General features: G+C 42.8%; 3 protein-coding genes, 2 long non-coding RNA genes and 1 pseudogene across 12 annotated transcripts; 4 read left to right on the top strand and 2 right to left on the bottom strand.

Moving 5' to 3' along the window:
- Positions 1–239,035: 239,035 nt before the first annotated feature.
- SESTD1 (SEC14 and spectrin domain containing 1) lies at positions 239,036–433,209 on the top strand. The gene is made up of 18 exons (XM_056534338.1): positions 239,036–239,185; positions 279,699–279,779; positions 304,142–304,250; positions 311,996–312,086; positions 343,971–344,084; positions 375,205–375,318; positions 381,206–381,303; positions 385,936–385,991; positions 389,076–389,287; positions 395,262–395,384; positions 403,103–403,297; positions 407,271–407,385; positions 414,060–414,219; positions 423,444–423,525; positions 425,083–425,205; positions 428,444–428,635; positions 431,375–431,496; positions 432,400–433,209. Exons 2-18 carry the CDS (start codon positions 279,725–279,727, stop codon positions 432,527–432,529), a joined length of 2,091 nt encoding a protein of 696 aa, XP_056390313.1. The 5' UTR covers positions 239,036–239,185; positions 279,699–279,724; the 3' UTR covers positions 432,530–433,209.
- On the bottom strand, positions 403,188–505,073 carry LOC130284212 (uncharacterized). 4 transcript variants are annotated; one of them, XR_008846949.1, is made up of 4 exons: positions 504,975–505,073; positions 443,946–443,993; positions 415,812–415,949; positions 403,188–403,324 (listed from the first exon to the last, which is right to left on the bottom strand). It is a non-coding gene; the product is annotated as an uncharacterized LOC130284212 (long non-coding RNA). The 4 variants fall into 4 exon arrangements; XR_008846951.1 differs by lacking the exon at positions 504,975–505,073 and adding an exon at positions 479,948–480,057; XR_008846948.1 differs by lacking the exons at positions 443,946–443,993; positions 504,975–505,073 and adding an exon at positions 421,129–421,216.
- On the top strand, positions 435,299–725,456 carry CCDC141 (coiled-coil domain containing 141). Of its 5 annotated transcripts, none has more exons than XM_056534334.1 (23): positions 435,299–435,373; positions 514,270–514,392; positions 561,173–561,364; positions 561,974–562,076; positions 567,787–568,040; positions 574,377–574,496; positions 602,216–602,389; positions 620,200–620,366; positions 634,283–634,424; positions 639,904–640,020; positions 643,585–643,776; positions 651,058–651,219; positions 658,936–659,112; positions 661,706–661,831; positions 663,713–663,901; positions 673,832–673,990; positions 677,585–677,734; positions 696,379–696,519; positions 705,526–705,720; positions 707,198–707,381; positions 710,741–710,853; positions 711,042–711,922; positions 725,188–725,456. In XM_056534334.1, the coding sequence occupies exons 1-23, from the start codon at positions 435,332–435,334 to the stop codon at positions 725,450–725,452; spliced, it is 4,368 nt and encodes a 1,455-aa protein (XP_056390309.1). In that variant the 5' UTR covers positions 435,299–435,331; the 3' UTR covers positions 725,453–725,456. The 5 variants fall into 5 exon arrangements, with proteins under 5 accessions (XP_056390309.1, XP_056390310.1, XP_056390308.1 ...); XM_056534333.1 differs by lacking the exon at positions 435,299–435,373 and adding an exon at positions 470,226–470,464; XM_056534335.1 differs by lacking the exons at positions 435,299–435,373; positions 673,832–673,990 and adding an exon at positions 470,225–470,464.
- Positions 489,467–489,594, top strand: LOC130290015 (U2 spliceosomal RNA; annotated as a pseudogene).
- On the bottom strand, positions 561,224–662,101 carry LOC130284214 (uncharacterized). Its single transcript, XR_008846952.1, has 3 exons — positions 661,982–662,101; positions 620,233–620,386; positions 561,224–561,405 (listed from the first exon to the last, which is right to left on the bottom strand). It is a non-coding gene; the product is annotated as an uncharacterized LOC130284214 (long non-coding RNA).
- Positions 725,457–762,498: 37,042 nt separating the features above from the next.
- TTN (titin) lies at positions 762,499–1,050,323 on the top strand. The gene is made up of 323 exons (XM_056536637.1): positions 762,499–762,589; positions 783,445–783,648; positions 785,902–786,189; positions 788,725–788,810; positions 788,936–789,180; positions 789,848–790,110; positions 791,050–791,082; positions 792,680–792,819; positions 794,169–794,738; positions 795,125–795,253; positions 796,598–796,876; positions 796,972–797,097; positions 798,493–798,763; positions 798,991–799,073; positions 799,526–799,784; positions 815,929–815,986; positions 817,402–817,605; positions 817,898–818,040; positions 818,155–818,342; positions 818,619–818,849; positions 819,293–819,537; positions 819,633–819,853; positions 820,045–820,209; positions 820,298–820,466; positions 820,545–822,223; positions 822,321–822,602; positions 822,769–823,035; positions 823,131–823,403; positions 823,491–823,754; positions 824,144–824,404; positions 824,502–824,762; positions 830,716–830,979; positions 831,065–831,325; positions 833,248–833,508; positions 833,709–833,969; positions 834,114–834,255; positions 834,946–835,111; positions 835,324–835,555; positions 835,925–836,209; positions 836,366–836,491; positions 836,771–836,959; positions 841,539–841,595; positions 854,289–857,717; positions 859,530–859,805; positions 860,770–861,333; positions 861,709–861,990; positions 862,080–862,358; positions 862,817–863,095; positions 863,185–863,463; positions 863,560–863,844; positions 863,951–864,229; positions 864,325–864,606; positions 865,107–865,385; positions 865,471–865,749; positions 865,856–866,134; positions 866,233–866,520; positions 866,614–866,892; positions 866,989–867,270; positions 867,375–867,653; positions 867,743–868,021; positions 868,112–868,390; positions 868,489–868,776; positions 868,921–869,199; positions 869,459–869,740; positions 872,719–872,997; positions 873,081–873,362; positions 873,465–873,743; positions 873,847–874,134; positions 874,270–874,548; positions 874,650–874,928; positions 875,017–875,295; positions 875,395–875,682; positions 875,805–876,092; positions 876,512–876,793; positions 877,913–878,191; positions 878,292–878,573; positions 878,711–878,989; positions 879,074–879,361; positions 879,488–879,769; positions 879,868–880,146; positions 880,238–880,516; positions 880,636–880,923; positions 881,040–881,327; positions 888,656–888,937; positions 889,241–889,519; positions 889,610–889,891; positions 891,230–891,508; positions 891,621–891,908; positions 894,204–894,482; positions 894,578–894,856; positions 894,948–895,226; positions 895,417–895,704; positions 895,791–896,078; positions 896,717–897,007; positions 897,093–897,380; positions 897,478–897,570; positions 897,657–897,939; positions 898,032–898,215; positions 898,842–898,931; positions 899,559–899,826; positions 900,259–900,519; positions 900,617–900,826; positions 901,443–901,520; positions 901,949–901,975; positions 902,324–902,386; positions 904,482–904,553; positions 906,002–906,271; positions 906,527–906,574; positions 906,707–906,784; positions 908,412–908,459; positions 909,302–909,541; positions 909,716–909,772; positions 910,134–910,214; positions 910,319–910,393; positions 910,537–910,674; positions 911,280–911,360; positions 911,862–911,942; positions 912,062–912,145; positions 912,393–912,467; positions 913,291–913,389; positions 913,567–913,650; positions 914,495–914,548; positions 915,060–915,134; positions 915,273–915,356; positions 916,386–916,910; positions 917,295–917,369; positions 917,511–917,594; positions 918,135–918,218; positions 918,469–918,549; positions 921,791–921,877; positions 921,992–922,075; positions 922,164–922,217; positions 922,528–922,605; positions 923,025–923,108; positions 923,242–923,322; positions 923,559–923,633; positions 923,994–924,077; positions 924,636–924,710; positions 924,792–924,860; positions 924,959–925,054; positions 925,230–925,313; positions 925,406–925,489; positions 925,643–925,723; positions 925,829–925,909; positions 926,026–926,091; positions 926,220–926,300; positions 926,404–926,457; positions 926,692–926,766; positions 926,851–926,934; positions 927,023–927,097; positions 927,194–927,271; positions 927,380–927,451; positions 927,531–927,608; positions 928,238–928,363; positions 928,452–928,532; positions 928,640–928,726; positions 928,825–928,899; positions 929,675–929,764; positions 930,062–930,142; positions 930,233–930,316; positions 930,423–930,500; positions 930,610–930,747; positions 931,017–931,097; positions 931,219–931,296; positions 931,391–931,462; positions 931,556–931,636; positions 931,743–931,820; positions 931,915–931,986; positions 932,259–932,339; positions 932,422–932,511; positions 932,592–932,681; positions 932,765–932,842; positions 932,940–933,008; positions 933,171–933,251; positions 933,348–933,443; positions 933,523–933,618; positions 933,705–933,782; positions 933,936–934,022; positions 935,121–935,222; positions 936,113–936,193; positions 936,569–936,652; positions 937,204–937,308; positions 937,531–937,617; positions 937,911–937,973; positions 940,827–940,901; positions 944,574–944,624; positions 945,588–945,986; positions 946,164–946,439; positions 946,617–946,892; positions 946,981–947,120; positions 947,508–947,634; positions 947,724–947,987; positions 948,211–948,477; positions 949,661–949,924; positions 950,013–950,152; positions 950,266–950,392; positions 950,763–951,029; positions 951,146–951,412; positions 951,495–951,761; positions 951,853–951,992; positions 952,526–952,652; positions 953,289–953,431; positions 954,513–954,636; positions 954,717–954,983; positions 955,106–955,203; positions 955,313–955,481; positions 955,977–956,243; positions 956,331–956,600; positions 956,712–956,990; positions 957,074–957,482; positions 957,594–957,718; positions 957,821–958,087; positions 958,253–958,522; positions 958,603–958,905; positions 958,992–959,294; positions 959,381–959,568; positions 959,722–959,836; positions 959,934–960,218; positions 960,311–960,462; positions 960,804–960,951; positions 961,811–961,988; positions 962,084–962,205; positions 962,309–962,596; positions 962,748–963,044; positions 963,135–963,321; positions 963,438–963,553; positions 963,655–963,954; positions 964,170–964,469; positions 964,579–964,684; positions 964,779–964,975; positions 965,061–965,366; positions 965,449–965,727; positions 965,812–966,111; positions 966,205–966,507; positions 966,618–966,992; positions 967,094–967,396; positions 967,506–967,805; positions 967,900–968,196; positions 968,294–968,578; positions 968,678–968,971; positions 969,106–969,405; positions 969,494–969,802; positions 969,892–970,082; positions 970,348–970,777; positions 976,214–976,522; positions 976,613–976,761; positions 976,957–976,989; positions 977,299–977,428; positions 983,335–983,634; positions 983,734–984,051; positions 984,152–984,448; positions 984,566–984,865; positions 984,944–985,258; positions 985,366–985,514; positions 986,503–986,653; positions 986,806–987,087; positions 987,196–987,498; positions 987,627–987,929; positions 988,019–988,300; positions 989,479–989,778; positions 989,858–990,160; positions 990,479–990,787; positions 990,887–991,168; positions 991,249–991,548; positions 991,641–991,934; positions 992,021–994,987; positions 995,071–995,391; positions 995,478–995,762; positions 995,872–996,171; positions 996,402–996,704; positions 996,832–997,107; positions 997,199–997,498; positions 997,638–997,940; positions 998,033–998,332; positions 998,426–998,713; positions 998,828–999,124; positions 999,385–999,687; positions 999,777–1,000,082; positions 1,000,176–1,000,463; positions 1,001,133–1,001,423; positions 1,001,564–1,001,851; positions 1,001,953–1,002,543; positions 1,002,635–1,002,739; positions 1,002,863–1,003,060; positions 1,003,141–1,003,437; positions 1,003,530–1,004,117; positions 1,004,211–1,004,513; positions 1,004,783–1,021,888; positions 1,021,995–1,022,291; positions 1,022,452–1,023,039; positions 1,023,128–1,023,430; positions 1,024,233–1,024,529; positions 1,024,706–1,024,993; positions 1,025,108–1,025,407; positions 1,025,504–1,025,806; positions 1,025,909–1,026,214; positions 1,026,323–1,028,089; positions 1,028,197–1,028,490; positions 1,028,740–1,029,027; positions 1,029,188–1,029,487; positions 1,029,590–1,031,656; positions 1,031,747–1,032,049; positions 1,032,269–1,032,574; positions 1,032,711–1,033,001; positions 1,033,097–1,033,393; positions 1,033,476–1,033,781; positions 1,034,440–1,034,745; positions 1,034,851–1,035,132; positions 1,035,234–1,035,827; positions 1,035,920–1,036,207; positions 1,036,334–1,036,633; positions 1,036,814–1,037,116; positions 1,037,471–1,037,773; positions 1,037,878–1,038,462; positions 1,038,564–1,038,869; positions 1,038,952–1,039,251; positions 1,039,409–1,039,984; positions 1,040,088–1,040,393; positions 1,040,522–1,041,115; positions 1,041,213–1,047,100; positions 1,047,633–1,047,786; positions 1,047,960–1,048,250; positions 1,049,094–1,050,323. Exons 1-323 carry the CDS (start codon positions 762,499–762,501, stop codon positions 1,049,390–1,049,392), a joined length of 103,965 nt encoding a protein of 34,654 aa, XP_056392612.1. The 3' UTR covers positions 1,049,393–1,050,323.
- Positions 1,050,324–1,070,117: the final 19,794 nt, after the last annotated feature.

Genomic DNA, 1,070,117 nt, shown 5'->3' with positions numbered 1-1,070,117 from the left:
CTGACACAGCTATGAAGAGTATGTTGCTGGTGCTACATAAGACTTTCTTAAAAGACATGCATGCTATAGTATCTCCTATCCAAGTGAATATAGATGATCTCGGAGAAAGAGTTGATCATATTGAAACAAAATTTGGTGAATTCTCTGATTCACATAATCTACTTATAGACTCTCACCATGATTTAGAGGATGAGGTCATAGCCTTGAGAGAAAAGGTCGCTGACCTTGAAGACAGGAGCAGGCGCAATAATGTAAAGTTCCGTGGAGTTCCTGAAACCATCCCTCCTGCAGACATTCCACAATATGTGCGCTCCATGATAAAAGCAGCCTTGCCAGACTGCTCACCAACTGAAATTGAAGTTGACAGAGCTCACCGTCTCCCACTACCTAAGCATCTATCTGACACTGTGCCAAGAGATGTGTTAGCCAGAGTGCATTTCTTTACCACGAAAGAGCGTCTTATGGAATTTGCCCGCAAAAATAATGGTCTCCCAGCACCCTTCCATGGGATCTCTGTTTATGCAGACTTATCAGTGGCCACGATGCAAGCTCGCAGGGCACTACAGCCAGTGACACAAGCTCTGCGTACTGCAAAAATTGCATATCGCTGGGGGTTCCCGACGCGTCTGCTTATTCGCAAAGGAGATAAAATGCATGTTGTTCGCTCCCTGAAAGATGGTCAATCGCTTCTAGAAGCCTGGAACATTGCAATGCCCTCACCTAGTGTCTCAAAGAATACTCACCCCCCTCAGCATCTCCGAAAGGACTGGTCCACTGCATGAAGGACTATTCCGGCTATCTTTCTCATACCCAGTTTTCTTTTTAAGGTTATGGACCCGGACTGTGTGGCTGGATCCTCGGCTTCAGGATGGACAGTTATCCCCCCCTCCATTCAACCGGCTCTAAACTGATGAGTCTACTGCCTTTTCCATTATTCTGTTTTACGGCAATTTTATGCTTTGTTTCTGTTTTAATGCTATCTCTGCTTTATCTCTTTTACTCCATCCTACCTTCAAGTCTTACCCAATCCAATAGACTATGTGTGTGCTGGCTGGGAGGCACACATGGTCGCCCCTACTTCTTTATTCTATCTACTATTCCTATCTCATGTAATTATAACTTATGGTTATTAAGTTAGCAAGTGTTAATGTTAACGGTCTCAATGCACCACATAGACGCTCCTATCTATGGAAGGAGGCTAAAACCTTGAATTCTGATATTTTGTGCATACAGGAAACACACCTCCTTTCTGGTGATACACATCGGATTAAACACCCAGCATACCCTCACATATTTCATTCCACTCATTCATCTAAATCTAGAGGGGTTTCCATTGCCATACGTAATTCTGTAGCCTTTTCCCTACACAGCTGCACTTCTGACTCTGCTGGCCGGTATATCCTACTTAAATGCACCATAAACAATATCCCATTGACTATAGCCGCCTTGTATGCCCCGAACAATGGTCAATTAAAGTTTATGAAATCTATAATGCGCCTATTACGCAAGTCCCCCTGGGGGTCCCTCATTATGTGTGGTGACTTCAATGTTGTCGCTAATAGTGAAATGGATACTACCTCTAGCACCCGTCTTTCTACTAATACCTTGGAAAAATGGCTCAATATTGAGGATATGTATGATATTTGGCGGATACATCACCCCTCTGAGAGAGACTTCACATTTTTATCTGGAGTCCACAACTCATATTCACGACTTGCCATGTTTCTGGTGGACAGAACCCTGCTGACCCGCATTGATAGCTCTTCCATAGAGGAGATAAAATGGTCGGATCATGCAGCTATAACTATATCTCTTATAGATGATGTGTCCTCACCTTCCCCACATATGTGGAGATGTAGTCCATTTCTTCTGTCACACCGGGAATATTCTCAACGCCTAAGAGAGGATATTAAGGAATATTTTGCGCTAAATGCACCCTCGGTATCTGACCCAATTGTACTTTGGAACTGTCACAAAGCGGTCATACGTGGCCTATGTATAAAATATAGTTCTATCATTAAGAAAAATAGGGATAAGCAGTTGCAGGAGGTTCTTTCCTCACTGCGTAAAGCGGAAGATAGCAACAAACAAACCCCTACCACACAGACAGCACAAACAGTCGCTGCACTGAGAAATGACCTTAGATGTCTCCTACTGTCTTCCTATGAGAAATCGCATAGGAAGCTTGGTGCCACTTATTATTCGCAAGACAATAAAACAGGGAAACTACTTGCCCATAGGTTAAAAACGCAACAACAAAAGTCCCGCATACCCCTACTGATTCATCCACTAACTGGGGATAAACTATATACCCCTATGGATATAGCTAATGGCTTCCAGGCATTTTACTCCCAACTATATAATTTGGAAAACTCCGTCCATACACCACCAGACCATGCTACCAAAATCCAAACTTACCTGTCCTCCCTTACCCTTCCTCATATCTCCCCTCCCCAACTGGAAATTTTAAACAAAACAATCACCCTGGAAGAGGTCCAAAAAGTTATACAATCTCTTCCCAGCAATAAAGCCCCTGGTCCTGACGGCTTTATTTCTGCATATTTTAAAACGTACTTGCCCGTTATCTCACCTCATTTACAGGCGTTTTGTAATTCCGCAGTAACTCAAGGATCACTGCCCAAAGAAAACTTAGAGGCATTGATAACTACTATCCCTAAACCTGGTAAACCTTCTGATGCCCCACAACACTTCCGCCCCATATCACTCCTTAACCAGGATCTCAAGATATATGCCAAAGTGCTGGCTAATAGGTTGGCCCCCCTGCTTCCAGCTCTCATTAAAGCAGACCAATCCGGTTTTGTCCCCGGCAGACAAACTTCAGATAATACAAGACGATTATTACATATTTTACATCATATAGACACTCACTCTATTCCTGCTTTGTTTATGGGGTTGGATGCCGAGAAGGCGTTCGACCGGCTACGCTGGTCCTACGCCTTCTCGGCGCTACGGGCTATGGGATTCACGGGCAACATAATTCAGGCTATCTCAGCCCTATATTCCCTACCCTCGGCCCGTGTGCTGACCAATGGATGCTTGTCTGACTCATTTGGGATCACAAATGGCACCCGTCAAGGCTGTCCATTATCCCCACTGATCTACATTTTATCAATTGAGCCCCTGGCACAGTCGATACGTCAAGATCCCAGGACATCGGGCATAATCATTGGTGACCACTCCCATATTATCTCCCTATATGCAGATGATGTCATCTTGACTTTGTCTGACCCGGCTACCTCTTTACCGACAGTGATGGACATTATAGACCATTTTGGCACATTGTCTTATTACTCCCTCAATAAGACTAAGACCCAAGCCCTCCCATTGAATCTCCCACATCCCTTACTCACTTCTTTTAAATCAACCTATGCTTTTGATTGGAGGGCATCCACCATAGAATATCTGGGCATTACACTATCCTACCCCCTGAATTCTTTATACTCCAACAATTATATACCATTACTAAAATCCCTATCTCAAGAGGCTTCAAACTATTTAAAATATGAAATATCCTGGGTTGGACGAGTTGCTACATTCAAAATATTTTTACTTCCCAAGCTATTATACCACTTCCGAACACTCCCGATCAATCTCCCAGAATCGTTTTTCACCAACGCCCAACGTATTCTCACACACTTCATATGGGCAGGGAGGAAACCCCGACTTTCCCCCTCTATTTTATCTAAATCTAAACAGGCTGGAGGCTTGGGTTCCCCTGATATAAAAGCCTATTATATTGCTACAATGTTATCCTCTCTCCAACATTGGTGGCATACAGATTCGGAAGCTCCCTGGGCGATTATTGAAAATTGTCTTTCTTCTCCCTACACTACTAGAGACCTTTTATATCTTCCATTCTGGAACATTCCCACACCTAAAATAGATAACCCACTCATAATAAACTCATTACATATCTGGAAAACATATTTAGTCAAAATAGCATCTACAAATGTAGCGACTGTAACTGACCTCCCTATGTCCTTTGTTCAGGCCTCCATACCTGATTTAAATATATATTCATGGCTGTCTGCAGGGCTGACTGAGGTTAAACAATTATTTATTGATCATTCTTTTGTCACATTCCAACATCTACGCTCAACATTTCATATCCCAAGGGAGGATTTTTATAAATATCTCCAGGTACGCCATTTGGTTCAAACACTTACCGCCTCGAAACTTAAGCCGGATTTACCAACCATTAGGTACCTAAAGAATAAAACCCCTGGTCTTAAACTCCCTTACAACTTATATACCCAATCAAATATCTGCTCCCGCTCATATCCTATGAGAAAATGGGAACGGGAATTAGCCATATCCAATAATGCACCTGACTGGCAAATGGCCTTTAAATGTATTAATAAATCGTTATTATGCACTTCCCATATAGAGTCAGCCTTCAAAACTATTCTTGGCTGGTATTTTACCCCAGACAAAATTGCCAAAGCTTATCCACACTCTTCAGACAAATGCTGGCGAGACTGTGGACAGAGAGGTACCTTATACCATGTCCTCTGGACATGCCCCATTATACAATCTTTCTGGAGGGAATGCCATACATTACTAAAAGATGTTTTCCATATCACCCTACTATGGTCCGCACAACTGGTACTATTGTTCCTAGATATACATCTTATTCCTCCTTCTATGCGTGCTTTATTCTGCATTATGTGTATCATAGCCAAAACCTCACTTACTAGTCACTGGAAAACTACTAATGTGCCGTCCATCTCTCAAGTAATACAAAAAGTAAATACCACTTATGCATTTGAAAAAATTATAGCTTCTGGAGCAGGCAAATACTCCTATATTAGGATGGACTAATGCTTTCTAAATTCATATTTGTTGTCCCCAGGACACTGTTTTCTTGTTAATAATTTTTGGACACATTTGGTCCAATGTTTGCATGTTTTTGCTTTGACAAAAAAAAAAAAAAAAAAAAAAAAATCTTCAATAAAAAACTATTGAAAGGAACAATAAGGTGCACAAGTTGGAGAGGGATGTCATTTCCAGGAAAATTCTGAAAGCGGTAACATCAAGTACTGGCTAAAAAATTCTACACACCCTAACTCACCCCCTCATGGCCGCAACACCCCTAACCCTAACAATGGAGGTCCCACACTACCTAATGTTCCCAGGCACCGCTCAAAGGCACCCCTACCATAGGGCACACAAGCCCTACGGTACCAACGACAGGCCATACCAGCATTCAAGGACTTTCAATGCTTCAAATACCACAGGCACACACTCAAATCATCGCTCTGCCCGTTGCCACACTTCCACACGGCCTACTAGCTCGGCCCCCACCACTACTACTACTTGCAAAAATTCCAGTATTCATCATCCCTCCCACATGTTCCCGATCCACACATCACTTTCTGCCTCAACCTCCACCCCCACAGTGTCCGCAGCAGTCCCACCCGTGGTTCCTGCAGCTCAGTGCCCAGCCACCAAGGGCAACCATTCATCCACCATCTCTCCTTTCATCCCCTCCGCTCCCATCTCCCCCACTGTTCCTCCCACCCAGGATGTCCTAACACAGGACCTGCTCGACCTCATGTCCGACCAACAACCCATACTCCCCTCTGGTAGATTCTATACGGATTCAGACACCATTTTTGATGACTCATTGACCATGGCTACCAACCCGGACACCCCCTACAGACATCTCTCTGTACATCAGTATTTTACTCCAGTCAGCACCCCTCATGGGACATATGTCAGCAACATACATGACTCACCCACATCAGATGCCTCTACAACCAACAACACCACGTTTCTTTTAGGTCTCCCCGTAGTAATCAAGTTACTTATGAACCAAAAAGAACTTACCTCGCTGGAGCAGATCCACATAGCGCACCCCCCCCCCCCCCCTCGGCACAAAAAGAAAAAAACAAGAAATAGGGGATGCAGAGGAGGAGCCAGCACCAAGTAGAGAAAATAAATTAAATGAATACTTCAAGATCAAGCCAAAGAACTAAATACGGTAAAGATCTTCAATCTTTCTAAGGCTGGGTTCACACTACGGTTTGTCATTACGGTTCCCGTATACGGCTGGGAGGAGGGGTGGGCGGGGCTTAATCGCGGCACCCGCACTCAGCCGTATAGGGAACCGTAGTTAATGTATGTCTATGAGCCGACCGCAGTGAACCGCAGCCTCCGGTCGGCTGCTTTTTCCGCCGTATGCGGTTTCCCGACCGCAAGGAAAAACGTGGTCGACCATGTTTTTGCTTGCGGTCGGGAAACCGCATATGTCCGAAAAAGCAGCCGACCGGAGGCTGCGGTTCACTCCGGTCGGCTCATAGACATACATTAACTACGGTTCCCGAATACAGCTGAGTGCGGGTGCCGCGATTAAGCCCCGCCCACCCCTCCTCCCAGCCGTATACGGGAACCGTAATGACAAACCTTAGTGTGAACCCAGCATAAGTATGTACTGGAGGAGATGGAACAGATGGTCCTAGAAAAGGGGCTCCCCTTCTGCCCCACGGAACCCGCTCTCCCATTGTTTTATTACCTTCCTAAATACATAAGAGTACCAAAAAAAAAAACAGACGACCGATTATATCCGTCATAAATTCAATTTCATCCAATCTCTCCCACTACGTAGATCTACTTCTGCAGAACCATGTCACCAACCTTAAATCATGCTTGAAAGATACCACAGATTTCATCAAATCAATACTGGCAGTAGAATGGAAACCGGAATACCTTCTCGTCACCATGGACATCACGTCACTCTACACTGTAATCAAACATGAGGCAGGAATTAATGCTGTCTCACATTTCATCTCTAACAATCCCTCAATGCCTACAGCTGAAGTGAACTTCATATTACAGGGACTTCGCTTCATATTTACGCATAATTACTTCAAATTTATGGGTCAACTTTACATAAAGCACATCAGAACTAGAGATGAGCGAACTTACAGTAAATTCGATTCGTCACGAACTTCTCGGCTTGGCAGTTGATGTCTTTTCCTGCATAAATTAGTTCAGCTTTCAGGTGCTCCGATGGGCTGGAAAAGGTGGATACAGTCCTAGGAGACTCCTTCCTAGGAATGTATCCACCTTTTCCAGCCCACCGGAGCACCTGAAGGCTGAACTAATTTACGCAGGATAAGTCTTCAACTGCCGAGCCGAAAAGTTTGTGACGAATCGAATTTACTGTAAGTTCGCTCATCTCTAATCAGAACTGCTATGGGGTTCAAAGTGGCCCCTCAATTTGCAAACCTTTTTGTGGGGCTATTCGAGGATGTTTTTGTATATCCCCACCACCTATTTTCCAACTGCATTTTCTACAGGCGCTACATAGATGACATCTTCATCATCTGGAAGGGCGACAGGTCTAGCTTGAACAATTTCATTACACACCTGAATTCCAATGACTGGTCACTGCAGTTCACCCAATCTGTATACACCAACAACGATGAATTCCTGGATGTACTGGTTTCACATGATGGTCACTCACTTCACACCAGGACATTTTTCAAACCAGTTGATAGCAACAGCTATCTTAGTTTTGACAGTGTCCACAGAGTAATGTGCCCTACGGACAGTTCAAGAGAATTAGGAGGAACTGCACCAGGGACTGTGACTTTATCTCTCAAAGTAATATCTTGAAGGCCCGGTTCAAGGCTAAAGGCTATCCCCGGTCCCTGGTGCAGTCCTCCTAAGCCAGAGCTCTTTCACTAAACCAGCAAACATGCCTACTCCCCAATCCCGGACAGAAGAACACCACCACAGAACGTACTTCTAACTTCATCACCACTTATAGCAGAGAACACAAGGACATCAGGAAAATTCTAAGCAAACATTGGGCAGTCCTCTTACAAGATCCGTACCTCAGGGGCACTCTCCCACCTAGACGCTCTCTCACATTCCGCATGTTCCCTTCTGAACATGATTGCTCCCAGCAAACTCAAGTCCACATTCCAGCAACCCAACTCCTCCATACTCTCGGACATTATTGGAAGCTTTAGGTGTGGGCTTTCACGCTGTAAATGCTGCCCACACATTACACACAAATGCAAAGTATTTTCCTCTACTGTGACCGGCGAAACCTTCTCCATCTAATCTTTACTCAAGGTTCCCCCACAATTTTCTCCATACATCACCTTCAATTGTCACTCTCCGCAGCGCTGTTGGCTAACACTGAGAGTGCTACGTGAATCTTGCACTCCGATTGGCCGACCAAGTCACGTGACGAGCGCTCCATAGCGACACGCCGTGACAACACTCCCCGATGCCGGCACGCGCATTCACAAGCGCTGCAGTCTACTCGCCACAGCCACCTATGATGTCACGCCAGTCTCAAATCTGGGCCCCGGATGTTTACATCTGCAGTCCGGATGTGTAGCTTCCTGTGGATCGATACCTACTTACATTTAACTAACTGTAACAATAAAATTCAACATTATTTCCCTGTACCTTTGTTATTATATTAATATGCATTAAGTTCTGTTTGTCTGCACACGGCTTTTATGCAATTTCAGTGTATTCCCATAGAATGTGTTTTTGCATAGCTCCTCCCCCAATGTACCTGGAGCCCATTTCTGCATATATTTATAGAGTGAATGTATCCACTGTCTGTACACTGATCTGAAGAAGGGGGTGGCTCCCCTGAAATGTGTAATCTTATTCTCTACTGGTTTTATTGTTTTTATGGATATGCAATAAACCTCCCAGCTTTTAAACCTACTCTTCTCCGGATTTGGTCTATTTTAACCATCCACGGAACCAGCAGCACCATACAGAGGTCTTGTTGCTCAACCACTACTTGCCTTTCTTCAAGTGACGGTTTCACCTCACCTGCAACCTCAAACTTAGCAGCAGTTCCGGCTTCTTTGTAACACCTTTTGTGGGTTGATATGCAAGTTTAAAACTTGCTCTAAGGTGAGCAGCTACTACCTAAGGGGTCTACACACTCCGTATCCCTTTTCTCCCTCTCTATTTCTCATCACCTAAAACGGTATCACACTAGGCGCCCCCGCCGGTCTCTTGTTTCTTCCTTCTCTCATACAGGCAAACAGCCGAAGGGCATGTTGGGAGTTGTAGTTATGCAACGACTGGAGGAGAACAATTTGGAGACCACTGTGTAGTGGTCTCCAAACTGTAGGCCTCCAGATGTTGCAAGACTTCAACTCCAAGCATGCCCAGGCATGCTGGGAGATGTAGTTCGGCAACATCTGAAGGGCCAGATGTTGCCAAACTACAACTCCCAGCATGCCTGGACAGTCTGAGAGTTGTAGTTTTGCAACATCTTGAAGGACAATGGTCTCCAAACTGTGGCCCTCTAGATGTTGCAAAACTACAACTCCCAGCATGCCCAGACAGCCAAAGGCTGTCTAGGCATGCTGAGAGTTGTAGTTTTGAAACTCCCAGATACAGCAGTGAAGATCACTTTACAACGATCTTCACAGCTGCATCTGAAACCACTGCTGCCACTTGCCTGACGCCTCCTGTCAGCCGCCGGTGTCCCTGTGCCGTGATCGGAGGCAACTGCCGCCGGTCCCCGCCACACCATTGCAACCATCTTACCTCCGCTCTGCCCCGACATCCAGGGGGGGACAGAGCGGGGGATATGAACGTTCACCACCGCCCCTGCCCTGTGATTCGCCGGTCAGTATTGATCAGCCAATCGCAGGGGATAGGAGGAGGTGGCACCCCTGCCACCTCACTCCTATCCTTCAGGATGATCGGGCTGTCTCTGACAGCTCCGATCATCCCTATTTTCTGGGCTATTGGGTCATCAAAGACCTGATCACCCGGGGATTGCCGCATATCGCCGATGTGAATTGATCGGCGATTTGCAGAAATCGCCAACATGGGGGGGGTCTCAGGACCCCCCCAGGCATTTGCACAGGATGCCTGCTGAATGATTTCAGCAGGCATCCTGGTCCGATCCCCGTCTGACAGGCAGCGGGCTTACAGGTACGCTCTTGGTCCTTAAGTACCAGGACGCAAAGGCATATCCATACGACGTGGTCCCCAACAGGTTAAAGTGTGCCTGTCCTTAACAACAATTTTTGATATAATGTAGAAAATACTATTATATGTATATTTGTAATATACATTTATTTAAAATTTTTTATATTTTTGGGTGAAAAAATGCTGTCCCTGTAGCTATTGCCTGTGTATTTCTATGAGGAGTCCAAATACAGGAAGTGAGGGCTGGACAAGCAGGGATCTGTGCAGGCTCCTGGCTTGTGAATCATCCTGATGTATGAGCCGGGAGCGTGCCACTGAGCCTCACTGCACAGAACCCTGCTTGTCTTCGGTGTACAGAGCCCTGCTTGTCCTCAGTGTACAGAGCCCTGCTTGTCCTCAGTGTCCAGAGCCCTGCTTGTCCTCAGTGTACAGAGCCCTGCTTGTCCTCAGTGTACAGAGCCCTGCTTGTCCTCAGTGTCCAGAGCCCTGCTTGTCCTCAGTGTACAGGGCCCTGCTTGTCCTCAGTGTACAGAGCCCTGCTTTTCCTCAGTGTACAGAGCCCTGCTTGTCCTCAGTGTACAGAGCCCTGCTTGTCCTCAGTGTACAGAGCCCTGCTTGTCCTCAGTGTACAGAGCCCTGCTTGTCCTAAGTGTACAGAGCCCTGCTTGTCCTCAGTGTACAGAGCCCTGCTTGTCCTCGGTGTACAGAGCCCTGCTTGTACTCGGTGTACAGAGCCCTGCTTGTCCTCAGTGTACAGATCCCTGCTTGTCCTCAGTGCACAGAGCCCTGCTTGTCCTCAGTGCACAGAGCCCTGCTTGTCCTCGGTGTACAGAGCCCTGCTTGTCCTCGGTGTACAGAGCCCTACTTGACAATAGCTGTAGAGACTTAAATATGCAAATTTTTTAACCAAGGTATATTACAAATATACATATAATGGTATTATCTACTGTATGTAAAAAGTTTTTGTTATCGACAGGTACACTTTAAATTGCAAGCTGAAATGTAGCTTGTGGTCTGACACATTTATATCATTGCCAGCAGTAACTTTTAGTAATTTGTGCTATCGTATCTCTTCTGTGGTATTAGACCAGATGGTCTAACCTTTGCTCCTTACATGCATCACTCAGCCTTAGGCCTTTTGCAGCTACCAAATATCAATAGTAATTATTGTACAAACCATAGCAACAGTAGAAGGACTGTCTATAATAGAAACGGTCTCATGTACTGTTGAAGATGACATTTAAAAAATTATGAAAAGGCAATAAAGTACAGTAAATAACAAACAGGTGTCACGATTCGGCTGGCAGGAGGTGGATCCTCTGTGCCAGAGAGGGATTGGTGTGGACCGTGCTAGTGGACCGGTTCTAAGCTGCTACTGGTTTTCACCAGAGCCCGCCGCAAAGCGGGATGGTCTTGCAGCGGCGGTAGCAACCAGGTCGTATCCACTAGCAACGGCTCAACCTCTCTGACTGCTGAAGATAGGCGCGGTACAAGGGAGTAGACAAGAGCAAGGTCGGACGTAGCAGAAGGTCGGGGCAGGCAGCAAGGATCGTAGTCAGGGGCAACGGCAGGAGGTCTGGAACACAGGCTAGGAACACACTGGGAAACGCTTTCACTGGCACGATGGCAACAAGATCCGGCAAGGAAGGGAAGGGGAAGTGAGGTTAAATAGGGAAGTGCACAGGTGAATGAACTGATTAAGCCAACTGCGCCAATCAGCAGCGCAGTGGCCCTTTAAATCGTAGAGACCCGGCGCGCGCGCGCCCTAAGGAGCGGGGCCGCGCGCGCCGGGACAGGACCGACGGAGAGCGAGTCAGGTACGGGAGCCGGGGTGCGCATCGCGAGCGGGCGCCACCCGCATCGCGAATCGCATCCCGGCTGGGAGAGGTATCGCAGCGCACCCGGTCAGCAGGTCTGACCGGGGCGCTGCGATTGCGAGGATGTTGCGAGCGCTCCGGGGAGGAGCGGGGACCCGGAGCGCTCGGCGTAACAGTACCCCCCCCTTGGGTCTCCCCCCCTTCTTGGAGCCTGAGAACCTGAGGACCAGACTTTTGTCTAGGATGTTGTCCTCAGGTTCCCAGGATCTCTCTTCAGGACCACAGCCCTCCCAATCAACCAAAAAAATCTTTTTCCTCTGACCGTCTTGGAGGCCAGTATCTCCTTTACGGTGAAGATGTCAGAAGAACCGGAAACAGGAGTGGGAGAAACAAGTTTGGGAGAGAAACGGTTGATGATGAGTGGTTTAAGGAGAGAGACATGGAAGGCATTGGGAATACGAAGAGAAGGAGGAAGAAGGAGTTTGTAAGAGACAGGATTCATCTGGCACAAGACTTTGAAAGGACCAAGATAGCGTGGTCCCAGTTTGTAACTGGGGACACGAAAGCGGACATATTTAGCGGAGAGCCATACCTTGTCTCCGGGAGCAAAGATGGGGGGAGCTCTTCTTTTCTTATCGGCAAACTTTTTCGTGCGAGATGAAGCCTGTAAAAGAGAATTTTGGGTCTCTTTCCATATGGTGGAAAGATCACGAGTCACTTCATCTACAGCGGGCAAACCAGAGGACAAGGGAATAGGGAGGGGGGGAAGAGGGTGACGGCCGTACACCACGATAAATGGGGATTTAGCAGAAGATTCAGAGACTCTAAAGTTGTACGAGAATTCGGCCCAAGGTAGAAGATCTGCCCAGTCATCCTGGCGGGAGGAAACAAAATGCCGTAAATAGTCACCCAGGACCTGGTTAATTCTTTCTACTTGCCCATTGGATTGAGGATGATAAGCAGAAGAGAAGTTTAATTTAATCTTGAGTTGTTTACAGAGAGCCCTCCAGAATTTAGACACGAATTGGACACCTCTATCCGAGACAATCTGCGTGGGCAAACCGTGAAGACGAAAAATGTGTACAAAAAATTGTTTTGCCAACTGAGGCGCTGAAGGAAGACCAGGAAGAGGAATAAAATGTGCCATCTTGGAAAATCGATCCACGACCACCCAAACAACAGTGTTGCCACGGGATGGGGGTAGGTCTGTAATAAAGTCCATACCAATCAGAGACCACGGCTGTTCGGGGATAGGCAGAGGGTGAAGGAGACCAGCAGGCTTCTGGCGAGGAGTCTTATCCCGGGCACAGACAGTACAGGCCCGCACAAAGTCAACAACATCTGTTTCCAGAGTCGGCCACCAATAGAAACGAGAGATGAGTTGCAAGGACTTTTTGATGCCCGCATGGCCTGCGAGGTGGGAGGAGTGACCCCATTTGAGAATCCCGAGACGCTGGCGTGGAGAAACGAAGGTCTTCCCTGGAGGAGTTTGCCTGATGGAGGCTGGAGAAGAGGAGATCAGACAGTCAGGAGGAACGATGTGTTACGGAGAGACCTCTACTTCCGAGGCATCCGAGGAACGAGAGAGAGCATCGGCCCTAATGTTCTTGTCGGCAGGGCGAAAATGAATTTCAAAGTTAAAACGGACAAAGAACAGAGACCACCTGGCCTGGCGAGGATTCAGCCGTTGGGCAGACTGGAGATAGGAGAGGTTCTTGTGATCGGTGTAAATAATAACTGGAAATCTTGATCCCTCCAGCAGATGCCTCCATTCCTCAAGTTCTAATTTAATGGCTAGTAGCTCTCGATCCCCGATGGAGTAGTTCCTCTCCGCCGGAGAGAAGGTCCTAGAAAAAAAACCACAAGTAACAGCATGCCCGGAAGAATTTTTTTGTAGAAGGACCGCTCCAGCTCCTACTGAGGAGGCATCAACCTCCAATAGGAAGGGTTTAGATGGGTCAGGTCTGGAGAGCACGGGAGCCGAAGAAAAGGCAGACTTGAGCTGTTTAAAGGCGTCTTCCGCTTGAGGAGGCCATGACTTAGGATTGGCATTCTTTTTGGTTAAAGCCACGATAGGAGCCACAATGGTAGAAAAATGTGGAATAAATTGTCTGTAATAATTGGCGAACCCCAAAAAACGTTGGATAGCACGGAGTCCGGAGGGGCGTGGCCAATCCAAGACGGCAGAGAGTTTATCTGGGTCCATTTGTAGTCCCTGGCCAGAGACCAAGTATCCTAGGAAAGGAAGAGATTGACATTCAAACAGACATTTCTCCATTTTGGCATAAAGTTGATTGTCTCGAAGTCTGTGAAGAACCATGCGGACATGCTGGCGATGTTCTTCTAAGTTGGCAGAAAAAATCAGAATATCGTCCAGATACACAACAACACAGGAATATAAGAGATCACGAAAAATTTCATTAACAAAGTCTTGGAAGACGGCAGGGGCGTTGCACAGGCCAAAGGGCATGACCAGATACTCAAAGTGTCCATCTCTGGTGTTAAATGCAGTTTTCCATTCGTCCCCCTCCCTGATGCGGATGAGATTATATGCACCTCTTAAGTCCAGTTTGGTAAAGATGTGGGCACCTTGAAGGCGATCAAAGAGTTCAGAGATAAGAGGTAGGGGGTAGCGGTTCTTTACCGTGATTTTATTAAGTCCGCGGTAATCAATGCAAGGACGTAGGGAGCCATCTTTTTTGGACACAAAGAAAAATCCAGCTCCGGCAGGAGAGGAGGATTTGCGGATAAACCCCTTTTTTAAATTTTCCTGGATGTATTCAGACATAGCAAGAGTCTCTGGGGCGGACAGAGGATAAATTCTGCCCCGGGGTGGAGTAGTGCCCGGGAGGAGGTCAATAGGACAGTCAAAAGGCCTGTGAGGGGGTAAAGTCTCAGCTTGCTTTTTGCAAAATACGTCAGCATAGTCCATATAAGCCTTAGGGAGACCGGTTACAGGGGGAACCACAGGGTCACGGCAGGGAGTACTGGGAACCGGTTTAAGACAGTCCTTGAAACAAGAAGTACCCCAGCTCTTGATCTCTCCTGTGGACCAATCAAGGGTTGGGGAATGGCGTTGAAGCCACGGTAGTCCAAGGAGAATTTCGGAAGTGCAATTGGAGAGGACCAAAAACTCAATTTTTTCGTGATGAGGTCCGATGCACATTAGGAGGGGTTCCGTGCGGTAACGCACGGCACAGTCCAATCTTTCATTGTTAACACAATTGATGTAGAGGGGTCTGGCGAGACTGGTCACTGGGATGTTGAACCTGTTGATGAGAGAGACCAAAATAAAATTTCCTGCAGATCCGGAATCCAAGAAGGCCTTAGTAGAGAAGGAGAAGGTAGAGGCAGATATCCGCACAGGCACAGTAAGGCGTGGAGAAGCAGAGTTGACATCAAGAACTGTCTCACCTTTGTGCGGAGTCAGCGTACGTCTTTTCAGGCGGGGAGGACGGATAGGACAATCCTTCAGGAAGTGTTCGGTACCGGCACAGTACAGGCAAAGATTCTCCATGCGGCGTCGTGTCCTCTCTTGAGGTGTCAAGCGAGACCGGTCAACTTGCATAGCCTCCACGGCGGGAGGCACAGGAACGGATTGCAGAGGACCAGAGGAGAGAGGAGCCGGGGAGAAAAAACGCCTCGTGCGAACAAAGTCCATATCCTGGCGGAGCTCCTGACGCCTTTCGGAAAAACACATGTCAATGCGAGTGGCAAGATGAATGAGTTCATGCAGGTTAGCAGGAATTTCTCGTGCGGCCAGAACATCTTTAATGTTGCTGGATAGGCCTTTTTTAAAGGTCGCGCAGAGGGCCTCATTATTCCAGGATAGTTCGGAAGCAAGAGTACGGAATTGGATGGCGTACTCGCCAACGGAAGAATTACCCTGGACCAGGTTCAGCAGGGCAGTCTCAGCAGAAGAGGCTCGGACAGGTTCCTCAAAGACACTTCGAATTTCCGAGAAGAAGGAGTGTACAGAGGCAGTGACGGGGTCATTGCGGTCCCAGAGCGGTGTGGCCCATGACAGAGCTTTCCCAGACAGAAGGCTGACTACGAAAGCCACCTTAGACCTTTCAGTAGGAAACTGGTCCGACATCATCTCCAAGTGCAGGGAACATTGTGAAAGAAAGCCACGGCAAAACTTAGAGTCCCCATCAAATTTATCCGGCAAGGAAAGTCGTAGGCCGGAAGCGGCCACTCGCTGTGGAGGAGGTGCAGGAGCTGGCGGAGGAGATGATTGCTGAAGCTGTGGTAGTAGCTGCTGTAGCATCACGGTCAGTTGAGACAGCTGGTGGCCTTGTTGCGCTATCTGTTGTGACTGCTGGGCGACCACCGTGGTGAGGTCGGCGACAACTGGCAGTGGAACTTCAGCGGGATCCATGGCCGGATCTACTGTCACGATTCGGCTGGCAGGAGGTGGATCCTCTGTGCCAGAGAGGGATTGGCGTGGACCGTGCTAGTGGACCGGTTCTAAGCTGCTACTGGTTTTCACCATAGCCCGCCGCAAAGCGGGATGGTCTTGCAGCGGCGGTAGCAACCAGGTCGTATCCACTAGCAACGGCTCAACCTCTCTGACTGCTGAAGATAGGCGCGGTACAAGGGAGTAGACAAGAGCAAGGTCGGACGTAGCAGAAGGTCGGGGCAGGCAGCAAGGATCGTAGTCAGGGGCAACGGCAGGAGGTCTGGAACACAGGCTAGGAACACACTGGGAAACGCTTTCACTGGCACGATGGCAACAAGATCCGGCAAGGAAGGGAAGGGGAAGTGAGGTTAAATAGGGAAGTGCACAGGTGAATGAACTGATTAAGCCAACTGCGCCAATCAGCGGCGCAGTGGCCCTTTAAATCGTAGAGACCCGGCGCGCGAGCGCCCTAAGGAGCGGGGCCGCGCGCGCCGGGACAGGACCGACGGAGAGCGAGTCAGGTACGGGAGCCGGGGTGCGCATCGCGAGCGGGCGCCACCCGCATCGCGAATCGCATCCCGGCTGGGAGAGGTATCGCAGCGCACCCGGTCAGCAGGTCTGACCGGGGCGCTGCGATTGCGAGGATGTTGCGAGCGCTCCGGGGAGGAGCGGGGACCCGGAGCGCTCGGCGTAACAACAGGTTTGTGACTAATAAGTCTAAGTCCTGTCTACAACACAAAGGCTGAGTTCACACTACGTTTTGTCCATACGGGGACCAGATCCGGCTGGGGGACCCCATCTCATTCATTTAAATGAGCCAACCAGAGTCAGATAGTGACTCCGGTCAGCTCATTTTTGCCCCGTATCTGGCCGGACTGAAAACCGCAGCATACGACGGTTTTCAGTCCGGCCAGAAAACCGTATACGGGGCAAAAACAAGCTGATCGGAGTAACTATCTGACTCTGCTCGGCTCATTAAAATTAATGAGATGTGGACCGAGTCCAGCTGGGATATGGGAGCACCTGGTTTTCCCATCCCCTAGTCAGATCTGGTCCCCAAACGGACAAAATTTTGTATCAATGCAGCCTAACAGAGATACCAACATTAAAAAATTTCTTCTACATATTGATAGAGCAACTTTCTTAATGTTAATAGTAAAAATTGCAGTACAGGTTATTATAACAAACAGTAGTCAGTTTACCGGTTGTCCTTCATTGAATCCTTTTTAGCAGATACCAACCCCTGTATAATAAGGAACACTCCCACAAGACCTGCCATTTAGGAGATTCTATGATCCAACTGTCTAGCTTCAAACACGCCTCCTCCAATAGACTTTGATTAAGAAAGAGGGCAAGGCGTGATGTCACTTTGGATATGGGGTAAGATGTCCAAGGGCAAAGCACCCCTTTAAGACATCTTTGAACAACATTTTTTTATTTTTCACTTATTATTTTCTACATAGGTGATTTATCTTTTACAGCCTTTATAGTTTGCTGTGGGTGATTTCTCTCTACAAAAAGCCCATGCTATTCTCCCCTTTAAAACTGCCTTGTATCTACTTTCCTTCCTCTTTACAGCCAGAGTGAGCTGCCCTCCAAAGATTATCTCATTTTTGCCCACAACCTAAGCAAGAGCAGAAAGTCCATCTCATCAATTTATCTTCGAGCAATGCTATTTTTTTTGTAGGTGTTTCATTTTGCATTCATGTAAAAAAAAATTAATCAGCACGAACATGTTCATAGCCTCTAATTATAGACTTCCTGCATCTATAGGAAAAACTTTAGTAAAAACTTCACAAATAAACACTGCACTTGAATTTCCTCTAAGTGGTCAGATGCTTGGGTATTTGTGACTTGGTAGAGGATTTTGGCAAGAAGAGAAATTAAACTTTCTAATTGGTGTCTTCACATTAGAGTTTGCTCTTTTCATACTAGAAAAAAATGCCTTTAATAAAATTATGGGGAAGATTTATCAAAACCTGTGCAGAGTAAATGTTGACCTGTTGTCCATAGTAACCAATCAGATTGCCTCTTTCATTTTCCACAGGACTTAAAAATGAAAGAAGCAATCTGGTTGCTGTGTACAACTGCACCACTCTTTCTCTACACATGTTTGGATAAATCTCCCCCAATATGTAGCATATACTGGCACTAGGTTACATGTGCATCAGAGGTGGAAAATCCCCTATTCTGGTGTATGCTGCTTTTGGAATAGTGTTTTTTCTATATACCACTAGGGTTGCCACCTAACCTGTATTTTTCCAGCACTCTGCCTGTAAATTTGTAGAAAAAATATGCAAAAGCCAGAATTTTTTAGGAAAGAATCTGCAGATAGAATCAAATGATGCCCCCTTAGCCCCGCTGCGCTGGCCCTGCAAAAAAGTATGGCACGGGGGGGGGGGGGGGGGGGGGGTGAATCAATTAAAATAATTAAATGGTTATGGCACAGGGGATCGGTGGTAGGGGGGGATAAATCAATTGGAATGGTTATGTTACAAGGGGATCATTGGAAAGGGGGGGTGAATTTATTGGAATGGCTATGATACGGGGTTCAGAGGGGGATCAATTGAAATGAGTAAAATAATATGGCACGGGGGGAATCAACTATAATGATTATAGCACAGGGGAATCAGAGGGGGGGGTTTAATGTGATGTCACACATATATAATTAATTATGCAAATTAGAAAACATTTTTGCAAGAAAGGTGGCAACCCTAGCGACTCCCCATGATCCACTCTGGCCTAGGGTCCCCATAAGTTGTCAATCCACCCCTGCCCGCTGCTGTGGACCTCACTGGCAGACTCCGTAGGTTGAGGGGTTAATTTGCTGATGCTGGGCTGGTACATGAAACGACGTGTCTGGACATGGGCAGAGCCTCTTGTCACATATATAATTAATTATGCAAATTAGCATTAGTATTTTTTGGGGCAAGAAAGGTGGCAACCCTGTATACCACTCATACATAAACAATAAAAAATGTATATATAGCCAAAAGCACAAAGTGGGGGAGAGTGACAGCATAGACAGTATGTAGAGGTTAAAGCAATCGAGCTAAGAAGTCATAAGTGTGGAAGCTCACTGGTATGTGTAAAAAGCAGCTATCCTGAATGTGGATAGTGTTCCTAGATGGGGCAAATAGTACCTGCTATCAATATGTGATCAGATGAAGAAATGGGATCCAACTTTGATACAGCAGTTCTAAGTCCTCTGTTTGGGCACACAGCCCTGGCCAGTGGGGTCTCAACCAAGCAGTGCTGTTAAAAAGTCTCTCTCCAGTTTGTGACATTACTGTGGAAGCCTACGAGGGTCAAAATTACTCTCAAAATTGCTTAATTTTGCATTCATAAAAACAAATAAACTATAAAATTTCACAAAGGTGTTCATAGCCTCTAACTATAGACTTCCTGCATCTATAGGAGAACAACAATAGTAAAAACTTCACAAAAAAAAAATTGTGCATTTGAAACCCCTTTAAGTGGTCAAATGCTTCTGTGTGACTTGGTAGATAATTTTGACAAAAGGAAAAAAAAACTTTCTGATTGGTGTTTTCACATTAGGAGTTTGCACTTTTCTTACTAGAAAAACACCTTTAATAAAAAAAAATAATAATAAAATTGGGTCAAGTGGAGCAAAGATAATTATAGAGGACAATTAAGGTCTGGATGCTGGCAATGCAAATATCAAAGCAAATATCAAAGCACAGAAATAAAAGAGGTCACTCTAAGGGTTGGGATCTGACAGTGTAAAGTTTTATTTTCATCTTAATTAGGAGAAAGTGGAAAGCGTAAAAAGCAAGTGAAAAAATGTTCTAGTATTTCGGCCATCTCTAATGATGTGCTTACCTACTGTTGTACACAAGCACATCCCCAACAGCGGTGTCCCTATGTATGTAGGGCAGGCATGTCAACTTCTAATGATTTGCCAGCCCAAATTAACTAGGTGAGAATTAGAAAGAAATTGGCGCACAGTTCCTATGTGTCATTATGAGTTACTGAAAACATGATTTTTTTTTGTAATGAGGATCATAATAATAAAAGCATGTTTGCAATATACATGTATTAGCATAATTCCTTTGTGTTACTGCTGTCAGCACGTTTTGGTCCTGTTGGGCCAAGCATAAACAGCAGCATTGGGCAGACAAATACATGAAGACTAATTTTCAAACAGTCCTGTTCACTGATGAGTGCCGTGCAACCCTGGATGGTCCAGATGGATGGAGTAGTGGATGGTCGGTGGACGGCCACCCTGTTCGAATAAGGCTGCGACGTCAGCAAGGCGGTGGTGGAGTCATGTTTTGGGTCAAAATCATGGTAAAAGAGCAGGTCGACCCCTTTGGGTTCCCCAAAGGTGTAAAGATGACCTCTGCAAAGTATGTGGAGTTTCTGACTTACCACTTTCTTCCCTGGTACAGAAGGAAGTACTATGCTTTCGGTAATAAAATCATCTTTGTGCATGGCAATGCACCATCTCATACTGCAAAGAATACCTCTGCATCAATGGCTGCTATGGGAATAAAAGGAGAGAAAGCCATGGTGTGGCCTCCATCCTCCCCTGACCTCAATCATATTGAGAACCTTTGGAGCATCCTCAAGCAAAAGATCTATAAGGGTGGGAGGCAGTTTACATCCAAACAGCAGCTCTGGGAGGCTATTCTGACATCTTGCAAACAAATTCAAGCAGAAACTGTCCAAAAACTCACAAGTTCATTGGATGCACGACTTGTGAAGCTGCTATCAACTAAGGGGTCCTTTGATAAAATATAAAAAGTTAAAATGTTGTTAAAAGTTTGATTCAAATCGCTTTTGATTTCAGTAAATATGCTGCTAACACAACAAATGACAATTTTCGGATACAGAGACAAAAAAAAGACATGGTCGCACATTCACAAAATGCACTAATGATCTAACGCTTCTCAGCAATATATATAAAACAAACAGGTCGTTTGTATACTTTATGATGATAAAGTGCATGAATCCCGCCAGCCTCATCACGGCCACTTGGATGTGGCGGGTCCCTAACATCCCTAGCATAAAATGGCGCGGCGACACCACCGCCACGACACCACCCTTCACGGGAGGGGAACACCCCGCAGCCTGAGCAGCCCCAAATGCCACTCGAACCAGTCCACGGGACACCCCCCCCACGCAGACACGGTGCCACGGCGGGAGCAGCCGCCACGCAGTATCACACCAGTGTGAACAGAATGTAATAGTTCACCTACCATGTGCCTCCAGCCAAAGACTGGAAGCCTAGCCAGGAAGTTAGGGACCCGCCACATCCAGGTGGACGTGACGAGGCTGGCGGGCTTCATGTACTTTATAATCATAAAGTACACACATGACCTGTTTGTTTTATATATATTGCTGAGAAGTGTTAGATCATTAGTGCATTTTGTGGATGTGCGACCATGTCTTTTTTTGTCTCTGTATCCACATTTTTGTATTCTCCTTTCCGTTTTTTTTGCTTTTGCTTGGTCTGCACTTCACCCCTCCCCCATAGCCCTTGCACATATAAGTGAGCAGGAAGTGCTCTGTGGCCCCTCCCTTTCTGGCTAGGCTTCCAGTCTTTGGCTGGAGGCACATGGTAGGTGAACTATTACATTCTGTTCACACTGGTGTGGTAATGCGTGGCGGCTGCTCCCGTCGTGGCGCCGTGTCTGAGTGGGGGGGGGGGCGTACCGTGGGCTGGTTCAAGTGGCATTTGGGGCTGCTCGGACAGCGGGTCGTTCCCCTCCCTTGGGCGCTGGTGTCGTGGCGGTGGTGGTCGCCGCGTGGTGCTGCACCATTTTATGCTAGGGATGTTAGGGTCCAGCCACATCCAGGTGGCCGTGACGAGGCTGGCGGGCTTCATGCACTTTATGATCATAAAGTATACAAACGACCTGTTTGTTTTATATATATTGCTGAGAAGCGTTAGATCATTAGTGCATTTTGTGGATGTGCGACCATGTCTTTTTTTTGTCTCTGTATCCACATTTTTGTATTCTCCTTTCCGTTTTTTTGCTTTTGCTTGGTCTGCACTTCACCCCTCCCCCATAGCCCTTGCACATATAAGTGAGCAGGAAGTGCTCTGTGGGCCCTCCCTTCCTGGCTAGGCTTCCAGTCTTTGGCTGGAGGCACATGGTAGGTGAACTATTACATTCTGTTCACACTGGTGTGGCACTGCGTGGCGGCTGCTCCCACCGCGGCGCCGTGTCTGCGTGGGTGGGTCGTCCCGTGGGCTGGTTCGAGTGGCATTTGGGGCTGCTTGGCCAGCGGGTAGTTCCCCTCCGGTGGGCGCTAGTGTCGTGGCGGTGGTGGTCGCCACGTGGTGCCGTGCCATTTTATGCTAGGGATGTTAGGGACCCGCTACATCCAGGTGGCCATGACGAGGCTGGCGGGCTTCATGCACTTTATGATCATGAAGTACACAAACGACCTGATTGTTTTATATATATATATATATATATATATATATATATATATATATATATATTGCTGAGAAGCGTTAGATCATTAGTGCATTTTGTGGATGTGCGACCATGTCTTTTTTTTGTCTCTGTATCCACAAATGACAATTATCAGTTCTTTACAACCTATAAAGTGTTTTGAAACTTACTTACCGTAATAATTTGGAACAGTGCAAGTTTTTAATGTTTAAAAAAAATACTGTTATCATTGGGAGATTTGTTCAATAAAATTTGAATTGTACTCTTAATAGTTGATAACATGAGAATTATGCTGACTGTTATTTACATCAATTATTTAGGTAAATGAGAAAAATATAATTTGCTTAATAATTTGGAACAGGGTGTAAAGTAGCAAACAGCCTTATTAAAGCAACTTTCAGTTTTTATTTTATGAAGTGCGATTGTCGCGTGTAGGCGTTGCAAAGTTGAAAACCCCTCCAAAATGTTTCAAGTCAAAGCCAGCTTAGCCCTGACTTACAAAAATGCCTTTGGAGAGCACTTTTAAAAAGTCACACAAAAAAGTTTTGTGAGACTGTTTGTGCAGAAAAGTTGCAGATGAGAGGAGAAAACATACAAAATGGTGGGACATTTATCAAATCAGTGTAGATGCACTGATTTAATACACACGTTTTGATGGTGTAGTCAGGGCTGTTTCGGGGCCCCTTACACAGCTCAGGCCTGGGCCCCCTGGACACCCCTCACAGTACCGCCAATTGCACATATCGCGTTGCATGTTGTTACGCCGAGCGCTCCGGGTCCCCGCTCCTCCCCGGAGCGCTCGCTACACTCTCGCTACTGCAGCGCTCCGGTCAGATCCACTGACCCGGTGCGCTGCGATACCGCCTCCAGCCGGGATGCGATTCGCGATGCGGGTGGCGCCCGCTCGCGATGCGCACCCCGGCTCCCGTACCTGACTCGCTCTCCGTCGGTCCTGTCCCGGCGCGCGCGGCCCCGCTCCCTAGGGCGCGCGCGCGCCGGGTCTCTGCGATTTAAAGGGCCACTGCGCCGCTGATTGCCGCAAGTGGTTCTAATTAGTGTGTTCACCTGTGCACTCCCTATGTATACCTCACTTCCCCTGCACTCCCTCACCGGATCTTGTTGCCATTGTGCCAGTGAAAGCGTTTCCTTGTGTGTTCCTAGCCTGTGTTCCAGACCTCCTGCCGTTGCCCCTGACTACGATCCTTGCTGCCTGCCCCGACCTTCTGCTACGTCCGACCTTGCTTCTGTCTACTCCCTTGTACCGCGCCTATCTTCAGCAGTCAGAGAGGTTGAGCCGTTGCTAGTGGATACGACCTGGTCACTACCGCCGCAGCAAGACCATCCCGCTTTGCGGCGGGCTCTGGTGAAAACCAGTAGTGACTTAGAACCGGTCCACTAGCACGGTCCACGCCAATCCCTCTCTGGCACAGAGGATCCACCTCCTGCCAGCCGGCATCGTGACAGTAGATCCGGCCATGGATCCCGCTGAAGTCCCTCTGCCAGTTGTCGCCGACCTCACCACGGTGGTCGCCCAGCAGTCACAACAGATAGCGCAACAAGGCCACCAGCTGTCTCAACTGACCGTGATGCTACAGCAGCTACTACCACAGCTTCAGCAATCATCTCCTCCGCCAGCTCCTGCACCTCCTCCGCAGCGAGTGGCCGCTTCAGGCCTACGACTATCCTTGCCGGATAAATTTGATGGGGACTCTAAATTTTGCCGTGGCTTTCTTTCTCAATGTTCCCTGCACTTGGAGATGATGTCGGACCAGTTTCCTACTGAAAGGTCTAAGGTGGCTTTCGTAGTCAGCCTTCTGTCTGGAAAAGCTCTGTCATGGGCCACACCGCTCTGGGACCGCAATGACCCCGTCACTGCCTCTGTACACTCCTTCTTCTCGGAAATTCGAAGTGTCTTTGAGGAACCTGCCCGAGCCTCTTCTGCTGAGACTGCCCTGTTGAACCTGGTCCAGGGTAATTCTTCCGTTGGCGAGTACGCCGTACAATTCCGTACTCTTGCTTCTGAACTATCCTGGAATAATGAGGCCCTCTGCGCGACCTTTAAAAAAGGCCTATCCAGCAACATTAAAGATGTTCTGGCCGCACGAGAAATCCCTGCTAACCTACATGAACTCATTCATCTAGCCACTCGCATTGACATGCGTTTTTCCGAAAGGCGTCAGGAGCTCCGCCAGGATATGGACTTTGTTCGCACGAGGCGTTTTTTCTCCCCGGCTCCTCTCTCCTCTGGTCCCCTGCAATCCGTTCCTGTGCCTCCCGCCGTGGAGGCTATGCAGGTCGACCGGTCTCGCCTGACACCTCAAGAGAGGACACGACGCCGCATGGAGAATCTCTGCCTGTACTGTGCCGGTACCGAACACTTCCTGAAGGATTGTCCTATCCGTCCTCCCCGCCTGGAAAGACGTACGCTGACTCCGCACAAAGGTGAGACAGTCCTTGATGTCAACTCTGCTTCTCCACGTCTTACTGTGCCTGTGCGGATATCTGCCTCTACCTTCTCCTTCTCTACTATGGCCTTCTTGGATTCCGGATCTGCAGGAAATTTTATTTTGGCCTCTCTCATCAACAGGTTCAACATCCCGGTGACCAGTCTCGCCAGACCCCTCTACATCAATTGTGTTAACAATGAAAGATTGGACTGTACCATACGTTTCCGCACGGAGCCCCTCCTAATGTGCATCGGACCTCATCACAAGAAAATTGAATTTTTGGTCCTCCACAATTGCACTTCCGAAATTCTCCTCGGACTACCCTGGCTTCAACACCATTCCCCAACCCTGGATTGGTCCACTGGGGAGATCAAGAGTTGGGGTTCCTCTTGTTTCAAGGACTGCCTTAAACCGGTTCCCAGTTCTCCTTGCCGTGACCCTGTGGTTCCCCCTGTAACCGGTCTCCCTAAGGCCTATATGGACTTTGCGGATGTTTTTTGCAAAAAACAAGCTGAGACTCTACCTCCTCACAGGCCTTATGACTGTCCTATTGACCTCCTCCCGGGCACTACTCCACCCCGGGGCAGAATTTATCCTCTCTCTGCCCCAGAGACTCTTGCTATGTCTGAGTACATCCAGGAAAATTTAAAAAAGGGCTTTATCCGCAAATCCTCCTCTCCTGCCGGAGCCGGATTTTTCTTTGTGTCCAAAAAAGATGGCTCCCTACGTCCTTGCATTGACTACTGCGGTCTTAATAAAATCACGGTAAAGAACCGCTACCCCCTACCTCTCATCTCTGAACTCTTTGATCGCCTCCAAGGTGCCCACATCTTTACCAAACTGGACTTTAGAGGTGCTTATAATCTCATCCGCATCAGAGAGGGGGATGAATGGAAAACGGCATTTAACACTAGAGATGGACACTTTGAGTATCTGGTCATGCCCTTTGGCCTGTGCAACGCCCCTGCCGTCTTCCAAGACTTTGTTAATGAAATTTTTCGTGATCTCTTATATTCCTGTGTTGTTGTGTATCTGGACGATATCCTGATTTTTTCTGCCAACCTAGAAGAACACCGCCAGCATGTCCGCATGGTTCTTCAGAGACTTCGTGACAATCAACTTTATGCCAAAATGGAGAAATGTCTGTTTGAATGTCAATCTCTTCCTTTCCTAGGATACTTGGTCTCTGGCCAGGGACTACAAATGGATCCAGACAAACTCTCTGCCGTATTAGATTGGCCACGCCCCTCCGGACTCCGTGCTATCCAACGTTTTTTGGGGTTCGCCAATTATTACAGACAATTTATTCCACATTTTTCTACCATTGTGGCTCCTATCGTGGCTTTAACCAAAAAGAATGCCAATCCTAAGTCATGGCCTCCTCAAGCGGAAGACGCCTTTAAACAGCTCAAGTCTGCCTTTTCTTCGGCTCCCGTGCTCTCCAGACCTGACCCATCTAAACCCTTCCTATTGGAGGTTGATGCCTCCTCAGTAGGAGCTGGAGCGGTCCTTCTACAAAAAAATTCTTCCGGGCATGCTGTTACTTGTGTTTTTTTTTCTAGGACCTTCTCTCCGGCGGAGAGGAACTACTCCATCGGGGATCGAGAGCTACTAGCCATTAAATTAGCACTTGAGGAATGGAGGCATCTGCTGGAGGGATCAAGATTTCCAGTTATTATTTACACCGATCACAAGAACCTCTCCTATCTCCAGTCTGCCCAACGGCTGAATCCTCGCCAGGCCAGGTGGTCTCTGTTCTTTGCCCGATTTAATTTTGAAATTCACTTTCGGCCTGCCGATAAGAACATTAGGGCCGATGCTCTCTCTCGTTCCTCGGATGCCTCGGAAGTAGAGCTCTCTCCGCAACACATCATTCCTCCTGACTGCCTGATCTCCACTTCTCCAGCCTCCATCAGGCAAACTCCTCCAGGGAAGACCTTCGTCTCTCCACGCCAACGCCTCGGAATCCTCAAATGGGGTCACTCCTCCCATCTCGCAGGTCATGCGGGCATCAAGAAATCCGTGCAACTCATCTCTCGTTTCTATTGGTGGCCGACTCTGGAGACGGATGTTGTGGATTTTGTGCGAGCCTGCACTGTCTGTGCCCGGGATAAGACTCCTCGCCAGAAGCCCGCTGGTCTTCTTCATCCTCTGCCTGTCCCCGAACAGCCTTGGTCTCTGATTGGTATGGACTTTATTACAGACTTACCCCCATCCCGTGGCAACACTGTTGTTTGGGTGGTCGTTGATCGATTCTCCAAGATGGCACATTTCATCCCTCTTCCTGGTCTCCCTTCAGCGCCTCAGTTGGCAAAACAATTTTTTGTACACATTTTTCGTCTTCACGGGTTGCCCACGCAGATCGTCTCGGACAGAGGCGTCCAATTCGTGTCAAAATTCTGGAGGGCTCTCTGTAAACAACTCAAGATTAAATTAAACTTTTCTTCTGCCTATCATCCTCAATCCAATGGGCAAGTAGAAAGAATTAACCAGGTCCTGGGTGATTATTTACGGCATTTTGTTTCCTCCCGCCAGGATGACTGGGCAGATCTTCTACCATGGGCCGAATTCTCGTATAACTTCAGAGTCTCTGAATCTTCCTCCAAATCCCCATTTTTCGTGGTGTACGACCGTCACCCTCTTCCCCCCCTCCCTACTCCCTTGCCCTCTGGTTTGCCCGCTGTGGATGAAATATCTCGTGATCTTTCCACCATATGGAAAGAGACCCAAAATTCTCTCTTACAGGCTTCATCACGCATGAAGAAGTTTGCTGATAAGAAAAGAAGAGCTCCCCCCATTTTTTCTCCTGGAGACAAGGTATGGCTCTCCGCTAAATATGTCCGCTTCCGTGTCCCTAGCTACAAATTGGGACCACGCTATCTTGGTCCTTTCAAAATTTTGTGCCAGATTAATCCTGTCTCTTACAAACTTCTTCTTCCTCCTTCTCTTCGTATTCCTAATGCCTTTCACGTTTCTCTTCTTAAACCACTCATCATCAACCGTTTCTCTCCCAAACTTGTTTCTCCCACTCCTGTTTCCGGCTCCTCGGACATCTTCTCCGTAAAGGAGATACTGGCCTCCAAGAAGGTCAGAGGGAAAACTTTTTTTTTGGTCGATTGGGAGGGTTGTGGTCCTGAAGAGAGATCCTGGGAACCTGAGGACAATATCCTAGACAAAAGTCTGCTCCTCAGGTTCTCAGGCTCTAAGAAGAGGGGGAGACCCAAGGGGGGGGGTACTGTTACGCCGAGCGCTCCGGGTCCCCGCTCCTCCCCGGAGCGCTCGCTACACTCTCGCTACTGCAGCGCTCCGGTCAGATCCACTGACCCGGTGCGCTGCGATACCGCCTCCAGCCGGGATGCGATTCGCGATGCGGGTGGCGCCCGCTCGCGATGCGCACCCCGGCTCCCGTACCTGACTCGCTCTCCGTCGGTCCTGTCCCGGCGCGCGCGGCCCCGCTCCCTAGGGCGCGCGCGCGCCGGGTCTCTGCGATTTAAAGGGCCACTGCGCCGCTGATTGGCGCAAGTGGTTCTAATTAGTGTGTTCACCTGTGCACTCCCTATGTATACCTCACTTCCCCTGCACTCCCTCGCCGGATCTTGTTGCCATTGTGCCAGTGAAAGCGTTTCCTTGTGTGTTCCTAGCCTGTGTTCCAGACCTCCTGCCGTTGCCCCTGACTATGATCCTTGCTGCCTGCCCCGACCTTCTGCTACGTCCGACCTTGCTTCTGTCTACTCCCTTGTACCGCGCCTATCTTCAGCAGTCAGAGAGGTTGAGCCGTTGCTAGTGGATACGACCTGGTCACTACCGCCGCAGCAAGACCATCCCGCTTTGCGGCGGGCTCTGGTGAAAACCAGTAGTGACTTAGAACCGGTCCACTAGCACGGTCCACGCCAATCCCTCTCTGGCACAGAGGATCCACCTCCTGCCAGCCGGCATCGTGACACATGTCCTACGACGTATAACATGATACCAGTATCAGCATTACAAATTGGGCTGCTACCCCCATGCATTCTCCCCCTTGATCAACCTCCTGTGCGATTTCAACCACTCCCCACTGTGCTATATCATTTGCCACCCCCCTGATCCTCCCCATGCCACTTTATTTCCACTCTCTGATCCCCCCTGCCACTTTATTCCCCCCCCTGATCCCCCCTGCCACTTTATCCCCCCTCTGATCCCCCTGCTACTTTATCCCCTCCCCCTGTCACTTTATTCCACCCCCCCCGATCCCCCCCTGCCACTTTATTCCCCCCGACTGATCCCCCCCCCCCCCCTGCCACTTTATTCAGAGATAATGGGGAAGAATTATCAGATCCTGTGCAGAGGGAAATTTCATGTGTGTTGTGGCCTCTGTGATTACTTGTGGTTTTCTCCTGATGCCTCATATACATGTTTTTAATTTGGTTGGTGTTAACAAAATAAACTTTTAGCGATATGTGGACCCTTTTTTTGTTTTGTGTAGGTACTTTGTTTTGGAGTTTTACCCTTACAGTTACAGTCGCCGGCAGATCAGCCAGATATTGTGGCAGCAGTGGTGGCCGGTCACAGGGGGCTCAGTCATGATTGTGACGGCTGCGACCATGATATTTATACCACTTGTGTATTAGAACCATAATACTTTTCATTTTACACTTTCAGACCTATATGAGGCTTGTTGCTTTTTGTGCCACCAATCTTACTTTGTAATGGCATCAATCATGCTACCATGAAATACACAGTAAAAAAAAACCGCCATTTTGCAACTTTTGGGGGCTTCCGTTTATACAAAAAGTAGTATATTTAAAATCATCCTCTTCTGACCCCTATAACCTTAGCATTTTTCCATATACTGGAATGTGTGAGGGCTCATCTTTTGCGCTTTGATCTGTAGTTTTTACTGGTACTATTTTTGTTTTGATGCAACTTTTCGATCGCTTTTTATTTTATTTATTTTTTATGGTATATGAAATTACTACAAATTAGCAATTGTGGACTTTGGTATTTTTTAACAATTATGCCATTGACCGTGTGGGATAATTAACGTTATATTGGAATAGTTTGGACATTTATTTATTGATTCTTAAATCAATAAATTTGGTGGGTGTGTTAAATGCAGTGTGTGGGAATTATATAGTGCAGTGTATTCCAAACAATGTATCTCCAGCTGTTGCAAAACTACAACTCCCAGCATGCCCAGACAGCTGTGTGCTTTCTGGGCATACTGGGAGTTGTAGTTTTGTAACAGCTGGAGGCACACTGTTTGGAAAACACAGACATAGTACGGTAATTTGTGTGTGAGAATGTAGTATAGGTTACCTTCACATGATACACATTCCCCTATACAGGAACTTCTTCCTGGGCCTCCATTGCATAGTAGTCAGGCTCCTCCCACCCATGTGACTGATCCCATGGTAATGACATCACCAAAGGTCCTCTGCCTCCCATACACAGCCCGATGTTCGGCAGTCATCGCTTCATTGTGCTGCTGCCGTCTGTAAGAGCCTTATCCAGGGAGGAGAGGACAGATGGCAGAAAGTGTTTTGCAGCTGCCAGTGAAAGCAGGAGGCTGCTGCTTAAACAGCTGTATTCTGTGCTGGGGCTGCTTCAGGGGGTGCAGCAGGGGCCCGGCCCCCCCTGGGAGATGGGGCCCCTTACTGGAGTACTGGCTTTACCCCCCTGATGGCAGCCCTGGGTGTAGTTGTACTGTACTTGCACCAAATGTATCAAATGGTGCAGGGCCTGTGATAAATAATGGGGCTACTACACATTTCGTGCTTTGAAAGCCAGTTTTGTAAGCCGGGTATGTTCTGGTGTAGGTTTTTTGTGTAACTGTGCAACAAATCTGCAACTTTTCTAGAAAAGTCTCACGTCATAAATCACTGACTACTGAAAAGAAAAAAGCAGATCTTGTGTAAAACATCTGTGGTAGACCACCGATGTATGGCGTGACCATGGGTGTAGCGGTTTAGGTGGTGGGATCAGATGGTATTAACCCCGGGGGCAAGGTGGTATTAACCCCTAGTGTTCGTGATGCCAGAGTGCTTTTGGGTACTGGAACCAAACAAAGGTATCTCCACTATTCCAATGGCAAGTAGTGAAAAGAGAGTCAACAACCAGTTATGGTTTAATGGAGGCTTTACTGAGTTGAAGACAGATGGAATTATCTTCACAGCTACGGCCAGAATCCCAGAGAGGTGGCCAGGAACCCAGAAGGACCTCGCAGCTTGCTGGACCAATTAACTTGACTCGAGATTGGACTTGACTTGACAATCTGCAGGACTTGGCTAGTTTTAGTGACAGCAGACATAGACTTGAGACTTACTGGAATAACTGTGGCTTTTGGGGTCTTCCAGATGCTGAACATGTGCACTGAGATCTCTGGTTTTAACTGTTCCTCAGCAAAGACTTAATCTCCATGAGCTGCTTGCAGCAGAAGAGAGGGAATTGTAATGGCCACCCCTTTATATAGTGGGGGGGGGGGGGGTTGGACTAAAGCCCATTGGTCAAGCTGCAGGTCATAGGTTAAGCTGGTGCTCTCTGGGAGAACATGTGACAACAAATCATGTGACTGTATAACATAACATGTGACAGACTTTCACAGGTCCTTTGTACTACCTATACATTAGGAGACTGTCTAGGCATTAAAGCAATACACACAACATTCTGGAAACAACAGGGGGAGACCCTGCAGGGGAGCCCCCAGGTCACTGAGGGTCTCAACCTGACAGGGCCTAAGGGTAGTACAGGACCATGTCCTGTACTGAGACATTACACATCTATTCAATGAGAAATCGTACACGCCAGCGTACCACTAAAATTCACACAAAAAGTCGTGCATGCAATATTTTTGTGACAAATATACACAAAAAAAACTGTGTAAATGTCTTAATAAATTTCCCCTGGTGTTCTGAAGTGATAATTTTTTGCTTATGTTCGTCAAATTTATCTACCCCCCCCAAAAAAAAAAAAAAATCAAAGCAAAAAAATGACTTAAAAACTCACTTTCCAAAGACAACAATGATAAATGTCCCCCAAATAAAGTTCATTCAAACATATATATACAGTATATCCTATAAAAAAAAGGTTGTCCTGTGCTACAATTTTTTTTTTTGTCCAGGCTCGGGCTGGCATAAAAAGAAAAAATATGTTATACTCACCATCCTGAACCCCTGCTGTCACTGTCCCCTTGGTCTCTGCTTCCTGCTGACTTGTGCTTCCTGTTTTCATTCCAACATGCAAGACGTGCCCACTCAGGCTGATATGGGTAATTGCTATGGGCAGTGAATATCTAAGTGGGCTGTTCACTGGGCCATGAATCTGTTTCCTGTCCTGGACTCCGTGATAAATGCTCAAAGGGGTACTCCGCTGCTCAGCATTTGAAAGAAAGTGTTCAGAATGATGGAGTCGGGAGCTTGTGATATCACCATATCACACAACTTTGTACAACTTCAATTCAAAATATAGCATGCATCATGAAACATCCTGTAACATATCATAATATAAACTGATAACATAAAAAAAAAGTACATGGAACATATTTTGGATGGAATATCTGTCACGATGCCGGCTGGCAGGTAGTGGATCCTCTGTGCCAGAGAGGGATTGGCGTGGACCGTGCTAGAGGATCGGTTCTAAGTCACTACTGGTTTTCACCAGAGCCCGCCGCAAAGCGGGATGGTCTTGCTGCGGCGGTAGTGACCAGGTCGTATCCCCTAGCAACGGCTCAACCTCTCTGGCTGCTGAAGATAGGCGCGGTACAAGGGAGTAGACAGAAGCAAGGTCGGACGTAGCAGAAGGTCGGGGCAGGCAGCAAGGATCGTAGTCAGGGGCAACGGCAGAAGGTCTGGAATCACAGGCAAGGAACACACAAGGAACGCTTTCACTGGCACTAGGGCAACAAGATCCGGCGAGGGAGTGAAGGGGAAGTGAGGTGATATAGGGAAGTGCACAGGTGTAAACACTAATTGGAACCACTGCACCAATCAGCGGTGCAGTGGCCCTTTAAATCGCAAAGACCCGGCGCGCGCGCGCCCTAGGGAGCGGGGCCGCGCGCGCCGGGACAGAACTGACGGGGAGCGAGTAAGGTACGGGAGCCGGGGTGCGCATCGCGAGCGGGCGCTACCCGCATCGCGAATCGCATCCCGGCCGGAGGTGGTAACGCAGCGCCCCGGGTCCGTGGAACCGACCGGGGCGCTGCAGTGAGGGAAGTGTAGCGAGCGCTCCGGGGAGGAGCGGGGACCCGGAGCGCTCGGCGTAACAGTACCCCCCCCCTTGGGTCTCCCCCTCTTCTTGGGGCCTGAGAACCTGAGGATCAGACTTTTGTCCAGGATATTGTCCTCAGGTTCCCAGGACCTCTCTTCTGGACCACAACCCTCCCAATCCACTAAAAAAAAAGTTCTTCCCCTGACCTTTTTAGAGGCCAAAATCTCTTTGACAGAGAAGATGTCCGAGGAGCCGGAAACAGGAGTGGGAGGAACAGATTTAGGAGAAAAACGGTTGAGGATGAGAGGTTTAAGAAGAGAGACGTGAAAGGCATTAGGGATACGAAGAGAAGGAGGAAGAAGAAGTTTGTAAGAGACAGGATTAATTTGACACAAAACTTTAAAAGGACCAAGATAGCGTGGTCCCAACTTATAGCTCGGGACACGGAAACGGACATATTTAGCGGAGAGCCATACCTTGTCTCCAGGGGAAAAAATGGGAGGAGCTCTTCTTTTCTTATCTGCGAATCTCTTCATGCGAGAAGAAGCCTGTAAGAGAGAATTTTGGGTCTCTTTCCATATGGTGGAAAGATCACGAGAAATTTCATCCACAGCGGGCAGACCAGAGGGCAAGGGGGTAGGGAGGGGGGGAAGAGGGTGACGGCCGTACACCACGAAAAACGGAGATTTGGAGGAAGATTCAGAGATTCTGAAATTATACGAGAATTCGGCCCAAGGTAGAAGATCTGCCCAGTCATCCTGGCGGGAGGAAACAAAATGTCGTAAATAGTCACCCAAGATCTGGTTAATTCTCTCTACTTGTCCATTGGATTGAGGATGGTATGCAGAAGAAAAATTTAATTTAATCTTGAGTTGTTTACAGAGAGCCCTCCAGAATTTAGACACAAATTGGACGCCTCTATCCGAGACGATCTGTGTAGGCAACCCGTGAAGACGAAAAATGTGTACAAAAAATTGTTTAGCCAACTGAGGCGCTGAAGGAAGACCAGGAAGAGGGATGAAATGTGCCATTTTGGAGAATCGATCAACGACCACCCAAATAACAGTGTTGCCATGGGATGGGGGTAAGTCAGTAATAAAATCCATACCAATCAGAGACCAAGGTTGTTCGGGGACAGGTAGAGGATGAAGAAAACCAGCGGGCTTCTGGCGAGGAGTCTTATCCCGGGCACAGATAGTGCAGGCTCGCACAAAGTCCACCACATCAGTCTCTAGAGTCGGCCACCAATAGAAGCGAGAGATGAGTTGCACAGATTTCTTGATGCCCGCATGACCTGCGAGATGGGAGGAGTGACCCCATTTGAGGATCCCAAGGCGTTGGCGTGGAGAAACAAAGGTCTTTCCTGGAGGAGTTTGCCTGATGGAGGCTGGAGAAGTGGAAATCAGGCAGTCAGGAGGAATGATGTGTTGAGGAGAGAGTTCAATTTCAGAGGCATCTGAGGAACGAGAGAGAGCATCGGCCCTAATGTTTTTATCAGCAGGCCGAAAGTGAATTTCAAAATTAAATCGGGCAAAGAACAGAGACCACCTGGCCTGACGAGGATTCAGCCGTTGGGCAGACTGGAGGTAGGAGAGGTTCTTGTGATCGGTGTAAATAATAACTGGAAATCTTGATCCCTCCAGCAGATGCCTCCATTCCTCAAGTGCTAATTTAATGGCTAGAAGCTCTCGATCCCCGATGGAGTAGTTCCTCTCCGCCGGAGAGAAGGTCCTGGAAAAAAAACCACAAGTAACAGCATGCCCGGAAGAGTTTTTTTGTAGAAGGACAGCTCCAGCTCCCACTGAGGAGGCATCAACCTCCAATAGGAAGGGTTTAGATGGGTCAGGTCTGGAGAGCACGGGAGCCGAAGAAAAGGCAGACTTGAGTCGTTTAAAGGCGTCTTCCGCTTGAGGAGGCCAAGACTTGGGATCGGCATTTTTTTTTGTTAAAGCCACAATAGGAGCCACAATGGTAGAAAAATGTGGAATAAATTGCCTGTAATAATTGGCGAACCCCAAAAAACGTTGGATGGCACGGAGTCCGGAGGGGCGTGGCCAATCTAAGACGGCAGAGAGTTTATCTGGGTCCATTTGTAGTCCCTGGCCAGAGACCAAGTATCCTAGAAAAGGAAGAGATTGGCATTCAAACAGACATTTCTCTATTTTGGCATAGAGTTGATTATCACGAAGTCTCTGAAGAACCATACGGACATGCTGGCGGTGTTCTTCAAGATTGGCAGAAAAAATCAGGATATCGTCCAGATATACAACAACACAGGAGTATAGTAGATCACGAAAAATTTCATTAACAAAGTCTTGGAAGACGGCAGGGGCGTTGCATAGACCAAAGGGCATGACCAGATACTCAAAGTGTCCATCTCTGGTGTTAAATGCCGTTTTCCATTCATCCCCCTCTCTGATGCGGATGAGATTATAAGCACCTCTTAAGTCCAGTTTGGTAAAAATATGGGCACCTTGGAGACGATCAAAGAGTTCAGAGATGAGGGGTAGGGGGTAGCGGTTCTTAACCGTGATTTTATTAAGACCGCGGTAGTCAATGCAAGGACGTAGAGAGCCATCTTTTTTGGACACAAAGAAAAATCCGGCTCCGGCAGGAGAGGAGGATTTACGGATAAAGCCCTTTTTTAAATTTTCTTGGACGTATTCAGACATGGCAAGAGTCTCTGGGACGGACAGAGGATAGATTCTGCCCCGGGGTGGAGTAGTGCCCGGGAGGAGGTCAATGGGACAATCATAAGGCCTGTGAGGAGGTAGAGTCTCAGCTTGTTTTTTGCAAAAAACGTCCGCAAAGTCCATATAGGCCTTAGGGAGACCGGTTACATGAGGAAGCACAGGGACACGGCAAGGTTTACTGGGAACCGGTTTTAAGCAGTCCTTGGAACAAGAGGGCCCCCAACTCTTGATCTCCCCAGTGGACCAATCCAGGATTGGGGAATGGAGTTGAAGCCAGGGAAGTCCAAGAAGGATTTCAGAAGTGCAATTGGGGAGGACCAACAGTTCAATCCTCTCGTGATGAGATCCGATGCACATTAGAAGGGGCTCCGTGCGGAAACGTATAGTACAGTCCAATCTTTCATTGTTTACACAATTGATGTAGAGGGGTCTGGCGAGACTGGTCACCGGGATGTTGAACCTGTTGACGAGAGAGGCTAAGATGAAATTTCCTGCAGATCCAGAGTCCAAGAAGGCCACAGCAGAGAAGGAGAAGGCAGAGGCAGACATCCGCACAGGCACAGTAAGACGTGGAGAAGCAGAGTAGACATCAAGGACTGTCTCACCTTTGTGCGGAGTCAGCGGACGTCTTTCCAGGCGGGGAGGACGGATAGGACAATCCTTCAGGAAGTGTTCGGTACTAGCACAGTACAGGCAGAGATTCTCCATGCGGCGTCGTGTCCTCTCTTGGGGTGTCAGGCGAGACCGGTCGACCTGCATAGCCTCCACGGCGGGAGGCACAGGAACAGATTGCAGGGGACCAGAGGAGAGAGGAGCCGGGGAGAAGAAACGCCTCGTGCGAACAGAGTCCATATCCTGGCGGAGCTCCTGACGCCGTTCGGAAAAACGCATGTCAATGCGAGTGGCAAGATGGATGAGTTCATGTAGGTTAGCAGGGATTTCTCGTGCGGCCAGAACATCTTTAATGTTGCTGGATAGGCCTTTTTTAAAGGTCGCGCAGAGTGCCTCATTATTCCAGGATAATTCTGAAGCAAGGGTACGGAACTGTACGGCATACTCGCCAACGGAAGAATTACCCTGGACCAGGTTCAACAGGGCAGTCTCAGCAGAAGAGGCTCGGGCAGGTTCCTCAAAGACACTTCGAATTTCCGAGAAGAAGGAGTGTACAGAGGCAGTGACGGGGTCATTGCGGTCCCAGAGCGGTGTGGCCCAAGCCAGGGCTTTTCCAGACAGCAGGCTGACTACGAAAGCCACCTTAGACCTTTCAGTGGGGAACTGGTCCGACATCATCTCCAAGTGTAATGAACATTGGGAAAGAAAGCCACGGCAAAACTTAGAGTCCCCATCAAATTTATCCGGCAAGGATAGTCGTATTCCAGAAGCGGCCACTCGCTGCGGAGGAGGTACAGGAGCTGGCGGAGGAGATGATTGCTGGAGCTGTGGTAGTAACTGTTGTAGCATAACAGTCAGTTGAGACAGCTGTTGGCCTTGTTGCGCAATCTGTTGTGACTGCTGGGCGACCACCGTGGTGAGGTCAGCGACAACTGGCAGAGGAACTTCAGCGGGATCCATGGCCGGATCTACTGTCACGATGCCGGCTGGCAGGTAGTGGATCCTCTGTGCCAGAGAGGGATTGGCGTGGACCGTGCTAGAGGATCGGTTCTAAGTCACTACTGGTTTTCACCAGAGCCCGCCGCAAAGCGGGATGGTCTTGCTGCGGCGGTAGTGACCAGGTCGTATCCCCTAGCAACGGCTCAACCTCTCTGGCTGCTGAAGATAGGCGCGGTACAAGGGAGTAGACAGAAGCAAGGTCGGACGTAGCAGAAGGTCGGGGCAGGCAGCAAGGATCGTAGTCAGGGGCAACGGCAGAAGGTCTGGAATCACAGGCAAGGAACACACAAGGAACGCTTTCACTGGCACTAGGGCAACAAGATCCGGCGAGGGAGTGAAGGGGAAGTGAGGTGATATAGGGAAGTGCACAGGTGTAAACACTAATTGGAACCACTGCACCAATCAGCGGTGCAGTGGCCCTTTAAATCGCAAAGACCCGGCGCGCGCGCGCCCTAGGGAGCGGGGCCGCGCGCGCCGGGACAGAACTGACGGGGAGCGAGTAAGGTACGGGAGCCGGGGTGCGCATCGCGAGCGGGCGCTACCCGCATCGCGAATCGCATCCCGGCCGGAGGTGGTAACGCAGCGCCCCGGGTCCGTGGAACCGACCGGGGCGCTGCAGTGAGGGAAGTGTAGCGAGCGCTCCGGGGAGGAGCGGGGACCCGGAGCGCTCGGCGTAACAATATCTTTTCACATAGTTTTGGTGCATTTTTTTGGTTTGTAAACACTTTGCAAGGAAAGACCAGATTTTCATAAAATGCAAACCAGTCTGAATTGATGTTAGCTTTGTGGCATGATGCATTACCCTGCTAGAAGTCAGCCTTTAGCAGATGGTTACACTGTGGTCATAAAAGGATGGACATGGTCAGGAACAATACTCAGGTAGGCTGTCGCGTGCAAACAATGCTCAGTTGATACTAAGGGGCCCAAAGGGTGCCAAGAAAATGTCCCTTTACACCATTGCACCACCACTAGCCTGAACTGTTGATGAAAGTAGCCATCAAATGCGTACACTGTGGTCATAAAAGGGCTGGACATGGTCTGCAATTATACTCAGGTAGGCTGACACAAATCCATGATTTCAAGGTGTATACACCAAATTCTTACCCGGTGTGAGGTGGTTTTTTGCGCCCCCGTAGATCCATGCGTCCGCTCCTCCCCCAGCTCTCCGAAGATTTCCGAAGCTAGAGCTCCTGGGGGAGGGCAGAGCAAGGGAGGGAGGAGGTTCACGCCCCCTCCCTCATCTCCCCTCCCTGAGCTCGGCTGGACGCAGATCTCCACGGGGAGAAGTACACGCCCCCTCTCTTATCTCCCCGAACTGAGGACGTAGATCTCCACAGTATGTCCCCCTTTACACATAGAGCTCATTGGGAGCACTGCTCTACGTCCTCAGCTCGGGGAGATGAGGGAGGGGACCTGCCGTGGAGATCTGCTCGGGGAGATGAGGGAGGGAACCTGCCGTGGAGATCTGCTCGGGGAGATGAGGGAGGGGACCTGCCGTGGAGATCTGCTCGGGGAGATGAGGGAGGGGACCTGCCATGGAGATCTGCTCGGGGAGATGAGGGAGGGGACCTGCCGTGGAGATCTGTTCGGGGAGATGAGGGAGGGGACCTGCCGTGGAGATCTGCTCGGGGAGATGAGGGAGGGGAGCTGCCGTGGAGATGTACGTCCTCAGGGAGGGGAGATGAGGGAGGGGACCTGCCGTGGCAATCTATGTCCTCAGGGAGGGGGCGTGCCGTAGAGATCTGCGTCCAGCCGAGCTCCGGGAGGGGAGATGAGGGAGGGGGCGTGAACCTCCTCCCTCCCCTTGCTCTGCCCTCGCCCAGCTCTAGCTTTGGAAATCTTCAGAGAGCTGGGAGAGGAGCGGACGCATGGATCTACGGGGGCGCAAAAAAACACCTCACACCGGCCATCCATCTGAATGTCGCCGGTGGAAACATGACCAGGCAATGCTTTTCTAGTCTTTCATTATCTTATTTTGGTATTCTAGAGATGGTATTCTGCATACCTTAGTTTTAACAAGTGGTTTTTGAGTTACTGTTGCCTTTCTGTCACCTCTAACCAGTCTGCCCATTCTCCTCTGACCTCTGACATTAACAAGGCATTGTTATCCACACAACTGCCCCTCACTGGATAGTTTGAAAATATGAAAATCCATGTAGATTAGAAGTTTCTAAAATACTTAGATCAGCCCTTCTGGGAATAACAATGTTTAAATTCACGTTCAAAGTCACATAAATCCTCTTTCTTTCCTATTGTGATACTCCGTTTACACTTCAGCAAATTGTCTTGACCACATCTACATGTCTAAATTCATTGAGTTGCTGTCGTGTGATTGGCTGATTAGGGGTACTTAAAGGGGTACTCCGGCACTAAGACATCTTATCCCCTATCCAAAGGATAGGGGATAAGATGCCTGATCGAGGGGGTCCCGCCGCTGGGGACCCCCGTGATCTCCCACGCCACACCCAGTTAGCATCAGCCCCCGGAGCGTGCTCGCTCCGGGTCTGATTACTAGCGATCACAGGGACGGAGCATAGTGACGTCACGGCTCCGCCCCGTGTGACGTCACGCTCCGCACCCTCAATGCAAGCCTACGTAGGGGGCATCACCCCCACTTCATAGGCTTGCATTGAGGGGGCAGAGCCGTGACATCACTATGCTCCGTCCCTGTGATCACTAGTAATCAGACCCGGAGCGAGCACGCTCCGGGGGCTGATGCTAACGGGGTGCGGTGTGGGAGATCACGGTGGTCCCCAGCGGCGGGACCCCCGCGGTCAGGCATCTTATCCCCTATCCTTTGGATAGGGGATAAGATGTCTTAGCATCGGAGTAACCCTTTAAAAACAACTAAACAGGTGTACCTAATAAAGGGGCCAGTGACTGTATCTATGCCACCTAATAGAAATCCATTATATACCTCAGTGTAAGTGATTTTACATGCAGTGTTACTTGGCTTATGACTGCATGTGTGGTGCATAAAGCCCAATTTTTCCAAGAGTAAGGCTTTATCCACACAGGCATATAATAGCTCCGTTATGTAGGAAGCCATAATAGGCTTTCTCTAGAAGTGATACAATGATGAAAAATTATTAATAATAAAGACTTGATCGTGCTTCAATTATAAAATGAAAAATAGAAATTTATTTTAAATATAAAATGCAATTTATCCTCAAAGCACAGGGCCCTTGTGCCGAGGAAAATATTAAATAAAATAGCATAAAATACGGTTATATGATTACATAAGATCAAATCATAACACATTAATATATTGTAGACAAACACCGATAGCTATCAATAGGCTACAATCCCTAAAGTGTTTCCTTAAGTGAGATATTTACTTTGGTGTATACAAAACAAGTATGTACCAGCTCACCTCCAGCTGCTAGCGCACGAACTGGCGTGGACTACGCCCAAACAAGATGCAGGAAAGAAAAGAATGTCCAGCGCTTGACTCGGGAAACAGGAACTTTTATTGGGGTCCATAGGAGAACATACAGGAACACAAATGCGTGTGACTAAACAATACTACAAGAGGATCCATTTATGTAGGGAATGGCAAGGAGAGGGGCACACCCAGATCCGGTTGCCCGTCACCAGCCACACCCCCACACAATCACAATATAACAAATACATGGGGAAGATATAAAATTCTATGTCCGTATTCAGGCGTGGTGAAAAAAAACACACAATAAATAAAAATATGCATTCCACCTTACGAGAATTAAAAGAAAGGAGAAGCTTCCTTAATACAATGTATATGTGTACTGCGTTCAATCTCAGACTGCTATATAAAAATAAAGAAAAAAATATATATATATATTTTATTTGATAATGACCTGTGGAAATTATAAAATCATATCAACAGGTCTAGCAGGAGAAAGAACTCTATGAAGCACTAAAGGATGTATTGTGAACCAGGTAATAACACAATGCAGAAGATAGCTAAAAACCAAAATAGATTAATAATGTAAAATAGTATCGAGACGTCTGTTCAAACCCGAGGGGGCTCTCGTATCAAGTTTTAAAATCCAAAAGACCTCGCGGTCCAGGATTTTTGTTTCAAGTTGCCACCTCTGGAAGACAGACGAACTCTTTCGATACCTTGTAGTAACATGCAGGACCCTCCGTGCTTTTCAGCTATGTGCTTAGATACCATTGACACATGGCGCGATTGAAAATGATTGACATCTGAAAGGTGTTTTCTCATTCTGACCTTCAGTGGGTTGGTCGTACATCCCACATACTGAATGTTGCAATCGTGGCATGTGAATAGGTATATAACACCCGAGGTGTTGCAATTGATGAAATGTTTTATGCTGTGGGTATTGCCATTCTAGATGATGTAAACGTTTTTGAATTACACATACACCCACAGCATATACATCTCGTAGCACCGCACTTGTAGGATCCTACACAGCTTAACCAGGTTGGTTTGGTAACTGGCTGCTCCAAAACCAGATTTGGAGACAACATTTGGCCCAGAGTAGGAGCCCTTCTCGAAACACACTCATAGCCTGACTTTAGAGCTTCCCTAAAATTAGGGTCTATATGTAAGATAGGCATGTACCTATCAATTATCTTTTTGAAAGCTCCAAACTCAGTGCTATTGTTACGCCTAGCGCTCCGGGTCCCCGCTCCTCCCCGGAGCGCTCACGGCGTCTCTCTCCCCGCAGCGCCCCGGTCAGTCCCGCTGACCGGGAGCGCTGCACTGTCATGGCCGTCGGGGATGCGATTCGCACAGCGGGATGCGCACGCTCGCGAATCGCATCCCAGGTCACTTACCCGTCCCGGTCCCCTGCTGTCATGTGCTGGCGCGCGCGGCTCCGCTCTCTAGGGCGCGCGCGCGCCAGCTCTCTGAGACTTAAAGGGCCAGTGCACCAATGATTGGTGCCTGGCCCAATTAGCTTAATTGGCTCCCACCTGCTCCCAGACTATATCTGCTCACTGCCCCTGCACTCCCTTGCCGGATCTTGTTGCCTTAGTGCCTAGTGAAAGCGTTTACTGTGTTTGTCCATACTGTGTACTTAACCTCCTGCTATTGCCATATTGACTACGATTCTTGCTGCCTGCCCCGACCTTCTGCTACGTCCGACCTTGCTCTTGTCTACTCCCTTGTACCGCGCCTATCTTCAGCAGTCAGAGAGGTTGAGCCGTTGCTAGTGGATACGACCTGGTTGCTACCGCCGCTGCAAGACCATCTCGCTTTGCGGCGGGCTCTGGTGAAAACCAGTAGCAGCTTAGAACCGGTCCACTAGCACGGTCCACGCCTATCCCTCTCTGGCACAGAGGATCCACCTCCAGCCTGCCGAATCGTGACAGTAGATCCGGCCATGGATCCCGCTGAAGATCCACTGCCAGTTGTCTCTGACCTCACTACGCTGGTGGCCCAGCAAGCTCGACAGATCGCCCAACAAGATCACCAGCTGTCGTACTTGACCACCATGACACAGCAACTTCAGTCGCAGCTACAGCAGCTTCAGTCACAGCTACAGCAATTTCAGTCACAGCTACAGCAGCAACAACCATCTCCTCCGCCGGCTCCTGCACCTCTTCCGCAGCGAGTGGCCGCTCCTAGCCTCCGCTTGTCCCTGCCGGACAAATTTGATGGGGACTCTAAGTTTTGCCGTGGCTTTCTTTCGCAATGTTCCCTGCACTTGGAGATGATGTCGGACCAGTTTCCTACTGAAAGGTCTAAGGTGGCTTTCGTAGTCAGCCTTCTGTCTGGGAAAGCTCTGTCATGGGCCACACCGCTCTGGGACCGCAATGACCCCGTCACTGCTTCTGTACACTCCTTCTTCTCGGAAATTCGAAGTGTCTTTGAGGAACCTGCCCGAGCTTCTTCTGCCGAGACTGCCCTGCTGAACCTGGTCCAGGGTAATTCTTCAGTGGGCGAGTACGCCATCCAATTTCGTACTCTTGCTTCCGAATTATCATGGAATAACGAGGCTCTCTGCGCGACCTTTAAAAAAGGCCTATCCAGTCGCATCAAGGATGTGCTGGCCGCACGAGAGATTCCTGCCAACCTGCAAGAACTTATCCATTTGGCCACCCGCATTGACATGCGTTTTTCTGAGAGACATCAAGAGCTCCGCCAGGAAAAAGACTTAGATCTCTGGGCACCTCTCCCACAGTCTCCGTTGCATTCTACGCCTGGGCCTCCCGCCGAGGAGGCCATGCAAGTGGATCGGTCTCGCCTGACCCAGGAAGAGAGGAATCGCCGTAGGGAAGAAAATCTTTGTCTGTACTGTGCCAGTACCGAACATTTCTTGGTGGATTGCCCTATTCGTCCTCCACGTCTGGGAAACGCACGCTCGCACCCAGCTCTCGTGGGTGTGGCGTCTCTTGATTCTAAGTCGGCTTCTCCACGTCTCACGGTGCCCGTGCGGATTTCTCCTTCAGCCAACTCCTCCCTCTCAGCCGTGGCCTGCTTGGACTCTGGTGCCTCTGGGAATTTTATTCTGGAGTCTTTGGTGAATAAATTCCGCATCCCGGTGACCCGTCTCGTCAAGCCGCTCTACATTTCCGCGGTCAACGGAGTCAGGTTGGATTGCACCGTGCGTTACCGCACAGAACCCCTCCTAATGTGCATCGGACCTCATCACGAAAAAATTTAGTTTTTGGTCCTCTCCAATTGCACTTCCGAAATTCTCCTTGGACTACCGTGGCTTCAACGCCATTCCCAAATCCTTGATTGGTCCACAGGAGAGATCAAGAACTGGGACTCTGCCTGCCATAGGAAGTGCCTCTCCCCCCCTCCCAGTCCCGTCAGGCAAGCCTCTTTGCCTCCTCATGGCCCCCGTCCTCGTGTCACACTGCCCCGTGCCAGGCTTCGCCCTCTGCCCTCCCTCCCCATTCCCACTCCTGCTGTACTGCCTGCCGTTGAGGAAACCCTCCATTCTTTCCCGGTGTCCTCATCCCAGGGGAGGCAGTTACCGGACAAAGAAAAGGGGAGACCTAAGGGGGGGGTACTATTACGCCTAGCGCTCCGGGTCCCCGCTCCTCCCCGGAGCGCTCACGGCGTCTCTCTCCCCGCAGCGCCCCGGTCAGTCCCGCTGACCGGGAGCGCTGCACTGTCATGGCCGTCGGGGATGCGATTCGCACAGCGGGACGCGCCCGCTCGCGAATCGCATCCCAGGTCACTTACCCGTCCCGGTCCCCTGCTGTCTTGTGCTGGCGCGCGCAGCTCCGCTCTCTAGGGCGCGCGCGCCAGCTCTCTGAGACTTAAAGGGCCAGTGCACCAATGATTGGTGCCTGGCCCAATTAGCTTAATTGGCTCCCACCTGCTCCCAGACTATATCTGCTCACTGCCCCTGCACTCCCTTGCCGGATCTTGTTGCCTTAGTGCCTAGTGAAAGCGTTTACTGTGTTTGTCCATACTGTGTACTTGACCTCCTGCTATTGCCATATTGACTACGATTCTTGCTGCCTGCCCCGACCTTCTGCTACGTCCGACCTTGCTCTTGTCTACTCCCTTGTACCGAGCCTATCTTCAGCAGTCAGAGAGGTTGAGCCGTTGCTAGTGGATACGACCTGGTTGCTACCGCCGCTGCAAGACCATCCCGCTTTGCGGCGGGCTCTGGTGAAAATCAGTAGCAGCTTAGAGCCGGTCCACTAGCACGGTCCACGCCTATCCCTCTCTGGCACAGAGGATCCACCTCCAGCCTGCCGAATCGTGACAGCTATATTATGTTGAGAAGACTATAGGCATACTCTCCTCCTTACAATCGCGGTTTTTCTCGCTCGGCCGAACAAGGTTCTCTCGTTTTTTTCTCCCTGGCCATATACATCGCCCTGGAGATAGTCCAATTCGGGTAGCCGCGTTGTCGCAGGCGGTTGCCAACGTCAACCGCCTCCCTGGTAAAATCCTCCTCCAGGGTACAGTTACGATGGGCCCGAATCATCTCTCCTACAGGGAGATTCTCAACTACATTCGAGGGGTGGCAGGACGTGGCATGCAGTATTGAATTAACCGCAGTCTTTTTTCTGAAAGTAGTGGAGATAATCCGGCCAATCTCACTGTCACCCCGCAAATGTAAGTCGAGAAAATCCACCTCCTGCAATGTGACACTAACCGTAAAAGGTGAGGTTCACATTATTCAAATTAATGAACTCACTGAACATCTGAATTGCCATTACATCAGACCCCCAAATGAAGAGGAGGTCGTCGATGTAACTGCCATACCACAGCAGATGTTCGCTGTGTGGGTTGTTGGGGGCGAAAAGAATCTCCCTCTCCCACCAACACATATATATGTTGGCGAGAGAGGGGGAGAACTTCTTCCCCATCGACGCCCCCGTTACCTGCAGAAAAAGGAAACATTAAACATGAAGTAATTATGGCTCAGTAGGTATTCTACCGCCATTAGAATGAAATCACTTAATTCCGCAGAGTAACGGGAGTAGGTCCTCAGGAACCAGGACAGAGCTTAGAGTGCCAAGTTGTGAAGGATGACAGAATACAAAGAAACAACATTTGCAGTCACCCAACAACTTGACTTATTCCAAGTGACATGCTCAAGCATTTCTAATGGGTGTTTTGTGTCGTTAATGTGCCCTGGTGAATGTGGGATGAGGGGTTGCAGGAGGGAATCCACCCAGGCACATAAGCGTTCATTGAGGGATGATATGCCTGCAACAATGAGCCTGCATGGTGGGGGGGAAGACCTCCTTGTGCACTTTGGGTAGAGAGTGGAATATCGGAATAATAGTATTTTCTATCATGAGATATTTATCCACCTTCTGGCTGAAAATTCCACTCTCCACCCCAAGTTGCACAATAGAGGACAATTGGGACCTGAAAATGTTTGTGGGGTCACTGGACAGGGCCTGTAAGTAAAAGGGTCTGCCAGCATTTCCACGTTAGTCCTACAATACAGGCCCCTGTCCAGGACTACCACAGCTCCCTCCTTGTCAGCCTGTCTGAACACCAAATGATGCATTTCGTTCAGCTCCTTCAGAGCATTTTTTTCCCGGGATGTAAGATTCTGATACCTATTAGGCTTATGCGTAGACAATTCAAATATGTCCCGCTCCACCGCATCCTGAAACATGTCAAGCACGGAGGAACGGGACATGGTAGGGTAAAACGAATGGTTGGTTACGGCAAACTCAGGCATGTCAATACTAGAGCCCTGATTACAAAGCTCCTGTAGTTGTGCTACCGCACTGAGTTCGGAAAATCCGAAACCAGTATGTACAGGTTCATAATCAGTAAGAAATACTTCAGTCTGTTGCATATCATTTGTATTGTTAACATAGGTTCAGATACATTTTCAGGATCAATGCAAATTTCATCATTGACATTTAAAAAATGTTTGCGTATAGTTATATTCCGAATAAATCGGTTAACATCTAACATTGTCCTAAAAAAGTCCATCCTATTAGTCTGCGCAAAAGACAGTCCATGGGCAAGCACGGAAAATTGTATTTCCGATAGGATAGCAGCCAACAAATTATATATAGGTATAGTCTTTACCTTTTAGGAGCGCTGGTCCTGGTAAATCTTCTTGCGGGGACAGTGTTTCCGTCCCGCGCGTCATTTTTTGACGACTTGCTTTGGGGTTTATTCTCCCGCGTCTGGAGCGGAGAAGACATGGCATTAGGGAGGGTTGGATCCGGCTGTGCATCTGACTCCCCGGAATCCACATCCATGGAGTCCATGGAGGAAAAGCTAACACGGAGATCCTTTTTATCAGTAGGTTACCGCGATTGTAAGGAGGAGAGTATGCCTATAGTCTTCTCAACACAATATCGCACTAAGTTTGGAGCTGTCAAAAAGATAATTGATAGGTACATGCCTATCTTACATATAGACCCTAATTTTAGGGAAGCTCTAAAGTCAGGCTATAAGTGTGTTTCGAGAAGGGCTCCTACTCTGGGCCAAATGTTGTCTTCAAGTCTGGTTTTGGAGCAGCCAGTTACCAAACCAACCTGGTTAAGCTGTGTAGGATCCTACAAGTGCGGTGCTACGAGATGTATATGCTGTGGGTAGATGTGTAATTCAAAAACTTTTACATTATCTAGAATGGCAATACCCACAGCATAAAACATTTCATCAATTGCAACACCTCGGGTGTTATATACCTATTCGCATGCCGCGATTGCAACATTCAGTATGTGGGATGTACGACCAACCCACTGAAGGTCAGAATGAGAAAACACCTTTCAGATGTCAATCCTTTCCAATCGCGCCATGTGTCAATGATATCTAAGCACATAGCTGAGAAGCATGGAGGGGATCCGTCCTGCATGTTACTACAAGGTATCGAAAGAGTTCGTCTGCCTTCCAGAGGTGGCAACTTGAAACAAAAAATCCTGGACCGCGAGGTCTTTTGGATTTTAAAACTTGATACGAGAGCCGCCTCGGGTTTGAACAGATGTCTCGATGCTATTTTACATTATTAATCTATTTTGGTTTTTAGCTATCTTCTGCATTGTGTTATTACCTGGTTCACAATACATCCTTTAGTGCTTCATAGAGTTCTTTCTCCTGCTAGACCTGTTGATATGATTTTATAATTTCCACAGGTCATTATCAAATAAAATATATACCGTATTTATCGGCGTATAACACGCACTTTTTAGGCTAAAATTTTTAGCCTAAAGTCTGTGTGCGTGTTATACGCCGATACATCCCCAGGAAAGGCAGGGGGAGAGCTGCCCGCTTGTCTCCCCCTACCTTTCCTGGGGTCTAGAGCGCTGCTGTCGGCCCTTTTCACCCCCTGGTTATCGGCGCCGCTGCCCGTTCTGTCCCCCTGACTATCGGTGCCGGCGCCGATAGCCAGGGAGAGAGAAGCGGCGCCGACAGCCAGGGGGAGAGAAGGGGCAGCGGCACCCATTGCCTCCCCCCATCCCCGGTGGCATAATTACCTGAGTCCGGTCCGCGCTGCTCCGCTGCTCCAGGCCTCCGTCGTGCGTCCCCGGCGTCATTGCTATGCGCTGAACGGCGCGGCGCATGACGTCAGAGCGCCGCGCCGTGCATAGCAACGACGCTGGGGACGCACGACGGAGGCCTGGAGCAGCGCGGACCGGACTCAGGTAATTATGCCACCGGGGATGGGGGGAGGCAACGGGGCAGCGGCGCCGGCAATGGGTGCCGCTGCCCCTTCTCTCCCCCTGGCTGTCGGCGCCGCTTCTCTCCCCCTGGCTATCGGCGCCGGCACCGATAGTCAGGGGGACAGAACGGGCAGCGGCGCCGATAACCAGGGGGTGAGAAGGGCCGACAGCAGCGCTCTAGACCCCAGGAAAGGCAGGGGGAGAGAAGCGGGCAGCGACGGCCTCTCTCCCCCTGCCTTTCCTGGGGGTATATCGGGGTATACACGCGCACACACGCACCCTCATTTTTTCATGGATATTTGGGTAAAAAACTTTTTTTACCCAAATATCCGTGGTAAAATGAGGGTGCGTGTTATAGGCCGGTGCGTGGTATACCCCGATAAATACGGTATATATTTTTTTTCTTCTTTATTTTTATATAGCAGTCTGAGATTGAACGCAGTACACATATACATTGTATTAAGGAAGCTTCTCCTTTTAATTCTCGTAAGGTGGAATGCATATCTTTATTTATTGTGTGGTTTTTTTCACCACGTCTGAATACGGACATAGAATTTTATATCTTCCCCATGTATTTGTTATATTGTGATTGTGTGGGGGTGTGGCTGGTGACGGGCAACCGGATCTGGGTGTGCCCCTCTCCTTGCCATTCCCTACATAAATGGATCCTCTTGTAGTATTGTTTAGTGTATGACTAAGGCTTGGTGACAACAAGCCGAAACGCGTCACACGTATTTGTGTTCCTGTATGTTCTCCTGTGGACCCCAATAAAAGTTCCTGTTTCCCGAGTCAAGCGCTGGACATTCTTTTCTTTCTTACTTTGGTGTATGTACTAGAGACACTTGAAGTAGTACATTTAAGTCAGTTAGTTAAGGTACTATGTGTGCAAGTACTATTTTAAGGGTAATCTTCCCTATTATTTTTGTTGAGACAGGTGCTAGCGATGGTCGACAGTAATAATACTACCCTTAGAGGAGCCGGGGTGCCACCTATTTAGCAAACTACTAACAAACCTTTAGCATTTTATACATTTGCATGTACAAGAATTATTTACGTTTTTAGGGTTTAGTGTACACATGCAGCACACCGACATTTTCCGTGTACAGCTCTGACTCACTTTTTACTACACAATTTACACAATTATCAGCACTCCAACATGGTTCAGGCGCATTCACCTGATAAGTGCAACATTTAGCATAAGAGTTCTTATGAAGCTGCTGGTATATACATAAATTAGACGTGTAAGGATCAGCAGTCCACCTACACTAGAAGTTCATAGAAGGGAAATATACAAAGTGGCGTGTAAGGATCAGCAGTCCACCTACACTAAGAGTTCATGGAAGGGAAAGGTAAACGCGGCTTTAAACACAACTCAGCCGGGTACAGTCCTTAATAAATCTCCTACAGGCTAGGAGTCTCTTGACTTAATAGTCAGGCACAAGCTTAGTGGTTACATTGCTGAACTTTGGACTGGAACAATCTTAGCACAGTCCTGCTAGGCACAATTCTTGAACTTGGTTGCTGCAAAATAAAAGTGGTTAACATAAGAAACAATCTGACATTACTTTAAAGTCTCTTCAGAGAATATTCTTCTTTACTCTTGTTGTGCCTCTCCTGGTTCCCCTATACCTTCCAACATCAGGGGCAGGTGTAGAATTGCCATAGCTTTGCCACACCACGTTGGTGAGGATGGAGTGGTGGATGGCAGCATTAGAAGGGGATACAGGCTTTCTAGCCGGGATCAAAGTGGGGCAATAGGGCTTGAGTACCATCTCCAAACTAGGATGGACCCATGACCCTTCCGTTGGTACCTCAGGAACAGGCGAACTCTCATGGCTCCGAGAGGGCCTAGGTACATAGGTTGGTACCCCAGGGTCAGACAAACTCTCACTGCTCCGAGAGGGTCTAGGTACTGACTTGGGTGGGCGCAACTTTGGCCTACTTTCTTCACCCTGTGCAGAACTTGACTCTCGATGGTATGTAGAAGATGAAGAACTTGACTCTCTGCTGTACATAGAAGATGATGATGAACTTGGCTCTTTGCTGTACATAGAAGATGATGAACTTGGCTGTTGAGGCTCCTCCTCCTTGGATACGCTGGTGGATGCTTTAGGAGCGGACCATTTCGGCCTCAAGTTGAAGGGATTGGACTCCCAATCAGTTGACTGAAAATATTTGAAGGGAAGCTGTGTTGGGGCTGTTGGTCTGGTGATCGCTGCAGCCCACTCTCCACGAAGGCTCTGGACGGGGGTGTACTCCACAATTTCACCCACCTCCAAGGTGTAGAACTTCTTATGGAGATATGGCCTTTGCACTGCTCGCCGGTTTACGAGGATGGTCTGCCCAGTGTGGCAGTCAAGGAGTGTCCCATAACCTCTGACCTTGTTGAACTTGGCCACAGTTGCTCTTCTTCTTTCTAATGGCTTCTCCCCTTGTCGGGGGTGATCCCATTTACGAATGTACAATGCCTCCATTTCTTGCCACCGTACTTTCTCTTCATGGGGCAAATGCACGTGCTTGGGGGCATAGAGGCATAGGGCCTTTAGCTTTTCCATCAATTCGGCCAGCTCGGCTTCTTGACGGGCCCTTTATTTTTCTGCAGTTGGGATTGGTAGGAGTGGCTTCCCAGGTAATGGTTGAAGTACTCTGTGCATGTACTCGATCACCTCCGGCTCATCTCCGAACACCCATTGCAGCAATTTTGGTGAGCACGGTCGTGCACTTGGCAAGCTTGATCGAGGTATGACCTCAGGGCTGGAGGAGGAAGAATAGGCCGCCTCTGGAGGGGTACTCACTGCAGACTCCTCCCATGGGATCTCGGCCCACGAGCCCTGAGTTCTGTGGTGAGGGGACAGTCTAACCGGCGATGCACCTCCAGGTGTCCCTGCGCTCTCTGCTGGAGGTGTCTCTGGCCAATCTTCATCATCATCAGGCAGTGGGGGAAGATTGCAGGCCCCCTCTTCATCTAATGACAACCGCTGCAGACGGTCAGCAAGTTCTTGGAAAAGTCGGGCTGCGACTGCCACAACTTTCCACTTTTCCGGCGCCATTTTGCTAACTTCACCACATGGAATGCTGCTCTCCGCCATGTCTGTACTCTCCGGCTCTCTGTGCAGACTGAAGAGGTCGCTGTGCGTGGCGTCTTTTATAGTGGGCTTCCCCAAAATGGCGGCTGGCAGGAAGGACGTTATCGGTTCAGCCCCAACTTCCGGTCCCTCCAGAGACGACTCCTATATCTCCAAGTTCCCTTTCGGCTGTGACACAGCAATTTGGCAGCCACGCCCAGGGGAGGGGCGTGGCGCAGTGCAGGCTTTCTTTGCGTGCTTTTCCGGCAGCAGTTCAGCTCCGCCAGTGCCAATCGGACCAGAATATCGCAGCATGAACTCATTGCGCAGTTTACACATCTTAGTTGTAGATGAATTTTCGCCTCCCCCCTTACTTTTCTCGTGGCCCCCTTGTATGGTGCACCACAAACACCGCTCCTGTACACAGCAACACGGTTTACAGCACATTAATTCGTTTTCACTAGGAGTACACTTTCACTAGTGGCGACTGTAGTAGGCACACACCCGAATCCTGTTCGTGCGTCGCCAAAAAGGCTTTGTGGTAGGCCTCAGGGGTAGGGGTGGTGTAGTCAGGGTATTGCTTCAGTATATCAGGGGTTAAGGTTAACCCTATTGTTCGTGACGCCAGGCTAGTATGCTGAGGGCTAGTATGCTGAGGTAACTCTCCGGCCTATCGCCGCCCTTCCCAGTAATGATAGGTGCATGCATAAAATGACTGAAGGTCCACAAGATAATTGAACTTGAACTTGGATAAACTTTACTTAAAGACTTGCGGTACATCCAATGAACAGTAACAGTCTCGTTAATACAGTCTCCATACACTTCAGTGACTGACAGTTGTTGCGGACCTTGACTTTTGATATAAGTCTTAGAATTTAGGGTAATTTGCGAAGATCCGTCCGGATTTATGGGTTAGATATGGTCCGTGATCTTGCAGAGTGCTTAGGGATTGATTACACTCACAAGTTTGTAAAGATCAGCCGTCGCCGCAAGGCTCGGGCCTAACTCACTGATGACAGCAGCGCAGATCCTTCCGTGTCATCAGCCCACGAGGAAAAAAGAGAGAGTAATTTCCGCCGCTCCCTTATATGGGCAGGGGCAGGGCCATTTTGGATTGGTGCAACTCAGCTGTCACTCACCGTTACATAGCCTGATGGGTAAACACCTGACTTCCTCCAAAAGGTCCTTGAACTACAAACCATAGAGTCTTTGGAACGCATCACGTGACCCGCAGGTCCTGCGACGCTAACTTGGTAAGTACACCTACTATATAAATATATACATTAAATTTAAATAATTTAAATTACAAAAGGGGTGACAAGGAGCTAGATAATGATGAGGATCCCACCTACACCTTGGGACTCTGACTTTGGGGACCTCACCACAAGGCAGCGGATGCAATCCGGTGCCGGTACACCACAAGTATATGGTGCAACATTCCGGGAATCTGATTGGTTGGATGCATTCCAGGATTCGGATTGTTTGGATAAATACCGGCCATTGCATTACCAGTATCTTTAATATAAAATACTGGCCTGGTGGCTGATGTTGCTCCATGTGGCTCTATGGTGGCTGATGTCGCTCCATGTGGCTCTGTGGTGGCTGATGTCGCTCTCACATCTCTCCACCAGTGGTGTGTCCTCACTAGTGAAGAGCGGCATAGGCCATATTCGAATTTGATATTCGCGAAATTCGCATATTCGTTATATTCGTTTTTGCGCATATGCGAAAATATATGCGCATATTTGCGAATATTGAGCCCTCTCTTCTTTTTTTTTTTTTTAAACTTGAATTTTATTAAACATTTTTCAAGTTAATACAAACAAGAGGTATCAATATAAGTATGGATCAGATTCGCAGTATTTAAAACAAGTCAAGAGACCAAATTACATTCCATTTAGTGTAGCTATATGATCAATAGAGAACCAACACAAAAAAAAAAGGAAAATTAACCATAAAATAAAAGGTAAAGGGTGAAAGCTCCACGGGTGTGAGTCTAAATAGAGTAAAAAGCTAAAGTGGAGGGTGATAGTGGTATTAAAAAGGACTAAATCTGAACAGTATTTTGAGGGCTGTGTAGCCAAATGTCCCATCTGTATAAAAACGAAGACAGTCTGTCCTGAGATTCGGCAATCTTATATTCATGCCAGCAGTTGTTGTTAATTCCGGCAATTACCTCTTTCAGAGATGGTATAGTAGAGGAATTCCACCTACATGTTATCTTCAACCTAGTAACTAGAATGGTATGCAAAATAATTGTTCTGTGTAAATGAGAGGAGTCCAGGTTTATATTAAGGATAGTTAATGAGTCGCTCAATATAACTGGAAATCCGCAAATCTGGGACAAAAACCTGCCTATCTTTCTCCAAAAGATCAGTAGAGGAGGGCATGACCACCAAATATGAGATAGAGTACCGTCTCCATTACATCTCCAGCAAGTGTTTGGCATATTCGTGAATTGAGCCATTCTCTGGGGGGTTAAATACCATCTGTAGAGTAATTTTTTATCATTCTCTAGGTGATTAATACATTTGGATAGTGAGGGTATAATCGAGTGGGCTTGGGACCACTGGCGGTCTGAAAATTTAACACCAATTTCCTCTTCCCACTTCAATTTGTATATATCAGGTTGGAAATATAAGAATCTAGGAGAAGAGAGTAACAATATGAGATCCCCTTTATAACAGTGTTTGGGGAATTCAACCATTTGGCTAGTGCCGATGGCGGGGTCTGGGTTTCAATATTAAGCGGGGACATTAGGTGCCGAGCCCTCCCTTCTTTAATGGTATAGGGACCTTTGACTAGTGCATTAACTCTGTGATTGTTTTCCCCATTGAAACCAATAGGCCCATTTTGGTCTATAGGGATCTCACGGCATGTAAAACAGTAAGCTAAGCAGGACCTTCTCGGCAGCACAGTGGATGGAAGACCACCATGGGTTTGAGTCCCGGGATGGGACAGAGTGTTTTGGTTTAACTTTACTTTCCTGGAAACGCTGCTGTGTTGCCCATAGCAACCAATCAGATTGCTTTAATTTATCACAAGGCCTCTGCAAAATGAACGAAGCGATCTGATTGGTTGCTATGGGCAACTGCACAACTCTTTCTCTACACTGATTTTGATGAATCTCCCCCATAGAGGGAGATTTATCAAAACCTGTCCAGAGGAAAAGTTTCTCTTCCTCTCCACTTGTTTACCGCATATGCGCATATTCGCGAATATTGAGTCCTCCCTGCTTTAATGGTATAAGGAACTGTGACCAGTGCATTAACTCTGAGATTTTTTGCCCATTGAAACCAATAGGTCCATTGTGGTCTATGGGGATCTCACGGCATGCAAAGCAGTAAGCCAAGCAGGACCTTCTTGGCAGCACAGTGGATGGGAGACCACCATGTTTGAGCCCGGGTGGGACAGAGTGTTACAGTGTTGTGGATTAACTTTACTTTCCTGGAAAATCAGCTGAGTTGCCCATAGCAATTAATCAGATCGCTTTTTTCACAAGGCCTCTGCAAAATGAAGGAAGCAATCTGATTGGTTGCTATTGCCAACTCAGAAACTTCTCCTCTGGACAGGTTTTGATAAATCTCCCTCTATGGAGGGATTCATCAAAACCAGTGTAGAGGAAGAGTTGTGCAGTTGCCCATAGCAACCAATCAGATTGCTTCTTTCATTTTTGAAAAGGCCTCTGAAAAATGAAGGAAGCAATGTGGTCGCTATGGGCAACTCAAACTTTTCCAGGAAAAGCTGCTGAGTTGCCCATAGCAACCAATCAGATCGCTTCTTTCATTTTTCAGAGGCCTTGTGAAAAATGAAAGAAGCGATCTGATTGGTTCCTATAGGCAACTCAGAAACTATTCCTCTGGACAGGTTTTGATTAATCTCCCTCTATGGGGGAGATTCATCAAAAACAGTGTAGAGGAAGAGTTGTGCAGTTGCCCATAGCAACCAATCAGATTGCTTCTTTCATTTTGCAGAGGCCTTGTGAAAAATGAAAGAGGCAATCTGATTGGTTGCTATGGGCAACTCAGCAGCTTTTCCAGTAAAGTAAAGTTAATCAACAACACTGTAGAACTCTGTCCCCCCCGGGGACTCGAACTCGTGGTGGTCTTCCATCCACTGTGCTGCCGAGACTGTCTTGCTTAGCTTATTGTTTTACATGCCGTGAGATCCCCATAGACCACAATGGGCCTATTGGCTTCAACGAGCAAAAAATCCCAGAGTTAATGCACTAGTCACAGTTCCTTATACCATTAAAAAAGGGAGGACGCAATATTCGCAAATATGCACATAAAATCTTGCATATGCGAAAAAAACGAATATTCGTAATTACGAATATATAGTGCTATATTCGCAATAATCTCAAATTCGCGGATATGCGATATTCGCAATTAAAATTCGAATTGCGAATATTCACGAGCAACACTAGTCCTCACACAAGCCACGAATGCTGATGTCTCTCTCAACAAGTCACAGCTCACACGGGCAGTACACAGTCATCACTTTCCGCCTATTTTAAAATAAGCATATAGACCCAACAATGTAATGGTCATAGAATAAGTCCCTCATGCTATTGCCTGTTTACTACCAAATAGCCTCGTGGTCAGACTTCCCGGCCACCGTGTTTTGTTAAACAGCACGCATACCCCAGCAATAAACCACATATATACGTTGTGCACTGTACTTTAAAGTGGTATTCTGGTGGAAAACTTTTTTTTTTCTTTTTTTTAAGTCAACTGGTGCCAGAAAGTTTAACAGATTCGTAAATTACTTCTATTAAAAAAAAATCGTAATCCTTCCAGTACTTATTAGCGGCTGTATTCTCCAGAGGCTCTTTTCTTTTTGGATTTATTTTCTGTCACGACCACAGTGCTCTCTGCTGACACCTCTGTCCATGTCAGGAACTTTCCAGAGCAGGAGAAAATCCTCATAGCTAACATATGCTGCTCTGGACAGTTCATAAAATGGGCAGATGTGTCATCAGAGAGCACTGTGGTCATGAAAGAAAATAAATCCTAAAAGAAAATAATTTTCTCTGTAGCATATAGCCGCTAATAAGTACTGGAAGGATTAAGATTTTTTAATAGAAGTAATTTACAAATCTATGCAACACAAAAAGAAGAAAAGGCGGAGCGCTTACCAATCCAGTAATCAAATAGACATTGGCAGCTAATCCATGGACCGGGTCGGTCAGGAGCAGGGAGGCGGCAGATGGATCCGGGGGAGTTCTGGCATCGGGCCATGGACCGTATCACACCCCTAGGGGCTTTGTCAGGCTGCTTAGACATCATCACGCATACTCCTCATTTTTATATTTCTTCCCTATTCCACCTTTCCAGTGACCACAAAAACCAGGAAAAAACTGTGAGATTGTTAACCCATTCTTAACGTAATACTACAAAAAAGTAATAAAAACAAGATTATGCAAAAACAGCACTAAAATGTGAACTGGGGATGACCGGGAGGTATAACAGTAATGCACCTAATTCGTTTTTGTCGTTTAGACCTAACGGTCCTACCGCATTCACTCTTAGGATCCATCTGGATTCCTTCTGTAGTAATACTTGGTGTCTGTCCTTCTCTTTGCTTGGATATTTTACTCTCTCGATAGCTCCAAATTTTAACCCTTTAATTTCACCTCCATGACAGGTGATCATATGATCAATGAACCGCTGCGAACACTTTTTAGTTTTTATGGATCTGACATGTTCCCTAATGCGGTGGAACAGAGGGCGCTTTGTCTTCCCTATGTAGTATAATCTGCAGGGGCAAATCATGCAGTATACCACATAGGACCATCTACATGTCACCGGTTGTTTTATGAATACAGTGTAGCTCCCTAGTTGTACTTTATTTGTTTAAACGTTCATTTCACAAAACGAGAAAGAACCGCAAGAGAAATTTCCCACAGCTCGGGTATCTGTTAACCAACTGGATCGCACGATTTTCTTTTTCTGATTGTGTTTCAAGAAATCTTTTATAGTTTTGTTCCATCTGTATGTCACGGTTGTTTTTTTGGCTGACATATCACCTAACTGTATCTTTTTCTAACATGAACCAATTAGAGTAAATCACTTGTTTGATTTTATTATTCAGTGGTGTGTTTTTGAATGAAAAAACGGCTCTCTTTATTTTCATCTTTCTGTTTTTGTTTTGAATTTTTCTGAAACATTAACTCTTCCCTTACCTCCAATTCTTTTTCGAGCTTTATTCACCACTCTTTTAGGGTACCCTCGTGCGATCAGGCGATCCGATAATTCATCCACCTGCTGTTCAAATATTTCAGTGTTGTTATTGATACTTTTTAGCCGTACCATCTGGCTATAAGGGATTCCATTTTTAGTTTGTTCAGTATGTGAGGAACGATAATGTAGATAAACATTTCTTGCGGTGCTCTTTCTGAAGCCAGTTGTTTGGATTTGGCCATCCACTATACTGACCCTGACATCCAAAAATTCGATGGAATCGCCCCTTATACCGACGTGAACAACATGTTCATGTCGTTCACGTCATTGAGATATGAGACGAACTCCTGAAGCTGGTCCGGCGTGCCGGACCAGATAACCAGGATATCGTCCACATATCTCAAAATAAATTTAATGTAATGTAAAAACAGGTTCAGGGTAGAGAGGATGTAATTATGCTCAAAAATGCTCAAAAAAAAATGTTTGCGTATACGCAAGAGACTGGGGACCCCATCGCGGTCCCCAGAAGTTCCCTATACCAATTTCCCACACATTGAAAACAGTTATTCGTTAATACCAAAAATGTGGCTTCAGCCACAAAATCAATAAATTCCGTTGATCTTGATGTGGAGGACAAAAATGTCCTTAGAGCCTGTATACCCGCATTGTGAGGGATGAGGGTATACAGGCTCTCCACATCAATAGAGGCTAGACTGAGGCCCTCTGTCCATTGAAAATTCTGAAGAGATTAAATTAAATCTCCTGTGTCACTAGCAAAAGTGGGAATGGTTCTCAATAGAGGAGACAGTAACCAGTCTAAATAACTGGAGAGGTATTGTGTGAGGGATCCGATGGCAGCAACAATTGGGCGGCCCGGGGGTGGGTTTGTATTCTTGTGTGTTTTTGGAAGAATATACATATAGTGTTTACAAGGATTAATGGGGACAAGATTTTCTGCATTTTTTTACGTTAATTTGCCTTCCTCCACATTCCTTCTCAGGAGATTATGAACCTTTTCCACAATTTTTCCAGTAGATTCTGCTGTTAATTTCTTGTAAACCGTATTGTTATTCAGTTGTTTGTTCATTTCTTTGTTATAGTCCTCTGTCCACCATAGCACCGTTGCTCCTCCTTTGTCTGCTTTTGATACAGTGATGTCATCACGATTCGCCAACCATGTCAAGGCCTGTTTTTCAGATTTCGAAATATTATTCGATGCTCTTGGATATAGCAGGGATTTGACCTCCCTGCAAACAGTAGTGTAAAACAAGTCCAAAGAGCTCCCTAGAGCAATTGGGGTGTTAAATGTTGAAGGGTTACCTCCCCTAAAAAATTGTGAAAGCCCCTGATGATGCTCAACATGCTCACTGTAATGAAATTCACCATTCTCTAGTAATTCTGCTAATTCTTTTGTTACTACATAATTGTGAGGCTCCATTCCTTGTGACAATAAAAAGCCCAAAGGGCCCACAAAACATTGGACCACCCCTTCTCTTGGTGTAGTGACATTTTTATTTTGTTTTTTTATTTGCTTGTGTGGTGCAGAAAAAAACTTCTTTAAATTCAGTGCTCTGACCCCTTTAAAAAGGTCTTCTTCAAAAGTCACATAGTCAAAATCCTCATTTAGACCAAAATTTAAGCCCTCTTCAAGCAGCGACAAACATGCAGGAGATAGCTGTACATCGGTCAAGTTGATTACTAGGCTTTGTTGAATTATCGCCATGTTACTATTTTCCGTTTTAGCGTACCTTTTTCCGGGAAGATTTTTCCTCCTACCTCCTCGTCTTCTGCTGCCCCTTTTTGGGGCTGCTTGTTGTTCCCTGCCCCCTCCATGGGGGGTCTGTGACTCTCCTTCATGCGGACTGGACTCGGAGTCAGTTGTAAAATAATTGGAGGCTTTTCCCGTTTAAAAATTTTTTTTAGTGTCAAACAATCAATTTTATTGTAATAGGCAAAAAGGTAGCAATACCAAAGTAAAGCAAAAGTATCGGGACGCAGCCCGAATCAACAAAAAGGTAAAATCAAATGAATAAAAGGGAACAGGAGAATAAACAAGTCTATGGGTCAGACATGTGTGGATAAAAACAGACAGCAGGGTAATAAAACAGAACGGGTGTTGTCAGTGATTACGTTAGAGACAAAGTATGGCGAATCTCCGGGCAATAGGAGGATGATATCCAAGGAGACCAGACCCTCTCGTAGGAGGCCATTATGTCGGCGCGAACCGCGTTAATTTTTTCAAAGATCAGAATATTATTAACTCTATCAATTACTCTATCAATAGACAGGACTGGGCTTTTCCAGCATGTTGCTATATGGATCCGCGCAGCCAGCAGTATGAATTGCGCTAGTCTAAATTGGCTGTTGGGCATCCTGCGCGGCCGTCTGCTAAGGAGGCAAAAAGCAGGTTGGAGGGGACAGCGAAAAGAGAGAACAGAACGAAGAATAGAAAGAACAGATGTCCAGAAAGTTCTGGCGAGAGGACAGGTCCACCACATATGAAGCATGGTTCCCCTATCTGCGCAACCTCTAAAACATAAGGGAGAGGCACAGGGGAAGATGGAATGTATTCTCGTGGGAACATAATACGTCCTATGTAATATTTTCAGTGACGTCTCAGTAAGGGACACTTGCCAGCTCCCTCTACTCAAGGTATCGCAGCACTCCCTCCATTCTTCCAGAGACAGTTCCATATGGAAGTCAGCCTCCCATTGGATCATGAACGACAGTTTAGTGTCGGGTGGGGGAGAATTTAGTATACCATATATTATGGCTAGAAGTCCTCGTCTAGAAGGACTATATTGCATAAGACGTTCAAACCTAGTCAACTGTGGTATGGTGCGTGCAGGGAAATTAGAGTGTAGGAATGAAAAGATCTGGTGCATTCGGAAGAGTTCTGAGGGTGGGGGGCGAAATTGTAGAGCAAACACTTCCTTTGTCATCAGAACCCCTCGAGTATGGAATTGATGAGCAGTAATCAGGGACTGTGAAGTCCACCAACGGAATGAGGAATGAGCAAGACCGGGTGGAAAAAAAGGGTTACAGAGGAAGGGCAGGAGGGGAGGAGGGCAAGATTGTAGGTGAAAGCGAAAGCGGACCAGTCGCCAAAGGGAAAGGGAATGAAGAGTGAGAAGAGCAGAGTAAGGGACGTATTTAGTGACAGGTTGAGTAGACCACATTAGGGAAGAGAAGGAGTGGGGAGAGATGAGAGAGGATTCGAGGTGAACCCAGATGGGGGTATCGCCATCCGTCAGGAACCAGGCCATCTGTCCTAGTCTGGCAGCATAATAGTATTTTTGGAAGTTGGGGACGGACATACCACCTAAACGCTTATGAAGGTACATTACATTACGTGCTATGCGGGGGGTCCTGGATTTCCATATAAATCTAAAGACATCGGACTGAAGGGACCTGAGATCCGCAGTCGAGACCGGAACCGGAAGAGTGCGAAACAGGTATAGTAGTTTGGGCAGAATCACCATTTTAACCGTGTTTATTCTTCCGATCCATGATAAGTATGGCCTGTCCCAAGTGCGGATATCATGTCGAATAGATTTGTATAGGGGCGGGTAGTTCGCACCATAGAGGGAAGCAACCGCCGGGGTTATACGAACACCTAGATAGGACAGGGCAGGCATTGGAGGGGGAAAGTTAAAGTTAAGGGAAATCAACTTTTGTGTATGGAGGGGAACATGTATATAGAGTGTTTCAGACTTAGATGGACTAATCCGGAGGCCCGAGCAAGACGAGAAGTCTGTGAGTAGGCGAAACAGGTTAGGTAAAGATGATAGGGGGTGTGTCAGGGATAGAAGGAGGTCATCGGCAAACAAACAAAGTTTATGGATGGAGTCCTTAATCGTGACCCCCAGTACAGTGGGGGAGGCTCGTAGGGATCTCGCCAGGGGCTCCATCGCCAGGGCGAAGAGAGCAGGGGACAACGGGCATCCCTGGCGAGTGCCCCTCTTAATAATAATCGGGGAAGGGGAAGAGGTAGGGAGTTTGAGAAAAGCCGTAGGATTGGAGTACAGCAGGTGCAGAAGGTGTACAAACGGCCCAGTGAACCCCATTTTAGAGAGGACCCCCCAAAGGTATGGCCAGAGAACTGAGTCGAAGGCCTTTTCTATGTCTAAGGCCAATAGCATAACAGGAGTAGAAGTGGAGGAAGCTCAGTGTACTACCCCCAGCACCTTTCTAATATTGTCCGCCGCCTGTCTCCCCGGTATAAAGCCCACTTGGTCAGCGTGAATAACACAAGGCAATATAGTGTTCAGTCTGCGTGCCAGGATAGACGTTAATATCTTCGTATCCAGATTAATTAAGGAGATTGGGCGGTAATTTGAGACCAGGGATGGGTCCTTCTGGGGTTTGGGGATCACCGTTATAAGGGCATCTAAGTATTCAGGGGGTAAAGAGGGAGCCTTAAAGAGGTTATTATAAAGGTTAACTAGGTGGGGAACTAGAATAGGGGAGAATTTCTTATAGTACATTGCAGACAGGCCATCTGGGCCAGGGGCTTTTCCCAATTTCAGGGACGCAATTGTATCTGATACATCTTCGTGTGAAATTGGAGAATTAAGGAGATCCCTCTCGGGGTCAGTGAGAGAGGGGAGGGAGGTAGAGTCAAGAAAAGAGTTCAGACTGGGAGTAAAGGTAGGCGACTGGTCAGGGATAGAATAAAGTCTAGAGTAGTAAGAGTGAAAAGTCTGGTAAATCTTGTCGGGGTGGGATGACCGGGAACCAGGGTGCAACTGAATGGAGTGAACATAATTAAGCCGTTGTTTGCTGCGGAGCATATTGGCAAGCAACCTATCCGGCTTATTGGCATAGCGGTAGTATGTGGCCTTAGTCCACCTAAGCGCTTTTTCCACTCCGGTGGACAGGACAGCATCCAGGCGCAACCTGGTATCCCGGATAGCATTGTGGAGATAAAGAGAGGGGGCACGCTGGTGAGCCAGGGTGAGTCGAGAAAGCTTGTTGTGTAGCGTATGTTGAAGGTGGGAGCGACCTCTTTTCATGTATGAGGCTAGCGATATGAGCCGTCCCCTAATGAAGGCCTTGTGGGCAGACCATACCCAGATCGGGTTTGAATTCGGAGTAGCATTGGTGGAGAAGTAAGATGTGAGATCTGCTGTAAGAGAACGTTTAACTGTCTGGTTAGTCAGCATAGACTCGTTAAGTCTCCAGGTAAAAGGTGTGGTAGGACCACCTATAAGATCCAGCTCTACACATACCATCTCATGGTCAGACCAGGGAGAGGCAATGTGTCTCGCGTACAGGAGGCACGGTAGAGTAGAGGTGTTGAGAAGCAGCCAGTCTATGCGAGTGTAATTTTTCTGGGAGGATGAATAGTAAGAATACCCCCTCGACTGACCATTGTGCTCCCTCCATGCATCCGCAAGTTGAAGTGAATGGAAGGCCGAGACCAACCTTTTCTGCAACGCTCTAGATCTACCTAAGGGACTAGGGGAGGACCTATCCAAGACGCCATCGTAGACAAAATTAAAATCGCCCGCCCACACCAGAACATCATAAGAGTATGATAGGAGTAAAGAGCAGAGAGAAAGAAAGAATGAAATAGGAGAAGAGTTAGGAGCATAAGAGTTAAGTAGACAGATCTGCTTACCATACAGGGTGCCCAACAGCAAGACATACCTGCCTTCGGAGTCTGTATGAACGCGGGTCACCTCGAATGGCAACGTATTTTTCAAACAAATCAGTACCCCCCTGCTTTTGGAGACAAAAGAGGAGACATATAACCGGGAGTACTGGGAATGGAGGAAGCTAGGGCAGGAGGACTGGGAGAAGTGAGTCTCCTGAATGCAAATTATATCAGGGCGGTAGCATCTATAATCAATGAAAGCTTTCCTCCGTTTGGGGGGGGAATTAAATCCCCTGACATTATGGGAAATTATCTTACACATAAGACGGAAGACCAGGCAATGCGGAGACGGGACAAACACGCAAAGACAGAAGAACCATAGAACACATGGACCCACTGACTAACAAAAATGAACAACATCAAACCACAAACAAAACATTGAACAAACAGAAAAAGGTCAAACTGGAAAGCGAAGCCGTATAATATAGCGACTCCGCTTACTTCCATCTCTTGAAGCAAACGAAGGACACATCAGTCCAGTCACACCAGCCCTTCTAGGATCGGTGGTTTCAGGGTGCCAGGTGAGAGGGGGTCACTGGCAACGGTGAGTCAACCTTCCGGGGCCATCCCCAGGCATCGCTGTGATTTACGCTGGGCCGAGGGAACACTGGTCCAGGACTTGGAGGGTCGGGGGCCCCTTCGAGGCAAGTCGGTCGCAGGAGGCTGTTCTGGGGCAGTCCAGGGGATACCCTCTTTAGTGAGGGTAGTTTGGGCCTCAGTCAGGGAGCGAAATTGGTAGGGGCGCCCCTTAAGTTGGCAGATGAGGGAGAATGGAAATCCCCATTTATACTTCACCCCCTCCCGGACCAGGGCCAGCGTGATGTGGCGGAATGTCCTGCGCCGTTCCAGCGTGGACGGGGATAAATCCGAGTAGAGGCGCACTTCAGCGGGCATGCCAGGTAGCGCTGTCAGGTTGCGGGCAGCAAAGAGCAGGGGATCTCTCACCTCCGGGTAGTGCAGTCGGAGGACCACGTCCCTCGGCAGTTCAGAAGATCTCGGGCGACCTAGGGCTCTGTGGACACGATCCATACGGAGAAGCTCAGGCTCATATTGCGGCAGTAGGGCCTGGAACATCGCATCGACCGCAGATTTCAGGTTAGTCTCCGACTCAGGTAGTCCCCGAATGCGAATGTTGGCTCTGCGGGAGCGGTTCTCCAGATCTTCAAGTTTGAGGTCGATAGCATCAAGCTTGGCCGCATGTAGATCGATATCCCGGCGGTCAGACTCCGCGGCCTCTGCTAAGTCGTCCAATTTGTTTTCATTGTCGGAGACTCTCTGGCCCAGATCTTGAAGTTGCGCTGCGAAGTCTGAGACATCTTTTCTGAGCTCCGACTGGAACATTTGCTTGATCTGGCGGAACATATCTGCCGGGGACATCTGCGCCAGGTCCAGCTCCCCCTCTTCATCGGACGCCATATCAGAGCGGTGTGGGGAGGCTGCTGCCGCCGCCGCCATATTGGGTTTCGGGGAGGCTCTGAAAAAGTCCGGAATGGACTGAGAAAGACGCTGAGAGAGGTTCTTATTTCGTGACCGCTGCCTCCTGGGCATGACCAGGTCCAGTTCGCACTGAAACCACAGCGTGTGGAGCCTTTAAGGCGCTGATTAGGGCTTAGATAGGTGAGACTGGCGCGGAGCTTACATCACCCACGTCTCTTCCGGTAAGCCGCGCGCATGCGCCCCCCCTAAAAAAAATTTTTTAATCTGTTTTTTGTTTTCTGTTGAATTTATTACCACTTTATGATTGTTATTGGCATTTTTATTCCATGAAAATATTTGTTTAGTGTCAAAGTCCCTTTTGTCTCTCAGTAGTTTGTTCCTTTTTATTTATTTCCCTTTTTATTTCTTTCATCGTTAATTTCTTATCCAAATTATTCATATATTTGAAAAACTGTGCTTCTGACAACCTGGTTTTTAATTTGTGACGTGCTTTACAGAGTTCCCGTTAACCTGTTCGTATTCAATTTTATTTAGTTCTAATACTAACTGCTGTAGATTAAGGGAATGCTGCAAATGTAATGCATCCCATTTTTCCACAAAGGCAGGATTATTAGTAAATTGTGAAGGATGTTTATACGGTCTTAAACCTCTAGTGATTGTTGTCACTGTACGCTTGGAGAGAATTTGCGGTCCAAAACAATTTCGTCTCAAGTTCACCCAAAGATGTTACCTTAACCCCTTAAGGACCTAGGACGTCCCCGGACATCCTGGCGGTTTCCGGTCCCTGCTGAGCGCCGGGCAGAGATTGGAAGCGGATGTTTGCGGAAATACTTCAGCAGGCATCCAGGGCAAAAGCCGAGGGGGGCCATGTAGGCCCCCCATGTCGGCGATCGTCACAAATCACGATATCGGGCTGATCGGCTCTCTGGGACCCGACCGCCCGGTAATTTTGCATGATCCCGATTTTCACAGACAGCCAGGACCATGCTGAAGTATAGGAGCGAGGTTGCAAGCCTGCCACCTCCTCCTATCCCCTGCGATTCCTCGGTTAGCTAACCGACCAATCGCAAGGGGGGCGGTTACTTCCTCCCGCCCTGCCCGGCCCCTGGAAGTCCGGAGAGAACGGGAGGAAGACCGGAGGACGCGGCGGGGGACGGGGGGAGTGCTGGGGCCCGGCCCCGGTACTTACCTCATTCCTGAAGACCCGGATCGCGGCGGCGGAGACGGCGGCGGTGGCGACAGATGAGTGGATCTTTGGCAGCATTGCGGGACCATTGCAGCAGTCCAGACTGCCGTAAAGCGATCTAGACTGCTCCATCTGGTCCCCTTACACTACAATTCCCAGCATGCCCAGACAGCCCTTGGCATCTGGGCATGCTGGGAGTTGCAGTTTTGCAACATCTGGAGGTCCACAGTTTGGAGACCACTGTGCCCTTCCAGATGTTGCAAAACTACACATCCTCAGCATGCCCTTACTGTCCAGGCATGCTGGGAGTTGTAGTTCTGTAACATCTGGCCCTTCAGATGTTGCAGAACTACAACTCCCAGCATGCCTGGACAGTTTTGGCATACTGGGAGTTGTAGTTTTGCAACATCTGGAGGGCTACAGCTTGGACACCACTACACAGTGGTCCCCAAACTGTTCTCCTCCAGCTGTTGCGTAACTAATACTCCCAATATTCCTTCGGCTGTCTGGGCATGCTGGGAGTTGTGGTTTTGCAACAACTGGAGGCACACTGGTTGGGAAACATTGTCTGTTTCCAAACTCAGTGTTTCCCAACCCATGTGCCTCCAGCTGTTGCAAAACTATAACTACCAGCATGCGCTGATTGACCGTGCATGCTGGGAATTGTAGTTTTGCAACCGCTGGAGGTTTCCCTCCCCCCTCCCCCGCCTGTGAATGTACAGGGTACATTCACATGGGCAGGGGGCTTACAGTGAGTATCAGGCTGCAAGTTTGCGATGCATCAAATTTTGCGCGGCAGCTCAAACTCGCAGCGGAAACGCTGTAATCCCCCGCCCATGTAACTGTACCCTAAAAACACTACACTACCACAAAATAAAATAAAAAAACACTACATATACACATACCCCTACACAGCCCCCCTCCCCAATAAAAATTAAAAATGTCTGGTACGCCACTGTTTCCAAAATGGAGCCTCCAGCAACAAACTCCCAGTATTGCTGGACAGCCGTTGACTGTCCAAGCATGCTGGGAGTTTTGCAACAGCTGGAGGCACCCTGTTTGGGAATCACTGGCGTAGAATACCCCTATGTAAATCCCCAATTCAGGCCTCAAATGCACATGGCACTCTCACTTTGGAGCCCTGTCGTATTTCAAGGAAACAGTTTAGGGCCACATATGGGGTATCGCCGTACTCGGGAGAAATTGCCTAACAAATTTTGTGGGATATTTTTTCTCCTTTCACCCCTTATGAAAAGATGAAGTTGGGGTCTACACCAGCATGTTAGTGTAAAAAAATAAAACATTTTACACTAACATGCTGGTGTTGCCCTATACTTTTCATTTTGACAAGAGGTAAAAGGGAAAAAAGCCCCCCAAAATTTGTAATGCAATTTCTCCCGACAACGGAAATACCCCATATGTGGGCGCAAAGTGCTCTGGGGGCGCACAACAAGGCCCAGAAGGGAGAGTGCACCATGTACATTTGAGGTGATTTGCACAGGGGTGGCTGATTGTTACAGCGGTTTTGACAAACGCAAAAAAAAAAAAAAAAAACATATGCGACCCCATTTTGGAAACTACACCCCTCACGGAATGTAATGAGGGGTGCAGTGAGAATTTACACCTCACTGTGTCTGACAGATCTTTGGAACAGTAGGCTGTGCAAATTAAAAATTTTGTACAGCCCACTGTTCCAAAGATCTGACAGACACCAGTGGGGGGTAAATGCTCACTGTACCCCTTGTTACGTTCCTCAAGGGGTCTAGTTTCCAAAATAGTATGCCATGTGGGGATTATTTTGCTTTCCTGGCACCATAGGGGCTTCCTAAATGCGACTTGCCCCCCGAGCAAAATTTGCTCTCCAAAAGCCAAATGTGACTCCTTCTCTTCTGAGCATTGTAGTTCGGTCGTAGTGCACTTCAGGTCCACTTATGGGGTACCGTCATACTCAGAAGAGATGGGGTTACAAATTTTGGGGGGTCTTTTCTGTTATGAACCGTTGCAAAAATGTGAAATTTGGGGGGAAACACATTTTAGTGAAAATTATAATTTTTTTACATATGCAAAAGTCATGAAACACCTGTGGGGTATTAAGGCTCACTTTATTCCTTGTTACGTTCCTCAAGGGGTCTAGTTTCCAAAATGGTATGTCATGTGTTTTTTTTTGCTGTCCTGGCACCATAGGGGCTTCCTAAATGCGACATGCCCCCCGACCAAAATTTGCTCTCAAAAAGCCAAATATGACTCCTTCTCTTCTGAGCATTGTAGTTCGCCCGTAGTGCACTTCAGGTCAACTTAGGGGGTACCTACATACTCAGAAGAGATGGGGTTACAAATTTTGGGGGGTATTTTCTGCTATTAACCCTTGCAAAAATGTGAAATTTGGGGGGAAACACATTTTAGTGAAAATTATAATTTTTTTACATATGCAAAAGTCGTGAAACACCTGTGGGGTATTAAGGTTCACTTAATTCCTTGTTATGTTCCTCAAGGAGTCTAGTTTCCAAAATGGTATGCCATGTGTTTTTTTTTTTTTTTTTTTTGCTGTCCTGGCACCATAGGGGCTTCCTAAATGCGACATGCCCCCCGAGCAAAATTTGCTCTCCAAAAGCCAAATGTGACTCCTTCTCTTCTGAGCATTGTAGTTCGCCCGTAGTGCACTTCAGGTCCACTTATGGGGTACCGTCATACTCAGAAGAGATGGGGTTACAAATTTTGGGGGGTCTTTTCTGTTATGAACCGTTGCAAAAATGTGAAATTTGGGGGGAAACACATTTTAGTGAAAATTATTATTTTTTTACACTTGCAAAAGTCGTGAAACACCTGTGGGGTATTAAGGCTCACTTTATTCCTTTTTACGTTCCTCAAGGGGTCTAGTTTCCAAAATGGTATGCCATGTGTTTTGTTTTTTTTGCTGTCCTGGCACCATAGGGGCTTCCTAAATGCGACATGCCCCCCAAAAACCATTTCAGAAAAACTGTTGCGAGGTCATGTCATCTTCTTCCACCTTCATGTCCTGCACTAATCATGACTCCTTTCAGATTAAATAATATATCAATTGCAATACAAAGTATGTGGTGTATTTGTTCACCTGTGAGTCATGTAGAGTGCAGTACGTGGGGTGTAACACCTTAAAAATACTGGTCAGAATTTTTTTTTCTGATACCCCGCATTTCAATAGTAGAAACACCTCTATGACAACGAAACACGTTGCTGAATGTCATTCTGGAAATTGGTCTGGTAATAAATTACAGGGTATAGAAAGAGTATTATGTCCAAAGAGAGGAGGAGATCATAAAAAGATAGAGAGATATATTGGATTCTCAAGTTAGATACTAGGATTCCTAAGGGTCTTAACAAAAGGCTGGACGTAGTGCTTCATTATTAATGACTCACTGTACCCTTCCTCCCCCTTATTTTGTTTTGTGCCCCCTGTTCTATTCCATTTACGTCACTGGTAGTTTTTTTTTTTTTTACTGTCATTTACATTTTTTGTACTGTGGCATTTACCACATGATACTATATTTCCCACCATCTCCTGCCTAAGGAATATTGTTCTTTATTTATGTAATATATGAGATCATGGTCATGATATTTATGCATTATTTTTTGCTACTCAGAATTTTATGTGTTGCATTTCTTTCTATGCATCTGTGTGAACGACGGCATTCGTTTCTTTATACTTTATTATTCCAATATTGGATATATTTTCATCATTTTTCATTATGCCGTTGTTCACACAGTGCTTTGGAGAACTATTTATATTACTGTGTGGGTGTGCGCCAGGTAAGTCCATCCTTTTAATGGGCTACTGGTGTTCACCCACACCGGTTTTTAATAGTCATTTTTTTACATTTGCGCTTGTTCTTTTTATATTAGCATATAGTTAATAAGGATTATATATTTTCTTTTCTTTTTAACCATTTGTTCACATCATGCGATTGATATAATTTCTGCACAAGTGCTTTATGTTCTCTATGTGAATGGATCCGGGTGTGAACGTGAGACACTCTCGGCTAATTAGTTTTGGGTGTCTCCCCTCACCCCCGGTTCCATATAAAAGAGTTCTTAGAACCTGTAAATTATTGTACGACTAAGGCCAGCACCTGGCCGAAACGCATCCCTTCCTCCTTGTACCTGTTGCCTCATTGATGGGAATAAAGCCACATGTTCCTGAACCGAGCTGGAGTTTACTTCATTTATTTCCATTTAAGAAAAACGTACTCTCCAAAATCCCCTTGTCGCTCCTTCGCTTATGAGCCCTCTACTGTGCCCGCCGAACAATTTACATAGACATGTGCTTACTCGAGAGAAATTGGGCTACAAACATAAGTATACATTTTCTCCTTTTACCCCTTGTAAAAATTCAAAAATTGGGTCTACAAGAACATGCGAGTGTAAAAAATGAAGATTGTGAATTTTCTCCTTCACTTTGCTGCTATTCCTGTGAAACACCTAAAGGGTTAAAACGCTGACTGAATGCCATTTTGAATACTTTGGGGGTGCAGTTTTTATAATGGGGTCCTTTGTGGGGTATTTCTAATATGAAGACCCTTCAAATCCACTTCAAACCTGAACTGGTCCCTGAAAAATAGTGAGTTTGAAAATTTTGTGAAAAATTGGAAAATTGCTGCTGAACTTTGAAGCCTTCTGGTGTCTTCCAAAAGTAAAAACACGTCAATTTTATGATGCAAATATAAAGTAGACATATTATATATGTGAAAAAAAAATGTATTTGGAATATCCATTTTCCTTACAAGCAGAGAGCTTCAAAGTTAGAAAAATGCAAAATTTTAAAATTTTTCATCAAATTTGGGGATTTTTCACCAAGAAAGGATGCAAGTTACCACAAAATGTTACCACTGTGTTAAAGTAGAATATGTCACGAAAAAACAATCTCGGAATCAGAATGATAACTAAAAGCATTCCAGAGTTATTAATGTTTAAAGTGACAGTGGTCAAATGTGCCAAAAATGGCCGGGTCCTAAGGTGTAAAATGGCTGGGTCCTTAACCCCTTAACGACGCAGGACGTATATTTACGTCCTGCGCCGACTCCCGCGATATGAAGCGGGATCGCGCCGCGATCCCGCATCATATCGCGTGGATCCCGGCGCTAATCAACGGCCGGGACCCGCGGCTAATACCACACATCGCCGATCGCGGCGATGTGCGGTATTAACCCTTTAGAAGCGGCGGTCAAAGCTGACCGCCGCTTCTAAAGTGAAACTGAAAGTATCCCGGCTGCTCAGTTGGGCTGTTCGGGACCGCCGCGGTGAAATCGCGGCGTCCCGAACAGCTGATCGGACACCGGGAGGGCTCTTACCTGCCTCCTCGGTGTCCGATCGACGAATGACTGCTCCGTGCCTGAGATCCAGGCAGGAGCAGTCAAGCGTCGATAATGCTGATCACAGGCGTGTTAATACACGCCTGTGATCAGGATGAGAGATCAGTGTGTGCAGTGTTATAGGTCCCTATGGGACCTATAACACTGCAAAAAAAAGTTAAAAAAAAGTGTTAATAAAGGTCATTTAACCCCTTCCCTAATAAAAGTTTGAATCCCCCCCCTTTTCCCATAAGAAAAATAAAACAGTGTAAAAAAAAATAAAAATAAACATATGTGGTATCGCCGCGTGCGTAAATGTCCGAACTATAAAAATATATCATTAATTAAGCCGTACGGTCAATGGCGTACACGCAAAAAAATTCCAAAGTCCAAAAAAGCATATTTTGGTAACTTTTTATAACATTAAAAAAAGAATAAAAAGTGATCAAAAAGTCAGATCAAAACAAAAATCATACCACTAAAAACTTCAGATCACGGCGCACAAAATGAGTCCTCAACCCGCCCCGTACGTGGAAAAATAAAAAAGTTATAGGGGTCAGAAGATGACATTTTTAAACGTATAAATTTTCCTGCATGTAGTTATGATTTTTTCCAGAAGTGTGACAAAATCAAACCTATATAAGTAGGGTATCATTTTAACCGTATGGACCTACAGAATAATGATAAGGTGTAATTTTTACCGAAATATGCACTGCGTAGAAACGGAAGCCCCCAAAAGTTACAAAATGGCGTTTTTTTTTCGATTTTGTCGCACAATGATTTTTTTTTCCGTTTCGCCGTGCATTTTTGGGTAAAATGACTAATGTCACTGCAAAGTAGAATTGGCGACGCAAAAAATAAGCCATAATATGGATTTTTAGGTGGAAAATTGAAAGGGTTATGATTTTTTAAAGGTAAGGAGGAAAAAACGAAAGTGCAAAAACGGAAAAACCCTGAGTCCTTAAGGGGTTAAGGGGTTAAAGGGGTACTCCGGTGGTTAATTTTTTTTGACATATGGCATCTTCTATGTAAGTTTTGTTTTTTTGCAATATACATGTGTTATATGTTTTGGCAGCATGTATGTGTTTTTCTTACCTGTTTGTTGGGCAGGAAGTTCTGTAGTTCAGAGGGTTTTCTTTTACTGTTGTCCACAGTTCTGAGTCTGTGGTGGACAAGATTTCATAGCATTTTTTTCCATCTGTCTGCATGAGAGGAATAAGCCACGCCCCCTCATCTCATCCAGCTGAGTACACAGCTCCTCCCCTCCCCCATGCTCTGTATTCTAAGGACGCAGGTCTGCACAGGAGAAGGACCTCACAGAGAAGATAAGTGTTATCTGAAGGGGAGGAGGACAAGGTGCATGGGCTGGGGATGTATGGACTGCAGGGGAATAAATCTCATACTGGGAATGATCTCTATATGTGAAGGGGGAGGGGGGGGACTCCTGAATGACACATGCTGGGAGTTGTAGTCCCTGTTGTGTGTGTGTATGCTAGTGTTTACAAACCAGTGTTCCTCCAGCTGTTGCAAAACTACAACTCCTAGCATGCCCAAAGGCTGTCAGGGCATGCTGGGAGTTGTAGTTTTGCAACACCTGGAGGCCCCCTGGTTGGGAAACACTGGTGTATGCCCTACAGAGGTGTAGTGAACTACAACCCCCAGGAGACTACAGAGGCAGCATGCTGGTGTTATACCACAGACTGAAGACTCCTGAATGACATGCTGGGAGTAGTAGTCCCTTTTGTGTGTGTATGACAGTGTATCCCAACCAAGGCTGATTATATTAGTGTGCTGTGTGTAAGGGGGCCGACTCGGGAAAATAGTAGGATGGGTAAAGGGCAAAAAAAAAAAGGAGCCGCCCCAAACCAGCAAGGCATGTGGCATGCTGGGATTTGTAGTTTTCAGCACAGCAAGAAACAGGAAATAGAAGCAAAGATAGGAAAACAAAGTGGGGGATAAAAAGACAACAAAGAACGGAAATAGAGTAGGCTAAACAACAAGAATAGAAATGAAACAAAACAAATAGGGTAAGTAAAAAATGGAAAAACACATTGACCACCGGAGTATCCCTTTAAATTCGAGAGTCTTGGTACTGAGCATGTGAACTTCATCCCTTTGTTCACAGGCTGAAAAGAACTCCCCCACGCTCGCTCTCCCTGCATGGAATGATTTACCGAAATCTTCACCTGTAGCTTCCATCTGTGCTACTTTGTTCTGGTTCATTCAAAGTGAACCTACACCATGGGTTACTTGAAAAGGCGTCCTCAGGCTGACACAGGAGACCAATCGTATAACACACACAATAGTAAGCCAGAGAAGCCAGCACTGCCTTAACCCTATGGAAGTCCAGTGGTAGGCACACATGTGAGCAATACAGTTATAATGGTATCAGGTCTAGGTAACGCTACACGCCACAGGAACTATAGAATATGCAACACAAATTGCAGGAAATTGGTATAGGCAACTGCTGGGGACCGCGATGGGGTCCCCAGTAGTGTTGAGCGGCATAGGCCATATTCGAATTCGCGAATATTCGCGAATATATGGACGAATATTCGTCATATATTCGCGAATATTCGCATATTCGTTATATCCTCATTTTATTTTCGCATACGCGAAAATACGCGTATACGAAAATTACCATATGCGAAAATTCGTATACACAAAATTAGCATGTGCGAATATTCGCATATGCGAATATTAGCATATGCTAATTTTCGCATATGCGATTTTTCGCATGCCAGTCTCACACAGTAGTATTAGAGCCTTCTTTACACCACACAAGCTGGAAGCAGAGAGGGATGATCACTGTGATGTGTACTGTGAAGAAAAAAAAAAAAAAAAAAAAACGAATATTCGTAATTACGAATATATAGCGCTATATTCGCGGAATTCGCGAATATGCGATATTCGCGAATAATATTCGAATTGCGAATATTCGCGAGCAACACTAGTCCCCAGTCTCTTGCGTATACGCAAAAAATTTTTTAGCATAATTACATCCTCACTACCCTGAACCCGTTTTTACATTACATTACATTTATTTTGAGATATGTGAACAATATCCTGGTTATCTGGTCTGGCACGCCGGAACCGGTTTCAGGAGTTTGTCTCATATCTCAATGAAGTGAACGACATGAACATGTTGTTCACGTCGGTATAAGGGGCGATTCCATCAAATTTTTGGATGTCAGGGTCAGTATAGTGGATGGCCAAATCCAAACAATTGGCTTCAGAAAGAACACCGCAAGAAATGCTTATCTACATTATCGTTCCTCACATACTGAACAAACTAAAAATGGAATCCCTTTTAGCCAGATGGTATGGCTAAAACGTATCAATAGTGTGGTGGGGGATTGTGTGGAAAGCCTTGTGGGGTGTAGGGTAGTTAGGGTGTTGCTGTTCGGGATAGTCAAGGGCGCTTTTATCCCTTGTCCCTCGTGACGCCAGGGTGAAGGTTAAATGCTGTAGTTCTTGATAGGCCTATTGCCACCCTTCCCAAGGGCAATAGGTGATGCAGAAATAAAGGATTGTCCTGGCACCTCTGTCCATGTCAGGAACTGTCTGGAGCAGAAGCAAATTCCCATAGCAGGGTTAACCCCTTAATGACGAGCGCCGTAAATGTACGTCCTGGTGAGGTGGTACTTAACGCACCAGGACGTACATTTGCGTCCTAAGCATAACCGCGAGCATCAGAGCGATGCCTAGATCATGTGCGGCAGGTCGCGGCTGCTGATCGCAACCAGGGACCCACCCGTAATGGCGGACACCCGCGATCCCGCGGATGTCCGCCATTAACCCCTCAGATGCCTTGATCAATACAGATCACGGCATCTGCAGCATAGCGGTGACTAAAATGGATGATCAAATCGCCCGCAGCGCTGCCTCGGTGATCCGATCATCCAGCACGGCAGACGGAGGTCCCCTCAACTGGCTCCGCTGCCTTCCCGCAGACCAGAGCAGAAAATGACCGATAATGCTGATCAGTGCTGTGTCCTATACATAGCACTGAACAGTATTAGCAATCGAGTGATTGCTATAAATAGTCGCCTATGGAGACTATTAAAGTGTAAAAATAAAAGTAAAAGTAAAAAAAAATTGAAAAACACCCTCCCCCAATAAAAATGTAAATTGTCCCATTTTCCCTATTTCACCCCCTAAAAGTGTTAAAAATATTTTATATACATATTTGGTATCGCCGCATGCGCAAATATATGAACTATTAACCTCTTAAGGACAAAGGACGTATGAGTACGTCCTTGGTCCCGCTCCTATGATATAACGCGGGGTCCCACTGTGACCCTGCATCATATCACGGCGGGCCCGGCATCATAGTGCAGCCGGGACCCGCCGCTAATAGCGCGCGGCACTAATCGCGGTGCCGCGCGCTATTAACCCTTTAGCCGCATGCTTAAACCTGAGCCACGCGGCTAAAAGTGAAAGTAAAAAGTGCCGGTTAGCTCAGTGGGTTGTTCGGGATAGCCGCGGCGAAATCACGGCATCCCGAACAGCTTACAATTTTTTTACCAAAAAATGTACAACGTAGAAACGGAAGCCCCCAACAGTTACAAAGCGGCGTTTTTTTTTTTTCAATTTTGTCTCACAATGATTTTTTTTTCCGTTTCACCGTAGATTTTTGGGCAAAATGATTGACGTTATTACAAAGTAGAATTGGTGGTGCAAAAAATAAGCCCTCATATGGATTTTTAGGTGCAAAATTGAAAGAGTTATGATTTTTTAAAGGCAAGGACTAAAAAACGAAAGTGCAAAACGGAAAAAACCCCGGTCCTTAAGGGGTTAAAATAAAATGTTAATGATACCGTACGGTGAACGGCATGAACGTAAAAATAAAAAAAAAAGTTGAAAATAGATGCTTTTTTATAACATTTTATTCCCAAAAAAATTTATAAAAAAAGTTTTATATAAGCAAATATCAATAAAAAGTACAGATCACGGCGCAAAAAATTTGCCCTCATACCGCCGCTTATACGGAAAAATGAAAAAGTTATAGGTCTTTAAAATAGGGGGATTTTAAACGTACTAATTTGGTTAAAAAGTTTGCGATTTTTTTTAAGCGCAACAGTAATAGAAAAGTATATTATCATGGGTATCATTTTAATCGTATTGACCCAAAGAATAAAGAACACATGTAATTTTTACCGTAAATTGTACGGCGTGAAAACAAAACCTTCCAAAATTAGCAAAATTGTGTTTTTCTTTTTAATTTCACCACACAAATAGTATTTTTTTGATTGCGCCGTACATTTAATGGTAAAGTGAGTGATGGCATTACAACGGACAACTGGGCGTGCAGAAAACAAGCCCTCATACTAGTCGGTGGATGAAAATATAAGAGAGTTATGATTTTTTGAAGGAGAGGAGGAAAAAACGAAAACGTAAAAATGTAATTGTCTGCGTCCATAAGGCCCAAATGGGCTGCGTCCTTAAGGGGTTAAAGGGTTACTCCAGTGATCAACGTGTTTTTCCGTTTTTGACTTACCCTATTTGTTTTGTTTCATTTCTATTCTTGTTGTTTAGCCTACTCTATTTCCGGTCTTTGTTGTCTTTTTATCCCCTACTTTATTTTCCTATCTTTGCTTCCATTTCCTGTTTCTTGCTGTGGTGAAGACTACAAATCCCAGCATGCCACATGCCTTGCTGGTTTGGGGCGGCTCCTTTTTTTTTTTTGCCCTTTACCCATCCTACTATTTTTCCGGGTCAGCCCCCTTATACACAGCACACTAATATAAATCAGCCCTGGTTGGGATACACTGGCATACACACACAAAAGGGACTACAACTCCCAGCATGTGTCATTCAGGAGTCTTCAGTCTGTGGTATAACACCAGCATGCTGCCTCTGTAGTCTCCTGGGGGTTGTAGTTCACCACACCTCTGTAGGGCATACACCTAAGATTCCCAACCAGGGTGCCTCCAGGTGTTGTAAAACTACTACTACCAGCATGCCCGGACAGCCAAAAGCTGTCTGGGCATGCTGGGAGTTGTAGTTTTGATACAGCTGAAGACACCCTGGTTGGGAAACAATGCACTTTGTTTGTAATATACTGAATAGGCTAGGCCAGTGTTTCCCAATCAGTGTGCCTCCAGCTGTTGCAAAACTGCAACTCCCAGCATGCTCAAAGGCTGTCAGGGAATGCTGGGAGTTGTAGTTTTACAACAGCTGGAGGCACACTGGTTTGGAAACACTGGTGTAACATGATGTGTATGCTGAATAGGCTAGGACAGTGTTTCCCAACCAGTGTGCCTCCAGCTGTTGCAAAACTACAACTCCCAGCATGCCCAAAGTCTGTCCAGGCATGCTGGGAGTTGTAGTTTTGATACAGCTGGAGGCAGACTGGTTTGTAAACACTAGCATACACACACATAACAGGGACTACAACTCCCAGCATGTGTCATTCAGGAGTCGTCCCCCCCTTCACAAATAGAAATCATCCCCAGTATGAGATTTATTCCCCTGCAGTCTATACATCCCCAGCCCGTGCACCTTGTTATCCTTTCACATACATCTTCTCTGTCTTCTTTCAGTGCAGACCTGCGTCCTCAGAAGACAAAGCAGGGGGAGGGGAGATGAGGTGCTGTGTAGGAGCTTCTTGCTCTCATGCACACCTGTGACCATCTGGAGGGGGAGATGAGGGGGCGTGGCCTAGTTCCAGTGGCGTCTCCAGCATTCATATTTAAAGGGGGCACATGGGGGGCCAGTGACAAAAGTGGGGGGGCAATTTTAAAACGTGTGTGTGTATATATATATATATATATATATATACACACACACACACACACCATGCAGAACATGTTTAATTTACCTTACCTTACCACAATACAGACCCCTGAATCATCACCACTTACCATAAAACAGACCCCATAATCAGACCCCACTATAATACAGACCCCCAGAATCAGATCCCTGCATAATAGACCCCATCCCCCTGCATAATACAGTCATGTTGCGCAATAATATACATACAGTTACATTAACTGACTCACAATTCACGTCTTTTACGGTCGGCGTCATCCTCTTTCCTTCTGTTCTCCATCTGGCTCAGACCGCCATGACGACTTCTTCCAGCCAAACCCCATCACTGCAGCATCTGCAAGACAAACATCTTAGTTTCTGCATTTTTTCCAGTGCCCTCTCCAGAAGTGCAGAATTCAGTGGAGTTTATTCCATTCCAAACAGTGTTACAGAGCAAGCAACGTTTCAGCAACCTGTCTTCACCTTTGCCAAGCACTAGAAGCGACGAATCGTAGCCTGCTCTGTAACTCTGTTTAGAATGGAATAAACTCCACTCAACTGCACTTTATACTTTGGTGTGCTAAGTAGGTGGGTAGGTAGCCAGTAATAAGATTGGAAGCCAGATAGGGAAGTAGCCAGGCAGGTAATTAGGTAGGTTTCAAGGTAGGGAAATAGCCAGGCAGGTAACTAGGTAGGTTGCCAGGTAGGGAAGTAGCCAAGCAGGTAATTGGGTAGGTAGTCAGGTAGGGAAGTAGCTAGTGCTCCATCACATCATCACCCCCCTCTCACCTACACCCCCCTCACCTCCTCCACATCATCACCCCCTCTCCTCCTCCACATCATCACCCCCCTCTCACCTACACACAACCCCCCTCACCTCCTCCACATCATCGCCCCCCTCACCTCCTCCGCTTCATCACCCCCCTCTCCTCCTCCACATCATCACCCCCCTCTCCTCCTCCACATCATCACCCTCCTCTCCTCCTCCACATCATCACCCCCCTCACCTCCTCCACATCATCACCCCCCTCTCCTCCTCCACATCATCACCCCCCTCACCTCCTCCACATCATCGCCCCCTCTCACCTGCACCCCCCCTCACCTCCTCCACATCATCACCCCCCTCTCACCTGCACAGACCCCCTCACCTCCTCCACATCATCGCCCCCTCTCACCTGCACCCCCCCTCACCTCCTCCACATCATCACCCCCCTCTCACCTGCACAGACCCCCTCACCTCCTCCACATCATCACCCCCCTTACCTCCTCCACATCATCACCCCCCTCACCTCCTCCACATCATCACCCCCCTCTCCTCCTCCACATCATCACCCCCCTCTCCTCCTCCACATCATCACCCCCCTCTCCTCCTCCACATCATCATCCCCCTCACCTCCTCCACATCATCACCCCCCTCACCTCCTCCACATCATCACCTCCCTCACCTCCTCCACATCATCACCTCCCTCACCTCCTCCACATCATCACCCCCCTCACCTCCTCCACATCATCACCCCCCTCACCTCCTCCACATCATCACCCCCCTCACCTCCACCACATCATCACCCCCCTCACCTCCACCACATCATCACCCCCCTCACCTCCTCCACATCATCACCCCCCTCACCTCCTCCACATCATCACCCCCCTCTCCTCCTCCACATCATCACCCCCCTCTCCTCCTCCACATCATCACCCCCCCTCACCTCCTCCACATCATCGACCCCCTCACCTCCTCCACATCATCAACCCCCCCTCACCTCCTCCACATCATCAACCCCCCCTCACCTCCTCCACATCATCGCCCCCCTCACCTCCTCCACATTATCGCCCCCCTCTCCTCCTCCACATCATCGCCCCCCTCTCACCTCCTCCACATCATCGTCCCCCTCTCACCTCCTCCACATCATCAACCCCCCCCACCTCCTCCACATCATCAACCCCCCCTCACCTCCTCCACATCATCAACCCCCCCTCACCTCCTCCACATCATCGTCCCCCCCCTCACCTCCTCCACATCATCAACCCCCCCTCACCTCCTCCACATCATCACCCCCCCCTCACCTTCTCCACATCATCACCCCCCCCTCACCTCCTCCACATCATCAACCCCCCCTCACCTCCTCCACATCATCAACCCCCCTCACCTCCTCCACATCATCAACCCCCCCTCACCTCCTCCACATCATCAACCCCCCTCACCTCCTCCACATCATCACCCCCCCTCACCTCCTCCACATCATCGTCATCCCCCCCCTCACCTCCTCCACATCATCGTCCCCCCCCCTCACCTCCTCCACATCATCACCCCCCTCACCTCCTCCACATCATCGTCCCCCCCTCACCTCCTCCACATCATCGTCCCCCCCCCCTCACCTCCTCCACATCATCGTCCCCCCCATCACCTCCTCCACATCATCGTCCCCCCCCTCACCTCCTCCACATCATCACCCCCCCTCACCTCCTCCACATCATCGTCCCCCCCCTCACCTCCTCCACATCATCGTCCCCCCCCACCTCCTCCACATCATCAACCCCCCCCATGATGATTAAAAAATTAAAAATAAACCTTTTACTCACCTATAGGCAGGCTCTCCTCAGCAGCACAGGGGGCTGCGTTCTTCTCCCGCTATAGTGCAGGCGCCGATGAGTGACGTCATCGGCGCCTGCACTGCGTGGGGGCAGAGTTCACAAGTCTCCTCTCAGTGAAGCGGCAGGTCCTGCGGCTCACACTGAGAGGAGGCTTAGCTGTGTGCACACAGCTGAAAGCGGCGCTGGCTCGCCTGGGGATCCGGGACAAGTTTCCTGGATCCCCATTAGCGGAGTGAGCACCTCTCCGCCCAGAGCCCCGCGTGCCATGAGTGGTTGCCGACCCGACTATTTTAAATTGGGGGGGCACAAGGGGGGGCACGGCCTCATCTAGGGGGGGCCATGGCCCCCTCTGGCCCCCCCTAGCGACGCCACTGCCTAGTTCTCATGCAGTTTTGAAAGAAGAGAGAGAAAAAAAAACATGACATCTTGTCCACAGCGTAATCCTAACTATGGACAACAGTCAGAGATCCAACACAGAACTACAGAACTTCTTGGCCCACAAACAGGTAAGAAAAAAAGACACATGCTACACAAACATATAATACATGTCAATTGCAAAAAACATGAACATTAAAAGAAGATGCAATATAGCCAAAAATCTTAACCACCGGAGTACCCCTTTAACCCCTTAACGACACAGGACGTAAATGTACGTCCTGGTGACGTGGTACTTAACGCAGCAGGACGTACATTTACGCCCTGAGCATAACCGCGGGCATCAGAGCGATGCCTGCATCATGCGTGGCAGGTCCCGGCTGTGGATCGCAGCCAGGGACCCGCCGGTAATGGCGGACACCCGCGATCCTGCGGATGTCCGCCATTAACCCATCAGATGCCGCGATCAATACCGATCACGGCATCTGCAGCATCGCGGTGACTTAACAGGATGATCGGATCGCCCGCAGCACACGGCAGACAGAGGTCCCCTCACCTGCCTCCGCTGTCTTCCGGGAGTCTTCTGCTCTGATCTGCCTTCCCGCAGACCAGAGCAGAAGATCACCGATAACCCTGATCAGTGCTATGTCCTATACATAGCACTGAGCAGGAATAGCAATCGAGTGATTGCTTTAAATAGTCTCCTATGGGGACTATTAAAGTGTAAAAATAAAAGTTAAAAAAATAAAGTAAAAAAAATGTGAAAAAACCCCTCCCCCTTCCATTTTCCCTATTTTACCCCCAAAAAGTGTAAAAAAAATTATTTTATATACATATTTGTTATCGCCGCGTGCGTAAATATCCGAACTATTAAAATAAAATGTAAATGATCCCGTACGGTGAACGGCGTGAACGTAAAAAAAAAAAAGTCCAAAATAGCTGCTTTTTTATAACATTTTATTCCAAAGAAAATTTATAAAAAATTTAATAAAAGTTTTGTATAAGCAAATATTGTATTAATAACAAGTACAGATCAGGCACAAAAAATGAGCCCTCATAACGCCACTTATACGCAAAAATGAAAAAGTTATAGGTCTTCAAAATATTGGGATTTTAAACGTACTAATTTGGTTAAAAATTAGCGATTTTTTTTTATGCGCAACAGTAATAGAAAAGTATGTTATCATTTTAATCGTATTGACCCAAAGAATAAAAAACACATGTCATTTTTACCATAAATTGTACAGCGTGAAAACAAAACCTTCCAAAATTTGCAAAATTGCGGTTTTCTTTTAAATTTCCCCACACAAATAGTATTTTTTTGGTTGCGCCATACATTTTATGGTAAAGTGAGTGATGGCATTACAACGGACAACTGGTCGCGCAAAAAACAAGCCCTCATACTAGTCTGTGGATGAAAATATAAAAGAGTTATGATTTTTTGAAGGGGAGGAGGAAAAAACGAAAACGTAAAAATAAAATTGTCTGAGTCCTTAAGGTCCAAATGGGCTGAGTCCTTAAGGGGTTAAAGGGGTAACAGAGGGTAGGAAAGTGTACAGTACCTTAAGCCATTTTTCTTCACTACACTGGCACTACACTAATCAGGCGCAGCTTCCACCTTCCTCCCCTCTCCGGCAGGGCACTGACTCAGGGCTCCGACAGGGCACTCACTCACTGGGCCGCTGGGGGGGAGGGGGACGCTGGGGCACGGGTCACAACACTGGCACGGTAAGCAGGTAGAGCACCGTTAGTGCACTCACTCACTGGGCAGCAGGGTGAGAGGGATGCAGGGGGATGCGGTGTGTGCACGCACAGCATAGCGCACACATACTTCCCTTCCCCCCTGCGGCCCCGTAAATTACAGACGCGCAGGCAAAATCCTGCGGCACCCCAGTTGGGAATCACTGCTCTAGATAGAGTCTGTATATGATATCCTAACCAAAGTAGCTTTTGTTGTATTGTAACAAGTTACTTCCTACTCACATGTATTGTTCTACTATAGTCAATTAACTAATAAGCTTGTAATGCTTTCTTACTAATGATATCTAATTGATATTCATTTATATATATCATTGTATTAGTTAAGCTTCTTTCACACTACAAAATTCTCCGTTTTTAAACATCCGTACGAAGTTCCGTCTGAAAATCAGCTGAGAACGTCAGTTCCAAAATCCTATACTATGGGATGAAAATCCCATCATAGGCCCTCACTTACTATCCTAAACCCGACTTGTTTTGTCTGTTTTTTTTGGCGCATCTTTGTCTGCGACATGTCGCAGACATCGTGCGCCAGTCTGCGACACGATGCAACATTTTTTCCCGACGGACCCGATGTGGATTCTCCCAAACCTGAAAAAGGGGCGTAACCCGACATTTCTGAGCTTTCCCACGTATTCATAAAGGTTTCCAACCCGAATTTGTTGTATTGTTGTGGATTTTTTCCCGACAACTCAGAGGAGTTTGAAACCAAAACCTACAAAACCCAGTGCGACAAACAGGATGCGACATAATAATAAATATCAGGGGAAAAAAGCAGTCGGGTAAGAAAGCAAGATAGACTTACAACCCGATTTTCTAAGTAAATGAGGGCCATAGTCTATGGGATTTTTCTAATAGTTTTAACCCGTTATAGCCCTTTATTAACCCCTTAAGGACGCAGGACGTAAATGTACGTCCTGGTGCGGTGGTACTTAACGCACCAGGACGTACATTTACGTCCTAAGCATAACCGCGGGCATCTTTGCGATGCCCGTGTTATGCGCGGCTGATCCCGGCTGCTGATCGCAGCCAGGGACCCGCCGGCAATGGCCGACGCCCGCGATCTCGCGGGCGTCCGCCATTAACCCCTCAGGTGCCGGGATCAATACAGATCCCGGCATCTGCGATAGTGCACGATTTGAATGAATGATCGGATCGCCCGCAGCGCTGCTGCGGGCATCCGATCATTCATAACGCCGCACGGAGGTCCCCTCTCCTTCCTCTGTGCGGCTCCCGGCGTCTCCTGCTCTGGTCTGTGATCGAGCAGACCAGAGCAGGAGATGACCGATAATACTGATCTGTTCTATGTCCTATACATAGAACAGATCAGTATTAGCAATCATGGTATTGCTATGAATAGTCCCCTATGGGGACTATTCAAGTGTAAAAAAAAATGTAAAAAAATGTAAAAGTAAAAGTAAAAAAAAAGTGAAAAATCCCCTCCCCCAATAAAAAAGTTAAACGTCCGTTTTTTCCTATTTTACCCCCAAAAAGCGTAAAAAAAAAATTTTTTATAGACATATTTGGTATCGCCGCGTGCGTAAATTTCCGAACTATTAAAATAAAATGTTAATGATCCCGTACGGTTAACGGCGTGAACGAAAAAAAAAAAAAAAAAGTCCAAAATTCCTACTTTTTTAATACATTTTATTAAAAAAAAAATTATAAAAAATGTATTAAAAGTTTTTTATATGCAAATGTGGTATCAAAAAAAAGTACAGATCATGGCGCAAAAAATGAGCCCCCATACTGCCGCTTATACTGAAAAATAAAAAAGTTATAGGTCATCAAAATAAAGGGATTATAAACGTACTAATTTGGTTAAAAAGTTTGTGATTTTTTTTAAGCGCAACAATAATATAAAAGTATGTAATAATGGGTATCATTTTAATCGTATTGACCCTCAGAATAAAGAACACACATCATTTTTACCATAAATTGTACGGGGTGAAAACGAAACCTTCCAAAATTAGCAAAATTGCGTTTTTCGTTTTAATTTCCCCACAAAAATAGTGTTTTTTGGTTGCGCCATACATTTTATGATATAATGAGTGATGTCATTACAAAGGACAACTGGTCGCGCAAAAAACAAGCCCTCATACTAGTCTGTGGATGAAAATATAAAAGAGTTACAATTTTTAGAAGGCGAGGAGGAAAAAATGAAAACGTAAAAATTAAATTGTCTGAGTCCTTAAGGCCAAAATGGGCTGAGTCCTTAAGGGGTTAATAACGGCTGTTATTTTGTGACGGAAGATAGAAACGGGAGAAATAGTTCATGAACCTGCATATCTTTATAATACCTGTCAGGGCCGCAGGCTGGGCTGTCCTCCTGCCCTGTACAGTAACACGGGCCGGACTGGCCTATTTGGCAACCAGGAAATATCCCATTTCAGCCGCTTACCCTGTGGGCCAGGTTGGAAAAGAGCAAGCACAGCTATGCGCGTAATGATGCCCGGTCACGTCACGCTCCCAGAACTTAAGGGCCTACGTTCTGACGCCGGCCCTAGGTATTCTGAGAGTGTGACGTGACCGAGGATCATTACGCGCATAGCTGTGCTTGCTCTTATCTGGGGAAGGTGCTGCCCTGAATCCCCGGCAACTAAAAAGGTACCAGCCGGGGGTAGGGGTTGTCTAATCTGGGGGTACTGTCTGTCTACTGGGGGGGGGTCTAATCTGGAGGTAATACCTACCTACTGAAGGGGTCAAATCTGGGGGTACTACCTGTGTACTGGGGGGGTCTAATCTGGGTGTACTACCTATCTACTGGAGGGGGGGGGGTCTAATCTGGTGGTACTACCTGTCTACTGGGGGGGTATAATCTGTGGGTACTACCTGTCTACTGTGGGGGTCTAATCTGGGGGTACTACCTACCTACTGGGGGGGTCTAATCTGGGGGTACTAACTGCCCACTGGGGAGTTAATCTGGGGGGACTACCTGCCTACTGGGGGTTTAATCTGGGGGTACTACCGGCCTACTGCGTACTGTGGGGGGGAGAGGGGAGTTAATCTGGGGGTATTACCTGCCTACTGGGGGGTTAATCTTTGGGTACTACCTGCCTACTGGGGTGTCTAATCTGGGGGTACTACCTGCATACTGGGGGGTTCTAATCTGGGGGTACCACCTGTCTACTGGGGGGGCCTAATCTGGGGGCACTACCTGTCTACTGGAGGGGGGGGGGGCTAATCTGGGGGTACTACCTGTCTACTGGGGGGTCTTATATGGGGGTAGCACCTGCCTACGGAGTGGGGGCTAATCTGGGGGTACTACCTACCTACTGGGGGGGATAATCTGGGGGTACTATCTATCTACTGGGCAGTCTAATCTGGGGATACTACCTGCCTAATGGGGGGGGGGATAATCTGGGGGTACTACCTGTCTACTGGGGGGGTCTAATTTGGGGGTACTACCTGAGTACTGGGGGGGGGGTCTAATCTGGGGGTACTGCCTGCCCACTGGGGGGAATAATCTGGGGGTACCACCTGTCTACTGGGGGGGTCTAATCTGAGGGTACTACCTGTCTACTGGGGGGGGGATAATCTGGGGTACTACCTGTCTACTGCGGGGATCTAATCCGAGGATACTACTTGTCTACTGGGGGAGGGGTCTAATTTGGGGGTAATACCTGTCTACTGGGGAGGGGTCTAATTTGGGGGTACTACCTGTCTAATGGGGGGTCTAATTTGGGGGTACTACCTGCCTAATGATACATTTTGATAATTTTTCATAATTAATATTTTTATGACCATATTTCATAATTCTAAACCTCTTAAGGACCAGAACATTTTTTGCACATCTGACCACTGTCACTTTAAGCATTAATAACTCCGAGATGCTTGGATTTATGAATTTGATTCCGAGATAGTTTTTTCGTGACAAATTCTACTTTATCCTTTTATGAAAAATGTGAAAAGTTTGCATTTTTCTAACTTTGAAGCTCTCTGCTTGTAAGGAAAATAGACATCCCAAATAAATGATATATTCATTCACATATACAATATGTCTACTTTATGTTGGCATCATACGGGAGATATCTTTATGTGGTGTCCCGGTACCGTATCCTATACGTTACCTGTATAGAGGTCCCCATAGTCAGAGTCCCTAGGACATCGGGGTCACTCTTGTCTAGTTTTCCCCTTGTCACCTCTCACTTAGTAAGTATAGTGTAGTTCTATTCAATATTTCTATAGTCATAAGTATAAAAATGCATATATTTAGTTATTTACCTGTTCGGAGCGTAACAGGACCTGCGGGTCATGTGATCAGGTAAACTCTATGGTTTTGCTTTAGGACCTTTGGAGGTCCCCGTGACGTGTTCACCCACCATGCATTGTAACGGTGAGTGACAGCTGACACGGACCAATCCAAAACGGCCCTGCCCATATGAGGGAGCGGCGGCCATTACTCGCTCTCTTTCCTCGTGGGCTGCTGATGAAGGAGGATCTGCGCAGCTGTCATCAGCAGTGACTAGGCCCAAGCCTTGCGGCAACGGCCATCCTTACGAAACTGTGAGTTATCTAAATCCCTATTAACTCAGCAAAATCACTGGACCTAAATAGACCCCTAAATCCGGACGGATCTCTGCACCAATCCTAATTCTAATAATTCTTTGGATAAATCAATGGTCCGCGGCATCTGTCAATCACTGTCGTGCTGTATAGAGACTGTATTGCTAAGACTGTTGCTGTTAATTGGATGTACCGCAAGTACCTCAGTAAAGTTTATGCAAGTTCAAGTTCATCTATATTGTGGACCTTCATTCATTTAAGCACGCACCTATCGTTCCTGGGAAGGGAGGCGATAGGCCGAAGATTTACCTCAGCGTATTAACCCTCACCCTGGCGTCACGAGTGACGAGGGTTAAATTAACCCCTCATATACTGAAGCAACACCCCAACTACACTACACCCCCCAAGGCAGTTACCACATTTATATTATCATATTATATACAATATATTATGTTGGCATCATACGGGAGATATCTTTATATTATTATATTATATACAATATATTATGTTGGCATCATAAAGTTGACATGGTTTTTACTTTTGGAAGACATCAGAGGGCTTCAGAGTTCAGCATCAATTTTCCAATTTTTCACAAAATGTTCTAAATCGGAATTTTTCAGAGACCATGTCAGTTTTGAAGTGGATTTGAATGTCCTTCATATTAGAAATACCCCACAAAGGACCCCATTATAAAAACTGCACCCCTCAAAGTATTCAAAATTACATTCAAAATGTTTGTTTACCCTTTAGGTGTTTCACAGGAATAGCAGCAAAGTGAAGGAAAAAATTCAAAATCTCAATTTTTTACACTAACATGTTCTTGTAGACCCAGTTTTTGAATTTTAAGAAGGGTGAAAGGAGAGAAATCCCCCCAAATGTGAAACTCAATTTCTCTCGAGTAAGGAAATACCTCATATGTGTATGTAAAGTGTTCGGAGGGCGCAGTAGAGGGCTCAGAAGGGAAGGAGCAACAATGGGATTTGGAGAGTAAGTTTTTCTGATATGGTTTTTGGGGGGCATGTCACATTTAGGAAGCCCCTATGTGCCAGAATAGCAGAAAAGCCCCCACATGGCATACTATTTTGAAATCTACACCCCTCAAGGCAAGTAACAAGGGCGGGGGTTTACAACAAGGAAACTTGTATCCTGTACATTCACATGGGGGGGGGGGGGGGCAAAACTACAACTCCCAGCATGCCTTTTGGCTGTCCGTGCATGCTGGGGCTTGTAGTTATGCAACAGCTGGAGGCACACTGGTTGCAAAACACTGAGAGTTTGTTACTTAACTCAGTGTTTGGCAACCCGTGTGCCTCCAGCTGTTGCTAAACTACAACTCCCAGCATGCATGTTCTTTCAGTGCATGCTGGGAGATTTAGTTTTGCAACAGCTGGAGGAACACGGGTTGGGAAACACTGAGTTAGGAAACAGACAATGCTGCCCAACCAGTGTGCCTCCAGTTGTTGCAAAACTACCACTCCAAGCATGCCCATACAGTCAGGGCATGCTGGGAATTGTAGTTTTGCAACATCTGGAAGAGCACAGATTACAGTGGTCTCCAAACTGTGGCCCTCCAGATGTTGCAAAACTACAACTCCCAGCATGCCCATGCTGTCTGGGCATGCTGGGAGTTGTAGTTTTAAAACTCCTAGAAGCAGCAGTGAAGATCACATTACAGCGATCTTCACTGCTGCGTCTGATGCCACAGCTGCCTCCTCCACTTGTGCCTGCCGCCGATCCTGGTCCCAGGTATGTGCCGCGCCCCCCCCCCCCCGCAGCACTCATCTTCCCCCGCTCTGCCCGCCTTCTAGGGACGGGCAGCCCGAGGGAAATAAACTTCAACCCCCCCAGTCAGCTGAGACACTGTGATTGGTCCACAGGGACCAATCACAGTGATTGCTGACTAGGACCATCCACAAATGGTCTTGGGGGGGCTTGCAGAAGTTGTCTCCTGCTGGTAACAGTGGGACTTCTGCCAGTTAACCCATGTGATGCCGCGCATCGCACGGCAGAATGCGTGAAGGACCTGCCCAATCCGCTGTTTATATAAGGCATTCTGCGGGAAGGGGTTAGTTGAGTTATTACCGTACGACAAAGTTCTCCACCAATCAGAGGCTGAGCAGTGCTATTGGCTGTCTGGGCATGCTGGGAGTTGTAGTTATGTGAAACCATATTCAACTGCGGCTCTTCATACATTTGGGGCACCTTACTCCGAGATATTTTTGTTTCTCACTGACTAGAGATGAGCGAACTTACAGTAAATTCGATTCGTCACGAACTTCTCGGCTCGGCGGTTGCTGACTTTTCCTGCATAAATTAGTTCAGCTTTCAGGTGCTCCGGTGGGCTGGAAAAGGTGGATACAGTCCTAGGAGACTCTTTCCTAGGAATGTATCCACCTTTTCCAGCCCACCGGAGCACCTGAAGGCTGAACTAATTTATGCAGGATAAGTCATCAACTGCCGAGCCGAGAAGTTTGTGACAAATCGAATTTACTGTAAGTTCGCTCATCTCTATCACTGACATATAAAACACTGATTTATAATAAATTCCCTACTTTGTCTATTATAACAATAATTACAACTATTGGAATATTTGTCTAATAAAAATGTTTATTCATCTTTTCCAGTGTTCATACATACAGGTTGGTGGTGAATGCCCATAGTATACTGGCGATGATGGTAATGACACCTTTAATCTCGGGGATATTGACAATTAGGATGGCAACGGTGACCCGTCCCAGGAACTGTCTGACCGAGTTAATATAGTCCATCGGTCCGGTGATGCTGGTCACTATCCCCCTTGGCATAACCCACGTCAGAAGCTGGAGTGTGATGGCGATCCAGGTGAGCCTGTCACTGAAGAAGCCGATCCAGCTGATGGCGGTGGGGTTACAGATCACGTAAAGAAGCTCTATAGTGCTGTTGGTGGTAATCCAGGTCACAAACTCATTGACTGGGTTCATCCAGGCAAGCAGGGAGCTGCTGGTGATGGTGGGGATCCAGAAGATCAAGTCAGTGGTGGTGTCTATCCAGGACAGCAGGTCACTGATGATAGTAGCAAACGAGATCAGGTCGTCAACAGCATCTATGAACCGATCCAGCAGGTTGTTATTGATGGGAATATAGCATAGCAGGGAGATGATCAGGTCACCATAAGTGCTGATCCAGCCAAGATAGTTTTTGATGATGGCCGCCCCGCTCTGCAGGTTGTTGGTAATGGAATCCCAGTTGATCGCGTCGTTGCTGGCAGTGGTGTCATTACTCCCCAGGACAGGGGTGATCTTTCTGATCCTGGTCCTGGTCCAGATGGGACACTTCATGTCGCTGCTGGCAGAGGTTTGATTACTCACCAGGACAGGGGTGATCTTTCTGATCCTGGTCCTCGTCCAGATGGGACACTTCATGTCGCTGCTGGTAGTATTCAAGCTGGGCAGATCTCTGATGGTATCGTTCTGCCCTTGCAGGTGGCTGGAGGTGATATTCCGGCTCGGTTGGTTGCTGGTGATTTCAAACCAGAAACTCGGGCCGGTGGTGAAGAGGGAACCCAGGAGGATGGTAACTGTCCAGCACATGCTACAGGCCAAATTGACCTCATCCCTGCTGATGTGGTCCCCTCGAATCATGATAAAATAAAATAAAAAGCGCAAGGAAACAATATAGAAACACAAGTGCTCGCTAGATTGCAGTCCTCAGAATAAGGCCTCTGGGGCTCTGCACCTCTTTTTCCAGCTATCACCATTTGTGAAGTCACATGTGTGATGTCATACGGAATGTCACTGCTCTGAGGACAGGTGTAAACATGGACATTTACATCCATTTGCTTTATAGGATGAAATAAGCTTTTTATTATTAAATAAAGGTATAGAAAACTCTGGGTGTAGGGTGTTTTTTTGGGGGGGGCGGTGACTTTATAAAGAGGACTGGGTATTTGGGTGGGAAGGAACATCACTTTATAACATAGAAGACAAACAAATATAATATATAATAATATACAAATATAAATATTAATAAAATTCTGACAAAAAGTCCAACGTTATCTACAGATTTGGGTAGTCTGGCAGGTGGATTCCTCATTTTTGAGAATAGGAGGAGGAAAGTGATGGTGGGGGAAGAATACACAGCTCCCGGATTGATCAGAACACTACAGCTCTGCTTCATTGGGAGTAGTCACCTGCACCCCAACCCCCATGTTTCTTTTTTTCCCCTATATATTGCAACTTATCCCTTCTACATATATACCTACAAACGCCAAAAGCGTAACACATTGTAACCCCGACACCAAATAAAGTACAAATCGATGTATGAAAATATATATTTTTTATCAATAAAATAACATGATTCTAAAAATGTACATAATAGACGGAATAAAATAAATAAATATCAATATATGTTAAAAAATGTGGCTGCAAATAATGGCTACAGGTACGGTATATATATAATAGTGACCCAATAGAAAAGGAATAACACACCTGCCGCTGGGTCGGAAGTGACGTTGGACACCGCGGCACTCGTGTGATGGAGCACGCAACGTGCTTTCACATTATAAAGCGTGTGCGGCCACGAAAACATGGCCACAGTCACTCATACTGCGCATGTGTGCACGAAAAAATTCTAGGGGGAAAGACAAGCTTCCCCAAAATGACCGCAGATCGCTGCTAATAGAGGGATTTACAAAATAAGCTGAACATCGGACCCAGGGCTAAATAATACAAAGAACGAAAATATAAAGTAGGAGAACTGACTGTGGACTGTGAAGGCAATAACATGGCTATAAATAATACAAATACATTAGAGATAATAGTAATAATGATTATAATATTAATCCGGGGGAAAATGAAAGCATAAAAAAAAATGACCAGGATGTGATCACATGCATAATGGTAAAACAAATAAATAGTGCATGCAACATATACAAAAATGAGAAAAATATTTTTGTACAAAAATACATTTATAGAAGTGTATAAATGAATATTGATTAGTGTGCAGGAATGATGTATACTAAAACCAAATGGATAGGAGCAGTGCCTGCAGAGTGCAAGAATATATAGAGCATGCAATACAATACATACATATACAAAAGATATAAAAAGTGCAGAGATATAGTGCGTATGGTACAATGCATATATATATATATATATATATATATATATATATATACAAAACATGCATAATATAAAAGGATCCTGCATGTCAGAGGTAGGGTGACCACGTGTCCCGGATTGCCCGGGACAGTCCCGCATTTGGAGAGTCTGTCCCGGGTCCCGGTCACCCTCATTCCGGGACAATTCAGTGTCCCGGAATGATCTGAGCCCGTGAGCCACCAACCGCTGCTGTGCTGTGCTGTGAGCAGGGCCGGCCTTAGGGGTGTGTGAGTTGTGCACAGGGTGCCATAGCAACAGGGGCACCGGGCGGCCGACACAGCTCGCACCAAGTATATATAATTCGTATTGCCCGATGCCCGGGATTTAGCCCTGCTTCGGGCAAGCAGCGCTAAATGCCGGTGTAATGAAGAATACTGTGCCCTGTAGCGGAATGTGACCCTCCGCACAGGGACACAGTTTTCTGCTTTGCAGGCCGCTCCCTCGCATTACATTCCCACTATGCTCCCTCAACTGTGTCCCTATGCGGAGGGTCACATTCCACTTCAGGGCACAGTTTTCTTCATTACACTGGAAGGCTTCACTTACCCCGCCCTCCTCCACGTCTCCGGTTGGCTGGCGGCCGGAGTCTGAAGAGGGACGTCGCGCATGTGACGTCCCTCCGCAGACCCGCACAGGAGGTCAGTGACGTCACTCGTCAGGCCGCCAGAGAGAAGAGAAGCGCAGCGCAGGTCAGGTAAAGTTGTCTATGTGTATGTGTGGGTGTCTGTCTGTGTGTGTGTGTGTGAGTCGGGGGGGGATGGGGGAACGATAATGATACCGAATTTGGGGAACCCTCTACTACCTAATGTGGGGAACCTGCCACTACCTAATGTGGGGAACCTGCTTCTTCCTAATGTGGGGCTATACTGCACCTAATGTGGGGAACTGTACTGCACCTAATGTGGGGGAGCTATACTGCACCTAATGTGGGGAACTATACTGCACCTAATGTGGGGAACTATACTGCACCTAATGTGGGGGAACATACTGCACCTAATGTGGGGAACTATACTGCCAACCTAATTTGAGGAGCTATACTTCACCTAATGTGGAGAGCTATACTGCACTTAATGTGGAGAACTATACTGCACCTAATTTGGGGAACTATACTGCACCTAATGTGGGGAGCTATACTACACCTAATGTGGGGAACTATACTGCACCTAATGTGGGGAACTATACTGCAACTAATGTGGAGAGCTAAACTGCCCCTAATGTGGAGAACTATACTGCACCTAATGTGGGGAACTATATGGCACCTAATGTGGGGGAACTATACTGCACCTAATGTGGAGAACTATATGGCACCTAATGTGGGGGAACTATACTGCCAACCTAATGTGGAGAACTATACTGCACCTAATGTGGAGAACTATACTGCACCTAATGTGGGGAACTATATGGCACCTAATGTGGGGGAACTATACTGCACCTAATGTGGAGAACTATACTGCACCTAATGTGGGGGAACTATACTGCCAACCTAATGTGGAGAACTATACTGCACCTAATGTGGAGAACTATACTGCACCTAATGTGGGGAACTATACTGCACCTAATGTGGGGAACTATATGGCACCTACTGTGGGGGAACTATACTGCACCTAATGTGGGGAACTATACTTCACCTAATGTGGGGAACTATACTACACCTAATGTGGGGAACTATACTACACCTAATGTGGGGAACTATACTGAACCTAATGTGGGGAACTATACTGAACCTAATGTGGGGAACTACACTGAACCTAATGTGGGGAACTATACTGAACCTAATGTGGGGAACTATACTGCACATAATGTGGAGAACTATACTGCACCTAATGTGGAGAACTATACTGCACCTAATGTGGGGAACTGTACTGCACCTAATGTGGGAAAACTATCTGCTCCTAATGTGGGGAACTATACTGCACCTAATGTGGGGAACTATACTGCACCTAATGTGAGGAACTATATGGCACCTAATGTGGGGAACTATATGGCACCTAATGTGGGGAACTATACTGAACCTAATGTGGAGAGCTATACTGCACCTAATGTGGGGAACTATATGGCACCTAATGTGGGGAACTTTACTGCATCTAATGTGGGGACCTATACTGCACCTAATGTGGGTGAACTATACTGCACCTAATGTGGAGAGCTATACTGCACCTAATGTGGGGAACTATACTGCACCTAATGTGGGGAACTATATGGCACCTAATGTGGGGAACTTTACTGCATCTAATGTGGGGACCTATACTGCACCTAATGTGGGTGAACTATACTGCACCTAATGTGGAGAGCTATACTGCACCTAATGTGGGGAACTATACTGCACCTAATGTGGGGAACTATATGGCACCTAATGTGGGGAACTTTACTGCATCTAATGTGGGGACCTATACTGCACCTAATGTGGGTGAACTATACTGCACCTAATGTGGGGAACTGTACTGCACCTAATGTGGGGAGCTATACTGCACCTACCGTATTTTTCGCCGTATAAAACACACTTTTTCTTCCCCAAAACGGGGGGGGGGGGGGGCGGGGCTGGGGGGAAGTTGGTGCGTCTTATACAGCGAATATACGCCCGAGGCTGCTGCGGGCGAGAGCGGTAAGTACAGAGGCTGCGGTGGTGCGGTACAGTGCTGACTACCCACTCTCTGCTCGCAGCAGCCTCATGACCGCCGGTGAATTTTTCACCTCACACTGGCTATGTTTATTGCCCTACGCCTGGAACATACAGTTCCGGGCGCCGGGCAGGTGAATTACTAATAACTGTATACTAAAAACCAGGGTGCCTCCAGCTGTTGTGAAACTACAACTCCCAGCATGCCCGGACCGGCAAAGGCTGTCCGGGCATGCTGGTAGTTGTAGTTTCACAACAGCTGGAGGCACCCTGGTTTTTAGTATACATGAATTAGTTTTTACCTGCTCTGGCCGGCCCCCGCCTGCAGCCGCACACAGGAGGTGGCCCGGTCAGATAATCATAGGTTTTCCTATGCCGGACATCCCTGTGTCCCGAAAAATCTTTTCGGGACATAAGGATGTCCGCGGGTCACTAACCATTCCCCGGCCGGGAATTTAAGTAATTATAAAAAAGTAAAAGAAACAATTATTATTGGAAAATGGTATTAAAAAATATATATTTTTATTTTAATTTTTTTCTTGGTCACTGCACCTGCACTCACATTTAAGCTCAGAAATGTTTTATTTATGCAGTTATCACTGGGCACTAGTAACCATGGAATATTTTGTGAGATGTTTGCGCCCGAATTTTCTGGGATGTAAAATTTGGTGCGAAAATGAATTTTCACATATTTTCAAAGCAGCACAAGAGACCTTTGAAAAAAAGGTGTGAATAATATCGCTGGAACAGAAATTACATTCGTTTTTGAGAATCTCCCCCAGAATGTCTGGGTTTAAAAAATATGTAACTTTGCTGAACAATCTGTCCCCTTACCTCTATATCAGTGTTTACCAACCAGAATGTCTCCAAGTGTTGCAAAACTTGGCATGCTGGGAGTTGCAGTTTTGCAAAAGCTGGAGGTACCCTGATTGGTAAACACTGTGTACATGTACCAGAGCTGAGTGTGTGATCATGTACATGTAGCAGAAATTAGTGTGCGACATGTGTATGGAGCAGAGCTGAATGTGTGATTATGTATAAGCATGACCACGCACACACTCAACTCTGCTACATACACCTGATCACTCACTCAGCTCTGCTGCATTTACAAAATCACACACTCAGCTCTGCTACATATACACAATCACACACTCAGCTCTGCTGCATTTACACAATCGCACACTCAGCTCTACTGCATTTACACAATCACACACTCAGCTCTGGTGCATTTACACAATAACATTCAGCTCTGCTGCATATACACAATCACACACAGCTTTGCTACATACACCTGATCACACACTCAGTTCTGCTGCATATACACAATCACACACTCAGCTCCTGCTACATATACACACACTCACACTCAGCTCTAATGCATATACACACACTCACACTCAGCTCTACTACATATATACACAATCACATATATACATTGGGGGAAATTTATCATTGTTGTAGGTACAAGTTTTTTGTAGATTGTTTTGGTTGGTCTAAATTTGGTGCAATTGCAAGGCACTTGATAAATTTTGTGCAAAGTTCTAAATCTCTACACAGTTCTTGTTACGCCGAGCGCTCCGGGTCCCCGTTCCTCCCCGGAGCGCTCGCCTCATCCTCGTTGCTGCAGCGCCCCGGTCAGATCCACTGACCGGGTGCGCTGCGGTCCCGCCTCCAGCCGGGATGCGATTCGCGATGCGGGTGGCGCCCGCTCGCGATACGCACCCCGGTCCCCGTACCTGACTCGCTCTCCGTCGGTCCTGTCCCGGCGCGCGCGGCCCCGCTCCCTAGGGCGCGCGCGCGCCGGGTCTCTGCGATTTAAAGGGCCAGTGCACCTATGATGGTGCCTGGCCCAATCTTCCAATTAGCTTAATTAGTTTCCACCTGTGCACTTCCCTATATCACCTCACTTCCCCTGCACTCCCTTGCCGGATCTTGTTGCACTTGTGCCTAGTGAAAGCGTTCCCTTGTTTGTTCCTAGCCCGTGTTCCTGACCTCCTGCCGTTGCCCCTGACTACGATCCTTGCCGCCTGCCCCCGACCTTCTGCTACGTCCGACCTTGCTTCTGCCTACTCCCTTGTACCTCGCCTATCTTCAGCAGCCAGAGAGGTGAGCCGTTGCTAGTGGATACGACCTGGTCACTACCGCCGCAGCAAGACCATCCCGCTTTGCGGCGGGCTCTGGTGAAAACCAGTAGTGACTTAGAACCGGTCCACTAGCACGGTCCTCGCCATCCCTCTCTGGCACAGAGGATCCACCTCCTGCCAGCCGGCATCGTGACAGTAGATCCGGCCATGGATCCCGCTGAAGTTCCTCTGCCAGTTGTCGCCGACCTCACCACGGTGATTGCCCAGCAAGCCCAACAGATTGCCCAGCAAGCCCAACGGATTGCCCAGCGAAATCACCAGCTGGCATACTTGACCACCGTGACACTGCAACTTCAGTCACAGATACAGCAGCTGCTGCCACAGACACAGCAGCTACAACAACCATCTCCTCCGCCGGCTCCTGCAACTCCTCCGCAGCAACCGGCCGCTCCTAACCCCTGCTTGTCCCTGCCGGACAAATTTGATGGGGTCCGCAATGATCCTGCCACAGCCACAGTCCAGTCCTACTTCGCTGAGGTCCGTGGTGTCTTCGAGGAGCCTGCCCGAGCCTCTTCTGCCAAGACTGCCCTGCTGAACCTGGTCCAGGGTGTTTCTTCCGTTGGCGAGTACGCCATTCAGTTCCGTGCTCTTGCTTCCGAGTTGTCCTGCAATAGTGAGATTCTCTGCGCGACCTTTAAAAAAGGCCTATCCAGCAACATTAAAGATGTTCTGGCCGCACGAGAAACTCCTGCTAACCTGCATGAACTCATTCATCTTGCCACTCGCATTGACATGCGTTCTTCTGGATGGCGTCTGGAGCTCCGCCTGGATATGGACTTTGTTCGCACGAGGCGTTTTTTCTCCCCGGCTCCTCTCTCCTCTGGTCCTCTGCAATCCGTTCCTGTGCTTCTCGCCGCGGAGGCTATGCAAGTTGACCGGTCTCGCTTGACACCTCAAGAGAGGACACGACGCCGCATGGAGAATCTTTGCCTGTACTATGCCGGTACCGAACACTTCCTGAAGGATTGTCCTATCCGTCCTCCCCGCCTGGAAAGACGTACGCTGACTCCGCACAAAGGTGACACAGTTCTTGATGTCAACTCTGCTTCTCCACGCCTTACTGTGCCTGTGCGGATATCTGCCTCTACCTTCTCCTTCTCTACTATGGTCTTCTTGGATTCCGGATCTGCAGGAAAAATTTTTTTGGCCTCTCTTATCAACAGGTTCTACGTCCCTGTGACCAGTCTCGCCAGACCCCTCTACATCTATTGTATTAACAATAAAAGATTGGACTGTCTCATGCGTTTCCGCACAGAACCCCTCCTAATGTGCATCGGACCTCATCACGGAAAAATTGACTTTTTTTTCCTCAGGTTCTTTGGCCCCAAGAAGAGGGGGAGACCCAAGGGGGGGGGTACTGTTACGCCGAGCGCTCCGGGTCCCCGTTCCTCCCCGGAGCGCTCGCCTCATCCTCGTTGCTGCAGCGCCCCGGTCAGATCCACTGACCGGGTGCGCTGCGGTCCCGCCTCCAGCCGGGATGCGATTCGCGATGCGGGTGGCGCCCGCTCGCGATACGCACCCCGGTCCCCGTACCTGACTCGCTCTCCGTCGGTCCTGTCCCGGCGCGCGCGGCCCCGCTCCCTAGGGCGCGCGCGCGCCGGGTCTCTGCGATTTAAAGGGCCAGTGCACCTATGATGGTGCCTGGCCCAATCTTCCAATTAGCTTAATTAGTTTCCACCTGTGCACTTCCCTATATCACCTCACTTCCCCTGCACTCCCTTGCCGGATCTTGTTGCACTTGTGCCTAGTGAAAGCGTTCCCTTGTTTGTTCCTAGCCCGTGTTCCTGACCTCCTGCCGTTGCCCCTGACTACGATCCTTGCCGCCTGCCCCCGACCTTCTGCTACGTCCGACCTTGCTTCTGCCTACTCCCTTGTACCTCGCCTATCTTCAGCAGCCAGAGAGGTGAGCCGTTGCTAGTGGATACGACCTGGTCACTACCGCCGCAGCAAGACCATCCCGCTTTGCGGCGGGCTCTGGTGAAAACCAGTAGTGACTTAGAACCGGTCCACTAGCACGGTCCTCGCCATCCCTCTCTGGCACAGAGGATCCACCTCCTGCCAGCCGGCATCGTGACAGTTCTATTTGTACACCTGAGCTGCACCTCACAGGAAAAGTGGACGTAGGGATTTTGTTCTATTGCTTTTAGGCTCGGATTTCATTGAGGTTTTTTTGTCCACCAGTAAAAACTCCAGAAAAACTGTCACAGCTTTTTCCTGTGTTTTTTTCAGTTTTTCTTGCGTTCTTTTCTTGCGTTTTTGCTGGTGTGTGGAAACCATCATTTTTGTATCCTGTGGCAATTTTTTTTACTGCCTTCAGGTACCACTCCATGGGTCGGATGCAGAGCGCCCAGTTCACAGAGTGTAAGGAGGTGAGGAGTGATATATAGCGTATACAGGGTGCAGAGCATTACTACTTACCTACACCAGCTGTATAGAATACTGGGGTGCATAGTGTACCCACGTATACCATTCAGGAGTCCAGCAAGGAAAGAGTTAACTCACGCTGCTGCTCAGCAGCAGAACTACGGTTCTAGGTCCGGTCAGGAAACCGCATACGGGTCACCGTTTGACTCCGGTCGGCTCATTAAAGTAAATGGAGTTCAGTGCTGGTCTGGCTGGGGTATGGGAGAGCCCGATTTGCCCTTCCCCCAGCCATATCTGGCACCCGTAATGTAAAAACGAAGTGTGAATGCAGCCTAAGGCAGATCAAATATTCTCATAGCCGAGGGCTCAATATCTTAATACTAGTTCTAGGCCCTCGTAGCAGGGGCAGACTATTATAATACAACCTCTTAATCTCTCTCAGATGATCCTACTTCAGGGTTAACACTCTGTAGTCCCTGTGCTGCTTAAGCAATTCTTATTCAGGCGCTATTCATGTCACGGATGGTACTTGTCTGTTCTCCGGCTCCAGCTGTCTCTTCTGCTGCCCTCTCTCAACCAGGGGTGCCTCCAGCTGTCGCAAAACTGCAACTCCCATCATGCCCGGACATACAACGGCTGGGGATTTGCAATTTTGCGTCAGCTGGAGGCGCTCTGGTTGGGAAACACTGGTATAGTATATGGTAGGCCTCAGGGGTAGGGGTAGTGTAGTTAGGGTATTGTTTCAGTATATCAGGGGTTAAGGTTAACCCTATTGTTCGTGACGCCAGGCTGAGGGCTTGTATGCTGAGGTAATTCTCTGGCCTATCGCCGCCCTTCCCAGTAACAATAGGTGCATGCATAAAATGACTGAAGGTCCACAAGGTGTCCACAAGGTAGTTGAACTTGAACTTGGATAAACTTTACTTAAAGACTTGCGGTACATCCAATGAACAGTGACAGTCTCATTAATACAGTCTCCATACACTTCAGTGACTGATAGTTGTTGCGGACCTTGACTTTTGTTATAAGTCTTACAATTTAGGGTAATTTGCGAAGATCCGTCCTGATTTAGGGGTTAGATACGGTCCGGTGATCTTGCAGAGTGCTTAGGGATTGATTACACTCACAGTTTTGTAAAGATCAGCTGTCGCCGCAAGGCTTGGGCCTAACTCACTGATGACAGCAGCGCAGATCTTTCCCTGTCAACAGCCCACGAGGAAAAGAGAGAGAGTAATGGCCGCCGCTCCTTTATATGGGCAGGGCCGTTTTGGATTGGTCCAAGTCAGCTGTCACTCACCGTTACATAGCCTGATGGGTAAACACCTGACTTCCTCCAAAGGTCCTTGAACTACAAACCATAGAGTCTTTGGAACGCATCACGTGACCCTTTTCCTCCTCACCTTTTAAAAATCATAACCCTTTCAATTTTACACCTAAAAATCCATATGATGGCTTATTTTTTGCGCCACCAATTTATTTATTTATTTTTTTATTTCAAATTACAAAATTACAATAATACATCTCAAAAAAATCACTTTTCACAATACAAACAATCCCACCCGCATCCCAACCCCCAACCCACTACCAGCTAGGATGCCTCATCCCATTTCTTCCACTCATTTTCAACTTTTTGACCTATCTTTTCTTCCCTGTGAATAGCTTCAAATCTTCTCATTTGTTGAACTTCCCTTTGCCACTCAATACAGCATGGGCCCTGGGGAGTGAACCATCTCCTAAGAATAATTATTCTAGCTAATCCGAAAGCCTTAATTAGAACACTGTTCTTGCACTGCACCCTAAGTCCTATCCCTAGAATGGCAGTTTTAATATCGAACCTTATCTTAATACCCAATTTCGTTTCTACCATCTTGTATACCCCTATCCAGAATGAGAGCAGTTTTGGGCAACTCCACACCATGTGTGACAAATCCGCTCCTTCCATATTGCATTTCGGACATTTAGTGTCAAGTCTTTTTCCTATCTTATGCAAGAACCCCGGTGTATATGGAATCCTGTGTATCAGCTTTATCATAGAAGTTTTATGGTTCATATTGAGAGATGATTGGGAAATATTTATAAAGAATTACCTCCATTCTTCCCCATCAATCTGTCCCACCTCTTGCTTCCATTTATCCCTGCTCTTTGGAGGAAAATTTTCAACGGAAAATCTAACCAGGCCCTTATATAAGTTACCTAATACCTTTGTCGAGGAGGACCGAAGCCCAAACATAAAGTCCATTAACTCATGTCTATTTATTGCCCATCTAGGGTTGTTCTTCTCCTTCTCAAAAGCGCTTTTAATTTGTAAATATGAAAAATAATCACTCTGACTAATACTAAATTCCCTATTAAATGTTTTCCACTCTTTTAACGTGCTTTCTATCATAAAATCTTTAACTCTAATAACCCCATTTCTTTCCCAATTAACATATTCCTTTAGTTTCAGCATTTCTGGAAAATATCCATTACCCCACATTAATTTGAAGTGCATACTACCCTTAATCCCTAATAAACGTCTCGTGAATCTCCATACTTTATTAAACATATTACAAGTGGGGGGTTTTCCCCTCTCAGTGTGCATACATCTTCCCCCTTCGATTAACTCCAAAGTGCTACCCCCCCCCCTAATACCAAGTTTAGAAAAGAAAACTTTTAAAACATCATCATCATCCCTAACCATGTATTCAATTTGTGCCGCTATATAATACAGTTGCATATTTGGTATACCCAAACCACCACTACTCAAAGGAGGACTCAAAAATGTGTGTTTCATCCGTGTTTGTTTCCCCTCCCATAAAAAATCATTGATCTCACTCTATTTTATTAAAGTGGTGTTCCCCTAACCATACTGGTGCTGCTCTAATCACATGCAAAACCATAGGGAAAATAATCGTCTTTATCAGAGTAATTCTTTCAGCCATATTCATGCGCAATTTTTTCCATATTTGGATTTTATTTCTTACTTTCTGTCTCAATGGAATAATATTCATCTGGGCAAACTCTTCTATATTTCTCAAAATCTTAATTCCTAAATATTCCAGGGCCTCATTTTCTTGCAAGACATGTATCACTCCCTGGCAGCCCTGGCTATCACCTGACAACATTAATAATCCTGATTTATTCCAGTTAATCTGAATATTTACTAAAATCCTTTATCAAGTCGATAATACTAACAAGCTTTCTTCCAGGGTCTGTGACAAATAACACAACATCGTCTGCATAAAGCAGTATTTTCTCCTCCTCTCCCTCGACACCAAACCCATCAAACAAGCTGGAAGATCTAATCAACTGCGTGAGTGGTTCAATGAAGAGGGAGAAGAGGAGCGTTGATACGGGGCATCCCTGCCTAGTTCCTCTCTGCAGCGTCACTACCTCCCGGGAAATAATATTATTAATATTAACTTTGGCTTTGGGGGATCTATATAGGGCCCTAAGCCCCTGTAAAAAGCCTTCTCCAAGATTCATATGTTCTATTATTTTAAAGAGGAAGCCCCACTCCACCCTGTCAAACGCTTTTTGAGCGTCAAGAGACAGGATGGAGTGGGAGCCACCCTCACCCCTTGCCTGCATATTAAGAAAAACTCTTCTAATATTATTGTAGATATTTCTTCCCTGCATAAATCCTTTCTGTTCCTTCCCTATTAGCTTATCCATCACTCGTTGCAAGCACCTAGCCCATATTTTAGCTAGTATTTTCTGGTCTGTGTTTAGGAGTGAAATTGGCCTGAAATCCTCCATTACGCCACTTTCCCTACCTTTCTTAGGAATCAGTACAATAATGGCTTCAGCCATGGTTGGGGATAGCTCCCCCCTAATCAAGGATTCATTATAGACCTCTAAAAGGTATGGCAATAGCACACCCCCAAAACATTTGTAGACTTCCGAGACCATCCGAGCCCGGGGCGGAGTTATGTGCGAAGGATTTTAGGGCAGATTCCATTTCTCCTATACTAATACTGTTACGCCGAGCGCTCCGGGTCCCCGTTCCTCCCCGGAGCGCTCGCCTCATCTTCATTGTTGCAGCGCCCCGGTCAGATCCACTGACCGGGTGCGCTGCGGTCCCGCCTTCAGCCGGGGTGCGATTCGCGATGCGGATAGCGCCCGCTCGCGATGCGCACCCCGGTCCCCGTACCTGACTCGCTCTCCCTCGGTCCTGTCCCGGCGCGCGCGGCCCCGCTCCCTAGGGCGCGCGCGCGCCGGGTCTCTGCGATTTAAAGGGCCAGTGCACCAATGATGGTGCCTGGCCCAATCTTCCCTATTAGCTTTATTGGTATCACCTGTGCACTTCCCTATATTACCTCACTTCCCCTGCACTCCCTTGCCGGATCTTGTTGCACTTGTGCCTAGTGAAAGCATTCCTTGTCTGTTCCTAGTCCGTGTACCTGACCTCCTGCCGTTGCCCCTGACTACGATCCTTGCCACCTGCCCCCGACCTTCTGCTACGTCCGACCTTGCTTCTGCCTACTCCATTGTACCGCGCCTATCTTCAGCATCTTCAGCAGCCAGAGAGGTGAGCCGTTGCTAGTGGATACGACCTGGTCACTACCGCCGCAGCAAGACCATCCCGCTTTGCGGCGGGCTCTGGTGAAAACCTGTAGTGGCTTAGAACCGGTCCACTAGCGCGGTCCTCGCCATCCCTCTCTGGCACAGAGGATCCACTACCTGCCAGCCGGCATCGTGACAGTAGATCCGGCCATGGATCCCGCTGAGGTTCCCCTGCCAGTTGTCTCTGATATCGCCCGACAGATCGCCCATCTAACCCACCAGCTGTCGGAAGTGTCCACCATTTTGCACCAACATCCCCTGCCAGTTGCCTCTGATATCGCCCGACAGGTCGCCCTTCTAACCCACCAGCTGTCGGAAGTGCGCCAACATTCGCAACTTCTTCAGCAATCATCTCCTCCGCCAGCTCCTGCACCCCTTCCGCAGCGAGTGGCCACTCCTAGCCTCCGCCTGTCCTTGCCGGACAAATTTAATGGGGACTCTAAGTATTGCCATGGCTTTCTTTCGCAATGTTCCCAGCACTTGGAGATGATGTCGGACCAGTTTCCTACTGAAAGGTCTAAGGTGGCTTTCGTGTTCTGCCTTCTGTCTGGAAAAGCCCTGTCATGGGCCGCACCGCTCTGGGACCGCAATGACCCCGTCACTGCCTCTGTACACTCCTTCTTCTCGGAAATTCGAAGTGTCTTTGAGGAACCTGCCCGAGCTTCTTCAGCCGAGATTGCCCTGCTGAACCTGGCCCAGGGTGTTTCTTCCGTTGGCGAGTACGCCATTCAGTTCCGTGCTCTTGCTTACGAGTTGTCCTGGAATAGTGAGACTCTCTGCGCGACCTTTAAAAAAGGCCTATCCAGCAACATTAAAGATGTTCTGGCCGCACGAGAGACTCCTGCTGACCTACATGAACTCATTCATCTAGCCACTCGCATTGACATGCGTTCTTCCGGATGGCGTCTGGAGCTCCGCCTGGATATGGACTTTGTTCGCACGAAGCGTTTTTTCTCTCCGGCTCCTCTCTCCTCTGGTCCTCTGCAATCTGTTCCTGTGCTTCCCGCCGCGGAGGCTATGCATGTTGACCGGTCTTGCTTGACACCTCGAGAGAGGACACGACGCCGCATGGAGAATCTTTGCCTGTACTATGCCGGTACCGAACACTTCCTGAAGGATTGTCCTATCCGTCCTCCCCGCCTGGAAAGACGCACGCTGACTCCGCACGAAGGTGACACAGTTCTTGATGTCAACTCTGCTTCTCCACGCCTTACTGTGCCTGTGCGGATATCTGCCTCTACCTTCTCCTTCTCTACTATGCTCTTCTTGGATTCCGGATCTGCAGGAAAATTTTTTTTGGCCTCTCTCATCAACAGGTTTTACGTTCCTGTGACCAGTCTCGCCAGACCCCTCTACATCTATTGTTTTTTCAATAAAAGATTGGACTGTCTCGTACATTTCCACACAGAACCCCTCCTAATTTGCATTGGACCTAATCTCGGAAAAATTGAGTTTTTTTTCTTCAGGTTCTTTGGCCCCAAGAAGAGGGGGAGACCCAAGGGGGGGGGTACTGTTACGCCGAGCGCTCCGGGTCCCCGTTCCTCCCCGGAGCGCTCGCCTCATCTTCATTGTTGCAGCGCCCCGGTCAGATCCACTGACCGGGTGCGCTGCGGTCCCGCCTTCAGCCGGGGTGCGATTCGCGATGCGGATAGCGCCCGCTCGCGATGCGCACCCCGGTCCCCGTACCTGACTCGCTCTCCCTCGGTCCTGTCCCGGCGCGCGCGGCCCCGCTCCCTAGGGCGCGCGCGCGCCGGGTCTCTGCGATTTAAAGGGCCAGTGCACCAATGATGGTGCCTGGCCCAATCTTCCCTATTAGCTTTATTGGTATCACCTGTGCACTTCCCTATATTACCTCACTTCCCCTGCACTCCCTTGCCGGATCTTGTTGCACTTGTGCCTAGTGAAAGCATTCCTTGTCTGTTCCTAGTCCGTGTACCTGACCTCCTGCCGTTGCCCCTGACTACGATCCTTGCCACCTGCCCCCGACCTTCTGCTACGTCCGACCTTGCTTCTGCCTACTCCATTGTACCGCGCCTATCTTCAGCATCTTCAGCAGCCAGAGAGGTGAGCCGTTGCTAGTGGATACGACCTGGTCACTACCGCCGCAGCAAGACCATCCCGCTTTGCGGCGGGCTCTGGTGAAAACCTGTAGTGGCTTAGAACCGGTCCACTAGCGCGGTCCTCGCCATCCCTCTCTGGCACAGAGGATCCACTACCTGCCAGCCGGCATCGTGACAAATACCTTCCCCCATCTTCGCCTTTTCTTCCTCATTAATACTAGAGAGCCCTATCTTCTCCAAAAAAGTGTCAATTTCATCATCTGACACAAAACTTTCCCTGGAGTATAAATCCTGATAAAATTGAGTTGCCACATTTGTTATATCCTCCTGTTTCGTACATTCCCTACCCTCTTTATTTTTTATCCCAATAATTGTTTTTTCCCTTTCTGGTTATTAATTCCCATAAGTGTTTTATTTGGTTTACCTGTTTCAACATATTTTACTGCACATGTCTTGCACCTTTTTAACATGGTCCCAGTTCTCCGTATTAGGATTAATGCCATATAAGCTTTCGGCTGCAGCTATTTTCCCCAGTATAGCATTTTCCTTCTCCTTACATTTCCTTTTAAACCTAGCGATATTCCTAATAAGAAGCCCCCTCAAGAAAGCTTTTAATGTATCCCATACTATCAGAGTATCAGCTGTGCTTTTGTTTATTTCCCAAAATTCTCTAATCTCGGAGCTTAACCCCTTTGTTACGTCCTCAATTTTTAACCAGTGGGGATATATATACATACTCCTAGAGGCTTCTTGTGTCTTCATCTCCTTTTTAATATAACAAACTAACATTGCGTGATCTGACACACACCCAGGCTCATACACTATTTTATGAGTGAAGATTAAACCTGCATTATTAAACAAGACATGATCAATTCTGGAGGCTGTTTTGTGAGTGGCATTATAGCAAGAGAATTTCTTCTTATACGGGTATAGCCTTCGCCAGGCATCCTCCCAACCCACTTCCTTACACCAACTATAGAGAAGGGTATTATTATTTCCCAAATTTCTACCCTGCCAGTCAAGCTCCTTATTCATATCACCCATTACCCACAGGTCGGTAAACTCTTTATCCGTTTGGAAGTTCATTAAGACTTGGAGTACTTCTGTTGAAAAAGGAGGGGGAATGTATATAAACGCTAAAATAGATAACCTGCCCTCCCATTTAACATAGAGAAATACAAATCTACCTCTATGATCGATTAGAGAGTTTAACACTTGCTTATTTACTGCCTTATGGATTAAGACTGAAACCCCTGAGGAATATTCTGAGAAAGTAGAATGGAAAGCTTCCTTTACCCAACCCTTACTCAGAATAGTCAACGAATCCTTAGTCAGCTGGGTCTCTAAGAGGCATACAATTGCTGGGAGATGCTTGTTTATTCTATCAAATATTGCTACCCGTTTACTCCTATTTTTTAACCCTCTCACATTCCATATTGAAATTTTATTACTATTGTCCATTGACATGGAAATTTTCCTGTTCTTTCTTTCGGAACTGACGAGCTCCACTTCTCGCTATGGGGTGCATCCCAGCTGGTAGTGCCCCAACCCTCCCCAACCCTCTTACCCAGCCCTCCCCCCAGCCTCCCATCCCTCCCCAATCCCCCCCCTCTGATGACTCGTGTAAACCCACGAGTCTCTAGACTGCACTATGCCCTGTCCCTCCGGACCCCCCCTCCACCACCTTCTACATATTTTCTACTTCCCCTACCACTCCTACAACCCCCTCTCCTCCAACCATTTACTGATCTCATCGTCACTAGTGAAGAAATACACCCTTTCTTCAAATGTTATCCTCAGCCTGGCAGGGAACAAAAGAGAGAATTTAATGCCGGCCGCATGCAGTCTCTTTTTAAAGGCCATTCTTTTACGCTGGGTATCCCTTGAGAAATCCGGGTACATAAACACCCTAAAATTGCCGAATGGGATTGCTCCCTTTTCTCTTGACAATTTCAGAAGGCAGTCTCTATCCTGAGAGCATAATAGTTTAACCAAGAGCGTTCTTGGCGCAAGACCCGGGGCAGGCTTTTTCATGGGGATCCTGTGGGCCCTCTCGACATGAAACAAATTTGTACGTAGGGATTCCCCAGCAACCTCCTTCAACCATTTTTCAATGTAGGATGATGGGTTTTCCCCTTCTTCACCCTCCGGGATCCCCACAATTCGTACATTGTTACGTCTTGATCTGTCCTCTAAGTCTGCCAGCTTTTCTCTAAAATATTTATTATCCTCTTTCAAAGCTTCCCGCTCCTTTCGCATCTCGCCCAGCTCTTTTTCTATGCGTGGAACCGCTTTTTCTATCTGCTTAACTCTATCTTTAATTTTGTTGGTGTCTTCTCTTATAAAGGAGACCTCCGCACTTAAAGCGCCCATTTGTGATGTTAAGTCCTCCAGCGCCTTATTACATTTTTCAACCCCGTTCATAATAGATTTCAGAACCTGTGAGTCTAGATTCCCCCCTTCCACCACTGACAAATCATCTCCTGATTGTAGTATAGTAAATCTTGATCCACTTACAGTGTTATGATGTTCTTGTTCTTGTCCCACTTGTTTTTGGTTCCTAGTTTTGATATTATCGAGTGGGGACTTCAGGAATTTATCCATTCTTATATTATGTGGGGCATCACTCCCCCCCCCGAAAGATTTTCTGGCATTGACTTTAGGTGGCATGGCAACGCCTGGAGCTGGGAGTAGTTCTGCAGTATATTCAGTTCCCAGTCCAGAGATACGTATAATCCACCACCTCTCGCTTTGAGTCTTTCGCTGGCTCAGTCTGTCTCCACATACTCCTCCAGTCTGAGGTGCAGGCTCCTGTGCCTCTCGTCCTACCTCGGCATCTTCCGGGAACGGCGTCACCAATTCTACTTTGCAGTGACAGTCATTTTACCCAAAAATCTACAGCGAAACGGAAAAAAAATTGTGCGACGAAATTGAAGAAAAAGCGCCATTTTGTAACTTTTGGGGGCTTCCGTTTTTTAAGTTAAAATCAATCAATCTATCAAGCTTTCATTATGGATTTAATAGAATATCAGAATTTCATTCGGTAATCCGGCCTCTGATAGTCCAGAAATAAGCTTGAGTCCCGTATGTAATAGAGATTCCGTAATAATGGAAACAAGAAGAATGGAATATAGTTACCAGCCTGTAGAATGTCCCAACTTATTGTCACTTGAGGATAAAATGAGAGGTCCACAAACCTGGGATGGTAAAGGACGCTGACATGCGTCACTGCGGCGGTCTGCCTGCCACAGACCGAATGGATTAGAAGCCGCTTCCAAGGTGGATCGCTGTAGATGGTATCAAGCATTATGGTGTTGTGGACCTCGTGGTATTCTGATGGCATGTGACGTCACAGGCGCTGGGCAGATGGACTTGGGAGCAATCTGCTGGAATGCAGGGCTGGATCGGGATAGTACGAGATGAAATCAGGTATCGGTGATAAATAAATAGTCTTAGTACACCTAGACGCATTTCAGGACTCTCATATGTTAAACACGGCCCTTTCCTCAGTAGGCATGTATACTTTTTGAAGCTGTAGATCCTTTATATATTTGTCAGGTCATAATCAAATTAATTGCACAAAGGCGATACTTGGGATAAAACGAAAAATTGGAACGGATCGTTGCAAAAGTAACCGATATACACAACCCGAACTGGCATCTAGAGTAGCCGTTAGTTCAGTTGGTGCTTGTGGATTTTTATTACCGCAACGTGTAAATAGGTTTATGCGTATATATGGTAACAACAATTAGACATCCTAAACTAATAGTTCAGCTACACAATGTTAACTAATAACATTATACAATAGTGGGAATACATAAGACAGAAAAATCAATTGTAATAAAATAAAATATAAATTAAAAATTAAGAAGAAAAATAAGAATGAAGTAAAATAAAATAAAAATAAGATATAATTGATTAGAATAAAAATAAGAATAAAAATTAAAATTAAAATATTAATGATTTTAGATGGTCCATAGAAGACCATTTATCTTGTAATTCCACTGGCATAATATATATAATAGAGTGCAGTTGTAAAAAACAATATATAGGAAGGACAAAGACAACTTCTTTTATTCTTATTTTTATTTTTATCTTTACTCTAATCAATTATCTTACTTTTATTTTATTTTACTTCATTCTTATTTTTATTCTTAATTTTTAATTTATATTTTATTTTATTACAATTGATTTTTCTGTCTTATATATTCCCACTATTGTATAATGTTATTAGTTAACATTGTGTAGCTGAACTATTAGTTTAGGATGTCTTATTGTTGTTACCATTTATACGCATAAACCTATTTACACGTTGCGGTAATAAAAATCCGCAAGCACCTACTGAACTAATGGCTACTCTAGATGCCAGTTCAGGTCGTGTATATCGGTTACTTTTGCAACGATCCGTTCCAATATTTAGTTTTATCCCAAGTATCACCTTTTGTGTAATTCATTTGATTAAATGACCAATATATAAAGGATCTACAGCTTCAAAAAGTATACATGCCTACTGAGGAAAGGGCCGTGTTTAACATATGAGAGCCCTGAAACGCGTCTAGGTGTACTAAGACTATTTATTTATCACCGATACCTGATTTAATCTCGGACAATCCCAATCCAGCCCTGCATTCCAGCAGATTGATCCCGAGTCCATCAGCCCAGCGCCTGTGACGTCACTCGCCATCAGGATACCACGAGGTCCACAACACCATAACGCTTGATACCATCTACAGCGATCCACCTTGGAAGCGGCTTCTAATCCATCTGGTCTGTGGCAGGCAGATCGCCGCGGTGACGCATGCCAGCGTCCTTTACCATCCCAAGTTTGTGGACCTCTCATTTTATCCTCAAGTGACGATAAGTTGTGACATTCTACAGGCTGGTAACTATATTCCATTCTTCTTGTTTCCATTATTACGGAATCTCTATTACATACGGGACTAAAGCTTATTTCTGGATATCAGAGGCCAGATTACCGAATGAAATTCTGATATTCTATTAAATCTATAATGATAGCTATTGGTGTTTGTTTACAATATATTAATGTGTTATGATTTGATCTTATGTAATCATATAACCGTATTTTATCCTATTTTATTTAATATTTTCCTCAGCACAAGGGCCCTGTGCATTGAGGATAAATTGCATTTTATATTTGAAATTTCTATTTTTCATTTTATAATTGAAGCACGATCCAGTCTTTCTTTATTAATTATTTTTCATCATTGTATCAGGTAACTGATACTAGCCTAGAGGGGTTGGTTATTGTTTAATCAGACTATTTCAAATTTCCAACACCAGGTGCAGGTGTACAACCTCCTTACCTCGGCTAGTTAATTGTGTGCTGCACAATCCCCCTTTTTTTATTTAGAAGTGCATGGAGCCTATACAGCATCTCCACATGTATGGGATTTTATATGGAGATATAAGGAAATGTTTGCTGAGTCTAGGGTAGAATATATTGTAACACTCACGTTTCAGAAGGCAGGAACCCTGTGGATGTGGATCCGCCGGACCTGTGTGGCAGATGACACGGACCGTACCAGGGAGCGGAGTCAAAGGTGTCGCTGGTTTTCACCAGAGCCTGCCGCAAAGCGGGATGGACTTGCTGTGTGATAGCCTGGGGGATGTAGGGTATGGGGAGTGTAGCTGTGCAATAATTAAAGGGTGCTTGTTAACCCTTGCTATTCGTGATGCCAGGGTGGGGGCTCCTCAATAAGACTTTTCCTACCGCTACCCTTCCCAAGAGCGATAGGGAGGTAGATAATAAGAATGGATTGTCCACAACCAAGGAGTTTTCTGAAACAGAATTAACTTTTACTGAAGGTTTTCTGCAAGCTTCAATAACATAACAATCTGTCAGCATAACAACGGCTTTCCTTGGAGATTGACAAAGGTTGGGACTTTAGCATTTAGAATCTTTGAGTACTGTGCGTTATTCCACTGTATTTATTGGTTTAGTTGCAGTCCAGTAGCTAGCTAGTCATGCTTGTATTAGCGGGAATTTAGATTTGAACTCACGATTTTGGTTCAGCTGAGACCGGCAGGTTTTTGAGGCCTAGCGTGTCTTTGAAAGTTGCATAGCACCATCCTGTTAGTCCGGCATCCACGAGAGCAGAAACCCAAGAGAGCCATAATTGGACGCAGCTCCCTTATGTGGGCAGCGGCTGGACTAATGCTAATTGGTCCATACTGATGTCAATCACCATTACAAAGATTTGTGGGTAACACGTGACCCAAGGACCTCCTAAGGTCCTTCAATAGAGATGAGCGAATTTACAGTAAATTCGATTAGTCACGAACTTCTCGGCTCGGCAGTTGATAACTGTTACGCCGAGCGCTCCGGGTCCCCGCTCCTCCCCGGAGCGCTCGCAACATCCTCGCATTTGCAGCGCCCCGGTCAGACCTGCTGACCGGGTGCGCTGCAATACCTCTCTCAGCCGGGATGCGATTCGCGATGCGGGAGGCGCCCGCTCGCGATGCGCATCCCGGCTCCCGTACCTGACTCGCTCTCCGTCGGTCTTGCCCCGGCACGCGCGGCCCCGCTCCTTAGGGTGCGCGCGCGCCGGGTCTCTGCAATTTAAAGGGCCACTGCGCCACTGATTGGCGTAGCTGGCTTAATTAGTGTGTTCACCTGTGCACTCCCTATGTATACCTCACTTCCCCTGCACTCCCTCGCCGGATCTTGTTGCCATTGTGCCAGTGAAAGCGTTTCCTTGTGTGTTCCTAGCCTGTGTTCCAGACCTCCTGCCGTTGCCCCTGACTACGATCCTTGCTGCCTGCCCTGACCTTCTGCTACGTCCGACCTTGCTCTTGTCTACTCCCTTGTACCGCGCCTATCTTCAGCAGTCAGAGAGATTGAGCCGTTGCTGGTGGATACGACCTGGTTGCTACCGCCGCTGCAAGACCATCCCGCTTTGCGGCGGGCTCTGGTGAATACCAGTAGCAACTTAGAACCGGTCCACCAGCACGGTCCACGCCAATCCCTCTCTGGCACAGAGGATCCACCTCCAGCCAGCCGAATCGTGACAATTCCTGCATAAATCAGTTCAGCTTTCAGGTGCTCCGGTGGGCTGGAAAACGTGGATGCAGTCCTAGGAGACTCTTTCCTAGGAATGTATCCACCTTTTCCAGCCCACCGGAGTACCTGAAGGCTGAACTAATTTGACGCAGGATAAGTCATCAACTGCCAAGCCGAGAAGTTTGTGACGAATCGAATTTACTGTAAGTTCGCTCATCTCTATCCTTCAACATACCATAGAGGTGACTAGCATGGTCACATGACTATAGGTCCTGCGACGCCGAACAAAGTAAGTACTATACATTACTATAAAATATATATCATTATTAAATATATACATATATATATATAAATATATATATTATTATTAGAGATAGACTTGAGGAGAGAAGACTAGGGACTGTCCCATCTGAGGAACCCTACCTGAACGCAGTTACTCTGACTTTGGGGACCTCTACACCAGGTACGGTATGCAATACTGTACCGGGACACCACAGCTGCAGCAGGTGGCACCCAGGTCGCTACCCCTGGCACGGCTTGACCACACAGGCGGCTGAGGAGATGTGAGGCACATGTGAGGATGTGAGGAGATAAGGCAGCTTGTGGTCTGGATAGCAAAAGGTCAGGGCAGACAGCACAGTTGCGTAGTCAGGACGTAGCAGGAGGTCAATAGGCAGGCGGCAGAGGAGCAAGGTCGGGTCACAAAGCGAAGGATTAGATACACGGCAAGGCAGAAACAGGAATGCTTTCTCTCAAGCTCAAGGTAACAAAGATCCGGCAGGGGAGTGAAGAGGGTGGAGGAATATATAAATGAGTCACAGGTTAATCACACTAATGAGCACACTGGCCCGTTAAATCGTAAAGCTCCGATGCGCTGGCGCCCTAGGGGACGGGGAGCAGTGAGGCAGAGGCTGGGGCAGGAGAAGCACCAGGTGAGTGACGGACTGGGGCTCGTGTGCGGGCGCGTCCCGCGATGCGAGTCCCAGCCCCGCCAGCAGCAGCAGGTAACGGGACCATGCACTCACGGCCAGCGCGTGCGGCCGGAGCGCATAACGTAACATATATCCATATATTAAGAGTCTGTAAACCAGCGCACTGCAATTGTGCAGCTTCATAATTGGGAGCTGTACAGTCTTCATTCAATGCTGTACAGTGACAATGCACATAACTAAACTTCATAGCCATATTGTACTGTAGGCCATACAGTATTCCACATAAGTCCAAGCCTCTCATTTATGTAGATATTTTATTATATCTTTTCATATGACACTCTGCTACAATGTGAGTGCACAGCCTGTATAACAGCATTTAACCCCTTAACGACGCAGGACGTATATTTACGTCCTCCGCCGGCTCCCGCGATATGAAGCGGGATCGCGCCGCGATCATATCGCGTCGGTCCTGGCGCTCATCAACGGCCGGGACCCGCGGCTAATACCACACATCCCCGATCTCGGCGATGTGCGGTATTAACCCTTTAGAAGCGGCGGTCAAAGCTGACCGCCACTTCTAAAGTGAAACTGAAAGTGACCCGGCTGCTCAGTCGGGCTGTTCGGGACCGCCGTGGTGAAATCGCGGCGTCCCGAACAGCTGACCGGACACCGGGAGGGCCCTTACCTGCCTCCTCGGTGTCCGATCGACGAATGACTGCTCCGTGCCTGAGATCCAGGCAGGAGCAGTCAAGCGCCGATAATGCTGATCACAGGCGTGTTAATACACGCCAGTGATCAGCATAGGAGATCAGCGTGTGCAGTGTTATAGATGCCTATGGGACCTATAACACTGCAAAAAAAATGTAAAAAAAAAGTGTTAATAAAGGTCATTTAACCCCTTCCCTAATAAAACTTTTAATTACCCCCCTTTTCCCATAAAAAAAAATAAAACAGTGTAAAAAAATAAAATAAACATATATGGTATCGCCGCGTGCGTAAATGTCCGAACTATAAAAATATATCATTAATTAAACCGCACGGTCAATGGCGTACGCGCCAAAAAATTCCAAAGTCCAAAAAAGCGTATTTTGGTCACTTTTTATACCATTAAAAAAATGAATAAAAAGTGATCAAAAAGTACGATCAAAACAAAAATCATACCAGTAAAAACTTCAGATCACGGCACAAAAAATGAGCCCTCATACCGCCCTGTACGTGGAAAAATAAAAAAGTTATAGGGGTCAGAAAATGACATTTTTAAACGTATAAATTTTCCTGCATGTAGTTATGATTTTTTCCAGAAGTGCAACAAAATCAAACCTATATAAGTAGGATATCATTTTAACCGTATGGACCTACAGAATAATGATAAGGTGTAATTTTTACCGAAATATGCACTGCGTAGAAACGGAAGCCCCCAAAATTACAAAATGGCGTTTTTTTTCGATTTTGTCGCACAATGATTTTTTTTCCCGTTTCGCCGTGCATTTTGGGGTAAAATGACTAATTTCACTGCAAAGTAGAATTGGCGACGCAAAAAATAAGCCATAATATGGATTTTTAGGTGGAAAATTGAAAGGGTTATGATTTTTAAAAGGTAAGGAGGAAAAAATGAAAGTGCAAAAACGGAAAAACCCTGAGTCCTTAAGGGGTTAATGTAGTGTCCTTTCAATATAACTCAACACACAGCCATTAATGTCTAAACCTTGAGTACACTCCTAAGTGGAAATGTTCAAATTTGGCCCAATTGAGCCATTTTCCCTCCCCTCTGTCATGTGACTTGAATTTGTTTAAAATTTGGTGTTATCAATCTCACACTTTCTAATACTGGTCACTGGAAATTAAACAAACTTGGCAAAGAACTCTCTAAGTATTTGAAAAGAAGAACTGCTCTACATAAAGATGGCCTATGCTAGAAGAAGATAACCAAGACCATGAAACTGAACTGCAGCATAGTGGGCAAGATCATACAGTGGTTTCACAGAACAGATTTTACACAGAACATACCTAACAAGTTAAGTGCATGAGCTTAGCATCATATCCGGATGATATCTTTAGGAAATAGACATATGAGTGATGCCAGCATTGTTGCCGAGGTTAAAGGGGTGAGGTCAGCCTATAAGTGCTCAGACTATATGGCGTTTACTGCACCAAATTAGTCTGCATGTCTGTCTTCCCAGAAGGAAGGGGTACTCCGCCCCTAGACATCTTGTCCCCTATCCAAAGCATAGTGGATAAGAAGTTTGATCGTGTGAGTCCCGCCGCTGGGGACCCCGCGATCTCTGTGCTGCACCCGGCGTTCGTATTGAGCATCAGGTTCAGCGCCTGAGGCTTGTGATGTGTCGGCCGCACCCCGCTTGTGACGCTATGGCCACGCACCCTCAATGCAACTCTATGGAAGGGGGGTGACGGCCATCACGCCCCCTCCCAGAGACTTGCATTGAGGGGGCATGGCGTTGATGACACGAGCGGGGCATGACCAATGTCTGGGGTGCCGCAGCCGAGATCATGGGGGTCCCCAGCGGTGGGACCCCGCTAATCAGACATCTTATCCCCTATCCTTTGGATAGGGGGTAGGATGGATAGGGGCGGAGTACCCCTTTAAGATAAAGAACATGAAAGCTTGCAAACAGTTTGCTGAAGACAAGCAGACTAAGGACATGGATTAATGGGACCATGACCTGTGGTCAGATGAGACCAAGATAAACTCATTTGGTTCAGATGGTATCAAGCGTGTGTGGCGATAACAGGTGAAGAGTACAAAGACAAGTGTGTCTTGCCTACAGTTAAGTATGCTGGTGAGAGTGTCATGGACTGAGGCGGAATGAGTGCTGCTGTCACTGGGGAGCTACAGTTCATTGAGAGAACCATGAATGCCAACATGTAATGTGATAAACTGAGGCAGAGCAAGATTCCCTCCCACCGGAGACTGGGCCGCAAGGCAGTATTCCAACATGACATTAAACCCAAACACATCTCCAAGAGGACCACTGTCTTGCTAAAGAAGCTAAGGGTAAAGGTGATGGACTGTCCAAGCATGTCTCTAGACCTAAACCCTATTAAGCATATGTGGGGCATCCTCAAACAAAAGGTGGGGAAGGGATCTCTAACATTCGGCAGTTCAGTGATGTCATCATAGAGTAGTGAAAGCTGTGAAACTCTGGTAAACTCAATGTCCAACAGGCTTAACGGTAGCCACACAAAATATGGACACTTAGGGGGGAATTTATCAAGGGATTTACACAGGCTTTTTGGTGTATATTTGTCGCAAAAAAGTCGCACGTGCAACTTTTGTGTGACTTTTCGTGGTACGCCGGCCTGCACGATTTCTCACAATCCAGCTGTTTTACAAAAGATCTGTTTTTTACTTAGCTGTAGGCAGTTTTTTACTTAGCTGTACGCAAGCGGCCTAAAAAGTCTCAAATCTAAACCAAAAAAAAGTTGGCTTAAAAAAAAGTCCCGTCTGCATCTAACATCCGCTGCCCACCCGCATCTACCACCCACCGCCCGCATCTATCACCCGCCACCTGCATCTATCACTGGCTGTTGTAAGACTACAACCCCCAGCATGCCCTTACAGTGAGGACATATTGGGGGTTGTAGTAGCTAGCGGGTGTTAAAAGCAGCCGGGCAGCAGATGGTATATGCAGGCGGTGTGCAGGGCCAGATTAAGGCTGCCTGGAAGACGGAGCACTTCAGTATGATGGGGCCCCCAAACAACACCCCCCTCCCATCCCACTGAGACTTGTTGCCAGCTAGCAGGGGTGGACTGACAACTCGTGGGGCCCCCCATGCACCCGCACCCATATAGATGCCCTGCCCACGTACAATAAATACATTTCTCAATTCATAAAGAAAATATAGCAAAATAACTCAATTTTGCTAAGTTTTTGGGGGTGTGGGTTCGTTTCTACGCAATATATTTTACGGTTAAAATTACACATTATCTTCATTCTGTAGGTCCATATGATTACAACGATACCCAATTAATGTAGGTTTTGTTATATTCTACTCCTTTTTGTGAGAAAATTTACATGCATAAAATGTTCCCATTCTGAACCCTACAGCACTTTTATTTTTCCGTATACAAGGCTATATGAGGGACCATTTTTATGCCATAATCTGTAGTTTTTATCGGTATCATTTTTGTTTAGATGGGAATTTTTTATCACTTTTTATACATTTTTTATGGTATATGATGTGACCAAAAAGCAACAATTCTAGACTTTGGTATATTTTTTTTTACATTTACACCATTCACTGTTGTCTCCTAATCTCACCCAGGGCCGGACTGGGGCTAATTACCAGCCCTGGAAAAATAGTCATACCAGCCCCACAGCATTGCGCTATTGTAGCAGTCACTGGCTGCAGGGAAGGGACAGGGAAGCCTGGCACTTGATTTGCCATGCCTCTATAAGAGAACTATGCTGTGGCTGCGACCTGAAGTCAAAGGGGTGCAGCCTCAACATACAAGACAGTAATGTGGTATTAACGCTATGTAAAATCCACTTGGGGAAAAGAGTAAAAAAAATAAGTAAAAAAATAAAAACAACCCTTTCATTTTGCACTTGCGCTACCACCAGAATCACGGAACTCAGTTCCCAGTGTCCAGCGCTTCTGGGTTAGGTTACCTGATCTCACACAGCTGTTCATTCAATTACAGTCCGAAGCAATGTCCAGCCTCAGGCGCTGATTGGATGGCTGGCCATGTGACGTCACGTCACCTAACCAAAAGTGCCAGATACCAGGAACAGAATTCCGTCATTTCAGTGGCAGTGTAAAAGTGAGGAATTTTAGAGAGGTTTTTTTTTTTTTACTGTTCCCCCTCCCGTAATAGATATTACATAGGGTTAAAATACCGTGGGCAGCATAACACTGGTGCAGGCATTGAGACATAGTTTGAAAATGCTACCAGAATACAGGTAAATAGTCACAGGGGCAGGTCCTGGCGGCTGCTCCCTGCCCAGCCGGCTTGATTGACACGTCTCTCTTGTCTCTAGCAGTGAACAGGGAGACCCTGGAAGACAGTGGTCAACACTACAAAGTCCAACACTACACCTTTTCCCGACTTTGCAGGTTCCTGCATACAGATGGGGTGCTCAATCCCAATAGTTTATAGCAGTAAGCATAACAGTCTCACAGTAGAACATTATTGGAAGCACTCACCAATCAACTGGGCAACATTTCCTTTGCACAGGCTTTGATAAATCTCCCCTAGGTCTCAAAACTGTGGACTGTTAGGAATTTAAACAACAACAACAAACGTGGTCTCAAATGGCTGGAGGTGCTCAACCCCAAATGCGGTTGGGCATTTATACTGGGGGAGCAGATCCTACCCTTGTAGTCCCTTGCTAGGGGCGATCCCCAGCATAAAAATGCATACAATGGAGGATGCCTGCAGTGGACTACAAGTGCCACAATAGAATCCTACACCAGATAGACGTGTGGATGTGTAACAATTAGAACAATACAATACAGGAATATGGGTGCACTACTGTGGTAGATGTATACAATGACATTGGCTATCCCTCAACACTGATGTTAAAATTGAGACATTCGCCAGTGTATCCTTATATGAAGGACACACCAGAGCCCGCACACCAACGCCAAGGTTTCTCAAAATGGCGTGGGACCTACGCTAATCCTATCTGTGCTTGATAAGCAAAACAGGGGCCAGTGGCAATTACGGCAGCATTCGGTCGACTCCCAACTTCCTCCCAGATACCCTCCAGCGTGACTGAGCACACATGCAATGGGAGGAGGGAGGCAAGTTGCAAGCCCAACCTGAGTTGGCTAATATGGGTGCATAGCCTCACAGGTGCTACCTTAATGCTGCCTTGAAGATATTTAAGGCGCATTCATTTTGGAGTTTACACAACTGTTAGGCATTCCAACAACGGTCTGTGCATGCTGGAAGTTGTCATTTTGCTGGGAGTTTTAGTTTAGCAACAGCTGGAGATTCACAGTTTGGAGACCACTGATACAGGGAGAGATGCGTCACCTGCCCTGCTGAGACCCGCCCTGAGGACAAACCACCGGTTTCGGTGGCATTTACAATCTAAGATTCCTTTGAATGACCGAGTGTCATGGGATCGTGATGCCTGCACCAGTTTTATGCTGCCCGCTGATTGGGCAAAATAAAACTGATAACAGGTTCCCCTTAACTGTAGTTAAATTTAAAAAATATAATTATTTAGAAATAATGAATAAACAACCTAAATTGCAAAAAAAAAAAAAAAAGAGAACCAAAGTGCCCATCCCTTACAAAGTAGTAACAACAGGTCTCCTCTTCCCAGAACCTACCCCCTACCCGACATTACAGGTCCCCCCTCATCACAGGTCCCCCCTCTCCAGCCCCCCACATCACAGGTCCCCCCGTCTCCAGCCCCTCACATCAAAGGCATCCCCTCTTCAGCCCCCCACATCACAGGTATCCCCTTTCCAGACTCTCATATCATAGATATCCCCGTCTCCAGCCCCCAATATCACAGGACCCCCCTCTCCAGCCTCCACATAACTGGTCTCCCCTCTCCCCCAACACCCACCAACATTACAGCCCCCCTCCTTGCAGCCCCCCCCCACATCACAGGTCCCCCCTTTGCAGCCCCCCACATCACAGGTCCCCCCTTTGCAGCCCCTCACTTCACAGGTCCCCACTTTGAAGCCACTCACATCACAGGTCCCTCCTTTACAGACCCCATCATCACAGGCCCCCCCCCCTTTGCTGCCCCTCACATCACAGCCCCCCTCCTTTGCTGCCCCCCACATCACAGGTCCCCCTCTGCAGCCCCCCAACATCACAGTTCCCCCTTTACAGACCCCATCATCACAGGTCCCCCCCCACCATTTGCAGCCCCTCACATCACAGGTCCCCCCTTTGCAGCCCCTCACATCACAAGTCTCCCCTTTGCAGCCCCTCACATCACAGGTCCCCCTTTACAGACCCCATCATCACAGGTCCCCCCCTTTGCAGCTCCCCCACATCACAGGTCCCCCTCTGCACCCCCCCCCACATCAAAGGTGCCCCTCTGCAGCCCCTAACATCAGAGGATCACAGGTCTCCCCCTCTGCAGCCCCTAACATCACAGGTCAAACCCTTTACAGACCCCATCATCACAGGTCCCCCCCTCTGCAGCCCCTAACATCACAGGTCTCCCCCTTACCAGACCCCCACACACACACCACATAACAGGACTCCCACCCTTTCCCTTACATAGTAATAACATAAGGTTCCCTTTTCCTCTCACCCAGTATAGTAGATCCTCCCCCGAGCAGCTGCAGTCACTGTGTGCGGACAGGAGGAGGGGCCAGGAGTAGTGAGGAGGCAGAGAGTAGAGGGGAGTGTACTGTCTGTACAGCTCCCATTACAGACTCTGTACCCCCGACCTCCGGACTTCCGCTCACTGTATCAGCCTGTCAGGAGCCTCAGACCTGTGTGTGATGTTGCAGCTGTGGTGCACACAGGTCCAGACACTGCTGACAGACTAAAGGCGGGGTTCACATCACGTTTTCTCCCATACGGGAGTGCATACGGCAGGGGGGAGCTAAAACCTTGCACTCCCGTATGCGCTCCCATATGTAATTCATTTCAATTGGTAGGCTCATTTTTGCACTGTATGCGCTTTTTCCCCAGGCCTAAAACTGTGGTCAACCACGGTTTCAGGTCCGGTTGTAAAAGCACATACAGCGCAAAAATGAGCCGACCGGACCGAACGTTTCACTCCGTCCGGCTCATTGAAATGAATTACATATGGGAGCGCATACGAAAGCATACGGGAGCTCGAGGTTTTAGCTCCCCGCTGCCGTATGCGCTCCTGTATGGGAGAAAACGTGATGTGAACCCAGCCTCAGACACATTGACTTGTCAGGACTCAGACAGCCTGCGCTCCAGCCACCGCCGGCCCACAAGGCAGCGGCCTATCGGGAATTTTCCCGGTAGGCCAGTCCGGCCCTGGATAATATCCCTCCATTGCCCAAGCAGAGAAAAGTTGGACTAAGGACTATCTCCTGCAATGATAGGTTGAGAGATGCATATAACAAGAACCACTATTCAACTGTGTAAAATAAATGAAGGAAATATTAACCCTTGACACTTTGGTTACTTCAGTGTACGCATTAGATTAAGAAAATACATTTTGCAAACTCTCCAGGACCTGAAACACATTTTATGCATTAAGCTAAATTTTAGACTATCGTCTACCCGGCAACTTTCTGGCAAATGGTAGCTGGAACAGTTGTACAGTGTCAAGACACCGGCTTTAGTTAAGTTGTATTCATGTCTATTAATTTATCAATAACATCCTGTCTGCTGTTTCACTGTCTAGCAGCAAATAGGTATTGGACAGGGCTGGACTTGGACCAAAAATAGGCCCGGGCATTTTAGACTAAGCAGCCCATGTTAGTCGTGGGTGTGGCTATGTGAAGGCGGAGTCACAAAAGGGAGAGACAAAATGTAAATCATAGTTGGGTATAATAGAGCACCTAACGAAAAGAAAAATGAATGTATGTATGTGTATATATATATATATATATATATATATATATATATATATATATATATATATCTGTATTATAAATCCAGACTTCAGCAGCACACAGACTGGGTGAATAAAGTGGATATTAATTACATCACCAGTTTAAACAGAAGCAACGATTCCGCGGCCTCTCGCCGCCATTATAAAGCTCAAGTGAATGACTGAGAAGTGCAGTCTTAAATGTGTACATACAAATTGAATAATTACATAATTAGTTGACAGTGCAAATTGCATAAAGAATAAATAGTGCAGATTTCAATTTTTAAGCGCCGTTCATCCCTGTGCATTTCCTAGTGATCAGTGATTCATCATATTCCTATAGATGCGCTTGATATTCATAAATACACAGATTGTATACATTAAAAGCACTTACCCAACAAAACCCGCTGTTTTCGCATGTCCCACTGTACGGAGCGTGTGTGAATTCTCAGTGTGCAGCTGTGAGAGACTCCACCAATCCTGTGTGAGTCTCTCGGCCAACACTGACTAATCAATGCGTGCGCCGGGTGTGACACGATGCGCAAGCGCATCAGAAGAGAAGTAGAAGAGATCGCCATATTTGTTGCTGGCAAAATTGCCCATATTTTAATACAGATTCTCAGGCGGGTCCCGTGTTCAATCTCGCAAGGGTATGCGCAGATAGAGCTGGCATGGCTCAAGTGGATGTTGTTACACAGTTTGAGGTGCTTGCTTGCATGTGTCTGGTGAATGAACCACAGTCACCACAAGCAGGGACTCATGGAGCCACAGCTACCAATGGCAGGCACTGCTCCATATATGCCAACCACCTACTGTGGTAACGATCCGTATTCTCTGCATCCATTGAACAATTTGGGCACACCTAGTGGTATAAATATTGGCTCATCTCTTATGATAAAACAATAAAAATAGGTTCCATATGTATCTGTACAGGGTTACACAGCGGTTCTGTTGGTGGCTGATACAACGTGGTTTTCAATAGTATCTGCAATAAACAGAAAAAGAACAGTGTCAGTTCAGTCAATACAAAAATACACTAAAAAACAACATAATACATGTTAGGGGCTGCATAACAGAGTCTACCTTCTAGTCTTTCTAGGTGTAGTCTTAAATTCTCCATTAAGACCGGAGGGTCTCATAGTATTCAACCTGAAGATCCACATCAATTCTCTTTTTTGAGTAGTGTAATACGATCCCCCCCTCGTTTGAGTGTCGGGATGTGGTCTAGTGTCATCAATTTTAGGTCTTTTTCTTTGTGATTGACCTCCGAGAAATGTTTGGACACCGGTAGGTCCAATCTTTTTTTTTTTTTTTTGTGATGGTGTAACAGTGCTGATATAAACGAGTTTTTAAATCCAGACTCGTTTCACCCACATATAGTTTCATGCAAGGACACCACAAAATGTATATCCCGTAGTCTGAGTTACAGGTAAGATAGAATCTGATGTCATATATGTGATTGTTTTGAGGATGTACAAATTCCGAACCTTTTGCCATATACTGACAGTTCACGCAGTTAAGGCATGGAAAGGAACCTTTTTGTATTTTGGTATTTTTGTTGTGATTTTGATTGAATAGAGACATCAGTTTTAACTTTTTCAGCGTGCACCCTTTACATATATGGACTTATCTAGTTGTGCTGCTCTTCTTGGAGTTTTCTTTTTCTCTCTCTATCTGTATACTGAGACCAATATTACCAATAATACCAGTATACAAGGAGGAGTATTGAGGGGAATTCATCAAGCTATTTAGAACCTTTTTCAACACAAAAAGTCTCAGGTCACTTCCCATGCGACTTTTGGGTGACTTTTGCTTTTGATCATATGTCAAAAAAGTTAACCACCATTTGCAGTGTTTTAGACTAGTTTTACGCAGTGGGCACTGATTCATTATGTGTGACTTTTCTCTGAAAGCCGCAAAAAAGTTGTAGCGGCCTACACATTTACTTTAGCACTGTAAAGCAGTCTCAATGGGTACCATGGGCGTAGGAGACGGTAAATTCATCACGTGGCGTGCGACTTTTGATGAATTTGTCGCAGGAAGCTAACATCAAACGTGACTTTTCTGCTCTAAAATAGTACATATACTAGATAACAATTGATGAATTTCCTTCTTTATTACCATACATATTACCATCATACTGTTACTGACCAAATCCTGTATACTGAGACCAATATCACCAATAATACCAGTATACAATATTATCACCACACACATTACCATCATACTGTTCTAGTCAGTAGGGTTGTAAACAGTGCAGTCCGTGTATAGCAGCAATGTCCTGGGAATCACACTATTCTACAACAAAGTTACACTTCTATCTAATAGTGGTACCTCCAAATCTGTGCTCGCTGCAGGCTCTCTCACCCTCCTTGTGACTCCTCCAGCAAAATAGTGAATACAGCTCTGGAGTATAATACAGGATTTAACACAGGATCAGTACAGGATAAGTAATGTAATGTATGTACACAGTGTCCTCACCAGCAGAATAGTGAGTACAGCTCTGGAGTCTGGCCACTAGAGGGAGCATCTTCCTGTTTGGGTCTGCGTTTGGTGTGCTCGACCTTGAGAGAGATACATCTGTCTCCCAGGAGCGACCTTCCTTTCCCCAGAAGGAGGGTTTGTTTCCTGGTATGAGTGAGGAGCGGAGAACCCCAACACCTGCCCCCCGAAGTAGGTCCGCGGGGGGAATTGGGAGCCAGCGACCAGTTGCAGAGGGACCAGCGTCAGGAACTGCACCAGAAGTCTCCGGGTTAGGGCGCTCTGCCAGGAGATGCAGCGATGCATCTCCACCACCTCCTGAGCCCATGGAGACGAAGAGTAGCCGCAAGGCTGCTCCAACAAGCAGCAAAGCTATAAAATGTACTGCAGGTACTATGGACTGTGATACTCCTCCTGGAGCAAAGCCAAATGCCCATGGAGGTGTGGAGGAGGATTGGGCAATGCCAAGGGCCCAGGAGCCTGGAACCACCTATGGGTCTGGGGTGGCAGACATATTTCAGGGAAATGAAGAAGCCAGGAACACCTTGTATAGGCTCCAGGAGGAGGTACAGGAGGCAAAAGCCTTAATGGACACTGCGTCAAAATGCCAGAAGGCTGAGCTGTCAGCCCAGATTAAACAGTTAAAAACCAGCATCAGCAATCTAAAGAAAAGAAAAACGTTTATTTTGGAGAACAGTGGGCCATTTAAAGAAAAGCTTCAGAATGAAGATCGCTTCGCAGAAAAGGAGAGGGAGAAGCAAAGAAAGCTGAGGGGGCTTCAGCCACGGGTTGCGGAGGCCGATAATGTTGAGCCAAATCCACCCGAGGGTCTGCAACATCTGACCCCATACAGTGGGCTCCCTGCAGGGCAAGTGGCGATGTCATCTGGCCACGGCTCTGGCGGTTCGGGGGATGAGAGCAGCACCAGTCACCAGGGAGGGGCGCTGATGGCCCAGATCCAGCTCCTGGAGTCCCCAGGTCGCCTCCAGGATTTCACGTTTGGAAATGAGTTACCAGAGGAGGCACCTGGGGGAAGGAAAAAGAAGAAGCTAAAGAAGACCAAGCTCCAGGAGCAGGTAACATTTGTATATACCCCCCTCCCTGAGCACCCCTGGACTGGCCGCAGGGTCAGCTTACTGTGTAAACCCCATTTCTCAGCCCAGCCTGAGTTCTGCTGTGGACTTAGTGCAGGAGAGTGGGGAGAGTATGGAGTCTAGTGTGGCGGTGAGCTCCGTCGCTGTTTGCAGTAACAGTGGTGGAGCAGACAATGTATCGGCTGTGAGGTTGGACAGAGATATTGGCCCAGCAATGGGCATGGATGGCTCTGGCACATTGGGGAGGGGGGGGCGGCTTTGTGTCAGAGTCGGCTGCGGGAGCTCCGGTGGCTCTGAGTGCTGGCATTGCTGTTCCTTTGGAGCAGCGGTGTCATTGTGAAAGAGCTGCCAGGGCTAAGATGTCTTTGCCTCCCAGAAAGACTGGACTCAAACCCCTATTTTGTATTGGCGCCGCTCATCCGGATCAGCGGCGCCCAGGAGCAGGGAACTCAAGTGCAGATGAGGCGGATGGTACCAGTAAAAACACGTCTGGGGCCGCTAATAAACAGGCTAGGCAGGCTTCCCGGTCCTTGTATAAGGGACCGGTGGCCTGTCCTGTGGCAGTGGCAGTGGCAGTGGCTCCAGCTCTGGTACCCAGTAATGCTGATGGTACAATATCTGCACCAGAACGCAGGAGTGGATGTGCTGGAAAATTCAACTGTTAATAAAAATCTGTCTGGGGCTTTCAATGGTGGTATGGGCTGTAGCATGGGTGGAGGTATGGGGGCACATCAGCTAAAACAGGTATAAATGGTGTAAGTATGGATTATGTGGAGGAGGGTGGTGAAAGGGCACAGATTAGTGGTGGGGATGTAGGGCCTGGTCCAGTTGCACCCTCAGCGGTGGCAGCACAAGTACGCAGCTACGCAAATGTCACTGCTGGGGGGAGGGGGGCACCTTCCTCATCTTCTGGCTCTGGGGAGAGCAATTTGCAGCAGTGTCTCCTGGGGGCCTTAAGGAGAGGGGAGAGATCAATCAATGTAGAGGGTAGGGGGGTTGATCTATCCTTTTGGATAGAGAGACATGGTCTTTCATCCTTCCGAGAGGAAAGAGGGGGGAATACTGTGTAGTCCCTCCCGACAGCCGGGCCAGGTGGTCTCCGAAGGAATGTGGTCCTGCTGAGGTAGAGAGGCAGTGATACATGTCCTCCAAGATCTAAAGTTGTTGAGTTTCTGCTGAAGTTGGGCTTTAAGGCAGCTGACATCTACGCCTTGATACATCCTTATGGTACCCCTGAGTTCGATATCAGCTTTGTTCGGCCGGAGGGGCTTCAGCTCTTCTAGTCAAATTATGAGCTGGTAAAGAACGAGCCCGGCTGGCGAGACTTTGCCATTCTGGCGGTGTCTCGCCAAAACAATGTCAAGAAAGTCACCGTTTTAACCCTTAACGAATCACTCTCTTGTATTGACATCGTGAAGTGGCTAGGTCGGTATGGAGAGGCAGTGGAAGTCCCAAAAAAGAACAGGGATGAATAAAGCATCTGGTCAGGGGCCTGGACGTTTATGGTCAAGCTTAGGCGTTCAGGAAACACTGTTACCCATATGCCCTCTGCGACCTTCCTCGGAAGAGATCCAGATCTTTTACCAGGGTCAGCCGAAGCTCTGTCACAGATGTGGTGACCCCACACATTTTAGTGCCAGTTGCACTGTGCAGAAGTGCACTCTGTGTGGGGAAATAGGCCATCTCGCTGCATCTTGTGTGGAGCTTAGGTGTCACCTGTGTGGTGACTTAGGTCACCCATTCAGTCGCTGCCCTCGTTCCTTTGTCAACGCGGTTGTTATCCTGGTCGGGGTAAGCCATGAGGTGGACTCTGCTGGGGGGATGGCTGGCGGGGATGAAGGGGTGCAGGGGCCAGGGAAGAAAAGTAAGCAGAAGACGCCTGCCCAACTGAGGCGTCTCAAGAAGCGTCAAAGGGATAGGGAGGTTTGGGAGTCACAGGAGCATCGGCCAGCTGAGGTGACTTCTGATCCTGTCCCTGCGACAAGTCTTACTGCTGAGGCCCTGGGGGATAGTGAACTGGATGAGGAGACTGGGTTGGTGCAGATACTGTGGATCATTGTTTTCCAACCAGGGTGTCTCCAGCAGTTGCATAACCCTTGCATTTTTTTTCCCTCTGGTCTGTAGCACACCTGGGGGAGGGGTTAATTGATTAACTACTCTCAGGTGTTTAAAACTAACTGGGATACTCTGTGAGCCTTGCTCTGGCTGAGTCTCACTGAAGCTTTGGTTTGTATTCTTAAGTGTTAACATCTGAGAAGTTTTATACGCAGAAGTTTAAAAAGCAGGAGTTGTAAGCAGGACCCACTGTAACTGTAAGTATTACACTCCCTTGATAAAAGTAGTTTTTCTTAATAGTTAATAGCTGTTTGTCACCAAGGATATGGACAGCAGGATTGGAGGTTTTCTTCAGTGCACATTGTGCCACATGTATACATCTCTGGAGCAGCAGCTTCAGGGTGAATACCGCTGTGACAAATGTGAGCATGTTGCCCACCTGGAATCTCGTATTAGAGATCTAGAGGAGCAAAATGCAACATTGAGGGCGATTGACAATCTTACAGAGCAAGCAGTTAGTGGGGTAGAAATGGAGGTTGGAGAAACTAGCCAGGAGGCCCAAGTAGGGAGCTGGGTTAATGTAGTTAGAGGGACTGGAAAGGGGGCAAGGAAAAGGAAGGTCACTTCTGCTTCTGATCTCCCAAGTAAAATTGCCAAGTTGGGCGATGATGCGAGGGTCTCAGTATCAGAGATGGCAACCCTAGTGGATACTGGTCTCCCTAACAGCCGGGGGAACAGCTCAACTAGTAGTGTGGGGGATGATAACGCAGGTAGGCCAAGACAGTTAGTTGTGGCTGGGGATTCTATAATCAGTAAGACGGATAGAATAATTTGTCGCCAAGACCACCTCAACCGAATGGTTTGCTGTCTCCCGGGTGCCAGGGTTCGGCATGTGGTGGAAAGGGTGGACAAATTACTAGGGGGGGCTGGGGATGACCCAGCTGTCGTGGTCCATGTGGGAACCAACGACAGAATACATGGTAGGTGGAGGTCCTTGAAGAATAATTACAAGGAACTAGGTGCCAAGCTGAAGGGAAGGACCTCTAAGGTTTTGTTCTCTGGAATACTTCCTGTGCCATGCGCATCGCAGGAAAGACAGCGGGAGCTTAGAGAGTTAAATGCATGGCTTAAGTCGTGGTGTAAAGGGGAAGGGTTTGGGTTTTTAGAGCACTGGGCTGACTTTTCATTGGGGTACAAACTCTATTCTACTGATAATTTGCACCTGAATGGAAGGGGGTCCGCTGTGCTGGGGGAGAGAATCCTGGAAGGGATGGCTGAGTATTTAAACTAGGTGAGTGGGGGGAGTATAATAAAGCAAAGAAAGCAGACAGTGGGATGGATAGGTTAGAGAGGGGTCAGGACATAATGGTGGGTGGAGAGGAGTCCTGTGGGGGGGAGGTTAAGAGCAGTGGATAAGGAGATCCATGGGTTACAAACCAGCCGTAAAAATAAATGTAGCCCGAAAAATTGTAATCCCAATAATTCAAAAAATTCCATTAGCCCCAATAACTCAATAACTACAATAAGCCCCATTAACTCAAAAAATACCGTTAGCCCAAATAACTTAAATAACAACGTTAGACCCAATAACTCAAAAAATCCTATTAGCCCCAATAACTTAAATAGTACAATTAGCCCTTATAACTCAAATAATAACATTAACCCCAATAACACTGAAAATCCCATTAGTGAGACTATTTGTGTAAAACTTAATGGAAATGTAAAGTGTATGTTCACAAATGCCAGAAGCCTAGCAAATAAAATGGGGGAGCTTGAAGCCTTGATACTGGAGGAACATATTGATATAGTTGGGGTCACTGAGACATGGTTGGACTCCTCGCATGACTGGGCCGTTAATCTGCAGGGGTTTACATTGTTTCGCAAGGATAGATTGAAAAGAAAAGGTGGTGGAGTCTGTCTGTATGTTAGAAGTGGTATGAAAGTCAGTGTGAACGATGCCATAGTGTGTGATGATTCTGAGGATGTGGAATCACTGTGGGTAGAATTACAAAAGGAGGGAAATATTGAAAAAATAGTATTTGGTGTAATCTACAGACCCCCTAATATCACTGAAGAGATAGAAGGTCGGCTGTATAAACAAATAGAGAGGGCCGCCCGGGCAGGTACAGTGGTAATAATGGGAGATTTTAACTATCCAGATATAGATTGGGGCCGGGGGCTGGCTAAAACTACAAAGGGGAGAAAATTCCTAAATTTATTGCAGGATAATTTTATGGGCCAGTTTGTGGAGGACCCAACAAGAAGTGATGCCTTGTTGGATCTGATCATTTCCAACAACGCAGAGCTGGTTGGTAATGTAACTGTTACGCCGAGCGCTCCGGGTCCCTGCTCCTCCCCGGAGCGCTCACGGCGTCTCTCTCTTTGCAGCGCCCCTGTCAGACCCGCTGACCGGGAGCGCTGCACTGACATTGCCGGCGGGGATGCGATTCGCATAGCGGGACGCGCCCGCTCGCGAATCGAATCCCAAGTCACTTACCCGTCCCGGTCCCCGGCTGTCATGTGCTGGCGCGCGCGGCTCCGCTCTCTAGGGCGCACGCGCGCCAGCTCTCTACGATTTAAAGGGCCTGTGCACCAATGATTGGTGCCTGGCCCAATCAGCCTAATCAGCTTCCACCTGCTCTCTGGCTATAATACCTCACTTCCCCTGCACTCCCTTGCCGGATCTTGTGGCCTTGTGCCAGTGAAAGCGTTTAGTGTTGTCCAAAGCCTGTGTTTCCAGATCTTCTGCTATCCATATTGACTACGAACCTTGCCGCCTGCCCCGACCTTCTGCTACGTCTGACCTTGCCTCTGCCTAGTCCTTCTGTCCCACGCCTTCTCAGCAGTCAGCGAGGTTGAGCCGTTGCCAGTGGATACGACCTGGTTGCTACCGCCGCAGCAAGACCCTCCCACTTTGCGGCGGGCTCTGTTGAATACCAGTAGCATCTTAGAACCGGTCCACCGACACGGTCCACACCAATCCCTCGCTGACACAGAGGATCCACATCCAGCTAGCCGAATCGTGACAGTAACTGTGCGGGAAAACCTTGGTAATAGCGACCACAATATAGTTACTTTTGACTTAAAATGTAGAAAACAAAGACAGACGGGGAAGGCAAAAACATATAACTTTAAAAAGGCAAATTTCCCTGGGCTGAGAGCTGCACTACAGGACATAGACTGGGGGGAGGTGTTCTCAAATACTGATACAGAAGGTAAATGGGACATCTTTAAATCAACTCTAAATAACTATACAGCTAAATATATACCAAAGGGGAACAAATATAAACGATTAAAACTAAATCCTACATGGCTGACACATGATGTTAAAAGAGCAATAAACAACAAAAAAATAGCCTTCAAAAAATACAAATCTGATGGGTCAGCGATAACATTTAAACAGTACAAGGAGCTTAATAAAATCTGTAAAAATGTAATAAAAACAGCAAAAATTCAAAATGAGAGACAGGTGGCCAAAGAAAGCAAAACTAATCCTAAATATTTTTTTAGATATATAAATACAAAAAAACCAAGGACAGAGCATGTAGGACCCCTTAATAATGATAATGGGGAGGTTGTCACGGGCGATCAAGAGAAGGCGGAGCTACTGAATGGGTTCTTTAGTTCTGTATATACTATGGAAGAAGGAGGAGCTGACATTGGACAGGTCAGTGCTGGTAACACATCATGTAATGTACTGAACTGGCTTAATGTAGAGATGGTACAAGGTAAGTTAAGTAAAGTAAATGTAAGCAAATCTCCAGGTCCGGATGGACTACACCCAAGAGTTCTTAGAGAGGTAAGTTCAGTAATATCTGTACCCTTGTTCATGATATTTAGAGATTCTCTGGTGTCTGGTATTGTGCCAAGGGACTGGCGCAAGGCTAATGTGGTACCAATCTTCAAGAAGGGCTCTAGGTCTTTGCCAGGCAATTATAGACCGATAAGTCTAACGTGCATTGTGGGTAAATTGTTTGAAGGACTTATAAGGGATTACATACAGGAATACATAGGGGATAATAGTATTATAAGTGATAGCCAGCATGGGTTTACTAAGGACAGAAGTTGTCAAACCAATCTAATTTGCTTCTATGAAGAGGTGAGTAGAAGCCTTGACAGAGGAATGGCTGTGGATATAGTGTTTCTGGATTTTGCCAAAGCGTTTGATACTGTCCCTCACAGACGTCTGACAGGTAAGTTAAGGTCTTTGGGTTTGGAAACTTTAGTTTGTAACTGGATTGAACACTGGCTCATGGATCGTACCCAGAGAGTGGTGGTCAATGATTCGTACTCTGATTGGTCCCCGGTAATTAGTGGTGTACCCCAAGGTTCTGTACTGGGCCCGCTGTTGTTTAATTTATTTATCAATGATATAGAGGATGGTATTAACAGCTGTTTCTATCTTTGCAGATGACACCAAGCTTTGTAGCACAGTACAGTCTATAGAGGATGTGCATAAGTTACAGGATGACTTGGATAGACTAAGTGTCTGGGCATCCACTTGGCAAATGAGGTTCAATGTGGATAAATGTAAAGTTATGCATCTGGGTACTAATAACATGCATGCATCGTATGTCTTAGGGGGGATTAAGCTGGCAGAGTCACTGATAGAGAAGGATCTGGGTGTACTTGTAGATCACAGACTACAGAATAGCATGCAATGTCAGGCTGCTGCTTCCAAAGCCGGCAGGATATTGTCATGTATAAAAAGAGGCATGGACTCAAGGGACAGGGACATAATACTCCCCCTTTATAAAGCATTGGTACGGCCTCACCTGGAATATGCTGTTCAGTTTTAGTCGCCTGTTCATAAAAGGGACACTGTGGAGATGGAAAGGGTGCAGAGACGCGCGACTAAACTAATATGGGGCATGGGACATCTTAGCTATGAGGAGCGATTAAAGGAGTTACAATTGTTTAGTCTTGAGAAGAGACGTTTAAGGGGGGATATGATAAACGTATATAAGTATATAAATGGCCCATACAAAAAATATGGAGAAAAACTGTTCCAGGTTAAACCCCCCCCAAAGGACGAGGGGGCACTCTCTCCGTCTGGAGAAGAAAAGGTTTAGTCTAAAGGGGAGACACGCCTTCTTTACCGCGAGGACTGTGAATTTATGGAACGGTCTACCTCAGGAACTGGTCACAGCAGGAACAATTAATAGCTTTAAAACAGGATTAGATACATTCCTGGAACAAAATAACATTAATGCTTATGCAGAATTATAAAACTACATCCCTTCCCCTTATCCCCTTACACCCTTCACTTCAATTCCCTGGTTGGACTTGATGGACGTATGTCTTTTTTTTCAACCATACTAACTATGTAACAGGTATCCTCTTCCCAGAACCTACCCCACATTACAGGTCCCCCCCTCATTACAGGTCCCCCCATCTCCAACCCCCCACATAAAAGGTCCCCCCGTCTCCAGCCCCCTACATCAAAGGCATCCCCTCTTCGGCCCCCCACATCACAGGTATCCCCTTTCCAGCCCCTCAAATCACAGGCCCCCCCTCTTCAGCCTCCACATAACTGGTCTCCCCTCTCCACCAGCACCCACCAACATTAAAGCCCCCCTCCTTGCAGCCCCCCCACATCACAGGTCCCCCCTTTGCAGCCCCCCGCATCACAGGTCCCCCCCTTTGCAGCCCCCCAACATCAGAGTTCCCCCCTTTACAGACACATCATCACAGGTCCCCCCCCACACACACACACATCACAGGTCCCCCTCTGCATCCCCTAACATCATAGGATCACAGGTCCCCCTCTGCAGTCCCCCACATCACAGGTCTCCCCCTCTGCAGCCCCTAACATCACAGGTCCCCCTCTGCAGCCCTTAACATCACAGGTCCCCCTATGCAGCCCCTAACATCACAGGATCACAGGTCCCCCTCTGCAGCCCTTAACATCACAGGTCTCCCCCTCTGCTGCCCCTGACTAGTGTTGCTTGCGAATATTCGCAATTCGAATATTATTCGCGAATATCGCATATTCGCGAATTCGCGAATTTCGCGAATATAGCGCTATATATTCGTAATTACGAATATTTGTTTTTTATTTATTTTTTTCTTCACAGTACACATCACAGTGATCACCCCTCTCTGCTTCCAGCTTGTGTGGTGTAAAGAAGGCTGTAATACTACTGTGTGAGACTGGCGTGCGAAAATTCGCATATGCGAAAACTAGCATATGCTAATTTTCGTATATGTGAATTTTTACATATGTTCATTTTCGCATACGCGTATTTTCGCATACGCGAAAATAAAACGAGAATATAATGAATATGCGAATATTCGCAAATATATGACGAATATTCGTCCATATATTCGCGAATATTCGCGAATTCGAATATGGCCTATGCCGCTCAACACTACCCCTGACATCACAGGATCACAGGTCTCCCCTCTGCAGCCCCCCTGCCATCACAGGTCCCCCCTTTGCAGCCCCCCAACATCACAGGTCCCCCCTTTACAGACTTTATCATCACAGCCCCCCCCCCCCCCCCACACATCACAGGTCCCCCTATGCAGCCCCTAACATCACAGGATCACAGGTCCCCCTCTGCAGCCCTTAACATCACAGGTCCCCCTCTACAGCCCCTAACATCACAGATCTCCCCCTCTGCAGCCCCCCCCCCCCATCACAGGTCCCCCCTTTGCAGCCCCCCAACATCCCAGTTCCCCCCTTTACAGACTTCATCATCACAGGTCCCCCCCCACATCACAGGTCCCCCTCTGCAGCCCCTAACATCACAGGATCACAGGTCCCCCTCTGCAGCCCTTAACATCACAGGTCTCCCCCTCTGCAGCCCCTGACATCACAGGTCTCCCCCTCTGCAGCCCCTAACATCACAGGTCTCCCCCTCTGCAGCCCCTAACATCACAGGTCTCCCCCTCTGCAGCCCCTAACATCACAGGTCTCCCCCTCTGCAGCCTCTAACATCACAGATCCCTCTCTGCAGCCTCTAACATCACAGGTCTCCCCCTCTGCAGCCCCCACATAATAGGTCTCCCCCTCTGCAGCCCTGCCCTGACATCACAGGTCTCCCCCTCTGCAGCCCCTAACATCACAGGTCCCCCTCTGCAGCCCCCACATAACAGGTCTCCCCCTCTGCAGCCCCTGACATCAAAGGATCACAGTTCTCCCCCTCTGCAGCCCCTGACATCACAGGTCTCCCCCCCTGCAGCCCCTAACATCACAGGTCTCCGCCTCTGCAACCCCTAACATCACAGGTTTCCCCCTCTACAGCCCCTAACATCACAGATCCCCCTCTGCAGCCCCTAACATCACAGGTCTCCCCCTCTGCAGCCCCTGACATCACAGGTCTCCCCCTCTGCAGCCCCTAACATCACAGGTCTCCCCCTCTGCAGCCCCTAACATAACAGGTCTCCCCCTCTGCAGCCCCTAACATCAAAGGATCACAGGTCTCCCCCTCTGCAGCCCCCACATAACAGGTCTCCCCCTCTGCAGCCCCCACGTAACAGGTCTCCCCCTCTGCAGCCCCCACATAACAGGTCTCCCTCTTACCCTTACCAGACCCCCACACACCACATAACAGGACTCCCCCTTACCGGACCCCCACACACCACATAACAGGTCTCCCCCTTACCAGACCCCCACACACCACAAAACAGGTCTCCCCCTTACCGGACCCCCTCACACCACATAACAGGTCTCCCCCTTAGCAGACCCCCACACCCCACATAACAGGTCTTCCCCTTACCAGAACCCCACACACCACATAACAGGTCTCCCCCTTACCAGACCCCCACACACCACATAACAGGACTCCCCCTTACCAGACCCCTACACACCACATAGCAGGTCTCCTCCTTACCAGACCCCCACACACCACATAACAGGACTCCCCCTTACCAGATCCCCACTCACCACATAACAGGTCTCCTCCTTACCAGACCCCCACACACACACCACATAACAGGACTCCCACCCTTTCCCTTACATAGTAATAACATTAGGTTCCCTTTTCCTCTCACCCACTATAGTAGATCCTCCCCCGAGCAGCTGCAGTCACTGTGTGCCGACAGGAGGAGGGGCCAGGAGCAGTGAGGAGGCAGAGAGTAGAGGTGAGTGTACTGTCTGTACAGCTCCCATTACAGACTCTGTACCCCAGACCTCCGGACCTCCGCTCACTGTGTCAGCTGTCAGGAGCCTCAGACCTGTGTGTGATGCTGCAGCTGTGGTGCACACAGGTCCAGACACTGCTGACAGACTGACACAGTGACCTGTCGGGATTCAGGCAGCCTGCGCTCCAGCCACTGCCAGCCCACAGCACAGTGGCCTACCGGGGATTTTCCCGGTATCCCGCTAAACCAGTCCGGCCCTGCTCCCAGATTATCCCACCCAGTAGGCAGGTAGTATCCCCAAATTAGACCTCTCCCCCAGTAGACAGGTAGTACCCCCGGATTAGACCCCCCCAGAATACAGGTAGTACCTCCAGATTAGTCCCCCCCCCTCAGTAGACAGGTAGTACCTTCAGATTTGACCCCCCCCCCAGAAGACAGGTAGTACCCCCAGATTAGAACCCCCCAAGTGGACAGGTAGTACCCCCAGATTAGACCCCCCAGTAGGCAGGTAGTACCCAAAGATTAACCACCCCAGTAGGCAGGTAGCACCCCCAAATTAACTCCCCCCATCGCAGTAGGCAGGTAGTACCCCCAGATTAACCCCCCCCCCCGTAGGCAGGTAGTCCCCCCAGATTAACTCCCCAGTGGGCAGTTAGTACCCCCAGATTAGACCCCCCCTAGTAGACAAGTAGCACCCCCAGATTAGACTCACCCAGTACACAGGTAGCAGGTAGTACCCCCAGATTAGACCCCCCCACAGTAGGTAGGTAATACCCCCAGATTAGGCCCCCCCCCCCCCAAGTAGACAGGTAGTACCCCCAGTTTAGACAACCCCCACCCCCGGCTGGTACCTTTTTAGTTGCCGGGAATTCAGGGCAGCACCTTCCCCCAGATAAGAGCAAGCATAGCTACGCACATAATGACGCTCGGTCACGTCACACTCTCGGAATACCTAGGGCCGGCATCAGAACGTAGGCCCTTGAGTTCTGGGAGCGTGATGTGACCGAGCGTCATTACGCGCGTAGCTGTGCTTGCTCTTATCCAGCCTGAAAACATTACACTAACCTAAGGTCAGAATTGTGCCCATGACCGCGACGGAGGGCACGCCTTTAGTGGCCAAAAATGAACCTGGTAGGAATAAGAGGGCAAAATATTTTACATATTGACTATGTTGCCGTTCTTGCCACTACCTGTGTGCCTGAAAAACCCTGTGAAAATGTCTGTGAAAATGTAGATCCTCCCCCGAGCAGCTGCAGTCACTGTGTGCCGACAGGAGGAGGGGCCAGGAGCAGTGAGGAGGCAGAGAGTAGAGGTGAGTGTACTGTCTGTACAGCTCCCATTACAGACTCTGTACCCCAGACCTCCGGACCTCCGCTCACTGTGTCAGCTGTCAGGAGCCTCAGACCTGTGTGTGATGCTGCAGCTGTGGTGCACACAGGTCCAGACACTGCTGACAGACTGACACAGTGACCTGTCGGGATTCAGGCAGCCTGCGCTCCAGCCACTGCCAGCCCACAGCACAGTGGCCTACCGGGGATTTTCCCGGTATCCCGCTAAACCAGTCCGGCCCTGCTCCCAGATTATCCCACCCAGTAGGCAGGTAGTATCCCCAAATTAGACCTCTCCCCCAGTAGACAGGTAGTACCCCCGGATTAGACCCCCCCAGAATACAGGTAGTACCTCCAGATTAGTCCCCCCCCCTCAGTAGACAGGTAGTACCTTCAGATTTGACCCCCCCCCCCCAGAAGACAGGTAGTACCCCCAGATTAGAACCCCCCAAGTGGACAGGTAGTACCCCCAGATTAGACCCCCCAGTAGGCAGGTAGTACCCAAAGATTAACCACCCCAGTAGGCAGGTAGCACCCCCAAATTAACTCCCCCCCTCGCAGTAGGCAGGTAGTACCCCCAGATTAACCCCCCCCCCCGTAGGCAGGTAGTCCCCCCAGATTAACTCCCCAGTGGGCAGTTAGTACCCCCAGATTAGACCCCCCCAGTAGACAAGTAGCACCCCCAGATTAGACTCACCCAGTACACAGGTAGCAGGTAGTACCCCCAGATTAGACCCCCCCACAGTAGGTAGGTAATACCCCCAGATTAGGCCCCCCCCCCAAGTAGACAGGTAGTACCCCCAGTTTAGACAACCCCCACCCCCGGCTGGTACCTTTTTAGTTGCCGGGAATTCAGGGCAGCACCTTCCCCCAGATAAGAGCAAGCATAGCTACGCACATAATGACGCTCGGTCACGTCACACTCTCGGAATACCTAGGGCCGGCATCACAACGTAGGCCCTTGAGTTCTGGGAGCGTGATGTGACCGAGCGTCATTACGCGCGTAGCTGTGCTTGCTCTTATCCAGCCTGAAAACATTACACTAACCTAAGGTCAGAATTGTGCCCATGACCGCGACGGAGGGCACGCCTTTAGTGGCCAAAAATGAACCTGGTAGGAATAAGAGGGCAAAATATTTTACATATTGACTATGTTGCCGTTCTTGCCACTACCTGTGTGCCTGAAAAACCCTGTGAAAATGTCTGTGAAAATGTAGATCCTCCCCCGAGCAGCTGCAGTCACTGTGTGCCGACAGGAGGAGGGGCCAGGAGCAGTGAGGAGGCAGAGAGTAGAGGTGAGTGTACTGTCTGTACAGCTCCCATTACAGACTCTGTACCCCAGACCTCCGGACCTCCGCTCACTGTGTCAGCTGTCAGGAGCCTCAGACCTGTGTGTGATGCTGCAGCTGTGGTGCACACAGGTCCAGACACTGCTGACAGACTGACACAGTGACCTGTCGGGATTCAGGCAGCCTGCGCTCCAGCCACTGCCAGCCCACAGCACAGTGGCCTACCGGGGATTTTCCCGGTATCCCGCTAAACCAGTCCGGCCCTGCTCCCAGATTATCCCACCCAGTAGGCAGGTAGTATCCCCAAATTAGACCTCTCCCCCAGTAGACAGGTAGTACCCCCGGATTAGACCCCCCCCAGTAGACAGGTAGTACCCCCAGATTATCCCCTCCATCCCAGTAGACAGGTAGTACCCCCAAATTAGACCCCCCCCCAGTAGACAGTTAGTACCCCCAGATTATTCCCCCCCCCAGTAGGCAGGCAGTACCCCCAGATTAGATCCCCCCCCAGTAGTCAGGTAGTACCCCCAAATTAGACCCCCCCCCCCCAGAAGACATGTGTTACCCCCAGATTTCCCCCCCCCCAGTAGGCAGGTAGTATCCCAAATTTAGACCCCCCGAGTAGACAATACCCCCAGATTATCCCCCCCCCCAGTAGGTAGGAAGTACCCCCAGATTATCCCCCACTCCATAGGCAGGGAGTACCCCCATATTAGACCCCCCCTAGTAGACAGGAAGTACCCCTCAGATTAGCCCCCCCCCCCAGTAGACAGGTAGTACCCCCAGATTAGCCCCCCCCCCCCCGTAGGCAGTTAGTACCGCCAGATTAGCCCCCCCAGTAGACAGGTAGTACCCCCAGATTAGCCCCCCCAGTAGACAGGTAGTACCCCCAGATTAGGCCCCCCCCCCCCAGAATACAGGTAGTACCTCCAGATTAGTCCCCCCCCCTCAGTAGACAGGTAGTACCTTCAGATTTGACCCCCCCCCCCCCAGAAGACAGGTAGTACCCCCAGATTAGAACCCCCCAAGTGGACAGGTAGTACCCCCAGATTAGACCCCCCAGTAGGCAGGTAGTACCCCCAAATTAACTCCCCCCCTCGCAGTAGGCAGGTAGTACCCCCAGATTAACCCCCCCCCCCCCCCGTAGGCAGGTAGTCCCCCCAGATTAACTCCCCAGTGGGCAGTTAGTACCCCCAGATTAGACCCCCCCAGTAGACAAGTAGCACCCCCAGATTAGACTCACCCAGTACACAGGTAGCAGGTAGTACCCCCAGATTAGACCCCCCCACAGTTGGTAGGTAATACCCCCAGATTAGGCCCCCCCCCCAAGTAGACAGGTAGTACCCCCAGTTTAGACAACCCCCACCCCCGGCTGGTACCTTTTTAGTTGCCGGGAATTCAGGGCAGCACCTTCCCCCAGATAAGAGCAAGCATAGCTACGCACATAATGACGCTCGGTCACGTCACACTCTCGGAATACCTAGGGCCGGCATCAGAACGTAGGCCCTTGAGTTCTGGGAGCGTGATGTGACCGAGCGTCATTACGCGCGTAGCTGTGCTTGCTCTTATCCAGCCTGAAAACATTACACTAACCTAAGGTCAGAATTGTGCCCATGACCGCGACGGAGGGCACGCCTTTAGTGGCCAAAAATGAACCTGGTAGGAATAAGAGGGCAAAATATTTTACATATTGACTATGTTGCCGTTCTTGCCACTACCTGTGTGCCTGAAAAACCCTGTGAAAATGTCTGTGACAATAACTTTGCAGTGCATCCTCCTGCAGGCGTGGCAGGAATGAAGCGCATACAACCGCCTACGTGTCGTGATGTAGTTGTCTTTGTCAGTGATACTCAATTGCGCCGTACCTTCCCCTGCAACATGGCAGGTATAATGGGTATACCACAACCCGTGAAGCGTGATTTTGTTGCTCTGAAGACGTGTCAGTAGCAATGATTGCGTGGTGTGTCCCCTGCAGATGTGGCAGGTATGATGAGTGTATGACAGCCTATGAATCGAGATGTTATTGTTCTGAAAACGTGTCAGTAACAATAACCTGTGTGCCGCCTCACCCTGCAGACGTGGCAGGCATAACGGGTAACCAGGCCACCTATGTGTCGTACCGATATCGCTCTGAAGACGTGTCAGTGACCATAACGTGCATGGTGTCTCCCCCTGTGGATGTGGCAGGCATACTGGGTACAACCACCACCTATGTGTCGTAATGTTGCCGTTCTGAAAACGTGTCAGTAGCAACTGTTGCGTGGTGCGCCCCCTGCAGACGTGGCAGGTATGATGGGTGTATAACAGCCTGTGAACCGAGATGTTATTGTTCTGAAGATGTGTCAGTAACAATAACCTGCGTGCCGCCTCCCCCTGCAGACGTGGCAGGCATAATGGGTAAGCAGGCCACCTATATGCCGTAACGTTATTGCTCTGAAGACGTGTCAGTAACCGTAACTTGCGTGGTGTGTCTCCCTGCGGACGTGGCAGGCATGCTGGGTAAAACCACCACCTATGTGTCGTAATGTACCGCTCTGAAGACGTGTCAGTAGCAACGATTGCGTGGTGCGCCCCTGCAGACGTGGCAGGTGTAACGGGTGTATAACAACCTATGAATCGAAATGTTATTGTTCTGAAAACGTGTCAGTAACAATAATCTGCGTGCCGCCTCCCTCTGCAGACGTGGCAGGCATAACGGGTAAGCAGGCCACCTATGAATTCGTAACGTTATCGTTCTGAAGACGTGTCAGTAACCTTTGTGACAGTATCACCCACAGTGAGCATGGGAGTAGAAACACCACCAGGTGAAACGGAATCAATGAGATTGCCAAGTGTGAATGCTACGGACGTACAGCTAATTAAATAATGTGAGCTTGTGTACCGTGTAGAGGCTATGCGTGAAGCCGTAGAGATACTGTGGATGTACGAGTAGTGACCCATGCGTGTATGAGAATAAGGCCATGAGTGTACAGACGATAAGCAAGTTATAAAGGTATGAACAGTGAAGATGCCCTACCCGTGTGAACAGGTCAAGGTATGCCAGTATAATCAAAGCCAAGAACGAATGAATAGTATGGATGCCATGTTTAATGAACATAATAAGCAAGTTGACCATGTACACCCCATGAGCGTATGAAAGTATGGCGCGCCATGACCTGTGAACAGTACGCCTATGATTGTAGCCGTGTAGACACAATGAGTGTACTTGCAAGGTAAACTGTAAACGTACCTGCAGTATGCACGTTACTAGTATACGTATGGAGCGTACGTGCCGTGAAAGCGTTGATATATATATATTTTTTTTCTTGCGGGTAGAATTACAAGTGTATGGCCGTATGGGCTGCTAGCGAATGACCATGTAACGTGATTAGCGTATGTACAGAAACCATGACATTAAGTACGGTACACTAGTTTACAGGTGCCCACCGCTATCAAGAACAGCATCTTAGCAATCGCTATCTCTTATCAGTAATGTTCTTTAAGGAGTACTTTTCAGCGCTAATTGCCACGCCGGAGTACCCCCAACAATGTTCCCACCTAACCAGGGACGGGCTGATCCACCATAAACATGAAATTCAGTACAGAGAATGGCATACATCAATGCACTGCAACCTCCATAACATGACAATGGTCTCCACTGCCGCATACCGGCAGCAGTAGCTGGCCGCGAAGCTCCGACGTGACACTGCATCTGTGGTAACCAGTTAGAAACGTGTGCCAGCTATGAGCGAGATACCCGTGGTCAGTATGTACTGGAGTCCCCCAGCAGTGTCAGTAACTATGGACGCGTCACTATGTAGTGTAGTGTAGTATAGTCACGTGAGGCGTCGCAGCCAATCATGCTAGGGGGGGGGGCGTGTGTACTGGCCTGGCGATGGTTATCTTGCAGGTAAGTAAACAGCAGAACAAGAGAAGCTTACCCGCAAACTGATGGCTCGCTGATTCTGGTACCACCCAAGCACACCCGCCCGGCTCCCGGATCCTGGGGCATAACAGATCGAGCAGGCGGGTGGCCATCCTACCTTACTTCATAAGCTGTTTTCCAACAGCGGGACCGGAACCGGCTGTGAGCAGCTACCCGAGCGCCGCATGATTTTCGGTGGGAGATCCACCACGCACATCCTCACCACGCCACGTCCGCAAAATGTCCCGTACGACCCTCCTGTAGGAGCAGGGGCGTTATATACCCCTGTCCCTAACCTCGATTGCTCTATGCCCCGCCTGAACGCTTGGGGGGGGGGCGGAAGCTCCCGCCCCTCACACAAATTCAGCCGATAGGCTTCCCACACGTTCAATAGTTTTTATTGAGAAATTTTTGGTAATTTCAACATAATGTCTGCATTCTCCACAGACAATAACAGAAAAGTACAACAATAACAGAACATTTCCTCATAGACATCTAGAAAGAAATATCGGGATATACGGTAATAGAGGAGTAGCATAACAGTAACATCGCCGCGACTTGGTTTGGAAAAAACAACAACAAACATAGACCTCTCACTATAAGCCTAGTGGTGTATCAATCAGGGATATCAGGATGTGTAGTATGTGGGGATAAATGAGGAGATGGTAAAGACCTTAGTCTGCCTGGTAGGGGAAGAGATGCATATGTAGTAGTTAAGTCTAGCTAGAAGGGAAGAGTGCTTTTGGTCTGAGTGCTAGTCACCTATATAGGGAGAATCTAAAAAAAAAATGCAATGTAGAAAAGTTTGGCAAAATTTGTTAGGTATGCAGTAGAAGGTACATTCTGGTCAAATATCAACACAATGGGCAGATGAGATCCAATTTTGCCATCTAAGTTGGAAAGATGCATGCTTCGCCGAACCTAGAGCCAATATTTTTTCAAAAGTGTAAGTCGTGTTAACTTTCTGAATGACAGTAGTAAGCACCGAAACATCAGGAGTCCTCCAGTGTGCCACTAGAGTCGTCTTTGCTACAATACAGAGTATGCAAAAAAGATCCCTATATGGAGGTGGGACATGGGCCATATCTAGGAAGAGGAGAACTAGTTGAGGGGACCAGTGAATCGTGCAGGGAAAGAGGGAAGAAAACAGTCTTTTGCAGGCTATCCAAAAAGGCTGTATGACGGGGCAGCTCCAGAGAATATGTAAGAGGGAACCTCTCTGACCGCATTGCCTCCAGCAATTGGGCGAGCTATTTGGGTATATCTGTGCCAGTTTTACTGGGGTGAAGTACCAACGTTGTATGGTTTTAAAGGCACTGTCTATGTGGGAGGAGCATTGGAAAGCCTTGTGTATTCGTTGAAAGGTTGTACGCCAATCCTCCTCAGTGAAAGTCAGTCCCAATTCCCTCTCCCACAATCTAAGGAGGTAGTGTTTCTGAAACTATGGCACTATGGATCCCAGGCAGTGCCCCCCACAAAAGCTATGTATGTCAACCCAATGGGACCCTGTATCACCATTAAATATAAAACTGCAATAAATATAATGTAAGGTTAAAGGCAGCACTAATAGAGAGTTGCTAAAAGTGCAAACTGCATGGTAAAGTGCATAAAAATATATATAAATTACAGATAGCGAGCATTTGCCTACTGAAGAAGGGGTCGGAGGACTACAATTCCCAGCACCCTGAAATGCGTCTAGGACTTGGCACTATTCATACCATCTGCTGGTACGCATCCAATTACCAGTGTCCGCACCAAACTGTGGAAGTCCCGGCATTTGAGGAGTTAACCCAGGCTTCAGCCTTCCGCCTTGTCTGGCGGCATCTCACCTCCCACATCTCCCGTACCCCAGATCTCCACGTGGGACGCCGCTCCCGTGTATGCTGACACCCCTGCCGGAGTGTCGGCTTTGTTACCATCAGCTACCAGCAGTAGAGCGGTCGCAGTCTACTGCACAGAACATACGGACATACGGGAGAACATACAACAGCCGCAATACATCGGTCCACACCAGTGAGAACCAGGCGGCTGCAGGTGGTGAGAAATGCAACCACTATTGTTTATATAATATATTCTATCAACTACCTGGAGTCTGATTCTGCAATATTCTTATTAAGTGCACTTTAATCATTTGCTCCATAACGGGACTCCCAAAATAGGTGCCGGACTATCGGACTGTATATATATATATATATATATATATATATATATATATATATATATGCTCAATTAGCATTCTATTTTTATATTCAACAATTTGATACTCTACTAGGGCCCTGTGGGGTATCTATTAGTGCCTCTGTATGTGTAGTTAACTCATTTTATCGAATTCAATTTTTTATACCAGTGATGCTGTTTTCTATATAATTTATTAACGTTTCCACATATATCATTATGCACCTTTAATGGTGAGGTCCTTGAGGTAAAAGCTATAAATTTGACTTGTATTTTTCCTTTGACACTGGTGGGGACCGGTTATAGCTTTAATTACCTCGTACTTTTTGTTGTGAGCTGCACCTTTTTGAAACTAATTTACAAATCTGTTTAACTTTCTGGCACCAGTTGATTTAAAAAAATAAATTAAAATTCCTGAGGAACACCCCTTTAGGGTGTGAAGTTCTTTATGGGAGAAGCACAGTTACTTATGTGTGTCCATGGGAGGTTATGCCTTATCTTTATGTCTACCATGCTACCAACCAAAAGAGTACAGTTTGTGTTGGTGGAAAATGCACTGAGCAATGGGGCAGTCAACGTGGTGGAACCTGGAGGCCTGTTTGTTTGTCAGTGTTAAGGTTTCTGCCAGTGGGCACGTCAGAGAGAGCACTGGTAACCAGAGAGGACAGGGTGAGGGACAATCAAGGGCCAGCTATCACCAACAGACCACTGCGGACAGTGAACATTAGAGAGGAAGAAATGTGAGGAGGGGGGGGGGTCAGCAAAATGTGCAAGAACCCCTTGTATTTACAGGTGCCCTCCATACAAAAAGCTTATTTGTTGCAATGCCAAGAAATCTTACATTTGTGTTAACCATTCGGGTCTTTGCAGGAAAGATTGCAGACTGTTATATATGAAACATTTAACCCCTTAAGGACGCAGGGTTTTTCAGTTTTTGCATTTTCGTTTTTTCCTCCTTACCTTTTAAAAATCATAACCCTTTCAATTTTCCACCAAAAAATCCATATTATGGCTTCTTTTTTGCGTCACCAATTTTACTTTGCAGTGACATTAGTCATTTTACCCAAAAATCCACGGTGAAATGGAAAAAAAAAATCATTGTGCGACAAAATGGAAGAAAAAACACCAGTTGACTTAAAAAAAACAAAAAAAAAAAAACATTTGTTTTCCACCAGAATACCCCTTTAAAGTACTGTGCACAACGTATATGTGGTTTATTGCTGGGGTATGCGTGCTGTTTAACAAAACACGGTGGCCGGGAAGTCTGACCATGAGGCTATTTGGTAGTAAACAGGCAATAGCATGAGGGACTTATTCTATGACCTTTACATTGTTGGGTCTACATCAGGTGTCTCAAACTGGTGGCCCTCCAGATGTTGCAAAACTTCAACTCTCAGCATTCTCGACAGCCATTAGCTGCAGAAAATGGCTGTCTGGGCATGTCCAGGCATGCTGGGAGTTGAAGTTTTGCATCATCTGGAGGGCCACCAGTTTGAGACCCCGGTCTATATGCTTATTTTAAAATAGGCGGAAAGTGATGACTGTGTACTGCCCGTGTGAGCTGTGATTTGTTGAGAGAGACATCAAAATTCGTGGCTTGTGTAGGACACACCACTGGTGGAGAGATGTGAGAGCAACATCAACCACCATAGAGCCACATAGAGCGACATCAGCCACCATAGAGCGACATGGAGCGACATCAGCCACCATAGAGCCACATGGAGCGATATCAGCCACCACAGAGCCACATAGAGCGACATCAGCCACCACAGAGCCACATAGATCGACATCAGCCACCATAGAGCCACATAGAGCGACATCAGCCACCATAGAGCCACATAGAGTGACATCAGCCACCATAGAGCCACATAGAGCGACATCAGCCACCATAGAGCCACATAGAGCGACATCAGCCACCATAGAGCCACATAGAGCGACATCAGCCACCATAGAGCCACATAGAGCGACATCAGCCACCATAGAGCCACATGGAGCGACATCAGCCACCACAGAGCCACATAGATCGACATCAGCCACCACAGAGCCACATAGATCGACATCAGCCACCATAGAGCCACATAGATCGACATCAGCCACCATAGAGCCACATAGAGCGACATCAGCCACCATAGAGCCACATAGAGTGACATCAGCCACCATAGAGCCACATAGAGCGACATCAGCCACCAAAGAGCCACATAGAGCGACATCAGCCACCAAAGAGCCACATAGAGCGACATCAGCCACCATAGAGCCACATAGAGCGACATCAGCCACCATAGAGCCACATGGAGCGACATCAGCCACCATAGAGCCACATGGAGCGACATCAGCCACCATAGAGCCACATAGAGCGACATCAGCCACCATAGAGCCACATAGAGTGACATCAGCCACCAGGCCAGTATTTTACCAGCACAGCCTTTATTTTGACAACCCTGCCAGTTTTTTATATGAAAAATACTGGCAATGCAATGGTCGGTATTTATCCAACCAATCCCACTCCTGGAATTGATCCAACCAATCAGATTCCCGGAATGTTGCACCATATACTATACCAGTGTTTCCCAACCAGAGCGCCTCCAGCTGTCGCAAAACTGCAACTCCCAGCCGATGGCTGTCCGGGCATGCTGGGAGTTGCAGTTTTGCGACAGCTGGAGGCGCTCTGGTTGGGAAACACTGGTATAGTATATGGTGCAACATTCCGGGAATCTGATTGGTTGGATCCATTCCAGGAGTGGGATTGGTTGGATAAATACCGACCATTGCATTGCCAGTATTTTTCATATAAAAAACTGGCAGGGTTGTCAAAATAAAGGCTGTGCTGGTAAAATACTGGCCTGGTGGCTGATGTCACTCTATGTGGCTCTATGGTGGCTGATGTCGCTCTATGTGGCTCTATGGTGGCTGATGTCGCTCTAGAGAGGGCAGCAGAAGAGAGGGCAGCAGAAGAGACAGCTGGAGCCAGGGGACAGACAAGTACCATCCGTGACATGAATAGCACCTGAATAAGAATTGCTGAAGCAGCACAGGGACTACAGAGTGTTAACCCTGAAGTAGGATCATCTGAGAGAGAATAAGAGGTTGTATTATAATAGTCTGCCCCTGCTACGAGGGCCTAGAACTAGTATTAAGATATTGAGCCCTCGGCTATGAGCACGTTTGATCTGTCTTAGGCTGCATTCACACTTCGTTTTTACATTACGGGTGCCAGAAACAGCTGGGGGAGGGGCAAACCGGGCTCTTCCGTACCCCAGCCAGACCAGCACTGAACTCCATTTACTTTAATGAGCCGACCGGAGTCAAACGGTGACTCCGGTCGGCTCATTTTTTACCCGTATGCGGTTTCCTGACCGGACCAAGAACCGTAGTTCTGCTGCTCAACAGCAGTGTGAGTTAACTCTTTCCTTGCTGGGCTCCTGAATAGTATACATGGGTACAGTATGCACCCCAGTATTGTATACAGCTGGCGTAGGTAAGTAGTGATGTTCTGCACCCTGTATATGCTATATATCGCTCCTTACACTCTGTGGACTGGGCGCTCTGCATCCGACCCATGGAGTGGTACCAGAAGGCAGTTAAAAAATTGCCACAGGATACAAAAATGATTGTTTCCACACACCAGCAAAAACGCAAGAAAAGAACGCAAGAAAAACTAAAAAAAACGCAGGAAAAAGCTGTGACAGTTTTTCTGGCGTTTTTGCTGGTGAACAAAAAACCTCAATGTAATCCGAGCCTCAAAGCAATAGAACAAAATCCTTATGTCCACTTTTCCTGTGAGGTGCAGCTCAGGGGTACAAATAGAACTGTGTGGAAATGTAGAACTTTGCACAAAATTTATCATGTGCCTTGCAATTGCACCAAATTTAGACCAACCAAAACAATCTACAAAAAACATGTACCTACAACAATGATAAATTTCCCCCAATGTATCTGTGTGATTGTGTATATGTAGTAGAGCTGAGTGTGTGTTTATGCAGTAGAGGTGAGCGTGTGTATATGTATCAGGAGCTGAGTGTGTGATTGTGTATATGTAGCAGAGCTGAGTGTATGATTTTGTAAATGCAGCAGAGCTGAGTGAGTGATCAGGTGTATGTAGCAGAGTTGAGTGTGCGCATGGTCACGCTTATACATAATCACACTGTCACGCCGAGCGCTCCGGGTCCCGCTGCCTCCCCGGAGCGCTCACGGCGTTCCTCTGGCTGCAGCGCTCCAGGTCCGCCCTCGGGTCGCGCCCCGTCTCTCTCACCTCTCGCCCCCGTCTGCTTCCTCCCGGCGCGCACGGCCCCGCTCCCTAGGGCGCGCGCGCGCCGACTTGCTTAAATTTAAAGGGCCAGTGCACCACTAATTGGTGCCTGGCCCAATCACTTCCTATCACTCCCTAACCTATAAAAACCCACTTCCCCTTCCTCTCCTTGCCGGATCTTGTTGCCCTGTGCCCTGAGAAAGCGTTTAAGTGTGTCCCAAGCCTGTGTACCTAGACCTTCTGCTGTTGCCCCTGAATACGAACCTCGCTGCCTGCCCTGACCTTCTGCTACGTCTGACCTCGCTTCTGTCTAGTCCTTGTGTACCGCGCCACTCTCAGCTGCCAGAGAGGTCGAGTCGCTAATGGGGAACACGACCTGGTAGTTACTGCCGCAGCAAGTCCATCCTGCTTTGCGGCGGGCTCTGGTGAACACCAGTAACTGCTTAGAACCGATTCCCCAGTACGGCCCGCGTCATCGCCTCTCTGGTACAGGGGATCCACCTCCAGTGTCTTCACCAGCCGCTAGTCCGGACCCTGACACACACATTCAGCTCTGCTCCATACACATGTCGTACACTAATTTCTGCTACATGTACATGATCACACACTAAGCTCTGGTACATGTACACAGTGTTAACCAACCAGGGTACCCCCAGCTTTTGCAAAACTGCAACTCCCAGCATGCCAAGTTTTGCAACACTTGGAGACATTCTGGTTGGTAAACACTGATATAGAGGTAAGGGGACAGATTGTTCAGCAAAATTACATATTTTTTAAACCAAGACATTCTGGGGGAGATTCTCAAAAACGAATGTCATTTCTGTTCCAGCGATATTACGGTATTCACACCTTTTTTTTTCTCCTCACATTTTCAAAGATCTCTTGTGCTGCTTTGAAAATATGTGAAAATTAATTTTCGCACCCCCAATTTTTTTTTTGCAGCCATATTGGATTTGTTTTGCGCCAAATTTTACATCCCAGAAAATTCTGGCGGAAACATCTCACAAAATATTCCATGTTTACTAGCGCCCAGTGATAACTGTATAAATAAAAGATTTCTGAGCTTAAATGTGAGTGCAGGTGCAGTGACCAAGAAAAAAATAAAATAAAATAAATATATATATTTTAGTACCATTTTTCAATAATAATGTTTTGTTTTTTTTTATAATTACTTAAATAACACCTTTTCCCAAAAAAACTAAGAAAAAAAACACAAAAACAGTAAAACTACAACACAATTTCTGTGATTTTTAGTGTGAAATTTTTGATGTAAACTGGACTCTCACCCCTTTGAAAATATCATGTAAAGCAGAAAATATACATGGACACGCCCACTTTTACCAAACTGACGTGAACAGTGTAAACCGCGGCACAAAGCTCTTTGAAAATGTGTTCGATACTTTTTGCGCCCAAATTTTGGCGCAAAATAGATTTTTTTGTGCTGCAAAATTCTTTGAGAATCTCCCCTCTGTGTACTTTATAAATATTTATGATTTTACTATTGTGCAGAGTTTTGTTCGGCGCAAACTGCTGCTCCAGCACTTCTAGCTATGTGAGCAGTGCCGTGGAGGTAGAGAAGGAGTGCACGGTAGAGCCAGGGGGGTGTTTCCATATTTGCGCAAAATTTATCAAAGGACGTGCACAACTTTTGTAAATTTTTGAGCAAGAGTGTTAGACAAGAGGTGTAAAGGGGCAGATCTGTGTCTACAATAGACCCTAATGAGAAATCTCCCCCAATGATTCTATAAACTGGCGGTCGATAAGGGGTATAAAGTTTATATACATTTTATGTGTAGAGTTTTTTGTTTTTTAAATATAATAGGAAAGAAATAAAATACATTTTTGAAAAGGTTCCCAATCTCAGTTTTCGTTACTCAATAAAAGATTTTATGAACAATATAATTTCGGTTGTATGTATATAAAGTATACAAAAAAGAAGGTTGCAGCAGCAGCTCTCTTGGTCAAAAAATAGAGGCTCTTAGCGCACTTTTTGATCAAAACGTGTCCCCATCCACCACACGGAGGTGGCCTCTTGTCGGATGAGACCCTAACATGCTTAATCCACTCACCTCTGCTGGGCACATGGCCTCTGACATGCAGGATCCTTTTATATTATGCATGTTTTGTATATATATATATATATATGCATTGTACCATACGCACTATATCTCTGCACTTTTTATATCTTTTGTATATGTATGTATTGTATTGCATGCTCTATATATTCTTGCACTCTGCAGGCACTGCTCCTATCCATTTGGTTTTAGTATACATCATTCCTGCACACTAATCAATATTCATTTATACACTTCTATAAATGTATTTTTGTACAAAAATATTTTTCTCATTTTTGTATATGTTGCATGCACTATTTATTTGTTTTACCATTATGCATGTGATCACATCCTGGTCATTTTTTTTATGCTTTCATTTTCCCCCGGATTAATATTATAATCATTATTACTATTATCTCTAATGTATTTGTATTATTTATAGCCATGTTATTGCCTTCACAGTCCACAGTCAGTTCTCCTACTATATATTTTCGTTCTTTGTATTATTTAGCCCTGGGTCCGATGTTCAGCTTATTTTGTAAATCCCTCTATTAGCAGCGATCTGCGGTCATTTTGGGGAAGCTTGTCTTTCCTCCTAGAATTTTTTTGTGCACACATGCGCAGTATGAGTGACTGTGGCCATGTTTTCGTGGCCGAACACGCTTTATAATGTGAATGCACGTTGCGTGCTCCATCACACGAGTGCCGAGGTGTCCAACATCACTTCCGACCCAGCGGCTTACTATTTGGACAGGTGTGTTATTCCTTTTCTATTGGGTCACTATTATATAAATACCGTACCTGTAGCCATTATTTGCAGCCACATTTTTTAAGATATATTGATATATATTTATTTTATTCCGTCTATTATGTACATTTTTAGAATCATGCTCTTTTATTAATAAAAAATATATATTTTCATATATCGATTTGTACTTTATTTGATGTCGGGGTTACAATGTGTTACACTTTTGGCATTTGTAGGTATATATGTAGAAGGAATAGGTTGCAATATATAGGGGAAAAAAAGAAACATGGGGGTTGGGGTGCAGGTGACTACTCCCAATGAAGCAGAGCTGTAGTGTTCTGATCAATCCGGGAGCTGTGTATTCTTCCCCCACCATCACTTTCCTCCTCTTCCTATTCTCAAAAATGAGGAATCCTCCTGCCAGACTACCCAAATCTGTAGATAACGTTGGTCTTTTTGTCAGAATTTTATTAATATTTGTATTTATATCTGTATATTATATTTGTTTGTCTTCTATGTTATAAAGTGAAGTTCGTTCCTCCGTATAAAGTCACCGACCCCCCAAAAAACACCCTACACCCAGAGTTTTCTATACCTTTATTTAATAATCAAAAGCTTATTTCACCCTATAAAACAAATGGATGTAAATGTCCATGTCTACACCTGTCCTCAGAGCAGTGACATTCCGTATGACATCACACATGTGACTTCACAAATGGTGATAGCTGGAAAAAGAGGTGCAGAGCCCCAGAGGCCTTATTCTGAGGACTGCAATCTAGCGAGTGTCACGATTCGGCTTACGGGTTGTGGATCCGCTGTGTCAGCGAGGGATTGGCGTGGACCGTGCTAGTGGACCGGTTCTAAGAGGCTACTGGTTTTCACCAGAGCCCGCCGCAAAGCGGGATGGTCTTGCTGCGGCAGTAGCAACCAGGTCGTATCCACTAGCAACGGCTCTACCTCGCTGACTGCTGAGAAGGCGTGGGACAGAAGAACTAGGCAGAGGCAAGGTCAGACGTAGCAGAAGGTCGGGGGCAGGCGGCAAGGTTCGTAGTCAGGATGGATAGCAGAAGTTCAGGTACACAGGCTTTGGACACACTAAACGCTTTCACTGGCACAAGGCAACAAGATCCGGCAAGGGAGTGCATGGGAGGAGATCAGATATAGCCAGGGAGCAGGTGGAAGCCAATTAAGCTAATTGGGCCAGGCACCAATCATTGGTGCACTGGCCCTTTAAGTCTCAGAGAGCTGGCGCGCGCGCGCCCTAGAGAGCGGAGCCGCGCGCGCCAGCACATGACAGCAGGGGACCGGGACGGGTAAGTGACCTGGGATGCGACTCGCGAGCGGGCGCGTCCCGCTGTGCGAATCGCATCCCCGACGGCCATGACAGTGCAGCGCTCCCGGTCAGCAGGACTGACCGGGGAGCTGCAGGGAGAAAGACGCCGTGAGCGCTCCGGGGAGGAGCGGGGACCCGGAGCGCTAGGCGTAACAGCGAGCACTAGTGTTTCTATATTGTTTCCTTGCGCTTTTTATTTTATTTTATCATGATTCGAGGGGACCACATCAGCAGGGATGAGGTCAATTTGGCCTGTAGCATGTGCTGGACAGTTACCATCCTCCTGGGTTCCCTCTTCACCACCGGCCCGAGTTTCTGGTTTGAAATCACCAGCAACCAACCGAGCCGGAATATCACCTCCAGCCACCTGCAAGGGCAGAACGATACCATCAGAGATCTGCCCAGCTTGAATACTACCAGCAGCGACATGAAGTGTCCCATCTGGACGAGGACCAGGATCAGAAAGATCACCCCTGTCCTCGTGAGTAATCAAACCTCTGCCAGCAGCGACATGAAGTGTCCCATCTGGACCAGGACCAGGATCAGAAAGATCACCCCTGTCCTGGGGAGTAATGACACCACTGCCAGCAACGACGCGATCAACTGGGATTCCATTACCAACAACCTGCAGAGCGTTGCGGCCATCATCAAAAACTATCTTGGCTTGATCAGCACTTATGGTGACATGATCATCTGCCTGCTATGCTATATTCCCATCAATAACAACCTGCTGGACCGGTTCATAGATGCTGTTGACGATCTGATCTCGTTTGCTACTATCATCAGTGACCTGCTGTCCTGGATAGACACCACCACTGACTTGATCTTCTGGATCCCCACCATCACCAGCAGCTCCCTGCTTGCCTGGATGAACCCAGTCAATGAGTTTGTGACCTGGATTACCACCAACAGCACTATAGAGCTTCTTTACGTGATCTGTAACCCCACCGCCATCAGCTGGATCGGCTTCTTCAGTGACAGGCTCACCTGGATCGCCATCACACTCCAGCTTCTGACGTGGGTTATGCCAAGGGGGATAGTGACCAGCATCACCGGACCGATGGACTATATTAACTCGGTCAGACAGTTCCTGGGACGGGTCACCGTTGCCATCCTAATTGTCAATATCCCCGAGATTAAAGGTGTCATTACCATCATCGCCAGTATACTATGGGCATTCACCACCAACCTGTATGTATGAACACTGGAAAAGATGAATAAACATTTTTATTTGACAAAAATTCCAATAGTTGTAATTATTGTTATAATAGACAAAGTAGGGAATTTATTATAAATCAGTGTTTTATATGTCAGTGAGAAACAAAAATATCTCAGAGTAAGGTGCCCCAAATGTATGAAGAGCCGCAGTTAAATATGGTTTCACATAACTACAACTCCCAGCATGCCCAGACAGCCAATAGCACTGGTCAGCCTCTGATTGGTGGAGCACTTTGTCGTACGGTAATAACTCAACTAACCCCTTCCCGCAGAATGCCTTATATAAACGGCGGATTGGGCAGGTCCTTCGCGCATTCCGCCGTTTATAAAAGGCATTCCGTTATACCGGCGATGCGCGTCATCGCATTGGTTAACTGGCAGAAGTCCCGCTGTTACCAGCAGGAGACAACTTCTGCAAGCCCCCCCCCCAGGACAATCTGTGGATGGTCCTAGTTAGCAATGTGATTGGTCCCTGTGGACCAATCACAGTGTCTCAGCTGACTGGGGGGGGTTAAAGTTAATTTCCCTCTGTCTGCCTGTCCCTAGAAGTCGGGCAGAGCGGGGGTAGATGAGTGCTGCGGGGGGGACATACCTGGGACCAGGAACGGCGGCAGGCACAAGTGGAAGAGGCAGCTGTGGCATCAGACGCAGCAGTGAAGATCGCTGTAATGTGATCTTCCCTGCTGCTGGGAGTTGTAGTTTTGCAACATCTGGAGGGCCACAGTTTGGACCACTGGTCTCCAATCTGTGCTCTTCCAGATGTTGCAAAACTACAACTCCCAGCATGCCCGGACTGCCCAGGCATGCTGGGAGTTGTAGTTCGGCAACATCTGAAGGGCCAAATGTTACAGAACTACAACTCCCAGCATGCCTGGACTGTCTGGGCATGCTTGGAGTTGTAGTTTTGCAACAACTGGAGGCACACTGGTTGGGAAGCATTGTCTGTTTCCTAACTCAGTGTTTCCCAACCCGTGTGCCTCCAGCTGTTGCAAAACTATAACTCCCAGCATGCACTGACAGACCAGGCATGCTGGGAGTTGTAGTTTAGCAACAGCTGGAGGCATACGGGTTGCAAAACACTGAGTTAAGTAACAAACGCTCAGTGTTTTGCAACCAGTGTGCCTCCAGCTGTTGCATAACTACAACCCTCAGCATGTACGGACAGCCAAAGAGCATGCTGGGAGTTGTAGTTTTGACCCCCCCCCCTCATGTGGATGTACAGGGTACATTCACATGGGCGGGGGTTTACAGCAATCTCCTGTATGATGCCAACATAAAGTAGACATATTGTATATGTGAATTAATATATCATTTAGCAGAGAGCTTCAAAGTTTGAAAAATGCTAACTTTTCCAATTTTTCATAAAATTTTGGAATTTTTCACCAAGAAATGATGCAAGTATCGACAAAAATGTATCACTAGGATAAAGTAGAATTTGTCACGAAAAAACAATCTCGGAATCAAATTGATAAGTCCAAGCATCTCAGAGTTATTAATGCTTAAAGTGACAGTGATCAGACGTGCAAAAAATGCTCTGGTCCTTAAGGCCAAAATCACTTAGGGGGTTAAGAATTATGGTCATAAAAATATTAATTATGAAAAATTATCAAAATGTATCATTAGGCAGGTAGTACCCCCAAATTAGACCCCCCCCCCATTAGACAGGTAGTAGCCCCCAAATTAGACCCCCCCAGTAGACAGGTAGTATCTCCAAATTCGACCCCTCCCCCAGTAGACAGGTAGTACCCCCAGATTATCCCCCCCCCCAGTTGACAGGTAGTACCCCCAAATTAGACCCCCCCCCCAGTAGACAGGTAGTACCCCCAGATTATCCCCCCCAGTAGGCAGGCAGTACCCCCAGATTAGACCCCTCCAGTAGTCAGGTAGTACCCCCAAATTAGACCCCCAGTAGACAGGTGTTACCACAGATAATCCCCCCCCAGTAGGCTGGTAGTATCCCCAGATTAGACCCCCCCAGTAGACAGTACCCCCAGATTATCCCCCCAGTAGGTAGGTAGTACCCCCAGATTAGCCCCCACTCCATAGGCAGGTAGTACCCCCATATTAGACCCCCCCCCCGTAGACAGGTAGTACCCCCAGATTAGCCCCCCAGTAGGCAGGTAGTACCCCCAGATTAGACCCCCCCAGTAAACAGGTAGTACCCCCAGATTAGCCCCCCCCCAGTAGAAAGGTAGGTCCCCCAAGATAACCCCCCCCCCAGTAGACAGGTAGTACCCCCAGATTAGGCCCCCCCAGAATACAGGTAGTACCTCCAGATTAGTCCCGCCCCCCAGTAGACAGGTAGTACCCCCAGATTAGAACCCCCCCAAGTGGACAGGCAGTACCCACAGATTAGACCCCCCAGTAGGCAGGTAGTACCCAAAGATTAACCACCCCAGTAGGCAGGTAGTACCCCCAGATTAACTCCCCCCCCCTCACAGTAGGCAGGTAGTACCCCCAAATTAACCCCCCCCCCCCCCCGTAGGCAGGTAGTCCCCCAAGATTAACTCCCCAGTGGGAAGTAAGTACCCCCAGATTAGACCTCCCCTCCAGTAGGTAGGTAGTACCCCTAGATTAGACCCCCCCAGTAAACAGGTAGTACCCCCAGATTAGACCCCCCCCCCAGTAGACAGGAAGTACCACCAGATTAGACCCCCAGTAGACAGGTAGTACACCCAGATTAGACCCCCCCCCCAGTAGGTAGGTAATACCCCCAGATTAGACCCCCCAGTAGACAGGTAGTATACCCAGATTAGACCCCCCCAGTAGACAGCTAGTACCCCCAGATTAGACAACCCCCACCCCCGGCAGGTACCTTTTTAGTTGCCGGGGATTCAGGGCAGCACCTTCCCCAGATAAGAGCAAGCACAGCTACGCGCGTAATGATCCTCGGTCACGTCACACTCTCAGAATACCTAGGGCCGGCGTCAGAACATAGGCCCTTAAGTTCTGGGAGCGTGACGTGACCGAGCGTCATTACGCGCATAGCTGTGCTTGCTCTTATCCAGCCTGGCCCACAGGGTAAGCGGCTGAAATGGGATATTTCCTGGTTGCCAAATAGGCCAGTCCGGCCCGTGTTACTGTACAGGGCAGGAGGACGGCCCAGCCTGCGGCCCTGACAGGTATTATAAAGATATGCAGGTTCATGAACTATTTCTCCCGTTTCTATCTTCCGTCACAAAATAACAGCCGTTATTAATAAGGGGCTATAACGGGTTAAAACGGCTATTAGAAAAATCCCATAGACTATGAAGGGATTTTCTAACGGCAGTATAGGATTTTGGAACTGACGTTTTCAGCTGATTTTCAGACGGAACTTCGTACGAATGTTTAAAAACTGAGAATTTTGTAGTGTGAATGAAGCCTAACAAACACAATGATATATATAAATGAATATCAATTAGATATCATTAGTAAGAAATCATTACAAGCTTATTAGTTAATTGACTATAGTAGAACAATACATGTGAGTAGGAAGTAATTTGTTACAATACAACAAAAGCTACTTTGGTTAGGATATCATATACAGACTCTATCTAGAGCAGTGATTCCCAACTGGGGTGCCGCGGGATTTTACCGGCAAATTATAATTTTTTTAATTCACCGACCCGGCCTGCGCGTCTGTAATTTACGGCGCCACAGGGAGGAAGGGAAGTATGTGTGCGCTATGCTGTGCGTGCACACACTGCATCCCCCTGCATCCCTCTCACCCTGCTGCCCAGTGAGTGAGTGCCCTGGCGGTGCTCTGCCGGATTACCGTGCCAGTGTAGTGACCCGTTCCCCAGCGTACCCCTCCCCCCCAGCGGCCCAGTGAGTGAGTGCCCTGTCGGAGCCCTGAGTCAGTGCCCTGCCGGAGAGGGGAGGAAGGTGGAAGCTGCGCCTGATTACCGTGCCAGGGTAGTGAAGAAAAATGGCTTAAGGTACTGTACCCTTTCCTACCCTCTGTTACCCCTTCTTAACCCTGTCCACCCCCCCCCCTTACCCCTGTCATCCATGTCCACTTTGTCCACCCCCTGTCCATCCCTGTCACCCATGTCCACCCCTCCCTCTCCACCCCCCATTCTACCTCCTGTAACTCATGTCTACCCCCCCCCCAGTCTACCCCGTCACCCATGTCCACCCCCTATTCAGCCCTCTGTCCCTTTGTCACCCCTCTTTTATCCCCCTTGTCATCCTTGTCCACCCCCTGTCATCCCTGTTCACCCCCATATCTCCCGTGTCCACCATCCATGTCCACCTTGGCCACCTCTTTCCATTCCTCTGTAACACATGTTCACCCCCCCCCCCCCGTCCACCATTCTGACCACCCCCCAGTCTACATCTGTCACCCATGTCCTTCCACCCTATTCACCCCTCTGTCTCTCCTGCCCACCCTCCTGTCATCCATGTCCACCTTGGCCATCCCCCTATACACCCCTCTGTCACCCCTGTCACCCAAGTACATCCCTCTACACCCCTCTGTCACCCATCTACACACCAGTCACCCATGTACACTCATCTGCACTCCTCTGTCACCCATGTGCACTCCTCTACACTCCTCTGTCACCCATGTACACTCCTCCACACCCCTCTGTCACCCATGTACACTCCTCTACACTCCTCTGTCACCCATGTACACTCCTCCACACCCCTCTGTCACCCATGTACACTCCACTATGACCCTTTGCCACCAATGTACAACCCTCTACACCCCTCTGTCACCCATGTACACTCCTCTACACCCCTCTGTCACCCATGTACACTCCTCTTCACCCCTCTGTCACCCATATAAACACCCCTCTACACCCCTCTGTCACCCATGTACACTCCTCTACACCCCTCTGTCACCCATGTACAATCCTCTACACGCCACTTTCACCCATGTACACTCCTCTACACCCATCTGTCACCCATGTACAACCCTCTACCCCCCTGTCACCCATGTACACTCCTCTACACCCCTCTGTCACCCATGTACACTCATCTACACCCCTCTGTCACCCATGTACACTCCTCTACACCCCTCTGTCACCCATGTACACCCCTCTGTCACCCATACACTCCTCTTCACCCCTCTGCCACCCATGTACACTCCTCTACATCCCTCAGTCACCCATGTACACTCCGCTGCCACCCATGTACACTTCTCTACACCCCTCTGTCACCCATGTACACTCCCCTACCCCACTTCCATAGACTTGCATAGCGGGGGCGGAGTTGTGACGTCATGATACTCTGGCCCCTTGGTCGCCACCCAGCTGGCAGCGCGGCATGCAGCTCAAACAGGTGAGTGGCGAATACAAGATTGCGGGCAGGGCCGGACTGGGGCTAATTACCAGCCCTGGAAAAATAGTCATACCAGCCCCACAGCATTGCGTTATTGTAGCAGTCACTGGCTGCAGGGAAGGGACAGGGAAGCCTGGCACTTGATTTGCCATGCCTCTATAAGAGAACTATGCTGTGGCTGCGACCTGAAGTCAAAGGGGTGCAGCCTCAACATACAAGACAGTAATGTGGTATTAATGCTATGTAAAATCCACTTGGGGAAAACAGTAAAAAAAAAAAAAAAAAAAAAAAAAAAAAAAGCAACCCTTTCTTTTTTGCACTTGCGCTAGCACCAGAATCACGGAACTCCGTTCCCAGTGTCCAGCGCTTCTGGGTTAGGTTACCTGATCTCACACAGCTGCTCATTCAATTACAGGCCGAAGCAATGTCCAGACTCAGGCGCTGATTGGATGGCTGGCCATGTGACGTCACGTCACCTAACCAAAAGTGCCAGATATCAGGAACAGAATTCCGTCATTTCAGTGGCAGTGTAAAAGCGAGGAATTTTAGAGAGGTTCTTTTTTTTTAACTGTTCCCCCTCCCGTAATAGATATTACATAGGGTTAAAATACCGTGGGAAGCATAACACTGGGGCAGGCATTGAGACATAGTTTGAAAATGCTACCAGAATACAGGTAAATAGTCACAGGGGCAGGTCCTGGCGGCTGCTCCCTGCCCAGCCGGCTTGATTGACACGTCTCTCTAGTCTCTAGCAGTGAATAGGGAGACCCTGGAAGACAGTGGTCAACACTACAAAGTCCAACACTACACCTTTTCCTGACTTTGCAGGTTCCTGCATACAGATGGGGTGCTCAATAGTGTTGCTCGCGAATATTCACAATTCAAATATATTCGCGAATATAGCACTATATATTCTCAATTACAAATATTTGTTTTATTTATTTTTTATTTTTTTCACATAACACATCACAGTGATCATCCCTCTCTGCTTCCAGCTTGTGTGGTGTAAAGAAGGCTCTAAAACTACTGTGTGACACTGGCGTGCGAATTTTCGCATTTGTGAAAATTTGAATATGCAAATTTTCGCATATTAGAATTTTCGCATATGCTAATTTTTGTATATGCGAATTATTGCATATGCAAATTTTTGCATTTGCGAAAGTATACCGCGAATATTACGAATATGCGAATTTATTGTATATGACGAATATTCGTCCATATATTTGTGAAATATCGCGAATTCGAATATGGCCTATGCCGCTCAACACTAGTGCTCAATCCCAATAGTTTATAGCAGTAAGCATAACAGTCTCACAGTAGAACATTATTGGAAGCACCCACCAATCAGCTGGGCAACATTTCCTTTGCACAGGCTTTGATAAATCTCCCCTAGGTCTCAAAACTGTGGACTGTTAGGTATTCCAACAACGGTCTGTGCATGCTGGAAGTTGTCATTTTGCTGGGAGTTTTAGTTTAGCAACAGCTGGAGATTCACAGTTTGGAGACCACTGATACAGGGAGAGATGAGTCACCTGCCCTGCTGAGACACACCCCGAGGACTAATCAACAGTTTCGGTGGCATTTACAAACAGGGGGGAAGGGAAGCCTGCGTGCATACAGCGTCCACCTGCGTACCCTGCGTGACCCTCCCCCTTGCGGCGCAGTGAGCCGAAAATGGTGCACGACGGCAGAGCTAGCTGCATTTGTGCCAGACTGCCGTGGAACTGCAAGCTGCCCGGGCCGGTGTGAGGTGAGATTTCCGAAGGTACCGTACCCTTTCCACCCCTGTTACCCCTTCTCAACCCTGTCCAAACCCCCCCACCGTCACCCAGGTCCACCCTCTGCACCCCCCCGCCCATCATCCATGTCTGCCTTGTCTACCTCCCTGTCCATCCCTGTCACCCATGTCCTACCCCCCTGTCACCCATGTCTACCCCCCCTCAAACCCCCACCAGTCCAGTGTGTTTCCCAACCAGGGTGCCTCCAGCTGTTGCAAAACTACAACTCCCAGCATGCCCGGACAGCCTAAGTCTGTCCAGGCATGCTGGAAGTTGTAGTTTTGCAACAGCTGGAGGCACCCTGGTTGGGAAACACCGATCCAGTCCATACTCATCCCACACCATGGCCATTTAGGATGTCAGGTGTGTTCACTGTTCATAATAATGTTATAACAACATGTCCAGTGGCGTTGCGACCCGGGTGCGGGGGGTGCGGCCCGCACCGGGCGACACCAACCTAATGGGGTGACACCAAGACGTTCCGCTATACTCCTCTATACCCCTCTGTCATCCATGTACACTCCTCTACACCCCTCTGTCACCCATGTACACTCCTCTATACCCCTCTGTCATCCATGTACACTCTTCTACACCCCTCTGTCACCCATGTACACTCCTCTTCACCCCTCTGTCATCCATGTACACTCCTCTACACCCCTCTGTCACCCATGTACACTCCTCTACACCCCTCTGTCATCCATGTACACTCCTCTACACCCCTCTGTCATCCATGTACACTCCTCTACACCCCTCTGTCACCCATGTACACTCCTCTACACCCCTCTGTCACCCATGTACACTCCTCTACACCCCTCTGTCACCCATGTACACTCCTCTACACCCTTCTGTCACCCATGTACACTCCTCTACACCCCTCTGTCACCCATGTACACTCCTCTACACCCCTCTGTCACCCATGTACACTCCTCTACGCCCCTCTGTCACCCATGTACACTCCTCTACACCCCTCTGTCACCCTTGTACACTCCTCTACACCCCTCTGTCACCCTTGTACACTCCTCTACACCCCTCTGTCACCCATGTACACTCCTCTACACCCCTGTCACCCATGTACACTCCTCTACACCCCTCTGTCACCCATGTACACTCCTCCACACCCCTCTGTCACCCATGTACACTCCTCCACACCCCTCTGTCACCCATGTACACTCCTCCACACCCCTCTGTCACCCATGTACACTCCTCTACACCCCTCTGTCACCCATGTACACTCCTCTACACCCCTCTGTCACCCATGTACACTCCTCTACACCTAGGGTTGCCACCCTGCCGGTATTTTCATCTACATTCTGGGCTGTGCCATGCAATGGCCGGTATTTTTCATTCACTGACAGGGGCGGACTGAGCAGCATCCCCAGAAGAAAACTTCTTTCATGACCGGCAACTAAATTTTGCCTGTGACCTGCAGGCTACAGTACACTACAGTTTCAGCCCCCGACACAAAGCCCACTGACTGTCGGGCCGTACAATGCCCAGGTCTGACACCACCAGCCTGTGACAGGGAGAGCTCTGTGCAATGACAGGAAGAGATTGTACAGTGCTGGGGAGGGGGCGTGCACCTCCTCTCTCCCCCTCCCCCTCCTTCCCTCTGCCGTGCAGTCTTACAACCCTCCATAGGCAGAGCAGGGAGGGGAGAGGAGGAGAGGCCGTGTATCCTGTCTCCCTCTGCAGCGCAGGGCGGGTGAGTGTCTGTGTATATGTGTGTCTGTGTTTATATGTGTCTGTATGTGATTATATGTGTCTGTGTATATGTGTCTGTGCATGTGTCTCTGTGTGTCTGTGTATATATATATATGTGTGTGTGTATATATATATGTGTGTGTGGGGGGGGGGGGAGCTGCCTAATCTGGGGGACAACTATGCTCATAATCTGGGGGACAACTATGCTCGTAATCTGGGGGACAACTATACTGATCTGGGGGACAACTATACTGATCTGGGGGACAACTATGCTCGTAATCTGGGGGACAACTATACTGATCTGGGGGACAACTATACTGATCTGGGGACAACTATACTGATCTAGGGGACAACTATGCTGCCTAATCTGGGGGACAAATATGCTGTCTAATCTGGGGGACAGCTATGCTCCTAATCTGGGGGACAACTGTGCTCCTAATCTGGGGGACAACTATGCTGCCTAATCTGGGGGACAGCTATGCTCCTAATCTGGGGGACAACTGTGCTCCTAATCTGGGGGACAACTATGCTGCCTAATCTGGGGGACAACTATGCTCCTAATCTGGGGGACAACTATGCTGCCTAATCTGGGGGACAACTGTGCTCCTAATCTGGGGGACAACTATGCTGCCTAATCTGGGGGACAAGTATGCTCCTAATCTGGGGGACAACTATACTGATCTGGGGGACAACTATGCTCCTAATCTGGGGGACAACTATACTGATCTGGGGGACAACTATGCTCCTAATCTGGGGGACAACTATACTGATCTGGGGGACAACTATACTGATCTGGGGGACAACTATGCTCCTAATCTGGGGGACAACTATAATGATCTGGGGGACAACTATACTGATCTGGGGGACAACTATGCTCCTAATCTGGGGGACAACTATACTGATCTGGGGGACAACTATACTGATCTGGGGGACAACTATGCTCCTAATCTGGGGGACAACTATACTGATCTGGGGGACAACTATACTGATCTGGGGGACAACTATGCTCCTATTATGGGGGACAACTATACTGATCTGGGGGACAACTATGCTCCTAATCTGAGGGACAACTATGCTGCCTAATCTGGGGGACAACTATGCTCGTAATCTGGGGGACAACTATACTGATCTGGGGGACAACTATGCTCCTAATCTGAGGGACAACTATGCTGCCTAATCTGGGGGACAACTATACTGATCTGGGGGACAACTATGCTCCTAATCTGAGGGACAACTATGCTGCCTAATCTGGGGGACAACTATGCTCGTAATCTGGGGGACAACTATACTGATCTGGGGGACAACTATACTGATCTGGGGGACAACTATGCTCCTAATCTGGGGGACATCTATGCTCCTAATCTGGGGGACAACTATGCTGCCTAATCTGGGGGACAAGTATGCTCCTAATCTGGGGAAAAAACTACCCGGCCCTCCACAATATTTTTAGTTTCTCATGTGGCCCCATGGGATAAATAATTGCCTACCCCATTCCTCCTCAACCCCGGACATTCCTTAACCTGGAGCCGCCCGGGGAAAGGAGAAAGTGAAGACAAGAGACTGGTGAGACCTCTCTGCAAAATTGTGTATTTAATGCAGTGTTTCCCAACCAGGGTGCCTCCAGCTGTTGCAAAACTATTACTCCCAGCATGCCCAGACAGCCTTTGGCTGTCCAGGCATGCTGAGAGTTGTAGTTTTGCAATAGCTGGAGGCACCCTGGTTGGGAAACACTGATTTAATGTTTTAATGTGTGAAACTATCTGCTGCGCTCTGTATCTAATCCTGTCATGTGTGATACTGTCTGCTGAGCCTGTATATCCAAATCTGTCATGTGGGATATGAGCCTGTGTATCTAATCCTGTCATGTGCGATACTGCCTGATGAGCCTGTGTATCTAATCCTGTCATGTGCGATACTGTCTGCTGAGCCTGTGTATCTAATCCTGTCATGTGTGATACTGTCTGCTGAGCCTGTATATCCAAATCTGTCATGTGGGATATGAGCCTGTGTATCTAATCCTGTCATGTGCGATACTGCCTGATGAGCCTGTGTATCTAATCCTGTCATGTGCGATACTGCCTGATGAACCTGTGTATCTAATCCTGTCATGTGCGATACTGTCTGCTGAGCCTGTGTATCTAATCCTGTCATGTGTGATACTGTCTGCTGAGCCTGTATATCCACATCTGTCATGTGGGATACTATCTGCTGAGCCTGTGCATCTAAATCTGTCATGTGTGATACTGTCTGCTGAGCCTGTATATCCACATCTGTCATGTGGGATATGAGCCTGTGTATCTAATCCTGTCATGTGCGATACTGCCTGATGAGCCTGTGTATCTAATCCTATCATGTGTGATACTGTCTGCTGAGCCTGTGTATCTAATCCTGTCATGTGTGATACTGTCTGCTGAGCCTGTGCATCTAAATCTGTCATGTGTGATACTGTCTGATTAGCCTGTTTATCTGACGTTGCGCAGGGGGACGTCACTCGTCATCAGAGAGAGCCAGCGTTGCTGTCGCGCACCACCACTACCGCCGCTGCTGGCATAAATAGGGTTTTGGTAGGTATTCTCTAAATGTAAATTTTTTGTGCGATATAGGAAAATTCCTCCCGCATATATATTGTATCCCTCCAATCCCCTATGCCATTTCTTAAACCCCCCTCCCATCCCCCGTGCCATTTCTTAAACCCCTGATCCCTCAGCCCCTGTGCAATCGGGCCCCTCCTCTTTTGTAGCTCCACCCCCACATAGCCACACCCATGACCCGTATTTTTCTGAGGGAAAGGTGGCAACCCTATCTACACCCCTCTGTCACCCATGTACACTCCTCTACACCCCTCTGTCACCCATGTACACTCCTCTATACCCCTCTGTCACCCATGTACACTCCTCTATACCCCTCTGTCACCCATGTACACTCCTCTACACCCCTCTGTCATCCATGTACACTCCTCTACACCCCTCTGTCACCCATGTACACTCCTCTACACCCCTCTGTCATCCATGTACACCCCTCTACACCCCTCTGTCACCCATGTACACTCCTCTACACCCCTCTGTCACCCATGTACACTATTCTATACCCCTCTGTCACCCATGTACACTATTCTACACCCCTCTGTCACCCATGTACACTCCTCTACACCCCTCTTTTCCCTATGTACACTCCTCTACAACCCTCTGTCACCCATGTACACCCCTCTGTCACCCATGTACACTCCTCTATACCCCTCTGTCATCCATGTACACTCCTCTACACCCCTCTGTCACCCATGTACACTCCTCTATACCCCTCTGTCACCCATGTACACTATTCTATACCCCTCTGTCACCCATGTACACTATTCTACACCCCTCTGTCACCCATGTACACTCCTCTACACCCCTCTTTTCCCTATGTACACTCCTCTACAACCCTCTGTCACCCATGTACACCCATCTACACCCCTCTGTTAACTCCTCTACACCCCTCTGTCACCCATGTACACTCCTCTACACCCCTGTCATCCATGTACACTCCTCTATAACCCTCTGTCACCCATGTACACTCCTCTACACCCCTCTGTCATCCATGTACACTCCTCTATACCCCTCTGTCACCCATGTACACTCCTCTACACCTCTCTGTCACCCATGTACACTCCTCTACACCTGTCTGTCATCCATGTACACTCCTCTATACCCCTCTGTCACCCATGTACACTCCTCTACACCCCTCTGTCACCCATGTACACTCCTCTATACCCCTCTGTACACCCATGTACACTCCTCTACACCCCTCTGTCACCCATGTACACTCGTCTTCACCCCTCTGTCACCCATATACACTCCTTTATACCCCTCTCTCACCCATGTACACTCCTCTACACCCCTCTGTCACCCATGTACACTCCTCTACACCCCTCTCTCACCCATGTACACTCCTCTACACCCCTCTGTACACCCATGTACACTCCTCTACACCCCTCTACACCCCTCTGTCTCCCACATACACTCCTCTATACCCCTCTGTCACCCATGTACACTCCTCTACACCTCTCTGTCACCCATGTACACTCCTCTACACCTCTCTGTCACCCATGTACACTCCTCTACACCCCTCTGTCACCCATGTACACTCCTCTATACCCCTCTGTCACCCATGTACACTCCTCTATACCCCTCTGTCACCCATGTACACTCCTCTACACCCCTCTGTCATCCATGTACACTCCTCTACACCCCTCTGTCACCCATGTACACTCCTCTACACCCCTCTGTCACCCATGTACACTCCTCTACACCCCTCTGTCACCCATGTACACTATTCTATACCCCTCTGTCACCCATGTACACTATTCTACACCCCTCTGTCACCCATGTACACTCCTCTACACCCCTCTTTTCCCTATGTACACTCCTCTACAACCCTCTGTCACCCATGTACACCCCTCTGTCACCCATGTACACTCCTCTATACCCCTCTGTCATCCATGTACACTCCTCTACACCCCTCTGTCACCCATGTACACTCCTCTACACCCCTCTGTCACCCATGTACACTATTCTATACCCCTCTGTCACCCATGTACACTATTCTACACCCCTCTGTCACCCATGTACACTCCTCTACACCCCTCTTTTCCCTATGTACACTCCTCTACAACCCTCTGTCACCCATGTACACCCCTCTGTCACCCATGTACACTCCTCTATACCTCTCTGTCATCCATGTACACTCCTATACACCCCTCTGTCACCCATGTACACTCCTCTATACCCCTTTGTCACCCATGTACACTATTCTATACCCTTCTGTCACCCATGTACACTATTCTATACCCCTCTGTCACCCATGTACACTATTCTACACCCCTCTGTCACCCATGTACACTCCTCTACACCCCTCTTTTCCCTATGTACACTCCTCTACAACCCTCTGTCACCCATGTACACCCCTCTGTCACCCATGTACACTCCTCTATACCCCTCTGTCATCCATGTACACTCCTCTACACCCCTCTGTCACCCATGTACACTCCTCTATACCCCTTTGTCACCCATGTACACTATTCTATACCCCTCTGTCATCCATGTACACTCCTCTACACCCCTCTGTCACCCATGTGCACTCCTCTATACCCCTTTGTCACCCATGTACACTATTCTATACCCCTCTGTCACCCATGTACAGCCATCTACACCCCTCTGTTAACTCCTCTACACCCCTCTGTCACCCATGTACACTCCTCTACACCCCTGTCATCCATGTACACTCCTCTATAACCCTCTGTCACCCATGTACACTCCTCTACACCCCTCTGTCATCCATGTACACTCCTCTATACCCCTCTGTCACCCATGTACACTCCTCTACACCTCTCTGTCACCCATGTACACTCCTCTACACCTGTCTGTCATCCATGTACACTCCTCTACACCCCTCTGTCACCCATGTACACTCCTCTACACCCCTCTGTCACCCATGTACACTCCTCTATACCCCTCTGTACACCCATGTACACTCCTCTACACCCCTCTGTCACCCATGTACACTCGTCTTCACCCCTCTGTCACCCATATACACTCCTTTATACCCCTCTCTCACCCATGTACACTCCTCTACACCCCTCTGTCACCCATGTACACTCCTCTACACCCCTCTCTCACCCATGTACACTCCTCTACACCCCTCTGTACACCCATGTACACTCCTCTACACCCCTCTCTCACCCATGTACACTCCTCTACACCCCTCTGTACACCCATGTACACTCCTCTACCCCCCTCTACACCCCTCTGTCTCCCACATACACTCCTCTATACCCCTCTGTCACCCATGTACACTCCTCTACACCTCTCTGTCACCCATGTACACTCCTCTACACCCCTCTGTACACTCCTCTACACCCCTCTGTCACCCATGTACACTTCTCTACACCCCTCTGTCACCCATGTACACTCCTCTACACCCCTCTGTCACCCATGTACACTCCTCTACACCCCTCTGTCACCCATGTACACTCCTCTACACCCCTCTCTCACCCATGTACACTCCTCTTCACCCCTCTGTCACCCATGTACACTCCTCTATACCCCTCTCTCACCCATGTACACTCCTCTACACCCCTCTGTACACCCATGTACACTCCTCTACACCCCTCTGTCACCCACATACACTCCTCTACACCTCTCTGTCACCCATGTACACTCCTCTACACCCCTCTGTACACTCCTCTACACCCCTCTGTCACCCATGTACACTCCTCTACACCCCTGTCACCCATGTACACTCCTCTACACCCCTCTGTCATCCATGTACACTCCTCTATACCCCTCTCTCACCCATGTACACTCCTCTACACCCCTCTGTCATCCATGTACACTCCTCTACACCCCTCTGTCACTCATGTACACTATTCTACATCCCTCTGTCACCCATGTACACTCCTCTACACCCCTCTGTCACCCATGTACACTCCTCTACACCCCTCTGTCACCCATGTACTCTCCTCTTCACCCCTCTGTCACCCATTTACACTCCTCTATACCCCTCTCTCACCCATGTACACTCCTCTACACCCCTCTGTACACCCATGTACACTCCTCTACACCCCTCTTTACACCCCTCTACACCCCTCTGTCACCCACATACACTCCTCTATACCCCTCTGTCACCCATGTACACTCCTCTACACCTCTCTGTCACCCATGTACACTCCTCTACACCTGTCTGTCATCCATGTACACTCCTCTATACCCCTCTGTCACCCATGTACACTCCTCTACACCTCTCTGTCACCCATGTACACTCCTCTACACCTGTCTGTCATCCATGTACACTCCTCTATACCCCTCTGTCACCCATGTACACTCCTCTACACCCCTCTGTCACCCATGTACACTCCTCTATACCCCTCTGTCATCCATGTACACTCCTCTAGACCCCTCTGTCATCCATGTACACTCCTCTATACCCCTCTGTCACCCATGTACACTCCTCTATACCCCTCTGTCATCCATGTACACTCCTCTACACCCCTCTGTCATCCATGTACACTCCTCTACACCCCTCTGTCACCCATGTACACTATTCTACACCCCTCTGTCACCCATGTACACTTCTCTACACCCCTCTGTCACCCATGTACACTCCTCTATACCCCTCTGTCACCCATGTACACTCATCTACACCCCTCTGTACACCCCTCTGTCACCCATATACACTCATCTACACTCCTCTGTCACCCATGTACACATCTCTACACCCCTCTGTCACCCATGTACACATCTCTACACCCCTCTGTTACCCATGTACACATCTTTACACCCCTCTGTCACCCATGTACACTCCTCTATACCCCTCTGTCACCCATGTACACTCCTCTACACCCCTCTGTCACCCATGTACACTCCTCTACACCCCTCTGTCACCCATGTACACTCCTCTACACCCCTCTGTCACCCATGTACACTCCTCTACACCCATCTGTCACCCATGTACACTCCTCTACACCCCTCTGTCCCCCATGTACACCCCTCTACACCCATATAAGGGGGGCCTGCTGTCTATATAAGGGGGGCTGCTGTCTATATAAGGGGGGCTGCTCTCTATATAAGGATGGGGGGCTGCTGTATATATAAGGGGGGGCTGCTGTCTATATAAGGGGGGGCTGCTGTCTATAAGAAGGGGGGCTGCTGTCTATAAGCGGTCCACGGAAAAATTATCAAACGTTTACTGGTCCGCGGCGATAAAAAGGTTGGGGAGCATTGCCCAACATCACAGTTCCCCCTTTACAGACCCCATCATCACAGGTCCCCCCCCCTTGCAGCCCCTCACATCACAGGTCTCCCCTTTGCAGCCCTTCACATCACAGGTCTCCCCTTTGCAGACCCCATCATCACAGGTCCCGTCCCCCCCTTTGCAGCTCCCCCACATCACAGGTCCCCCTCTGCAGCCCCTAACATCACAGGATCACAGGTCTCCCCCTCTGCAGCCCCTCCCCCATCACAGCCCCCCCCCCCTCTGCAGCCCCTAACATCACAGGTCTCCCCCTTACCAGACCCCCACACACATAGGGCTGGCCTTAGGTGTTCAGGCGCCCTGTGCGAGCTCACTTTGTGCCCCCCCCCCCCCCCCCCATTACACCATAAACATACACAAAGAGGAAAAAAATCTTTCTAACAATTTTTTTTTATATTTAATCATTCCCCTGCCCCCTTAATCAGTCCCATGTCCCCCTACACCAGTCCCCTGCCCCCTTAATCGGATGCAGTATAGTTCCCCCACATTAGGTGCAGGATAGTTCCCCACATTAGGTGCAGTATAGTTCCCCCACATTAGGTGCAGTATAGTTCCCCACATTAGGTGCAGTATAGTTCCCCACATTAGGTGCAGTATAGCTCCCCACATTAGGTGCAGTATAGTTCCCCACATTAGGTGCAGTATAGTTCCCCACATTAGGTGCAGTATAGTTCCCCCACATTAGGTGCAGTATAGTTTCCCCACATTAGGTGCAGTATAGTTCTACATACTAGTTGCAGTATAGTTCTCCACATTAGGTGCAGTATAGTTCCCCACATTAGGTGCAGTATAGTTCCCCACATTAGGTGCAGTATAGTTCCCCCACATTAGGTGCCATATAGTTCCCCACATTAGGTGCAGTATAGTCCCCCACATTAGGTGCAGTATAGTTCTCCACATTAGGTGCAGTATAGTTCCCCACATTAGGTGCAGTATAAAACCCCACATTAGGTGCAGTATAGGTCCCCCACATTAGGTGCCATATAGTTCCCCACATTAGGTGCAGTAAAGTCCCCCACATTAGGTGCAGTATAGTTCTCCACATTAGGTGCAGTATAGTTCCCCACATTAGGTGCAGTATAAAACCCCACATTAGGTGCAGTATAGTTCCCCCACATTAGGTGCCATATAGTCCCCCACATTAGGTGCAGTATAGTCCCCCACATTAGGTGCAGTATAGCTCCCCACATTAGGTGCAGTATAGTTCCTCACATTAGTTGCAGTATAGTTCCCCACATTAGGTGCAGTATAGTTCCCCCACATTAGGTGCAGTATAGTTCTACATACTAGTTGCAGTATAGTTCTCCACATTAGGTGCAGTATAGTTCCCCACATTAGGTGCAGTATAGTTCCCCACATTAGGTGCAGTATAAAACCACACATTAGGTGCAGTATAGTTCCCCCACATTAGGTGCCATATAGTTCCCCACATTAGGTGCAGTATAGTCCCCCACATTAGGAGCACTATAGTTCTCCACATTAGGTGCAGTATAGTTCCCCACATTAGGTGCAGTATAAAACCCCACATTAGGTGCAGTATAGTTCCCTCACATTAGGTGCCATATAGTTCCCCACATTAGGTGCAGTATAGTCCCCCACATTAGGTGCAGTATATCTCTCCACATTAGGTGCAGTATAGTTCCCCACATTAGGTGCAGTATAGTTCCCCCACATTAGGTGAAGTACAGTTCCCCTCCTTAGGTGCAGTATAGTTCCCCACATTAGGTGCAGTATAGTTCCCCACATTAGGTGCAGTATAGTTCCCCACATTAGGTGCAGTATAGTTCCCCACATTAGGTGCAGTACAGTTCACAACATTAGGTGCAGTATAGTTCCCCACATTAGGTGCAGTATAGTTCCCCACATTAGGTGCAGTATAGTCCCCCACATTAGGTGCAGTATAGTTCCCCACATTAGGTGTAGTATAGTTCCCCACATTAGGTGCAGTATAGCTCTCAACATTAGGTGAAGTATAATTCCTCACATTAGGTGCAGTATGTTCCCCCACATTAGGTGCAGTATAGTTCCCCACATTAGGTGCAGTATAGCTCCCCACATTAGGTGCAGTATAGCTCCCCACATTAGGTGAATTACTGTTCCGCCACATTAGGTGCAGTATAGTTCCCCACATTAGGTGCAGTATAGCTCCCCACATTAGGTGCAGTATAGCTCCCCACATTAGGTGAATTACTGTTCCGCCACATTAGGTGCAGTATAGTTCCCTACATTAGGTGCAGTATAGCTCCCCACATTAGGTGCTGTATAGTTCCCCACATTAGGTGCTGTATAGTTCCCCACATTAGGTGCAGTATGTTTCCCCACAATAGGTGCAGTATAGTTCTCCACATTAGGTGCAGTATAGATCCCCACATTAGGTGCAGTATGGTTCTCCACATTAGGTGCAGTATAGTTCCCCACATTAGGTGCAGTATAGCTCCCCACATTAGGTGCAGTATAGTTCCTCACATTAGGTGCGGTATGTTCCCCCACATTAGATGCAGTATGTTCCCCCACATTAGGTGCAGTATAGTTCCCCACATTAGGTGCAGTATAGCTCCCCACATTAGGTGCAGTATAGCTCCCCACATTAGGTAGTAGCAGGTTCCACACATTAGGTAGTAGCAGGTTCCCCACATTAGGTAGAAGCAGGTTCCCCAAATTCGGTAGCAATGTCGTTCCCACACCGGCATTTAGTGCTGCTTGCCCGAAGCAGGGCTAAATGTCTGAAGATGTTAACTGCCCGGCGCCCGAAACTGCATTTCCCGGGCGTCGGGCAATACAAATTATATACACCTGGTGCGAGCTGTGTCGGCCGCCCGGCGCCCCTGTTGCTATGGCGCCCTGTGCGGCCGCACAGCTCGCACACCCCTAAGGCCGGCCCTGCACACACACACACCACAGAACAGGACTCCCACCCTTTCCCTTACATAGTAATAACATTAGGTCCCCTTTTCCTCTCACCCAGTATAGTAGATCCTCCCCCGAGCAGCTGCAGTCACTGTGTGCGGACAGGAGGAGGGGCCAGGAGCAGTGAGGAGGCAGAGAGTAGAGGGGAGTGTACTGTCTGTACAGCTCCCATTAAAGACTCTGTACCCCAGACCTCCGGACTTCCGCTCACTGTATCAGCCTGTCAGGAGCCTCAGACCTGTGTGTGATGCTGCAGCTGTGGTGCACACAGGTCCAGACACTGCTGACAGAGACACAGTGACTTGTCAGGACTCAGGCAGCCTGCGCTCCAGCCACTGCCGGCCCACAGGGCAGCGGCCTATCAGGAATTTTCCTGGTATCCCGGTAGGCCAGTCCGGCCCTGATCTCACCACTGAGTGCTGACTGACATCACCCCACTTCATCACCAATGAGTGCTCAGATATCACCCCCTGACTTCACCGGTAACATCACCCCTGAAATCACCACTAAGTGCTCACTAACATCATCCCCCATCAAGTAATGTAATGTATGTACACAGTGACCCCACCAGCAGAATAGTGAGTACATCTCTGGGGTATAATACAAGATATAACTCAGGATCAGTACAGGATAAGTAATGTATGTACACAGTGACCTCACCAGCCTCCAGATGTTGCAAAACTACCACTCCCAGCATGCCTAAACAGCCTTTGACAGGCTTTGGCTGTCCAGGCATGCTGGCAGTTGTAGTTTTGCAACACTTGGAGGGACCCTGGTTGGGAAACACTGATGTACACAGTGACCCCATCAGCAGAATAGTGAGTGCAGCTCCGGAGCTCACATGTATATACTGTATATTAGTGTCTTCCAGATAGGGTGCCTCTAACATGCACAGGGCCGCCATCAGGGGGGTACAGGCAGTACCCCCATGTGGGGCCCGGTGCACAGAGGGGCCCAGGCTCCGTGACGACCCTTCCCAGCCGAGTTAAGCGCCCGCCGCCGCTAATGAGGATCCGGGACACTCGTCCCAGATCCCCAGCAGACAGCGCTGCCTTCTCCTGTATGTGTGATACATGCACATACAGGAGAAGGCATCCCCTCTGTCTAAGCCGCATCTGCAGCTTACACAGAGGAGACGTGACCTCCGCTCCCCTGCAGTATAGGCGCTGATGATGTCACTCATACAGTGTCTGTACTGTGGGGGGGGGGGAGAAGATGCGAGCCCCTACTGCTGAGGAGATCGCTGCGTGGGACCTCAGGTGAGAATCATTTTTTTTTTACTCTGTCTATACCTATAGGGAAAGGGGGGTAACACTGCCTATACCTATGGGGTGGGGGGGGGGGGGTAACTCTGCCTATAGGGAAAGGGGGGGTAACTCTGCCTATAGAGAAAAGGGGGGGGTAACTCTGCCTATACCTATAGGGAAAGGGGGGGGATAACTCTGCCTATACCTATAGGGAAAGGGGGGTAACTCTTCCTATAGGGAAAGGGGGGGTAACTCTGCCTATACCTATGGGGAAGGGGGGGGTAACACTGCCTATACCTATGGGGAAGGGGGGGTAACTCTGCCTATAGGGAAAGGGGGAGGGGGTAACTCTGCCTATACCTATGGGGAAAGGGAGGGTAACTCTGCCTATACCTATAGGGAAAGGGGGGGGGTAACTCTGCCTATACCTATGGGGAAAGGGAGGGTAACTCTGCCTATACCTATAGGGAAAGGGGGGTAACTCTGCCTATAGGGGAAGGGGGGGGTAACTCTGCCTATACCTATGGGGAAAGGGGGGGGTAACTCTACCTATACCTATGGGGAAGGGGGTAACTCTGCCTGTACCTATGGGGAAGGGGGGAGGTAACTCTGCCTATACCTATGGGGAAAGGGGGCTGGTAACTCTGCCTATACCCATGGGGAAGAGGGGGGTTAACTCTGCCTACACCTATGGGGGGGGGGTAACTGCCTATACTTATGGGGGGGGGCTACCTGACTTTATACCTGGATGTCTAACTACTTACCTACATACCAGGCTATTTAACTATGTACCTGGCCTTCATACATGGCTGCCTAACTGCCTAGCTATCCCCCTGCCTACCTGGCTTGTCACCTACCTACATATCTGGCTTCCTGATCTACCTACCTAGTTACCTATTTACCTGGCTACCTACCCTTTTACTGTGCAGGACACCAAGGAGGGCATTATTACAGTTTGTGGGCCTATAGATGGAAAGATTGTGTAGAGGAGGGGAGGGCACTGGAAAAATGTAAAGTCTGGCATGTTTGTCCTGCAGATGTTAAGAGATTCACATAGCGGTCTGATCTGGACGGAGAAGAAAAGGAAAGAGGACGCTGCTGATCAGAAAAGACGTAATTGTGAGTCCGAAAATGTAACAGTAATCACTTATATGGTACAGATCCTGTGTACAGCTGATATCTACCGCCATATGGTCCTGTATATAATCATTTAAAAAGATCCTTTATAGTGAGTTCCCACCCTGGGAAAAAAGGGTGGGAACTCACCCAAGATTTCCACTCAAGGGATAGCCCTGCAGGACTCCTGTAATGGGAACAGTGTTCCTGCTGTGAAAAAAGTGCAGGAACTCGGTTCCCATGAGTTCCTGCAGGACTTGAGCCCTGAGTATACTGATCTACGTATAGTGGTTTTATTCATTACAGTATAGCGGTATTGTCCAGTTATTGTGCGGTGGTATATATTTACTGCTTGCATACCAGTATTATTGGTCATGGAAATTTACCTACGTCAAAGTGTTTCTTACATATATAAATTTTAGTTTATTGTGTGTGGGATTTGGGTGGAATAGGGTGTGGCAGAAGATTGACGAGCTGCAGAGAATAGCAGGGGCCCTTGCATTTTTTGGGGGGTCCGGGGGCCCCGAGTGTTGTCAGTCCGCCCCTGGCTATGACCCATATGGCATAGCAGTCGATCCTGACCCCAAAGTAGAGAAGGAGGGATTGGACCATGGAAACTGGCCAGTACACAGACATACTGCCTGCAGCCACATCCTATATATGGCTGGAGGCAGTATGTCTGTGGAGGGCCCACAGCAGTATATAGGGGCACAAAGAGGAGGAGTCAATATATTAAATATATATATGGGGAACCAAGGGGGGGTCAATAAATATATAGGGGGGCACAGACAGAAGGGTGTACATATATATACATGGGCACAGAGAGGCACAAAGTGGGCACTATTAATGTGTGCAGCAATACACATGAGGAGTCGTAAAGAAGTGGGCATTGTGCTGAAGAAAGGCGCCTAAAATGTTTGTCTGGCAGGTTCTTTGGAGACGAGTCTTCATAATGAGTCAATAAATGTAACTGTAATCCCTTATAATGGCTGCAGAACCCGTATGATCAGTATGTGGCAATATTGTTGAATTTTTAGGGAAGTTTCACAGTAACTAGGTTAGGGTGTATTAGAATATAGCAGGGTGCAATGCAGTAAAATACTGTGCAGCACCAGTGGCGGATCCAGGAGGGGGGGGGGGCAGATTGCTGCCCCTCCCGATACTTTATTAGTGATGAGCTGGAGCGGTCAGCCCCGGCTGCACTGTCCCCTCACCTGCAGCGTGTGAACCGCCGGGGACACCATTCTCTGCAGGACACCATTCTCTGCAGGACACCATTCTCTGCAGAACACCACCCTCTGCAGGACACCACCCTCTGCAGGACACCACCCTCTGCAGGACACCACCCTCTGCAGGACACCACCCTCTGCAGGACACCACCCTCTGCAGGACACCATCCTCTGCAGGACACCTGTCAGTGCTGAGAAGGCTTCGGTCTCAGCATCATTCAGTCTGCAGCCATTACACTGTGCAGGGGCTGGGAAGAGATAAGCTCACCCCCCTCTCACCCCTCTGTGTTTCCAGAAGGCCGGGCTCAGCTTACTGCCCTCCACCACAGGCCCGGACACCCACCCAATGCCTCCAGACCCCCCCCCCCCCCCCCACCCTGATGCTGCCCTTCATTAAGTAACTTTGGGGGATGGGGGGGGGGGGGGTCAGGCTCGGGAGACAGGTAAAGGGGAACTCTTATCAGTGTTTCCCAGCAGAGGCCTCTAACTATAGTAAAACTACAACTCCCAGCATGTATTTGGCTTTGTGGGCATACTGGGAGTTGTAGTTTTACAACAGCTGGAGGCACACTGGTTGGGGAACACTGATCTATCTGTCTTTCTTTCTCCTATTTATCTCTCATATCTATGTATCTATCTATCTCCTATCTCTCTCTCTCTCATATCTATCTATCTCATATTTATCTATCTATCTATCTCATATCTAGCTATCTCATATCTATAGATCATCTATCTCATATCTATCTATCTATCTATAGAGAAAAATACTGGGAAAGCAGCACAACCCAGGGGGCAAAAAATGACAAAAAAATAAGAGGGTGCAAGCAACTAGTTGAGCCCGTTTAAGACCCCAATCCAACGTTTCAGCTGCCCATGCAGCCTTTTTCAAGCATGAAAAAGGCTGCATGGGCTGCTGTAACGTTGCACCCGTATTTGTGAAATGGAATAAAGCCACTTTTTATGCGACTATTTTTACATTGCTGTATCTATCTATCTATCTCATATCTATCTATCTATATCATATCTATCTCATATCTATCTATCTCATATCAATCTATCTATCTCATATCTATCTATCTATATCATATCTATCTATCTATCTCATATCTATCTATCTATCTCATATCTATCTATCTATATCATATCTATCTCATATCTATCTATCTATCTATCTCATATCTATCTCTCTATATCATATCTATCTCATATCTATCTATCTCAAATCAATCTATCTATCTCCTATCTATCTATCTCATATCTATCTATCTATATCATATCTATCTATCTATCTCATATCTATCTATCTATCTCATATCTATCTATCTATATCATATCTATCTCATATCTATCTATCTATCTATCTATCTCATATCTATCTATCTATATCATATCTATCTCATATCTATCTATCTCAAATCAATCTATCTATCTCCTATCTATCTATCTATATCATATCTATCTATCTCATATCTATCTATCTATCTCATATCTATCTATCTCATATCTATCTATCTATATCATATCTATCTCATATCTATCTATCTCATATCTATCTATCTATATCATATCTATCTCATATCTATCTATCTCAAATCAATCTATCTATCTCAAATCAATCTATCTATCTCATATCTATCTATATCATATCTATCTATCTATCTCATATCTATCTATCTATCTCATATCTATCTATCTATATCATATCTATCTCATATCTATCTATCTCATATCTATCTATCTATATCATATCTATCTCATATCTATCTATCTCAAATCAATCTATCTATCTCCTATCTATCTATCTATCTCATATCTATCTATCTATCTATCTATCTCATATCTATCTTATCTATCTCATATCTATCTATCTATCATCTATCTCATATCTATCTATCTATCTATCTCATATCTATTATCTATCTATCATCTATCTCATATCTATCTATCTCATATCTATCTATCATCTATCTCATATCTATCTATCTCAAATCAATCTATCTATTTCCTATTTATCTATCTATCTCATATCTATCTATCTATCTCATATCTATCTATCTCATATCTATCTCATATCTATCTATCTCATATCTATCTATATATCTATATCATATCATATCTATCCCACTGCTGCCAGCATCTATTTTTCATTTATTTGCAGCCTATTTAGACGCCGAGACAGGGGATAAGTTATAGATTGTGGGGGATCCAAGCGCTAGGACCCCCTACAATCTCCCGAACAGGGCCCCTGCAGTCTGCTGGAAGGGGGTGCTGAACCCTGCACGGAGCTTCCTGCGGGGGACATTGGAATGGCCACTTCCGGCAGACTGACAGGGCCCCGTTATGTGCCCCTCACTTATAATGCCCCCCTGTCATGTGCCCCTCACTTATAATGCCCCCCTGTCATGTGCCCCTCACTTATAATGCCCCCCTGTAATGTGCCCCTCACTTATAATGCCCCCCTGTCATGTGCCCCTCACTTATAATGCCCCCTGTCATGTGCCCCTCACTTATCTACGTATAGTGGTTTTTTGAGGGGCACATGACAGGGGGGCATTATAAGTGAGGGGCACATGACAGGGGGGCATTATAAGTGAGGGGCACATAACAGGGGGCATTATAAGTGAGGAGCACATGACAGGGGGGCATTATAAGTGAGGGGCACATGACAGGGGGGCTCCTCACGTATAATGCCCCCCTGTCATGTGCCCCTCACATTTAATGCCCCCTGTCATGTGCCCATCACATTTAATGCCCCCTGTCATGTGCCCCTTACTTAAAATGCCCCCTGAGGGTGCAGGACAGGGGGCATTATATGTGAAGGGAACATAACGGGGCATTAAATGTGAGGGGCACATGGAGGGGGCATTAAAAGTTAGGGGCACATAACAGGGGGCATTAAATGTGAGGGGCACATGACGGGGCATTAAATGTGAGGGGCACATGACAGGGGGCATTATAAGTTAGGGGCACATAACAGGGGGGATTAAATGTGAGGGGCACATGACAGGGGGGATTAAATGTGAGGGGCACATGACAGGGGGCATTAAATGTGAGGGGCACATGACAGGGGGCATTAAATGTGAGGGGCACATGACAGGGGGGCATTATAAATGAGGGGCACATAACAGGCCCTCACTTATAATGCCCCCCTGTCTTGGGCCCCTCACTTATAATGCCCCCCTGTCTTGGGCCGCTAACATATAATGTACTTCAACTTATAATGCCCCCTGTTATGTGCTCCTTATTTATAATGCACCCTGAAGGGGCAGGACAGGGGGCATTATATGTGAGGGGAACATGATAGGGGGCATTATAAGTGAGGAACCCCCTGTCATGTGCCCCTCACATATAATGCCCCCCTGTCATGTGCCCCTAACATATAATGTGCCCTGTCTTATAATGCCCCCCTGTTATGTTCCCCTCACTTATAATGCCCCCTGAGGGAGCAGGATTGGGGGGTATTATATGTGAGGGGAACATTGCAGGGGCATTATATGTGAGGGGCACAGCACAGGGGGCATTATATGGTAGGGGCACAGGACAGAGGGCATTATTATTATTATGAGGAGGAACAGGACAGGTCATAGTTATATGTGGGGGCACAGGATGGGGCATTACTACTATATATGAGGGGCACAGAATATAAGGAATTTCTGGGGTAGTACGGTTTTCATTAGCCACAATACATCACGGTATTGTATTCAGAGGGAAATTTAGAGCGTACAGTGTGTGGTAGTATTATATTCAGAGGGTACAGTGTGGGGCAGTATTATATTCTGAGGGTACAGTGTGTGGTCAGTATTATATTCAGGGGTACAGTGTGTGGCAGTATTATATTCTGGGGTACAGTGTGTGGCAGTATTATATTCTGAGGGTACAGTGTGTAGGCAGTATTATATTCAGGGGTACAGTGTGTGGCAGTATTATATTCTGGGGTACAGTGTGTGGCAGTATTATATACTGAGGGTACAATGTGTGGCATTATATTCTGAGGGTACAGTGTGTGGCAGTATTATATTAATTGGGTACAGTGTGTGGCAGTATTATTCAGTGGGTACAGTGTGTGGCAGTATTGTATTCATTGGGTACAGTGTGTGAGCAGTATTATATTCAGTGGGTACAATGTGTGGCAGTATTATATTCAGTGAGTACAGTGTGTGGCAGTATTATATTCAGTTGGTACAGTGTGTGGCAGTATTATATTCAGTGGGTACAGTGTGTGGCAGTATTATATTCAGAGGGTACAGTGTGTGGCAGTATTGTATTCAGTGGGTACAATGTGTGGCCGTATTATATTCAGTTGGTACAGTGTGTGGCAGTATTATATTCAGTTGGTACAGTGTGTGGCAGTATTATATTCAGTGGGTACAATGTGTGGCCGTATTATATTCAGTTGGTACAGTGTGTGGCAGTATTATATTCAGTTGGTACAGTGTGTGGCAGTATTATATTCAGAGGGTACAGTGTGTGGCAGTATTATATTCAGAGGGTACAGTGTGTGGCAGTATTCAGTGGGTACAATGTGTGGCAGTATTATATTCAGAGGGTACAGTGTGTGGCAGTATTATTCAGTGGGTACATTGTGTGGCAGTATTCAGTGGGTACAATGTGTGGCAGTATTATTCAGTGGGTACAATGTGTGGCAGTATTATATTCATTGGGTACAGTGTGTGGCAGTATTGTATTCAAAGGGTAAAGTGAGTTGTAGTATATTCGGAGGGTACAGTGTGTCAGAATTATATTGAAAGGATATGGTGTTTGGCAGTATTATAATAATACTTTTTTCATATAGAGGTTCAGAATCCGCTGTCACAGTGAGGAGCCGTCTGGGCATCAAGTTCTTCAGCGAGAATATTTAGCTGGACCCGGTGGTATGTATCGTCTGAATTAGATAAGGAAAGACTATAGAGAAGACGTCACCTGTAGTCACCGATATCATTGTGTATTGTACTGACTGTCCCATCAGAGCTGTAGTCACTTGTAAGTTTTGCAGTAATGATGGGTGAAACAACAACTCCCAGCATCTCCTCACCACTACTTAGGTTATACTGGGAGCTGTAGTTTTAAATGGTAAAAACTTCTTTAGCGCTTTCCCATTCTGTGGCAATTGGTATATTTGATTATTATACTGGATACATTTAATAATATTGTAAGTTCTTTAAGCAACACCTTATTTTCTGTCCGCCAACGCAAAATTCTCTAATAGTGCCCCTCCCGAGACTAGACTCTGGATCCGCCCCTGTGCAGCACAATGTCTTACTGCACTGCACTCTGCTTTAATCCCATTATAAATATATAATTAGAAAATAAAACAAGATTAGGGACAGGCCCTGGGAGCAGATTCGGGGGGCGGGTCACGTGGTGGAAGGGGGGGGCCCAGGCCTTGGAAGGGGGGGGGCCAGGTCTTGACCTGTGTAAGGGGCCCCAAAATTTCTGATGGCATGCTGGGAGTTATAATTTTGCAACAGCTGGAGGCACCCTGGTTAGGAAACACTGCTGTATAAAGTGACTTCACAACAACAGATTCCAGGAATAACTCACCACATAACACTCTGCTCTCCTGGCTGCTCAGGGAACTTTAGCACCACTCCCTTAATCACATGATCGTGACATCACCACAGGTCCTCAAAGCAATCCCCTTCTCCAGTATTCACAAGATACAAAGCAGGTCCTGATCGGGCAGTCACTGCCCTTATGTTCTGTGTGGAGATCCCTGTTTTTTAGTGACTGCCGACCAGGACCTGCATGATGCAGAGGGAGCGGGGCCCCCTTTCTTTCCTAGCTGTTCTTTCCTGGCTCCAATGATAATCCGACCCTGGCGGCGGGCGGTATATGGGGGGGTGGGGGGGGGGTGGCATACTGCAGGCGGTGGGTGCAGGGGCGTAGCTAGAAACTACAAATTGCCCTGGGCCCCCCTACCACCTGACGACCCTCTTCCCCAATCCCGGACGACCCCTTACTCGGCTGCACAAAGATATCAGTGACTACAGCACTGATGGGACACATATAGTTGTGTATTCTCCTGACTGTGTCCCATCAGTGCTGTAGTCACTGATATCTTCGTCCCTTTGGCCCTGCCTGTTAGTCACTTATATAGTTGTGTATTCTCCTGACTAAGTGACTAACAGGCAGGGCCAGGCAGACAAAACAGGCATTGAAGAATAATACGCCCATTTTTCTGGTGGTGGTCCAACTGCTGGGACCCCCACCAATCACCAATCAGCTGTTGTAAACCTATAACTCCCATCATGTCTAGAGAGCATCAGGCATTATAGGAGTTGTAGTTTTTCAACAGCTGGAGAGCCATAGATTAGGGTGCAGCATCACCCATCATCCCTGCAGAACTTACAACTGACTCCAGCTCTGATGGGACAGTCAGGAGAAAACACAATGATATCACTGACCTGAGTGACGTCTTCTCTGTTGTCTTTTCTTTCCTTCTCCATCTGGTCCAGACGTCAGGACGTCTTCCAGCTCCATCTTCTCTGCAGAGTCTGACACCCGGACATCATAGGTTCTCACTTTGTCAGTAGATCCTCATCATCTGTATGAAGACAATAATCATTATTATTCTGCTAAATACTGTACCCTCTGAATATAATACTGCCACACACTGTATCCCCTGAATATAATACTGCCACACACAGTATCCCCTGAATATAATACTGCCACACACTGTACCCTCTGAATATAATACTGCCATCCACTGTATCCCCTGAATATAATACTGCCACCTACTGTACACCCTGAATATAATACTGCCATACACTGTATCCCCTGAATATAAAATTACCATCCACTGTAACCCCTGAATATAATACTGCCATCTACTGTACACCCTGAATATAATACTGCCACCCACTGTATCCCCTGAATATAAAATGACCATCCACTGTACCCCCTGAATATAATACTGCCATCTACTGTACCCCTGAATATAATACTGCCATCTACTGTACCCCTGAATATAATACTGCCATCTACTGTACCCCCTGAATGTAATATTGCCACCCACTGTATCCCCTGAATATAAAATTACCATCCACTGTACCCCTTGAATATAATACTGCCACCCACTGCACCCCCTGAATATAACACTGCCACCTACTGTACCCCAAATATAATACTGCCCCCTACCGTCCCCCCTTAATATAATTCTGCCACACACTGAGCCCCTGAATATAATACTGCCAAACACTGTGCCCCTGAATATAATACTGCCACACACTGTGCCCCTGAATATAATACTGCCACACTCTGTGCCCCTGAATATAATACTGCCACACACTGTACCCCTGAGTATAATCCTGCCACACACTGTACCCCTGAATATAATCCTGCCACACACTGTACCCCTGAATATAATACTGCCCCACATCGTGCCCCTGAATATAATACTGCCACACACTGTGCCCCTGAATATAATACTGCCACACACTGTGCCCCTAAATATAATACTGCCACACACTGTGCCCCTGAGTATAATACTGCCACACACTGTGCCCCTGAATATAAACCCTCAAAAATAACCATGCTATACACTGTACCCTCCCACACATCATGCATACATACATATATCTTGCTTACACACCTCTATCTTTCATACACACATCATTCATACACACATCATTCATACACACATCATTCATACAGTACATAAACGCATCATTCATACACATGCCACCTCCTAACCCCCCCAACACATGCATAATACATACATCCCTCTGCATAATTCATCTCCACACATCATACATACATCCTTCTAGCTTACACACATCTCCACACATCATACATATACATCTTGTTTACTAGTGTTGCTCACGAATATTCGCAATGCGAATATTCGTAGCGAATATAGCATATTTGCGAATTCGTGAATATTTAGAATATCGCGAATATTTAGAATATCGCAAATAATATTCGTGATTACAAATATTTGTTTTTTTCCCAAACTTGTTTAAACACAGATCACATTATAGTGATCTCCATCGACGGATAATTGCATTGCTGGTATGATTAGAGACCATGGGGGGAGAATCTAAGGCGATTAGTTTGTGCATGCGAATATTCGTATTGCGAATATTCGCGAATATTTTCCACTCCCTTCTTATGCCTCTGAGCCAATGATAGTTCTGCAACCACAGTTGTCAGAGGTTAGCAACCTCCCTAGCAACCAATAGAAACTTGTTGTAGTTGTAGTTTTGCAACAGCTGGAGGCACCCTGGTTGGGAAACACTGCAGTAGACAGTCCCCTTCACTTACCAGGTGGCTGCATCCAGCAGTGCACCACATTTCTTCGACGATGCTGCTGCTGTAGGAGTCGGAGGCAAAAGACACTGCGCAGCTCCACCAGATGACGAGCGGTGCGCGGCCATACAGAAACGGCGGCCGCGTAATGACGTAGAGCTTAGTGACGCCCCCTTGCTGTGATTTTGGGAACGTCATTACGCAGCCACCATATCTGTAAGCTGGGGGAGGAGCCTCTGCGCAGCAGTGAAAGGTATTTCATCTGGGCACGCCAGGTCGGCACAATGAATGAAAGCCGGAGGCAGAGCGGCTTGCAGCGGCGGGCCCGGGCGACTTGCTGGCAGCGGCGGGCCCGGGACCTGTTGCTGTAGCATAGCATAGTATAGTGTAGTGGCAGGGGGGCCGCGCGGGCCCTTGCGACCACTATAGCTCCGCCACTGGGTGGGTGAAAGATGTGGGCAGTGGGGAGCGAAGTCGGCCGGGAACCTTGAATATAATACTACGGCATTGTCATTTCATATTTTCCGCCCTGAGCTGTAATTGGCCGAGGGGTCTCGGCCAATCACAGCTTCAGGGGGGAAAATGAAACTACAGTGCTGTAGTTTCATATTCATGGTAGCCAGCTGAAGAGCGGAACGCTAGTCACCTGCGCCACATGACTATAAATCCCAGCATGCCCTAACGGTAAGGACATGCTTGGAGTTGTAGTTGTGTGGTGTGGGCAGGTGACAAGCGTTCCGCTCCCCGGCCGGCTCAGGAATATGAAACTATGGCAATGACAATGCTGTAGTATTATATTCATGGTTCCTGGCCGGCTCCGCTCCCCACCACCCGCATCTATGACACGCTGCCCGCCCCCGCATACACCCACCCCCGCAGTATGCCCCAGCACACACCCCCTCCATATACCACCTGCTGCCCATGCACCACACAACTACAACTCCCAGCATGTCCTTGCTGTAAGAGCATGCTGGGAGTTGTAGTCATGTGGCGCAGTCGGATGGGAGATGTGTGAGGGGGTGACAAGCTTCCCTGTCACCCACCCACACATTTCCCACCAGCCCGTGCCTCACAACTACAACTCCCAGCATTCCTTTACAGTGAGGACATGCTGGAAGCTGTAGTAATGTGGCGCAGGCGGGTGGGAGATAAGCGGGCTTCCCTGGCTGTTGCTAAACTACAACTCCCATGATGGGAGTTGTAGTTTAGTAACAGGGTGCCTACAGCTGTTGCTAAACTTTAGACTCGCTGTTGCTAATTTACAACTCCCGTCATGGGACGGGGGTTGTAGTTCTGCAATTGCTGGAGGCACCATAAATGTATTGACATATTTTTTATGTTCTTTTCTTCTCATTTCAGATCAGTGTATGCAGAGGACTTCTTCGGATTTGGTGGATTACATTGATGACCAGCGTTTTTTTTTTTTTATATATTAATAAAATTGTTAATGAGGGCTTGTGGGGGGAGTGTTTTTGGGAATAAAAAATGTTTTCCAAAGTGTGTTGTTTATTCTTTTTTAGTTTTCTTAACAGGATTAGTAGTGGAAACTGGCTAATAGAAGGAATCCATTACTAAGCCGGGCTTAGCGTTAGGCTCAAAAATAGCTAGTGCTGACCCCCAATTATTACCCCTGTACCCACCACCACAGGGGTTCTGGGAAGAGCCGCCTACCAACAGGCTCAGAGTGTCAAAAAATGGCACTCCTGGGCCTAGGTGGTAACAGGCTGGTGTTAACAATGGTCCTCACCCACCCTGGTAACATCAGGCTGTTGCTGCTTGGTTGGTATTGTGCTGAGAAGGAAAATACGGGAAACCCTATGCGTTTTTTTAAATTTTTTATTATTATTTATGCAAAAAATGCGTGTGGTTCCCCATATTTTAATTCTCAGCACGATACCAACCAAGCAGCAAAAGCCTGACGTCACCAGGGTGGGCGAGGACCATTGCTACTGGCCCTCCCCAGCCTAAATAATGCCAATCTGTTACCGCCTAGGCCCAGAAGTGTCGTTTTTGACGCTCCGGGCCTATTGGTACCGGCTATTCCCGGCAACCCTGTAGACAGCTTCCACTACTAATCCCTTTCCAAAAAACACTCCCCCACAAGCCCTTGTTAACCATTATATTAATATTGAAGTAGTAAATTAATTAATATTAACCCCTTAAGGACACATGACGTACTGGAACGTCATGTGTCCGCTCCCGATCTATAACGCGGGGCCACGGCGTGGCCCCGTGTCATAGGGGGTCGGGCCCGGGACCCGTGGCTTATAGCGCGCGGCATTGATCGTGCTATTAACCCTTTAGACGCGCCGTTCAATGCAAAAATGGTACTGATAAAAAAACATCAAAAAATTAGCCCTCATACCGCCCCATACGCGCAAAAATTTAAAAGTTATAGGGGTCAGAAGATGACAATTTTAAACATATTAATTTTCCTGCATGTAGTTATGATTTTTTCCAGAAGTACGACAAAATCAAACCTATATAAGTAGGGTATCATTTTAATCATATGGACCTACAGAATAAAGATAAGGTGTCATTTTTACCGAAAAATGTACAACGTAGAAATGGAAGCCCCCAAAATTTACAAAACAGTGTTTTTTTTTAAATTTTGTCTCACAATGATTTTTGTTTTCTGTTTCGCTGTAGATTTTTTGGGCAAAATGACTGACGTCATTACAAAGTAGAATTGGTGGCGCAAAAAATAAGCCATCATATGGATTTTTAGGTGCAAAATTGAAGGAGTTATGATTTTTTAAAAGCAAGGAAGAAAAAACGAAAATGCAAAAACGGAAAAACCATCGGTCCTTAAGGGGTTAAATTAATATTAAACAAACAAAATGCTGGTCACTGTAGTCCGTACTAGTCTTTTGCATACACAGAACTGAAATGATAAAAAAAAAACATACAAAAAAATGGGTTAGTTCATTTAGGGGGGAAAAGTGGTAACAAAAAATGAAATAAATACTTATATATAGCACATTTTTGTCACAAATGCGGCTTTAGAGCAGAAAAGTCACAGAGGGGAATTCATCAAGCTGTGCTTACGTACACGACTTACTTACACTGTTTTCCATGGTGTAAGTGTTTCTTACGTGTTCTTTCTTACACATTTATCATACTATCACAGGGGGGTTGATAAATTTGGCATACATAAGCAAAAACACTTTTTTAGCATACATAAGCATAAACCAAGAAATGACTTCAGAACACCACTTTGTAACAGCACCTCTTCTCCTCTGTGACTTTTCTGCTCTAAATTCGCATTTGTAACAAAAATGTGCGATATATATGTATTTATTTCATTTTTTTAAACACTTTTCTCCACTAAATGTACTAACCCATTTTTTGTATGTTTTTTTTTTCTCATTTCAGTTCTGTGTATGCAAAGGACTAGTTTGGACTACGGTGACCAGCATATATATATTTTTTGTTTAATATTAATAAAATGGTTACCGAGGGCTTGTGGGGGAGTGTTTTTTTGGAATAAAAATTTTTCAAATGTGTGGTGTTTTTTTTTTTTTAGTTTTCTTAACAGGATTAGTAGTTGAAGCTGTCTAAAAGGCGGAATCCATTATTAAGCCCGGGTTAGCGTTAGCTACAAAAACAGTTGACCCCCAATTATTACCCCGGTACCCACCGCCACAGGGGGGCTGGGAAGAGCCGGTACCAACAGGCCTGGAGCGCCAAAATGGCGCTCCTGGGCCTAGTCGGTAACAGGCAGGCATTATTTAGGCTGGGGAGGGCCAGTAACAATGGGGGAATGTATGAAGGATTTTACAGGTTTTTTTGCTGTGATTTGTCGCAATTTTCTTAATATGTTAGAAGAATCCAGTAGAAGGTAGAGTGGAGCCGCACTACTCACATTAAACAGGGGAAAACAGCTTCGGTTCAGAGGCCACGATCCGCATCACCCGTGCTCAGTGGTAGGCAGAAATAAACTGTAATCCAAAGAATAGAAGGAATCCACAGCACTCAGTGTTCTGATGCAATTAAAACGGTTTATTGCAGCAAAGCAGGACAATGGCGAGGTGGAACAGAGCGCCGACAAGCGTTTAGTTTCCCGTCATGTGACGCTTTGTCAAGGCATACTAGGAGGAGACAGACCTCCGTCTATATCCTCCTACTGACCAATCACAGAACACTACAAATTACTAATACAAAATTACAATAAAGTGCAAAACATAAAAATCTATACATAGTATCCCCATATACCATAGAAAATTTGTATATACAGTGTCACCTTATAGAAAAGATGAAAGATTGTTCCGATCATTAAGACCAAGGGCACCTGTTGCCCCGGTCCGGATAATCCATTTTGCTTCAGCCTGTAAAAGTTTTTTGTGTCGGTCTATACCTCCCTCCTTATACAGTATTCTTTGTAATCCCAAGAATTTTAAGACATCAGTGTTTCCTTCATGCATTTCTTTAACATGTGTAATCAAACGGGGGCATCCCTTTCCAGTCCTTACAGAGTTAATGTGTTCGCGAAACCTATGAAACAAAGGACAGATTGTTTTTCCAATAGAAAAGAAACGGCATGGACAGATTAACGCATATACAACAAAATCAGACCTACAAGTGATGAAATCGGTTATCGTATGATTAATACAGCCTAATTGAATGTTGGATGTATCCAGCAACTGTTTACAAAATGAGCAGTGTTTGCATTTGAAGTTTCCCTTGGGTAAACTTTGTTGTATCCAGTTATATTGTACAGGGGAGAGGCGACTCCTCACTAATACATCTCTTAGGTTCTGCGTCCTGCGTAATGCCACCACCGGGGCCTCCGAATCTGGAATTTTAGTGGAGGGGTTTCGGAAACCTACGGCCACTAACTCGCTTCTGCACTACAAGAGTTTCCATCAAGGTCATGTGTCGAGATCGCTCCCCTATGGGCAATTTCTAAGGCTACGCCGTAACAACTCAGAATATGAATCTTTTGTGAATCAATCATGTGAACTAATGCAACGATTACATGATAGAGGTTATGAAGAACAGGTTATCCAAGAGGCTTTTTCTAGGGCTAGGTCCAAATCTAGAAAGGAATTACTATCTAGTAAGGAGAGTGGTAAAAAAGGTAAAATGACCAGAGCCGTATTCTCCTTTGAACACAGCCCCCTCTCAGACACTATACGGCAGACGATAAGGAAAAACTGGCACATAATACAAGCAGACGCGGACCTGAGGGATGTTGCCACTGAATCCCCGGTGGTGGCATTTTTAACTAAAATTTAACAAAAAATTTCACTAAAGTGCACTTTTTTCCCCAAATTTACCATTTTTACAAAGGGTAATGGGAGAAAATGCCCCTCAAAATTTGTAACCCCATCTCTTCTGAGTATGGAAATACCCCATGTTATGGCGTAAAATGCTCTGCAGGCAAACGACAATGCTCAGAAGAGAAGGAGTCACATTTCGCATTTTGAAAGCAAATTTTGCTGAAATGGTTTTTGGGGGGGCATGTCGCATTTAGGAAGCCCCTGTGGTGCCAGAACAGCAAAAATACCCACATGGCATACTGTTTTGGAAACTACACCCCATAAGCAACGTAACAAGGGGTCCAGTGAGTCCAGTGAGAATTTTTGTTAAAGTTGGATGTGTAAATGAAAAAAAATTTTCCCCAAAATTTTACATTTTTACAAGGGGTAATAGGAGAAAATGACCCCCAAAATTTGTAATCCCATTTCTTCTGAGTATGGAAATACCCCATGTGTGGACGTCAAATTTTTTTTTTTTCATTTTCACATCCAATTTTAATGAAAATTTGTCAAACACCTGTGGGGTGTTAAGGCTCACTATACCCCTTGTCACGTTCCGTGAGGGGTGTAGTTTCCAAAATGGGGTCACATGTGGGTATTTCTTTTTTTTCGTTTATGTCAGAACCGCTGTAAAATCAGCCACCCCTGTGCAAATCACCAATTTAGACCTCAAATGTACATGGTGCACTCTCACTCTTGAGCCTTGTTGTGCGCCCACAGAGCATTTTACTTCCACATATGGGGTATTTCTGTACTCAGGAGAAATTGCATTACAAATTTTGGGGTCTTTTTTTCCTTTTACCGCTTGTGAAAATAAAAAGTATGGGGCAACACCAGCATGTTAGTGTAAATTCTTTTATTTGTTTACACTAACAGGCTGGTGTAGCCCCCAACTTTTCCTTTTCATAAGGGGTAAAAGGAGAAAAAGCCCTCTAAAATTTGTAGTGCAATTTCTCCCAAGTACGGAAATACCCTACATTTGGCCCTAAACTGTTTCCTTGAAATACGACAGGGCTCCGAAGTGAGAGAGCACCATGCGCATTTGAAGACTAAATTAGGGATTGGGGTGAACTTAGGGGTATTCTACGCTAATGATTCCCAAACAGGGTGCCTCCAGCTGTTGCAAAACACCCGGCATGCCTGGACAGTCAGTGGCTGTCCAGAAATGTTGAGAGTTGTTGTTTTGCAACAGCTGGAGGCTCTGTTTTGAAAACACTGCCGTACAATAAATTTTTTATTTATATTGGGGGGACAGTGTAAGGGGGCGTATATGTAGTGTTTTACCCTTTATTATGTGTTAGTGTAGTGTAGTGTTTTTAGGGTACATTCGCACTGGCGTGTTACGGTGAGTTTCCCGCTATGTGCTTGCGATGTGGCGAAAAATTTGCCGAAGCCCAAACTTGAAGCAGGAGACTTAGGCTGGGTTCACATCACGTTTTTCAAATACGGTTACCGTATACGGTTTTCCGCTAAAAAACGTATGGCAAAAACCGTATGCAACCTTATACAACCGTATGACTCCAAATTAAAACGTATACGGTTTTTCCCCGTACGGTTCTATCCGTTTGCATCAGTTTTTGCCAACAGTTTTGCTATTTTGTTGGAATTAGTTTTCCAGCAATTTAATAAAGTTACTACTGTTCTATTGAAATTCCAATCTGCGCATGTGTCAACTCCAAAAACGATTTGAAAAACCGTGTGCAACCGTATTCTGAAATTCTGTGTACGGTTCTCATAGACAACAATGTTAAAAGAACCGCATACGGTTTTCCAACCGGAGGCAAAAACGTGGTCGACAGCGTTTTTGCCTACGGTTGAAAAATCGGCAAAACCGTATCCGAGGCAAAATGGATGCAACCGTACACAACATTTGGAATACGGTTTACAATGCATTCTCTATGCATACGGTTTCGAATACGGTCGTATACGTTTTTTTGCGGAAAACCGTATACGGTTACCGTATTTGAAAAACATGGTGTGAACCCAGCCTTACTGTAAACCTGCCTGTGTGAATGTACCCTGTACATTCACATGGGGGACAAACCTCCAGCTGTTTCAAAACTACAACTCCCAGCATTACTGACAGACCGTGCATGTTGGGAGTTGCACTTTTGCAACAGCTGGAGGCACACTGGTTGAAAAACCTTCAGTCAGGTTCTGTTACCTAACTCAGTATTTTCCAACCAGTGTGCCTCCAGCTGTTGCCAAACTACAACTCCCAGCATGTACTGATCACCGAAGGGCATGCTGGGAGAAGTAGTTATGCAACAGCTGGAGGTACGCAACTACAACTCCCAGCATGCTGAGACTGCAGCCCTCCAGATGTTGCAAAACTATAACACCCAGCATGCCCAGACAGCTTTTTGGGCATGATGGAATATGTAGTTTTGCAACAGCTGGAGAGCTACAGTTTGAGACCACTATACAGTGGTCTCTAAACTGTATCCTACCAGATCTTGCAAAACTACAACTCCTAGCATGCCCAAACAGCTGTTTGCTGTTTGGGCATACTGGGATTTGCAGTTTTGCAACATCTGTAGGGCTACAGTTTAGAAACCACTGCACAATGATCTCCAAACTGTGGCCCTCCAGATGTTGCAAAACTACAAATCCCAGCATGCCCAAACAGCAAACAGCTGTTTGGGCATGCTAGGAGTTGTAGTTTTGCAAGATCTGGAGGGATACAGTTTAGAGACCACTGTATAGTGGTCTCAAACTATAGCCCTCAAGCTGTTGCAAAACTACATATTCCAGCATGCCCAAACAGCTGGGAGTTGTAGTTTTGCAACATCTGGAAGGCTACTGTTTGGAGACCACTGTATTGTGGTCTCAAATTGTACCTGTTAAGGCGTGCGCTCCGGTCCCCGGACCGGAGCGCCCGCCTCCTCGATCCTTTGCCCCGGGATTCCGGCGTCTCCCGGTCAGTCACACTGACGGGGAGCCCGGGTTCCCGGCGTCTCCCGGTCAGTCACACTGACGGGGAGCCCGGGTTCCCTTGTGTCTGGGACGCGGCTGCCGTGACTGCTTGCCCCCGTTCAGGCGCCGCATCCCAGCTCCACTCACCTGGCTCCCCGCTCCCTGCGCCATCCTTCCCTGCCTCTCGGCGCGCGCGGCCCCGCTCTCTAGGGCGCACGCGCCGCCTTCAGTAAATTTAAAGGGCCAGCGCACCGGTAATTGGTGCGCTGGTCCCTCACTCCCCCTGCCTTCCCTAATAAAAGTCTCCTGCCCCTTCCTGCCCTTGCCGGATCTTTGTGCCCCAGTACCTCTGAGAAAGCGTTCCTATAGTGTGTATTGCCTTGCCTGTTTGCCGAACCCGTTGCTACCGCCTACTCGCCTGTGAACCCCTGCCGCCTGCCCTGACCTCTGCTACGTCCAACTACGCTCCTGCCTGCTCCCTGTGTACCACGCCATATCAGCTGCCTGAGAGGTTGAGTTGCTACTGGAGGATACGACCTGGTGGTTACCGCCGCAGCAAGACCATCCCGCCTTGCGGCGGGCTCTAGTGAAAACCAGTAACCACTTAGAACCGGTCCTCTGGTACAACCCGCGTCATCTCCTCTCAGGTCCAGAGGATCCACTACCAGTCCTGCCGGTACGTGACAGTACCCTCCAGATGATGCTAGGCAACTCACCGGCTTCCGTAGGATCCAGGGAGCCAGCCACACGACATCACCGCCTGCCGATCACCATCGCCCGCAGCCTCCGGATGGGTAAGTGGATCTTCTGCGTCAGTCCTCTTTGGTTTCCCCATTCTGCCCCGCCTATTGTGGGTGGGCAAGACGGGGAAAACAAAAGTTAACCCCCCCGCCCCCGATCTGCTATTGGTTGTCGCTTCTGGTGACCAATAGCAGGGATAGGAGGGGTAGCACCCCTGCGACCTCACTCCTATTCCTTCAGGGATCAACCACGATCCCCCTTATATTCCAGGTCACCGGGTTACCATAGACCCATATGACCCGGAATCGGCGTAAATTGCAGGTGTGAATTCACCTGCGATTTGCGATCGACATGGGGGGGGTCTGATGACCTCCCTGGGCATTTGCACGGGGTGCCTACTGATCGATATCAGCAGTCACCCCGGTCCGTTCACCGCCCGGCACGTGGCGGTGACCGAAATTCCCACGGGCGTACAGGTACACCCTGGGTCCTTAAGTACCACGGACCAAAGGCGTACCTGTACGCCCTGGGTCCCTATGTGGTTAATGAAGCGATTCGCACAATAGAATTGCAACGATATTCGCATTCCTTGCAAATCAAATTTTTATGAAATTTGTAACTAATTCAGATTAGTCAGATTCGATTCGCTCATCTGTAAAAACTAGGTTTGCTGTGCATGTTGATGACTTGACATGATGCTTTGAAGAGGAACAGACTCCTGCCGATCCAAACTCTATCAATTCTAAATGAGACTTATTGTAGATAATGGTATTTCTGTTTGCTCCATGTGACCATAGAATATCCAGAGAATCTTTTTTCTGTTGTTCAGATGTATATATTCAAAGACGAGATTCTGGCTACATTACTGTTCCTCAGCAACTGACTTCATGTTTTTTCATGAATTCCTGTTTATTCATTGATGTGATCCCGTAATCAGCAGGAACATTTATTGTGCTTTGTGCAGATTTAACATCCAGGAAAGCGGCTATATCTCTCCGAAATGTATGGAAAATTCAATAATGCATCACTGGAGACAGATAAAGAAGATGTCAATATTTCAGAACAGTCATGTGTGGGCAAAGAACATCCTCAGTTAATCAAAAATACAATTTCAAGGAAAATTCCAGACATCACAAAATGTTCCACTGATGAGACATAACAATAATATCATAATAATCTTTATATAGCAACAACATATTACACTGCATTTCACAATACAGGGGGTGCATGTACAGACAAAATCAGAGGTTATATAGTAATAAACCAACCATTCAACAAGAGGTGCGAAGGGCCCTGCTCACAAGAGCTTACCATCTATAAGAAACTTGGGCTGTCAAGAACATTAAAATTGGAGCTCTCACCCGCTGTCAGTGTAAATTTAACTATTTAGATGTTGTGAACAATAGCGACCGCAACATCTAGGAGAATAGATCCTATGTGCCAGTGCCTCCAGTTAGCCCTTCCACAACATAATGCTTGGGTGTCATTTGGCTATTGTGATGGGGAAAGTCTTCTGGTTGGCCATGATTATGCTCCCATTACATCTTGTCAGAGCTAGGGTGTGATAGCAGATTGCCTAAATGACAGTGCACTGCAATACATTAGTATTGCAGAGTACTGTACAAGTGATCTGGTGATCATACATTTAACCCCTTAAGGACTGAGCCCTTTTTCGCAATTCTGACCACCGTCACTTTACGCATTAATAACTCTAAAACGCTTTTACCGAATATTCTGATTCTGAGATAGTTTTTTCATGACATATTCTGCTTTATTTTGGTGGTAAATTTTCGTAGTTACTTGTACACTTTTTTGGTGAAAAATCCCCTAATTTTTCAAAATTAGAGGGCTTTAAAGTAGAGCAGCAATTTTCAAAAATTTCATAAAAATTGCTAAATCTGAAGGGACAGATGTTACAGAACTACAACTCCCAGCATGCCTGGGCAGTCTAGGCATGCTGAGAGTTGTAGTTTGGCAACATCTGGAGGGCTACCGTTTGGGCACCACTGTAACAGTGGTCTCCAAACTGTGACCCTCCAGATGTTGCAAAACTACAACTCCCAGCATGCCCAGACAGCCTTTGGCTGTCCTGGCATGCTGGGAGTTGCAGTTTGGCACCCACTAGGAAGGGCAGCAGTAAATATTGCTTACGCCCCCTTCCTTCCCTACCGTTGTTTCCCTACCTGCGCCCTTATCTCCGCTGACGTCTCTGATGATCGCCGGGACCCATCGCATCTGGTCCTCAGGTAAAGGCCTCCATCTTCTCCCCCCCGTTCTGCCCGACATCCAGGGGTGGCAGAGCAGGGGGTTGCCATGGCAAACCACTGTCCTGCGCTGCCATTGGTCAGAATTCAGTTCTGACCAATGGCAGGGGATAGGAGATCGCAGTACTGCGACCTCACTCCTATCCCTCAGGATGATCGGGGCTGTCACTGACAGCTCCGATCATCCCTATTTTCTGGGTGATCGGGTCACCAGAGACCTGATCAGCCCGGAATAGCAGAAAATCGCATGTCTGAATCGACATGTGATTTTCTGCGATCGCCGACATGGGGGGGTCTCAGGATCCCCCTGGGCGATGTGCCAGGATGCCTGCTGAATGATTTCAGCAGGCATCCTGGTCAGGTCCCCAACCGGCTAGCGGCGGGGACCGGACTTCCCACGGGCGTATGCATACGCCCTACGGCCTTAACCCCTTAAGGACGCAGCCCTTTTTCACCTTAAGGACTGAGCCCTTTTTCGCAATTCTGACCACCGTCGCTTTACGAATTAATAACTTGAAAACGCTTTTACCAAATATTCTGATTCTGAGATTGTTTTTTCGTGACATATTCTACTTTATTTTGGTGGTAAATTTTCAGCGTTACTTGCATCCTTGTTTGGTGAAAAATCCCCAAATTTCATGAAAATTTTGCAAATTTTGCATTTTTCTACCTTTGAAGCTCTCTACTTGTAAGGAAAATGGATATTCCAAATAAATTAAATTTTTATTCAAAAACAAAATATGTCCACTTTATGTTGGCATCATAAAATGGACATATTTTTGCTTTTTGAAAAAATTAGAGGGATTCAAAGTAGAGCGGCAATTTTCTAAAATTTCATGAAAATTGCAAAATCTGAAGGGACAGATGTTACAGAACTACAACTCCCAGCATGCCTGGGCAGTCTAGGCATGCTGAGAGTTGTAGTTTGGCAACATCTGAAGGGCTACCGTTTGGGCACCACTGTAACAGTGGTCTCCAAACTGTGACCCTCCAGATGTTGCAAAACTTCAACTCCCCGCATGCTCAGACAGCCATGCTGGGAGTTGCAGTTTGGCACCCACTAGGAAGGGCAGCAGTAAATATCGCTTACTGCCCCCTTCCTTCCCCCTACCTGCGCCTGTGTCCAGCGACGATCGGCGGTCCCCACGCATCTTCTCCCCATGTTCCCCACGACATCCAGGGGTGGGCAGAATGGGGGTTGCCATGGCAACCCACTGTCCTGCGCTGCCATTGGTCAGAATCAGTTCTGACCAATGGCAGGTGATAGGAGGAGATCGCAGCACTGCAACGTCGCTCCTAGCCCACAGGATGATCGGGGCTGTCACTGACAGCCCCGATCATCCCTATTTTGTGGGTGATCGGGTCACCAGAGACCCGTTCAGCCCGGAATAGCAGAAAATCGCATGTCTGAATCGACATGCGATTTTCTGCAATCGCCGACATGGGGGGGTCTCAGGACCCCCCTCGGCGATGTGAATGATTTCAGCAGGCATCCCGGTCTGGTCCCCAACCGGCTAGTGGCGGGGACCGGAATTCCCACGGGCGTATGCATACGTCCCACGTCCTTAAGGACTCGGGATGCAGGGCGTATGCATATTCCCCACGTCCTGAAGAGGTTAAAAGGGTATTCCGGCACTTAAAAAAGAAAATAATATATTGTCAGGCCAGTGGTGAAATTGAAAAAAAAAATATATCATTACCAGAATGCAGAATTGTCACTTCACATTCTAAAAAAAATGGAACAAAAATTCTTATTTACCCCAAAATGTTATCAATGAATCCCACAGCTTACCCTACAAAAAAGCACATGGCAGTGTGACGATTAGCAAATGGCAGTGTGACAGCCGTTGGGGGAGGCTGGGGAAATAGCAGGAGAAAAATGACTGCTTGTGCCGTCTTTTTCTCCCGCTATTCTCATCAAAAAACATTATAGTAAATAGGAGCCGCTGGGACCCGTTGTTGATCATTGCTCCCCGTCATGAGAACAGCCATTAAAGTCACACCAAAAAAAAGACTTTAACGGTCATTTTCGACGGGGAACAACGTCAGTGTGAAAGGGGCCTAAAATTGTAGAAGTCTGAAAATGACCCACACTGTGCTGTATCTCTTTGTCTCTCTGCAGAATATATATATTTATATTTATATATTTTGTGCTCAGGGCTCCAGACATGTACTAGTAACCGAAAACGTTGCATGCATACATACCTGTACAAAGATCTTAACTTAGTATAACGGTCAGAGGTGTGCTATAACCATGTAGGAGGGCATGCCTATAGAGGGCAAAAAGGAGCCATAATAGGATGAATAACAATTCATGCAATAACTCAGCCTATACCCAGAATCAAGCTACACATACCCTAAGTAAACTATACCTTACGTGCCGAAAAGAGTAGCCTCAACCAACTAGTGAATACTAGAGGCGGTAACCATACCTGAGAAACTGTGGTAGTAACGTCCGTTTGTAAAAGAAACGACCTGAGGATGATAACGTACTAACTGAACTATACCTATTAACATACTTACTTGTGACATCACTTCAAATGGACACTGACAAGCACCAATCCCTGCTATTAAGAGGCTAAATTAAACTCAGGTAAATGACAAGCAAGAATCTATCTACATGATAGACCGTGTGGGGTCATATCGCCTGTCGACCAAAACAAGCCTTATGAAAGCACCTTACTTAACAACTTAGACTATATAGGCAGACATACCTAAACTGCCAAAATTCTGACCCCACTGGTCTCGGGAGTGATGACCCTTTGCAGATGACAGTTCCCTGCAGAACCAACATGCCTGTTGTCGTGAGAGGTCTTTGTGAAACCACCGTGCCGGTAGATGTGACAGGACTTTGTGAAACCATCATGCCTGTAGATGTGACGGGTCTTTGTGAAACCATCGTGCCTGTAGACGGGGCAGGTCTTTGTGAACCATCAATCCCTTCAAACGCGACCGGTCTTTGTGAACCATCATGCCTGTAGACATGACAGGTCTTTTTGAACCCATCATGCTTGTAGACGTGACCCTTCTTTGTAAAACCATCATGCCTGTAGACGTGACAGGTGAACCATCATGACTGTAGACATGACAGGTCTTTGTGAAACCATCGTTCCTGTAGACGTGATAGGTCTTTGTGAAACCATCATGCCTGCAGACGTGACAGGTCTTTGTGCACCATACAAGCTAACTGTATGCACCTAATAAACATACTAATCGCATGCACAGAATAACTATCCGTATGCACAAAATAAAACATACTAACCATAACATGTGATAAAACATGTGTACTGAGTAGACATGCTAATACCATTTGCTAATAAACATGCTAACCATAATCACAGAATAAGTTAACGGTATGTACAACTTGAAACATGCTAACCATATACACAAAATAAAATCTCGCTAATCGAAATGTTATTGCTCTGAAGACATGTCCCCTGCAGACGTGGCAGGCACCAACGGGTAAACAACCACCTACGAGTCGAGATGTTATTGCTCTGAAGGTGTGTCAGTAACAAAAACCTGTGTAGTGCATCCCCCTGCAGACATGGCAGGCATAACGGGTATACAACCACATACCCTCGTGACATTATTGCTCTGAAAACATGTCAGTAACCATAACCTATGTGGTTCATCCCCCTGCAGGTGTGACAGGCACAATGGGTAACAACCAGCTACGAATCAAGATGTTATTAATCTGAAAACGTGTCAGTAACAACAACCTATGTACTACATCCCCCTGCAGACGTGGCAGTAATGAGAAACATATGCTCGGTATAGCTGCTATGGACGCATGCACAGTATGAATGCGGTGAACGAATATCAACTGAATGTATAGTAAGAGGCTGGAAAGCACACCCAAACTGTTGCTACATAACCGAATAAACTGATAAATGAAGCACTCCATTACACGCTAACTGTATGCACAGAATAAAACATGCTAGCTCTAAACAAGATAAACATGCTAACCGTATACATAGGACAAACATGCTGTTACGCCGAGCGCTCCGGGTCCCCGCTCCTCCCCGGAGCGCTCGCAGCATCCTCTCATTTGCAGCGCCCCGGTCAGACCTGCTGACCGGGTGCGCTGCAATATCACTCTCAGCCGGGATGCGATTCGCGATGCGGGAGGCGCCCGCTCGCGATGCGCATCCAGGCTCCCGTATCTGACCCGTTCCCCATCTGTCTTGTCCCGGCGCGCGCGGCCCCGCTCCTTAGGGCGCGCGCGCCGGGTCTCTGCAATTTAAAGGGCCACTGCGCCACTGATTGGCGCAGCAGGCTTAATCAGTATGTTCACCTGTGCACTCCCTACTTATACCTCACTTCCCCTGCACTCCCTCGCCGGATCTTGTTGCCATTGTGCCAGTGAAAGCGTTTCCTTGTGTGTTCCTAGCCTGTGTTCCAGACCTCCTGCCGTTGCCCCTGACTACGATCCTTGCTGCCTGCCCTGACCTTCTGCTACGTCCGACCTTGCTCTTGTCTACTCCCTTGTACCGCGCTTATCTTCAGCAGTCAGAGAGGTTGAGCCGTTGCTGGTGGATACGACCTGGTTGCTACCGCCGCTGCAAGACCATCCCGCTTTGCGGCGGGCTCTGGTGAATACCAGTAGCAACTTAGAACCGGTCCACCAACACGGTCCACGCCAATCCCTCTCTGGCACAGAGGATCCACCTCCTGCCAGCCGAATCGTGACACATGCTACAGGATAAACATGCTAACCATATCCACAGGGCAAACATGCTAACTGTATGCCCGAAATAAAATACATGCTAACCGTATGCCCGCAATGAAACACGCTAACCATATGCACATAATGAAACATGCTAAACCAAACAAAACATGCTAGACATGTGTACTGAACAAACAAGCTAACGGAATGCACGAAAACCGGCTAATCATATGAACAGAATAAAACATGCTCCCCGTAAACACAGAGTAAAACACACTAATCTTATGCACAGAACAACACCCTAACCGTATGCACAAATAAAACATGCTAACCGTAAGCACAGAATAAGCCAACCTTATGAACTGCATAAAATATACTAACCGTATGTACCGAATAAACATGCTAATCATGCAGAGAATAACCTTGCTAACATTATGCAAAATATAAAACATGCTAATCGAGATGTTATTGCTCTGAAGATGTGTCAGTAACAATAACCTATTTGGTGCATCCTCCTGCAGACATAGCAGGCACAAAACCTATGTATCAAGATGTTATAGCTCTAAAGATATGTCAGTAACAACAATGTACTGAATCCCCCTGCCGACGTGGCAGATATAAGAAAAGTACGCTTGATATAGCTGCTATGAAATGTACGTACAATATGAAGTGCTGTAATCATGCATAATGTATGTATTGCAAGGTGTGGAACGGACACCCAGCTGACTGTATATCCAGAGTAAAACCTGCTAACCGTATGCCCACAATAAAATGATAACCAATATGCACAGAACCAAACCTGCTAAACATAAACACAGAATACAGCCAACCGAATGCACCACATCCAAACCATATGAATGCTAGGAAACGTATGCACATAATGAACATATACATACTCTGAAGGCTACGCACCTATGCACAGAGTAAAGCTATGAACAAATGCATAGAATAAAATACTATAACCATATGCATGATCAATGCTGTAAACTAGTGCATGTACAGTATAAGTGATGAGCATTTGTACAATGTTAATGTAAAGAATGCTATGCATGTCTGATATGATGTGAGTGTATGTACAGCATAAAAGCTATGTACAGTGAAACGCTACATATAAACAGTATGAAGAACCTACATGTACAGTGAAATGCTATGTATGACCGATAAACTATGCTACAAGTGTATGTACTGGTACGAGCGTATGTACGGTAAACGCTACAAGTGTCTAAACACTATAAATGCTAGAACGCCTGCCAGTAGACCAAGAGCATATGTAGAATGATACAGACAGTAAGTAGATAGGTGTAACCCAGTCTGAGGAAAGTAATGAAAAAGAGAAAAAAAAATCTCTAAAAATAATGACACCTATAAATAATAATTGCTAATAAGCTCCCATAACCAAATGATAAAGCGCAGGAACAAAAAATTGAGCCGTTTGGATAAATAATATAGAAATGATACTTTATTAGAAAAAATGCACAAATACATAAAAGCAGAGGACTCACACCCAAAAAATGGGGGACAAAGAACAGCAAGGGTGACCCCCCAGGATACAAAAGGAGCTAATGAAACAAACTAAACACAAGCATGGTAGCAGAAACAATTACACATGAGGATGGTGTTGAAAAGGACTACTAAAGCTACACAGTAAAAGAGATCAGCACATACTTATACAGAGCTCCACAAGAGCCTGAGGGGACACCTGAGCCCTGAGACACAATGTCATCTATGAGTTAAACTGAAAAACAAAATATTTAATCTTTGTGACACTAAAATAGAATTTGCATAGTAATTGGAACAGGGTGTAGATAGCTATGACAGGCCTATGGGGGAGCGGGGTAGGGGAAGTCTTTATAAGGCCCACAGCAAAATACGCTGCATATTTTCAGATCATTATATACCCTGGGCTAGCCGGCGGCAGCCCTGCGGTTTCACCGAATATTGGAGGTGGAGCCGTGCCCTGGCGTGACTGTGATACACAGCCCTGTCTCCAATATTCACTGAAAACGCAGGGCTGCTGCCGACTAGCCCTGTGTGTATGATCGTCTGAGTATACGCAGAATATTTCCTGCTGCAGATGATTTTGCGCAGCTTGAAATATGCTGCTCAAGCGGGACGTGGGACAGCAGGATCCTAGCAGGGTATTACTGTTGTTGGTGCAGACCTATTGACAGCGCCCATGTAATCACAATGCGGTAATAGTACAGAACAGGTCCTCAGAGGTCTACTACAGCACCTCTGCACACCGGGACCAAACCCTTCTTTATTATACTTTTATTTGGTGGGATAGAAATGTTTGGATCCCTGTGGATCATAGTGACTGGGTTATGAAATAATAACAGGAAAAATTACACCAGAAATGTAACTTATGTTTTGATGCAGCAGTAGCGCACTTTTGTTAAAAACCTTGATAACGTTTTTGTTTGGTTTTTAATAGGGAGTTCTTACAGGGGGATAGCCACATTGCAACGGTGCAGCAGTCCAGGTGCCACATCAATCTGGGAGCCGAAGATAGCAATAAATTGCAAGAGCTAATCCCCCTCTAGGAGCCCCCCTTAGCAATAGGCAGAGGTTCATATTCTGTTAAATAACCCGGCTTGTGGTTCTTTGTTGGGTCCAGTAAAGTGTGAACCTCAAGAGCCACCGCTGAGTGATCCAGAGGAAGGCAAAGGAAAACCCCAGAGATGTGAATCTTAGACCTCCTGACCCCACAAGTGGCAATCGGATATCACCCTGGATCACGTCTATCGTCTGGCTACCGCTGCTGAACACTCCCTATTTATAGAAGACTCTAAAGTCTTGTGAGGACATTTATCAAGCCGCACCAGAAACATATTTGTTCAGAAGCCATAGATTTTGTGCAAAAGTGTGAAACTTTTGAACAAATATGCTGCTTCTGCCAAAGGGGAATAAAATAGTCAGGAAGGGGTGTGTGGCTTTGCATAGAGGGGACATGTAGGGGGCTTGGCTTTGCATAGAGGGGACAGGGAGGGGGCTTGGCTTTGTATAGAGGGGACATGTAGGGGGCTTGGCTTTGCATAGAGGGGACATGTAGGGGGCTTAGCTTTGCAAGGAGGGGATGCGGGGGGCACATCGATTTTATGCCCAATGTGGGACAATAAAAGTCACAGAAATCTATGGCAAGGGGAATGAAGGGGGCCTGGCTTTGCATGGAAGGGTGTGCAGGGGCGCAACCCCCTCACATGAGACATTGGGCCTTATTTGCAACAGCTAAAGTGACAGAAATCTCCCCAAGAGGGAGTAAAGGTCTGGGGTTGTAAGGGGGCTTGGCTTTGTATGGAGGGGGAGTGCCGGGGGCCATGTGGGAATGTACGCTTCTTACTGCAGATGACATTTCTGGTGTGAAGTCCTCCCTCATGCAGGCAACCTTCCTTCATGCTGATGGGCTTCTTCACACAGTCTTGCATTCTTTTCCTTCCTTCCTGTGTTCATCAGGACATCTCCCGGCAGACGATTGGCTGTGCAGAAGGCAGTGCCAGGACCTTGGATAATCCTGTATTGGTGTCCGCTGTTCACTATACCACAGGCCGAAGGCAGTGTGGGCCTTAAAGAGCTTTCTAAATGCAAAGAGCCCTGCAGTCTGGTGGATGTCAGCTGTGGAAAGGCATGGGAGGGGTTTATTTTCTGCTCTATTTCTTCTAAGCCCAAAAGGGAAAAAACTAAATTTTTGTCGGAAAAATTTTAGCCATGGAAATTTCAGTGCATCCCTGTTTTTCCTTTAAAACATATATGTTAAACGAAAACCATAACGGTGTGTGTAGGCACCTTGAATGGTGGAATGCTAAAAAAAATATTAACACCTACAAAAAATGGTATGGCCTCAAGAGAATAGTAAACAGCAAAAATGTTATGAAAATAGTCATATACATTTAATTAGTAATGAGTAATACATCATAAAAAGAAAATAGCAATAAATCCTTAAGGAGAGAGGAGAAAAAGCAGTAGATGTAAGGGTACAGGGTATATCTCATGTTTGCATATACATAAGACCTGCCAGACAAAAAATGAAAAATTCTTACAGTCATTAGGATAAATGCAACAAACAAAAAAAGTAACGCAGTGGTGTTGTCTGAAGATGCTGGGCCTCAATGCAAAAACTGTTAAAGGGGCATGAGACAGTGTAGGGAATACGTTTATGATCACATAGGCTATCTTCTGTAGTCTAGTAGACAATGAATGAGTGGCAGTGCGCACGTATGATCGCCCCTCCGGGTGTGAATCTTGGTATGCTTATTAACTTTTGGAGCAGGATTGTGACGTCAACCCGCTCCATACCGTGTGGCTTCAGGCTGGAATTAACAACCCAAGGCCACAGCTAATAGCTTGCATTGGCCATGCTATTGACCCTTTAGATTGCTCAATCAAAGTCGATGGCGGGACCTAAAGCCGCCACAGCATAGTCGCCACAGCATGGCACTGAACAGTGGTATCAGCGCTCTACTTGTACAGTCTGCCTAGGTCAGACTGTAGAACAGGAGTGACAATCAGTGGCGCCTAGGTAGGGAGAAGTGCAGTGCAGTACGGAGGTCCAAATCACTCTCTCAAACCCATCGGCACATGCAATTTCAGCTTTGTGATCGCTGATGTCGGCATTGTGGTGGCTGATCGTAGCCAGTACTCATTGGCTATGGAGCTAGCTCAGTTCCTAATCTGCTTCAAAGTGCCTTAGCCCATGCAGGGCGCAAAAGTGTCTTAAATGATGCCTCCTGGTGTTCAAAGTGTATAGCAATATGCACATCCACCTAATGGGCTGAGTTCTAGTGGACACTCATACTCACGTGTGTATTTATTTTTAAACATACGTTTGAAGATAAATATTAATATTTCAGACCCACATAATAATAACAATATTGATTACAAACTAAAGGGAAACTGAATCAGCACAAAGTGCCGATATGTAAATAGTCTGTGAGCGATTCTGGATCTTCTACTATTTGGTTAGAGCTCAAAGGATATAAATTGCAGTGATTGGACTCATTCGCCCTTGGACAGTATTCAGGGTCGCAGAGAAAGAAATGAGACAGGAGCTTCCTCTCAGGTCTCTGTAAGGGATACAATGTGTTCTCTATATAAGCTGGGAATAAGCGTGTAAGACCAGAGCGACCTTCCCGGACAGTGTACTACAGTGAAACACAATGTCAGAAGAAGCCTAAGAGATTGGGGCATTTCTTAGGGTTTCACATGATATTATGCTCTCCATTGAAACTATGTGTAAAACATACAGTATGAGGGGAATTCATCAAGCTGCTTAGTTTTTTTTTATCTAAAATTGTGTCACAAAAAGTCTCAGTCACCTCCCTTGCGACTTTCATGTAACTTTTGCTATAAAGCATATTTGAAAGTGAACTACCAATTGCAGCGCTTTAGACTACTTTTATGCAGTGGTGATCAATTCATCACGTACGACTTTTCTCTGAAAGTCGCAAAAATGTCGCAGCGGACATCCTTTACGTGGAAACCCACAATCTTTTCCTTCAGCACTGTAAAGTACTCTAAACGGGTACCAGGGCCGTAGAAGCGGTGGGCATGTGGTTAAATGGTTAATACAGTCTTTGTATTATGCCTCCAATGACAGCCCCCGCATACTTTAATGTTATCAACGCTCCTTTGCTACAGCCTGCAATAGCAAGATGCAGCATAGGAGCCAAGATCCTACTGAGGAGAGGCAGGCAGGTCATTTATGCTGATCGGGAAACTGCAATTTCAACTTCCCTGAGCTACCGGCAAGGTGATATCCACTACTTAATGCCCGGCATTAAAAAATAGGAACCAGCTGCTCAGGAGCGGGATAATAGCATAAATCAGGGAGGGGGAACAAAGTAAAAGCACTTTTTGATGCCGCGATCAAGTTTGATTGAGGTGTCTAAAGGGTTAAGTGCGGCAAATAGCCGCTGTCCAACATTTGGAAACAAGCAGGTCAGTTGGGGAGGGGGTTAAAAGCATCCAGAGTCATTTAGGGGTTTACAAAGTGGAGAAACAACATCATTAAGGGCAAAAGATTGGGAAGCTCGTACAGCGGACAGAACAGGCAGGAAATATAGTAGGACCCTGAGGTAACTTTTATGTAATGTTTCCGTTTAAAACGTTACATGACTAAAATAGTAAAAATAATAGATGAGAATTGATGAATTCCCCTCTATATGCCCTATTTGGTTGACCTAGTTCCCTTAAAGGAGTACTCCGGAGCGCTGGTACTTAAAAAAAAAGTTTACCTCATCTGATAACTTTTTCAAAGACCTTTCCAACGATACCTCATTTGTCAAATTTTGCCCAGCCATTCTCTTGTAATTGCCACCTGTAGCAGTAAGCAGCCATGTCATAAAGACTACATTTCCCATGACTCCTTGCACCAGCTTCCTGTTAGCTGCTGCTCTCTCCCCCTCCTCTCCCCCCCCCCCCCCAGGAAATTATAATAAATTATAATAAAGTGACGCCCACAGCTCCTTCCCTTGTGGTTATCTCCTCCCATCCTCCCCCTCCCAGCTCATCAGCCCTCTCCATGTGCCCACTAGCCAATTGATCCACCCATCCATGTGCCCACTAGCCCACTGATCCATGTGCCCACTAGCGCAGTGTTTCCCAACCAGGGTGCCTCCAGCTGTTGCAAAACTACAACTCCCAGCATACCCGGACAGCCAAAGGCTGTCCGGGCATGCTGGGAGTTGTAGTTTCGCAACAGCTGGAGGCACCCTGGTTGGGAAACACTGCACTAGCGGTGTCACAAGAATGCCGCAGCACTACGCAAATAGCGTAGGGCTAACGTAGGCAGTGATAGGAGCCTAGCGTTAGCCCTACGCTATTTGTGTAGTACTGCGCATGCGCAGAATAAATTAACTTTGGGGGAGTAGCCGACTCCGGGCGGGGAGGCCGGCACAGCCTGCAGTGACTCTGGGAGCGATGAGTCACCGGGCGAAGATGGAGGCGGATCAAGAAGAAATACAGGTCGAGCGTCATCAAAAGACCCAGCTTCCGGCCAGAGAGAAAAGTGAGGAGAAGACCGGGAAGACCATATGGAAAACGTGAGTATATTAGAATGTTATATAACTTTGCCTCATGCTCCTAAAACATTAGCTCGGGAGTATCATGCTCCAATTCCCCCATAAAAGGTTAGCTCCGGAGTACTCCTTTAACTAGACCATATCGACTATATAGTATAGAGTAGAAATAAAGAATAGCTCCTATTTGTATCCCAAACTTCCGGGTTCCTTTATGTCCAAATGCCTTTGATACTTGGTCTTCTTTTAAGGCAGATCAATGGGAAGTCACAATGTACTTGTTAAGGGGGGGAAAAAAATTCCATTGTGTTATTATAGATGTTGGCTGAGTCTGCCGGGCTCTGTCAGTGATTTATAAGTGGTAAGTTAAGGATAGAGACAAGGAAATAGGTTTTGCTTATAATGTTCTACAGGGGATATTCATCATTGCTGCCTTTGTTAAGGGAGTTTTAAAGTCTTTTTTTTTTTTTTTTTGCTTTGGTTTTTCTTCTGTGTGACACATTTATCATACTTTTAAGGGGGGGGGGGTGATAAAATTGCCGTACATAAGCAAAAAACAATAAATCACTAAATCACTTTAGAACACCATTTTGTATGATTCCTTCTCTCCAATGCAATTTTTTTTTTTTTAAACTTTATTTAAGTTTTCAGTTTTAACAACCACAAAAAAATACCCAAAATAGGGAGAAAACAGAGAGTAAGAAAAAAAAAAAACATAGAATAAGTGCCGGTCATCAGGTACAAAAAGAACATGACTGGATGAATTACACAGTAAAAGGCAAAGCAAATTTCTCCATGACAAAGTCAAAATCGTAATAGGTAATCTAGAGCACAGCTCGTTGTAGAACTATGAAACACCTCAAGGTAGACGAGCAACCCTAAAATTTATCCGCCCAAGTAAACCAACGTTCAATAGTTTGCTTATTGATGCCCTTCCTCTTAGCTATGAGACCCTCCATAGTCAAGTTGTGTTTGATCTTAGCGTTCACTGAGGCTAGGTCTGGTTCCTCTATGGACTTCCATAACTGGGCAATGGACGTTTGGGATACTGTTAGCACATGGAAGAGGATGGACAGGGATGGCAGAGGGATAGCGTCCAAGTCAAGGAACAGGAGGGCAACCTCTGGACCCCAGGGAAACGGAATATCAAGGAGTCCGTCGAGGAGAAGCTTGATAGCTCTCCAGAAGGGAGCAATACCCCGGCACTCCCACCAAACGTACCCTGGGATTGCTTAAACGTACCCTGGGCTTGTGTAATAACGTACCCTGGGATTGCTTACACCTCCAACACATCGGAGAGGCTCCAGGATATATTTTGGATAAGCGCAGAGGGGTGTAATACCACCTGTACAGTAGTTTCCGGGAGGCCTCAAGGTGTGACGTGCACCTGGAACATTTCTTAGGTAATTTAAATGCGAATTCCCACTGTTCCCTGGTGAACTCCCTGGTCAAGTCTACCTCCCACCTAGTCTGATATGTATATTTATGTACAATATCAAGTTGCAGTATCTCCTCATAACCCACACTGATACCTCTGGTAAAGTCCTGAGAGTTCAAAAAATGTCGTTCAAATGCTGTCTTGGGGGAGGGTGACATGGGCCAGTGAAGGGACTGCAAGAAATTTCGGATTCTAAGATACTTGTACAGGTCTCTATGTGGGATACCATATTTAGCGGTCAGGGATGTGAAGGGCATCACCCCATCCGGGTCAAGTAGGTCAGCTACCGAGGTCAGCCCCAGCACTAACCATGAAGCCATGCCTAGGTTATCCAGGTGTGCACTGATTGCTGCTAAGGGGATGTCAGGTAGCCGGGGGGGCCACAATGTGTCAAGAATATTTAGCTTACTCCAAGTTCTCACAGCCGCTGCTATAGTAGAGTATGGAGAGGAAGGAGAAAAAGTAGGGTTAAAGCGGAGAGACCAAAGGAGACAACTAAGAGAGGGGGAACTAAGCAAGTCAGCTTCAATGTCTACCCAATGGGGCGAGTCTATCTGCCACCACCATTTTTTGAGCTTATATAACAAGACAGCTTGATAATATGCACGCAGGTTAGGGACTCCCATACCACCTTTATCGACTGGCTGATATAACATGGACGCACTCACCCTATGGCGTTTGCCTGCCCAAATAAAATGTAAGAGTAGCCATTGTAGTTGTGCTATATAGGGTGCAGGTATAACAACTGGGAGAGTTCTGAAATAATAAAGTATCTTCGGAAGCAGCATCATCTTGGTTGCTGCAATACGTCCTGCCCACGAAGTGGGCAGCAGTGAGTATTCAGCAATTTCTTTAGCCACATGTGATTTCAGGGCAGATAGGTTGGTAGGGACAACATCATTTGGATGTGCGGTCAAGGTAATACCTAAATAGGGAATGCTCGCACCCGCCCATTCAAAGGAGAATCTGGAGCGTAGGGTAAGTTCCATATCTTGTGGGACATTTAGCGGGAGTGTACAAGATTTAGAAACATTCAATTTATAGTAGCTGACCGAGCTAAACTCTGAAATAATATTTAAGACTGCAGGGAGGGATGTAAGGGGTTGGGTGAGACAAACGATTCAGCCCCATTGTGATGCCAGAAATTTCAGGGGACATACGTATTCTTTGGGCCAGGGGCTCCATCACCATGGCAAATATGAGGGGGGATAAGGGGCACCCTTGTCTGGTTCCGTTACTCAGAGCAAAGCTATGTGAGAGGGCACCAGAAGAGAGCACTTTAGCAGACGGAACCGTGTATAGAGCCATTATGGCACCCTCGAATCTAGTTGGAATTTGGAACTTCCGCAATACCTGTTGCAAATAACCCCAATGTACACGATCGAACGCCTTCTCTGCATCCAAGGAGAGGAGCAGAGAAGGCGTCCGATCTATGTGGGCCTTGTTAATCAAGTTTAGAAACCGTCTTGTGCCATCTAGGGTCTGGCGACCCCTAATAAATCCCACTTGGTCCTTATTGATAAGTTTGGGTAAAATGTTATTGAGGCGATTCGCTAGCAACATGGCGTACAGTTTAATGTCGCAATTTAAGAGGGAAATCGGCCTATAGTTTGGCGTGCAATCCTGACTTTTACCCGGTTTTGGGATGGTGACCACTAAGGCCTCCAGCATTTCTTTAGGGGGAGAGCTAGTATCTGCAACATAATTAAAGGTTTTAGTTAGGATTGGGGTGAGCAAGGGGCCAAACTTCTTATAGAAATCATTAGTAATTCCATCAGGGCCCGGTGATTTGGCAGGCCTGAGGGCTCGAATGCATGCTAGAACCTCTTCTTCAGTAAACCTGGCATCTAAGTCAGCAGACTGTTCAGGGGACAAAGAAGGAAGAGACATGGAGGAGAGAAAGGAGGATAGAGCGGCTGCAGAAGGTTGAGCAATGTCCCCATCAGTCCCCAGATTATACAATTGCTCGTAATATCTAGCAAAACAGTTGGCTATACCCTGTGGATCAGTGACTTTAGAGTTGTCTGAGGGGTTGCTTATGTAGGCAATCCGCGATCTAGCAGCCCTTTTCTTCAATTGTTTGGCAAGGAGGGAGCCTGGTTTATTGCCCTGCCAGTACCACGACATCTTTAAGCGTCTAAGTGCAAGTTCATAGTTATGTAGGGACAGTGTGTGGAGCTGTGCGTTGAGTCTGGAAATTTCAAGGGCGGTATCATGAGAATAGGCGACCTGGTTAATCCTATGCAAGTCAGCTAGCTTCTGTTGCAGTTCCAGTGTCTGTGCCTTCCTCTTTTTCCTGTCATAGGACGTTTGGCTGATGAAATGTCCCCTGATAAGGGCCTTAAATGCACACCATAACGTAGAGTCAGACACCTCTCCATTATCATTAATCTGAAAATATGTCGATATAACAGAGGAGGTGGCCTCTGAGTAGTCTGGATTGTGGAGGACCATCGAATTCAGTCTCCATACAGAGACAGGGTGATGTATATATCGCTCACGTATAGTAATTCCTATAGGGGAGTGGTCAGACCATTCTATAGGGTAAATGTGAGTATCCATAACTAGCGGGAGTAGGGACTTAGACGTCAGGGCATAATCTATCCTGGAGTATGTCCCATGGGCATTAGAAAAAAAGGTGAAATCTTTTTCAGTGGGGTGGGTTATCCGCCAGGCGTCATAGAGGCCACGATAGAGGACGATACTAAAGAAAAGAAGCCCGACTGGTCACGTCTCGGGTTCCGTTCAGTGGAGTCAATATGGGGCCACATAGTCATGTTAAAGTCACCCAATAGGATCACATGTCCCTCTGATACATTTTCAACTGTGCGTAATAGGGTCCTAAGGAAGGAGCATTGTTGCCGATTAGGAGCATACAAAGCTACAATAGTGTAAACACTATTGTTGATATTGCAAACTAAAATAATATAGCGGCCCTCTGAGTCTGTTAGTACCTTAAGGACTTTGAGAGCGACGGAGTCACGCACAGCAATGGACACCCCCCCTTTCTTGTTAGGGGCATGGGCATAGAATACATGAGGGTATCTCCTGTGAGATAGCCTCGATGAGTCTCCCTCATCGAGGTGCGTCTCTTGTACACAGAGAACATCAGCCTGCCTGCGTTGAGATTCCCTCCACAACATAGATCTTTTGAATGGGGAGTTAAGACCCCTGGCATTAATAGACAAAAATCTAATACCCATAGTGAAACAGAATTCGAGTAACCAGTCTGAGTACAAATAGCACATTCAACTGAGATAGAGCAATGCCATAGAGTGTAGCCTTGCAGGCAGAGCATAAAAAGACAGGCATGTAAGACGGTAAGTCATAAGGCATCGACCGGACAAAACAACATGTAAGACAGATAAGTAGAACAACAATAACAAAACAGAGAAAAGGATATGATATTAAGGCCATGTGGTAAGCCTTAGGAAGGAGCAGTTGATAAGTCCCTTGCAGCCAGGCCTACAAATCAATTGTAAACATAAGACATAACCCAACTGCAAACCAGGGCAGGTAGAAAAGGTCAGTAGGACGCCACTATAGGCGTGTATGCATCGATCCTGAAAGTCACTTCGGGTTCTTACGTTTCCGATTAGCGACCAGTTGCCACTCTTCAGGTACTCCAGGGATTGGGGAAGCCGTGGAGGGATGAGGAGAACAAGACAGTTCCGAAAGTTGCCAGTCACTGCATATTCGAGCCAGCGCATCCGGGGAGGAAACTACATGCTTATCACCTTTGTGAGTAATAATCAGCTTAACAGGGAATCCCCATTTATATGGAATCTTATGCTCACGAAGCAACTTCGTGCCAGCCTGGAATTCGCGTCTCCTGGCCAGGGTGGCCGCTGAGAGATCTGTGAAAAGTTGCAGACCAGCAAACCTGTCAGGTAAGTCCATGGAGGATCGAGCAACCTGCATCAGCTGATCTTTAATATGATAGAAATGCATACGCAGGATTAGTGTTGCTCACGAATATTCGCAATTCGAATTTTATTCGCGAATATCGCATATTCGCGAATTCGCGAATATTCGCGAATATAGCGCTATATATTCGTAATTAAGAATATTCGTGTTTTTTTATTTTTTTTTCACAGTACACATCATAGTGATCATCCCTGTCTGCTTCCAGCTTATGTGGTGTAAGAAGGCTCTAATACTACTGTGTGAGACTGGTGTGCAAATTTTCACATATACGAAAATTAGCATATGCTAATTTTCGCTTATGTTGATTTTTGTATATGCAAATTTTCGCATACGCAAATATTCGTATATGCGAAAATAAAACGAGAATATTACGAATATGCGAATATTCGCGAATATGATGAATATTCGTCCATATATTCGCGAATATTCGCGAATTTGAATATGGCCTATGCCGCTCAACACTATGCAGGATCACGTCTCTAGGTACTGAGTTAGGCAGGGCTTTAGGCTTTGGGAGCCGGTGTACTCTGTCCATGAGGAGATCCAAGGGAGATGCTTGGGGCAGGAGCAAAGTAAAAAAATCTGTGAGGTATGCATTCAGCTCCTCGGTTTTAATCGTTTCTGGGACCCCTCTGATGCGCAGATTGTTCCTACGGGAACGGTCCTCCATGTCGGCGATTTTAAGTCTAAGCGCAGAGACTTCGTCATCCAGAGCATTAGTCAAGTCCACAACAGCATTGTGCGAAGAGGTTACTTCCGCCATTTTATTTTCAACATGGGAGGTACGGTTCCCCAAAGACGCCATCTCATGTTGAATAGAGGCAACTGCGTTTTTAAAATCTAACTGCAGTGAACATTTAAGCTCCGATAGAAGTCCCCTCATAACAGCTGCGTTCAAGGGAGCCTCGGTATAATCCCCATTAGCTACTAAGTCCCGGGCAGGGGTACCTGGTAGTCCTGGTGAAACCTGGGTGCAGTCGTCGCGGCGAGGGGAAGGCCCTGCCGGGGGATCTCTCTGCGGCATCCCGGTGTCTCTGAGGCGCCGGAGCTGGATGGCGGCTTCCCACTCCGCTTACCGCTGAGATGGAAGAAGCAGGAGAGGCACCTTTGGTGGGATGGGAAGCCGAGCTACCCGGTGAGGAGGTCCCGGCCAAAGGCACAGGGGACGAAGCGGCGCCATCTTGAGCGGTCCCCGCCTCGGGGAAGAAAGCAGTAAGTTTCATTGGACTCTTCTTTTTACCCCGACTTCGGGTCATAATTATATGGGAAGAGTATTCCGGCACAGGAATCAGCGTAAATCGCAGGAAAGTAGCGGGTTATTCAGCTGTGGAGCCGCTATTAGGCCGTTGGAGTAGCGGAGCACTGTAATCAAGCGTCCGCCGCCATGCGCTGCTAGGACACGCCCCCTCTCCAATGCAATTTTTTTAAAGTATTCTCCAAAGGCAGTTTTGAAAGCCAGGTCTGACCTGGTTTGGGTTTAAGATTTTTTGAATGGGTTTGCAGCTTTTTTATGTTCTGTGCGACACGCTCACTTCATAAGTTTGCAACAAACTGCAAAGATAAAGGGTAACATCACAATAGTAGAAGAAATAATGAGTGCACTCACCGCTTGTGCTGTTTCGTGTAGACGTTTATTGTAGATCTTTTAATCCATAAAACAATACAGTGCAGGAGCCTCAGTTCACCTCCTCCCCCGAAACCTCCCTGCACTGTATCATTTTATGGATTAAAAGATCTACAATAAACGTCTACACGAAGCAGCACAAGCGGTGAGTGCACTCATTATTTCTTCTACTATTGTGATGTTGCACTGTCTCTCTTGAGTGAGTTTGTACCACCACCACGCTGCCGTGTGTTTTTTCGCTGCATGAGTGCCCGTGTTATACAGACATCCTCCAGGTGTGCTGATCGGTGTTGCTCGGCTGTTTTCGCTCTCTATGCCATTGGCAAAGATAAAGGGGTTATCCACCATAAGGTGATTTTAGTACGTACCGGGCAGACAGTAATAAACATGCTTAGGAAGGATCTGCGCTTGTCTTGGGGGCTAAATGGCTATGTTGTGAGATTACCATAACACTGTGGCTAGCTTTTTGTGAACTGGTATTTCCTGTGTGACCTTTCTTTTTATGACTACAAATCCCATAATTCCATTTTCCTCCCTCCCACACATCAGCCACCCCACCCATTGAAACATAAATGAGCTGCATCCATTCAAAAGACCTGTGGTTTTCAATCAGGGTGCCTACAGCTGTTGCATTAGTTGCAGATTGATCTCTCTCTCACCAAGCGACCCTTCCACCCATTGAAGCAGACAGGCTCCCTGTCATCAGCTGACTAGTGAGTCAAGTCTCGGCCGCATTGCAACCTGGGAAAAATCTGAGACAACAGTCATTTTGTATGCGGTTAAAAATAAATATTGGGGTGAAAATCACAGAGAAATTGTAAGAAAACCATCACACACAGGTACAGACACTATATTATGAACAACACTAACTTTACAGCCCCTGTAGCTTAGTCAAATAAAAAACAATTCCTGGAATACCCCTTTAAAACTGAAAGTGGCTTAAGGTTGTTTGCTACTTTTTTTTTGGGGGGGGGGTATTTATTAAGAATGTCCTACTGTCTTCTCTATTTTAGTTCAAAAAAGTTGCGTCGAGTTTGGAATGCGTGCAACACATTCATCAAGTGGCGGACTGCATTTGATGAATTTGTCGCATGGCAAGTCATTCTGCCATTTTAGATAAGTTTTTAGGGCTGGTAGGAGTTAGCCGGAGATAACATGTAAATGATGGGCATTGTGCCAAACTTATGACTTTCGCACAAAAGTTGCATTTGATAATCACTTACCACTGCACAAAGTGCTCTAAATGAGGGCATTTTCCAGTCAGGGTTTGAAAGAGCTCTAAAGGAAAAGTCGTAGAAAAGTCACATGGTCAGTCTGCTGCGACATATCATGCAAAAAAGTTTTATAAATTTATCCCCCTTTATGCGTACCCCCAAAAGTCACAAGCAAAAAAGTGCTTAGGTGCATATGCCACATTTTGTGTCCCCCGTAGTAAGCAAAAAAAAAAAAAAAAATCTAAATGCAATGATAATCCTCCATCAGAGGCAGAACAAACTTTTTGTTATCATTCCCTTATCCATGTAATATTGAATATTGTGTATATTCTGCCATGTAATGGGGAGAGGTAATTGGGAATGCTATCTCTGAATGCACGACATGTTAAACCTTAAAACATTACTTGCTTTAGAAAAAATCTTTTTTTTAAATATTTCCTTAAAAACTAAATGTTTTCCTTATATACTTCATAAAAATTTGATTGCTTAAGATGTGAAAAAATAGTTTTAAAAAAATGGCCACTAGGGGTCTCTGTCTCTTTAATTTTGCAAACAAACCCTGGTATCCAAGTATTTTTGGTCCTAACAACAAGATATTTTGGACCTATTTTCTGAGAGGGGGTGTGGTTACTTCTCTGCTCTGCTAACTCTCGTGCCTCAGTGCAGTGTATAATCCATCTTTTTTTTTCTTTTTTTTTTGGGAGGGGGAGGACATCATTTCACTCCTGGACCCAGTCAAAATAATATCTTGGGCCTGCCTGCAAACAAGATCCAGACAGCTTGCAGTCTTTTAAGAAAAAAAAGCATTATCATGTATACTGACAAACAATACCAGGTGCTATATAATTATTTGTATGCAAAGTTATTTCTCTTTAGTCATTTCATGAACGTATTTCTTGTGTATTTGTTTTATATAAGTTCCACATGGCTGCTTTAGTGTTATATAAAGCATGCATTTTAAGCACAATGCTTTGCAAATGTAAAAATGTTTATTTTTTGGCATAGATGCAGTTTTATTTTGTGTATTTGCACCATATAGGTTTTGCATGGCTGGATTAAAGTTATATAGAGCATGCACTTTAGGCACAAAGCTTTGCAAAGCTAAAAATGTTTGTGCAAGGAACAAGGGAGAGGGAGAGGAAAGGAGCAAGTTCATCATGCTCCTGAAGAAATTAGCTCCTGCTCTGGACAGTTCCTGATATGGACAGAGGTGTCAGGAGAGAACACTGTAGTCAGACAGAAAAGAGATGAAAAAATAAAAGAACTTCCTCTGTAGTATACAGCAGCTGATAAGTACTGAAAGGATTAAGATTTTTAAATAGAAGTAATTTACAAATCTGTTTCACTTTTTGGGACCAGTTAATTGTAAAAAAAAATAGTTTTTCACTGGAGTACTCCTTTAACCCATTAAGGACCCATGACGTACCGATAGGTCATGAGTCCGCTCCCGTTCTATAACACGGGGCCACAGCATTCAAAGTTGCCGGTTAGCTCAGGGAGCTGTTCGGGATCGCCGCGGCGAAATCGCGGCATCCCAAACAGCTTACATGACAGCCGGAGGGTCCATGCCTGGCTCCATGCTGTCCGAGCGCCGAATGACTGCTGCTATGAGAAACCACTGATCAATGTAAAAGATCAGTGTGCAGTGTTATAGGTCCCTATGAGAGCTATAACACTGCAAAAAAAAAGTGAAAAAAAAGTGAATAAAGATCATTTAACCCCTTCTCTAATTAAAGTTTGAATCACCCCCATTTTCCCATTTAAAAAAAAAGCAAGTGAAAATTAAAATAAACATATGTGGTATCGACATATGCGGAAATGTCCGAATTATTAAAATATATCGTTAATTAAACCACACGGTCAATGGAGTATGTGCAAAAAAATTCAAAAGTCAAAAATAGTGCATTTTTGGTCACTTTTTATGTCATGAAAAAATGAATAAAAAACGATCAATAAGTCCTATGAATGCAAAAATTGTACAGCTAAAAACTTCAGATCATGACGCAAAAAATTAGCCCTCAAACCGCCCCATACACGGAAGAATAAAAAGTTATAGGGGTCAGAAGATGACAATTTTAAACGTATTAATTTTCCTGCATGTAGTTATGATTTTTTCCAGAAGTACGACAAAATCAAAACTATATAAGTAGGGAATAATTTTAATCGTATGGACCTACAGAATAAAGAGAAGGTGTCATGTTTACCGAAAAATGTACTGCGTAGAAACGGAAGCCCCCAAAGTTACAAAATGGTGGGGGTTATTTTCTATTTAGTGTCACGATTATTTTTTTTCTCTTTCTACGTAGATTTTTGGGTAAAATTACTGATGTCATTACAAATAAGAATTGGTGGCGCACAAAATAAACCATCATATGGATTTTTAGGTGCAAAATTGAAAGAGTTATGATTTTTTAAAGGTAAGGAGGAAAAAACGAAAATACAAAAACGGAAAATCCCTGCGTCCTTAAGGGGTTAAAGCAGATGAGTTATAGCAGCACAAGACCACACCGGGTGCCCCACCTCTCATCTAAGAACAGGGAACTGAGGCTATTGTTCACACAAAATCACCAAAATTGGACAATAGAAGACTGAAAGAACATTGTCTGTGTACCCATCTTCCGATAGCTACTCCCAGCAGGATAATGCACCATATCTCTAAGCTCACGTCATCTCTGACTGGTTTCCTGAACATGACATTGCTGGACTTCAATAGTCCCCACCTCCATTTGAGTTATCTCTTCTTTCATCCTGAGTAAAATGTCTTGGTAACATTTTATAAGAGTTGTGTACATATGGGGAAGAAGGAACTATCATGACTAAGAGTGCCTGATGCACTAGAAATATGTTGACTAAAGGAGGTACCATTTTTGTTATTAGTATAGAGTATTGCACTGCCCCTTATCAATGCTGGATCACTTATTGGAATGTTGGAACTGAGCCTCAAGTTCACTGGGCACCTTATATAACATGTGTTGTGTGGAAGCCTTTAAAAAATGTTTGTTAGTGCTATTTTAGTGTGTCTTGTTATCTTATATTTCTGGGGCACCGCTGTAGGCTTATGGGCCCTAGGCAAAAGTTTAGCTTGGCACCCATCCCCCCTTGCTCTAGCACAGCTACCCTTCATGGGTGCCAGCAATGTCCCCTCTGTAATTTTAATCTTTATCCCTTGGCTTAATAAGAGATCCATCAATAGCAGCCAAAGAATGGGGGTCTTTGTATAAGTCACCCACAATAAGGGCTTATTCACACTACGGAATCTACACCCAGAGATATTCCAGGCGGAGATTCCATCTGTAGCAGGCACCAGCGCTAGGACTGCTCAGGCATGCTCCGTCTCAATAGACAACAAGCATATCAAAGCGGATTTCACCTGACAAAATGAACACGATCATGTCTGGGATCCGGAATTTCCATGATGCAATGTTTGCCACATGAATTCTGTACAATGAATGGTGCAGCAGAATCCCATTGAAATCAATGGGAGGCTGCAGCACAGTAATTTCTGAGCGAAATTCCTAAATGGATTTCTGCTTAGAAAATACCTGGTGCGCAGGGTGGGTTCAGATTGCGTTTTTTTTTTGTCTCAGACTCACTGTTTCCGTTATAGTATGTTTGTTTTTGCTAAAACACTGAACTACACAGGTAAGTATGTCAAGGCCCTGCAGTAGGCTCATTAACACTAACAGCATAATCATCAGAAAACAAAGTACCAAAAAATGGTCATATTAGTCATATACCCTGGCTGCTGGGAGAGCAGGGATTCTTAGGCCTCTAGGCTCAATGTCATGTTTGATGTAATTTTGGAATCCTTGTATCTCCCAGAAGGAGGTTGTGTATAGTGTTGCTCGCAAATATTCGCAATTCTAATTTTAATCGCAAATATTGCGAATATAGCACTATATATTCGCAATTACTAATATTCACTTTTTTTTTATGTTCACAGTACACATCACAGTGATCACTGCATCCCTCTCTGCTCTTCGCATATGCGCGAATATTGAGCCAACAGCTGTCCGGGCATGCTGGAAGTTGTAGTTTTGCAACATCTGGAGGTCCGCAGGTTGAAGAACACTGCACTTGCCTATTAGTTCCCTATTCCTTTAAAGAAGGGAGGGCTCAATATTCGCGAATAAAAAAAAGCGAATATAACGAATATGCAAATTTCACGAATATATGACAAATATTCAACCATATATTTGCGAAATATCACAAATTCGAATATGGCCTATGCCGCTCATAACTAGTTGTGTATTGTTTGTGGCAGGATACTAGATCTTGAAATGCAATCTTTAATGATGGGGTGAATTTCGGTTGAGAGGACTGTGTAGTATGGTGTGTAGAGAGGACTGTGTGTAGTGTTGTGTGTAGATAGGAGTGTGTAGTGTGGTGTGTGGAGAGGAGTGTGTAGTGTGGAGAGGAGTGTGTAGTGTGGAGAGAGGAGTGTGTGGTGTGTAGAGAGGAATGCGTAGTGCGGTGTATAGAGAGGAGTGTGTAGTGTGGTGTGTGGAGAGGAGTGTGTAGTGTGGTGTGTGTAGAGAGGAGTGTGTAGTGTGGTGTGTAGTGTGGTGTGTAGAGAGGAGTGTGTAGTGTGGTGTGTAGAGAGGAGTGTGTAGTGTGGTGTGTAGAGAGGAGTGTGTAGTGTGGTGTGTAGAGAGGAGTGTGTAGTGTGGTGTGTAGAGAGGAGTGTGTAGTGTGGTGTGTAGAGAGGAGTGTGTAGTGTGGTGTGTAGACAGGAGTGTGTAGTGTGGTGTGTAGAGAGGAGTGTGTGTGTAGAGAGGAGTGAGGAGTGTGTAGTGTGGTGTGTAGAGAGGAGTTTGTAGTGTGGTGTGTAGAGAGGAGTGTGTAGTGTGTGTGTGTGTAGAGAGGAGTGTGTAGTGTGGTGTGTAGAGAGGAGTGTGTAGTGTGGTGTGTAGAGAGGAGTGTGTAGTGTGGTGTGTAAAGAGGAGTGTGTAGTGTGTGTGTAGAGAGGAGTGTGTAGTGTGGTGTATAGAGAGGAGTGTGTAGTGTGTGTGTAGAGAGGAGTGTGTAGTGTGGTGTGTAGAGAGGAGTGTGTAGTGTGGTGTATAGAGAGGAGTGTACAGTGTGGTGTGTAGAGAGGAGTGTGTAATGTGTGTGTAAAGAGGAGTGTGTAGTGTGGTGTGTAGTGTGTGTGTGTAGAGCGTAGTGTGTAGTGTGTGTGTAGAGAGCAGTGTGTAGTGTGGTGAGTAGAGAGCAGTGTGTAGTGTGGTGTATAGAGAGGAGTGTGTAGTGTGGTGTATAGAGAGGAGGGTGTAGTGTGGTGTATAGAGAGGAGTGTGTAGTGTGGTGTGTGTGTAGAGAGGAGTGTGTAGTGTGATGTGTATAGAGGAGTGTGTAGTGTGATGTGTATAGAGGAGTGTGTAGTGTGGTGTGTTTATAGAGGAGTGTGTAGTGTGGTGTGTAGAGAGCAGTGTGTAGTGTGGTGTGTAGAGAGGAGTGTGTAGTGTGGTGTGTGCGTAGAGAGGAGTGTGTAGTGTGGTGTGTGCGTAGAGAGGAGTGCGTAGTGTGGTGTATAGAGAGGAGTGTGTAGTGTGGTGTGTGTGTGTAGAGAGGAGTGCATAGTGTGGTGTGTAGCGGAGTGTGTAGTGTGGTGTGTGTGTAGAGAGGTGTGTAGTGTGGTGTGTGTGTAGAGAGGAGTGTGTAGTGTGGTGTGTGCGTAGAGAGGAGTGTGTAGTGAGGTGTATAGAGAGGAGTGTGTAGTGTGGTGTATAGAGAGGAGTGTGGTGTGTGTGTAGAGAGGAGTGTGTAGTGTGTATAGAGGAGTGTGTAGTGTGGTGTGTAGAGAGGAGTGTGTAGTGTGGTGTATAGAGAGGAGTGTGTAGTGTGGTGTGTAGAGAGGAGTGTGTAGTGTGGTGTGTAGAGAGGAGTGTGTAGTGTGGTGTGTAGAGAGGAGTGTGTAGTGTGGTGTGTAGACAGGAGTGTGTAGTGTGGTGTGTAGACAGGAGTGTGTAGTGTGGTGTGTAGAAAGGAGTGTGTGTGTAGAGAGGAGTGAGGAGTGTGTAGTGTGGTGTGTAGAGAGGAGTTTGTAGTGTGGTGTGTAGAGAGGAGTGTAGTGTGTGTGTGTGTAGAGAGGAGTGTGTAGTGTGGTGTGTAGAGAGGAGTGTGTAGTGTGGTGTGTAGAGAGGAGTGTGTAGTGTGGTGTGTAAAGAGGAGTGTGTAGTGTGTGTGTAGAGAGGAGTGTGTAGTGTGGTGTATAGAGAGGAGTGTGTAGTGTGTGTGTAGAGAGGAGTGTGTAGTGTGGTGTGTAGAGAGGAGTGTGTAGTGTGGTGTATAGAGAGGAGTGTATAGTGTGGTGTGTAGAGAGGAGTGTGTAGTGTGTGTGTAAAGAGGAGTGTGTAGTGTGGTGTGTAGTGTGTGTGTAGAGCGGAGTGTGTAGTGTGTGTGTAGAGAGCAGTGTGTAGTGTGGTGAGTAGAGAGCAGTGTGTAGTGTGGTGTATAGAGAGGAGTGTGTAGTGTGGTGTATAGAGAGGAGTGTGTAGTGTGGTGTATAGAGAGGAGGGTGTAGTGTGGTGTATAGAGAGGAGTGTGTAGTGTGGTGTGTGTGTAGAGAGGAGTGTGTAGTTTGATGTGTATAGAGGAGTGTGTAGTGTGATGTGTATAGAGGAGTGTGTAGTGTGGTGTGTTTATAGAGGAGTGTGTAGTGTGGTGTGTAGAGAGCAGTGTGTAGTGTGGTGTGTAGAGAGGAGTGTGTAGTGTGGTGTGTGCGTAGAGAGGAGTGTGTAGTGTGGTGTGTGCGTAGAGAGGAGTGTGTAGTGTGGTGTATAGAGTGGAGTGTGTAGTGTGGTGTGTGTGTGTGTAGAGAGGAGTGCGTAGTGTGGTGTGTAGCGGAGTGTGTAGTGTGGTGTGTGTGTAGAGAGCTGTGTAGTGTGGTGTGTGTGTAGAGAGGAGTGTGTAGTGTGGTGTGTGCATAGAGAGGAGTGTGTAGTGAGGTGTATAGAGAGGAAAGTGTAGTGTGTTGTATAGAGAGGAGTGTGGTGTGTGTGTAGAGAGGAGTGTGTAGTGTGTAGAGAGGAGTGTGTAGTGTGGTGTGTAGAGAGGAGTGTGTAGTGTGGTGTATAGAGAGGAGTGTGTAGTGTGGTGTGTAGAGAGGAGTGTGTAGTGTGGTGTGTAGAGAGGAGTTTGCAGTGTGGTGGATGTGCAGAGAGGAGTGTGTAGTGTGGTGTGTAGAGAGGAGTGTGTAGTGTGGTGTGTAGAGAGGAGTGTGTAGTGTGGTGGATGTGCAGAGAGGAGTGTGTAGTGTGGTGTGTGTGTAGAGAGGAGTGCGTAGTGTGGTTTGTAGAGAGGAGTGTGTAGTGAGCTGCAGTACAACTATGCAGAGTGCAGTGTACATTGAGGAGTATGCAGTGTAATGTGGTGGATATGTAGAGAGGAGTGTGTAGTGTGGTGTGTAGAGAGGAGTGTGTAGTGTGGTGTATAGAGAGGAGGGTGTAGTGTGGTGTATAGAGAGGAGTGTGTAGTGTGGTGTGTGTGTGTAGAGAGGAGTGTATAGTGTGATGTGTATAGAGGAGTGTGTAGTGTGATGTGTATAGAGGAGTGTGTAGTGTGGTGTGTGTGTATAGAGGAGTGTGTAGTGTGGTGTGTAGAGAGGAGTGTGTAGTGTGGTGTGTAGAGAGGAGTGTGTAGTGTGGTGTGTGCGTAGAGAGAAGTGTGTAGTGTGGTGTGTGCGTAGAGAGGAGTGTGTAGTGTGGTGTATAGAGAGGAGTGTGTAGTGTGGTGTGTAGAGAGGAGTGTGTAGTGTGGTGTGTGTGTAGAGAGGAGTGTGTAGTGTGGTGTGTGCGTAGAGAGGAGTGTGTAATGAGGTGTATAGAGAGGAGTGTGTAGTGTGGTGTATAGAGAGGAGTGTGTAGTGTGGTGTGTGTGTAGAGAGGAGTGTGTAGTGTGGTGTGTGCGTAGAGAGGAGTGTGTAATGAGGTGTATAGAGAGGAGTGTGTAGTGTGGTGTATAGAGAGGAGTGTGTAGTGTGGTGTGTGTGTAGAGAGGAGTGTGTAGTGTGGTGTGTAGAGAGAAGTGTGTAGTGTGTTGTGTAGAGAGGAGTGTGTAGTGTGGTGTATAGAGAGGAGTGTGTAGTGTGGTGTGTAGAGGAGTGTGTAGTGTGGTGTGTAGAGAGGAGTGTGTGTGTAGAGAGGAGTGTGTAGTGAGGTGTGTAAAGAGGAGTGTGTAGTGTGGTGTGTAGTGTGGTGTATAGAGAGGAGTGTGTAGTATGGTGTGTAGAGAGGAGTGTGTAGTGTGGTGTATAGAGAGGAGTGTGTAGTGTGGTGTGTGTGTGTAGAGAGGAGTGTGTAGTGTGGTGTGTGTGTAGAGAGGAGTGTGTAGTGTGGTGTGTGTGTAGAGAGGAGTGTGTAGTGTGGTGTGTGCGTAGAGAGGAGTGTGTAGTGAGGTGTATAGAGAGGAGTGTGTAGTGTGGTGTATAGAGAGGAGTGTGTAGTGTGGTGTGTGTGTAGAGAGGAGTGTGGTGTGTAGAGAGGAGTGTGTAGTGAGGTGTATAGAGAGGAGTGTGTGGTGTGGTGTATAGAGAGGAGTGTGTAGTGTGGTGTGTGTGTAGAGAGGAGTGTGTAGTGTGGTGTGTAGAGAGGAGTGTGTAGTGTGGTGTGTAGAGAGGAGTGTGTGTGTAGAGAGGAGTGTGTAGTGTGGTGTGTAGAGAGGAGTGTGTAGTGTGGTGTGTAGAGAGGAGTGTGTAGTGTGGTGTATAGAGAGGAGTGTGTAGTGTGGTGTATAGAGAGGAGTGTGTAGTGTGGTGTGTGTGTGTAGAGAGGAGTGCGTAGTGTGGTGTGTATAGAGGAGTGTGTAGTGAGCTGCAGTACAACTATGCAGAGTGCAGTGTACATTGAGGAGTATGCAGTGTAATGTGGTGGATATGTAGAGAGGAGTGTGTAGTGTGGTGTGTAGAGAGGAGTGTGGTGTGTAGAGAGGAGTGTGTAGTGTGGTGTGTGTGTAGAGAGGAGTGTGTAGTAAGCTGCAGTACAACTATGCAGAGTTCAGTGTACATTGAGGAGTATGCAGTGTAATGTGGTGGATATGTAGAGAGGAGTGTGTAGTGTGGTGTGTAGAGAGGAGTGTGTTGTGTAGTGTGGTGTGTAGAGAGGAGTGTGTAGTGTGGTGTGTGTGTAGAGAGGACTGTGTAGTGGTGTGTGTAGAGAGGAGTGTGTAGTGTGGTGTGTAGAGAGGAGTGTGTAGTGTGGTGTGTAGAGAGGAGTGTGTAGTGTGGTGTATAGAGAGGAGTGTGTAGTGTGGTGTATAGAGAGGAGGGTGTAGTGTGGTGTGTGTGTGTAGAGAGGAGTGCGTAGTGTGGTGTGTATAGAGGAGTTTGTAGTGTGGTGTGTAGAGATGAGTGTGTAGTGTAGAGGCGTGTGTAGTGTGATGTGTAGAGAGGAGTGTGTAGTGTGGTGTATAGAGATGAGTGTGTAGTGTAGAGGCGTGTGTAGTGTGATGTGTAGAAAGGAGTGTGTAGTGTGGTGTGTAGAAATGAGTGTGTAGTGTAGAGGCGTGTGTAGTGTGATGTATAGAGAGGAGTGCATAGTGTAGTGTAATGTGTAGAGAGGAGTGTGTAGTGTGATGTGTAGAGAGGAGTGTGTAGTGTAATGTGTAGAGAGGAGTGTGTAGTGTGGTGTGTAGAGAGGAGTGTGTAGTGTGATGTGTAGAGAGGAGTGTGTAGTGTGGTGTGTAGAGATGAGTGTGTAGTGTAGAGGCGTGTGTAGTGTGATGTGTAGAGAGGAGTGCATAGTGTAGTGTAATGTGTAGAGAGGAGTGTGTAGTGTGGTGTGTAGAGAGGAGTGTGTAGTGTAATGTGTAGAGAGGAGTGTGTAGTGTGGTGTGTAGAGAGGAGTGTGTAGTGTGATGTGTAGAGAGGAGTGTGTAGTGTGGTGTGTAGAGATGAGTGTGTAGCGTAGAGGCGTGTGTAGTGTGATGTGTATAGAGGAGTGTGTAGTGTGATGTGTAGAGAGGAGTGTGTAGTGTGGTGTGTAGAGATGAGTGTGTAGTGTAGAGGCGTGTGTAGTGTGATGAATAGAGAGGAGTGCATAGTGTAGTGTAATGTGTAGAGAGGAGTGTGTAGTGTGATGTGTAGAGAGGAGTGTGTAGTGTAATGTGTAGAGAGGAGTGTGTAGTGTGGTGTGTAGAGAGGAGTGTGTAGTGTGATGTGAAGAGAGGAGTGTGTAGTGTGATGTATAGAGAGGAGTGTGTAGTGTGGTGTATAGAGAGGAGGGTGTAGTGTGGTGTGTGTGTAGAGAGGAGTGCGTAGTGTGGTGTGTATAGAGGAGTGTGTAGTGTGGTGTGTAGAGATGAGTGTGTAGTGTAGAGGCGTGTGTAGTGTGATGTGTAGAGAGGAGTGTGTAGTGTGGTGTGTAGAGATAAGTGTGTAGTGTAGAGGCGTGTGTAGTGTGATGTGTAGAAAGGAGTGTGTAGTGTGATGTGTAGAGAGGAGTGTGTAGTGTGGTGTGTAGAGATGAGTGTGTAGTGTAGAGGAGTGTGTAGTGTGATGTGTAGAGAGGAGTGTGTAGTGTGATGTGTTGAGAGGAGTGTGTAGTGTGGTGTGTAGAGATGAGTGTGTAGTGTAGAGGCGTGTGTAGTGTGATGTGTAGAGAGGAGTGCATAGTGTAGTGTAATGTGTAGAGAGGAGTGTGTAGTGTGGTGTGTAGAGAGGAGTGTGTAGTGTAATGTGTAGAGAGGAGTGTGTAGTGTGGTGTGTAGAGAGGAGTGTGTAGTGTGATGTGTAGAGAGGAGTGTGTAGTGTGGTGTGTAGAGATGAGTGTGTAGTGTAGAGGAGTGTGTAGTGTGATGTGTAGAGAGGAGTGTGTAGTGTGATGTGTAGAGAGGAGTGTGTAGTGTGGTGTGTAGAGATGAGTGTGTAGTGTAGAGGCGTGTGTAGTGTGATGTATAGAGAGGAGTGCATAGTGTAGTGTAATGTGTAGAGAGGAGTGTGTAGTGTGGTGTGTAGAGAGGAGTGTGTAGTGTAATGTGTAGAGAGGAGTGTGTAGTGTGGTGTGTAGAGAGGAGTGTGTAGTGTGATGTGTAGAGAGGAGTGTGTAGTGTGGTGTGTAGAGATGAGTGTGTAGTGTAGAGGCGTGTGTAGTGTGATGTGTAGAGAGGAGTGTGTAGTGTGATGTGTAGAGAGGAGTGTGTAGTGTGGTGTGTAGAGATGAGTGTGTAGTGTAGAGGCGTGTGTAGTGTGATGTGTAGAGAGGAGTGCATAGTGTAGTGTGGTGTGTAGAGAGGAGTGTGTAGTGTGGTGTGTACAGAGGAGTGTGTAATGTGATGTGTAGAGGAGTGTGTAGTGTGGTGTGTAGAGAGGAGTGTGTAGTGTGGTGTGTGTATAGAGAGGAGTGCATAGTGTAGTGTAATGTGTAGAGAGGAGTGTGTAGTGTGATGTGTAGAGAGGAGTGTGTAGTGTGGTGTGTAGAGAGGAGTGTGTAGTGTAATGTGTAGAGAGGAGTGTGTAGTGTAATGTGTAGAGAGGAGTGTGTAGTGTGGTGTGTAGAGAGGAGTGTGTAGTGTGGTGTGTAGAGAGGAGTGTGTAGTGTGGTGTGTAGAGAGGAGTGTGTGTGTAGAGAGGAGTGTGTAGTGTGGTGTGTTAAGAGGAGTGTGTAATGTGGTGTGTAGAGAGGAGTGTGTAGTGTGGTGTGTAGAGAGCAGTGTGTAGTGTGGTGTATAGAGAGGAGTGTGTAGTGTGGTGTGTGTGTGTAGAGAGGAGTGTGCATTGTGGTGTGTGTGTGTGTAGAGAGGAGTGTGTAGTGTGGTGTGTGTGTAGAGAGGAGTGTGTAGTGTGGTGTGTGTGTAGAGAGGAGTGTGTAGTGAGGTGTATAGAGAGGAGTGTGTAGTGTGGTGTATAGAGAGGAGTGTGTAGTGTGGTGTGTGTGTAGAGAGGAGTGTGTAGTGTGGTGTGTAGAGAGGAGTATGTAGTGTGGTGTGTAGAGAGGAGTGTGTAGTGTGGTGTTTAGAGAGGAGTGTGTAGTGTGGTGTGTAGAGAGGAGTGTGTAGTGTGGTGTGTAGAGAGGAGTGTGTAGTGTGGTGTGTAGAGAGGAGTGTGTAGTGTGGTGTGTAGAGAGGAGTGTGTAGTGTGGTGTATAGAGAGGAGTGTGTAGTGTGGTGTGTGTGTGTAGAGAGGAGTGCGTAGTGTGATGTGTATAGAGGAGTGTGTAGTGAGCTGCAGTACAACTATGCAGAGTGCAGTGTACATTGAGGAGTATGCAGTGTAATGTGGTGGATATGTAGAGAGGAGTGTGTAGTGTGGTGTGTAGAGAGGAGTGTGTAGTGTAGTGTGGTGTGTAGATAGGAGTGTGTAGTGTGGTGTGTGTGTAGAGAGGAGTGTGTAGTAAGCTGCAGTACAACTATGCAGAGTTCAGTTTACATTTAGGAGTATGCAGTGTAATGTGGTGGATATGTAGAGAGGAAAGTGTAGTGTGGTGTGTAGAGAGGAGTGTGTTGTGTAGTGTGGTGTGTAGAGAGGAGTGTGTAGTGTGGTGTGTGTGTAGAGAGGACTGTGTAGTGGTGTGTGTAGAGAGGAGTGTGTAGTGTGGTGTGTAGAGAGGAGTGTGTAGTGTGGTGTGTAGAGAGGAGTGTGTAGAGTAATGTGTAGAGAGGAGTGTGTAGTGTGGTGTGTAGAGAGGAGTGTGTAGTGTGATGTGTAGAGAGGAGTGTGTAGTGTGGTGTGTAGAGATGAGTGTGTAGTGTAGAGGCGTGTGTAGTGTGATGTGTAGAGAGGAGTGTGTAGTGTGATGTGTAGAGAGGAGTGTGTAGTGTGGTGTGTAGAGATGAGTGTGTAGTGTAGAGGCGTGTGTAGTGTGATGTGTAGAGAGGAGTGCATAGTGTAGTGTAATGTGTAGAGAGGAGTGTGTAGTGTGGTGTGTAGAGAGGAATGTGTAGTGTAATGTGCAGAGAGGAGTGTGTAGTGTGATGTGAAGAGAGGAGTGTGTGGTGTGATGTGTAGAGAGGAGTGTGTAGTGTAATGTGTAGAGAGGCGTGTGTAGTGTGGTGTGTAGAGAGGAGTGTGTAGTGTGATGTTTAGAGAGGAGTGTGTAGTGTGATGTGTAGAGAGGAGTGTGTAGTGTGGTGTGTAGAGATGAGTGTGTAGTGTAGAGGCGTGTGTAGTGTGATGTGTAGAGAGGAGTGTGTAGTGTGATGTGTAGAGAGGAGTGTGTAGTGTGGTGTGTAGAGATGAGTGTGTAGTGTAGAGGCGTGTGTAGTGTGATGTGTAGAGAGGAGTGCATAGTGTAGTGTGGTGTGAAGAGAGGAGTGTGTAGTGTGGTGTGTAGACAGGAGTGTGTAATTTGATGTGTAGAGGAGTGTGTAGTGTGGTGTGTAGAGAGGAGTGTGTAGTGTGGTGTGTGTATAGAGAGGAGTGCATAGTGTAGTGTAATGTGTAGAGAGGAGTGTGTAGTGTGATGTGTAGAGAGGAGTGTGTAGTGTGGTGTGTAGAGAGGAGTGTGTAATGTGATGTGTAGAGGAGTGTGTAGTGTGGTGTGTAGAGAGGAGTGTGTAGTGTGGTGTGTGTATAGAGAGGAGTGCATAGTGTAGTGTAATGTGTAGAGAGGAGTGTGTAGTGTGATGTGTAGAGAGGAGTGTGTAGTGTGGTGTGTAGAGAGGAGTGTGTAGTGTGGTGTGTAGAGAGGAGTGAGTAGTGTGGTGTGTAAAGAGGAGTGTGTAGTGTGGTGTGTAGAGAGGAGTGTGTGTGTAGAGAGGAGTGTGTAGTGTGGTGTGTAAAGAGGAGTGTGTAGTGTGGTGTGTAGTGTGGTGTATAGAGAGGAGTGTGTAGTGTGGTGTGTAGAGAGGAGTGTGTAGTGTGGTGTGTAGATAGGAGTGTGTAGTGTGGTGTATAGAGAGGAGTGTGTAGTGTGGTGTGTGTGTGTAGAGAGGAGTGTGTAGTGTGGTGTGTGTGTAGAGAGGAGTGTGTAGTGTGGTGTGTGTGTAGAGAGGTGTAGTATGGTGTGTGCGTAGAGAGGAGTGTGTAGTGAGGTGTATAGAGAGGAGTGTGTAATGTGGTGTATAGAGAGGAGTGTGTAGTGTGGTGTGTGTGTGTGTGTAGAGAGGAGTGTGTAGTGTGGTGTGTAGAGAGGAGTGTGTAGCGTGGTGTGTAGAGAGGAGTGTGTAATGTGGTGTTTAGAGAGAAGTGTGTAGTGTGGTGTGTAGAGAGGAGTGTGTAGTGTGGTGTGTAGAGAGGAGTGTGTGTGTAGAGAGGAGTGTGTAGTGTGGTGTGTAGAGAGGAGTGTGTAGTGTGGTGTGTAGAGAGGAGTGTGTTGTGTGGTGTATAGAGAGGAGTGTGTAGTGTGGTGTATAGAGAGGAGTGTGTAGTGTGGTGTGTGTGTGTAGAGAGGAGTGCGTAGTGTGATGTGTATAGAGGAGTGTGTAGTGAGCTGCAGTACAACTATGCAGAGTGCAGTGTACATTGAGGAGTATACAGTGTAATGTGGTGGATATGTAGAGAGGAGTGTGTAGTGTGGTGTGTAGAGAGGAGTGTGTTGTGTAGTGTGTAGAGAGGAGTGTGTAGTGTGGTGTGTGTGTAGAGAGGACTGTGTAGTGGTGTGTGTAGAGAGGAGTGTGTAGTGTGGTGTGTAGAGAGGAGTGTGTAGTGTGGTGTGTAGAGAGGGGTGTGTAGTGTGGTGTGTAGAGAGGAGTGTGTAGTGTGGTGTATAGAGAGGAGTGTGTAGTGTGGTGTATAGAGAGGAGTGTGTAGTGTGGTGTGTGTGTGTAGAGAGGAGTGTGCATTGTGGTGTGTGTGTGTGTAGAGAGGAGTGTGTAGTGTGGTGTGTGTGTAGAGAGGAGTGTGTAGTGTGGTGTGTGCGTAGAGAGGAGTGTGTAGTGAGGTGTATAGAGAGGAGTGTGTAGTGTGGTGTATAGAGAGGAGTGTGTAGTGTGGTGTGTGTGTAGAGAGGAGTGTGTAGTGTGGTGTGTAGAGAGGAGTATGTAGTGTGGTGTGTAGAGAGGAGTGTGTAGTGTGGTGTTTAGAGAGGAGTGTGTAGTGTGGTGTGTAGAGAGGAGTGTGTAGTGTGGTGTGTAGAGAGGAGTGTGTAGTGTGGTGTGTAGAGAGGAGTGTGTAGTGTGGTGTATAGAGAGGAGTGTGTAGTGTGGTGTATAGAGAGGAGTGTGTAGTGTGGTGTGTGTAGTGTAATGTGTAGAGAGGAGTGTGTAGTGTGGTGTGTAGAGAGGAGTGAGTAGTGTGGTGTGTAGAGAGGAGTGTGTAGTGTGGTGTGTAGAGAGGAGTGTGTGTGTAGAGAGGAGTGTGTAGTGTGGTGTGTAAAGAGGAGTGTGTAGTGTGGTGTGTAGTGTGGTGTATAGAGAGGAGTGTGTAGTGTGGTGTGTAGAGAGGAGTGTGTAGTGTGGTGTGTAGATAGGAGTGTGTAGTGTGGTGTATAGAGAGGAGTGTGTAGTGTGGTGTGTGTGTGTAGAGAGGAGTGTGTAGTGTGGTGTGTGTGTAGAGAGGAGTGTGTAGTGAGGTGTATAGAGAGGAGTGTGTAGTGTGGTGTATAGAGAGGAGTGTGTAGTGTGGTGTGTAGAGAGGAGTGTGTAGCGTGGTGTGTAGAGAGGAGTGTGTAGTGTGGTGTTTAGAGAGAAGTGTGTAGTGTGGTGTGTAGAGAGGAGTGTGTAGTGTGGTTTGTAGAGAGTAGTGTGTGTGTAGAGAGGAGTGTGTAGTGTGGTGTGTAGAGAGGAGTGTGTAGTGTGGTGTTTAGAGAGAAGTGTGTAGTGTGGTGTGTAGAGAGGAGTGTGTAGTGTGGTTTGTAGAGAGGAGTGTGTGTGTAGAGAGGAGTGTGTAGTGTGGTGTGTAGAGAGGAGTGTGTAGTGTGGTGTATAGAGAGGAGTGTGTAGTGTGGTGTATAGAGAGGAGTGTGTAGTGTGGTGTGTGTGTGTAGAGAGGAGTGCGTAGTGTGTTGTGTATAGAGGATTGTGTAGTGTGGTGTGTAGAGATGAGTGTGTAGTGTAGAGGCGTGTGTAGTGTGATGTGTAGAGAGGAGTGTGTAGTTTGATGTGTAGAGAGGAGTGTGTAGTGTGGTGTGTAGAGATGAGTGTGTAGTGTAGAGGAGTGTGTAGTGTGATGTGTAGAGAGGAGTGTGTAGTGTGATGTGTAGAGAGGAGTGTGTAGTGTGGTGTGTAGAAATGAGTGTGTAGTGTAGAGGCGTGTGTAGTGTGATGTGTAGAGAGGAGTGCATAGTGTAGTTTAATGTGTAGAAAGGAGTGTGTAGTGTGGTGTGTAGAGAGGAGTGTGTAGTGTAATGTGTAGAGAGGAGTGTGTAGTGTGGTGTGTAGAGAGGAGTGTGTAGTGTGATGTGTAGAGAGGAGTGTGTAGTGTGGTGTGTAGAGATGAGTGTGTAGTGTAGAGGCGTGTGTAGTGTGATGTGTAGAGAGGAGTGTGTAGTGTAATGTGTAGAGAGGAGTGTGTAGTGTGGTGTGTAGAGAGGAGTGTGTAGTGTAATGTTTAGAGAGGAGTGTGTAGTGTGGTGTGTAGAGAGGAGTGTGTAGTGTGATGTGTAGAGAGGAGTGTGTAGTGTAATGTGTAGAGAGGCGTGTGTAGTGTGGTGTGTAGAGAGGAGTGTGTAGTGTGATGTGTAGAGAGGAGTGTGTAGTGTGGTGTGTAGAGATGAGTGTGTAGTGTAGAGGCGTGTGTAGTGTGATGTGTAGAGAGGAGTGTGTAGTGTGGTGTGTAGAGATGAGTGTGTAGTGTAGAGGCGTGTGTAGTGTGATGTGTAGAGAGGAGTGTGTAGTGTGGTGTGTAGAGATGAGTTTGTAGTGTAGAGGCGTGTGTAGTGTGATGTGTAGAGAGGAGTGCATAGTGTAGTGTGGTGTGTAGAGAGGAGTGTGTAGTGTGGTGTGTAGAGAGGAGTGTGTAATGTGATGTGTAGAGGAGTGTGTAGTGTGGTGTGTAGAGAGGAGTGTGTAGTGTGGTGTGTGTATAGAGAGGAGTGTGTAGTGTGTAGAGGCATGTGTAGTGTGATGTGTAGAGAGGAGTGCGTAGTGTGATGTGTAGAGAGGAGTGTGTAGTGTGGTGTGTAGAGATGAGTGTGTAGTGTAGAGGAGTGTGTAGTGTGATGTGTAGAGAGGAGTGTGTAGTGTGATGTGTAGAGAGGAGTGTGTAGTGTGGTGTGTAGAGATGAGTGTGTAGTGTAGAGGCGTGTGTAGTGTGATGTGTAGAGAGGAGTGCGTAGTGTGATGTGTAGAGAGGAGTGTGTAGTGTGGTGTGTAGAGATGAGTGTGTAGTGTAGAGGAGTGTGTAGTGTGATGTGTAGAGAGGAGTGTGTAGTGTCATGTGTAGAGAGGAGTGTGTAGTGTGGTGTGTAGAGATGAGTGTGTAGTGTAGATGCGTGTGTAGTGTGATGTGTAGAGAGGAGTGCATAGTGTAGTGTAATGTGTAGAGAGGAGTGTGTAGTGTGGTGTGTAGAGAGGAGTTTGTAGTGTGATGTGTAGAGAGGAGTGTGTAGTGTGGTGTGTAGAGAGGAGTGTGTAGTGTAATGTGTAGAGAGGCGTGTGTAGTGTGGTGTGTAGAGAGGAGTGTGTAGTGTGGTGTTTAGAGAGGAGTGTGTAGTGTAGAGGCGTGTGTAGTGTGATGTGTAGAGAGGAGTGTGTAGTGTGATGTGTAGAGAGGAGTGTGTAGTGTGGTGTGTAGAGATGAGTGTGTAGTGTAGAGGCGTGTGTAGTGTGATGTGTAGAGAGGAGTGCGTAGTGTGATGTGTAGAGAGGAGTGTGTAGTGTGGTGTGTAGAGATGAGTGTGTAGTGTAGAGGAGTGTGTAGTGTGATGTGTAGAGAGGAGTGTGTAGTGTGATGTGTAGAGAGGAGTGTGTAGTGTGGTGTGTAGAGATGAGTGTGTAGTGTAGAGGCGTGTGTAGTGTGATGTGTAGAGAGGAGTGCATAGTGTAGTGTAATGTGTAGAGAGGAGTGTGTAGTGTGGTGTGTAGAGAGGAGTGTGTAGTGTAATGTGTAGAGAGGAGTGTGTAGTGTGGTGTGTAGAGAGGAGTTTGTAGTGTGATGTGTAGAAGGAGTGTGTAGTGTGATGTGTAGAGAGGAGTGTGTAGTGTGGTGTGTAGAGAGGAGTGTGTAGTGTAATGTGTAGAGAGGCGTGTGTAGTGTGGTGTGTAGAGAGGAGTGTGTAGTGTGGTGTTTAGAGAGGAGTGTGTAGTGTGATGTGTAGAGAGGAGTGTGTAGTGTGGTGTGTAGATATGAGTGTGTAGTGTAGAGGCGTGTGTAGTGTGATGTGTAGAGAGGAGTGTGTAGTGTGATGTGTAGAGAGGAGTGTGTAGTGTGGTGTGTAGAGATGAGTGTGTAGTGTAGAGGCGTGTGTAGTGTGATGTGTAGAGACGAGTGCATAGTGTAGTGTGGTGTGTAGAGAGGAGTGTGTAATGTGGTGTGTAGAGAGGAGTGTGTAATGTGATGTGTAGAGGAGTGTGTAGTGTGGTGTGTAGAGAGGAGTGTGTAGTGTGGTGTGTGTATAGAGAGGAGTGCATAGTGTAGTGTAATGTGTAGAGGAGTGTGCATTGTGATGTGTAGAGAGGAGTGTGTAGTTTGGTTTGTAGAGATGAGTGTGTAGTGTGGTTTGTAGAGAGGAGTGTGTAGTGTAGAGGCGTGTGTAGTGTGATGTGTAGAGAGGAGTGCATAGTGTAGTGTGGTGTGTAGAGAGGAGTGTGTAGTGTGGTGTGTAGAGAGGAGTGTGTAGTGTGGTGTGTAGAGAGGAGTGTGTAGTGTGGTGTGTGTATAGAGAGGAGTGCATAGTGTAGTGTAATGTGTAGAGAGGAGTGTGTAGTGTGATGTGTAGACAGGTGTGTTTAGTGTGGTGTGTAGAGAGGAGTGTGTAGTGTAATGTGTAGAGAGGAGTGTGTAGTGTAATGTGTAGACAGGAGTGTGTAGTGTGGTGTGTAGAGATAAGTGTGTAGTGTAGAGGCGTGTGTAGTGTGATGTGTAGAGAGGAGTGTGTAGTGTAGAGGCGTGTGTAGTGTGATGTGTAGAGAGGAGTGTGTAGTGATGTGTAGAGAGGAGTGTGTAGTGTAATGTGTAGAGAGGAGTGTGTAGTGTAATGTGTAGACAGGAGTGTGTAGTGTGGTGTGTAGAGATAAGTGTGTAGTGTAGAGGCGTGTGTAGTGTGATGTGTAGAGAGGAGTGTGTAGTGTGATGTGTAGAGAGGAGTGTGTAGTGTAGAGGCGTGTGTAGTGTGGTGTGTAGAGAGGAGTGTGTAGTGTAGAGGCGTGTGTAGTGTGATGTGTAGAGAGGAGTGTGTAGTGTGATGTGTAGAGAGGAGTGTGTAGTGTAGAGGCGTGTGTAGTGTGGTGTGTAGAGAGGAGTGTGTAGTGTAGAGGCGTGTGTAGTGTGATGTGTAGAGAGGAGTGTGTAGTGTGATGTGTAGAGAGGAGTGTGTAGTGTAGAGGCGTGTGTAGTGTGGTGTGTAGAGAGGAGTGTGTAGTGTAGAGGAGTGCGTAGTGTGATGTGTAGAGAGGAGTGTGTAGTGTGGTGTGTAGAGATGAGTGTGTAGTGTAGAGGAGTGTGTAGTGTGATGTGTAGAGAGGAGTGTGTAGTGTCATGTGTAGAGAGGAGTGTGTAGTGTGGTGTGTAGAGATGAGTGTGTAGTGTAGATGCGTGTGTAGTGTGATGTGTAGAGAGGAGTGCATAGTGTAGTGTAATGTGTAGAGAGGAGTGTGTAGTGTGGTGTGTAGAGAGGAGTTTGTAGTGTGATGTTTAGAGAGGAGTGTGTAGTGTGGTGTGTAGAGAGGAGTGTGTAGTGTAATGTGTAGAGAGGCGTGTGTAGTGTGGTGTGTAGAGAGGAGTGTGTAGTGTGGTGTTTAGAGAGGAGTGTGTAGTGTAGAGGCGTGTGTAGTGTGATGTGTAGAGAGGAGTGTGTAGTGTGATGTGTAGAGAGGAGTGTGTAGTGTGGTGTGTAGAGATGAGTGTGTAGTGTAGAGGCGTGTGTAGTGTGATGTGTAGAGAGGAGTGCGTAGTGTGATGTGTAGAGAGGAGTGTGTAGTGTGGTGTGTAGAGATGAGTGTGTAGTGTAGAGGAGTGTGTAGTGTGATGTGTAGAGAGGAGTGTGTAGTGTGATGTGTAGAGAGGAGTGTGTAGTGTGGTGTGTAGAGATGAGTGTGTAGTGTAGAGGCGTGTGTAGTGTGATGTGTAGAGAGGAGTGCATAGTGTAGTGTAATGTGTAGAGAGGAGTGTGTAGTGTGGTGTGTAGAGAGGAGTGTGTAGTGTAATGTGTAGAGAGGAGTGTGTAGTGTGGTGTGTAGAGAGGAGTTTGTAGTGTGATGTGTAGAAGGAGTGTGTAGTGTGATGTGTAGAGAGGAGTGTGTAGTGTGGTGTGTAGAGAGGAGTGTGTAGTGTAATGTGTAGAGAGGCGTGTGTAGTGTGGTGTGTAGAGAGGAGTGTGTAGTGTGGTGTTTAGAGAGGAGTGTGTAGTGTGATGTGTAGAGAGGAGTGTGTAGTGTGGTGTGTAGATATGAGTGTGTAGTGTAGAGGCGTGTGTAGTGTGATGTGTAGAGAGGAGTGTGTAGTGTGATGTGTAGAGAGGAGTGTGTAGTGTGGTGTGTAGAGATGAGTGTGTAGTGTAGAGGCGTGTGTAGTGTGATGTGTAGAGACGAGTGCATAGTGTAGTGTGGTGTGTAGAGAGGAGTGTGTAATGTGGTGTGTAGAGAGGAGTGTGTAATGTGATGTGTAGAGGAGTGTGTAGTGTGGTGTGTAGAGAGGAGTGTGTAGTGTGGTGTGTGTATAGAGAGGAGTGCATAGTGTAGTGTAATGTGTAGAGGAGTGTGTAGTGTGATGTGTAGAGAGGAGTGTGTAGTTTGGTTTGTAGAGATGAGTGTGTAGTGTGGTTTGTAGAGAGGAGTGTGTAGTGTAGAGGCGTGTGTAGTGTGATGTGTAGAGAGGAGTGCATAGTGTAGTGTGGTGTGTAGAGAGGAGTGTGTAGTGTGGTGTGTAGAGAGGAGTGTGTAGTGTGGTGTGTAGAGAGGAGTGTGTAGTGTGGTGTGTGTATAGAGAGGAGTGCATAGTGTAGTGTAATGTGTAGAGAGGAGTGTGTAGTGTGATGTGTAGACAGGTGTGTTTAGTGTGGTGTGTAGAGAGGAGTGTGTAGTGTAATGTGTAGAGAGGAGTGTGTAGTGTAATGTGTAGACAGGAGTGTGTAGTGTGGTGTGTAGAGATAAGTGTGTAGTGTAGAGGCGTGTGTAGTGTGATGTGTAGAGAGGAGTGTGTAGTGTAGAGGCGTGTGTAGTGTGATGTGTAGAGAGGAGTGTGTAGTGATGTGTAGAGAGGAGTGTGTAGTGTAATGTGTAGAGAGGAGTGTGTAGTGTAATGTGTAGACAGGAGTGTGTAGTGTGGTGTGTAGAGATAAGTGTGTAGTGTAGAGGCGTGTGTAGTGTGATGTGTAGAGAGGAGTGTGTAGTGTGATGTGTAGAGAGGAGTGTGTAGTGTAGAGGCGTGTGTAGTGTGGTGTGTAGAGAGGAGTGTGTAGTGTAGAGGCGTGTGTAGTGTGATGTGTAGAGAGGAGTGTGTAGTGTGATGTGTAGAGAGGAGTGTGTAGTGTAGAGGCGTGTGTAGTGTGGTGTGTAGAGAGGAGTGTGAAGTGTATGTAATGTGTAGAGAGGAGTGTGTAGTGTAATGTGTAGTGTGGTGTGTGTAGAGAGGAGTGCATAGTGTGGTGTATATGTAGAGAGGAGTGTGAAGTGTATGTAATGTGTAGTGTGGTGTGTAGAGAGGAGTGTGTAGTGTGATGTGTAGAGAGGAGTGTGTAGTGTAGAGGCGTGTGTAGTGTGGTGTGTAGAGAGGAGTGTGTGGAGTATAGTGTGAACTGTCACATCCCGGACACGCCCCTCATTCCCTAATTCCCTCCCGACCGCATCACTTTCATTGTTTCCATGTCTGCGGTCGCCAAGGAATCAAAATCCCAGTCTCCCTGAGGGGCGGGGTTATAACGGCACAGACGGTCACACGTGGACGTGTATCAGCCAATCAACAGCCTGGCTATCTCTGGCGCCGTCCCCTTTGTGGGCGTGGTCGTTGAGAGAGGGGGTCGCGCTGGAGTGTAGTGGGGAGGGGACGCAACAGGAAGTGTGGAGCGTAGCTGCCGGAGCCGCCGCCGTGGTCGCTGCCTTATCTCATGTAAATATGGATGGGAACGGGTGTGCGGGTGATGGTGGACGGGGAGGAATGACGGCGGGCACCGGGCTGTGGGTGTGCGGCCGGCTGCGGGGAGGGCTCGGCGGACAGATGCTGCATGTGATGAGCGGCCAGGTGTGAGCTGACAATGGTAGCATTGTATCCGCCTGCTCCCGTGTGTGCGGCATGGAGCTCCTCCACCCCCCGTCCTGCCCCCTGGTCTCCTCAGTCCGGGCACACACTGTGCCATCTGCTGGGGAGTGATGGAGGGCATCAGTGTGACACAGGGTACAGTGCCCCCCAACCTGTCTGCCGACCACCACTCCCATTATTCTCCAATGGACTATGATGGGAGTTGTAGTTCTGCCACAGCTTGGTGGACCGTCCTGCCATGAGGTGGCCCCTATGGCATTGAGTCGTCCTTATAGGGGCTGGTCATGTGACTATTAGGTTACAATGATTGTTACTTTTAATGTGAATTTTCACCCCAAAATAAAAATGTCAATAGTAAAAAGGCAGTGTTTCCCAACCAGGGTGCCTCCAGCTGTTGCCAACTGACATCTAGCATGCCCAGATAGCCAATGGCTGTCTTGCTTGGTGGGAGTTGTAGTTTTGCAACAGCTGGAGGTCCCCTGCTTGGGCCACATTTGAGCTAATGTGTATAGCAATGCAGGTGCTACAACTATGGGGGTCATGGTGGTGGTCACCCGGCGGTCAGTGTCCTGTCTGTCAGATAGTGTTCACACTGTGCATATTTGTTGTGGATTTTCCCAATAGGGGTAAACTTAAAAAATCTTCTGCCAAACCGCTCCAAAAAGTGTGACAGATTTTGACTTATTGATGTTAATTGGTAAAGTCTGAGGTAAAAGGGGGGGGGGGGGGGGTGGTATGTGTTCATGCAGCACATCTGCGTTTGCCAGTCAGTTATTTGGAAAAATAAGTGCAGAAAATCTGCAGCATATTAGTCATATGTAAACAGACCCCAACTTGAATGAACATCGACTTTCTCTAAAGGGATGCCATAGGTTTTACCATAGACGGTCTATCCCAGTGGTTTCTAAACTGTGGCCCTCCAGATGTTGCACAACTATAACTCCCATCGTCTGATCCTGGTATTCATCCCGCAGCTTTGGCTGAATCCTGACACACTGTTACGCTTGTCCATTCTATAGTCAGACGATCACAAGTGATTGGTGCCTATCCTACGTTAGTACCTGGATACCCCATATAAGTGTACAGCAGTCATCCCCATCCTGTGACTCCAGCTGTTGCAAAACTACAACTCCCACCAGGCTATGACAACCTTTCTGTTAGGCCATCTTGGGAATTATAGTTTCGCAACTGCTGGGGGTGCAGGGTTTGGCGCTCATTAATGCATAGCAATGCTTAGTTTGCTCACAGGATCAGCATTGCTTGTGCATAGATCACGGTTTCCCAACCAGGGTGACTCCAGCTGTTGCAAAACTACAACTCCCAGCATGCCTGGACAGCCGAAGGCTGTCCGGGCATGCTGAGAGTTGTAGTTTTGCAACAACTGGATGCACTTTGGTTGGGAAACCGTGATTTTGGGTACATTCACACATATAGGATCTGCTGCAGATTTTCTGCAGCAGATCTCATCTTGTTAAATAGTTTAACGCAGCTTCAATTCTGCAGCAGATCCTGTATGTTTGTATGTAGCATATTTCCAGGGGGTTTTATGCTGCGTTCAGTTTATAACTGAATGCAGGATGAAATATGCAGTTAATACGTTACATGTAAACATCCTTTTATGTTTCCTCCTGTTTTGCACTATAGTTGTTTGATCAGTAAGTGAATATATCTTTTGCATCCCGGACCTCTACTAGGCATTGGCTTAGACAGTGTATAAAGGAATGGGAAGGAGCACTCACCGGTCTTCGACATCCAACTTTTTTTATTTCATATCACAAAATGGTGGCATCTATGCTTCACGGGGAGACCCGCTGTGTTTTTCGTTACCCTGCGATCCCTAAATGCCCGATTTTGTGATATGGGATAAAACTTTGGAAATTTAAAGGGGTATTCCAGGAAAAAACTATTTTTTTTATATATCAACTGGCTCCAGAAAGTTAAAGGGGTACTCCGGTGAAAACCTTTTTTCCTTTAAATCAACTGGTGGCAGAAAGTTAAACATATTTGTAAATTACTACTATTAAAAAATCTTAATCCTTCCAGTACTTATTAGCTGCTGAATGCTACAGAGGAAATTCCTTTCTTTTTGGAACACTGATGACATCACAAGCACAGTGCTCTCTGCTGACATCTCTGTCCATTTTAGTAACCATGTATAGCAGATATATGCTAAGGGCAGCATGGTGGCTCAGTGGTTAGCACTGCTGCTTTACAGTGCTGGGGACTTGGGTTCAAATCCCACTAAGGACAACAGTAAATAAAGTGTTATTATTATAATAACGTCAGCAGAGAGAACTGTGCTCGTGATGTCATCAGAGAGCATTCCAAAAAGAAAAGAATTTCCTCTGTAGTATTCAGCAGCTAATAAGTACAGGAAGGATTAAGATTTTTTAATAGTAGTAATTTACAAATATGTTTAACTTTCTGCCACCAGTTGATTTCAAAGAAAAAAAGTTTTCACCGGAGTACCCCTTTAAACAGATTTGTAAATTACTTCTATTAAAAAATCTTAATCCGTTCAGTACTTATGAGCTGCTGAAGTTGAGTTGTTATTTTCTGTCTAAGTGCTCTCTGATGACGTGTCTCGGGAACCGCCCAGTTTAGAAGCAAATCCACATAGCAAACCTCATCTACTATGTGCAGTTCCCGAGACAAGCAGAGATGTCAGCAGAGAGCACTGTTGCCAGACAGTAAATAACAACTCAACTTCAGCAGCTGATAATTATTGAAAGGATTAAGATTTTTTAATAGAAGTAATTTACAAATCTGTTTTACTTTCTTTAGCCAGGTGATATATAAAATTTTTTTTTTTTTCCTGGAATACCCCTTTAAGATCGGTGAGTCCTCCCTCTCATTCTGTTATATGTTGTTGCCTACTGTATATGCCTGTCTAAAAAGCTTACAGAAGTTGAGCTCCCTATAGTAGCATCTCTGGCCTATGTGTGTGTATGTATGTGTAATATATATGTGTATATATATATATATATATATATATATATATATATATGTGTGTGTGTATAATTTGTCCAGGCTACTCCTATAGTGCTCTGTGAGTACCTCCAATTTTGCATTAAGACTTTTCTAGTAGGTATAGGGATTGAATTATTGAGGAACAAATGTGAAAAAATCTCTTTTCTTCAATATAAAGTGGTTGTTTTTTTGGCCGTTAGGATGGTGGCGGAAAAAAAGGATTCCTCTTAAAGGGGTACTCCGGTGGAAAACTTATTTTTTTTTAAATCAACCGGTGCCAGAAAGTTAAACAGATTTGTAAATTACTTCTATTAAAAAATCATAATCCTTCCAGGTACTTATTAGCTGCTGAATACTACAGAGGAAATTATTTTCTTTTTGGAACACAGAGCTCTCTGCTGACATCAGAAGCACAGTGCTCTCTGCTGACATCTCTGTCTATTTTAGGAACTGTCCAGAGCAGCATATGTTTGCTATGGAGATTTTCTCCTATTCTGGACAGTTCTTAAAATGGACAGAGATGTCAGCAGAGAGCACTGTGCTCGTGATTCAGCAGAGAGCAGTGTGTTCCAAAAAGAAAATAATTTCCTCTGTAGTATTCAGCAGCTAATAAGTACTGTAAGGATTAAGATTTTTTTTTATAGAAGTAATTTGCAAATCTGTTTAACTTTCTGGCACCAGTTGATAAAAAAAATAAATAAATAAATAAAAGTTGTCCACCAGAGTACCCCTTTAAAGGGCTTATCCACCATAAGGTGATTTTAGTACGTACCTGGCAGACAGTAATGGACATGCTTAGGAAGTATCTGCACTTGTCTTGGGGCTAAATGGATATGTTGTGAGATTACCATAACACTGTGGCTAGCTTTTTGTGAACTGGTATTTCCTATTTGAGTTTCCTTGTTTGTCTACAAATCCCGTAATTCCATTTTCCTCCCTCCCCACACATCAGCGCACCCCACCCATTGAAACATAAATGAGCTGCATCCATTCAAAAGACCTGTGGTTTTCAATCAGGGTGCCGACAGCTGTTGCATTAGTTGCAGATTTCTCTCTCCCACCAAGCGATCCCTCAACCCATTGAAGCAGACAGGCTCCCTGTCATCAGCTGACTAGTGAGTCAGGTCTCGGCCGCATTGCAAGCTGGGAAAAATCTGAGACAACAGTCATTTTGTATGTTGATAAAAATAAATATTGGGGTGAAAATCACAGAAGAATTGTGAGAAAACCGTCACACACAGGTACAGACACTATATTATGAACTACACTAACTTTACAGCCCCTGTAGCATAGTCAAATACAAAAAAATCCCGGAATACCCCTTTAACTTTGTGTTTTTAGTTGCATTTGGTCCTTGGATTATAATAATTTTTCTGGTGAAAGTGACATTATATGTAGTGTTATGGTCTGATGCGTCTAAGTGGAGGTTTTAAGAAGCTTTTGTGGTACTGTATTAATGTGCTTGATGGTGGACAAGTATGCTCCGCTAATAAACTTTTTTTTTTTTTTTTTGGGGGGGGCTTGTCTGTTGGGCAACTAAGCTCAGGTCTCACGATCAGTGAGGGTCCCAGTGGTCAGACCTCCCACTCCCCTTCAGCTAGTTATCTTTCCTTCTATGGGTACTTAATTAAAGTGCAGTGTTTAAAAACAGCTGGAGGCACCCTGGTTGGGATTTATTGACATAACCTAAAGAGAGAAAAGAACGGGGCTGCTGAATGCATTGTTGCGCTATGGATGGTGCTTAAAGTGGTACTCCACCCCTAGACATCCCCTAGGATAAGATGTCAGATCGCCGGGGTCTCGCTGCTGGGGACCCCGGGGATCGCTGCTGCAGCACCCCGCTATCATTACTGCAGAGAGCGAGTTCACTCTGCACGTAACGTCGGGCAATACAGGGGCCGGAGCATCATGACGTCACGGCTCCGCCCCTCGTGACGTCACGGCCCACCCCCGTCAATACAAGTCTATGGGAGGGGCCGTGGCGGTTGTCACACCCCCTGCCATAGACTTGCATTAAGGGGACGGGCCGTGATGTCATGAGGGGCGGAGCCATGACGTTATGCTGCTCCGGCCCCTGTATCGCCCGTCATTACGCAGCGACAATCCCCGGGGTCCCCAGCAGCGGGACCGCGGTGATCTAACATCTTATCCCCTATCCTTTGGATAGGGGATAAGATGCCGGGCGGAGAACCCCTTTAATGGATCCCATGTGTCTTTACAATTTCAGCGCAGTTTTAGTTGGGCACATTGCCTGTCACATTCTACATTGTCATTCTGTTTACCTAATGCAGTGATTGCCAACCTAGTCTCTCCACCCTTTGGCTGTCAGGGCATGCTGGGAGTAGTAGTTTGCAGAAGTTGACAAGTCACAGGTTGCAGATCACTGCCCTTTAAAGGGGTACTCCAGTAGAAAACATTTATTATTATTATTTTTTTTTTAAATGAACTGGTGCCAGAAAGTTAAACAGATTTGTAAACGACTTCTATTAAAAAATCTTTTCCCTCCCATGGTATACTACAAAGGAAATTCTTTTCTTTTTGAATTTCTTTTTTATCTTGTCCACAGTGCTCTCTGCTGACACCTCTGTCCGTGTCAGGGCTACATTCACATCTGTTTTGAAGGTTCTTTTAGGAGTCTTCCTTGCAGATGCAACCAAAAATGGCGGATCAAAATAGCGCAGTAAATGCTACATTTTTTTCTTTTTTTTTTTTATGGTAACAAGTGCTGGAAACCTGATGGACCCCATTATAGTCAGTGGGGTCTGCTGGGTGCAGTTGTTATCTTGCTTGCAGAAGAATAACATGGCTGTGAACCCAACCTAATGCTTTCAAGCGTCGTCTCTGACCCCCTTCTGACCTCCCCCCCACTATTGTTGTACTTAGGTCAATAGATAAAGATAAGCTGTAACTTCTTAAAAATGTTTTGCTGGCGTGTGCTTCTCAGGAGGTTCCTTGCTCTACATCAGTGTTTCCCAACCAGGGTGCCTCCAAATGTTGCAAAACTACAACTCCCAGCATGCCCGGACAGCCTTTGGCTGGAGGCACACTGGTTGGGAAACACTGCTCTCCATGGTATAGTAGTATCCCAGGCTTCCATAGAATTGACATGTCTATTCTTAAAGGGGTACTCCCCTGGAAAACATTTATTTTATTTTATTTTTATTTAAGTCAACTGGTGCCAGAAAGTTAAACAGATTTGTAAATGACTTCCATTAAAAAATCGTAATCGTTCCAGCACTTATCAGCTGCTTTATGTTCCACAGGAAGTTCTTTTCTTTTTAAATTTCCTTTCTGTCTGACCACAGTGCTCTCTGCTGACACCTCTGTCCATTTTAAAAACTGTCCGGAATAGGACAGGGTTTACTGTGGGGATTTGCTCCTACTCTGGACAGTTCCTATAATGGACAGAGGTGTCAGCAGAGAGCACTGTGGTAAGACAGAAAAGAAATTCAAAAAGAAAAGAACTTCCTTTGGAACATACAGCAGCTGATAAGTACTGGAATGGTTAATATTTTTAAATAGAAGTCATTTACAAATCTGTTTTAACTTTCTGGCGCCAGTTTATTTATAAAAAAAAAATGTTTTCCAGTGGAGTACCCCTTTAAAGAGGTACTCCGGTAGTAAACTTTTTTTATTTTTATTTTTAAATCAACTGATGCCAGAAAGTTAAACAGATTTATAAATTACTTTTTGTTTAAAAAATCTTAATCCTTCCAGTATTTATTAGCAGCTGTATACTACAGAGGAAGTTCTTTTCTTTTTGGGTTTCTTTCCTATCATGAGCACTTTGCTCTCTGCTGGTGACAGAAAAGAAATCCCAAAAGAAAATTTCCTCTGTAGTATACTGCTGCTAATAAGTACTGGAAGGATTAAGATTTTTTAATAGAAGTAATTTACAAATCTGTTTAACTTTCTGGCTCCAGTTGTTGTTGTTGAAGAAAAAAATAAAAAATAAATTCACCGGAGTACCCCTTTAAGGGTATGTTCACGTGCTGTTCACACAGTAACTTGCAAGAAGTTTAACAGTGTAGGAAATCTGCTGCGAGTTACGCTACCATACACTTGTATGGGTTTGCGGACAATCTGCAATGGTGGCAGATTTGCAGATTACCAACGGACCCGTTAAAATGAATGGTAGAGTATATTTCTGTGCAGAATTCTGCACAGAGATTCTAAAGCAGCAGAGTCCCATTGAATTCTGCTGCGCTGTGTACAAGGCGGAATTTCAGTGCCAGATGTTTCCAAATTCCAAAGCGCCAGATTCCAAATTCTGTGTTCATTCATTCTGCGGACTCCACACGGAATACATAGCAGTCTGTGAGACGGCACATTCCTGTGTGCTCCTAGTGCTGTCATATTATGCCGGCATCAGTCTCCGGAATGTCCGCACAGAAATTTTTCCGTGCAGACATTCCAAAGTGTGAACATAGCCTTAGTCTTCACAAGGCTTTATGGCGCTATCCTCACGGAGGAACACCACCTTTGGTCCTAATGCCAGACAGACTACTGTCTTAGCACTTTGCACCCAGCCTGCAGTAATAGAACATTGACCCATGTGGACACCACATTAAAAATCTTTTACCGCAAATCAATTTTCATATGGAGAATTTCTGCAGTAGATGAAATCTGGATTGAAAATATGAAGGACATCTATATTTGTTATTGTTCCTGTCACTATAAAAAGCTCTTTTGGCCTGTGCTAGAGAATGATCACTAGAAAAAGCCGGGAGAGAAGTGTGCGGCTAAGCTCTTCTCTCCCCACTGTGCCAGCGACCAAGACAGTCCAATAGAGTTGTGCTCTTCTTCTTCTTCTCCTGGCTTAGTGTGCTCTTCTTCTTCTCCTGGCTTAGCGTGCTCTTCTTCTCCTGGCTTAGCGTGCTCTTCTTCTCCTGGCTTAGCGTGCTCTTCTTCTCCTGGCTTAGCGTGCTCTTCTTCTCCTGGCTTAGCGTGCTCTTCTTCTCCTGGCTTAGCGTGCTCTTCTTCTCCTGGCTTAGCGTGCTCTTCTTCTCCTGGCTTAGCGTGCTCTTCTTCTCCTGGCTTAGCGTGCTCTTCTTCTCCTGGCTTAGCGTGCTCTTCTTCTCCTGGCTTAGCGTGCTCTTCTTCTCCTGGCTTAGCGTGCTCTTCTTCTCCTGGCTTAGCGTGCTCTTCTTCTCCTGGCTTAGCGTGCTCTTCTTCTCCTGGCTTAGCGTGCTCTTCTTCTCCTGGCTTAGCGTGCTCTTCTTCTCCTGGCTTAGCGTGCTCTTCTTCTTCTTATTCTCCTGGCTTAGCGTGCTCTTCTTCTTCTTATTCTCCTGGCTTAGCGTGCTCTTCTTCTTCTCCTGGCTTAGCGTGCTCTTCTTCTTCTTCTTCTCCTGGCTTAGCGTGCTCTTCTTCTACTTCTTATTCTCCTGGCTTAGCGTGCTCTTCTTCTTCTTCTTCTTCTTATTCTCCTGGCTTGGCGTGCTCTTTTTCTCCTGGCTTAGTGTGCTCATTTTCTCCTGGCTTAGTGTGCTCTTTTTCTCCTGCCTTAGCATGCTCTTCTCCTGGCTTGGCGTGCTCGTCTTCCTCTCCTGGCTTAGCGTGCTCTTCTTCCTCTCCTGGCTTAGCGTGCTCTTCTTTCTCTCCTGGCTTAGCGTGCTCTTCTTCTTCTCATGGCTTAGCGTGCTCTTCTCCTTCTCCTGGCTTAGCGTGCTCTTCTCCTTCTCCTGGCTTAACGTGCTCTTCTCCTGGCTTAACGTGCTCTTCTCCTGGCTTAGCGTGCTCTTCTCCTTCTCCTGGCTTAACGTGCTCTTCTCCTGGCTTAGCGTGCTCTTCTCCTTCTCCTGGCTTAGCGTGCTCTTCTCCTTCTCCTGGCTTAGCGTGCTCTTCTCCTTCTCCTGGCTTAGCGTGCTCTTCTCCTTCTCCTGGCTTAGCGTGCTCTTCTCCTTCTCCTGGCTTAGCGTGCTCTTCTCCTTCTCCTGGCTTAGCGTGCTCTTCTCCTTCTCCTGGCTTAGCGTGCTCTTCTCCTTCTCCTGGCTTAGCGTGCTCTTCTCCTTCTCCTGGCTTAGCGTGCTCTTCTCCTTCTCCTGGCTTGGCGTGCTCTTCTCCTTCTCCTGGCTTAGCGTGCTCTTCTCCTTCTCCTGGCTTAGCGTGCTCTTCTCCTTCTCCTGGCTTGGCGTGCTCTTCTCCTTCTCCTGGCTTAGCGTGCTCTTCTCCTGGCTTAGCGTGCTCTTCTCCTTCTCCTGGCTTAGCGTGCTCTTCTCCTTTTCCTGGCTTAGCGTGCTCTTCTCCTGGCTTGGCAATCGGTAGGGGCCTGAACACTCAGACACCGACCGTTCAGAACTTTTCACATTTCTCTACAATGGTGTTTTTCCAAACAGTGTGCCTTCACTGATCAGATACATATCACCCCTTTAATTTGCAGTTCTTAAATATGCTAATGGAAATACCAGGTTTAGTTGCCGGCACGTTCTGCCAGGAACCTGTAGGGTGGAAGGAAATCTCAGGTTACCAGCAGTTGCTTTGCAGGTTCAGCATCCAAAGGCGATTTTTCCCATCATATTCTGGATTCCGTAGGTTTATTCTTTTGTACACACCTGATTACTGTCTGGATTGAGTCCAACTTCTAGATCCGTCCACGTCAATGGAAATGAAATCCACAGTTTTCTAGCTGCTAAAACCTAGAATGAAGTTCACATTACAGAACAGGGGATTCCATCTATGGTAAAAGCAGGGTGCACTGCAAGCTTGAAGCTTACCTTCTTGTATGGCAGTGTTTCTCAACCAGAATGCCTCCAGCTTTTGCAGAACTACAATTCCCAGCATGCCCGGACAGCCAAAGGCTGGAGGTGCCCTGGTTGGGAAACACTGTTGTATGGAGTGAGTGAAAGTCATGAAATAATGTGTGACCCTTGTCTGTTTGCGCTATTATGATTAAAATTTTTACTAGAATAAAGGGGTACTCCGCATTGTAAGGGGAAAAAAAGGCACTAGATGTGATACGTTTAGCAACTTTTTTTTCACTGTACTGTTGAAATGACACGTTATCTTTATTCTGTAGGACCATACGTTTACAATTATTGGAGAGAAGCCCAAGAGTGCTTAAAATTGACCCAGAACAGATTAAATTATATAATTAAATAAATTGTGTTTTAACTATTATTTTATCTGTTCTGGATCAATTTTAAGCATTTTGGACATGTTACTTGTTACTTTATACCCCCCACGTACACCTCCATAAACTCCTAGCTAGCTTTACACTGATTCTACAGTTAGTCCTATTTTTTTTTTGCCTAGCAATTAATTTTTGGTGTAGCCTTGGTGCATACACCACACTGTGTATCTCGGACACCCTATAGATAGAGCACACCCAACCCTCTTTTCCTATAAGAAAAAGAATATGCTTAAACATGTCTTCTTCTGACCCCTAGAACACTTTTATTTTTCTGTATACACGGATATATGAGGACTCATTTTCTTGCACCTGGATCTGTCATTTTTTTTATGGGTAGTATTTTTATTTCCACGACACTTTGTGATAATTTTTTTATACATTTTTTTTTTCAAGTACCGTATATGAATTGACCAAAAATTAGCAATTCTGGACTTTGGTAAATTTTTATTTTTATTTTTTTTTATTTATGCCATTAGTAAGGTTTCACTATTATTTATATTTTTAGGGCAGGGTTACACGGGGCTGCGGCCGGGGGCGCTCTGTTTGTCTGCTCGTAGTGGTGGATTTCCTTCTGCAGAGCTACCTTGCCGCAGCCATAAGGTCGCTCTGCAGTCCCTATGACTGCCGTGAAAAATGCTGCGGTTGTGCCCCCTGTGACCCTGCCCCAATAATTCAGACATTTTCGGACGCTGTGATACCAAGTATGATTGTTTATTTTTATTTTATTTGAAAAATGGAAAAAGGGGGGCAATTTCACCTTAGATTGGGGGATTATTTACATATATATATGTGTGTGTTTTTTTTACTAATTGTTACACAGCATTGATCAGTGTAATCTTAGCTGTTCAGGCTGCCTGTATTATTGGAGCACCGATCCGACAGCACGAAGGAGGTTGGGGGGTTCTGACAAGTAATGTGAAGGAGTAATCATCTTTTAAAGGGGTACTCCGCTACTCAGTGTTTGAAACAAACTGTTCCGAATGCTGGAGCCGGCGCCGGGAGCTTGTGACGTCATAGTCCCGCCCCCTCATGAGCCCTGCCCCCTCAATGCAAGTCTATGGGAGGGGGCGTGACAGCCGTCACGCCCCCTCTCATAGACTTGCATTGAGGGGGCGGGGCTATGACATCACGAGCTCCCGCCTCCAGCTTCGTAACAGTTTGTTCCAAATGCTGAGCAGCAGAGTACCCCTTTAAGGCTATTATTATACATATTATTTTATACGCGGATTTCGCTGTTGACTTTGGTGTTTGGGTTTACATTGCAGGTATCACTTATTGCATTGTAATGGATGACATGACTTGCGTCCAATCCACAGCGAAATTGTACTCTAACACCTGTTCTCTAACATTTTTTTTTTGTTTTTGTTTTTTATTATTATTCTATTTTGTTTTCGGATTCTATAGCTGAAATTCTGTGACAAAAGCTGTGCTGACACAGTGCGGTCACTTTTGGGTTTTTGACACGTCTGCAAAGTTGTGGCAGAGCTCTACGGTTCAGTGTTTTAATTCGCCACTAGAGATGAGCGAACTTACAGTAAATTCGATTCGTCACGAACTTCTCAGCTCGGCAGTTGATGACTTATCCTGCATAAATTAGTTCAGCTTTCAGGTGCCCCGGTGGGCTGGAAAAGGTGGATACAGTCCTAGGAAAGAGTCTTCTAGGACCGTACCCACCTTTTCCAGCCCACCGGAGCACCTGAAAGCTGAACTAATTTATGCAGGATAAGTCATCAACTGCCGAGCCGAGAAGTTCGTGACGAATCAAATTTACTGTAAGTTCGCTCATCTCTATTCGCCACTATTGACATTTGACGTCATAGTGTTTTTTTTATTATTATTTTTTTTACAGTGGTTGACCAAAAATGTGCCATCTTGGGTGATGTAGATAATAGAATCTTTTATTTATTTATTAATATTGATGCTATTTCTTGTACGAGCGGTTATGATTTTGTGGATGTCTTTCACTGTACGTGTTGTGATTCTCCAGTGATCTGTGGCTGCCGTTCTAGTCATGTTGACATTGAGCTGGTGGTCCCACGTGTCCATGTCTGGTCCCTGAGCAGCGTTCCTGGTCCGTCTTGCTGGTGTGAAGCCTCTGAGCCATTCCAGCCTTTGTCTCATGCCCTTTTCATTGCTCGCAATGCTTCCTGTTTTTAGAGCTTTTCATTGTGTTTGATTAAAAAAATAATGTCCTTTTTTTCACCGCCCTTTGTTAATAAAACATCTTTTATCTATTTATAACATTCCAACATGCTATACAAGGTGGCACAATAGGAACCTAAAAACACAGTAACTGATACATGTATACATTGCCTACAATGCTTCATTATAATGTGTAGCACATTCTCCAAGCTATGATGCAGTCACTGAATGGTTAAGAAATGGATTCATGCTCCGAGACCTCTCCACGCTGCAGTCTGACCCTGCTGCACACCCACTTTTTTTTTTGCCCTAAGGACAAGTGTGTCCCGTGTCTCCCAATTCCTTAATGAATGTTTCATGAACATATTAAATCAATTTTTCTCCCATCCGTTCCTCCCAGTGTTCCCAGTCTGCAGCTGTGCTGGGGGAACGCTGCTTTCCAGTGACAGTCTCCATGCACTGAGCTTTGATGCCACGACGTTCCTGCTATTGATTTCCTCCCCTAATATTTAGGATCTGATATGAAGTGGTGTTTGTGCACAATATGGGGACTTGTGCCAATGTTTATAGAGGAAATAAGACAGGACTGGGGGGGGGGGTGCGACTGCTCGGCTGCAGCTTTGGTTGTGAATATAAAGTGACTGTCCTCCGTATCATTATATGACGACTCTGTTTGGAGATAGCCAGTGGTAATAGGCTAATCGCATTAGTCCTTAGGAGAGACGGCTGCACGAGTCTGTGGACATTTATGAGTCTGAGATTTGTCCTATGGACGGCTGCACATTATGTACTGAATGACTTGGATTGCTTTGTGTCTATATTTGCTATTCCCAGCATGACTCTCTTGTATAGTCAGTGGGTTATAAGTGCTACTGGTGGTCATGGACTGGATCATAGAACCTGGTTATAGCCGGTGTTGCACTAATATTGCATTTTACTGTTACTGCCATTTTCCCTAAGAGAGGAAATGTTGTGACTATTGCAAGACTGTCAGAACTGCTGTAATCAGGACATGTCACCCCTCAGACCTTTTTATAGTGGGAGGTCCCAGTATGAGAATGCTATATCATACAACTAGGTCTAATGAAGGAAAAGCTTACAGCGCAGTATAAACACTCACTGGCCACTTTATTAGGCACACCATGTTAGTACCTTTTTCCTACAGAACTGCCTTCATTCTTCCTGGCATACTTTCTACAAGGTGCTGGAAACATTCTTCAGAGATTTTGGTCCCTATGGACATGATGTCCTCACGCCGTTCCTCCATATGGACATGATGTCCTCACGCCGTTCCTCCATATGGACATGATGTCCTCACGCCGTTCCTCCATATGGACATGATGTCCTCACGCCGTTCCTCCATATGGACATGATGTCCTCACGCCGTTCCTCCATATGGACATGATGACATCACACAGTTCTTCCGTATAGACAGGATGACATCACGCAGTTCCTCCGTATGGACAGGATGACATCACGCAGTTCCTCCATATGGACAGGATGACATCACGCAGTTCCTCCGTATAGACAGGATGACATCACACAGTTCCTCCGTATAGACAGGATGACATCACACAGTTCCTCCGTATGGACAGGATGACATCACACAGTTCTTCCGTATAGACAGGATGACATCACGCAGTTCCTCCGTATGGACAGGATGACATCACGCAGTTCCTCCATATGGACAGGATGACATCACGCAGTTCCTCCGTATAGACAGGATGACATCACACAGTTCCTCCGTATAGACAGGATGACATCACACAGTTCCTCCGTATGGACAGGATGACATCACACAGTTCTTCCGTATAGACGGGATGACATCACGCAGTTCTTCCCTATGGACAGGATGACATCACACAGTTTCTCCATATGGACAGGATGACATCACACAGTTCCTCCGTATAGACAGGATGACATCACACAGTTCTTCTGTATGGACAGGATGACATCACGCAGTTCCTCCATATGGACAGGATGACATCACACAGTTCCTCCATATGGACAGGATGACATCACACAGTTCTTCTGTATGGACATGATGTAACGCAGTTCCTCCGTATGGACAGGATGATATCACACAGTTCTTCTGTATGGACAGGATGACATCACACAGTTCCTCCATATGGACAGGATGACATCACACAGTTCCTCTGTATGGACAGGATGATATCACACAGTTCTTCTGTATGGACAGGATGACATCACACAGTTCCTCCATATGGACAGGATGACATCACACAGTTCCTCTGTATGGACAGGATGATATCACACAGTTCTTCTGTATGGACAGGATGACATCACGCAGTTCCTCTGTATGGACAGGATGACATCACGCAGTTCCTCCGTATGGACAGGATGACATCACACAGTTCCTCTGTATGGACAGGATGACATCACACAGTTCTTCTGTATGGACATGACATCACACAGTTCTTCTGTATGGACATGACATCACGCAGTTCTTCTGTATGGACAGGATGACATCACGCAGTTCCTCTGTATGGACAGGATGACATCACGCAGTTCCTCTGTATGGACAGGATGACATCACGCAGTTCTTCTGTATAGACAGGATGACATCACACAGTTCCTCTGTATGGACAGGATGACATCACACAGTTCTTCTGTATGGACATGATGTAACGCAGTTCCTCCGTATGGACAGGATGATATCACACAGTTCTTCTGTATGGACAGGATGACATCACACAGTTCCTCCATATGGACAGGATGACATCACACAGTTCCTCTGTATGGACAGGATGACATCACACAGTTCTTCTGTATGGACAGGATGACATCACGCAGTTCCTCTGTATGGACAGGATGACATCACGCAGTTCCTCCGTATGGACAGGATGACATCACACAGTTCCTCTGTATGGACAGGATGACATCACACAGTTCCTCTGTATGGACAGGATGACATCACGCAGTTCTTCTGTATGGACATGACATCACGCAGTTCTTCTGTATGGACAGGATGACATCACGCAGTTCCTCTGTATGGACAGGATGACATCACGCAGTTCTTCTGTATAGACAGGATGACATCACACAGTTCCTCTGTATGGACAGGATGACATCACACAGTTCCTCTGTATGGACAGGATGACATCACACAGTTCTTCTGTATGGACAGGATGACATCACACAGTTCTTCTGTATGGACAGGATGATATCACACAGTTCTTCTGTATGGACAGGATGACATCACGCAGTTCTTCTGTATGGACAGGATGACATCACGCAGTTCTTCTGTATGGACAGGATGACATCACGCAGTTCTTCTGTATGGACAGGATGACATCACGCAGTTCTTCTGTATGGACAGGATGACATCACACAGTTCCTCCATATGGACAGGATGACATCACGCAGTTCCTCCGTATGGACATGATGACATCACACAGTTCCTCCATATGGACATGATGACATCACACAGTTCCTCCATATGGACAGGATGACATCACACAGTTCCTCCGTATAGACAGGATGATATCACGCAGTTCTTCTGTATGGACATGATGACATCACGCAGTTCTTCTGTATGGACATGATGACATCACACAGTTCCTCCATATGGACAGGATGACATCACGCAGTTCTTCTGTGTGGACATGATGAGAATCTCCTGTTTTATCACAACCCAAACGTGATCTATTGGATTGAGATCTGGTGACTGTGGAGGCCATTGGAGTACGAGAAACCAGTCTGAGAAGGTGAGCTTTGTGACATGATGAATTATCCTGCTGGAAGTAGCTATCAGAAGATGGGTCAACTGTGTTCATAAAGGGATGGACGTGGCAACAATACTCAGATCGGCTTTAATGTTTAAATGATGTTCAGTTTTTACCAAGGGGCCCAATTGTGGCAAGAAAATGTCCCCCACACCATTACACCACCACCAGCCTTAATCATGAATATAAGGCAGGATGGATCCACGCTCCTATGTTATTTTTATGCTGAATTCTGACCCTGCATTCTGAATGTTGCAGCTGGAATTGAGACTTTTGAGTACCCCTTTAATGATGCGGCCTGTGTGAACTGTAGCCTCAGATTCCTGTTCAGGACAGGAGTAACACCCGGTGTGGTTTTCTGCTGCTGTAGCCTGTCTGCTTCAAGGTGGTTGTATTGAGTGTGTATTCGAGTTACTGTTGCCTTTTTGTAATCTCGAACCAGTCTGCCCATTCGCCAAGGAATTTTCGTCCACATAGCTGCCACTCACTAAGTATTTTCAAAGATTAGGGATGCAATTCAAATCCATTTTTGAATCTGGTCAACAAAATTGGATACATTTGGATAAAATTGGATGAAAATGTACACTGACCAAAATGGATGAAAATGTACACTGACCAAAATGGATGAAAATGTACACTGACCAAAATGGATGAAAATGTACACTGACCAAAACTACAACTCCCAGCATGCCCGGACAGCCAACGGCTGTCCGGGCATGCTGGGAGTTGTAGTTTTGCAACAGCTGGAGGCACCCTGTTTGGGAAAAAAGGGGATAGTGGATAAGAAGCAGACTAGTGGGGTCTGGCTGCTGGAACCCCACTGATCCCTGATAGAGTGGTGTGCATTGTACCTACCACTGGTGTGCGACTCTGGGTTGAGGTCTGTGTTTTTATTGCCGGGCAAAGGTCACATTGACGTCTGAATGGTACATTTGGCTTATAAAGTGTTTCAGTTAGGCATGTTTGTTTGACCCAAGCTGTGAAATAAATGGCGATTTACAACTGTTGTAAAATTGTTAAAAAGTAGTGGATGCATTTCTGTAGACTTTCTGTCTGACTTTAGGAGCCAGTTAGACCTGTCCAGAAGCCAATGAGTTTTTTTTTCTCATAAGGTAGAGAGCACTGTGTCAGCAGAGAGAACTGTGGTCGTTACAGAAAAGAAGGATGTGTCCTTAAGGGGTTAACATGTCTCGATAACCTGGATAAAAAGTTTGTGCAAACTATAGTAACTCTAGTACTCCACCCCTAGACATCTTATTCCCTATCCAAAGGATAGGGGATAAGATGTCTGATCGCGGGGGTCCCGCTGCTGGGGACCCCCGCAATATAGCATGCGGCACCCACCTGTTTCTGCTCCGGAAGCGCTGGAGGGTCTGGGTCCCGACCACCGGAACGGAAGTCCGGGCCGTCATGCCCCCCTCCCATAGACCTGCATTGAGGAGACGGGGCGTGATGTCACACGGGGGCGGAGTCGTGACGTCACGGACTTCCGTTCCAGTGGTCGGGACCCAGACCCTCCAGCGCTTCCAGAGCAGAAACAGGTGGGTGCCGCATGCTATATTGCGGGGGTCCCCAGCAGCGGGACCCCCGCGATCAGACATCTTATCCTCTATCCAAAGGATAAGATGTCTAGGGGTGGAGTACCCCTTTAAACTTTGTGTGCAAACTCCTGTAAAAGACCTATAAAGTAAAAGGTTTGTAAAGTTATTCAACTTTTTATTTTTATATTTTTTTTTACTGTTTTTATAGAGGATTCTAAAATATTTTTATTCTGTGAAATTAAAGAAAAAAATAGGGGGAAGGCCAGAATCGTTATGGCACCTCTACTCCTGGATTCTGCCTTAGGTATATGCTGAGTGTTGGGTTTTTACTAGTGTGAAATGTTGTTTCCGACTTGTAGGATTCCTCTCTATTTACTATGGGGATGTTCAATTCGGGAACATTTTCTGACCAGTTATTTCTTGGTGGAAGGGTTCAGCCATTTATTTACTGGATTTTCTGTGATTTCTTTAGTAAATAGGTCGGGTTGTGAGTAGGGCTGGGCGGTATGACCAAATATGTATATCACGGTATTTTTGTAACTTATGGCGGTTCCACGTTATATAACAGTATTCCCCCCCCCCAAATTATCAGCCCAACACTGTGCTTTCCCCATCGGGGTAAATACTCACATATCACCCGAAAGCGCTGCCCTCCTCGTCGTCCTGTTTGTTGCGGGCCGCCGGCGCCGACACTCTATACTGTACACTGAATCCCTATGCCCGGGCTGCAAAAGGTAAACAAAATAAACTTTAACGCACGTTCCTACGTCTACCTTACGCTCTTCCTGGGGACGGGAACGTCGGAGAGCCATCAGCCTATCACCGGCCGCAGCGATGTTCTGCCTCGGCTGGTGATAGGTTGAGCGCACTGTCATGTAAGAAGCCAACCGGCTTCTTACATGACAGTGGGCTCAACCAATCACCGGCCGAGGCGGAAAATCGCTGCGGCCGGTGATAGGCTGATGGCTCTCCGACGTTCCCGTCCCCAGGAAGCAGGTCCGGGCTGTTGGGGGAAGGTGAGTTAAAGTTTATTTTGTTTCTTTTGCAGCCGGGGCATAGGGATTCAGCATACAGTATAGAGTGTCAGCGCCGGCGGCCCGCAACAAACAGGAGGACGAGGAGGGTAGCTCTTTCGGGTGATATGTGAGTATTTACCCCGATAGGGTCAGCACTGCGCTGGGCTCATAATTAATTGGGGGGGGCAGAACAGCGCTTGCGGGTCACATGATTCCTTGATGTGGGGACAGCGCATCGCTGGGCTGATAATTCATTCATTCCCGAGGGGGAGGGGCCCAACCGGTATTGCGGTATGTGGAAAAATTCATATCGTGCAGCACAAAAATCTCGGTATTCGGTAGGAACCGGTATACCGCCCAGCCCTAGTTGTGAGACCACACCCCCTTTCCTGCCAGCACCACCCCTTTGCGATAGACTACGCCCCTTTTTTGGCTTTTCAGAATGCAATGTTGGATTTGTAGGATATTCCTGGCTCACAGTGTTTGCGACATGTTGCGAACACTATGCACCAAAATAACTTGAAATAACCTACAAAAGCTAGTTGGCTTTAGCTTAGTAAATGAGGGCTACTCAGCCTTAACTAAGCATCTGCATATAATATGGGGGGGGTCCTTTTTTATGAGATGTATTTTATACATCACTATTTTGGATTAAAATAAAGATAAAATAAATCCATATGTGGAGGTGGCGGCTGCTGATGAGGAACACGTGCGGCCTCGTAACATTGATTGTGCACTTTATTATGTTTTACCACTAATACCAAAGGCTTTTATGTGTTTCTCCTCTGATCTTGGCTCCTACTGATGGCAGCATAAAAGGAAGCCTGGATGACAAAGCAATACATTAAGGGAAAATAAAAGAGCGCAGCATGGGGAATTTACTAATAAATCTTTTTATTGCATTGCTAAGTAAGTGCTGCTTCATCAGACCTTAAAATGGTTAAGTGAAGTATGTCTGGTGTGAACGGTGGGCTGAGGACTTCACAAATCTGTGTCCTTATTGCTCCTGTGCACAGTTAAAGGGGTACTCTGACCCCAAGACATCTTATCCCCTATCCAATGGATAAGGGATAGGATATGGGATAAGATGTCTGATCGCGGGGGTCCGCCGCTGGGGACCCCCACAATCTTGCATGCAGCACCCACCTGTATCCGCTGCGCAGAGCGATGATCACTCTGTGTCTGCAGCCTCACTATTATGGGGCCGGAGTATTGTGATGTCACGCCCCCGTGTGAAGTCATGCCCCGCCTCTCAATGCAAATTGATAGGAGGGGGCGTGGTGGCACGCCCCTCCCATAGACTTGCATTGAGGGGGTGGGGCGTGACATTGGACGGGGTCGTGACGTCACAGTACACCGGCCCCATAATAGTGAGGCTGCAGACACAGAGTGATCATCGCTCTGCGCAGCGAATACAGGTGGGTGCTGCATGCGAGATTGTGGGGCCCCCACAAAGTTTCACATAAAGGGTTTTTGGGAAACGCCACGTTCTTTTCCCATAGGGGGTCGGGGGAAGTCTGCTGTTTCACACGGATTGTATAACTCCCGTTGATGTTAATGGGAGTTACGTAAATAGTGTTGCACCGCAAGTGTTGCCGTTTCCGTAACTTATTTACTGAAAAATGAGATGTCTGAATGTTCTGAAAAATGTGGTTGATAAAACATCTACTTGTACTTGAAGGTTAATGTTTAACAGATATTTTAAATTGTTGTTTAAAGTGTCACTTGAGAAAATGGATTCATATAGTAATGATTTCTGAATACCAGGCGCTGACCCCGGCAGATGTTGTCCTGGTGCCAGGTCGAGCTTTTTTTTTTATTAGTTTTTTTAGGGATCGACTTTAAATGGGGTCCATCTGATTTCCGGCAGGTGTCTGTTATATCGCAGGAGTTTCACATCAGCTTTGTGCTCTCTCCCCGTTTCAATAGACCCTGAAGAGTCTGAGCACAATAGACCCTGACTGGTCCCAGTGACTTTAAATGGGGTGCATCGGGTCTACTTCAGTTGTCGGTTGTTTTAGCGGAGAAATAAATTACTGATTGCCACTTTTTTTTCTGCTGAAGTCCCATAGTTTTGATGGATGTTGGTGTGAGCTCAAACCTAACTTAGCCATGTGAAAACTTTTGGGCAGGAAGAAGCGCACTCTTAAGTGCTTCAGTACCCATCTCGCAGTGATCTCTTAATATGTACATCGAAAGCAGTGTTTCCCAACAGGGTGCCAGCTGTTAAAGACGAAGGCTGTCCGGACATGCTGGGAGTTGTAGTCTTGTCTTGCAACAGGAGGCACAGTAGTTGGGAACCACTGATCCAGAGTTTCATGGCTGCACAATCTTCAGCTCCAATGAAGAATAGACTTGCATTGAGGGGGCGAGGCGTGACATCACACGGGGGCGGAGTCGTGACCCACAATCTTCCGTTCCCGTGGTCAAAAGCCAGAACCTCCAGCGCTGCCGGAAGCAGATACAGGTGGGTGCTGCGTGCTATATTGTGGGGGTCCCCAGTGGTGGGACCCCCGCGATCAGACATCTTATCCCCTATCCTTTGGATAGGGGATAAGATGTCTAGGGGTGGAGTACCCCTTTAAAGTAAGAAAAAAGTCTCTCTTCACCTGATCATTGTTAGTACAAACATTGATTTCCCAACCCAATCTGTAGTCATGTCTGTGCCCAGAAAATCCTGTTGAACAAGAGCTTTGAGCCTATGGAGTTCCAGGGAGCGTTAAGACTCCTCCTTGGCCTGGATTTCCATGTACACACAGTTATTTTATGTGCTGGTAAACAAAGAAAAAGGAGATCAATCATCATGAAGGTGGGGTACTGCAGTTATATCTGTGTTAATTAGAAAAAACTAATCTGGAACATCTTTTCTTAGAACTCATTTGACCATTCCCCTTGTCATTAGGTGGTGTCCCAGCACAGTCTGATATGGTCAGCACTGATAGAATGGTGTCAGACTCTATATACACCTGTTCACAAGGGGATGGGACATACCCAGTTCATTCATACATCTGCCAAGACCCTGCTAAATTGCATTGAATGATCATATGATCGGCAAGTCCATTAGAAGCTATCCATATTTGTCTACTCTCCGGGACAATGTTTCCCAACCATGTCCATGCTGTAAGTTGTAGTTTTGCAACAGCTGGAGGCACACTTGATGAACAACAGATACAGAGGCTTTAGATATGTCATACATTTAGCCTCTTAATGACTGCCAAAACACCTTTATGCTGTGGTCATTAAAGGGGTACTCTGCTGCTCAGCGTTTGGAACAAACTGTTCCAAACGCTGGAGCAGGCGCCAGGAGCTCGTAATGTCATTGCCCCGCATCTTCATGACATCAGCAGATTTTAGCATATTGCTTGACAACGCGTTATATATGCTAAAATCACGTTTGTGCCCCCAGGGATGGTGAAGATGTTAAGTTATAAAGTCCCCCCGGGCCGTCCGGCAAGTAGTCCCCAGGGTGGGGACTTCTACTTACCAGCACCCGTTGCTCCGCATTGCTCCGGCCGTGGCCCCATCCTGACAGCTTGAATGATGGCTTGCGTCATCGCTCTGATCCCTAAGCAGACGGAGCAGAGTGGTGACGCGAACAGTCATTCAAGCTGCTGCATTTTGATGATGGGGGCTACAATAAGTTTATGCAGCTCTCCCAAATCATGACTGAAGCATGTGAACAAAACCTTGCACGCTGCTTGTCCCCCATTGCCATTTACCTCCACTGCTAGTTGTTTTCATGGCAGCTGGGGTCTCGTGAAGGCCCTCCCAGGCTTGCCATGGTTGTCTATGTACCCAGCCGTGCTGTGTAGCATGGCCAGGTTCATTGCCTGTCAGCGTTAAACGAATCCATCGTATTATACCAGCAATCTTCTACTCGCTGTTAGTCCCCTTGAAGGACTAATTAAAAAAAAAAAAAAAAAGTTTAAATAAGATGTACATAAAGTGTCATAAATTATCCCCCCCCCCACATTTTTTAAAATATAATTTTCTTTTTTTTGTCCCTTTTTGCCCGTTTCAGAGCCCCCAGCTGATTGCGCGATCCACTATGGAGGTAGCCGGTGGACCTGTATTTGTTTGAGCCTGCCTTGAGCCATTCCTTCTCAAAGTCCACTAAGGGACCAATAAAGTGTAAAAATAGCTAAGTTTAAGCCCACATAAGTTAACCCCTTCCATATTAAAAATCACATCACCCCCCCCCCCCCCTTTCCCTATTTTTCAAATAAGAAACATGTTAACATGATAAAAATAAATATAAAGTAAGAAGAAAAACAGGCGTCCTGCACTCACCGTCCAAATTCTGATCAAACAGCTCCCATCTCGGGCTGGTCCGTCCGGCACATCCGGCAAATATAGTGTGGGGCGCTCAGAGGCGACTGCCGGCGGTTTCACGCGCACAAGAGCGCTTCTTCCGGCCTCATGATAAAAATAAACTTATTTGGTATTGCCTGTGTGCGTAATTGTCTGAACTATTAAAATGTAACATTAAATATCCCTTATATCCAATGGTGTTAATGTAAAATAATATGAAACTTAAAATTTTGTTTTTTTCATAACAGAAAAAATAAAGTAAAAAAGTGATCAAAAAGTCCCATCAATACCAAAATGGTACCAATACAAATAGCAGATTATGGCGCGAAAAAATTAGCCCTCATACAGCCCAGTATACAGAAAAATTAAACTGTTCTAGGCATCAGAAAATGGCAATAGAAAAAAAATTCTAAAGTTTGGTTTACATCATGTTTTACTAACTTAAAAAAATTCTAAAAAGTTTAGATTTTTTTTTTAATTAGCAAAACATGATGGAAACCAAACAAATCTGGTATTGCTGTAATCAGGCCAACCTTAAGTATCAAATAACATGCAAGTTTGACCATAAGGTGAATGGTGTTAAAAAAAAAAAATAATAATAATTACCAAAGTTATTTCACATTACAAATAATATATATATTTTGGAGCATATGTTATGGAAAAATGAAAGGTGTCATTACAAAGTACAATTGGTGCCGCAAAAAAAAACGCCTTATATGGCTCTGTAGATGGAAAAATAAAAGTTTTGGCTATTATAGGGCGAGGAGGAGAAAACAAAAGCGCAAAAACTAAATAAATAAACTAAAAAAGACCTTATTTACGTACTATTTTGGTTTAAATTATTTTGTGGATCATCATGAGGGACAAGTAGATTGTGTTCCGTTTTAGTCCCTTGGACAAGTAGTTTTATTTAAAATTTCCACACCCCTGTAGGATAATCTATAATATATAAAATTATAGATTATAGATGGTGTCAGGTACCATTTAATAGTAGTAATAAAAAAAATTCTGTTCTACTGTAGCAATGTACCGTATTTTTCGCCATATAAGACGCACCCAATTTTAAAGGAGGAAAATCTAGAAAAAAAAGATTCTGAACCAAATACTGTAGTAAAATATTTTATATCAGTATAGTTCCCCCGCAATAGTTGGCAGTATAGTTCCCCCGCAACAGTTGGCAGTATAGTTCTCCCGCAATGGTAGGCAGCTCCCCCCCCCCCCCCCCCACAATGGTTGGCAGTATAGTTCCCCCGCAATAGTTGGCAGTATAGTTCCCCCGCAACAGTTGGCAGTATAGTTCTCCCGCAATGGTAGGCAGCTCCCCCCCCCCCCCCCCCACAATGGTTGGCAGTATAGTTCCCCCACAATGGTAGGCAGCTCCCCCCCCACACACACACAATGGTTGGCAGTATAGTTCCCCCACAATAGTTGGCAGTATAGTTCCCCCACAATGGTAGGCAGCTCCCCCCCACAGACATACAGCTTCCAGCCATATACAGTGTATGGCTGGAGGCTGTCTGTGTGCTGCCCCCACAGTGTTCCGGTCACCGCTCCTCTGGCCCGGTGTCACATCTACTGCTATGGCCTATGGACTATAGCATTAGGTGCCGGGACTGGAGGAGCGGTGACCGGAACACTGAAGATTACGTGCCGCCGGTTACTCACCAGGCCCTGGCCGGCGCGCATCTTCCTCCGATCCTGCGCCTCTATGGTTGTACGCACGGGACGTCAATGAGGTCCCGTGCGTACAACCATAGAGAGGCGGAGGATCGCAGGAAGACCGCAGGAGGACCGGCGTAGGATGCGCGGCGGGCGGGGAATGGTTAGTGACCCGCGGACATCCTTATGTCCCGAAAAGATTTTTCGGGACACAGGGATGTCCGCAATAGGAAAACCTATGATTATCTGCCCAGGTCCGGCTCCTGTGTGCGGCTGCAGGCGGGGGCCGGCCAGAGCAGGTAAAAAACTAATTAATGTATACTAAAAACCAGGGTGCCTCCAGCTGTTGTGAAACTACAACTACCAGCATGCCCGGACAGCCTATGCCGGTCCGGGCATGCTGGGAGTTGTAGTTTCACAACAGCTGGAGGCACCCTGGTTTTTAGTATACAGTTATTAGTAATTCACCTGCCTGGCGCCGGGAACTGTATGTTCCAGGCGTAGGGAAATAAACATAGCCAGTGTGAGGTGAAAAATTCACCGGCGGTCATGAGGCTGCTGCGGGTGGGGAGCGGGTAGTCAGCGCTGTACCGCACCGCCGCAGCCTCTGTACTTACCGCTGACTTCCCGCTCTCACCCACAGCAGCCTCGGGCGTATATTCGCCGTATAAGACACACCAACTCCCCCCCCGTTTTGGGGAAGGAAAAGTGCGTCTTATACGGTGAAAAATACGGTAATAAAGAAAGCTATATAGATTTGGTATTGCTGTAATCGTACTGACCCACAGAAAAAAGCTGTAATGTTATTTTTAACGCACGGTGCTTGGCGTAGAGCTGGGCGGTAAGACCATAAATGTGTTTCACAGTATTTTTGTAACTTATGGCAGTTCCACGGTATATAACGGTATAACAGTATTTCTCCCCCTAAAATCATGTGACCCGCGAGCACTGTTCTGCTTCTTCCCCCAATTATCAGCCCAGCGCTGCTGTCCCCATCAGGGAACTAATCACGTTACCCACAATCGCTGCCCTCCTCGTCCTCCTGTTTGTTGCGGGCCGCCAGAACTGGAACTCTGTACTGTACGCTGTATTTCTATGCCCGGGCTGCAAAAGATAAACAAAATAAACTTTAACTCACCTTCGGTACTGGCATCACCTGCTTCCTGGGGACAGGAACGTCGGAAAGCCGCCAGCCTCTGCGATGTTCCGCCTCGGCCGGTGATGGGTTGAGCGCACTGTCATGTAAGAAGCCGGCTTCCCCAGCGGCAAGACCCCGCGATCTCTCCTGCAGCCCCCCAGTCATTAGCTGAATGGAGCAAAACTTTGCTTCATGGCTGATGACTCACGATACAGGGGCCAGAGTATTGTGACCTCACGGCTCCGCCCCTCGTGACAACTTTCCGCCCCCTCCATGGGAGGAGGCGTGGTGTCCGTCTTATCAAAAAGTCACGACACCAGCGTTAGGGCAATGGAGTACCCCTTAAAAGGGGTACTCCGGTGAAAGCCTTTTTTCTTTTAACTCAACTGGTGGCAGAAAGTTAAACATATTTGTAAATTACTTCTATTAAGAAATCTTAATCCTTCCTGTACTTATTAGCTGCTGAATACTACAGAGGAAATTCTTTTCTTTTTGGAATGCTCTCTGATGACATCACGAGCACAGTTCTGTCTGCTTATTATAATAATAATAACGCTTTATTTATTGTTGTCCTTAGTGGGATTTGAACCCAAGTCCCCAGCACTGCAAGGCAGCAGTGCTAACCACTGAGCCACCATGCTGCCCTTAGCATACATCTGCTATGCATGGTTGCTAAAATGGACAGAGATGTCAGCAGAGAGCACTGTGCTCGTGATGTCATCAGTGTTCCAAAAAGAAAGGAATTTCCTCTGTAGCATTCAGCAGCTAATAAGTACTGGAAGGATTACATTTTTTTAATAGAAGTAATTTACAAATATGTTTAACTTTCTGCCACCAGTTGATTTAAAAGAAAAAAGATTTTCACCGGAGTACCCCTTTAACCCCTTAAGGACGCAGGACATAAATGTACGTCCTGGTGAGGTGGTACTTAACGCACCAGGACGTACATTTACATCCTGTGCATAACCGCGGGCATCGGAGCGATGCCCGTGTCATGCGCGGCTGATCCCGGCTGCTGATCGCAGCCAGGGACCTGCCGGCAATGGCCGACGCCCGCGATCTCGCGGGCGTCCGCCATTAACCCCTCAGGTGCCGGGATCAATACAGATCCCGGCATCTGCGGCAGTGCGCGATTTGAATGAATGATCGGATCGCCCGCAGCGCTGCTGCGGGGATCCGATCATTCATAACGCCGCACGGAGGTCCCCTCTCCTTCCTCCGTCCGGCTCCCGGCGTCTCCTGCTCTGGTCTGTGATCGAGCAGACCAGAGCAGAAGATCACCGAAAACACTGATCTGTTCTATGTCCTATACATAGAACAGATCAGTATTAGCAATCATGGTATTGCTATGAATAGTCCCCTATGGGGACTATTCAAGTGTAAAAAAAAATGTAAAAGTAAAAGTAAAAAAAAAGTGAAAAATCCCCTCCCCCAATAAAAAAGTAAAACGTCAATTTTTTCCTATTTTACCCCCAAAAACCGTAAAAAAAATTTTTATAGACATATTTGGTATCGCCGCGTGCGTAAATATCCGAACTATTAAAATAAAATGTTAATGATCCCGTACGGTGAACGGCGTGAACGAAGAAAAAAAAGTCCAAAATTCCTACTTTTTTAATACATTTTATTAAAAAAAAATTATAAAAAATGTATTAAGTTTTTTATATGCAAATGTGGTATCAAAAAAAAGTACAGATCATGGCGCAAAAAATGAGCCCCCATACCGCCGCTTATACGGAAAAATAAAAAAGTTAGAAGTCATCAAAATAAAGGGATTATAAACGTAATAATTTGGTTAAAAAGTTTGTGATTTTTTTTAAGCGCAACAATAATATAAAAGTATGTAATAATGGGTATCATTTTAATCGTATTGACCATCAGAATAAAGAACACACGTCTTTTTTACCATAAATTGTACGGCGTGAAAACGAAACCTTCCAAAATTAGCAAAATTGCATTTTTCGTTTTAATTTCCCCACATTTTTTATTTATTTTTGTTAGCTGTTGAGTCGCTGTAAGGGATCATTGCTCTCCCTGCAGTCTACCACAAAACCCATCATTTGTGGTCACTTTTTACGGATGACCTCCCCTGTTTGTATTTTTAGGTTTCCTTTTGTTGTATTTTAGGCTTCTGTTCTTTTCTCAACCATGGTTTTTATTCTTTAAATCTTTCATAACTGCACCAAAAAGCTGTCCTAGTGACTTCATGTACACACCCTGTATGGATTGACACAGTAGGGTTATAGGTTAAACTGGATAGAGAATGCAAATGTCAGTGAGAGAACAAATGTATGGTTTTCTTATTTTTTGCTTTTTATTTTTTGTTTATGGATTATCTTATGAGTTTAAATAGAGGACGTTAAAAAGGACATTGCTACCTTGGACATTTCCGCACACACCAATACCAAATATGTTAACTTTTTGTAGTCTGTAAAAGGGAGGGGGTCCCCTTTTTAAAAGAAACCTTTTTTTTTTACTTACGTCCACCTCTCTTTCCACATTGATCCCCCTTTCTGCCTCTGGTGTTTAGAATCTGGTGTCTTCAGTCAGCGTTTCCTTGTACAGCAGAGGATTTGTTTTTTTTCAGCTGCCAATTAGCAGCCTCATCATGACGCTCCTAAGTACAGAACGTCACCGCGGCGGTCACCTGGTGTCCGCTTCTTCTGTAACACTGGAGCACCAACTGCAGGCAGAACGGTGCACGAACATAGGTGAAGGTAAATAAAACAGGTTTTTTTTTTTTTTTTTTTAGTTTATTTAATTTGTGCCGTACCCCTTTTGGGACCCCTTAATATTGTATAGCAACTGTATGTACTTTTTAACCCCTTAAGGACGCAGCCCATTTGGCCCTTAACCCCTTAAGGACCAGGCCATTTTACACCTTAGGACCCGCCCATTTTTTGCACATCTGACCACTGTCACTTTAAACATTAATAACTCTGGAATGCTTTTAGTTATCAATCTGATTCCGAGATTGTTTTTTCGTGACATATTCTACTTTAACATAGTGGTAAAATTTTGTGGTAACTTGCATCCTTTCTTGGTGAAAAATCCCCAAATTTGATGAAAAATTTGAAAATTTTGCATTTTTCTAACTTTGAAGCACTCTGCTTGTAAGGAAAATGGATATTCAAAATATATATTTTTTTTATTCACATTTCCAATATGTCTACTTTATGTTTTCATCATAAAATTGACGTGTTTTTACTTTTGGAAGACACCAGAGGGCTTCAAAGTTCAGCAGCAATTTTCCAATTTTTCACAAAATGTTGAAACTCGCTTTTTTTCAGAGACCAGTTCAGGTTTGAAGTGGATTTGAAGGGTCTTCCCATTAGAAATACCCCACAAATGACCCCATTATAAAAACTACACCCCCCAAAGTATTCAAAATGACAATCAGTAAGTGTTTTAACCCTTTAGGTGTTTCACAGGAATAGCAGCAAAGTGAAGGAGAAAATTCACAATCTTTATTTTTTACACTCGCATGTTCTTGTAAACCCAGTTTTTGAATTTTTACAAGGGGTAAAAGGAGAAAATGTACTTATATTTGTAGCACAATTTCTCTCGAGTAAGCACATACCTCATATGTCTATGTAAAGTGTTCGGCGGGCGCAGTAGAGGGCTCAGAAGCGAAGGAGCGACAAGGGGATTTTGGAGAGTACGTTTTTCAGAAATGGTTTTTGGGGGGCATGTTGCATTTAGGAAGCCCCTATGGTGCCAGAACAGCAAAAATAACCCACATGGCATACCATTTTGGAAACTAGACCCCTTGGGGAACGTAATAAAGTGAGCCTTAATACCCCACAGGTGTTTCACGACTTTTGCATATGTAAAAAAAAGATATATTTTTTTCACTAAAATGTGTGTTTCCCCCCAAATTTCACATTTTTGCAAGGGTTAATAGCAGAAAATACCCTCCAAAATTTGTAACCCCATCTCTTCTGAGTATGGAGGTACCCCATAAGTGGACCTGAAGTGCACTACGGGCGAACTACAATGCTCAGAAGAGGAGGAGCACCATTAAGCTTTTGGAAACAGAATTTGTTTGGAATGGTAGTCAGGGGCCATGTGCATTTACAACGCCCCCTGTGGTGCCAGAACAGTGGACCCCCCCCCACATGTGACCCCATTTTGAAAACTACACCCCTCACAGAATTTAATAAGTGGTGCAGTGAGCATTTACACCCCACTGGCGTTTGACATATCTTTGTAACAGTGGGCTGTGCAAATGGAAAATTAAATTTTTCATTTTCACGGATCACTGTTCCAAAAATCTGTCAGACACCTGTGGGGCGTAAATGCTCACTGTACCCCTTATTACATAACATGAGTGGTGTAGTTTCCAAAATGGGGTCACATATGGGGGGGGTCCATTGTTCTGGTACCATGGGGGCTTTGTAAACACAAGTGGCCTTCAATTCCGGACAAATTTTCTCTTCAAAATCCCTATGGCGCTCCTTCTCTTCTGAGCATTGTAGTGCACCCATAGAGCACTTTACATCCACATATGGGGTATGCTCTTACTCAGAAGAAATTGGGTTAAAAATTTTGGGGGGCTTTTTTTATTTTCCCTTGTGAAAATGAAAAATTTAGGGTGACACCAGCATTTTAGTGAAAATTTTTTTTTTTTTTTCATTTTCCCATCCAACTTTAATGAAAATTTGTCAAACACCTGTGGGGTGTTCAGGCTCACTATACCCCTTGTTACGTTCCGTGAGGGGTGTCGTTTCCAAAATGGGGTCACATGTGGGTATTTATTTTTTGGGGTTTATGTCAGAACCGCTGTAAAATCAGCCACCCCTGTGCAAATCACCAATTTAGGCCTCAAATGTACATGGTGCGCTCTCACTCCTGAGCCTTGTTGTGCGTCCGCAGAGCATTTTACATCCACATATGGGGTATCTCCATACTCAGGAGATATTGCGTTACAAATTTTGGGGGTCTTTTTTTCCTTTTACCTCCCATGAAAATTAAAAGTAAAGGGCAACACCAGCATGTTAGTGTAAAAAAAAATTTTTTTTTTACACTAACAGGCTGGTGTAGACCCCAACTTTTCTTTTTCATAAGGGGTAAAAGGAAAAAAATCCCCCAAAATTAGTAGTGCAATTTCTCCCGAGTACGGAGATACCCCATATGTGGCACTAAACTGTTTCCTTGAAATACGACAGGGCTCTGAAGTGAGAGAGCGCCATGCGCATTTGAGGACTAAATTAGGGATTGCATAGGGGTGGACATAGGGGTATTCTACGCCAGTGATTCCCAAACAGGGTGCCTCCAGCTGTTGCTAAACTCCCAGCATGCCTGGACAGTTAGTGGCTGTCCGGAAATGCTGGGAGTTGTTGTTTTGCAACAGCTGGAGGCTCCATTTTGGAAACACTGCCGTACAATACGTTTTTTATTTTTTATTAGGGGGACAGTGTAAGGGGGTGTATATGTAGTGTTTTACTCTTTATTATGTGTTAGTGTAGTGGACCTCCAGATGTTGCAAAACTACAACTCCCAGCATGCCCAGACAGCAAACTGCTGTCTGGGCATGCTGGGAGTTGTAGTTTTGCAAGATCTGGAGGTGCACAGTATAGAGATCACTTTGCAGTCGTCTCAAACTGTAGACCTCCAACTGTTGCAAAACTGCAACTCCCAGCAAGCCTAAACAGCTCTCTGGGCATGCTGGGAGTTGTAGTTTTGCAACATCTGGAGGGTCACAGTTTAGAGACCACTATAGTGTAAGTAACTCACCGGCTTCCGTTGGATCCAGGGAGCTGCGTCGCGGTCCTCTTCTTCCGCCGATCGTCACCCGCTGCCGCCGCTGATCGTCGCCGATGGGTAAGTGGATCTTTGGCGCCGGTCCCTGTCAGTTTCCCCGTCCTGCCCCGCCTATTATGGGTGGGCAGAACGGGGAAACCGAAAGTAAACCCCTCCGCCCCCGATCTGCTATTGGTGGTCGCGTCTAGACCACCAATAGCAGAGATAGGAGGGGTGGCAACCCTGCCACCTCACTCCTATCGCTACAGGGGGATCGTGGGTGTCTAGGACACCCGCGATCCCCCTTCTATTCCGGGATCGCGGATGTCCGCCATTACCGGCGGGTCCCTGGCTGCGATCAGCAGCTGGGACCTGCCGCGCATGATCTGGGCATCGCTCTGATGCCCGTGGTTATGCTTAGGACGTAAATGTGCGTCCTGGTGCGTTAAGTGCCACATCACCAGGACATACATTTAAGTCCTTCGTCGTTAAGGGGTTAAACCTGCAACCACAGGATATAGAAGTCTTGTTTCCAAGACGTGTAAGTAACAGCTCGGCGAACAAGTCCACAGAATTGTTTTAGATTCAATTGTAGAAATGCAGAGCTGGGCACCACCGCCGAGCTGCTTGGCAGGCATGGATAGCCCAACCTCTGGGTCAGCCATCAATTAACAAGTCTCCAAGTTCACATGGTAAAATAGCAGAACCCCCGGAAACCTGCTGAGCAAATTTAGAGCCAATAATCTGTGTTAGGGTATGTTCACACAAGCGGATCCCCAGCTTATTTTACACTGCCGATCCGCTGTTGAAGCACTGCTGTATGGGGCCTTTACATGTGCCTTCTCAGAGCGGCAATCCGCTGCTATGAGCAGACACACTCGGTCTAGCTCATAGAGCAGGGGGAGCGGCCGCGATTTGGGAGAGTACACCGCGCATGCACGGCGACTCACACATTGCTTCAGTGTGTCTGTTCGTAGAGGCATATTGCTGCTCCGAGCAGGCACATGTAAAGGCACCATACAGCGGTCCTTCAGCGGCGGATCCGCAGTGTAGTATATGCTGGGGTTGCGCCCATGTGAATGTACCCTTACATTTCGGGTTACTGTGAATCTCCACTTTTGGAGCAGCATTATTCCCAGTTCTGTAGTATAGAACTCTAACCTTCATTGTTCTCTCTGAGGAGATGAAGAAGTTAAAATTTTTATATAGATAATGCCTAATCACTATGTAAATAGAAACAAGGTCCCTACAGCAGCTCCTGTTTGGCTCCTTCCAGTCCCCGATGATCGTCAGCTCTTCCTGCTTCTGAGACAAGAGATTGGAGCAAGACCTGCCCTCTCAGCCAATCACTGGACAAGACGAGGCACCTAGAGGCCAGCGATTGGTTGATTTTTACAAATTTTTTCCGTGTGTGTGCTGCACAGATGTAGAAGTACATGTTGAAAATGTATTGTAGCTTTTAGAATTATTTACAATGGGATATATATTATAATAATAGATCACAAAAGATTCCAGAGCACCTGGGGTACAAATTAGTAGTATTAAACATTACAATATTGCACACTAAATATTCAGACAGGAGGAGTGAGGGCCCTGCTCGCCACAGACTATGGGGAATGGGGTTGAGACTATGAAAGGCCTTACAACCAGTTACCAGGTTTCCATAGAGTTATGGTCCCAACATACAATGGTCATCCTGGAACCAATTTAGATTGTATCTTTGAGGGACCACTGTATATAGATTGTCCTACTAGCTTAGGGCTAAGTCCCATCACACTGACAGAGAACAGCAAGAGTTGTCTGGTTATGCAGGAGATTTTAAAGGGGTACTCCGGTGCTTCTACATCTTATCCCCTATCCAAAGGATAGGGGATAAGATGCCTGACCGCGGGAGTCCCGCCGCTGGGGACACCCGGGATCTTGCACGCGGCACCCCGTTTGTAATCAGTCCCCAGAGCGTGTTCGCTCCGGGTCTGATTACCGTCGACCACACGACCGGTGGCGTGTGACGTCATTCTCCACCCCTCAATGCAAGCCTACGGGAGAGGGCGTGACAGCTATCATGCCCCCTCCCGTAGGCTTGCATTTAGGGGCGGAGGCGTGACGTCATACGTCACCGGTAATCAGACCCGGAGTGAACACGCTCCGGAGACTGATTACAAACGAGGTGCCGCGTGCAAGATCCCGGGGGTCCCCAGCGGCAGGACTCCCGCGATCAGGCATCTTATCCCCTATCCTTTGGATAGGGGATAAGATGTATAAGCACCGGAGAACCCCTTTAAGCTCTGTATCAGAAAAACAGTTCGGCCTGCTTTGAAGATATGCTGGGATATTCATTATACATAGAATTTTGGACTTTCATGGATTAAACGCACTAAATAGTGATGAAGAGGATACATTCCCTTTAAGCTGTTTGTCCTTGGCTATTATTGTGTTCTCTGTTTGTTTCCCGAAAACACTTTTGGCCGCTCTGTGTAAATTCCAATTAAACTAAATACCTGCATACATTTTAAAGCAGCTGTGGATTTTTATTGGGAAGTAAAAACCTGTTTAGGTTTATATTAAATAATTAAGATATTGTCTCAAAAATTTGCCAACTCTTCTGTTCTTATCTGCCAGAACTTTGGAGAGAGAGAGATACTGTGGGTCAGCCACCAATTGTGCAAGTTCTCCCACTTAAAAAGATGAGAGGCCTGTAATTTTCATCATAGGTATACCTCAACTATGATACATAATGAGGAAAAAAATCTGATTTGTAAAGAATTTATTTGCAAATGATGGTGGAAAATTAAGTATTTGACCACCTACAAACAAGCAAGATTTCTGGCTCTCACAGACCTGTAACTTCTTCTAAGAGTCTCCTCTGTCATCCACTTGTTACCTGTATTAATGGCACCTGTTTGAACTTATCAGTAGAGATGAGCAAAGTTACAGTAATTTGATTCATCACGGCTTTCAGGTGCTCCGGTGGGCTGGAGACTCTTTCCTAGGACTGTATCCACCTTTTCCAGCCCACCAGAGCACCTGAAAGCTGAACTAATTTATGCAGGCTAAAGTCAGCAACTGCCGAGCCGAGAAGTTCGTGACGAATGGAATCACTGTAATTTCGCTCATCTCTAGTTATTAGTATAAAATACACCTGTCCACAATTTCAAAAGGTCACACTCCAAACTCCACTATGGCCAAGACCAAAGAGCTGTCGAAGGACACCAGAAACAAAATTGTAGACCTGCTCCAGGCTGGGAAGACTGAATCTGCAATAGGCAAGCAGCTTGGGGTCAAGAAATCAACTGTGGGAGCAATTATTAGAAAATGGAAGACATACAAGACCACTGATAATCTCCCTCGATCTGGGGCTACATGCAAGATCTCACCCCGTGGTGTCAAAATGATCGCAAGAACGGGGAGAAAAAACCCTAGAAACAAACGGGGGGGGGGGGACCTAGTGAATGACCTTCAGAGAGCTGGGACCTAAGTAAGAAAGTCTAACATCAGTAACACACTATGCTGCCAGGGACACAAATCATGCAGTGCCAGACGTGTCCCCCTGCTTAAGGACTCAGACAATTACATTTTTCCGTTTTTTGTTTTTTCCTCCTTGCCTTCTAAAAATCATAGCTCTTTTTTTTTCTTCATCCACGGACTAGTATGAGGGCTTGGTTTTGCACGACCAGTTGTCCTTTGTAATGAGATCACTCATTTTACCATAAAATGTATTTTCATTACATTACATTATTATGTATTAGTGTGGGGTAATTGATAAGAAAACTGCAATTTTGCAAATTTGAGAAGGTTTCGTTTTTATGCACTTTAGGGTAAAATAGACCTGTTTTCTTTATTCTGTGGGTCAATACGATTAAAATGATACCCATGATTACATACTCTTGTATTATTATACTGCTTTAAAAAATGGCAAACTTTTTAACCAAATTAGTGCATTTAAAATCCCTCTTTTGCAAATAACTTTTATTTTTCCGTATAAGCAGCGGTATGAGGGCTAATTTTTTGTGCTGTGATCTGTAATTTTTTTGATACATTTGCATATAAAAAAATTCTAATACATTTTTTATCAATTTTATTTGGAATAAAATGTTATAAAAAAAGCAGGAATTTTGGACTTATTTTTTATTTTTACGTTTATGCCATTCAGCATACGGGATAATTTAACATTATATTTTAATATTTCAGATATTTACGCATGCGGTGATACCAAATATATTTATTAAAATTTTTTTTTACACTTTTTGGGGGTAGAATGGGGGACAATAAACAGACAATTAAACATTTTTATTGGGGGGGGGGGGAGGGGATTTTTCAAATTTTTTTTTACTTTTATTTTTACACTTTAACAGTCCCCATAGGGGACTATTTATAGCAATCATTCGATTGCTAATACTGTTCAGTGCTATGCATAGGACATAGTACCTATCAGTGTTATCGGTCATCTTCTGCTTTGGCCTGCTCAATCGCAGACCAGAGCGGAAGACCCGTGGAAGGTAGCGGAGGCAGGGGAGGGTACCTCCGTCTGCCCTTCTGGATGATCGGATCTCCGCGGCAGTGCTGTGGGCGAGCCAATCATCCATTTTAGTGACCGCAGCGCTGCAGATGAGCATCTGAGGGACCGCCAATGTCGGCCATTTCCGGCGGGTCCCTGGCTGCTATCAGCAGCCGGGACCTGCCGTGCATGACGCCAGAATCGCTCCGATGCTCGCTGTCATGTATAGAACATAAATGTACATCCTGGAGCATTAAATACCACTGCACCAGGACGTACCTTTACGGCCTATGTCGTTAAGGGTTTAAGCCAGTACATGTCCGGGTCCATCTGAAGTTTGCTAGAGAGCATTTGGATGATCCAGAAGAGTATTGGGAGAATGTCATATGGTCAGATTTAAAAGTAGAAATTTTTGGTAAAAACTCAACTCTTCATGTTTGGAGGAGAAAGAATCCTGAGTTGCACCATACCTATTGTGAAACATGGGGGTGGAAACATCATGCTTTGGGGCTGTTTTTCTGTTAAGGGACCAGGAAACTGATCCGTGTAAAGGAAAGAATAAATCATGAGATTTTGAGTGAAAACTTCCTTCCATCAGCAAGGGCATTGAAGATGAAATGTGGCTGGGTCTTTCAGCATGACACACCGCCCAGGCAAAGAAGGACTGGCTTTGTAAAAAACATTTCAAGGGCCTGGAGTGGCCTAGCCAGTCTCCAGATCTCAAGCCCATAGAAAAACTTTGGAAGTCTGTGTTGCCCAGCGAAAGCCCCAAAACATCACTGCTCCAGAGGAGATCTGCATGGAGGAATGGGCCAAAAATACCAGCAACAGTGTGTGAAAACCTTGTGGAGACTTACAGAAAATGTTTGACCTCTGTCATTGCCAACAAAGGGTATATAACAAAGTATTGAGATGAACTTTTGTTATTTACCAAATACTTATTTTCCACCGTAATTTGCAAATAAATTATTTAACCCCTTAACGACCACGGACGTAAATGTACGTCCTGGTTTGGCGGGACTTCCCGGACCAGGACGTACATTTACATCCTGTGTATCACCGCGAGCATCAGAACGGTGCTCGCGTCATACACGGCAGGTTCCGGTTGCTAGCAGCAGCCGGGGACCCGCTGGTACAAAAATATAAAAGTATCTAGCCATGGGTATCATTTTAATCATATTGACACACAGACTAAAGAACACACGTCCTTTTTACAGTAAAGTGTATAGTGTGGAAAAAAAACCTCCAAAATGTGCAAAATTGTGGTTTTCATTAAAATTCCTCCCTAAAATTTTTTTTGGGGGGTTCGGTGTACATTTTATGGTAAAATGAGAGGTTTCATTACAAAGTACAATTGGTCACGCAAAAAACAAGCCCTTATATGGGTCTGTAGATGGAGATATAAAGGAGTTATGAATTTTAGAAGGCGAGGAGGAAAAAACGAAAACGCAAAAATTAAATTGGCCTGGTCCTTAAGGTTAAAATGGGCTTGGTCCTTAAGGGGTTAAAAATCAGACAATGAGATTTTATGGATTTTTTTTTCTCATTCTGTCTCTCATAGTTGAGGTATACCTATGATGAAAATGACAGGCCTCTCATCTTTTTAAAGGTTTACTCCGCTCTCCAGCGTCCGGACCATTGAGTTCCGAATGCTGTGTGCGGACTTCCGTGTTCACGCCCACCACCACGTGACATCAAGGCCTGCCCCCTCAATGAAAGTCTATGGGAAGGGGGCGCGACAGGGAAAGTCTATGGGAAGGTGGCTGACTAAATAAATACTTTTTTTGCCCCATTGTATGTATGGATATGTGGGACCTGCATAAATCCCACCAGCTTCTTATTATTCCATACCAATGGGCTCTGCTGCTCCTGTTAAGGTTACATGTTGGCTTTCTGTTTTATCTGTGATGGGGGGGCATTATCTGTGATGCGGGGGAGACCGTTAGCTGTGATGGGGGGGGGGGGGCATTATCTGTGATGCGGGGGAGACCATTAGCTGTGATGGGGGGGGGGGGGGCATTCATAGATAAATGTTAATTTATGCCGACCTCAGAGTACAGAAACATTAACTTCTGTAATACAGACAAGATGGAGCCCAACCACAAAATTTATGTTTTAACCTTTTTGCAAGCTGGGGACACATTGTTTTGTTCTACCGTAGATATCCACTGGGTCACATGTGGAGCAAAGGTGTGCTCACACGATATGGCATCTTTATCCGGATGAGATCACCTGCATAGGAATGAGTTCTTGCCAGAATTGCCACTCTATAAGCACTTTGTTTCATTTACATATGGCAGTCTAAATAATTAGCGCAATTAATGAAATCATTATACAAATACAGATTTTGCTGGTATCACCACCACACGAAGGCATAGCTTCGCCTGCATTTAGCAGTTACAATGCGCTAGCGCATTCTGTTGGAATGACATTGCAGTCTACACGTATTTCCATGGGTTCTCCCAGCCTGGCGTCTAGGGTGTATATAGTGAATATAACTGTGATTGATGGTTCTGTTGTTCGGCACTGTGGAGCTGGCAGGCAGCCGTTGCTTGGACAGCACAAATGTGGAGTTTACTGGCAGCAGGACTAAGAACTCCTATAACTTTCTTTCTACCGCTGCTGTCATTTATTATCGGGAATAGAAAACCAGAGCTAATAGCTTGCAAAAACCGCATCACCTCCTCAGGTTGTGTGTGGTATTAGGTTAGCTCCATGGAACTGAGCTGCAATATTGCACACAACCTGTGGACGGGGGTGGCTCTGTTTTTGTATTCCTGGATAACCCCTTTGAAGCATTGCTATCATTTAAAAACTTTTCATATGTCATACATTTTGGTCAGTCAGGTTCTGGGTGTCGAAACCCACACGAGGCCTAGAACAAGCCATGACGCACTTCTCTCCTTTTCTCTCCTCACTGCAGGAGGCACATTCTATAGAAAGTCTATAGAGCCTGTCTCTCGCAGTAAGGAGGGAAGCACTTCGTCCCACACTTTCTAGTGGTCAGGTGTAGTTGTAGTTTTCTTTGATTATAAATAATATAGAACACACTCAGTTCTAGAATAGATTATGCTGTTTTGTATACTTATTATGGTGTCTGTCTATGTGGGCTGTTGGCTCTGTGTTCACATGGCATGTACACTGTGTACTATATCTTATCGTACTACTCAAAATAGTGCAGAGCATGGTAATACCATGTAAGTGTTTTCTTAATCTCGTTAAGCCTGATGGAGAACCCCCTTTAACACTGCCCATGTCTAATCAGTGCGTCCTGACAACTAGGACACCCCCATAATCATGCATCACCCGACTCCTAGCTATGAGGTAGCTTCTCATTCACAGGCAGTATCCATTATTATGGATGAAAGATACAAAAAATGTAATGTAATTAAATGGACCATTTATGTGTCCCTTTATAGCTGAGCTTGGCAAAGTTTGAAAGACCCATAAAAATGATGAGTGTTGGCTTTGCACTCTTTTCTTTTATAGGCCAGTTTTCCCTGCTTTCTTGCAATTGGTGGCGTCCTAACTCACTGATCAGCTTGTTATCAGAAGACCCCAATAGGGTTAAAATTACAAACCTCTCTAAGGCTGGGTTCACATCACGTTTTTCCCCATACGGGAGCGCATACGGCAGGGGAGAGCTAAAAACTTGCGCTCCCGTATCCTGCTGTTTGCGGTCCCGTATGTAATTAATTGCAATGAGCCGACCAGAGTGAACTGGTCGGCTCATTTTTCCCCATATGCGGTTTTCTACCGTAAACCGTAGTTCACTCCGGTCGGCTCATTGTAATTAATTATATACGTGACCGCAAACAGCAGGATACGGGAGCGCAAGTTTTTAGCTCTCCCCTGCGGTATGCGCTCCCGTATGGGGAAAAATATGATGTGAACCCAGCCTACTCCCATACTGAGCCCCTGTTTTCAGCACACCAGTCTTACTTTAGTAGCGAACATCTTGGGACCTCTGCAGCCAGTCAGCAGCCTCAATCAGCATCTCCAGTCTTCACCACTTAGTAATTGGAGTCATGATTCCAGAAGTACAGAAGGTGACCGCCGAGGTCTCTAATTAGCTGCAGTGGTAACAATACAGCCAGTCCTGAATTAACTCTGGGATGCTTAACAGGGGTTTATTTTGGGTCACCAAGGACCCTTAATCATGGCATCATTAAGGGTTCTCGGTTCCCCGAAATGCATTGCCGTTATGTGCGTGCTGTACAGGTTGTTCATTGGATGATATAATAAAGATTCAATTTTACCGCACCTTGACCTGAGATATAGTGATTGGTCTGAAGACGTTGCCGACTAGTCCCGGGCTCAGCTGTGGACCAGTAGAGGGGTAAAGGCTGTCACCACACCTCTTAAGTGCTGGAGTGAGACAAACCCCTGGAGCCAGTCAGCCAAAGCATTTAGAAATTGTAATTTTGGGTTATTATTTGTAGCTTATAAAAGCTTCTTTTATGTGTTTCAGAGACCTGTGATCCATAACCAAGAAACATGGACGCCACTGTGATCTTACCGATATTAAAGAAGAAATTGGCCTTCCTCTCAGGTATGCTCATCTCCGACTGCATGAACGGCACCAGAATATCAGCTACCCACAGAAATAAAAAAAAGGATTTTCAGAAGCACTTGGATTTGTTGCCGTGTTTTACAACATCTGTTAGTGGTTTTGGCAGAGGCATATCGAAACGTGATAATGCAGATTGTTCCAGGGCAGGTGTTACATATACAAAACAGCCATGTTTTACACCCCTCTACATCTCTGTTAGGAGATAGTTTCCAGACTCCTGTCTAGCAGAGTTTTCATCTTGAATGGGGTTGTGCTGCGAAACGTAACTTTTCCCATATTCTCATGATAGAGGATCGCGATAAGTGTCTGATCGTGACGTGTCCCAAAGATACCCTAGTACAGCACTCTGGTCTCTTCAGCACGCCTATTAAAATTGGATGGAGCGCGTGCCCCCCCAGCATGCGCTCTGCTCAGAGAGCCGAGGCCCACCCCCTCAACCTGCGATCATATATTTATCCCCTATCCTTTGGATAAGTTACTTTTCGCTGCACAACCCCTTTAAAGAGGTACTCCACTGGAAAACATTTTTTTTAATCAACTGGTGCCAGAAAGTCACAGATTTGTGAATTACTTCTATTTAAAAATCTTAATCCTTCCAGTACTTATCAGCTGCTAAATGCTCCACAGGAAGTTCTTTTGTTTTTGAATTTCCTTTCTGTCTGACCATAGTTCTCTCTGCTGACACCTCTGTCCATGTCAAGAACTGTCCAGAGTAAGAGCAAATCCCCATAGCAAACCTCTCCTGCTCTGAACAGTTCCAGACATTGACATGGAGGTGTCAACAGAGAGCACTGTAGTCAGACAGAAAATAAATTCAAAAAGAAAAGAACTTCCTGTGGAGCACACAGCAGCCGATAAGTACTGGAAGATTAAGATTTTTAAATAGAAGTAAAAAAATGTTGAATTTGATTTAAAAAAATAAAAATTAAAAATTTTCCAGCGGAGTACCCCTTTGAGGCGTTACGGACAAGATCAGTTAATTTCACCTGCATTTTAGATGGTTGGACCCCTTGTTGCTGTGAGTCCACCGCCATAGTGCCATGTAGTGTAACACAACATTTCTTACCATAACAACAGCTGAAAAACAAAATAAAATTGCATGTGATGCCTATTTTTTCCTTATTTTTCTAAAACTCTATTGGTGAAAAACAGTACTAGCTACTTTCAGTAGTTGCCACTAGAGATGAGCGAACTTACAGTAAATTCGATTCGTCACGAACTTCTCAGCTCGGCAGTTGATGATTTTCCTGCATAATTTAGTTCAGCTCTCCGGTGCTCCCTTGGGCTAGAAAAGGTGGATACAGTCCTAGTAGACTCTTTCCTAGGACTGTATCCACCTTTTCCCGCCCACCGGAGCACCTGAAGGCTGAACTAATTTACGCAGGAAAAGTCATCAACTGCCGAGCCGAGAAGTTCGTGACAAATCAAATTTACTGTAAGTTCGCTCATCTCTAGTTGCCACGTTATTGGAGTTTTTTGTATTGTTATGTTGTGGTCGCTGAGCATGTTCACATACAATGTCTTGTAGCCACAGAGAAACACATTATTTGCCATTTTGCATTTCGATCTAGCATGAACACATTTTCGAGAAATTACAAGATCCTCATGTAGTGCTGACTTCATAAGTCGACCCTGTGTGTCATTAACCCATTTGATTCATTAGAAGGCACGCTTCTACTATGAACATAGCCTTAGGGTAAATAACGTCTGCAAAGGCTGTCTGAATGCTGACATATATACACATATATATATATATATATATATATATATATATATATATATATATATATAATAGTATTATAATATGGGAGTTTGTAATATCTTGTCAGCCTTGAAGGTCCTCATACACTTTTGACCCGTAATTCCCAACCAGGGTGCCTACAGCTATTGCAAAACTACAACTCCCAGCATGCGCGGACAGCCAAATTCTGTCCGGACATGCTGGGAGTTGTAGTTTTGCAATAGCTGTAGGCACCCTGGTTAGGAAAAGGTAAACATTGATCAAACCCACCAGCTTCAATAGGACCAGCCGACTGTTTAAAGCAGCGTTTCCCAACCTTTTTCAGCTCTGGGAACCCCTTGAAAAAATATATTTTTTTTTTGCTGGGAACCCCTACCGAAGTTGACGAGCAAAGAAAAAAATAAAAAATAAATAAGAGGGGGGGGGGGGGCACACACAATATCAATTTGTCTGTGGGTATGTGGAGTGGGTATGTAGATTACAGTGCTTCATTATACAGCAACTCACAAGTTAAGTCTTCTAAAATCTGTGTACATGGGTGGACAGGAGTGACCAGGTGGTAACGGGTGGGGCAGGGGTGACAAAGGGACAGAGGGGTGAATAGTGGGGGGTTGGACATAGGGTGTGGTAGACTGGGGGGTGGTCAGAGGGGGGGGTGGACATGGATAACAGGAAAGTGGACAAGGGTGACAAAGTGGGGTGGACAGGGGTGACAGAGGGGAGAGGGTGCACTACATTAATTTAGCTGAGTTATTTTTAAACGTCCTTCTGCAGGGGGCCGGGAAGAATCCGGTGCACCATCCCCATTGCATGTATCCCCTTCCTGGTCTGCGTGCCTTTGACTCACTCACGGCGCTGCAGGGGGACGCTGTGTGCGAAGTTCGCACGTACGCGCAATGCCCCTGCACCGCTGTGATTCACAGGCGCGCAGGTTGGGAGATTTAAAAAAGAAAATTTGCCTGCTGGAGCCCGCAGAATCCCTGGCAATTCTCGACGAAACCCCTAGGTTCCGCGGAACCCCGGTTGGGAATCAATGATCTAAATTGTATGGTGGCCTCCTGACTTTTCCTTGACAGATGGTGTCGGGAGAGATCGGTTGGGCATGTTGGATTTCAACACCTGCTCTAAGGTTCCCCAAACCTGTTTGTTCTCTATTATTTGAATTTGGACTAAATCAAAAAGCATTATTTCACTGCACATCCTACTGCTGGACATGTTCTTCCTTTCTACGTAACTTGAATACAGCAGCAGCTTAGACTTACACATGATGTATGACCGTGCCATATGTTCATTTGTATAGGGATACTGGGAAAGATGGCCAGCTATTATAGTGCATGGCCACTGTGTTTACAGTATATGCTTGGAAATGGCTTTAACAAGACTGCGTTTGATCTATTGTTATCAGTAGACATAGTGCGGTATGCCGATGTATCATCTGAATGTAGGCTACATATCTGATGTGAATGCAGCCTTAGGGCTCATGCATACAGTTATCATACATGTTGTACTATACTTATGGCAACCATATGTGAGGTTTGTATATAGGTTGTGCTGACCTTACATTTATATTCCATTACCATTTATTATGACTTTTTTATTTTGTCACCTTTTTATAGGCCTCCTTTCTGCTAGTACCACTTAGGTCTTGGTTTTCATCGTGGACCAGTTATTACATAGAGTCCAAAAAAGTCTGATAGAAAACAGGGTTCTCTTAGGGAAGTGACAGCTTGTTTAGAAAGGAGTCTTGTACTGCAGAGAGCGTCCACCGTGCCAAGTACAAAGCTGTAAATCTCAGCTTTTCTTTCAGGACTAGGAAGAGGTTAGGTCGTGGTTGTGGTAGCTGAGCTCCGCGTCTGTATTGAACGTTTGTATTTGTTTTTAGTTTTAACTGAATAATTTGGTGGTGACTGTAAATGCCCTGCCGAGGAAATAGACTGGGCCCTCCGGAGAAAGAGACCTTCTTTGTTGCTGATCTTCACTCCAGCTAGTATGGGAGCCTCATGAACACTTCTCACTCACTGTTTAGATGGCATTCAAGGATTGGACCTGTTAAAATCCACGTGCCCAATATGTCTCTGCCCTGATAGGAAATGTGAAATGGCCAAAGGAACTCCCAAATATGATATATGAAAACCTTGATTTTAAGTTTGTACTTCTTTTAAAGGGGTTATCCAGTGGGAGCTTATTTATTTTTAAATTTTTTGGGCCATTGCATGTTATATATTAAACAATAAATAAATAAAAATTAAATCTATACTTACCTCCAGCAGTGCCTCCAGCGTCACATCCCAGTCCCCAACTGCGATCCTCTTCCTGTCAGAAATCATGGCGCTTGGGCTTTGAGTGCCACACAGACCCTCTGTGACTGGCCTCAGCGATGTCCTTCCTTGACCAGTGATTGGCAGAGCAGCAGTATGTCTCTCCAGGCCCAAGCATCATGATTTCTGAAGAGAATTATAACCGGGGACCGGATCGGGACAATTGAGGCACAGTGGGAACACTGGAGGTAAGTAAAGTTATTTTTATTTTTTGTATATAATGTGCAATGGGGAAGTTGAAAACCACTCCTCCCCTCCTGCTTGAGATTCTTGAGTATTGATAAGGCGCCCTAATATACACACACACACATTATATACCGTAATATATATATATATATATATATATATATAATTTTCATCTTCCCTTTAAAGTGATAACCTATGCATAGTGAAAATTAAATAGGCTACGGCAAATGGATCCAGACTAACATGTATTACATGAAATTCTCCACTGCCTGTATACAGTCCATGTCGTGTCAGATCAGTTAATGTTTCACAGATAAAACTATTGGGTCTGGAGTCTAAGCGGGTGTTTGGTTCCCTCCCTCTCTCTTATGACGCATTGGATTGACAGGTCAATAAAGTAAATTATGGGGCAGAACCTTCATATTAAGCCACTTTGCCTACGTATGTGGTTTCTATTCCTGCACAAATTGCACATCCTGATATAGCAGACAGACAAATTAGTAGGGTAACAACCTATATTATATAGGAAAAGATGTCACTCCGCTATTTCTACAGAAGAGGCAAGGAAGAAAAGCTGTTCCTCTACTCCGTACACTGCAATCCAGTCTTGTGTGTTTGTTTCAGTAAGGACTGAGGGTAAGCGACAACCTGAAGCTGCTTATCAGAAAGGCAACAAGGATTGGGCATGTCCTGACATGTATAACATTCATGTTGGGGTGAAACAATGTTGAGTTTATCACCTTTAGGATGAAATTTGATTAAACCTTTCGAATGAATACAAAGAAAGGAACAGCGCTCCAGAAGATCAGCTAAAGCCTTCACTTCTCCCAGTGTTTAAGCAACATTTCAAATTTGTTCAGTAAAGGTTTAAACGACATCTGCAGGATAGGGAATACGTTTTTGATCGGGGGGGGGTTGACCTCTGGGACACCCCGCGATCTCCCAAACGGGCCCCGGCATTGCCGCTCTGTGAGAGCTGCTAATGCGCGTAGCTTCAACCTTAGTGAGGTCGACTGTATGCCCCCTCCCCATACAGCTCTATGGAAGAGGCGGGGAGGCTCAAACACTGCTTTCCCGCCTCTCCCATAGAACTGCATGGAGGAGGCGTTTCTGCCGAGCCGTAGCCTCGTGCAGGAGATCGCAAGGGGTCCCAACGTTTGGACCCCCCCCACAATTAAACACTTATTTTTGCTAATTGTTTTTGCTACAGATGTCCTTTAAGAAACTTGATAGAGTTTAGGGTATCGATTTAGCCTCCATGTTCCTCAGATCTCACTCCGATCAAACATATCCTGGATAAGCAAGTCTGGTCCATGGAGGCCGCACCTCACAACTTAAAGGATCTGCTGCAAACGTCTTGGTCTCAGATACCACAGGATGACTTCTGATTTCGTGTGGAGTCTGTGCCTCAATGGACCAGAGCTGTTTTGGCAGGAAAGAGGCAGCCTACAATATTGGGCAGGTGGCTTTAAAGGCCAGCTTTCATCTTCCATGTTGTCTGAACTATTGGTCATCAGGGCAGTCCCTGGTGGCTTCTCCTTGCTCCAAGAGCTCTGATTTATAGAGTTGTCGCTGTTGGGTATGGCGAGATATCTATCAATCACTGCTGGTGAGGTATGGAGAATCCACCCCAGTGACACATGGTTCAGGCAACATGAATGTGATGACCGGTTCCCTTTAATTTTATGGCTGCTTGGAGTACCTATTCCGGGAACAGCTCGATTTACACCTTGTCTGATGCACCCTAGACATAACGTAGATAACTTGGGTTGTACTAAAGGATATGCACCTGTATGAATTTTATGTGGAATTGGAGTTTCTACTGTGTTTCCTTCTGCTTTTTTCTTAAGATAAGCACCAGAGAATAATTGTTTATGTGGTTACTTTAGAGTAGTCAGATACTGGAGAATTTAAAGGGGTACATCACTGCCCCAGCATTCAGAACATGTAGTTACGAAAGCTGGGTGCGGGCTGTAGGGTCGTGACATCACGGCCATGCCCCCTTGTGATGTCACTCCAGGCCCCCTCAATGCAAGTCTCGCCCCCTCCCATAGACTTCAATTGAGGGGGCGTGGCCTTGATGTCACGGCCCCGCACCCAGCTTTTGGAAATAAATGTTCCGAACACTGGGGCAGTGAAGTACCCCTTTAAGAGCGATCAGGTTCACAAGATGTGGTGCAACTGAGCCATTGCTTGTAGAGTTGTGTGATCACCCCCAGCCCGTACCACCAACACCCAAAAAAAAAATCATGTGTCCAGTAGATAAAAAAGGTGCAACAAACCCAGAAACAATGTACAATGGAAGCACACCAAAACACTTGGACAGAGGTGTCAGCAGAGAGCACTGTGGTCAGACTGAAAGGAAATTCAAAAAGAAAAGAACTTCCTGTGGATTATACAGCAGCTCATAAGTACTGGAAGGATTTGGATTTTTTAATTGAAGTAATTTACGAATCGGTTTAACTTTCTGGCACCAGTTGATTTCAAAGAAAATGTTTTCTAGTGGAGTACCCCTTTAAAATCCATGTAAAGAGTAGCTGCTTAAAACTCAGGTTTATTATTGTGCACTGTTATATCATTGCCTTATCTTTTCTCCTTCTTAGTCTTAAGGTCCCTGCTCAAATGTCTCAATGACCTAAAATAGCTAAAAAATCAGCTGGATCGGAGCAAACTTTATTTTATGACTGATGACGCTGAACAAGGATTGACGCCAACAATCTGGACTGCTATTCACTTACTATGAATTGTGTGCAGGAGATGGGGCTACATGGAAACCCTGTATAAGGCATCTGGTTGGGGATTTACAGTGACATATTGGAGTAGTAAAATTCATTCTAAGAGTCAGGCAGGTGCTGCATTATCAAACTTTCCATATCTCCGGATAGGCTTGAGCAAATAAGGAAAAATAAAACTGCATTAAAAGGTAGCGATCCCCGACGCATGCATACAGGCCAGTGAAAGTTGGCATTCAGTCCAGAATAGAATAACTTGCCATGAAATATTGTGTCCTTCTCCTGAACTTTTGGGTGTTGGTTCACTTGGCCCCTGAACGTATTGTACATCTCCAAATGGGACAGTGAGTCTTTTAGCCAGGCCTATACTTTACTATAATATTCAGATGATGGAAAAAGTGATATAATAATACTCCGTACTCCGGTGGAAAACTTTTCTTTTTTTTAATCAACTGGCGCCAGAAAGTTAAACAGATTTGTAAATGACTTCTATTTAAAAAATCTTAATCCTTCCAGTACTTATTAGCTGCTGAATACTACAGAGGAAATTATTTTCTTTTTGGAACACAGAGCTCTCTGCTGACACCTCTGTCCATTTTAAGAACTGTCCAGAGTAGGAGAAAATCCCCATAGAAAACATATGCTGCTCTGGACAGTTCCTAAAATGGACAGAGATGTCAGCAGAAAGCACTGTGGACATGTCAGCAGAGAGCTCTGTGTTCCAAAAAGAAAATAAATTCCTCTGTAGTATTCAGCAGCTAATAAGTACTGGAAGGATTAAGATTTTTTAATAGAAGTAATTTTCAAATCTGTTTAACTTTCTGGCACCAGTTGATAAAAAAAAAATATATATAAAATAAAAAAAAATAAAATAAAAAAAAATAAAATAAAATAAGTTTTCCACTGGTGAACCCCTTTTAAAAAACTGATTTCAGAATAGAGCAGAAATGTTAACCTATTCCATTCCGTTCTGTGTAAGGCTGCATTCACACCATGTTTTTGCAATACAGTTCCCGTATCAGGTTTTTGATGAAAAACGGATTCCTCAAAACCGGACTAAGGCTGCGTTCACACCGTATAGAAAACCGTATGCATTGACTCTCCATTGAAAACCGTATATCAAAAGTTGCATCAGGTTGTGTCCGTTTTGCATCCTGTACGGTTTTGTCAGCTTTTTCCCCGTACCCAAAACCGTAGCCTACCACGTTTTTGGTCCGGGTGAAAAACTGTTTTGAAACATATACATTTTTTTTTAACATGGGAGTCAATGGGAACCGTACAGAACCGTATGTGCGTACGGTTCCATCCAATTTTCTCTACACGGTTTTTGATTTTGCACACTTTCTTTCTTGTAATTTCAATCAATTAAGTGAAACCTTGTTCATAATGGAATGAAGAGTTAAAAACATATTTTGTTCATAAAAACGGACGCACCGGACATCATTTTTTCAAACCATATACGGATTAAAATTTGTACACACGTTTTGATACAGTTTAGTCGGGTTTTGAGCAGTGTTTTTTTTTTTAAATCAAAAACCTGATATGGGAACTGTATTGCAAAAACGTGGTGTGAACCCAGCCTAAACTGTATAAAAACGTGTGTACAAATTTTGATGCGTATACGGTTAAAAACCATATACGGTTTAAAAAATATCTGTTTTTTACTTTTCACTCCATTATGAATAAAGTTTCACTTGTTTGATTGAAATCCCAAGGGAAAAAAAAAAACAGTGCAAAGTCAAAAACCGTATGGTGCAAACCGAATGGAATCGTACGCACATACGATCCTGTACGGTTCCCATTCACTCCCATGTTAAAAAATAAAAAAAAGGATAAGGTTTAATACAGTTTTTCACCCGGACCAAAAACCGTGTTTTGGGTACAGGAAAAAAAATAGACAAAAAGTACAATACGCAAAACAGAGACAACCGAATGCATCGTTTGGTATGCGGTTTTCAATGGAGAGTCAATGCATACGGTTTTCAATAAGGTTCTGTACGGTTTTCACATTGAAACCGTATACGGGAACTGTATTGCAAAAACGTGGTGTGAGTGCATACCAAGGGCTGTCCGGGTATGCTTGGAGTTGTAGTTTTGCAACAGCTGGAGGCACCCTGGTTGTGAAACACTGTTGTAGACACAGGTATCTGGAAAGAGTGATGCGTTTCAGACACTTTGGCCAGCCTTAGTCATACACAACTTCGTCATACACAACTTTGGTTGAGTAACATTATCTCGTCTTAAAGGGGTACTCCGGTGGAAAACACTTTTTTTTTTTTTTTTTTTTTTTTTTTTAAATGAACTGGTGCCAGAAAGTTAAACAGATTTGTAAATTACTTCTATTTAAAAAAAAATCTGAATGCTTCCAGTACTTATTAGCAGCTGTATACTACAGAGGAAATTCTTTTCTTTTGGGATTTCTTTTCTGTCACGACCACAGTGCTTTCTGCTGACCTCTCTGTCCATGTCCAAACTGTCCAAAGCAGGAGAAAATCCCCATAGCAAACATATGCTGCTCTGGACAGTTCCTGACACAGACAGAGGTGTCAGCAGAGAGAACTGTGGACAGACAGAAAAGAAATCCAAAAAGAAAAGAACTTCCTCTGTAGTATACAACTGCTAATATGTACTGGAAGGATTAAGATTTTTTTAATAGAACTATTTTACAAATCTGTTTAACTTTCTGGCACCAGTTCATTTAAAAAATAAATAAAATGTTTTCCACCAGAGTACCCCTTTAACAGTGACTGATAGATAAGGTGGTAAGTATACAGTCTGTTCTCAGGCCCCGTTCACACAGCAATAATTCCATAGTGGAACTTCCCATGAGGAATTTGATTCTGCTGGAAGATTGGGCATATTCATGCTGGAGAAGTCCCACGACTGCCTTGTAGTGAATGGTAGGGTACTGACATTAAAGGAGAACTCCAGTGAATATTAACTTATCCCCTATGCACAGGGACCCCGGCTATCTCACTGACGAGCGCGTGTTGTCTACCGGTAGACGACACGCGCTCCATTCATTCATATGCTGTGCTCGGGTCTTTTCAGAGCTCCTATGAATGGAGCGCGTGTCACCTGCAGCACACACTCCTCACGGATTTTAGATGGATATCTTCTTTAAAGGGGTACTCCACTGCTCAGTGTTTGGAGCAAACTGTTCTGAACGCTGGAGCAGGCATCAGTAGCTCGTGTTGTCATAGCCCCGCCCCTCATGTCATGCCCCCTATGACGGCTTTCATGCCTCCTCCCATAGACTTGCATTGAGGGGGTGGACGTGACGTCACGAGCACCGGGTGCCGGCTCCAGCGTTCGGAACAGTTTGTTCCAAACACTGAGCAGCGGAGTACCCCTTTTAAGAGCACTGATTAAGTGCATATAATATTTGTGTCTAGCACCTATATTTCACTCGCAAATACCATCTATCTGTTGCTCACTTAATTTGTCATTCTGTGCTTTGTGCTTCTGTGCGTGTCCTTATTCTGCATGACTCCTCTTCCTCCCTGAGTCTGCTGTGCAGGGTCTCTTCAGGCAATCACTGCAGGCTACTCTGTAACCACATCCCATCTCTGTTTTCTTGCTGCAGTCTGATAGACAGGACAGGAGTGAGCACAGAGGAGTACTAATCACGCCCTTTCTTACTGGACTGTGTTTCAGCTTGGACAAAGATGATGTTTTCAACAAATCAGAATAAATACATTCTTATGAAGTATATTACAACGGTTAATGTTTTGCCAAGATAGACAACATATAAAAAGTCAACTTAAACTGTCGAAATCAGTGTTTCCTAACCGGGGTGCCTCCAGCTGTTGCAAAACCACAACTCCCAGCACTTCCAGTTGTAGTTTTGCAACAGCTGGAGGCACCCTGGTTGGCAAACACTGCTGTAGGTATATAAGCTGGTATTTTGCACTGGTGTCTTCACTGAGATGCAGCTTACTGTAGGCTTTTGTGCTGTGTCTCAGGTGGTTCAGCTAATGAATTCCTGAGCCTTGTACAGCAGATAGCAGACTGTTGATGAAGTGGCAGCATTTTTTTTTTTTTTTTTTACTAGACGCAGCATAATTAACAATCCAGCCAAGTACTGCTACAAAAGCAAGCGACAGATTGTCTCTGCTAAATGACTTCATGTAGACGTGATTCCAACTAACACTGACAAATGTGTTTAAGTATCGCCTATATCACTTTGCAAAACATCTCTCTTCTTACTCTTTGTAGATATATGTGTATAGCGCTGAGAACATCTTGTAAAATCTGATAATGAGAGGGATTGGCCACCATTGTTTTAGATATCTGGAATTCATCACATTTGTGTAAAGACTAATCTTCACAAACTTATTTTGCTACTTACTGTTTGTTGCCCCTATATACGAACCCCCCCACCTGTGTCATCCCTCTCCCACACGAACCTCCCCTGTTTGTTTGTCTGAAGATTATCTGTGTATAGTGAGTGCTCCATCTATTTACTTCAGTCTGCAAGTTTCTTGCCCCCCACTGACAGCTGTAAATATAGTCCTATGAAAGTTCCCTAAGTCAGACTTCTTCCCCCTCTGGTAGCTGTAAAATGGTATACCATAGTAAGTTGCTATTTAGTCTGTGTTGCCCTCTGAAAGCTGTAAATAAAGTTTCCAGTAGGTTCTCATTTGGTCTCCTTCCACCTCTGATAGCTGTAAATATAGTGTTTTCAGTAAATTCACTAGTTAGGCTTCTTTCACACTACAAAATGACTCTGTTTTAAACATCAGTACGAAGTTCCGTCTGAAAATCAGCTGAAAACGTCAGTTAAAAAATCCTATACTGTCGTTAGAAAATCCCATTGTAGTCTATGGGATTTTTCTAATAGCCGTTTTAACCCGTTATAGCCCGTTAATAACGGCCGTTATTTTGAGATGGAAGATAGTAACGGGAGAAATAGTGCATGTAAGGGAGTTTTACCTGGAACAGTTTTTCACTATATTATTTGTATGGGCCATTTATATACTTAAATCATGTTTAGTACTTAGTAAGTTTTCATTTAGTCTACTCTGCCCTCTGGCAACTGTAAATATAGTTCCCAGTAGGTTCCCATTTGGTCTTCTTGCACCTCTGGTAGCTGTAACTATAGTTTCCAGTAAGTTGACTATTTAGTCTCCTACCCCTTCTTGTGGCTGAAAATATAGTCCACATATAGTTCCTATTTCGACTTATCCCTACTTAAAGGGTTTATCCACCATAAGGTGAATTTAGTACGTACCTGGCAGACAGTAGGGATCGACCGATTATCGGTCTGGCCGATAATCACGATTTTGGACATTATCGGTATCGGCAATTACCTTGCCGATAAGCCGATAATGCCCCGCCCCCACACCGCCCGCACCGCAAACGACCCCCCCCCCCCCCCCGACCCGCCGCACCGCGTCGCACCCCCCTCCGCACCGTTCCGGCCCCATTGCCTCCCCCATCCCCGGTTTTATGATTACCTGTTCCCGGGGCTCCTGCTGCGTCCTGCGTTACGCTGTGTGCAATGATGAGTGACGTGACGTCACCGTCAGTGCGCACAGTGACAGCTCAGGAGGACGCCACGGGAGCCAGATGTAGAGTGGAACCCGGGGACAGGTAATTATAAAACCGGGGATGAGGGAGTCAATGGTGTCGGGGCGGTGGGGGGTGCGACGCGGCGCGGTGGTAGGGGGCGTGGAGCGGTGCGGGGGTGGCGGTGATGGACCCCCGGACAGGCAGGGGGAGAGTAGCGGGTGGCGGCGGTGGTCTATGGCACCACAAAAGCCACTGCAGTGCATTGATTTGATCTGCAGCGGTGTCGCGGGGGGATAAATAGCCGATAACTTATACCGATATTCCGGTATAAGTTATCAGCTATCGGCCCTAACCTCCACCGATTATCGGTATCGGCCCTAAAAAACCTATATCGATCCCTAGCAGACAGTAATAAACATGCTTAGGAAGGATATGCGCTCATCTTGGGGCTAAATGGCTATGTCATGAGATTACGATAACACTGTGGCTAGCTTTTTGTGAACTGGTATTTCCTGTTTGAGTTTTCTTTTTTGCCTACAAATCCCATAATTCCATTTTCCTCCTTCCCACACATCAGCCACCCCACCCATTGAAACCTAAATGAGCTGCATCCATTCAAAAGACCTGTGGTTTTCAGACAGAGTGCCTACAGCTGTTGCATCAGTTGCAGATTGAGCTCTCTCCCACCAAGCAATCGCTCCACCCATTGAAGCAGACAGGCTCCCTGTCATCAGCTGACTAGTGAGTCAGGTCTCGGCCGCATTGCAACCTAGGAAAAATCTGAGATAAGTAATTTTGTATGCTGGTAAAAATAAATATTGGCGGGAAAAATCACAGAAGAATTGTGAGAAAACCATCACACACAGGTACAGACACTATATTATGAACAACACTAACTTTACAGCCCCTGTAGCATAATCAAATAAAAAAAATTCCTGGAATACCCCTTTAAGCCGCTGTAAATATAGGTTTCTGTTAAATTTCCTCCCCTTTGACAGCTGTAAATGTAATCCCTAGTAAGTTCCCATTTGGTCCTTATCCCTTTCTTTCCACAATCTATATTCCCCAGTAAGTCCTCCTGCAGATAGTAATAATTGTGCCATATAGTCTGGAAAACTTCACTGGTGGGACAACTTCTTTAATTCATCAGTTATGTCCTATTATTAAAGTGGTACTCCACTGCCCCAGCGTTTATGACTTTTTGTTCCAAATGCTGGGTGCGAATGCTACGCCCCTTCCCATAGACTTGCATTGAGGGGCGTGGTGTGACATAACAAGGGGCGTGGCCGTGACGTCACAACCCCCGCAGACCACATCCAGCGTTCGGTAGAAAATGTTCCAAAATGTTCCATTAAGGGGTTGTCTCAGGATTGACATTGGTGGCACACTGTTCAATTGCAAATTGTGTGGGGCACAGAAGTCGGGCACCAATCACCCTGTACCTTAAACCCTATTTCGCCACTAATGTTAAATACTAACATTGTCCTAGTTACCCTTGATACTAACCTACAAAAACATCTAGATACACATAGCCAAGAGGTTACAAATGATAATAATAAAGGTGAAACAATGAGTAACGCCTGCATGTGATGGCAACATGGAAAACACATAATCAAATGAGACCGCACCACTGTATCACGATAAATAGGGGTGCACAAGATGAAGAAGAAAACAAACAAAATCCAGAAATGCAGGGCTGTAGAAATCAAACTTCAGCACTCACCTATGTTCCAATGATCCTTTATTCGAGCATCAAATCCAAAGAAAACCGCTGGCCATGGGTGGGAGGGAGAGAGGATGCCGCTGCAGGAGCAGAAGGCTGTAGCCGCTGCGGCATTCTCTCTCCCTCCCCACCCCTGGCCAGCGGTTTTCTTTGGATTTGATTCTCGAATAAAGGATTATTGGAACATAGGTGAGTGCTGAAGCTTTATTTCTACAGACCTACATAGTCAAATATTCCTACCAATTTTGCAAGGGGGTGTCCCTGATGCTGAGATATTTATTACAGTATATTCCAAAATGGAAAGAACACTATTGAACTTCAGCTACACCTACCTAAATGACTGAAATAAGCCCCCAGCCTTCTCCTCCCCATCTTTTTCCATTATTGGATTTTTGAGTGTTCTTGTTTCTATCTACATTATAGTAGAATGGGTGGAAATATTAAGCAATGGGATCCTACCCAAGCTGTGTATTTCTTAGAAGTAACTTGTGGAATCTTTGCACTCAGCAGTTTTCGATATATTCATTCCATTTGCACATAAATGGGATTTGCTTGTGGCTAATGTTCTAGTGTTCTCTGGTTTGTGAAGCAATAGATCACTTTGTTTCAAGTTTACAAGTTACTTATTTGATGCTTTACAAGTGATTTTATAGGACTGTGTAGCTTTTACAATATTCTTATTCTTCTGAGCTTTGAAGACATTTCTGTGGCCTTTATAAAGAATATCAGGATTTGGTGTCCACACAGCTACAATTTGGGCAAGGACCACATCCTCTGCTGCTCTATGCAATTGCCCCACTGTTAGTAGCAGCATTGTCTGTTTATTTTAATGGGACAGGGCTGCAGTCTGATTGTGGGGGTCCAACCACTGAGACACCCTGCGATTTCTGAAATGGGGCCCGCTTACTCTCTTGTTTTCGGAGCAGAGCGGCCTCCACCCTCAGAGGACGTGCAGGAGTAACAGCCTGCACGGCCAATCATCGGCTGAGACTAGACCTCTTATCAGGGGGCCCCAGCTTTGAACCGCTGTGATCAGACAGCTATTCCCAATTATGCGGATAGTAGATAAGTGTAGCTCCCTGGACTACGCCTTTAAAGAGTCAAATTTAATTTGTTAAATTTTATAATCCTCCCAGTTTACTGCCCCAATAATGATAAACCACCCCCTGCCTTTATTTTTATAATATTTTAGTTTTCTACCTTGATATTGCTCTGTATTTTCTGCTCAGTCACCATGGGCAGTGTCTGCAAGATCACTGACCAAATCCTAGTCAGGCAATTTCAGCCCTCTAGAGTTTTTTTTAGACATTTTGTTAAAGGGATCATAACTGATAATTGTAAAGCCCCCCTATGGATTCAGTTGACTCTCCCAATCATGATAAACTACCCCATGTCTTTATTTGTATTATCTTTTGGTTTTTTACCTTGATATTGCTCTGTATTTTCTGCTCAGTCAGATTCACAGACTGGGAAGGGGCATTCCCCAGCAGGTGTGACATCATCTGAAGCCAGACAGGGGAGAACTTCGTCCCTCACTCTGCTACACACAGCCCAGAGCAGTTCAGTGTGTGAGATGAGCTATGATTGGATAAGGCTGCACCCCCCCCCCCCCCCCTCAGCATTTCCTTTGTTTGGATTTCTGCCAGGCCAGCAGGAGTCCAAAGTCTGTGCAAGAGATGGGGGGGGGGGGGGGGGGGGAGAATGTGCTCTGGACAAGTAGGGGAGACACTTTGTGGCAGCTTTTTAAACACAAATAAAACATAGAAAACTTCATTTTTTTTTTTTAAACAAAGTATATTAGAAAGATTTTTTATTTACCATAGGGAGTGCTATAACAAAAATTAGTTTTAATGAGAGTGCCCATTTAAGGCGGTAGCTGTGCTTGCATGAGAGCCATAGATCTTTTTAACAGCTGATTAAACACTGCCTGTCTGTCTTGAGGCTGAACAACCCTTTTAAAGTGTTCACTTCACTTTATAAAACTTATAACTTGTCAAAAAATGTTATCCTTCAAGTGGTCAGCCCACGACAGATCACTAGAACGAGTGGACTTCTCTCCCTACTCTGTGTCTGGGAGTGCGAAGCTCCAAATAGATTTACATTACGTGACACATAGCTGGGAAAGATTGTGCTGAGACCACACTTCTCCTGGCTCCTCCTACTGATTGATCGGGTCTGAATTCTTTTAATTTGTTGTTTTTTTTTTTTTTGTTTTTTTTTTATTACCGTTCCCATTGTAAGAGAAACTGTCATCAGTTTTTTGCTGCCCAAACTGCAGGAAGCATAAAACTTGTGCAGGCACGCTATGAATTACTCTGATATGCTCAGATAGTTGAGTAATCGTAGTTTTAAAAAGATGCCGGACCTGGGTAACTAGTCATTAGGGTGGTCCCCACAGCTGCTTCCCGCCCAGGTGGCTTGAGCGACTTGTTCCTCCCTATGCTGGCAGGGGAGAGAGCAACCACTAGACCCATCCCAATGACTAGTTACCGGGGTCCCATGCTTAATTTTTAAACTATGGTTACTCTATAATGCTTGAGCCTCTCCGAATAAATCATGGTGTGTTGGGATCACTCTGCCTGCATCGGTTTTATGTGGTTTGGGCAGCATAAAACCTCTGACAGGTTGCCTTTAAGGGATCTAAAGGTGAAGTATCATAAAAGAAAACTTATCCCCTATCTGAAGAATAAGGGCTAAGTTTTAGATTGCGGGGGGTCCGAGCGCTGGGGCCCCCTGCAATCTCCTGTTTGGAGCCCCAGTTCTCCTTCACAGCGGCACGTCATGAACCCCGCCCGAAGAGAGGGCCGCCACGCTCCCCCCTCTATATAGCTCTATAAGAGAGCCGAAGATTGCAGAACGGCCCTCCAAAAGAGCTATATTGAGGGGGAGCGTGGCGGCCCTCTCTTCGGGAGGGGGTTCGTGATGTGCTTCTGTGAAGGAGAGCTGAGGCTCCAAACGGGAGATCGTGAAGTGCCACAGCGCTCAGACCCCCCGCGATCTAAAACTTATCCCCATCCTTTGGATAGGGGATACGTTTTTTCCATGATACTTCTTCTTTAAGAGTTAATATATATATATATTGTTTTTTTGTAATATTCTTTTTAATGTTTCCTGCTTGGAGAGGCACTTTAAGAGTCGGAAGCAGTTTGTTCAGTAAATGGTTCCATGTGATATATTCAGGTGATGCTCATTATTAGGCATGGTATGCATTCCTTTACGTAATTACATTTTGACAGTAAATGCATCTTTGTGTTTAGCCAGAAGGTCCAATCCTCCGAGGGCCGTGAATCAACAGCTTGTGATTGGGATTCTTGAAAGGTCTTGACGTTGCTGGTTAAATTGAGAGCCAGGTAAATGGAGGCTCATGGCCCTCGTTCTAATTAAATCCACGTTTTTAACGTTCAAGGTAAAGCTAATTTTAGCTTTTTCATCAGAAGGTAGGCTGGCCTCATCCCTTATCCAAACAGATTGCGGGAGATACTCGAAATTAAATCATGTCTCCCATTGAGTCAAATGAATTAACATAGACATGGTACAACTGGTGCAATGCAGAATTGCTCTTGATTTTCTATAATGTGATGCAACACGCTTGGCAGAGGCTTTGTGGAGATTACATTGTAGTTGACAGCAGGCACTATCTTTGATGCTTTTTTTGTTTCAAAAGGGAGTTAAATGAAGACTGATTGAAATGAACTTGAAAATTGCTTCTTTTTTCTGTATGCACTACAGTAGCTTTTAGCAAGTATTCATACACATTACAGTTGTTTTCTTTGGTTAATGAACAGACTTAGATGTTGTACTATCTAGATCATTTTCCGGGCCTTTCAGGCATGTACACAATACTTTGTCTGGAAATGAAAGTTGCCTTTAAAGCTTACAGTTACTATGTATACATTTATTAGTGGACTATAGATGGTTACTATGCTTATAATAGGCTGGTGATCTATCACTCTGTTGTCTGGAGTTCTTGGTACTCCATAGTACTACCAAAGTAGACTTAAATGGGAACTGTCAGATTCAAAAAACTTTGTCGTGGCTTTGTTCAAGCTGAAGCACAGGCATTGATAAAAACGTGTCCAGAGGAAAAGTTGCCCATAGCAACCAATGAGCTCACTTCTTTCATTTTTAACAAGGCCTCTGTAAAATGAAAGAAGCATTCTGGTTGCTATGGGCAACTGGGCAACTATTCCTTTGCACAGGTTTTGATAAATCTCCCCCAAAGTCCAGTAAGTGAGGGTGGGCTAGCACTCCTCTCTCCTGTCTGATGGGACTCCTTTATGCTCTCTCCTGACTGATAGGACTCTTCTGAGCTCTCTCTTGTCTGATAGCACTCCTCTGTGCTATCTCCTCTCTGATACGACTCCTCTGTGCTCTCTCCTTCTGATAGAACTCCTCTGTACTCTCTCCTGTCTGATTGCTCTCTCCTGTCCTATCAATCAGACAGGAGAGAGCACAGAGAAGTCCTATCAGACAGGAGAGATCACAGAGGAGTACTATGAGACAGGAGTGAACACAGAGGAGTACTATCAGACAGGAGAGAGCACAGAGGAGTGCTATCAGACAGGAGAGAGCACAGAGAAGTCCTATCAGACAGGAGAGATCACAGAGGAGTACTATGAGACAGGAGAGAACACAGAGGAGTACTATCAGACAGGAGAGAGCACAGAGGAGTGCTATCAGAGAGGAGAGAGCACAGAGGAGCGCTATCAGACAGGAAAGAGCACAGAGAAGTCCTATCAGACAGGAGAGATCACAGAGGAGTACTATGAGACAGGAGAGAACACAGAGGAGTCCTATCGGACAGGAGAGAGCACAGAGGAGTACTAGGAGACAGGAATGAGCACAGAGGAGTACTATGAGACAGGAGAGAGCACAGAGGAGTGCTATCAGACAGGAGAGAGTACAGAGGAGTGGTAGCCCACCCTCACTTGCTTTGATTTTGTCCATGCCTGTGCTTCAGCTGGGACAAAGCCATAATTTTATAAGCCATTATTTCTATTAAAAGGAAATTAAAAATGTTTTGCCAAGATGTACAAAATATAAAATGTTTTTTGTACCGGACAGTGCCCATTTAAGCTATTTCTGTAGGCCAAAATTCTCTACAAATGTTGCATCAAGAATACTACAATAGTCATTGTACTCCAAAGTTGCCTATTGATACAGAAAGTCACAAATATGACAAAAAGAAAACATAGCATGCACTCACCGCACAGTACGGGTCTCACGGCCTTGGACTCCAGACCTCCTCGGTAACGTGGGACTTACAGCAGATGCTGACAGCACTCAGAAAACAGGCAACTGCCGGTGGTTTCGCGTTGCAATCAACGTTTCTCCCGGCCTGAAGAAACGTTGATTGTAACGCGAAACCGCCGGCAGTTGCCTGTTTTCTGAGCGCTGTCAGCATCTGCTGTAAGTCCCACGTTACCGAGGAGGTCCGGAGTCCAAGGCCGTGAGACCCGTACTGTGCGGTGAGTGCAGGCTATGTTTTCTTTTTGTTTCAACATTGTATACTGATGCCTGATTCTCTGTCCTAGCACCACCGCTGGTCAGAACAGAGACTCTCTCAGCTGTTCCGGGGGTCCTAATAGGAATGTAAAGATATATGTTGCTAGTGCCGCTATCCATTTCGTTCTCTTAGGCTAGGTTCAGACTACGGAATTTCCGCCTGCAATTTTGCTTTGAAATTGCAGGCGGAAATTCCGCTTACTAAAATGTACAGTGTAGTGAATGATTTTCTATTCACAAATTCACACTTCGGAATTTGTGAAGTGGAAAATCCGCTTTGAAAATCCGCTTAGAAATTTCCGCCTGAAGAAAGGCAGTGCTCTTTCTTCAGGCGGAAATCCGCGCGGAACATATTGCAGTCTATGGGAGACTGCAGTGTCCGCGCGGTCCTAGCGCCGAGTGATTCAGCACTCGGAATCTCAGGGTGGAAATTTTCTGCCTGGAGATTCCGCAGTCTGAACCTAGCCTTAGAAGCTGTGACAAATATGGCAAGACTGACCACCATCAATGAAGAGTGCCTTACCAAAATTGAGTTGGCCCAAGGGGAAGCTTAACTGTAAGGTTATGTTTGATGACAGACAGTAGTGTACATATGTACAACACAAATAGAGAAGCATAGCTGCACATCCACCATTTGCATTTTGATCTACTTGCTTCTCAGCATAATTTAAAAAACAGGTTGTTAGTATACATTTTGATCAAAAAGTACAAGCCCACTCGCCACGTCAAGGCCATCTTGTACTTGTCAGAGTGAGTCCCTACCCTAACACTGGCAATAGCGCTGGGCAGTGACCACTGCTCATAGCCAGCACTCCACCCATTTGGCACATGCGTTTTTAATTATCAGGAGAATGCATTAGGCTAGGTTCAGACTACGGAATCTCCGGGCAGAAAATTTACGCCCGGAGAGTGCGGCCAGCGCCGACTGATTCTGTCGGCGCTAGGACCATGCGGACACTGCAGTCTTCAATGGACTGCAATGTGTTCCGCGTGTATTTCCGCCTGAAGAAAGAGCAACGCATTCTTCAGGCGGAAATTTACAAGCGGATTTTCTGTTCGGAATTTGTGAAGCGGAATTTGTGAAGTGTGAATTTGTGAACGGAAACCTATTCTTTACACTATACATTTTAGCAAGCGGAATTTCCGCCTGCAATTTCAAAGCGGTATTGCAGGCGGAAATTCCATAGTCTGAACCTAGCCTATGGGTTTCCTCCTAGCATCCTCCCAGCCCTCTGGCAGGGAGCAAATGGTAGGTATTCACATTGGTGTGGTTGCTTTGCGGTTGTTACTGTGATTCTTTGTCTGTGGGGTGGTGTGGCCTGGAGCCAGGGGCTTGGTCGGGCAGCAGTGGGGGTGCCTGGCCTCTGGGTCGCTCCCCCTGTGGGCATGGTGTTGCGGTGGTGGTGGCTGCCGCCCAGCGCTACGCCAATGTTGGGTTAAGGACCCATTCTAAATAGGTGGCCTTGACGTGGCGAGTGGGCTTGTACTTTTTGATCAAAATGTATACTAACAACCTGTTAGTTTTTGAGTTTATGCTGAGAAGCAAGTAGATCAAAATGCAAATTGTAGATGTGCAGCTATGTTTCTTTTTCTCTATTTTTGTTTTACTATAGTAGTGTACATATGTTGCTTTGTAGTGATCAACATGTAGGTGCAACCAGTGTGGCAGATTTCTGGATTTTCTATGATCTTTTTCAAAGCCAATGCGTGCTCCATCCTCTGATTTGCTGCCCTTTGACTTTATACTGCACCTCTTCCAGTCCTTGTAAACCTACCCTGAATACAATACCTACATACACCATCATACCCCTCTAGCATCCTTCTCTCCCCTTCTTCTCTCTCTCTCTCTCTCTCTCTCTCTCTCTCTCTCTCTCTCTCTCTCTCTCTCTTCTACCCCTCGCTTTTCTCTTTCCCTCTCAATTCTCTTCTCTATCCTCTCTCCTACTTCTCTCTATCTCTCTCTCTCTCTTCGATTTCTCTCTCTCTCTCCTTTTTTATTTTTATTTTCTCTCATCCTCTATATCACGTTTCAGGAGCCAAGACAGTACTTCAACACTGTTCAGCAATCGGCTGGAGTTTTTTTTACTTTGGTTATATCCAGGTTCTTTTCAAATTTTTATCAGGTATCCAATAGTGTCTAACAAAATTGGCTAAAAAATAAAATCACACACACTAGAGTAGGTAAATATTACTGTCTATTGTGCGATCTGTTTAGGACATTAGGCTCCTTTTGGTGATCATATACACAATGGCTCCATCTTTAGTCAGGTATCATTACAAAAACAGACAAAGTATTCTATTCAGCCCGGCCTCGCTGTTTGTAAATTGGGCATCTAAATCATTGCATTGTATAATTTCATGGTGTAGAATGCCGGCGTGTAGCTTTCAGCCCATCTGTGGCCATCCACATCACTGACTTGTATCCAAGCGGTCTCTTTGCTTTATTCAATGAACTTCACACCATCACAAAGGAATGGTAGCTGGCAGAGGTTGCAGTGTGACTGCCAAGGCTGGCTGCCATATTTCTTTCCAATGCCGGTTACTTGCACCTGCAATTTGTTTTATGAGGATTTTTACTATATTCATTAAGCCAGTTTCATATGCTCATCAGGAAGAATTCAGACTGGGTTCCAGTCTTAGAAGCTCTTGTGGATTGAACATTTCCCATCCCCTTTACCTGACTTCTCTATAATAAACCTGCGGCTGCAGCCGCATTAAAGATGCAGGTTAATAGTGCAATAAGAAGCCTGTGACGGCACATATCCAGCCTGGCTCTTATTGCTTCGATCTACAGCTTACAATATAGGAAAATCTTCTGAAATGCTGTTACTTTTTCCACTGCTTGCAGAAGGTTTCACATTCCTATGACTATCTAAAGGGAAGAGAATTACAGTTCCAACATTGATGGTTTGCTGAGGGTTTTCGGTTGCATTTTCTTACAAAATCTTCGTCTTCTAGATACTGAGAGATTTGTAAAAATTTTATTTTGCTGTAAAAATTCAGTACAGCCCTTAATTGTATTAAAAAAATCAACACATAAACTAATAAAATGGCATTGATGTTAAATCAGCTCTGTGCAGGAAGGTGTAAAGAACCAAATTGAAGCACATAGACAAAATGATCTTCGTATTCTGTAAAATGTAAGAAAAGACATAAGGATAATATCTACAACAGTGGTTCCCAACCAGGGTGCCTCCAGCTGTTGCAAAACTACAACTCCCAGCATCTGTTTTAGCAGAAAACATAATAGTGCATGAACTCTGCTCAACTACTGTATTAAGTCAATGTGATTCATTGGAACCCGGTGGAGTACGTTGTGCTCTGACCCGTTTTGGGGGTGGTTTGGCACAAATAAAGACCCAAATGAATTCTTAAAGGATAAGTCTCATGTTCAAAAACGTATCCCCTATCCAAACATAGGGGATAAGTTTTAGATCGTGGGGGGTCCGGGCGCCTGTTTGGAGCCCCCGTGTGCTAGCATTGAAGCACAGGCCACCACGCCCCCTCCATATAGTTCTATAGAAGAGCCGTTCGCCAATCTTCGGCTCTCCCATAGCATTATATGGAGGGGACGTGGCGGCCTCCGCTTGGGGCGGGGGTTGTGACGCGCTCCTGTGCTAGAGCACGGGGGCTCCAAGCAGGACATCGTGTGGAGCCCCAGTGGACAGACCCCACGATCTAAAGCTTATCCCCTATCCTTCGGATTGGGAAAAAGGTTTTAAGCATGAGACTCCCGTGGAAATTATTTTTTTTTTAAATCAGCTGGTGCCAGAAAGTTAAATATTTGTAAATCACTTCTATTAAAAAATCTTTATCCTTCCAGTACTTTTTAGGGGCTATATACTAAAGAGAAATCCAAAAAAGAAATGCATTTCCTCTGATGTCATGACCACAGTGCTCTCTGCTGACCTCGGCTGTCCATTTTAGGAACTGTCCAGAGCAGCATATATTTGCTATGGGGATTTCCTGCTGCTCTGGACAGTTCCTAAAATGGACAGCAGAGGTCAGCAGAGAGCACTGTGGTCATGACATCAGAGGAAATGCATTTCTTTTTTGGATTTCTCTTTAGTATACAGCCCCTAAAAAGTACTGGAAGGATTAAGATTTTTTTTAATAGAAGTGATTTACAAATCTGTTTAACTTTCTGGCACCAGTGGATTTAAAAAAAAAAAAGTTTTCCGTGGGAGTACCCCTTTAATGGGACGGTGCACAAAGGCAATATGAACTTAGCCTTAGCAGTTTATTTTCTGATACCTTACTAACATAAAGGGTATCTTTAGGGTCTTTTTAGTTTCATAGACTGGGATATCCATCGAGCTCCCAGAGTATAGCGAACGTAAGAGGAACTTGTCTATTCTTTCGTTATATTCCCATTCATAGTGACCTTTCCTCAGTTTCTTAGGAATATTGCTTCCATAGATCTAGAAATGGTTAATCTCGTGAAGGTTTTTATTATTATATTCTACATTATGTATTATGACTTTATGCCTTTTCCGAATGACTTTTCCTTTAGTTCCAGGGCAAGCTCGTCTTTTCTCGTCCTATAAAGGCCCCTCTATTTAGGTGAGCAGCGGACTCAAAGGGCACCTTCCTGCTGCTAACATTGTGCTTTCTTTCTACAGGCGGAAAGGACAGAAGAAGCGGCCTCATTCTGACAGTCCCATTGTGCTCGGAACAGACAAATATGGATGAGCTGAGTGTCACCCTGGACTACCTGCTCAGCATCCCAAGGTGACTTTTACCTCTGGCATGAATAAATTATAGTGAACTTTAGCGCCAGTCGTATCCAGCTTTCTGTACTGTGTATTGCGATCAAGCACTGTTCAGCATGTCTACTTTCTACTTGGTTGAAACCGGACTTGAGGATTAAAACAGTAAAAGAAAAGATTGGCTCGGTCTGTTAACTCCTTATTTCATCACCAGGATGGACTGGTTCTATTGCTGGCAATGATCTGTCTTTACCTATTTATCCAGAATCCTATTTTATGGGATTCTAGTTTAGGACTGATATAGTAAACATCAATACTTTGTGGACATATTTTATGATACAGCAATTACTTATACCCAAAATATTTTCTAATAGCTGTTTTGTCAACATTGGAATTAGAAATTGACATTAGTATGTGGATAAGGAAGTATTAGTAGGTCACAATTGACAGGTAACGTCACGGGCACCCCCCGGAACAATAGCGGACACACGGGGTATTTATCAAAGGATTTATGTGGTTTTTTTTCACGTAACTTTGGCGCAATACTTTGGCACAGTGTCTTTTTGCGCCAAAGTTTGGCACGTTTTCTCCACTGTCATTTTTACAACTTTCTCAAAATCACACGGTCCTGTGTGTGATTTTAACTTTAGTCAGTAATTCATCATTTGTGCCAATCGATCTTTGGCACAATTTTGCACCTTTAGGAGTTTTGCACATGGAAAACACATGGAAAACACACTTAGCAATGTCAGAAAATGTAAAGGCATCAAAATACATTAAAAACATTTTTTGTGAAAGCAGCGACGCCTCCAGGGCTGCTCAATACTATCCTGTGACATAGTTGTCTCTGAGGAACCTTCACCCTCCATTGAGCCAGCATTGGACATGGCCACACAGGTTCAGGAAAGGTTAGCACTAAAGCAGTGGTCTCCAACCTGCGGACCTCCAGATGTTGCAAAACTACAACTCCCAGCATGCCCGGACAGCCAACCGGAGCATGCTGGAAATTGTAGTTTTGCAACATCTGGAGGTCCGCAGGTTGAAGACCACTGCACTAAAGTAACCAAACAAAAAAAAAACTACCCTAATTGAAAATAAAATCCATTTCACAAAAGAAAATGACTCATGTCGCTTGCTGGTATACTGGAGGAGGGACTCCGAAATGGCTGCTCTACAGGGTAAACTACGCGTCCTCTGTGGTGGTAAGTTCTGTGTAAAAGGCGATGTGAACAGCTGATTTCAACATTTGCACCAAAATTACTAACAACTTGCACCAAATGATACATTTGGTGCATGGCCACGAAAACCAAAGTGAAAAAAAAGAAGTCAAAAGAAACGGTCAACAGGCAAAATTGATAAATACCCCCCATAGTGAATGGTTGTGTCTGTGGCAGTAGTCATACGCAATGTAAACATATCAGCTCAATATAATGGCACTCAGCACCTTCACTCAGTAAACCTTTGTTTGGTCTGTATCCACTATCCACGAGCATTGACAAATCTATACGTTTTTGTGGAATCAATGCTACAAATACGTGTAGTGTTTGCTTATATGGGGGGGGTTACCCCTGCTTTTTTTGGAAACATGCCTGGGAATAACTTTTGTGGGGGAAATGAGACCCCCATCATTAGTGTTCTGAGCTAAAGTAAAATGTTTTTTCTTTTCCCTTCTCTTAGTAAAATGGTGAGACCAACATCCAGCATTGAAATGGTTTTAGATTTATAAAACTTGTCCACTATTTTATTTTATTTTTTTCGGGAAAAAAAAAACTGCTTTCCCCATGGCTTCAAAATGTTACATCTTTAGACCTGACAGGTTGTCTTCAAAGCAGTGCACCCTAGCTATATGTTGGATCTGGTCAAAACAGGGACATATACTGTGTCACAGGTCACATTTCACAGGTTCCCGCACACAACTTGCCAGGGTGAAAGCAGATGACCAAAGTCGGTCACTTAAAAGGGTTTTTCAGTTTTAGCTCAAAAAGGTTTCTTTACTACTTTATAAATAAAAAGGTTTACATTTTTTTTTTTTTCAATTCCTAACTGCTTATTTACATAGAAAGTAATGAAAACTGAGGGTGAAAGAAAATGGTAGTAAAGCAAATTTGTCATTAGACTATTTATTCTTATGTAAGTATGGGGGCAGGGCTGCTCTCTTACTATCCAGAATGTCACCAAAAAGTTTATTCTCTGAGATCATTGTTCTTATGTCTTACTTTGAGCTAAAAGAACATGGATAATATCACTCAATATCTCATTTTCCTGTTTGGATATAAGACTATGTTCACATCTCTGTCAGAGGATGAGTTCAGGGGGATTCTAGTCCTTATAAAAAAAATTAAATAAAAATATATGGTTAAAATCCATTGAAATGATAGACACCAGCCAGAAACCTCCATTGATGCCCGTCATGATGCACGAACGCCGGCTTAATTTATTGTCATTGTTCTGGTTTAAGACAAAGCAGATGAACAGAAATCCAAACAGAGTCTCCGTGCGGATGTGAACATAGAATTAGCTGTTGAATTATCCAATAAATGGGATTGCCCTGTAGGTGGTAAGAAGTTACAACAGGAGTTTCTCATTCCTAATTTCCAGGTTATAGTCCAGCACTGTGTCAATCAGTATTCTGCAGATAATACAGGCTATAGCTTCCTATGTCCTGTCCCATAGTATACCTTTAATAGTCAGGTATCCCCTGCCTCCCCCTCCTTCCGTTTAAAGAGTACCTGTCATCAAACCATATTTTCTAAACTAACTCAGATCATATTCCCTAACTACTCCTAAAACTCCTGCCCTGAAAAAAAGCTTTAAAAAGCTCTGTATCATAGCTTTCCCCCCCTGCTCACATTGTGTGAGCTCCCGGCAGGAGAAAGTGGGCGTTCCCCAGCAGGGGTGACATCACTGAAGCCTGCGAGAGCTGTGCCTCACCATGCCCCGCACGCATTTCCTGAGTTTGGACTTCGGCAAGTCCGGGTGGAGACCAAATGAACTGTTTGGGAACAGAACAGAGCCACCTAGTGGCTGTTTTTTCAGTCACATTAAAAAGATGTAAAGGTTGAGAATTTTAATAGCAAGTAAATAGCAAAGTGTCTTATAATTACATAAGGAACAATATATTAAAGGTTTAGTTTGGTGAAAGATACTCTTTAAGTATTTGTCACCATATGTTTTGCCGCCAAATATAAAGATGATTATTTTTCCCGAGTGAGTAGTGTTCTAACTGTCAGGACATATGGATATGATCAGACAATAGACTTGTTTTGTCACAAATGTAGCATTTTATATTATTAGAAATGATGTCCCTTTGCTGGAAATAATACAGGATATTAGTCACAATAATTAGCTGGCAAGTATAAAAGCCCTATAGTCTCATGCCTTTATATGGTCACTAAGGATTCATAGATTGTACATTTTATCTTGGCAGAGGATGATATATCCCCTTAATATTATAAATGACATTGAGCAGCACACCCCTCGGGACTGCAGCTGCAGTCATAGAGCAAACTGAACCAGTACAGGGAGGATGATGAGATTTACTGTATCTAAGCAGGTTATACAATGCATGCAATGAGAAGGAACTAGCTGCATACACCAGCATTTTCCAACCAGGGGGCCACCAGCTGTTGCAAAACTACAACTCCCAGCATACCCGGACAGCCGTTGGCTGTCCGGGCATGCTGGGAGTTGTAGTTTTGCAACAACTGGAGGCACCCTGGTTGGAAAATGCTGGTGTACACTGACGGCAAACATCTACGACTCTGAAGCCAGGCTTAGCTCTTTAAAGGGAAAGAGTAATCAGAAAATAACTAATTGCTTAACCCCTTAAAGGGGTACTCCACTGTAAAACTTTTTCTTTTAAATCCATTGTTGCCAGAAAGCTAAACAGATTTGTAAATTACTTCTATTAAAAAATCCCAATCCTTCTAGTACTTTTCAGCTGCTGTATACTACAGAGGAAGTTCTTTTCTTTTTGAATTTCCTTTCTGCCTGACCACAGTGTTCTCTGCTGACACCTCTGTCCATGTCAGCAGAGACATTGACAGAGGTGTCAGCAGAGAGCACTGTGGTCAGACAGAAAGGAAATTCAAAAAGATAAGAACTTCCTCTGTAGTATTCAGCAGCTGATAAGTACTGGAAGGATTGGGATTTTTTAATAGAAGTATTTTCTCATACAGCTCCATTGGGTGACACAGGAACCGTGGGTATATCTTGCTGCTACTAGGAGGCTGACACTAGGCATACAAAAAAAGAAGTCGGCCCCTCTCAGTTTTAGCTTAGTGTCATAGGAGGCAACACGGGCCTTGATCGCTGCTTCTAAGGGGTTAATGCTGGGTTTCACCGCGATTAGTGATTTCCGGCATTAGACATGTGTCCCGGACATTGATAGCCGCCGGGACCACCCCGCTATGACGCGGGGTCAGCTCATGACCTCGCATCATAGCCAGGGAGTGGGCGCAGGACGTACAGGTATGCCCTGTGTCCTTAAAGGGGTACTCCACTGGAAAACATTTTCTTTTAAATCAAGTAGTGCCAGAAAGTTAAACAGATTTGTAAATTACTTCTATTAAAGAATCCCAATTCTTCCACTTTTTAGATGATGTATACGTTCTGAACTCAGTGCTCTCTGCTGACACCTCTGTCCGTGTCACGAACTGTCCAGAGCAAAAGAGGTTTGCTATGGACGGAAAAGAACTTCCTCTGTAGTATATAGCAGTTAAGTACTGAAAGGATTGAGATTTTTTTTTTTATAGAAGTAATTTACAAATCTGTTTAGCTTTCTGGCACTAGTTGATTTAAAAGAAAATGTTTTCCAGTGGAGTACCCCTTTAAGAATTTTTGATAAGTATTTTTCCTTTTTACCATCAATATTTTTAAGATGGTCCTGACATCTTGCCGTTTACAGTCTGGCCACTAAGCCTGATAATAAGCTGACACTTTGTGTTCTGCAGAAATGATTACAGTGCATCACATTTTTATTGCAATAAGCTTCTTTATCTTTTTTTCATTAGCACATATAAGCTAGCAGCCCTTGCATGAAAGTGACTGCTGTTCTGTGCTGATCACTTTCCAGCAGTCTCCTCTGTATCACAGACAGGATTATAATTAAGATGACATTAGGATATAGATAAGACAGGATCAGGTTATTCACAATAGATGCTAGTCAAAGCTCACCCTTTCCCTCTCCCTACGCAATGACCTTTGCACAGATCACAGAATATGCCTAGAAAACTTCCCATAGAAGTCAACAGGGTTCCCTTGAGTCTTCTCTTTTCTATGTCCATGTGGCTTACTGTAAGGCACATCTATAAATTATGTGCAGAACGCTCAGGCAAGATGGATGCCCCCATAATAATGTACAACAACAAAAAAATTATAGGGTCACATTCACTCCCATTAAAGCTAGTTCGTATCCAACCTAAAATAGATCTTTTTAAAGGGGTTTTTGAGCTAAAACATTTAAACCTATACACAGGATAGAAGATATCCTTAAAATAGGAAATGAGTGTTCTAAATGGGAATACCCCTTTAGACCCATTTTCACAACTGCTTTTTTTATCCTGGATTTGCCTACTATTGGGTTTCACAGCAGCAAAAATATATACCATTATGGTGCTGCTGTTTTTAGGGTTTTTAGGTTAAGGACTTTCTTAACCACTACATGCCATCCACAGTAATAAAGTATTGTTGTGGTAATTTAGAGTTTTGAAAAGACACTTTGGAAAGAACAAATCAAAATACCCCATCAGAGACAGACACCCATGTTTTTTATGCCGTCAGACTCCTATTATGTTGTGTGTAAAAATTTAATGAGATTTTGCAAATGAGATTTCAGAAGGTGAGCGTTCTTTATACAGTTTAGGTTCTCAGTACAAAATAAAGGGCCATAAAGCTTCACAGAAAATAATGAAATGGCTTCATGTTGTATTTTTGGTGTGAGAGTCTAGGGAAACCAGTGAATTGAGGCTGCATTTGTGTGACCCAATGAAAATGAGTATTGGTTGTACATATATTACACATTCATATGTCTGCAACTATATCATTTAAGTGTACCTGTCAGTTGCAAAAACCTTTTATGTAATGTAATGTGTAATACACATTGCTTAATAATTGTGTATATGTTTGGGTTAAAAAATGCTGTCTTGTCTCTGCAGCTATTGTAGCTAATGTGTTTGGGCTGAAACAAAATACAGTAAGTGTGGGCGAACTAGCAGGGCTCTGTGCAGGTTCCTGGCTTGTGCATCAGCCTGCTGTGTGAGCCGGGGGCCTGTCATAGATCCTCGGTGTATAGAGCCCTGCTTGTCCTCAGTATACAGAGTCCTGCTTGTCCTCGGTGTACAGAGGCCTGCTTGTCCTCGGTGTACAGAGGCCTGCTTGTCCTCGGTGTACAGAGCCCTGCTTGTCCTCGGTGTACAGAGCCCTGCTTGTCCTCGGTGTACAGAGCCCTGCTTGTCCTCGGTGCACAGAGCCCTGCTTGTCCTCGGTGCACAGAGCCCTGCTTGTCCTCGGTGCACAGAGCCCTGCTTGTCCTCGGTGCACAGAGCCCTGCTTGTCCTCGGTGCACAGAGCCCTGCTTGTCCTCGGTGCACAGAGCCCTGCTTGTCCTCGGTGTGCAGAGCCCTGCTTGTCCTCGGTGTGCAGAGCCCTGCTTGTCCTTGGTGCGCAGAGCCCTGCTTGTCCTCGGTGCGCAGAGCCCTGCTTGCCCTCGGTGCGCAGAGCCCTGCTTGCCCTCGGTGCGCAGAGCCCTGCTTGCCCTCGCTGCGCAGAGCCCTGCTTGCCCTCGCTGCGCAAGAGACCTGCTTGCCCTCGCTGCGCAAGAGACCTGCTTGCCCTCGCTGCGCAAGAGACCTGCTTGCCCTCGCTGCGCAAGAGACCTGCTTGCCCTCGCTGCGCAAGAGACCTGCTTGCCCTCGCTGCGCAAGAGACCTGCTTGCCCTCGCTGCGCAAGAGACCTGCTTGCCCTCGCTGCGCAAGAGACCTGCTTGCCCTCGCTGCGCAAGAGACCTGCTTGCCCTCGCTGCGCAAGAGACCTGCTTGCCCTCGCTGCGCAAGAGACCTGCTTGCCCTCGCTGCGCAAGAGACCTGCTTGCCCTCGCTGCGCAAGAGACCTGCTTGCCCTCGCTGCGCAAGAGACCTGCTTGCCCTCGCTGCGCAAGAGACCTGCTTGCCCTCGCTGCGCAAGAGACCTGCTTGCCCTCGCTGCGCAAGAGACCTGCTTGCCCTCGCTGCGCAAGAGACCTGCTTGCCCTCGCTGCGCAAGAGACCTGCTTGCCCTCGCTGCGCAAGAGACCTGCTTGCCCTCGCTGCGCAAGAGACCTGCTTGCCCTCGCTGCGCAAGAGACCTGCTTGTCCACTCTATTATCTTGACAATCTTTAATGGGGCGGATTAAAAAGTGGGTGTTTTATCCCAGACAACCTGCAGAATACGCTGTTAACATTTCACTGTGGCCAGATGTACAGTATTCTGTTCCTCCAGATGAGACTATATACTGCAGATGGCGGCTGGAACATTACCAAACAACTTGTTCTGTTTTACGCTCTGTCCGGAATATTAACGCAGCGTTCTGGAATGTAAAGTGTCAGTGAGCAGAATAGTCTGTCGCTTCTTTGTTACTTTGAAATGCGTCGTGTTGTATGATAAAAGGGCCTCATAAATTACAGTATTTTGTGAAAAACTGCTGGTAGAGTAGAACTGAAATTGTGAAACTGTTTATTTAACGAGAGAAGAATTGTTTTCAGATATATAAAAATCCATTCTTTTTCCAGTGACAAATGTAAAGCTCGAGGGTTTACAGTCATCGTTGATGGAAGAAAGTCCCAATGGAATATAGTGAAGACTGTTGTCCTTATGCTCCAGGTAAATGATCATATTCACGCTTTCTTTTGTATTTACTACAGTATTTTACATAAGTGAGTCCACCCCCATCAAAATATTTTATTCCATCTTTTCTTGTGACAATGCTAAAGATATGACACTCTGCTCCAATGTAAAGTAGGAAGTGTGTAGCCCCAGCATTATGAACATATTGTTCCGAACGCTTGGAGCGGGCGGCAGGGGGTCATGATGCCACGGCCACATCCCTCATGATATCACACCACGCCCCTCAATGCAAGTCTCTGGAAGGGGGCATTGCAGCCACCACGCCCCCTTCCAGAGACTTGCATTGAGTATGTGTGGCATGACATCACAAAGGGCGCAGCCGTGATGTTACGGCCCCTGCTGCCCGCACCTAGCGTTCAAAAGAAATGCCGGGTGCTGCCCAGAGATCACGGGGGTTCCTGCTGCGGGGCCCCCGTGATCAGACATCTTATCCCCTATCCATTGGATAAGGGATTAGATATCTATGGGCGGAGTACCCCTTTAATGTCTAAACCTTGGCCACAAAAGAGGAATGTCCAGATTGCCAGTGTTTGCCTCTTGAGAACGCCGCTGGTGCTGTGAAACATGTTGAGGCTGGCAATATAGTTTGTGGTCTTAATATTATCTAGTGGGCTATTTAGGTATCTGCAGTACCTCTTTATTAGTTATGGATTGGTCACTCCTCTATAAATATTGATTACTGATCCCACTGATAATTAATTTTAATTACATATAAATTTTTCTGGGTTTATTTTAAACGTCTTTAATAAAAGGTACATTTTAGGGTTATATTAATAAGGGTTGTTACACCCCGGCTATGTTCCTGGGGTTTTGGTGTTCTAGTGTTTATGGGCCTTTTATGCCCTTTGGGTTTGGTTTGAGTCTTGAATGTCCAGATTGGTCCCAAGGTGTCAGTATTTTGTGTAGCCACCATGATTTTCCAGCATCATCTCAAACCTTCACAGATTGCCCCTGGAGTCCTCCTTCACTCCTCCATGACATCATCATTGAGCTGAGTGATGTTAGAGTCCTTGCACTCCCTCACCTTCCATTTGAGGATGCCCCACAGATGCTTAATAGGGTTTAGGTCTGGAGACATGCTGGGCCAGTCCATCATCTTTACCCTCAGCTTCTTTGCCATGGCAGTGCTCATCTTGGAGGTGTTTGGGGTTGTTATCATGTTGGAATATTGTCCTGCGGCACAGTCTTTAAAGGGAGGGAATCATGCTCTGTCTCAGTATATCACAATACATGTTGGCATTCATGGTGCCCTCAATAAACTGTAGTTCCTTAGTGCCAGCAGCTCTCATACAGCTCTAGGCCATGATACTCCCACCACCAAGCTTCACTGTAGGCAAGACACACTTGTCTTTGTACTCCTAACTAGGTCGTCATGGTTGACACCATCTGAACTAAATAAGTATATCTTGCAAAATTTGTAAATATTTGATTTTTTTATTATTTTTTTACTTTTGCTTTTGGTCATTTGAAACAACTTGCCTTACTTTAATAGCCTATGTCAGGTGGAAGTCAGGTCATTTTTGGGCCGTAGGCATTTTTCTTGCCTGACTGAAACCGCAGCAGACCACAGTTTGTCCTTGGGAAACAAAAACTGATACAGTACAAACATGAACCGGCCAGAGTCACCAGCTCACCCCAACCAGCTCATTGAAATTAATGGGGTACAGTACGGGTGTTGCGGATTTGGCAACAGCTTTTTTTCATATTGTCCATCCTGATGCGGCTGCTGTATGCCCCAAACAGGATGTGAATGCAGCCTAACACGGTTTTGTGTGTGTGTGTATGGGGAAAAAAATCTGTACATACATGTTAATAATGGAGATAGGGGGATGATTCTGCGAGCAAATGGACATTTTATTTCTATAAAAGGAAGGACTTCTGTAAAGATCCAATCTGTCCATTATGCTGTCCCTGTAGACAAAAAATCCCATTGGAATTAAAGGACTTAATGTACTCAGACGAAAAAAACATATCCCCTATCCACATGATAGGGGATTAATAGCTGATCGCGGGAGGTAGGGGAGAAAGGATATTTTATTGTTTTCTTTTTTTGTTTTTTTAGCAGATTTCTCCTTTCACAGACAGAATTCTCATGTCTATAGTGTAAAATTTTTCCACAAGATACTACAGTCCAGTGTCTGATACAACCAGCTACAAATCAGCAGAATGGTTTTGTGCAGGACTGCCTTCACGTAGTTTGATGTTGGGTTGCCGCACAGGGTTAATCCTTTTATAAAGACAACATGTACGTGGAGTTTGTAGGTTATCCCTGCGCTCATCTGCGTCGCTTCAGGCTTTACAGTGGTGTCAGTCTGTGTATGTCAGATTTCCGGAAAATCAGACCGCGCTCTCTATGGAGACAGAGACTGATGCGAGTGATTACTTTCCCTGTACGTGCCTGCAGAATATATTCAAGCTGGATAAATAATTGATGCTAAATAAATAAAACATATGTTCCAATTGGAATATTTACAGATCACATTTCCATGGGCAGTGTCTGCAAGATCACAGACCTAATCCTAGTCAGGCAATTTCGCCCCTCTAGAGTTTTTAAGACATTTTTTGAAAGGGATCATAACTGATAATTGTAAAGTCCCGCTATTGGTTCAGTTCACTCTCCCCATCATGATAAACCACCCCCTGCCTTTATTTTTATTTACTTACGGTATTTATTTTACCTTTATATTGCTCAGTATTTTCTGCTCAGTCAGATTCACAGGCTGGGAAGGGGCGTTACCCAGCAGGTGTGACATCATCTGAAGCCATACACTGGGGAACTTCCTCCTTCACTCTGCTACACACAGCCCAGAGCAGTCCAGTGTGAGATGAGCTATGATTGACTCAGGCGGCACACACCCCCCTCATCACTCTAGACTGCATTTCCTGATTTTTGACTTTTGCCAGGCCAGCAGGAATCCAAAGTTTTTGCAAAAGATGGGGGAAAATGTGCTCTGGACAAGTAGGGAGACACCTAGTGGCAGCTTTTTTAAACACAAAACAGATTTTTATTTTTTTAAACAAAGTACATTATAAAGATTTTTTATTAACCATAAGGAGTGCAATAGCAAAAATTAGTTTTACTGACAGTGTCCACTTAAATGGGCACTGTCAGATACAAAAACTTTTGATATGTTGTAAATCATGTATAACCAATAGGTTTTGCAATTGCTTTCATTAGAAAATGTTCTGTATTTCATACTGAAAAAGCCAGTCAAACAACTGCCCCCCTGCCTGCTTGGACACATACTAGTCCTGCTGTGTCCATGCATCATCACCTATGTCATGGACAGACTTCCTTGATTGACAGCTGTGAGTGCAGGGCTCAGAGCTGGAAGAACAATCCTCCCACTGTCAGCTTGTGTCCCGCTACTGTCAGTGAGGACAAGCTGGGAGTTGTAGTTTTGCTAATGCTAGGGGAGATGTGAGCAGACAGCACACTGAAGGAGGAGGCGGAGACCTGCACAGTGAGGCCACGCCCCCTCCCTTTGAAAGGAATTCAGACTAGTGAGCTAAATTAAAAGTGTGATAAAATAAATAAATAAAGGTGCTAGACACATAAAAATTAGATGTACATGGTCAGGATTAGGTACTGAGTGATATATTTAAGGACATCTGTAGTGCTCTGAACTTTATCCCATATTCGAAGGATAGGGGATAAGTTTTAGATTGTGGGGGTCCGAGTGCTGGGTCCACCTGTGATCTCCTGTATGGAGCCACGGCAATGTACAGGAAAGGGGGCGTTCCGTCCCCGCATGACGTGGAAGCAGGCACGCCCCTCTATGAATCCCATAGAGATACATGGAGGGGCGTGCCAGCTGCCGCGTCATGCGGGGACGGTACACCACCTTTCCTGAACATTGCCGCAGCCCCCTATAGGAGATCACGGAGGGGGCAGCGCTCGGACCCCCCGCCATCTAAAACTTATCCCCTATCCTTCAGATATGGGATAAATTTCAGAGCACTACAGATGTCCTTTAAAAAAATATATATATGTTTTGTTGGATCTGAAGGGTGCTCTTTAAGCATTCACTCCTTTAAAATGGACATATTAGCGGGACATACATTGTGGGTATAAATTAGCACGTGGCTAGATAGGGCTCATCAAGATTTTGGGCATACCTTTTCTTTTCTTTTTTTTTAAATTAATAAATGTTCATAATCCTCTCCAGTTTTGAGATATAAGCCTTTTTGTTATGTAAAGGAACATGAACCTTTTAATAAATCCTCAGCAATTCTTGCCCAATCCAATTTCATTGGCACAAAATCCGCCACTATACTATAGTGTGTATTTTGTAGCCCTTCGGGGGCTTCTAGCATGTTGCCTAGTGCAGTGTTTCCCCACCAGTGCGCCTCCATCTGTTGCAAAACTACAACTCCCAGCATGCCCGGACAGCCTTCGGCTGTCCGGGCATGCTGGGAATTGTAGTTTTGCAACAGCTGGAGGCACACTGGTGGGGAAACGCTACCCTAGTATATATTCCCTAATATAAGATCTACCTGGAAGCAGAGCCACTTTAAATCCACAACGTGTTTTCGGTCTCTTTCATTCTTGTTCAGAAGTCACCTCTATAAATTAGCGCCTAACCTGGTAGTTCTTAAAAGAAAATCGCGCTGTAATGTCAGCAACTTCATTTACCGTGCTAGCTTCGGGCGCCTATCAATGATGAAGGGGGATAAGTAAAGAAGGCACCGGGCTCTGGCTGCAGCTCCCACAATGCCTGTCACTCACCCCCACACAACCCGTAGCAGCAATTAAGATAAAATGCTTTTTCTTTTGCCCCGAGGCTCCTCTTCTAGTGAAGAATAAAATCTCCACGACTGGCTGGGAGGCTGAACGCAGCGGTCCCGCCATCACATGAAACAAGTCAATAGTCTCCATAGGTTGTCTATTTGATATTTAAAGTAACATGACCGGTTTCATCTTGAGGTTAATGTATAAGAATTGACTTTGCGCTGAAGCCCTTGAAGTAAAACCCTTGGGTTGGAACGATTTGATTACTGAACCTGTTTTCTTTTCATTGCTACATTTGTTTTTTTTTATCTTTCACTATTCTTTGCCGCGCTAAATTATTCTGCCATAGAGGTAGTTTGTCCATGATTAATTGTGCTGCTGTCGGCAATATTGAGGAGCGGTACATTTAGCTTTAAGGGGTTAACCAGGATTAGAAAAGCAGACTTATTTTCCATAGATAATTCTATTAACCCCTTAAGGACCAGGCCATTTTACACCTCAGGACCAGAGCGTTTTTTGCACATCTGACCACTGTCACTTTAAACATTAATAACTCTGGAATGCTTTTAGTTATCATTCTGATTCCGAGACTGTTTTTTCGTGACATATTCTACTTTAACAAAGTGGTAAAATTTTATGGTAACTTGCATCCTTTCTTGGTGAAAAATCCCCAAATTTGATGAAAAAATTGAAAATTTTGTATTTTTCTAACTTTGAAGCTCTCTGCTTGTAAGGTAAATGGATATTCCAAATAAAAAAAATTTTTATTCACATTTCCAATATGTCTACTTTATGTTTGCATCATAAAATTGGCGTGTTTTTACTTTTGGAAGACATCAGAGGGCTTCAAAGTTCAGCAGCAATTTTCGAATTTTTCACAAAATTTTAAAACTCACTATTTTTCAGGGACCAGTTCAGATTTGAAGTGGATTTGAAGGGTCTTCATATTAGAAATACCCCACAAATTACCCCATTATGAAAACTGCACCCCCCAAAGTATTCAAAATGACATTCAGTCAGCGTTTTAACCCTTTAGGTGTTTCACAGGAATAGCAGCAAAGTGAAGGAGAAAATTCACAATCTTCAATTTTTACACTCGCATGTTCTTGTAGACCCAATTTTTGAATTTTTACAAGGGGTAAAAGGAGAAAATTTATACTTATCTTTGTAGCCCAATTTCTCCCGAGTAAGCACATACCTCATATGTCTATGTTAAGTGTTCGGCGGGCGCAGTAGAGGGCTCAGAAGCGAAGGAGCGACAAGGGGATTTTGGAGAGTATGTTTTTCTGAAATGGTTTTTGGGGGGCATGTCGCATTTAGGAAGCCCCTATGGGGCCAGAACAGCAAAAAAAAACACATGGCATACCATTTTGGAAACTAGACCCCTTGAGGAACGTAACAAGGAATAAAGTGAGCCTTAATACCCCACAGGGGTTTCACGACTTTTGCATATGTAAAAAAAAAAAAACTATTTTTCACTAAAATGTGTGTTTCCCCCCAAATTTCACATTTTTGCAAGGGTTAATAGCAGATAATACCCCCCAAAATTTGTAACCCCATCTCTTCTGAGTATGGAGGTACCCCATAAGTTTACCTGAAGTGCACTATGGGCGAACTACAATGCTCAGAAGAGAAGGAGTCATATTTGGCTTTTTGAGAGCAAATTTTGCTCGGGGGGCATGTCGCATTTAGGGAGCCCCTATGGTGCCAGAACAGCAAAAAAAAACACATGGCATACCATTTTGGAAACTAGACCCCTTGAGGAACGTAACAAGAAATAAAGTGAGCCTTAATGCCCCACTGGGGTTTCACGACTTTTGCATATGTAAAAAAAATATATATTTTTTTCACTAAAATGTGTGTTTCCCCCCAAATTTCACATTTTTGCAAGGGTTAATGGCAGAAAATACCCCCCAAAATTTGTAACCCCATCTCTTCTGAGTATGGAGGTACCCCATAAGTTTACCTGAAGTCCACTATGGGCGAACTACAATGCTCTGAAGAGAAGGAGTCATATTTGGCTTTTTGAGAGCAAATTTTGCTCGGGGGGCATGTCGCATTTAGGGAGCCCCTATGGTGCCAGAACAGCAAAAAAAAAAACACATGGCATACCATTTTGGAAACTAGACCCCTTGAGGAACGTAACAAGGAATAAAGTGAGCCTTAATGCCCCACTGGGGTTTCACGACTTTTGCATATGTAAAAAAAATATATATTTTTTTCACTAAAATGTGTGTTTCCCCCCAAATTTCACATTTTTGCAAGGGTTAATGGCAGAAAATACCCCCCAAAATTTGTAACCCCATCTCTTCTGAGTATGGAGGTAACCCATAAGTTGACCTGAAGTGCACTATGGGAGAACTACAATGCTCAGAAGAGAAGGAGTCATATTTGGCTTTTTGAGAGCAAATTTTGCTCGGGGGGCATGTCGCATTTAGGGAGCCCCTATGGTGCCAGAACAGCAAAAAAAAAAAACACATGGCATACCATTTTGGAAACTAGACCCCTTGAGGAACGTAACAAGGAATAAAGTGAGCCTTAATGCCCCACAGGGGTTTCATGACTTTTGCATATGTAAAAAAAAAATAAAAAAAATTTCACTAAAATGTGTTTCCCCCCAAATTTCACATTTTTGTAAGGGTTAATAGCAGAAAATACACCCCAAAATTTATAACCCCATCTCTTCTGAGTATGGAAGTACCCCATAAGTGGACGTCAAATGCACTACATGAGCGCTACAATGCTCAGAAGAGAAGGAGTCACATTTGCAAATATTGCTGAAATGGGGGGGACATGTCGCATTTAGGAAGCCCCTATGGTGCCAGGACAGCAAAAAATAAACACATGGCATACTATTTTGGAAACTGCACCCCTCAAGGAACATAACAAGGGGTACAGAGAGCCTTAACACCCCACAGGTGTTTGATAAATATTCATGAAGTGGGATGTGAAAATGAAAAATTTGATTTTTTTTACACTAAAATGCTGGGGTTACCCCAAATTTTTCATTTTTACAAGTGGTAAAAGGAGAAAATGTCATTGTAAATGTGTAAATACATTTCTTTGGAGTAAGTACATACCTCAAGTCTGGGCGTAAACAGCGTGCACACCGGTCTCAGAGGTGCCGGAGATCAGTCAGGGTCCTTGAGCTTTGGCTTTCTCCTATGGAGCCAGAACAGTGGGACCCCCCCTCAAGGGGCATTACATGGGGTAAATAACTGGGGTACACTAAGTAACTAAAATGGGGTACAGTGGGACATAAAATTATAAAACAGATTATGTTCCCAGAATGATGACCCAGAGCATAGCCAAAACAAAAAAATATGCCCGCCCCAAACCCTATACTCTGAATCATCATTCTGGAATGTGATATGTGTGGCCGTCCCTAACTTGTTGCCTCAAATGCGCACCCCGCTCAGGTGGAGAGAGCGCTGCGCATTTGAGGCAACATAAAAAGTCCCCGATGATAGTGACTCAGTGACTCATGACCCATTTTTTATAAAAAATACCCCCAAAGGTCCTATCAGTTTTTTTTTTTTTTTTTGGATTAAATATTTTTTTGGGCAATTTAGTGGTTTTATGGGGTTAAAACTTGGAATGTACTCTGGACTTGGTACATTTGGGTCAAATTGTGGAAAATTAAAATGAAGAGGGAAAATTTAGAACTCCATGGAAGTGTGATACTCCCTGAAGTAATCCTTAATGCAGAGGCCCGGATTATCTGGGCAAGTGTCACACTGAGTGGTGGTGTCCACATTCTGCATCTTTTCTGGGCTCGTCCCTTGTTTCCAGTGTGGGGGACCTCACCTGGAAAGTGTTGGCCTGGGACGATCCTGGCACCTATTACTTCAGTTCCTTGGGAAGTCCGGCCTGCTCTTTCCCGGTCACCAAAGATCAGGACCTTTAGGACTTCTTCTTGGAACTGGAGGAATGTCCCTGTGTTGCCAGCGTACTGGGACAGTACAAAAGAGTTGTACATGGCAACCTGTACCATGTAGACCGCAACTTTTTTGTACCATACATGTGTTTTCCGCATGGCGTTATATGGCTTGAGGACTTGATCAGAAAGATCAACTCCCCCCATATACCGATTGTAGTCCAGAATACAATCGGGCTTGAGGACCAGTGTTGTGGTACCTCGCACAGGGACAGTTGAGCTGCCGTTGCCATGAATAGTGGTCAGCATAAGGACATCCCTCTTATCCTTATACTTGACCAGCAACAGGTTTTCATGGGCAAGGGCACGGGACTCACCCTTGGGAATAGGTGTCTTAACAAAATTTAGAGGGAGGCCTCTCTGGTTTTTCCGCACGGTCCCACAAGCGGACGTGGATCTGGCGGCAAGGGATGTGAAGAGAGGGATGCTGGTATAAAAGTTGTCCACGTACACGTGGTAACCCTTATCCAGCAATGGGTGCACAAGCTCCCAAACGATTTTCCCGCTAACACCCAGAGTGGGGGAACAATCTGGGGGTTCAATACGGGAATCTCGTCCCTCATACACTCTAAACTTGAGAGTGTACCCGGAGGTACTCTCACAAAGTTTATAGAGCTTCATGCCATACCGCGCCCGCTTTGAGGGAATGTACTGGCGGAAGATGAGTCTCCCCTTAAAACTGATAAGAGACTCATCAACCGAGAGCTCCCTGAGGGGTACATAGGCCTCCAAAAATTTGGCCCCTAAGTGATCGATGACCGGCCTCACTTTGTAAAGCCGGTCATAGGCGGGATCACCTCGGGGTGGACATGCCGCATTATCTGCATAATGCAGGCATTTCCAAATGGCCTCGAACCGCCTCTGTGCCATGACCATACTGTAAAGCGGGGTCTGGTAGAGGACGTCCCCGCTCCAGTACTGTCTGACACTTGGCTTTTTGACCAGGCCCATATGCAGCAAGAGGCCCCAAAATGTCCTCAGTGTGTGTGTGGGGGGGGGGTTATGTACTGTGTGTGTGCTTGGTGTATACTATATATAACTGTGTTTGATTAGAAATCACACACCGTTATATGGGGGGGGAAAAATGCTGCAGCCCCCCAAAAAAATGGGGGGGGGCGCTAATGCAGCGCCCTGAACCCCTAATAGGGCCCGGGTCACACTGAAAAACTGCAGAAGACCCTTGGGGACCTATTAGGGGGTCAGGGGGGGGGAATTTTTTTAAAACTTTTTTAACTTTATTTTTTTTACTATTTACCCTACCTTTCCCTGGGCTGTATGCTTTCCCTGATCTATGGGGGGCTTCTTTTCTTCTCTGGGGGCTCCGATCTTGGCAGAGGGGGGGGTACCGGTCTTCCTCCAGCAGCTCTGACCGCTGACTGAACTCAGCCAGCGGCGGGAGCTGCGGGAAGATGCTGTTAACCCCTCCCCTGCCGGCTGCAATAGCAGCGATCCTGGGGGGGGGGGGGGGGGGGTGGCGGCGAAATCGCCACCTCCCCATAGATACAGTAGGTGATAGGGGGTGTATCATACACCCCCTATCACCTTGTATCTCCGGGTCAGCGGGTCGCACGTGACCCGCATCGCCGGAATAGCCGCAAATCGCATGTGTGAATTTACATGCGATTTGCGGCGATCGCCGACATGGGGGGGTCTAATGACCCCCCTGGGCATTTGCACGGGATGCCTGCTAAATGATTTCAGCAGGCATCCCGGTCCGATCCCCGCCCGGCGCACGGCGGGGACCAGAACTGCCCATGACGTAAATGTACGTCCTTGGTCCTTAAGACCCAGGGTGTCGGGGCGTACCGTTACGTCATGGGTCCTGTAGGTGTTAAAGGGGGTAATCCGGTGGAAAACTTTTTTTTTTTTTTTTTTTTTTAAATCAACTGGTGCCAGAAAGTTAAACAGATTTGTAAATTACTTCTATTAAAAAAATCTTAATCCTTCCAGTACTTATTAACTTCTGATTACTACAGAGGAAATGGGTTTTCTTTTTGGAACACAGAGCTCTCTGCTGACATCATGACCACAGTGCTCTCTGATGACATCTCTGTCCATTTTAGGAACTGTCCAGCAGAGAGCACTGTAGTCATGATGTCGGCAGAGAGCTATGTGTTTAAGATTTTTTTTTTAATAGAAGTAATTTACAAATCTGTTTAACATTCTGGCACCAGTTGATTTAAAAAAATAAAAAAATAAAAATTCCACCGGAGTACCACTTTAACAGTGCCATGTATGTCCCCAGGTTGTGTGTGGTATTGCAGCTCAGTTCCATTAAAGGGGTTATCCAGGCAAAAACTTTTTTTTATATATCATCTGGCTCCGGAAAGTTAAACAGATTTGTAAATTATTTTTATTAAAAAATCTTAATCCTTCCAATAGTTATTAGCTTCTGAAGTTGAGTTGCTGTTTTCTGTCTAACTGCTTTCTGATGACTCACGTCCCAGGAGCTGTCCAGCTCCTTTGGGGATATTCTCCCATCATGCAAGGGATATTCTCCCATCATGCACAGCTCCTGTGACGTGACATCATCATTGAGCAGACAGAAAACTTCAGAAGCTAATAACTATTGGAAGGATTAAGATTTTTTAATTGAAGTGATTTACAAATCTGTTTAACTTTCCGGAGCCAGTTGATATATAAAAAAGTTTTTGCCTGGAATACCCCTTTAAAGTAAATTGAGCCAGGTTGTAATACCACGCACAACCTAAGGATAGACGTGCCACTGTTTTTTGGAAGAAATTAACTCTGTTTTTCTTTTCCTAGATAACTCTTTTAACCCCTTAAGGACACATGACGTTCTCATACGTCTCCATTTCCGAGTCCTTAAGGACACATGACGTATGAGAACGTCATGTGTTTTACCGGCCCCCCGCAACCATCTGGAGCGGAGCCGGTCCCCGATGCCTGCTGAAATCGTTCAGCAGGCATCGGGGCATATCGCCCAGGGGGGTCATTATGACCCCCCATGTCGGCGATGGCCGCAGATCGCTGGACAATTCAGTCCAGCGATCTGCGGCGGATTCCGGGTCAATCGGGTCTCCAGTGACCCGGTGACCCGGAATTATTGGCTGATCGGGGCCGTCAGAGACGGCCCCGAACAGCCAGAACCAGCAGGGGTGAGGTGGCACTGGTGCCACCTCACGATCGCCCTGATTCGTCGGCCGGATTACCGGCCGACCAATCAGGGCGCCTGCTGCGGGTGTCACTCCCGCAACCCGCTCCGCCCCTCTTCCGGAGGACGTGAGCGGGTGCGGGACGTGCACCCCGGGTGCTGGGGACCCCGATCCCCGGCGCCCCTGTTGGGATCGGGGCCCCAGGAGCAGCGGCGGCGGCGGAGACGACGAGGGACTGACCTGTGCGGCGAGGATCGTTGGAGGTGAGTGACAGCCTCCTGCTGTTGCTTAGCAACAGCTCCCAGCATGCAAAAAGGGCATGCTGGGAGCTGTAGTTATGCAACAGCAGGAGGCAGACCACCACAACTCCCAGCATGCCCTTATGGGCATGCTGGGACTTGTAGTTTTGCAACAGCTGGAGGCACATTCTTTCTATGTAAAAGTGTACCTTCAGCTGTTGTGTAACTACAACTCCCAGCTTTCACAATCAGCTAAAGTGCATGCTGGGAGTTGTAGTGGTGCATCTGGTGTTTGCATAACTACAACTCCCAGCATGCCCGTTGGCTGTCGGTGACTGCTGAGAGTTGTAGTTTTGCAACAGCTGAAGGCACACTGAGTTAAGTAGCAAACCAGTGTGTCTCCAGCTGTTGCATAACTACAATCCCCAGCATCCCCAGCCAAAGTAGTATGCCTCCAGCTGTTGCATAACTACAACACCCAGCATGCCCTTCCGCTGTCCGTACATGCTGGGGGTTGTAGCTTTTGCAACAGCTGAAGGCACACTGGTTGCAAAACACTGAGTTTGTTACCAAACTCGGTGTTTCACAACCAGTGTGCCTCCAGCTGTTGCAAAACTACAACTCCCAGCATGCACTGATAGACCGTACATGCTGGGAGTTGTAGTTTTGCAACAGCTGGATGTTCCCCCCCCCCCCCCCCCCAATGTGAACGTACAGGGTACACTCACATGGGCGGAGGATTACAGTAAGTATCCGGCTGCAAGTTTGAGCTGCGTCAAATTTTCTGCCGTAGCTCAAACTGCCAGCGAGAAACTACTGTGAACCCCCGCCCGTGCGACTGTACCCTAAAAACACTACACTACACTAACACAAAATAAAATAAAAAGTAAAAAACACTACATATACACATACCCCTATACAACCCCCCTCCCCAATAAAAATGAAAAACGTCTGGTACGCCACTTTTTCCAAAACGGAGCCTCCAGCTGTTGCAAAACAACTACTCCCAGTATTGCCAGATAGCCGTTGACTGTCCAGGCATGCTGGGAGTTTTACAACAGCTGGAGGCACCCTGTTTGGGAATCACTGGCGTAGAATACCCCTATGTCCACCCCTATGCAAGTCCCTAATTTAGGCCTCAAATGCGCACAGCGCTCTCACTTTGGAGCCCTGTCGTATTTCAAGGCAACAGTTTAGGGTCACATATGGGGTATCGCCGTACTCGGGAGAAATTGTGTTACAAATTTTGGGGGGTATTTTCTGCTATTACCCTTTTAAAAAAATGTAAATTTTTTGGGAAAACAAGCATTTTAGGTAAAAAAAATATATTTTTTTTACATATGCAAAAGTCGTGAAACACCTGTAGGGTATTAAGGTTCAAATTACCCCTTGTTACGTTCCCCGAGGGGTCTAGTTTCCAAAATGGTATGCCATGTGTTTTTTTTTTGCTGTTCTGGCACCATAGGGGCTTCCTAAATGCGGCATGCCCCCAGAGCAAAATTTGCTTTCAAAAAGCCAAATGTGACTCCTTCTCTTCTGAGACCTGTAGTGCGCCAGCAGAGCACTTTTCACCCCCATATGGGGTGTTTTCTGAATCGGGAGAAATTGGGCTTCAAATTTTGGGGGGTATTTTCTGCTATTACCCTTTTTAAAAATGTAAAATTTTTGGGAAACCAAGCATTTTAGGTAAAAAAAATATATATTTTTTTTACATATGCAAAAGTCGTGAATCACCTGTAGGGTATTAAGGTTCACTTTACCCCTTGTTACGTTCCCTGAGGGGTCTAGTTTCCAAAATGGTATGCCATGTGTTTTTTTTTGCTGTCCTGGCACCATAGGGGCTTCCTAAATGCGGCATGCCCCCCAAAAACCATTTGTCGCTCCTTCCCTTCTGAGCCCTCTACTGCGCCCGCCGAACAATTAACATAGACATATGAGGTATGTGCTTACTCGAGAGAAATTGGGTTTCAAATACAAGTAAAAATTTTCTCCTTTTTATCCCTTGCAAAAATTCAAAAATTGGGTCTACAAGAACATGCGAGTGTAAAAAATGAAGATTTTGAATTTTCTCCTTCACTTTGCTACTATTCCTGTGAAACACCTAAAGGGTTAATACACTTACTGAATGTTTTTTTGAATACTTTAGGGGGTGTAGTTTTTATAATGGGGTCTTTTATGGGGTATTTCTAATATGAAGACCCTTCAAATCCACTTCAAAACTGAACTGGTCCCTGAAAAATAGTGAGTTTGAAAATTTTGTGAAAAATTTCAAAATTGCTGCTGAACTTTGAAGCCCTATGGTGTCTTCCAAAAGTAAAAACTCATAAATTTTATGATGCAAATATAAAGTAGACATATTGTATATGTGAACCCAACAAAAATATATTTTGAATATCCATTTTCCTTACAAGAAGAGAGCTTCAAAGTTAGAAAAATGCAAAATTTTCATTTTTTTCATCAAATTTTGGGATTTTTCACCAAGAAAGGATGCAAGTTACCATAAAATTTTACCACTAAGTTAAAGTAGAATATGTCACGAAAAAACAATCTCGGAATCAGAATGATAACTAAAAGCATCCCAGAGTTATTAATGTTTAAAGTGACAGTGGTCAGAATTGCAAAAAACGCTCCGGTCCTTAAGGTATAAAATGGCTCGGTCCTTAAGGGGTTAAAGGGAATAAGCTATGGCTGTAACAATTAATCGGCCTTGGTTGTTAGGGGTCGTGACCTAATAACATTGTATACATTCTATTTTTACTACTTTCCCTGCCTTTTAGCCCCTGAGTCTGACCCTAAATGTCCCCCTCCGTCTCCCCTTACCCTCCAGTGCCTCTGGGTGCCTTTTTAAAGAGTGCAGGCCAGCAGCATATGTGCGGCCTAACTCTAGCACTGAGACCGCGGCCTGGAGTGCAATCCGAAAGCTGGTGCCGCCTGCTCCTTGTCCTAGGTGCCCTACGGTCCTGACATTGCACCCCTTTCCGCACAATGCTCCATTCTCCATCCTCTGTGCAATAACAGATCTTCCTGGTGCAGGGAGGCTCATAGGTTAAAGGGGTATTCCGGTGGAAAACTTATTTATTTTTTATAAATCAACTGGTGTCAGAAATTTAAACAGATTTGTAAATGAAATATATAGAAAAATTGGGGCTCAGAGTCATGAATATTAGATACAAATTAATTTATTGATAATAAGATATTCGTAATATTTGTGTCTTTTGACCCACAGGGCCCTTGTGGGTCAGCAGAAATACACTGATATATTAAATAGTCTATACACAGTGGCGTAGCGTGGGTTGTCAGCACCCGGGAAGGCAAGTAATTTGCGCCCCCTAACCCGTGGATTTTAGCACTCGAGTCTCTTCCACTAGATTAGTTAAAGAAACCCTTACCCCCTAAGTACATGTATTGTTTACCTCTGAATTACTATACCTCTGAAATGCAGAACACTCTGTGCCCCTCACTTATAGTAATAATGCCCCATCCTGTGCCCCCACATATAATATTTATAACCCGTCCTGTTCCCCCCACATAATAATAATGATGTCCTCTGTCCTGTGCCCCTCACATATAATGCCCCCTCATGGGGGCACAGGACATTGGGCATTATATGCCCATATAATGCACATATAATGCCCCCCTGACATATGTCCCTGACTTATAATGCCTCCTGTCCTTTGCCCTTCACATATAATGCCCCATGTCCCTCACATATAATGCCCCCTGAGGGGGCAGGACAGGGGGCATCATATGTGAGGGACACAGGACATGGGGTATTATATATGAGGGGCACATGACAGGGGGGCATTATATGTGAGGGGCACAGGACATGGGGCATTATAAGAGGGGCATTATATGTGAGGGGCACATGTCAGGGGGCATTATATGTGGGGGCACATGACAGGGGGGTGCATTATATGTGATGGGCACATGACAGAGGGGCATTATATGTGAGGGGCACAGGACAGCGGATATTATAAGTGACGGGCACATGACTTTGGGTATTATAAGTAAGCGGCAAATGTCAGGGGGGCATTATATGTGCATTATATGGGCACATGACAGGGGACCCCTGTCATGTGCCCCCACATATATTGCCCCCTGACATGTGCCCCTCACATATAATGCCCCCCTGTCATGTGCCCTCACATATAATGCCCCCCTGACATGTGACTCTGACTTATAATGTCCCCTGTCCTGTGCCCCTCACATATAATGCCCCCCTGACATGTGCCCCTCACATATAATTCCCCCTGAAGGGGCAGGACAGGGGGCATTATATGTGAAGGGCACATGTCAGGGGGGGCATTATATGTGAGGGGCACAGGACATGGGGTATTATATATGAGGGGCACATGACAGGGTGGGTCCTGTCATGTGCCCCCACATATAATGCCCCCTGACATGTGCCCCTTACTCATCATTTGCCCCTCTCACTTATAATTTGCCACGCCCCCCCCCCAATTCCCTTTCTCACGCCCTTTCTCCCATGCTGTGGCTGCTCCATTCCTGCAGTTAGTGAGAGCCGCGGGGACGTGATCTCCAGGTGCCAGCGCGATGATGTGATGTCATCGCACCGGCCTGCCGTGATTGGCTCTCACGGACCTACAGGAATGGAGCAGCCGCGGTGTGTGATAGCAAGGTGACGGGCGTGAGAAAGGGGTGGTGGAGCTGGACAGCCGACAGCTCCCACTCCACCATGCGATAGTTCAGGAAGAGGGGCAACAATCTCGGGGGGGGGGGGGGGGGATGGGGGGAAATTGCTCCGTTGCCCCCCCCCCCCCCCCCCCCCCTCGATCCGCCACTGCCTCCACAGTGGGCGGTGACCCGGCGGCTCTGATCGGATTCGCACAGCCAGCACTGCAGAGAGAGTGAGTGAGCCAGGCAGGGGCAGAGAGCTGCGAGCGCGCCCCCCCCCCCCCCCAGATGTTGCGCCTGGTGCGGCCAGCCCCCCCTGCACCCCCCCCCCCACACTACGCCTCTGTCTATACATAAAATATGGCAAATATTATTTCAAACTAATAAAATACATAAAATGGAAAAACATTAAAATTATTCGCTAAGTGTCCACACAGTCTGTAGAAATAATGCAGGTGGATAATGTGAATAAATATCTCAGTTGCGGCAATAAATCCAGATGATTTAACTTCAATTATGGTGTCTGTAGATATTGTCTCTAACGGATACAGCGATTGATACAATAGTAACTGGGCAACAGATGAAACAATTTGTAACCTTTTATGAGGTTGCGATTCTAGTTCTCTGCACCGTGCGCTACTAGAGACTTGGCGGTCTCAAAAATGTGCAGCTGCGGTAATTATTTTTGGTTGCTACTGATTACAGTATTTGAAATGCAATATGGTAAAAGTTGGTACCATTGTTGTATGCTGGGTTGGTCGCCGGACGGGTCCCGGTTTCCCAAGCAGTAACAGCGCTGCTAGAGACACTGCTGTCTCACAGGTATGCAGCGGAGATGGTGTATAGTGAAAGAGCTTCTCACATGATAAAAATTCTTTAGTTGGTACCTCTATTGTGTTGTCCTGATCGTCAGCCGGTCACAATCCCTGGGCAGAGGGTGTGCTGTTAGAGACTTGGCCGACTCAGTTTGTACAGCGACAGCGGTGGGCTCGATCTGAGGGTACTTCAGCAGTTCTCCTGCAAGCAAGAAAAATGGAAAGCCAGCAATGTTCTCGTGGTGTGGATGGCTGGTAGTGTCCTGAGATGATTACCAGGTGCCGTGGGTCTTTGTGTATCGCTGTATCCTTGTGGGATTTTGGGTGGATGACGCTTAGGATTAATAGTAGTTTAAGGCTGGACGCGTTTCAGGTCCTCCATAGCACCTTTCTTCAGCAGCTCAACTCTGTGGGTCAAAAGACACAAATATTCCGAATATCGTATCAATAAATTAATTTGTATCTAATATTCATGACTCCGAGCCCCAATTTTTTATATATTTTGTATAATTTTTGGCGCCTTGGGTACATCTGTTATTTGGGCAACCCGAGTCACAGTTTGTCTGGGAGATAAGAGGCTCTCTAATATTTCTTCAGATTTGTAAATGACTTCTATTAAAAAATCTTTACCCTTCCAGTACTTTTTAGCAGCTGTATGCTACAGAGGAAATTCTTTTCTTTTTTAATTTCTTTTTAGTCTTGTCCACAGTGCTCCCTGCTGACCCCTCTGTCCATGTCAGGAACTGTCCAGAGCAGCATAGGTTTGCTATCAGGATTTTCTCCTGCTCTGGACAGTTCCTGATACGAGCATCAGGTGGCAGCAGAGAGCACTGTGGACAAGACAAAAAAAATTTAAAAAATAAAAAAGTTTCCTCTGTAGCAAAAAGCTGCTAAAAAGTACTGAAAGGGTAACTTTTTTTTTAATAGAAGTCATTTACAAATCGGTTTAACTTTCTTGCACCAGTTGATTTGAAAAATGTTTTCCACCTGAGTACCCCTTTAACCCTTCAGGTGCTGTTCTTTTTACACTGCTCAAAAAAATTAAGGGAACACTAAGACAACACATCCTAGATCTGAATGAATGAACTAATCATATGAAATACTTTCGTCTTTACATAGTTGAATGTGCTGACAACAAAATCACACAAAAATTATCAATGGAAATCAAATTTATCATCCCATGGAGGTCTGGATATGGAGTCACACTCAAAATCTACAGGCACACACTACAGGCTCATCCATCTGTGATGTAATGTCCTTAAAACAAGTCAAAATGAGGCTGAGTAGTGTGTGTGGCCTCCACGTGTCCGTATGACCTCCCTACAATGCCTGGGCATGCTCCTGAAGAGGTGGTGGATAGTCTCCTGAGGGATGTTCTCCCAGACCGGGACTAAAGCATCCTCCAACTCCTGGACAGTCTGTGGTGCAACGTGGCGTTGGTGGATGGAGCGAGACATGATGTCCCAGATGTGCTCAATCGGATTCAGTTCTGGGGAACAGGCAGGCCAGTCCATAGCATCAATGCCTTCCTCTTGCAGGAACTGCTTACACACTCCAGCCACATGAGGTCTAGACTTGTCTTGCATTAGGAGGAACCCAGGGCCAACTGCACCACATATTGTCTCACAAGGGGTCTGAGGATCTCATCTCGGAACCTAATGGCAGTCAGGCTACCTCTGGCAAGCACGTGGAGGGCTGTGCGGCCCCCCAAAGAAAAGCCACCCTACACCATTACTGACCCACCGCCAAACTGGTCATGCTGGAGGGCGCCATGGCGAATTTGCCAATCTTGGTGTTCTCTGGCAAATGCCAAACATCCTGCACAGTGTTGGGCTGTAAGCACAACCCCCAACTGTGGTTGTCGGGCCCTCATACCACCCCCATGGAGTCTGTTTCTGACAGTTTGAGTTGACACATACACATTTGTGTCCTGCTGGAGGTCATTTTTCAGGGCTCTGGCAGTGCTCCTTCTACTCCTCCTTGCACAAAGGCAGAGGTAGCGGTCCGGCTGCTGGGCTGTTGCCCTCCTACGGCCTCCTCCACGTCTCCTGAGGTACTGGCCTGTCTCCTGGTAGGGCTTCCATGCTCTGGACACTACGCTGACAGACACAGCAAACCTTCTTGCCGCAGCTCACATTGATGTGCCATCCTGGATTAGCTGCACTACCTGAGCCACTTGTGTGGGTTGTAGATTCCGTCTCATGCTACCACTAGAGTGAAAGCACCGCCAACATTCAAAAGTGACCAAAACGTCAGCCAGGAAGCATAGGAACTGAGAAGTAGTCTGTGGTCACCACCTGCAGAACCACTCCTTTATTGCTAATTGCCTATAATTTCCACCTGTTGTCTGTTCCATTTGCACAACAGCATGTGAAATTGATTGTCAATCAGTGTTGCTTCCTGAGTGGACAGTGGGATTTCACAGAAGAGTGATTGACTTGGAGTGACATTGTGTTGTTTAAGTGTTCCTTTTATTTTTTTGAGCAGTGTATTTCTCCCCAGTCAACCCTTCAATTGCTGTCCTTTTCCTCTCCTTAACCCTTCTGGTGCTGTCACCTCTTTTTTCTGCCCTGTTAATGCTTCAGGTTCTCCCCCTCTCTTTTTTCCCTGTAAACTCTTTACAATGCGGTCCCCAGTTCCTCCCTTCCCTGGTCCCCTAGTCCTGTTATTTTTTTTTCCTCCCCATTATTCGAACCAATAGTCGGGCAAATTATCCAGTTTACAAATGATCGTTATTTTCAGCTCTTGAATCAGCATCACCCACATGAACTCATAAGTACAGGCTTGTAATGTGGATGATGCTGATGACAGTGGTACTTACTGTCTGCTGATCGGTGCCTCTGTTAGTTTTTTTTTATTCAGTTTGTCTGGTTATACAAATGCAATGCGTAGCTTAGTGCAGACGTGGCGTTAGAAAGCCCCAAGTGCACTGTGAAAGCCTTCCGGGATCCTCATAGTAATGCCCTCCTCTGCAGTGGATCATAGATGGGGCCTTTAACTTGCTGGATTCTCTATACAGTCATGGCCGTAAATGTTGGCACCCCTGAAATTTTTCAAGAAAATGAAGTATTTCTCACAGAAAAGGATTGCAGTAACACATGATTTGCTTTACACATGTTTATTCCTTTTGTGTGTATTGGAACTAAAACAAAAAAGGAGGAAAGAAAGCTAATTGAACATAATGTCACACCAAACTCCAAAAATGGGCTGGACAAAATTATTGGCACCCTTAACTTAATATTTGGTTGCACACCCTTTGGAAATCAACTGAAAATTAACTGAAATCAGTCACTTCCTATAACCATCAATAAGCTTCTTACACCTCTCAGCCGGAATGTTGGACCACTCTTCCTTTGCAAACTGCTCCAGGTCTCTCTTATTTGAAAGGGCGCCTTTTCCCAACAGCAATTTTAAGATCTCTCCATAGATGTTTAATGGGATTTAGATCTGGACTCATTGCTGGCCACTTCAGAACTTTCCAGCGCTTTGTTGCCATCCATTTCTGGCGCTTTTTTACGTATGTTTGGGGTCATCGTCCTGCTGGAAGACCTAAGATCTCGGACGCAAACCCAGCTTTCTGACACTGGGCTGTACAGTGCAACCCAAAATCCGTGGAGTGCGACCCAAAATCCATTGGTAATCCTCAGATTTCATGATGCTTTGCACACATTCAAGGCACCCAGTGCCAGAGGCAGAAAAACAACCCCAAAACATCATTGAACCTCCACCATATTTCACTGTAGGTACTGGGTTCTTTTCTTTGTAGGCCTCATTACGTTTTCGGTAAACAGTAGAATGATGTGCTTTACCAAAAAGCTCTATCTTGGTCTCATTTTTGTTTGGGGCAGCTTATCCACCATCCAGATTATCCTTTGTTGACACCTTTCCTTAATTTTTCTCTTCTGTCCACGCCCAGGGAGATTAGCTACAGTGCCATGGGTTGCAAACTTCTTGATAATGTTGTGCACTGTGGACAAATGCAAATCTAGATCTCTGGAGATGGACTTGTAACCCTGAGATTGTTGATATTTTTCCACAATTATTATTAATTATTATTGTTATTCTTATAACATTATTTGAAATGACAATGAACATTTATATCATATAATATTTTGCCAGCATTTCCTAATGCTGTAATAATCACTAAATAATCTCAGGTGAGCTGCTAACAATGAAACAAACATCTAGTATATAAACTTACATCAGAGAAATGATTTCCAATCCCCTATACATATGTCTACGTCTGGGTAGTAGAAGGAGCCCCATATGTTTTCCTGCATCACTTTAGTGGACTCATTGCTCATGAAGTGTTTCTCTGATCATTAAGTTTACGAGATCCTGGATTACAGCGGCTCAAAGCTGTCACACATAAAAGACCTGCTGAACGGCATCTCCTCTGCGGACATATAACCCTCCCACAATATATTACTGAGCGGCCATAAAGACTTCAGCGCTGCTTACAGCAAGTCATTTAGGGCCGTAAATTTTCTTAATTGATTTATTCCTTTATGTTTTACCTCCTGAATATTAAATGGTTCTTGTCATATCCAGCTGGCAATGGGAAATGACAATATGAATAAGGGATATTCACACATTGATTTAGTGGCACTTTTTTCCCTCAATTATTGTAAAAATGCTCCTAACAAATTGCACTTTTTGTTGAAACTGCTGCATTTTTCAGGATTTTTTTTGTCGTGGTTTCAAAAGACCTACAGCTATAGACCAGCACACGCAAATAAACCCTAAGCATTCAATATTGGGCCAAAGGTTAAAAATAGGTATTTGGCCTGTTTATCAAATCCCAATGTACCTGTGCAGGGGAATAAGGAATCCATCCAGCACCATAAACACAAGTGACTACTGTCCAAGGCCGCATTTATAGTCAGGGCCCATTCATTATTATTTATTTATATAGTGCCCTTGGTTCCACGGCCTCTTACATATGATAAAGGTAACAGTACATAACCCTAACTTGGGAATATTGCACTATGGAATATCTCTATGCTGCCCAAGGAATTTCTGCCCAGAAATTTTCCATTCAAAGATATTCCTGGCATAGATTCCATCTGTAGCGGGCACCAACTGAAATCAGTTGGTGCTAGGTCTGCATGGAAATGCACTGGATTCTGCCAAAAGAATGAACATATTCATTCATTTGGGGGCGCCTAGGATCCAGAATTACAGCGGCAGAAAACAATGGGAGGCTGCTGCATCAGAATTTCGGAGCAGAATTAAACTTGGAAAACGCAAAGTGTGAATGGGCCCTAAAAGTACCATCAGCTCAGACAGAAATAGGCAATAAAAAGCAAGGATTGCTGTCTGAGAGCCACAAGGCCTGAAGAAGGAAGAGCAGATATAGAGCAATGGCCGTAAATGTTGGCACCCCTGAAATTTTTCTGGAAAATTAAGTATTTCTCACAGAAAAGGATGGCATAAACACATGTTTTGCTATACACATATTTATTCCCTTTTTGTGTATTGGAACTAAACCAAAAAGGGAGGGAAAAAAAGCTAATTGGACATAATGTCACACCAAACTCCAAATATGGGCTGGACAAAATTTCAAAACCCTTTCAAAATTGTGGAAAAATAAGATTGTTTCAAGCACGTGCTGCTCCTTTAAACTCACCTGGGGCAAGTAACAGGTGTGGGCAATATAGAAATCACACTTGAAAGCAGATAAAAAGGAGAGAAGTTCACTTAGTCTTTGCATTGTGTGTCTGTGTGTTCCACACTAAGCATGGACAACAGAAAGAGGAGAAGAGAACTGTCTGAGGAATTGAGAACCAAAATTGTATTTATATAGCGCCTACAGATTCCGTAGCGCTTACAATTATGGGGTACACACAGACAAGTATCAGACATAAAATTACACAATAACTATTCAAACAAGAGGTGTGGGGATATATTGAGGATATGTTGAGGCCAATTAGAGAATGTTATAGGCCTGTCTGAAGAGATGTGTTTTTAGGCCACGTTTGAAACTATGGATGTTGTTGTGGAGTCTGAGGGATTGAGGGATAGCATTCCAGAGAATCGGTGCAGCACGAGTGAAGTCTTGGAGACGGGAGTGAGAAGTTCGGATTATAGAAGATTTAGTGTGAGATCATTAGCAGATCGGAGAGAATGTGTAGGATGGTAGACAGAGATGAGAGAGGAGATGTAGGGAGGTGCAGCATTGTGGAGGGCTTTGTGTGTGAGACTGAGGATTTTGTACTGTATTCTGGACTGAATTGGTAACCAGTGTAGTGACTGGCACAGGGAGGAGGCATCGGTGTAGCGGCTGGAGAGGAAGATGAGTCTGGCTGCGGCATTAAGGATGGACTGGAGAGGAGAGAGTTTGGAGAAAGGAAGGCCTATTAGTAAAGAGTTACAGTAGTCGAGGCGGGAGTGAATCAAAGCAATAATTAGAGGGACTGATACAGGTGACAAGAATGTGAAAGGGACTGAATATGGGGAGTGAAAGACAGATCAGAGTCAAGTATAACTCCAAGACAGTGAGCCTGTCATAGACTTTTGTGATTAAACTTATTTGTTAATCACTTTATTTACCAAAAAGTTCTTAGCCCAGAAAAAAAGGGTCTAAAGTCTTAGCCATGAGTTGTCTCACTCCCCTGCAACCTGTTGTCCAGTCCCTGTTGTTTCAATCAGCCCATTTCTAGTAACAGATCAGGATGGAACAAAGAAACAGGGGGTGGGGCTTAGTTACTGCTGTGTGCAGGAGAGCGGAAGGAAGATCCTGGGCCTTGTACCTGCAATCTGTTGACCCATCTTCGTCTGCACAGAGGATCTAGCCTGTACATGAAAAGTAAATCATGGCTTATCTCGGCAGCAGCAGTTCAGTGTAACCTCTTCCTTGCTGTACCACTGCTTATTTTTTGCCCTAATACAGCACTTCCTGAAAGTTTAGAGAAACTTTTTTCCACATTTTGTTATGTCTCCTTGTGCAACCACCCCCCCCCCCCCCCCCCCCCCCCCTCCGTAATAACAATGCGGAAACAGAATCCAAGAAATCTTTACTAATTAATTGAGAAGGGAAAAATAAAATTTTGCACTGGCATGAGTATTCAGGCACTTTAAATTTAGCCCTAGCTCCTCCCATTTCCCATGATCATCTCTGAGATGTTTCTACAACTTAATTGGAGTCACCTGTGGTAAATTCAATTAAAAGGACATGATTTGGGAAGACACAGCTCTGTCTGTATAAGGCCTCACAGCTGACAATGCCTATCAGAGCACAAACCAAGCCATGAGGTGGAAAGAACTGCCTGTAAAGCTCAGAGACATGATTGTGTGGAGGTACAGATCTGGAGAAGGGTATTATAAACGTTCCCAAGAGCACAGTGGTCTCCATAGTTATTAAATGAAAGAAGTTTGGAACAACCAGAACTTTTTCTAGAGCTGGTTACCCCACCAAACTAAGCAATTGGGGGAAAGGGCCTTGGTATGAGAGGTGACTGAGAACCCAATAGTCACTCTGGCTGAGGTCCAAAGGTCCTGTGTGCAGTTGGAAACTTTAAAAAGGTTAACCATCACTTCCAGATTGGCCAGAAAGAAGCTTCTCCCTAAAAGACACATGAAAGCCCGTCTGGAATTTGCAACTCTAATGAAACCGAGATTGAACTTTTTGGCCTTACTTATATGCGTCGTGTCTGAAGAAAACCCTGGCACTGTATATAACCTGCCCAATACCATCCCTACAGTGAAGCATGGTATTGGCAGCGTTACCCGGTGGGGGTGTTTTTCAGTGGCATGGGCAGGGATACTGGTCAGTGTTGATGGAAAGCTGGAAGCCCAACCAATTGACTTTTAGTGTAATTCTTAGTCTCCCCAGCAGTGGCACTGTAGGAAAATTGAGCACATGCTGCTGGCTCTCTTAAAGATTAAAGGGGTATTCCAGGCAAAAACTTTTTTTTTATATCAACTGGCTCCGGAAAGTTAAACAGATTTGTAAATTACTTCTATTAAAAAAATCTTAATCCTTCCAATAGTTATTAGCTTCTGAAGTTTTCTGTCTAACTGCTCAATGATAATGTCACGTCCCGGGAGCTGTCCATGATGGGAAGATATCCCCATAGGAGCTGGACAGCTCCCGGGACGTGAGTCATCAGAGAGCAGTTAGACAGAAAACAACAACTCAACTTCAGAAGCTAATAACTATTGGAAGGATTAAGATTTTTTAATAGAAGTAATTTACAAATCTGTTTAACTTTCCGGAGCCAGTTGATATATATATATATATATATATATATATATATATATATATATATAGGATCCAACAATAACGCAGCACTCCAAAGAACGGTGAAAAAAGTGTTGATTTATTCCTGTCACATCAGTACAAGCAACGTTTCTGCTCCTATGGAGCCATTTTCAAGCTTAGTGTCACACATCAGTAGGGGGTTTAAATGGGCACTGTCATGAAGTAAAAAAATTGATATGTTGTAGTACTTAAGTACTACAACATATCTCTAATATACTTTAATTAAAAAAAGTGATTTTAAACAAGTTTAAAATCACTTTTAAATTCGGCCACTAGGGGTCGCCCTCCTAGTGGCCGAATGCATTCAGCAGTGACGTCACTACTGGATTTCGACTCATTTCAGCCTGGCAATGAGTCGAAATCCAGTCACTGCGGTGCTCGCTCCCGCCTGTCAATCAAACAGGCGAGAGCGAGCGCGCTGAAAGCTGGGGCTGCACTGCCCACTGTCAGGCTGCTCCACTAGCCTCGCGCATGGCCCCGCCCCCATTACCCTGTCCGGAGGCAGCGCGCGCACTCATTGCTGCGCTGATCCTCCGGATGGGCAAGTCTGATCTGAGGTCTTATAAGGGGAGCGGAATGTCTTCTTTTCGGGCAGTTGGAGGGAGGGGGCTGTTGCACGGCGGGGTCTGGGGGTGATGGAGTTTGGAGAGCGGAATGTTTTTTCTGGGTCGGCGGAGGGAGAAGGGTGGGGGGTGTTGCGCGGCGGGGCCTGGGGGAGCGGGATCTGTGGCAGCTGCGGCTGAGACTGTTTTCACCACAGGGTGCCTACAGTTGTTTCCCCACTACAACTCCCAGCATGCCCTGACAGCCAATAGATGTCAGGGCAGGCTGGGAGTTGTAGTGGTGAAACAGCTGGAGGCACCCTGTATAGTTGAACTAAGGGCGGAAGTCAGGCCCCCCAGCAGGCGTCAGTGACGTCATGCCTGCCGGGGAAGTCTGCCTGGTAGTGAGCACACTACCAGGCAGAAAAAAAAGCATTTTTAATATAGTAAAAAAAAATGTAAAGGCAGGGGGGGGGGGGGGGGGGTTAGGGATAGATGGGCAATAGGCAGGGACAGGAAGAAAAAAAAAAAGGGATGGTGGGAGCTACCCTTTAAATACCCATGTGCATTAAACATCATACAAATTTCAATTAAGTGCTCATTACATAAAAACATTAAAATTTTATAAACAGTGTGTACATACATCTTCCATTGTGTATATATCCTAGATCTTCAGTGCATATTTTATATATTAAAGTGCAAATTAGTGCATATTAGTGCATATAGGTGTTTTAAAAACATGGCAGCGCTCGAAATTGAATGCTCCACTAACATTATGTTGATACATAGCAGCTGTATGATATAATTATACATATATAATATAATGAAATGGGGAGTTTGACTCTTACCCGCTCTGTACTTGTTTAATGGCGTCCAGTGGCGTGGGTGAAAACACCACTGCGCCTGTGCAGGAAGCGGTCCCCGTCCAGAGCTGTCGCGCGAACAAGTCACGCAGTGGTGTTTTCACCCACGCCACTGGACGCCATTAAACAAGTACAGAGCGGGTAAGAGTCAAACTCCCCATTTCATTATATTATATATGTATAATTATATCATACAGCTGCTATGTATCAACATAATGTTAGTGGAGCATTCAATTTCGAGCGCTGCCATGTTTTTAAAACACCTATATGCACTAATATGCACTAATTTGCACTTTAATATATAAAATATGCACTGAAGATCTAGGATATATACACAATGGAAGATGTATGTACACACTGTTTATAAAATTTTAATGTTTTTATGTAATGAGCACTTAATTGAAATTTGTATGATGTTTAATGCACATGGGTATTTAAACCCCCTACTGATGTGTGACACTAAGCTTGAAAATGGCTCCATAGGAGCAGAAACGTTGCTTGTACTGATGTGACAGGAATAAATCAACACTTTTTTCACCGTTCTTTGGAGTGCTGCGTTATTGTTGGATCCTATTTAAACTGAGGACTTTTGGTCAAGAAGTTTTTTGGACGCTGGCACCCACACATTGAGGCTGAGTAGTGCTGCAATACTTTTTTGGCTTTTATATATATATATATATATATATATATATATATATATATATATATATATATATATATACATATATATATATATATATATATATATATATATATATATATAAAAAAGTTTTTGCCTGGAATACCCCTTTAAGTCTGATCGGGAGAGGCCCTAGTGGTGGAACTCTGGGAGTAGATTATTCTATACTATACTTTTATTATTTCAATGTGGACTTCACCTGCATGGCACGCTTCCTCAGTGCAGTTGCAAAATTTTCTTAAATTCCTCATAGAACAACCTGAACTGACAATAACTTGCACCGGATTTCTGTTCTTTGTATCCCCTGCTAAGTGCTTCAGAAGGCGCAGTGATTGATATAGGTTGGTGTAAAGTTCAGCTCTGTATTTTGTTACCAGCTGAAGGCACTGAATTATGGATTGAAATGTGAACTGCGGGGAACACTGAGAGCTTTGTGTGTCTTTTCCATCAGATATTCCATTTTTTTCCTTTAGATTTGGTTTGTAGAAAAAATATTAGATTTGGGCTGTTTTTTTTTTGGGGGGGGGGGGAGATTTCCTTTTTGCTTGCCGAATTGCGGAATAGAAAGTTTTTCTTCTTTGCTTTTACAGAAATCTTTATCACAACAGCCGGGGATTGGGCAAGTGCTTAATAGAGTTTGATCATTTTATCTCTCAGGAGCAGGAGAGATAGATAATCTCATATCTGCTCCACAAAATACGATAAGTAGCTTCTGGAAGTTTATTTTGGGTCCTGAATCCTTTTTGTGGAAAAAAAAAATAAATTTTATATTTTTCGCTTCATAAATACCTTATACAAGATGTTACTGGCCATGTCTAGCTCAAGTTTATAAACTAGTATACAGTGATCCCTCAACTAACAATGGCCTCAACATGCAATAGTTTCAACATACAATGGTCTTTTCTGGACGATTGTAACTTGAAACCAGACTCAACATACAATGCTATGGAATCTGCGAAACGTGTCAATGGCCGGAAGAACCGGCCAATCAGAATGGATATTTCACTGGTAAAACCCCTGTATTACTGAAGTGCATGCACTGACTGGTGTCTGTAGCGCCCCCTACAGTACAGGGAGGTATTACATGCTCTGTACTCTTTACCTGTGCCAGGGTTAGCTGCTCTTTTGGTTACCAGGTGAGGGTCCATTTTACTAATTTTAGTACATTGTGTATCCTGTACAGGACCCTGAAGAAGCTTCGGTCCTCTACATAGACCAGTGCTTCCCAAAGAGGGGGCCTCCAGCTGTTGCAAAACTACAACTCCCAGCATGCCCGGACAGCCGAAGGCTGTCCGGGCATGCTGTGAGTTGTAGTTTTGCAACAGCTGGAGACACCCTGGTTGGGAAACACTGACATAGACAGAGATTACAGCTCCCAGCAGATCTTTCTTACTTTTATATGTAAGGATTTGCTTTATCTCTATTAGTTATCTACTTACTTTTCTTTAATCCTCACCTTTTCCTATTTTTGGATGACATTTTGGTGGCTTCAGAACCAATTACCAGGTTTCCATAGAGTTCTGGTCTCAACATACAATGGTCTCAACATACAATGGTCGTCCTGGAACCAATTAATATTGTAACTTGAGGGACCACTGTATAGCAAAACAAACCAACTTTATTAAATAGACAGGCAACAGCGACACTTAAAACAACTTAAAAACAGTCATTAAAACCAAGTGAAGGAAAAACTCTACACAAAGACCACACTTCCCCTTATGGATACTCCAATATATTTGGCATGGGTCCCAAATAAAACAAAAAAAGTGATACAACCGAGGTACATGCTATGCAATAATCAAAGAAATGTAATGCAATATAGTAGAGCTGAAACAACTAATCGATTAATCAGCAAGTAATTGATTATGAAAATAATTAACTATTTTCATAATCAATTAATCGGTTGGCCGATTAGTTGGTCAGCAAAGTCTGCGTACACACAGCGATTATCACTACCGTATATACTAAAGTATAAGCCGAGTTTTTCAGCACGATTTTTCGTCAGTGGTCTTCAACCTGCGGACCTCCAGATGTTGCAAAACTACAACTCCCAGCATGCCCGGACAGCCATCGGGCATGCTGGGAGTTGCAGTTTTGAAACCTCTGGAGGTCCGCAGGTTGAAGAACACTGTGGCCTTCGTCATCATCCAGGCCCCTCTTTAGTTTTCTACTCACCTCCCCTCGGTGGGAAGGAAGGGTTGAGCTGGTCCGGGCCATCTATGCTGCAGGGACCGTCCGGTGGGGAGGGTCCATTTTCACCGGGAGGTCCTCTTCTCCGCTCCGGCCCCGGCCTAGTGACTTTGCCTTGACGACGACGCACAGGGACGTCCGTGCGCGTCACAAGGCCGGGCCCGGAGCGAAGAAGAGGTCCTCCCGACGAAAATGGACAGGCCGGAACGACTAACCCTCCCCGCTGGACGGTCCCTGCAGCATAGATGGCCCGAACCAGCTTACGTAAAAAACTAAAGGGGGATCTGGATGATGACGAAGGCCGCAGTGGTCTTCAACCTGCAGACCTCCAGAGGTTTCAGAACTGCAACTCTCAGCATGCCCGGACAGCCGATGGCTGTCCGGGCATGCTGGGAGTTGTAGTTTTGCAACATCTGAGGTCCGCGGTTTGAAGACCACTGATGAAGGGATTGACAGGCGGTGATGATGAAGGGGGGGGGGGGGGGGGGATGATGACGGGGTGATGGTGATGATGACTGGGGTGAAAATGACAGAGTGATGATAACGGGGTTGTCAATGACGGGGGGTCTGGATAATGACAGGTGGTGATAATGAAGGGCAGGATGGCGAAGGGGATGATGACAGGGGTGAGAATGACAGGGTGATGATGACGGGGGTGTTAATGAAGGGGGTCTGCATGACGACAGGGGGGGGGGATGATGACATGGGGGAATGATGTATTTCCCACCCTAGGCTTATAGTTGAGTCAATAACTTTTCATGGGTTTTTGGGGTGAAATTAGGGGCCTTGACTTATATTCGGGTCAGCTTATACTCGAGTATATACGGTATGTATATATGCAACTGTGGTCCTCGGCAGCCTGTTTAGTAAAGAGGGGTCCAGCACACACCATCTTCTGCTTACTGCAGCTTTTGTGTCCCCGGTTGTCAGACTCTGTTCTAAGGGCCAGACTTGCAATTTTTGCAAAGAGAAGATTAATGAAGTTGAAGGTTATGTGTCCTTGCCCCCTCTTCACTAAATGGGCTGCTGGGGGCACATGGGATGGACAACCAGGGAATGTGCTGCCCCTCCTATCTGGTCACAGGTAAGAAACAGTGAGGGGGGGGGGTATAGCTGTTATAAGGAAAAAAAAAAAAGAGAATTAGATTAAAAATAATTGTACATATTTAAATATAATAAAAAGCTACTCCTCTCAGCCTCTACAAAGCTCAGCATGTAGCGGACCCCACAAACTCTCTTCACACACAATGCATCCCTTACCTAAAACACACAGAAGACCTTCAGTCCGACCAACCTCCCCTTATTATCTCCCTCCCTAATCTAACTCTCAAATTATCTTCTTCTTTTTTTTACTATGGTTATTTTTTATCTGATTAGTCAATTAATTGAAACAATAATCAACCAATTAATCGATTACAAAAATAATCGTTAGCTGCATCTAGAGATGAGCGAAGTTACAGTGATTCGATTCGTCACGAACTTCTCGGCTCGGCAGTTGCTGACTTTAGTCTGCATAAATTAGTTCAGCTTTCAGGTGCTCCGGTGGGAAAAGGTGGATACAGTCCTAGGAAAGAGTCTCCAGACCACCGGAGCACCTGAAAGCTGAACTAATTTATACAGGCTAAAGTCAGCAACTGCCGAGCCGAGAAGTTCGTGACGAATCGAATCACTGTAACTTTGCTCATCTATAGTTGCAGCCCTACAATATACAGAACACTGGAATAAACTGTATCGAATATGAATACAGAGAAAATATGCTTGTAGCAGTCCTAACTGCAAAAGGACCTAGAAGTAAGGAGCGCAAAAAAATATATGAAACATTGAATTGTTGTTTCTATTTCTTTTTCAGAATGTAGTTCCAGCCGAAGTGTCTCTGGTTTGTGTGGTGAAGCCAGATGAATTCTGGGATAAGAAAGTAACACATTTTTGCTTTTGGAAGGAGAAAGATCGCCTTGGTTTTGAGGTAAGAATGTTGTGAACGAGGGTCATCTACAATGTAGTCAAATAAGAATGAAAGAACATATAGCATTTTGTTAATACATTGGTTACACCGTATATACTCAAGTGTAAGCCGAGTTTTTCCATTTTTCGTGCTGAAAACACAGCCCCTCGACTTATACTTGAGTGAACTCTCCGCCTGTCAATCCCTTCTCAGTGGTCTTCAACCTGCGGGCATGCTGGGAGTTGTAGTTTTGCATCATCTGGAGGTCCGCAGGTTGAAGACCACTGATGAATGAATTGACAGGTGGTGATGATGAAGGGGGGGGGGGGGGATGATGACGAGGGGGAGATAATGACAGGGTGATGATGAAAGGGGGGGATGATGTATTTCCCACCCTAGGCTTATAGTCGAGTCAATAACTTTTCCTGGGTTTTTGGGGTGAAATTAGGGGCCTCGGCTTATATTCGGGTCGGCTTATACTCGAGTATGTACGGTAATTAGATTTGGACAAAACTTGGTAGCCTTGTCTACTGGGCTTTGGTTTCTGTCCATCGTGTATTTGGTAGTGGGGGTCAGTGAAGAAGTGACATAGACCCCTCCAGCAGGGCAGAGTAGACAATAAGCTGTCCTTTATTGAGCGCACTATACAGTGTGCTACATACAGAAATCAAAAAGCAGAAGGTTAGTACATTGGGGTAAAGCTAGGGAAAGAATAGCTATGACTACTGGCAAGGGAATGTAGGGGTCTGCTGTAGAGGGGTGAAGGGTTAAAGGAGGCTTACAGTAACTACTCGAAGGGAACAAATATATTGACTGTATGGGTATAACATTTTTCCAAAAACCAATTATCGATAAAGTAAAGGGTGCTTCACTGTATGATTGTGCCTTCAGAGGCATGGAAGGGCCAGCTAATAACTACAGTGGGGCAAAAAAGTATTTAGTCAGCCACCAATTGTGCAAGTTCTCCCACTAAAAAAGATGAGAGAGGCCTGTAATTTTCATCATAGGTATACCTCAACTATGAGAGACATAATGAAAAAAAATCCATAAAATCACATTGTCTGATTTTTGAAGAATTTACAAATTAAGGTGGAAAATAGGTATTTGGTCAATGCAAAAAGTTAATGTCAATACTTTGTTATATACCCTTTGTTGGCAATGACAGAGGTCATACATTTTCTGTAAGTCTTCACAAGGTTTGCAGACACTGTTGCTGGTATTTTGGCCCATTCCTCCATGTAGATCTCCTCTAGAACGGTGATGTTTTGGGGCTGACGATGGGCAACACGGACTTGAACTCCCTCCAAAGGTTTTCTATGGGGTTGAGATCTGGAGACTGGCTAGGCCACTCCAGGACCTTGAAATGCTTCTTACAAAGCCACTCATTCATTTCCCAGGCGGCGTGTTTAGATAGTTGTCATGCTGAAAGACCCAGCCATGTTTCATCTTCAATGCCCTTGCTGATGGAAGGAGGTTTTCACTCAAAATATCATGATACATGTCCCCATGATACAGTCATCCTGGTCCCTTTGCTGAAAAACAGCCCCGAAGCATGAGGTTTCCATCCCCATGCTTCACAGTAGGTATGGTGTTCTTTGGATGCAACTAAGCATTCTTTCTCCTCCAAACACAACGAGTTGAGTTTTTACCATAAAGTTCGACTTTGGTTTCATTTGACCATATGACATTCTTCCAATACTCTTCTGGATCATTCAAATGCTCTCTAGCAAACTTCAGATGGGCCAGGACATGTACTGTCTTAAAGGGGTACTCCGGTGAAAACCTTTTTTTCTTTTAAATCAACTGGTGCCAGAAAGTTAAACATATTTGTAAATTACTTCTATTAAAAAATCTTAATCATTCCAGTACTTATTAGCTGCTGAATGCTACAGAGGAAATTCCTTTCTTTTTGGAACACTGATGACATCAGGAGCACAGCAGATGCAACCGTGCATAGCTGATGTATGCTAAGGGCAGCATGGTGGATCAGTGGTTAGCACTGCTGCCTTGCAGTGCTGGGGCCTTGGGTTCAAATCCCACTAAGGACAGCAATAAATAAATAAAGACTTATTATTATTATAATAACATCAGCAGAGAGCACTGTGCTCGTGATGTCATCAGAGAGCATTCCAAAAAGAAAAGAATTTCCTCTGTAGTATTCAGCAGCTAATAAGTACAGGAAGCATTAAGATTTTTTAATAGAAGTAATGTAAAAATCTGTTTAACTTTCCGGAGCCAGTTGATTTAAAAGAAAAATGGTTTTCACCAGAGTACCCCTTTAAGCCTGGCACTACATGATTTGAGTCCCTGGTGGCATAGTGTGTTACTGATGGTAATCTTTGTTAGGCTGGGTTCACACCACGTTTTGTACTTACGGTTCCGTATACGGCTGGGGGGAGGGGGGAATCGCGGCGCCCGCACTCAGCCGTATTCGGAAACCGTATTTAATGCATGTCTATGAGCCGACCGGAGTGAACCGCAGCCTCCGGTCGGCTGCGTTTTCGGCCGTATGCGGTTTCCCGACCCCAGGCAAAAACGTGGTCGACCCCGTTTTTGCCTACTGTCGGGAAACCGCATACAGCCGAAAACGCAGCCGACCGGAGGCTGCGGTTCACTCGGGTCGGCTCATAGACATGCATTAAATATGGTTCCCGAATACGGCTGAGTGCGGGCGCTACGATTCCTCCCCGCCCCCCCCAGCCGTATACAGAACCGTAAGTACAAAACGTGGCGTGAACCCAGCCTTACTTTGGTCCCAGCTCTCTGCAGGTCATTCACTAGGTCCCCCCGTGCGATTCTGGGATTTTTGCTCACCGTGATCATTTTGACACCACGGGGTGAGATATTGTGTCGAGCCACAGATCGAGGGAGTTTATCAGTGGTCTTCCACTAGGTCTTCCATTTTCTAATAATTCCTCCCACAGTTGATTTCTTCACACCAAGCTTCTTGCCTATAGCAGATTCAGTCTTCCCAGCCTGGTGCAGGTCTACAATTGTGTTTCTGGTGTCCTTTGACAGCTCTTTGGTCTTGGCCATAGTGGAGTTTTGAGTGTGACTGTTTGAGGTTGTGGACAGGTGTCTTTTATACTGATAACAAATTCAAACAGGAGCCATTAATACAGGTAACGAGTGGAGGGCAGAGGAGACTCTTAAAGAAGAAGTTACAGGTCTGTGAGAGTCAGAAATCTTGCTTGTTTGTAGTTGACCAAATACTTATTTTCCACCATAATTTTGCAAATAAATTATTTAAAAATCAGACAATGTGATTTTATTGATTTTTGTTTTTCTCATTATGTCTCTCATAGTTGAGGTATACCTATGATGAAAATTACAGAACTTGCACAATTGGTGGCTGACTAAATACTTTTTTGCCCCACTGTATGTTCTGGTCATTTTCTGAACATATGCATGTTTTACTTAGACCCTAAATTCAGAAAAAACATTGTATAAGGTCCAAGCAAAAACACATTCGGTCCACTAAAGCGTACCTGTCAGATTACCCAAAAAAACAAAACTGTTATGTACATGATCAGGATGAGATACTGAGCAACATATATCATTTTAATGTGTCTATGACCTATATTTCTCTCAGAATTAGCTTTATTTCTGAATTACCTTAATGTTGTTGACTAGAATCAGGGGGGCGGGTCCCTTTCTTCTCCTCAGGTGATAGCCACTGCCCCTCCCTCACTCTCCTCAGTCACTGGTCTCGGAAGTGAGCATCTGTAACCCTTTCCTTTCAGTTTTTTGCTATACACACACAGTGTGTGCCTACAGCTTTTGCAAAACTACAGCTCCTAGCATGCCCACACATCCTTTGAGTTGTAGTTTTGCAACAGCTGGAGCCATATGATTGGTAAAACTCAGATTTACAGCAGTGTTGCTGCAGGCTGTGTTCCTCCTACTATTGCAAAACTACAACTCCCAGCATGCCCACTCATCATTTGGCTGTGCAGGCTTGCTGGGAGTTGTAGTTTTGCAACAGCTGGAGGCATTCGATTGTATTCCCCCTGTATTAGACACACACACACACACTGACTTAATTTATTCATACACATGCACATTACCTAGACAACACAAAGTTACACACACACGCATATATATCTCCACACACACATATACACATGCAGAGACACTTACTTTTTAAACAAAAAACCTCCATTCAGTCCCCATCTTCAGTCACCAGATTCTTTCATCATCTGCTCACAGGCAGCAGTGTACTCACATCAATCTACCCTAAGAAGTAGAGAAAATTAGGGCTTCAGTTCTACCATGCCTTCTGGCTCCCTTTCTAATCTCAGAAAAGTGAGACATTGATCTTAACGCTTGCATCTCAAAAGGGGCATACATCCTAGGTTCTCAACCTGTGGCACATGTATGTTATCTTGGGAAATGCTGCACCAGGCCAGATAACCTGGCCTGGTCCTAGCTGTATTAACACAAAATAATAACATTTTGATCAATGAACACAACACGACACAAGGCTGCAAGCTGTCTGGGCCCTATGTGAATCTCACAGGGTTTTAGCTCATACTGGGAAAAGCTGTACAGTGACCCCCCCTGACCTACGATGTCCCCGACATATGATCATTTCAACATACGATGGCCTCTCAGAGACCATCGCATGTTGAAGGCAGCATCAACATACGATGCTTTTGTTTGTCGGGGCCATCGCATAAACGGCTATCCGGCAGCGCAGACTACTTCAGCTGCCACTGGATAACCGTTTACGGTGGCCCGCTGCCAATCACTTACCTGTCCCCACCACTCCGGTGCGTCCTCTTTGGGATCCCCTGCATCGTCAGTGCTCTCCATCGTCGTCATCCCGTCGCTGCGCACGCCGTTCCGTCATCCAATAGGAGCGGCGTGCGTAGCAACGTGATGGCGGCGACGGAGATCGAGGATGCTGGGGAAGCAAAGGCCTTGCCGGAGCGCTGGGGACACCCCGGGGACACGGCGACAGCGATGGAAGGCGACATCCAGGGCAGCGGTGACGAGCGGTGATGGTCCGGAGCGGCAGGGACACGTGAGTATAACCTCCAAAACTACAACTCCCAGCATGCCGTTGGCTGTCCGGGCATGCTGGGTGTTGTAGTTTTGCAACATCTGGAGGTCCGCAGGTTGTAGATCACTGTCCTATACTTTACATTGCACGGATCCCTCAACATACGATGGTTTCAACAAACAATGGTTCATTTGGAACGGATTACCATCGTATGTTGAGGGACCACTGTATTATGCACTGCACTGAGGCACAGGAGAGAGCAGAGCAGGGAGATATCCACAACCCCTCTCAGCAGACAGGTACAAATTTATAGTTTTTAGGACCAGAAAGGTTAGAAGACAAGGGTTTGTTTGCAAAATTAAAGAGAGTAGTCATATATGCAGATGCAACAATTGGTCCTTTTAATAATTATTTTGTCAGTGTTGATCTTGTCAGTCAAATAAATAAGGGACATGATGGATTACATGTGTTGTATTCTCTGCTCAGGATAATCGGGATTTGTCCATAGAGAGCTCGGTGCTTATTCTCTTCCATAAACAATGGAAGTACAGCACATGCATGGAGACAATTCATCAGTAATGTCTGTAACCAGCAGCCAATTGTAACACATTTATAGTTTATATATTGTATAGGTTGTATGTAGTAGGTCAGTATTGTTACAGTCATATGGTTTTTGTTATGCTATGTTACTGTTTATAAAATAAATAAAAAGTAAAAAAACTGCAAAAGTCCAAAGGATAGGGGATAAGATGTTTAGGGCGGAGTACCCCTTTTAAGGGCTTTTATTTTTGCTGGTCAAGTTGATTATTATTAATTATTTTTTTTATTTTTTTTTATTGATACCATGTTTGTGTACATTTAGACTTGATAAATCAAGTGACCTTGATAAAGCAGTAGTATGTAGGGGAGAAAAAAAGACAGATGTGGTGCTAATATAGTGCCGGTTATCCGTGGATAACGGATGGTTAGTAAAGCGATAAAAGCCTGCTCACCTTTAAGTGTTGCACTCATTTCAGGTGCAACACTGATGTAAGCCTTCAGCAGGTGTCTTTCCGCTGGTACGCCGGGAGCAGTCGGCCGTCGGTTCCGTTGGAGACGGTGGATAGGATACTATAGTATTTGTTGAAGTTGGTAATCCCGGCACGTGTCTCCTAAGCCTTCCCGTAAGGTGACTACTTAGGCGCTGCTGCGCTAAACTGGCGGGGTGAAATAGCAGTCGGAGAGGGTAGAGAGGATGGTGATAGCTTTTTATTGTATAATCATAAAAAGAATCAGTGCTTCGTTGGAGAACGCGTTTCGGGGGGGCTCCCTCCTTCGTCAGGTATATCACCCCGCCGGTGTAGTGCTGCAGCGCCGAAGTCGTCACCTTACGGGAAGGCTTAGGAGACCCGTGCCGGGATTCCTACCTCCCACAAATACTACTTGATAAAGCAGGACAGCTCCATTATAGCCCAGTTTATAGTGGATCCTAAAGGGGTCACATTGACCTATAATAGGGTAGTCAAGTTTCCAACTTTTTATTGCAAGACTTAACATAAGCGTGAACAGAGCCAATGACTAGACTAGTCCCACCGATCATTCCTCTTGGCTCTTTCTCTTTAATGTTGGTGTACATTTCTGGTTCCTAAGTATTTGGTTTGCATTCAGTAAGCACAGAGCAGAATGCACTGCCTGCCCCTGCTGTATAGTAGTCATCAGTATGACATGCAGTAAATGACACAGTTCACTCATAGTCATGCTTTTTGTGACTATGAATAATATGTTACTGTAGAAGGTTGTGAACTTTTTAACACAATATATTTTTTGGTATATCTAGTCGTGAAAATATCCTATAGGTCTTCAAGGTCGCCAGTGTAGCAACTATTCAGGATCTTGCAATGTTGTGCATATCGTGGCTTATTACTAGGTTTGCAACAATATACAGATTACTTTTTGCCAGAGCCTGAGTTTTTAACTCAACCCTATGCCTGGTGCTTGTTTACAGAGAATTTCGTATTTCGTATTATTATTATTATTGCTACTATTACTTACTATTTTGTTTGTTGTTTTCCTTAGTGTATTTTATTTTTTTGCATATTGTTTTCTGTTTAATCCTCAGATCTTTATTTATTTTGTTACGTATTTATTAATATATAGGCCCCTAGTAAATCCCTACAAATTCACTATGCCAAATTAAAGGGAATCTGTCAGCTCCGTACAGTGTCAGACCACTCTGATGAACAAAAGGACTGGACATGCTCCAAAATGCTCAACTCTTTTCTCGCTTGACATCTGCCATGGTGGAGAAGTTAGGAGACTCCCAAACCGAAAACCTCCAGAGGTGGTCTCTAAAAATCCCTTCTTTCCCGTTCACTATACCTGAGCTTTCCAAACTTTTTGTGCTGGTGACCCCCTTTTTAGACATGTATAGTTTGAGCATGCACTCCTCCCTGTACCACCAGTTGCACATATCGTGCGTCCTATGACACACAACGTGATACCAGTATCAGCATTACCAATGTGGACGCTACTTCCCTGTGCTAATTTATCCACACCCTTAATCGCATCCTGTGCCACTTCATCACCCCTCTTCATCCCCCTGTGCTAATTCATACTCCCACTTCATTATTCTGTACCAATTTATTTTCCCCCTTCTTTGATCACCCTCTATGACACTTCATTCCCCCCTTGACCACCCCTTGTGGCTCTTCTTTTGTTCCCTTTATCCCCCACTGTGCCTCTTCATTACTCCCCCTTAATCCCCCTCCTCCCTATGCCAATTCAATCCCTCCCTTGATCACCCCCAGTGCTACTTCATGCCTTGCCCTTCCCCCACAGTCCCCCCGTACCACTTAATTTCCCCCCTTATCTCCCCCTGTCACTTTAACGCTTCCGGCAGGCTCAACATCTGGGGTGTCACTCGTCAGAAGTCAAACAGCCACCACTGATTCAAAATGGCTGCCAGCAATGCACTAAACTATAAGTATTCAAAATAACTCTCTAATCTTTGTTTTAAACAACTACATTGAAGTTTAAGTGTTGTGGTGTGCCTCCTGTCTCTCATAATAAGTAAGTAGTTGAACAGTATACCAGATGGTCGTGCTGCCAGCACAGTGATAGCCTGTCAACTTGTCAGAGCATATCTACAGTATACCATTGACGGACGTGCCAGGCACTAACACACACACAAACTATTAACACATGAAGACACAGCCCACTTCAACATGTTTTACCACATACTGTGGCTTTGTTGAAAAGAATGCCATGCTGGGGATTATATAACCTCCCTTGGTGACCTCATTCATGGTAAACCTCAATACACCATGCTAAAAAGAATAAATACTGCGATGTGGCTATGTAATGTAGGACCAATAAGAGCCCCATATTCATCTGATGGACGCTGCTGTACACCATCAGAAAGATGTTAATACAAGCCAATAAAGTATGAGGACATTCTGCTCTGAATTGGGTAACCCCGAATGACACGCTGCGCACCAACACTTCTACGATCAGCTGATTTGTTGAAGTTTTCACACATCTCTGCTGCCCACTGTGTCATTGCAGTGTGGTTGTTTCCAGTAGAGATTATAGTGTTATTTTGGATACTTATAGTTTAGCGAATGGGAAATAGGGGATTTTAGTGACCACCACTGGTGATTTTTGGTATTGCAATTAAAGAACTTTCCATTCATAGGTCTCATTGTGTCTATAGGAGACCCCTATACACATTAGAGGGTTGACAGATATCACCAAAATAATTAAGTTCAGCCAACTTTAATCTAAAGTGTTTATTCCAAGAGAAGCCAGGCGTGGCTGCCAGACCTTGTTTCTAGCAATCTCATTGCTTTGACCTCTACCAAAACAATCTTCTGACATAGGGTTGTGATAGGTCAGAAGATACAGCTTTGTGCACATTTACATTAATGGACGTAGACTGTCCAAAGAAATGGAATAAACGGGGCACTCACCAGTGATTCTTTCTTGCTTCGGTGTTGCTTTATTCAAAATCCATCAATAAAACAGGTACGAAACAGGCAAGCTACAGTGAGCAGGTGCCATTTTGCACTGTATCTTCGCTTCTACTGGCCCTGGTGGCACAAAACGCCAGATACAGAAACAGATACAGCACGAAACGGCACCATCACTCAGAGAAGCACTGTGTATCGCCTGTCTCACACTTTTTTTTTTTTTTGGGTGATGGATTTGGAATAACAACACCGCTGGTGAGTGCCCGGTTTATTCCATTTCTTTGGCCAGTGTATGTTTATTTGAAAGTCTACTTAGAGCAGTGAGCACCACTGGAATACAACTAGATAGTTGAATCTGGGAATAATGTATTACTTGGTTTGAGGATAAAGCATATCAGTGCTGTGTCTTTCTCCTGCTTTGGGACTGTTTAAATTAATGGAGTTGTCCTCTATAAAAGCTCATTGTTGTACCCTCCATTAGGGAAGTCTTCCAAAAAAAAAAAAAAAATGGAGGGGTCCTTTGACCAAAGTAGAGGAGATTTCACATAACATCTCTGGAGGATGGACCTGGCCTGTCCTGCTTTCCCCAGACAACTCATTGATTGTGATAGACATAGTGTAATGCTTAATTCCCCCTGTGGAGGTGCTGCAAGGATAGTAAACACTTCCAGCTTTCCCACAGATTACAGCTGATCATTTACTTCCCAGCTGGAGGAAACTCACATAATTTTTTTTATGACCGCTTTAATATGTAGGAACTGTTCAAAGTAGAGTGCCCCTTTAATTGTGACAACAAAGGCCCTTACATCAGCATTATTGTTATCTAACTATATATATATATATATATATATATATATATATATATATATATATATAAAACTCAACATGTGTATGTATGTATGTGTGTATGTTCCAGCATCACGTCCAAACGGCTAAAGATATTAACATGAAACTTGGCCACATGTTACTTATATGTCAACAACAAACATAGGATAGGTGATTTAACCCTTACTCACCCCCATTTGCCAGGGGCGGGGTTTATGTTTAAAGTTCCATACAAGTAAATGGGAAATATATGTTACTGCATAACTTCCAAACGGCTGGAGATATTTTGATAATACTTGGTCATATGTTGCTTATTTATCCACTTAAAATATAGGATAGTTAATTTAACCCTTAACTACCCCCATTTGTGAGGGTAGGGGTTTTTGTTTAAAGTCCCATGCAAATCAATGGGAAATGTATGTTCCCACATAACTTCCGTACGGCTGGAGATATTTCAATAACTGGTCACATATTACGGGTCGGGATAGGGTGTCGACATAGGAGGAAGGGATAGGAGGACCGGCATAGAAGGACCGGGATAGGAGGTCGGGATAGGAGGACAGGATAGGAGGATGGGATAGGAGGACGGGATAGGAGGACCGGCATAGAAGGACCGGGATAGGAGGACGGAAAAGGAGGACGAGATATGAGGACTGGATAGGAGGTCGGGATACAATGACGGGATAGGAGGACGAGATATGATGACGGGATAGGAGGTCGGGGTATGACAACAATATATGAGGACGGGATATGAATTCAAAAGCTTCCTCCTTTGTTTATTTTCCTCCCCAGCAATGATTAGGAAGGAAAAACCGGGCAACGCCGGGTACTCAGCTAGTGTGTGTGTGTGTGTATATATATATATAACACTCAACGTGTGTGTGTGTGTGTGTGTATGTATGTATGTGTGTATGTTCCACAAAAACTTTCAAACGGCTAAAGATATTAACATGAAACTTGGCACACATGTTACTTATATGTCAGCAACAAACATAGGATAGTTAATTTAACCCTTACTCACCCCCATTTGCCAGAGGAGGGGCTTATGTTTAAAGTCCCATACAAGTCAATGGGAAATATATGTTACTGCATTACTTCCAAACGGCTGGAGATATTTCCATAATACTTGGTCACATGTTACTTATATGTCCACTTAAAATATAGGATAGTTAATTTAACCCTTAACTACCCCCATTTGTGAGGGTTGGGGATTTTTGTTTAAAGTCCCATGCAAATCAAGGGGAAATGTATGTTCCCACATAACTTCCGTATGGCTGGAGATATTTCAATAACTGGTCACATATTACAGGTCGGGATAGGAGGTCGGGATATGAAGTCAAAAGCTTCCTCCTTTGTTGATTTTCCTCCACAACAAGAATTAGGAAGGAAAAACCGGGCAACGCCGGGTACTCAGCTAGTTTTATTATATATATAATATTCTTTTTTTTTCAACCTATGAGAATTTATGGGAGAAATAGATAATTTTCTGTTTAGGATTCTGTTTTTATTCCTTAAACCTGTATTTTTTTCTGTTGATCTCTTGAGCATGTTTATGCAGCAGCCTTGACTCCTGTTTTGTGCTTGCTGCAAAGTGCAGAAATTGGAAATGAATTCCCTTGAGCGGTTGTAGCTCATCTGATGCCTGGTCCATGTTTTCACAAGGATCACAGTTATATTATAGCAAATCAATGCAAACAAACACAGCAGTGCAAATACACCAGCCATAAACCCTCAGCGTACATTGTGTATTCTGATAGCCCACAAGAGACTGGAAGTGGCATTTCATTGCATCAGTAACAGAGGTATGATTTACATATATTTTAATATAGTGTTCCCTGCTATGCACCAGTAACCAGGGATATGTAGATGGTAAAGAGTCTTTACTGAGTAAATAGGCTGGATAGTCCTGTGTATGATGCTTTTCTCCATGAATCAATGGCACCGGTATATACTGTATTAAAAGAAGGCTGTTTGATGACTTAGAAACTTAATTTAAGGCTTCCCTATTGTATTTGACAGTGATTCCTATGGGATGGGAATGTAATACTTGTGTTTCCGTGCCGACACGGTGACAGAGATTTTCTTCCTGGATGAAGTAAGAGTCCGCAGTCTTTGTTTTATTGAACACGCCATACCCGGTATATATTTTCTGTTTGGAAGAGATCTAATAGTCTGTATGGTGACGATTGATTGTATAGGACGCAGAAAGATGGGAGTGCTAGACACCCGCACTGTTTTAGCTTAGTTAACCCAGCCTAAACTCACGGCAGCGAATACCAAAACTGATGACAAAAGTGCATAAGTTATTTAGGACCCAACATTAATTGTGTATGCCAGACAGGGGAAGAAGCAAGATGCGTTCCCCTGTCCAGCGCCCATGTGGTGTGTTTTGAAGTCTGGCGTCCACCTTGAGTCACTGGATAAATGTAAACTGCGCTATTCAGTTAAATGGGACCAGTTCTACAATTAGTTTCCTGCCGATGCATTTTCTGCAACACCAGAGGAACACACCGCCGGACGGTGCACATATTTGAAGGGGGCCTGTACATGCATGTTGCTTTCTGTATAGGAACTCCTGTTGTTCTGTAGAAGTATATGTATTCCAGTCAGTCTGTGGGTGATGTAGCAGATAGTAAATTTTCCTTCAACAGCTATTATCTTAGGCCAAAGTAGGGGAAACAAAATATAAGAAGGGCACAGTGCTTCAGCAATAAAATGGAGCTGGCTGACTATCCAGTGCAAAAAAAAGTTACAGCACTTCCCAAGATTCAGTGCAGTAAAAAAAAAAAAGGTTTATTCACTCTTCTTCTTACAGCAACTTTTTAGCCCTACATCTGGGCTTGTTTGCTTTAGAGATAGATACCATATACACTGCTCAAAAAATCAAAGGGAACACTAAGATAACACATCCTAGATCTGAATGAATGAACTAATCATATGAACTACTTTCATCTTTACATAGTTGAATGTGCTGACAACAAAATCACACAAAAATTATCAATGGAAATCAAATTTATCAAACCCATGGGGTCTGGATATTAAGTCACACTCAAAATCTAAGTGGAAAACCACACCACAGGCTGATCCAACTCTGATGTAATGTCCTTAAAACAAGTCAAAATGAGGCTCAGTAGTGTGTGTGGCCTCCACGTGCCCCTATGACCTCCTTGCAATGCCTGGGCATGCTCCTGATGAGGTGGCGGATGATCTCCTGAAGGATGTCCTCCCAGACCTGGACTAAAGCATCTGCCAACTCCTGGACAGTCTGTGGTGCAAGTGCAACATGGCGTTGGTGGATGGAGCGAGACATGATGTCCCAGATGTGCTCAATTGGATTCAGGTCTGGGGAACGGGCGGGCCAGTCCATATCATTAATACCTTTCGCTTGCAGGAACTGCTGACACTCCAGCCACATGAGGTCTAGCATTGTCTTGCATTAGGATGAACCCAGGGCCAACCGCACCAGCATATGGTCTCACAAGGGGTCTGAGGATCTCATCTCGTTACTTAGGGGCAGTCAGGCTACCTCTGGCAAGCACATGACGGGCTGTGCGGCCCCCCAAAGAAATGCCACCCCACACCATTACTGACCCACCGCCAAACCGGTCATGCTGGAGGATGTTGTAGGCAGCATAACGTTCTCCACAGCGTCTCCAGACTCTGTCACATGTGCTCAGTGTGAACCTGCTTTTATCTGTGAAGAGCACAGGGCGCCAGTGACGAATTTGCCAATCTTGGTGTTCTCTGGCAAATATCAAACGTCCTGCATGTGTTGGGCTGTAAGCACAATCCCCATTTGTGGACGTCTGCCCTCATACCACCCCCATGGAGTCTGTTTCTGACCATTTGAGTGGACGCATGCACATTTGTGTCCTGCTGGAGGTCATTTTGCAGGGCTCTGGCAGTGCTTCTCCTTGTGAAAAGGTGGAGGCGGCAGTGGTCCTGATACTGGGTTGTTGCCCTCCTACGTCGTCCTCCACGTCTCCTGATGTACTGGCCGGTCTCCTGGTAGCGCTTCCGTGCACCTGAGCAACTTGTGTGGGTTGTAGGCTCCGTCTCATGCTACCACTAGAGTGAAAGCACCGCCAGCATTCAAAAGTGACCAAAACATCAGCCAAGAAGCATAGGAACTGAGAAGTGGTCTGTGGTCACCACCTGAAGAACCACTCCTTTATTGGGGGGGGGGGGTCTTGCTAATTGACTAATTTCCACCTGTTGTCTGTTCCATTTGCACAACAGCATGTGAAATTGATTAGCAATCAGTGTTGCTTCCTGAGTGGACAGTGGGATTTCACAGAAGTGTGATAGACTTGGAGTTACATTGTGTTGTTTAAGCGTTCCCTTTATTTTTTTGAGCAGTGTATGTTATTATTGCTGTCTTTATAAGGCTATGTTCACACGTCAGAACATCCACGCTGAATTCCGCATTGGAATTCTGCATGGAGATTCCGCAGCAGCAGAGTTCTGTTAAATTCAACGGGATTCTGCTCCACTGTGCACACCCTGGAATCTCCACGCCCGATGTTTCTAGCATGGAAATTCCGATTTCCCTGTCCGCAGAAAGAATGAACCTGTTAATTCTTTCTACGGACTCCACACGGAATGCATATCTGTCTATGAGATGTTATGCCGTCACCCGCAGTCTGCGCAATGTCCGCACTGAGATTTTCCATGCGGACATTCCGAGGTGTAAATGCTATTTTTGAGGCATAATTTAAATAATTCTACAACCTTTCACTTTTGACCATTTCCTAAACATTTGTCATCTGTATTCGGTTTACAAAATGGATTTTCTGCTTTTGTTTTTTAGTTTAACAAAAACCAAGACATTCCTTTGCTCGAGTGTGGAGAGAGAATCCGTTTTAAATAGCTGTGCTCCTTGTTTGGGGGGATATAAATGATTTTATTTTTTTTGTAAGCTTATATGCATCATTTTTGGAAATTAATCATTTAAGGAAAACATAGGGTTCTTATTATTAAGCAAATAAAAAAATAAAAAAAACAAAGACAATATTAATGGCATGTTTTTTGGACAGGGATGTAGGCGAAATACAATAGTGTTCTGTTGAAAATATTAAGAAGAATTATTGCTTTTTTTTAGGCTTGCTTGGGCCCTGTCTGTATGTAACTTTTCCAAATAAATGTGATTCATTCATTTCTTAGAATCTCCCAATAGCGGACACTCACGAGGAATAGAAAAGTGCCCGTTATTGAGAGATGTCCCTTATTGGGAAAAAGGCTCAAAACCCTTTCTAAATGTCTGACTATTGTCCTGTACTCACTCCAGAGAGTAACTACCTATAAAACATGATAAAAAGCAATATTACAGTACAATCTCCCAGTGTTGTTTAATCACCCCTTATCCTTCCCCCCCCCATCATTTCATACACCCTTTATACCCTGTGCCACCCTATGCCTTGTGCCAAATTATCCCCCCTTTCCTCCTGTGCAATTTAATTCCACCACTATCACCCTCTGTGTAAATGCATCACCTTCTCTTTATGAATTGGCACAGGGGGATAAAGAGGGAATGAAATAGCACAGGGGGGGATCAAAAGGAAATGATCAGGGAAGAGGGGGGGGGGATGATGTGGCTGATGGAGGTATAGAAGCATGAGACCACTGAGTTCTTCTGCTTCTGTGCTGGGGCTGGGAGTCTGGGACCCTTACTGGGGTATTGGCTGTACCCCCTGACGGTGACGCTGTGAACAAGGTAGAGCCGGCACATAAGCCTGGTTGTCCCCTATTGGGAGAGTTTTGTCCCCTATTGTTCCCTATTGGGAGGGTTTTGTCCTCTATTGGGAGTGTTTTGTCCCCTATTGGGACAAAGTAGAATTGGTGGTGCAAAAAAAAAAAAAGCCATCATATGGATTTTTAGGTGCAAAATTGAAAGGGTTATGATATTTAAAATGTAAGGAGGAAAAAACAAAAGTGCAAAAACTGAAAAACGCTTGGTCCTTAAGGGGTTAAAAACTGTCACCTATTGGGAGGTGTCCACTAAGGGAGATTTCACTGTATACCATATATGTACATGTTACTGCTTTGAAATGCCACACTGCACATGCAACATAAAGGGATACTCCATCAAATCAACTGGGGCCGGAAACTTATATAGGAAGTTGTGTTGTTCATTCCAGTCCATAATATTCTCTGCTGCCACCTCTGTCTGTGTCAGCAGCTGCCCAGAGTAGGAGGCTTGCCATGGAGATTTGCTCTTGCGCTGAACAGTTCCTGACACGGACAGAGCTGTTGGCAGAGAGCACTGTGGCCAGACTGAAAAGAACTACACAACTTCCTCTGGAGCATACAGCAGCTGATAAGTACTGGAAGGATAAAGATTTTTAAATAGAAGTATGACTAGTACAGAATGTACAGAGCTGCCTGCTTAGAGGTCCATTCACTTCCCCCCCTCCGGCCCCGTATGTAGTCACCCGGGCAGGGAGCTATACTTACCTAGTCCTGTCTTCTGCGCTTTAATCCCGACTCCTTCTTGTGATTGAGGGGGCTTGATTACAGTGCAGCCAATGGGACTAGTTAAGTATAGCTCCACTCCCAGGGACTACTTTACATGGACGGCGGGGTAGACTTACAAACTTCATATTCTCACCATCCCTGTGGGCAGGAACGTCTCCCGGGGATGGTGAGTATGAAGACTTCATTATATATAACTCGTTGCCACCCGTTATATATGGTAAACTCTGATGCTTGGTTCCCATTTAAGGATGTTGAGTTCAGGTATTACTCCCATGTACATCACATATTCTCTCTATAAGAGTATTTGCCTGAATAGAGAAGTAATGATAATCCGACTATTCTATCATCAGAGGGAGGAGGACCGGGGAATATCCATTAAGCAGTCCTGACACCTTGGATTTTGTCTAATTTTGTTGACTTCATACTTTGGTCAATTGTTTCACATGTCATTTCTATCTCTTCATCTGTCATGTAAATGTTTCTTCATGGTTAAAAGACATTCAGGGACATTTATCATCGTTGCTTTGGTAAGCGAGTTCTGTAGGAATTTTTTCTTGCTTTGGTTTTTACTTATGTATGGCACATTTATTATACTATCACAGGGGGTTGATAAATTTGGCTCACATAAGCAAAAACAAATAAAAATCACTTTTGAATTTTTTTTTTAGCACACGTGTATGTGTGTGTTCATTACAGAATAAAAATAGGGGGAACCCTATGCTTTTTTTTGGGTCATAATTAAATATTTTAAAAAAATGCATAGGGTCCCCCCTATTTTTATTTTCAGCACAATACCAACTAAGCAGCAACAGCCTGACATTACCAGGGTGGGCAAGGACCATTGTTATTTTTCCTCCCCAGCCTAAATAACACCAGCCTGTTACCACCTAGGCCCAGGAGCGCCATTTTTGACGCTCCGGGCCTGTTGGTACTAGCTCTTCACGGTACCCCTGTGGCGTTGGGTACCAATTGGGGTTAGTGCTAGCTGTTTTTGTGGCTAATGCTAAGCCCCGGCTTAGTAGGGGACTCCCTCTATGAGACAGCTTCCACTACTGAGCCTGTCAAGTAAATAAAATAAAAATAAAAACACGTTTAAAATAAAATTTTTCCAAAAAGAAAACACTCCCCCACAAGTCCTCGTTAACCATTTTATTAACATTAAACAAAGAAAAAATGCTGGTAATCGACGTAGTCCACCGAATCTGAAGGAGTTCTCAGGATACACAGATCTGAAATGAGAAGAAAAAAAAAATACAAAAAATAGGTTAATGCATTTATCAGTCACCCGCTCGCACATCTCCCGCGCCACATGACTACTACTCCCAGCATGCCCTTACAGTAAGGATATGCTGGGAGTTGTAGTCGTGCGGTGCGGGCGAGTGACAAGCTTGTCACCTGCCCCACCACTGCAGGACTTCAACTCCCAGCATGCCCTTACAGTAAGGGCATGCTCGGAGCTGTAGTTGTGCAGCGGGGGCAGGTGACAAGCCTTACATTAAGGACATGCTGGGAGTTGTAGTTGTGCTGTGCGGGCGAGTGACAAGCCTGTCACCTGCCGCCAGGGAAGCGGGCGGTAATATGTTCCACTTCCTGGATGGGGGTAATAATAAAATCACTGTAATTTTATATTTCACGCCGGGTCCCATGACACGGAACCCAGCGGGAAATTTGAAATTACAGTGAACTCTGCAGCGCCATAGCAAAGGGAGCCCGGGCTGACCTAATACTGCAGGCGCCCGGGACTCCCACAGCCAAACCGGGAGATGTGTAGGAGCCGTCAGTGCCATCCGTCAGTGTGTACCGCAGCACCAAGGGATGGCTCCTGAACATCTCTCAGCCCGGCTGCGGGGATCCTGGGCTGCTGCAGAGTTATGCCAGGCCGGGCATCTTACGCAGCACAGAAGAGGAGCTGGCAGGGATAGTCACTCGGAAGACTTGCAACCTGAGCCTGCCGGAGCGTGGCCAAGTCAGAAAGAAAAAAAGTCGGGGAGAAAGGGGGTGAAAAGCAGGGGAGAAAGGGTGTCATCCCACACCGCCACCTAGTTTTTTAATCCCCTACTGTAATATCAAAGTTCCCACTGTGTCCCGTGATTGGCTGCTTGGTCCTGGCCAATCACGGGACCCAGCGGGAAATGTGAAATTACAGTAGTCGATAGAAAAACTCTGCAGCGCTGTGGTATGTTAAAAGGAGCCCAGCCCAGGCTGGCACCACTCTGCAGCCCCCTGGGCTCTGTCATACTTTCTCCCCACTACCCTCTCTTCTAATGGACACTGCTTTGCACATCCCCCCCCCACCCCACACACACACACACTTGTCTCCCACCTGCCCACGCCACACATCTCCCGCCTGCTACAACACTAGAAAATCTAGTCCAAACTGGAAAATCTGCTCTCCAAAGCCATTTTGTAAGCCAGGTCCGGGCTGGCTTACATTTACGGTGTTTTGGAGGCAGTTGCGACTTTTTGTGCGACTTTCGCATCTGATAAATCCCTGACCACTGCAAAGTGAAAAATGAAATTCACTTTCCTAAGCTCTTTTGTAGCTTTTTGTTTACAGCCAAAAGTCACACAAAAATTTGCTTAGGTGCTTATGCGACTTTTTGTGCGACTTTTGTAAACAAAAAAAGGAGCGCTAAATCCCTTGATAAATGTCCCCCATTATCCGTTTTGGACAGCCGAAGTAGTAAAACCTAGCAGCCTGTGAAAGTATGAAATTAATTTGAATTTAGATTATATTTTTGCGAATGAAGGATCGGCTTTCCATCCATATCCAATATTGTGGTTTTAATCAAATTCCATGGCTGACAGCCAGAGATTTGTAAGACTGCAATATTTATGCATTGTGACATTCAATATTTCAGTTTACAAAGATTTGCAAACTACATATTAACTTTATAGGTTACATTTTAACTTAAGATGAAATGCACTTTCTACAGTGAAATCGACTCTGGAGTATAGCAATTTTTTTTATTTGCTTTCCTGTAATGGAATCAAAAGTCTAACATTTCATTCACATCAGTAAAATGGAGCATGTCTGTGGTCTGGATGTTGGCAAAAACACATTCCGATGTATAACTCAAAGGGCTGATTTACTCTAATGGACCAAATGTAGTCCTCTAGTGATAGAAATAGACTGAACCTAATCACTAGTAGACTACATTGGGCCCATTAAAGGGAAAGGGCTTACTACAGGTACCCCACAGTATGCATAGACAATGACATACCTTTCTTTCAGTAACCATAGATGTACTCCACTTTTCTGATGGGAACCCAGCCTAAGGTTATGTTTACACAGTTAAAAGAAAAAAAAAAAACTTCTAAAAATCCTACTGCTTAAACGGCTTTAAAGGCATTGTTGGCATTGAAGTCAATAACAGGTGGAAACCATGCATTTTTGGGAAATGTATTTGCCCATGTGAACGTACCCACAGCCGCACAATTATTAATCAGTTTATTCAAGTGTTTTGAGTAACTTATGTCTTTTTTTTACGCTTACCAATTTGAAAAGTGCCAAGAAAAGAGACCTTTTTTTTTTTTTAAGTATATAAAAATTTACAAGACTATGAGCCATGTACATCATAGGCTAAGAGTACATACAGTATATCGTAATATATATTACGTTTTAGGCTACAGTGTCGGTAAAGATCACCTTGTAATTATTTCATAATACGGAGACTTTGAAAAGTAAATAGTACAAGAACTATGCTCTGACCAGGTACACTAATAATCTAGATGTAACATCATCCAAATGGACACAATACTAACACCACACCAAAGAATTTACAGGCGACACTAGGGGGTTAAAATAATAGATTACCTCAACTTGATGAGCTGTGATGAAGCCTACAAATATGGCTGAAACCCCACTTCTGGTTGACCATATCATTAAGTGCTTGATGTTGGGCTCAGAGATAATAAGTAAATAGCAATTAGCAACCATAAAGAAGAAATATTATATACTTATTAAATAAAATAAAAAAATTATTGGTTCATCCATTCAAAGCAATAAAATGCAATCAGATGAGTATATGGCAACACAGGTAAGTATAAAACCTAAAGCGCAAAAATAAAAACAATAAAAGTATATCATGAGTCACTGAAGTCTCACTATATACTAAATAAATAGTGTCTGTAAAATATGTGGAGTGAAAAAAGTTATTCATGGAAAAAATGATGCCTAAAAGGGGAAAACAGCATAAAAAAAGATTGTGAAGTATGAGAATAATATAGTAACAATACGGAAATTGTGGGTGAAAAATAGATAAAAATAAATGTAAAAATCTTTTTTTTAAATACATTGCCGCAAAAGTTAATTTGTGTCTCCATTAAATGTTAGCAGAATGAACATCACACTTGGTTACCTAAGTGAAGGATAGAGAACAAACATGTGCCAGATGTAACAAAAGCTTCAATAAAAGGACAAGACCCTCTGGGGATCAGCGGTCAATAACATTGAGCGAAACTCAAGATTTCATTAAGACTAAGACCCTTTGGTTGCATTGTGTTAAAGGTCCAAATCCACTTAAGTGACAAGTAGCTATCCTAAACCAAAAATCTATTCACCAAAAATAGTTAGAAAATTTACTTTATTATAAACAACTTAAAAACCCTTTTACACAAATGTCCAAAAATATTATAAAATCTGCAGGTGATGATATAGACCAAAATAAACATCGTTCTCCTGATATAGACACCCATTAAGTCCCAACACGTTTCCCCATGTATCTGATACAATACATCGGTTCATCGGGGTATCACAGAATAACAAACAGGAGCGGAAATCCACATACAGTAAGGCATACATATAATCAATGCATACAGAAGGATATAGAGGGGGTAGACATAAATTGGATATACTATTAGCACTTCACAAAAAGCACATTGAATTGTTGAATAGATTGCTTGTAGTTCCTTGATCCTACAACACAGTGACTCCACATGTAGTCAATCCAAAATCTGCTCATAGCAGGTCTTATAGCAACCTACAGCCTGGATCGGCAGCTGCAGTGTGCAATATCCATACTCAGGAGTGAGGTCTTAAACTATGGAACTAATGGTGCTAAGGGGGTTGCTATAAGACCTGTTATGAGCAGATTTAGGATTGACTACATGAGGAGTTAATGTGTTGTAGGACCAAGGAACTAGTATTGAACAATGTATTGTATCAGATTCACGAGGAAACGCTTTGGGACTTAATGGGTGTCTATATCAGGAGAACGATGTTTACTCGTTCGATGTTGTAGATTTTATAATATTTTTGGACATTTGTGTAATAGGGTTTTTAAGTGGTTTTATTGAAGTGAATTTTCTATCTATTTTTTGTGAATTGTTTTTTCCAAATCCACTTAGTCTGACATTGAGCAAGATGTTGTGAGAATGCCACTTTAACCCCTTCAGAGTTAACCAGTATGTTTTATTTTATTTTAATTTTTTGAATGTTCTCGTCTGGGATAAAGAATGTGATGTTTTGAAAGTTCAAACATTTACAGACACAGCAATATTAATTATGTTTTTTTTATGTAATGACGGGAAAAGGTTTTGTTTTTATTTTTAAATATTTTTTTTTTGTTAAATGATTTATTACACTTTTTTTTATTTTTATTACATTTTTTGTCGCACACAGAAGCCTTTACCATGCAGTCTTATTTTAGTAGTCATGAATGGAGTGTTTTGTGTCTGCTCAGGCCTGTCTCTATCTGGGACTAATAGAAGTACTAAGATGGCAGACCAAAGGGCCATATCTACCTGTCTAATCAGGTGGATACAATGGTCACTATTGACCACAGTATTTTAAATGTTGTGACATACTGTTTGCTGAACTCTGAGCCCATTTCATGCGGCAGCTTGACATCAGCAGCAACCATCTTGGATTTATAAGCTCCCTCAGAGTGATTGGTCCACATGCACAGAAGGAGTGAATACAGAGCAGGGAAGTGGAGGGGATTGTATGAATATGTATGAGCAGGTCGTGTGCTGAATGAACAGCACTAACATCACAGTGTCTAAGGCCGCCATCGTAACCCCGCCTATGCCACTGGCTGCTTATTTGCATAATTACAATTATTTTGTTTTTTAAAGTATTAAGTTTTGAAGTTTAATTAACAAACCTCACCAACAAGATGAAACATAAAATGAACGCCTCGGTGGGTCCACAAACCGACTCCATCACAATAACAAAGATGTAAGTTATGCAAAAACATTCACCATAAGGAAGAAAGGGCGCATCTGAGACCCAACCGGAGAAAGCCCAACACCGACAAACAAACTCACACTAACACACATCCCGATAACTCCAACCCCCAGCCCCATCCCATAAAGAAAAGCAGCATGCTATAGAAAACCTACTGGGACAATCAAGTCAGAGGGTCAGCCGACACATCAAGTAAAAGCTACACCTTGTCAAATTTCTTAGGGCACTTACAACTCACATACAATGCCTGGTACAACGGGACATATTTGTTAACCATATTTAGCCATCAAGACAGAGGGGTAGGGGAGGTTTCCTTCCAGGTCATTACTACCACTTTACAGGCACAGAACAGCAAAAAGCAGATCAGTAGGCGTCTATGCGAACCAGAGAGAACCTCATTAATAATTCCCAGCTAGCATACCACAGGGGTAAGTAGGAAAAGGAAGTCCAAATTATCTGCCAGAAACATCATCACCTCCCACCAGAAGGAGGCTATGACAGGGCACTCCTACACAGCATGCAAAAAAACGTCTTCTGAAGAGCACTGAAAATATAGGTCAGACGGGGAAACACAGATACACTTCAGCTTAGAAGGGGTATAATAAAATCTCAAGACATATCTAGACTGAATCAACATATCTCTACTACTGTGGAAATTTACACAACACCATGGACCACACTTTAGCTATAGTTTGTATGGGAATAGGGAAGGAGGAGTGAGAGTGATACCTGTAGAGCGAGTTAGTGAGAGCTTCATAGGAACCCATAAGCGCTCCAGCCAAGGCAGTTGCCGAGTTCGACAGATCCAGGTCGATCCACCACGCTGCATAGACCAGTTGAGAGGCAAGAAAGTAGTTTTCTAGATATTTTTGTGAATTGTCAGGAGCAGCTAAACCGCCATGCTATTTAGGAGCCTGGAGAAGAGCCTGGCCAAGTCTGGGAGGCTTTCCCTGCAAGTAGAAGGATCCCAGAGCACCACACAGTTTACTAAAATATTTCCTAGGGGGGATCACGGGAGCCAAATGAAAAAGACAAAGGAATTTAGGGAGGTAAATAATTTTAAATGTATTGATCCTTCCGGCTAGAGAGAGAGGGAGTGAGGACCAGGAAGTCAACCGCTCCACAGTGGAGCACAAGAGCAGCTCTAAATTCAGGGACAGATAGGGATTATGGATACACCCGCAATAAAAGTACCCCTGATCGTGGAGCATCCCATTGCACTAACTTGTCAGGATAAGTAGCATTATGCTCCCAGTACTCAGTATGGGCAACCCCTAACACCTCCACTACTGCCTCAGCTTGCATCCAGCCAGGGTGCATGCGCCAAATATGGGAAGGGGGACTAGGGCCTAGATTGGGAACTACCAATATAGCAGAGTGGTGTAGGAAACTTCTCTTACCACCTGGAGGAGATCCTCAGACGCCAGAGCAAGATCAATGCGAGTGAAGGACCTATGGGCTGCAGAGAAGAAGGCAAAAGCAAATGTATTCGGGTGCTTCCACCTCCAGAGGTCAGTCAGGCCCAATGCCTTGCACCAGGTATTAAAAGAGGAGGAGCCAGGTTCATCAGCAGTTGTGCGGTCAAGTAGAGGATCAGGAACTACATTGAAATCTCCTAAAAATAGGGCAGGTTTGGAGGGAAAAGACAATAGTTTATTAGCAATCGACTCCAACACAGAGACCTGAAAAGGAGGAGGCACATAAACAGAGACCAGAACAAATGAGAAAGAGCCCATAGACCAGAAGTATCACAAACCTCCCAAAGTTGTCACAGGCTACTTGGGACACAACCAGTGGTAAGGACTCAACTAAAACAGAGACACCTCTGGCATAACTTCAGGGCAAGTAACTTCTGGCCTGTAATATGAGTCTCCTGCAGACATATAATGTGAGGAGACTAGCGTTGCACAAAGTCTAGACATAAGGCCCTCTTGAACAACTTTTAGAATCCCCATCACGAAATACAGCCATATACAGGGTGGGCCATTTATATGGATACACCTTAAAGAGTACCTGTCATCAACAAAAACTTTTAATATGTTGTTCATATTCATTAATGAAGACATATTGTAATATATCTTCATTTAAAAATATTAATATGTATACCAGTTTTTTCATTTTATACTTTTGGCCACTAGGGGTCACTCTTCTATGCCTGGTCTGCAAGCAGCATCCTATGCTTTTCATAGTAAGTGTACAGCTTTTAGGACTAATGCTGGAAGGGCTCTGGTCCTTCCACCGGAAGTTCAGTACTCTCAGCTCACTGTGAGCTACAAGCCTGCACATGCCTCTCATATAACAGAGGCCAGTCACCTCCCCCTCCCCCCTGCTCTGTGTTCTCCCTGCCCCTCACCACACGTTATCTTATACATTGTATTATCTCATTGCACTCCCTGCTCAGTGCCCCCCCCCCCCTCACATTCATCTTAATCACTGCCTCTGTTATTGCTCCCTCAGCCCCTGGTTCTCAGCATTGACTTTTTAGTGCAGAGAGACAGGCTGCCATCCCTCCCCTGTACTTAGTCTGTATGCACACTACAGAGCAGTATTTCCCAACCAGGGTGCCTCCAGCTGTTGCAAAACTACAACTCCCAGCATGCCCGGACAGCTGTTGGCTGTCTGGGCATGCTGGGAGTTGAAGTTTTGCAACAGCTGGAGGTGCCCTGGTTGGAAAACACTGCTGCAGAGGGAAAGCAGCATACAGGAAGACTGGCAGAAGCAGAGTCCCAGCCAGGCTTCATGTGACATCATGTCTGCCGGGACCCGCCTCCTTCCACCCCTCAGAAAGACAGTGCTCCTGAGCTAATGAAGAGGGATAAAAAAAGGTATTTCCACAGCGTTTTAAACCTCAATAAACACAGGGATAGGCATAGTTAGAGAAAGGGACAGATGGGAAGGGGGATCAGGGAAAGTTTAGATGATGACAGGTACTCTTTAATAAAATGGGAATGGTTGTTGATATTAACTTCCTGTTTGTGGCACATTAGTATATGTATGGGGGGGGGGACTTTTCAAGATGGGTGGTGACCATGGCGGCCATTTTGAAGTCGGCCATTTACAATCAAACTTTTATTTTTTCAATAGGAAGAGGGTCAAACCTATTAGGAATTTCACAAGAAAAACAATGATGTGCTTGGTTTTAACGTAACTTTATTCTTTCATGAGTTATTTACAAGTTTCTGACCACTTATAAAATGTGTTCAATGTGCTGCCCATTGTGTTGGATTGTCAATGCAACCCTCTTCTCCCACTCTTCACACACTGATAGCAACACCGCAGGAGAAATGCTAGCACAGGCTTCCAGTATCCGTAGTTTCAGGTGCTGCAGAATGGGCAAAACAAAAATTGGAAGAGGACCCTCAGTTTACGCGGAAGATTTTGTTCAGTGATGAGGCAAACTTTTATGTGAATGGTGAAGTTAACAGACAAAACCACCGCTATTGGTCTGATACTAACCCACATTGGATAGATCCCTACAAGACTGTTGGAACACAAAAATTGATGGTATGGTGTGGTATATGGGGTACAAAGATAGTGGGGCCATTCTTCATTAATGGAAACCTCAAGGCCATTGGATAGGTGAAATTGCTACATGATGATGTGTTTCCCTCTTTATGCACTGAAGCTGGCACGTTCCCTGAGTTTTTCCAGCAGGATGGTGCACCACCACATTATTCGTGTCAGGTCCGAGCATTCCTAGATGAACAGTTTCCTGGAAAGTGGATTGGTCGTCGTGGGCCAGTTGAATAGCCCCCCAAGGACTCCCAATCTGACCCCCTTAGACTTTTATCTTTGGGGTCATCTGAAGGCAATTGCCTATGCTGTGAAGATACGAGATGTGCAGCACCTGAAACTACGGATACTGGAAGCCTGTGCTAGCATTTCTCCTGTGGTGTTGCTATCAGTGTGTGAAGAGTGGGAGAAGAGGGTTGCATTAACAATCCAACACAATGGGCAGCACATTGAACACATTTTATAAGTGGTCAGAAACTTGTAAGTAACTCATGAAAGAATAAAGTTACGTTAAAACCAAGCAAATCATTGTTTTTCTTGGGAAATTCCCAATAAGTTTGATGTGTCACATGACCCTCTTCCTATTGAAAAAAACAAAAGTTGGATTCAAAATGGCCGACTTCAAAATGGCCGCCATGGTCACCACCCATCTTGAAAAGTTTCCCCCCTCACATATACTAATGTGCCACAAACAGGAAGTTAATATCACCAACCATTCCCATTTTATTAAGGTGTATCCATATAAATGGCCCACCCTGTACAACAACAGGAAGAAGCAAAGGCAGACCGGGACAAGGAAGGAAAGAGCTCCAGGACCACACACATGCAACATAAAGACAGACAGGGCACAAACACAAAACACACAAACAAATGCAAGAAAGCATAAACGGGTACAATCCCATGTATTCCCTGTCTAACACGAAGCGGACATAGTAAAACATCTACGCCCTAATTCTGTGCAGACCTATACCCCAAATACAACTACTGAGGGGTGTCAAAGGAATGCCAAGTAAACTGAAAACGCTACTCTAACTCGAACCCTCCCGTTACCTCACCCCAAACTAAAATGGCCGGTAACTAAGAAACTGCCCAGAGATACCCTAGGGAACTGGAACCTATGGAGAACCTAAGGAATGCTAACTTCCTCACCACTACCTAAAGAACAATAGGGAAGAACAACCAAGAGTAGAACAGTCCATGACAGTTCAGTCCGGAGGTCTGACAGGAGGGGCTGCATCCACCCAATGAAGAACCTCAGTCGGGGAGGTGAAGAACTTAGATGTTCCATCCACCACTCTCAGGCGACCAGGATAAAGCATCGAGTAGCGGTAGCCCTTGGCACGCAGCTTCAACCGGACTTCAGTGAACTGCACCTGCTGCTTGCGTAACTCCACAGAAAAGTCAGGGTAGAAAGAAACTCTACTCCTCTCACAAATGACCTCTCCCTTAATTTGCACTGCAAGTAGAACAGCATCTATGTCCTTAAAGTGTAGCAGTTAGGCCAGAAAGGGATGTGGGGGACCCCCAGGAGGAGGAGGTCTAGCTGGGACTCTATGAGCCCTATCAACCGAGCAATAAGGAGAGAAGGTGTCCACCGGAAGAATCTCCTTCAGCCACGTTTCCAGGAACAGCACAGGATCATTCACTTCCACCTCAGGCGGTTCTCCATATCATCCATGTAGTTTAGAACTCCCGTCATCTGGCACTGTAGTGAATCAACTCTGTCGGGATGGAGAGTATCCTCCACTGCAGAGACCCTACGCTCCACCTCCTCAGTGCGCTCATGTATCTTCTGGGTCTCATGTTGCAGAATACAAATACTTGCCGCAACTCATCTACTTTAGTCACCATTATTGATTGTCAGGATGTAAAGGCAGTCAAAAGTTCTGAGAACCAATGGTCCATAGCAGCAGCATCATAGACAGGTCTTTCAGGGGACATTCGCTGCGGAGGAGTCGGAGACCCTTCAAATAATGCCAGAGGTGAATCAGGAGAGTCACCCCTAGGCCGGTCCGGTGGTCTAGAGAATTGGCTCAGCGTTTTTTGCCGTTTTCACAGATACTTAAGTAGCAAGCGGGATCTGAGCATCGGGATCCCGGTGAGAAGGACCACAGGAACAGGAGGACCCATCATCAGAGGAAGCATCCTCATCAGGTAAAAGGGCACTAGCGTTACAGTCCCAGGCACACTGGTCTCCCCTAGAGGTATATATCGCAGTCCTCAGCAAATGTGTAAGGCACCAGAAGTCCCAGCAATCAGAGGTCTCCCTCAAGGCACTCACAGATGGCAAGGCAGCTGACAGTCCAGGCAATGCACTCCAAGCAGGCAAAGGAGAGCACCAGTGAAGCACCGCTGGGCGTAGGCAGAACAGCAGCAGGCAACCTAAGAATTATGGCAACAGAGAGGGTCCACAGGCAGACACTAATTGCAGCAGAAGGGAACCACAACCATTCTGTCCCCCGGCAATAGCAGCCACCAGCAGGAGTTTTCAGCCTAGGCAGCATGTCACCTCCCCAGCAGCCGCCAGCTGCAGCGGCAGTAACCACGACAACCGCCAGAGGCTTCGCCCACAAAGGACTAAGATGGCGCCCTTCCCAGGAAATGGCCGAAGACCCAGGATCCAGCAAGGCCAGGAGGGACCTCAGCAGCCCGGGACAAGCAGGACCACACCACGAGACCAGCCGATGCACAGGACCTCCACAGAATTTCTCCGACTGAGACCAGCACTCCACAGGCCGCAGGAGCTTGACTCTCCCCCCCACCTTCAACAGCCGCCGAGACCAGACCAGAGGCTGCACTGGAGGTTCTTACTGCCCCGTAGACACTGGCCCATGGAAGACTGGTATGCATGGTAAGTACACCAGGGTTAAATAGTTAGGGGTAGCGGGAGCTCTTACATGCCACGCCCCCCATGAAGATATTGGGGGAACACAGCAACGGATCTTGCATGGATAGTGCAGGTGACTCTGCTCACAGTTTTCCTTTTAAGTATTGTTTGTAGCCTAGTAACAAGCTGATCCTTCCAGTTCTGTAGAGATCACTATTCAGCAGTGTTTTCCTTATTGCGGACAGAATTATAGTAAAAGGTGACACCAGTATGTAGATAAAATGGGATCAGGCCATTCACTGGTCATTGCTATTCCAGTCTTGTTCCATGTACTATGATCTTTGCACAGGTCACGGAGCGTTGCCGTAAAGCTCTCCCAAATTAGTGAATAGGGTCCTCTCCTGTCTATTGTGTCTGTGTCCATGGGGCTTGGTGTAAATCATATCTCTAAATGTTGTTAAACGCAGTTCAGGGGAGATGGCTTCTCCCATAATAACATGCTAGAAGGGGCCCTATTGAGAAGACGCTTCTACCTTTTACTCACATTTTTGTAGACCATCATATCAAAGTCCTGGAAAAAAATTTTTTGGTTTTGTCTTAATTTTATTTCTCCCAAATCTCAAACTTTTTCTCTTCTTGTTGGTAAAAAATTTCTGAGTAATCTGATTTTTCAGTCAAGTTTGTATCTGTTCAGTTTCACTTTCAACCTGCACAAATTATTTTTAATCCAATCAATAATTCCATGAATTTAGAAGAGCGGTCTATACGTATTTCTTCCCAGCTTGTGACAATTATTTCAATGGGAAAGCATAGAAATGTTTCTTACTTAAATCTTCAAAGGAATAAGGCTCCACTGCAGTTAATTTTCTGAAAAATCCTTAATTCACCGTTTTTTTAATGTCTTTAGCCAAAATACTTTTTGTGAATTTTGGACGTCACTTTTGTTTCTTTGACCATTTAAACCAACCACTGTGGACTGCTCTCTAAATACCTGGTAATTCCCTTGCTCTGTAATCCGTGGTGCCTGTTGCCACTGAATCAATGAAAACCACTAAAAAAGCATAACTCTTCCAGTGTGGTAGACAGATAGTGTGTACCATCACATATTTGTCTGTAAAGTGTAACCATCAACAAATGTGTATGTAAATGTATCACAAAAAAGTGTACCTGTCATTTAAAAAAAAGTTTTGACATATCCTAGGGACATGACAAAAGCTTTTGTTCCTTGCAGTCTGATCATTTAGACCCTCACTGATTACTGGCATGAGTGAGGAAGCGTGCACTTCTCTCCTCGCTCTGTGTCTATGTGAGTGAGACTTGCATTAGGAGACAATCTCAGTCACATGACACAGAGCTGGGAGAGAAATGCACTACGCATGCACTTTTCCCAGTTTGTTTTATTTGTCTGCTCTGGCTCTGAACACTCAGACCCCAACTAGTCAAAACTCACATGCTCTGCTACAACTCCATTCACTTACTATGAGACTTCCAAACATAGCCAAGTACAGAGCTTGGCAATGTACAGAAGTCCCATAGACAGTGAATAGAGAGATGGCCGAGCATGCATGCTACCGCTTCATTCGCACAGAGGACAAATGACCTCTATTCTTTTTCAGGTCCCAATAGGCTTATCCTACCTAGTTTCCTCTCTCCCATGGATAGGGATAACTTTTAAACCTGAAAAAAAAAATAATACTTTGTGTCACCCATAAATACTCTCACATAGAATATGATATGTATGCCAAAGGTTAAGAATATATATAATACCGTAATTTTAAGGTCCACGAGGCAGATCTTTTAATTTAAGCATATATTTGATATTTTTCTTGGCACTTGCCAGTTTTGGAATGTTCAGGAAATAGTGTCTGTAGTCTTTAAAATTTTGACTGATTTATTAAGAATATATGCTACTACATAATAATAAGAAATGTATGCTAAAGGGTAAAAGAACATACAGTATAATCTTTATTAAGTTCTACAATACAGGCCTAAAGAATTAGTCACATAATGAAGAAGGTCAACATCACCTCAAAGCAAGAACGTTATGTTCGTCCGCCTTGTAATTGGTGTCAGTGTAACATAGTAAAATGTGTAGCGTAGGGACAAGATACATGATCTGAGTAGCTGTCAATAAAGTGCCAACGGCAAAAGATGTTGAGCCTCATAAATCCAAAGAGTTAAAGGGCACATAACAAGCAGCAAATACAGGCAAGCTAGAATAAACTGCTAAAACTTTGATGTCAGCAGCCCTGGAGTGTTTCTTATGTGTTCATTCTTCTCTTCTATTAGATGATTTGCATACTAATGTAACACTTAAGTTGGCTGACTCAAAAAAAAAAAACATTTGTTTTGTTCTCTAGGTTATCTTGGTGTCTGGTAATAAGCTGACAAGGTACATAGAACCCTCCCAGCTCACAGAAGAATTCGGTGGAAGTCTTACTTATGATCATATGGATTGGCTGAATAAAAGACTAGTAAGTAATAACCCAAAAATAAAAGTCATACATATTATTACTGCAATTGTTCCCACAGTATTAAAGGGGTATTCCGGCTTTAGACATTTTAGGGGATAAGATGTCTGATCGCGGGGGGCCCGCCACTGGGACCCCCCGCAATGTCCCTGCAGCACACGCATTATGTGCGGAGCTGCGTCCCTAGGTTCGGAAACCAGAAGTTTTCGGGACTGGAGACGTGACGTAACGCCACGTCCCCCTCGTGATGTCACGTCATGCCCCCTCCCTTCATGTCTATGGGAGGGAGCGTAACGGCCGTTTCCGAGCCTGGAGACACAGCTCCGCACATAATACAGGTGCTGCAAGGAGATTGCGGGGGGCCCCAGTGGTGGGCCTCCCGCGATCAGACATCATGTCCTTTGGATAGGGGATAAAATGTCTAAAGCCAGAATACCCCTTTAAAGTTAAAGAAGACCTGTGGCCAACCCCCAAAAAATCTGACTTCATTATCATTAAATAGCTTAGGATGCCTTGATCACACACATTTTCACAGTTTGTTGATACGCCCTTCCTTCCTGAGATATGTGGGTTTGTAGTTTGTCGGACAATGAAGGAAAAAAGTCATATGGCGTGAACTTAATTTTAATAATGGGAGTGAATGTTAGGTGATGGGCAGGGATTATACAGTCAGGGGGTGTGTGTTAGGCATACACGCTGGTCAATGTAAAATATACACACCCCCTAACTTCATAATGTTTCCGCCCATCTGACCCCATGATTTGTCAGACAAAATGTAAACCCTCATGTCTCAGGAACAGAACGGTGTATTAAGAAACAGTAAAAAGATGTGTGATCAGGACACCCTAAGCTATGTAACGCCAGTAAAATAAAAATTTGGCTTGGCCACAGATCCTCTCTTTACATGCTATTTAAATGGTCACTGTCATTTCAAACAACTTCCCTCCAGGTAAGATTTCTAAAATACTTGTATGTCATTTCATTTACCAAAAATAACTCCTTATCACAGAAAAAAAGCCTTGTCATGGCCACTAGATGTCTGTTTTCCCTGCAACTGCTGACCCATGCATGTTGATGGGAAAATTCCACATCTAGCAGCAAAGAGAGCCCGAGGTGGTTCACATGAATTTAAGTGGGCTTACATAGTATTAACCTGTTGGGGATGGAGGGCGTACAGGTATGCCCTCTAGTCCCAAAAAGCAAAATCATTCAGCAGGCATCCTGTGGCTATGCCTAGGGTGGTCCTGAGACCCCCCTCCCCTCCATAACGGCGATCGCCGTGATTTGCCGGTCAATTCTGAATCACGTTTTTTCCGGGCTGATCAGGTCTCTGGTGACCCGATTGCCCGGAAAATAAGGATGAAGGATACAGTAAGGTGGCAGGGGTGCCACCTCCTACTATCCCTTGCCATGCCTGACTGTCTGGGCATGCTGGGAATTGTAGTTTTGCAACATCTGGAGGACCACAGTTTGGAGATCACTGTATAGCGGTCTCCAAACTGTGGCCCTCCAGATGCTGCAAAACTACAATTCCCAGCATGCCCAGACAGTCAGGCATGCTGGGAGTTGTAGTTCGGCAACACCTGGCCCCCCAGATGTTGCAGAACTACAACTCCCAGCATGCCTGGAAAGTCTGGGCATGCTGGGAGTTGTAGTTTTGCAACATTTGGAGGGCCACAGTTTGGAGAACACTACACAGTGGTCTCCAAACTGTACCCCTCCAGCTGTTGCATAACTACAACTCCGAGCATGCCCTTCTGCTGCTGTCAGTGCATGCTGGGAGTTGTAGTTTTGCAGCAGATGGAGGCACACTAGTGGGAAAACACTGAGAACCAGTGTGCCTTCAGCTGTTTGCAAAACTACAACTCCCAGCATACATGGTCAGTGCATGCTGGGAGTTGTAGTTTTGTATCAGCTGGAGGTTTGCGCTCCCCCCACAGTGACACCCCCCCCCCAATAAAAATGATAATCGTCAAGTACGGCACCGTTTTAAAAACAGAGCCTCCAGCTGTTGCAAAACAACAACTCCCAGTTTTGCCGGACAGCCATTGTCTGTTCAGGCATTCTGGGAGTTTTGCAACAACTGGAGGCACCCTTTTAGGGAAACACTGCGTAGGGTATTGGTGAAGAAGGCAAGTGTAATGCTTACATTCAGGTCCGCCCCAATGCATATCCCTAATGTAGGCCTCAAACGCGCATGGCGCTCTCACTCCAGAGCCCTGTCTTATTTCAAGGAAACCGTTTAGGGCCACATATGGGGTATTTCCGTACTCGTGAGAAATTGTGTTACAAATTTTGGGGGGCTTTTACCCCTTATGAAAAGAAAAAGTTGGGGTCTACACCAGCATGTTAGTGTTAAAAAAAAAAATTTTTTTTTACACTAACATGCTGGTTTTGCCACTTACGTTTCATTCTCACAAGAGTTAAAAGGAGAAAAAGACCCACAAAATTTGTAACACAATTTCTCTGCGGGCGCATAACAGGGCTCAGGAGTGAGAGCGCACTTTGTACATTTCAGGCCTAAATTGGTGATTTGCACAGGGGTGGTTGATAGTTACAGAAAATAAATACCCACATGTGACCACATTTTGGAAACTACACCCCTCAAGGAACGTAATAAGAGTTACAGTTAGTATTCACACCCAACAGGTAATAGACAAGTTTTTTGTTTTTTTTCACAAAAATGTTGGTGTTACCCCAAATTTTTCATTTTCACAAGGGGTAATAGAAGAAATGGAGTTACAAATTTTGGGGGGGATTTTTCTTTTAAGTATGGAAATGCCCCATATGTGGATGTAAAGTGCTCTGCGGGCGAACTGCAATTCTCAGAAGAGAAGGAGCAAAAGAGAATTTGTCTGGAATTGAAGGCCAGAACAGTGAACTCTCCCCCCCCCCCCCCCCCACACACACATATGACCCCATTTTGGAAACTACACCCCTCACAGAATGTAACAAGGGGTATAGTGATCTTTAACTCCCCACAGGTGTCTGACAAATTTTTAGAACAGTGGTCCGAAAAAATGAAAAATAAAATTTTCCATTTGCACACCCCACTGTTCCAAAGATCCGTCAAACACCAGTAGGGTGTAAATGCTCACTGCACCCCTTATTACATTCTGTGAGGGGTGTAGTTTCCAAAATGGGGTCACGTGTGGGGGCGTCCACTGTTCTGGCAGCCCCAGGGGCTTTGTGAACGCACATGGCCCCCGACTTCCATTCCAACCAAATTTTCTCTTTAAAAGCTCAGTGGCGCTCCTTCTCTTCTGAGCCCTGTAGTGCACTTGCAGAGCACTTTATATCCACATATGAGGTATTTCCATACATAATTTTGGGGGGCTTTTTCTCCTCTTACCCCTTGTGAATATGAAAAATTGCCAACTCATCAATCACCTCTGGGATGTTAAGGCTCACTGTACCCCTTGTTATATTCCTTGAGGGGTTTAGTTTCCAAAATAGTGTGTCATGTTGGGGGTGTTTGCTGTTCTGGCACCATAGGGGCTTCCTAAATGCAACATGCCCCCCCAAAAATCATTTCAGCAAAATTTGCTCTCCAAAACCCCAATGTTGCTCCTTCCCTTCTGAGCCCCCTACTGCGCCCACAGAGCACTTTACATCCACATATGAGGTATTTCCTCACTCGAGATGAATTTGTTTACAAATTTTGGGGGTCTTTTTCACCTTTTTATCCCTTGTAAAAATGTAAAAAGTAGGGCTACAAGAACATGTTAGTTTAAAAAATTATATTTTGAATTATCTCCTCCACTTTGCTGCTATTCCTGTGAAACACCTAAAGGGTTAACAAACTTTCTGAATGTCATTTTGAATACTTTGAGGGGTGCAGTTTTCATAATGGGGTCAATTATGGGGCATTTATAACATAAAGACCTTAAAATTCACTTCAAAACTGAACTGGCCCCGTAAAGATTCCTATTTTGAAATTTTCCTGAAAAATTGCTGCTATACTTTGAAGCCGTCTGATGTCTTCAAAAATTTAAACATGTCAACTTTATGATGCCAACATAAAGTAGACATATTGGGGGATATTTATCAAAGCTGTCTATGTGCCGCATCAATATAGACCAAACTACAGAGTATTAGGCCGGTCTATTGTGCGCCTAATTTATCAAAAGGCGCACGGCTCCTGATAAATTCTGTGCACAGACTTCGGGATCTATGGTTTAGACTGTATCTAAACCTGCTCCAACATGGTCTGACATTCTGGCCTACTTTCAGCCCATGCGACTTGTCTGTCGCTGAACAGTCGCTTTTGATAAATTCAGCACCAATGTATTTTCCAATGCATTTCCGTCTAAAATAGACTAGCAAAAGTCGCAAAAAAAAAGTCGCACATATTTAGACTGCGACTTTCTGTGTGACAAAGTTAGACAGGAAAAACCAGTCTAAATCCTTTCATAAATATCCCCCATTGTGTATGTGAATTAATATATAATTTATTTTGTATGTTATTTTTCCTTATAAGCAGAGAGTTTCAAAGATAGAAAAATGCAAAATTTTCATGAAATTTGGGGATTTTTTCACCAAGAAATGATGCAAGTATTGACGAAAATTTACTACTATCTTATAGTAAAATATGTCACAAAAAAACTGTCTCTGAATCAAATTCATAAGTAAAAGCATCCCAGAGTTATTAATGCTTAAAGTGACAGAGGTCAGATTTGCAAAAAATGCTCCCGTCCTTAGGGTCAAAATGGGCTCCGTCCCCAAGGGGTTAAGCAGGGGAGAATGCCCAGCCTGCAAGCATGCATTCTGAGCTTGTCGGCTTCCTGCCGAGGGCCATCATTGTGCCTGAAAGGTAAACTAAGTCTTCCCTCTTATTTCTTAGCACCCATAAAGGTCTGGGCAACTTGTGTAAAAACATGTGTTCTTACTTTCTACACAATGCTGCCTCCTGAATGTAATCTCCATCTCTCCCCTCCTTTAAGTTTGTCGTCATCATCATTATCAACAGCAACAGTTCACTGCTGAGACTGGAGATGTTTTGAAATGCACTGTGAGAAATTCTGCTCACATAGCAACTTACAAAGTCAGTGCTTAAATAAACCCTTTTCCACCCTGCATGGCCTCTATAGTAGTGTACTGTAAATCATCCCCAAACACAGTGCAGCCAGTTCAGTGCAGTTCAATTTCTCCATCACTATGTTATAGCATACCAGAAAGGAGTAGGTGCTGTCCTGTGGTTGGCCAGAGAAGTAAGGGTAGGAGAGCCTGTGTAAGAACTGCTGACAAATTCAAATTGGTCCCACTCCCTGAAATGGAGAGAATGGAGAAATTGCTGTCCGGGCAGGCTGGGAGCTGTCGTTTTGCAACAGCTGGGGGCACACTGGTTGGAAAACACTGGTCTGTGTAATATAACCGCATTGTGGTGAGAACATCATTGTAGGATATCAAGGCTTTTCCCTAACCTGTGGCTTATCAGCTGTATATGGGAGTTGTAGTTTTGCAGCAGATTAGGGAACCCTGTCTGCCCTGCCTTGTCCATGTATGTGGTTGTTGGCCTAATTCCTACTTTTGGTAGAGCACCACTGTGGTCTACAAGCTTTGTCTTGCATTGCATCTCAGTAATATTTCTTCTAATAGGGTTGAGATGCAATACCATACACCACCTATGTACAAGAGTGGTGTTGTTTCTAGTTGAAAAATACAAATCACGCTCATCCCAGACAAGCCCATTAATTTCGGTTCTAAAGGAATCATTACTTATGCGTATGTTCCGGCTTTTATTTTGTTCCAGTCAGAAGTATTGTTCATCATAATGTACCCTACCTGTTTGCCTGTCTGCACGTAATGTGTCATTTATATTCATTCTGCCAAACCTAATAGAACTTCTTCCTCTATTGTACAGGATAATGTTTTTTCCTCTGCATTGCAGGTATTTGAGAAGTTCACAAAAGAGTCGACATCGCTCCTGGACGAGCTGGCTGTTATCAACAATGGAAGTGATAAGGGAAATCAGAATGAGAAAGACAGGTTTGTGAAACAAACTGATGGTACTTTACTTGTACTAGTGCTATCATCATAATCCCATTATCGGGAGCCACGTGTTCCGTCTGCCTCCCAGCTGGCCGAGGAAGAGCGTGAAGAGATTTGTGTAGTCAGTTAATCGGGAATGAAATGTGCATCGCAAAACAATGGCAGACTTAAAAGCGGATCAGTCAGCTGAACGTGCCGCACTATGTACAGGCAGCTTATAACTACTCCTTGTTGCTAAAACAGCACAAACAAATTTGACTAATAGGAGCGATGAAAGAATACAGGAACTGGTAGTTGTGAGCCACACACACACACACACACACACACACACACACACACACACTTTCTGCAGTGACTGAAATGCTTCTGTGTTACACGTGTATACAGCCTGTCAATCATGGCTTCAACGGGTAACCGTGGGGTCCGTACAGCAAAGCCCTACTCCACCAAGGTGTCATCAGAAAACAACCAATTGTCTAGATCAAGTCAAGTTGTTTTTGACAAAGCACGCCAAGCGTGCGAAACAGGAGCTCGGTCGCCATCCACTGTTCCCCCACTACCCTTCTCTTCTGTACCCTATTTGTAAGTATGCTTCAATAAAGAAGACTTGCAAGCTGAATTGGCGAGTGCCGATCTTTTCTGTTTCTTACGGACTGATTTGAAAATTGCTTGCCATATCTGAGCACCACCTCCAGCAACACAGCTACACTAGCACCCATCTGCCGTCTTACACCCCAGGACACCACTAGCAGTGAAATCTTATTAAAGTAGTTTGGTGGTTTTATTTTATCATTTTCGATTTTACTATCTATATTTTAAAATAATCCTGACATGGTGCTGGTTTCATTCTCAACACTAGGCCTAAAGTTAAGCTGAAACCTTCTGTTTTTTCTGCGGTGATAAGGAGAAGCTCCTTGGAGCTCATGCAGCAATTGTCCCGTTTTGCATGACCAAGCGTAAAAAAAAAAAGCGAAACGGGACCATCGCTGCACGAACTCCACGCAGCTCTTCACTTCTCTCCTTCCACCGATATCCTGACGTGTGTTTAAGAAAATAAACTTTATCACTACTGGCAACTAAAGGGTGAAATTACAGGGATATCACAATACAGGCATAATATATACACAGTGATGTCATAATATAGGATATCACAATACAGGCATAATATACACAGTGATGTCATAATATAGGATATCACAATACAGGCATAATATACACAGTGATGTCATAATATACACAGTGATGTCATAATATAGGATATCACAATACAGGCATAATATACACAGTGATGTCATAATATACACAGTGATGTCATAATATAGGATATCACAATAAAGGCATAATATACACAGTGATGTCATAATATAGGATATCACAATACAGGCATAATATACACAGTGATGTCATAATATACACAGTGATGTCATAATATAGGATATCACAATACAGGCATAATATATACACAGTGATGTCATAATATACACAGTGATGTCATAATATAGGATATCACAATAAAGGCATAATATACACAGTGATGTCATAATATAGGATATCACAATACAGGCATAATATACACAGTGATGTCATAATATACACAGTGATGTCATAATATAGGATATCACAATACAGGCATAATATACACAGTGATGTCATAATATACACAGTGATGTCATATTATACACAGTGATGTCATAATATAGGATATCACAATACAGGCATAATATACACATTGATGTCATAATATACACAGTTATGTCATAATACAGGTTATCACAATACAGATTGTTTAACACACTCAGCTGACAGATCTGCTTTAGTGTAGGGTCATTTATTTTGGATAGTTTCTGGCGTGCATGCTTTCTGAATGGCTGTTTATCTCCAGGAGAACCATGAAATCGATCTTCCCCGACCTTTTTTTCCTCCCCCAACATCTTACATTGGGGTAGATTCGGAATACCCCCTAAATCAGCAGGTTTGGTAGATTTGCTTGCGTTTGCATCACGACTGTTTCTTTATCCTGCAAATACACAACCTAGCATTTTGTATCTATCCAGACCATTTTGCTTTTTTCATTATCCAGGACTAGAAAGTTAGAATCCAGAGATGACGCACAGTGAAGAGCCTCGCATGTCATATTTTATTTTTATAATTCTAAAACTAGGTCTAGCCGGGAAGAGATTTCTATTAAAGTCAACCTTCATATCCCTTCCATGTAGGATAAAATATACATAACCATACATCCCTTGTTGTTACTCACCCACTGCTCATACACATTCGAGATTTGTTAGCATCATCTTTCCGGCAGGAACATACACAAAAAATCACAGGAACCCAGACTGGATTTTACCCCTGAAAAAAAAGCAGATCAAAGGCAAATAAATAAAAACAGGCTGTAGCAACTAATTCTGGATGTACTGTTGCATATCGATCATCTCTTTTTCTCAAATGAATAATAGTTTAAAGGGGTTATAAAAACTGAGCTCAGTTCCATTGAACTGAATGGAGCCAAGTTGTAATACCACATACAACCTGAGAATAGGTGTGATGCTGTTTGTGGAAGAAATTAGCTCTGTTTTTCTATTCCTGGATAACTCCTTTTAAAGAAAACCATACTCACCTGCCCCTATTCCCTGCAGCTGCTTTACTGATGGTTTCAGGTCCCTGCTTCTCTCAGTTGACCTGCTTTAGCCAGTGATGGACTGAGCAGCCACTTCCTGCAGGGACAATACATAACAGTAAGCAGTCACCAATTGCAGGAGATTGGAGCAGTTAAAGGGGTACTCCACCCCTAGACATCTTATCCCCTATCCAAAGGATAGGGGATAAGATGTCTGATCGCGGAGGTCCCGCCACTGGGGACCTCCGCAATATAGCATGCGGCACACACCTGTTTATGCTCCGGAAGCTCTGGAGGGTCTGGGCCCCGACCACCGGAACGGAAGTCCGTGACGTCACGACTCCGCCCCCGTGTGACGTCACACCCCGTCCCCTCCATGCAAGTCTATGGGAGGAGGCGTGATGGCCGTACAGCGCTTCTGGAGCAGAAACAGGTGGGTGCCACATGCTATATTGCGGGGGTCCCTAGTGGCGGGACCCCCGCGGTCAGACATCTTATCCCCTATCCCTTTGGATAGGGGATAAGATGTCTAGGGGTGGAGTCCCCCTTTAAGTATTGTTTCCTTTTTTATTTTAAAGTGTACCTGTCATTATACAAAGCTTTTGAAATGTTGAAGGGACATGTCAAAAGTTTTGATTTTGTTTAGTGTGTTTAGACCTTAATTGACCTCTAAATATAGCTGGTTGAAGGGTGCGGTAGCTCGTTCCACTCCCTGGCTGGTGGCTATCTCTGCCCAATTGCAAGAGACGGCCTTATAGATTCATAATGGAGCCATGACCTGCAAGTGGACAGAGATTGCAGGCAGCTGGGGGGAGGAAAGCGTGCTATTATAGCCAGACGAAGGATGTATCTAGAGATCAGACCCGACCAATCAAAACACTCAGACCCGACCAATCAAAACACTCAGAACCGACCAATCAAAACTTTTGATGTGTCCCTTCGACATGTCAAAATTATTGCATAATGACAGGAACACTTTTGAAAGAGATTTTACCGTGTCATGTGAGTGCTAGGATACACCATGACTTTCTGGTCAATGGGGCTCTGACCTCCAGGATCTTGAGAATTGAGGGGATGCAGCACTAGTGTATAGACGGACTCCTGGACATCCAGTTGTGCAGGGGAACAGTAAAAAGATTGACCCAGCACTGCTAAAAACATTAGTCTTATTTTTTTAATGGACTATTGAAATCCATATGTCTTTTATAGGACATCTCACCACTGGGCTGCAAGATGATCAGGCAAGTCGGACGCGTTTCGAGCGCATGCGCTCGAAACGCGTCCAACTTGTCTGATCATCTCGCAGCACGTGTGTGATGTCCTTTACGCATGTCACCAGACCAGGTAAAGATCAGAGCAAACAACTGAGTAGGTGACCTGAAGATGTTTCCATTACGCAGGTGAACAGTCCAAAGGTAATGCTTCTCTCCACATGTTGTATCCTTTATCAGGACTTAAAGCGGTATTCCAGGGAAAAAAATACTTTTTTTTTATATCAACTGGCTTCAGAAAGTTGAACAGATTTGTAAATTACTTCTATTAGAAAATCTTAACCCTTCCAGTAGTTATCAGCTGCTGAAGTTGTCGTTCTTTTCTGTCTGACAACAGTGCTCTCTGCTGATACCTGCTACTGCTTGTCCAGAGTAGGAGCAAATCCCCATAGTAAACCTCTAATGCTTCGGACAGTTCCTAAGCCAAGCAGAGGTGTCAGCAGAGAGCACTGTTGTCAGAAAAGAAAAATTCAACTTCAGCAGCTGATAACTACTGGAAGGATTAAGATTTTTTAATAGAAGTAATTTACAAATCTGTTTAACTTTCTGGAGCCAGTTGATATATATATATATAAAAAAAAAAATTTCCTGGAATAAATCATACATCATGTTGACAATATGCTAATATAAAACTACATTCTAATATTAAAACTAAATCACGAGCGTTGACAGCTGTACAATAATTAGTAAAAGGTTTAGAGCAATGGGGGAAAAAAAAAAACATTTTAATTTTATTTTTAGGTCGATGGATTTCAATTATCTTCCGTCTGTTGATCCAGAAACTGTTCTACAAACAGGTAAGGTGGTACATGATAAAACTCAGCAAAAAGTCCTGAGGTCTGCATGAGGAAATCACATTCATATGTGGAGTATTAGTTGTATTTTATACTGAATATGTTTAGCTTACTTCAATTTAATATATATGTATGGGGTTATACAGGGCTCATACACATACATCAGAATGTAGCCCTAACTCCACAATTTCCACTGCATGTTAGCAAGGCATTGCCGTCCATGAATCTGAAGTGTATCCAGAATGATTTATGGGCAAAAAAATTAGATTTAAATATATTAGGGTGCTGTCACATGGGTTGGGTACACTGCTGATTATTTGCATTGGATTTGCGTACTGAAAATCTGTAGCATACTACGGAACAGTGTTATGAATCGCGTTTTAAGAAATCTGAAAAAAAAATGACGCACGCACGTTTTTCAGTGCTAGCAAAATCTATGGAAGTAATTATAAACACCCATATACTTTGCTTGCACTGAAAACACACATGCTTCAAATACGTACATGCATCAAATAAGCAGCATTTACGCTACGTGTGACCCTACGCTTATTGTGGATTATCCTCTTTACTATGGAAATCAAAATCTTCCATAAATCTGCAGTTTGGGATTTTGCTGCAGAAATACTGAGGTTCCATAGCAAAATCTGCACCTGTAGATTTCAAATATATTCAAAATATTCAAAAATATTAAAGGGATATGCCCATCGAATGTTTTTGTCTTCCTGACCCCCTCCATCCTGCCTGCAGCCACCAGTGTTCATGAAGCTTAAAACCACTGAAGTGGGTGAGTTATGCAATTTGCATAGCCCCAATTTGGATTTGATGAGAGCTGGTCGAAGGGCGTAGCCCCGCTCACTATTCTGTTTACTTAACTCCAGGCAGCAAATGAGAGTGTGATTGTACTCTAGTAGTGTCTAAAGCAAGCAGCACAATGTGGAGATCTAAAAAGGTGAGAAAAGGAGAAACATTAGCTGTAATGTACCCAGTCATAATTCCCAGAACCCAAAATAGCTGAATAGAATTTCAAACTAAATGACAGATAACAATGACTCAAGGACCTATATTTACTGGCACTAACTGAACTCTGCTGTATCCACTTTGTTCTCATAGTCAGATGACTTCCATATGGCCTATTGCAGCTGGGAGATAGAGAGGTATATTCTGTGGAAAGCTGCAGGCAGAGCACTAGAAGGTTATACAGGATTCATCAGTTACATAATTTCAGCTTTAGATGGATATTCCGGAATGTAAAAATGTGCAAATATTCTTGGGGGGGGGTACGCACAAAGTAAACAATAATTGCCTGTCCAGGTTGCCCACACCTTCCGATCCGACAACTCTTTGTCCCCACTGCCCCCTTTTGGCAGCTGCTTCCGAGATGATGGGCCTAAGCAGGAGCTGCCCGCTGAGCCAATCACTGGCTTCAGTGGTCTCTTTTCTCTGCCAGTGATTGGCTGAGTTGGCAGGTCGTGCTCTGATGCATCATTTCGGAAGCAGCTTCAAGCGGAGAGCAGCAAGGGACCGGATTTCATCAGACCAGGATCTGCAGAAGCACCGAAATTCCACAATAGTCCTTTTAAGTTCCTGTTTAGGAATCTGTATGTAGATGACCACAAAACCTACAAACACAGTCTATGATCAGCTCATCACTGCAAGTCTTCTCAATGTGCATGGACAAGTGTTGCAGCCAAAGCAAAATTCAGTAAGAGAAAATATGTCTAATACATTTTATTACATTTTTTGATTTTTTTTTAAATATATATGCAATCAACCTATATAACAGCATGAGCACAAAGTCTTACTTGTTTCAGAGTAACCTCCTTAAATGTAATAGCCCATGATTAAGGGTATACACTCGAAACATGTAGGTCTTATGAGTGCACTGGACAGTCTCCAAAATGTGGACCTCAAGCTGTTACAAAACTACAACTCCCAGTATGCCTGGACAGCTATTGACTCTCGGGGTTTAGAAAGTCACGAGACAATTATTGGCTCTTGTTAGCCACATTCTATTAGCTGACTAACTTATTGCTGAAAGACGAGTAATAAGGCGTGCTGCAGTTCTAGACGTCGTGTGGGTATATGAGTAGGAAATGATGCAGAGGCTTCTTGATGAGCCATAAAGTTGTAATACAATGACCGATCCTCAAAGGAATTTAGTGTCTTTGTCTAAAATGTCCTTAGATCTTGTATGACACAGCAGACCTCTATAAAGTGTGGACTTCCCACAGATCTGCTGGAAGTCCTATTTTATGAGGCATATCATCTATTTCCGGAATGGCCAGACAAATATACACTTCACTGATTGCTTTTGATACATGAACTGTTAGCAGCAATATTTTCTTACAATATCGGTGTCACAAGATGGCTCAGTATGCAAAAGTCAAAAAAGTGGTGCATCTAAGGAGCTACATGGTGAAGGATTAAACTGGGCACAAGCTGACTTGTATGAGTCTGATACAGAGCTTGACAAATGTGTTAGGAGCCAGCACTGTGGTCACACTGTAAAAAAAAAACTACACAACTTCCTCTGTAGTATACAGCAGCTAAGTACTTGAAGGCTTAAAGGGGTACTCCGCTGCTCAGCGTTTGGAACAAACTGTTCCGAACTCTGGAGCCAACACCGGGAGCTTGTGACGTCATAGCCCTGCCCCCTCGATGCAAGTCTATGGGAGGGGGCGTGACGGCTGTCACGCCCCCTCCCATAGACTTGCATCGAGGGGGCGGGGCTATGACGTTACAAGCTCCCGGCGTTGGCTCCAGCGTTCGGAACAGTTTGTTCCAAACGCTGAGTAGCAGAGTACCCCTTTAAGATTTTTATATATAAGTAATTTACCAATTTTTTTTACTTTCTGGCACCAGTTGATTTGAAAACGTGCTATTGAAATTCATGTGGCAGTAACACAACTGTTTTCTGTTTTTCTGTAAAAAATGTATGGAACAGAAATACAGTGTGAACAAAGTATATACTTTTTATGCAGATCTCGTTTTGTGTTTTTTTTTTTCTTACCTTTCTTTATTAAATAATTTTCCTTTTTTTTTTTTTTTTTTTTTTATTGCTGCTGTTTTACGTTTTCTCCTGCGAAGGTCATGAGCTGCTCTCTGAGCTTCAGCAGCGGCGCTTTAACGGTTCAGAAGGAGGTGTTGCGTGGTCTCCCATGGACGATGAACTTTTGGCTCAGCCTCAGGTTATGAAACTTCTCGATTCCCTCCGAGAACAGTATACCCGCTACCAAGAAGTGTGCAGACAGCGCAGCAAACGCACGCAGCTAGACGAAATTCAGCAGAAGGTTATGCAGGTATGAAGAAGCAGGACTGCTGCTTTATATAGTGTCAATGTTGCAGTTGGTTATTGGTACATATAGACATACTTATTCTGAACATATGATTAGTTGTTACCAGTCATAGGAAAAGTTTCATACACTATATGTAACCAGCAGAGGAAGAGCTGAATCGGTCACATTTCCTAAATTCGCAGCTCCAGAGAAAAAGCCATTTGTCTTAAAGGGGTATTCCAGGCCAAATTTTTTTTTTATATATCAACTGGCTCCGGAAAGTTAAACAGATTTGTAAATTACTTCTATTAAAAAATCTTAATCCTTCCAATAGTTATTAGCTTCTGAAGTTGAGTTGTTGTTTTCTGTCTAACTGCTCTCTGATGACTCACGTCCCGGGAGCTGTCCAGCTCCTATGGGGATATTCTCCCATCATGCACAGCTCCCGGGACGTGACCTCATCATTGAGCAGTTAGACAGAAAACTTCAAAAGCTAATAACTATTGGAAGGATTAAGATTTTTTAATAGAAGTAATTTACAAATCTGTTTAACTTTCCGGAGCCAGTTAATATATATAAAAAAAAGTTTTGGCCTGGAATACCCCTTTAACTTGCATTTGTTACTGAATTTATCATTTATCATGTTCTCAGTATGTGAATTCTCTAATTTCACAGACTGCATGGTTTACTGTGTCTATCTGATCTGTCTGTTGTTCATTGGCGTTCTGTCTCTAATCTCTGCCTGATCTGTTTTATGAGACTGTGCTAAAATCATTTCATGTTTGCTTTTACTACATATCTGTGACCATGGGCATGCACAGCAATGGGGATGGAGTTTTAAATAAAATAATTCTGCCACCCTCTGACCACATTATTACCACAATGCTTTTAAATAATAATAATAATAATAAAAAAAAAAAGACTATGCACAGATCAGTCTCCACCACCCCGACACCCCCCCCCCCCCCGTCGTATAGTGGTAGATACCAGTTTACACCAATTTCTTTGATCTGTATCATAAGAGATTGCATTGCAGTTACACCAGTGACTCACAGGTAACAGCTTTTCTGCTCGAGTTTTAAATAAAATAATCTGCAACACCATGACCACATTATTACAGTTTCTAAATAAAAACAACAAAAAAACTATGCACAGACCAGTATCCCCCTCATACAGTAGTAGATACCAGTTTTACACAGTTTCTGAAGACCATATAAGTGATTACAGTGCAGTTACACCAGTGACTCAGAGGTAACGTCTTATCTGTTTGGAGTAAGTCATTTTCCCTTTTGCTTATGCATCTGGCCCAGAACCCCAGGATGATTTCTTCCAGCAACATTTCATCTTAACAGAACCCGGCTCTGCACTTTTTTTTAGCAGGATTTAAAGTTTCCCCATTAATAGTGCTCCAAACAGTAATAAAAGCCCATTGGTGTCCCACACTGTAAAGTGAGTTAGAAAGGTTCCCCAGTATGTGTTTTCCTCAAATAGGTAGGTAACAGCAGTCTGTAGTTCCCCCGAGGATATAGCCCCCAGTAGGTAGGTTCTCCGTTGCCAAGATAAAAGAATGTATAAGGGTTTGGACTAAATGCAGCTGTCTATTACACTTATCAGCCGTAGCATTAAAGCCCATTTGTGCCACCAACATCTAAGCAAGGACTTCACAAGACCTTTGCAGGCATCCTGTGGTATCTTGTAGGGATCCCGGTATAGCGGTATGGGCAAAAATCCATACCGTGGGAGAAAAGAAAAAACGGTATCCGGTTCATACCGGTATACCGCCCAGCACTACCGTGGGGGGTGCGACCCGGTGCGGTGGGTCGGGGGGGTGGTCGCGGTGCGCCGGGTCGGGGGCGGGGCATTATCAGCAAGGTAATTGCCGATAACGCCCAAAATCGTGATTATCGGCCATACCGATAATCGGTCGATCCCTAGTATCTTGTACCAAATTTTAAGCCGCCGATCCTTTAGGTCCTGAAAGGTAGATGCTCAATCAGATCTGGAGAATATGGAGGCCAAGTCACCACATTGAACTCTGTCATGTTCCTCAAACTGTTACAGAACAATTATTGCAACGTGGCCAGGGCAATATTCTGCTGCCATTAGGTAATACCGCTGCCATGAAGGGGTGTATTTGGTTTTCAGCAATGTTAAGCTAAGTGGTACATATGACAGTAACGTCCACATGAATGTCAGGACCCAAGGTTTCCCAGCAGAACATTGCCCAGAACATCACCCAAACACACCCACCTGGTATGATGTTATAGAAAACATGATATATAAGACCAGGCCATCTTCTTTCATTGCTTTATTTTCCATTTTTGGTGCTTATATCCCTTGTAAGAACTATTGGCGAAAACAAAAGTAAGCATTGGGACTTGGCTGCCTATGGGATTGCATAGCTGAAGACAACTGCGATAAAGTGTGTTCTGACACCTTTTTGTCATAACCAAAAGTAACTTTATGGCAATTTGTGCTATAGTAGCTCTTCTGTTGGACAGATCCAAACAGTTAGACTTAATTCCCTCTGTGTTTCAATAAAGCGTAGAAGCCCATGATCCTGTTGTGGTTCTGCCGTTTTTCTTACGGATTCTTTTAGTAGGTTCTAACCATAGCGTACTAGGAACACCCACAAAACCTGCTGTTCTGGACATGTTCTGACAGACATCTAGCCAGTGTCAAAGTCCTTCCCTTGCTTTGCAAAACATAAACTTTTGTTACTGTCACTTAAAAAAAAAAGTGACATTTGACACAGATACAAAAAAAAGCTAGTCCAGCATCCCATTTAGAGCAACCTTTTCACCCTGTCCAGTAAGTGAGGGTGGACTAGCACTCCTCTGTGTTCTCTCCTGTCTGATAGTACTCCTCTGTGCTCTCTCCTGTCTGATAGTACTCCTCTGTGCTCTCTCCTGTCTGATAGTACTCCTCTGTGCTCTCTCCTGTCTGATAGGACTCCTCTGTGCTCTCTCCTGTCTGATAGTACTCCTCTGTGCTCTCTCCTGTCTGATAGGACTCCTCTGTGCTCTCTCCTGTCTGATAGTACTCCTCTGTGCTCTCTCCTGTCTGATAGCACTCCTCTGTACTCTCTCCTGTCTGATAGTACTCCTTTGTGCTCTCTCTTGTCTGATAGTACTCCTCTGTGCTCTCTCTTGTTTGATAGTACTCCTCTGTGCTCTCTCCTGTCTGATAGTACTCCTCTGTGTTCTCTCCTGTCTGATAGTACTCCTCTGTGTTCTCTCCTGTCTGATAGTACTCCTTTGTGCTCTCTCCTGTCTGATAGGGCAACTCTGTGCTCTCTCCTGTCTGATAGCACTCCTCTGCGCTCTCTCCTGTCTGATAGTACTCCTCTGTACTCTCTCCTGTCTGATAGTACTCCTTTGTGCTCTCTCTTGTCTGATAGTACTCCTCTGTGCTCTCTCTTGTCTGATAGTACTCCTCTGTGCTTTCTCCTCTCTGATAGCACTCCTCTGTGCTCACTCCTGTCTGATAGCACTCCTCTGTGCTCTCTCCTGTCTGATAGTACTCCTCTGTGCTCTCTCCTGTCTGATAGTACTCCTCTGTGCTCTCTCCTGTCTGATAGCACTCCTCTGTGCTCACTCCTGTCTGATAGCACTCCTCTGTGCTCTCTCCTGTCTGATAGCACTCCTCTGTGCTCTCTCCTGTCTGATAGCACTCCTCTGTGCTCTCTCCTGTCTGATAGCACTCCTCTGTGCTCTCTCCTGTCTGATAGCACTCCTCTGTGCTCTCTCCTGTCTGATAGCACTCCTCTATGGTCTCTCCTGTCTGATGGGACTCCTCTGTGCTCTCTCCTGTCTGATAGTACTCTTCTGTGCTCTCTCCTGTCCTGTAATACACAGAGTGCTAGCCCACCCTCACTTACTGGTCTTTTGTCCGTGCCTGAGCTTCATCTTGAACAAAGCCATGATTTTATAAGCCATAATTTCTATAAAAAGGAAACATTTTCTTATGAAGTATATTAGAAAGTTTAATGTTTTGCCAAGATAAACAACATATAAAAAGTTTTTGTATCTGACAGTGCACATTTAAACTCTGCACTATGTGTAGTATATATAGCATCTTCTGTGTAGCTTAGCTTGTTCAGGCTTAGGTTAGTGTAGTATTAAGATGCTGTTCAGTGAAGCAGTGATATTTCATAGAAGTAATCTGTAGTCTTGGAAGTGTCTGCTTTGATTATATAAGATGTCGCTTAGGTTGCACTGACAAAGCTACTTATCCTGGAAGTCTTAATCCAGGTCTGCATGAGTCAGTGATACCGCTGAGAAATGGGAGTTTGATGGTGCAGAATCAGTCACATGACAACTGGTTTAAGATGTCTCTAATATAGTGTGTGGATAGCATGGAGAAGGGGGATTAGCCCAGATGTTGTTCTTTTCAGGGCATATTAATGCGCTAATAACATATTTTACTTACATATGCATATATATATATGGCCGGTTAAAAAATAGAAGACACATTCTATTAGTATTGTAGTTTCTATTACTATGATTGGGATGTCTAACATGCCTTCTTAAGAGGGTACAAGTTTTTTCTTTAAAAGTTGCTCACGTACCAAAGTACTAACTGTACTAATTGTTCATTCTGTCAAAATTTGGTGTCTAAACATGTCATTGATTTCCCCTGGAGGAGTGCACCTCCATGCTTTTCTAAGCTGTGTGTATCTTGCTCGATCCCATATTGTGTTTTTATATATCTGATATACATTTACACTTATACCTGTGAGGGAGGGGGAACATTATCTGTGAGAGGAGGGGGGGGGGGGGGAATTATCTGTGAAGGGGGTGAACATTAATAGGAATCTGATAGATAAATGTCAATTAAGGCCGATCTCAGGACTGAAACATTAACTTTTGGAATATCAACAAGATGGAGCCCAGCCACAACACAACCAAACTAAACTGAAAACTCCCCTGCAGCGCCCCTAGAGACAGAAATGCATATTAAAAATAGCATTCTCAGTATTTGAATTCTATTCCAGGATTTGCTTGCTTTCAGGTAAGACTGGAGAACTTCTCAGAGGTGTTTTATAAAGGTCTAAGGTTGGGTTCACACTATGGAATTTCTGAGCAGAATTTCTTTTGAAATTCTGCTTGGAAATTCGGGTGCAGCAGAGTCCCATTGCTGACAATGCGATTTCTCTGCACAGTGCACACTACAGTATTTTATCAACGGATATTCTGCTGCTGAAATTCCACCGCCAAAAGAATGGTCTTGTCCATTCTTTAGGCATAATCCGCTCTGCAGACATTGCTATCTATGTGCATTTTTTCCAGATGGAAATTCCACAGTGAGAACCCTGCCTTAAAGGGGTACTCCGCCCCTAGACATCTTATGCCATATCCAAAGGATAGGGGATAAGATGTCAGATCGCCGGGGTCCCGCTGCTGGGGACCCCGGGGATCGCTGCTGTAGCACCCCGCTATCATTACTGCGCAGAGCGAAATCGCTCTGCACGTAATGACGGGCAATACAGGGGCCAGAGCCTCGTGACGTCACGGCCCGCCCCGTCAATACAAGTCTATGGGAGGGGGCGTGGCGGTCATCACGCCCCCTGCCATAGACTTGCATTAAGGGGACGGGCCGTGAGGGGCGGAGCCATGATGTCACGCTGCTCCGGCCCCTGTATCGCCCGTCATTACGCACAGAGCGAACTCCCTCTGTGCTGTAATGATAGCGGGGTGCCGCAGCGGGGATCCCGGGGGTCCCCAGCAGCGGCACCGCGGCAATCTAACATCTTATCCCCTATCCTTTGGATAGGGGATAAGATGTCTAGGGGCGGAGTACCCCTTTAATGTTATTTCGTTTGAATACCATATTATAAACAGGTTATTTCTCATTATGAAGGGAACACATTATTTAATAAAAATAAAAATAAAATAGTTACATTTTTCAATTTTTTTCCCACGTTTCCGATTTTTACTTTATACACTGTCTTCAGTTCCGTTCAATTCAGTGATGATGACATTTGTCCTTATTGCAGGTTGTAAATTGGCTGGAAGGACCGGGGTCGGATCAGTTGAGGACACAATGGGGAATCGGTGACTCCATCAGAGCTTCCCAGGCCTTACAGCAGAAACATGAAGAGATTGAGAGTCAGCACAGTGTAAGTGTAGGCTCATCGAGATGTCCCCGCTACTTGTAACGGTTATTGAAAGACTATGGAAAGTGAGGGTTCAAAGGCCTTCAGAGGTTTTATGGGGTGTTGGGGTGTATGTTAATATATATCACATATAAGATTTCTTGTAAGGCTGGGCGGTATGTCGGTTCATACCGAATACCGAAATTTTTGTGCTGCACGTTATGAATTTTAACCCATACCGCAATACCGTTTGGTTCCTCCCCCTCGGGAATGAATTAATTATCAGCCCAGCGCTGCACTGTCCCCACATCAGGGGGAACTAATCATATGTGCCCCGCGAGTGCTGTTCTGCCCCCCCCCCCCCCCCCCCCCAATTATCAGCCCAGTGCTGTCCCCATCGGGGTAAATACTCACATGTCACCCGCAAGCGCTGCCCTCCTCTTCCTCCAGTATGTTGCGGCCGCCGGCGCTGACACTCTATACCAGTGGTCTTCAACCTGCGGACCTCCAGATGTTGCAAAACTACAACTCTCAGCATGCCCGGACAGCCAACGGCTGTCCGGGCATGCTGGGAGTTGTAGTTTTGCAACATCTGGAGGTCCGCAGGTTGGAGACCACTGCTCTATACTGTGCGGTATCCCTATGCCCGGGCTGCAAAAAATAAACTTTAACTCACCTCCTGTTGGTCCGGTACCGGCCTCACCTGCTCCTTGAGGATGGGAACGTCGGACAGCCGTCAGCCTATCACCGGCCGCAGCGATGTTCCGCCTCAGCCGGTGATAGGCTGAGCCCACGGTCATGTAAGAAGCCGGCCAGAGCTCCTTACATGACTCAAATGACTCCTTACACTCAGCCTATCCCTGCCTGGGGCGGGACATCGCTGCGGCTGGTGATAGGCTGACGGCTGTCCGACATTCCCGTCCCCAGGGTAAGGCCGACGTCGGAACATGCGTTAGTTTATTTTGTTTACCTTTTGCAGCCCGGGCATAGGGATACCGCACAGTATAGAGTGTCAGCGCCGGCGGCCGCAACGAACTGGAGGACAAGGAGGGCAGCGCTTGCGGGTGACATGTGAGTATTTACCCCGATGGGGGCAGTGCTGAGCTGATAATTAATTTGGGGAGGAGGAGGAAATACCGTTATATACCGTGGAACCGTCAAAACTTACAAAAATACCGCGATACACACATTTGGTCATACCGCCCAGCCCTAGTTTCTTGCCTTATATTTCCTAGTATCAAGAATTTAAGCCCCAACAGGCTATATTGTTGTTCACATTGTTGTATTTTTTTTTTTTACAGGGAGTGTGCCACGAACAACACTTATCCCGTATCCACAGGACAGGGGATAAGTGTGCAAGTGCAGGGGGTCCAATTCTCGTCGCAATGGAGACATGTGCACTTCTGCTCCATTAACTGTATACGGGCCAAGTACAATGCAGCATGACAGTGATGACAGGTTCCCCTTAAAGGGGTTGTCCAGTAAAAACTAACTTATCCCCTATACACAGAATAGGGAATAAATAGCTGATTGCATGGGATCTGACCACTGGGAACTCCGGATCTCGGTGAGGAGCGCCCTCCGTTCATTTCTATGGGAGCATCGAAATGCCGAGAGGGGTCCCGTTACAGGGATTGTGGGGGGGGGGTCATATCCTATCCTGTGAATAGGGGATAAGTTAGTTTTCGTTGGACAACACCTTTAAGTACTTTGACTCTGAACCTGGCTTTGCTAAAGTCTCAAACACAACCTTGCAGTTTATATAAACACAGCACTAAACTTCTGGCGTGCATTATAGTAAGTCTGCTGGGCTGCGGGAACAATGCCCACTTTCACAGAAAGTGGGGATCATGGTGCCAACACACTAAAAGTCGCAAATATTTGTACAAATGTTTCTTGCTCAAAATTTTTGTTTAGAGTATGGTAATTTCCCCCCCCCCCCGGTGTTTGGGCTGAACACTTTTTTGTAAGGCTCCAGAACCACTTTTTCTGACTTTGATTCAGAGTCTCAGAGGATAAACAACCTCCCCCGCTATTAGAAAAATGGCCAACCACGTCACCTTGACAGACATTAACTTTGGATTGAGGCCTATTCTAAAATTTGCTATGGCACCATATCACTTTTTCATAAAATTAAGACCATATCTTTTTATTTTCCCACTGACCGAGTTGTACTAAAGCAGTTTTTTCCAAACAATGTGTCTCCAGCTGTTGCAAAACTACAACTCCCAGCATGCCCGGACAGCCTTTGGCTGTCCGGGCATGCTGGGAGTTGTAGTTTTGCAACAGCTGGTGGCACACAGTTTAGAAAACACTGTATTAGATGCACCGCATCGCCAAAGAAGCATTTTAAAACAGACTAGATGCCACAATCACTATTGATCGCGGCATCTAAACAGTTAAATGACTGACACGGGAGTGATCTCTGATGTCTGTGAATACCGGCGGGTGTCAGCTGCAGATAGCAGCTGGCACCTTTTGGATATGAAGAAGCACAGCTCTCAAACCCGTGCCATACTCCCTCTTGATGTAAATAGGAGTCATGGTGTGGGATGGAGTTAAATTCCTTATTAATAAATATACAGTATATGTGAATGAGGATTCACCTGTAGGGAATGACCACTTTTTTTAGTCTCCACTTTGGTATAAAAAGGTTTCATTGGACACAGGAACCTTGGGTCAGTCAGTAGCAGAGGGGAATATATCATTCGGTCAGGACCCGGGGTGTATAACTGTTCTTGGCAGCTCTATTTTTGACATTATCTCAGCACTGACAAGTCCTCTATCACAAGATACTATTATTACCTGCTCGAATACTCATCATTAATAGAATAGCTGAAGCTTATGCGGGGTCACTGCCTGCACGCCACTCTCTAAATATAGCTGAGATAACAGCGGTGAACTTAACAAAAGAGCTATTTACAACCAGATAAACAGAATGGGCTTAATGGAGTGTATTACTGAGGGGGATGGGTTTAGGAGCTATTGAATGCATTCACAATCAATTTACCTTTATAACCCAAAGCATTTTCTATATGAGAGCAGATCAGATGCCCCATCATGGCTCTTCCCGATTTCGTCATCAGTGTGTGGATGCTGTTTATGGAGCCTATATCTTGTCAAAGGCAGGGGAAGGTTATTACAGTGTGTCTGTTCCTTACCGTTAGCAATAAATTGGTGCTGTCAACACTTACAGTTCTGGGATAAGTAGTCACAGAGAAATGAGTTGTTCAGATTTAAAAAACTATTTTTAAATACCCTAGCGGGGTGCGTTCACACGTAAGTATTTTCTGCTGCAGATTATCTTCAGCAGATTTTGCTGCCCATTGACGTCATTAGGCAGCAAAATCTGCAGCAGCGGATCGGCAGCAGATCTGCACGTGTGAACGTACCCTCAACAGGGGCAGACTGACACGGGCAGAGCCCAAGGGCCCGGGTCTCAGGGCGGGGGCCGCTGCTGCCCGCACCCCCCCCCCCCCCCAGCTCTGTCTATATGCCCCGTAACTCACTCCAGGCAGGTCCCCCAGCTCCAAGTGAAGCGGGCTGGGGCAGGAACGCTGCCGCTTTAAGAGCAGCAGACGTCCGCTCACAGGCACACCTCTGACGTCATGGACGTGTCCCTGCCCCGGCTGCTCTGTTACCGAAGGAGATCCCGCCACCGAGAGCTGCCGCTGCAGCAGGATCATGGTGCGGAGGTAGACAGAGGGGAGAATGGGAAGGATAAGGAGTGTGGAGGCCGACAAGGGGGGTGGGAGGTGTTTATGACAGAGGTGCTGGGGGGGTCGAGGAGTGCAGGATGAAAAAGGAGTTTGGACTGAGGTGTGGGGGGGGTGGGGGGGGGACGGTTGGGATCGCGCTTTAGAGTGTGAAGAATGATGGGGAGGTGCCGAGGAGTGTGAATGATGTTGGGGGGTGCTGAGGAGTGTGAAGGGTTGGGGGGGGGGGGTCGGTTGGGATAACGCTGAAGAGTGTGAAGAATTATGGGGAGGTGCCGAGGAGTGTGAATGATGTTGGGGGGTGCTGAGGAGTGTGAAGGGTTGGGGGGGGTAAATGGGGGTGGGGGCGCTGAGGAGTGTAAAGGATGATGGGGGGGCGCTGAGGAGTGTGAAGGATGATGGGGGGGGCGCTGAGGAGTGGGAAGGATGATGGGGGGGGGGGCGCTGAGGAGTGTGAAGGGTGATGGGGGGGGCGCTAGGGAGTGTGAAGGATGATGGGGGGGTAGCGCTGAGGAGTGTGGAGGATGACAGGGGGTGCTAAGGAGTGTGGAGGATGATGGAGGGGTGCTGAGGAAAGTGAAGGATGAGGGGGGGGCGCTGAGGAGTGTGAAGGGGGGCACTGAGGAGTATGAAGGGTAACGGGGGGCACAGAGGAGTGTGAAGGATGATGGGGGCATCTGAGGAGTGTGAATGATGCTGGGGGTGGGGGGGGGCGCTGGGGAGTTTGGAGGATGATGGGGGTGCTGAGGAGTGTGGAGGATGATGATGGGGGGGTGCTGAGGAGTGTGAAGGGTGATGGGGGCTCTGAGAAGTGTGAAAGATTATGGGGGGTTGCTGAGGATTGGAGGATGACGGGGGGTGGGGAGGTGCACTGAGGAGTGTGAAGGGTGACAGGCTGGGGGGGCTGAGGAGTGTGGAGGATGACAGAGGGGGTGAGTGGAGGCAGAAAAGTGGAGGAGAAGGGATCTGGGGGGGGGGAGAAGAGTGTGGAGTAGAGGGGTTTAAAGGAGGACTAAGGGGTCTGGGCAGGCAGAGTGGTCTGGAGGAGGACTTAGGGGTCTGGGGGGGGGGGCTTATTACTTGTCCACATTGCACAGTTTCCACTGGTGAAATTCTGCTGCAGCAGCTGATATATTTGTGTATTTTTCCTGGCTGTCCCATCACTGCTGTAGTGAATTGTAATTTCTGCAGTAATTTCTCCAGTAAAACTGTACCCCAATCTGTGGCTCTCCATGTGTTACAAATCTACAACTCCCATCACACCTAAAGCTCTCCAGATATGATGCAACTGGAGAACCACCTGAACCAAGGTGTTTTTAGACTATGTAGCCCATTTTGTTTTGATGGGGGTCCGACTGTTGAGACCCCCACCCAAAAAATGGGCTGCATAGTCTAAAATGCCTGTGCCTATTTTTGGTCCCAGTTCAGCCCTGGGCCCCACCGAAGAGGGGCACGGCCAAGATTGCGTTTTTCTGGCTTTTTTCATCTCTGCCTGCAAGGGCTAAGTGGGTAAAAATGAACACTTAACATGCAGAATGGTTTAATTTTGGGGCAGCTGCAGGAATGTATCTGTGTATGCTGGGTGTTGTATTTAGTAACTGTAACTCCCAGCATTCCTTGGACCAGCCTATGGCCCCAAAACTACAACTCCCAGCATGCAGCACTATAAAATATTATAGTTTAGGCTATAGTGCTACATGCTGGAAGTTGTAGTTTTGAGGCAGCTGCTGGGCCATAGGCTGTGTGAAGGATAGCTTGGAGTTGCAGTTACTTACTACAACCCCCAGGATGCCCTAATACAGCCTATGACTCTGCAGCTGCCCCAAACCAAAACTACAACTCTTAGCATGTTGCACCATAACCTAAACTGTACTGCTATATAGTGCAACATGCTAGGAGTTGTATTTTCGGTTTGGGGCAGATGCACAACCACGTATCAGGGCATGCTGGAAGTTGTAGTTAGTTAGTAACTAAGTGCAACTCAGCATTTCCTGACACGTAAATTAAAGTGAATAAAATAAAGTATAAAATGCGCCACAGAAACTGGAGCACATGGCCAATAACACTGATCAATACTGTGCTGTAACACAGCATTGTTTACTGCTATGCAACACTAAACACAAGACTCCATATATCAGTCCCTATGGAGACTAAAAAATAGTGAATAAATTATTTTATTTTAAGTAATAAATGTGAAAACATAAGTGGTATCGCTGCATGAAATGTCCGAACTATCATAATTGCTGATTTTGGTCCATTCATATATGAGAAAAAAAATCAGCTTTCATACAGCCCCGTATACGGAAAAATAAGAGTTATTGGAGGTCAGAATTTCCCCATACAAATAATATTTTTTTTGGTTGCACTATACATTTTATGGTAAAATGAAAGGTGTCATTACAAAGTACAATTGGTCCTGCAAAAAACAAGTCCTTGTATGGGTCTGTAGGTGGAAAAAGTTATGCCTCTTAAAACCTGAGGAGGAAAAAAACGAAAATGCAAAAACAAAATTATTTGTGCCCTAAGGCCTAAATGAGCTGTGTGCTTAAGGGGTTAAATGGAATTTTATTTTTCTATATTTTCTTTACTTTATTGTGTATGGGTGTGGCTTACATATGTAAGGGCGCACGGGGGCCCCATGAGTTGTCAGTCCACACCTGACCCTTATGTTATGTCCCCATGGCAGAATTTTTGTGTGGAATTCCTATTCATTTCAATGGGATTCTGCTGCGTTGTTCACATAGCAGAAATTCAAATTCCAGTGTCCGCAGAAAGAATAGACATGTTTATTTTTTCTGCGGACTCCACACGGAATGCCTTGCCTTCTATGAGAGGGCGCATGAGGTGCACATGTCCCAAATTCTCTCCTTGGCTACAACTTCCCAAAAATGGTGAAGATTGATAGCAAATTACATTAAAAAAAACCTCTTTATTGACTCCAGTAAGAATCAGCCAAATCCAAAAAATAGATTTCAAGAATGGCACTCACCCATCTGGCGAATAACTGTGATGTTTATTGTGCAAATACAAACATACAGTGCAACAGCATCGTGGGAGAGGGACGCCGGCAGGTAGGTGATAGCTGTTTTGCACGTATCATGTGCTTCTTCTGATCACTCTCTAGAGTGGTCAGAAGTAGCATATGATACATGGTGGTCAGAAGAAGCACATGATACCTGCGAAACAGCTATCACCTACCTGCCGGCGTCCCTCTCCCACGATGCTGCTCCGCTGTATGTTTGTATTTGCACAATAAACATCACAGTTATTCGCCAGATGGGTGAGTGCCATTCTTGAAATCAAATTTTTGGATTGCTGATTGACTGTATTTTCCGAATTGAGCACCCCGTACTGGTCACTTTTGTATTTGGGATCCTGCTAGTGAATTGCATTAGTTCTTTGGATATTCACCTGTGCCGGGCGCTGTTTCTCATTGCTGCTAGAATATTGACTTTAGACTGTCATAGTCCGAGTAAATGTGGAACATAGTGGTCGGCACTTCCGTAGCTGGTGGTGGTGCGCGTGGCAAGATGAGATCAATGTAAATTAAGAAAGGCCCAGCACTCACCAGTTTTGCAAAAAGGTGAATATTTATTCACATAGTGTCAGTTAACAGGTCGCGTCCTGTTACCTCGCACTATGTGAATAAATATTCACCTTTTTGTAAAACTGGTGAGTGCTGGGCCTTTCTTAATTTACATAGTCTGCGTAAAGACCATGAAACGCGTCAGCCATGTTTTTTTCTCTGATCTAAGAATTGGCTCCTTGTATGTGAATTCTATAGAGATTATGCTTTTTCAGTCGTCTTTTGACACTGTTTATTTCATCCGGATTCTAATTGATTTTGGGGGTTCCAGCAGCAGGACAACTTGTAATATGCTTATTTTTAGTGAACCCTTCCAGAATAAATAAGTTGTAAAAAGCTGACAACCCTTATCATATGCCATCTTTTTTTAAATTTATTTATTTATCTATTTATTTTTTTATGGGACATGAGTGAAACAAAAAATGTTTTCTTCCTCTTAGGAATGGTTTGCGGTCTATGTTGAGCTGAACCAGCAGATTGCAGCCCTCTTGAATGCTGGCGATGAAGAAGACCTGGTAGAGCTGAAGGGTTTGCAGCAGCGGCTCAGCGATGTCTGTTACCGGCAGGCAAGCCAGTTAGAATTTCGGCAAAACCTGCTGCAAATAGCACTTGAATTTCATGGAGTTGCCCAAGAGGTATTACATCCATAAAGAAATTACCATCTGCAGAAATAAAATACAAGTAACTTAATATCTCCCTTCACACTCGTATTTTAAAATGTGACTGTCTTTTAGAAAAAAACTTTTGGCATTATTGTTAGATATCTCATGTATTATTTGACTCCACCTGTATAATAGAGGTGTGAACATTTTGGGTAGGAAATTTTTGCCAAAACCAGGAGTGAAACCAACAAAAAATTATAATGGCAAGATTTGCACCTTTTTCCTGTCTTTTGAAACCCGCTTTTTTGTTTTGGCTAAAAATACTAACCAAAATACTACTCATGGTCTGAGAGTCAAAAGTTCTTTTATTTATTTTTTTATTAATGTGACAGGTAGACTTCAAACAAAAGGTAATTTTCCGATATGATTTTTTTTTTTTCATGAATCTTAAAGGGGTACTCCTGTGGAAAACTTTTTTTTTTTTTTTTAAATCAACTGGTGCCAGAAAGTTAAACAGATTTGTAAATTACTTCAATTAAAAAATCTTAATCTTTCCAGTACTTTTTAGGGTCTTTATACTACACAGGAAATGGTTTTCTTGTTGGAACACCGAGCTCTCTGCTGACATCATGACCACAGTGCTCTCTGCTGACATCTCTGTGCATTTTAGGAACTGTCCAAAGCAGCATATGTTTGCTATGGGGATTTTCTCCTACTCTGGACAGTTCTTAAAATGGACAGAGATGTCAGCAGAGAGCTCTGTGTTCCAAAAAGAAAACCATTTCCTCTGTAGTAGTCAGCAGCTAATAAGTACTGGAAGGATTAAGATTTTTTAATAGAAGTAATTTACTAATCTGTTTAACTTTCTGGCACCAGTTGATTTAAAAAAAAAAAAGTTTTCCACGGGAGTACCCCTTTAAATGATCTGACTTGTCATTAACATAGAATTTAAGCCTTGTTCACATAATACAGCTTTGAATGCATTTTTTTTGTATAGCAAAATCAACAAAGCCCTTTAATACAAGATATAAGTGTGAAGGAAAGAATTAAGGTGGTCATAAATAGCCAGATCATCATCTAGTGTCAAATTCCTGTCCAGTGATTATGAACGGACCTGTCCCTAAATCATGTCGCCGGCACTTAGAATAGCATGTCTAAGTTACTTTATAGGGAACCTGTCACAGTGAACATGAGATCTGATCTGTGGGCCACAGGTTTTAGAGCAGAAGCAATGCAGAGAAGCAGAGTATAACTGAGAAATACGAAGTATAAATTCATTTTATTTTTTTTATTATTCATTTTTTTGTGCTAAAAATCCCTGTTTTTAGGAGTCCAGTGGGTGGATCTTCTCAGTGATTGTCAATCATAGGGAAGCTGGAGGCTTGGACACAGACATGGCAAAAGATTTTCGCTCTGTGTAAATGTAAGGTTATACACTTGGGCCCTAAAAACAAAATGTACACTTATGTGCTAAATAATAATACAGAAGGTAAAACTTCTACCGAAAAAGACTTGAGGATATTGATGCACAGTAAACTCAACTTTAGTGATCAGTGCCAGGCAGCAGCTGCCAAGGCTATCAAAGTCAAGGGATATATCGAGAGGGATAGAGGCTTGTGACAAGGACAGTTTTTTTTCTTTGTATAAATCATTAGTCAGACTACATATGGAGTATTGTGTTTAGTTTTGGGTGCCTGTGTATAGGAGGGACATGGCTGAACTGGAGAGGGTGCAGAGGAGGGCGACAAAGATAATGAATGGAATGGGAGGAATACAGGACCAAGACAGGTTATCAAGCTTGGGGTTATTAAGTTTGGAGAAAAGACATCTTAGGGACGATCTGATCACAATGTACAAATATATGAATGGACAGTACAGAGATCTTTCTAGTGATCTTTTTATACCTAGGCTGGTAACCATGACAAGGGGGCATCCTCTACGTCTAGAGGAAAGAAGTTTTCTCTATCATCACAGAGATTCTTTACTGTAAGAGCAGTGAGACTATAGAACTCTCTGCCACATGATTCTGTGATATCTGACTCAATAAACACGTTCAATTGGGGTTTTTCTGGAAAATATAATATATGAAATATAATATATGTAATATATTATGACAGGTTATGGATACTAGATTTATGGGGATAGAACATTGATCCAGGGATTTATTCTGATCGCCATATTGGAGTCGGGAAGGAATTTTTCCTGGGGCATTTGGCATCAGCCTCATGGGGGGTTTTTGCCTTCCTCTGGATCAACACAGTAGGGTTTTAGGTTGACCTTGACGGACTCCTTGTCTTTTTTTCAACCTTACAAACTATGATACTATGTTACTGTACATAAGAGTTAGCTGTCAATCATACAGTAGAACCACCCACTGGATGCTTAAATATAGAAATAGCAGAGATTTAAATCAATAAATTACATGTTATCCCAAATTTCTACAAAACTAGAACATCAATCTTCTTAGCTCCTCCTACTCTATAATATGTTACCTGCAAATCACACACCATGTTAAACATGACATCATTGTGCATTGTGACAGGTCCCACCTGGCACAGACCATACAATGAGCATATATAGTCGGGATGGAGAGATGAACCTTATGTTTAAAGGGTTACTCCGCTCCCCAGGGTCCGGAACATTGAGTTCCTGAACGCTGGGTGCGGGCTTCCGTCTGCCCCCTCAATGAAAGTCTATGGGAAGGGGGCACGACCGCCTTCACGCCCCCTCCCATAGGCTTGCATTGGGGAGGCGGGGCGGGACGTGACGTCACATGACGGGGTGGAACGTCACAAGGGGGCGGCCGTGAATGCGGAAGCTCGCGCACAGCGTTCAGGAACTCAATGTTCCGGACACTGGGGAGCGGAGTAACCCTTTAAGGATATGTGCCCCATAAGCCATTGGGGAGACATGTTCAAATACCTAATAATTTATGTTCTAGCAATATTAATGATGCATTTTTCATTTCTTAGCACATTTTTAAAGGTAACTTGTGTTGCTTTAAAATTTTTATTTTTCGGCTTTGCCCTCTTTTTTTTCTTTTTTTTCTTACATACTGCAATCTTCAGAGACTGTGTTCAGACATAGTCTTTTATTAGCATTACTAATGTGGTACCTTAGACATTTTTATGGAAAACTACTGAAATTGTAGTGTAAAAAAAAAATTATAATAATAATAATAATTTGCATAGACATAGTAAAATTGTGCATTTTTTTTTTGCCTTCCCGTAATTTTCTAAAATTTATTTTAAAAACAAACAAACAAGAAAAACAAACAAAAACATGGCGCTAACGTTACGTACTACAAAGCACAACATGCCTCCAGTTCAAAGTAAGCCACACCCGATATTATGTTCGGACCCCTTTTTAAAAAAAAATATATAGTTTGAAAATACTTAATAGAGTTTTGCCATGTCAAGTTTAAAAATACAATATGTAACATTGAAAAATTCAAAATGAAAAAAAATATATTTTTACCAAGGTAGTGTGAACTTCACGTCAGAGTATGAGCTTTTGAGAATGCGCAAACTTTTTTATTGTGCAAATTATTTTATTTTTTATTGTGCAAACTTTTCTTCTTTTTGGTGTAAACTCCTTTGAAAATGTATTGTGATTGTTTTGCGCCAAAGTTTGAATATAACCCCCTTCAGTGTAGGTTATACTCTCTCTCTAGCAGGGTTTTCCAAACAGCATGCCTCCAGCTGTTGCAAAAGTACAACTCCCAGCATGCCCGGACAGCCTTCGGCTGTCCGAGCATGCTGGGAGTTGTACTTTTGCAACAGCTGGAGGCACACTGTTTAAAAAAAAAAAAAACACTACTCTGTCCTTACCTGTTGTCCATGCAATTCACCTCTGCACTGACTATAATTTGTTTTGCCAAATTTTTTGCAAGTGTTTCTAAAATTATGAAATATTTGAATATAAAAGCCTTGCGTTGCCCAGTAATGGTTTGCTTCACTGCTCTCAGCATTGCCGTAGTCTCATTTCTAAATATTGTTTTTGTCAGCTATCGCAGCAATTGGATGGCCTGCTGGGTATGCTGTGCGTTGATGTGGCCCCCACAGATGGAGCAGCTATTCAGCAAACATTAAAACTGCTTGAAGAAAAGCTCAAAAGTGTCGGTAAGACGCGGCCAGACGCGATTTGTATGCTCGCGGTATAGCAAATACAAATTAGTGCACTACCATCCTGTGGTCTCGTGTATAAATACAGTCATGGCCGTAAATGTTGGCACCCCTGAAATTTTTCAGCAAATTGAAGTATTTCTTCATTTATAAAAATCAAACCTGAAAGCATATCAAAAGGAGAGAAGTTCACTTATTTTTTGTATTGTGTGTCTGTGTGTGCCACACGAAGCGTGAACAACAGAAAGAGGCGAAGAGAACTGTCTGAGGATTTGAGAACCGAAATTTTGGAAAAATATCAACAATCTCAAGGTTACAAGTCCATCTCCAGAGATCTAGATTTGCCTTTCTCCACAGTGCGCAACATTATCAAGAAGTTTGCAAACCATGGCACTGTAGTTAATCTCCCTGGGCGTGGACGGAAGAGAAAAATTAATGAAAGGTTTAAATGCAGGATAGTCCAGATGGTGGATAAGCAGCCCCAAACAAGTTCCAAAGATATTCAAGCTGTCCTGCAGGCTCAGGGAGCATCAGTGTCAGCGCAAACTGTCGATATTTAAATGAAATGAAACGCTTTGGCAGGAGACCCAGGAGGGCCCCACTGCTGACATAGAGACATAAAAAAGCAAGACTACATTTTGCCAAAATGAACTTGAGTAAGCCAAAATCCTTCTGGAAAAACGTCTTGTGGAAAGAGGAGACCAAGATAGAGCTTTTTGGTAAAGCACCTCATTCTACGGTTTACCGAAAACATAATGAGGCCTACAAAGAAAAGAACACAGTACCTACAGTGAAATATGGTGGAGGTTCAATGATGTTTTGGGGTTGTTTTTCTGCCTCTGGCACTGGGTGCCTTGAATGTGTGCAAGGCATAATAAAATATGAGGATTACCAAAGGATTTTGGGTCACACTGTACAGCCCAGTGTCAGAAAGCTGGGTTTGCGTCCGAGATCTTGGGTCTTCAAGCAGGACAATGACCCCAAATATACAGCAAAAAGCACCCAGAAATGGATGGCAACAAAGCGCTGGAGAGTTCTGAAGTGGCAGCAAGGAGTCCAGATCTAAATCCCATTGAACACCTGTGGAGAGATCTTAACATTGCTGTTGGGAAAAGACGCCCTTCCAATAAGAGAGACCTGGAGCAGTTTGCAAAGGAAGAGTGGTCCAACATTCCGGCTGAGAGGTGCAAGAAGCTTATTGATGGTTATAGGAAGCGACTGATTTCAGTTATTTTTTCCAAAGGGTGTGCAATCAAATATTAAGTTAAGGGTGCCAATAATTTTGTCCAGCCCATTTTTGGAGCTTGGTGTGACATTATGTCCAATTTGCTTTTTTTCCTCCCTTTTTTGGTTTAGTTCCAATACACACAAAGGGAATAAACATGTGTATAGCAAAACATGTGTTACTGCAATCCTTTTCTTACTTCATTTTCTTGAAAAATTTCAGGGTTGCCAACGTTTACAGCCCAAAAAAATTAACTCTATTTAAAGTTTTTCAACATCGTATGTGTTCAAGTTATTTTTCAGTCAAATTTTCTTAAAGGAGTACTCCGGGATATGAAAGCTTATCCCCTATATTAAGGAAAGGGGATACGTTTCATATTGCGGGGGGTTTGACCTTAGGATAGGGGATACGTTTTTATATACTAAAGTACTCCTTTAGTTTGCAAAATTAAAATGTTGTCAAATTTGCAGAAACACTTTTGACATGCCATAGAGCAATGTTTTCCGACCAGGTTGCCTCAAGTTGTTGCAAAACTACAACCCCAAAGGCTGTCTGGGCATGCTGGGAGTTGTAGTTTTGCAACAGCTGGAGGAACACTGGTTGGGAAACACTGCCATAGAGACCTGTTAGAAGTTTTCATCCACTAGGGTCTGGATGCTGAGACGCAACTTATCACTAGACCTCTTTTCTCCCGGTTTGTGTACTCACTACAGGACACTTTGGACAATCCCTAGTTGTTCAAAGGCTTTGACAGTAAGCTGATCACAAAGTGTCCCCTGTAGGGAGTCAACAGCGATCACCAGTAATTTCAGTAAGTGTTTAATTTCCCACAGTGGAATTAGTGATTTGTCTGTAATACATTACAGCTCAGGTCCTTCAGGGCGTAAGATGCTCTTTGTATCCGCTATCTATTCTGGTCAAGAGAAACTAGATAACTACTTTAAAGGGGTACTCTGGAGGGGGAAAATATTCAAATAAACAGGTGGCAGAAACTTATTCAGATTTGTAAATTACTTCTATTCAAAAAACTCAAGCCTTCAAGTACTTATCAGCTGCTGTATGCCCTGGAGTAAGTAATGTAGTATTTCCAGTTTGACCACAGTGCTCTCTGCTGACACCTCTGTCTGCGCCAGGGACTGTCTAGAGCATAAACAAATCGCCTTACAAACTTTTTCTGCTGTGGACAGTTCCTGACAGACCCAGAGATGGCAGCAAGGAGCACCTTGTCTGACTGGAAAGACTACATGTCTTCCTCCAGGGCATACAGCAGCTGATAAGTACTGGCAGCCTTGAGATTTTTAAATAGGAGTAATTTACAATCTGTATAACTTCCTGGAACCAGTTGATTAGAATTTTTTTTTAAATACTTCTTTAGGGTAGGGTCATACGTAGCATACACAACAACAAAAGATAAGTGTGTACTCACCACAGGGAACGTCAGGCTGTATCGGAGTCCGGGTCACGAGCAGCAGGTTACTGGAGACGAATCACGGGGAGCGTTCAGAGGCGATGCCGGCCTTTCGCACGCATGAGGCCGGAAGAAGCACGCTCTATCGTACGAAAGGCCGGCATCGCCTCTGAGCGCTCCCCATGATGCGTCTCCAGTAACCTGCTGCTCGTGACCCGGACTCCGGTACAGCCTGACGTTCCCTGTGGTGAGTGTACACTTATCTTTTGTTCTTGTGAATACTGTGATGCCTCACTCTAGTGTATGCACCCCGCAGGTGTCAGCGTGATTTGTCTGAGGGCTACTGCATTAACCTCTACCAGCCCACCAGGTGTGTACTTACACCAGTGGATAATATATTGAAGTGAATTACACCGCCAGGGAGTGCACGCTCCACTTCCGATATCTTACATCTATTTCATACGTAGCATATCTGCAGTCTATTTGAAGCTGCGAATGCGGTACTGACCGTCCCTAGAGTGTTCCGCCTGCTGTGCCCTGCTTTGTCTGCTCGTAGCAGAAATCTGCTGGTACGAGCAGACACAGTGATCTGCAGGTCGCAGCGCGCATGCGCAATGTACTCACAGACATCACAATGGATTCCCCGGCTCCCTGAGCTAGGCAGAGAGCGTCCGCGATGTTTGAGAGTACACTGCGCATGTGTGCTGCAACCTGCAGATCACTGTGGGGGAGATTTATCAAAACCTGTGCAGAGGAAGAGTGGTGCAGTTGCCCATAGCAACCAATCAGATTGCTTCTTTCATTTTCCACAGGCCTCTAAAGAGGCCTGTGGAAAATGAAAGAAGCAATCTGATTGGTTGCCATGGGCAACTGCACCACTCTTCCTCTGCACAGGTTTTGATAAATCTCCCTCTGTGTGTTTGCTCTTAGCAGCAGATTGCTGCTACAAGCAGACAAAGCAGTACGCATGGGCACAGCAGGAGGCACACTCTAGGGACGGTCAGTAGCGCAAATGCGCAATGCGCTGCAGATGCGCTACGTGTGACCCTTCCCATAAGCCTTTTCATAATATTTCCGAGGAGAAAATTATTTGATACCAGAGAAATCCAGCAAAGTGTCTCTGCCCTTCCTCCACCCATAAAAGCTGTTAATAAATTATGTTAATATTGTGTAGATGAAGAATGGGAAGCTAGATTAGCATTGTAGCATGTCGCGTGTGAATACACAGTGGTGCTCATTGTTATCACCCAGCTCTGGATGTAACATGAAGCTCATTATACAGCAAAACAAGTTAATAGTTAGTCAGTAATAATACCCACAGTCATCTCAGACCCAGCATTGTCCACTGCTTCATTCATATAGGGACTTGTCCGTTCCATGCAGCTGCCTCTGGATTATTTGATAAAACTTATTAAGAGGTTTTGATAAAGAGGTTTTCATACTACTAAATAATACATTTCTCTCTCAGATCATAAAAAGTATCACAATTTTTCAATTGAAATTCTGAGAAAAAAAAATTGTCTAGATATTACTTTGCATACTTTATATGGCGCCCCCTAGTGTTCTACATTATTGCCTTTTGCCAACAATAAAGACAGTAGAAAAAAGCTTTTTTCTTCTAAAAACAGCACCACACCTGTCCACAGGTTGTATGTGGTATTGCACCTTATTATCCTCTATAATTCATTGCTCCACAGGGATGTGGAATTCCTATCGCCCGGTGCCCGGGACATGCATTTCTGGGTGCCGGGCAGGTGATTTTTTCTGGCCCTTAGTCCGGCTTCAGGCAAGCAGGGCCGGACCTGACAAGCATGGCGGCGCTCAGCAGTCTGTATAGAGCGGGCTCAGGACTCCTGCCCATTCCATACTCTGCAGCCCCCAGCTGTTCTCAGTAGCCGGGGGCCGCCGCTAATAGCCAGCATCTAACTCTATTGATCTGTATGAGGAATCTAATGATTCCTCCTAAAAGTCTAATAAAGTGTAAAAAACAAAAAAATAAACTTTAATGTTAAGTTCAAATCACCCACTTTTCCAATATAAAAACATGTAAATATTGCTGCGTGCGTAATTGTATGATCTATTAAAATATAACCTTATGTATCCCATACGGTGAAGGACGTAAATGTCAAAAAATAAATAAATAAAAAATACCAAACCACAGAATTGCAATTTTTATAATATCCCAGAATTTGTTTTTTTAAAACCGATTCAAAAGTCAGATCAATATCAAAAGGGCACCGATACAAAAAACAGATTATGGCGCAACAAAATTAGACCTCATACAGCCTGGTATGTGGGAAAAAAAAAAAAGCTACATGGGCAAAAAAATGGCAATTAAATTCGAAAAAGTTCAGAATTTTTTTTTAGATTAGTAAAACATGACTGAGACTATAGAAATCTGGTATTGCTGTAATCAGGCGGCCTAAAGTATGGAAACATGTTAGCTCAACCACAAGGTAAATGGTGCAGAAAAACCACTAAATTATCTATCTATCTATCTATATATATATATATAGATATAGATATAGATATATAGATATATATATAATATATATATATATATATACATACACACACACACACACACACACACACTTTTTTGGTTCGGAGAATATGTTATGGAAAAATTAAAAGGTATCATTATAGTAGGTAGTTATGGCTATTATAGGGCGAGAAGGAAAAAATTAGAGTGTAAAAGCGAAAATTGGTCCGGACAAGTGGATCGTCATGAGGGACAAGTAGATTTTGCTCCGTTTTAGTCCCGTGAACAAGTTGTTTTTTATAAAATTTCCACACCCCTGCTCCATTAATAGAACTGAGCAGCAAAACCATATACACAACCTGAGAACACAAGTGTTTTGCATATATTGAATTTTTTAAAGAAATCTGGATAACCTCTTTAAGTATGTAACACCAGGGGTGGGGGGGGCACCATAACAAGAATGTAACAGTCATTTCTTGACATGCTGTGATTTTACCACATGTACATCAGGAAAGCTTCTGATGTGTCACAACTCTCTAGGCTTTCACTGCTAGACAGAGGCCAAAAGTGTGTCCTTTTGGCCTTAAAGGGGTTCTCCGGCGCTAAGACATCTTATCCCCTATCCAAAGGCTGGGGACCCCCATGATCTTGCACGCAGCACCCCGTTATAATCAGTCCCCGGAGCACGTTCGCTCTGGGTCTGATTACTGGCGATCACGGGGGCCGGAGCATTGTGACGTCATGGCCCCGCCCCGTGTGACATCACGCTCCACCCCTTTATGCAAGCCAATGGGAGGGGCGTGACAGCTGTCACGCCCCCTCCCATAGGCTTGCATTGAGGGGGCGGAGCGTGATGTCCCACGGGGGCGTGGCCTTGACATCCATTTTACCAAATACCTCAGGACACTTTCCGGGGAAACTCTGGTGATGTAATTTTTTATATATGGACAGTTACGTCGTAAGTGCTTCCCTTCTAGGAATGGTCATTGTATGGCCCTGTATGGAATATGTTGCATCCTTCTCTTTCTTTGGAACAAACCGTTCCGAACGCTGGAGTCGGTGCCGGGAGCTTGTAACATCATGCCCAGTCCCCTCATGACGTCACGCCCTGCCCCCTCATGACGTCACGCCCCGCCCCCTCAATGTAAGTCTATGGGAGGGGGCGTGACGGCTGTCACGCCCCCTCCAATAGACTTGCATTGAAGGGGGCGGGGCGTGGCATCATGAGGGTCTATGATGGCACGAGCTCCCGGCGCCGGCTCCAGTGTTCGGAACAGTTTGTTCCAATTGCTGAGCAGCGCAGTACCCCTTTGAAAATGCAGCCACTTTAGTATATCCTTTTCATAACATCTCTGAGTTTCATGTTGAACTGACATTTACGTGCTAAGATTTTAGATGCCTGCTGATACCACTAGAAGGAGCATTATAGAATACTCCAGTGTATAAACTATATGCCATAGGCAGCCTGACTGACTCCTACAAAAATATGTGAACAATGATTTGGCACAGAATTTTTAATATATTTAAATAAATAAATATCTGCTCTTTGCTTTTAGACACTGGCCTTCAAGGTTTACGTGAGAAGGGGCAAAATCTTCTTGATCAAATTTCTAACCAAGCTTCTTGGGCTTATGGAAAAGATGTATCTACTGAAAACAAAGACAATGTAGATCATGTTCAAGGTGTAATGGAGGACATGCAGCTGAGGAAGCAAAGGTGGGTCTTTCTGCTACAGGCCTGTATGACCACAGCAAAGTGAATGTGCCAGGTTAATGTCTTTATCTTGGACTTCCCCATTCATAAACTCTTTACTGTATATACTCGAGTATAAGCCGAGGCCCCTAATTTTACCCCAAAAACCCAGGAAAAGTTATTGACTCGACTATAAGCCTAGGGTGGGAAATACATCATCCCCCCCATGTAATCATCCAGACCCCTGTCATCATCCCCCCCCTTCATCATCACCGCCTGTCAATCCCTTCATCAGTGGTCTTCAACCTGCGGACCTCCAGATGTTGCAAAACTACAACTCCCAGCATGCCCGGACAGCCATCGGCTGCCCGGGCATGCTGGGTGTTGCAGTTTTGAAACCTCTGGCGGTCCGCAGGTTGAAGACCACTGCGGCCTTCATCATCATCCAGACCACCCCCCCCTTTTGTTTTGTACTCCCCTCCCCTTGGCGGGAAGTTAGGGTGAGCTGGTCCGGGCTATCTATGCTGCAGGGACCGTCCGGTGGGGAGGGTTAGCCGTTCCGGGCTGTCCATTTTCACCGGGGATGCCTCTTCTCCGCGATTCGGGCCCGGACTAGTGACGTTGCCTTGACGACGATGCACGAGGGCGTTGCGCATGAACGTCCCTGTGCGTCGTCGTCAAGGCAACATCACTACTCCGGGGCCGGGTCCGAAGCGCGGAGAAGAGGCCCCCCCGGTGAAAATGGACAGCCCGGAACGGCTAACCCTCCCCACCGGACGGTCCCTGCAGCATAGATGGCCTGAACCAGCTCACCCTAACTTCCCGCCGAGAGGAGGTGAGCACAAAACAAAAGGGGGGGGCTGGATGATGAACGAAGGCCGCAGTGGTCTTCAACCTGCGGACCTCCAGAGGTTTAAAAACTACAACACCCAGCATGCTGGGAGTTGTAGTTTTGCAACATCTGGAGGTCTGCAGGTTGAAGACCACTGATGAAAGGATTGACAGGCGGAGAGTTCACTCGAGTATAAGCCAAGGGGGGCGTTTTCAGCACGAAAAATCGTGCTGAAAAACTCTGCTTATACTAGAGTATATAAGGTATACATATTTCTGAGACAGACACTTATTAACATTGTAATAATTTATAAAGATAAAAAATACCTCTATCCAGGTCACCCTATTGTCTTGTAGTGTTTATTCAGAGGAAGGCAAAAAAAAATAAAAAATGTAAAGGGGTACTCCAATACTTTAACTAATTCCCTATTTACAGAATAGAGAAAAAGTGTCTGATCGCGTGAATCCGACCACTGAAACACCTGCGTTCTCCTGAGCGAAGACCCGGCTCTCCTCATGCACGGAGCAGGGCCAACACGCCCTCTCCATGCATCTCTATGGAAGAGCTGGAGATACACGAGTACATCTAATCCCTGCCATGTTCTGGAACAGTAGCATTGCTGAACAGTCTTTATTGTGAACCTTGAATTACTAAAACATAAAAAAATAAAGAAGCAATCTGATTGGTTACTATGGGCAACTGGTCAATTTTTCCTTTGCACAGGTTTTGATAAAACTCCCCACTGTGTGTTATAAAGGCGAAATAGAAAAATAAACATACTTACCTTTCTTGTTCCCCCACCACCGCTGTTGTCATAGAGCCCGGTTCCACCGTGTAGCTCTTCCTTGTGTCTGTGTCGGCACAAGGACCTTCCTGCTCATCCAATCAGTGGCCGAGGTGGTACAACACTGTCATTGTTTGGCTGTGGGGGATGCAGAGAATAAGGTTTCTTTTTTATTTTTAATAGCGTCTACTTGTAATTCTAAGTGGTAATGCCTTTTTAATGTAGACAGAGTCCATTTGACCGGGAGTAAATGCTCATGTTTATGCTAAAAGTGAACGGTCATTATTCTTATGTTGCCTGAACCACAAGTCATTTGGGTGGTCCCCAAAGGTTTCTCCCTGCCCCACCAACCTTGATTAATAGATCTCTTTTTGTATGTGTATAGAAAGAGATCTATTAATCAAGGTATGGGGAGAAACCACCAGGGACCACCCCAATCACTTGTGGTTAAGGTAGCATGAAAGTGATGACATATTTTATGTATCTCTTGTACTAGGGCTGTACGATTTGGGGAAAAATATGTGATTGCTATTATGGAGGTAAATATTGCGATATAATAAACAAGTGGTGAAATTCCACCATTTCATATCCAATCCCCTTATTTTATATAGCCAAACCCCCCTACCATTTCATGTTCACTGACTAAACATAAAATAGAGTGGATAGGATACAAAATGGGGAGAAACTGGCTTAATTCTCTAGCGCTGTTGCGTTGCTCTATAGTGCAGCGCAGCCATGTGAGAGGGAGCACTTGGGAGTAAGTGAATTCCCTTTAGGACCGGCAAGGGGGGTTTTAGTTTTTCCCTCCTCACTTTCTAATAGCCACAACGCTTTCAGTTTTCACCTACAGCCTATATGAGGCTTGTTTTCTGCGCCACCAATTGTACTTTGTAATGACATTGCTCATTTTACTCAAAATCTATGGTAAAAAAAAAAATATATATATATTTTTGGGTAGAAATTGGGGTAATTTTTTTTTGGGGGGGAGGGGTTATTCTACACATATACCTTTTTGGTGAAAATGACACATAGGCCGGCATTTATCATTGTAGGTTTAAGTGAAGCATTTATCATTGTAGGTGTAAGTGAAGCATTTATCATTGTAGGTGTAAGTGAAGCATTTTTCTACACCTTTTTTGTGTGTTGGTGATGTGTAGGACCATCACATTTATTAAATGGTCACAGAGCATTTGAGAAATTTTGTGTAGGTCACATTTTCTGTAATTTCTCTCTTCCCATACACCAAAAAGCTAAGATAAGTCTGGGCTGGTGTAGTTTTAGAGACTTTTCAGTGGCTTTCACAAAAAGGGGCAGTTCATAAAACCCTTCCATATCATGTGTATTGCCAAAATCAGTGGATTGCAACTCAAAATCAGCAGAAATGTGTAAACCAAAAGGCGCATATAAACCCTGTTTGCGCCTTTTTTGCACCTTTTCTAGACACAAAAAACTGTCTAAAGGTAATGATAAATGTCGGCCATTATCTTTATTCTGCAGGTCCATACGATTACAGCGATACCAAATTTATTTAGGTTATATTTTAATTTATTACCTAAAAATTACATCTTTTTGTAAAAAAAAAAAAATTTGCCTTTTCTGACCCCTATAATTTTTTATTATTTTCCCGTATACAAGGCTTTATGAGGGCTTATTTTTTGTGCCGTGATCTGTATTTTTTTTTTTTTTTCTAGGACCATTTTTGTTTTGCTGGGATTTTTTGATCACTTTATATAAACTTTTTTTTCTGGTATATGAAGTGATCAAAAAGTTACAATCCTGGTATTTGGTATTTTTTTACATTTACGCCATTGACCGCGCAGTTTCAATAATGTTGTATTTTAATAGTTTGAACATTAACGCAAGTGGCAATGCCACATATGTTTGTTTATTTTTGTTTACATTATTTTATGTAAAATTGGGGGGATAAAGGGGTTCATTCAAACTTTTATTAGGGGAGGGGCGTATTCACATGTATTACCTTTTTTCTTTTTACTTATTTTTTTATTTTATTTTATGAAATTTTTTTTTTACAATTTTTTTAGGCCACATAGGGCAGTTTTTTCCAAACAGTGTGTCTGTCCAGCTGTTGCAGTACTACAACTCCCAGCATGCCCAGACAACCAAAGCCTGTCTGATCATGCTGGGAATTGTATTTTTGCAACAGCTGAAACTGTCATGGGGACTACAACTTGCAATCTTGTGATTGCAGACACTGATCAATGTTGTGCCATAGCACAAGGCTGCCTGTATAATTGGAGTGCCGATCGGACGAGCTGGAGACAGGTAGGGAACCTCCGCCTGTCCTCTTAGCTATTCGGACCCCGCAAGTTCTTTCACGGGTGTCCCAATCAGCTCCACTGAGCTACCGGCATGTGTTTTCGGCATTTTAGACGCCGCAATCAACTTTGATCGTGGCATCTAAAGGGTTAATACCGGACATCACTCGGATCAGTGATGTTCGGCTTTAGCCACTATGAAACGAGCTCAGCTCCTGGGCTTCACAGACCCGCTGCGCCGTTTGTAAATGGCGGCCAGATGTGGGGGGGGGGGGGGGGTAACCTCCTCCCAGCGCTGGGCACTGCTGACAGTGAGAATCACCCCGGACCGCGTTTCATGGAGTCTGAGCATACAGCCACGGCCGGGACCGGAGCCAGGATCGATGGCTCCCGTGCTGCGCAGCCTGGCCCTGCTGATGTGAGTCTCACGGTTTCCCCTCCCAGCAGAATTGCAAAACTTTGTGAAGGGCGTAATGGTTATATCGCAATCCCCAATTATCGTGATCCGATTGGGATTGCAATATATTGTGCAGCCCTATCTTGTACCTATTCATGCCTATTGAGATATACATGTACAACACTAAAATTACATCAAATGTCTGCTAAATATTCTTTATTTAGAAATACAATAAAAAAAATTTAAATAGAAAGGGAGTAAATTAATTGTGACGAGAATCTGTTTTTTTTTATTGCTCCACCAGTTGCACATTCCCCTGCAATTAGTTTTTTTACTATCACTGCCCTATATGCTGTTTATTGAATATAGTTATAGATGGATGACCTCTAAGGGCACAAATCACTCTCAGTACTGAAAGTAATGATGCAGGGGAAGAGGGTCAGTGAAAATAAATCTATAATGGTATGCATACAGATTTACTTTTCGGGGGACATGGCCTCTCTACTTCAACATGTGATTGACGCTTTTAAATAAAAATATGAGAATAAGAGAAATTTTTTATTTATTTTTTTCAAGAAAACTTGCTAAGTTTGAAGGTGAAGGTCTGGGTAGATTAATCCTTTCCCATCACTATCGTCATACTAAGCAAAATCCTTTGTGATTTGATCAAGAGCGATTTGGCTTTCAGCACATTTATCAAGATTAAATCAACTGATTCTCATGCGCGCCCTCGGTCCTGCCAATGTCTTGACAGGTTCTTAAGTGGAGCTGAAAGTTATCTGAGTCATTGTGACATCTCCAGGCATTGTGCTTTCTTGCGGAAGGTTATCGTTGTTATTCTTAAGTGGCTCACAACGTAGTGACGAGACAAGACGATTTACGCCTTCCGCACTCTATTCAGTTTAAAGGGGTACTCCGCTTCTCAGCGTTTGGAACAAACTGTTTCGACCGCTGGAGCCGGCACCGGGAGCTCATGACCTCACGCCCCGCCCCCTCAATGCAAGGGGCGGGGTGTGACAGCATGAGGGGGCGTGGCTATGACATCACAAGCTCTCAACACTGGCTCCAGCGTTCAGACCAGTTTTTTTCCAAATGATGAGCAGCGGAGTACCCTTTAACGACACAGGACGTAAATGTACGTCCTGGTGAGCTGGTACTTAACGCACCAGGACGTACATCGGAGCGATGCTCGGGTCATGCGCGGCAGGTCCCGGCTGCTAATAGCAGCCAGGGATCCGCCGGTAATGTCAGACATCCGTGATCACGCGGTTGTCCGCCATTAACCCCTCAGATGTCGTGATCAATACAGATCACGGAATCTGCAGCATTGCGGTCACTAAAATGGCTGATCGGATCGCCCTCAGTGCTGCCGTGGTGATCTGATCCTCCAGAACGGCAGCCGGAGGTCCCCTCACCTACCTCCACTGCCTTCCATGGGTCTTCTGCTCTGGTCTGCGATTGAGCAGACCAGAGCACAAGATGACCGATAACACTGATCAGTGCTATGCCCTATGCATAGCACTGAACAGTATTAGCAATCGAATGATTGTAGAAAAAAAAAAGTAAAAAAATTGAAACCCCCCTCCCCTAATAAAAGCGTAAATTGTCCCATTTTCCCTATTTCACCCCCAAAAAGTGTAAAAAACAAATAAAAAATAAAAAAAAATACATAATATACATATTTAGCATCGCCGGGTGCGTAAATATACGAACTATCAAAATATAATGTTAATGATACTGTATGGTGAACAGCGTTAACGTAAATAAAAAAGTCCAAAATTGCTGCTTTTTTATAACATTTTATTCCCAAGAAAATGGATTAAAAAATGTATTAAAAGTTTTATATAAGCAAATGTGGTAACAATAAAAAGTACAGATCACGGCCCTCATACCACCGCTTATACAGAAAAATGAAAAAGTTATACGCCTTCAAAATAGGGGGATTTTAAATGTACTAATTTGTTTTAAAAGTTTGTGATTTTTTTCAGCGCAACCATAATAGAAAAGTTTGTTATCATGGGTATCATTTTAATCGTATTGACCCAAAGAGTACAGAACACGTCATTTTTACCATAAATTGTACGGCGTGAAAACGAAACCTTCCAAAATTAGCAAAATTGCGGTTTTCTTTTTAATTTCCCCACAAATAGTATTTTTTTTTTTGTTGCGCCATACATTTTATGGTAAAGTGATTGATTGCATTACAACGGACAACTGGTCACGCAAAAAACAAGCCCTCATACTAGTCTGTGGATAAAAATATAAAATGGTTATGATTTTTTGAAAGTGAGGAGGAAAAAAACTTAAAAATTTAATTGTCTGAGTCCTTAAAGAGGTACTCCGGGGAACTAAATCCATAGCCGATTCTTTCCCTCTCACCAACCTATGCATTTGTCTAAATATCATTCATTAGCTATATACAACAGTTTTCCTCTTTCAGCTGTCACTTACATGCAGGAAGTGTGAGAAAAATTCGTTTTTTAGATCCACGTTGTCTCCTCAGTGAGAGCAGCCCCTCCCATCAAGACAACATCACCTGATTTCTGTCTGATTTCTGATTGGGCTAGAGCTCTGGCTGTACAGCCACACCTCCCCTCCCTGTGTGAGGAGCAGTGAAGATTCTTAGTCACAACTGAGCACACACCGTAGCTGCTGTTTCCCTTTTGAATATGCTGCCATTCAGAACACAGAAAAATTCATAGCAGGAGGTGGCCCGGATTTATCAAACTGTGTGAGAGAAAAAGTGGAGATATTTCTCCATATGCAGCCAATCACAGCTCAGCTTTCACTTTACCTCAGCTTGTTAGCTGGTTGCTGTGGGAAAATCCCTCCACTTTTTTCTCTCACACAGTTTGATAAATCTCCCCCAGTGTGTGTGTGTGTGTGTATAGGTGTGTGTGATTGTGAGAGAGTGAGAGAGCTGCAGTGTAAGCCTGCACACAGATAGTGAAAGCAGTTGGCTGGCAGCCATTACACAGAGCTGAATTCTGGGAGTTGTAGTCTGTGCTGCAGATAAGGAAAAAAAAGTATTTAGGAGACATCAGGGGCCAAAGGAACTGCCAAAATCACATGAATAACTACAGGAGACACATAACAGGTATTGTGATGACTTTGGGGCATTTTAATTTTTCTTAACTTCCCCGGAGTACCCCTTTAACACCTTAAGGACGAAGCCCATTTTGGCCTTAAGGACGCAGAAAATTTTATTTTTACGTTTTCATTTTTTCCTCCTCGCCTTCAAAAAATCATAACTCTTTTATATTTTCATCCACAGACTAGTATGAGGGCTTGTTTTTTGCGCGACCAGTTGTCCGTTGTAATGCCATCACTCACTTTACCATAAAATGTATGGCGCAACCAAAAAATACTATGTGTGGGGAAATTAAAAAGAAAAACGCAATTTTGCTAATTTTGGAAGGTTTCATTTTCACGCCGTACAATTTATGGTAAAAATGACATGTGTTCTTTATTCTTTGGGTCAATACGATTAAAATGTTACCCGTGATAACATACTTTTCTATTACTGTTGCGCTTCAAAATAGGGGGATCTTAAACGTACTAATTTGGTTAAAAAGTTTGTGATTTTTTTTTTAAGACTTATAACTTTTTCATTTTTTCCGTATAAGCGGCGGTATGAGGGCTCATTTTTTGCGCCGTGATCTGTACTTTTTATGATACCATATTTGCTTATATAAAACTTTTAATACATTTTTTTATTAATTTTTTTGGGAATAAAATGTTATAAAAAAAAGCAGCTATTTTGGACTTTTTTTTTTTTACGTTCACCATACGGTATCATTAACATTTTATTTTAATAGTTCAGATATTTACGCACGCAGCGATACCAAATATGTATATAAAATATTTTTTTAACACTTTTTGGGGGTGAAATAGGGAAAATGGGGCAATTTACGTTTTTATTGGGGGAGGGGGTTTTTCTCAACTTTTTTTACTTTTATTTTTACACTTTAATAGTCCCCCTTGGGGACTATTTATAGCAATCACTCTATTGCTAATCCTGTTCAGTGCTATGTATAGGACATAGCACTGATCAGGGTTATCGGTCATCTTCTGCTCTGGTCTGCGGGAAGGCAGATCAGAGCAAAAGACTCCCGGAAGACAGCGGAGCCAGGTGAGGGGACCTCCGGCTGCCGTGCTGGATGATCGGATCGCCGCGGCAGCGCTGCGGGCGATCCGATCATCCAATTAAGTGACCGCGATGCTGCAGATGCCGTGATCTGTATTGATCACGGCATCTGAGGGGTTAATGGCGGACATCCGCGGGATCGCGGGTGTCCGCCATTACCGGCGGGTCCTTGGCTGCAATCCACAGCCGGGACCTGCCGCGCATGATCCAGGCATCGCTCCGATGCCCACGGTTATGCTTAGGACGTAAATGTACGTCCTGGTGCGTTAAGTACCACGTCACCAGGACATACATTTACGGTGCTCGTCGTTAAGGGGTTAAGGCAAAAATGGGCTGAGTCCTTAAGGGGTTCAATGTTGGTCACTGGTTGATGTAAAGAAAAATGTTTTATACAAGGGACTAAGGGTAAAAGTGAAACTGACCTAATGGTGTTAGGTTTTGTTTTTTGGGTGGAAGGTTTTCTGCGCTTTCCATTGACTGGACCAATACTTATGGCCTCCACATAGTACCAAAATAAAGTAATGTAGAAAATCAGCTTGTTGGAAGGTATTTTATTGCAGTCAGATTTTAGGTAGATGTATAGTTAGTTGTTGCAGATCGTAGTCGTTCGATAGCTGTTGTACGGCTGACAGCTGTCTCTCATAACTTCCCATATAAATGCACTTGGATTGGCCGTATGCTAATATAAAGACTATTTTATTCTGTCAGATGCTGCTCACTCAAGTGATTTTACAGGGCTTATCTGTAGGATACTGTGAATAAATAACCAGTTCTAGGAATACAGATTGCCTACATCCATATTCTCTTCTCAGGTGTGAAGACATGGTGGATGTCCGGAGGTTAAAAATGCTGCAGATGGTCCAACTGTTTAAGTGTGAAGAAGACGCCGCTCAGGTAAGACTTAAAAACCTTAACTGGAATTGTATCAATAAGTTAATGAGTGATCTTCAAGTGCTAGTTTGTTCTAATACCTGTTGTAGAGTCCTACTAAGATATTTGCACACTCAATATCGGGCCTATTTGATGACTACTGGCCTTCCCAACTTGATTTAAAACAAAATAGTTATTTTACAACTTCTTCCTTCCTTCCTGTTCTCCCTCTCTTTCTTTCCTATAATTTACCCATTTGGAGGTCAATGGATATCTGACTTTTCCCTACCCCACCTATACTTAGGCACATCACGGGGTGCTTTTGAGGCCCATATACTTACCTGCCTTAGTGGGTGGTTTCTCTAAATAGTTGTTAAAAATGCTCTACAAATCTGCCCTTCCATAGAAGACATCAATAGACCTCCATTAATGTGACTCCAATTTGACAGACATGATCAGATCAGTGCGTAAAAAGTCAAAATTGAGTCCCATCTATCCGTTCTGCTAACATGAGCTTCCTTTCACTGTTTTCTATTCACTTAACTTTATTTATTAGCACTTGCAAAGGACAAGCACTTTTCATGCCTAAGACAGTATCAGAATACCCTGCACCATACTTGGTTCCTGAAATCCAACATGATCTTTCATTCAGTTTCCCCATGTCTCCTTCATCACTTGTCCTTAGTATGTCTATTTAAAAAAACATCTTCCCTATTTCACTCCACATGTGTGCGGTTCTCAATACAAGGTCGGCCGGCCATTCTACCATCTATGCAGATGCAATAGCGTTATAAAAATGGCGCTTCTCACAGAGCAGTATGTATGCACAGTATTGGTTGCCACATGGGATCGACTGAGAAAGGTCCTCACCTTATTTAGTTGCATATCAGGGTGTCCATATATGTGGATAAGAAGTCATGTTCTGGAACCACTGGGGTGCAGAAGGAGCTGAGGGAAAACCCAGGAATCCTGGTGCAAACGTACCATAGGAACTGGACTTGGTCCATTTGAGGAACAAGCTTTTTTGCTCCAACATGCTCTATGGTGCTGTATATAGATATTTGTTTATTTATTTTAATAAATCTGCAGAGCGCATGCGCTGAAAGATTTCAACCAGCTCTCATGTCCTGATGTAAGCTCTGCGTAAGGAGAGCGCTCCGCTGGGTGAAATCTTCCGGCACATGCGCTCTGCAGACAGAGCACTGTGCTCACGTGACCTGTGACTCCACGTCACTAGGATGCGGACTTGAAGAGTATGAATATGCTAAAAGCGGGGGGTGGGCTTAGGACCTTCTTTTCAGGAGGCAGAGGTGGCCAGTCGGCAGGGGCATCGCCTTCAATGCGCTATTCTTGGATGAAATAACGGAACTTTACAGGCAACTATCTCGGCAGCCAGTGGACCAAAATAAGTAAGTGACCCCTGGTTAGAATACTGTTCACCCGTGCTATAACCCAGTGGATTGGGTTTAGTGTGGGTGAACAGGATGACAGCTTTCCTTTATTTTAATACTCATCCAGCTCATCTGAACATATTTTAGTCTTTTTCTTTTAACACTATTTCCCTCTTTGGCATTTTTTTAGGCGGTAGACTGGTTGAATGAATTACTTGATGCCTTACTAAAGACACACATCAGACTGGGAGACGACAGTCAAGAAACCAAAATACTAATAGAAAAACATAGGAAATTTGTGGATGTTGCACAGGTAAGTCCCATGCAGAAGTACAGAATTCTTGTCTAAAGTTATAGATACCTCTTACCTTCATCCACATCTTCACCCCTTCCTTGGTGAATTTGATAGACAAGTGTCTAGCCTGCAGGTTCAATGTGTAGCGGACACCATAAATAACTTTAAATGTGAAATACATTTGCGACTTATTCTGGCTGTGTATTCAGCCCGCACACTATCCTATTTACTTTGTATATGCAGCTCATACAATACACTACTTGTCCACAAGGTAAGTTGTATGCAGGAGTATGTGTACAATAAGGCAGAAGAAAGCATAGGTCACAGCACCAGTCTGAAAGCTTTGTTTCGTGTGCAAAAAGAGCTAAGATTTATTGGTTACAAATGGCAACGTTTCTGCTCCATGTGAGCCTTTAGTAAGAATGCTTGATAAAGACTCACATTGAGCCGAAATGTTGCCATTTGTAACAAATAGATCTTAGCTTTTTTTTGCACAGGAAACAAAGCTTCCAGACTGGTGCTGTGGCCTGTGCTTTCTTCTTTATTTATACCCGGATTGGCAGACCAGGTGACCACATGCACGGTTGAAGGGTCCAGTGCCGTCCTCCATCCCTTCTTTGTACAATAAAGCAGTTAGTTACGATTGAAGAGGAGGGAGCCATGCATCTAGATGAGCAGGACATGATCAGGAGGGGTTATCAGCCTCTGATTGTTATCTTTATTGACCACATTCACAAAGGCTGTGTTCACACGTGGTAATTTAGTACCTTGCAGGATTTTGCTGGATTGACTGAGATTTTGGTAAAATTGCATGTTTTGCAGCAATTTGCATAATCGACTAATAAAGCGCCACGTGTGAACATAGCCTACCAGCGGAGATCTGTAAAGTGGAAACTAAAACACAAAGTATACTAGTAAACCGAACCTACACCTGCATTGGTCACCCTCTTTTTCTGTTTCGGCATAGTAGCGCAAAAAAAGAAAAAAAGTGTGTCACTCAAGCTGAGAGATACGTGATGGCCTTCATCCCTTCATTTAAAGGACATCTGTAGTGCAATATAACTTATCCCCTATTGGGAGATAGGGGATAAGTTATAGATCATGGGGGGTCCGAGCGCTGGGGCCCCCCGAGATCCCCTGGACGGGGCCGCGGTTGTATGCTGGAAAGTGGGCGTTCCGTCCCCGCATGACGCGGCGGTCGACATGCCCCATCCATGTACCCCATAGAGATACATGGAGGGGGGCATGTCTGCCGCGGGTTTCTGCTGGGGCCGAAACTGCACTTCCCACAGACTGCCGCGGCCCCTTCCAGGAGATCCGGGGGGGCCCCAGCGCTTGGACCCCCCACGATCTATAACTTATCCCCTATCCTTTGGATAGGGGATGAGTTATGTTGCACTGGAGTACTCCTTTAAGTGGTACTCCAGCAAAAAAAATTCTCTCTGCCCAGGCTGCCGCAATTCAAAGGTAAAAATCTTGACTTACCACCCACCACTCTCCCAGTGCTGCCAATATGGCTGTTCCTGCTTCTGAGTCCGGACACGTCACACAGCAGCTCAGCTAATCACTGGCCACAGCAGTATCCCGCCTCGGCCAGTGATTGGCTGAACGGCAGTGTGATGCATTGAGTCCCGGTCTTCTTCCTGGTGCCCAATGCGCATCACCACCTGAGACAGGGACACCCGTGTCCAGCGATTAGCTAAGCTCCAGTGTTGCCTGTCAGCCCCAGAAGAAAGAAGAAGACCGCACTGGAGGACAGGACAGCAATACCGGTGGTAATGAAGGAGCTGCAGGAGGAAAGTCAAGGTTTTTCTTTTTAATTTTATTATAGCAGTCTCGACTTATGGAGAGAGAAAACAATTGCCTGGAGTACCCATTAAAAGAGTACCTGTGGCCAACCCAAAAAAAGTTAGCTATTATTATCGATAAATAGATTAAGCGGCCCTGATTCCACAACTAGTACTGCCCTGTTCACATTTGCATTAGGAGATTTACATCTATGTTTCCATTATAGTGTGTACCGCTATACCTGCTGTCAAAAACATCAGAAATCGAACATGTAATGTTATAAGTCACTGGGGTCTATCTATTTGAAGACTGATCTTGACAGCCGTAGCTCTATTGTGAACAGAGATTTACAACTTCTATTCAGGCATTTTATATTCTATATTGTTTCTATGAAAAGTGGGTGACTGTTTATATAGCAGACAGTGCAGCACTCACAGATATCTGTAATGCCGCCATGACAAATAAATAAAGTAATATGTGGTGGAAATTTTTAAACTATATAGAAAAGGATAGATTTAGATCTTGTGTCTACTGTTTGTTAAAGGGTTACTCCGCTCCCCAGCGTCCGGAACATGGAGTTCCTGAACGCTGTGTTTTGCAGGCTTCCGTGTTCACGCCCACCCCGTCGTGACGTCACGCTCCATCATGTGACGTCCCGCCCCCTCAATGCAAGTCTATGGGAGCGGGTGTGGCGCCCCCTTCCCATAGACTTTCATTGAGGGGGCAGGTTGTGATGTCACGAGGGGGCGGGCGTGAACATTGAAGCCTGCGCACAGCGTTAAGGAACTCAATGTTCCGGACGTGGGGGAACAGAGTAACCCTTTAAAGCTATAGCGCTGTGTTAAAGGGGTATTCCAGGCAAAAACTGAGTCCCAGCGGCGGGCCCCCCCGCGATCTCAATGCAGCAGCCCGCATTCTATGCGTAGCTGCAGCTAAAGTTTCGGAAATGACACGCCACGCCCCCTCCATTCATGTCTATGGGGGGGGGCGTTGCGGCTGTTACGCCTCCTCCCATAGAAATGAACGTCCCCGTCTCGGAAGCCCGGCGGTTTCCGAAACTGCAGATGCAGATACGAATAGAATGCGGACTGCTGCAGGGAGATCGCGGGGGTCCCAGCGGCAGGCCCCCCGCGATCAGACATCTTATCCCCTATACTTTCGATAGGGGATAAGATGTTTTTGCCCGGAATACCCCTTTAAGTTTAAGACAGTGTTTCCAAACTAGGATGCCTCCAGCTGTTGCAAAACTACAACTCCTAACATGCCCGGACAGCCTCTGGCTGTCCGAGCATGCTGGGAGTTGCAGTTTTGCAGCAGCTGGAGGCACCCTGGTTGGGAAACACTGTCTTAAAATTCACCCAAGGTGCCGGTTCCTTGGTCTGACCATTTCTTTGACCTCTTCCTTTTAGCAACGATAACAAATAATTTCTCCTTCCCCTGCCCATTACGGCTTTATTTCCTCCCGCAGAGCACATACGATTACGGTCGCCAGTTACTGCAGGCCACAGTTGTATTATGTCAGTCTCTAAGATGTACGTCGAGGTCATCGGGGGACACGCTTCCGAAACTAAACAGAGTATGGAAGCAGTTTACGATAACCTCAGAAGAGAGGGTTCACAGGCTGGAAATGGCTCTCGCTTTTCACTCCAATGCAGAAAAGGTTAGACCCATTTGCATATGACCCGCGCCAAGTACTTCTATTCATCTAAAGGTCGCTTGTACTCTTCTAAAGCATCTTCCTGTATTGCTCTGTCAGTACAATATAGCTTACTCTTGGTTTTTAATGCATTGTCAAGTTTTTTTTTTTTTCTTGACTCATTTAATGTTTTTTTTTTGTGACAAGGGTTTAAAATTACTGAAGAAACGTTCTGGGCTCAAATATTATTTTATTTTCTATTTTCACTGCTCGGTAGAGACATGGTATAATTAAAGGAGTACTGTTGTGCAGGAACGCTTATCCCTTATCCAGATGATAGGGGCTAAGTGTCTGATCTGCGCTGCACCCCGACTCTCCCCAGGAACAGAGCGTGTCGACCCCCGCACCAAGTGATGGCCAACAAGCCCTCTCCAGCTATGCTGTATCTCCAGCTCTCCCATACAGATACATGAAGTGGGCTTGTCGGCCTCTGCTTCCTGCAGGGGTTGATACGCTCAGTTTCTGGGGAGAGCTCTGATGCCCACTGCTTGTCCCTTTTGGCTAGCAATTGTCCGCGACCCACAGCGACTGCTTTGTGGATCAGAAGCCACATTCCCTAAACATGTCAGTCAACGTGAGTGGGGTGCAGACAGTCAAATGGGTGAGAAGTGAGACTGGAAGAGCGGCATTGCCAGGAATAAGGCATCCTGGTGATAGGAGCATCATACTGGATGTTTAGCTATAGCATGTTTTTACCAGTCAGTAAATAAAATAAAAAATAAATTCCCAGAGTGCTTCTGTTACAAAAATGACCCTTGCTAAACTTTGGTCAGTTTTGCAGATGGTTCACAAGTGTCTCAGAGATATATGTGGCCCGGGGTCCACAATGCCGATCTCCGCTGACGTCACCCCTGCCCCTTCCATTGATTGATACACACCGGCCTCGCCTGCCAGCAACAGCCCTGTGTATATTGCTTATGCATGTGCCATCGGTGCAAGTGTGATGAAGCTGATGGCACTTCACAGACAATCTACCAGGGATGCCGCTGGCAGGTGAGCTTTGTGTGCCAATCAACAGGAGAAGCAGGAGGGATATCAGCGGATAAGAGACATTGCTGCCCTAGGTCATAGTGCACCCCAGGCCACACATCTTGGACACTCGAGGACCATCTACAAAATGTTTTTTATACAGAATAAAGACGCCAAATCCACTTACAAAAGGTATTCAATGCTTTGAATAATGACACTAATCCCTGCTAGACCCTGTCGACAGTTTAGCAGGAGTGATACAAATTAAATGAACACTTTAAAGTATATGATTATATGACATGGCATCTAGAGATGTGAAAAGATTAGATCGCACTGGGTCTCAGTCCTGAGATCTGCTGCGATCGTAAGTCAAAGCCGTGTGAGATGTGCTGGAGCCAGGCCATCCAGGCCGACAGATGCGCTCCATAGACTATAATGAGGAACATAAGTTGGATCAGGCAGACAGCCAGCCGGCTGGGAAGTGAAGCGTGCTGCTGCATACTTTACCTAGCAAAAAATGATGATCACAGCGGAACTTGGGACTAAACTCTGGACTAAATATTTAAAATGTCCGACAAGTCAAAAGTTTATACAAATGTCAAAGGTTTATACACATGACTGTAAGGAATCACAGTGCTCAGTTTGCGCATGCAAAACTAGGGTGTGCACCCTTGGAAGAAGACAAAATCACAGATGGGGTGCACAATGTATAAAACGTAACATTTATTAAAGTGCCTGTTAAAACGTAAAAACCCCACTAACACACAAACAAGAATAAATTCTGTGGTGGACACAATTACCATTCACAGGATAATGCCAGGAGGCTAAAAATGATGTAACTCGATGGAAAAGCTTGGCAGCCAATACGTCTTCAGTAATCAATGAGACAACTAGGATAAGTTATGTCAGGGGGAGAGGGTAGTCACAGTGTCATAATATCCCTGGTAATCTCTGTTAGGGGAGATGTTGTGAGACTACCCCAACTCGCACAGGGTCCGTCTGGGCACTTGTCCTAATAAGGATGACCCCTGCCCTTTGTCTAAGCCTAGTAGTCCCTTATTGCACAATTACCCTTAAACAAGCCCAACGTGTTTCCCCTACATACAATAGGTTCTTCAGGGGCATAAATAAACACAATGAATAAAAAAAACTACAATAAGCAAATGGGTCAGATTGACCAATTAAACAACAGACTTAGGCTGTGTAAGTTAGTATACAAGAGAAAGCTACAGTATGTAAAGATGAGTAGAAACCAGATGAGGTACTGACCTAAAGTGCCATACTGGAAACACACATTTCCATTACCAATATATTTAAAGGTCAAGCTGAATTATAATTAATAAAAAATAAAAACATGTGACCTCGTGGGTGCCATGTAATAATACATTTGCCCTGCAGAGGCCACTGCAATGTAAATCTGCAGAGATCAGCCAGTCACTGGGGCCACTTTGATCTAAATAGTTAGTACTGGAAGCACATCCACTTTTATGATTCCAAATGCTCTATCGATAAAGATGCATGGCTTTTAAGTTGAAGCGAATGCAATCAATTTATTTACATTATCTGTACATAAAAGTGGATGCAGGTGACATCAAGCACTTCCTGGCTCCAGCAGCATGCCCCATGTCGACCATTGCTTTACTTTTTAACAGAATATTAACGTGCCCCAGTGCCTGAATACATGACATTACATCTGTATAACTCACTCGCTGTACATGGTGCAATTTCTTGCAGATGTTACAAGATAGCCCAGACCTCTCTGAATCTGTGTTGGATTTTGAACAGTTTGAAGAAGTTGAAGGTGTTGGGAAATCTCTTCTGGATAGACTAACCGTGCCTGTAATTTATCCTGATGGGTATGTCGTGTGTCTGTACATTCTGTGTGCTCGGTAGGAGCTGCTCAAGTCTGGTTTTCTGCAAGATCCTCTCAGGTCCCTTTCACACCCAAACACTGGATTGTCATCATTACATATATGAAGTTTCGTTCGATTTTAAAGGGGCTATGCGGCCAAAGACATCATATCCCCTATCCAAAGGGGATAAGATGTGTGATCACGGGGGACCCCCCGCGATCTCCGTGCAGTACCCGCATTTTTATGCGGGACTGCGTCTGCAGTCTCGGAAAGCTCTTTGTTTCCCGGACTGGGGACGTGACTTAACGCCACGTCCCCTCCATTCATGTCTATTGGAGGGGGCGTGACGGCCGTCACGCCCCCTCCCATAGACATGAATGGAGGGGAGCATGGTGTGACGTAACAAGGGGCGTGGCATTACGTCCCGTCTCCACTCCCGGAAACAAAGATCTTTACGAGACTGGAGATGCAGCCCCGCATAGAATGCCGGTGCTGCTCTTTGGCACCAGATAACCTCTTTAAAGGGTTACTCCGCTACCCAGCGTCTGGAACATTGAGCTCCGAACACTGTGTGCGGGCTTCTGTGTTCATGCCCGCCCCCTCGTGACGTCACGGCCCGTCATGTGACGTCACATCCCGCCCCCACAATGCAAGTCTATGGGAGGGGGCGCGACGGCCTTCCCATAGACTTTCATTGAGGGGGACAGGCCGTGAACACGGAAGCCCGCACACAGCATTCGGAACTCAATGTTCCGAACATTGGGGAGCGGAGTAACCCTTTAACAACTCCTCCTTGGTGTGTTTTTCTTTTCCCCCGTCTAGATATAACATATTTTGAATAATAAACTTGGGAATGAGCTTCGATTTCACGCCTTAATAACTAAACAATTCCTTCTTCTCTTACAGTACTGAGCAGTATTTTGGAAGTCCAAGTGACATGGCCTCCACAGCAGAACATATAAGGGAGAGAATCAAGATGCTTTGCCTAAAGAAACAGCAGCTTCTAGAGCCTGACGCCTCCATAAGAGAGAGTTAAAAAGAGACTGGACTGTGATATAACCAATAAGCTAAAGTTTGTAACGCAGCATGTAGTCATTATCCAAGATTCCGTATAACCCATGGAAATCGCATTTCACAACCATCTCATGAAACAGTATCTTCTCAGTCTAAAGCATTGCTCTGCGTATTGTAAAACTATCATTCTATAAAGCCTTACTTATATACTGTGCTGTGAATTCATACAGTGTCTGAACAGTAGTGTTTGCTCAACACTACCATACCCCCATAGCTACGGGCCTGAAACGCGTGGCAGGATGATGCGCCTTGGGGCCCCCGTGACAGCAGATGGGTTAAAAGCTTTACCTTATACAGTAGTCAAGTAGATAAGCAGTTGGCAAACGCTTCAATTGGTGCTACCTGAAATGAAGGATCTCCGTGGAAAATGTAGAAGGAGAAGACTGATTTGTAAAGTGCTGTGCCTATTCGGATAATGTAGTATTTTTAGGATGTGGGTAAATGAGCTGTTGTTTTTAGGCTGTTGCGTACTTCTTCTCTTGTCTTAATATCTGAAAACATTACATTTTTTTTATTGTGCCATTATGCAACCTGCCCATGAAAACTTTGATATATCATACATGAAACAAATGTTTTCTTACTTGTATGGGACTATGTATTTAATGATGTTTGTGCTGAATGAATAAAACCATCTTTATAAGATTGGACACTTTGCCTACTGTTGAAATACTGGACTGTCAGGTAAAGATGATCATGATTTCTTTTTTTTTTTTTTTTTTTCAAATTCAATTGTACATTACATTTTAAGAACAGAAACCTTTCCACTTTTAAATTCCTTATGCAAATAATCATAATTTTCACTAAAATCGTTGCCCAAATATATTTGTACACCACGGCTGCTGTTTCCCATACATGCACAGTAATTCTTGGGCCAAAACTTGTAAGCAGCTTGTATGTAAGAAAGTAATTGTTATGCAAGTACATTGAAAGAAAAACTAAATTTTACAACTTTTGGGGTGTGCAGATTTGATGCGCAGGATTTTATGCAGCAGATTTTAATGTAAACGAAATGACTGAATGCAGCTTTAAATCCTGTACATGTGAATAGACCCTAAAATTGTCCTCTTCTGACCGCTGTAACTTTCTTATTTTTCTGTATACAGAGCTGTATGCAGGCTTTTGCGCCTTTGATCAGGACATGCAGGTTTAATAGCAGACATTGATGTGATCCCTGATGTCCGCCATTATTCATAAGGTCTTGGCTGCTGTTCTGATCACTGCGTCAGGAGACCTAGTACAAGGGCACAGGGATGTAAATCACCTGTCCTCTAGGGGTTAAAGGGCTTATCCAGGAATTAAAAAACAGAGCTAATTTCTCCTAAAATCAGCACCACACTTTAGGGCTGGGCGGTATGACCAAATGTGTGTATCGCGGTATTTTTGTAACTTTTGGCGGTTCCACGGTATATAACGGTATTTTCTCCCCCCAAATTATCAGCCCAGCGCTGCCCCCATTGGGGTAAATACTCACATGCCACCCGCAAGCGCTGCCCTCCTTGTCCTCCTGTTCGGTGCTGGCACTCTATACTATGCGGTATCCCTATGCCCCAGCTGCAAAAGGTAAACAAAATAAACTAACGCATGTTCTGACGTCGGCCTTACGCTGGGGACGGGAACGTCGGACAGCCGTCAGCCTATCACCAGCCGCAGCGATGTCCCGCCCCAGCCAGGGATAGGCTGAGCGTAAGGAGTCATGTGAGTCATGTAAGGAGCTCTGGCGGCTTCTTACCTGACAGTGGGCTCAGCCTATCACCGGCCGAGGCGGAACATCGCTGCGGCTGGTGATAGGCTGAGGGCTGTCCGACGTTCCCATTCCCAAGAAGCAGGTGTGGCCGGTACCGGACCAACGGGAGGTGAGTTAAAGTTAAATTTTTTGCAGCCCGGGCATAGAGATACTGCACAGTATAGAGCAGTGGTCTTCAACCTGCGGACCTCTAGATGTTGCAAAACTACAACTCCCAGCATGCCCGGACAGCCGTTGGCTGAGAGTTTTAGTTTTGCAACATCTGGAGGTCCGCAGGTTGTAGACCACTGGTATAGAGTGTCATCGCCGGTGACCGCAACGAACAGGACGACGAGGAGGGCAGTGCTTGCGGGTGACATGTGAGTATTTACCCTGATGGGACAGCGCTTGGCTGATAATTAATTGGGGGGCAGCGCTCGCGGGTGACATGTGAGTAGTTCCTCGATGTGGGGACAGCGCAGCTCTGGGCTGATTCATTCATTCCCAAGGGGGAGGGGCCAAACCAGTATGGGTTAAAATTCAAATCGTGCAGCACAAAAATTTCGGTATTCAGTATGAACCGGTATACCGCCCAGCCCTACCACAACTGTCCTCAGGTAGTGGGTGGTATTACAACTTGACTTCATTGGAACGGAGACAGGTGAGTGCTGTTTTTGGAAGAAATTGGCTCTGTTTATCTAATCAAAGAAAAACTTGTTATAGTTTGGCCAGGAGGAACACAATGGAAGGAGGGTAATCATAAATTGGTTAATTCTTAGAAAGTAATAAAGTAAGACTAGGCAGTCTAAGGTTGCATCATAATGGGCATTTCATTGCTCACAGATCATGTTACAATATCTGCAGGGTTCATTTTTTGTAAAAGTCATTATTATTATTCTTAACTATATTTGTCCACCTGTAAACATAATCCCTGAAAGCTGATTGGCTGCAGTGAAGAGGTCATGTCCATCCAGTCCTGATTGGTCAGTGCATTCTTTGTACCGGCTGTTGAGGTCACAGACCAACCGCCGGAGACGCCTGATGGATGGCACAGATCTCCTCTATTTACCAAGTCATCTATGGGTGAGTGCTGCTCCTTACGCATAACACGTGGATGATATACTCCCATTGTACAGTGTTAAACAGCGGTCTCCAAACTGTGTTTCTCCAGCTGTTGCAAAAGTACACCTCCCAGCATGGCCAGGCAGTCAACAGCACACTTGTACACCTTTTAATGATAAACCAGCTTATGGAAGAGGTTACATACCGTATTTATCGGCGTATAACACGCACTTTTTAGGCTAAAATTTTTAGCCTAAAGTCTGTGTGCGTGTTATACGCCGATACACCCCCAGGAAAGGCAGGGGGAGAGAGGCCGTTGCTGCCCGCTTCTCTCCCCCTGCCTTTCCTGGGGTCTAGAGCGCTGCTGTCGGCCCTTCTCACCCCCTGGTTATCGGCGCCGCTGCCCGTTCTGTCCCCCTGACTATCGGTGCCGGCGCCGATAGCCAGGGGGAGAGAAGCGGCGCCGACAGCCAGGGGGAGAGAAGGGGCAGCGGCACCCATTGCCGGCGCCGCTGCCCCGTTGCCTCCCCCCATCCCCGGTGGCATAATTACCTGAGTCGGGTCCGCGCTGCTGCAGGCCTCCGGCGTGCGTCCCGGCGTCGTTGCTATGTGCTGAACGTGCATAGCAACGACGCTGGGGATGCACGACGGAGGCCTGCAGCACCGCGGACCCGACTCAGGTAATTATGCCACCGGGGATGGGGGGAGGCAACGGGGCAGCGGCGCCGGCAATGGGTGCCGCTGCCCCTTCTCTCCCCCTGGCGCCGATAACCAGGGGGTGAAAAGGGCCGACAGCAGCGCTCTAGACCCCAGGAAAGGCAGGGGGAGAGAAGCGGGCAGCGACGGCCTCTCTCCCTCTGCCTTTCCTGGGGGTATATCGGGGTATACACGCGCACACACGCACCCTCATTTTACCATGGATATTTGGGTAAAAAACTTTTTTTACCCAAATATCCTTGGTGAAATGAGGGTGCGTGTTATAGGCCGGTGCGTGGTATACCCCGATAAATACGGTAGTTTTTTTCAGCAAGGTTGAAAAAAGACCAAAGTCCATCAAGTTCAACCTATAACCCTAATGAGTCCCTACTGAGTTGATCCAGAGGAAGGCAAAAAAGCCTCATACTAGAGGTAAAAATTCCTTCCCAACTCCAAATATGGCATCAGAATAAATCCCTGGATCAACGTTCTGTCCCTATAAATCTAAAATCCATAACCTGTAATGTTATTATTCTCCAAAAATGAATCCAGATCCCTTTTGAACTCTTTTAAAGAGTTCCCTATGACCGCCTCCTCAAGTAGAGAATTCCACAGTCTCACTGCTCTTACAGTAAAGAACCCCCATCTGTGCTGGTGTAGAAACCTTTCTTCTAAATGTAGAGGATGCCCCCTTGTTATAGATACAGTCCTGGGTATAAATAGATCATGGGAGAGATCTCTGTACGGTCCCCTGATATATTTATACATAGTTATTAGGTCTCCCCTAAGCATTCTATTTTCTAAACTAAATAACCCTAATTCTGATAATCTTTCTGGGTACTGTAGTCCTCCCATTCCCCGTATTACCCTGGTTGCCTGTCTTTGAACCCTCTCCAGCTCCACTATATCTTTCTTGTACACTGGTGCCCAGTACTGTACACAGTATTCCATGTGTGGTCTGACTAGTGATTTGTACAGTGGTAGAATTATTTCCTTGTCGTGGGAATCTATGCCCCTATTGATGCACCCCATGATTTTATTTGTCTTTGCAGCAGCTGCCAGACACTGGTCACTACAGCTAAATTTACTATTAACTAAGACTCCTAAATCCTTTTCCACCTCAGTCGTCCCAAGTGTTCTCCCATTTAATATATAATCCCAGCCCGGATTTTTCTTCCCCCATGTGCATTACCTTACATTTATCAGTGTTGAACCTCATCTGCCACTTCCCAGCCCAAACCTCCAACCTATCCAGATCCATTTGTAACAGTGCACTTTCCTCTACAGTGTTTACCGCTTTACAGAGTTTAGTATCATCTGCAAAGATTGCTACTTTACTATTCAACCCCTCTACAAGGTCATTAATAAATATATTAAATAGAACAGAACCCAAATCTGACCCCTGTGGTACCCCACTAGTAACAGTCACCCAATCCTATCACTGAGCCAGTTACTTACCCACTTACACACATTCTCCCCCAGCCCAATCCTTCTCATTTTATGCACCAACCTTTTATGTGGAACCGTATCAAATGCTTTTGAAAAATCCAGATATACGACATCCAGTGATTGCCCCTGGCCCAGTCTGGAGCTCACCTCCTCATAAAAGCTGATCAGGTTAGTCTGACAGGACCAATCATAAAGCCATGCTGATATGGGGTCATACATTTATTTTTATCAATATAGTCCAAAATAGCATCCCTTAGAAAACCCTCAAACAATTTACATACAACGGAGGTCAAACTAACAGGTCTATAATTCCCAGGGTCACCTTTTGATCCCTTTTTAAATATTGGTACCACATTTGCCATGCGCCAGTCCTGGGGAACAGTACCTGTTACTATAGAGTCCGTGAATATTGAAAATAGGGGTCTGTCTATCACATTATGGTAATGTTGTCTGTAAATACATTGAGAAATGACAAGTCTCAGCATATCCTGAGAGCTGTAGACCTTCAGGACATGCTGAGAGTTGTAGTGTTTACAACAAAAACTCCCAGCATGTACTGAAAGTCTACCGCTTTTAGGACACACTGGGGGTTTTAGTTTCCCAACAGATGGAGAATCATGTGTTATTAAATGCGTTGTACCAGGGCCAGATTAAAGGGGTTATCCAGGAATAGAAAAACACTGCTAATTTCTTTCAAAAACAGCTCCACGCGTGTCCCAAGGTTGGGTGTGGTTTTACTTACAACTTGGCTCCATTCACTTCAATGGAACTGAGCTGCAGAACCACACCCAACCTGGAGACAGACGGTGAACGGTTTCTGATAGGAAGTAGCTCTGCTTTTCTATTCCTGGATAACCCACTTAAGAGCATTGTGGGTCATGTGCTGAGAATTTTCAGCTGAGCTACGTTTCAGTAGCCTCACGCCACCATTTACAAGCATGCTTGAAAATGGCGGCGTGAGGCAGTGTGCTGAGGGATTCTATTTGTTTTAGCTAGGTAGACAGCTAATAAGGTATGTGGGTAGGTAGACAACCAGATAGGTAGCTATCTAGGTAGGTTGTTACCCAGCTAGGAAAATAGCTAGTTAGGTAGACAGCCAGGTAGGTAGCCACATAGTTAAGTACAATCCAAAAAAGGCTGCACTCCCAATAAAGTGATGTCCGGGTGCCTACTGCGTTCGGTCTGGGTCAGGACCCCCACGCCTCACATTTGCATTAAATAAAATCCACTTTTTTTTCATCCACTGGAGTGCCGCTGTCTTTTGGATTGCCACATAGTTAAGTAGATAGATAGATATATAGCCAGGTAGGAAGGTAGCTAGTTAGGTTGGTATGTGGACAGCCAGGTAGGTAGGCTGGTAGGTAGACAGCCCGGTGGGTAGGTAGGTGGGAGGGTAAGTAGACTGCCATGTAGGTGGGTGGGTTGATAGGTAGACAGCCAGGCGGGTAGGTAGGGAGACAACCAGAATGGGTGGGTAGTTAGGTAGGTAGACAGCCTGGTAAGTAGAGAGGTAGCTCGATAGGTAGACAGGCAGGTAGCTAGATAGACAGGTGGGGTGGGGGGGGGGGTTAGACATGTAGACGGGTGGGTTGGCAGTTGGCTGGTAGGTAGCTGGTTGGGTGGCTAGTTAGATTGGTGGGGGGTTAGTTAGACAGGCGGGCGGGATGTTAGGTGGTTCGGTAGTTAGGCAGGCAGGCAAGCGGGTAGTTCGACAGGCGGATGGTAGTTGGTTTAGACAGGCGGGTGGTTTGTTTAGACAAGTGGGTGGGTGGTTTAGACAGGGCAAGTAGGTAGGTAGACAGCCAGGTGATCTGAAGTTTTCTGCATCCTGGCTTCTGATTGGCTGGGCCGGCAGCTGACCCTCTCCCTGCTATTTTACTGCTGCCCTAGAGGTGAACTGACAACTTATGGGGACAGTAAAGGATCATGGGGCCCTCTGTGCTGCCCACCCATATTCCTATATGGTGGTGTGTTTTTGATCAATGATAATAAAAAACAATGTTAAAGGACACATTTTTACATACGCACTGCAAAGATACTATGTGTAATAGCGCCCTCATCTGGAAGGGTTATTCATTCTCTGATCAGAGTCGTTCTTTTTATTTTCCTTTTCCAAACACCATGACTAGTTGTTCCAGCCATGAATCCTTTCTGCAGAGTTGCCAGACAAACATTTTAGGCTCCTCACATTTCCAGCACCCTCAGCATCTCTAAACATACACCACAACTATAGTGCCCCACATGGTAATAATGCCCCCATAAGGTAGATCCCCCTCAGTGAGTAGGCAGATAGGCAAAGCCCCCATTATAGGCCACTTTGCAACAATTCCTTACATTAAGTGTAGGTCCCCCCCCCCCCCCGACAGGAGGGGTAGCAGGAGGGACAGTGAGGCATCTGACAGGAGGGACAGTGAGGTGTCTGAGAAGGGGGGAAGTAGGGACAGTAAGGCAGACAGATGGTGTAGCAGTAATACACGCTTTACCTCAATGCAGAGTACACTGTCTGCACCAGTTTCCTGTCTGTCTCCCCATTCTCTTCCTGACTCTTCTGCACTTAGAGGGCAGCTTTTGTCCCCTTTGCTCCATAATCTTACCCCATTAGGTAGGCAGCCACATAGACAAATGGAGCATGCAGGATTAGACATCCTGATCATCAGTGACTTGAAATGGAAGGGATTTGGACACTTTGGGGGATATTTATCAAAGCTGTCTATGTCCCGCATCAATATAGACCAAACTACAGAGTGTTTGGCCGGTCTATTGTGCGCCTCATTTATCAAATGGCGCACAGCTCTTGATAAATTCTGTGCACAGACTGCATGATCTATGCTTTAGTCTATATTTAAACCTGCTCCAACATGGTCTGACATTTCGGCGTACTTTCAGCCCATGCGACTTGTCGCTGAAAAGTCGCTTTTGATAAATTCAGCACCAATGCATTTTCCAATGGATTTCAATCTAAAATAGACTAGAATGCATCATGTTCTAAAAATCCTCTAGAGCAAAAGTCGCAGAAAAGTCGCACATATTTAGACTGCGACTTTCTGTGCGACAAATTTAGAAAAACCAGTCTAAATCCTTTGATAAATCTCCCCCTTTAAATCTGAAGAATATTTGGTTTAGTACTCTGGAAGTCACAGAAGACATGACATGGCCTTCATCATTAGGAAGAAGCTTAGAAGTCACAGGATAGGATAGAATGCAGTGAGTGACTGCTTTACTTCTAGACACATGCATGGTACCCTTGTCTATATCACTATTGCTCAAGGCCATGTTTAGGCCATAGGGCCAGTATATAAGGAGCGTGAGCCTGACTCCATCCCACTCTATACCCGGCGGCCCCCAGCTGAGTTTAGTATCCAGGGATACCACTAATAGCTGGAATGCTATCATCGCCACTTCCGGCTATTATCCCTTTTAGATGATCGCTAAAGGTGACAGCAGCATCTGAATGGGCTTTAAAACTGTAGTTAGTGGTGCAGTGGTTGCGATCAGAGCCTAGCATGGGACTGCTTTCTTAATCCCACTGTGTATAGGAGTAGTTGGTCCTGCACTCACAAGGGTCCTGTGTTTTGTGACGCCACTACACCTCATAGTATATAGACTGAAATACACTGCTCAAAAAAATAAAGGGAACACTTAAACAACACAATGGGGGAGATTTATCAAAACATGTGCAAAGGAAAAGTTGCCCTGTTGCCCATAGCAACCAATCAGATCGCTTCTTTCATTTTGCAGAGGTCTTGTTAAAAAAGAAAGCAATCTGATTGGTTGCTATGGGCAACTTTTCCTCTGGACAGATTTTGATAAATCTCCCCCAATGTAACTCCAAGTCAATGACACTTCTGTGAAATCCCACTGTCCACTCAGGAAGCAACACTGATTGACAATCAATTTCACATGCTGTTGTGCAAATGGAACAGACAACAAGTGGCAATTATAGGCAATTAGCAAGACACCCCCAATAAAGGAGTGGTTCTACAGGTGGTTACCACAGACCACTTCTCAGTTCCTATGCTTCCTGGCTGATGTTTTGGTCACTTTTGACTGTTGGCGGTGCTTTCACTCAAGTGGTAGCATGAGACAGAGTCTACAACCCACACAAGTGGCTCAGGTAGTGCAGCTCACCCAGGATGGCACATCAATGTGAGCTGTGGCAAGAAGGTTTGCTGTGTCTGTGAGCATAGTGTCCAGAGCATGGAGGTGCTACCAGGAGACATGGAGGTGGCCGTAGGAGGGCAACGACTCAGCAGCAGGACCGCTACCTCCGCCTTTGTGCAAGGAGGAGCACTGCCAGAGCCCTGCAAAATAACCTCCAGCAGGCCACAAATGTGCATGTGTCCACTCAAACGGTCAGAAACAGAGTCCATGGGGGTGGTATGAGGGCCTCACGTCCACAGGTGGGGGTTGTGCTTACAGCCCAACACCGTGCAGGATATTTGGCATTTGTCAGAGAACACCAAGATTGTCAAATTTGCCACTGGCACCCTGTGCTCTTCACAGATGAAAGCAGGTTCACACTGAGCACATGTGACAGAGTCTGGAGACGCCGTGGAGAATGTTCTTCTGCCTGCAACATCCTCCAGCATGACCGATTTGGTGGTGGGTCAGTAATGGTGTGGGGTGGCATTTCTATGGGGGTTGCACAGCCCTCCATGTGCTTGCCAGAGGTAGCCTGACTGCCATTTGGTACCGAGATGAGATCCTCAGACCCCTTGTGAGACCATATGCTGGTGCGGTTGGCCCTGGGTTCCTCCTAATGCAAGACAATGCTAGACCTCATGTGGCTGGAGTGTGTCAGCAGTTCCTGCAAGAGGAAGGCATTGATGCTATGGACTGGCCTGCCTGTTCCCCAGACCTGAATCCGATTGAGCACATCTGGGACATCATGTCTCGCTCCATCCACCAACGCCACGTTGCACCACAGACTGTCCTGGAGTTGGCGGATGCTTTAGTCCAGGTCTGGGAGGACATCCCTCCGGAGACCATCCACCACCTCATCAGGAGCATGCCCAGGCATTGTAGGGAGGTCATACGAGCACGTGGAGGCCACACACACTACTGAGCCTCATTTAGACTTGTATTAAGGACATTACATAAAGTTGGATCAGCCTGTAGTGTGGTTTTCCACTGTGATTTTGAGTGTGACTCCATATCCAGACCTCCATGGGTTAATACATTTGATTTCCATTGATCATTTTTGTGTGATTTTGTTGTCAGCACATTCAACTATGTAAAGACGAAAGTATTTCATACGATTAGTTCATTCATTCAGATCTGGGATGTGTTATCTTAGTGTTCCCTTTAATTTTTTTGAGCCTGGTACATTTGATATATTGGTGCAATTTGTCTCTGCATTTTTCATCTTGGATATGTCCATTTAAATCTTTGAGCCACAATTTTGGTTGTCGTGTTCCCCTCCCGTGTGCCCTAGCAATGTGAGTGTCTAATCCTGCCCTCTCCTGCAAACATTCTGTCACAGCTACTTTAAAGATGCCTACTGCCTGACTATAAAGTGATAGAGGTGCAACCAGCTTAACACTATCACGCAGCTTTTCCAGGCTCCTAATTGGCACATCTGCTTAGTACTGCAATCACCATGGCTAACCGTAATTTAGAGGGACTCTTATAAGTTGTGAAGTGTGCCTGTGCATTAAATGATACTGCTATAACCAAATATGCCATTCAGAAGCACAGAAAAGCTAGGTGAGAATGTCCAAGGCTCCTGAATGGCATATTTGCTTATAGCTTTATCACTGTATTCACAGCCACACTTTACCACTCTTATAATAGTCCCTGTAATGGTGCTGGGGCTAGTAATGGTGGCCATGGTGGTTGCTGTACTAAACAGATATGCCATTCAACGGCCTCAAAAAGCTGTGTGTGGCAGTCAAACCCTGTAATGACTCAACCCTCTAATCATTATAGGGCCTGAATGTCGGCTGTAAGCAGAAATGCCAGTCAGAAGCTTGAGAAAGCTCGGAGAGACATTCTCACCTAGCTCTTATATACTCCAGAATGACATATCTGCACCATCAGGTACTATAGAAAAGTCATGCAGAACAATACAAAAGCAGTGCAGTCAGGACTTGGAAACTACAGGCTGTACAGCACGACCCTATTGTCTAAAAGTAAGTTTTATTGTGCATCAGATGCCGGGTGGACCTGAACTAAGGGAAAGTGACTACAGGCTAATCCAGCTACTGTCTACAGCTGTCCCATTTTTTTCAGGGACACACAAAGAGCAGAGGGGTCTGCCTTTGGTGCGGGAGTGTGCAGGATTTGCGGGACCCACAGGCATAGTATGGGCAGTGTTTGACATACCTAATACCACCCATTCCCGCAAGTATTTCAACGGATCCCACAGGATCCCAGTCCCAATGCAGTCCTCTAGTCCGGATTACCCACAGCCTGGAGATCACAGTTGGAGGGGGGGGAGGGGAAGTACCTCATTGCTGCCATGGCTCTTCTATTGAAAAAGCCTTCCGTTATTGACCTACAGAATAAAGAGAACATGTCAGTTTTACCATACTGTGCGCTGCATAAAAATCAAACCCCCAAAAGTTACAAAATAGCATAGGGTTTTTTTTGTCAATTTTACATCACAAAGAATTAGTTTTTAGTTTTTTTGGTTGTCATAGGAGGATACAAAGTTTCCACTGGATGATAAAAAGGAGGCCTCAATGAATTCTATAAGGCCAGTGTATATTCTGTGTATACATTGTATCTACATTTTCTAGCAGTGTAAGTGGTGCCTTTACACCTGGACTTCACCAAATGTATAGTACAAGAATCAGAGCATCAAAAACAAAGCCTTCAGTTTATTCTGGCATCCCACCTTCTGACAGCCATCACTTTTTTAAATTTCTGCCTTGTTTTTTGCAAGATGGGTTGTATATTTAATTTGCACCATTTTGAGGTGTGTGTATAACTTTTTAAAAAAAACTGTCCGTTTAATACAGGGTTTCCCAACCAGTTTGCCTCCAGCTTTTGCAAATTAGCCCAGACCTCTGATGAAGCTCTGAGGGGCGAAACATGTCAGGGGGGCTATGTATCTAATCTTTTAATAAGCCTGTATCGTTGGTACATTTTTATCATCTGTTGTTTTAACTGCAGCCAAAAACAGTGATATATAATGTAAAAGCACATTTTCTATGTTTATGGGCCATGTGATAGCAAATACAGTGATATTACATAGCTATCTGTGACTGGGAACACTGGTGTTTTTAATCTTTGGTTATACCCGTACTGTTTCCAAAACACAAATAAAAGTAAAGTTTTGGTGTGGAGACTTAAAGAAAGTGCATTAATGATCCCTGGTTAGGGACCTAGGGGGAGATTTATCAAAACCTGTCCAGAGGAAAAGTTGCTGAGTTGCCCATAGCAACCAATCAGATCACCTCTTTCATTTTTCAAAAGGTCTTCTCAAAAAATGAAAGAAGTGATCTGATTGGTTGCTATGGGCAACTCAGCAACTTTTCCTCTGGACAGGTTTTGATAAATCCCCCCTCCTTGTGTTTACAGTTTTTCAAAAATAGTATTAATATAGTCCCTTTTTGTGGTGATTTAACCACTGGGCCTTTCTCATTACAGGTCATGTGATTATTTTCTTATGTGACTTAAAGATTTAATTTGGTGTTTTTTTTCCACCTTTTAAAGTTAAGAAAAATGCCACAATTTCTTTAAAAAAATTTTTTTTTAAACTCCCTACCCAGAGCGTGCTGCAACTTTGAAAAACTGTGATCTGGCATTTCAGACCACATAGATAGCTGGATGCAAGATAGACAATCTATCTATGCACTTATTTTTTTTATATCCGGTGTCTTATATTTCCATTAAGACCATCTTGTAATTTTAATGAGATAAGAAAAACCATTAAAATTAATATGTTCTGAATGTAACTTGTTTCCCAAGAACTGATCAGGTTTAATGCTGGATTATGGGATATTTTGCTGAGCAGAGTCCTATGAGGAAACGCTCCATTAGATAATGCTGACTGGTAACGTTCTTTCACATTCAGATGAGTTGGAAGCATTAAACGATAAAGTATTCCGCTTCTGTCATAAATATAGCATTATCTATCAATGCCAGGGAATGAGACGATTAATCCATTCTTGGGTATTGTAGGTAAAGATTTACAATTTGCCCCTTAAATATCCCTTGTGGTTTATTCTCTAGAGGAGGTAACTTAATAGCAAAGAAATTGCAATATAAGGGTATAGTACTTTTTTTTTTTTGTTCCTCCAAAATTTGCTTCAGAAAACTGTGATAAACCAAGTGTGAATACAATCTAAGGCTGTATTCATAAAGGTGTATTACACCTCTATCTACAATCCATGTGTGTAGAAAGGGAAAAGCTTTTTTGGGACCAAATATAAGGCTCTTGCATAAACCGTAAATGTATTTGCTTATGTTAGAGAGTGTAACTCTTAGGATTGTTGCGTTGCAATAAGGGAAATCCTATAGTTATACGCATAGTCAGTCTTATATTAGATGGCACTTATAGATGGCACTTGTGTAGGATTATGTTGGTGCAAAACTTCCCAAAAGATCACTTTAGAAACATTAGAATACTAGGCAGCTAAATATCTATGAAACCACACCGTTTGGTTAACATTTTCACAGTCATACACTATTGTGGCAGCATGGCGTTGCACAACTGTCTTATGCCAGCATTGATAGATACACACCTTCAAGACGATTACTGACTAGCTAAAAAAGCTGAAGGTAAATGGACTGGTCAAGCAGGTCTTCAGACCTAAACCCTATTGAGCACTTGTGGGGCATCCTCTAACAATAGATGGGGTGCGGTTCAGCTGCACAGGGGCCCAGCGTGTGAGGGGGCCTGCCGGGCCAGCCCTACCATGGGACAAGGGCCTGACTGGCCATCAGGCACACCGGGCCACCATCTGCCCTGGTGGCAGACTTCACTTTTTTTTCTCTTCAAATATGGCCCCGGCCGCTGGTCCCCCGCACGAGGACCCTTCTCAGATCGTGCTTAGGGGGCCTCGCTGCTGGCTGGTCCTCCAGCCCAAGCATTTACAATAGTGAGCCGGGGCAGGGACACTGCACCTTTAAGTGCAGAAGAAATCCGTGCGCAGGCACGCCTCTGACGTCATGGACGCGTCCCTTCCCCATCTTCTTCGCTCTCATCAGGAGGAAGAATGTGGAGCTCCACGTGTTGTTGCAGCCTGCCTCCTGCATAAGGTGAGAGGGAAGAGAGATGGTGTCTGGGGGAGGGAGGAGAGGCACAAAGGGTAAAAGAAGAAGAATGATGGGGGAAGGGGGCAGAAGGGGCACAAAAATTGAAAGAAGGATGACTGGGGGGAGGGGGCAGAAGGGGCGCAAAAGTCATCGACTGGGGGGAGGAAGGGGAAGGTTACAGATGAGTCTGAGGGAGGGGAATGAGGGGTCTGGGGAGGAAGAAAGTGTGAAGGAGGATAACTGGGGGGGAAGGGGGACAGAGGGGTCTGGGGGGCACACAAGTTGGAAAAAAGATGACTGAGGGGTCTGGGGGGACAGAGGTGTCGGGGGGGGGGTGAAGGAGGATGACTGAGGTGAGGTCCCCCACCCTGGAAAGAGGTTAAAAACTGCTTCAGGGAGTATCACACTTCCCTGGAGTACTAAAATGTTCCCCATTCATTTTAATTTCCCATAAATTGACCCCAATGTACCAAGTCCAGAGTACATTCTAAATGTTAACCCCATAAAACCACTAAATTGCCCCAAAAACTCTTTTATAAAAAAAAAAAAAAAACCTGATAAGACCTCTGGGGGTATTTTTTGCTAAAATGGGTCATGGGTCACTGAGTCACTATCATCAGGGACTTTTTTTTATATTGCCTCAAATGCGCAGCGCTCTCTTTCCACCTGAACGGGGTGCGCATTTGAGGCAACAGGTTAGGGATGGCCACACACATCACATTCCCAGAATGATGATTCAGAGCATAGGGTTTAGGGTGGGCATATTTTTTGGTTTTGGCTATAGTCTGGGTCATCATTCTGGGAGCATAACCTGTTTAATGATTTTACGTCCTACTGTACCCCATTTTAGTAATTTAACCCATGTAAAGCTCATTGAGGGGTGGGGGGGTCCCGCTGTTCTGGCTTGATAGGCAGCTATGTAAAGCTCAAGGCTCCTTACTGTGTTCCTGCTCTTCCAAGACTGGTGTGCACCCACAGAGCTGTTCACATCCAGGTATGAGGTATGTCCTTACTACAAAGAAATGTACTTACAAATTTACGGTGACATTTTCTCCTATTACCACTTGTGAAAATGAAAAATTTGGGGTAACCACAGCATTATAGTGTAAAAAATCACTTTAATGAACATTTATTGAACACCTGTGGGGTGTTAAGGCTCACTGTACTGCTTGTTACTTTGCTTGAGGGGTGTAGTTTCCAAAATAGTATGCCATATGGGTATTTTTTTGCTGTTCTGTCACCATAGGGGCTTCCTACATGCGACATCCCCCCCCCCCCATTTCAGCAAAATTTCTCTTCTGAGCATTGTAGTGCGCCCGCAGTGCACTTGACATCCACACATGGGGTATTTCCATACTCAGAAAAGATGTGGTTACAAATTTTGGGGGACATTTTCTCCTATTACCCCTTGTAAAAATTTAAAATTTGGGGGAAAACCAGAATTTTTGTGGAAAAAAATAATAATTTACACATCCAACTTTAACGAAAAGTTGTCAAACACTTGTGGGGTGTTAAGGCTCACTGTACCCCTTGTTACGTTCCTTGAGGGGTGTAGTTTCCAAAATACTATGCCACGTTTTTTTTTTTTTTTTTTTTTTTTTTTTTTTTTGCTGTCCTGGCACCCCAAAAACTATTTCAGAAAAACTCACTCTCCAAAATCCCACTGTCGCTCCTTCCCTTGTGAGTCCTCTAGTGCACCCACAGAGCACTTGACTTCCACATATGAGGTATTTCCTTACTCGAGAGAAATTGGGTTACAAATTTTAGGAAGATTTCTCTCCTTTTACCCCTTGTAAAAATACAAAAACTGGGTCTACAAGAACATACAAATGTAAAAAATGAAGATTTTGAATTTTCTCCTTCACTTTGCTGCTATTCATGTGAAACACCTAAAGGGTTAACACACTTACTGACTGTCATTTTGAATAGTTTGAGGGGTGCAGTTTTTATAATGGGGTCATTTGTGTGGTATTTCTAATATGGAGGCCCCTCAAAACCACTTCAAAACTGAACTGGTCCCTGAAAACTTCCAATTTTGAAAATTTTGTGAAAAATTGGAAAATTGCTGCTGAACTTTGAAGCCCTCTGATGTCTTCCAAAAGTAAAAACATGTCAACTTTATGATGCAAACATAAAGTAGACATGTTGTATATGTGAATCAATATATAATTTATGTGGAATGTCCATTTTCCTTATAAGCAGAGAGCATCAAAGTAAAACAAATTCTAAATTTTAAATTTTTCCATTGAATTTTGGAATTTTTCACCAATAAATCATGCAAGTATCGACGAAAGTTTAACACTAACATAAAGTAGAATATGTCACAAAAAAACTTTCTCGGAATCAGATGGAAAAGTAAAAGCATCCCAGAGTAATTAATGCTTAAAATGACAGTGGTCAGATGTGCAAAAAACGCTCTGGTCCGTAAGGTGAAAATGGGCTTGGTCCTTTAGGGGTTAACCCCTTAAGGACCAAGCCCATTTTCACTTTAAGGACCAGAGCGTTTTTTGCACATCTGACCACTGTCACTTTAAGCATTAATAACTCTGGGATTCTTTTACTCATGAATTTGATTCCGAATTTTTTCGTGACATATTCTACTTTAACATAGCGGTAAAATTTTGTCGATACTTGCATCCTTTCTTGGTGAAAAATTCCAAAATTTCATGAAAAATTTGAAAATGTTGCAATTTTCAAACTTTGAAGCTCTGCTTGTAAGGAAAATAGGCATTCCAAATAAATGATATTTTGATTCACATATACAATATGTCTAGTTTATGTTGGCATCATACGGGAGATATCTTTATATTATTATATTATATACAATATATTATGTTGGCATCATAACGTTGACATGTTTTTACTTTTGGAAGACATCAGAGGGCTTCAAAGTATAGCAGCAATTTTCTAATTTTTCACAAAATTTTCTAAATCTGAATTTTTCAGGGACCAGTTCAGTTTTGAAGTGGATTTGAAGGGCTTTCATATTAGAAATACCCCATAAATTGTCCCATTATAAAAACTGCACCCCTCAACGTATTCAAAATGACAATCAGTAAGGAAGTTAACCCTTTAGGTATTTCACAGGAATAGCAGCAAAGTGAAGGAGAAAATTCAAAATCTGCATTTTTTACACTCGTATGTTCTTGTAGACCCAATTTTTGAATCTTTATAAGGAGTAAAAGTAGAGAAATCCCCCCAAAATGTGTAACCCAATTTCTCTCGAGTAAGGAAATACAGTACCTCATATGTGTATGTCAAGTGTTTGGCGGGCGCAGTAGAGGGCTCAGAAGGGAAGGAGCGACTATGGGATTTTGGAGAGTGAATTTTTCTGAAATGGTTTTTGGGGGGCATGTCACATTCAGGAAGCCCCTATGGTGCCAAAACAGCAAAAAAAAAACTCACATGGCAGACTATTTTGGAAACTACACCCCTCAAGGAACGTAACAAGGGGTCCAGTGAGCCTTAACACCCCACAGATGTTTGATGACTTTTTGTTAAAGTCGGATGTGTAAATGAAAAAAAAAAATTTTCCACTGAAATTCTGTTTTTTTTTCCAGAACTTACCATTTTTACAAGAGGTAATAGGAGACAATGCCCCCCAAAATTTGTAACCCCGTTTCTTCTGTGTATGGAAATACCCCATATGTGGATGTAAAGTGCTCTGTGGGCGAACTACAGTGCTCAGAAGAGAAGGAGCGCCGTTGGGATTTTGGAGAGAGAATTTGTTTGGAATGAAGGTCGGGGGTCATGTGCTTTACAAAGCCCCCCGTGGTGCCAGAATAGTGGACCCCCCTCCCCCCCCCCCCACATGTGACCCTATTTCGGAAACTACACCCTTCAAGGAATGTAATAAGGGGTGCAGTGAGCATTTACACCCCACTGGCCTTTGACAGATCTTTGGAACCGTGGGCTGTACAAATGAAAAATTAGATTTTTCATTTTTGCCGACAACTGTTAAAAAAATCTGTCAGACACCTGTGGGTGTAAATGCTCACTGTACCCCTTATTACGTGAAGGGTGTAGTTTTCAAAATGGTCACATGTGGGTGTTTTTTTTTTTTTTTTGTGTTTATGTCAGAACCGCTGTAACGATCAGCCACCCCTGTGCAAATCCCCTCAAATGTACATGGCGCTCTCACTCCTGAGCCTTGTTGTGCGCCCGCAGTGCATTTTATGCCCACATATGGGGTATTTCCATACAAAAGTATGGGGCAACCCCAGCATGTTAGTGCAAAAAATGTAAAAACACTTTTACAATGACAGCTGGTATAGACCCCAACTTCACCTTTTCATAAGGGGTAAAAGGAGAAAAAGCCCCCCAAAATTTGTTAGGCAATTTCTCCTGAGTACGAAAATACCCCATATGTGGCCCTAAACTGTTTCCTTGAAATACAGGGCACCGAAGTGAGAGAGCACCATGCGCATTTGAGGACTAAATAAGGGATTTGCATGAGGACGGAACCGGATGCAAGAATTACACTTGCCTCCGATACCAAAAATACCCTATGGCAGGGTTTCCCAAACAGGGTGCCTCCAGCTGTTGCAAAACTTCTAGCATGCCTGGAAAGTCAATCGCTGTCCGGCAATACTGCGAGTTGTCTTGCAACAGCTGGATTCTCCATTTTGGAAACAGTGTCATACGAGAATTTTTTTATTCTTATTCGGGGGGGGGGGGTGAAGGGGGGCTGTGTAGGGGTATGTGTATATGTAGTGTTTTACTTTTTATTTTGTGTAATGTAGTATAGTGTGGTGTTTTTAGGGTACACTCACACGGCCGGGGTCTACAGCGAGCTTTCCGCTGAGAGTTTGAGCTGCGGCGGAAAACTTGCTGCATCTCAAACTTGTATCATGAAGTTCACTGTAGACCCCCACCCGTGTGAATGTACCCTGTACATTCACATGGGGGGAGGGGGGGGTCAAACCTCCAGCTGTTGCAAAACTACCACAACCAGCATGCCCTTTGGCTGTCCGTGCATGCTGGTTGAAGTTATGCAACAGATGAAGGCACACTGGTTGCAAAACACAGTTTGTTACTTAACTCAGTGTTTCGCAACCAGTGTGCCTCCAGCTGTTGCAACTACAACTACAACTCCCTGCATGTACAGTTTATCAGTGCATGCTGGGAGTTGTAGTTTGAAACAGCTGGAGACACACTGGTTGCGAAACACTGAGTTAGGTAACAAACTTCGCAACCAGTGATCCTTCAGCCATTGCGAAAACTACAACTCTCAGCATGCAGTGACAACTGAGGGCATGCTGGGACTTGTAGTTATGCAACAGCTGGAGGCATACTACTAACACTCCCAGCATGCCCTCTGGCTGTCCGTGCATGCTGGGGGTTGTAGTTATGCAACAGCTGGAGGCACACTGGTTGCAAAACACTGAGTTTGTTACTTAACTCAGTATTTCCCAAAAAGGGTGCCTCCAGCTGTTGCAAAACTACAACTCCCAGCATGCCCAGACCGCCGAAAGACATGTTGGGAGTTAGTTTTGCAACATCTGGAGGGTCACAGTTTGGTGACTACTGTGCAGTGGTGTCCAAGCTGTAGCCCTCCAAATGTTGCAAAGTTGTAGTGCTGCAAATCTGAAGGGCCACATGTTACAGAACTACAACTCCCAGCATGCCTGGACTGTGGGCATGCTGGGAGTTGTAGTTTTGCAACATCTGTAAGAGCACAGTTTGGACACCACTGCACAGTGGTCTCCGAACTGTGGGCCTCCAGATGTTGCAAAACTACAACTCCCAGCATGCCCAGACAGCCTTTGGCTGTCTGGGCTTGCTGGGAGTTGTAGATTGTCAACTCCTGGAACGCAGCAGTGAAGATCACTTACCGCTGATCTTCACTGCTCCGTCCGCCACTGCCTCCACCGGTCCCGCGCTGTCTGTCTGGTACCGCCGCGGGTCCCGCTGCGATCGCTGGCCCCGGGACATGATCGCTGGCCCCGGGACATGATCGCTGGTCCCGGGACACGATCGCTGGTCCCGGGACCCTCTGCCATCTTCCCCCCGCTCTGCCCCGACATCAACCTTTAACCCCCTGCCCCCCTCCTGCCATTGGTCGCTAGTCCTAACGACCAATGGCAGAGGTTTTGGAGCGAGGTGGCAGCTGCCACCTCGGTCCTATCCCTTCAGGATAATCGGAGTGGACTCTGACTGCTCCGATCATCGTTATTTTCTGGGCCATCGGGTCGTCAGAGACCCGATCAGCCCGGAACCCCACAAGTCCTTGTCATTAGTCAGTCACTAACTGACTGACTAATTACAACGATCTGCAGCAGGGGACCAGTCTGATTGGTCCCCTGCTGCATAGTGTCATCAGTCAGCTGTCCAGGACAGCTGAGATGACGTTTCTATCACCATGCCAACGGACATGGTGATAGAAAATGTATTGGACGTGTATACACAGAAAAAATGGGCATGTATACACGTCCATTTGCGGGAAGGGTTTAAAGGGGTACTCCTGTGGATTTTTTTTTTTTTTTTTTTTTAAATCAACTGGTGCCAGAAAGTTAAACAGATTTGTAAATGACTTCTATTTAAAAATCTTAATCCTTCCAGTACTTATCAGCTGCTGTATCTTTTATTTTTTTATTTCTTTACTGTCTGACCACAGTGCTCTCTGCTGACACCTCTGTCCATATCAGAAACTGTCCAGAGTAGGAGCAAATCCCCATAGCAAATATATCTTACTACGTTTTGAGGTCCGGTCAGAAAACTGGATACTGGTCAAAAATGAGCCGGCCGGAGTAAAACGTTGACTCCGGTCGGCTCATTAAAGTCAATGGATTAGGGCGTTGGTCCGGCTGGGCTACGGGAGTGCGCGGTTTCCCCCTCCCCCAGCCGGATCCGGCACCCATAGAGTGAAAACGTGGTGTGCATGCACCCTTAAAGAAAGAGTTCCAGCTGGATGAGTCCCCTAAAACTTTCTCCTGTATTATGACACAAAACTGTAAAATAATAAGCACATAGCTGGGGGTCACTGAGGATGTGGGTGGAAGTGTTCCTTTTCACTTGACAGTAAGCAAATAGCTTTTTAAATTGTGCAAAAAGTAGGCCAGTGTTTCCCAACCAGAACTTCTTAAAATATTCATAGGACCAAGAAGAGAAACCTATTTAAATAGTCAAAATGGGTGGTACTCACTATTGTCTGTTACTCTACAGCAGTGTTTCCCAACCAGGGTGCCTCTATCTGTTGCAAAACTACAACTTATAGCCAAAGGCTGCCCAGGCATGCTGGGAGTTGTAGTTTTGCAACAGCTAGAGGCGTCCTGGTTGGGAAACACTGCTCTGCAGATAACACTAGAGATCCAATGTAAATACATTTCGCAGCATGTCTTCTCGTTTTGACCTAAAACCTAAAGCACAATCCCAGAGTCTCAGCTTGTAGCTTCTGGGCCCAGGGCAAATTTTGCAACAGGGCCCCATGTACCAATTATTATACTGGTCTCATATGGTGCAGATGTGTCTTGGTAGCCCCCTTAGGCACAGGGCCCCATTGCAACTCCCCCTAGTTATGCCCCTGCACAATCCCCTATCTTTAAATGGGCACTGTCACCAACTTTATTTTTTGATATGTTGTAGTACTTATGTACTACAACATATCTCTAATATACTTTTATTTTTATTTTTTTCATTAAAAAGGTTTAATTTACATTTAAAACCGGCCACTGAAAAAGGACTGATTTTGGAGTGGCAATCAATCCTTTTTCAGTTAGGCTGCACTCGCTCCCTGCCTGTCAATCAGACAGGCGGGAGCGAGCGCTTTGGCTCCCCGGCCACTGGCTGGGAGGCCACTCCTCCAGCACATCGCCACCGCCGCCTCGTTGCCACTGCTGACCCTGCACGCCCGCTGCCGGACTCTGCAGTAACTGCAAGTGTAATGAGGGAATGGGGTATGCGGGGCGGGGGGGGGGGTTGGGAGGCGGGAACGGGCTAGTGCTGTAGCGGAGGGGGGGGAACGGGCTAGCTAAAAAAAAAAATAGGATGGTGGGAGCTACCCTTTAATGTGAAATGCTGATATCTACATTGCAGGTCCATGGGCCTGATGCTTATATACCTTGCGCAGCATAGCAGCGAACTATTTTTAGGTCAAAATAATAATGAACATAGACAACCAGAGTTGTGTAGCCCGGAGATCCTGTGATGTGACAAGTCTGACAGATATATGCCCCAAACTTCCATGCCATGTCCCCGTCTCAGCTGCTCTGTTGCAGGATGTCAAACAGCTGTCACCCAGACCCGAAAGCTACGCCTGTAATGTCTGTTACGTGTAGTGAAGGAGCTGCTCAGCTACAGTCACTTCTCAAGGCTCTTTCATCTTGTCTCCACAAGCACGTTGTCATTCATTGGTAGGAGGGAAAAAAGCAGTACGTTTATTTATAATAATAGTGCAATATGTTAAAGCGTACCTGTCAGATCCTAAAAAAAACAAAAAAACTTATATGTTACTAAGTACCTCATCCTGACCATGTACATATATATTTTTTCTTTCTTCAAAAACTTTATTTATGATATGCATAGTGATAACACAGACATAAAGGACTCGCAGGTCCAAGAAGTCAACAAGGACACCGTAACTCACAACGTGCACAACCATACAAAACATTACAGTAACATAACTGCTCGGTACGTGGGTCAAATCATAAACCTAAAGAAATCAGTCAATCTTCATGTACAGCAGTATTTTAGTGAACAATCGGACAAAAGGGACAGGAGGCATGTCATCATCGTCACCCCCACCAATTAGGCAGGTCATTGGTTTTGCAAGGACTCCCTCAACTCCGACCAAACCAGGTAAGTAGCCACATTGGATCTAGACATTTGCAACCTATCCAACACCATAGTTTCCATTGTACAGGTATGTATGAGTTGGTTCCTAATTTCAGCCATCGAAGCCACATCCCGAGATTTCCAATGTTTTGCAATTTACACTCTAGCAATGGATAGGGTATGGAAACACGTGACCAGAGAGGAAAACAGTAGTTTTTCAGGATGGAGCGACAGGAGAGCCACTCCGGGACCCCATGAAAAGGGTTCTGATATCAAAGAGATTAACAGTGTGTGTATGTTGTCCCAAAAGTCCCTCAGGCCCAGGCAGGACCACCAAATATGGAGCAATGTTCCCCGTGCCTCACCACATCGCCAACAAGCCGGAGATGTATCTGGGTATATTTTCGCTAAGCGGGTGGGGACCATATACCACCGGTAAAGGAGTTTACGGGCTGACTCCATGTGACCCACATTGTGCGGCAGCCTAGTTGGGAGTGTAAATAGCCATTCCCACTGCTCCTGTGATATAGAGACACCTAGATCCCGTTCCCAGGATAGCTGGTAGAGGGGAGGGGTGGGTTCCGGCCTTGAAAGCAGGGAAACATAAGCTTTAGAAATACCCCCTTAGTGGATGATAATTTGGTGAAGAAGGCATTATAGGGGGTAGAGGGAACAGTAGGGTGCCACTTTAAGCACAGTAGCAAGTGTCTAATTTGTAAAAATTTATAAAAATCTCTAGTGGGGAGGTGAAAGCTATTAGAAATTAAGTCAAACGGTGAGCGCACATCATCAGTACTAATATCTCCCAGGGTGGTTATTCCAGCCGCTGCCCAAGCCCTGAGGTCAGTGTTAGGTAAAATGAATTGAACTGATGAGAGTGGCGTGGAGCTGTATGAGCCAGGGGATACTACTGCATTGTTAATCGCATATAACCAGATGGACTGGCTCTACTGAATCGTCGGGATGTAGCTTGGCCGAACCTCTCGCTGTAAATAGATAGACCATAACAAGGATCTAAGGGATGCCACATTTAGAATACTCTTTTCTATGTCAACCCAGTGGGCAGTAACCTCCGTCTTCCACCACTGCTTAACCTGAGTGAGCATGGAGGCCCTGTAATAAGCCACCAAGTCTGGGCAGCCTAGTCCCCCCAGATTTGAGAACCGCAGTGAGGTGAGCTACATTAGACGGAAGAAGAGTGGAAAAAGAAGGTGTAAGTTTGATGCCCAGGTAGGTAATGCCATCCACCGACCACGTAAATGGGAATTGGGATTTTAAATGTCGGGTCTAAATTCAGGGGTAACACTACAGATTTTGTGGAGTTCAATTTGTAGTATCTAGCCTTACTAAAGGCCAGCAGGATATCCAACACCGCACAGACAGATGTGTCGGGATTAGTGATTGACAAAACCACATCATCGGCAAATAGCCCAATGCGGTGGTCCCGACCACTCACAGCGATGCCCGAGATGTCAGTGGAGTTTCTAATATGCTGGGCTAAAGGCTCCATGACCAGTGCAAGCGGGTCGGGTGCCATTGGAAATGGAAAACTGTCTGGACAGGGCACCTCCTGTAAAAACCCTAGCCAACGGAGTAGAATAGAGAGCCATCAAGGCTCCAACCAGGGATTCCGGGAAGTTAAACCTCCGCAGCACCTCCCTCAAGTACCCCCAGTGGACTCGGTCGAACGCCTTCTCCGCATCCAAAGAGAGGAGCAGAGAAGGCGCCCGACGTCTGTTGGCCACCGTTATGAGATCTAAAAATCTCCTAGTGCCGTCCAAGGTCTGTCTGCCCTTAACGAACCCCACCTGGTCCATATCGACCAGGGACAGGAGTACCCCAGCTAATCTGTTGGCCCATAATTTAGCATATAGCTTCAAGTCACCATTTAACAGGGAAATGGGGCGAAAGTTTGCAGGGGCATCAGGGGACTTGCCAGGCTTGGGCAGCGTCACTATGACAGCCGACAACATCTCGCTAGGGACGTGTTCAGTTTTAGCAACTTCGTTAAATAGACTAGCTAAATGGGGAGCTAGTATGGCAGCATGGGTCAAGTAAAATTTGTTGGTGAGTCCATCGGGGCCCGGCGACTTGGCCTCTTTAAGCGACTTTATCACCGAGAGGACTTCGGCACAGGTGAATGGTAGGGATAGATCAGCCGCCTGGGTCCGAGACAAGGAGGGAAGATTTATAGAGGAGAGAAAAGAAGTTATAGAAGAAGCAGTAGGTTGAGGAGTATCAGTAGAGGAGGACAGATTATATAAGCCATTGTAGTAGTCAGCAAAGGAGTCTGCAATCCCCTTAGGGTCCATGATTTTAGCCCCCGTGGGGGTGGTCAGGTAGGCTATTCTATTATGCTGCTGCTTCTTCTTTATCAGACGCGCAAGTAGTTTGCCAGGCCTGTTGGCTTGCCAATAAAAGTTCACTTTCATACGTCTTAAAGCTAAATCAAAGCGATACAGGTCAAGTGTTCTCAACTCTGTGGTGAGAGAAGAGATTCGTTCAGTCAGATCTTCAGAAGCATTAATTTTGTTTAGTCTGTGCAGGTCGGCAAGCTCAGTAGTAATAGTTAGTTTTTTTTCTGCTGTGGACTTTTTGGGGAAGGAGGTTTGACTAATAAGTTGGCCCCTCACTACCGCCTTAAATGCACCCCATAGTGTGGAGGAGGAAGAGACCGAGCCGGAGTTGGTTTCAAAATAAGTGGAGATAGTGGATGCCAACTTCGGTAACAATTCGGGTGACTTCAGCGCATATGGGCTCGCCCGCCAGAGTCTATCCTTAGGCATCGGTAGGGAATCCCGGAGGGACAAAATGATAGGGGCGTGGTCGGACCATGTGATTGGTTTAATGTCCATGTGGTGAAGGACATCCGAGAGAGGGGCACTAATTAAGAAAAAGTCTATCAGGGTATAAATTTTGTGGGGATTGGAAAAGAACGTAAAGTCAGAGTCTGTTGGGTGCATGATTCGCCATGCATCAAAAAGGCCATACTGATGAATGGTATGAAACATTGGGGAGGGCTCCACAACCCTCCTCCCAGAGGAGCAGTCCACAGAGGGCCATATGGGGCAAATAAAGTCCCCCATAACAATAATTCTGTCTCTCGGATTAATAGCCGACCTGCGCAGCACTGTACGTAGCAAGTGAACCTGTTTGACATTAGGAGCATAAACCCCTACTAAGACATAGGGAGTATTATTAATAGAGAATTTCACAATCAAAAACCTTCCACCAGGGTCAATCACAGAGTTCACATTAGTAAGCGCGACAGAGTTCTTAAATGCCAACGACACCCCGCCACGCTTGCGGGGAGCCGGAGCGTGAATAATTGTGGGGAAGCATCTATGCGAAAGTCTGTAAGAGTCCTCAGAGCGCAGATGAGTCTCTTGGAGACAGAGTATATCTGCCCCCAATGTAGCAGCTTCCTTCCGCACCATGGACCTTTTAAAAGGTGAGTTAAGACCCTTGCAATTTAAGGACACAAATTGTAGCGTCATGGCAGTACGAAGGTAAACTGGTTATACACACTCACAGCATGGGCACCCCAAGTAGGAGCAACGAGGCCACCTGTGAATAGAAGATGCCTGAAGCTGTACCAGAAGAGATGCAGGAAAAAGAGACCACGTACCAGACAAACAAACGAGAGAAAAACATTGAAACAAGAATAAGAAGGAGCAACCAAACACAAAGGTAGAAGGAGAGTAAAGGAAAGGAGAAGGAGCGCATGGAGTACGCTCCTGGGGGATACATTGATGACAGACAATGTAAGAAACCGTGGCTAAACCGGCCTCAATTCTATACAAATAAAGGGATGAAGAGCGGTGCCAGAGACACCATAGGACATAAGTTCCCTGTAAAATGTAGGTAACCATAATGTTTCCTAAACCTGAAAAGACTGCATATACCACAACAAACAGTCACAGTTCAATACATTACACTAAGAGCACCAGGATCAGGTGGCCTTCCTCTTCTTCTTAGAGACGGTGATCCTTTCCTCCGGTATGTGAGTTGGGGCCTCTTGGCCCGACAGGTGCTGCATAGGTGAGTTCGAGCCCATCCCCCAAGCCTGGCAAAGCTTGAGTAGACCCTGAGGAGAGGTAGCGGTGTGCTTAGAACCCTCATAGGTGACGATCACTTTCACAAGGAATCCCCACTTATAACTGATGGAGCTGTCCCGCAGTATGCGAGTGCCCGCAGCAAATTTTCGCCTCCGTGCCAGGGTAGCAGCAGACAGATCCATGAAGATGGAGAGGGAGGCAAATCTCTCCGTTAGGTTGGTGACACCGCGGACATTCAGCATGATCTGCTCCTTGATATGGAAAAAGTGCAGGTGTAAAATAGTGTCCCTAGGAGAGGAGACAGGGACCGATTTAGGCTTGGGGAGCCTGTGAGCTCTATCTATAAGGAGATCTTGGGCGTTTGCCTGGGGTAAGATGATAGAGAAAAAATCAGTAAGGAAGTCCCGTAACTCCTCGGTTTTGACAGACTCGGGGATTCCTCTGACTCGGAGGTTGTTCCTCCGAGATCGGTCTTCCATGTCAGCAACCTTGAGCTTCAGGGAGGTCAGTTCCTCATCCATAGAGTTAAGTAGGTCGGCCATATCGTTATGTGAGTTAGTGACCTCCGCCATCTTGCGCTCAGTGTGGGACGTTCTGGTGCCTAAGGAGTGCACTTCCATCTGGATGCTGGCAACGGCAGTATGGAGGGCCTGCTGGAATGAAGCTTGCAAATCTGCCAACATAACTCTCATTGCAGCCTCAGTAACGGGGACAGCCGGGTCACCATTCATGGTTCCCTGGGTGCTCGGCATGGCGCCAGAGGACGGGGCAGGAGAGCGTCTCTGAGGCAGAGCCTGCAGTACGGGCGAGGAGAGTGCAGGTTGTCCCTCCGCTGCTCGGGTGAACTAGAGAGCAGGGAGCCTCCAGAGGAGCGAGATGGGGCCGGAGAGGAACGGACAGAAGGACTCACCGCCCCGGGGGAATAAGGAGTTGAAGCCGCCATCCGTTCCTGCACAAGCGTGTGCCCGGGAGATCCAGCGCCAACTTGGGTCCGCTCTGCCGCGGGGAAGAAGGTGGTGAGTTTAAGTGGGTTCTTTTTCTTGTTCCTGGTGCGAATCATAGCCAGGAGGATGTCGGTAGTTGCCAGGGATGTTCAGACACAAATTAGGTCCCTTTACCAGCCTCTAGGCCGCGGTGTGCCGGTGTAATCGCCCGTTACATACGGAGCTGTGCTTTCAAGCGACCTCCGCCATGCGCAGCTAGCCACGCCCCCCCATGTACATATATTTTATATTTTTATGTCTCTCTCTCACTGATATTTCACAAAAAAATGGTATATCAAAGCTACTCAATGTCTTTTCAATCTGCCTAAAGGGAGGGGGCGTGTCCTCTCTTGTCTGCAATGTGATGACTCCTCCCCATCCCTCACTCTGCTGACTCATTACACTCAAGCCTGTCAGTCCTGCTCTGTAACCCTTTCCTTCCGGTTTCATGCTGTCACACACACACCCACAATGATTATTGGAGATTGCCTGTACTCTACCACCAAAGACAATATGGTGAGTGTATAACCTATATATATATATATATATATATATATATATATATATATATCTTCCTAAATTAGTGCAAAGGATTAGTGTTAAAAGCACAGTGTTTTTTATGCATACATTTTCTGTTCCTGTGTCATTCATGTGTATCATCCTTAGGCAGTCCTTTAATGCTGGGGCTTGTAGTTTTGGAATAGTTGGAGGTACAGTGTTTGGACAACTTTTTTGCAGCAGTATTGCCTTCAGCTGTGAGCCTACAGGTTTTGCAAAACTACAACTCCCTGCATGCCCAGAGATCCTTTTACTGTCCAAGCATGTTTGGAGTTGTAGTTTTTCCAACAACTGGAGGCACATGTTTGGTAAAACTCTGTGTTACAGCAGTGTTGCTGCAGGCTGTGTTCCTCCTTCAGCCTGGTCAATCAGTCACCTTGTGTCCATGACTCTTGGACACACTCATGCTGCTGTGGAACTCATCAGTGTACCAGGAGGTATGAGGACCCCTAGTGGTGGGATTTTCAAAGCCAGTTTTCTTTAATAAAATGTAAATTTTTTTTAAAGATGTCCAGGGTGGGCCATTTATATGGATATACCTTAAAAAAATGGGAATGGTTGGTGATCTTATAACAAAATGGAAAGATAACACCAGCGCTGAATAGATCCTATACAAGCTGCCTAGATACAACAGGTGGATCTCGGCTAAAACCACCCAAAAATGGAGCTGTATACAATATATATAAATGTGTATCGGCACTCTAATAATAAAAACTATAAATAGTAATAGAGGCTCACTTACTAAAATCCTGATGGGGAGTGTACTTCTGATGGGGAGTGATATTAACTTCCTGTTTGTGGCACATTAGTATATGTGAGGGGGGAAAACTTTTCAAGATGGGTGGTGACCATGGCGGCCATTTTGAAGTCAGCCATTTTGAATCCAACTTTTGTTTTTTCAATAGGAAGAGGGTCATGTGATACATCAAACTTATTGGGAATTTCGCAAGAAAAACAATGATGTGCTTGGTTTTAACATAACTTTATTCTTTCATGAGTTATTTACAAGTTTCTGACCACTTTTACCCCATAAAATGTGTTCAATGTGCTGCCCATTGTGTTGGATTGTCAATGCAACCCTCTTCTCCCACTCTTCACACACTGATAGCAACACCGCAGGAGAAATGCTAGCACAGGCTTCCAGTATCCGTAGTTTCAGGTGCTGCAGAATGGGCAAAACAAAAATTTGAACAGGACCCTCAGTTTACGCAGAAGATTTTGTTCAGTGATGAAGCAAACTTTTATGTGAATGGTGAAGTTAACAAACAAAACCACCGCTATTGGTCTGACACTAACCCACATTGGATAGATCCTTCCAAGACTGTTGTAACACAAAAATTGATGGTATGGTGTGGTATATGGGGTACAAAGATAGTGGGTCCATTCTTCATCAATGGAAACCTCAAGGCCACTGGATATGTGAAATTGCTACATGATGATGTGTTTCCCTCTTTATGCACTGAAGCTGGCACGTTCCCTGAGTTTTTCCAGCAAGATGGTGACCACCACATTATGGGTGTCAGGTCCGAGCATTCCTAGATGAACAGTTTCCTGGAAAGTGGATTGGTCATCGTGGGCCAGTTGAATGGCCCCCAAGGTCTCCCGATCTGACCCCCGTAGACTTTTATCTTTGGGGTCATCTGAAGGCAATTGTCTATGCTGTGAAGATACGAGATGTGCAGCACCTGAAACTACGGATACTGGAAGCCTGTGCTAGCATTTCACCTGCAGTGTTGCTATCAGTGTGTGAAGAGTGGGAGAAGAGGGTTGCATTGACAATCCAACACAATGGGCAGCATATTGAACACATTCAGTGGTCAGTAAGTTGTAAATAACTCATGAAAGAATAACGTTACGTTAAAACCAAGCACATCATTGTTTTTCTTGTGAAATTCCCAATATGTTTGATGTGTCACATGAGCCTCTTCCTATTGAAAAAACAAAAGTTGGATTCAAAATGGCCGACTTCAAAATGGCCGCCATGGTCATCACCCATCTTGAAAAGTTTCTCCCCTCACATATACTAATGTGCTACAAACAGGAAGTTACTATCACCAACCATTCCCATTTTATTAAGGTGTATCCATATTAATGGCCCACCCTGTATATTAGAAAACCTATTGTTTTGCCAAGATGTACAACATATAAAAATATTTTATATCTGAAAGTGCCCATTTTAGTAACTAATAACAATAAATTCACTGTCATGTACATTATTTTTGTAATTTTGGTAACATGAGTTAAGATGACAAAACATAAAGGAGATTTGCACGATAGAAGATGTGTGGTACAACTGTAGCTGCCTGCAGCCACTTCTATATAGATTTACAATTACACTAAATAGAGCTGTATACAGTATATCAGGATGCATTATGCTCTCCCTAGCGGTAGCTGTTAACGGACACAAATTTATGTGTTCAGTCCTTTACATTAGTTGTTTCTCACCTGGGGCCGCCCAGCTGTTTCAAAACTACAACTCCCAGCTGTTGGCTGTCCGGCATACTGGGAGTTGAAGTTTTGCAACAGCTGAGCAGCCACAAGTTGGAAAACACTGTTCTACATGATCTAATTAGAAATGAATCAGAACACAATTTAGTTCCTTTAAAACATAGTGATGTTAAGGCTAGTTCACACTACAGAATTTCCAACCAGAATTTCTCTTAGGAATTTTGGTCAGAAATTCCGGTGCAGCAGAATACCATTGCTGCCAATAGGATTCCGCTGCACAGTGCACATTACAGAATTTTATTGGCATAAGTTTTTCAGGGGGGTTTTTACCCTGTTTTCCAAAATCGCTGTTAAAATTGCGCACATTTACTGTGATTATACAAACTGCGGTAAAATGTGTTATGTAACTCGGATTTCAGTAATTTGCTGTAAAAACATGGCAAAGAAACACATGGTACCGTGACAGTACTGCAAAGCAGCAAAACCAAACATGCCTCCATTTACCAAAACCTGTGCAGGGGAAAAGTCGACCAGTTCCCCATGGCAAACAATCAGATCGCTTCTTTCATTTTTAAAAAGGCCTCCAATAATAAAAGAAGCGATCTGATTGGTTGCTATGGGCAACTGTTCCACTTTTCCTCTGCACAGGTTTTTATGAATCTCCCCAAAAGACCCTATTTTTCCCCATCATGACAATACATTTAAAATGTCCTTATTTTCATTAAAAAAAAATGTGTTGCCTGGAATAACCAATTTAAGGACCAGGATAGAATAATGCGGTTAGGACATACTAGCCTATTTTTAAGAATGACTTTCAGGGATATGCAAGATGGAATGTTCATCGCATAAATCCCTATCTACATCTAGGCTATGCCCTAATGCAGGGTTTCCCAACCAGTGTGCCTCCGTGCCGGACAGCTTTTGGCTGTCCGGGCATGTTAAGAGTTGTAGTTTTGCTAAATCTGGAGGCACCCTGGTTGGGAAACACTGCCCTAAAGACAACCAAAGAGACTCCATCAACAGCACCATCAGTGTGATCCACAGAAGCAGTGCCAGCAAAGCTTCCCTTAGAATACCCATAGAATGAATAATATCCTGTCTACCTACGGGCACCACAATGGTGAGCTCTCTGCATACACATTTATAAAGCTGTCACCAAATCATCGGTCACCATCACTGGTATTGATGTCAATGCAGCAAATTTCCCCTATTGATGGCTCCCGGACCAACCCTCTCTGCAAGACCCGAGAAGATCTTCTCTATTTTCTAATTTAGTAGACTAAGACAATTAAACCCGTCCCACATGGGTACAAAACCTGTGCAGAGGAAAAGTTGACCAGTTGCCCATAGCAACCAATCCAATTTCTTCTTTAATTTTTAAAGGGGCCTTTCATAAATGAAATAAGCGATCTGACTGGTTGCTATAGGCAAGTGGGCAATTTTTCCTCTGCACAGATCTTTAAAAATCTCCCCCTGTGTATTTTCTGAATGCAAACCTGCTGTGGAAAATCTGCAACATATATAGCCCATGTGAATGTTTTTCAGATCTTGACCATTGGAAATTGTCTATACGGTGTCCATATTAGGACATCATCAGGCGTCAGACAAACCTCCGTCACGCCTCCTACAAACCTCCCTCATCTGTGAGAAGAACATCCATCATGCCTCAGACAAACCTTGGTCACACGTCAGAAAAACCTCCCTCAGCTCTCAGACAACCCTCCGTTACACCCCAGACAAACCGCCCTCAGCTCTCAGACAAACCTCCGTCATGCCTCAGACGTCAGCTGAACAGCCGTTGATGTAATGTTTTCCTCGATTCGGAGAAAACTGAGAGCACATACGCAGCACTCCGCTGACAGTGTAGGGCTAAAGTAGGCAGAGTTAGCTAGCATAGCCCTGCACATGCGCAGTAGTCCGTACTGCTCAGAGCGCATGCGTTGCTTTCCTCCGCTACGCAGTTAGCGTAGGGAGGCTGGAAAACTTTAACAGCTGTCCGGCTGACATCTAATGCATGATGGAGGTTTGTCTGAGAGCTGAGGGAGGTTTGTCTGAGGCATGACATAGGTTTGACTGAGAGCTGAGGGAGGTTTGTCTGAGGTGTGACGGAGGTTTGCCTGAGAGCTGAGGGAGGTTTGTCTCAGGAGTGATGGAGGTTTGTCTGACGCCTGATGATGTCCTAATATGGACACCATATGTCTAGATTCTTTTTATTAAGTATGAAACCACATGATCAGGTGGTGTTGTAGTTGACTGCATGCTGTAACTACTTCTGTAATGTAAGGGTCTATTCACACGGCAGAATTCTGCCTCAATTAAAAGCCCAATAGACTTCTATGGGATTCCGCACTCCTATTCATACTTCAGAATTTCCGCATGCGGATTCCGCACAAATTCAGCACCAATTCCGCACAAAATCAGTCAGAAACCACTCAAATTAGAGCGGAAGCGGAATTGGTGTGGATGTATGGAAATTCTTAAGTGTGAATAGACCCTTACTGTTAAACCAAGTTCATAAAGTGTGTAGTGCTGTCACAGGCAGAGGCGGCTCTACCATTAGGCGAGTTAGGCGGCCACCTAAGGCCTCACATCAGCAGGGGCCTCGGAAATTATTTCCAGGGCTGCTTTTTATCCCCAGTCCGGCCCTGGGAAGAGGGCTGTATATAAGGGGGTACAGGAGGGGAAGAGGATCTTATATTAGGGGGTACAGGAGGAGAGGAAGAGGGCTCTATATAAGGGGGTACAGGAGCAGAGAAAGAGGGCTGTATATAAGTGAATACAGGAGGAGAAGAGGGCACTATATAAGGGGGGGGTACAAGAGGAGAGGAAGAGGGCTGTATCTAAGGGAATACAGGCCCTCATGTTCAAGTTTCGCCTAAGGCCTCACAAAGTCTAGAGCCACCTCTGGTCACAGGTGTCCGTTGGCATCCTGCCAAGAAGAGGATGTGGACGTATATTTTGGCATTTATTTTAATGTCCCGAATCTAGTTACCTACTGACTCCATTTGGGCTCTATTTTAACTGGACTCAAAAGCACGTTCTGCTTCGTTCTCCAGTCTGGTCCGGTGTATATGTTCCATGCTTAGTCACTAGATGACTCCATCTGGGCCATTGAAATGAAAGCTGCCCTCTGCTTTCCTCCACAGTATACAGTACATTGAGATCAAGGCGGGATGCCAACAGGTACCAGTAAAATCAGCACTAAATGCAGTAACTAGCAGCTGGTTTCCCGCTGTGGGAAACCCATTGCAAGTTGCACTACCTTTCACTGGTATGGGTATGCCGACAGCCTGCAAAAGTGGCAGATTTGCAGACTGCCAGCAGACCCGTTAAAAAGGGAAGGTTAGCCTAACTCTCAGCGGATTTCCTACCGCGGGAAACATGCTGCTAGTACCAAGCGTGTGAACCCACACAGAGGCGTAACTTGTAGCTACTGAGCCCCGATGCAAACCAGCAACAGGACCCCTTATGCCAATTAAAATAATGGTTTCTTATGGGGCAGGTGTGCTTTGGGGCTCCCTTCGGCACCAGGGCCCCGATGTGACAGCTACCTCTGCTACCTCTATAGCTACGCCTCTGAACGCAGCCTTAACCTGTATTTTTTTATTTAATTTTTTATGCTTATCAGTTAAAGGAGATATATCAGGCAGAAAAACTTACCTATCTAAAGAATAAGGGCTAAGTTTTAGATCACGGGAGGTCCAACTGCCGACACGCCCCCTCCATGTATCTCTAGGCTTCGTTCCCGGGGAGAGACGGGGTCCAGTGCAGAAGATTGAGGGGGGTCCCAGCAGTCAGACCCTCTGCGATCTAAAACGTATCACCTATCATTTGGATAGAAGATAAGTTTTTCTGCTCAATACGTCTTTAATCTGCTGTGTTTGATTGAATAGCACCTCTACCGTACAAAGTTCAGCAGAAAAAATGGGGGAAGTTATCGTTGGTTTTACCATGGTTTTGTGGGGTAAATTTGTTGCACAGGTTGTCTCAGATGCTGTTTAGGGACTTTTCATTACAACTTTTGCTTTAGAAGACTCTATATGTAACAGAACATATCAAGTGGTGATTCCATTGATATCATGCAGTTGTCAGGAATTTATCATGTGCGACTTTTCAGTTTGTCGCATCGTTTGGTGCAACTGTGCTAACTGAGGTGCAAATCTCCACCAGTCCTGACTTGGCTTACAGAACTGACTGCGGACAGCATTATTAAAAAGTTGCACATTTGCTGTACAGGTTAAAAGGTTGCACAAAAAGTCGAAATCACCATACAAAGTGAAGTACTGAAGTAAGAAATGTGATCGGCACCATATTTATCACATGCCTTGCCCCATGTAATACATTTAGTGCAGGTACACAGTTTCCTCCACATGAATTAAAGGGGTTATCCAGGAATCGAAAAACAGAGATAATTACTTTCAAAAATGCTCCCTGTCTGTCTCCAGCTTGGGTGTGGTATTACAACTTGGCTCCATTCACTTCAATGGAACTGAGCTGCAGAACCACACCCAACCTGGAGACAGACAGGGAGCGGTTTTTGAAAGAAACTGGCTGTTTTTTGGATTCCTGGATAACTCCTTTAACGGAGTAAAAAGAAGCTCACCTAATCCACTTTTCATTTTTAATCCTCAATGACCATGTGGTCAAAATCTACCTGTAGATGCGCACAAAAAGCGCAGAGGTGGCATAAAACAAATCAATATGAACATATGTTATCCAGTAATGTCATTTAGGGGGTTCTGTTCAGGGTCTATTCACATGTACAGTATTCTGTGCAGATTTGATGCGCAGATTTGATACAAAGGATTTCAAGCTGTTTTCAGTCATTCAGTTTACATTGAAATCTGCAGCAGAAAATCCTGCGCATCAAATCTGCGCAGAATACTGTACGTGTGAATAGACCATTAATCTTTTTGACAGGTGTCCCCCCTTATAAAAGGGGGGACACACAGAATTGCGCCCCCCCCTCCCTTATTTTGGGCATGGTTGTCTTTAAAATGTATTGGTTCAGTCCAGTCTCCCCCCCCCTCCTTTTTCCTATCCACAGGTGGTCTGACCCCAGTGTTGTTGGGCAGATTCTCCAGCCAGAGGTTCTGTTGCTGGGCAAAAGATCCAGTGGTGTCAGCTTATTGGATTAACAGTTGGAGCTGGAATCCAATGGTCCATATATTGTGTCTCAGGAGAGGTTCTGCTGTCAGTCAGGCAGCGGGGTGTGAAGACTGAGGAAGCCTCCACCCACCCGTTCCTTATGTTATTTTAGTCGCAGTCCTTAAAGGGGTACTCCGGTGAAAACCTTTTTTCTTTTAAATCAACTGGTGGCAGAAAGTTAAACATATTTGTAAATTACTTCTATTAAAAAATCTTAATCCTTCCTGTACTTATTAGCTGCTGAATACTATAGAGGAAATTCTTTTCTTTTTGGAATGCTCTCTGATGACATCACGAGCACAGTTCTCTCTGCTGACGTTATTATAATAATAATAACGTTTTATTTATTGTTGTCCTTAGTGGGATTTGAACCCAAGTCCCCAGCACTGCAAGGCAGCAGTGCTAACCACTGAGCCACCATGCTTCCCTTAGCATACATCTGCTATGCATGGTTGCTAAAATGGACAGAGATGTCAGCAGAGAGCACTGTGCTCGTGATGTCATCAGTGTTCCAAAAAGAAAGGAATTTCCTCTGTAGCATTAAGCAGCTAATAAGTACTGGAAGGATTAAGATTTTTTTAATAGAAGCATTTACAAATATGTTTAACTTTCTGCCACCAGTTGATTTAAAGAAAAAAGGTTTTCACCGGATTACCCCTTTAATAGAGGGGTTTAGTCTCCCAGTCAATGCTGGAAGACATTGACTCTGGGCAATTGGAGCAGATTCATAACTTATTTATGGTTTTATTAAAATGTTTATTATATTACATATATGATTTTTTCCAACTGCTGTGTATTTTAACATAACTCATATTAAAGGAGTTGTCTGGTGAAAAATAACTTATCCCCTATCAAAGGATAGGGGATAAGTTGTAGATCGCAGGGGTCCGAGTGCTGGGACCCTCCGGGATATTCTGCACGGGGTGTCGGCTGGAAGGGGGCGTGCTGACCCCCCGCACGGAGCGCCGGCCGACATACCCCTCCATGTACCCCATAGAGATACATGGGGGGGTGCCGGCCGCAGCTTCCTGTGGGAGTCGGACGTCAGCTTCCGGCAAACTGCCGGGGCCCCGTGCAGGAGATCATGGGGGGGGGGTCCCAGCGCTCGGACCCCTCATGATCTATAACTTATCCCCTATCCTTGGATAGGGGATAAGTTCGTTTTTACTAGACTACTCTTTTTAAGAGGCACTGCAATTTTTATCCAAACTTTGGTGTGTTTATTTGGTTGTTATTGGCAGTGGGGGCTGCATTTTCGTGCTTGCACGGCTGTCAGGATCGCCCATAGCACACTATACAGTAGGGTTGAAGTTCTTTATGTATTTCTCACTGACAAGTGCAGTAGCAGCAAATTTAGCTCTTCTGCCTGATGAGTTTTTTTTTTTCCATTTGCTTGTCCAGAAGCGGAGGACTGCGGGCGACCTCCACATCTCTGATAGTATAGTACAAGTGCTGTGAAGTTAGGGGAGTGTCAGCTCACAAGCTGGAGCATGATAAACTCAATGGCTATCTATTTTTAACCTCCTCTTCTTTCCTTCTGCTCATGCAATGAGGGCCGGCAGAGCTTTCTCCTCAATGATTTCATACAGCCCTGCTCACTACTTTACCAAGTGGTCGCTGTAGAGAGGAAGGCTCCTTTAAATCCAATACACATATTTTTGGGATAGTTTACAGACTTGCTGTTTTGGGACATAATGTCCGGTGAAGGGAATCCAACAGGACAACTATCAACCACCACGGTCAGCTATGTTGCTATCCAAGCCGGGGAATGTAGAATTGTGATCGCTATTCTCAAGGTAAGCACAGTGCGGTTAACACTTTCTATGCTGCACGGTATCATTGCATGTTATCTATGGGTTGCCCTTTAAATACTTGCCATTCATGACCTTCACTTCGGAACTGTCACCGGCAATGAAGCAGTTAAATGCATGGTATAGCATGGTAACAGGATCACCTCCGCTGGTATTTTTAAGGTGTTAGGAGGACATTTATCATTAGATGTCTATTGTAGACCCAGATCCACCCCTTTACACTGCTTGTCTAATTTACACTCTTGCTCAAAATTTACAAAAGTTGCGCACACGTCCTTTGATAAATTTTGCGCAAATATAGAAATGCCCCCCTTGCTCTACCATGCACTCCTCTACCTCACACTTCGCAGAGCTGTGGCATTTTCCCGTGGTACACGGCTTACGTAGCTAGAAGTGCTGGAGCAGCAGTTTGCGCCGATCAAAACTCTGCACAATAGTAAAATCATAAATCTTTATAAAGTACACAGAATGTCTGGGTTTAAAAAATATGTAATTTTGCTAAACAATCTGTTCCCTTACCTCTATATCAGTGTTTACCAACGAGAAACCAAGTGTTGCAAAACTTGGCATGCTGGAAGTTGCAGTTTGCAAAAGCTGAAGGCACCCTGGTTGGTAAACACTGTGTACATGTACCAGAGCTGAGTGTGTGATCATGTACATATAGCAGAAATTAGTGTGCAGCATGTGTATGGAGCAGAGCTGAATGTGTGATTATGTGTATGCATGACCAAGCACACACACAGCTCTGCTGCATATACACAATCACACACTCAGCTTTGCTGTATACACATGATCACTCACTCAACTCTGCTGCATACACATGATCGATCACTCAGCTTTGCCACATACACGCAGTCACACACTCAGCTCTGCCGCATTTACACAATCACACACTCAGCTCTGCTGCATTTACACAATCACACTTTCAGCTCTGCTGCATACACATGATCACACATATACATTGACCTAACAGCTGTACATCCTTCTCCCTCCCTGCACATACAGTGGTATTCTTAGCTGTATGGTCACCATGGTTACAGTCTACACAGGTGCAATCTCCTGCACTCATCAAGAACCACAGGAGTTTGAATTTTACACAGTTCCAAGTTTGAACATTCTACCTCCTCATGTCCTCAGACCAAACCGCAGTGGTCCCCGCTGCCAGGAAGTATTTCTGGATATATTAGACCGGTGATCAGATTTGATTGCCGTGTCTAATGGGTTAATACCGGGCATCACCGTGAACGGTGAGGTCCGGTATTAGCCAAGGGTCTCGGCCTCTCCAAAGTGCCGGGACATTACAGCTATTAATGGGGTGACCCCGATTTAGAGCGAAGTTTTACACGTCCTCCGTGCTGGTTTATTTTTGCGTATTTATTTTGCTACTTGCGCAAACTTTGAGCGTCTATACTAAAAATATGCAATTGATAGATTGAGGTAGACTGCATAATTAGCTCTACTGTAGACCGTAACTTAGAATTCCAAATGTGGTCTTCTATCAAAAATGACACACAAAAAAACGTGGAAAATACGCAATTGCGCAATTTTTTTTACGCAATATCGAGCCTGAAAACAGTGTATATATAATGATAAATCTCCCCCTTAGTTCTTAAAGAGTATTCAGATTGTTTGATGGCTCACGTGATATTATTAACCCTTATCGCCTTGGTAGCATTGATGTCCTGGGAAGAACTTGCACATGGCTGGGTAGAAATTAAGTGTAAACTAAGCCGGTGTTACCCAACCTGCGTGCCTCCAGGTGTTGCAAAACTACAACTTCCAGCATGCCCGGACAGCCTTTGGAAGTTTTAGGCAATCGATCAGAAATCGGATAATACTTTGTGATGGGCATGCTGTCTACATGTATTGCTGTACATTCGACTTTGTGTCATTTTACGTACACGCGACTGATCTGATATTTGCATCCTAGGTCAGTCACTGTTATCCCACACAGGTTGTCACCTTTAAAGGGGTACTTCGGTGAAAACCTTTTTTCTTTTAAATCAACTGGTGGCAGAAAGTTAAACATATTTGTAAATTACTTCAATAAAAAAAACTTAATCCTTCCTGTACTTATTAGCTGCTGAATACTACAGAGGAAATTCTTTTCTTTTTGGAATGCTCTCTGATGACATCACGAGCACAGTTCTCTCTGCTGACGTTATTATAATAATAACGCTTTATTTATTGTTGTCCTTAGTGGGATTTGAACCCAAATCCCCAGCACTGCAAGGCAGCAGTGCTAACCACTGAGCCACCATGCTGCCCTTAGCATACATCTGCTATGCATGGTTGCTAAAATGGACAGAGATGTCAGCAGAGAGCACTGTGCTCGTGGTGTCATCAGTGTTCCAAAAAGAAAGGAATTTCCTCTGTAGCATTCAGCAGCTAATAAGTACTGGAAGAATTAAGATTTTTTAATAGAAGTAATTTACAAATATGTTTAACTTTCTGCCACCAGTTGATTTAAAAGAAAAAAGGTTTTCACCGGAGTACCCCTTTAACAGTACAGAACCATCTGGGTATACAGACAAAATGAGAACTAGATACTAAAATGGTGAATTGGGAAAGCTTGGTGACAATACCTACAAAACTGGAAGTCACTTCCTGAACTGGCTGAAGTCTAAAAAATTTATATTTCCTGGGGATTTAAAAAAATGTAATGTAAGAAAACGTATCCCCTATCCAAAGGATAGGGGATAAGTTTTAGATCATGGGGGGCTCTGATCGCTGTGGTCCCTCGCGATCATCTGTACGGAGCCTTGGTTCTCCTCCACAGTGGCGCGTTACGACCCCCGCTCGAAATGGGGGCCACCACATCCCTTCTATATAGCTCTATGGGAGAGCCAGATATTACCCGAACGGCTCTCCCATAGAGCTATATGGAGAAGGCATGGCGGCCCCCGGTTCGGAAGGGGGTCTTGACGTGCCGCTGTGAAGGAGAGCTCCAGACAGGAGATTGCGGGGGCCCAGCGCTCGGGCCTCCTGTGATCTAAAACTTATCCCCTATCCAATAGAGGATAAGTCTTCTTACATGATACTTCCCCCTTTAAGCTTGATTTACAAGTAGCAGTAGTGTTACACAAAACTGGCAAAACTGCATCCATATTTCTGCATTATTGCAATGCAGTCATTGGCCACTCTAGTTATTCTAAGGGTACGCTCACACAAGAGGGTTACAAGCGCAGCAAAAAATTTACAGTAGACCCGACTGAGGTCAATGTAACCTGCGGCAGTTTTTTGGCCACAGAGATTCCACTGCTAGGAGTCAACAATACAGACCCATAAAGATACTCCATGTGCCACAATATGGCCTTGTATTCTTTACTAGAAACAATGGGGGAGATTTATCAAAACATGTAAGGGATGAGTGGTGCAATTGCCCATAGCAACCAATCAGATCACTTCTTTCATTTTTAAAAAGGTCTCTGAAAAATAAAAGAAGTGATCTCATTGGTTGCTATGGGGATCCTTCCTCTCATCCTCTACACAGGTTTTGATAAATCTCCAAGGAATAATACAGTATTTGATGCAGAAGTCACAATTTTCTGCATAAAATTGTAGGCATTGTATGGGCCCATACAGGGGCTTAGCTATAGGAAGTGTAGGGGGTCATCTATATGCCCCAGTTCTGCACAAAAAAACACATCAGGTGACAGTGCTGTTGCATATTTTTAAGTGTCTTTAAGCTACTTGTTTGGTTCCATAGATTTTTATGGGAACCATATTCCAGATCTGTATCACTTGGATGCTGAATGCACTGCACTTGAGCCCTAAGGGTTTTGTGCCGACCAGACAGCTATAATTATGTAGTGGTCAACATGGTTGTTTTGTTGAACTGGGGTCTTGGGTTAGTGTCTGACCTATGGTAACATCTGTATGGAATTTGTATGTTCTCACCATATTTGGTTTTCCTTCCCATTCCAACGTGGACAGCGCTGTGAAATATGTTGTTCTAGAATCAACAGGTATGAGAAGGGGGAGAAGTGAAATAAAACTTAACTTTTAACAAATGCTGTTAAGAAATATATATATATATATATATATATATATATATGAATAATGTACTCACAGAGGATACTGATGATGATCCCCGGTCAGTAAAGACGCAGATAGAACTCAGTTAGTATACAGTAAAATATACTGCCAAAAGTGTCAAAATGTCACCGTATATCAAGCAAATAGGACCAATCACAGTCCCCATGCATAACATATCGGTCATAGGTCAGGATCTAGCATTTGGACCATGCACACTTCCCTACGTGTTTCGGTTCACCTGAGTTAGTGACCTCATCAGGGACTCTACACTAGGGATCGACCGATATTGATTTTTTTTACAGCCGATATTCAGCGAACTTACCGGCTGATAGCCGATAACTTATGCCGATATTCCGTGCATTTCAGGACCCCCTGCCTGTCCTGGGGTCCTGAGTCGAACCACTGATGCTGCCCGATCCCCCTGCCTATTCTCTGGCCACATGCCGCCGCTGCCCCATCGCCTCCCCCATCCCCGGTGTTATAATTACCTGTTCCCGGGGTCCATGCTACTTCTGGCTCCGGCGGCGTTCTGAGCTGTCACTGTGCGCACTTGTCATTGCTCAGCGCAGCGCACAGCAACAGCACAGGACGCAGCAGGAGCCAGAAGTATCGGGGATCCCAGGAACAGGCAATTATAACACCGGGGATGGGGGAGGCGATGGGGCAGTGGCGGCGGTATGTGGCCAGAGGATGGGGAGGCAATGGGGAAGCGGCGGCGGTATGTGGCCAGTGGATGGGGAGGCAATGCGGCCAGAGGATAGGCATAGGGATCGGGCAGCGGAGGTGGTTGGACTCAGGACCCCAGGACAGGCAGGGGGAGAGAAGTGGGTGGCAAAAGCCGCTGCAGTTCATTGATTTAAAGTGCCCGCATTATCGTCAAGGTAATTGCCGATACCAATAACCAACAATAATATTGGCCGATAATATCGGAAAAAACGATAATCGGTCGATCCCTACTCTACACAATATGGCCCTCATTTACTAAGAGTGGAGTGTCGGTTTGTGTTTTTGCAAGTCCTTTACTCCTTTTTTTTCTGATGCTATTTACTAATCTGTCGCCCATTTTCCCTTTCTTTCTGTCAAAGGTTTTTTTTCTGTAGCACAAAATGTATTCTGTGCGACAGAAAAAAGTCTCTGCAAATTCTGACTACATTACTGCTTGTGCTACTACCCCCAGCATGGAACAGGGTCTGTTCCATGTTGGGGGTAGTAGTAGAAGGGCTGAGGGATTGATCGCACCGGGTCTCACTTCTGAGACCCAATCCGATCAGATGTTATTAAGCAGGGGAGCGGGCGGCATGTTCCGATCCCCGGCAATGTACAGTAAACTTTCATTTTTAAATTCCCCACCGAGGAGCCAATCAGGGCTCCTGACAGGGTTTTAATATAGTAGCGCTGTGGTGGGCAAAGATGTATAGAATCGCTGGGGGGGGGGGGGGATATATATAATTTTCCCCCTGCTGCGCTATATCAAACTTAGTGCCCGCTGCGCTATTATATATCTATACTGACCCCCGCTGCGCATATACTGACCCCCGCTGCGCATATTTATATATATACTGACCCCCCCCCAGCTGCGCATATTAATATTCATGCCCTCCCTCCCCTGGCTGCCAATGAATGAAAACTCTATTAGCGGCGGAGAGGAAGGCTGTTGCCCGCTCTCGCTGCTAAGAGTTTGTCATTCATAGCGGGCAGCAGCTGCATATCATGCTGTGGGGGTCAGACATATGGATATATGTCTGACCCTCACATCATACATATACAAATGCCGGCTCACCGCTATGAATGACAAGTAAGGTATTAGCAGCAGCAACGCGAGCCTCCGCTCCCTGCACTGCTTTACTTGTCATTCATAGCGGTGAGCCGGCACCTGTATATATAGATGCGCGGTAGGGGTCGGACATTTGGATATATGTCTGACCCTCACAGCATCTATATATACAGGTGCCGGCTCACCGCTATGAATGACAAGTAAAGCAGTGCAGGGAGCGGAGGCTCGCGTTGCTGCTGCTAATAGCTTACTTGTCATTCATAGCGGTGAGCCGGCATTTGTATATGAATGATGTGAGGGTCAGACATATATCAATATGTCTGACCCCCACAGCATGATATGCAGCTGCTGCCCGCTATGAATGACAAACTCTTAGCAGCGAGAGCGGGCAACAGCCTTCCTCTCCGCCGCTAATAGAATTTTCATTCATTGGCAGCCAGGGGAGGGAGAAAATATGAATATTAATATGCGCAGCTTGGGGGGGGGGTCAGTATATATATAAATTTGCGCAGTGGGGGTCAGTATATGCGCATCGGGGGTCAAAATAGATATATAATAGCGCTGGGGGGGGCAGTACATTTATTCAAGTGCAGTGGGCACTAAGTTTGATATAGCGCAGCAGGGGGAAAATTATATAGAAACGCTGGCGGGGCCAGATATATACCCCCCCAGCGATTCTATACATCTTTGCCCACCACAGCGTTTCTATATTAAAACCCTGCCAGGAGCCCTCCTGGTGGGGAATTTAAAAATGAAAGTTTACAGTACATTGCAGGGGATTGGAACATGCCGCCCGCTCCCCTGCTTAATAACATCTGATCGGATCGGGTCTCAGAAGTGAGACTCGGTGCGATCAATCCCTCAGCCCCTCTACTACTACCCCCAACATGGAACAGACCATGTTCCATGCTGGGGGTAGCAGGATTCACTCCGTTGTGAGGAATTTACCGACAGCTCTGAGTTGTCGGTTTTCTGTGAAGCAAAACTCACAGGTTTTCCTGTGAGTTTTCTTCACACTCTGAGGGTTTTTTCTCTTTTTGTCGGGAACACGTTTTTTTTTCACTCTGAGTGATTTTGATTTCGGGTTGTGCGCCAGATTCTGGCGCAAATTCTGGCGCAGACAGATTCTGGTGCAAAACCCGACAAAAAGTGTTGGGAACCTGTTAGTAAATGAGGGCCTATGTGTTCAAAACAAGTTAGGACAGTGTATCCATACAGTCTGTCCTACATCACATCAAGGTCATAGAGACCAATTTCATGGGGCTGCTTACAGTATATAGTTACACCCCCAAATGCAATAAAGACAGTACACATAGATTGTGCCACAACATAATAATGTAGCTTTTTGGCACAGTTGTTCTCAGGACAGAATCCGGTGATTCAGTTATGACGTCCTGGCAGCTTCTCCCAGTGATTTGTTCTTGAATCAAACCAAAACTAATGCATTTATGCTATGACTTTGGTGATAACACTGTCCAAGAATAGATTTAAAGCATATCTGACAACATTTCAGTTAGTCGGTGATAAGATTTCTAAATAAGATTTTTATATAGCGCACACAGATTGTACACTTATATTGATCCCTGTTCCCATTGGGGCTCAGTATGTTTTGGAGTGTGGGAGGAAACCCACGGAAAAACTGAGAGAACATACAAACTCTTTACAGATGTTGTCCTTGAGGGGGATTTTGAACCTGGAACTCCAGTGCTGCAAGGCAACAGTGCTAACCACTGAGCTACCATGCTCAGTGGGTTCACACTTAGGCCATATTCACACTAAGGAATTCGCGGTGTGAACTTAACATTAGTGTGAATGGGTCTCCGCGAGACCCGTTCACACTGCGGAATTTCCGTGGCTGACAATTCCGCCGCTGAAATTGTTCTGCGCAAAGAAAGAACATGTTCATTCTTTGCGCGGATTCCGCGAGCACTGCATAGCCATCAATGGTGACGGCTCAGTGCCCCGTGACGGCTCAGCGCCAAAGCACCACCGGCGGCGGCCGCCAGGCAGAATCTCCACTCGCGGTATTCAGCGAGCGGAGATTCCGTAGTGTGAACACATCCTTAGGTTTTCCAGGACTATATGATTGATGGCTTTTCCACTGGTCATCGCTGTTTGGCAGATGATATTAGGGAGAAGAAAGACTGGGTATACTGGATGTTAAATGGTCCTGGCCCTTTTGTTCAGAGAGAGATAAGCAGCCAACATAGGTGTCTGACAGTGGCTGACTCCTCTACTCTCCATTGAAAATATGCTCTTCTCTCTATTTCTGACATGCTGAACATTTATGTGAATGGGGGGGATCAGGAGAGAAACTATTAGCCAAACGTTTAGCCAAAAGCTCTTGAACAGGGGTCTCAAACTCAAATTATCCGGGGGCCACTGGAGGTAACAGCATGCGCCCATTACATATAATGCCCTCATCATACACCCCTCATCATCCACCAGCAACACCCTCCACCAGCAGTAGCACCCCCATCATCCACCAGCACCCCCCCCCATTCCCTCTACTCCGTGTGGTAATAGCATCAGCTGATGGATGATGGGGGTACTACTTCTGGGGGTTCCCCACATTAGGTAGGCAGCAGGTTCCCCACCTTAGGTAGGCAGCAGGTTCCCCACTTTAGGTAGGCAGCAGGTTCCCCACATTAGGTAGTAGCAGGTTCCCCACATTAGGTATTAGCAGGTTCCCAACATTAGGTAGGCAGCAGGTTCCCCACATTAGGTAGTAGCAGGTTCCCCACATTAGGTATTAGCAGGTTCCCAACATTAGGTAGGCAGCAGGTTCCCCACATTAGGTAGTAGCAGGTTCCCCACATTAGGTATTAGCAGGTTCCCAACATTAGGTAGGCAGCAGGTTCCCCACATTAGGTAGTAGCAGGTTCCCCACATTAGCTAGAAGCAGGTTCCCCACATTAGGTAGGCAGCAGGTTCCCCACATTAGGTAGCAACAGGTTCCCCACATTAGGTAGTAGCAGGCTCCCCACATTAGGTAGCAGCAGGTTCCCCACATTAGGTAGGCAGCAGGTTCCCCACATTAGGTACGCAGCAGGTTCCCCACATTAGGTAGGCAACAGGTTCCCCACATTAGGTGGGCAGCAAGTTCCCCACATTAGGTAGGCAGCAGGTTCCCCACATTAGGTAGTAGCAGGTTCCCCACATTAGGTATTAGCAGGTTCCCCACGTTAGGTAGGCAGCAGGTTCCCCACATTAGGTAGTAGCAGGTTCCCCACATAAGGTAGAAGCAGGTTCCCCACATTAGGTAGGCAGCAGGTTCCCCACATTAGGTAGCAGCAGGTTCCCCACATTAGGTAGCAGCAGGTTCCCCACATTAGGTAGTAGCAGGTTCCCCACATTAGGTAGCGGCAGGTTCCCCCCATTAGGTAGGCAGCAGGTTCCCCACATTAGGTACGCAGCAGGTTCCCCACATTAGGTAGAAGCAGGTTCCCCACATTAGGTAGTAGCAGGTTCCCCACATTAGGTGGTAGCAGGTTCCCCACATTAGGTAGAATTTTCGATTACCACCCCCCCCCCCCCCACACTTACACACACACACACACACACACAGACACCCACACATGAACACACGCACACACGCATACACAGACAGACACACACACATAGACAGACAGACACACACACACAGACAACTTTACCTGTCCTGCACTGCGCTTCTCCTCTCCGGAGTAGTGAAGAAAATTGTGTCTTGAAGCTTTCTGTGTCCCGAATAGCTGAGGAAAGTGCTGAGTCACTGTGCTGAGTGCTCGGACACTGTGATTGGTTGATTGGAGGGGGCGTGTGCAGTCTCTGCTCTGCTCAGGACACAGAACTGCTTCAAGACACAGTTTTCTTCACTACATACCTGTGAGGCCACACACTTTAGTTCCGCGGGCGGGAGTTTGAGACCCCTGCTGTTGAAGGTATATTGGCACCTTTTAGCTTTTTAATAGCATTTAGAGTGTGGTCCCAGTACATACACTGAAGGTATATGGCAGGAGGTTGTCGCTTTGGCAGATGCCAGTCAGTATACCTGTTTCGCTGTATAGGGGAAATGTAGGCTGCTGATCTTTCCTATATACAGGCTTTGAGTAGAGAAGTATACTGCACAGCCTTCCAAATAGAGCAGTGCTTCCCAACCAGGGGGCCTCCAGCTGTTGCAAAACTACAATTCCCAGCATGCCCGGACAGCCCTGTCCGGACATGCTGGGACTCAGTTGTAGTTTTGTGACTGCTGGCAATTTATAAGGTGCTACAATAGTACAGGCTATAAGGCTGGGTTTGGGGTACTGGTCCATTCTGAAGGCCGCTTCCAGTTGGCAGTATTTTTGGCAGTATTTTTTTATGTGAAATTGTTCTTAATGTCAGTATATTGTAGTAGCTGAGTTTGTGCTTATTAATATTAATACATAGAAAAAAGGATGTTTTATTAAAGTACTTGGTTATATACAATCCAAGAATTATATCAAGTGGAATCAAAACTGCTCATATGATCTTATACAAGTACCAAGTAATAGTGGTATAAGGGTATGTCCACACTAGGGTGACCACATTTCCTAACTGCCATTCAGGGACACTTACTTTCACAAGTGCTTTTCGTCAAACGTATACGTGACACTGGCATTGGGCATTATATGTGGAGGCACAGGACAGCCCCCCCCCCCACATATGTCCCTGACAGGTGGCATTATATGTGAGGGGCACAGGACATGGGGTATTATATATGAGGGGCACATGACATGGGGCATTATATGAGAGGGGCATTATATGTGAGGGGCACATGTCAGGGGGCATTATATGTGAGGGGCACATGACAGGGTGGCATTATATGTGAGGGGCACATGACAGGGTGGCATTATATGTGAGGGGCACATGACAGGGTGGCATTATATGTGAGGGGCACATGACAGGGTGGCATTATATGTGAGGGGCACATGACGGGGAATTATATGTGAGGGGCTCAGGACAGGGGGAATTATATGTGAGGGGCACAGGACAGGGGGTGTTATAAGTGATGGGCACATGACTTTGGGTATTATAAGTAGGCGGAAAATGTCAGGGGGGCATTATTTGTGCATTATATGGGCACATGACAGGGGGGCCCCCTGTCATGTGCCCCTCACATATAATGCCCCCTGACATGTGCCCCTCACATATAATGCCCCCCTGACATGTGACCCTGACTTATAATGCCCCCCTGACATGTGCCCCTCACATATAATGCCCCCCCTGACAAGTGACATTATATGTGAGGGGTACAGGACATGGGGTATTATATATGAGGGGCACATGACAGTGGGGGTCCTGTCATGTGCCCCCACATATAATGCCCCCCTGACATGTGCCCCTCACTTATATTTTGCCCCTCTCACTTATAATTTGCTCCCCCCCCCCTCCCCTTTCTCACGCCCGTCACCTTTCTCACACGCTGCGGCTGCTCCATTCCTGCAGTCAGTGAGAGCCGCGGGGAAGTGATCTCCAGGCGCCGGCGTGAAGATGTGATGTCACCACGCCGGCCTGCCGTGATTGGCTCTCACTGACTGCAGGAATGGAGCAGCCACAGCTTGTAATAGAAAGGTGACGGGTGTGAGAAAGGGGAGGGGGGAGCATGCTATAGTACACTAAGTACAGGAGGAGGGGCAACAATCTCGGGGGGGGGGGGGGGGGGGGGGCATTTGCCCCGTTGCCCCCAACCCCCCCCCCCCCCCCCCTGGAGCCGCCGTCCTCACAGTGACTCACAGCACAGCAGCGGTCGGCGGCTCACAGGCTCAAATCATTCCGGGACACTGCATTGTCCCGGAATGAGGGTGACCGGGACAGACTCTCCTAATGCGGGACTGTCCCGGGCGATCCGGGACACGTGGTCACCCTCGTCCACACTATGGAATAGAAGAGGGATATTTATCAAAAACTGTGCAAAGGAAAAGTTGCCCAGTTGCCCATAGCAACCAATCAGATTGTTTCTTTCATTTTGCAGAGGCCTTGTTAAAAATGAAAGAAGCAATCTGATTGGTTGCTATGGGCAACTGGGCAACTTTTCATCTGGACAGGTTTTGATAAATCTCCCCCTATGTGCATAATTTCCCAGACAAATTCTGTGCCAACTCCATCTTGAATGAAAGTTCCATTGACTTCAATGTTCTTTCCGTCATTCTGTTTAATTTCAGAGGTGGAATTTCTGAGGATGAATTGTATTCCACCAGAAGATAGAATAGGGTAAAAGCCTATTGAAGTCAATGGGACTTTATATTTCCTGACTAAATCAATTTATAGAACAGACTCTGGAAGTGACTCTGAATTTCCCTGCTAACTTGGTAGTCAGCATTGTCTAATCAACACACCTCCAGAATTCTGCGCCAAAAATATGTGCAGAATTCTGCTCCAATTCCACTCCCATTGTGCCCTTATTCCGCACCAATTCCAGGTCAATCAGAAGTTGAGCAGAAATTGGATGAATGTCCTGACTAACATTATTCCTCATCAATTTCGCAGTGTGAACACACCCTTATCAAACACATTCTACCAAACACAGTGGCCCTCATTTACTATTGCAAACCCGACATGTTTTGTCGGGTTGTGCGCCAGATTCTGTCGCATTGCGCCAGAATTTGCGCCAGAATTGAAAAAACTGACTCTCCATTTTGCTAAGAAAACCCGAAAAAGGGGCGTGGCCGTCGGGTGCGTGGTCTCCGAAAAGAGCCGTGGTCTCCGAAAAGGGCCGTGTTCCTGACATTTTCACAAAAAACCAACATATTTACTAAGGTTTCCACATAAAATGTGGTGGATTTGAGCTGAGGAAAACCAGACAGATCAGAACATGTGTAAAAAAAAGCAAAATGTAGGGAAAGTGGAAAATGTAGAGAAACCTTAGTAAATACCAAGGAAAATAAATTGTAGGGAATTAAAACCCACAAAGAAACCTACACAACACTCTTAGTAAATGAGGGCCAGTATGTTTCCACTGCCGCTTTTGAGCCAAAGTCAGAAGTGGATCCATAAGGGAGGAGAAGTGTAAGTCCTTCCTTTATGTGTCCTATTCCTTTTGAATACATTTCTGGCTTTGGCTCAAAAACTGCTGTGGCAGATATCCAAAAACTGCCAGAAAAAAACCAAGTGGAAACTTAGCCTAAGGATAGGTTTCCACTTGTTTTTTTTTTTTACATCTAAAAAAAACGCCCAAAAAACTGCCACAGCTTTTTACTGCATTTTGGCAGTTTTTCTGGCGTTTTTTTTGTGGTGTGTGGAAATTTGTACCCTATGGCAGTTTTCTCACTGCCTTCTGGGTACCACTCTGTGGGTCAGATGCTGAGCGCCCGGTCCACAGAGTGTAAGGAGGAGTGATGTATAGCAGTGGTTCTCAACCTTTTTTGCCAGAGAACCCCTTGACAGCCTATTCCCAAAAATTGTACCCCCATATTAGAGACATTTGGTAATGATTATAGTATAATTATTATGCTTTACTTTCCTCTATAACAGGCCCCCTGTTCCTCTCTCTATCTCCCCAATCCCCTGATTTACAGGTGACGTCTTCTTTAACTGGAGTTGTTAACTTTTCTTTTCTTCACTATCTGGCCTAGACCGCCATTAAGATTTCTCCCATACAAGACTTTTCCACAGAACCAACCAAACATTTTAGGCTCCTTTCTGCAGTACAATACCCACCTATTTACTAACTCCCCATGTTTATTGTCACACACAGTAACTGCTTTATGTCCCCATAAAGTTGTTAGGCCCCCTCTGTGCCCCCAAATATAGCTGTAGGCCCCCAAACTGCCCCCATATATAGTTGTAAGCCACTGTGGTAGCCTGGAGGGGTGATGGTGTCTGGGGTGTTGCGGAGTGGTAGAGTAGGGTATAGGATTAACCCTTAATTGTCGTGACATCAGGGTGCGGTTTCCTCAATGCAATGGTCCTACCGCTAACCGTCCCAAAAACGATAGGGAGGAATAAATGAATGTCCTATACATGGACATATTATAATAAAATATATGGATATATACATTTATACACTTTATCAAGAGGCGACTAGCGGTTAGCCCTGCAGGAGAGCCCTACTAGCTTGGAGGGACTCTGGCTGAGGGGACTACAGACAAAGGGACAGGACCAAGTCCTGTACCGGGATACCACACCACCATACTGTCCCACTTCGGTGCTCCACTGCTCCTCTGGTCTGGGGACCTATTGTTATGGCTCATAGCAGTAGGTCCCTGGTCAACAGGGGCAGTGGAGCAACAAAGCTGATGGTAGTTACTGCCCACAGCAGCCCAGTGCCCGCGCTTCCCCTTTGCTGTCCTCCTGCTCCGCTCCTTGGTGCCTTGACGTCAGCCTACCATTTCTTCAAAGTGGTCCAGACCAGTAACCAGTGACTGTGGCTGACATTACTGATTTTTTTTCCAAGTACCCCCTGAAGAACTGCTAAGTACCCCTGGATGTACTTTCACCCCAGGTTGAGAACCACTGATGTATAGCATCACTTCTCACCTTCGCCAGCTGTATAGTATACAGTGTACCCGTATATATTATACAGGAGCCGGGAATCCTGTCACAAGACTGACAGGACTCCCTGCTCCTATAGCCCCTTTGGACGGTATACACCATATACAGCTATCTATAGTGTATATAGTGTATACAGAAGACGAGGTCCTGTCCTCCCTCGCTGCCTGTCCTTCCGGGTCTGTGTAACTCCGCCCCTTAGTGATGACGTCATAAGGGCCGTAGCTACAGACGGGAGGCAGAGTGGTAAGTATGAGGCTCTGTTCACATTGTCTGTTTTGTATAATGTGAACAGACCCTTCTGCCAGTGTCTTCCGAGACAGGGAGACTGCAGCTGTTGCAAAACTACAACTCTCAGCATGCCCAGACAGCCTTTGGCTGTTTGGAAAGACATTGCATTATGTCCTAACCTATTTTTTGTGTTTTTTTTCTTCTCGTTTCAGATCCGTGTATGCAGAGGATTGTGGCGGGTTCGGTAGATTACCGCGGATGAACTGGTAACCCTGGTAATGTCAGGCTGTTGCTGCTTGGTTGGTATCTGGCTGAGAATAAAAATATGGGGAAACCAATACATTTTTTTTAGTTTATTTATGAAAACAAAAAAACAAAACAAAAAACACATAGGGTTCCCCAAAATGTTATTCTCAGCCAGTTAGCAACCAAGCAGCAACAGACTGACGTTACCAGGGGGGGGGGGGGGGGGGCAAGGACCATTGTTAATGTCCCTCCCCAGCCTAAATAACGCCAGCCTGTTACTGCCTAGGCCCAGGAGCGCCATTTTTGACACTCCGGGCCTGTTGGTACCGGCTCTTCCCACCGAATCCGCCGCAATCCTCTGCATACACGGATCTGAAATAAGAAGAAAAAAGAAACACAAAAGATGGGTTAGGACATTTTTTGTGCTCTCCATTGGGAAGATCGCTCATAGTGCAATGTCTTCCCAAACAGAGAGCCTCCAATTGTTGCAAAACTACAATTTCCAGCATGCCCAGACAGCCTTTGGCTGTCTGGGCATGCTGGGAGTTGTAGTTTAGCAACAGCTGGTGTCTCCCTTCTGGGAAGACACAGGGTCTGTTCACATTATACAAAACGTACAATCACTAGGGGGCAGAGCTACACAGACCCGACAGCTGTATAGCTGTATACACCAGACCCGACAGCTGTATAGCTGTATACACCATATACAGCTATCTATAGATAGTTGTATATTCTGTATACCGCCCAAAGGGTTAACCTACACTGTCAAGCAGTGTAAGTTAACTCTTTCCTTGCTGGGCTGGTGCATAGCGCACAGCTCAGCAAGGGGTTAAAGGGGTAGTCCAGTGGTGAAAAACTTATCCCCTATCCTAAGGATAAGGGATAAGTTTGAGATCGCGGGGGGTCCTACCGCTGGGGCCCCCTGCGATCTCTCTGTACGGGACCCCGGCTCTCCGCCGAGATAGCGGGTGTCGACCCCCGCACAAAGCGGCGGCCGACACGCCCCCTCAATACATTTCTATGGCAGAGCCGGAGATTGCCGAAGGCAGCGCTTCGGCTCTGCCATAGAGTTGTATTGAGGGGGCGTGTCGGCCGCCGCTTCGTCCGGAGTTCGACACGCCCCCTTCCCGCGGGCTGTCGGGGCTCCGTACAGGAGATCGCAGGGGGCCCCAGCGGTCGGACCCCCCGCGATCTGCAACTTATCCCCTATCCTTAGGATAGGGGATAAGTTGTTCACCACTGGGTCACCACTGGACTACACCTTTAAGTGAGCCAGCAATGTGTATACTGTATACACATTGCAGGGTCACTGTAAGTTCTTGCTGGGCAGTAGACGTATATCTACTGCTCAGCATCAGCTGCTCTCCCGGCTCTGTAGCTGTGAGCACAGCTGAGTCCCGAAATTCACATCAGGAGGATCGCAACAGGTGTCAGGAGTGACACTTGCTGTGATCTGTCCCTTACTGCAGGTACTACTGCTCCCAACATGGAGCACACTCTGCTCCATGCTGGGAGTTGTAGTACCTGTACTAATAGACAGATGGCAGCGGGTGTCAGAATAATGAGGTATTACAGCTTCCAGCATGGAGCAGAGTGTGCTCCATGATGGGAACAGTAGTACCTGCAGTAAGGGACAGATCGCAGTGTGGTGGCGGGGTGTGTGGTGCAGGGCAGATGGCATTAACCCCTTGTATTCATGACATCAGGGTGTGGTTTAGCCTATAACCGCCTATAACCAGCCGAAGGTATACCGCTGAATCCTGGGCTAGGCACAAGGGCAGTAAAGACTCCAACGCCAAGTTACGGACAATGGTAGCTCCACTGAGGGTAGACAGTTGGTAAAGTCTGTACAGTTCAGCCAGGGCCCAAGGAGGTGACCAGTGAAGCAGAGACCGTTAAGGCTTGCTGGGACTTGTAGTAGGACTATACAATTGAATGCAGACCATGCTGACTTGAAAGATGTAAGGAACTGACTTGACTTGACTCATAAAGCTGTGACTTTATCTTACTTGACTTGATGGTGGCTGCCGGACTTGACTTTGAGGTCTCCAACACTCTGGACACACACACTAGGCACGACTGCACTGGACCTCAGCTTGGCAGAAGAGCAGAGCTCAAAGAGAGAGAGAGGCCAGCTCCACCCAGGGCTTATATGGGGGAGACTAGCAGGGAGCCCATAGGTCACTTTTGGGATCACCTAGTCATTGGTTTTTATAACTTACATTTTATAACACTTTACATGGTAAAACATATTTACAATGGGGTAACAAGTGCAGGGGGCCTTGGGGACACTGAACGAGGCTGCCTGACATGACAGCAGGAGCATGGGGGTAACACCTCCCGTACTGGGCAACCACAGCAGCAAGTGTCACTCCTGACACCCGCTGCGATCGTCCTATATAATGTATGCGGCCGGGCAACTCTTCTTTGGTCCCCTGCACTGCCATATATATACCTATTCATATTTGTGAATGACACCAGGGCTATCTGTCTATTAGTACAGGTACTATTACTCCCATCAGGGAACAGTCTGTTCCATGCTGGAAGTAGTAGTACTACCTAAAAAAATGTAAAAAAATAAAGAAAAAAGGTAAAAACACACACACATACACTTTATTAAACACATAATTAAAATACATTACTAAAAAAAAGTGTAACAAAATTAATTTTACATTTACATTTTTCCCTTTTCTACATTTTTATTATTGTCGGCTACATTTTAGTTCCCTGCCCTGCCCGCCCACATAAATTGATCCCTGTTTAAAAATGAATAGAAATTTCATTATAAAAAATATAAATTTCCTTAAATACAATTTTTTCCATCACTACTGTATCATTTGTTTATTTTATCGTACCCTATGAAATTTTTATAAAAAAAAAGGTATCTCCAACCCTTTTTTGGATCGCTAAGGTCCAAAAAAAGAATAAAAACCGCCTGCAAAAACGCCACAGTTAAAACCCACATGGCGTTTTTTCTTGGCATTTTTCCACTCCCATAGACTTCTATGGGAGGAAAACGCCAGAGATTTTCCACACAAAAAAACGCCAAAGTCTCAACAAGAGATAATTTTTTTAAAAACAGCCAATGAGCCAAAAATAGCTGAAAAACGCCAAAAGTTTAAAAAAAAGTTCCCTATGGACTTGCAGCTAACATCTGACCGTAGAGTTTTTTTTCACAAAATGCTGTCGGAAATGCATTTCAGAATAGATTTTGCTGAAAGAATGTACACTTTTCGTAGTATGAACGGGCCCTAAAGCTCCATTCATCTGTATTCTAAAACATTCTATCGGTCAGTCAATGAGTAGTATACTGCAGATTATCTCCTAATATAATAAAAACAGTGATGTTCACTTATATGGAAAAGTCATAGTCTGGTATTCTCTATCTTTTTCTCGTTTTGTGATATTACAGAATGTATTGTAGTTCTGGGCTGAAAATAGGTTCTCATTTCTGGACTGCCAGATACTAGATGGAAGGAATTTTCCTGAAGTAGACACAAGAAAATAAAGATGTCCCATTCTTTTAAAACACGTCAAATCCCTGTGGGTATTTTTGTAGTCTGAGATCTTTCCTTAGAACCGTTTACAATTGTGAAAATGTCTAGAACAGACCCACGCTGCAAACAGCTGCAGCAAGACATAGCAAGGGAGCCAATGACTATTTTAAGTCAGAATGGAATGGCTTAAAATAGTGTTTTCCCAGCTATATCTGTAGGCTGAAAGTCACAGCAACTGAATGACTTAATAAACCTATAATGACAACCATACGGTGTTACTAGTAATGTCTGCAAGAGATTTCTGCTTTTTATTACAATGGTATCATATGATAGCAAACATACATGTGGCTGTGGCACACAAAACCAAGACAGTAAAAAGTGCATAATAGCAGACTATACAATATATCTCAGTTATAACAAGGTGGAAGTTCAGGATGGATCATTTTAAGTAGAGAGAAGTCTTGTCCTGGTCTAAACGCAAATGTATCTTAAAGAGTACCTGTCATGATCTTGTTAAATTTTATAATCTTCCCAGTTCACTTCTACCATCATGATAAACCACCTTTTGCCTTCATTTTTTATTATTTTGTTAGTTTTCTACCTTGATGTTGCTCTGTATTTTCTGCTCAGTCTTACAGACTTGGTGTTAGTTAGGGCAGGAATAGAGTGCAACCCTAAACTTGCTCACACCTTCTCTCCCTGCCTACTTGAGCCGCTTCTCAGCCTTTTGGCTAAGATCAAGTGTAGTATCTGTTCTTATCAGGCAGTCCACTGATAGGAATGAATGGGTACATGGAGGAGCAGGTGTACCGGGGCTGGCTGCCCTGATGTGACCTATTTCCTCCGGGTCTCACCATGAGGCTGGGAGGGTCTAGAGGTGAGGTACTTTTGTGCCTCGGGGAGTGGTGACCCTGAAGTGCCGAAACTCACTGGGTCTTATAGCTCACTGAGTGAACGCACTGCACCACACATTCTTCACCTTTTGCACTCAACCCTTGATATCCCGGCCTTCTGACTAGGATCAGGGAAATTTTTAATAGATCCGGCCAGATGATCGGGCAGTATATCTGCACTCATCCACTTATTTATTCTTTTTGTATGTCACTGTGTCACTTTACGTGTTTTGTTTGTACACAGGATTTGACAGGATGCAGTAGCCTTCTGGGTGTCCCTCCTGGTGGTCTAGGGGAGGTGTGTGTGGCCATTTGGTTCCTCACCTCCCTGCAACCCCTGGGCATCTTGGCTTTGGTCAAGATGCCATCAGTATACGGCTCCTTGGCTGATACCTTGGTTAACACCTAGGTTGAAGCCAGGTGCTTTTGCGGCCCCTTAGTAGCTTCGGCGAAAAAGTGCATTGAACCTGGATCCTTGCAGGTGCATTTTGGCCTGGAGGTGAAGGGTAGGTTTGTTGGGGGGCCTCTCTCCTGTTGGAGAAGGGCTTAGCAATAGGCTGCATCCTTTTTTTTTAGTTTGACACGTTGGCACTTTTTCTTGCACTTTGGGTGATAGAGAGCACTTGCCTCGGCTCTAAAAAACCCATCCTAAATAGCAGGTCCGCAACCACGAAAATGGTCCCTTTCTATAATAAATGCATGAACAGTAAAAGTCAAAACAATAAAATGCAATACGGTAGGTGTCGGAAAAACAGCTGGAGGCACACAAAACTAACAGAAATAAAACTAAACAAACATACAGTCAAGTCAGAGTCAAAACAAGCCAAGTGCAAGCCAAGAGATAACAGGGAGCAAAAGAGGAGTCAAAAGCCAAGCCAAGATCAATATCCATATAACAGAGAACAATAAATGCTGGTTACTCAAAACTAAGTTCTTTTACTGGCAACCAGGAATAGAGTGAGCTGGACTTAAAGAGGCACTGTCATTGTTAAAAACTTTTCATATATTGCAGGACTAATTATTATATGATATTTCACAATATACACCTGTTAAAAAAATAAAAAAATTTCACCTGAAATTCAAGCTCAAAATAGCCACCACTAGGGGTCGCCTGTCTTTTAGCCAGACAAACTAGTCTAGATTTTACAGCATACTGAATACCGGCCATAAAGCATACCGGTATCCAGTATAGGAGATTTCTATTGTGTTTGCAAAACTACAGATAAAGGATGTGTGGACATGCTGGGAGCTGTAGTTTTAAAACAACTGGAGGCAACACTGCTCTAACACAATTATTTACAAACATTGCAGCTTCAGCTGTTAATAAACTACAACTCCCAGCATGCTGAAATAGTCAAAGCTTTCTCGGACTCCTGAATGACAAACAAGTTCATCAGACATTCAGGAGTCTGTGAAAAATGACACACATAGTGACAGCTATGCTGATTAGCATCCAGCTTTACTAGGAGAAGATAACATAGATAGAACATGTATTCATAAAAATGCTTTACTTGTATCTAAAAAATCCTTGCACTAATTTTATAAAGATCTATTCTTATATTTATACATTTTATCCTGTTATGAATTCACCATAATGTCTTCTGATTACTGAAGGCAAGCTCCAAGTATCTTCCTCTGACACATGACATAGCATAAAACCAGAGAGGAAAGGGTTACAGAGTAGAGAGTACTGATTGGCTGACTGCCCAGGCTTGCTCCTGTGAGGGAGACAGACTGACATGCCCCCTCCAGCCTGCACAATGAAAAAGTAACTCACCAGCAGATAAATGCTTATATCTCTGTATATATAGGTCAGAGGCACATAAAAATGATATGCACATGATCAGGATTGGGTCCTGAGTAACATATCACTTTTTTCTTTTTTTTTGCATTATGACAGGTACGCTTTAAGTGTTTAGTTAACAGGTGTGGCTCAGCCCGATTGCTAGCCAAGTTGACACGATGTTCCCTGCTACCACCTTTGTCAGTATCAGAAACTGTCAAGAGTAATAAAAAGGAACTGTGTTGGCAACTAAGAATGAGGTGGGGAGCCATGCTGGGGACCAGGAATGAGAGTAGGAGCCATGTTGGAGAAGAGTAATAAGATGTTAGCCTTGCTGGGGACTATAAATGAGATGGAAGCCATGCTGGGGTACAAGACATAACAAGGAAGCCATGCTTAGACCAGGATTGAGATGGCAAGCCATACTATACACTAGGAAATAGGTGGGATGCCATTTTGGGAACTAGAGATGAGAACAAGGACTGAAAGGGTATACGGTGCTGCTAGGGTCAGTCATTCAGCACATGATAAAATATATGGTTATTTTGGCTCTTTCTTTATTATTTGTGTGCTATACATGCTTGCTGAGTCCATAAGACCTACATTCTGTATACTTTTTTTTTCCTTTCCGAGTGCATCACCCACATAAAAGATCATTTTTGGCACAAATTTGGATGGTCTTCCCAGGGGCATACAGTTGAATTTTTTAAATAGAGGTATATTCTGGCACCAGTTGGTTTGAAAACATTTATTTTCCTCAGGAGTACACCTTTAATCCAATAGGGAGAGTTAATCTCCCCTCTTTATTACACCCCTGAGATAAATGATAATGGGTCAGTTCATTTTGTTAAAAAATATGTCTCTCTCTCAATACTGACAATCCAATAATGACCTCCAATACATTCCACAGGGATTGTCACCCAGCTTTTCCAGGCTTTATCTGCGTAGTTTCACAGTAATTTGTCCCCATTTATTCACAGCTTCATAACTAGGCATGATTGCAGCTCCGTAGATGGGTGACAACTCTATGTTAGCTATAACAGGTGTCAGATTGGTCATTCAGCATAATCATTTTCACACACAATGCTACTAAATGACATTTGTATCTCTATTACACAGATCAATAACCATTATTACTCCCCGAAAATGAAGCCTTTGAATATATAACATACTACACTGCATTTCCATATAAAATAGAAAAATTGCCATAAATCCTTGACGTGTCCTCTTTTGTCATGTAGGAAAAATTCTATGAAATTGTTTGCAAATTATAAACATTTTGGCCATTGGGTGACAACCTATATATCACAGAACAGAGTTAGAAGGACAAAATGGGCACAAGACCTCTGATAGAGAGAGGCCACCTACTATACAGTTCTGCTACTATTTGGCAGACAAGGCATGGTTGCATGTACCTCACCTGCTTGAACTACCTACTGGAAAAAATAGTATACAAAATTATTGCCATATACACCAACTAACCATTGGCTGCCAAGCTCAGTTGTTGTGAACAACATAACCGTACTCAGCAATATATCGATAACATAGGTGGTAGGTGAATAAAGGGATATTTGATCCCTGGAAACCACCTATAATTTTGCCTCCATTATGTGGCATTATTTCCAGGGAGGGCCTTCCACTTACCTTATGCAGCTCTGCTGCCATTACTGTTTCGACATTTTTCAAATCCTGAATGACAAACTGTGTACTGTAAACAGTCCAAAAACTAGATCAAAAAAGGTTGGGTGAATGTTATTTTTTATTAAATGGGGTGTGCAAGAGCAGAAGTGGGTGGGTATTAAAATGTTCTTTGTTGTGAGATTCAAATATTGGTCAGTATGATACACAGTATCTAGTAGTTTTACTATTAGGCTATGTTCACACGCCAGAATTTCTGCATGGAATTCTGCATGAATTTATAGCCAATACATTTCAATGGGATTCCGCTGTCCCATTCACACAGCAGAATTTCTGCTGCAGGAATTCCATTGAAGTGAATGGGCAATTCATTTCTGCTGAATTTTCATGCAGAATTTCGTGCAAAAAATTCTAGCTAAGGTGGTTGATAAGGCAAAACATCCAGCCACATTTTTGTCATGCTAAATTTATGAAAAGGTGAGAATTTTTTATTATTATTTGATTTATAAACAGAAATAAGTGAATGAACAAAAAATTATTAGGTTAAATTCCCTCTAATTACCATTAGATTTGATTCAGATTTGATCAGGATTCTTAGGCTAGGTTCAGACTACCGAATCTCTGGGCAGAAAATTTCCGCCCGGAGATTCTGAGTTCCGCCTGCGCCGACTGAATAAGTCGGCGCTAGGACCGCGCGGACACTGCAGTCTCCCATAGACTGCAATGTGTTCCGCGAGGAATTCCGCCTGAAGAAAGAGCACCGCCTTTCTTCAGGCGGAAATTTCTAAGTGGATTTACTAAGCGGGTTTTCTGCTTCACAAATTCCGAAGTGTGAATTTGTGAATGGAAAACCATTCACTACACTAGACATTTTAGCAAGTGGAATTTCTGACGGAAATTTTACGACTGAATTTCTGTCGGAAATTCTGTAGTCTGAACCTAGCCTTACTGGAGCAGGGAACTGTGTCACATTCAGGGTTGTAGATCCTGTACAGTGTGTGACAAAGCATACAGTCAATGCCTCATTGCCCAGTTAACATTTGCTGTACCAGGTGCAGAATGCCTGGCCCAGGAAATGTTGTTAGTACAAATGTCAATTGCCACTAACCTCCAATCAGCCACTTGTGCCCAGCTCAGTGAATGTTAACTGAGCAGTGAGGCATAGAGTGTATGCTTTGCCACTCAGTGTACAGGAGTAGGTGTTATTGTCATTGACAGAAGCCCCTTCTATTGGCGACTTGCCAAAATGCAATCCCAGTAATTTTGAATTTGGATGATTCAGATTTTTTTGTCAAACTCTGAGCAAATTTGATTCTATTCTAACAAAATATATGTCTCAAAATACAAAAGCATCCACGTGTCAAAAGACAGGATGAACAAACAACCATATTAACAATAAATCATGGCATGATAAACAGAATGAGGATAACGTGTCCATAGGTAACAAACCCACCCAGAATACATATATATATACCGTATTTATCGGCATATAACACGCACTTTTTATGCTAAAATTTTTAGCCTAAAGTCTGTGTGCGTGTTATACGCCGATACCCCCCCAGGAAAGGCAGGGGGAGAGAGGCCGTCGCTGCCCGCTTCTCTCCCCCTGCCTTTCCTGGGGTCTAGAGCGCTGCTGTCGGCCCTTTTCACCCCCTGGTGTCAGCCAGGGGGAGAGAAGGGGCAGCGGCACCCATTGCCGGCGCCGCTGCCCCGTTGCCTCCCCCCATCCCCGGTGGCATAATTACCTGAGTCCGGTCCGCGCTGCTCCAGGCCTCCGTCGTGCGTCCCCGGCGTCATTGCTATGCGCTGAACGGCGCGGCGCATGACGTCAGAGCGCCGCGCCGTGCATAGCAACGACGCTGGGGACGCACGACGGAGGCCTGGAGCAGCGCGGACCGGACTCAGGTAATTATGCCACCGGGGATGGGGGGAGGCAACGGGGCAGCGGCGCCGGCAATGGGTGCCGCTGCCCCTTCTCTCCCCCTGGCTGCCGGCGCCGCTACTCTCCCCCTGGCTATCGGCGCCGGCACCGATAGTCAGGGGGACAGAACGGGCAGCGGCGCCGATAACCAGGAGGTGAAAAGGGCCGACAGCAGCGCTCTAGACCCCAGGAAAGGCAGTGGGAGAGAAGCGGGCAGCGACGGCCTCTCTCCCCCTGCCTTTCCTGGGGGTATATCGGGGTATACACGCGCACACACGCACCCTCATTTTATCATGGATATTTGGGTAAAAAACTTTTTTTACCCAAATATCCTTGGTAAAATGAGGGTGCGTGTTATAGGCCGGTGCGTGGTATACCCCGATAAATACGGTATATATATATATATATATATATATATATATATAGATGATGTAAAAAGAATAAATAACAATAATGTAGTGTGTCATAGCACTTTTTGTTAATAAATTATTCATACCTTGAAATGGACAACCCTGATAGAGAAAAAACATTAGAAAGGGAGGAAAAGAAAAATGGAGAGTAAGGGATGCTGGGTACCAGTAGACCGCTACACTTAAATGGGCACTGTCAGATATAAAAACTTTTTATATGTTGTACATCCTGGCAAAACAATAGTTTTGTAATATACTTCTTTAAAAAAAATCCCACCACTAGGTGTCCCCATACCTCCTGGGACACTGATGAGTCTCACAGCAGCATGAGTGTGTCCAAGGGTCATGGACATGAGATGACTGATTGACAAGGCTGCAGGAGGAACATAGCTTGCAGCAACACTGCTGTAACACAGAGTTTTACCAAACATGTGCCTCCATCTGTTGCAAAACTACAACTCCAAGCATGTCTGGACAGTCAAAGGCTGTCTGGGCATGCTGGGAGTTGTAGCTTTGCAAAAGCTGTAGGCACAAAGCTGAAGGCAACACTGCTGCAAAAAAGAGTTATCCAAACAGTGTACCTCCAACTATTCCAAAAATACAAGTCCCAGCATTACAGGACTGCCTGAGGATGACACACGTGAATGACATAGGAAGATCTAAGTTATACATCTTATCTCCAATAATCATTGTGTGTGTCTGTGTCCAAGGTTACAGAGCAGAGCTGCCAGGGTTCCCGAGAGCAGTGAGTCAGCAGAGTGAGGGAGGGGGATGAGTCATCAAAGTGCAGACAAGAGAGGGACACGCCCCCTCCCTTTGTCAAGATGAAAAAGACATTGAGCGCTGTAATATACTATTTTTAAGTGAAATATCAGTGATAGAGACATAAAAATTATATGTACATGATCAGAATTAGGTACTGAGTAACATATTACAGTTTTGAAGGACATTTATCATCCTTGCTTTTATAAGCGAGTTCTGTAGGCATTTTTTCTTGCTTTGGTTTTTACTTATGTATGGCACATTTATCATACTATCACAGGGGGTTGATAAATTTGGCTCACATAAGCAAAAACCAATAAATCACTTTTGAATAAAAACATTTTTGCACGCATAAGCGAAAACCAATAAATTACTTCAGAACACCAATTTGTAACCCCACCTCAAGTTGCAGCTGTGAAAAAAATGTGCGATATACATGTGTTTATTAATTTTTTTTACCACTTTTTTCACCCTAAATGTACTAACTGTTACGCCGAGCGCTCCGGGTCCCCGCTCCTCCCCGGAGCGCTCGCAGCGTCCTCTCATTCGCAGCACCCCGGTCAGACCTGCTGACCGGGCGCGCTGCGATATTACTCCCAGCCGGGATGCGATTTGCGAAGCGGGACGCGCCCGCTCGCGATGCGCATCCCAGCTCCCGTAGCTGACCCGTTCCCCGTCTGTGTTGTCCCGGCGCGCGCGGCCCCGCTCCTTAGGGCGCGCGCGCGCCGGGTCTCTGCGATTTAAAGGACCACTGCGCCACTGATTGGCGCAGCAGGCCTAATCAGTATCCTCACCTGTGCACTCCGTACTTATACCTCACTTCCCCTGCACTCCCTCGCCGGATCTTGTTGCCATTGTGCCAGTGAAAGCGTTTCCTTGTGTGTTCCTAGCCTGTGTTCCAGACCTCCTGCCGTTGCCCCTGACTACGATCCTTGCTGCCTGCCCTGACCTTCTGCTATGTCCGACCTTGCTCTTGTCTACTCCCTTGTACCGCGCTTATCTCAGCAGTCAGAGAGGTTGAGCCGTTGCCGGTGGATACGACCTGGTTGCTACCGCCGCTGCAAGACCATCCCGCTTTGCGGCGGGCTCTGGTGAATACCAGTAGCAACTTAGAACCGGTCCACCGACACGGTCCACGCCAATCCCTCTCTGGCACAGAGGATCCACCTCCTGCCAGCCGAATCGTGACAGTAGATCCGGCCATGGATCCCGCTGAGGTCCCGCTGCCAGTTGTCGCCGACCTCACCACGGTGGTCGCCCAGCAGTCGCAACAGATAGCGCAACAAGGCCACCAGCTGTCTCAACTGACCGTGATGCTACAGCAGCTACTACCACAGCTTCAGCAATCATCTCCTCCGCCAGCTCCTGCACCTCCTCCGCAGCGAGTGGCCGCTTCCAGCCTCCGATTATCCTTGCCGGATAAATTTGATGGGGACTCTAAGTTTTGCCGTGGTTTTCTTTCACAATGTTCCCTGCATTTGGAGATGATGTCGGACCAGTTTCCAACTGAAAGGTCTAAGGTGGCTTTCGTAGTCAGCCTTCTCTCTGGGAAAGCCCTGTCATGGGCCACACCGCTCTGGGACCGCAATGATCCTGTCACTGCCTCTGTACACTCCTTCTTCACGGAGATTCGAAGTGTCTTTGAGGAACCTGCCCGAGCCTCTTCTGCCGAGACTGCCCTTCTGAACCTGGTCCAGGGCAATTCTTCTGTTGGCGAGTACGCCATCCAATTCCGTACTCTTGCCTCTGAATTATCCTGGAATAACGAGGCCCTCTGCGCGACCTTTAAAAAGGCCTATCCAGTAACATTAAAGATGTGCTGGCCGCACGAGAAATTCCTGCTAACCTGCATGAACTTATTCAACTTGCCACCCGCATTGATATGCGTTTTTCCGAAAGGCGTCAGGAGCTCCGCCAGGATATGGACTTTGTTCGCACGAGGCGATTTCTCTCCCCGGCTCCTCTCTCCTCTGGTCCTCTGCAATCCGTTCCTGTGCCTTCCGCCGTGGAGGCTATGCAAGTTGACCGGTCTCGCTTGACACCTCAAGAGAGGACACAACGCCGCATGGAGAACCTTTGCCTGTACTGTGCCGGTACCGAACATTTCTTGAAGGATTGTCCTATCCGTCCTCCTTGCCAGGAAACACGCACGCTGACTCCGCACAAAGGTGAGACAGCTCTTGACGTGAACTCTGCTTCTCCACGTCTTACTGTGCCTGTGCGGATGTCTTCTTCTACCTTCTCCTTCTCTGCTATGGCCTTCTTGGATTCCGGATCTGCAGGAAATTTTATTTTGGCCTCTCTCATCAACAGGTTCAACATCCCGGTGACCAGTCTCGCCAGACCCCTTTACATCAACTCTGTTAATAATGAAAGAGTGGACTGTACCGTGCGTTACCGCACGGAACCTCTCTTAATGTGCATCGGACCCCATCACGAAAAAATTTAATTTTTGGTCCTCTCTAACTGCACTTCAGAGATTCTTCTTGGATTACCGTGGCTTCAACGCCATTCCCCAACCCTTGATTGGACCACAGGGGAGATCAAGAACTGGGGTACTTCTTGCCACAAGGACTGTCTTAAACCGGCTCCCAGTACTCACAGTCGAGACCCTGTTGTTCCCCCGGTATCTGGTCTTCCTAAGGCCTATCTGGACTAGGCTGATGTTTTTTGCAAGAAACAAGCAGAGACTTTGCCTCCTCACATGCCTTATGACTGTCCTATTGACCTCCTCCCGGGTACTACTCCACCCCGGGGCAGAATCTATCCTCTGTCTGCTCCAGAAACCCAAGCCATGTCGGAATACATCCAGGAGAACTTAAAAAAGGGGTTTATCCGCAAGTCCTCCTCTCCTGCCGGAGCTGGATTTTTTTTTGTCTCCAAAAAAGATGGCTCCCTACGCCCTTGCATTGATTACCGCGGACTTAATAAAATCACGGTAAAAAAACACTACCCCCTACCTCTTATCTCTTAACTTTTTGACCGCCTACAAGGCACCCACATCTTTACCAAGCTGGACTTAAGAGGTGCTTATAATCTCATCCGCATCAGGGAGGGGGACGAATGGAAGACTGCATTTAACACCAGAGATGGACACTTTGAGTATCTGGTCATGCCCTTTGGCCTTTGCAACGCCCCTGCCGTCTTCCAAGACTTTGTAAATGAAATTTTTCGTGATCTTCTATATACCTGTGTTGTGCTTTACATGGACGATATTCAGATTTTTTCTGCCAACTTGGAAGAACACCGCCAACATGTCCGCATGGTTCTTCAGAGACTTCGGGACAATCAACTTTATGCCAAAATGGAAAAATGTCTCTTTGAATGTCAGTCTCTTCCTTTCCTAGGATACTTAGTCTCTGGCCAGGGACTACAAATGGACCCAGATAAACTATCTGCCGTATTAGATTGGCCACGCCCCTCCGGACTCCGTGCTATCCAAAGTTTTTTGGGGTTCGCCAATTATTACAGACAATTTATTCCTCACTTTTCCACTATTGTGGCTCCTATCGTGGCTCTAACCAAGAAAAATGTCAATCCTAAATCCTGGTCTCCTCAAGCGGAAGACGCATTTAAACATCTCAAGTCTGCCTTTTCTTCTGCTCCCGTACTCTCCAGACCTGACCCATCGAAACCCTTCTTATTGGAGGTAGACACCTCCTCAGTGGGAGCTGGAGCAGTTCTTCTACAAAGAAATTCTTCCGGGCATGCTGTTACTTGTGGTTTTTTTTCTAGGACCTTCTCTCCGGCGGAGAAAAACTACTCCATTGGTGATCGAGAATTACTGGCCATAAAATTGGCGCCTGAGGAATGGAGGCACCTGCTGGAGGGATCCAAATATCCAGTTATTATATACACTGATCACAAGAATCTCTCTTATCTCCAGTCTGCCCAACGACTGAACCTTCGCCAGGCTAGGTGGTCGTTGTTCTTTGCCCGTTTTAACTTTGAAATCCATTTTCGCCCTGCTGACAAGAACATTAGGGCTGACGCCCTCTCTCGTTCATCGGATGCCTCTGAAGTGGAAGCCTCTCCGCAACACATCATTCCTCCGGACTGTCTGATCTCCACTTCTCCAGCTTCCATCAGACAAACTCCTCCAGGGAAGACCTTCGTTTCTCCACGCCAACGCCTCGGGATTCTCAAGTGGGGACACTCCTCCCACCTCGCAGGCCATGCGGGCATCAAAAAATCCTTTCAACTAATCTCTCGATTTTATTGGTGGCCTACTCTGGAGACTGATGTTGTTGATTTCGTGCGAGCCTGTACTGTCTGTGCCCGGGATAAGACTCCTCGCCAGAAGCCTGCTGGTCTCCTTTATCCTCTGCCTGTTCCTGAACAACCTTGGTCACAGATTGGTATGGACTTTATTACTGACTTGCCCTTATCCCGTGGCAACACAGTTGTTTGGGTGGTCGTTGATCGATTTTCCAAGATGGCACATTTTATCCCTCTTCCAGGCCTTCCTTCAGCGCCTCAGTTGGCAAAGCAATTTTTTACACACATTTTTTGCCTTCACGGGTTGCCCACGCATATCATCTCGGATAGAGGCGTTCAATTTGTGTCTAAATTCTGGAGGGCCCTCTGTAAGCAGCTCAAGATCAAATTAAACTTCTCTTCTTCTTATCATCTCCAATCCAATGGGCAGAAAGAATTAATCAGGTCCTGGGTGACTATTTACGACATTTTGTTTCCTCCCGCCAGGATGACTGGGCAGATCTTCTACCATGGGCCGAATTCTCATACAACTTCAGAGTCTCCGAATCTTCTGCTAAATCCCCATTCTTCGTGGTGTACGGCCGTCACCCTCTTCCTCCCCTCCCCACTCCCATGCCCTCTGGTTTGCCCGCTGTCGATGAAGTGACTCGAGATCTTTCCACCATATGGAAAGAAACCCAAAATTCTCTTTTACAGGCCTTATCCCGGATGAAAAAATTTGCTGATAAAAAAAGAAGAACACCCCCCCATTTTTTCTCCCGGAGACAAGGTATGGCTCTCCGCTAAGTATGTCCGCTTTCGTGTCCCCAGTTATAAACTGGGACCACGCTATCTTGGTCCTTTCAAAATCTTGTGCCAGATCAACCCTGTCTCTTACAAACTCCTTCTTCCTCCTTCTCTCCGTATTCCCAATGCCTTCCATGTCTCTCTCCTTAAACCACTCATCCTTAACCGCTTCTCTCCCAAAGTTGTTTCTCCCACTCCTGTTTCCGGTTCGTCTGACGTCTTCTCGGTGAAGGAGATTCTAGCGTCCAAGACAGTCAGAGGTAAAAAATTCTTCTTGGTTGATTGGGAGAATTGTGGCCCTGAGGAGAGATCTTGGGAACCTGAGGACAACATCCTAGACAAAAGTCTTATCCTCAGGTTCTCAGGCTCCAAGAAGAGGGGGAGACCCAAGAGGGGGGGTACTGTTACGCCGAGCGCTCCGGGTCCCCGCTCCTACCCGGAGCGCTCGCAGCGTCCTCTCATTCGCAGCACCCCGGTCAAACCTGCTGACCGGGCGCGCTGCGATATTACTCCCAGCCGGGATGCGATTCGCGACGTGGGACGCGCCCGCTCGCGATGCGCATCCCGGCTCCCGTACCTGACCCGTTCCCCGTCTGTGTTGTCCTGGCGCGCGCGGCCTCGCTCCTTAGGGCGCACGCGCGCCGGGTCTCTGCAATTTAAAGGACCACTGAGCCACTGATTGGCGCAGCAGGCCTAATCAGTATCCTCACCTGTGCACTCCCTACTTATACCTCACTTCCCCTGCACTCCCTCGCCGGATCTTGTTGCCATTGTGCCAGTGAAAGCGTTTCCTTGTGTGTTCCTAGCCTGTGTTCCAGACCTCCTGCCGTTGCCCCTGACTACGATACTTGCTGCCTGCCCTGACCTTCTGCTACGTCCGACCTTGCTCTTGTCTACTCCCTTGTACCGCGCTTATCTCAGCAGTCAGAGAGGTTGAGCCGTTGCCGGTGGATGCGACCTGGTTGCTACCGCCGCTGCAAGACCATCCCGCTTTGCGGCGGGCTCTGGTGAATACCAGTAGCAACTTAGAACCGGTCCACCGACACGGTCCACGCCAATCCCTCTCTGGCACAGAGGATCCACCTCCTGCCAGCCGAATCGTGACACTAACCTATTTTTTGTTTGGTTGTTTTTTTTCTTTCATTTCAGATCTGATCCGGGTATCCTGTGGACTACTTCAGATTCGGTGGACTACGATGGCCAGTGTTTTTTTTTTGTTTAATATTAATAAAATGGTTACCGTGGGCTTGTGGGGGAGTGTTTTTTTTTTAAATAAAAGTTTTATAAACATGTTGTGTTTTTTTTTTTTTATTTACTTTACAGGTTTAGTAGTGTAAGCCATCTGATAGATGGGCTTGGCGTTGGCCCTGAAACCATTTAGCGCTAACCCTCAATTATTACCCCAGTACCCCAGTACCCACCACTACAGGCGTGTTGGGAAATGCCGGTACCAACAGGCTCGAAGAGTCAAAAATGGTACTCCTGGGCCTAGGTGGTAACAGGTTGGCGAGGGCCACTAATAATGGACCTCGCCCACCCTGGTAACGTCAGGCTGTTTTTGCTTGGTTGGTATCTGGTTGAGAATAAAAATAGGAGAAACCCCAGAAGTTTTTTTTATAAAGAATAAAATATTTAAAAAAACACACACACATAGGGTTCCCCCTATTTTCATTCTCATCCAGATACCAACCAAGCAGCAACAGCCTGATGTTACCAGGGTGAGTGAGAACCATTGTTACTGGTCCTCCCCAGCCTAATTAATGCCAGTCTGTTACCGCCTAGGCCCGGGAGTGCCATTTTTGTCGCTCTGGGCATGTTGGTACTGTTGGTTGGCGGTGGGTACCGGGGCAATAATTGGGGGTTAGTGCTAGCTGTTTTTGAGGTTAACGCTAAGCCCCGGCTTAGTAATGGATTCTGTTTTCTGGCTACTAAGCCTGTAAAGTAAATAAAAAAAAATTAAAAAACACAACACGTTTAAAACAACTTTTATGTTAAAAAAAAAACACTCCCCAACATTCATTAACCCTAAGTAACCATTTTATTAACATTAAACAAAAAACGCTGGTCATCGCAGTAGTCCTCTGAATTCGAAGTAGTCCACAGGATACACGGATCTGAAATAAGAAGAAAAAAAACAAGGAAAATAGGTTAGTACATTTATTGTCACCCAACCGCGCCACACAACTACAACTTCCAGCATGTCCTTACAGTAAGGGCATGCTGGGGGTTGTAGTCGTGCAGTGGGGGAAGGTGACAAGCTTGTCACCCGCCCCTGCTGCAGGACTACAATTCCCAGCATGTCCTTACTGTAAGGGAATGCTGGGAGTTGAAGTTGTGCAGCAGGGGCAGATGACAAGCTTGTCACGCACCCCGCCACATGACTACAATTCCCAGCATGTCCTTACTGTAAGGGCATGCTGGAAGTTGTTGTCGTGTTGCACAGGTGGGTTGCAAACTTGTCATCCACCAACACATCTTCCGGCCACCCGCACTGCACCATTACAACTCCCAGCATATTCTTGCTGTACGGGCATGCTGGGAGTTGTAGTAGTGCGGCACAGGCGGGTGACAAGGAAGCCAGGGAAGCGGGCGGCTTGCTCTTCCCTCTCTGGCTTCCCAGCGGGGAAAATGAAGTTATGGCACCGTAACTTCATGTTTCACTCTGGCAGCTGTGATTGGCCAGGAGGTCTGAACCAATTACAGGTCTGCCCAGGTACTGTAATTTCATATTCCTGTCAGCCAGCTCCGCTCCCCGGCCACCCGCCTGCAAGCTGTTGGGACTAAAACTCACAGCATGTCCTCACTGTAAGGGCATGCTGGGAGTTGTAGTCCTGCAATAGCTTTTTGCAACTTTTTTTTGCTTGCGTACGACTTCCGCACTTGGTAAATTCCCGACCACTGCAAGGTAAAAACTGAAAATTGCTTAAGTAGGGCTGACTGGTATCTTTTACATACCCACAAAAGTCGCACAAAAAGTTGCTTACGCGCACGTGCAGATTTTTGTGCAACTTTTGTAAGAAAAAAAAAAATCCTCTAAATTCCTTGTTGAATCTTCATCTTTGTTTTTTTTTTTTGTGAGATTTGACAGTTACTCTTTAACCCCTTAAGGACCAGGCCATTTTACACCTTAAGGACCGGAGCGTTTTTTGCAATTCTGACCACTGTCACTTTAATCATTAATAACTCTGGAATGCTTTTAGTTATCATTCTGATTCTGAGATTGTTTTTTCGTGACATATTCTACTTTATTTTGGTGGTAAATTTTCGGCGTTACTTGCATCCTTTTTTGGTGAAAAATCCCAAAATTTCATGAAAATTTATTATTTTTCTAACATTGAAGCTCTCTGCTTATAAGGAAAATGGATATTCCCAATACATTTTTTGTTTTTATCCACAAATACAATATGTCCACTTTTTGTTGGCATCATAAAATGGACATATTTTTGCTTTTTGAAAAAATTAGAGGGCTTCAAAGTAAAGCAGCAATTTTCAAAAATGTCATGAAAATTGCTAAATCTGAAGTGACAGATGTTACAGAACTACAACTCCCAGCATGCCTGGGCAGTCTAGGCATGCTGAGAGTTATAGTTTGGCAACATCTGGAGGGCTACCGTTTGGGCACCACTGTAACAGTGGTCTCCAAACTGTGACCCTGCAGATGTTGCAAAACTACAACTCCCAGCATGCTCAGACACCCTTTGGCTGTCTGGGTATGCTGGGAGTTGCAGTTTGGCCTTCCTAGTGGTTGCCACAGTAAAGATCACTTTACTTTCAATTGCAATTCCCCCCTCCCCCACACAGTAGTTACCAGGATCCAGCAGTCTCAAGCAATGATCGGGGTTTCCAGGCATCTTCTCCTGCAGGTACCGACCTCCATCTTCTTCCCACAAACCCCTCGACATCCAGGGGTGGCCAGAATGGGGGGTTGCCATGGCAACCCACTGTCCTGCTCTGCCATTGGTCAGAATCAATTCTGACTAATGGCAGGGGATAGGAGGAAATCGCAGCATTGCGACTTCACTCCTACCCTTCAGGATGATCTGGGCTGTCACTGACAGGTCAGATCATCACAATTTTCCGGGTGATCGGGTCACCAGAGACCCGATCAGCCCGGAATAGGAGAAAATCGCATGTCTGAATTGACATGTGATTTTCTTCGATCGCCGACATGGGGGGGTCCCGGGACCCCCCCTCGGCATTTCAGCAGGAATGCCATTCCGATCTCTGCTCTGCGCGGAGACCGGAGAAACACCAGGACATTCTGGAACGTCCTTGGTCCTTAAAGCCCAGGGTGCGGGGACGTTGCAGAACATCCTTATTCCTTAACTGGTTAAACTAAAACAGTATAACACATCATAATGGTAAGCCACATGGTAGCTTTTACAGGCTGGAGTTCCCCATCCATCACTGTCAATGAGCTTTATCTCTATAGTCTAATGGTGAAACAGTACTTCTGCCTTGAGGGCTACTTTTTATTGACACATTTCTCTAGATTAGTATTTCTCAAGCGGGGTCCTCAAGTGCCCCCAACAGGTCATGTTTTCAGGATTTACTTAGTCTTTCACAGGTGATACAATTATGGACAGTGAATCCGGCATCACCACAGTCATATCAACTGTGAAAGAATAAGGAAATCCTGAAAACATGACCTGTTGGGGCGACTTGAGGACCTCGCTTGAGAAACACTGATCTAGACTAACAGAAGATTTCTTCCAGGACCGAGAATACATTTGAAAAGTAACAATATTGGGAGAATTTATCACTTTCTAGCAGACAATAGTGGAAAATTTGGAGCAAAAAAGTGGGTGGGGCATGACCTCCCACAGCCCAACATATTTACAAATTCTGTTTTATCGTAGTGATCGTTCCTAGTCCCTCACTTCTGAGACAGCAAAGAGGAGATAATGGAGTATGCAAAGAGAGACTTTGGGGAGAGGTTGGACCTATGCCATATAGCTGCCCTATGTCCCTTGAGGGCTTTAAGCCAGATCTAGGAACCAAGTGGCTGTCCCAGCTACACTTCTTTAGGTCTCACAGTGGACATTCCAGCTCTAAAGTCCGTAAAGCTTTGCTGTGAATTTACTGGGAGCCAACCAGTTATAGTATAGCACTCAGGGAAGAAAACTTAGGACTGGCTCTACAATGCATGTTAGTGATAAGTGAAGGAGTTCCTGGCACCCTACTATTCTAAATTACCTCAACAAGGTAACCCCTGCTTCAGCCATACTTTTCTATTGTGTTTTTAAAAAGACTGTGCCTTCCATTTTCTGAGTTACTGCCCCATCACTCAACATACCATTCAGCTAGACACTTTACAGGGTGTGCATTTGGGGAACCATTGCTACATACATCACTTGTGCAGAACTACTTTCACTGTGCCAACCCATAGAGCATAGGACAAGACCATGGAAGCCCTTGTGACCACAACAGCAACATCTGCACTCTCTCTGGGCCATTGCACATCTTACTCCACTGGAATTATGTTTGCACTGGCGTATGAAACTTCAATCTTAAGAAATTCTCTGTGGTGTAAGATAAGACATTTTATCCACAAGTAATAATGTCAGGCCAGATTTCTTGCAAAATATTCCACTAGGCTTAATGTCATTAGAGTGTGCAAGGTATTATGGCAAACTCATGCAGCCACTGTCTGAAAGCAGTAAAGTCACACACACCAGCCAGAGATCATTGCTGGACCAGGGAGAGGTGAGTAACCTGGTCCTTCCTTGTAAAAGCCGGTGTGAGGTGCAGAATTGTTTCCTATACAGTTCTGTGTTTGCTCCTCCCCTTAGCTCTTCAGTGAATGAATTAGATACAATGAGGGGAGGGGAATGCAGAGCTGGGCAGGACGGAACTCTGCACCTCCCTCAACTCCCTCCTCGCACTTCCCTCAACCCCGCTCCCGTACACAGCTCTCTCCTAGCACCTCCCTACGTTCCCATGACAGGAGCGGGCCTGTGCAGATCTACATCTCTATGGCAGGATCGGGCCTGTGTAGATCTACGTCCCTCCTGTCATAACAGGAGCGGGGCTGTGCACATCTACGTCCCTCCTTTCATGACAGAAGTGGGGCTGTGCACATGTCCATCCCTCCTGTCATGACAGGTGCAGGCCTGTGCAGATCTATGTACCTCCTTTCATGACAGGAGCGGGGCTGGGCAGATCTTCATCTCTATGACAGGAGCGGGCCTGTGCAGATCTATGTCCCTCCTTTCATGACAGGAGTGGGGCTGTGCACATCTCCATCCCTCCTGTCATGACAGGTGCAGGCCTGTGCAGATCTATGTCCCTCCTTTCATGACAGGAGCGGGGCTGTGCAGATCTTCATCTCTATGACAGGAGCGGGCCTGTGCAGATCTATGTCCCTCCTGTCATGAGAGGAGCGGGCCTGTGCAGATCTACATCTCTGACAGGAGCAGGGTTGTGCAGATCTACGTCCCTTCTTTCATGACAGGAGCGGGGCTGGGCAGATCTTCATCTCTATGACAGGAGCGGGCCTGTGCAGATCTATGTCCCTCCTTTCATGACAGGAGTGGGGCTGTGCACATCTCCATCCCTCCTGTCATGACAGGTGCAGGCCTGTGCAGATCTATGTCCCTCCTTTCATGACAGGAGCGGGGCTGTGCAGATCTTCATCTCTATGACAGGAGCGGGCCTGTGCAGATCTATGTCCCTCCTGTCATGAGAGGAGCGGGCCTGTGCAGATCTACATCTCTGACAGGAGCAGGGTTGTGCAGATCTACGTCCCTTCTTTCATGACAGGAGTGGGACTGTGCACATCTTTGCCCCTCTTTTCATGACAAAAGCAGGGCTGTGCACATCTACGTCCCTCCTTTCATGACAGGAGCGAGGCTGTGGAGATCTATGACCCTCCTTTCATGACAGGAGCGGGGCTGTGCAGATCTATGTCCCTCTTTTCATGACAGGAGCGGGGCTGTGTGAAAATCTACGTCCCTCCTGCTGAAGGAGGTGCGAGGAAGGAGCTGTGTACGGGAGTGGGGCTGAAGGAGGTGTGAGGAGGGAGCTGAGGGTGGTGCAGAGTTCCGTCTTGCCTAGCTCTGCCTTCCCCTCCCCTCACTGTATCTTTAGCAATCTCCGGACAGCTAAGGGGAGTAGAGAACGGAGAATTGCATAGGACGCAAGTCTGCACCTCACTCTGGCATTATCTATACTAGTCCTATCAGTCTTATCTATTGTGTATACAGTATGAACAATAAACCGTAAAGTAATGAAAGAGGCTAGCCAGGATTAAAACAGCTTAAATCTTCAAAAAAATGTCCTCAAGTTGTGTGTGGTATTACAACTTGGCTCTATTGCAGTATTTTTGAACTGCAATATCACAAAAAACCTAAGGACAGGGGTGGTGCTGTTTTTTTAAGAATTCAGTTTTGCTTTTCAAATCCTGGAAAACTCCTTTAAATGATAAAAAAATAGACACAAAAAGTGTAAGCTGATGAAATCAAATCATGTCACATCTCTCTACACACACACACACACACACACACACACACACACAGATAGATAGATATTCCAGATGCTTGTTGGGAGCTCAGCCAGCAGTGTAATCATATTTCATGGGAGATTGTGTACATTTGATGACATGTAAGTAGTCAGTTATTAGCCTTGTAGCAATGAGATGCCTGATGAAGCGTAGGATCCAGTAGCGGAGTCACATCAGTGTTTAGTCTTGAGTTAGTGCTATTAGGCTAGGTTTCCACTTGTTTTTTTTGTGAAAAAATGCTGTGGCTAGATGTTAGCTGCAAGTCAGTAGGGAACTGCAAAACGCCATACCCACCTGGCATTTTTCCGTTTGGCATTTTTTAAATTCTTTTGGCAGTTTTCAGCAATTTTTGGTTCCTTGGCAGTTTTTCAAAAACGATCTCTTGTTGAGACTTGTCATTTTCCTCCCATAGAAGTCTATGGGAGTGAAAAAATGCCAAGAAAAATGCCACGTGGGTTTTAACTTTGGGGTTTTTGTTGGCAGTTTTTATTCTTTTTTGGACTTTAGCGATCCTTTTTTAATAAAATTTCATAGGGTGCTTTTAAAAAAATTATAATAAAAAACATACAGTATTTATATACAAAAATTGTAATTAACGAAATGTATCTTTTTTTATAATGACATTTTTATAAATTTTTAAACAGGGATCAATTTATGTGGGTGGGCAGGGAACTAAAAATGTAGCCGACAATAATAAAAATTTAGAAGGGGGCCATTTAAATGTAAAAATAATATATTTGTTCTAATTCATTTTGTTAAACTTTTTATTAATAATGTATTTTAATGATTTGGTAAATAAAGTGTGTGTGTGTGTGTGTTTTTAACTTTTTTCACTTTTTTTTCTTTCTTTTTTAAATTTTAAATTTTTTAGGTAGTACTAATATTCCTAGCATGGGAGTAGTAGTACATGTACTAATTTAAAGATCACCCGAGGTTTCCCCTGCACTGCAGTATATATACACCTATTCATATTTCCCGCAGAGAGCTGTGATTGGCCAGATGGTTCCAGCCAATCACAACTCTCTGTGGGAAATATGAATAGGTACATATATGTCAGTGCATGGGGTCCATTGAAGAGCGGACGCCCGAATCTATACATTATACAGGAGGATCGCAGTGGGTGTCAGGAGTGACACCCGCTGTGATCTTTCCTTAACCGCAGGTACTACTGCTCCCAACATAGAGTACACTTTGCTGCATGCTGGGAGCTGTAGTACCTGCATTAATAGACAGATCGCAACAGGTGTCAGAAATGACACTTGCTGTGATTTGTCTATTAATGCAGGTACTACAGCTCCCAGCATGGAGCTGAGTGTGCTCCATGTTGGGAGGAGTAGTACCTGCAGTTAAGGACAGATCACCGTGGGTGTCACTCCTGACAACCGCTGTAATCATCCTTCATCCCTGAGATGCGGAGCGGATTTTTCCTGCGCTCCGCATCTCTGCTCTGTACTCCGGCTGGCCAGTGATGTGAATATAAATTCACATCACTGATTCATATTGCCGGCTGAGAGCTGGGATTGGCTGCTACCATCTGGCCAATCACCACTCTGGACAGAAAATATGAATTCTATTCAAATCACTGGCCGGCCCGAAGTTCAGAGCAGAGATGCAAGTGCTGTATAGAACCGCTCCACATCTCTGCAATAGATAGGACTATTGTATTGGGTGTCAGGAGTGATACCCTCTGTGATCTGTCTATTAGTACAGGTACTACTACTCCCATCATGGAACAGTGTGTTCCATGCTTGGAGAACTAGTGCTACCTAAAAAATTCTAAAAAATAATGAAAAAAGTTAAAAACACACACACACTTTATTAAACACATTATTAAAATACATTACTAATACAAATTTCAACAAAATTACTTGTAAAAAATATATTATTTTTACATTTAAATGGCCCCTTTCTACATTTTTTATTATTGTCGGCTACATTTGTAGGGGCCTCTGTTGGGTGCATCTTTTTCCATCCCCACTGCATCCTTTTTTCTTTTCTTTTTTTTTTGTACCCAACAAATTTAGAAGAAAACGCCAAATGGGCAAAAAATGCTATTTTCACTCAGAGGCAAAAACAGCAGTAAAACTGCCAAAACGTAGGAAAAAGCTGTGGCAGTTTTTCTGGCATTTTTTGCTGGCGTTTTTTTAGGTGTATAAATAAAACCAAGGGGAAACCTAACCTTACTTTTCAGTGTTTGCTAATCCTTTAGTGAACAGACCTTTTACACTTATGATTTATTTACACCAGCCTGTCTGGTTTCCTCTGGCAGTACAATTTACACTTCAAGTACAGTGAGTGAGGAACTATTCCTCATTCACGGAATTACAGAACCAGGGGAGGGTATAGGTGCTTTTGATGCACTCTCGTCAGTCTGTGAAAAGTAATCTATGACCCTTGTATAGGAGTAGTAGCCTTTGCAAAGTGTGGGGTCGGATTACTCCCCAATGTACAATATCTGATTATACAAAATAAAATAAAATCACTGTATTGGCATTAATTATCCTTTATCTGCTATGAGTGTCACTGCCTGCATTATATGGAGTTAACGGAAAGATGTCATCTATATATTTAAAACTCAACGTGTATGTGTATGTATGTATGTGTGCATGTATGTGTGTATGTTCCAGCATCAAGTCCAAATGGCTAAAGATATTAACATAAAACTTGTCACACATGTTACTTATATGTCAACAACAAACATAGGATAGGTGATTTAACCCTTACCCACCCCGATTTGCCAGGGGCGGGGGTTTATGTTTAAAGTCCCATACAAGTCAATAGGAAATATATGTTACTGCATAACTTCCGAACGGCTGGAGATATTTCCATAATACTTGGTCACATGTTACTTATATGTCCACTTAAAATATAGGATAGTTAATTTAACCCTTAAAGGGGTATTCCAGGCCAAAACTTTTTTTATATATATATCAACTGGCTCCGGAGAGTTAAACAGATTTGTAAATTACTTCTATTAAAAAATCTTAATCCTTCCAATAGTTATTAGCTTCTGAAATTGAGTTGTTTTCTGTCTAACTGCTCTCTGATGACTCACGTTCCGGGAGCTGTGCAGTTCCTATGGGGATATTCTCCCATCATGCACAGCTCCCGGGACGTGACATCATCATTGAGCAGTTAGACAGAAAACTTCAGAAGCTAATAACTATTGGAAGGATTAAGATTTTTTAATAGAAGTAATTTACAAATCTGTTTAACTTTCTGGAGCCAGTTGATATATATATAAAAAAAAGGTTTTGCCTGGAATACCCCTTTATCTACCCCCATTTGAGAGGGTCAGGGCTTTTGTTTAAAGTCCCATGCAAATCAATGGGAAATGTATGTTCCAACATAACTTCCGTACAGCTGGAGATATTTCAATACCTGGTACACATATTACGGGTCGGGATAGGAGGACGGGATAGGAGGACGGGATAGGAGGTGGAAATAGGAGGTCGGGATAGGAGGTCAGGATAGGAGGTCAGGATAGGAGGTCGAGATATGAGGTTGGGATAGATGGTCTGGATAGGAGAACGGGATAGGAGATTCGGATAGGAGGTCAGGATAGGAGGTCGAGATAGGAGCAGGGGATATGAGGATGGGATAGGAGGTCGAGATAGGAGGTTGGGATAGATGGACGGGATAGGAGGTCGGGAGAGGAGGTCTGGATAGGAGGTCGAGATAGGAGGTCGGGAAAGGAGGTCGAGATAAGGATAGGAGGTCGAGATAGGATGACGGGATAGGAGGACAGGATAGGAGGATGGGATAGGAGGTCAGAATAGGAGGTCGGAATAGGAGGTCGGGATAGGAGGACGGGATAGGAGGACGGGATAGGAGGTCGAGATAGGAGGTCGAGATAGGAGGTCAAAATAGGAGGACGGGATAGGAGATCAGGATAGGAGGTCGAGATAGGAGGACGGGATAGGAGGTCGGGATAGTTGGTTGGGACATGACAACAATATATGAGGACGGGATATGAAGTCAAAAGCTTCCTCCTTTGTTTATTTTCCTTCCCAACAAGGATTAGGAAGGAAAAATCGGGCAACGCCGGGTACTCAGCTAGTTATTAATAAAACAATATTTCTTAGTGTAGTTTCTTCAAAGTGCCTATATAATGATACTTTGGCTTTGTAGATACAGTCAGTAGCTCTTCTTCAGTGAATCTAAAGGGCCCTGATTGGAAGACAGCTGTTTTCTGACATTGTTCTCCTACTGATGTGCTTCCATCTCAGAGCGCTGCACAAGCTGTAAGGATTCTTTGACCATTATTTTACATCCTTAGACCCCAAGGTCAATTCATCCTGTGATTGTAGAGTATGTTGGCAAATGTCAAAAATATCTGCAGCAATCCAGAGGGAGCACAGAGAGGGGACACAGTATTTGTGCTTTCAACCTGGTATGAAGGCTATCACTAAATTGTCCTACTCTCCATAGGCTGATACAGTAAAAGGGGGACAACACGGTGATGATATAGATTGTAATTCCCCCTGGGCACTCTCTATTCGTTGTCCAATTACATGTAATGTGGGGTGACCTTGGTGTTAAAGGGGTACTCCGCCCCAAGACATCTTATCCCCTATCCAAAGGATAGGGGATAAGATGTCAGATCGCCGGGGTCCCACTGCTGGGGACCCCCTGGATCTACCATGCAGCACCTACCTGTAGCAGCTTCTGGAACCACTGGAGGTCCTCAGGCTGAGTCCATCTCGACCACCGGGACGGAAGATCGTGATGTCACGACTCCGCCCCGTGTGACATCACACCCTGCCCCTCAATGCAAATCTATGGGAGGGGGCGTGACAGCTCCCATACACTTTAATGAGCCGACCGGAGTCAAACGGTGACTCCAGTCGGCTCATTTTTGACCCGTATCCAGTTTTGTTACCGGACCTAAAATCGTAGTATACTATACTATAATGTTTAGCAAAAAAATGTTTCTTGTTATATAAAACTTGATATGGAGATGTTCCTTATAATATGGTATTAGCTTGTTGCACCAAGCCTTGCTTAGTTTTTTGATTACATTTACCTTGAAACCAAACAGAAGAAGCCACGGTGACATGAAAAGGAAAAGAAAGAATATAGAGCAGAGACTATGCATCTCTATGAAGCCTGATGAGTCTGCAACTAGAGGATACAATGGACGATGGAACTTACTGTAGCTGCTTTTCGAACATGATGGGGGAGATTTATCAAAACCTGTCCAGAGGAAAAGTTGCTGAGTGGCCCATAGCAACCAATCATTTCTTATTTCAGTTTTGAAAAGGCCTGTTAAAATAATAGAAGAGATCTGTTTTGTTGCTATGGGCAACTGGGCAACTTTTCCTTTGCACGGGTTTTGATAAATCCCAATAAGTAGATGAGATCAGGAGTATAAATAGATGACATAGGAAGCAAAGCAGGATAGATAATATGCTTTCAAGTTTAGTAAGTTCACTGGAATTTTAGCATTTATTGTACACCGGTCACTGTTTTTGTGATATAAAGTGATATATACAGGGCTGCACAAAGTAATAACACTGGCAGCATAACATTAGTGTAAAGCAATACAATACCTACAGTTTCTTTTCACATATCAGAAAGTAAACTGGATGTGTTTTTGCAGAGTGGAGAACTAGTCCAGTTACAACTGGCAGAAGCCATACCGAATTTACTAGAGACTGGGGAAAGCCAAGATGAAGCCAAGAAACTGCTTCAAGACCACAATGCACTTCTGTACAAAATCAAGGTAAGACCATGGTGGCATTCATGAAATGGTTTCAACCCTTATTCATGGACTTAATGTTGTGAAGTTTTTCTATGGTCACTGGATGAGTGAACTTCTATATAACATTTTGCACTAGTATTGGAATTGACCACTTGGTGATCTTCTGCTGGGTCCAGACAGATTCAGTAAAGGGGCTCCTCATATAAAAGGGTCTAAAATGTCATGCAGATGAAAATACCATTTGGCACTGACTTCAGAGACCATCACTTGACACAATTAATGTATACTATTATGAATACTATTATGTTCTATGTTCACGCTGAGTCTATGTTCACACGATGGAATTTCCGTGTGGACTTCCTCAGATTACTTAGTGTGACCAATCTAAAATAATTTCCTCTGGAGGACCAAAGCATCTCCAATCTAGTGTAACTCCATTCTCCATTGTGCAAAAATGAACACAGAAAATATCAATGTGCCTGTCCTAGGTTGTGAAACCATTCTTCTAGCATATGCAGAAATAGCAGTGGGATGCAAGGAAACTGATGTCTTGTGTAAATAAGCTTTATTAGCTTACTTTTTGCCAGGACACATTATTATCACTAACCACTAAAGATTAGCTAACTCCCGAGATTCGATTCAGAAGATTTCTCTTAAATCAAGCCACTAAATTTGTTTCAGAATCGGCCCCACACTCCCTGGGCCAGGTGGCACTTACCGTATATACTCGAGTATAAGCCGACCCGAATATAAGCTGAGGCCCCTAATTTCACTCCAAAAACCTAGGAAATTTTATTGACTCGAGTATAAGCCTAGGGTGGGGAATATATCATCCCCATCTGTCATCATCCATCATCCCCTCTCCCCTGTCATCATCCCCCCATCATCACCTCATGTCAACCCCCCCCTGTCATCATCAACCCCTGTCAATCCCCCCCTGATCATCATCGCCCCTGTTAATAATCCCCCTGTCATCATCCAGACCGTGTAGAAAAGAGAAAAAAGAGACAGGGAGAGGATAGCACCTCACTTAATTCAGTGGGATAATCCCGGTCCACAGCCCCAATGCTAGTGGTACTTACCTGGGGTATGGCTCGATATGTGCATATCACCCCTCCGTGTGGGGTCAGATGGTCTCTGGCTGCAGCCTGCAGGATCCAGCCGGGTACTCGATAAGAGGTCGGCAGTAGACTTGAGAATAGTGCAAAACAGATTGCAAAAAAAGTTGGTCTGCGGTGGCGCTGCCTTGTTGAGATCGGAATGAAGGTTCAGTCTTATAGTTAAAATCTCATTTATTGTTACATAAACTGAGATATGGACATGCAAAACGCGTTTCGAGGGTAAGTTCCCCCTTTCTCAATTGCAGGAATTACAGTATAAGGTGCATACAGTGAGGCTCCATTTATACAGGAAAAAGGGCCCTAAAACCAAACTCAGTACTGCCCACAGAGGGGCATTGCAAATAAAATCACATAAACTGTTAGAATTACATATGAACAAATCCCTAAGACATGTATAAAAACAAAGACATGTATAAAAACCATGTAGTTAAACTTCTATACAGAATGATGTATATATTGTGTAGGTTTGTATAGTCTTTTGAGCGTACATATATTACAGTATAAAGGTCCAAAAAACAGGGTTGGACTCTGGATTAACCAAGACGAGGCTTGGAGTCGGATGTGTACGTCCTACTTGGTGCTGATACGCTAGTTCATTCACAAATTATAGTTACCAATCAGCGGAGAGCCGCCCATAACGTCACTACTGCTAGCAGCCAATGGAGCATGCTATCAGCTGGGGGAATGTACGTCGTAGTAGTCGCTCTTTGCTTGGTAGGTACGGCGACCAATCACTATGAAGTGCAGGGCAAAGCGTCCAATCAGAATCACTTGTATTATGTCAATGGAGATGAACGCGAGCAGTCGTGGAGATGCCGGTATAAGATCTCCTAGATGGTGCGCAATTCAAAAATTTCCAGAGAGGGGCTATTGAGCCAATCAGATTTACGCCGGATTTTTAGGTTCATTTCTATGTGGAGCTCGTATGTGTACGCATCCAATCAAATCCTAGGTATGCGCCATTGGTTCAGGCGATTAGCCAAACAGTAAAAAGCCGGCATATGTATAGCCTTTCAATGGGAGAATACATAGTTGTATATAGTTATGATCATCACTATATACAACTATGTACTGTCCCTGCATGGAGGCGTCAATGCAGCATCACTAGTCCGGGGCAGGCCTGGAGCAGAGAAGAGGGCCTCCCGGTGAAGATGGACATCACGGACCAGCTCACCCTCCCCACCGGAATGTGGACGGTCCCTGCAGCATGGATGGGCGAAGATGGATGGCCCGGCCCACCCTGCACCAAACCTCCCCCCCCCCCCCCCACCAGCAGTAAGCGTTTTTTTTTTTTCACCTGTCAGCATGACATGAGTCCCTGTTTCTTTAGGGATAGCTTGAATATGTTCACCCACTCCTCACTGTGTGTGTGTGGTCAGGCTCAGATCCGAGTTTTCCCTCTGTGCTCTGTTGTGACCTCTTATTAGTTATTAGAGCGTGCAGAGTAAAACACTGGTCTGGACCTGGCCACAGATAGGAGCACTGAGCAGGAGAGTATTTTTACTACCATAATAATAAATCCAATTTTCTTTTCTTTTTTTAAATGATTTGCTTATCACTACTGACAACCACTACATATAATGAACAAGACTTGGTCCCACTTGGTCGTTTATACAATAAATCTATTAAAATAAGCTTTGGTTGGTGATACAGTTTATGTAGCAAAACATGTTCATTGTTGATTTATGTTTCTTTGTAAAACCTGAGCCCCTTCCATAATGAAGAAGACAGTGATCTTTTTATTGGGAACTCTGACCCTACAAAATATTTCATCCTGAATAACTGTTATTTTTATCTTGACCTTGAATTCCGAGGTCTTGATGACATTAATTACAAGTCCTGCCAGAAATAAGTTTTCCCATCTCTCCAACTGCTTGTTGTTCCCTAGAATAATATAGTGATTGAGAAGATAAAAAGCTGTCTACAAAGATGTGGAGAAGATTCCCACTACAACCAATCACAAACTATGGGTTAGTTTTATTTCTGTAATAACAATAGGTATTTGTTATCTAGATGTGTTACAAGTGTCCTCATAGACTGCTTCCTGTTACTTTTGTATCTATGTGACTCATTCTTTCAATTGCATAAAATGGATCCAATCTGTTTATCAATGTAGTTGTTGTAGATAAGGCATACTATCGTAGTACTGTACCTCCGCGCTCCTTATGATGATATCGCGGTCTCCGGCTTCCTCAAAGATCGCATACCGGCTGATGTGTATCCACGTTCGGTATCGGGCCGGTATCCGCGTGATGCAGGGAACTTGCGGCAGAGGCTGTAGTGAAGATTGTATTATGCGGGGATGACAGCGGCTGCACGCGCCGGGAGAGTCGCTCCGGACGGAAAGTGTCTCACCGGCGTGACGCACGCCGAGCAGCGGAACAAGTTGCAGTAATGCCTGGGCACTGTTCAGTGACGTCACTTAGTGTCATAGGGCATGGGGATTAGATCGTATGCATTTCGGATAGTACGCTATCCTTCCTCAGGGATCCCTGATTCGCAAATACCTATTGTTATTACTTACCTGTACCTTGGGGAGGACCCTCTTAGCGACTGAGTGGCTGCCAGAATTAAATAAATCCAGTGCCAGTGATGCATACGTTTATAGTTTTATTTCTGCTTGAATTCCACAGAAAATCTCTACACTTCTTGTCCTGCCTCTGAAACAGGATATTGTATATTTGGAAATAATTATACGAAAATACTTTTTTTTTTTCTGGCTTCTCGAATTTATGACAGCTAAACCCTGGCAGAGGCTATGTAGCCATTCTTGCACATTACATTCAAACTACCTTTCCTATTTTATTTTTTCCCATTGACATAGCTACAGTATATAAGGGCTTATATTCTGTGGAATGAGTTGTATTTTTCAGTGGCACAATTTTAGTGTAGATATCACTTATTAAATTTTATAAACTCTGGACTGAAAAAAAAGCAATTCCATTGTGCTCATGTGTTTTAAATTTTGTGTTGTATACCATGCGGTATAAATGATGTTACATTTATTCTATGCTTTGGTTACAATTATGGCAATACCACATTTTTCCTACTTTCTTAAATAATAGGCATACAGCCATAACAGGACCCCAGCTGCCAGGGTAACCTACTTACAGCCTGTGATCATGCTCACTGGGCAGCAATGGGTCTGTGGAGAGAGCCCACTCCCTCTATCTAGCTGATTACTGTATATAAAAAAATATATATTTGATTACTGTATATGCTATGATTGGATTGATCTCCGATCCCAACCAATACAGTGGAGCCCGGCTGTTTGTCACAGTTGGTCTCCCATGGTGGTCATATTGGCACAGCTCCTGTGCTGCACAATCACAATGATGTACATATACAGTGTTCTGCGGGAGCTACACCCTACAGGTGACTTACACATATGTTATTCTGCTCATTGAAGGATATTTGTATACGTTCTCTGATGTAATCCATTTTCAACAATATATTTAGTTATATTTTGAGTTAACAGAAGAGCAAATACTTTCTATGGAGGATCCAACATGCCTGAGCAATACACAGACAAATCATTGAGTTTAATGGATATAATGTATACCGTATTTATCGGCGTATAACACGCACTTTTTAGGCTAATTTTTTTTGCCTAAAGTCTACCTGCGTGTTATACGCCGATAAGCCGCTGCAGTTCAATGATTTAAAGCAGTCGCTGCCGGCTTCTCTGCCCCTGCCTGTCCTGGGGTCTAGAGCCCTGCTGCCGGCCCTTCTCTCCCCCTGGCTATCGGTGCCGCTGCCCGCTCTCTCCCCCTGGCTATCGCCAGGGGGAGAGAAGCGGCGCCGGCAATGGCGTTGCCTTCCCCCATCCCCGGTTGTATAATTACCTGTTGCCTGGGTCGGGTCCGCGCTGCTACAGGTCTCCGGTGTGCGTCCCATGCGTCGTTGCTATGCGCTGCGAGACGCAATGACGTCACTCGTCATTGCGCCGCGCCGTGCAGTGCATAGGGCAAAGGGGTGCCGTCACCGATAGTCAGGGGGAGAGAACGGGCAGCGGCGCATATGGCCAGCGGGAGAGAAGGGCCAGCAGCAGGGCTCTAGACCCCAGGAAAGGCAGGGGGAAAGAAGCGGGCAGCGACGGCCTCTCTCCCCCTGCCTTTCCTGGGGGCTTCTGCGGGGTCAGAAACAGTTTACCTTGATAAAATGAGGGTGCGTGTTATAGGCCGGTGCGTGGTATACCCCGATAAATACGGTAGTTTATTTTCGCCTGTGGTGGCACTGCTGGAATTTTAAACGGGTTCCTTGTGCATTAAAATAGTAAAATATAGAATACTTACCTCCCTGTTTCCCAGATGCTACCACTGTCAGATCTTCTAGTCCCTGTTGTGGTCTGTTTTTTTCTTCTTTCACTCCTGCACGGACTGACTGCTCAGCCTTGTTATTGGCGGAGCAGGGAGCAATATGTCATCAGAAGGAGAAAAAAAGCACAGCAGGGACCTAAAGATCTCACAGTGAGAGCAGCAGGAGAGTAGGGAGGTAAGTAAATAATCTTTTACTATTTTAATGCATAGGGAAGCACATACAGTGGGGCAAATTTTGCAAGTTCTCCCTCTCTAAAATGTTCATCATAGGTATACCTCAACTATGAGAGATATAATGAGGAAAAAAAATCCATAAAATCACATTGTCTGATTTTTAAAGAATTTATTTGCAAATTATGGTGAAAAATAAGTATTTAGTCACCTACAAACAAGATTTCTGGCTCTCACAGACCTGTATCTTCTTCTCTAAGAGTCTCCTCTGCCCTCCACTCGTTACCTGTATTAATGGCACCTGTTTGAACTTTTAGTATAAAAGACACCTGTCCACAACCTCAAACAGTCACACTCCAAACCACACTATGGCCAAGACCAAAGAGCTGTCGAAGGACACCAGAAACAAAATTGTAGACCTGCACCAGGCTGGGAAGACTAAATCTGCAATAGACAAGTAGATTGGTGTGAAGAAATCAACTGTGGGAGCAACTATTAGAAAATGGAAGCCATACAAGACCACTGATAATCTCCCTCGATCTGGGGCTCCACGCAAGATCTCACCCCCTGGTGTCACTATGATCACAAGAATGGTGTGTAAAAATCCCAGAAATACCTGGGGGGGGGGGGTAGTGAATGACCTGCAGAGAGCTGGGACCAAAGTAACAAAATCTACCATCAGTAACACACTACGCCATCAGGGACTCAAATCATGCAGTGCCAGACGTGTCACCCTGCTTAAGACAGTACATGTCCGGGCCCATCTGAAGTTTGCTAGAGAGCATTTGGATGATTCAGAAGAGTATTTGGAGAATGTCATATGGTCAGATGAATCCAAAGTAGAACTTTTTGGTAAACTTGTCATGTTTGGAGAAGAAAGAATGCTGAGTTGCATCCAAAGAACACCATACCTACTGTAAAGCATGGGGGTGGAAACATCTTGTTTTGGGGCTGTTCTTCTGCTAAGGGACCAGGACGACTGATCCGTGTAAAGGAAATAATTAGTGGGGCTTGCATTCACTTCCAGGCAGTGGAAGAGAGAGGTGGTGTCTGGTAACTATAAAAGAAAGTATACTAAAGGGCTGTCTGAGTTAGTGATTTTGTGTCTGTATACAAGAGTGTAAGTATAAAAGTGAGAGAGACTTAAAATTAAGGGACTTTAAATTCAGGGAGTTTTATTGAAATATTAGATTTTTTTTTTACTGTTAATTTTTGCAATAACCAAATCTAGTATGGCCTCCATGTTGGAAAAGGCACTCCAGTGTGTATCTTGCACATTGTATGCAATCCTTGAACAGCAGTTTGAGGGTGCATATTGTTGTGCGAGATGTGTGTGAGTTGTTCATTTGGAAGCCCAGATCCTGGATCTAGAGGAGCAACTGGAAACACTGAGACGCATTGACAACTTGTAGAGGAGAAGTACTCTCTGGGGTAGAGGTGGGGGAGGATAGTTGGAAGGAGGTGCAGGGCAGTCAGGCAACTAGAGTAGATGGAAAAGTGTCAGGGAGGCTAGTCCTGAACTGGCACACCCCAACAAGTTTGCCCAGTTGGTAGATGAGGGAGATGCCATTTCAGAGCTAGCAGTACTGCAGCAGGACTCTGCCTCTGACTGCCAGGGGGGTGTCTGCTCTGGTAAGGAGGGAGGAGTGCAGGGCAGGGCAGACAGGTACTGGGGGACTCAATTATTAGGGGGACAGACAGTGCGATCTGTCACAAAGATCGGGATCACCGAACGGTGCGTTGTCTTCCTGGCGCTCGAGTTCGGTACATCGCGGATTGGGTTGACAGGTTGCTGGGTGGGGCTGGAGAGGACCCAGCAGTCATGGTACATATTGGCACAAATGACAAAGTAAGAGGTAGGTGGAGTGTCCTTAAAAAGTATTTAAGGGACTTAGGCCGCAAGCTTAAGGCAAGGACCTCCAAGTTAAAATTGGAGTTAAAAGCGCCAGAAGTCTGACCAATAAAACTGACAAACTGGAGTTGATAATGTCCGAGGAAAATTATGACATAGTGGGTATAACAGAGACTTGGTTGGTTTATGTGAAATCGAGTCTGAAGGCTGCACTGCGGGAGGATATATGGGAGGGAAACGATAATGTGGAGTCATTATGGGTAGAAATATATGGAGATAAAAAAAAAAATTCTGATAGTTGTTTGCTATAAGCCAGCAAACATAATGGAAGAGGAAGAAGATCAATTACTGAGGCAAATAAACATGGCAGCAAATCAGAGGTGATAATAATGGGGGACTTTAACTATCCTGATATAAACTGGGAGACTGAGTCCTGTGAATCTCATAAAGGAATCAGGTTTCTGACTAATAATAATAATTTTAATAATAATTTTATTTATATAGCGCCTACAGATTCCGCAGCGCTTACAATTAAGACAAGTACCAGACATAATATTACACAATAACTATTCAAACAAGAGGTGTGGGGATATGTTGAGGATATGTTGAGGCCAATTAAAGAATGTTATAGGCCTGTCTGAAGAGATGTGTTTTCAGGCCACGTTTGAAACTATGGATGTTGTTGTTGAGTCTGAGGGATTGAGGGATAGCATTCCAGAGAACCGGTGCAGCACGAGTGAAGTCTTGGAGACGGGAGTGAGAATTTCGGATTATAGAAGATGTTAGTGTGAGATCATTAGCAGATCGGAGAGAATGTGTAGGATGGTAGACAGAGATGAGAGAGGAGATCTAGGGAGGTGCAGCATTGTGGAGGACTTTGTGTGTGAGACTGAGGATTTTGTACTGTAATCTGGACTGAATTGGTAACCAGTGTAGTGACTGGCACAGGGAGGAGGCATCGGTGTAGCGGCTGGAGAGGAAGATGAGTCTGGTTGCGGCATTAAGGATGGACTGGAGAGGAGAGAGTTTGGAGAAAGGAAGGCCTATTAGTAAAGAGTTACAGTAGTCGAGGCGGGAGTGAATCAAAGCAGTAATGAGAGTTTTTGCAGATTCAGTAGTGAGAAACTGGCGGATTCTGGAAATGTTTTTGAGATGCAGGTGACAAGAACGTGAAAGGGACTGAATATGGGGAGTGAAAAACAGATCAGAGTCAAGTATAACTCCAAGACATCGAGATTGCTGCCCGGGAGTTATGGTAGTACCACATACCGAGATGGAAATGTCAGGGTTAGGTACAGTATCAGTTGAAGGAGAAAAAACAAGAAGTTCTGTTTTCGAAAGATTTAGTTTCAGATATAAAGAGGACATGATGTCTGAGACAGCAGAGAGACAGTCACTAATATTCTGTAGGAGTGCAGGGGTGATGTTGGAGGAGAGGTATAGAGTTGGGTGTCATCAGCATAGAGGTGGTACTGGAAACCAAATCTATTGATTGCTTTTCCAATGGGGGATGTGTAGAGTGAAAAGAGTAGAGGACCCAGGACCGATCCCTGGGGAACCCCGAAAGGAAGGGGAAGAGGAGAACAAGTAGAGCCAGAAAGCGAGACGCTAAAGGAGCGGCCAGAGAGATAGGAGGAAAACCAGGCGAGAGCAGAGTCCTTGAGACCGATGGAGCGGAGACTACTGAGGAGGAATTGGTGGTCCACAGTGTCAAAAGCCGCAGAGAGGTCCAAGAGAATCAGTAAAGAGAAATTGCCATTTGATTTGGCCGTCAGAAGATCGTCAGTGACTTTGGTTAGGGCCGTTTCTGTGGAGTGAAGGGAGCAGAAACCAGACTGTAAGGGGTCAAGGAGAGAGTTCTCGGAGAGATAGCGGATAAAGCGGTAGTAGAACAAGCGTTCCAGGAGTTTTGAGATAAAGGGGAGATTTGAGACGGGTCGATAGTTGGCTGCACAGGACGGGTCCAGAGATAGTTTTTTCAATAGTAGGGTTATGATAGAGTGTTTGAAGGAGGAGGGAAAGACCCCAGAAGAGAGGGAGAGGTTAAAGATTTTAGTTAGGTGATAGCTGATAGCAGGAGAGAGAGACTGGATGAGGTGTGAAGGCATGGGGTCACTAGAGCAGGTAGTGGGGTGGGCGGAGGAGAGGAGCCTGGAAACCTCATCCTCCGTTACAGGCTCAAAAACTGAGAGTGATGAAGAGGAGACGTGTCTGGGAATTGGATCACAACTTTTAGAAGACTGGGAGAGGATTTCATCACGAATGTTATCGATTTTAGTTTTGAAGTAATTGGCCAGGTATTCAGCACAGAGATCAGTGATTGGGGTCTGTACTTTAGGCCAAAGGAGAGAGTTGAACGTGTCAAAAAGGCGTTTTGGGTTGTTAGACAGAGAGGAGATGAGGGAGGTAAAATATGTTTGTTTGGCGACATGAAGAGCGGAGTAATAGGATTTAAGCATGAATTTATAGTGCAGATAGTCTGAAGAAGTCTTAGTTTTCCACCTAGAGCATCGCCTGAGAAACCGGGTTGTTTGCGTGTGCCAGGGTTGCTGCCGTCTGTGTCGGGAGTTTCGTGTTTTAGGGGGTGCCATTTGATCCAGGGTAGACTTGAGGGTGTCATGGTAATGTTTGGCTGCTAGATTAGGGCAGGAGAGGGAAGAGATTGGGGATAGTGAAGATTGTAGAATGTCTATAAATTGATTGGTGTTTATGGTACACAGGTTTCTGTAAGTGTACAAGGTTGGAGTGTCTGGAAGAGGATAGGAGTTACTGATAGAGAAAGAGAGAAGGTTGTGGTCAGAGAGCTCAAAAGGAGAATAAGTGAATTCAGAGACAGAGCAAAGTCTAGAGAAGATCAAGTCCAGTGTATTCCCATCCTTGTGTGTGGGAGAGTCAGTAAGCTGTGAAAGGGCATAGGAGGAGGTTAGAGACAGAAGCCGAGAGGCGGAAGAGGAGATTGGGGTATCAATGGGGATATTAAAATCACCCATGATGAGTGTAGGTGTTTCTGAGGAAAGAAAGTGAGGGAGCCAGGTGGCAAAATGATCCAGGAACATTTGGGGAGAACCAGGAGGACGATAGATGACCGCTACTCTGAGAGACAATGGGCGGAAGAGCCTGAGGGTGTGGACCTCAATAGAGGGAAACGTAAGTGAGGGTAGGGGGGGGGGGGTATGACTTGAAAAGTGCATTGTGGTGCTAGAAGCACCTCAACTCCTCCACCATGCCTGGTGTCAGATCTGGGGGTATGGGAAAAGTGAAGGTCACCATAAGATAAAGCAGCGAGAGAAGCAGTGTCAGAAGGTTGTATCCATGTTTCTGTGAGAGCCAGCAGATTAAGAGAATTAGTGAGAAATAAGTCATGAATCTGGGTGAGCTTATTGCACACAGATCGAGAGTTTAGGAGAGCGCAGTTAAAGTTTGTAGTGGTTCCGCAAGAGGCATGTAGTGTAGAGCAAGTATTAGTGAAAGGTGGGCCAGGGTTTGGAGCAATGTCCCCAGCAGCTCCAAGAAGCAGAAGAAAGAAGAGGGAGAGCAGATGGCTGGGTGAAGTGATGGAGCGACTTCTGTGCTGTACCATGGAATGAGGTGACTTTGGGTGGTTTATGATGGTGAGCAGTGCATGCGAGCAATACATAGGTGAGAGAAGGAGACATGGACAGATGTATATAGAGTCCACCGGAGAAATTGGTGGGGGATAGAAGAGAAAATGTATCGCAATGATGTGAATAATAAGTGTGTGCATGATTGGTATTTGTTTTTGTTTTTTTCCTGAAAAAGAGTGACTTATTTTTGTAGTAATAAAGTTGAGTTAGTTACCTTTTGTTCCCTTCTGGTTCAATTCTGGTATAATTCTTGATATCACACTTAAAGGGGTACTCCGCCCCTAGACATCTTATCCCCTATCCAAAGGATAGGGGATAAGATGTCAGATCGCCGGGGTCCCGCTGCTGGGGACCCCGGGGATCGCTGCTGCAGCACCCGCCTGTTGCGGCTTCCGGAAACACTGGAGGCTTCGGCTCCCGACCATGGTGACGTGAGATTGTGACATCACGACTCCGCCCCATGTGACGTCATGCCCCTCCCCTCAATGCAAGTCTATGGGAGGGGGCGTGACAGCTGTCACGCCCCCTCCCATAGACTTGCATTGAGGGAGCAGGGCATGACGTAACACGGGGGCGGAGTCGTGATGTCACGATCTCCCGTCACCGTGGTCGTGAGGCGTTAGGATGAGAGCCTCCAGCACTGTCGGAAGCCGCTATCATTACTTCGCAGAGCGAGATCGCTCTGCACATAATGACGGGCAATACAGGGGCCGGAGCAGCGTTACATCACGGCTCCGCCCCTCATGACGTCATGGCCCAACCCCGTCAATACAAGTCTATGTGAGGGGGCGTGGCGGTCATGAGGGGCGGAGCCATGACCTCACGGTGCTCCGGACCCTGTATCGCCCGTCATTACGCACAGAGCGAACTCGCTCTGTGCAGTAATGATAGCGGGTGCCACAGCAGCGATCCCCTGGGTCCCCAGCAGCGGGACCCCGGCGATCTAACATCTTATCCCCTATCCTTTGGATAGGGGATAAGATGCCAGGCGCGGAGTACCCCTTTAAGAGCACTTTAGATGGCAGTATTAGTTGGCTCCAGACCTATTGGCTCAAATATATAGTACCAGGCTGAGCCAGCAAATTGCCAGAGGATTGCAATCAGGTGTGAAAAGGGGTGGGGGAGCAATAGCATTTGGAGAGTAAAGTTAAGAAAAAAATAAACAGGGATCATTCAGGGGAAATGAGTTGTGATCAAACAAAATAGAAACACATACCAAATAACAGTACTAAGTATACATGACAATGCAATGATGGAAGTAGTTGTTCAAGAGATGGATGATGACATACCTGTAAATGAAAGAATAGGCTGGTGAGAAGATGAAGTGAATGAATGAATGAATTCTGGTATAATTCTTGATATCACACTTAAGAGCACTTTAGATGGCAGTATTAGATGGCTCCAGACCTAAATTCAACTAAAGACAATTATCTGTCCCAAGTGGTGCAAGGCCTGACCCAAGGGGGCGCCCTACTAGACTTAATATTAACAAACAGAAGTTTGTTAATATTAATATTAACAAACAGAAGTGACAGAGTACGGTAACTAATGTGCAAGTAGAAGGACACCTAGGAAATGGTGATCATAATATAATACATTATAACTTAGGCAAAATTCGATCAACTCAGAGAAGCCCTTAACAATATAATTTAATAATAATAATAATGATAATAATATCAAAAACAAGAATTCTGACACTAAATGGGAGACTTTAACCCCTTAAGGACCCGGGCTTTTTCCGTTTTTTCATTTTCAATTTTTCCTCCTTAACTTTAAAAAATCATAACTCTTAAAAATTTTCACCTAAAATTATATATAATGGCTTAATTTTTGCGTCACTAATTCTACTTTGTAATGACATTAGTCATTTTACCCAAAAATCTACGGTGAAACGGGAAAAAAAATCAATGTGCGACAAAATTGATGAAAAAACACTATTTTGTAAGTTTTGGGGGCTTCTATTTTTACGCTGTACATTTTTTGTCAAAAATGATACCTTATCTTTATTCTGTAGGTCCATACGGTTAAAATGATACCCTACTTGTATAGGTTTGAATTTGTATCACTTCCGAAAAAAATCATGAATACATGCAGGAAAATTTATACGTTTAAAATGGTCATCTTTTGACCCCTATAACTTTTTTATTTTTTTGTGTTCAGGGCGGTTTGAGGACTCATTTTTTGCGCCGTCATCTGAAGTTTTTAGCGGTACCATTTTTGTTCTGATCAGACTTTTTGATCACTTTTTATTCACTTTTTTGTGGTATAAAAAGTGATAAAAAATGCGCTATTTTGGACTTTGGAATTTTTTTGCGCGTACGCCATTGAACGAGCGGTTTAAAAAGCGGTATATTTTTATAAATCGGACATTTCCGCACGCGGCGATACCACATATGTTTATTTTTATTATTATTTACATAATGTTTTTTTTATTTTTGGAAATGCCGGGTGATTTAAACTTTTGTTAGGGGAAGGGATAATTGAAAGGGTTAATGATTTTTTTACACTTTTCTTATGCAACATTATAGCTCCCATAAGGGGCTATAACATTGCATTTACTGATCTTTTACACTGATTGATCCATCTCCATAGGAATGGATCAATCAGTGTTTTAGGCGATTGAATGCTCAAGCCTGGATCTCAGGCTTGAAGCATTCATTCGGCGATCGGACAGCGCAGGAGAAGGTAAGAAGACCTCCTCCTGTGCTACAGCTGTTCGGGATGCCGCGATTATACCGCGGCGATCCCGAACAGCTCCCTGAGCTAGCCGGGCACTTTTACTTTCGTTTTTAGCCGCGCGGCTCAGCTTTGAGCGCGCGGCTAAAGGGTTAATAGCGCGCGGCACAGCGATCAGTGCCGCGCGCTATTAGAGGCGGGTCCCGGCTTCACTATGACGCCGGGCCCGCCGCGATATGATGCGGGGTCACCGTGTGACCCCGCGTTATATCGCAGGACCGGGACCCATGACGTATGCATACGTCATGGGTCCTTAAGAGGTTAAAAAATATCAAAAATTCTCACTGTAAGTTGTATATACCTTATGGGAATAAAAGGGTCAGAAATAAAAGAAAACCAATATGGATGAATAAAAATGTTAAACGGCCAATAAATGACAAAAATAAAGCATTTAAACTACTAAAACAGAAAGTGAAGAAGCATTAAAAAGATAAAGAGAAAAATTTAAAATATATATATAAAAAAAACAGATAAAAGCTGCAAAAATAGAGACAGAAAGACTCATTGCCAAAGAGAGTAAAACTAACCCCAAAATGTTTTTTAACTATATAAATAGCAAAAAGGTTAAAAATGTAAGTGTTGGCCCTTTAAAAAACGATAAAGAAGAAATTATAAACGGGGATCAGGAAAAAGCAAATATATTAAACAAATTCTTCTCCACTGTATTCACTGAGGAAATGAAATGCCAGGTGAAATACAGCGAGATAAGGTAAACTCCCCAGTACAGATCACCTGTCTAACCCAGGAAGAAGTACAGTGCTGCCTACAAAAAATTAAAATAGACAAATCACCAGGTCCAGATGGCATTCACCCCCGTGTTCTAAAGGAATTAAGTAATGTAATAGACAGACCCCTATTTTTAACCCCTTAACGACGCAGAACGTATATTTACGTCTTTCGGCTCCCGCGATATGAAGCGGGATCGCGCCGCGATCCCGCATCATATCGCGTCGGTCCCGGTGCTCATCAACGGCCGGGACCCGCGGCTAATACCACACATCGCCGATCGCGGCGATGTGCGGTGTTAACCCTTTAGAAGCGGCGGTCAAAGCTGACCGCCGCTTCTAAAGTGAAAGCGAAAGGGACCCGGCTGCTCAGTCGGGCTGTTCGGGACCGCCGCGGTGAAATCGCGGCGTCCCGAACAGCAGACCGGACACCGGGAGGGCCCTTACCTGCCTCCTCGGTGTCCAATTGGCGAATGACTGCTCCGTGCCTGAGAGCCAGGCAGGAGCAGTCAAGCGCCGATAACACTGATCACAGGAGTGTTAATACACGTCTGTGATCTGTGTAAAAGATCAGTGTGTGCAATGTTATAGGTCCCTATGGGACCTATAACACTACAAAAAAAATGTAAAAAAAAAAGTGTTAATAAAGGTCATTTAACCCCTTCCCTAATAAAAGTTTGAATCAACCCCCCCTTTTCCCATAAAAAAATAAAACAGTGTAAAAAAAAAAAAAATAAACATATGTGGTATCGCCGCGTGCGTAAATGTCCGAACTATAAAAATATATCATTAATTAAACCGCACGGTCAATGGCGTACGCGCAAAAAAATTCCAAAGCTCAAAAATGCGTATTTTGGTCACTTTTTATACCATTAAAAAATGAATAAAAAGTGATCAAAAAGTCCGCTCAAAACAAAAATCATACCGATAAAAACTTCAGATCACGGCGCAAAAAATGAGTCCTCATACCGCCCTGTACGTGGAAAAATAAAAAAGTTATAGGGGTCAGAAGATGACATTTTTAAACGTATACATTTTCCTGCATGTAGTTATGATTTTTTCCAGAAGTGCGACAAAATCAAACCTATATAAGTAGGGTATCATTTTAACCGTATAGACCTACAGAATAATGATAAGGTGTATTTTTTTACGTAGAAACGAAAGCCCCCAAAAGTTACAAAATGGAGTTTTTTCTTCGATTTTGTCGCACAATGATTTTTTTTCCGTTTCGCCATGCATTTTTGGGTAAAATGACTAATGTCACTGCAAAGTAGAATTGTCGACGCAAAAAATAAGCCATAATATGGATTTTTAGGTGGAAAATTGAAAGAGTTGTGATTTTTAAAAGGTAAGGAGGAAAAAACGAAAGTGCGAAAACGGAAAAACCCTGAGTCCTTAAGGGGTTAATATTCAGGGACTCTACAGTAACAGGACTGGCACATGGTAAATGTAGTGCCAATATTTAACCCCTTGCCGCAAAACGCCAGGTTTATATGGCGCTGCGGCACGGGAGGGTTATGAAGCGAGCTCGGGAGCTAAGCTTGCATCATACCTGCACGGTCCCAGCTAATGCCGGACATCTACCGGAACGGCATTAACTCTTTAGACGCGGCGATCAAAGTTGATTGCTGCGTCTAAAGTGAATGTGAAAGCTTCCCGGCTGCTCAGTCGGGCTGATCGGGACCATCGTTGTAATATTGCGATGTCCCGATCATAATTTGCAAATAAATTCTTTAAAAATCAGACAATGTGATTTTATGGATTTTTTTCTCATTATGTCTCTCATAGTTGAGGTATACATATGATGAAAATTACAGGTCTCTCTCATCTTTTTAAGTGAGAGAACTTGCACAATTAGTGGCTGACTAAATACTTTTTTGCCTCACTGTACCAACGGAGCTCCAGATGGTTTGCACAAAAAAAAAAAAAAATTAAACACTTACTGCTGTGATCAAGCTATATTCAGGGACCATTCTAACAAAAAGTATATCTTTCACACACATTTTTTTTCTGTAGCTTTCTCGATTCAGATTTTTTTCCTATATAAATAAGTGATAAATTAAGTTAAGATTAGAAGTTATGGTGTGAAAATTGTACAGTAGCTTATCAGTGACAGCAGCAGTCTCAAGCTGGAAGAAAGTGGAGCCAAAAACTGCATTTTAGGAAGCGAGAGTAGGTTTCATTCATAATGATTCTGAGTGACATAGTGCAGGGCTGACAGTCTGTTTTTGGAAACGTTATATTTTAAGAAAACATATCCGCCTAGAATTGATGCTTTCTGACAATCTGGAGCAGGAGCTGCCAACTTTATCAACCGGTGAAGGATGCATTGCCTGCTTGTGTTATTATAAATCGTAAGGACTAACAGAGAATGTTTCCTGGAATGGAGATCAGAGAAGCAGACTCAGTCATTCAGACATGTCTGAAGGATCATACCAGTGGAGCCCCAGATGGTGGCAAGCCCATCAATGTCCATGATGAATGGCATCAATTATCACACACAAGGGACCCCTGAGCCAACTTGGATTAGGAAGGTGCAGAAAGCTGCATGACTGTCCGCATCAATTCTAATGGCTTTCATTGCAAACTCCTTCTTTTAGAACTATGCCCCAATGACTTACATGCTCTAATGGCAGAATCCGATATATGTCTACATAAACTAGCCCTACCTTGAAATAGTAATAAATGTGTGGTATCCCGGTACCGCATTCTATATGGTACCTATTTATGTATGGGTCCCCATAGCCAGAGTCCCTAGGACGTAGGGATCCCTGTCACTTATTTAATCCCTAGTCGCCTCTATTTCAGTTTATAGATCGATATTTTATGCAAAGATTAATGTAAATAGGATAACATATATGTAAATAAATGGTTAATTGCTTGTTTCCATAGCGTTGTAGGACCTGCGGGTCATGTGACTCGGTGAACTCTATGATATTAGGCTAAAGGACCTTTGGAGGCCCTGTGACGTAAGCAATCCCATTACACCATGTAATGGTGAATGGCAGATGTTCGGACCAATCAGATTCGCCCCGCCCCCTGCCCATATAAGGGAGTGGCGGCCATGTTTTCTCTCTCTTACCTCGTGGGCTGTCATGAGAGAAGGATCTGCGCAGCAACTAACGCAGTGAGTTAGGCCTGAGCCTTGCGGCTACGGCTGAACAATCTAATTATAGAGTGTATCAATTCCCAAACACTCTGCAGCATTACGGGACCTAATAACTCCCCTAAATCCGGACGGATCTGCAAATCTCTCCCTAAATTCAGAGACTGTATAACCAACTCAAGGTCCGCAACAACTGTGAGTCACTAAGTAACCTAAGGACTGTTCATATGAGACTGTTACTGTGCCGTGGATATTGCAAGCACTTCAGTAATGTTGTTCAAGCTCAATCTCTTTGTTGACCTTCAGTCATTTCATGCACCTATCGTTACTGGGAAGGGCGGCGATAGGCTGGAACATTGATTCAGCATACCAGCCCTCAGCCTGGCGTCACGAACTATAGGGTTAACATTAGCACCTCATATACCGATACTATACCACCACTACCATACACCCCCTAAGGGCTACCACAAATGCAGTGACTAAATATTACCTCTAGAGATGATTGAATCACTGGCAATCTTTTTTGGGGTGAATTTTCTTGAATTGGCCTTTGGCCTGTCAAAAGAGAAGTGTCCCTGCTCCTGTACACTGAGCAGCTGGGCATACACTGTATGCCTCGCTGCTTAGTTAAATTTCACTAGGCCAGGTGCAGAGGCGCTCTGAGTGTATGCCTCATGATTCAGTGTACAGGAGTGGGATGGCATAGGATTTGCTAGAAACTGATCCCAAGAAAGTTGTATTTGGAGGAACTCAGAGTGAATTTGATTAACTTAAAATGTATTTACTGATTTCTAAATACCACCATACATGATATCACCTCTATTCTTTGACTGGATAGCATCTCTATACTATGACTGGATATCACCTGTATACTGTGACTGGATAACACCCCTATACTGTGACAGGATAACATCTCTATACTGTGACTGGATGTCACCCTATACTGTGACTGGATGTCACCCATATACTGTGACTGGATAACACCCCTATACTGTGACTGGAAAACACCACTATACTGTGACTGGAAGTCCCCCCTATACTGTGACTGGATGTCACCCCTATATTGTGACTGGATAACACCACTATATTGTGACTGGATAACACCCCTATACTGTGACTAAATAACAAATAACATGTCTAAACTATGACTGGATAACATCTCTATACTGTCACTGGATAACACCAATATACTCTGACTGGATAACACCTCTATACTGTGACTGGATAACTCCTCTATACTGTGACTGGATAACATCCCTATACGGTGACTGAATATCGCCCCAATACTGTGACTGAAAATCGCCCCAATACTGTGACTGGATAACGCCACTATACTGTGACTGGATAACACCCCTATACTGTGACTGGATAACATCACTATACTGTGACTAAATAACATCTCTATACTGTGACTGGATAACACCACTATACTGTGACTGGATAACACCTCTATACTGTGACTGGATAACACCTCTATACTGTGACTGGATAACATCCCTATACTGTGACTGGATAACATCTCTATACTGTGACTGGATAACACCCCTATACTGTGACTGGATAACACCACTATACTGTGACTGGATAACACCTCTATACTGTGACTGGATAACTCCTCTATACTGTGACTGGATAACATCTCTATACTGTGACTGGATAACATCCCTATACTGTGACTGAATATCGCCCCAATACTGTGACTTAATATTGCCCCAATACTGTGACTGGATAACGCCACTATACTTGTGACTGAATATCATCCATATATTGTGACTGGATAAAGCCACTATACTGTGACTGAATATCACCCCTATACTGTGACTGGATAATGTCACTATACTGCGACTGGATAACACCCCTATACTGCAACTGGATATCGCCTTCATACTGCAACTGGATAAAACCCCTATACTGTGACTGGATATTACCTTTATACAGCGACTGGATAAAACCCCTATAATGTGACTGCATATGACCTTTATACTGCGACTGGATAACACTCCTATACTGTGACTGGATATCACCTTTATACTGCGAATGGATAACACCCATATACTGTGACTGAATAGCATCTCTATACTGTGACTGGATATCACCCCTATACTGTGACTGGATAACACCTCTATACTGTGACTGGATATCACCCCTATACTGTGACTGGATAACACCTCTATACTGTGACTGGATATCACCCCTATACTGTGACTGGATAACACCTCTATACTGTGACTGAATATCACCTCTATGCTGTGACTGGATAACATCTCTATACGGTGACTGGATATTACCTTTATACTGTGACTAGATAACACCCCTATCCTGTGACTGGATAACACCCCTATACTGTGACTGGATAACCAGGGATGTGGAAATCCTATAGCCCGACGCCCGGGACAAGTAGTTTTGGGCGCCGGGCAGGTGAATTGTTTATAGATTTAGCCCTGTATCGGGCTAGCAGGGACAGACCGACGTCCCCCTTATTTTTCTTTAATGTCGGTGTGAGGCGCAGGAGCCGATGGAAGTCTTCACCTCACACCAGCTCAGAGTGTATGGAGGGGGCGGCGGCCTCCAGCTGACTGCAGAGCCCCCTTATCTCCCCTCCCGGAGGATGGACGGAGCTCAGAAGACACAGCAGAGTGAAAGAAAGGATGTAGACAGCTTCGTGCACAGCTCCATCCCCCGCACACAGCTCCCCCCTCCCCTGCTCTGTCTAGACAGGACCTAATCCACCACGGGGAGGTTGCTTGTTTGCATGGGGAAAACACAGAGCAGGGGGAGAGAGGAGAGGACGGAAATCTCACCTCACACCGGCCGGGACTACAGCTCTGATGTCCACTCATGGCGGCTCAGGTGAGGAGACCAAGAATGCAGGCGGCGGCAGGAAGGGTGGTTGTATATGTATGGTGTGAGTGTATGTGTGATGTGTGTATGTAATGTATGATGGGGGGGCAGCGGCAGGTGTATGTATGATGTGAGCATATGTATGGTGTATATCAGTGTTTCCCAACCAGGGTGCCTCCAGCTGTTGCAAAACTACAACTCCCAGCATGCCCTGGGCATGCTGGGAGTTGTAGTTTTGCAACAGCTGGAGGCACCCTGGTTGGGAAACACTGGTGGATATGTATGGTGTGAGTGTATGTGTGTATGATGTCTATGTGTGATGTGTATGTAATGTATGATGTGTGTATAATGTCTAAGTGTGATGTGTATGTAATGTATGATGTGTGTATAATGTCTAAGTGTGATGTGTATGTAATGTATGATGTGTGTATGATGTCTATGTGTGATGTGTATGTAATGTATGATGTGTGTATAATGTCTAAGTGTGATGTGTATGTAATGTATAATGTGTGTATGATGTCTATATGTGATGTGTATGTAATGTATGATGTGTGTATAATGTCTAAGTGTGATGTGTATGTATGTGATGTATGATGTGGGGGGGGGGCAGCGGCAGGTGTATGTATGATGTGTGCATATGTATGTTGCACCATAACCTAAACTGTAGAACTATAAAGTGTAACATGCTGGGAGTTGTAGTTTTGGTTCAGGTCAGCTGCAGAGCTATAGGCTGCATCAGGGCATGCTGGGTGTTGTAGTTACTAACTGTAATTCCCTGTATTCCTTGACACAGACTATGGCTCTGCAGCTGACACAAACCAAAAGTACAACTCCCAGCATGTTACACAATAACCTTAACTGTACTACTATACAGTGCAACATGCTGCAGCACCCACACAACCATAGGCTGTATCAGGGCATGCTGGGAGTTGTAGTTATCTAGTAACTAAATGCAACTTCCAGTATTTTCTGACACAAAATGCACCATATAAACTGGAGAAGCAGAACACCCCCCCAGTAACATAAGTTCCTATTGAGACTGAAAAAAAGTGATGAAAATATTTTTAAAAGTGCGTATATATGTGAATAAGCCCCTTTCCTAATAAGTTTCCAATTTTCTTTAAATAAAAATAATGTACAAAAATAAACATAAGTGGTATCGCTGCATGTGGAAATGTCCAGGCTATTAAAATATGATGTTAGTTAAACCGTACGGTGAACGGTGTAAATGTAAAAAATAGTCCAGAATTGTTCATTTTTGGTCACTTCATATGAGAAATTTTTTATAAGGTGATAAGGTGATCAAAAAGTTACATCTAGACTTATCTGGGCTTGTCTGGGGTGTAAGGAGCTACAGCTCTTCTGCCGCTAATAGCCTGACATACTGCGATCACCTATTAACCCATTAGATCACCGCTGTCTAAAGGATCTTATATCCATCCCTGGTGGTCTAGTGGGGGGGATCAGACTATTTTGGTGAAAATTATTTTATCTGCCAGGACAAGTGGATTTTCTTGAGGGACAAGTAGATTGTGTTCCGCTTTAGTCCCTTGGACAAGTAGTTTTTTTTTAAATTTCCACACCCCTGATAACACCCCGATACTGAGACTGGATAACACCCCTATACTGTGACTGGATAACACCCCGATACTGTGACTGGATAACACCCCGATACTGTGACTGGATAACACGCCCATACTGTCACTGAATATAACCTTTATACCTCGACTGGATAACACCTCTATACTGTGACTGGATAACACCTCTATACTGTGACTGGATAACACTTTCTTTCCACAACTAGAAAACACTAATGTGACTAAATGATACCTCTATAATTGTTGTTGAATATAGTAATGCTAAAATTAGCACTGTACTGTAAGTGCATATTACCACCAGATTTTAGATTGACTACAGTAATGATATAAAGGTCAGATACCATACAGGTAGTCACATAGTGTCACTTCCTAATGCATAGACATAATGCATGCAGTGATATCACGTTTGAGAAGGTGAAAGGTATCGTGGTGGATGGGCGATATGTGTCACCAAGGCTTCTGGCTTTGGTGATGTAATAGCTGGTATTCATTCGGTGCCTGTGCTGCGATGTAGACTGACACTATGGCCATAGTATGGCTGGAAGGCCAATCAGGGCTGGCTCTTACTGGGAATGACCAAGTGCAGGGTGGGGGTCATTCCCCACAATCCAGGCTGCCATTTTGTTGGCCTTAAAGGCAACCTGCTTCACCAGCTGAGGGGATTTGCTAGTTGTAGCTCACACTGCCAGATAGAGATGAATGTGGAGTTCTTCCCTGCATTTGCTCCAAGTCTGGAAGCTGGTGAACAGTCTGCCTGGAGGCCTGGAAAAGACTTGCTTGATGCCGCATGGCATGGACTCAGGTGTGAACAAACACCTAAGGAATACAGGTGGACTTTTGTTATGTTTTTCTTGGTTCGGAATTTAAAGACTGTTTGCTGTGTGCCAAGTGTGAATAAAACACTGAAATTTGATTTGAAAAGCTCTGTTTCCTTGCCTCTATACTGCAAACCGCACCTATTGCAAAAGCGAATCAATACACACGGTACAGGGATAATGCATGCAGTGATATTACAGTACAGGGATAATGCATATAGTAATGTCACAGTTCTGGTATAATATACACAGTGATGTAACAGTCCCAGGATAATTTATTTACACTATAGCAAAAGGAACTATTCAGTGATGTCGCAGTGCAAGGACAATACACATTTTACTTCTTGAACAACATTTGTGCAATATTCCATATTTTAGTAAGCATTCATTGCTTACTATGTCCATTTTAGGTAATAAGCTTATGGCTGGTAAATTTTGTCCATTTAATTTTGCCAGTTGAAAATGAACAAAAAGATAATGGTCTTTTTTGTTTTTTATTTTTTTCTACTGCATCTCTGCAAAAGCAAACATTTGTTTTACTAAATTCCAGAAATACATTGCTTTTGATGCATCATGTTGTGACTGTGCTAACAATTTTAGACTCTGCTGCAATTAAATTTTTTTGTCCATTTGACACCACAAAACATTTGTACCTAAAATCATTTTTTATTTTGCCATTCTGGATCTAATAACATTTTAAAATTTTCTATCAACACAGTAGAATGGGTTCTTGTGGTTTATTTTTTTATTAATTTTTTTGCAGTACAAGCTGTAGTTCATACACATTTAATTATAATTCATTTAGTTTTGGATGGAAAACCTAAACACCTTTCTCCAGGCGTGTAGGCTTACCTATGCGGTCTGGTCCTGCTTTCAAAGGACGGCTTTATTTGCCAATTTCGATAACACTTGATACAAGTCTCATAGAGACACATAGGCAGCAGAGACTTCGGGTCTGTAGATTACAGAGTGTCAGAGACCAGTCGGTGTACATAAGCCTTAATGCAGGACAGAGAAAAAATGAAGTGCTTCTTTAACCCCGTAAGGACTCAGCGTTTTTCCGTTTTTGCATTTTCATTTTTTCCTCATCCCCTTCTAAAAATCATAATGCTTTCAATTTTACACATAAAATTCCATATGATAACATTAGTCATTTTACCAAAAAATCCACGGCGAAACGGAAAAAAAATTGTGCAACAAAATTGAAGAAAAAATTTCATTTTGTAACTTTTGGGGGCTTCCGTTTCTACACAGTGCATTTTTCGGTAAAAATGATACCTTATTTTTATTCTATAGATCCATACAGTTAAAATGATACCCTACTTATATAGGTTTGATTTTGTCGTACTTCTGAAAAAAATCATAACTAGGAAAATTTATACGTTTAAAATTGTCATCTTCTGACCCTTAGAACTTTTTTATTTTTCCGCATACGGGCCGGTATGAGGGCTAATTTTTTTGTGCCGTGCTCTAAAGTTTTTATCGGGACCATTTTTGCATTGATCGACTTTTTGATCGCTTTTTATTCATTTTTTTATTAAATAAAATGTGACCAAAAATACGCTATTTTGGACTTTGGAATTTTTTTACATGTACGCCATTGACTGTGCGGTTTAATTAACAATATATTTTTATAGTTCGGACATTTACGCAAGCGGCGATACCACATATGTTTATTTTTATTTACACAGTTTTTTTATGGGAAAAGGGGGGTGGATTCAAACTTTTATTAGGGAAGGGGTTAGATGACCTTTATTAACTTTTTTTCCACTTTTTTTTGCAGTGTTATAGCTCCCATAGGGGGCTATAACACTGCACACACTGATCTTTTACCCTGATCCCTGCAAAGCCATAGCTTTGCATGGATCAGCATAATAGGGGGTTGATTGTTCAAGCCTGTAGCTCAGGCTTGGAGCGATCAAATGCCGATCTGATGTGACAGAGCAAGGTAAGGGGGCCTTCGATCGCGTCTTAGGTGATCGGGGCATTGAGATTTAATCGCGATAGTCCCGTCCAGCCCGACTGAGCTGCCGGGAAGCTTTCACTTTCCTTTTTGACACGGCGATCAACTTTGATCACCGCGTCTGAAGGGTTAATAGCACGCGGCACAACGATCTGTGCTGCACGCTATTAGCCCAGGGTCCCAGCTATCAATAGCAGCCTGGACCGACCCGGTGTGTTTTAAACACCGGGACTGGGCGCAGGGCGTACAGGTACGCACTGCATCCTTAAGAGGGACATCCTTTTTTCAGCACTTCTTCTCTTGGGCAGAGTGGAGAGTAGATACAAAGAGCAACTCTCACTCCAAAGGAACTGTCTTGTCAATTAACCGTTTCATAGGGTTCTGGAATTTGAACTTAATCTTGTCATTGATTCAACCATGGCAGCATTTTGTGACAGAGAGTCCATAATTCTACTGCTCTTATGGTAATGAATTCTTAGTAATGAGTATTCAAAAGCTTGAAAAGAAGGAGGAGTTGTTGTGTTACTGCTTCCCACTTGGGCTGGTCAGTCATCTCATGCCTGGCTGCCGCACCAATTTTCTGGACCTCAACATCTTGCTGCCCCATACAAACACTTTGACAAAGGTCTTAACTGGAACAAAATATTTATACGATAAATATTTTGTTTGTTTAAGCAAATTAATAGATTTGAGGTGAAGCAGTAACACAACGGTTCCCCATAATCTCTACACATTACAATTTAGTCTAGCGACTCTTTTTACACTGTGCCCACACCTATACATAGAGTCTGACCCAAACCTCTTGTGTCGTAATAAGTTCATGTCTTCAGTCATGATAATTATGATGATGAAACATTATTTCCTCTAAACAAGGGTGTCTCTTTGTCCAGGGGCATAGCTAGAAACCACAGAGCACCCCTAACACCCCCCCCCCCCCAGCCACACACTGTAACCTCTGGATATTATAACACAAACGAATGTCCAGCACTAGGTATGCGAATAAAATTTTTCCGTTTATTGAAGTTGCACAGGACAAACAGGTACAAGTGGTCTTTCTGACGCGTTTCGCGCTTAGATGCGCTTAGTCATAGAATAAAGACTTCACACTAAAGACACATTAAAATAGTATTTGTGAACAATCACGTGACTGATAGGAATCAGATATGTTGGAAAATGTGGTCCGGATTCTCTCCGATACTTTCTCCGGAATTTATCCACATTATAGTCCATCACTTTATTATATACATACTATTAAGTACTTTTGAGTAAAAGACACACCGGGAAAATATAGTAGAGATACATGCATTGAGATCTTTGTCTTCATATTATTATTAATGTGTTAATATTATTATTATTATACATGAAAACTATTTTATAATAAAAAACTCTTCTGATAAAAAGTTTTTTATTTATTCATCAAAAGGGTTAATAGATTATATTTGTACTGTAAACCCAATAAGCAGTAATTTTAATAAACAGTGATTAAATCCAATCTCCGATTCAATCCATCTGGATGTATCGTCTTCAAACAAAACATCCAGAAAGTTTCCCTGTTTAACAAGTGTTTTCTAAGATCTCCCCCTCTTGGGTGTTTTTTAACCCTCTCTATGCCTTTGACGCTCAGGGTATCAGTGTTACCTCCATGAATTTCACTAAAGTGTTGTTACGCCTAGCGCTCCAGGTCCCCGCTCCTCCCCGGAGCGCTCACGGCGTCTTTCTCCCTGCAGCGCCCCGGTCAGTCCCGCTGACCGGGAGCGCTGCACTGTCTTGGCCGTTGGGGATGCGATTCGCACAGCGGGACGCGCCCGCTCGCGAATCGCATCCCAGGTCACTTACCCGTCCCGGTCCCCTGCTGTCATGTGCTGGCGCGCGCGGCTCCGCTCTCTAGGGCGCGCGCGCGCCAGCTCTCTGAGACTTAAAGGGCCAGTGCACCAATGATTGGTGCCTGGCCCAATTAGCTTAATTGGCTCCCACCTGCTCCCTGCCTTTATCTGACCTCCTCCCATGCACTCCCTTGCCGGATCTTGTTGCCTTGTGCCAGTGAAAGCGTTTAGTGTGTCCAAAGCCTGTGTACCTGAACTTCTGCTACCCATCCTGACTACGAACCTTGCCGCCTGCCCCCGACCTTCTGCTACGTCTGACCTTGCCTCTGCCTAGTCCTTCTGTCCCACGCCTTCTCAGCAGTCAGCGAGGTAGAGCCGTTGCTAGTGGATACGACCTGGTTGCTACTGCCGCAGCAAGACCATCCCGCTTTGCGGCGGGCTCTGGTGAATACCAGTAGCCTCTTAGAACCGGTCCACTAGCACGGTCCACGCCAATCCCTCGCTAACACAGAGGATCCACTACCTGGAAGCCGAATCGTGACAGTAGATCCGGCCATGGATCCCGCTGAGGTGCCGCTGCCAAGTCTCGCTGATCTTCCCACGGTGGTCGCTCAGCAATCGCAGCAGATTGCCCAACAAGGACAGCAGCTGTCGCAGTTGACCGCCATGTTACAGCAACTTCTGCCTCTGCTACAGCAGCAACCATCTCCTCCGCCAGCTCCTGCACCTCCTCCGCAGCGAGTGGCCGCTCCTAACCTCCGCTTGTCCCTGCCGGACAAATTTGATGGGGACTCTAAACTCTGCCGTGGATTTTTGTCTCAGTGTTCCCTGCATATGGAGATGTTGTCGGACTTGTTTCCTTCAGAACGGTCTAAGGTGGCGTTCGTAGTAAGCCTTCTTTCAGGAAAGGCCTTGTCTTGGGCCACACCGCTCTGGGACCGCAATGATCCTGCCACAGCCACAGTCCAGGCCTTCTTCGCTGAACTCCGGAGTGTCTTCGAGGAGCCAGCCCGAGCTTCTTCTGCCGAGACTGCCCTGTTGAACCTGGTCCAGGGTAATTCTTCAGTGGGCGAGTACGCCATCCAATTTCGTACTCTTGCCTCCGAGTTATCATGGAATAACGAGGCTCTCTGCGCGACCTTTAAAAAAGGCCTATCCAGTCGCATCAAGGATGTGCTGGCCGCACGAGAGATTCCTGCCAATCTGCAAGAACTCATCCATCTAGCTACCCGCATTGACATGCGTTTTTCTGAGCGACACCAAGAGCTCCGCCAGGAAAAAGACTTAGATCTCTGGGCACCTCTCCCACAGTATCCGTTGCAATCTACGCCTGGGCCTCCCGCCGAGGAGGCCATGCAAGTGGATAAGTCTCGCCTGACCCAGGAAGAGAGGAATCGCCGTAGGGAAGAAAATCTCTGTCTTTACTGTGCCAGTACCGAGCATTTCTTGGTGGATTGCCCTATCCGTCCTCCACGCCTGGGAAACGCACGCACGCACCCAGCTCACGTGGGTGTGGCGTCTCTTGGTTCCAAGTCTGCTCCTCCACGTCTCACGGTGCCCGTGCGGATTTCTTCTTCAGCCAACTCCTCCCTCTCAGCCGTGGCCTGCTTGGACTCCGGTGCCTCTGGAAATTTTATTTTGGAGTCGTTTGTTAATAAATTCAGCATCCCGGTGACCCGTCTCGTCAAGCCGCTCTACATTTCCGCGGTCAACGGAGCCAGATTGGACTGCACCGTGCGTTACCGCACAGAGCCCCTCCTCATGTCTATTGGACCCCACCTTGAGAGGATTGAGTTCTTCATTCTCCCCAACTGTACCTCTGAGGTCCTCCTCGGTCTGCCTTGGCTCCGGCTTCATTCCCCCACCATTGATTGGACCACCGGGGAGATCAGGAACTGGGACTCTGCCTGCCACAGGAAGTGCCTCTCCCCCCCTCCCAGTCCCGTCAGGCAAGCCTCTGTGCCTCCCCATGGCCCCCGTCCTGGTGTCACACTGCCCCGTGCCAGGCCTCGCCCTCTGCCCTCCCTCCCCATTCCCACTCCTGCTGTACTGCCTGTCGTTGAAGAAACCCTCCATTCTTTCCCGGTGTCCTCATCCCAGGGGAGGCAGTTACCGGACAAAGAGAAGGGGAGACCTAAGGGGGGGGGTACTGTTACGCCTAGCGCTCCAGGTCCCCGCTCCTCCCCGGAGCGCTCACGGCGTCTTTCTCCCTGCAGCGCCCCGGTCAGTCCCGCTGACCGGGAGCGCTGCACTGTCTTGGCCGTTGGGGATGCGATTCGCACAGCGGGACGCGCCCGCTCGCGAATCGCATCCCAGGTCACTTACCCGTCCCGGTCCCCTGCTGTCATGTGCTGGCGCGCGCGGCTCCGCTCTCTAGGGCGCGCGCGCGCCAGCTCTCTGAGACTTAAAGGGCCAGTGCACCAATGATTGGTGCCTGGCCCAATTAGCTTAATTGGCTCCCACCTGCTCCCTGCCTTTATCTGACCTCCTCCCATGCACTCCCTTGCCGGATCTTGTTGCCTTGTGCCAGTGAAAGCGTTTAGTGTGTCCAAAGCCTGTGTACCTGAACTTCTGCTACCCATCCTGACTACGAACCTTGCCGCCTGCCCCCGACCTTCTGCTACGTCTGACCTTGCCTCTGCCTAGTCCTTCTGTCCCACGCCTTCTCAGCAGTCAGCGAGGTAGAGCCGTTGCTAGTGGATACGACCTGGTTGCTACTGCCGCAGCAAGACCATCCCGCTTTGCGGCGGGCTCTGGTGAATACCAGTAGCCTCTTAGAACCGGTCCACTAGCACGGTCCACGCCAATCCCTCGCTAACACAGAGGATCCACTACCTGGAAGCCGAATCGTGACAAGTGTTTGGTTAAGGCAGATACCCCTATTTTCATACCCTTGGTATCTGAAATATGTCTGCGGACACGGACTTTTAATTGGTTGCTAGTAGATCCCACATATTGCAGTCTGCATTGTGTGCAGGCTGCAAGATATACTACATATTCCGTACTACAATTTATGTAGCTTAATATTGGATATGATATATTAGTAGTATAAGATGTAAAATGGTCTGTTTTTTCCATATAATTACATGTTATACATCTGCCGTGTCCACAGCCCACATTTCCTTTATATTTCAGCCAATTTATATTGCCCTGTTCAGACTTGGGTTTACTGCTAAATAAACTGGGTGAAAGTACTGACCCCAATGTTGGGCCTCTTCTAGGGGTTACATTAATGCCACCTGTGATGACTTCTCTCAATACTGTATCTACTTCAAGAACCGGTAGGTATTTTGTTACAATTTGTTTAATGGTAGAAAACTGTGCACTATATGCAGTTACGAACGAGGGTTTTTTCTTTTTAACAGAGTTTTTGTTCCCATTCCCATTTTTATTTTTACTGGTTACTAGGATATTCCTATCTCTATCATGTGCTCGCTTGTTAGCTATATCCAGATTATTTTTTGTATAGCCCCTTTCACCCATTCTTTGATTAAGCTGTTTCATTTCATCTAAAAAGATGGTATTGGACGTGCAATTTCTTTTAGTACGGCACAGTTCTCCATATGGGATGTTCCGTACCACATGTTTCGGGTGACACGATGTTGCCATTAATACAGAATTAGTCGCAGTGTCTTTGCGATACGGTCTGAACATGACCCTATCATTATCCACATATAAGGTTACGTCCAGAAAATTTATTTTTTCTTTATTCAACTGTACAGTGAACTGTAGATTTAGATCATTATTATTAATGTAATGTACAAATTGTTCAAACTGACTAACTGTACCCTTCCATACCATGAGTAGGTCGTCTATATAACGCCCCACCCATTGGATGCACTCATGAAAGGGATTATTGTCTGTAAAAATATAATTGATTTCCCAAAAAATCATATACAAATTTGCCAACGATGGCGAGTACTTAGTGGAAATCTACCCACTCGCCCAACCTTTCCACAAGGGACCCTATACCCGCCACTATAGGTCTTACATACACACATCTATGATACATACATACAAACATCTGATACAAACATCATACATACACACATCTATGAATCATACACACACACACACACACACACATACATACATATCTATCATACACATACAGATGAAAGGCAGGTTTGGTAGTCAGATCTTTCATCCCCCTTCTGGGCCAGTACAGAGTTTCAGTAGCCCCAAGTTAGCAAAGGTACTGTGGTCCAGTAATACTGGGCTTGCAAAAGGTGTAACCAAGGTGTACACAAAGAAGAAGCCCTGTTTAAATGTTACTTCTCTGCCCCTGTACCTGACTGCTATTATGCTGCTATTGGCCTGGTTCTATTGCTAATTTCCCACATAAATAAAATAAATAATAACATGCTAAAATAAAAATAGTACTTATCTGCGCATTCTCTGTTTCTGCTGTTCTGATGCTCACTGCCTTGACAGTTTTTGTATCATCTTTTAACACACACTTTTTTACTTTTTTCCCCTAACGTACATTGAAATAAACCACTTAAATTTCGCTTGTTGGTCTTTTCTTCTCATCCTTTTCATTTTGAGCCACACACATGAAATATCTCAGTTTCAAGGTTTTTTTGATGTCATTATTCTTACACACTCAGTGTGAAGTGTCAGTCATGATGAAAGAACTACAAATAATTTCATAATCACATTATCATTATTCTTTCATGTACATCTCCAAATGTATCGGACTTCAAACTGCTACTTTCAAGTTTTAAGGAATTGAAATGTACTTTGAAAATACCTAGAAATGTTAAGTATCTTGCAGACAGGCTAGGAATGGCTTGTGATTAAAATAAGTTGTAATATAATTGTAGCAAATAAAGAAATCTGCCTAACTTACTAAGGCACACTGCAGTAATATGCACGTTCAGCAGGATTTACTGAGTACTAAAGTAGTATTATTAGTGTAGGACCAGTTATATGCCAAATAAACACTTTTCTCACCTTCAGATTGAAGTAGGTGTATGGATTTTACCTTTATAAATTACAAATATATAAATGTATTGTATTATTCATGTAGTACATATCTTAGGGCATATAACACTCATGTTTTATCCCGTTAACAATTTTATTGCTGTTGAACCTAATTCACCTAGCATCCCCTGCATGTTCAGTTTCTGTAGAGTGTGCTGCAGTGTCTTGGTACCAGTGTTCTAGCTGCCACATATGTGAAGTTGTTATATCGCTGCGAAACCTCTTTTAAGGTGCATAAATCTATGTATTGGATGCATTGAATAGCATAACTGTTTCCACATTTCATTGTCATACCAGCATTTACTGAGGTCTCACATCTTTGTAAATGATAAACATTTGCTTATTATATGAGAATAATGATTCATTGGTCACATGATACACTCCAAAGCTAGGCTTCTATGTAGAAGTTTCTGGAAGGCTGTGGGAAGAATCCCTAGTCCAATCCCCTGGATCCAAAACCAGTTCTTGCCAGAGCAACACCTCTCTTAGCTCTGCTCCTGCTAGCCAGACATACACCTAGTCTAGAGTGTTTCTCCAAGGTCCAGTAAGATGCAGGCCAGAAGAGTGAAAGAGAGAGAGAAAACCCCTAGTTCAATCCTTTTCAGTGTCTTTTATATTCAAGTTAAAGCTGGCTCCAATCAAGTCTTAAAGGGGTACTCCAGTGGAAACCTTTTTTTTTTATCAACTGGTGCTAGAAAGGTAAACAGATTTGTAAATTACTTCTATTAAAAAAATCTTAATCCTTCCAGTATTTATTAGCGGCTGTATCCTACAGAGGAAATGCTTTTCTTTTTGGATTTCTCTTCTGTCACAATCACAGTGCTCTCTGCTGACCTCTGCTGTCCATTTTAGGAACTGTCCAGAGCAGGAGAAAATCCGCATAGCAAACATATGCTGCTCTGGACAGTTCCTAAAATGGACAGCAGAGGTCAGCAGAGAGCACTGTGGTCGTGACATAAGAGAAATCCAAAAAGAAAAGCATTTCCTCTGTAGTATATGTCACGATTCGGCTTACAGGTAGTGGATCCTCTGTGTCAGCGAGGGATTGGCGTGGACCGTGCTGGTGGACCGGTTCTAAGAGGCTACTGGTGTTCACCAGAGCCCGCCGCAAAGCGGGATGGTCTTGCTGCGGCAGTAGCAACCAGGTCGTATCCACTAGCAACGGCTCAACCTCGCTGACTGCTGAGAAGGCGTGGGACAGAAGGACTAGGCAGAGGCAAGGTCAGACGTAGCAGAAGGTCGGGGCAGGCGGCAAGGTTCGTAGTCAAGATGGATAGCAGGAGTTCAGGTAACACAGGCTTTGGACAACACTAAACGCTTTCACTGGCACAAGGCAACAAGATCCGGCAAGGGAGTGCAGGGGAAGTGATCAGATATAGCCAGGGAGCAGGTGGAAGCTAATTGGGCCAGGCACCAATCATTGGTGCACTGGCCCTTTAAGTCTCAGAGAGCTGGCGTGCGCGCGCCCTAGAGAGCGGAGCCGCGCGCGCCAGCACATGACAGGAGGGGCCCGGGACGGGTAAGTGACTTGGGATGCGATTCGCGAGCGGGCGCGTCCCGCTGTGCGAATCGCATCCCCGACGGCCATGTCAGTGCAGCGCTCCCGGTCAGCGGGACTGACCGGGGCGCTGCAGGGAGAGAGACGCCGTGAGCACTCCGGGGAGGAGCGGGGACCCGGAGCGCTAGGCGTAACAGTACCCCCCCCTTAGGTCTCCCCCTTTTTTTGTCCGACAACTGCTTTACCTGGGACGAGGACACCGGGAGTGAATGGAGGGTTTCCTCAAAGGCAGGCAGTACAGCAGGAGTGGGAATTGGGAGGGAGGGCAGAGGGTGAAGCTTGGCACGGGGCAGGGTGACACAAGGACAGGGGCCATGAGGAGGCACTGAGGCTTGCCTGACGGGACTGGGAGGGGGGGAGAGGCATCTCTTGTGGCAAGCAGAGTCCCAGTTCTTGATCTCCCCAGTGGTCCAGTCAAGGGTGGGAGAATGAAGCCGGAGCCATGGCAGACCGAGGAGGACCTCAGAGGTACAGTTGGGAAGGACGAAGAACTCAATCCTTTCGTGGTGGGGTCCAATGCACATTAAGAGGGGTTTTGTGCGGTAACGCACGGTGCAATCCAATCTGACTCCGTTGACCGCGGAAATGTAGAGCGGCTTGACGAGACGGGTCACCGGGATGCAGAATTTATTCACCAAAGACTCCAAAATAAAATTCCCAGAGGCACCAGAGTCCAAGCAGGCCACGGCTGAGAGGAAGGAGTTGGCTGAAGGAGAAATCCGCACGGGCACCGTGAGACGTGGAGAAGCAGACTTTGAACCAAGAGACGCCACACCCACGTGAGCTGGGTGCGTGCGTGCGTTTCCCAGACGTGGAGGACGAATAGGGCAATCCACCAAGAAATGCTCGGTACTGGCACAGTACAGACAAAGATTTTCTTCCCTACGGCGATTCCTCTCTTCCTGGGTCAGGCGAGACCGATCCACTTGCATGGCCTCCTCGGCGGGAGGCCCAGGCGTAGACTGCAAAGGATGCTGTGGGAGAGGTGCCCAGAGATCTAAGTCTTTTTCCTGGCGGAGCTCCTGATGTCTCTCAGAAAAACGCATGTCAATGCGGGTGGCCAAATGGATAAGTTCTTGCAGGTTGGCAGGAATCTCTCGTGCGGCCAGCACATCCTTGATGCTACTGGATAGGCCTTTTTTAAAGGTCACGCAGAGAGCCTCATTATTCCATGATAATTCGGAAGCAAGAGTACGAAATTGGATGGCGTACTCGCCCACTGAAGAATTACCCTGGACCAGGTTCAGCAGGGCAGTCTCGGCAGAAGAAGCTCGGGCTGGTTCCTCGAAGACACTCCGGACTTCAGCGAAGAAGGACTGGACTGTGGCTGTGGCAGGATCATTGCGGTCCCAGAGCGGTGTGGCCCAAGACAAGGCCTTTCCTGAAAGAAGGCTCACTACGAACGCCACCTTAGACCGTTCTGTAGGAAACAAGTCCGACAACATCTCCATATGCAGGGAACATTGAGACAAAAATCCACGGCAGAGTCTAGAGTCCCCATCAAATTTGTCCGGCAGGGACAAGCGGAGGCTAGGAGCGGCCACTCGCTGCGGAGGAGGTGCAGGAGCTGGCGGAGGAGATGGTTGCTGCTGTAGCAGAGGCAGAAGTTGCTGTAACGTGGCGGTCAACTGCGACAGCTGCTGTCCTTGTTGGGCAATTTGCTGCGATTGCTGAGCGACCACCGTGGTAAGGTCAGCGAGACTTGGCAGCGGCACCTCAGTGGGATCCATGGCCGGATCTACTGTCACGATTCGGCTTACAGGTAGTGGATCCTCTGTGTCAGCGAGGGATTGGCGTGGACCGTGCTGGTGGACCGGTTCTAAGAGGCTACTGGTGTTCACCAGAGCCCGCCGCAAAGCGGGATGGTCTTGCTGCGGCAGTAGCAACCAGGTCGTATCCACTAGCAACGGCTCAACCTCGCTGACTGCTGAGAAGGCGTGGGACAGAAGGACTAGGCAGAGGCAAGGTCAGACGTAGCAGAAGGTCGGGGCAGGCGGCAAGGTTCGTAGTCAAGATGGATAGCAGGAGTTCAGGTAACACAGGCTTTGGACAACACTAAACGCTTTCACTGGCACAAGGCAACAAGATCCGGCAAGGGAGTGCAGGGGAAGTGATCAGATATAGCCAGGGAGCAGGTGGAAGCTAATTAAGCTAATTGGGCCAGGCACCAATCATTGGTGCACTGGCCCTTTAAGTCTCAGAGAGCTGGCGCGCGCGCGCCCTAGAGAGCGGAGCCGCGCGCGCCAGCACATGACAGGAGGGGCCCGGGACGGGTAAGTGACTTGGGATGCGATTCGCGAGCGGGCGCGTCCCGCTGTGCGAATCGCATCCCCGACGGCCATGTCAGTGCAGTGCTCCAGGTCAGCGGGACTGACCGGGGCGCTGCAGGGAGAGAGACGCCGTGAGCGCTCCGGGGAGGAGCGGGGACCGGGAGCGCTAGGCGTAACAGTATACAGCCCCTAAAAAGTACTGGAAGGATTAAAAAATTTTAATAGAAGTAATTTACAAATCTGTTTAACTTTCTGGCACCAGGGGATTTCCAAAAAAGTTTTCCACCGGAGTACCCTTTTAAGTCCTGTTTTGTTGCATGTAAGATTTTTGCCCAAAAGCTCATCTCTAGTACACACTGTGAGGGCATCAAGCTCAAGTTTTCAGCTCCAAGGAGTATCGCTTAGCTAGAAGGGGAAAAGGTTAACGAGAACCCCTCTGCATACACTAATCTCTTCAGTGATCTACGATCGGAAATAATGCTGTGTGGCTAAATAAATCACAGAAGTTCTTTAGTATATGTCCTGTACGTAGTGTCTGGTGCTGCTAAACCCATAAGTAAAAAGTTTACATAGTTTACAAAGTAATATAGTTCAAGTGGTTGAAAAAAGTCCATCAAGTTCAACATATGTCCCTAAAGTGTTGATCCAAAGGAAGGCAAAAAAAAAATTAGGAGACTGATGTCAATTTCTTCCTGACTCAAAATATGTAAATCAGGATATTTTACAAAGTGTTCCATTGTCTCACTGCTTTTACAGCAAAGAATCCCCATCTGTGGTGGTGTAGAAACCTTTTTTCCTTTAGACATAGTGGATGTTTCCCTCCTATAGATACAGTCCTGTAAAAAGTTCATGAGAAAGATCTCTATCCCCTGATATGCACACTGGTGCCAAAAATGGTACACAGTATTCCATTTAAGTATATGCACCACAGTAAGCCAACCAGTGTTGACTTATCACAGTATAATTTTAAGTAAATGGACTGTATCCTGTCTGCAGCTGTATTTCACTAGTAATTTCACTTACATGTGTGAAAAGCACACCATAGACATTTCAGTCCCTGACCATGCTTTGATACATATTTTTCCATAGAAATGCTTCCGCAAGATTTAGTTTTAAATTAAAGAAACCTGTCACTCTCATGCTTTCTGAACCACAATTATCAGGGGGACCCTGGCTCCCCATCCCACCTTGATAGATAGATCTCTACCTGTTTAAGGGGAAAATAAAACAGGTACAGGATATAATACAGTAATACAGTAATTACTTGCTTAAAGGGGTACTCTGCCCCTAGACATCTTATCCCCTATCCAAAGGATAGGGGATAAGATGTCAGATTGTGGGGATCCCGCCGCTGGAGACCCCCGGGATCTCAGCTGCAGCACCCGCCTGTTGCGGCTTCCGGAAACACTGGAGGCTTCAGCTCCCGACCACGGTGACATGAGATTGTGATGTCACGACTCCGCCCCATGTGATGTCGTGCCCCTCCCCTCAATGTAAGTCTATGGGAGGGGGCATGGCAGCTGTCACGCCCCCTCCCATAGACTTGCATTGAGGGGGCAGGGCATGACGTAAAACGGGGGCAGAGTCGTGATGTCACGATCTCCCGTCACCGTGGTCGTGAGGCGTTAGGATGAGAGCCTCCAGCGCTGTCGGAAGCCGTAACTGGTGGGTGCTGCAGCCGAGATCCAGGGGGTCCCCAGCGGCGGGACCCCTGCGATCTGACATCCTTTCGATAGGTAATAAGATGTCTAGGGGCGGAGTACCCCTTTAACCAAAGGGGTAAAGTTTCTCCTTGAGGAGAGCACCAAACTGGCTCATGTAAAGCCACATTCCAGACTGGCACACTCCTCAAGATTTACCTCTTCAGTCCCACAGCAAAGGCTTTTCAGCTAGCCAACTTGCACCCTGATCACCATCGACAAGGGGAAACCCTGAAACAGCTCTATACAGGCGGGTAATTCTATCTTCACAGGGAGACTAATAATCCCCACTCATGTTTCAAGGTTCTTGAAAGGGCCGAGCATTGACTTGCAGAGACTCTACCTCCAGTAGGCAAGCTCTCTTTTTAATTTGCATATTGCATAAATAGGAAATGCTCATACTTTTCCAAGGAGTAAGTGGATGTAATCCAATATGTGAGTGAGTATGTGATGGTAATGTAATAGGGCATAGTGCATCAAAGAAAACTATATAAGCCCTCAGTCAGGAGTTTACAACTTAAGTCCAAGTGAATGGCATCCTGTCTAATACTCTGCCCCCGTCCAGCTGCTATATGTGTCAGTGATAAAACATCTAGTGCTAGCCTTGTGGAAAACCCTGATATCCAGGGTATCTCTTTGGGAACCCGCCCTTTATGTGGACAATCACTTACTGTATTTAACCAACCCCTGCATCTTGAATATACCCTTGATAAAGGAACAAATGGACAGGTTAGTAACTTTAAGGTTGATTATGAGGAAAAAAGAGACACAATTCTCTCCCAGCATAAGAAGTACAGCATTTAAGGGGTACTCCGATTTAAAACAATTTATTTTAAATCAACTGGTGCCAGAAAGTTAAACCGATTTGTAAATTACTTCTATTAAAAAAATCGTAATCCTTTCAGTACTTATCAGATGCTGTTTAAAACAGAGAAAGTTCTTTCCTTTTGAATTTATTTTGTGTCAGTCCACAGAGCTCTCTGCTGACACCTCTGTCAGTGTCAGGAACTGTCCAGAGCAGGAGAGATTTGCTATGGGGATTTGCTCCTACTCTGGACAGTTCCTGAAATGGACAGAAGGATTAAGATTTTTTAATAGAAGTAATTTACAAATCTGTATAACTTTCTGGCATCAGTTGATTTAAAATAAATAGTTTTCCACTGGAGTACCCCTTTAATATCTCTCGCAGACCCACTCCCTCAAAGGGTTGTCGAGCCCAAAAAAATACATGTTACTCCCCCAAATGCACTAGTAAGTATTAATGTAATGATAATAAAATAGACTTCTGCTCTAGATCTACATAATATCTATAGTGGGTTGTCTGTATGTATAGTGCATGAATGTCTTGTTTGCAGCCATACCTCTGTTTGATATGACAATCAGCGTGCTTTTGTAGAGAAAACTTTAGGTTTAGATGGTGTGATCTCCTGTTGAGAATGTCCCAAATATATCCTCACTCCAGCAGCAACCGTGATCTATGCCAGTAGGCAGACCAGCTGTACGTGCGAGTGATAAAAGGTCCAAATAAAGTCTGTGGTTATATTCTCCTGCTGTCCTTGTGCTCTGTGGTTAGATGGGTGCTCCAGGAAAGTTTACATATATATATATATATATATATATATATATATATATATAGCGCCCCTGTTGTCTTCTCTGGCTGCTTGATATTCTGTGCCATCCTTCCCTACCCTTCAGCATGAATACCACATTTTCTGGCAGTCATTGCAGCTCTGCTCTCACTGCCTGCCAGCTCCCTCTCTGAGAACAGCCCCACCATCCTGCTCTGTGAGTAGAGAGATATAGTGTGTGATTGGCTGAAACTGCATGAACCTTCCAGCTCTCAGGACTAAAGGAAGCATGACTCATCAGTGAAGGGCAGAAACCATGTGGTCTGTGTCTCTTAGGAGGGTAGGGACTGCTTTCAAAGAAGGACTTGGACAGAGACGCTGGAGAATGGCTGGATGACATCTTTTCCTTACTGATCTATATAAGTAATAAATTATATTTAGACAATTAAATACTGTAGGCTTGTGAAAGGGAAGGGATGGGCTATCAGTTTAATTCCCTGGAGTACCCCTTTAAGTATCATACATGATGAACAGGTCACCAGTTGTCAGCCTTAATGGATGAAAGTGACAGTTGTTTTACAGTTTATAATTGTGGATGTGTGGGACAGTATTGAAACTAAATGTATTTCAGAGCATCTTTATCCTTCTTCAGTTGCCAAAGTAAGGTAACTATTTGAATTTTTAATTGGGCAACATGCAAATGGAAAAAACTGAATTGGGAGAATGGATGGGGTCCTCAATACAGACATGATTAAATTGATAAATTAAATACATCGATAATTTAAAGGGGTATTCCGGGCAAAAACATCTTATCCCCTATCCAAAGGATAGGGGATAAGATGTCTGATCGCGGGGGGCCTGCAGCTTGGACCCCCCACGATCTCCCTGCAGCACCCACATTCTATGCGGGGCTGCGTCTCCTTTTTCAGAAACCTCCAGGTTTCCGGGACTGGTGATGTGAATTCACGCCACGCCCCCTCCATTCATGTCTATGGGAGGGGCCATGATGGACGTTTATCTGACATTCTGTGAAGTGCAGGATTACATCCTCACCTATCAGATCCCTCCCCATTTAGCATGACGTCACGTCCCCAGTCCCGGAAACCCAAAGCTTTATAGAATAATTAAAAATAATTAATAAAAATCTTTGGAATATATAGAATGAATAATAACTCCCATGGAGTCTTTCCCATTGCAGTCAACTCCTCCATGTTGTTTACCTGCTTGCATGGTTTCTGTAGGCCTCTTCCTCTCCCAGGATATGGGATACAAAATTTGGAATACAGCCTACTGAAGAAGACTGACAAAAAGCCTTTTTGCTTCCTCACAAGCCACCTATGGCATACTTTGCTAAAAATAAATAAATAAATAAAATCATTTAAAGGAGTACTCCAGAATAGGAAAATTGTCCTCCATACTGCCAGCAGTAAAAAAAATAAAGAGCTACATACCTTCCTTCGCTCCCCAGTGCCTCCTGTAACCCGCTACGGTCTCCGCCGCAATGCTCTTCCTGGTTGCCGGTGGTCAGCGAGTAATACTGCGCTCAGCCAATCACCGGCTGCAGCGAAGTCCCGACTTGGCCGGCGATAGGCTAAGCGGCAGTGTGACGTTTTCCTCCCCGGCACTTGCTGCCGGGGCCGAAAACGTTACACTGCCGCTCAGCCTATGGCCGGCTGAGTCGGGACTTCGCTGCGGCTGGTGATTGGCTGAGCGCAGTATGACTCGCCGACCACCGGCAACCAGGAAGAGGATCGCGGCGGAGACCGGAGCTGGTTACCGGAGGCACCGGGGGAGCAAAGGAAGGTATGTACCTCTTTATGTTTTTACTGTTGGCAGTATGGAGTACAATTTTCCTATTCTGGAGTATTCCTTTAACCTCTTAAGGACCCATGACGTACAGGTACGTCATGAGTCCGCTCCTGTTCTATAACGCGGGGCCACGGCGTGGCCCTGCGTCATAGCGGGTCAGGCCCAGCCTCTAACAACAGCCGAGACCCTCGGCTAATAGCACGCAGCACTGATCGCGGTGCCATGCGCTATTAACCCTTTAGACGTGGCGTTCAAAGTTGAACGCCGCATCTAAAGTGAAAGTAAAACCATGCCGGTTAGCTCAGGGAGCTGTTCGGGATCGCCGCTGCAAAATCGTGGCATCCTGAACAGCTTACATGATAGCAGGAGGGTGCCTACCTGCCTCCATGCTGTCCGATCGCCGAATGACTGCTCAGTGCCTGAGATCCAGGCATGAGCAGTCAAGCGGCAGAATCATCGATCAGTGGTTTCTTATGAGAAACCACTGATCAATGTAAAAGATCAGTGTTGTGCATTGTTAGAGCTCCCTATGGGAGCTATAACATAGCAAAAAAAAGTGAATAAAGATCATTTAACACCTCCCCTAATAAAAGTTTGAATCACCCCCCTTTTCCCATAAAAAAAAAAAAAGAAAACGGTGTAAATAAACATAAACATATGTGGTATCGCTGCATGCGGAATCGTCCGAATTATAAAAATATATTGTTAATTAAAGCGCACGGTCAATGGCGTACGTGCAAAAATATTCCAAAGTCCAAAATAGTGCATTTTTGGTCACTTTTTATGTCATAAAAAAATGAATAAAAAGTGATCAATAAGTCCTGTCAATGCAAAAATGGAACCACTAAAAACTTCAGACCACGGCGCAAAAAATGAGCCCTGATACCGCCCCATACGCGGAAAAATAAAAAAGTTATAGGGGTCAGAAGATGACAATTTTAAACATATACATTTTCCTGCATGTAATTATGATTTTTTGCAGAAGTACGACAAAATCAAACTTATATAGGTAGGGTATCAATTTAATCGTATGGACCTACAGAATAATTATAAGGTGTAATTTTTACCGTAAAATGTGCTGTGTAGAAACGGGAGCCCCCAAAAGTTACAAAATGCCGTTTTGTTTTTTTCAATTTTGTCTCACAATGATTTTTCCCCATTTCGCCGTAGATTTTTGGGTAAAATTACTGACATCATTACAAAGTAGAATTGGTGGCGCAAACAATAAGCCATCATATGGATTTTTAGGTGCAACATTGAAAGAGTTCTGATTTTTTAAAGGTATGGAGGAAAACATGAAAATGCAAAAACGGAAAAACTCCTGGTCCTTAAGGGGTTAAGTGTCACACAATGGCGTTACTAACCCATATTTCTTCAAAGGGTCTTTACTTGTCTATTGGTGCTTGCATAGTGTTGCTGATCCAGGTGCAGTGCTTTACATATCCTGGGATAGTCCTAAAATCTTTGTCTATGAATTTTTGACAAAGATTTTTAACTTTTATAAACTTGTTTTTACTCTGACAGTTTCTCTATTATTCTTCTCTATTAGTCTTCTCTCTATTGTTCTTGGGCAGTTATTTATTTTCAGAAAGAATTTTAACAAAAGGCACAACTGTTATCCACTGCTACAGACAATCTACTGTACTCTTTCACTCTTTTTAAGGTTGGGTGGTTTAGGTGAACCATGTATTGAGGATGTAGAACATATATGCTGATGATATTGGAAAAGTTGATGTTTTAATTAGGGTTTGTAGGACATGCATTGTTGCTTGGCAGGTAGTGCATAAATAAATGTTCCTCTCTTTTCTATTCCTATTCATTATTTCAGTTTTCTTTTCTCTTTTTTCTTTTGTACAACTTTTGGTTCTGATTCTAAGTATTTCTCTCGCAAGGTTTTAACACTGAATAGTTCTGTCATGAGCTCTTTTTCAATATACTTTTCATGTTCTTTGTATTATTTTGTATCAATTATTTCTAATCCAATTAAGTGGAGTAAAAGTGCATTCTGTTTCTTTCAATTGCTGTATTGTACTAAGCATATTTTGTAATTAGTTTACTGATGATTTTGTAGGATTAAAAACATTAATAGAAATTGAAATAATGAAAAAGACACATGCTTATTAATATATTTGGTGCTTCTTCACCCAAACTAACCTGCCTGCTGTCACATCAGGCAGGGATCAGTGCAGACCAGAGCTCACCCAACCACTGTACCTACCTTAGACAATTCGCCCTAAACAGTGGCCCCAACTGTGCAACTGTTCCTACATTTGCTAAGTGCACGGGCTGTCAAGGGTGGTTGGACAGGCCAAGTCAGCAATACACAGGCACATATGGTAGAAAATCAGCAAGGGGTTAATAGGTGACAAGCCAGAAAGTCAAAACCAAGTGGGCAGTGCAGTATACAAACAGTGTCAGAACAGCAAAGGTCAAACCAAGAGGGTAACATATTACAAAATCAATATGCAATAGAATAGTCTAGGGATCGACCGATTATCGGTATGGCCGATATTATCGGCCGATAATCACGATTTTGGGCATTATCGGTATCTGCAATTACCTTGCTGATAAGCCGATAATGCCCCGCCCCCGCAACCGCCCCCACCGCACCGTGACCACCCCCCCGACCCACCGCACCGCGTCGCACCCCTCACCGTAGCGCTGGGCGGTATACCGATATGAACCGGATACCGTTTTTTTCTCCCACGGTATGGATTTTTGCCCATACCGCTATACCGGTCGGGCCCCTCCCCCACCCTCCGAGTCAATAAAAATTTTTTAACTTACCTGTAATGGGGGTGGTCCGGGCCATCCATCCTTCCTGTAGTGTCCGGCGGCATTCCGGGTGGAGGGTGAACCTGTCCGGGCTGTCCTTCTTTTCCGGGTGTGCTCTTCTCCACTCCGGGCAGGCTCCGGCCTAGTACGCTGCATAGACGCCGCTATGCCGTGACTTCAGGTGCGTCGCTGCGCACGGGCGTCACTGCGCAGCGGCGTCTATGCTGCGTTACTGGGCCGGAGCCTGCCCGGAGTGGAGAAGAGGACCCCCGGAGAAGGACAGCCCGGACCGGTTCACCCTCCACCTGGAATGCCGCCGGACACTACAGGAAGGATGGATGGCCTGGACCACCCTGACAGGTAGGGGGAGAGAAGCGGGTGGTGGCGGCGGCGGCCTATGGCACCGCAAAAGCCACTGCAGTGCATTGATTTAAAGCACCCGCTTTAAATCAATGATCTGCAGCTGTGTCGCGGGGGGATAAATAGCCGATAACTTATACCGGAATATCGGTATAAGTTATCGGCTATCAGCCCTAACCTCCACCAATTTTCGCTATCGGCCCTAAAAAAACGATATCGGTCAATCCCTAGAATAGTCAAAATAGAGCCAAAGAGCCAGGAAATGTTAGGTCAGAATACAGATAGAAGGCACAGGGACACAGACACTAGTGAAGATGTTAACCACAATAACCATATAGCCAAGAGATGTGCGCATCGGTGACACAGTTGATTTGCACGACACTCCCACCTCTTCATTGGCTAGGTCAGCTGTATCACTGAATGATGAACGCTCCTGTGTTTAGTAGGTATTTGAAATGGCACTGGACCTAGGACAGGTACAGTACATATGTGACACTTGCACAGGGTAATAGTCCAGGTGATGGCAATTCCAATGGTTTTTAACATTCCTTAGCCCCTTGGTGCACTGTTATGTATACCCGCATTAGCCCTGGGCTAAACCTCCTTTATACATTTCCCAGTGTGTTTGTTTTAGCACAGTAAACACCATGAATTGGTGAAAACTGTTTAGTAAATGTAGGTCATGGGGTTATTTATTTATTTTGAATAGACAGCATTTGGTATAGACAGCAAAAACAGCTAGTTCTTTGATAATATAATGGCAGCAATACAAATGACAGAATTTTTATTTACTGCAAAAAAATGCATGAAAATCCATCATCATCTCTAATCCAAACAAATCCTCCAGTCATCTACTAGCTGCTGAGGAGTCAACCTTATTTTTAACTTGATCACAATGTTATTGCAGCCGTTCTGTTATCTGTGGTCACCACATTCTTCATATATCTTCTGCAAGCTCTGTTACTTGTCATAGTAAAGGCCATGATGATTACATTAGTGCTATGTAGTGTCTGTAATGTAGCTATGTGGAATATTGATGGGTTGGCACAACACGGCTGTGAAAATCTAACACCAAATTTATTTCTGCAGATAAATAATGACACACCTTTACATGCGCTTATCCCATTTAAAGGGAAACTGCACCGAAAACCAAAGTTTTCTTAGGAGATCTCCGGGATAGAAAAACGTATCGCCTATTCTATAGGGATAAGTTATCCCCCTCCCGTCCGGCACCCTGGCTCTCCTCCTGAATGGGGTATGTCGACCACCGCACGAAGCGATGGTCGAAACGCCCCACCAATACATCTATTTGGGAGAGCCAACACACTGCATTTGGGAGTCTCCAGGTTTCCCATAGAGCTACATGGAGGGGGCACACAGTGGTGGCCGACATACTCCATTTAGAAGGAGAGCTGGGTGCCGTACAGGAGATCGCAGGGGGTCCAAGCAGTCGAACCCTCCACGATCTGACACCTATCCTTTCCGCTTTAAAAAAAAAACAAAAAAAACATTTCACATGTCCTAGAGTCATGTCAAAAGTTTTGATCAGTCATCCCCAACCAATTTTTAGAACGAGCGGGGAGAAACGGGTAGCTGAAAGAGACAATACCATAGACTTACATTATAAATCTGTCTCCCTTAGCATGTTCTTCTCTCAGCAAATTCAACCTATAGGTTACAGTCTGAACACTCAAAGCCCGACTGATTCAAACTTTTGACTTTCTCTATAACATGGCAAACATTTTTTTAAAGTGACAGTGGCCATTTAAAGTGGTTGTCTGCATAAGCTGATCACAGGGTGTCAGGGATCAGCTATCACCTGTAGGGGAAGCCTGGCATAAAGTGTTCAGTTCCCCTGTAACACCACTTAAGGGCATACACAGAAATCATATGCCCTGTAGCAAAACAGTGTGGACCCCATTGAGAGGTAAAACAAGTTTTAAGTTAATGTTCACTGTCATTATAAGAGATCTACAGTATATATTTGGAGCACTGTTAATACTGATGCACAATGTGAGTGATGTGCCAGTATTTCTCCCTGCAGAAGGTAACAGATATATTAACATGGTGCACGCCTTGTTTATTAAACTGCCCAATGAAAAAATCCACCGACCACCATATTTTTGAGTGTGTTTACAACAGCCACTTGGCATAAATACATTGATCTTCCCTACGCATGTTAAATGCATGCTAAAACTGTCTAAATGTAGCCCCCACTAGGGAAAGCTCAATGCATGTTTCAAACAGATACCAGGGAAGGGGTGGGTGTGTGTGTGGGGGGGGGGGGGGTATTGTTTCTCATTGAAGAGAGCACCAAACTAGCTTGTGGAGTCTCCAATGGGAAAAGCAATGTTGCTAGCTAGCCAGTACCCTACTTTGTGCTGACAGGGGGCAAGAACCCCAAAATAGTTCTCCATAGACAAGTGACTATTACTAGGCTCTGTGTCTTCTGGAGGAGAGCTACTTTGCATATACACCAAACTTAATATGAGCTGTGAATATCTCTTTTCTAGTGATCGCTGGAGAAAAATACTATGGGGGGAAATTTATCAAAACCTGTGTAGAGGAAGAGTTGTGCAGTTGCCCATATCAACCAACCAGATTGCTTCATTAATTTTTCAGAGGCCTTTTTAAAAATTAACAAAGCAATCTGATTGGTTGCTATGTGCAACTGCTTCATATTTCCTCTGCACAGTTTGGACAAATCCCCCCCCCCCCCCTTGTTCTATTTCAAGAAGCAGGATGAGTTCAGAGCTAGGACATCCCATAGCAGTAGCCTGGTCTGGATTGTGCCCATGGAAAAAAAAAAAAAAAGACTAAAGATGGTATATAATAAATAATTGTTTATTCCTGGGATCGCCACCTATACTAAGTAGGTCTTGATGTGTTAGCTAGAATGTTGAACCCAATGCAGTGTGTTTGGTCTACGTAGGGATTCGAGGGTGTATACAATTCAGACAATTGTCAGTGTCCTCACTATTGACCATGATAATAGTGAGGTCAATCACCAATTTTTGTCCATTGTCATATGAGACCGAATATTAATTTCTAGATTCTAAATCAAATTTTTATCATCTCATCTCTTCTTTTATCTCTTTAGTCTTTGGAAGACCAAGTCTGGGACTTGTTATGTGAAGCCGACAAGACAGCAGAACAAAATAAAGACCAAAGCCAAGTTTATGATGCTATGGCACTGACCCTAAAGGAAGCTTGGGACGCCCTCATCCTCATGCTTGAAAACAGAAGAGATTTATTGCAGATGACGGCAGAGTTCTTTGATATTGCACTACAGGTTTGGGCTTGACTCCGGTGAAAGAACTTTTCATCATGGTCCTAAAATAAAATTAATTGGGGGAATTTATCATTTGTAACTTTTTTACAGCATGCATTTTCTCCTTTAAGCCCACATGTTTTCCAATTGACTCACAATTTATGAATTTGTGTAGTTTTTCAATGCCCTTTTCTGATGTGTGGTTTGTATGCCCTTGATTAAGTGGGGTTGCACGAAATTTAGCAACTTTTTAAAAAGTAACATATATGTGGCTAAAAGTTCAATACACTTAATGGATGTGTGTACTGAAAAGTATTCCCAGTCCGTTGTGCCCGTCTGAAAAAAAACACAAAAACTTCACCTCACCTTCCTACGTTCCCCCGGAGCGCCACTACAGCTGCTTCTTCCTTCTTCTGGTCTTCTTCCTTCTTCTGTGAGTTTGGATCGTCACACTGCACTCGGCCTATTACCGACCGAGGCAGGATATCGCTTTGGCTGGGGGTATACCCTGCAGGGCATAAGGGATAAATGCCCCCCCCCCCCCCCCCCCCGTTATCTCTTCAGATAATTCCTTATGTATTTTTAATATATCAGTTACCTATTTATAATGTTCTCCTTATCCTTTTTCAGTTTTCTGAGGCCCTCAATAATGCAGAGACTTTTCTTCAGGCCACACCGGATACCAATGATTCTATTACAAACCATCTTCAACAACTTCAGCAGCACGCAAAGGGTAAGGGGCGTTTATTAAAGCAATGGCCGGCATTTATCATTGTAGGTGTAAGTGAAGCATTTTTCTACACCTTTTTTTTTGTGTGTGTGCTGGTAATGTGTAGGAGCACCAAATTTTATAAATGGTCGCAGAGCATTTGATAAATTTTGTGCAGGTCACATTTTCAGAAATTTCTTTCTTCACATACACCAAAATGCTAAGCTAAGTCTGGGCTGGTGTAGTTTTAGAGACTTTTCAGTGGCTTTGCCTTTTTTGTACCTTTTCACAAAAAGGCACGGTTCATAAAACCTTCCATATCATGTGGATTGCCAAAATCTGTGGATTGCAACTCAAAATGTGTAAACCAAAAGGCGCAAATATTTCCTAGAAACAAAAAACAGTCTAAAGACAATGATAAATGTCGGCCACTATGTTTTAGTCTTAGACTACATGTGACTTGTGCCCTAAAGACAGTGCACATAGATATATCAATGGGCCCATACTATTCCCTTTTCTGAGAACAATTTTACATAGAAGAAAAGATATGGCAGCTTCCATTGCATACTATCTCACAGTGGTGCACTCCTCTAGAAGCATAGTCCAGACGTGTAGTGCAATCCATGCATCCATGTACGGCGGTCATACACATAGCATTGCTGTGTGCATGAGGCTGGAAAATAGTCAATAAAAATCAAATAAACTAATAATCTACATTGCCCTGATATGTTTTTTATTATATTATTATTATGATTCCATGGATGAGGAGAAGGATCTGTTAGACTTTTCTTGCTGTGCCTATTCAACCTGCCTTCAGACAGAACCCACATATACCCATCCATCCAAATATCAGGGCACATTTACTATATGTAAACTTTTTAGTTGGCTCCCATTAACATTTTAACATTCCTTATCACACAAAGACAATTGACATTTTCTTAAACGTGGGGTACATTTACATGCCTTATTATTGGCTGCAGTTTATTTCTGCAGGGAACTGCAGGAAAACCCATAAGACAAATTAGCAGTGAATTATGCAGATTTAGATGCATTTCAATGAGGAAAACAGTTGCGTAATTGCCTCTGCAAGATTTAACTTAAAAAACTAAAATAAACTAGAAAAAAAATAAAATAAAACACTCCTTTTTATGCCACTTCTTGTTGCAATTACTCAGCCCCACTGTTCTCCCTCCTGAGTCTCCATTGTGTTAACACCAGAAACAAGGAGAATAAGCAGTCTATTTTCAAATTTTAAAATGGACCAAAATGGTGACAATCGGTCACTCAAATTGAGCAGCGGCACACTACTGCGAGCATCATGAGACATTGCATGAGACAGGTAAGATAAAAGTGTTATTCCCTTTTGAAATATGCCATAAACAGTAGTGTATCCTGACTGACACGAATTATTTTCTTGTTAGATTTCCCCAGAAGCAAGAATGAAGCTATTTAAGAATGTGAGTCCATCTCTTCTTAGCTGACCAGATATAGAAGATCTACTTTCATATATGAATGAAAATATGAAAAAACGAGGTGCGCTCCTAGTGGAGTATTATTAAAGTGAGGTAGGGTGTGCACGAGTAGATGCACCTTACCGTGAATAGTAGTGCTAAGGGCACAACACCTCTGCTCGCCTGTAGACTCGCTGGGGTCTGTAGTACAAAATGGCGGGAGGCAGCATCGACGTCCTTCACCGTGACTTTCAGGTAACGGTGCAGTGGCACAGTAGTTGAAGGAAAAAACGGGACGTTTGAAATAGCGCCTAGGCTCCATTTCAAACGTCCCGTTTTTTCCTTCAACTACTGTACTTTCATATATGCATACACATTTTTTTTGCCCTTGCCTAGTCTTAAGGTGCTACAAATACTGTAAAGATTGCATGTGAAACAACTTATTGAAGCAAATCTGGCACCTGAAAAATGCATATGAATACAACAGCACTGTGAATCCTGTGTGTGTTTATTTTGACAAAAAAGTTGAAGTGTCAGAGAGGTGTGGCCCAGGGTCTTATGTGCCCTAGGACCAAAGAGCCTATGTGCTGTGAATCACAACCCTACCTATTGAAAGACAGGCCCGGCTTGACTTACACTGCCGAGCCATACTGAAGTCCCTCACTTTTACTGTAGTTTCACATGGTGGCACAGGGGCAGTTAGAGCTATTATAGCTGATCCCTAACCCGTCACATTCACCCTGATATACAAAAATACAGGCTCCAATTAGTGTTGCTCGCGAATATTCGCAATTCGAATATTATTCGCGAATATCGCATATTCGCAAATTCGCGAATTTCGCGAATATATAGCGCTATATATTCGTAATGACGAATATTCGTTTTTTATTATTTTTTTTCTTCACAGTACACATCACAGTGATCACCCCTCTCTGCTTCCAGCTTGTGTGGTGTAAAGAAGGCTGTAATACTACTGTGTGAGACTGGCGTGCGAAAATTCGCATATACGAAAATTAGTATATGCTAATTTTCGTATATGCGAATTTCCACATATGTTAATTTTCGCATACACGTATTTTCGCATACGCGAAAATAAAACGAGAATATAACGAATATGCGAATATTCGCGAATATATGACGAATATTCGTCCATATATTCGCGAATATTCGCAAATTCGAATATGGCCTATGCCGCTCAACACTAGCTCCAATCTCTCCTCCTGCTGTCATTCTGCCGGCAGAAAATTTCTCAGCGGAAATGTACGATTTGGGACATGTTCATTCTTTTGCCAGAATTTTGCTGGACTGCATTGTTCCCTATGGAGACGGCACCCATCTGCATGGTCCTAACGCAGATGATTTTGGCGGCACCTGCCGCAGACCGAATTTCTGCCCGGTGGAGATTCAGCAGTGTGGACAGGCCTTAAGATGAGCCTGTTAATGGGCAGCAAGGTGGGGATTTACAGCAAAGAGCCGCTGCAGCCCTGGGACACCTTTTTAACAGTACAGCGGGCCATAAAAATGCAATTCAGCAGAAAATACACTCACACACTCGATTCACAGTATCATCTGTATCCTTTCATTGAACTGAGTATGGAACAGTGCCATTGGTTTTTATATGCATTTTTCATGTGGCAGGTTCGCTTTAAAACCTTCTTTACTTTTTCATGTAACATTTTGAAAAAGTTAGAATTTACTAATTGTGTTTTTCTCTTACTCATTTTAGACTTTTGGCCACATCTTTGCATCTCTATACTTGTCTAAGATATTTTTTTTAAGTTACGAGGTGTCCTGGGTTCAACTCCCACCAAGAACAATATCTGCAAAGAGTTTGTATGTTCTCTCTGTGTTTGCATGGGTTTCCTCCAGGTACTCTGGTTTCCTCCCACACTTCAAAACATACTGATAGGTTTAGATTGTGAGCCCCAATGGGGACAGGGACCAATTTAAGTGTACAGCGCTGCGGAATCTGTGTGCGCTATATAAATACTGAGTTATTATTGTATTATTAGGTGGAGCTTCTATAATTATGTGAAATAATTATATGAAATAATACTTGTTCTTTATTGAATTTGTTAACACAAATTTACTTCCCATTAAAGTTTGTTGTATTTTTTAAACAAAATAATGTGTCTGTGTTTTTTTTACTTATTTTTCAATGTGTACACTAAATGTTCTAAACAATATTTCATACAGCAATTTTAATTAGTTAAAATAAGTAATATTCCTCCCCTTTTTACATTTAAATTACAAACGGTAATTGAAATTTTTAAAAAGTAAAGCTTAATTGCACCCTAAATTGAAAAAAATGAATACACTGAGTGATGATGGTTCTGCCAAAGTGATTCATTTGGAACAACTTTTTACAAGCTGTTTTAGAATCCCAAAATGTATTCTGAACATGTTATTACATTTTTTTATTTATCAAAACAAGTTGCCACTTTGTACTTTTTTTTTAACCCCTTTTTCAAGTACTTTTTTTTTATGTGTGGGTTGTATACCACCTATTGAGTGGAGGGGAATTGCATGTTGGGACTTTTTAAATAGTTGTATTAAATGTCACTAAAAAGTCACTAAACTTAAAGGGGTTATCCAGGAAAAAATTTTTTTTATATATATCAACTGGCTCCAGAAAGTTAAACAGATTTGTAAATTACTTCTATTAAAAAATCTGAATCCTTTCAGTACTTATGAGCTTCTGAAGTTAAGGTTGTTCTTTTCTGTCTAAGTGCTCTCTGATGACACGTGTCTCGGGAACCGCCCAGTTTAGAAGCAAATCCCCATAGCAAACCTCTTCTAAACTGGGCGGTTCCCGAGACATGTGAGAGCACTTAGACAGAAAAGAACAACCTTAACTTCAGAAGCTCATAAGTACTGAAAGGATTCAGATTTTTTAATAGAAGTAATTTACAAATCTGTTTAACTTTCTGGAGCCAGTTGATATTTAAAAAAAAAATTTTTTCCTGGATAATCCCTTTAAATATGCCCCTTTTATACTGAAGCTAGACCATTTTTATTTTGAAGTCTCCCTTTGGCAGAAGAGGGGCAAAAGTGAGTAAAACACAGAAGTCAGAAATTTGTTAACAAAATGAAGCTTGTGCAAAAATGTACTGATTTTGTATGCCAGAACACTTGCATACAAGTCAATTTCCCCCATTTTCTTAAATGCAGCGCAATTATCTGATGAAATTATAAGTCTAGCAGATAGATGTGTATATATAGAAATGGGTTCCAGGTCGCAGTGATGTATACAGTATTGTATGGAGGGAGAATACCCAAATTTCTCTTGCTGGTTCACGTGTTTGCGGAACTTTTAATGCACCAACCTCCACCACTTATATATTAATAACATTTAAATTGCTATTATATAAAAGAATAAAGATTTAATTTCCCTAAACTCACAAAAAAAACTGGATATACATAATCATTAGTCAATTTTCCTTCTATTTCTGGGAAAATGACGGTTTAACGATTTTCCCAAGAATTTTTTGTGTATTTTTCTATTTTTCTCTATACAAACATTTTGAATACCGTATATATATATATATATATATATATATATATATATATTTTTTTTTTTAACTGGAATGTTTTATTTACTGTAAAAAAAAATGCTATAAAAAAACACTTAAAAAGAGAATACCTAGACAAGTTTGCAAATATACCAAGGACCCAAAGAATGCACCAAAAGTAAAGACAAATGCCTAAAACAAAACAAAAAACAACTTTGCTTGTTGTAGTGTATTTTATATTTTAGTTTTCACAATTCACTATGGGGGAGATTTATCAAAACCTGTCCAGAGGAAAAGTTGCCCAGTTGCCCATAACAACCAATCAGATCGCTTCTTTCATTTTTCAGAGGCCTTGTTAAAAATGAAAGAGGCAATCTGATTGTTTGCTATGGGCAACTGGGCAAGTTTTCCTCTGGACAGGTTTTGATAAATCTCACCCTATATGGCTACAGCCTTTTTTTTTTTAACAAAAACAAATAATAGAAAAATGCCATAAGAACGTGCCATTTTTCCCCAAAATGCTATGTGTGAAAGAAACCTAAAATCACATGTGCAGTTTGAATCAGACTTTGCAGCAGATTTTACCTATACTTTAATATGATAGAATCTCAGCAAATATTTGCTATAAAATCAATGCTGATTTATTTCCACACAATGCCAATGTAGTTTAGAAAAATCCCTTACATTGTTATCTTTACTGGTAATTTTTACTATTTTCTGTGGAAATGCCTCTTAATTTTTACTGACCTATATTCGTTTTTATTCTTCCAGCTCTCCTCGCACGGTCATTGACCTTACTAAATAAGAGCCGAGAACTTACTGAATTCATACAGCAATTCAGATCTCAGCAGCCAGTGGCAAACTGTGACATGATGAAAGGAGCCCATAGCAGCTGCTTTAAAGTAGAAGGACTACTGGAATCACTACAAGACAGGAGGCGGCAGCTGGACAAGCAGATGAGGCAACACCGACAAAGGCTGGAGCAGGTCTTGCACGTTAGTCATTGGCACCAACAGGAAGACAAGGTAACAAGGGAGAAAATAAACTCAGCACATGTTCCTCTAGATCACAGCTGTAGGGTTAGTGTCAGAGCACAATGTTATTTTATGGGATGGAGGGAGAACATATACCCATCTGTGGGCCTGATCACCTCGCTGTACAGTGGCTTGTGACAGGCCTTAAAAAGTTGACCATCTGGTATTTCTGTGTGGTTGGTCTACAACTTTTGCCATAATTACAACATTGCAGATAGTGCATGGGATTCCCAGGTCACTAAATATGCACAGTATTATAAACGCATTAGGGAAATTACATTTTATCCATGCTATAAAAAAAGATTATGCTTATTATAGTATAACTATTGAATACATTGCTGATACAGAACATTTACATCTATGATTAATTATATTGAAAAACCAGTTGTGCATTTGATATTCTGTGTCTATCGTTGCTGTCTCTATGCTTGCTACATACATATATATATATATATATATATATATATTTATATTTAATAGAACTTGTTTGTTATTAATATGAATGTCTGGGTTAAGGCGTAAAACACAATTACCGCTGAACCTTTTCCCACTATATATACAATGCTCAAAAAAACTAAAAAATAAATCTAATCCTAGATCAGAATGAGTGAACTAAATCGTATGAAATACTTTTGTCTTTACAAAGTTGAATGTGCTGACAACATAATCACACAAAAATTATCAATGGGAATCAAATTTATCAATCCATGGAGGTCTGGATATGGATTCACACTCAAAATCAAAGTGGAAAACCACACTACAGGCTAATCCAACTTTGATGTAATGTCCTTAAAACAAGTCAAAATGAGGCTGAGTAGTGTGTGGCCTCCACGTGCCCGTATGACCTCCTTACAATGCCTGGGCATGGTCCTGATGAGGCATCCGACAACTCCTGGACAGTCTGTGGTGCAACAAGGCGTTGGTTGATGGTAGGGATGAGCGAATAGAATCTGACGAATCCGAATTCGTTACGAATTTGAGGAAAAATTCGATTGATAACGAATGCGAATATCGCCGTGATTTGATCACGCAAATCGCTTAATTAACCCCTTAAGGACCCAGCCAATTTTCACTGTAGGACCCGGCCATTTTTTTGCACATCTGACCACTGTCACTTTAAGCATTAATAACTCTGGGATGCTTTTACCTTTCATTCTGATTCCGAGATTGTTTTTTCATGACATATTCTACTTTATGGTAGTGGTAATATTTTGTCGATACTTACATCATTTCTTGGTGAAAAATTCCAAAATTTGATGAAAAAATTGAAAATTTAGAATTTTTTTAAAACTTTGAAGCTGTCTGCTTACAAGGAAAATGAATATTCCAAATAAATTATATATTTATTCACATATACAGTATGTCTACTTTATGTTTAGATCATAAAGTTGCCATGTTTTTACCTTTGGAAGACATCAGAGGGCTTCAAAGTATAGCAGCAATTTTCCACAAAATTTTCAAAATCAAAATTTTTCAGGGACCAGTTCAGTTTTGAAGTGGATTTGAACGGCTTTCATATTAGAAATACCCCATAACTGACCCCATTATAAAAACTGCACCCCTCAAAGTATTAAAAAGGACATTCAAAAGGTTTGTTAACCCTTTAGGTGTTTCACAGGAATAGCAGCAAATTGAAGGAGAAAATTCAAAATCTTCATTTTTTACACTCGCATGTTCTTGTAGACCCTTTTTACAAGGGGTAAAAGGAGAGAAATCTTCCTAAAATGTGTAACCCAATTTCTTTTGAGTAAGGAAATACCTCATATGTGTATGTCAAGTGTTCGGCGGGCGCAGTAGAAGGCTCAGAAGGGAAGGAGCGACAGTGGGATTTTGGAGAGTGAATTTTTCTGAAATGGTTTTTGGGGGGCATTTAGGAAGCCCCTGTGCTGCCAGAACAGCAAAATAAACCCCACATGGCATATTATTTTGGAAACTACACCCCTCAAGGAACGCAACAAGGGGTACAGTGAGCCTTAACACCTCACAGGTGTTTGACGACTTTTTGTTAAATTCGGATGTGTAAATGAAAAAAAATTATATTTTTCACTAAAATGTTGTTTTTCCCCAAATTTTACATTTTTACAAGGGGTAATAGGAGAAAATGACCCCCAAAATTTGTAACCCCACTTCTTCTGAGTATGGAAATACCCAATGTGTGGACTTCAAGTGCTCTTCTGGCGCACTACAATGCTCAGAAGAGGAGGAGCACCATTGAGCTTTTGGAGACAGAATTTGGTTGGAATAGAAGTCGGGGGCCATGTGCATTTACAAAGCCCCACAGTATTTAATAAGGGGTACAGTGAGCATTTACACCCCACTGGCGTTTGACAGATCTTTGGAACAGTGGGTTGTGCAAATGAAAAATTACATTTTTCATTTTCACGGACCACTGTTCCAAAAATCGGTCAGACACCTGTGGGGTGTAAATGCTCACTGTACCCCTTATTACATTACATGAGGGGTGTAGTAGTTTCCAAAATATGGTCACATGTGGGGGGGGGGTCCATTGTTCTGGCACTATGGGGGCTTTGTAAATACATGTGGCCTTCAATTCCGGACAAATTTTCTCTTCAAAATCCCAATGGTGCTCCTTCTCTTCTGAGCATTGTAGTTCACCCTCAGAGAACTTTATATCCACATATGGGGTATGTTCTTACTCAGAAGAAATGGGGTTACAAATTTTGGGGGGCTTTTTTCCTATTTTCCCTTGGGAAAATGAAAAATTTAGGGTAACACCAGCATTTTAGTGAAAAATTTTTTTTTTCATTTTTCCATCCAACTTTGAAGAATTTTCATTAAACACCTGTGGGGTGTTAAGGCTCACTATACCCCTTGTTATGTTCCGTGAGGGGTGTAGTTTCCAAAATAGGGTCACATTTCTTTTTTTGGTGTTTATGTCAGAACCGCCGTAAAATCAGCCACCCCTGTGTAAATCACCAATTTAGGCCTCAAATGTACATAGTGCACTCTCACTCCTGAGCCTTGTTGTGCACCCGCAGAGCATATTACGCCCACATATGGGGTATTTCCGTACTCAGGAGAAATTGTGTTACAAATTTTGGGGGTCTTTTTTTCCTTTTAACACTTGTGAAAATAAAAAGTATGGGGCAACACCAATTTTTTTTTATTTTTTTACACTAACATGCTGGTGTAGCCCCCAACTTTTTCTTTTCATAGGGGGTAAAACGAGAAAAAGACCCCCAAAATTTGTAGTGTAATTTCTCCCCAGTACGGAAATACCCCACATGTGGCCCTAAACTGTTTCCTTGAAATACGACAGGGCTCCGAAGTGAAAGAGCACCATCCGCATTTGAGATCTAAATTAGGGATTGCATAGGGGTGGACATAGGGGTATTCTACGCCAGTGATTCCCAAACAGGGTTCCTCCAGCTGTTGCTAAACAACCAGCATGCCTGGACAGTCAGTGGCTGTCCGGAAATGGTGGGAGTTGTTATTTTGCAACAGCTGGAGGGTCCGTTTTGGAAACACTGCCGTACAATAAGTTTTTCATTTTTATTGGGGGGAAGGGGGGTCAGTGTAAGGGGGTGTATATGTAGTGTTTTACCCTTTATTATGTGTTAGTGTAGTGTAGTGTTTTTAGGGTACATTCGCAATGGCAGAGGTTTACAGTGAGCTTCCTGCTAGAATTTGCGCCACGGCGAAACATTTGCCGCAGCTCATACTTGAAGCAGGAAACTTACTGTAAACCTGCCCGTGTGAATGTACCCTGTACGTTCACATGGGGGGACAAACCTCCAGCTGTTTCAAAACTACAACTCCCAGCATTACTGACAGACCGTGCATGCTGGGAGTTGTAGTTTTGCAACAGCTGGAGGCACACTGGTTAAAAAACCTTCAGTTAGGTTCTGTTACCTAACTCAGTATTTTCCAACCAGTGTGCCTATAGCTGTTGCAAAACTACAGCTCCCAGCATGTACTGATGCTGGGAGATGTAGTTATGCAACAGCTGGAGGTACGCAACTACAACTCCCAGCATGCCGAGACAGCTGTTTGCTGTTTGGGCATGCTGGGATTTGCAGTTTTGCAACATCTGGAGGGCTACAGTTAAGCGACCACTGCACAGTGAAACTGTGGACCTCCAGATGTTGCAAAACTACAAATCCTAGCATGCCCAGACAGCAAACAGCTGTGTGGGCATGCTAGGAATTGTAGTTTTGCAAGATCAGTATAGAGATCACTGTGCAGTGGTCTCTAAACTGTAGACCTCCAGCTGTTGCAAAACTGCAAATCCCAGCATGCCAAAGCGCAGCATGCCGAGTTGTAGTCTTGCAACATCTGGAGGTCTACAGGTTGACTCCCTCAGGAAGCGAGTGAGCGAAACTACGTAGGGGTAGGCTCCTGACCATTGTAAGTCTAGCTGGGTGTCAGATGGCTAGTTGCATGGACTGTCTCGTATGATTATTTTTGTTGCAGGGACAACTGATGTTCCAACTCCTATTGAGGTGGTTTCTTTCCCCTCAGACTTGTATGGTAAACATCCTTGTCTCCCTGTATTCATACTGCCAATAGCACTAGTCAAATGACACTTTACATGCTATGCTTATGTATATGTCCTTCTTGTTTACATTAAGTGTTCTGGGTTTACAGATATTTTTATAGGTGTATTCTTATACATATGTAGTGTGGTTCTATTCCAGTCCACCTCGTACTGAGTATCATATGTTCATATCTATCCTATGTACTTATTGGACAATACTTTAATATTTTTTTGTCTTGAGTCTTTTTCTTTCTGACTGCTGCTGATTTTTTATCATGTTTTATTCTATTTGGTAACAATAAAGATTTATACATATTCATTATATATTGTGTCAGTTTGGTGCATTTTGATAGGTATATCTGGAGGGCTACAGTGTAGAGACCACTGTATAGTGGTCTCAAACTTTAGCCCTCCAGATGTTGCTAGGCAACTCACCGACTTCCGTAGGAACAAGGGAGCCAGCCGCACGACATGCCGCCCGCGCCAATCACCACAGCCGATCGCGTCCTGCAGCCTCCACCAATGGGTAAGTGGACTTCGAGGCCCAGTCCCCTTCGGTTTCCCCGTTCTGCCCTGCCTATTGTGGGCGGGCAGGACAGGGAAAGCGAAAGTTAGTCAAAAGCGACGACCAATAGCAGGGATAGGAGGGGTGGCACCCCTGCCCCCTCACTCCTATCCCTTCAGGGGAATCATAGGTGTCTTGGACAACCGCGATCCCCCTTATTTACCGGGTCACCATAGACCTGTATGACCCGGAATAGGCGCAAAACGCAAGAGTGAATTCACTTGCGATTTTCGCCGATCGCTGACATGGGGGGGGGGGGGTCTGATGACCCTCCTGGGCATTTGCACGGGGTGCCTGCTGTCAAACACCCCAGCGGTCTGTAGATAGGTGACTCTTCCTTTTGGAGGTATATCTGGTTTAATTGATAATCTCCAGTCATATTTCAAGGCTCTTTAAGGGGTCAAAGCATTGAACTGAAACTTAGGTGCATTTATACATCTATGTAATGGATGCATACTGGTCTGAACATGACACAAATGACTTGAACCAACAGCTGTTATATTGGGCAAAGAATAATTCAGCTCTAAGCTCACCTAAAAATTCCTTTTCCTGCCTACTTACGTATCCACTCTAAATAGCTGATCCACAACTGGTCGACTGTCCCTGCACTGAAATAAAGTCCAGTAGTATCACAAGTCAAAACAATAAACAAAACTGTACAAAGGTACGGAAGACCAAGTCTGAATACGAAGGGTTATAGGCAAAAGCTAAAGTCAAAATACGGACAGGGAATGTACAAACAAACAAAAAAATCAGTTAAAAGATCAGGTTTTTATCAGAGAGAACAACACAGTACTGATACAGAAGACAGGAAAATGGTCAGGAGACAATAGGAAAGAATGTGTTGAAGAGTCAGTTTGTCTGGCGCTGCATATATGGAGCCTGGCTTGGCGTATGAGATACAGCTAATGATGAAAGCTGAGAGACAATAGGCAAGGGTCAAATATACACAGTATAACAAAGCAGGAGCAAGAAAAGGGCAAGTGCTGAGACAAACACACAGAGCTATAAACGGCAGACTGGCTGGGAATGAATATGCATCTTAGGAAGTAGACACAGGGAGCAGATGTGATAGGCTTTAATCCCAAGCCCCCCTGATAGGACCGGACATTGCCACAGCTAACGTACACAGAAAACGTAACCTTTCAGGCAGAACCAGGTCCTACTCATTACTACATCATTTTCTGATACTGACCTTGTTGTTTATTATGGAATGGAGCATTACAGATTGTGACTAATGACAGTGAATTTACTTTTGCCATAGGTTACCTGTTGGCTGAGGAAGCAGATAGACTTATATCTATCAGATGTTCAGCTTGGGGCATCACTGACAGAAAATGAGGAGCTACTTCAGAAACACAAACAGCTTGTCCTGGACTCCAAGGTAAAGTCACAATTTAAATGCATGATAATCCTTTTTACAGTGCACCGTTCGGCAAAATTCGGTTAAAAAACAAGTAACTTTTATTTATTTATTTTTTTTCAAATCTTTATTTAGTTTTTTCAACCAATATAAGACAAAGTTGTGAAGCATAACAAACAAGTAACTTTTATTAATACACTGCTCAAAAAAATAAAGAAAACACTAAGATAACACATCCTAGATCTGAATTAATGAACTAATCATGAAATACTTTCGTCTTTACATAGTTTAATGTGCTGACAACAAAATCACACAAAAATGTATCAACCCATGGAGGTCTGGATATGGAGTCACACTCAAAATCAAAGTGGAAAACCACACTACAGGCTGATCCAACTTTGAAGCAATGTCCTTAAAATAAGTCAAAATGAGGCTCAGTAGTGTGTGTGGCCTCCACGTGCCCATATGACCTCCCTACAACGCCTGGGCATAATCCTGAGGAGGTGGTCTCCTGAGGGATGTCCTCCCAGACCTGGTCTAAAACATCCACTAACTCCTGGACAGTCTGTGGTGCAACGTGGCGTTGGTGGATGGAGCGAGACATGATGTCCCAGATGTCAGATGTGATCAATCGGATTCAGGTCTGGGGAACGGGCGGGCCAGTCCATAGCATCAATGCCTTCCTCTTGCAGGAACTGCTTACACACTCCAGCCACATGAGGTCTAGCTTTGTCTTGCATTAGGAGGAACCCAGGGCCAACCGCACCAGCATATGGTCTCACAAGGGGTCTGTGGATCTCATCTCGGTACCTATTGGCAGTCAGGCTACCTCTGGCAAGCACATGAAGGGCTGGAGGTTATTGCAGGCAGCAGAATGTTCTCCACGGCGTCTCCAGACTCGGTCACATCTGTCACATGTGCTCAGTGTGAAACTGCTTTCATCTGTGAAGAGCACAGGGCGCCAGAGGCAAATTTGCCAATCTTGGTGTTCTCTGGCAAATACCAAACGCCCTGCACGGTGTTGGGCTGTAAGCACAACCCCCACCTGGGGATGTCGGGCCCTCATACCACCTTGTTTCTGACTATTTGAGTGGACACATGAACATTTGTGGCCTGCTGGAGATCATTTTGCAGGGCTCTGGCGGTGCTTCTCCTGCTCATCCTTGCACAAGGGAAGTAGCGGTCCTGCTCCTGGGTTGTTGCCCTCCTACGGCCTCCTCCACGTCTCCCTATGTACTGTCTCCTGATAGTGCCTCCATGCTCTGGACACTACGCTGACAGACACAACAAACCTTCTTGCCACAGCTCACATTGATGTGCCATCCTGGATGAGCTGCATTACCTGAGCCACTTGTGTGGGTTGTAGACTCTGTCCCCTGCTACCACTAGAGTGAAAGCACTGCCAGCATTCAAAAGTGACCAAAACATCAGCCAGGAAGCATAGGAACCGAGAAGTGGTCTGTGGTCACCACCTGCAGAATCACTCCTTTATAGGGGGGTGTCTTGCTAATTGCCTATGATTTCCACCTGTTGTCTGTTCCATTTGCACAACAGCATGTGAAATTGATTGTCAATCAGTGTTGCTTCCTGAGTGGATAGTGTGATTTCACAGAAGTGTCATTGACTTGGAGTTACATTGTGTTGTTCAAGTGTTCCCTTTTTTTTTTGAGCAGTTTAAGTTAATAAGACACAATTGTTGACAGCGAATGCACCAAGAAGGATTTGTTGAAATCTAATGAAACTATATATGTGTAAATGTAATGAAGATATACAGTATGTAAGCGATTACAATATTAGAGCATGGACAGTTTCCATATGGTATCCTATAGCACATTTGCCCACAAGTCTCACAGCTGAGTCTGTAGATCCCTCACATTTGTAGGTTGCCAAATTTGGTTTGCCAATCTGGTGACTGGGCAGGCCAAGTAAGTGTTGCAATCTGGAATAGAGAGCTAACAATGAGGCCTCCATGCTCTAACCCTAAAAACAATATTAAGACATATAATGGGTGTTGTGATATTAAATTTCCTTATGCTAAGCACCCTGAAATGGAAGAGACAGGGGTGTGTAATGAAGGTGCAACCAGCGTCTGGATGGTGGACAAGGAGACTATTGGAGCTACTTGTTCTTGTCAGTGGATCAAACCGTTCTCCTTCCAAAGCCCATGAATGTGCTTTCACATACCCACCTAACAGCTTTGTCAGGACTGCCTAGATGGGGGGCAATGGAAACAACCATACGGCTTTTCTCAGTCCTTAAAAAAATTTCTGAGTGTGTCGTAGAGGCATGTCTAGCAGTCAACGATCTTTCACCAACAGTTACCCTACCCAAAAGTAGCCTCTGAGAAGCTTTTAAAAGGGCAGCAGGGGAAGAACTTTTTACCCCCTCTTGAGGTAAGACCCAGTGTCTTATCAGACCACACTTACGTAATTATTACCGTATTTACATGCATGTCTGAAACAGAACTGCATGCTGAATTTTCAGCAATCCAGCATTTCTATCTGGGTGCGTTTTTTTTTTTGTCAATGTATGTATAACAAATACCTAATAATCTGCTGAAAGATAGTCGTTTGCAAGGTTAACACTCAACATCATGTGCATTACCACAATTCACCAACTTTAAAAAGTTATTGCCATAGTTGACACTTATCCCCTATACACAGGATAGGGTATAAGTATGTGATTGTGGGGGTTTGGCCAACCTCCCCATATTCTTAGGAATGCAACTTCTGAAATTCCTGTGTGAATTGTGTAAGGGATTGTCAAATATAGCACTTGTGTATGGGAGTACAGCGCTTGGATATCTTTGCTGCTCCCATAGACAATGAGTGGAGCAGTGGTCGAGTATGAGCACTGCTTCTCCATTCAGACAGGAAACACAGGAGTCTCTTTTTCAAGATTGTGGGGATTCTCAGCAGTGGGACTTAGTGCAATCATATACTTATTGCCTCTGCTGTAGAGATGGAATGAGTTTCCATGATGGCAAACCTTCATTAACACTGGGCCTTTATGATGATCATAGATGGATTTACCAATAGACCCAGTAGGGCTAGTTGAAAGGGTATAACATAGTAGATGTCAAATGGGCACTGCATAACCTATCTTGCTTTAAGAGATAACAAATATCATCCAGAGGAAAATATATAGAGGGTAAAAAAAATCCAAGCCGTGATGCACAACACTGTCCAAAAATTGTTAAAGGGAAGGGACTTACGTCTCAGGGTGTATCAGTGTGGTGACAGTCATAGAAAAAAGGCTCACACACACTGTTACTGCTATAACTTCTTCTTTATATAAATGATTTCTTCACAAGAAATAACTTTTTCACAATGTAACAAAGAAAAAAGCAGTGAATAATCACCCAGGTGGATACAGATAGTCCCAAGATGTATATTGGAGAAATAGCCGATTTACATAGTTAGTACGGTTGAAAAAAGACATATGTCCATCAAGTTCAACCAGGGAATTAAGGGGTAGGGGTGTGGCGCGACATTGGGGAAGGGATGAGATTTTATATTTCTTCATAAGCATTAATCTTATTTTGTTCCAGGAATGTATCTAATCCTGTTTTAAAGCTGTTAATTGTTCCTGCTGTGACCAGTTCCTGAGGTAGACCGTTCCATAAATTCACAGTCCTCACGGTAAAGATTTCTTAAGACTTCATAGTGCAGCTTCACTGCTCAGCTTCTCTGGCCGTCTCCATCCACATGAAGGACAGGTGAGAGGAATTGCAAAGTTTCAGAGGTTACACATCCTTTGTCAAGCATAGTGAACATTCCCATCACCCACATATATAGTATCAAACTCTCGCGAGATTTAATTCTATAAAAATATAAAATATACAAAAATTACACAACTGTTAAAAACAATGTATATAGTTAGTCATAGAAAATATCCTAATTGTACTTTTATAGAAAAATATTGAAATTACAATTTTCATTCATCCCATGGGGCTGTAACGTACACAATTTCTGTATCCAGCGCACCTCGCTCTTAAGTAACCTTGTCTTAATTTTTTCTTTGTTGTCTCCTTCAATGTTTTCCAATACTTGCCACCTTAGTTCGTTAATATTACGTCCTTTTTCAAAAACAAAATGCAGTGCTACACTAGTTTCATATTTTTGCTTTTGTTTTTGAGTATCTTCCACTGACTCTTTTTTATATGTGCGAATAGCACTTTTATGTTCGTTTATTCTTTGTTTTATTGGTCTCATAGTCTTCCCTACATAGCCCATCCCGCAGGGACATTTAAAAAAATACACGACTTGACAGCTATTACAGGAATGCCATCCTTTGATTGGGATTTGAGTCCCTTTCATCGGATGGGAGACCATATCCCCCTTAATGATAGCACTGCAGTTTTGGCATGACAGACATGCAAATGTCCCCAATTGTTTAGCTTTCAAAAAAGTCTGTTTGTCCATTTTCTTCTTTTTTAGATCTGCCCTTATCAAGTGGTTAGCTATTGATTTATTTTTTCTATAGACAAACCTGGGACGTTCTCGGGACAGGCGACCATTTTTTTTTATCATTTTTGAGTGACCATTATATGTTGAAATGAAACTCATCTTATTATCTTGTATGATCTTTTTGCTCTTTTTGTTACTTCTTAGATCTTCTCTTGATAATAAATCTACCTCTTAACTCGCTTGTTCTAATTCTTTTTTGTCATAACCTCTTTGTGTGAATTTTTCAATCACTATTTCCTTATTTTTTATAAACTCTTCCTCTTTACTACAAATTCTTTTAGTACGAATTAGCTGACCTTTTGGGATGCCTTTGAATATTTGCGGTGCATGGCCGCTTTCTCTGTGTAGCAAATTGTTTCGATCTGTCTCTTTAACAAAAAGAGTGGTCTCCAATTTTCCCTCTATGCTTTTAATTATTTTTACATCATCCACATAGCGGACCCACAGCCTCACCTTCTCACTGAGGTAATGACCTCCTACAAACTTCTCCTCGAATTGGGACATAAAGATATTAGCTAAACTAGGGGCCACAGGGGACCCCATCAAAGTCCCCTGTTTCTGTGGAAAAAAATCCTCTCCAAATCTGAAATTGTTCTTATACAAAATAATTTCTAACAGTTCTACCAAAAACTAAATTTTTGCATTACTCAATGGATTATCCTTAATGAGTTGTTTCGTTTTTTGAAAGCTAAACAATCGGGGACATTTGCATGTTTGTCATGCCAAAACTGCAGTGCTATCATTAAGAGGGATACGGTCTCCCATCCGATGAAAGGGACTAAAATCCCAATCAAAGGATGGCATTCCTGTAATAGCTGTCAAGTCGTGTATTTTTTTAAATGTCCCTGCGGGATGGGCTATGTAGGGCAGACTATGAGACCAATAAAACAAAGAATAAACAAACATAAAAGTGCTATTCACACATATAAAAAAGAGTGGGTGGAAGATACTCGAAAACAAAAGCAAAAATATGAAACTAGTGTAGCACGGCATTTTTTTTGAAAAAGGACATAATATTAACGAACTAAGGTGGCAAGTATTGGAAAACATTGAAGGAGACAACAAAGAAAAAATTAAGACAAGGTTACTTAAGAGCGAGGTGCGCTGGATACAGAAATTGTGTACGTTACAGCCCCATGGGATTAATGAAAATTGTAATTTCAATATTTTTCTATAAAAGTACAATTAGGATATTTTCTATGACTAACTATATACATTGTTTTTAACAGTTGTGTAATTTTTGTATATTTTATATTTTTATAGAATTAAATCTTGCGAGAGTTTGATACTATATATGTGGGTGATGGGAATGTTCACTATGCTTGACAAAGGATGTGTAACCTCTGAAACTTTGCAATTCCTCTCACCTGTCCTTCATGTGGATGGAGACGGCCAGAGAAGCTGAGCAGTGAAGCTGCACTATGAAGTCTTAAGAAATCGGCTATTTCTCCAATATACATCTTGGGACTATCTGTATCCACCTGGGTGATTATTCACTGCTTTTTTCTTTGTTACATTGTGAAAAAGTTATTTCTTGTGAAGAAATCATTTATATAAAGAAGAAGTTATAGCAGTAACAGTGTGTGTGAGCCTTTTTTCTATGACTGTGTACAACACTGTGTCACAATAGATGCAGATAATCTCAAAAGAAGAAATGTAAGGAAGATGCCCACACTCACCGGCAATTGAAGTATGGCAAGGAATTTATTTAATCCAAATAGTCCATAGCAAAAAGGATTTCACCCAAGGGCAGGGAGAGAGATCAGTCCGTGACCGACAGCAGGGGCGCCAATGAACAACAGTGTTGCGCGTCAGTGACGCATCATCCAGTTCATCATGAAATCTTTTTTGCTATGGACTATTTGGATTAAATAAATTCCTTGCCATACTTCAATTGCTGGTGAGTGTGGACATCTTCCTCACATTTCTTCTTTTGAGATGATTTAGTTGAAAGGGTGCTTGCTAAAGGGGAACATTATGTACAGTAGGAATACACTGAACAATATATGGCTCATGGCATATAAGACAGTTTTTTTATTAGAATTTTTTTTAGCTCAGCTTCAGACAGAATTCTGGGGCATTTTGCATAGTAATTCTCTACATTAGAGTTAAAGGGGCAGTTATCACCTTTCGCAAACCTTGACTGCTGCTGTTCTGACTGGGATGGACCCTGCTGCTCAGCACTTACTGGTGTCAGTGCAGAATAAGGAAATGCACGCTTATTCATATCTATGGCCAGTGAGTCGGCACATCTTAGTGTTGTGACTGAGACCAAGAAGTCCTGAGCAGCAGGAACAGGCACAGTCTGACCAGTAAGGGATCACAGCAGGTGAGTACATTTTATTTTATTTTTCATCCCAGCCAGGCCACTTTGGATAGTAAATAATTGGACAACCCCTTTAAATAAAAAACAATGAATTCTCTCACCACTAGGGGATGCTCACTGCATACTGATCAATTATTGAGTTTAACATGAGCTGTTTAAATCTTTATGTGTTCATTTCCCTTTGCTGACAGCGTCAAGCTGAACGAATCTGGAGATCTGTATAAGAAAAACAGAGCTCCAATACCTACAATTTTGCTGCCCTAGATTATCATTAACTCTTTTAACATCTTAAACTGTATTATTTTATTATATATTCCATTATGTTCAAAATGTTGGCATGACGTTTATTAGAGGTACTACAAGAAAGGTTAAAGGGAACACATTTGTTATTGCAGATGACCTGCCCCTACAGTGTAAACATGGATTAAAGAGTACCTGTCACCAAATAAAACTTTTAATATAGTGTTCTGTGGTAAGCCTCAGGGGGTGTAGGGTAGCTGGGGTGTTGCTGAGCAGGTATCAGGGGTTTATTAACCCTTTTCACTCGTGACGCCAGGGTGAGGGTTAAATGCTGAGGTAATGTTGGGCCTATCGCCACCCTTCCCAAGAGCGATAGGTGAGTGCAGAATAACGGATTGTCAACAACCAGTGCTTAGCTGAAAACTTGTTGAAACTTTACTGAAGATTTTCTGTAACATGCAGTAACCGGTAACAGTCCAGATAACAGAGTCTATATACAGCTGAGCAGCGACTGACAGTGGTTGGGACCGGGTAAGTTCTCTTTAGTTTAGGAGGATTTTGTAGCATAGATCTGCTGGATTTAGGGGTAGGTTTAGGTCCAGTGATCTTTCGGAGTTAGCGGGGAATTGTAAGAACTCACAGTCTTTAGCATAGGCCGAGGCCACAAGGCTTTGACCTAGTAATTGTCTTTGAAAGTTGCGGAGGTCCTACCTCATCCAGTGTCAGCAACCCAAGAGAGCGATTATTGGCTGCAGCTCCCTTATATGGGCAGGGGCTGAGCGGTTTTGGATTGGTCCATAACAACTGTCACTCACCGTTACATGACAACGATGTGATGATGTGATGCCTGCTGGGAAATGCCCACTTTCTCCTGCTGGGAGATTGCACTATGTGAGCAAGAATACAAGGTATGATACAGAGCTTTTTAAAGCTCTGAAATTTTTTTAAGGGTGGGTGGGGAGTTGGGAGTAGTTAGGGAACATAGCCTAAGTTACTTTAGAAAAGTTTATTTGGTGACAGGTACTTTTTAAAGGAAAGTAGTATTCCTGCAGCCCTACAGATTGTTACTAAAAGGGAAAAAAAATGGATTGTGAGCAGCTCACTAATAAATTTGGGATATACCAAATTTCTAATACTAATACCGAGGTCTCTAAAATAAAATCTACTCTACTCCTGGAGGGAAAATAAATACATACAATATATAATATTGGACCTCAAGGTACCGTATATACTCGAGTATAAGCCGACCCGAGTATAAGCCGAGACCCCTAATTTCAACCCAAAATCCCAGGAAAAGTTATTGACTCGAGTATAAGCCTAGGGTGGGAAATACATCATCCCCCCCTGTCATCATCCAGACCCCCGTCATTAACATCCTCATCATCATCCCCTTGTCATCATCCCACACATCCCCCCTTCATCATCCCCTTATCATCCCACACATCCCCCCTTCATCATCCCCTTATCATCCCACACATCCCCCCTTCATCATCCCCTTATCATCCCGCACATCCCCCCTTCATCATCCCCTTATCATCCCGCACATCCCCCCTTCATCATCCCCTTATCATCCCGCACATCCGCCCTTCATCATCCCCTTATCATCCCACACATCCCCCCTTCATCATCCCCTTATCATCCCGCACATCCCCCCTTCATCATCCCCTTATCATCCCGCACATCCCCCCTTCATCATCCCCTTATCATCCCACACATCCCCCCTTCATCATCCCCTTATCATCCCGCACATCCCCCCTTCATCATCCCCTTATCATCCCACACATCCCCCCTTCATCATCCCCTTATCATCCCACACATCCCCCCTTCATCATCCCCTTGTCATCATTCGCCCTCAGTGGTCTTTAACCTGCGGACCTCCAGAGGTTTCAAAACTACAACTCCCAGCAAGCCCGGGCAGCCATCGGCTGTCCGGGCTTGCTGGGAGTTGTAGTTTTGAAACCTCCGGAGGTCCGCAGGTTGAAGACCACTGCGGCCTTCGACATCATCCAGCCCCCTCTCACTCCCTTTAGTTCTGAGTACTCACCTCCGCTCGGCGCTGGTCCGGTGCTGCAGGGCTGTCCGGTGAGGAGGTGGTCCGGTGGGATAGTGGTTCCGGGCTGCTATCTTCACCGGTGGCGCCTCTTCTCCACACTTCCGGCCCGAAATAGAGGCGTTGCCTTGACAATGACGCAGAAGTACGTTGGCAATGAACGCACCTCTGCGTCGTTGTCAAGGCAACGTGACTATTCTGAGGCCGGGCCCGAAGCGCTTAGAAGAGGCCTCCCCGGTGAAGATAGCAGCCCGGAACCACTATCCCACCGGACCACCTCCTCACCGGACAGCCCTGCAGCACCGGACCAGCGCCGAGCGGAGGTGAGTAGTCAGAACTAAAGGGGGGTGAGAGGGGGCTGGATGATGTCGAAGGCCGCAGTGGTCTTCAACCTGCGGACCTCCGGAGGTTTCAAAACTACAACTCCCAGCAAGCCCGGACAGCCGATGGCTGGCCGGGCTTGCTGGGAGTTGTAGTTTTGAAACCTCTGGAGGTCCGCAGGTTGAAGACCACTGCGGGTGGGGGAGTTCACTCGAGTATAAGCCGAGGGGGGGTGTTTTCAGCACGAAAAATCGTGCTGAAAAACTCGGCTTATACTCGAGTATATACGGTAATTAGATACTGAGCATGAAATGGTAGTTAGATTAAGTTAATACTCATAAGATTATTAATATACATAATATTTCAAAAATAGGAAGTAAAAAGTGTATAGAATAAGAAACAATATACAATAATGAAATTAATAGAAGAGAAGATGTAAATAAAATAAGATTAAATTAGATGACATATATTTTTAGAAGAAGCATGTATGTCCAGCTCACGACCAACACCGCCGTGTCTCGGACACGTGTAGACCAACACGTACTCGTCAATAGGGAAAGAAGGAGGCGTCCAGCACTTGGCAACGGTAAAAACGATTGCTTTATTCTTCACAGTTTAGACACACAATGCTGCGGTAAGGACAACAGTGACGCGTTTCAGCGGAACATGTCTGTCACGATGCCGGCTGGCAGGAGGTGGATCCTCTGTGCCAGAGAGGGATTGGCGTGGACCGTGCTAGTGGACCGGTTCTAAGTCACTACTGGTTTTCACCAGAGCCCGCCGCAAAGCGGGATGGTCTTGCTGCGGCGGTAGTGACCAGGTCGTATCCACTAGCAACGGCTCAACCTCTCTGACTGCTGAAGATAGGCGCGGTACAAGGGAGTAGACAGAAGCAAGGTCGGACGTAGCAGAAGGTCGGGGCAGGCAGCAAGGATCGTAGTCAGGGGCAACGGCAGGAGGTCTGGAACACAGGCTAGGAACACACAAGGAAACGCTTTCACTGGCACAATGGCAACAAGATCCGGCGAGGGAGTGCAGGGGAAGTGAGGTATACATAGGGAGTGCACAGGTGAACACACTAATTAGAACCACTTGCGCCAATCAGCGGCGCAGTGGCCCTTTAAATCGCAGAGACCCGGCGCGCGCGCGCCCTAGGGAGCGGGGCCACGCGCGCCGGGACAGGACCGACGGAGAGCGAGTCAGGTACGGGAGCCGGGGTGCGCATCGCGAGCGGGCGCCACCCGCATCGCGAATCGCATCCCGGCTGGAGGCGGTATCGCAGCGCACCGGGTCAGTGGATCTGACCGGAGCGCTGCAGTAGCGAGAGTGTAGCGAGCGCTCCGGGGAGGAGCGGGGACCCGGAGCGCTCGGCGTAACAGTACCCCCCCCCTTGGGTCTCCCCCTCTTCTTAGAGCCTGAGAACCTGAGGAGCAGACTTTTGTCTAGGATATTGTCCTCAGGTTCCCAGGATCTCTCTTCAGGATCACAACTCTCCCAATCGACCAAAAAAAAAGTTTTCCCTCTGACCTTCTTGGAGGCCAGTATCTCCTTTACGGAGAAGATGTCCGAGGAGCCGGAAACAGGAGTGGGAGAAACAAGTTTGGGAGAGAAACGGTTGATGATGAGTGGTTTAAGAAGAGAAACGTGAAAGGCATTAGGAATACGAAGAGAAGGAGGAAGAAGAAGTTTGTAAGAGACAGGATTAATCTGGCACAAAATTTTGAAAGGACCAAGATAGCGTGGTCCCAATTTGTAGCTAGGGACACGGAAGCGGACATATTTAGCGGAGAGCAATACCTTGTCTCCAGGAGAAAAAATGGGGGGAGCTCTTCTTTTCTTATCAGCAAACTTCTTCATGCGTGATGAAGCCTGTAAGAGAGAATTTTGGGTCTCTTTCCATATGGTGGAAAGATCACGAGATATTTCATCCACAGGGGCAAACCAGAGGGCAAGGGAGTAGGGAGGGGGGGAAGAGGGTGACGGCCGTACACCACGAAAAATGGGGATTTGGAGGAAGATTCAGAGACTCTGAAGTTATACGAGAATTCGGCCCATGGTAGAAGATCTGCCATGGGCCGAAACAAAATGCCGTAAATAATCACCCAGGACCTGGTTAATTCTTTCTACTTGCCCATTGGATTGAGGATGATAGGCAGAAGAAAAGTTTAATTTAATCTTGAGTTGTTTACAGAGAGCCCTCCAGAATTTTGACACGAATTGGACGCCTCTGTCCGAGACGATCTGCGTGGGCAACCCGTGAAGACGAAAAATGTGTACAAAAAATTGTTTTGCCAACTGAGGCGCTGAAGGGAGACCAGGAAGAGGGATGAAATGTGCCATCTTGGAGAATCGATCAACGACCACCCAAACAACAGTGTTGCCACGGGATGGGGGTAAGTCTGTAATAAAGTCCATACCAATCAGAGACCAAGGCTGTTCGGGGACAGGCAGAGGATGAAGAAGACCAGCGGGCTTCTGGCGAGGAGTCTTATCCCGGGCACAGACAGTGCAGGCTCGCACAAAATCCACAACATCCGTCTCCAGAGTCGGCCACCAATAGAAACGAGAGATGAGTTGCACGGATTTCTTGATGCCCGCATGACCTGCGAGATGGGAGGAGTGACCCCATTTGAGGATTCCGAGGCGTTGGCGTGGAGAGACGAAGGTCTTCCCTGGAGGAGTTTGCCTGATGGAGGCTGGAGAAGTGGAGATCAGGCAGTCAGGAGGAATGATGTGTTGCGGAGAGAGCTCTACTTCCGAGGCATCCGAGGAACGAGAGAGAGCATCGGCCCTAATGTTCTTATCGGCAGGCCGAAAGTGAATTTCAAAATTAAATCGGGCAAAGAACAGAGACCACCTGGCCTGGCGAGGATTCAGCCGTTGGGCAGACTGGAGATAGGAGAGGTTCTTGTGATCGGTGTAAATAATAACTGGAAATCTTGATCCCTCCAGCAGATGCCTCCATTCCTCAAGTGCAAATTTAATGGCTAGTAGCTCTCGATCCCCGATGGAGTAGTTCCTCTCCGCCGGAGATAAGGTCCTAGAAAAAAAACCACAAGTAACAGCATGCCCGGAAGAATTTTTTTGTAGAAGGACCGCTCCAGCTCCTACTGAGGAGGCATCAACCTCCAATAGGAAGGGTTTAGATGGGTCAGGTCTGGAGAGCACGGGAGCCGAAGAAAAGGCAGGCTTGAGCTGTTTAAAGGCGTCTTCCGCTTGAGGAGGCCATGACTTAGGATTGGCATTCTTTTTGGTTAAAGCCACGATAGGAGCCACAATGGTAGAAAAATGTGGAATAAATTGTCTGTAATAATTGGCGAACCCCAAAAAACGTTGGATAGCACGGAGTCCGGAGGGGCGTGGCCAATCTAAGACGGCAGAGAGTTTGTCTGGATCCATTTGTAGTCCCTGGCCAGAGACCAAGTATCCTAGGAAAGGAAGAGATTGACATTCAAACAGACATTTCTCCATTTTGGCATAAAGTTGATTGTCACGAAGTCTCTGAAGAACCATGCGGACATGCTGGCGGTGTTCTTCTAGGTTGGCAGAAAAAATCAGGATATCGTCCAGATACACAACAACACAGGAATATAAGAGATCACGAAAAATTTCATTAACAAAGTCTTGGAAGACGGCAGGGGCGTTGCACAGGCCAAAGGGCATGACCAGATACTCAAAGTGTCCATCTCTAGTGTTAAATGCCGTTTTCCATTCATCCCCCTCTCTGATGCGGATGAGATTATAAGCACCTCTTAAGTCCAGTTTGGTAAAGATGTGGGCACCTTGGAGGCGATCAAAGAGTTCAGAGATGAGAGGTAGGGGGTAGCGGTTCTTTACCGTGATTTTATTAAGACCGCGGTAGTCAATGCAAGGACGTAGGGAGCCATCTTTTTTGGACACAAAAAAAAATCCGGCTCCGGCAGGAGAGGAGGATTTGCGGATAAAGCCCTTTTTTAAATTTTCCTGGATGTACTCAGACATAGCAAGAGTCTCTGGGGCAGAGAGAGGATAAATTCTGCCCCGGGGTGGAGTAGTGCCCGGGAGGAGGTCAATAGGACAGTCATAAGGCCTGTGAGGAGGTAGAGTCTCAGCTTGTTTTTTGCAAAAAACATCCGCAAAGTCCATATAGGCCTTAGGGAGACCGGTTACAGGGGGAACCACAGGGTCACGGCAAGGAGAACTGGGAACCGGTTTAAGGCAGTCCTTGAAACAAGAGGAACCCCAACTCTTGATCTCCCCAGTGGACCAATCCAGGGTTGGGGAATGGTGTTGAAGCCAGGGTAGTCCGAGGAGAATTTCGGAAGTGCAATTGGGGAGGACCAAAAACTCAATTTTCTCGTGATGAGGTCCGATGCACATTAGGAGGGGCTCCGTGCGGAAACGTATGGTACAGTCCAATCTTTCATTGTTAACACAATTGATGTAGAGGGGTCTGGCGAGACTGGTCACCGGGATGTTGAACCTGTTGATGAGAGAGGCCAAAATAAAATTTCCTGCAGATCCGGAATCCAAGAAGGCCATAGTAGAGAAGGAGAAGGTAGAGGCAGATATCCGCACAGGCACAGTAAGACGTGGAGAAGCAGAGTTGACATCAAGGACTGTCTCACCTTTGTGCGGAGTCAGCGTACGTCTTTCCAGGCGGGGAGGACGGATAGGACAATCCTTCAGGAAGTGTTCGGTACCGGCACAGTACAGGCAGAGATTCTCCATGCGGCGTCGTGTCCTCTCTTGAGGTGTCAGGCGAGACCGGTCGACCTGCATAGCCTCCACGGCGGGAGGCACAGGAACGGATTGCAGGGGACCAGAGGAGAGAGGAGCCGGGGAGAAAAAACGCCTCGTGCGAACAAAGTCCATATCCTGGCGGAGCTCCTGACGCCTTTCGGAAAAACGCATGTCAATGCGAGTGGCTAGATGAATGAGTTCATGTAGGTTAGCAGGGATTTCTCGTGCGGCCAGAACATCTTTAATGTTGCTGGATAGGCCTTTTTTAAAGGTCGCGCAGAGGGCCTCATTATTCCAGGATAGTTCAGAAGCAAGAGTACGGAATTGTACGGCGTACTCGCCAACGGAAGAATTACCCTGGACCAGGTTCAACAGGGCAGTCTCAGCAGAAGAGGCTCGGGCAGGTTCCTCAAAGACACTTCGAATTTCCGAGAAGAAGGAGTGTACAGAGGCAGTGACGGGGTCATTGCGGTCCCAGAGCGGTGTGGCCCTTGACAGAGCTTTTCCAGACAGAAGGCTGACTACGAAAGCCACCTTAGACCTTTCAGTAGGAAACTGGTCCGACATCATCTCCAAGTGCAGGGAACATTGAGAAAGAAAGCCACGGCAAAATTTAGAGTCCCCATCAAATTTATCCGGCAAGGATAGTCGTAGGCCTGAAGCGGCCACTCGCTGCGGAGGAGGTGCAGGAGCTGGCGGAGGAGATGATTGCTGAAGCTGTGGTAGTAGCTGCTGTAGCATCACGGTCAGTTGAGACAGCTGGTGGCCTTGTTGCGCTATCTGTTGTGACTGCTGGGCGACCACCGTGGTGAGGTCGGCGACAACTGGCAGAGGGACTTCAGCGGGATCCATGGCCGGATCTACTGTCACGATGCCGGCTGGCAGGAGGTGGATCCTCTGTGCCAGAGAGGGATTGGCGTGGACCGTGCTAGTGGACCGGTTCTAAGTCACTACTGGTTTTCACCAGAGCCCGCCGCAAAGCGGGATGGTCTTGCTGCGGCGGTAGTGACCAGGTCGTATCCACTAGCAACGGCTCAACCTCTCTGACTGCTGAAGATAGGCGCAGTACAAGGGAGTAGACAGAAGCAAGGTCGGACGTAGCAGAAGGTCGGGGCAGGCAGCAAGGATCGTAGTCAGGGGCAACGGCAGGAGGTCTGGAACACAGGCTAGGAACACACAAGGAAACGCTTTCACTGGCACAATGGCAACAAGATCCGGCGAGGGAGTGCAGGGGAAGTGAGGTATACATAGGGAGTGCACAGGTGAACACACTAATTAGAACCACTTGCGCCAATCAGCGGCGCAGTGGCCCTTTAAATCGCAGAGACCCGGCGCGCGCGCGCCCTAGGGAGCGGGGCCGCGCGCGCCGGGACAGGACCGACGGAGAGCGAGTCAGGTACGGGAGCCGGGGTGCGCATCGCGAGCGGGCGCCACCCGCATCGCGAATCGCATCCCGGCTGGAGGCGGTATCGCAGCGCACCGGGTCAGTGGATCTGACCGGAGCGCTGCAGTAGCGAGAGTGTAGCGAGCGCTCCGGGGAGGAGCGGGGACCCGGAGCGCTCGGCGTAACAATGTCCACCTTAGTCATACAAAGAAACAAGTGGCTGACTCCATTTTTATGTGCCCACTCCAGGGCCACACCCCCTCCAGGTGAATCAAGTTCAGCTGGTGGGTGTTACCTGTGGGAGCACAGAAAAAGGGAAACTCAGCTAAGACCAAGTTCACATTCAAACAATATCTCAAAAAAACATATATAGATGTATAAAGGAGTATTAAAAACAATGTAAACATGAGTCTATATCCGATAATACTATATAGTAAATATGTCAATTGTATATAAATATGATAGATTATACTACATATAATAATATGACAAAAAAATATACTATACAAATATTATATTAGAGAAATGGAGGAAAATTATAGCAGCAAAAGGACAGATGATATAATAATAATAATTTGTCAATTGTAATAAATATATAAACCAAACTATCCTTTTGTAACTAATCTTGCAAAAAAGTATGGAAAGGAGGGGGGTGGGAAAACAAATTTATATGTTGAACTGTTGTATTTATTTCTTTGTTTCAATTATTACCATTATTATTGTACCATTGGCTCCTTATATTGTGGACCAAAAAATGTACTGTCTGATATGTAGAGTGACTCAAAAATTTTTTTCTCATATACATACTGTAATTTATATTTATCATCGTATTATAATAAATAGAGTCATTTCTACATGCCAAAAGTACAGGAAGTAAGATTGAGATCCGAACAAGGACCTTTTATCTAGAAAACCTGGTCAAGGTGAAACAAAATAAAATAAAATGAAATAAAATAGCAGGGAAGGGAGGGTGTGAACAGAAGGCAAGACGCCTGTAAGGAGGAAAATTTCAATAATGTAAAATTACGTCTTGCCTCCTGTTCAGACCCTCCGGATATCTATTCCCCAACTGCATGATCCAGTAGACCTCACAATCTAAAAGTTTTCACCTCCTCTCACAGGGGCAAGTACTTTTTCAATCCCCTGTAAGCTGAGGGCCCCATAGTTTCCACCATGGCGGTCTGCACAGTGCTCACTCACCATCGACACGTGCCGCGAGTTGATGTGGGGGATACATATATTTTTAATATAAGTCATTCTTTAATATATTTCTCATTCTTTTCTTTTTTTTCTATTTGTTTTATATTTAATATAATCTTATCTTATTTTATTTATTTACATTTTCTTGGATAATATCATTATTAGTTTTTTTTCAGTCTTTAATTAATATATTCTATACACTTTTTACTTTCACTTTTTTTTTAATGTTTTGTGTTTTATTCATCTCATGACAATGTATATATTCTACTCATTTATTATCCATACTTCATACCCAAATACCCCATATATTAGTCTGTCATTGATTTAAACAAGCTATATATTCATCTATCCATATATTAGTTTGCTATTGTTTCGTAAAATACATCTAAAAGCTAGCATTCATTTATTACTGGGCATGATAACTACATTATAGTGGACCTGATTCTAGGTCCATTTCGGGGGTTTTAAAGAACTATGACAAACATTAACTACATCCAATTAGCAATTCATTAACCAATTAGAATTTGAGCAGTAAATCCTATAAAAAAAGAGGTATTTTCACAATAAGATCCACTACAGTAGACTCTTTGCTGTTGAAAAAGAGGCCAGGCAGCGTCCAGCTGTGATTATCTGGCATACCCGTTGCTCAAAGAGAAACAACTTAATATAGCCACTGCACTGCGCTTAAAGTGGTACTCCCTTAAAAACATCTTATCCCCTATCCAAAAGATAGGGGATAAGATGTTAGATCACGGGGTCCAGCCGCTGGGGACCCCCCGCAATCTACGGGCCGGCAGCAGCAATGTCTGGAACACGGAAGCTTGCAGTTTCCGTGTCCGTGACATCATTCCACGTCCCCTCCATTGATATCTATGGGAGGGGGCGTGATGGATAGAACATAGCCGTCATCCTTCCTCCCATAGAGGGAAATGGAGGGGGCGTGGCAGCTTGCATCGTTAGTCATCAGGAACGGAGCGGACTTTGCTCTGTGCACCGAATGACAGGGGTGCCGGCCCAGAGATCGTGGGGGTCCCCAGTGGTGGGACCCCCGCGATCTAACATCTCATCCCCTATCCTTTGGAAGAAGTACCCCTTTAAGCACTGTTCCAAACTGACTGCAGACTGAATCTCTGGATGCTTCAAATGTATCTTCACTCCTGCTGGAGTTAGAGGACGGATGTCAGGGACACACCACGTGGGAGACCCTGCAAAATACAGATCATACCAAGGTTGGGTTTGCGATGTGCTTAGGCCACCTCCACATATGGAGTTCTGTCGGCAATTTTGTCAAAGCAGCAAAAAATTCATACAATTTTTTTTCTCCACTAAACTCTGGTAACCTACCGAATCCCCTGATGGACCCCATTCAAGTGAATGCAGTCCATCAGGAACTGTCAGTGTCCATTGCAAAAAAAGAGCCAAACGAACCCTGAACAAGATGGATGCAACCGGCAATGTGAACTGAACCTTACATCACTCAGGCTTATTATCCTCTCTTCCTAGTAGTCCCTTATTGAATTTAATAAAACATTTCAGCTCTGCTAACCTTATGCTTGAATCTCATGAACTAGATCACAGATAACAGATCGGCAATATCCTTTATCTGTGCTGAGATGTATGCCGAACCCACATTGTGTGTGAGCGATATGACACAAAATCCTCCACTTGCTACTCCTCATATATACTACTCCTCCTACTGAGATCTGTCTACCATAAAATTACACTGTATATTGGACCAAATAACCTATAATTTATACTGTTTTTTTTCCCTCTTGTTTTATGCACATATTTGTATATGTATATTATTATGGGACTATTAAATTAACTATAATTTTTTTGCTCAGTATCTAATAACCTTGAGGTCTACCTTGAGATTACTAATGTTATTAGAATGCATGAGGGCAGAATGGAGAGTATGACCTTTACCCAGAGTACACAGGGTCAGAGGTGCTGCCACTTTTTATGGGGTTATCCACCATAAGGGGATTTTAGTACGGACCTGCCAGACAGTAATGGACATGCTTAGGAAGGATCTGCGCTTGTCTTGGGGCTAAATGGCTATGTCATGAGATTACCATAACATTGTGGCTAGCTTTTTGTGAACTGGTATTTCCTATTTGAGTTTATCTTTTTTACCTACAAATCCCATAATTTCATTTTCCTCCCTCTCACACATCAGCCACCCCCTCCCCCCCATTGAAACATAAATGAGCTGCATCCATTCAAAAGACCTGTGGTTATCAATCAGGGTGCCTACAGCTGTCCCACCAAGTGATCCCTCCCCCCATTGAAGCAGACAGGCTCCCTGTCATCAGCTGACTAGTGAGTCAGGTCTCGGCCCCATTGGGGTGAGTATCATCACACACAGGTACAGACACTATATTGTGAGCTACACTAACTTTACAGCCCCTGTAGCATAGTCAGGTAAAAAGAAAATCCTGGAATGGAATACCCCTTTAACACTCCCAAGTATCCTTTCTGCAACTTATTACATCCAACCTGACAGAACAGGGCTGTGTGTTCTCTTCTATCCTACACTGATGCAGAAACAGAAACTTACAACCGGCATGCATATGCCACTCGTGCATAGTTTCCTGACCAGTGGGGTAGCTACCGACACCCCTGCAGCTATAAATATTGGTGGTTATAGTGTGCTCGCTGGGGGTCAGAAGACAGCTGTTACCCAAGTCCCTGACAATCCAGAAGACAAACAGCAGAATATAAAGCTCCTCCAAGAGTCCAGTCCAGATACAGCAGATAGGGGAAGTTGGAAAATTGCTATTTATATTATACTCCTCATTAGAGCTGTTGCATAACTACAACTTCCAGGCTGGGAATTGTAGTTTTGCAACAGTTGGAGACACCCTGTTTGAAAAACACTGCTTTAGATTTGTGTGGGCCTGCTACATAATAAGGTTATAAACTCCCAGGGACTGCTTTGCAGTTCATCCTCAGCAGTACTATTTCCACATTGCAATGCAGCTGTTACATATAGGTGTGACACAATACTATACAATACAACTAATATAGACAAAAGTACACATGGGAGTATGTAAAGATGTATTAAATTAAGCAGCTTTACTTTAGGCTACCCAATATGTTGCACACGTTCTAAGCCTAATTCACATATATATTTTGTTTTGCATTGGTTGAGGCCTGAGAATTCTCACTGGACAAATTTAACCCCTTAAGGACACGCGCCGTAAATGTACGGCATTGCATAGCGCTACTTAGCAGCTGCGGACCCGCCGGTAATGGCGGAACATCAACGATCATGCTGATGTCTGCCATTAACCCCTCAGATGCCATGATCAATACAGATCACAGCATCTACGGCAGTACGGAACTCCCGCGGGGATCAGATCAGCCAAGATGGCGGCCGGAGGTCTTCTCACCTGCCTCCGTCCATTTTCCGGGGTCTTCTGCACTGATCTGCCTTTCAGCAGACCAGAGCAGAAGATTGCCAATAATACTGATCAGTGCTATGCCCTATGCATAGCACTGAACAGTATTAGCAATTTGATGATTGCTATAGATAGTCCCTTATGGGGACTAAAAAAGTTTAAAATGAATGTTTAAAAAAGTTTTTAAAAAATAGTTTTTTTTCTTTTTCAAAAGCCCCTTCCCCAATAAAGTTGTAAATCACCCCTTTTCCCCTTATTAATAGAAAAAAGCGTAAAAAACGATAAATAATAAACATATTTGGTATCATCACATGTGTAAATGTCCGCACTATAAAAATATAATGTTAATGACTGGTGAACAACGTAACCGTAAAAAAAAAAAAAAAAGGTAAAAATTTCAGATTTTTTGTCACATCAAACTGCAAAAAAATTTATTAAAAGCAATTAAAAAGTTGCATATATGCAAAAGTGGTACTAAAACAAACTACTGATCATGACGCAAAAAATGGGCCACAATGAGCCATCACTGAATACGGAAAAATTAGAAAGTTATAGGTGGTCAAAATTGGGCAATTTTAAGTGTACTGATTTTGTAAAAAAAAGATGGAATTAGAATTTTTGTAAAAGCAGTACAATAATAGAAATGTATGTAACCATGGGTATCATTTTAATCGTATTGACCCAGATAACAAAGAAAACGTGAACATTTTACCATAAAGTGTACAGTGCGAAAAAAAATAAATTTGCAAAATTATGATTTTTGTTAAAATTTCCTTACATAAAATTTTTTTTTTTTACCATACATTTTAGGGTAAAATGAGTGATGTAACTACAAAGTACAACTGGTCACGCAAAAACCAATCCCTCATATGGGTGATGGATTATGTGAATGGAAATGTAAGAGTTGTAGATTTTAGAAGACAAGGATTAAAGGGGTTAAAAACACAAAAAGCATCTAAATATTTTAAATATTACATCAATAAAGCTACAAATGAAATAACTTTGCAACATGTAGTTGCTGGAGGCAAAATACATTTCATTGATGCCTGTCTGCCATCGGTACAGTCAGCACAGATTGTGTGCCAGTACTGCCATCTATTGGCTGTATTATACATCGCTATGTCCTTTTATAATCTCTCCTTACAGTAAAGGTTAAAAAAAATTCTTGAATATGTTATCAATATTGTTGTTACTATATTTTATAATAATTGTGCATCCACAGTTGTGCAGTCTATGCCAGTGTTTCCCAACCAAGGTGACTCCCGCTGTTGCAAAACTACAACTCCCAGCCAAAGGCTGTCCTGGCATTCTGGGAGTTGTAGTTTTACAACAGCTAAAGGCCCACTGGCTGGGAAACATAGGTCTATGCTCACAACTAATATTTGTCTTAAAGGGGTATTCCAGCCACATACATCTCATCCCCTATCCAAAGGATAGGGAAAAAGATGTCTGATCACGGGGGGGTCCGCCGCTTGGACCCCTCCGCGATCTCTATTGAGGGCGGCGTCTCCAGTCTCGAGAACCATTTTGTCTCCAGGACTGGAGACGTGACATCACGCCACGCCCCATTGTGACGTCACACCACGCCCCCTCCATTCATGTCTATGGGAGGGGGCTTGACATCACGCGGTGGGCCCTCCCCCCCGCGATCAGACATCTTATCACCTATCCTTTTCGAGCAGTGCTAGCACCAGCATTTTTTTCCCCGGCCCCCCGCTGTTTGCTTAATGTCTGATGAAAATTTTCCAGGTTTACTGTACATTCTGAAAAAATTCCACTGTGTGAACATGGCATTTAGAGGGAACATGTTTGTTAGGTATAATTAACCCAATATATTTTAGGATCCCCTTCAGGTGTTGATACAATACCTTACAACAGGGTTATACATTTTACATATACGCAAATTTATGGCATGTGGAAAGGTTATGATGGATGCAAAGCTTGATTCACACAATGGGGACTTGCTGCATAGTTGCAGTGCATAGAAACATATAATGTGATCTTTGACCCCTCAGCCAGTGTTTTGGACACCTTTTAGATGGGATTTTGAGATCCGCAAGAAAAAATGAGGATGCCCCCAAATTTTCATACCCATGGCATATTTAATGTGTTGTAGAAAAACCACAGATTTTCTTTTTGAATTTTCCCCCTTTCATTTAATGGGGGGGATGGGGCGGGTCTACCTATGTAACCCCTTTAAGCATTAAAATACTTTTTTTTTAGTTTCTTAGGCTTTTGTGGGGCGGGGGCTTTCAAAACAACATGAATTTCATGCTTTTTTTGCAACTATTTTTAGGTAGCATTTTTTGTACATATATTTAAAGGGGTAGTCTGGTGAAAACCTTTTTTCTTTTAAATCAACTGGTGGCAGAAAGTTAAACATATTTGTAAATTACTTCTATTAAAAAATCTTAATCCTTCCTGTACTTATTAGCTGCTGAATACTACAGAGGAAATTCTTTTCTTTTAGGAATGCTCTCTGATGACATCACGAGCACAGTTCTCTCTGCAGACGTTATTATAATAATAATAACGCTTTAATTATTGTTGTTCTTAGTGGGATTTGAACCCAAGTCCCCAGCATTGCAAGGCAGCAGTGCTAACCACTGAGCCACCATGCTGCACTTAGCATACATCTGCTATGCATGGTTGCTAAAATGGACAGAGATGTCAGCAGAGAGCACTGTGCTCGTGATGTCATCAGTGTTCCAAAAAGAAAGGAATTTCCTCTGTAGCATTCAGCAGCTAATATGTACTTGAGGGATTAAGATTTTTTAATAGAAGTAATTTACAAATATGTTTAACTTTCTGCCACCAGTTGATTTAAAAGAAAAACGGTTTTCACCGGAGTACCCCTTTAATGTTCCTTTTATTGTATACTTTTTCATGTCTTATAGAGAGAGAGAGCTCTGAAACACAGCATACCTAGAGCATGTTTGTAATGTGTGTTATATTTCAATATTGCCTGTCCGGCTGGGAGATAATATAGAGGCAAAAATGAAGCTGTATTATGTCTGTGGGAAACCAGCCCTAAAGGGATATTCCAGGGAACTGAATTTATCAGAAAATTATCCACAGGATAGGGGATAACTGTCTGATCTCCTGTACTGGACCCAGCTACTTAACCGTCCTAGGTGCAATCCAGCCTCCACCTTCCTGCCCAAGAGAAGTGATGGTTGGCCGGTGGTTGGCTGAGTGGGTCATCACTTGCTCTCGTTCAGGAAGGTGGAGGCTGGAGCCCGCCAAGGTCGAGTAAGCTGGGGTCCCAGAAGTTGGATGCCTCACAATCATACACTTATCCCTATCCTGTGGATAGTGGATAAGTGTCTGATAAATTCAGTTTCTTGGAGTACCCCTTTAGAGTTTACAAATGTGGCAGTGTTTCCCCAAACAAGATGAAAAAAAAATGGTTGGTCCAATTGTCTAGTCTCTTCTGCAAAGTTCTAAGGATACAATATAAGGATTCCACCACCCCCTCTCACCTTTTTGCTGATTTTTAGACCATCTGTTCTCCCCATAGAAGTCTATGGAGTTACAGTATGAGCCAAGTACTGCTTGCTTTGCTCTATTTATTTAACCCCTTTATATAACACCTATGGAGAATGCCAAACACAAGTGCAGCCATCTCTCCATTGACTTGTATAGGCAGAGTGGTCTGCTTGAGTTACCAAATGGAGGTCACAGCAGGGGCATACCTAGAGCATTTGGCACCCGGGGCGGACCCTTTGTTTGGCACCCCCCCTTAATTACACCCCCTCCCTCCCCTCCCCCCAGGGGTGGACTAACAACACACGGGGCCCCCTGACCAAAAAAAAGGCAATGGCCCCTGCTAGGCTCTGCAGCTCGTCAATCTTATGCCACGCTCCTATTCCACCCAAATCCCACACACAATAAATTAAAATTTATATATGTAAGAAACACTTTAATGTAGGTAAATTTCCATGACCAATAATACTGGTATACAAGGAGTAAATCTATACCACCGCACAATAATTGGATAATACCGCCATACTGTACTGAATAAAACCACTATATACAGACCAGTATACTATAAAGAATCTGTATACAATAAAAGTGATTATATACAGGACCATATGGCGGTAGATATCAGCTGTACACAGGATTTGTATACCATATAAGTGATTACAGTTACATTTTGGGACTCACAATTACGTATTTTCTGATCAGCGGCGTCCTCTTTCCTTTTCTTCTCCGTCCGGATAAGACCGCCATGTGGATCTCTTAACATCTGCAGGAAAAACATGTCGGACTCTGCATATTTTCAGTGCCCTCCCCTCCTCTACAATCTTTCCATCTATAGACCCACAAACTGTAATAATGCCCTTCTTGGTGTCCTGCACAGTAAAAGGGGAGGTAGGTAGGTAGCCAGGTAACCCCCTCTTTCCCAAAGGTATATGCAGAGTTACACCCCCCCTCTTTCCCATAGGTGTATGCAGAGTTACACCCCCCTCTCTTTCCCATAGGTATATGCAGAACTACGCTACACCCCCCCTCTTTCCCATAGGTATATGCAGAGCTACACCCCCCCTTCCCCATAGGTATATGCAGAGCTACACCCCCCTTCCCCATAGGTATATGCAGAGCACCCCCCTCTCCCTTCCTTCCCTATAGGTATATGCAGAGCACCCCCCTCTCCCTCCGTTCCCTATAGGTATATGCAGAGCCCCCCCTCTCCCCCCTTCCCTATAGGTATATTCAGAGCACCCACCCTCTCCCTCCCTTCCCCATAGGTATATGCAGAGCACCTCCCCTCTCCCCCTTCCCTATAGGTATATGCAGAGCACCCCCCCTTCCCTATAGGTATATGCAGAGCACCCCCCCTCTCCCCCCTTCCCTATAGGTATATGCAGAGCACCCCCCCTCTACCCCCTTCCCTATAGGTATATGCAGAGCACCCCCCTCTCCCTCCCTTCCCCATAGGTATATGCAGAGCACCCCCTCTCCCCCTTCCCTATAGGTATATGCAGAGCACCCCCCTCTCCCCCCCCTTCCCTATAGGTATATGCGGAGCACCCCCTCCCCTATAGGTATATGCAGAGCACCCCCCTCTCCCTCCCTTCCCCATAGGTATATGCAGAGCACCCCCTCTCCCTCCCTTCTCCATAGGTATATGCAGAGCACCCCCTTCTCCCCCTCTTCCCTATAGGTATATGCAGAGCCCCCCTCCCCTATAGGTATATGCAGAGCACCCCCCCTCTCCCTCCCTCCCTCCCTCCCCTATAGGTATATGCAGAGCACCCCCCTCTCCCTCCCTTCCCCATAGGTATATGCAGAGCACCCCCCCCCTTCTCCCCCCTTCCCTATAGGTATGTGCAGAGACCCTGGCAACCCCCTTTGAGAGTGGCACCCGGGGCGGCACGCCCCCCCCCCCCTTGGTACGCCACTGGGTCACAGGTCTCCCATCCCCTTGATAAATAAGGGTCTGAAATGGTTTTTATTCCATAGCAAACTTTGGATCTTCTACATTCTCTTGGTTCGGAAAAATTTTACAAATGAGGAATATTTATACTGTAGATTTATTTTAGATATTTGCTATTTGCACAGTCTCCGCAGAGATTAGACATTTCCAAACACCTTATCAGAAAAATGAGCTTATTTCCAGCAGTAAATGCACCTATAAGGCTCCATTTTGAAAGGATACCGCAGAGATAAGAGGAGATAATGGTGTAACCTGAGGAGAGGCCAGGTATAAGTACATTTTCTATTACAAGTCAGCTAATGGCCAAAAGAAGTAAGTGTCAAGGAGTTTAGTGCCAGGCGACTGGTTCTGTGACGGGAATGTGGCTATTAAGAATGATGCGAAATACACACAATACCATATGCCTGTGAGTAGAGACAGACGTGTGTGTGTGTATATATATATATATATATATATATATATATATATATATATGTGTGTATATATATATATATATATATATATACATACACAAATACATACACATACTATGCCCTTTTTTTCTTAAGGATTTAGGGATTAACTCTTTCACTGCAAAAGGCATACGTAATATGCCATGACTATAGCTTTCGTAACTCTTTTTTTATGTTAATGGGATCTGCACACACAGCGTAGGGTAGCACCACAAGGTATGCTATTTTTACAACCCCTGGGTTACAAAATCCGTGTAGCTAATTGTGCAAAGCTGTGAGTTACATGAACTGCGTAAAACGGCCCCTTCAGCTGTGCTTGGCTTTCTGACCACCTGCAATGACTGTAAGCAGGACTGGAGGGGGGTGGCTCCAACGGGAGGCTCAAACTCTCGAGGTAGAGCCCTCGTCTATTAAAAGTTTACTATATATACTATTTAACTTAAACTAGATTTTGCCCATGATAGTTTACAAAGTACTTTGATGTATCTACATCCAACAATGAGCATAGATTCTGTAGTTTCTGACTATGTTTAGACAGGTCCAGTACTGACACATTAGCCCTATCTGTGCATTTGATGATTAGCACTAATGTTGCATATAGGGTGGGCAATAACCAGCCCCATGGACCGCTAAACTGACTCTTTGTTAACTAAGTGTGCACAGAGCCATGACCTTGGTGAAGTATCTCATAGATACTGTAATGAGGGCACTGTTTAGAAATAAGTGATCTTTCAACGAATTCAACTTTTAGGACACTTGCCTATTGGTCCGAAATGTAGAAATGTTTGTCGGTAAATCTAAACTAAACATGGCAAAAAAAAAAAAAAAAACAATCTGACAGATTGCATTTTTGTCAGAAAAGAGTTTAGATTTGGCAATCGCTGGCATATCATTTTTAAACAATGATGTGGCCATTTCAGCCAGACTTTTCTGTGTATGGGCATCTAAACTTCTAATACTCTCAGATTTTAACTTGGACAGATCAGCGTGTTTAGGTGAATCAAGAATGAGTTCCTATGGAAACACCAAGGTGCCGCCAATGTGCATCTGACCAGGAATTCAATTCCCCCCCAAAAATCATTGTACATTCCAATTATGCAAATCCAGAATAAAGAAGAGGGCAACTCACCCACTGTAGTGCAACTGTTGCTTTATTTTGTTCGGTGCTGTATCGGACGCTGCTACGTCCTTTCTCATGCCTGAAAGGCATGAGAAATGATGTAGCAGTGTCCGATACAGCTGTCGCCTAATTGCAGCTCCCCGCCCGCTTGCTGTACATCCCCGCTGCTATGATTTCTATGCACCGAAGAAAATGAAGCTACAGTTGTACTACAGTGGGTAAGTTGCCCTCTTCTTTATTCTGAATTTGCATGTTTTATGAACTTTCTTATCAGAGTGAGCACCCCCGTAGCTGTAGTAGATGGTGCACGCTACCGCACGGAAACCCTACCCTATGTGAACAGTGGCGTTGTATAATAGTGCCAGACCCATTTGTCTACCATACTATAAATTCCAATTACATTATTAATTGCTGTAGAGATTTGTGGTTAAAGCTGCTGTTTACTGAACGTCCATTAACAATCAATTGGAAAACCATGACAATGTATGGAAAAACAGCTGCACCTTGGCTGCTCCGTAGCTAATATGTTGGGATCTCACCCAACCTGAGTTGTTAGAATCAGGTTTATTTATTTTTTTATTAATTTTATTTTTATTGTATTTTATTTTTAAGGAATGGACTACAACCTTTGATAAGATGAAAGCAGAAGCTGCCCTAAAAGATGTGGAGGAACTAAACAACTCTTATGAAAAATTAAATGCTCTCCATACTGAATACTGGAAAGGGATGGATCGGAGGCAAGCGCTGTTACTGGAAGCCAACCACTTTTTTAAATGCGTTAACAAGGTAAGCAGGCAGCAAATGTGATGCTTGGCAGGCCGTTCTAGTAGTGGAAATGCTTTCAGGAGCCCTACAACAAATGCTGAAAGTTTCGATGATAACTTTATCTGTGCAATGTAAATTCACACAAAGCTGGATCTAGAATTTATAGAAATAAATTATTGACAAGTGCCGCTTTTAAAGGGCATAACTAAATACAGCCAAGGTTTGTTGACTTAAAAAATAAATGTATTGCAAATACTGCAATAACTTATAGTCTGACGGCAGTGTTTGTTTGTACACAATATCTAAAGTGGGGCAAAAAAGTATTTAGTCAGGCACCAATAGTTCAAGTTCTCCCACTTAAAAAGATGAGAGAGACCTGTAATTATCATCATAGGTATACCTTAACTATGGGAGATGTAATGAGAAAAAAAATCCATAAAATCACATTGTCTGATTTTTTAAGAAGTTATCTGCAAATTATGGTGGAAAATAAGTATTTGGTCAATGACAAAAGTTCATCTCAATACTTAGTTCTATACCCTTTGTTGGCAATGACAGAGGTCAAACATTTTCTGTAAGTCTTCACAAGGTTTTCACACACTGTTGCTGGTATTTTGGCCCATTCCTCCATGCAGATCTCCTCTAGAGCAGTGATGTTTTGGGGCTGTCGCTGGGAAACACAGACTTTCAACTCCCTCCGCAGGTTTTCCATGGACTTAAGATCTGGAGACTGGCTAGGCCACTCCAGGACCTTGAAATGCTTCTTACGAAGCCACCCCTTCCTTGCCCGGGCGGTGCGTTTGGGATCATTGTCATGCTGAAAGACCCAGCCACATTTCATCTTCAATGCCCTTGCTGATGGAAGGAGGTTTTCTCTTAAAATCTCACAATACATGGCCCCATTCATTCTTTCCTTTACACGGATAAGTTGTCCTGTTCCCTTAGCAGAAAAACAGCCCCAAAGCATGATGTATCTACACCCATGCTTCACAGTAGGTAAGGTGTTCTTTGGGTGCAACTCAGCATTCTTTCTCCTCCAAACACGACAAGTTGTACAATTTTGTTTCTGGTGTCCTTCGACAGCTCTTTGGTCTTGGCGTTAGTGGAGTTTGGAGTGTGATTGTTTGAGGTTGCACAATTGGTGGCTGATTAAATACTTTTTTTTGACCCAGTGTACAGTGGGACAAAAAAGTATTTAGTTAGCCCCAAAGCATGATGTTTCCACCCCCATGTTTCACAGTAGGTATGGTGTTCTTTGGATGCAACTCAGCATTCTTTCTCCTCCAAACACGACAAGTTGAGTTTTTACCAAATATTTCTACTTTGGTTTCATCTGACCATATGAAATTCTCCCAATACTTTTCTGGATCATTCAAATGCTCTCTAGCAAACTTCAGATGGGCCAAGACATGTACTGGCTTAAGCAGGGGGAAACATCTGGCACTGCATGATTTGAGTCCCTGGCGGCGTAGTGTGTTACTGATGGTAGCCTTTGTTACTTTGGTCCCAGCTCTCTGCAGGTCATTCACTAGGTCCCCCCGTGCGGTTCTGGGATTTTTGCTCACCGTGATCATTTTGACACCATGGGTTGAGATCTTGTGTGGAGCCACAGATCGAGGGAGATTATCAGTGGTCTTGTATGTCTTCCATTTTCTAATAATTGCTCCCACAGTTGATTTCTTCACACCAAGCTGCTTGCCTATTGCAGATTCAGTCTTCCCAGTCTGGTGCAGGCCTACAATTTTGTTTCTGGTGTCCTTTGACAGCTCTTAGGTCTTGGCCATAGTGGAGTTTGGAGTGTGACTGTTTGAGGTTGTGGACATGTGTCTTGTATACTGATAACACGTTCAAACAGGTGCCATTAATACAGGTAACGAGTGGAGGACAGAGGAGACTCTTAAAGAAGAAGTTACAGGTCTGTGAGAGACAATGTGATTTTATGGATTGTTTTTCTCATTATGTCTCTCATAGTTGAGGTATACCTATGATGAAAATTATAGGCCTCTCTCATCTTTTTAAGTGGGAGAACTTGCACAGTTGGTGGCTGACTAAATACTTTTTTGCCCCACTATCTATCTAACCATATATACCACTCACACCCACTCACATTAGAGAGGAGGGGGGGGTTGATGGGACCACTAGACACCAGGGAATAGCAGCATTTAATGTTAAAAGGGATATTCCACCCATAGACATCTTATCCCCTAACCAAAGGATAGGGGAATAGATGTCTGATCTAGGAGGGCCCGCCGCTGGGACCCCCAGCGATCTCCGTGCAGTACCCAGAATTCTATGCTGGGCTGCTGCTCCAGTTTTGGAAACTTCTGAGTTTCCGGGATAGGAGACGTGATGTCACGCCACACTCCTTCCAATTTAAGTCTATGGGAGGCGGCGTGACGGATGTTTATCTGACATTCCGTGAAATACAGGATTATATCCTCACCTATCAGATCCCTCCCCATTTAGCTCCACCCTCCTTGTTCATCTCTATATGCCTCTCTTACTGCCCTCAGAGACAAAGGAGAATTTATCATTCACTGCTCCAGAGCACAGTAGCCAAATTTTTTTCCCCATAATGCTTTGTTTTATGCAAATAATATTGTGCAACATGGGAGTCTGTGAAACACTTTTTAGTGCAAAGGTGGAGCTTTAGAAAAAACATATGCAGTTTTGCCCCTATGTGCAGTGAATCATAAATAATCCTTAAGGAGCTCTGAGTCCATACTCTGATCAGCAGGGCCGTTTGAAGGAATTTGGGGGCCCCAAGCAAAATAGATGGGTGTGGCTATGTGAAGGCGAAGCCAAAAGGGGAGGGACAAAATGTCAATCATAGTTGGTTATAATAGGATACATAATGAAAAAAAAATGTGTATGTATATATATGTATATATATATACACACACACACACACACACACACATTAACATAGGTAAGACAATTTCCCATGGCAAACACATGTACCTCTAAATAAATCATACAGTGACCAATTAACACCGGTATGTAAGGAGGAATATTGTCACCATGCATATTACCATTATACGGTTACTGACCTGATGCTGTATACTGAGACCAATATAACCAGTACCTGCAGATTAGACCCCCCATCCATAGACAGGTAGTACCACCAGATTAGACCGCTTACACAGCTACGCACCGTAATGATGTTCACTCATGTCATGCTCTCAGAATACCTAGGGCCGGCGTCAGGATGTAATAACGCCGGCCCTTGAATTCTGGGAGCATGACGTGACGTGAGCGAATCTCAATTCGGGGCCGACGCACGTAGCTGTACGGCACTTAACTGGGGGCGGGGATGTCCTGAGTGAGGCAATTACAGGTGAGCCAGGCACAAAAATAGGAGCCGGAGGCCGAGCGGCTCTAGTCTCTGCCTCCCCCTCCAGGCTCTCGCACTGCTGGCCCGGCCGGCCGACAGGGCGAGCTGCCGAACCGGGATAGGGGCAAGAGGACGACCAGGCCCACCGGGCAAATGTGTGACAGCCAGGAGGAAGAGGAGGTTGGCCATGCTACAGGGAAGGAACTCAGGAGGTGACCAGGAGTGCTGCAGCCGCCTGAGGCTCTCTATAGAGCGCTCAGGTGGCTGCAGCCTTATAGGAAGCACAACAAGCCCCGGCTCTGCTTTGGGGCCCCGAGCCAGCTCGGGGCCCCAAGCAATTGCTTGGTTTGCCTGTCCTTTAGCGACAGGCATGCTGATCAGCTGCAGTTGTATAGGCGATCACACTGCCCATGTGTCCTGATTGTAGACCCTGTAGCGTGTCCTGTATGATGGAGCTGAAACTGCGCTCCGGTGTGTAAGATCAAAGAGGAAGACAATATAATGCTATACACTGTGAGTGAGGAGAAAGAAGATATATGTCACTTATTGCACTTAGATGTAACTTAAAGCAAATGTAGTGATGAGACTTTGCCCCCACTCTCTGTAAACCCAGAGGTTTCATGAGAAATGTAGGCAGCAGTAGGAAATTATATCAGAGAGGAATAGAAATCAAGATGGCAGGCAAGCCATATGTACCACAACAGTTAAAATAGGTTTATACAATGTAAACACAACAGCTTCTGCTTTATTATTTAATAATACCCTATGCTGCCATATATAAGCAAAATAAATTATGTACTGGTTCTTTATTACACCAGTCATGTTCTAAGGCTTTTAAAGGAGTCAGACATTGACTTGCAGGGATACTACCACCAATAGGTGGCACCAGAGAGCAAGCTCTTTTCCTTCTGGGAGGGAGCTACTTTGTATATCGTTTTTACCCAGTGAAGCTTGATTGACCTATATATCACCACATACCTTTTGCTGCTCTTCTCATAGAGAAACATTATGCTCTTTTTGTGTTTTATAATATGTCTTTTGCACAGAAAAGTGTGAAAATTGTCCTGGCTATTGAGGAGCAACATTTAAAAAACAAACCTGTGCGGTAAAAAAGTTAAAGAAGAACATCAGATGAGGTTCTAAGACCTTTTTTATGTAATTATTTTACCTTCCTTACTGAGCTGCCAGTACCATCCTCCTACCATTTCTATATTCAGTCTCCAGCATATATGTAGGCATGAGACTGATTTCAAAGCATTCAGGAGCCTTTACAGACTTCAGTGATGAATGCAACCCCTATTCTTAGTTACTCAGTGCAGACAAGAGGGTTCACATGGCACACAGCCCTTTATCTAAAGAGTTATGGTGACAGATCTTTTTGTTTTTTGATTGACAATTGTGGGCATTTATTGGGCATAGTTATACCCACTAGTTTTGATTTTTTTGTGAATTGTAGAAATCCGGTGATTCTGGAGTCAGGATTAAATTTTTTTTTTTGCTTTAGACAATTTATTTTTAATTTCTTAACTGCCTACAAAACCATCCAAAACTATCAAGTTTACCATATACATTCAATATAGTCGGTGCTGAATGAGACACTGCTGTGGCTAATACAAAGTATTAGGTAGTTGTGCTGGCTATTTTTCTTTTTTGCATTTTTGCCGTGCACCCCTACCTGTTTCACAGAAGGTTTTTTAAATTGATAGTGGCTCCAGTATGTCACCCAGTCAGGCCATATGCCCAGCAGAGTGGAGTAAGTGTTCGGGTCTCTTCCGACAAGAGGCAACCTCCGCGTAGTGGATGCGCGACACATTTTGATCAAGAAGTGTGCTAAGACCCTCCATTTTTTGACCAAGAGTGCTGCTGCAACCGTCTCTTTTTTTGTATACTTTGTATTTGCCACCGCAGCGTGCACCTGTGTATTAGGTAGTTGTGCTGGCTATTTTTCTTTTTTGTGTTTTTGCCATATAACTGATTAGATTCATTTGAATAGGACAGTTCACATTCCTCTGGCATCTCAAGCTGAACACTGGGTGGTGGAACACGCCCCATGGGCACCGGACAAGAAAAGGCATCGTGCAGTATTCCCCTGTCCAGCATGCACAATTAATGAAAGCTAGATCCTAAAAAACTGATGCACCTTTGTCATCAGTTGTGGCATTAGCAAGCTTAGAGAGCCAGACAAAGGACGTGTGAACACAGCCTTACAGTAGCTGACATTGTTCTTATGTGCATGGATACCTTTTAGTGTATTTCATTCACAGACTTTATCCCTCAGATCCCTCAGATAGCAGTAATATACCGTATGTGATGCCCATTTTTCTGTGACTTTGCAGGAGAGCATCCTTTTCTTTAGGTGACTTAGCTATGGCTACATTCACACTGTCAGTTGTCTCCGGCAGTGTAAAGCCCAATATTTTAGGATCGAGAAAAGCCGGAGAAAAAATAGTGCTTGCACTGTCTTTTTCTCCGGCTTTTCTCTCCGAAAATAGTGGCGCCAGACGGACGCCATTGACTATAATGGGGTCCATCGGGACCCGTTATTGGCCGTTATGACCCGTCAAAATTACAGCCGTCAAACTGCAAAAAATACATAAATAAAAATGGGAGTTTGCCAGCCGTATTTGACGGTTCATACCAGCAGTGTGAAAGGGGCCTAACCAGTAGCAAAGTGGTCTGTACTTGATGATTCAATGAGATTTTTCCTTGTTCTCTGCTCTGGTGTCTCTTCCCCAATAAACCTATGGGTAACAAATATTTAAAATGTTTAGCCTGTAAGGCACTTTTACTTCCATATACTGTTCTGTGCAGCTCACACTGCAGTTGTACAGTAGAGATAGACTGAGTTTGTTCAGTACTTCTGTGCATATGTGGATCATACTCATTTGCTGTGCATGATCACTTCTGGATCTGCGAGCCCGGCCTTTATTCATGGCCTCTCATTACTAAAGGAACTATCTTGAACTGAGAGATAATTTCTTGTTATAACCAGTATATACTCAAAAAACAACATATTTAGGATCTCCCACGAATTTTACAAAGGTAATATGCAGCACTAAACGATATTGCACAGTAGAAGGAGTATCATAAAACCACAGCTAGATCTAAAGCAGTAGAATGGACAAAAACACAAATGTGTAAAAGCCCTTCTTTAATGGGGAGAATGGGGAACATTTATCATTGTTGTCTTTGGAAAGTGTGTTTTGAATTTTATTTTAATTCTTTGCTTTGGCTTTGCTTATGTGCGAGACATTTATCATTTTATCAAGGTGGGTTGAATAATTTGGCGCACAGAAGCAAAAAAACTATAAATCACTTCAGAACACCACTTTGCATGTTTCTTCCTCTCCCCTTCTACTTCTCTGCACAAAAAGTTGCAGTTGCGAAAAGTGACCTGGCTTACAAAACTTAGGTTTGCGACATTTTGGAGGGGTTTGTGACTTTTGTTTTATACCTATGTGTGACATTTACACTTCATAAATTCATGACCACTGCAAAGTGAAAACTTAAAGTTGCTTTGATAAGGCTGTTTGGTACTTTCTGTGTACCCACAAAAGATGTAAAAAAAAAAGTGCTTAGGCACACATGCGACATTTTGTGCACCTGGAATAAGCAAAAAAAAAAAGCTCTATATGCAATGATACCGTTCACCGTACGGTATCATTAACAGTATATTTTAATAGTTCAGATATTTACGCATGCGGCGATACCAAATATGTTTATAACATTTTTTTTACACTTTTTGGGTGTGAAATGGGGAAAATGGGACATTTAAAATTTTTATTGGGGGAGGGGATTTTTCACATTTTTTTGTACTTTTTTTTTACTTTCATTTTTACACTTTAATAGTACCCATAGGGGGACAATTTATAGCAATCATTCGATTTCTAATACTGTTCAGTGCTGTGCATAGGGCATAGCACGGATCAGTGTTATCGGTCATCTTCTGCTCTGGTCTGATCGATCTCAGACCAGAGCAGAAGACCCGTGGAAGGCAGTGGAGGCAGATGAGGAGACCTCCGCCTGCCATTCTGGACAATCGGTTCGCCGCACCAGCGATGCGGACGATCCGATCATCCGTTTTGGTGACCGCAGCACTGCAGATGCCGCGATCTGTATTGATCACGGCATCTGAGGGGTTAATGGCGGGCAAAACAGTCACACACAGGTACAGACACTATATTATGAACTACACTAACTTTACAGCCCCTGTAGCATAGTTAAATAATAAAAATTCCTGGAATACCCCTTTAAAATATGGAGTTTTGACTAATTGCTTGCCATATAATAGAATGCAGTTATTCACTTACATGTGGGTCAAGTATGGCTCACAACCACTGCGCAGTAACTTCACATGTACAGGATCCTGCGCAGATTTGATGCGCAGGATTTGCAACTTGAGATTAGCAGCTGTGCTCAGTCATTTAGTTTACATCGAAATCTGCAGCATAAAATCCCACGCATCAAATCTGCACAGGATAGTGTATGTGTGAACGTACCCATAATCAGGAAATATTTACCTATCAAACCAGAAATGCAAATGTGTAAACTAAATATACAAATTTCAGGTAAGTATGAAGTATAAAATAAAATATAGTATATACTATAGTATAGTACAGTACAACATGTTGTATACTGCTCTTTACCTGTCCCAGAATGAGCTGCTCCTTTAGGCATCAGGTGAAGGTGGATTCATAATTTTTTCCGATACATCATAGGGAAGATATTAACCCATTAAGGACCAAGGACGTTCTGGAACGTCCCCGCACCCTGGGCTTTAAGAACCAAGGACGTTCCAGAACGTCCTGGTGTTTCTCCGGTCTCTACCGCGCGCCGGGCAGAGATCGGAACGGCATGTCTGCTGTAATCGTTCAGCAGGCATGCCGTGCAAATGCCTAGGGGGGTCCCGGGCCCCCCGCATGTTGGCGATCGCTGGAGATCGCTTGTTAAATCACGCAAGCGATCTTCGGCGATTCGGGTCACTTGTGACCCGATCGTCCAGCCAATAGCAGTGCAGCAGAGGAGGGGTTAACGGTCCCTTCCCGCTGCTGCACCCGCTCTCTGTGTTCAGTCAGCAGGTGGAGCAGTGAGGAGGTGATCCCCCCTCAGAGCTCCGGAGCCCCCTCAGGAGCCTTAGAATAGGGACAGCGGATTGCAGGGACAGGTAGGATTTAATAAAGTAAAAAAAGTTTAAAAAAAAGTAAAAGAAAAGTAAAAAAAAAAAAAAAAAAGTCCCCCGACCCCCTAATAGGTCCCCAAGGGTCCTATTAGGGTCTGATCCCTGACCCCGGGTCCTATTAGGGGTTCAGGGAGCTGCGTGCGCCATCCATTTTTTTTTGGCCACAGATTTCTTTTTTTTTTAATATAAACCCCCCCCCCCCCGACCCCCTAATAGGTCCCCCAGGGTCCAATAGGGTCTGATCCCTTACCCCGGGTCCTATTAGGGGTTCAGGGAGCTGCATTTGCCACCCCTTTTTTTTTGGCCGCAGCTTTTTTTTTTTCTTCTATTATTGTTATTACACTTTTTACACCAAGCACCACACACTACATACTTCCCCGACCCCCCCCCCCCGCACACACCCCCTCCCCCCCGCCACTGCCCCCCCCCTGCCACCGTAGAAAAAAGGCGATGGCCCGCTAGGCATTTTCGGCAGCAGAGGCTTACGCTTTTTTAGCCGCCGACTCCGAATCTGCCAGTGAGGACGAGGAAGATCCTATATTTTTGTGTTCTTCCTCGCCCTCCTCATCATCTAGTAGTGATGATGAGTCCCCTGTACAGCGGCGGAGATGCCACCAGGCAAGGCCACGCATCCCCCGTGAGAGTGACCCAGTGGCCAACACTAGTACGAGTGGCAATGCCGCTCGTAATAGGAGTCCAGCCCCCAGACAAGTGCACCGGAGCCCCCTTCCGGTGACCCTGTCTGGAGCCCCCCAGAGGGTTATCAGCCACGGATTCCTGAGTTTGTTGGCGACTCAGGAATCCGGATTGACCATGCTGGCTTCACTGATCTGGACTTTTTAAAGTTTTTTTTTCAGTGACAGCCTGGTCAATCACATGGTGGAGCAAACGAACTTGTATGCCCAGCAGTTCATTGTCCACCACCCCGATTCGCTTTTGGCCTGGCCCAATGAATGGCGCGCCATTGATGCAGCGGAAATGAGGACATTTTGGGGCCTCACGCTGCATATGGGCCGGACAAAAAACCAAGTGCTCATCGTTACTGGAGCGGGGGCGTCCTCTATCAGACCCCGCTTTACAGTAAGGCGATGACACAGAGGCGGTTCGAGGCCATTCGGAAATGCCTGCATTATGCATATAATGCGGCATGTCCGCCCTGAGGTGATCTCGCCCTTGACCGGCTTTACAAAGTGAGGCCGGTCATCGATCACTTTGGGGCCAAGTTTTTGGAGGCCTACGTACCGCTCAGGGACCTCTCGGTAGATGAGTCTCTCATCAGTTTTAAGGGGAGACTCATCTTCTGCCAGTATATTCCCTCCAAGCGGGCGCAGTATGTCGTGAAACTCTTCAAACTTTGTGAGAGTACCTCCGGGTACACTTGCAAGTTTAGCGTATATGACGGACGAGATTCCCGTATTGAACCCCCAGAATGTCCCCCCACTCTGGGTGTTAGCGGGAAACTTGTTTGGGACCTTGTGCACCCATTGCTGGATAAGGGTTTCCACGTGTACGTGGATAACTTTTATACCAGCATCCCTCTGTTCAAATCCCTTTCTGCCAGATCCATGTCCGCTTGTGGGACCGTGCGAAAGAACCAGAGAGGCCTCCCTCTAAATTTTGCTAAGACGCCTATCCCCAAGGGTGAGTCCCGTGCCCTCACCCATGATAACCTGTTGGTGAAGTATAAGGATAAGAGGGATCTCCTTATGCTCACCACTATTCATGGCAACGGCAGCACCCCTGTCCCTGTGCGAGGTACCTTGGGACCGGTCCTCAAGCCCGATTGTTTTCTGGACTATAATCGGTATATGGGGGGAGTTGATCTCTCAGATCAAGTCCTCAAGCCATACAACGCCATGCGGAAAACACGGGCATGGTACAAAAAAGTTGCGGTCTACTTGGTACAGGTTGCCATGTACAACGCTTTTGTACTATCCAAGTATGCTGGCAACACAGGGACATTCCTCCAGTACCAAGAAGAAGTCCTAAGGTTCCTGATCTTTGCTGACCGGGAAAGATCAGGCTGGACTTCCCAAGGGTCTGGAGTTATAGGCGCCAGGATCGTCCCAGGCCAACACTTTCCAGGTGAGGTCCCCCCCAGTGGAAAGAAGGGACGACCCCAGAAAAAATGCAGAGTGAGTTACAGGAAGGTGAGACGGAGGGACACCACCATTCAGTGTGACACTTGCCCAGATAATCCGGGCCTCTGCATAGGCTGCTTCAGGGACTATCACACTTCCATGGAGCCCTAAATTTTCCCTTTTTATTTGAATTTTCCATAATTTGACCAATGTACCAAGTCCAGAGTACATTCCAAAATATAACCCCCATAATTCACTAAATTGCCCATAAAAACCTTAAAAAAAAAAAAAAAACCTGATAAGACCTCTGGGGGTGTTTTGTCAAAAATGGGTCATAGGTCACTGAGTCACTATCATCGGGGACTTTTTTTTATGTTGCCTCAAATGTGCAGCGCTCTCTCTCCACCTGAGCGGGTGCGCATTTGAGGCAACAGGTTAGGGACGGCCACACACATCACATTCCCAGAATGATGATTCAGAGCATAGGGTTTGGGGCGGGCATATTTTTTTTAGTTTTGGCTATGCTCTGGGTCATCATTCTGGGAACATATCCTGTTTTATTATGTTTTATAATTTTCTGGCCCACTGTACCCCATATTACGGGCCTCCGTACCCCACCTGTCTACCCCAGTTACGGCCCGTTGTCCCCCATAGTGTTCCCCTATTTTAGGGCTTAGTGCTCCCCCCATTAACGTTCCTTGAGGGGGGGGTCACACATCCTGGCTTCATATCAAGCTCAAGGTCCCTGACTGCGCTCCCACTCAACCAAGACCTGCTGTGCACCCGCCAAGCCTAAATCATCAAAAAATAAGGCAAAAGTTGTGAAACCCCTGTGGGGTATTAAGGCTTACTTTACCCCTTGTTACATTCCTCAAGGGGTCTAGTTTCCAAAATGGTATGTCATGTGGGGGGTATTTTGCTGTCCTGGCACCATAGGGGCTCGCTAAATGCGACATGTCCCCCCCATGTCAGCAAAGTTTGCAAATGTGACTCCTCTTCTGAGCATTGTAGTTCGCCCGTAGTGCATTTGACGTCCACTTATGGGGTACCTCCATACTCAGAAGAGAGGTTACACATTTTGGTGTTTTTTTTTCTACTATTAACCCTTGCAAAAGTGTGAAATTTGTGGGGAAACCCACATTGTAGTGAAAAAAATTTTTTTTTTTTACATATGCAAAAGTCGTGAAATCCCTGTGGGGTATTAAGGTTCACTTTACCCCTTGTTACGTTTCCAAAATATAATGCCATGTGTTTTTTTTTTTTTTTTTTGCTGTCCTGGCACCATAGGGGCTTCCTAAATGCGGCATGTTCCCAGAGCAAAATTTGCTTCCAAAAAGCCAAATGTGACTACTCCTCTTCTGAGACCTGTAGTGCGCCAGCAGAGCACTTTTCACCCCCCTTTGGGGGGTGTTTTCTGAATCGGGAAAAATTGAGCTTCAAATTTTTGGGAAAACAAGCATTTTATGTAAAAAATTTTTTTTTTTTTACATTTGCAAAAGTCATGAAACACCTGTGGGGTATTAAGGCTCACTTTATTCCTTGTTACGTTCCCCGAGGGGTCTAGTTTCCAAAATGGTATGCCATATGTTTTTTTTTGTTGCTGTTTTGGCACCCTAGGGGCTTCCTAAAGGTGACATGCCCCCCAAAAACCATTTCAGAAAAATGTTCTCTCCAAAATCCCCTTGTCACTCCTTCCGTTCTGAGCCCTCTACTGCGCCCACCGAACACTTTACATAGACATATGAGGTATGTGCTTACTCGAGAGAAATTGGGCTACAAACACCAGTAAAAAATTTCTCCTTTTACCCCTTGCAAAAATTCAAAAATTGGGTCTACAAGAACATGCGAGTGTAAAAAATGAAGATTTTGAATTTTCTCCACTTTGCTGCTATTCCTGTGAAATACCTAAAGGGTTAAAACACTTACTGAATGTCATTTTGAATACTTTGGGGGTGTAGTTTTTATAATGGGGTCATTTATGGGGTATTATTTTCTAATATGAAGACCACTTCATAAATCCACTTCAAAACTGAACTAGTCACTGAAAAATAGTAAGTTTGAAAATGTTGTGAAAAATTGGAAAATTGCTGCTGAACTTTGAAGCCCTCTGGTGTCTTCCAAAAGTAAAAACTCATCAATTTTATGATGCAAACATAAAGTAGACATATTTATGGACATTTATCAACGGGTTTAGTCAGGTTTTCTTAACTATAATTGTCGCAAAATTGTCGCAACTGCGACTACACGATTTTTCGTGTGACATTTTGACTGGAAAGCGAGAAAAGCAAGTTTTCCTAAAATGTACTATGTAGTAATAATTTTAAAATGGACTACGGGTAGTCAGGTATTTATTAACTGCGACAGTCGCAACTGCGCAAAAAAAAGTTGCAGCAGCGTTAAAAATTGACTAAATTTACTCCAGCTCAAACATGGAGCAGAAAAAGCTACTACCAAAGTAAAAAAGGAAAAATTGCTTACGTGAAAGAAAATTATCAACAGGCTGAAACCAGTTGATAAATACGTTGCACATAAGCAAAAAAAAAGTAAGGAAAAAATTACTAAAAAAAAGAATACATAAGCAAACATTGATAAATGTCCCTCATTGTGTATGTGATCCAAAAAAAAAAAAATTATTTGGAATATCCATTTTCCTTACAAGCAGAGTGCTTCAAAGTTAGAAAAATGCTAAATTTTCATTTTTTTCATCAAATTTTGGGATTTTTCACCATAAAAGGATGCAAGTTGCCACAAAATTTTACCACTATATTAAAGTAGAATATGTCACGAAAAAACAATCTTGGAATCAGAATGATAACTAAAAGCATTCCAGAGTTATTAATGTTTAAAGTGACAGTGGTCAGATGTTCAAAAAACGCTCTGGTCCTAAGGTGTAAAATGACCTGGTCCTTAAGGAGTTAATTACACTTTTTTTTTCTCCTTACATTTTCAAAGGTCTCTTGTGCTGCTTTGAAAATATGTGAGTTCATTTTCGTGCCACTTTTGTTTTTTGTTTTTTCGCTGCAAAATTGCCATATTTGGGCCAAAAATTTTTTTGCCGCCATTTTGGATTTTTTTTACACCAAAATTGCTGATTTTGGCACCAAATTTTACATCCCAGAAAATTCTGGCAGAAGCATCTCACGTAAAATTCCATGATTACTAGTGCCCAGACAAGCGATAACTGTATGAATAAAACATTTCTAAGGATTAAAGGGGTACTCCACTGGAAAACATTTTCTTTTAAATCAACTGGTGCCAGAAAGTTAAACAGATTTGTAAATTACTTCTGTTAAAAAATCCCAATCCTTCTAGTACTCATCAGCTGTTGTATACTACACAGGAAGTTCTTTTCTTTATGAATTTCCTTACTGCCTTACCACAGTGCTCTCTGCTGACACCTCTGTCCATTTTAGAAACTGTCCAGAGTAGGAGCAAATCCCCATAGAAATCCTCTCTTGCTCTGGACAGTTCCTGGCATGGACAGAGGTGTCAGCAGAGCACATGTGGTCAGGCAGAAAGGGAATTAAAAAAAGAAAAGAACTTCCCGTGTAGTATACAACAGCTGATAAGTACTGGAAGGATTGAGATTTTTAAATAGAAGTAATTTACAAATCTGTTTAAAGGGGTACTCCTGTGGACACCTTTTTTTTTTTAAATATCAACTGGTGCCAGAAAGTTTAACAGATTTGTAATTGTTAGGGGCTGTACTTGTTAGGGGCTGTATACTAAAGAGAAATCAAAAAAAGAAATGCATTTCCTCTGATGTCATGACCACAGTGCTCTCTGCTGACCTCTGCTCTCCTTTTAGGAACTGTCCAGAGCAGCATATGCCTGCTCTGAACAGTTCCAAAAATGGACAGCAGAGGTCAGCAGAGAGCACTGTGGTCATGACATCAGAGGAAATGCATTTCTTTCTTGGCTTTCTCTTTAGTATACAGCCCCTAAAAAGCACTGGAAGGATTCTAGATTTTTTAATAGATGTGATTTACAAATCTGTTTAACTTTCTGGCACCAGTTGATTAAAAAAAAGAAAAAAGTTTTCCACGGGTGTACCCCTTTAACTTTCTGCTATCAGTTGATTTAAAAGAAAATGTTTTCCAGTGAAGTACCCCTTTAAATGTGAGTGCAGGTGCAGTAACCATGAAAATAAAGAGAGAAAAAAATTATTATAATTAGTTATTTTTCAATAATTGAATAAATAACACCTTAAAAAAAAAATACAACAATTTCTGTGATTTCTACATTAGCAAAAAGCTGGTGTGAAATTTTTTTATGTAAAATGGACTCTCACCCCTAAAACATGAAATTTACATGTGACTAGTGTAAACCTTGGATAATTTCTTATGTAAAACACTTAGTATCTGATGGAAAGTTTTTTGCGCCCAAATTTTGGCATGAAACGCAAAACTTTTGATGTGAAGAGTTTTGAATATGACCCCCTATGTGTTTTACACCTTGAATAAGCTCATTTTCTCAACATTTAAAGTGATTTACAGCTTCCCATGGCTCTTTTTGACTATTGTATACAGTATAAGGCCTTGCATTTTTTTTCTTATTTTAGGTTGACATTTTGGGGGCTTCAGTACCAATTCCAGTTTTTCATAGAGTTCTGCTCTCAAGATACAATATTATCAACTCCCAATGGTCGCCCTGTAAACAAATGATGTTGTAACTTAAAGGGGTAATTTTTTTTTAAATCAACTGGTGCCAGAAAGTTAAACAGATTTGTAAACTACTTCTATTAAAATATATTTTTCCTTCCAGTACTTTTTAGCAGCTGTATGCTACAGAGGAAATTCTTTTCTTTTTTAATTTATTTTTTGTCTTATCCACAATGCTCTCTGCTGACAACTAATGCCTGTATCAGGAACTGTCCAGAGCAGGAGAAAATCCCCATAGCAAACCTATGCTGCTCTGGACAGTTCCTGATACAGACATCAGGTGTCAGCAGAGAGCACTGTGGACAAGATAAAAAAGAAAATAAAAAAGAAAACAATTTCCTCTGTAGCATACAGCTGCTTAAAAGTACTGGAAGGGTAAATGTTTTTTAATAGAATAGAAGTAATTTACAAATCTGTTTAACTTTCTGGCACCAGTTGATTTAAAAAAAAAATAATTTCCACCGGAGTACCCCTTTAAGGGACCACCGTACACTATACACTATATACAATAGTGTTTTCCAAACAGTGTTCTTCTGGCTGTTGCAAAACTACAACTCCCAGCATGCCCAGACAGCCAAAGGCTGTCTGGGCATGCTGGGATTTGTAGTTTTGCGACAGCTGGAAGCACACTGGAAAACACTGGTATACAATTTGCCCAGGCACAAATGCAGTACCAGAAAAAGGCCAGAAGATGGAGCACTTACATGACTTTTTTTTTAAATTTACTTATTGTCCTGTGGTTTTGGCAAGGTAAAGATATGTGTATGTTAATTATTATATCTAATAACCTCCCCCCTAACGCAGTACGGGCTGAGAACACAGGCCATAGTGCTCCAAAATTGCAGTGCCAAGTAGCTGCCATATTATTGCTTATAAAATAATGCCATCTATATTAGTTTGTGTTAGACATTTGTAGAATAATTATATAAGGTACACAACCTGTGATATGAAGTATAGTAATGGCTTCTAGATCCAGTAGGTAAGTAATATACATGTAATGATACCAATGGTAGTCGACCTATAATACTATGCCTGTATTAGCACCAGCTGTCATTTTTATAGCAGTTTCATAGCACATACTGTATGTACTGTCCCCTGTAACAAAAAAATATATACCGGTACTGTTATTTTAGCCACATTGTAAGTTTTAAATAAGCAAACTGCAAATTTACAGTATACTTTACATCAATAGAGCTCAGATAGTTCTCTCTTTCATTTTAACTAGAGATGAGCGAACTTACAGTAAATTCGATTCGTCACGAACTTCTCGGCTCGGCAGTTGATGACTTATCCTGCATAAATGAGTTCAGCTTTCAGGTGCTCCGGTGGGCTGGAAAAAGTGGATACAGTCCTAGGAAAGAGTCTCCTAGGACTGTATCCACCTTTTCCAGCCCACCAGAGCACCTGAAAGCTGAACTAATTTATGCAGGATAAGTAATCAACTGCCGTGCCGAGAAGTTTGTGACGAATCGAATTTAATGTAAGTTCACTCATCTCAAATTTGAACCCTTTAAGAACAGCACACTGTAAATTTGCAGTTTGCTTATTTAAAGGGGGTACTTTTCTGAAAAACATCTTATCCCCTATCTCCGGCGCGGCACCCCAGTCATCCGTGCACAGAGCGAACTCCACTCCACGCTGGATGACTGGCGACTACAGCCGCCACACCTCCTCCATTCATGTCTATGGGAGGAGGTGTGACGGCTACGTACTAGCCGTCTTGCACTCTCCCATACACATGAATGGAGGGGGTGTGGCGTGAACGGCGTTCCTCTGCTCTTTCCACAGGAGGAACGCCGTCCCTGTTACATGAGTCCTGCAGGACCGACCTCTCTGTTCTTACCCTCCCTCTATTTCCTCCCCTCGCCCGGACTGCTAGATTCTGGAGGTGTAGGACCTGTGATGATGTCACCATCACATGTTGGGGGCGGAGCTTAGCTGTGGAGCAGAGGAGAGATCATGGTTGAAGGACCTGTGTGATGCTGTGGAGGAGGCGGGGCTGAGGTGGAGGAGAGGTCACATGTCACCCCAGTAAGGTAATTACATGGAAGGAGGTTTGTTGCAGTGTGTCACCCCAGTAAGGTAATTACATGGAAGGAGGTTTGTTGCAGTGTGCCACCACAGTAGTAAGAAGATTACATGAGGAGGAGGTTTGTTACAGTGTGTCACCCCAGTAGTAAGGAGATTACATGAGGAGGAGGTTTGTTACAGTGTGTCCCCCCAGTAGTAAGGAGATTACATGAGGAGGAGGTTTGTTACAGTGTGTCACCACAGTAGTAAAGAGATTACATGAGGAGGAGGTTTGTTACAGTGTGTCCCCCCAGTAGTAAGGAGATTACATGAGGAGGAGGTTTGTTACAGTGTGTCACCACAGTAGTAAAGAGATTACATGAGGAGGAGGTTTGTTACAGTGTGTCATAGCTTAAACAGTTTAATATCAAATTCATCTTTGCTATACCTGCACAAGCTGGGAGATGTGAGTATCTTACCACGATATTATTAACCCATGGGATTCTCTATTGTAGTGGTCACATGGTCACGGACATATTATTTGGATACATTCTACTATTTTACAGGCTTTTGACAAGCTTGGAGGCGTGGAGTCTTACCTGAAACGTCTGAAGATGCAAACAAGTGGGCTTGAACTTGAGACACAGCAAAAGAATGCTGAAGCTGAGATCCAGAGGTGTACTGCTGAGGCTTTCCACCAGGGGCAGGCTCTTCTAAAGAAATTACCTTTCAGGTCAGGTTTTTTTCCGTTGGCTTTGGAACAAATTGATGACATGCAAAGATGAAAGGAAAGAGCTATATGATAGCCATGGTTGTTTCCAATAGGGAAATTTTTGAATAGCATATGGTGAACACGTTATTAGATTTACATATATTTGCATGAAGTTATGACAGTAGACACATGTTAATAAAATATGTTAGTGATTGTCTTTATACTATAATGTCCATCATATAGTTTCCCACTTTGTTTTAAAGGGGTACTCCGGTGGAATTTTTTATTTATTTTTTTTTTTATTTTTTTTTTAATCAACAAGAAGTTCAACAGATTTGAAAATGAACTTCTATTTCAAGAATAGAAAGCCAGGGCACTCACCATAAAAGCTTGAACCTTCTTTATTCATGACATCATAAGTACATGAGTGTGCATATGGGTACGTGCGGACAGACAAACACAGGGATCCTTCTAAAAGGTGACTGGTGCCGTTTCGCGCTAAGCAAGCGCTTCAGCTGGTGTTGCGTCACTTCATTAGAGATGTAGTTAAGGGGTAGTCATGGTAGCCACCCGTAAACAAACATTGTTAGTTAAAACCATCTCTGAAGAAGGATCTGTCGCCTCTTAGAAGGATCCCTGTGTTTGTCTGTCCGCACTTATCCATATGCACGCTGATGTACTTATGATATCATGGATAAAGAAGATTCAAGCATTTATGGTGAGTGCCCTGGCTTTCTATTCTTCATATAGAAGTTGGTTACAAGAGAACTTTTGTTAACAGTGAGCACCACCTATTGCTATCTACCAGCCGCCACATAAAGGGAAAGTGTGTCTGCCAAGGGAATGTATAACATTGCAGTGAAAAGATTTGCAAATGACTTCTATTTAAAAATCTTAATCCTTCCAGTACTTATCAGCTGCTGTATACTGCAGAGGAAGTTATTTTCTTTTTGAATTTCTTTTCTTTCTGACCGCAGTGCTCTCTGCTGACACCTCTGTCCGTGTCAGGAACTGTCCAGGGCAGGATAGGTTTGCTATGGGGATTTTCTCCTGCTCTGGACAGTTCCTGATGTTGATGAAGGTGGCAGCAGTGAGCACTGTGGTAAAACAGAAAAGAAATTCAAAAAGAAAAGAACTTCCTGATGAGCATACAGTGGCTGATAAGTACTGGAAGGATTACGATTTTTAAATAGAAATCATTTACAAATCTGTTTAACTTTCTGGCACCAGTTGATTTAAAAAAAAGTGTTTTCCACCGGAGTACCCCTTTAACAGAATCATCACCAGAGAAAACAGATTTTTGGGCTGTACACACCCTTTTTCCAGCATCCCCGAACGTAGCGCTGTGTATCTTTATACAATTACAGTATGTGACAGTCATAGTATAGCCAGATTTATTTACAGAACACATAGTATATTTTCTATGTAGCCCAATTGTATTACCGTAATCATTGATTTACAACTTGTGATTCTGCATCTCTTGCAAAGATACAACCGAACCTAGCCCAGTCTGAAACCTAAGACAGAGTTGGTTATAGGGGTGAAAAAGTAAGACACTTTCCTTGGTCACAATAAAGAATGTTGCAGAGAAGGATAAAATATTTATCATTATAATGCACTCAGAAAGTCCTCAGATCCTTTTCCTTGTTTAACACAGGCCTTGTGTTAAAATAAAAACAATTCAAGTTTTCCCCATCATTCTGCACGAATTCTGCAGAAAGTCAGCCCCATTGACTTTAATGGGATTCCACAGCCGGAAAAATATAAGACCAGATTTATGTTTTTCCAGAGTGTGGAAAACATAATTTCTGCAGCAGAAATCAGCATGTGGAAATTCTGCTGTGTGCAGGACAGTGGGAAATCCCATTGAAGTTAATGGGCAATAAATTCATGCAGAGAACTGCACAGAAAATTCATGTGGAATCTCCGTTGTGTGAACGCGGCCTAATGCAGCAGCTCAAAAAAAACTGATCAGTGCTGGTACCCAGTGTCTGATGCCCACGATTCTGATACTGATTACCTATTTTGAAGATTGTAGCTGAAAAACCCCTTTAAGGACTGTTGACTACGGGAACATGTACCCTAGTGCCCCAATGATAGTAAACATAGTATAAAGTAAACCGTCTCTAGAGATGAAGTGATAAGTAATATAGTGCACACATAATGTTCATGTAGGTGAAGCACATGGTGTGGCCGGCAGAACATTCCCGGTGACAGTACTGAAGTGTGGAGAGCAGCACATGAAGCACCTGTTCCCGTCAGCTCATTGTTTTGACAGGCAGCACAGAGACAGCATTGGATCAGCTAAAAGTAATATCACTTAGTATTCGGCGACAAACAAGCCTCAGAACTGTCATTGCCTACCGGATGCGACAGCAATTGTATAAACATTGGAACTTTTCTCACAAAAATGTGCTTTACACATAAAGGTCAAATGTAAACTAAATGCTGAAATGTGGCTTGTGTAATATTCGGAAAGGAAAAGCAGATTGTTTCAGAAAACTTTCATTTTTTCATCTTTTTTGGCATGTGTTCACACTCTCTTTTTTTAAGTTTTAGTTTATCCTCACTGATCAGTCAACAGATTCTATACAACCTGAACTGCTAAAAACTTCCAAAAAGTATACTTTTCAGTAATAAGAAATAGGGAGGAGCGAATCGAATCTGACAAATCCAAATTCATTACGAATTTCAGGGAAAATTAGCTTTGCAATGAATCCGAATTTTACCGCGATTTGATCGCACAATGTCATCTAAGATGGTGGCTGCACATGTCAGGACATGGGCCAAGGAACGTTGGGAAGGCGGGAACATGGGTAGGCAGGATGACCCTGAATCACATGCAGCATGCAGCCTATCAGCAGCCAGTCACCCCTATGATGTCACAGCCCTATATAATCGGCAGCCACCTTGCAGCCAGTCACTTCAGCGTTCTATTGCAGAGACAGAGGGACAAAGAGCAGTGTGTGTTGCTCAGAAAAGCATTTTTACAGCAGCGATTCACCTCAAGCCCAAATCCAGCCTAGAAGCACTGATATGGAAGGGAGAGAAATTGAGAGAGAGTGTGCAATTTTGGGTGTAGTACACAGCAAGGGCCTAGTTACTGTGAAAGGCCTGCCTGCTGGTGTTGTAGACAAATACTGTTTTAAGCGTAGTGGAGTGTATTGTACTCCCCTCATAAGTGCATACTACGTACGTACATCTACGTGGTGTACCATTTTGTTCCTGGTAAAATCTTAACGGCCTAGCTACTGTGAAAGGCCAGCCAAAAGTACACACCTGTTGCTGTTGTAGACAAATACTGTTTTAAGCGTAATGGAGCGTATTGTTCTCCCCTCATACATGCACTAAGTATGTCAGGCAGAGCAGTGCCAGGACATGCACAGAGGAGTGGCAGAGGACCAAATTTATCAGGTGCAGGCAGAGGTTGCAGCCGACTAGGGGCGAGTGGCAGCAGGGGTCGCAGCGAGAGGCCTGAGCTCCTGGTATCAGCTAGCGGTCGTGTCTCAACCAGCAACTTATCTGCCATCATCGATTCGTTAACACGATCATCCACTTCATTACAAGTGACATCTGACACCCCCCTGTCAACAGACAGTGGGTTCCTCAGACACAACCCTAAGTTGGCATGGCCCGGGAGCAGTCCCTGTCCTCCCATTGCCTCTGTCCTATGCTGTTTCCTCCCTCCATTATTTAGTGAGGACAATCTACTAGAGGACAGTCAGCAGCTACTGCCCAGCCAAGAGGTGGAGGAGAAACCCACCGCTTCCTCCGCTAGGCCGTCAAGTAGTGATGAGGAGAGTGGCGTGGGAGGTGGTGTTGCGAGCATTCAGGCTCCTTAAGCAGACGCTGTTGAGAAACCTGAGGAGGACATCAGTGACGTGCAGACACAACTCGATGATGATAAAGCCGATCGCACTTGGGAGCCGGGTGCAGAAGGGCCTTCATCATTATCAGGAGAAGAGGGTTGCTGGTTGCCCGTGAGGCAGCAGCTGAGCCAGCAAGGTGGTAGCATGGTTGGCAGTCAGCAGGGTGGCAGAAGTGGAAAGTCTGGAGCCAAACATGCCCGAGGTAAACTACCTGCAGCCTACCCTCCTGAGAGGTAGTGGAACAGGGTTCCTGGAGTCGGCGGCAGTAGTAGTCAATGAGTGCGGACTGTTGGTGGGAAAATCAGCTACTCAGCGATGTGGCAGTTTTTCATCAAGCATCCGGAGGATGTTAACCTGGCCACATGGAAGATGTGTCACCAGAAGGTGAAGCGTGGCCAGGGTCCCAATGTTGGCACCATGGCCCTGCATCAACATATGCAGCGTCACCATAAAGCGGCCTGGGAGAACCTTGGCTCCGATGTGGTGGTCCAGCCTGCTGCATCACTCAGTGGCACGCCGCTCCCTGTTTCAGCCAGCCAAGGCTCCACCACCTCAGCCAAAGGGAGCTGTCTGTCATACCCATCTTCTGTCGCTCGAGATGCTCCTGCTCCCTTTACTTTGAGTCAGTCATTCTGCCAGCAATCCATCGGTGAAGCAATGTCCAAGAGACAACAGTATGCGCCCACTCATCCATTGGCGCAGAAGCTGAATGTGCTCCTGTCCAAGTTGTTGGTGTTGCAGTCCCTTCATTTTCAAGTGGTGGACTCTGCACCTCAGAGAACTGATGAATTTTGCCAAGCCGAGGTGGAGATTCCAAAGCCGTCATTTCATTGCAAAAAAGGCAGTACCAGCCCTGCACAATTTTGTGGAACAGAAGGTGGGCCAGTCCTTGAGCCAGTTGGTGCGTACCAAGGTGCACGGCAGCACCGACATGTGGAACTGTAGCTACAGTCAGGGACAATACGTGTCCTTTATGGCCCACTGGGTGAATGTGGTTCCTGCACAGCCACAACAGCAACTTGGACAGGTCACGCCACTTCCGCCTCCATGCTCTCAGGCCATTGGTCCTGTGACAGTGTGTGACTTCGCCTCCTCATCCTCTACCGTGTCCTCAGCCTCCACTGCACAGACAAGTCTCTGTGCCCCTCCAGCATACCATCTGTGCAGGGCACGGCGGTGTCACGCTGTTCTTCACATGGATTGCCTTGGCGAATGGAGTCACACAGGGGAGGAACTGCTAAAAGTCATTCATCAAGAAATTGAATCATGGCTTACTCCATGAAAACTGGAAATGGGTACCGTAGTGACCGACAACGGGAAGAACATCTTGTCTGCGCTGCGACAAGGAAGCCTGAGACATGCGCCCTGCATGGCACACATGTTTAATCTGGTTGTCAAGCGGTTCCTGAAGTGTTCCCCCCATCTGCAAGACATCCTAACAATGGAAGGAAACTTTGCATGCACTTCAGCCACTCGTACACCTCAAAGCACATCCTCCTTGAGCTGCAGCGTCAGAACGGCATCCCCCAACATAGTCTGAATTGCGATGTTTCCACACGTTGGAATTCCACCCTCCATATGTTGGACAGACTATACGTGCAGAGAAAAGCAATCACCGATTTCTTGATCATCCAAGAGGATAGGGGGACACCCCTTTGTAACTTCAATGTCAACCAGTGGCGGCTCATAAGTGACAACTGCTGTTTGCTCACGCCCTTTGAGGAAGCCACATTATTAGTCAGTCACCAGGGATTACGGGATGAACAACGTCAATCCACTGCTTCATTTACTACAACACGTGTTGGAATCTATGGCTGGTCAGGGCACTGGAGATGTGGTGCCTACATCTCAAGGCCACATGAGCCCTGTGGGGGCTGAACTGGAGGAGGAGGAGGAGGAGGGGGAGGGGGACAGTGGAGCACAGTTTAGGTTTTGCGAAATGGGTGGTTTTTATAGTCATCTGACATGAGAGGAGGAGCAGGAGCAGCCAGAGGAGCTAGAGGGTTATGATGAACATGAGACAGAGGACCGAGACACACCGTGGCAGCATGCAGTAGAGATGGAGGCCGGGAGTCCCTCAGAGTCACTTGCACATATGGCACGATGCATGCTCACTTGCTTGCGTAGTGACCGCCGAATTGTCACCATTCAGCAGCGGGATGACTTCTGGCTCTCCAACTTATTGGACCCTCGCTACCGGCACTAAATGGGGGCCTTTTTTACATTCACTGAGAGGGAGGACAAACTGACCTTCTACAGAGACAAGAAAACACACAAAACTGGTCTGCAGTATTCATCAAATGAATGCAATGTCCCACATGGGAGCTCCATGCCTCCCCCTGAAACACTTGTAGTGCACACAGTGGGCTAGAAAATAGATTAAACAATGTCCATGATTAAAGACCCAGCAGGGTAGTAACTCACGATTAGACCGATCGTTTTCAAACTTTTCAGGATTTATTTTCTTTTTCTTGAGAATATAAATCCTCTTAAAAAAGTGGAGCAAAGCTTGTAACAACTAAACAAAACTACCCTTGGGGTAGTAAGAGGCCAATGATCAATACTAACACACTAAACCCCAGGGCCTAAGCCCGGAGTATGATACCCCTATTGCTTACCCCCTAAAATGTAACTTTTATTAGGTGCTAATAAAATGTCCCAAAAAAAAGAATAAAGATTTAAAACTGATGCCAGGTGTACCGAGTGTTTAAATCACAATTAAGAGAATAGTCACCGCTATTTCTCCAAAAGTAGCCCTGCAGTGGCTATTTATATAAAGGGTAACACTCCAGAATCGCTTAAAAACAAACACTATTGCCACCTCTACATGTTTCGCTGCCTCCGCGGCTTTCTCAAGAGGCAATGGTGGCCATTCCACATGTTGGAACTCCACCCTCCATATGTTGGACAGACTATACGTGCAGAGAAAAGCCTTCACCGATTTCTTGATGATCCAAGATTATAGGGGGACTCCCCTTTGTAACTTCAATGTCAACCAGTGGCAGCTCATAAGTGACACCTGCTGTTTGCTCACGCCCTTTGAGGAAGCCACATTATTAGTCAGTCACCAGGGATTGCCACCATTGCCTCTTGAGAAAGGCGCGGAGGCGGCGAAACATGTAGAGGCGGCCATAGTGTTTGTTTTTAAGCGATTCCGGAGTGTTACCCTTTATATAAATAGCCACTGCAGGGCTACTTTTGGAGAAATAGTGGTGACTATTCTCTTAATTGTGATTTAAACACTCGGTACACCTGGCATCAGTTTTAAATCTTTATTCTTTTTTTTGGGACATTTTATTAGCACCTAATAAAAGTTACATTTTAGGGGGTTTAGTGTGTTAGTATTAAAGCTTGTAACAGACACAGAGCTCAGATCTTCCGTCTGCTCAACACCTCAGACGCGACGGCGTTTCGGGGGCATGCTCCCTTAGTCATGCACATGACTAAGGGGGCACGCCCCCGAAATGCCGTCGCGTCCGAGGTGTTGAGCCGAACAACATTTTTCAAAAATTCACTCATCTCTAATAAGAAACATAAATGTACAGTAGATGAGAACCTTTAGGCTATGTTGACAAGCAAATAATTTCTTATGTATTCCGTCAAAATCTGTGCAGAATCTGTGTGGAAACTGCCTCCCATTGCCTCCAATTGCAAATTGTTTGTAAATTTGCATATGGGAAAAAAAAGTGTTTTGGCACTCCTTGACACAATTTCTTCATTGAAAGTTATTTTTCAACAGCTGAAGGCACACTGGTTGGGAAACACTGCTTTAGGTTGTGTTCACACATTCAGGTTTTAATTGCCATTATGGAAAACAAAGCCAGAAAAATGGAAAAGCCACATTGTTTCCTTTATACATGTCCACCATTTATTGATCTGTTCCTGGCTTTGTATTTAATTATTGTATTCAATGATTGTAATAGGCATCAGAAAGTTCCCATATACGTGTGTTTACACATTCAGGTTTTTAATTGCAATTATTGAATATGTAGCCAGAATGGATCTGAAACGATGTGAAGTCTCAGCCTTTCTTTTTTAAGTGTTGTTCATTTACATCTGTTCATTGGTTTGAAATCAATAATTACAATTAAAAACCTGAACGTGTGAACACAAATTGCAACTGGCCATGTACACTCAATGACAAAAAAACCTTAAAAAATGCACTCTGATAGAAATGTTGGATTGCTGCAAAACCTGGCATGTCTGTGGTTATGTCTCAGATATGTCAATGATTACAGGTATGGTCTGATTACTAATTGCCTTCCCCGTCGTTCTGTTAAAAGGCTCTCATAGGCTACTTTTGGGTAGGGTACCTTATGATCCTTGGTGCCTTATTTTTTTTGGCAATAGGTGTAATCCCTTGCATCTCCTTGGCCATAAATGAGTTATTTTAAAGGTGTTGTCTGACAAAATAAAATGTGTGTGTGTCCAGGGTTTGGTTGGGCAAAAGATAAAAACAATTTACTCTATCTATCACTCAGCGTTGCCCAATTTTGTTTGAGCAGCACTTCCTGATTTTGTATTGAAATACAAGGAGTGCCTACTCATCCACTGGCTGTCATGGTGACCCTCCAGCTGAGTGGGCGCTTCCTGCACATTAAAACAAAATCAGAAGACCTGCTCAGCTAGGACCCTCAGCCATGGGACAGACATGGTAGGCAAAGGTAAGTGAATATAAGGGTTTTTTGTTTGTTTTAAGTTTTAGCCCCACCTGGGTCCGAACACATATATTTCATTTTGCTGGGCAATTCCTAATATGTACAATATTCTAATCCTGATCTGCTACATACCGTTCATTACAGTCCTCCTCCAAATTGTTTTGTAATCTTTACTGTCACAATGTTAGAATAACATGATCATAACTATAAAAAAAATGTTACAACGCCAAATTTTCCAAATGGTTTCCCTGGATTAGATGCAGCCATTTTTGTACTATATAGACATAATAGTAAAGTAATAATAAGTAGGCTTACCATAGGTTGCATTGGCTGAAAAAAGAAGAGCTTTGCATAATGTAGCTCTATAAGGTTTCTAATAATGTGCACGGATGTAACAACATTAAGCATTTAGCGCAGAGATTAGCACTGGGTTAGCTTCATCAGCAGTCATGGAAGAACACTTTACTGCTTTTCTGCTCTTCCTGCTTTCTGATTAAATAAGATTTCATCCTGAGCAACCAGTTTATTTAATTATTGAGATAAAATATTATTACTTTAAGCCATTAGCAGTTATATTAACATCTGGCTTGGAGGGATTTTTACATAAAATTTTGTGAAATTAATTACACAGCAGTTCCCCCGGTTTTTATTAACTCAATTGTTCCCATTGACAGCTGTAGCGATATGAAAATACAGGGCATATAAAAGAAGTTCAGATTCCATGTAGTTTTGTTTCTAGCTAGTCAGTCAGTAGGGTTTAGACTATTTTATCAGAATCCATAGCCAATTTCCTATGTAGGGGGAGTAACAGGGTTGGACTGGTGCACTGGCCTACTAAAGGACCTGTTGGTCTTACTTTAAGGCTGTGACACAATAGTGGGAATCAAAAAGTACCCATACACAAGATAGCTATCTTTTTCAATACCTCCATACATTTAAAGGGGTATACTGCTGCTCAGGGTTTGGAACAAACTGTTCCGAATGCTTGAGCCGGCGACAGGAGCTCATCATAGCCCCGCCCCCTCATGACATCATGCCCCATCCACTCAATGGGGTGGGGCGTGACATCATGAGGGGTCGGGGCTATGACGCCATGAGCTCCTGGCGCCGGCTCAAGCGTTCGGAACAGTTTGTTCCAAACGCTGAGCAGTGGAGTACCTCTTTAAATGTTCAGGTTGGCTGTGCATTCGTATGTTCTGAAGAGAGAAAGGAGTGGTAAGCTGCCGCCGGACTCCTCCTCCCTGTGACTTATCCGACATTAAGGATCAGCCATTTGAAATCCAACATCCCTGATCCTTTTTTCCTTGACTTAATCTGTTAAGGAAGAGTTGAAAAACTACCATACACATAAGACTGTCAACTGGTTCTTCCAAAATTAGTCAAGTTAAGCTGACATTTTTTGTGATGTGTTTTGGGGCCTTAATATAAAAGAACTGCAGAAAGTTACAAGGAAAAAAATTTCCTTTTAAGGGCAGACTTTGTCTTCAATCACTTACAACTATAGTCTATTTCGTATACCTATTTCAAAATTTTGTATATGTCCTGTGAGCACAATAATAATAAAAAAAATACAAATAAAAACTAAAATTACATGTAAAGGAGATAAAAGGTAGGCCCTAGGTTACCAGTCATGAAAGATTGCCATACACATCTCTCATATCCTCACTGTCAACAGGCTTGATTGTAGCATTTATGCTTTTTTTTTCAGCAGGGAGAAGCAGTGACTTGTATATCTTCAACATGCTCGGTGCTTCCTTTAAATGATGAGAGAAATTATTGCAATTGGTTGCCATTACTCTAATATGAAAACCTAGAAAAAACAAATATATATTAAGGGATACTCTACTGCCCGATCCCGTGCTGCTGCTGCTCTGTCCCCACTGCACGGTTCCCACTGCTTTCTGGTGACACAGGAGCTGCCTGCTCAGCCAATCACTAGAAGGTTCAATATAGGGATATGTCGGCTCTTCCGTGGAATCTGCGGTGGTGCACGAGGTAGGGTAAAGCCACAGGTAGAAGAAAGAAGATACACAGCACTCACCAGTGATGCACAGTGAAGATTTATTATGCCATAGTGTAGTACAAGGACGCGTTTCGGCATGGGAGCCTTCCTCAGCTGTCTGCATAGGCAGACGGCTGAAGAAGGATCCCATGCCGAAACACGTCCTTGTACTACACTATGGTATAATAAATCTTCACTGTGCATTATCGGTGAGTGCTGGGAATCACTAGAAGGTGACTGCTGTTGACGTGAGCATGTTTCCAGAATGTTGAGGTGAGCAATGGGGACTGTTGCAATGGCAGCAGTGCGGGGACAAGACAAGTAAGTGTCCTTTATGTTAATTTAAGATATTTTGGGATATTTTTCACTCACCATTCTAATAAGGACTGAATAGCTGTTCCTCTTAGCAGATTTAGAAAATCTCCAGCTGTGTACACAAGTGTACAGAAAGTAAAATTCATTTGTTGGGATCACACAGTTACTGCTGACCCTAATGAACAAATGAAGAGCACCGCACAGTTAAAAGGGTTGTCCGGGGTTATCGGGGGAGCAGAAAAGGCCATATCTCTTCTACTCTCTGATGCTCGCTTCAGTGAGTCTCCTCGTCTCGGAACAATACCTTGTGAGACAAGGAGAGGGCAGAAGTGAGTGCTAAAAAGCAGAAGAGATAGGACATTTTCTGCTCCCCAGACAGCCCCTTTAAGAAGTCACAAATTAACTGTTTCAAGAGCCTTTTAAAAGATGGTATCCATTTATCAGGTTTTGCCTGATTAACTGTATTATGTTCTGTTAAACACACCGTTGTAAAATGCCTTCAGTGTATGAGCCAGTATGGGCTCCATTCACCATGGGTGGGCCAAAAGGGTGCCCTTTGGCAACATTGGGCCTCTATTTGTCTACATACCATTTTTGCAATATAGAATATGCTATATTATACAAGGGGATACAGTAGAAAACATACACTGTGTGGTATGTGGTTACTTACAATGGGTGTCTATTAATGATGTATGTCTCTGTATGTCTATATAGCAGTATACATTGTAGCATTCTGACAGGGGCATACCTTGAGAATTCCTCCTAATGTATATAACCAGCAGAAGGCTCAACCACTATGTGAACAGTGCTTTGCATAGCTTAGTTTGATGCTGGTTTGGATGATATGTTTTCAATAATTGGCCGATTAAAAAGGGCCAGGGATCCTCCAACAAACAAGCAAGTTTTTTTGGCTGATCACATCATTCATATGGACGATAAAATCATTGTTATCAACCGCACACCGGCAAGTGTAAACAGGCAATGCACGGCCAGTAATGCTGAATTTAAAGGGGTACTCGGGTGGTAAATTTTTTTCACTATATGGCATCTTTAAGTATTTCACTATATGGCATCTGTAAGTTTTGGTTTTTTGCAATATACATGTGTTATATGTTTTGGCAGCATGTATGTGTTTTTCTTACCTGTTTGTTGGACAGGACGTTCTGTAGTTCAGAGGGTTTTCTTTTACTGTTGTCCACAGTCTGTTGTGGACAAGATGTCACAGCTTTTTTATTTATTTTTCTCTGTCTGCATGAGAGGAATAAGCCACGCCCCCTCATCTCATCCAGCTGAGTACACAGCTCCTCACCGGCGCTAGGGCCGCGGGGCACTGAGCCATCACCATTGACGGCTATGCAGTGCTCGTGGAATCCGCGCAAAGAATGAACATGTTCTTTCTTTGCGCGGAACAATTTCAGCGGCGGAATTGTTCGCTGCGGAAATTCCGCAGTGTGAACGCTAATGTTAAGTTCACACCGCGGAATTCTGCTCGCGGAGTTCCGCTTGTGGAATTCCGCGAGAATACCGTAGTGTGAACGCACCCATATGGGGGAGATTTATCAAAACCTGTGCAGAGGAAAACTTGCCCAGTTGCCCATAGCAACCAATCAGCTTGCTGCTTTCATTTTTCACAGGCCTTCATAAAAATGAAAGCAGCAAGCTGATTGGTTGCTATGGGCAACTGGGCAAGTTTTCCTCTGCACAGGTTTTGATAAATCTCCCCCTATATGTCCCTGCTGTGTGTGTGTGTGTGTGTGTGTGTGTATGCTAGTGTTTATAAACCAGTGTGCCTCCAGCTGTTGCAAAACTACAACTCCCAGCATGCCCTGACAGACTTTGGGCATGCTGGGAGTTGTAGATTTGCAACAGCTGGAGGTACACTGGTTGGGAAACACTGTTCTAGCCTATTCAGCATACACATCATGTAACACCAGTGTTTCCCAACCATTGTACCTCCAGCTGTTGCAAAACTACAACTCCAGCATGCCCAAAGGCTGTCAGGGCATGCTGGGCATTGTAGTTTTGCAACACCTGGAGGCACACTGATTGGCAACACTGGTGTATGTCCTATAGAGGTGTGGTGAACTACAACCCCCAGGAGACTACAGAGGTAGCATGCTGGTGTTATACCACAGACTGAAGACTCCTGAATGACACATGCTGGGAGTTGTAGTCCCTTTTGTGTGTGTATGCCAGTGTATCCCAACCAAGGCTGATTATATTAGTGTGCTGTGTATAAGGGGGCTGACCCGGGAAAATAGTAGGGTGGGTAAAGGGCGGAACAAACAAACAAAATAAAAAAAAGGAGCTGCCCCAAACCAGCAAGGCATGTGGCATGCTGGGATTTGTAGTTTTCAGCACAGCAAGAAACAGGAAATAGAAGCAAAGATAGGAAAACAAAGTGGGGGATAAAAAGACAACAAAGAACGGAAATAGAGTAGGCTAAACAACAAGAATAGAAATGAAACAAAACAAATAGGGTAAGTCAAAAATGGAAAAACACGTTGACCAGCGGAGTACCCCTTTAATGGGTCGCATAAACCAGTGACCGTTCATGTGGCCCGCTTGCACGATTGATCAAGCCTTGTAAAGGCCCAGTACTGAGATCAACACTTGTTATCTGCAGCCATCAACATATTTAAAGGGCCCTAAGTCATATCTTAATCGTTTTTCTATCTGGGAACCACTACTGGTTTAAACCTTCAAAAATTCATAACATGTGAGCTAAGTCAAAAACTGCGCTGCCTAAGCCTGGCCTAAAATGTCTTTTTTTAAATCAAAATTTTTTTTCTTTTTTTTTTACATAAAAAAAACTGTATGAAAAAAAATTCAAATAATAATAGAACTTGTTCCATGTGAAGTAGGCCTTATACTTGTGATTTACAAAGATTAGTTTGAGTGCTTAATGGTGAACTGACTTACATAATGTACTTCTATTATTAAAAATTGAGTGTTAGACGCTTTCCTTAGGACCCAGTGCAGGCAGTTCATGGAGTCCTGACTTCTAGGTAAAGTTATTCTCATCTCATGTTTATTACCCTGGCTATTAGCCAAAGCAATGAAGGTGCTAACAGCTGTATGGTTCATATTTAGCCCTGGGATGAATGGAATTCAGGAAATGATTGGATACCTTCAGAAAAGAGTAGATCAGCTTATCGGTCAGAGCCCTGCATCTATGGAAAATTCCCTCAAGCAACAGGAGATAAGGATGTCGGTAGAAGATCATCTTAAGAAGGTACAGTATTTACCATCAACAGTACCTAGAGAGCAACATCAAGGGCTCAATAGTCTTAGGTGTTGTACATATCACCATTTTGGAATCTGTCAGGGATATACACTTGAATGCATCAAAAACGTTATTCTCAATGTAACCATAGACTTTCATTGGGAATGCATAGTAAAAGTGCATACTTTAGACTTTACATCTGTGTAGGTTTTATGTAAAAATGTCTATGAAATCAAAAAGCTATACGTTTAACGCATAAATACAAAAAAGGCATAGATCTATATTTAAAGTTATCTAAGCTTTTTATGAATATGCCTTTCACGTATATACTAAAGGTGCATTACCACTGTGATGTGAACAGCCTTTGCTTCCAAGTATTCCAGGTCTATAGAACAGTGCATACTGTATATTTGGAGGCCTTTTACACATTTGCTTTTGAAGGTGTGAAATGCGCCAGTATTCCACCCCTTAGGCTGTGTTCACACATCCAGGCATATAATTGCAAATATTAAATACAAAGCCAGGAATGGATTTAAAAAGAGGATACAGCTAAGTCTTTCCTTTAACCCCTTAAGGACCAGGCCAATTTTCACTGTAGGACCAGAGCGTTTTTTGCACATCTGACCACTGTGATTTTAAGAATTAATATCTCTAAAACGCTTTTACCGAATATTCTGTTTCTGAGACTGTTTTTTCTTGACATATTCTACTTTATTTTGGTGGTAAGTTTTTGTCGTTACTTGCATCCTTTTTTGGTGAAAAATCCCAAAATTTCATGAAAATTTTGAAAATGTTGCATTTTTCTAACTTTGAAGCTCTCTACTTGTAAGGAAAATTGATATTCCAAATACATTTTATTTTTATTCACAAATACAATATGTCTATTTTATGTTGGCATCAAAGTAGAGCAGCAATTTTCAAAAATTTCATGAAAATTGCAAAATCTGAAGGGACAGATGTTACAGAACTACAACTCCCAGCATACCTGGGCAGTCTAGGCATGCTGAGAGTTATAGTTTGGCAACATCTGGAGGGCTACAGTTTGGGCACCACTGTAACAGTGGTCCCCAAACTGTGACCCTCCAGATGTTGCAAAACTACAACTCCCAGCATGCCCAGACAGCCTTTGGCTGTCTGGGCATGCTGGGAGTTGCAGTTTGGCCTTCCTAGTGGTTGCCACAGTAAAGATCACATTACTTTCACTTTCATTCCCCCCCCCCCCCCACCCAACGTCGCTTCCCTACCTGAGCCAGGATCCATCAGTCTGCAGTGACGATCAGCTGTTCCCAGGCATCTTCTCCCAGGTACCGACCTCCATCTTCTCCCCATGTTCCCCGCGTCATCCAGGGGTGGGCAGAATGGGGGTTGCCATGGCAACCCACTGTCCTGCTCTGCCATTGGTCAGAATCAGTTCTGACCAATGGCAGGGGATAGGAGGAGATCGCAGCACTGCGACCTCACTCCTACCCTGCAAGATGATCTGGGCTGTCACTGACAGGTCAAATCATCACTATTTTACGGGCTGATCGGGTCACCATAGACCCGATCAGCCCGGAATAGCAGAAAATCGCATGTCTAAATTGACATGCGATTTTCTGCGATCACCGACATTGGGGGGGTCTCAGGACCCCCCTCAGCGTTTGCCTCGGATGCCTGCTGAACGATTTCAGCAGGCGTCTGGTTTCACAACCCGCCCGGCGCACGGCGGGATGCGAAATTCGCTGGGACGTATGAGTACGTCCCTGGTCCTTAAGACCCAGGGCGCAGGGACGTACTCATACGTCCGTGGTCCTTAAGGGGTTAAATATGTCATTCATTTATGATCTGCTTTTGCCATTGTATTTATTAGTTACAATAAAATATCTAAACGTGTGAATACACCCTTAAACTGGGTTCACACTATGTATTTTCAGGCATATTTCATTGTAATTAATGGGTCCGTAAAATATTTTTAGCAATAATATGCTCTAAATAAGTCTAGGGGAAAGTGGTTGTCTGCACACAATGGGGGAGATTTATCAAGACCTGTGTAGAGGAAGAGTAGTGCAGTTGCCCATGGCAACCAATCAGATCACTTCTTTCATTTTTCACAGGCCTCTTTAAAAATGAAAGAAGCGAGCGGATTGGTTGCTATGGGCAACTGCACCACTCTTCCTCTGCACAGGTTGTGATAAATCTCCCTCATTATGTAAAAAAAAACCTGACGTATCTTTTACATTCGCGTAAACAAGTGACATCACTTATTTATGTAACTGAAAAAATAATGTCAGTTTTTTTTTTATATATTGTGTGCACAGACAACCAATTTCCGCAATTTTAGAAATGAAATACACATGAAAGTACACAGTGTGAACATAGCCTTACTTAGACTAGATTAGGCTCTCTTCTTGGTTGCAGATCCATCGTATTTCAAAAGAAAAATGAAGGTACATTCAGGACTATTTTTACCTATGCCAGAACAATACCCCAAGAAATGAAATGTGGTCACACGGTGGTAACACTGGCTTATGTTATTAACACAAGCCACAACACTAGTGTGATCAGACCCTTACTGTAGTTTGGTGCATGTTTTTTTTTTTTTACACAAATAAAATAAAATGGTACTGGAATACCCCTAGTTAAAGGGGTACTCCTGTGGAAGACAATGTTTTATAAATCAACTGGTGCCAGGAAGTTAAACGGATTTGTAAATTACTTCTATTTAAAAATTTTAATCCTTTCAGTACTTATCAGCTTCTGTATACTACAGAGGAAGTTCTTTTATTTTTTAATTTCTTTTCTGTCTGACCACAGTGCTCTCTGTTGACACCTCTGTTCATAAACTGTGCAGAGCAGGAGAGGTTTGCTTTGGGGTTTTTCTCCTACTCTGGACAGTTCCTGACATGGTCAGAGGTGTCAGTAGAGAGTACTGTGGTCAGACAGAAAATAAATTCAAAAAGAAAAGTACTTCCTCTGTGGTATACAGCAGCTGATAAGTACTGGAAAGATTACATTTTTTGAATAGAAGTCATTTACAAATCTGTTTAACTTTCTGGGACCAGTTGATTTTAAAAAAAGTTGTTTTCCACCGGAGTACCCCTTTTAAAGGAAAAACTGACAGATGGATCAACCCCACTAACCTGAATATACAGGTGGTTAGAGTGGGTAATCCTCAGTAAAACAATGTATATTTTACCTCAATCCGTTCACCTGTTCCCATAATATAGCACAATCTCTGAACTCTTAACTGCACGGGCATGTTTAAAGACAATCTGCACCTCTAACCCTGCCCGCCCCCACCGGGCCCCATTCATGCTGTCCTGCCTATCAATATTTATCTACATCTACTTGATAGGCACAGTGGCGATGTCAGAGGTGTCAGAGAACCCTCCTCCAGTGCAGTTAAAGGGGTACTCTATTGGAAAACATTTTTTTTAAATCAACTGGTGCCTTCCAGTACTTATCAGCTGCTGTTATGATCCACAGGAAGTTATGTTCTTTTTGAATTTCCTTTCTGCCTGACCACAGTGCTCTCTTCTGACACCTCTGTCCATTTTAGGAACTGTCCAGAGCAGGATAGATTTTCTATAGTGATTTGTTTCTACACTGGATAGTTCCTAAAATGGACAGAGGTGTCAGCAGAGAGCACTGTGGTCAGGCAGAAGGGAAATTTAAAAAGAAAAGAACTTCTTTACAGCAGCTGAAAAGAACTAGAAGGATTAAGATTTTTTTAATAGTAATTTACAAATCTGTTTAACTCTCTGGCACCAATTGATTTATTAAAAATGTTTTCCAGTGGAGTACCCCTTTAACCTGTTGGGGAAGGAGGGCGTACCTGTACTCCCTTCGTCCACTCCATTTCTATAACGGGTCGGGCCTGGCCTCTAACAACGACCGGGACCCGTGGCTAATCGTGGCACAGCGATCAGAGCTATTAACCCTTTAGACGCAGCGTTCAAAGTTGAATGGCACGTCTAAAGTGAAAGTAAATGAATGCCGGTTAGCTCATGGGGGCTGTTCAGGATCACCGCGGCATCCCGAACAGCTATAGGACAGCAGGAGGGTCCCCTACCTGCCTCCTCTCTGTCTGATCGCTGAATGACTGCTCAGTGCCTGAGATCCAGGCATGAGCAGTCAAGCGGCAGAATCATTGATCAATGGTTTCCTATGAGAAACCATTGATCAATGTAAAAGATCAGTGTGTGCTGTGTTATAGCCCCCTATGGGAGCTATAACATTGCAAAAAAAAAGTAAAAAATAAGTTAATAAAGATCATTTAACCCCTTTCCTAATAAGAGTTTCAATCGCCCCCCTTTTCCCATTAATAAAAAAAAAAAAAACGCGTGTCCAAATTAGAAAAATATATAATTAATTAAACTGCATGGTCAATGACGTATTTTTGGTTACTTTTTATATCATGAAAAAATTTATAAAAAGCGATCAAAAAGTCCGATCAATACAAAAATGGCACAGCAAAAAACTTCAGATCAGGGCGCAAAAAATTAGCCCTCATACCGCCTCATATGCGGAAAAATAAAAAAGTTATAGGGGTCAGAAGATGACAATTTTAAACATATAAATTTTCCTGCATGTAGTTATGATTTTTTCCAGAAGTACGACAAAATCAAACCTAAGTAGGGTATAATTTTAATCGTATGGACCTAAAGATAAGGTGTCATTTTTACCGAAAAATGCACTGCGTAGAAACGGAAGCCCCCAAAAGTTACAAAATGAATTTTTTTCTTCAATTTTGTCGCACAACGATTTTTTTCCCCCATTTCGCCGTAGATTATTGGGTAAAATGACTGATGTCATTGCAAAGTAGAATTGGTGGCGCAAAAAATAAGCCAACATATGGATTTTTAGGTGCAAAATTGAAAGGGTTATGATTTTTAAAAGGTAAGGAGGAAAAAACGAAAGTGCAAAAACGGAAAAACCCTCCGTTCCCAAAGGGTTAAGAGTTTATTTGCATATTGCAAGATTGTGGAATATCTCGGGAGTGGCTGAACGGCTTGGTAAGGAATACAAAGCTTTACTCAGGATCACCCACACTAACCATCTGCATATTCAGGTTAGTGGGGTTGATCCATCTGTCGTATTCCCCTTTAATGGATGATAATGAAGCTCAACAAGCCACTGCTATGGGGCCCTTGGAGAGAGGAGGCCCATCCTCTATGCTGTTAGGGGGTGAAAAGAAAGAGAATGAAAGGGGCAAACAAACACAATGCCCTACTGGATGATGTGAAAAAGCTCTATAGTGGGGGGCCCATTATGATCTGTGCTATGGAGTTCCCTTACTTCTGTGTATGTCACTGATATTGAAGTACAACAACATCTAGAACAGTGTTTTTCAAACAATGTGTCTCCAGCTGTTGCAAATCTATAACTCCCAGCATGCCCGGACAGCCGCTGGCTGTCCGGGCATGCTGGGAGTTGTAGTTTTGCAACAGCTGGAGGCACCCTGGTCTGAAAACACTGATCTAGTACAACACACATTTTTGTTTTGCAGATAGCTACCTGGATCCACAATATTAAAACAGATTTGGAAAGTCATAGCAATCCGGACAATATCAATGAATGCGAGGACGTACGTTATAAACTCGGAGAGCTGGCTAAACAAACTAAGGTGATACAATAGATAAGGGAAACTGTTAAACTGAATGAGCTACATGATAATGACATTTTCCATAAGACAACAGGAAGCATTTTAAGACTAGACTATGTTCACACATCTTATTTTCGGTCCCATTTGTTGCCTTTAAAGGGGTTATCCAGGAAAAAACTTTGTTTTTATATATCAACTGGCTCCAGAAAGTTAAACAGATTTGTAAATTACTTCTATTAAAAAATCTTAATCCTTTCAGTACTTATGAGCTTCTGAAGTTTAGGTTGTTCTTTTCTGTCTAAGTAATCTCTGATGACACGTGTCTCGGGAACCGCCCAGTTTAGAAGAGGTTTGCTATGGGAATTTGCTTTTAAACTGGGCGGTTCCCGAGACACGTGTCATCAGAGAGGACTTAGACAGAAAAGAACAACCTTAACTTCAGAAGCTCACAAGTACTGAAAGGATTAAGATTTTTTAATAGAAGTAATTTACAAATCTGTTTAACTTTCTGGAACCAGTTGATATATATAAAAAAAGTTGTTTCCTGGAATACCCCTTTAAAACATGTCAGTTTTTCAACAACAACAAAAAGTTGTTACAATCACTGCAGCCAGGTTATTTCACATTTCTACCACAGTTTTTTTTTCTTTCTGTTTTGCAGTTGTATATTGTTATTCCGGCCATCATTTCTTACCTATGGCCACAAATAATTAACATGCTCATTATTTTAATGCCTTTTAAGGACTAAGGGTGCGTTCACACTGAGTAAATCAAGAGGAATTCACGCTGAAAAATTTACGTACGTAAAAAAAAGTTTTCTATTTGCGCAGAATTCGCACGGAATTGCGCGCAGAAATGGGTGAGAAAGAAGTGAAGGGTTTTTCAGCCAATTCCGCGCAAATTCCGTTCAAAAACGATGTTGGGCGGAATTTTTTCTAGCCATTGACTTCTATTGATTTCTGCCAGCGGATTCCGCTTGAAAAATGAACATGTTCTTTCTTCAAGCGGAAAGGAATTCAGCGTCGGAATTCCGCTGGCAGAATTTCCGATGTGTGAACAGGACAGCAGAAAAAACATTAAAGGGGTACTCCAGCGCTAAGACATCTTATCCCCTATCCAAAGGATAGGGGATAAGATGCCTGACCGCGGGGTTCCCGCCGCTGGAGGCCCCCGCGATCTTCCACGCCGCACCCTGTTAGAATCAGCCCCCAGAGCGTGCTCGCTCCGGGTCTGATTACTAGCGATCACAGGGACGGAGCATAGTGACGCCACTGCTCTGCCCCCATGTAACATCATGCTCCGCCCCCTCAATGCAAGCCTATGGAGGGGGCGTGGCAGCTGCCACGCCCCCTCCATAGGCTTGCATTGAGGGGGCAGAGCCGTGACGTCACACGGGAGCGGACCCGTGACGTCACTATACTCCGGGCGCTCCGGGCGCTGATTCTAACAGGGTTTGGCGTGGAAGATCGCGGGGGTCCCCAGCGGCGGGACCCCCGCGGTCAGGCATCTTATCCCCTATCCTTTGGATAGGGGATAAGATGTCTTAGCGCGGGAGTACCCCTTTAAAGTCAATGGGCAGAGAAGATGTGCATTAATTTGGAGCGGAAAATTCAAGAGGAATTACTCGAGTAAATTCTTCTTGAATTACTCAGTGTGAATGCACCCTAAGGCAGTTTTTCATACAATAGGGGAGATTTATTAGAACCTGTGTAGAGCAAAAATTAGATAGTTTCTTTCATTTTTAAAAAGGTCTCTGAAAAATGAAATAAGCAATCTGGTTGCTATGGGCAACTGCACCGCTTTTCCTCTACACAGGTTTTGATTCTTCCTCAATGTGTGCACTGACAGATGCTTTTTTATATAATTCATACAACATATTATTTTGTAAAAATAAGTCTGTAATTTTAACCACGTACTGACGTCATGGGTCAGGTGAGGGGAACATAGCGCAGTCCCGCGTCATAACCGGCAGATGCCGACTTCTCCCGGTAATGACTGACATCAGAGATCACTCTGATATCTGTTATTTAACAGTTTAAATGCTGCGATCTATACCGATCACAGCATTTAAACCTTAAATTCTGGTAATCCCTGGTGTCTCGTGGTCCCATCAATGGGTTGCGAGGGAAGCCTTGGGCCTTACCCATGCTCCGGATGTTCCATAAATCGACAATTGTTAAAGAGTACCTGTCACCAAACTAAACTTTTAATATATTGTTCCTTATGTAATTATAAGACACTTTACTTGCTGTTAAAATTCTCAAGCTTTATATGTTTTTAAAGTGATTGAAAAAATGGCCACTAGGTGGCTCTGTTATGTTCTGCCCGGCCTGGCAGGAGACCAAACTCAGGAAGTGTGTGCGGAGCATGGTGAAACACAGCTCTCGCAGGCTTCAGTGATGTCACACCTGCTGGGGAACGCCCACTTTCTCCTGCTGGGAGCTCACACAATATGAGCAAGGGGAAAGGAATGATACAGAGCTTTTTAAAGCTCAGAATAATTTTTTAAGGGTAGGAGGGGTGTTAGGAGTAGTTAGGGAATATCATCTGAGTTAGTTTAGAAAATATGGGATGATGACAGGTGCTCTTTAAAGCTTGCCTTAAAGAGTACCTATCACCAAATAAAACTTTTAATATAGTGTTCCTTGTGTAATTAGCAGACACTTTCCCATTCACTTGCTTTTTAAATTATCAACAGAAATATATTTAATATGTAATAGAAAAAACGACCACTCGGTGGCTCTGTTCTGTTCCCTGCCACAATTAATACAGTGAGTTTGGTCTCCTCCCGGCCTGGCAGGAGTCCAAACTCCTCACTGCACTGAGCTTGATTGACAGCTGCGCAGAAAGTGAAAGCTCCACAGATTCTCACAGAAACCTGCACAAACTGAAACCTGCAGGAGAGCCTCACTGATAGCAACACAGCACAGAGCTTGAGGTCTTCTATTCATCACAGCACTGCAACCATGTGAGGGTGGAAGTGGTCCCCCAGCAGGCTTCAGTGATGTCCTGCCTGCTCGGAAATGCCCACTTTCTCCTGCTGGGAAATTGCACTATGTGAGCAAGAAAAAAGGTAAGATACACAGCTTTTTAAAGCTCTGATTTTTTTTAAGGGCTGGAGGGGTGTTAGGAGTAGTTAGGGAACATAGCCTGAGTTAGTTTAGAACTGTTGATTTGGTGACAGGTACTTTTTAAGCAGGCTTAAGCAATCGAGTGCCAATAACATAGATCAATATAATGCAATAGCTTACAAAGCTTACATATTGAAAGAAGTACTCCGGCGAAAATTAACTTATCCCTATCCACAGGATAGGGAATAAGTAGCTGGTGCCTCACGCTATCTCCAGGACAGGACCTGGAGAGGAGCACCGAGTTGTCTACTGGCATGTGCTCCTCACTGTGCACTGGGTCTCGTCCCAGTAATCCCAGGGGCCCCAGCAGTCGGACCCCCACAATCAGCTACTTTTCCCCTTTCCTGTGGATAGGGGATAAGTTCATTTCCACCAGGGTTCTCCTTTAAACTTATAGTTTTACACTGTGTTAACATAGCCTTAAAATGTAATTTAGTTTTATTATTTTTAACAGGAAGCATCCAAATTTATGAAGCTTACAGTGCAACTCATAAGAGAAGTAGCAGAGTCAGCTCCCTCTGGAGGTGAAGGGTTTTCTAGACAATCACGAGTTCTGGACGAAGAATTAAAAGTTCTGGATCAGAGTATTGATGAGAAACTAGAAGTTATAAATGTTTACATTGCCTTTATAAAGTCTTCAGATGAGGTAAACTAAATCTTCATGATAATATTTCACTTTATCTTTTATTCAGTTTATTTACATGACAGATCTGTCTCTTGATAGACACTGACAGACCCCATTGACTATATTGTTTCTCAAGTGTCTGTCATGATGCCTATCATTTTACTGGAAATTTTGTTTTCTGACAAATTTGATGAAATCTGAGATATGTGAATTTAGCCTTAAAAGGGTTCTCTGATTTAATGAAACAACTAAATGCAGCCTCCTATGGCTATAAAATAATAAACTACACTGTACTCATCTCCCCTGGTCCAGAATCGGCACTCCAGTCGTCCACAGTCCGTCAATTTACCATGTTGACATGCTTTCTCGGCTCTCCTGGTGCCATTCTGAACACACTGCAACCTCAGTAACTGGCCTTAGTAGTTGGCTGCATTGTGCTCTGAACATCATCAAGGGAAGCGAGAGAACGCGTCATCAGGGTGAATAAACAGAGTGCCTGAGGCGGAATAGAGTTCTGGCACTAGACTGGGAAAGGAGAGCAGTGTAGTTTTTTCTATTATAGCCATAGAACTTACAAAAGTGCTATGATAATAATAGACTGGGCCGGTATTGACTTTGTGAATCAGTAGATCAGTACCTAATTAAATGTTTTATATATTAGGAAGCGCCCATTCACACTATGAAACCACTCTAAATAATTCTGAGTAGAATTCCTCTTGCAGCAGCCTCTGCCGGAATCGGCTTACCTGGGAACCTGTCCTCAGACTTTACCATATATAACATGTGACAAAATCTTCTTTCTTATCATGCCCAGGAGATTCTGCCGGCAGCCATATATAAAGTTTGAAAGGTGTCCCCCTCTGGCCCGTAAGTAGTCCATTGGGCGGAAGCCATGCTTTTCTAGTCCCGTCTGCTTGGGCTGTAATCACACCCCCTGAGCATGATTGACAGCCCGGGCATGGCTTGCAACATTGCTCTTCTCTGTCTGCCCAGGGTGCACAGCGGTGATATGGCCTGTCAATCATGCTGAGGGACATGATTGCAACCCGAGCAGATCATGAACATTTGTCTATAGAGCTCGATTGGCATGACAAATGCCAATAAAGTATCTTTTTGTGGCATGTAGTTTAGCACCACTCAAAAAAAGAGGTACACTTTTTTTTTTTTTTACAGTGGCATTGGATACAGTATGTCGGAGACATGTACAGGCTATATGTAAGGAGCATTATATATGTTAGGACATAGTATGTTACAGGATGCGTGATGTGAATAGGAGCTAGAGCAATAGTCAACCTTTGTCAATTTTTCCATTTTACTATTTATTTGCAGAGGCCATTTTTTAAGTGGTAACAGGAAATACATTAACATTGGTGAATTATTATATCCCAAAATTATGATAAATTATAATTACAGGGATAGAGGAAGATTTTTTTTTGTCCATCGGCTGTGTCTGATATTGCAGCTCATCTCAGTGCAACTGATTAGGACTCACCTGTAATACCAGACAAATGCCATTGATAAGAGTGGTGCTGTTTCTGAAAAAACCCAGGACAATTCCTTTACTATGCTCTGAAGTGGTGTTTCTTTCTTTAATGTACAAACTGTAGAAAAGGACAGGCCGACAAAGTGCATTCCCTTACGTCCTAACCAGTAGCACAGATGGGGTATTCCACCCCCCGCGAACTGGTTAGGACAGATGGAAGTTTTATTGAACCTAATTAAACAATCAGTGAAAACACACCCACAACACCCTGTATAAGTAAGAGGATCACCCTCTGTCCCATTGTGTTATTTTCTGTCCTCCCGGACAGTGGGAAAGATGGTGACCCCCTTACTCCTGTTATATGAGTAGGGGGGGTTCTTTCTTACTTGCAAATTTGGGCATGGTTTGCGCCCATCTGCTTCTGTACCACGGAGCCGCGACTCCAATCGCGGCCCCGGACGGAAGTGTGTCAGCGGCGTCTGACGTCACTTCCGGTTTCTCTCTTCGCTTCCCGGCTCGTTTTTTTGCGCCGTTTTTGCTAATAATGCGGCGAAACCGAGCGGGGAGCCTCTTTCTATAACCCTCTAACTTAGGGTTCCTTTTTTTCCTGTTTTTTTAAGCAAGATTTCTTTATCTCTCCGTAACTCCGCCTTGTGGGCGGAGTCTTGTTTGGCGCCAGCCAGGGGGATATTTAAACTCCCCCTAGGCTGTCATTCAGCCTCCTAGAGCGCAGAGCTGTTGGTACTTCCACAGTCCTGTCTTTTTGAGTTTAGTAGTGCATCCTTGCGGATACTACTGTTTCCCTATCTCTATCACTTACCTGGTCTCTTGCTGAGAGCTTTGGGTATTTTAAATTATATTTTAGCTAGCCGCAATTTTTTTCTTGCCGCTACATTATCTAATCCTCCTCTCATATTTATCTAGATATGTCGACCGAGGGCTCTGTGGATCGTGAAGGCTTGGCAAAAAGATCCGCCAAGCGCAAGCACCTCTCTTGCCATGACTGCAATACTCCCCTTGAGGATAATTATGAATTTTCCAGGTGCCCTCCTTGTAAGGCTAAGTCTCTACCTTCCCACCAGACTGAGCCTACAGTCCAAGATATGTATGTGTGGGTCTCCTCTAACATGTCGGCCATGCAAGCCTCTATTGAGGAGCTGAAACACGTTGTCTCTCAGAAACGCGCCAGACCTTCTTCACCTCCCAGAATGGAGACGTCTGTGGATCAGGAGAGAGAAGATTCCAAGTCCTCCTCTTCGGATGAGGAGGTCGCTGCCTCCTATTTCTTTCCGATGGAAAAGACCCAGCGTCTTCTGAGATCCATCCGGTCGGGGGACCAGGTTGTTGATCCCGGGGAAGCCTCTACCTCCGCCTCTAAGGGACCTAGGGTCTTTAAAGCGGATGATACCCTTCTGTCCGTGCTTAGAACGGAATGGAAAAAAACAGAAAAGGGTCCAGTCTTAACCAAAAGATTTAAGACCATGTTTCCTATACAGGAATCTCAGCTTTCCTCCTGGGGCCCTGTCCCTAAGGTTGATATGGCAGTTGCCAAACTGTCCAAGAGGACAGTAGTCCCTGCTGAGGATGGGTCTTCCTTGCAGGATCCAATGGATCGGAAGGCTGACTGTGCCATGAGGCGCTCCTACTCCACTGCTTCTGCGTCTGCATCAGTGGCGATAGCTTGCTCAGAGGTAGCAAACTTTTTAAAGACCCGCCTTTCTAACATCCAGTCGGATTTGGACCAGGGGGTTCCTAGGGATGAAATTCTTTCATCCTTCAAGACGACCAATCTGGCCGTTGATTTTTTGTGCGATGCTTCCACTCAGCATCTTAAATTGGCCTCCAAGTCTATGGCCCTGGCTTCCGCTGGACGACGTCCTCTGTGGTAAAAACCTTGGAAGGTCGACAACTCTTCCAAGAACACCTTATGTGCTATGCCTTACGAACCCGGCATTCTTTTCGGAGCTGAGTTGGACCGCATTATGGAGGGACTTTCTGACAAGAAAGGCAAGTCCCTCCCTTATTCCTCCTTTCGTGGTCGAGGGCGGCGTTCTGGGGGCGGATCAGCCCCCCAGCCTAAGCCTCAGAGAGACTGGGGTAATCAACGCCGGGGCGGAAAACGCTCCCGTGGCCCCAAAGACAACAGAAAGCTCTGACTGCGGGCTTCTACGAAGCTCTGGGTTCCTTGCCGAGGTGACCTTTCCAGTTTCCCATCCTGCCCCCCAGATTCCAGTTGGTGGTCGTCTTCACCATTTTTTAAGCGCCTGGTCCCTCCACATTCAAGACCCTTGGGTCCTGAGATTAATCTCGGATGGTTATTCGATAGACCTCGAATCAATTCCCCCAACCAATTATGTGGAGACAAGAGTTCTTTCACCAATCAAACAGGGGGCACTAGAAACTTACATTCTGGAATACATCCAGAAGAATGCCTTAGAGGAAGTTCCTCTTGCAGAGCGGGGGTCAGGAATTTATTCTCCAGTCTTCCTAGTTCCCAAGGTAACAGGAGACTGGCGGATGATTATAGATCTGAGATATCTCAATCAGTATGTAAAGCACAAACGCTTTCGTATGGAAACTATTCAATCTGTGGTCAACCTCATCTCGCCAGGGGATTACCTGGCTACTCTGGATCTAAAGGATGCTTACCTTCATATTCCTATTCATCCGGTATCCAGAAAGTATCTAAGGATCGCAGTTCAGGTAGGGGGAGTTCTAAAACACCTCCAGTTTGTAGCCCTCCCGTTTGGAATTTCTTCGGCCCCACACACATTTACCAAAGTGGTGGTAGCGGTAGTTGCCGCTCTAAGGCTGCAGGGGCTCAGCATTGTTCCCTACCTAGACGATTGGCTCCTCAGAGCTCCTTCTTCTGCGATCCTGTCCCAACATCTGCAACTAGCAGTATCCTTCCTTCACCAGTTTGGATGGATAGTCAATTGAGCCAAATCCAATTTCCTCCCAACGACCTCAGTGAGGTTCCTCGGCTTCATAGTCGACTCAATCTCCATGACACTTTACCTCTCTCCCAAGAGGAAATCTCGGGTTCAAGAATCGGTCCTTTTTCTCTCTGTACCCCGGAGAGTATCCATTCACACTCTCATGCGGATGTTGGGACTTATGTCCGCTACCGTGGATGCGGTTCCTTGGGCTCTTTGGCATCTACGCCCTCTTCAATCAGAGGTGCTCGCCACATGGAATCTCAGGCCCTCGGGCCTAAACAAGTGCCACTCCCTGTCTTATCGAGTCCGGTCCTCTCTCAGATGGTGGTCTCACCTCGAGGACGGCAAGTCAATGATCCAACCCTCTTGCATCATACTTACCACCGACGCGTCCCTTGTAGGTTGGGGAGCGCATCTCTTGGATCTGTCAGTGCGAGGATCTTGGTCTCCACAGGAGAGAGGGTTAACCTCCAATCTCCTCGAGATTCGAGCCATCAGATTAGCACTCCTCCACTTTGCTTCTCTTCTTCAAGGGAAAGCAGTAAAGATCCAATCCGACAGCATGATTGCTGTATTGTACATCAACAAGCAGGGAGGCACTCGATCACAAAGCCTCCTCAGAGAGGTGGGTCTGATCTTGGATTGGGCAGAGAGGAACCTAACCCATCTGTCGGCAGTTCACATTCGGGGATCTCTCAATGTGATCGCCGAACGCCTGAGCAGAGGACTTTCAACTGGAGAATGGTCTCTCCATCCAGAGATATTCAAACAAATAACACGCAGGTGGGGTATGCCGGAAATAGATCTTATGGCAACGAGGTTCAACACCAAAGTGGTGAGATTTTGCTCCCTGTACAGGGAAGACAACCCAGTAGCAATCGATGCTCTCTCAATCCCATGGAGGTTCAGGCTGGCCTACATCTTCCCTCCAATTTCCTTGATCCCAAGGGTATTGATGAAAATCAGGCAGGACCAAGCCTCTGTCATAGCCATAATTCCATTTTGGCCCAAGAGAGCTTGGTTTACCCAACTCTTGCAAATGAGTCGGGGACAATTCTGGAGGCTTCCCCCAGAGCAAGCACTAGTGTCGGGGGACACTCACAGCAGCTCAAATCTTCAAATGTTCAACCTGACAGCCTGGAGGTTGACCAGTCCCTTCCACATCTAGAAGGGCTTTTTAGTGCGGTCTTGAATACCCTCTCGCATTCCAGAGCGGAGTCCACTAACAGAGCCTATAAAAGAATTTGGACAACTTTTCAGTCTTGGTGCTCCAAGAAACAACTACCTGGACAGAATCCAGCTGTTGCCACAATCCTCAACTTTCTCCAGGAGGGATTAGACAAGAATCTATCTCCTTCCACACTCAGAGTTCAGGTATCAGCCATCTCTGCCTTTCTCAATAAACCATTGTCTCAAGACCCACTAGTCAAAACATTCTTGAGGGGATCCTCAAGGTTAAAACCTACAATTATACAACCTGTCCCAGCATGGGACTTATCGTTGGTGCTCAATGGGTTGGCATCTCCCCCCTTTGAGCCCTTGGAGGAGGTGGACATGAAATTTGTTACCATTAAAATAACTTTTTTACTGGCAATCACATCAGCCAGGATTGGGGAACTTCAAGCGCTCTCGGCACTTGAACCATATACTAAATTTTTGCCAGATCGAGTGTTACTCAGATTTATGCCATCCTTTATACCTAAAGTTCCATCATTCCAAAATATTAATCAAGTTATATCCCTGCCAGTATTTTCTCCTCCTCCATCCTCCAATGAAGATAGTGCTCTTCATTGCCTAGATATCTCGAGATGCCTCCAGATCTATATAAAAAGATCTTTGGAGTTTAGGAAGGATGAAAATCTGCTAATTCTCTTTTCAGGACCCAAGAGAGGTCTTAAAGCTTCAAAGCCCTCCATCAGTAGATGGGTAAAGGATGCCATTCGTATTTCCATGGTATCCCAAGGTAAGGAGCCTCCTGAGTTTGTAAAAGCTCATTCCACCAGGTCTGTATCTACCTCCTTTGCGGAGAGGAGTCTTGTTCCCTTGGAACATATATGCAAAGCTGCTTCCTGGAGTTCACTCTCCACATTTATCACCCACTACAGACTTGACAGTAGATTGGCCGATTTCTCCTCATTTGGACGGACAGTATTATCTGCCGTCAGGCATGAGAGCCCTTCCTCATAGGATTTCTGCTTGCCATTTCCCCATCTGTGCTACTGGTTAGGAAGTAAGGGAATCGTTAATTTCTAACGATAATTTGTTTTCCCTTAGTCCTAACAGTAGCACAACTTTCCCTCCCTAGTTAAGTTATTATTTTCTATTCTTTGCCTTTAGTTCTTCTTGTTACTACACAATGGGACAGAGGGTGATCCTCTTACTTATACAGGGTGTTGTGGGTGTGTTTTCACTGATTGTTTAATTAGGTTCAATAAAACTTCCATCTGTGCTAACCAGTTCGCGGGGGGTGGAATACCCCATCTGTGCTACTGTTAGGTCTAAGGGAAAACAAATTATCGTTAGAAATTAACGACTCATGTGCGTGAAACCGCCGGCAGTCACCTCTGAGCGCCCCATGCTGTCCTGATTTCTCTACCGGAGGAGCGGCCTGAGATGGGAGCTGAATAACCAGATCTTACGCCGTGAGTGCAGGACGCCTGTCCTTTTCTACAGTTTGTACATTATTGATTCCTGTTTATTGTTCTAGCACCGCCATGAATGGTTGTATCTGGTTTCCTGCCTGAAGTGAGTATCTCCATCTCATGGTTGTGAGGGCTATAGGTTTCGGTGCAACTGTTTTGGGTCTTTTTTGTTTGGTTTTTACTTTCTTTGTTAACAACACTGTTTACATGTCTAATAAAGTTATATTGATCTATTAAGCTGGATTCCCACATCCAAAATCTAAAGGAAGCATATGGATACCAGCCAAAAGAAGTATCCACAGCCACGCTGGAGATAGCAGACACACAAATTCAGAGCGTGCTGGATGAACTTTTCTCTGTTCAAGATATGGGACAAAATTGTTTGAACATCATAAAAATGGTGAGTAAAGTGCTTTATAGACACTGATGTCAAATAGATACTAAATTGAAAAGCACTTAAAAGAAATGTATTAAAGGCTAATTCCTACCTAAAGTGGAAGCATATCTTGCCATTTCTTTAAAGGGGTATTCCAGGCCAAAACTTTTTTTTATATATCAACTGGCTCCGGAAAATTAAACAGATTGAAAGGATTAAGATTTTTTAATAGAAGTAATTTACAAATCTGTTTAACTTTCCGGAGCCAGTTGATATATAAAAAAAAAAGTTTTTGCCTGGAATACCCCTTTACGATCAGTGGGGGTCCAACCTCTAGAACCTCCTCCGATTTAAATTCTTCAAATAATGAATCTCAAGCCACCTAAACTGAAATAGCTAAAGTATAACAGCAATAGCATTAAAGGTAAAGTATCTTGTTACAATGGTGCCTCTCAAGGGCATATAAGTGTGTGTGTGTGTGTGTGTGTGTGTATATATATATATATATATATATATATATATATATATATACACACAGTCTTGGCTGTAAATGTTGGCACCCCTGAAGTTTTTCTAGAAAATTAAGTATTTCTCACAGAAAAGGATTGCAGTAACACATGTTTTGCTATACACATGCTTATTCCCTTTGTGTGATTCCCTTTGTGTGTATTGGAACTAAACCAAAAAAAGGGAGGAAAAAAAGCAAATTGCACATAATGTCACCAAACTCCAAAAATGGTCTTCACAAAATTATTGGCACCCTTTTAAAATTGTGGAAAAATAAGATTGTTTCAAGCATGTGATGCTCCTTTAACCCCGTAAGGACCAAGTCCATTTTAACCTTAAGGACCAGGCCAATTTTATTTTTGCTTTTTTGTTTTATCCTCCTCGCCTTCTAAAATCCATAACTCCTTTATATTTCCATCTACAGACCCATATAAGTGCTTGTTTTTTGCGTGACCAATTGTTCTTTGTAATGAAAACTCTCATTTTACCATAAACTGTACGGCGAACCCAAACAAAATTTTTTAGGGAGGAAATTTAAATGAAAACCACAATTTTGCACATTTTGGAGGGTTTTGTTTTCACACTATACACTTTATGGTAAAAATGACATGTGTTCTTTATTCTGTGGGTCAATACGATTAAAATGATACCCATGGCTAGATACTTTTATATTTTTGTACTGCTTAAAAAAAAATCAAAAAATTTTTGTACAAAATCAGTAATCTAAAATCGCCCTATTTTGACAAGCTATAACTTTTTCATTTTTCCATATATAGGACATTATAAGGGCTAATTTTTTGCGCCGTCATCTGTACTTTTTATTGATACCACATTTGGATATATAAAACTTTTAGATCATTTTTATTAAATTTTTTTTTATAAAATGTGACAAAAAAGCTGCATTTTTTGATTTTTTTTTATTTTTTACTTTTACGCCATTCACCGTACGGGATAATTAACATTATATATTGATAGCACGGACATTTATGCATGCGGCGATACCAAATATGTTTATAAAAAAAAATGTTTACGCTTTTTGGGGTTAAAATGGGAAAAACTGACAATTTTCATTTTTATTGGGGATTTTTCACTTTTTTTTTGCTTTTTGTTTTTACATTTTTCAACTTTTACTTTACACTTTTTATGTCTCCATAGGGGACTATTCATAGCAATCATTTGATTGCTAATACTGTGCAGTGCTATGTATAGGACATAGCACTGCTCAGTATTATCAGTGATCTTCTGCTCTGGCCTGCTCGATCTCAGACCAGAGCAGAAGACCCTGGGAGACGGCCGGTGCAAGGTGAGGGGACCTCCGGCCGCCATGCTGGATGATCGGATCGGATCGCCACGGCAGCGCTGTGATCCGATCATCCATTCAAAGTGCCGCACTGCCACAGATGCCGTGATCTGTATTGATCATGGCATCTGAGGGGTTAATGGCGGACGTCCGCGCGATCGTGGATGTCGACCGTTTCGATGCTTGCGGTCATACACAGGACGTAAATGTACGTCCTGGTGTGGGAAGTCTCGCCAAACCAGGACGTACATTTACGTCCGTGGTCGTTAAGGGGTTTAACTCACCTGGGGCAAGTAACAGGTGTGGGCAATATAAAAATCACACCTGAAAGCAGATAAAATGGAGAGTAGTTCACTTAGTCTTTGCATTGTGTGTCTGTGTGTGCCACACTAACCATGGACAACAGAAAGAGGAGAAGAGAACTGTCTGAGGACTTGAGAACCAAAATTGCAGAAAAATATCAACAATCTCAAGGTTACAAGTCCATCTCCAGAGATCTAGATTTGCCTTTGTCCACAGTGCACAACATTATCAAGCAGTTTGCAACCCATGGCACTGTAGCTAATCTCCCTGGGCGTGGACGGAAGAGAAAAATTGATGAAAGGTGTCAACGCAGGGTAATCTAGATGGTGGATAAGCAGCCCCAAACAAGTTCCAAAGGTATTCAAACTGTCCTGCAGGCTCGAGGAGCATCAGTGTCATTGCGAACTATCCGTCGACATTTAAATGAAATGAAATGCTATGGCAGGAGACCCAGGAGGACCCCACTGCTGACACAGAGACATAAAAAAGCAAAACTACATTTTGCCATAATGAACTTGAGTAAGCCAAAATCCATCTTAGAAAATGTCTTGTGGACAGATGAGACCAAGATAGAGCTTTTTGGTAAAGCACATCATTCTACTGTTTACCGAAAACGGAATGGGGCCTAAAAGAACACAGTACCTACAGTGAAATATGGTGGAGGTTCAGTAATGTTTTAGGGTTGTTTTGCTGCCTCTGGCACTGGGTGCCTTGAATGTGTGCAAGGCATCATGAAATCTGAGGATTACAAACGGATTTTCAATCGCATTGTACAGCCCAGTGTCAGAAAGCTGGGTTTGCATCTGAGATCTTGAGTCTTCCAGCAGGACAATGACACCAAACATATGTAAAAAAGCACCCAGAAATGGATGGCAACAAAGCACTGGAGAGTTCTGAAGTGGCAGCAATGAGTCCAGATCTAAATCCCATTGAACACCTGTGGAGAGATCTTAAAATTGCTGTTGGGAAAAGGCTCCCTCCAATAAGAGAGACCTGGAGCAGTTTGCAAAGGAAGAGTGGTTCAACATTCCGGCTGAGAGGTGTAAGAAGCATAGTAAGCGACTGATTTCAGTTATTTTTTCCAAAGGGTGTGCAACCAAATATTAGGTTAAGGGTGCCAATAATTTTGTTTAGCCCATTTTTGGAGTTTGGTGACATTATGTCCTGTTTGCTTTTTTTCCTCCCTTTTTTGGTTTTGTTTCGATTCACACAAAGGGAATAAACATGTGTATAGCAAAACATGTGTTAATGCAATCCTTCTCTGTGAAAAATAATTAATTTTCTAGAAAAATTTCAGGGGTGCCAACATTTACCACAATGACTATATGTAGACTATATATAGACTATATATGAAGTCAGCAAGGGAACTGTAACAAAAGCAGGAAAAATTGGCAAACGTAAGGATGAAAACAGTCCCGAAATTCTGTGAAGCATAATGAACCTTATTACACCAACTCTAAAGACACCAAATCAGATATGTTAAAAACAATCAAAAAAGGTCAATTTAGAAGTCCTACATTTACCCCTTAAGGACCAGGCCATTTTATACCTTAAGGACCGGAGCGTTTTTTGCAATTCTGACCACTGTCACTTTAAACATTAATAACTCTGGAATGCTTTTAGTTATCATTCTGATTCCGAGATTGTTTTTTCGTGACATATTCTACTTAAACTTAGTGGTAAAATTTTATGGTAACTTGCATCCTTTCTTGGTGAAAAATCCCCAAATTTGATGAAAAAAATGAAAATTTTGCATTTTTCTACCTTTGAAGCTCTCTGCTTGTAAGGAAAATGGATATTTAAAATATATTTTTTGGGGTTCACATATACAATATGTCTACTTTATGTTTGCATCATAAAATTTATGAGTTTTTACTTTTGGAAGACACCAGAGGGCTTCAAAGTTCAGCAGCAATTTTGAAATTTTTCACAAAATTTTCAAACTCACTATTTTTCATGGACCAGTTCAGTTTTGAAGTGGATTTGAAGGGTCTTCATATTAGAAATACCCTATAAAAGACCCCATTATAAAAACTACACCCCCAAAGTATTCAAAATGACATTCAGTAAGTGTATTAACCCTTTAGGTGTTTCACAGGAATAGCAGCAAAGTGAAGGAGAAAATTCAAAATCTTCATTTTTTACACTCGCATGTTCTTGTAGACCCAATTTTTGAATTTTTGCAAGGGGTAAAAAGGAGAAAATTTTTACTTGTATTTGAAACCCAATTTCTCTCGAGAAATTGAGAGCACATACCTCATATGTCTATGTTAATTGTTCGGCGGGCGCAGTAGAGGGCTCAGAAGAGAAGGAGCGACAAATGGTTTTTGGGGGGCATGCCGCATTTAGGAAGCCCCTATGGTGCCAGGACAGCAAAAAAAACCACATGGCATACCATTTCGGAAACTAGACCCCTCAGGGAACGTAACAAGGGGTAAAGTGAACCTTAATACCCTACAGGTGATTCACGACTTTTGCATATGTAAAAAAATATATATATATTTTTTACCTAAAATGCTTGGTTTCCCAAAAATTTTACATTTTTAAAAAGGGTAATAGCAGAAAATACCCCCCAAAATTTGAAGCCCAATTTCTCCCGATACAGAAAACACCTCGCATGGGGGTGAAAAAAGCTCTGCTGGCGCACTACAGGTCTCAGAAGAGAAGGAGTCACATTTGGCTTTTTGAAAGCAAATTTTGCTCTGGGGGTATGCCGCATTTAGGAAGCCCCTATGGTGCCAGAACAGCAAAAAAAAAACACATGGCATACCATTTTGGAAACTAGACCCCTCGGGGAACATAACAAGGGGTAACGTGAACCTTAATGCCCTACAGGTGTTTCACGACTTTTGCATATGTAAAAAAAAAAATTTTTTTTTTTACCTAAAATGCTTGTTTTCCCAAAATGTTTACATTTTTAAAAAGGGTAATAGCAGAAAATACCCCCCAAAATTTGAAGCCCAATTTCTCCCGATTCAGAAAACACCCCATATGGGGGTGAAAAGTGCTCTGCTGGCGCACTACAGGTCTCAGAAGAGAAGGAGTCACATTTGGCTTTTTGAAAGCGAATTTTGCTCTGGGGGCATGCCGCATTTAGGAAGCCCCTATGGTGCCAGGACAGCAAAAAAAAAACACATGGCATACCATTTTGGAAACTAGACCCCTCGGGGAACGTAACAAGGGCTAATTTGAACCTTAATACCCTACAGGTGTTTCACGACTTTTGCATATGTAAAAAAAATATATATTTTTTTTTACCTAAAATGCTTGTTTTCCCAAAAATTTTACATTTTTTAAAAGGGTAATAGCAGAAAATACCCCCCAAAATTTGTTAGGCAAATTCTCCCGAGTACGGCGATACCCCATATGTGGCCCTAAACTGTTGCCTTGAAATACGACAGGGCTCCAAAGTGAGAGCGCCATGCGCATTTGAGGCCTAAATTAGGGACTTGCATAGGGGTAATCCGGCCGACGAATCAGGGCGATCGTGAGGTGGCACCAGTGCCACCTCACCCCTGCTGGCTCTGGCTGTCAGAGACGGCCCCGATCAGCCAATAATTCCGGGTCACCGGGTCACTGGAGACCCGATTGACCCGGAATCCGCCGCAGATCGCTGGACTGAATTGTCCAGCGATCTGCGGCCATTGCCGACATGGGGGGTCATAATGACCCCCCTGGGCGATATGCCCCGATGCCTGCTGAACGATTTCAGCAGGCATCGGGCACTGGCTCCGCTCCAGATGGTTGCGGGGGGCCGGTAAAACACATGACGTTCTCATACGTCATGTGTCCTTAAGGACTCGGAAATGGAGACGTATGAGAACGTCATGTGTCCTTAAGGGGTTAAAATATGAGGGGGATAAAGCACTATGAGAATCCCTTTTTGGGGGAGGGTTTCTATTATGTCACAACCACAGTGCTCTCTGCTGACACCTGTGTCCATGCCAGGAACTGCCCAGAGCAGGAGAAAATCCCCATAGCAAACATATGCTGCTCTGGATAGTTCCTAAAATGGACAGAGGTGTCAGTACAGAGCACTGTGGTTGTGACAGAAAGGAAATCCCAAAAGAAAAGAATTTCCTCTGTAGTTTACAGCCGCTAATAAGTACTGGAAGGATTAAGACTTTTTAATAGAAGTAATTTACAATTCTGTTTAACTTTCTGGCACCAGTCGATACATTTTTTTTTTTTTTTTTTACACCGGAGTTAGTATGGAAATTATAAAAGTACTCCTACACTAAAATGTCCCCACACTGCATAAACAATGTTTGTACATAGTAAGTCAGAAGTTAGAGAAGCAGCCAAAATTTGGTAGTTATCTTTGCTTTGATTAGGCTAAGTTTCCACATTTTTTTTCTAGCAGTTTTTGGATATCTGCCACTACAGTTTTTGAGCCAAAGCCAGAAATGTATTCAAAAGGAATAGGACATATAAAGGCTTATACTTCTCTTCCCAAATGGATCCACTTCTGACTTTGGCTCAAAAACTACAATGGCAGTATTCCAAAAACTGCCAGAAAAAAAAAACAAGTGGAAACTTAGCCTAAAACTGGTTTTATGTTTTCGTATGTTGCCAGCTTAACACTCATTTAACTGTGTGCTGTCTCTCTTAATCCCCCATACTCATACATGGCCAGCTTGTATTTTAAGCAGTAAGACGTGAAAAAACTGCTGCCAGACACCTCTGGCATATCTACCCAAAAACCAAGGGAATTGGCATGATGAAATCCAACATGCTCCTCTCGTCTGGTGCAAGACTCTTGGGGCCCCATACACATTATATGGTTGGCTGATCACACCACAAACAGCAGGTTAAGCCAACTTTAATCTGCCTTTAGTCAACTTTCATCCTAAAACATTACTGTCATTTAAAAAAAAAATTGGGGCGAAAGCCGCTGCTAGATTCTGTTGGCATTGGCCGACCTCCTAGAAAGGACTGGACAGTTGAGATCCAGAAGATATTGAGGGACAGTCATAAGACCCTCATTACACATTAGATGGTCAGCCAGTCCTGTAGAACTTAGGGTGCTCTCTAAAAGCAATGTAATGCATATGGCCTGCTTCAGTTCACACCTGCATTGGGGGCTGATTCCATTCTCAGATTTCAAGACTTTTTCTTCCTTTAATAATGACAGACACCACGATGGACCCTTTAAAAATTCTATGCAGTCTATAGGGCACTGTTGGTTTCTATTGTGCAATGTATCTGGCACCCTATTATTTTTGTGGCTTCTGGGAAGAATGTGTGTAAAATACAGCATGCGTTGGAGCATTGCATAATACTGTACGTTTATGTAAAATCTGAGTTTCGCAGAGGTACAGTATAAGCACATAAATATCTATAAGAATCATATTCAGGATCTGTAGAACACAGATCCATGACATAGTTGTGTGCATGAAGTTTAATGTAAGAGTCTTAAGTATTTAAGGGCAAAAAATCATTTTTCCAAATTATTGTAGAAATGAATATAAATTTGATATGTTTACAATTTTGTTACATCTGAAGTAGATTTATTACGATAATTGCATTTGCATCGGTCTTATCCATTTTATTTAAAAACATGATCAAGTGAAGCTGAGAGCATAAATCTCTGTTACTATCAAATCAATGCAGTCTTATTTGGCCTACAGATGAACAAGAACATGATTCTGAAGGACAAACACATTCGAAAGGTGGAGCAGACGATGGCAACTTTAAATAAGGAAAAAGCTGAGATAACAAACTTATGGTCAACCTGGAGGCAACATGTCAACCAAATACATTCTTCTAAATACCAATGGAGAACAATTAAAGATCAGCTAAGACTGGTATGGATATAATGTTGAATACAGATCTTTTATGTATAAATTCTCCTATTGATCCTCCTGTATAACGTCACACGTTATTTGTAGTATATGATATGATGGGTGGATAAATGTCTTCCTTACTGCGTTGTACCTTATGTCCAGAAGCATTCCTCTGATACCATCCAGTTACCATGTTCAGATGGCAGAACTCATACACTGTAGAACATATGTTCTCTAGCTTCAGCAAGCTCACAGTATTGTTGAAAGGTTTACAGACATTTGTCTGTCTATACAGACTGCTACATAGATGTGGATGTACATGGAGATCATCTTTCCCACTGTAGGCCTCTAACAGACTGTATGGACTTCCATATGTCAACAACCACAATCTTCATGACCCCTCTTCCCTGTAGGGGTGCGCGCAGGTTGAAGTAACTGTGAATCTTGTTCCAATTAACTTAAAATCATACATATAAAAAATATATAGGAATGTATAGCCTACTGGAGAGATATACAGTGAATTTCCTTTATTGCAAAATCTAGAACATTTGAGCATTTGTTTCCAGCACTGAACTGCTAAACAATATAGAATTTAATAAGACCAAAAAGCAACATATCGAGTGATGAAAATCAACTCATATATTGTCCTAGATTTACTATTGCAAATGTGCCAAAATATTGTGCACATGACCTACAGTACTATAATGACAGGCTTTTTACACTCTGTAAGCACTTTCCTGCCAGATCAGGGATATGGGTGTGGCCTCAGTAAATGGGGTGTGGATTTAGGTAAAGGGCAGTGACTTTAGATGTGCCATAAAATGCGCCACAATCTGGCACAAATTCTGCCACGATTTGCAACAACTAAAAGTTGGTCTTAAGATGTGCCACATTTATCAATATACCTGATACACTGTGATAAATCTGCTGTATTTGAAAAGTGTCCATCTAGGTTTTCACTGTCTGAAAATTAAACTGGTCTAATAAATCTGGGCCATTTTTCTAAAACTTTTCTACCGTTGTGACAATTTACACACACATTTTTTACAGCAAAAGGAGTCCCTTACTTTCAGACATTTTTACTGCCATATGGAATGTATTTGAGGCCTTTTCAGGGTTTTAAATTTTTTTTTTATTTTGGAGAACAGACCAAAAAAGTGTGAAAAATTTCCATAAAGCAGACTTTTTTGAGGATGAGAATGGCCCAAAAAAGTACTATGTACTTATTAGGTCTGTAATAATTATAAATTTAAAATTAAACTTTATATGAACTGACTAATATTTGCCAATTGAGTTTAATCAATTCAGTTAGAAAAAAATGCTTTTTTGGCTTTTTAGAGACAAAAAAGTTTTTTTTTGTGTATATTTTGTCTAAAACTAAACCCCAAAACATAGCCTTTCTGCTGAATTTTATATCTATGCAAAATCCCTAATTATAATAATCCAAAATAACAGACAATTCAGTAACTTTCTGGTCCAAGTAATGGCATTTTACTGTCTATGTTTCTTCTTAGTATTATTATTATATAAAAAAAACTGTTATACTATATCGTAAATGATTACGGTATATAATTAGGCTCTGTTCACATTGTCATTGGAGACTCCATTAGTCAGTGCATCGGTAGGGGCCAACAGGTGCTCGTGGAATCTGTTAGTGTAACTGATCAGGCATTGAGTCATGGTTTCCATTATAGACAGGAATCATGACATTAGTGTGAATGGAGCCTGATGAACCTCATGTTTGTCTTATACTAATAATTTAAGAAAATTTGCTTTGTTGGCACTTTTATAGTTGCACATTTCCTATTATTGGGCCCATATTTCCTTAAAGGGGTTATCCACCATAAAGTGATTTTAGTACGTACTTGCCAGACAGTAATGGACATGCTTAGGAAAGATCTGCGCTTGTCTTGGGGCTAAATGGCTATGTTGTGAGATTACCGTAACATTGCGGCTATCTTTCTGTGAAATGGTATTTCCTGTTTGAGTTTCCTTCTTTGCCTACAAATCCCATAATTCAATTTTCCTCCCTTCCACACATCAGTTACCCCACCCATTGAAACATAAATGAGCTGCATCCATTCAAAAGACCCAAGGTTTTCAATCAGGGTGCCTACTGCTGTTGCAAAAATACAATTAGTTGCAGATTGATCCCTTTCCCACCAAGCGATCCCTCCACCCATTGAAGCAGACAGGCTCCCTGTCATCAGCTGACTAGTGAGTCAGGTCTCGGCCGCATTGCCACCTCGAAAAAAATCTAAAACACCAATCATTTTGTATGCTGTTAAAGATAATTATTGGGTAGAACATTACAGAAGAATTGTGAGAAAACCATCACACACAGGTACAGACACTATATTATGAACTACACTAACTTTACAGCCCCTGTAGCATAATCAAATAAAAAAAAATTAAAAAACAATGGAGTAAAATACCTTAATGCAAATCCCTATTAAAGCTCCTTTTTTCTTATATATTGTGCAGCTCCATATTTAGCAATGTGCCCATCACCAAAAGGCTTGCAAAGGGTATTTTTTACAGATTCAGTAATTCATTTCAAACACAAGTCAATGTCATTTTGCTTTGGGGATGACTATTGGATCATTATTTTTAGGCTAACACCAGACTACAGGAACTGGAACAGGATCTCCAGCCTTTGTCTTCACTAATCCTAGAAAATGACACCCAGAATATTATAAATGCGCAAGAAAATCTGTATAACATCAAGGCAAAGTTCCAGGTAAGGCTAAAACTCCATGTATGTGTGTTCTCTACAGATCAGATGCCCTCACCGTGGGGTCACATATTCCTGCCATTATCTTTAGATTGTCAGCTCTGTAGCATACAAGTTTGACATCTTTTCTTCCAGGTACTTTTAATGTAAAATTACCTGTGCTATATCCACTCTTTCCATTAATGAAATGTCATTTAGATGGAAGATCTTTAGTTGCTTGTTTTCTGAAATATACAATCGCCATAGATTGGTGGTCTATAACCCCTGGAGCTCCAGCTGTTACACAACTGACACTCTCATGACCTGCCGACCTCAGGCTGTCTGGAAATGCTGGGCATTGTTGTTTTGCACTAATTTTAGGTCACCACTATAGGTAATTGCTTTTCCCTAGTATTTATATGAAATGAGTCATATACTAAACGTAACAATAAGAAAAGATTTTTGACAAGTATAATTAAGCTGTGTTTCCACTTGTTTTTTGGAGCAGAGCTGTGCAGGTCAACTTGCACTTTACTGTATGCTGTGATATCTGAACCTATTACGTTGTCAAAGTTACAAAATAGCTTTGCTATATGTTTTTTCTGATAGGACAGAGTGCTCAGCATATGCAAGCTGTTATTTCAATCACAAAACTTGTGCTGATTTTTCAGACAGGTGACAAAGAGACAGTAAGGAGCTATTGTTTTACAGAGGACCTGTGGCCAACCACAAATCAATTTGCATTATCATTCATTACAGTACCCTGATCGCACACCTTTTAACAGTTTCTCTAGATGCCTCTGCCATCCTAAGATAGGTGGGTTTATAGTTTGTATGATAATTTAGGGAAATAGTCAGATGGGTGGGACTTGACTTTAATAATGGGAGTGAATGTCAGGAGATAGGCGGGATTATACAGTACAATGAGGGGGGGGGGGAGGGTATTTAGCATACTCATCCCTTATGTAAAACGTCACCTGATGTTCACTCCCATTTTTTTAAATTAAGTTGCTGCCCATCTGACTGATTCCCTGAATTGTCAGACAAACTATAAACCCTCATGTGTCAGGAACAGGAGGGCATATCAAGAAACTGTAAAAAGGTGTGTGATCAGGGCACCCTAAGATATTTTATGTCAGTAAAAGATCAATTTATTTGGGTTGGTCACAGGTCCTCTTTAAAAGTGGTTTGAAATGTCACCAATTGTCCAAGCTGTACAGCCAAAAGGAACATGTTAAAGGGTCATTCCAGAAAGAAAATGTTAAATTTTTATGTGCCCAGGGTGGCATTTTAACATATAAAACCTGTACCCATCTGCTGCCAATCCCCCACCAGTGCAATTCTGATGCTTCTGGTCCCACTTCTCAGTGCTTCCTTGCCTCCATCCTGACCCATAGGAAGTGCCCGCTCAGCCAATCATTACCTGAGGCAGGTCACTGCTGAGACCACTGATTGGCAGAGCAGGCACTTATGTTTCAGGATGAAAACCAAGAAACCTCCTAGCAGCAGAACCAGAACAGTAGGGAATCAATGGCAGGTGAGTGCAGGTTTTTTTCATGTTATACTGCCACCCTAGATACTTTACAATTTTTACTCCGCGAAACACTCCTTTAAACACTATGGGGGCATTTATCATGCATGCGTGTAAACTGCCAAAAAGTCACATCAGTCTTGTGGATGCACCCGCTCTGCACAATAAAATGTATAATTTTCTAAATGAGGGGGGCTTGCAACTGATGGGCATGGTTTCATCAGTTTTGGTTAATCCCGCCCCAATGTGGTGTATGTTGAGTCCAACTTCTGGTAGCAGAGTATTACTGTTCTGGAGACAGAAATCAGTACATGTTGTCTGTGTCCTTACAGGCAGTGTAGTTGAGAGTAAATTCTTATGAATTGTTGTCTCACCAGAAACTCGATGATGAAATGGAACAAGCTGTTAAGATATCAGAGCTTCTTACTCGGGAAGGAACACCAACAAATGTAAAAACTGGGAAGATTCATGACCTTGCCCAATATCAACAAAGGTTAAAAGACACAATTACAGATTATGAAGAATTTTTTATCCAAATTGTGGCATTTCACAGGATGAAGGCAGAAGTAAGTAAAGGAAAATTCAGTACTACCCTGCTTGACAAACAACTTTTTATCCGATGTTAAAAGAAACCTGATGCAAAACTATCGAGGGATATTTATAGGTCCTCAAGTTCATCTCATCCCTATGAAAATTCTAAATAGCATTGTAACCATTGTTATTACTACTTGTTTTTAGCAAGACAACATTTACATCGCTACCTTTAGGCAATGTCATATCATCATGTAGCCATCATGTCACTGACACAGCAAACCCACTGACACTGGTCACTTCATTCACATTTGTGGCTTAAGATCTCTTGTGAGCGATGCATTTAGAAAGCAAATTTATTTGGTTCAGATGCCATTCTGCGGCATGCACGCCATTTGGTGTGCTTTCACTAGTTTACCCATTTTCGTCTCATGTATGGTACGTGACTTTTACAAAAGTCACCTAGTTTTGCCCAAAGGCCACTCTAATCCGCACCACACACAGCTAGCCATGCCAACGCTGACTTAAAATTGCCTACTAACTTAAAATTGCCCACTATTTGTAAGGTAGTCCCACACCTTGCACACAGTATCTAATTTTTATGGCCTATTTGGCTTGGAAACAAAAGATGAGATATGTTAAATTCCATCCTGCTTGATCCTTCTTCCCTCTAATATTTGCTATTGGGCCACCCCCATACACATTAGATGGTCAGTTTGTCCTTTCAAAATTGCAGGATTCAGTCATCTTATTTGCATAGCCAGCTTTAGACTAGAAAGCACAGTATTTAGTTATTCCAGTTACACTCTAGCACCTTACACATTTGGCATATCTATTTAAAAGAGCTTCTTTATTTACAAAGGTGTTCACATATGGTTCACTAACAATGTTTTTCAAGGCTGGACTAGTCTCTTTTTCACTTCAATACACAAATATTCGTGTATTGCCCTAAAAAGGAGGCTACTCCAGTCTTGGAAGTGCATTGTTATATGTACACCTTATATGATCTAAGAGGACTTGTGGTCAATATAAATACCATTATACAATTTTGTAGCCATGAGTACACGGATTCCAAGTCTCTCCAAGCAAGGATACAGCTCACCTCGGCTAATGAAGATGTGCACAAATCTACACAGGCTGGGTGTGTAACACATGGTGGAAAATAAAGAGATTATCATTCAGCGCTCTGTTAATACAATCCATCTTTATTAAATCCTTTCAAAACAGTACAACAAACCAGTGTGCTCAGTTAGTGTACCTTCATCTGGGCATGTTTAGAGCGACAAATACTCTTTAAAGGGGTTCTCCGGTGCTTAAACATCTTATCCCCTATCCAAAGGATAGGGGATAAGATGCCTGATCGCGGGAGTCCCGCAGCTGGGGACCCCCGGGATCATGCACGCGGCACCCCGTTTGTAATCAGTGCCCAGAGTGTGTCCGCTCTGGGACTGATTACCGGCGACCGCAGGGCCGGCGGCGTGTGACGTCACGCCTCTGCCCCCGTGTGACGTCACGCTCCGCCCCTCAATGCAAGCCGACGGGAGGGGGTGTGATAGCTATCACGCCCCCTCCCGTAGGCTTGCATTGAAGGGCGGAGCGTGACGTCACACGGGGGCGGAGGCGTGACATCACACGCCGCCCGCCCTGCGGTCGACCATAATCAGACCCGGAGCGAACACGCTCCGGGTCTGATTACAAACGTGGTGCCGCGTGCATGATCCCGGGATCAGGCATCTTATCCCCTATCCTTTGGATAGGGGATAAGATGTTTAAGCACCGGAGTACCCCTTTAACACAGATAGCACAGGTACCGGTACCCAAATTCCGATTCCAACATTTTTTTTTGTTGCTAAGCCCACTCCTGTTCCCAAGATATAAGGCTTTTATAATATGGTCGGCAAACTGCACCTTTTCCTGAATAGTGGAAGTGAGTGTGAACATAAAAATTTATTTAAAAAATGATGTGACTATAGGGCATAATATAAGGGCAATGAATAAAGCAAGGGATGCAAATATGAGGTTTAAGGGGTGTGAATCAGACTGAAGGGGGGTGTGAATGTAAGGCTGAAAATCCATGAATCAGGCTCACTGTCCCCTGCTTTTACACACATGTGAAATAAAGTTCCCTCCCTCATTATCACTTTTGAGTGATAAGTACAGAGAGTCAAGAAAATATATAGCCATACTGACCATAGGTCCTCTTTAACCCCTTAAGGACCAGGACATTTTACACCTTAGGACCAGAACGTTTTTTGCACATCTGACCACTTTCACTTTAAGCATTAATAACTCTGGGATGCTTTTACCTTTCATTCTGATTCCGAGATAGTTTTTTCGTGACATATTCTACTTTATGTTAGTGGCAAAATTTTGTCGATACTTGCATAATTTCTTGGTGAAAAATTCCAAAATTTGATTAAAAAAAATGGAGAATTTAGCATTTTTCTAACTTTGAAGCTCTCTGCTTGTAAGGAAAATAAACATTCCAAATAAATTATATATTGATTCACAAATACAAAATGTCTTGTTTTTTTTTTCTGGCAGTTTTTGGAAAACTGCCACTGCAGTTTTTGAGCCAAAGTGGATCCATAAGGGAGGAGAAGTATAAGTCATTCCTTTATATTTCCCATTCCTTTTGAATACACTTCTGGCTTTGGCTCAAAAACTGCAGTGGCAGTTTTCCAAAAACTGCCAGAAAAAAAAACAAGTGGAAACCTAGCCTTAAGGGGTCATTTGTGGGGTATTTCTAATAAGAAGACCCTTAAAATCCACTTCAAACCTGAACTGGTCCATGAAAAATTCAGATTTTGAAAATTTTGTGAAAAATTGGAAAATTGCTGCTGAGCTTTGAAGCCCTCTGATGTCTTCCAAAAGTAAAAACATGGCAACTTTATGATGCAAACATAAAGTGGAAACCTAGCCTTATAAAAACTGCACCCCTCAAAGTATTCAAAATGACATTCAGTAAGTGTGTTAACCCTTTAGGTGTTTCACAGGAATAGCAGCAAAGTGAAGGAGAAAATTCTAAATCTTCATTTTTTACACTCGCATGTTCTTGTAGACCCAGTTTTTGAATTTTTACAAGGGGTAAAAGGAGAAAAATCCTCTCAAAATTTGTAACCCAATTTCTCTCGAGTAAGGAAATGCCTCATATGTGTATGTCAAGTGTTCGGCGGGCGCAGTAGAGGGCTCAGAAGGGAAGGAGCGACAGTGGAATTTTGGAGAGTGAGTTTTTCTGAAATGGTTTTTGGGGGGCATGTCACATTTAGGAATCCCCTATGGTGCCAGAACAGCAAAAAAAAAACACATGGCATACCATTTTGGAAATTAAACCCCTCAAGGCACGTAACAAGTTGTCCAGTGAGCCTTAATACCCCACAGGTGTTTGACGACTTTTCGTTAAAGTTGGATGTGTAAATGAAAAAAAAAAAATTTCACTAAAGTGCAGTTTTTTCCCCAAATTTACCATTTTTATAAAGGGTAATTGGAGAAAATGCCCCCCAAAATTTGTAACCCCATCTCTTCTGAGTATGGAGATACCCCCTGTTAGGACGTAAAATGCTCTGCGGGCAAACTACTATGCTCAGAAGAGAAGGAGTCACATTTGGCTTTTGGAAAGCAAATTTTGCTGAAATGGTTTTTTGGGGGGCATGTCGCATTTAGGAAGCCCCTATGGTGCCAGAACAGCAAAAATACCCACATGGCATACTATTTTGGAAACTACACCCCTCAAGGAACGTAACAAGGGGTACAGTGAGCCTTAACACCTCACAGGTATTTCACGACTTTTTGTTAAAGTTGGATGTGTAAATGAAAAAAAAAATGTTTTACTAAAATGCATTTTCCCCCCCAAATTGGGGTAATAGGAGAAAATTACCCCCATAATTTGTAACCCCATTTCTTCTGAGTATGGAAAAACCCCATGTGTGGATGTCAAGTGCCCTGCGGTCGAACTACAATGCTCAGAAGCGGAGGAGCGCCATTGAGCTTTTGAAGAGTGAATTTGTTTGGAATGGTAGTCAGGGGCCATGTGCGTTTACAAAGCCCCCCGTGGTGCCAGAACAGTGGGCCCCCCCACATGTGACCCCATTTTGGAAACTTCACCCCTCACAGAATTTAATAAGGAGTGCAGTGAGTATTTACACCCCACTGGCATTTGACAGATCTTTGGAACAGTGGGCTGAGCAAATGAAAAATTAAATTTTTCATTTTCACGGACCACTGTTCCAAAAATCTGTCAGACACCTGTGGGGTGTAAATGCTCACTGTACCCCTTATTACATTATGTGAGGGGTGTAGTTTCCAAAATGGGGTCACATGTTGGGGGGTCCATTGTTCTGGCACTATGGGGGCTTTGTAAACACACGTGGCCTTCAATTCCGGACACATTTTCTCTTCAAAATCCCAATTGGCGCTCCTTCTATTCTGAGCATTGTAATTCGTCCGCCGAGCACTTTACATCCACATTTGGGGTATTTTCTTACTCAGAAGAAATAGGGTTACAAATTTTGGGTGGCTTTTTTCCTATTTTCCCTTGTGAAAATGAAAAATGTAGGGTAACACCAGCATTTTAGTGAAAAAAATATTTTTTTTCATTTTCCCATCCAAATTTAATGAAAATTTGTCAAACACCTGTGGGGTGTTAAGGCTCACTATACCCCTAGTTACATTCCGTGAGGGGTGTAGTTTCCAAAATGGGGTCACATGTCGGTATTTATTTTTTTGCGTTTATGTCAGAACCGCTGTAAAATTAGCCACCCCTGTGCAAATCACCAATTTAGGCTTCAAATGTACATAGTTACATAGTGCGCTCTCACTCATGAGCCTTGTTATGCGTCCGCAGATCATTTTACGCCCACATATGGGGTATTTCCGTACTAATTGCGTTACAAATTTTGGAGGTCTTTTTTTCTTTTTACCTCTTGTGAAAATAAAAAGTATAGGGCAACACCAGCATGGTAGTGTTTTTTTGTGTTAGTGTAGTGTAGTGTTTTTAGGGTACATTCGCACTGGCGGAGGTTTACAGTGGGTTCCCTGCTAGGAGTTTGCGCTGCGGCAAAAAATTTGCCGCAGCTCATACTTGAAGCAGAAAACTTACTGTAAGCCTGCCCGTGTGAATGTACCCTGTACATTCACATGGGGGGGCAAACCTCCAGCTGTTTCAAAACTACAACTCCCAGCATGTACTGACAGACCATGCAGGCTGGGAGTTGTACTTTTGCAACAGCTGGAGGCGCACTGGTTGGAAAACCTTCAGTTAGGTTCTGTTATCTAACTCAATATTTTCCAACCAGTGTGCCTCCAGCTGTTGCAAAACTACAACTCCCAGCATGTACTGATCACCGAAGGGCATGCTGGGAGATGTAGTTATGCAACAGCTGGAGGGATCGCAACTACAACTCCCAGCATGCTGGGATTTGCAGTTTTGCAACATCTGGAGAGCTACAGTATAGATACCACTGCAAACTGTGGCCCTCCAGATGCTGCAAAACTACAAATCCCTGCATGCCCAGACAGCAAACAGTTGTGTGGGCATGCTAGGAGTTGTAGTTTTGCAAGATCTGGAGGGCTATAGTTCAGAGACTACCATATAGTGGTCTCAAACTGTAGCCCTCCAGCTGTTGCAAAACTACAACTCCCAGCATGCCCAAACAGCTGTCTGGGCATGCTGGGAGTTGTAGTTTTGCAACATCTGTAGTGCTCCAGTATAAAGACCACTATATAGTGGTCTCGGACTGCAGCCCTCCAGATGTTGCTAGGCAACTTACCGGCTTCCGTCGGATCCAGGGAGCCTGCTGCAAGTCATCGCCGCCCGCCAATCTCCAACACCGAACGTCGCCTGCAGCCTCCGCAGATCGGTAAGTGGACTCCGGCGCCGGTCCTCTGTCATTTCCCCGTTCTGCCCCGCCAATTGTGGGTGGGCAGGACGGGGAAAACGAAAGTTAACCCCCCTGCCCCGATCTGCTATTGGTGGTCGCATCTAGACCACCAATAGCAGGGATAGGAGGGGTGGCACCCCTGCCACCTTACTCCTATCTCTTCAGGGGGATTGTGGGTGTCTTAGACACCCGCGATCCCCCTTATATTACGGGTCACCATAGACCCGTAATGACCCGGAATCGCGCAAATCGCAAGTGTGAATTCACTTGCGATTTGCGCCGATCGCCGACATGGGGGGTCTGATGACCCCCCTGGGCATTTGCGCGGGGTGCCTGCTGATAGATATCAGCAGTCACCCCGGTCCGGTCCCTGCTTGGCGCGCGGCGGGATGCGAAATTCCCACTGACGTATGAGTACGTGCCTGGTCCTAAAGACCCAGGCGCATGGACGTACTCATACGTGCTTGGTCCTTAAGGGGTTAAAGGGGTACTAAACAGATTTGTAAATTACTTCTATTAAAAAATCTTAATCCTTTCTGTACTTATTAGCTGCGGAATACTACAGCGGAAATTCTTTTCTTTTTGAAACAAAGAACTGTCTGCTGACATCATGAGCACAGTGCTCTCTGCTGACATCTCTGTGCATTATATGAACTGTCCAGAACAGCATATGTTTGCTGTGGGGATTTCCTTTTACCCTGGACAGTTCCTAAAAATGGACAGAGATGTCAGCAGAGAGCACTGTGTTCGTGAGGTCAGCAGACAGCTCTGTGTTTAAAACGGAAAAGAATTTCCACTGTAGTATTCAGCAGCTAATAAGTACAGGAAGGATTAAGATTTTTTAATAGAAGTAATTTACAAATCTGTTTAACTTTCTGGCACCAGTTGATTATAATTTTTTTTTTTTTACACCGGAGTTAGTATGGAAATTATAAAAGTACTCCTACACTAAAATGTCCCCAGTTGATTTAAAAAAATATATATACGTTTTTCACCGGAATAACCCTTTAAGTAAAAATAAAGTAACATCCTTAGGGTCTATTCACACGTACAGTATTCTGCGCAGATTTGATGCACAGGATTTGAAGCTGCATTCAGTCATTTAGTTTCCATTGAAATCTGCAGCAGAAAATTCTGCGCATCAAATATGCGCAAAGTACTGTACGAGTGAATACACCATTAATGCGATATTAACCTGATAACGACCATGGACATCTATGCTCGTTCAATGGCCGTTACCGGGGTATGAAGCGCCATAACGGCTGGCCCCCAGCTGATTCTTGTAGCTTGGGGCCGGCGTTAATAGCCAACATGCGGCGATTGCCGCGGCCGGTTATTAACCCTTTAGATCGCCGCTGTCAAAGTTGACAGCGGCGTCTAAAGGTGCCTGTATCCCGTGCCTGGTGGTCCAGTGGGGTGGATCGCCCCCCCTGCAGCGATCGCGGGGGGGGGGGGGCATCCACTACTGAGGTAGCCTGGGGGCTTACCTCTCCTGCTGCGGCGGCTTCGGGGCTCTGAATGATACAGCCTGGCAGGGCCAGGCTTTATCAATCGAACGCAGAGCACACAGATCATTGTGGTTTTATGATGATCTGTATGAGGAATCTAATGATTCCTCCTAAAAGTCCCCTAAGGGGACTAAAAGTGTAAAAAAAAAAAGTTTAAAAACACACATTAACCCCTTCCCAAATTCCATATTAAAAATATGTAACCATAATAAAAATACACATATGTGGTATTGCTGCGTGCATAAATGTCCGAACTATAAAAATATATCATTAATTAAACCGCACGGTCAATGGCGTACACGCAAAAAAATTCCAAAGTCCAAAATAGCGTATTTTTGGTAACTTTTCATACCATAAAAAAAGGAATAAAAAGGGATCAAGAAGTCCGATCAAAATAAAAATGGTACCGATTAAAACTTCAGATCACGGTGCAAACAAATTATCCCTCAAACTACCCTGTACATGGAAAAATAAAAAAGTTATAGGGGTCAGAAGAGGACAATTTTAAATGTATAATTTTCGTGCATGTAGTTAAGATTTTTTCCAGAAGTACGACAAAATCAAACCTATTTAAGTAGGGTATCATTTTAACCGTATGGACCTACAGAATAAAGATAAGGTGTCATTTTTACCGAAAAATGTACTACGTAGAAACGGAAGCCCCCAAAATTTACAAAATTGTGTTTTTTCTTAAATTTTGTCGCACAATGATTTTTTTTCCATTTTGCCGTAAATTTTTGTGTAAACTGACTGACGTCATCACAAAGTAGAATTGGTGGCGCAAAAAATAAGCCCTCATATGGATTTTTAGGTGCAAAATTAAAAGGGTTATGATTTTTAAAACGTAAGGAGGAAAAAACGATAGTGTAAAAACAGAAAAATGCTTGGTCCTTAAAGGGTTAAGAGGAGTATGAGAATCTCTTGCTATATTGCATTATCCAATGAATGGCTTCTACATGGGCTTGTGGTGAGGGAAGTCTGTTAGAGCCTCATTTATTAATACATTTTTCTCGGGTGTTGTGCTGTGGTGACATAACCCCAAAAGGGGACTTCATTACAAGTCTATAAGCCTCAGAAATTGAGATCATAAAATTGTTACTCTATGAAGAGATGTTCTTTTTTATTTTTTTGAGACTTGGAACACATCCAGCATGGCAGGGCTCAAGTTACAGAATAGCCAAATTGCACATGTTCTTTATATCTGCAAGGGCTTTTATGCCTGGTCTGTAAAGCCAACTACTGTGGTTAGTTTTATGCAAATCACTAATATATTGTTAGAATTAGAGATGAGCGAACTTACAGCAAATTCGATTCGTCACGAACTTCTCAGCTCGGCGGTTGCTGACTTTTCCTGCATAAATTAGTTCAGCTTTCAGGTGCTCCGGTGGGCTGGAAAAGGTGCATACAGTCCTAGGAAAGACTCTCCTACGACTGTATCCCCCTTTTCCAGCCCACCGGAGCACCGGAAAGCTGAACTAATTTATGCAGGAAAAGTCATCAACTGCCGAGCGGAAAAGTTCATGACGAATCGAATTTACTGTAAGTTCGCTCATCTCTAGTTAGAATGTTTTGCTCCCAAAAGCTGCAGACCTGAGCTATTGAAACCAAAATAACCCATCTTTAATTCACATCAATGACCCCAATGTTTGGGGTCATTGTCCTGCTAGAAGACCTAAAATCTCGGACGCAAACCCAGCTTTTTCACACTGGGCTGTACAGTGAGACCCACAATCCATTGGTAATCCTCAGATTTCATGATGCCTTGCACACACTCAAGGCACCCAGTGCCAGAGGCAGAAAAACAGCCCCAAAACATCATTGAACCTCCACCATATCTCACTGTAGTTACTGTGTTCTTTTCTTTGTAGGCCTCATTCCGTTTTCGGTAAACAGTAGAATGATGTGCTTTACCAAAAAGCTCTATCTTGGTCTCATGCCAACATTAAGGCCATGACTGTACAAAGAAAGAAGAATTGTTGCATACACTATAGCGTATGTATTTTTGTGACTGATATAATACTGGGTTTATAGAGCACCCAGCCACAACACTCTCACCCTAATACCACGTATCCCACATTGTGTATTGAAAGACTGTTGGATTTTTGCCCTAATCTGGGAAAATACATTTAAATGCTGGTGTTATATGGTTATGTGAAGCTAATTCTGATCTACGGTAATTTGGTGACTACAGACTTACCATATGTGATCAAGGGAGGAGCCATGAGAAATTTGAACTTCACAACTCAGTCAGTAATTTTGGATTGGTCACATGGTTGAAGGCAGTTTCGGTAATAGCATTATACAGTGACATTGAAGCACATACCTCAAGTGTTTTGCCCACTCTTCTCAATCTCCCAGTGGGGGCGACTTTTACATTCAGTGGCCAGTATTGGACCAGTGGGCAATATACTTGAGCCAGTGACCCAACTATCTTAAGACTAGTCCACCAGCACTACTGACATTATATAAGCTGCAATATGTGAACAGCAGCTCTAAAGTCTAACAAGCAAATCAATATGTATAAAATGTAATATAACTGCAAAATCTTGTAATTTATTGTAATTTATTTTTTTGTTAGCTGAGTATTCTTAAGACAGAAATGGAACAGTCGACACATTCCTATGCTAAGTATGATAAGCAGCCTGTAAAATGGCAGGAGCAGCAAGCACATATCCAGAGTTTATATAAAATAATTCTTAACTTGGGGAGACAAATCATCTCTACAGCACAACATTCTGTAAGTAAGATTTGCTTTGTACAAGTTTTCTATTTTATTTATTCAGAGATTTTTTTTTTTATATTCTAAGGGCTCACGCACATGGTGATGTTACAGATCAGTGTTGTATGAGTTGTCATAGTCTGCTATGGACCCCCAGTCTACCTCCACGTACCTTCAATCTTATAAATACTCTATCTACATAATTTGTAGTAATGCAATAAAAATTACTTAAAAATTAAAAAGATAAAAAATAGCATATATAATGTACAGTTACTTAAAAATCTGATAATCTGATGATAGTCTCACAGTATAAACATAGAAACAGAAGAGAAAAAAGTGGAATGAAATACAAATTCTATAAAGTACATTTCCAGTACATCTATACAAGGCCACTGTTACGCCTAGCGCTCCGGGTCCCCGCTCCTCCCCGGAGCGCTCACGGCGTCCTTCTCCCTGCAGCTCCCCGGTCAGCGCTGACCGGGAGCGCTGCTCTGCCATGGCCGTTGGGGATGCGATTCGCACAGCGGGACGCGCCCGCTCGCGAATCGCATCCCAGGTCACTTACCCGTTCCCGTCTCCTGCGGTCATGTGCTGGCGCGCGCGGCTCCGCTCTCTAGGGCGCGCGCGCGCCAGCTCCCTGAGACTTAAAGGGCCAGTGCACCAATGATTGGTGCCTGGCCCAATTAGCTTAATTGGTTCCCACCTGTTCCCGGGCTATATCTAGTCTCCTCCCTTGCACTCCCTTGCCGGATCTTGTTGCCTTAGTGCCAGTGAAAGCGTTCTTTGTGTGTTTATACCCTGTGTACCAGTACCTTTGCTATCTCCCCTGACTACGAACCTTGCCGCCTGCCCCCGACCTTCTGCTACGTCCGACCTTGCTACTGCCTACTCCCTTGTACCTCGCCTATCTTCTGTATCTTCAGCAGCCAGAGAGGTGAGCCGTTGCTAGTGGATACGACCTGGTCACTACCGCCGCAGCAAGACCATCCCGCTTTGCGGCGGGCTCTGGTGAAAACCTGTAGTGTCTTAGAACCGGTCCACTAGCACGGTCCTCGCTATCCCTCTCTGGCACAGAGGATCCACCTCCTGCCAGCCGGCATCGTGACAGTAGATCCGGCCATGGATCCCGCTGAGGTTCCCCTGCCAGTTGCCTCTGATATCACCACGGTGGTCGCCCAGCAAGCCCGACAGATCGCCCATCTAACCCACCAGATGTCGGAAATGTCCACCATTGTGCACCAACTTCAGTCGCAACTTCATCAGCAATCATCTCCTCCGCCAGCTCCTGCACCTCCTCCGCAGCGAGTGGCCACTCCTAGCCTCCGCCTGTCCTTGCCGGACAAATTTAATGGGGACTCTAAGTTTTGCCGTGGCTTTCTTTCGCAATGTTCCCTGCACTTGGAGATGATGTCGGACCAGTTCCCTACTGAAAGGTCTAAGGTGGCTTTCGTAGTCAGCCTTCTGTCTGGAAAAGCCCTGTCATGGGCCACACCGCTCTGGGACCGCAATGACCCCGTCACTGCCTCTGTACACTCCTTCTTCTCGGAAATTCGAAGTGTCTTTGAGGAACCTGCCCGAGCCTCTTCTGCTGAGACTGCCCTGCTGAACCTGGTCCAGGGTAATTCCTCCGTTGGCGAGTACGCCATACAATTCCGTACTCTTGCTTCTGAACTATCCTGGAATAATGAGGCTCTCTGCGCGACCTTTAAAAAAGGCCTATCCAGCAACATTAAAGATGTTCTGGCCGCACGAGAGACTCCTGCTAACCTGCATGAACTCATTCATCTAGCCACTCGCATTGACATGCGTTTTTCTGAGAGGCATCAAGAGCTCCGCCAGGAAAAAGACTTAGAGCTCTGGACACCTCTCCCACAGTCTCCACTGCTATCTGCGCCTAGGCCTCCCGCCGAGGAGGCCATGCAAGTGGATCGGTCTCGCCTGACCCTGGAAGAGAGGAATCGCCGTAAGGAAGAGAATCTTTGTCTGTACTGTGCCAGTACTGAACATTTTTTGGTGGATTGCCCAATCCGTCCTCCACGTCTGGGAAACGCACGCTCGCACTCAGCTCTCGTGGGTGTGGCGTCTCTTGATGCCAAGTCGGCTTCTCCACGTCTCACGGTACCTGTTCGGATTTCCACTTCAGCCAGCTCTCCCTTCTCAGCCGTGGCCTGCCTGGACTCTGGAGCTTCTGGGAATTTTATTCGGGAGTCCTTTGTGAATAAATTCCGTATTCCGGTGACCCGTCTTGTCAAGCCACTCCACATTTCCGCGGTCAACGGAGCCAGGTTGGACTGTACCATACGTTTCCGCACGGAGCCCCTTCTTATGAGCATCGGATCTCATCACGAGAGGATTGAACTTTTGGTCCTCCCCAATTGCACCTCGGAAATTCTCCTTGGACTTCCCTGGCTTCAACTTCATTCCCCAACCCTGGATTGGTCCACTGGGGAGATCAAGAGTTGGGGGTCCTCTTGTGCCAAGAACTGTCTAAAACCGGTTCCCAGTAACCCTTGCCGTAACTCTGTGGTTCCTCCTGTATCCGGTCCCCCTAAGGTCATTAAGGACTCTGCCTGCCACAGGAAATGCCCCTCCCCCCCTCCCAGTTCCATCAGGCAAGCTTCTGTGTCCCCTCATGGCCCTCGTCCTGGTGTCACACTGCCCCGTGCCAGGTCTCGCCCTCTGCCCTCTCTCCCCATTCCTACTCCTGCGGTTCTGCCTGCCGTTGAGGAATCCCTCCATCCTTTCCCGGTGTCCTCATCCCAGGGGAGGCAGTTACCCGATAAAGAGAAGGGGAGACCTAAGGGGGGGGGTACTGTTACGCCTAGCGCTCCGGGTCCCCGCTCCTCCCCGGAGCGCTCACGGCGTCCTTCTCCCTGCAGCTCCCCGGTCAGCGCTGACCGGGAGCGCTGCTCTGCCATGGCCGTTGGGGATGCGATTCGCACAGCGGGACGCGCCCGCTCGCGAATCGCATCCCAGGTCACTTACCCGTTCCCGTCTCCTGCGGTCATGTGCTGGCGCGCGCGGCTCCGCTCTCTAGGGCGCGCGCGCGCCAGCTCCCTGAGACTTAAAGGGCCAGTGCACCAATGATTGGTGCCTGGCCCAATTAGCTTAATTGGTTCCCACCTGTTCCCGGGCTATATCTAGTCTCCTCCCTTGCACTCCCTTGCCGGATCTTGTTGCCTTAGTGCCAGTGAAAGCGTTCTTTGTGTGTTTATACCCTGTGTACCAGTACCTTTGCTATCTCCCCTGACTACGAACCTTGCCGCCTGCCCCCGACCTTCTGCTACGTCCGACCTTGCTACTGCCTACTCCCTTGTACCTCGCCTATCTTCTGTATCTTCAGCAGCCAGAGAGGTGAGCCGTTGCTAGTGGATACGACCTGGTCACTACCGCCGCAGCAAGACCATCCCGCTTTGCGGCGGGCTCTGGTGAAAACCTGTAGTGTCTTAGAACCGGTCCACTAGCACGGTCCTCGCTATCCCTCTCTGGCACAGAGGATCCACCTCCTGCCAGCCGGCATCGTGACAGCCACTTACTAATATTACAGTATGATAGTCCAATATTTTAAATAAAGGTTCATAGTTCTATTTATGTTATGGTTTGTCTTCACAGAAGTACATTACTATATCCTTACATGATCTTCAGCGACAAATTGCTGACTTGGAACGAGACAGTATTACATGGAACAACTCCAATGTTAAAAACCAAGAAGAGAATGTACCAGGTGATCTACACAGCACATCCATAGACGAGGTCAATGAGGTAGGTTGAAAAGAAATGCTGGATTATCAGAAGTGCCAAACTCTATGCAGTTAATGTCTTATGATATATATTTATTAAACAGAGATTTAACCCCTTAACGACGCAGGACATAAATGTATGTCCTGGTGCGGTGGTACTTAACGTACTAGGACGTACATTTACGTCCTATGCATAACCGCGAGCATCGGAGCGATGCTCGGGTCATGCGCAGCAGGTCCCGGCAGTTGATAGCAGGCAGGGACCCGCCGGTAATGGCCGACATTTGCGATCGCGCGGATATCAACCATTAACCCCGCAGCTGCTGCGGCCATCCGATCATCCAGAACGGCAGAAGGAGGTCCCCTCACCTGCCTCCGCTGCCTTCCATGGGTCTTCTGCTCTGGTCTGAGATCAAGCAGACCAGAGCAGAAGAGGACCGATAACACTGATCAGTGTTTTGCCGTATGCATAGCACGGAACAGTATTAGCAATCGAATGATTGCTATAAATAGTCTCCATGGGGACTATTAGGGGACGTTCACACTACGGAATTCCTGCGGAATTCCATGGGCGGAATTATGCGAGCGGAATTCCACGGTGTGAACTTAACATTAGTGTGAATGGGTCTCCACAAGACCTGTTCTCACTTCGGAATTCCAGCAGCAGACAATTCATAAAAATGTAAATTTGTCGGTTTTCCCCCAATTTACCCCCAAAAAGTGTAAAACATTTTTTTTATAAACATATTTGGTATTGCCGCATGCGTAAATATCCGAACTATTAAAATATAATATTAATTATCCCGTACGGTGAACTGCACGAACGTAAAAAAAAAAGCCCAAAATTGCTGCTTTTTTATAACATTTTACTCCAAATAAAATTTATAAAAAATGTATGAAAAGTTTTATATATGCAAATGTCGTATCAAAAAATATTTAGATGCTGCTAGTTTAAGTTTGCAGCTCATTATCTGCACACTGACCAACCATATTAATAACTGCCAAAATACATTTGCCCGTAAATGACATTTTTTTATATAGAAAAACATGGTGGCCACTTTCTGCTCTTTAAAGGTGTATTATAACACTCCAATAAAATAAAACTACAGCTTTATCCTATGTCCATTAAAAACATTGTTTCTAAATAATACTGTAATTTGTTAATTCTATCGGAGTGCTGCATTACACCTCTTTCAACAGCCCAATGAGAGACATTTATAGATAGCTTTCAGGCATCTTGCACGACTACAGTATGTGGGTTATTCTTTGTGCAGAACATCTGATATATGATATGACTACTATCCTTCCTTTAGTTGCTGCTCAAGTAAAAGTTGCTATGCTTCTGTTTGCATTCCTAAAGTTAAATTTACTATAAACAATGTAGAGCATCAAGTCCCAATTTCACCATTGGGTGCCATGGAATCCAGCTACCCCCTGTTAATGTTATTTCTGCATTTTAAGTACTACAGTATTTCCTTGGCTTGAGTGACTGTTAAAAAACAAGTTGCTGCCCCTATAGTTAATGTTGTGTGGACTGCAGAACTTTAGAATCAGCTGAGACAGCATTGTGCGTAATGTGCGCAATTTATAGCCTTTGTGGAAAATATTTCAAAATGTTAGTAGCTATGTAAGTCCAGCTGTCACTGTCACCACAGAGTATGACTCTTCTCTAGATTTATCACTGCCCTGCTGTAAACACCTACAAAACTACTGACATTTCTCTTGCATAAATAAAATGGTTTCCATAGGTGGTCTCTGCTCCTTTAGAAAAGGCAAAATTAGTCACAAACACCTCCCAGCAATGCTGCAGTATAATATTTATATCATACTCTGTTCGACCATTGCCCTCAAAACGTTATTTTCTGCGCCCATGCAATGCAAAAGTTATACTTGCTAACATGATAAGTGACCCATGTGGATCGAGTGCAAGGTGCTAATAGTTTATCCTAAGAACTACTGAAAACAAATGCTGCGGTCCACTTAATCTTCTTCTTTTATAATAACATAAAACATTACAATAAGAACAAACAAGAACATAACAATAAAAAAACAAATAGTGTATAAGTAATTGAACTGAACCTAAGAATACAGACTAACATGGTAGGACAACATAATAATATACACATACATAATATGACAACATACATGCTAGTTTGATCCCAAACTATCACACAACATATCAATAGTTGGCCAGACAGGAACCATATGGAAACAAGACAACTAAATGAAAAAAAAAAATACAGTTTTGTTTCTGTATGGTTTCCCATATGGCCAACAGGAAACTATTGATATACTGTATGGATATGTAGTGTCATTATGTAAATAAATCTAATATATTAATAGTCTTAATTAGCCATTTACAGTCTAGAAGAGAGGTTTAAAGGGGTAGTCCAGGAAAAAAAAATGTTTATATATCAACTGGTTCCAGAAAGTTAAACAGATTTGTAAATTACTTCTCTTAAAAAATCTTAATTCTTCCAATAATTATCAGCTGCTGAAGTTGAGTTGTTCTTTTCTGTCTGGCAACAGTGCTCTCTGCTGCCATCTCTGCTTGTCTCGGGAACTGCACAGAGTAGAAGAGGTTTGCTATGGGGATTTGCTTCTACTCTGGACAGTTCCCGAGACAGGTGTCATCAGAGAGCACTTAGACAGAAAAGAACAACTCAACTTCAGCAGCTCATAAGTACTGAAAGGATTAAGATATTTGAATAGAAGTAATTTAAAAATCTGTTTAAATTTCTGGGGCCAGTTGATATATATATAGCAATGTAAGATAGTCGCAGCACTCCAGGTATAGAAAAATAAAAGTGACTTTATTCACAAATACAGGTGCAACGTTTCAACTGCCCATGCAGCCTTTTTCAAAGGGCAGCTGAAATGTTGCACCTGTATTTGTGAATAAAGTCACTTTTATTTTTCTATACCTGGAGTGCTGCGACTATCTTACATTGCTGTACCTGGATTGGGGTCTCATACTGGACTCAACTAGTTGCTTGCACCCCCCCCCCCCCATTTTGCTTTTGGGTCATGCTGCTTTCCCAGTATTATATATATATATATATAAGTTATTTCCTGGATAACCCCTTTTAAGCTTGAATGTATGTTGATTTATTAATAAAGTCTGTTGGGGGAAAGTCAGAAGATTGCCATACAAATTAGACAGTCAGCCAGTCCAGATATATTAATGTGTTCGAGAGACTTTTTGCTAATAGCCTTTACTATTACTAACACAGCCCTCACAAACATCTAAAAACGACTAATTACTACTAATATGTCCCCATTCTCCTCCTCCTTTTCTCTCTCTTCTCCTGCCCTCCCCCCCCCCCCCTTAAATTAATAAATTACACTCAAGCATTTTCCTAATATACCCACACAAACAGCAGGCCATAGACTGTAATCATTTTACGTAACTATTTATGAAGCATTCGGCCCTCATTTTTTCCATATTTACTCATGGCTGACAGTTTTCAGTCAAAGCCTTAGGCCAAATTTGCAACAAATGCATATGAAAATCAACACATTTTTTGTGCCAAAAACTTTCTTCCAGATCATTATAAGGTTGCATTCACATTACGCTTAAGGGGTAAGGCAGCAGCCGGATCCGGCAGGAGAATTTACAAACCGGCTGCTTAGGTATCCCCACCGGACTCACGCCATACCCCATTAATTTCAATGAGCTGACTGAAGTCACTAGCTGACTCGGGGCAGCTCATTTTTGGACTGTATCAGTTTTTGATCCCGGGCTGAAAACACAGCAGACCATGGTTTTCAGTCCGGCAACAAAAACTAGCTGACTCTGGTCGGCTCATTGGAATGAATGGTGTACAGTGCAGGTATGGCATGGTTTTAAAATTCTCCTGCCAGATTCAGCTGCTGTATGCCCAAATCGTGGGGGGGGGGGGGGGGGAATGCACCCCTAGGGCCTATTCACACGTACAGTATTCTGTGCAGGTTTGATGCGCAGAATTTCAAGCAGAGTTCTGTTTCAGCTGTGTTGCAGAAAACCCTGCGCATCAAATCTGCGCAGAATACTGTACGTGTGAATAGACCATTAAAGGGTTTTTCTAAAGGGGTAAAATGTTGACATTTAGTAACACTTTAGTTATTTTACAATTTAGCCACAATTTAGGTTCTGCAGGTTCAATGTCTCCGCATTGAATTTTGTAAACAGTCACTTGTTGGCATTGTGATGCTTCTCATAAGATAGATAGATAGATAAATAGATAGATACAATCTTTAAGGAGAACCGCACTCCGCTAAGGTAGTACAGGTGCAAGCTGGTATAGTCTGGGCAAGGCTCCGAAGTAGACAAAGGAAATTCAGCAGCACTCAGGTTCAGATAAAATTATGTTAGGCTTTATTCATCAAGTGAAATAGCGACGTTTCAACCGTCTCACACGGTCTTGACAAAGACCATGTGAGACGGTTGAAATGCCGCTATTTCACTTGATGAATAAAGCCTAACATCATTTCATCTGAACCTGAGTGCTGCTGAATTTCCTTTTTCTAGATAGATAGATAGATAGATAGATAGATGATAGATAGATAGATCATGTATGTACCGTATTTTTCGCCGTAAGACGCACCCAATTTTAATGAAGGAAAATCTAGAAAAAAAGATTCTGAACCAAATACAATGTAAAGTATAGGACAGTGATCTTCAACCTGTGGACCTCCAGATGTTGCAAAACTACAACTCCCAGCATGCCCGGACAGCCGTTGGCTGTCCGGGCATGCCGGGAGTTGTAGTTTTGCAACATCTGAAGGTCCGCAGGTTGAAGACCACTGGTATAGGAGGTAATACTCACATGTCCCAGGCGCTCTGGACCCGTCACTGCTGCCCTCGATGTCGCCTTCCATCGCTGTCGCCGCGACCCCGGGGTGTCCCCTTCGCTCCGGAACGTCTCTGCTGCCCGGGATCCTCGCTCTCCGTCGCCGCCATCACGTCGCTACGCATGCCGCTCCTATTGGATGACGGGACGGCGTGTGCGACAACGTGATGACGACGAAGGAGAGCGCCGGCCAGGCAGGGGATCCCGGCACGGAGCAGTCATTCGCCGATCAAACACCGAGGAGGCAGGTAAGGTCCCTCCCGGTGTCCTGTAAGCTGTTTGGGACACCGTGATTTCACCGCGGCGGTCCCGAACAGCCCGACTGAGCCGGGTTAGTTTCACTTTTGCTTCAGACACGGCGGTCAACTTTGATCGCTGCGTCTGAAGGGTTAATACAGGGCATCACCGCGATCGTTAATGTCCTGTATTAGCCGTGGGTCCCGGCCGTTGATGGCCGCAGGGACTGCCGTGATATGACAGGGTTTTAATGTGTATTTGCTGTATAAGACGCACCAACGTTTCCCCCCCCCCCCCCCCAGTTTTGGGGAAGAAAAAGTGCGTCTTATACGGCGAAAAACACGGTACATATTAAGCAAATAATAATTTTCCTGTTACATTAAAACGATAAGTAAAAGGGGCAAAAAAAAGTAGGCAAAGGTAAAGGTCACACATACATTCACCAAAGCAATAGCTCACTTTGCTGACAATTTGCCATAAAATATTAATGAGTTTTGTTCTTCTGTCAAAAAGAGGAGAATTATTGTCAATTTTCCTGTGTTCTTCACACAAAAGAATTAATTGCATATAGAATTTACACGGTAAAGTCACAGCAGAGAAGAAAGGAACAAGTCCAATTTATAATTTAGTTCAGCGAGTCATTTCACAAATCTTTTTACAATATTCCTTTTACCCTTATTATAGTCCAATTGTCTTCTGCCTGCGGCTCTCCAGCTGCTGTAAAAAACTATAACTCCCAGCATGCTCTGACAGCTGCGCCTGCTAACTCACAAAAGTGGGAAAGTTACAAATTTACATTACTGGTATTAACAATCTGCAGAGGGAAAAAGTACAAGCCCTCATTCATCTGCTTGTGATCTATTTTATATTTAGCCTTTTAATCCACCTCCTGTTAAGTCTTTATGGTGACATGCTCAATGAGGTGGTAAGCGGCATTTGATCCATACACTACTACTAATACTTTTTCCCTGTACTTCTTACACATAGGGTCTCAGGATGTATTATTATTTCCTTTTTTACCCCTTTTTATTCACTTTTTTCATCAAATGTGAATGGGTTTCCACATGTCATGAAAGTGCATTAAAGGGGTTATCCAGGAAAAACTTTTTTTTATATATCAACTGGCTCCAGAAAGTTAAACAGATTTGTAAATTACTTCTATTAAAAAATCTTAATCCTTTCAGTACTTATGAGCTTCTGAAGTTAAGGTTGTTCTTTTCTGTCTAAGTGCTCTCTGATGACACATGTCTCGGGAACTGCCCAGTTTAGAAGCAAATCCCCATAGCAAACCTCTTCTAAACTGGGTGGTTCCCGAGACACGTGTCATCAGAGAGCATTTAGACAGAAAAGAACAACCTTAACTTCAGAAACTCATAAGTACTGAAAGGATTAAGATATTTTTTTAATAGAAGTCATTTACAAATCTGTTTAACTTTCTGGAGCCAGTTGATATATAAAAAAAAATTTATTTTCCTGGAAAACGCCTTTAATATGTGCTACACTTGCATGTTAGTCGCATGCCAATATTGAATACTATGGCTCATGCCATACTTTTTTCACCAAAATCTAAAGGCAAACACAACATGACATGAAGCCCATAGGAGTAGATTTATCAAAACCTGTCCAGAGGAAAAGTTGATCAGTTGCCCATAGCAACCAATCAGATTGCTTCTTTCATTTTTAAAAGGGCCTGTGCAAAATTAAAGAAGCGATCTGATTGGTTTCCATGGGCAACTGGACAACGTTTCATCTGCACAGGTTTTGATAAATCTCCACCAAAATGTTTAATAGATGCATTTTTTAAATTAAAATAAATTGTATGTACCCCAAAACTAAGTTGTACATACTATAACAACTAGAGAAAAGAGAAAAAAAAGCCCATATAAAGCTAAATGGATAAGAAGTTATGGCTTTTGGAATGCAACAGTTATTTTTTTACATACGTAAATTTATTGAGAAAAAGTAAGGAAACTACACATATTTGGTATTGTCATAATTGTAATTCATAGAAGAGAGGTAACATGTTATTTATACCATAGGATGAAGGGCATAAATAGTAGAATCTAAAAACAAACACATCAAAAGTTTTGATCAATCAGGGTCTCAGTGCTGAGATCCGCACCAATAATTAGAAGGAACTGGAGAAGCGCACGGCTGTGTCATCTCTTCCAGTTGCACTAGATGGGCTCCACTGACTCATAGTGGAGCAAGTTTAGTGAAGCTGGACAGAGATCACAGGTACCCGGGGAGAGAAGCGCATAGACATGCTCTTCTCCCGTATTAATAATCAGTGGGGGTCTCAGCACTGAGCACTGTCTTTTTGACATATCAAACCTTCTAACCCCGCTCTTATTACCGTATATACTTGAGTATTAGCCGACCCGAATATAAGCCGAGGCCCCTACTTTCACCCCCAAAACCTGGGAAAACTTATTGACTCGAGTATAAGCCTAGGGGGGGTAAATACATCACCCCCCCTGTCATCATCCAGACCCCCGTCATCATCACCCCCTGTCAAACTACCCCCTGTCATCATCACCCCCAGTCTATATCCCCCCTGCCATCATCCAGACCGCCCCCTCCGTCATCATATAGGCCCCCCTCGTTGTCTACTCACCTCCCCAGTTCTCTCGGTCCTGTTGCTTAGTAACTGCAGGGACCGTCCACATTCCGGTGGGGAGGGTGAGCCGGTCTGGGCCATCCATCTTCACCGGGAGGCCCTCTTCTCCGCTCCGGGCCGGCCCCAGACTAGTGACGCTGCATTGACGACGACGCGCTGGGACGTCCATGCGCACAGACGTCCCTGTGCGTTGTCGTTAATGAAGCGTCACTAATCGGATGGTCCCTGCAGGGAAGATGGATGGCCCGGCCACCCACCCCCCCTCTCACCCCCACCCCCAACGGTATTTTTTTTCACTCGAGTATAAGCCTAGGGAGGCATTTTCAGAACAAAAAATTGGCGAGTATATACAGTATACTGATGTGATTAGGCCTATAACAGGAACCTCAAAGCTTATCAGTTAGATTGATTTTTATTTTTTTTACACAACTGACATTGTGTAACACAATTCTGGGAAACATATATATTTAGGACACTAAATGTAAATGTCTCCACCACCAAGAAGTAACCTCTGTTACCATGCCTACAAAATTCTTCTAAGTGTAGGTAAAGGATATTTTGGGCAGTCTGCCTTCAGCTGCTGCTGGGTGCCAATTCCATTTGACAAGTGATGCATATATAACATAACTTTCCAAGGCTTTCCTTTCCTGACCCAGAAGCAAAGATTCAGTCTGCTGCCCTGCCACTTTACATAAATTCATGGACGAGGCAAAGTAGCTTGTTGGTTCCCCCACAGCAGAGCTACACCCCTGCACATGATCACAAAATACATTAACTTAAGAATGTAAAGGACGTAGCAAACTGCTTGGGATTACAAACAATCCCATACGTAACTAGGAACATTTTATAAAAACAGTTCAGAGTAGTGGGTAAAATGTGAAATTGGCCATGACCTCTTTATTAGAAGTTTAAAACTTCAACCATTATATTAACTTAATAAAATGTGACGTCATAGCCCTGCCCTCTCATGATGTCACTCCCCGCCCCCTCAATGCAAGCCTATGGGAGGGGGCATGATGACTGCCACGCCCCCTCCCATAGACTTGCATTGAGGGGGCGGGGTGTGACATCATGAGGAGGCGTGGCTATGATGTCACAAGCTCCCAGCTCCAGTGTTTGGAACAGTTTGTTCCAAACGCTGAGCAGTAAAGTACCCCTTTAACCATAAGCTCAAGTCTACACCAATCATTTTCTCCACTCCAGCATCTGGGAGACATGCCCCTACTAAAGTTCCTTATATACTGAGTGACCCATTCCCGATATGAGCACTAATCTAGGTAATGATTGTGTGGGCAGGGCCAAGCAGATCGCTGGATCGTTTGTGCCACCATTCACTTATATCATTCTCATTCACACATCCCCCACACTTGTCATGTGGCAGGCCGATGGAAAACATTTTTTTTTTCAAATGAACTGGTGCCAGAAAGTTAAACAGATTTGTAAATTACTTCTATTTAAAAATCTTAATTGTTTCAGTACTTATCAGATGCTGTATGCTCCAGAGGAAGTTGTATTTCTTTCTGGAGTTCTTTCCAGTCTGACCACAGTGCTCTCTGCTGACACATCTGTCCGTATCAGGAACTGTCCAGAGTACAAGCCAATCTCCATAGCAAACCTCTCCTGCTTTGAACATTTGCTGATACGGACAGAGGTGTCAGCAGAGAGCACTGTGGTCAGACTGGAAAGAACTCCAGAAAGAAATGCAACTCCCTCACGCGTATACAGCAACTGATAAGTACTGGAAGGATTATGATTTTTAAATAGAAGTAATTTACAAATCTGTTTAATTTTCTGACACCAGTTGATTTAAAAAAATAAATAAAATCCACCGGTGTACCCCTTTAAGGGCTGCACAATCCCAGTGATAAACTGATGAAAAAGCGATTTCTAGTTCATCGTCTGGTAGCATACTATAGCTATGATGCTTTTTCATCCATGTGTAAATTTTAGCATGAAGCACAATAAAAATGCTATGAAAAAAGTATTTTTGAAAGAGGCCTTAGGGTGGTGGGCTGGGCTCACAATGTGAATTTTTGTACTGGTTTTTTTAACACATGTTTTCTGTTTTTGTTGGTGAACTCCAATGTCTGTGAATGAGTTGACCAACCAAAACACACAAGGTGAAAAAGTATATAAAAAAATGCACAGTGTGAATCCAGCCTGACAGCACCCTAATAGCTAATAAAAAATAAACAGATCACCTGTTTAATCTGTTTTAATACATTGGGGTTAATTCCCATCTCAGGCATACAAATGACACCAGTGTGGGATTTGTTTGATCTGCCTAAACAGGTAAACACTGCAACATCATTTGCTGAGTCGGATGCAACTGTATCTACTGAATGACTCTCTAACGATTTCATTACAGAAGAAAGAAACTGAGGGTCAAAGTATAAAGTGTGTTGAGCAGCAAAATGTATCTTAAATATTGAATATTTTTTTCTTGCTTCTGACATTGGATTAGAAAAAATATATACATATAAAAATATATTCTTGTTTTCTGTTTTTTTTTTTAAGCAGTAAAATCCAAAGGAGGGTTATGAAAGAAATCCAACACCAAATTGCCTGTAAAAACAAAACAAAAAAAACACCATACCTAGAGCATGCTGCATTGAAAAAATGGGCCACTGGGCTGGCTTTGCATTCCTGTATTTCATGCATTAGGCCTCTCATGGTTGTATCTTCTTGTTCATGTTTCTGATTGTCCTGTATGCATTTGTTCTTCATTTGATAACCTCTTTGAATTAGAAAAACAAAATAAAATTATTTGAAAAGAAGAAATATCCCACTGACCCAAATGCAGAGAAAAAGATAAAGCATACTATTTGGCCAAATGGTGTGTACCATCCCATGTACCATAGGGTGACCTTATTTTGGAATGGACCCTACAATATAGATATGCCCATCACTAAGCCTACACATTTCTGGACATGTAGGATCCAGCTATTCCCAAGAGAGGAATATTTATAGTGTAGGGTCCATCCCATAATGAGGTCACCCTACCGTGGTGGAATGGTACACACTATTTGGCCAAATGGCATTCTGAGAACTCTATAACAGCAATTTTTCTCTATAGCAGTATTGCAATTTATACGGTGAAGATGCAGCGTTACAATCCTATCAATATTTATCAATTTACGAAATAGGAAACCTCCTTATCTTATGGCAGCTGTATGGCTGGTTTTACTGGGGAGCACTGTGTCTGGCTATGATTATGACTACAGTATAATGATATTACTGTTGCTGGAGTTGTATTGATGATATCATAGTTGGTTTGTTTAATGTCACTTCAATGAAGATGCTATAACTGTCCTTGTACTGAAACACCAACAGGGGAATTTACTAGGCCCTGCGTTTTACATGATGTTCTAAAAGGGGTACTCCGGTGAAAAACATATATATATATATATATATATATATATATATATATATATATACATATATTTATACATATATTTATATATATATATATATATATATATATATATTTTTTTTTTTTTTTTTTTTTAAATCAACTGGTGCTAGAAAGTTGAACAGATTTGTAAATTACTTCTATATAAAAAATCTTAATCCTTCCAGTACTTAACAGATGCTGTATGCTCCACAGGAAGTTCTTTTCTTTTTGAATTTCCTTTCTGTCTGACCACAGTGCTCTCTGCTGACACCTCTGTTTTTCTCAGAGCAGTCCAGAGCAGGAGAAAATCCCCATAGCAAACCTATCCTGACATTGACAGAGGTGTCAGCAGAGAGCACTGTGGTCAGACAGAAAGAATACATTTAAAAAGAAAAGAACTTCCTCTGTAGTATACAACACCTGATAAGTACTGAAAATAATTTACAAACTGTTTAACTTTCTGGCACCAGTTGATTAAAAAAAAACAATTGCTTTTCACCGGAGTACCCCTTTAAGTATAATCTTAGGTTTGCCAGATTTATTAAGAGGCACTTGGGACTGTCCTGTTTAAATCTGACTGACGTCTCCACCAGCAAGGAGTTGGCATACAGTTCAGCAAACACTTACTCTAATAAGGCCAGTAAACTGGCCGACGTAGGATGCCATGTTGCCATTCCATAAAGCCCTGCCCCATTTCTGCTAAGCCCGCCAACTTGGCAAGTGTGGCGGAAATTTGCAATTTGTTGTGCAAAACATGGCTACTTTTGCTATTTTTTTAATGCCAAATCACTGGGAGTAAATTATTCCCAAGACTTTTACTGAAATGGAATCATTGTAGTTTGTGCCAATGACAGGTATAGAAGTGTCCCAGGGCCTGTCCTTCTTTTCTGTCTTTACTTTATACCTATGGTTCATATCAGGAAAAGTATATACACTTTGTTATGAATAATGGAAGACCTGAATGACCTGGTCCCCCGTCCCCATCAGTACCATGTGCAGGCATTAGAAGTTGGTATTAGATGTTTTGGGCTTGTGCTGCTCTGGTATATAACTGGATATGCTTGCTAATGTTGTGCAAGCATAAACTATAAGTACATCTGTGGGATGATTCACGAGAAGATCCCTGCGATGGCAGAAGGAGAATGTGAAATCAGATCTCCAGGTCCGAGAAAAAAAGTCTCATGTGTCAGAACGTCCACTTGCAGCTGCTGTCCGCCGTCTGACAGCAAACTGAAAACTAAAGCCTTTTTCTCCTTCTGCTCTCATTTCTGTCCTATAGCATGTGTGCATACAAAACATCTCCCCTGATCTAAGCTGCTCCCTGCTAAGTAAATCATCGTAAAACTTTTCACCAGCTACCTTTACGTCCTGTCTGGTATTCATTGATGACCTAAGGAATCATTTCCGTTACGGTCCTTTAGGGGGTCTGGTATTTAAACTATTAGGAGGAAGTAGAAGGCTCATCCTCCAAACATTATCTTCTTTAGTTTCATGTAAACAGTTAAAGTCGCCATAGGTGAAAACATAAATTTACCTTTTTTTTTTTTCTTTATCAACCTACAATTATCTCTTATAAGTGAACACCCTGGAAAAAATGGGGCGAATTGATCAATAATGGCTTAAAGGGTACCTTTCATAAAAAAAACTTTTCATATATTATAGATTAATGTATGCAAAATAACTTTCCAATTGCATGTTATTAAAAAATATGCTTCTTTCTATTTAATTTTCCACTTTGAAAAAATGACCACTAGGGGTCTCCTTACCAGTCCTTTTTTTATAGATTTCAGACTCATGCAGGAGTCCTAAATCTCAGACTGCAGCCGCGACACAGACAAGCTCCCTGGCAGTGAGCAGTGGTGAGTTTGTCTGTTAGTCTGAGATTTAGGACTCCTGCATGAGTCTGAAATCTATAAAAAAGGACTGGTAGGGAGACCCCTAGTGGTCATTTTTTCAAAGTGGAAAATTAAATAGAAAAAAGCATATTTTTTAATAACATGCAATTGGAAAGTTATTCTGCATACATTAATCTATAATATATCAAAAGTTTTTTTGATGAAAGGAACCCTTTAACCCCTTCCCGACCTATGACATACCTGTACGTCATGGGTGGCAAGGTGTTCCCGACCCATGACATACAGGTACGTCATGGACATTACTGCCGCTACTCGCGGCATCCCGCAGCGCCCGGAAAGATGGTGGCTATCACTGATAGCCAGCCATCTTACCGTGCGACCACGGGGGGTTTCGTCCCCCAGCGATCGCTGCTATCAGCTGGTCAAATCTGACTAGCTGATAGCAGCGTTTCGCTATCAGAATACTTAGCAGCGCGGTGTGTGAGTTCCGATCACGGGGATCGGGACACACACCGCTCTACTAAGTGTCCCTGACCCGTCCCCTGGCGTCACTTACCCGTCGGAGCGGTGTCCCGAGCGGTCCCGGCGTCCTCCGTGCGGTCCCGGCATCCTCCGTGCGGTCCCGGCTGCGCTGCGTCCCGGAGGTGAGTTTGCAGCAGCAGTGCGGCATCTTCATTGGCAGCAGTGAGATCGCCGTAAAGCGATCTCACTGCTGCCTCTGAGAGTTTCAAAACTGCAACTCCCAGCATGCCCAGACAGCCTTTGGCTTTCTGGGCATGCTGGGAGTTGTAGTTTTGCAACATCTGGAGGTCCACAGTTTGGAGACCACTGTATAATGGTCTCCAATCTGTGCTCTTCCAGATGTTGCAAAACTACAAATCTCAGCATGCTCAGTCTGTCCAGGCATGCTGGGAGTTGTAGTTCTCTAACATCTGGAAGAGCACAGATTGGAGACCATTATACAGTGGTCTCCAAACTGTGGACCTCCAGATGTTGCAAAACTACAACTCCCAGCATGCCCAGACTGCCCAAGCATGCTGGAAGTTGTAGTTCGGCAACATCTGATCCTTCAGATATTGCCGAACTACAACTTCCAGCATGCCTTGGCAGTCTGGGCATGCTGGGAGTTGTAGTTTTGCAACAACTGGAGGCACACTAGTTGGGAAACATTGTCCGTTTCCTACCTCAGTGCCTCCAGCTGTTGCAATTGTTGCAAAACTATAACTCCCAGCATGCACTGACAGACCATGCATGCTGGGAGTTGTAGTTTTGCAACAGCTGGAGGCACACTGGTTTGGAAACACTAAGTTTGGTTGCAAAACACTTGAAAGTTTATTACTTAACTTAGTGTTTCCAAACCAGTGTTCCTCCAGCTGTTGCAAAACTACAACTCCCAGCATGCACGGACAGCCAAAGGGCATGCTCGGAGTTTGCAACAGCTGGATGTTTGCCCCCTCCCCCCAATGTGAATGTACAGGGTACACTCACATGGGCGGAGGTTTACAGTGAGTGCTGCAAGTTTGAGATGGCGCAAATTTTGCGCTGCAGCTCAAACTTCCAGCGGCAAACTTGCTGTGAACCTCTGCCCATGTGACTGTACCCTAAAAACACTACACTACACTGACACTAACCTAAAATAAAAAGTAAAAAACACTACATATACACATAGCCCTACACAGCCCCCCTCCCCCCAAAAAATGAAAAACGTCTGGTACGCTACTGTTTCCAAAACGGAGCCTCCAGCTGTTGCAAAATAATAACTCCCAGTATTGCCGGACAGCCATTGACTGTCCAGGCATGCTGGGAGTTTTGCAACAGCTGGAGGCACCCTGTTTGGGAATCACTGGCGTAGAATACCCCTATGTCCACCCCTATGCAAATCCCTAATTCAGGCCTCAAATGCGCATGGCGCTCTCTCACTTTGGAGCCCTGTCGTATTTCAGGGCAACAGTTTTGGGACACATATGGGGTATCGCCGTACTCGGGAGAAATTGCCTTACAAATTTTGGGGGGCTTTTTCTTCTTTAACCCCTTATGAAAAGGTGAAGTTGGGGTCTACACCAGCATGTTAGTGTAAAAAAAATTATTTTTTACACTGACATGCTGGTGTTGCCCTATACTTTTCATTTTCACAAGAGGTAAAAGGGAAAAAAGACCCTCTAAATTTGTAACGCAATTTCTCCTGAGTACGGAGATACCTCATATGTGGGAGCAAAGTGCTCTGGGGGCGCACAACAAGGCCCAGAAGGGAGAGTGCACCATGTACATTTGAGGCGATTTGCACAGGGGTGGCTGATTGTTACAGCAGTTCTGACAAACGCAAAACAATAAATATCCACATGTGACCCCATTTTGGAAACTACACCCCTCACGGAATGTAATAAGGAGTGCAGTGAGCATTTACACCCCACTGGCGTATGACAGATCTTTGGAACAGTGGTCTGTGAAAATGAAAAATAAAATTTTTGATTTGCACAGTCCACTGTTTCAAATATCTGTCAAACGCCAGTGAGGTGTAAATGCTCACTGCACCCCTTATTAAATTCCATGAGGGGTATAGTTTCCAAAATGGGGTCACATGTGGGGGGGGTCCACTGTTCTGGCACCATAGGGGCTTCCTAAATGGGACATGCCCCCCAAAAACCCTTTCAGAAAAACTCACTCTCCAAAATCCCATTGTCGCTCCGTCCCTTCTGAGCCCTCTACTGCGCCCGCCGAACACTTTACATACGCATATGAGGTATTTCCTTACTCAAGAGAAATTGGGTTACCAATTTTAGGGTGATTTCTCTCCTTTTACCCCTTGTAAAAATTCAAAAATTGGGTCTACAAGAAAATGCGAGTGTAAAAAATGAAGATTTAGAATTTTCTCCTTCACTTTGCTGCTATTCCCGTGAAACACCTAAAGGGTTAAAACACTTACTGAATGTCATTTTGAATACTTTGGGGGGTGCAGTTTTTATAATGGGGTCATTTATGGGGTATTTCTAATATGAAGATCCTTAAAATCCACTTCCAACCTGAACTGGGCGCTGAAAAATTACGATTTTGAAAATCTTGAGAAAAATTGGAAAATTGCTGCGGAACTTTGAAGCCCTCTGGTGTCTTCCAAAAGTAAAAACTTGTCAATTTTTTAATGCAAACACAAAGTAGACATATTGTATATGTGAATCAATATGTACTTTATTTGGAATATCCATTTTCCTTTCAAGCAGAGACTTTCAAAGTTAGAAAAATGCTAAATTTTCTAAATTTTCATGAAATTTTTAGATTTTTTACCAAGAAAGGATACAAATATCAGTGAAATTTTACCGATAACATAAAGTAGAATATGTCACGAAAAAACAATCTCGGAATCAGAATGATAAGTAAAAGCATTCCAGAGATATTAATGTTTAAAGTGACAGTGGTCAGATTTTCAAAAAATGCCCAGGTCATGAAGGTGAAAATGGGCTGGGTCATGAAGGGGTTAAATTAAACTAGCCTGAGTTCACAAACTAGAGGCCTGTACGGGGATGTTTTCTTATGTCTTCCTCCGATGAATTTCTGACCATTACTGCCCACTCCACAACATGTGTGTTTCACTTCTACCTGATCCCGCAACATGTGCATCCAATGTTACCCGCTCCCACAGTCAGGAACTATTCAGAGCAGGAGAACAAAGAGGTTTATTTTTGCTCCTGTTCTAAACAGTAGCTGATACAGACATAGGTGCCAGCAGGGACCACTGTGTTGGACCGGAAAGAAATACATGACTTCCTTCAGAATTTTTGTGAATTTTTTTAACAGATGTAATTTACAAATGTGTAGAACTTGTAATAACACCAGTTAATTAAAAAAAATTTTAAAAAATCTCTGGAATACCCCTTTAAGATGATGACACGTTCCCTTCAATTTTCAATTTCTCAACATCTTTTTTTAAACTGGTTACAACTTAAATATACAATATTTATTATATATAATTTATCTATTGAGCTATATGGCCCAGATTTATCAAACATCACAACTGTGATTGGTTGCTATGGGCAAATCAGACAGTTTTTGTCTTAGTGAGTTTGATAAATCTTGGCCTATGCCTTCTTAACCAAATTATTTGCAGTAACATCAATGTGATGATTAAAAAAAATAGTTTCTCTGTAAAATATGAGGATACTGTATATCAAGAATGTTGAGGGATTACATGTGAATCTGGAAAAATAGTATTTCTATGCTTTTCTAAACTGCAGCACTGCATGATATTAAACTTAACTGAAGTTCAGATGGGGCTAAGCTGCACTACTGCTACTTGACAAAACTGAAACAAAGGTCCTAAAAAGTTTTTATGGAAAAAAGACCCCAAAAAACTGCTGTGGTGAAAGACTGCAGCCACATTTTTTCACATAAATATTAATCAAATATTCATCAACTGACAAATTTCATTAACATATAAAATATTACATGCAAATAGATGAGGTATAAGGTCCCTGGAGACAGTCTTCATTACCATTAAGAATTATTTCTTTACCAACCACACTATTCCATTAGTTGCTCTCAATGTCCCATGGGTACCAAAAAGCATTAAACCATATATCCCCTGTAGGCATTTTGCCTGGATAGGTGCCCTAGAAGGCCATGTTTAAATGTGCGGAATGTTTGCCCGGAAAACACGGGTGGACATTCCGCACATTTGATTTTCTGAGCGGTCCTAGCGCTTCCGGAACTTTCAACTTCTTATAGATGGCAATGCCTTTCCGAATGGAATCTGCAGAAAGAATATACTTGTCTATTCCTTCTGCAGATGCTGGAATCAGGATTTCCGTGGCTGAAACATCTGCCATGGAAATTCCACTATGTGCACAGTGCAGCAGAATATCATTGAAATCAATAGGACTCTCCTGCAGTGGAATTTCTGAGCTCGACATTTCTGTGGAATTCTGCTCGTAAATTCCACCGTGTGAACATAACTTAACTTGAAATACTGCTCCTGAATGATGAACGTCTTTCTCGTGCACCTCTATTCTGATTTAGTTGGGGAACTTCCATTCTAGCTGAATATCAGGAAGAATGATGTACTTTCTCCCATCCTTCCACCATTAAACCTCTTTGCTACACCCTGTCCTATGTGGATGCCCACCCACTACATAAACCCATGCACAACCTTTTCCTGTCACTATAAGGCTATGTTCACACGGCAGAATGTCCATGCGGAATTCCACATAAATATTCCGCACGGACATTCTGCAGCAGAAGAGTCCCTTTGATTTCAATGGAATTCTGCTACACAGTGGAATCTTCAGCTGTAGAATCGGAATTCCTAATTCTGGTGTCCTCTAAAAGAATAGACATGTCTATTCTCTTTGCCGATTTAGCTCGGAAATGCATTGCATCTAAGAGACTGGGCATTTCCGAGAGATTCTTGTGTCTGCGCCTGCCGGATTATCCAAATGTGGGGAATATCCACACGGGTTTTCTGTAGGGACATTCTGCACATTTTACATTGTCTGAGTTTGGCCTAAGGGGTGTGGATCAGCCCCCCCATTGTTTTATACTGACCACATGTTCTCTTCATAATGCATTAAAATTGCCTCACTGGTTTAAAAGGAAAGAAAGCTTTACTTATACATACATGCCAAGTTTATACAACTTGTTAGATGTTTTATTAATAAATACTTTAAGGGCTTATGAGAAGAAACCAAGAAAACAATTTTACTGTATCTTAGTTTAACAGAAACATATTTATCATTTTAGCTGAAAGAGTCATTTAAGGATCTGAAGAAAAAATTTAATAACTTGAAATTCAACTACACAAAGAAGGCCGATAAAGGACGGAATCTGAAAGTAATTAAGAACCAGATACAGCAAGTGGAAATGTATGCAGAGAAAATGCAGGTACTTTCAGCAGTCAATAGAGATATAATGGTACATGTATTTATTTAACAATATATATGTAATAATATTACCAACATAAATCTAAGCGACAACAATGTCTTGCAAATACCCTAAGTGAGAAAAAACTGTAAACATGGAATCTGAAATTGTGGCTCACAGATTTAAATGGACATACCATATATACTCGAGTATAAGCCGAGTTTTTCAGCACCATTTTTCGTGCCGAAAACGTCCCCCTCGGCTTATACTCGAGTGATGGGAAAAATAAAAAATTGCAGGCATACTGGTGGGGGTGGCGAGGGGATGGGCCGGGCCGTCCATCGTCACCCATCTATGGTGCAGGGACTGTCTGATTTCCATTGGGGAGGGTGAGCCGGCCCTGGACTAGTGATGCTGCATTGATGCTGCCGTGCAGGGACGTCCATGACGTCAGGGGTGTCCCTACACGGCGGCGTCAATGCAGCGTCACTAGTCCTTGGCCAGCCCGCAGCGGAGAAGAGGGCCTCTCGGTCAAGATGGATGGCCCGAACCGGCTCACCCTCCCCACTGGAAGTCCGACGGTCCCTGCAGCGACGTTGGACGGCTGCTAGGGAAGTCCCGACAGAGCTGCAACTGGGGAGGTGAGTAGAGAACAAGAGAGGGGGGTCTGTATGATGACAGGGGGGGCAAGGGGGATCTGTATGATGGGGGATGAGGGGGGTCTGGATGATGACAGGAGGGATGAGGAGGGCGGGATGATGACGGTGGGGGGGAATGATGACGGGGGGGATGATGTATTTCCCCTCCTAGGCTTATACTCGAGTGAATAGGTTTTCCTGGGTTTTTGGGGTGAAATTAGGGGCCTTGGCTTATATTCGGGTCGGCTTATACTCGAGCATATAAGGTAACTATAATTATAAATGAACGGCAAAAATATGAAAGGATCAATGATGCCAATAAAATAATTAGTATTATTGATCCTTTTGTATTTTTTTAAGAATTCATTTTGAATTATAATTATGTTATTTAAATCTTTGAGCTCAATTTCGGTTCCCATGTTTACATGTGTTTAGTTATATAATGGTAGGTGTAGTATGTAATATACACGTGTAAAAATGCTGTATGATAACATTCCAAGTAAATAACCATCCACAATTACATGACATATTAGACTTTGTATGAGATATATACATTCATGGGCTTTAAATGGGCACTGTCACTTAAAAAAAAAAAAAGAACTTTTGAAATAATTATTCTCTATTTACATAGCTCCCACAGATTCCGCAGTGCTGTACACTCACATTAATTCCTGTCCCCACAGGCTATATTCACCTATCAATATATTTTGGCATGTGGGACGAAACAAGAGTACCCAGAGGAAACCCAGGCTAACTAGGGCAGAACATACAAACGCATTGCAGATGTTGTCCTTGGTGGGATACCTAAGATCCCAGTGCTGCAAGCAACAGTGCTAGCCACTGAGCCACCGTGCTCACAGAGACATGTGAAAAGTTTTGATCTGAGACCCCCACCAATCAAGAGAGTGAGCAGAGATAAGCATGCGGCACTGCACATTACTCCTGGATCTTTATCTCACTGCCCCATAATGGAGCAGTAAGACAAAGATCACTTAGAGCCAGGGAGTAATTCATGCTGCCGCGCACTTATTTTCAATTTTTCTCCTGATCGGTGGGGACCTCAGCATTGAGACTTTGACCCATCAAAAAAAATAAACTTTTGTCATGTCACAGAGACAGGTCAAAAGTTTCTATACCCAGAAACTTAAAGGGGTACTCCACCGAAAAACATCTGATCCCCTATCCAAAGGATAGGGGATAAGATGTCTGATTGTGGGGATTGTGAGGGTCCCGCCTCTGGGACTCAGCTATACGTCATTTTAGCCGGGCGGAGCTGCCGCCCGGCTCATGAATATTCATGAATGTATCATCGCAGTCTAACTCCTTGTTTTTGGTCACGTGGGGAGCGCCGCGCATGCACATATATATATGTATGCACACATGAATATATGCACACACACATATATATATATATATATATATATATATATGCACGCATTAATATATGCACACACATATACCTATATATATCCTGCATGTGCCATCAGTTTGTGCATAAAAACACCCTCCCTTCCTCCCACCCCCGGCTTTTCGCTCATCCAGGCCATCTTCTTACTTGTATTGGGCCTCTGCTTGAGTGAATTCGGGGGGGAGAACGCCGCTTCCGGGTGTACGGAACGCGGCGCATGCGCGGCGCTCCCCACGTGACTTAAAACCAGGAATTAGACTGCGACGATACATTAATGAATATTCATGAGCCGGACGGCCACTCCGCCCGGCTAAAATGACGTATAGTCGAGTCCGCGCTGATGCGGACTTCCCACTGAGCCCCAAGCCAGGGAATAACATAAAACTAAAGATAAAGATATCTGACGAACCGCTGAACCATTTTTAATGAGGTAAGAAGCGTTTTAATCAGGATCACCCGCACTACAAGCCTGTGTAACAGGTTTAGTGCGGGTGATTCTGATGACAGATTTCCTTTAACTTTGCCAGCAAAAATAGAGAATACAGCTGATAAATCAGGTGCTCATAGCTCATAACATGGGCATGTGGGTTTATAAGCAAAACAGCTGTTAGGAAAGGCAGGAATTCTCTGACTTGTGCTCCAGCACAGCCAATACATTGTATAATACTGCATCTATAACCTGTTGTGTAACTGTACTGTATCCCTTTCTGTCTCCAGTTCTACATTTTTTCCCTTTTGCACAAAATGATACAATCAATAAATATTTTTTTACGTGTGCTTAGTGCATTGTTTCCCCACCAGTGTGCCTCCAGCTGTTTCAAAACTGTCCGGGCTGTCCAGGCTGTCCGGGCATGCTGGGAGTTGTAGTTTTGCAACAGCTGGCGGCACACTGGAGGTGAAACACAGGGTTAGTGTTTTAGTTCCTATATATGAAAAGTTGATTCCCCCTTTAATGGGGTACTCCGGCGCTAAGACATCTTATCCCCTATCCAAAGGATAGTCCCGTACTCACTTCTTGGACTTTTTTCCCAGCCTATGCTTCAGCTGGGACAATGATGATGCTTTAGCCAAACAGGATTATGTTCTGGATGGTATGGGGACCCCTAGTAGTCCTTTTTATAAGCCATTATTTCAAAAAAAGAAAGAAAGAAAGAAATTAAAATGAAATCATTTAATAAATAAATAAATAATAAAATTAGGTATATTAGAAAGGTTAATGTTTTGCTAAGATTTGCTAACATATAAAAACTTTTGGTTTCTGACAGTGCCCATTTAAAAGGGTACTCCGGCGCTAAAACATCTTATCCCCTATCCAAAATCTCTTTCTCTTTTTCCATTGGGGGACACAGACCACGGGTGTATGCTGCTGTCTCTAGGATGTTTGACACTATGGCAACAAAAAAGTCCTCCCAGCAGGATATACCCGCCTCCAGGCCCTGAGCTAATCAGTTTTAGTTCCAGAGCAATAGGAGAGGACCGACAGGTCAAGAAGAAAAACATGAACTGTCCGAAAACCAGAGAAATATTTATAACTGAACTCACCCTCGGACAGAGAACCAAAGAGAAACCCAAAAGGGAGGGAGCTGTGTCCCCCAATGGATCCTTCGAGAAAGAGATTTTATGGTAAGTAATAAAAAATCTCCTTTTCTCTATCGACTCCATTGGGGGACACAGACCATGGGACGTACCAAAGCCATCCCTTGGGTGGGAAGAAGAAAACCCGGTTAGGCGGATGGCTGAACCACCGCCGCCTGCAGCACCTTCCGGCCCAGACTAGCATCAGCCGATGCTAAGGTATGAACCCGGTAAAAACCTCGAGAAAGTATGCAAAAGTGACCAGGTAGCCGCTTGCAGATCTGCAAGGCCGAGGCCTTGTTCTGGTGGAGAGCCCAAGAAGCCCCAACAGAACGGGTGGAATGAGCCAAAACCCTGAAGGGAGGGATATTCCCCCTACAGTGATAGACTTCCAAAATAGCAGACCGGATCCACCGAAAAATGGTGGCCTTGGAAGCAGGTTGCCCCAAGCAACGACCTTCCGTAAGGACGAAAAAGTATCGCCCTGACGAAAGGAAGCGGTGACAGAGAGGTAGGCCCGAACGGCCCGCACCACAGCCAGATTGTGGAGTAAACGCTCCTTGGGATGAGAAGGAGCGGAACAAAAGGATGGAAGGACGAAGTCCTCATTGAGATGAAAAGCCAAAACGACTTTAGGCAAAAAAGAAGGATCTGGCCGGAACACGACCTTATCCTGGTGAATCACCAGAAACGGAGAACGGCAGGAAAGAGCTGCCAATTCGGACACTCTCCGAATAGAGGTGATAGCTATACGAAATGCCACTTTCCAAGAAAGAAGGCGCAAGGACACTTCCCTAAGAGGTTCAAAAGGGGGACCTTGGAGGACACCCAGAACCAGATTTAAGTCCCACGGGGGAGAAGGGGACCGATAAGGAGGGGTAGCATGTGCTACTCCTTGAAGGAAGGTCGGGACATGATAATTAGAAGCCAGAGGACGCTGGAAAAGAATAGAAAGGGCCGAAACCTTACCCTTAAGGTAACTGAGAGACAACCCCAGTTCCAATCCCGACTGCAAGAAAGAGAGAAGACGGGAAACCGAAAAGGTAACAGGACACAAGACCTGAGCTTCACACCAACTAAAATAAGACCGCCAGGTACGGTGGTAAATTTTTGCCGAGGAGGACTTACGAGCCCTGAGCATGGTGCGAATGACTTGGGAAGAGAAACCGCGGCTCTCAAAACCGCAGTCTCAATCTCCACGCCGTCAAAGCAGAGACGGTAATAGGGGTGGCACAGGAGACCTGAGATAGGAGGTCTGGACAATAGGGAAGGCGCAACCTTAAGTCGTTCAGGAGCCTGACCATGACGACGTACCACACCCGCCGGGCCCAGGCTGGGCCACTAGAATGGCGGAAACGTCCCACTGAGAGTTTCCTCAGGACCCCGAAATGAGAAGAAAGGGAGGAAACAGATAAGGTAGGGCAAAGCTCGACCACCAAATAGACCAGGTAGGGCAAGGCTCGACCAAGAGAGAGGAACGCTTCGGTTGTGGCGGGATAAACAGAGGTCCACGCCTGGAGCGCCCAAGGGGTTGCAGATCACAGCAAACACCCCTGGATGTAGGGACCAGTGGCCTTGGACGACTGAGGACCGGCCAAGAAGATCACATCCCAGGGACGGCCAGACTGAAGATAAATGAGATGGCCGGAAACCTGAGTTCCGCCCAGGAGGGAAATTCCCAAGAAGCAAGCAAAGAAAGAATTGCCCTAGGCCCCAAAATGTTGAAGGGGAAAATGCTTCTCGGGAGGCCAAGACCCCAGACCGGGCGCTCCCTGAAACCACCTCCCAGCCTGACAGACTGGCAGGGATGGACAGGAAGGAGCATCCCCGGAAAAAATTAGGGGGAAAACGAAGCCACCATAGAAAGGACCGACAAGACTGACGAGAGAGAACAATCTTGCGGTCGAGAGACAATGGAGACCTGTCCCACCGGAAGAAAATCACCAGTTGAAGAGGTCAGTGATGAAACTGGGCAAATGGCACGGCCTCCACGGCCGCCGCCAATCGTCCCAGGACATCCATGCAAAAGTGAATGGAAACTGGAGCAGGGAGCTGAAGTCATGAGACTCTTGAAAAGAGGCGGCAGAGTCGAAAGCGGGCAGAGGCCACATCGAACTGGAGCCCCAGGAGAGCGGTTGGGCTTGTCCCAAATGACCATCCAAACGTTGTGAGACGAGGTCTGGAGGTTGAGACTAAGACTCTCCAGGATCTGGGTACTGGCTGTAGCTCAGATCAGGAGGTAGTCCAAATAAGGAATCACGGAAACAACTGTTGTCCGTAAAAAAGGCTATCACAGGCGCCAGGACTTTGGTAAAGGTCCGCGGAGAAGTGGCCAGACCGAAATTGATAGCCACAATAGAAAATGACCATCCGGAACTGCAGAGCGGAGGTACCGCTGATGACCGGGAAACAATGAGATGTGGAGGCAGGCCTACGGGTGCCTGATGGGACTGCCAAATGGCTGAAACGGATAGCCGACCTCTGGGAGGAGTGGGATCGGAAAGAGGAGCCCTCTTCCCATGAAGGCGCCTGGCTGGACTCTTTGTTGGTACCCTTTGTTGGTACCAAAGGTCCGCAGAACCGGAAGGAGGACTTACGACGGAAAGCGGTTCTGTGAGTCTTACCAGAGGTAATAAAGAGCTCTTTTTCCGCCCGTCGCCTCACTTCCTGAAGGTGGCGTCTGCATTCCAGGCTTAAAGCCACATGAAGGGACAGTGGCTACCAGGTAGCTTGTGGTAAAGGCAGCACAGTGGCTGCACATGGAAGCAGAGCACAGAAAAATCTCCGGCTGTGGAGCATCGGAGAGCTAGATTAAATAAATCCTCCAGAGGGATCTTGAAGACTACCCTGGCGGAGTTGGAGACCATACTAAAAGGGCCTTTGACACCCAGGCAGAAGCAAAAGCAGGAAGAACCTGCTGCCTCAAGGGCAGAGATTGCTAAAGTATCCACCTTCATGTCCGCTGGATTCTTGAAGGCAGCCGCATCAGCCAACGGCCGGGTAGGCACCTTAGAGAGACGGGAGACCGGGGGATCCACAGTTGGAGAGGAGGTCCACCGAGCAATGAGGTCCTTGGCGAAGGAATACCGCGCTTGGACCTTCTTCGTTTCCTGAAACTTCTTGTCAGGGTGACTTCAGGCGGATACACGCAGGGCATTAAATTCAGCGTGAGAGCTGAAAGTCTTGAGTGCCGGTCGGGCACAAAGAAAGGAGACTTCTGGAGCCACGTCCGAAGTTCCTGGGTCCTTTAGATGGAAGGTGTCTCTTATGGCCGCAACCACTGAGTACACCACATCAGGCACATCCGTGCGTTCCTCTGAGTCGGATGCTGAATCAGAAACCTCATCCACAAGTTATCCAGGTGAATGGGAATGAGGTGAGGCAGCCCTGGAAGCGGTCGGACACGATGAAAGGAAACTTCTGGACCACGTCCGAAGTTCCTGGGTCCTTTAGCTGGAAGGTGTCTCTTATGGCCGCAACCAATGAGTACACCACATTAGGCACATTCGTGCGGTCCTCTGAGTCGGGGGCCAAATCAGAAACTTCTTCCACAAGTTCTCCAGGTGGATAGGAACGTGTGAGGCGGCCCTGGAAGAGACGGACCTGGTACGCGGGTCTGGAGAGCCAGAGCGGCGACCCTGGGAGCATTCTCTTGAGGAGTGACGCTTGCTACAGGTCGGAGTAACGGGGCGATGCCTGCGAGGGGAGCGCCCGTGCCTGCCAGAAGACTCGAGGGATGAGTCAGATGACACACCCCTATGATGCTGTGAGAGCGACAGAATAGGGGGAGAGCAGGACCCTCTGGAGGGCCGGTGTAGGGAGGGCCTCTCCAAGGCAGTCACCACATAACGGGAGACCTGAGCCAAGTCAGATATAGACTGGGAGAAGGAGGGAACCCAGGCTGGAGGGACGGCCGAACCCACCGGGTCTGGAAGAACAACCGGGGTAGAGTAGCAGGGGGGTCTGGGGGAGCAGTGGAGCAGGCAGAACAAGTGGTTCAGCAGAACCAGACAGTTTAGAGTTACTGTATCAACAGATTAAAGGAGTGGCTAACACTCCAGTTAACTGTTTAGAGGGAGGCCATTTGGGCCTCTCTCACCCAAATTGTGTTCCATTTCACTGTGTTGCTGATACAGTCTGCTTATCTTACTGTTTCACCTGCCTTGAGATCCCCTTAGACCACAATGGACCTATTTTAAAAATTAAACCACAACACTGTAACACTCTGTCCCACCCCAGGACTCGAACCCGTGGTGGTCTCCAGGCTGTCAGAGAGGAGAAATGCCGGCCAATAGCAAGGGAGGGGCGCGTTAGGAGCAGGGGGCACCGCTGATTGGCCCCTGCCACCATAATCGCGCGCACAGCGCTGATTGGTGGACAGTTCTCGCCCAGAGAAGCTTCGGCGGCTCTGGGTGGGCAAAGTATTAACAAGAAGTCCCGTAATGGCGCCCGCTCCTTGCCCCGAGCGCACATGTGAATGCGTGTGCGCTCGCTGGGAATTGAGCGGACTAGACGCCGCCGGCAGAAGCCGCTGCTGAAAGTGAAAGTAAGCCAGCGCTCAGAACGCCCGCATAGAAGAACGCCGCAGCTGTCAGCCGCTTCAATGTAAAAAACAGACACACAGTCGTTTACACACACACACATATATATGAATAAAGTGTAGAAAGCTGTGCCTCATCCAAACTGCCACTGCTCACCCCAGTAATAAAGGACCCCCTGTCCAGGCCAGCCCCATTAGACCCATGAGAAAGGTGGGCCAAATACTGAGGGTCTCCAGATGTTGCAAATCTGCACCTTAGGAGAAAGGGAAATATACTCACCTCAGTCAGAAGAACTTACCTCATGAAGTCTTCCTATGAAGACTTCAGTCAGCTTTTATCACCTGCATCATGCCGGGCTACCATGTGCGAGCGAGGCGAGCAGGGAGATAGGGTGACCCGGACCCATGAGGTACAAACCCAGGCACTGACCGTTGGCGATAGGGGGTGAACAGCGCATATACGCAATGTCTGTGCCCCCTTACTCGCAATGGGGAAACAGTGAGCCCCCACCTGAAAACAGGAAAGAAAATAGAACAAAAAATTTAACACATCCCTAAATCTAGGAAAATAATAAAACATAAGACCTGGTCTGGAGAGAATTCCAGACCATGTCCACCTCCTTAGACACTAAGCTTAAACTGATTAGCTCAGGGCCTGGAGGCGGGTATACCCTGCTGGGAGGAGCCGACTTTTTTGTTGCCATAGTGTCATATCTCCTAGAGACAGCAGCATACACCCATGGTCTGTGTCCCCCAATGGAGCCGATAGAGAAATCCATCTTTTTAGGCAACAGTAATTCTGTAATTATTTAATTGCTTTGTGTATATATCAGTTATATATTCATTTTATGCATTCATGTTTGCAGGCTTTAAAGAAGAAAATTGAGAATTTGGAAAGGAAAACATTACCTAGCAATGTTCCTCAGCAATTGAACAAAGCGGATGTTATCCAGGAGTCAATTAGTGACCTGCAGAAACACATGAATGAGTTTAGCGATGTAATGAAAGATTATAAAGTGGATCTAGAAATGGCTGAAGACCTACAACATACTATGGAGGAGGTAATTACTGCCACTTTGTTTCAGTCTATTAGAGGTATCTGAAGTGTGCAATGTTACAAAGGCAAATGATCCCTTTAGTTTGCATTCATATTATTTATCTAGTTAATACAATTAGTAACAGTAAATTTTAATAACTGTGTATCTTTGTGTGAGTGCGCAACAAATGCTGGTGTATGCATAAATGTTATACCATAGATTCTCGTGTGTGAGGAAGCTATACCCTATCCACAGGATGAGGGAATAACTAGCTGATCATGGGGGTGCTGACTGCTGAGACCCCCACAATCTTGAGAATGGGGACCCCAATCTCCACATTTTCATTCATTCTCTAAGGCTGCTCGCATAGAAAATTAATGAAGTGGCAGTCCACGTTCTCAAGATCACGGGGGTCCCAGCAGTTATTCTCTATCCAGTAATTGTGGGGATAACTTTTTCAGATGAGGAAACCCCTTTAAATTATATTACCAGGGTTTCTTTTTGTAAGGTTTTCACACATATAAGTTGATGCTCAATAATATGCTTGTTGTATGAACAAAATAAGCCTCAAATTTTAAAGGGGTACTCCACCCCTAGACATCTTATCCGATGGCTGGGGTCCCGCCGCTGGGGACCCCCGATTTCTACCATGCGGCACCCACCTGTAACAGCTTCCGGAACCGCTGGAGGCCCTCAGGGTAATACCATCCCGACCACGAGAACGGAAGATCGTGACGTCACGAATCCGCCCCCGTGTGAAGTCACACCCGCCCCCTCAATGCAAGTCTATGGGAGGGGGCGTGGCAGCTTTGGATAGGGGATAAGATGTCTAGGGGTGGAGTACCCCTTTAAAGTGTTTTATGCAACATAGGACTTTGCTTGCAACTCTCAAAGGGTTTTGAAGCATTTAAGCACAAAGATTTTCTTTTACGTGTAAACAGCCATTTTTAACACATTTATAAAATAAAAATAAATGAACAACTAAATGAATAAATAAATCTAAACAGTGGTTCATTCTCTTAGGTTATGTTCACACAGTGTATTTTTCTTAGTATTTTATTATAAAAAATAAAATGTGTCCATAGAATCATGGAAAATCTGCATCCAGATTTGCAAAATAAATGTGCTCTCTGTACTTCTTTGGGGCTCTCTTTATTTTTATACAACATAGTATTTTATTCCACTTGTTTACTCAAATTGAGCTACAAATTCTAGAGGATTTGATAATATGTTATTGTAGGATATTTGTTCTATGAAGGGAAAAAACAGGGCCTAGGATGGCAATGATTTATTTTCACGATTGAGGAGTAAGTGTCAGAATGACTTACATGATCTAATATGCTGTCCAGGGGGTAGCTTGTCATCTGATCATGTGACTAGCATCCAGCTCTAAGACACCATCTATGTAATCTTAGTGATGTTTCCTGGGTTTCCCTTCCATTATAGGAGCAACTATTTTTAGTAGATGAACTTTTTTTTTTCTTTTTTTTTCTTTGTCCAGAGTCATTTTTGGTGTGAAGAAGCCTGTGCCACAGTGGTCAGAGTGGGGCGCTATTCTGCAGAGTGTAAAACAAAAGAATCTGTTGAGGTACTTCTAAAGCAGTTCAACAAATTTGTGGAACCTACTGTACCACAACAAGAAGAAAGAATTCAGCAAATGACGACTATTGCAAAACACATTTTTGGTGAGTATTTTACCTAATGTATATTGTTCCTGATGCTGTGGTACCGCAGAATTCTGCTGTGGACATGAAATATGGAGTAGGAGGGTATTGACACAGTAGGGTTTTTTTGAACAATGTTATATCACTTGTGCTCATATTAAAGTGTTGTTGTCCTTTCAAAAATACATACATTTTGACATGGTCTAAGTGTTGAAACCCCCTACTGGTCACTTGCACAAAATGGGACGACTGCTCAGCTGAGTGCTTTCTCTCCCCACCATCTATTTGCTACAGGAGATGGGCTCCAAACACTTTCTATAGAATACATCTCCTGCAAAGAGAAAATGTTGAGACGAGAAAATGCTCATTCTAGTGATTGTGGGGGTCTCAGAACCCAGACCTGGATTGATCAAAACATTTGGCATCTCTCTTTGACTTGCCAAAAGTTTTCTTATAGAAGTACTCCAGTGTGTTTTTTTTTAACCCTATGTGCCAGGGCTGCCAAGCGAAACAAAACAAACTTTAACTCACCTTCCTACGTTCCCCCAATGCTCTCATATCGATGCCCCGTTCTCCAGTCCCCAACTTCTTCCGCTCCCTGTAAGTTGAAGAGTCACGTGACGCTCAGCGTATTGCCGGCTGCCGGGGGACACGCTGAGCGTCACGTGACTCTGCGACTTACAGGAAGCGGAAGAAGTTGGGGACGGGAGAACGGGACATCGATATCAGAGCAACGGGGGAACGTAGTGTGGTGTCCCGGTACCATATTTCATACCGTACCTATTGTGCTGGTCCCCAAAGTCAGAGTAACTACGCTCAGGTAGGGTCCCCCAATTGGGACAGCCCCTAGTCGCCTCTTTTCTACTGTAATTCTATAGTGTTTATATATGTGTATGTTTAATAATGTGTATTTAAGATAATGTGTAGAGTACTTACCTTGTTACCGTCGCAGGACCTTCGGTCATGTGACTATGTTAATATCCTCTATGGTATGTTGGAGGACCTTTGGAGGTCCTTGGGTCACATGTTACCCATAACCCTTTGTAATGGTGATTGACACAAGTATTGGACCAATTAGCTCTAGTCCAGCCCCTGCCCATATAAGGGAGCTGTGGCCAATTATCATGCTCTTGGGTTGCTGCTCTCGTGGATGCCGGACTAGCAGGACGGATCTGCGCAACTTTCAGAGACACGCTAGGCCAGAAAACCTACCGGCCTCAGCTGAACTAAACCGTGAGTTCCAAACTAATCCCCGCTAAAGCTAGCGTGACTACTGGACCTCAACTAAATCCCCTAAATCCAGTGGAACAGCGCATATTATCCTAAAGACTCTAAATTGCTAAAGTCCCACCTTTGTCAATCTTCAAGAAAGCAGTTGTATGTATAGAGACTGTTCCGGTTATGAAGCTTGCATAAAAACTTCAGTAAAAGTTACACCTGTTTCAGCAAACTCTCCGGTTGTGGACATTCCATTATTATCTACCTCCCTATCGCTCTTGGAAAGGGTGGCGGTAGGACAAGCATTACTGATGACCCCTCACCATGGCATCACGAATAGCAAGGGTTAACCAAACACCCTTTAGTCACCGCACAGCTACACCCCATATACCCTACTCCCCCAGGCTATCACAGTAGGAAAGGGAGTTAAAGTATGTTTTGTTTTGCTTGGCAGCCCTGGCACATAGGGTTAAAAAAAAAACACACTGGAGTACTTCTATAAAAAACTTTTGGCAAGTCAAAGAGAGATACCAAATGTTTTGATCAATCCAGGTCTGGGTTCTGGGTACGGTGGCAGGGACACTGGCCTTCAGAAGAAGAATAAGGGTATGTTCACTAGTGTTGAGCGGCATAGGCCATATTCGAATTCGCGATATTTCGTGAATATATGGACGAATATTCGTCATATATTCGCTACATTTGCATATTCGTAATATTCGCGTTATATTTTCGCATGTGTGAAAATTTGCATGTGTAAAAATTTGCATATGTGAAAATTGACATAGGCGAAAATTCGCATATGCAAATTTTCACATATGCGAAAATTCGTACGCCAGTCTCACACAGTAGTATTAGAGCCTTCTTTACACCACACAAGCTGGAAGCAGAGAGGGATGATCACTGTGATGTGTACTGTGAAAAAAAAAAGACAAAAAACGAATATTCGTAATTGCGAATATATAGTGCTATATTCGCGAATATTCGTGAATTCGCGAATATGCGATATTTGCGAATAAAATTCGCATTGCGAATATTCGCGAGCAACACTAATGATCACACGGGTGTGTTTATAGTGAGTTTCCTATTGCAAGTTTGAGTTAAAGAGAAAGTTTTGTATGTATGGTTGCTGGATAAATTTTCCCATTGCCTTTTGAAATGCATGCACCCTTTCACGTGCTGTCACTTCATCGCTGCTGTTCCTGCTCTGGGGAGGCCTTACTCCAGCTGTTGCAATGATGTCATGTACATTGTGAACATGATGCTGACCCAATAATGGGCTGTCTCTTCCTGCATGGATGGCACATGACCACTGAGGCCAGTGATTCGCTGTAGTGTCACATGAACAATGTGTGACGGCATCGCAGCACTTCTGGCGGGGGACACTGGAGTGGCCGTGAAAAAAGTTCATGGTGTATAGTGTAGAAATGCTTAGTCATTAAGGGTGCATTCACTTGTACAGTATCCCGTGCATATTTCCTGTGCTGCATTTGAAGCTGCAGATTTGATACTGTGTTTAATCATTTAGTTTTCATTGAAAACAGCATAAAATCTGCAGCTTCAAATCCTGTGCATCAGATATGTGCAGGATACTCTATGGGGGACATGTATCATTATTTGTGTATGGTAGAAGCATTTTACCCCTTTTCCCGAATTCTAAATTATGTGCAGAAGCGCTAAATTTATCAATCAAGTGCAATGAGCTTCATAAATTGCGGGTAAATATAGTAATCTCCTCAATCCACTCTTTGGAAAATAGAATCAATGATTTAGGGCATCTTGCTACGTTAAGTCCAAGATGGCTTATACTTGCGCAAAAAAAACAGCTCTTGCGGCAAAATTTTTGGTGTAAAAAAAAAGTACGCAGTTAATAAATCTATGTGTACTATAGATGTCACTCCAAGGTACCCTGATTCAGCCACATCTGGAGGACATGCTCTACCAAAACGTGCGCGAAAAAATTGCGCAAAAAAAGGGCTTGCGCAAAATTGTGCGCAAAAAAAATGCACACAAAACAGGGGTAAAATCTTTGATACATGTCCCCCTATGTGTGTAAATACACTCTAAAGTAGGTAGCATTTTGAAGACCTTTAGATAAACACCTTTAAGCCTTGTGTGCCCTTTTGTCCATGACAATTCTCACAACTTAATGTTTTTCGTTTTAGGAGCAGAGGATGGAATGAAATATATTGAGAAGACTTTGGTAAAACACAAAGAAACCCTCATCTCTGTGAATGATTTATGTGTCTATTTAAAGGAACTAGAAGAGAAATTGCAGGTATATATGAGAAGACAATGTTTTATGCGAATACAATACAATAAACCATGATAAGTAGGTTGTATAATGCAATATATAAAAGATTTTTAATTGCATATGTTTATTCTTTTTGAAGAATAGTGTTCTAAAATTCTTAAAAGGTGCATCAAAATTTTTCCTTTTTTTTTTTATTTTTATGTTTTTTAAAGGAACCACAGAAAGTACCTGAAATTTCCATAAGTGATGAAACTGGGGAAAGCATAGATCTGCCAGTAACTCCCAAAGACGGTAGTATACAAGTAGATACAGACATGCAGCCTGAATTGCTGGCAGAAGAAGCTGTATCTGGGGATGAATATGAGTGCATATCCCCCGATGACATCTCCTTGCCTCCGCTTGCTGAAACTCCTGAATCCAACCTCCCCCAGTCAGAGACAGAGCAGGATGAGCAACCTTGCTACAGCTCGCACAGCATGCATGTCAGCTCCTACAGCATGCAAATGCACATAAATTCAAGCGGCAAAAAAGTGATGGACAGCTCTGATTTCTTAACACCTGCCACTTTCATTGATATGTCAAATCACAGAAAGGAAAATACTCCTAGTTACACTGAGAGACTCTATTCACCTACTGTTGGATGCAAAGCAGAGTCTCCTTTCTCACACCATTCAACAATAGTAAACGAAACCCGCTATTCCCTAAATACTTCTCCTGCCAAAACAAAACCCAATGCCCACATGATGAACGAGGTGCATGAAACTCATTTGCAGCGCTGTTCTGTTTATGAAAGCACGGAAAAAACAGAACAATTGCATGCCTCTGATAGCACTGCTAGAACTACAGATAGGGTGCATGCTACCCCAGATGAATTCTCTGGTCTCATGTTTCAGTTAGACCCTGCCAAAAGCTGCCAGAGGCATACGGTTACCCAAGAGGCAATTAGAAGTGTCTCAGGAAAACACAACAGTGTTAGTCGGGCAGGGCAAAGTCCTGCCTTCTCCAAGCACCCGCATAATGTAACAGTTAAGGAAGGCTCTCCAGTTACTTTGGAAGTAGAAGTTACCGGATATCCAGAGCCTACACTAACATGGTGGGTAGCATATAATGAAGATAAAGTTTAGACTCATTTATATTTGTGTATTCTTATCTCCTCATTTTGTGTGCACTAGAACTGATATTTTATGTGTTTAGCCTAAACTTCTATCCTTGTTTCTAAAAAATCAGTGTACTGAACCTCAGTTCAGCCATTTAGAATAATGTTTAGATATCCTAGTGACATAGCATCACAATATAGTGACTAGAGCTCCTAGTCATGCAGGTTGGCTCAAACGTTGATCAACAGGTGTAAACATACATTAGGTCAATATTACAGTGTACTAAATTATTTAACCTATTTTTTAAGGATAGTCAAGATAAAGTGGTCTGCTTTATTTAAAAAAAATAAAATAAAATGCCACTCTTGCTCGTGGGTTGTGTCTGATATTGGGGCTCATCCTCATTTAAGGGAGTGGCATGGTTTCTTTAAAAGGAAATATAATGTAAGAAGGGTCCCAGCACTCAAAGATTCTTGCTCAATCTTTATCTTTTTATTTATGCCTCAGCATCGCATACATCACAGTATGCGTTACGGCTCAGCAGTTTTTATCAACTGTTGATAAAGGCTGCTGAGCCGTAACGCGTACTGTGATGTATGCTATGCTATGCTGATTGATACATAAATAAAAAAGATAAAGATTGATCAAGAATCTTTGAGGGCCAGGACCCTTCTTTCATTTTATTTGGATTACCTACTGGTCCACGGGCACCAATGCTTTAGTGCAGTGCCGACCTCTCTCTGACGTGTTTTCTTTAAAAGGAGAGACCCCTCTTTATAATCCCAGACAACCACTTAAGGTGGCCATAAACGTTAGATGTACTGTAGGTTGATGACTGAACAACCGTTGAGTAAAGGTTCGCCCAGTGAGTGATCATTTCACCACTGCAGTCATACACAACTTAGTCTGTACTGGACCTAGGTTCACTGACAACAGATATTTATCTTATAATGACATTTATCTTAGAAACCAAAACTTCATCTGGCCATTCATTCTTATGAGGTTCCCTGAAGACCAGTTTAAAGACCACTGTAACAATACTGCAGCATGGTTTCCATTCTTATACATAGTGTATTTTAACGTCAGCTCAGGTTACTCATACTCCAGTTCCTTATAGATTGTTCCTTTTCTAACACTACATTCCTCAATGACATTTAACTTGAAAACAACCCATACTGTATGTTTGTGCCAAGAAGCAACTCTACAGAGCACAGTTTTTCTGACAGAATACCAAACTGTTTTGCTATTAAACTTATTTTTTTGAGCTATTGTTTTTGTGTGCAATATATGAAAATGATTCTGTGAAAATGTACTGTGGGTCTTCCCCCTTCAGGTCACCTGTAATCTTCTTTGAGATAGGTGTTCAACCATTTAGCTGCCTCCTTTTTCCAAGCCAATTTTCCTTAAACTACAGTAAGGGAGACATTAATGTGGAATTTGTAATAGCCACTTATACCAAAACAAAAAAATACTTGGAATGTGATACACAGATTTTTAATAAAAGTTGTCATTGATTATGATGTTTCATACATGAGTTTTTGACACACATAAACATTCATAGGCGTTTTTTCTAAATGGATTTGGACGTGCTTTGCCAAGTCATTTAAATTCAAATTTTCCCTTCATCAGACAAACAGATATTTTTTAGTTGGTATGCTCATTGCCAAAGGTGCATGCCTTAGATAGGAAATTTTTAAATCATGAATTGTAAGTGTCCTGTTGGGTACCAAAGCACTATAGACAACATTTTTTACACTGATACGCCACCTATAGTGTCAATTAAATAAGACAATAAGACAAGTAACTGAATATGGACAAATCCTCTATATTGAGTAATCCAATCTTCGTATAAAGGAGCTCCAAATTCACTGGAAGCAGAATGTGTGAAAATTTACTAAGGTGAAGGTCATTCACTTAGAGAAAATGTTATGATTCAATGCTTCTAGAGTAGAATATCTCTGTAAAACCGTGTACAATGTAACATACAATTTTCTACTCACAGATTCTGTATCAAATCCAAGGCACATGAAAGTACAGCCTGGGTACAAAAAAATTATATAGCTACCATATTACTTATGTACATGAGGCCAAAGTGATGTAAACAAAATAGAAATATACTTTGTGAATTAGTGTTTCATAACTGATCTATATTTCTTAATTGCCACACTGACATGTTTTCACCCAAACAATTAAAGAGGCTTTCCAATTTAAATACAAACTTACTGCCTGCTCGGGGTGTAAAATATAATAAAATATAGTATAGTCTTCTTGCTGAGACCCAAATCAATCAATCAGTGTGTTCAGAACTTCATCTGGAGAGCAGGGACAGCGCATCATTAGGGGGGATAAACAAAGGCACCAGGCAGACTGGAGAGCTGACACTGAAATCAGCAGTAAGTATAGTGTATATTATTATTTTTATCCCTAGCCATAGAACAGGTTCAACTCTTTTTATTTGCCCCTAAAACCTTGCCTAATGCTTTCCCTTTATTGTACTCCATGTTATAAAGTATTCTCTATACCATAAAGTATTCTCTCTTAAAACTCAAGGACTAGTTAGAGAATAATTAAGGTTGATGGATGCTATTGACTTTAAAGGGGTACTCCAGGCCCTAATACATCTTATCCCCTATCCAAAGGATAGGGGATAAGATGTCTGATCATGGGGGTCCCATCGCTAAGGGTCCTTTCAATCTGACATTCAGCACCCACCTTTGTGAGCTCTTGGCAGCGCTGGAGGCTCCGAGTGTGCAGCGTGATGACCACGGGGCCGGAGTATTGTGACGTCACGACTCTGCCTTGTGTGATCAGGCATCTTTTCCCCTATCCTTTGGAAACCAGGAAAGGTTAAAGGACCTTAACATGTATAGCTTGGAAGAAAGAAGAGACAGAGGGGATATGATAGAAACTTTTAAATACATAAAGGGAATCAACACGGTAAAGGAGGAGAGCATATTTAAAATAAGAAAAACTACCACAAGAGGACATAGTTTTAGGGGCAAAGGTTTAAAAGTAATGTCAGGAAGTATTACTTTACTGAGAGAGTAGTGGATGCATGGAATAGCCTTCCTGCAGAAGTGGTCACTGCAAATGCAGTGAAGGAGTTTAAAGATGCATGAGATAAGCATAAGGCTATCCTTCATATAAGATAGGACTATTGATAGGATTCAGATTATTGGGCAGACTAGATGGGCAGAATGGTTCTTATCTGCTGACACATTCTATGTTTCTATGGATAGAGGATAAGATGTATTAGGGCCGGAGTACCCCTTTAATGGAATACCACAGAGGTCCCTGTTATTTCATCCCGCATATGTCCTGAGTGAAGGCAAAGATGAAACACTTGGCCTCTGTTTGCCAATAGAAGGGGTCTATGGATCCATTTAACACATGCAAAGGAACCTGTCCCACCATTTGCGTTAAACAGACTTGGCTGTATACTGCTTAAAGCAGAAAAATGCAGTCAATAAAAACTATTCTGCATGTTTGATGAAAACCAAGAATCCAATGTGAATAAAGCCTAGAGTTGGTCTATGCAGTACTTCAGAGTATACAGTTGTGAGAGGATATGGAAGAGGGAGAATGTTAATGTCTATGGATGTATCCGACATCAATGGTTGCTATATAAGAACACTGTGGTCCCTGAGATGAACTATAATAGAAACTGTAGTATAAATATAGAGTGCTTAATTTACCTTGTCATTTGCTACTATTGTTTTGGTCAGAATATATTCATAGAAATGAAGGACAGTAATGTGTACTATGACATGTTATATCAATCACGAGTCAGGAACATCTCCCAAAAGATGTTTAACCTTGAAATGTCCATGGCCCAGAAATGTCATGGTCCAAGTACAGTGTAAGTGAAGACGGCTAAGCTCCTGGAGGGCACACAGAGAAGATTTATTGAGATTTTTTTCTGTTTTAATTGTAAAAATAAAACAAAATAGAGACAAAATGAAGGGTGAGATTAAAGAGGTTCTCCAGCAAAAGAAACATTTGTTTAGTGTCAAAAAGTATATTAAATATGGAACTGTATAGAAAACTGTATGCATTGACTTAACATTGTAAACTGTATGTCAAACTCATCATCCAGTTTAGTCCGTTTTGCATTTCATATGGTTTTGTCAGGTTTTCTCCTGTACCCAAAACTGTAGTCTACCACATTTTTTGGTCTGGGTGAAAACTGTATTAAACCGTATATGTTTTTTTTTTTACATGGGAGTCAATGGGAACCATACAGAACTGTATGTGCGTATGGTTCCATCAGGTTTTCACCATACGGTTTTTGACTTTGCACAATTTTTTTCTTGGAATTTCAATCAAACAACTGAAACTTTATTCAAAATGGAGTGAAAAGTTAAAAAAGTATATGTTTTTTCAAAAACGGATGCAACCGGACATCATTTTTCAAACCGTATACGGTTTTCAACCGTATATGGGTTAAAATTTGTACACACTTTTTGATACAGTTTAGTCAGGTTTTGAGGAATCCGTTCTTCATCAAAAACCTGATACGGGAACTGTATTGCAAAAACGTGGTGTGCATGCACCCTAATGCAATATTATTAGCCATACTGCACAGATATAATTTGTGCTGTCTCCCTTTTAAGCTGTGATGTCACATCACAGGCTCTGAATGAAGAGCTCCCATGCCTTCCCCATGCCATTTCCCCTCAGCACAGGATAATACCACTGATGAAAAAAGAGGGAGCTGGTATTACGGTTTATTAGATTTATGGCTCCTTAGCAGGGGCATCCCTAGAGCATTTGGCACCCGGGGCGGACCCTTTGTTTGGCACCCCCCCCCCCCCTTAATTACACCCCCCTCCCTTCCCCCCCCTCTAATGGTAAATATATACCACCACACAGTAACTGCATAATACCACCATATTGTACTGAATAAAACTACTATACACAGACCAGTTGTTACGCCTAGCGCTCCGGGTCCCCGCTCCTCCCCGGAGCGCTCACGGCGTCTCTTTCCCTGCAGCTCCCCGGTCAGTCCCGCTGACCGGGAGCGCTGCTCTGTCATGGCCGTTGGGGATGCGATTCGCACAGCGGGACGCGCCCGCTCGCGAATCGTATCCCAGGTCACTTACCCGTTCCCGTCCCCTGCTGTCATGTGCTGGCGCGCGCGGCTCCGCTCTCTAGGGCGCGCGCGCGCCAGCTCCCTGAGACTTAAAGGGCCAGTGCACCAATGATTGGTGCCTGGCCCAATTAGCTTAATTTGTTCCCACCTGTTCCCTGGCTATATCTAGTCTCCTCCCTTGCACTCCCTTGCCGGATCTTGTTGCCTTAGTGCCAGTGAAAGCGTTCTTTGTGTGTTTATATCCTGTGTACCAGTACCTTTGCTATCTCCCTTGACTACGAACCTTGCCGCCTGCCCCCGACCTTCTGCTACGTCCGACCTTGCTACTGCCTACTCCCTTGTACCTCGCCTATCTTCTGTATCTTCAGCAGCCAGAGAGGTGAGCCGTTGCTAGTGGATGCGACCTGGTCACTACCGCCGCAGCAAGACCATCCCGCTTTGCGGCGGGCTCTGGTGAAAACCAGTAGTGACTTAGAACCGATCCACTAGCACGGTCCACGCCAATCCCTCTCTGGCACAGAGGATCCACTACCTGCCAGCCGGCATCGTGACAGTAGATCCGGCACAGGATCCCGCTGAGGTTCCCCTGCCAGTTGCCTCTGATATCACCACGGTGGTCGCCCAGCAAGCCCGACAGATCGCCCATCTAACCCACCAGATGTCAGAAATGTCCACCATTGTGCACCAACTTCAGTCGCAACTTCATCAGCAATCATCTCCTCCGCCAGCTCCTGCACCCCTTCCGCAGCGAGTGGCCACTCCTAGCCTCCGCCTGTCTTTGCCGGACAAATTTAATGGGGACTCTAAGTTTTGCCGTGGCTTCCTTTCGCAATGTTCTCTGCACTTGGAGATGATGTCGGACCTGTTTCCTACTGAAAGGTCTAAGGTGGCTTTCGTAGTCAGCCTTCTGTCTGGAAAAGCCCTGTCATGGGCCACACCGCTCTGGGACCGCAATGACCCCGTCACTGCCTCTGTTCACTCCTTCTTCTCGGAAATTCGAAGTGTCTTTGAGGAACCTGCCCGAGCCTCTTCTGCTGAGACTGCCCTGCTGAACCTGGTCCAGGGTAATTCCTCCATTGGCGAGTATGCCGTACAATTCCGTACTCTTGCTTCTGAACTTTCCTGGAATAATGAGGCCCTCTGCGCGACCTTTAAAAAAGGCCTATCCAGCAACATTAAAGATGTTCTGGCCGCACGAGAGACTCCTGCTAACCTGCATGAACTCATTCATCTAGCCACTCGCATTGACATGCGTTTTTCTGAGAGGCATCAAGAGCTCCGCCAGGAAAAAGACTTAGATCTCTGGCCACCTCTCCCACAGTCTCCACTGCAATCTGCGCCTAGGCCTCCCGCCGAGGAGGCCATGCAAGTGGATCGGTCTCGCCTGACCCTGGAAGAGAGGAATCGCCGTAAGGAAGAGAATCTTTGTTTGTACTGTGCCAGTACTGAACATTTTCTGGTGGATTGCCCAATCCGTCCTCCACGTCTGGGAAACGCACGCTCACACTCAGCTCTCGTGGGTGTGGCGTCTCTTGATGCCAAGTCGGCTTCTCCACGTCTCACGGTACCTGTTCGGATTTCCACTTCAGCCAGCTCTCCCCTCTCAGCCGTGGCCTGCCTGGACTCTGGAGCTTCTGGGAATTTTATTCGGGACTCCTTTGTGAATAAATTCCGTATTCCGGTGACCCGTCTTGTCAAGCCACTCCACATTTCCGCGGTCAACGGAGCCAGGTTGGACTGTACCATACGTTTCCGCACGGAGCCCCTTCTTATGAGCATCGGATCTCACCACGAGAGGATTGAACTTTTGGTCCTCCCCAATTGCACCTCGGAAATTCTCCTTGGACTTCCCTGGCTTCAACTTCATTCCCCAACCCTGGATTGGTCCACTGGGGAGATCAAGAGTTGGGGGTCCTCTTGTTCCAAGAACTGTCTAAAACCGGTTCCCAGTAACCCTTGCCGTAACTCTGTGGTTCCTCCTGTATCTGGTCCCCCTAAGGTCATTAAGGACTCTGCCTGCCACAGGAAATGCCCCTCCCCCCCTCCCAGTTCCATCAGGCAAGCTTCTGTGTCCCCTCATGGCCCTCGTCCTGGTGTCACACTGCCCCGTGCCAGGTCCCGCCCTCTGCCCTCTCTCCCCATTCCTACTCCTGCGGTTCTGCCTGCCGTTGAGGAATCCCTCCATCCTTTCCCGGTGTCCTCATCCCAGGGGAGGCAGTTACCCGATAAAGAGAAGGGGAGACCTAAGGGGGGGGTACTGTTACGCCTAGCGCTCCGGGTCCCCGCTCCTCCCCGGAGCGCTCACGGCGTCTCTTTCCCTGCAGCTCCCCGGTCAGTCCCGCTGACCGGGAGCGCTGCTCTGTCATGGCCGTTGGGGATGCGATTCGCACAGCGGGACGCGCCCGCTCGCGAATCGTATCCCAGGTCACTTACCCGTTCCCGTCCCCTGCTGTCATGTGCTGGCGCGCGCGGCTCCGCTCTCTAGGGCGCGCGCGCGCCAGCTCCCTGAGACTTAAAGGGCCAGTGCACCAATGATTGGTGCCTGGCCCAATTAGCTTAATTTGTTCCCACCTGTTCCCTGGCTATATCTAGTCTCCTCCCTTGCACTCCCTTGCCGGATCTTGTTGCCTTAGTGCCAGTGAAAGCGTTCTTTGTGTGTTTATATCCTGTGTACCAGTACCTTTGCTATCTCCCTTGACTACGAACCTTGCCGCCTGCCCCCGACCTTCTGCTACGTCCGACCTTGCTACTGCCTACTCCCTTGTACCTCGCCTATCTTCTGTATCTTCAGCAGCCAGAGAGGTGAGCCGTTGCTAGTGGATGCGACCTGGTCACTACCGCCGCAGCAAGACCATCCCGCTTTGCGGCGGGCTCTGGTGAAAACCAGTAGTGACTTAGAACCGATCCACTAGCACGGTCCACGCCAATCCCTCTCTGGCACAGAGGATCCACTACCTGCCAGCCGGCATCGTGACACCAGTATACTATACAGGATCTGTACACAATATAAGTGATTATATACAGGACCATATGGCGGTAGATATCAGCTGTACACAGGATGTGTACACCATATAAGTGATTACAGTTAACTTTTGGGACTCACAATTACGTATTTTCTGATCACCGGCATCCTCTTTCCTTTTCTTCTCCGTCCGGATAAGACCGCCAGTGGATCTCTTAACATCAGCAGGACAAACATGTCAGACTCTGTATTTGCAGACCCTGCACAGTAAAAGGGCAGGTAGGTAGGTAGCCAGGTAAATAGGTAGATCAGAAAGCCAGATATGTAGGTAGGTGACAAGCCAGGTAGGTAGATGGCTAGCTAGGTAATTAGTATGAAGGCCAAGTATGTACATTGTTAGGTAGCTGGGTATGTAGGTAAGTAGTTAGGCATCCAGTTATAAAGTTAGGTAGCCCCCCTTCCCTGTAGGAATAGGCAGCAGAGCTAACACTCTCCCTTCCCTGTAGGTATAGACATCGGAGTTAACCCCTCCACTTTCCTGTAGGTATAGGCAGCAGAGTTAACCCCCCTTCCCCATAGGTATAGGCAGCAGACTTAACCCCCCTTCCCCATAGGTATAGGCAGCAGAGTTAAACCCCATTCCCAATAGGCATAGGAACAGAGTCAACCCCCCTTTCTCCTTAGGAATAGGCCGCAGAGTCCCACCCACCCCCTTTCACCATAGGTATAGGCAGAGTTACCCCCCCCCCCCCATTCCCCATAGGTATAGGCAGCAGAGTTAAACCCCCTTCCCAATAGGTATAGGAACAGAGTTAACCCCCCTTTCTCCTTAGGTATAGGCAGCAGAGTCCCACCCACCCCCTTTCCCCGTAGGTATAGGCAGAGTTAAACACCCCATTGCCCATAGGTATAGGCAGCAGAGTTAACCCCCTTCCCAATAGGTAAAGGAACAGAGTTAACCCCCCCTTTCTCCTTAGGAATAGGCAGCAGAGTCCCAGCCACCCCCTCCCCCTTTCACCGTAGTTATAGGCAGAGTTAAACCCCCCCATTCCCCATAGGTATAGGCAGCAGAGTTAAACCCCCTTCCCAATAGGTATAGGAACAGGGTTAACCCCCCTCTTCCCCATAGGTATAGGCAAAATTACCCCCCCCCCCCCTCTTCCCCATAAGTATAGGGAGAGTTACCACCTCCCCTTTCCCCATAGGTCTAGGCAGAGTTACCCCCGCTTTCCCCATAGGTATAGGCAGAGTTACCCCCCCCCCCTTCTCCATAGGTATAGGCAGAGTTACCCCCCCTCTTCCCCATAGGTATAGGCAGAGTAACCCCCTCCCCCCTCTTCCCCATAGGTATAGGCAGAGTTAAAAAAATAAATGATGCTCGCCAGATATCCCATGCAGTGATCTCCTCAGCAGCAGGGGCCCACGTCTTCTCCCCTCCACAGTACACGTACTGCGTGCTGCATGGGGGCGGAGGTCACGTCTCCTCTGTGTAAGTTGCAGATGCGGCTCAGACAGAGGGGACGCCTTCTGTATGTGTGTGTGTCGCATATACCGGAGAAGGCAGCGCTCTCTGCTGGGGATCTGGGATGAGTGTCCCGGATCCTCAGTAACGGAGGCGGCGGGCCCTTAACCCAGCCGGGCCCCTCGGACAATGGCGGGCCCTTAACCCAGCCGGCCCGTTGGACCCCCCCCCCCCCCCCCCGGTACGCTACTGCTCCTTAGATCATGGTGAAGAACATGAGTACTGCATTAAGAGCCAGTGACGTGAGATACAACACAGATAGAAAATCTTTGCACTATGGCTAATAACATATAACTAAGTTGCTTTATTTTACTCAGGTTGTTTCTTTGACCGGGCAATCCATTTAAGGGAAGAAGAGGAGTGATACTTTCTTTGTGTGCAATTTTTTCGTTTATTGTTCCTTTAAAAAGACTCAAGGAAGGTCTGCAGAGTACTTGTTTAAATGATAGTACCTTGCCTTATCTCATCTTCTTACTTTAGGACCTGGTAGAGTTTCCATCAGACTTTCTAATATGTTTGATAGCAAGAATTGCAGTCTGCAGAGCTAATGAACAAACCCCCACATAAATCCGACAGCCCCTATTAAAGTCAACATCTATTTAAAGACAGATCTGACACAGCTGTTATAAACAGAAGCCATGAGTCTAGTGTGAACAGAGCCTTAGTGGAAGCCATGAGTCTAGTGTAAACAGAGCCTTAGTGATGTATTTACTGCAGATAGCCATGAAGAGGCAATGAAAATACTTTCATTTGTCAAATCATTCTAGCCTCTTATACTCTCTTACCATTGTCATGCCTCTGAAATGTCTACATGTTTATGAAACACAAATGGATTAGTACAAACTTTATTTTGTAATATGGGCTTTTCCTTCTTTTTTCTTTGGTAATTATATTACTAACCTAAAATTGTTAGTTTAAAGGAACCTGTCAAGATGAATAAGGGTACATTCACACCATGTTCGTGAGATCTGGCTACTGGATCCTGCTAGGAAATTTCAAAACCAGGTGCTCCCATATCACAGCCTGATCGGGTCCAAATCTCATAAATTTAAATGCGCCAACTGGAATCAGATTCCTGTCAGCTCCTTTTTGGCCTGTATCCGTTTTTTGTGGCCGTTCTGATCTCACAAACGTGGTGTTTGCACCCTAAGTTGTCTGTGCTGTCAAATTGAGTTATAGAGCAGGAGGAGCTGACCAGATTGATATATAGTTTTGTGTGTATGGGGGTGTTGATCGTTGATTTCTTTAATCAAACTCCTGCTCATTCTGGGCTTAGGATCTGGTCACTAACCCTAAATACAATTTGATAAAAGAAATAAACTGGCAAGCAACTTAAACGAAAAACTTTCTTTTGACAGTAATCAAGGTTTTAAACTCAACAAGGGGGACGTGCACCATTTATAGAACTGAAGTGCTCCATGTCAGCAGAGATGGCTTCCAGATTAAGTAAGGTTTTGGATAGTAAAGCAGATTTAGGCTGCCCAAACTCAACATGGAAATGAATGGTCAGTTTGAATGTAAACAGACTGACTTATCATTTTAATACATAATACTTGAGTTTGTAATTTTCTTCTAATTTAGCAAAGTTAACCCAGTACAGGATCTCAAGCTACAAGAGAAGGGACAACACAGGAAAGATCCAACTGGGCACCTCATTTTAAAGCAGATTTGGCCACCCAAGAAAGGTCTGTGTACTATTGTTAGATAGCAATGCAGTCTCTCTGTAGATGGGACTTCTACTTAGGTCCTTTCAATCCCAAACCAGTGCCAGCTCCAACCATACAATAACAGCTGGATGGCCTGCCTCTATGCTACTATATATTTGGTTCCAGCAGTATTTGCACTGTGCCACAACTTTCATAAATGAGCCTCTGTACACCACCACAATGGGTATGAAAGAAAGCCATTGCTGCTATTACAATAGTGCTGGTTCCTGTTGATCTGGGCTTTCTGATGATACACAAGAAATTCCCCCTCAACCAAACAATGGCAGCAACAATGACCCACCTCATGGTTGAGGGAGAATTTCCTGCGTGTCGAGATGTTACCAGCACTATGAAGCTAAGCAGAGCATCAGGGAAGGTGAGTCGGGATTATGTTTAATTTTCAAGGCAACCTAAATGCTAGAAAAACATTCCGATATTTAACAAAAATACTGCATCAAAAGCTCAGGGGTTACAGAAAATTTTACATAGTGCAATCATTTTTATACTTGCAATACTTTGCAGCCAATACCTGCCTACAGTTTAAAATCCATGGGCATCACCAAAATTATTAATTATGATGCTCGGTTTAAGTGCAGCTGGCACCATCAGCTAGGACATAGGGAGATAACAGGGACCACACCTTTGTATCCTTTGCCCGCAGCTTGTAAACTGGTTTTGTATTTAGGCTGAACAGTCGGAGGTGCCCACTCCCTGGGAGGAGAGGAGGCTTGTTGAGGCTACTGGGATGACCGTGGATATAAGTTCACAAGCTGCAGGCATAGAAGACAAAGATATTGAATACAAAGATATTCTCTGTTTCATCTCCCTGTGCCCTAAGAGATGGTGCCATAACCTCTGTATCTCTCAGCTATCTTTAACAATATTATTGCAAATTCTCCATGGATATTTACCATTTTAATAATATTTTCAGTATAGAGATAGCCACATTTATAAGAGGGGCTAAAAGCAGTTGATTTCCCAGAAATCTGAATTCAACTTCTATAGAGTCATTTGAATTATAAAATATTTAAGGGACTATTCAAGAATAGAAAAAAAGAGCTAATTTGTTCCAAAAACAGCATCACACCTGTCCTCAGGTTGTGTGTGGTATTACAAGTTGGGTCTATTTACTTCAATGGAACTGAGCTGCAATACCACACGCAACCTGAGGAAAGGTGCGGTGCTGTTTTTGGAACAAATTAGCTTGTTTTTCTAATCCTGGATAACCTCTTTAAAGGGGTACTCCGGCGCTTAGACATCTTATCCCCTATCCAAAGGATAGGGGATAAGATGCCTGATTGCGGGGGTCCCGCCGCTGGGGACCCCCGTGATCTTGCATGCCGCACCCCGTTTAAAATCAGTCCCCGGAGCGTGTTAGGGGGCCGGAGTGTTGTGACGTCAAGGCTCCGCCCCGTGTGACGTCACGCTCCGGGGACTGATTTTAAACGGGGTGCGGCGTGCAAGATCACGGGGGTCCCCAGCGGCAGGACCCCCGCGATCAGGCATCTTATCCCCTATCCTTTGGATAGGGGATAAGATGTCTAAGTGCCGGAGTACCCCTTTAAGGAAAAATAGGAGATTACCTCACTAGATGAAAGCTTTGAAAAACACTTTCCTTCTTTCCTTTGGTCTGGTGAACTCTGATGTTGCACCATTGCAATCTGCAGCCTAAATCTGTCCTGCACAGTGTGCCACTCGAATGCAGTCCCTCATTGCCTAATCTAGCACTGTTCTTTTATTGTGTATAAGATTTTATGTGATACATTTTACCTATGCATGCAAATTTACAAGAAGTAGTAGATACACTAACAACTCACACATTGTCACCACTGCACAATAATTCTTTATTACTGTGTTAACATTCCACTTTTATCTGCAGGATAAGGAGGAAAGACAAGAATTGACATGAATAGTTTTCTATTTCGCTGTATGTATTGTTGCATTTTGAACCTGCAACAAATAAAATTTTTCTGCTTCAGGTACAGAAAGAATAAGAGACACTCTACGGGTGACAATCTTGTCGACCATGAAAAGCAACCAAGCCAAGCTCTTATTATACAGGAGGAGTCTGACAAGGAAACTGGCCAATTACTAGGTTGGACCTCAGTCTATAAAGCCACCATCACTCCCATCAGTGATGCCAAGCTGACAGAAAGCAGAACACCAGGGGTTTCAGATGTTGATTGGATAACACTTTTTGTCATCTATATCTGTGTGTCAGTCATGTATTGGATACTTTGTTAACTAATGCACTGCTTCACCATGACTTTAGAAGGACATTTTGTATCCCAACTACTTTTAGACTATCCTTTCCTAACTTCAAGCCAATAAAACTGAGCTGAAAAGTTCACAATGCCAATATATATATATATATATATATATATATATATTTTTTTTTTTTTTTTTCCTGGGTCGCTAGTCATTGTAGTCCCCTGCTACTACCTACTGTAATCACAAAGTGACATTACTATACTATATACTGTTTCCATTTGATGTTAAGGGGTCAAAATACCCCTGGAACTTAGTGTGCCTTGTCATAGGAAGGGGTGAAAAGCACCTTAGTGCCTTTAGATTTGTGAACTTCTGCTGGTGAACCGAGCAATTTGCATTTTTTCATATATGCAAATGATCACTAAGTGCCCACAGGGTGGGGCAGGTCATTTCAAGTGTCCAAAATTTTAATCTCAAATAGCACAAAGTCTGTCAATCAAATGTAGAAGAAGTAGGTAGGCAGTGATAGGGGATGAAAATGCTGTGCACTTGGGGTGATTGACCCCACCCTGTTGGCACTTGCTGCTTATTTGCATATATGACTGTGAGGCTAAGGTTTTTTCCTGGCATTTTTTGGAAAACTGCCACTCTAGTTTATGAGCCAAAGTCAGAAGTGGATCCAGTAGAAATGATAGGTATAAGTCCTATATTTCCCATTCCTTTTGAATACACTCCTGTCTTTGGCTCAAAGACTGCAGTGGCAGTTTTCGCAAAAATGCCAGAAAAAAACCTGTGTGGAAACCTTGCCTAAGGGTAGGGTCACATGTGCCATTTTTTGCTGCGTATTTGCTGCTGTGTATTTACTCACTCATTTAATTCAATGGGTAGCAAAATGCACAGCTGATTTTGCTACCCATTGACTTCAGTGGGTAGAAAATGCGCAGCAGCAAATATGCAGCAAAATACGGACCGTATGACCCTACCCTAAAGGGATGTTTTTTTTCCTACATAGCTGTAAATCGTAATGTGTGCAATCATCCAACAAACTCTCTTTAAAGGGGTATTCCGGGCCCAAGACATCTTATCCCCTATCCAAAGGATAGGGGATAAGATGTCTGATCGCGGGGGTCCCGCTGCTGGGGACCCCAACAATCTACCATGCAGCACCCATCTGTAAGTACTGTCGGAAGCGCTGGAGGTTCGCAGTCTTTTGCCTCCTGACCACGGCCGTCACGCCCCCTCCCATAGACTTGTATTGAGGGGGTGGGGTGTGACGTCTCAGGGGGGCGGGGGCGTGATGTCACGATACTCCGTTCCCGTGGTCAGGAGGCAAAAGACTGCGAACCTCCAGCGCTTTCGGCAGTACTAACAGGTGGGTGCTGCATGCTAGATTGCAGGGGTCCTCAGCAGTGGGACCCCGCGATCAGACATCTTATCCCCTATCCTTTGGATAGGGGATAAGATTCCTTGGGGCCGGAGTACCCCTTTAAATTAAAGTAAAGGGACACATTTAAACAGCATTTGAAATGTATTTAAAGCATTTAAATAAGGAGTAATTTTGCAAACACATTGGCCCTCATTTACTATTCTAAACCCGACCTCTTTTGTCGGGTTTTTTTGGCGCATCTTTGTCTGCGCCATGTCGCAGACATCGTGCGACAGTCTGCGACACCATGCGACATTTTTTCCCGACGGACCCGATGTGGATTCTCCCAAACCCGAAAAAGGGGCGTTACCCGACATTTCTGAGCTTTCCCACGTATTTATTAAGATTTCCAACCCGAATTTGTTGTATTGTTGTGGATTTTTTCCCGACAGCTCAGAGGAGTTGGAAACCAAAACCAACAAAACCCACGTGCGACAAACAGGATGCGACATAATAATAAATACCAGGGGAAAAAAGCAGTCGGGTAAGAAAGCAAGATAGACTTACAACCCGATTTTCTTAGTAAATGAGGGCCATTATATCACTTAATACATCTTCATTTGTGACTTTTTCCCTGTGACAACCTGCACAGTTTGAGGCTGGATATGTAATACAGTTGCTTGACTGAGCTATTCGAACAGTTCTGCAAATGTATATTTAGATATCAATTTGAATGTATAGCTCCAGGAAAAAGTGTGCGAAAATACACACTAAACTACACATTTTTCATAAAAGCTGTACCTTATGCATCATGTTAATGTATCTTTTTATTTTATTTTTTTGCTATTTATTGATTTAGTAAAATAGTTAAACTAGCTCTAACATTAGTCAATGCAATATCAAAGGTGTAAAATATATGTCTGAATACTGGCTATACAATTGTTAGCAAAAGATTCCTCAATTAATATTACTGCTTCCCAATGTAACCCTCTATCTAGTGGGGTGAGGCACTGACTACCATATTAGTTTTGCACTGTATAATCTGGAGGGATTTAATAAATCTTCAATCTATTTTTAACTTGAAATTTGACTGGGATCATATGGACAGATTTATTACAACCTGTGGAAAGGAAAGTGGTGCAGTTGCCCAAAGCAACCAATCAACTTGCTTCTTTCCTTTTTGAAAAGGCCTTTGAACAATGAAAGAACCAATCTGATTGGTTGCTATGGGCAACTGGTCAACTTTTCCTCTGCACAGGTCTTGATAAATTTCCAATAAAATATAGAGAAGATAATATGCACTCACCGCTAGGTTATGGCTGTCAATCCTGGGAGTCCGGGGACACGAGTGGAATCGGCGTCTGCATGGAGCGCTCGGAGGCTACACCGGTTGTTTCGCGGGATCAACCCTCTTCTTCCGGAAGGCCGAAAGAAGTGGGTTGATCCCGCGAAACAACCGGTGTAGCCTCCGAGCGCTCCATGCAGACGCCGATTCCACTCGTGTCCCCGGACTCCCAGGATTGACAGCCATAACCTAGCGGTGAGTGCATATTATCTTCTCTATATTTTATTGCTATGTTACTGCAGTTTTTCTAATGTGCACCCCGCAGGTGGCGTTTACACGTGAGTACCCCGGGCTGCCATAGCTGTATAGACGGTCCATAAGGAATCATAGAATAGGCTTGGATAACGTTGCATACCTTGCGAGTGCCCCCACTTGCTACTCCTTTTACATTCTTGATACATTTCCTCCATAGATTATGTATTAACACAAATGTTATATTGGTTTCGGGAGATCCCACTTCGTTACTTTCACACACTGTGGTTGTTAGCTTTGAAGGGGAAAAAGTATTATCCAGGGTGACCTACATATTGACTTCTCATGAAGACAAGTAGTACTGTTTTTGCCTCCATACATGTTTGAATGTGGCCAAGACAAACAACTGTGTTAATGTGGGAAGCCCTGTGATAATTCTAAGAGGAAGGATGATCTGTTTGCCTACAATTAATGCACGTCTATGGCAAGTTTAAGCAACATTAATATAGAAATCATTAGCTCATAAAAACACAAAGAACTGTTAACATTGGTTTTTATGTATGAAAAAATTAGTCTCAGTAAAATAGGGTATAGTGGTATCTAATGAATACACATCTGTGTCCACAGAACCCATATAGATATCATGTTCTAGGACCTCCAAAAAGAATACCCAAAAATCTTAGAAAAAATTGAGTCATTCAAAAGGTGTAGTATAATTATTAATCTTTATTAATATCATTAAAAAAAGGAGGAACTCTTTCCCAGAAGGGAGAAAAAACATGAATAAGTGTCACTCCAGCATCCTTCACATGCCTCTATATACATATATGATGTAGCACCTGGAAGCCATACAGTAAGGCCGTTCAATGTGCATAGAACTCAAAAACATAAAGATTACAACATAAACAAAACCCTGTGGTTTTCCAAAATGTCAATACATGCAACAGAGAATGACATGCATAAAGGTAACAGCATACAGAAATGTTAGGGCACTATTACATCACCATACATCAGTCACTGGGTGAGCGGACCACTCCAGTGCGGCATTTAGGCTGATAGCCTTTAAAGGGGTATTCTAGGAAAAACTTTTTTTTTTTAATATCAACTGGCTCCAGAAAGTTAAACAGATTTGTAAATTACTTCTATTAAAAAATCTTAATCCTTTTGATAATTATCAGCAGTCTGACAACAGTGCTCTCTGCTGACATCTCTGCTTGTCTTGGGAACTGCACAGAGTAGAAGAGGTTATCTATGGGGATTTGCTTCTAAACTGGGCGGTTCCCGAGACACGTGTCATCAGAGAGCACTTAGACAGAAATAACAACTTAACTTCAGCAGCTCATAAGTACTGAAAGGATTAAGATTTTTTTAATAGAAGTAATTTACAAATCTGTTTAACTTTCTGGACCCAGTTGATATATAAAAACATTTTTTTTCCTGTATAACCCCTTTAACAAGGAGTGAAAGGCTTGTTAAAGGCTATCCGCCAAAATGCCGCAATGTCGCCCAGTGACTGATGTATGGTGATGTAATAGTGCCCTAACATTTATGCTGTTACCTTCATGCATGTCATTCTCTGTTGCATGTATTGACATTTTGGAAAACCACGGGGTTTTGTGTATGTTGTAATCTTTATCTTTTTGAGTTCTATGCACTTGCACATTGAACAGCCTCATGGCTTCCAGGTGCTACATCATATATGTATATAGAGGCATGTGAAGGATGCTGGAGTGACACTTCTTCATGTTTTTTCTCCCTTCTGGGAAAGAGTTCCTCCTTTTTTAATGATATTAATAAAGATTAATAATTATACTATATCTTTTGAATTACTCAATTTTTTTCAAAGTATTTTTGTGGTTTTTATGTACGCACAGTGACACCTCCCCAAAACGACCTTTTTGAGAAGACCACCTCCTTATCCAGACCAAATTTTGTATGATGGATTTACAGTCCATTGTACATTTTGTATTGAGGCCATTTTCTTTGAGAAGACCACCCCCACAAAAGACTACTTTTCAATGCAATTTGGGTGGTCATCTCAAAGTGGTTTCCCTGTAATTCTTTTTGGATGTTCCCAAAGTTGGAGGTATGTGGGATAAAGTAGCGATCATGGGGCACATGTCATTCTTGACTTCTTTTCACAAATGTGAAGGAATGATCGGCCTTTATTTAAATGTGTTTCATTCAGAGGTCCAAGAAATGGACCTAAGAAGGATTTTAGCTTTAGTATCCCACCAATTGATCTATTTCTGGATTCAAGGGTAAATTTTAATCCACATTGCAAATGGGAGTAAATGAGCCCTTCTCTGTTGTCAAAGATAAACTCTACAGGGTACAGTAGACCAAATGTGACAGAGCTGACTAGACTGACTAGATAGGTGACTAATGAGAGAAGAGTATGTACTGTATTCATACAAAAGAGACTGAGCCAGTGGAAAAATGTCTTTTATGGTGGGATGGATGAGATCAGCCGTTAGATTATGAGCCTTAAAGGGGTACTCCGGTGGAAAAAAAAATTTCAAATCAACTGGTGCCAAAAAGTTAAACCGATTTATAAATCATTTCTATTAAAAAAATCTTAATCCTTCCAGTACTTATTAGTGGCTGTATACTACAGAGGAAAGTCTTTTCTTTTGGGATTTCTTTTCTGTCATGACCACAGTGCTCTCTGCTGACACCTCTGTCCATGTCAGGAACTGTCCAGAGCAGAAGAAAAATCCCCATAGCAAACATATGCTGCTCTGGACAGTTCCTAAAATGGACAGAGGTGTCAGCAGATAGCACTGTGGTCGTGACAGAAAAGAAATCCCAAAATAAAAAAAATTCCTCTGTAGTATACAGCCGCTAATAAGTACTGGAAGGATTAAGAATTTTTAATAGAAGTAATTTACAAATCTTACAAAGAAAGAGAGTAGCGTGCACTCACCGCGGGTAAACAGCTGCAGGCCCGAGGTCCGGGGTCACTGCGGCATAGACGGTAAGGGGCGCTCAGAGATCAGAGCCTCTGAGCGCCCCTTACCGTCTCCGTCTATGCCGCGGTGACCCCCGACCTCGGGCCTGCAGCTGTTTACCCGCAGTAAGTGCGCGCTACTCTCTTTCTTTGTATTGTTTGATACTTTATCTAGTGTGTGCACCCCGCAGGTGCTGCGTTGTTATTTATGGGGTCCGGAGGCTGCCTGTGTTTACCAGTGGTATCGTATATCTGCATGCTTAAGCTGTACGGTGTGCTCTCTCCTTCTCTAGTGGCTTAAGGTAATTTACAAATCTGTTTAACTTTCTGGCACCAGTTGATTTAAAAAAAAAAAAAAGTTTTCCACCGGAGTACCCCTTTAAATGGATTACCCAGTGGGAGTTTTTTTCTTTAAGGGTCGATTCACATGGCAGAATTTCAACTTGCAAAATTCCACCTCAAATTAAAGCCCATTAACTTCTATGGGATTCCTCACTCCCATTCACACTTCTCAATTTCCGCTTGCAGAACTCTGCAAGCAGAAATTAAGAATTTTAAATGGGAGTGCGGAATCCCGTAGAAGTCTTTGGGCTTTAATTTGAAGCGGAATTCCACAAGTGGAAATTCTGCTGTGTGAATAGACCCTAACTTTGCCCCTTTGTGTTATATAAGAGAATAAACCTCTACTTAACTACAGCGCTCCCGCTATGACTGTATGACATATTGGGCCCAGGTACTTCGTAGAGGTTTATTTTATTATATAACACACAATAAGCATAGTTGGGGGGGGACTCACGCTGGATAACCCCTTTAAGATAAACTGAAGTAAGCATGCTAGTGTGAAAATGTAGCTGACAGTCGAAATTGGTGGTAAAAAAAAAAGTTAAAGGGGTTGATCGGGATTTTGGGTAAGACACTTGGGTAAGAGATGGAACCAGAATAAAGTGCTCCGGCACTTAGCAGAAGACGATGGATGGAAAGTAAGGCAGCATATATGTCATTGTTATTGATACTTGGTACCAGGGTCAAACTGTATCACTGGAAATGAACACTACAGTAAGAGTGACATGACTCGGCCGTAGCCTTTTCCCTTATCATATACAATGTGACTCATAACAACGTGTCAAATGCAAGAAATAGTTGGAACTTTCCCTCTGAAAAAACAAACAAATCTATTATCCGCAAATGGGCCACAGGCTTGGATATTCTGATGTACTACAAATTGAATGTATTGCATTAAAGGGGTACTCCGGCCCTGAGACATCTTATTTGCCACCCACCTGTTTGAGCTGCACCACGCCGCGGTGCCAGCTAACAAACAGCCAGGTGGCGACCACGGAGCCGGAGTATCGTGACGTCAAGACTCCGCCCCTTTGTAATGTCAACCCCCCCCCGCTATGTAAGTCTATGGGAGGGGGCGTGACGTCCGTCACACCCCCTCCCATAGACTTGCATAGCGGGGGCAGAGTCGTGGCATAACGATACTCCGGCCCCCTGGTCGCCACCCGGCTGTTTGTGAGCTAGCACCGCGGCGTGCAGCTCAAACTGGTGGGTGGGTGGCGAATACAAGATTGAATTCATGTATTCAGCGGCAGGACCCCCACGGGGAGACATCTTATCCCCTTATCCTTTGGATAGGGGATAAGATGTCTCAGGGCCGGAGTACCCCTTTAACTTTTTGAATTGACATACTATAGAATATGGGAATGAGTGATTACTATTTAATGGACAAAATGAAGAACAAATAGTATTTTTTGGAATAATAAACTTATCTTTTCAAACATTGTCCTGTGCCTTATTTAGTATAAAGAAGCTACAGGCTTTACCAATAAAATAACCACATACCACTTCTGTGCCTATTGTTAGAAATGATTCATTTTATATTGCAAACCAAGTATTTATTAACTGTAGTTTATTTAATTTATTTTTTTCAGATCTGTTTTGTATTGTTTCTTGAAGAGAAAATGTGTTTGCCTTTTTTCTTCATAAGGATTCAAACATACTAGGCAGACATACACCCCAAATAAGGGATCAGCTTGGCGTTCACTTCCACCATAAAAGATAATTTATTATATATAGCAATAACATATTCTATAGCATTGTCATCATTTACATGAACTGTAATCAAAACCTGTCCTCATTGGGGCTCACAATCTAGAGGTCCCCATACACTTTAGCCAAAAGTTAACCGAACCTGCCAACTTCAGCTGACTCTAAAACATACGGGGCCCTGCAGACTTTCCCATGACAGATGATGTCCAGGAGAGAAAGAATGGTCATTTTAGATTTTAACTCCCTAACTCTTTTAATCATTAGAGAGATAAGCCGCTGCCAGACAGTTGTTCTGTCTACACAGAAAGAGAGGATATTTATCAAAATCTGTGCAGAGGAAGAGTTGCCCATAGCAACCAATCAGATTGCTTTTTTAATTTTTCAGAAGCCTTTTAAAAAATGAAAGAAACAAGCTGATTGGTTGCTATGGGCAATTGGGCAACTTTTCCTTTGCACAGGTTTTGATATATCTCCCCCATTGAACATTCTGCAGAAGAGATAGCTTTTGGCCCAATGAACATTCAGCCAACAACTACTTAAAGTGTACCTGTCAGATCCCACAGGAAAAAAAAACAGTTACTCAGTACCTCGTCCTGATTATGTACATGAAATATTTATGTCTCTATCACCCATATATCACTATATAATAGCATATTACTGCCGCTCAATGTCTTTCCAATTGTCTAAAAGGGAGTGGACATGTCCTCTCTTGCCTGCACTGTGATGACTCCTTCCCCTCCCTCACTCTGCTGACTCACTGCTCTTGGAGGAGCCTTGCAGCCCTGCTCTGTAACCCTTTCCTCTATGGTCTTATGCTGTACACACACACATACACTATGATTATTGGAGATTGTCTGTACTCTACCACCAAAGACAATATGATGAGTGTATAAATTAGATTTTCCTATGTCATTCATGTGTATCATTCTTTACCAGTCCTGTAATTCTGGGACTTGTAGTTTTGGAACAGTTGGAGGTACAGTGTTTGGATAACTCTTCTTTTACAACAGTGTGGCCTTCAGCTGTGTGCTTACAGCTTTTGCAAAACTATAACTTCCAGCAAGCCCAGACATCCTTTGACTGTCCAGACATGCTTGGAGTTGTAGTTTTGCAACAGCTGGAGGCACATGTTTGGTAAAACTCTGTGTTACAGCAGTGTTGCTGCTAGCTGTGTTCCTTCTGCAGAATTGTCATCCAGTCATCTCATGTCCATGACCCTTGGACACACTCATGCTGCTGTGGGATTTTTTGGTGGGATTTTCAGAGACAGTTTTCTTTAGTAAAATGTGACATTTTGTTTATAAAGTATATTAGAAAAACTATTGTTTTGCCAAGATGTGCACATATAAAAAGTTTTATATCTGAAGTGCCCATTTAAGGTGAAATTGACACCTTTAAGAGCAAGATAAACTTTCAGTATGTTTTAGATTAAAGGAGGAAGCCCACACAAACCATAAACAGAACTTACATATTTAATGCAAATGTTGACCTCAGTCGAAATGTAACCCAGGACCCCAGCACTATAAGGCAAGCACTTACCAAAGTGTATATTTTATCACATACATTTTAGCATTCTGAAAGATCAGAGGCCTATACTTTTCAATACACTATACAAATAAATATATATATAGTTAGTGTGGGAGATGGGCCTTATATTTCGTCCTCATATTCCGACCTCATATCACGTCCTAATATTCTGACCTTATATCCCAACCTCATGTCCCATCCTCATATCCCCTCCTAATATCCTGACTTCATATCCTGACCTTATATCGCAACCTTATATCCTGACCTCATATCAAGTTCTAATATCCCGAGATTTGAAGACAAGATGGGAGGAGTATGAGGCCAGGATGTGAGGTCGGAATATGAACTTAATGGACGTATATGTCTTTTTTCAACCATACTAACTATGTAACTATGAGTTACAGCATATACCTTGTTTTGGTATACAGATAAATACAGTGATGGAGACCAGAAACATGGAGTGAACAAAGCCTTTTACTCCACATCACAAGTTTTGGGTAAATTACAATAAAAGTGGAATCTATAGGAATCTAAAGGAAAAATGCCAATAGAATACTACAACAAAGATCTACAAGAAATAAAAAAAATTGCAGGATTAAAATGACAGTGGCAACTACGACAGAAATGAAAAGGGTTAACACAATGGGTTCTGGAAAACGTAGTCACTTCCACTGTGCCAGGATATCTAGTTCCTATGGATAAAGAATCTTGAAATGTCAGCCTCTATATCTCACTAAGGCATGTCAGGCATTTGGCACTTAACAGCTGCCCACCGCACTGCACTTACTTATAAGATATCTAAAAGCAGGCATGGCAATAAATGGATACAGAACATACAGCTTATACTGAAGAAACGAAAGTGGAAGGCCTTGTAAAAAAAAAAGCAATGTCATATGAACCTAGAGAAAAAGTTATAATACTGAATTCCATAATGGGAAGCTCAAACATGCCTGATGGAGGGTCACACTGTTGAAGGTCCAAGACTCAGGGTTACTGCTTGGGCCTTTCCAGACAGAACATGGTGCCCTGGACCACTCTAGTGGAGTCCACTGTAAAAGTTTTAAAATGTTTATTTTTTTTCCAGAACCAAATAAAACAATTAGAAAGATGAGGTTTATATCAGAGACGATTATGAAAGGCCTATTTGTGTGTCAGAAGTTTCAATAGAAGTTTAAAAGAAGATAGCAGTATTGAAAACCTTATGGGGCAGACACTCCAGGGTACTGCTTGCTATTCTAACATGTAGGAATGAATCCCCTTATAAATAGTTGCTTGTCACTCACTATAAATGGACATTTTGCATCTGAAAACATGCTCAGTATTATTTTTGTGTATTCTGACTTTGTACAATGCATTTGGGAAGAATTCAGTCCCTTTTACTTTTTTCACATTTTGTTATATTGCGGCCTAAAACAGAATGTTAGAAATCTTTGCTTGTTTATTGAAAATAAAAAACAAAAATATTTAATTGACATAAGTATTCAGACCCTTTACTAAGCACTTAGTTTAAGACACTTTAGCAGTGATTACAGCCTCCAGTCTTGTGGATTATGCCAAAAGGTTTACATACCTGGATTTGGGGATTTTCTGCTATTCTTCTCTGCTGATCCTCTCAAGCTCTGGTTGACAGCCATTTTAGGTCTCCCCAGAGATGTTAAATTGGGCTCTGACCCACAGCATGATATTGCCAATAGGGATGAGCGAATCGAATCTGACCAATCCAAATACGTTACGAATTTCAGGAAAAATTTGCTTCACAACGAATGCGAATATTTCCGCAGTTCGATCAGACGAATCGCTTCATGAATCGCTCCAATTAGTGTGGTCCAGGCTCCAGGGCATCTAAGACGGCGGCTCCACATGTCAGGACATGAGGCAAGAAATGCTGCAAAGGTGGCAAGGTGGGTAGGCAAGATGACCCTGAATCACATGCAGCCTATCAGCAGCCAGCCACCCTTGTGATGTCACAGCCCTATATAATCGGCAGCCATCTTGCACCCAGTCACATCAGTGTTCTATTGCAGACAGAGAGCAGTGTGTGTTGCACAGAAAATCATTTTTATAGCAGCGATTCACCTTAAGCCCAAATCCAGCCTAGAAGCACTGATAGGGATGGAAGAGAGATTGAGAGAGAAAGTGCAATTTTGGGTGTATTACAGCAGCAGAAGAAGAAGAAGAAAACTTTGCATGCACTTCAGCCACTCGTAAACCACAAAGCACACCCTCCTTGAGCTGCAGCGTCAGAACGGTTTCCCCCAACATAGTCTGATTTGCGACGTTTCCACAGATTGGAATTCCATCCTCCATATGTTGGACCAACTATACGAACAGAGAAAAGCCATCACCGATTTCTTGATGATCCAACCGGATGGGGACTCCCCTGTGTAACTTTAATGTCAACCAGTGGCAGCTCACACATGACACCTGCCGTTTGCTCAGGCCCTTTAAGGAAGCCACATTATTAGTCAGTCGCCACGATTGGGGTGTGAACAACGTCATTCCCCTGCTTCATATCCTACAACACGTGTTGGAAATGATGGCTGGTCAGGGCACTGAACTACAGACTACATCTCGAGGCCACTTGAGCCCTGTGGGGGCTGAACTAAAGGGGAGGGGTACAGTGGAACACAGGCAAGGTTTTGCAAAATGGGGGATTTTTATAGTCAACTGACAGGAGAGGAGGAGCAGGCTGTGGAGATACAGGGTGATGAGGAAGACGAGACAGAGGACCCAGACACAACATGGCCATGTGGTTTCCTCATGCTGCTGGCACATTTATTACAAATTTTCATGTCAATCAATTTGAAATCTACAATTAAAATTAAAAAAAATATTTTTAATCTTTTCGATTATGAGGCCCTATGGTCTCCTCAGGCTGTTGCCACCTCCAGACTGGGTCGTTCTGCCACTATATGGTCTCCTCTTGCTGCATCCAATTCCAGGCTGTGTCATTCTTCCACATTATGGTCTCCTCAAGCTGCTGCCTCCTCCAGGCTGTGTCATTGTGCCACCATATGGTCTCCTCATGCTCTTGGCACCTTAAATTAAACTTTTAAAATTTTAATCTATCTAAAATCTTCAATTTAAATTTTACAAAAGTTCTTTAATCTTTTCTATTTGGAGGCCCTATGATCTCGTCCGGCTTCTGCCACCTCTAGGCTCTTTCATTGTGCCATCATGTTACTCCTTGTTATATTGCCTTTTGTGGTCATAAAGTATTAGTTCAAAGTAAACGCTTCGAGCACCCAGGACATTAAACTTGTGAATCTAATCAAAATCTTAAATTTAAATAAAAAAAAAACCATGTAATCTTTTTAAGACTGAGGCCCTATGGTTGTCAACATAATATATTACCTGTCGAAATACCACAAGAATCCAATAAAGCAGGTTGGAGCGATAACAATGAACCATACCTGATTAAATGAAACATTCACACTTACACAGTCGGTGGGGGGGGGGGGGTCTTTGGGGGGGGGGGGGAGCGGCGGCACTGAGAGACAGGAGATGGAACAGCTGGACCACCATAAAATAGATACACGTGTCACTAAGCAGCATGAATGTAAAACAGATGCATGTACCACTAAAACTGTTTTAGTGATACATGCATCTGTTTTGCGTTGATGCTGCTTTAGTGACACATGTATCTACTGTATTTTATGGTGGTCCAGAAATAAATGTATCTATTCCATATCTGCCCACCAATTTAGTGCATATTGTATGTTTCATTCCCATTTTTTCTCGTGAATTTTTAACAAATATTTATTTTTTCCACATTAATACAAATGATTGATTCTTCCTATTTGAATATCTACATTTCTCCATTCCCCTAATGTTTAAGCACATATTATCCCCACATTTTATATATACATGCACATAAATTGATTGAAACTGTATTATTCAGTTATATAAATAAATAACACAACTAAATGATCCCGTCAACCACTGAACACCATTGGTGCACAGGAGCCGAAAAGCCCACAAGATAACTACTTGCTGACTTGCATGTCTGCGATTGTTTTTTTAATCTCTCCAGGGGCATTTTATTATGGAACGGCCTGTATAATAGATATTTTTAGATCCTGCAATTAGTTGGAGACCCCAATTCGTTTAATATATTTATACGTGCATTTTTTATAATATACCTGTTTACATTGTACGTCATGTACCTGCGTTCTACCATGACCTGTCAATCACCTGATGTTTTAGCGCCCTTCTAGGTTTAAATAATGGACCCTTTGTCTTCTGTCACGATCACACCCTATCAGTCCAGCCAAGACGCTAGAGAGAGTGTGATGGTGCAAGGGTTAAGGCCACCAGACCTCTGGATATCCACTACTAGTCCCAGCAAATCACCAAATTAACCCTTAGATAAACGTGTTACACCAGAGCTGCCTTCAGAAAGGTGAGCTCATATATTTAGAGATCAAAGACCAGAGCTGATTAATTAAACATTTAATCTGAAAGAAGGTATCACAGTGCTATGCATAAAAATAAACAAATGACATACAGGTATAAAAATATATAAAAGAGTTTAACAAGACAAGTTCAGAAAACAAAAGATGAAGTTCTTACAGCATGATGATATAGCAGTCCATGAGAGTGAGTCCCAGCTGTTCTTAGGATGGTCTTGTCAGCTTGTTGCACAGCCTTCAACACACCTGAGTCTAGCATTGTTAAATATTATATATCTGCCTTTTTGGAGGGAGACTCCATTCCCCCCTCCCCTCTGATCCCACCAGGGGGGCATCTCTGTTCCTGGCCCTCTTATCTGGTTGATTATATGATGGGACCAGAGTGCCCTTACATCCTGCTGCTTCAAAAGAGCCTCTGACTTCAAAGGAGATACAAACAAACAGCCAGACCCCCAATAAAATGCAATACACAAAAGGATACACATTCTGAATGACCTCTCACCCATGTCTTGGATAATCCATCATACACAGTTATAATTTATAATACACATATTTTAATAATCAGGCCTTGGGCCTGACACCTTCATGTACAGTATTCCATTTTACATTGAAAAAGAGACAGTGTGTTGTCTCAAAACACGTGTTATTGGCTATGAAATAAAGAATCACTCAGAATTACTTTATCTTGCCGAATGTGAGTTATTTCCAGATGGTTGCGCCGAGGTATCTTGGACCTGTTTCTTTTCCTGCATTAAGATATTGTTTGTCGGTGAGGAGATGCCGAATCACCAATTACCGGGAAGGCTGCACCTTATTCAGATGCTATGAGAGGTGGTTGTGTCTAATACACAACCACAAATGGTGAGAAGAATTGCCCCTATCTCTTTTACTCCTATATATGCAATAGACACAAAAAGTGCAGATATACTATCCTATGAGAAGCTCTGCTGCTTTTGTTTCATGTACAGTTCTGCATTGATCATCCAATCCCACTCCTGAGGATAGTAGTACCCAAAAGTGGACTTTTGCTTCCCAGCAGCATTGAGAATCTCGATTGGGAATTTTTACAAAAGGAACTTTTATAAAGACTCTTTTATATTTTATGTATTTTTTTAAAATTCTTAATACAGTACAAAGAACATAAATCATATTATGTGCATGCAATTTTGATACATTTGTGACTATTCAGTGATTTTTTTGTATGGTGTATTGCATAATATATATATAATCTTATCCTTGGTCCAAAATTAACATGAACATTCAATATTAGGGGATTTATTTAATTATACCACCATCTATCCCATCCACAAATTGTTACATAACACCTGTATGTACCATTGATTTATACACCATTCCACTCCATTATATTAGTTCTAATCATAACACATCACATTGTTCATATATACACTGTTCTATTAGCCCATTCACCAACAATGGAGTATTGCCAAAACCTTCTCAGTGAAAGAGAACGTCTCATTGAACTCTCCACTAAATCCATTATCAGCGGATCAGAAGATCCCCCTCAAGCAGAACCTGAAATAAAAGGAAAAATGGACCAGCTGGATCTTTCCAAATTGTTCTTTGGAATGGAGCAGTTATTAAGACGTGAGATACAACACCACTTGAATTTGAAATTCATGCACTTATAAATCAGAGAAAACATAATTCAAAGAAGTCTACTGAGACCGGAACCTGCCTTTAAAGAGGTACTCCGCTGCTCAGCGCTTGGAACAAACTATTCCGAACGCTGGAGCCAGCGCAGGGAGCTCGTGATGTCATAGCCCCGTTCCCTCATGACATCACACCCCGCCCCCTCAATGCAAGTCTATGGGAGGGGGCGTGACAGCGGTGTCGGGGCGCATATAACAGTGCCCCAACACCGAGGAACTCATGCCGGCACACAGGTAAACTTATCAGGACTACAGACTGGTAAGTAAAGATCCTCCAGTCTCCATTAGGACTGCAGGTACTTTGCTGCCTCTGGCCCCAGCAAACTCGGGAAATAGTCTCACCCCCTCCCACTTGAAGACGTTTCATTGTGATTTTTCTTCCTTCAAAAATCCATGTGTGTTTCTTATCAATGCTGATGCACCTGCTGTAATTTGACTCCTAACTATGGACCAATATGAACTGCCATATACCTGAACTGTGTCGCTGCTATTATCACTAAATATCAGTCCTGTGTTACCGCTGGCGTCCTTTGAAATTCATTCAACGTTCCTATCCAGTAGCACCCTTCAGAATCCCTCCTTTTAACATCTTTCTTGCTACCCACTTTCCATACCCTTTGGGACTACGGACAAAAGGGACCAGATCAGCAAATTGGCTACAGCTTTTCCTGCACGCCCTCAAAACCCATGAGACTAGGTGGACTTGCCTTACTGTAAACCGACAGAAGGTCAGTACAACACCTTGGGTGTTGGCTATTTATAGTTGTTACCCATTCCCTTGACTATTAAATACTACACAAGAGAGCCCCCCGCATTTTTCTCCTTTTTTCCTTTTCTCAAAGGACAACCTGAGAACTCTCTGGTGAATATGACTCCATGTATAGAACAGAACAGTCCTGTGAGCACATCCGAACAGGACCTCCTAACACCTTTACCAATGGATAATGCTTTGGATCTCCTCTTCCAACAAGCAAGAGAGACAACATCTCTGGCACTCCCACCGACTTCATTTGCCAGCATACATCAGATCGAGCAAGATCTTAATGCGGAGAGCAATATATACACTTCCGTGGATATATTTTGTAATACATCAAATATCACTATCCATAACATCCCGGAAGAAGAATTTCTAGACCTTCGGCTTCTATAGATCTTCTGCAAGTCCTCACACTGGTTCCCACGTTCCACAACAGAACGGAGCCATCGACCACTCTAATCATGGAGTATTACAGTCCATCTCACCTAAAAAGAAAAGCCCCGGAAGGAGACGAACCAAGAGAGGATGCAGGGGACAAAGAAGGAAGAGAAAAGAACAATCCACAAAAACCAAAAAAGAACAAGAAACTCCATTGAAAATTTTCAATTTATCTACATACATCATGTCCGAACCTGAGAAGGAGGTCCTCTACAATGGACTGTCCTTCTGTCCTACAGCCAAAATAAATGAATTCGATCTTTTTGTAGATCTCAATACCTTTTGTAATAAAACTCACCTTAGCACGACACTGTCACGATTCGGCTAGCTGGATGTGGATCCTCTGTGTCAGCGAGGGATTGGCGTGGATCCGAAAGCAACCATGTCGTATCCACCGGCAATGGCTCAACCTCGCTGACTGCTGAGAAGGCGTGGGACAGAAGGACTAGGCAGAGGCAAGGTCAGACGTAGCAGAAGGTCGGGGAAGGCGGCAAGGTTCGTAGTCAATATGGATAGCAGAAGATCTGGAAACACAGGCTTTGGACAACACTAAACGCTTTCACTGGCACAAGGCAACAAGATCCGGCAAGGAAGTGCAGGGGAAGTGAGGTATTATAGCCAGGGAGCAGGTGGAAGCTAATTAGGCTAATTGGGCCAGGCACCAATCATTGGTGCACTGGCCCTTTAAATCTTAGAGAGCTGGCGCGCGCGCCCTAAGGAGCGGAGCCGCGTGCGCCAGGACATGACAGCCGGGGGCCGGGACAGGTAAGTGACTTGGGATGCGATTCGCGTGCGGGCGCGTCCCGCTATGCGAATCGCATCACCCGCCGGCAATGTCAGTGCAGCGCTCCTGGTCAGCGGGTCTGATCGGGGCGCTGCAGAGAGAGGAACGCCGCGAGCGCTCCGGGGATGAGCAGGGACCCGGAGCGCTCGGCGTAACAGACACATTGAGATCCAAAAACGGGAACTTCCTGGTGAGTATAAAGTAACAGCTACTACAACATCCCGGGATCCACCTCCAATAAGTACCGATTTAAAACCCAAATCGTTTTTTTTATCCCCCTACATCATAGGGGAAATTTTCTAGATTAATTTTTTTCACTGGTAGCCAAAGACTTTAGGAGTATCAACCACAATAATCATTTAAAACAAAATCTCAGTATAACACAGAAAAAAGCCATCAGGTCACTCACAAAAAACACAAACATTGTCATACAGCCATGGGGATGAAGTTTGCCCCATCATTTTCAAATTTGTACGTAGGAGGGTCTGAAAAGGATTTTATATACAACAACCACCCTAGGAAGAAACATATAGTATTTTATAAAAGGTTCCTAGATGATCTCCTTTTCATCTGGAACGGAACAGAATATGAATTTAGCTTATTCACAACCTATCTGAACCAAAATACATGGAATTTATCCTTTTTGGGAAAGTGCTCCAAAAAAGGAATAGAATATTTAGATCTGGAAATATCCTCGGAAAACACAAAAGTGATTACGAAAACATACTTTAAGAGCGTGGACTGTAACAGTTTACTTGATTATAAAAGTTGCCACTTAAAAAAGTGGAAAATGAATATCGCTTATGGTCAATTCCATTGGATCCAGCGTAATTGCACTAAAACAGTTGACTACATTGCCCAGAGCTAAATTATTAAGAGAAAACTGGCAGAGAAAGGTTACCCTAGACCCATAGTGGAGGCAGCCTACAGGAGAGCTTTAATAACCCAACCAGAAAATAAGAAAAACAAAGAGGTGGAAATAGATAAAGAAAAGGAAATGCACCCCCAGCATGCAAGCAAATTACAAGTTCAATTTTGTCACCAACTATACAGCTGGGTACAATATAATCAAAGAATCCATGGAAAAACATTGGGAACTGCTCTTGATGGATCCCATCCTTAATAAACGTATGCCACAAAAAAAACAATTTCACCTACAGAAGGGCTAAAACAATTAAAACATTGTAGCCCCCAGACGACTGAATGGTAATGACAAACAAAATCACCACTATGGGTACATTGTAAAAGACGTTTTAGATGTGGAGCTAAAAATTGTTCTACTTGCATTTCTCATATAGAGGGATGAAATATGGAATTCAATGATGGAACTAGAACAGCCATATATATAGGATTAAATATGGCTGTTCTAGTTCCATCATTGAATTCCATATTTCATCCCTCTATATGAGAGATGATAATATTGATATATTTTCGTATTTTATGCTGTATACCATTTGTTGGATGTACTGTTTTAGTGATACATGAATCGGTTTTACGTTTATGCTGCTTTAGTGACACATGTATCTGTTTTATGGTGGTCCATTCAGTTATATAAATAAATAACACTTACAACTAAATGATCCACGATTGTTCTATTAATCTCTCCAGGCGCATGCGCAAAGTTCAGTACTTCAGCTGCAACTGAGCAAAGAATCTCCGGTCACATTTTTTTAATGGAATGGCCTGTGTAATAGGTATTTTAGATCCTGCAATTAATTGGAGACCCCAATTCTTTTAATATATTTATACGTGCATTTTTTATGATATACCTGTTTACATTGGATGTCATCTACCTGCGTCTTCTCAGTGCAGGTGATGTGGGTTTACCCTGACCTGTCAATCACCTGATGTTTTAGTGCCCTTTTACCATGTTTACCATGAAAATAAACCCTACCCCAAAAGTAAGCCCTAGCAGGATTATGTGGTAGGGCTGCAATATAAGCCCTACCCTGAAAATAAGACCTAGTCCAGGGGTAATCTGCTGGCGGACCGCGGTCCAGATCCGGACCGCGGCCGCCAGTAATGCCCGCATACCCCACATGGCCAACACAGTAAAGACCGCAGAATCCACACACCTCCCTGTTACGCCGAGCGCTCCGGGTCCCTGCTCCGGGAGATCAAGAAGTGGGGTCCTTCTTGTCACAAACGATGCCTCACATCTGCTCCCACTTGTCTAACTCCTGAGGTTCCACCCATACCGGCCCCTCCCAAGCCTTACCAGGATATTTTCGGCAAAAAGCAAGCTGAGATTTTGCCTACTCATAGCCCCCTTCCTGGTAACACTCTGCCCCGTGGCAAGCTTCACCCTCTGCCCCCCCTCCCCATTCCCACTTCTTCTGGATTGCCTGCCGTTGATGAAGTTACCCAGGACTTCTCTATCATCCGGAAGGAAACTCAAGAATCACTCCCAGTGGCCTTGTCTCGTATGAAGGGACAAGCAGACAAAAAGAGGGGGAGACCTAAGGGGGGGTACTGTTACGCCGAGCGCTCCGGGTCCCTGCTCCTCCCCGGAGCGCTCGCGGCGTTCTCCTCTCTGCAGCGCCCCGGTCAGACCCGCTGACCGGGAGCGCTGCACTGACACTGCCGGCGGGGATGTGATTCACATAGCGGGACGCGCCTGCTCGCGGATCGCATGCCAATCTACTTACCTGTCCCGGTCCCCGGCTGTCACGTCCTGGCACGCACGGCTCCGCACCCTAGGGCGCGCGCACGCGCCAGCTCTCTAAGATTTAAAGGGCCAGTGCACCGCTAATTGGTGCCTGGCCCAATCAGTGTAATTAGCTCACCTGCTCCAGGCTTATATTACCTCACTTCCCCTTCCCTGCATTGCCGGATCATGTTGCCCTTGTGCCTAGTGAAAGCGTTTTCTGTGATTGCCTTACCAGTGTTACCAGACCTTCTGCTGTTACCCTTGACTACGAACCTTGCCGCCTGCCTTGACCTTCTGCTACGTCTGACCTTGCCTCTGTCTAGTCCTTCTGTCCCTCGCCTCTCTCAGCAGTCAGCGAGGTTGAGCCGTTACCGGTGGATACGACCTGGTTGCTACCGCCGCAGCAAGACCATCCTGCTTTGCGGCAGGCTCTGGTGAATACCAGTAGCAATTTAGAACCGGTCCACCGGCACGGTCCACGCCAATTCCTCGCTGACACAGAGGATCCACCTCCAGCCTGCCAAATCATAACACTCCCCCCCCCCCCCGGCTGCCACAGTAATGTCCGCAGACCCGACACCGCACCCGGCCACCACAGTGCGGTAATGCCCGCAGATTCCACATCCCCCCGGCCACCCCAGTAATGCACGCAGACCCCACAGCCCCCCTCGGCCACCCCCCCCCACCTCCTTTGGCTGGTCCCGAGAAAGTTAGCTTACCATAATTCAGCCGGGTAAGGGACGCTGACGTTCTAAAACGTCGACGCGTATGCACGGCCGACGTCACGGACATGTCCCTGCCCCCGGCTGCTAAGCAACAGTAGAAGATCTCGCCGCAGGATGCCTTACGGTAAGAAAGTGAAATGAGTACCGGTACCCAAGTTTATTATGGCAGAGGGGTGGGGGGCACTGTAGGGCAGTGTTTCCCAACCAGTGTGCCTCCAGCTGTTGCAAAACAGCCAAAGGCTGTCCGGGCATGCTGGGAGTTGTAGTTTTGCAACAGCTGGAGGACATTGGTTGGGAAACACTGCTGTAGGGTATGGTAGGAGTGTGGAGGACAACAGGGAAAGGGGAGGATGGGGGGGCTGAAGGAGTATGGGGGGCTCCACATTCCTGCAGCCCCCCATCCTTCACACTCCTGCAGCCCCCCCATCCTCCACACTCCTGCAGCCCCCCATCCTCCACATTCCTGCAGCCTCCCATCCTCCACACTACTGCAGCCCCTCATCCTTCACACTCCTGCAGCCCCCCCATCCTTCAAACTCCTGCAGCCCCCCATCCTCCACACTCCTGCAGCCCCCCATCCTCCACACTCCTGCAGCATCCCATCCTCCACACTGCTGCAGCCCCCATCCTTCACACTCCTGCAGTCCCCCATCCTTCACACTCCTGCAGCCCCCCATCCTTCACACTCCTGCAGCCCCCCATCCTCCACACTCCTGCAGCCCCCATCCTCCACACTCCTGCAGCCTCCCATCCTCCACACTGCTGCAGACCCCCATCCTCCACACTCCTGCAGCCCCCCATCCTCCACACTCCTGCAGCATCCCATCCTCCACACTGCTGCAGCCCCCATCCTTCACATTCCTGCAGCCCCCCATCCTTCACACTCCTGCAGCCCCCCATCCTTCACACTCCTGCAGCCCCCCATCCTCCACACTCCTGCAGCCCCCCATCCTCCACACTCCTGCAGCCTCCCATCCTCCACACTGCTGCAGCCCCACATACCGTAAATAAATACCACGGTTTTAGGTCCGGTTGTAAAAGCGCATACGGCGCAAAAATGAGCCGACCGGACCGAACGCTTCACTCCGGTCGGCTCATTGAAATGAATGACATACGGGAGCGCATACGGTTACATACGGGAGCGCGAGCTTTTAGCTCCCTCCTGCCGTATGCGCTCCCGTATGGGACAAAACGTAGTGTGGACCCAGCCTAATACAAAACCACAAAAGATGAGCAGAATTGCCCCTATCTCCTTTACTACTTTATATGCAATAGACACAAAAAGTGCAGATATACTATCCTATGAGAAGCTCTGCTGCTTTTGTTTTATGTACATTTCTGCATAAAAATATCTCTTTAATCTCTTTAATTGTGACGCCATATGGTCTCCCGACCCTGCTGCCACATCCAGATGCTCTGCAGCAGTGATTGTAATAGCAATGCCTGTAATCTGCATGTCATACTGAATAACAGTATTATTTTACTAACACAGCTCACTCCCTATGCGTGTTACGACAAGGCAAGGTGTTCTACACCACTATTGAGGCTCTCTGTAGGCCAGAAAAAGCTGTTTTTAATAGAGATTTACCACAAATAAATTCATACCGAACCAAATTTTTTGGGAAAATTTGCTCATCTCTAATTGCCATCACTGTGATTCTTTCAAGCGTACCAGTCAGATCCAACAAAAAACTTTTTTTTTTAAATATATCACTCATCTATCACCTAATAATTTTTATGTGTCTAGCACCTTTATTTATTTATTTTATCACACTTTTAATTTAGCTCACTAGTCTGAATTCCTCTCAAAGAGAGGGGGACATGGCCTCACTGTGCAGGTCTCCACCCCCTCCCTCAGTATGCTGTCTGCTCACATCTCCCCTAGCATTAGCAAAACTACAACTCCCAGCTTGTCCTCACTAACAGTAGCGGGACACAAGCTGACAGTGGGAGGATTTTTCCTCCAGCTGAGAGCCCTGCGCTCACAGCTGTCAATCAAGGAAGTGTGTCCATGAAGCATGGACACAGCAGGACTAGCATGTGTTCAAACAGGCAGGGGGTGGGGGGGCAGTTGTTTGACTGGCTTTTTCAGTATGAAATACTGAAAATTTTCTAATGAAAGCAATTGCAAAACCTATTGGTTCTGCATGCTTTACAACATATCAAACGTTTTGTATCTGACAGTGCCCATTTAAGCTCCACAGGCAGTTCTTTTTCCCTCATGGTTTGGTTTTTGATATGCATTGTCAGCTGTAAGACCTTATATAAAGAGATGATGCAGAGAAATGGGAGTCTAAATTAAAAGTGTTGTAGCAAAATTGTTTAAATGACAATCCCTATTTAAAAGAAATATTTTGCATGGACATAAGTATTCAGACCAACTTTGCATATAACAACATTACAAATGAATAAAAGGAACTTTGTAATATAATACACAAAAATGCTTCTTTCTACTGTTATCAAACTTTTCCTCTCCGTCCTCTCCTCCTTTTGCTACTAAACTCATCCAATCTGAAACTCAGTTCAGCTTTGACCTGTGTCTGCAAATCAATCAATACAAGTCTATGAAGGTGGAAAGAGGAAGATGAGAGGGGACATGTCTGTGAACATAAGCAGGCTGCGGAGAGACAGCTTTGTAAGTAAGAGATCTCCAAGGGCTTAATACACAGTTTAGACTGATCATGTCATGGCTACTGCTGTTTAGGCTGTGCACAAAGACATAGAAGTGCAGGATCTCCTCCTCTGTGTGTACAATGTATAGAGATATAGAAGTGCAGGATCTCCTCCTTTGTGTACAGTGTATAGAGACATAGAAGTGCAGGATCTCCTCCTCTGTGTGTACAATGTATAGAGATATAGAAGTGCAGGATCTCCGCCTCTGTGTACAGTGTATAAAGACATAAAAGTGCAGGATCTCCTCCTCTGTGTGTGCAGTGTATAGATACATAGAAGTGCATGATCTCCTCTTCTGTGTGTACAGTGTATAGATACATAGAAGTGCAGGATCTCCTCCTCTGTGTGTACAGTGTATAGATACATAGAAGTGCATGATCTCCTGCTCTGTGTGTACAGTGTATAGATACATAGAAGTGCAGGATCTCCTCCTCTGTGTAAAGTGTATAGAGACATAGAAGTGCAGGATCTCCTCCTCTGTGTGTGAAGTTAATAGAGACATAGAAGAGCCGGATCTCCTCCTCTGTGTGTACAGTGTATAGAGACATATAAGTGCTGAATCTCTTCCTCTGTGTGTACAATGTATAAAGATATAGAAGTGCAGGATCTCCTCCTCTGTGTGTACAGTGTATAGATACATAGAAGTGCAGGCTCTCTTCCTCTGTGTACAGTGTATAGAGACATAGAAGTGCTGGATCTCCTCCTCTGTGTGTGCAGTGTATAGATACATAGAAGTGCAGGATCTTCTCCTCTGTGTACAGTGTATAGAGACATAGAAGTGCTGGATCTCCTCTTCTGTGTGTACAGTGTATAGATACATGGAAGTGCAGGATCTCCTCCTCTGTGTACAGTGTATAGAGACATAGAAGTGCAGGATCTCTTCCTTTGTGTGTACAGTGTATAGAGACATAGAAGTACAGGATCTCTTGCTCTATGTGTACAGTGTATAGAGACATAGAAGTGCAGAATCTCTTCCTCTGTGTGTGCAGTTAATAGAGACATAAAAGTGCAGACCTCCATTATGTGTGCAGTGTATAGAGACATATACGTGTAGGATTTCTTCCTCTGTCTGTGTCGTCTATAGAGAAATAGATGTGCAGGATCTCCACCTTTGTTGATTTAGTGTATAGAGACATAAAAGTGCAGAATCTCATCTTCTGTGTGTGCAGTGTATAGAGACATATACATGCAGGATCTCCTCCTCATGCCTTTGAGAGAAGCATTTGATTTAAAGGCTGGGATCTTGGTTCATAGAGGAGAGAGTGTGGTGGCAGGCTTGTGTTAGCTGCTTGCATGTAAAGAGTGTTGGCTTGTCTCTTTGCAGGAGACTGGAGACTGAGTGCTGGTGGATTAAAGAGATATGGTGCAGGGCACCTGTGTAGATAAGGCAAGTCTTTTTAGGAGGAGCATTTGTGCTGCTTAGAAAAATGGGGCCTGGACATCTTTAAAAAGTGAGCTTAGTGAAGTGACTGTTGCTAAGTACTCTAGTGCTGGGAAGAGACTGGCCATTTAAAGCGTACCAGTCAGATCCAACAAAAAAAACTTTTTATATACATCACTCAGTACCTAATCCTGACCATGTACATCTAATTTTTATGTGTCTAGCACCTTTATTTTATTTTTTTATTACACTTTTAATTCCTCTCAAAGGGAGGGGGTGTGGCCTCACTATGCTGGTCTCCACCCCCTCCCTCAGTATGCTGTCTGCTCACATCTCCTCTAGCATTAGGAAAACTACAACTCCCAGCTTGTCCTCACTGACCGTAGCGGGACACAAGCTGACAGTGGGAGGATTTTTCCTCCAGCTGTGAGCCCTGCACTCACAGCTGTCAATCAAGGAAGTGTGTCCATGACATAGGTGATGATGCACGGACACAGCAGGACTAGTATGTGTCCAAGCAGGCAGGGGGGCAGTTGTTTGACTGGCTTTTTCAGTATGAAATACTGAAAATGTTCTAATGAAAGCAATTGCAAAACCTATTGGTTATACATGCTTTACAACATATCAAAAGTTTTTGTATCTGACAGTGCCCATTTAAGTAGCAGGATTGCAGTGTTCTGTGTGTGCCACCACTGAAGCTGTATAGGCTGGTAGCCTTGGAATTATGGAAAATCAACATTACAATGAGTTTACCCTGAGTTTTATAAGTAATTCCACTTAGAGGCCTACAGTCCATAAATTTGGTCAACAAAGTAGGAGTAATAGTGGTTACCCACTTGAAGCAAAATGGTGCCATTTTGTAGGCAGATGCTGGGTCCACACTTAAAGGGGTATTCTTGTGGAAACGTGTTTTCAAATCAACTGGTGCCAGAAAGTTAAACAGATATGTAAATTACTTGTATTTACAAATCTTAACCCTCCCAGTACTTACCAGCTGCTGTGTACTACATAGGAAATTGTGTAGTTTTTACCAGTCTGACCACAGTGCTCTATGCTGACACCTCTGTCTGTGTCAGCAATTGTCCACACACATTGTCCATACACTGAAGTTAGGCCTGCTTTGTGCCCCCCACACTGTAAATAAGACCCCTATGTGCTCCCACACTGTGAATTGGCAGTAGGAGATGCCAACCAACAGAAATACAGGGTGGGCCATTTATATGGATACACCTTAATAAAATGGGAATGGTTGGTGATATTAACTTCCTGTTTGTGGCACATTAGTATATGTGAGGGGGGAACGTTTTCCAGATGGGTGGTGACCATGGTGGCCATTTTGAAGTCAGCCATTTTGAATCCAACTTTAGTTTTTTCAATAGTAAGAGGGTCATATGACACCAATCAACTTTCCAGGAAACTGTTCATCTAGGAATGCTCGGACCTGACACCCATAATGTAAGCAAGATGGTGCACCACCACATTATGGGTGTCAGGTCCAAGCATTCCTAGATGAACAGTTTCCTGGAAAGTGGATTGGTCGTCGTGGGCCAGTTGAATGGCCCCCAAGGTCTCCCGATTTGACCCCCTTAGACTTTTATCTTTGGGATGATCTGAAGGCAATTGTCTATGCTGTGAAGATACGAGATGTGCAGCACCTGAAACTACGGATACTGGAAGCCTGTGCTAGCATTTCTCCTGCGGTGTTGCTATCAGTGTGTGAAGAGTGGGAGAAGAGGGTTGCATTGACAATCCAACACAATGGGCAGCACATTGAACACATTTTATAAGTGGTCAGAAACTTGTAAATAACTCATGAAAGAATAAAGTTACGGTAAAACCAAGCACATCATTGTTTTTCTTGTGAAATTCCCAATAAGTTTGATGTGTCACATGACCCTCTTCCTATTAAAAAAACAAAAGTTGGATTAAATAAGGCCACCTTCAAAATGGCCACCATGGTCACATCCCATCTTGAAACGTTTCCCCCCTCACATATACTAATGTGCCACAAATAGGAAGTTAATATCACCAACCATTCCCATTTTATTAAGGTATATCCATATATATGGCCCACCCTGTAGAACCTAGCACTAACTGGAGTTCTGAAACATCCTCTCCTTCAGTGGCTTGGCTATTTAACTGTCTATTCTCATGTTTCCTTTTGCTAATTTCTGCTCTTTATTTGTCTTATTCTTTTCCTATATTTCTTTGTTGTTTCAGGGACTGTCACACTGGTTGTTCTGTTATATCTCTCTTGTATCGCTTGTGCTTGTTTTTTTTTCATCTTTTTTCTGTACCTGTTCATGTTATATATATCGTATGCTTTCCTGATTTCCGATGTAGCTCTATGGCTTTGTTAAACTGTTCTAAACATTATAAAAAATAATAATAATAATAATTTTATATATATATATATATATATATATATATATTTATATTAGATATTAAATTAGATTCAACAAAAACAATTATATAAATGTGTTGCAAATTATTTTCTTTTTTTTACTATTTGTTTTGTGGTGGGATAGGGTTAAGGTATAGTTAACAACTGCATCACTACTGCAAAGTATGACTACGAGTTCACTAGTCACTAGTTCTTGGTCAGGTTTCATTAGGGTAACCACTTTAGTCAGTGGAATACAGCAAAGTCAGACTCATTGGCTACATTTATCCTGACTTTTCCCATTGTTGTTGTATGGTATCTGCTGAAGCCAACATTTTTGCTGCTATATAGATGGTGTCTCTATAATCTGCATGGCACATTTTCATTCTATAGTGATGATAGATATTTATCCCGTAGATGAGTGAGTATAGGAACTGTAAATGCTGTTCAGATAAACAGCAACAACATTACACTAACCACAGTTTCTCATGTTCCACAATGACAACTCGATACTATCTGCAGGTTACATAATAATTAGAATTCTATCCAATAGTAACTATTGTGAAATGATTGAAAGAAAACAAAAAATAAATACTGTACTTAAGTTTACACGAAATAAAAAAGTTGTCATCGTATAAGTATCCACATCGTGCACAAGTGCCAGTCTGTCAGCGACTAATTTTTGTGCTTGTAAATGTTTATAGGCAAAGTGAGGTTAGAAATAGCTTTTTATAGCCCCTTAAGTAACAGTTCTGGAGAGCGGTGTAATAGCATCTCAACAATAATTACTGGGATTTATTTTTACAAGGAAACAAGTTTGAAAGTTAGACCCAAAGTACTGACAAAATACATTTTGTCCATTATATAAAAATATAAATGTGCTGGGGGGGGACTAAACAGTTTTGTCCTATGAGCAACTATTAGATCATTGTTTAGGGTTTAAAAATATACTTGGAATAAGGAGAAGGGAAAATACTGCACATTGCCCATTGAAATAAATATCTATAATTTTTTTATATTGTAATAATGTATTTATTGTTACAATACAAAATTTACATTGGGTAATGTAATTAATGATAACATTTCTAAATTGTGAGCTTAAAGGGGTACTCCCCTGGAAGACTTTTTTTTAAATGGCACTGTCATTAACCCCTCAGTCACTTTAGTTTTTTCCCCATCACCTTCTATAAATCATAACACTTTCAATTTTGCACATACAGACCAATATGAGGGCTTTTTTTTTTGCACCGTGATCTGAAGTTGTTATCGGTACTATTTCTGTTTTGAAGGGACTTTTTGATCGCTTTTTATTTTTTTCGGGTATACAAAGTGACCAAAAATACACAATTTTGGACTTTGGAAGTTTTTTAAGTGTACACCATTGGCCATACAGTTTAATTTACAATATATTTTTATAGTTCGGACATTTACGCACGCGGCGATACCACATATGTTTATTTTTATTATGTTTACATATTTTTTATATGTAATTTGGGAAAAGGGGGGTGATTCAAACTTTTAATATGAAAGGGGATAATGGGTGTTTTTTTTTTATTCAACTTTTTCTTTTTACATTTTTAGTCCCCTTAGGGGACTTTTAGGAGGAATCAGTAGATTCCATAGAACCACATTGATCTGTTTGCTCTGCGCTTGATTGATAAAGCCTGGTTCAGCCAGACTCTATTAATCTCAGAGCTGGGACATGGACAGAATCTGAGGTAAGACTTCTGCCTACCTCAACAGTGGATCGCCCACCCGCAATAACGCTGCGGGGGGCGATCCACCCCACTGGACCACCAGGGATTGTTTGAATGTCAATTTTAGACACCGCGGTCAACTTTGACAGCGGCAATCGCTGCATGTCTGCTATTAATGGCGGCCCCCAGCTACAAGAATCAGCTGAGGGCTGGCAGGTATGACGCAGGCTCGAGTCAGGAACCATACACCGCTTGCCGTTGCAACCAGTTAAAACATTTTAACCTTATGGTAAATAGAAAATCTTTCTAAGTAGTTTGTTTAAAAACAAAATTAGGTTTTCTATGTTTTATTTGTGTTTAAAAAAGCTGTCACTAGGTATCTCCCTACTTGTCCAGAGCACATTTCCCCCAATCTCTTGCACAGACTTTGGACTCCTGCTGACCTTGCAGAAGTCCAAAATCAGGAAATGCAGTCAGAAGTGCTGAGGGTGTGTGTGTGCAGCCTTAGCCAATCATAGCTCATTTCCTACTGAACTGCTCTGGGCTGTGTGTAGCAGAATGAGAGAGTAAATTCTCCCCTGTATGGCTTCAGATGATGTCACACCTGCTGGGTAATGCCCCTTACCAGTCTGTGTATCTGACTGAGAATGAGCAGAAAATACAGAGCAATATCAAGGTACAAAATGAAAAAATAATAAAAATAAATGCAGGGGTGGTCAGACAGAAAGGAAATTCAAAAAGAAAACAACTTCCTGTGGAGCATACAGCAGATGATAAGTACTGGAAGGGTTAAGATTTTTAAATAGAAGTAATTTACAAATCTGTATAACTTTCTGCCACCAGTTGATTTAAAAAAAATGTTTTCCAGTGGAGTACCCCTTGTAATATTGTAATGCCTAATAATGTCTTTATTTGTGCCCTCAAAATTGTAAAGTGTTGTCGAATTTGTTGGCGCCATATATAAATATTGTTTTAATATTTGTTAGCATTAATACAGAGTGTTCAAGTTATTACACAGCTCATTTGAATAATTACATAAGAAAAGTAAACAACAACAAAACATGTTTCAATAATAAAAACAATCTGTAGAAATATTATTATTAGGATTAGAGATAGTGTAGAGAACTATTAATCCAAAGTTCCCAATTTCTTAATTTCAAAAATTTGGGGTAATTATAAGACTGTGCAGCTAACATGGGAATGCATTAAAATCAATTCTCTATGGTCGGCAAGTGAATTGATCCAAATATCAAATGTTGATCACCACAAGTCTTTTCAAAATCTGTGCTCTCTACCAGTGCTATTTGCCCCTCGGGGGGGGGGACGTCTATGCTCGTTGGGGTATGACGCGGGCTCCCGACTGATTCCTGTAGCTGAGGGCCGACGTTAATAGCTGACATGCTAGCCGCGCCCGGCTATTAACCCTTTAGATTGCCACTGTCAAAGCTGTTTTAAATGTGCCTTAATCCTGTCCCTGGTGGTCCAGTGGTGGGGCTATCCACTGTGGAGGTAGCCTGAGGGCTTGTCTCCCCTTTCATGTCGGCTCAGGTGCTCAGAATGATAAAGCCTGGGAGGAACAGCCTTTATCAATCAAGGGCAGAGCACACAGATCAATTGGATTCTATGGAACCCCATTGATGTGTATGAGGAATCAAATCATTCCTCCTAAAAGACCCCTAAGGGGAGTAAAAGTGTAAAAAAAAAAAAAAAGTTTCAAAAAAGTTTAAAAACACACACATTAACCCCTTCCTTATTAAAAGTTTAAATCACCCCCCTTTTTCCAAATTCCATATAAAAAATATACAAACATAATTAAAATAAACATATGTGGTTTCACCGCGTGCGTAAATGTCCGAACTATAAAAATATATTGTAAATTAAACTGAACGGTCAATGGCGTACAAAGCGATCAAAAAGTTGGATTAAAATTTCACCCCCGTACGCGGAAAATAAAAAAGTTATAGGGGTCAGAAGACGACAATTTTAAATGTATTAATTTTTGTTATGATTTTTTCCCAAAGTAGGACAAAATCAAACCTATACAAGTAGGGTATCATTTTAATCGTATGGACCTACAGAATAAAGATAAAGTGTCATTTTTACCAAAAAAATTACAGTGTAGAAATGGATGCCCCCAAAATTTACAAAATGTTTTTTTTTCTTCAATTTTGTTGCACAATGATTTTTTTCCCCATTTTGCCGTAGATTTTTGGGTAAAATGACTGATGTCATTACAAAGTAGAATTGGTGGCGCAAAAAATAAGCCCTCATATGGATTTTTTGGTGCAAAATTGAAAGGGTTCTAAATTTTAAAAGATAAGGAGGAAAAAACGAAAGTGCAAAAACAGAAAAACGCTTGGTCCTTATGGGGTTAAACATGTGGAATTTGCCATAGAAATGTTGAAGAACACTTCTCTAGAACCTGTCCATGTACTGATGCTCTTATTTCCGCATAATCTGTGCTAACAGTGGGTCAAAATTTTTGTTTACTAATTATTTATTTTCAATTGCCTGTATATCACATAAGTGAGTCAATTTCTGTATATCAGCCACACACATACCGTATGTAGTCCAATTGCATAGAAAGCTAACTAACCTATGAATATGTTTTAGAAATCTGTTGGAAGAGACCAGCATTGACTGGCAGTACTAACCCTCTTTTCATCTACTGTTTGGGTATTTGTAACATGGTTTATTTGCTAAGAGCTGTAAAAAAAATCTACAGTAGAAATCCAAGGGTGGCATGTATATGTGCATTTTGATGTGTGGTGTATCCACATGGGGATAATCCATGGGAGACTAATCACGGTTTTTCAATGCAAAATCCATAGGAAAAAAAAAAGTTTTCTACTTATTCTTGTATAATCTTCCCCTACTATAGACAATAATCTGAGGGGACTATTTTCCACAGCATGTAAACGTGGTTTTGAAAACTGAAATTCATGTTAAACCTTGAATATATGAATAGGGCCTTAGAAAGACCATTGACGCTAAACGGTCTATTACACAGGTAGATTATTGGTGGAACAGGCCTATATTGCCCTGTGTAATATGCCCAACGACCAGCTGAAGAATGAGCAAATTAGAAGGTTAAAAACCCTTGTTTGTCAGCGCACATCGCCCACTCTAATAGGGTAGTGTGACCGATGAATAATGAAAGTAAAGGGCTGCAAAAACAATCCAACAATTGTTCTGCAGCTTTCCCTGCACAATAATAGAGCTGTATAAACGTTCTGTAAACGAGCACCAATCAACACGATTAGCGCTCGTATCGTAACAGAGCTGCGCCTTTATTAATGCTGCATTACTTGCGATTGCTTCACACTAACTCTAGCTTTGTATTATTTACTGCTTTTTCAAAGAAGCCCTACCTTAAAAAACAAAACTTTTAACATGCCCGTATCTTATATATTTCCAAAAATCAAACTTGCTCCATTGACCAGACTGCAGGTTATTCCTCTGAGGAAATGGGCCACTGTGTAGAACACTAGAATACATAAACTTTTGCAAATTCAACGTTAAGTAACATTTTGGTTTGTGACTAGCAAGTGTGGTTTGTGACTACGATCAACCATGGAGCCCCATTCCTCCATGAGACGCGCAAGATTCAAAAAGTGGAGCTATATACTGTTCATATTTCTTCCCTCAGTGGAACTATATACTGTTCATATTTCTTCCCTCAGTGGAGCTATATACTGTTCATATTTCTTCCCCCAGTGGAGCTATATACTGTCCATATTTCTTCACTCAGTGGAGCTATATACTGTTCATATTTCTTCCCTCAGTGGAGCTATATACAGTTCATATTTCTTCCCCCAGTGGAGCTATATACTGTCCATATTTCTTCACTCAGTGGAGCTATATACTGTTCATATTTCTTCACTCAGTGGAGCTATATACTGTTCATATTTCTTCACTCAGTGGAACTATATACTGTTCATATTTCTTCACTCAGTGGAGCTATATACTGTTCATATTTCTTCACTCAGTGGAGCTATATACTGTTCATATTTCTTCACTCAGTGGAGCTATAAAGTGTTCATATTTCTTCCCTCAGTGGAGCTATATACTGTTCATATTTCTTCACTCAGTGGAGCTATATACTGTTCATATTTCTTCCCCCAGTGGAGCTATATACTGTTCATATTTCTTCCCTCAGTGGAGCTATATACTGTTCACATTTCTTCCCCCAGTGGAACTATATACTGTTCATATTTCTTCACTCAGTGGAACTATATACTGTTCATATTTCTTCCCTCAGTGGAACTATATACTGTTCATATTTCTTCCCTCAGTGGAGCTATATACTGTTCATATTTCTTCCCCCAGTGGAGCTATATACTGTTCATATTTCTTCCCCCAGTGGAGCTATATACTGTTCATATTTCTTCCCCCAGTGGAACTATATACTGTTCATATTTCTTCCCTCAGTGGAGCTATATACTGTTCATATTTCTTCCCTCAGTGGAACTATATACTGTTCATATTTCTTCCCTCAGTGGAGCTATATACTGTTCATATTTCTTCCCTCAGTGGAACTATATACTGTTCATATTTCTTCCCTCAGTGGAGCTATATACTGTTCATATTTCTTCCCCCAGTGGAGCTATATACTGTTCATATTTCTTCCCTCAGTGGAGCTATATACTGTTCATATTTCTTCCCTCAGTGGAGCTATATACTGTTCATATTTCTTCCCCCAGTGGAGCTATATACTGTTCATATTTCTTCCCCCAGTGGAGCTATATACTGTTCATATTTCTTCCCTCAGTGGAACTATATACTGTTCATATTTCTTCCCTCAGTGGAGCTATATACTGTTCATATTTCTTCCCCCAGTGGAGCTATATACTGTTCATATTTCTTCCCCCAGTGGAGCTATATACTGTTCATATTTCTTCCCCCAGTGGAGCTATATACTGTTCATATTTCTTCCCCCAGTGGAGCTATATACTGTTCATATTTCTTCCCTCATTAAAAAAGATATATCAGCTCTATGTTGGGTCAGAAAGTGTTTTTAACTCCTGAACACTACAGAGTTATGGAAATTTAAGAAGTTAAGAAAATCCACAGGTGGGCATTGTGCCCCATCTATATCACCAAACCGCCCTCATGTCAGCTTCCTGGACCCCTCTGGGTGTGACATAGGGGGAGGGTGAAATATTGGGGGTTTGAAATGGAGATAAGAAAAATCTCAGGTTTTAAAAGAAGTCCGGACTCAAGATCAAGTCTTAATTGTGTTTATTGTTTATTATCCCATTATCTAAAGACAATGGGGGAGATTTATCAAAACCTCTCCAGGGGTAAAGTTGCTAAGTTGCCCATAGCAACCAGATTGCTTCTATCATTTTTCAAAGGCCTTTTCAGAAATAAAAGAAGCGATCTGATTGGTTGCTATGGGCAACTCAGAAACTTTTCCTTTGGGCAGGTTTTGATAAATCTCCCTCTATATTGTGAAGAAACCAGTGATTCTATCCTTCATTGCGATCCAAAAGTTGTTCCTACTAGGTAACACCACATTTTTACAGCAATGCTACAAACATTTAAAAAAAAGTATTGGAAACATGAAAACAAGCTTTTTACATTTTTTTTTATACCTATACCTATATTTCGTAAAACTATATTTTTAAAAGCTTCCCTGTTTCCAACATTTTCTTTAACATATTAGAGCACTAAACTTTTTATGATCATATTTAGCATTTACTTATTGCCCCATAATATACAGGGAAGGGGGGTATCCTTAATTTGCTCAAGAACTTCCGATTTTCTTTGTTTCACTCACTTTTGCATCTCCTCCTTTGACATAAAAGGGTTTTGGTTTATGTAGTGAGTTTTTGCCCCATTTATCATACGTGACATTTCTGGACAATGCCCCTCCACTAAATAAGTGGTGTACAAACCACACATCAAAAAAAGGACTGAAAAAAACTGCAAATGTATCATATCAGGAGACAATTTGATAAATTAATATAATATATCAAATATATGTATATATTAATAATAAAAATATACTGTTCTTTTGTAAATGTATTTGAACAAGGATTGAATTTATGATCTGAAGAGTTCTCTTTGTTTCCCATCCTTAAGTCTATCTATTGAAAGAAAACGTTTGGGCAGACTCACTTCCCCCACAGTGCACATGTTGGGTTTCCTCAGTGAAGACAAATTTAAGAATGACAAATTTAGCACCAGCAGTCATGGAGACAGGTGTGACATTACACTGAGTAGACCACCCTCTCCCAGCATCCCAGTAGGCAACGGGGTGGGCCTATGAAGTGATGATGCAGGTCTGACAGCAGATCTGGGGTATAAAAGGTAAAAGCACCATGTTAGCACTTCTGAGCAGTTCGTGCATCCCCAGCCTTGCCTCGGGTGTAGGGATTGCATAGAAAAACAAAACTACACACAACAAAACCCCTGTGTAGTTTTGTTTTCTAAGCACAGAGGCCCACCATTTTCACACTGGGATTGTCTAACATTTTTCTTGGGGATAAAGACGTCGCCGTTTTCCAACACTTGGGCTTAGTCCCAACCCTTGTAGGCACTCTGAAGAGATCAGGTCAGTGCTCAGTTTATGTTTTTTTACTTAATGGGCTACTTAATTTTTTAAGGCTGTATGCAATTAATAGTATTATGCTATATAGTGAAACCTCTTTGAGACAACCGCCCAAAATTGTCTATTTCTAGGAGGTGGTCTTCTCAAAGAAAGCATAATAAATGTGGGACTGAAAATCTGTCACAAAAAATCTGGTCTGGATAAGGGGTGGTCTTTTGGGAGGTTTCACTGTATGTAAAGTATGAAGAACTGTCACTAAACCCTGTGTATATAGTTAAAAAAAATATAATGTATACACTAAATACATAACATTATATTAAAAGTATATTTATCTTTTAGTAGATATTATTGGAATATATCTTATTACCTGGTGTAGTGTTGTGCGTATTATTATGCAAACTGTATTGTGCTGCTGCCCCGCACTTTTAAAATACAGATTAAAGTTATTATTTTGTAACTTTTAGTTCTTGTAAGTAAAGTGACAAGGTTATAAAGTATTACTCACAGGCAGACATATGCCAGGAATAACTCTGATAAGATCCTGCAGGAATCAGCCAGGCTCTGATGACTTTTTAAGGGAATCATCTGCTCCCATATCTGTAACATCCCTGCTGTGACCACTTGTCCCCTGTCAATCATGACTCCCTCTTCTAAATTTAGCATGTGACCTTTTGTGATCTCTCTTGATTATTCCAAATGACGCATATATATATATATATATTTCTTACTATACATATACATATATATATATATATATATATATATATATACATATATACATATATATATATATATATATATATATTGTAAGACATAGATATATATTGGGTAATTTGAAATAATAAAATCATTATCAACAGTATTACTTATATAAAAAATATAAATAATAAAATTTCTTTTTAATATTTTTGTATATATATATATATATATATATATATATATACACATATTAAAAAGAAATGTAATTATTTATATATTTTTTTATAAGTAATACTGTTGATAATTATTTTATTATTTCAAATTACCCAATATTTGAACACTCGCTGTTCCAATTTTTAAAATAACTAACATGTATAAAGTATAATGTGAAGTCCTAAAATATTTTCAACATTTTGAATTTGCCCCTTGTCTAAGAAAAACATTTAGCAATTAACAAGGTTATTAAGGCACCAACTGGATGCACAGACATTTATTATCCCAATTACATAGAAGTATATCCCCTGTCTCACACTTTGGGCTTTGATACCTTTAATATGTTATTATGGTATGTATCTGGGTATTCCACTTCACATCGAATCTCTAAATGTTGTAGATAAAAACTTAAAACTTCTTTACAATTAATTAACTTTAGATCCAATATCTTATATGAACACAGAATTTCGATAAAACGACCCATTAAAATGTGTATTTGGGGCAATATTTCTATAAATCACTTTTTATAAAAATGTTCAGTTCCTTATATTTAGAAATCTCATATTTCATTCTGTTATTATTATTATTTTTTTCAGAGTGCCTATAAACATGGCTTCGCAAGCACCGACGTTTATACAGCCGGTACAAAGTGTTGTGGCACTGGAGGGTAGTGCTGCAACCTTTGAGGCTCAGATTAGTGGTAAGCGAATACTTTTATGTAACATAATAAAATGAATTGTTATGCATGTATAAGGGTCATGTTATGGTATTGTAGTTATGATGAAATTGCATCAAGATAGATTGTATATCAACGACTGTACTTGCAAGACATCCACTGTTATTGCATAAAAGTTTACTATTGATTATTCAGTATAATGCAATTTATTGTAAATACTAGAGGATTGATTTAGAATAGTGACCAGGCATGCTGGGAGTTGTAGTTTTGCAACATCACTGATTTAGAATATAATAAATATAGGTTGGGCCTAATCAATGCCTAAGGCCACTTATACAGTATTCTGGTCTGTATTTTGCATCATTATCTATGGGTCAAAATCAGAAATGGAACATAAAGAGAGAAAAAAACATAATGGAAATATCTGTATCTCCTCCATGTTTGGGCCATACTTCTGGTTTTGCCTTACAAATACCAATGGCAAATACTAACCCAAAGTCTGCCATGTAGTGGCAGAAAAAGATATGGGGGAGATTTATCAAAACCTGTGCAGAGGAAAACTTGCCCAGTTGCCCATAGCAACCAATCAGATCTCTTCTTTCATTTTTCACAGGCCTTCATAAAAATGAAAGAAGCGAGCTGATTGGTTGCTATGGGCAACTGGGCAAGTTTTCCTTTGCACAGGTTTTGATAAATCTCCCCCAATGTATCCAGATTAAACAATATGAATAAGTGCATTTCATTCAAAAAAATGTAATAGCATGATAGTTATTGAGCTAGCCCTCGCAATTGTTTTCTGGCTGACTGGTTATGAGTCTATACCAGTGTTTCCCAACCAGTGTGCCTCCAGCTGTTGCAAAACTACATCTTCCAGCATGCCTTTTGGCTGTCCGGGCATGCTGGGAGTTGTAGTTTTGCAACTGGTTGAAAAACACTGGTCTATCCTGTTTACGAAAAATCATTATGAATGTTGTAGTTGACATTTTCTTACATTTGCTACATATTACATGTATGAAATGCATGTGAATTAGAAACTATTTAAAAGGGTACTCTGGTGGAAAACATTTCTTTTAAAGGGGTATTCCAGGAAAAAACTTTTTTTTTATATATCAACTGGTTCCAGAAAGTTAAACAGATTTGTAAATTACTTCTATTAAAAAAATCTTAATCCTTTCAGTACTTATGAGCTTCTGAAGTTAAGGTTGTTCTTTTCTGTCTAAATGCTCTCTGATGACACCTGTCTCAGGAAACGACCAGTTTAGAAGAGGTTTGCTATGAGGCTTTGCTTCTAAACTGGGCGTTTCCCGAGACACGTGTCATCAGTGAGCACTTAGACAGAAAAGAACAACCTTAACTTCAGAAGCTCATAAATACTGAAAGATTAAGATTAAGATTTTTTAATAGAAGTCATTTACAAATCTGTTTAACTTTCTGGAGCCAGTTGATATATATATATATATATATATATATATATATATATATATATATATATAAATAAATAAAGTTTTTTCCTGGATAACCCCTTTAAATCAACTGGTGCCCGAAAGTGAAACAGATTTGTAAATCACTTCTATTTAAAAACCTTAATCCTTCCAGGACTTATCAGCTGCTGTATGCTCCATAGGAAGTTCTTTTCTATTTGAATTTATTTTCTGTCTGACCACAGTGCTCTCTGCTGACATCTCTGTCCATGTCAGGAACTGTCCAGAGTAGGAGCAAATCCCCATAGCAAACCTATTCTGTTCTGGACAGTTCCTAACATGGACAGAGGTGTCAGCAGAGAGCACTGTGGTCAGACAGAAAAGAAAAAAGAAAAGAACTTCCTGTGGAGCATACAGCAGCTGATAGCTGAAGTACTGATAGGATAAAGATTTTTAAATAGAACTAATTTACAAATCTGTTTAACTTTCTGGCACCAGTTGATTTAAAAAAAAATTGGGTATTGCACTTAGCCTTGGGCTACAAGGCAATTTTGTTCATGCAACACCAAGATGGCCGCATTGTACTGCTACAGTAAATGGCATTGTATTGGGACTGAAGCGCAACAGTTGCAAAAAATTCCTCTTTGATGGATTTTTGGTTGTAGTATACAAGTTGCACGTGATTTTGCAACCATTGATCCTAATGCACATTTCCTGCAAATGCGTCCTGCTAGTGACTTCTCTGCAACTTGCCTATTTTTTTTATAACAGACCAAATTGCACCTGTAATAAAGTCACATGACAGCAAGTTGCGCAAATATTTTGCCACTTGCTGTCGTGTAACACATCTCACCGTGTAGCCCTAACCCTAAAGGGGTACTCTGTTGGGTAAAAATGTTTCCAAATCAACTGGTTCCAGAAAGTTAAACAGATGTGTAAATTACTTCTATTTAAAAAATCTTTATCCTTCTAGTACTTACCAGCTGCTGTATACTCCAAGGGAAGTTCTTTCCAGTCTGACCACAGTGCTCTCTGCTGCCACCTCTGTTTGTATCAGGAACTATCCAGAGCAGGAGAGGTTTGCTATGGGGATTGGCTCTTAGGCCCCTTTCACACTACAAAATGACTCCATTTTAATGATCCGTAAGAAGTTCCGTCTGAAAATCAGCTAGAAACGTCAGTTACAAAATCCTATACGGCCGTTAGAAAATCCCGCTATAGTCTATGGGATTTTTCTAATAACCCATTAATAGTGCATGCACTATTTCTCCCGTTACTATTTTCCGTCAAAAAATAACGGCCATTATTAATAACGGGCTATAACGGGTTAAAACGGCTATTAGAAAAATCCCATAGACTATGATAGGATTTTCTAACGGCCGTTTCGGATTTTGTAACTGACGTTTTCAGCTGATATTCAGACGGAACTTCGTACGGATCATTAAAACTGAGTCATTTTGTAGTGTGAAAGGGACCTAAGAGCCCATCCCCATAGCAAACCTCTCCTGCTCTGGACAGTTCCTGACATGGACAGAGGTGTCAGCAGAGAGCAATGTGGTCAGACTGGAAAGATCTACACAATTTCCACTGGAGCATACAGCAGCTGATAAGTACTGGAAAGATTAAGATCTTTTAATAGAAGTCATTTTCTAATCTGTTTAACCAGTTGATTTGAAAACATTTCTTTTGCACTTGTTTTCCACCGGAGTACCTCTTTAACATACATGTAGTTTGTTATTTTAGCTGTATTTTTGGAGGATTTTTAGAGGCCCCCAACAGATCTGTTTCAGGTCCTCTTTACTGCAGCATGCATAATTGATTAAAACATAATGAATATACATAGATTTATGGTGAGTGTGGCCTGTGGGTAGTTATATGAAATGCAGAGGGTTAGTGATCTGATGTTGGCAGCACATAGAAATGACGGCAAATTTGCGGTTCGGATCAAAGGATCAGATGGTATTGGGAGCAGTTGTGATGTGCTATTTCAGGGAAGCTGATCCTCTCTTAAGCTATATGGCAGACAGCTGTTTCACTATAAAAGGTCTGACGTGTTGATCCCCGGTCTCCATCTCCTAACATTGTCATGCCTCCAAAAGGTTCTTCTGTCAATCAGAACCCTTCGCTGCAGCTGTCTTTCCTTAAATAGAGAATGGTTGAGATGTCAGCCTTTACATATTAACAGTAGGATGTGAATGGGCAAGAAAAGCAGAAGAGTGTGAATCATTGTATATGGAGGAAGAGGTGTTAGGAGGAAGTTCAGGAGTGCATTATATATATATATATATATATATATATATATATATATATAGTTCAGGAGTGCATTATATATATATATATATATATATATATATATATATATAGTTCAGGAGTGCATTATATATATATATATAGATATATAGTTCAGGAGTGCATTATATATATATATATAGATATATAGTTCAGGAGTGCATTATATATATATATAGATATATATATATATATATATATATATATATATATATATATATAGTGATCCCTCAACTTACAATGGCCTCAACATACAATAGTTTCAACATACAATGTTTTTTTCTGGACCATCGTAACTTGAAACCAGACTCAACATACAATGCTACGGACAGTCCAGATTTGTGATACCTGTTACAACTGGAGGAACTGGCCAATGAGAATGGGCATTTTACTGGAAAATCACCTGTATTACTGAAGTACATGCACTGACTGGCTGTCTGGTAGCACCCCCTACAGTACAGGGAGGAACTACAAGTTCTGTACTACTCCTTACCTGTGCCAGGGTTAGCTGCTCCTTTGGACACCAAGTAAGGGCGGCTCCATTTGGGACACTGTGTGTTCTGTATAGGACCCTGAAGAAGCTCCTGTCCTCTACATAAACCATTTTTTCCCACCCAGGATGCCTCCAGTTGTTGCAAAACTACAACTCCCAACATGCCCGGACAGCGAACGGCTGTCCGGGCATGCTGGAAGTTGTAGTTTAGCAACAGCTGCAGGCACCCTGGTTGGGAAACACTGACATAGACAGTGATTTACAGCTCCCAGCAGATCTTTCTTACTTTTATATGGAAGGATTTGCTTTATCTCTATTAGTTATCTACTTATTTTTCTTTAATCTTCACACTATTTTTGGATGACATTTTGGTGGCTTCAGAACCAATTACAAGGTTTCCATAGAGTTATGGTCTCAACATACAATGGTTTCAACATACAATGGTCGTCCTGGAACCAATTAATATTGTAACTTGAGGGACCACTGTATATATATAGTTCAGGAGTGCATTATATATAGACCAGGGTTATGTATTATACCTAGGTTATATTATATAGAACTGAATTATACACCTAGAACTGGACTGGTGCAAATGTTTGGATGTCTTACCTTGTATTGATCACTAGGGTGGGGTTTTTCTAAATATGTGAAGGCCTTGTGCTTTTTATGATAACCATTTTATACTTTGCCGTACATATAAAAAACACACTGGATTACATACCTAAGTACTATATTAAAGGGGTATTAGCTTTTTTTTTTTTTTTTAACATATCTACTGGCTCCAGAAAGTTAAACAGATTTGTAAATTACTTCTATTAAGAAAATCTTAATCCTTCCAATAATTATCAGATGCTGAAGTTGAGTTGTTGTTTTCTGTCTGGCAAAAGTGCTCTCTGCTGACATCTCTGCTTGTCTCGGGAACTGCACAGAGTAGAAGAGGTTTTCTATGGGGATTTGCTTCTAAACTGGACAGTTCCCGAGACACGTGTCATCAGAGAGCACTTAGACAGAAAATAACAACTCAACTTCAGCAGCTCATAAGTACTGAAAGGATTAAGATTTTTTAATAGAAATAATTTACAAATCTGTTTAACTTTCTGGAGCCAGTTGATATATATATATATATATATATATATATATATATATAAAAAGCTTTTTCCTGGATAACCCCTTTAAGGAAAGTGGGGGTGCACAACTGTAGGAGTTGCAAAAAATGTACCAGTGCTCAGGCCGTGGTGTCTGAAGGGGTCCCTTGGTGCTTTAATGCAAAGGACAGTGTTTAGTGCTTTAATGCAAAGGACAACCTGGGTGCCTCCAGCTGTTGCAAAACTACAACTTCCAGCATGCCCGGACAGCCTTTGCCTGTTCGTGCATGCTGGGAGTTGTAGTTTTGCAACAGCTGAAGGTGCCAAGGTTGGGAAACAGGACAGGAAACTATAAATGGTACTTGGTTGATGGTTGATTGACTGTCGTAGATTTTGCACCAGGGCACAGAAGCTTTAAGTTACACCTCTGATCATGAATATGTTTAGTACAGTATTAAAGGGGTACTCTACTGGAAAACATTTTTTTTTTTCAAAACAACTGGTGCCAAAAAGTTAAACAGATTTGTAAATTACTTCTATTTAAAAATTGTAATCCTTCCAGTACTTATCAGCTGCTGTATGTTCCAGAGGAAGTTCTTTTCTTTTTGAGTTTCCTTTCTGTCTGACCACAGTGCTCTCTGCTGACACCTCTGTCCATTTTAGGGACTGTCTAGAGTAAAAGCAAATCCCCATAGCAAACCTATCCTGCTCCGGACAGTTCCTAAAATGGATAGAGGTGTCAGCAGAGAGCACTGTGGTCAGACAGAAAGGAAATTCAAAAAGAAAAGAACTTCCTGTGAAGTATAAAGCAGCTGATAAGTACTTGAAGGATTAAGATTTTTAAATAGAAGTAATTTACAAATCTGTTTAACTTTCCGGCACCAGTTGATTTAAAATAAAATAAAACATTCCAGGGGAGTACCCCTTTAAATTACATACCTATGGAGCTGGATTTAAGGGTCTGTAACAATAGTGGTGAAGAGGTTACAGTCGTATTTGGACCCTGTTGTTAGGGGGAGGGGAACCAATGACACTCCTGCCAGAAAAAGATGGCAGTACTATAAATGGTATTCTCAAATTATACCTATGGTTAGATACCTAGGTTACTTAAAGGGGTACTCCGGTGGAAAACTTTTTTTTTTTTTTATCAACTGGTGCCAGAAAGCTAAACAGATTTGTAAATTACTTCTACTGAATCACGAGAACAGTGCTCTCTGCTGACATCTCTGTCCATTTTAAGAACTGTCCAGAGTAGGAAAAAATCCCCATATTAAACATATGCTGCTCTGGACAGTTCCTAAAATGGACAGAGATGTCAGCAGAGAGCACTGTGCTCGTGATGTCAGCAGAGAGCACTGGGTTCCAAAAAGAAAATAATTTCCTCTGAATATTCAGTAGCTAATAAGTAATGGAAGGATTAAGATTTTTTAATAGAAGTAAATTACAAATCTGTTTAACTTTCTGACACCAGTTGATTAAAAAATAAATAAAAAAAAGTTTTCCACCGGAGTACCCCTTTAAGAGAGAACTGAATTACGTACCTTGGTTGTAAATTACAAACAAGCTAACAAGTTTTCGTATCCGAATTCATCAAAACTTTCGTTCTGATAATTATTTTGTATCAAAAATTATGGGGAAAAAAATCCCAACTTTTATTTCTTTATATCTAAAAGGTAATTTTTTTCCATGATTCTTTTAATTTCCCAAAATGGTACTTATTTTCTCTCTATATAAAATGACTTTTAATGTAATTGAAATAAAGTATTGGCCCCTGAACAAGTTTTACTCACCAGTGAATTGTGAAAAGATTAAATCAGCTTTAAAAATACTCTTTTTCCGCTTTTTTTTATTTTATTTTATCCCCCCCCCCCTTCCCCCAAGTATTTCAAATTCACAGTTGCAGAATTTGCTGTGGATTTGCACCATATCTGTGGATTTCAGGCTGATTCCTGCTGCAGATATTTTCTGTGATTTTTTACAATCTCATCCACTTGGCTGCTACCGTATTTGCAGCAGAAATTTCTGCATAGACATTCCATGTGGAAAATCTTCGACAAATATGCAATCTGTAATGCCGTATGTTGTCCATGCAGGGGCGCATATCTTCACACAGGAGAATTTCTTTTAATCAATTTTGATGAAACTTTGAGGCCAGATTACAGTAAAAAAAGAAATCAACTGGCTTAATAATAATAATAATAATAATAATTATATATATATATATATATATATATATATATATAATTATTATTTTTTTTTTTAAATATAGACTGTCAGGAAAGGGATTTTTATCTATAATCTCAATATATCAACAGGCAGATAAAACCCACTTGGTCCATCCAGTCTGCCCAATATTCTGAATAGTATTACTAGTCCATGGCATTTTCTTATATAAAATGTTCATCAGTAATTTAATTACATTTTATTATAAATGTTTGATTATATTTCCCATAATGTAATAAGGTGTTTGCTGACAGTCCTATCAGCCACCTGCAGCAACCACTAGGAGGAGCTCACTGTATATAGAGTATTACAGTTTTAGTTTTTTTCAAGCAGTAAAAATCCCTATGCACTTAGCCCCCTCTAGTGTTCGCTGCATGTAACTACCCTATAATCAGAATGCATTTCTGGACTTGAAAGCAAACAGTGGGGCACTAACCTTATAAAGATGAAGGACATTTGGAGTTCTCAGTATACAGTGAGGCTAGTTACAGCCTTTGCAGACTATCAATAACTGTGGGACTTTGAGTGAGGTTCTTTTTCCATACAGTGTTTGACTTGGACTCTTGTTCAGAACTGTTTCTGAATTATATTGAAGAATGCAATGGAAAATGTTGGTGCTATATATATATATATATATATATATATATATATATATATATATAAATAAAATAATTTTTTTTAAATATTATTATACAGTGATCCCTCAACTTACAATGGCCTCAACATACAATAGTTTCAACATACAATGGTCTTTTCTGGACCATTGTAACTTGAAACCAGACTCAACTTACAATGCTATGGAATCTGCGAAACGTGTCAATGGCCGGAAGAACCAACCAATCAGAATGGATATTTCACTGGTAAAACCCGTGAATTCCTAAAGTGCATGTACTGACTGGTGTCTGGTAGCGCCCCCTACAGTACAGGGAGGTATTACATGTTCTGTACTCTTTACCTGTACCAGGGTTAGCTGCTCCTTTGGGCATCAGGTGAGGGCGGCTCCATTTTCCTTTTTTTTTAAGACACTGTGTGTACTGTACAGGACCCTGAAGAAGCTCCTGTCCTCTACATAGACCAGTGTTTCCCAAAGAGGTTGCCTCCAGCTGTTGCAAAACTACAACTCCCAGCATGCCCGGACAGCCAAAGGCTTAGAATGCTGGGAGTTGTAGTTTTGCAACAGCTGGAGGCACCCTGGTTGGGAAACACTGACATAGACAGTGATTACAGCTCCCAGCAGATCTTTCTTACTTTTATATGTAAGGATTTGCTTTATCTATATTAGTTATCTACTTATTTTTCTTTAATCCTCCCCTTTTTCCTATTTTCGGATGACATTTTGGTGGCTTCAGAACCAATTAAAAGGTTTCCATAGAGTTCTGGTCTCAACATACAATGGTTTCAACATACAATGGTCGTCCTGGAACCAATTAATATTGTAACTTGAGGGACCACTGTATAAGGTTTTGCACTGATTATACAGGCTGTTTTTTTTATATACATTTGCGAAATGGTTATAGGAAATATTTCTTGAGTCAGATTTATACAAAGAGTTTTATTTTTCATTCAAAATGGCTCTAGTCAGATGTTTCTATACATTATCTGCTGAAATATTGTAATAAGTCTACACACACAGCACTTTAGTATGTGGTATTTTTGTACTTTTTTTTTTTTTAACCAGCAGCATTTTCCCAAAAATGCAACATGCATTTTGGCATTTTTTTCTGCTGTTTTTCTCCATAGGCTTCTCCGTACAAGCCCTACTAAAACCCCACTAAAATGCCAAAAAGCACTTGAAGAGCAAAATGCTTTCTATGATGGACATTTATCAACGGGCTTAGTCAGGTTTTCTTTACTATAATTGTCGCAAAATTGTCGCAACTGCGACAACGTGTGTTTTCGTGCGACAATTTGCATGAAGAACAATAAAAGCAAGAAAATTCAAACTTGCTTACGTAGTAAATTTTTCAAAATGGATTTGCTTTAGTCGGGTATTTATCAACTGCGACAGTCGCAACTGCGACAGCAAAAAAAAGTCGCAACAAGGTTAAAAATTGACTAAATTTACTCCAGCTCAAACATGGAGCAGAAAAAGCTACTACCAAAGAAAAAAAGGAGAAATTGCTAACGTGAAAGAAAATTATCAACAGGCTGAAACCAGTTGATAAATAAGTCACACATAAGCAAAAAAAAAGTAAGGAAAAAATTACTAAAAAAAGGAATACATAAGCAAAGATTGATAAATGTCCCTCTATGTGATTTCTTGAAATACATAAATTCTGAGTGTCAATAAGGGCCTAAAACTGTATGTATTAACATATGTAAAAAGTGTTTATTATTACATCAGCTTATTTGGTTTAAAGGGGTATTCCAGGAAAAAACTTTTTTTTATATATCAACTGGTTCCAGAAAGTTAAACAGATTTGTAAATTACTTCAATTAAAAAATCTTAATCCTTCCAATAGTTATTAGCTTCTGAAGTTGAGTTGTTGTTTTCTGTCTAACTGCTCTCTGATGACTCACGTGCAGTTCCTATGGGGATATTCTCCCATCATGCACAGCTCCCGGGACGTGAGTCATCAGAGAGCAGTTAGACAGAAAACAACAACTCAACTTCAGAAGCTAATAACTATTGGAAGGATTAAGATTTTTTAATTGGAGTAATTTACAAATCTGTTTAACTTTCCGGAGCCAGTTGATATATAAAAAAAAAGTTTTGGCCTAGAATACCCCTTTAAACAGATTTGTAAATTACTTCTATTAAAAAATCTTAATCCTTTCAGTACTTATGAGCTTCTGAAGTTAAGGTTGTTCTTTTCTGTCTAAGTAATCTCTGATGACACGTGTCTCGGGAAACGCCCAGTTTAGAAGCAAATTCCCATAGCAAACCTCTTCTAACCTGGGCGGTTCCCGAGACACGTGTCATCAGAGATTACTTAGACAGAAAAGAACAACCTAAACTTCAGAAGCTCATAAGTACTGAAAGGATTAAGATTTTTTTAATAGAAGTAATTTACAAATCTGTTTAACTTTTTGGAGCCAGTTGATATATAAAAAAAAAGTTTTTTCTTGGAATACCCCTTTAACTTGCCAGGTGATCTAATGGGCTGTCCCACAAAGAACACTGGTCCAAATTTACTAAAAATCGAGACTGTGCAAACCTAGATGGACAATCTTCAAATGGGACAGATTTCTTAAAGTGTCTAAGGCTGATTGATACATCTGGTGTATGAGTAGACTGTAGTTTAATCTTACACCAAATACATTTATATATACATTGTAATCTCCTCCTCGGCCAGAGAAGACGCTGCAGCTTCAGAGGATCCTGCCATCACTCCAGGCCTGACACTAAGGCTAAGTTTCCACTTGCAGTTTTTGAGTCAAAGCCAGAAATGTATTCAAAAGGAATAGGACATATAAAAGAAGGTCTTACACTTCTCCTCCCTTATGGATCCACTTCTGACTTTGGCTCAAAAACTGCAGTGGCAGTTTTCCAAAAACTGCCAGAAAAAAAAACTAGTGGAAACTTAGTCTAACTGAGGTGGACTAAAAAGAAGCAGCAGGTGGCGCTATACTAACATAACTGAATAGCTGTATAAATACAATAGACCTAAATTACCCACAATTCATAATAAGGTTGCTTTCACACTAAAAAAAATACTTCCGCTATGAACGCCCGTTAGTGATTTTGTACCGTCCATTTAACTGGTGATTTCCTAACGGGCGTTCATAACGGAAGTGTTTTTATAGTGTGTAAGCAGCCTAAATAGGACCACTGTACTGTACTATGACTGAATAACACCATACCAGGAATCATACTGAGTAGCAACCTTATACTGTGACCACCAAACTATAACTGGATAACACCCTCATATCATGACTGGATAACACCCCCATATTGTGACTGGATAACACCCCTATACTCTGACAGGAAAACACCCCCATACCGTCACTGGATAACACCCCTATACTGTGACTGGATAACACCCCTATACTGTGACTGGATAACACCCCTATACTCTGACAGGAAAACAACCCCATACAGTGACTGGATAACACCCCTATACTGTGACTGGATAACACCCCTATACTCTGACAGGAAAACACCCCCATACCGTGACTGGATAACACCCCTATACTGTGACTGGATAACACCCATATACTGTGACTGGAAAACACCCCTATACTGTGACTGGATAACATCTCTATACTGTGACTGGATAACATCTCTATACTGTGACTGGATAACACCCCTATACTGTGACTGGATAACACCCCTATACTGTGACTGGATAACATCTCTATACTGTGACTGGATAACATCTCTATACTGAGACTGGATAACACCCCTATACTGTGACTGGATAACACCCCTATACTGTGACTGGATAACACCCCTATACTGTGACTGGATAACACCCATAAACTGTGACTGGATAACACCTCTATACTGTGACTGGATAACACCCCTATACTGTGACTGGATAACACCTCTATACTGTGACTGGCTAACATCTCTATACTTTGACTGGATAACACCCCTATACTGTGACTGGATAACACCCCTATACTGTGACTGGCTAACATCTCTATACTGTGACTGGGTAACACCTCTATACTGTGACTGGATAACATCTCTATACTGTGACTGGATAACACCCTTATACTGTGACTGGATAACACCCCTATACTGTGACTGGATAACACCCCTATACTGTGACTGGCTAACATCTCTATACTGTGACTGGATAACACCCCTATACTGTGACTGGATGTCACCCCTATACTGTGACTGGATATCACCCCTATACTGTGACTGGATATCACCCCTATACTATGACTGGATAACACCCCTATACTGTGACTGGATATCACCCCTATACTGTGACTGGATATCACCCCTATACTGTGACTGGAAAACACCCCTATACTGTGACTGGATAACACCCCGATACTGTGACTGGAAAACACCCCTATACTGTGACTGGATAACATCTCTATACTGAGACTGGATAACACCTCTATACTGTGACTGGATAACATCTCTATACTGTGACTGGATAACACCTCTATACTGTGACTGGATAACACCCCTATACTGTGACTGGATAACATCTCTATACTGTGACTGGATAACACCTCTATACTGTGACTGGATAACACCTCTATACTGTGACTGGATAACACCCCTATACTGTGACTGGATAACATCTCTATACTGTGACTGGATAACATCTCTATACTGTGACTGGATAACACCTCTATACTGTGACTGGATAACACCTCTATACTGTGACTGGATAACACCCCTATACTGTGACTGGATAACATCTCTATACTGTGACTGGATAACACCTCTATACTGTGACTGGATAACATCTCTATACTGTGACTGGATAACACCCCTATACTGTGACTGGATAACACCCATAAACTGTGACTGGATAACACCTCTATACTGTGACTGGATAACACCCCTATACTGTGACTGGATAACACCCCTATAATGTGACTGGCTAACATCTCTATACTGTGACTGGGTAACACCTCTATACTGTGACTGGATAACATCTCTATACTGTGACTGGATAACACCCTTATACTGTGACTGGATAACACCCCTATACTGTGACTGGATAACACCCCTATACTGTGACTGGCTAACATCTCTATACTGTGACTGGATAACACCCCTATACTGTGACTGGATAACACCCCTATACTGTGACTGGGTAACACCCCTATACTGTGACTGGCTAACATCTCTATACTGTGACTGGATAACACCCCTATACTGTGACTGGATAACACCCCTATACTGTGACTGGATAACACCCCTATACTGTGACTGGGTAACACCAGGGACCAGATGACATCTCCTTTCCCAGACCTCGGTAATGACGTATTGTTACTGGCTATAGGGGGCATTGCAGCCAGACGTATCGTAGTTAGTAATATGTGCAATATGGCTGCCATTATGGGGTCACTGTGGTGGAGAGTGGCCGGCAAAATGAAAGCAATGGACACTGAAAAGGTATTGTGGCTTGCAATATGTGGGCAATATGGTAGATGTATGGTGGATGTGTGTCTGTGTACAAGGCAGAGCTCTGTGTATAAGGCAAAGCTGAGTGTACAGGGCAGAACTGTGTGTGTCTACTATATGTGTTCAGGGCAGAGCTGTATGTGTGTGTTTATATATGTGTACAGTGCAGAGCTGTGTGTGTGTTTATATATGTGTACAGTGCAGAGCTGTGTGTGTGTGTTTATATATGTGTACAGTGCAGAGCTGTGTGTGTCTATATATATGTGTACAGTGCAGAGCTGTGTGTGTGTGTTTATATATGTGTACAGTGCAGAGCTGTGTGTGTCTATATATATGTGTACAGTGCAGAGCTGTGTGTGTGTGTTTATATATGTGTACAGTGCAGAGCTGTGTGTGTCTATATATATGTGTACAGTGCAGAGCTGTGTGTGTGTGTTTATATATGTGTACAGTGCAGAGCTGTGTGTGTCTATATATCTGTGTACAGTGCAGAGCTGTGTGTATGTGTACAGTGCAGAGTGGTGTGTGTATGTGTACAGTGCAGAGTGGTGTGTCTATGTACAGGGGAGAGTGGTGTGTCTATGTACAGGGGAGAGTGGTGTGTCTATGTACAGGGCAGAGTGGTGTGTCTATGTACAGGGCAGAGTGGTGTGTCTATGTACAGTGCAGAGCTGTGTGTGTATGTGTACAGTGCAGAGCTGTGTGTGTATGTGTACAGGGCAGAGTGGTGTGTCTATGTACAGTGCAGAGCTGTGTGTGTATGTGTACAGTGCAGAGCTGTGTGTGTATGTGTACAGGGCAGAGTGGTGTGTCTATGTACAGTGCAGAGCTGTGTGTGTATGTGTACAGTGCAGAGTGGTGTGTCTATGTACAGTGCAGAGCTGTGTGTGTATGAGTACAGTGCAGAGCTGTGTGTGTGTATGTGTACAGTGCAGAGTGGTGTGTCTATGTACAGGGCAGAGTGGTGTGTCTATGTACAGTGCAGAGCTGTGTGTGTATGTGTACAGGGCAGAGCTGTGTGTGTATGTGTACAGTGCAGAGCTGTGTGTGTGTATGTGTACAGGGCAGAGTGGTGTGTCTATGTACAGGGCAGAGCTGTGTGTGTATGTGTACAGTGCAGAGCTGTGTGTGTATGTGTACAGGGCAGAGTGGTGTGTCTATGTACAGTGCAGAGCTGTGTGTGTATGTGTACAGTGCAGAGCTGTGTGTGTATGTGTACAGGGCAGAGTGGTGTGTCTATGTACAGTGCAGAGCTGTGTGTGTATGTGTACAGTGCAGAGCTGTGTGTGTATGTGTACAGGGCAGAGTGGTGTGTCTATGTACAGTGCAGAGCTGTGTGTGTATGTGTACAGTGCAGAGCTGTGTGTGTATGTGTACAGGGCAGAGTGGTGTGTCTATGTACAGTGCAGAGCTGTGTGTGTATGTGTACAGTGCAGAGCTGTGTGTGTGTATGTGTACAGTGCAGAGTGGTGTGTCTATGTACAGGGCAGAGTGGTGTGTCTATGTACAGTGCAGAGCTGTGTGTGTATGTGTACAGTGCAGAGCTGTGTGTGTATGTGTACAGTGCAGAGCTGTGTGTGTGTATGTGTACAGGGCAGAGTGGTGTGTCTATGTACAGGGCAGAGCTGTGTGTGTATGTGTACAGTGCAGAGCTGTGTGTGTATGTGTACAGGGCAGAGTGGTGTGTCTATGTACAGTGCAGAGCTGTGTGTGTATGTGTACAGTGCAGAGCTGTGTGTGTATGTGTACAGGGCAGAGTGGTGTGTGTATGTGTACAGTGCAGAGCTGTGTGTGTATGTGTACAGTGCAGAGCTGTGTGTGTATGTGTACAGGGCAGAGTGGTGTGTCTATGTACAGGGCAGAGCTGTGTGTGTATGTGTACAGTGCAGAGCTGTGTGTGTATGTGTACAGGGCAGAGTGGTGTGTCTATGTACAGTGCAGAGCTGTGTGTGTATGTGTACAGTGCAGAGCTGTGTGTGTATGTGTACAGGGCAGAGTGGTGTGTGTATGTGTACAGTGCAGAGCTGTGTGTGTATGTGTACAGTGCAGAGCTGTGTGTGTATGTGTACAGGGCAGAGTGGTGTGTCTATGTACAGGGCAGAGCTGTGTGTGTATGTGTACAGTGCAGAGTGGTGTGTCTATGTACAGGGCAGAGTGGTGTGTCTATGTACAGTGCAGAGCTGTGTGTGTATGTGTACAGTGCAGAGCTGTGTGTGTATGTGTACAGGGCAGAGTGGTGTGTCTATGTACAGGGCAGAGCTGTGTGTGTATGTGTACAGTGCAGAGCTGTGTGTGTATGTGTACAGGGCAGAGTGGTGTGTCTATGTACAGGGCAGAGCTGTGTGTGTATGTGTACAGTGCAGAGCTGTGTGTGTATGTGTACAGTGCAGAGCTGTGTGTGTACAGTGCAGAGCTGTGTGTGTATGTGTACAGTGCAGAGCTGTGTGTGTACAGTGCAGAGCTGTGTGTGTATGTGTACAGGGCAGAGTGGTGTGTCTATGTACAGTGCAGAGCTGTGTGTCTATGTACAGTGCAGAGCTGTGTGTGTATGTGTACAGTGCAGAGCTGTGTGTGTATGTGTACAGGGCAGAGTGGTGTGTCTATGTACAGGGCAGAGCTGTGTGTGTATGTGTACAGGGCAGAGTGGTGTGTCTATGTACAGGGCAGAGCTGTGTGTGTATGTGTACAGGGCAGAGTGGTGTGTCTATGTACAGTGCAGAGCTGTGTGTGTATGTGTACAGTGCAGAGCTGTGTGTGTATGTGTACAGGGCAGAGTGGTGTGTCTATGTACAGTGCAGAGCTGTGTGTGTATGTGTACAGTGCAGAGCTGTGTGTGTATGTGTACAGGGCAGAGTGGTGTGTCTATGTACAGTGCAGAGCTGTGTGTGTAAGTGTACAGTGCAGAGCTGTGTGTGTATGTGTACAGTGCAGAGCTGTGTGTGTGTATGTGTACAGGGCAGAGTGGTGTGTCTATGTACAGGGCAGAGTGGTGTGTCTATGTACAGTGCAGAGCTGTGTGTGTATGTGTACAGGGCAGAGTGGTGTGTCTATGTACAGTGCAGAGCTGTGTGTGTATGTGTACAGGGCAGAGTGGTGTGTCTATGTACAGTGCAGTGCTGTGTGTGTATGTGTACAGTGCAGAGCTGTGTGTGTATGTGTACAGGGCAGAGTGGTGTGTCTATGTACAGTGCAGAGCTGTGTGTGTATGTGTACAGGGCAGAGTGGTGTGTCTATGTACAGTGGCTCAATAAATAACTCCACCCCCACACTACCCGAGGAATCCTGTCCTGCTGCACTCACATAGGGGAGTCCGGACACCGAGGCTGCTGCACTCACATAGTCACATGTCACCTCTAGCACAGTGAGGTTTTGTCTGGTGAGGGGCCTGGAGGACTCAGAAGCTGTGGGCCCAACAGGTGTATCAGCCATTACTGTGTGACTTACCTACCTTATTTTGTGTAGAGGAGAGGACACCTCACACACTGTCACACGTGTCCTAGGATGGAAGCTAATTTCTCTGTCCACTCCCAGAATACAATCTCCCAGGGATTATGCAGAGAAAAAGTTGTTTAGTTGCCAATGGTAACCAATCAGATTGCTTCTTTTATTTTTCAGAAACCTTTTGAAAAATGAAAGAAGCGATCTGATTGGTTGCTATAGGCAACTGGGCAACTTTATTTCTGCATAGGTTTTGATAAATCTCCCCCATTGTTTGGCATTATCAGGCTGGGTTTACACAGTGTTTTGTACATATGTTTCACAGTGTTTGTTTTATTACCCTTAATTTAGCTGTATGCGAAAGCATGGTCAAGTACACCATTGTACTGTATACTGCAAAAAAATACATAGCAATGTATTCCTTTTTATAATGTAAGTCAATGGGAAATTTTCAGCATCTAATAATACATATGTTTTTACTTTTTGCAAATGTATAAAATGATATGCTAAACGTAAGCAGAAACAGGCAGGGTAGGCAGATAAAAAAAAAAAAAAAACTTTGAAGGGTAGGGTCACGCAGAGCACATCCGCAGTGTATTTGACGCTGCGAATGCGCTACTGACTGTCCCTAGAGTCAGCGTCCTACTTCGCCCGTGTGTCCTGCTTTGTCTGCTCATAGCAGCAATCCGCCACTACGAGCAGACACAGTGCAAGCTGCGAGACGCTCGTGCACATGTGCAATATACTCACAGACATCACAGTCACTCCCTCTGCTATGCCGAAGGTGGCTGCAATGTCTGTGAGTTCACTTTGCATGCTGGAGCGTGACTTGCAGCTCCCTCTGTGCTCGTAGCGACAGATTGCTGCTACGTGCAGACAAAGTAGGACACGGGCTAAGTAGGAGTCTGACTCTAAGGATGGTCAGTAGCGCATCCGCAGCATCAAATATGCTACGGATGCACTACATGTCACCTTTCCCTAAGTGTATGCTCACAAAGGACTGAAATGCTGCATATTTGCTTGAGATTTGGACCTTTTTATTGAAGTTAATTTGTACTATTACTATTGTGGCAAAACTATATAATGGTTCTAATACTATCTACTGCAATCTGTGATTGTACAAGTGTTATGGGAGAATATTTGACTGTACAAGTGTTATAGGGCATCTGTGGCTTTACAAGTGTTATGAGAGCATATGTGACTGAACCAATGTTCTGGGGCATCTTTGGCTGTACTAGTGCTATAGGGGCATCTGTTATTGTACAAGTGTTATGACAACATATCTGACTGTACCAATGTTATAGGGCATCTGTGGCTATACAAGTGTTATGAGAGCATATATGACTGTACCAGTGTTATGGGGTCATCTGTGGCTGTACCAGTGTTATGTTGGCATACGTGGCTGTACTAGTGTTGTGGGGACATCTGTGGTTGTACAAGTGTTATGAGAATATATGTGACTGTAATAGTGTTATTGGGGCATCTGTGACTATACTAGTGTTTGGGGCATATGTGATTGTACAAGTGTTATGGGGCATCTGTGACTGTACCAGTGTTTGGGGCATATGTGATTGTACAAGTGTTATGGGGCATCTATGACTGTACCAGTGTTTGGGGCATATGTGATTGTACAAGAGTTATGGGGCATCTGTGACTATACTAGTGTTTGGGGCATATGTGATTGTACAAGTGTTATGGGGCATCTATGACTGTACCAGTGTTGGCGGCATATGTGATTGTACAAGAGTTATGGGGCATCTGTGACTGTACCAGTGTTTGGGGCATATGTGATTGTACAAGTGTTATGGGGCATCTATGACTGTACCAGTGTTTGGGGCATATGTGATTGTACAAGTGTTATTGGGGCATCTGTGACTGTACCAGTGTTTGGGGCATATGTGATTGTACAAGTGTTATGGGGTATCTGTGACTGTACCAGTGTTGGCGGCATATGTGATTGTACAAGAGTTATGGGGCATCTGTGACTGTACCAGTGTTTGGGGCATATGTGATTGTACAAGTGTTATTGGGGCATCTGTGACTGTACCAGTGTTTGGGGCATATGTGATTGTACAAGTGTTATGGGGCATCTGTGACTGTACCAGTGTTTGGGGCATATGTGATTGTACAAGTGTCATTGGGGCATCTGTGACTGTACCAGTGTTTGGGGCATATGTGATTGTACAAGTGTTATGGGGCATCTGTGACTGTACCAGTGTTTGGGGCATATGTGATTGTACAAGTGTTATGGGGCATCTGTGACTGTACCAGTGTTTGGGGCATATGTGATTGTACAAGTGTTATGGGGCATCTGTGACTGTACCAGTGTTTGGGGCATATGTGATTGTACAAGTGTTATGGGGCATCTATGACTGTACCAGTTCTATGCGGGCATATGTGATTGTACAAGTGTTATGGGGCATCTGTGACTGTACCAGTGTTTGGGGCATATGTGATTGTACAAGTGTTATGGGGCATCTGTGACTGTACCAGTGTTTGGGGCATATGTGATTGTACAAGTGTTATGGGGCATCTGTGACTGTACCAGTGTTTGGGGCATATGTGATTGTACAAGTGTTATGGGGCATCTATGACTGTACCAGTTCTATGCGGGCATATGTGATTGTACAAGTGTTATGGGGCATCTGTGACTGTACCAGTGTTTGGGGCATATGTGATTGTACAAGAGTTATGGGGCATCTGTGACTGTACCAGTGTTTGGGGCATATGTGATTGTACAAGTGTTATTGGGGCATCTGTGACTGTACCAGTGTTTGGGGCATATGTGATTGTACAAGTGTTATGGGGCATCTGTGACTGTACCAGTGTTGGGGGCATATGTGATTGTACAAGTGTCATTGGGGCATCTGTGACTGTACCAGTGTTTGGGGCATATGTGATTGTACAAGTGTTATGGGGCATCTGTGACTGTACCAGTGTTGGGGGCATATGTGATTGTACAAGTGTTATGGGGCATCTGTGACTGTACCAGTGTTTGGGGCATATGTGATTGTACAAGTGTTATGGGGCATCTGTGACTGTACCAGTGTTTGGGGCATATGTGATTGTACAAGAGTTATGGGGCATCTGTGACTGTACCAGTGTTTGGGGCATATGTGATTGTACAAGTGTTATGGGGCATCTGTGACTGTACCAGTGTTGGGGGCATATGTGATTGTACAAGTGTTATGGGGCATCTGTGACTGTACCAGTGTTTGGGGCATATGTGATTGTACAAGTGTTATGGGGCATCTGTGACTGTACCAGTGTTTGGGGCATATGTGATTGTACAAGTGTCATTGGGGCATCTGTGACTGTACCAGTGTTTGGGGCATATGTGATTGTACAAGTGTTATTGGGGCATCTGTGACTGTACCAGTGTTTGGGGCATATGTGATTGTACAAGTGTTATGGGGCATCTGTGACTGTACCAGTGTTTGGGGCATATGTGATTGTACAAGTGTTATGTGGCATCTCTGACTGTACCAGTTCTATGCGGGCATATGTGTCTATGTGGGAATTGTTTTTCACTGTTCAATAAAACCAATTTGAGAAAAAAAATCTTGTTCACCTCTGATGTTTTGGCCAAACTAACCTGTACCACAAGATGATAACTAGCTGTTACAGTGTCCCTGTCATTTAAAAAAACTTTTGACATATTTTATAGACTGAGCCACTGATGGTTAAACATAAAAAAAACTCTGCTGCTGATCTGAAAAGACAATAATTATGTATTTGGGATGGTTCTATCTTCATATTTCTCTAATAAGATAATGTATGGTTACAATTTGCGGATAGAATTATTCTTTAGTTACTATGTCACTGTATAGTTGTTTGATATATATGATGCCTTTATCAATTAGTACCACATATTCTTTCTTCTTTTCCAGGTTTTCCAGTTCCTGAGGTGAGCTGGTTTAGGGATGGCCAGGTTATTTCTGCTGCAACACTGCCAGGTGTCCAGATCACGTTTAGCGATGGCCGCGCTAGACTTGTGATCCCCGCCACCACAGCAGCACACAGTGGAAGATACTCCCTAAGAGCCGCCAATGGAGCAGGACAAGCAACTAGTACCGCTGAGCTACTTGTTACCGGTATGGAACTTTCTGACATGCATTACACACAAAATAAAGGCAATCATTTTGTAGGCTAAACCAACATTGGAAAGACCCAGACTATAAATGCACTAAGAATAGTAAATATTATGATCATCCTTCTCTCTAGTGGTGGATTGTAGTTCCATCAGCTCCTGGAAGAAAGAAATCGAAAGGCCTTCCTTACAGCTATATAGGAAACTTCAAAAGCGAATGATAAGCTGCTATGTCACTTTCATATGTAGTGTTTTAATGCATTCAATCATGGTGTGAATGTGCTCACTGGTATAACACCTAGCATATACTGTCCACTTAGGGACTCAGGGCGTACCTGTACACCCTGAGTCTGCTCCCCTTCTATAATGCAGGTCCACGGCGTGGCCCCGCGTCATAGCGAGTCGGCCGGGACCCGTGGCTGATCACGGTGCCATGCGCTATTAACCCTTTAGACGCTGCGTTCAAAGTTGATCGCCGCATCTAAAGTGAAACTAAACTACTCCCGGCTAGCTCAATCGGCTGTTAGGGACCGCCGTGGCGAAATCGCGACATCCCGAACAGTTGGAACACACAAGGAGGGCCCCTACCTGCCTCCTGCGTGTCTGATTACCGAATGACTGCTCAGTGCTTGAGATCCAGGTATGAGCAGTCAAACAGCAGAATCATGGATCAATGTTATCCTATGGGATAACAAAGATTAATGTAAAAGATCAGTGTGTACAGTGTTATAGGTCCCTATGGGAGCTATAACATTGCAAAAAAAAAGTTAATAAAGATCATTTAACCCCTTCCCTAATAAAGGTTTGAATCACCCCCCCTTTAAAAAAAAAAAACAACTGTCAATTAAAATAAACATTTGTGGTATCGCCGCGTGCGAAAAAGTCTAAAATATAAAAATATATTGGTAATTAAACCGCACGGTTAATGGTGTATGCGCAAATAAATTCCAAAGACCAAAATAGCGTATTTTTGGTCCTCTTTTTATATCACGAAAAAATAAATAAAAAACTATCAAAAAGTCTGATCAATACAAAAATGGTACAGCTAAAAACGGCGCTCAGATCAAAGTAAAAAATTACCCCTCATACTGCCCCGTACGCAGAAACATTTTTTTTATAGGGGTCGGAAGATGTCAATTTTAAACATATTAATTTTCGTGCATGTAGTTATGATTTTTTCCAGAAGTACGACAAAATCAAACCTATATAAGTAGGGTATCATTTTAATCATATGGACCTACAGAATTAAGAGAAGGTGTCTTTTTTAACGAAAATTGTACTGTGTAGAAACGGAAGCCCCCAAAAGTTACAAAATTGAGTTTTTTCTTCAATTTTGTTGCACAATGATTTTTTTTTCCGTTTCGCCGTCGATTTTTGGGTAAAATGACTGATGTCATTACAAAGTAGAATTGGTGACGCAAAAAAATAAGCCATCATATGGATTTTTAGGTGCAAAATTGAAAGAATTATGATTTTTTAAAGGTAAGGAGGTAAAAAAAAAAAGAAAAAAACAGAAAAACCCTGAGTCCTTAAGGAGCTAGGCAAGGAGAAGAATTAGTTTGATTCGCTGAAAATCTTTAGTCTGAAAGATCAGTCATGTTGGCTAATAATACAAAATGGTTGCTTAACTTGTCAATTCATTGAACATAGTTTTAGTAGAAGATTATGGCATGCAGTTTTGAAAAAAAAATGTAAGATAATTTTACATCTATGACCGTGCTCACATTCAGATTTCGCCATACGGGTGTGTTATATGTTGGCATCCTGTCAAGAAGAGATGCCAAATTATACCTATGCTTGGTGGCAATGGCCCCATTCCCTTTATTGGCTTGAACGTAGTCAACTTTGCTCCATTACACTATGTATACATTCTAACATGTATACTTTTACTTTGTAGGACTCAAAAGTGTGGTCAACTTAAGTTATGTTAAATAAGTGTATATGAGTGGAAAATAGCGCAACTATAGTCACTAACTGACTACTTTCAGGCCATTAAAATAAATAGGGATGCTTCCAGTATGTGAAGGCATATGCTGGAATCCCTTTTTGACAAAATTAAGACATGTGTTTGTTACGTATTGTAAAATTAGGGTTTTTAAAACCCACTCACGTATTAGTCAATTGGTTTTACTTTTAGTCATAAATATCCTGGTGGGCCTGTGTGGTAGTGTTTACCCAGTCCAGATAACACGTTTACCCCTTTAACTCACGTATTAGAGTTTTTTCAATTTGACCTTCTAATATTTTGTTTCTGTAGCTGAAACCGCACCCCCGAATTTTACACAAAGACTACAGACTATGACAGTAAGACAAGGCAGTCAAGTTCGACTTGACGTCAGAGTGAGTGGAATCCCTACACCTGTGGTGAAGTTCTACCGAGAAGGAGCTGAAATTCACAGTTCCCCAGATTTCCAGATCCTTCAAGATGGAGACCTCTACAGTTTAATAATTGCAGAAGCATACCCTGAAGACTCCGGAACCTATTCTGTAAATGCAACTAATAATGTCGGACGTGCTACTTCAACAGCTGAACTGACTGTTCAAGGTACAGATTTTATTTTCAAGAATTCATGTTTATTCTTTAAGGGCTGCAGTTAAAGGGGTACTCCGCTGGAAATGTTTCTATTTTTTTTAAATCAACTGGTGCCAGAAAGTTAAAGGGGTATTCCAGGCAAAACCTTTTTTTTATATATATATATATCAACTGGCTCCGGAAAGTTAAACAGATTTGTAAATTACTTCAATTAAAAAATCTTAATCCTTCCAATAGTTATTAGCTTCTGAAGTTGAGTTGTTGTTTTCTGTCTAACTGCTCTCTGATGACTCACATCCAGGGAGCTGTGCAGTTCCTATGGGGATATTCTCCCATCATGCACAGCTCCCGGGACGTGAGTCATCAGAGAGCAGTTAGACAGAAAACAACAACTCAACTTCAGAAGCTAATAACTATTGGAAGGATTAAGATTTTTTAATAGAAGACATTTACAAATCTGTTTAACTTTCCGGAGCCAGTTGATATATAAAAAAAAGTTTTGGCCTAGAATACCCCTTTAAACAGATTTGTAAATTACTTCTATTAAAAAATCTTAATCCTTCCAGTACTTATAAGCTTCCGTATGCTTCAGAGAAAGTTATTTTCTTTTTGAATTTCTTTTCAGTCTGACCACAGTGCTCTCTGCTGACACCTCTGTCCATTTTAGGAACTGTCCAGAGTACTAGCAAATCCCCATAGCAAATCTATCCTGCTCTGGACAGTTCCTGGTAGGGAAAAAATAGGGAAAGAGGAGGACAGCGCATCATGTAATAGGTACCAGTGTCCCAACAAGGACAGGACAAGGTCAGCTCTTCAAGATGGCCGCTCATCTGGTCACAGAAGTAAAGTGCATATCACCCCAATGTTGTTTACCAGTGGTCTTGTGGAAGTGAACTTCTAGGGCCAAAGGTGGAATGGGAAGAAAGGAAACTTCTCCCATACAGGACATGAAGAAATAAGCGGAAAAAAACACCTTTTTTGTGGGAGCTGTTCTTGTTTCCAGAAATTTCAAGCCAGATGCTAGAGGATGATTGAAGTGCTGTATAGCACTATGTTTATTGATGTATAAATAAAACAACATTAACGTGTTTTGGAGGTACAGTCCTTATGGCAATCTGAGGAAGGAGGACTGTACCTCCAAAACGCGTTATTGGTTTTTTATTTATGCATCAATAAACATAGTGCTATACAGCAGTTTAATCATCCTCTAGCATCTGGTTTGAGATTTCTGGAACCAAGAACAGTGCCTGCAAAAAGGTGTTTTTTTCTGCTTCTTTCCTCTGGACAGTTCCTGACATGAACAGAGGTGTCAGCAAAGGGCACTGTGGTCAGACAGAAAGGAAATTATAAAGGAAAAGAACTTCCTGTGGAGCATACAGAAGCTTATAAGTACTAAAAGGATTAAGAATTTTTTATTAAAGTAATTTGCAAATCTGTTTAACTTTCTGTCTTCAATAGATTTAAATTTTTTTTTCCAGTTGAGCACCCCTTTAAGGCAGAGGTCTTAAACTAAATATTAAGGGTCTATTTACACGTACAGTCTCCTGCGCAGATTTCATGCTGTGTTCAGTCATTCGGTTTGCATTGAAATCTGCAGCAGCAAATCCTGCGCATGAAATCTGTTGCGAATACTATACGTGTGAATAGACCCTAACAGAGAAAAAACCTATTCGCGATATATCTAAGTAATTTTGGTGTTACCCTAGTGCCACTCTCATTTAAAAAAAAGAAAAATTAGAATTAGAGATATGTGAAAAGTATTTATCAGGTGGGATCTGTGTGCTCACTAATCGCTAGAACCAGCAGAAAAAAAAGCACGTGGCTGAGCGCATCACTCCCTGTTTCTATAGCTTGCTGCGGAAGACAGGCCTATCAACATGGAAACATAGAATGTGTCGGCAGATAAGAACCATTTGGCCCATCTAGTCTGGCCAATAATCTGAATCCTATCAGTAGTCCCTGGCCCTATCTTATATGAAGGATAGCTTTATGCCTATCCCATGCATGCTTAAACTCCTTCACTGTATTTGCAGCGACCACTTCTGCAGGAAGGCTATTCCATGCATCCACTACTCTCTCAGTAAAGTAATACTTCCTAATATTACTGCAGAAACCTTTGCCCCTCTATTTTAAAACTATGTCCTCTTGTAGTAGTTTTCTTCTTTTTCTATAGACTTACTATGGCAGTCTGCCTCCTTCCACAAGGACAGAGTGAGAAGTTAACATGCTTAGTGAGTTATTCTTACCACTGGTTCTAGCAATCAGTGGGGTCGGAGCACCCGACTGATTAAAAACATGCCAATAGGTTTTTTTTAAGCTTTTTTTTAAGTAGCAGTGACCATTTAACTCCCAATGACAAGGTTTTGGCTTTGGTACCAAGTTCTAGTAATGCTATGACCTCCCTGGTGCCATTAGTACAAAATGGTATTTGGAGCCACCAACAGTTGGGGAGCCACAGGCAGGGTCTCCAAGGGCCCATTATCTTATACTACTAAATATGTTGTCAGTATCTTTCGGTTATTTTATTGTCAACCTCTTCCTTTCTAGCTGAAGAAGAAATACCTGCCAAAAAGACAAAAACAATTGTATCGACTGCTCAGATTTCCCAGACAAGACAAGCACGTTTCGAAAAGGTAATATTGCATTCTCTCAATTTCGTTCAGAGATACCTTTGCCACCAAAGCCAATGAATCTTATTATTCAGCAGAACAATATATTTTATTGTAAATCTGAGTTTATGTATAATGTCATTTTACAGAGAGTAGAGGCTCATTTTGATGCGCGATCCAGTACCACAGTTGAAATGACATTCGAAGCTGCTGCAGGAGTGCAGCTCCCACATAAGACTCCTCCAAGAATTCCTCCTAAGCCTTCATCAAAGTCACCGACACCGCCAATAATTCCTACAAAGGTTCAGATGGTGAGACAGCAATCTCCATCACCAGTCCGGCTATCTCCTTCTCCTGTTAGATCAGTGAAAGCGCCAATACCTTCACCTGTCAGGTAAAATAATTTTACCCTTCTACTTTATGAACCCTCTTGGTTTTGGACACTGTGTAGTATGAAAAATAAACATCCATAGTTGTAATCCTATTATCTTATGATGACCTTTCACCTCACATACCAACATGTACATACATTGCATTGTTATTCTTAAAGGGGATCATTATCTAGGCATTCTTTTCTGGCACAACCCAATACACAGAACAAGTTGTAATAGTAAAGAAAATATGTTTATTTTAAGAATTTTATTGCATTAAGAAACAGTGCCACCTAGTGTATTTTTTCCAGAATACAGTTTTGTCAGAATCATACTCAAGTTATGATGTAAATGCCCTTACATTCATCAACTAAATTATGTTTAGATTTTAGATGTTTTACTATTTTCAATTTTTTTCATGCTTGATAGGATTTTCTCCACTAAATTTTAACATGAAATTGAGTACGGTGCATCTTAATTTTTAAAAATGAAACTCCTGCAGATAGTGAAATTTACAGTTTAGTTTACTAGTAATGTAATGTTAGCCACCTTACTTAAAACACAAAGAAATTCAATAAAGAAAAAATTACTTTGTATTTGAAAGCAAAATCTTAAATTGTCCATGATATAGGAAGTGCATTATATCTATGGCTAGTAAATCATACCATGAATGTCTTTTGTTTCCTTCAGGTCAGTCTCTCCGGCTGGAAGAGGACTGTCTACTTCTCCAATTAGATCTGTGAAGTCTCCTTCCCCTTCAAGGGCCACTCCAACAGCTGTTGGTGCAGAAGTCCCTCCTCCATGGAAGCAGGAAGTATATGTGTCTTCTGCAGCCTCTCATATAAAGACTGAGCAGAAGTGGGAATCAAAGGAGCAGATCACAGTAACAGGAGTAGATACCAGAGAGGTAAGGGCTTCATTGTATCTGTCAATTCAAAGAATTAATATCATCAGTAACTAGGCATGGACTAGACAGGGAAAGTGGGGTGTCCTACTTCAGTTGCAACTTAAAGGGGTACTCTGCACCTAGACGTCTTATCCCCTATCCAAAGGATAGGGGATAAGATGTCTGATCACGGGAGTCCCGCCACTGGGGACCTCCACGATCTCTGCTGCGGCACCCCAGACATCCGGTGCACGGAGCGTAATTCGCTTCGTGATGGATGACTGGCGATGCGATGCGGAGGCTTGTGACGTCACAGTCATGCCCCGCTCGTGGTGTCACGGCCATGTCCCCTTAATGTAAGTCTATGGGAGGGGGCATGATGGCCGTCACGCCCCCTCATATAGACTTGCATTGAGGGGGCGTGGCCATGACATCACAAGTGGGGCGCAACCGTGACGTCACGAGCCTCCGGCGCTGATCCCGACGCCGGGTGTAGCACAGGGATCGCGGGGGTCCCCAGCAGCAGGACCCCCGCGATCAGACATCTTATCCCCTATCCTTTGGAAAGGGGATAGGATGTCTAGGGGTGGAGTACCCCTTTAATGTAAGTTATGTACTATTTTTTTGTACCATTGCACTACCATAAAAAACCTTACATACATACATTGGACCTATGCCAATTGTCATATGGTATTATAATGGTATTTAAATTTTACAGTCCACTGCAACATTTGGGTGAAAATAACAACACTTAATACATTGTATGTTGGAATGTATTCATATGGCAGAAACTTTTGCCTAAATTTACCCTCCTATAAACAACCCTATTTCACCACCATGTACAAATGAATAAAAACAAATTTTATTTAATCATCAATAAAAAGTTTTTGCTTATATTGAAAAACAAATAATCATCCACACAGAAAAGAAGAAAAAAAAAGGTAAGGATGCTGAGAGCTGAACAAGTCTCATGTACACATCTGTATGAACAAACAGTGATATGCAGCTGGGTGGTATACAAAACAAACCATAAAACAATGTAATTTATTCCAATTACAATATCAGCTAAAAATCGGTCCTCATGAATGTAGGCTGAAGTGAACCTAAACAGCCCAATATGCATCGCACATAGAGATGGGCGAATTTTAAAAAGAATATGATTCTGCCGATTCGCCGAATTTTCTGAAAAAATTTGGTTCGATCCGAATATATTTGCGGCGAATCGCTATTAAAAATGGCTATTTCCGGGCTTCAGAGAGCCTCAATAGGGGTGTAGAACACTTTTCCTTGCCGTAACACGCATAGGGAGTGTGCTGGGGTAGTGAAATAATACTGTTATTCAGTATGACATGCAGATCACAGACGTCGCTATTAGAATCACTGCTGCAGAGCGGCACAATGACAGAGTCTGGATCCACTATGGTTGCTTGCAGTCTTTAAATGGGGAGTGCTTCCTGTGATGATCTCAATTGGCAGACTATGAAACGACTTTTAAACTCTCCCTGCCTGCCTGCCTGCCTGCAGTGATGCTGGCTTGAGGTCAATGGATTTCCCCTGTACTGATCTGTATTGTCAGTGACGCTGATTAGTGACCACACAGTGTCTGCTCTCTCTCTCTAGCCAGAACAAATGCAGGCTTTAGGTGAATGAATTCGCCGCTGTAAAGATCTGTATTGTCAGTAACGCTGATTAGTGCGCACACACAGTCTCTGCTCTCGGAAATGTCTGTCTTCGGTAATGGCTGCCAAATATATAGGGCTGTGACATCACAGGGCTGGCTGGCTGCTCATAGGCTGCATGCCGCCATGTGATTCAGGGTGATACCGCCAACTCACCTTCCCAGACTTCCTTGCCCCATGTCCTCACACTTGTAGCCGCCATTATAGCCCCCCGGCCTGCACAAAATGTAGTGAATGAAGCGATTCATTACCATGAAGCGCGAAGAAATTCAGATTCATTCAGAATCAAATTTTTCATGAAATTCGGGAACGAATTTGACTTCATCAGCTTCGATTCGCCCATCTCTAATCACACATAATAGTCATATTGAAGGTGTATGACATAAACCATAACAATGACCTAAGGATCTCACAAATCCGACACATTTCATATGACTGCTTTGTCAGGGAATGATGGGCCATAACATGTAAGATAAAATAAAACATATACCTGGCACAAATTTGCACTTTATTTTGCATTATGGTGCAAAGTAAAAGGCAGGAGCACATACAGATATATATGATACTTGTTCAGCTCTCAGAACCCTAACCTTATTTACCTTTCTGTGTGGACAATGACATTTTTAAATTTAAACAAAAACTTTTTATAAATAATAAAATTTGTTTTTATTCATTTATACATGTTTATGGAAGGGTAGTTGTTCTGCTTTGCACAGGACCTCAAAAAAAAAAAAAAAGCAACAGATATTGGGGGTTTGGGGGTTCTTTTTTAGTGCAGTATAGCCTCACTTTACTTATGATGTCCACCTGCTTTCACTGTGTCGCCCATGCCTAAACATGCTTGGTTGAAGGCAATTCTATCTTTGTAAAAGAATGTTTATATGTTCTCTGTTGTAATTTTTTTTTATTATACCTGTGAAATGTGTATTTTAATATGACTGATATAGGTCCATGGAGCAGGAAAAACAGCAGCTGTTGCTACTGTAGTTGCTGCTGTTGACATGGCCAGAGTGAGAGGACCTACTCCAAGTGCCACTGAACTGACCGCTAAAAGGACAGCAATGACTGCTGTGCAAATTCAGCCTGTCCATGAACAGGTAGAAAAATAAAGTTAAACATCACTAGCGTTTAAGGCTATCATGCAGCTAAACCAGGGGCAGGCTGGCAACTTTTATACAGGACTTTTTAAAGGGACTCTGTCAATATTTTTGACCTAAACCATTATCACTTCTAGGCAGAACTTTGTAAACATAGCCATGTGTGCCATCAGTAAAAAAAAAAAAAAAAAAACTAAACTGGGTGGCAACCTCTCCCATCTATGTATGATGTCTAGATGGGTGGGGTTGCCAATCCCTGTGGAAGGCACACCCAGTTGTGCCAAATGCTTTTTTCAGAGATTGCTGTATTACTATTAGTGCACAGGGGTACATTGAGAAAGGTCTCCCTCGCTCTTATATAGCAGTGATATTAGTTTAGTGGGGCAGGCTTTCTTTAAAGGGGTACTCCGATGGAAAGCATTTTTTTTTACCAACTGGAGCCAGAAAGTTAAACAGATTTGAAAATTACTTCTATTAAAAAATCATTATCCTTCCAGTACTTATTAGCAACTGTATGCTACAGAGGAAATTATTTTTGAATTTCTTTTTTGTCTTGTCCACAGTGCTCTCTACTGACACCTGGTGCCAGTATCAGGAACTGTCCAGAGCAGGAGAAAATCCTCATAGCAAACCTATGCTACTCTGGACAGTTCCTGACACAGACAGAGGTGTCAGCAGAGAGCACTTTGGACAAGAATTTTTTTTTAAAAAAAGCAAAGAATTTCCTCTGTAGCATACAGCTGCTAATAAGTACTGGAAGGATAAATATTTTTTAATAGAAGTAATTTACAAATCTGTTTAACTTTCTGGCACCATTTCATTTAAAAAAAAAAAAAAAGTTTTCCACCGGAGTACCCCTTTAAGGCCATATGTCCTTTATAATGCCATATTGGTAAATTTTGTAATCTCATTTTACCACTGATTTCTAGAAATGATGCTTCCTATAGAAAGCTTTGGCACAGATATGACTCTATGCTCTAAGCAAAGATCCATTCAAATTAATGATCTGAACAGCGCCAATTGACCATCATAGTCTGGATGTCAATTCATGTGATCTGCTCACATGTATCTATGACATATCCTTAGACCATTTGTCTGGATTACTTCTCAAATTTTAAAGCAGCTTTAACTTTTCGTACCAGCTTGTCCCTGATTCATAAGCAAAACATAACAAGAGCTTGCTGAACGCTTCGCTGACCTTCATTATTTCGCCATCATCTTCATCAGATAGCATACATCTCCATGCTTCCATCTCACTCATTTCACCTGCTTCCCGTTGGCTCTTTGGTGCTAGTCATTTAAAGATTTATTTTGATATTATAAGAAAATATTTTTTTTATAAATACCAGGTAAGGAAAGAAGCTGAAAAGACTTCTGTAAGCACTGTAGTTGTGTCAAGCGAGAAAAGCAGGCAAGAGACCGTTTCGAGAACGGTAGAAGCTGCTGCTGCCAGACATGAACAGATACATGCAGCTCAAGCTATAGAAGCTGCTGCCAGACGTGAACAGGTACACGCAGCTCAAGCGATAGAAGCTGCTGCCAGACGTGAACAGGTACACGCAGCTCAAGCGATAGAAGCTGCTGCCAGACGTGAACAGATACATGCAGCTCAAACGATAGAATCTACTACTACCAGACGTGAACAGATACACGCAGCCCAAACGATAGAATCTACTACTACCAGACGTGAACAGATACACGCAGCTCAAACGATAGAAGCTGCTGCTGCTGCCAGGCGTGAACAGATACATGCAGCTCAAACGATAGAAGCTGCTGCTGCTGCCAGGCGTGAACAGATACATACAGCTCAAACGATAGAAGCTGCTGCTGCTGCCAGGCGTGAACAGATACATACAGCTCAAACGATAGAAGCTGCTGCTGCTGCCAGGCGTGAACAGATACACGCAGCTCAACAACAGGTGATTTCATATGCTGGATGTGCACAAATAGTACCTAACTCATATTTCTTGGTCAGAGTTGTGGAAGTTAACATAAGCCTTAATATTAGATTTTTCTTCCTTTCGGAATATCTTGTCTACTAACTAAAATCCTGTGACCAGTTCCACTGGCTGAACCTAGGGCCTCATTTGGGTTAAAAAAAAAATGGTTTAAAATGGAAAATCCAGTTGGCTGCTAAAAATACATACTAAGTTGTTTGAGGTACACGGCCTCTGGCACTGGCCACACACATATATCATTTAAGATTTTCATAACGTAAGCACTCTGTGTTTGTTCTTGCACAACTGTTATGGAGCATTAAGAATCTAAAGATTTGCATTGTCATGTACATTTAATGGTTGCACAGACGAATTGTGATTCAGAGAAAGTTATGGCTGTGGCTACAGTTTTGGCTGCTGTACAACAAGCAAGGAGTCGAAGTCTTCTTTACTCAGAAACACTAGATATCTCTGATGTACCAGCAGAAACTGATGAGGTACCAGCTAAGTGACCACATCTTCTGCACTCATCTTGACCATGGGCACTTCTCCTTCCAATCTTCTTAACATTTTCAATCACTTCTTTTTGTTTTGTGTTTTTGCAAATTGGCACTTATGGACCACGTGCATGATAAAACTGTGAGCCATATAAGAACAGAGAGCTACTAGAAACTCCTGTTTTTTTATATGAGCTAGTATTTTTTGTGTTTGTACACCTGTGTATTATATGTATATGTATTTCCTTTCTATATTATAATATCAAACAGCAGAAGACATGTAGAGCATCGTATGTGAAGCAATTCATATTATGTTAAAAGTTAGAACCAAACTGTCAAATAGGAAAGTATTGCAACTTTTTTGGAGGTCCTTTCAAGTAACCTACATTGTTAGTAACTATTTGACGTTTTGAGTCAAATTTAATGCTATGTTCAAGTATCATCTTTAGGGCCATTTTATGAGATAGTACAGCCCAAAAACATAGCTTTACAGTATATCTAAAACATTTCCAAAAATGTATATTATTATTCATTTAAATATATAATATTTATATTATTATTTATTTAAATATAATATATATATATATATATATATATATATATATATATATATATATGAAAGAAATGTCCAGCACTCAGGTGTTTGCAGGTAAAATACTTTGTATGGCTTTATTCACAATGCCCAACACAGGACAGGATTTGACGCGTTTCGCACTACAGAGTGCTTATCCATAGCACAAGGAGGCGCAGATGGAGGAGTGGTGAGCGGCTCTACCTTTCTTGCATATATATATATATATATATATATATATATATTTATTTATTTAAATAAATTTACATCCATAGTTTTTATGGACATAAAGTTAAGTGTCAGGGTCCTTTTTTGGGCACATGAAGTGCCACAATATGTTCTGTATTTTGAGATGTAAACGTCCCAAAAAAAGTCTTCTCTAAAAAGAGAAATTTTGGGGGAGTATATAGTCTGAAAGTTTGGAACTTTTTTTCTCTAAAAAGCAGCCATCTTTAAGGCTGTAATTGAGCCTCAAAATATGGCATGTGCCATTTTCAAATATTAGAAGTTTTTCATCTATTTAGGAACAGTAAAATATCCATTTCATCTATTTAGGAACAGCAAAATAGACTAAGGATAAGTTTGTTGAAAAAATATGCCCAGATTCATTCAACTGTCATCAGCCAATACCTTGTTGGGAGTGGCTGATCGCAAAGTTGCCAAAGAATATACCTATCTTATATTGTTGTTTGTGTCTGTTTATTGCACATTGTACCTTCTTTTCTTCATGTGTCTATGGAGGTTTGTATGAACTGTGTTAATGTTGCCTTTAGATGGAAACTGGGAAAAAAGCGGGAGCTGTGGCTACAGTTGTCGCTGCAGTTGACCTTGCCCGTGTTAGACAACCAGGATACACTGAAGAAGGTTATGCAGAAGAAACAGCTCTGCAGTATGAATACAAGGAGCATGTTTCTGCTAGGAAAACCATTGATTTCTCACCTGAGCGCCAAGTTGTCACTAAACCTATAAAAGTTCCAGAAGTTCATGTCCCGACTGTGCCAAAAATAATACACACTGAACCACTGCCATCACCTGTTCCTCATGTTCCTCAGGTTAGGTCCAGACTTTTTTTATTTTTTTATTCTGCCATTATTTCTAACTGTAATTAGTTCAAAAAAATTGAACACAACTTTATTGATTAATGTAGATTATAAGAACTCCAGAACCACCAACCGTACCAGTGGTCCAAGTGGAGCAAACTATTTCACATACATCTATTCCTCACTTTTCCGTCACTAAAGTTACAGTGCCTAAATCCGAACATACACATGAGGTAAGAAATAAATGACATGTATATCAGGCAATACATCACTCAGCCAGTTATACACTGGCAGTTGTAAAGATTTACTAATTCATCACTATTTTCTAACAAATATCCATTCTGCATAAACCAAACATGCAAGAAATAGAATGTTAATACCCTGATGGATATACTGGACATTTTGGATATTAGCAAATGGATATTTGTAATGTTTTGCCTGGTACACATTCTGGAATTTTCAAAACACTTCCTATCACCTTAATCTAATAATACAGGAAAACTTATATATACTACTTATTTTTTTTTTTACTTTGCAGTTGTATTACTGCATACTAAAATACAGCTGACCATTAACATAATTACCAATGTCCTTTAGGGCAGGTTTTCACGCTGCAGTTGCCACATGTGTACAAAACCATTCCACGTTTTTGCAAAAGTTAACAAAATTGTGCAGACATTGTACTTCTCCTATGGGCATGGTTTATGTATGACAGCTGCAGCATAGAACTTTGCCTTATATTTTCTTTTAAGCTGCAATAAATGTTTAATGCATTAAAAAGCTTCTTCACTCTTTGTTTTACCGGTTTTCTGCACATAACTTTTGTGGCTAAGTGTCTTTTATTTTTATGTATGTTTGTGTTTCTGTGTGTCTTGTGTGTATTGTGTTTGGACATTGCTTCTCTTGTTCCAATCCAAAAAATGCTCTTCCAACTTTAATGAGCAAATGTAGTAAAGTGTCAAATCTTTATGATTTTCCTTAAAGTATTCCATACAACAATGACAGACGACTTTGCTTTTAATATATTTGTATTTTAAATGTAGCTGATTGATAAAAAAAAACTGTTACTTTTCTGTTGTTCAGGAGTAATATGAAAAAATTTGTCTTGGGTGCAGTGTCTCCGATAGCCTTTCCATTTCATGGTGGCACTATACACTACATTGCTTGTGAATAACTTCTGTGGATGAGCTAAAGTTTTTTTGTATGCAATAGCATGTGGTGCAGTCACAATATGGCAAGGCTGCAGGAGACGCTGCACCCCCAATTTGACGTTCGTAGTCCAATAAATGATTCTATGCTCATCTTTTTCTGATTAGTTTTTGATTAGTTGATTATATGTCAGCCACAAAGAGCAAGATAGGTGACAACAGAGAAAACAATGCCAAAACTACTTAGAAATCGCACTCTTTTTAATGACCTTAAAGAAAAAAATAAACAAAAATTAGCAAAAGTCAACTTCGCATCAATTGAAAAAAGTTCATAAACTGCTTAGACCTAAACAACTGGTGAAAATTTAAAACCAGCGAAGGTTGTACCAAATTCAGCATGAAAAGCAATGCAGTATCTTAATCTTAAAAATTTACGGCTAAGTAATGGTACGATAACAGATTTCCTTTTGGGTGGGTCAGGTGTCAATTGCAGGATTGGCAATAGCGACTCTGGAGAAAGAATTATCCACAGCAGCTTCACAAAAGATCATCAAATCTGTGAAAGCTCCACATTTAAGACCCGCTGAAGCTCGAGCAACACCAGAAAAAATTGTCTCTCCACCCTTCTCTATGCAAGAGACAACTGAGGCCTACAAAACCCGCTTTGATGTTGAAATGAAAAGAGATGTAGGCGTGAGTGTTTCAGGTGGCTTTGCGCGTGAAGATAGATTTCAGTATCATTATGAGGTTGGTTATCGAGAAACTTCTTCGCCTTTTTGATTCTTTGCATAACAGCTATAACAAAAATAGTCTTTCTTCTAAATGGCCCTATCTCCTTTCTACTCGCTGCTCTCTAAACGTGTGTGTATTATTAGTACTTTACCATGCTTCTAACATGACCATATGCAGGAGAAATCCTATACATCAGTCCACCCATTCCAGCTATATTTAGACCCGTGCCTATAGAAAAGCTAACAGTCTTCCATATGTTGCAGGCTGAGGAAGAAGCCCGGGTGCCTGAACCAGCAGAAGTCCCCGTTTCTCCTCCAACTTTAGTTTCTGTAAGTAACACATTTAATGGATCTGTTCACCATTACTTAAATATTAGTCCCTAGTCACCTTTTGAATCTCAAAAGCTTTGTGGCAGGCCACCCTTTCTTTACTTTTTATTTAGTTTTTATGCCATATTGGGTATTGGTATTTATGGGTTATAATAGATAAGTTTTTATTAAAATTTTAGTTATATGTGAGAATCAGAACCTTTCATTAAAAGAACCATGAATGTTTACTGCTTTCTCTGGACAAACATATAGGCTTCTGTATAATAAACACTTAGGGGGCATTTATCAAAGCTTGCATGCAGGTTTTCTGGCTTAAAAAGTCCCCAAAAACTCATTTTGCTAAAATATTTGTGACTTTTCATACCAGTTTTCTCATGTAGGCATTGATAAATTCTCCCCCCGTATTGGTAAAAAACATATACCTAAAAGTTGCATCTTGTTCTGGTTTACAGGGCTTGAAAAATGTGACAGTCCTTGAAGGCGAGTCTGTCACTTTGGAGTGTTCCATTGCTGGGTACCCTCCACCAACTGTGGTTTGGTATCGCGAGGATTACCGAATTGAAAATTCAATTGATTTCCAAATTACTTTTGAAGAACAAATTGTACGCCTTGTGATTCGCGAGGCTTTTGCCGAAGACAGCGGCAGATTTACTTGTACAGCAACCAACGAGGCAGGCACTGTCAGCACTTCTTGCTACCTCCTCGTTCAAGGTAAGCTAATACCATTTGTTTCAGTTTATTTTGGATGGCTCTGGTTCAAAATAGCAAGAGTGCTGAATGTTGGGAGCAGCTGCATTTTATTACCTTCCTTTATTTATGGTGGACAACTGGATAGTGACATGTGTAGTTTACTTGTGAGAAATGTTCTTCAGTGGACTCCTCTTTTTGGTGTTGAATTTTATCAATGAAATCTACAAGTTTTTACAAAATAGTAGAAATGTTTATTGCAATACATTTTGTGACTATAATCTGATTTGGATCTGGAAAGATATACAGAATGTGTTGTTTGAAAGAAGAGGCCCATTACAGGAAACCGTAGGAGTCAGTGCCATATGCAAAATGTTAATACGTTGATATGTTAATATGTTGTTATGTTGACTCAAAATGTTTGCATTTTTTGTTTTAGAAGGCATACAGAGTTTCATGTTCATGAAATTATTTGCACTTTTTTAAGTTTAAGTGCCATTCTTTGATTTGAGTAGTTATGTGACTGTTTTTGTCTTTTCTATACTTATTAGTTATGTCTATGCTTAGGGCTGGATTCACAGATATAGTTTTAATGTAGTTTTTTTGAGCCAGAAGAGGAAATGAAAAATAGTATAATTCTATCTTATGTTATTTCCTGTTTTGTATTCATTTTGGTTTGGCTGTATCATAAACTCCAACTAAACTGTATGTGTGAATTTAGCCTGTAGTATGAGACTAGGTAATGCTGCATAAGACAAGTGTCATGTAAATTATTGATTGTTTTACTGTATTCATTAGTTTTTTTTATTTTATTGTACTCATATTGTTTATATCTTGTGTATTTTGATATAACCTGAGATCATCATATGGCTTAGCATAATTATTAAGAATGTCAGTGCATTTTCTAGAAATATTTCTAGAACTGTTTCTATGGGAAACCTCAACCAATGAACTGCATATAAAAATGCAATAGCGCTAAGTTCCCAAAGATCCTGTTAGGTATTATACTACAAATTACATACAGTATGCTGACTGGCTGTCTTGCACTGTGATACAGTATCTTTCATATGCCAATATTTTCGTCAGTGTTTTGCATTAGTATTTGTAAGTCAAAACAGGAGCAGGTCCAAGACACAGAAGTATAAATCTTTCCATTATACCTTTCCTGTGGTTTTTCCACTTCATGTTTTTTCCTACAAATATTGATGTCAAAGTGTCCTAAGGCCAAGGAGATGGTGGACACATTTTTGCGGCTATATTAAGGCTATATCCTGGCCCAACTGAGGGTTTAAATATCCAAACTTGAAGGATCATAGGTCTCCATGATGCTTGAGTTTAGGTTGCTAAACCCTAAACTATAATCCACGCTCAAATTTGTACAGTGGTCCCTCAACGTACAATAGCTACAATAGTTACAACATTTTAACATACATTAGTCTTTTCTGGACCCTTCTAACTTGGAACCATACTCAAAATACAATACTACAGACAGTCCAGATCTGGAAAACGTGTCAATGGCTGGAAGAACTGACCAATCGGAACATTTAGTACCCCCTTTGTACTGTAGGAAGGCGGGTACTACATATTCTGTACTACTCTTTAGAGGGTTAGCTGCTCCTTTGGACACCAGGTGAGGGCAGCTTCATTTAACTTTTTTGGAACACTGTGTGTACTGTACAGGAACCTGAAGAAGCTCCTGTCCTCTACATAGACAGTGATTTACAGCTTCCAGCAGCTCTTTTTTTTACTTTTAAATGTAAGGACTTGCTATATCTGTATTACTTATCTACTTATTTTTCTTTAATTTAATCCTTACTTTTTTCTATTTTTGGATGACATTTTGGGGCTTCAGAACCAATTATCAGGTATCCATAGAGTTATGGTCTCAACATACAATAGTTGTCCTGAAACCAATTCACATTGTAAGCACTGTACTTGCTAATGTGCGGGATTAACAGAAATTTCACTGTTATCAGCAGGAGACAACTTCTGCAAGCCCACCCCAGGACCATCTGTGAATGGTCCTGGTCAGCGATCACTGTGATTGGTCTCTGTGGACCAATCACAGTGCCTCAGCTGACTGGGGGGGGGGGGGGAGTTCAGATCCCCCACTCTGCCCACCCCTAGAAGTCCGGGCAGAGCGGAGGAAGATGACCCCAAAAGCTGTGGGGGGACATACCGCAGGATTGGCGCAGGCACCGGAGACCGGGGAGTGGCGGCAGGCAAGTGGTGGAGGGAGCGGCTGCATCAGAGGTAGCAGTGAAGATCGCTGTAAAGTGATCTTCACTACTGCTTCTAGAAGTTTCAAAACTACAACTCACAGCATGCCCAGACAGCCTCTGGCTGTCTGGGCATGCTGTGAATTGTAGTTTTGCAACATCTGGAGGGCCGTAGATTGGAGACCACTGTGCAGTGATCTCCAATCTGTGCTCTTCCAGATGTTGCAGAACTACAACTCTCAGCATGCCCAGACAGTACAGGCATGCTGGGAGTTGTAGTTCTGTAACATCTGGCTCTTCAGTTGTTGCCGAACTACAACTCCCAGCATGCCTGGGCAGTCTGGGCATGCTTGGAGTTTAATGCTGGAGGGCTACAGTTTGGAGACCACTACACAGTGGTCTCCAAACTGTTCTCCTCCATTTGTTGCAAAACTACAACTCCCATCATCCCCTTCGGCTGTCTGGGCATGCTGGGAGTTGTAGTTTTGCAACAACTAGAGGCACACTGGTTGGGAATCATTGTCTGTTTCCTAACTCAGTGTTTCCCAATCCATGTGCCTCCAGCTGTTGCAAAACTAAAACTCCCAGCATGCATGGTCTTTCTGTGCATGCTGGGAGTTATCGTTTTGCAACAGCTGGAGGCACACGGGTTGGGAAACACTGAGTTAGGAAACAGACAATCATTCCCAACCAGTGTGCCTCCAGTTGTTGCAAAACTACAACTCCCAGCATGCACTGACAGACCATGCATGCTGGGAGTTGTAGTTTTGCAACAGCTGGAGGCACACTGATTGGGAAACACTGAGTTAAGTAACAAACTCTGTGTTTTGCAACCAGTGTGCCTCCAGCTGTTGCATAACTACAACCCCCAGCATGCCCAGACAGCAAAAGGGCTGTTACGCCGAGCGCTCCGGGTCCCCGCTCCACTCCGGAGCGCTCGCTTCACTCTCCCCGCGGCAGCGCTCCGGTCACGTCCTCTGACCCGGGGCGCTGCGATTCCGCTGCCAGCCGGGATGCGATTCGCGATGCGGGTAGCGCCCGCTCGCGATGCGCACCCCGGCTCCCCTACCTGACTCGCTCTCCGTCTGTTCTGTCCCGGCGCGCGCGGCCCCGCTCCCTAGGGCGCGCGCGCGCCGGGTCTCTGCGATTTAAAGGGCCACTGCGCCGCTGATTGGCGCAGTGGTTCCAATTAGTGTTTACACCTGTGCACTTCCCTATATCACCTCACTTCCCCTTCACTCCCTCGCCGGATCTTGTTGCCTTAGTGCCAGTGAAAGCGTTCCTTGTGTGTTCCTTGCCTGTGTTTCCAGACCTTCTGCCGTTGCCCCTGACTACGATCCTTGCTGCCTGCCCCGACCTTCTGCTACGTCCGACCTTGCTTTTGCCTACTCCCTTGTACCGCGCCTATCTTCAGCAGCCAGAGAGGTGAGCCGTTGCTAGTGGATACGACCTGGTCACTACCGCCGCAGCAAGACCATCCCGCTTTGCGGCGGGCTCTGGTGAAAACCAGTAGTGGCTTAGAACCGGTCCACTAGCACGGTCCACGCCAATCCCTCTCTGGCACAGAGGATCCACTACCTGCCAGCCGGCATCGTGACAGTAGATCCGGCCATGGATCCCGCTGAAGTTCCTCTGCCAGTTGTCGCTGACCTCACCACGGTGGTCGCCCAGCAGTCACAACAGATAGCGCAACAAGGCCAACAGCTGTCTCAACTGACCGTTATGCTACAACAGTTACTACCACAGCTTCAGCAGTCATCTCCTCCGCCAGCTCCTGCACCTCCTCCGCAGCGAGTGGCCGCTCCTGGGATACGCTTATCCTTGCCGGATAAATTTAATGGGGACTCTAAGTTTTGCCGTGGCTTTCTTTCCCAATGTTCCCTGCATCTGGAGATGATGTCGGACCTGTTTCCCACTGAAAGGTCTAAGGTGGCTTTCGTAGTCAGCCTTCTGTCCGGAAAAGCCCTGTCATGGGCCACACCGCTCTGGGACCGCAATGACCCCGTCACTGCCTCTGTACACTCCTTCTTCTCGGAAATCCGAAGTGTCTTTGAGGAACCTGCCCGAGCCTCTTCTGCTGAGACTGCCCTGTTGAACCTGGTCCAGGGTAATTCTTCCGTTGGCGAGTATGCCGTACAATTCCGTACTCTTGCTTCAGAATTGTCCTGGAATAATGAGGCCCTCTGCGCGACCTTCAAAAAAGGCCTATCCAGCAACATTAAAGATGTTCTGGCCGCACGAGAAATTCCTGCTAATCTACATGAACTTATTCACCTAGCCACTCGCATTGACATGCGTTTTTCCGAAAGGCGTCAGGAACTCCGCCAAGATATGGACTCTGTTCGCACGAGGCGTTTCTTCTCCTCGGCTCCTCTCTCCTCTGGTCCCCTGCAATCTGTTCCTGTGCCTCCCGCCGTGGAGGCTATGCAGGTCGACCGGTCTCGCCTGACACCTCAAGAGAGGACACGACGCCGTATGGAGAACCTCTGCCTGTACTGTGCTAGTACCGAACACTTCCTGAGAGATTGTCCTATCCGTCCTCCCCGCCTGGAAAGACGTACGCTGACTCCGCACAAAGGTGAGACAGTCCTTGATGTCTACTCAGCTTCTCCACGTCTTACTGTGCCTGTGCGGATGTCTGCCTCTGCCTTCTCCTTCTCTACAGTGGCCTTCTTGGACTCTGGATCTGCAGGAAATTTTATTTTGGCCTCTCTCGTCAACAGGTTCAACATCCCGGTGACCAGTCTCGCCAGACCCCTCTACATCAATTGTGTAAATAATGAAAGATTGGACTGTACCATACGTTTCCGCACGGAGCCCCTTCTTATGAGCATCGGATCTCATCATGAGAGGATTGAACTTTTGGTCCTCCCCAATTGCACCTCGGAAATTCTCCTTGGACTTCCCTGGCTTCAACTTCATTCCCCTACCCTGGATTGGTCCACTGGGGAGATCAAGAGTTGGGGGTCCTCTTGTTCCAAGAACTGTCTAAAACCGGTTCCCAGTAACCCTTGCCGTAACTCTGTGGTTCCTCCAGTAACCGGTCTCCCTAAGGCCTATATGGACTTCGCGGATGTTTTCTGCAAAAAACAAGCTGAGACTCTACCTCCTCACAGGCCTTATGATTGCCCTATCGACCTCCTCCCGGGCACTACTCCACCCCGGGGCAGAATTTATCCTCTCTCTGCCCCAGAGACTCTTGCCATGTCCGAATACGTCCAGGAGAATCTAAAAAAGGGCTTTATCCGTAAATCCTCCTCTCCTGCCGGAGCCGGATTTTTCTTTGTGTCCAAAAAGGATGGCTCCCTACGTCCTTGCATTGACTACCGCGGTCTTAATAAAATCACGGTTAAGAACCGCTACCCCTTACCCCTCATCTCTGAACTCTTTGATCGCCTCCAAGGTGCCCACATCTTCACTAAATTGGACTTAAGAGGCGCCTATAACCTCATCCGCATCAGAGAGGGGGACGAGTGGAAAACGGCATTTAACACCAGAGATGGACACTTTGAGTATCTGGTCATGCCCTTTGGACTGTGCAACGCCCCTGCCGTCTTCCAAGACTTTGTCAATGAAATTTTTCGTGATCTGTTATACTCCTGTGTTGTTGTATATCTGGACGATATCCTAATTTTTTCTGCCAATCTAGAAGAACACCGCCAGCATGTCCGTATGGTTCTTCAGAGACTTCGTGACAACCAACTCTATGCCAAAATTGAGAAATGTCTGTTTGAATGCCAATCTCTTCCTTTTCTAGGATATTTGGTCTCTGGCCAGGGACTACAGATGGATCCAGACAAACTCTCTGCCGTCTTAGATTGGCCACGCCCCTCCGGACTCCGTGCTATCCAACGCTTTTTGGGGTTCGCCAATTATTACAGGCAATTTATTCCACATTTTTCTACCATTGTGGCTCCTATCGTGGCTTTAACCAAAAAAAATGCTGATCCCAAGTCCTGGCCTCCTCAAGCAGAAGACGCCTTTAAACGACTCAAGTCTGCCTTTTCTTCGGCTCCCGTCCTCTCCAGACCTGACCCTTCCAAACCCTTCCTATTGGAGGTTGATGCCTCCTCAGTGGGAGCTGGAGCTGTTCTTCTACAAAAAAATTCTTCCGGGCATGCTGTCACTTGTGGTTTTTTCTCTAGGACCTTCTCTCCAGCGGAGAGGAACTACTCCATCGGGGATCGAGAGCTTCTAGCCATTAAATTAGCACTTGAGGAATGGAGGCATCTGCTGGAGGGATCAAGTTCTCCTGTTATTATCTACACCGACCACAAGAACCTCTCCTACCTCCAGTCTGCCCAACGGCTGAATCCTCGCCAGGCCCGGTGGTCTCTGTTCTTTGCCCGATTTAATTTTGAGATTCACTTTCGTCCTGCCGATAAGAACATTAGGGCCGATGCTCTCTCTCGTTCCTCGGATGCCTCAGAAGTTGAACTCTCTCCGCAACACATCATTCCACCTGACTGCCTGATCTCCACTTCTCCTGCCTCCATCAGGCAGACTCCTCCAGGAAAGACCTTTGTTTCTCCTCGCCAACGCCTCGGAATCCTCAAATGGGGTCACTCCTCCCATCTCGCAGGTCATGCGGGTATCAAGAAATCTGTGCAACTCATCTCCCGCTTCTATTGGTGGCCGACTCTGGAGACGGATGTTGTGGACTTTGTGCGAGCCTGCACTATCTGTGCCCGGGATAAGACTCCTCGCCAGAAGCCCGCTGGTTTTCTTCATCCTCTGCCTGTCCCCGAACAGCCTTGGTCTCTGATTGGTATGGATTTTATTACTGATTTACCCCCTTCCCGTGGCAACACTGTTATTTGGGTGGTCGTTGATCGATTCTCCAAAATGGCACATTTCATCCCTCTTCCTGGTCTTCCTTCTGCGCCTCAGTTGGCTAAACAATTTTTTGTACACATTTTTCGTCTTCACGGATTGCCTACGCAGATTGTCTCGGATAGAGGCGTCCAATTCGTGTCTAAATTCTGGAGGGCTCTCTGTAAACAACTCAAGATTAAATTAAATTTTTCTTCTGCATATCATCCCCAGTCCAATGGACAAGTAGAAAGGATTAACCAGATCTTGGGTGATTATTTGCGACATTTTGTTTCCTCCCGCCAGGATGACTGGGCAGATCTCCTCCCATGGGCCGAATTCTCGTATAACTTCAGGGTCTCTGAGTCTTCCTCCAAATCCCCATTTTTCGTGGTGTACGGCCGTCACCCTCTTCCCCCCCTCCCTACTCCCTTGCCCTCTGGTCTGCCCGCTGTGGATGAAATTTCTCGTGACCTTTCCATCATATGGAGAGAGACCCAAAATTCTCTCTTACAGGCTTCATCACGCATGAAGAAGTTCGCGGATAAGAAAAGAAGAGCTCCCCCCGTTTTTTCCCCTGGAGACAAGGTATGGCTCTCCGCTAAATATGTCCGCTTCCGTGTCCCTAGCTACAAGTTGGGACCACGCTATCTTGGTCCTTTCAAAATTTTGTGTCAAATTAATCCTGTCTCTTATAAACTTCTTCTTCCTCCCTCTCTTCGTATCCCTAATGCCTTTCACGTCTCTCTTCTCAAACCACTCATCCTCAACCGTTTTTCTCCCAAGTCTGTTCCTCCCACTCCTGTTTCCGGCTCCTCGGACATCTTCTCGGTCAAAGAAATTTTAGCTGCCAAAAAGGTCAGAGGGAAAAATTTTTTTTTAGTGGACTGGGAGGGTTGTGGTCCTGAAGAGAGATCCTGGGAACCTGAGGACAACATCCTAGACAAAAGTCTGCTCCTCAGGTTCTCAGGCTCTAAGAAGAGGGGGAGACCCAAGGGGGGGGGGTACTGTTACGCCGAGCGCTCCGGGTCCCCGCTCCTCCCCGGAGCGCTCGCTTCACTCTCCCCGCGGCAGCGCTCCGGTCACGTCCTCTGACCCGGGGCGCTGCGATTCCGCTGCCAGCCGGGATGCGATTCGCGATGCGGGTAGCGCCCGCTCGCGATGCGCACCCCGGCTCCCCTACCTGACTCGCTCTCCGTCTGTTCTGTCCCGGCGCGCGCGGCCCCGCTCCCTAGGGCGCGCGCGCGCCGGGTCTCTGCGATTTAAAGGGCCACTGCGCCGCTGATTGGCGCAGTGGTTCCAATTAGTGTTTACACCTGTGCACTTCCCTATATCACCTCACTTCCCCTTCACTCCCTCGCCGGATCTTGTTGCCTTAGTGCCAGTGAAAGCGTTCCTTGTGTGTTCCTTGCCTGTGTTTCCAGACCTTCTGCCGTTGCCCCTGACTACGATCCTTGCTGCCTGCCCCGACCTTCTGCTACGTCCGACCTTGCTTTTGCCTACTCCCTTGTACCGCGCCTATCTTCAGCAGCCAGAGAGGTGAGCCGTTGCTAGTGGATACGACCTGGTCACTACCGCCGCAGCAAGACCATCCCGCTTTGCGGCGGGCTCTGGTGAAAACCAGTAGTGGCTTAGAACCGGTCCACTAGCACGGTCCACGCCAATCCCTCTCTGGCACAGAGGATCCACTACCTGCCAGCCGGCATCGTGACAAGGGCATGCTGGAAGTTGTAGTAGAATGCTTCCAGCTGTGCCATAACTACATCTCCTAGCATGCCCTCCTGCTGTCACTGCATGCTGAGAGTTGTAGTTTTGCAACAGCTATAGGTTCACATTCACAGGGGCAGAGGTTTACAGTGAGTTTCTTACTGCAAGTTTGAGATGCAGCAAATTTTCCGCTGCAGCTCAAACTCCCAGCGGGAAACTCACTGTGAACCCCCGCCTGTGTGAATGTACCCTAAAAACACTACACTACACAAAATAAAGAGTAAAACATTACAAATACACATACCCCTGTACAGCCCCCCCCCCCCTTCCCCAATAAAAATGAAAAACATCTGGTACATCACTGTTTCCCAAACGGGGCCTCCAACTTTTGCAAAACAACAACTCCCAGTATTGCCGGACAGCCATTGACTGTCCAGGCATGCTGGGAGTTATGCAACAGCTGGAGGCACCCTGTTTGGGAATCACTGGCATAGAATACCCCTATGTCCAACCCTATGCAAATCCCTAATGTAGGCCTGAAATGCGCATGGTGCTCTCTCAATTTGGAGCCCTGTCGTATTTCAAGGAAACATTTTAATGCCACATATGGGGTATTTCCGTACTCGGTAGAAATTGCCTAACAAATTTTGGGGGTCTTTTTTTCCTTTTATCCCTTATGGAAAAGTAAAGTTGGGAACTACTCCTGCATGTTATAGTAAAAAAAATTTTTTTTTTACACTAACTTGCTGGTGTTGCCCCATACTTTTTTATTTCACAAGCGGTAAAAGAAAAAAAAGACCTCCAAAATTTCTCCTGAGTATGGAAATACCCCATATGTGGGCGTAAAATGCTCTGCGGGCGCACAACAATGCTCAAAAGTGAGAGCGCCATGTACATTTGGTGTGATTTGCACAGGGGTGGCTGATCGTTACAGCGGTTCTGACATAAACACACAAAAAAAAAAAACATGTGACCCCTTTTTGGAAACTACATCCCTTAAGGAACATAACAAAGGAGCGCCATTGAGCTTTTGGAGAGAGCATTTGGCTGGAATTGAAGGCCATGTGCATTTACAAAACCCCAATAGTGCCAGAACAGTGGAACCTCCCCAACATGTGACCCCATTTTGATAACTAAACCCCTCACAAAGGGGTGCAGCTAGCATTTACACCCCACAGGTGTCTGACAGATTTTTGGAACAGTGGTCCGTGAAAATGAAAAATTTTAGTTTTCATTTGCACAGCTCAATGTTCCACAAGTCTGTCAAACACCAGTTTGGTATAAATGCTCACCGCACCCCTTATTGCATTCTATGAGGGGTGCAGTTTCCAAAATGGGGTCACATGTTGAGGGGGTCCACTGTTCTAGTAGCATGGGGGCTTTTTAAATGCACATGGCCCCTCGACTTCTATTCCAAACAAATTGTCTCTCCAAAAGCTCCTTCTCTTCTGAGCAGTGTAGTGTGCCAGGAGAGCACTTGACGTCCACACATGGGGTATTTCCATACTCAAAATAAATGGGGTTACAAATTTTGGGGGGAATTTTCTGCTATAACCTCCTGTAAAAATAGTGAATTTTGGGGGGGAAAAAGCTGCATTTTACTGAAATTTTTTTATTTTTATTTACACATCCGACTTTAACGAAAAATCGTCAAACACCTGTGGGATGTTAAAGGGGTAGTCCAGTGGTGAAAAACTTATCCCCTATCCTAAGGATAGGGGATAAGTTTGAGATCGCGGGGGGTCCGACCGCTGGGGCCCCCTGCGATCTCTCTGTACGGGGCCCCGGCTCTCCGCCGAGATAGCGGGTGTCGACCCCCGCACGAGGCGGCGGCCGACACGCCCCCTCAATATATCTCTATGGCAGAGCCGGAGATTGCCGAAGGCAGCGCTTCGGCTCTGCCATAGAGTTGTATTGAGGGGGCGTGTCGGCCGCCGCCTCGTGCGGAGGTCGACACGCCCCCTTCCAGCGGGCTGTCGGGGCTCCGTACAGGAGATCGCGGGGGGCCCCAGGGGTCGGACCCCCCGCGATCTGCAACTTATCCCCTATCGTTAGGATAGGGGATAAGTTGCTCACCACTGAATCACCACTGGACTACTCCTTTAAGGCTCACTGTACCCCTTGTTACGTGCATTAAAGGGTGTAGTTTCCAAAATAGTATGCCATGTGTGTTTTTTGTTTTTTTTTGCTGTTATGGCACCACAGGGGCTTACTAAATGCGACATGCCCCCCAAAAACCATTTCAGCAAAATTTGCTTTCAAAAAGCCAAATATGGCTCCTTCTCTTCTGAGCATTGTAGTGCTCCAACAGAACGCTTGATATCTACGTATGGGGTATTTCCATACTCAGAAAAAATGGGGTTACACATTTTGGGGGACATTTTCTCCTATTACCTCTTGTAAAAATGGTAAATTTGGGGGGGGAGCATTTTAGTGAAAGAAAAAAAAATGTAATTTACACATTTAACTTTAACAAAAAGTCGTCAAACACCTGGGGGGTGTTAAGGCTCACTATAACCCTTGTTACGTGCCTTGGGGGTGTAGTTTCCAAAATAGTATGTTAGTATTTTTTTTGTGTTGTTGTTATGGAACCATAAAGACTTCCTAAATGTGACATGCCCCTAAAAACCATTTCAGCAAAATCTGCTTTCCAAAATCTCATTGTCTCTCCTTCACTTCTGAGCCCTCTAGTGCACCCACAGAGCATTTTTCGTTCACATGGGAGGTATTTCCTTACTCGAGAAATTGGGTTACACATTTTGGGGGGCATTTTCTTCTTTTACCTTGTGTAAAAATTCAAAAACTGGGTGTACAAGAACATGGAGATTTTGAATTTTCTCCTTCACTTTGCTACTATTCCTGTGAAACACCTAAAGGGTTAACAAACATTCTGAATATCATTTTGTGAACTTTGAGGGGTGCAGTTTTTATAATGGGGTCATTTATGGGGTATTTCTAATATGAAGACCCCTCAAATCCACTTCAAAACTGAACTGGTCCCTGAAAAATTCCGATTTAAAAATTTTTGTGAAAAATTGGAAAATTACTGCTGAACTTTAAAGCCCTCTGATGTCTTCCAAAAGTAAAAACATGTCAACCTTATGATGTAAACATAAAGTGGACATATTGTATATGTGAATCAATATATCATTTATTTGGTATGTCTATTTCCCTCACAGGCAGAGAGCTTCAAAGTTAGAAAAATTCTAAATTTTCAAATTTTTCATAGAATTTTAGATTTTTTCACCAAGAAATGATGCAAGTATAGACAAAAATTTACCTCTGTCATAAAGTAGAATATGGAAAATGCTAAGAAAAGGGGGCTCAATCTAATTATATATATCTATTGTGGGTGCTGATCAGTGTACCAAAATACATGAAATTGGAAAAAGGGGAACACACTGAAATAGCATCAGCACACCAACACACGAATTATAGAAAATATATACCAATTTTATTACCAAATATATGTATTCATACAAAACAAGGGAAGAAAGAAAAGGGTTAAAACCATTTAAAATAATGGGCTAAGATGTAAGCCCAAGCACTCATCTAGGTAGGGGCCATGAACCCCCTCTCCCAGTGACAGGCACCCGTCCTACTATGTTAAATAATAAGTCACACCATACATATAACACCGTTATAAGTAATAGAAGTACAAGCTATATAGTAGCATAATCAATAATGTATGAACAGCAATAGGCGGCTATAGTAACCACTAACAAAGCCTGTAATACATGCAGATAACACAATGCATGAAGTCACCTAGTATATAAATATATATATATATATATATATATATATATGCTTTTCACCACTTATATTCACATTCTTCATTCGCTATAGTCACTCAGCACGTTTGTTTCCCCTTTTTCCAATTTCATAAAAAGGAGACTATGTCTTGAAAAAACTATCTTGGAATCAAATTCATAAGTAAAAGTATCCCAGAGTTATTAATGCTTAACCCCTTAACGACGGCTCCCGATCTGTGAAGAGTGTTCAGAAGCTGAGCGAGCTTCGTATCTGCGAGGTCCTGGTTGCTATCAACACCCAGGACCCGGGGCTAATACCGGACATCGCCGATCTGGTATTAACCCTTTAGCCGCCGCGATCAAAGTTGATCGCGGTGTCTAAAATGGGAAAATACACTGCCGGTTAGCTCAGCGGAGCTGAAATCGCAGCATCCCGAACAGGTGACAGGACAGCAGGAGGTACATCAGCACACCAACACACAAATATTAAATAAGTATACAAATTTTATTAAATATACACATATAACTATGCAGAAGAGGGGGAAGGAAGAAAAAAATAATGGGCTGGAAACGTAAGCCCAAACACTCACCTAGGGAGGGGCCATGAACCCCCTCTCCTAGAAGCACTGAGGAAGTTGCCTTTTGGAGCGACGGAACGCGTGGGGCTTCTTGTGGCCCCGTCCTTTTACTGACCTCTTACATCTGGTCTAGTCCTCCATTTCTTTAAATGCTCCTTTCATGTCTGTGATTTGCATTATTATAGGTTATGTCAGTACTCTGAATTACTGTTTATTGTTGTATACACAGACATTTTGCTGCATAGCCTATATATTTATGATGTACAATGGTCTTATATGTATGGTGTGACACATTATTCAATCAATAGGACGGGTGCCTGCTATAGGAGAGGGGGTTCATGGCCCCTCCCTAGGTGAGTGTTTGGGCTTACGTTTCCAGCCCATTATTTTAAATGGTTTTATTTCTTTTTTCTTCCTTCCCCCTCTTCTGCATAGTTATATGTGTATATTTAATAAAATTTGTATACTTATTTAATATTTGTGTGTTGGTGTGCTGATGTATATTCAGTGTTTTCCCTTTTCTTCTTTATTGCTATATTGCATACTCTTTGATACACTGATCAGCACCCACAATTGTTTACTAGTTTGAGCCCCCAGTTTTTTACATATGTTTAAGGACAGCAGGAGGTGTCTTACCTTGCTCTTGGCTGTCTGATCGGCAATTGATTGCTACAAGCCTGAAATCCAGGCTTGAGCAATCAAGCGCAGATAACACTGATCAATGAATTCCTAAGGCAATGCATTGAACAGTGTAAGAGATCAGTGCATGCAGTTTTATAGCCACTAGAGGGGGCTATAACATTGCATAAAAAAGTTTTTAAAAAGTTAATAAATGTGATTTAACCCCTTCCCTTATAAAAATTAGAATCCCCCCCCCCTTTTCCCATTTAAAAAAAGTGTGTAAATAAAAATAAAAACAAACATATGTAGTATTACCGCATGCTTAAATGTCCGAACCATTAAAATATATTGTTAATTAAACCACACGGTCAATGGCGTACGCGCAAAAAAATTCCAAAGTCCAAAATAGCGTATTTTTGGTCACTTTTTGTACCATTAAAAGATGAATAAAAAGCAATCAAAAAGTCTGATCAAAAGAAAAATGGTACCAGTTAAAACTTCAGCTCATGGCACAAAAAATGAGCCCTCTTACATCCCATTTCAAGGAAAAATAAAAAAGTTATAGGAGTCAGAATATGACAATTTGAAACGTATACATTTTCGTGCATATAGTTAGGATTTTTTCCAGAAGTACGACAAAATGAAACCTATACAAGTAGGGTGTCATTTTAATCATATGGACCTACAGAATAAAGATAAGGTGTCATTTTTACCGAAAAATGTACTGCGTAGAAACGGAAGCTCCCAAAATTACAAAATGGCATTTTTTCTTCAATTTTGTCGCACAATGATTTTTTTTCACTGTAGATTTTTGGGTAAAATGACTGATTTCATTACAAAGTAGAATTGGTGGTGCAAAAAAAAAAAAAAGCCATCATATGGATTTTTTGGTGCAAAATTGAAAGGGTTATGATATAGAAAATGTAAGGAGGAAAAAATGAAAGTGCAAAAACTGAAAAACGCTTGGTCCTTAAAGGGATATTCCAGGAAAAAACTTTTTTATGTATATCAACTGGCTCCAGAAAGTTAAACAGATTTGTAAATTACTTCTATTAAAAAATCTTAATCCTTTCAGTACTTATGAGCTTCTGAAGTTAAGGTTATTCTTTTCTGTCTAAGTGCTCTCTGATGACACCTGTCTCGGGAAACGCCCAGTTTAGAAGAGGTTTGCTATGGGGATTTGCTTCTAAACTGGGCGTTTCCCGAGACAGGTGTCATCAGAGAGGACTTAGACAGAAAAGAACAACCTTAAATTCAGAAGCTCATAAGTACTGAAAGGATTAAGATTTTTTAATAGAAGTAATTTACAAATCTGTTTAACTTTCTGGAGCCAGTTAATATATATAAAAAAGTTTTTTCCTGGAATACCCCTTTAAGGGGTTAAAGGAAAACTGTCAGCTTGCTCCCCTGCACTAACCAGCGGTACTGGCTGGTAGTGCGGGGGATGCTGATCAGTTTCATGCATACCATGCCCGGATACGCCACGCTGTTCGCCAGTTATCTGCTTTCTTCTTGATATGCAAATTAGCTGCTAACTGGCACGGGTGGGGTTACTGCTTTCATCTTGCACTGTGACATAACCGTCCCACAGCATCGCCTTGCTTATGAATATTCATGTTCTCCCTCATCATCTCCCTCTCCTCCCTGCTGATTTCAGGACTCCACTGCGCTGATGCGCCTTCCGGGTGTAGACAGGAAGCCAGCACATGCGCAGTGGAGTCCTGAAATCAGCGGGGAGGAGAGGGAGATGATGAGGGAGAACATGAATACTCATTAACCAGGTGATGCTGCGGGCCCATCGGCGGTTACGTCACAGTGCCAGATGAAGGTAGTAATCCCGCCCATTCCACTGCTGATATTCAGCTGCCAAAGAAATGGAGTAATCCATGCGGGGTCTATTAGGCCTGGCAATGGCAGCCCTAGCGCCGACGGAACCAGTCAGCGTCGGGTGCACTTGGAATCCCGGGCCTGAATTTTTCCAGCGAAAGATTCCGTAATGTGAACTAAAGTGGAAGAATAATCTAGCCTTTGGACCTCAAATAGTAACACTTCTTCCTCTCTAGGGAGGTAGTGGAAATATGATACGTGGTTCGCTGTTATAACCTTGTTTGGAGGCCTAAAAATTCTCCTGGAGACAAGATTTTTTTGGTAGGGGAGGACATTGCACCTGCTCTTGTACTACAGTGATTATCTAATGTGGTGTAACTGGAGTCTTTGTGTTAGCAGGAGGTCGGGACAGGTGGGACATATGGCTGCCCTTTTGACCAGTACTTGTTGTTATATTCTTGAAGTGACATTGATGTATGATAAGTGTCTATGAACGTACTTACTTTGATCCAGTATACACTCATTTAGCATTACTGAGTTTGTTATTAAACAATATATCTATAAGCGTTTATCACATTAGGCCAACGAAACAATTGTATGATACAAACCTATAAATTGGATTTACAAACCTGTTCCTTTTGTTTTCCTTTAGTTTCTGAAGAGTATGAAGCTAGAGAAACTATTACTGAAAAAATGACTGAAGAAAAACAGTAAGTATTTTGTTTCCATTCTTATTTCGGTGTTTCGGTTGTATTTTACCTGAGAGAATTGGGCTTTGGAGGACCTTAGATGATGGAGAACCCAGGGCAATTGCTTCTTTTTCTCCTAATAATCTAGCAGAAGTATGCCAGTATTAGTAAATCTGACCCAATATATAATACAGATTACAATAAAGCTGGCCACACACATAAGATAGCTGTTGGCCAATATCTATCTCTCCTGATCCCCCAAACACACGCATGCTTGGCTTGCAGGCAGGCATGTGTTCTGAATGGGGAAGGGGAGAAAAACGCTAAGAGGTAGCCATGGCAGAGCCCCCATTAGAAAATCCATCATGGCTGACCATTCTTTTCCTTGATGTCTGTCATATGGGGATAGTTGGGAGATCGTCATACACATTACATGGGTGGCCAAACTTGCTGAACAGGCTTGGCTGTCACATATCTAATGTAAATGAACAGCTTAGGACTTTTGTTTGTGTCACATTTGTGTTATGATTTCTGTACAGAAAAGTTGAATCAAGGCTGTGAAAAATCCATCACACAGTGGACACCAGTGGCACCCAGCAGACCTGGGTATTGCTTGGCTTAGCTGTCTCTTGTTTAGCTTAATGCTATTTTGTCAGATGTGACAGAATTTGCAACAGTGGCTTTAAATGTAGCCCTCATTGCGGATGTTAACACTGCCTAATATTGGATCTGAACCAATAGATTTGCCCAAAGAAACTAAGTAACTTAAAGGGGTAGTCCAATGCTGAAAAACTTATCCCCTATCCTAAGGATAGGGGATAAGTTTCAGATTGCTGTGGTCTGACCCCTGGGGCCCCCCACAATCTCCTATACGGGGCCCCGGCTCGCTGACCAGATAGCGGGTGTTGACCACCGCACGAAGCGGCGGCTGACACGCCCCCTCAATACATCGCTATGGCAGAGCAGGAGATTGCTGAAGTCAGCGCTCCGGCTCTGCCATAGAGTTGTATTGAGGGGGCGTGTCAGCCGCTTTTTCGTGCGGTGGTCAACACGCCCCCTTCCTGCGGGTTGCTGGGGCCCCATACAGGAGATCGCAGGGGGCCCCAGTGGTCGAACCCCCCAGCAATCTGAAACTTATGCCCTGTTCTAAGGATAGGGGATACGTTTTTCAGCACTGGATATCTCCTGTAACGTGTTTTTCCCCACCAATGAGCAGAATGAATAGGCCTTTCACAGTGGAAATAGTGTATATCCCTGATACTACAGTTCACCAAGGTATATCTTTATGTACAGAAGTCCCACTGGGCCTTGTACAACAGAGATCAGTGGACAACCTTTTATCTATAATAAACAGGTGGTTAGAAAGATTTAATGGGCAAAATGTAAAATAAACTATGATGTTTGTTAATTATTTAAACCATGGGTGTTGTTTTCAGGATAACAGAAGAACAAAAGATGGAAGTAGAGGTGACTGCTCCTGTTGAAACTGGGGAAGGAGTAGCTCCCTACTTCATCAGAAAACCAACAATCCAGAAATTAGTTGAGGGAGGCCGGGTTATATTTGAATGTCAGATTGAAGGAAATCCCAAGCCACATGTTTACTGGAAAAAGGCTGGAGTTCCCCTAAACACTGGATACAGGTAAGACATTAAAACAGAGAAATTATTTATTTTTACATGTATTTAAATAAAATTTTTATACCAAAAAAAAATTCGAATCTTTAGAAGATCATAATTATTTATATAGTTCATTTATTTTCTTGGTACGCTGGGAAGTATGTTGTAGAAGTTATATAGTTGTGATAGAAGTGTATACCCACTATTATTTTTATTATAATAATAATAAAATGATCATATAATGGACTTGATAGTTATATAAATATGTAAAAGCAAGAAAGAGCATTACATATAATACATATATGTGTCCTTACAGATATAAAGTCTCATATAACAAAGATACAGGAGAATGCACACTTGAGATTTCTATGACTTTTGCTGATGATGCTGGAGAATACAGCATTGTTATTCGTAACAAACATGGAGAAACTACTGAAACTACTAATCTACTAGAAGAAGGTAATAGAGGATCCATATAAATAAAGCATTAAAAAATTATTATTATTAATGGAATAATTCTGATTTTATATCTTTACATATTACATTGCTTTCTTACTTTTTGCCTGTAAACAGCCGAATATGACGCCTACATGAGGATGCACGAAGAAGCAACTCCATATGTACCTGAACCACAAGTTGCCGAAGTGGCACCCGTGGCCCCTCGAGCAGAATATGATAGGGAATACGAAAGGGAACAAGCCCTTATCAGAAAGAAGATGGCTAAGGATACTACTCTAGTGAAAACTACAATTCATGCTGAGGTATATGTCTACAGAAGTTGCAATTCTTGCAGATCATATCAAATTTTTTATCTTAGCTTTGTTGGGTTTTTTGAGGTTTCCTAATTTTCTATTAGCCAGTGCTTTTATTTAATAATGTATGCATATGATTTAATATATTTATTACAAGTATTCTTAATGTATGAAAATTATTGAATACATTTTTTTACAAATATTGTTAATGTATGCAAATGATTGAAAACATTTATTACAAGTATTATTTTTTCCATAAACTTGAATTCTATTATACCCTTGCAGGAGTATCAACTAACCGCATTTGAAGAGAAACTGATCACAGAAATTGAATACAGAATTATTAAGATTAGCTTAGAAGAACTTCTTGAAGAAGATGGAGAAGAGATGATTGTTGATGTTCCGGAGTCTGAAATAATTGAGTCAGGATTTGACATTAGACTGAAAAGTTACCAGATCCTTGAAGGAATGGGGGTCACCTTCCATTGTAAAATGTCTGGCTACCCATTGCCAAAGGTACGTAGAACACTCTTACTCACATACATTAAAAATATATACCCCAAGATAAAGGTCTCTTTGCCCAGCTTTAAAAAAAACATAGTATTTTTTTAATGTTATGTCTATATGTGGCCACCCTGTGGCTATGATGGGTCTTGCAGCCTGTTGATGTGTCAATTATTTCTACAGATGCCAAAACTATGCCTGTTTATTATGCTGTGTGCACAGACAACCACATTACTATAGATTTACAGCCTTTGGCTCTCCGGGCTTGCTGGGAGTTGTAGCTTTCCAACAGCTAGAGACACTATGTTTGGAAAATACTGCTGTAGACTGTCTAATCTAAATAAAATTTATCTAAGACAATTTTTTATTTACCTCCCCAATTATTTTTAGTGGAATTTTCATTTACAAAGACTTTCTCCAATAATAAGTCATTAATGTTACCTTTTTTGTTTAAGATTGCATGGTTCAAGGATGGTAAACGCATTAAGCTTGGAGGACGCCACCAAATGGAAACCCTACAGGACGGAAGAGCAAGTTTGCGCATCCCTGTTCTGTTGCCTGAAGATGAGGGTATTTACACTGCTTTGGCCAGTAATTTTAAAGGGAATGCCATTTGCTCTGGAAAACTGTATGTGGAGCCAGTGGCACCTACTGGGGGTCCAGCTTATATACCAGCCCCGGATGCTGTGAAAAGAATAAGGTATTGCTTTTGTTCACATTTATTTCTTCTGCATTTAGTGCACTACTCATTTCTGCCTGGTTAAAATTTTAACATATCTTATTGTATCATTAAAGGTCTGTATCTCCAAGGTCACCAAGTCGCTCTCCTGGACGTTCTCCAGCACGTTCTCCAGCTCGCCGACTGGATGAAACTGATGAGTCCCAGTTGGAGAGATTATACAAACCAGTCTTTGTCCTGAAACCTGCATCTTTCAAATGTTCTGAAGGTCAAACTGCAAGATTTGACTTGAAAGTTGTTGGAAGACCAATGCCTGAAACATATTGGTTCCACAACGGTAACTAATTTCATTTTAATAGATTTTTTAATTACTCTTGAAGATACATTAGTATGTCACCTATTTTATTACTTACTGTATAATTTATGTTATTTTGAAAAATCTCAATTGTACTTATGCAGAAATTACTGTTCTTTGGCTAAAATGGCATACAACAATACCAATTTTTTCTTAATTTTTTTATTTATTAGGTCAACAAATAGTGAATGATTATACACATAAAATTGTTGTCAAGGAAGATGGCACACAGTCTCTTATCATAGTCCCAGCTTTGCCAACTGATTCTGGAGAATGGACTGTCATTGCTCAGAACAGAGCTGGCAAAACCTCAGTCTCAATGACATTAACAGTGGAAGGTATAATATTTCTGCTTTGTGTTTATATTCTGATCAAATATCCTGTCCGTACTCCAGTTTAATCCAAGTTTGTTTCTTTTCATTGCAGCAAAGGAACATTTACAAAGACCACAATTTGTGGAAAAACTTAAAAATGTCAGTGTCAAAGAAGGCACTAAACTGGAAATGGCTGTGAGAGCTGTAGGCAACCCCAATCCTGATATTGTGTGGCTAAAGAACAGCGATATCATAGCTCCTCACAAATTTCCAAACATAATGTGAGTACACAATAACATAATACTTGTATTACACAACTTGCTACATAAACACTGATGTAAATTATCTCTTTTTTGCAGAATTGAAGGAAGTAAAGGACAGGCCGCACTTAAAATTCAGTCTGCAGTTGGCAGAGACTCTGCATGGTATACTGCCACTGCTATTAACAAAGCAGGACGTGACACTACTAGATGCAAAGTAAATGTTGAGGTTGAATTTGCGGAGCCTGAACCAGAGAGAAAACTCATCATTCCAAAGGGAACATACAAGGCAAAAGAAATTGCTGCTCCAGAGCTAGAGCCCTTACATCTACGTTATGGTCAGGAACAATGGGAAGAAGGAGACCTGTATGACAAAGAGAAACAGCAAAAACCATTCTTTAAGAAGAAGCTGACTTCAGTAAGGCTCAAGCGCTTTGGGCCTTCACACTTTGAGTGTCGTCTTACACCAATTGGAGACCCAACAATGGTAGTTGAATGGCTTCATGATGGAAAGCCATTGGCTGCTGCCAACAGGCTTCGAATGGTTAATGAGTTTGGCTACTGTAGCCTTGATTATGAAGTAGCTTATCCCAGAGACAGTGGTGTTGTTACTTGTAGAGCAACTAATAAATATGGAACAGACCATACATCAGCTACTTTAATTGTGAAAGATGAGAAGAGCCTTGTTGAAGAATCTCAGCTGCCAGAAGGCAGACAAAGTATGCAAAGAATTGAAGAGCTGGAAAGGCTGGCACATGAAGGTGCCGTTGCAGGCGTATCAGAAGATGTTAAGGAAAAGCAGAAACCAGAAATTGTTTTGTTCCCTGAACCTGCAAGAGTTTATGAAGGAGAAATAGCAAGATTCCGGAGCCGTGTTACTGGATATCCTCAACCAAAAGTTAATTGGTATCTCAATGGACAGCTTATTCGTAAAAGCAAAAGATTCAGACTTCGCTATGATGGCATATATTACCTTGAAATAGTTGACTGCAAATCTTATGATTCTGGTGATGTTAAAGTCACAGCAGAAAACCCTGAGGGTGTTGTTGAACATTCAGTAAAGCTCGAGATTCAGCAAAAAGAAGATTTTAGGTCTGTTCTGAGGAGAACACATGAGCCAAAAGTTGCCGCTCCTCCAACTGAGACTGGAAAACTTCCATTTGATGTTAAGAAAGTAGATGCAGGAGGAAAAGAGTTTGTAAAACTTAAGAGGACCGAAAGAATAACTCATGACAAAATCTCTGAAGAATCTGAAGAATTGCGCAGTAAATTTAAGCGCAGGACAGAAGAAGGGTACTATGAAGCTATTACTGCTGTTGAACTCAAATCACGCAGAAAAGATGAAGCATATGAGGACATGCTAAAAAAGACAAAAGACGATCTCCTTCATGTGACCAAAGAACTAACTGAGGAGGAAAAGAAAGCACTTGAAGTTGAAGGGCAAATCACTATTCCAACCTTTAAGCCAGATAGAATTGAGCTGTCCCCAAGCATGGAAGCTCCCAAAATATTAGAAAGAATCCAGAGTCAGACAGTGGCTCAGGGATCTGAAGCTCACTTCCGTGTCCGTGTTGTAGGAAAGCCAGACCCAGAGTGCCAGTGGTTTAAGAATGGTGTCAAGGTTGAACGATCTGACCGTATTTATTGGTACTGGCCAGAAGATAATGTGTGTGAACTGGTGATCAGAGATGTTGTTGCAGAAGACTCTGCCAGCATCATGGTAAAAGCCATCAACGTGGCTGGTGAAACCTCAAGTCATGCATTTTTGCTTGTGCAAGGTGGGATATTACTAGTCGATAAGTCTTCTATTTAGATAAATGTTTTTACTTTTTTCTGATTTATCTTATCTTCGCTGTTATTTCTATTCCTGTTCAGGCAAACTTCTAATCACATTTACACAAGAACTACAAGAACTGAAAGCAAAGGAAAAAGACAACATTGCAACATTTGAGTGTGAAACATCAGAACCATTTGTGAAAGTGAAATGGTTCAAAAGCGGTGTAGAAATTCACTCTGGTGATAAGTACAGAATGCACTCTGAAAGAAAAATCCATTTCCTTTCGGTGCTTGCAATTGATATGTCAGATGCTGATGAATACTCTTGTGCCCTTAAAGAAGATGAATCTGTAAAGACAACTGGTAAACTTATTGTTGAAGGTAAGTAAGAGCATTAATAATATTTTTTTTACAAAAAGTCATTATTGATCACAACTTAAAAATAATACTTGTATTCTAATTTCACTTGTGATTATTTTGTAGACCCATGGTATTGCACTTTTTTTTTTTTGACATGGTCTTAAAAAAATACCCATTTGTATTGCAGGCACTCCTGTTGAGTTCACCCATGAACTTGAGGACATTGAGGTTTCAGAAACACAATCTGGAGAGTTTGAATGTTCTGTTTCTCTTGAAGACATTGAGGGTAAATGGTATCATGGTGACACAGAGATTACACCCAATGGCAAATATGTGGCTACATCCCGCAGAGGACGACATGTTCTTACAGTTAAAGATGTCACAAAAGAAGATCAAGGAGAATACAGTTTTGTGATTGCTGGGAAAAAGACCACTGCACAGATGAAAGTAAAACGTGAGTATATTATCTAGTTTTTGTGAAGATTTTTTTTATAGGTCTACTGTATTTTAACATATATATCTTACTCTATTTTTTCTTTTTTTTTACAGCCCGTCCTATTACAATCATGCAAGGTCTTTCAGATCAGAAAGTATGTGAGGGTGACATCGCTCAACTGGAAGTAAAAGTATCTCTGGAAAACGCTGAAGGAGTCTGGCTGAAAGATGGAGAAGAGATACAGCCCAGTGATCGTATTCATATTGTGATTGACAAACAGTCTCACATGTTACTTATTGAAGACGCTATCTCCGATGATATTGGAAACTATACCTTTACTGTACCAGAGATGGATCTCTCCACATCCGGACATTTGTCTGTCTATAGTGAGTGTCCACATGTATTACAAAATGTCCATATTACTCAGCTGCAAGATATGAGCCCTGTTTAAATACTATATTTACATTCCACAGGTGTTGAGATTGTCATACCCCTAAAGGATGTCCATGCTATAGAAGGAACAAAAGCTGTCCTTGAATGTAAAGTGTCAGTTCCTGATATGACTTCTGCCAAGTGGTCAGTCAATGATCATCCACTTAAACTTGATGATCGAGTGCAAGCAATTTCCAAAGGTGCCAAACAAAGGCTGGTATTTTCAAGAGCTAATGCTTCTGATGAAGGAGAAGTCAAATTGATGATCGGTAAAGTGGAATCCACTTGCAAGCTTACCGTGGAGAGTAAGTATTGCTTTTTTATTAGTTTGGAACCCATATATACAAGAAAATCTAGGTTGTAACACTTTATAATTTTTTATTTTTACAGCGCCCTTTGTTCCAGGGTGCTGTACATATGATAAGGGATTAAAATACATTAACAACAAAATGGATTAAAATACATCATAAACAAAAATGAAAAAAGAAACAGAGTAAATTATAGACTGATATAGAGTGAGAAAGGGGCCTGCTCACAATGGCTTCCAATGTACAAATGGGGTTTATATGAATCTGCATAAAAAAAATACGGTAGAAGATATTGTTTGGTAGGAAATTATAATTTATTAGTAGACAACTCTCTTATACCTCCAAGTTGCAAATATAACATTGTAATGTTACTGCTTATCCCACAGAAATCACAATTATTAGAGGACTGAGTGACAGAACTTGCACAGAGACCGAGAATGTAACCTTAGAGGTCGAATTGTCACATGCTGGAATTGATGCCCTATGGCTTTTCAAAAATGAAGAACTAAAGCCAAGTCCAAAGTACAAGATCGAATCCAAAGGAAAGATATACAGACTCACAATTACCGATATGATGAAGGATGAGGAAGGACAGTACACATTCTTTGCTGGGGAACAGCAAACTAGTGGAAAACTTACAGTTTCAGGTACATTACTAATCCATAAAACCCTAATATGGTCTTTGGAAAATTTTGTTAAAATAACATCATGTTTTTTTACTGTGATCTCTTTTCATCCCTATAGGTGGTGCTATAAGCAAGCCACTTGTTGATCTCATAGTTGCTGAATCCCAGAAAGCGGTGTTTGAGTGTGAAGTAGCTAATCCAGACTCTAAAGGACAGTGGCTAAGGGAAGGGAAACCTATTAACTTCAGTGACAGCATCAAAAGCGAATCCATCGGTGCCAAGAGACTGCTCATAATTCCTATTAGCAAGCTTGAAGATATTGGAGAATACACCTATCAAGTTGCAACCTCCAAAACATCTGCAAAACTGAAAGTTGAAGGTTAGCTATTTAGTGTATAACATTTTATTGACTATGTAATAGCTAATAATAAATATGGAATATTGAGTGATCAAGAAAAGAGTGATCAATGAAAGAAAATGTTCCTCTATTATGTCTGTGGAAACTGTATGACTACTTTGAGAACTAGATGTTACTGTTCTATTGTGCTTTTATAAGTTTCTGGTGCAGTTATTTGATAAAGTTGTGGATTTCAATGTCAGGAGTGAAACGTAACGTAATATAGGTAGCCATCTGTCCAAGTATCCAGTTTAGTGGTGTTCTGCAGGCACCGTTATCTGGTGTGATTTATATCAAATATTGAACCAGTTGGTCATTTCACATCTATTAGGAAAGTGGATTACAGTGGCTCCTAGTATTTTAATACAATTTGTGTGCATACAATACAATAAAGATTGCACTTTTAACTTACGTCTTTAGGGTGTATGGGAAGAATGGGTATTTTTTGGGTCATCCTCGGATGATCTATAGGAATTTATTGGATATTGTGACCCTCCATACACCGGTCTCTCTCTTCCTTTTTGGTCAAGACACCCCCTGTCCCCCTAAAGGGATAGAAGTGAGGTGGTTGGGGTTAAAGTTCGGTTCCCCTGTTCTGCCTACCCATATTAATCCGGGCAAAACGGGGGAACTGTCCTGTGACGGGCAGCGGCGTTGGAGGTCCCCTTACCGGCGATTGGTGGCAGTGGGCGGCAATGACGTCCGGCTCCCTTGTACAGACTACAGAAGCCGGTGAATAGTTGCCTAGCAACATCTGGAGGGCTACAGTTTGGAGACCACTATACAGTGGTCTCTAAACTGTAGCCCTATAGATGTTGCAAAACTACATCTCCCAGCATGCCCACACAGCAGTTTGCTGTCTGGGCATACTGGGATTTGTAGTTTTGCAACACAGTTTGGAGATCACTGTGCAGTGGTTTCTAAACCGTGGCCCTCTAAATCTGGCAAAGCTACAACTCCCAGCATGCACAAACAGCAAAAGGCTGTCTCACCATGCTGGGAGTTGTAGTTGCGTACCTCCAGCTGTTGTATAACTAAATCTCCCAGCATGCCCTTCGGTGATCAGTACATGCTGGGAGTTGTAGTTTTGCAACAGCTGGTGGCACACTGGTTGGAACATACTGAGTCAGGTAACAGAACCTAACTGAAGGTTTTCCAACCAGTGTGCCGCCAGCGGTTGCAAAAGTACAACTCCCAGCATGCACACTCTGTCAGAGGCATGCTGGGAGTTGTAGTTTTTCAACAGCTGGAGGTATGCTAACCCCCCCCCCCCCCCCAGTGAATGTACAGGGTACATACACACGGGCGGGTTTACAGTAAGTTTCCTGCTTCAAGTTCGAGCTGCGGCAAACTCCTAGCGGGAAACTCATCGTAAACCCCCGCTCGCGTTAATGTACCCTAAAAACACTACGCTGCACTACACTAACACAAAATAAAGGGTAAAACACTACATATACACCCCTTTTCACTGTCCCCCCCAATAAAAATGAAAAATATATAGTACGCCAGTGTTTCCAAAACGGAACCTCCAGCTGTTGCAAAACAACAACTACCAGCATTTCCGGACAGCCACAGACTGTCCAGGCATGCTGGGAGTTTAGCAACAACTGGAGGTACCCTGTTTGGAAATCACTGGCGTAGAATACCTCTATGTCCACCCCTATGCAATCCCTAATTTAGACCTCAAATGCGCATGCCACTTCGGAGCCCTGTCGTAGTTTAGGGCCACATATGTGGTATTTCCATACTCGGGAGCAATTGCATTACAAATTTTGGGGGGCTTTTTCTCCTTTTACCCTTATGAAAAGGAAAAGTTGGGGTCTACACCAGCCTGTTAGTGTAAAAAAATAAAAAAATGTACACTAACATGCTGGTGTTTCCCCATACTTTGAGGTAAAAAAGGAAAAGGAAAAAAAGACCCCCAAAATTTGTTACACATGGAAATACCCCATATGTGGGTGTAAAGTGATCTGCGGAAGCACAAGGCTCAGGAGTGAGAGCGCACTATGTACATTTGAGGCCTAAATTGGTGATTTGCACAGGGGTGGCTGATTTTACAGCGGTTCTGACATAAATGCTAAAAAATAAATACCCACATGTGACCACATTTTGGAAAGTACACCACTCACAGAACCTATCAAGGGCTATAGTGAGCCTTAACACCCCACAGGTGTTTGACAAATTTTTGTTAAAGTGAAAATTAAAGTGAAAAAAAAAAAAAAATGTCTTACTAAAATGCTGGGGTTACCCTAAATTTTTCATTTTCGCAAGGGAAAATAGCCCCCCAAAATTTGTAACCCCATTTCTTTTGAGTAAGAACATACCCCATATGTGGATGTAAAGTGCTCTGCAGGCGAACTTCAATGCTCAGAAGAGAAGGAGCGCCATTGGGCTTTTGGAGAGAAAATTTGTCTGGAATTGAAGGCTACATGTGTTTACAAAGCCTCCGTAGTACCAGAACAATGGTCATTTTTCATTTGCACAGCCCACTGCTCCAAAGATCTGTCAACGCCAGTGAGGTGTAAATAGTCACTTCACCCCTTATTAAAGGGGTATTCCAGTGGTGAAAAACGTATCCCCTATCCTAAGGATAGGGGATAAGTTTGAGATCGTGGGGGGTCCGACCGCTGGGGCCCCCTGCGATCTCTCTGTACGGGGGCCAGGCTCTCCGGCCAGATAGCGGGTGTCGACCTCCGCACAAAGCGGCGGCCAACGCGCCCCCTCAATACATCTCTATGGCAGAGCCGGAGATTGCCGAAGACAGCGCTTCGGCTCTACCATAGAGTTGTATTGAGGGGGCGTGTCGGCCACCGCTTCGTGGGGAGGTCGACACGCCCACTTCCTGCGGGCTGTCGGGACTCCGTACAGGAGATCGCAGGGGGCCCCAGAGGTCGGACCCCCCGCGATCTCAAACTTATCCCCTATCCTTAGGATAGGGGATAAGTTGTTCACCACTGGGTTCACCACTGGACTACTCCTTTAAGTTCTGTGAGGAGTGTAGTTTCCAAAATGGGGTCACATGTATGTGGGGGGGGGTCCACTGTTCTGGCCTCCGACTTGTATTTGGGGGGGGGGGGGGGTCCACTGTTCTGGCCTCCGACTTGTATTTCAACCAATTTCTCTCTCCAAAAGCTCAATGGCTCTCCTTCTCTTCTGAGCATTGTGGTGCACCAGCAGAGCACTTGACATCCACACATGGGATATTTCCATACTCAAAAGAAATGGAGTTACAAATTTTGGGGGGCATTTTCTCCTATTACCCCTTGTAAAAATGTAAAGTTTGGGGAAAACCAGCATTTTTGTGAATTTTTTTTTTCATTTACACATCCGATTTTGACGAAAAGTCATCAAACACCTGTGGGGTTTTAAGGCTCACGGTACCCCTTGTTATGTTCCTTGAGGGGTGTAGTTTCCAAAATAGTATGCCATGTGGGTTTTTTCTTGCTTTTCTAACACCATAGGGGCTTCCTAAATGTGACATGCCCCCCAAAAACCATTTCAGCTAAATTTTTTCTTCTGAGCATTGTAGTGCACCCGCAGTGCACTTGATGTCCACACATGGGGTATTTCCATACTCAGAAGAGATAGGGTCACAAATTATTCCTTGTAAAAATTAAAAATTGGGGGGAAAAACTACATTTTTGTGAAAAAAAATAAATTCCTTTACACATCCAACTTTAACAAAAAGTCGTGAAACACTTGTGGGGTGTTAAGGCTTAATGGACCCCTTGTTATGTTCTGTAAGGGGTGTAGTTTCCAAAATAGTATGCCATGTTAGGGTTGTGCTGTTCTTGCACCATAAGGGCTTACTAAATGTGACATGTCCCCCAAAAACCATTTCAGAAAAACTCACTCTCCAAAATCCCATCGTCGCGCCTTCCCTTCTGAGCCCTCTAGTGCACCCACAGAGCACTTGACATACACATATGAGATATTTCCTTACTTGAGAGAAATTGGGTTACAAATGTTAGATTCAAAAACTGGCTCTGCAAGAAAATGCAAGTGTAAAAAATGAAGATTTAGAATTTTCTCCTTCACTTTGCTGCTATTCCTGTGAAATATCTAAAGGGTTAACACACTTACTGAATGTCATTTTGAATACTTTGTGGGGTGCAGTTTTTATAATGGGGTGATTTATGGGGTATTTCTAACATGAAGGCCCTTCAAATCCACTTCAAAACTGAACTGGTCCCTGAAAAATTCTGAAAATGTTGTGAAAAATTGGAAAATTGCTACTGAACTTTGAAGCCCTCTGACGTCTTCCAAAAGTAAAAACATGTCAACTTTATGATGCCAACATAAAGTAGACATATTTTATATGTGAATCAATATATAATTTATTTGGGATGTCCATTTTCCTTATAAGCAGAGAGTAAGTAAAAAAAGTAAAAAAAATGCACAATTTTCAAATTTTTCAAGAAATGATACAAGTATCGACGAAAATTTACCACTAACATAAAGTTGAATATGTCACAAAAAAAAATCTCGGAATCAGAATGAAAAGTAAAAGCATCCCAGAGTTGTTAATGCTTTAAGTGACAGTGGTCAGATTTGCAAAAAATGGTCTGCGTCCTTAAAGGGGTACTCCCGTGGAAAACTTTTTTTTTTTTTTTAATCAACTGGTGCCAGAAAGTTAAACAGATTTGTAAATTACCAAATAACAACTTGGAAGTGTAGGGAGAGCATACATGGGGGAACTATATCACCTGATGGCGTCTGCAGCAAGGTCTGCGGTGACCTCCAATAACAGTCTCCTGCGGGGTGCACGTACAAGAGATAAAGTATCAGATAGAACAACAATAGAAAACGTAGGTGCACTCACCGCAAGGTAACGACTGTCGCGTCTCGGTGTCCAGTATCGGGTAGCCGGGTCACGGCATTACGCGCTCTTATATGGTGGCGCTCAGAGGCATCGCCGGCAGTTTCGCACGAAAGTGTGTGCTTCTTCCGGCCTCAAGTGCTAAACTGCCGGCGTTGCCTCTGAGCGCCACCATTCACCAGCGCCGAATGCCGTGACCCGGCTACCCGATACCGGACACCGAGACGCGACAGTCGTTACCTTGCGGTGAGTGCACCTATGTTTTCTATTGTTGTTCAGATTTGTAAATTACTTCTATTAAAAAATCTTAATCTTTCCAGTACTCTTTATGGTCTGTATACTACAGAGGAAATGGTTTTCTTTTTGGAACACAGAGCCCTCTGCTGACATCACAAGCACAGTGCTCTCTGCTGACATCTCTGTCCGTTTTAGGAACTGTCCAGAGCAGCATATGTTTGTTATGGGGATTTTCTCCTACTCTGGACAGTTCTTAAAATGGACAGAGATGTCAGCAGAGAGCACTGTGGTCATGATGTCAGCAGAGAGCTCTGTGTTCCAAAAAGAAAAGAATTTCCTCTGTAGTATTCAGCAGCTAAAAATTACTGGAAGGATTAAGATTTTTTTAATAGAAGTAATGTACAAATCTGTTTAACTTTCTGGCACCAGTTGATTTAAAAAAAAAAAAGTTTTCCACGGGTGTACCCCTTTAAGGTGAAAATGAGCTGTGTCCTTAAGGTGTTAAAGGTAGTAAAAGTAGACACAAACATTCTACTTCTCCCAAAAGACATCAAAAAAAGAGTGTTGGAAAGCTGACAGGTTCTCTACAACTGCCGAAATGTCACTTTTGTTTATATTACCTCTGCAAAGTAGCTAATTTCCAGAAAGAAAAAAAAGTGCTCTACAGTGCCTCCTACTGAAGATAACTATTAGTAGGTGCCACTATATAGCAGGTTCTTTTCCTTTTGGAAATTACCTACATTGCATACTTTTTGTCATTAAGCAATACATGGCATGCAAGACTCCATACTTCTCAAGGAGGCACACTACTTCCCTCTATCTTACCTACAACTTGTAAGTGGTAATGTTGTAGAATAAAATGTCTCATTCTTTTTCTAGCTGTCAAGATTAAGAAGACACTGAAGAATCAAACTGTTACTGAGACACAAGATGCTATTTTCAGTGTGGAACTTACTCATCCTGATGTGAAAGGAGCCCAGTGGATCAAAAATGGTGTTGAACTGGAATCCAATGACAAGTATGAAATAACAGTAGAGGGACCTCTGCACACCTTGAGGGTCAAGAACTGTGTTGTTCCTGATGAGTCAGTTTACAGCTTTAAACTTGGAAAGGTTGGCGCTAATGCCAGACTCCATGTTGAGAGTAAGTTATTTACACTAAAGTATGAAGATCTCTAAAGCTGTGTCTTTGAAAGCTGCTTTAATGCACTAATATCTTTCTGTTTCAGCTGTGAAAATTATTAAGAAACCCAAGGATGTGACTGCTCTTGAAAACACACCAGCGACATTTGAACTTAGCATTTCTCATGATACAGTTCCAGTCAAATGGCTCTTCAAGAATGTGGAGCTGAAACCAAGTGACAAACATAAAATAGTGTCAGAACGCAAAGTTCATAAGCTTGTCTTGCAGAACGTGACTCCTGCTGATGCTGGGGAATACACAGCTGTTGTTGGACAACTTGAGTGTAAAGCCAAACTGTTTGTGGAAAGTAAGGACATATTGTTTTTGAACTATGTATATATTGTTTGTTATCCTTAAAGAGTACCTGTCATGATCTTGTTAAATGTTATAATCCTCCCAGTTCACTGCCCCATCATGATTAACCACCCCATGCCTTTATTTTTATTATTTTTTAGTTTTCTACCTTGATATTGCTCTGTATTTTCTGCTCAGTCAGATTCACAGACTGGGAAGGGGCGTTACCCAACAGTCTGTGACATCATCTGAAGCCATACAGGGGAGAACTATCTCCCTCACTCTGCTACACACAGCCCAGAGCAGTTCAGTGTGTGAGATGAGCTATGATTGGCTAAGGCTGCCCCCCCTCCCCCTCAGCACTCCAGACTGCATTTCCTACTTTTGGACTTCTGCCAGGCCAGCAGGAGTCCAAAGGCTGTGCAAGAGATGGGGGGAATGTGCTCTGGACAAGTAGGGAGACACATAGTGGCAGCTTTTGTAAACACAAAATATAGAAAACTTATTTTTTTTTAACCAAAGTACATTAAAAAGATTTTTTATTTATCATAAGGAATGCAATAGAATTTTTTTTAACCCCTTTATGCCACCGGACGTAAATGTACATCCTGGTGATCTGGTACTTAACGCACCAGGAAGTACATTTATGTCCTATGCATAACCGCGAGCATCGGAGCGATGCTCAGGTCATGCGCGGCAGGTCCCGGCTGCTGATAGCAGCCAGGGACCCGCCGGTAATGGCGGACAACCGCGATTGCGCGGCTGTCCGCCATTAACCCCTCAGATGCCATGATCAATACAGATCACGGCATCTGCAGCATCACGGTCACTAAAATGGATGATTGGATCGGCCGCAGCACTCCCGCGGCGATCCGATCATCCAGAACGGCAGACGGAGGTCCCCACACCTGCCTGCCATGGGTCTTCAGAGCAGAAGATGACCGATAATACTGATCAGTGCTATGTCCTATGCATAGCACTGAACAGTATTAGCAATCGAATGATTGCTATAAATAGTTCCCTATGGGGACTATTAAAGTGTAAAAATAAAAGTAAAAAAAAGTTTTAAAAAAGTTTAAAAATGGGAAAAAAAAACTCCCCCAATAAAAACGTAAATTGTCCAATTTTCCCTATTTTACCCCCAAAAAGTGTAAAAAAAAAATATTTTATATACATATTTGGTATTGCTGTGTGCGTAAATATCCAAACTATTAAAATAAAATGTTAATGATACCGTATGGTGAACGGCGTGAGTGTAAAAAAAAAAGTCCAAAATAGATGCTTTTTTATAACATTTTATTCCCCAAAAAAATATAAATGTAAATGTAAAAATGTAAAAAATGTATTAAAAGTTTTATACAAGCAAATACAGTATCAATAAAAATTGCAGATCACGGTGCAAAAAATTAGCCCTCATACCGCCGCTTATACGGAAAAATGAAAAAGTTATAGGTCTTCAAAATAGGGGGATTTTAAACGTACTAGTTTGGTTAAAAAGTTTGCGATTTTTTTTAAGCGCAACAGTAATAGAAAAGTATGTTATCATGGGTATCATTTTAATTGTATTGACCCAAAGAATAAAGGACACATGTCATTTTTACCGTACATTGTACGGCGTGAAAACGAAACCTTCCAAAATTTGCAAAATTGCGGTTTTCTTTTTAATTTCCCCACACAAATAGTATTTTTTTGGTTGCGCCATACATTTTATGGTAAAGTGAGTGATGGCATTACAACGAAAAACTGGTCTCGCAAAAAACAAGCCCTCATACTAGTCTGTGGATTTTTTGAAGGCGAGGAGGAAAAAATGAAAACGTAAAAATAACATTGTCATAGTCCTTAAGGCCCAAATGGTCTGAGTACTTAAGTGGTTAATGAGAGTGCCCATTTAAAGACCTGTTTTGTAACAAATATGTGACTTCTCTTTCTCCTAAGCTTTACATATTACAAAGACCATGAAGAACATTGAGGTCCCTGAAACCAAAACAGCCTCCTTCCAGTGTGAGGTGTCTCACTTCAATGTGCCTTCCATTTGGCTGAAGAATGGAGTTGAAATTGAAATAAGCGAAAAGTTTAAGATTGTGGTTCAGGGAAAACTTCACCAATTAATTATCATGAATACAAGCAGCGAAGATTCTGCCGAATACACATTTGTCTGTGGAAATGACAAAGTCACCGCCACCTTAACTGTGAAACGTATGTATACTTCTGTAGATAGTTTTATTTGTAGTTTTAGTTTTATGGTTTTCAGCTATTCATTGTTCAGTTGAGCACGTTTTACATTTCTCAAGATTAGAACAAAAAGACCCAACAGACTGATTAATGAAAAGACAACTCATACTTCTTATAAGGATTTAGAACAAGAATTATAAATCCTTTTTTATTTTTTTTTTCAGCTATCTTGATTACTTCAATGTTAAAAGATATCAAAGCTGAAGAGAAAGATACCATCACTTTTGAAGTGACTGTAAACCATGAAGGCATCACTTATAAATGGCTGAAGAATGGTATTGAAATTAAGTCTACAGACCGTTGCCAGATAAAGGCCAAACAACAGACACATTCTCTTACAATCCGAAATGTCCACTTTGGTGATGCTGCAGAATACAGTTTTGTTGCTGGAAATGCAGTGTCTAGAGCTAACTTGTTTGTTGAAGGTAAGCTTATCTTTGAATCTGTATAATAAATAGTGGGTCGCAGAAAAGCATATGGCAAGGTTTTACCTTTGTCCCTATCCTGGCTATGCAGTATACATTTATATCTGGGATATTTGTTAATTTAACTGTGTTGGTTTCTTTTAGCTCGTCACATAGAATTCAGGAAACCTATCAAAGAAATTAAAGTGCTTGAAAAGAAAAGAGCAACATTTGAGTGTGAAATCTCTGAACCTGATTTGACCATTCAGTGGATGAAAGATGGCCAAGAACTCTTAATCACTGACAGGTAAGTTTGCTTCTATGGTTCTTTATTCACATAAAAAAAAATCTATACATAACATATATATAACTCGAAGGCTCTGTGTTTTTAGCTTTCCATCAGGAATTCCAGTATTTTTAATGGGGAGAATAATGTAGCATAATTCTTATCTAAATACTGGAATCTTGATGAAATCCTGGCTGTCTTTATGAATATTTGATGGGATCTATTTAAAAATGGGATAAATGTCACTGCTGAATGAAAGGCAAGACACTAAAGGTAACTGCCATATTAAAAAATGCACTTCAGTATGCAGGCAGCATTTTTTAGAATGGGAGAAGCTGAGTAGATTGATTGTTTTGTAGGATATCTTGTCATCTATTCATGTAAATCCTGGCTTGAGTGCACAAGTGGGTGGTCCTAGTCGGGGATTGACATATCTCTATAGGCAAACTTACAGCTTTCAATCACTGGGAAGGACTGCCCACTTAACTATTTAGCCCACTAACTACTTACATAACAAATGACATGTTATCCTGAAACTTTTCCGTTTATCCACTCCTGCTAAATAACATGGATTCCAGCAAGTTAGACTGCATTAGCAATGTTCCCTTTAATAAGAAAGGAGATTTAGGAACATACCTTAAAGGTTTCCTGAATAATGTTTTCAGTATTTAATATATATATATATTTTTTTTTTTTACTTTTTCAATTCAGGATTAAAATTCAGAGCGAGAGATACGTTCACCGTCTTGTAATTCCTTCTGCTCGCATGTCCGATGCTGGGCAATACTCTGCAGTTGCTGGCGGTAATATGTCCACTGCCAACTTACATGTAGAAGGCCGTGATGTCCGTATCACAAGTCCTCGAAAACAGATTGAGGTATTTATTCTTGAATTCAAATGAAAAATTTTGCAGAACTTTAAAAGATAGTGTTCAAATGGAAAACATGTTGCCCTCATGTACATAAACACTTTAGTGAGCCACAAATTAGCTAAAAAAAAAAAGCTTGCATGAAAATGTGGCATCAGCTGAAATCTTCTTGACTTTCTAAAATGCTTAAATCAGTAAATATCTGATGTTATTATTTATAGGCTGTTGAGAGACAAAGAGCCGTTGTTGAATTTGAAGTCAATGAGGATGACGTTGATGCAAGATGGCAAAAGGATGGTATTGATATCAATTTCCACATTGAAGAGAGATATGAATACTTTGTAGAAAGACGTGTGCATCGCATGTGCATCACAGAAACCAGGATGACTGATAGTGGAGAATACACCTTTTTTGCTGGCAAAAACAGGAGCTCTGTCACTCTTTATGTAAATGGTAGGTGATGAAATATCAAGATTTTAGAGTCTTTTATATTCTTAATGCACTTTACTCTTTTATGTCCTTAACTGTACATTATGTAAAAAGTATTGTGCTAAATATTTACATTAAAGGCATTTAGCAAAAATTCTTATCCAGCTCAGGCTGGAAAAAAAAAAAAAGAAAAAAAAAATTATATTTACCTAGCCCCAGTTCCCTGCCGGTCTCCCACAGAGCCGGTAGGTTAGGTAAGTATAGGTTTTATTTCAAGTTTTTTTCCATCCCAGCAGGAAATTATTTTTTGCAAAATGCCAGCTAACTCCTTTAGTACTTAGAATGTTGCTTCTCATGTTAGTAAACATCGGTAAAACATTGTTTTTTCAACAGCTCCAGAACCACCTGTAATAGTACAGAAACTTGAGGATGTGCATGTAGAATCTGGAAAACCTGCACGCTTCTGTACCGTAGTAACAGGCAAGCCACAGCCCACTGTAGCTTGGTTTAAAGATTCAACACGGCTTTCTCCAGGCTTCAAGTGCAAGTTCCTTCATGATGGACAGGAATATACCCTATTGCTCATTGAGGCCTTCCCCGAAGATGCAGCACTGTACACATGTGAAGCAAGCAATGACTCTGGAATGGCCAGTACATCTGCAACACTAACTGTTGAAGGTAACTATTCATTTATATACATTTTTGGCAAGATCAGTACAATTGTTCCTTTTTGGGTAACTATGAAAGGCCTAACTTTATCATGTTATAAATTTTAAAACCCTTGAAAGTACTCAGATATATATTTAGAAAATCATTCAATCTTTTTATTGTTAGTTCCAGAAGTAGTGTCACCCGATTTGGAGGCTCCAGTCTACCCACCTGAAATTATCACTCCTCTCCACGATGCCATTACTTCAGAAGGGCAGTCTGCAATTTTCCAATGTCGCGTTACTGGCTCAGGTTAGTTTACAAGGTTACATTCATACGCTGCTTGTCTACTGAGGACATTCTAAAGCTGACCTGCAACGGATCTGTAACTGATTTTAAATAAATCGAGAGGCTGGGTCCATGATAGAATTGAAATAAAGAATAACATATGTGCAATATAAGCATCATGTTAGTTATTAAATTAATGTGTGAACCAGTGTCTTATATATTTACAATCGGCCACTTGGTATACCTTACATATAAGTTTTTTTTATTAAAAATATATTTTCTTAAACTATTTTTTTTATACAGATCTGAAAGTTTCCTGGTACAGCAAAGACAAGGAAATCAAGCCATCACGCTTCTTTAAAATGACTCAATATGAAGACACCTATCAACTAGAGATAGCAGAAGCCTTTGCTGAAGATGAAGGTCTCTATACTTTTGCTGCTAGCAATGCTCTTGGACAGGTCTCATGCACTGCAAATCTCAGGCTTGAAGGTATGTTGTGTATAGTATCTGTTGTGTAATACATTCAGATCAACCATTTAACAGAAGTGCTAACATAGCCTTTGTCGTCCTTGTCATTTAAATTTACTAATACATTCATTTTGGATGTTACTGAAACATACATATTCTTGGTCTGAATATGGAACTATTTTTTCTCATTGTCTTATTACTGTTGTTTTGTTTCTTTGCTATTCAGTCTTAGCTGTCTGTTGTTCCATCCTGTTGAACACTGTATACTCTAAAGGTGCAGTCTTTCTGTGTCACAAAGACATCCACACATTTTGTACATACCATACATTAAAGAAACACCATAAACACCAAAGGAAACACAAATACATTACACCAATTATAAAAAATAAATTCACACAGCATGGGTAGTATTTGAGTTGCATTAACTCCTTTCTCATAATTGACAACCATGACACATTTAGTAAAAAGGTTATACAAGTAGTACTATAGCAGTCACATAAATATAAATTGAGACTCCAAACCAAACTGGCCAACTTGGCACTTGCAAGAAAGATTTATTTGCTTAAATTTTTCAGTGTACCAGCCCTATTTCGTATACCCAAGTTCTTACAGTGGTGTTATTTTAATATTATCTGACAAAAATATTTTGGGTTTTAGTCATTGGGCTGTGTTTCTAAGCCTGCATACATATACTATTACAGGGAACTAATTTAGATTTTTACAGGCTGTTTCAAATAAAACTTAACATGCTTCCTTACAGGGCAAAAACTTGCAGCAGATTTTGCATCACCTCCCCAAGGGCAGATTACTTCTTCTGAGTCATTTAAGAGGGAGCCGGTGGCTTATAGTCCCATCTTTATCCAGCCTATTTCAAGCTTTACAGTAAATAGTGGGGAAACTGTGCGCTTTGTGGCAAAAGTTTCTGGCTTTCCAAAACCAGAGATTAATTGGTTTCACAACCAAAATAAGGTCCTTACTTCCAAAAATATAGTTTTTCATTTTGATGAGTCTACAAACACAGCAATACTTATCATAGTAGATGCCTTTCTAGAAAATGCTGGTGAATATATTTGCAAAGCAAGAAATAGTGCTGGTGAAGTCTCCTGTACAGCCACCCTGATAGTGACTGAAGGTAAAGCCCCACTATCCCATTGGGTTTATTATATGACACATTTGCACTCTTACTAATAGTTTCCACCTTTCTTACAGTATCCACCTCTTACACTTGGATTTAATTCATATATATATATATATATATATATATATATAACTAACATCACGCATACTCACTTTCTTACATTGTCACAATTTCTAAATCATTGGTCGGCCATACCCTGGTTGTTGACATGCAATTATCCATTGAACCAACCATAACTTTATTATGTAACAATTTTAGTTATTTCAATCAAGTATTAAATCAAGCGCCATTCTTACTGTGGATCATTAAAGAACAATCTTAATCAAACATTTGGAAAGCGACAACGAAAGAAGATGCCACCTTCTATGTCAGCATGAATTTCCAGTTCTTCATCCTTTGTCAATTTTTGTACAGAGCATGCAGTTGGCATGCATTATTCTCAAGTGATGTTTAAGTCTACTTGGTCAACATATTTGTTCTTATCGTAAGGAATATTGGACAATTTAGTTGATAATTTCTTTTTTTTTTTCACTTGATTACACAGTGCAATCCATAGTTAGTCAAAGTTCCACGAAAAGCATTACAGAGTCTGTCAGCACACAGTCAGTGTCAGAAGCCACAGTATACTTAAAAGAATTTAAATCAGTACAAGGGCTTACCACTGAAGAAGGTGGACAGGTTTTTCAAAGTGCTTCTGAAAGCTCTTCCATAACTGCGTCTGTGAAGACCGAAGAAGTACTGTATAAAGAAACCACCAAACATAGTAGTTCAGAAGAGGTCACCAAAGCTGTCATTGAGGACAGTAGCAGTCAAGCACCAAAGATACTGCTTAAACTTCATGACATGACTGTGAAATGTGGAGAAATAGCCCAGTTTATCTGTGCTGTACAAGATGGCAACCTTCAAGTCACCTGGAAACATGAAGGCCAAGCTATAGAAGACACAGCAAGAGTAAAAATATCTCAAAATGGAAATGTTTTGTTGCTTACCATAGAGAATGTTCAGTTGACAGATCAAGGCATATACAGTTGCACTTTACATAATGATATTGGAGAAGAGACAAGCTCTGCAGTACTAACTGTAGAAGGTGGCTATTAATTTTGATTAATTTTAATGCTAGATTTGTTAACTAAAAAATTATAAACAAATGATGGTTCTTTAATAAATACAATTAAATTACAAATAAAAAAACTACAACACTAACAATGTTATAGAACAAGTTTCAGTCACATGAATTACTGGGGTAATATAAGAAATATGAGTAATATAAGGTATCTAACATGCATAGCTCTATGGCAATATTTACATAGTAACTATAAGGGTATGTGCATACGGGCAGCGTGGCATAGTGGCACCTTGTGGCATGGTTCTCTCTGAACCTAGGTCAGCGTGGTGGGATCTTTTAGTAAGGCTCCCATTAATTTAAATGAGAGATTCAACGTGGAAATACCTGTAAAAAATTTACATATCACTGTCTGTGTGGTTCACACCTTGCATTGAAATTAATGGAGCATCTCTTTTGAGGTGGAATTGTGCATTATTTAATGCCAAAACCAGTTTGATTTCTGTGGCAAAAGCCATGCAGATTATGCCCATGTGAATATACCCTATGTTTAGATATGCTGCTTATATAATTGAGAGGTCTATATAGTAAGAATAATGGCCCAGATTTACTAATACTGTTTAATACTTTGTTTAAACTCAAACCAGAATTTACTAAATTTATCTCAGTGGCTCATGCTGTTTGATAAATTTTAGACTCTAGAATAGCTTCATGCAAACTATTAAGTGGCATAATTTATACTAGTCTTCAGCATCATTTCAGAATGTGCCTCTTTACTGCTAAGCCACACCAGTTTCTCGCTAAGCTATGCCACCTTGTCATGCAAGGTAAAAAAAAAAACCACAAAAACACATAAAACAAGGCACGTACTTTAGATTTTTAGTGCTGATTGTGCCATAATCCTGGTGTATTTGCAAAAGTAAATTTGGGCCATTGTGTTTGTTGTGTTCTATGACATTACAAACATTTTTTTTATTGCTACTGCAATAAGAAAGTATATCTATATCTGTTAGCAAGTTATATTGTTGTAGAATACACTTTTACCATGTAACGGACTGTGGTTAATAAGACAACTACTACTACTACACTAAAAATTACAACAAAGTTAGAAGAACCATCAGTTAGTGATTTATAATACTTACAATACTAACAACCAAGAGCATTATCCAGTTGCATCTAATTTGTAGTACTCTTATGTACTGTATTCAGTCATCTCGACTAACATTTTTTAAAATTTATTCTTACCTAGCACAAGAAACCACCACCAAGGCAGTAGCACAAATAAATTCTGAATCAGATAAAAAATGTTTTAAATCTCACAAAGAAATTCAAATTAGGAGCTCTCATGAAGAAAAACAGGAAACCACCTTGAAAACATCAAGCATTACTTTTACTCCATCACAAAGACCACAAGGCCCTGAAAGGCAAAGAAGCAAAGAATACTTTCCGGATGTCATACCTTATGAAGAATTACTAGATTCTTGTGCTGTAGTACCAACGTTTCTTGAGAAAATGCCCCCTAAAACTTTTATAAATGAAGGCGCCGATGTCTCCTTCTTTTGCGTCATAACGGGCATACCTGCACCTTGTGTTATATGGCTCTTCAACAAACTTCTGGTTGATGAGTCTGCAACTTGTCTGTTAAGAAATGATGGCTCACTCTGCAGCTTAAAGCTGCTGAAAGTTCTTCCAAAACAGAGCGGCATCTATACCTGCAAGATAGTTAATGCTGCAGGACAAGCCGAATGCAACACTCATCTGAGAGTGACAGGTTGGCAACTGCATGTTCCTTCCAAATATGACTTCATGCATATCGGTGTATGCAACGAACAAAGATTTACAAAATACATTTAGCAATAGATTATTCATGTCCAAATAAATATGAGGCATGTAAAGGCATGTTCACATATCCATTCACATGATCATTACAGAACTCTATGCATTCACATCACTTCTACTCACATCTTTAAATTGTTACGGCATGTGCTTTTTTATGTCAGTCTGGTTGTTATTTGTCTCAGACACGAATGGGCAAATGTGTTATATGTCTTGGTGGTCTGCAAAAACTAGATTTATTTTAGTAGTTGATTCTTCTGGGGTGATACATTTAATTCTTAAGTAAAATATGTCAATTGTCAGCACCAAATTTTTGGTGTAGCTTATATTATTGTGTTGACGTATTAAGAGACGACTGTTATAAGTGTTGATCCTTCAAAATAAACATTTTTTTTGGGAAAAAAAATTAAACCCCTTTCTTTTATTCTGAATCATGATCTACTTTTACCAAAATTTGCTCATTCTTTGTCTAAAACATATCTTAGTCAGTGTCTTATCATGCAAGAAATCAACTCCAGCCATTAAAAAAGAGCCACAAACTTAATGCTCTTTTTCCTTTTCAGCATTGGAAAAGGTTCTACAGGAGAAAATAGAGCAACAGATTGAACTTGAAGTGAAAGGTACTTGAAAATGTTCTATTCTTTTAAATTTTAATGTTAAACAGTCTGTAGTATAAATGCTAGAAACAAAAACGTCAGTCAAGACAAGGTAATGTAATGATGTGTTTTATTACATTTATTGCAGAATGTGAATGTTTTATCAATTAATTAATTTACTTATGCTACATTTATCAATATTTTCTATTTGATTTAAAATTGAGCATGCTATCAAGGTTTTACATTTTTACAGTGATCTTAGTTTAAATTACTTTTTTAAATTACTTTTAAGATTTCTTTAAAGCTCTCTGTCTTTGCATGAAAAAGTTTCATAAAAATTTCTAAGCATTGTCGCCGTCAAGATGCTCATTTAATTTTTTTTTAAGACCTTACATGGCTTGCAGATGGCATCTAGTACTGTATGTTATCCGTGTTGCTTGCTGTTTTTCTGCTTAACAACCTAAGTATGCGGCTGTATTAGTTCGAATAAACGCCTTCTCATTTAAAAGTAGATATATAAAGGATAGAAACTATTTCTCATTCTTTTCGAAAATGATTTTTACTCACATTCAAAAGGATCAGAAAGGGCGTTTATTCTGCTGTCTGCAAGTCAGGTAAGATTTTAACAATACATTTTAAATCTACTAAAACATTCGGACAGCTGTGCACATACAGAAAAAAGTTACTTAAAATTTTTGAAATTTGCCTGTCTGTTGAAGAAGACATTTCTACAGTTTGAAGAAAGAACAAACAGCGAAAGATTTTCGCGTCAGAATCTTTAAAAAAGAACAAGGTGTTGCGTTTATTCGAACAAATATGGTGAGTGAATATTTTTCTGGATTTGTAGTTTATATAGCATGAGTATATTAAAATTAAAATATAAGTAAAAATTTTAGTAGAAAATTACATATTTAAATTCAAATATTTGAGAAGGTGTGCTATTCTTAAAATACAGGTTTTTTTTTTTTATAGAAATTTTCTTCAGTGAAGAAAAAGTGAATGAAAAGCAAAGAGACTTAAGGGGTGCCTTTTCCGATACAGAGGACTACTTGGATCATGGACTTGTTTCTTCTAATAGATGTGCTAGTCGCACATCTTCAATAGGTTCTTGGTCAGAGTTCATTAAACCATCCTTCACACAAAAGTTGGCATTCCGATCAGTGTTAGAAGGAGAGCCTGCTGTGTTCCGGTGTAAATTGGTGGCCTGCCCAGTGCCAAAGGTTTCATGGTTTCACAACAATAAGCCAATTGGGAAAGAAAAACGCAGGGTGATTAAAACTGAAAGCCATATGCACATTCATTTCTGCAGTTTGTTAATTAAAAATGTTGAAGAGCGAGATTCCGGAAGTTATCGTATATTTGCTATCAACAGTGAAGGCTCGGCTGAAAGCACTGCATCACTACTGGTAGCACTAAAGGAGGAGCAGAATCAAAAATATTTAGACTTTGTAAAGTTCTCGGAGAAAACCCATGAAAGCATTGATTCATTAGTTCAAAAAAAGAGGGAAATCAAATTAAAAGTTGACCTTAAATGTGTTGGATCACCGTTTGATAAATGCCGGGAAACTCAAATACTGCGGAACCAGTATCCTACAAAAGGTATTGTCAAAACAATAAGCTTTGAAAACATTATTTCAGGTGAAACTCAGAGCAAAGGGCAAAGGAAGAAAAAATTGGAAAGTGATAAATTGCTAGATAAAGAAATACAAGTAAAGTTGCAAAAGTTACGGGAGATTAAACATGCCAGGGGAAGCAGAAGCTCAATTTGCTCCTCTGATGTATACTCTGATATAGATATTGAGTCATTTCAGAGTGACACAAGTTTCAACATTGAAAAGGAAAGTTATAAACTAAGCTCATTTTTAGATGTTCCAAAAGAATCTAAAAAAGTGTCTGGGATAGACAACCTTTCGATTTCTGTTCCACAGATAAGGGAACCAACTATTAGTAATGTGGAGAAACAGATAATGGAAGCTGCCATTTTTGATTCATCTATGCTTAAAAGCACAGAAGATGAGACTAGCCTAAATTATAGTGAGAACATAAGCACTGTGAGTAAATGCAATATTAATGAAATTCTCCTTGAGAGTGAACAGCTGAAAGACTCCGCGAAAGACTCTGAACAATCAAAATCTGCAGAATTGTTGTTTAGCCCTGATAATGAATTAGTTAACGTTAAAAATGAGGTTGCAGAAAACATAGACAGTATATTGGACTTAACTGAGCCCATACAACTGAATGAACCCATCAAATCTAAGGTACTCCTAGATCGTTTAGAAATCAGCTATGTGAGTAGTACAGCACAAAAATTCAGCCAGGATGACATTCAATTCATCCAATCACAGCATACATATGATACCTTGGCAGATAATTGTGATGAACTACCTAGGGATAATATTGAAAACGTGTCTGGACTAGACACGCTTCCAGATCCTGTTCCACAAATAATGGAGCCAGTTATAAAATATGTGCCACAATCCATAATGAAAGCTGGCATATTTGATTCATCTATGCTCAAAAGCACAGAAAATGAAACTAGGCTAATTTACAGTGAGAACATTAGCGATGTAAGTAAAATCAATATTAAAGTTCTAAATGAGAGGGACATGCAGAATGACTCTGTAGACAATACTGAACCATCAAAACCTGCAGTATTGCTATCTAGCCCTGATGATGTGTTAGCTAACATTACAAATGAGGCAGTACAAAAAAATGACAGTAGACTGAAGTCTATACAAATGAATAAACCTATCAAATCTAAAGTACTCCAAGATCTTTCAGAAATCAGTTATGTGCGTAGAACAGCACATAAATTCAGCCAGAATGATGTTAAATTCTTTGAGTCACAGAAGACACATGATACCTTGGCAGACACTTGTGGTAAAACGCCTAGGGATAATATCAATTGGATGCCTTTGCAAGCACATGAAGAACAAAAGGACCTATCAAAATTCAAATCTTTTCATGAACAATTGTTACTGAAACCAGCACCAGAGGAAAAAACTGTCAATGAACCAGATTCTATTGAAGAAAAAATTCAAATGAATGAACCAGTTAGATCCAAAATACGACAACCATTTCAAGCTAGTAATACATATCAGAGTTATCAGGAAATGGTACAAGAAGAACATAATGAAATATCTAATAAAGATTTTAAGTACAGTAGAAGGTTTATTCATGAATCAAGCCCAAGAAATTATGAAGAGGAAGACAAAGAACACACGATGGAACATATTTTTATACCTGGTGCACTGAAATTGCAAGAAAATCTTCAACCCTATGGGCACACCATATCAACAACATATGACAAAAAGTATGAAACAAACTTGGAACATGAAATAGATTTAGAAACTGAAGCATTTGGTAACTTTTCCAAATCTCCAACTGTTGGTCAAGAAATCAAAGTAACTTTTCATGGGGATGATCATAAAGTGCAGTTACGTCTAGCTTTTCAAGAAAAACATAAGCAAGAAGCAGAAATTGATTCCAGTAGGCTCCTAACTGATACTAGTGATCTCCAAAAACTGACAAAAGAGAGCCAATCAGAAAAATCTGAACCAGTTGAAATGTATAAGCCTGTTAAATATAGAATTTTGCAGCTGTCATCTGAGAACAAGCCAGAATATTCTAATTCGAAACATATTAAAAAAGAAAAACTAAATTTTCATGATAAAATGATTGAAAACTCTTTCTGTGAGAAAGATATGGCAGTAAATGAAGGGAAATGTCAATTAAAATTTTCAGAAAAAGATCCCACACTACAGCCTTTAAATGTGGTATTTAAGACGTTGGAGAAAGATTTGGACATAGAAGAGTCTGTCCAAGTGCACAAACCAGTCACAGCTCAAATAATTCCAGAAGGCGTACCAATTAATGAATCAGTTATATCAAAAAGTTTACAGAAGTCTAGTAAAGCTACCTTAATATGTTTGCATGAACAAGAATCAGCACCCAAAGAAAAGCTACTAGACTCTGAGAGAGCTAGTGGACAATACAAAAAGGATCAAGACCAAGAAGATTTGTCTCTTCAAAATGAAGAAATTTATGCAGAAGTTGATGCTTTGGCACCACCATTTATTAACACAGCTGATTTTCAAGGTGGAAAAGAAGATTTGGAATTAGCAATGACAGAACATTTAGAGACTGTAAAATCGGATGCTTGTGAAGTTTTACAGGAACAACTTAAGTCAAATTTGATTGAATTGTCCATTCAAAAAACTGAATACGATGAAACCAAGAAGTCTTGTATTGAAACCAAGCAAGAAGAAACATCTTTTCATGAAATGTTTAAAAATATAGATGTAAAAATGCAGGAATATAATTCTGAGATGGATTCATTACAACAGGATACTTATGATGCAAAACATTTAGTTGATGAATCAGAATTAGCCAGTTTTACTGAAATTAATAAATTAGATATACCTAAAACAATACAATGTCCTTATGACTCTGACATGTTGACTTCAATTTCAGATAAATTGCAGCAAGGAGTCAGCAATGAGGAATCTGTTCCTCAAATATCTCCTGTACTGGGAGAAAAAGAGAATGCTATATTAGCACCAGCACTTGATTTTTCTTTTAGTCCATTGGTTAAAGAAGCTAGACTTGCAGAAGTAAATGAACACACTGCATCAGAATCTCAAGATCCATGTAAAATTGTTGAGGAAAGTGTATCAAAAATTCAAGTGCAGCCTCTACTTCTTGATGGGCAAGAAAAAGTGACAACTATAACATCAGAAGAAAGTTTTGAAACTAAAACTTTTTGGGAAATAGAACATGAAAAGGTAGATTTCCCTCCAGATAATGAGGACAAAAATACTATAGTTGAATTTAATGTTGAAGAAGGTTTACACAGCTATGTTTATGATACATTCTTGGAAAAAGATGATGTGGAATTAGAACTGCAAGCTTTAAAGGAAAATGAGTCTGACAGTGGAAAACAAGTGAATGAAGACTCTGAGATTTCTGAAAGATCCAGTAACAAGATGTTTCCATGTCCACCCATGTTTACTCATGATATTGAATATCAGGAAGTGTTTGAAAGTGACTCTTGCACTTTTACCTGTAATTTCCATGGGTATCCTCAGCCTACTGTTTCTTGGTACAACAATGACAGATCTGTGTCCCGGAATGAAGATTTTGTTATAGTTACCACAGAGACAAAATCTACTTTGACATTCTCTACTGTTCTTCCCCAACATGCAGGTTCTATCACATGTGTCATATTTAACCAATATGGAACTGATACAACATATGGCAAACTTACAGTTAAAAGTAGAGAAAATCATTACCAAAATGAAGGTAAAACCTTAGATAAATGTGAAATGCTTATATCTGAACATTTCACCGAAGGTGAGGATGAGGAACTTGTATCACTTGTTGCCAATGCTAAAGAAAAGTCAATCACAAACAGTGGTAATAGGTTCAATCTTCAGCTCCCACAGACCAGTTATGATGTGCCCTGTAAATCAGACACATCATTGTCTGTGGAAATTAAAGTTACTGCCCCGACCCCAGTTCCGGATTTTGAAGAATTAGAAGAAAGTTTCCCTACAGATGAATATGAAGAGAAAAAGCCTACAGACATCAAACAAAAAATCAAGCATAAGTTTACCTTTGGCTTTGAAGCAAAGAAAACAACTAAAAAAAATGAAATCAAAATAGATACCGAAGAAGAGGCCTGTCCTATTCTTGAATGTATCATATCAGAAGAATCGGAACCACAGGTTACATGGCACCAAAGCTTTACAGAATCAAAGAAAGAGAATAAAACCATCTTAGATAAGGAGCCACTAACTGTTGAGAGCAATGTTAGTGCCCAAAAAACAGAAAGCATATCAATGTCTATTGCAGGTGATTCCCAAGATAAGGAGAATCTTTTGCACGGCATCAATGAAACAACCAATAAGCAAAGCATTCAAGATAATCAAATTGACCTAAAGGAAAAAATCCTGAGTCCCGAATCTTCCACCTATGACAGTAAAGATATAACACATGGCAGGGGCAGGAGTGATATTGTCAGTAAAGAAACAGAGATGGATAAAACTATGAGTAGCTTTGTTAAGGACAGTAGTGAAAAAGAAGTCAACAAAGATGGGATCAAACAGTCAACTAAAGAGCAAGTTTTACCACTTTCAGCAACTACTGCGGAAACTACTACTACTACTTCTGCAGAAACTAAAGGTGTTTTGCAGGAGTCAGTATCTGCAGTTTTACAGTTTAAAAGCAATGACATGGTTGAAATTAAGCTTGATGCTGTAAAACAAAATCTAGCTGCAGTATCTAAAGATATTATCAAAGATGGTACAACAAAAGATTTGCCTGTTGCACCTAAAAGAAGACGTTCCTTTATTAAAAGTAAATCCACTATTGACATTGAGAATAAACCTGTGGAATGTAAAGAGAGAGCAGAAGTAAAGAAGGACTTACCAGTAGTGCCCCAGAGGAGACACTCTATCACACGAAGGAATTCTGTGATTGAAACCATCAGCATTGACCAAAGAAAGTTGCAAAACGAGTCAACAAGTATTAGTGTTAAGAAGGAATTACCAACACCCCCTCCAAGACGTCGTTCTATGGTTAAAACTCCAGTGACAGCTTTTGAGCCAAAGCCATTAGAGACAAGACCAATTGAATCAGAAAAAAATTACACAGTAAAAAAGGAGGATAGGGAACAACTAGTTGCGCAAACCAAAGAAGACAACAAATACCGATTACATTTGGATGAGTTAGTTAAAAAAGAAGACATACAAAATTTGAATGAAATTGATGATATTTCATACCTTGGCATTTTTGAAGGTGAAGATATTATAAGTAACGATTATTTAATGTCAATAGTAAGAAATGAAAGCTTTGAATGTGAAACAGTTGAACAGCATATGAATACACAAGAAAATAATCTAGCGCATACTCAAGGTAAAGATTACCTAAAGGATGATGTGGTTACTACTGGAACTGTGGCTTCAGAATGTACTGATGATGTTGCACAACTCACTATACCAAACTCTGAGATTAGTGTACAGTCTGTACCACCAGAAGATGTAAATAGGAAAGACTATCAGGTGGAGGTTGAAGATGTAACTTTTGATACTGTGTATGAATTTTATAAGAATCAGTCTGCTCGACCATTCTCTCCAGAATCTGAGATGTCAATTGGCATTGCTAGTGTCTTTAGTGACGAAGCTATTGAAATTGAACAATTTTTTACTCCACCGTCTTCTGCTGAGCGCTTTTACTCTCCTTTAAATGAAGCATTTCTTACGACTGCAACATCTCCTGACAATTATTTTACACCTGTCCAGCAACTAGTGGAAGAGAGTAGAACCGAGGGTCGGGCATCTCCTGATAATCCAGGCCCTTCACAAATAAAAGATTCTGGTAAAGAAAGAAGGGAGAACAAAGAGGAATTAAATAAAGAGGATCAAAAGCCTCCAGCATTTATTAAACCACTTCTTAAGAAACGGATTTTTGAAAAAAATGTGTTGAGCTTTGCTGCAGAAGTTGTAGGTTGCCCTGCACCAGTTGTTACATGGTACAGGAATTCATTGGTACTTGAAAAAGAGGACAGAATCAAAATAAGAGAAGAAGGAAATAGGCATGTACTAGAAATTCACAACATACAACTTTATGAAGGTGGGAAATACAGTTGTATTGCTGTGAACCCCATCGGAGAAGCCAAAAGTTTTACTCACGTGGAGGTGTTACCTCTTGATGGTAAATCATGCACTTTACCACCTCCTGTAACTCATCAACATGTAATGGAGTTTGATATGGAGAGAGATACAACATCAAGGTCTCCATCGCCTCAGGAAATTCTTTTGGAAGTAGAATTGGATGAAAGTGAAGTTAAAGATTTTGAGAAGCAGGTTAAAATCATAACTATTCCTGAATTCTCCCCTGAAAGTAAAAGCATGGTGATTTCTCTTGATGTGCTTCCTTTGGCTGTTGATGACCAACATCCAGCTATTGACTCACAAGAAAGTGATGATGTCAAGATAAACTTTGAAGTATCTGAAAAACCACCTCAATTTAGTGAGCACATTTCTGATCTAAATGTAACAGCAGGATCAAATGCAGAATTTAACTGCTGTGTAAATGGAATGCCAACACCAACCATTAAATGGTTCAAGGAAAATATATGTTTGACACCAGATTCTATAAGATGCTTTATAAATGATGGAGGAAAGCAAAGCCTTATGATATGTGATGTGAACATGTCTGATGCTGGAACTTACATTTGTAAAGCAGAGAACAGTTATGGAGAGGTTTCATGTAAAGCTTTGTTAAGTGTCATAGATGTAGACGCGGCTACAATGGAAATAAAGAATTCACCTAATGCTTCATTTTTAGATACAGAGTGTGTGACTCAGGTTTATGAACAGAGATTGGATCAAAAAGTTTCAAATGAGAATGAAGAAGAAATAGAAGTTGAGTTTGAGTTTCAGAGCGATAATAATGAAGTAAATAAAGCTGTTGAGTTATTTGCTGTCACTGGAAGTGAGTGTGCAGAAGGTCTTGAGAAATGCTTAAATATACAATTTGATGTATTTGATAAACCTTCTTCAGAAGAAGCTATACAATTTAATGCTAAAGGCTCTGAAAGTTGTTGCTTTGATTTTAAAGTTACAGAATCCCCTCCAAGGTTTTTAATACCAATTTTGGACTTAACACCGTTAGTAGGAACACAAGCTATTTTCAAATGTGTAGTTGAGGGTTTACCAGTACCAGAAGTGTGTTGGTATAAGGATGACAGTTTAGTTCAAGGAGAAAAGTATATACTGGATGAAGAACAAAATGGCTGTCATCAGTTGACAATAAAAAATGTTGCTGCTGAGGATGAAGGCCAATATAAATGTATAGCTAAAAATAAAGAAGGGACTGCAGAAACAACTGCTTCGCTTGTAATAACAAAGGAATGTACTTAGAAACAAATTCTTTTTCCAAACTAATAACTTTGCACTCTATGAAACTTGATGACACATAGTGTCAAATAAACCATCACTGCCATTTTGCCACATGTATTCTTCTTTGTAAGCTTTAATAAAATGGTTAGCTAATATGTCTGTGTTTTCAGTGTAAATATTCATCATTCATTATTTGTTAAGAAATCCTAAAGGTATAATAAAGTATATGTTAAGAAGGCAATTTTTGTGTTTTTGATTTTGTTTTTGTCAGTACACTAAGCTTATTTATGTTCTATGCCTTCCTGTGATCTTGTTTAACTTAGGATCCATGTGATCATTATGCTGTCTTTTTATGAAATAGAGTCCCTATATCTTTTTTTTATTTTTATTGTACTGTGCATTATTTTACAGTTCACTGAAAGCAGACAGCATTGTAAACATTGGATGTTCCCAATATGGTTCATATATGCATAGTATGGTTTATATACATTGTTTACATTGCTGTTGGCATGGAAATCAGGAAAATTGTGCATTACAGAAATAAGGTTTATTTTGCAAAGTTTTACTTATATTATATTTCATGACTAAACTGAAGACCTATACAATCAAAAATGTTGACCTGGAATGTAACATTACAAGTCTGTATTGATAAAAAAAATATATATTTGTTTATTAGTATCTCATTAAATTCAGCTTTCATATTTATGTTTAGAATTGATTGGCTGCATGTTGGGAACCTATTGTTGGGTACTTATTGCTCTTAAATTAAGTTTACAAAATGCATTTTACCCCAAAATGACAGTGTAGCATTTTAACCCAATAGTTGACATATAAATCCCTAAGAGTATCAAGCTGCTTATAAATTGTATTTGATACAACAATGTGAGCCTAATCTCACAGATAGAACTATTAATCCATGTTTGTGCCATCAAATTTCAGATTGGTTAATGCTACTGTTGTGATGGAATCTGTTGTTAATATGGCAAGATATTTTATGATTATAGTTACATCATGATGTACCTTTTGGTAAAGAGTAAATATATCCCATTCATTAGCTTATTTCCAATTCATACCAACATATGGTACGGTAGCACCTGGGTAAATATTTGCAATTACAATTTATCTTTCATCATACAGTTTTGTTCATTTAATAAAATACAAAAATTATGTATAACATTTCATGCCTATTTGTATTTTTTATGGTATTTAGGACTTAAAGTGGTATTTTAACTTCTCCCTTATTCAGAGGATAAGGGATAAATAGAAGGTCCAACCATTGTCAGCTCTCCCCCCCCCACCCCACAAGCCAAAATGGTGCTAGACTTATTTGCTTCAAATTGAATAGCGGGTCAGCATGAGTGCTGATGCTCTATTAAAGGAGTACTCTGGTGCCGACTATTCCTCCTCTATTTGTGCCCTGGTTGAAAAAAATGAAAATAAACTTTCAAACAGCTTCCTGCATTCCCCCGGAATGCTTCTACAGCTGATAAGTCCTCCAGTCCTGTCTTCTTCATTATTTCATGTGCACAGATCATCCCTATCAGCGGCCGCAGCGATGTCGCACCTCAGCCGGTGATAGGCTGAGCTCGGTGTGACGACCCGTACACAGGAAGAAGGCAGAAGCCATACCAGGAGGACTGTAGCAGCGCTCCGGGGGAACGCAGGTAGGTAAGTGAAAGTTTTATTTCATTTTTTTTCCAGCCCGGGCACATCGGAGGAGGAATAGTCAGCACTAGAGTACTCCTTTAATTATCTATTGAGCCACCAGACATAGAGGAGTATAACACGTGGTTATCTATGTTGGCTGCAGAGACTTTGAATGGAGCCACGACATACCTGCTGCCCCATCTCTCTATTAAAAACAGATGGGTCAAAGTACAATTTTGGAGATCACAGGGAGCCCAGGGGTTCGAACCTCCTGTGATCTCTCATTTTCTATTCTGTAGATAGGGGATACACTAATTCAAGTCAGAATACCCCTTTATTGGAAAACTCTTTTAAAACACTTTTTTAATACTTTGCTTTATTATAACATATACAATTTTTTTTGTATTAGCGACTGTTCAGCCAGAAAGGTAAATTCTGAATTCTGCTGGATTTCGTTTACCAGAGATCTGTGCATTGTTAAAGGGGTACTCCGGTGGAAAACTTTTTTTTTTTAAATCATTTGGTGTCAGATTTGTTAATTACGTCTATTAAAAAATCTTAATCCTTCCAGTACTTATTTGCTGCTGAATACTACAGAGGAAATAATTTTCTTTTTGTAACACAGAGCTATCTGCTGAATCACAAGCACAGTGCTCTCTGCTGACATATCTGTCCATTATAAGAACTGTCCAGAGTGGAAAAAAAATCCCAATAGCAAACATATGCTGCTCTGGACAGTTCATAAAATGGACTGAGATGTCAGCAGAGAGCACTGTGCTTGTGATGTCAGCAGAGAGCACTGTGTTCAAAAAAGAAAATAATTTCCTCTTAAGTATTCAGCAGCTAACAAGTACTGGAAGGATTAAGGTTTTTTAATAGAAGTAATCCACAAATCTGTTTACCTTTCTGGCACCAGTTGCTAAAAAAAAAAGTTTTCCACCGGGGTACCCCTTTAAAGCTTAGATAACATTCACAAATTTTGACCTTTGCTGTTAGATCAGATGTTTGACTGCAGAATGGAGCTAAGCTACTGTGCAGTCAGAATGAAACTTTCAGAATTGAAAATAACTATTAAAGCAGATCGGTGTATGAAAGAATGTATTAAAAAAGGAATGTAATATGATTCGAATTTGATGCAAAAAGAGCTATGCAAAGTATTTACAAAGTGACTCAAGGGCACAATTTTTTTTTTTTTTATATTGAATTTTCTCTTTAAATTCAATATTTCTCTTTACAGTAAATTTTCTCATTCATACAGTATTTCTTAATTGGCCTCAGTGAAAAAAATAACTATAAAGAACTATTTCCTATTGATAACCCTAAATCACTAATGTTTTGTTAAGGTGTTATTGCTAAAGGAAGTAATGAAATACAAATTTTTATGCGTAAAAGGTCCATAAGTTTTTTGTGGGAACCATGTAATTCCATAATGCATGCTTTAGACAATTCTCCTCACCAAAAACAGTAAATAAGGGTAAACCAACTTGGAAAACACCAAGACCTATCATCTTTTAATGTGTAATCTGTTTACTATTTATTTAGAATATTCATGGCATAAAAAAATCCTTATTAAAAAAATGCTTTCTTTTTAATTACATGTGAGAGAACGTTCTCACATTGTACACTTCTTAATAGTCGATGGGAGCCAATTCCTGGCTTACAGTGAGACACTGCAACTTGCCCCAGAATGCATGCACTGCAATTAGGGTGAATGTCCAAACCAGTGATTGCCCTGCGTTACAGTGAATGTGGAAGATCTTGCATTACCTAGCTAGATCTCACTGTAAAAATAGGATTTAGCAATGCATTCTTGGGAAAGCCGCAGCACCGCAAGGTAAGTTGGGAACAACCAGCAGGACTGTCTCTCACTAAATTGTATGGCACAATACAGTATATGTTTTTTTTTTTGTTTTTTGTTTTTATTTACTTGTACTCATTGATTTTTTGTTTTTTAGCCATGCAGATTGTTAATAAATAATAATCAGATTATACATTACCCAGTGATTGGTCCTAAATGTGGTTATTTGTTTTATATGACAAATGTATTTTATGCATTATATCTAAACTAAATAGGGATATAAATCACATTTGAAATTTAGATTATAATAATGAACAATTTGGCATTGGATATATGGTAATATAATACTATTGACTTTTTTTCATGCAGACGTGTCTAGTTCTTTTGTAATATCTACAGAGGAGGAGACAACAGAAACCTACAAAAGCAACCTGAATTTAAAACCTAATGCTAGAACTCTTGAATCTATGCCTGAATCTTCATTATATTCAAGTAAACTGGAGATTAAAAAAGAAACTAGCTTTCCAGTCTTTATACAGCAGCTGTCATCAGTGGAGGCTAAAATAGGAGATGTTGCCAAATTTTCAGTCATTGTTAGTGGGTTTCCCAAACCAAAAATTCACTGGCTGCATAATGGAATCATATTGACTTCTTCTGAGACTTACAAATTTGTATATGATGACAATGAATACAGTTGCATTATTCCTTATGTAAATAATGATAATGAGGGAGAATATACTTGTATTGCTACTAATGCCCATGGTGAGACTATGTGTAGCTCATATCTCACAGTACACAGCAAGGAAATCAGAAAACAAAAAGATACAAAACTGGAGCTGTATCAGTCATCAGATAGCAAAGATATGTGCTTAGCACCTTCTTTTGTAAAACCCATAGAGACCATTAGGTGTAGTCAAAATAACAAAGCAACATTTAGCTATAAAGTAATTGGCAATCCAAGTGCTGTGGTCCAGTGGTTTAATAGTAATGGCCAGATAATTCCTGGAACACGTCACACAATTAACCATAGTGAGGATGGAACTGGTTTTTTGACAATTCACAAATGTCAGCAGACAGATAATGGTTCTTATAGTTGTAAAGCATTTAACAGCTTTGGAGATGCGTCTTGTAAAGCTGATCTTATAGTGGACAAAGAACTAAGTATAAAGGCTACAAAGTCTTATAAGAAATCTGCTCAGGAGACCAGTGAAACACGATTATATGCTGTTAATCTAACTGGCGATGCATGGGCTGGACTACAGGAACGTGATACAATGCTGTATACAATTGGCACTGAAGGGAAATACTCTGTAGAAGGGGAAGAGGTTGATACAGTACAGGAATTACTAGCTGTAGAACAACAAGCAGAATATCATGTATCTAGGGAAAAGGAATGCATACCTTTAACAGCTTCTGTAGTTTCAGAAAATGTAATTGAGCAACATGATAAAGAAATTGTAAGCCCTTTCAGCAAAGAGGTAGTTGACTCTGAAATACAGCCCTTACACATATCTGTTACTGAAGAAATAACATCAGCACTTAAGGAATCTGAATTAAGTGATACACATCCCAAAACAGAAAGTGTAAATATAAAAAGTGAGAAAAAAATGAAGTATTTTGCAGTTACAGCAGAAGCAAAACATATAATATCCTGTGATACAGAGCAGATATTTCATATTCATAGTGAAGAGTTTGATGAGGAGCAATTCTTACGACAAGAAAGTCCACAACTTAAGGAGATAGATGTGTCCCATCTGTCTATGAGAGCAGAGACAGCAGCGATAGATCCTTTAGTAATATCAACAACAGATTCCCAAAACATCTTGATCAGAGAACAAGAACTTGCTTCTAAACAAAGTAAAGAAGCAAAGGCTATTCATATGAAAGAAACATTTATATCAAGTAGTTTAGTTTCTGAAGAAAGAAAACAGATTCCATATGAACACACTTCACCAATCCCAGAAAGTGAAGATGGACACAATGCAGAATTCCATGCAGAACAGAAGCAACCTATTAATGTACATGTTGTAGACTCACAGGCACAGCTAAGAAGTGAGGAGCCCATCTCTTTTGATATTCCATCTGAAGACCAGGCAGAGCTCACCAAAAGCCCAGTTCTACTACTCTCTTCACTATCTGATGAAAGACTTCCCATTTTATGTTTAGATACTGGTTATGTAGAACCTGTTAGTGAGGAAATAAAATTGAGCTTTTCCAATGAACAGTCACCACTTTTACATCTGCAAACTATGGAGTCAGAATTAATGATACCCAAAGAACAAGAACTTATCTTCAAAGATCCCAGCCCACATACTGCATTAAACAAAGTGGAGAAAAGCTACAATTGTTGTTTGACTATTGAAGACATAAACATTTTTTCTGGAGAGTCTGTGCAGACTCTGCAAATAAGTCCAGAAAGTGTAACATCTTGTAGCGTCTTGGAACGTGAACAAATAAAATTAGCTAATGTTGTTGAGGACTGTGTTCTGCTTCCAAAAGAAGACCTACTTATATCACAAAAAGAGCAAAGAGGTAGCCTACAAAAAGAAGACTCCCAACCTGTAATGCAACTATGTACTACAGATGAATGTCGGACCATTGATGAGGGCCATGATAGTATTGTGCCAGATACTGACATGTTTACATGTGATATATTAAATGAGCGTAAATTTCCCTTGGAAATTCATTGTGTTGAGAATCATGGTATTACAACAGAAAGTGCTACACTTTTAGATGAAGCTCAGCAAGATTATGCTTCAAAGATCCAGGAAGGACAGTCAATACGATTACCCTTAGTTTTTGAGGAAAAACACTCAATACAAGAGGAAAATATAAAGATGATAGAACAATCAGACACAGAAAATTTAAATGTAGAAATTCAAGTACATAAACCACTGGATGCACCTGAAGTGCTTGATCTAGAAACTTTTACGAAAGAAGAGTCTTCTTTCTCTGAAGTTCCAAAAAGTTTTAGTCTTGAAATTAAAAGCCATGTTAAAACTGCCTTATATTCAGCATTACAAACCAAGCCACATATCTTTTCGGCAGAGTCTGTAAAATATTTGCAAGATATTCATGTTAGAAATATTCAAATAATGAAAGAATCAAATCATATCTTATGCACATGCGTGATCACGACAAGCAGTTTTGCAAATGAAGAAATTACTTTGTCCCTTCCTAATCTTTATCCTCAAAAGGCTGACCTTAAGTCTGAATTAAAGGCTGCATTATGGGCTGTATTATGTGAAGAGATAGACAGTTTGGAGTGTGTAAAACAAGAGAACCTTGGTATTGCCACTGATAAAGAAATTACACAACTTGATATATTGACTGAGGCAGGAGTATTTGAACATATATCTGCTAAAGAAATCTCCAATATTATTTTGTTTAACACTGAAATAAAGGATGTAGGTGCAGCTCAGTACACAGATGAGCTTACCTTTTCAACAGAAACATTTCAGGGACAAGCAGAAATAGTAAAAAAATTACAGAAACCTGGGGAAATATATGAAGAAAATACTCCACTGATCAAGCAAAGTTTAATAGACAGTGCTGCTGATGAGGGTAGCCTTGTTACTCTTCAAACAACTATATCCAATGCTAAGTCTGTGAAATGGTACTACATGGGTAGATTGTTGTCTTCAGGCATAGAGTTCATTTGTTCAGAAAATAATGATATCTATACATTAGTAATCAGCAAAGTACACATGGATTTACACCAAGGAGAGTACACGTGTGAGGCTTTGAATGACGCTGGCAAATCGACAACATCTGCAAATCTCACAATAGTTAAAAGAGGTTGGATTATGGGGATAATTGAATAACAATTGTCTGCTAACATTCACATACTCAATCACTATGTGTGACTTTTCACCAATACCTACACTGTGTTACTAAAATAAATTAAGCACCTACTATTTTACAGTTGTAGCCTTTTCATAGCTATTCCTTGCCAATTAAAATTAATATCTTTCCCATAATTTGTTTAACTATTTCTAATTTGTCTAATTTAGGGCCGAGTTATTACCCTTTCAAACTAAATACATTGAATCAAGTTATCAAAACCTAATACAATTAAATATATGATGGGAACTAAGTGGACAATGTTTTTACTGTGAGGAAAAAAGAAAAAGGCAGATATTGGAAATATTGACTTTTAACAGTCAGGAGCTCAGCCTTCTGGAACTATTAACATGATAATATATAAAGACTGGAGATTAATGTGATGGTCTTAAAAAAAAGATGCTTTGAAGTAGAATGTCCAAAATTTATTAAGAGGCATATACTTCATAATACATTTGGCCTGTCTTTTCACTGTCTGTGTGCCACAAGCTGAAGTCTATTGATTTATGCTATAATTTACATCAGTTTTCTGGTGTGACCATTAAAAATTCCACTAAGCTGTTAGATACCATGCTGTTTCCACCAAAATCCATCAAATCTTTGAAAGTGAGCAATGCAAAAAATTGCTATCTTTTTTTTTTTTTTTTGAGAAACATAGAATCGGCAGATAACAACCACTTGGACCCTCTAGCCTTCCCAATAATCTGAATCCTATCAATAGTCCCTGGCCCTATCTTATATGAAGGATAGCCTTATGCTTATCCCCTGCATGCTTAAACTCCTTCAGCTACTACTTCTGCAGGAAGGCTATTCCATGCATCCACTATTCTCTTAGTAAAGTTATACTTATGTATATTAACTCTGCCCTAATTATTCTTCTAACAAAAAGTTTAATGTTCCAAGTGATTTTCTTTCTGTTGATAAAGTGACAGATTATTATATGATTATCAAAAGCTGTTTAAAAGAAAACTTTTTTTGAAGATAATAACTTTTTGTCTAACAGTAGAGAAAAGTTTTTTTTTAGTAATATTCATTGAAAATGAGAAAGGCTAAAAAAAAAAGCAAAGTGTAGCCACAGTAATAAGTAGCCAATTGCACAAAAACTGTTCTTAAACAGTAAAATAATTTCTTACATTTTTAAGCCTGACCTGACTCTATTAAATACGGACATATTATGCTGGATTACACTTTACGAAAAACATTAGGTTCGCAATGCTTGATAGTATATTGGCAATTTTATATTCAAAAGTAAACAGCTTTTGATAACTTTTAGTCAAGGTAGTTTACTTAGTAATACTATATTAGAATAAATCTAACCCTAATTATATCTGTACTTCATCCCCATATCCACAAATCATTGTATTGCATAGTTCACTATTCTGTAACATTTTATACCATTGCACATGTCAATTTAATTATGTTCTCATCTCCTTATTCGAATCACAACTATGAAATATAGACTTAAATGCATGCTGTAAGCACACTTGATCTTTTCCACTGGTAGGATGATCTAATTACTTTTTCATTTTCAGCTATTTTTCACTGTGACATAATAAATCACATTCTTGTGCATGTACACATTAGTCTGCAGTAAAGCTGCAAAGTCATGTCATTTGCTGAGCACCGCTAACCATTTCCTTTCATTTATGCAGCCACCCTCTATTCACTTTTCCTGGATTGTTCACTTTTCAATCATTTTATTCTTAACTTTTAAAGTATATTTTTTACATAGTGACTTACCTTGTTTCCCCCCTCCATTTTCCTCAGCTCCTGTACTGAAAAAGAGGATCGAGTCATTGGAAGTTGCAGTTGGATACTCTGCTTTCTTTACCTGTGAGACAGAGCCTACACAGAACGTCAGATTCCAGTGGTTTAAGTCTGGACGGGAAATTTACGAGAGTGACAAATATTCTGTGAAGACTTTTAACTATGTTTCTACTCTGGAAGTTCTCAGACCTCAAGTTGTTGACTGTGGAGATTACACCTGCAAGGCTTCAAACCCATTTGGTAGTGTAAGCACCACTGCAACATTGACTGTAACTGGTGAGTAAATGACAACACCACATTATTCCCAAATCACTTTCTTATTTTTCACCAGTTAGACTGGTGAACTAATACTATCATATTCCACAAATGTCTTACAAAAATCTATAAACATTGGTAATATTGCAAGATTTTACAAAATTTGAAAAACACATTGGGCCTCATTTACTAAGCTGAAACCGACCAGTTTTTGTCTGGTTATTTTGTCTGAGACATGTCTGCGCCAGTGTGTGACAGTGTGCGCCTGAAAAATCCGACAAACCCGAAAGGGTGCGTGGTCTGTCGCAAAAGGGGGCATGGCCGGCAAAAAAAGGGCATGGTTTCAAAACCCGACCGATTTACTATGGAATTTACAGAAAATCCTGTGGGTAAATGGCTGGAAATTTCGACCTAGAAAAAGCTGGTCAGAAAATGTTCCCGACTTTTCCCAATAGTGAATAGAGAGGAATAGAGAGGAATCCTGCACTAAACAACTTTTCCCACTAGTAAAAACCCAAAACTCTTTAAGTAAATGAAGCTCATTATGTGTGTTATAAAAGAAACATAAATTCTTCTTTATGGTCTTTGCAGATATTATAGTATTGTTATGGAACTTAGTTATTTGGAATTTTTAATTTAATCAAGACAAAAAAAAACATTTTTGGGAAAAGATTTTTCTTACAACAAAACAAAGAATTTGTGATTTTTTTCAGTAAATATTGGAAAAGGTAGTATGAGATTCTGGGCTATAAGAATATACCTTTATATGCACTTTATTTCTTTTTATTAAAGCTAAAATAGTCGCTGGGGAATTACCGTTAATCAATTCTTGGGTTAGTCTTTTTTTGTTGATCATTCTTATCTGGCAACTTTTCCTTAAGCTGTAAAACAGATTGGGAATTTCTACTTTTATTACAGTTTATTACAGATTTGATATGACTTTAAAATATTTTCATAATACTGAACCTTGTATTCTTCTTTGCAGAAGCCTTTCCTCCTTCTTTTATAACCAGACCAGAGTCTATTACCTCTTTTGTGAGTAAGAAAGCTAAATTCCAAGCTACAGTGTCAGGTACTCCAGTCATTGATGCCATATGGCAAAAAGATGGTTTGCCTATCTCACCCTCAGAAAACTGTCAGATCTCAGCTGTAAATAATAAACATGTTCTAGAGTTCTTAAGTCTTACCACTACTGACAAAGGCACATACTCTTGCAAAGCTTCAAACAAGTTTGGAACAGATACCTGCCAAGCTGAATTAATAGTCATTGACAAGCCACATTTCATCAAAGAGCTTGAACCTTTACGTTCCGCGGTGAATAAAACTATTCGCCTTGAGTGCCAAGTGGATGAAGACAGAAAAGTGACGGTATCCTGGACAAGAGATGGTCACAAGCTTCTTCCTGGGAAAGATTATAAAATTTATTTTGAAGACAAAGTAGCTTCTCTTGAAATACTTGTGGCTAAGATAAAAGACTCTGGAAATTACGTGTGCACTGCTACCAATGATGCAGGAAGTAGCTCAACTTCTTCAGTGGTGACTATAAGAGGTAAGAGACATTGCACACTTCACAAAAAACATGACACATATGTCAGAATAATACAATCAGGTGAATATTTTCCTTACGAATGTATATACAGGGCACTTACTTATTAGGTAGCTTTGAGAGTAGGCAAATTAGTGGCTAGATTGTTTCCTTTTTTTCTGTCTTTTGTCTGTACCACAGATTTAATGTTTGTAAATGTCAGTGTGAAAGTATGTGTTTTTTGGACAGTATCCAAGCATTTTTGAGTGACTTGTGGCTGAACAAAGCTAATGCATAAATGGCTGAATGGGCAAGCTCCGACTCTTTTATCTAGGTCTCTTTTTATTTGCAACAAAAATCTTATTTCAGCATCTTCTCTTTCTAAAACTCTTTTTATAGAACCACCATCTTTTGTGAAAAAGGTGGAACCATCTTATTTGCTAAGGCAGGGTGAATCTGCACATCTTCAGTGCAAAATCAAAGGGTCACCGGAAATCCATGTGACTTGGTACAGGAACAATACAGCTATTATCCAAAATGATATGTATACATTGTCTTTTGACAACACCAACACTGTGCTAGATATTACCAACATGAAGGTAGAGGACAGCGGAAGCTACACTTGCGAAGCACTTAATGATGCTGGATCTGAAAGTTGTACTTCAGAAATTATTGTTAAAGGTTTGTTTCTTATTATTGCTAGGTTACTATTTTACATAAACATACTTGTGCGATGGTAACCCATTTCTGATAATGTAATACTTTTCTAGAACCCCCTTCTTTCGTCAAAAAGCTTGAACCAGCAGAGATAGTAAAAGGATCAAATACTGCTCTTCAGTGTGAAGTGTCCGGTACTGGACCTTTTGAAATTAGCTGGTACAAAGATAAGAAGCAAATACGAAGTAGTAAAAAGTACAGGCTGATATACCAAAAGTCTTTTGCTACTCTGGAAATCTCTTCATTCAATAGTGCAGATGTTGGTGAATATGAGTGTATTATAGCCAACGAAGTTGGCAAATGCATTTGCAGTGCAACTTACAGACTTAAAGGTTAGTATCTTTCTGAAAATGGCTTTCTGCTCTCTTCTAACATCAATACAACTCTTTATGGCAAAAAAAAAAAAAAAATCAAAAACATAAAATATTCATAACCCGTGAGAAACAAAGCACAACATTTTTTTTCTTAAAATGCTTGTTAAATCCAGAACAACTAGGTGAGAACTCAATAGAATTTTACAATTTGACTATACATTACATGCTTCTATTGGACCTAGCTTCAAATATGTATTAAAAGCATAGAATAATATACAAATTCATTCTAGAGAGATGACTGCACTAATTATGGAGATGAATTGTGACACTAACCCATAGTATCACTTATATCTCTCCTTACTTTACTAGAAGGTAACCTTATTAGTGGTAACTGGAAGTAGGAGTAATAGGTTTAGCTTTATGTGTGCATAAATTAGGAATAAACATTAACATCATGCTACTCTTCCTTAAATCAGAACCACCATCATTTGTAAAGAAGATTGAAAACGTCACTGCTGTAGTTGGCAATAACATTTCTCTGCAAGCTGTTGTAAAGGGGTCTGAGGTCATCACAGTGACCTGGATGAAGGGAAGAGATGTTGTCCGAGAAGATGAAAAAGTGAAAATTACATTTGATAATAGTATCGCAACTCTGCATATCAGCAATGTACAAATTAACAGTGTTGGAAAGTACACTTGTGTTGCTGAAAATGATGCAGGGAGCCAAACTTGTTTTGGAGAGTTGGTGGTAAAAGGTCAGTTAGTCATTGCCTATTTGTATAATAACTATCGAGATACCAGTCCCCATTTCTTACCTAACAAACTGTGTTTAACTTTATTTTAGAACCTGCAAAAATAGTTGAGAAAGCTGAACTTATCCAAGTGACTGCAGGAGACCCAGCCACTCTAGAGTGCACTGTGTCAGGCACACCAGAACTTAAAGTAAAATGGCTAAAACAAGGGAAAGAAATAACTTCTGGTAAAAAGTACAGGATCAGCTTTAAAAATAATGTTGCTTCTTTGAAGTTCTACTCTGCTGAGATTCAGGATAGCGGTGAATATGTATTTGAGGTGTCTAATGATGTGGGTAGTACCAGCTGTAAAACCACCTTTACCGTGTTAGGTCAGTATAAATTATAAACTTTAAAAGACCAGTAGTGCAGATCTCTAGTAATGCAAGTGATTTTGAAATGTTTATATTTATTTCTATTGCAAACAGATCGAACCATTGCCCCATCTTTTAGCAAATCTCTACGAGATGTTGACAGCATAGTAAATGTGTTCTGCCGACTGGAATGCAAGGTCTCTGGTTCTTTGCCTATGAAAGTTGCTTGGTTTAAAAATGGTGAAGAACTTTCCACTGATAAGCATAAGATATCTTTTGTGGAAGGTACTGCCTCTTTGGAGATAAGTCGACTAGACATGAGTGATGCTGGAATTTATACTTGTAGAGCAACAAATTCTGCAGGAACCAAAGACACCAAAGGAACACTATCTGTGAAAGGTTTGGTTGCTAGCTTGTTTTCTTCTTCTTCTTTTTCTTCTTCTATCTTTAGGTGTTATAATTCTTATGTGTGGTTTGGTAAAATTTCTTCTCTTCATGAATTTAGAACCACCGTGCTTTATAACAAAACCAGAGCCACAAGATGCTCTTCCAGGATCTACTGTTTGTCTGAAAACCACTTTTAAAGGAACGCCACCTTTAACTATTAAATGGTTTAAGGGTGTGGAAGAAATGAAAACTGGAGGCTCTTGCTACATTGCAAAAGATCACACTGCCAGCTCTTTGGAACTCTATGCAGTTAAAAGTTCAGAATCAGGAAATTACGTCTGCAAAGTCAGCAATATGGCTGGTGCTGTGGAATGTAGTGCAAACGTGTTTGTTAAAGGTTTGCATTCTCTTTACATACTCTTTATAGCCATTCTTTTTCTCTTTTGTGCGCCACAGGTTTTACCTTAATAATTGTTCATTTAAATTCTGCAGAACCAGCAACTTTTACTCAGAAGCTAGAGCCATCCCAACTCTTCAAAAAGGATGATTCTATACAGCTGGAGTGTAAAGTAACTGGATCCTCTCCGATTCAAATCACATGGTTTAAAAATGATAAAGAGATTAAGGAGAGTGATTCTTGCAGCATGACTTTCTCAAACTCCATTGCAATTCTTAAAATTTTTTGTGTAAATCTTCACAATATTGGTGAATATGTGTGTCAAGCTAAAAATGAAGCTGGTACAGACATATGCAGCTGTGCTGTCATAGTTAAAGGTGTGTTGTTATTTATTCTTTACTCTTATGAAACATTCATATTTCTGTCTTTAAAGGGGTATTCCAGGAAGAAACTTTTTTTTATATCAACTGGCTCCAGAAAGTTAAACAGATTTGTAAATTACTTCTATTAAAAAAATCTTAATCCTTCCAATAATTAACAGCTGCTGAAGTTGAGTTGTTCTTTTCTGTCTGACAACGGGGCTCTCTGCTGACATCTTGTCTCGGGAACTGCACAGAGTAGAATACGTTTGCTATGGGGATTTGCTTCTACTCTGGACAGTTCCTGAGACAGGTGTCATCAGAGAGCACTTAGACAGAAAAGAACAACTCAACTTCAGCTGCTCAGTACTGAAAGGATTACAATTTTTTAATAGAAGTCATTTACAAATCTGTTTAACTTTCTGGAGCCATTTGATATTTATAAAAAAATGTTTTTTCCTGGATAACCCCTTTAACTTAGTATTAATCAAATGAACATTTTTTTGTTCATGGAACAGAACCTCCATCATTTGTCAAAGACTTTCAAAACGTTGAAGTCCTGAGAGATTCTGATGTGACTTTGGAAGGGGAAATTACAGGTTCAGCACCTTTTGAAGTATCATGGTTCAAAGACAACAAGCCAATCCGCAGTGGTAGAAAGTACAAGACCTTTTTCCAGGATAATTTGTTAAGTCTCAACATCCTAAGATTTGACTCTGCTGATGCTGGAGAATATCAATGCAGAGTGTTTAATGATGTAGGAAGCTGTGCATGTAGTGCCCTTGTGAACTTGAAAGGTTAGTAAACCTGAAAGATCAGCAAGATTTTTAAAGACAGTTCAGTTGTAGATGTACTGTTTACAGTTATGCCTTTTTTCTTTAGAGCCTCCGACTTTTACAAGAAAAATTGAAAACCTTAGCTCCCTTATTGGAGGGTTGGTTGCCTTTCAGTGTTCTGTTAAAGGCTCCCAGCCCATCACCATTTCATGGTGGAAAGACAATGATGAAGTCATGGAAGATGAAAACATAAAGGCAATATTTAAAAATAATGTAGCTACTTTACACATATCATCCATTAAAAGCAATCTTGGTGGCAAGTACACTTGTGAGGCTAAAAACGATGCAGGTGTTCAGAGGTGCTCCGCTGTATTAGCAGTAAAAGGTTGGTCCCTTTAGTTTTGTGCACCAATAAACTTAGACTATTTTACATTAGCTTTCTAACAAACAGATAAAAATGTTTTAATTGTATTCTTCCCTAATCATAACAGAACCTGCTACAATCATTGACAAGGCTGTCTCTGTAGACGTAACTGAAGGAGATCCAGCGACCTTGCAGTGTAAATTTTCAGGAACAAAGGAAATCACAGCCAAATGGTTCAAAGATGGGAAGGAGTTAAAATTGGGCCAGAAATATAAGATCAGTTTTACTGAAAATGTTTCTGTCCTTAAAATTACGTCAACGGATAAGAACGATAGTGGAGAATATACATTTGAGGTCCAAAATGATGTTGGCAAAAGTGCTTGTACTGCATCTGTCAGTGTGTTAGGTTCGTATAGCTCAGTACTATTTCTGTATCCTTATTTTTTTAAGTACACATAGGTTTAATTTATAATTAACACACTGTTTTCTTTCTATGCAAATTAGATCTCATAATACCTCCATCATTTACAAAGAAACTGAAAAAAACTGACAGCGTCAAAGGGTCTTTTGTCAATCTTGAATGCATAGTTTCTGGTTCCCATCCCATAACTGTTAAATGGTTAAAGGATGACAAGGAGATCCTACCCAGTGGAAAGCACAAATATTCTTTCCATGACAACATAGCATTTATGGAAATAAATGAACTAGAAGGTTTAGACAGTGGAACCTATACATGTGTTGCCACCAACAAAGCAGGAAAGAATCAATGCAGTGGATATTTAACCGTTAAAGGTTTGCATTTTTATGATTTAAAAAAAAAAGTTGAATAAAAAGTTTAATTTTAGGTTTACTAAGTTAAACTATTTTTCTTTTCACCTGTTTTAGAACCACCATATTTTCTTGAGAAGCCCTTGTCACAAGACATTATTCCAGGCTCTAGAGTTCAGTTTAAGGCTATCATGGGGGGCACAACTCCCATGGTGATAAAATGGTTTAAGGAAAGCAAGGAACTTCTTTCAGGAGCAAATCGTTCAGTTTGGAAAGATGAGTCCTCGAGCATCCTTGAGCTGATGTCAGCCAAGGTTGCAGATTCTGGAAGTTACACAGTTCAAGTTAGCAATGATGTGGGTGTGGCAACTTACAAAGCTACTCTCTTTGTTAAAGGTTTGCTTCCATTACTTTTATATGTCTTTATCATTATATTCGATTCATCGCCATCAATATTTATCAACATCTGGACTTTTTTTTTTCTGTATATAGAGCCCCCACGGTTTGTTAAGAAACCAGGTCCATTTTCCATGTTAAGAAAAGGAGAGTCAACAACATTTCACTGTCAAATAGCTGGGACTCCTGAAATCAAGGTCTCTTGGTATTTGGATGGAAATGACATTACAACAAGTGACAAATATGGAATCTCATTTGTAGAGGGAATATCAACACTTGATATTATAGATTCTACTGTTGAGGACTCCGGAATGTATGTGTGTGAGGCTACTAATGAGGCAGGTAGTGAGAGCTGCAGTATTGACGTTAAAGTGAAAGGTTAGTTTTTATTGTTTTTTTTCACACTTTTAGACATACATTATTATCTTTGAAGGATTGATAAAAAAATCAAACACTATTCTACATTTATTTCCCAATTGTAGAAGCCCCTACTTTCAAAACAGTATTTGAGCCAGTTGAAGTTGTCAAAGGTTCTGATGTGAAGCTTTTCTGCGAAGTAATTGGCACACCACCTTATGAGGCAACTTTTTTAAAGAACAAAAAGGAGATTCGTAGTGGTAAAAAGTACTCGCTTGTTCAAAAAGAATCACTATTTGAACTTCACATTTTCAAGTGTGATTTCTCAGATGCGGGCGAGTACCAATGTACTATATCAAATGAAGCTGGAGGCTGCTACTGCAGTGCTTCTGTCCATTTAAAAGGTTAGTTGCAGTAAAGCGGTACATTTTGGGGGGTTTCATTCTTCCACTATCAAAAAGCTAAGTTAATTTTAATACCTTTGTCTTGATAGAACCCCCAACCTTTGTCCAAAAGATAGAAAATTCAACCACAATTCTTGGAAGCCCTGCAGTTTTCCAGTGTGCAATTTCAGGTTCCGATCCTATAACAGTGTCTTGGATAAGGGGAGATAAAATTATAGAGGAAGATGATATCACCAGTATTACCTTCGAGAACAATATTGCTACTCTCTATATAAGAACTGTTGATGCTAGCCATACTGGAAGATATACCTGTCAGGCTTCCAATGAGTCAGGATCAGAGAAATGTTTTGCTTTCTTAATAGCTCAAGGTTAGTAGTAGATGATTTTAATATATCTTTTTAGTAAGGCCAAATATTTAGTTGCATTTTTAAATAATATAAATTTGATCTTTGATACAGAACCAGCTCAGATAATTGAAAGACCAAAATCAGTAAATGTAACTGAAGGAGACCCAGTGACTTTGGATTGTGCTGTTGCTGGAACTCCAGAGCTTCAAGTGAAGTGGTATAAACATGGCAGACAACTAATGCCGAGCAGATATTACACCTTAAGCTTTGAGGATAATGTATCAAGCTTGAGAATTCAGTCTGTGAGCAAAGAAGATAGTGGAGAATATACATTTAAAGTAGAAAACGATTTTGGCACTAGCAGCTGCACAGCTTTTTTGAACGTTTCAGGTTTGTATTGTTTAAGTTTTCTCACCTTCCATAATTCCTTCCAAGTAAAAAACCAAGAGCATTAGGAGTAACTAGGTCATCTTTTCTTTGTTACGCAGATCAAGCTATTCCACCATCTTTTACCAAAAAGTTAACAAAAATGCATAAGGTTCTTGGATCCTCCATTGTAATGGAATGCAAAGTTTCTGGTTCACTACCTATAAATGCGCAGTGGTTTAAAGATGGAAGTGAAATCTTGCATAGTTCAAAACACAGGCTTGTCTGCCATGAAAATATTGTGTCTTTGACAGTCGTGGATCTAGATGTATCTGACAATGGCAATTACAAGTGCAAAGTAGCAAATGTATCAGGAAGCGCCGAGTGTAGCGGCATCTTAACTGTAAAAGGTTTGGCATAACTTCTTCTTTTTCTTAACATTGTGTACTCTTATTAGCATGACAATCTTTCTAAACATTTTTAACAAAAATAAAATGTAGCAGTACCTCTTCTTTAAAAATATATTTTTAAACACTCTTTCTTCAACGCCGTAGAACCTCCAAGCTTCACTGTAAAACCTGAAAGTCAAAAAGCAATACCAGACTCTTTGGTGGATTTTAAAGTTGAAGTGAAAGGAACACCACCATTTTCCATCAAATGGTTTAAAGAAGAGGTGGAACTCTTTTCTGGAGCAAAATGTTTTCTTGGCATGGAGGGTTCAGTGGGTTTCTTGAATCTATTCACAGTGGATGGTTCCAGCAGTGGGCGCTATACTTGCCAAGTCACCAATGATGTTGGTAGTGACACTTGTAGCACAATGTTGCTTGTAACAGGTGCGATGATTTGCTTCAATTCTGTCCCCTTCATGTTTGTCTTGTTTCATGTTTAAGAGCATAACCATTCCTTAATATCTTAGTTTTCTTGTTTTATACATATACAGTTATACATTCTGTTGAGCATGTATTGAGCTTTCTTATCTATATAAGCTTCGGCATCAACACACATCTTTTAATCTCATTCTCAAGATGAGAATTCTGTCATAACAGTTGTTTTATTATCAACTTACCCATCTTTTTCCCTTTGGAACTATAGAACCACCAAAATTTATCAAGAAGTTAGAATCAAGCAAAGTGATCAAAGTGGGTGAATCTGTCCGCTGTGAGTGCAAGATCAGTGGATCCCAAGAAATCAAAATAACTTGGTATAAAAATGACAGTGAAATTAAGGCAAATGAGAAGTACAGTATGTCTTTCATTGATGGTATACCAGTTCTTGAAATTAACAACCTCGGCATCGAAGATAGCGGAGACTATACCTGTGAAGCAAATAATGATGCTGGCAGTGCTAGTTCCAGTATCAAGATTGTAGTCAAAGGTTAGAAGTACTTTTAAATGCATGGTACCTTAAAAAACTTGTTAAAGAGATGATCCAGCATTTGTTTTGTTCCAATTTTGTGACCAGGCTGTGTAATAATGTAAAAAATCCTCTAATTACCCTCTCTCCCCATAGTGTTTACAATTATGGCTCCTGGTCTCTGGTGAACTTGGCTTTGTGGTGCTGCAGAAAATACATCATATTGCAGCTCAGCCAATCACTGGCTTCAGCTGTGTGCCGCTTCAGTCAGTGATTGGCTGAGCAGCAATGCGACGCGCCATCTGCAACTCTGGGAAATAAAGTTCACCGGATATTGGGTGCCATGATACCCAAGGCTACAGGGGAGCAAGGGAGCTTAGTAGAGGCCTTTTTTTCACGTTATGGCACAGCCTGGGTAATTTTTGCTGGACAACCCATTTAATATTAACTAGAGGATTGCTTTATGCAGCATTTATGGACATTTACATAATGCCTAAGCTTCAACCCTTGTAATCTACAGTCGACATATCCTATGAAGTACAAATCTTCAATGCTAGTAGGTAGTCACAGGTAAAAACTCCTTGGAGGGTATATTCAAAACTAAATTTGCTTTTTATTGGGTGTAAATGGCTTATAAAAGTGGTGCAGCACCCATATTCCAAAGAATATTGCACTATTGGCATCATGTGCGCCGCTTTTTAAAAATGTGGTATGGCATCTTAAAAAGGTCCGGCAAGGGGAGGGGCTTAAATTGTGCAAAAAAATTTCATAGTATACACCAAAAAAAAAAAATTGTCCTTATTTATACCACCTCAGAGGTGGTATACAGTGAATAGTGTAAGATGCACCAGATTTTAAAACAGCCTGATTCACTGTTTAACATCTGGTGCAATCTTAGACTGCCTAGTCTAAGTACAACTTAGTCTGTTATGTCCCCCCTTTGACTTTAGTAAGTAATAAGGGATGTTCTATTTTAATCAGTTTAAAATACATATAGTTCATGACACAAAGGGCATGTTCACATTACAGAATCTCCGCTTGCTAAATTCTGCAAGCAAAGATTCCATCTGGCAGCCACCACCAAAATCCTTTGGCAGTAGGACCGCTCGGCCCTGCACTGTTTTTGTAACTTTTTGTTAACCCCTTAAGGACGCAGGGTTTTTCAGTTTTTGCATTTTCATTTTTTCCTCCTTACCTTTTAAAAATCATAACCCTTTAAATTTTCCACCTAAAAATCCATATTATGGCTTATTTTTTGCATCACCAATTTTATTTTGCAGTGACATTAGTCATTTTACCCAAAAATCCACGGCAAAACTGAAAAAAAAAATCATTGTGCGACAAAATCGAAGAAAAAATGCAATTTTGTAAATTTTGGGGGCTTCCCTTTCTATGCAGTGAATATTTCGGTAAAAATGACACCTTATCATTATTCTGTAGGTCCATACGGTTAAAATGATACCCTATTTATGTAGGTTTAATTTTGTCGTACTTCTGGAAAAAACATAACTACATGCACGAAAATGTATACGGTTAAAAATGTCCTCTTCTGACCCCTATAACTTTTTTTTTTCCACATACAGGGCAGTATGAGGGCTAATTTTTTGCGCCGTGATCTGAAGTTTTTGTCGGTACCATTTTTGTTTTGATCAAACTTTTTGTTCACTTTTTATTCATTTTTTAATGGTATAAAAAGTTAACAAAAATAAGCTTTTTGGACTTTGGAATTTTTTTACGTGTACGCCATTGACTGTGCGGTTTAATTAATGATATCTTTTTATAGTACGGATATTTACGCACGTGGCGATACCACATATGTTTATTTTTATTTACACTGTTTTATTTTTTGAATGGTAAAAGTGGGTGATTCAAACTTTTATTAGGGAAGGGGTTAACTGATCTTTATTAACACTTTTTTTTACACTTTTTTTTGCAGTGTTATAGCTCCCATAGGGACCTATAACACTGCACACACTGATCTTTTACACAGATCACTGGCTTGTATTAACACGCCTGGGATCAGTGTTATCGGCGCGTGACTGCTCCTGCCTGGATCTCATGCACGGAGCAGTCATTCGCCAATCGGACACGGAGGAGGCAGGTAAGGGACCTCCCGGGGTCCTGTAAGCTGTTCGGGATGCTGCGATTGCACCGCGGTGGTCCCGAACAGCCCAACTGAGCAGCCGGGATACTTTCACTTTCGCTTCAGATGCCGCGGTCAGCTTTGATCGCCGCATCTGAAGGGTTAATACAGAGCATCACTCCGATTGGTGATGTCCTGTATTAGCCGTGGGTCCCGGCCATTGATCGCTGCCGGGACCGACCCGATATGACGCGGGGTCACCGCGTGACCCCGCGGCATATCGCGGGAGCCGCTGGAGGACGTAAATATGCGTCTTTCGTCGTTAAGGGGTTAATTAAAGCACAAATCTTAAACCTTTAATCCCACGAGTCTCTAGAACAAAGTAGCAGTGACACTAGAAAATAGCATTGCCAGTTCATCTCCTGAGGGCTCTGATTGAATTTTTAGTATTTTTTCTTATTTTCCATTTTACTATCTATATTTTTAAAATAATGCTGAAATCGTGCAGATTTAATTCTGGCCACTAGGCTCAAACTAAGCTGAGACTTACATTTCTGTACAGATCCCTTCCCAGAAATGCATTTCTTATCATTACAGTCAGGATTACAGTGAAGGGTGACACCAGTGTAAAGATTACAGATATAGATAAAAAAAACAAAAACATTTTATTGGTAAATAGGACATAATATCACACTTTAAAATTGCAGACTATGCCAATGCTTCTTACTTGCTACTGGCAATGCTACTCTTTAAAATTAGCTGCATAAATGTATTATGCAATAACAGATCTTTTGCATGTGCTGTAGTTTTTATTAGACAATAAATAACTTAGCTGTACTTTATAAACTTTGCAAAAATTATTTTTACTCTTAACAGTCTCCATACAATGTAATAACTTTCATCAATTATCTTATAGAGCCCCCTGTGTTTAGCAAGAAAGCTAGTCCAGCAGAAACCCTCAAAGGAGTGGATGTTAGCCTTGAATGTGAACTCTTGGGAACCCCACCCTTTGAAGTGACTTGGTTTAAAGATCGCAGGCAAATCAGAAGTAGTAAAAAGTATAAAGTAACTGCTAAGAACCACCTAGCAGCTGTTCACATTCTTGATGTGGAGGCTTCAGACATTGGAGAATACCACTGTAAGGCCGCCAATGATGTTGGAAGTGACTCTTGCATTTGTAGTATAAAACTTAAAGGTAAATGATAAAACTTCAGATGATAAACTCTTACATACTTATACACTGGCGATCTTTATAAATTGTGCATTATTTTTATCCAGAGCCACCAAGGTTTGTGAAGAAAGTTGAAAGTGTTACTGTTATCATCGGTGAACCTCTTGAATTACAAGGATTAATCGAAGGCTCACAGCCAATCTCCGTTCTTTGGTTAAAGGACAAAGAAGAAGTTATTAGGGAAAGTGAAAACATTAAGGTTTCTCATTTTGAAAACCTAGCAACTCTTCAGATTAGGAAGGCTGAATCAGCTAACGCTGGAAAATATATATGCCAGATTAAAAACGATGCCGGATCAAGAGAGTGCATAGCGAATGTGTCTGTTCTAGGTAACAAACAATGGAAAATTGACACAAAAAAATATTTTAGCTACATAGATTAGTTAGAATTTTCTATAAAACTGTGTTTTTTTTTTTTTTTTTCAATTTCAGAACCTGCAATAATAGTAGAAAAGCCAGAACATGTAAGAGTTACAGCAGGAGATATGTGCACTATTGAGTGCATAGTGGCAGGTACACCAGAACTTTCAGCTAGCTGGTTCAAGGATGGAAAAGAACTGATCAGCAATGAGAAATATAAGCTCAGTCTCTCCAATAAAGTAGCTTCCATTAAAATTATGTCTGCAGACAGAAATGACAGTGGAGAATATACCTTTGAAGTGAAAAATAATGTTGGCAAAAGCACCTGCACTGCAACAGTTGACGTTCTTGGTTAGTTTATATTTTATTCTTTTGTCATGTTAGAGAATGAACGAAAGCTGGATAGGTTTTATTAAAAAAAAATCTTTTTTTTTTTTTACCTTTCATTAAATAGATCGAGTCATACCTCCTTCTTTCACCAAAAAGCTGAAGGAAACAACTGGTGCATTAGGCTCTATTGTTCTTATGGAATGCAAGATCACAGGGTCACAACCAATGTCTATCACTTGGCTTCATAATGGAAGCAAAATTTTCACTGGGGACAAATATGAGCTTGAGGTTACAGATAGCCTTTGTATTTTAAAAATACATAACCTGGAGTCCTCAGATGCTGGTCATTATACTTGTACAGCAGCCAATGTTGCTGGGTCTGATGAATGTAGTGCTACTATGGTTGTGCAAGGTAAGTAATCTCTTACATAATATAAATATACCTTTTCTTTACTTTAGTACATGGGGAGTTTTTCTAGAAGTGTGAAGTGCTGTAATGCAAAACAGTAGAACTATAGCTTATCTTCTACTAATTCCTCTTCTTCAGAACCACCCACCATTGTCACAAAACCTGAACCAGTAGACGCACTACCAGGCATGAATGTTTCTTTTACATGCATTATAAGGGGTACACCCCCATTTAAGGTGCACTGGTTTAAGGGAAGCAGTGAGCTAATTCCTGGAATCACATGTGTTATGAAACAAAAAGACTCAGCTGCCATCTTGGAATTGTATGAGGTTGACCCAGTCCACAGTGGGGACTACACATGTGTTGTGTCTAATGATGCAGGAAAAGACTCATGTACTACTCAATTGTTTGTGAAAGGTAACTTATTAAAACTCTTTGTTTACCCAGACTCTTTGCAATTTACTGAATTTTAGTATTTTTAGATTGTTAGCTAACAATCTCTTATCTTCTTAAATTAGAACCTGCTGTCTTTGTAAAGAAAATAAAAGACTACAGTGTAGAAACTGGAAAACCCTTTATTTTGGAGAGTACCTATACTGGCACACCTCCCATATATGTAACATGGGAAAGGAATAGTGCGGAAATAGCACAGTCTGAAAGATGCAATTTAACTACAACAGAAAAATCTTGTATCCTGGAAATCTTAAGTAGCTCTAGTGAGGATGATGGGGAGTACACTTGCCGTGTTGAAAATGAGGCCGGGCAAGATACCTGCCAAGCTGTGGTGACCATTCTAGGTGTGTTAGTATATAATTTTCAGCTTACATTCAATGTTTTAGATGTTAGACAAGTAAGGTTTAAATGGTTGTGATATTCTTTCGATAGAACCCCCTTACTTTATTACCAACATTGAAGACACAGAAGCAACTGTTGGTGATTCCACATCTTTGCAATGTCAAGTTGGAGGAACTCCAGAAATTGTGGTATCATGGTACAAAGGGGATACAAAACTCCGATCTACTCCAGGATGTAAAGTATACTTTTCCAACAACGTTGCTACACTTGCTTTCAGCAAATTGGATAAAAATGATAGCGCAGAGTATATTTGCAAAGCAGAAAATTCAGTAGGATCTGTTTCTTCTAAAGCAGTGCTTTCAGTTCAAGGTGATTTATCAAAGCATTTTCTTTTTCTTCTTTACTTCTTTGATTCTTGTGAGTAAAATAGGGGAAATGGATGTTGTTGATATACTTATTCTTTTGCAGACCGTCAACTTCCTCCTTCATTTGCCAGAAAAATGAAGGATCAGGAGGCAACACTTGGGCAACCAGTGAAATTTGATTGTCGTATCAATGGTTCTGAGCCCATTGAGGTTTCTTGGTATAAAGATGGTGTACCTTTAACTGAGGATCACAATATTCAAATATCATTTAAGAATAATGTAGCTCATCTTCGTGTTCTTGAAGCAGACAAGGATCATGCTGGTCTGTATTCTTGCACAGCTACAAACTCAGTCGGTACTGCTTCAACTACTGCCAAACTTACAATATCAGGTTTGTGTGTGTGTAATAATTTCAAATGAGTCAGACGGTATTATCCAACTCAATCAATGAGTATTTATTCTTCTTAGATGAGGTGATATAATTGGTGTTTTACTGTTCATTTTGATTTGTAGAACCCAAGAAGCCACCATTCTTTGATAAAAAAGCAGCACCAGTAGGTGCTGTACTTGGAGACAGTGCAGATTTTGAGTGCCATATTTCGGGAACACAGCCAATTCAGGTTATATGGACCAAAGATAACAAAGAAATCAAAACAGGTGGAAATTATAAGATCTCTTACATTGGTAACACAGCCCACCTGAGAATTCTGAAAGTGGGCAAAGGAGATTCCGGTCTTTACACTTGCCTAGCAGCCAATGATGTTGGGAAAGAATCTTGTTCAGCTGAGCTGAGTGTGAAAGGTATTTTGTTGCTAACCTAAATGTACTTTTGAAACACGTTGTTCTTAACTTTCTTTCTCTTCGAGCTGAAAACTCCACTTGACAAAAGATTCTTCTCTTCGTGCTCGATTTTTATGTATTTGTTTCTAGATTAAGAGTATATATGTTTTACTTTCCAGATCTCATTTCAAACGGTAAGAACTCTTGTTAAATCATGATATAATAGCAGAGCTATTGCAGCTAGAGAGCAACAGAATAACATTAGTTGACCAGAAGCAAACCACAACATTTAGATTGGTAGATAGATATCCGTTTTAACAAAAGAATATTTCAGATACACATTTAAACACAAAAGCCACACATTTATTAAACTAGTCCAACATAGACATTATAATTGATATGCTTGCAAAGATAGTTACTTTCTTCTTTTAATTTCTTAGAACCTCCAAAGTTTGTAAAGAAGCTAGAACCTTCTCGAATTGTGAAACTGGGTGGGTCGGCTCAGTTTGAATGCAAAATTAGCGGATCTCCAGAAATAAGAGTTGTTTGGTACAAAAATGACACCGAACTTCATCCAAGCAAAAAGCTCAACTTGTCCTTTGTCGACAATTTAGCAGTACTGGAAATTATTGATTTCAGTAATGAAGACAGTGGAGATTATACCTGTGAAGCTCATAATGACGCTGGCAGTGCAAGCTGCAGTACATCAATCACTGTGAAAGGTGCAATATTAATTGACAGCTTCTTTGTGGTGTTTAAACATTAACCTCTATAAGCTTTAAAAAAACATAATCTAGACATTATACCATAACATTCAATTAGTTTTACCTCTTTTTTTTTTTTATGAATCAGCATACATTTTTTGTGGAATCTTTAATTAGTTTAATATTCCTTTACATAGAATTGGTACAAACATTAAGAGCAAATCCACTAAACTCACTTTGTAGTATGTTGTTCAGTAAGACCAATTTCAAATAGCTATCATGCTCCTACATATTGTTGTCTTTATTACAACTGCATTAACCAAACTCCTGGTGGTGGTAGGACTTCATGCTTTCTGGGAGTTGCAGCAGTGATATAGACCTAACATATTACTATATTATGGTTGACTAAAATAGGCTGGTCACAACCTGTTAGCTATCACAGGGAACATTAAAGGGGTTATCCATATTTTGAACATTTATGTGCCCCTGAGGGCAAGTAATGTATGGTGTCAATTTGGTTGGATTACCTGTATTGAGTGGATTGTGGGGTTGTTTGTATGTTTATGCCTCCGGATGTTCTGTTTTCTTGTGCACTACGAAAGCAGAACCTCCATGGCATGAACATACAAAAAACGCACCAACTACCCCATACTGGTAAGACAACCAAATTGACATCATACATAACTTGCCATTATCGGCACATAGGTCAAATGTTCAAAAATCCTGAATAGCCCCTTTAACATTAATATTTTTCAATATTAGACTGTGTATACATGTAAACATTTCAGTTAGAAAGTCCTAAAAGTAGTCAACTACTGTATATAGACCATACTCTTTAGAACCTTAAAATGTGGCATAACACAATGGCCCATATCTGTCAATCAGCCTGAAACCTCTAATTGTCTATTTCTTCCCAAAGCAACCAATCTCAGCTAAACTTTCACTTTGCAAGAGCAAGTAAGAAAGCTGAGCTGTGATTGGTTGCTGTGGGAAAAGCCAGACAATTAGGGTTTCAGGCTGATTGATACATCTCCCCCCAATGTGTCTGCCTCTTAGAATAGAAATAATTGTCTCTGCGTTTGCCTTTTAGAATAGAATAATTGAAGTATTTAAAAAATATTTCTTTTTTATTCATAGAACCCCCTATTTTTGTTAAAAAGCCAACCCCAGTGGAGGTTGTAAAGGGTGTTGATGTGAGTTTTCAGTGTGAACTTGTGGGAACCCCTCCATTTGAAGTTGCCTGGTTCAAGGATAGGCGACAAATTCGAAGCAGTAAAAAATTCAAGGTCACCTCCAAAGACACTCATGCTAGCATCCATGTTCTTAATGTGGAAACTGCAGATATAGGGGAATATCAGTGTAAAGCTGTCAATGAAGTCGGAAGTGATAACTGTGTATGTGCTATCAAGTTCAGAGGTTGGTAGACATGGCAATTTACTCTTCTTTAAAAGTATACTATTCATGTTTTCTTAAACAATATAATTATTTATTCATGCGCGATTGTTTTCTTTAATAGAACCACCACGCTTTCTGAAAAAACTCAGTGACTCTGCTTGCCTTATTGGAGAACCAGCAGAGCTGCAGGCTGTAACTGAGGGTTCTCAGCCTATTTCAATCACCTGGTTCAAGGACAAAGGAGACATTGTTAGAGAGAGTGAAAATGTCAAGATATTTTATGAAAATAATGTTGCAAGTTTGCAAATTGCCAGCACAGATTCTTTAAGTGCAGGAAAATACACATGTCAAGCCACCAATGATGTGGGAGCACGAGAGTGTGCTGCAGTTCTTTCTTTAATAGGTTGGTACCATTGAAAATAATTATATACTTCTTAACATTCTTTAGGAAATTCTAAGTTATACGAAGAAAAACATTGAACTTATGAAGTAGAACAATAATCTTGATGTGGCCTGCAAATTTTTGTAATTTTGTTTCAGAACCTGCAAGAATTGTAGAGAAGCCAGAGCCTTTGCGAGTCACAGGGGGTGATACCTGTTCTCTTGAATGTACAGTCGCTGGCTCACCTGAACTTATCACTAAGTGGTACAAAAATGCAAAGGAATTGCACAATGACCACAAATACTCAATTACTTTCTCTAACAAGAGATCAACTCTCAAGATTCTCTCTGCTGATAAGGCAGACAGTGGAGCATACACATTCGAAGTCATAAATGATGTTGGTGAAAGCAGCTGTACTGTTTCAGTTGATGTTCTTGGTTAGTTTGATTATATATTAGTACTAAGATGAGATTTGGTGAAAATCTGTATCTTTTACTCATCTTAACACTGTCCTCCCACAGATCGTGTTATTCCACCATCTTTCACCAGAAAACTCAAAGATACCTATGGTGTACTTGGTTCCTCAACACGCTTGGAATGCAAAGTGTCTGGCTCACTTCCTATTTCTATATCTTGGTATCTAAATGGGAACCAGATTGTTAGTAGTGACAAACATGAAATCACCTTTTCAGATAGCACATGTGCCTTAGTGGTGAACTCACTTGCACCTACAGATGTTGGAAACTACATATGTGCGGCTTCTAATGTGGCAGGAACTGATGAATGTAGTGCATCTTTGACTGTTCAAGGTCAGTAACAACAAATACTCCTTATTGAAAAAGTTGTTTTTAGGAAGCAGTTTTCTTTCTTCATCTTAATATAGCCATCTTATAGTTTTTACAATAAACTCTGTAATTGTATTATTACATCTCTAGAACCACCTTCTTTTGTGAGGAAACCTGAACCACAAGAAGTGATGCCTGGCTCTAGTGTGACCTTTACCAGTGTTATTAAAGGAACACCACCATTTAAAGTTCACTGGTTTAGAGGGAGCAGCGAGTTGGTACCAGGACTTAATTGTAATATCTCTTTGCAAAACTCATTTGCTGCTTTGGAGTTGTATAATGTAGACTCACAACTGTGGAGTGGAGACTATACTTGTCTGATAAGCAATGAAGCTGGCAAAGACTCATGCACTACATACCTCCTTGTCAAAGGTTAGTTGTAGTTAACATTTCACACATAGACTTCAGCATCTCAATAGCATTATATGGGTATTGATGATTATTATTTTTTCTTTACTGCTCTTCAATAGCACCAGCAACATTTGTTAAGAAACTGAATGACTCTACTATCGAATCAGGCAAACCTATCACTTTAGAATGCACTTATGTTGGGTCACCCACCATTGTGGTTACATGGAAAAAGAATGGTAGAGACATAAGTCAATCTGAAAGATGTGGCATAACCACCACAGAAAAGTCTTGCCTACTTGAAATATATAATGCCACGCAGGAGGATGATGGTGAATACACATGCCAAGTTGCAAATGAAGCTGGCCAGGATACATGTAGTGCCTTATTATCTGTTTTAGGTTTGTAATCACATTATGAACATTTTAAAACATTTCTGTCTTGCTTGAATCGATTTTAATGGTTTCTATATAACCATTGTTTGTTCTTTAGAATCACCTTATTTCATTTCGCCATTGGAACCAGTGAAGGTTACCATTGGAGAGTCTACTTCTTTGCAGTGCCAAGTGGGAGGAACTCAAGAAATAAAAGTTTCTTGGTATAAGGGAGACACAAAACTGAGATCAACCCCTGCTTACAAAATGCAGTTTAAAAACAATGTTGCGACATTAGTTTTCAATCAGGTAGAGAAGGCTGATAGTGGGGAATATATCTGCAAAGCGGAAAACGTTGTTGGATCTGCTTCTTCCAGTGCTCTTTTATCTGTACAAGGTGAAATTAACTTTCTTACAACTTCTTATCTTTGCTTGTAGTGGATTGTACAAGGTTTAAAAAAAAAATAGGCTCAAGGTTTTCAAAGCACTTATAATGCTAAACCTTATTTTTTGCAGAGCGTAAAGTGGCTCCTTCATTTGCCAGAAAAGTTAAGGATGTTCAAGAAACTATTGGTTCACCAGTTACCTTTGACTGTAGAATCAATGGCTCTGAGCCAATTGAGGTCTCTTGGTATAAAGATGGTGTTGTTTTGAGAGATGACAATAATGTGCAAACATCATATATTGACAACGTCGCAACTCTTCATATTTTGACCACTAGTGTCGACCATCTTGGTCAATATTCTTGCACTGCCTCAAATCCTATTGGGTCAGCATCTTCCGGTGCTAAACTTACTCTCACAGGTTTGTTGAATCAACAGTGTAAGACTTCTTACCTAATCTTCCAAAAGTATGAAATGGCATATTGAAAAATTTTCTTGGAACATTTATCATGTTGTATTTTCATATTTTATTTCCAGAACCAAAATCCCCACCTGTCTTTGATATAAAACCTGAATCTACAAATGTTCCACTTGGTGAAGCAGCCAATTTTGAGTGTCACATCACTGGAACACATCCAATCAGAGTCTCCTGGGCAAAAGACAACAGAGAAATTCGTCCTGGTGGAAACTACAAGATTACTTTTACTGAAAACAGAGCTCACTTGAAGGTCCTTAAAGTCAGCAAGGTTGATGCTGGTATCTACACATGTTATGCCACTAATGAAGTTGGAAAAGACTCCTGTGCGGCCTCTCTTGAAGTACAAGGTATGAGTTTGGGCTCTTACTATATTTTGTTGCTCTGACAGTAAACTTTAAAGGGGAACTCCAGTGGAAACAAGTGGAAAACAAATCAACTGGTGCCAGAAAGTTAAACAGATTTGTAAATTATATAAGAAGAAGAATGAAAGGTCGGCACTCACCGGATTTCCAATTCAGCAGATTTTATTGCACAATACTCACAGCCATAAGTACAGTTCTAGGGGAGATGACGGATGGTGACAAAGGGGGGTACCACAGAGAGGCGACACCAGTGTTTCGCACTTAGTAGTGCTTCAAGGGCCTGACTCTACACTGGAACGTGTCATCTTCTTATACAGGTGAGCTTAGTAAGTGGACCTATCACCAATAGACACGCCTTGTGACGTTAAAAGAAGGAGGGGAGGTTGCTTTATCAAGCTTGCTCCTACATCGATCTAGCTCGTTATTCAGACTGTTAATACTGGTACCGTTAAGACCTTCTTAGAAGCAAACTGAGACGTCAACTTTGTCATTAAGTCCTAAGACTCCTGTTGCATCAGTAGCAATTATCCATTGCGTCTCTCTTCTAAGGAGGTTTTTATTGGATCTAAGTCCTGGTCGTGCAGCAACTTTTTCTATTCCTGCGAATCTTAAAGATTCGTGGCTTCCTCCATGGGCTTCTATTATATGGGAAATAAACCTGGGAGCCCCCTTTCTAGTACGAAGATAGTAGAAGTGCTCTTTAATTCTTGCGCACATTTGTCTGATTGTTTTCCCTATATAATAGAAGCCACATGGACAGAATATTACGTAAACAACATTTTTTGACTTACACGTAATAAGTTCGCTAACCGTATGGGTGATGGGACCTATTCTGAATGTTTGCAAGCCGAGGTTGTATTTACAGAAATAAAAATTTTTACATTGAAAATTCCCTACTGGTATGTGGCTAGTTAACCAGTCTGCTTTTCTCTTTTTTCCTTTTCTTTTTGTGTATTCTGTGCTTGTTTCAGTACTTCACCTATTGTTCTAGTTTTCCTGTAAGAGATTAATGGTTTGTTTTCTGCCATTTCTTTAAGGTCTTCATCTGTCTCTAGTATGTACCAATTCCTCCTTATTGCCCTCTCTATCGTTTTATTTACAGGTGAATTTTGAAATGTGAGCATTTTTTGCTTTTTTCTGCACAGCTCTTCTCTACTTTTTCAATCAGCTTTCTGTCTCCCTTTCTTTATTAAATCTACTGGATAGTTGCGTTCTACTAGTCTTTTTTCTAATTCTGTTGCCTGCTTCTGGTATGCTGTGAAGTATTGTGTTTTTTGCCACTTCCTTTCTTAAACCTTCACTTATTAGTTTCCCTTCTTTTACTGTCAATTTGATGTCTAGGAATTCCAACGTGTCTCCACCATATTGGTGTTTAAACGCCATGTTGTAGCCCTTGACATCATTTAGGTAATCTACAAACTGGTAGAATTGGTTTTTAGTCCCTGACCACACTAACAGAATATCATCGACGAATCGAACATAGGTTTTGATATATTTAATGAATGGGTTGTCGGTGGTATATACTATATTATTCTCAAAATTAGCTAAATATAAATTAGCGTATGTACAGGACATCGGCGTCCCCATCGGGGTACCGGTGTCCTGTCTATACCACCTATCCTCATACATAAAGGTGCTGTTATGCAGAGTGAACTTGAGGGCATCTTGTACAAACTGAGTATACTGTTCAGATTTCTCAGTTCTTTTTAAAATCTCGACCACAGCCTGTACACCCGTATCGTGGGGGATACGGGTATACAGGCTAGTGACGTCGATGGAACATAGTCTCCAACCTTCTTCCCATGGGAAGTCTTTCACTATAGACAATAGATGACCAGTGTCTTTGATATACGCTGGAATTGTAGGCAAAATAGGACGAATCAAAAAATCTAAGTGCTCAGTCACTGAGCCGATCCCTGTAACTATAGGTCGCCCAGGGGGTCGGCTCAGTGACTTGTGCACTTTTGGGAGATGGTACCATTTTGCAGGGCACGGACAATCAGGGGTTAATTTGTCAACAGTTTTTTTCGAAATAATACCTTCGAACACAGATTTACTCAAAAAACCTTTCAGGTTCTCTAATATTTTGTTAGTTGGATCGCTTAAGAGGGGAGTGTATGTGGTATGGTCTGACAATTGCCTTTCGGCTTCTTCATTATACTGTGTCTTGGAGACGACCACAACACTTCCCCCTTTATCCGCTCTAACTATAACAATATCACTACGTTTCTTAAGCTTAGTTAGAGCTTCTTGTTCGTTAACAGGTAAGTTATTAATTATTTTAGGATACAAAACAGATTTCACATCTTTTTGAACTGCTTTTTGGAATAAGTCGACACACCCACCCGGAGCCACTGGGGGTGAGAATGTCGGCTTCTTTCCTTTATTAAACCTGTGGATTAAGTTATCAGAAATTGATACATCACTCTGTGTCCCAAACTCTGTGACCAACATTTCAATGCATTTTCTCTCGTGATCGGAGAAACCTGTGGGCACAAGTCCCAGATTATTAGTATTATTAGCTATTAATGGATCTTCACTTTCCTTTTCTTTTGTGACTTTTTCTCCTTGAACGTTGCGTGTAGGGTTTTTCTAAAGGGATATTGGTTGCAGGTAAAGTAGAGGTCTGTTCAGACTTCTGCTCTTTATTGGTTGTTGGTGCGGTTTTAGCAAATTTCCGGCTATTTTTCTTGTAGCCATAAGGTTTTGTTGCTTTTGATATGCCAATTGAAAACTTTGTCGTTCTCATAATCTTGTTTATCACATAGATATTTTTCTCTTTTATTACTTTTAGTTTCTTCCTGTAAGGCCATTAATTTTGGTTCAATTTTAGAGAAAAATGCACTAGCAACTTAATTATCCACTCTTTTTCTGTATACGGTTATTTAAATCTTCAAAAATAAGGTAATATTCAATCCGGTTGCGGGTTAGTATAAGATGTAACAATTTTAAAGCATGCTCATTGTGTGCTTTTTTCCACATCTCCATGAATACACTGTCATCCTGATATTGTGCTGGGGTCTCTGAGCCTTATGTAGGATATGACATTATGTCATATCCTACATGAGTCTGAGCACCGCTGAATCCTTTCCCCGCAACAGCGACTTAGTGTCCATCAGCTTCCAGGTACAGAAGTAAGCAGTGCCGAACATCTCTCACATACGTTTGCAGTATATCTTTCCAGCTTTTTTGTTCAGAGCACGCTGAAAAATGTCTGACCCCACGCCACAAAATGTGGAGATGGACCAAGGAAGTCATTCGGATCAGCTACAGCTTGCACTACAGCCAGGGAGAGACGACGTAGGGATGTACTTTTTGGAATGTGAAACTACTGAAGATCTAGAACTCATCAGCGTTAAAACACTGGAAAACCAAATAACATCTTTGTCAGAGAAAGAAATTGCAGTATACTGGACTGTTAACTCTTTGTAAGCATATGCCCAATGTGAACGAGTCCCTAGAGGGCTCAGGTCTATTAAGACCCCAGCACAATATCAGGATGACAGTGTATTCATGGAGATGTGGAAAAAAGCACACAATGAGCATGCTTTAAAATTGTTACATCTTATACTAACCCGCAACCGGATTGAATATGACTGTATTTTTGAAAATTTAAATAAAGCCAAGACCGTATACAGAAAAAGAGTGGAGAATGAAGTTGCTAGTGCGTTTTTCTCTAAAATTGAACAAAAATTAATGGCCTTACAGGAAGAAACTAAAAGTAATAAAAGAGAAAAATATCTACGTGATAAACAAGATTATGAGAACTACAAAGTTTTCAATTGGCATATCAAAAGCAACAAAACTTAACCTTATGGCTACAAGAAAAATAGCCGGAAATTTGCTAAAACCGCACCAACAACCAATAAAGAACAGAAGTCTGAACAGATCTCTACTCTACCTGCAATCAATATCCCTTTAGAAAAACCTACACGCGACGTTCAAGGAGAAAAAGTCGCAAAAGAACAAAAGAAAAGGAAAGTGAACCCGTAGAAGATCCATTAATAGCCACTGTCAATAATGTAATCAACTTAACCGAGCACAAATTGGATAACAGTACTATTTCACTACTGTCTAGAGGAATGAACTTTGGACTATCAGAGGACTTCAACCCCACCACGTTTGAAATAGATCTGGAATGAGCTATTAGGAACATTAATCTCAAAAAGTATTATGCCAATAGACCATCAACAGAATCTAATCCATATCCAGGAGAAATACCAGTCAATACTGATAATCTGGGACTTGTGCCCACAGGTTTCTCCGATCACGAGAGAAAATGCATTGAAATGTTGGTCACAGAATTTGGGACACAGAGTGATGTATCAATTTCTGATAATTTATCCCACAGGTTTAATAAAGGAAAGAAGTCGACATTCTCACCCCCAGTGGCACCGGGTGGGTGTGTCGACTTATTTCAAAAAGCAGTTCAAAAAGATGTGAAATCTGTTTTGTATCCTAAAATAATTAATAACTTACCTGTTAACGAACAACAAGCTATAACTAAGCTTAAGAAACGTAGTGATATTGTTATAGTTAGAGCGGATAAAGGGGGAAGTGTTGTGGTCGTCTCCAAGACACAGTATAATGAAGAAGCCGAAAGGCAATTGTCAGACCATACCACATACACTCCCCTCTTAAGCGATCCGACTAACAAAATATTAGAGAACCTGAAAGGTTTTTTGAGTAAATCTGTGTTCGAAGGTATTATTTAAAAAAAAAAAATGCTAACAAATTAACCCCTGATTGTCCGTGCCCTGCAAAATGGTACCATCTCCCAAAAGTGCACAAGTCACTGAGCCGACCCCCTGGGCGACCTATAGTTGCGGGGATCGGCTCAGTGACTGAGCAGTTGTCCCAATATATAGATTTTTTGATTCGTCCTATTTTGCCTACAATTCCAGCGTATATCAAAGACACTGGTCATCTATTGTCTATGGTGAATGACTTCCCGTGGGAAGAAGGTTGGTGCCTATGTTCCGTCGATGTCACTAGCCTGTATACCCCTATCCCCCACTATACGGGTGTACAGGCTGTGGTCGAGATTTTAAAAAGAACTGAGAAATCCGAACAGTATACTCAGTTTGTACAGATGCCCCCAAGTTCATTCTGCATAACAGCACCTTTATGTATGAGGATAGGTGGTATAGTCAGGACACCAGTACCCCGATGGGGACGCCGGTGTCCTGTACATACGCTAATTTATATTTAGTTAATTTTAAGAATAATATAGTATATACCACCGACAACCCATTCATTAAATATATCAAAACCTATGTTCGATTCGTCGATGATATTCTGTTAGTGTGGTCAGGGACTAAAAACCAATTCTAACAGTTTGTAGATTACCTAAATGATGTCAAGGGCTACATCATGGCGTTTACACACCAATATGGTGGAGACACGTTGGAATTCCTAGACATCAAATTGACAGTAAAAGAAGGGAAACTAATAAGTGAAGTTTACAGAAAGGAAGTGGCAAAAAACACAATACTTCACTATCAGAGTTCCCATACACAAACAGTTAAAAATGGCATTCCATATGGGCAGTTTCTACGCCTAAAAAGAAACAACACACAAGATACAGCATACCAGAAGCAGGCAACATAATTAGAAAAAAGACTAGTAGAACGCAACTATCCAGTAGATTTAATAAAGAAAGGGAGACAGAAAGCAGATAAGAAAAAGTAGAGAAGAGCTGTTCAGAGAAAAGCAAAAAAACGCATCATTAAACAGGTTCACGTTCACATTTCAAAATTCACCTGTAAACAAAACGATAGAGAGGGCAATAAGGAGGAATTGGTACATACTAGAAACAGAGGAAGACCTTAAAGAAATGGCAGAAAACAAACCATTAATCTCTTACAGGAAAACTAGAACAATAGGTGAAGTACTGAAACAAGCACAGAATACACAAAAAGAAAAGGAAAAAAAGAGAAAAGCAGACTGGTTAACTAGCCACATACCAGTAGGGAATTTTCAATGTAAAAATTTTTATTTCTGTAAATACAACCTCGGCTTGCAAACATTCAGAATAGGTCCCATCACCCATACGGTTAGCGAACTTATTATGTGTAAGTCAAAAAACGTTGTTTACGTAATATTCTGTCCATGTGGCTTCTATTATATAGGGAAAACAATCAGACAAATGTGCGCAAGAATTAGAGAGCATTTCTACTCTCTGCGTACTAGAAAGGGGGCTCCCAGGTTTATTTCCCATATAATAGAAGCCCATGGAGGAAGCCACGAATCTTTAAGATTCGCAGGAATAGAAAAAGTTGCTGCACGACCAGGACTTAGATCCGATAAAAACTTCCTTAGAAGAGAGACGCAATGGATAATTGCTACTGATGCAACAGGAGTCTTAGGTCTTAATGACAAAGTTGACGTATCAGTTTGCTTCTAAGAAGGTCTTAACGGTACCAGTATTAACAGTCTGAATAACGAGCTAGATCGATGTAGGAGCAAGCTTGATAAAGCAACCTCCCCTCCTTCTTTTAACGTCACAAGGCGTGTCTATTGCTGATAGGTCCAATTACTAAGCCCCTGTATAAGAAGATGACACGTTCCGGTGTAGAGTCAGGCCCTTGAAGCACTACTAAGTGCGAAACAATGGTGTCGCCTCTCTGTTGTACCCCCCTTTGTCACCATCCGTCGTCTCCCCTAGAACTGTACTTATGGCTGTGAGTATTGTGCAATAAAATCTGCTGAATTGGAAATCCAGTGAGTGCCGACCTTTCATTCTTCTTCTTTTGCACTTATGTCATATCCTACATGAGTCTGAGCACCACTGAATCCTTTCCCCGCAACAGCGACTTAGTGTCCATCAGCTTCCAGGTACAGAAGTAAGCAGTGCCGAACATCTCTCACATAGATTTGTAAATTACTTCTATTTCAAAATTTGAAGCCTTACAGTATTTATCAGCTGCTGTATACTACTGAGAAAATTGTGCAGTTCTTTCCAGTCTGACAACAGTGCTCTCTGTTGACATCTCTGTCCGTGTCAGGAACTGTCCAGATTAGAAAACCTCTCCTGCTCTGGGCAGTTCCTGACACGGACAGAGGTGTCAGCAGAGAGCACTGTGGTCAGACTGGAAAGAACTTTGCAAATTTCTCTGTAGTATATCTGTAGTGTACAACAGCTGATAAGTACTAGAAGGAGTAATTTACAAATCTGTTTAACTTTCTGGCACCAGTTGATCTGAATTTTTTTTCCAACGGAGTTCCCCTTTAAGGACACTAATTATATGCTTAAGACCATTATACAAAATCAAAGATTATAACATAATGTATTCATCTTTTTTGTTTACAAGAACCCCCACGATTTGTAAAGAAGTTGGAATCTTCCAAAGTCATCAAACAAGGAGATTCAGATAGGTTTGAATGCAAAATCAGCGGATCGCCAGAGATTAAAGTTGTATGGTTTAAAAATGATGTTGAGATTCAACATGGTGGCAAATATAGCATTTTCTTTGCTGACTCTGTGGCTGTTCTCGAGATTCATGATGCCAGCATTGAAGACAGTGGAGATTACACTTGTGAAGCGCTCAATGATGCAGGGAGAGTGAGCTGCAGCACCTCACTGAAAGTAAAGGGTAAGCTTAAAGATTAAAGGGGTATTCCAACCATAAACATCTTATCCCCTACCCCAGTAACGGCCCCACCCCCATGATTTTTATGCAGCACCCGGCATTCTCTGCTGGGCTGCTGCTCCAGTCTCTGAAACCTCTGTGTTTCCGGCACTGGAGTCATGATCTAACGCCACACCCCATTGTGACGTCCCGCCATGCCCCCTCCATTCAAGTCTAATTAAGCTATGGAATATAAAATAATTTTCACTCTTTTTAGGCAAGCACATAATTGAAATTAAAATAATGTTCATTTTTTTGGTGTTGCAGAATCACCAGTTTTCATCACTAAGCCAGAACCTGTACTAACCTTAAAAGGACTTGATGTAACTCTAAAGTGTGAATTACAAGGCACTGCTCCATTTGAGGTTACATGGTTCAAAGACAGAAGAGAGATAAAGAGCAGTAAGAAATTCAAGATCATTACAGAAAATTATCTTGCGTCTATTCACATTCTTAAAGTTGATGCTGGTGATATTGGTGAATATCAGTGTAAAGCAGTGAATGATGTTGGAAGCGACACCTGCCTATGTACTATCAAGCTGAAAGGTTGGTAAAAACCTTAAATGCTTTTCCTTCAAAAATGTTTTTTTTAATCCTGTTAGAATCCTTACTAGGTACTTCATTTTTTTTTTTTAGAACCTCCAAGATTCATTCAGAAGACTGAAAACTTCACTTGTGTGGTTGGAGAATCAGCTCAGCTTCAAGCTGTTGTTGATGGCACTCAGCCTATAACAGTTGTATGGGTGAAGGACAAAGATGAAGTTGTTCGTGAAAGTGATGAAATCAGCTTTACATTCACAGACAACATTGCAACTCTTAATTTTGCTACAACCAAGCCAGAGAATTCTGGGAAATACACTTGCCAGATCAAAAATGAGGCTGGAGCACAGGAATGCTTTGCAAGCTTATCTGTTCTAGGTTTGTATCCTCCCATTTACATTCCAAACAGTTTTTTTTATTCAGATCTTTACTTTATACCTTTGATGTAATTTATTTGATTACATTTCATACTTGAAGGGGTATTCTTATAATGAAAGAATGCTCTGCAATGTTTAGAAGTGCAACAAAGATAAATCAGACAGAAAAAAATCAGGTAATAGGTGTGTAATACAAAAGGAAACTACTGTAACACCCCCTCAGAAAGTGCTGCCCACAAGTAATACCAGACTCCAAGCTTAAATGTAAACCCATAAACAAGAGCAAATGGAGTCATTAATAGAAATATAAAACAAATAGTTTATTAATATACATTAAAACCAAACACACATATATGGGGAAACAATACATCAAGAAAATGCGGCATCACCGGTCTCCCTGCATCAAGGATGTAAATCATGGGGCATAAAAGAAGACTGTGACAATATAATAGGTAGGTATACATGAGCACCAGTCAAAGCAAAAGCAGTACAAGTAGGTGTGCATGCATCAAGTGCATAAGAAGATAAAGTGCTACATGTTGGTACCCATATCAGATACCCAGATAAAGTGCATGGAGTAATAAATTACAATAGAAACGAAAATAATACCCACACAGGACCGTGGTGGTCACTAAGAGGATGCAGGGGCCAGGATGACACCACTCCAATGCGCGTTTCCGCATGCTGACCTTCGTCCGAAACGCGTGTTGGAGTGGCATCATCCCAGCCCCTGCATCCTCTTAGTGACCAACACAGTCCTGTGTGGGTATTATTTTCTTGTCTGTTGTTATTTATTTCTCCATCCACTTTATCTGGGTATCTGATATGGGTACCAACATGTAGCACTTTATCTTCTTATGCACTTGATGCATGCACACCTACTTGTACTGCTTTTGCTTTGACTGGTGCTCATGTATACCTACCTATAATATTGTCACAGTCTTTTTTTATTCCCCATGATTTACATCCTTGATGCAGGGAGTCCAGCGATGCCGCATTTTCTTGATGTATTGTTTCCCCATATATGTGTGTTTGGTTTTAATGTAAACCAATAAACTATTTGTTTTATATTTCTATTAATGACTCGGTTTGCTCTTGTTTTTGGGTTTACATTAATGTTTAGAAGTGCCATTGAGAAGGAATGTTGTCTGGACATGTATTCTCGGGAACGGTGAATGTCCTAGCAGTCGGACCCCCACCCATCCACTAGTTATCCTCTATCTTATGGATAGGGAATAACTTTTCATTATAAAACTATTCCTTTAAGTGTTTTCTACCTAAAGAATGTTCTGTTTTCTTCTTTCCTAATTCTAATGGTCCTTTGACCTTTTATTTCCAGAACCAGCAATTATAGTTGAAAAACCACAACCAATCAAGGTTACGGCAGGAGATTCTTGCACACTGGAGTGTACTGTCGGAGGAACTCCAGAACTAATAACTACTTGGTTTAAAGATGGAACAGAACTTTCAAGTGATGATAAATACAAAATTTCTTTCTTTGGCAAGGTTGCTAGCCTTAAAATATTGTCCACCGGAAAGAATGATGCTGGTGAATATGTGTTTGAGGTGAAAAACAGTGTTGGCAAGAGCAGCTGTACAGCTTCAGTCAGTATATCAGGTATAGACATCTTGGGTTTTATATATTATACATATTTACCTGAAAATGGACCCAGGTCTCTTCACAGAATTGTCTCACTTGCTTACATTACATGTGTCTTCTGTTTTCACAGACCGCATTATTCCACCATCATTCACTAGGAAGCTGAAAGAAACTCATGGGCTCCTTGGATCCACAACCTCAATGGAGTGTAAAGTATCTGGATCACCTCCCATTCTTGTTTCTTGGTCATTCAATGGTAATGAGATTATCAGCGGTGACAAGTACCAAACAGCTCTCACAGATAACACCTGTTTGTTGAAAGTGAGTGACCTGGCACAATCAGATGCCGGAAGATATGTCTGCCATGCTGCCAATGTTGCTGGAGCCGATGAATGCAGTGCTGTTTTGTCTGTGAAAGGTCAGTTGGCTACAATGCAGAGTGGTTTTTCTACTTATAATATTCAATTGCTAGATTGATACTATTCTTCCTGTTATGGAGATTTTCTTGCATCAATTATATCAATCTCCATAAGAACAATGACATAATTTTTAGTGAACTGAGGATAATTTATTATCGTGTGTACACTAAGCTCTGCTCAGTTCAATAACAACTAAAGAGACAAACCATAGAGTAGGTTTACATAAAATGAATCATATAAGGCAGATAACATTCATAACTAATTAGCAAATTTAGTTCATAGGGTAAAGTAGAGGCTATATTACACAGCCCAATGCCTGCCTGATACATGTGGTGATCTCCTAGACCTGCGCTTTTGTCTACAGAGTTTATTAGACTGGATTCACATATGTCTAGCGTCCTACATAGTTTCCCTCTGGTGTGCACTGGAGGGAAACTGATGCTAGAACTAATCCCATTAATTTGAATGGGAAAGTTCACAATCATCCAGCATCTCACTTTTGACATCATATGGTTGGACAGGCCGAACAGCTCTGTCCGGTGTCCAGAAACAATGGACACCAGATGCAATACAACTGATGCACGGTGTCATCATTCATGACATCATTTGCGTCGAGATCTAGGTTTAGTTCACCTATGCTGGATGCCGGACATATGTTAACTCAGCCTTACTGGACTCAGGTATTGGCCTGGCAGTGACGTACAAATAATCACTGTATTGTTTATGTGGCCTTTACTTCTGCCATTTGTTGGCTCTACATACTCTATTACACAGAGCAATGTGTGGCTGATAAACTATGATTTTTAGAATTGACAAAACACAGCAATCCAGACTGACAAACAAGGGTTTGCTTTTTCATTTGCTGATTTCTAGCCCTATTGCATAGGGTATTTTCATTTGGCCAATAATTAACCCATCTAATAGGGCCTAAAGTATTGATCAGATAATGAATACTAATATCCAGTACTAAGGGTTCTAGTCAAGTCCTCAAGAGCCAAGTATTTTATATAGCAGAAAACACATTCATCTAGTATAACCTAAAATTTATTGATTGGAATCTCTGCTCATTCTAGGCTTAGGAGTCTAGTGAGTGACAGATTGTGCAGACAGAGTGTGCATGCAGAGATCCTGTCAGTCATTTATTAGGATCACCCACTGGACTCCTAAGCCCAAAAGGAGCAGAGGTTTAAAGGAATAAATTACATGTTCCTGCTGAATCTTTTCTCAAGAACATATATATTAAGCTGCACGGCTTATTTTGCTAATTTGCATATTTCCTTATGCCTCAAATGTGCCAAATGTATCATATTGTCACACTATGTATGATGAATTTGGCCTGTTTTTCATATTACTTTTTTGTCTTGAGGATTTCTAGGCAGTCATCCAGTGGAGTCAGAGTCTATAAAAATTTTGCAACTTTTTAAAACATTTTGAACGTTGAAACCTTAATTTGGCTAAACCATGACTCCAACTTCTGTCACAATGCAAAACTGACTTGCAAGGCAAAAATACACTCAAAAGAGGTGCAGATGCATAATAAATATGCCAAACTGAAGATTAACATTAACAAAATATGCAAAATAATGTATAGGCTTAAAGGGTACCTTTCATCAAAAAAACTTTTGATATATTATAGATTAATGTATGCAGAATAACTTTCCAATAGCATGTTATTAAAAAAATATGCTTCTTTCTTTTTAATTTTCCACTTTGAAAAAATGACCACTAGGGGTCTCCCTACCAGTCCTTTTTTTTTTTTTTATAGATTTCAGACTCATGCAGGAGTCCTAAATCTCAGACTGCAGCTGGAACACAGACAAACTCACCTGCTCACTACCAGGGAGCAGTGGTGAGCTTGTCTGTGTCCCGGATGCAGTCTGAGATTTAGGCCTCCTGCATGAGTCTGAAATCTATCAAAAAAAGGACTGGTAGGGAGACCCCTAGTGGTCATTTTTTCAAAGTGGAAAATTAAAAAGAAAGAAGCATATTTTTTAATAACATACTATTGGAAAGTTATTCTGCATACATTAATCTATAATATATCAAAAGGTTTTTGGTGAAAGTTACCCTTTAAGAGCAATGATAAATTCCTTTCATAGTGCCTACATTCTGAACTTCATTTTTAACATTATGGGTTATGGGTTCCCTATATTTTTTTTTCTATAGTTTCTGTATGCTTACTGTATTTTACTTTATTATGTTGTTCTCTTCCTCTATATAACATCACAGCTAAAGACTCTAAGCATTTATTATTTATATGATTCATTAAAATTCTCAAAAATGTCATATTTTAGAGCCACCATCATTCGTTGAGAAGCCAGAACCTGTTGCCGTTCTTCCAGGAGCCACAGTAACCTTTGCAGGTGTCCTTCGTGGAACACCACCATTTAAGGTTTCTTGGTATAAAGGAAGTGATGAAATCTTGCCAGATAGCAATTGCAATATTACCCTTACAGACTCTGTAACAGTACTAGAGCTGTACAATGTCAGCAGCCTACAAAGTGGTAATTATTCCTGCAATGTAAGCAATGATGCTGGAAGGGACTCTTGTTCAACTCAACTCTTTGTTAAAGGTATCAAAGTATTACTATAAAACATTCATACATTAAATCCACTCTTTTGTGTTGTAAAAATGCTTATAATCTTGTATTCATTTAATATTTTATAGAACCTGCTCAATTTGTGAAGAAGCTCTCTAACTATCAGACAAATACAGGCAAACCCATTGTTTTGGAATGCACTTATATTGGAACTCCTCCAATACATGCAACATGGAAGAAGAATGGTGTTGACATATCTCAGTCAGACCGTTGTAGCATAACCACAACAGACACATCTTGCATTCTGGAATATTTAAGATGCACGAATGATGATGAGGGCACATATATTTGCAGAGTGGAAAATGCAATTGGACATGACACTTGTCAAGCATCGGTGTCAGTTTTAGGTATGCATCCTAATTTTACTATTAATGTAATTTTTATATTGTACATCTGAATATGATATAATTGTACTAAATTTGATGCCTTACATCCTAGAACCACCATATTTCCTAACACCACTAGAATCAGTGGAGGTGACCGCTGGCGATGCTACATCGTTGCAATGCCAAATTCAAGGAACACCCGAAATAAAAGTATCTTGGTACAAGGGTGATACTAAACTGCGAACAACAGATACTTGCAAAATACACTTCAAGAACAATGTTGCAACACTTGTGTTCACTCAAACAGACCTTCAGGATTCTGGAGAATACACATGTAAAGCAGAAAATGATGTTGGTGATGCTTCTTCTTCTGCACTCGTCACTGTGAAAGGTAAAGATAATAATTTTATCATTAATGTTGACATATTTTTTATGTAAAATGGTAAGTGATTCAATGTAAAGTACAGCAATTATGTCTTTTGCTTATCTGTGATAGCTTCCCGCAGTATTCTTTGCACTATGCAGTGTTTAGAAACAATAAATCCTTTGTTCAATCTTTACTGCATCATGTCTTTCTGCAGAGCGTATCCTTCCACCTTCCTTTAAAAGAAAAGTGAAGGACATACAGGAAACTGTTGGCTTATCGGTGACATTTGAATGTCAAATAGTTGGGTCAGAACCTATTGAGGTTTCATGGTATAAAGATGGTGTACTAATAAGAGATGACTATAATATTCAAACATCATATATAGATAAAACTGCTACCCTTCAAATCTTGCAAACTGACAGACACCATGCTGGGCAGTACACTTGTACGGCTACCAATTTTGTTGGCACTGTCTCCTCTAATGCCAAACTCAGTCTTACAGGTTTGTGTGTTGTCTATTTTCATATTTAAACAGCCTCATAATATCTTTTTCAATGTTGCTAATTTTATATATTTTCTAACTTACAGAAGGTAGAAATCCACCATTATTTGATGTTAAACCTTCACCAGTGGATGTTCCTGTGGGAGATCCTGCAGAATTTGAGTGTCATGTAACAGGAAGTCAGCCCATCAAAATGACCTGGTCAAAGGAAAACAAAGAAATTAAAACTGGAGGAAACTATAAAGTTACCACAATGGAAAATACCACTAAGCTTACAGTTGTAAAAACTGATAAAGCTGATTCTGGAAAATATACTTGCTCTGCCAGCAATGATATGGGCAAAGATTCCTGCACAGTGCAACTTAATGTACAAGGTAGGTATGGAGATATGAATGTATGAAGTTTTGCAGTGAACTATTTGATAAGAAATACTCACTGTATTTCTTTATGTATTGAAACTTTTTAATATAAAACGAGTTTTAACTCTATGGTAGCCTTTGCATCATTTTTTTTTGTATTTTTGATTTGCTTCCTGAATGCAAAATAAAGCAACTTTCTAAATTGTCTTAATTGAACATTTCCTACCATTAGGTATTCAGAGAAAGATAAATCTGTCAAACAAACTTTTTACTCTTTGATAGAAAATACAGCAAGTGGGGGGGGGGGGGGTTGACATCAGTTCAATGAGTGAACGGGGGTGGAGAAACCTGGGAGGGCAGCTCACACAGGCTTACAAGAGAGAGAAGAGCAGATATGAGGCAGTGTGCAAGGGAGAATCATATAGGCTTTGTACAAGTATAGTGGTTGTAAAAGTAAGTAAAAGTTTTAATAAAGATTTATCGTGACAATTTTTTTTTTGCACCATGATATGTACACAGTAAGAATAAAATATGTTTTTCAAGGGGGTGCACAGCCTTAAATAGATTGCATAGTGCAGTTGTGTTGGAGGGTTCCAAATAGCTTCCCAACTGCTACAGATAACTAAATTGACATCATCTACTTTTTTTTACAGAACGAAAAGTGCCCCCAACATTTACCAAGAAGCTTTCAGAAACTGTTGAAGAGACAGAAGGCAATGCATTCAAGCTAGAAGGTCGTGTTGCTGGATCACAACCATTGATTGTGTCATGGCTGAAGAATAACCAAGAAGTTCAGCAGTCAGCAAATCATGACATCTCATTTAAGAACAATGTGGTTCTTCTGAATGTGAAGAAATCCAGTCTGGCAGATGCTGGCTTATACACATGCAAGGTATCAAATGATGCAGGAAGTGCCATTTGTACCTCTTCAGTACTTATCAAAGGTAAAGTTGTGATATCTTTATACATTATATAAGAAAAAATGCAAGTAGTTTAGATGGACTAACTTATTTTAAACTTTACATTCAGAACCCAAAAAGCCTCCAGTATTTGATGTGCCTCTGTCACCTGTAACTGTCACCGAAGGAGAAGGCTTACAGCTCAGCTGTCATGTTGAGGGATCACAGCCAATCAGAATTCAATGGCTCAAGTCTGGACGTGAAATCAAGTCTTCTAATACCTGCAGCGTCACGTTTGTTCGAGGCACTGCAGCACTTGAACTTAAGTCTGCTGCTAAAACAGATGCAGGCGACTACGTCTGTAAAGCAACTAATTCTGCAGGAAGTGAATCATGTAAATCTAAGGTTACTGTAACAGGTACTAAAACTAATTTCAGAATAAAAATTTGTTATATTGTTATTTAGAATTAATAAATACCCAAATAACATTTTTATTATTGTTTTTTTTTTTCAAGAAAAAGCACCAGCTGCCGCTCCAGTAAAGAAAGCACCAATTGAAGGAAAGCTCTTCTTTGTTTCTGAGCCAGCCAGTGCAAAGGTTGCAGAAAGTAAGTGTATTTTTATGTATTTTACTTTTAGCTTTCTGTTAAAATGTGACAAGTGCTTAATAGTTAATACATTTTTATTTTTGCAGAGGGTACAGCTACCTTTATTGCTAAAGTTGGAGGTGATCCAATTCCTAACGTGAAATGGATGAAGGGCAAATGGAGACAGATCAACCACGGTGGTCGCATTGTTGTCCAGCAGAAGGGTGATGAAGCTAAACTGGAAATTAAAGAAGTCACCAAAACTGATTCTGGACAGTACAGATGTGTGGCCTTCAATAAGCATGGTGAAATCGAGTGCAGCACTAACCTCTCAGTTGAGGAGAGGAAACAAGAGGCACTGGAGGGTGACCTCAGAGCTAAACTGAAAAAGTAGGTATAGGTTTATTAGACAAGGCACATCGAATTATATGTATATCTGTACATCTACCAATCTTTTCATTTATTAAATGTCTTTGTTTTAGAACTCCAACTAAGAAGAGGGAGGAAGAAGAAGAGAAAGCTATCGATATCATGGAACTCCTTAAAAATGTGGATCCAAAGGAGTATGAAAAATATGCCCGCATGTATGGCATAACAGATTTCCGTGGCCTACTTCAAGCCTTTGAGCTACTCAAAGCAAGCAGAGAGGAGGAAAGCCACAGAATGGTATGTAAATTGCCTCCCCTATGCAGATATTCTTTACATGGCTATGGATTTTTTATATGCATAACCTTAACATTAATCTGTGTTGAACCTCATCTTTATGTGCCTAGCTTCTGTATTTGGCGTACAAATCCCTTGGTTCTGGTGCTCACTTATTCAACTGATTTACCCAATCACTGCAGCCTGCTTTGTAACCTCCACCTCTTTGTTTTCAGAAACATGACTCTGATAGACAGGACAGAGGAATGAGGGATGCTAGTCCCGCCCTCACTCCCTGGACTTTGTCTCAGCCTGTGCTTAAGCTGGTACAAAGATAAAGCTACACTTAATACATTTTACACTTGCTAGCATATGTAAAGTTTAGTTAAAATATCCACCATCTCAGAGCTGGTGGAGATTTCAGGAAGGGCTCACGGGCAACCTCCGATACAGGGATTTATGTAAAGGCATGTGCCTCTACATAAGTCCTACTAACCTTTGCACTGGTGAGCAATTAATCCCCCCCCCCCCCCAAAGTGTTGCTTTAAAATGCAATGAAATGTTGTTTTTATTGTCATATTATTAGAATCTATGATGTTTTTATTGAGATATATATATAAATATATGTGTATTTTTTGCTATTTGACTAGGAGGTTGAATTTGAAGAACGATCTCGTACTGACGAGCAAGAATTTGATGAACTTGTTGCTTTCATCCAGCAAAGAATGACTCAAGCTGAAGTAAGTGTAATGTCCTTATTCCCAGTAAAGCAGCATGTGTTCTAAGGCTGGGTTTACATATGTCCGGCATAGGTGAACTCAGCCTAAATCTCAGCGCAACTGATGCCATAACTGATGACAACTTGTCATCAGTTGTATGGCATCCGGCATCCATTGTTTCTGGGCAACGGACAGGGGAACACAGAAAGCCTTCCGGCGTGTCCAACCATCCGGCATCAAAATTGCGATGCTGGATTGTTGTGAACTGTCCCATTCAAATGAATGGGATTAGTTCAAGCATCATTTTCCCTCTGGTGCACACCGGAGGGAAACTGTGCTGGACGCCTCATATATGTGAACTCAGCCTAATAGGAGAGACAGAAGACAACGGTGTTTGGCTGTGGTTTATCTACCCAGAGAACAAAAGGATCAGCCATGTTGAAATCTAACTACTTGATCCTTCTGTCCCTTGACATAGGAGAGTTGGGAGGCCACTCATACACATTAAATGGTCACCAATTCTACTAAATTAGGTTGGTTCGGCTGACATTATCCTAATGTGTATAGGCAGCTTTAGTCATAGTAACTAATAAATACATTTATTGGAATTAGATGATTTCTTATTTTTTATATTTTTTCTTTTTATAGCCTATCAATTTAATTAAGGATGTTGAAGATCAGACTGTGGAGGCAAAGAAGGAAGCAGTCTTTGAATGTGAAATCAAGATCAATTATCCAGAAATCAAGCTCTCCTGGTACAAAGGAACTGTCAAATTAGAGTCCAATGAAAAATATGACATCAGCATTCAAGAAGACCGCCATATTCTGAAAATCAGGAATTGTCTGCCAGAAGACCAGGGAAATTACCGTGTAGTGTGTGGACCACACCTCGCTAGTGGCAAATTAACTGTCATTGGTAAATATATAACATAACTTATATATGTTACCCAGAAAGCCAATGCTCTTGGGCCTTAGTGTGCAACATCTGTAACAGTGTACCCCACCTATCTTATGTTGCAGGCCACATCTGCAGTATTTATTACAATGCCCCCTTTTTTTTATTTTCTTTATCTATTTATAGTTGAATACAAATATAATAATCAATTCACATCATCCACATGTTATCCTGATTTCTCCAAACTAAGCTGCTGGAAAAAAAATATAAACATACAGTCAAGCTGTAACTTAATAATTCTATAATATTTTGAGTTTGATCCAAGCAGATACTCTTGGGATTATCAGTGATAACCAATTCCTAATCATTGACAGTCATGATCTTTAAAATGCAACTTTCAAGATCATTTTATGCAGATTGTCTTCAAATAAAAATTTTAAAATGTATTTACAGAACCTAAGGTTGTAAAACATCTTGACCAAAAGTCCATCAAAGAGGGATATAGTAGCACATTGGTTTGTGAGTTCTCTATTCCTAATGTAAAGTCCAAGTGGTACAAAAACGGTAAAGTAATTGAACCTCGCGGAAGATATAGAACAGAGGTTGATGAAAAGATACACAAACTTACCATTCAAGATGTAAGAACTGAAGACCAAGGGCGATACACTTGCAAATATGAAAATCTGGAAACCACTGCAGATCTCATCATTGAAGGTATGTATTTGCACCTGGTCAGATGCAATGTTTACGGTAATTCCTTCTCTGGAACATTTTGTATTTATTTATCCTATTCTGTGTTCTTATTTTGCAGCTGAAGCAATCCAGTTCACAAAAACTATTCAAAACATTGTTGTGAGTGAGCACGAATCAGCAACATTTGAATGCGAGGTATCCTTTGATGATGCTGTTGTCACATGGTACAAAGGAACATTGGAATTACAAGAGAGTGGCAAATACAGTTTTAGAAGTGAAGGGCGCTGGCATTACATGACTATCCATAATGTTACAGCAGAAGACGAAGGTAGGATGCAACATGGAGGGATAAACTCACATACACTAACCATATAATGATTGTCATTTTTTCCTTGATCACTAAATAAGTTCAATGGGGGGGGGCCTGGAGGTTTTTCTAGAAAGTAATAACATTACAGGTTATGGATATTAGATTTATGGGAATAAAATGTTGACCCAGGGATCTATTCTGATCGCCATATTGAGGTTGGGAAGGAATTTTTTCTCTTGCATGGGACAATTGACATCAGCCTTATGGCAGTTTTTTGCCCTCCTCTGGATCAACACAGTAGGGTTTTAAGTTGAACTCAATAGACTCTTGTCTTTTTTTCAACCTTACAAACTATGTTACTATGTTAATTTTATCTATGTGCTAAAGTTTGAAGAACCCTCAAAATCCAGCTCCCTAATGAATGAATATCTATCTCTGGAATAATGTAAATGAGTGTAATACAATTCCAACCTATCTTGGATCAAATGCTAGAGGAATAAAATGAAAAGTTTTCACAGCCACCAATGCAATAAGTTGATAATTGCAGAATTGCTCCTAACCACAAGATTTGTGTATTGTACATTATAAATACAACAATTTTTATATCAAATGTTTATAATTTTCCAATCTACAGGAGTGTATTCAGTCATTGCCAGTCTTGAGCCAAGAGGTGAAGCCACAAGCACAGCTGAACTGTATCTGACAACCAAAGGTTTGTACTATTTTATACCAAAGCTATGACCAACAATCATAGAGATTCCTTTATGTCTTAGCAACTACCTGTTTTGACTGCCAGCTGCAAAAATTGGCCATAACCACCCATGCTTGTAATTATTCAAATAAGTATTAAGTAGCTTTGAAATTTTTTATTGTCTTCATAGAAATAGTTTTAGTTATATCATATGTATTCTAATTAAAGAGCTTAGCGGTTAGCGTGCTTCATATATGGCACATGTCGTCAAGGGGTTAATGAAGTTCTATGCTTTGGACACTATCTACTAATTAGAAAGATCCCTTGGCGATAAGCTGATCACAAAGTGATCGACTGAAATCTATGGTAAAACTTTGCATTTTTTCTTCTTTTTTTTAAATTAAACTGGACCACCCTATTAATGAAAGTGTGTTATTTTATTTTTTCAGAAATGAAATTGGAAATTAGACCACCAGGTAAGACATACGAGATGGCTCAATTATCATGCAGGTGGGGCTGCATGAACAATGGATGGATTGTTTGTGTGGCCCTTCACGTTTATTATTGTTGGCCACATATCCACCATTTATACAGGGAGTTCGATCAACAATTATTTTTTTGGCCTGCATAAAAAAGCTGACATATGAGTATTTTCTCATTTGTTTGGTGTTTGCTGGCCCTTTTACTTAAGTTATTCATCAGGAACAAACATTCCAACTGATGTTCATTTGCCCAATAATCAGCCCATATAAAAGCCCCTCTACATATACACAATTTTTTTTTGTCCAGTCTTCAAAAGAATAACAATTATTTATTATTTACAGATGTTCCAGATACAAGAGTACCATACATACCTTCTCCTTTAGAAGAGGAGGCTATCATTGAAGGTATGTGAGAAATCAAAAGAAAATGTATTTAACATTGGTCATCATCAGGAATCCAAAATTAAGGCATTTTGCTATATACTTCTCCCTTCACATATCATATTTTAGGTTTAGTTTCAGAGTTTATTTAACAACAAGCGTAAAGTTTTCCAGCATGTATAATTAAGTGGTATCTATTTATTTATTCTAAGAAATCATACTTCCTCCTCCTCTACCGGAAGTGAAGAAACAAAAGAGAGGTACATAAAGAGTACTAAAAGTGTAATAAAAGCATCATTGATGCCCTCATTTAAACTATGAGATCTCACCTACTTAACACAAAATCATTATACTAAAGTAATGTGTTACCACCTATGCTATACCATGGCTAAACAAAGCATTTTTTTCTCATGCGTTTGAGAGTTCTAAATTGTTACTATTTGTTAAAGGGGTATTCCCTGAATGTTATAACCTATCGCTGGGATAGAACATAACATTGTGATTGGGGAGAGTTTAACCTCTAAGACACCTTTTCATCCTCATAATGAAGTGGCAGATATCTCTTTTGGGGATCATGGGGGGTGCCAATGGTTAGACCTCCACCGATCAGGAATTAATGGCATATGCTTGCAATATGCTATTACTTCTTATGGTGATAAAACTCCTTTAATCTGTGTTAACCATGCACTTATCTATGCTAAATAGAAGTCATTATAAAATTAGTCAAATTTACACTATGAGTAAAACATATATATATATCTCACTTAGTACCAAAACCAGGTGTAAAGGTTACCAGAGATGTTCCAGATATCGGAGAGGAAGTCCCACCTACTAAAAGTAAGTGATCTCATATCAGGATTTTAATATACATGCCAATTGCTCATGTATACATTATAACATGTTTATTGTAGAGTTTATAATTGTTGAGTATCAGTCTCATATATAGTGTTGAGTAGTGTTGCTCGCGAATATTCGCAATTCAAATTTTATTCGCGAATATCGCATATTCGCGAATTCGCGAATATAGCGCTATATATTCGTAATTACGAATATTCGTTTTTTTTTTATTATTTTTTTTTTTCACAGTAAACATCACAGTGATCATCCCTCTCTGCTTCCAGCTTATGTGGTGTAAGAAGGCTCTAATACTACTGTGTGAGACTGGTGCGCGAATTTTCGCATATGCGAAAATATGTGTATGATACTTTTCGCATATGCGAATTTTAGTTTATGTTTATTTTTGTATATGTAAATTTTCGCACATGCTAATTTTCGCACATGCGAAAATTCGCATATGCGAAGATAAAACGAGAACATTACGAATATGCGAATATTCGCGAATATGACGAATATTCGTCCATATATTCGCGAATTTTCGCGAATTCGAATATGGCCTATGCCGCTCAACACTAGTGTTGAGCGGCATAGGCCATATTCGAATTCGCGAATATTCGCGAATATATGGACGAATATTCGTCATATTCGCGAATATTCGCATATTCGTAATATTCTCATTTTATCTTCGCATATGCGAATATATGCGCGTGCGAAAATTTACATATGCGAAAATTAACATATACAAAAATTAGCATAAGCGAAAATTCGCACACCAGTCTCACACAGTAGTATTAGAGCCTTCTTACACCACATAAGCTGGAAGCAGAGAGGGATAATCACTGTGATGTGTACTTTGAAAATAAAAAAATAAAAAAAAACTAATATTCGTAAATACGAATATATAGCGCTATATTCGCGAATATGCGATATTCGCGAATAAAATTCGAATTGCGAATATTCGCGAGCAACACTACTCATATATGTGTTTCAGATACCTGGGAGGTTTCAACACAAAAACACATGTTCAAATACACTATGTTCAAGTTAAAATACTTTCTCGAAGATTTATTTCTTGGCTGTTTCAGTCTGTGATGGTTTATTTTGTAATGTCTAATTTCTGTTATATATGGGAAATATACCTCTTTGTTACGCATGCTGTCTGTTTTGTCCAGTGCTATAGTAATAGCACATCATCTTCTACAATAGACATTTGCTTTAAAGGACAACAGAACAAAATAATGTACATTTCCAAAGTATCCTTACTGGTGTTATTGTATCAAAGTTTCTGTAGTTGGCAAGAAACAAAAAGTCCCAGCTAAACCTGCTCCTCCTGCACCAGCTCCTCCTGCTAAAGGTAAATGTAAAGGTCCAGTGAAACCTCCTATTGTAGATATTTACGGATATAATAAACCTTGCTTGGGCTTGATTATACTAAGAAGACTTCCAAAGACATAACATCAAATTTGGCTGTGAAACTAAATATCTAGAAAATTATGCAGGCTCTGCTATTACTAGATGTGCATCATCTTACCTTTCATATCCTGTTATGTGTTTTTTTTTTTTTTTTTTTTTTTTACTAGTGTCATTATTCTAAAATTCTGTATTGATTTTGTGTGTGTCTTATTGTTTTGGTGTAGAACACTCTTAAACTGCCTTGAATTTTGTCACACGACTTACCAGGCATTAAAAATGTATGTCTAACCCTTGTCTTGTGGTGACTATAATAATATATTTTCACATCTCAAGGATGTGCTGCATTATGTTTAAGCTACATGATTTTTGTGCTACAATATTCTTGTGTTGTATGTTTATGTGAAAATTCTTCATATGTTATTAAGGATAATCTTGGGCTGGGGAAAGCTTTTTCCTATTTTATAGTTTTGTACTTTTTTCATCTGTCTTTCTGTTTGTCAATCAGTCAATGAGTCTTCCTAATATCTCTCTTTTTAGAGGTTTGTGTTTTGTGACCGTTTCTATCTATTTCATATCTATCTATCTTTTTATTTCTTGCTACTTCTTTCTTTCTTTTGTCTTGTTTATCTATGTATCTTACTATTATCTGTAAATCTAATGTCTTTTAGGCTATATTTCCTTTTTTGAGCCATAAATGGCAGGAGAAATGGACCAAAATAAAAACAAAGGTTTTTAGCTGTTTATTGCTCAAAAAATGGCAGATTTTATTGTGTTTGAACATGGCCTTAAGCTGTATTTGATTCAATTATATATCTATCTATCATCTTTCTCATATTCATCATTTTATGTTGTCTTTCTCATATCTATATTCTACCTATATCACCACTTTTTGTTGTTTATCTACTCATGTCTTTTGCGTTGTCCATCCAGCCACCTTTTCATAACCATATTGGAGAACATTTATGTGTAGAGGAAGAGTGGTGAAGTAGAGGAAGAGTGGTGTAGAGGAAGAGTGGTGAAGTTGCCCATAGCAGCCAATCAGATCACTTCTTTCATTTTTCAGAGGCTTCTTTAAAAATGAAAGAAGCAATCTGATTGGTTGCTATGGACAGCTGCACCACTCTTCCTCTACACAAGTTTTGATAAATCTCCCCCATTATTTTTTGTTTTTTTGTCCAAAATGTTGAACAATCTTTTCGTAGCGAACTTGTACCCCCTCTCTCTGTCAGTAGTGTCTTCAGCTCTTATAAAATATATTGGCTCATGAACTTATAATTCATTCTTATCACACAAGATTCTTATTTTTTCTAATCACTCTTATGCTCTGCATCTTAGCTTAGTTTTTGCTATGACATGGATTTCTTATAACACAAATGCATATTTTTAAAGTCCCGGCAAAACCAAGAAAAACAGAAGAAGTTAAAGTTGTTGCTGTATCCAAAAAGAAGGAAGAGTTCTATGAGTTTTATGAGGAACCAAAACCAGCGTATGAAGTTGAAGAACCCTATGAAGAGGAGGAAGCTTATGAAGAACATGAAAAGAGAGAAGAGATCTATGAAAGACATGTTTATGAAGAAGAGAAAGAGTATTATGAAGAACAGGTCTATGAGAGAAAGCAAGAATATTATCAGGAAGAAAGGGAACAATATTATGAAGAAGGTATATTGTATTTAATATATGGTAAACGTATCATATATTTCTTGGTATATGTTTACTTATGTTTATTTTGGTTTTAGATTTTTTATCTTAATGTACTGATAATGCTCTTTATTGTAAATTTTATATCCTACTTGAACAACCCCAATAGGACAATGAAATTGTGTCTATGTCTTGTATTTACTTATTATTGTAATGAAACATATCAGTATAAGCACCCTCTAGATTAATCTAACTATTTGACTTGCTTTTCTTTAGCCATTGAAGAAGAGATCCCTGAAAGAAGGATCCCAGGAGCCCCTGCAGGTACGTGAACACATGTTCATTTATAATAGCCTTGATAATAATATATTGTAGGAAATTTAACCTGTAGCTGGAGGAGCAAAGTATAGTTATTGCTTTAGAGGGACATAAGGAACAAAATATTTTTTTTTGCAGTGGTGCGGAAACCTGTTGATGAACAGTTTGAAAGAAGAGTTATCACCAGAGAAGAGGAAGCAGGCACCTGGAAACCAGGTTTCTCATTTGCTTTTTAACTTTACAGAGCAAGATTATGGATGGATCACACAGAAGCTTTTATTTATTTACTATATCATTCAAATGAATACATTTTTTATATACAGGGTTGGCCATTTATATGGATACATCTTAATAAAATGGGAATGGTTGGTGATATTAACTTCCTGTTTGTGGCACATTAGTATATGTGAGGGGGGAAACTTTTCAAGATGGGTAGTGATCATGGCGGCCATTTTGAAGTCGGACATTTTGAATACAACTTTTTTTTTTTCAATAGGAAGAGGGTCATGTGACACATCAAACTTATTGTGAATTTCACCAGAAATACAATAATGTGCTTGGTTTTAACGTAACTTTATTCTTTCATGAGTTATTTACAAGTTTCTGACCACTTAGAAAATGTGTTCAATATGCTGCCCATTGTGTTGGATTGTCAATGCAACCCTCTTCTCCCACTCTTCACACACTCATAGCAACACCACAGAAGAAATGCTAGCACAGGCTTCCAGTATCCGTAGTTTCAGGTGCTGCACATCTCGTATCTTCACAGCATAGACAATTGCCTTCAGATGACCCCAAAGATAAAAGTCTAAGGTGGTCAGATCGGGAGACCTTGGGGGTCATTCAACTGGCCCACGACGACCAATCCACTTTCCAGGAAACTGTTCATCTAGGAATACTCATACATTGGATAGATCCCTCCGAGACTGTTGGAACACAAAAATTGATGGTATGGTGTGGTATATGGGGTACAAAGATAGTGGGGCCATTCTTCATCAATGGAAACCTCAAAGCCACTGGATATGCGAAATTGCTATATGATGATGTGTTTCCCTCTTTATGCACTGAAGCTGGCATGTTCCCTGAGTTTTTTCAGCAAGATTGGGCACCACCACATTATGGGTGTCAGGTACAAGGTTATTCCTAGAAGAATAGTTTCCTGGAAAGTGGATTGGTCGTCCTGGGCCAGTTGAATGGCCCCCAAGGTCTCCCGATCTGACCCCCTTAGACTTTTATCTTTGGGGTCATCTGAAGGCAATTGTCTATGCTGTGAAGATACGAGATGTGCAGTACCTGAAACTACGGATACTGGAAGCCTGTGCTAGCATTTCTCCTGCGGTGTTGCTATCAGTGTGTCAAGAGTGGGAGAAGAGGGTTGCATTGACAATTCAACACAATGGGCAGCACATTGAACACATTTTATAAGTGGTCAGAAACTTGTAAAAAACTCATGAAAGAATAAAATTACGTTAAAACAAAGCACATCATTGTTTTTCTTGTGAAATTCCCAATAGGTTTGATGTGTCACATGACCGTCTTCCTGTTGAAAAAAACAAAAGTTGGGTTCAAAATGGCTGACTTAAAATGGCCGCCATGGTCACCACCCATCTTGAACAGTTTTCCCCCTCCCATATACTAGTGTTCCACAAACAAGAAGTTCATATCACCAACCATTCCCATTTTATTAAGGTGTATCCATATAAATGGCCCACCCTGTAGATCTCCTTAAATAATGGCAAAGGGAATGTAGAGAAAGGACAGAATAACACCTTCACATATTGCTTTCTTTCTGCATTCAGATACATATATTTAACTTTCATACTGATTTATAACTTATCTTTAGAAAAAGCCAAGCCAGTGCCAGTCCATGAAGAAGTCGAAGCTCGGAGAGGTAAGTTGTTCAATTTATTCCTTTTCCCATTCCTTGTTAACAATGTCAGATCATGTAGACAGACAATATAGTGGAGCAATACCTTACTAAGCAAAAACCCACCTGCTTTACAACATGTACAACCAGTGTTAGTAGCGTTGCTTAAAAATCCCTTTAGTGCCATGTTGCACTTAAACAAAGACCATACATTCCTGAATATACACATTATTTTACAAGCTCGGCAATGGGCAGTTTCAGAAGAAGAGGTTCCTATTTCCATGCGTAGGAAACAACAAATAACGTCTGTAAAAGGTATGGGTATTGGGTAACATGAAGAGTGTTGCAAGCATTAATAAATTATGACAACATTGATGCTATGGAAATGCCAACAAAACTACTCCAGAAGGCTAGCTGGTTTTGTATCTTTTTCTTTTCTTTTTGTTTTCAAAGAAAATTCTAACATTTTAATCAGCAGCAAAAGAAAAAGTTAATCTTATACTAAATGTTCTATATTTTTTATTTATTTATTGGAATTGTTATGGTGTTTCCAACCGACTAATGTGCTACCAAAATGTGTTGAATTAATTTATACTGTAAAATAAATATATGATAATAATGATATAAAATATAATATTTGCAATTTGATCACATTCAGTGGCAGAAAGAAGAGCAGCAGAAGAATTCTACTATGCCCAACAAGTAGAAGAGGCTGCAGCAGTCACAGGTATGTTCTACAGGTGTACTACATTATTTATACAGCGTCGTTCTGAATGTCTTTTTTCCTTTAGACCTATTGTTATATTTTAACATAAGAATTTTTTTGAGGATCATCAGTTGAATACAATGTCTTATACATTCAATAGTTCCCACTGTACATGAGAAGATTGTTGTAGAGGAGAAACGGGCTGTGTCTATCTCTAGAAAAGAAGAGATTTCAGAAGGTATTAATAATTATTCCCTTTTACTGAGTGAACCAAGGTTCCAAAAAAAAGCACGTGTTAAGGTTTTTAATATTTTTAAAGTGCCAAAGGTTCCAATGAAAGCCTTACCTGAGGCGAAGGTACCAACTACTCTTAAAAAAGAAGCAGTACCACCACCTAAAGGTATATAGACATACTAATAGTCTATATACATTGCACTTTCTTTAACTATCTTGCTTGGTATTATGCTACAGCCTGTCTTTTTAGCACTCATTCATTATTTGTGCTGTCTTATTTAGCTTCTTAGTATTGTATCTATAGTATTTTGATACTAAATGTTCTAAATCTTATTTTAAGCTGCTGAAAAGGTGCCTGTACGTGCTCCTAAAAAAGAGGAAGCTCCACCAGCTAGAGGTATCATAGCTTTGTATATGATGCTTGTAAGCTTTACTGCATTTATGTGTTGTTTATGTGTACGTGTTTACATGTTGAGTCCATGTTATGACCCTTATGTCTTTGTCTTATGCCATCTTATAACTACTACCTTTCACTTTTTGCCCAGTTGTATCATTGTCAGTATGTATAGTACACCATCCGTAATCTTAATACCATATGTGTATATGCTGTTTGTTTTACTACCTTACCTTGTTATTGGTGAACATCTTGATTGCTTTGCATCTACTTGTGGCTTTGTAACAACCCTTCATCTTATAATTTAGCACCTTTGCATGAAAGTCCTAAAATAGGGAAATTTACACAAATAATATATTTGTAGTTCCTGAAGCACCCAAAAAACCAGCTCCAGAGGAGAAGGTGCCGGTATCTGTACTCAAAAAGGAGGCTCCACCTGCCAAAGGTATAGTATGTCCATTGTATTCATCTCTTATGTGTGTTATTTTTGTATTAAAATTTGAAAGAATAAAAGCCTAGAATATAAAGTAATAAGGTAAATGTCTTTAGTGCCTGAAGCTCCAAAGAAGGTTATCGAAGAAATTTCTTTCATTCCTAAAAAGAAAGAGGTGCCACCAGCCGAAGGTATCTTGGTGCTCCTAAACCTTTATGAATAAGATTAGTGTTTATTGTATTGTGTTTTTATTGTATTTTTCTACATTTGAGTATGTCTCCTTAATTTATACAGTTATGTTGCTTGTATTCCATGTTTTATTGTTCTTGTCCAGATCTGTTTAAAATATTTGTCATAGTACAAGTAGTTGTTACAGCACATATATTTAATATACCAGAAATACCAAAGAGAACTTTCATAGAAGAAAAAGTACCAGAGGCTGTCCCTAAAAAGGTGGCACCACCTGCCAAAGGTACACAACAGCTTTAGAGAAAAGTTTTATCTACATTGGCTTGATATGCTGTTTTGTGTTGTCTATTGTTTGTTGTCTCTATTGCTTTGGTCAGTACTTCAGTTTTGTGTCCTTTCTAATGCTGTGCTATAAAAGCTTTGCGTATAAATTTACTTTATTATTGTTTGTATGTGGCAGTCTAAATATGTGAAACAAACCTCTTGCTGCTCTTTTCAAACTTTTTATTTACTTTGTTTGCCTAATTTTTATATAATATTGTGTAGAGCTAAACTAACATCAGGGCAAGCTCCAGGTATATATTAACTCTTGGGCAACAGAGTTACAATAGGGTGCCATGTCACCCTCACTAACGGCTTAACAAATTATGAGGAGTTTTACTCTAAAGGGCCTTGGCATATGCCCTGGTTTGCCTGGATATTAATATTACCCTGGGTAAACAACATTTTAATACTACTTAATGTTTTACTAAATGATGTGCTCAGTCCAAATCTCCAGTCACTAATCGCAGTAGCAAATAACAATCCTCCAGTCTAAAAAATGGCACATGTTCCATATTTATGCACTAGCTAAGGAATATAAATACTATATTTCATATCTGTTTAAAGTATCAGAAGCTTCAAGGAAACCAGTACCAGAGGAAAAGGTTCCTGCTGCTCCCAAAAAGGCAGAGATACCTCAAGTTAAAGGTATTTTGGGCATAATCTATGTCACATATTTAACAAATATCACAGCCTGTATTTTACTTGTTAAAATATATGCACCCTTTGTATAATTTTAATATTTATGTCATGCTTTATGTATGGCCATAACCACAGATACTCTCTTTAGCATGTCTATGTATTGCTTATTTATGTCGAACAATGTTAACTTAATATGTCACATTTAGTGGAACTGATTTGTCTAAATGTAGTAAGTTTCATTTTAAGTCTTGTAAAGATGAGAACACTACTACCTCTAACTCTTTCTTGTCGAACAGTATTCTTTGATGGACCCTAAGGCATGTTCTGTGTCATTTGGTATACATGTATACAGTCTATCCTTAGTATTATACTGTTGTTCTTCAGTTTCACAAAATCTTGCCACTTATTCTTGTGTGTTGTGGATGTCTCAGTTTAACATTGTCTTTTAAGTGTGAGTTTGGGCAATTCAATGCATCTTCATGGTATATCATTGAAATATATTTAAAGTTCCTGAAGCACCAAAGAGACCTGTACCAGAAGAGAAAGTACCTGTTTCTGTTCCAAAACGGGGAGAGCCTCCTGCTGCAGGTAACTTGTTTTGACAAATCTAGCCAAAGATAGAGGACATAGTAATAAATTGTGTTGTGATTAGATGTTAAACATGATGTGTATTTGTAAAGACAACTGAGATTATCATATCTTTAAAGTGGCTGGTGTGCCAAGGAGAGAAGTTCCTGAAGAAGAAGTCCCAGCAGTTGTGCCCAAAGTAGAAGAAGTTCGTCCAGCTAAAGGTACAAGCCACAAAAGTCCACAAAAGAAAAATTCCATAATACTCTTTGAGCTTGTGCGAATGCATACGGTTCTTTAGACCAACACATTCCTGTAGTGTTTTAATTCATTTAAAGATGTCTTTGTGTTCTTTATATTTGTTTGTATGTAATTGTTAATACAAGTAATTCATATGAAAGGTGAATAGAAGAACTCTTCAGATTTCAATATTGCATTTCTTCTTTCTAAAATTAAATAATATTCTTTAAGTGCCTGCAAAACCTGCACCAGAGGAGAAAGTTCCTAGTTTCTTGCCTAAAAAAGAAGAGGCTGAGCCTAAAAAAGGTATAACTCTTTATTGTTGTCAATGGAATAGCTCTTGTCTTTCTCTGTATTTTGTGTCAACCTATGACACTATGTGTTAAAAGCATTATAACAGATTGCATATATTCATAATATATAATAAAGGATATATATTTATAATTCTAATATCTAAAGATTAAAAAGGAAATGTAAGTGTAGGGATTTTGCATGATATCTGACACAAAATAATATTTTTAAAGTGCCCGAAGCACCAAGGAAAATGCCTGTGCCTATATCTAAAAAGGAAGAAGCTGTCCCAGCAAAAGGTAGCCTGACACAGCAATTTTTTGACAGAATAAATCAAAGGCTTATGCTGTTCAGTGCTTTTTAAATTTTATAACTAGACTGGTGGCTTTGAATGCAGTTCACAGGGACATGCCTGTAGTAACCATGTTTTAACACTTACTAGAATGCACATTTTAAGACAATTTTGCAGGCTGAACATATTTTTACAAGTGAAATATTAGCCTAATATAAATTTTGCTGAACATATATACATGTGAAGTATTAGCCTAATATTAATTTTGCTTAAAAAATAAATAAGCAACGACACAATAATTTGCAGGAAAACCAACTTGTACATGAAAATGGACCAAAATATAGTTTGCTTACTAATATAAGCGGAATGTTGTACATGTAGTATGTTTTGTCTTACAAACCATGTGTCTTACATGTTGTGTCTGTATATTTTTTTCTGTCTTGCCTGGTATTGTGTTACGGTTGTTTGTAAAAAGTTGTCTGTGTGTCTTATGCCTGCTACATTGAAAATGTAGAGTGATCGCAGAATTCTTTTGCTATTTCCAAGTTCCTGAGAAGCCTAAGAAGGTTATTGCTGAAAAGGTACCTACGCCAGCTGAGGTACCTATTCCTGTATCTACAACAGAAGAAGTTACACCATTCAAAGGTATATTTGCTGACCAAGCTAACAAAAAGTACAATATTCTTTTAGATGTGGTAATCATGTGTCGTCAGTATATGTATCACTATATGTTTTGTATGTTGTGTTCAATGTCTAGTATTAGTGTTTATATTTTGTAGTCTATTTGTGTCTGAACTTCTTAAATGTGTTACTGTGTCTTAGCACCTGAAGCAGTTAAGAAACCTAAAATAGCTGGAAAGATGCCAATAGCTGCTCCTGAAAAACCTGAAGTTCCTCCAGCAAGAGGTATAAATAGCTCTATATATTTAACATACTTAAAGGTGGTTATCGGCCCTGAGACATCTTATCCCCTATCCAAAGGATAGGGGATAAGATGTCTCACCGCGGGGGTCCCGCCGCTGGGGACCCCCGGGATTTGTATTCACCACCCACCTGTTTGAGCTGCACACCGCGGTGCCAGCTCACAAACAGCCAGGTGACATCACACAGGGGCGGAGTCGTGACGTCACGATACTCCAGCCCACGTGGTCCCCACCCGGCTGTTTGTGAGCTGGCACCGTGGCATGCAGCTGAAACAGGTGGGTGGTGAATACAAGATTGCGGGGATCCCCAGTGGCGGGACCCCCGTGGTGAGACATCTTATCCCCTATCCTTTGGAAAGGGGATAAGATGTCTCAGGGCCGGAGTACCCCTTCAAAGCTGCTTTTCTACCCATAATATTAGACACCATGAGGGAGATTTATCAAAACCTGTGCAAAGGAAAAGTTGCCCAGTTGCCCATAGCAACCAATCAGATTGCTTCTTTAATTTTGCAGAGGCCTTGTTAAAAATTAAAGTGGCGAGCTGATTGGTTGCTATGGGCAACTGGGCAGCTTTTCCTTTGCACAGGTTTTGATAAATCTCCCCCCATATGGTGCAAATGTCTAATGCCATTATGGTAAGCAGCCCTATACCAACCAATAGAAATATATCCATAATCATTAATAATATGTGTATAGCATGAACTACTAGTATGTCAGGTGCACTCTTTTGTGTCTGTCTACCAACATGTCGGTACTAGCAGTTTGTGTTGTGTGTTATGTGTTTTTCTTTAAAAAAATATTCTTATACAAAACTCTTATGTTCAAAGTTCCTGAACCACCAAAGAAACCAGTTTCTGAACAAAGGATACCACCAGCAAAAGGTATAATGCTTATAAGACCAAGCAGATTCTTTAGTCTTGGTTACCAAAGTAAAAAAAAAAAAACTGAAAAAACACAACATGCTATCATAAAAAATACGTCTTTGATGTGTCATACGTGCTTGAATGCATTTTTAAATAACATACAGTACTTTTTAGAGATATTTGTTTTGAACATTGGGAAAATATACCCCATAGCGTTTTGTAACTTTAAGAAACGTTTATTTACTTATTCAGAACTTTAACTCTGGAGGATATATTTTCTTAATCCTTCTCACAACATCTCACAATTCCAATATAAAATACATGTAAAATGCACAATTCCAATATAAAATACATTTAAAATGCACTCTGTTAAGACAAAATTTAAAATGCACTTAAGCAATGTCTCGTGTTTGTCATAATGTTCCTTTGTGCCTCTTGTACTGTCTGTGACTCTTCTTTTATTAGTATGCCTGTAAACAACCTGTTCTATATGACAAGTCATGAACCTATATATTAATATATCTTTAAGTGCCTGAGCTTGAGAAGAAACAAGAACCTAAGATACGCATTGCTTCGAAAAAAGTTGAAGCTCCTGAACCACAAGGTAGATTATGGTTTTGAAGCCAAATAAGCTTGTTTTATTATAACTTATCTCTTTATTCTATACACATTTTACTTGTTTGTGTCTTTGTATTGTATGTCCTATAATCTTTATTTGTGAAACTGAATTTACTCTTTAAAGCCCATGGAGTACTAAAGAAAACTAAAGAAGAGGAAAAACAAGTCATAACTGTTACCAAAAAAGAAGTGACAACTCCAGTTTCAGGTACAATATGTAGGTCTTTTAGGAGTAACAATATAATCTAGTTAATATCAAGTGAGTTATTAAAAGGCATTTTCCAGGACTTAGTGATTGATTGCCTATCAATCAGTATTTGATCAGTGGGATGCAACCAAACGGAACCATAGCAGAGCCATGGCACCTGGATATCCACGGTGAACGGAGCCAGAAGCCCTGGCTCTGTATATTGCCAAGAAGCTGTGCTTGGTTACTTAAAGGGGTACTTCCGTGGAAAACTTTTTTTTTATTTTAAATCAACTGGTGCCAGAAAGTTAAACAGATTTGTAAATTACTTCTATTAAAAAATCTTAATCTTTCCAGTACTTTTTAGGGGCTGTATACTACAGTGGAAATGTTTTATTTTTTGATTTCTCTTATGTCATGATCACAGTGCTCTCTGCTGATCTCTGCTGTCCAGAGCAGGAGAAAATCCCCATAGCAAACATATGCTGCTCTGGACAGTTCCTAAAATGGACAGCATAGATCAGCAGAGAGCACTGTGGTCATGACATCAGAGAAATCTAAAAAGTAAAGCATTTCCTCTATAGTATATAGCCCCTAAAAAGTACTGGAAGGATTAAGATTTTTTAATTGAAGTAATTTACAAATCTGTTTAACTTTCTGGCACCAGTTGATTAAAAAAAAAAAAGTTTTCCACGGGAGTACCCCTTTAAGAGAATGAGAGCTGAGCTGCAGTAATCTGGCAGGCCAATACACAATAAATAGAGCTGGGGCTTTCATTATTGTTCACTTGTACATCTGGAGGCCAAGGATAGGCCATAGAAACATAGAATATATCTGCAGAAACATAGAATGTATCTGCAGATAGATGAACTATTCGGCCTATCTAGTCTGCTCAATATTCTGAATACTCACAATAGTCCCTTGCCCTATCTTAAATGAAGGATAGCCTTAGACATCAACCTCTAAGTACCGGAAAAGAGCTTTCAATAAACTATTTGGTTAAAAATTAACCATAGTATTAATATAAATGTATATCTTTTAAAATGTTAGTGACCTCAAGAAAAGTTCAGGAAGCTCATGTAGTTGAGGTATACAAGAAAGAGAAACCAGAACTTATTGAACCCCCAGCTTACAAAGAAAAAGAAATACATGAAAAGATATACAGAAAGAAAGAGGCCATCTTTAAAGAGCATGTTTACCAAGAAAAAGAAGAAATCTATGAGGAAGAGGTTGGAGCCACTGAAGAAGAAGTTTATGAAGAGGAGCCTGAAAGAGAAGAAGAGATCTATAGAACAGAAGAATATGTTTATGAACAGCCATATGAAGAAGAAGCCCCTGAGGAGCAGTATGAAGAAACACCTGAAGACTACTATGTTGAAGCTCCTGAAGAAGTTTATGAAGAAGAAGTCACTCATAAAGAAGAGCGATATGAAGAAATAACATATGAATCAAGAAGAGAAGCCTATGAGGAGGAGGAGCACATCTATGAAGAAGTTTACGAGGAACCTGATACAGGAATAGCAGTAGAAAAAGAACACTTTTACCAAACAGTTGATGTGGTTTATGAAGCGAAAGGTACTAGCCTTTACCTTACTCTACATCTTTTATGTCAGTATTTGTCTTTGTCAGCCTTGTTTGCTCTCTTATTCTAAGATTAATGGTTATAAAAACCACTATGTCAATAAAACTTAAATGTAGTCAGTATACTAAAGTCAGCATACATTCTCATGGGCTGTGTCTGGTATTGCAGCTCACCCCCAGTGAAATCTATTGGGCTGAACTGCATTACCAGACACAAACATTGCAGTTTTACTGGGGGGAAAAGCAGACCCCTTTTTCTTGCACTTGACAACCCCTTAACATAGCTATGTTATTTGAACATTAAAGATACAACATTAAAGACAAATACATTCCTTCAGTATTTCATATATTTATTACAATGTTATTGCTCTTTTAAAGCACCAGAAAAACCTGCTGCTGTTGCAATACAAAGAAAAGTAACAATAACTAAAAAAGATGTTCCACCAGCAAAAGGTACAAAGTTAGCTGGGGAATGAGTGTTTTTTGTAGATTTTGTTGGTCTTTTTTGTTCTGTCTTTCAATGTTGTGTTCCTGTTGAATGTGTTACTCTTGTATTACTCTTATTTTCTGAATCGTTATATCATATTTTCAAAGAACCAGAAATACCTAAAAAAGTTGCTCCAGCTGAAAAGGTGACAACTATAGTTTCAAAGAAAGAAAGGGTTTCTGTGCAAAAAGGTATTTTATTATTGCTCTTTATGTCTTGTTTATGTGTATTTGTATGTATTGTTGGTGTTTTTTGTTTTATTCTTGTCTATGTGTCAGTGCCTCACAGAGTATATTCTTGTAATAAATAGTAGCTTGTTTTATAACTAGCTACATTAAAGCAATACACTTAGGATATACAGTATAACTACCACCTTTATATATTTACATAAAACATGTTCCATACAACATAATTTAATGTACGTTATATTATTTTCCTTTGTATATAAAATAATAATATAGTTCAACATTTCATAGCTGATAATACAGTACAACTTTGTATAGCTTTTTGTTATATTGTTCTAAATATAAAATTAACATCCAACAATATACGGTACAATTAACATCCAACATTCATTCATATTGTAAATACATATTGTATTATACAAACCAACAAGGCACAATGCCTTTTTAGACACATCCATTGTATGTTTCAACATTAGGTTCTTTGTTGTATGTTTTATGTATTTCGTATACTCTTCAAATATCTTAAGTGGACTAATCTCTTTAAAGTACCTGAAGAGCCCAAGAAGCCTGTTCCAAAAGTAAAGGAAACTATTACTGTCTCTAAAAAAGAAGAAATAGTACATGTTGAAGGTATATTAAGTCTTTATATTGTCAGAAAATTGTTCTACTTCAATTTAACTAGTATAATCTTTAGCATTGTCATCTTCTATGTTGTCTGTTGTCATCAATCATCTTAAAACTCTTATGGTGTCCTGGCATCTCCATCTTCATACCTAACAAGACTTTTTCTTTCAGTGCAGGAAAATATGTTTAATGTTGTACGTCTCATCTTTTTTTCTCTTAACATCTTAAGCGGCTAAAAATTGCTATATTTTTAAAGTTTCTAAGGACATTAAGAAGGCTGTTCCAGAAAAGAAAGTGGAAGAGGAAGTCCCCAAAGTTAGAGTGCCACCTGCAAAAGGTAGTTTAAATGTTATGATCTATTTTATATAAATTAGTCATATATATTGCAACTTTAACATTAATAAAAGTTGCACAATGCAGATTACAGTATGTTCAGACTAAATATAATTATTCTAGTACTAACCTCAAGTACCTATTAAATGACATCTTAAAAATGTTTCTTTTTGGTGCATGGGCAGTGTGTCAGATATCTTTTTAAATGTCAAACTTGTAAGAATACATATAAAATATTTGACAGAACAAGTTGTTATCTTCATAGTACAGTAGTTATGATCTTGGTTCATGAATGTTTATTGCTAGTCTTTTGATTAAAGTGGTTCTGCCAACATAAAAACATGTCCTTTATCCAATGGATAGAGGGTAAGTGTCTGATAACCAGGGTTCCAACCTCTTAGGACCCCTGCAATCTGGAAAATGGTCCTCCTGAATCACATTCTGAATGCAGAGGCAGCTTACATACTAATACTGCTCCATTCACTGTCTATGTGTTTGCCAAAGATAGCCAAGAACAGCAATCAGCTATATTCGGCACTCACAAGGAAGTTCCATTTGAGAGGCCTATGCATGGGAAAGTGGGAGAAAGATAAGTGTGTTTTCACCTAAAATCTAACATGTATGACAGTAGATCTTATTGTTCATGCCTTGTTTATCTTGTCTATCCATCATAACTCCTTTAATAACACACTTATCTGCTATCCTTTAAGTAGGGGATAAGGGTTTATGGTGGTAGAACTCCTTTTATCTTATATATTTTTATTTATCTGTTACATTTATAGAATAGCATAAAATACTCTAGATTATGGATAAATAAATTAAAATGGTTTTCTGGGCTTGACACACAAAATTCATTGTGGAATTTTAATGACTTTGTAAATATGTTACATCCTATATTATAACTGAATGCTGCGTACACAGCTCTGTTATCAACCTCACCTTTTAACCCCTTAAGAACGCAGGGTGTACCGGAACGTCCCCATTCCCGAGTCCTTAAGGACTCAGGTCATACCTGTATTCCCTGATCCCACTAACAGGGTTTAAACCGTTCTCATGAGCGGAGAAGGGGTTAAACCCTGTGGGTCAAGGTTGCTACGGGCAGCCAGGACCCACGGCTAATGCCGGGCAGTGCAGATCGGGGATCAAAGTTGATTGTGGTGTCTAAACTGAAAGTAAAACTATCCCGGCAGCTCAGCTGAGCTGATCAGGACTATCGCGACCCGATCTGATCAGCTTACTGGATGACGGGAGGGTCCTCACCTTCCTCCTCGTTGTCAGATCAGCGATCTACTGCTCCATGCCAGGCTAGAGCAGCAGAACGCCGGTAATACTGATCAATGCTATGCTATGGTATAGCATTAAACAGTGTATGCATTCAAAAGATTGCATGGTATAGCCCCCTAAGGGGGCAAAAAAAAAGTTAAAAGTGGTAAAAAAATTAGTGAAGAAATGTGAATAACTCCCCCCAATAAAAATTTTAATCACCCCCCCCCCTTTTCCTATTTTTTAAATAAAATAATGTAATAAATAAAAATCGTCCGGACTATTAAAATATAAGGTTAGCTAAACTGCATGGTGGATGGCGTACATGTAAAAAAAATACCAAAGTCCAAAATTGTGAATTTTTGGTCACTTTATATACCACAAAAATATTAATAAAAAGTGATCAAAAAGTCCCATCAAAACAAAAATGGTACCGACTAAAAACTACAGACCACATTGCAAAACATAAGCCCTCATATAGCTCCATACGCGGAAAAATTAAAAATTTATAGAGGTCAGAAGATGACAATTTTAAACAGACAAATTTTGGTGCATGTAGTTATAATTTCTTTAAAGTAGTAAAATAAATAAAACCTACATACATTGGGTATCCCTGTAACTGTATGGACCTACAGAATAAAAATAATGTGTCATTTTTACCGCAAAGTGCACTGGGTAGAAACGGAAGCCCTGAAAATCTGCAAAATGGTGTGTTTTTTTTTCATTTCACACCACAAATAATTTTTTTTGTTTCGCCGCAGATTAAGTTAAAAAATAAGTAATGCCATTACAAAGTACAATTGGTGACGCAAAAAACAAGCCCTTATATGGGTCTGTAGGTGCAAAATTTAATGTATTATGATTTTTAGAAGATGAGGAGGAAAAAAACGAAAGTGCAGATTGAAGATTTGAGTCCTTAAAGGGGTATTCCGTTTTTTTTTTTTTTTTTTAATCAACTGGTGCCAGAAAGTTAAACAGATTTGGAAATTACTTGTACTAAAAAATCTTATTCCTTCCAGTACTTATCAGCTGCTGTTATTTCCTTCCTGCTTGCCCACAGTGCTCTCTGCTGACACCCCTTTCCATTTTAGGAAATATCCAGAGCAGGATAGGTTTTCTATGGGGATTTACTTATTCTCTGGACAGTTCCTAAAATGGACAGAGGTGTCAGCAGAGAGCACTGTGGTCAGGCAGAAAGGAAATTCAAAAAGAACTTCTTGTGGATCATAACATCAGCTGATAAGTACTGGAAGGATTAAGATTTTTTAATAGAAGTCGTTTACAAATCTGTTTATCTTTCTGGAACCAATTGATTTAAAAATTTTTTTTCCAGTGGAGTACCCCTTTTAGGTGAAAATGGACTGAGTCCTTAAGGGATTAACCATAGCAGTTTAGATGAGCCCCTGTAGTGCGGTGAGAAAGTTTTACCTACGTTGAAACACTATGCAGTATTCGAAATGAAACTGCAGGTCCAGGCAATAATTTGGATGTAAATCAGTGACAATACAAGAAGTAATGCGTATGTATTTACAAAGTTACTTAACTTGTGTACATTACTTTACTTTAATCAGTACAGAGGTGTTCAAAGGTGGACAACAGGTAACTATTTCTAAAAATACATGATTTGGTTGTAAAACATAGTACTCTAGACCAGTGTCCATATTTTCCTACAGAATACAGACAGAAATGTTGGCATGTTACCAACTAGTTGTACTTGTCTGCTGTTGGGCAGTCACCTAACTGCACAAAGCAAGTTAAATATGTTTTTTTTTTTTTATTATCTGTTTTATGTACCTATACTTCTTATTGTGTTTCATCAATGGAATATAAGTACTTCTTTTATCAGGTGGTATTTGTATTTTTTGTTTTATATCTTCTGTGTAATGTACCTATGTCTGTCTTATATACATACATATACTGTATGTTCTTTCTTTAAATATTTTAAATTACAAAAACCAATGAGAAATCCTATATCTTTTAAGTGCCTGAGAAACCAAAGGTAGCTCCACCTGAAGAAAAAGTACCACCAACACCTGCTGCAAAGAAGGAAGCCGCACCTCCCAGTGCAGGTACATCAGTACAACTTCATTAATTTAACTGGAAATTGCATTTTGTATTCTGTAGCATTGCTTCTTACTAGAGTAGGGCCTTCCTAAAACAACCCCCATACTGTATTTTTTAAGCACCAGAACTGCCTAAGCGGGTAGTCCCAGAGGAAAAGATTCCAGCAGCTGTGCCTAAGAAGGAAGAGGTTCCAGCTCCTAAAGGTACTTTACTAACCTTACTTTCTCACTACTTTGTTAAAGCAGTTTGCTGTTCTTACATGCCTCTAAAAATCCAATCCTATTTTTAAAGTGCCACAAATTCCCAAGAAAGTTGCTCCTGAGGAAAAAGTGCTTGCTCCAAAAGGTAGTAAATCTTACTATTAAAATCTTAATTATTTTTAAAATCTTAACTTTTATGTCACTTTACATTAATATCTTATTTTATGTATGTCTATTATTGTCTAACAATACCTATTGTATCATACTCACATTATTATGGCCAGGTACTGGTAAAAAGCTTTGGGGCAAAGATCATTGCAATTTAATCTGCCATCTACTGGGATATGTTTGTGTCTTTTAATGTTATGCAATGTTTGTTGGTATGTTTTGTGTAATATGTGACTGTTAAAAGGCTTCCAAAGCCTTTCTTATGCATGCATGTGATGTTTTTAAAGTACCTGAAGTGGCCAAAAAAGCACCTGAGAAAGTACCAACTCCAGCGGCTAAAAGAGAAGAAGCACCACCAGCCAAAGGTACTTTGGTTATTGGGAGCTTAAGCCATATATATGTTTCATGTTTTGTTCGTTTTGTCTACCTTTCCTTATTGTACAAAATGTGTCATATGGGACAAGGGTCATCTTTATATATGTGTTGTGTAAACATAATATATCTTTTAAAAAATATATAAATAAAATCTGTATTTTTAAAGTGGTAGAAAAGCGTAGAGAAGAGGTTCCGGAGCCGAAAGCTCCTGAAGCTCCACCTTTTAAAGGTATATTAGCTATTTTATATATAAGCTATTCTGTAATTTTATAAGCTTTTACCTGCATCCTTACATTAATAAAATACTTAAGCAAAAAATGTATTGCTAGAAAGAATAATATACAGTATAGTGGTTTGTGCATTGAATAGTTAGGGACCCAGTCATTTAAACAAATAATTGTTTTTAAAGTTCCTGAACTAAAGAAGAAGCCTACTCCTGCTGAGAAAGTCCCTGTCCCCGCTCCTAAAAAGGAAGAGGTTACACCTGCCAAAGGTATACCTCAAAAATACAGATTTTTCTTTATGGATTATCTTTTATAGAACACTTTTGTGTGTTTAATGTTTTGTTTATGTATTATATATGTCAATTCCACTCAAATCTTATAATATCTAAAACATTTTTAAAGTGCCTGAGCCACCTAAGCGATTTGTACCAGAAGAGAAAGCACCACAGCCCACACCTAAAAAAGAGGAGGCTCCTGCTAAAGGTATACATTGTACTCTTCTTAAAAGTGCGATTCTATAATCTCTTATTTTTTTGTTAAAATATGTCCTGTCTTAAATGTTGTTTTAATAATACATACATGTGATCTTATTCTTCAGGAAATCTTCTTGTCATGTCCCTTTTTGTCCTTCTTTTCTTGTATTGTTGTAGTTTGTTCTTCTTGATGTACTGCCTTTGGGTTTGTTTTTCTTCTTAAAAACAATATAATATTCTTTAAAGTTCCTGAAGCACCTAGGAAGATTGTTCCAGAAGAAAAAGTTCCAAAGGTTATTCCAGAAGCACCACCTGCCAAAGGTATAAACAATGTTAATTCCTTCAATAATGCATTCCATCTTAATTTAAGTTAAATATTTTATCTGGGATTTAATAACCAAACAACAAACATTGGCTTATTGTTAACATTTAGCAACATATGCATCTTTATTAACTGGGTAGTTATATTGGATGTACATGAAAATGAATGTTATTGCATAGGCAAAGTAAATCCCAGACTAAATATGAATTTAATGTGTAAATATTTAGGATTGTGCTTTCATATAGAATACAGCTTTTACTGGAGTGTTACCACAGTTTTTTTGTCAGTTTGTTCAAAAAGTGGTTGAGCTTGGAATACAGTAATTTTTACTTTAGTAAGTGATAATATTATCTTTAAAGTGCCTGAAGTCTTGAAGACTGCTTCTCCAGAGGTGGAAGAGATTAGTGAATTACCTAAAAAAACTGTTACCACAATAGTGAAAGGTATTCACCAAAAATCATATTTAGCCTCAGTGTTTATATGTATGTTTTGTCTTTTTGTTATTTATATGTTATTTGAGTAGTTGTTCAATGTAACTTTTAAATACACACTTTCATACATAGTTACATACAGCTTTATGACCTTGTGCAAAGTCAAAATATAGTATGAGCTTTTGACTTGATGATGTCAAAGGAATATCACTGATTTAAATAGTCCTTGCTGCCAATTTATATATCAATTTTAGAATGAAAATTGTTATATTTTACACCTTAAAAGCAGTGATAGATTTCAGTTTGATTTAATGGGGTTTAAAACAAAAACCCATTTTTTTTTAGACCACAAACTTCTTTTGTGTTAGTTTCCCTGTAAAAAAAAATATACTTAAGTCACAGCCATTTCTTTCTTTTTAAATAACATTTCCACATGAGTGAAGCATAAGACTTAACTCATGTTCCATATTTCCTAATGTAAGCTATTATTGCCTAGCTAAATATTATTGATATGTTTTAGTGATAAATCAGTATTGATTCTACTAGTAAAAAAAAATACAATATTTTTAGTGCCGGAACCACCACAGAAGGCAGTTCCTGAAGAAAAACTTACAATAATACGTAAGAGACCAAAGCCTACTGCAGGTACACATGGTACACTTGTTGCGTTCTATTTAATGTTGTCTTATCTCCAGAAAAATGTTAACTTTTACTAATATCTTTAAGTGTCTACACCAGAACCAGAGGAAAAGGTGACCCTTAAGCCCTTTAGAAAGGAAGTACCACAGGCCAAAGGTACAAAATATGTCTAATCTACTGGAATGCTGTAGTCATATATCATTGTGGCTTATAATTAAGATGAGGTTACTTAAGTTTGTATATTTACTTTCAAGCACCAGAGGCTCCCCCTAAAGTCACCATAGATGGGAAAATACATGCTCCTAGCTCTAAGAAAGACATTCCAATTGCTCCCCCTCCACCTCCTAAAGGTACTGATTGTTTTTTACTAGAATGGCATGTGAGTCACTATGTATGCCTTTAGTTTTTGTAATTTGGCTGTAGAATACAATACTTGTTGATAAATACTGGTCAATAAAGTCTACACCACATACTTATGTATGTGATAGCATAGTATATCCACCATACTCTATTTCTCTTTTAAAGCCCCTGAATTACCAAAGAAATTACCCTCAAAACAGCAAGAACCAGCACCTGTACCCAGAAAAGATATTGCCCCACCTTTTAAAGGTACAACAGCTAAACATTTAGACATCCCTATTATGTACTAAAACAAGGGAGTGTACGAATAATGAACATATATTATCCCTGTTCCTTTAAAGTGGCTGAGGTCCCAGAAGAAATGTTAGAAGAAACAGTGCCAGACTTTGTCTATAAAACAGAAGAAGTAACTACCACTTTTAAAGGTAGTTATTGGTTGTAGATGAATCACTATTCTAACCTTGTCTTGTCATGTGTTTTGTTTAATTTAATGACATTCTTCTTAATGGAGGCAACATGTGTGTGTTTGTTAGTACGTGATGGTACAAAAATCTTAAGAGCAACTAATATCTTTTAAGTGACTGAAGAGGTGATTCCAGTAACTGAAGAAATTGAAATTCCTCCCCCTATTGGAAGGAAGCCTCTTCCACCTAAGAAAGGTATTTTATATGCCTCTTTCTTTTATATGTCTATCTTTGTCCTACATGTGAGTTATCTATGTTGTTCAGTCCACTCTTGCTAAAGTCATACTAATATCTTTAAAGTACCTGAGATTCCTCAAGAGATTCCTCAACAAAAAGTGCTTCGTACCCCTTCTAAAAAAGAAGCTGCTTCCCCAACAAGAGGTATACAATATTTTGGTCATGTTCCACTACACATGCCTATGTCTTTGAATGGGAATTGTCATGTGGACTTTCTTTGTGTTTCTTCTAATGTCTTACTAATATCTTGATTCCTCAAGATCCAACCCAAAGGGAAAAAGTGCATCTTACTTCTCCCAAAAAAGATGTTAGTCCTCCTGAACAAGGTATATTAAACCTTTTTCATGGACAAACATTTATTAATTTGAAACAATCCATATTTATGTGCATAATGTAGGTATATTAAGTTTTGTTGTAAAGTACCCTTTGTAAAGTCTTACTAATATCTTTAAAGTTCCTGAGATTATCCAAGAACATGTTCAAGAAGAAAAGCTGCCTTATTCCCTTCACAAAAAAATTACTCCTCTTTCACTAGGTATATTTCGCTATGGATTTAATCTTTATCTATCTTACCTATTAACCAAGAATGTCCATTGTTTACCTTGATCATATTTATTTATCTTTGCAATGTACTTCAGGGGAGAAAGTTGAGGTTACAACCCCACAAAGAAAAGCAGTCCCGACTGTTAAAGGTATAATCCTTTAATAAAAAAAACATGCTCTTAGGATAATATTATTCTTATGTTATCTCTAAAACAGTATTATTTTCTATGATGACAGAAGTTTTAAAAACAGAGGAAGAAAAAATACACATCATAACACCCCCCCAAATAATGCCCATTGAAGGTACATGAAATCCATAAGTTAAATTATAGTGCACAGTTTATTATAGATATGTTACTTAATACAATTTGATTCTTTTAAAGAAGTTATAAAACCTCCCCCATCTGCTGAAGAAGTGTCTCCTCTTTTAATTCCTACTAAAGCACCTCCTTCAAAAGGTATATTCATTAACAGTGAATCAGATTTAGATGAAAATCTGTTATTATTCTACTTTTATTAAAACTATACTAATATCTTTTAAGAAGCAGAGGTTCTAGAACCTCCTCCGTCTGCTGAAGAAGTGCCTCCTCTTTCAATTCCTACCAAAGTAGCACCTCCTTCAAAAGGTATATTTTTTTGTTAACAGTAAATCAAAATTAGATGAAAATCGGTTATTATCCTTCTTTTATTAAAAGTTTACTAATATCTTTTAAGTGGCAGAGGTTTCAAGAAAGACAGAAGAAAAAATTACAAAAATTGTCACCAAAAAAGTGGTTCATCACATGGAAGGTAGAATATTTTAGAATATTCGCTCTCTAAATCACAGTGTGTTAGTAAGGTTGAACAATGATTCTAACTATGAAGTTATCACTAATCTCTTTAAAGTTCCTGAGGCTCCTGAGAAATTGGCTCCAGAAGAAAAAGTGCTAAAGACTAAGAAAGAAACAAAGCCAGTTATTAAAGGTACATTAACAATTGTAATAGGAATAGTAGGATGGTAGTAGGTTTAATAAGTATTTACCTTTAGTTAGCGATAGATCACTAAAATCCTTACTATATGTTTAATAACAGAAGTCTCCAAAAAAGCAGGAGAGAAGCCTCCAGAGATTGTGTTCAAGAAAGAATTGGTTCAACAAATCAAAGGTAGATAAAATTAACCGTACAATACAGTGTATTGTATGGCTAAAAGAACCTTCTAACTCTTGGACTAATATCTTTGAAGTTCCTGAGATTCCTGTGAAGTTGGCTCAAGAAAAAGTTATTACAAAACCTAAAGAGGAAGAGCAGCCAAGACTTGAAGGTATAAAAGCTAATAAAGAAGTACCCCACCAAAATGTATTTTTACAACAATAGAATAATGAAACAAAGCCTCCATGACCATTTCCCCACCCTAACTGTCGTAATAATTCTGCCTTAGGGTAGGGTCACACCGGAGTGCATCTGCAACATAATTGACACTATGAATGCGCAGCCGGCAGTCACAGAGCGTCGTCAGAGAGTACTCCCTGCTGCTGCCATGGCTCTGTTTGTCTGCTCGTGTCTGTGGGAAATCTGTAGCTAAGAGCAGACACAAAGAGCTACCGCCGCAGCAGGGAGTTTGCTCCGCCGTTGCTCTGTAACTGCTGGAAGCACATTCGCAGCATCAAATACAATGGGAATGTGCTCATGTGTGACCGTATCCTTAAACTTTAGGCAAGTTGCTATGTGCATGCTGCCTGATATATCCATTGGTAAGACTATGGTTGTTAGGCAGCATATCCCTGACAACTTAATTATGACATTTACTGTGCTGTCAACAACATAGTTTAGGTGCTGTAATTAAATAATTTACAATCTCAGCATGTGGTAATAATGAGAAGTGTCTTAGAATACATTCAGGTGGAGAGTATCTTTCATTTAGTGTTTTAAAACTATCTATAAAAATTATAGATGATTTACTTAGAGATTTCTGTAGCAACAAAACTGAAATCAAAATGTTTTTCAAAGAACCTGAGACGTCAGAAGAAGAAGAAACTCCTGCCCATGTTCTTGAAAAAGAATATATTTACATGGCCGGTATGTCTACTGTAAAGCATAAAATAGAATTAAATAACAGATATTTAAACATTATCTAACAAATGAAATATATGTATATATTTTAAAGAACCAGAGGAAACAAAAGCACTTCTAATAGAAGAAGAACATCTAACAATTACTGAGCAGAAAATAGCCTCTCGTGTTGAAGGTAAACATCATTGTAATATGTAACATCTTAGTGTTATAGATACTAGGTTTGTTGTGTATTTAATTTCACTTAGCATTTTACTAAGCTAGATACTAATATCTTTAAAGAATTGGAACATACAAGAACAAAAGCACCTCCTGAAGAAAAAGTGTGGTTTGAAATGCACAAACGTGAAGTTGCACTTACTACAGAAGGTATACTGTCAGTTCCAAGTTGTCTAACTATTTTATACTAAACTCTTTATAGGTAATTTATTTAAGTACTAATATTAAACTAATATCTTCATGATTAGAAGAACTATCAAAGAAAACAACAGCCAAAGAGAAAACACAGACTTCTAGAAAAGAAATTTCTTCTCACGTGGAAGGTATATCATCATGTATCCATTAATCACTTATTTCATTCAGACATTATTTATATCACGAGGACATACTAATATCAAACTATCTTTAAAATAGAAAGGGTCTCAGAAAAAGTGGCCCCTGGAGAGAAACCGCAAATTTTGGGTTTCAAACGAGAAATTAAGTCTTATAAAGAAGGTATATATATATATATTTTTTTCAATATTATCATTTTATAGTGTTTTTTTTATTATCCTCATTCTAGCAAAAAAAATTTTTACTTTTTTTTAAACATTCCAAATGTTATATGATATAACCCATGTAGAAAGTAAAAAAAATATCTTTTCACTTCAGCCAATTAATCATTAAAATGCACGATCCATTTATAAATTATGCTATTGTATAAGATAACATTTTAGTAATAATTCTTAAAATTCTATAAAGCACTAAAACAATTTCTAAATGTTCAAAAAACTCTTATACAAGAAGGTAAACCACTACTTGGTGTATCTAAGAACTTACCTCTTAAGTAGAAGGTATATCCTAATCATTTAAAAACTCTTTCCATCCAGTCATAAGGCATGAACAATACTAATTCAACAAACATTTTCCTACAAATATATTTAAATTACTAGATGTCCCAAAAAGTAGCTTCCAAAGAAGCTACAAAACCTCATGTAAGGAAGAAAGTTATAAAGTCAGCAGTAATCTCTTCATTGTTATAAAGTCAGCAGAAATCATTATCATTTATAGTGAAAAAAGCTTTTAAATATTTACTTATACCAGTATACAAATTTTTAGCTTATTCAATAGATGTAACAGATATGCATATTCCTGAGGAAAAGACAAAAGTCACTGTAACTAAGAAAGAAGATACTTTCCAAAAGGAAGGTAAAACATATATATAATTCTTAATGTAACCATATAAATCACCAAACCATATGCTATGGTAAAATATTTATGGTTTATTTATGAACTATTTAAATTAGTTGAAACTTGGGAGAGACTGATCCCACATGAGATAGAATAGATAGAATCCAGAAATAAGGAAACCTAAAAGAGAAAATGACCTTAAAAAGAAAGGAATTTTATATTAGAACATATACCTTATACTACAACCAATAAGTCATAAACTGAAAAGTATAGCCCAAAATCATATAGCTAATGATTAGGTACTGTCTTATTTAGTAGATGTCATAAAGAGACCTATCACTGAAGACAAGCCAAAAATTACTATAGCTAAGAGAGAAGATTATTCCCAAATGGAAGGTAAAACACAATATCTTTTTTACTATAACCATATCAATCACTAACAGATAGGCTATAATAAAATTATAATGATATTTTATTGTATTATAGTAGTGGAGACCCAGGAGAAACTGATTCCACATGTGATGCCACAAACAATTACACCTAAAAAAGAAATTTGTCTTCCTAAGGAAGGTACTGTATCTTATAACAGATACTTTCTACTACAACCATTAAATCACCAATCAAAAAATATTCATTAAAAAAGAAAGTACTAACTTTTAGCTAATATCTTCAATAGATGTAACAGATTTGCATATTTCTGAAGAAAAACCAAAAGTCATCGTAGCTAAGAGAGAAGATACTTTCCAAGTGGAAGGTAAAACATATTTTTACTGTAACCATATAAATCACCAATTTATATGCTATGGTTATATGATATGTTAATATATATTGATTACAAATATATTTTAATATATTTACATTAGTGGAGACTTGGGAGGGAATGATCCTTCAGGAGACTCCAGAAATAATATTTAAATTAGTTGACACCAAGGAAAGATTGATCCCTCAAGAGAAGCCACACATATCTAAAACTAAAAAAGAAGTTACCCTTCATAAGGAAGGTACTGTGTATCATAGCATATATGTTCTATAACAGCCATAAATATCAACATAAAATCCTTTACTTTAATACTAATTTTAAGCTAATATCTTAATTAATAGATGTCACAAAGAGACCTATTATTTAAGATAAGGCAACAATTACTGTAACTGATAGAGAAGATACTTCCAGAGTGGAAGGTAAAATGTGATGTGTTTGTTTCTGTAACCTTATCATTCACCAAATAATAATCTATAGAAGAATAATTATATTTGAATATATTTAAATTAGTTGACACCAAGGAAAGAGTGATCCCTCAAGAGAAGCAACAAATATCTAAACCTAAAAAAGAAGTTGCCCTTCATAAAGAAGGTACTGTGTATGATAGCATGCATCTTTTATTACAACCATAAAACATCAAAATGAACATCAACATAAAAGTATTCACTCAAAAAGCTAAATACTAATTTTTAGCTAATATCTTATTTAATAGATGTCACAAAGAGACCTATTACTGAAGAGAAGCAAACAGTTATTGTACCTAAGAGAGAAGACACTCCCAGAGTAGAAGGTAAAATGTGATGTCTTTTCTCACTTTAACCATGTAAGTCTCCAAAATATATACAACAATAAAAAAAAATAATATTTTGATGTATTTAAATTAGTTGACACCCAGGAAAGACTAATGAAGCCAAAAATCATGGTAACCAAAAGAGAAGATACTACCAAAGTGGAAGGTAGATGCAATCTAATTTTTACTGTTATCATATGAATCATCAGATAATAATCTAAAGAAAAATAATTATACTATCTTAATATATTAAAATTAGTTGACACCAAAGATAGACCGACCCCTCAAGAGAAACCACAAATATCTAAACCTAAAAAAGAAGTTACCCTTCATAAGGAAGGTACTGTGTATCACAGAATATATCTTGTATTACAATCATAAAAATCAACATAAATATCAATATAATATTACTAATACTAATTTTTAGCAAATATCTTATTTAATAGATGTCGCAAAGAGACCTATTATTGAAGATAAGCCAACAATTACTGTAACTAAGAGAGAAGATACTTCCAGAGTGGAAGGTAAAACGTGATATCTTTCTTACTGTAACCATGTGAGTCACCAAAAAGATATGCTCTAATAAAAAAAACCTGAATTTTAATGTATTTAAATTAGTTGAGACTCAGGAAAGGCCGAGGAAACCGAAAATCATGGTAACAAAAAGAGAAGATACTGCCAAAGTGGAAGGTAGATACAATCTCATTTCTACTGTAACCATCAAACATCAGATGATAATCTGTAGCAAAATAATTATAATATTTTAATATATTTAACTTAGTTGACACCAAGGATTGACAGCAAACAGATATTTGAAAATGTGACTAGTAAAGAGATCGAATAAAAAGTATAAATTTTGCACTAAACAATTAAGCTGTTTATTATAAAATATATTTCAAATTACATTTACTCAAAAAATGTAAGACAAAAGCACAATACTAATTTTCAACTAATATCTTCAGTGACAGATGCATATAAAAGACAAACTCATGAAGAAAAAATACTGATTGCTGCAACCAGAAGAGCTGATACCTACCTTGAAGGTATTCTGTTTCTTTGATAGAACTATTAGCTTATAGGTAAAACATTTATTTTATTTTACTAATACTAAACTAATATCTCTAGAAGTAGAGGTCCTGAAAGGACTGCCTGCAGAAGACAAGCCCCAGTTTGCTGAACGTTTATATAGTAGAGATATCACGGATCAAGTTAAAGGTAGAATATCAGTCTTCATATTCTATTTCATTTTTTAGTTTTATGAAGAAATATACTAACAAAAATTAATATCTTTAAAGAAGAAACGGTATCAAAAAGTCAGACACCTGAAGAAGAGCCACAGATTATTGTGACACAATCTAAGAAGGAAGTGGATTTCCATAGAAAAGGTATCATCCTCTATGACTTTTAAGTGAAATCATTATCATATTAACATTATATTACTAATATAAAAAAAATAATATCTTTAAAGCTATGGATCTCCCAAAAAGACCACAATCTGAAGGCAAACCAAGTGTCACCAAGAAACAAATAATGTTCAAAGAAGAAGGTATATAATATAACCATTGTTGTTTTCTTATGATGAATTACCAAGTAAAAAAAAAAATGGATGCTCTGAATCTAATTTCAAACTAATATCTTTCAAGTGTTTCCAAGTACGGTGACATTTGAAGACAAGCAAATAATTTCTCAACCGACAAAAGCTGCAGAGAAAGGTATATCGACGTAGCATCTTCCAACCATTGTTGTTTTAACATCTAAAACCAACATAAATATAGATATCTTAAAAACCTTATAATCATTTTCTGTAACAAAATGAGAAACAGTAAATATAGTAATTAGTTTTCTCTAAAATTAAGTTATTATCTTTAAAACAGTGGAATTGCCAGAGCCAGTAGCTCCAAAAGAAAAAGCTCACTTTGTAATTCCTAAAAAAGAAGTGAAGCCACCTGCAGAAGGTATATTATTTTGTTGTCGCATGAATATTTATAAATATATACACTATATATACATTTTTTGCAACAAAAAATAATGCCAAACTAATATCTTTAAAGAACCTGTGCCTACCATACCTCCTAGTAAGAGAATGGTTCCTGAAGAGAAAAAAGTTCTTCCAGTTCCAAAAAAGGAAGCTGCAGTTCCTGCTGCAGGTATATCTTCATAATGTCCCACGTGTTTAGATCTTTATGTGTGGTGTCAAGAATTAATGCCAAACTAATATCTTTAAAGAACCTGTGCCTACCACACCTACTAGTAAGAGAATGGTTCCTGAAGAGAAAAAAGTTCTTCCAGTTCCCAAAAAGAAAGCTGCAGTTCCTGCTGCAGGTATAGCTTCAAATGTGTTTAGATGTCTTTTTCTGTGTCGCACCATTTTATGTGTATTGAAGTAAGACTAATATCTTTATAACTAGTGGAAATGGTTGCAAAGCCTACCCCAGAGGATAAGCCAGTGGTGGAACCTAAAAAAGAGATCATTCCACCAGTAGAAGGTACATAGCTGTTCATTGTCTTTCTTACTATGTTATAAATGTCTGCTGTCTGATAAGGGAAAGCAATCTCTTCTTATTTTGTGTATGTTCCTTTGTGCTTTGTTACCTATTGTCTCTTTTTACAATACTTATGTCTTATTAATATCTTTTAAGAACCTGCCGTGTTATCAAAGAAACCCATCATAGAAGACAAAAAACCTGTTAAAGTTCCTAAAAAAGACGTAGCACCTCCAGTAAAAGGTATATTACTTTTATGTGTACCATCTTTACATTTTAACCACATAGTTTATAAATCTCCACCATATCTGGTTTAGCAAATTTAGAAGTATATAGGATAAAATTGAAGAGATGGCGCTATATAGTGCTGTTACCCTTACAGGGCATATTTAGGAGGCAATAGGAATAAAGGATGCTCACCCTTCTGTGTTATTCTATCAGGCACAACACTGTAAAAAGCTCTTAGTGTTGTGTCATGTATGGGAGATGCTGGCCTGTCCGTACCAATTCTGTTGCAGAGCAGTTTGAGACTTGGTAATGCAGATGTGCTCTGGGTGATCTGACCGCTTCACCAAATAAGTATAGCACAATGCATCAGGATGCAATAGGTAGCAGTGTTTTTTCATATGCAAAGGTTTAGACAAGACAGTGCATTTCCAAAGGAATATTCCTTCCATTGTCTGGTCCTTCAAAGAAAGGACCCAACCAAGAAAGGAGTATTTCCTTAGAAACGCATTGTCTTGTCTGAACCTTTGCATATGAATAAACACCACTACCTATTGCACTCTGATTCATTGTCCTATACTTTTTTAGTGAAGCACTACCAGCCTTAATCAGATCACAGTGGGATTCCCTGCCAGGAACACCCCAAACACATCTGTTTTAGCAAATTGACACATTTTGTATCACCATAAAGTTTTAGATAAAAAAAAACCTAAAGAGCAATCTGTTCCATTATTAACTGACTTAATAAAAAATCATTCTTAATTATTCTTAAAGTGGCAGAATCAAAGCAGAAAAAAGTTGTTGAAGAGAAAACTTCCGTTCATATATCTAAAAGAACAGTTGATTCCGAATCAGGTATATACGGTAAATTAAATTAATATATATATATATATATATATATATAATTTTTTATTTACCAAGAATTCAGTAAATCTAAATATCCCTTAAACTCCCAGATAAGCCTAAGATGCCTATGCCAGAGGAGAAACCATACATTAAAGCCCCTCCTTTGACAGATATTTTGCTATCCAAACTTGTTAGTGTTTTATATTAAATTTGCTACTATTAAAAATAGAACCCTAATATATATATATATATATATTACTGCAATATTAGTGCCAGAGGTGTCACAAAAATCAATTACCGCACCAGAGGAAATACCTGTATATGTATCTGATGTGGAAACAGAAGAAGAAGAGTTTGAAGGAGAAATTGAAGGTATAGCTGAATGTATCCATCATTAGCATTCATCATTTCATCTGTCAGAAAATTCCATCACTTATGCTTGTTCTATAATTGAAAATTAATTAAATCACTCAAGGTTTATTGCAGCCACAGATTAGCAGAATTAAACTCCTAATTTATAGATTGTAATCAGGTTTTAAGAACAATAGTTTGAGTATACTTTCTAGAATATCATTTGTAAAAACTCACCCAATCGCTAACAGCGTGTCTTTAAAAGAAGACCCTCTTATCATACATTTAAAATCTTACATCTCTTCATTTGTCCTTGTCTGTGTATATCTTGGCTTGTTTTATGTTTATCAACGTTTGGGTCATCTTGTTGATAATCAGTTATAATTCATCCAAAGCATCTGCATTGCTCCATGCACAATGAAAACTTGTAAATAAGTCACTTGACATACTATATAAATACTTAATCCTGTTCTTTAAAGAGTATGAATCTGAGGAAAGAACTGTTGAGACACCTTCTCCCCTGATAAAAGAGGAGACAGAGGAAGTAAAAGGTATCATGAATGTTTATAACTTATCACCATTTCCATTTTTGTCCATCGTCACAGGAATGCAAATTTAGCATGGTGTTCTTTTGTTTCTTTTGTTTTTATTTTTAAAGAAGTTCATATACTTTTTAACCTGTATGTTTGTGTTTGTGAACATTCCACTTCATGAAGACATTATGATCATCTTGTCTAATAATTGGAAACCTTCATATCAATTATCAACAACTTTTTTTGGCCTATACAATGTGCCATGCACAATGCTAATGCTCTTACATTGCCCAATAACAGGTTACTCTATTTTATATAATCACATCTGATCAGGTCAGAATTACCAGATCAATAAATATCCTATTATTTTCTTCAAAGCTCCGGAAGCCAAAAAGAGGATTATACCCGAAAAACCTGCTCCACCTGCGCCGGAGAAAGTAGAACTTAAACCATTTAAAGGTATAGCAACTCTTCACACTATATAGAGAAGAGTGCAATAAATACCTAGTTACTGATAGAAATGTTGTTAAGATAAATACTTAACTTCTCTTCATATTTTATGTGTATTTAACACTTCTATTTTATGTTTAGATTGTTGAAATAACTGGTTAGTCATAATTAAAAAAAAAATAGTACTTGAAAATTTAGCTCATTTAGACCATAGTGTGATAGCTAAGACTACGTTACTAGAATTGAAAAAAAATTTCAGTTACCAAAAAATTATCAGTTTCCAAAAAAAAGAAAACCTACCGTATACAACAGAACGTACTGTATGCAGGTAACAAATGTTTTTAATTTGCTAAGACTAAGAAAGTAAATTGTATCTTTCTGAAGTACCTGAACCTGAAAAGAAAATTGTCCGTAAACCTAAACCTGAGATTATCCCTCCAAAAAAAGAAGAAATTAGTTTTAAGAAAGGTATAGTTGTATATCCAAGAACACTTAGCTAAACAGCAGAATCTTGCTACTAAACCTTTATAACAGTTTCATATAATGTTGCCGTTAACTGTATAACAAAGGACACCAGACAAATAGATATTTTTCTCAATTACTTTATTGCATCTAACAAATTTGGTAATTAAATCGGCTTTGCTAAAAATGAAATCAAATCTTTTTTTATTGTATATTAGTAGATGTTTATAACATTACTAATAGTCAAGCAAAGCTAACTGGATAAGTATTAAATGGTTAGTTAACTACTGGACTCTTTAAATGATTGAGCTTTCCAAAATAATCCTGCTGCAGATATTACAAAATTAAACACATAAAAGATCAAAACAAAATCCACTATTTCATAACTCAGCGCTATATCATAGTTCAGCTGTCTGTCCTGTTTATGTCTTAATAGCACTCAGTTCTTTGATCAATATGCTTCCAAATGCTTCAAACTTTACCTGCCGGTTTGAAATTTTCTTAACTTAAACATATCTTAAACACCCCAGAGTAAAAAAAAAAAATCTTTCTTGAAGCTTTAAAACCAGTCAAAAAGGAAGCTGAAGAGCCGCCTGTAGTAAAAGAAGCAGAGAAGCTGAAAAAACCTGAACCTCCTGCAGAGAAGATTAAACCATCTGAAGGTAGCTATCATTAGGTCTTCTTAATAAGAAATTTGTAAATATAGTGTACTGTACTTTGTTGTGTTGTGTCTTGTAATGTATTCAAAATACATCTATCATGGATCTTGGGAATGTTACTTAATGGTGGCATTATTCATAAATCAGTCTTTCACTAGTAAGAAAACTTTTTGAAAAAAAACAAACAATCGGCCTTGCTTCTAAAACTTCAATATTATCTTTAAGTTCCGGAATTCCCGAAGAAAAAGTTACCAGAGGTAACGCCACCTGTGAAAAAAGAAGTGGCAAAAACAGAACCTGAACCTGCCAAAGGTACATGCATTTTGGCATACTCTTCTAACTGGGCAATTTGCTTTAATTATTATCCATTAATGAATTAACTATTTCCTAATAAAACACGTAAAATTACCTTTTTGAGTTTAACCATTATATTTTTTTAACTTGGCAATAAATCCTCTTCACTAATGTATCTTTGAAATCTTTTTTTGAATATTTAATTGGAAAATAAGATATTGTTTTAAGATGTTTTGCCTCTTCCTTGTTCCTCTTCCCAAAAAAATGTTTAGTGTCTGGATTTTAATTAACCAACATTAATATGTTTAAAGTTCCAGAAAAAGCTGTGCCTTCACCTGTGCCCTCACCACCGAAAGTTCCGTCACCTGTTGAAGGTAGGATACAATTTTTCTAAATGGTTTCTTCTATGAAGTATCAATTGCCAGTAATTCAAGTCAGTTTTTTTCATGGAAAATATTTCAATTACTTGTAGTCCTGGGCAAACTTATATATTTGTTTTTTTTAAATACAAGTGCAGAGCACATTATTTAAATGATCTGGTTATTAATAGTATTATATGGGCCATATATTAGTATTAAACGGGTATTCCGGTGGAAAACAAATGTTTTAAAATCAACTGGTGCCAGAAAGTTAAACAGCTTTGTTAATTAGATACACTATGTGGTGTCCAGCTCACCACCAGGCCAGGGGTGCATGGTAGTGTGAGGACTGCATGCATAGAAAAGCCAGGAACAAACGGAATTCCAACACCACAGTCACGGAGTAAAAACTCTGCTTTATTGATTAATTGACACGAACACAGAACACAACATTCACGAATCAAGGAGTGACGCGTTTCAGAGGGCATAGCCACCTTAGTCATACTACACATACCGAGAATCCATCCCCTCTATATAGGGGAAGAACTCTACCCACCACCACGTGAAACACCTGGACCGATTAGGGTGAAACACTCCCCCCACACAGACAGGGACTTACATATAATCTTCGCCACAAATGTGCTAGAAAATTAAACATAACCGTGGCAGTACCAAGATACATGGCAGTAAATTTAATCACATAATATCAATTGCTAACTGTTATTTGCTTTAAAGTGAAATTATTGTACGGTAAATTAAATAACCATGAAGACATTTTCTAACACTAGTATCCAAACCATATGATACAAACAAAATACTAAATAAGGCCTAAACAGTAAAAAAGGCACAAATGTCAAAAAACTCGTACCATGTATATTATACAAATTCTGTTCATATCCATTAGAACCAATATGTATTAAATACAAACCAGCAGAACAGGATATGTTATATACAGGTAGGTAGGGAGGATCAAACACTGACAACAACTGTCATGATATTGATCTTTGACTAATAATGCCAGTGTTTCTGTAAGTCAATGTGCAAGGAGTAAACAAACCATAAATAAAGTAACATATTGTAATATATCATGGAGTGCAAAACAGTCCAGTATTAACGCACATATGAAACTACGGAAACAATCGCAGATTATAAAATAACGTAATGCCTGGAGAACTCCAACAGATAAATCTTATCCACAGAATGCACTTAAGCTGGAAACCATCAATTCAGTCATATAAGAGGACATCTTGTCATTTAATCATTCCCACTGGGAACCTAATTCCCAGTTTTAAAAAAACCTCTCGGTCCAGTAGTTTTTGCCTGTGATCGCCATCATGTGCAGGGGCATTAACCCGTTCAATGCCTTGGACTGAAATACTATAAAAACTACCTTGGTGAAGGTCAGCACAGTGCTTGTTGACCATTGTCATGTGTCGGGAACCAAAATGTGGTATGTCAGACAAATGCTTCAAAACTCTCACTTTCAGAGCTTTCGTCGCACATCCCACATACTGGATGTTGAATTCCCGACACGTGACCATGTACACAACAAATGTGGTATTGTAGTTGATGTATTGTTGGATTTTGAATCTGCCTCAATTGGCAGCAGAGACAAATTCAGAGCTGCTGTTCATAACAGAGCAGCAGATACACCTGCTGTGTCCACATTTGTGGGATCCTTGGCATGTAAGCCAATTAGGTCTTTTACGGGTCTGGCTGGTAAAGAAACTGGGTGAAAAAACAATGGCAATAGTGGCAGCCCTTCTTGAAACACAGCAAAAGCCATTGCAAAACACAATAGAGTATCCAGGATCCCCACTAATCATGGGGATATATTGCAAAATAGTCCTGCGTATGGCTATAAAATAATCACTATATTGTGTTGAAAACACGATGGGCTGATCCACATTGTCAGAATTATTATATTGTTTGCCACCTGTAAGAAGAGTCTCCCGGGGTCTCTTCTTGGCTATTTTAATTGCTCGATCTACAAATCTGCATCGGTAATCCCGGTCTTTGAGGCGACATGCGATAGTTGTGGCCTCACGTTCAAAGTCTTCATCACAGGAACAGTTTTGACAGGCTCACACCATCTTCCCAACCGGCAGGTTTTTAATAATGCTCCTCCCTCCTTACATATATATAACATATCCTGTTCTGCCGGTTTGTATTTTATACATATTGGTTCTACTGTATGGGAACAGAATATGTTTAATATACATGGTACAAGTTTTTAACACTTGTTTCTGTTTAGGCCGTATTTAGTATTTTGTTTTGTTTTGCATCATATGGTTTGGGAACTGAGTGTTAGAAAATGTCTTCACGGTTATTAATTTACTAGCTTTGTTAATTAATTCTATTTAAAAATCTTAATTCTTTCAGTATTTATCAGCTGCTGTATGCTCCACAGGAAGTTATATTTCTTTCTGGAATTCTTTTCAGTCCACAGTGCTCTCTGCTGATACCTTAGCCTATGTCAGGAACGGTCCAAGCTGCAAGCAAACCCCCTTAGCAAACCTCTCCTGCCCTTGACAGTTCCTGACATGGACAGAGGTGTCAGCAGAGAGCACTGTGGTAAGACTGAAAAGAACTATGTACCCCTTAATACACATAGTTATAAGTTTAGACTACCAGTTTTAAGCAAACAGCATACAAAAAGTATATAGTCTTTATTGGGGACAATTATTATACTTCACTCATAAGAAGTTTTTTATTTATGGTATTCATATTGACTGTCCTATAAGGCAAGCCTAGATATTTGAGTGTCTTTAACCTAACTTCCTTTAGATGTTCTACGACACAGAACTGACATTACTGCAGTACTGTTTTCTTAAAATATTAACAATCTTAATACATTTTTTTCTACAGCTGTCCCATCACCAAAAGAGGATGAAGCTGCAGTTACAGCACCAGTTACAACCCCAGTGGTTGGAAAGAAAACAGGTATGTGGATTTTTTTTTTATTAGCAAAGCATCAGAAGTTAATAACTACAGTATTACAAGTAATAAAGGCTACCCAAAATATGAATGATTCTCTAAACTGCACAATCTTTCTTATAAATTGTTATTCAAGTAGTCATAGCCAATTATTTACAATAACCGTATCCCGTATAGGGATTTACTATATATTTTACACTGATATTATACTACTAATAATTCTGCTTAGGATAATAGTGATAATATTTATACGGTTACTGGGTATCATGTAATATTGGCTATTGCGCTTTTATTATTTTAATTTGTTTGTGTCATTATTTTTGAATTACTCTAATCTTGTTTCTGGTTATGTTTGTGTTCAGTATTCTTGTTCTAAATAGCAAAACCTTTGGTTAATGTGTTTGTTTCTGTGTTGTACGTTTTTTTTGTGTTTTTTTTTTCTATATTGTCTTTTAGTGTCTGTGCCTTTTGTCTGTATTAAATATAAATTAAAGCTTTGTTTATTTGTGGCCTGTTTGTGGCAATTATATGTCTGAAGTGCGTTCTTTGAATCTTATGAATTGTTCTTTCCTCTTGGGTTTTGATTTGTGACTTAAATGTAAAACCTTTGTAGTCATAGAGAAGCCTGCTGTCCCAATAAAGATAAAGCAGAAAGGTAAAATACTGTCTGAAGAAAGCAAGATAGAAGCAGTTCGGAGGGTACCTTTTATATCGGGTGACAGTCTTATTCCAATTGAAGAAGATGTTAGTTTTAAAGCAGAAAGACTACACATTGATACAATTGAAGTGGAGAGAACTATTTCATATAAAAAAGAAAAGGTCAAAGTCACTCCAAGACACAAGGCTTTTGAAGAGCTGGAGTCAAAAGTAATTATTGAACATACAGAGGAGTTTTCTGAAGAGGAATATGAAGAGCAATTCGCAACCTTACAAGAGGAAGAGGGGGAAGAAAAAGTAAAAGATAAGGATAGATTTAAACAGGTTGAAATAGCTGTGGAGGAGCCACATCCAGTTGTATTCATAGAGGAAGACATTGATGTTGAAGAATTTGAACCACCAACACCACAAATAAAACCCAGTAAAAAGGAAAGAAGGTTTAAAGAAAAAGATGCATCCAGTCTAACTAAAGTAGCAAAAAAGGAGCCTACAAAAATAATTCAAGAAGATCAAAGAAAAGGAGTTAAGCCAGATATTATAGAAACAACCCCAAAAAACAAGGAAGCCAAAGTAGATACAGTAGAGAAAAAAGTAAAAACAGCTATTGAAAAGGTTTCCCCATATGTATCTTCAGTGATGGAAGAAAAAGAAATAATAGAAACTAGCAGTACTGAAAGTGAAGAAGTACTAGAGGATGATGAAAAATCCACTCAGATAACCAAGGTAATTAGGAAAGATAAAGAAAAGGCTAAAAAGATAATTAAAAAAGTTCCTACAGTGGAACCTGTTATTGAACTTATTGAGAAACCTGTGAAAAAGATAAAAGAGACTAAAACAGATAAGGCTGTAGAAAAAGCTAGAAAAATAACCCAAAAGGCTCCACAAAAAGAAGCAGTAGTTTCCCAAAAATTGGTTGCAGATAGAAGAATAGAAAGAAGTAGTACTGAAAGTGAGGAATCTGTGGAAAGCCAGGATGAACAAATCATAGAACCCCAGAAAAAAATAAAGGAGGAAAAAGTACACACAACTATTGATAAAGCTAAGAAAACAAAAAAGATGGCAGCTCCAAAAGAACTTATTGATGATGAAGAAAAACTAGAAGTTAGCAGTCTTGAAAGCAATGAATTGTTAGAGCCTTCTGATGAGTTTTATGAGGAGTTGCCTAAAAAAACAACCAAAGAAATCAGAGAAGCTAAAGTAGAAGTTATACCCAAGATCCACACTTTAGAGGAACAGATAGATGTAGAGAAAGCACTGAAAGATGATGAGATAAAAGATTCAATTAGAGTACCCGTACATAAAAAAACACCTCAGCTGGTAGAAAAGAGTCAAAGGTTTGTAGATAAAATACAAGATGAAGAAATTATAGATAAAAGTAAAGATGAGTATCACCTAAAGAGAGCCTCAAAAGACATTGTAGTCAAAGTCAGTGACAGCGTTCAAATATTGCCTAAAGATTCAAAGGCTATGAAAAAGCCTGTTATTAGTGTAAAAGCAAAAAAACAAGATATAGCTGATCACTCTGTTCCAGACGTACTTAAAAAGGAACTGCCTATAGAGGACAGGAAAACAGTTTTAGCTGGTAAAAAAGAACCTGAGAAAAAAAGGGTACTAGAAATAACTGATGAAATACAGACTACAAGAGTAGATGATATAAAAGATCAAGTCAAGCGGCCAGTTGAAAAAGAAGGAAAGATTGTACAACCTGAAAAGGAAAAACTAGATATTGCAGATCAAACTGTTCCAGAAATACATAAAAAGGAACTGCATGTAGAGGACAGAAAAACTGATTTACCTAGTAAAAAAGAACCAGAGAGAAAAGGTTTACTAGAAATAACTGATGAAACAAAGACTGCCAGAGTAGATGATACAAAAGACCAAGTCAAGAGACCTGTTGAAAAAGAAGTAAAGATCGGACAACCTGAAAAGGACATAGACCATAAGAAAGAAGGTATGTCCCAATTGCAGAAAATCAGTCATCTAAAAACTCCAATAGATAAAGACAAGATGACTGCTAAAGTACAGGCTGAGGAAATGCCCATAATTCCAGCTCTTAAAAAAGTTGAGAAGATTAAGACTCCAGTTATTACTGAGGAGCATATTCAATATGGCAAAGGCATCTTGGGTAAAGAGGACACTGCTGCAAAGGTTATCAGCAGAACCAGTACACCTACAGGCCAGAAAAAAGCAGAACCAAAGAAGGCTTTCGAAAGAGAATCCCCTCTGCCGCAAACCCCTGTGATAGGAAAGGACTTAAGTCCTCCAAAAACAGAAACAGAATCCGAGGAAGCAGAGGAAGAAGAAATCTGGGAACAAGAAATAGAAAGTCTATCCGAACACACTGATTATTGTTCTGAGGACGACATACTGAGTGAGGACAGCGGACATACCAGAAAAAGTGCGGTTGAAACTCCAGCAAAGGCTATTGGAAGACGAGGTGAGGAGTCTCTACTCAAAAAAAGATCTGCTTTAAAACTTCATAAACCACCAGCCACCATCATTTCCATGCGCGCTAAATGTTCTTGGATGGAAAGCTTATTTCATACATGCTACAAGGCACTCATTATCATTTCCATATATTCATAAACTTTTGTTCATGCACATCTTTGAAGAAGAAACCATATGTTGTCTTTCATTGCATTTTCACATTATCTGTCCATTCTTCACTCTGGTCAAGGATATGTACATGTCATGAAAATGTTTTTTCATAATGTTTCATTGTCTGTCTTTGCTTTTTATGTTTAGAAGATGCAATAGCAAGAGTCCACAAAAGTTCACAATCTAAAATGTTCACAGTTTTGCATGTTCCATCAGCTAATTTCTATAGTTATTATTTTATGAACATAGGAATAACTGATGACATATCAGTCTCCTCTACCTTCATCATTACCTGTTTAGTCCATTATAGTTTAATTCAACCCATTACAGTTCACTTCTGCAATTAACTCAACATGTTTTGGAAATCCAGCACAAAGTATTAGAGGAATATACTAATATCACTTACTAACTGTTTCACTTTAGATGCTAAAGCACCAAAAGAAGAAGCACCAAAGGGTAAACTACCACTGAAAGGTGAGATTATATTGCACTTGAGTATACTAAATCTATGTTTTTGATGTGTCCTTCCTTTAATTTCCTCTTGGTTCGATATATGCCATGATAACTGGTGGAAGATTATAAGCTTTTGTATGGTTTTGTTAGCATGTCATGATGTAATGACATTATGTAATTAATTTGTATTATGAGAAATTGCAGTCTTTAAAGTTTTTTTTTTTCAGGAATAGAAAAACATGGCTGATTTAAAAAAATAAATAAAAAATACTTAAAAGAAACAAAACAGCACTACACCTATCCTCAGGTTGGCGGTTTTGGAGCTCAGTTCCCTTGAAGTGAATGGAGCTAAGTTGTAATACCACACACAACCTGATGACGGCTTAGTTTTTCTATTCCTTGATAACCCCTTTAATAAAAAAAGGTAATGATGGACACATCTATATAAATAGTTCTGGTAGCAGCTTTGTATTTATTTCCTGTATGCTTAGATGTGTATTTTAATGGAAGCGTACACAGAGGCTGGATTCTCACATAGTATTTTGGTCAGTATTTTTTGGCAAAAATAAGAATGGGTTAAAAACACAGATACAGATGCAATTGTTTTTCCATTGGCTAGAATACTAAATAAAATAGTGATTAAACTATTGTGTGTGATCTCAGCCTGAAACAACAGATGAATCTGCTTAATTTACTAACAGAAGCATGACACGTGTTCACTCATACTGACATTACATTTAGTAGGTTCCTTTCATTAAAAACAACTTATGATAGTTTAAGTATTGTCCAGTGTTGAGTATAATTAGTATTTCAATTTTTGTTTGGGTCGTTTATGTTATCCTTAATTGTGTATTACTTGCTGTATAAAACTATGTATGGATATGCATCCTTAAATGTGCATGATGCCTGGAGTGCCATTAGTTTGCTACATTAAGATAAAAGAAAGCTTCATCAAGTTTTCCCATGTACATATCTGAATTTTAGGTGTCAAAAAGACACCTTCACCCCTTGATGCCGACAAGAGGAAGCTTCGTCCTGGCAGTGGTGGTGACAAACCTCCAGATGAGCCTGCATTTTCATACCAGTTAAAGGCTGTTCCATTGAAGTTTGTTAAAGAGCTGAAGGACATTGTGCTACAAGAAGCAGAATCTGTTGGATCTTCTGCAATATTTGAGTGTCTTATTTCACCTTCTACTGCTATTACCACCTGGATGAAAGATGGCAGCAATCTGAGAGAAAGCCCCAAGCATAAATTCATTGCTGATGGAAAAGATAGAAAACTCCATATCATTGACGTGCAGCTGTCAGACACTGGAGAATACACATGTGTTGCAAAACTTGGAAACAAAGAGAAAACATCAACAGCCAAACTGATTGTTGAAGGTATTTATTTTTATTAAGAAAAAAAATGAAATAGATAGTTCTGATGTTGTTTATAGTGTGTTACTTTGTAATTGTTTAATATTAATTATTTTGTATATATTATTATTCATATGGAAACAGTGGTAAAAGTAATATACAGTAATACTATTGTAAATAACATATTTAATTTTCCTGCAGAATTACCTGTACGCTTTGTAAAGACTCTAGAAGAAGAAGTCACTGTAGTCAAAACACAACCATTGTATTTGAGCTGTGAGCTCAACAAAGACAGGGATGTTGTCTGGACCAAAAATGGGAAGAAACTAAGTGAAACACCAGGCAAATACCAGATCAATGTGATCGGTTTGCAACGTACACTCACCATCATGGCAGCTGATGATCCAGATGCTGGAGTGTACACTTGCACTGTGGAAAGCGCTAATATCAAATGTTCTTCAAATGTCAAAGTAGTTGGTAAGTTTTCAAAACTCATACTTTTTAACTTGATCTACACAAACCAAATAAAAAAGTCACATGATAGAGTTATACTGGTGTGTCATTTCGTTTGTCTTAACACATTTTATATTTTAAAATGTTTCAGTATTAAACCTTGCATTACAAAAATATGCAATTATTTTGTCTTTTCTGCAGAGGTAATTCGTGACTGGTTGGTAAAGCCTATCCGAGACCAGCACGTAAAACCCAAAAGTTCTGCAACATTTACGGCAGATATAGTTAAGGATACACCAAACATCAAATGGTTCAAAGGAGATGAAGAGATTTCAGCTGAGCCAAATGACAAAATTGAATTGGTAAAGGATGGAAATAAGATTTTCCTAATCATCAAAAATGCTGGTCCTGAAGATGTAGGAGAATATTCTGTAGAGGTTGAAGGAAAAAGAGTCACAGCAAAACTCACACTTGGTGGTATGTAAACATTAAACTATAAGATATAGCGGAAATTACCTAAATGTTTAACACACAATAAGTGATCTGTTAATATTTGTGATCTTAGAGCGTGAAGTTGACCTCCTTAAACCAATTCAAGATGTTCAAATTTATGAGAAAGAATCTGCATCCTTTGACTGTGAGATATCTGAGGAGGATATTCCCGGAGAATGGAAGCTTAAAGGCGAAGTACTACGTCCATCACCTGTGAGTCAAAAAACATCTTTATGGTAACAGAGCATGGGTTAAAAAAATAAGACACCTTTTTTAATACAGTGTTAATCAAGTTAAAGAAAAAAAAAAACCCTAGAAGGTAGCTGTCAATTGCCTCCTATTTGGAAGAAAAAAAAACCTTCCTAATATGACATGAAATTAAAAACCTTCTCAATTACCCATCTCCCAAAAATCTATGTACAAATTAACTTCCAGAAATATGCTACAAATAAATAATAAGATAAAAAATGTGTTGCCACAAGATGTTGTGCAAAAAATAAAATTCTTAGTTGAATATTTTGTATCCTACAGTATGCTAGTGTTTGTGTTTAGTTTTGAATAGATTTAAAAATGTTATCTTTTAATTTGCTTGTCCTCTAGACATGTGAAATTAAAGCTGAAGAAGGAAAGCGCTTCCTTACGCTGCATAAAGTCAAGGTTGACCAAGCTGGAGAAGTTCTGTTCCAGGCTTTGAATGCCCTGACCACAGCCATTCTTACTGTAAAAGGTATATTTTACTACATGCTAATTTGACATTTAGTGTTACATGTTCTCTGTTCCCTTAACTCTTATCCATGAACCACCTTCTGTCTTTAGAAATTGAGCTCGACTTCACAGTTCCTCTTAAGGATGTTACTGTTCCAGAGAAGCGCCAGGCTAGATTTGAATGTGCTCTTACCCGAGAAGCAAATGTCATATGGTCAAAAGGCTCAGATATTATCAAGGCCGGAGAAAAATTTGACATTATTGCTGATGGAAAGAAGCATATCCTTGTCATCAATGACTCTGCATTTGATGATGAAGGGGAATACACTGCAGAGGTTGATGGCAAAAAGACAACAGCCAAGCTTACTGTTGAAGGCAAGTCATTTACAGTAGTAAGGAAGGCTAGAAGCCATTCAATTAAAGAAATCCAAAGGTCATCATATATAAAATTTGAAATGAATATAAATAACAGAGTTACTCAATTTGTCAGTTTTACAAATCGTATTCAGAATATTAAGTACCCTGAAGTTCATATGGAGTGGATTTCTGCCTGGTAACATACTGAACGGTATGTTTCTTTGAAATATTTCTGTTTTAGGAATCAGACTTAAGTTTATTTCACCACTTAAAGATCAGACTGTTAAGGAAGGAGAAACTGCTGTCTTTGAATTTGAGCTTTCCCATGAGAATATGCCTGTGACATGGTACAGAAATGACAAGAAACTGCACACAAGTCGAACTGTTCTTATCTCTGAAGAAGGCAAGAAACACAGACTGGAAATCAGAGAAGTGACTTTAGATGACATCTCCCAAATTAAGGCAGAAGTTAAAGGTCTACATACAGCAGCCAATCTAAAAGTATTAGGTATGATATTTGTTAAATGGCAGTCTCAGAGCTACAGTTGTTATTAATATAATTATATACATGTATATAATTATATGGCCGTTGCAAATAAGCAATCACTTTCCACTACAAGTGAAACCTTTCGGAAACATCTTCTTGACATATCGCTTTTTCGTCTTAGTTTAAAATCTTCTTCCTTTTCGTTGTCTTTTTTTTTTTATTTACTCTTGGCACATGATAACTCCCATGCCAGCTGCAATTTAATTAAAAAAAAAACAGTTTAACTGGTTAAATCATCATCACTTGAACCTTTACAAACACCCTAACATTATTTTGTATTTACTTTTTAACATTTAAATATCTTGAACAAGTCACAAATCTGACTTATTTTAATCTAAAATGCTATGGAAGTTTACTAATTGATTTTACATTACTACATTTACACTATTTAATACTATTTATTTATGGAAATTTCTATAATCATATAATTTACATGCATTAATGCTACGTTAACACTACTTTATTATCTAACTCAAGTCTTCAGCATTTTTTTCTAATTGCCTATATAGAGGTTATCATTTTATTTTTATACTAACCAAGCTCTTGTGTTATTGTTAGCTGTTGTGTTATTGTTACAGTGTACATATTGTCTTCCGTCGCTCTATTTTTTTTTTGTTCTTGTTTTGTTTGCTTTTTTTTTTGTCCAAGTTCTTTAAAACAGAGGCATATTAATTATGCCGACTTAGGGGGTACTTGACATTATATATCTATATTTATTTGTGCTGTTGTTTGTCATCTCTTGTCTATACACAGTATAAATGTGTCTTTATATGTATTTATTTACGTTATGTGTGTATCAGTGTATATTTTTCTTTTATGCTATTTTTGTGAACTGCACAGTTATTCGTTTGCGTCATTATGCTATTGCCTCTGTTTGTAAAGTTATTAGTTTGTGTCATATTGTCTCATTACCTATGTTTGTATTACCCTGTTAGTATGTTTTTTAATTGTTACTTTGTAACTGTATGTATGTTTGTCAAAGTTTGATTGTGTAAATTTCCAATCCATACTGTGTACAAATATGTATGTGTAGTCTTGTTTTTGTTGGCCTTTTCATTGAAAGGTAAAGGTTCCATGCTTGGTGGCATGCTACCTCTACAATACGCTCTGCACAGCATTGATTATTTGGGTAATCTCTTTACAGAGGCCGATCCTTACTTCACTGTAAAACTGCAAGACTATACTGCAGTAGAAAAAGATGACATGACTCTAGAGTGTGAGCTCAGCAAAGACGTACCAGTAAAATGGTTTAAAAATGGTGAAGAGATCAAGGCTTCTAAGACTGTAACTATCAAGACTGATGGCAAACGCAGAATTCTGAAGATTAAGAAAGTTGAAGAGAAAGATAAAGGGGAATATGAATGTGACTGTGGAACAGATAAAACCAAATCAACCGTGAACATAGAAGGTATGTTAATAGGCAATACATGCTGAATTTATAGCAATTATTCATAGTATTTAAAAAAAACAAGAATAAATATTCTTCTCCCTTTCAGCACGCATCATTAAAATCGAGCGCCCCTTGTATGGAGTGGAGGTATTTGAAGGTGAAACAGCACGATTTGAAGTTGAAGTCTCAGAACCTGACGTTCATGCCCAATGGAAACTTAAGGGAGAGATCCTGTCTCCTTCACCTGTAAGATGTTTATACTATTAAGTGATTAATTCACTTCATGCGTTTAGCATTAAAAATGTTGGACATCATTTTCTTAATAAATTTCTTATGTGTTTGTATTTCTTCTTAAAAAGGACTGTGAAATCATTGAGGATGGAAAGAAACATGTCCTCATATTATATAACTGCAAACTGGATATGGCAGGCGAGGTTTCCTTCCAGGCTGCTAATGCCAAAAATGAGGCTAATCTCAAAGTCAAAGGTGGGATTTTATTCTATAATTGTATAAATACACTGTAGGAAGAATTTATTACAATCTTTTTGTTTGTATTCTATACCTGAAGGCATTACCTAGTATTACGCATCCTCAATAGTCATTATGAAAGTGTTTGTAAAATTAATGCAGGGAACAAAACCTTTTTAATCCACATTATTTTAACTCAATCATATAATTTTTAACATGTATATAAAGAAAATATATATATATATTTATATGTATATATTGCCTGTTAGCAGAGGACTGGGTCTCTACTAGGGCTTGTAATAAATGTGTTACACATACTTTACGCATATACAAGGGTGGATTATTACAAATGCATAATATTCTAATTAACACCTGTATATTATTACAGAGCTTCCACTCATCTTCATTACTCCACTCACTGATGTAAAGGTGTATGAAAAAGATGAAGCAAGATTTGAATGTGAAACTTCTAGATTGCCTAAGACTTACCGTTGGCTGAAAGGATCCCAGGAGATTACGGGAGAGGACAAATGTGAGCTTCTTGCTGAAGGCACAAGACACTCTCTAGTGATCAAGTCAGTTGCCTTTGAAGATGAAGCCAAATACATGTTTGAAGCGGAGGATAAGAGAACCAGTGCAAAACTTATCATTGAAGGTCAATATTTCTTTCTATAGTGTGCTAAGCTGGACAAAAATCTTTGCATGTCAAAGCAAAGATTTTTAACATCATCAATGCTTTTTTTTTAAACATTGTTTGTGTGTGTCTTTTAGGCATCCGTCTTGAATTTGTAACACCACTCAAAGATGTAACTGTTAAAGAACAAGAAACAGCTGAATTCACAGTTGAATTATCTCATGAGAACATCCAAGTCAGTTGGTTCAAGAATGACCAGCGCCTTCACCCCAGCAAGTTGGTTTCAATGCATGATGATGGCAAATTCCACACTATAATGTTCAAGGATGTCACTTTGGATGACACATCTCTGATTAAAGTTGAAGCCATGGGGAAAACAAGTGAAGCCAAACTTACTGTGCTTGGTAAGTTTGTACAAAAAAATTTTCTTGGGGAAGAGATCTCTAATCCCATCTTGGTATGTATAAATGTTTGCCTTTCTTGCAGAGGGAGATCCATATTTCATCACCAAACTTCAAGACTACACAGCTGTGGAGAAGGATGAGGTTGTGTTGCACTGTGAGGTCAGCAAATCCAAAGCACCAGTAAAATGGTTTAAGGATGGACAGGAAATAGTCCCATCCAAAAACGTCATAATGAAATCAGATGGAAAGAAACGTATTCTTACAATTAAAAAGGCTTTAAAGAAGGATATTGGTGAATACACTTGTGACTGTGGTACTGACCAAACCACTGCCAAGCTCAACATTGAAGGTGACCTAAATAAGTCATTGACTAATTTTCATAATTTTGTTCTATGATTGAATCTTTTTTATGACATCTGTTTTCCATTTATCTTCCATAGAGCGTGACATTAAGGTTGTCCGCCCTCTGTACAGTGTGGAAGTTATAGAAACAGAAACTGCTCGTTTTGAGACTGAAATATCTGAAGAAGAGGTCCATGCTAACTGGAAATTGAAAGGAGAGCCTTTACATTCTTCTCCAGTAAGTATTTCTAGCATGAACTAAATTTAGTCATACCTTTTCTGGTGTTTTTTAAAAGCTACAGAGTACTTCACATTGTGGTACATATTTACCCTTACCCAAAATCTGGGCAATTAAAAACTAGGAGTCCCCTAACAACTAAGCACATATTATCTAGGTTTATCCTTTCAAAGATTTTACATGATCATAATCCTCTGTTAAGGCAATACTACAAATAAATTACCCCCACCCATACATTATGCCCAGATCCTCCAGGATCTCACACCCTAACAATATAGAAATCCTTACTTTAGCATTACCTCTGAACTAGCGAATGATGAAATAGATATAAACACACCAATAATCTCTGTTCAGTGAGTTTAGCTTGCATTTCATTTGTAGCAATTATGTGTTTCTAAAGTTTCTTTTTACATTATTACATTACATTTACAAGAATGTTGGTATAAAAAGTCTCAATAAAGTTAAAAACAGAGGAGACAAAGAAAAAAGTGAAATTATAACTTTTTTTTATTGCAATAAATGTATTTTTCTAGGATTGTGAAATCAAAGAAGAAGGCAAAAAGCATTTCCTCATTCTTTACAATGTGCGTTTGGACCAAGCTGGTGGGGTAGATTTCCAAGCAGCCAATGCAAAATCCAGTGCACATCTCAAAGTGAAAGGTAATGCATTGATTCCTTTAATATAAAAAATATTTGTGAGTGTTTAGAAATCATAAAAATCTGCGATCATGTCTATTATTGCCATTGTGGCATAGAGTATATATATTATGTACAAAAAATCAACCAGCTAGTTAGTATGAAAATGGTATGTCATCATCATAGATACTATGGATACTTGTATAATAAGTTGTTATGAAAGAGGATAGTTATAAAGAAAGACTTGCTGTGTTGGCATGTTAACTGCATTATCGTTACAATTTTGGAAAGTGCCAAGAGCTTGATGGACAGCAGCAGATAAAGTAGCCTGGTACCACCTGTTACTGTCATATAGGAGGTTTGCTATTTTAGAAGGGGTATGCCATATGTAGCAAAAGACATGTGGTTGATTGGTGGGTGGACAGATGCAACACACATATATTCTGCTGACTCTGTTCAATGTAAGGAAACACCATATGCAAATGGTGGTAGATCCCACCCCCTTGTAGCTGCTGAGGCCACAGTCAGGGAAAGACTTTAAATAGTTTCAGTGCAGCCCTCAGCATCCTGGAGGAAAGCCGCAATGGAAATTGGAGGGTAGGGGGTCTGTGCTTTCCTATGAAGGAGGATTTTAATAGAAAATGTCTTCTGTTGGAAAAGCCCGTGTAATTGGCTTGCTAAGGCCCTTGAAGGATGTGACTGTAACAGCTGGGGAAACGGCTACTTTCGAGTGTGAACTTTCCTATGAAGGGATCCCTGTGGAGTGGTTCCTCAATGGACAAAAACTGGAACCAAGCGATAAGGTAAGAAAAGCTTTAACAGCTCATACAAGAAAAAAATAATAATAATTATATATATATATATATATATATATATATATATATAAATAAATGTGCAGGTTTTTGCTTTGTTTAAAAACCACAAAGGGATGTATTTCAAATTAAATTATAAATATACTGCAACATTAGTATTGAGTACATTGGGGACGTTTGGTATATATTACTGTAGCTTATTGAAGAATGCATGAATATTTCAAAATATTTAGTTGATATTGTATCCATATTAAGCTATGGTAACTAACATGCCTGTCTTAATTAGTTTTTCATTCACTTGATAACAGTAGTAAAGTATTGTGCATATATGGGGATTAGAAGGCTTAAAATTCCATTTCAGGCAATTGATAGCATAACTTTGTGGCCAGATTTGCACTCCAAGTGCTCTCTCGCCTGCTATTTTTATCCTAGCTTCAAGTGCTCCTTTTACGTGTCAAGATACCAGAGCACTAAGTAATTTAAAAACATTATTCTATCCTAACTTCCTTAGTAACTATTAAAATAATCCTTGAAGGAGTCTTAAGTTTTATAATATCATTTTACAAGTTATTAGGAGAGGGTGATGTATATTAATTGTGATATTATATTTATAATTGTGATATTAAGCATATTAAAACATTTAGAATTTTAATGTTTATTATTATCATTATTATTATCATCATGACCATGATAATTATTATGTGTGTGCCATTATTATTATTATTAGCATTATTTTTATTATTTTATTTATAGCATAATGAACAAAATTACTTTACTGAGAAAGTTTAATTAGTGTATAGCCCAGACAAAAATATTTATTGCTGAATAGCTTATGAAAAATTCCTATATACACAGCTGTTAGCGAAAGGCTACACATATCTGAATATATTGCAGTTTATTTTGAATCAATACAAAATTGTTATTTACATTTCTTATGCAACCAGAATAACATGGGAAGAAAGAATATGTTTGCATACCTGTAGAAAATAATGTGTACTTATTTCACAAGTTCAAAACAAGTATGTTTTTATTTAGTATGCCAGTCTTCTAGAAAAAATATTTGTATTGGTAGATTGTAACACGTGCTGAAGGAAGAGTTCACACTATCACGCTCAGGGATGTGCAGTTGCCAGATGCTGGAGAAGTAACACTTACTGCTAAAGACTTCAAGACACAGGCCAACTTGATTGTTAAAGGTAAAGTTGCAGCTTTCACTGTGTCTTGTCCTAAGACATAAGCACATACAACACCTACTAACCAACCTTTAACTTTGTAGAACCTCCAGTTGAATTTACCAAACCTCTTGAGGACCAAACAGTAGAAGAGGAAGCCACTGCAGTTCTTGAGTGTGAGGTGTCCAGGGAAAATGCTGAGGTTAAATGGTTTAAGAATGGCCAAGAAATCCACAAGACCAAAAAATATGACATTATTGCTGATGGCAGAGTCAGAAAACTTATCATTCATGGCTGCGCACTGGATGATGCAAGGACATATACCTGTGATGCCAAGGATTTCAAGACATCTGCATTCTTGAATGTAGAACGTAAGTAGCTCTATAAAACATTTAGTTGCTCAGGTTTAAGTTTTAATCAATATTGTCTTCATTTGTATAGTTTGAAATGTAGAATGATTAAATGAAAATTCATACTGACCTCTTTTACACAGCTCCATTTGTGGAATTCACCAAACCACTTACTGACCTTGAAGTAAAAGAGAAGGAAACTGCTCGCTTTGAGTGTGAAATTTCCCGTGAAAGTGCAAAGGTATATTCTGTTACTTTATAATTTATCTTTACGTATTCCTGTCATTGTACGGAAATTAAATATATTCAATGTTCTTCCCTTCACTAACTTTGATAATTGTATCCTTAAGGCCCGTTGGTTCAAAGATGGAATTGAAATTCGAAAGGGTAAAAAATATGATATAATTTCTAAAGGAGTTACACGCGCCTTAGTGGTGAGCAAATGCGTGTTTGATGATGAGGCAGAGTACGTCTGTGAGTCAAGAATGGCCAGAACCTCTGGACTGCTTACAGTCATCGGTAAGCAATATCATAGTCTAGAATAAAAATGGTACATTTTGGGGGACATTTATCAAGGTATTTAGAGCCTTTTTTTGCTTACAGAAGTCGCACAAAAAGTCTCACATGCGCCTAAGCACTTTTTAGTGCGCTTTTGTGAGTAAGCAAAAAGTTACAAACAGCCTTACCTAAGCAAATTTAAGTTACAAAAAGTTTCAAACCCCTAACAAAAAGTTGCAAGTCTACTCCAGGTCTGACCTGTAGTACAAAACTCCCGAACGTGAGCAAATTTAAGTCTCACAAAGGTCTCAGCTGCGACTTTTTTGTTTTGCTTATGTGCTCCAAATTTATCAACCCCCTGTGATAGTATGATAAATATGTAGCACATAAGCAAAACAAAAGCAAAAAAATAAATAAAATGGTTTCAGAACTCTCTTACCAAAGCAAACAGTGTTAAATGTTCCACTTTTTGTTTTATTGCCTTTATCTAACCATGTTTGTTCTTTTGCTTTGCAGAGGAGGAAGCATTCTTCACTAAAAATCTTCCTAATATTGAAGCATCTGAATCAGAATCTGTCAAACTGGTTTGTGAGGTCTCAAAGGCCAGCGCTGATGTTGCTTGGTTTAAAGGAGACACTGAACTACCAGATGGTGGAAGATACGAGCATATTGCTGAGGGCAGAAAACGAGTCTTGATAATTCATAATATTAACTTGGATGATGCTGGAGAATACAACTGTAGATTGCCAAGTTCACAAACAACAGGAAAACTTGAAATAAAAGGTAAGCAATGTCTTTATTTTGATATGAAATAAAATTGTAATAGTTAATAGTATATTATTGTGATTTCATAATGTCTCCATTTTTCAGAACTTGCTGCTGAGTTTATTTCCAGACCACAAAACATTGAAGTACTCGAGGGTGATAAGGCAGAATTTGTCTGCTCCGTTTCAAAAGAAGCTTTTGAAGTACAATGGGTTAGGGATGACGCGATCCTTCAGCCTGGTGATAAGTATGACATAATTTCTGATGGCAAGAAGAGAATTCTTGTTGTTAAGGACACAGTGCCAAAGGAAGATGAAGGAGCCTATGCCGCCATGATTGGACAATCTAGAGCAGCAGCAGAACTAAAAGTGATAGGTAAGTTTGTAGACATCATTGAATTTCATGTCATAGCTATTATAATAACATGTATGTGTTTGTGCATGTTATGAAGCCAGAAAACTTACCATTCAATGTTCTGTTTTGCAGAGAGACTCAGGATCGTAACTCCTATTAAGGACCAACAAGTTAAAGAAGGACAAGAACTTGTCTTTAACTGTGAAGTCAATACAGAAGGGGCCAAAGCCAAATGGTTCAAGAATGATGAAGCAATATTTGACAGTCCCAAATATGTCATGGTACACAAAGATTTAGTTTACACTCTTAGAATAAGAGATGCTCAACAAGATGACCAAGCCACTTACACAGTACAACTGAGTAACCACAGAGGTGAACAAGTGAAGTCTTCTGGAGTGTTAACTGTTTCAGGTAAGCTAGTGAGCCTTTTTTCGAATAGTTTTCCACTACATCACATTGCAATGACTTAAATAATTTTTCATCTATTATTACAGAGGAGGAGTTGAGGATTGTTGAGCCTATTGAAGATATTGAGACAATGGAGAAGAAATCAGTGACTTTCTGCTGCAAAGTTAATCGTCCAAATGCAACAGTCATGTGGATGAAGAATGGCCAAGAAGTTGTTTTGGACAGAAGAGTTTTGTACAAAGTTGACAAATACAAACATTCTCTGATTATCAAAGACTGTGGCTTTGTTGATGAAGGCGAATACACTGTCATTGCTGGACAAGACAGGGCAGTAGCAGAGCTTTTGATCACAGAAGCTCCAGCAGATTTTGTACAACATCTACAAGACCAAACTGTTATTGAATTTGAGGATGCAGTTTTCACATGCCAGCTCTCCAAGGAGAAAGCAGCAGTGAAATGGTACAGGAATGGTCGGGAACTTAGAGAAAACAAAAAGTAAGAATGTTGGCCATTTTATATTAATATTTTAGCCACATACTATTAACAATATCTGTTCAGCACTTCACTTGCCCTGCATTTTATTTATATATTACATATTTTTTTAAGATACCAATTTGAGAAAGATGGTAGCCTCCACAGACTTATCATTAAAGACTGCAGACCAGAAGATGAATGTGAATATTCATGCGGAATTGATGAGAGGAAATCCAGAGCTAGACTTTTTGTTGAAGGTACGCATACAATCATTGTTCACCCCAATCTAACCAAAAAGCCTAATGTCTCTGTAGCATTTATTTTATCCTAAATTAAAATGTTCCTTCATTTTTATTCAGAAATTCCAATTGAGATCATTAGACCACCAATTGATGTCTATGAAGCACCAGGCACAGATGTAATCTTTGAGGCTGAGTTAAACAAAGACAGAGTTGAAGTCAAATGGTTGAGAAATAACATGATCATTGTCCAGGGAGACAAACATCAAATGATGAGTGAAGGAAAAGTCCACAGAATGCAAGTGTGTGAAATCAGACCCCGTGATCAGGGCGAATACAGATTTATTGCTAAAGATAAAGAGGCAAGAGCAAAACTTGAGTTAGCAGGTACAATATTTTTATTTTTTATTACATTTTTTTTACAGACACATCATGTCTAGTATAACATAATGTAACAATGAATTAGTGAGAATATTAAATTAGTCTTTGAACTCACATTTTTATGAAGAAAGAGAAGAAATAATTTTATGTATCACATTGTGTCATCATCAGCTGCACCAAAGATCAAGACAGCAGACCAGACCATTGTAATTGATGCTGGCAAGCCACTTACAATGGCTGTACCATATGACTCCTATCCAAAAGCGGAAGCTGAATGGCGTAAGGGAGATGAAACTTTGACAGACATTTATGTTGATACTACAGTTAATTCCACAAGCTTCAGAATCCCTGAAACAAAGAAAGCTGACAAAGGATACTATACAATTATACTGCACAATAAACATGGCAAGGCGGAGGCACACATCAGTTTAGATGTAATCGGTAAGTTATGTTTGAATGCAACTGTAAAGTCTTATTTTTTTATTGAATTTTTAATAACAAAAATTACAAACGATTTTCAGATGTTCCTGGACCTGTTAGAAATCTTGAAGTTGTTGACACATTTGATGGAGAAGTCTGCCTGGCTTGGGAAGAACCAGAGAGTGATGGTGGTAGTAAAATCACTGGCTACATAATTGAAAGAAGAGATGTTAAGCGTAAGACCTGGGTACTCGTCACTGATCATGCAGATAGCTGTGAATACACAGTTACTGGACTCCAGAAGGGCGGTGTGGAATATCTCTTCCGTGTCAGCGCAAAGAACAGAGTAGGTGCTGGAGAACCAGTAGAAACAGATAAACCTGTTGAAGCCAAAAGCAAGTTTGGTAAGCACTAAACAACAGTTGTGGAAGACAGACAACTTCTATTAAGTTTTAGATTATGATATTATTGAAATGATTCTATGTTACAGATGTGCCAGGACCTCCTTTGAATGTTGATGTTGTTGATGTCAATCGCTTTGGTGCATCACTAACCTGGGAACCACCAGAGTACGATGGTGGATCTGAAATAACCGCATACATTGTTGAGCTGCGTGACAGAGCATCAATCAAATGGGACACTGCAATAATTACCAAACCAGATGAGCTGGGAGCTACTCTTAATGATGTTGTGGAGAACAAGGAATACATTTTCCGAGTGAGAGCTGAAAATCAAGCTGGAGTTGGCAAACCAAGTGCCGCAACACGTGCTGTAAAGATCCGGGATCCCATTGGTATGCACATACTCATAGTTGATATAAATCCAACTAAATTGTTACTGGTCCAAGACAACTAACAATATGCACATTTTCCTTTATAGATAAACCAAGTCCTCCTATCAACCTTACTCATGCCAATCAAACCAAGGAATCTGTTCAGCTTTCATGGGAACCTCCTCTGCAGGATGGAGGAAGCCCAGTAATTGGCTATATTGTTGAAAGATGTGAAGAAGGCACCGACAAGTGGATTCGTTGTAACGTTAGACCCGTACCTGAACTTACATATAAGGTATGTTCAAAGATGTGCTTGCAATAAAATGCAAATAGAAAAAGTAAATTTTAAGGGTTATCATAACCAATTCTGGGGTTAAGCAAATTATAAGAAATATTGCTATAAAAATTACAGTTCATTTACTATAATCTGCTGAATTGTTTATACTAGGTAACTGGCTTGAAGCCTCTGGCAAAGTATTACTATAGAGTCTCTGCAGAGAATGCTGCTGGCATATCAGATCCTTCTGAAACCCTAGGACCACTTACCGCAGATGATCCTCACTGTAAGTATATGAATTTCTTACCAAAATGTTAATTTCAAATATAGATAATAATAATGAATGTATTTACATATATGCTGTATACTTTTCTGGCTTTTAGCACCACCTACCATGGATTTAGGAGCATTCAAAGATGGTCTTGAAGTTATTGTTCCTGAGCCTCTTAAAATACATGTTCCTATCACTGGCTACCCAACTCCTACTGCATTATGGTCAGTAAATGGTACAGTCTTGGAAAGTAATGAACGTGTCAAGATCGATACAACTGCAACTTTTGCAGAACTTGTTATTTCTCCAAGCGAACGCCCCGACAAAGGAATTTATACATTAGAGCTTCAAAATCCTGTATCCTCAGTGTCTGGAGAAATTAACGTTAATGTTATTGGTAAGTGCTGATAGACTTTAGTACCTAATGAAAATCTATATAATGAAGAGAGAATATAATTTTTTTTTTACCTGTTTAAAAAATATTCTTAGCTCGTCCAAGTGCGCCAAGGGAGCTGAAGGTTGGAGAGCTTACAAGGAGCACTGTTAACCTTTCCTGGGAAGCACCTGAGAATGATGGAGGCAGTCCATTGACTGGTTACCTTATAGAGAAACGAGAAGTCAACCGCAAGACTTGGGCTAGGGTGAGTAATGCATAATTGACAGTCCCACATACCTATTACGGACTAGTAGTTTCGACAATCATTGAATAAACAAACTTTTATTAACAAACCATTAAAACTCTATAACCCACCGCTTTTCATAGGTACCATACACACAATATTACTTTCTACCTCCAGAGCAGAGCATACATTCTTAAATTTTGGAAATTGCTTTAGCCATTGTTTCACCAATTAATAGTTTACATGAGATATACTTTTTAAAGCCAAATTCTATTACAATTAATGAGATGCTGTTTCCATTTTTCTGTAATATTATTTATTAAAATAGAAAAAGATTTAATGATGGTTTTATTCTGTTTTAGGTCATTGAAAATGTCCTTGACCAGGAATACACTATTTCTGACCTTATTCAAGGCAAAGAATATCTATTCCGTGTTTCAGCTTGTAATAAGTGTGGACCAGGAGAACCTGCATACATTGATGAACCAGTGAACATGTCTGCACCAGCAAGTACGTATAAATTATAAATATTTAAATGAGTATATCAAATATTCAAGAGTATTTCAAAATATTATAAACATAATGGAATTGATTTACTAATAGTGGAGTGTAGTTTTCTTTGTGAGTTTTTTTTTCTCCAACAAGTATTTTTCAATGGTATTTACTAATTTTTCTCTAGGCTTTTTTGACATCTGTTCTAATCTTTCGGGTTTTTCAGCTCAAATCCACCCCATTTTATGTGAAAACCTTAGCAAATATGTATGGGACATGCCCTTTTTGGCAGTGTCATGCCCCTTTTGTTGAGGTTGCACCCCTTTTTTGGGGGCCACGTTCCTTTACCCGGTGAACACGTCCCTTTTTTCAGGTTTTCTTAGAAAAGTGGAGAGTTGGTCGGGTTCATTGGATTTTTGGACACAAAATTTGACCCATGCAACCTGCGCCAAAATTCAGCTGCAAAACCTGATAAAAAAAAAACATCAGGAACACATTAGTACATAATCCCCAATGTATATACAGCATGAAAAAGACACAAAAATCTGTGACTTTTTACTACTTTACATTGCACTTGCCAAGAGGGCTTAGCATAAAGGAGCTGGTCTTAGCACTAAAGTGGTGTGGGATTTGCATAAAGATAGCTGAAATGTACACCAGCTCCTAGCTGGCATAGTTTTCACTCTGAAGTACACATGCAGACACAGAAATGTTTAATCTATTAAGAGACCTGCATCTCTTAATAAATTAGGCGCATTATTACGCAAATTAACTAAATAATAGCATATAAAAAGCTGGTCTTTAGAAAACGTGGACCATAGTTTATATTTCTCAATATATTACCTAACCCATCATTTACATTCTTCTATTTTCATAGCTGTTCCTGACCCACCTGAAAATGTTAAGTGGAGAGATCCAACTGCTAAGGGAATTTTCCTCACATGGGAACCACCCAAGTACGATGGCGGTTCACGCATTAAGGGTTATTTGGTGGAGAAATGCCAACGAGGAACTGACAAATGGGAAATCTGTGGTGACTCTGTTGTAGAAACCAAGTAAGTGTGATCTTTCTTTGCAGAAGGTGTTAAAAAAGAATGGCTTAAGCATATTTATATTTTTTTTTAACATGGAAAATGGACCTTCTTTACAGATTTCAAGTGGACAATCTTACTGAAGGTCAATGGTATGCATACCGTGTAAAAGCACTCAATAGACTTGGTGCCAGTAAACCAAGCAGGCCAACAGACGATATCCTTGCCACAGATCCTAAAGGTATTTTATATTTTGAACATTTATTTATAAAATTGTGACTATATGCACTATACCTGCAAAGTTCTATATGTATATAACATACTCTTCCCCTTTATTAATGCAGAACCACCCGAAATTTGCTTGGACGTTAAGCTGCTTGCTGGCTTAACAGTGAAGGCTGGAACCAAAATCGAACTACCAGCTACTATTACTGGGAAACCAGAACCTAAGGTTACATGGAACAAAGCTGACTCTCTCCTGAGAGTGGACAAGCGAATTTCTATTGAATCCAGACCTGGACATTCTACAGTTATAATTGCAGAAAGCACAAGAAGTGACTCTGGAACTTACATAATAGAAGCAGTGAACACCTCTGGCAGAGCTACAGCAGTTGTTGAAGTCAATGTTTTAGGTAAAAATAGTTTTCTTGGGGAGGGGGGGCATACTTTTAGTTTTAGTTAACAAAGTCAAGAATACAGACTCATTCTTGAGTTACCTGGTAACATTTTCTTCTTATCTGTGTACTACAAAATTCTAAATACATGTTTTTTCTCTAAACACAGATAAACCTGGGCCTCCAGCTGCATTCGATATTTCTGAGATTACAAATGAATCTTGCGTACTGACCTGGAATCCTCCAAGAGATGATGGGGGCTCAAGGATTACCAACTACATTCTGGAACAAAGAGCAGGGGACAGTGAAATCTGGCACAAACTCTCTTCAACAATCAAAGAGACTCGATTTAAGGCTACAAAACTAACTCCTCTTAAGGAATACATCTTCAGAGTCAGTGCTGAGAATATGTATGGTATTGGAGAGCCTGTACAATCTAACTCTATGATTGCTAAATACTCATTCGGTAAGATAATACTCATGTGCTTTGTCGACAAAATTCCAAAGATTTAGTGCGGTTGAGGGAATATTATAATTTTCAATGTTGATTTTACAGATCCACCTGGACCACCAACTCGTCTTGAACCTTCTGACATTACAAAAGACTCAGTGACTTTGAGCTGGAATGAACCAGATGAAGATGGTGGAAGCCCAATAACTGGATATTGGGTTGAGCGACTTGATCCTGAAAGTGGAAAATGGGTCAGATGCAACAAAATTCCAGTTAAAGATCCTACATATAGGTAACCATAACATTAACATTTATGATAATTATAATGCTGGCAATACATATATCTGTAAATAACAATATATTAGTAAGATGCAATGCGAAGTAACCCTATATTTGTATCTTTAACAGAGTTAAAGGTCTTACAAACAAAAAGAAGTATCAGTTCCGTGTTTTGGCAGAAAATCTTGCTGGTCCTGGAAAGCCAAGTAGAGAGACGGAGCCTATCCTAATAAAAGATCCAATTGGCATGTTTCATTTATACGCATGCAATGAAGCCACCATTGCATTAAATAAAATTATGATTGTGAAATTATTATGAACTTACGTTATTTTTCTTTTGATGTAGATCCACCATGGCCTCCTGGAAAACCAACTGTTAAAGATGTTGCTAAAACATCTGCATTCTTGAACTGGTTGAAACCAGAACATGATGGTGGGGCCAAGATAGAGTCCTATATTATTGAGCTGCTGAAGACTGGAACTGATGAATGGGTTAGAGTGGCAGAAGGCATTCCAACCACAGAACACTTTTTGAAAGGTCTCATGGAAAAACAGGAGTACTCATTTAGAGTAAGAGCCGTAAACAAGGCTGGAGAAAGCGAGCCTAGCGAACCAAGTGACCCTGTACTTTGCAAGGAGAGACTAAGTAAGTTAAGTCCACTTTCTGTTTAAACACTAAAAAGTCCAAGATAATATCTATCTATCACCATATATAATGCAGTGCTTAACCCAACTAAGCTAAATTAACTTAGATATGCTAAAATATGGTCTTAGTAATGTATAGCAAACTATTTATAGACTTATTGTTTTTACATAAGCATTTATTCTGCTAATAATATAATTCCTTTTTTAACTTGTTAGATCCTCCTTCTCCACCCCGCTGGCTTGAGGTTATTAATATCGGTAAAAATGTAGCAGATCTTAAATGGACTGCTCCTGAAAGAGATGGCGGTTCTCCAATCACCAACTACATTGTTGAAAAGAGAGATGTTAGACGCAAAGGCTGGCAGACTGTGGACACCACAGTAAAGGACATCAAATGTTCTGTGACCCCACTTTCTGAAGGTTCCTTATATGTGTTCCGAGTGGCTGCTGAGAATGCAGTTGGACAGAGTGACTATTGTGAACTGGAAGACTCAGTGTTGGCCAAAGATACATTTAGTAAGTTATATTTTCTTAATACTAATTAATTTTAATGTATATTCATCAGACACTACTGTGTCTAAAAATTTTTAGAAACTTTTTTTTAACACTCATATTGTGTTTTTAGCTACCCCTGGACCACCATACGCTCTAACAGTGGTTGATGTATCAAAGAGACATGTTGAGTTGAAATGGGAAGCACCCAAAAATGATGGAGGAAGACCCATACAGAGGTAAATTGTACATACATAAGAAATGCATAGATTTCAATCATGTTGTTTTGTTATTTAAAGCTTTATCAAAACACTGTGTTATCATTTTAAACAGATATGTTATTGAAAAGAAAGAGAAGATGGCCACACGTTGGGTGAAAGCTGGTAGGACAGCTGGCCCAGATTGTCAGTTCAGGGTAACAGATGTTATTGAAGGCACAGAAGTTCAATTCCAGGTTCGTGCAGAAAATGAAGCTGGTGTTGGCCACCCAAGCGAACCTACAGATATGTTGGCAATTGAAGACCCAACAAGTGAGTAAAGACTCAAATAATGTAAAGAAATATCTTCATACTAGAACCTTAAAAACGTATCTTAAATGATTCATATTGCTTATAGGTCCTCCCTCACCTCCTCTCGAGTTGCATGTTACCGATGCAAGCAGAAACCACATCTCTATTGCCTGGAAGCCTCCAGAGAAAAATGGTGGCAGCCCAATTATTGGATATCATATTGAAGCATGCCCAGCTGGTACAGAAAAATGGATGAGAATCAATTCACGACCAGTTAAAGACCTGAAGTACAAAGCTGAAGAAGGCATTATTCCTGATAAAGAATATATCCTCCGTGTCAGGGCTGTCAATGCCATTGGCGTTAGTGATCCATCTGAAATTTCAGAAAATGTGTTTGCTAAGGATCCTGACTGTAAGTATATTGTTCAGATGGTATATCACTGAATATAAAAATGTTAATTGTCATACTGACATATATGTATATATTTTTCTAGGCAACCCAACAATTGATCTAAAAACTCAAGACATTGTTGTTGTAGAAGGAGAAAAGCTAACTATCCCTGTGCCATTCAGAGCTGTTCCAGTACCAACTATTAGTTGGCATAAGGATGGCAGAGAAATTAAAATCGCAGACAGAGTATCATCTAAGAGTGACCACATATCTGCCACCCTAGATGTTGCTAATGTTGTACGTGGAGATGCTGGAGTTTACACCATCACACTAGAAAACAAAATAGGATCAACAACAGGATCCATCAATGTTAAAGTCATAGGTAAATAGAGAAAATATTGTAGAAAGAGTTACTTATTGAAGCAAAAAAAAAAAAAATCTCACTGTCTATTTTTGTATTTTAAAGGTTTGCCTGGACAATGCAAGGACATAAAAGTTACAGAGATTACCAAGAATACTTGCAAAGTTTCTTGGGAGCCACCAGAATATGATGGTGGAACCCCAATACTGCATTATGTATTAGAGCGCAGAGAAGCTGGACGAAGAACATACACACCTGTGATGTCAGGAGAAAACAAATTAACATGGAACATTAAGGATCTGATACCTAATGCAGAATACTACTTCAGAGTGAAGGCTGTAAATAAAATAGGCGGAGGGGAATATCTGGAACTCAGAAATCCCATTATTGCAGCGGATGAAAAACGTAAGTTAATTCATGACTTCAGATTACAATAGTACAAGGTTTTATTTTTTTACTGACAACTTGTCTAATGTTGGTTTTTATGATATTTTACAGAACGACCAGATCCACCTGTTGATCTTGATACCCACAATCCCACTTCAAAGTCCATTACCCTGACATGGAAACCTCCCCAGTTTGATGGAGGAAGCAAAATTATGGGATATATAATTGAGAAGATTCACAAAGATGGTGAAAGATGGGAACGATGCAACGACTCTCTAGTTCCTGTACTCACCTACACTGTGAAGGGTTTGGAAGAGGGAAAAGAGTATCAATATCGTGTGCGTGCAGAAAATGCTGCAGGCATTAGTGATCCTTCCCGTGTCAGCCCAGGAATCAAAGCTGTAGATCCAATGGGTAAGCAAAAAGCATTTTATAAAACATAAAAGAAAACTGACATTAAAACTTGTTAGATTAGAATTTAGAAGTATTTCCATAAACACATTGTTATAAATACTTTCCCTTAGATCCTCCAAAAGTGTTCCTCGCTGGCAGTCTTCAATCTGGACTTTCTGTCAGACAAGGAGATGAGATTATACTGGATGCACATATAACTGGATCACCATATCCAACTATTACTTGGCTTAGGAATGATGAAGTGATCAGACCAGAGGAGATAAAGAAGAGAGATAAAATTGTTCCACGCAGGAAAAAAGGAGAACCTGTTGTGGATGAACCATTCCACCTTTCTTTGCCAGAGCGCCTAACTGTTGATAACAGTAGACAAGGAGAGTCTGAATTGTCTGTCAGAGACTCCTTACGGGCAGATTATGGCACATTTACAATAAAGGTTGAAAATGACCATGGTGTTGCAAAAGCTACATGTGAAGTAAATGTATTAGGTAAGTTAAAATTTCCCTCAAATAAGATTAAAATAAAATCCCATTTAAGATAGATTACATTTCCTAATCAACTATATAATGATTTTTATTGGACTTTTTAGACATACCAGGTCCTCCAGTGAACTTTACTTTTGATGAAGTCAGGAAGAATTCTGTTATTTGCCAGTGGGAACCTCCCTTGGATGATGGTGGCAGTGAAATCTTAAATTACATATTAGAGAAGAAAGATAACTCAAAAGCTGAAATCGGATGGGTTATTGTAACATCTACCTTAAGACACTGCAAATATCCAGTCACCAAACTTATTGAGGACAAAGAATACATCTTCCGTGTTACAGCTGAAAATAAATTTGGCCCAGGGCCACCATGTGTCTCTAAACCTCTTCTTGCAAAAGATCCATTTAGTAAGTTTTCGTTGACCCCTTGAATAATTTTAAATAATTTTACATTTATTTTATAGATTTATATAAAAGAAAAACAATTATATAATTCATAAATTGTATCAATCCACAGCTCCACCTGATGCACCTGAAAAGCCTGACGTTGAAGATGTTACAGCCAACAGTATGCTAGTCAAGTGGAAAGAACCCAAAGACAATGGAAGCCCAATATTAGGATACTGGATTGAAAAACGTGAAATAAACAGCACACACTGGGCTCGTGTTAACAGGAGCCTTCTAAATTCCCTTGAAGTGAGAGCTGAAGGCCTTTTGGAGGGCCTTACATACATTTTTAGAGTTTGTGCAGAAAATGCAGGAGGAGTCGGAAAGTTTAGTGTTCCTTCTGATCCAAAGACTGCTCAAGATCCAATATGTAAGAAACAAATCATGCAGACTAAAGTATTGTTTCTGATTAAAAAATTTAAAACAGTGACTTATTTCCTTTTCTTTTCTTATCTCAAAATTAGTGCCACCAGGGCCACCAATTCCAAGAATTGTTGATACAAGTTCATCGGCTATTGAATTAGAATGGGATCCTCCTCTATACAATGGTGGTGGAGAAATTGTAGGCTACTTTGTTGATAAACAGCTAATGGGCAGCAATGAATGGTCTCGTTGCACAGACAGGCCAATCAAACTCCGTAAATACACTGTTAAAGGCATTAGAGAGGGAGCCGATTACAAAGTCCGTGTGAGCGCTGTCAATGGAGCTGGTGAAGGGCCTCCTGGTGTAACAGAACCTGTTACAGTCCTTGAACCACAAGGTATATTTTTTTGTTTACATAATCAATTTGTAATGAGGTTCAACAAATTTGCTCTACATTTCCAGAGCAAATAACCTTTTTTTTCTTTAATCTCTAGAACCTCCAGTTGTTGAATTAGACCTTTCTGTAAGAGACGGTATTCAGATTTTGGCTGGACAGACTCTAAAGATTCCTGCCACTGTTTTTGGACGCCCTGCTCCTAAAATTGTATGGTCCATAGAAGATGGTGAACTGAATAAAGAAAAAGCTGAAATAGTTAATGAAGGAAACTCTTCGCTACTTACTATTGTCAATACAGAAAGAAAGGACCATGGTAGATATGTTATCACTGCCAGCAATGAAAGTGGTACTAAATCTGCTGCAACACGGGTTGAAATCTTTGGTAACTAAATTTAGTAAAATATATATATATAATTGTTTTTGTATGTCAACATTATTATAGTTCAAATTATTATAAACTGCCATGGGATTTCTTTTTCAGATGTTCCTGGACCAGTAACTGAACTGAAGCCAGTTGTTGTTAATAGAAAGATGGCTCTTCTTAACTGGTCTGATCCACTTGATGATGGTGGAAGTGACATCACAGGCTTTATAATTGAAAGAAAGGATGCCAAAGCACATATCTGGAGACAACCAATTGAAACTGAACGATCTAAATGTGATATTACAGGTCTTTTGGAGGGACAAGAATATATGTTCCGTGTCATTTGCAAGAATAAATTTGGTTGTGGCCCTCCTGTTGATCTGGGACCAATTCTTGCAGTTGATCCCAAAGGTAAATTAAAATTAATAAATAAATACAAATATATATATATATATATATATATATATATATATATAGATATATATATGTCTGTGTGTGTGTGTGATCAGACTTGATAATTTGACATTGTAATATTTTCCCTGTAGGCCCTCCTGGCTCACCAGAAAGATTCACCTATACTGAGAGAACTAAGTCAAGTGTCACACTGGATTGGAAACCTCCACGTAATGATGGTGGTAGCCCTGTTATAGGCTATATTATTGAAAAGAGACGACATGATGCCACTGAGTTTGAAAGATGCAATAAGAGACTCTGCCCAGACACATCATTTTTGGTAGAAAACCTTGCAGAACTGCACATGTATGAATTCCGTGCTAAAGCTGTCAATGACATAGGAGAAAGTGAACCCTCTTTACCCCTCAATTTAGTAATTCAGGATGATGAAGGTATTTACCAGGCACAAGCACATTTGCATTTATATTTTCCAAATAATTTGCCAGTGGCTTAATTTATTTTCTGTCCAATCTTTTCTAGTTCCACCAACTATCACTCTTCGCTTAGCTGTTAGAGGAGACACCATTAAGGTTAAGGCAGGAGAGCCAGTGAATATCCCAGCTGATGTAACTGGTCTGCCTATGCCAAAGATTGAATGGACCAAAAATGAAGTTGTGATTGAAAAGTCAACACCAAACCTGAAGATTGAGAAACAGGAAGTTTCAAGAAGTGAAGCTAAGACAGAAGTCATCATGCCAAGTGCACAAAGGAGTGATAAAGGAACTTACACTGTTACAGCTTCCAACCGTCTTGGTTCTGTTAACCGCTCTGTCAACGTTGAAGTATTTGGTATGTACTAAGTTTTATTATTCCATAGAAGTTTTTACACTGACATTTTTTTCACAAATTTAAGTGACTAACTATTTTGTTCTAAACAGACCGCCCTGCACCTCCAAGAAATCTTGCTGTTACTGACATCAAAGCTGAGTCCTGTTACTTGGTATGGGATGCGCCTGTAGACAATGGCGGAAGTGAGATTACAAATTATATAATTGACAAACGAGATGCAAGCAAGAAGAAGTCTGATTGGGAAGAAGTGTCCAGCATTGTAGTTGACAGGAGATATGGGGTAATTTACCTGTTCCTTAGAATATGATAACATAAGAATATGCTGCATTAGTTAAAAACACCTTCTATAATGAATGTAACTTTTGTATACATCATACACTATATATATATATATATATATATATATATATATATATATATATAAATTGTCAGTGGATAATAAGGTACAAATGTTTAATTGAAAACAAGACATACTTTTACTGCATTGTTGGAGTTAATGTGCATATGTACATATCACTAAATACACATTTCATTGCTCCTTTTAGGTGTGGAAACTTACAACTGATGGAGAATATCAATTCAGAGTTAGAGCAGTGAACAAATATGGAATTAGTGATGACTGCTTGTCAGATAAGGTTGTAATAAAGGATCCATATGGTCTTCCCGGTGCTCCTAAAAAGCCCAAAGTTTCTAACTGCACCAGATCCTCAATGTTGGTGTCCTGGGAGCCTCCATTGGATAATGGTGGATCTCCAATTACCGGCTATTGGCTTGAAAAGAGAGAAGTTGGTGGTGTATACTGGGGTCGTGTGAACAGAGCACCAGTCACCAAACCTGCTGTGAAAGGCCTGGAATTCAATGTATTGCGCTTGATAGAAGGTGTAGAATACCAATTCCGAGTTATGGCTATAAATGCTGCTGGAGTAGGCCCTCCCAGTGAACCATCAGACCCTGCCTTGGCTATAGACCCGATCTGTAAGTATATAGTGCATAAGTACACTTTTATTGAGAGAATTTTTTTCTCACATAACATAAGCCATACGATATTTGAAGGCTAAATGAAAAATACCACAAAGAGGGCGGATATAGTGTACTGGTGTATTTTTTAGTGTTATTATCAAATACATTAGGTCTTGATGGTGAAATGCACTTTCTAGAGGCAACAATGGGTCCTTAGTTCTGATAATGTTACACATGTATGTGAATGTGCTAAACAGAATAATCATGGGGATGCCCTTTATCAATCACAGGGTAGGGTGGAGCAGATCTGTAAAAAAATAAATAAAAGCTACATGCTAGAGTCAGGAAGACTAATGTACTGCAATCTGTATAAAGTTATTTCAATGAGATTTCATTTAAAATTGTTATGGCTGTAGTCCAAATTGTTTCATAACAAAGAAAGTTTATTAGAGACAAAGTCAATGTAAGTACTTTTTTGAGCTTTGGGTACTGAATAATCTCAAAAGATGAGAAAGCAACCCTACTAAAATGGGGTACACTATTTATGGGGTAAGGTGGGAATGTGAGCCCAATTTGGGTCAGGTGCATCACTTCAAGCTGCATTATCCCCTTAAGGAGCCAGGGTGTATGGGTATGCCCTGTCTCCTTGGTACTTCCGGCCGTGCATCGGGTGGGGACCGACCAGGATGCTTGCTGAATGATTTTCTGCTGAATGCATCCCATGCAAACCCCTGGGGGTGTCCTGAGACCCCCCCATGTCAGCGATCGGCAGAAATCACTGGTCAATTCAGACTGGCGGTCTGTGGCGATTCCGGGTAATACGGGTCTCCGGTGACCCAATGACCCAGAAAATGAGGGGGATCAGGGGTGTCCAAGACTCAATCGATCCCCTTGAAGGGATAGGAGTGAGGTGGCAGGGATGCAACCCCTCCTATCCCTGCTATTGGTCGGTCAGAAGCGACAGACCAATAGCAGATGGGGGCAGGGGGGGGGTTAAAGTTCGGTTCCCCGCTCTGCCAACTGACTGTTGTCCGGGCAGAGTGGGGGAACCGGCGCCGGAGATCACTTACCATTGGCGGAGGGCGACGGCGGGCGGCGATGAGATACAGCTCCCTGGTGTGGCTCCCTGATCCTATGGAAGCCGGTGAGTTGTTGCCTAGCAACATCTGGAGGGCTACAGTCTGGAGACCACTATACAGTGGTCTCTAAACTGTAGCCCTCCAGATGTTGCAAAACTACAACTCCCAGCATGCCCAGATAGCTGTTTGGGCATGCTGGGATATGTAGTTTTGCAAGATTTAGAGGGGTACAGTTTGGAGATCACTGTGCAGTGGCCCCTAAACTGTGGCCCTCTAGACCTTGCAAAACTACAACTCCCAGCATGCCCACACAGGAGTTTGCTGTCTGGGCATGCTGGGATTTGTAGTTTTGCAACATCTGGAGGGCCACAGTTTGGAGATCACCTTTTAAATCTTGCAAAACTACAACTCCCAGCATGCACGAACAGCAAACGGCTGTCTCGCCATGCTGGGAGTTGTTGTTGCGTACCTTCAGCTGTTGCATAACTACATCTCCCAGCATGCCCTTCGGCAATCAGTACATACTGGGAGTTGTAGTTTTTTAACAGCTGGAGGCACACTGGTTGGAAAATACGGAGTTAGGTAACAGAACCTAACTGAAGGTTTTCCAACCAGTGTGCCTCCAGCTGTTGCAAAAGTACAACTCCCAGCATGCACGGTCTGTCAGTGCATGCTGGGAGTTGTAATTTTGCAACAGCTGGAGGTTTGCCCCCCCTACATTCACACGGGTGGGTTTACAGTGAGTTTCCTGCTTCAAGTTTGAGCTGCGGCAAATTTACCGCCACAGCGCAAACACCTAGCGGGAAACTCACCGTAAACCCCCGTCATGTCCCCTAAAAACACTACACTACACTAACACATAATAAAGGGTAAAAAAGAACATTTACACCCCCTTACACTGTCCCCCCCCCCAAGAAAAACGAAAAACATGTCATACAGCAGTGTTTCCAAAACAGAGCCTCCAGCTGTTGCAAAACAACAACTCCCATAATTTCCAGACAGCCACTGACTGTCCAGGGATGCTTTTAGCAACAGTTGGAGGCATCCTGTTTGGGAATCACTAGCGTAGAATACCCCTATGTCCACCCCATGCAATTCCTAATTTAGTCCTCAAATGCTCATGGTGCTCTTTCACTTCGGAGCCCTGTTGTATTTCAAGGAAACAGTTTAGGGCAACATATGGGTTATCTCCGTACTCGGGATCAATTGCATTACAAATTTTGGGGGGCTTTTTCTCCTTTTACCCCTTATGAAAAGGAAGTTGGGGTCTACACCAGCCTGTTAGTGTAAAAAAATGAAAAAATTTACACTAACATGCTGGGATTGCCCCATACTATTTATTTTCACAAGAGGTAAAAGGAAAAAAAGACCCCCAAAATTTGTAACGCAATTTCCCCTGAGTACGGAAATACCCCATATGTGGGTGTAAAATGCTCTGCGAACGCACAACAAGGCTCAGGAGTGAGAGAGCGCCATGTACATTTGAGGCCTAAATTGGTGATTTGCACAGGGGTGGATGATTTTACAGCGGTTCTGACATAAATGCAAAAAAAGGTATAGTGAGCCTTAACACTCCACAGGTGTTTGACGAATTTTTGTTAAAGTTGGCTGGGAAAATGTTCATTTTCACAAGGGAAATTCTGAGTAAGAACTTACCCCATATGTGGATGTAAAGTACTCTACGGGCGAACTACAATGCTCAGAAGAGAAGGAGCACCATTGGGCTTTTGGAGAGAAAATTGTCTAGAATTGAAGGCCACGTGTGTTTACAAAGCCCCCATAGTTCCAGAACAATGGACCCCCCCCCACACATGTGACCCCATTTTGGAAACTACACCCCTCACATAATATAATAAGGGGTACAGTGAGCATTCACACCCCACAGGTGTCTGACAGATTATTTGAACAGTGGTCCGTGAAAATGAAAAATGTAATTTTTCATTTGCTCAGCCCACTGTTCCAAAGACCTGTCAAACACCAGTGGGGTGTAAATGCTTACTGCACCCCTTATTAAATTCTGTTAGGGGTGTAGTTTCCAAAATGGGGTCACATGCTGATCTGGCACAAACGGGGGCTTTGTAAATGCAAAAGGCCCCTGACTTCTATTCCAACCAAATTCTCTCTCCAAAAGCTTAATGGCGCTCCTTCTCTTCTGAGCATTGTAGTCCGCCAGCAGAGCACTTGATGTCCACACATGGGGTTACACATTTTGGGGGGGGGGGGGGGGGCATTTTCTCCTATTACCCCTTGTAAAAAAATTTTATTTGGGGGAAAAAAAATGCATTTTAGTGAACAGATATTTCATTTACACATCCAACTTTAACGAAAAGTCGTCAAACACTTGTGGAGTGTTAAACTCACTGTACCCCTTGTTATGTTCCTTGAGGGGTGTAGTTTCCAAAATAGTATGCCATGTGGTTCTTTTTTTGCTGTTCTGGCACCATAGGGGCTTCCTAAATGCGACATGCCCCCCAAATACCATTTCAGCAAAATTTGCTTTCCAAAAGCCAAATGTGACTCCTTCTCTTCTGAGCATTGTAGAGCGCCTGCAGTGCACTTGATGTCCACACATGGAGTATTTCCATACTCAGAAGAGATGGGGTTACAAATTTTGGGGGACATTTTCTCCTATTACCCCTTGTAAAAATGTAAAACTTGGTGAAGAACAAGCAGTTTAGTGAAAAAAAAAATTAATTTACACATCCAAAATCCGAAAAGTCGTCAAAAACCTGTGGGGGGTTAAGGCTTACTGGACCCCTGTTTACGTTCCTTGAGGGGTGTAGTTTCCAAAATAGTATGCAATGTATGTTTTTTTTTCTTTTGCTGTTCTGGTACCATAGGGGCTTCCTAAATGTGACATCCCCCCCCCCCCCAAAAAAAAAAAACATTTCAGAAAAATTCACTCTCCAAAATCCCATTGTCGCTCCTTCCCTTGTGAGCCCTTTAGTGCACCCACAGAGCAATTGGCATACACATATGAGATATTTCCTTACTCGAAAGAAATTGGGTTACAAATTTTAGGTTGATTTCTCTCCTTAAACCCCTTGTAGAAATTCAAAAAATGGGTCTACAAGAACATTCGAGTGTTAAAAATGAAGATTTTGAATTTTTTGCTTCATTTTGCTGTTATTCCTGTGAAATACCTAAAGGGTATTTCTAATAAGAAGGCCCCTCAAATCCACTTCAAAACTGAACTGGTCCCTGAAAAATTCCAAATTTGAAAAATGTTGTGAAAAATTGGAAAATTGCTGCTGAACTTTGAAGCCCTCTGATGTCTTCCAAAAGTAGAAACATGTCAACTTCATGATGCAAACATAAAGTAGACATATTGGCCCTCATTTACTAAAAGTGGAGTGTTTATTGGGAAGTGTTTTCTATATCACTCCATTTTCCAGGCTTATTTACTAATCTGTCGCACTAGTCAATTGTGTCGTACAAACTCCAAACACGGAACACAAACTTTTTTTGGACCTTAAAGACCATTTATAAATAAAAATGTATTTGTGTGAGTCAAAAGGTTTTGGACTAGTTTGTTTATAAACAGTTTCATTAATTAAAATTATTCAGGTGTTATATTGTTAAAAAAATAAAATTATCACCCAAACATTAAAAACTTTATTCATAAAAGTGTTTAACTGTACAAAATGTTTTCCGGTTATAAACCAAGTAACTTTCACACAAAACACAATGGTAAACGGTCCCTTGTTAGAAATCACTCAATTTTTGGAATTTCACTCGGCCTCTTGGCTGTCTGTTATTGTGTGAGGCAAACTTACACTTTTTCTCGAATGATTTTGGAAGTACTCCGAGTATTTTTTTTTTTTTGTCGGTAAAACGCCCATTTTTGCATAAAACACACCCATTTCCGAGTGAAAAAAAACACTCAGATTGTTTTCTAAAATGTCGGTTGTTTGACTAAAATTTGGTCGCATAATTAGTCGCACAGACGTTGCGACTAAAATTTAGGCGAAATAACCGAGAAAAAGAGTTGGTTGGACTTTAGTAAATGAGGGCCATTGTATATGCGAATCAATGTATAATGTATTTGGTATGTCTATTTTCCTTACAAGCAGAGAATTTCAAAGTTAAAAAAAAAGCAACATTTTAAAAAATGTAATCAAATTTTGGAATTTTTCACCAAGAAATTATGCAAGTATCGACAAAAATTTACCACCACCATCAAAAGTAGAATATGTCACGAAAAAACGATCTCGGAATCAGAATGAAAAGTAAAAGCATTCCAGAGTTATTAATGCCTAAATTGACAGTGGTTAGATGTGAAAAAAATGTCCGGGACCTTAAGGTGAAAATGGGCTGGGTCCTTAAGGGGTTAAGACATAAATTATTAACCAAGGTGTGTCCATTTCAACAGATGTCCCTGGGGCTCCATCATGCCCAGATGTGAAGGATAAAACCAAGTCAAGTGTTAGCCTTGCCTGGAAGAAACCAGACAAAGATGGTGGCAGTCCTATTAAGGGCTACCTAGTTGAAATGCAGGAAGAAGGCAGTTCAGACTGGAATAAGGTCAATGAACCTGACAAGCTGTTCCCTACTTGCGAGTGTGTAGTTCCAAATCTTCAAGAATTCAAGAAATACAGATTCAGAGTTAAGGCAGTTAATGCTGCTGGTGAATCTGAGCCAAGTCTTGCAACTGGAGAAATACCAGTAAAAGAAATACAAGGTAAAACATAACTATATGTTACTAATTTAGCACATCTTTTTCAGCTCTCTTAAATTAAAGTTAAACATTTGCTGAATAAATTTCTTGCAGAGGAGCCAGATATCTCAATTGACTTGAAATCACAAGACTTGTTGAACGTCCGTGCTGGAACTCCAATTAGGATTTCAGCTGTTATAAGTGGCCGTCCTGTACCCAAAACATCATGGGAGTTTGATGGAGCAGCCAAGAAAGAGATAAAGGTAGGAAACTGCAGATGTTTACCTTATTTATATATGTTTTCTGGCATAGATGTTTCTATTGCTCTTTTATTAAGCTAGTCTTTCATTTAGGATCATAATTTCTGTAACAATAATTTGTAGCACTTCTGAAGCAAAAAAATATGTTTATTTGAGCATTGACTGATATATTGCAATTTGCCATTCATAAAATTTTAGGATCAAGTCCACAATATTCCAGTGGATTCTCAGGTATGCAAATAACATTTGTTTCTATTACACTAATGCATTTCTTATAATGAACCAAAACAATTTAACGGCATGGTTGGTGATTTATTTAATAGGTTAAATTACAGTGGATTTAAGTTAATAATTAATGTATTTTTATATACATATATATATATATATATATATATATATATATATTATTATTATTAGTATAAATTATATTAGTAATTATAAATTATATTAGTATAAATTATAATAAAAATGTAGACAAAGCTTTTAAATGCTATAACTGAGCTATGTTAACCTTAACAAAATATTCTGAATTATTTTTAGGTTGAGGCAACTGACACCACTTCAGTTGTCATTATTCCTACATCTAACAGAGGACACTCTGGAAAATACAGTATCACAGCAAAGAATAAAGCTGGACAGAAAACGGTCAATGTTAGAGTAAATGTTTTAGGTAAGACTATACAGATAAATTAATATATACATATATATATATATATATATATATATATTTATATAATAGCTGAGTACCCAGCGCTGCCCGGTTTTTCCTACCTAATCTTTGTGGGGGAGAGGAAAAGCATCAAAGAAGGAAGCTTTTGTCCTCATATGCTGTCCTCAAATGCTGACCCAATATCCTCTCTTCATATCCAGACCCCAAACCCCCCCCCCTTTATATTCCGACCTCATATCCTGTCCTAATATCTCAACCTCATATCCTGTCCTCATCTCCCTTCCTCATATCTTGTCCTCATATTTTTTCCTCATATGCCGTCCTTATATCCCATCCTCATGTCCCATCCTCATATCCCCGACCCCATATCCCGTCCACATATCTCATCCTCATATCCCAACCTCATATCTCGTCCCCATATTCGACCTGATATCCCGACCTGATATCCCAACCTCATATCCCGTCCCCATATTCTGTCCTCATATCACATCCCCATTTCTAATCCTCATATCCCGTCCTCAAGTGGGGCTGAGTTGTGATGAAGATATTGTAAACTGAAAATAAAAGGGATATGGCTTAAAGGGTGGGCATATCTATGTGAGATGGGGCATGGAATGCGGGGAGGGTGTGGCTTGCCAGCCGGACTGACACCAGGGGATGCAGAGCGGAGATTGTAGAGTAAGGTACCGTAAGTTCCATATACTTGTATGGGACATGAAACAAAAACCCCATCCTTCACATAAGGGGGAAGGTTAGGGTTAATTTAACTATATATATATATATATATATATATATATATATATATATATATAATTCCAAAGATAAACAGGGCGGCACTCCAGCGATCCAATATAAAACGTATTTATTCACCCAAAATGTGAAGTGACGTTTCAACCTGCTCAATGAGGTCTTTCTCCGTCCTCATATCCTGTCCTCATATCCCGACCCCATATCCCGTCCTCATATCTCGACCTCATATCCCGACCTCATATCCTGTTCTTATATCCCGTCCCCATAGCTAATACTCATTTCTAATCCTCATATCCTGTCCTCAGGTGGGGCTGCATTGTGGTAAAGATATTGTAATCTGAAAATAAAAGGGGTGTGGCTTAAAATGTGGGCATGTATTTGTGAGATGGGGTGTGGCTTACCAGCCAGACTGACACATTCACCAGAAAATGCAGAGTGGAGCTTGTGGAGTAAGGCACCAGAAGTCCTATATACTTGCATAAGACTTGAAACAAAAACCCTATCCTTCATATATGGGGGCAGGTTATGGGTTAATTTAACTATTATATATTTTATTTGACATATAAGTAACATATATTATCGAAATATCTCCAGCTGTTTGAAAATTACGCAGTAGCATAAATTTCCCAGACTTGTATGGGTCTTTAAATAAAAACCCTGACCCTGGCAAATGGAGGTGGGTAAGGGTTAAATCACCTATCCTATGTTTGTTGTTGACATATAAGTAACAATTGTGCCAAGTTTCAATATCTTTAGCGGTTTGGACGTGATGCTGGAGCATACACACATACATACACACACACATTGAGTTTTATATATATACTAGCTGAGTACCCGGCGTTGCCCATTTTTTTCCTTCCTAATCCTTGTTGGGGAGGAAAATCAACAAAGGAGCAAGCTTTTGACTTCATATCCCGTCCTCATATATTGTTGTCATATCCCAACCCCATATCCCGTCCTCATATCTCAACCTCATATCCAGTCCTCATATCCAGTCCTCATATCCCGTCATCATATCTCAACCTCATATCCTGACCTCCTATCCCGTCCTCATATCTCGACCTCATAGCCCGTCCTCCTATCCCGTCCTCATATCACAACCTCCTATCCCGTCCCCATATTCTGTCCTCATATCACATCCCCATTTCTAATCCTCATATCCCGTCCTCAAGTGGGGCTGAGTTGTGATGAAGATATTGTAAACTGAAAATAAAAGGGATATGGCTTAAAGGGTGGGCATATCTTTGTGAGATGGGGCATGGAATGCGGGGAGGGTGTGGCTTGCCAGCCGGACTGACACATTCACCAGGGGATGCAGAGCGGAGATTGTAGAGTAAGGTACCGGAAGTTCCATATACTTGTATGGGACATGAAACAAAAACCCCATCCTTCACATAAGGGGGAAGGTTAGGGTTAATTTAACTATATATATATATATATATATATATATATAATTCCAAAGATAAACAGGGCGGCACTCCAGCGATCCAATATAAAACGTATTTATTCACCCAAAATGTGAAGTGACGTTTCGACCTGCTCAATGAGGTCTTTCTCCGTCCTCATATCCTGTCCTCATATCCCGACCCCATATCCCGTCCTCATATCTCGACCTCATATCCCGACCTCATATCCTGTTCTTATATCCCGTCCCCATAGCTAATACTCATTTCTAATCCTCATATCCTGTCCTCAGGTGGGGCTGCATTGTGGTAAAGATATTGTAATCTGAAAATAAAAGGGGTGTGGCTTAAAGTGTGGGCATGTATTTGTGAGATGGGGTGTGGCCTACCAGCCGGACTGACACATTCACCAGGAAATGCAGAGTGGAGCTTGTGGAGTAAGGCACCAGAAGTCCTATATACTTGCATAAGACTTGAAACAAAAACCCTATCCTTCATATATGGGGGCAGGTTATGGGTTAATTTAACCATTATATATTTCATTTGACATATAAGTAACATATATTATCGAAATATCTCCAGCTGTTTGAAAATTATGCAGTAGCATAAATTTCCCAGACTTGTATGGGTCTTTAAATAAAAACCCTGACCCTGGCAAATGGAGGTGGGTAAGGGTTAAATCACCTATCCTATGTTTGTTGTTGACATATAAGTAACAATTGTGCCAAGTTTCAATATCTTTAGCGGTTTGGACGTGATGCTGGAGCATACACACATACATACACACACACATTGAGTTTTATATATATAATAGCTGAGTACCCGGCGTTGCCCATTTTTTCCTTCCTAATCCTTGTTGGGGAGGAAAATCAACAAAGGAGCAAGCTTTTGACTTCATATCCCGTCCTCATATATTGTTGTCATATCCCAACCCCATATCCCGTCCTCATATCTCAACCTCATATCCAGTCCTCCTATCCAGTCCTCATATCCCGTCATCATATCTCAACCTCATATCCTGACCTCCTATCCCGTCCTCATATCTCGACCTCATATCCCGTCCTCCTATCCCGTCCTCATATCACAACCTCCTATCCCGTCCTCCTATCTCTACCTCATATCCCATCCTCATATCCCGTCCTCATATCCCGACCTCATAGCCCGACCCCATATCTCGTCCCCATATCCCGTCTCCATATCCCGTCCCCATATCCCGACCTCATATTCCGTCCTCATATCCCGTCCTCATATCCCATCCTCATATGCTGTCCTCATATCCCATCCTCATATGCTGTCCTCATATCCTATCTTTATGTCTTATCCTCATATCCTGTCCCCTACATACATTTCCTGTAGATTTGATGGAACTTTAAACAAAAACCCTGACCCTCACAAATGGGGGTAGTTAAGGGTTAAATTAACTATCCTATATTTTAAGTGGACATATAAGTAATATGTGATCAAATGTTATTGAAATATCTCCAGCCGTTTGGAAGTTATGCAGTAACATATATTTCCCACAGACTCGTATGGGACTTTAAACAAAAACCCTGACCCTGAAAATGGGGGTGATTAACTGTCCTATGTTTGTTGTTGACATATAAGCAACATGTGTGCCAAGTTTCATGTTAATATCTTTAGCCGTTTGGACGTGATGCTGGAACACACACATACACACATTGAGTTTTATATATATATATATATATATATATATATATATACAGAAGAAAGAAACAGCACAACCCACATATTGATGTATTCCAAAGGCTGGTGCACACGGAATCTGGGGTCCTGCTTAGGGATCGACACACTCCAGACAGGAAAAGACGATCTCTCAACAGCATCAATGTAGTAAACATGAGATTCATTCCATAAACAGTGTCATTACAATTGCAGCGACGTTTCGGACAGCTCAACCCAGCCTTTCTCATACTTGAGAAAGGCTGGGTTGAGCTGGCCAAAATGTTGCTGCTATTGAAATGACATTGTTTATGGAATAAAACTCATGTTTACTACATTGGTGCTGTGGAGAGATCCTCTTTTCACATACTGCTCAAAAAAATAAAGGGAACACTATGATAACACATCCTAGTTCTAAATGAATGAACTAATCATATGAAATACTTTCGTCTTTTCAAAATCACACAAAAATGATCAATGGAAATCAAATTTATCAACCCATGGAGGTCTGGATATGGAGTCACACTCAAAATCAAAGTGGAAAACCACACTACAGGCTGATCCAACTTTGACGTAATGTCCTTAAAACAAGTCAAAATGAGGCTCAGTAGTGTGTGTGGCCCCCACGTTCCCGTATGACCTCCCTACAACACCTGGGCATGCTCCTGATGAGGTAGTGGATGGTCTCCTGAGGGATGTCCTCCAAGATCAGAACTAAAGCATCCACCAACTCCTGGACAGTCTGTGGTGCAACGTGGCGTTGGTGGATGGAGCGAGACTTGATGTCCCAGATGTGCTCAATCGGATTCAGTTCTGGGGAACGGGCAGGCCAGTCCATAGCATGAATGCCTTCCTCTTGCAGGAACTGTTGACACACTCCAGCCACATGAGGTCTAGCATTGTCTTGCATTAGGAGGAACCCAGGGCCAACTGCACCACCATATGGTCTCACAAGGGGTCTGAGGATCTCATCTCAGTACCTAATGGCAGTCAGGCTACCTCTGGCAAGCACATGGAGGGCTGTGCGGCCCCCCCAATGAAATGACACCCCACACAATACTGACCCACCGCCAAACCGGTCACGCTGGAGGATGTTGCAGGCAGCAGATTGTTCTCTGTCACATCTGTCACCTGTGCTCAGTGTGAACTTGCTTTCATCTGTGAAGAGCACAGGGCGCCAGTGGTGAATTTGTCAATCTTGGTGTTCTCTGGCAAATGCCAAACGTCCTGCAAGGTGTTGGGCTGTAAGCACAACCTCCCCAGTGGACGTCAGGCTCTCATACTACCCTCATGGAGTCTGTTTCTGACCTTTTGAGTTGTGGCCTTCTGGAGGTCATTTTGCAGGGCTCTGGCAGTGCTTTTACTGCTCCTCTTTGCACAGAGGCAGAGGTAGCGGTCCTGCTGCTGGGTTGTTGCTCTCCTACAGCCTCCTCCACGTCTCCTGATGTACTCTCCTGGTAGCGCCTCCATGCTCTGGACACTACGCTGACAGACGCAGCAAACCTTCTTGCCACAGCTCACATTGATGTGCCATCCTGGATTAGCTGCACTACCTGAGCCACTTGTGTGGGTTGTAGACCACTAGAGTGAAAGCACCGCCAGCATTCAAAAGTGACCAAAACATCAGCCAGGAAGCATAGGAACTGAGAAGTGGTCTGTCTTCACCACCTACAGAACCACTCCTTTATTTGGGGTGTCTTGCTAATTGCCTATACTTTCCACCTGTTGTCTGTTCCATTTTCACAACAGCATGTGAAAATGATTGTCAATCAGTGTTGCTTCCTGAGTGGACAGTGTGAATTCTCAGAAGTGTGATTGACTTGAAGTTACATTGTGTTGTTGTAGTGTTCCCTTAATTTTTTTGAGCAGTGTATATATATATATATATATATATATATATATATATATATATATCCTGAAGCTGTTTGGTATTGCCAATAGCAACCAATGTGATTTCTTATATTTTAACTGACACAGAAATCCTTTAGTTTCCTGCATTAAAATGCCTTCTGTGTATGTGGGTATACATTTTAATCAATGTAAAACATTTAAGTTGTATATTTTGAATTACAGATGCTCCGGGGCCACCAAAAGATCTCAAAGTTAGTGATGTCACAAGATCCACTGCTAAACTTACATGGAAAGCCCCAGATAATGATGGTGGAGATAGAATTAAGAACTACATTATTGAAAAGAAGACAGTGGAAGGCAAATCATGGAGCAGGGTTACTACAGACTGTGCTGGAACTTCATATACAGTTCCAGACCTGATTGATGGACAGGAATACTTTTTCAGAGTAACAGCCGAGAATAGATTTGGCACCGGACCTCCTATTGCAACCATTCAAAGGACAAGAGCAAGAGACCCAATACGTAAGTGTAACATTATTGTAACTATGCTTTCAATACATTTTGACTAAATGACACTGTTTATATTTATAGTGGTAGTAATATCCCTTTTCTTTGTTAAAGATCCACCTGATCCACCTACAAGGCTAAAAGCTGGTCTTGTGACAAAGAATTCAGTGGAATTAACATGGAGACCACCAAAGAATGATGGAGGTGCACCTGTGACCCATTATATAATTGAACGCTTACTCTGGGATCCCACTGGAGAAAGCAAAGAATCCTGGAAGCAATGTAATAAACGGGATGTAGAGGAAACAAAATTCACTGTTGAAGACCTAAAAGAAGGAGCTGAATATGAATTCCGTGTCAGAGCTGTAAATGAGGCTGGGCATAGCAAACCATCACCAACTGTAGGCCCTCTTGTAGTGAAAGACCAGACTTGTAAGTAGACTATTTGAACACAAAAGCTACATTAAATAATCATATTTATATTATTCTATTCTGCTATATTTTGATAACTTTAATTTCACTTTTTATTAAGGCCCACCATCTATTGAACTCAAAGAATTTTTGGAAGCAGAAGAGGGAACAGATATAAGCATTGTTGCAAAGATAAAAGGAGTTCCTTTCCCAACTTTGAAATGGTATAGAGCACCTCCAAACAAGCCTGACGATAAAACACTAGTGCAGTATGATCAACATGTAAACAAAGTTGTTGGTGAAAATGACTGCACTTTGCTGATCCACCAGTCTCGTAGAAATGATACTGCTTTATATACTCTGGTAGCAGAGAACAACTTGGGATCTGATTCAAAAGAAATGCGACTGAATGTCCTAGGTAATTACATTTGTTAGCATAATAAATAATCTATTATAAATGTATAAAAAAAAACTATTATTTGTCTTTACTTATATATGTAATTTATTAAAATAATCATGTTCTTACTTAATTTAGGACGCCCTGGTCCACCAGTAGGACCTATCAAGTTTGAATCAATTACAGCTGAAAATATGACTTTGGCTTGGTTGCCTCCAAAAGATGATGGCGGCTCTAAAATTACAAACTATGTAATTGAGAAAAGAGAAGCCAATAGGAAAATATGGGCCCCAGTGACTAAAGAAGCTAAAGAATGTATATACACCATACCAAAACTGGTCGAAGGACATGAATATGTGTTCCGAATTATGGCTCAGAATAAGTATGGTGTCGGTCTTCCACTTGATAGTGAACCTGAAACAGCAAGGAATCTATACTGTAAGTGTTTTATTTTATTAAAACAACAGCTGAATTGATATGATTGACAAGATAATAATACATTTTGTGTTTCCACAGCTGTTCCTGGACAGTGTGATAAACCTTCAGTCAGCAGCGTTTCACGAGATTCTATGACTGTGAACTGGGAGGAGCCAGAATATGATGGTGGATCACCAGTGACAGGTTACTGGCTGGAAGTTAAAGACACCACTGGAAAGAGATGGAAGAGAGTCAACCGTGATCCCATCAAAGTTATGCCACTGGGTGTTTCCCACCAGGTCACAGGGCTCATTGAAGGATCTGACTATCAGTTTAGGGTACTTGCAATTAATTCAGCTGGTGTTGGGCCTCCAAGTATGCCATCTGCTCCAATTACTGCTAGAGATCCTATTTGTGAGTACCATAAGTAAACACATATACAGTGTGCTAAACTCTGAAAAATAACTTCTACTATTTCGATTTACTAAATAAGTAACACATAATGTATATTTCATCCTTAGCTCCACCTGGACCACCAATTCCAAAGGTTACAGACTGGACTAAATCTACAGCTGATCTAGAATGGACTCCACCATCTAAAGATGGAGGTTCTCCAATTACGGGATACTTTGTGGAATACAAAGAAGAAGGAAAAGAAGAATGGGAAAAGGTTTGTACTATAAAAATTAAAATTATATTATTATTATTTAACTCCTTAAGGATGCAGGGATTTTTAATTTTTTAACTTTTGTTCTTTCCGCCTTCTATTAGCCATAACGCTTTCTATTTACCAACTACAGACCCGTATTTGGGCTTCTTTTTGTGCCACCAATTGTACTTTGTAGTAACATTGCTCATTTTACCACACAATGTATAGTGAAACAAAAATAAAATTATTTGTGGGGCAAAATAAAATAAAAAAAACACATCATTATGCTACTTTTGGGGGCTTCCGTTTCTACGCAGTGAACTTTTCCGTAAAATGACATGTCTTTATTCTGTAGGTCCATACAATTACTATGATATCAAATTTATTGAGTTTTGTTTTATTTTTACTACTTTAAAAAAATGATGACCCAGATTTATCAAACTGTATGAGAGAAAAAGTTGAGTAATTTTTCCACAGCAACCAATCACAGCTCAGCTAACGAGCTCTGGTAAAGTGAAAGCTGATCTGTGATTGGTTGCTATGGGAAAATTACTCTACTTTTTCTCTTACATAGTTTGGAGAGAAAAAGTTGAGTAATTTTTCCACAGCAACCAATCACAGCTCAGCTAACCAGCTCTGGTAAAGTGAAAGCTGATCTGTGATTGGTTGCTATGGGAAAATGACTCTACTTTTTCTCTTACATAGTTTGATAAATCTGGACCTATATCTTTTTGTACGAAAATGAGTATGCTTAAATTTGCATTTAAATTAAATTTTTCTGTGTATAGGGCTGTATTATGGCACATTTTTTTTGAGCTGTGATGTGCAGTTTTTATTGCTACTGTTTTGATTTGGGAGAATTTTTAATCATTTTTTATATATTTTTCCTGGTATATGAATTGCCCAAAAATAAATAATTGTTGATTTATGTTTACGGTATTGAAATTTTTTGTTTACAATATTGTGTACATTATTTTATTTTTTGTTTACTTATGTATTTCATCTGTAGGCCAAGGACAAAGAAGTCAGAGGCACCAAATTTGTGGTATCTGGACTCAAAGAAGGCAACTTCTATAGGTTTAGAGTAAGAGCTGTTAATGCTGCTGGTGTTGGAGAGCCTGGAGAAGTCACTGATGTCATTGAAGCCAAAGATCGTATAGGTATTTACGCAAAAGTCTTTGAATTTTAACATACATCAGTAGAAAATGTTAAAATCACAATTATATATTGAATATTGCATTTTTCTTTTTGGGCTAAAGATCTGTGTTCTAATATAAAACTAATATAATCTATTTTGCTTTTGTCCCTTCAGTGTTACCTGATATTTCACTAGATGCCAGTGTCAAAGACAGAATTGTTGTCCATGCTGGTGGTGTTATCCGAATTATAGCTTATGTTTCTGGAAAGCCAGCACCAGAAATTACCTGGAATAGAGATGAAAAGCCCTTACCACCTGAAGCTAACATTGAGACAACAGCTATAAGTTCATCTCTGGTTATTAAAAAATGCCAGAGAAATCATCAAGGAATGTACACTCTGGTGGCCAAAAATGCTGGTGGTGAAAGAAAAAAGACTATTATCGTTGACGTTCTAGGTAATACAAACATTAAATTAGGATATATCCATACATGCTAATAAAATCACTATAAAAATAGATTTTGAAAATACTGTATACAATAAGCTGATTTTCTGTTGTTTACAGATGTTCCTGGCCCAGTAAGCCTACCATTCCAGACTGAAAATCTAACAACTGACTCTTGCAAACTGACCTGGTTCTCACCTGAAGATGATGGAGGCTCAACAATTACAAACTACATCATTGAAAAACGTGAAGCTGATCGCCGAGGGTGGACTCCAGTGTCTTATACTGTGACCAGACAAAATGCAACAGTTCAAGGGCTCATTGAAGGAACAGCATATTTCTTCCGTATTGCAGCTGAAAATAGTATTGGAATGGGACCATTTGTAGAGACTGACAAAGAGATAGTTATAAGAGAGCCAATATGTAAGTTCATAGACATGTATTTATTCTTTTTATTTATAGACTTTTCTCAAATTATATTTATTATCCTTCTCAATAATGAATCCTCAGCTAGTTATCAATTTTTAAGGGCTACATCTTCTTCCTTACAGCTGTACCTGAACGTCCTGAGGATCTCCAAGTAACAGCAGTCACAAAAGGTTCAGTAAGCTTGAGTTGGAATCCACCTAAATATAATGGAGGATCTGATATTACAATGTATGTGTTGGAATGCCGACTCATTGGAAAAGACAAATTCCTTAAAGTCACCAAAGAAAAGCTCCTTAATAGAACATATACCCATGATGGGTTGAAAGAGGGTGACACATATGAATACCGTGTCAGTGCTGTCAACATTGTAGGACAAGGAAAACCCTCATTCTGCACAAAACCAATTACTTGCAAAGATGAATTAGGTATGATTTTTTCTATTTATTCCACCTTGATGAAGAAGTCATAGTATTACAATCTTTAGGATAATATTGCTATTGACTTTTCTTTACAGCACCTCCAACAATTGAGCTTGACTTCCGAGATAAACTGATTGTGCGAGTTGGGGAAGCTTTTGCTATGACTGGCCGGTACACAGGCAAACCAGCTCCAAAGGTTACCTGGTTTAAAGATAGTATAACTGTTAAAGAAGATGAACATACAAAGATCAAGACTACTCCAACAACTTTGTGTCTGGGTGTACTTAAGTCTGTTAGAGAGGATTCAGGAAAATACTGTGTGACTGTTGAAAACAGTACTGGATCAAGAAAAGGACTGTGCGAAGTAACTATAGTTGGTAAGCAGCTTTTTAGTCCAAAAACATTTGCTATTTTAAGTAATGCATGTACAAAAAAAAACAATAACAACATATTTATCATATATATATATATATATATATGTGTGTGTGTGTGTGTGTGTCTGTAATGTGTAGAATTTAACCCCTTAAGAACTGAGCGTTTTTACATTTTTGCACTTTAGTTTTTTCCTCCCTACCCTTAAAAAATTATAACCCTTTCAATTTTGCACCTTAAAATCCATTCATTCTGGAAAAAATCAAAACTACATGCAGGAAAATTTATACGATTAAAATTGTCATTTTCTGACCCCTATAACTTTTTTATATTTCCGCGTACAAGGCTGTATGAGGGCTCATTTTTTGCGTCGTGATCTGAAGTTTTTAGCTGTACCATTTTTGTATTGATCATCCTTTTTGATCGCTTTTTACTAATTTTTTCATTATATAAAAAGTGACCAAAAATACGCTATTTTGGACTTTGGAATTTTTTTGCACGTACGCTATTGACCGTGCGGTTTAATTAACTATATATTTTTATAATTCGGAAATTTCCGCACGCGGCAATATCACATATGTTTATTAAAATTTTTATTTACACAGTTTTTTTTACATGGGAAAAGGGGGGTGATTCAAACTTTTATTAGGGAAGGGGTTAAATGATCTTTATGAACTTTTTTTTTTCACTTTTTTTTGAAGTGTTATAGCTCCCATAGGGGGCTATAACACTGCCCACACTGATCTTTTACATTGATCTTTATTATCCCATAGGATAACATAGATCAATGATTCTGCCGCTTGACTGCTCATGCCTGGATCTCAAGCACTTAGCAGTCATTTGGCGATCGGACACCAGGAGGCAGGTAAGGGGACCCTCCTCATGTCCTACAGCTGCCACGATTTCGCCACAGCAATCCCGAACAGCCCACTGAGCTAACAGGCAGCAGTTTAGTTTCACTTCAGACACAGCGATCAACTTTGAACGCCGCGTCTAAAGGGTTAATAGCATGCGGCACCGCGATCAGTGCCGTGCACTATTAGCCAAGGGTCCCGGCCATTGCTAGGTGCCGTGGCCCCTGCGTTATAGTAGGGTAGAGGACTCATGATGTCCGGTATGTCCTTGGTCCTTAAGAGGTTAAAGAAATACATTATATGCAATTTATTTTTATTTTTTTTCATAGATCGACCACAGCCACCAGTTGGTCCTGTGATATTTGATGAAGTTCACAAAGATCACATGGTTGTCTCCTGGAAGCCTCCACTTGATGATGGTGGTAGCCCAGTCACTAATTACATTGTAGAAAAGAAAGATAGCAACAGAGACCTCTGGATGCCTGTAACATCAGCAACTACCAAAACAACCTGCAAAGTTCCTAAACTTCTTGAGGGACGAGAATACACCATTAGAATTTGTGCAGAAAATTTGTATGGCATAAGCGATCCTCTTCTATCTGATGACATGAAGGCCAAAGACCGCTACAGTAAGTCACCTTTTAACATTATAAGGCTCATAACTTTCTACCACGAACATGATTTAACTATAAATTTTTATGTTTTTAGGAGTTCCTGAGGCACCGGAACAACCACTTGTTAAGGAAGTTACAAAAGATTCTGCATTGGTCTTGTGGAATAGACCACGTGATGGTGGTAAACCCATATTTGCCTATATCGTAGAAAAGAAAGAAACCATGTCCAACAGATGGGTCAAAGTTTCAAGGGAGCCAATTTATCCAGATACACAATACAGAGTCACAGATCTGCTAGAGGGCTGTGAATATGAATTTAGAGTGTCTGCAGAAAATGAAATTGGTGTAGGTGACCCAAGTCCACCATCCAAACCAGTCTTTGCTAATGATCCAATAGGTATGTGCACTTTTTACATTTCCTCAATCATTCCTTTATAGCTCCCTTTATTAATAGTATTTTGACTAAAGAGGAAGTTTATTTCCATTAAACTGATAAATATATGCAAATATCCCTTTTACTCAAACAATTCCCTACATGTATATATATGTATGTATATATATATATATATATATATATATATATATATATATATATATAAAATATATATATATATAAATATATATGAATATTTACTCCAACAAGGCAAAATATAATTAAATCTTTAGAAATGTTTAGTCTTTGTTTAAATTACATAATTTATATTTTTTTCTTTAGTCAAACCAAGCCCACCAGTGAACCCTGAAGCAGTTGACAAAACAAAGAATTCTGTTGACTTGTCTTGGCACCCACCAAGACATGATGGTGGAGGAAAAATAATTGGCTACCTTGTAGAATACCAAAGGGTTGGTGATGAAGAATGGAAAAAATCTAATCATGCCCCTGATGGCTGTCCTGAAACAAAACATAAAGTGGTTGGGCTTACAGAGGGAGAAACGTACAAGTTTAGAATAATGGCAGTAAATTCAGCTGGTGAATCTGAGCCTGCTTATGTCCGGGACCCAGTTCAAGTTAAAGACAGGCTTGGTGAGTTTATTGTACTAAAATTATATATACGTATTAAGGCTAACAGTATTTTTGATAATTTTGTTAAAATTATTTTTTTGTTGTTTTACTCTAACACAGAACCACCTGAGTTGTTGATTGATGCAAACATGGCTCGAGAGCAGCAGGTCAGGGCTGGAAATACTATAACACTCAGCGCTGTAATCAAAGGAATACCATTCCCTAAAGTCACCTGGAAGAAGGATGGCAAAGAAGTACCTGTAAAGGCAGATATTGTGGTCACGCCTGTTGGAAGCAAGCTTGAAATACGTAACTCTGTCAAAGAAGATGCAGGATTGTATTCTTTGACAGTAGAAAATGAAGCTGGCACCAAGACTGTTGAAACTAAAGTTGTTGTTCTAGGTAACATATTTTTTTTTCTGTTCATTTTTTTTATACATTAACAAAAGACTTAAGAATAATAGTTACTGTTCTTAATTTAGATAAACCTGGTCCACCAAGGAATCTACTAATCAGTGAAATCAGAAAAGATTCTTGTTATCTTACCTGGAAAGAGCCAGAGGACAATGGTGGTGCAGTCATTAGCAACTATGTGATTGAGAAGCGTGATGTTGCAAACCCTCATTGGGTACCTGTCTCAACTACATCTAAAAAGCACAGCATTATGGCTAAATACCTCATGGAAGGCTCACAATATGTGTTCCGAGTTGCTGCCGAAAACCAATTTGGACGTGGCCCTTATGTGGAATCACCAAAACCAATAAAGGCTATGGATCCAATTTGTAAGTACAATATACAGTATACTTAGCATAATTAATAATTTTTCATATGAGCCATCAACCTGAAATAATGTATACATTTATCTATTGCACAGATCCACCTGGACCACCAAAGAACCTGCATCATGTGGATGTAGACAAAACTGAAGTCTCTCTTGCTTGGAACTACCCAGACCGTGATGGTGGTGCTGAAGTCACTGGTTTTGTAGTAGATTATCAAGAAGATGGTGCAGAAGACTGGACCAACTTTAAGACTGTTAGCATACCAGAATGCGTTGTTACAGGTCTGAAGCATGGAAAGATTTACAAATTCCGTGTAAGAGCTCAGAACATTGCTGGACTTAGTCGCCCAGATATGACTATACCAATTGAGTGCCAAGAAAAAATAGGTAATAATAATACTAATACTAACTACAGTAAACATTATTATATTGTATTTTACTATGCTAACTGTTCATTATGTTTCTTTTGTCAGCTGCACCAAGCATAGAAGTTGATGTCAAGCTAATTGAAGGTCTTGTAGTCAAAGCAGGTACAACAGTTAGAATGCCTGCAATCATAAGAGGAATCCCTGTTCCAACTGCTAAGTGGGTGACTGACAGCGAAGAAATAAAGTCAGAAGGCAACTTCAAAATTGATACTGACAGTTTCTCAACTGTACTTACAATCAAAAATTGTACAAGAAAGGATACAGGGGAATATCAGTTGACAGTATCAAATATTGCTGGAAGCAAGACCGTTGCTTTGCATCTGACAGTTTTGGATGTCCCTGGGCCACCAACAGGTCCATTAGATATCCTGGAAGTTACACCAGAATATATGGTGATCTCCTGGAGGCCACCAAAGGATGATGGTGGAACCCCTGTAATGAACTACATCGTAGAGAAATGTGAAGGCAAGAAAGCAACTTGGGGAATAGTAAGCACTGGAAGTATTCAAACTAAGGCTAAGGTTCCCAGACTTCAGAAGGGTTATGAATATACTTTCCGTGTTAGCGCTGAAAACAAGATGGGTATTGGTAAACCATTAGAATCTAAACCAACTATTGCCAAGCATATGTTTGATCCTCCATCACCACCTGGCAAACCAGTGGTATCAGATATAACTGAAAATGCTGCAACTGTCACATGGACAATTCCTAAATCTGATGGTGGAAGTCCAATTAGTGGCTATATTGTTGAAAGAAGAGAGATTTCTGGTAAATGGATCAGAGTAAACAAGACACCAGTGCTTGATCTCAGATACCGTGCTACTGGGCTATATGAAGGCAACACCTATGAATTCAGAGTATTTGCTGAGAATATTGCTGGACTCAGTAAACCATCACCAATATCAGATCCAATTAAAGCTTCTCGTCCTATAACACCACCAGGACCACCAATAAATCCCAAACTCAAAGACAAGAGCAGAGAATCAGCGGATTTAGTATGGACAAAACCTACTAGAGATGGTGGTAGTCCAATTTTGGGATATGTTGTTGAGTGCCAAAAATCAGGAAGTGCGCAGTGGAACAGAATTAACACTGATGATCTCATTAAGCAATGTGCTTTTAGAGTTCCAGGTCTGATTGAAGGAAATGAGTACAGATTCCGTATTAAAGCAGCAAATATTGTTGGAGAAGGTGAGCCTAGAGAGCTTCCAGAATCTGTAATTGCAAAGGACATTCTCCACCCACCAGAAGTGGATCTTGATTTGACTTGTCGTGACCTGCTAACTGTACGAGTTGGTCATACTATAAATATTACTGCTCGTGTAAAAGGCAGACCAGATCCAGATATTACTTGGTCGAAAGATGGCAAGTTAGTAACCAAAGACAACAGAACTGAAATAACTCAAGAGTTTCCTCCAGTTTGTTTACACATAAAATCTGCAACAAGAGCAGACCATGGAAAATATACAATTGTGGCCAAGAACAGCAGTGGTCAAGCACAGGGTGTGGTCATTGTCAATGTTCTAGATAGACCTGGACCTTGTCAGAACCTTAAGCTAACTTATATCACTAAAGATTCTTGTGTTGTTTCCTGGGAAAACCCACAAGATAATGGAGGTTCAGAAATTACAAACTACATTGTAGAATACCGTGAGCCAAATCAAAGAGGATGGTACGTCATTTCCTCTGATCTTACAAAGAGGTTAATTAAAGCAACTCTTATAGAAAACCATGAATATTGCTTCAGAGTTTGTGCAGAAAACAAAGTTGGACCTGGTCCTGTTATTGAAACTAAAACACCCATCCTGGCTATTAATCCAGTTGAAAAGCCTGGTGAACCAGAAAACCTCCATATTGCTGAAGTAGGAAAAACATTTGTTTATCTGAAATGGAGGCGACCAGATTATGATGGTGGAAGCCCTAACCTTTCATACCATGTTGAAAGAAAACCTAAAGATTCAGATGAATGGGAAAGAGTTCACAAAGGCAGTATCAAAGAAACAAGCTATCTTATAGATAGATGCCAGGAAAATAAGCTATACCAATTTAGAGTTCAGACCAAGAATGAAGGAGGTGAAAGCAACTGGGTTAAGACTAGTGAGGTCTTAGTAAAAGAAGAACTTTTAAAACCTGCACTAGACCTAAAATTGACTGGAGTAGTAGTTGTGAAAGCTGGAGATACAATTAGACTTGAGGCAGGAGTAAGAGGAAAACCACAACCTGAAATAGCATGGGCAAAAGATAAAGATACAGGAGATATAACAAAATCTCCTAGGCTGAAGATTGATAATGTACCAGATTACACCAAATTTATTCTGGAAAAGTCTAGGAGGTCAGACAGTGGTAAATATGTAGTCACAGCTACAAATCCTGCAGGAAGTTTCACTGCACATGCAACTGTTAATGTCCTTGATGTGCCTGGACCAATACAAAATCTGAAAACATCAGAAATATCAAGTGACAGATGTACACTCAGTTGGGACCAACCAGAAGATGATGGTGGATGTGAGATACAAAATTATATTGTAGAAAAATGTGAAAGCAAACGTATGGTATGGTCAACATACTCCTCTTCTGTGATCCTAACTCGTACACAAGTAACTCGACTCATAGAAGGAAATGAATACATCTTTAGAGTTCGTGCAGAGAATAAAATGGGAACTGGTCCACCAACAGAAACCAAACCTATTGTTGCCAAAACACGATATAGTAGACCTGGCCCTCCAGAGCCTCCAGAGGTCACCAAAGTAAGCAAGGAAGAAATGACAGTGGTCTGGAATCCACCAGAGTTTGATGGTGGCAAGTCTGTCACGGGATATATTCTTGAGAAAAAAGAAAAGCATTCACTAAGATGGGTTGCAGTAACCAAATCACCAATATCAGAGAGGCGCCTTAAAGTCCCTAATCTTATCCCAGGACATGAATACCAATTCCGTGTTAAAGCTGAAAATGAAATTGGTCTGGGAGATCCAAGTGGGCCATCAAGACCTGTGGTTGCTAAAGATCCAATAGGTAATTCACATCATATTTTGTTTTAATGTATTATTGAGATACATTCCGTATATAGTATTCTTACTATTTTGCTTTCCTTACAGAACCCCCAGGTCCACCAACAAATCTGAAAGTGGTTGATAGCACAAAAACCTCAATTGCTCTAGGATGGGGTAAACCTGTCTACGATGGTGGTGCCCCAATAATTGGATATATTGTAGAAATGAGACCTAAAAGTGAAACTACAGATAAAGAGGCAGGCTGGAAAAGATGCAATGTTGCAGCTCAGCTTATTCACACACAGTTTAATGTGACAGGTCTTAGTGAAAAACAGGAATATGAATTTAGAGTTTCAGCACAGAACCAGGTCGGCATTGGAAGACCTGCTGAGCTTAAAGAAGCTGTTTCACCTAAAGAAATATTGGGTAAGTTTTTCCTGTATTTTGTAGAAAACCCATGAAATCACCAAAATGTTTCTTTCCAAAAGCAAATTTTTCTTTAATATTACCAGAAACTCCTGAAATTGAATTGGATGCAAGCATGAGAAAATTGGTTACTGTAAGAGCAGGATGTCCTATCCGTTTGTTTGCAACTGTAAGAGGAAGACCAGCACCCAAAGTCACGTGGAGAAGAATGGGCATAGATAACGTTGTTAGAAAAGGCCAAGTTGATATTCTTGATACTATGGCTTTCTTAGTTATTCCCAACTCCACCCGTGAGGATTCCGGCAAATACTCATTGTCACTTGTTAATGCAGCAGGTGAAAAAGCAGTGTTTGTCAATGTGAGAGTACTTGGTAAGTTAAAGATGAAGAAATAAAGGAAAGAGTTTGTTTTATAAGTATTATATTTCTATGTGTTTTAGGTTTGTATATATTAATAGAATATCATTTTGTCTTTTAATAGATACCCCTGGACCTGTGGCAGACTTTACTATTTCAGATGTCACAAAAATGTCATGTCAGCTTTCATGGGTGCCTCCAGAAAATGATGGTGGAAGTCAAGTGACTCATTATATCTTAGAAAAGCGAGAAGTAGATAGAAAGACATGGGCGACCGTAGTGGCAGACTGGAAGAAAACTAGTTTCAAAGTTGCCAATCTTGTGCCAGGAACAGAGTACTTTTTCAGAGTTACTGCTGTCAATGAATATGGATCAGGTGTTCCAAGAGATACTCCTAAGCCTACACTTGCAACAGATCCTTTAAGTAAGTATTAAACTATAGACTGTGTAACCTGTTCATATTGATTATAGTGAGAAATAAAAAAAATTATGCATATTATTTATTCTTAAATATTTATCATTTTAATTAATATTAGTACATTAGACATTACATTTTCTTGTCCATAGAAAATGTAAAGGGAGAGGGGGTTAACAGTTATCCTACCAAAACTAATGGCACAATAATTTTTATTCATTATTGTCTTTTTTCAATAGGCGAACCAGATCCACCTAAAAAACTTGATGTTACGGAAATAACAAAGAACAGTGCTACTTTGGCTTGGCTTCCACCATTACGAGATGGAGGAGCCAAAATTGATGGTTATGTAATTAGTTTCCAGGCAGAAGGACAGCCAGAGAACAACTGGACTCAATATTCTGTTGTGAAAGATCTAAATATTGTTGTTGTTGGACTCAAAGAAGGCACAAAATACAAATTCAGAGTTGCAGCAAGAAACTCTGTTGGAGTTAGCTTGCCAAGGGAAGCTGAAGGATTATTTGAAATTAAAGAACAACTCTGTAAGTTAAATGACTAGATTTTCTATTTACTGCAATGAATGTAATCAATGATGTTTTGTTTATTAACCAGAACATACATTTTAATTTATATTTGAGTATACATTTTTTTTTTTTTTTTTTTTTACAGTGCCACCTAAGATATTATTGCCTGAACAAGTCAGTATCAAAGCAGGGCAAAAACTTAGGATTGAAGCACATATTTATGGAAAACCAGCTCCTGTATCGAAGTGGTTGAAATCAGATACTGATGTAATTCCATCAAGCCGCCTAGCAGTACATAAAGCACAGAATTCTACAGTTCTAATAATAAAGGATGTAACAAGGAAAGACAGCGGTTACTACTCTGTGTCTGCAGAAAACAGCTCTGGCGTGGCTACACAGAGAATACGTGTAGTAGTAATGGGTGTGTATAACTTAGTGAGACTATAATACGGTATCTTTCTAAAGCAAACATTCACAGTAAGTAAATATTTGTTTGTTCTTGTTTTCTACAGATATTCCAGGTCCACCAGAACCACCATTTGAGGTTACTGACATAGATTCTGATGCTTGCACACTCTCATGGCATTTGCCTCTTGAAGATGGTGGCAGCAACATTACCAACTATATTGTTGAAAAGTGTGATGTAAGCCGAGGAGACTGGATTACAGCTGTATCTTCAGTTACCAAAACTAGCTGTCCTGTTGGAAAACTTGTCCCAGGACAAGAATATATGTTCAGAGTTCGTGCAGAGAATCGTTTTGGAGTTTCAGAACCAATTACATCAGAGCGTATTATTGCAAAATTCCCATTCGGTATGTAACAAAAGTTTCTAATTAGATTTGTGTTAAATATATTTTGATGATTTTTCTTTGTGTAAATCATAAAACCTGTAGGCCAGAAAACTGCATTAAAAATTACAATAACAAAAAATATTTGTTGTTACATTTTCAGATGTTCCCAGCGAACCAAAGAATGCTCGTGTTACCAAAGTAAACAAAGATTGCATATTTGTTGCATGGGATAGACCTGATAATGACGGAGGAAGCCCCATTACAGGTTATGCAATTGAACGTAAAGAAAGAAACAGCTTGTTGTGGGTGAAGGCCAATGATACTGTAGTGCGCTCAACAGAATATCCATGTGTTGGTATGATTGAAGGCTTAGAGTACACTTTCAGAATCTTTGCTCTAAACAAAGCGGGATCCAGCAAGCCCAGCAAACCTACTGAGTATGTAACAGCAAGAACACCAGTTGGTATGTATACATATATACATATATATATATCAATTCAATAATTCAATAAAATTTAGTACAGCAAAAAACTAAAAAGAAACATTGATTTGCAGATCCTCCTGGAAAACCAGAAGTTGTTGATATCACAAGGAGTACAGTTTCACTTGTATGGACCCGACCAAAGCATGATGGTGGTAGTAAAATAGTTGGCTACCTAGTGGAGGCTTGCAAACTTCCTGGTGATAAGTGGGTGAAATGCAATACTATTGCTTCCCAAATTCCAACAGAAGAATATACTGTCACTGATTTGGAGGAAAATGAGAAATACCAGTTCAGGGCAATTGCCAAGACTGCCATCAATATTAGCAGGCCATCCGAACCATCAGACCCAGTCACCATTCAATCTGAAAATGGTATGTGCATTATTATTATTATTTTTTTTACAAGAGAATTAACATTTATTTCTGTTTAATGCAATGTGCTAAATTTTGTCTTATCATTTGCAGTTCCACCCAAGATTGATCTCAGCATACAGATGAAATCTCTAATCACAGTCAAAGCAGGGTCAAATGTATGTCTTGATGCTCAAGTATTTGGAAAGCCAATGCCAAAAGTTTTCTGGAAGAAAGATGGTGTAGATATAAAGCCTGCCGAGGGTATTAAAATTTCCTCAAAGCGTAACCTCTTTCTATTAGAATTGTTCAGTGTTAACCGCAAGGAATCAGGAGAATATACTATTGTTGCTGAAAATGCAAGTGGTTCTAAGTCGGCAACCATCAAGCTGAAAGTGCTCGGTAAGTTGTGTGCTAGATAAGATACAACTGTGTCTTGTATATTCTGTAACCTTCATGGTGAAACAGATGTCAATTGATGTGGATCTCATTGTTCTTTATTGCGTTCTGATTTAGATAAACCTGGACCTCCTGCCTCTGTTAAGATAAACCATATTTATTCTGACCGTGCCATGCTTAGCTGGGAGCCTCCACTTGAAGATGGTGGCTCTGATATTACAAACTACGTCATTGACAAACGTGAAACCAGCCGTCCTAACTGGGCACAAGTGAGCGCAAATGTCCAGACTACCAGTTGCAGTGTTGAGAAGTTGATTGAAGGACATGAATATCAGTTCCGCATTTCTGCTGAGAACAAATATGGTGTTGGTGATCCCATTCTAACAGAATCTGTGATTGCTAAAAATCCATTTGGTAAGCTGATTTATGTTTTTATTATTTTTCATTTATACACTCTCAATATATTGGATACAGTGTGAAAACATTTTTGTCTTTATGACTCATCTTAGTCCTAAAATTGTCAATCTAAAAATTCAAATGCAATACTTCATACATAGTAAATAGACTGTACTACGTTACAATATAAGGCTAAAGATGCAAACCTAAATCTGTCAGTTTAACTATCACTTAGCATGTTCAATGAATTGGTTATAACGTTTTGCTCTTCTTTAAAGATGTGCCTGGAAAATGTGATCCACCCATAATAAGCAACATAACAAAGGATCATATGACTGTGAGCTGGAAAGCACCCGCTGACGATGGTAGATCTCCAATTACTGGATATTTGCTTGAGAAGCGTGATACAAAGTCTTTCAACTGGACAAAGGTGACCAGGAAGCCTGTCATTGAACGGACTGTGAAAGCAACTGGGCTACAGGAGGGCACTGAATATGAATATAGGGTGACTGCATTGAACAAAGCTGGACCAGGCAAACCTAGCGATGCATCAAAGGCAGTAACTGCTTTGGATCCACAGTGTAAGTACAAGTTATTTGAAAGTGAAGACTTATTGTTCAAAATTCAGCATTTTGTAGCAATCATAATATATATTTTTTTCTATTTACAGACCCACCTGGACCACCAGCCTTCCCCAAGGCTATTGATTCAACTCGTAGCAGTATAACTCTCTCCTGGAGCAAACCAGCATATGATGGAGGCAGCCCAATCATTGGTTATCTGGTTGAAGTTAAAAGAGCAGACATTGATAACTGGGTGAAATGCAATTTGCCCAAGAATCTTCAAGACACCAAGTACATTGTTACTGGCTTGATAGAAAGCACAGAATATCAGTTCCGTATTTCAGCTGTGAATAAGATTGGTTACAGTGATCCTAGTGAAGTTCCAGATAAGCATTTGGCAAAAGATATTCTAAGTAAGTTTTGATTTTATATCACTTTTTATCTTAATTTGATATTAATACAATACCGCAATACAATAATATTTAATTATTTCACTGTTTGAACAGTTGCTCCAGAAGGTGAGCTTGATGCTGATATGAGGAAAGGTCTTGTGCTCCGCGCTGGCGTTACAATGAGGATATATGTGCCTGTCAGAGGACGTCCAGCACCAAAGATTTCATGGTCAAAATTGAACGCAAACCTTCGAGACAGACAAGGTTTAGACATCCAGACAACAGAACATGACACTTTCTTACGCTGTGAAAATGTTAACAAATATGATGCTGGCAAATATATCTTGACATTGGAGAATAGCAGTGGTGTGAAGTCTTACACTATTGTAGTCAAAGTCCTTGGTAAGTTTTCCCAAATAAGTGTGGATTACATATGTATCGGTAACGATTTAAAGGTATATAAAGAACTATGGAGTTTTGCAAGCATGCAACATTTTTTTTAGATTCTTTTAAGTGTGTAATCTTAAATAACAAAATATTTGCATACACAGTATTTTCCCACTCATATTTTAAAACTATTTGTTCTTTGTGTTTATCTGTCTTTACTTTTTATTTAGAATAAGATATAGTCTTTTCGTTTGTAGAATTATGCAATATACCAAATTTAATTTACTTTATTTTAGATAGCTCCGACATATCCTTCAGTGCTGTACAATGATTGTCACAATCTAAATTTCAAATTATGCTATGTGTATACTTTGGAAGCTAGAGTACCAGAAGGAAACCCTCGCAAACACTGGGAAAAAATACAAACTCCTTGTAGAGATTGCCCTTAGTGGGATTTGAGCTAAGGACCACAGAGTTACAAGGCAACAGTGCTAACTTTGAGCCACCATGCTACCTCAGTACCAGAGTGCTTGCCAGCCACTAAATGTTTGCTCATATCTTAGGCAGACATCAGTAAAAATCTCATTCAAATCTATCCTGTAGAGTTTAGTTTATACATGTGGTTTCACATTTACTAAGCTAACATGATTAATAAATTAATTCATCCATTATTTTATTATTTAGATACTCCTGGACCTCCTGTAAATCTAATTATTAAAGAGACTTCTAAGGACTCTGCTATGATTTCATGGGATCCTCCAATTATTGATGGTGGCAGTCCAGTGAAGAATTACATTGTTGAGAAACGTGACGCTGAAAGGAAAGCCTGGTCTACAGTGTCCACTGACTGTCCCAAAACATCATGTAGGATCTCTCCGCTTGAAGAAGGCAAGGCATACTTTTTCCGAGTACTGGCTGAAAATGAGTATGGCATTGGCGAACCATGTGAAACCCGTGATGCCGTTAAAGCTTCAGGTAAGTGATTCATTCTAAGATTTAAAAAAAAAAAGATAAGCACAGAACATGGGCATACAATTTTGAAAATTAAACTTTACAAACCATATATCCAAATATACAAACTGGTTGTATTAAAACATATTAAATGATTATTTTAGAAAAACCTGGACCAGTAATAGATCTGAAACCACTGATTGTTTCCAAGTCATCTTGCACAATTGGATGGAAGAAGCCAATAAGTGATGGTGGAAGTCGTATTAGTGCATACGTTGTAGAGCACTTGACAGCTGGTGAAAAGTGGAAAGAAGTAATGAGATCCAAAAATTTGCAATACTCAATGAAGGACTTGACTGAAGGGAAGGAGTATACCTTTAAAGTCACTGCACAGAATGATTCTGGTTATAGTTCTCCAAGTGAAATTTCAGTTGTGGCTAAAGATGATGTTGGTATGTACTGTTTTTTTTTACAGTTTCCACCAAAACACATTTAATGCAATTTAGTGGTTTTACATTCTAAAATTATGTACTTATTTGTTTGCAATTTGCAGTTGCACCAGATATTGACTTGAAAGATCTGCCTGACTTATGCTACATTGCCAAAGAAGGTAGCACTTTCAGACTTAAACTACCAATCAGTGGAAAGCCTGTACCTACAATTACATGGAAGAAAGGAGAAGATAAAGTCTTGACTGAGACTGGAAGAGTAACTGTTGAGTCTACTGCAGTAAATACTGTCTTGACAGTACGTGAATGCCAGAAAGATGATGCCTCAAAATACACAATTACTTTGAAAAATCCTGCGGGAACCAAAGAATCTACTATATTTGTTAAAGTGGTTGGCAAGCCTGGAATTCCAACAGGTCCTATTAAGTTTGATGAAGTTACTGCAGATGCAGTAACATTAATTTGGGGCCCACCTAAAGATGATGGTGGCTCTGAAGTTACCAATTACATCCTAGAAAAGAGAGATTTTGTGACCAACAAATGGGTCACCTGTGCTTCTGCTGTTCAGAAGACTTCGTTCAGAGTTACCAGACTCCATGAAGGAACTGAGTATATCTTCAAAGTGAGTGCTGAAAATAAATATGGAGTTGGTGAAGGCTTAAAATCAGATTCTGTTATTGCAAGACATCCATTTGGTAGGTTTAAAAGAGTACATTTGTATATGAAGCTATGTTTATTCATATGTACTGTTTTGGATGCATTAGTAATACTTAATATGTGTTTTAGATGTGCCAGATGCTCCTCCACCTCCAAAGATTGTTACAATAAGACATGATTCTGCAAATCTGACATGGGTAGATCCAAGGAAGACTGGCGGATCACCTATTACAGGTACAGTACATTTAAGTTAACTTAAATGTTAATTGACAAAAAGTCTACAATTCACGTGATTTATTGTATTGTATTGTAAATTAGACATTCAGTCCCATAATTTTCATGTGATTATGGTTTTAGGCTACCACATTGAATTCAGGGAGAAAAACAGCCTTCTCTGGAGAAGAGCCAATACAACTCCCCTGAGAATGAAAGACTACAGAGTTACTGGTATAACTGAAGGTCTAGAATATGAATTTAGAGTTATGGCAATTAACCTTGCTGGAGTTGGCAAACCAAGTCTTCCATCTGAATCCGTTGTGGCTCTTGATCCAATTGGTATGTTTATTAAAGATTACCATCAAGGAATGGTTATTGTTTTCATGCTAACAGGATGCTAATTTAGTGTTTCTTTTCAGATCCACCAGGCAAACCTGAAGTAATAAGCGTTACCAGGAGTTCTGCAACACTTATTTGGACAGAACCAAAATATGATGGTGGGCATAAACTGGTTGGATACGTTGTTGAGAAGCGTGACATACCAGCAAAGAGTTGGTTGAAGGCCAATCATGTTAACGTTCAAGAATGTGCATTCACTGTCAATGATTTAATAGAAGGTGGAAAATATGAGTTTAGAATACGGGCTAAGAATACAGCTGGTGCTATTAGTCCTCCATCTGAGACGACAGGAACTGTTGTTTGCAAAGATGAATATGGTATGTGCCAGACAGAAAACTTGTCAGATCTGATTTGGTAGATACTTTCTTATATAAAGGTTCCTAATCTTATTTTTTTTTTGTCCCTGCAGAGGCACCAACTATTGTTATTGACCCAGCAGTTAAAGAAGGGTTAACAGTTAAAGCAGGCGATACCATTGTCATGACTGCAACAAGTATCCTTGGAAAACCACCTCCAACATCTGTATGGTCGAAAGCAGGAAAAGACTTTAAACCTTCTGATATTGTGCAGATTGAAACAAGCCCAACATCATCCACACTTTCTGTTAAATATGCATCCCGTAAAGATTCTGGAGAATACACAATCACCGCCAGCAATCCTTTTGGCACAAAAGAAGAACATGTACATGTCAAGGTCTTGGATGTCCCTGGACCCCCAGGACCAATTGAAGTTAGCAATGTATCTGCTGAGAAAGCAACGCTCAACTGGACACCACCTTCTGAAGATGGCGGTTCACCTATTACTTCTTACACACTAGAAAAGAGAGAAACTAGTCGTTTGCTGTGGACACTGGTGGCTGAAAATATTCAGTCTTGTAGACATATTGTTAGCAAACTTATCCAAGGAAATGAATATGTCTTCCGTGTTTCTGCTGTTAACCACTACGGTGTTGGTGAACCTATACAGTCTGAACCAGTCAAGATGGTGGATAGTTTTGGTAAGGACTATTACTAAAATCAGTAGCATGCAATCTAAAAACAATAGCTAATCTATCATTTTAAACCATAACTGCATTTACTTTTGTTTTTAGGACCTCCTGGACCTCCAGGCAAACCAGAAGCATCAAATGTAACTAAAGAGACAGTGACTATAACATGGAAACGCCCCACTGATGATGGTGGAAGTGAGATTACTGGCTACCATGTGGAAAGAAGAGAAAAGAAAGGATTGAGATGGGTGAGAGCATCAAAGAAACCTGTTTCTGACCTCAGACTTAAAGTGGTTGGACTCACAGAAGGAAATGAATATGAATTCCGAGTGAGTGCAGAAAACAAGGCTGGCATTGGACCACCAAGCGATTCTTCTCTTCCAGTTTTAACAAAAGATCTTGCATGTAAGTATTGTATTTCATCTCATGCCTACATGAAATTGAGATGCTAGTAAAAGTTAAATGAGTCAAAGAGAGAAATGTTGAAAGCCGTAGAAAAAAAATGTTTCTCTGTGCAAACCATGAGAAAAGAATAAATATAATACACTTTAAAATGTGATTGAAGTGTTATAGTATACAGAAATATAAAAGAAAATATCTTATTGTATGCTGTACTCAACAATTGTATTCCCCATCTCCTTATTTTAATTTTCTGCATTGCTTTCTTATCACAGATCCACCTGGTCCACCTTCTAATCCAAGAATCACAGATACAACAAAATCTACTGCCACATTGCATTGGGGAAAGCCTCACTATGATGGTGGACTTGACATCACTGGATACATTGTAGAACACCAAAAAGAAGGAGAAGAAGAATGGATTAAAGACACTACAGGAACAGCACTAAGAATCACTGAGTTTGTTGTGGCCAATCTTCAACCTGGTGGCAAGTATAAATTCAGGATCCGTGCCATTAACGCTGCAGGCCATGGAGAGCCAGCACAAATTGATGATGTTGAGATTAAAGAACGAGAAGAGACACCTGACTTTGAACTTGATGCTGAGTTAAGAAGAACTCTTGTTGTCAGAGCTGGTCTAAGCATCCGTATTTTTGTACCAATTAAAGGACGGCCCACACCTGAGGTTACCTGGATGAAAGGGGATATTCCTCTCAAAGTACGAGCCAACATTGAGAATACAGAATCATATTCTCTGCTAATAATTACAGAGTGCAACAGATATGACAGTGGAAAGTTCACAATGACTCTTGAAAATGCAGCAGGAAAGAAATCAGGATTTGTTAATGTCAAAGTTTTGGATTCCCCAGGCCCTCCATTAAATCTGAAAGCCAGAGATGTTTCGAAAGACAGCATCACCTTGCAATGGGATATGCCACTCATAGACGGTGGATCCAGGATAACAAACTACATAGTTGAGAAACGTGAAGCTACAAGGAAGGCTTATTCAACAATAACAACTAACTGCCAGAAGTGCTCACTAAGGATTCCTAATTTAGCTGAAGGATGTGAATATTACTTCAGAGTTCTAGCAGAGAATGAGTTTGGAATTGGAGAACCCGCAGAAACACCTGAACCTATAAGAGCATCTGAAGCTCCTTCTCCTCCTGAAAGCCTTAATATCATGGAGGTTACCAAGAACAGTGTGAGCCTTGCCTGGCCAAAACCAGAACATGATGGTGGAAGCAAAATTACAGGTTATGTCATTGAAGCACAGAGAAAAGGTTCTGATCAATGGATACATATTACAACAGTTAAAAGTTTGGACTATGTAGTAAAAAATCTAAATGAAAATGAAGAATACGTGTTCCGCGTTATGGCAGTCAACAGTGCAGGAAGAAGTGATCCAAGGGAAGGCAGACCAGTCATTGTTAAAGAACAGTTGATGCTTCCAGAATTTGACCTACGTGGCCTGTATCATAAGACTGTGCTTGCAAAAGCTGGAGACAACATTAAAGTGGAAATCCCTATTCTTGGAAGGCCAAAACCCGCTGTGACATGGAAAAAGGGAGAACAAGTTCTTAGAGAAACTCAGAGAGTTAATGTAGAACGCACAGCAACTGCAACCATTTTAAATATCAATGAATGTGTAAGAAATGACTCTGGAAAATACACTATAGCAGCTAAAAACATTGTGGGAGAGATCAGTGATGTAATTACTGTTCAAGTACATGATATTCCTGGAATTCCAACAGGACCTATCAAGTTTGATGAAATTTCGTCTGACTTTGTTATTTTGTCTTGGGATCCTCCAGAGAATGATGGTGGTGTTCCAATAAGCAACTATATTGTAGAACTACGTGAAACAAACAGTACTACATGGACTGAGTTGGCTTCTACAGTTATACGCACAACTTTTAAAGCTACAAAACTTACAACTGGATTGGAGTATCAGTTCCGGGTTAAAGCTCAAAACAGATATGGAACTGGACCAGCCCTGAACTCAGATTCTGTAGTTGCTGCTTATCCCTTTAAAGTTCCTGGGCCACCAGGAACACCGCAAATTATTGCAGTTACAAAAGATTCCATGACAATTAGCTGGAATGAACCTGTCACAGATGGTGGAAGCCCAATTCTAGGTTATAATATTGAAAGGAAAGAAAGGAACAGTATACTATGGCAGACAATCAGCAAAGCTCTGGTAGTTGGAAATATATATAAATCCTCAGGCTTGACTGATGGTATTGCATACGAATTCCGTGTTGTAGCAGAAAATATGGCTGGAAAGAGCAAACCAAGCAAGCCTTCTGAACCAACATTTGCTCTTGATCCAATTGAAGCACCAGGAAAACCAGTTGCTATTAACATTACTAGACATTCAGTGACCCTACAGTGGACAAAACCAGAGTATGATGGAGGGTTTAAGATCACTGGCTATACAGTTGAGAAAAGAGATCTTCCCAATGGTCGTTGGCTAAAGGCTAACTTTAGTAACATATTAGAAACTGAGTTTACTGTTAGTGGACTAAATGAAAATGCAGAGTACGAGTTTAGAATAATTGCAAGAAATGCTGCTGGTGCTGTTAGCCAGCCTTCTGAACCATCTGATGCTATAACTTGCAAAGATGATATAGAAGAGCCAAGAATAATGGTGGATGCAAAGTTCAAAGATGTTATTATTCTAAAGGCCGGAGAAGTTTTCCGTCTTGATGCTGATGTCTCTGGTCGTCCAATTCCCACATTATCTTGGACAAAAGAAGGCAAAGACCTTGAAGATGCAGCAAAATTAGAAATAAAACTAGCAGATTTCTCAACAACCTTGATAAATAAAGACTCTGCACGAAAAGATGGTGGGGCATACACTCTTACAGCTTCTAATCCAGGTGGTTTTGCTAAACATGTCTTCAATGTTAAAGTTCTTGATAGACCAGGCCCATGCGAAGGCCCATTGGCTGTTTCTGAAGTCACAGCTGAAAAATGTGTCTTATCATGGTTGCCACCATTAGATGATGGTGGTGCAAAGATAGATCACTATGTTGTGGAAAAACGTGAAACAAGCAGATTGGCTTGGACAAGTGTTGCAACTGATCTTCAGGTGACAAAATTCAAGGTTACCAAATTGCTAAAAGGAAATGAATATATTTTCCGTGTTATGGCTGTTAACAAGTATGGAGTTGGAGAAGTCTTGGAATCAGAACCCACCCTTGCAGTTAATCCATATGTACCACCTGATCCACCTAAGACCCCTGAAGTAACAACAGTTACAAAAGACACTATGATTGTTTGCTGGGCACATCCTGAGTCTGATGGAGGAAGCCCGATAACAAACTATATAGTGGAACGTCGTGACAAGGCAGGGCTCCGTTGGGTTAAATGCAACAAGAGAGTCCTTACAGATTTGAGATACAAGGTTTCTGGCCTTTCTGAAGGACATGAATATGAATTTAGAGTGATGGCTGAAAATGCAGCTGGAATTAGTAAGCCAAGCCAGACCAGTCCATTTTATAAGGCATGTGATACCGTGTTTAAGCCTGGCCCACCTGGAAACCCAAGAGTACTAGACACCAGCAAATCTTCCATTACAATTGCCTGGAATAAACCAGTGTATGATGGTGGCTCAGAAATAACAGGCTACAATGTAGAAATAGCTCTCCCTGAAGAAGATGAATGGAAGATTGTAACACCACCTGCTGGACTTAAAGCTACTTCCTTTACTATCACAGGACTTAAAGAAAATCAGGAATATAAAATACAGATATATGCAATAAACTCCGAAGGAGCTGGTGAGCCTGCCCTTGTTCCTGGATCACCTAAGGCTGAAGAAAGAATGTTACCACCAGAGATTGAATTAGATGCTGAACTTCGGAAAGTTATTAACATAAGAGCTTGTTGTACACTACGATTGTTTGTTCCAATTAAAGGAAGACCTGTACCTGAAGTTAAGTGGACAAGAGAAAATGGTGACCCTATAGACAGAGCAACCATTGAATCAACAAGTTCCTACACTCTACTAGTTGTGGAAAATGTGAACAGATTTGACAGTGGAAAATATATGCTGACGGTAGAAAACAGCTCAGGAAGCAAGTCAGCCTTTGTGAATGTCAGAGTGCTTGATACTCCAGGAGCACCTCAAGATCTTAAAATCAAAGAAATTTCCAAATCCTCTGTCACGTTAACTTGGGAACCCCCACTTATTGATGGTGGATCCAAAATCAAGAACTACATAGTAGAAAAACGAGAATCAACCAGAAAAGCATATTCAACAGTAGCAGCTAATTGCCACAAGACAAGTTGGAAAATAGACCAGTTGCAAGAAGGCTGTAATTACTATTTTAGAGTCCTTGCAGAAAACGAATATGGAATTGGCTTACCAGTTGAAACCCCAGACTCAGTTAAAGTATCAGAAAGACCACTACCACCAGGCAAGATAACTCTGCAAGATGTAACAAGAAACAGTGTATCTCTTTCTTGGGAAAAACCAGAACATGATGGTGGAAGCAGAATAGTGGGCTACATTGTAGAGATGCAAAGCAAAGGCAGTGAGAAATGGGTAACATGCACTACTGTGAAAACAACAGAAGCAAAAATAACTGGACTGATTCAAGGAGAAGAATATATGTTCCGTGTATCAGCCCAAAATGAGAAAGGAATCAGTGATCCAAGACAACTTGGAGTGCCAGTGGTTGCTAAGGATCTAGTAATCGCACCAGCTTTCAAGCTGCTCTTTAACACATTCAGTGTTATAGCTGGTGAAGACCTTAAAGTTGATGTTCCATTTGTTGCACGTCCTAAGCCATCTGTCACATGGCACAAAGATAATCTTCTGTTAAAACAGACAACTAGAGTTAATGCAGAAATAACAGAAAACATCACTCTGCTGACAATTAAAGAGGCTTCAAAGGAAGATGTTGGCCAGTATACAGTGAAACTTGCCAATACTGCAGGAGAGGCTACTGAACAGCTCAGCATTGTTGTTCTTGACAAGCCAGAACCACCAACTGGCCCAGTTAAAATAGATGAAGTGACAGCTGACAGCATTAGCTTTTCATGGAATCCTCCAAAATATGATGGTGGAAGCTCTATTAACAATTACATTGTAGAAAAACGTGATACCTCAACAACAGTTTGGCAAATTGTATCTGCAACAGTGGCAAGAACAACCATAAAGGCTACAAGACTTAAAACAGGCAGTGAATATCAGTTCAGGATTGCAGCTGAGAACAGATATGGAAAGAGTGGATATTTGGTATCAGACGCTGTAGTTGCACAGTATCCATACAAACTTCCTGGTCCACCCGGAACACCATTTGTATCTGCAGTTACAAAGGACAGTATGGTTGTACAGTGGAATGAGCCTGTAAATGACGGAGGTAGCAAGATCCTTGGATATCATGTGGAAAGCAAAGAAAGGAACAGCATTCTTTGGGTGAAGCTAAATAAAACAATTCTACCAGACACAAAGATTAAGGCAACAAACATTGAAGAAGGTATTGAATATGAATTCAGAGTCTATGCTGAGAACATTGTAGGCATTGGAAAGCCAAGTAAAGTATCTGAATGCTATGTAGCCCGAGATCCATGTGATCCCCCTGGGCGCCCTGAAGCAATAATAGTCACAAGAAATTCAGTAACACTTCAGTGGACAAAACCTCAATATGATGGTGGTAGCAAGATTACTGGCTATATTGTTGAGAAAAAAGAACTACCTGAAGGACGCTGGATGAAGGCCAGCTTTACAAATGTTATTGAAACTCAGTTTGCAGTTACTGGACTGGTTGAGGACCAACGTTATGAATTCCGTGTAATTGCAAGAAATGCTGCTGGAATATTTAGTGAACCTTCAGAAAGCACTGGACCAATAACAGCAAGAGATGAAGTAGAGCCTCCTCGTGTAAGCATGGATCCAAAATACCGCGAAGTCATCACAGTAAATGCTGGTGAAACATTTAAGATTGATGCTGATGTATTTGGCAAGCCAATTCCTTCTATTCAATGGTTTAAAGGAAGTGAAGAACTTGCTAATACAGCTCGTCTAGAAATAAAGGCAACAGATTTCTTCACATCGCTAAGTGTAAAAGAAGCAATTAGAGTAGACAGTGGTCAATACATTTTACTACTGAAAAATGTTGCTGGTGAAAAATCTGTGCCAGTTAATGTAAAAGTTCTTGATAGACCAGGACCTCCTGAAGGGCCAATCACTATCACTGGTGTTACTTCTGAAAAATGTTCATTAGCTTGGAACCCTCCAAAACAAGACGGTGGTAGTGACATTGACCACTATGTTGTAGAAAGAAGAGAAACAAGTCGCTTAGTATGGACAGTTGTTGATTCAAATGTTCAAACTCTCAGCTGCAAAGTAACCAAACTTTTGGAAGGAAATGAATACATTTTCCGTATCATGGCTGTAAATAAATATGGTGTTGGGGAACCACTTGAATCAGAAGCTGTCACTGCAAAGAATCCTTTTGTTGTTCCACAACCTCCAAAAGCTCCTGAAGTTACAGCCATAACCAAAGACTCAATGATTGTTGTTTGGGAAAGGCCAGCATTTGACGGTGGCAGTGAAATAACTGGTTATGTTCTTGAAAAGCGTGACAAAGAAGGTATACGTTGGGTCAGATGTAACAAACGATTGATCAGTGAGTTGCGCTTCAGAGTAACTGGACTAGTTGAATCACATCTTTATGAATTCAGAGTTTCTGCAGAAAATGCAGCTGGCCTAAGTGAGCCAAGCCAGCCATCCATTTATTATAAAGCTTCTGATCCTATTTATAAACCAGGCCCCCCAAACAATCCCAAAGTAGTGGATGTTACAAGATCAACAGTAATCCTTTCATGGGGCAAGCCCATCTATGATGGTGGATGTGAAATTCAAGGCTACATTGTAGAAAAGTGCGACGTCAGCACTGATGAATGGTCTATCTGCACTCCTGCAACTGGCATTAAGGAAACTCGATTTGAAGTCGAAAAGCTTCTAGGAAAGCATGAATATAAATTCCGTATATGTGCTGTAAATAAGGCAGGTGTTGGAGAAAATGCTGATATTCCGGCTTCCATTATTGTTGAAGAGAAACTGGAGGTACCTGACCTTGATCTAGATCCAGAACTAAGAAAAGTTGTCAATGTCAGAGCTGGTGGCTCACTAAGACTATTTATTCCCATTAGAGGACGTCCAGCACCTGAAGTTAAATGGGCCAAAGTAGATGGAGAGATTAGAGAAACAGCACAGATTGATGTAACCAGTAGCTTTACCTCACTTGTAATTGACAATGTTAATAGATTTGATTCTGGAAAATATACTCTAACAGTTGAAAATAGCAGTGGTACCAAATCTGCCTTCATTAGTGTAAGAGTTTTGGACACACCTAGTGCACCAGTAAATCTGAAAATTAAAGACGTCACTAAGGATTCTGTGTCACTAACCTGGGAACCTCCTGCACTAGATGGTGGAGCTAAGATAAAGAACTACATCATTGAGAAACGAGAAACCACAAGAAAGGCTTATGCTGCTGTTGCAACAAACTGCCATAAGACTTCATGGAAGATAGACCAACTTCAAGAAGGATGCAGCTATTACTTTAGGGTGACAGCTGAGAACGAATATGGCATTGGTTTACCAGCAGAAATAGCTGAACCTGTGAAGGTTTCTGAGGTCCCACAACCTCCAGGAAAAATAACAGTCATAGATGTGACCAGAAACAGTGTATCATTATCTTGGGAAAAACCTGAACATGATGGTGGCAGCAAAATTATTCAGTATATTGTTGAAATGCAAGCAAAGGGAAGTGACAAATGGTCTGAGAGTGTGCGCGTGAAAGCCCTTGATGCCATTATAACAAACTTAGCTCAAGGAGGTGAATACCTTTTCAGAGTTATTGCTGTAAATGAGAAAGGAAAGAGTGACCCTAGATCACTTGCTGTTCCAGTGGTAGCCAAAGACCTTGTTATAGAACCAGATGTACGACCAGCATTTAGCAGTTATAGTGTCCAAGTTGGACATGATTTGAAGATTGAAGTTCCAATTTCTGGAAGACCAAAGCCAACAATAACTTGGGCAAAGGATGGCCAGGCTCTCAAGCAGACTACTAGAGTTAATGTTACAGATACAGCACACCATACTGTATTGGTGATAAAGGAAACAAATAAGGATGATTCTGGGATGTATGCAATTACAGTTGCAAATGTTGTTGGACAGAAAGTAGCATCAGTTGAAATTATAACATTAGACAAGCCTGATCCTCCAAAAGGTCCTGTGAAATTTGATGATGTGAGTGCTGATAGCATTACTTTATCTTGGAATCCTCCCACATACACTGGCGGCTGTCAAATCACAAACTACATTGTTGAAAAACGAGATACAACTACTACAGTTTGGGAGACAGTTTCGGCAACTATTGCAAGAACCACGCTTAAAGTGTCAAAACTGAAAACTGGCACAGAGTATCAGTTTAAAATATTTGCTGAAAACAGGTATGGAAGAAGCTTTGGACTGGACTCTGAGTCAGTAATAGCACAATATCCCTATAAAGAACCTGGACCTCCTGGTACACCTTCAGTTCCAACAATAACAAAAGACAGCATGGTTGTGCAGTGGCATGAACCTATTAATGATGGTGGCAGCAGAGTGATTGGTTACCATCTTGAACGAAAAGAAAGAAACAGCATTATGTGGACAAAGGTGAATAAAACTATTATTTCAGACACCCATTTCAAGACAACTAATCTCGAAGAAGGCATTGAATATGAATTTAGAGTATATGCTGAAAACATTGTTGGCACTGGCAAACCAAGCAAAGTTTCAGAGTGCTATTTTGCCCGAGACCCATGTGACCCACCTGGCTGCCCAGAACCAATAATTGTAACAAGAAATGCTATCACTCTAAGCTGGAAAAAGCCTGAATATGATGGAGGCAGCATGATTACAGGTTATATAGTTGAAAAGCGTGATTTGCCTGAAGGACGCTGGATGAAAGCAAGCTTCACAAATGTAATTGAAACACAGTTCTCAGTTACTGGACTTACTGAAGATGAGAGATATGATTTCAGAGTTATTGCAAGGAATGCTGCTGGAACCTTTAGTAAACCTTCAGATAGCACAGGACCCATAACTGCCAAGGATGAAGTAGAACCTCCAAGAATTTCAATGGATCCAAAATACAAAGACACAATAGTTGTAAATGCTGGTGATACATTTAAGCTTGATGCAGATGTGCACGGTAAACCTATTCCTACAATACAGTGGTTCAAGGGAGATAAAGAAATTGAAGAAACTGCCAGATGTGAGGTTAAGAACACTGACTTTAAGGCCCTTATTACTGTCAAAGATGCTATTAGAGTTGATGGTGGACAGTACATTTTGCAAGCTTCTAATGTTGCAGGAACAAAATCAATACCTATCCAAGTAAAAGTATTGGACCGTCCTGGACCCCCTGAAGGACCAATTCATGTTACTGGAGTTATAGCTGATAAATGTTCTCTTGCATGGGGTCCTCCACAGCATGATGGTGGCAGTGATATCTCTCACTATATCATTGAAAAACGAGAAACAAGTCGCCTTGCTTGGACTGTGGTTGCATCAGAAGTGGTAACTACTTCTCTAAAAGTAACAAAACTATTGGAAGGAAATGAATACATATTCCGCATTATGGCTGTTAATAAGTATGGAGTTGGTGAACCATTAGAGTCTGTACCAGTTTTAATGAAAAATCCATTTGTGCCTCCTGGTGCTCCAAAGGCTCTTGAAGTAACAAACATTGCAAAGGACTCTATGACAGTCTGTTGGAGCAGACCAGATAATGATGGTGGTAGTGAAATCATTGGATATATTGTAGAAAAACGAGACAGAGCTGGCATAAGATGGACTAAGTGCAACAAACGAAGAAATACAGATCTAAGATTCAGGGTTACAGGTTTAACAGAAGATCATGAATATGAGTTCAGAGTATCTGCTGAAAATGCCGCTGGAGTTGGTGAAGAAAGTCAGCCTACAGCTTACTTTAAAGCAGCTGATCCTATATTCAAACCCGGACCACCTACGAACCCACATGTTGTGGACACATCTAAAAATTCTATAACAGTCATTTGGGGAAGGCCAATTTATGATGGTGGTAGTGAAATACAAGGGTACATTGTAGAGATATGCAAAGGAGATGAAGAAGAATGGACAATGTGCACCCCACAGACAGGCCTTCAGGTTTCTAAGTTTGAGATAACTAAACTTATTGAGCATCAGCAATACCAGATTCGCATCTGTGCTTTAAATAAGGCAGGTGTTGGTGAGCCGGCAGCTGTACCAGGAACTGTCAAACCAGAAGACAAACTGGAGGCACCTGAAATAGACCTTGACTCCGAACTAAGAAAGGGAATATTGGTTAGAGCTGGAGGAAACGTAAGAATTCATATACCATTTAATGGAAGACCAGCCCCAGAGATAAGCTGGTCAAAAGAAGATGGAGAACTTACTGAGAAGTCACAAATTGAAAGAGGTATTACCTACACCCACCTTTCAATAGATAATGTTGATAGAAATGATGCTGGAAAGTATGTTCTTACACTGGAAAACAGCAGTGGCTCAAAATCTGCCTTTGTAACAGTGAAAGTACTTGATACACCAGGAGCACCAACAAACCTTGTTGTGAAAGACATCAAGAAAGATTCGGTTACACTTAGTTGGGAGCCGCCACTTATTGATGGTGGAGCCAAAATAAAGAACTATGTTATTGACAAGAGAGAATCAACTAGAAAAGCATATGCAAATGTCACAGCCAAATGCAGCAAAACTAGCTATAAAGTTGAAAACCTTACAGAAGGAGCTATATATTACTTCAGAGTTATGGCTGAAAATGAGTATGGCATTGGTTTACCAGTAGAAACAACTGATGCAGTAAAAGCCTCCGAAGCACCACTGCCACCTGGCAAAATTACCCTGACTGATGTAACTCAAAGAAGTGTATCACTTTCTTGGGAGAAACCTGAGCATGATGGTGGCAGCAGAATTATAGGATATCTAGTGGAATCTCAGCCAAAAGGAGTAGAAAAATGGAGCACAGCCACTGAAACGAAAACATGCAGTGCTGTTGTATCTGGATTGAGTTCAGGGCAAGAATACTCTTTCAGAGTTCTTGCTTATAATGAAAAGGGAAAAAGTGATCCAAGGTTCCTTGGCATTCCTGTAATTGCTAAAGATTTGACAATTGAACCAAGCTTTAAACTAATGTTTAATTCTTATAATGTACAAGCTGGAGAAGATCTGAAGATTGAAATTCCAGTTATAGGAAGACCAAAGCCCAATATCAACTGGACTAAAGATGGACAACCACTCAAACAAACAACTAGAGTTAATGTAGAAGACACACTAGTATCAACTATCTTGCACATCAAAGAAAGCAACAAAGAAGATTTTGGAAAATATGCTGTTACAGCAACAAACAGTGCTGGCACAATAACTGAAGACATTACTATTATTGTTCTTGACAAGTCTGGTCCACCAAAAGGACCTGTACGATTTGATGAAATTAGTTCTAACTATGTGGTGTTTTCATGGGATGCACCAGAGTATACAGGGGGCTGTCAAATCAACAACTACATTGTAGAAAAACGAGACACAACCACCACTACATGGCAAACAGTATCAGCAACAGTTGCAAGAACAACCATTAAGGTGACTAAATTGACAACTGGGTCAGAGTACCAATTTAGAATCTATGCTGAGAATAGGTATGGCAAAAGTACTCCTCTAGATTCTTCTGCTGTTGTTGTTCAGTATCCCTACAAAGAACCAGGGCCTCCAGGAACTCCATTTGTAACATCAGTGTCTAAGGACCATATGGTTGTACAGTGGAATGAGCCAGTAAATGATGGTGGAAGTAAAGTTCTTGGCTACCATGTAGAACGCAAAGAGAAGAATAGTATCCTTTGGGCAAAACTGAACAAGACTCTTCTTCAAGACACAAAACTGAAAACTAATGGACTTGAAGAGGGCATTGAATATGAATTCAGAGTATATGCTGAAAACATCGTTGGTATTGGCAAACCTAGTAAAGTATCCGAATGTTATGTTGCCCGTGATCCATGTGATCCACCCGGTCGTCCAGAAGCTCTTGTCATTACTAGAAATCATGTCACTCTTCACTGGACAAAACCAGAATACGATGGTGGAAGTAAAATTACAGGTTACATAGTTGAAAAGAAAGAATTACCTGAAGGTCGTTGGATGAAAGCCAGCTTTACTAATGTGTTAGAAACAGAATTTACTGCAACAGGTCTTACAGAAGGTGATAGGTATGAATTCAGAGTTATAGCAAGAAATGCTGCTGGAAACTTTAGTGAACCATCAGAAAGCACTGGACCTATAACTGCAAGAGATGAAATAGATGCCCCAACTGCATCCCTAGATCCTAAGTATAAAGATGTTATTGTTGTGAACGCAGGAGAGACTTTTATTCTTGAAGCTGACATTCATGGCAAACCTATTCCAGATATAACCTGGTCAAAGGATGGAAAAGAGCTTGAGCAAACAACAGCGAGATCAGAAATAAAGTCCACACTTCAAAGAACAACATTAATTGTTAAAGACTGCATTCGAGTGGATGGTGGTCAGTATATTTTGAACCTCAGTAATGTGGGGGGTACAAAATCAATTCCTATTACAGTGAAAGTTTTGGATCGCCCTGGGCCTCCAGAAGGTCCTTTACAGGTTACAGGTGTAACAGCAGAAAAGTGCTACTTGGCATGGGGCCCACCAGCACAGGATGGTGGTGCAAACATTTCATATTACAATATTGAAAAACGAGAAACAAGTAGATTATCCTGGACTCAGGTTGCATCAGAAGTACAAGCACTCAGCTATAAAGTAACTAAACTACTAGCAGGAAATGAATATATTTTCCGTGTTGTTGCTGTCAACAAGTATGGAATCGGAGAGCCCCTTGAGTCTGAACCAGTTCTAGCTCATAATCCATTTAAGCCTCCAAGTGCACCCACAACACCAGAAGTTTCAGCCATCACAAAAGACTCTATGGTGGTAACATGGGGCCGCCCTCAAGATAATGGCGGTGCAGAAATAGAAGGGTACATTCTTGAAAAACGTGACAAAGATGGCATTAGATGGACAAAATGCAACAAGAAAAGATTAACTGACTTGCGACTTAGAGTAACAGGCTTGACTGATGGACATTTCTATGAGTTTAGAGTCTCAGCAGAGAATGCAGCTGGTGTTGGAGAGGCTAGTGAACCATCCATTTTCTATCGAGCATGTGATGCCAACTATCCACCAGGTCCTCCTAGCAATCCAAAGGTAACTGACACATCTAGATCATCTGTATCTCTTGCCTGGAGCAAGCCTGTTTATGATGGTGGTGCACCAGTATCAGGTTATGTTGTTGAATATAAAGAATCAGCAGCTGATGAATGGACAACAGTAACACCACCAACAGGATTACAAGGAAAGCAGTTTACTGTAACAAAATTAAAAGAAAATGCTGAATATTCCTTCCGCATTTGTGCCATCAATTCTGAAGGTGTAGGAGAGCCTGCTGTTATTCCTGAAGCAGTAATTGCTGCTGATAAACTGGAGCCTCCTGAGATAGAACTTGATGCTGACTTGAGAAAGACTGTCACTGTCCGTGCTGGTGGAACCTTGAGATTATTTGTTACAATCAAAGGAAGACCTGAACCAGAAGTAAAATGGGAAAAAGCAGATGACAAGCTTACAGAAAGGGCACTAATTGAAGTCACCAGTTCATATACAATGCTGGTTATCGACAATGTCAACAGATTTGATAGCGGAAGATACAACTTAACTTTAGAAAATAACAGTGGATCAAAATCAGCATTTGTCAATGTTAGAGTACTTGATTCACCAAGTGCTCCAGTAAACTTGACAGTAAAAGAAGTGAGAAAAGATTTAGTGACTCTATCTTGGGAGCCACCACATATTGATGGGGGATCTAAGATCACAAACTACATTGTTGAAAAACGTGAAGCAACCAGAAAAGCTTATGCAACTGTTACAAATAACTGCACTAAAAATACATTTAAAGTAGAACAGCTCCAAGAAGGTGGTGTCTATTATTTCCGTGTTTTAGCTGTCAATGAGCATGGTGTTGGACTGCCTGCAAGCACAATTGATCCAGTTAAAGTTTCTGAGGCTCCTCTTTCTCCTGGAAGAGTCAGTCTTGTCGATGTAACCCGTAACAGTGCAACTATATCCTGGGAGAAACCAGAAAATGATGGAGGTAGCAAAATTACTAGTTACATTGTGGAAATGCAAACAAAGGGAAGTGAGAAATGGAGCACTTGTACTCAGGTGAAGACCCTTGAGGCTACTATTAGTGGACTGACTATGGGAGAAGAATATACATTTAGAGTAATGGCTGTAAATGAGAAAGGAAAGAGTGACCCAAGACAACTGGGAGTCCCTGTGATTGCAAAGGATATTGAAATCCAGCCAACAATTGAACTGCTATTTAACACATTCAGTGTTAAAGCTGGAGAGGATCTTAAGATTGATGTACCAATTCGAGGACGTCCATCTCCCACAATATCTTGGAAAAAAGATGGACAATCTTTAAAACAAACAACTAGAGTAAATGTTCAGGTTTCAAAGACCTCTACTCTTCTTTCGATCAAAGAAGCCTGTAAAGATGATGTAGGACAGTATGAATTAATTGCTTCAAATAGTGCAGGATCATCCACATCTTCTATTGGTATAATAGTTCTTGATAAGCCAGGAACACCAGGATCAATAAAAATTGATGATGTCAGTGCAGACAGTATTGCATTCTCTTGGAGCCCACCTGAATATGATGGTGGCTGTCATATAAATAACTACATTGTTGAAAAGAGGGATACAACTACTACAGTCTGGGAATTAGTGTCAGCAACAGTGGCAAGAACATCCATTAAAGTTGCACGTTTGACAACTGGATCCGAATATCAGTTCAGAGTTTGTGCAGAAAACAGATATGGAAAGAGTCATTATGCTGACAGTGCTTCAATTGTTGCGCAATATCCATTTAAACCACCAGGACCCCCGGGAACACCCCAAGTTGCTCATTCAACAAAAGCTTTCATGATTGTTACCTGGCAACCTCCAGTAAATGATGGTGGTAGTCAAGTGATTGGATATCACCTTGAAAGAAAAGAAAGAAGCAGCATTCTTTGGACTAAAGTCAACAAAAGTCTAATACCTGATACACAGCTAAAGGTGACGGGCATTGAAGAAGGACTTATGTATGAATATCGTGTTTATGCTGAAAACATTGCTGGAATTGGCAAATGCAGCAAAACTTGTGAACCAGTTGCTGCAAGAGACCCATGTGACCCCCCAAGTCAACCAGAAGTTACTAACATCACAAGAACATCTGTTTCATTGGCCTGGAAGAAGCCAGAATATGATGGTGGAGCAAAGATTACAGGATATATCATTGAACGGAAAGAGTTACCTGATGGACGTTGGTTAAAGTGCAACTTTACTAACATTCAAGAAACATTCTTTGATGTAACTGCTCTTACAGAAGACCAAAGATATGAGTTCCGTGTTATTGCAAAGAATGCTGCTGGTTTATTTAGTGAGCCATCTGAATCAACAGGACCTATTACAGTCAAAGATGATGTTGACGCACCAAGAATTATGATGGATGTAAAATTCCGGGATGTAGTTGTTGTAAAAGCAGGTGAAATCCTTAAAATTAACGCTGACATTGCTGGACGTCCTCATCCTGTAGTTTCTTGGACAAAAGATGGCAAGGATATTGAAGAAAAAGCAAGAGTTGAAATCACATCAACAAACAACAACACTGTCCTTGTAGTTAAAGACTGCATAAGAAGAGATTCAGGCCAATATGTCTTAACATTACAAAATGTTGCAGGAACAAGATCCTTAGCTGTAAATTGCAAAGTTCTTGACAGACCTGGGCCCTCTGCAGGACCATTGGAAATTGCTGGAGTAACAGCTGAGAAGTGTTCACTTTCCTGGGGACCACCTCAAGAAAATGGTGGGGCTGAAATTGACTACTATATTGTTGAAAAACGTGAGACAAGTCGTCTTGCTTGGACTGTTTGTGAATCAGAACTTAGAACCACATCTTGCAAGGTTACAAAACTGCTAAAGGGAAATGAATATGTTTTCAGAGTAATGGGCGTCAACAAATATGGAGTTGGTGAACCATTGGAAAGTGAAGCCATAAAGGCATTAAATCCTTACACCGTAACAAGTCCACCAAAATCATTGGAGATTACCAGTGTTACTAAAGAGGCTATGACTTTATGTTGGGCAAGGCCTGAGAGTGATGGTGGTAGTGAAATTTCAGGATATGTCATTGAGAGACGAGAGAAAAATAGCCTGAGATGGATGCGTGTAAACAAAAAGCCTGTATATGACCTAAGAGTAAAATCTTCTGGCCTGCGTGAAGGATGTGAATATGAATATCGTGTCTATGCAGAAAATGCAGCTGGCCTCAGTGCTCCAAGTGACTGTTCTCCGTTGATTCGTGCAGAGGATCCAGTTTTCTTACCATCTCCACCTACTAAGCCTAAAATTATAGATTCAACAAAGACAAGTGTAACAGTAGGCTGGGTAAAACCACTCTTTGATGGTGGCTCACCAGTTACAAGCTATATTGTGGAACACCGAAAATCTGATGAAACTGATTGGACAACTGCTGTAACAAATGTCAAAGGCACTGAATATACTGTAATTGCTCTTACAACAGGAGCTGAGTACACATTTAGAGTTAGATCAGTTAACAAAGTAGGCCAAAGTGACCCAAGTGATAGCTCTGAACCTCATATTGTAAAGGAAAGAGAAGAAGAACCTGCATTTGACATTGACAGTGAAATGCGCAAGACATTAATTGTTAAAGCTGGTGGATCATTTACTATGACAGTTCCTTACAGAGGGAAACCCACTCCCAATGTCACTTGGAGTAAACCAGATTCTGACCTGCGTACTAGAGCTACCATTGACACCACAGACACGCAAACATCGCTTTCCATTGAAAAGGCAACAAGAAATGATTCTGGCAAGTACACACTTACTTTGCAAAATATCCTGAACACTGCAACACTTACCCTCATTGTAAAAGTTCTTGATTCTCCTGGACCACCTTCCAATATTGTTGTCAAAGAAGTTACAAAGGATTCAGCTGTCCTTACCTGGGATGTTCCTGAGATTGATGGCGGGGCAACAGTTAAGAATTACCATATTGAGAAACGGGAAGCAAGCAAGAAAGCATGGGTCTCTGTAACAAACAACTGTCATCGTCTTACATACAAAGTCACTGGCGTACAAGAGAGTGCAGTTTACTACTTTAGAATTGCTGGTGAAAATGAATTTGGCATTGGAGTACCTGCAGAAACTAAAGAGGGCGTCAAAATAACAGGTCAGTAGAGCTCTTATAAATTGGTCAAAGTCAAGAACACTCAAAAAATACAATAATTTGTCATAAATGTGTCAGATGCTTAACTTTTTACCTATTCCTTTCACAGAGAGGCCTAGCCCACCAGAAAAGCTTGGAGTAATAAATGTGACCAAAGACAGCATAACACTTGCTTGGTCCAAACCAGAACATGATGGAGGAAGCAAGATTTTGGGATACCTTGTTGAAGCACTAGAAAAAGGTCAACAAAAATGGGTCAAATGTGCAGTGGTGAAGACAACTCGTCATGATATCCGAGGTCTCAAGGAAAATGCTGACTATTTCTTCAGAGTTTTTGCTGAAAACCAAGCTGGTTTAAGCGATCCAAAGGAGCTTCTCCTACCTGTTACTGTTAAAGAAAAGCTTGGTAAGTTTAATAAAAAGATCTGACATCAGCTAGAATTGTGGATATATACTGTATGGAGCAATATCATCAGGCATTTTTATTATTTTAAGTTATGTTTTCTTGTTGAAATATTGGTCCCTTTATTTGTATTTATTTTTCCAAAATCTATTTTATATTACAGAATCACCTGAGATAGATATGAGAGGCTACCCAAGTAATACAGTGTATGTTAGAGCAGGCTCAAATCTAAAAGTGGACATTCCAGTTTCTGGTAAGCCTCTTCCTAAGGTGACATTATCAAGAGATGGACTGCTTGTGAAATCAACCTTAAGATTCAACACTGAAACTACAGCTGAAAGTATTATCATTAATCTGAAAGAAAGTGTTGCTGCAGATGCTGGTCAATATGAGTTAACTGCATCCAACTCTAGTGGAACCACTAAAGTAACTATTAAGATTGTAGTTCTAGACAGGCCTGGCCCACCAATAGGTCCAGTTATTATAAGTGGTATCACTGAAGACAGTGTAACACTACAGTGGGAGCCTCCAGCTTTTGATGGTGGAAGTCAGGTTACCAACTACATTGTCTTGAAGAGAGAAACAAGTACAGCTACTTGGTCAGAAGTGTCCTCCACGGTGGCTAGAAATGTCACTAAAGTCATGAAACTCACTAAAGGAGAAGAATATCAGTTCCGCATTAAAGCTGAAAATCGCTTTGGCATCAGCGACCACCTTGATTCACAGACTGTCACAGTCAAGCTTCCTTACAGTAAGTTTAATATCACATATAAATGAATAATAAATATAATGGTTTTTGTGTTACAGTTTCCAATCATCTTCTGTTTTCTGTGTTCTAGCTATACCTGGCCCACCATCAACACCATGGGTCAGCAATGTCACCAGAGAGAGCATCACAGTGGGTTGGCATGAGCCAGTCTCCAATGGTGGTAATGCAGTCATTGGTTATCACTTGGAAATGAAAGACAGGAACAGCATCCTATGGCAGAAAGTCAGCAAGACAATCATCCGTACCACTCACTTTAAGGTGTCTAATATTAGTCCTGGGCTAATATATGAATTTAGAGTATATGCCGAGAATGCTGCTGGCATTGGAAAGGCCAGTCATCCATCAGAGCCTGTTATTGCAATTGATGCTTGTGGTAAGTAACTTATTACTACCTCTTTCTGAATACTGTTTTATTTCAGCAGTATTATGTTAAGAAAATCAATATTTAATTAACTTACATAGTTACATAGTTACATAGTTAGTACGGTCGAAAAAAGACATATGTCCATCAAGTTCAACCAGGGAATTAAGGGGTAGGGGTGCGGCGCGATATTGAGGAAGGGATGAGATTTTATATTTCTTCATAAGCATTAATCTTATTTTGTTCCAGGAATGTATCTAATCCTGTTTTAAAGCTGTTAAATGTTCCTGCTGTGACCAGTTCCTGAGGTAGACTGTTCCATAAGTTCACAGTTCTCATGGTAAAGAAGGCGTGTCGCCCCTTGAGACTAAACTTTTTCTTCTCCAGACGGAGGGAGTGCCCCCTCGTCCTTTGGGGGGGTTTAACCTGGAACAGTTTTTCTCCATAACTTACCATAACAATAAGTGTAGCTCATATCTGTAATGAATATTTGTTCAAAGCAACAATTTACCATTCATCTATTGACAGTAGTAGTTCCATCACTTGGTTTACTGTCTATTTTCTGTTCAGGCATTCCAGACAATACAGTATAACCCCTTTAAGATGACCACCCAAAATTACCCCAAAGAGTGGTCTTCTAGTGGGTGGTTTTCTTAAATAATGCATATTAAATGTTGAACTGAATATATGTCACAGAAAATTTGGTCTGGATGAGGCTGTGGTCTTCTCAAAAAGGTGGTCTTTAACTATATGTTACCTATAAATATGATATAACTAAGAAATCTAATCATTTTCTAACTCCTTTTGTTTACAGAGCCTCCAAGAAACGTCCGTGTCACTGATATTTCAAAGGCTTCTGTGAGCTTGTCCTGGCAGAAACCTGCATATGATGGTGGCAGTAAAATCACTGGATATAGTGTGGAAAAACGTGATCTACCAAATGGCCGATTTACTAAAGCCAGCTTTACCAATGTTATTGAGACACAATTTACTGTATCTGGTTTGACTCAAGGCTCTCAGTATGAGTTCCGGGTGTTTGCAAAGAATGCTGTTGGCTCCATCAGTAATCCATCTGAGGTGACAGGACCCATCACTTGTGTTGACACTTATGGTAAGTGGGTTGACTTCCTATAAGGATAATATAGATTTCTATTCAATGTTATAAAATTAGGTACAAAAAAGGTAATGTTTGGTATTACCAATTTTTTTTAAATGTGTAGAGCTACATTTTGTCTGGGAATATGGTCTTAAAAATGCAAATGTTACATATTTTACACTTTTCCATAGGTGCACCGCAAATAGATGTGCCACCCGAATATACAGATGTTGTTAAGTTCAAAGCTGGTGTGGCAGTTACACTTAAACTTGGTATTTCTGGCAAACCTCTGCCTAGTATTGAATGGTTCAGGAATGGAAAGGAATTACAGACCAATGCGCAAGTGTCTATTGAAAGCACCAGCGATTTCTCATCAATCCTCATCAAGGATGCATCCCGCATCAACAGTGGACTGTATGAATTAAAACTGAAGAATGCCATGGGTTCTGCATCAGCAAGTATCAGAGTACAAGTGCTTGGTATGCGTCCTAATTTACCCACATGCAACATACTATGTGATGCTGTGTTTTTTTTTTTTTTTTTTTATTAATATTTTATTAAACAATAGAAATATAATATTTTCATTTCTACAGATAAACCTGGTCCACCTGCAGGACTTATTCAGTTTAAGACCGTCACAGCTGAAAAGGTTGCATTTATGTGGGAACCACCCTCAGATGACGGAGGGGCCAAGGTCACCCATTATATTGTGGAAAAACGTGAAACCAGCCGTGTGGTGTGGTCTTTGGTGTCTGAAAAGCATGAGGAATGTGGAATAACGGTTACCAAACTGATTAAAGGAAATGAGTACATATTCCGTGTTAGAGGTGTAAACAAATATGGAGTTGGAGATCCTTTGGAATCTGAACCAGTCATAGCAAGAAATGCATTTGGTGAGTTACAGTATATCCATGGTCGTATGTGGTTATGTTTCTTTAAAGTTGTATTGTCTAGAGTTAAAAATTAACACATGGATTCAAATATTTTAGTAACACCTGGCCCTCCAAGTGTCCCTGAAGTAACCACAATTACCAAGAGCTCTATGACTGTAACCTGGCTTAGACCTACTGTAGATGGAGGAAGTGATATAAGTGGATACTACTTGGAAAAACGTGACAAAAAGAGCTTGAGGTGGTTCAAAGTAATCAAAGAATCTATTCGTGACACAAGGCAGAAGGTAACTGGACTAACAGAAGATGGTGATTATCAGTTCCGTGTCTGTGCAATTAATGCAGCTGGCCAAGGTCCATTCTCTGAAGCTTCAGATTTCTACAAAGCTGCTGATCCAATTGGTAAGCATGTTTTCTTGCATTCATACCTGTGTATAGCAGATCATTTCCAAATGTGAATATATAAGAGTGAACACTATTAATTTTTTATTTATCTTACTGCAGACAAACCTGGTCAACCAACCAAACTGAAGATTGTGGATAGTACTAAGTCATCCATTACTCTTAATTGGACTAAGCCACTCTATGATGGTGGAAGTGCCATTACAAGCTACATAGTGGAGGTCAGAGAGGCAGACAATGAAGAATGGAGTGTAGTTAGTGCTAAAGGAGAAGTCCGAACAACTGAATATGTGGTATCTTTGCTTAAACCTGGTGTTGACTACTACTTCAGAGTATCAGCTGTTAATGCTGCTGGAAGTGGGGAGCCTATTGAGATGACAGAACCAGCACAAGCAAAGGATATACTTGGTAAGTAATAGTGTTTATAACTACGTATTTCATAAACAGTTTTCAGTAGATTAAGTCTTACGCAATTTGTTCTTCTCACCATTTTTTATATATTTTTTTCCTTTACAGAGGAACCAGAGATTGACTTGGACGTTGCTCTTAGAACATCGATTGTTGCCAAGGCAGGTGAAGATGTTCAGTTATTGATTCCCTTCAAAGGAAGACCTGCTCCAAGTGTAACATGGAGAAAAGGAGATAAAAATATTAGCATTGACCCAAGATATAATATTCAGAATACCGAATCATCAACATTAGTTGATATTTCTCAAGTTACACGTTATGACTCCGGAAAGTACGTTTTAACCATCGAAAATGGTGTTGGCCAGCCAAAATCAACTTTTGTGACAGTTAAAGTACTTGATACTCCAGCTGAGTGTCAGAAGCTTCAAATAAAAAATGTTGCTCGTGGCACTGTTACTCTTGTATGGGAGCCTCCTCTTATAAATGGAGGAGCTGAAGTCACCAACTATGTTATTGAAAAGAGAGATGCCACCAAAAGAGCATGGGCTGCTGTTACAACTAAATGTTCACACACAACCTTCAAGATTACTAACTTGTCTGAGAAAACATCCTACTTTTTCAGGGTTATTGCAGAAAATGAGAATGGTTTGGGAGAGCCATGCAGCACAACAGAGCCTGTAAAAGCATCTGAAGTCCCTGGACCAATAAGAGATCTTGTAATGAAAGATTCCACTAAAACATCGGTTACTTTAGCTTGGAGCAAACCTGATTATGATGGCGGCAGCATTGTCAGTGACTATGTAGTGGAAAGCAAACTAAAAGATGACAAGGAATGGTCACATGCAGGAGTCAGCAAAGCATGTGAATTTGAGGTCACCAAATTAAAGGAACTTTCAGTTATGGAATTCAGAGTTTCAGCTAAAAATGAGAAGGGATTAAGTGATGGTGTGATTATTGGGCCTATTACTGTTAAAGATTATGTTATTCAGCCTGAAGCAGATATATCTGAAATAATTGGAGGACAAATCACTGTTCGTATTGGTCACAATGTACACATTGAGGTGCCATACAAGGGTAAGCCAAGACCAAGCATATCATGGTTGAAGGACAGTATTCCTCTGAAAGAAAGTGAACAAGTAAGATTTAAGAAATCTGAAGCCAAACTAAGCCTCAATATCAAAAATGTCAAGAAAGAAAATGGTGGCAAGTACACTTTGATACTTGATAATGGTGTTGCTCGCAAATCATATGTAATCACAGTGATTACACTTGGCCCTCCATCTAAGCCAAAGGGACCCATAAGATTTGATGAAATAAGAGCTGACAGCATCATTATTTCATGGGATGTTCCAGATGATGATGGAGGTGGAGAAATTACATCATACAGTGTTGAGAAACGGGAAACTTCTCAAACCAATTGGAAGATGGTTTGTTCCAGTGTAGCCAGAACAACATTTAAGATTCCAAATCTTGTTAAAGGAATAGAATACCAGTTTAGGGTGCGTGCTGAAAACAGATATGGCGTAAGCCCACCTCTTAACTCAGTTGATGTAATTGCTAAGCATCAGTTTAGACCACCAGGGCCACCAGGAAAGCCAGTTGTGTACAATGTTACAAGTGACGGAATGTCTATTACTTGGGATGCACCTTTATACGACGGAGGCTCTGAAATTACTGGCTATCATGTAGAAAAGAAAGAAAGAAACAGTATCCTTTGGCAAAAGGTTAACTCTACAGCAATATCCAATCGGGAGTACAGAATTACTGGGCTTATTGAGGGTCTTGACTACCAGTTCCGTGTCTTGGCAGAAAATACTGCTGGCTTGAGCCCAGTAAGTGAACCAAGCAAGTTTACTCTGGCTGTATCTCCTGTTGGTAAGTACAGCAAAATATCTACATAGTCACTGAGAACAAATGTTTCAGAAATCTTCCACTTAACATTATCTTAATTTACCATCTCAATAAATATAATTTCTTTGTAGATCCTCCTGGAACACCAGACTATATTGATGTCACAAGGGAAACAGTTACACTTAAATGGACTCCACCCTTGCGCGATGGTGGCAGTAAAGTTGTGGCCTACAGCATTGAAAAACGCCAAGGCAATGAGCGTTGGCTCAGATGCAACTTTACAGATGTTTCTGAATGTCAATATACAGTGACTGGACTGAGCCCAGGAGACCGGTTTGAGTTTAGAATTATTGCAAGAAATGCTGTGGGAACAATCAGTCCACCTTCACAATCTTCTGGCTACATTATGACAAGAGATGAAAGTAGTAAGTATAATGTTCATTACATTTAATATTGTTTATTTTATCTTTTAATAGGGAAGAGGGTTAGTAATTGGTTCATTGTACACACCTTAAATTTTATTCAGAAGGTTTAAATAAAAGTTAATAATAAGCACCTTCATTATATTGGTGTTTTAAAAATAAATATTGCAAAATCATCTCTACATACGCAATGAAAAAGTATGCATTTGATTTAGAATTATGTATTTAAAATATAATTTTTTTTTTTTATAGTTGCTCCTAGCATCGAGTTTGGACCAGAGCACTTTGAAGGACTTATTGTGAAGGCTGGAGAAGGAATAAAAGTTAAAGCTTTGATCAAAGGACGCCCTGTACCCCAGGTTGTTTGGCTAAAAGATGGTAAAGAGATTGAAAAGAGGCTTGCAGTTGATATAAACAATGGAATTGGATTTAGCACCATCTTTGTAAGAGATGCTACACGCGACCATCGTGGTGTGTATACAGTAGAAGCTAAGAATTCATCAGGGACCAAGAAAGAAGACATGACAATACGGGTACAAGGTATGGGTACAGACTATAATTATTTGCAGAAAAACCTTTACATTCGGAGTAGACATTCCCTAAATCTACATAATGTCATAAAGTCAAATTACATATAATTAGGTAAAGTAATATTATATACTGAGCCTTTCTGGTAAGTTTTTCTTTCTTTTTTCACCAGACACACCTGGACCAGTTGGTGGACCAATAAGATTCAGCAATATTAGTGGAGAAAAGTTAACCTTGTGGTGGGATCCCCCTGAAAATGATGGTTGCTCTGTCATAACGAATTATGTAATTGAAAAACGGGAAACCAGCAGACTGTCTTGGGCCCAGGTTACAGACCAGTGTGAAGCCTGTTCTCACACAGTTACTAAACTAATCAAGGGCAATGAGTATCAGTTCCGTATTTCAGCAGCTAACAAGTTTGGTGTTGGAAAACCTCTTGACTCTGAACCAGTCATTGCACAGATACAATACAGTAAGTCAGAAATTCTACTTAAGATAAAAATAAATGTATAATGATTGTATATCTCATCTAGATAAGTAATCAATTATTAATATGTCTATACTTGTTTTTTAGCTGTTCCAGATGCACCAGGCATACCAGATTCCACTCATGTGACAGGAGAAAGCATTACTGTAACATGGGCAAGACCAAAATCTGATGGTGGAAATGAAATAAAGCAGTACATCTTGGAAAGAAGAGAAAAGAAGAGCTTGAGATGGGTTAAAGTATCAAGCAAGAAACCTATCACTGAAACCAGATATAGAGTAACTGGCCTGGTTGAAGGAAATGAATATGAGTTCCGTGTAGCTGCAGAAAATGATGCAGGTGTTGGAGAACCAAGTGGAATATCCAGACTGATAAAATGCAAAGAGCCTGTTAATCCACCTAGCGCTCCTAGTATTGTCAAAGTTAGTGATACTAGTAAGACATCAGTAAGCCTGGAATGGACAAAACCAGCATTTGATGGTGGCATGGAAATTATTGGATACATTATTGAAATGTGCAAAGCTGATCTTGGTGAATGGCACAAAGTGAACGCGGAAGCTGTAGTAGCCACAAAATATACAGTTGTAGATCTGGAATCTGGTGAAAACTACAAGTTTAGAGTTTCTGCAGTGAATGGAGCAGGCAAAGGAGACAGTTGTGAAGTTCCTGCTACAGTACAAACTACTGACAGACTAACATCTCCAGAAATCGATATTGATGCCAACTTTAAACAAACACACATTGTGAGAGCTGGGGCAAGCATTCGTCTCTTCATTGCCTTCAAGGGCAGACCCACACCAACTGCTATCTGGACAAAGCCAGACTCTGACCTTAGTGTGAGGGCGGATATTCATACTACAGACTCATTCAGTACCCTGACAGTGGAAGACTGTAATAGATATGATGCTGGCAAGTACACTTTCACTGTAGAGAACAACAGTGGCAGCAAGTCTATTACATTTACTGTGAAGGTGCTAGATTCCCCAGGACCACCAGGCCCAATTACATTCAAGGATGTGACAAGAGGATCTATTACTTTGTTATGGGATGCTCCTATCAATGATGGAGGTGCACGTATTCACCACTATGTAGTACAGAGACGTGAAGCAAGTCGTCGCAGCTGGCAAGTAGTTAGTGAAAAGTGCAATAGACAAATAATTAAGGTTACAGATCTTCTGGAAGGTCAACCATACTACTTCCGCGTTTCAGCAGAAAATGAATATGGTGTAGGAGAGGCTTATGAAACACCAGAACCCATTGTGGCAACTGAAGAGCCAGCACCACCAAAGAGATTAGACATCATAGATACAAGCAAGTCATCTGTAACATTAGCTTGGCTGAAACCTGACCACGATGGTGGAAGTCGTATCTCCTCCTATCTCATTGAAGCAAAACAGAAGGGATCAGATCACTGGTTTGAGGTTGGTCAAACAAAACTTTTAACTCTGACAATTGATAATCTGACAGAAAATACTGAATATGAGTTCCGTGTTCGTGCAAAGAATGATGCGGGATACAGTGAGGCAAGAGAAGCATTCTCATCTGTCATTATTAAGGAACCTCAGATTGAGCCTACAGCTGACTTAAGTGGCATCACCAGGCAACTAATCACTTGCAAAGCAGGAAGCAATTTTACAATCGACATACCAATCAGTGGCCGTCCAGTTCCAAAGGTTACATGGAAATTGGAGGAAATGAGACTGAAAGAAACTGACAGAGTAAGCATTAAGACAACAAAAGACAGAACAACTCTGACTGTTAAAGACAGCATGAGAGGTGACTCTGGAAGATACTACCTGACACTTGAAAATACAGCTGGTGTGAAAACATTCACTGTCACAGTAACAGTGATTGGAAGACCAGGCCCTGTCACTGGACCAATTGAAGTTTCCTCTGTATCTGTTGAGTCATGTGTATTGTCTTGGGCTGAACCTGAAGATAATGGTGGAACTGACATCACAAACTATATTGTTGAGAAACGTGAATCTGGCACCACTTCCTGGCAGCTTGTTAACTCCAGTGTAAAACGTACACAGATCAAAGTTACCCACCTTACCAAATACATGGAATATACCTTCCGTGTCAGTGCAGAAAACAGGTTTGGTGTCAGCAAGCCTCTTGAATCTACACCTATTGTTGCTGAACATCCTTTTGGTAAGGACACTTTTTCTTAATACATATTCTGTAGCAAAGTGAATGTTGATATGCAGTAATATAACATACTCTTGTATTTCCTTTAATTAGTACCACCAAGCCCACCAACTAGACCAGAAGTATACTCTGTTTCTGCCAATGCCATGGGCATCCGATGGGAAGAACCATATCATGATGGTGGAAGCAAAGTTGCAGGATACTGGATTGAGAAGAAAGAACGTAACACTATTCTGTGGGTGAAGGATAACAAGATCCCATGTTTTGACTGCAATTACAAAGTAACAGGATTGGTTGAAGGTCTGGAGTATCAATTCAGAGTATATGCTTTGAATGCTGCTGGTATCAGCAAGGCCAGTGAAGCCTCAAGACCTTTAATGGCTCAGAATCCTGTTGGTAAGTAAATGGTATTCTAAATAAAAGAGTCATTTCAGATACTTATTTTCAAATCTGCATGTAAATTATACACTATGCTGCTTTGTGTTGACTCCCTTAGGTTACTATATTGCCGTAGTGTGTTTATTTATTTAATTTCCTTTATGTTCAACATAGACTTTGAAATGCTTTTAGGAAAACATTTTACACAGTGAAAATACTGGATTTTTGTTTTTCCAGATCCCCCAGGAAGACCAGAAGTAACAGATGTTACAAGATCTTCAGTCGCACTGAGCTGGTCTACTCCTCTTTATGATGGTGGTAGCAAAATTGTGGGTTACATTGTAGAACGCAAACCATACAACGAAGCTGGAGACGGCCGCTGGCTGAAATGTAACTACACTACAATTTCAGAAAACTTCTTCAATGTGACAGCTCTTAGCGAAGGAGAAGTGTATGAGTTCCGTGTACTTGCCAAGAATGCTTCTGGAGTAATAAGTGCCCCATCTGTGTCCACTGGTGCTGTCACTTGCAAAGATGAATATTGTAAGTTTTGTATGAAGTTTTATTTCCTTTCTCACAAAACTAATAATAATTTGTAGGAATAAGAGTTTCATTGCGTCAATCTACTTAAAAATTACATTACTCATTAAAACACTTTTCATTTATTTTATTACTTTAGCACCTCCCAAAGCTGAACTTGACAGTAAACTACAAGGAGATGTTGTTACCATAAGAGCAGGTTCTGATCTAGTACTTGATGCATCTATTGGTGGCAAGCCAGAGCCTAAAGTGTTCTGGTCAAAGGGAGACAAAGAACTTGAACTCTGTGAAAAGATCTCTTTACAGTACACAAGCAAGCGTGCCGTGGCAATTGTCAAATTCTGTGACAGAAGTGATACTGGGAAATATACTTTAACAGTTAAAAACGCAAGTGGAACGAAGTCCGTTTCTGTAATTGTTAAAGTACTTGGTAAGTCTACCCATACAGTGTATCATGAGTTGTACTGAGGGAAATCATAGTGTGTAGGAAAAGTTACATTACAATGAAATTATTTTACTTTGTAGATTCTCCAGGTGCTCCAGGAAAAATCAATATCAGTAGAGTTACAGAAGAGAAATGCACCCTAGCATGGAGTTCACCACAAGAAGATGGAGGTGCTGAAATAACTCACTACATTGTTGAACGTCGTGAAACCAGCCGTCTCAATTGGGCTATTGTTGAACCTGAGTGTCAGACTCTTTCATGCAATGTGACCAGGCTGATAAAACACAATGAGTATATATTCCGTATAAGGGCAGTTAACAAGTACGGACCAGGTCTTCCAGTTGAGTCTGAACCCATTGTTGCAATGAATTCATTCAGTAAGTAGTGTAATTTTTTTGGTTATGTGAAAAGTATTTAAGGAATTGTCTGCAAAATACTTAATATGTAATATTTTTACAGCTATTCCATCACCTCCGGGTGCACCTGAAGCTGTTGGAGTTGGCAAAGACCATGTCATTATTCAGTGGCTTAAACCAGAATCAGATGGCGGTAGTGAAATTAGCACTTACATTGTAGACAAGAGGGAGAAGAAGAGTGTAAGATGGACAAGAGTGAACAAGGACTACACCATTTATGACACCCGCTTGAAGATAACTGGCTTATTGGAAGGAAGTGAATATCAATTCCGTGTTAGTGCAGTTAATGCAGCTGGAAACAGTGAACCCAGTGACTCATCTCCATATATCCTGTGCAAAGAACCTAGCTGTAAGTTTTTTTTGTTGTTTGTGATTTCATAAAACTCTTGAAATAAAACTAATTAAAAAAAAATATTTAGTATGAGACATAGAAGAGCAAATAAAATATTTGAAGGATTACTTCTGGAAACTATTACCGTAATAAAAACTTAAATGGCTGTTCACAGGATACTAGAAGTTACCATTACAACTTAAAATTAAACTTAAAAAAGTTCTCTACTCAGAGATTATAAATCAACCCTATCCCGCTGTAATTTACATCCCTATGATATATGCTATCCTTATCAACACTCTGATTAATCTTATCAGTTTGGCACACCAATTATTCAGACTGTCCATTTTAAGATACTTGAGCAGACAAACACTTATGTTTATAAACTCACTCAGACATACTGTTCTGTTCTTCTCCCTTAACATGAATGTTTTCTTGTTCATCTTTTACTTGCTTTATAGCCTCAAAATGATAATGAGATACATACTCATCAAGATGATTAGATACTTTTACTATAATGACAGCTGCGTATGTCTCCTGTTTATTGTTTATGTAATCTGCACTTTTCATTTCTTTGAAAATAATAAAAAATATTGAAAGTGAAAGTAAAACATTTTTTTATAAAGTTATATGAACAAGTATAGTTATTAAATAAAATATTCTCAATTTTTTCTAGATACCCCAGCAGCCCCATCTGTTCCAAGAGTTGTGGACACCACCAAACAGAGTATCAGCTTGGCATGGTCTAAGCCTTTGTATGATGGAGGTTCTGACATTGTAGGATATGTTCTTGAAGTACAAGAAGAAGGCACTGATCAATGGTACAGACCACACACTACTGCTGTCCTAAGAAATCCTGAATTTACAATCACAGGTTTGAAGACAAACCAGAAATACCTCTTTAGAGTTGCTGCTACAAATGTTAATGGCTCAAGTGAATTTAGCGAATCATCAGCTGAAATTGAGCCAGTTGAAAGAATAGGTAATGTATATAAAGAAAAACATCTATTTATTTATCTCGCTAGCTATATGGATATGTTATGTGTATTTGTTGATATTTATTAATTCCTTGTATTTTGTTCTTCAGAAATTCCTGACTTGGAGCTTGCCGATGATCTTAAAAAGATTGTTACAGTCAGAGCTGGTGGCTCTCTACGTCTTATGGTATCTGTGTCTGGAAGACCTTCTCCAACAATCACATGGAGAAAGGAGGGCATTGATCTTGCAAGCCGAGCTATCATTGATATTACAGACAGCTATACCTTACTTGTAATTGAGAAGGTGAACAGATATGATGCTGGAAAATATATTATCGAGGCTGTCAACCAATCTGGCAAGAAATCAGCCACAGTTGTAGTTAAAGTTTATGGTAAGACAGTTAAACATGAGTCCAATTCTAAAGTTGTTTTAAGATTAATATCACATAAGCATCTAATTTACAATGCATCATGGTTATGTTTTGTCTTTCAGATTCTCCAGGCCCTTGTGCTGCAGTGAAAGTAAAGGAAGTCTCCAGAGATTCAGTCACACTCACTTGGGATGTGCCAAAACTGGATGGTGGAGCCCCAGTTAATAACTACATAATTGAAAGACGTGAAGCTGCCATGAGAGCCTTCAAGACAGTAACTACAAAATGCAATAAGACAATTTATAGAGTCACTGGTCTGGTAGAAGGACTAATGTACTACTTTAGAATTTTGCCAGAAAATATTTATGGAATTGGTGAACCGTGTGAAACATCTGATGCAGTATTAGTATCTGAGGTTCCAATGGTACCACAAAAACTGGAGATTGCTGACGTAACTAAATCTACAGTATCACTGGCATGGGAGAAACCTCTTCATGATGGTGGCAGCAGACTAACTGGCTACGTCATTGAAGCTTGTAGAGCTGGAACAGAGAAATGGATGAAAGTTGCAACTCTGAAACCAACAGTACTTAACTACACTGTTACATCACTAAATGAAGGTGAACAGTATCTGTTCAGAGTCAGAGCACAAAACCAAAAGGGTGTCTCTGAACCACAGGAGATTGTAACTGCGGTGACTGTTCAAGACCAGAAAGGTAAAATAATAATTTCAAAAGTTATTTATTATATATACTTTGTCTACAATCTTGTGTAAATTTTTTGACTTACCTTGCCTCTTTCTCTGTAGTCATGCCATCCATTGATCTGGCTGGAATACCTCAGAAGATTGTTCATGTGCCATGTGGTAGACCAATCGAGCTTGCCTTACCCATTCATGGTCGCCCTCCTCCTACAGCATCATGGTTCTTTGCAGGCTCCAAGATAAAGGAGGTTGACCGTGTTAAGATTGAAACTGTGAATAAAGTAGCCAAACTAACCATTCGTGAGACTACTATCAATGATACTGGAGATTATATTATTGAACTGAAAAATACAACTGGAACAGTTTCTGAAACAATTAAAGTTATCATTCTTGGTGAGTACTGTTTTTTTATTTCTGTTATTAAAACAGAAAAAAGAGATTGGTTCTATAAAAAAAATTACATGTGCATTAAATTACATGCAATTAAAAATTACATTATTTATTTCTTCTTGATAAAAGACAAACCTGGACCACCTGTTGGACCAATTTCGATTGATGAAATTGATGGCACATCAGTATCTATTTCCTGGCAACCACCACTTATGGATGGCGGGGCTACGATAAGTGGCTATGTAGTTGAACAACGGGATGCTCACCGTCCTGGATGGTTACCAGTTTCTGAGTCTGTCACAAGAACATTGTACAAATTCACAAGACTCACTGAAGACAATGAATATGTATTCAGAGTGGCAGCTACAAATCGCTTTGGCATTGGTTCCTATCTACAATCTGAGGTTGTGGAATGCAAGAGCAGAATAAGTAAGTATATTCTAAACATATTCTTTATACCAATATTTATTTTCTTGGATCATATTTTTCCTGTAATTATTTAAAAAGTGCACTAAACAAAAAGCTAAGCATTGATGGTAATAACATAGGCAGATTTTGGCCATATTTCTAACTGTTAACTGATCATTGGTATCTGCTGTCATATTTTAGGCATTCCTGGACCACCAGAGACTCCACAAGTGTTTGATGTGTCACGTGATGGTATGACCATAACTTGGAATGCTCCAGATGAAGACGGTGGATCACAGATCATTGGTTATATTGTAGAGCGCAAAGAGGTCAGAGCTGATCGTTGGGTTCGTGCAAATAAAGTGCCAGTGACAATGACACGCTATCGGTCTACTGGACTTATTGAGGGCTTGGAATATGAACATCGTATTACAGCTATTAATGCAAGAGGTGTTGGAAAACCGAGCCGCCCCTCTAAATCTGCAGTTGCCATGGATCCAATAGGTATATGACGCCAAGAGACATTATTTTATTATTTACTTAATATGTTTTATAGTTTTTTTGTAGAGTGTACAAACACTTATTACATTAACCAAGTGGAAGTCATTATTTGTATGAAGAGTCTGTAATGGGTTGTCAAGCTAGGGAAATATAGTATAACTTGGGAATTATTAATTTATTTGTAACACTTGGTTACCCAATGTATTCCAGAGCAAGAGGAATTCATAGCAGTAGAACTCCACTTTGGCTACTAGAGGATGGTTTCAAGCAAACATCCTTCTCTTTGTTGTCCATATGCCCTAAATTGTTAAACTTAATTTAATGAAACTTAATGAAATGTTCAACTGTATTTTACAGCTCCTCCTGCTAAGCCACAGAATCCAAGAGTAACTGATACAACAAGAACATCTGTTTCATTGGCTTGGAGTCCACCAGAAGAGGAAGGAGGATCTAGGGTCACTGGTTACCTAATTGAAATGCAAAAGGTTGATCAATATGAATGGACTAAATGCAATACAACACCAACTAAGATCTGTGAATATACCCTTACTCACTTACCACAAGGAGCAGAATACAGGTTCCATGTTTTGGCATGCAACGCTGGAGGACCTGGAGAGCCAGCAGATGTTCCAGGAACTGTTAAGATCACTGAAATGCTTGGTAAGATATTAACAAATCGTAATCTTCTGACAAGATTGTGAATTCACATAATATATTAGCAGTTGGATTGCATAATCAATTCCTTTCAATCTGTTTTTTTACAGCATATCCTGATTATGAATTGGATGAGAAATACCAAGAAGGTCTTGTTGTAAGGCAAGGTAGTGCAATTAGAATAACCATACCAATAAAAGGCAAACCCATCCCAATATGTAAATGGACCAAGGAAGGCCGGGACGTCAGCAAACGAGCAATGATTGCAACTACTGACACTCACACCGAACTTGTCATTAAAGATGCTGTAAGGGAGGACTCTGGAACTTATGACTTGATTCTTGAGAACAAATGTGGCAAAAAGGCAGTTTACATTAAGGTCAAAGTTATTGGAAGCCCAGATACTCCAGAAGGTCCTCTGGAATATGATGACATCCAGGCCCGCTCTGTGAGAGTAAGCTGGAGAGCCCCTGCTGATGATGGGGGTTCGGATATCCTTGGCTACATTGTTGAAAGAAGAGAAGTGCCAAAGACTGCATGGTTTACAGTCGATTCACGTGTGAAACAAACATCTTTTGTTGTTAAAGGACTCAAAGAAAATGTTGAATATCATTTCCGTGTTTCAAGTGAAAACCAGTTTGGTGTTAGTCGTCCACTTAAATCAGAGGAATCTGCTGTACCAAAGACACAACTCAGTGAGTATTAATTGTCCCTATTGATGAACATGAATAATCATGTTGTTAAAAGTTATATATTACATTGTGTATGCTTTAACTGTGTACTTATCAAATTGCAGATGTACCCGAGCCTCCAAGCAACACAGCAGAAATTGTTGATGTCACAAAGAGCACAGTCAGTCTATCATGGTCTCGTCCTAGAGATGACGGTGGTTCTCGAGTCACAGGATACTATATTGAACGCAAAGAGTCCACCACAGATAAATGGGTTAGACACAATAAGACCCATATCACTACAACTATGTATACAATCACTGGACTTGTACCAGATGCTGAATATCAGTTCCGCATTATTGCTCAAAATGATATAGGACTGAGTGAGCCAAGCCCAGCATCTGATTCAGTTATTTGTAAAGATCCATTTGGTAAGTGGTCAAATACGTCATAACATTTTAGAAAAGCTAGTATAAATATTTTGTTATTAACATTTTTGTATGTTCTTTCCAGACAAACCAAGCCAACCAGGTGAAATTGAAGTCACATCTGTATCAAAAGACAGTATAACAATACAATGGGAAAAACCAGAGTGTGATGGAGGTAAAGACATCCTTGGATTCTGGGTTGAATACAGACAGTCTGGAGACAGTGCCTGGAAGAAGTGCAATAAAGAGCGCATCAAGGACAGGCAGTTCACGATGGGAGGCTTACTGGAAGCTACTGAATATGAATTCAGAGTATCTGCAGAAAACGAAACTGGAATTAGTCGACCTCGTAGAACAGCAATGACAGTGAAAACTAAACTAACTTGTAAGTTCTCCATTACCAGTAATTTATCAATATTTGTAATGTGCGTTGCAAAAATATGTGTTACAAAAAAAAAATGTAATTTAGCACATTCTAGTTACTAAAATGTATTTATATAAATATATATAAATATATATATATATATTTTTTTTTTACACAGCCGGGGAAGCTCCTGGTCTACGTGCAGAAATAAAAGATGTCACAACCAAACTAGGTGAAAGTGCCAAATTAACCTGCCAGATTGTTGGTAGACCATTGCCTGACATCAAATGGTACCGTTTTGGCAAAGAATTGGTACAAAGTCGCAAGTACAAAATGTCCTCAGATGGTCGTAACCACACACTTACTGTCGTGACTGAAGAGCAGGAAGATGAAGGACTCTATACTTGTATTGCAGTTAATGATGCTGGAGAAATCGAAACAAGTGGCAAGCTACTTTTGGAAGCTACTCCACAGTTCCATCCAGGATTCCCTCTAAAGGAGAAATATAATGCAGGCGTAGGCACAACTCTTCGCCTTCATGTGGCATATATTGGACGTCCTGTGCCAGCCATTACATGGTTCCATGGCAAAAAACCATTGAAATCTTCTGAAAATATCACTATTGAAAATACTGAGCATTATACCCACCTTGTCATAAAGAACGTGCAGCATAAGAGCCATGCTGGCAAATACAAGGTGCAGCTAAGCAACATATTTGGAACAGTTGACACAGTACTTAATGTTGAAATACAAGGTATATTATTTTGTATAATAACACAATATTCTTAATGCAATACTTTTGAGTTTTACTGTATGAAATTTGATTAAATAAAAAAAAAATATATTTTCCTCTACAGACAAACCGGATATACCAACAGGTCCAATAGTTGTTGATGCATTGCTGAAAAATTCTGTTGTAATTAGCTGGAAGCCCCCAGAAGATGATGGTGGATCAATGGTGACTAACTATGTAGTGGAACGCAGAGAAGCTAAGGAAGGTGAAGAGTGGCAGCTGGTGTCTTCTGCAATTTCTGGAACTACCTGCCGCATTGTTAATCTGGTAGAAAATGCTGCCTATTACTTCCGTGTTTCTGCTCAAAACTTATATGGCATCAGCGAACCTTTGGAGATACCATCAATTGTTGCAATCAAGAGTCCATTTGGTGAGTAGAAAAATGATATATATATATATATATATATATATATATATATATATATGGAAGACTGAGATGGTATTTAAAAAAAAATTATTAGAAAACTGTTATTAAAATATTACAAAATTTTATTGTAGAAAAACCGGGAGCCCCAGCTAAACCAGTGGTTACAGCCATAACAAAGGATTCCTGTGTTGTTTCATGGAAGCCACCAGCCAGTGATGGCGGAGCAAAAATTACAAATTACTTCCTTGAGAAACGTGAAAAGAAGCAGAACAAATGGATTTCTGTGACAACGGAGGAAATTCATGAAACAGTCTACTCTGTTAAAGGTCTCATTGAAGATCTTGAATATGATTTCCGTGTTAAATGTCAAAATCTTGGAGGTGAAAGTGAATGGAGTGAAACATCTGACCCAATTGTTCCTAAATCTGATGTACCAATCCGCGCTCCACAGTTTAAGGAAGAGCTGAGAAACCTAAATGTTAGATACCAGAGCACAGCTACATTTGTCTGCAAAATTGTTGGCCATCCAAAGCCTGTTGTTAAATGGTTTAAACAAGGCAAAGAGATACTTGCAGATGGAGAAAAGGTAAAGCTACAAGAATATAAGGGCGGATATTATCAGCTTGTTATCACAAATGTCTTCGAAGATGATGCTACAGTTTACCAAGTTAGGGCAACAAACCAAGGAGGGTCTATTTCCGCTACAGCTTCCTTGGATGTGGAAGGTAAACATAATTTTCTAAGATTCTTTTAAATTTGATATGTACATTTTTCTGTTTTGAAACTAACAATTTTTTATTTCTCTTTTTTTATTTAATACAGTTCCTGCTAAAATTAATCTACCTAAACATCTGGAAGGAATGGGTGCTGTTCATGCCCTGAGAGGAGAAGTTGTCAGTATCAAAATCCCATTCTCTGGCAAACCAGACCCAGTCATTACATGGCAGAAGGGACAGGATCTTATTGACAACAATGGACAATATCAAGTTATTGTTACCCGGTCATTTACATCACTTGTGTTCTCAAATGGTGTGGACAGAAAAGATGCTGGCTTTTATGTGGTCTGCGCAAAGAACAGATTTGGAATTGATCAGAAGACAGTAGAACTAGATGTAGCCGATGTTCCTGACCCACCCAGAGGACTCAAAGTCAGTGATGTTTCAAGAGATTCTGTCAATTTAACCTGGAGTGCCCCAGCAACTGATGGTGGAAGCAAAATTACCAACTACATCATTGAGAAGTGCGCCACTACAGCCGAGAGATGGATTCGAGTTGCACAATCTCGTGAGACTCGATATACTGTGGTTAACTTATTTGGCAAAACAAGATACCAGTTCAGAGTAATAGCTGAAAATAAATTTGGACAGAGTAAACCATCTGACCCAACAGATCCAGTTGTTACAAAAGAAGACAAAACAAGAATGTTGAATTACGATGATGAGGTTTCAGAAGTAGAAATCTCCACCACCAAAGCAGAACATTCTTCCACTAAAGTGCTTCATGAAAGGTACTCCATTGCTGAAGAACTGGGACATGGACAGTTTGGCATTGCTCATCGTTGTATTGAAAATTCTTCAAAGAAGACATACCTTGCCAAGTTTGTAAAAGTTAAAGGTACTGATCAGGTTGCAGTGAAGAAAGAAATTTCTATACTTAACATTGCTCGCCACAAGAACATCTTGTACCTTCATGAGTCATTTGATAGTCTAGAGGAGCTTGTTATGATCTTTGAGTTTATATCTGGAGTTGACATATTTGAAAGAATCAGTGCACCAGGATTTGACATTTCTGAAAGGGAAATTGTTTCATACGTCCGCCAACTTTGTGAAGCTCTTGACTTCCTTCATTCCAAGAGAGTCGCAAATTTTGATATTAGACCAGAAAACATCCTATATACAACAAGGAGAAGCTCAAGTATCAAAATTACTGAGTTTGGTCAAGCAAGACAGTTGATACCTGGTGAAAGTTTTAGAATTCAGTTCTCTGCTCCAGAGTACTATGCACCAGAAGTTCACCAACATGATTTGGTCAGCACTGCAACTGATATGTGGTCCCTCGGTACACTTATCTATGTACTTCTTAGTGGCCTCAATCCATTTGCTGCTGAAACAAACCAACAGATTATTGAGAACATTACTAATGCTGAATACAATTTTGAAGATGAAGCCTTTAAAGATATCAGCTTGGAAGCAATGGATTTCATAGACCGACTTTTGATGAAAGAAAGAAAGGGTCGCATGACTGCAGCAGAAGCTCTTGAGCACCCATGGTTGAAACAGAAGACTGAAAAGATAAGCACAAAAGTAATTAAGACATTAAGACACAGGCGCTATTATCAAAGTTTAATTAAGAAGGAATGGAATTTCGTTGTCTCTGTTGCTCGTATCTCTTGTGGTGGTGCAATAAGGTCCCAGAAAGGAATTACAGTGGCTAAGGTGAAAGTTGCTTCAATTGAAATTGGACCACTGGCTGGACAAATAACACATGCTGTTGGAGAAGAAGGAGGCTATGCCAAATTCTCATGCAAGATTGAAAACTATGATCAATCTACACAAGTCACTTGGTACTTTGGCATCCGTCAGTTAGAACCCAGTGACAAGTATGAAATCACCTATCATGAAGATACAGCCACCTTTTACATTAAAGACATAAGAAAATCAGATGATGGCACCTACAGATGCAAAGTGGTTAACGACTATGGTGAGGACAGTTCCTATGGAGAACTATTTGTTAGCGGTGTGAGAGAACAATATGAATACTACAGATGCAGAACTGTGAAGAAAGTGAAGCGTAGAATTGATGCTATGAGACTTTTGGAGAGACCTCCTGAGTTTACCTTACCTCTGTTTAATCGTACTGCTTATATTGGTGAGAATATCAGATTTGGTGTAACAATTACAGTCCATCCTGACCCTCAAGTCACATGGCTTAAGTCAGGTCAGAAAATCAAACCTGGTGAGGATGACAAGAAATATACCTTTGAGACTGATAAAGGATTGTACCAGCTGATCATTCATAATTTGACCACAGACGATGAAGCTGAATATACAGTTGTGGCAAAGAACAGATATGGTGAAGACAGCTGCAAAGCTAGGCTTATCGTCATTCCTCATCCAGCAGCAGCAGACAATACTTTAAGACCAATGTTTAAACGCTTGCTGGCAAATGCTGAATGTCAGGAGGGTCATTCTGTCCGCTTTGAAATTCGAGTTTCTGGTACTCCAAAACCAACATTGGCATGGGAAAAAGATGGTCAGACCTTAGCACTGGGTACCAACATTGACATAATTCATGAAGGTCTTGATTACTATGCTCTTTTCATTAGAGACACTCTTCCAGAAGATTCAGGCTACTACAGAGTCACTGCTACAAACAGTGCAGGATCAACAAGCTGTCAAGCATACCTAAAGGTGGAACGCATGAGATATGTGAAACATGAGTACAAATCTGAAGAAGAGCGTAAAGTACATGTTCAAAAACAGATTGACAAGACTTTAAGAATGGCAGAAATCCTTGCAGGTACTGATTCAGTTCCACTCACTCCAGTAGCCCAACAGGCTCTTAGGGAAGCTGCTATTTTGTACAAACCAGCTGTAAGCACAAAAACTGTGAAGGGAGAATATGAAATTACAAAAGAAGAGACAAAGAAAGAAGTCAAAGCAATTCGTATGCCATATGAAATACCAGAGCCACGAGTACATGCTGTGTCTGCTCTTGAAGAAGATCAATCTATTAAAAAGTTTGTACCAATGTCTGAAATGAAATGGTACCAAAAATTGAGAGATCAATATGAAATGCCAGGACCACTTGAGCGTGTTGTCCAAAAACGTCCAAAACGTATTCGTCTTTCAAGGTGGGAACAATTCTATGTAATGCCACTACCACGCATCACTGATCAATATAAGCCTAAATGGCGCATTCCAAAATTGTCACAGGATGATCTAGAAACTGTCAGGCCCGCTCGTCGACGTACACCATCACCAGATTATGAACTTTATTACAGACCAAGAAGACGCTCACTTGGAGATGTTTCAGATGATGACCTACTTCTCTCAGTTGATGACTATTTAGCTATGAAAAGAGTTGAAGAGGAGCGACTACGCTTAGAAGAAGAGCTGGAACTTGGCTTTTCTGCTTCTCCTCCCAGTCGCAGTCCTCCAAGATTTGAACTATCAACTCTTCGGTACACCTCACCAGAAGCTCATGTGAGAAGAGAAAAGACAAGTGAGGCAGAAGCCAGGTACACAAGTTACCACATCCCAACCAAAGAGGAAGTAACAACAAGTTATGCAGACCTCAGAGAACGTTATGAGAGAGCTGTGTATAAACCACCCAGACAAAAGCAAAGAATCACTGAAGAAAGAGAAGATGAAGAATTACTCCGCCCATACAGCACAACTCAAAGGCTTTCTCAGTACTCAAGAGATCTTGAATATATGGCGAAAGAAGAAAAAAGTAGACTGAGGGCAAGAAGAGAAAGAGAAATAACTCAAATAACTCAAATTGAAGAAGCCGAGGAAGCAGAAGTTAGCCAAGTCACAAGAAAGGCACGGGAAACATCTCCTGCAGTAACAAGATTACTTGGCCGACGAAGATCACTTTCACCAACTTATATTGAACTTATGCGTCCTGTGTCAGAACTAATAAGGCCTCGTTCTAAACCATCTGATTCAGAAAGACGATCTCCTACACCTGAAAGAACAAGGCCTCGGTCTCCCAGCCCTGTTTCTAGTGAAAGATCACTTTCACGTTTCGAAAGAACGGCAAGATTTGATATCTTTTCAAGATATGAATCAATGAAAGCTGCTCTAAAAACACAGAAGACATCAGAAAGGAAATATGAGGTTTTGACTCAACAGCCTTTTACACTGGACAACGCTCCTCGTATAACTTTGAGAATGCGATCTCATCGTGTGCCTATAGGACAGAACACTAGATTCATTCTTAATGTGCAATCAAAACCTACTGGGGAAATTCAATGGTATCATGATGGTGTTGAAATTCAGGAGAGCAGCAAGTACCACATTTCCAATGTCAGTGGAGTTTTAACTCTGGAAATAATTGATTGTCAACCTGAAGATAGTGGACAATACCGTGCTCTTTGTACAAACTACAAAGGTGAAGCTTCTGACTATGCCACACTAGAAGTTTCTGGAGCAGATTATACCACCTATACACCAAAGAGGAAAGATGATATGGTGCCAAGGTCTGCTTTCCCCGAGCTCCTGAAATCAGAGGACTATGCAATTTCATCATTTAGGAAAACTTCTGAAATGGAAGCAAGTTCTGCGAGAAGGGAAGTTAGATCTCAAATAACTTCAACAAGAGAAACTACAGAATCATATGAGGCTTATGCATCTGAAGAAAAGAGATTATCAGCTTCAGAAGCAAGAGCCCTAGAAGAAAGAGTTGTGCACAGAAAATTTAAGACTTCCGAACCTGCAAAAATTCTAACAAAGCCACAATCTGTGACAGTGTCTGAAGGTGAGCATATCAGATTTTCATGTGACTTTGATGGTGAGCCAACGCCAACAGTTACATGGCAGCTTGCTGGACAGTCTATCCTCTCCTCTGCTCGCCACCGTATAACTTCAACAAGGTATACGTCATCTTTTGAAATAACATCTGTTAAGCTGTCTGATGAAGGAAGCTACACAGTAGTGGTTGAAAATTCTGAAGGAAAGCAAGAAGCACACTTCACTTTGACAATTAAACGTTCAAAGGCAGTGGAGAAAGCTGTCACTTCCCCACCCAGGGTAAAATCTCCAGAGCCTCACAAAAAGTCTCATGAATCAGTAAAATCACCAAAACGAGTGAAGTCTCCAGAGCCAGTTACACCAAAAAAGTCAGCTGCCAAATCACCTGCTGACAAAGTACAATTACCTGCTATTACAGCTCCAAAGATTGCCCAAAACTTGAAGGCTGTGGCAAGCCATGACACAGCAAAACTGTCATGTGTTGTTGAAAGCACATTGCTTAATGGTAGAGAAGTGTCATGGTTTAAAGATGGCAAGAAGCTGAGGGAAGATGGTCATTTCACTTTCCACTACTCTTCTAATGGGACTTTTGAGTTAAACATCCACAATATTTCTGAAGCTGACCAAGGAGAATACGTTTGTGAGATTGTTGGGGAAGGAGGTGTGTCCAAAACCAACCTGCAGTTTGTGGGACAGACATTTAGAAGTGTTTTCTCTCAAGTGTCCAGTGTAATTGAATCTACAAAATCTGTTCAGAAATCAAAGGCTGCTATTCATGAAGAGGTTACCAAAACTGATCTGGTCTCAGAAGAAATCAAAACCATTCAAACTGAAACTAAAGCTTCCATCAGCAGTGTCAGTTTTAGTGAAGGTCAGAAAGTCATCCTGAAGGCCAACATATTGGGAGCATCAAATGTAAAATGGGTGCTAAATGGATATGAGCTGAAAAACTCTGAAGACTACAGATATGGAGTATGTGGCAGTGATCAAACTCTAACTATCAAAAAAGTTAGCAGTAAAGATCAAGGAATCCTAACCTGTGAAGCAAGAACAGATCACGGAATTATAAAATGCCAATTTGATCTGACATTAACCAAAGAGTTATCAAATGCACCGCTATTTGTCTACCAACCCAAGTCCCAAAATGCAAATGAAGGTCAGAATGTCATCTTCACATGTGAAATCACAGGTGATCCAACTCCTGAAGTTGAATGGTTTAAAGACAATGTACTGGTAAGTGACTTTATTTTGCTATCCTAAATGTGGAACATAAAGTTTAATATTAAGTAAACAACGAACACAGATTGATACATTGTAGAAATGTAAATACCATTATGTTATATATATATATATATATATATATATATATATATATATATATATATATAGTTATAGTTATATGTAAAATAATGTATAATGCATAATAAGTTTAGTTTAATGAGATGTAGCAAAAAGTTAATGCTTTAGCTACACAACAGACCCTTATTGATGAAGCCCTGGGAACATCATATGTGCAGCTAATGGCACAATGATGATGAACTGGCATTGCCTTACTTTCTGTGTCCCAAATGGAACTGTTGGAGTATGCAGTTAGCTGGATGCATGTTTGCCCTTTTCTGATAAAATGTAAAGATACATACTCTTTTTTTGTGTTTGTGTTCCAGTTAAGAGCCACAATATACAGCAATGATGTTTCACATTCTTGGCTTGGAAATAATTGTTTTATTACATGTTTTTTTAAATTGTATTTTGTGTAATTTTTAAGATTTCAGTCTCATCTCACATCAAAGTGTCCCGATCTAAGCATGTATACACTCTTGAAATTCAGCGAGCAACCGAGAAAGACAGTGGCAAATACACCATCAAAGCCAAAAATTACCACGGACAATGTTCTGCAACTGCATCATTAAATGTTCTCCGTAAGTATTTTATGAATATTATGAATAAGGCAACTATTGTCATGCTATGAGTTATAGACTTTATTCTGGTAATTACTGTTGAGAAAAAGTTGTTTTAGCTGTATCCAAGCAGACTATTTACATGTTCCATAATGTGTTTCCTTGCATTAACATTTTCTTGCTTTTCTTTAAAGGTCTTGTTGAAGAACCTTCAAAACAGGTTGTATTAAAAACTGCTGGTGAAGCCAGCCTACAAGAAAGCTTTGCTATGCAAGCAATGCAAATGTCGGCCTCCAGACAAGAGGCCTCATTTAGCAGTGTGAGCAGCAGCAGTGTTTCCGAAAGCAAATTTGCAAGTTTGTCTTCAATGAAAGAAGCATCCTTCATGGAAATGCATTCCAGCAGCATGATGGAATCCTCAAGCCTAAGACAAATGGAAAGTTCATCCAGCAGCAGCAGCAGGATGCTCACAGCAGGATCCAAAGGTGAGCACAACACATCTACTCTATAAACTGTATTTGGATATCTTTTCATTATTTTGCCTTGTGTTTAATTATGGTACAACAAAAAAAAAAAAACAATCCTGTTTTTTCAGCTTTGTGTTATTTAAGATAGTAGTTTTCACAGCAGATTGTCCCCATACAAGGACTGCATAATTTGTAAACAGTGGTGCCATCTTTAAGCTTTTCACCTAAATCATGAGGAGTGTAGACCAAATAGTAAATCCAGCAGATGTGAACACATAACATAACACATACTAGTATCATTACACCTTTTACCCAGAATTACCCATATTATTATGTTAGCAATATAGCAGTATCCATGACAGATTTTGACTGACCATAAAACAGCTAAAGCCAGAGAATTTCCATTACAAATGTGCTAACCAAAGAACTGCTGCTTTTAAACAAATTTCTGTGCAGGCATCAGAACTAGCGAAGACAAGTCGGACAGACACGATTCCTAGAACAACAGTACTGGCAATCCAGCAATGTCTCTGTGAAACCTGGACAAATGCTTGGGGTTTGTTAAAGTAACGAAGAGAAGTCATGAAGGATTTTGCCCACAAAGCCTAGATATGGCTTCCCGATTACCTCTGGCCTGTTTTTAGTGACCAATGATGGTCGTAAAGCTGAAAACATCTGAGCCAGCTGTCTTAGGCATATACATAACTCCCTCTGACATTAATGGGAGTTGCGTAAATGGCGTAGCACTGAAAGCTGAGAGGAATGTTCAGATTACTTCATGATAATTTTTAGTATTTCCTGTATGATATATGTTTTACAGATATGTATTGACATGTTTCTACATATTTTCTTTCCTTGAAGGGAGTTCACCCAAAATCGAAGCTCTACCATCTGATGTTAGCATTGACATAGGAAAGGTTCTTACAGTAGCTTGTGCCTTTTCTGGTGAACCCACTCCAGATATCGCTTGGTCTCATAATGGGCAGTCAGTTCCTACTAAAGAACAAAAGGGACGCGTTCACATTGAAACCAGTGAGGACCTGACCACTCTCATCATCACAGACGTTAAGCAACAGGATGGTGGACGTTACACACTGAATCTTACAAACATTTTCGGTTCGGATTCTGCTTCTGTGAATATTAATGTTCGGACACATTAAATAAACTTTCGTTTACATTCACTTGTATTCTTACAAGTAATTCGCTAGGACTGGGAGAACGGATTTGTAAATAGAGAAATATTTTTGTACCTACCTGTATAACATAAGGTCCATAGATGCACACTATATCTTACTCTTATTTTACTTAAGATGCTAAAAGATTAATTGACATACTGTACATAATGTATATAGCCGAGTTGACCGGTTATGGAGTTCTGTACCATATATTTTGTGACTTTAAAAAATGCAACGGAACGGTGGGCAGGAGAAAGTTTCTGAGGAAGCGAATACCTTGCCTACCATTAAACTATGTGCCTCAACACCATGTTGATGTCTAAGTATACCTCAGCAGGTTGAGAAACTCCCTGTTGAAGACCTACACCCAAAAGAGGATGCTGTACACGAATTATGCAAACACTATTTATTTGAAATAATTGTAAACACTAGGCGTTGTTTGCAACTACCCTCCTGTGGGCAACGCTATAATGTTTACATTATTTGCGGACAATAACTGTTTACTGAGACTATTTCTTGTTTCTTAGCAAAGGGCAAGCGGCCAGCTCTTTGTTAAAAAAATATTTCTCTGCCCTTTTTCTGACATACCGACTCCCTCAACTTGCTCCAAGTAACATCACCTGGCCATACCCTCATCGAAGCAAGTTCAGAGACTTGGGTGCAGAATCAGTGGCAAAACTTCCAAGAGGTTCATAGGGTGCAGTGATTGTTAGTGTGGTAGAATAGGAAGTATTACATGATGTGAGAGCAGGGCATATAAGCAAAGCACCACAGTTACAGAAACTGTTGATAACATCTTCTAACGCCCTTTAACTTTGTTGTAGCTCTTCCATGTAGTATTTATTGTATTTGTATTAGTATTTATTTAATGAACCTCCTGGAGATAGTACATTGATTGCAATAAAGTATGTATTCTGCACCAATAAACCTATGGTCAGTGTTTTCATTATTCTATCTTACTGCTGGGTTGCCTTTGCAAAACTACTATTTATCAGCACAACATACATTTCTCAAGGTTTAGGCTATGTTCACATGGCAATGTCCACATGGAAGATCTCTGTGTGGACATTGCCCCTGAATGCGTCTCATAGACGGCAATGCATTCTGTGCGTTATCCACAGAACGAGTAGACATGTCTATTCTTTCTGCAGACACCGAAATTTGAATTTCCACACCAGATGTTTCCAGTGCAGGAATTCTTCTATGTGAACAGAGCAGCAGATTCCCATTGAAATAAATTGGACTCTGCTTCTGTGGAATCTCCGTGTGGAATTCCGCATGGAAATTCGGCTGTCTGAACAAATCCTTAGTCTTTGTACTCTCACAACTCAAGCTAAACTGGTCCCTGTCATTATATAAAAAAAATTGACATTTCACAGGGACACATCAAAGTTTTGCTCTATCGGGGTCTGAGTGGTAGGCACTTCTCTCCCTGGCTCCCTACAACCCTTCTTACTGTATGAGAAAAGCTCCATAGACTTATAATAGAATGTGTAATGAGATGGGGGCATAACAGGGGGCATAACAGTGCTCTTCTCCATGCTTTATCTAGAGATCACTCAGGATCTGTACATTCAGACCCTGAGAGATCACAACTTTTAAACTTTTGACATGTCCCTGTACCATATCAAAATTGTTTGTATAATGACACCTTAAAGGGATACTCAGCCCCTAGACATCTTATCCCCTAAGACTTGCCCCCTCCCATAGCCTTGCATTGAGGGGCCGGGGTGTGATGTCATGAGGGGGCGGGGCCGTGATGTCACGATACTCCGGCCCCTGTATAGCGAGACATCAGGCACGGAGCGATCTTCACTCTGTGTAGCTGATGACAAGTAGGTCCTTTGGATAGGGGATAAGATGTCTAGGAGCGGAGTACCCCTTTAATTTCAACCTAAAACAAAACACTTGCAAGGCAATGGGACACAGAGATCTGGGATGCTCTTCTGCAGGCTCCTCATAGTTTCTTAAGCTGTAAAGGTAGAACAAGGTAAAGTTGGTGAACTGTGTTAACATTTTCCAAAATCAATTGCCAAAATCCTTTATAGCTGCTATGCTATAATTTGGTAAATAAATTCACTGATGACTACTTTATGTCCTTTAAAAAATCATGGATAATTTGCAATGAAAGTTTCCCATAGCTACTTAAGATCTGCCGGTCCACAGTGCAGAAAGGTTGGGCCCCAGGCATATGGAGCAGCAGTGTAGTCAATCACACACAAATAAACTAGAGATATAAATGAGCAAATGTACTCTTGAAAATCAGAGGTCAAGGGTTGCACCTGAACATTCTAGAGCAGTGATGGCGAACCTATGGCACGCGTGCTACATGTGGCATGCTGAGCTCCCTCTGTGGGCAAGCAGCCACAGGCCCCCGTCACATTACGGACATCCCTGTGTCCCGAAAGGTCATTTCGGGACACAAGGATGTCCCGGTTACCTCTCTGCGGTCCCGCGTTAACTTTAAAAACGCAGGGACCGCCGGGAGGTAGAGTACGCAGGGACGTCACTGATGTCCCATGCGTGTGCCCGTAAAGCAGAGCGGAGTGGAGCATTGGGGAGGACCGAGGATGACGCGCGCATGGTATGTGACCAGCGGGACGTCATCTTCGGTGTTCCGACACAGACATACAGCCTCCAACCATACACTGTATATGGCTGGAGGCTGTATGTCTGTGGGGGGACACTGCCTGTCTAATGTGGGGGAACTCTGTCTGCCTAATGTGGGGGAACAATGCCTGTCTAGTGTGGGGTAACACTGCCAGCCTAATGTGGGGTAACACTGCCTGCCTAATGTGGGGTAACACTGCCTGCCTAATGTGGGGTAACACTGCCTGTCTAATGTGGGGGAACACTGCCTGCCTAATGTGGGGGAACGCTGCCTGCCTAATGTGGGGGAATGCTGCCTGCCTAATGTGGGGGAACGCTGCCTGCCTAATGTGGGGGAACTCTGCCTTCCTAATGTGGGGGAACTCTGACTGCCTAATGTGGGGGAACACTGCCTGCCTAATGTGGGGGAACACTGCCTGCCTAATGTGGGGGAACTCTGCCTGCCTAATGTGGGGGAACTCTGCCTGCCTAATGTGGGGGAACTCTGCCTGCCTAATGTGGGGGAACTCTGCCTGCCTAATGTGGGGGAACACTGCCTGCCTAATGTGGGGGAACACTGCCTGCCTAATGTGGGGGAACACTGCCTGCCTAATGTGGGGAAACTCTGCCTGCCTAATGTGGGGGAACTCTGTCTGCCTAATGTGGGGGAGCACTGCCTGCCTAATGTGGGGGGAACTTTACTGCCAACCTAATGTGGGGGGAACTTTACTGCCAACCTTGTGGGGGGAATTATACTGCCAACCTTGTGGGGGGAATTATACTGCCAACCTTGTGGGGGGAACTATACTGCCAATCAAATGTGGGGAACTATAGTACACCCAATGTGGGGGAACTAAACTGACAACCCTAATGTGGGGAACTATACTGCCAACCAAATGTGGGGGAACTATACTGCACCTAATGTGGAGAACTATACAGCCAACCTAATGTGGGGGAACTATACTGCACCTAATGTGGGGGAACTATACTGCACCAAATGTGGGGGGACTATACTGCACCTAATGTGGGGGAACTATACTGCACCTAATGTGGGGGAACTGTACTGCACCTAATGTGGGGGAACTATACTGCACCTAATGTGGGGGAACTATACTGCCAAGCAAATGTGTATTCTGATTCAATTGCTGTGCTGGCACTTTGAGGGGAAAAAAGTTGGCGTGCATTCGGGCTCAAAAAGGTTCGCCATCACTGTTCTAGAGCAACAGGTAACTGACACACTGGCACAGTGACCTGGCAGATTTGACATAGGGCAGACTGATAGGAAATGGTTATTGGATTGGACCAATTTTAGGGAATCAGAGTGGAAACAGAGTGTTGTCTGATGCTAAGCTGTTTACGCAACTTGTATTAACATCTATGGGATTTATGTAAACAGCCCACTTGGCTTAAATTCCTGGCCATTTCAGCCTGGCTGGATAAAGGCCGAAGGCTACAAATAAGTGTGGGTCGCAGCAGTGGGTATTAGTTTGGTTAGTATTTGGTCCTCATTTTGGTCATTACTTTATCCTAAAGTCAGTAAGTGGGTATAAAACGTGGGGGAAAAAAAAAGGGGGGGGGGCACCAAGTATTCCTAGAAAAAGGACTTCAGGTAAGTTGTGCAGCCAGAGATTTACCTGTGCAGAGGAAAAGTTGCCCATTTGCAGATAGCAACCAATCAGTTCCCTTCTTTTATTTTTCAGAGGCCTTTTAAAAATTTAAATAAGTGATCTGATTGGTTGATATGGGTAACTGGTCAACTTTGCCTCTGCACAGGTTTTGATAAATGTCCCCCAATATCTGTAATCATTATTTAAGCAGTTTTCTTCTCTCTAGTTGTGAAGCATTGGCCAAGTTATCGGGGTTATCTAGAATTATTTTCATCCAATTCAGGATAATCTTTCTAATGGTTTATGTATAACAATTCAGGTGTACAGGTAGCAACACTTCTTAAAGCTGCACAAGGTTGATATACAGTTATGGTGCATAAGCCTTAAAACACATAGGGGGAGATTTATTGTTAATTGTTATTGTTATTAATAAAATGTTTGGAAAATTACTCTGAATTGGAGGCTGCTAGATCTAGGTGCTCCAATATACTCTCTGATAACCCATTCACCCGAAAAATAGATAAATGGAACAGTTACAGACAACAGACAGTGTGCAAATCAGTAGGGAATATTTTGGCTGTTGAGGGGTTTTTTCAGGCTGACCTCAGCGTTTTGCATAGTTATTAGATCTATTCTCTTGAAATAAAAGGTTGCTTCATCACAGCTAATCCCCCAATTTTAAAGCTGCCATGATGATAAGCAGAATGCTGCAAACCAAGCTCCTGAGACCTCTGACAATCAGGCAACTTTTTTGGGGCATCCTTTTGTCAGCTGTTTGCGTCCAGGGCAGCATCTGCTCCTGGAAAAATGGAATATAACATGTTAGGGAACCTGTCATTACTTTGCTGTGCAAAACCACAACAGGGAGGTACTTAGAATGTTTGGAACCCTGGGAGCATCCAATATTTGCCCCCCCCCCCCCCCCAGCCATACTGTTATCACATACCATAAATTATATATATATGGACTAATATTCCCCCATTTAGTGCCCATATAGAAGTAGATTCCAGCGTCACAGGTGATGTTTTCTTGGAGTCCTTCTGATTCCTTTTTCTTCTCCAAACCGCCATAACCTTTTTCCAGCCATGACTCTTTTCAACAGCATGTGGCAGAAAAACAGCTTAGGCTGCTTTTTTAACACACATTCCACCTCTGTTAACCAATTAGTTCCCCAGCAGGCAATCAATCCCCCCATTAGGTAGGTAGCCCCTCGTAAGCAATATTCCCCTCAATTAGCCAGGTAGACTTCCCCAGTAGGCAAGAAATTCCCTCCTTAGGCAGGAATTTTCTCCAGTAAGCAGGCAGTCTCCCCCAACCAGCCAGGTAGCTTTCCCAGTAGGAAGACAGCCCCCCCCCCCAGTAGGCACGATTTTCTCCTTATTAGCCAGTAATCCCCACCTCTACCGCACAGAACAGCTACAGCCAGAACCCTTCCTTCCTCCTTCTCTCTGGTGCAGGTGGCAATGACTTGCAAGATCACTGCCCGCGCCAGGGCAGAGGTTACATTCTGTCTTCAGGCTGCATACTACATCATCAGCTGAAGCCTGGATTCCCTAGCATGTGGATTATAAATTTGGGCAGTTTAGATACCTGTCCAAACCATGTACATTATCTGCTTGGCCAGATGGGTTGGGGGGACTTGGAACTCCCCTGGTCAGTGTCATCTAGGGTGGACTGCGGATACTTTGCTAAACTATATACTCTTCATGATTCCTTGCCTAATATTCCAGATGAGAGGGGACACCTTCTTGATACCATTCTTACAACTTGTGCCCTTCCTACCCTGACAGCAGAGGCTTTAGATTTTCTAAATGCAGAAATAACTATTGATTGCTTCAATCCAGTAAATCCCCAGGCTCTGACAAACTTATCTATTTACATTATTGGACATTCAACTTCCCTTTGTCCCTCATTTAGTCTCTCTTTATCACATTTTCCTGACGGGTACCCCAGTTCCACCGGTCATGTCACATTCTTACCTCTCCTTTATCTCAAAATCTGACAGGGTCCCTGTGGATGGTGATAATTATCACCCTATAGCCTTGCTTTACATTCATCTGAAACTCTTCACTAAAATTCTAACAAACTGTCTATAGTTTTGGCTTTCCCGGCTAATCAATAAAGAAGACCAAGTGTTCTTTGTCCCTTTAGAAAAGGAGAGGATAACACCAGGCGGCCAACTTAGTCAATATTGTCAATAAGTCTTGTTGTTCAAGACAGAAAGGGACCCCGTGGACTGGTCTGCGTTGCCAACCTAGTGGAACAAAGTGGATGGAGATCAAAAATTGTGGATCACCCCCGTCCATTCAAACTCTATATTGTGGTAGACTGCCCATATTTCTAGATACTGTCCCATTAAACCCAATAGCATTTACCAGCGATATCTGTTCTGACTGTTGTAAAAAAAATCCCCCCCCCCCCCCCAGCAACCAAATTCTCTATGATGTCTTTCTTGTTTCACCTATTGTCAGCCTTACTGGTCACATGGTGAAGATTTAGTTTGATAATTTATTGTGGTTTGCAGATATAGTGAATCCCTACACAAGGGAGGTTTTGCCCTTTCCCAAACTTTCCTCAAAATTCTAAATGTTTATTACTTGCCAATACACCATTTTATGAAGTGTCTCTGAAAAATTAAAGAAGCAATCTGATTGTTGGCTATGGGCAACTGCACCACTTTTTATTTGCACAAATTTTGATAAATCCCCCCTCCTTTGTTTTATGCCCACTCATTTTCCCTCCCACCCACCTTTGAAAGCCATTGTAGGGTAAAATCCCTTTCCATTTTCTGATACATACAGCTTTACTTGTTGATTTTTGAGTACCATGGCTATTTTTCTCCATGTTGTCTTTCTGAATATGTGTTGGCACAGCATTACTGAAGAAGGGACTTTAGGCATATATTTTGGCCTTGTCTTCTTCTTATTTCTTTTTGGGAGAGGTGGACCTGACCGACATATCCCACTAGACCTGTGTCTTACCTTTTAATGTGACTACTCAGAATAGGCCATAAAACTTATTATTGCTTCATCTCCTTACAGCTGCCTATTCTGTAATAGCTAAGACAAAGTATCCCCCCCTTCCCCAGTGGATCTATACTCACAAATGAAAGATGTACGCCACATGGTGCATCTGCTAGCTTTCCTGAATAAGCTGGACCTTTTTAAATGCTGTGTGGTCATTATGGAACACCCACTGGACCCTTGTTCTTTTTATCTTTGCTATGTGGCTGGGTGTTTTTTTTTCCCATCCTCCTCTCTCTTTCCGTTGCAAGTCGATCCATGTTTCCCTCTAAACCCCTCCCATCTTTAATGAAAGAATATGTTCCTTGAATGTTATAATTTTCTGTATTAATGAGCTTTTATTTGGATACTTGCTAGTTCTTTTGTGCTGAGACATGGCGGTGACCATGTTTTTTATAACTGATAAAGGGTAGCAAAAAATCCAGGACTTGCGGTTAGACATTCATATTTTTTTTCTATATCGATGTTCTGCATAGCATTCTTGTTTTTAACTTTTGTTTTATTGAAAATCAATTTATTAAAACAAAATTTAAAAACATACAAAAAAAAAACCAGGGAGAGATCAATTAAAGCTGGTGAAGTGGGGAGAAGCTTCAATGCCTCATTGTTTGAGCAGCATTAAAGTGATGATAGGTTCCCTTCAACTACTGTGAGTAACAAGCCATGTAAAACTTGGATGACCAAGCCGGTCATAAAAAGTACCACAAGCAGGTTCATAGATGGTATGCCCGGATCAGGTTTCTTCCCATCTGCTGGATGTTGTTCAGTACTATAAGAACATATAGACAGAAACTGTCCTGAAGGGAAGCCTTTAAGTGTTAAAGCAATACGTTTTATGACATAACAATGAAAGTGTCATCAACAGATATAACCTGAAGACAATCCGATAGATAGGGCATGTTCACACTAAGGAATCTTGGTATTCCAGTGCACACTACTGAAGTTCCGTTGGGGAACTTCCAAAGTGGAATAGGATTAAGATGGAAGATTGAATGTTATCAGTCTTCTGCTGGAATCCACTCAAGTCCCAGCACTATAGTATAGTGAATGGGATGGTGCTAAATGTCCGTAACAACTTGCGCAAATTCCAGAGGCTGCTGCTTTAAGCCAAATCTGCCCAGAATTTGCATAAGGAATTTCTGTAGTGTGAATGGGACCAGAGCCCCGCGTGGAACTGTTTTCTTAATCCCATTCCTGCTGGATTTTTAACCATTACTGCTAGTTCCCGCAAGGTCTGTGTTCCGCTCCCGCAAACATTTTGTCACAGCTTATAGAGATAGTACCCCTTGTGCCAATTCATCAGCCCCCCAAGACATTTTAGAGGTTTGCAGGACTGCACAGGATTTTCCAGGACTTAATTGGGTACTCCCGTGGAAAACTTTTTTTTTTAAATCAACTGGTGCCAGAAAGTTAAACAGATTTGTAAATTATTTCTATTAAAAAAATCTTAATCCTTCCAGTGCTTTTTAGGGGCTATATACTACAAAGGAAATGCTTAACCTTTTAGATTTCTCCGATGTCATGACCACAGTGCTCTCTGCTGACCTCTGCTGTCCATTTTAGGAACTGTCCAGAGCAGCATATGTTTGCTATGGGGATTTTCTGCTGCTCTGGACAGTTCCTAAAATGGACAGCAGAGGTCAGCAGAGAGCACTGTGGTCATGACATCAGAGTACTGGAAGGATTAAGATTTTTTTTAATAAAAGTAATTTACAAATCTGTTTAACTTTCTGGCACCAGTTGGCTAAAAAAAATAAATAAAAAAAATAAAAAGTTTTCCACGGGAGTACCTCTTTAACCCCTTAAGGACCCGGGGTTTTTCCGTTTTTGCATTTTCGTTTTTTCCTCCTTGCACTTAAAATCCATATGATGGCTTCTTTTTTGCGCCACCAATTCTACTTTGTAATGACATCAGTCATTTTACCCAACAATCTACGGAGAAACGGAAAAAAAAATCATTGTGAGACAAAATTGAGAAAAAAACGTAGTTTTGTAAATTTTGGGGGCTTCCGTTTCTACGTAGTACATTTTTCGGTAAAAATGACACCTTAACTTTATTCTGTAGGTCCATACGATTAAAATGATCCCCTACTTATATAGGTTTGATTTTGTCGTACTTCTGGAAAAAATCATAACTACATGCAGGAAAATTAATACGTTTAAAATTGTCATCTTCTGACCCCTATAACTTTTATTTTTCCGTGTATGGGGCGGTATGAGGGCTCATTTTTTGCGCCTTGATCTGAAGTTTTTATCGGTACCATTTTTACATTGATAGGACTTATTGATCGCTTTTTATTCATTTTTTCATGATATAAAAAGTGACCAAAAATGCACTATTTTGGACTTTGGAATTTTTTTGCACGTACGCCATTGACAGTCCGGTTTAATAAACAATATATTTTTATAATTCGGACATTTCCGCAAGCGGCGATACCATATATGTTTATTTTTATTTACAGTTTTTTTTTAATGGGAAAAGGGGGGTGATTCAAACTTTTAATAGGGAAGGGGTTAAATTATCTTTATTCACTTTTTTTTGCAGTGTTATAGCTCCCATAGGGACCTATAACACTGCACACACTGATCTTTTACATTGATCAATGGTTTCTCATCAGAAACCACTGATCGATGATTCTGCCGCTTGACTGCTCATGCCTGGATCTCAGGCACTGAGCAGTCATTCGGCGATCGGACAGCGAGGAGGCAGGTAGGGACCCTCCAGCTGTCATCTAAGCTGTTCGGGATGCCGCGATTTCGCCGCGGCGATCCCGAACAACTCCCTGGGCTAACCGGCATGCTTTCATTTTCACTTTAGACGCAGCGTTCAAAGTTCTAAAGGGTTAATAGCGTGCGGCACTGCGATCAATGCCGTGGCCACCCGTTATAGATCGGGAGTGGACTCCTGATGTACATGTACGTCATGGGTCCTTAAGAGGTTAATGAGGTTGTTGTGGGTGTCCACAGAACATACAGCATCGCCCGGTGGGATCCCAATCCCGATGCAGGACTCTAAATAGGATCTTCCTGCTTGTGTACAGCCATCTCCGATTTGTAATAGTATAACACAACACCAAACCAAGATTGTGACAATATGTTGCTTTATTTTGCAAACTGCATCACAAAGTAAAAAAAAAAAAAATTACCACTTTCCAATGGCTCAGATTTACTAGATTTAAAAAACATTACAATTCTTAAAACAATAATTTTTTTAAATTTATCTCTCCAAATACAATAATTTACTTTTTTTTTGGCATCTTCATTGGCAATTAAATAAATCAACAAAGAAACAAGAACAGAATAGCTTCATTAGCCTTTGGACAACTGTAAGTGACTGCCACAAGTCCAAACATACAAACTAGATATTACCCAATTAATAGTGCGGGCAACAGGCAGCCCAGTCTTACCAAGCAGAGGCTGAAAATCAGATAATAGCCTTATCAAGTATACAGGAATATGCCCTAATTTTAAATACCAGTCCATAGCCTATAGACAAGATTGCCACTGTTTCTTTATAAGGGAAGAATCTTCTTTCTAAAATCAGTAGAACCTTTAGGGCTCATTCACACAAGTCTATTTTGTTTCAAGCCCACAGCGCGTTTCCCGCTGTGAGTTTGAAAGGGACGGGCTCCCCGTGGCAAATTTTAACAGTGGAAAATCTGCCGCAGACTCCATTGAATTCAATGAGATCTGCAGTAGATTTTTCGCTGCCGAAAATCTGCTGTGGAAAGCCTGCCCCTTTCAATCTTGCAGCGGGAAACACGCTGTGAGTTAGAAACAAAATAGACTTGTGTGAACACACCCTGAAAATGTATATCTTTTCCATATGTCCAAACAGTATAATGTCTCGTTCACACTGCTGAATCCCGGTTTGTGGCGGGTGGTAGGACCACGCAAACATGAGCAGTCACCATAGATGGCAATGCCAGTCTGGCGTAACTCTGCCTAAAGAATAAACGTGTATTCTTTTTTTTTGGGGGGGGGGGGGGGGTGCCAGTTCCGCGGTGTGCACAGAACAGAAGAATCCCATTTAAAACAATTCCAACGGTTGAATTTCAGGAGTGTGGACGAGACCTGAGGTATATATATATATATATATACATGGCCCTTTATAAAGTTTACTTTAACTTTATGACATTTTTCTCAATATCAAGAAATGCTATGGCGGGAAATCATAAAAAAAGAGCAAATTTGTTGAATATGGGTGATGCAACGTATGCCCTCCGTTAAAGGGGTACTCCGGTGGAAAACTTTTTTTTTTTTTTTTTAAATCAACTGGTGCCACAAAGTTAAACAGATTTGTAAATTACTTCTATTAAAATATCTTAATCCTTCAAGTACTTATTAGCTGCTGAATACTACAAAGGAAATGGTTTGGTTTTCTTTTTGGAACACAGAGCTCTCTGCTGACATCATGACCACAGTGCTCTCTGCTGACATATCTGTCCATTTTAAGAACTGTCTAGAGTAAGAGAAAATCCCTATAGCAAACATATGCTGCTCTGGACAGTTCCTAAAATGGACAGAGATGTCAGCAGAGAGCACTGTGGTCACGATGTCTGCAAAGAGCTCTGTGTTCCAAAAGGAAAACAATTTCCCCTGTAGTATTCAGCAGCTAATAAGTACTTTAAGGATTAAGATTTTTTTAATAGAAGTAATTTACAAATCTGTTTAACTTTCTGGCACCGGTTGATTTAAAAAAAAAAAAAAAAGTTTTACCACGGGAGTACCCCTTTAAGCACCTCTAACGTTACATTCACACTGCTGGTTGTCTCCGGCAGTGTAAAGCCAGAATAGCATGAGAAAAAATAGTGCTTGCACAGTCTTTTTCTCCCGCTATTCTTTCAGAAAATAACAGCACCCGACGGACCCCATTGACTATAATGGGGTCCATCGGGACCCGTTATTGCCCGTTAGGACACGTCAAAATGATGGCTGTCAAACTGCAAAAAAAAAAGAAGAAAAAAGTTTGACGGCAGTTATTGCTGGGGCATAATGGCAGTGTGTAAGGGGCCTAACTATTCATACTGTATGTCTACAAAGAATTTTGCTACAGGCCCAAGCTGTATACTACATGGCTATGAGTTATTGTTAAAAAGTCTATATAGCACAAATACGGCAATTCATATGCTACTTTCTTTCCAATTGGCTGACTAGGTCCTCGAAATTTTGATCTGGTAATGCATGTAGACTAATAGGCACAAATCACTGACCATTGAGCTGCAATACTTAGTGTATAATGACATTTTTTAATGGGCACTAGAGATGAGCGAACTTACAGTAAATTTGATTCGTCACGAACTTCTCGGCTCGGCAGTTGATGACTTATCCTGCATAAATTAGTTCAGCTTTCAGGTGCTCCCGTGGGCTGGAAAAGGTGGATACAGTCCTAGGAGACTCTTTCCTAGGAATGTATCCACCTTTTCCAGCCCACCGGAGCACCTGAAAGCTGAACTAATTTATGCAGGATAAGTCATCAACTGCCGAGCCGAAAAGTTTGTGACGAATCGAATTTACTGTAAGTTCGCTCATCTCTAATGGGCACCCATATTCCGTTTACCAAAATAATCTTCCTCCTAGACACACACATGCTTCCTGTAAGAGACATACAAGAGACCTGGCTGCCCACTTATACCCGTAGCGAGCACTCAGCCTTGGCACATATATCAGGTATTCATGTCAGAATAATAGACTAGTCCTATGTCAGCACCTCTATAAGTATCTAATCATTTTCTATGACAGCGGACTCCAAACTGTGGCCCTACGCATGTTGCAAAACTACGACGTACGGAGGGCCAGAGCCTGTTCTATAACAATATTCATCTGCTGCTGTATAGACCTACATCAGTGTTTTTCAAACAGTGTGTCTCCAGCTGTTGCAAAACTACAACTCCCAGCATGCCCGGACAGCCTTTGGCTGTCCGGGCATGCTGGGAGTTGTAGTTTTGCAACAGCTGGAGACACATTGTTTGGAAAACACTGACCTACACAATCAAAAACACTAAGACTATATTGACATGGGTGTAAGACGTGCGGAATGTCCGCACATGTGAAAAATCCGTCCGTGCGGACTCCTATTCTGTCTATTTTTTTTTTTTTTCTGAGGACGCCAGAATTAAAATGTCCACGGCAGAAACATCCGGCACGGAAATTCTGCCGAGTGCACAGAGCAGCAGAATCCCATTGAAATCAATGGGACTCTGCTGCGGCAGAATGTGCCTGCGGAATATTCCGTGTGGACATTCTGCACAAGTTCCGCCATTGTGAACTTACGTTAATAGTCCACGTGGACTACGATCTCTAGAAAGGCTAGTTAGGCGGCTTGTATTTCTACACACAGATGTTTGCACATTATGGCAGTCACAGGATACAAAAAACTAAAAAAAAAAAAACTTTTTGTAAAAATCTTTTGATGTACATAGAGATATATTATACAATTCCATTGCTTACAAAAAAAATGCATTTTAGTTGAAGCAGTTCAATAACAACTTTTTAGCAGACGACATCAATAGTTCACGAAAAATTGGTAAAAGTGCGCATTGTGGTAATGAGCCACAAGGTTTTTCTTTCCTGTACGGAAATAAAAAAGGTAGAGCAACATTTTTTTTTTTTTTATAAAAGTGCGTATGGGTTTCACGTCTCGGGAAACTGCAGTGCACTGGTTGTCTATGACACGTGTAGGTAGAAGGATGATTAACAGAACATAAATCTGTCGGCTCCATGTGTTGGGGTCAGCGGTAATGTGAGCGAAAAACTAACGCAAAACAAAAACATCCAGGCCTGAGTGTAAGTTAACACCCAAAACATTCACAGGGATCCTGGAAGCTGTGATATAGGGGGAAGCACGCTGGTCTGTTGCAAAACTACAATGCCCAGCATGCCCGGAGGCACGCTGGTTGGAAAACACTGATGTAGGGCTATGTTCATTTTGGTCAGGATTCTGCCTAGTATTTTTAACTTCTTAGGGACCCATTTTGGCCTTAAAGGGGTACTTCGGTGGAAAACTTTTTTTTTATATGAACTGGTGCCAGAAAGTTAAACAGATTTGTAAATTACTTCTATAAAAAAATCTCAATCCTTCCAGTACTTTTTAGCAGCTGTATGCTATAGAGGAAATTCTTTTCTTTTTGAATTTCTTTTTTGTCTTGTCCACAGTGCTCTCTGCTGACACCTGATGCCCGTATCAGGAACTGTCCAGAGCAGGAGAAAATCCCCATCGTACAGTGTCCATTTTAGGACATAGTCAGCCGTACCTCCGTCCGGTGAAACAGCGTCCCGTCTCCTCCCTCGGACCAATCTCTTTGTCATCCTAAAGTCTCTAATCCGAAACTCTGTCATCCCTCAGACGAAAAACCTTCCTGTCGTGTAGCAGAGCCGAGTCAGTGTTGGCTCTCTGCTATACGGGTTCTGCTGTACATGCTATTCAATGTCTGCCTGCTATACAGTGCTGTGCAGCGTCGGCTCGGCTATGCGTCTGAGGGAGAATTGTCTGAGGCATGATGGCGTTTTGGATGAAGAAGTTGTGGCTGAAGGATGACAGAGATTGGTGTGAGGGAGGAGGCAGGACGCCGTTTCGCCTGACGGAGGACGGAGTTGCGGCTGACGACTGACGGAGATTGGTCCGAGGTGGGACGCAGTTTCACCTGACAGAGGACAGAGGCAGGGCTGACAGTGTCCTATAATGGACACCGTACCATTGCAAACCTATGCTGCTCTGGACAATCCCTGACATGGACAGAGGTGTCAGCAAGAAAGCACTGTGGACAAGACAAAAAAGAAATTCAAAAATAAAAGAATTTCCTCTGTAGCATCCAGCTGCTAAAAAGTACTGGAGGGGAAATATTTTTTCATAGAAGTAATTTACAATTATGTGTAGGTTTTATTTTATTTTACTACTTAACTAACCTTATATTTTAATAGTTCAGACATTTACGCACGTGGCAGTACCACATGGTCATTTAAATAAATTTTATTACATTTTATAAAAAAAATATGGGAAAGGGGGGGGATTAAAACTTATTAGGAAGGGGTTAATTTACTTTTATTAACTTATTTGTTTTTAACACTTTAGGCGGCTATACCATGCAATCTTTAAATTGCATTTACTTTTCAATGCTGAACTTTGGCTCAGCATTGATCAGTGTTATCGGTGCTCTGCAGCTCCAGTCTGCTGATGCTGGAGCATCAGAGGACCACTCCGACGGCGAGGAGACAGGTAAAGGCCCTCCTGCAATCCTAAAATGACGCCGACAGTGTAGTTTTACAGTGATGGTACCAATCAGCTTTGCTGAGCTTACGGGATCGTTTTACTTTCATGGTAGATGCAGCGATCAACTTTGATTGCGGTGTCTAAAGGGTTAATGCCGGGCATAGGCCCGATCGGTGGTGACCGGCATTAACCCTCGGTGCCGATAGCAGTCGAGACCCACCGCGTTTAAAGAGTGCTCAGCTCGTGAACACACTTCAAACCCGGTAAAGGGACCAGGGCGTACAGGCACACCCTGCGTCCTTAAGTACCAGGATGCAAGGGTGTACCCATAAGCCCTGAACAGGTTAACCAAAACCCTGAGTGGATCCAACACAAAGTAAAATTATAATGGAAAGATGTGTACCTTTTCCTGTGTCAGTTCCACTCCTGGTTTTGTTTAAAAAACCTGACTATTTCATATCTATCTATGTATCCATGTCATATCTATCGTTCTATAGTCATGGCCGTAAATGTTACCACCCCTGAAATTTTTCAAGAAAGTGAAGGATTGCAGTAACATGTTTTGCTATACACGTTTATTCCCTTTGTGTGTATTGGAACTAAACCAAAAAAGGGAGGAAAAAAAGAACATAATGTTACACCAAACTCCAAAAATGGGCGGAACAAAATTCTTGGCACACTTAACTTAATATTTGGTTGCACACCCTTTGGATAAAATAACTGAAATCAGTCGATTCCTACAACCATCAATAAGCTTCTTACACCTCTCAGCCAGAATGTTGGACCACTCTTCCTTTGCAAACTGCTCCAGGTCTCTCTTATTGGAAGAGAGCAGTTTGCAACAGCAATTTTAAGATCTCTCCATTTGTGTTCAATGGGATTTAGATCTGGACTCACTGCTGGCCACTTCAGAACTCTCTAGTGCTTTGTTGCCATCCATTTCTGGGTGCTTTTTGACATATGTTTGGGGTCATTGTCCTGCTGGAAGACCCAAAATCGTGGATGCAAACCCAGCTTTCTGAAACTGGGCTGTACAGTGTGACCCAAAATCTGTTCGTAATCCTCAGATTTCATGATGCCTTGTACACATTTAAGGCACCCAGTGCCAGAGGCAAAGAAACAACCCCAAAACATCATTGAACCTCCACCATATTTCACTGTAGGTACTGTGTTCTTTTCTTTGTAGGCCTCATTCCGTTTTCGGTAAACAGTAGAATGATGTGTTTTACCAAAAAGCTCTATCTTGGTCTCATCTGTCCACAAGACGTTTTCCAAGAAGGATTTTGGCTTACTCAAGTTCATTTTGGCAAAATGTAGTCTTGCTTTTTTTATGTCTGTGTCAGCGGTGGGGTCCTCCTGGGTCTCCTGCCATAGCGTTTCATTTCATTTAAATGTTGACGGATATTTCGCGCTGACACTGATGCTCCCTGAGCCTGCAGGACAGCTTGAATATCTTTGGAACTTGTTTGGGGCTGCTTATCCACCATCCGGACTATCCTGCGTTGATACCTTTCATAAGTTTTTTTCTTCCTTCCATGCTCAGGGAGATTAGCTACAGTACCATGGGTTGCAAACTTCTTGATAATGTTGCGCACTTCAAATGCACAAATGCAAATCTAGATCTCTGGAGATGGACTTTTAACCTTGAGATTGTTGATATTTTTCCACAATTTTGGTTCTCAAGTCCTCAGACAGTTCTCTTCTTCTCTTTCTGTTGTCCATGCTTAATGTGACACACAGAGACACACAATGTAAAGACTAAGTGAACTTCTCTCCTTTTTATCTGCTTTCAGGTGTGATTTTTTTTTATATTGCCTCACATGCTTGAAACAATCTTATTTTTCCACAATTTTGAAAGGGTGCCAATAATCTTGTCCAGCCCAGTATTGGAGTTTGGTGTGACATTGTGTCCAATTTGCCTTTTTTCCTCCCTTTTTTGGTTTAGTTCCAATACACACAAAGGGAATAAACCTGTGTATAGCAAAACATGTTACTACAATCCTTTTCTGTGAGAAATACTTCATTCTGCAAACAGACAACTTTTGTTTTTTCTTTCAGGTTAAAAAAAAACAAAACACATGGGTTTTTGGGGAAAATTGCTAGTGTTTTTGAGCCAAAACTAAGAGTGTATTCACACTTCAAAACTGCAGTGCGTGACATCAAACTATAGGTTTTTTTTTTTTTTTGGGGAGTTTGATCCCCTGTTTTTTTCCCCCTTTCATTACAAGTCATAATATCCTTTCATCATGTGACTCCAGGATTTCTATTATTGAATTGGGGAAAAAAAACCTAAAAACATTAACATACATGGCTATGGGTCTTGCATTTCATATTTCTCTATTGACTCTCAGCTATCTGGCTGCAGTACATATTTATTTAGTTTTTAATTATTTTTAGACACTATTCTGTTCTCAGCCTAATATTGGCTCTGCATGGTGGGTAAAGATGCTAAACCCTTATTTTGCCAAGAATAACAACAGCATCCAACACCTCAGCTTCCTGGAACCCTGTTTAAGAGGGAATAAAATAGAGTGCTTAACTGCACTCAAGCCTGACTGATCACATGAAGGCCCCATTCACACCACATTTTCTAACTACACCACGAAACTAGCAAAAATTCAGATTTATACTGTGGTGTGCTCCATGACATTAATACACCAAATGTAGTCTACCAGTGGTCTATTTACAATACGCATACGCATGGGTGTTCGGCGAAGTCCATTTTGCTTTTAAGACCCCCCCCCAAAAAAAAATATTATGTGAACAGTGCTAGGGCCTAGGTGGGTTCAAGCATTGTATCAATATATTCACATATCAAGCATTTAGAGACAATACATTTTGTAAATTGTATACATGAGTGATCTCCAACCTCTAGCTGCAGAACTACAACTCCCAGCACAACAGCTGGGACATTGTAGCCGGTTTTTCCAAATCTAAAACTCCCTGCCTCGTCAGACTGGAGATCACTGACCTATATTACGGACAATAATCCATTTACTAAATATTACGTATCTTTCAACCTGAGTCTTACTGGTTTGGATGCTGCAGATTTCTTTATATGTGCTGCCTCGTGTAGTGTACAGCCCCTACCACACATGCTGCTGTTCACCATGCTTGCCCCTGATGTGACCATGGACCGGCACAGCACAAAGACTGTGCCAACCGGCACATGAAAGCACCATATTTAGAAGAGGGATTATCTTGATAGGATAGCACCTCTAAATGGTAACCTGTCACATTGAAAATGTAGTCTATTCTATGCTGTATGTAGAGCAAGAGAAGGTGAGCAGATTGATCTATAGTTTTGTAGGAAAAGAATAACATCATTTATTCATGGAAATCTCTACTCAATCTGGGCTAAGTAGTCAAGTGGGTGTTGCTAATCAGCTCAATCTCCATGCACTTCTACAGCTTTGTTATCCTGAAACTTTTCCCATAACACTATATATCAATCTGCTCATCATGCACTTTTTAAAAGGGGTACTCCGGTGGAAAAAAAAAAATGATATAATTTTTTATTTCATATGAACTGGTGACAGAAAGTTAAACAGATTTGTTAAAAACTTCTATTTAAAGGATAACTGTAGTGCAATATTAACTTATCCCCTATCCTCGGGGACCCCCACGTTCTCCTGTACAGGGCTGTGGCAGTTTGCTGGAAAGGGGGGGTGTCTGTCCCCGCATGATGCTGGGGACGACACGGTGCTTCCTGGAGACTGCCGCAGCCCCCTACAGGAGATCACAGGGGGCCCCAGCGGTATGGAAATTATCCCCTATCCGAAGGATAAGTTATATTACACTACAGTTCTCCTTTAAAAATCTTAATCCTTCCAGTTCTTATCAGCTGCTGTATGCTCCACGGGAAGTTTTATTTCTTTCTGGAGTTCTTTACAGTTTGACACCTCTGTCCGGATCAGGAACTGTCCAGAGCAGGAATGGTTTTCTATGGGGATTTGCTTGTACTCTGGACAGTTCCTGACATGGACAGAGGTGTCAGCAGAGAGCACTGTGGTCAGACAGAAAAGAACAACTCAACTGCCTCTGGAGCATACAGCAGCCGATAAGTACTGGAAGGATTACGATTTTTAAAAAGAAGTAATTTACAAATCTGCTTAACTTTTCTGGTACCAGTTTTCCACCCGATACCTCTTTAACGTGACACCTGCAGACTGGACTGGATTTTTTTTTTTACATGACAGGTTCCATTTAATGAGGAAAAGTGGATGGTTTAGTCATCTGTATCAAACTGTCTGAATTATCAGAAATAATTCTCCATGTCTATTATCCACAATGAAAATTAAGAATTTTACTTAGAAGAGATAAGAGATGTAACTATAAGCCAGTATTGCATAATGTGTGATTTTGGGGGGGTGTTGACTTGTACAGGCTTGACAGGCTAGCACTCATGCATGGTGGGAGTTGTAGTTTTACAATGGCTGGAGAAGCACAGCAGGGATGTGGTGCCATTGCAACGTGTGCATATCCTGCAGTTTTGGCCTAGCACAGTGGTCTCCAAATTTTAGCTCTCCAGATGTTGCAAAACTACAACTCCTAGCATGCCCAGACAGCCAATGGCTGTCCGGGCATGCTAGGAGTTGTAGTTTTGCAACATCTGGAGGGCCACAGTATGGAGACCACTAACCTAGATTGCTACAGGGGATGTTCACGATGTCTGTTCTTTTGGCACAATTCTTTTAAGGTAGGTTTAATTCTGCATAACGGAAATCAATGGCAGACATATTTAAATTTATAGGTACTGATTGAGATATATAAATAAATATCTATATATAAAACTCAACGTGTATGTATGTATGTGTGTGTGTGTGTGTGTGTGTGTGTGTGTGTGTGTGTTTTCCAGCATCACGTCCAAACGGCTAAAGATATTAACATGAAACTTGGCACACACGTTACTTATCCAACAACCATAGGATAGGTGATTTAACCCTTACTCACCCCCATTTGCCAGGGGCGGGGTTTATATTTAAAGTCCCATACAAGTAAATGGGAAATATATGTTACTGCATAACTTCCAAACGGCTGGGGATATTTTGATAATACTTGGTCACATGTTACTTATATGTCCACTTAAAATATAGGATAGTTAATTTAACCCTTAACTACCCCCATTTGTGAGGGTCGGGGTTTTTGTTTAAAGTCCCATGCAAATCAATGGGAAATGTATGTTCTCACATAACTTCTGTAGGGCTGGAGATATTTCAATAACTGGTACACATATTACGGGTCGGGACAGGAGGTCGACATAGGAGGACCGGTAGAGATGA

This window comes from Hyla sarda, chromosome 8, assembly GCF_029499605.1.
Source record: "Hyla sarda isolate aHylSar1 chromosome 8, aHylSar1.hap1, whole genome shotgun sequence".
Taxonomy (NCBI): Eukaryota; Metazoa; Chordata; class Amphibia; order Anura; family Hylidae; genus Hyla; species Hyla sarda.
The sequence above is the reverse complement of the archived record's forward strand: the minus strand, read 5'-3'. Positions and strand labels throughout refer to the sequence as shown.

Coding starts and splice junctions, on each gene's coding strand:
- SESTD1 (XM_056534338.1), top strand. CDS start 279,725: ATGGACGCCACTGTGATCTTACCGATATTAAAGAAGAAATTGGCCTTC. Junction 375,319..381,205: donor ATTGGCTGAATAAAAGACTA/GTAAGTAATAAC, acceptor TCTGCATTGCAG/GTATTTGAGAAGTTCACAAA. Junction 431,497..432,399: donor CCTGTAATTTATCCTGATGG/GTATGTCGTGTG, acceptor CTTCTCTTACAG/TACTGAGCAGTATTTTGGAA.
- CCDC141 (XM_056534333.1), top strand. CDS start 470,363: ATGTCCGGTGAAGGGAATCCAACAGGACAACTATCAACCACCACGGTC. Junction 602,390..620,199: donor TTTTTAAATGCGTTAACAAG/GTAAGCAGGCAG, acceptor ACTATTTTACAG/GCTTTTGACAAGCTTGGAGG. Junction 651,220..658,935: donor GTTTGAACATCATAAAAATG/GTGAGTAAAGTG, acceptor TTTGGCCTACAG/ATGAACAAGAACATGATTCT.
- TTN (XM_056536637.1), top strand. CDS start 762,499: ATGGCTTCGCAAGCACCGACGTTTATACAGCCGGTACAAAGTGTTGTG. Junction 866,135..866,232: donor TGCATCTGTCAGTGTGTTAG/GTTCGTATAGCT, acceptor TATGCAAATTAG/ATCTCATAATACCTCCATCA. Junction 983,635..983,733: donor AAGAGCAAGAGACCCAATAC/GTAAGTGTAACA, acceptor TCTTTGTTAAAG/ATCCACCTGATCCACCTACA.